Here is a 1,146,480-nt window from a genome sequence, read left to right on the forward strand (position 1 = left end):
TAAATATCAAAAGAAAAATATGACAACACAATTTTAATTCCCTTTGACGATCAAAAAGACCTCCCAACATCAAAGAAATTAGTTTTTATTGCCTTGGCAAAATATATGTTACAGAACAGTTACATTTATTTGCCTTTTTTCTTATTTTGGACCACCGCAGTTATTTAGCAAAGAATTTTGGAGGACCCTAAATACTGGGCTGAATTTACTCCTTCGTCAATAACCAGAAAACCCCAGCTATTAGACTAACCTCAAGAAGCAACTGATGACCAAAATTAGATGGTTTTCCAATGTACACTGCCATATTGGACTCACTTTACAGTGGACAGAATCCCTACATCTGCTTTAAAAGCTTTCTACTTTTAATTTTGCCAAAGCCTCTTTAAACACTGCCTATGTGCACTGAAGCTTTTTCAAACAAATCAGAGCTTTTTATGTCTCTAAAGCAGCTGTGAGGACTTCACATTTTCACAAAGGGAATAAAAGATGGAGGCTGTAAAGAGTGGCTTATGGGAGTCTCTGTACTTACAAATAAAATGTCTTAATAAGCTTACTCATATAAACAAAAAAATGGGAGATAATCAAAACAATAAAAAATAATTTGCTATCTTGACCAGTGTAATTACATCAATGGAATCTGTCTACTGTTGTGGAGATGAAAAATAAAAATAAATAACACTAATGCTCTAAAATCTAACACACTAGAAAACTATACTTATGTTTCCAATTAAAGTTCTAGGTACAATTTTAATGGATTAGGCTGACATATATTTATATAATTCCATTTTTTTCCTAGTTGTTCTAGGCCAACTTTAAAGTGTCAAATTGTAATATATAAAAAAGAGCACAAACAAGATTTGGAAAATTATGATGAGCCTGTAACATCTTGATAATAATCTCTTTATTCACAGTCTGAGCCCTGAGTAATCAAATTGAACACATACTTCTAAGAAAAGTATGCTATTTTGCTAGGTATTTAATTGCACAGTAGGTGTTTAATCCCTATGCCCAGAATACCTGAGAACAATTTCTAATATATTTACATAGTGAATCATTTTATTGATAAAACCATCCACATCATTTGCCCAACATTAATATGCATCAGCAATAACTGACCATTAAATTGTGTGCTCTTAGCGGGAATGGAAAACTCCCATATCCTGACATGATATGTATATTCTGGAAAAGTAAACATTTGAATTGATAACAAAATATAAGAAATTCCTGAAATAGTGTTCATAGACCATATAATGGCTAGATTTTCCTCTTATTATTAGTTCTGTATGTACTGAAGCTCTTTCCAAAGATAAATGCATCATGACCCTGTTCTATTTTTTTATAATATGGAACTAGATATACTACAGCTAACCAGCACTCAGTGGGTTCTTATAAGCATTTATCAAACAAGTAAGTAAATGAAATAATAGTTAAGTGACTGAATAAAAATATAAATATTACTATGTCTAATCAGGACTGAACAGAATGTTATATTAGCTTTTCTACTTCTTCAGATCTCTTACTGTATCCAGTATGGTAATTTTCAAATTCTAAGCATTGAATAAGGACTTGTTTTTATTAAGACAACATGGTTTACATTCCTACCCCTCCAAAAAAACACCATGAAGAATTTGTATTTTATTCATTTTAAACTAATAAATTTTCACTGCATTTTTAAATTTTCACATTAAGAATGCCTGTTCAACTGGAAGGCTTTTTAATTTCTTCCATAGATTTTTATAAGTGTCACCTCACTTATACAATAATATACAGTAATTTTCCCTTCTGCATTTTATAGCTCATAGTTTTGAAAGGCTATGTTTATCAAACAAGAACAGACAAAACTAAATAGAAGCAGCGGGTGTAAGAACCAGATCAAAGCCTGAATCCCTCCAAGGTTGTAAGAGACGATGAAGATGCCAGAAGACAGGATTAACCCTGCTGGCCATAGTGTGAGCACAGAGTGTGGTGCTGAGGAGCATGTGCTCTGGCAGACTAGATCTGAATCCCAGGCCCACCATTTTCACATTAAGAGTGATGTGGGGAACAAAGGCAAAAGAAAAAAGTTACATTTCCTTACAACCCAGAGCCCATTAATAAGTCCTTGAGACAGGCAGAATGACTTTCCTCTAAGAACTCAACTGTATGGATGATGACACTTACCTAAGGGCAAAAGGCAATCTTAGGTTAACATTATCCCCACACCCAGGATCCGGTTCTCCTTTAACATATAAAAAATCCTTCAGAAACTTCCTTTATCTCTACCCACCCCTCCCAAGATATATGTTAGCAATCATCCTTCAAGTATGTGGCCCCCTGATATACATCTGAAGGTTCTCATGGCTGTTTTACTAGACAGTAATAAATGACCTTTTTCTAACGACAGCTAACCCCCTGAATTTGCTTCCAAATTCCTCAGAGACTTATCTAACCCCCTCCCAACTTGATAGTGTATAATCAGTCACTTCTCATAACCCTAATGCAGCTCTTTCTGCCCACAGGTCGTGTCCTCATGATTTCATAAAACCACCTTTTTGCACCAAAGATGTCTCAAGAATTAATTTGTTCACTCTGAACCCCAACAATTCCACATGAGAGAGGACAAGTAACCTCTATTTGCCTCACTTTTCTCATAGTTATAATGCAGACAAAAGAGCATCTAGGTTACCAGAATTAAATGGGGACATGCATACAGTGAGTATTCAAAAAATGTTAGCTATTATGACCATTACAGAGAATCCATACTCCTTTTCTGGGAAATAGACAACATTTTTAAATTACACGTATTTTTCCAGTATCACTTGCCCTAAAGTTGATTTGTGCATTAAGGACTTTTTTTCCTTTTCTAAACTTAATGTAGATTACAAATTTGTATTTAATTCTTGTTTCAGCATTATTATAGGCATGTTTGTAGAGGATGAGGGTAGAAGAATTATCCCCAATAAGAACCCGTCCTTGAAAAAGAGGGGTCATTAATCCTAGAAGGCAAGAAGTTGGCACTGACAACCTTTCATCTGCCCTTTGTTCTCTTTCCTTCCTTCTCTGCTTTTAATATCCCCATTTCCCGCTGGCTCTCTGTCTTCATGATGCTACTTCAATATAAAACAAGGTGATTAAAACTAATTGTCACTAGAGTATTAAAGGTATGTCACACTTCCCACGATGTTTGCATTTTAAAAGAGGCTTTTCTGTAAGAGTGGCGCTTCCTATATTGTGTAAGTCTCAAACAGTGAAATTTCAGTCACTGTAGTATCAACTGCATAAATAGAGATAATCTTAGAGTATATGGGGGGCAAGTACACATTTCACAAAAGGCAAGACAAGTGAAGCTGAAAATGATAGCCTGGTAAGTCTAATATCAACAGTAAAATAATAAAACAGGCCCAATGAGATGAAATTTATCAAAATCCAGAGGATGATGGAATCATGAGCAATAAGCAGCACAGTTTTATAAAGAACAAATCACGCCCGACACAATCAATAGCTCTTTTCAGCAGAATGATAAAATTAGAGGATGAAGGGAATCAGGTAAACGTTGCCTATTTGCACTATCACAATGCATTTAAAATGGTCCCTGTGAATTTTAAATTCAACCATAGATAAAACTGATTCAGCTATGAATGCTTTCTAAAAAGGCCTGGAAAAAAAAATGTAAAATGTCATAGATAATGACAATGGAGGCCGTTGTGGGATGTTCAAGTTAATAAAGCTCATTCACTGCATTTCCTAAACCGATGAAAGGGAAAAGGTGTATTAGGATTGTGTGTAACATACTTAGTGAATAGCACGTTTCATGAAACGCAATTAGGTAGATTTTAAAGTACGATGGATAAGCTGAAAGTATCTTAAGTGAGATCCCTGCAACAACTCTCTCTACACTAAAATAAAACAGACTGAGCTAAGGGAAAAACCCTCAGGACTGAGAATCAAGAGATCCTGGTTTGTGTTCTCCTTCCCTCTTCCCTAATTGCAGTCTTCTATGACTCATTTACTGTCTGGGATTCCTTCCCCAACCCAGACTTTAGGATTAAATGATATGGCAGGAATCTGATCATGCCCATTGAATATATCAGCTCTTTGACCAGAACTTGATGGGACAAGTTTATAGATATTTTCTCAACTCTGACACCCCTGGTCTTAGCTAAGAACAATGGTAATCAGAGCCTTGGTTCAGAGAACGACAAGTAATAAATAACTAGGGCAATGAAATAAGAATAATAACATACATGTGTAGAAAGTTCTAGAGCAACTAAAACAAAATAATAAGAGATAATCATGGGCAATTGGCTAAATTTTCGAAGAAGTGACGTTTGCACTGGGCCTTCAAGGCCACATAGCAGAGGGGAGGGACCTGAGATGTTTGCCATGTAAAGGAAGAGCAGACATGGGAACTCTCCTCATGGATATAATGAGAACTCCTGTTCAGTCTAGCTCAGAATGCTGCTTTCAGACTAGATGGAACACATTCATAAGACATATAAATATAAAGGATTTCAATTACATCATGAGCAATTAAAAACTACTTTGAAATAAAATCACCTGGCAGGATAAAAGCTAGGTGAGGCTTAAAGGCCTTCAGCCTAAATATGGCAGCGTTAGCATCACTGAGCTTCATCCACCTTTCTACCTCCGCTTCTGCATCATGAGCAGACTAGGGAGATGCCACATGCAGAGTGGAGCCTGAGTTTTGTTATGGGTACACGTACTCCAAAACAGAGCATGACTCACACGTGTGGGATATGAAACCTCCTACAGATCAGCATGGATTTACAGGCAGCAGCTGCCACTATCCTCCCCTGCAGTTATGTTCACTGTGAAGAGGGGAGTAGCAGTGTTCCCACCCTCCAAGCTTAAACGCTTGCCATCACCTTTGACGCCTTCTTTCTGTGTTATGATTTCACAGTAACTCTTCATGTTTCTTGTACTCATCTTTTCATTTCCTTTCATGTGGGCACCAACAAATCTACCTTCTCACCAGAACAATTACAAGGCTCCCTTTCTGAGGGAAGAGCTCCTCTTTCCTCCACTGCATCCCCCATACCTGGCATAAAAATATACTGATTTTTTATTTTGTAGTCCTAGGTTTCTAGAATCTTCATTTTTTAGCATACAAAAATTTGGTATTACTTTTATTATTAAGCTCTTTGGGGACAGTCCTGTGACAGAGATCAGCTCTTCTTGGGGTCTATACGTGAATATTAAATACCTGTTACCAACTATCATTAAGACTCATAATCATTTTATTTAAACTGAGTTATCAAAAATAGGAATATATAATCTATGTATGTGTATAATTTATATCTATCTACTTATTTATCTACCTAAACACGTAGTACCACATAAAGTACTAGCTGAGAGGTCTTTCTTCTCCCCAAGGGGCTACTAACTGGCCGGAGGGTATCTGTTGAAATGGCTCACAGTTAAAAATAAAAGATGCTAAATTCTGTATAGTCATGTTCAAAGGAAGTTTGAGTCATGGTCCTAGAATCTCACAGTTTAAATAAGTCTCTGAGAAGTAACTTTTCCTGCCAGGAAGGGAGGGTTTTCTTGCCTCCTGAGGAGAGTTAAATCAGGAGATAACTAGCTACCTCTTTTCCCCTTTTCTCCATGGGGTGAGGTTGGTAGTGGTGGAACATTAACTTATTTCTCCCCATAATAGAGTTCTGTCCATCAACTCCCAAACTGGAGACTTGCACCTGCCTTCTATCTAAAAGTGGCCAAGTGATCAAGCAGCAGATGTGCCTGATGTGACCAGGAGATGACCAGAAGAGAGTGAACCTGAAAGACATCCTACAGAGGAACAGCTTACACTCCCAGAAATTAGCACTCAAGGATTCATGAATCCTTTGACATGAATCAAAAGGATGTCACCCTGAGTAACTGGGACTTATGTCAACTTTCCAGTCACCAGCTGGAGTGAGAGGTGCCTAAAAAACAAGAGATTTTCAAGTATATAGCTACCTGTGGAGACAAAGAGAGAAGTGACTATCTCAGTGAGGTCATCAGACCAGTGAACTGAACCACCAAAGTCCCCAAAGAACCGCCAATGAATCCTATGAATAATCTAGCATTTGGAGACTTGAGGTGGGGGGCACATCCAGAAAGAACTAATGGACACATTGGGTATCCAATTGTACAATAATCACAAGAATGTACTGTCCCCCTCCCCTCCTATAGCCACTAGCAGTGCCTGGGGCTGAGAGAGGCCTCTCTCTCAGGCCATCAGTTGTTAACAATTTAAAATCAGCTTCTTCTCAGCTTTGTAGAACCTCTGTTCTGTCTCCTGGGGAGAAAACATCAAATTAGAGAGTGTATAAAAATACCTGAAGTTAACTGATTCACACCAGAAGTCTGAAAATGTTATGGAATAAGAGTAACATTTATCAGAAGGTATGGCAATATAGTCAATTGACAACTTTTAAGTCTGAAACATAAACATCTATTTATGAAAGACTACTTTAAAAAAAGGAAGAAAAATATAATATAAAATTAAAGTAGAGCAAATATAATTCCAAAGTACATATTAATAATTGTTTTCATTTTTGAATCATCGTTAATTATAGCATGGTACTAAGAAAAACATTTTGGATTGTAACTAAAGACTTGAACTCTAGTACACATGAAAATATTTAAAAACTGAGTTAGCAGGGGCGCCTGGGTGGCTCAGTCGTTTGAGCGTCCGACTTCAGCTCAGGTCACGATCTCGTGGTCCGTGGGTTCAAGCCCCGCGTCGGGCTCTGGGCTGATGATGGCCCAGAGCCTGGAGCCTGCTTCCGATTCTGTGTCTCCCTCTCTCTCTGACCCTCCCCCGTTCATGCTCTGTCTCTGTCTCAAAAATAAATAAACGTTAAAAAAATTTAAAAAAAATAAAATAAAAAAAAAATAAAAACTGAGTTAGCAATATAGCCATTATGAGCCATAACTCTATACATGTGAATTAAGAGTATTAATTATTTCTCAAAAAATTAAAAATAGAACTACCATACAATCCAGGAATTCCACTTCTAGATATTTATCTGAAGAAAATAAAACACTAAGTCAAAAAGAGAGGTGCACCCTTATTTCCAACACACATTATTTATAATAGCCAAGATATGGAAGCAGCCTAAATGTCCATCAATAGATGAATGGCTAAAGATGTGGTATGTATATACAATGGAGTATTACTCAGCCATAAAAAAGGAATGAAATCTTGGATGGATCTAGAAGGTATTATGCTAACTGAAATAAGTCAGAGAAAGACAAATAAGATGATTTCACTTGTACGTGGAATCTAAACACAAAACAAAACAGACTCATAGAGAGAACTAATGGTGCCAGAGAGGGGGGGGGGGGTAGGGGATTAAGAGGTAAAATCTTCCAATTATAAAACAAATAAGACATGGGGATATAATGTGTAGCATAGGAAATATAGTAAGTAATATTGTAACAAGTTTGCATCATGGCAGATGATAATTGGACTTATTATGGTGACCATTTCATAATGTATGCAAATATCAAATCACTATGTTTATTGTTCACCTGAATCCAACACAACACTGTATGCCAATTATTCTTCAATAAAAAGAGTAGTAATTATTGCAGTGCCCACCAAAAACAGGCAATTGAAACAAACAACATATGTCATATTATCATCCATACTATTATTAAAGTTTCCAAATTCACTATTCAACTCTACAGTTTTGGTAGAGATATTAAAAAAAAATTCCATATAACACCAAATCTTATTTTACTCACTGAAAGTTTTTGCCAAGTTGATCTCTTTCAAAATATGTTAGGGTATTCCTCTGAAACTCACATCCAAAATAAATCTCTTACCCAAATGAGGGAATTGGATTCTGTATTTTCTAAATTTACCTTCAACTCTTATAAGCTGATTTTATGATTGTACCTTTTCCCTTAATTCTTGGAACACCTTTTATTAGAACTGTTAACAAGTATGAGCATAGTCTAATTTCAGTTTTCTACCAAAGCTAATGAGTATAATAATCAAATGGGAGCAGAAATCTAGAAGGAGGAGAAATAAGAGGGCAAAAAATTTAAAGAGAAACAGACTGAAAAAATCAGCTAACAAAGTAACCAAGAGTTAACATTCTGTTCATCTTACTTACTACAGCATTCTATTAGATATATTTCACACAGTCATTGGATTGCCTAAAACAAACGTTTGAGGGGCGCCTGGGTGGCGCAGTCGGTTGAGCGTCCGACTTCAGCCAGGTCACGATCTTGCGGTCCGTGAGTTCGAGCCCCGCGTCAGGCTCTGGGCTGATGGCTCAGAGCCTGGAGCCTGTTTCTGATTCTGTGTCTCCCTCTCTCTCTGCCCCTCCCCCGTTCATGCTCTGTCTCTCTCTGTCCCAAAAATAAATAAACGTTGAAAAAAAAAAAAGTTTTAAAAATAAAAAAAAAAAAAAACAAACGTTTGAAAATTACAAAGTTTAAATGTCCATGGATAATGAGGCAGGAGACAATGGTCACTTCCTGATTCAGATAGGATATGAAGGATCACCAGTCTGAGATAAGAAAGGGGAAAAATTTCATGTTACCTATGGTGAATTTGAACTGCCTAGAAAGAAATAGTTTCTGGGAGTTAGTTTCTTAGCAACTTGGTGCTGTGGCATAAGGCATTCTCCACTTTTTACTTTTCAAGCAGGTTGGTCTGAAGCATTGCTGGAACAAATTTTAACAAAAGAGCCGGATCCAGCATTTGTGATGTTTCATTCCCAGGAAGTTAGTGGGTTCCCTGGATTCAAGGATAGATACTGGGTTACACACACTTGGTATTGCGAGCATTCTGATTTTGTCCACAAACACTAAATTCTCTATTTATGCAACCCAAACACTGATGTTAAATAACTCGCAAAGGAAACATGGTAATGCAGAGATTGCTAAAATAATCAGGCAGGAAGCAAAGGAGGCCAAAAAGAGAATTTCACATCAGAAACCTGTTCTATTTTCCCACTGAGGCTAAAGTAACTACGAATCATTTTAATTAATCTGCCATAAAATGTCACAGCCTAAATGAGTTCAAAGGATTTCAATTCAATCCATAGTGCAACACAAATACCACCATGAGCTAGAGCCAATGCTGCAGCCTTAAATCTGAGAGACATGCAGATAAGAAGACAGGTGTATGCATAAAAGAATCAAGTATAGTAGAAACCAATTACAGCAAAGTCGTTTTTCTTCCATAAGAAAAAAATTGTATTATAAAAAGAAAAATTACTACAATGAAAGGGACTGTGACTTCTCTAATGATTGAAGTATCTACATACTTTCTTGATGAAATGAATTTCACTCAGGGTGAATTATAAATAAATTGTCCAGCTTGCCATGCATATTATAGTTCTACTGAGAATCGTACCACCTGCACTGAAAGATATATTTGCCACCTCATGTCCTAAACAATCCGATGTAATTAATGGGGCAGTTATAATTAATATGATGTTTTCATATCTAAGATTAAATATGCAGATGGTGACAAAAGTCTAGGGTACATCTGGTTCCAAATAAGAGCCTGACAAAGACTCTCTTGCTTGATTTGTTACTTAAATATTTGACAGGGTACAGAGATCTAATATGTAATTTTGCAGGTGAACATCACCACCCAGCTAATCCTACTGTGGATATCTTTATATTTCAGATACATAGTACTCTTTCTACCCTCAGCAGATTGCTTTTGTTGGCAGCTGAACACTTAAGCACGGCAAAAATGTATTATTAGCAAAAATCTGGCTTATTATTCAATTATCAATGGCTGGTTGAACTCTCAAAGTAGACTAAGTATGGCTTTGATAAGTATGCAGAAGTTCTCAAAATGTTCTAAAATAATAATATCACAAAATGAAGCTTTTCTGGATTTTTTTTGTATTTGCTAATGTAGATCTGTCTTTTCCTCATTCAATATAACTATGACCATATTATGCCAAAATGGACTTCAGGCTCTTGGTGTTTTTTAAGTGTTCACGTATTATGTTTAAAATAAAAAATAGATGAGAGGCAAGTTCTAGGTTTGTCCTTTAATTAAAAGACATGTGTTACACAATATATTTGTAGCTAGTATTTGAATCAACAATACAGTTTTTTATCATTACTATGAACTCAACATTGTATGACTTTAGGAAAGTTATTTAATTTCTCTTGATTTCAGCTACAGTGACAGTGATAATGATATTTCATAACATTTTCTGATAATGAAATGTGTCAGACTAGTACAGTTTACAGTTCCCAACATAAGGCAGATATTCATTATGTTGGTTTTATTTCTGCTGTGAGTAAACATTTCCTTCTTTCCTTCTTTGTCTCCTTCATCCTACTCCTTATTTCTTTTCTTCATTTTTGCCAACAAGGTTTTTAGATTTGCAGGACAAAAAAATTAACAGAAATTTAGGTGCCTTCCATTTCTCCCACTACACCATAGCCTTCCATCCCTCCATGACGGTATTACCATGTTGTATTGTATTTGTCCTTACTTATTTCTTTTCCACTTGACTGTAAACTCGGTAAGAGCAAGAACATATATTGTCATCTTTATATCCTTAGAATTGAGTACATTTCAAACACACAGTAAACTAACAATAAGTATATGCTGAACAAACCGATACTGGGAATATAAAATGTGGTCCCTGCTCCTGAAATGGGCATATAAAATATCATTTTTCAAACCCTCACATGCATAATTCTATGCAGAATATAAAATGCTTCCATGCACATATGCCATTCTTTTCATCTATGCAACAGTCTTGAGGGATGTGTTAGCATGACAAAAGCAGTCAAAAGACCTGTACCTAACACCGGGTCAATACCAGCCACCTGGCCTGAGGCTATGACTCTCATAGGCTGTCTTCTCATCTACAAACAAGATTTTAAAAGTATGTCAAAATGCATATGAACTTTAAAAATATACATATGGGAAAGGTCTATAAACGCTTATCCAAAAAAAGATAGGTTATAAGTAATTAGTTATTAGATGTCATCTTCACTTAACAATTCAGAGAAAAACCTGATGACTAAAAAGGCCGTATTTTGTATGGAGAGATTGACAGGGATGATCGGTACAATGGAAACAGTTAGAGAACTAGGCCTGTAAGAAGTCAGAGTTCCTCTGAGTCTTGGATGAAAAATGGGTGAAAGGCAGGAAGAACATTCTGAACAAAGGCTTAATATGTAGCACAAGAAGATTATTTGTGGAAGAGTAAAAAAAAAAATCATCTTGGCTGGAATTGAATGTTGGTATTTGGAAATAACAGGAGATGAACTTGGATAGCTAAAGGGCTCATAGTGTGGGAGACATTGAATGCCAACTTTTTTCATGTCGATAATAATATATTTCATGTGGAAAAAATAATATTTTATGTAACCAATGATGTAAGGCAAATGGAATTTGGGGAAAATAAGCCCAATTATATCCATTGGATAGATGGATATAACTGGGTAAGCCCACTTATATCCATGGATATCCACTGGATAGAGGTGAAAGTTTATAGCACAGAGATTGGTTGTAAGGCTATTTCCATGTGGAAATAATAGTAAAAAGGAAGGGAGGTAGGGAAGGAGGGGAGAAGGAAGGAAAGTAGGAAGGGAAGGAGGGAGGAAGAGAGGAAAGGAAGCTACTCCAGTCTATTCAGAAATGAAGACCCCAAACAAAGCTTAAGGAATAAAGTACTCATGGGAAATGAAAGGAGGGGTGATGAATTCAACCTCATAATTAAGGAGCATGGAGTTAGTATAAGCTTCAAATACATGGAGTACGGCCTTAGGACACAAGAGTAAGACATGCTTGATTGGCCAGATGTATAGTGGTGAGTCCATCAGTCCTAGGGATGAATAGCTTTCAGGAAGAGGTCCATGATATCAAGTCTTTACTGAGTAAGTAAACATGAATATAGCATTACAGAAGAAAGAGTCAAACACTCTGAGAATACAGCTTTGGAAAATCAATATCTTATTTACATTTAAATGGTATGAACATAATAATATTGTACCTGGAGATAAGACTCAAATATGTAAAGTTTTATCCCAATAGGTTAGTATACAATGAGAAGAGTGAAGAAGTCCATGTAAGAATAATCACTAACAGTATGATGTAAGCATTTTGTTCTACTAGCTCTAAAATTACTACTAACGAATTGCCAGATTCATAATTAAAGTGGAGAAAAAACAGGCCAAAGAACTCACCCCAAAAGCGTTTGGAGGAAATTAGTTAACTGGAAGTCTAACACCTGAACTAGAAATCAACACACACAAAGAGAAGGTGATGGTCAATTTTATAAAGCAACTTGGCCAGCCTATGGTGTCCAGATATTTGGGCGAACATTATTCTGGATGTTTCTGTGAGGATATTTTAGGTGAGATTAGCACTAAAATTAGTAGACTTTGAGTAAAGCAGATTGTCCTCCATAATATGATTCTGAATCAACCAATCAGTTGAAGGCCTGAATAAAAAGACTGACCTCCCCTGAGCTAGAGGGACTTATGCCAGCAGATGACTTTTGAACTACAACATTAGTTTTTCCCTGGATCTCCAGTCTGGCAACCTCCCCTGCAGATTTGGGACTTGCCAGTCTCTGGAATTGCATCAGCCAATTCCATATATACGGGCCTAGTGGATCTATTTAATTGGAGAACCCTGACTAACACAGAGACTAAAACACACCTACAAGCAACATCACCCCAGGACTGTATATGCAGTGGGTAAGACATGTGAACATTCAGCAACATAGATATTAAGCAAATATTCCATAATTTAGTCTGTAAACAAAATTGAATATATCTGGGTTTAAATGGACTTCCAAATGTGAAATAGTATAAATTCTACAGAAAATCAGAAATTCTCTTATGTTTATATATCACTACCAGTCATGGACGAACATCACAGGAAGTAAGAAAAATCATTCAATTTTAGAGAAAATCAAGGTAGTTTCAGATATTTAGTAGCTCTCTATTTCCACTTTTAAAATAAGAGCATATGTGAAAACAACTATTTGAAATTATAAAAGAACACTTCATTTTCATAGAACTTTACAGTTTACAAAACACTTACATGAATGTTATGTATATTTATTGATACATACCAACAGATGTTTATAGTTTTTTTTCATAAATTGTAAAACACAGATGCAAATGTAAAATATCAATAGCTATTTATAGTCATTTTATTGAACAATTTTAACTTGCTCAGTTATGCTTTGAAATAGTTTTATTTTTTTCCTCCAATTCTTGCCAATCAAATCTTTTCTGTTCATTCAAGTTATCTTACACAGATCCTATAGATTCGGGGTCACTTTCAACCATAAAAATACAGAGTAATAAAATTCCAATCCCATATTCCCTTTCCCCCAAAACCAACCATAAAGCTTTTGAAAGGGAAGTGAGAATAATCTGCTTCCCTCTACTACTTTTTCTGGTTTTAGTTTCTCTCTGGATGAAGACAGAGAAGAATGGAAGGGAAAGGGCAAGAGTTTCTTCACTTGGCTGCCATCCTACATTGGCTGTCACTGCACTCCAGCTAACAATGACTTGCCCTGAAATGTGCAAAATGTGCAAAAGGCCTAGGCTCACTTCTGCTAATATTCTATTTCCCAAAGCAAATCAAGAACCCACTCCATACATAAAATGGTGGAGGAAGGAGAGAGGGGTCAAAGAGTCTGGGAAGACAACAGAGTAGGAAGCACCAGGAATCTGTTTCGGCTCCTAGACAACAATTGCACTGCCAATTGATAGGATTCCTTTGGAACTCTGTAATATGTTAAAGGCTTCCAATTTGGAGGGAAAGCCTTGAAGGATAAACTGAGATTAATTTTGTCCAATTTCAGCTCTTAGTATGGTAGCAGCTACCCATTCCTGACCCCCAGCCACATGGCAGGCAGCTCTGCATGTGTTCCTGGAGCTTCTTGCACACAGCTTGTTGGAGCTAGGGTTGGAAATCTGAAAAGGGAATTACAAAAACAATTCCATTTATAATCAAAAAGAACAAAATATTTATGGAATTAACTTGACCAAAGAGGTAAAAGACTCGTACAATGAAAACTATAAAGCATTGTGGAAAAAAAAATTGAAGACAATATAAATAAATGGAAACACATCTCAGGTTAATTGACTGAAAGAGCTAATATTGTTAAAATTTTAGCATTTCCCAAAGTGATCTACACATTCAGTGCAATCCCTACCAAAATCCCAATGATGTTTTTTGCATAAATAGAAAAACCCATCCTAAAATTTATATGGAATCTCAAAGAGTTTTGAAGGGACAAAATGATCTTGAAAAAGAACAAAGAGAACCTATCTGATTTCAAAACCTACTACAAAGCTACAGTAATGAAAAGAGTATGGTACTGCCATAAAGACAGATATATAGACCAACAGAATAGAATGGAAATAAAGCCTTGCATATATGGTCAAGTGGCTTTTGACATGGGTGCCAAGACCATTCAATGGGGAATAGCTAAGTCTTTTTAACAAATGGTGCTGAAAAAACTGGATATCCACACGCAAAAGACTGAAGTTGGACCCTTATCTATCAAGACACCGTATACAAGAATTAACTCAAAATGAATCAAGACCTAAATGTAAGACCCAAAAAAATAAAACTCATAGAAAAAACACATAGGACAAAAACTTCATGACACTGGATTTAGCAGTGACTTCTTGGACATGCCTCTAAAGGCATAGGTAAAGGTAAATTGGACTCAATGAAAAAAAAGTGTACATCAAAAGACACTATGCACAGAATAAAAAGACAACCTACAGAATAAGAGGAAATATTTGCAAATCCTGTATTTTTTAAGTTTATTTATTTATTTTGAGAGAGAGCATGCATGAAGGAGGGAAGAGAGGGAGAGAGAGAATCCCAAGCAGGCTCCTCACTGTCAGTGTCGAGCCTGACATGGGGCTCAATCTCACAAACCGTGAGATCATGACCTGAGCTGATATCAAGAGTCAGATGCTTAACCAACTGAGCCACCCAGGTGCCCTACAAACCATATACCTGATAAGGGATTAATATCCAGAATATATAGAAAACTCCCAAAACTCAACAAGAAAAAAAACTATTTAAAAATGCACAAAGGACTTCAACAGACATTCTTTAAAGAAGATAATATGAGAAAACAATAAGCACACAAAAAGAGGTTCAACATTGCTAATTATTAGGGAAATGCAAACAATCAAACTACAGTGAGATACTACTTCATACCTATGAGGATGGCTATTATCAAAAAAAAAAAAACACAGTAAACAATATGTGCTGATGAGGATGTGGAGAAACTGGAACCCTGTACACTGTTGGTGGGAATGTAAAATGGTACCACTGTCAAGGAAAATCGTTCCTCAAAAAGTGAAAAAGAAGGGCACCTGGGTGACTCAGTCAATTAAGCACTGAACTTTGGCTCAGGTCGCCATCTCACAGTTTTTGAGTTTGAGCCCCACGTCAGGCTCTGCACTGATAGCTCGGAGCCTGGAGTCTGCTTCGGATTCTGTCTCCCTCCCTCTCTCTACTCCCTCCCCAACTTGTGCTCTTTCTCTCTCTCAAAAATAAATAAACATTTTTAAAAAATTAAAAATAGAATTACCATGTGACTCAGGAATCCCACTTCTGGGTATACTACCCCAAAGAATTAAAAGCAAAGTCTCAGAGAGACAATTATACAACCAAGTTCATAGCACCATTAATCTGAAAGCAACCCAAGTGTCCATCAACAGATGAATGGATGAGAAAAATGTGGTGTATACATGCAATGCAGTATTATTCAGCCTTAAAAAAAAAAAAAGGACATTCTGCAATACGCTACAACATGGATGAAACTAGAGGGCATTACACTGAGTGAAAGAAGTGAGTCAGAAAAAAACAACTATGTGACTCCACTTATTGAGATACTTCTAGTAGTCAAATTATATAGGCAGAAAATATAATGGTGGTTGCCAGGCCTACAGGGAGGGGAGAATGGGGAGTAACTGGTAGGTACAGAGTGTATTTTAAAAGATGAAAAGAATTACGGGATAGATGTAGTGATGGCTGCACAACAACGTGGATGTACTTCTACCACTATACTCTTAAAAATGATTAAGATGGTAAATTTTATGTTACATACTTAACACAATAAAAAAAAGAAAAAAAGAAATGAAAATAGGGGCAAGATTCTACCTATTATTAGAAGAACCTGAAAAGTCACATTGCAAAGGATAAGGGAGAGGCACTTGGTGTTACTTTGCGATCTTTCTGCTAGACAAGGAGCACCTCAGGGCAGTAGGGACAGAAAAGTCACAGCACCCCCTCCTAGCCTCCAGCTCCCACACCCCTCCGAAGTCCTACTGAGGCAAAAAGAAAATACCCACTCCACATCCTTTTATGACAGTATTATTGTATCAATTTGATCTGGTTGGGTAGATGGAACTGCAATTTCACTTCATTTATCAGACTTCTGGAAGGATTAAGGTCCAGAATTCAGGGGCACATAGCCTGGAGCTCAAACCAAACCTGAGTCTCCTGATTCCAAGTTGTGGTTCCATGATTTCTCTACTCAAGTGTTTAACATTGGCAGTTTGGTTGGGAAGAGGAACTAACAAACTTCTCTGAAAGCTACATTTGCATAGCTCTTAACCTAAGAATGAAAAGACCTCATTGTCCACTCAAAAAAATGGGTGAATGAGTCAATGTCAGTTATGAAGAGAGTGAACCATCACACCCTCCCACCAAGCCAATACTTGGTAATTAATGCCTCTACTCCAAAACCAGTGCTCTTCCCACTCACTATACATCCTTATCTCTTACAGTGAATGGTACTGTGTCCTCCACAAAGATATGTCAATGTCCTAACTCCTGGTACCTGTGAAGATGACCTTATAGACATAGGATCTTTACATTTTATCAAGTTAAGATGAGGTCGTACTGGATAAGGGTGGGCACTAATCCAAAAATGAGTGTCCTTTTAAGAGGGAAATTGGACCTGGAGACACACAGTGAAGAACACCATGTGACAACAGAGGCAGAGATTGAAGTGATGTATCTACAAGCCTTGAATGCCAAGGGCTGCTGCAACTACCAGAAGCTAGCACAAGGCCAGAAAGATCATCCTCTAGAGCCTTCAGAGAGCTGATAACATGACTTCAAACGACTAACCTCTGGAACTGTGAAGACAATAAATTTCTGTTGTATTAAGTCACTCAGTTTGTGGTAATTTGTTACAGCAGCCTTAGGATACACCTTTCAACTTCTTCCAATGTTTTTTTTTAAACTTCTTCCACAATAAATACCCCAGTGAACACCTTGTGTAATCTAATGAAGAGAAAAAGAATCACAGACAAATCAGCATTTCATATTTCTTAAAATGAAGAAGAGAGGAGTCAAAAAGAACAAAGAGCTTTAGCTTTAGAATATTGTTTTTTCCTCTCCAATTCTCACCAGGACAGCCCCCCTACCTAAAACGGCCACATGAAGCTGATCTCTAAGCTTTCAGAACAATTTTATTTGACCTTTACTTAAAGACCACCTCTACCAGGGAACTGACTTTGTTCCATCCCCTTGGGCTGATGCAGAAGGCAGGTTTCATAGTGTTCCTTTCATGGTTCTGCTTGGGAATCTAAAACCTGTTTATCCTAAAAGAAACCAACCTGAAAGTGCCAAGTGAGGCAATAACAAAACATATTTCATGTACTTCTGAGAAAAAATATGCAGGGAAGAAAAATGAAGAGAATAAAATAGTCTGTTTATCTGAAAACTATGTTTTTTCATGCTAAGTACTATGTTTATAGAGCCAATTCATCATGTCCACCAATAAGTGGAAGTGAAGCATGTTTCTTCCACACATTGTTTGACACGGAAAGTGAGTATTTTATTGGCATTGGATAATTTAAACTCACATAGTGGTGTCTGGAGTATATTAGCAGCATACCATGCAAAGATTAGATTGTTTGGCAATTTGCGTACCAGAGAGCAGCAGTCCAAAATAATTCAGGAAAGAGACAAGGGCGAAAGTGTGAGATAGCTGCTTTATGTCAGACAAATACAGCTGTCCTTAAGACAACACTGATAAAACCTAAGAAACCAGTTTGCTACTAGGTTAATTGCAGAGTTAAAGACAGTGATGTGGAAATACTGATCCAACCACATATACAGAACCGATACATCTTCAGGCAATCTGTTGGATTTATCTGACCTGTTTTTGTTTCCAGCTCTCCTATAACAAACAACATATGAAGACACACAGACACACACACACACACACACACACACACACACACACACACAGACACACACGTTTAATGATAGGGAAAACAAGAGTGCTTTGTGGTTAAAAATGTTGGCTTTGAAATTAGACTACCTGAATTTGAATTCTAGGTTTAACATTTACTGCTATGCAAATTTTATCTGTAAGACAGAGATTATAGTTCATATCTCATACATACCACTGTGATGAGTATTAAAGAGGACAATTCATGCACAATTCGTGCAACCTGAGGCACAGAATAAGTGGCAGTAAGTGTCAGGTATCATCATCGCCATCATCGTCACTGTTATATACATGCACATATTTGGTTGTTAATGTGCATTTGCACAACTAGAAGCATGTGTAGGTTTGTATACACACTTACAGGCTTGGGTGCCTGGGTGGCATTAACCATCCAATTCTTAGTTACGGCTCAGGTCACGATCTCACAATTTGTGGGTTCAAGCCCTGCATAGGGCTCTGTGCTGACAGTGCAGAGCCTGCTTAGGACTCATTCTCTCTCTCTCTCTCTCTCTCCCCCTCCCTCCCTCCCTCGCTCTGCCCCTTCCCTGCTTGCTCTCTCAAAATAAATGAATAAACTTAAAAAAATAAAGTTGGGGGCCTATGAGCTTAAGATAGGATTGGAATTTGGGGGAATTATATTAAATTTTCTTTAAAAATATTGTGCTGACAATACCAAATGCTGGTGAAAATGGAGCAACAGGAGCTTTCATTCACTGCTAGTAAGAATGCAAAAATATTACAGCCATTTTGGAAGACAGTTTGAAGGTTTCTTACAAAACTAAACATACACATAGCATAGGATCCAGCAACTGCACTCCTTGGTATTTCCCACAGGAGCTGAAAACTGTGTTCACACAAAAACCTACACCTGGATGTTTCTGGCAGCTTTATTCACTGTTGCCAAAACTTGGAAGCAACCAAGATGCCCTCCAGTAGATGAATGGATAAATAAACTGTACTACATCCAATTAATGGAATATTATTCAGAGCTAAAAAGAAATGCTGCATGATTCCAACTCTCTGACATTCTGGAAAAGGCAAAACTATGGAGACAGTAAGAAGAGAAGTGGCTGTCTTTGTGGGAGGAGGACATACAGGTGAAGCACAGAGAATTTTTAAGGAAGTGAAACTACTCTGTGCCTCACTAAAATGGTGGATACATGTCATTATACATTTGTTCAAACCCACCAAATGCACAACACCAAGAGTGAGCTGTAATATAAACTATGGACTTTGGGTGATTATGAAGTAATCCTACATTAATCACTGTAAATTCATCACTTATAACAAATGCACCACTCTAGTGTGGAAAGTCAGTAATGGGAGAGACTATGAAGTCGGGGGGGGGGGGGCAGGGAATATATGGGAAATCTCTGGGCCTTCTATTCAATTTTCCTGTTCTAATAAAACTGTCCTAAAAAATGAGGTCTTAAAATATATATATATGTATATATATTTGTATATATATATGTATAGAAGATAAATAAAACTCAGGAAAATGTCTCATAGCTCAAACCCAATCAAAAGGCCAGTTAATTAATAAAGAAAATCTACCTAACATTGACAAATCTTGTCAGCTAGTCAACCTAGATAAATCAGCATTGTCTCATCTACCCATTTATGGACCATTTGATTCATGCTATGAAGGATGGGATACTATGATTAAAGATAAAAAGTAACTAAAACCAAAGGTATTGAGGGAGAATTAGAAATAGGTCAATTTGTCTGGCTCAGCAGGTGGTAACTGAAATCACACTACACCAGAGACAAACCCCAGCTTTCACTCTCTGACCTGAAGTAGGAATATTGGGTTTTTCACAGCTTCAATATTGGGCTGGTTGATTTTCATTTCAATTACAAGCAAAGGTTATGTGATACTGAGCAACTGTATATTAAAGTACTTTCTATGATTCATCAAGACTAGAAAATGATAATAGAATTATGAAGCTCATTGTCATAAGTCATCTTAATATGAGGTTAAAAAAATAAATAAAACTAGGAAAACCAGTCTAAAGTTAAACTCTCCATTCTAGCCCATGGAAAGCCAGTAAAGAATTTTATGTTGACCAAAAGGTGTCTTAATGGGTTGTTCTTTCAGCTATTATGTGGCCTTATTTTTATTGGGTCATATTTTTCTTCTTTCAATTCAGATGAGATCAGAAATAAAGCTCTATAGAATATGTTTTTGGGGCCGCCTGGGTGGCTCAGTCGGTTAAGCGTCCGACTTCGGCTCAGGTCATGATCTCACGGCTTCTGAGTTCAAGCCCCGCATCAGGCTCTGTGCTGACAGCTCAGAGCCTGGAGCCTGCTTCAGACTCTGTGTCTCCCTTTCTCTCTGCCCCTCCCCCACTTGTGCTCTGCCTCTCTCTGTCTCAAAAATAAATAAAACATTGAAAAAAAAAGAATACGTTTTTGCTCCTCAGACTTTACTATAGAAAATACATATTAAAAAACAATTTGTGACATTTATAAGCATGATTCCCTGGCTAACGATCACCCTAATAGTGCCACACATAAAAACATTTACAGGAAGATGGATTTAAAGACCTATCAGAAATGCATTATTTTCCATACAATAATGTTTAGCTCTATTTTTGAAGAAATATTATACCTTATGTACCAATATAAGTGCACTGCATTTGCCTTCTACCATAAATTCTATCTGTGTAGTAGATCATATCATTGTTCAAAACTCAGTTGACCCTTGAACAATGTAGGGGTTAGGGACAAAGACCCCCCCCCACTACAAACAATCAAAAATCTGCATATAACTTTTCACTCCCCCAAAACTTAACTATTAATAGCATAGTATTGACTGGAAGCCTTACCAATAATACAGTAACGGTTGATTACCACATATCTTGTACGTTATATGTATTATATACTATATTCTTACAATAAAGTGAGCTGGAGAAAAGAAAATGTTGCTAAGAAAATCATAAGGAAGAGAAAATATGTTTACAGTATTGTGCTCATGGGGGAAAAATATGTGTATAAGTAGGCCTGTGCAGTTCAAATCCATGTTGTTTACAGGTCAACTGTATTTCCCTAGGAAAAACTGTATTTCCCTAGGAGTTGATTGGAGATTGCTATTAACTTTGTCTCTGTGATTTTCTTTGATAAAGTGTGAATGGAAGTTACAAATGTCACTTCCAAATACAAGCTACAAAAACCTTCACATAGTTCCACCATCTTCTCTTTTCTGACTGCCAGCAGAGAATGAAGTAATAAAGTTTCCATATTCCTTTAAAAAAATATGTTCTGAAACCATGGAAACAAGTGAACACCAGAATTCTTTAAATCTATCTGATCATTCAGTGACAGTTCAACAGCCATAAAAATAATCACAACTGCTTAGGAACCCCAGCCAATCAGTGACAGTGTTTTGCTTCTAAAAATCATCCAGTAGGGATTGGACTTTTGAAAGAAACATTCCCTGAATGTCAATTAGTCAACAGCCTCACTGTAGTATCCATGCTTCTACAGCTGATGTCAGCACATTCCCATCTCGAAAGTCAGTCAACCCCCAAATTCCATCCTTCCCCAAAGCTCTAAATCAGTTCCCTGCTTTGCTTGAAGAGCACATGCCTAATCCACACAGTTTTCCACACTTAAATAAGCAACAAATACAATGTTAAGGTTTTTGTTTCAGATATGGAGAGATGGTCTTGTCCTTTGACACATGAAATTTATTAAAATGACCAGACAGGGGCTACTCTGCTAGTATGTATCCTTTGATGAAGAGAATATGGAGCAGAGCCACAGTTGATCCATCATCAACATATAATGTGAGAACTGTTATTATGTAAACTGAGGTTTTTCAGGTAGTTTGTAAACACCAAGTACGTCAGACTAAGCTGAATTATACAACTTATAAACATAAATTATGACTATAGGAAATTACACAAAGAAAGCAAGTAGTTATAATTTAATTGCCCCATCCCCCATAAAAGATGAGTCATCCTCTTATGGAATCAGATTTCTCTTCCCTCATTTAATATAGTCATAGTTTTTACATTTCCATGAAATATTTATTTTAAAAGTTTCATATATTTCATTAGAAAATCATTTTTCTATCAAATATATGATTTTACAAGATTTCTCCTATGCAAAAAGACTTCACCAAAATAACATGAGCAAAAAATATAAAGCAATATAAAAATATGGCAACAAAATAATGTACTTCATCATATTTTATCCAGCCATAGATTTTCAGTTCTTTTTATTTTTATTTTTTTATTTTTTTTTTTTTATGAAATTTATTGACAAATTGGTTTCCATACAACACCCAGTGCTCATCCCAAAAGGTGCCCTCCTCAATACCCATCACCCACCCTCTCCTCCCTCCCACCCCCCATCAACCCTCAGTTTGTTCTCAGTTTTTAAGTCTCTTATGCTTTGGCTCTCTCCCATTCTAACCTCTTTTTTTTTTTTTTTCCTTCCCCTCCCCCATGGGTTCCTGTGAAGTTTCTCAGGATCCACATAAGAGTGAAACCATATGGTATCTGTCTTTCTCTGTATGGCTTATTTCACTTAGCATCACACTCTCCAGTTCCATCCACGTTGCTACAAAAGGCCATATTTCATTTTTTCTCATTGCCACGTAATATTCCATTGTGTATATAAACCACAATTTCTTTATCCATTCATCAGTTGATGGACATTTAGGCTCTTTCCATAATTTGGCTATTGTTGAGAGTGCTGCTATGAACATTGGGGTACAAGTGCCCCTATGCATCAGTGCTCCTGTATCCCTTGGATAAATTCCTAGCAGTGCTATTGCTGGGTCATAGGGTAGGTCTATTTTTAATTTTCTGAGGAACCTCCACACTGCTTTCCAGAGCGGCTGCACCAATTTGCATTCCCACCAACAGTGCAAGAGGGTTCCCGTTTCTCCACATCCTCTCCAGCATCTATAGTCTCCGGATTTGTTCATTTTGGCCACTCTGACTGGCGTGAAGTGATACCTGAGTGTGGTTTTGATTTGTATTTCCCTGATAAGGAGAGACGCCGAACATCTTTTCATGTGCCTGTTGGCCATCCGCATGTCTTCTTTAGAGAAGTGTCTATTCATGTTTTCTGCCCATTTCTTCACTGGGTTATTTGTTTTTCGGGTGTGGAGTTTGGTGAGCTCTTTATAGATTTTGGATACTAGCCCTTTGTCCGATATGTCATTTGCGAATATCTTTTCCCATTCCGTTGGTTGCCTTTTAGTTTTGTTGGTTGTTTCCTTGGCTGTGCAGAAGCTTTTTATCTTCATAAGGTCCCAGTAATTCACTTTTGCTTTTAATTCCCTTGCCTTTGGGGATGTGTCCAGTAAGAGATTGCTACGGCTGAGGTCAGAGAGGTCTTTTCCTGCTTTCTCCTCTAAGGTTTTGATGGTTTCCTGTCTCACATTTAAGTCCTTTATCCATTTTGAGTTTATTTTTGTGAATGGTGTGAGAAAGTGGTCTAGTTTCAACCTTCTGCATGTTGCTGTCCAGTTCTCCCAGCACCATTTGTTAAAGAGGCTGTCTTTTTTCCATTGGATGTTCTTTCCTGCTTTGTCAAAGATGAGTTGGCCATACATTTGTGGGTCTAGTTCTGGGGTTTCTATTCTATTCCATTGGTCTATGTGTCTGTTTTGGTGCCAATACCATGCTGTCTTGATGATGACAGCTTTGTAGTAGAGGCTAAAGTCTGGGATTGTGATGCCTCCTGCTTTGGTCTTCTTCTTCAAAATTCCTTTGGCTATTCGGGGCCTTTTGTGGTTCCATATGAATTTTAGGATTGCTTGTTCTAGTTTCGAGAAGAATGCTGGTGCAATTTTGATTGGGATTGCATTGAATGTGTAGATAGCTTTGGGTAGTATTGACATTTTGACAATATTTATTTTTCCAATCCATGAGCAGGGAATGTCTTTCCATTTCTTTAAATCTTCTTCAATTTCCTTCATAAGCTTTCTATAGTTTTCAGCATACAGATCCTTTACATCTTTGGTTAGATTTATTCCTAGGTATTTTATGCTTCTTGGTGCAATTGTGAATGGGATCAGTTTCTTTATTTGTCTTTCTGTTGCTTCATTGTTAGTGTATAAGAATGCAACTGATTTCTGTACATTGATTTTGTATCCTGCAACTTTGCTGAATTCCTGTATCAGTTCTAGCAGACTTTTGGTGGAGTCTATCGGATTTTCCATGTGTAATATCATGTCATCTGCAAAAAGCGAAAGCTTGACTTCATCTTTGCCAATTTTGATGCCTTTGATTTCCTTTTGTTGTCTGATTGCTGATGCTAGAACTTCCAGCACTATGTTAAACAGCAGCGGTGAGAGTGGGCATCCTTGTCGTGTTCCTGATCTCAGGGAAAAAGCTCTCAGTTTTTCCCCGTTGAGGATGATGTTAGCTGTGGGCTTTTCATAAATGGCTTTTATGATCTTTAAGTATGTTCCTTCTATCCCGACTTTCTCAAGGGTTTTTATTAAGAAAGGGTGCTGGATTTTGTCGAAGGCCTTTTCTGCATCGATTGACAGGATCATATGGTTCTTCTCTTTTTTTTTGTTAATGTGATGTATCACGTTGATTGATTTGGGAATGTTGAACCAGCCCTGCATCCCAGGAATGAATCCCACTTGATCATGGTGAATAATTCTTTTTATATGCCGTTGAATTCGATTTGCTAGTACCTTATTGAGAATTTTTGCATCCATATTCATCAGGGATATTGGCCTGTAGTTCTCTTTTTTTACTGGGTCTCTGTCTGGTTTAGGAATCAAAGTAATACTGGCTTCATAGAATGAGTCTGGAAGTTTTCCTTCCCTTTCTATTTCTTGGAATAGCTTGAGAAGGATAGGTATTATCTCTGCTTTAAACGTCTGGTAGAACTCCCCTGGGAAGCCATCTGGTCCTGGACTCTTATTTGTTGGGAGATTTTTGATAACCGATTCAATTTCTTCGCTGGTTATGGGTCTGTTCAAGCTTTCTATTTCCTCCTGATTGAGTTTTGGAAGAGTGTGGTTGTTCAGGAATTTGTCCATTTCTTCCAGGTTGTCCAGTTTGTTGGCATATAATTTTTCATAGTATTCCCTGATAATTGTTTGTATCTCTGAGGGATTGGTTGTAATAATTCCATTTTCATTCATGATTTTATCTATTTGGGTCATCTCCCTTTTCTTTTTGAGAAGCCTGGCTAGAGGTTTGTCAATTTTGTTTATTTTTTCAAAAAACCAACTCTTGGTTTCGTTGATCTGCTCTACAGTTTTTTAGTTTCTATATTGTTTATTTCTGCCCTGATCTTTATTATTTCTCTTCTTCTGCTGGGCTTAGGCTGCCTTTGCTGTTCTGCTTCTAGTTCCTTTAGGTGTGCTGTTAGATTTTGTATTTGGGATTTTTCTTGTTTCTTGAGATAGGCCTGGATTGCAATGTATTTTCCTCTCAGGACTGCCTTTGCTGCGTCCCAAAGCATTTGGATTGTTGTATTTTCATTTTCATTTGTTTCCATATATTTTTTAATTTCTTCTCTAATTGCCTGGTTGACCCACTCATTCGTTAGTAGGGTGTTCTTTAACCTCCATGCTTTTGGAGGTTTTCCAGACTTTTTTCTGTGGTTGATTTCAAGCTTCATAGCATTGTGGTCTGAAAGTAAGCATGGTATAATTTCAATTCTTGTAAACTTATGAAGGGCTGTTTTGTGACCCAGTATATGATCTATCTTGGAGAATGTTCCATGTGCACTCGAGAAGAAAGTATATTCTGTTGCTTTGGGATGCAGAGTTCTAAATATATCTGTCAAGTCCATCTGATCCAATGTCTCATTCAGGGCCCTTGTTTCTTTATTGACCGTGTGTCTAGATGATCTATCCATTTCTGTAAGTGGTGTATTAAAGTCCCCTGCAATTACCACATTCTTATCAATAAGGTTGCTTATGTTGATGAGTAATTGTTTTATATATTTGGGGGCTCCGGTATTCGGTGCATAGACATTTATAATTGTTAGCTCTTCCTGATGGATAGACCCTGTAACTATTATATAATGTCCTTCTTCATCTCTTGTTACAGCCTTTAATTTAAAGTCTAGTTTGTCTGATATAAGTATGGCTACTCCAGCTTTCTTTTGGCTTCCAGTCGCATGATAAATAGTTCTCCATCCCCTCACTCTCAATCTAAAGGTGTCCTCAGGTCTAAAATGAGTCTCTTGTAGACAGCAAATAGATGGGTCTTGTTTTTTTATCCATTCTGATACCCTATGTCTTTTGGTTGGCACATTTAATCCATTTACATTCAGTGTTATTATAGAAAGATACGGGTTTAGAGTCATTGTGATGTCTGTATGTTTTATGCTTGTAGTGATGTCTCTGGGACTTTGTCTCACAGGGTCCCCCTTAGGATCTCTTGTAGGGCTGGTTTAGTGGTGACAAATTCCTTCAGTTTTTGTTTGTTTGGGAAGACCTTTATCTCTCCTTCTATTCTAAATGACAGACTTGCTGGATAAAGGATTCTCGGCTGCATATTTTTTCTGTCTAGCACCCTGAAAATCTCGTGCCAATTCTTTCTGGCCTGCCAAGTTTCAAAAGAGAGATCAGTCACGAGTCTTATAGGTCTCCCTTTATATGTGAGGGCACGCTTACCCCTTGCTGCTTTCAGAATTTTCTCTTTATCCTTGTATTTTGCCAGTTTCACTATGATATGTCGTGCAGAAGATCGATTCAAGTTACGTCTGAAGGGAGTTCTCTGTGCCTCTTGGATTTCAATGCCTTTTTCCTTCCCCAGTTCAGGGAAGTTCTCAGCTATGATTTCTTCAAGTACCCCTTCAGCACCTTTCCCTCTCTCTTCCTCCTCTGGGATACCAATTATGCGTATATTATTTCTTTTTAGTGTATCACTTAGTTCTCTAATTTTCCCCTCATACTCCTGGATTTTTTTATCTCTCTTTTTCTCAGCTTCCTCTTTTTCCATAACTTTATCTTCTAGTTCACCTATTCTCTCCTCTGCCTCTTCAAGCCGAGCTGTGGTGGTTTCCATTTTGTTATGCATTTCGTTTAAAGCGTTTTTCAGCTCCTCGTGACTGTTCCTTAGTCCCTTGATCTCTGTAGCAAGAGATTCTCTGCTGTCCTGTATACTGTTTTCAAGCCCAGCGATTAATTTTATGACTATTATTCTAAATTCACTTTCTGTTATATTATTTAAATCCTTTTTGATCAGCTCATTAGCTGTTGTTATTTCCTGGAGATTCTTCTGAGGGGAGTTCTTCCGCTTGGTCATTTTGGATAGTCCCTGGAGTGGTGCGGACCTGCAGGGCACTTCCCCTGTGCTGTAGTGTATAACTGGAGTTGGTGGGCGGGGCCGCAGTCAGACCTGATGTCTGTCCCCAGCCCACCGCTGGGGCCACAGTCAGACTGGTGTGTGCCTTCTCTTCCCCTCTCCTAGGGGCGGGATTTACTGTGGGGTGGTGTGGCTCGTCTGGGCTACTTGCACCGTGCCAGGCTTGTGATGCTGGGGATCTGGCGTATTAGCTGGGGTGGGTAGGCAAGGTGCTCGGGGGCAGGAGGGGCAGGCTTAGATCGCTTCTCCTTAGGTGATCCACTTCAGGAGGGGCCCTGTGGCAGCGGGAGGGAGTCAGATCCACTGCCGGAGGTTTGGCTCCACCGAAGCGCAGAGTTGGGTGTTTGCGCGGAGCGAGCAAGTTCCCCGGCAGGAACAGGTTCTCTTTGGGATTTCGGCTGGGGGATGGGCGGGGGAGATGGCGCTGGCGAGCGCCTTTGTTCCCCACCAAACTGAGCTCTGTTGTCAGGGGGCTCAGCAGCTCTCCCTCCCTTTGTCCTCCAGCCTTCCCGCTTTCCGAGCAGAGCTGTTAACTAATGACCTCCCAGACGCTAAGTCGCGCTTGTTGTGGGAACACAGTCCGTCAGGCCCCTCCGCTTTTGCAAGCCAGACTCGGTGGCTGTGCTTGGCCGGCGAGCCGCCCCTCCGCCCCGGCTCCCTCCCGCCAGTCCGTGGAGCGCGCACCGCCTCGCCGCCCTTCCTACCCTCTTCCGTGGGCCTCTCGTCTGCGTTTGGCTCCGGCGACTCCGTTCTGCTAATCCTCTGGTGGTTTTCTGGGTTATTTAGGCAGATGTAGATGGAATCTAAGTGATCAGCAGGACGTGCGGTGAGCCCAGCGTCCTCCTAAGCCGCCATCTTGCCGCCGACCTCTTCAGTTCTTTTTAAAAAAATTTTTTTTTAATGTTTATTTTTGAGAGAGAGACAGAGACAGAGAACAAGTGGGGGAGGGGCAGAGAGAGAGGGAGACACAGAATCTGAAGCAGGCTCCAGGATCTGAGCTGTCAGCACAGAGCTCAACGCAGGGCTCAAACCCGCAAACTGTGAGGTCATGACCTACCTGAAGTTGGACACTTAACCCACTGAGACACCCAGGTGTCCCAATTTTCAATTCTTAAGCAATTTCTCGCATAGGACTCTGTATTCAGTTTTAAAAAGAAAACAAATGAGGAAATGACACTTGTCTTTAAAACATATTTTTACTAGAATGTATCTATTACAAAGGATAGATCTCATTTGGTATATGATTATTCTATTTTTTAATGTTCATTTATTTTGAGAGAGATAGAGCACTAGCAGGGAAGGGGCAGAGACAGAGGGGGTGAGAGAGAATCCCAAGTAGGTTCTACACTGTCAGTGCAGAGTCTAATGCGGAGCTTGAACTCATGAACTGTGAGATTATGACCTGAGCTGAAATCAAGAGTTGGACACTTAACCAACTGAGCCACCCGGGCACCCCAATATGTGATTATTTTCAAATTTTATTATTTGGTTGCATTTCATAGAATTAATTCTGAAGGACAGTTAGAAGAATTCAGTCATCATGGGAACCCATTGAGTCATTTAATAAATATATGAGAACATACTACATGTTAAGTAAGGCATAAATGCCATTAACGTCCAATGTAAATAAGACACAGAACTTATCCTCAGATCTAAAGGTAGAAAAAATATAATGTGTAATCAAAATTAAAACGTAAGACTGATAAATAGCATCAGAGAAATACAGGTAAAAATGATATGCAAGATCTGAAAAATGAGAAATCACAACTGAGGAAAATCAGAGAAGGGTCATAGGTCATGAAGCAGGTGTACTTAAACTGGTCCAGGTGGGAAATACACTCATGAGCCTGGCTCTAATCCACATAATTGAGGCAGAATCGCTCATCTGTTCAATGCTGCCTTGATCTAGCAAGGCAGATAGAGAGTTCTTCTCCCCTCCATATGACTCATTATTTTCCTCATGTGTATCATCAGTACCCTCTGAGATTTGGCAGAAGGGAAAGAGAGGGTTATGTTTTACTCAAGTTTTCCCCACTCACTTAGGCGGCATAATTTAACTGAACTACTTCTTCTAACAAATCTGAAGTGGAGATTTCAAAGCATACAGGTCATTGGAAATTAATTCAAGGTCTATACATTTCTCTGAACTGTTGGCTTATGAAGGCCCCAACTGTCAATACCTTGAGTTAGAATCTTTTTCAAAGTAGACTACCTTTCTATATTTTATTTCTTCTAAATAGTCTAGAGCTTTAATCCAAAGCACTGAACCCCAGTCAGGGATTAATAGTGGTGAAAATTGTTAGTTAACTAGATTTGATGGAGCAGCCGACTGATAAGGCTTGATTACAGGCCTCATAATTCACTGGGAAAAATTCATTAGTCAACATTTTCTGTGACACTCCCTTCCTAGTAATAGTCAAAGCGCACTTCTACAGCCCTTTCCTACAATTGCTTTTCTCACTTGAAAAATTCCAGGACGAACAGATTAAAAGAAAAGCAAATCCTTCACCCCATATTTCACCTACAAAAGTGGGCAGCAACATGATTTGGGGAAATTTCCTGAAGTCGTGATGAAATTTATAGCAGAACAAAAGCCACCTGGGCCTATTATTTATTTTGCAAAGCAAAGTAAGACCTTTTTAAAAAAAAAACTCATATTCAATTTTATTAAGCAATATTAAAAAGCAATAGAGCTTCCAGGACACACAGGAATATAGTGCACATATCATTTATATGCAGTTGCGCATAAATCATTCCTTTTTTTTCAGATGAATAGAATCAGAACTTCATGGCACTTTCTGAAAATACCCACTTAACTCTTAAGAATAACCCTATAAAAGAAGGCTTATCAAATTCCCCAGAATAAAAATCAGGCCTAAATATGAAGACTTTGCCATTATGCAGACATTCTTCAACCCTTTGACTTAATGGAGTTAATATCGTTGCCATCATTATTACTTAAAATAAACGGAATAATGACCACTTCCTGAGAAAAACAGTAAATTAACGGACAGAGTCCATGAACATAAATAAAGCTAAAGTCTCAGTGTTAAAAAAAAAAAAAAAAAAATTAAGTTCTCCAGCTAAAAAACTCATTGTAATCACCAACCACTTTCTGAAAAGATACAAAAGCAGCCTCTCAGCTCCCCATATCGACTTTATTAATGGGCCAAACTACAGGAAAAATACTGGGCAATGATTCAAAAGACCTTGGCCCCAGACTCAGATGCACTAAATGCACCAGTTTACTAGTTGATATGTTGTCAGTTTCTACTCCTCAGTTTCTTCACCTGAAAATGGGAATCAAATCTCATCCTCGAGTTGTTCAGGCATCAAATTCAAGAATATATGCAGAAGCACTCTCTATAAATTCTAAAATGTAAGGAGCCCCTATTATCACACTTTTAGAAAGTCCATATGACCTTGAGTTCTTGGATACCAGCTGATCCATGAATATTTACTTCTAGACCATCTTGGCATTGACTTTCTGGTACTGCTGGATATGTCCTCACCCTCTCTTTTTCTCAATCTCCCCTTCTGTAAAACTGAGTTGATCTCCACCAGTCACAAATACCTGTGAAGCACATAAATGTTTCAAAAGTTCTCTGAGAGGCTCAGAGCAAAAAGCAGACTTCAAATTCAAAGTTCCAGTAAGACTGTCATGACACTAAAGTATTACCACATCTCTCTGGAATTTGTAGGGCTTTTTCTATCCTTAGACACAAGCAGAATAAATTGGGTGAGGGTTTGGGTCTTTGCACGCCATTCCAGACAGCCATCTAGGTACACAGACTGGGGCCAAAGCTGGTTACAGAGCCTTAGAATTCCATTAGGAGACTTGGATGAGGATATTTTTCCTAAATCATAATGAATAAATTATCTCAGGCTTCCCAACTGTTTTGAAACTAGACATATGACACTTAAACTTGGGGTAAGCAATTACTGAAAAACCGACAATCTGTGCCAACAAAAAAAGTTCAGAATATTCCCTTCTTCAGCCAGATACATTTAACTGTGTGGGAAGAAGAGGAACTAATCTATGTTTCAATTAGTTCCTGGTGACTCCAGCAAGCTTCGATGGATTAATCAAATTCTGGCTTTTGGGGGGAAGGATTTACTTAAAATCAAATTGATCTGTTGTTCTCATATTATCACTGGTAAATCTATATTTACTCTGCTTTAGGGCTTCTGAAGAGTAATAAATTGTCACCACTCCTGCAGTCTGCCTGAGTCTCAAGTCACACTTGAAATGAGTTTAATATTTAGAGCCCCTTTCAAAAGTACTGTTGCTTGCAGACGCTCAGTCGTAAACTTTCCAACAACAACAACAAAAAACGCCATGGTGGAGGCAAGATTTCATGAAGGCAGTCAGATTATAAATCTTTTTGACTTTTGGGAATAAGACAGACAGTTTCACAGAAGAAAAGCAAAATTCAAATGCAAAAAAGGTGCCTGGTGAGTGTGGTGGTGGTGGTGGTGGTGGTGGTGGTGGTGGTGGTGTGTGTGTGCGTGTGCGTGTGCGTGTACGTATATGTGTGTGGTGATGGGGTGGGGAGGGTACCCGGTTGCTTTCTGAAATAATATTTCCATCTGCTCTCATTCTGACTCAATGGAGCATTCTTCCCAGTCTCTGCCTTTCCTTCCCTTTGATGGACACTGACAACAGCCTCCCCTACTCAGAATACACTCTGCAGGGGTTGCTTGGAAAGCATGCACATCATTCAGTCTCCTTATCATCTCCAGAGACTGTTTGTTTTTTTGTTCCTCATGGGACAAAGTCTGTGATAAAACCTCAAGGCTCTGATGTTTAAATACAGATTTCTGCACTGAAAAAACATCAGTGTGGCTCTTCCTGCCAAGAGAGCTGGACTGCTAATTTGACACATCAAATGAGCCTTTTGGATGGTGAGGGGTTAACCCAGCCCACCAGCCAAGCCAGGGGAGAGGAGCTGACTCCCAGATGCCACCGCTAGCAAAATTAATCCTGGAGCTTAGCATCTGGATGTTTCACCTGCCAGGCGGGCCCCAGTAGGTCTTTTTCATCACCGGGCCAGATTAAAAGAGAACGATGAGCAGAAGCCGTTCCGCACCACCAGTGACAAAGAGGAAAAAGGAAAAGACGTCTTCCACTGAGAAGGAGACTCTGACTGCCTCCAGGTACTAATGTCCTGCAAAAAGTGTATGGGAGCGTTGTGCTGTGTCCAGACGCCACCCGAGCTGTCTGACTACTGGAGAAAGGCTCAGGAACATCAGAAGCCACAGGGTAGGGCAGCCTGAACAAGCGCAAGCTACCTTCAGGGTGCCACCTGTCAAGTTTTCACCTGAGCAGACAGGATTTTTAAGTCTGTTCTTTGGTTTCAGATTTCTGGTAATGTTTTTCAGCCACTTCCACCCCCAGCCTTTTTTCCCTGCCTTGCTTGTTTTGCACTTAACAAGAAAGCAAACTTTCCCAAATCCATGTTGTCCTCCTGATCTTCTTATCCTAAGAAATTTCTTAAACTCCCAGCTTCCTCTGTCTTCATAGGTGTTTTTTATATTTAAAAAATCTAGTATTTTTAACATGTTGTTTTAAACATTATAAGTACAATTACAGTATTGAGGAATCAGCCAGTGCTGGAAAAACGGTGTGTTGCACCCATCTAGACAAACTTGATGGGAGAGCAGAGGGCTAAAAAAGCAGGAAGGAGGGCCAGTAGGACAGACCTGATTTGCAGGGCAAGAACCTCAAAGAAATAATGAGGTCCCACGAGAGGTGGAAGCTCTGATGTAGGGAATTGAATCCTTTTCCAAAGCTTTCATAAGATGTATTTTTCTTTCTACTGCCAGATAAAGGTCCGTGTGGGGTAGAGGGGGAGAAAGAAGGTAGAGTGGAAGCATTTGATGAAAAATGGAGAGGAATGGTTCAGGGCTTGGCTTAGGTTTCAGGTAAGGTTTGCTTCAAAAATACCATGAGCAATTTAAACAGTAAAAGTGTCTGACAATTAAAGAATAAGCCAGGATACAAACATGCAATTCCAGGAGTCATTATTGGGGATGATATTTTTTCCATTTAGCTGACACAGCTAAAAGTGGGTGACAAAGTAGGATTTTATAAATTAGATCTCTGAATCTGAAGCCATAATTTCTAAGTTTATGAGTTAATATTTTTAAGAATGGAGTCTCGAAACTCTAACGTAAATTTCTTGAATTTGTGTGCGTCCTCTGAAAAAGACTCGCTGGCAAGCCAAATCTCAACGTTTAGGTTCACATTCTCCTAGCAATATACAACAATTATTTCTAAACATGAATGTCAAAATGCTTATGGCTGGTTGAATCTAAGCATGGTTAGCTGACTCTTTCATACAGGTCACTTAAAAAAAAAAAAACCTATTCTATGAGGAAATGACACCTTCCCCACATTCTTCCCTCCTCCTCATTACTGTATGGGATTCTCTCATCATTCTGGAAACTATATATCCCAGTTTTCTTAGGACAGTTATTCTTCTTATCCTAGTGAAATTATTTACAGCACCAACATTTTATTCTCATAAATGTCCTGGTCTAGATGATAAATTATATAGTCTTCCTACTTAGAAAGGACTGCAACATGCTGGTATATATAGATTGAAGCCATACGGTCAGGCCCCCCGGGGCTGGCGAGCACAGCAAGCCTAGGGCGAGGCATGGACCCAGCATAGGGCCCATGAGAGAGAGCCCACATGGAGTGCAACCGGAACTATCAAGCCAGTGTCCCAGGTCTCCTACTGTATCCCTGCACATTTATAAAGTCTGGTAAAATGTTCAGAGTGCCCTCAACTAAGCTTACACAGAATGAAATGAATGCTCAGTGCCCACTTTGGGGCCTGAACGAAAAGAGGAGAAGAACACCCCAGAGTGAGAGCTGAGAAAACAGAAACCAGTGGGAAATCGCCAGGGAGGAAGGGATCTAGAGTCGGACTAGAACATCCCGCAGGTCTTCCACTATGAACATGCTTCCCTGGTTTATTAAAGAAACCAGTAAGTTTTCTCTTTTTGCACCAAAAAGGAAACCACATGCTCAAGAAAGAAAGAACGTTTGGGCATTTTATAAGATACTTTTCTCCCTCATTATATTCAAGAATGCCTATATTTTTAAGCTGCAGTAAAGGAAGGAAATGAAAATTTACAGTAAAAGAAACTTGCCATTTAACAGTAATAAGACAAGCAATAAGTGTAATAAGTATAAAATAGTATAATAAGCAGAGACTACTTCAAATAATGATGCTCACAGTAAAAGATAAGAAATAAACAATATTTTTAGGGCACTAACATTACTTAAATACATACAGTTGTGAAAACTCATTTTAAATATTTCTTTCTGGATTTTATAGAACTTATCTGAAAATCCAGGGAAAATAAGTTCATTCCAGTCATTTAAAAGCAGACTGACAAGCCACAAATGCACTCAGTAAGTGAACAAATATGTATAATATATCTATCATGCACAACGCACTATTCTTTAAATGGTTATCAAACAAATAACAGGGATGTTTAGACCACATAGAAAATATAAAACATTCACATGTTCACAGACAACTAACATTGCAATGATAGGACAAAGTTTTCTCATACCCTTCATTTTATTTGATCTTCCAGACAGAATACTTCACAGGTGAACAAAACTACATTCAGAGAGCTTGCATCATTTAAGATCAAACAGTTAAGTAAGTAACAAAGATGAGATTCAAATCCATAGTTCCTAACCAAAGTTTCTTTGGCAATAGTTCTATTTCTTACAGGATCAGCTGCATATAGGAAAGTATATGATACAAAATTTCAATATGGCAGGAGCAGAAGAATAAATGAAATAAGGATTCTCCTCAGGGGCCATGTTAATTTAGATAAAGTTGAGTTTCTATTCCCTTCTTTGTGAAACAAATAGTCATACTTCATGACAGCTTCCTCATAGTATCCCACAATGAAGTACTCCTAAAAACTCAAAAAGTGATACAAAGTTTTATTCCCATTAGAAACTAGAAATAATTAATGACCCCAATTGTAAGTGTAACTAATTGTAACTAAACAAGGAATCTTTCTAAAGAAAAATGGTAGGTTGGGGGCAGGAGATATAAGGGAGATGCCTATACTGCTATGGCTATAAGAGTAAAATATTGCAACATTTCTCAGCTGTTTGAATGACTGCCACTTGTTTTAGTTCCTTGAGTCACACACTTGGGATCTCCCAAATCTCCCCATGAGTCAGAAACTAAAGGATTAATACTGGCAGGCTTCAGCGCTAAGGCTAGTACCAACCAAGCTTACTAGCATTTGACCTCTGTCCAGGTCTTGGAGACATTCCTAAGGAATAAAGGGAAGACTCCATCTATGTACTTGCAGCTTGCTTTATGATGTAGCCAGAGTCATGTTGCCAACATCCCCCTATGTTCCTGCGATCAACACCCATATGAAAATAGTACTTTTTCTGCCCACTGCAAGATAATTCCAAGAAATATAAAAACTGTGGCTGGGATGAAAGGTTTATCAAAATGTGATGCTTTACCTCCACTGATATTAATGCATCTGTAGAGAAGGTCTAACCTTGGGAGATCTGGGAGCAGTGAGCAGGCTGTTGATTACTTATTTACTGTCTTTGTGAAAGGAAGAATTAAAGAGCACTTCAATTACTCAGGAATTTACTCCCCAACTCTGCAATGTAATGCAGCTGGACCAGGAATAGAGCCCTTCAACGCCAGCTGAATCTTATTATAGAAAGGGCCTCCAAACACCAGGAATTTGAGATACTCAACACCAACAACACTTATCTCCAGCTTAAAAATCTGAGACAGCTACAAAAGCTGTCAAATGGACAATGAGGCTAACCTATGAGAAACCACCAACACTGTTTGCAGGTAAATATCATAGTAGGATATACTCTGTTCATTCAGGTAAAGAAAAGAGCAAAACCAAACAAAAATAAGCATGGTACTCATAAAAGTAGTCCGCACTTTAACAAGAGAGAGGTCATAAGGGTACCTGGGTGGCTCAGTCGGTTAAGTATCGGACTTGGCTCAGGTCGTGATCTCCTACTTCATAAATTAGAGCCAGCATCCTGCTCTGTGCTGACAGCTCAGAACCTGGAGCCTGCTTCCTATTCTGTGTCTCCCTCGCTCCCTGCCCCTCCCCCACTTATACGCGTGTGTGCACTCTCTCCAAAATAAACTAACATTAAAAATTAAAAAAGAAAAAACTAAAAGGGAGCGGACATAAGCCATAAAAATGCAAAAGAAAAAAATACTTTTGAAAGAATATCTATTATGGGAAATGGTAAAATATATCTTATATTTTTGCAGGAACCTGATTTTTATTACCAATGACATTGAAGGAAAGAAACATGGACTTTATGAAATAATCTCATGTTAACATCTAGATATAAAGGGAACTGACTGGATTGGGGAACTGGATTTTTTTTTAAGACTATAATATAGAATTGCAATAAATTAAATCACTCAATATATCTTTGTGAAGAGCAAGACAATCTCAGGATAAAAAGATGAGCAAGATGTTAGAATACAGCAAATAAAATCAGTCCAATAGGCAACAAAATTAAGCACTTTAAAAATGCCAAAGGTGCTCCTTGGAAAACTGGCCCATACAGGTATGGCAAGGAGAGACGGAAGAAACAGGCAGGCCACTCCAGACCAGTAGGTAGCGGATGTGATAAGCGAGGGAACTTACTCACTTTGGAGGCTCGTCTTGGGCAACCGGAAGACGAGGCGACGCCGCACCTCCCAGTCAGATTCTTAAAAGATTATACGGAGACTTTAACGGGTTCGTCACGTACACATCCTGATAGTCTCAACGACACCTTGCTCTTTCAAGACTGTCCTTGAAAACACTTCCCATTGTAGGAACCAGGAGCCCTACAGCCGCCCGCGCGCGGGCGGATCCGCGAACATTTCAAGAATGAGCACCGGAAGCGGTGAGGGGGCTCTGAGTGCCCGGATTGAGCTCTGATTGCCCGGATTCAGCCTCGGCGTCAATTGGCGGTCACGTCCTCTCCGTGACCTCCTCCAACAGAAAGACGAGAAAAGAAAAATTGTGTGATTAAAGATGATTAAAGTAGAAGACAGGAAATAAAGATTAAGAAATGGATAATTGATTTCCTGGAAAATAAAAAAAAAAAAAAAAAGAAAAACCCAAATACGACAATAAATAACAAACGGGATAAAAGTAAAGCTTTTCTAACACGGTGAAATGTTCTCATGTTTTACCAATAGATGAAAACATTCCTAATGTTATCTAAGTTTGTGAGGGTACCTAGAAAACATCTCAAGAATGATCCGAGGTCTTACCTTTCTCGATCACTTTCTGAAGTTGTGAATTTCAAGAAAAAGGGAGCAAATCCTGTATCCCTGAGGCTAGGGGAGGAACCCACAAGAATGATCTCTCTCAGAAGAAAACCTGTGAAGCTGGCTTCTATAGAACATTAAAAGCCATTAAAGGAAAGGTAAAAAACAAAACAAACACTTAAAAATGTTTTGGAAAAGAAAGAGTTACCACCAAACCCTATGTTCAGCCAAGTTATAATTCAAGTAAAAAAACAAAAAACACACAAGAGAAATCATCCCTAGTAATGCGGAGGCTCACAAAGGATATCTTCCAAAGTTCTTCCTGAAACTCTTAACTGTTCAAAAGATCAATCAAAAAGAGACCAAGAAGTGAATCTGTAGTATAAAAAGATGCACACCAAGCACTGAATTCACTTAAATATAGTAATAATTGTGAAACAAAAATAAAATATGAACAATGATTGGGAAAGAATAGCTTATTAATGCTAATATGTAATAATTTAATAATATCTATCCAAAAACCCCATATTATATGAAAAAAAAGGTAAATAAAAATGGGTACTTAGTGCAGCTGAGTAGCAGCAGCTTCTAGTTCATGACATTGATGATCAGCAAAATACATGTTCAAATAGGCTATTTAAATTTTTTTGTTAATTTCTTTATTTTGAGAGAGAGAGAGAGAGAGAGAGAGAGAGAGAGAGAGAGATGAGTAAGGGAGGGGCAGAGAGAGAGGGAGACAGAGAATCCCAAGCAGGCTCCAAGCTGTCAGCATGGAGCCCAGCATGGGACTCAAACAAACCAGGAGATATGATCTGAGCCAAAATCAAGAGTTGAATGCTTGACTAAGCCACCCAGGCAGCCCCACCCCCCCCATTTTTTAATTTTAAATTTTAAAAGTAACCTCTAAAATACTGTTTACGGGGGCACCTGGATGGCTCAGTCAGTTGAGGGTCTGACTTGGGCTCACAGCATGATCTCAAGGTTCAAGAGTTCGAGCCCCACATCAGGCTTGCTACTGTCAGAGTAGAGCCTGCTTCAGATCTTCTACCCCACTCTCTCTCTCTGCCCCTCTCTGACTCACTCTCTCTCTCAAAAATAACTAAACATTAAAATGTAAATAAATTAAAATAAAATAAAATACTGTTTCAGCAGGGGTGGGGGAGGGTTCTTGAAAATTGTTAAGCCAAAAGAAAAAAAAAATTGAACAAAGAAAGAGCAAAGAATAGTCTTTAAAAAGGCAAAGCATGCAAACATCAAAATAGAATTTACAGAAACCTCCAAACAATATAACAAAATGAAATCAAACATAACATTTATAAAAATAAACACCTATGCTAAAAACCCTTAGACTTGACTACAAAACAAAAGCTAGCCTCCCTAAAGCAAAATGACAAAAAAATTACAAGTAAATATTTGGACAAAATGCAGCAATTAAACCCAAGGAAAAAGAAATTGTCAAATTATATTAATAACAAAAAAGTAGATTTCAACAAAAATTAAATATGCAATATTTTATTTTTGTATGAAGATATAATCTATAATAATGATACTAGAGTCAATTATACTTCATAATATAACATACAGGAAGCAAAAACTGTTAAAAATACAAAAAGAAATATTAGAAATACAGTAGGAGGTACAGATTTTAATACATTTATAGGCTTTAAAAAGTAAATAAGATTAAAAATTATTTAATAAATCCTAAATATTTAATAATATTATTTAACATATTTATATTGAACTGTATATGGAAAACAGAAATAATGCACTTCTTTCTCAAGTGGAAACTTGCAAAAACTTTTGCATGGAACTTTTGCAACAATAGTACATATGAGACCCTTTTTAAAAAGTATAAATAAATTAAAAGAAAACTTCAGAAATTCTACGGTATACATTCTTTGAAACCAATTCAAAAACAACAATAATGACAACCCTACAAATTAATGTCAAAACATTAAACAAAAAATTTCAAATGTTTGAAAAATTTATATTAACCTCATAAATAGCTTATGTTAAAACATTAGAATAACAATTGCATCAAGGTTTTAAAGTAGCACTAAGGATAAAACTGCATACCAAACACCTGGAAAGTGGTCAACGTTACTGAAAAGAACTATTCATCTTGATTGAAAATGCTTTTATTATTTACAAAGAAGAGTTATGGATTCCATGAAGTGGCAAAGATAGTAAAAAGAGGTCCCATGTATCTTTCACTCCATTTCCCTCAAAGGTATGCTGTCCCTAGTTATAGCACACGATCAAAACCAGGAAATTACATTGAGGCAATGAATATATGTAGTTATATTGTTATATTATCACATGTGTAGATTTGTGTAACTGCTACAACAATCAAGATACAGAATTATTCCATTACTACAAAGATCTCCCTCCTTCTACCTCTTTGTGGTCACGCCCATTCCCCTTTCTGCCACCATCCCTCACCCCTTGGCAACCACTAATCTGTTTTCCATCTCTATAATTTAGTTATTCTGAGAATGTTATGTAATCATACAGTAGGTTGACTTTTTTTACTTGGCATAATTATCTCAAGATCTATCCAGGTCTTTACATGTATCAATAGTCCATTCCTTTTTTTTTCTTCTGGGTGCTGTTTCATGGTGTCGATGCACCAGAATCTGTTTAGCCATGTGCCTATTGATGAACATTTTGATTGTTTCCATTTCTTTTTTGCTGTTATGAATAAATATGAACATCTGTGTACAAAAAAAGGAGAAAAAGGCTAACTGAATCTTGAATTACACAAATTAGAAAGGAGGTACAACAAAGCAATGTTAAGAAAATCAGAAGAAACTAATTCGTTTTTAAATGTATAAATTAACAATTTAAAATAAAAATTAAAAAGTAGAACTAATGTAAGAAGCAGTTCTTTGAACATAAAAGAAATCAATCTAAATAAGTATTTTCGAAAAAAGAGTAATTTAAAATAAAATCCGAATACAGAAATTTAGAATGAGAAAGGGTATATGGTACAGTACAGAGGTGATTAAAAATAATACTATATATCAGCCTATGCTAACACTCTAAAAATATCAACATACTATACATTTTTTCCTAGGAAATGCAGTTAGTGAAGTCGACCCAGAAGACTCAGAAATCATGGGAAGAATTTAAAAGTTAATCAGTGAATCATTTGGCAAAAATGTACCAAATTAAAATAATAAAGTATCATACTTTATAAATCCTTCTGTATAGAATAAAAATACATGATTAGCTTTCCAGCTTATTTTATAATTTTTTGCATAATCTTAATATCTAAATATAAAAATAGGCAAAATAGGAATTCAGGCCAACTTCACATATACATATGCATTTGAAAATTTTAAATAAGGGGTGCCTGGGTGGCTCTGTCGGTTAAGTGTCCGACTTCAGCTCAGGTCACGATCTCGCGGGCTGTGAGATTGAGCCCCATGTCGGACTCTGTGCTGACAGCTCAGAGCCTGGAGCCTGCTTCAGATTCTGTGTCTCCCTCTCTCTCTGACCCTCCCCCATTCATGCTCTGTCTCTCTCTGTCTCAAAAATAAATAAACATTAAATTTTTTTAAAAAGAAATTTAAGTAAAATCTTAGGAAATCTATTTCAACATATTTTCAAAATTTTCACCATGACTGCAAGATTCATTTTTGTAATATAAGAAAAGCTTATTTTATATTAAGAAGTTTGTTAAGATATCAAATAATAATTGAAAAGAAAAAACTTTCAGCAATACATGCTAAAAGGAATTCACTAAAATTCTACATATATTCCAACATATTAACAAAGAAAATCTCTATTTTTTTTTTAACGTTTATTTATTTTTGAGACAGAGAGAGACAGAGCATGAATGGGGGAGGGTCAGAGAGAGAGGGAGACACAGAATCTGAAACAGGCTCCAGGCTCTGAGCTGTCAGCACAGAGCCCGATGCAGGGCTCGAACTCATGGACCCTGAGATCATGACCGGAGCTGAAGTCGGACACCCAACGGACCCAGCCACCCAGGCGCCCCAGACAAAGAAAGTCTCTAAAAGATCACAGCATGAATTTCAGAATTTGAGGTCTCTCATAAATTTGCTACTATGTACCACTATACACACAACTGCATTGTGAACTGAGACCCAACTGACAACCCCAGCTCCTCTGTTAACTGAGTTTACCTGATTCAGACCTGAATCCTCATCTGTATCCATATAAAAATCTGTCCTTAGGAAAGCTTACTGTGGAAACACTGTGCTCTGTTGCCTAGATTCTCCCTTCAAGGAACAGCTTGATGCCCAGATGCTAGGAGTGCCACCAGTAGACAGCCCTTGACTCTCAGCCTATGAGGAATTACTGCAAATGCAGAGAAGTGCCTCATCCAAGGTCACACCTTTTCTAGAGTGGCCCTCATTCAACACAGAGATATGAAGTGCTGGCCATCCTAACTCAGCTAAGGACCACACGAAGGGCTATTCTGGCTCTGGAGCTCTTTTGGGATCAACAGAGGCCACCATTAGGACCGTATTGAAGCTCAACCTCTTTCTCTGCCCAGTCCTGCTTTTTTTCCCTTCCATTGCACAGGTGTTCATCTAGAAGGTGCTCCTTAATAAACATCCTGCCAGCTAAATTCCATCTCAGACTCTTCTTCCTAAGGAATCCAACCAATAACATTATGACATAATAATGTTATTCAGTACGTAGCCCCAGTATTTGTGCCAGGCATTACCTCTTAGGGAAGGGATTTAAAAAGTGTAAGGAACATAGCCTTTTGTTGTCACCTCAGATCTAGAGATGCATCTTTGCTCTATTTTTGATGTGTTGCTCTGAGCCTCAGTTTCTCATCTGTAAAATGTAGAAATCTAAGGGATTTCTACACCCTTTCCGATTCAAAAATGCCTTATGATAAGACGTTCAAACATATTTGATTTAAAACTTTAATGTCCATACATTCATTTAAATACTTTTATAAACAACATAATAATATAATCACTCAGTAAAAATAAATCGTTGGATAGCTGGAGGTTAAATGTATTTATTCATCAACCACTTACTGGGCAATTATTATGTGCCAAGTTATTGGGATATGTTCTGAAATTAGTAAGACATTGCCCCTACCCTTGAGAAGCTCACAATTTAATGAAAAAAAAAAAACATAAAATAGTGTAACAATAATCCATTAAGATAAGGTCAGCAATAAAATGCATTATGTTCAGTTGGACGATAGAGGAATGCACTCAACTCTGCCTGAGGGGCACAGAAATGGGTCCCAGAGAGGTTGACAGTCTCTGAAATAGAAAACGAAAGCTGTCCAGAAAGAAAAAGCAATGTACACAAAGACAATCTCTACAATCAGTGGTGTTTGGAGAACACAGGACATGGTTGGGACAGCCAGAAAGGGTTAGCAAATCAGTTTGAGGTTGCTATAGACCAGTGGCAACTGTCCTTCTAGAGCCACCCTGTGCACTTCCCGTGTGCTCAAGATTACGATTCTCTGGATACAGACTGTGGCCCAGAAATCTGCAAGCCAAGTTGATTGGATTGATTTGCACATGAGATCTGCAAATTATATTTTAATAAACACTGGAAGCGTTCATACATTCCAGTATGCCCAGGACAGCCTCACTTTTCACCTATTATCCCAGCATAACTAGCAATCATCTTACCATTCACTCTCAGAAGTATGCTTGTTTGCATGATAAATTATTACTGTCATTCCAGTCATACATGTGTACCATGAAGGTGCCCCAGGGACCACAGAGAAGGATATGGGGTAAAAGATGGTTTAAGGAGGGGAGGCTCTGGCCCTTTACCTGATGCATTTGGATCAATGTCATTCATTGGGCTTCTGCTGGAGATTTCTTCTGAAGAACAAGTTCTGATACAAACAGAAATACAAATGGAAAATCATTGAATGGTTTTAAACATACAACGACAATGCTCAGATGGATAGATGACCTTGATAGAAAGATTGGTCATAGACCATCTTGGTACCTGTGTAGACTACGAAGTAGAATTGGGTGATCCACAAAGGAAACCGTTCAGCTGTCCAATGGAAGCATGAAGGAGGCCCGAAATAAAATATTGAGATCACGAGAAATATGTGAGAAATTTCAAAACTGGCAGGATGTGTTAATTAATTTTCAGGACTGGGGTGAAAGATGTGGGTGAGTTACGAACGACTCCCATGTGAACATACCCACTAAAGAAGAGACCCCAAGATACACTGCATGAATGCTCTATTATTTAACAGCTTAGGAAAATCTTCTGCAAAGGGCAAAGAGGATTTAGTGCAAAAGGCCAAATCTCTTGCCTACATATACAATAATGACAGCATTTATTCCACTTATAAAAATGTTCTTTTACCTTAAACTTTACTAAGCATTTTTAGATGGTCAGACTATACTCAAAAAAATAAAATTATAATGTTGAGGTCCAGAGTCATAATGAAATAAAAATTTACTAGTGTTGTATATAAGTGTTTAATCATAATTCTAAACTGGGTGAATTCAGGATTTGGGGAGCTGAAGATTATAAAATTTTGAGGAATGTCTTATAAAAAAGAGTACCAAATCAGGTTTAGAACTAAATTTTTACTCAGGAAAAGAAGAATGTATAAATCATAAGTTTTAAAAATATGAAAACATCACAAACAAAACCTAGAAAATATATTTATTACCCACTTAACATCTTCATATAATACCTTTTTCCATATAATTGGCTATATCCTTTTTAATCACCTCTTCATAAGACATGATTTTATAAGATTTTCTATAGCATGGTTTATCAGGCTTTGCAATCTTTGCACTATTGCCATTTTGCACCAGGTAATTCTTTGGTGGGAAAAGCTGGGGGGAGGGGGGAAGAGGAGACAGCCTGCCCTATGAATTATAGGTATTTTTGCAGCATCTCTGGCCTCTACCCACTAGATGCCAGTAGCATCCCCCCAGTTGTGACCATCAAAAATGTCTCCAGACACTGTCAAATATTCCCTGTGAGGAAAAATATCACACCCAGTTGAAAATCACTGATCTGTAGAAAGAAGGGAAAGATAGTGCCTTAGTCAACTTGGGCTGCCTTAACAGAATGCTTTAGATGGAGTGGCTTAAACAACAGAAATTTTCTCACAGTTCTGGAGGCTATAAAGCCCAAAATCAAGGTTCTGACAGGGCTTGGTTTCTGGTGAGAGCCCTTTGTCTGGCTTTCAGCTAGCTGCCTTCTCACTGTGTCCTTACATGGCTGAGAGGCAGGATAGGAAACAAGAGAAAGAGAGAGCAAGCTCTGTGATATCTCCTCTCATGAGGATGCAAATCCTACCAACCCATTCTTATGACCTCATTTTTATTTTATTTGCCTTCCCATAGGCCCTATATCCAAATACAGTCATATTGATGGTTAGGGCTTCAACATATGAAATTTGGGGACAACACAATTCAATAGAAAATAGATAATAAGTCTTTTCTCTACTATGGTTCAGTAAAAATAAATAAATAAATAAATAATAATAATAATAATAATAATAATAGCATTTTGGAAAAGTTTCTATAAGCTTCACAACTCATTTGGTAATAGTTAACTTTATAATTGTCAAATTTGAGAAAATATCAAGTTTCCTTTATAAATAGCCTATAATATTTCAGGACATTCCAAGTTTTCTGGAACAATGATTAATCTTACATGCTTTTTTGAATTAATGATGCTTATTTACTAGTTTATCACAGATGCCCTCATTGGTATGGTATATTACAAGTTTTATGTTTCTGTTGTCAATGTCATCTCAGCAAAATAATTAATAAGAAATATGCCTACGTCTAGTTGGGGCAAAAGGTATCTCAGACAGGGAAAAGATAATAAGCAAAAGTTTGCCCTAGTAATGAGAGAATCTGTATGGCTAGCGTGTGGTATGTAGGTAGGGTGGTAGTGGATGAGAACATTGGCAAAAATGCTCTGAAGTCAGGAGGGGAGGTGGAAAATATTGCAAGGTGCTGGTAAGTGACTAAAACTAGATGGCCGCAATCTGAAATTCGGGTTAAGGAGTCAAAGATTGGTTGATGGAGCACTAGGCATATAAAAAGGCAATATGATGTGGGTGAAGATCATTAGCATCAGACCCATTAGCCAAACTTCAGTTTAAAGAAAGAGTTGACACAAACTCACCTGTGAAATCTTTAATGGTGTCAGTTCGTGTCCTCTGAGGTGGACACCAGGTTGAAATTCAATGTACAAGAGATTTCTTGAGGGAGAATGCCCATAGAAGATAAAAAAGAGAAAGGACAGAAGATAGAACCCTTCGAATGTGAGGAGGACCTGACACCTGCAGAAAGAAAGACAGAATGGAGGAGAACTGGCTGCAGGTCAGCTCTGAGAAAGTCGAGGCTCCAGGGCAAAGACAGCTTATTCTGCAATTGGCAGAAATGGGCCGGCTCTAGAACTCAGACCGTGCAGACTCATTGTCTAGGGCAGCCCTGGGAAAGCACGGTTTTGGTGTGATGCTGAAGGTGCGGAGGCTGGAGGAAGTATGGCAACAGGTTCTCTTGAAGGGATATCTGAGCTTTGCACCTTCAAGGCTGCCTACTAGCCATGGCTTACTCATAGAAGTAATTGCTATGCACATAAATCTGTGCCAGTAAACTGCAACTAAATGTATCTCACTCACATTCTACTTAGCCAGATCAAAAATACGTCCTGGCCCACTGCGACATGAGTAGAAATACGACAGATTGGAAGATGGAGTGAAATGACACAATGGGTATCATTGGTTGCAGTTAAAATATCTTACTTTTGCAAATTTACAAAATCATATGTCTCTGTGAACACATTGCTGAAGCCCCTGCCAGGGCATCGGAAGGGGCCCATGCAAACAAAGACCTGGAAATTTAAGATTCTTTAGCTTCACATAAATCTACTTCTGTTTCTAGGGGTGGTGGTGATTTTTTTATTGGACATGCACTAGCATGGAGACCTAATCCCACTCCCAAATCCCCAAAGCTCTCAGATCACTAAAACTAGCATAGAATGAGTAGATCTAGAAAAAACGAAAGAGCTGTCCCTCTTCTAGAATACAAAATCACCAAGTTCAGTTGGACCAGGGAGTTCTCATTTTTCAACTTGGTATAGAGGTCAAACTCTAAAGGTGGAGTGAGGAAATTCAAGGTGGGGGCAGTTCTCAATATGATGTATATAAGAGCTCCAGATAAGGGAAGTCCACATAGGACAATGTAAAAGAAAAATAACCAAAAGTGGGATGCAAACCCTGTTAAGGGGCTGCCAGGATCTCAAAGGGTGACCCAGAGCCATAGTCAACAGTTAGGGCTACCCTCTAGACTTAGGCACTGGGGCAGAAGATTAAGGAGAACACCAGGAAGCCAGACCTCCTTGTCAGCAGCCTGGCTTTATCAGTGCATCATGAGGGTGGGAAAACTGCATTGTGAATTCACTATCCCCAGATGTCACTGGGGAGGAAGGAGCTGCTGAAACATTACTACCCATTCCCCTTCGGCCTAGGAATTGAGCCTGGGAAGACAGGCCTTTATTACCCATACCTAGGCAGAGCAGGGGAAGGAAGACAGGTAACGAATGGGGAATTACATCCATGCTGGGCATCCAAGCCTCAGAGCTCTAAATGTCCTAATAACCACCTCCAAGCTGTCAAGATACAAATAAAAGGAAAGCCTAGCCAAGATGAGACCCTGAGAGACATAGAAAAAGAGTTACCAGAGGAGGATAAAAACAGCAATCGTGCGTGTGTGCACTAACACATGCACTTTACTGGTACAAAATGAGATGCAAGCAAGTCTGAAAATAATCCTGGAGGAGAGATCAAGAGGAAAATCAAGATAACAAGAGAAATGGCAAAAAAGAGACCTCAGGAGGGTCACAGACAAGTGGCCCTTTTGCAATTGCATCATTTGTATAAAATCCAGGTGTAAGCAGCAAAACTGGCACATCCCTCACTTTAAAAATCTCTTTCTTAAACAGAGTTAATTTGTGTCCCAGGTTTCTGGTTATTGGTCTCATGTTACCCCTAAAAAATAATTTAGAACCTATGAGTAGGCTGAAGGAATTAAGGATTCTCTCCAGCTATAAATTATTTATCACCTTATTCCACTTTCTCTTTACCTTCATTGGGATGCTTCCAAATTGACAAAGAAACCTATTTACTGTTAATTGATTACCACTCTAAATTCATTGAGATTGCAGCAGTAACAAGCATTTCAAGTAGTTTGGCTGGGATTAGCTGTATCACATCACAGAAGATGAGGTGAGAGACAGCTACCACAGGTTCTCTCCACTGACAGTGGACTTCTAATTCCAAGTGCACATGCTTCGGAATTCAATACAACAGTCTTAGTTTGTCTGAAAGACAAGCTAAAGTATAGAGCTTCATCTTTGCAGCACAAATGATGGTCAATGGGAATTAAATCAGGAAGAAAAAAAGAGAACGGTTCTACTATACATTAAACTTACTAAAAATAGATTAAAAATTCTTGATAACATATCTGTTGATAGCATTAGAAAAGGTTTTCATTTTTATTCAGTTCTGGCCTCCCAAATATAATAAACATGAAATTCTAAAGCAAATACATGCAGCAGAATCTAGTGTTGCATGGGAATAAGGAAATATTCTACACCAAGGAAATGTGCTCTAAGGAGATGTATTTTATTTCACAATATTTTTCCAGAAATGACTTGTTCATATTATCCATTCAATACTAATGTTTTACTGTTGAAATTGCTATTCCCCAAAATTGAGAGTATTTCTTACCAAAGCCACAGTTAATTGTAATAAAGCCAGGGGTCAGGGGTGGAAGAGCAATCAAAGAAAAAAAATAGTTAAAATGAATATACTTAAGAACTTTGACTCAATCTACAAGAATGACAATTTCTATCATAAATATTAACATCAATTTATTCATTCAACCAATATGAACTGAATTCCTGGCTCAAGCCAAACATGATTCCAACGGTAAGCAAATCTGAGAAAAAACTCTGTCCTCATGGACCATACATGCAAAGCAAGATGGAGGGTGTTGTGAGGAAAACAATAAACAAACTTATACAGTATTAAGCTGTGATCAGTGCTATGGAGGAAAGAGAGCTGAAGTACGGGGATAGGGTTGCCATTTTATAGTGAGTGGTCAAGAAAGACTTTGTGACAAGGTGATTATTTTAGCAGAAATGTCAAGGTGTAGAAAGAAGCTATTTGTCTATCTCGGAGAAGAGAATTCTACGCAGAAAGATTAGCAAGTAGAAAAGCCCTGAGGTGGCAGTTTGTTAGCATGTTGGAGGTATTAAAGTGGTTGGTGTGCTAGAGCAAAGAGGGTGTGAGAGAAAAGTCAGCGATGATGTCATCAGAGTTTGGATCAAGCAGGGTGTGGGCAACCACCATCCAGACTTTGCCTCTTCCCTTGTGAATGGACGGGTCTGGCTCCTCTGAAAAGAATGGGAACAAAGAAATCCAGAGGAAGGAGAGAGAGAAGTATTCAGGAGGTTATCAGAGTAGCCCAGGCAAAAGATGTTTCTGAGAGATTTCAGTGCCTCCACTTTGCAACAGTTCAAAGACAGGACTGACAGACCTCTGGGTATCAATTTCCACAGAGAGGCAGAAGTTGAAGATAGCTGAGGTTCATGTCCTAGAGTTGCCATTTATTAAGAAGGGAAGACCATAGGGAAAGGTGGGCAGATTTGAGGCAGGGAAATTAAGAGTTCTATTTTGATCATATCAAAATCGAGATGACAATTAGCTATCCAAGGGGAGATATGCGTGCATGTGTGTGTGTCTCTTACTGGTCATATTACTGAGAAAAAAATCACTATTGCTGCTAGTAGGATTGAATCATGGATTCAATTAAAAAAAAAAAAAAAGCCAAAGGAGGAAATGCCTGAGGCATCAGAGAAACACTGAAGGACTATTGAACTGAAATAGCTAAAATGCCAAAATGTCACCAGCTGAATGATCTTAGGGTGTCAAACAACTTTTCAGGGGCCCAGAAGTCTCTCCTGTCTAAAATAAAGAAGGATGACTAAATTCCATGAATGAATGATTCAGCCCTTCCAAATTCAAAGAGGATGTAAATCCTCCCAAACTATTCCCCACAAATAGAGCCCTCTTATCCACCCCAGGAAAAGGAAAAAAAAAAAAAAAAGCTATTGTGTAGATGACAAGTCTCCTCCTTTGGGAACTTCACTTGTGTTAAGGCCGATCTTTGCAGAGGCTGCACAATGTAGAGTGAGAAATGTGCAAGCTTTCAGACTCAGCACGTTCCAATCCTGGCTCTTGTGGCAGGAGCTCTGTAACCTCGCTCAGATCTCCCAAATTCTGCCCAAGAGTCCTTATTTACAAAAGAAACCAAAGAATACTGTTCTCACAAAGTTGCTACAAAGATATAAAAATTAAAGAATTTAACACCATGTAATGTGGTATATAATGAAATGGGATTTAGACTCCACTATATGATTTAGAATATACCATAATATTTAGTTCCCTCCTTTCTTTTTCCTATCTCCCCACTCCGCACTCCACAGCTTGAAGGAAGCTGGACGAGAACCAAGCCCTTTAGTGTCAGGATTTGATTAGTCACGTAGCTGAATGAGTGAGAGCTCTCTCAATGATATGAATTAATTTACACAGTGGGGAGGCCAAGAGAACTACGTTTTTAAGCATCTACTATATGCAAGGTATTTTGTAAACATTGCTCAAATTAATCTCCATAACAAATATACAAGGTAAATATTTTCATCCTATTTTATAAATAAGGAATTGGAGGCTCTAAAAGGTTAAGTAATTCAAGTAATTCACACAAGATCATGGAACCAGTAATTGTTCTCATCCATGCTTGATTCTGCAACGTCTTTCGCTCCCTTGATGCTGCTTCCCACCCTTGCTGGGTGCCTAGTGTTGTATTGAAACATGGTGGTGGGACCAGGTCTCCAGACTAAGAATAGCCTGTGAACATGACCTGTCTAGACTTATGCCTGTCTGTGCCTCTCTCTTCTCTGAGTCCCGCCTGCCACTGTGCTCTGTCTGTACTTCAGTTTTTATGATCAAAGCCCTTCTTTAAATCAATGTTATTCCTGATCAGTCATCTAAGCATGTCTGTAGCCAGCAGCCTGGCCTGCAAAGTGATCTCCTTTGACTACTGTTATTCAACTTTGTAGAAACCTAGAAGTCATCTTTAAGTTTTCCCCCTAAGTCACTGCTAACATCCAATCCATCATCAAGTGCTGGGTCTCTATGTCCAAAATATCTCTCAAATATTCCCACCTCTATTTCTGTAACCATCAACCTACTTCTGGTCACCACTAACCAGTCATCTGGATTTCTCCCATTTTCTCTCTTCCCCAAACCCAAACTATTCTCCACTTAAACAAAGATTTTAAAGTGGAAACGAATGATGCATACCCCTTTCCTTTCCTTTCAAACAACGTCCTTAGCTTCTCACTTCTCCTCCAATAACATCCTTACCCTTTTCAGGAACATGCACTTACCCACAAGCCAGCATGACCTGGCTCTGGCTCTCACTTTTACCCTTCATGCACCAGCCACAGTGGTTTCCTTTCACTTCCAGGGGAGGCAAGGCTCCCTTTTCTCTGAGATGTCCTGCTCCATCCCTTCTCAGATGCCTCGTTCCTTGTCATCCTTCCAGTTTCTGCATACATGTTACCGCTCTATTTCTATACTCATTTCCATTGCTTTATAACAATTGCAGTTTGTAATTGCATCTAGTTGACTGCCAAAAGAAGAGCCTTCCAGGTAGAGGTAAGAGCAGCCACAAACATGTGCAAGGGTTCTGATCAGAGGCAAGAAAGAGCTATGTAGATTCAAGAAATACGCTGAAAAAAAAAAAATTTTTAACACAAACTTTATGCCAGACTGTGGACTCCATGGCGGCAGAGCCATCCTGTCTTATTCGCCAATTTACCAAGCCTTATAGGAATAGTGCCTGATACTTAAGAGTCACCTGGTACACATGCAGGACACGACTTATCACCTTTGAAATCAAGTGTAGCAGTCACTCTGGACATTACTGATTAATATTTACTCAGTTTAATCTCTTTTTCTCAACAGCACAGAAAATAGGTGGCGTTCTAGGCAGAAACATGTATCTAACCACCTCACACACACATGGTTTATTTGTAGTCACTGGTTCTTATCTGTGCATAATTTTGTTATCTTGGTTCAGACTTAACTTCCATTTAATGAATCCATGACTCTTTTTTTTTTTTTTCTCTCTACTGTGACTCTCCTGAGGCTTTGTTTTCCATAGGCTGTGGGTTGATCTGAAATGTCATGTGGTCTCATCTTGACTGAAGTGTCATTCACAAAAATAAGTATCTTGGCATTTCCTTGTCTGAGCTGCTACCTTGACAAAGGCCTTATAAATATTTTATAAATATTTACTGATGGTATGATAAAAATTGTAGGATCTAATAAGCCTGCCTTTTTATTTAGTGAAATTTATTTCAGAAGTCTGCATTTATTCAACCTAAAATTGTTATATGTATAATGTTATATGTATAAAATTAATGCAAACATTAATTTTCAAAAATCCCAGGTAAGAACTTATAAAGTGGTGAGTAGTACATTCAAAAATTATGCTTAGTTAAGAATAAGTCCAATGTGAACATTAAATGACAGTTTTGTTAAATGCCTATTTAATATCTATATCTGTGTTAAATTATTTCACATATATCTTTAGTCTTATAGAGAAGATATTATTATTATTTTTTTTTTAGAGAATATATTACTATCCAACTTTTGCAAAAGAAAAAACTAAGGCTCACTGAGATCAAGACAATTTTTTCAGTGGCATAGAGCTAGTAACTCACAGAACCACAACTGGAATCTCATACAAGAGTCAATTTAATGAATGAAGATCTTAGTGTTTCAACTGTGTGGGGGGGGAACTAGAATGTAAGTAAAGATATCTAGCTTTTTAAAATTTTTTTAAACTTTATTTATTTATTTTGAGAGAGAAAGAGAGAGGGAGAATGAGCACAAGCAGGGGAGGGCCAGAGAGAGAGGGAGAGAGAGATCCCAAGCAGGTTCCACACTGCCAGTGCAGAGTCCAATGTGGGGCTCGCACCCATGACCAGGATACTGGGAGATCATGACCTGAGCTGAAATCAAGAGGCAGATGTTTAACTGACTGAGCCATCCAGGTGCCCCAGATATCTAATTTTTTAAACGATCAGACTCATCACCCATTGCAGCACTAATACTGCAGAAAAAAAAAACAAAAACAAACAAACAAAAAAAAACCCTCTAAATTCTCTGTGGCTTACAGCCATAAGCATTTGTGTCTTTTCATTTATGGCCCTATGTGCCAACTGAGTTTGGGTGACCTTGGCTGGTCTCACTTAAATTGTTCTGTGTTTGACTGGACTCCAACTGCAGGTAAAGTTCAGGTCTGTTCTTTTTTTTTTTTGTTTTTTTTCTCATTATTTTGAGGCAAGAAGTACCTGGGGCAGGCAGCAAAGCACAAGAAACTAAACCAAATGGCAACAAATGGAAACACATTTAAAGTTTCAGCTTACTTCTACATTTCATTGGCCAAAGCAAGTCACATGGCCAGGTCCAAAATTAAGTGGACAAGGAATTCTACCTAATAGACTATGTGAGGTACTATAATAATACATAGTAAAAAGCATGTTTGTGTATACCTATAATAGGAAGAAAGTGAAGAAATGGAAACAATACTACAATCTATCACAGCATTCATACTTTCTAGTCTTTGAATTCAAGGAACAATCTTGGACCCAGTTAATTAAAAGTGATATAAAATGAATAAATTAGATCAAACCTTTTAAAATTAATTTACTGACAAAAATGCTTTTTCTAAGACATGTGTTTATGTATAAACCTAAAGATAAATGGGTACAACTGTTTCGAGAATATTATGAAAAAGAATATATCAAAAATAGAAACTAGCAGTTCCAAAACTCCCATAAGCAAAGAAAAATTGATGAACAGCAAGAGTCATTTTTAAACCTGTCATATTAACAGCCATTAGCTACTAAAATTTATCATTAGGTATTAGTTTATAGGTCTCACCAGTAGAAAGATACTAAAGATCAATGCAAAAATAATAAGATTCTATTTAATATAATGGGCTGAAGGAAAGTGTTCAATTCATGAGTTGGAAAAGGCTAGGAAATATCTTGATAAAGTTGTTCATATTGCACTGTCTCTGAAAAATGTAAGAAAGCTACAATTTATAAAAGATGATCAAAGATCTTAGGTAACATGTTTAAATGCTAGAAATGAAGAGAGAAAGAAAGAAACACAAGCACAAAATCACTCAGTCTCTTAGGCCAATGAAAGTAAGAGCAAAAATTATAGAAGCAAAAACCCCACAAAATGTTAATATGAATACCTTTAATTGAATCACATTTCATGTCTGTTTTTAAACTAAGAATAAACAAACAGATAAGTGAAAATATTTATCATTGTCATTTGGTGAACATCATTTCAGACATATTGTGCACATCCCATCTGTATAAGAGAAAGGAGGAAGGAAGGAAGGAAGGAAGGAAGGAAGGAAGGGGAGAAAAATTTCCCAACACTACAACTACACCAATGCTACTTTTAAAAAAAACTATTAAATTTTCTTTGAATTTACCAGAAGAAGAAAAAAATGTAACTAAAGGAAATGCTGAACTATTTTCACATTTTCTTTACCACAGAGATATTAATATTTAAATATTAAGAAATTAGTTCTAAATTTTTAAGAGGTTGGAATCATTATGCTATTTAACAACATGTGTTAACTTTAAAAGTACATACAAATGCGTTGCTACAAAAGATGAAGAAATTAGTCCACTTTTAATTCTTTCCATTTCCAGATTAAAAACAATAATAATAATGAATGGTATTTAATTATTTCATCATGGTTTATAACATTCACATATACATTTTCCTACCACTTCTTCCACTGGCTGAAGCCAAACATAATGACCTTCTTATAATTCCTTATTCCTGCCAAGATCACCCCTGCCTTAGATTCCTTTTACTTACTTTTCCCCCTTTCTGGAAAACTCTGGCCCCAAATATTTGCCAGGCTGTCGTCTTGCTGTCAGTCAGGTCTCAGTTCAGATGTCACCCTCTCAAAGACCATAGATCCTCAAATACACAACAGAGATCACCTTGTTTTATTTTGGAGCATTATCACGATCAGAAATTCTCTTCCTGAGCACTTTATTTTCTGTCTTCCCACACTAGCATGTAAATTCCATGATATCAGGAATACTTTGTTTACCACTTCCATGCAGGACAGTGACACGTTGGTGGAAATCACTTTTCTCCAGATTGCAGAAGACTTGTGCCAGATGCCAGCAAACACTCTGGTCTCAAGCTAGGCATCAAGGATTTGACGGTTATGCTTCATGTTTTGCAGTTTGGGATTGTTTATCCTCATCGCACTGTTGATGGTTTTTTACAGCATTCACCTTTATTTGTCTTTTTCTTGCTGTTCCTGGCTTTGATGCATTTTTAGAGAGGAAGTTTAACTAAAATCCTTCCACATCAACATCAGCAATTTGCATCTGCATACACAGTAAATATTTTAATTCTCCAATTTGTCTGTGTAAGACTGAACTTAAAAGGAGGAGATGCTAATGGGAGCTAAACATTGTGAACCACCACTGCCATTGAGAGTTGCAGATGCCTTTGGAAATCTGATAAAGAAGATACACTCTTTCCTCCACAAAAAATGAATAGGCAGACTTTTATAGGCAGACTCACAACTACAGTGTCCTGAAAGCCCATTCATGGACTTCTCGGAGAACCATGGACCACGCATAAGGAGCCCTGAATGAATGTGGATTTTAGGTCAGATTTCTCCAATTAACATTTTGAACCTCTTTCAATGTACATATAATATTTTTTTCAATAATCTGAATTTTCCAAGGCAAAAAAAAACTCTGCCACACCCCGCCAGGAATTTTCTATCTAATTATATCTACGACAATATGTTAATATCGGTAAGTGTTAAGAACAGTGCCTGGCACATATTGAGCACTATATGTGTTTGACAAATACATCAAATAAGTAAAAACTGTTTTGAAATAACCCTGATCCTCTTTGTAGCTGCTCAAGATAGATCAGTGTTTCGTGGCATAGTTACTAGTGAAACAAAACATATGCCCTGGTAACTACATTCCAAGTGTGTAATAGCATGAAAAAAAAGAGCATCAACTAGCTGACACAGAGCTGTGGGGGATGTTATGGATGTGATGTCAAGGATGAGGGAGAAACTCAACCAGTGACTACCTAGAGTTTTCCAAACCCTTCACAGGACCCCAAGAGTATGAGCTTCTGCATTTCCAAGTCCAGAGTTTCTGATTTCTTTGCCATGATGATAGTAAGTACCAGGGAAGTTAGGTGGATATAAAATACTGAGATGATAAGATTGAGTAGGGTAGGAGTAGAAAGCACTGGAAGCCCTCTTGTGCGTGGATTCCCATTAATTTATCTTAATATTCTTTACATCAATTACATACCTTCTGGGGCAAAAATCTCCCAAATTACCCCCAGAATTTCCCAAAAGTGGAGGTAATTAGGTGCCCCACCCTCTTAAAAATTGGCATGCTTGTTTCCTAATTATAATGCCATTAACGTAAGATAAATGTCCTATGGCCAAGGCAACCAGGAAGAGGGTATCTTTCATCAACCGGACAACTCTGATCAAGAAGTTAGCTCCATTTGGTCAGTGTCTTTCTTGTTGCTGACTGCCCTCACACGTGGGTTAAAGTACCAGGTTTCCTCCCACAGTTGAGCAACCTCTTAGTCTTATCCATTAGTCTTATCAGCCCAGATGACCTGTATAGATTTGTCTCTCCACCCCACACTGCTTTCTCAACATCTCCCCATTTTTAAGAATTTTCTAATATGTTATTTCCACGTGAAAGAAAGAAAGAAAGAAAGAAAGAAAGAAAGAAAGAAAGAGAAAGAAAGAAACCCGTTGTTGACTTTTACTTCAAAATTTGCTTGGTTCACTTTTTTTCAGTTTGTGTAAGTGCTACTAGAATATGGTATTAGGGGCGCCTGGGTGGCGCAGTCGGTTAAGCGTCCGACTTCAGCCAGGTCACGATCTCGTGGTCCGTGAGTTCGAGCCCCGCGTCGGGCTCTGGGCTGATGGCTCAGAGCCTGGAGCCTGTTTCCGATTCTGTGTCTCCCTCTCTCTCTGCCCCTCCGCCGTTCATGCTCTGTCTCTCTCTGTCCCAAAAATAAATAAACGTTGAAAAAAAAAAATTTAGAATATGGTATCAGTTGAAGATAATGATACTCTCCTTTAATATAATTCTCATTTTAAACTACATAAAACTTGTCAAATCTTGAAATTTCTTCTTAATCTACACAGTGACATTCCCCTAAGATAACACAATTTCTGGACACAGAAGCACATCTTTTGACCACTGCAGCTATCTTTGCTCTTTTTTGTTGTTCTCTTGTTTCCTACTGGCAAAAAATATCTTGAAGTTTCTTCTAAGATGGGTTAATGTATCCTCAGGTGTCAGCTCAAATGTTGACATACCATGCTAACCAAAGGAGTCTTTTCTATATATCCTTACATTGTGAAGCTTCTACGTCTGTTTGTGCCTATACTATCCCTGATTGTCAGTTATTCAGAGTTACTACGTGAACACACAATAGAGAGAGAAGAGGGATTTTTAACTGCCAAATGCACTAGAATCAGATTGTGCCTTGGTTCAATTCCCTCCTGAGTCCCACTTTATACAATAATATTTGACCTTAATAATCTAGTATGCACAACCCATGTGACATTCTGAGACACTGTCTACCTCTGGACCAGAGGCACTCCCACTACAAGTAGAACACAAAATTAATGCAAAAGAAGCCACCCACATGTAGTTCCACAACTCAGCCATGACCACACACACCACTCATCATAGGTAAGTGCACTCCCTATATTCACAAAGATTCTACACTGCAAAACAATATAGCTAAGGCACTGCCTGAATTTTCTTACGATACATCCTACTCTTTTTATTCCTTCAAGTAAAGGAAGTGTTTGCTGCCCTAGTTATTCAATTGTCACAGAAAACTAATGTGAATGTAAATGTATCCAGCCATGAAAAAAAAAAAAAAGCCCAACAGCCACTGTAGATTATATATTAAGATGTGGGTTATATCAAGGCAGATTTTTTTCTGTAGGGACTTCATCCCCACAAATCCTCAAGCATACATAGTGTTCTACAACAGATTGCTCTGTCAGGGCTTCTGCCTCTGAATTCCAGGTGTGCTCGATTTTGCATCTGCTACTTCACAAATGCATCAGACTTGAACGACAAACCATATGGCTTCCCTTACTGGACCTACTTTTGATCACAAATACGCACAAATTACCAGTGCAGACGCTGTGCCACCTGAAAATGCCAAGAGTGAATGGTGTTGAGTTGGGTGCACAGACATAACTCAACGTGAGCTTACAGCAGCCCTGAATGTACTGTCTGTTGCTTCCCTGCTGACCCTGATCTATGGTTTCTGGATAACAAATGTGCACATTTAGAATATTCTGTTCAGTTACAGCTCTGTGCTGGGAATCAAACAAGTTACAAATAGCCCCAAGTCCAAATACAGTAGTGACACACAGTAATGGTGTCATTATCGGGCAATAATTCTATGCCTATCACTGACTCCCACTGGCAATAAAAATGATAGCCTGTAGCAAAGTGGCCACTAGCTGACACTAGCAAGGAGATAGCAAATTACATTTAGTCTTGCGATTATATCTTCAATTAGCTTTGTTGGTAAATGTGAGTCGTGTGTGTGTGTGTGTGTGTGTGTGTGTGTGTGTCCGCGTCTGTATGTGTGTGTGTCTGCGTGAAAGTCCTGATGATACAGCTTGAATGGATGTGTCTGGTCACTAGCTCCCTGGCAAAAAAAAAAAACAAAAAAACAGGAGTGTTCACTTTTTTTAGGAACGTTTTCTGACATTTCCAGCTGATGAGTTAACATAAAGTGTGTTCTCACTGCACAGCACTTCCTTTTATATCACAGCCATGGATCTCCAAACATTTCTTCGGGACAAGATGTTTCTTGAGAAGTGAACTCTCTGAAAGCTAAAAATACTGAAATGGTCCTATATAGTCTCTCAAGCAATGGAAATGTTTTCAGTGAGGAAGATCTACTTACAATTTCCAAACAAGGAGAGAACAGAAAGTTTTTGATTCTGTATAGTCATGGTGCCTTAAGAAAGATTTGTATGGGGATTGCTGTTATACTCCTTTTATCAAGAACTTATCATAAACACTGCTTGAGGTAGTCTTAGATTATAAATATTTTCTTTTTCCAGGAAAACAAAAATTCATGCCGCCCCACTGGTGCTTTTATAAGTTCCTTATTTACTTTACAAATCGTAAAATGTTGACAGAGTAAAAGTGTAAAAGACAATCGTAAATTAATGTTATTTCACAACATCCAAACCTATCTAATTTTATAATGATTAGAAAAGGTTACAGGGCCGCCTGGGTGGCTCAGTCGGTTAAGCGTCCGACTTCGGCTCAGGTCATGATCTCATGGTCTGTGAGTTCAAGCCCTGTGTCGGGCTCTGTGCTGACCACTCAAAGCCTGGAGCCTGTTTCAGATTCTGTGTCTCCCTCTCTCTCTGACCCTCCCCCGTTCATGCTCTGTCTCTCTCTGTCTCAAAAATAAATAAACGTTAAAGAAAAGAAAAAAGAAAAGAAAAGAAAAGAACAGTTTACGAACATTAAATACAAAGGCAAACAGGAGACCTAAAAGCTCCAAACTGGAGCCAAAGCTAACATGAGTGGAAATGTTAGTGTGGTGATAATCTAAATTTCCAGTTCTATTTTTTTTTAAAGAATGAGGATTTTATTATTTTTTATTAGTAGTATTATTTATCATTATTTAGAAAGACAGAGACAGAGAGAGACAGAGCACGAGCAGAGGAAGAGAGAAAGAGAATCCCAAGCAGGCTCTGTGCCATCAGCCCTGAGCCCAACACGGGGCTCAATCCCACAACTCTGGGACCATGACCTGAGCTGAAATCAAGAGTCAGACGCTCAACCTACTGAGCCACCCAGGTGCTCCTGTCTTTTGACTAGCATAGCAAGCTTAGTGCTAATCAAAGCAACAAATAACAAAGCACCAAAGTTTGCTCCGTTCATTTGGCTTTCTCTGTTCTCTTTACTTTCTGGTGGGTCGTGAAGTTGGCTGTATTTCAGTGTTATTTACTTACTTGTTATCAACTTAGGTAATGACTTCTATGGTCAAGAGCATCATATGCTTTCTTTCTTTTGGCCAATTGTATTGATTTCGTTTTTTTTTTTTTCTCATTGGCAGATAAATTTAGCTTATGTAGCAGCAATTATCTAGAAGGAACCTTAATAAGATCCACAAGATATAAGGAACTTGCTTCAGCCTCCTGGCCTATCCTTAAAGTCTGACTTTGAGACTATTTTTTTTATTTATGGAAGACAAAAATCTCACTGGCCTCACACTGTTAATCTTGAATGTAATGTCACAATTTACAGTCTATAGGGATAACTTTAATAAGCACAGATCCTACCTTTATTAGAGGAACTTAAATTTTAAAAAAAATAGCCACTTACGTTTGAGGATCAATGACTTAAGATTTATGACTCCCATCCAGGTAAAGTTGTAAGGGCCAGCAGTCTAGGACTTCTGAAACTGGAAATCCACCAGAGGAAAGCACATAGAATATTTCTTTGTGTCAAGTTGAAGTTGTCTCAATATGAACTGATTGTATTTGATTGCTCCACCTCCTGCCAATTTATTAACTATCATTAATTATGTAGGAATAGACTAAACAGAATAGTACAGAATAGATTCTGAGCATATGGTGACCAAAATAATGAGTTAAACCAAGAGTGAAGAAGAGAAATTTGCTGCCATATCCTTAATAACGGATATCATTAAAGTTATTACTATTAAGTTATTAGAATTTAATAAATGAGTATTTTCACCATATCTTAATATTGTCCCATTCCAAAATTGCTAAATTTACCATTTATTTCCCTGGGCAGATGAATTTTCTCTCTATTCACATGGCTGTTTAATAATTCCTTCTAGCAAAGAGCTGGAGAATCATAAACATTATGCAGCTTCTAACATAATTGACTCTCTTATTTCTAAATTATAAGAGACATTATCTTATGCAGGTTTTGACCTTCATCAAATTGAAATGATGCTGTATATCTTTGGCATTCTCAATGGATATATCCTTAGAACTCTACAATCATCACAATTATAAACTCCATTAAATGAGATACAGATGCTGGGCATCTGGATAGCTTTCCTCAGCAATAAATCGAATTCATCCGATTTCTAGCCCAATAGCCATATGAATGAAAATATAGTGGTGTTCTCAAGTGGTATATCACTTAGTGTCTTCATGAAGTAGATATGTTTTTCTTCATTCTACTTATGGACATTTGGATCCCTCAAGGAATGTGAGAACCATACATTCTTAACTTTCTAAAGCTAACAATCACAAAAGTCCTAAATCTTTTTATGCTTTTGGTAGGAGCAAATAATTCTTAATGTTAAAGTAATGATAACTTAAACCTGCTGTTATGTTGAAGTAGATATTAAGTTTTACGCATATCCACTGAAAATCAAAGTGTAACCCTTCACGTTTCACATATGAGTGTATGTATCCATGTGGCACTTTTATACATTGCTTTAGAATATTTTCAAATAGTCTATAAAGTAAGAGGTGGGTGAGGTTCAGCTGTAAGTTATAGTGAACTAGAATGCAGTGGTAAATAAGGTGACACCTAATTTTACCTAGAAAGACAAAGTTAAAGGTAACAGAGAAAATAATCAGATGATCATTAAGAAATATAAAGGAAGTAAGAATTTAAGTATAATTATGTTCTGATAAGGCAATCAGATAATAAAAACAGGTTTATAAAAGATAAAAGATGAAGAACATGACACAAAAATCAATGCATTTACAATTTCAGCCACCTACTGTTTGACTAACTGGGCTGCATCAATGAGAATCCAGCCCTTCCAATGTGGAAGTACCATAATTCAGAGTTCCGAGACCAATAATTGTTCTTATGCGAAGACTGCTAGATATCCAATAGCTATTTTCTTCTTCTTCCTTAATATGTCCTCCTTCCAATTTCTGCTCATGCAGAATATGTCACCTTTCTACCTTCTCTTGTAGCTAGGTGTGACCAGGGACCTAAGTTTACACAGTGGGATACAAACATAAATCAAATGGCAGTTTTTTAATGCTTTTTCATTTTTTTTAATGTTTATTTTTAAGAGACAGAGACAGAGCACAAGTGGGATAGGGACAGAGAGAGAGAGGGAAATACAGAATCAGAAGTAGGCTCCAGGCTCCCAGCTGTCAGCACAGAGCCCGATGTGGGGCTCAAACCCACGAAACCGTAAGATCATGACCTGAGCCGAAGTCAGACGCTTAACCGACTGAGCCACCCAGGGACCCCTAATGCTTTTTTAAAGAGTCAGCTAATGTCCACCTTTTACTCTGTATCTGCTTCTTCTTGATGTTGTTTGGAATGTGGTGGTTTGATGAAAGAAGCTAGACTGACCATTCTGTATCATAAGGTGACCTTAATAATGGAAGACACAAATGGTAGAACAGAACAGAAGAGATCTGAGTCCTGGCACCATAGCACCCTTGAACTATCTACCTCTAGACTTTTATGTGAAAACAAATATATTTTCATCTTGTCCAAGCCACTGTTAATTTTTCTTCTACTCTGTTTTGTTTGTTTTACCTGTAAGAGCTGAACCTAATCTTTTCCGCAGTGTGCTGATAACCATGACCCTTGAAATTGTTGATAATTACTTATTTGGATAATGGTCTCAAGCAAGTACATGGAGCTTGATGAGGAAAAAGAAGCCAGGCTTACAAAATTGGCTTTTTCATCAGTAGCTCTGCCTTCTATAGGAAATACATCTACCAGCCTATACTTATATGCTCTCTCTCCCAGTGATTAATTCTGGTAAGAAACTCATCTGCACCGGCTACTATTATCTATTGGGTGGAATTAACATGGGGAGGGGCTCTATTCATTCATGGCCCAGTTTCTTGGCTCTGTCTGCCTGAAAACAATGAACATTTATCTCAACTTCTAGTCTCCTAAGAAAGAATAAGGTAAGTCAGTGTCCCCCCATCCTCTACCCTCTTGTAACTGGATAGATTAATTCAAGACAACAGGAATGAAAAAGGAAGACCTGTTTTGGTCTCTGGGCCAGGCCCAATTCTGCAATTGAGCTATAAACTATGAATGGACAGTCCCGTTAATCCCCATCCTGCCCTGTTGTGACTGTTAGCAACTCAGGTAGAGCCTTAAGTAGAAGAGGAGTGAGTGGTGAGACTACCCTAGATGTGATATTCTGAACTTGTCCACAGTATGTCACTGCAAGGTCACATCAGGAACATAAGTTGCCCTTAATTATCAAGTTCTATATATTTGTCCATTTTAAGTAATTGCGATTCTATAAAAATTCTGTAAAAATCCTATATTCTTTTCTCTTCTTCTTATTTGGATCAGTGCATTATATATATTATATTAATTAAAATAATACTCAAATGCAGCACTGCTCTATATATTAGAGATCTGAGCTTGAGAACAAGCACCACAAAATAATGCCATTTTCAATCCCCTGAGCAGTATCTTCCATGATATCAGTAGGAATGTAATGCCCAAGGAAACATAAGTTACACTCTGGAGTTCAATGGTTCCTTGGAAACGTAGATACCAAACTTGAGATATTCCTAAGAAAGGTGCCAGGGAATAAGTCTTACGCAGCTGAGAGCAGTTAGGTGTCATCACCACCAGTAGATGCGGGATGGGGTGGTCTGTACAATTGCAACAGTCTCATGCCAAGCTACACTAGATTCTGACGCAAAAGGAAAAACACCACTTATCCTGGGGCTGCCTTTATGGAAAATTCTGATATTTTATTCAATGTGGATTTTTCTGTACGACTTTTGATTTAAAAATTTCTTTGGAATATTATTTAGCTCAAGTGCTGAGTTCATTAGCTCCTCCCTAAATTTGGCACCCAAGACAAAAACGTATGAGGAGAAGTAAAATGGTCCCAGGGGTCTCAGCGCTAGCCCTGGCTCTGCATTTCAGAGTCTAGCACTGGCTATTTATGTGTCTTCTGCCAAATTCATCTGCATTTCTGAACCTTACAACATGTAATACCAGCAGATGCTTCTTTGCTTCATGTTATTATTTGATCATCGGGAAAGCCCGTACCATGCATGATCTCTGAAAAGCTGGCATTAAATATCATCAAAGCAATTTTGTTGCTGTCCTCAAAAATACGAGCCCCTACCTTCCCCGGGCAGGTTCATAAAAGAGTTGGTCAAACCATCCCTGAGGTAAGAGCCACACACACAGCCAAAGAGCTTCAAATCAGGAGAACCGAAAATTGTGAACCCCCTTTGAAGGGATTTTTCCCTTCCTTTTGAAAGGAAGCTACACAAGACTACTAAAACCTGCAGATATTTAATAAACCAGCATCTGTGCTTTTCCTGCTTCAAATTACACAGCATCATCCTAGTGCCAGTCCAGAGCTGCTTCCATGCACCGATGCTTACGGCACAGCCATAACAAAAGCCTAGACTGACACTTTTCTTTGCCTCTAGCAACTGCTCAATGTTCTGTTTTATTTTATTTGGCTTTATTATTTGGCTTTTGGTTGGCCACCCAAAACGACCAGCCTGCAGCGACAGCAAACATGGTTTCTTTCCACGAGACCTGCAAAACCATTCTATCTATCCTTATCCCCCTTGCCTTGCAGGGGGCACAAAGATGGGGCAAACCCCTTTCAGGGAGCTACACACAGACACACACTGACATGTACTTTTTGATGTACATTTTCGACATGCACAGATGCTGTCCGGAGTGTTGAGATTGTTGGCAAAGAACAACAGGTATCTTCAGGGATAAAAGCATTACCTAAATGTAAGATTTTGTCAGGTAATGACCTCACAATTTTCAAAGTATTTCACAATTGCTGCCTGGTGGTGATTATAGGGTAGGGCTCAGTGTGCTTAGCAGAAAGGTCCAGATTAGGCCTGTGAGGGAGGTAAGGTGTCTGGCAGGACTGACATGCAATGAAAGATTATAAAAACCTGGTTTCTCCAGCCTGACAATGAGCATAGTTAGAAAGGAACTTAATTGCACCATTTAAGATTAGGAAAGGTACAGGGGGAACAAAGTTATCAATTCTAGGCTTAAAATGCCATTGCACAATATGAGAATAAGTACTCATATGAATGGCGCAGTAAGAAAATTTAAAAACCAATAAAATGAAATACTTCTGCACACAGTGGAAATCAGTGCTGCAGGAGATCAGAGAGTCAAATGCAGGAGCTGTATTTTAAAAGGAGGCTGAATAATTTTATGACCACTATAAAAGAGGAGACAGGCTTAAATTGCTGCAGGAGGTTAGGAAATGAGGAAAAACTTCATAACTACAAAGGTAGCAAGACCCGGGTGTGGGCATAATCAGAGTATTTTGATTTGCCACATTTTCTGTAGCTTTACCAGGATTTGCCACTCCTATTAGCCAGCCCCAAGATCTGCTCAACCTTTAAACCCACGACCTTTTGTTTTGTTCGGTGTTGCCCTACGATCTTTTGTCTTTCACATTTATAACATTACCAAGGCATTTATCATGAACTCTCTGGTGATCCCTTCTTTGGAATTCATGCCCACCAAAGTGATTGGCCAGATGCTGTTTACTTTGCACGCAGATTCTTGAAACCTGCTCTATGCCTTCAATCCATCCTCCACTTCAAATCACATTATAGCCCCAAGGAGTTAACTGGGAGCAGACTCCAAACTGCACACAGAAATTCCATTAGATTTCAAATCAGTTGCCTTAACCTCTTACGCACTGTAGACCACAATAATCCATCAGACCACGCTGGTTTAACCACATTCTACCTCTCCCTAATAGCCACCAATAAGCCTCTAGATAAATTGGGATTTTCATTCTGTTGACTGTTGATTGCTTCACACTCCCTACTGGATCATTTCTTGGCCAGTGGCACCCCAAAATAATCCCTTGCATTTGTGTTGCATTTCAGAAGCTACAGTATATTTCTATAACCATATCATTTGATAATAATAGAAGCTCACTACAAAATCAGTAGGCCATATAGTAATACCTCCTTTTGAAAAATGACAAATCAAGCCTTATTTCTGCTCAAGTACTCGCATCTTGTCATTCCTAGTCCCTTTCAATACGAAAGATGATTTATGTACAGCTAAGCAAGTTGGTCATTTTATTTATAAATCTCCCCCTTCCTCTGCCACTTCATTTAAATATTCTACCACATTGAGAAGGAACTGCCTTTTTTTTTTTCCTAATAGTTTTAGCCCCCAGAATGCTACTTACTTCACAAAAACAACCTTCATTCTCTTAAAATTATCTCACACCCTAGGCAATGATCCCCAATACATACATTTCTCTAGGGCTATTTTCCAAGTCTTCTGAAAAAGTATGTTTGCATCCATAAAATACTCAGGAATAAAGTGAATAACACCCACAGTGTTGTTCATTTTATATGCCTCACAGATTCAGGAACATCGTCCATGAGTGTTCATACTTTCATTCATTTATTTGATAAATATTTGAGTACTTCCTATGTGCCAAGACACTGAGGATATGTAGCAGAGGATAAAATAGACTAACAATCTTGCCTGTGTTGAGCTTAGATTCTATCAGGAAGACAGACAGTATATCCAGTAACTAAGAAATTTATGGAATTGTTAGATAGTCTAAAAAGATATAAATTTGGTTAAGAAGGAAAAAAGTGTGGGGATGGAGGCAAGGAGTTGAAATTTAGATTAAATGGGTAGATAAGCCTCCATTCTGTGGTGAGAATGGAATGGATGAGGGCAATGGTAGTAGAACATAAAGTCAGAGAGGTATAGTTGACAATACATGGCCTAGTAAAAGATAAGAGAACCATGCGAGCAGAAAATGATAGGAACTAAGTCACACTTCCCAATATCTCTATCTGCTATGTTGGAAATAGACCAAAAAGGGTAAGAGCCAAAGCAGGAAAATCAGGAGTCTACTGAATTAATTTAGGCACATCATTCAGGTGTTGTAGTGGAGATGGTAAGAATGGGATAAATTTAGAAAATATTTTGAAGGCAAAGTCAGTAGAATTTGGACAAATCATATGTGGAATGCTAGAAAATGAGACGGGTCAATGATAACACCAAAATTTTGGCTAGAATAAGTACATAGATGAATTTTCCATTAGTAAAGATATGGAAAACAACTGTAAGAACAGATTTGGAGGTGGGGTGGAGGGGATGTGAGCAGATCTATTTGGGAAATGTTGAGTATGTTATATCTGTTAGACATCCCCATGGAACATCAGGTAAGGATCGTATATATGGAATATTTGGATGCACTTGGATATTGAAGTTCAGAGAAGCAGTCCAGGCATGAGACATAAACATGACATCATATGCATGTAGATGGTATTTTAAAACATGAATTAGATGATATCCTTTCGGGAACAGGGAAAATTAATAGAAAAGAGAAAAAGTTTAAGGAGTGATCCCTGGCACACTCCAATGTTTAGAAATTGTAGACATGAAGGGCATGGTAGTTCTGTACCTCTAAAAGTAAAAGGAAAACTAGGTAAATGTGGTGTCTTGGAAGTCAAATGAAGAAAATATATCAAGGACAGAGCGGGTATCTACGTCAAATGCTTCTGATTACTCTAGTGAGATGAGATATAGATATAATCTTTAGATTAAGCCATAAGAAAACCATAGGTGACCCTGATAAGACCAGTTTCAGAGGTACAGTGGGAATTTAAAGATGATTTGAGTGGGTTAAGAAGAGAGTGGAGTAATTAGAAACAGCAAGTCAATGAGCATAGATAACTCTCTGGAGAGTTTGAGAGATCTAATATCTAGAGGAGAAACCAGAGTCATGAGGTGTTTTTGTTTTTGGTTTTGGTTTAAAATGAAACCAGTCATCAGGGATTGGGCATTTTGTCTCACATACATTAGACTGGATTCAATCACAGAAATACTCTGAAAGCTTGTTTTAACCAAGATTATGATTTAGCCCAGTATGATTTAGCCCAATATAACAAAGGGAAAGGGGGCAAAGCAGTTGAGAGTATTTGCAAGTGAATGAGTACAATGATGGGCCATATATAGATTTTTTTTTAAGTTTTTATTTATTTATTTTGAAAGGAGAGAGCACATGCACATGCAAGCAGGGGAGGGAGAGAGAGAGAAAGAGAATCCCAAGCAGGCTCCCACTGGGAGTGTGGAGCCCAACGTGGGGCTCAATCTCACGAACACTGAGATCATGACCTGAACCAAAATCAAGAGTCAGATGCTTAACTGACTGAGCCACCCAGGTGCCCCAGGGCTATATATTTTAAACTAGATAAGGGATTAAGAGAGGAGGTTAGGGATTTAGGGCTAGTGAAAAGGTAGTGGAGGGAGGTTTGAAAAATTGTTGCAGTTGCTGTACAGGTATCCCTTGCTTTCTGAAAGTTCCTGTTACTCCACTTCACTTTGTTGAAAGACCTACAGGAGTGCCTGTTTCGTGAACTGAAAGAAATCCAAGATGATTATTACTTTTATGAGAAAAAACAAAAACCACAGTTTTGCAGCGAGCAGTTATTGAGGCAGCACACACAGAGCAATGACAACAGCAGGGCCATGCGCCTTCCCCAGGAGCTACACTCAGCATCTCAGCCTCAAGCCACCATAGCTTTGAACTGTGTCTGTGAGCATCTGTGCTTTTTCGATTTATTTTGTGCATCTGTTAGCAAGATGTGTCCTAAGGTATCGGAAAAGCCAAAGAGAGGGTTTTTTTTTTGGGGGGGGGGGGTCTTGCAACACTCAAAAACGTTTCCATATAAATGAATGGCAATTGCTTCTTTGCTTTATGCCATTTGGCTTATGAAAGGTTTCATAGGAATGCTCTTTCAGATAATAGGGAAGCCTGTAATTGAGGGAGTAAACTGGGGAGATAGGGATGGGGTGGTAAGCGGTTAATGGGATGTTTGAAATCGAGATAACAGATGTGTATGGGTAATGAAGTGATCAGGTTATAGTCAGAGGAGTGGTTGACTGAGGTCCAGTGAGGCAAAGAAACAGAGAGTACAGAATACTGGAGAGATCATATACCTGGATTTGAAACCACCAAGAATGTGACAGGAATGGTATTGGTGTGAGGGACAGTGAGCTAAAATCTTCGAGAGGTGAAGTGCATTATTCAAAGGGATGGATGGGGCAGTGGATGGTTGCAACAAAATGTGTACGAATGATACTGTACTCTGATGATGGAGGGTAAAAGTTGAATATTTTTAAGGAAGAGGAGGGTAGAAAGAATGATCTAGAAATGATAAGAAGTAGTAAGCAACCTGCCGAACCTGCTTTTATCCCTTTCTACAAGGAACATAGGAGAGGAAAGCGCCATATTTGAGGGACCTCCACAGGAAGTAATGCCAGGCTTTAGTTAGACAAGAAAAGTGAAAAGAACTTCCAAGGAAGAGGTTTAAGACATAGGGAGGTTTTTAGCTGATTGAACTTTTTTCCAGAAGAAATTAATAAGGTTCGGGAGATAAGAAGTGAGGCAATGGGGATGAGAGTCTGGAATCATTTGAAATTCCTGGGCCTCTTTTAGTAAGTGACCTGAATAGGAGTAAAGGGCATGGTAAGAGGAGTCCTCATGGGTCATGAGCTCTCTCCTCCTTTAAGAATGGGTTCTTGGGGCGCCTGGGTGGCGCAGTTGGTTAAGCGTCCGACTTCAGCCAGGTCACGATCTCGCGGTCCGTGAGTTCGAGCCCCCCGTCAGGCTCTGGGCTGATGGCTCAGAGCCTGGAGCCTGTTTCCGATTCTGTGTCTCCCTCTCTCTCTGCCCCTCCCCGGTTCATGCTCTGTCTCTCTCTGTCCCAAAAATAAATAAACGTTGAACAAAAAAAAATTTAAAAAAAAAAAAAGAATGGGTTCTTATTCAGAGGCACCTGGGTGGCTCAGTCGGGTGAGCATCTGACTTCAGCTCAGGTCATGATCTCCTGGTGGCTCCTGAGTTTGAGCCCCACATCAGGCTCTCTGCTGTCAGCACGGAGCCCACTTTAGATCCTCTGTCCCCCCCGCCCCCTGCCCCTCTCTGCATGAACTCTCTCTCTCAAGAATAAATACAACCTTTAAAATTAAAAAAGAGTGGGTTGTTATTCAGATGAGTGAGCTCTTACTCAGGAGCTTGAAGAGTTCCAGACTCCTAGTGATGGAAACATGGACATTGCAGAGGGACAGCCTTACCCTTATGGCACAGCTATTCTCCTCAACCCTGCTGCTGTGGGCCTGTGGAGCTGAGGCTGTCCCTAGTGTTCTTGCCCTTCTGGACTTCTGTCAATAAGGCTCCTAGGTTGCTGAGACTGCAAAGGCAATAGTGATCGTTCCCACTGGTCTCCACCTCTCTCCACAGTGGTAGCCAACATTGTCCATAGAAAGTGAAATAGCTTTGGGAGAGTTTTACAGAAACCCCTAACTATGTGTATCTGTTCTGTTCAATAGGGTATATGAAATATTTACCAAAAACAATTCTGGAAGGCAGGCATATCAAGAGGCCTATAGCCAATGACACAGATGAATTCTGACTCCTACCCTGATGTAGCTGTTTTGCTTTGGTAATTAAAATGTTTCCTGAGTGTTAATACATCAAGATCAACCCAAGAAAACTGGGGGATGGTAGTAAACTCCAAAATGTCTCCTAGATAGGATTGCTAGATAAAATACAGAATGGCCAATTAAATTTGGATTTTAGATAAACCATGAATATTTTTTTAGTATAAGTATGTCCCATGCAATATTTTTATTCATTGCATTTTTATTTGCTATATTTGACAACCCTACTCCAAAGGAATTTTATAAAATTAATAGAGGTTTATGAATAGCTAAACTTGGTCTGTCTTAAAGTTACAAACTTCAAATGAATATGCCTCAGAAATAATGGAAAAGTTTTAAAGCCTCCTTCCCCCAAATTACCCATCCTAGGGTCCCCATGTCACCAACTGAGTTTGGAAAGATACACGCAAAGCTGAAATAAGTCAATAGTCACCTAAGTTATTCCCTCTCTGCTTTGCCCCCATACACTCCATAATTCCCTATGTCTCCACAATTTCAAGTGATGGTTTAGAGAATGGAGAAAGAAGCATTACGAGAGATTGGCTCTCACAACCATTAGAACGTGGTGTGAGTGAGAGTCCAGAGGAATGGGATAAAAAAGAAACACCCTTAGGCATGGTCCCTAGGATAATACCCCCTTCTTGCTATAAGCCTTTCATAGCACTGGCCTCCCCTGTGGGGTCTTTGGCTTAGCCTTGGATAAATAAATATTCTAGGGGCGCCTGGGTGGCGCAGTCGGTTAAGCGTCCGACTTCAGCCAGGTCACGATCTCGCGGCCCGTGAGTTCGAGCCCCGCGTCAGGCTCTGGGCTGATGGCTCAGAGCCTGGAGCCTGTTTCCGATTCTGTGTCTCCCTCTCTCTCTGCCCCTCCCCTGTTCATGCTCTGTCTCTCTCTGTCCCAAAAATAAATAAACGTTGAAAAAAAAAATTTTTTTTTAATAAATATTCTACACCTTTTTTACCCTAAATAGTTTTTAAGAAAAAAGAAAGATGAAAGAAATCTTTCCTAATGAATGTTTTAGAATTCCCAGTTCAGGGGCACCTGAATGGCTCAATCGGTCATGCACCCAATTTTGGCTCATATCATGATCTCACGGTTCGTGAATTCGAGCCCCATGTTGGGCTCTGTGCTGACAGCTCAGAGCCTGGAGCCTGCTTCCAATTCTCTCTCTCTCTCTCTCTCTCTCTCTCTCTCTCTCTCTCTGCCTCTCCCCTGCTTGTGTTCTGTCTCTCAAAAATAAATAAACATTTAAAAAAATTAAAATTTCCCAATTTAAATGTAGAGAATCTGGAACAGCACAGTAAGCCTGACATTTGTATTCTATTTACTTAGAGCAAAGATGATGTTCCCTAATTATTGAAGGTCAGCTGTTACCAGAGCACACCCTGTGTCATACTACCTAATGGTGAAAGTCATATGGTAGCTGAAACATGAAAGAAATGCAGTATATTAAAGTCTGCTATCAATTCAGTAGGGAAGAGCCAGCTGGATAAATCAGAATAGACTTCAGATAATCACTATATATGAACCTGAAAATTTATCCACATCCCTATCTCAAAAGCTAACACATTTCATGCTCTTTCTCATATTTAAATCTAGATAAGTGAATTTCCAATATCCTTTGAGGATGCAGCTGTTGTTTAACACTGTGATTTCATATTTATACAGCTCTTCTCATCATAGGATCTTAGACCATTTTACCAGCATAATTCAGTATTAATAATCATAAAAAAACAATAATTTCAGCTACATTATTCTACTGGGCACCTAGTCAGGAACACATTTATTTTCCTGGGCATTTGGAAGTTCCTGCTTTATCCTCAAGGAGAAAAAGCAGCCAAATCTTCTGATCCCCCAGAGGAAAATAAAAAATAATTAAGGCCAGCCAACAGGACAAAAGAATGATGTTTTCAAACAAACTCTGCTTGTGGGAACCACTAGAAAACCATTTTATATGTTCCAGGAAAGAAGAAATTGGTTTGGCAATGTGGTGAAAATTTTGACAATATTTATATAGGAAAGGAAACCAATTCTTGTATAGATTAGGCTTAGATAAATTTGTATTTTTAAAGTAATGTGGTAACTCCCCCAAATGTGACTATTAAAAATCAACTTAGAAATGTGTTTTCCATGTGAATAAATTATTAAAGGCCGCCTCCTCTATGAGCCCTGCACCTAGAATATTCTATTCTCTCCCTGTACTCTAAGATCTTACCCTACCCAACAATATAGCCAGGATGGTTATTTGTATCACTGATAACTAACATCTGATGCAGGGAACATTTGTTCCTAGAACTCTGAGTAACTCCTTCTCATCCCACCAGACAAATCGGATCCCCTTTTATTTTTCTCACCTGCACACCGTTTATTTAACTCCACCTCAAGCCAGCTTTCTCAGGTACTTATACCCCCCTCTCCCAATACTTAACTATAGCACCATAAGTAAAAGGGACTTTGGCACAAAGTACTATTTCCTGAATCAAGGAGTGACCACTGAGAATTTAGTTTAAAATTTAGGAGAAGGGGGGAGAAGGAACTCCACGTAGCAAAATGAGCAAGGGTGTCTGCTCCGTCTTGGAAGCGATGTGCAGCCCTGTGTGTGTGAAGATTAGCTGTAAAACTTGGCAGATTCTCACCAGATGCTAACAGTGATTTTTAAGCAGTTCAAATAACTTGGATAACTATGCCTCATTAAATGACATTGTGCATGTCAAACACCGCATAGCACAGTTTATTTTGGCTGATTTGCATATCGAAATCTTGGTACTGCATCATTTCTCCCATTTTAAAATGAAATCTCCTTTTGAAAGTTCCTGTTTTTTCTTTTTTCTTTCTTTTTTTTAAATCGTCCACACATCAGCTCTTCTCCCCCCAAAACGCATGTCATTCACTCAAATCAGGTCACAAAACTGAAGAAGTAGCACGCTGGGAAAACAGACTGAACAGTGGACATTATTAGACACTGTGGGATTACTTAAGTAGCTCCAGAAAGAAATTGCATTTCCATGTCACAGTGGTCTGAGATGGATTTAGGACAAGGCAACGCGAGTAATAAGGATGTCTGTTGAATGTCATGAATCCTACTAAATCAATTAGTTGCTAAGATATAAGAAGATTTTCTCTACCGTCTTCCTCACCCTCAGTGCTACAAAGGCCATGAAGTTATCAAGCACAGGGGACTGGAGTGTTCTGCCAGCGTTCAGCTGCTGCAGGAGGCTCCTAAATGGAAAATTACTCTGATTGTGAAAGTACAATTTCAGATGGCAAGCATCATCAATGACACTGAACTTCTCTGCTGAAACTCAGAGAAAGCCCAAGTGTTTATCCCATTCTAAAGATACAATTAGCTAAAGTTTTTATCTCCACATCTGAAGAGCCTGAAACAGACAAGTGCCCGATGAGCATTTCTGGTTGAGAAAAGCAGGACAGAATCCCACACTGGGCTGGTTTCTTTTTCTTTCCATTAACTGACTTTTTGAATAGGCAGCAATTAATCACTCCTCTCTGCTTACAAAGACAATTAGAGCTTTGTGCTCTAACTCCAGTTTGATGAGTAGTTAGGGTAAAGAAGCATCATGGTCAGAATCTTCATCATTAAAGTAAGAGTTTATGCAGAGTATAATGACCAAGCAATTTTTAATCTGCATGAGAATACATCATTTCAGAAAAAAGTTGATTTTTTTTTGACAAAACAAAAATGTTACTGAAACATCCTTGGAAAGCGATAAAGTGCAAATAAATATATTGTTCGTGATTCCATAGAACAGTGCAAAGACCATGCAACCAAGAGGATATTATCCATTAATGTTACTCTAAGGGGCTACACTTAATCCAAGCAGTCTCCCACTGTGCTAGACCTCCTTGATATTTTATTTTGGAATTTAATTTACAGATTAGAGTACATTCACTCTCTAAATATTTGTTCCTTGAGGCTGAATGTAATTTTTGAAAACTTCCAAAATTAATATGAAAATTCATCAGTCAAGTCTGATGAATGAGGGTCCCCAAAGTGACCATATTGAAAACCAATGCTCCTTAATGAATAGAATGTTTATCATGTCCATTCAGTTAAGCAATATTTATCAACTAAGATCTTGCCATGCGTAAAGTGTCAAGGTGGAGACATTTAAGTAAGAATACACATGCACCCTCCCCATTAAGGAGTTTATAGCATACCAAGGAGAAAAAAATAGATACTTGGACACTTGCAGAACAACATCAATGATTTATAAACCAAGTGCTCTGAAAGCAAGAACAAAGGAATGATTAAGTCCAACTGATTAAATCCATTATGAGAGGATTGGTGGAGAAAGTTGAATCTGATGTGGGCCTTAAGAGATGAGTAAGATCTCAACAGAGGAAATCAGTGACAGATAGGAAAGGAAGCACTTGTTAAACACATGTGATAGTGAAGTGACACATGAGATGACACATAAGAAAGTGCAGAATGTGTTATCCTGTTCTAAGTCAAGCCTTATTTGAAAACCACGAGGCTAGAAAAGTAGAAATCCGGCCACTGAGAAACGTACAACTGGATAGGACCTGTGAGAGCATCGAATTCTACTCTCTTGTTTTATAGGTGGAGAAACAAGTAGCTAGAGTAACTTGTAAGGTCACAAGGATAACTAGACCTAGCCAGAACTGATCCCAAATCTTCCACCACCCAAACCAGTTCCTTTGCACCACCCTTGTCTAGTCTGGAATCATATCTTGGAAAGTGGTTCTTGTTTGTTTGTTTGTTTGTTTTAATGTTTATATATTTTGGAGAGAAAGAGACAGAGACTGTGCTTGAGTGCACGTGCCTGCGAGGGAGGGCAGTGAGAAAGGGGGACAGAGGACCTGAAGCAGGCTCCATGCTGACAGTAGAGAGCCTGTTGCAGGGCTCAAACTCCAAAACCCTGATATCATGACCTGAGCTAAAGTCGGACCTTTAACTGACTGAGCCACCCAGGTGCCCAGAAGGTGGTTCTCATACGCAATAACCAGTTTGAAGTTTTTGAGCAGAACAGTGATATGATCACAAATGCATACACTGAAGAAAACTCCAAAAGCAGTGAGAAAAAACTGGAGAGAGAACTGGTTAAAAATCTTCTGTAGTCATCTAAGTCAGAGATAATGGGAGCCTGAACTGGAATTGGGATGACTGAAATAGAAAGGAAGTGATGGACTCAAGGGTCATTTCAAGGATGAAATTGCTGCAACTTGGTGATGAGAGAGGAGAAAATTACAGATGATGATCAAGCTCTAGAGCTGGAGCAAAAGCAGACGTTACCCCATCACCTGAGAAAGGAAAGGGGGGCTGGATAAAAGACTTAGAGGGAGAAGACAGTTAACTCTGTGTCCCCCTATGGTGGCGAGCGGCACTCAGTCACTCCTCAGAAGCCGGGACCTAACTCTCTGCTTCCAAGTTTCTGGCCCCTAGAGCATATATGCAAAGATCAGTGGTGAATGGGGACAAAATATCACCTTTATTGATGGCTGGTGAAGAACAACAAAAACATAAGCTTTGGGGTACAGTACAAGAGATTTACCAAGATAATTTTACTTATTTATTCTTGTTTGCCCCAAGTCAAGCATTTAGGAAACAGGGTAACGTATCTACAGGGCAGAGCCTGTATCAGCTTCCCAGTCAGCATCAAGGGCAGTTTCACAGCCCAGATGGAGACAGGATGCAGAGAGCCCTTCCCCATAAGAACAGACAAAGGAAGGGGAGATCTTCTCCTTGATTCTTCATTTTGAGGACAACGGCCCCACCCTCTCATAAATCATTGTGAGTATGCATCAAACTCTGACCAAGCTGAATAACCAACCCTCCTCCTCAAAAGAAATAGAAAGGGAGAGAGGCAGGAACTTCCTTCCCAACACGCCCCTGCAAAAGCCAAACTTCCAACAGAGGAAAAAGAACAGCAAACTTCCTTGCTCCATTTCTGAGGTCAGAAATCTGAGAGTCACCCTCTTCTACAGCATTCCCTTCTGCCATGACAGTCAAATAATCCTCAAGTTCTATCGATTCTATCTCTTGAATGCAACACAACTCTGTTACCACTTGCCCCAATGGTAGTTTCTTCTCATCTCCGTAAATCAGTGCAGTAGAATCTCCTATGTCTTAATCTCTGGCTTCACAACTTTCCATTTCATTCTTTACAATGCCGAAAGACACTGAAATGCAATGTAATCACATTCTCCTGACATCAAAACTCTCCACATGCTCCCAGTCATTTGAATAGTATCCAAATACTTGTCAGGATTGGATTTATTGCAATTATTTGTTGTCATAGCCTCCTATCCTACTAAACTTTGAGTTCATTTATAGCAGGGACTTTTTTTCTAATTTGTGTATTGCCAATGCCTGGAAATGCACGTAAGTGTTCAAAAACATATTTTGACCTGTACAAAAAAGCCTTCTACATCTGGCCCTTCCCATGTCTCCAACTCTGTGTCCTATGTCCCACAGTCCTTTCAGTCTCTGCTTAATTCTCATGCAAGCTCTAATTCCAGATAAACCTAACTATTTGCAGGTTCCTGAGTATTCCTGTCTCATTCCCTCACATTTGTATACTGGCTTTGCCCACTTCTTTCTGTTCTTCTTTTCCACTTAAGTATATTTCCTATATATTACCTATATTCTAAACTATCATCTCATGCCTCCCTTCCTCCAAATAGCCTTTCCTAAGGCAATTTCAATTGAGAGAGAGAGAGAGTATGTGCATATGAGTAGGGAAGAGAGGCAGAGGAAGAGGGAAAGAGAAGCAGGCTCCAAGCTCAGCAGAGAGCCCAATGCAGGGCTCGATCCCACGACTCTGTGATCGCGACCTGAACCCAAATCAAGAGTCAGACACTCGACCAACTGACCCACCCAGGAGCTCCAGCCTTTTCTAATCTTAATTCTTCTTTCTCAACACACCGACTGAGCCCAGACTGAGTAGAGGACTCTTCCAATGTACATATCCCTAACACTGAATTTATCAAACTACTTCATAATAGTGGTTCACCTTCTTTCTTCCCACATAAATGTTAAGTTTCTTAATGGCGCATGGGTCTTCATTGCTGGAAGTAGGACTGAATGACACATATGTTCAGTAAGTGAAAAAAGAACAAAAGAACAACAGAAAGGAAGGAAGGAAGGAAGGAAGGAAGGAAGGAAGGAAGGGAGGAAAAGAAGAAAAAGCAAGCTCAATATTTTACATAATGAGTTTTTCAACAGAACATTCATTAAGAAATGTCCAATAGATCCACAGGGTCGAGTGGATGGACAGAAGGTTGAGCGTCTATTCCCCTGTCTTCCTGCTAATTACTTTGTTTTACTAGACCTTCAGAAAGAATTAAATAACTAGAGGGTTCATTCTAAGTTGCATTTTAAGTTGTTAGGAAACAGAGTAAAAACAAATCTTTCAAGGAGAGCCATGTTTATTAAAAAGTTTCCTCATTTTGGCTTAAGTCCTTTGGAGTTAAGCTAGGCAGAAAATGTCTCCTACCCAAATAAAAGGTGAAGCTATAAAAAGTAAGCAAGGTCAAATTCAACTACATTTATAAAATATTTGACAATTCCTACACCACCGAAAAATCATCATGTCCCCTTCAGTACATTGTCTGGTTGCTGCCTCCTGTCTCGGCAACTGCATTTCATAGTCATGGTCACAATCATGAAATACAACATTCCAAAAATTAAACTATAGTCTGTTCTTCTGGGATGGAAGTCAAAGGTCCTTCAAAAAATTCTTACAGGAATATGCAAGAACACATGAAATACTCAAAAAAAAATCATTGTAAACTAAATTAGTTACAGTTGGAGGAAGAGCTTATGGTGATAACATATCACTTATGAGGACCAATTTAGAGTGCTAGATAAGTCGTCAGAAAACAAGAAGCTTTGTTCTGCAAAGTTGTGCTTTTAGCACTTTTGCTTCTTTGGAGAAGAAAGCCGAGCAAAGAAAATTAAAGTTCCTCCCAGTGATAGCAAATATGTAACTGCTGACACTTACACTCAGCGTCTGTTTTGTCTTTTCCTTGTCTGTTTTCATTTTCCTGACAAACCTATTTGACTAGGGTTCTTCATTCAGTCAATAAATGTTTATTGCATACCTATTATATGAACACAATGGTTAACAAAATGCATTCCTTGCCCTGGAGCTTTAGCAGGTAAATTAAAAAACCAAAGACGAAATCAAGGTGTGATAAGGGCTAAGCTGAGGAAGCAGGTGGAAAAATAAAGTAATCTAGTCTGGAGAAGGGGGTTTAGTGAAGACTTGAGGTGAAAGTCATTGATAAACTGAGTTAATCAAGCTGAGGAGAGTGGTAGAGTCATAGGGGGAAAGAAATCAGGGGGCAGAGAAAGGATTTTCCCATCTGAGGGAACAGCATCTGCAAAAGAAAGGAAAAACATATTTTGAAGAGATTTACAAACATATCAGTACCTTGTAATATATACTGTAAAAGAAAAAAAACATAGAAGAGCAGTCTGGAAAGATAAACAACAGGATCATGCAAATTCTGGTAGGACAAGTGAAGGAGTTGGATTTTATGGTAAGGACTGTGGGTTACACTGAAAAGTCTTAACCTCACGGTTTGGGTTTTAGAAAGACCATAGGCTATTTGTGTGGAGAAAGACGAGACTTGAGACAGTTTGGAGATTGTCCTGTTAACATAGGTGAGAGGTGATGGTGGCCTAACTCAAGAAACCAGTAATGATGTGGAAAGACCCGGATAAATTGGGATGGTATCACGGAGAAAGAAGCTGTAACAGGACTCGATATGTAGGTGTGGGAATTTAAACAGGGAGAAATCACTCTCCACATTCCTTGTACCATGTTTCTTTCTTTCTTTCTTTCTTTCTTTCTTTCTTTCTTTCTTTCTTTCTTTCTTTCTCTCTTTTTCTTTCTTTCTTTCTTTCTTTCTTTCTTTCTTTCTTTCTTTCTTTCTTTCTTTCTTCTTTTTAAACATGATCTATAGAACCTAAGCACCAATGGTGGTCACACATCCTAGGAAGTCACCCAAGGCAGCTGTGTGGCCTGTATCTAATTGTTTCTGTTGATGGGCTAAGAATACTGATAGAAATGAAACTTCCTATCCAATTAACAGATATTTTTTCACTGCTCTAGGAAAATGGAATGTTCAACACTATACCTAGGAGGTTGAATGAAAAATACCTGAAAAGATAAGAAGAATAATGACTGAAATCTGTGATTACTATTCCCCACATAAGTTACTAATACTTTAGAAACCAGCTATATATGCCTCAGTGAATCTGATGTGTTTCTGATTCTGTGTTGCTATTTCTGATCAAAACAAAAGGAGTTTCTATAATTATTATTTCATGTAAGTTCATGTCTCATGATTCTTTTTTTGTACCTATAATTCAAACGAACTTCAAATCTAGTCATAAGCCTTTAGATTGTTTTCCCTCCAAAATCTGAGAATGAATTGAAATTCTCCTCACATTTGCATGAAATCTATATGGAAAGTATGGTTCCCTACTAGGAGACTTTTCAACCAAAGATAAATGTAAGCAAATTTCAAAATGTTCCAAGCATCGCCCAGTCTGCTTTTTACTGCATCAACCATGAGACAAACAACAAAACAAGACATAGGGAAAAAGTTCTTTGTGCCTTGAGCAAACAGAGAGGAAAACAGTGAAAATCTAAACATACCACCTTTATTATGCTAAGTGAAATGAGTCAGGGAAAGACAAATATATGATTTCACTTATATGTGGAATCTAAAAAAAACACACAAAAGAACAAAGAAAACATAACAGAAACAGTCATAAATGTAGAGAATGGGTGGTTGCCAGAGGGGAGGGGTGGGGAAGTGGGCAAAATAGCTGAAAGGGATTAAGAAGTACAAACTTCCAGCTACGAAAGAAATAAGTCACAGGGATGTTAACTACAGAACAGGAAATATAGTCAGTAATATTACAGTAACTTTGTATGCTGACAGATGGTAACGAAACTTATCTTGGTGAGCACTGCATATCGTATAGAATTGTTGAATCGCTATGTTGTACACCTAGAACTAATATTATACTGTATGTTAACTATGTTTCAATTAAAAACTTAATTTTAAAAAATATTTTACAAACTTAAAAATAAAACGAACTTACCACCCTGATAAGTCTCCTTTAAGGAAATAAAAGTAACACCAGACTTCTGATAAGATATAAATGCCATGGGGTACTAAAAATATCAGTTATACAAGAAGGGAGAAGGGGCTAAGGAGTTGTTCATAAAGAAAAATCTTTCCCAAACTCCACATAACAAACTAACCCACATAATACTCAAAGGAACTTTATTTTTTTACTGCCCCTTCTCTGAAAGGTCAAAAGTACCAATCCAGTAAATGCATGTTGATAGGTTTGAGTCTGGGAAAAACAATATTCTAACATTACAACCCTTGGCAATAGCCCAGCAAATATACGACCAAACCAGAAAATTCTCTGACCATTACAACAGAATTGTACAATAAACACCAGGAGTATTTTAAGTTTCTCTGACTAGTATTCATGGGCACTACATCCCTAAAGAAAGAAGTTGGCTTAAATGTTTGAGGTAAAACTTTGTTTAAAAAAATAGAGGTTAGTAATTAGACAAACACCTACCTTGATCTAGCACCCTACCTTGGAAGAATATAAGGGCCCTTATGAATGTTACCTTACCTGGAAAAGCATCTTTGCAGATGTGATTAAGTTAAAAATCTTAAGATGGGAAGATGTTCTTGGATTATCCGGGCAGGTCCTAAATGCAATCATAAATGTCTTTGTAAAGAACGGCAGCAAGGGATTTGATACAGGTGAGACGTTGTCGTGACCACAGAGGCAGGGGATGTAGGGTGCAGCCACAAGCCAAGGAACCCCTGAGTTACCAGAAGCTGGAAGAGACAAGGAACAGATGCTCCCTTAGAGCCTCCAGAGGGAGCGGGCCCTGCCGACATCTTGCTTTCAGCCCAGTGATACTGATTTTGGACTTCGGACCGACAGAATTGTGAGAGAATGAATTGGTCCTATTTGAAGCCACCAAGTTTGTGATAGCTTCTTAGAGCAGCCACAGAAAGGTAATACAGATGCCTTGGGTATGTATAGCAGGGGAGGGAGACAATTCTCATCACTCACTTTGCCACTCAGCAGTTCTCCTACACAATGCGCTCACGCCTTGGGCGTGAAACCTCATAAAAGAGGCAGAACTTTAACTGCTTTAACTGAAGACAGTCTCCTGGGCACCCACATGCCAGAGGAAACGAAACTTCCATGCAATCAGAGCAGCCGCGCCCCGCTCAGTGAGGGAGTCAGGGGGTGGGTAAGAGACTGCATCCTTTTCAGTACAGCTACTGTTTCCAGTTGGGGCTGAAACCATTCTGGGAGCACGTCCCTTTGTATGACTCACTGGTTAGGAGAGATCAGACGCCAAGTGTGGAGTGATGGGAAGGCTTCCAGAGAAGATACTCTTTTCTCCAGCCCAGGAGTCAGAAGCAATGTGACTTTGGGCGAGTTGCTAACCTACTTCACAACAGTGTCATAGGGCAGCTTTGCAATTAATTTGTAAATGCCCTTTGGCCCACAGAAAATCCATTCAGCCTGTGAGATTTGTATCTCCCAGAGCTACTGATTTGCATACCGTGCAGCCCTGCGGAGGAAACAAGTATCTGCCTGCAGTAGCTACAAATGCAGAGTTCTCTTAAAAACACAGGTTCCCTGCAAGATCCAAGCAGACATGTAAGAAGGGGGAGACTGTGACATTTGTTTTGGTCCCACTGACGAAACCCTATTTGACACATTCTGATTCTGTTTAGCAAACGGGTATATTGGTAAGCATTTATTTCCTTGGACACTGAGGCAGTTGGCAAATTGTGTTCAGATGCTTCTGGATCCTCAGGAAAAGGGCACTGTATAAATCCAGGGAACTATTACGTGAGAGAGAGAGAGCCTTTATCTCCGGGTCTTAATAAAGAACTAAGCATAAGGCCTATCAGACTTCTAGTTCAGACACCAAATTGACCCCTCTGGGAGCTGAGAAAAGTCTCAATCTCCTTCCTGCCTTATATAGCAGTGGTAATAAAAGAGCATACACTGAGGATTAACTAAAGTTCACATACTGCCTTGAAGAGAAAAGTCTTGATTTAAGTGCTGAAAATTTATATTAGTGGGAGGGGAAAGACTGGAGAATGGCAAAAGGGATGGAAAGTTACAGCAAGTTATAATGAGAAATATAAATTGAAGCAGGTCTAAGGGAAAGACAAGAGATCAGATGCATGAAGGTAGGGGGTGGGAAAAGTGGCCAATAAAAAGGAAAGACTTTTCCTCCATCTGTGTTGGCTTAGGCATGCTCTTCAGGTCCTAAAGGGAAGTATATTCTTTAGCAACAAAAGAATAATGATTCCAAGTGGAGAAAAGGAAAAAGGCAGCACAAGAATATAAGGAAATGACGGAAGAAAAAAGAAGGCCAAGAACAAAAAGGTTAAGAGAGGGTAAGGGACATAATAAGACAACAGAGAATGAAATTCACAGCATCTATAACAGGATCTAGGAAGAGCCCTTTAGCCCCCAGTTCATTTTAAGGGCAAGAATTGTTGCCTTGATTTTATGAAGTCAGAGCTGGTCCATGCTGTCACTCCCTTGCTTCAAAAGTGATTTGACCAAACCAAGTGGAGGCATAGGTCTAGCCCTATATGTATATATGTATTTTACTCACATTCAGAGTTCCTGACATAAAATACACTGACCACCAAAGCTGTATTTGCACATACACACCATACCACACACACACACACACACACACACACACACACACACACACACACAAATTTGGCAGAATTCTGTTAAAAAGTTGAATACAATTAAATCATTTTCCAGGCTTCCATTATCAAGCAAATGGTTAGGTTTTTTTTTTTATCTGTATGTTTGTTTTTTAATCTAAATTATCCAAGCTTTACATAGTTGTAGCTGACAATATGCCTACAAAAGGTAACATTTTTAAATTCACCTAAATTGTTAAAGGCAAAGGTATTATATACCTCATTTTGTTTTTGTGCTAGACAATTCCAAAACCCATCTCATGGTTTTGTAAAAACCTTGGCCAAAATCCATCAGATAACAGTCACATCTCTCTTTGTGATGTGAGGTATAATAGGGAGTGGAGAGGGAAGGTGACAAAATTGAACTGCTCCACAGTCCAAAGGAAAGAAAACATTTCTCCCAGTTCATGTATAAGCAGATATCAGATTGCATATCCACTCCACCATGCTCTGATTTTTCAGTAGTACTCAGTTCTTTAACCCTGTTCCAAATATCTGATTAAACCGTATCACCTGTGTAGCATTTTAAAGATATAATGATCTTATTTTTCCATCAGCATCATTCTTTTATTGGACAAAAGAATTGTGTAGGATCTGGTTAATGAATAGAAACCAGGCCAGTTATTTCATAAAGGGGATTTATACAAATAATTATGAATTGGGTATTATAAAACTGGAAACATGGAAGTAATCCAGGTAGTTGAGACGCTAGACCTGGAGGGAATGATGAGAGAAGATGAGGGGAGATGTTAGGAATTGTTAAAGTGCATTGAGCTGCAATGGTCCAACATGGTAGCCACCAGCCACAATTGGTTTTGAGCACTTAAAATGCCACTAGTCTGGGGCGCCTAGTTGGCTCAGTCAGTTGAGCATCTGACTTCGGCTCAGGTCATGATCTCATGGTTTTTGAGTTCTATCCCCACATCGGGCTCTGTGCTGACAGCTCAGAGCCTGGAGCCTCCTTCAGATTCTGTCTCTGTCTCTCTCTCTCTGCCAGTCCCCTGTTCATGCTCATGCTCTCTCTCTCTCTCTCTCAAATATAAATAAACATTAAAAAAATTTTTTAAATAAAAAATAAAAAAATAAAATGCCACTAGCCCAAAGTGAGACGTACTGAAAGTATAAAATACACACCAAATTTCGAAGACTGAGTATGAAAAAAGGATGAAAATGTAATCATTTTTATATTGATTATATGCTGAAATGATAATATTGAGGGATACACTGGATTCAATAACATTTATTTTACCTATTTCTCTTTTACTCCTTTGATGTGACAACTTGAACTTAAAATTTTCTGTATGACTTGCATTTTCTTTCTGTTGGATGGTGCTGGCTGACAGGCTTAGAAGAACCTCCTGGAGCTGGGACTGAGTCTTTTGAGAAGGGTGCTGCAGAAGGGTATTGGTGTGTCTGAGAGACAATGATGGGGCTGGTTCAGGCTGTGTGAAATCTGCAAATTGGAGCCAATTGTCATGGATCAACTGGCCCTGCCAAGGCGAAGAAATGCGACTGCAGTGCCCCCACAGGAGCCCAGGAAAACAAGGAAGAAGTCTTTTCCTTCCCCAGCTTTGCAATTTTCCTCTGTTGCCCCCAGTTGGCAGAACCCAAGGCTCACTTGGCAGACCCAGGTCTAAGGGAGAAATGTGATTTGCAGGATCCCAGCCCCAGCTGGGCAAAGCAGAATATGGAAAGATGAGTCTGCTGCTGAGAGGCAAACAGCTTAATCACTGGCACAACAGTCATTGTCTGTCAGGCATGGTTTAGATATTAGGGGCACAAGCATGAACCAAAGTCCCTGTCTTCACCATTCTAATGAGGCAAGGCAGACAATAAGCAAATTCATAAAAGGGATGATTCCAGGGAGTGATAAGTGTTAGGAACTTAAGGAACTGGAGACATGTGAACTAAGGTCTGGAGGGATGGAGAGGGGAGGAGGAGAAGGAAGAGGAAGTATTCCAAGGCAGAAGGAATATTACCGAAAAATCTCTGAAAAGAGAATGATCTGAGATTGCAGCTGACGCATAATCGTGGAGAGGAAAAATGATAAGGGATGATTGGGACTGATTACATAAGGTCCCTGCAAATCATGGTAAGTAATATGGATTTGAACTTAATTGCTATGGGAACCACTGTAGGATTTTAAGCCGGAAAGTGGTATGATTTGATTTACGTTTGTAAAAGGTCATTCTGGCTGCTGTGCAGAGGCGTAGACTCTAGGGGGACAAGCATATGAGGGAGACCAGAAAGCTACTGCAGCAGGGTAAAAGATGAGGATACCTGGGACTGGGGTTGAAGCAGTGGACATGCGTAGAAGTGACTGTATTCAAGATAAGAGTTGGAGGTTGTGCAAACGGTATCCACTAAGATTGGGACGCTTCATGCAATTCATTTGAGTAAATTTTCCAAACAGCGATCACACTTTAAACACCACAATTGTTTTAAAATATTCTTGTTATTTTTCATGGAAATAAGTCACAATTATACAAAACATTCCTTGATCTTCTTCTATAGAAAATCCCAACCAAATTTACAAACTGCTATTTTGACTCAGGGTCCTGTTCTCCATTTTTGCCTGCCATCTGACACATTCTCTGTCAATTTCTTGAGTTTCTCAACTCCCAATTACTTTCACTCCATATGTTAAAGCTCTGCTTCTGTTGAGGCAAATCTTAATTAGGATGAAAAGATGATTTTCCAGATAATCTAATCCAGACATTGACTATGCCATTTAGGTAAATGTCACACCTGCCAGGCTCAGGTCAGCATCGGCTGCCCCAGCCTGTCCATAAAGCCTGTGCTTACCAAGGCCCACATCTAACCAAAATTATCCTTGCTTCTGAGACACCAGCCATATTTAGCTGCTGTGATTCACCAAGGTCAAAATCAACATGATCCCTATCTACCAAAGGCAAATAATCAGTCATTCAGAAAGCTTTCTCTCCATATTACTTTGAGTCCCAGTTTCTAGCCCTTGGCTACAATGTTCCTAGCCAATTCATAAAGATGCTGGGGTTTTAAGGGTCCAATATACAATCTTCCTTTCTTCCTCTCACAACTTCTGAATGGGAGCCTGAGCTAAAAATCAAATTATCATTTATTGATGGATCTAAACTAGAGAGTGTGGCTTGCATTTAAGGCTACATGGCTCTCCTAATATATCTTTTTGAATGATTCCAAACCCACCAAACTACAAACCCACCACCTTCACTGGAATGATGAAGGTGCAATCAGATTAAAGTGGGATAAAGAGCAAGCAGAATGTGAAGAAGCAGAAATAGAAAATGAGACTTGACCATTCACAAAGTTGGGCTCTGCAGAGGAATGAATAGCTGAGGGATGTCACATCAATGGAAGGTTGTGTTTTAAGAGGGAAAGTAATGGGACATGTTTATATGCACATGGAAATCATCAAGGTAAAAGGGAGAGATTGAGAATGTAGGAAAGTAGATGTATACCAGAAAAGGTGACTGGGAGTCAGCGGATAGGATTCAAAGCATCGGTAGCAAGACAGGCCTCCATAGTAACAGGTGGGAATGTAACAGAGTTGGGGGCAAAGGAACTTAGGTTTCTAGATTTAGTTGTGGGCAGATGGAGTTTTCATTCTATGTTTTCTATTTTCTGAATGAAAAATGAAGTAAAGTATTCAGCTAAGAATGAGAGGGTGGGAGGTGTGAAAAAAGAGAACGTTTGAAATTAAAAATCTTGCTGGGAAGCAGAGTTACTGAGGAAACAATTTCTGAGTAGTGCTGAAGGTCCATTTGAGGTGTATTAATTTAAAGTGAAACCAGTCAGCCCAGTCTTTCTCTAGCGATATTCAGATGCTCAAGCATATACAAGGAAAAGCTACGTATGTGGTCTCAAGTCAATAGAGATTATAGCTGCCTCAAGATGGAAGAGAAATGGAGGGCCAGAGAAGTTGAGGGCATTGGCAAGAGCATGATTATATTAATTTATTCAATAATAATCCGCAAACTCCTAATACATGTCAAGAACTAATCAAAAATGCCTGGATAAGTGATAGGAAATTGTAGGTATAAGCCACTCTCTAGGGGTTCCACCAGAACTAGGTGCAGATTTATTTTTTAATTCATCTTTCCTTTTCTTTTTCTCTTGTCATCCTTCGTGGAAAAAAAACAGAAGCAAAAAACCCAAAAAAATTGGTAACATATATTTAATATTCACCATGTGTCAAGTACTATGCTAGGCATTTTTAAAAAAACATTATCTTGTTGCTCCATATATCAATGCTATGAGGAAATTGCTGTTATTAGCCCCATTTGCAGATGGGGAAAGAGAATATGAAGATATTAAGCAACCTCAGAATATATCATATTCAGAACTACTGGCTTTAGAGCCCCTTGCTTCTACAGGGTAAGTCTTTCTCACTAGGGGGAAAAAGGAAAATATTTTCCATTAAAATATTTTAGATTTCCCATTTTCACTTTAATGCATAAGCAACCAGTTTTTTGTTTGGATACCCTTGGGAAGAAGAACTTTAAACTCTTCTACGAAATTGAGTGAGATTATTATTCCAAAATATCTAATTTTACAAATTGAACAGTCTTGACTATGCAAGTAATTATTTAAAAACTCTGCAAACAGATAAATAGCTACTCTGGTCTCCTTCCTTCCCAAACTCTCTTGTGGGTGACACGTGTTGAAGAAAATATTTATGCTTTACCTAACATTTCCTACTTAAGAGAAACAATCTGAATTTCTAAATTTGGGCCTAGAGAATAAACAGACGTTTTTCTCCTTTCCTCCTCTTCCTTCCTTCCTTGCTAATCAAACTAAGATAATTGTTCTGCCCTAGAAAATCTCCAATGACTAACAAATACTATTGTGCTTTTTTTTTCTATGAGAGAAACTTGAAAAAGCACCCCATCCCATTCATCAAAAATCACAAAATTAGCAAGGAATGAGATATCTCAGGCTTTAAGGCAAGGTTTATACAGAGGTGAAGGTCATTCATTCTTCATGTGAAAAATTTGACACGGAAATTGGGAGTGTTTCCTTGTTCCTTTGTAATTAGAAAAATATCCCATTTTTAAACTTGAATCATGTAAAAATTCCCTTGACTACTTATATTTTTCAAGACTATCTTATACTTAAATATATTCAACTATCGCTATCTGGGGAGATAAATCCAGGTCAGACAAACATAAAAAATGAACCATGCTTCCTGAGCAGTAAAACTGATTGGTTGTGCATGACATTTACCCAGATTTGGTAATAGCTATCATTTGTTGAGAATTTAGTACATTCTAAACCAGAGATTCTCAATCTTGGTTATGTATTAGAATCATTGGAGACATTTTTGTAAACTTTTTATTGTGAATTAACTTTAGACATGGAAAAATTGCAAAAGTAGTATAGAGTTCTCCTATATCCCTCAACTGCTTCCCATAACATTAACCCCTCACATGACCATTGTATAATTATCAGAATCAAGAAATAAACATTATCAATATAATATTATTAAATAAATTACAGATCCTATTAGAATTTTACCAGTCGTTCCACTAATTTCCTTTTTCGATTCGGGATTACACTGAATTGGTATTTCTTCTTAGTCTTGTCCAACCTGTGATATTACCTCTGCCTTTTCTTGTCTTTCACAACCTTGATTTTTTTGAAGAATACTAGTCAGTTATTTTGGAGTTAATTTGGGTTTGTCTGATGTTTTCTCATGATCAGAACAAAGTGATGCATTTTTGTAAGAATACCACAGAAGTGATGTACCCTTTTCAATGAATCATATCAAGGAGTTCATAATGTTGATTTTGTAATTTTGGTAATACTAATTTTGTCAACTTGGTTAAAGTTATATCTAATAGGTTTCTCCACTGCAATATTGTCTTTCCTTTCGTAGTTAACAAATATCTTGATACTCTGAAACCATGCAAATCCTGTTTCTCCTCAAACTTTTATCCACTATTTTAACATCTGTCAGTAGACCTTACCTACAACAATTATTGCTCTGGTCCCTTTCCAGAAATGAGTTTCTATTTCCCTATTTTCTTCTACATTTATTAATTGGAATTCCACAAGAGTGTTTTTTTTTAAATGCTGATACAGACAAATTCAAGGAAAATTTACTAAGCATATTATCTCTAGTTCGCACAATATGGCTAATAAGCAGGTACTATTATCCACACTGGAATACAAGGAAATTGATACTTGGAATGACACAGTAACATATGTTTTTACAGATAGGAAGTAGTGAAGGCAAGACAGAAGCTCTGAACTACATATCTCTGAAATCTATGATTGTTCCACTGCCCCAGCTTTCTTCCTTTTAAAGTCAGCTCACTGTTCTTAATATCAAACTTTGTCCCATTTAAATTTTAGTCTACTAACCCCAATCATCTGTAATTGTTATATAGATCAGTCCAGGGTTAGGCACATTGTTTTTCTGTCTGAACTTTTTGACACTCACCTAAAGAGTAAAGAATAGATGCTAACTCTGTTTTCACCTTCACCTGGACAAAAGATCTTTGCAGAACAGATGAGAATGAAAGAAAATGGTATATCATATACATTTAGGTATTTAGGCTAACAGGCAACTTTTTTAAAGAAATATAACCCAAATGCTTTATGAGGGAAGAAAGCTTATCAGGCATTGCACTCAAGCATATAGTGGTGAAGAGTGGGGCTTTGGAGGCAGCTAGAAGTGAGTTAGAGTCCAGCAAACTGCTCAATGACTTTGAATATGTTTTTCTAACATCTTTAAGGTTAAATTTCCTAACTGTTAAAATGTAAACATTAATACCCACTACACAGACTTCATGTGAGGATTCAATGATCTTCAGCACAGGGGTACAAGCAATCAATAACTATGAGTTTAAAAAACAACAACAACAACACTGTAACCAAATTGCCTAACACCTGACAAGAGATGAGTACTTTTGAACAGAATTTTTGGGAAAAGAAGAGAGAGGTAATTTTTGAGGATGTGACCCTTAAAAGGGATCAGATGACATGGGTGTGTACAGGAGTTTTAGAAGTGCCAGGGGGATACATAAGGACTCTGAGGGAGAAAAAGATAAAGGGAACTGAAGAGTGTGAACTATCACCTTGGCTGATTTCCTTTGTGGAGGCAATCATCAAGTAGAGAGCTGGATAAAACGGTGGGCCAGCTGAAGAGTTGCTGCAGCTGCCAATCTATAAATGGCAGGCAGCTAAAACATCACATGAAATGTAAAGAAAGAAAATTTTCCCTAGAACATCTTTTAGGAAGGGCAGTTTACATGCATACCATCAGGATAAGAAATTTTGTCTATTTCGGTCACTTCTGTATTTCCAGTGCCTAGAACACCGCCTAGCGTATGGTAACTATTCAACAGAAGCATTAGATGACTGGATAAATGAATGAAGCATCAATAAATGCAGAAGACCAATTAAGAAACTTAGCTGCTTAAGAAAAAGGCTTTGTCCCTTTCAGGCCTTCTCTTGTGCTGAGAGAGGTAAACAGACTTAGGGGGCTGAGCTGATTCCTTCAAGTCTATGGAAGCAAGCCTGGGCCCACCTCCTGGCTGCTCACCTCATCTCCCTCTTCTTCATTAAAGGTTCAGTGTTTCCTCTATATACTTGTTGAACAAATAAAGAATAACAATTTTTTAAAAGGATGTCAAATTATGAATTTGCTCAGGACCTCTACAAATCTGTTAGACCTTGGCTCTATGTCACTAAAATTACATCTGTACAAAGAAAAGCAGTCATTGCTTGTCCAACTATGAAAATGTGAAATAAAATGCCTGTGGCAAAGATTGGAAGTTGCTTTTCTCCCTTTCATGCTTAATAAGAGAAGTCTGAGAAGTGTGTCGAGCTGAAGAACTATATTTCCAAAGCACATCTGTAAGCAGAGGTGTCCGCTGAGATTTAAGAGTCCTCCAGGAAACTGTTTTGCCCCTTGCTCTTCTATTCTTGCCTGGAATGAAGATACAATGGTTGGAGCTCCAAGAGTCATCTTAGTGATTTTGAAGATGATGAACAGAAAGCTATAAGGAGGCTGACTCTGATGATTTTCTGGAGCTGCCGTACCAGTGTCTATCTTCAGACTTAATTTGTGTGGGCAAAAAACAAACTTATATCTTGTTGAAGTAACTATAGTTAGGTCAATAGCCAACATAATTTCGGTGTTGTACCCCATTAGACAATGTGTATATACAGTTGCATCCATAGGGGCTAAATATGGGTACTTTGAAGAAAGAAGGAAATCAGAATTTTTAAGTGATGTTTTTAGTAATTATTAAGAGGATAGAAGAAAATAGGGTGTGCAATTTAAAGAAATACTTCTTATAAGAGCACTGTTACCCATTGCAGAGTTGAACAATTGACCTGTACCATAGCAAGTGTTTTCGTCAATAATTGGCACATTTCAGTATTGAAAGGAATCATCAATCACCTAATCCAATTACCCATCTGATGCTCAAACTCTTCTCCAGGATATTTAGGTAAGAAGTCATCCAGCTTATGCTTGGCTACATCAAATGATGAATAACTCTCTACTTCCCACGCCAGCCCATTTTTATCTTTGGACAGTTCTAAAAGTTAGAATGTTGTTTCTTACATTGAGCTGAAAATCTGTTTTCCTCTAGCTCCTATCCACTCATTCTACTTTTCGTCTTCAGAGCCATATTCAGTACTTCCAATTTCTGTTCTAAATGACAAGCCTTCAATTATCACACTCCTCTTGAGACAGCTGCCCTTCTGGGTTTTCATGCCAGGAAATCTTGCTGACCATGTTTCTGAACATGTTGAGATCTACTTTCCCAGAATCTAGGGAATAGGTATGACTGCACCTACCCTTCCCTTTCCTTGCTATCATATACCTTGACAGAATATGGCCACGTCTTCCCTGGTTACATAACTTCTTTTGGCCAAAAAAAATGGCCTCTTAGTTATTCAAATACAGACACAAACTAATCATTAGTCCAACTATTTTCAATAACCCTGGGAGATACATTTTGAGACAAAGCAAGTAAAGAACTTGTCAGATATGGTACTACCAGCTGGATGAGAGTCCCATTATACATCCCCCAATATTTGACATCACCCTTTTTACAATATAGTATACCTGTGCCACTAGTTTGACCTAAATCAGAAATAAATCATTTATTTCTTACATCAGGCCAAATGACACTTAGCACATCTTCACAATAATATCACATTTGTCCAGTCACCTTTCGTCCACATGCTACTTATCTCTAGCAAATTTCTACTCTTAGGATTTCTGAGCAGCCATAAATGATATTGCCAATTTCTCCACTAAACAAAGTCTGTTTCTACTCAATTAGATCTATTCTCCCATTACCATATTTCAAACAGACAATACTCACCAAACTTTGGTGGCATCAGTGGGATATATACCATCTGTGTTATAATATCTAATTTACTAGGTTATCTGCTATAATCAAATATATTAAGTCCACAGGAGGTGATATTAACCAAAATAAATGTAGCCTGAAATACTTATTTTTAAAATTAAAAAAAAATTAAATTGAAATTTAGCCAATAGCAAAGGCATTGTAAATTTAATCTGGAAGGGGCGCCTGGGTGGCGCAGTCGGTTAAGCGTCCGACTTCAGCCAGGTCACGATCTCACGGTCCGTGAGTTTGAGCCCCGCGTCAGGCTCTGGGCTGATGGCTCAGAGCCTGGAGCCTGCTTCCGATTCTGTGTCTCCCTCTCTCTCTGCCCCTCCCCCGTTCATGCTCTGTCTCTCTCTGTCCCAAAAATAAATAAACGTTGAAAAAAAAAAATTTAAAAAAAAAATAAATAAATAAAATAAATTTAATCTGGAACTAATCTCTGGGTTCAACACCAAAGGGAAGACATCCTGTAAGGAACTTCTGACACTCTTCTCTGCTTCTGCAACTAGTATTATGTCAAACAGGCAAAATGAAAATGGTCAGGAACTCCAGTTACCCTCTACCAGGAGAGCAGAAGTCATTTTTCAGGCTAGATTTTTAAGAATATAAATCCAGGTTCACAGTTTAAGAGAAACATAGTTTTCTATTCACAATCTGTCTTCCAGCCAACCTATTTTATTACCAATATCAGGAAGGTCCAGAGATAAAATATAGCTTAAACTTCAAATACCTCAAACCAAGTTGTCAGGGAGGGGAGAGGTCAGATGCTGACATGCTGGAAAAAAGGAAAGCTGATGATGACCATGGTGATGGTATCAGTTTTTCACCCAATAGGTATGAATTGGGATGGGATCAGTGGAAGATGAGAGTTGGGTTGAGGTTTATGCTGTTGATGTTAAAGACGGATGTACCTAGAGAGGGTTAGGCAAGTAGAGAGTGAGGTCATGCATACTCAAAATTGAGATGAAGCCTCTGCAAGCTCGGGGACTCATTTTCTCCCCTGCTGAATGCTATAAAAAATTGTTTTTGAACCATACGCATCCTGAAAAAAGTCTTTTCTCATGGTCCCAGAAATTTGCTCTCCAAGGCAGAGGAAGGAAGGAAGAGTTTGGTCTGTAAGTTTACTCATGTCTGTCACTGGCTTTCATTTCAGCATGTGTCTACTTTTTCTTCTCATTAAAAAGCAAAACAAAACAAAAACCAAAATAAACCCTCCCCAAACCAGAAAAAGGCATGTTAGAATATGTTAGTAAGATACCATTTGGAATTCTCATTCATATGGCATATAAGAAATAATTGCTTAAATTATACAACTATTATATGGAAGATAACTTATTTTTATTATTAGCTTCATGGGTCATTGACATTTTATGTACAAGAGTGAAGATGTGTTTCTTCTGTCTCCAAGGACTCCACAGACTTGGAGAGAAGATAAGACATACGTAAGTACCTAATACATTATCTGTAGCATGGCATGTGCCTTAAGAGAGATATAAAGAGCCCCAGAGGTTTAGAGAAAGAGGAGATTAATTCTGAACTCAACAACATCACCAGCAAAATGGCTACTATGATATGAATGTTTATGTCCCCTGCAAATTCATATGTTGAATGTGATGATACTCGATGGTGGTGCCTTTGGGAAGTGCTTAGGTCATGAGGGTAGAGAGCCCTCAAGATGGGATTAGTGCCCTCATAAAAGAGACTTCAGAGAGATCCCTGGCCCTTCTGCCATGTGAGGACAGAGTGAGAAGTCACGAGCTATGAACCAGAAAGAGGACCCTCACCAGAAGGCAACCGTGCTGGTGCCTTGATCTTGGACTTCCCAACATCCCCAACTGTGAGAAATAAATTGTGGTTGTTTATAAATCATCTAGCCCATGGTATTTTGTCATAACAGCCTCTGTTGCCAAGAATGGACTAAGACAATGGCTAATAGTGAAACAACAGGATTCAAACATGAGTACTGTGAGTGCCGATCTCAGTTTTACTGTCCTGTCTTAGCCACATCATTTCTCTGTGCATTAGTTTCTTCAACCATTAAATGAGAAAGGGAAAATGACATTTTTGCCCAAAGAACTCTGATCCTCTGGAAATGGCTCTGGATGAGCACATCAACAGATCCCAAACCAAGCAAAAATATTGTATTGTTCATGGAAAGCTTCACAGCACTCAGAACAGAGCAGAAAAGTCACCGCTCTTTGCTACCGCCATCTTCCAAACTTTCCCTTCTCGGAGGACAGTCCCACAAACAGAGGCAGCATTGTCAAAGCGTGGCAAGACTAGATGTTCACAGGCAGCCAGTCTTAGGAGAAGGTTAATTTATGTTAGCAAATTTTCAAACAACCTGTCATACCTGATTATTTTTCTTTATACACATCCTTCCCTCCCCCTCCTGGTTTTAAATTAATTAATTAATTAATTAATTAATTAATTAATTAATTAAATAAGCAGGAAAAAAAAAAATGTCTCCAGGAATGTGTGGTAGCCTATCTTTCAAGGCCACTTTGTGGCTAAATAAATAAAAAGAAAAACAGAAACATTGCTATTCTGAAGGACTTTTGTTTTCCTCTTTGAAGACACTGCAAAGCAATCACAATGATGTAAATTCAAGGGCAAGTGCTTCATCCTTTATAAGTTGAATTAGTTAAGTTGATCCTCTTCGCCAGCATGTTTTTAATGCACAGAGAGATAAAATTTGATACGTTCATGACAACAATCACATTAGTACAAGTAAAAGGTGTTAATAAAGTATTGGCACCGAAAATATATGAAACAAACCAAAATGCAGAGAAAGTGATAGAGTCCCTATTGTAGTATATAAATTACATTGTTAAACTGATGATTGATATTATAGCTTCCATTTCAAAGACTCCCTTTATAGAGCAGGTCTATTGTCAAAAATGATAATAAGAAAATACTTTCTCAAGAGTATACCTGCCCATATATTATTCCTATAAAATTGTAGACATGAGAGAATTTTCTGGAATAATGACATATCTAAAAATGAGAGGTGATGGGGCGCCTGGGTGGCACAGTCAGTTAAGCGTCCGACTTCAGTCAGGTCACGATCTCGCGGTCCGGGAATTCGAGCCCCGCGTCGGGCTCTGGGCTGACGGCTCAGAGCCTGGAGCCTGTTTCCGATTCTGTGTCTCCCTCTCTCTCTCTGCCCCTCCCCTGTTCATGCTCTGTCTCTCTCTGTCCCAAAAATAAATAAACGTTGAAAAAAAAAAATTTTTTTTTAAATAAAATAAAATAAATAAATAAATAAATAAATAAATAAATAAAAATGAGAGGTGGGCAGAAGAATCTAAAGGATGAAAATGACACTAAAATATAGCACCTTAAAATGTTTTTTAATACTCTGCATAAAGGTGCTTCATTTAAAATAGTCCAAGTGGCATGCAAGAGGACATTATATAAATTTATATAGCACTCCACCTTTTTCAAACACCATCTATGCATGAATTCCAGTAGCATTCTTCTGTGGTTATCAGATTACGTATTAGATAAATTAATCAATCTCTCTCTCTCAATCTCTCTCTGTGTCTCTCCCTCTCTCTCCAATGAAAAAATTGAGGAGAAAATGAGTCAAGTAACTTGCCTCAGCTCATACTGAATAAAGACAAGTTTTTAAACATCTAATAAGAGAATTTTCAAATATGATGAAAGGGACCATGTCAGGCCAACATAAAGAAAGAAACAAACAAATAGGGGCAACTCGGTGGTTCAGTCGGTTGGGTGTCCGACTTCGGCTCAGGTCATGATCTCACCATTCGTGGGTTCGAGCCCCATGTGAGCCTGGAGGCTGCTTCGGATTCTGTGTCTCCCTCTCTCTCTGCCCCTCCCCTGCTCGCATTCTGTCTCTCTCTCTTAAAAATAAATAAACATTAAAAAAAGAAAAAGAAAAAAAAGAAACAAACAAGCGAACAAGCCTCAACCAGTGGCTTAAACAAGATATGTTCTTTATACTTTTGTTGGTTGCAAAGGACAGAGGGGAATTGAGGTTGTTTCAAGCGACAGGGTTCACTTCCAGCTTCCAGTCCACATGTAAGGAGCTTGGAAGTCATCGCTCCCATCCTCAATAAGAAAACAGATGAACAAACTGGAAATCAACAACTTTTCTCAAATCCATCAGAGAACTGAGGTCACAGAGCAAACCCCTACCCCGAAACCTGAAGAGATGGACAGATATAAGAAATCACAGCTTTCTAAGGGGGGAAACCTCAGCGAGAGCCAGCATCCATTAGGAATACTTAAGGGTAACTAATTGCTGAAGAGTGAGCATACACAAGCCATAACAAATAAAAACCCCAGGAGACCCAGCCTTTGGAATGTCCCCCACACTTTTCGTGAGTTTCACCTCCAGTAGCCCCACCAAGTTCTCACTGAAAAATCGGAGAAAAATCTCCTCATGCTCCCAAAAGGAAAAGGGAGAACTAACTATCCTAAAATATACCTAGAACATTTTGTTCTATTTAACAAATTTTTTCCATGAGGGAAAAGCTTAACTGACTTGGGTTTTATAGGGGTCCAATGGATGTGGGGGAAGGGAAATACCCACTCCAGCACCTCTAGCCTTTTGGTCTCACTTAAGGTTGGGGCGGGGGGGGGGGGGGCAATAATAAAATTGAGACTTAGAATTATAGATGCTAAAATGATTCCCCTCCCGGTACGCACATCTTGTACCACACAGATAGGGCCCCTGAATAATAAGAGAGACGTACGGCTAGAAAGAACTGCATGGCTCAGATCTAATTTACAAAGGAACATTCAGGAAAACTCAAAGACAACAGAAATGACAAAAGCAAGGACACCATAAGAAATTTTAGTCTCTGACATCTACAGCTACAGCAAACAGTAAACACAGTCCAACACCTAGCCAGATAGATAGAAAATTTCACACTAAAGGTCAAATTAGCTAAGTTCACTTACCCAAGACATCACATGTGGCTTTCAAAAAAAAATTGCAAAGCATGCTAAAAGGCAAAAAAATCAAAACAAAACAAAACAAAACACCACAGTTTGAAGAGACATGACAGGCATTGGAACCAGATTTAGCTATGGCAGATATTTTAGAATGATAACACCTGGAATTTAACTATAATGTGTATGCTAAGGCCTCTAATGGAACAAGGGGACGACATACAAGAACAGGTAGGTAATGTAAGCTGAGAGATGGACACTCTAGGAAAGAATCAAAAGGAAAGACTGGAAGTCATAAACATTGTCACAGAAATGAAGAATGCCTTTGATAGGCTCTTCAGTAGACTGCACACAGCCAAGGAAAGAACTCAAGAACTTGAAGACATGTCAATAGAAACTTCCCAAATTGAAACACAAAGAGATTTTTAAAAAAAAGAAAGAAAGAAAGAAAAAAGTAAAACAAAGAGATTTCTAAAAACTGAAAGAAAAAAGAGAACACAATATCTAAAACCTGTGGGACAAATACAAAGAACACACACCTAATAGGAATACCAGAAGGAGATCAGAGAAAGGAACAGAATAAATATTTGAAATATTAATAGCTGAGAATTTTCAGGTTACGGAGATGTGTTGTGAGGACACAAGAGGAAATGAGAGAGTGCAGGAAAGCTTCTCATCCATCAAGGGAACCAGTTTCATGGAGAATTAAAATGCCTTTGTCCTATTATGGCATACAACATAATATACTCGCATACACCATAATCTAGCCATCACTATTCTCACAGATCACTTTTCTGATCTGAGTGGGTCTGGTCTGTGTTCTGACTACGGTTGACCCTTAAATAACACAGGTTTGAAGTGCACATAGCACTTATAAATGGATTTTTCTCAATAAACACAGTACAATATTGTAAATGTGTTTTTTCTTCCTTATGGTTTTCTTAATAACATTTTATTTTCTCTAGCCTACTTCATTGTAAGAATACGATATATAATACACATAATGTACAAAATATGTGTTGACTGTTTATGTTATCAGTAAGTCTTCTGTTCAACAGTAGGCTATTAGTAGTTAAATTTTTGGAAAGTCAAAAGTTATATGCAGATTTCTGATCATGTGGGTTGTCAGAGCCTCTAACCCCTGCGTTCTTCAAGGGTCAACTGTATTTGCTTTCTTCCTCTCAGTCTCCTGTCTTTTGTTTACATGGCTTTCACCATAGTATGCCTGCCGCCTTTTCTCTGTCTCTTAGCCTTTGAACAGCTGATTGTCTATGTCCCTATTCTACTCACTAAGAGAGAATCTGCCTTGGTTACTCACCCTCCAGAGTCAGCATTCCTACTAACCAGAATCACTTCATCAAACCACCTGCCAGGCTGCCGCCCAGCCAATAAGCTGGTTGTATTTGGGTCAGGTGCTAATTCTTAATCCAGTCATCTCTGAGCTAAGCAGAGAGATCATGTGATAAAATGAATTAAGAACAAGAAACTGCTTCCTAGTTCACGTTTGGGAGGGACGAATAGCAAGGTAATCTCTCAGCATGTTATGAATCTATCTGAATTCCCAGGCATTTTGATAGCGGGTTGCAAAAGGCAGACTTAGTTCCCAAGCGAAATGATAAAACTTTGATTCAACATATCATTTGTCTCCTTGAGTTTCATTTCTGGTTTACACCATACTACATGTCCCCACCACCACCACCACCAATGGAGGGGACAGGGGGTGTGCAGTGTAACATCACTGAAGACAGCCCCCAAAGTACCCTCACAAAAGACCAGAGCAGACAGCTGCAAACACTACAAAGGTTGATGTGGTATCTCTGAGAGCAGCTGTGTACTTCCTCGAAGTCCCACTCCTTTAGTTATTTCACTGGGTCACCTGTCCCAAAATACTTTTGACTGTCCTCTACTAAACGTGTGGCTGGAAGAGGAAGATAGAAAAGGGGTGTGTGCTAAAACATAGGGGTGTGTGTATGTGTATGGACGTGTGTGTGTGTGTGTGTGTGTGTGTGTGTGTATTCTTTCCTCCAGAACATGTTTGAATAAATGTATTTTTCATCTACCTGAATTCAGTGTAGGCTGTTAATTTTCCAAAGCAGATAAAATCAACGTAGGAAGAAAGCCCAGTGTTCTTAGTGCTTACTTTTCACTTGAATTCAAATTAAATGTGCATATGCGTCCTCCTTGCTAGTTTTCAAGGGATCATTTTCAGCTAACTTCTCTCTGCACATATGTCACAGAGCAGTGAGGGAGAGGCACCAGTCACCAGTGTCATTCTTCTTAGTTCTTGACTGTGTTTGACCTTCAGGGGCACCTCTCCTAGCGAGGAAAAGAGTGCTTTGCTCTACCTCCACGTAGAGGGCAAGGTAAGAGTAAAGGCTACAAGATAGAAGATAAGAACCCTGTTCCTGTTTAACTAACTCTCTCTGGCCTCACAATCAAAAGAGGTGCTCTCATGCATCACATCTTTTCTATTACCTTTGTCCACTGTGCATACTGTTTTTTGGCAAGAAATAGAGTGAAACCTTCTGCTTTCCTAGTGGAGATCTTATTTAAGAAAGAGACACAAAATGTGCAGCAGTACTGTGTTCCCATTTTACCAATCTTCTCTGGTTCCACATACCTTATAACCTGATGGCTATGTGACTGCAGATAATATATTCCATCCTAATCTGTTTCTTAGGACAGATTTTTAGGAGAAAAGAGGCAAAATCCTTTGTCTTTTGCCAAAAAAAATCCTTTGCCAAAAAAAAAAAGCCATTACAGCTGTCACTGTTCAATTTGCACACGAAAATACCCAAGTCATTGATTTATCAAAATGTATTGCGTCCTTCAACTCAAATAGCCTTGATACATGGTCAGATATGTTTCCCATTTTAGAGATGAAGAAACCAAGTCACAGAGAGGTCAGATGATCCATCTAAACTAAGAAATGAAATATAATTACAATAATGAGGAGTCTAGTTCACTGATTGTCAGCCAAATCATTTCACTTATCTTTTCATAAGACAGCTACAAATATTACCATACTTCAAGATCCATGATATATGTGTATCATGCAACATAAATGTTACGTACCTTTATCTCATGTAACATAATACAATTGTTTTTCACTTCATCTATAGAAAATTTAGGGTGAATTTACACTCAGTTTTAATTAATTGAAAAGATGTTTGAAGTCACCTTTATTTTCCACTGGCCAAAAAAAAAAAAAAAAGCCAGAATGTTTTTTAAATGAAAAAAAGAAAAAGAAAATTGACGAGGCTTACTCTGCTCCCTCTCCTGTGGGCCTCCTGTCCATGAATTAGCATTAATGGAGGTAGTGAAGGAAGTGAATTCCCCATACCTGGAAAGTAAAGAAACCCAGACACGTATAGAGAGCTTAGTGTACATGCTGCATAATAGTATTTCTGAAGAGTAGTGAATTCTGTATTCAAACAGAGGTCAGCAAATAAATCCAGAGTGCCTGAGTGTTTGATTTTTCCTTTTTAAAGATGAGCTGCTCTTATGGTTAGAGGTTTTCATTTCCCAGCTCTGACACAGGGTAGTCACATATGCAAACATGGACACTATGCCTACAGTCTCAATATAGATTAATTATTTCTGGCTGCCAGCAACCTCGAGTGGATTATGCTGTTTCTGTGATAAACCCCAACCTTCCGTACTCAGAGACAAAAGAAACACACACACACACACAGTAAAAGGCTAGTGCCTCAGTCCATAGTTATTTCACCTTGAATAGACTTTCCAAATGAAGCCCTTTCGTTTTGCTTTCTATATTAAACATTAACAACCAAAAAGGAATTTTAAATCTTGGGTTTTTTTCATTAGTGTATCACAAACTACTAATTAGAAAAGATTTCTTTTACTAAATGATTTAGTTCTTATGTCTGTTTTAACACTTGAAAGGTTACAGCTTTAGGAAAAAAGGAAAGAGCCTTAATTAAAGAATGAATTATTGAATATTCAGTTTTAATTGATGTTGCCCCATGCTATTATTTTGCATGTTTATAGACGTTTTATGTGATTCTGTTATCAGAATAACCAAAGAGAGAGACATTGACTATTGAGCCTTAAAAGGGGGAGGGCTTCTGCCTGATCACATCCAGCTATTTAAGTTCAAGAATCATCTGAAGCGTGGTTTCCATGACAACAAGTCACTAATTGCGAACATAAAATAAAGCAAAAAATCAACCTTCCCTGAGTTTGGCAGCTACATGGATGATGTCTGTTTTTTTTTTTTTTTTTTTTTTTTTTTTTTTTAAATAGTGAAATGGCACTTTTCCTTAGGGAATTCCTCAAGTAATCTTCCCAAACCCAAGAAGGCATTCCATAGTGGGGGTAACTCTGGCCTGGGAAAGGTGTCAGCTTAAAGCTGTCCAAATCTGTTAGGCTGGGGTTGCCAACACCTAGCTTCTGCTAGAGATAAGGAAAAACACCTATGATGATGAGTGAAGGATTTTTGCATCTTTGAGCGACAGAACAGCAAAGATCGCTGCTGTGGCAGATGAATGAACCAAAGAAATGCTACCAAATACTGGATTTGAACATCCTTTAGACAAGGGGGGAAAACAAATTGAGGGGAAAAGGTGACTTAAAACCTAAAATCGGCCACTTTCCACAGGGTTAGTCACCCGTGCTCAATCACTAGCAAAGGTTTCTGGTTTCTCTGCCTGGCAGATTTAAAAAAACAAACAAAAAAAAGTGCACCCCTTGAGACTTGGAAACCTGTTCAACTGACACAATGGCACCATTCAAAATTCACCAATTTATGAACTGCAGCATATCATTTGTAAAAATTGCTTCAGCCTGAGTTACCTTTCACCAGCTCTGTAAGTCTACTCACTGGGTCACTAGGAGTGAACAAGAACATTTTGATAAATTCTGTTTCCATGACGATGAATTAACCAGTGAAAAGGGGGAGGTGTTGAAAGATCTGTATTCTGTAGAATACTCTCAAATGTTTGCCTGTTTTCATTTTTAGCCATTTAGTTCTCATGGCTCTGTTCCAGGACTCTTTAATTTGCCAGTAGCTGTTTTTCCTACACAGATTACAGGAGTAATTCATCAGTGAATGTTTCACTCAGTGGTCCCATCTAATGTAAGGAAACATAAAAATGAATTTTTCCAATTATGCCTTTTTGTTTGTTTAGAAAGAATGTAGTAAGCTTTTTTTCCCTTTCTTTCCTCACAATCTAGCTTTAGTGTTCTTATTCTCACTTATTTATTGACCATTACCTTACACAGACTACAACTGCAATTTGTATGATGTTGAGATCTGCTTTTAAATACCAATAAATCCCCAAAAGGCAATGATTTTTGAATTTACTGGACTGAAACCCCAGAGGGGGACGTAACAAGAAAAAGAACATTAAAACATGTAGGCCCAGTACATGTTACAATGAAATAAAGTGTTTAGGAAAAAATTAAGAAAGCAATAGAGCCTTTCCTTTACTCAATTACTTTAAATTGGCTTATTTATATACGATGGCATCTGTTTATGTTATTCTAGCATTTATCCACCTCTTCAATTTGATGATAACACTGCAACTTCTTTGGGGATCAAAAAATTTAAAAAAAGTGATTCTGATGGTTTTGTTTTCCAAATGATGAAAATAGCAAAAAGAACTCATCTTTTCACATGAGAAAATATTGGATATGCAATTATTTCTTGAAGTATGAAGTAAGAAAAATGTTCCCTCAAAACATGTGTTTCTAATCCAGCTTAACTTTGTACCTCCACAAGTAACTAATTCAGCTCATTTTAAAAATTAAGTTTAAATAATGGATGTTTTCCCTTGTCTTTCTTTTCACCTAAAACAAGGGAAATAACCAGTTTTCAACTTTCAACTGTTTTGTTCTGCCATTGTGCAGCCACGAATTTAAAGAATACTATTTATTCATCCTTTGCTTGAAGCAGGAAGAAATGTTAGGGAGATGTTCTAGACCACCAGCAATTAGCAAACTGATCAGATATTATCTTAATCCGAGACCGAAAGTGCAAAGGACCACGGGGTTCACTGGAAGTAAAGAAGAAAACTATTTAACACTTATTATGTAGAGATCTGCCAATCAGAACTACTTTATAAAAATTTCAATAAATAGTAATGCAATAATATATTTTTCTGGTAAGAACTGTTCTTCAGGGTCATATTTGCTCAGAGAGCTTAATTTCTCCACCAAGAACAGAGAGAATTCTCATACTGAAAAGAATATGGTAATTTTCTTTTCCTCCCTCTTTAGCACAGAAGCACACAAAAATATTATTAATATTAGTGGATCTCAAAGAATGTACGTGATTGAAAATCAAAGTAATTGTTTTAATGAATAAACCCTAGTTGTTTTGCAGCAGACATCTATAAACTATTAGAAAGGAAAATCATGCCACTCTAAAATCAATGTGTGGGTAGCCCTGAATAGTTCGTCTTGATTTAAAATAGTGGCTGCGACAGTGTCCGTTGACTGGATATGGACAAGGAAAGTCTAATGACTTCTTTTGCTCACGTGCCATATGTAACGCCTGCTTCTTATGGGCAACATGTGTGCCATGCTTCCCTTCCTGCACCGAAGGTCGTAATGCAGGTCGCTGGCATTCAGTTCACATTGATGTTAATAGTGTGAGATCCCTCGGCCAGCTGTTGTCTGAAAAATAGAGATGGCATGGCCCACCCAAGAGACAGATGCCTTCACACCAATGTGACCCGTAGCTGGCACAGGCAGTGCAGGAATCAGCTTGTTAATGCTAATGTCTCCGGTAAGATGGGGATAAACAGCAGCTCTCTCAGTCCTATAGATTGAAAGTGTCACAAAAATACTGTCAGGCTCAGTTGCTGATCATTAAAAATGAGTACAAATGAGAGGAATAATGGCTTGTTGATCCACCTGAGTCAAGTTCGACATCCTTGTGACACTATTTACAACTGTATCGATGTCTTTCAGGCATTAGTAAGAAAGATTTTTGACAAAGAAAATAATTATGAAACTTCTTGAGTTTTGGAGTAAAAACGGTCAATAACAAAACATACTATAAACTCCAATCACATAGTTTCTTAATTTACTGAGACCTCACACTTAGATAAACTTTGCGATGAACCTTTTGGTAAAACCAAAAATATGTTTGTAGTATGAAAACAGTTCTATTTTGCAACTTACATGTTTTTGACTCAGGATTTTAAAATGGTGTGTTTAGGGGTGCCTGGGTGGCTCAGTCTGTTAAGTGTCCAAGTCTTTTTTGTAATATTTTTTAATGTTTATTTATTTGTGAGAGACAGAACATGAGTGGGGGAAGGGCAGAGAGAGGGGGACAGAAGATCTGAAGCAGTCACTGTGCTGAGAGCAGAGAGCCAGATGTGGGGCTAGAATGAACTATGAGATCATGACCTGAGCCAATGAACTGAGCCAAAGTCAGGTGTCTGACTCTTGATGTAAGCTCAGGTCACGATCTCACAGTCTTGAGATCAAGCCCCACATTGGGCTGTGTGCTGACCGTATGGAGCCTACTGGGGATTCTCTATCTTCCTCTCCCTCTGCCCCTCCCCCTGCTCTCTCTTTCTCTCTCAAAATAAAAATAAAAATTAAAATTAAATAAAGTGGTGTGTTTAATATAAAAAGTTTTAAGCGGATATATGCTTTTATTGTCAGCATTGTTTCCCAATCATTCAGTGGGAGGGAATACCGAGAGGTATAGCTTCAAGAGCAGCATGTTGATACAGAGATTTGATCAAGAATGTTGACCTAGGATCCAACTGCCACTTTCCTATTGAGAATCTAATCCCATTGGCCACACATCACTCCCTGTGTCATAAAAGGTTTATACCAACATCTAGTTTGACAGCTCAGGACCTCTGCCACAAGCTGAGAAAACATTTACTGAGGAATGTTTAGATGAATAAAGTAATAGTCTTCTACTTAATTTATGAGTGAGGGCTAACCCCTACCTGTAAATCACACAAAATTTTAACTGTATTGAGAGATCATTATTTTAAAAAGCTCTTTTAGTAAAGTAGATTGCTACCAATTCAGTGAGAGAGCTGGTGCAGTCATTCACTCCACAAATATTTATGGTGTATTCGCTATGGTTTTGCCCCCGAAATTTGACTGGGTGTTCACAGAAGATATGTAGAGGTAGAGATAGAGAATCAAACGATTATAAAGCAATACGACAAATAACTATAGAAAGGCAACCAAATAATTGTATTGGAGGAGTGTAGGACGAGGTTATTGGAGAAAGAACAGTAAGGTTTAACAAAAGCTTTCTGAATGAGATAATTAGGGAAAGAGCATTCCATACAAAGGGGACAGTTGAACAAAGGCAGGAAGTGAAAATCAATCCATTAGGCAGAGACAACCATAAACAGTTCAGTGTTGCCCAAGTGCCCAGTGTAAGGCAAGCCATGGAATCAGTGACAGAAAGATAGGCAGAAACCACATCAAGCAAGGTTCACTGCCACTATTAACAACCTGCCTGCTATTTTATCCTCATGGCCTTTTGGGAGGTGAAGGCAACAATTCCAATGGAAGATAATGACGATAACAGGAAATGTGCAAAAAGAAGATGAATTGAATCTTTGTAGAAGGAGTATAATAATCAGAACTTGGTGATTGATGGAGCATCTGACAGAGAGATGAGAGATTGCAGATTTTATAGGATGCACAAGTACTGTCTTGAGCAACCGGGTGGATGGTGGTGCCACCAGCTGAGGCAAAGGATCCACTTTAGGGGGAACATGTGGAAACAAGTGCCCATGGAACATTCCTACAGAGATGCCCAGCTAATAATTGGACAGATGAGTTTGAAGCTCAGGGCACAGGGATAATTTAAAGACACAGAATTGGAATCCACTGGAAAATAACAGTATCTGAAACCAGGAGACTGGATAAGATTGCCCAAAGAATACAGAAAGTGAGATGAGTTATGGATTGAGGTCCCAACCCTGGGTTACAATAATTTAAGAGATCGACAAAACAAAAGTAGCCAAGGACGAAAACAGCAAGGTGTTGACCAAGGGTAAGAGGAGAAACCATAACAAAGTACTATTATGGGAACCACTAAAGTGAAAAATGCAGCAGAGAAGTCCAGTAAGATAAAGATGGGAAAACAAATTACTATCCCTCTCTGCCTCCCCTTACCTGAATACAAATCTGCATCATTAAAAATAGAAAGAACTTAGAAACCTGAGACCAGGAAACATCTAGGAAAGGCCCAGGTAAGCATACTCACATACAATTTAGGAGTTGTCCGTTCTTAATTTTTAAACAAGGGAAGGCTTATCAGTTTATTTTGTTAATTTGTTTATTCTCTACCTTGTCCTCAAAGCACTACAGATTCTTTCGGTAAAATTTCTGAATTCATTCTTTTCATTTAAGCTTGTAATAAATGTGAAGCACAAGTCAGTTCACTTTTAACTGTCTTTGAAAAGTATCAGGAATGCAGATTGGATCTATTGGCAGTTAAGGGTGGAAACTTCTACTTTACCATTAAGGTGAGAATGCTTTTGAGAGAGAAGCCTCACTCGTCAGCAGATGCTGATAGAAAAGTATAGCATTCTTTAATGCAGAGAGAACAGCACGTCGTAAAGAAGAAGGCCATTGAGCTATAAAGCCACGTAGAGTAAGCCCACTATAGGCTCCTGAGCAGGGGATAGCAGAAATGCAAGGGGATGTCGGTTTCTGGGCATTGTACACAGGAGCAACCCACCAGCTGGAGCCATACCTAACTAACACCATCCCAGCTTTGTTGTCAGGCAGTCAGATTCCAGTAACAACTTAATCTTCACAAGCATGTCTTGTGTGTCTTTGGGCAAATAATTAATGTTCCTAAATTCTACTTTCCTCATTTATTAAAATGGGGATAAAATAATTAATTACCCCTTAAACTTGTGAAAAAGCAAGTGAGATACTATATACAGAGCATTAGTGTAGTAGTTGTTCTCAACATGGGGTGATTTGTCCCCCAGGGAACATCTGGCAATGTCTGAAGACATTTTTTGGTTGTCACAGCTGGGTTGGGGTGGCTGTTACTGGAATCTAGTAGCTAGAGGCCAGGGATGCTGCTAGACACTCCACAGTACATAGTATAGCACCCCACCAGAATGGATTATCTGATCCAAAATGTCAATGGTGCCAAGGGTAAGAAACCTTGATCTGGTAGTCACACATTATAATAGCTGGTTCTTCTGGAACCCTCACACTGCATGAGACACTAAGCGCTTAACATTTATCTCATCTAACCTTCACCAAAATTGGCACTAGTATTATCTCCAGTCTACAAATCAGGAAACTGACATGCAAGAAAACGTTAAGTAATGTAAACAAGGTCACACAACTAGCAGCGACAGAAGCAGAATTCCATAAATGTTAATGATCGTTGTATTTCATGGACAAGTGAACATTTTTTCAGGTAATATTCAGATATTTTCAAATATCCAACTCTGTATCACATAACAAAAAAGACTGGTTATTCTACTTTCATCGAATCATTGACATAAATCTAGACACAACTGCTATGTTGCATGCTTTGACTTTCAGACTCAAGGTTTTCCTTAAATGAAGACAAAATGGAAATGTTAAAAGAGAAAAGAACTTAGCATTTCTTAAGAACACCTTAAAAAGACAATTGCCAGATATGCTTTTAGAGAAATCTTTTTAGTGTTAAAAATCAGTAAAACCTGACTTCAGGAACTGGCCTTAGGTCTTCTCTAATGCTGAAGTCAATGGCTCTTTTTGTAATGGTGTTATGGTTTAAATACAGCTTCAGGCCTCTGTGAAGCTTGAACACGGGATCAGAGAGATAAAAGTCACCTGCCTAGATCACTTTCACTTTCTCGTCTGAAATTCTTAACATCTGTGCATTTATCCAATTGTCAGTGATGTGTCATTGATTATTTTTAACAGTCTTTGCATCGATGTGTTTCAGAAGGTGGTTTTCTCTTCTTTAAATCTGCCTTTGGGGACTCTGAAATGTAAGCTGTCGAGTATGGATGTGTGCAGGACTGAAGAGAATCCTAGAAAGGCAACAAATGCTGAAATGTGAGCATACCTACATACAAGTATTTTAACAAAATGTTTATGAAAATTTGGGGTTCCTGAATTTTTGACATAATTGCGTATCAAGTGAAGACAGTATAGTATTGTATGGAATAGTGGCTTAAAGTGCAAGTTCAGCATCCAAATCCTGACTATGCCATTTACTAATGATGTGATCTTGTCAAAGTGACTTGACTATTCTGAGTCTCAGTCACCTTTCCTATTTAAAAAAATAAATAAACATTAAAAAAAATTAAAAAAAAAAAGGTGGGGGGAAGCACCTGGGTGGCTCAGTAGGTTAAGCGTCCAACTTCAGCTCAGGTCATGATCTCACGGCTTGTGGGTTCGAGCCCCACGTCAGGCTCTGCACTGACAGCTCAGAGCCTGGAGCTTGCTTCAGATTCTGTGTCTCCCTCTCTCTCTTCCCCTCCCCACTCATGCTTTGTCTCTCTCTCTCTCTCTCAAAAATAAATAAACATTTAAAAAATTTTTTTAAAAAAGCAAATCAGACTGACGATAGAACATTCTCCAAAAGTAGGATATTTATTTTTTATTTTATACTGTCATATTCCAAGGTCTGTTTTAGATTGTAAGAATACTACAGTGAACTACACTCATGCAGCTTATAATTAAAAAGTTGAAATGAAATATCATCTCTGATAGCAGTAATTGTCCTGAAGAAAATAATTCTGGAAGAGCTGATGGTAGTCAGACAAGAGCAGGGGCTTCTAAGGCCTCTGAAGAGGCCCTGTTTCAGCAGAGACTGGAAAGATATGAGGCAGTGACCCAGGTGAATACCTGGAAAAGAGCTCTCCAAGCAGAAGAAAGAGCAAATGCAAATATCCCCAGTCTGGAATATTCTGGCAATTTTGAGGAAAAGCAAGATATGTCGGACTGGCTCTCAGTGACTTATGAGCTGAATTAAAAAGATAGCCAGGGATTAACTCATAGAAACTATATGCCATAGTAGTGTTCTGGATTTTCCTCTGTGACGAGAAGCCATTGGACAGTTTTGATCTGTGTATCATGATCCAATTTATGTTCTGAAAGAATAACTTCAACTCCTATGTGGAGAATAGGCTCTAGGGAACCAGGAATAGATACAGGATGACCAAGTAAAGGTAACTGCAATAGTACAGGCAAAAAATGGTGGTGGCTTAAAATAGGAAGATAGCATTTGGCAGCTGCTAAGAATGGTTATACTCATGGTGCATTTGAAGGCAGATTGAATACAACTTTTGATAGATTTAATGTGAGTTGTGAGAAAGAAAATGGGAATGATTCCAAAGTTCTGGGCCTAAGGAGCTAACTGGGTGAATGGAGACTGAAGAAACAGGTAAAAAGGAGGGAGACTATAAAAAGCTTAGAGATACTCACTAGACATTCATGTGGGAATATTCAGTAGGCCATTGGATATACAAGTATACATTCAGGAAAGAGGTGAAGAATGTACCTTAAAATTTGGGCATTATCAGGGTATAAATATAGCTAAGCTATCAGGACTGAGTGGGATCCCCGTAGGAATGTGTGAAAATAGAAAAGAAAAATAGAGATCCTGGGTCTGACCTCTAGGGTTTTCCAATATTTAGAGGTCAAGAAGATGAAAATCATGGGAAGGTAGTGTCAGAGGTGAGCAAATAAACTTCTTCAAGAAAGAGAGAATGATCTGTCATATGCTGCAGAAGTGTGGGTGAGAGGGGAGCAGAATCAAACACTGTCAACACAGAGGCCACTGGTGACCCTGAGAAGAAAAGTTTCAGTGAATTGCTGAATAACGACTTCTAATTTCATTGAGTTCAAGAGAGAATGAGAGGAGTAAAAGTAGGAAAGGAAAAAATGATTAACATATTTTTGTGAGAAATCAATAATAAAATATATGTAAAGCATTTATCCCAATGCTTGGCATATTACAAAATGACAAAAAATAGTTACCATCATTATTTTTATCATTTTTATGTAGTCATCCCCTATCATTTGAATATTGACTGTATGTACAGCCAGACCAAGAGAAATGATTATTTATGTCTGTGTATATTTATACATGAATATTTTATTGGTAAAAGCATTTAATGTATATGTACATATTCATATACATGAATAGATATGTATTGTGTGATGTATATAGATATAACGATGATACTTTTACCAACAAAATATTCATGTATAATTATCTCATTTTATCTTCACAGCATTCTGTGGGGGAAAAATATAGTCATGTGAGTTTTTCTCTGTTTTATAGCTGACAAGGCTTAGGCTCACAGTTTGTGACTTACCCAAAGTCATATATAAATCCAGAAATGAAACCAAGATCTAATGACATCTGCCTCTTTTCTCTTTTCAGCAACAAAGAGAAGTTCAGGTATCCCATCAAAGAGAAAATCAAACCATATCAATGAGAAGTCGACAATGCATACATCTGATTTGAAGAATGAACACCCAAGTATTTTTTTAAATTAATTAATTAATTATTTACTCATGCACTGTTGACCATCTTGCACAATTTGTTCCTTGTATACGTGGTCAGATTCCTCTATCAAGTGAGGAAATGTTCTGCCACAGAGAGGTGAAAATGTTTCTTTCCGGGGCGCCTGGGTGGCGCAGTCGGTTAAGCGTCCGACTTCAGCCAGGTCACAATCTCGCGGTCTGCGAGTTCGAACCCCGCGTCAGGCTCTGGGCTGATGACTCAGAGCCTGGAGCCTGTTTCCGATTCTGTGTCTCCCTCTATCTCTGCCCCTCCCCCGTTCATGCTCTGTCTCTCTCTGTCCCAAAAATAAATAAACGTTGAAAAAAAAAATTAAAAAAAAAAGAAAATGTTTCTTTCCTAGAAATTATGTTTAAAAAAAAGATAGAAAGGGGGCAAAAGGCATACATCGAAATTATTTTTCTCGTGCAACTGCCCATGCTGGCCCTGGGGATACAAGAGGAAACAGAACAAACATTCCTGTTCCCTTGACATCTATAGTCTAGAGATAGATATTAATCAGATAGATAGATAGATAGATAGATAGATAGATAGATAGATAGATATAGATATATAGATATAGATAATAGATATTAATCAAATTTGCAAATGTTGTTTTGTTAAATTATGAAAGGTATATAGAGGAAAGTAATAGGGAAGCATGGCAGAGAAAAACAGAAACAACATAATCAAGTGTCATTATATGAAATGACAGAAGAAATGTATGCCATTTGTATGAAAGACATAAGTAAATGTTTGAATCCTTTCAACAAGCCAGGTACAATCACTTCAAAAATATTGGAATGAAAAGAGATTCTCAAAAGAGATATGCATTCCGTAAGGGACTTTGGTAGCAGATATGAAAGGGAAATTGGTGGATTTTCTTTTAAGGAATCTATGTTTCTTATTTCCAGATTAATGTAAACAAGGAGCAGTGTGCTTCCTTTACATGTCCTTATTAACGACTACTGAGGGCAAGGTAAAGCATTAAAAGAAAGAAGCATTAAACAATTCTGAAATGCTTTCAAGATATGTTAGCTGCTCCCAAGATTCCAAGTTATCAGTATGGAGTCCTACTTACTCCTTCTACAAGGCAAAGTTTCCCATCCTGAGAAAACAAGATTTCTTTAGAACCGCAACCGGTCCAAGTCCTTGGTAACTTCTGAGACACATGCATTTTCCCTTCAGTGAGAAAATGGCTAATATGTATCGTGTGTCAATCTTCAAATAAGATCCTTCACATTCCAGTCATCTTTGTTAGTTAACATACTAAGTCTTCTTGTCACCAACACATGCTCTACTCTTCCCTCTTCCTCCCAAATTTTTCAACTGTGTTCTCTGGAACACCAATCTGACTAGCCACATCAACTTCCTGAAAAATGCATCTTCCACTTTGGTTAGAACTCTAAAGTTCCAATGTGAGGTCTGTGAATAATGCTTCATGGGCTCAGTAACATGCTTAAAAATATTAATTTTTAAATTTTCTTTCTGTTATTTTAAAATATGACTTTTTTAAAAAGTTGCCATATTATAAGAGTATCATCTACTTAAAAGGTCTAGGTTGCTTTGTGTATATAATCAAGTACTATAAGATCATCACTAAAACCATATTACGATGTCTAGAATTGTTTTCTATTGACAAAAATTAAATAAAAGTCTGTTTTATGATTAAAGAGATCTATCATTGCTTACTGTAAGCCTAAAGTTACAGAAAACTTCAAAGGAAATAAATTATAAGGATGCTTCCATATCCTTTGGTTTTACCACAATATTTTTTGTGCTGAAAGATTTGTATGAATGGAAGCATGAATCTAGCAAACATAAATGTTTACCTTGAATTTTTGGACTGTTTTTGGTCTTTGGTTTTGAGTGTTTTTTTTAATGAAAACACTGCATTGGAATGATGAAAACATTACCAAAAATTCGCCAAGCCAGGAATCAAGATTTATCCTTGAATTTCAGTGCCTTTCACTCTTCACCCCATGCTTATTTACCTTTCGACTCCTATGGATTGAATCTCCTAAACATCTCTCAAATCCATCCATTTTTCTTCATACCCACAGGCATCACTCTGTCCAAACCAATGTCATCTATTAATACAGTTACCACAATATTTTCTGTGGCTCTAGAGTTACTCCTCACTACTTTCAATACTGTATTCAGCTAGGATGATACTTTGATTACAAACAAAAGATAAAGAAAGAAAAATAGAGACATCACTGAGGTTGTTTTTAAAACTGCAACTACTTACAAATTCTGGAAGAGAGGTGTCATGGAGGGAAAACTGTATTGAGGTAGAAGAAAACTAATCACTTTGTTTATGGAAGACTAAAGTCCTTGGAGTTAATTTGTACTATAATTGCAAGTAAAAATACTGTAATGAAGAAATGTGAAGGTGTCTTTTGGGGCAGTGAGAATTTGTTGATGTTTGGTTTGATTTGGTTTTAGTACTATAAAGATTTATTTCTGTCTCAGAGTTTTCATCTAACTTTGGTTGCTGAGGCAGAGTGGATTCTGTTCCATCAGCTGTATGGGCCAAGCCTGACAGAGATTCCACCATTTTGGTGATAAACCATCGGAAGTTTATGCCTTCTTCAGTTGCGACTGCAGAGGGTGCATAGCACACATTTTTGGTCCTTACATGGGAGTGATCGTTTGATCAGAATTAATTGGATGTCCCACCCGAAAAGCAATGAGGTTGGGAAACATGGTTTTCTATGTGCCCAGAAAGAGGAAACTGGATCATAGTAGTCTTTCTATTCATCATATATTCCAGTCACCTGGCCTTGTTTAGAGAATTATCTTACCCACCAACTAAGGGAGACAACCCCATATCATACTAAACACAGAAGCAGGCTATTTCTTTTCTTGTTCAGGTCACATACAGTCATTTTGATCCTATCCTAAGTGATAAAGACCAGTCCACATCACTCTATCCTATGGCCACCAAGGATAGCTCCTTGACTCACGCAATGATTTGACTCATTGCATTTTTGCTGAACCACACTCTTTGTATGTGATGATATGAAAAAGGAGCAATTCCTCTGGGATCTGAAAGCAGGTAAAGAAAGGTAACTGTGTGGTCTTTACAAAAAAGCTTCCTGCCATTGAAAGAACATATGGAAAAAGTGATGTGACTTCCATGTACATAATCAGAGTTTCATCTGCAAATATATATATAATGTGTGGTGATGTAGGGAGCTTCATGATCCTGGGCATGGTAGGAGGATTTTATTTAACCTTGGGGAAGGTGTGAATCATGGCAGTGACTTGGCTTGTTTTGTTTTGCTTTGTTTTTTAATGGTAGGGTATGTTCATTTGTCAACTCTTTAGCCAGAGAAAGGAGTTATTTCTTTGTTTTCTTTGGGATTGAGATTCATGGGGTAGCTGAGGCTGAGGAAAGGGAGGAGGTGGGAGAAAGGGTTCTGCTCTGAAGAACAGATCACAGATTGCATCGACCTGTGGGATGGCTAGAGCTAAGAGAAGAAGTCAGAAACCCTTTACGACAGATAATGACAAATGAACTGACTTCCAAGTTTTCTTTTTCTTCTCTGTAATCCTCTTATGAAAGCCTCACATATTTAGTAAAACATGTTAGTATAGCCTTGGAGAAGGAAATAAACAGGCTCTATTTATGCTTGAGGCAGAACAGCATGGGGAGCAGACAGCAGCTTGCAGAGCCATGATAGAAAGCCCAGAAGGGTTCATGAGAAGCCTCAAGCAGGAGTAAAGAGTGAACAGTGAAGGGCAACAACTGGAATAAACAGAAACCCTCCTTTTCTGGAGACAAAAATTTGTACTTTAAACAGATGAAACATTTGTTTGACAAATTTATATAGTCTGCGACTAACATTGTTCTAGGTGCTGGGCATAACAGGTATGAACAAAACTACCATAGCTCAGGCTTCAGGGAGCACAGGTCCCTGTGGAAGAAACAGACAATAAAGAAACAAGCCTAAATTATGTCATATGACGATAAGAGCCTTGGAGAAAACAAAGAATGTTTGTAGGGAGTAGCATCTGCTGGGGGAGGAGGCTCCAAGCCATTTTATAAAAGGAGATTAAGGGGACCTCTGTAAGAAGATGACATTTGATAGAGATCTGAAGGAAGTTGTGAGTGATCTATACAGATGTCTGCAAGAAGAATGTTCTAGGCAAAGGGAACAAGTGAAAAAGACTGGAGACTGGAGTGTGCCTGATATTTTTGATAGCTAAGTAAAGAAAGAAGCTCCATATGTCCATGTGACTCACTGCTATCTCCATCAGTATATATTGGCATCAAATCTTGTTTTCCACTGAGAAAGTCATTAACTTCATCAGAAACTGAACATGATTGGCCAGCTTATCCTAAAGTTTCATCAAAAAATGGAAGCAGATTGTGAAATTCTTTACATGTATACCAGAGCTTTCTGATTTTCCACAAGACAAATCATGAAGCATCTGATTATCCTCCATGCAAATATTTATCTTTTTTTTTTTTGACAGAAAAGAGAGACAATTCCAAGAACAGTTTTTCAGAACAGAGTCCATTAATGATTTGCCTTATTTGGAAGCCATATTTAGACACATTCATGTGGTATATCATTTTACTCAAGGTCTTACCTCATTGTCAGAGATTCTATTACAAGAATATGTGCATTCAGAGAACACTGGAGATAGAGGACAATATAAATGTCATGGTAATAAAGTGTTTCTACAGCCTAGAATTAAGAATGGCAAGGCTTTAACCTCTCTGAAAGCATAAAGTTGCAGATATACCTGTAAATTAAAAACCAAAACAAAACAAAAAATTTTGAAGTTACTCCTACTCAGGCAACCTTGAAATTAAAACATGAATTCATTATAATTTTCTTACTGACACTGGCAACATTCGTGTCACAGTCCTTCTTAAAGGTAGTTTCTTTGGTTTGAGGACAAAGAAAATGATGTTACATGAATTCAGCTATTCAACACGGAGGCTTGGATGACCTCTAGAATCCCCTACGCAAGCCCATCTTCATCTGGCAAAGTGAACTATGAGAGGCTCGGTTCCACTTCCCAGCTCAAACTTTTTTTTTTAATTTTTTTTATGTTTATTTATTTTGGAGAGAGAAGGAGAGACAGAGACACAGAATCTGAAGCAGGCTCCAGGCTCTGAGCTGTCAGCACAGAGCCTGATGCGGGGCTCAAACTCACAAACCATGAGATCATGACCTGAGCCGAAATCAGATAGATGCTCAGCTGACTGAGCCACCCAGGCGCCCCCACCTCAAACTTTTAAAGTCAGAGGGTTCCATATGTCTTGCCATCAAAATAAAGATAAATGTCCAAGAAATCCTTGGACAAGTACATTTCTGCACCAGTCTTTCAACATTTCTCTCCTTTCCCTTCCTTCTTTCCTTCCTACCTTCCCTCCTTCCATCCATCCATCCTCTCACTCTCTCCTTTTTGTGAATAAACCTGAGTTTTCCCATTAAGGTTGCTTTAAAGCACATTAAAAGTTACTTTTAAAATTTGAATAGTTTGGAATTATGTTAATTTTTTGGGGAAATGACCATTCCTTCTTTGTATGAAAATCAAAGATTGAAAGATGTAGTTATTTGCAGAGATTGATTTTACATTCTGTCTCTGAAAAGAAATCAATTTTCCATTCAACAGAATACATTGTATGCAATTTTTGTGTATATGTGTGTTTGCATGCAGTTTCGTGGGAACAAGTCCGTGGCTTCCATCAAATTCTCAAGTACCTTTCAAAGGAATCCAAAAAAAAAGTCCAGGCCTACTGCCTGAAAGTGAACCCCAGCTCTGTTCTCAGAATAGTTCTGCTGTTTCCGGTGGAGTCTGTTAATTTTCTCAAACTTCACAAACCTCAGCATTGGGATATGGTCCTCACTGACACTTCCATACCATCTCTCAGCCATCATCCCGTAGCACGGTTACCCTTCTGGCGTCACTGCCCTCCACCAACTTTCTTTTCATTACCCTTCATTTATTATAGACTTTAGAGTCTAATTCACAGTTCTCCTCTCCATTCCAGGTTCTGCTAACATTCCCAGAGACTTGAGCATACAGGTGGACAATATATCCAAAAGCTGTCCCCAAACCTCCCTTTATTTCCATAACTGCAATGACCTTCCCTCCCATTCTAAATCTGCTGCCCACATCCCATGGATATGCCCTTTTCCTTTGTCATTGTTTGAAATGTTCATCTATGACTTCCTAAATGTGAACATCACAATTTGACAAACACAACTCTTATCCTTTCAATTTTCTGACTCAGCTACTCATATAATACCTATAGCTGTGAAGTAGCCCAACAGTTACAGCAAGAGCTCTGGAAGCAGATGACCTAGGCTGAAGACCAATTCTGCCATGTTCAAGATGTATGAAGTTGACCAAGTTTCTTAATCTCTCTAAGCTTCTGTTTTTGTGTTGTGTTTTTTAATGAAAATAGCAGTTTTTGCTGAATGGATAATATAACCCATAACGTTTAGCATGATGCTGCTGAGGAAACATGCCATAAATCATAGGCATTTTTATTATTGTTTGACCTTACAAAGACTTCCAGTCACTCACTCTTCTAGTGTCTTCTATATTTACCCATTTCTTTTTTTTTTTATTGTTTCAATGTTTATTTATTTTTGAGAGAGACAGAGCACGATTGGGGGAGGGGCAGAGAAAGAGGGAGACACAGAATGAGAAACAGGCTCCAGGCTCTGAGCTGTCAGCACAGAGCCCGACGTGGGGCTGGAACTCACGGACCACAATATCATGATCTGAGCGGAAGTCAGACACTTAACCAACTGAGCCACCCAGGCGCCCTTATATTTACCACTTTCTAAATGCATTTGCCTCCCTCTCTGTCTTAACCAGTGTGGTCTTTCACTCTCCTGCCAACATCCTGAGTTCTTTTTCTCCACTGCAGTCTCCTTGAAAAACCCCAGCCCTAGATCACCATGCACACAAAAAAGCACATGACTTCGTATGCTGTGCTTAGCATAGCGTTGGTGTCTAGCATTGTGAATGAATGAATATTATCATAAATTCAAGGCCCTGATGGCACCCTTAGAGCTGCCCCAAAGTATTACTTCCTAGTGTCCTAGTCATCTCTCTCCTTTTTTTCCACAGCAGCACTTTCAAACTCTCTATCATCTTCAAATCCCAACCTCTACCACCCAATGTCTCAAGAATTGCCATTTATGTATTGTCCTCTCATGCCACTGTCCTACTCTACTGGACCTTCTCCATCACCATTCAGTCCTGCAGGAGTCTCTTTAGTATCCAAATGAAAACAAAACCAGAGCCCAAAATTAAACACCTTTCCTCTTCACTTCCTCTCCAGTTATTGCCCTATTTTTCTCCTCCTTTCCCATCAAAAGTTCTTGAAAGAGTTGTCTAGACTCAGTCTATTGTTTGTCACCTCCCCTTTACTACTCAATATGATTTTCAATGTCACCAGGCAATTCAAACCATTCTTGCCAAAGTTACTTGTTACAACAGAAGCTTGGCATTTGGGCAGCCACTGACTTTTGACCTCTAGATATTTTTCTTGAATGCTTTCTTCCCTTGAGTTTTTTTTAAAATAACAGTTTTATTAAGATGTAATTCACATACCATAAAGTTCATCCTTTTAAAGAGTCAATTCAATGGTTTTTAGTATATTCACAAAGTTTTGCATCATTCACCACTATCTAATTTCAGAATATTTTATTACCACCACCCCTCCTCCCCACAAAAGTTACCCTGTACCCATGAACAGTCACTCACAATATACTCCTTCTCTGGGAAAGATTAATCTGCTTTCTGTCTTTGTAGATTTGCTGATTCTATTCACTTCATATAAATGGAATCATACAATATGTGGACTTTAGTGTTGACTTCTTTCAGTTAGCATATTTTCAAGGTTCTTCTTGTTGAAGCATGTATCAAAAGTTTATGGCTGAATAATATTCCATTGTATGAATATATCACATATTGTGCATCCATTAAACTATTGATGGGCATTTGAACTGTTTCCACTTTTTGGCTATTGTGAATAAAGCTGCTTATAAACATTGATATAAAGGTTTTTATTTTTAAAAACTATAAACAACTTAAACAGCCATCAATAGGAGTCTAGCAAGAAATGTCACGGTATACTCATAGATTGAAATGCTTTCTATTAATAAAAGAATTTCTAGGTGATACTCTTGTGGGTTGTTTCTATTTTTTTCTTATACTTTATTCTCATTTTTTTCTGAGAACATGTATATGTATATGAGAAAATATTAATGGGGACATTTTCACTTTAGGAAGGATTTTATGTTTATGTTATGATCAGATAAAATCAGATCAAAATGAGATCAAACCAGAATCAAATTAATACCCACCTCCCATATCCTCCTAAAGAACAATACCTTAAATCAGAATCCTTTCTGGGAGAATTAATGGACACGTGACTCTCCGCTGACAGTCTCCTTTTGTTGCAAGCCATTTTGGTCATTGCTATGGCCTTTCTGGTGGAGAGGAGGTGAAAAGAAATGTTGTCAGGGCATGGAGGAACTCAAATATCTTGTAAACAGTGTTTATTTGCCTTGCCTACAGGCTAAAAGCAAAAGGCCCTAAACAAAGGAGAGAGGTAAAAGCAGACCTCAGGGAATTAGGAGAAATTGTCAATAGTCTCTGGTATTTACTTCTGCTTCCTTTGTCTGCTTCTTCAGCAGCTTGTGTTAATATCAAAAGGAAAAGCAATTTGGTATCAAACTAATGCACTTGCTGATTAAAACAATCACCAAAACATATCCCCAGTGCCTGGCATGCACCAGAAGCCATCGCAGGAGCCTTAGATAATAAATACCATTATGATCTTATAAACTAACTCATCAGAATCCTTCAATAACCCTGTTCAGGGGGATTCCTGCATCACCACTTTATAGGTAGGGAAACTGAGGCCCTGGAAAATTGAGTCCTTTGCTCAGGTCAGCAAAATTTGTAAGTGGTAGTCTGGGTTTCTTAGCCAGTTTTCTCTATTCTTGTAGGTTCTTTTCTTTTCTTTCTTTTTTTTTTTTATAGCAGTTTTACTTATTTATTTAAATGTATTCTATTTATTGTGGTAAGAACACTTTACATGAGATTTACCTTCCTAACAAATTAGAAGTATACAAGGCATTATTGTTGACTATAGGTACAATATTGTAAAGTGAATCTCTAGAGCTTATTCATCATGCTTAACTGAAACTTTATACCCCTTGATTAGTAACTCCCTTTTCCTCCTCGTCTAGGTCTCTCCCAAAGCTGAGGAAAGAGAATAACAAAGAAGGAGACTTCCAAAGAAGTATCTTGGAAAGCAGGAGGTCCCACTAATAGCTTCTTTATAAAAGCAAATTTGGAGGTAAACACTCCTTTGGGAAGCAAATATATTGGGTCACACAGCCTCTGTGTCTGTGTGCCCACACAGCCACTGTGCCAGGAGAAAAACTCCTCTTCCGTTGGTTCTGAAAAGATCATCCTAAACAGAGAGGTCTGCAAGTTGTCTGGGTGACTCTGGGGAAAGTCTTTCACCCCAAAGGGGTAGTAGCACTATTCTTCACCAGTAATCATTAAGGGACCCTGGAAGAAGTAAAGTGATAATATATCTCCCAATATAAAAAGGAAATGGTCTGCATGGATTAAAGGAGGTCAACCCAGTAAAATCATGCTAGTAAGACATTCAAGTTATTTTTGCTGCTGCCTCTCATTCCATCCAGGAATCTGACATTTTCGTGTTCTTGCTCCCTTCCTGCTATCAGCTCAAAGGCTGATCTGAAATCAATCATTTACAGCTTAGGGAGACTGTTTCAGAGCCAAGGTAGACCTCGCCGAATCACTCAGGGGCCCATCCCCAGAAGTTCCTGGGCTAGAGAAGTACATGCAGCTCAAGAATTTAATACACATGTGCAGTGGAATTGCTTGCTACTATTTCCTCTATTTTTAATACTTTTATGGCAAGTGTATGGTTTTTTGCTACAAAAAAATAAGATAATGATTATTTTTTAAACATCATTTCAAAGGGGGGGGTGTATAACTCAAATTTCAAAATTATTAACATTTGTACTTATAAAAAACAATGTTTCTAAATTTTGAATTACATGGATGCTAAATCAGAAATCAAAGGTAGTTAAACACCACAAACTGCTCTTGAAGAAACATATTTGCCTTTGGAGTCAGAGTCTGAATATTACTGCTGAAAGTAATGGGAAACCACAGAGGTCATGAGGAAGAGTGACAAAATAAAAGTGACATTTACAGAAAATCAATTTGTTAGTGGTGTGGAGAATGAACTAGAAAAAATAGAGGTGGAGCAAGCAAATTAGAAAACTCCTGTTGTATACAAGCCACAATACTGCATATTTTACACATCTAACCTCACTTTCTCATCATGACAACAATCTGCTGTAGATATTTTGACATTCGTTTTATAGTTGAGAGAACTGAGGCTCAAGGAAATAAAATAGCTCTTTCAATGTCACATTGCTATTCAATATAAGTGCTAATTTGGGGAAAGAGAGAGTACAGAATAGGCTTATGACACACTAGGACCTAAGATCAGTTACTTTGATGATCCTCTCCCTTGAACAGTGCTTCTAACTTGGCCGATCGCTGGAAACACCTGAAGAGCTCTTTAGACTACGGAGTCCAGCATCACACATCAGAACGATTCTGATGATAAGTCAGTTTTGGGAACCTCTGCTGTCATCCAGATGACCTTCTGGTTACTGAAAAAGAAACTAAGCCCAAGGGATAGTTAATTCATCATTTGATCTATTAAATTTGAGATAGTGGGGGGCACCCAGTAGGATCTCTGCATAATTTCGCTGGAGATAGGAGACCAGAGCTGGGAAGAAATGTCAGAAGTAGAGAAATATATTTTGGATTTATCTGCATGGAGGTGATAGTTGGAGTCATGAAATGTCTTCCAGGAAGAAAAAGAGGGGGGAAGGAATAGAGATTGAGGGCAGAGGTGGAATGGGGGGAGGAACTCACAGGTAGATATAACTGAGAGCATTTAGATAAAATCAGAACGAGGAAGATAAACTGCCGTGACTATAGTTTCAAGGACATTTGTGTATTAATGATGCCTGTGTATATACTCACTCCAGTCTTCCCTCTGACCTCTAGTCCTAGAAACCCTACTTAAAACACCTGTTAGTGGGGCACCTGGGTGGCTCAGTCGGTTACGTGTCTGACTTTGGCTCAGGTCATGATCTCGTGGTTTGTGAGTTTGAGTCCCGCATTGGGCTCTGTGCTGACAGCTCAGAGCCTGGAGCCTGCTTCGGATTCTGTGTCTGCCTCTCCCTTGTTCACTCTCTGTCTCTCTGTCTCTGTCTCTGTCTCTCTCTCTCTCTCTCTCTCTCTCTCAAAAATAAACAGACCTTACAAATTTTTGAAGAAAAAAAACAAACCTCTAGTAGTATAAAGATTCTTCAAACTCATCATGTCCCAGAATGAACCCAAGACCTCCTCCTGTTCCAAACCTGGTTTTCATACAGAGTTCTTTTTTCCAGTGAATGACATTTGTATACTCCAAAAATGTATGGTTAGTATCTTTGCCTCCATATCCAATTCATCTATAAGCCCTAAGACTTTACATGAATATCTCTGAAATTCATCTATTTCTCTTCATTACTACTGCCACCATCCCAGTCCAAACTACCATCATCTTTCCCCTGAACTGCTGTACTTAATCCCTAACTGGTTTCTCTACATCTGTTCTTGACTCTTCCTAATTGGTTCTCCACACTGAAAACAACATGGCATTTCAAATCTGATCTTGTCACTCTCTAACTGAAAATTCTTTAGTACTTCCCATGGCTCTTACTATCTTACAAGACTCTAAATGACCTGGTTCCTGCTTACCTCTCCAGCCTCATCTTGCACATTCTCCCTTTGTTCAACAGACCCTTTACACCAACCTGCCTCTATAGTTTTGCTCACACTCTTTATCTGTCCCTAGAATCCTCCCAGTGTGCCCCTTCCCCTCCTACACACACACACACACACACACACACACACACACACACACACACCCCTTGTCTTAGTTGACTCCAACGCACTCTTCCTGAACACCCATATGAATAAATTCTTGCTGGAAACCTTCACTAACATACCTCCCTTTGTCTGTTCCCTTACCCCATTATACCACCTCATAGCATAATATGACTTTACAGTTTTATCAGTGTGTAATTATACATCTGTTTGAGATTATATGACTTTTTCCTTCTTTAATTAACTATAAACTTCCTGAGATAGTATTCCTAATATTAAACATGACTTGCTGGATGGTAACAACAAATATTTATTGAATTTGATCTGCTGCATTGGACCAAGAGGCTGTCAACAGAATTCAGCTTAAAGTTCAAAAATCAAATTTCAGGATCATGTTGGGGTCAAACTAGAGGAGAGGTAGCCCTAGGGTTCTGTACTTCATGTTCAATGCTTCACAGATGTGCAAGTGAGACAATCTGCCTCAAAGAAAGGAAGCAAAGACAGTCTACCATCTCATAGTACTGTTGTAAATATTAAAGTATGCAAGACAAAGTATTTTATAAGCTGTAGTAGCTGTTGTTCAGAGACTTGGGTTAAGCCTATGTAATGTGATATAAGATTAATGAAAGTAGAGAAAGGCTTTCATTCAAATTCAGTGCATAGAACAGTGCCTGGCATGTAGTAGAGCTCACTAATTGTTTGTCAAGGAATAAGTCGCTTTCCCTCGTAGTAAAATAAGTTAAGTTAATGGAACACTTTGTTGAATGACTGAATCCTAATCTCTGAAGCATCAGGCTGTCATTACAGGAATTTAAAGATTCTGAAAAATAAGATAGTCACTTATACAAAGGAGTGTTTAAAAACTAAGATGGTAAAACACACAAATTATCCCTGTAAGATAACTTCAAAACCTATGTCCCTAGTGAATTGCAATAGCAATTCTTGTCACCCTCTAACTTAATCCTTGAAAACCAACTTGTGCGTCATTTCCTCCAGAAAGTCGGTCTTGACTCCCCATGCTGGGTTAAGTACTCACCACAACCCCCAACACAAATAGAGCTACCACTCCCTAAACTTCTGCAGCACTGCAGAAATCTCTAACCAAACTTTGTCCCACTGCTTTGAAATTCACTGATGTCTTTCCACCACTCTTTAAGGTCCTTCAGGTCAATGAAATTATCTTATTCTTCTAATGGTTGCTAATTCCTAACATAGTATCTGGCACTTAGTAGATGCTAAATAAGTTTTTGTTGAAGTGAACTGAATTCTTGAAGACTTTCATAGATGGTATCAATTTTATAACCTGATTCACTCATGCATTAGGTTTCGGCCAGTTTCCAGCTAATCCCTGTCCATACCTGTAAGGAATGATAACATATCATTTCATAAAGACTTTCTGGACTATTTTCAGGGTACCAAATGTCATTTTAAAAGAATTCTGATCAATACTAGTTTAAATTAGATATCAGAAAATCCAATGCATACATAAGTGTTTGCAGTATTTATATAAAGCTAAACTGAACAGTTTCTTCCATTTCCTTTCCTTCGTTTAGCATGACATTTTAGCTGATATCCCTGAACTGCTGGGTAAAGCAAATGCATTTATATTAGAGCCAGTATTCCCCCATGAGATTCTGCCAACAGGTGTTTCAGCTTCTTGATTCTGTGTACATTTTCCCTTTACTTACTTTATTACTAGAATTAGAATTCTTTATTAAAGTATTTACTCTGATTGCTATAAAGATTGGATCTATTTAAATAAATAAGGCTCTTTTAGATTACATACAGAATGAAAATTTAAGGATCAACTGCTCCCCAGCATTGTATGATGTGTGGTCAATAGATAACATCCTTGTGTTTTGTTGTTTGTTTGTTTTTTCCTACACCCTCACTCAGCTCTGAGGTTCTAGGGGAGAAAAAATAGAGCCTAGGAACACATCTTTATATTCACAACTCTCAATATTCCAAACACAGAGGAAAATCCTGCTCTAAGAAATTATATCTTAATTCTCTCCTTCCAAATATGACATACCAGCATAGGTCCATATATTCCAGATAATCCTCTTCAGTAAATAAATAACTTGTGTTGGATAACACAAGTGTAACCATATATTTTTAAAGCACCACAATTCACAGAAAATTGTCTTACAGAAACAAACAATGGGAAACGTATAGAAATATTTGATTTATTTCTCTGAGCAGGCACCTCCCCAGAAGAGAATATATTGCAATATCTTTAAGACATATGGTTTGTCTTTGGAGGAGGAGGGTGGGGGTGAGGGGAGAGTCATTTTTCAGTAGTCTCAAATTGGCAACTTTAGTTACATTTGCAAAAATATTTATGATTCATAAAATTTTTTTAAAGTTTTCTTTGCCATGTACTAATCTTGAACTCTCCTGATACTGCTTCATTCTTTCCCAAGAATTTTATATTTTATATTGCTAGACACACACACACACACACACACACACACACACACACACACACACTTTACTTCCCTGATTGGTTTCAATTGTATTCATTATCTTCTGTCTTTTTCCTCTCCCACATCTCTTGCCCCAACAGAAGGAACATTCTTACACGTATTATTTTGGATTAACCAGTTGAACATCCTCAATGATTATTGCTCTGCAGCGCCCCCTGCTGGCAACATACATGATCCAATTTATCTGTCCCTTCCCAGCTGCGCCTGTCAAGCCTGTGCTTAATCCCCGACGTACCATGCCCCAGCCTAGCCACAAATGACCTGCAAGTTCAGCAGATCCTGGAACGGGGCTGCCTAACATCTGCAGGGTAGCAACTCTTCCTTGTTTTCAGTGTGGAAAGAGAGCACCAGAGGAATGCATAATTTTTATGAGTCTTTATTTTCCTCGTGTCTAGAACACATAAGAAAAAAAGAGGTAAAGAGGTTTGAAACTGTGACTAAAATGATAAAAGGAAATCAATGCAGCAAAACATAGACCACCTGAAAATCTTCAGTTGAAGCACCAGTTGTGACATGATGTCAAAGAGGCATTCTTCTCAGAGAGAAGGCATATTAAATTATGCTAGTGCTGACTGCTCTTCCAAGGACTGTTGATAGATGCTTAGGAGAGGAAAATCTTCCTGTCTGGTTGACCTTAAAAGCTGTCTTACCCCAGGCCTTAAACATTTAAACGTGAACATAAAACATTTTTTCATTGATCCCAGGAAAAAATATATATATTTTCAACCTGTTCTCTTTAGTTGTTGCTTATCATCTGCCCATGAATATAAAAAGATATAAGTGCGTGTACAGAGATAGATAGGTAGATAAATATATTAATTTTCAACCAAAGAATAAATACATTTATCATTCAGAATGACAGAACTAGAGTGGAAAACACCCAGGTGATTGCAATTTGTTTTGCCATGCACCCATGAAAACTCCCTATAGAGGAAAGAAAATAGAGCAGGCAGGTTATGATAATAGAATATACCTATTTTTCCTCACATTTATCATTATATGTAAGCCAGCCTTCCCAAACAGCTTAAAATGTATACATTTTGTAATAGGAATACAATTCCCCCGGGACTGAGTTGAATGGGGTGGGGGGAGGGCAGTGGGGAAAGCTGTGGAACTAATCTACATGAATGTGAATCATGTAACAGAGAAAACAAGTCGTTGATTGGGAGAAATAAAAGAGAAGAACGATGGAGACAGGAAACAGGACACATAAGGCAAACCTATTTAAAGATTTGGAGAAATCTATCTTTAAAAGGAAGGGTGAATAAGCCTAAAACAATGGAAGATACATTCTTTTTTGTATGCAGTCTCAACAGGAGCAACATCCCTTCAAAAGAGTAACCTCAGGGCTACTTCTAATTCAAATTTGATGAATAGCATAATTTTACTTAATAGAAAATAATACCACCAGGTGTGTCAGTTACCAAGAGACTATTAACCGAGCCAGAGATTCCAAGTGGATCAGGTTATGATTTTTGCAAGCTTCTCACTTAGTGGTATCACATGATGGACAAACCAGGGCACCCAAGAAGAGCAAAGCATGATTGGTGAGGGTAGTGCCTATTCTAATAAAACAGAATCATCCCAATGCACTTTTGTGTTTCATATTTAAAATCCAAAGTTGACCGCAAAGAGCCATCTTGATATAACAAAGCAACACAACCAGGCTGATATAATAGAAGCCTCTTAGGCAAAGCTGCCAAACAGTTGTACCTTTTTAAAAAAATAAAGGCAAAGAAATCAAAACAAAACACTGTATGTGGCCTCAATACAAAAGATAAACTTTCAAGTTGTGACAAGGGACTTTGACTTACGGCAAACCTTGACTTAAAGAATCAGTGTGCAGATGAGAAACTGTTAAGTCATCTGACCTTCGTCTGTACTCTATTTGGCAGACACTCACAAAAATACTACCCAAGAAATATCGCTCCCATAAACCAATGCAAAAAAGTCACTAATGTATTACCGTATCCGGCAAGGGAAACGCTCTAGAATTTTTCATTGTTAATGAATTACCAATAGTAGGAGTATATTTATATGCATTTGGGCCAAAAAAAATACAAATAAATAAATAAGCTTTCATTATGCCAATGGGTATATGCTTCTTTGACAACCTTCTTGGCAGTGACTATAAAAGCAGAATCTTGGGGGGAAATGTCATGAGGGCCCAGCTTATTAAATTTTGTAAATCATAAGGCTTGTCTGCAAATGCAGAGCACTGCAGCTGATTTAGTCGTTGGCCTAGAAACTCTGCTGTTAGGACCATTAAACAGGTCCAGAGTTTAAGTTGCACAGTAAATTATACTCAAAAGAAACAGAGACTTTTGTCTCCTGTTTTTTGTCTGTGGTGTACGAACTAGCTGTATTGCTCTAGCCCTGTGAGATGGTGTTGGATTTTCACAATGATGCATCAAGCATCTATACCTTGATTGAGCCCACCGGAGACTATTGTCGAGTTCTCCTGTGAATATCAAAAAAATGGAGAACCAAATTAAATTAGGCTTTTCCTATTTGAAAAACCTTCACAGCTAGAATAGACACAACCAGTAGTCTTTTTAGGGTATGCCAGCTTTTACAGTCACTTTCAACAAATAGCTATCATTAGAAATAGCAAGGACAATGCAGTTGATCGTTTAAAAATAAAGGGTTGTCATTTTGATTTTTTTTTTCTTAAAAGGAATAATGAATTGCCTATAGCTACTATGACTGAAACACCCCTTTAGAGGCCACAAATAAATGAGGCCATAAAGAAAGCGTAGTCATATGTCAAAGAAACCCGATCCAATTAATCACTCTCTGTAGTAACTCTGTCATGGAACTTTCTAATGTTTTGTTTCTATTGCAGTGTGAACTGTTAGCTGATAATTTGGATCCTACTCAGTTATTTAATATCAGATAAACTTTTTCAAAATGAAGGGGTTTTTTTTCTTTCATTGAAGAAATTTTTGGAAGTGTCTAATGGCCAAGTTATAAATAGCCGACTATTTCATTAAAAAATGGAAAAGGAACTCTTTCCTGAAACATAGAGACTAAAAGAAAGTGGTTTGGAGTATGTAATATAACAGGATTGTGTTTATATTTTGAAAACAAGCATTACTGGAGAGGAGGGAAGATGGCGGCTTAGGAGGACGCTGGGCTCACCTTGTCCTGCTGATCACTTAGACTCCACCTAAAACTCACCTGCCTAACTAACCCAGAAAACCACCAGAAGACTAGCAGAACGGATTCTCTGGAGCCAAGCGCAGACGAGAGGCCCATGGAAGAGGGTAGGAAGGGCGGAGAGGCGGTGCGCACTCCACGGACTGGCGGGAGGGAGCCGGAGCGGATGGGCAGCCTGCCAGCAAAGCAGAGCTGGCAGAGTCTGGCTTACAAAAGCAGAGGGGCCGGACAGAGTGTGTTCTGACAGCAAGCGGGACTTAACATCTGGAAGGTTACAAGTTAACAGCTCTGCTCAGAGCGCGGGAGGGCTGGAGGACAAGGGGAGAGAGAGTTTTTGAGCCCCAGGAGACAGAGCTCAGCTTCGCGGGGAACAAAGGTGCTCGCCAGCGCCATCTTCCTCACCCATCCCCCAGCCAAAATCCCAAAGGGAACCAGTTCCTGCCAGAAAACTTGCTTGCACCGCACAAACACCCAGAGCTGTTCTTCTGCGGATCCATCCCTCTGGCAGGTCTGACTCCCTCCTGGTGCCACAGGGCCCCCCAGAAGCGGATCTCCCAAGGAAAAGCGAGCTGAGCCTGCCCCTCCTGCCCCTGTGCACCTTGCCGATCCACCCCAGCAAATACACCAGATCCTCAGCACCACAAGTCTGACAGTGTGCAAGTAGCCCAGAAGGGCCAAGCCACCCCACAGTGAATCCCACCTCTAGGAGAGGGGAAGAGAAGGCACACACCAGTCTGAGTGTGGCCCCAGCGATGGGCTGGGGGCAGACATCAGGTCTGACTGTGGCCCCGCCCCCCAACGCGAGTTATTCAAGATGGCACAGGGGAAGTGCCCTGCAGTTCCGCACCATTCCAGGGACTATCCAAAATGACGAAACAGAAGAATTCCCCTCAAAAGAAACTCTAGGAAATAACAACAGCTAACAATCTGATCAAAAAGTATTTAAACAATATAACAGAAAGTGAATTTAGAATAATAGTCATAAAATTAATTGCTGGGCTTGAAAACAGAATAGAGGACAGCAGAGAATCTATTGCTACAGAGATCAAGGGACTAAGGAACAGTCAGCAGGAGCTAAAAAATGCTATAAACGAGCTGAAAAACAAAATGGAGACAACCACGGCTCAGATTGAAGAGGCAGAGGAGAGAATAGGTGAACTAGAAGATAAAATTATAGAAAAAGAGGAAGCTGAGAAAAAGAGAGATAAAAAAAATCCAGGAGTATGAGGGGAAAATTAGAGAACTAAGTGATGCACTAAAGAGAAATAATCTACGCATAATTGGTATTCCAGAGGAGGAAGAGAGAGGGAAAGGTGCTGAAGGGGTACTTGAAGAAATCATAGCTGAGAACTTCCCTGATCTGGGGAAGGAAAAAGCATTGAAATCCAAGAGGCACAGAGAACTCCCTTCAGACGTAACTTGAATCAATCTTCTGCATGACATATCATAGTGAAACTGGCAAAATACAAGGATAAAGAGAAAATTCTGAAAGCAGCGAGGGATAAACGTGCTCTAACATATAAAGGGAGACCTATAAGACTCGTGACCGATCTCTCTACTGAAACTTGGCAGGACACAAAGGAATGGCAGGAAATCTTCACTGTGATGAACAGAAAAAATATGCAGCAGAGAATCCTTTATTCAGCAAGTCTGTCATTTAGAATAGAAGGAGAGATAAAGGTCTTCCCAAACAAACAAAAACTGAAGGAATTCATCACCACTAAACCACCCCTACAAGAGACCCTAAGGGGGATCCTGTGAGACAAAGTACCAGAGACATCTCTACAAGCATAAAACATACAGACATCACAATGACTCTAAACCCGTATCTTTCTATATTAACACTGAATGTAAATGGACTAAATGCACCAACCAAAAGACATAGGGTATCAGAATGGATAAAAAAAACAACCCCATCTATTTGCTGTCTACAAGAGACTCCTTTTAGACCTGAGGACACCTTCAGATTGAAAGTGAGGGGATGGAGAACTATTTATCATGCGACTGGAAGTCAAAAGAAAGCTGGGGTAGCCATACTTATATCAGACAAACTAGACTTTAAATTAAAGGCTGTAACAAGAGATGAAGAAGGGCATTATATAATAATTACAGGGTCTCTCCATCAGGAAGAGCTAACAATTATAAATGTCTATGTGCCGAATACGGGAGCCCCCAAATATATAAAACAATTACTCACAAACATAAGCAACCTTATTGATAAGAATGTGGTAATTGCAGGGGACTTTAACACTCCACTTACAGAAATGGATAGATCATCTAGACACAGGATCAATAAAGAAACAAGGGCCCTGAATGATACATTGGATCAGATGGACTTGACAGATATATTTAGAACTTTGCATCCCAAAGCAACAGAATATACTTTCTTCTCGAGTGCACATGGAACATTATCCAAGATAGATCACATACTGGGTCACAAAACAGCCCTTCATAAGTATACAAGAATTGAGATCATACCATGCATACTTTCAGACCACAATGCTATGAAGCTTGAAATCAACCACAGGAAAAAGTCTGGAAAACCTCCAAAAGCATGGAAGTTAAAGAACACTGTACTAAGGAATGAGTGGGTCAACCAGGCAATTAGAGAAGAAATTAAGAAATATATGGAAACAAACAAAAATGAAAATACAACAATCCAAACGCTTTGGGATGCAGCAAAGGCAGTCCTGAGAGGAAAATACATTGCAATCCAGGCCTATCTCAAGAAACAAGAAAAATCCCAAATACAAAATCTAACAGCACACCTAAAGGAAATAGAAGCAGAACAGCAAATACACCCCAAACCCAGCAGAAGAAGAGAAATAATAAAGATCAGAGCAGAAATAAACAATATAGAATCTAAAAAAAAATGTAGAGCAGATCAATGAAACCAAGAGTTGGTTTTTTGAAAAAATAAACAAAATTGATAAACCTCTAGCCAGGCTTCTCAAAAAGAAAAGGGAGAGGACCCAAATAGATAAAATCATGAATGAAAATGGAATTGTTACAACCAATCCCTCAGAGATACAAACAATTATCAAGGAATACTATGAAAAATTATATGCCAACAAACTGGACAACCTGGAAGAAATCGACAAATTCCTAAACACCCACACACTTCCAAAACTCAATCAGGAGGAAATAGAAAGCTTGAACAGACCCATAACTAGTGAAGAAATTGAATCAGTCATCAAAAATCTCCCAACAAATAAGAGTCCAGGACCAGATGGCTTCCCAGGGGAGTTCTACCAGACGTTTAAAGCAGAGATAATACCTATCCTTCTCAAGCTATTCCAAGAAATAGAAAGGGAAGGAAAACTTCCAGACTCATTCTATGAAGCCAGTATTACTTTGATTCCTAAACCAGACAGAGACCCAGTAAAAAAAAGAGAACTACAGGCCAATATCCCTGATGAATATGGATGCAAAAATTCTCAATAAGATACTAGCAAATTGAATTCAACAGCATATAAAAAGAATTATTCACCATGATCAAGTGGGATTCATTCCTGGGATGGAGGGCTGGTTCAACATTTGCAAATCAATCAACGTGATACATCACATTAATAAAAGAAAGGATAAGAACCATATGATCCTGTCAATTGATGCAGAAAAGGCCTTTGACAAAATCCAGCACCCTTTCTTAATAAAAACCCTCGAGAAAGTCGGGATAGAAGGAACATACTTAAACATCATAAAAGCCATTTATGAAAAGCCCACAGCTAACATCATCCTCAATGGGGAAAAACTGAGAGCTTTTTCCCTGAGATCAGGAACACGACAGGGATGTGCATTCTCACCACTGTTGTTTAACATAGTGCTGGAAGTTCTAGCATCAGCAATCAGACAACAAAAGGTAATCAAAGGCATCCAAATTGGCAAAGGTGAAGTTAAGCTTTCACTTTTTGCAGATGACATGATATTATACATGGAAAATCCGATAGACTCCACCAGAAATCTGCTAGAACTGATACAAAATTCAGCAAAGTTGCAGGATACAAAATCAATGTACAGAAATCAGTTGCATTCTTATACACTAACAATGAAGCAATAGAAAGACAAATAAAGAAACTGATCCCATTCACAATTGCACCAAGAAGCATAAAATACCTAGGGATAAATCGAACCAAAGATGTAAAAGATCTGTATGCTGAAAACTATAGAAAGCTTATGAAGGAAATTGAAGAAGATATAAAGAAATGGAAAAACATTCCATGCTCATGGATTGAAAGAATAAATATTGTCAAAATGTCAATACTACCCAAAGCTATGTACACATTCAATGCAATCCCAATCAAAATTGCACCAGCATTCTTCTCGAAGCTAGAACAAGCAATCCTAAAATTCATGTGGAACCACAAAAGGCCCCGAATAGCCAAAGTAATTTTGAAGAAGAAGACCAAATTGGGAGGCATCACAATCCCAGACTTTAGCCTCTACTACAAAGCTGTCATCATCAAGACAGCATGGTATTGGCACAAAAACAGACACATAGACCAATGGAATAGAATAGAAACCCCAGAACTAGACCAACAAACGTATGGCTAACTCATCTTTGACAAAGCAGGAAAGAACATCCAATGGTAAAAAGACAGTCTCTTTAACAAACGGTGCTGGGAAAACTGGACAGCAACATGCAGAAGAATGAAATTAGACCACTTTCTCACACCATTCACAAAAATAAACTCAAAATGGATAAAGGACCTGAATGTGAGACAGGAAACCATCAAAACCTTAGAGGAGAAAGCAGGAAAAGACCTCTCTGACCTCAGCCGTAGCAATCTCTTACTCGACACATCCCCAAAGGCAAGGGAATTAAAAGCAAAAATGAACTACTGAGACCTTATGAAGATAAAAATCTTCTGCACAGCAAAGGAAACAACCAACAAAACTAAAAGGCAACGAACGGAATGGAAAAAGATATTTGCAAATGACATATCGGACAAAGGGCTAGTATCCAAAATCTATAAAGAGCTCACCAAACTCCACACCCGAAAAACAAATAATCTAGTGAAGAAATGGGCAGAAAACATGAATAGACACTTCTCTAAAGAAGATATCCGGATGGCCAACAGGCACATGAAAAGATGTTCAACGTCGCTCCTTATCAGGGAAATACAAATCAAAACCACACTCAGGTATCACCTCACGCCAGTCAGAGTGGCCAAAATGAACAAATCAGGAGACTATAGATGCTGGAGAGGATGTGGAGAAACGGGAACCCTCTTGCACTGTTGGTGGGAATGCGAATTGGTGCAGTCACTCTGGAAAACAGTATGGAGGTTCCTCAAAAAATTAAAAATAGACCTACCCTATGACCCAGCAGTAGCACTGCTAGGAATTTACCCAAGGGATACAGGAGTTCTGATGCAGAGGGCCACGTGTACCCCAATGTTTATAGCAGCACTCTCAACAATAGCCAAATTATGGTAAGAGCCTAAATGTCCATCAACTGATGAATGGATAAAGAAATTGTGGTTTATATACACAATGGAGTACTACGTGGCAATGAGAAAGAATGAAATATGGCCCTTTGTAGCAACGTGGATGGAACTGGAGAGTGTGATGCTAAGTGATATAAGCCATACAGAGAAAGATACCATCTGTTTTCACTCTTATGTGGATCCTGAGAAACTTAATAGAAACCCATGGGGGAGGGGAAGGGAAAGAAAAAAGAGGTTAGAGTGGGAGAGAGCCAAAAAGAGGTTAGAGTGGGAGAGAGTTTTAAGAGACTCTTAAAAACTGAGAACAAACTGAGGGTTGATGGGGGGGGAGGGGGGAGGGAGGGGAGGGTGGGTGATGGGTATATAGGAGGGCACCTTTTGGGATGAACACTGGGTGTTGTATAGAAACCAATTTGACAATAAATTTCATATACTGAAAAAAAAGAAAAAAAGAAAAAAAGCATTACATTCTATAATTGTCATGTAGTTTTAACACTTAATTAGCTAAAAATAAATTTGAAATTGCCCATATTACACTTAAATAACCTGGGAGTATGTTTTAAAATCATTATAAAAAGAAAACTATGTTATTCAACATCACTTCTAGGATAGAGCCCTATATACAGAAGATACTCAATAATGTTGGCTGGTGATACGCACAATTCTGCCCATTCTACAGACTGTAAACATAAAATTCAACTTATTTTTCCATGGTAAGTTAACCTCAACTGGTTACCATTGGCAATTTACATCTATGAAGCCCTCTTCAGGGCAAAAGAAAATTTATGTCAAGCGTTTATAGAGTCTTCTTACTGTCCCCCAAGATTCTGAATACCTAATACTTCACAATGTAATGCAACAGAACATATCCTGCTTAAATTCATTGAAAAAAATTTTTCCCACTTGGACTTTTTTTTATGTTAAGACACAAGAATCTAGTTTGGAAGATATGATTAAAATGTGGTTGATATCGATAGAAGAAGGGAAGGGCAGAAATCAATACTCTGAGAGCTAATAAAGACAAATGTTCTGTGATTCACCAGGGAAGAAATAATGGATGAAAAATTGAATATGATTCAGCAGTGTAACACTGTCACCAAAAGGCAAATGCTATATTGGATTGCATTAATAGACATATCATGTAAAACAAGCGAGGTAATTTTTCAGCAGCGGCAGTTCTCAACACTATTGGTTAGGCCAAAATTAGAAAAGCACCTGTACTTGGGGCCCAAACATTGCACAAAAAGTTGTATAGAGTTCACAGGAGAACAACAACATACATGAAGAAAAATAAATACGTTATAGATAGATAAATAGATAGATAGATAGATGATAGATAACTAGGAAACATAAAGTTTAAAAAATCAGACTAGCTTTCAGAGATCAAGAGAAAAACAAAGCCAAAACCAGATAAGGGAAGACATAATTACTGTAAAATCAAATGCATAAAGGGAACACGATCCAAAAAAGAAGATAGGGTTCAGTTGCTTTTATCAGACAGTGGGAGAACCAACAACACATGGGTTCCTTGTTTCAGACAATGATTGACATTAAACAGAAAGGAAAATCCCTAACACATAGCCAGGCTTACAATGATTTAATGGTATACCTGGGATCCCAGTCATTGGATGTATTCAAAACAATTATTATACTCAGTCTTTCAAAAGTGATCTGGATTGATGAGCACACGGCTGACAATACCTTCAAATATTTATGGTTGTTTTATGGTCTATATAATATAACATCTAGGCAGATTACTTACTGAAAGGGCAAAATTGAAAAAAACAGCTAGAGATAGTCAGCTTAAAGTTACAAACTCCAGGGATCGCTGAATCCCCACTTTATAAAAAAAATAAATTATCTCAGAATAAAAAGATAGGGAAAATATTAGCTAATTTTATTGAGAACTCACTATATACATCAAGTACTGTCATATATTTTTTACTCAAAAAAATTGTATTTAGTACCCAACAATCATAAAAGCTACATACTGTTATTAGCTCTGCTTTACAAAGTGGTATACATGGAAATTAAGTAATTTTGCCTGCAAGGTCCCATGGTCAGAATCTGAACTCTGACAGTCTAGCTGCAGGGCTTAGAGGGCTATACTGCCCCGCAGTAACCTAGAAATTTGCCATGGACTCTGAAGAAACTAAATAGAATGGGCTAGAGTGACAGTATCAGCAGATAATAACAGTTGGTGACTAAAGAAATAACCTTATGATGCAGAAAAGAAAATTATAATTAGGAATAAGGACAATTTTATGCTTCACGAATGAAATTAGCATTAGAGCACACATTGTTAAAAGCTGGGAATACTCTCTTTAAAGACTTTCTAAACGTCTAAACAGTTTAGATTTTTATCTTTTTGTGATGATCTGTGAAATTTTTTTTTCTGGATGTAGGTAGAGTATTATAGTAAGTCCTCCTAAGCTCTTCTATAGCATATGATTTACATAAATCATAACATTGCTTTGGAAACATCACACTAGGGGACTTCTAAGGGAATATTTAATGTCTGTCTAATATAGATTAATTTAATTTTTAATTTCTACTATAGATTAATCTCATTAATAGAGGCAGCTGGCTACATAATCATATCCCCAAATTTTGCATCTCTTGGGTCCCATTGAAAGAACAGACAGTTAGAAATGGGAATAGGAAAGCAATCTAGAACATGGTCATGATTATATCAATTATCTACATTATATCACTTATACTATAAGCACACCAAAATCAGAAACATTATTCAAAGATGTATTTATGATATAAGAGTTATACCTGCAAAACAGACATTACATTCATGCTGCTGCTTATAAAAATCCAATGATTATAAATAACTTCCTCTTGCTATATGGCTTCCAGATATTTTAATATGCCTTGGTATTCTATTTCTCTCCCTCCTATTTTTTCCTCCTTCCTTGAACTGGTATCATTGAGAGAATATTTCATTTCTGGACAAAATAATGATCTTACACTTGATATAGGACTTCTTTCAACTTTTATCTCCATTACCACTTAGAACATGTACACAGTAGCTCCATTCCACTGGGGATATTTTCCTACCTGCTCTATTATTCTGTTCTTCCCCACTGCGTAAGGATCTTGAAGGACATTTCGAACAATATCATATACTTTCGTGATGGGCTTATTCATCTGCCCATTGTGGATAAAATTGCATAGATAAGTGATCATTCCCTTTCTGCTCAAGGAATTTTCTCATTAAAACTCCTATTTTGGAGATTAAAAACTTTTGTGCAATGTAATTTTTAATTCTTACATATAATAACTGGTGAATTTATGAATTGGACACTAGAGTCAAAAGCAGTATGCTTTTTCTGGATTCTAAATCCTGAGATTTCTCAAAAAAAAAATGAAAAAAACCAATAGCATCGTTTGTATAAAATGCTGTTTCTTCGTTGTTCTTTATTGACTATTCACTAATTGAGAAAACACTGTTCACATCTAGCAAGGTTTAGAACAGAAAGGATCAAATGGTTCAAATATTGATTCTTCCACTTACTAGCTGTATAAATTGACAACTCTTCACCTATTTCTGCACATTTAATGGGAATTATTGTACTTATGTTGCACGATGACTATGAAGATTAGAGATTGAATCAAATTACTATGGCATTATAGCAGATACACAATGAATGATAGCTTTTAAAATCATGTTTACAATCTATTTAAATCTAAAGTGCATTAGAAAGCTAAAGAAGAGTCCAAAAGAAGGCATCAGATTGTTGCACAGAAAACCTGAAAGTTGGGATGGGAAGGGTCTCTTCCAGTATTCCATTCCTATGGGCCTACTTTGTGCTTCTAAGACTCCTTTACTGATTAGATGGCTTCAAGAGGACAGGGTTCTAAACTCCCCACTTCTACTGTCAAAGGATCTCAGACTTTAATTGTTTTGTGCATTGGACTTCCACATGAGGTTTTATTTTTTTTTAAACATTTCTTTTAGTAGAATAATAACCTTGGAAGCTATGAGAAGTGTCCACAATTAAGAGTTGAAATACTAAATTTTTTAAGTATTTGGAAAAAAAATGCCTAATTTTGTCAAGTTCAGGGGTCTCTAATATTAGAAGGAAAAATATTCTGCATATGTTAAGAGTCAAAGCAAAGCAAAATCCAATCAAAAGATTTAAGCACCTGAGAAAGGATTATAGAGTAATCTAACTTGTGGAGTATATGATTAGCTGTGGCTTTAAATTTGTGAAGTTCCTCAGAAAAAACAAATATCATATGATTTCACTTATACGTAGAACCTAAAAAACAAAACAAAACCAAACAAAATGAAGAAACAAATAAAAAAACAGAACCAGACCCATAAATACAGAGAACTGATGATTGCCAGAGGAAAGGGGGGGGGGGGGGGGATGGGCAAAATGGGTGAAAGGAAGTGGGAGATACAGGCTTCCAGTTACGGAATGAATAAGTCATAGGGATGAAAGGTACAGCATAGAGAATATAGTCAATGGTATTATAATAGCTTCATATAGTGACAAATGGCAGCTACACTGGTGGTGAGCACAGCATAATATATAGACTTGTCGAATCACTATATTGTACACCTGAAACTAATGTAACATTGTGTGTCAACTATACTGCAATAAAAAAGAAAAAGTTGTGAAGTCCCTGTCACATACAATATATAGGGGTCAGTCCATCCCATCCACATCACAGACAAAGGATCAGTTGCTTCCTGACCAGAACTTCTGATTGTTAATAACTTTAGCAAACTGAAAAGGCAACCAAATACTTCACTCTTGAGAAATGCACTCTAAAAAACATTTGAGACAACAAAATTGTATCCTTCAGAAGAAGCATCGTTCATGCCATGCAGATTTAGAATTAAATATAGGGCATTTAAGACAATCACTCCTTCTTTCTTTCCTTCCTTCTGTCCTTCCTTCAGAAGTCTCTATTAACTATGAGCTAGGTGCCAGGTACTGTCTCTGGGCAGTGTGGACACATTCATGAGCAAAACAGAAAAAGTCTCTACCTTTGCAAACCTTGCCTTCTAGTCAAGGAATAAATACAATAAACATAATAAATGGACAGAACTGATGATGCCAATGCCCTGTTTACATTTCCTCCACACTTAGTGGTTGAAAGCTATTAACTATGAATGAACAACTGCAACTTTCTGCCTGAGCCCCAGGAGCACACTCTTCCCTCACTGGAGGAAAGGCAGAAATGAGTGATGAGGTCCTGAAAATAGCCCTCGACCAATGGCAAAAGGGGTGCTGATACATTATTATCCCAGTGTCCTCATCTCTTGGTGGAAAGCAATTGAACCTCAATTGTCCACAGAGATAGTCAGCTTAATAACCTACCTCTCCTTGACTCACCACCCACTGCTACCTGTTGTTCTTGGGGTCATCTCCCAAATAAATAATTGCACTCAAATTTTGTCTCAGGATTTGTTTCTAAGAGAACTTGTTTACTTCTAGACAAGAAAATTGTATAGTCTGTTAAAAGGTGATATATGCTTTCACAAATACAGAAAATATAAATAAAAATATAAAGCACATTAAGAAGGATCTAGATTAGAAGGCAAGGGACAATGCACTAGAAGGCATTTGGACAAAGACTGAAAGGAGGTAAAGGGGTAAACCATGGGGATGTGTAGAGGAAAGGTAATGTAGAAGTCTTGAAGTGGAGTATGACTGCTACATTTGAGACTTTGAAGGAGACCTCATGACTATAATAGACTCTGTAAAGAAGAGAATCATAGAAAATGGGTTATGAGAGAGGTAACCGTTGTAGAGAGGTATTAAAGATTTTATAAAGTCTTGTAAAGACTGGATGCTAGCCTAAGTGATAGAGTGATATGGAAGCATTTGAGCAGAGGAGTAACATAATCTGGCAGATCTTAAAGCTTCTCTTTAGTTACTGTGTTGAGAAAAGACTAGTAAGAGTTTGAACACAGAAGCAGGAAGACCAAGTAGACATCTATTACAAAAATGCACGGAGCAGTCCATCAACAGATGAGTGCATTAATAAAATGTGGTATTTACATTCAACGAAATACTAGTTAGCCACAAAAAGGCATGAAGTATTGATACATGCTACAACATAATTGAACCTCAAAAATATATGGTAAATGAAATAAGCCAGACATGAAAATTTACAAGTCGTAGGATTTCCTTTATAAGAATTATCCAAAATAAGTGAATCCATAGAGACAGAAAGCAGATTCGATTCTAGCGGTCGGGTGGAAGCAGATTGAGGAAGTAGCATGGCAATGTGTGTAGAGTTTTACTCTGAGATGATGAAAATGTTTTGGAACCAGACAAAGAGTGTGGCTGGCAACATTGGGAATGTACCGAATGCCACTGAAATATTCACTCCAAAACAGTTAATTTTACATTATGTGAACTTCATCTCAATTTTAAAAAAAAACAATAACAAAACTTAAAAAGGAAACAAATACTTGCAAAGAATGATGGTTTGGACCAGAGGGCTAGTAATGAAAGTGATGAGAGTGGTAGGATTGTGGACATATTTTATAGGTGGAGTCAAGAAAATATCAGGACCAGATGTCTGTGCAAAGTTAAAAAGATGACTCTAAAGTTGGGGCCTGAGCGACTGTAAGAATAAATTTACCATTTAGAGATACGAGAAAATTGCAGTTGGAGCATGCTTAGGATAGAAGATCAAGAGTTTAGCTTTGAATATAATATTTGAGATGTCTTTTCAATAGTCAAGTGAATTTTGAGATGTCTAGCATGAAGGGCAAAGATTGGGCTAGAATCACACCCATTGCATTATTATTTTTGTATCAGTGAATCAGCGAATGATTAGTATTTTAAATAAGTGTTAAGTTTAAGATAACTTCTTTTATTAGAGTAACACATCAGCCTTGTAATTCTGAGTTGAAATGTATAAGCAGAATTTAAATATAGTGATGATTTTAAGTGGAAATTTTAGCTATTATGTAATAAGATCATTTGAAAGAACTTGAAGTTTTCCATATTTGTAATTTTAATTCATTAAATTTCATAAGAAATTATTAAATTCTTGAGACCTTCCAATCATATCTCTGACACAGTTAAAAAGACAAGGAAGTGTTAAATCTGTTAGTGAAGTTTAAGAAATTCAAAGGTGTACACACTTGCAAACAGATCTAAATGTTGTTCAAAGGCCCTAAAAAAGTTATTGTAGACTTACAAACATAAGGTCAATTTTGTAAAATGAACCTAAAAGCTTCAGGAAAAACTAGGCTTCTAAATCTCTAACTTTAATAGATTGACTACCCTTCCTTAAAAGCAAGTTAACTACTGAGTGGTCTTTTCTACATGCAAAACTGCCCCCAAGAGTACCAAAAAACTCACATTCAACAGCTTGCTCTGATGAACAATGAAGAGGTTGAGTGTTTACTGTCTGGTCAAGCATACATGTGAAAACCAGAGAAATTTTAAATGTGCTTCTTAAAATTTCAAAGCCCAGATTTTCAGGTATTTCCCAATTTTATTGATGCCTACTGGAAACTGTGGTTTAATCATGGGTTATTTTGGAAGTTTTAGAACTCTATGTTGCATGTCAAGTTTTTCAGGAAACTCTTTGGGTGTCCATCTTGTTAAGGTACTTGGTGGGGCACATGAGTGGCTCAGTCAGTTGAGCGTCCAACTTCAGCTTAGGTCATGATCTCACCATCCATGGGTTCAAGCCCTGTGTTTGACTCTATGATGACAGATCAGAGCCTGGAGTCTGCTTTGGATTCTGAGTCTCCCTTCCTCCCTCCCCCTCCCCCACTCACACTCTGTCTCTGTCTCTCTCTTTCTCTCTCTCTCTCTCTCTCTCTCTCTCTCCTTCAAAAATAAACATTCAAAAAACATTTTTTTAAGTACTTGATGCCTTTTCCTACTCAAGTTGTTTTAACTATTCAGCACCATACATACAAAAAGAAGAAAAGAAATAAAAGAAAAGGGGAAAAAGCTAAAGGTAGTTGAGGGTAAACATTATCTTAATAAAGTGAAGAGTCAACCTAGGTGACACTTCTTCTTTTCAATATGAATAAGGAGTGACTTTAAAGCAATGTCATCGATTTTCTTAGGTGGCTTGCGTATTGACTTTGAAGGCATTTTTCAAAGGGAGGCTCTAAAATGATCTTAAACAATGGCAGTAATGTTGGTGTAATATAGAGCTTCCCTATGGGGGCACTTTAAACGACTCATTTGGATATTTAAGTCCTGCTACATAGGCTTTTAAAAAAATCATTTGTGATTACACATTGCATATTTTCTATAAACTAATTGGTTAAGGAAAGCAATATATGGCAATAAGAAAACTTAAGAGAGAAGCAGGAAGGACATCACTCTAAACACAGTAGGCTTAATACAATTTACAGATCAAATATAATTTTGGAGGCCTAAATGATTTTTTAAACACATTTTCAAGGGCTGCTAAAAGCTATACTAATAGTTACCAATATATCTAAGGCTGACTACATATAAGGCATTTTACACTACCTATAAATATTCATAACAACCTCCCTGCTAAGTAGACACCACTGCTCCAGTTTTAGAGGTGAGGAAATTGATGGTCAGAAAAGTTGAATTGTCCAAAGTCATGCCATAAAGCAAGACAAAACCACAATTTGAATTAGTCTGTTCAGTGCCATGCCCTGAGTGTGATACTGAATGCAATACTCTCTAAAAGCAAAGATGCAAATTAGGCAATGTCCCCATGTCCTCCTCCAAGATACGAGTTTATGAGGATATTTATTACTTACCTGCATCTCAAATGTTCTCATACAAATCATTTAATATATTTTCTAAATGATGCTAACCTCAAGCATTTCATGTCATCAAACCTGACTTTTAATTTTTTCCTTTTAAACCCAACTTATTTCAGTCTTTCAAGCAACCTAAATCCTGCATCCACACATAATAATCACTTTTAAAATCAAAACTACCTCAAGCATTACCAAATATATGGACAGTGATGAACCTTCTAATAAATGAAGGAAACTTTAGGTTATGATTCACATTTGCACCAAATTCTTATTTGATGAAAAAAAAAGTCTTGTTTTTTATAATGACCAAGGAATAGACCTGTAGATTTCCCTTGTAAGGACTCCTTGATGCCAGAGAATATCAGCATAAAAAAGTAATAAAAGAGAGCTCACAAAGATCTAAAAAGTTTATGGAAAGAACAACTACTTCATAATGAGAGTTTCCAGATCACAAAATAGAAAGAAGAAATCCAACTATAAATCTATATTCAGAGTACAGCGGGGGAAATAGGATATGAGGTAATTTTTGCTTTACTTTTGAGCAGCACAGATCTTATGAACGGAGGTGCAAGCTATTCAATAACATTTATTGCGAGGCCTAGTTCAGTGCCTTCCACGGGTGGGCAGTCAATAAATCTTATCTGGAGATGATATTTATGCAATGATAATCAGTCTACTTCAGCACGGCAATTTTGGGGGAGAATATTGTCTCTAGTAAGGTTAAGCCTTGTGAAGTTAAATAATAAAAAGAAGGGCAAAGACCAGATGTGGAAAGTATTCAAAAAAGAAATTAAGTTTTATGCAATATTTGCATAAGCACTGGCAATTACAATTCAGAGAAATAAATGCATTTTCAGAAAAATTTGAAACACATTTTGGTAAATGGCAGGGAAAGCATTAAAATTATACATGATTCTCTCCTCCCTCCATCTTTACCAAGAGCACATACTTATTGACTTATTCAGACAGTGAAGACAAAGATGTGGAAGTCTGGACTTTATTCCAGAGCAGAGTGCTATCAATTATCCACCACAGAGCCCTTTTACCTTTGTTTCTTGACTCTATGTACATGAAATTAACAAATTATAAGCATTACCCCTGGAGTTTTGCCACACAAAAATCAAAATAAGTAATCTCATACAATGACTTAGTGATTTGGCTTAATTATGTACAATGATTTAAACATAAAAAGTTTAGGTTGATTTTGACCTAAGAATCCTTATTTTCCTCGAATGAATTAAAATTCATTATCTCATTGAAACACACACACATACACACACACACACCACACACTCGTGCATTCTCAGTGGAGACTAAAATGCTGATATTTGAACTGTTCTTGTATATAGGAACAACAGTTTCTTAAACGTGGCAGGTAGATGGGGCTCCTGGGTGGCTCAGTCGGTTAAGCATCTGACTCTTGATTTCGGTTCAGGTCATGATCTTGCAGTTCATGGGTCCAAGCCCTACATTGGGCTCTGCACGGGCAGTGTGGGTCCTGCTTGGGATTCTCTCTCTCCCCCTCTCCACTCCTCCCCTGCTCATGCTCTCTCTGTCTCTCCCTCTCTTAAAAATAAATAAACATAAAAAAAAATTAAAGGTAGTAGGTAGAATTATTTCATTCCATTCACCATAAAGTTACCAAAAATATGTCTCAGAAGTTATTGATGTATATTGGACTAAAAAATAAAATGTAAAGTGAAAAATTTAAATAACCACAGCTGAAACTGTCCCCTTAAACAGTCTCAATTTCTCATTTAATGTTTGTATGACCAGTGAGAAGAAAGCCACATAACTGACAGGACCCTCTGTTACAAACCCAAAAAGAAAGAGGTCATGTACTGCAAACTTCAAGTTACCCAACTCCTAAAATCATTTCTATATTAAGGTTTAGTTTTAGCTTTCTAAAACTTACCTACATCCTTCCTTTGCGCACCCCATAAGCCCAGTTTGAAACTCTACGGTAAAATGTCAGCAGTCAGCTAAGAACAGTAACTTTTACCTGACCTTCTTACAGAGAATGTTGGGAAGAAGAAAACCCAGCCTGTTGGGGAACAGAGACAATGACACCTAAAAGAGAGAGATTTTTCTTGTAGTTGGAGGGATGGGTAGATGGGTCAAGCAATGGAAGTATAGGAAGTAAACTTTTCAAGGGAGCAGCCATCAGCCGCACAGCCAGAAGAGATCAACTAAAAATAAGAGTGACATTCTTTCTCTTTCTCTGGGGTTTCTCATTTTACACAGACTACTCTCTGCATCCATATTCCAACTTCATCTCCAACTTTCTTCTGTGCGGAAGTCTGTATTCATGATTTAAATGGGCAAAGTTCACAATAAATCTTTACAAACAGACAACTGAAGCCTTGGGAGCCAATCACTTTGAAATCCTGGAGAAGACGAAACCAAATTCCATGTTGCATTTACATCAAGCTCAAATAAATCATGGATTTGTTTTTGTGACAACATGTTAGACTCCACCAACACACACACACACACACACACACACACACACACACACACACACACTGTAATTAGCAAATTCTGAATTTGTCACACTTTTGTTATTAAGCCTGGCATAAGCACATGTATGCATACACATGTGAAAGAGACAGTGAGAGAGAGAGAGAGAGAGAGAGAGAGAGAGAGAGAGAACTATAGCCAAACCCACAAACAGATAACCTAAAGAAGACTGAAACACTTATTTTTCATTCTTTGTAAAGTTCAAGTGCTTAGCAATTACTAGATAATATATCTGATTCAGGGAAAAAAGTTTCACGTTAGAATTGGGGGAAAATATCTTTCCATATAGGGCTATGTGTGAGTCTAGCTGAATTAGAGATGGTTGAACAAGGGGCATAAATCAAGCAGTGGTCAGTTTAGGAAAATCAGCCAAAACAAGGTGCAGATAAGTGAGGTATTCAGCAAGACCTTACTAAATATCCATGCTTCATCCATTCAACATTCATAAATAGTGAACACCTACAATATTCCAAGCTCAAGAACTGCTTTCAGGGACTTCACAGATAAATTTGTCAGGCTGGCCAAAGGTGACATATCTGGGAGGCAGAAAACAGGAATCAGAAATTCAGGCTAATGAGAAGAAAGAGAAGGATCAGATACCTGGTCAAAGTAACGAAGCCAATGAGAGAGTGCAGGCCCCAGGCCACTGGATCTGCCTAGCTTTGCAGAGAGGTGCTTAATCTAAATTCAGGAAAATTCTCATATCACATACAGGGGAAACTAAAGCTGACCTAAATCATATTCCATCTTGCTTAGTCCCCCATCGGCCCCTGTATCACCCTACTATCACCCCATCATCCCTCCCATGTCTGTGCATTTCTGTTCAAAGCCCTTATCTTAGGACAAAAAAGATTTCTCAGTGCATTCTTTCCCATCACCTCCTGCCTTTTCTCTGCTCTCACTCTTCACCCCAGCCAGATGGAAGCAATTTCAGATCTGCACATGCAACATGCTCGTTCACGCTTCCATCCTTCCACCCGAGCCTCTGTTTGATGAGTTCTCACATATGCTGGGCATTGTGCCAAGTACTCGGTGTGAATTGCTCATATAATCCCCGTGAAAAGGCTACAATGATTATTACTATTTTATAGACAAGGAAACTGAGGCTTAAAGAGTTAAGACACTTGCCCAATTATTCACAGCCGTGAGGTGAATTTGGGGCTAACGCCCTGAGACCTGCCTCCAAAGTCCATTTCATCATGTATCATGCCATGCCCTGCCTTCTGTTTCGGTAACTCATACCTCAAACAAACTTTTCCTTACTCCATAATTTGATTTAGTTGTTCAGTATTGTCTCTAAACAGGCTGCCTATCCCTATATCACAGCCCAGCTTATTCCTTATGCTCAGATGCACTGCTTGATTTGCCTGAGTGTCTTTTCTCTGGTGTCTGGAATAAGTCCATAATCCCTTTAGACTCCCAGTGCTTACCTTAATTCCCAGTACTTGGAGGGTGTTCAGTAAAAGTTTATCGACTCCCTCAGGTATAAATAAATGTCAGATGGCTATGGAATCATGGGCAGTGGAGGGATTAAAACCCAAGTCTATCTGACTACCAAGGCATTCCTCTTCCAGTATACCACACTAGCTCCCAGCTAATCAGGAATAAATGTCCTTAATCCATCTATAAAGTGGAGATTAGATTATTTGTTCTGTCATCCTCGAATTAGATGGTGGGAGACCCAGAGTTAAAATCTATTATTTCTTACATCTGGCACAGAGTAGGAGCCCTGTATATGTTTGTTGAATAAATAAGCCGAGTCCTAGCATATAGATAACCCCTGCCTCCTGTGTTCTTTGCTACTTGCATAGATTAACAGTGAGCATTATATGCTCTAGAACATTGCTACTCAGATTGTGATCTATGGACCAGCAGGATCATCACCAGGGAGTCTGTTAGAAATGCAGGATCCAGGCCCCACCCAGACCTACGAAATCAGAATTTGCATTTCATCAAGATCCCCAAGTGACTATTGTACGTGGTGACATTTGGGAAGCACTAACTCTAGAATAGAATTGTGATGGACAGGAGATGAAACAATCCCTGAAAAGCACTTAGCAGAACATCTGATACAAATAAGCACTTTTTATTGAGTGAATCATAATCATTCTTGAAATACATAGGCTGTTGGCTTATTTGGGCATGATTCCCCTGTCCTAATAGGCTTCACTGGTGGCTTGGGTTGCCCCATTGGGGTTTCCACCCCCCAATCCCAAAATATGACTGCCTTCCTCCAGATCAGGACCTATAAATAGGGTGCAGTTGACCATAAACAGCTTAACTCTGTATGAAAATGTTGTGTGTAGAATTTTATGTGCATATTTGTTCAGAACTGTTCATAGGTTTTATCAGCTTTTCAAATACACGGATGGCTTCAGAAATATCATAAATCGCTATTCTCAATGACATGGAGTGGCATGGCTAGGAGCATGTTATCAACAACAGACTTCATTCCAGTCCTGACCTCACTAGCTGTGTGACTTACCTAAAGGTGCCTTCTCATCTTTAAAGTGGGGACCATAATCATCTTAATAATACCATAATATCATTTCCTGTGAAGGATTGTATAGGGAGTCAATTGACATGCTCTATGAAATGGTACTCTGTCATTGTAAAGAGCTTCCAGATGTTAGTGACAGCTGTCATTATCACTGGCTCCTCAAACACTGTCTCCCACAACTGGTTCAAGAGAGCATACCCACTCACTCCAAGGAACGACATTCTCAGGAAACATCCCTTTCCAGGGTTACAGGTGAGATAAGCTGGTCAGGAGGCTTTGGTGCCCATAACCTGTGCCCCTACCATGTTTACAAAGGGAGACCATTGAGTATAATAAGATGCAAATGCAGGAAGGAAGACTGGTTACAAAGAAATGTTGCTCAAGAAGTAACAGGTGATGGTGGCAGCCTCTGACTTGGCTGCTCTGGGTTGCTGTATGCTGATCTCCAGATGCCTGAGGCAGGTATGCCCAGGTGTGTCTCCAGCCAGCAGTGTTTTCTCTTCAGCAGCACATTTCTGGGTAGTGGTAGACTTGCTGGGATGTTTCCATTTATTACCAACAAGAGTGAGTAGAATACAGAACTCAGAAGTCAAAAGATTCTGCTCTTTTAATTAAAAGAGGTCAAGACAAAGCAGTATACAGAGGGAGGAACAACAATCTCCACAAGTAGATCAGGACGTAAGCCCGACTTTGAACCTACACCGTAATCAAGTGAATTGGCGGGAAGCCATGAGTATATAGCGGAGGTGCAGGTGAAAATGAGACAGTGAGGGGTGTGATAACAGTTCTATACCCATAACACTTTCATCTCATAGTACACTTGTGCGTCAAATGCATTTGCCAGCAGCTTTCCTGCCTTCCGAGAAGGAATCTAGCAGGAAGTTTACAAAAAGGGAACTCTCTGGAAGTTAGATTTTTGCCTATGCCAGTAGGACAAGGGTGGGATAGTCCTGTACTGAGGGCACGAAGAAGGCGAGAGTTTTTAAAGATGTGCATGGTCTTCCTCATGCGCTTGAACAGTTTATTCCAACTAGTCTTTCCCAGCTTGCTATTCTTTTGAAGTTGAAAAAGGCAGGCTCTCTCTATCTTGCCCTTATCGCTTTCAGATCAGAAACAAGGATATTAAATCAGTTCCTGAAGAAATGACATAGGAAAGCTATTTTAGACTTTAAATTCTTGATAATATGGAAAAATAGGATGATGTTGGGTGTTTCCTGTATCCCTGTAGGATTGAATCATTGTGTGTGCTTGCCATGACCATATTTAACTGACTTGTTCACATTTTCTTCTCCCTGAGCTTTACTGCTTGAACAGTGCCAGTAATGAAGGGAAACATATTTGTCTCTCATAACTGTCAGAGATGACACAGAGAAGCAAAATGAATGTGGGAGGTACTGTTTTGTTTCTAATTAACAAGGGTTTTCAAGTATTTGTGTAAAGAAAAGAAGTCGACATTCAAAGGTTTGGAATCCATTGCCCTTTTCAACGTTTTCCTTTAAGGAAAAAAAGGAAATACTGTGTGTACAATTCAATGGAAATGATAGGGATAGCTAGAAATGAAATATGAAAAAAAATTAAATCACCTAGGTACCATGAAGCAACGCATAACTGAAGGTACCTTATTACTTTATATTATACCTTCTCATTCTAAATAACCACTGTTATATAATATGAATCATTGATGTTTAATAATAGAAATAACCACAGTCAGATGCCAAATCAAGAAGAAAGGATCTATACTTTGAAAAAAAAGAACTCTCTTAATGTACATGCCACATAAACGTTCAGGGCATGAGCTCTGAAAGGAATCCTGCGGTGGAGAGCTATTGAGAAAAGCAGTTCTGAGCAAAAGAAGAGGGGGGCAAAGCTAGATTCAAGTCTGGCTCTTTCCCAGTTGAAGTAAGTGACACTATGAAAGTGCGTCTAGGCCTAGCTATGTGTGTGAATACCACCACACCTTGACACCCTTTCGGTTGTCTAGTAGCAGCTGGCAAAATTCAATGTGCAGCATGTCTGTCCATCAAAAATACCTTCTGACAGGTCTAAGAAGACAGCTTGGTATTATACATCTTAAGAGAATTAAAAACAAACAAACAAACAAACAAACTACACTTTATGACGCAAAGACAAAAAAGCAAAACATAAAAAGAAAAATCTCTCTTCAGGGTAACATGGTAACAAATAGAAGGTATTAATATTGGAAAGTGCAATTTACTAATAGTGACAAGTCAAAAGTAAAGGAAGGCCCAATGGTAGTGTTCTGTAAGTACCATGAAATGAAGAGAACATACTTGAGTTGAGGATGTGGATTCAATCATGTATGAGGGGAGTTTTTAGCCAAGGAGGAATTGATGGAGAAGATCTATGAGAATTCACAGGTGAGTGCAATGCGTTGTTCACAGCTACTGTATCAGAATACAATTAGCCACAAGTAATGAAAGGCCTGAGAAAATTGAAACTTAAAAGCTTAAGTTACGGGAAACTGAAACCTAACCAAGCTTAACCAGCTTGTTCCGCTTCTGTACAATTGCTTGGCGCGCCCATGTATTCCTGATCAATCATTATTGCCTGGCACATCCGTATATTCTTGATCAACCATTGTTACTTGGCACATCCGTGTACTCCTGATCAATCATTGTTGCTTGGCACATCCGTGTATTCCTGATCAATCATTGTGATATCCGTACCCCCGGTTGTGGTCTGACCTAAAGGCAGGAACCAATCGAATACTGTTAAGTGTCCAACTTTAAACACCAACCAATCGCAGCTCTGTAACTGTGGAAAATTCCTGATTTCCCCAAGACTTGTTTGTACCTGTCTATAAAAGGGGTGTAAAAACCTCTCTCAGGGCCTCTTGGCGTCACCGGCAACGGGGGCGCAGAGGTCCAGGTTCGAACCTGCAATAAATGACCCTTGCTGCTTAGCTTTGACTCTGGACTCTGGTGGTTCGTTTTTGGGGGTCTGTTAGACTCTGGGCATTTCAGTAACAGAAAAATGTGATGGACAGCAATTCAAAGCAATGGCAATTCCTTTGTCTCTCAAAACAAAAAGTCTGGAGATAGGCAACTGCTGGTATTCGTTTTGCAGTCTCAAAAGATAATAGCTGGAATTTCTGTGATTTCCTTGATCCTTCCTCTTGATCACAAGATGGCTACTGCAGTTCTAGTCATCATAACTTCATTCAAGGCAACAACAAAAGCAAAGAAAGAATAAAGGGAGGACAAGAAATGGGAGTGTGGAAAGGATGAATGAATAGTAATCAAGGTATATGTAATATCTGCTATTTTTGTTGGGAAAAGTAAGCGAATTCCCAGAGCCCCCATTCCCTCAGTAGGCTACCACTTGTATTTAATTGGCCAGAACTATTATTTCTCGTGGCCACACAGGGAGTCTGTTAAGATGAGCCTTGAGTTTTTCCAGTCTCCAGAATGGCTGGCAGGAAGAGGTTGGGAATGCCTGATGATATACCAAGGATCAATGCCTGCTATAAATGGGCAGATAAATGATATTGGAGGTGTTGAGATTAGAGATTAATTTGAGGGACTGAAACTATCTGGATGGTATTTTGAAAGATTTTTGCAAAGCACACACACATACACAAAAAGCCCAAAAGTAAATTGTGGGAGAAATAACACCTAGAATATGTTGTTTACAAAAACATTCACACCCTTATAATACACTTTCACACTTTTATGCACTGGAAAATTTTCCACCCGTGACAGAAGAGCAGCCATCTCTGAAACAAAATATGGCAGTAATTCGCCATGCTACACACAAGAATTCTCTGACACAGGTTAAGAAGGAGAAACGGAAGCCACTTTCACCAGAGCAAAACTACAAAAATGGGTTATAAGAATAGACTGTATCTACTTAAAAAAAAGTCTCCTGCTCAAGTTCCACATTTCACCCTACCTCTTCTCTGCCCTGTCATCAAACAAGTGACATCTGTTTCACGTAGCACCAAGGCTCTTTGTCTTATTTGTGATGTTTTATTTATTCACAGGTGCACCCTGCTGGGGACCTACGTTGTGTTACCTTGAACAAGGGGGGGAAGATGAGAATTCTACTCTGCTTATTTACTCCTCTGTCAATGGAGTCTGTACGCATTGGGTCTTTTGAGGCTCCCTACAATGCTGTGATGTGAAATATTACTATACTGATTTGAAAGGTGAGCAGGCTAAGGGTTAGAGAAGTAAAGTTAGGTGGCTGAGGAAGAGCACATCATGGCGGGCCAGCCTGGTGCACGAACCAGCCGGACTTCAGAGCCCTTGGTTCTTCCAGGCCCCACCCTGACTCTGGAAATCCAAGGGACTTGCCAAGGACTGCCGCAACTAGCATAATTGCTGAATTACGCGAGATGTTGAATAAGTGAATGAAGCCAATTCCACTCTGGCCTCACCTCAAAAAAGAGAGTAAAACCGATGAAATATTTTCCAGTTCTGAGAATACCAAGTCAGTTTGATTCAAACTATTGTGGTCATCTGAAAGCCTTTTTATAGTCCAGGGAAAGTCACCAAGCTCTACCTTAAACAAACCTAAGCATGTCAGGATGTCCCTGACTATTTATAGGACATGGAGGCAGCAGGACCCTACAGACAGAGTGGGAGCTTTAAACCAAACAATCCTGAGTACAACTGTTAGTTGTACCAATGGCTACCAATGCCTTCAGCTTCTTGCTGAAGTTTTCTGCGTCTTCTTCTCCTCATGTGTACAGTTAGGGATGATAATGTCTACCCAGTGGAGACAATGTACGAAGAACACTTTGTACAACGCCTACTCATATGGTTGGTGCTCTACGAAGGAGACCAAACATTAGTAGGGTGAGCCCTCTGTTACCACCATTGTCTCCACAGATTGATACTCTGTGGGTCTAGAACCTCCAAAGGTGTGACACCAAAGTGTGATGAAGGAAATAGAGTTATCACAGTCCCCCAGGTCCCTGGCAACTCAGATGAGGGCAATCGAGGTTTCAGTTCTGCCTAATAAGAACATAATATAGTGTTAGGAGTGTTCAAGCACACAAGACATGCCGTAGAGAGAAGATGTCAAAGATTCCAACAGTTTAGAGAATGGAAGGATAAAAGGGAGATAGACCCAAAAGGACACAAAAATGGAGCTGTAAGGGAGGCCTGAAGAAAATCAGAAAAAAACACACCCAGAGAAAGATCTGTGGGAAAGATCAAATGCTCCACTAATTAAAGAAGGTGAGGTTTAAATAATAATAATAATAATAAAGCCTCTGAATTTCACAAAACTGTTACTCCCGAGAGTGGAGTGGAATGGAATTGCCAGTGATGACCACGAAATGGCTGAATAGGCAGTGAAAGCTTGGCAGCTGAAAGCCAGAGTTGAGGACAAAGGTCAAGCAAGGTTCTGGAGGGGTTGCATTAAAACAGGGTTTCTCAGCCTGGGTGCTCTTTGATGTTTTGGGCTAGATAATTCTTTGTTTGGGAGCTCTTCTGTGCACTGAAGAATGATTAGCAGCATCCTTGACCTCTACTCACTGGATGCCAGTAGACCCTTGCGCCCCTGAGTCACAATAAAAAATGTCTCCAGACATTGCCCAAAGTCTTTGGGGGGCAGGCTAGAGAGAGGGGAATGTACCACAAAATCACTCTCTGTTGAAAGCCCTTGCTTTAGAATGCAGAGACCTGTGTGTGTTTTAAACCACAAGGAAAGAAATATATAAATAGTTTCAATTTCCTGTCATGTCAAGCTCTTCTGTTTCATATCAATATAAAGGGAAAAAATGCCAAAATTTCAAACAGTAAACAGAAAAAGGGAAAATAGCAATGACTGTCAACTTGAGGGGATGGTAATCGGCAGTTCTTTGTTACTTTTCTGTGCCATAGTGCAAGGAAAGATAACTTTAGAAGATAGACTTGGACTGTACTTTAATTTTACTTAATTTCAGGATATTACCAAATTAAGAATAAAGGATCACTATTTATAACATTTAAAAAAATTTTTATAATTTAAAAATAAATTTCAAGCCAAGGGTTTTGAAATAACTCAATAGGCTTACACTACCCTTACTGTATGGATGGAAAAAGGAAATGAATATGACAAGAAGCCTTTATAGACTTAGCTTGTCTTTTGGCTTTTTTAGACATGATGCATTTGGAGACTTTCAATTGTTCCTATCTCTCGGCTTTCTTTCAGTATGAAAGCTTTGGCATTCAGTCATGAAATACAGCACCCCAGTTGCTCCTATTTTTAAACAGATTCTGCAGAGTTGATATTAGTATGGTTTAATGTTTTAGGCAGAAGTTCAAAAAATAAATAATTCAACCCCGTATCTTTACTTTGCTATATATTAAAGAAATATAATTTATAATAAACATCTGCTTTCCTGTAATAGCATAACAGACGGCAAAGAAAATTGGGTGTGAGAAGCAACATATACTCATGCATATATGTAATTAAACCTTAAAAGAATAGCTGAATGATTTTTTTTTTTTGGTACCAGTCTAAGAATTAATAATACTCAAGTAAGTGTCCTGTCTTATAAAAGTGCTATTCTAACTATACTGGCCTGGTCCAGTGGTAACACCTGTTAAGATCTCTCAGTTTATAGAGAGCTCTCAGATATACACGCCAAGGTGATGCTATTGAGAACCAAAACAATTGGTCAGCACAGAAGGGGGGAGAAATCAATAAAATTGATTATTTGGCATTGTGAACACACTTCTCCAAAAAAGATGATCACATTTAATTTTCACTTTCCAATTGTTTGCTTTAAATTGCTTTGATAAGAACTTATAGGAAATTACTATAGAGATTGTACTGTGTTATCTTTATACCAAAATGTATGATGCTTATATTTTCTTCTGTCTCTTATCAAATATGTCCCTGGAGAAATAATGGGTATTTGAAAAAGTAATTGCTGGATTTTCTGGAAAAGTCCCCAAAGATAAGGACTTTCATTTTAAAAATAGCCATTAGGTGAAAACCAATAAACTGTCATGTAGAGCATGTTGCAAATGAGGTCAAACTCTTGAGTTAGTTCTGGAATAAGCTGTTTATTTTGGTCTGCTTCCATGATGGTAAATTGTAGCTTCAACCCGGGCCAGCCAACTCAAAACCACAGGTGTTAGTCCAAGAGGGACTATTCTGTAGTATAAATGGAGCAACTCAAACCCATGACTATTACTGGAAAAACAATTCCAAGTATATAGACCCTCCCTAAAAACAACTCCAAATATATAGCCCTTCCCTAATGATCCATAATGGGGGAAAAAAATCAACCAGAATATCTTGTTCTTGTGGCTGATCAATAATGCTACCATCATTTAGAGGGAAAAAAAAAAACACAACAACAACGTTTGCCATTCTGAAATGCAATAAAAAAGGAAAACTCTACAATTGGCTCAAAATCAACCTAATATTTCTAGTTATAAAGTATCTATGCCTCTCTATAAATCAGCAAGGCTGATAGTATATGTGGCCTATAGATTCACAATTAAGTTAGAGCCAGCCTCAGTCCCTGTTTTAATACTGTTACTAAACAGGATTTGAAGTGCCATTTGTTCGAGACACTGCTCAGATTATAGGGTTCCAACTGACAAGATTATACCCAGATTATAGTGTTCTAATAGCATAGGAAGGTAGAGCACCCAGATTCTACAGAACGAAGTTCCAAATGACAACAAAACCTTTACTGAGAACAATGAAAATCGATATTCCATTCCATATCATACACACTATAACCCCAAATATCTGGCGTCCAAAAACCTGAGTCTTCAAGAAAACTGACAGCAAGTTGAAATGTTATTGATGCCAGAACTATACATAATGTTTTGAATGCTGCAAAAGGATGATGATAAAAACAGAAAAGAAGCTTTTAGTTTTGGTTAGAAAATGCCTTACAGATGACTTCATCTGTTGTCGATAATTAATTTTCAAAAAAAAAAAAAGGCAGCCATATTTTCTCACCTTAGAGGTCTTGCAATTATTTTTCACATCACTTTTATGAACATGAGATTAAATAACAATAACACATGCCTGTCTTAGGGATTCCTTTTTAAAAGCAATCTTAGCATCCATACTATTTCAGCCATATTTATAATTTACTACAGATTTCCTAAAGATGTAAATATCTTCAACGTTTACCATAATTGATGTTTAAAATATTTAACTTAAGGCCCCATAAAAGTCTGAAAAGTCATTCTGTGTTTAATATACCTTGCTCATTAAAGCATAAAATTAGAAAATACATTTTCAAAAGCTTATTCAAAAGGTATGATTGAAGCAAAGAAACAGAAGTTGATATGATAGATGGGTAATCAGATGGCTTATTTTCAGCCATGCCAGAAAACTGAACTAGGGCCAAATATTTACAGTTCTGGTACAGAGCTCTTTTTATCAAGCTGCCTGAATTTGTTCTCAGTTGTTCTCAACCTGTGTGTGTGTGTAACCGGGGGGGGGGGGGGGGGGGGGGGGGGGGAATGTGGGGGGAGGGTGCGGGGGGTGGGGGCGAGTAGGGGGCTAATGGAGAGGACATGTCAAAATGTCATATCGTGTAGTTCCTCTCAAATAGACTCTGACCCTGTAAGTCAGAGGGGGATTCGGTGTAGACCTTTTTAATAAGTGACCCCGGTGATTCTGATGGAAGTGGTCCATGAATGATATTTTGAGAAATGTTGCAACCGCCTGTTTAACACTTGAGAAGTCTTGCTTTACATCCTTAATATTCTCTTCCCAACTACTCTCAGAAAGGCACACTCCTCATAAAAGACTCCTCCCTACTTCTTACTGTTTCCTCAGGATTTACCTCCAGTGTCTGCCTCAAATCTTGCATCTCTCCCTGCATCATTTCCTTCCACTGGCCTTGATGCTTCAGACTGTCCTTGACTTCCTGAAACTGAGCTTGTCTGATTTGAAGACACTAGTTCCCCTGCAAACGCAATTTCCTGCAAGGTACAGACAGTTCTGTTCTTTCAACAGATGTGCTGTCACAAGTGTATGACATTCTTATTTTAAGAAAGGCAGAGTGGTATAATGCCAAGAACCTAGTGGCTGGTGTCGGGAGACCTGGGTTTGCATCTTGATGCTGTTCATTCTGACTTAAGATATTGGGAGAGTCATCTGATGCTCTGAGCTCCAGTCTCCTCATCTGGAAAATAAATCAAATAATACCTACCTCTTAGGGCTTCAGTTAGGGTTAAACAAAATACTGTCTGTGATAAAATCCTTAGAAAATGTTAATTTCCTAGACGGATATTAATTAGATCATTAGATAAATTTTTGAATATTTTCACAAAGCCAGAAAAAAAATTATCTCATCTGAAACAAAATATGGAATTTTTAATTTCTTTCTCAAGAAGGGTAAAAAGTATAATCCCTTAGTAGTAATTTAGTTCTGTAGACCTCAATAATGCTAACTCTAGTGATCCAAAAACAAATCGTTCTGAATATTTTTCATTTTGGTGCCTCCTTCCTTCTTTGCTCTGCCTTACTTTGATGTCTGGGAGGTGGCCCCTACAGCCTACATCTCCTGTGTTCTCTTGCTTGGTGGGGCTGGCCAACAGAGGTACAGCAGGAGATGGTTGGCAGAAGGATTCATTCCATTTTCAACACAGCTATGGTGACTGCTCTGCCAATTCACTATGACAGCAGCCCTCCCTCCACAGTTCCAGTGCTTACGGGGTTCCAATCACACCAGTTCCTCCCCTCCACCCCACAGTACTGGGTGTGGTAATGGCTTCCTACTTCCAATCCCTGAGTGGAACACTTCACCATCTTTCATGCATTCCCATTGGATCCCCACCCCCATACCTCTGTAAATTATCTTTTATTAAAGTCTTATTTGAACTATCTGGAATGAGTCCTGTTTCCTACCGGGACCCTGATTGGTATACCAACATAGTAGTAGGCCAACTACATGCATGGAATTTTTGAAAAACAGGAATTTAAGTTCACTTTCATGATCAGGGTTTTCAATTATTGTAGATTATTTTACATCCTCCTATTCTTAGTTGTAGGCAGGTATTACTGCTAATATTGAATCATTTGCCTGAAGCAACATAGTAAAAAAGATTATTGCCCTGAAGCTAAGTTGAAACAAATTCTCTCTCCTGAAGAATCTCTGAAGTTTCTAGTTGCCATGAGGTACTTAGGCTTTCGGGTGTTTTTCTTCTCTTTCTTTGTTTTGTTTAAATGATTCATAGAAGTTTTCCAGTGCAGATGAGGTGGTATTGTTTCCTGTTATTGAGGTGGGATGTGAAATGATTTCTCTCTCCCTCTCTCTCTCTCTCTCTCTCTCTCTTTCTCTCTTTAATAAATGTTTGTAAGTTTTTAATGTGTATTAAACTCCCTCAATATTTTTATGGAGAAAAAATTAAAGAAGTTATTAACATTGGAAAATAGGCTATCTCGATTACACAGTTACTTTTTCCCAATGGTTTTCTTAATATTTATGTATTAACATCATAATGACTCAATACAATTTATACAATATGGAGCCATTATTGTGAAAAAAAGACCCATTAAAATAATATCTCCATCCTACAGACAGACCCAAAACATCCTAATGGCTCAGGGGAAGCCAAATGCGGGATTACATGATAGTCCAGAAGCTAAGTCATGGTCTACCAGGCCAGGTAAGTAATACACATTTTGCAGAAGAGCCAAGTAAATAGTTACAGAAACAGGAAAGTCTCTGTAGAGTAAATGTGCACTCAGGCAATTATTAAAATATGGATTATGGAAGATTCTCTTTTCTCCTTTTCTCTAGGCTTACCCTTTTAATAAGAACAAAAGTAAATCAAACGTGTGTGCAGAAAGACACAGAATATATTCTAATAACTTCAGGGACTCTGTTTTAATCGACTAAAGGGATATACTTCAGAGTGGAGAAATGACATCTTGAGACCCCTTCATTCTATCTGGGTGTTACAGCTGATATGGGCCTGTGTCAAGCAAGCTTAAGAACAATACGTGTTATTCTGATGCCTGGATATTATAGGTGCAGCAATAACTAGCTTGCAGAGCTTCAAAGAGCAGAAACGATTTCAACCTTAATAACCCCTGTGGCATTTTTCAATTTTCCAGGCTGCCAGTCAAATGAATGCATGTCTGGGAAGGAGAGGAGACAAGAAAGGGAAAAGATTAACCTCTGAGATCCATGATATACACTCCATTGGCTAAAATTGGTCATATGTTAGAAAACAAACATGGGTAGGGATAGCCGTCTCCAAACAGTGAGTGCAAATGTTAGAACAAAGATTCCAGGAGAGAAATGGATCTTCAGGGTTGCCTGACTGAAATAATCTTGGAATGTTAATCATTCTTAGTTTCTCCTTCCTCTAGGTTGAAAGTAACCTATCAGTCACCTGATCTTCAAACCAATTAGCTCAAGAATGGTTCTTCACAAACCTGCAGTGTCTTTTCAAATGAGAAAGGCTTGCAGAAAACTCAGACCTGCCACTGCCTAATCTGCTGGGTCTCAACTGAAGTGAGCAAACAACTCTTGCTAGGGCACCTTCCTTCTACACGCTGCAGCCCTTCCCCGGGCTTCCTTTATCTATTGGGAAATTAGAAACTTTCCCACAGGAGGGGAAGAACTCCTAATTAAGGATGACTCTAAGAAAGCTAAGATTACTTCTATTGCCAAAAGGGGAAAATACAAATTATAGGCAGGATGAATATGCTCAAGAAAAGAAGCCATTGTGCCAATGACTCACCACATCTTGACTTTTTTCTTGCACTTCCAGGTATCAAATGCTTTCAAGTTTTCTTTTAAAGCATTCTTGAACCTCCGCTTTTCTCTCAGTGTTCCTCCCTAAACCTTTGTGCAAGCCCTGGGTGTTCCAAATGTAAGACAAGAAATCACTCATTTCTGGAATAAGTAAGGGTCCTTGAAAGTAAGAGGGGAAACTATGAGGGAAAGTCTATTGATTCTGTCAGAAATCAGCAGTCCAGCCCTTGCGTTTTGGACAGGGTTACCATGGTATTGCCAAGGGGCTGCTTAACCCAATCTGATCTTTTTTCATTAATTCATCTATTTACCTATTCATTTATTCATTCAATAAATGTGTCATGCAGATATTACGTGCAGAATTCTATGATCGACATTAAAGACAAATAAAAGGCAAATGCACTCCAAAAAATATATGTTGCCAAGAAGAGTCAGGCTCACCTTAGTTTAACTCATTTCTTGTCTGATTAACTGCAAAAGCATCCCACCCAAGTATCTCCCTAACCCACTCTCCACACCTACCCCAGACTAGTGATATGTTCAAATGCAGTTCTGTTGTGACAACTATTACAGCTTTCCCCTTACTACAAGATGAAGCCCAACATTCTTTTAATATAGGATTTAAAAAAATTTTTTTTAAGGTTTATTTGCTTTAGAGAGAGACAGAGAGCAAGCAGGGGAGGGCAGAGATAGAGGGACACACAGAATCTGAAGCAGTCTCCAGGCACTGAGCTGTCAGCACAGAGACTAACGGAGGGCTCGAACTCACAAACCACAAGATCATGAGCTGAAGTCAGACACTTAACTGATGGAGCTGCCCAGGCATCCCTGAAGACCAACATTTTTAAGATGGTGTACAAAGTGCCTGAGAATCTTGGTCTGGTCTTAATCTTACACCCTTATCTTGCACCCTTCTTCCTTTATGCACTGAACTTTTCATTCTGGCCTTATTTTTTTTAATAAATTTTTAATTTGGAATAATCTTAGATTTGCATAAAAGTTGCATAGATAATAGAGAGTTCCTATATACTGCTCATTCAGTTTCAGTTTCCCCTAATGTTACCATCATCCATTACTGCAATGTTTGTCAAACTTAGAAACAGTTAACATTAAATTATTCTTTTTAAAAAATGTTTATTTATTTTTGAGAGAGAGAGAGAGCAAGAGTGAATGGGGTAGGGTCAGAGAAAGAGAGGGAGACAGAATCCAAAGCAGGCTCCAGGCTCTGGGCTGTTAGCACAGAGCCCGACATGGGGCTTAAACCCATGGATGGCAAGATCATGACCTGAGCTGAAGTCGAATATTTAACTACTGAGCCACCCAGGTACCCCAAAAGCCATTAACATTAACATGAGTATGTTCCTATTAACTAAACTCCATTCGTTGTTCAGATTTCACCATTTTTTTCCTTTAATGTCCTGGTTCTCTTTCTGAATCCAGCCACCCTGGCCTTCTTTTTAAATTTGTATCCCATTATGCAGTCCTTATATATTCCACTGCATTGCTTAAAACAGGGTCTTTTACCCTCACTCCTTGCTCTGGCCCTCTTTGGTATGTGGTTCAAATCTGAGCTCAAAAGCTCAGCCCCACTTTCTTGGGGCACCTAGGTAGCTCAGTAACTTAAGTGTCCAACTCTTGATTTCATCTCAGGTCCTGAGATATAGACTGCGTTGAGCTCCACAAGCTGGGCATGGAGGCTACTTAAGATTCTCTCTCTCCCTTCTCCCTCTGCCCCTCCCCTGTTTGCTTGCTCTCTCTTGCTCTCTCTCTCTTAAAAAAAAAAGTCACTTTCTCATAGGAGCCTCTCTGAAGTCTGAGTCTAAGGCTGGTTTCTGTGTGATAAGCCTTCATACAATCACTCCTTTGTAGCACTTTCTTCAATCTATCATTATACCCTCCTTAATTATTTAATTCCAACCTTATTTGCAATGAGACTCTAAGGGCCATGAAGGTATAAGGCCTGTCTGTTTTTCCTAATCATTGTACCCCCAAGATTTAGTATGTTGTGTGGCACATAGTAGGTACTCAAAAAATGTATTAAATTAATCAACAAATGAAGAATAAGGAAAGAGATAAATTAAGTGATAACGGGAGAAACACATCATAGAACATCAAAATGAGTGATAGAGACAATATAGACAATCACAGGACTTCAAAAGAGAAAAAGATCAAAGTGAGAGATAGAATTACGGAAAGACTTCATGGCAATAGAGAGTGGCATTTTACCTGGATCTTTTATTCATGCAATTAACAATTATTGAGCACCTACTAAGTGTCAAGCCCTTAAAGCGTTTTTTTTTTTTTAAGCAAGGAAGTGATATGATCAATGTGACACGTAAAAATAATGTAGCAATATGGAGAGTGGATTGGAGCAGAAAGAACCTAAAAATTGAAAGAAAAAAAAAAAACCAGATAATAATCCACCTAAGAAACACTAGGACTTGAACCAAAGGAAATATTGAGGAGGAGGATTCAACAAGGACTTGTAGATAACAAAGAATAGAATAAGAAATAAGAAATTCTCAGTAGGTGAGATGGCAACAAGAACAAGTTATAAATTAAAAATTAGCATGGACACTTGGAATACAGTGAAAATACTTCCAGGTTGAGTTCAAGGTCTCATGATGGAAGTAGTAGAATAGCAACTTGGGTAGATAAATTCTGCTTTGAAAAGTCAAGGAGATTGGATTTTATTATACTAGTAATGAGCCATTAAGCAATAATGACATGATGAAAGTGAAATATAGAATGAAGAGAATTTAGACAAAGAAAGGTGCATTGGAGAGGCTGCTGAAGCAATCTAAGCACCTGCTAAACATTAGAAACATAGAGGAAGTGGCATATCTACAACACTTTTGAAAAGATTGATTTATAAGTGCCCAATCAGTATCCAATGTAGTATCTCGTACAGATACTTTGTCCTCAATAGTTTTTAATTGACTTACTCTTTGTTATGGAGAAAACATCCTAGAAGGCTAGTATATTTTGAATATCCATAAATATTCATTCAAAAACCTTTATATGACAAGTATGTAGAGCATACAAAAAAAAATTGTACACACATGGTCTTCTTTTTTTCACTTTTTCAGCTTTCAGGAGAAATGAATATATGTGACATACTTGATGGTCATCATCCTCCAAGATGGCCCCAGGGATCTCTGCTCCCCTGGCATTCCTACACCGTGTAGTCCCTCCCACGTTGTATGAAGGTTTGTCTGTGATACCAGGGGCATAGAGAAGAAGTAATGGTTTATCATTGCCCCAAGTACATTATATAGCATGTTCTGTTTGGGCTTTCTCTCAGATCACTCATTCCGTGGAAAGCCAGCTGCTATGTCTTGAGGTCACTCATGCCACCTATGAGGAGACACATGCGGTGAAGAAGACAGACCTCTGGACAACAACCAGTGAGGAACTGAGGCCTGCCAACAACCACATGAGTGAGCTTTGAAACGGATTTTCTACCCCCAGTCAAGGCTTGATGTGACTGCAGCTGTTAGGACAGCTTGACTGCAGCCTAGGAGACCATGAGTTAGAACCACCCAGCTACAGCACTTCCCATTTCCTGTGCCTTAGAAACTGTGAGAGACAATGTTTGTTGTTTCAAACTGCTTACATTTGGGGTAATTTGTTACTGAGCAATGGATAACTATAACACCCTCATGCGATTAAACATTGAAAACTACCCAAAAAATCATGGTTCCTTCTCTATCCTAGCTGCTAAGAAATACAAGCTAGGTATTATTCTTAATTTTAGTTGCCTTTCTCAATCTGTAGTTGTTTACTTTTCCTCCTTGTCGATCCCTTTATATTTTGGTTCCCATCCTTTACCTTCTGCCCACTAATTTCGGTTTTATTTTACCTACTCATTGTTGTAAAGCTTTTTTGGAAATAGATGCAGGATAAAACCACTAAGTAAAGAGAGTAGGCATTAGATAGGAGCCCATCCACCATCAGAGAAACCATAATCCCCTTGGAATGAAAAGAGAGCGAGTCATAGGACACAGTCTATTACTAGTATTTAACCACATAAAGGTTGCTAATAGAATTCAAAGAAAAGGAATACCAGAAGAGTTGTGTTTTAAGTCAATTTTCCCAGAAGCCGACCTTGAGATAAGATTTGCATTATGAAAATACTCTCAAAATGAACTGCTAAGGGAATGAGGAAAGTGGGACAGGGAAGGGGCAGAAGCCAAGCCAGGGTAATATTTCAAAGTCTCACAGATGATGGTTTCAACCTGATCCTGCATCAGAAGTCTGGAATGCACTGAGGCAGAGGAGATGAGCTTCCGTACTTCTACACCAGTCACCCATTGGCCACAGGCCTCTGTAGGATACATAAGTGCCCAGGCACTCCAGCTGTCTATAGGGCCTCTTGAACATTCAGGCCAAGTGGTTACAGTAGCCCGAGGAAAGTCCTCCAAAGAAAAAAAGGTGACTGTGGTCAGAAGCAGGAGCACAGTGAAAACAAGGAGAACACACAGAAATTGTAAAGAGATGTGAGGCCATCTGCAAAGTTCTGCTCTGTTAGAGAAACTTCCATTCAAGGAGATGGCTCTTCACCTGTACTGACCCTTACCAGACTGGGTAAATTAGGATAGACATGAAGGAGAAAGTATTTTAAAGAATTTACATGAGAGAACTAACCAATTACAAAACGAGCAGAACCTCTCAGGCACTCTAGAATGATTTGGTATTATAACTTAGACTCTTAATTCTGTTTCTAATCCCAAGGAGGGATCTTGAACCCATCTCTTATTTAACTTATTAATTCACAATCATTTGTCTTTAGAAAAGAGGTAGCGAGAGGTTAAAAACAAAAAATCTCATGCTTCTTTCAAGCCTTAGCAATGCTATTTTTTATCCATTCCAGTTCTAAAATATAAATACAGCATAAAACCCTGAGCTCAACCTTGAATAAAAAGAACGCCTGGTGGAAGAGGATGAGGCCACACAAGTGTTTTAAGACTCTCTCTTCTATTATTGCTCCCAGTTTGCTAAAATTTGGAAACCATTTCAAATACAAGCCATTTAATAATGTCTCTCTTTCTCTCTCTCTCTTTCTCATCTGCCCCCCCCCTTTTTTTTTAATTTATCACTGACAATCCTAGTGCTTTAATAATTTTTCCTCCTATATACGCTTTAGGACATAATCTAACTTTATCTGGAGTTGAGCATAAGAGCATAAATCATTAAGTCCCTGCTTGCCCGATCAAGAGCCTATCTTTCAGAAAAATCAGGCGTCCAGGAACGGCCATTTAGAGAAGCTCTATTTTCTGGCCCTCCATCAGGGTTGCAGACATCTCTCCCCAAGGATTCATCAACCGCCAAACAAAGAGGAAGGCAGGTCAATGACACCAAAATCTGCACCTTCAGCAGCTTCAGAAGTCTCTGACTAGAAAAAATAAAAGAAAGAAAGAAAGAGAGAGAGAGAGAATGGGAAAATAAAAAACCATACAATCTCAAAGGAACTTTAACAAATGGTCTCGGAATTCATAGGTTACATCCTGGAAAGGAGACTTTCAAAACCCTTAACAAGCAAGTTTCTGGTGCTATAATGATGGGCTACCAACCAGCCTAGATAGATACCAGTCATTATTGTTTTATTAGCTAGAGTCCAGTTTTGTGTGCTATTCTATCATTTTGACAAAAGGGCTTCTTCATGATACGTTTTATAATGTTATCATGACTTCAATGTGTATAAACCATACTGAAAGATTCACATGTATAGAATGTAGGCACTGACTTCCAGTTGAATCTTTCTTTCTTTCTTTCTTTCTTTCTTTCTTTCTTTCTTTCTTATGTTTTCTTTATTTCTGAGGGAGAGAGAGAGCATGAGTGGAAAACGGGCAGAGAGAGAGGGGGACAGAGGATCTGAAGTGGGCTCTGTGCTGACAGCAGTGAGCATGATGTGGGGCTCGAACTCACAAATCGCGAGATCATGACTAAGCTGAAGTCGGACACTCAACCAACTGAGCCACTCAGGTGCCCCTTGATTATTCCTCTTTCAATTTGTCCTCAGATACCCTTGTACTTTGGCAAAACCAATTTATACCACAAAAATGATAGAATTCCAACCCAAAACAGGAACCATTGCTTTGAAGAGGATTGCTCATCTCATAGGTGAGAAAGCTGAGAATCAGAGAGGTTGAATAAACTGCTTAAGGCCACACAAAGCCTATAGTAGAAGCTCAGATACCTGTCTCTCTATCCAAAGCTTTTCCAGTTATATCACAGTTTATCTGAAAAGGTTAGAGACATATTTAAACTCCAAAGTGGTGGTGTGTAAGATTTGAAGATTCTTTTCAGGACAAAACACAACCCACTGAAACTCAGAGAGATGAAAGGCAAAACTCTATTACTTCAACTCCAAGTGAGAGAAGGCTGCCAGGCAGGGCCACATAAGTGATTGGACCAAGTAAAGTCAGGCTGGAGACGGAGGATGCGGCTTAAGTAACGCAGGTAGGTTGGGGTTAGCTAGGTTTTTTGCGCCTCCTATGGATCCGATCATTTGAATAATTCCTCAGTTCTGAGGGTATGGGTGTTCCCTTGTAGTTTGGTGTCTGGTCCGCAATTAGGGTGGATGCAGAGTAGGCCTGGAGGGTGGGAGATCCATAAGGGAAAGGTGAAGATGTTGGACTTACCTAGTTGTTTTTTCTTTGAGAACAGAAACTGACCAGCCTTCAACCGTAGCCTGAAGACAAACAACAACATCTCCAAAAATTTGTATTACAAGTGGTTATGAATAAAGTGTTAGCCCTAGGCTAAACCACACATACCCGGAGAAGCAGCTGTGAAGAAAAAATAAATTAAACAATACCATTAAGAATCAAAAGACCTGAGGTGGAGTCCCTCTGCCACTCATTTGCTATGTGACTTTAGGCAAGTTATCTAACTTCCTCTGTACCTCAGGCTTTTCATCTCTGCATTGAGATTTCACATAACTTACCTCACTGGGTTATTGTGGAGGATAAACTTAATAAGGTGTATTTAACAAATACATGTATTTTGTGTGTTTACATAAAACACAAGGAATTTTTGTCCTAATCACGGGCCCCGTACAAATGTAAGGATATCCAAAACATTTTTAAAGGATCACATTCTTATCACTACATGTATGTACAAGCCTTCTCTCGGGGAGTGTCTTTTTACCAACAAATAGACAGAGCTATAAATTGTGGATTCTTGATATAATAGATCAAGATAGTCCTTCCAATCTGTTATGTTCTATTGCCTCAATATAATAAACTGCCAAGACAATATCATGCATCATATTAGTAGCAGATTATTCACTGAAACTCCCAAGGAACAGAACTCACGGCTCACAGACACTAGCTTTCATCCTTTGTTATCTCATTCTTCTTTAGAGAGTCCTGAATTTTACAGAGTAAGAAAAACCTTAACTTACAATAATCAGAAAAAAAGATATGACTCATGAAAACAATACAAATTTTTGGAAACACAAAACTTTAAAATTATCAGGGGTAACAGCAAGATAAAAATAAATCATTTTGGACTTAGAAGAACTATTTTTGGGGAAAAGATTTATAAGGAAGATCAAGGTAGGGGAGTGTGGATATAAAACATTCAGAATTCTTTTCCAGACATTCAGAATTACGATGATACTCAGTTCATTTTTCTCAGGAATCACAGATGTTTTGATACTAATAAAAGTGACTCCGATTGGGCTCACCATGGATTCTTTCCCATTCTTCCCTCATCAGAAATGGGTAGTAGGGAAGGAAAAGACCTATTAGTTATAACCCTTACATTCTCTCAAAAGAACTTTCTGAGAAGAACTCAAAAGTTTCTAAGAGATTAAGGTGTTGTGTTTTCTTTTGTCTTGTTTTGCTTTTTATCCTTTCGCCACAAAAATAAGATACGGGTAAATTATTCAACTATATATTTTTTTCAAAGCATTATAGCATATACTTTTAAAATGCTTACAAAAAAAAAAAAATGGTTTGCAGAGTTCAGTTCCAGAAGAGTATCACATATAATGAAGCCCAGCCCAAACAAAAATTTCCAATTGTTACTTACAAATCCTGGGTATCTAAGGGCATCCACTAAAAATACATAAAAGCTCTCATAATGTGTTTTCTCATCTACTCTGTAACCTTGAAACCTGTGGGAGTCCCTTACTATCATAGTCTGAGTGATCTAATCTCTTACCACTAACCTGTCTTCCAAGAACTCCCTATATCGGTGGCAAGAACTAGGCCCACATAGCCACCACAAATCAGTCACTAATGAGCGGAATGAGACCACAATACGTGGCTTAGACAAATCAGGAGTTATTGCTGAATCACGTGAAAAAGCACTGGACACATCAAGTTCTAAAATGCCATTGGGTAGGAACCCAGAAAGGTCTGTTAGCACTACCATTTCTTGAGTACGGCATGTAGTACCTTAAATACAATATCTTATTTAGTTCTCAAATGCCCATGGGGTATTCATTACTATCCTCATTTTACATTTGAGAAAACAGTTGCAGAAAGGATCAATAACATTTCCAATGGATCAGTAATATGCTCGACGTCACGCCACTTTTTTTAGCGGAACCAGAAACCATAGCTAGGTTTGTCTGATACCAAAACCTTTGCAGTTACCCAGTGTGCTGAACTTTGAAGTAAAAGCTTCAGCAGCTATCATTTCTGTTGGATCATCATAATGAGCTGTTGTTGAATCATCCATGTGTTTTCCTTGGACGTTCTTGGCAAATAACAGAGGAAAGATACTGAGCTTAAGATTCTTTCTAGTTATCCCAAAACCCACACAGTCAGATTCACCTATGTGGAGATTACTCAACAAAATGGCCATACAGAAAAAGAGAGAGAACCAGAGGACTGCCACGAAGTGCTGGGAACAATGGAGTTATTAGGAGGTGATAGCAAAATATCATTGATTCACTGGAGAAAATGTTCCCGTTCTGATCCTCACATGCTGATACTACAGATGGACCCAGCTTAGCTGAGGCACGCTCTGTGCTTCAGCTGTTTACTTAAGCAGCACCGGGGTTCTCAGAAATAGTTGCTATGCCAACCAGCCCTAGGACTATATATACATTCATGACCGGGGCTTATTCTTAGGGCTTTGTTACCTCTCTTTCAAAAGTTTGAATCTCCTATTGCTAAACTGCTTGCATTCAAGCATCACAGCCTCCGAGAGGCAGCTTCCTTTTCCCGAGCAGGTGACAAACTCAAGTGGAGGTTTGCAGCCTAGGTTGAGCCACCCTTTGACGTCACAGTTTTATAGTCGGGGACCAGACTGCTCTATTTGCCCAGACCTCTGAAGATTTGGTGTTTAAATGATAAAGGGCAGTACCTTTTGTCATCTACTATTAACTGTCACCTGTTCACGTGACCACAGAAGTTCTCAGAGGAGAAATAAAGCAAGTTTTTGAGGTGCCATGATTATCGTGCTTTTTCCATTTCTTTACCGCATTTTTAATGGGACACATTTCAGAATAGTGTCAGCCAACAAATTTGGCCAATCAATCCACCTCAAGTCTCCGGCTAGAGCTGCATTTAAATAAACCTGTAATGTTGAAAGCTGAATAGAGAAAGCTCTTTAATTACCTTTTCTCCTGTTTCTGTTACTTTGATGGCTTTTGTTCAAACGCGTCTGAGTTTTCAGTCTGTTTATTTTATAATTATTGGATGATTACATGCAGCACTGCCGTTTCCATTAGATTTCAATGGCTGATAAAACCATTGTTGACAGGGAGCGCACAAATGAACTTGGGGAAACCAGATTAGTAATGTTTGTGTTGCTGCATTTAAATAAAATGAAATGTCCTGGTAGCAGTGTGATCAAATCTGAAAATTTTGTTATAAAGAAAGAAAAAGCAGCTCTGTGAGAAATCAGGTTTTCAACAGAGAAGCTGTTTCCTGTTGAGACATCATTTTAAATCCTCAAGTGTGCAGCCATTTCTCCTTCAAACAGATTATAAAACCACAAAACAATCATATAATCTCTTCTAACAAGAGGTTTACAGCTAGACAGATTGCTTTAAAGGAGAAAGAAGTAAAAAGGAAGTCAAGATCTAAATACTGATAATACATGCTAAATCCATTTGAATTGATAAGGTAGAGGAAGCATGGTGATAAAGCTTAAGGGGTTAAGACTTTACGTTCACCCAAAGATCAATACCTAGGGAAGAAGAAAACTTGGAAACGTTTCCATCCCCAATTAACAACTAAAATCTACATGGCAGATGAGGCAAAGCAGAAACAGACAGGCTATTTCCTCAGAAACAGACCCTGCTCAAGCAGGGCTCAGGCTCGCTTTGTTATCGATGTAACAACCGTGCGAATGACAATCTTTAAGTGCTAAAATATTTGCAAAAAGGAATGAAAATCTGCTGTTTCTCTCAAGTCATTAAAGCAAAGCCAGAGAGTTGAAACAAAACAGAACCGCATATGGTTGGCCAAACTGAACAGAAACTAACATCCACGAAGGGCGCCTTAGCAGCCATGCTCCGTAGTTGGTGCTGTGCCACCACGACCCCTAAACTGCCAGTTTGGAACATGTCACCCATATAGCTGGTCAAGGACAGAGCTGGGATAAGGACCCAATGCCTCTGCTTTTGGCCATTTGGCAATGGCAGGCTATCTAGTTTGATTTCGTCTTGTACAACATTCACTTATTGCATCAGTCTACTGTTTCCTGCTCCTTACCATCTTCATTCAGCAGAATCCAGGATCTGACCTCTTCACCATGAAAGCTCAGCCAGGGCTGGAAGTGAGTGAACAGCACCACCTACCACCTACATGTTCACCTGGCCTGATGTTAAATGTCTTGGAGAACGAAACCTAGAATGGTTGACTACACTTCTGACCATTCATTGAGATGGTTTGAAATAATAGAATAACTCCAGCTAATAACTACAGAGTGCTTTCTATATGTCAGGCCCTTTTCTAAGATTATTATTGTATAGATAGCTCATTTAATCATCTCAACAACCTGCGAAGTTAAGTACTCTTATTTCCATCCTCCCTTTCTTACAGATAAGGAGCAAAGGGGCAGACAAATCTCTCAGCTACTACATTCAAAGAGCCAGATTCTGACCTAGGCAATCTTGCACCAGAGTCCACACTCCTACCTGATGATATTTACTGAGACTGTAAGGATAACTGAGTGTGCATATGATCGTGCATCATGCACATTTAAGTGGTGCTTGCATCTAATTGCATATCTCTGGTCCACTGAACAGTAAAACAAAATTGCTTTTCTCTTACCTATTGCTTTCCATGATTACCATTACTGATAGTTGGCCTGATAAAAATGTGTTTCTAATTGTTATTGAATGTATAGAATTGCTAACATTTCTATGTCCCAAATTTATGAATGATATATTTGTATCCAGTTTCACAAGTACATTGCTTGTATTCTCTACTTTCACACTAAAGGAAACAGCTCTATAAAAATAACACCTGTTTGTAAAGTTTTCTATACCTACCTTTCGAATGGTGTACAGCATCGCATTTGGTCCTCCCAGCAAGTCAATGAAGTGACATAGGTGTTATTTTCTCAGAACGAAGGGACAAAGGAGTAGGCATGGGAAAATCAAAGACAGTAGTCACCAGTATCTGTTCTGGAAAATACAAGAAGAAGAAATATCACGGAACCAGTAACTGAAAAAAGTTAAGCTAGCTTGCCCATACCAAGTCGAGTGCAAAGGATGGTTTTTCCTGGAGATGCCTATTAGCCAACAAATCACAGTGATTGTGTTCTGTATGTCATACCATGGGCTAGGGGGAGTTAGCTCAGGAGGAGAAACCAAACTCTCTAAACTTGAAGAGCTTCCAGTTTGAAAAAGAGACAGATGTATGTAAGTCAATATAATTTTTTTTAACGTTTATTTATTTTTGAGACAGAGAGAGACAGAGCATGAACAGGGGAGGGTCAGAGAGAGAGGGAGACCCAGAATCCAAAACAGGCTCCAGGCTCTGAGCTGCCAGCACAGAGCCCGATGCGGGGCTCAAACTCACGGACCGAGAGATCATGACCTGAGCCGAAGTCGGACGTTCAACCGACTGAGCCACCCAGGCGCCCCTGTAAGTCAATATAAATAAGAACAAGATTTCACATAGTTGCATTTTATGTGCCAGGGAGAGATGCCTGCAAACTCTCACTGCCTTCCAATGTTGCAAACACTTTCACTCCAACAGATGACCCACACGTGATTATTACTAAAGAAATTTTAAATGATTGAATTGTTATTGAGAAAAGAATAAATAGCATAATAATAAAGTCACTGGAAGAATCTTGAAACAGATGGAAAAAGCTTTGTTTTCATGAGTACAATAACACTGTAGTTTGAGGAGCTGTTGTAATCCAGTCGCTGCTGGAAGTTGGAAGCCATTTAAAAAGTTTCCACTGTGTTAACTCAGGACCAAGGTCTGAAATGAAAACTAGTGATGGAGTTTGAGAGAGGCATGTGCTTACCCAGCAAGTCTAAGAAATCAGGAAGAGTAAGGACTGTGCCGCCTTGGTTTCTTATTTAGCAGTAAAGCAAGGTAGAGAAGAGGAAGATTTTTTAATGATAAAACTTCCCCATGGTATTTTGAATATGAAGATAACTGCCTGTCCCTGTTATGATCTTAGTCGCATGTTTTTATACGGGTGATAGGTATGGCTTATTCATGCACTCTCATACTTGACCCCTTCCTCCCATTCCAAGTCTCACTAAACATCACACATTTACAATCACAGAAAAGAACAAAACAAGCCCTGATAGACTGGGTTAGGGCATACATGTGAGACCCGTCTGGGGAAAAGAAAGAGAGCTGGCTTTTATCAACACATTACAATGGAACAGACATCCCACCAAGAGTACCCAGATTCTAGGCCAAGGGGGTTATTTCAGGGGTCAGACTAAAATAGCTGCTTTTCTGCTTTTAATTTCAATTACCTATGACAGCCTACCTCAGCGCAGCCTACAAATGAATAATGATCCAGAAACTGAGAAGGTGTAAAAAGTTACGCATCTTGTCAGAATTTTGTTTAGTACACGTGGAGTTTAAAGTCTTACTATTCAGTAGTGGCCTTAAGACAGCATGCCAATTTCTCTGGATGTCTGTTTCTTCACCTGCAAAAGACTGGATTGAATTGGGAAAGATATCTGCTCCAAGGAGATGAGCTAAAACTCTGTGATGCCAGGCACTGCGGCATGACTAAATAGTCCACAATATCTTGCATTTCACTGACGTGATTCACTCAAGCTATTGTCTCATCGTGTAATAAAGGCAGTCGGTCCAGTAAACAGTATTTCTGTTTAATATTTAAAGACCCAAACACTTAGTTTGGTGTAGTATTACTTGCATTTTGTTTGTTGAAAAGTCTGCTTTTCTGCTTCTTCTCAAATGTAATAGTTTGTTCACATGGAATTTTCAGAAGAAGGATGGGGAATTTTCCAAAGGAAGAAAGATAGCCTATATTCTGTTTCAAGTCAGATTCATATTTTAAGCTTCACCATTGCATTTTAAGTCTTGCAGGACGTATTGGTAATCAAACTGCAAAATATCTAGGAAAAAAATCAAATCACCTCTTTTTTCTCCTCTCCTACCTCTTTTTTAGAGGAGATGGGACAAGGGAAGGGAGAAGAAATGAGACGAAAGGAAGGGAGAGGAAAATCTTTTCCAGATTTCAAACTATCACAATCCAAATGAAAGGTCTTGCCATTCTTGCCTTTTAAGCAGTCGGAGTTTGGAGTCAAGCCCTTCTCGAGGGCATGTTTCTTGCCCTCCTCCTCTGTACTGATTGCACCTCTGTAATCTCCCCACTCAGTTCTGTTTTCTTAGCGCTCCCTCTGCCCTCAGCATCTCTGCTGTGATTGCTCTGGCCTTGTTGGCTCCCGCCAAGCTACCTCTGCTCCTCCCTTATCCTCTTCCTCCATTTCAGTAACCCCTTTCAGTGCCCTCCTCCGCTCCCCCCCTCACCCTTGTGATCTTTCTGGTCTCTGCAGCTTTTCCTATGATCACTCTCCTCAGTTTTTCTCTGTGATTTCTTTGCCCTCTCTGGCTCTCTCAGCTTTCTTTAGAACTCGGCAAACCTCATAAGGTTCAGAGATTAATTTCAGTTTGGATAAGCACCCAAACTTGTGAGTGCGTATGCCAATTCTTTACTGAAACTCTTTGGATCTAAAATCTCGCTGGGAAGGCCAGCCTTATAAAAGTTTAAGTATTTGGAGTTTTATGAAGAGAATAATTTCCCCTCAAACCCTGGTCTTTCTGCTTCTTATTTGGGGGAAGGTGAAAAGACAATGGCAATTGTTCACTCTGCACAGTTTATCTTCTTTCATTTGACGTGGGCTACGCATGATTAGAAAACACAGCAGGACCCTGAGAAGGGATGCAAACAACCATTTTTGATTCATTCAGTAAAGACTTATTTGATGCCTACTATGTGCTGGAAATGCAGAAAGCTGGACTTTACTTCAATCTCCACGAGATGCTTCTAGATTTACTTTCCATAAATATACTTTACAGATTGGATACTTTGTGTGACCTTAGATTGGAGATGTCAAAAATGTTACCTCATAAGTCTCTTTACCATTCTTGTTCCACTGTCTAGATTTTAATTTAAAGATTGGATATTATTACTTACTTCCTGTTACTTTAAAATGTGTATTTCTATTATTCCTATCACAGGGCATCTTAGGTGCTTTTAAATCAAAAGTTTTCATTGACTCTCCCTTTCTAGGTCAAATCCATACCATACAGAATAAAAGATGAATGGAATGGCAAAAGTAATTCTTTTTGCTTGATGTTTCCATCCAATACCAAGTACACTTCTGTGTTTCTCTTCTTTTACAAAAATTTCTTAGGAAAATTGGAAAACCGAATCTTTATAGTCAACACTAAACCAGATTGTGTAATCTGAAAATATTTGAAATGTTGAGCCAAAGGGTAAACTCTGTCTTTTATCCTACTAATATTTGGGTATTTTCTCTTCTATCCCTCTGTTATAAGAATCTCAAACCAGTGATTCATGGGCCATGGCTGCCAAAAGATGTGTTTTATTTGCCTGTAAAATATTTTTAGATTTGTATATGAATTCTCTTGCAGTCTGATAATCCCCATTCTGCCACACTCTCCAGTAATATCTATTGTTACATTCATGTCATACATTTACATACTCACCTGTTCCACAGGCATTTGGATTTATGGTTCCTAAGTAAAGTTGGACAAAATGGGAGTGAGATTTGGAGGGACATGAGCTTTCGATAATAGCTCAAAGCATCCTAACAATAGGTTTGCTTGAAATGGAGTAAGAAGATGAAAAGCTTGATTAAGGCTCATTCTCCCACACCTTCATATGGATGAATGAATAGGGTGACCTGAAGGAAGGAAGCCATCCTATTTTGTTGATAATTCACAGGAGAGCCTTCTGCAATGTTTGGGATGAGTAAGCCTGCATACCTAGAAGAATTCTCTCCTTTAGTCAACACTAGCAGGGATATGCACATTCCCTTAAAGATGAAGATGTTGCTTTCAACTTGGCTCAGGATCAGGAAAATAGTATTTATAATTAATCTCTTAAATCAAATTGCATGGATTCTTTAGACTGTCTTTTATGGTTTGGTAAGGTAATGTCTGAGTAAAATGGCAGTGGAATTACAAGAATTTGTCCATTTCCTCAATTTTGGCAAGATCCTACCTATGTAGGAAGTGTCACTGACAATTGCAAATGCTTCGAGGAAATCAAGGGCCAGAAGTAAATTGAACCCAGACTGGATATGATACTTCTTTACTTGCTCTGTGTAGCCATCTCACTTGAATTCTGTATCAGGATCTTAAATTATGTTTCTAGTTTGAAAGAGGACAGGGTGGTGTGCAGTACAGGATTAACCTTGTCCAGACCAAGGTTTGGTGTTTGCCATCGGCTCTTGGAAAGTAATCTCTGAACCTCTGAAATGTCGTTTCTGATAAGAATGTCTTTGTTCACCATTGGGATTTGAGCCATGCGAGATAGACTATGGTAACAAAGTGATTTCTGCCGGAGAGCTTTGTTCCATACGGTATCAGCTGAACCTCTGCAGGGGCTGGAGACTAAGTTTAGCTACATGGATGATCAACCGTGTCTTTGTGATCAAGCCCCAATAAAACTCTGGCCACCAAGGATCAAGTAAACTGGTTGGCAATACTCCATGTGTATTGCCACACAGTGTTGTTGAGAGAAACAGAGGCTGTCCGCACAACTCCACTGGGAGACCACAGGGAGCACCATGCCTTATACCCTGGATCCTGCCCTGTTGGACTCTTCCTTCTGTTAAATTTTATTTGCATCCTTTTGCTGTAACAAACCGTAAGTATAACAGCTTTTCTGGGTTCTGTGAGTCCTTCTAGTGAATTATTGAACTTGAGGATGATCTTGGGGAACTCAGAACTTGCACTTGGTGTCAGAAGTAAGGGTGATCTTGGGGAACTCCTGAAACTGCAGGTGGAGAGGGGTGGAAGGATTAGGGAAGAATCTATTATGTCTCCAGCATGTCTGCAGTGAATTTCTGAGGGCTTTATCCTTACAGAATTCCACTGTTGTCAGAAGACAGAGTATCCTCAGACTTTGAGTCCTTATCCAGCTCACAGAAAGGGGTCTGGGCATCCATGAAAGCTACCCCAAATTTCTAAGCAACAACACATGGATTCTTCTCCATCTCCCCCGACCTTGGCCCTACCAAGAGAAAGAAAGGAAAGCCAGCCAGCTCCTCTTTCTTTCCTGCTCAGCGTCTTATTCTGTAATTTTTTCTAAACCTGCTTCTCAATATCATCTCATTAAGGAAAAAGATAATTACCATATTAACATCTTGCCTCCCAACACTTAGTGGAGTCACAAGCATTTAACTTCACACTTAAAAGAAATGGGTACCAAGGTATCTGACACCTATTATTCAAATGCAAATCTCCTAGTCTAGCTGAAAACTCAGTTTCTTTTCATTTCTGACTACAAAGAACAGATGGCATTTTCAGGGAACTGATCTAAAATTGCCTGTGGGACTAGAGGAAAAAATACAGGTATGTGTATAGATCCACCTTAGAAAGTAACAAATTATATTTGGAAAATAGACATCTAGACTAATTCCACCTGCGATACTAATAACATGCTGCCAAACACTGGAAAAGCTCTTTCCGTACCTAGCACTTCCCTTTTTAGTATAAGGCTGTGAGCCCTAGAGAGAAATACAAGATGCCCAATGGCACACACCCAGGGATTCCTCCCTCCCAGTACATGGTCCGCACAATAATCACAAGGCACCACAAGTGGGGAACACAGGACAGACTCCAGGGTGGCCGCTGCTCCTATTCCAACCACTTAGTGAAGGATTGCCAAGTAGCTGTCACTATGCAGAGCGCATACATTATCTCCTTTAATCTTCCAACAGCCCTGGAGGGAGAAGGTGTTATTCTTCCCATTTTCAGAGATGAGGAATCCAAAGTTTAGAGATGCTAATGGGCCTGCCCAAGATCACAAAGCTAGCCACAGCCAAATCCGCATTCCAGCCCAGCTCTGTCCACCTAAAAACACTTTTTAATCTCTGCACATTCGGCATTCTGGTTAATTATAGACTCTGATTATAGCAATTTATCCTATATATCATTAATGGATTGCTAATTTTCAAAGAATTAAAGTCCAGGAAAAGACCCTTAAGACTAAAAGTACTAAAATTATACAGAATATAATCAAATTTTTCTTGGATGTTTCAGATGATACGTTAAGCCCTGGTAATGTCTCAGGTGCATCATCCTACAGAAGAGTGATTGTGCTAATGAAGTGTAGGTCAAAAGAATAACAGATAAATCAGCTTCCACTTACACATAATCACTATCCTAATTCTCATAAATACTTTTGCAGAGTTCATGATGTAGTGATCTACTAACTTTTTTTCAATTCAAGTTAACAAATCTTTATCTAGTGCTTTCTCTGTGCCAAGCCCTGTGGTAAGCTCTGGGCAGCAGTAATAAGCGTGATATAATGCCCGTCCTTAAGGAGGACACATTCTGACTTTGGAACACTCCATTATCCCCCTTGCAATAGAATTACCTTGTCAATATTTAATTGGCTGTAAGTGGAATATTAACAGCAGCAGATCTACATTTTAAAAAATTACCACTGGTATGTCCACTGATGTTGTAAAGGTGACTAAATACTATTTTTCTCTTCTCTTCTGCGTGCTACCTTTTTAAATGAGCTATAACTACCTCCCATGTCACCCAAGCTTTTTTAGAAACTCACCCCCTTCCGCCCGCCACCCCCCCCCCCCACACTCCCCTTAGTAAATAAATCATTCGGTATGGTAGTTGTTGGTGGCAATATCTGGCATCTATCACCGATGCATATTCACAGGGATTTTGCAAAAATCTCTCTTACGACTCTTGGGAGGGAAAGGAAGCAGGGAACAAAGGCAGAAGGAAGGGAGGAAAGGAGCGTAACCTTCCCTTTGGCAGATGTCTGGGAAAAGGAGACTCTTTATGAGATCACTGCATCAAAGGGAAGTAAGAAGTTTCTGGGCTGCCAGTCACAAAGCCACCAAAAACTCACTTTTAATGAAAAAAGAAACTGTTAACTCCTGCACTGTTGTAAAATACTTACCAAAGACACCTTCCCTGCTAAGTGCCATTCATTTCAGGAGTGAAATGCTGTAACAGAGAAAAATGCCCAGGGCAACTGGGAACCAGAGAAGGAGGGAAGTGTGTGGTTCAACTGTCCCTGTAGGGGAGGGAAAGCAAAGTGTCTCTTTCCTTGACAGCTACCCCACTTAACTACTGTGCAGTCAGCCCTATTTGGCACCAGTGAAAATTCAGCCTTCCAGCAGATTCCCTGCCATCTGCCTTATGACTCCCAGTCTACAGTCAACACACCTTGAATGCTTAAAATCTGCAACACTCCCAAGGGCTGCCTTTTTGGGGCAATTAGACGATCCATGGAAAGAAAATCTTTACTTTGCCACTTGGCTTCAGTTTCCAAATTGAGTCAAAATTCTGGAAGCGAATTCAGATAAACATTACTTCCTGATTTTTTCTTCTTCACCTTGGTGTTTTTTTAGTACCCATAGCCAGCGGCCATGGAAGCTGAGGGAGTGACAAATGGCCGTCGGGAAGACTTGAGTCTCCAGGAAATCAGCAGAGACGTTACTCAACTGACAAGGCAAAAAAGGGAGAAATGAAAACAGAAACAAAATAAGCTCAGTTTTTGGCCCCAGGGCTCTACCAGGTATCTGCCAATTTATTCACCCTGAAATCTGAAGAGATTCCAGATGGAAATGTTTTCTTTTTTTTATTATTATTATCTCTTTACTTTATCGGGATGTTCGTGGTTACTATTTGAAAGTTTCCTTGTATAGGGTTAAGAAAGAAGCTAAGACAATTGCTCAAAATCTATGAAGAGAAGTGGGAAAGCTTGGGCATTTACTCACTTAGATCACTGGAGTATACATCTCAGTAAAGCCAAGATCTGCTCTTCCGAAATGTATCCATCTTCCACATGAAGGAAAGGCAGGCATTTTGAATTTTTTTTTTTTTTGGTTCAACATTGTTTTTCATAGGATTGAATACAAGCAAAAAATATCTTCCTGATCCATTTGGATTCTAGCTGTGACCATGCTGAATGACTTATGCACTAGTCCAGGCAAGGCCTGGAAATGTAGATAATTGGTATCTTTGCAATGTGAAAAGTCTGGTGGACAGTGGGATGGATGTTAGAAATCATGTTTTGTTTTTTTAAGGAATCTATTTTTTTTTAATGTTTATTCATGTTTGAGAGAGAGTGTGTGTGAATGGGGAAGCAGAGAGAGAGGGGGACAGAGTATCTGAAGCGAGCTCTGTGCTGACAGCAGCTAGCGCAATGCTGGGCTTGAACTCACAGAGTGTGAGATCTTGACCAGAGTTGGAGGCTTAACTGACTGAGCCACCCAGGTGGCCCTGTTAGAAATCATTCTTTGATGTCAAACTACTATCATCCTTCCCACAGTTTTTTTTTCTTTTCCTCATGACTCTCTGGTAATTTTTATCTACTCCCCCTTGTTAAATGCTTCCTCTAAAGATAGACTAATAAACTCCTTAAACCTTTTCAGTTAAGATCCACATTTATCAGATTCATAGCTGTACTCATTTTCTTAGGCACATACTTGAAGCGATCATCAGCTCAGATATAAATAATGACTGTGAACAACTGTATTTTTCAATACAGTATTTAAAAATACACTAAAGCTGAAACAAAAGTTTCCTAGTTAAAATAGGAAGTGACCTAGTTTCAACCAAAAATATATTCACATCATACCACACCTATGTTCCAAGGACAGTTCGCTAATTTCTTAAACACATTTAAAACGCAACATGTTTTTCTATAGCCTCTTAACATGTATTTCAATCACTTCCATTCAGAATGAAACTTAGATTGGCTTTACAATCAATACTCATCTTCCATTCTTTTTTAGATTTTTTAGAGACAAGAATTATTTCTCTATGTTGAAAGACTCTTACTTGCATTTAGAATTTCTACTCTGTCAGAATCCAGATCAAAAGGCACAGGCATGGTAACATTTTTTTAACCGAAAACTGAGTGAATAATCCCAAATGTATGGCTTGTACTTATCAACTTTCAATTCAGAGTCCTAGACCAGCAAACAGTGTTTCCCCAGCTTCTTGTTCCCTGTTGCATTTGTGCGGTTTCTCTCATTAGCAGTTCCCAGAAGCTAGAAGTGAGTTCCACAGAAGGGACTGATGCTTTGAACTCAATAGGTTTCTTCAGGGTAAAATTTTACACCAGGGCTCCAATTAGAACCTAAGGCTGATTACTTGCGTTTATAGGTCTCCTGTCTAAATCCTAGCTCTCTTCATCACTGGGTCGATGTTTCTTCATTAGATGATTAATTGTAGGAACATTTCCATGGTTCCTCTTTAGAGGTCTTCTATTGCTTTGGGGGAAACTCTAAGGGTTTTGCTTTAGCAAACCAAGAAAATGCCTATGAGTGTGAGCTCTGGAGCTACCCTGCCTCGATTTATAACCCAACAATATCACTTACCAAGTGTCACCTTGAGCGAGTTGCTAATCTTTTCAAAATCTTAGATTCCTTATGCATTAAATATAAATACTTAATTGTACTGACTTTAAGGATTTCCTTTAATGATTAAATAATCTGTATAAAACATGACAACACTAAAATATTGAGTACAGCACTCAAAATAGCAGATATTATAAGCTATTATTATGTATATTAATATATATATATATTATTAGTTTTTTCTGGTTCACTGGAGTCTCATCAGGGTGTAACACAAATTGTATCTTGAAAATCTCTCTAAAGTAGTATGTATTCTTTTAGGTGCAGAGTCTTGAAAAGACATCATCTGCAGGAAACTGTCACTGCCCCCATTGATATCTTTTCTGTGTGTCTTAGGTCACTTACTGCATGCAGACACCTGCAACTCTCTGATAAGGATTTTTCATCTGGCAGTGGGAGCACCCTCAGTCTTTGGTTGGGGTCAACAAGAAGTCCGGAGGTTAATGTCTCTCTGAATCCTCAAACAACGACAAACAAGGAGTTGAACGGTAAATATCACTGCTTCCTTGGCCATCAGTTGGGATAAATGAGACATGTTCTCATTGTCTTCTGGAGTTCCCTTGAGGGGCTGAGCTCTAGATATCCTCAGAGATAACCAGCACAGGGTATATTTTTTATTGTCTTCATTCTCTTTCCTGATTTATGTCTCCACTTTCCCAGTATTTCAAGGGATGACCTCCCAAATTCATTAGTTAGACTTGAACCCTTATCTCAGAATCAGCTTCTGGGGAACCCAAACCAAGACATCTTTAGATAAATCCATTATAGCCACGTTTTCATTCAATGAATATGGAAACAAATTATTCCTCTTTGGTTGGGAACTTGGTAATACAATTGACTTGGTTTAAAGATTATATACGATATACACGTGTATACATGTATGTGTGTATGTATTCTTAGAGTTGAAACCATAGTGGAGCTCAACAGTGTGGTTCTGCCTTCCCATTCCAACTTCCAGGAGTTTCTCCATTCCTCTAAAAGTTTCATGTAGAATATGGGTCTTAGATCTTCCTCTTCTCTTCCCTTCTTGAAAAAACTTCACCTCAGAGCAGTAGCTGAGGCTAGATGATGCAGGTAGCTTTGCATGGGAAAGGAGGGAAGCCAAAACAGCAGCACATGGGCATTTAGAACATAAGTAAGATGAGAACAGCTGAAGGACTGGGGGAGGCGGTCTAGAATGGCAAGTTGGAACCCATGTAGAACATATCTAGCATGCAGATTATTGTTTCTAAATACTATTTGTTGTAAAAGGAACCAGGGCTGATTCCATCATTGAAGCTGGAAAACTTCAAGAAAATCTTGTGGCCAGGATGAAGTGGTCAAGGAATGATGGAAATGTGTCAAAAAAGGAGACAGGGGTCATCTGGAAGAGCTCCTACTGGTCAAACCTGAGATGATTTAAGCATTGAAAGAAATACTATAGTAGCAAATTATAACTGTTGAACAAAATATAAATCTGTGAGTTCATATAGATATTAACTAATTAAATTTGATGAAAAACAGGATATTTACAAAATCCTAAAGTACCTCCCACACAAAACACTTAATTACAAAGAGAAAAAGAGTAATATTGCTGTGGAGAGCCTTGGCAGACACTACCTTACTCAAGTGATCAAACTTAATAACATTAATAATGGAACAAATCAAAATTTTATACAAAAGGAGAGGATGCAATAAGAGACTTTACCACGGTGATATTCCTACTGAAGATGATATTCATGAAAAAAATCATGCAGAAATATTTATAAAACATAAAATTGAACGACATTTCACGAAATTCCTGACATTCAAAAATAGTAGGTCATAAAACTTGAGGAAGAACTGACAAACTTTTCTAGACTGAAGGGGACTAAAAGATACAACAGCAAAAGGCAATACATAATTCTTCCTGGACTCTTCCTATAATGGACATAATGGAGAAACTTAATGGGTCTAAAGATGAGATAGTAGCAATGCTCATTTCCTGATTTTGATGGATACAATTTGGTTATACTGGAAGAAGCCCTTCTATATAGGAAATACACACAAAAATATGAGTCACTTACTCTCACATGGCACAGGGTAAAAAAAGGTATATTTGCACTATTCTTAATTTTTTTCTGTAAATTTAAATCTTTTTCTACTATAGTACTCAGAGAAAATACCTACAGCTACTGTTATCTAGAGATATTCCTCGAAAAATCAGTAAATTGCCACACGACCCCAGTCAACAAGCTCTATCAACAAAACACAGGTTTTGCCAGGTTTTCAGTGCCTCACACTAAAGTATGACTGATCAACCATGTGTCAGCAAACTTTTGTGGAAGAATTACACCATGCCAAAATAAACCAGTAAAAGACAAAAGAATTCAGAAGAAAACAATATGCATAGGAAAAAGAAAGGATTATTTCCTTTTTTTTAACCATATTATGGAGCATTCACAGGTTTGCCACAAAGTCCCCACACGCAATCATTACTGTTTTTTTTGAAAGAGCTTTACCATTTTCAAGACAAATTTTGATTTTCCCCATGTTCTTCTAGACATACTCTCCCATGTTGATAGTTGAAATTGACTAAAGCAATAGGCAATTTTATTTTTAACAGATTTGATAGAGCTGAAAATCATGAATCAAACCTAAGTTTACTATCCAGGCTTTAGAATCAGACAGGCTTGGGTTTGAATCATAATCTACCAATCATATTGGATGTACCTCCTGATTCCTCTTTCCTCATTGGCAAATTGTAATAATAATACCTATCTTCACTGCATGGATGTGAAAAGTAAGTAACTTTCCCTAGCACATAAAAGGTGCTTATGAAATGGTGCTATTGACAATGTTATGATCATTCACCATGAGCTTCTCATCTATAGGTCTTTGTTCTGGAAGAGGCCCTGAGCTCATCATTTGGCTTGATCATGCTCTGTCAAAGAATGCCCATCAAATGTTCTCTGATCACTCCACTGTATTTATCACACTTAGTCCACAAACTGCTATCTATGCCCAATTTCCTAGTTATTAGACTATTGTCTCTCTACATCAAAACCTATTCTATACTGTTTGGTAATACTAAGGCTGAGACTCTAAAAATGTTCCTTTGGGGCGCCTGGGTGGCTCAATCAGTTAAGTGTCCGACTTTGGCTCAGGTCATGGTCTAACCCCTCATGAGTTCCAACCCCACATCTGGCTCTGTGCTGACAGCTCAGAGCCTGGAGCCTGCTTCAGATTCTGTGTCTCCCTCTCTCTCTCTGCCCTCCCCCACTCACACTTTGTCTCTCTCTTCATAAATAAACAGTAAAAAAAAATTTTTTTTTAAATAATAAAAACATTCCTTTGCCTTTGCCAGTGGCTGCCTGTTCAGCTCTGCCACAAGGGGGCTCTAGAGGGAGACTGTTCCTTCCTGTTTGCATCCTATTGTCCTTTTGGTTTTCTGTCATTGCTTTACTTTCCTCTTTGTTACTCTAGCAACCCTTCTTCATCCTGACAGTAGCTGTTTGTCCCAGTATAGTAGTTGACTGCAGTTTGCAACACTCAAAGTACCCAGCCATGCCACAACCCTCAGAGACAGCAGCTCTGCCCAGCCCTTCCTCCAAGCCACTTAGCATTTAATAATGGCAACCCCTTCCTTCTCTCTACATCCCCAGGGTTGTGCTTACTGTTCTCGTTTTGTCTTTTCCTTTCTTCAGTACCTGTTAACAATAGATCTCAAACAATTGTTTCCATTTTTTGTTCCATTAAAATAACAAGTGTGTATTTAACCTCTAGACTGAACTCTGAGTGATATGTATACATTATGCAGCCTTCTTGGATTCGTCTTCAGACTCTATTCCAGGATCCCCTCTATGAATAATCTTGTGCCACAAACATGTTTTTTACCATCCCATTAGACATGGGAATTTCTCAAATAACTTTGATCTCCATGACTACTGTTCATAGCTCTCTTTCAAAGAAACACTGGTCACCACATCTGATCTTTCCACTCATGACTGCTAGCCCTTTGGAAACAGACACATGCTTGTACCTGGGTGCTACCAACTGTTTCTCCTAGCTTCTTACCTCTCTGAAACAACACCTATAAAAGGTTCTTGAGTCAGCCTCACAACATAGCAGAGAAAATTGTTGAAACCAAAGATAGTAGAGATAGGTAGACAGAACTGTATGTATCATCATTATCACTTATTCTCCCTCTCTTCTGTTTCTCCCATCTCCAAGTCACTCTACAGAGGTTGTATTTTTTTTTCAAATATCATTTTCATCTTAGCACTGCCTTCCTCAAGAATGATTCCCTACTGATACAGGTGTGCTGCTCTGAAGTGACACATGCACCCCAATGTTTATAGCAGCACTGTCAACAATGGCCAAAGTATGGAAAGAGACCAAATGTCCACTGATGGATGAATGGATAAAGAAGATGTGGTGTGTGTGTGTGTGTGTGTGTATATATATATATATATATATATATATATATATACACACACACATATATATGTATATGTGATGTAATGTAATACGTAATGTATATGTATATGTAATACACACACACACACACAATGGAGTATTACTCAGCAATCAAAAAGAATGAAATCTTGCTATTTGCACTACATGGATGGAACTAGAGGGTATTATGCTAAGCAAAATTAGTCACAGAAAGACAAATATCATATGACTTCACTCATATGAGGACTTTAAGACAAAGAACAGATGAACATAAGGGATGGGAAGCAAAAATAATATAAAAACAGGGAGGGGGACAAAACATAAGAGACTCTTAAACATACAGAACAAACAGAGGGTTACTGGAGGGATTGTGGGAGGGGGGATGGGCTAAATGGGTAAGGGGCATTAAGGAATCTACTCCTGAAGTCATTGTTGCACTATATGCTAACTAATTTGGATGTAAATTAAAAAACTAAAATTAAAAAAAAAAAAAAATGATTACCTATTGCCCACCAAAACACCAGATCTAAACTTGTAACTTAGACCCTGGGTTTTATTAGGCTTCAGCCAGTTAGACTGACAGCATTTTATAGTCTTGAGCTGACTTTGCCATTTTGTAAGTCTGATCATTGTTTTTCAAAAGACCTAGTAACCGCCTGTAGGAATAGACCTATTAAGGGAACGGGATATTTGGGAAGCTGACCTATGGTTCAGCCCATCTCACAGCAACACTCTGGAATATGCTGTACTGGGGAGAGAGAAGACAGGGAGCCAGAGTCTCCATAGATATAGTAGAGGCCAAGAGGGAATCTCTCCAAAAATGGAGGAAGCTTCTTGGAAGAGCTTAATCCTTACCCTAGTTACATGCTGTCAGAAGCCACTGAACATCCTTAGGAGGATTCAAGGAGCAGCAAATATTTGTTCTAACCCTGAGGGTTATTATACTTCTATATAGAAGGCCATCAATATACAAGAAGCTGTATCCTTTGCTTACATTTAAATACTTTGAAAATAACTTGGAATATTTTTCTTGTCTCAGTGGATATTTCCACCAACCACACCTACCTACCAGATTCACTGCCACAAAAAAGACCTTTTAAAAATTGCTTATTAAATAAATCTATGACTGGGGCGCCTGGATGGCTCAGTTGGTTGAGCGTCCGACTTTGGCTCAGGTCATGATCTCACTGTGGGTGAGTTCGAGCCCCGCATCGGCCTCTGTGCTGACAGCTCAGAGCCTGGAGCCTGCTTGGGATTCTGTGTCTCCCTCCCTCTCTGTCCCTCCCCGCTCACGTTCTGTCTCTGGAAAATGAATAAACCTTAAAAAAAAAAAAAAACTTTTAAAAAATAAATAAATAAATAAATAAATAAATAAATAAATAAATAAATAAATCTATCTATCTATCTATCTATGATAGCTACAATTTTTACCTGATTGTATGGTCACTCCTCAGGTTTCATCACATTATATGTTACTTACAAGGAAAATTATCTGTGCCTAATTTACAGGTGGCTCAGGCTATTTCCATGATTTTAAGTAGCCAACTAAAAATAGAAAATTCAGTCAAATGTCTGCATTTTCGTCTACATGATATCAAATACCTATTTTTAAATACTTGCATCTTTGATGTATCTTATAGGTCAGCCTAAGAAAGGAAGATAATTAGGATGTGCAAAACATATTTATATATTTTAGTGTTCTTGCTGAATTTTTACTTAGCTAATTACGATTTTGCTTTAATGTTAAATATTATGGTTTTTTAATATATAAGTTGACTTGGTACTAAATTATCTTTAGTTTTGATGTACCTATCATGACTTTTTAAGTATATTTGCTGTCATTCATTTCATTAACTTTTTTCATTATTTATTTCTGAAGGATTTATGTCTTTAACTTAGTTTGATTTCTTAATGCTACAAACTTCCTTGATTTCAGGAATCTATAAAAATACTGAGTGCAAAATGAGGAATATAATCAAAAGAAGTTTTCTGTTACCTGATTTCACAAAAATATGAAGATTTGATGAACGGGATGGAAATGTGGTACTATCTATTCAAATTCATCAGTGGCATACATTCTGAGCTTCCCGTGTGGCACATTACAGGATCCTTTTAAATTCTTACTTCTTTCCATGAAATGAAATATGTTTACTATGCATATATCCCTGAAACAAATAGTTTTTCCTACTTGAATGTGAAGAGTATGCATCTCTTAATGAATCATCTGGAGGTGGTAAATGTGAATAGCAATGTATTTATGTTTGTGTAAATGTCCTTTAGCCCACACTGCTGGCCAAACTTCATGTTCAGCCTCATTTTATAGGCTGCTTTAAGAAAAAGAACTCTGAGTTAAAGATAAATAAATAAATGGCAATCAATAGCACTTATTTCTATTTCTATCTCCTTGGAACTCATCATACCTCATAGAATTGAATTTAAATACATTCTCTAATGACTAAAATACAACTCATTCCAGAAGTCTATTGGAACTTGCCTCCCCTAATCCTGCCTGGATACACTGAGAAAAAAATCCAAACTCTTTTACCCTGACATGGCCCCCACTTCATAAGTTGTCAGTGTCTTATTTAATGTATTATAGCCATACCAGTCTTTATGTTCCACGACTTGCATGGCTAATTTCCCCCTCAGAACACTTACATTTGCTATTCCCTCTATTGGGAGGATGGTTTCCCCCAAATCTTTAGAAGACCAACTGCTTCTCATCATTCATGTCTGACCTCAAAGGATACCTCCTTGGAGAGGCCTTCTCTAAACATGCTAACTACCCTCTACTTCATTTCCCTGGATCAGAGCCTTGATCTGTACCTGACATCATTTATTTGCTTGTTATCTACCTAGGGATGAGTCCTTGGCTAGCCTCATTCTTCCTACCTTGGGAGGTTTCTCCTCCATCTTGATCATCTAAGTTTGGTCCCTAGATTCTCTTCAGGTTTCTGGTCTATTCTCTCACTCTCTGCTGGAACCTGTCTAAAATCCTGAGCTGATTATGTTTGTCTCTGATCCCTTGTCTTCCTCCTACCAGAATCCTCTGTCTCAAAATTAGACATGGCATCCTATATCCTCAGATATAGATATAGATCCTTGTCTCCACAGAGGGGCCTTCCTGAAGCTTCTAATCTTTAAGAGACTCTTGCTATCATGGCTAAACTCACTAGGTCACAATTTTTAGCTCATACCTAGAAACTTTGATTGAACACCAACCTCCTTAAGAAACATGAAGATTATTCTCTTACTTCTCCAACATTCCTTGAGATTGTAAGTTCTCTTGATTCCCCAGTATTCCTTGATATTTTCAAGAACACCACTTCTAAAATGAATGATTTCCTATTAATCTTATCAAGTCACAAAATTAAGATTCATGTAGCTTAATGCAGGCAACACATGGTACAGTGAGGTAGTTAGTTGCATGAGCCTGGGTATAAATCCTAGCTGTGCCATTTCCTAGCCATGTGAACCTGGAGGTGTTTGTCAAGCTCTTTGAGCCTTATACTCCTAAGTATAAAATGGGGGGAATGAAAGCATCTTCCTGAGAAGGTTGTTATTAGGATATGGTAAAAAATGTGCCAGATATGCTCATTCATTCTATGTGAACATGCAGAATAATGCAATCCTAGGAAAGAAATCTGAAGCATATAACAAAACTACATGAGCATTCAACATCACACCTATAAGTACACCTCCAAAAAGCATGACACAATATAGGTTCAAGGTTACTTGTCAAGGCTTTATTTATAATAGCAAAATATCAAAAAATCACAGAAAACTCATTGACATAATCAAGTACTATGCATTTATGAAAAGAATGAGAAGTACTTCTATGAAGTGATATGGAAGGATTTTTATAATACATTAAATGAAAAAAAGCAAATGCAAAAGAATATTGTAATATATATCGCAATATATTTTATATAAAACCTTTATCATAAGACAGAAAATCAGAAATATATATCTATACACACACACACGTATATATACACATACATAAAAACATATGCATATATATGCAACTTATTTGCTTATTTTTACAAAATGAAATATAGGAAAGAGAAACCAGAAACTAATGAAAATAGTTACTCATAAGAGGTGGATGGGGATTAGGAGGAAAGATAGAAATAGGAAGAAGACTTCTGTTGGTAGATATTTTTAATGTAGTTCTGCCTTTTGAGCCATGTAAATGTTTTACATATCTAAGAATTAAATTTAAATTAAAAAAATAGACCAAAGGCAAAGCCTAATATTGAATACAGACAGACAGAAACAAATGAACTTAACTACATATCAACTTGATTATATAACCATGCAGAAAAGTAGTTTTTGAACACCATAGTGTGACAACACACTTGATGAGAATTTACCAGATACTTCCAAATTGTGTGACTTTCTATAGGGCATTTGCCCTGGAATCTTCAAAAATATTAATGTTGTAATTGATAAAATAGGCAGGGGGGCTGTTCTGCATGAACAGAGACCAGAGAGACAAGATAACTAAATATATTGTGTGCTCCTTCTCTGGATCTTGAATTCAACAAAAGAATAGCTATAAAGGACATTATTGGGACAATTGGGGGAAATTTGCACGTGGACTGTATGTTACAACATATTATTGCATCAACGTTAAGTTCCTTGGGTATGATCATGACAGGGTGTATGCTGAAGTATTTAGAGATGAGCTATTATGATTCTGCATGAAGTTTACTTTCATACTTTAGGCAAAAAGAAGGAGAGAGAGTGAGAGAAAAAGCAAATGTGCAAAACGTTCGTATTAGTCTTTCAACTATTCCGTAGGCTTGAAATTTTTTCCAAGTAAAAAGTTTGGGAGGTAACCCCCAAAACAAACAAACTAAAAAAGATCTGTGCTTGCTAGCTATCACTTTCTCTGATTCTCCCAATCTGGGAGCCTGTGAGAAGGAAACCTGGGATAAATACATATGGCTGATAAATAAAAAAGAAATCATGTACTGGGATCTATTTTCAGCCCACTGAAGCATGTCAGTTGGTACTTTATTTATTCATTTCCCATAGGATTTGCCTAAACAAATAAAATTGCCTCCAACTTTAAAAAAGGAAGTGAGACTGTCTCCAAGCTTCCCTGGAAAGAAGCAGTTAAATCTTATCCTTATTTTACCTCCTTCTTATTTAGTGATGTGCCTTGGCAGAAACTCAAGGGGAGTATAGTTACAGCCAGCCTCTGGAAAAAAACGCAGACGGCACTGCCTCTTGCTCTCATGAATTACGCTGGGGGACACGCCGCCTCCAACCTGCCCATCTCAATTGTAGTGACAAAGCACCAGGCCAAGAGGCAGACCCCTGGGTAGTCAGGTCTATATTATTTCAGATTTTAAATACTAAAAAGGAGACAGAAAGCCTTTTCTCCCAGATCAGAGAGTGGGAAGTATAATTTACAATAGATTAGGCTCACCTTATCTGGGGGCCATTTAAAGATCTGTAAGCCCTTCCCTCTAAATTTCTGATACACAATTGACCTAACAAAACACCTTTAGACACTCCTAAATTATATACTTAAAAAAAAATCTTTTTCCCAGATATATAATATTTGCCCCACAAAACGATGAAATATTTGCCACTGGCCTTCTACTTTTCTTTCTTTCAAGGCTTAAAAGCCTATTTGATTTCTGTTGCCGAATTGTATCCAGGTACAGACAGACACCCTTTGTAACTGGTTAAAAGCTACAGAAAGGCTCTATTGAAACAAAATGCTGCTCATATCCCCATCCATGCCAGGAGGAACAAATCGCACAAAAGAACCTAAAGAAAACTGTTTTATAGTTACTATAGTGTTACATTAGCTGACAAGGGAGAGATGATTACATTTATAGATTTTTTTTTATAGAGGCAGAATCTATATGCAGCTGAAGAATTATGTATTATCACCACTGGAATTTGAATTCAGCTAATGAGAACTAACAGCAAAGGAAGACTTCTTGCAAGGCTTCTTGGTCTTAGCCCTGTATACAGGCCATAAAATTAGGCTGCCTTGCCTCCCTTTGGGGCCACAATGCTGATCTGCAAATGTATTTCAAGATTCCACTTGTGCATCCATAAAAATATTAAAACATGCATCCTAAGCTAATTATGAAGTTGGAAGCTATTTATACCAAGCTATCAGTATAAAATAATACCTTATATTTGCATAGTGTTATGTACCTCTGTGCTTCAGAGCACAGACACAGAGATAATCTCACTTAATCCTGGGAACTCCATGAGGTAAATTGTGTGATTTCCACCACATAAAACACCTGAACAAGACATGATCATTCTCAGTGCTGAAACTTTATGTCCACCATTCACCACAACTGGAAAACACTGCCTTGAGAGAAAGAGAAACAGGGAAACAGAGAGAGACTCAGCTCTGTTGTTTTACCAGCTGTGTGACTCTGGACAAATGACCAAACTTCTCTGAGCCTCAGTTTCCTCAGCTGCAAAATAAGGGAAATAATACCTACCTCTTAAGAATGGTGTAATAGTTAAATGAATTTAAAAGAAGTATCTTAGCACTCAAAAATTATAACTATTCACTCACTCATTCAACAAATATTTTTCTGTTTTTAGCAGGCGGTAGACAAGAAAAATATAGATCTAGAAGAAGCAAGGAATATAGGTATCCTATTAAGATACAGTGTCAACCTTCATGAAGCTTACAGATGTGAAGGAAGGTAGACACTTAAATAAACCATTAGAATGCAGTGTGATATTAAGGAAAGCAGGCCAGGGCCACCATATATAGTTTTAAAGGTTTTACACTCCACAATCCAGGGGACAACCTTCATGTCACAGTGTATGTGAGCGATGACAACCCTAGGGGTGTGTAATGTGCCACCAGAGAAGCCATACACAGCAATCTTGCCAGTAACAGAAAAAAAGGTTAATTAAGGCTTCATTGAGGTGATAATGAATGTAGGTCATTCCAGAAAAGAGAAGTTCATGAGAATGCATGAAACGAATGTGGAACTGCAAAACCACCAGTACCATAGTAGATACTGTGTATATAAGACAGAAAGATGAAATCGAAAAGATAAACAGAGACCACATGGTTAATGGCCTCGGAAACCATGCCAGAGAATTTGCATTTTACTCTTAAAATAACAAGGTGCTTTAGCCCAAATATGTGATTGTTGCCTTAACATACCTTCATTCCTTTCCATCAGCTCCCGGTTTTCATTTGGAGATATACATAGCTCTAGGAACTGTACAAACAGAATGAAGCCCAAAAATGTTATTGATAATGCTAAAACAACTGTACAAGAAGATGTGTGGCTAAGAGGGGGGACAGCCTTAGAATAAAGTTGACACTGTGGCAGGCAGACTGAAGAGAGAGAAAGAAACCAGCCTCCCAATGACTATATTGAACCCTGGGTCTAACTTTGCCTGAAGTCCACCTACTTTGAGATCTTCAGTTACATGAACCAATAAAATTCTATTTATTGCCTCAACAAGTTTGGGTTCTGTTTTCTGTTACTTTCAAGCAAAAGATCTAGCTCTACCTCACACATGACTCTTCTCTGGACAGCCCCCACCCAGGGTGATCTTCCTCCTTTTAACTCCTAAGATTCTAGCTCCCTGGATAATTATTCAGTCTTACAAATCCTGCTTTGCACCAAAGACGAACTTTTCATAAATGTGCATCTTCCAAATGGTTATAATCTCCAGGAATCCTGGTTTTATGATTTTTTTTTATTTATTTTTTTTTTTTATAGCTCTCCTCCATGTAGTTCTGTGCTTTGTATGTAGTAATTACTCAAATAGCCCCTAGTTAGCTGAGTGCTCTTTCCGGTACACTGTACTGCCCACTTTGTTTCTGGTTCCCCATGTAAGAAACGCAGGCCTAGAAATTTCCAAAGGATTGAGAATACTTCTGTCTTGCAATGTTCAAAACTCTCCCAGCTTCCAGTTTTAGCACTGTCTCTGCATTACCAAATGGCTTGGAGAAGTCTCAACCTCTATGGGTCTCTTTCTACCTATAAAACTTTCACAGAAATATCTGGAAAAGTCGGGATTAAAAGTCAAGATAGTTGGGGGCACCTGGGTGGCTCAGTCAGTTAAGAGTCTGACTTCAGCTCAGGTCATGATCTCGCGGTTCGTGAGTTCGAGCCCCGCGTCGGGCTCTGTGCTGGCAGCTCGGAGCCTGGAGCCTGCTTCACATTCTGTGTCTCCCTCTCTCTCTGCCCCTTCCCTCCTCATGCTCTGTCTCTCTCTGTCTCAAAAATAAATAAACATTAAAAAAAAAAAAAAAAAAAAGTCAAGATAGTTGGAACCTGTGAGGCACAAAGCTGGTGGAGGAAGATAACATCTGAAAGGAAATAACTTGTAGGAAGGAAGGTAGTTAAAGTACATTTTAGAGAAAGTGCAACTGATAAAGACATCTATTTAAGGAAAACAATAGGACAAAAGGGTGTAGCTAAAGACTTTGCACCAGAACCCATGATCCAATGAAATAAACTGCCCCCAAGTAAATGAATCGAATGTTGCAAACAGGTGTGATTCTGTTGTGTTTGTTATTAAGGCCCTTTACTCAGTAAATGTTCATCAACTGTCTATATTTATGAAGCTCTTTGATCAGTACTAGGAAGACATCCATAAAAAGGATAAGCATCATCCTGCCTGCCTAAAGCTTAAATTCTAGTGAAGGATACAGACAAGTCAACAATCTATTGCAATACAGTATGATGAGTGCACTATTTAGAGGGCACATGGTTTTCTATGTCAGTGTGCATTTACATTTTCCCAGAAATACAAACTATAATGTGAGTGGTGCTCTGAATAAGAAATATAATGGGCATTACGGACTGAATGTTTGTGTCTCTCCCAAATTCACATGTGAGGCCTCAACCCCAAATGTGACTATATTCAGGGATAGGACCTTTATGAAAGTGATTAAGGCCAAATGAGGTCAAAAGAGTAGAGCCTTAATCTGATAGGATTAGTGTCCTTATATGAAGTGACATAACTGGGAGAGCTCACACTTTTTACCATGCGGGCACACAGCAAGAAGGCAGCTGTCTACAAGCCAGTAAGAGAGATCACTGGAAACCAAGGCTGCAGACCTTTATTTTGAAACTTCCAGGTTCCATAAGTGTGAGAAAATAAATTTCTGTTCTTTAAGCCGGAGTCTGTGGTGTTTTGTTATGGCAGCCCAAGCAGACTAATAACACAGAGCGTTATAGGAGGATCTAACCCAATCTCAGGAGTTCATAGAAGCCCCCGCTAAGAGAAAACAAAATTTACTATGAGTTCTAAAGGATGAGTAAGAGTTAGCTAGTCAAAGGGAGAGGTGGTAGAGGGGCTGGGGGAAGGTAATGAGTGGAGATGGTTTCCGGGGGGGGGGGGGGGGGGGGGGGAAGAAGAACGGGTGCACACTGAGTGGACAATAAAGTAGGAAGGGCACAGGACATGAAAAAACTAGCAGGGGCAGAGTCACAATAGGTCTTTTTCATAAACTTTCATCATAAGTTTGGATTTTATCCTGATATCCATAAGATGCTATAATATTCCTAAGATATTAAAATTTAATAATAACTGGAATCACTTGTTTTATGTAATTTGCAAATTATCTCGAACGAAATTTCCATTTTTGCAGTTTTTCAAACATTTGCTCAGCACTACATGGTTAGCCTGCAGTGACATTTGTTTAATAAATGATGGGTTTAGGCCTTTTCTGAGGATATTATAATCCTCATCTTACCATCACAGTGTGCCCACGGTTCCAAGTCAGAGGGTTTTTTTAATGATCTGTTATTGACATGGTAAAAGAGCCTTTCTCTAAAGCAATCCATATATCTCTGCGCTAAAATTCAGGTTTACGTTCAGGTTGCCGCCTAAAACTGAGCCCTTGCAGACCAGCCAACACAGTGCTGGATTTGTGAAGATCAAGTTTAAACCATCCAGTCTGGCCTCCAGAACAATTCTGTGTATTGCTGCACCTTCTGCAAGCTGCTGATCCTTGGATGAGTATTACCACTACCGTTTTACATTTTTCATCCTTCCGGAAAACAATAGCTAAACATCAGAGCATGAAATAATGTTTTGTTCAGGGGTCTGCCAAGCATGTCAGGTCAAATTCTCCTTTTTTTTGGCCTTCAAATTGTTTTGTGAACTCCCATAATAGCATTGCATCACATTTGGTCTTCAGGAAAACAGACTTGGAAAACAAGAGTTGATGGACCCTGACAGCCAGTTTCTTAGGTGTATCCTTCCAGCCACCCAAGCATGCCAGATAGTTACACTTTGACTTCAGGAGCCTTGACCCGCCTCCAAAGTCCTCCCATAGCACTATAAATCCAACAGCTTTCGGGAGTCCACTGTTCGCTGGACGGACATACCTTAGTCTCAGTATTTGGGGAAGATGGCTAGCTCTCAGAAATCTTTACAATACTTTTCTTACTGTCCATTTCTTGTGGTGTGCATCTGGTGCACAAGGAAAAGCTCAGAGTGATAAAACTGAACACTAGAGCTACAGAATGAATAATGCTGACTCCAACCTCAGGTTGACAAGGTGGGAAAACCCCCACCCTAACCTGGCACCATTACTGATTGCAGCTGACAGCGAGAAGTCATTTGGAAAAAAGATGTTTCTGTGATCAATAATCTTGGAATATCCTATTCAGAAATATCAGGCTTGGAACTCATCAAGAGAATCTTCGTGACAAAGCAAGGAGACTCCCCAATTGCTTCACAGATAGAGCTGTGTCATTCAACCCATCTAAAACTCTGGAGGAAAATCAGACAGTGCAGGTGGGAAGGACCAACTCACCCAGATTCTTTACCAGTCTTTGTGTAAGGATCTGTGGTTGCTTTGGCCAAGTCATTGGATCTATTTCACATAGAAATGATATTAAATGCATACCCTGCCAGAATAGCTATTATCATTTCTAATGCTGTATTCATTCTGCTAATATCCTTACAGGGTCTCCTCTTTCCTTTTGATGAGTTATCAGCCCTTCCACCGATGTGTGCAAGGAAGCAAAGCAGACAGGTTTAGGGTGGAGGAAGAAGCTGAACAGGTATTGAATTGCTAAAGAGGCAGAACCTACAGGGAGCTCTGAGCTGGCATGACCCTTCAGAGTTTTCCCATATTAAGGCAGGGAGGCAAAGCTTTAGACTGAAATTGACATGTTATTGGGTGATGGCTGCTCCAGGAAAGGGTCATGACCTTAGGGAATGCAGCTCCATAGGCAGAGGGCAATCCCTGGGAGGGCTCAACTGTAAGACCTCAGCAGTGACACCCCCAGAATCTGGGGAACGAGTGTCTTGGACTAGAAGGGGGGCATGGATGGTGCCACACAGAATTCACCATACCCTCTCCAAAAATGTGAGGAGCAGCCCTTCCTAAATTCTGGTGGTGCATTAGGGGACTGTTCCAACAGACTCCTGTTTCCACGCCTCCAAAAGTGTCTAAGGCAGGTCTTAGGCCAAGGGTCTTGTGATGTTCAGTTTGCAAAACTTAACGCAGTGCTTTGATAGGTTTAACTAGATTATGTGGGTTTCTTTTTAAAGAAAGGGAATTTCTAATACTAGCCTCTAATTTTTCTTGCTAGCTTTTAATTGCAAATGCACAGTATTTCAGCTACATTTGGGTCCGATCGATTTTTGTCCACCATCCAAGAAGCCTTACAGCCATTGTTTCTCAGAGAAAATGTATATTGAGTTCCAAAAGCTCAAAAGAAGTCTTGGAACAGTGCCCAGGTGGGGCCGGCCACACAGGTAATGGCTGCAATGAGCATGTTACAATTGTCAAACCCTTCAAACACACATAGGGAGAGCATTACACCATTAAAAGCAGAAGTTGCCTTTTAACTGTGCCTAGTGCAAACTGACGCCGGAGGGCAAAATACTGTTCTCATCAATTTGTTTCCAACAAATAAATCCAGTATCACACACTCCAAAACAAGGTAGGCTGTTTCCACAGATCACACATTTTAATGGAATCACACTTCATTTCTGCAACAAGCACATCTTGTCCAGGCAGCTCAGCTGTCATTACAAGCAGGATCTGGTCACCGCTCCTTCTATCCCTAGCATTATCCCTGTTTTACTGGGGAGGAAACTGGCAAGAGGCTTGGAAGTGACTTAGCCCCAAACGAGAGGTCAAGTCTGCAGCAGGCAGCTCATGAATTCAAGGCCTTCCCGAGCCTCCAGGCGGGTTTGGCTTCCTACCTCCGCCTGGACTCTCTCCCAGCTGAGGGGCCTGAAATGTCCCTATAACTCTCCTTGGCTCTTTTACCTGTGAAACAGGCTGGAAACAGCCATTCCCAGGAAGAGTCAGTGTTCATTCACTAATCAAAGAAGAAAAACCCGTTCTCAAGGGGGACACAGAATTGAGCAGCGTTTCTGAGGAGTGTCTTATTTTCCTCCTGGGGGGGGGGGGGTCAGAATTCTGAGGTTTGAGACCCTTTGGTTCCTCTGACAGCAATGTTAATAATCACACCAGTTTTCCCCTGGCATGGTGGCACCACCGAGTAAAGCCCAGTGTAGGAGATGTGCCCAGTGCAATAACGCCAGTTAAATAAGTACCGTTCATTGCTTCCCAACAGTCAAGGAGTTTAAAATCCTGTCAATTCATCCCACGTGAGGGAGATTATGTGATTTACATGTTAAAGTGCCCCTGTGGTTTGATTTGCATAGCAAAGACTTTGGGGGCACGGAAACAAAGGATCAGTGTGCATGACAAGAGTGCTATTAGCATAGAGCATTCCGATTTTCAGACAGCCCAGCCTGGCAAACAATCCGGCACCTTCACCACACCCCTTGAGTTTATAGGATTTGACAATTTCTCAACGACAATAAGGAAAGGGGTTAGGGAGTTGGGGTGTGGAAAGAGGTTTACTAGAAAGGCTGTCTTCCTAAGCACAATAATTAGTCTTTCCCTAAAGGACTCCCCTTCTCCCATCACCTTCCCACCCGCCCCCCTCTGATATTCATTCCAAGGAAGAAATATGATGCCTAATAATAGTGGCAGAGATCAGCCACAACCATTTTGAACGCTGGATAACACAGCCAGTAGCTCTACCCTCATCAGCACAAAAGCGTGCACACACACACACACACCCTGAAATGTATTTATTTGTATCTTTGTTTCTTCATTTATTTCTGTACTATTGACCGAGCAGTACCTAATGTAAAGAACACTGGTTAGGAAGTTCAGGGCTTGGCTTTAAGTCCTGACTTTACCACATTCGTTATCTGGACAAGTCACCTAATTCCTTCCTCTACAACTCAATTTTCTCCTAAAATGGAAGATGGACCAGAAAAGCTCTAAGATCCCTTCCAGCACTAGCATAAGAGAGGCAATCCAGTGCACAGTTTCGTTAGACAAACTGAACCACAGGAACTGGGGGGGCCAAAGCCAAAATGAGCGCCCCAGAAATCCCACCTTAAAGTTGTCAACTGTCACTTCAAGAGTTTGTCACTTACCTGCCCCCAGCAAGTCTCTCAGTCTGAAAAGAAGATCAACAAATGTGTCTTGAGCTGTTGGGAGACTGAATATACTGCTCTAAGTGAAAAGCATTTTGCAAATTATATATGCAATACACTGTTACTATGTGTTAACTCCAATGAGACTGAAAACCCAAATATACTAATGGTAGGGAAAAATCTTATAAGATGGCTGACAGGACTGATAGGGAATTTCCAGTCCCCGACTAAAAACTCCCCTTCCGGGTTCTTGTTCCTACCCCGCTTGCCAAGCCCGCCAAATTACTACTAATACGGAATGCGGAAGTAACAGACTATAAAGTGTTGCCTCTGCTTGCGCCCGCCCGGGACTCAGATCTCTGGAGAGTGATCTCTGATCCCTCCCTCCTGCCTTCCAATCCCAGGTGCCGCTTGGTACTTCCGCTGGGTGATCCAGGCCAGGTTCCGTAACACTAACATCAGGATGTTGTGAGATAGTCCTTTAAACCTATTGGTTTTCGGGTGGAGGATAGAGGGGTGGGGCAGGGAGTGATTCTGCGCCCCCTAAGATATTTGGCAATGTCTGGAGATATTTTTGATAGCTACAACTGGGAGCAGCGGCGGAGAAATGCTGCTGGTATCTACAGGAGAGTGGTCAGGGGTGCTGCTAAATGTCCTGGAAGGCGACAAGTCTTAGGCAATAAACAATTATCCTGCTAGGGGCACCTGGGCAGCTCAGTCAGTTAAGTGGCCGACCTCGGTGCAGGTCATGACCTCATGATCTGTGAGTTCAAGCCCCGCCTGCGCTCTGTGCTGACAGCTCAGAGCCTGGAGCATGCTTTGGATTCTGTGTCTCTCCCCCGCTCCCCGCCCCTCCCCAACTCCTGCTCTGACTCTCAAAAATAAATAAATGTTAAGAAAAATTAAAAAAAAAAAAAAAGAATTATCTTGCTCAATTGTAAGCCTAATACTCAAATATCATCCTAAACAATAGCTGTCTGTTTTCCCAGGGAAGAAAATAGGTCTAGTCGGTATGAACAAATGATATTTAGATACCATGAATACCTAGACTATGGCCCTGTGACAAAGCCCCAGACAAAAACAGGTTCCCTCTGAGATTTCATTATCAAGCTCTTGGCCACAGGGACTTGGATGGAGGCTGTCCTCTAACCCAAAAGCCCCATAAATAGAAGTGCAGAAAGATTATAAGCACGCTAATAACTCTACAAAATGTGTGCTCTCTTTTTTATTTGGGGTGAAATCTCCAAAACACAGTTATTGTGTATAATTAAGTAATGGGAGTCGGGGAAAGAATGTATGAAGAATATATGATGCATCATTTATACTGAGGGCTGAACTCTGATTCTGCGTGTGTTTCATTTCCATCCAGTTAAGTACACAGTTCATTCTCTCTAGAAATCTACTGATCTAAAGATCTGCTCCGAACATACGATGTAAAGGAATAAAATATCTGCTATAATTGACATTCTTTTTAGTTACACTTTTTAAAAAAATGTTTATTTTTGAAAGAGGGGCAGAAAGAGAGGGGGACAGAGGATCTGAAGTGAGCTCCTTACTGATAGTAGAGAGCCTGAGATGGGGATCAAATGCACAGAGCCACGAGATCATGACCTGAGCCCAAGTTGGTCACTCAACCCACTATGCCACCCAGGCACCCCTCTTGTTAGTTAGTTAGTTTTTTTTTTTTTTTTTAGGCATTTAATCACTAGCTAGGTGTTACAGACTTTGAAGCATGAACAGTTCTACTGGGTATCTGTTGAGCATTCTGGAATGCTTCTTCTTACTACCCAGGCTGAACAGAGAACGTGATTCTGTAAGATCTTCAATGCGTTCATACTTTCATTCTCCAACATCTCCAACCTTAGATGGAGAAAAATAAATTATGAAACGCGAAACTCTTATTTCACATTTAAATGCCAACGTTTTGGTTTCAAAACAAAAAATAACTGTAAAGGCATTTCTGTTATTTCTCATCACGTACCCATGAAGAGGGTGTTACAATAAATGGGGAAACAAAATTGTAAGGAATAAGAAAGCTTTGAGGGTAGGATTAGAACTCAAAATCTTTAAGTTGTTTAAACTCATGCCAACAATTCTGTAAATGCAAGTTACCTTCTCTATACTTTGTCCTTCAACTCGACAGCCTCCTGTTCCATGTTATGCCAATGTGTTCCCTAAACGGCTTTTTGAATAACAGTGACTTGGGAAGCAAAAGTATTGCTACACTGGACCATTTCGCCTTGACTTGTCTTGTTCAAACCAGATTTCAGGCCTTGAGCCTGGTGTTAAGGTCTCTGAATCCTGACACCTCTGACCTGAGCTGACAGTTCTTTCCTTTACCCTCCTGAAATGTTAGTGGGGCACTGGCACTGACTCTCTCCACTGAGATAAGAGCCTGGCAGTGAAATAGCATAGTAGAGGTGAGACCCTTGTAAAACACAGAGCAAAGGCATAATAGTTTTAAGGTGAACCAAGGTCACTGCTCCTGAGAGCTCAGTGAAAAGGCATTGACAACACCTTCGGAAACCCTGGTTTTGTAGTGCATTAGTAATTGTAGTGTCTTTGAGAAGAAGTAGCTGTTTAAGGTATATGCAGATAACAGTCCAGATTTTTCCTGTGCCTGAGTATAAACTTGGCACTTTTAAAAATGGCGTAAGATCTGTCAAGTCACCCGGGTGCCATTTTTGAATTTACTACTACAATGAACTAAGTGGTGCCTCTCAGGATTTACCCCATGTTCAAAAACTGTTCATATAATTAAAGGATAAAGCCATTTGATAAAACCCTAAGAATAATTTAGGTCCTAGAAGAATCCATCTATTTTGGGCCTGCTTTTGTCCATGTACTTCCCCTAGGACCTAAGTGAACTCTGAAATTTTCTAATTAACAGTTTATTGTACGGAATTCTTACAAGGTATTATTCTCTTTCCATCCCTGAACATGCACACACACACATACACATTTCCTTTGTAGAGTTCACTTTTGAGGTTTCTGATGAAGGACAATCCCAGTTTCAGAAGGGGCTTTCTGGTCTGAGGCAGAGACAGAGGAATGCAAAGGTGAACAGATCAGGAGGTGCTGTCTCAGAACCTATGGATTATTTTCATTTAGGATAGGTAGAGACAGAAATAACTAAAGGCAGAAGAAAGGAGGGTTTATTTTCTACAGACTTGTATGTGTTTAAACTTGAGGAGAAATTCTCAGCAGTGCCTGGATTGGTTGATCTTAAAGAAGTGGCCAAGGAACTTTCCCTGAGAAAACAGTAGTTATCCCAGCCAGGATTACCTAAAGTGGGTGGCATTGTTTGCATTCTGGGAAGGAAGAGCCTCAAAGCCAAGCTCCTGGGATATCCATCTCCTAGAATGACAAAGAGCCAAAGGGGAAAATGTCATCAGATAAAAAAAACAGTGCTTATTCAAAAATATTTCCAGAGGCCATGCATGCTCCAAGGAGTATAGACTAAACATTTTTTTCTTTCACATAAAGAGGAAATTGAGCCAGTCACACTGTTGGAAGAGCTGTGTGACAAAGGAAACTCACTAGGATGTGAGCAAGTACAGCAGTCACCCTCATCAGAGGTTTCAGTTCCCCGCGAGGACCTTGACCCGGAAGCAGATGATCCTCCCTTTACATAGCGTCAGAAGGTCAATAGTAGTGTAATGGTATGTCGGTCACAGTGCCTATGTCATTCCCCTCGCTTCATCTCATAACGTAGGCATTTTTATCATTTCACATCATCACAAGAAGGGTGAGTACAGTACAGTAAGATATTTTGATCAAGAGGCCATATTTACATGGCTTTTATTACAGTAATTTTTATGATTGTTCTGTTTTCTTATTAGTTATTGTTAATCTCTTACGTGCCTAATTTGTAAATTAAACATTATCAGAGGTATGTATAGGAAAAAACATAGTACATATAGGATTGAGTACTATCGGCGGTTTCAGTCTGGAGGTCTTCGAATGTATCCCCCACGGGTAAGGAGGGAAAGCAGGACTTACAATATCCTCTGGCATAGTTTGTGATCTCTGTCAGAAAGTGAGGAGTTTGGGGAAAAGTGATGCAGCAAACATTCCGATGGTGTTTATCTCAGGACAGAAGAAAACAATGTGTCTGAGACCAGAGCGTCCGGGAATACACTGCCTCACCCTTACTTGGGTTTTACGTTGAAAATGATAAGCAATATGCCATTGGACACAAAAGCACTTGAAAATAGAATTAAGCAAACTTAATAAACATAAAAAGGTAAGATGGTATATCATTATTTCAGTTCCCTTTGCTAGTAACTTATCCAATATGGTTCTCTTTGTTCCTCAAACCTATGACTTCCCCATGGATCAAAACAAAGTCTTCTTAAAAAAAAAGAAAAAAAAACCCTAAAAAATTTGTTTAAACATAAAAATTCTGATATATGCTTGTTTAGTTGACTCAGTCCCCATCCTGATATTAAGTCTATGTTACACTTACACTCCCCTAGTGAAATGTTTAAGATAAACAATGGTTAATAAATTGTTCAGGCTTATCTGAGAATAGTCACCCTTTTCCCTCTGTCATTTCACCTACTGCATTTTTCCACCTAAGGAACACCATATCTGAACAATCCATTCTAAAAATAAACAAAGCTCTGTGGGTGGCTGATCTGAGATTGTGCCTGAGATTTATCTTCCTATCAGCCCTAATCTGTGTTGCCTTCCAGTAGCATTTCTTCCCCAGCCTCGAATGGAAGGCACTCACCTAGGAAACGACAATCTATCTTTCAATTTTCCCAGAAGGCTCTTTCTCAACATGAATGTTTCCATGAGTTGTTTGTATCCCGTTGACCATAACCCTATTACCTCGACTGGGAACAGATGTTTGTATGTTGTGAGAAACTAATATTCATCTCAAAAATTTCATTTAGATCATTGTACATGAACTCCTAGAGATAAATGCAGGGCTAAGGTAATAGAATACAAGAACATGAAAAAAAATTCAGAAGTAGCTTATTCTTGCTATGCATTTTATCTTCTGGAAGTAGAAGCAACACACTTTGCCAAAAATTGATTGAAAATTAATTAGAAAATTCTCTGACCTAAATCAAATGATAAATTATGTGAAAATAGATTTTTTTCTACACTGCAAAATTGTACTTTCCTGGTGATATCTGTTTTATTATGTAGTGTTATATACATTTTTAATGATATTCTATACTAATCAACAGCATTTATTTTATATACATGTTTAGTTCAATTTTACTTATAAGGACACTTAGGATTCCAAACATTCAGTTCTATGTAAAATTCTCATCTTCATGTGCTGCCCAGTAGTGACTGACAATGTTAAATCTTTTCAGAAGTTAAACAAATAATGATAAATTTTTTAGTTATGATTAAAGTGAATGGGAGTACCTAATACATATTGACCAACACAGGGAAATTTTTGGAAGGTTCAGTAACAAGTGCTGTGCTACCAGACTGTGGTCTTAGACATCTACCAAAGGACATTCATTATTCAAAGCCAGGAAAGATTAATAAGGCCACAAAAGGAACAGCGTGTGACCATTACTCAAAAAGGATATTTGAATTTAAGTACCAAAAACTTGAATAGGACATCTGACAAGGGAAATTTTAAAGCAAGCTTTAGGATGAGAAAAATCCTAAGGAGAGGCCAAAGATTAATACTGGCCATCCTGGGTGGGAGTCATTTTTTCTACCTCAGAGATTCATATTTCAAACTCATCATTGGTAAGACTCCAGTTCATTTACCCCATCACTGTCCTGACTTTTGAGCTATTAAAAAGAGATTTTGAAACTTGGAATAAGTGAAAAAGCATCAAAGAAAAGCTCAGAATCTCTTAGTAGGATTGTTTCAATTTAGCCATGCTGTTATCAGTATGGGGTAGTGATAACTCAAATAAAGACTGAAGGTGTTTTTCCTCACCTGCACTTTATAGGGGCCTAGCTGGTAAAAATACTCATGAAGAACATAAACATCCGAGCCATACTTAGGTGGCAGAGACTTATGTCATAGAAATTAATTTTTTAGAATTATATCATAGAAGGGATCTGAGATATCTGATAAAACTCCCTTATTTTACAGGTGAAAAAAATCAAATTTGGAGAAGCTGACTTATTTTCTAAGTATACGGAGCAAATCTGTGGGAGGCTGTTAAGATTGAGGGTGAAGGGCTCGGGAATTGTACTGCTTGGTGGGCATCCTAGCTTCATCACTTGGTGGTCATGTGACTAAATCATGTTCTTGGTTTTGGTTGCAATCTCTTCATCCGTAAAACTAACATGATAATAGGGTAGAACCCCTCTTATTCAATGCAATAAAGACAAGTGTATCAAAATGTCAGTATAAGCAGTGATTCACTATAAATATAAACACTAAATTATGTATTTAATCTCATATTTGTATGTGTATGAATATATTTAATCTAATATATGAATGCAAACCTAATATATATTATATTAATAAAAATCATATTTTATGAATATATTTGTAAATATATTTTTTATATTTTAGTATGTTGTATATTTTATTATTATATATTATATATACTATATGTGTATGTGTATTCATTTACTCATCTTCCATGTAGGACCAAGGTCTTGTCTTTGAGTATGGACCCTCTGATTGGGTTTCTAGTCATCCATAAAGCTTTCATTCCTTTAAAGGAGAGCAAAAATTTTAAAGATATTTATGAGTCAATCAAGCACAGGGTTCTTCTAGATTTTTACAGTTTCCAAATTTGTATTGGTCATCTCACCTATACCTAACTCAACAGCCTTGTTAAAAACACATCATATTGATTGAATCCTTCCAGTGCATTCAACTTCGTTTTAAAAAAAAAAAAAATAACCTTTCGTCAATTGAGATTCTTATTTCATTGAATTGTGTTGTATTTAATGAAAATATGCAAGTGCATTAACAGGTGCAACTGTTAGAGTCAGATGTGGTTCCATACACCACTGACTCTTGATAGCGTACACCTCAACTTGAGGGAGCAATGGTGATCAGCTTCCTGGAGACGGGGGTACCCTGGAACTGTTGATGTGCCATCAGTGTGGCAGTGTGCTTTACAGACAGAATGCAGAAAGCCAAGTAGTCATTTAAATGCAGGTTGTTAAGGAAGCTTTTACTGAAAGCTCACTGAACAGTGGCAACACACGTTAACTATGAATATACAAGTTTAGAACTCGTTTTTCCTGACTTCTTGTCAGGAGACAGATTCCCGTATGTAGATATTTTTTTTTCTTCTACATATTTTTTTTCCCCATTAACATTCAAAATTCACTTTTACTCTCTATTTGGCTGCACTAATAAAAATTAGCAGTGGAATAAGTGTTTGTTGCAACAGTAAAGACTGGTGATCAATTCTAGAGTTATGCTAAATATACTCCCAATGATATAAGACAATTATTTTTATGTTTTTAATAGCTGGCTTCTACTTTTCTCACTATTAAGATGCATATAGTTTAAACATCAAATGGTGGACAACACTGATTCTAATATGCACTTTTTTTTCATTTTAATATCTTTGAAATCTGGATGCCTTCGTACTGTCAGTGACATCTAATAATTACAGGGGACCAGGTGGCAGTCATAACACAGTGACACTGCCTGCATATTTACACTCCTTAAAAGTACCAACATCAAAATTCAAAAGTGACAGCAACTTGGAAGAGAATCACAGAATCAATAGATCAGTCTTTTGAGGAATGCTGCATCACCAGTGATCTCCATGGCATAAAGAACACTATTGCATGGAAAAATACAACTACCAACAACCTGAATTAAAGTAATTCAAAAGAACTTGAAATTTTAGGAATACTTTATCCAATGTCACTTACATTTTGTTGGTCATGTATGCAAATGAGTGATATATGATCATGTACGATGCATGATCAGTATGATTAAAAATATTATGTCAAATAAATATACAAGAGCTTTTTCATTAATATTGTGCAAAGGTGATTTCTGACAATGCTGGAGTAACTGGTACCAAAGGTAGCACTCCCATCATAAACAAGCACAACACTGGGACAAACATATGAGACAACTGCATTCAGGCATTGGACCACAGCAGTGTGCAGCTGGGATGGATCCCTGAGAAAAAGAACACACTATGCATGTCTTATGATTACTCCGCTGTCCGATTGGGAACACATTTTTTGACTACAGTGCAGTGAGCTGGAGTCCAAGCAGCTCACAGCAGTTCATCTGAGCTGGAAAGACAGAGATAGGTTTGGGGCAGCCGAAGCTGTTGAAATCGACAGGGCCGAGACCCCAGAGGTGGATGCTGCACAGACAGAGGGCTCCACAGGGCTGAGATGGGCTTTCTCATGAGTCCTTGACCACTAGGTATTATTATGAAAAATCTGAATCTTGACCCCTGTCTCACACCATAAACACAAATTTATTTGATAGCAATCATACCTAAATTTAAAAGTGAAAACAATAAATCTCTTAGAAGAACATATAAAAGAAAATCTTTGTAAACTTGATTGGCAGAGATTTCTTAAACAGCACACAAAAAGCACTAACGATAAAAAGAAAATTGATAAATTGGACTTCATCAAAATTAAAAATCTCTGCCAGGGCTGGGATTAGGGCGAGGCAAGCAAAGCCAAAGCATGCAAGTTCAGAGTCAGATTCTGTCTTTATTTAAAAGTTTGATATTTTGTCCACTGTAATTTTTAATATTAATGCAGATGTTTAAAATAATGGATTAAAGTATTATTTATCTCATTTATCTTGATTACTCAGTTTTGGGGCATTGCTCTAAATTTTGTGCTTAAGGCAAATGCTTAACTTTCCTCACCCTGTCCTGGCCCTGATCCTTCCTAAATTCTGAGCTGTGTATCCTGAAGTCAGTGGGACCTACACGCCCTGTTTTTGTTCTCCCTCCCTGCTCTTAGCCTGAAAACTCTTTCCAGCCAGTAAACTGGGACAATTATAGAAAACACCTCATTTGTTTTCCTTCTCTCAGGAGTCACTCTTATGTTCTGGGTGTGGTTGAATGCTTGACTCTCATTGTTTCATATATCTTATCAGTAATCTAGTTATTTAAGGAGGGAGGGCAGTTAAGGTCCCTATAATCCATTATTGCTGGAAGCACCAGTACTTGCAAGAGTTTTGCAGTGTATTTTTGTCTATAGCATTTGTACCTTTAAAGTTCAGTGACCGTGGCAAGCTCCTCACTCTACCCCAATTTTTACTGGTTTGGAAGAAGTTCATCAAAATTTTTCTAAAATTATTATAATTTTAAATCTATGTTAACTTTTGACAATGGTCTGGTGTCCATTTATTTTAGCACACTGATGTATTTTTAAAGTCTAAAAATATTTGGTCATTACTTGTAAGAATGCTATGGGAAGTACACTGAAGTCATATACAAAGTGCAAGTGTGTGTCACATGACTGTAACGATTCATGATGAAAGATACTGGGAATTGATGGGTTCCTTGAATGACAAAAAATTGTTTCCATCTCCTTGGTTTGTAGAGGTATATTCTGTTTGCATGAGGGATGCTAGACATATGGAGAACTTTTAAGAGATTTAGTTTACTTTTCTCTGTTGCTACATGAACTTTAAAAGACGTTTTATGTTTACTTCTCAGTTCATGTATAAGGTATATGTTCTGGAAGCCTGGACTCGACTCAGAGATGGAAGGTCAATTGCTCTCAGACTGTGCATCACTAGGGTAGAATCAGAAGACAGGGTGGGAGGGACACTTGGATGGCTCAGTTGCTTGAGTATTGTATCCCACTTCAGCTCAGGTCATGGTCTCACAGTTTGTGAGTTTGAGCCCCACGTCGGGCTCTGTGCTGACAGTTCAGAGCCTGGAGCCTGATTCAGATTCTGTGTCTCATTCTCTCTCTGCCCCTCCCCTACTTGTTCTCAGTCTTTCTATTTACAAAATAAATAAATGTTAAAAAAAAAAAAAATAGAAGAGGGGGTGGGAATGATGAAGAGGAAGAATGAAAATTCACGTTCATGGCTATGGGGTAGAGACCAGAGAAGCCAGCCACAGGTAGAGGGTCTAGAGTAAACAGCAGGAGGACAGAGGCGGTGGCTGTGTATGAGAGTGGATAGGATACCTCTGAATTAGTGGGCACTTACTTTGTCCAGAGGGACGGATCATTTTCATTCTGTTGTGATCAGCCACATGCACTTCCTAGGAGAGCAAGGTAATTGTATAACAAAAAATAATGAGTATTCACAAACTATCTCCCTAGAGGCATAAGACATTATTTAGATTAGTTTAGATTAAAAAAATTATCTACTTCTTTCCCCTATGACCAAACATAGAACAAGTGTTAGCATCTTCTAGCATTGCTGCAACATGTGTTTATGGCAACACGGGTGTGAAAGAAAGTGCCGTGAGGCAAGGTATAAGCGGCCCATTCATTCTTAAAATGATTCTATGTTCTCTTCTCCCTGATGAGGCTGCCAGTCATCTGCCAATTGTGATGTATTTTACGATATGGACAGAGGAAGCTAGACAAAGACCACCAATTAATTTCCTTCCCAACAAATGACAAAATAGATCATGAAGCAGAATCGCTTAAGCCAGTGACCACTGGGTCTTCGCTTATACCACAAAGGCTAGTCTCCCCTCTCTGACAACTGCTTTAAACTTGGAACAAACTCAGCACTTCTGCCCCTGTCTATGCCAGCTGTCTATGCCAGATCTGTAAACAGAGGGTTTCATGGTGGAATGTGGACTTCAGAAAAGACTGCAGAGCTTCTGATACAAGCCTCCCAACTTACAGATGAGTTAACCAAGGCCCATAGAAGCTATATGACTTGCACAGAATCAGCATTAGTCAAAGATATGTTACTCACACATTTATTCAGTTATTATAGTCAGTGACACCTTTCTTACTGGCCTTATCCTGACTACACGGTTTAAGGATAAGTCTGTTTTTACCCAAATGGTGAAACTCGCCTGCAAATACGTGTTTAGGTTTCTTTACAACCAAATTTTAATTAATAAACAAATTGAATAAGAAAAAAAAATCAAGGAAAGAGCAGGTAATAATTATATTAACAAACGCTTGAATATTTATAACATATAAGGCCCTGAACTAAGTTCTGAGGAGGCTACTGGAGAAAATGCAAAGATGTTTAAGACAATCTCCAGAATCGGCTATATATTGTTGCCCAAATAAAACAAAACAAAAGTGAAATTGAGCAGATTAAGACAACAATTTATTGTATTTCGGGATCTTGTGGGCAGACTGGGCATTCCTTGGGCTGGACTCTGTGGCTGCAGTAAGCTGGGGCTGGGCTGATGCCAGATGCTCTGAAGGTTAGGAGCTTAAGTGGGGATGTCTGCTGTGACAGAGATGGCCAGCCCTCTCTCCAGTCTGACTTTCACCCCAGGCTTCTTCACACGATGGCGAAGTGTTGCAGGGGAAAAAACCCTGCAAGTCCTCTTGAGACTCTCACAGCATCAATTCCATCATATTCTTTTGGACAACAAGTGTCAAAGATCAGCCCAGATGCAAGTGATAGAGAAAAAGCAGCTTCATCACCTCATGGGAAGAACTGTGAAGAGTTTGTGATTATTTTGAACCCATTGCTTGCCCATATCTCAGGAACTTAGAATCTACTTGCAGAAAGTCATCGTTAATACAAATAACCACAGGACTATTTGTCCTGTCAACATAGCATTGTTGAATGTTAGTATGTTAGTACCTAAAAGAGTCAGTAACTTGCCTAAGATCATGCAGTTTGTGGATACTGAAGCAGAATTCAGAGGGGCACCTGGGTGGCTCAGTCGGTTAAGCATCCAACTTCGGCTCAGGTCATGATCTTGCAGTTTGTGAGTTCAAGCCCTGCGTTGGGCTCTCTGCTGTCAGCACGGAGCCTATTTAGGATCCTCTGTCTGCCTCTCTCTGCCCCTCCCCTGCCTGCACTTTCTCTCTGTCTCTCTCAAAAATAGATAAACATTGAAAAAAAAAAAAACCCAAACAGATTTCTGGCCCAGTAGTCAAATTCTAAATCCCAATCTCTTGAACATTACCCTTTTTGAAATGCACAGTAAGGATGTTGTACTGATTTTCTATTGCTGTCATAGCACATTGCCACAAACCCAGTGGCTTAAAACAGCACAAATTTATTCTTTCATAGTACTGTTGGTCAGAAGCTGGGGTTGGCTTGGCTGGTTCCTCTGCCTCAGGGTTCACAAAGCTGAAATCAAGGCTGGATTTTATTGAGAAGTTCTGGGAAGAATCTTCTTCCTAGTATATCAAGGGTGTTGGCAGAATCCACCTCCTTAAAGCTGAAGGGCTGAGCTCTCAGTCTGTTGTTGGCTGTCAACTCCAGACCACCCATAGCTCCTAACTTCTTGGGAGAGCATTCTCCAATTCTTGCATGTGGGCCTCTTCATTTCCAAAGTCAGCAGCAGCATCTCAAGTCCTTCTCACACTTAGAATCTATGTTTCCCTTCTATTATATCTCTCTGACTGCAGCCATCCCTGCTTTTAAGGGGTCATGTGATTAGATTGAGATCATCTATATAACCTCCCTGTTTTAAGGTCTGCAACTTTAATTACACCCACCAAGTCCCTATTGCTCTGTAAGGTAGCGTGTCACAGATTCCAGAGATTTGAGGTTATTCTGCCTACCACAGATGTTAAGTACCACTGGATCCAGAGGAAAATGAGATCATGAGGGCTGGGAGGTTAGGAAGTGTTCAGAAATGTAAAATATGAGGTGGCTTTTAAGAGATGTATAAGAGGTGCTCTTTGTGTTGGGAAGAAAGAAATAAAAGCCCATAGCGGAGGCTATTCCAGTAAGTAACAAGAATTGCAGGAGTAAGGACACGTGGGAAAGTATAAGGCATTTGTGGTAAGTGATAATGACTAGAATGATGGATTCGTGGAAGCAATTGGTGGAGAGATATGTTAGTGTACAGGTTTTAAGGTCAGCTCGTGGAGAACCATAAATGTCACACAGAGGAATTTGGGTTTTATGCTCCAGGCAACAGGAAGTCGCTGTGTTTTGTTTTGTTTTGTTTTGTTTTGTTTTTGTTTTTGTTTTGTCTTTGTGTCGTTAGTAAAGGAGTGAAAAATAAACTCATCTTCTGGAAAAGTGAATCAGAGTGCAAAAGCAAAGATAGAAGTGAGGAGCGCAAGAAGGTGACCAGGTGAATTAGGGAGCTATGATAATCTTCCAGCCAGGTGATTATAAGGGGGAAGAGAAAGGAAGGGAAATTGGCAAGAGATCCAAGAAAGACAGGGCTCCTGTGGGATCTACTAAATGTTGCATGTAAAGGAAGGAAGTGTGATTTTAGAAGAAGGGGATGGGATGGATCTACTGGAAAGAGGAAGCCTAAACCAGCTTACGCCTTAAATGTGATTCCAGCCTGGGGAGAAGATTTCTGCCCTAACAGGGAATGGTTTGGACCCGCATCCTGCCCAGCCTTCCTGTCCCACCATCTTCCTACTTAGGGTAAAAAAAGGGCTCCTCAGTCTCCCTGACTTCAAAAGCCACATCTCCAGGCACAGAAGACCAGATACACTTTTTCTCTCCTGAAAATTTCCTTTTAATATTTGGAGTTATTTTCCAAACAGTGGTTTAATTAGTGTTTTTAATTTTTTCACTTAATGAAAAATTTACAGCTCCATGGTTGCTTCTGAGGATTCTGTGTGTCAGTTGATGGTGTTTTCTTTTTTTTTTTTTTCTCTTCCTGTTTTTCTAATAAGATTTTTATAGGCTCAAAATTTTCTGAACTTTAATCTTTGGGGGCATCTGTGCATCTCAGAATTGAGGTATATAATAATAATAAAAAAAAATCCCCAACTGTACATGAGGACGGATTAAGAGATCACTCTTGAAGGCACTTCTTAATAAACATTCTTTGGCAGGCCTGAGATTTACAGGGGGCCATCATCAAAGTTGCCATGTAAATGGGGACATATTGACAACTTTTCCCCTTAAAGGCAGAGCAAAAAGGATTTATATGCTCCAACCACAGCTCCCTTGGGAACCCAACAAGGGACTTATTTTGTTTCTCTTTTAATAGCTCCTCTTGGGTACTTTATGGGCCAGTTCTCTCATCTCAAGTGTCTGATCCCAAGACATAAATTAATTTTAGATGCACCTTTTATCCATCTTGTCTGCTAAGGCAATATTCACTATTTGTTTTGGTTGCTATGGAGATAATTGACTTCCTGCCGTGGCAGAAGTCTTGTTTGTGGGTATTAAAGGGGTTTGGGTCCAGGGATTCTTTAATTTTCACACAGTAAGGAAAGTCATTTCATCAATGGACCATTTGTATACATCCCCCACTTATAATTGGAATGATTTTTTTATCACCTTGTGAAACTTCCCTTTTTATTTTCCATCACTTCCTTTTTTAAGGTTTAACCTCTACTCTCCAAGGTGCTGACTAAAACCACAGCAAAGGGCAAACAGTCCATTTATTACTGTTTCATAGGATGGCTGGACACAGGCTCCCAGCAGAATATTATCTGAAAAAACAGCTGAAGAATCTGAGAAAATGGTGGATTATAGAACCCTATTCAGGTGGAGGAAGAGGCTACATTTTATCAGGGCAAGAAATACTTTACCAATTCATAAAATCAATCTCCCAGTGACCAACTCGGCCTGCTAAAGATTGGGTCCCTCTGGATTTTATGCACCAGTTCTGATATTTACAAAGGCGATTGTTGGATTTTGCTATAAACTGTTAACAGGCAAACTGAAAACCCTTTTCAAGTATAATGAGAAAAATTAAGAAGAAAATAAGAGTTTTAAAAGACTCTTTTTAAGGTATACAAATGATAAAATATAATATCTTATACACATTCCCTCTTAGCTTCCACATTTTGACTACTACTACAGATTATAAAAATTTCCGTAACAAATTATACAAAGACCTTTAAAGGCATTTTAAAACATAACTACCAGAAACATATCACATTTGTTGCATTCAACAAATTTGATTTTTGAGAATCATATGAATTATAACATATCTACACATACATTTACAACACCAAAAAATCCCATAGCAATTATCCACAGGGCTAATATTTTTGCTAAAATAATTTTTTGTTGTAGTTCAAAAAACTATTACCAAAAGAAAAAAAAGTAAATCAATGATCAGAATGAGAATCCTTAGGAGCAATAATACTGAACAAAACTCTAAGAACCTACTTCAGTTCTTTTAAGTGCACAGCACAAAATCAATTTGCAATGACCCTGAGAATCAGCCTTCCTCACCACATGACAACAAAAGAAATGGGGGATGAAAACAAATTAAAGTAGGTTCTTAAAAGTCTTTTTTGCCTTCCAAAGATTTCAGGGTATCTTTGAACTATGAAACTTTTAAAGGCAGCTCTTTGAATGTTTACCAATATTGTTATATATTCTTACAGTAATGGCTTTTAGGCTGACCCTACAAGTTCAAGATTCACTTTCTGATTCTGCTTTCATTCTCATTATTTGTTTCTTCTACAAATGTTTTCTGCTGGCATATTATGAACATAGCACTGGACTAGGCAATGGAGGGGAAAAAAATAATTGATATAACCTAGACATGCACAAAGCAAGTATAACACAAGGTGGGTAATTGTGTGTCTGTGTGTCCAGAAGAAAAATAAATGCCAGGGAAATGCCAAATGAAGAGGATGGTTACATGCTTTTCATACATTAGCTCATTTAACACAGGCAATACCCAAAAGGGAAGGCCTGGTAGGACATCCGGTTCACTAATGAAAAGACTACACTTTAAAAAGGAGTTGTTGATGTAGAATAAAGAATGGATTTGGCCCCAGAACTCCCTGATTCCTACCCAAGCACTAAACCACTAACCTATGATACTTCCTTAGTTCAACTGTTGCAGTTGGCTTTGATGATGATAGTTGAGCTGGGCCAGGAAGGATTTTAATATGTGTATGGAGGGGAAAGGCATTCCAGAGGAACAAGGAGGCCAATGCATGAGTCCTGGGGGGATGTAAATAATGGCTAAATCTTTCATGGCATTCACTTGGTGCCCAGCACCATTCTAAGTGCTTTCTGCGTATTAACTTTCTCATCCTCACAAAGGCATCTTCATTCCAATGAGAAGGTGTACTATCATCATTCCAACTGTATAAGGGAGGAAACTAAGGCTCAGAGAGATCAAATAACTTGCCCAAAGTCAAGCAGCTTGTAAATGGCAAATAGGACTCAGGCAGTCTGGCTCCCAGCCGGTGTTCCTAAGTTCCCCTGAAGCCAGTGCTTGCCTGCCTCCCTAGACACTGCATATGAGATGCAGAGGGTGGGATGGTGCCGACACTGAAGGCTGGAAAAGTAGCTTGGAGCCAGGCTGAGAAAGGGCCCTCGATTGCCATCCCTAGACCTTGGGGAGCTACTTTTTTTTTCTTTTCTTTTCTTTTCCTTCTCTCTCTCTCTCTCTCTCTCTCTCTCTCTTTTAGCAGGGATGGTTCAGCTTTGTGCTTTAGAAAGATAACCCTGAGCCAAGAGGAGCATGGATTAGGGGTTGGGGGCTAAAAACTGGAGTTACTTTCAGTAAAAACATGTTTACAAGTAACCCTCTACACACTTACATATCACACACAAAACTTACATGTATTCACTGCACATAAGCACCCATACACCGCATACCCCGCACACACGAATACATATGCCACACACATCACACACACACACATACCCACACATACACACATCGCAGACCCATGTACCACACATACACATTCGCACATATATCACACACATCATACTCGACACACACATGTACTACATACACTCATATATATACACACGAACATGCCACAAACTAGCATCACATACACACATTGGCATACACACATATATACCACGTGTATATCACACACATATTCACAACACATACACTGTTACACACTCACATAAATACATTCATCCCCTGGACTCAATCATAAGGTTAAATGAGCTCGAAAAGACAATGCTCACTAAGATTTCTTTACATTCTTTATTTTCTGCCTCTCTGAACACAAAGTGGACATTGTCAGGAGTCCTGAACTTGCAGCAAAGGAATGGTGCAGATCTCCTTTCTCTTCCATTTCTAATGACCTGACATTAGAAACACGCCTCATTCTCCAGATTAATTTGGATCTTTTCTAAGCTCAATAAGAGTGCCAGGAGGGCTATCTCAAAAGGCCTAAAAAGGGGCCTTGGGCAGCATTGTCCTTGGCGACTGCAGATGATGTCCTGATCACTTATGTCTTAAATTAAGAAAAACCAATAAATTTTGGTTTCTCCGGCTTCATCTGGTTTCCTATTTAGAAATTACCCATGTTAAGCCTGGACAAAGCCAGTGGACAGTGACTCCAGCCTGCCAGGGTCTCCCACAGAGCTATACGTGGGTTTAATTATACAATTGTATTTTTGTCTAATATTCTACATTTTTTGATATTATAAACATACTAGTATAATTGTCATTATTTATGTGAATAATATATCTGTATCTAAAGAAAATAAAAACATTTATTCTTTAGTCAGAATAACTGCCACCCAGATGGTAAATTACATTCATATTGAGGTTCATACTTGTAAATATTTTTTAAGCCTTTAGGATATTCTGGAAAGAAAAACAACGTTTCTGAGCCCACACAATTTGAGTTTCACTTAGGGACCATGAAAAATACTCTTTTAGAACACACATAGGACATTTACAGGAAATGTGGTCCATGAGATACAGATCCTCTGTTTGGTCTGAATGGAAGATCACATTTTCATATTTTAAGGTCAAATTACATCAGTTTCCTTCCAGTAAAAAAAAAAAAAAAAAAAAAAAAAAAAAAAAGCATCATACTAGAATGTTAATATCTTCAAAACCTCTGAGACTCAATATTGTCATCTCTCAGGATAATTTACCGGGGTGAGACTGATGAGCTGTAGCAGCTGTAAATGCCCAGCGTTGTGCTTAGGAAAGAGAAGATTTCCAGGATAGACCATTTGAGGGGAAAATTCAATCTAGAATCCTTTATTTTGAGAACTTATGTTTAGGGTGGAAGAAAAAGACTCCTACATATAAACATAGGGTTTTTGTCCTTTAGTATAAGTATGAATAGTTCAGATAGCTGTGAAAATTTAGGACCTTGACAGACACATGATGATATAAAATCATTTCATTGAAGGAAACAACCAACCATTTCTTTTCGTTTCTTCCCTCTCCTTCTTCCTGTATCTGTTATTGTGCAATATTGCTGTGTCCATAGAACTATATGCAGAATATATTCAGGAAGCATTTACTGAGTCCCCACTCTCTTAGGTGCAGAATGAGACATAAAATTGGAGGAAACTTCGTATTTGCCCTCAGCGAGCCTGAAGTCTACAGCAGGAGAGATATGACCCTTCTGGGAATACCTAAAAACAAAGCACAGTTACAAGGATGAGAAGGAAATGCAGAACTGGAGTTGAGAATAGCCAGGCAGCAGGCTAAAGGAGACATATGCATAATTCCAACAATGGGAGATGAAAGTCCAATTTCAGGGATATAAAGTTTAAATCTGTTGAGGGACATTTTGGCTGCAGCGGCAGATGTTTGAGACCTTGTGCTCGCAGGGGGGAGAGTTAATGACTACAGGTGGTTATCATACCAAAATGACAAACAACAATAACAAAAAATCCATAAAAACCTGAGTAGCTTTTGTTAGATGTGTTGGCATATTTTCAAACACTACAAAAGGTTGCTCATAAATTATCTTTCAAGTTGATTTCCTTTTTCTCTGTATGCTAGCAAAATGCTTTAATGAACATCCTCCCACCTCAGCGGAATTGGGAGTTAGTGCAGTTTGAGAAAAACATGTGAGGTTGTTGCTCAAGGATGTACTAAGTGTTTCTAAGTGATACAGCAGTGGATGCACGAATCCCCTGTGGGTTTGGGACAATCTCAACAACTATCAAAGCAAGAGGTGTTGTGTGTGTGTGTTGGCGGGGGGGGGGGGGGGTTGTTGTGGTGGTGGTGGTGGTCATTGGGGAGTTTTCCAAGTGGGATTTTTTGGAAGACTCTATCAAAGAGTTCTCAAGCCTCTTTCTGAACATTCACACGCACACTTTCTTCTCCCCTTGGCACCTGCAGCTAAATTTCTTGCACAGAATCACACCCACATCTGTAATGTGGAAGAGTCAAATTAGATTAGAGGCATGACCTTGCTGCCTGAGCCTGGGAGGAAAGGCTCCATTGTGAATATTTCTGCTGAAATCTGAGCAGCCTAGGGCCTGTAGGTTAGGTTAAATATATTGTCAAATTTGCCAGCCTACAGGGAAAATAGCAATCTCTGTCATTTGTAGAACACCTATCACATTCCAGAACCCTATATATATTTTTTCTCTGAATAATAATCTTGTAGGGTTTAGCGATTGTTATTCCTTTTCATAGGTTTCAAAAGACTAGATAGTTTTCCCAAGTCCATATATACAAGTAGTAAGACTTTCTGATCCCAGACCATTGCACTTCTCTGTTCTGGGATTGGAAATATAACCTAAAAGTGAATTATAGAATTTAGTTTAGGGACACCTTGGTGGCTCAGTTAGTTAAATGTCCAACTCTTTGAGCTCAGGTCATATCTCGCAGTTTGTCATCAGGCTCTGTGCTGACAGTGAGGAGCCTGCTTGGGATTGTTTCTCTCCCTCTTTCTCTGCCCTTCCCCCGCTTGTGTTCTCTCTCTCTCTCTCTCTCTCTCTCTCTCTCAAGATAAATAAATAAACTTAAAAAAATAAAATAAAAAGGTTTAAATTTTAGCATAAGCAGCATAAAAAATAAGGTGACCAGATAGGTATAACTATATTGAACCGACCCTGAGAAAAATTAAACAAAACCCTTGGCAGCCCAGAACATACTATTCTAGGTTAGACAAGATTAAAGAAGGGGCTCAGCCAGGGATATCATAACCTTATCCAAATAAGGATAAGAATATCCTGCCCCCAGGGACGAGGATTATGGAGCATTGCTCACTCTCCCAAGAGACCATTACGTCACAGGCATGGAAAACGAACACTCATCCACTCACACATAGTGCCTACTGAAGTGTACTGAGTGAAAATCTGAACCCGAGCAGAATCTAAATCCATGACTTTTTCTTATGAGCAGTTAATCTAAAAGCAGAGACTTCAGAGAAAAACATGAACATTCAAAATTGCTGTGCTGTCCTTTCTGAATTAAATGTTACTTATTCAAAAATTACTGAAATCTCATAGACTTGAAATGGGCTGACACCAAGGTATAGGAATGAATAGAAATGAACGATGAAAAGATCTGTCTTACTCTCCTATTACTTGTAACTTCAAATGAACTATATCCTAGATTAGGCAGATTTCCCAGCATCACCAATGCAACACCATTTCTTTTCTTTTCTTTCTTTTTTTCGTTTTTTGTACCTTGCAAAAACAATCTCATTTATTGAATCTGATGCTTTGCCAACAAAGTACATACACATCGAACACACAAAAAAAAATCATACATGAAAATAAACTACACACTTTCTTTCCTCCTTTTCATTTCCCCCTTGCAGTGGTCTTCATGGAATGGTTGTATTCAGAGTAACATAGGTGTTGACGTTTCCTTGTGATGGAGTGAGATGAGGAAGCAATGAATTGTTTTACTCATTCATTTCACAAATATCTGAGCATTAGCTTTGTACACTCTGGGGAAATTATGAAGCAAAATAGCCAACAATCACTGCCCTTGTGGATCTCACATTCTAGTGAGGGGAGAGATGACAAAAAAAGATAAATAAGTAACATATATTGTGTTAAACAGTAAATGCTGAGGTGAAAAAAAATAGAGATAAGAAATGTCTCATGGTGCCATTTTAAATGAAGTGATCACTTAGTGTGGGAGCACATGGAATCCATGCAAAGACTTTAAATTTGTGGAAATACCCTAGCCCTGGTGGAGTAGACCTAGTTGGTTGGTGTGTTAGTTTCCTGGAACTGCTGTAACAAAGTATCAAAACTGAGGTGCCTTTAAAAACAGACATGTATTGGTTCACACCTCTGGAGGCTAAAAAACCTGAAATCAAGGTGTCTACAGGGTTGGATCCCTCTAAAGGCTATGATAAAGAATCTGTTCTGTGCTTCTCATCTTGTTCTGGGAGCCTCTCAGCTTGTAGATGGCATTCTCCCTGTGTCTTCACATCATCTTCTCTCTGTGCATGTCTGTCTCTGTGTTCAAATTTCCCCTTTCTATAAGGACACCAGTCATGTTGGATTATTGGATTAGGGCTCACCCTAATGGCTTCATCTTAACTTGATCATTATAAAGATCCTATTTCCAAATAAGGCCACATTTACAGGTACTGGGGTTTAGGACTTCAACATCTTTGGGAGGAGACATGATTCAAACCATAACCTATAACCCGTAAGAAATGCTTTAAAAAAATTAAAATTAAAAGTACTGACAATACTACTTTGAGAGAGGAATCATTAAAGGGATGGATTGCTTTCATCAGGGAACATGGATGATGTCTACTTCTATATTTAATAAAGTCTAATTTCAGCCCTTCAAACATTTATAATGAATTATTCAATGTAAGCTGGCAAAAATACACCTATCGAACATAGATGTTGTCCTTGTTGCTATTGGATTTCGCTATAGCATAAGAAGGGAATTAGCGATCCCTCGGGGACCAGACCAGCAGAAAACTGGACATGTAAAGGTCTCCTTAGCACCCCCACAGCAACTCTGCACACACCAGACTAGACCCTGTGCTAGTAGCAGCCCAGCATTGCCTCCCGGGTTCTTTAATAAGCATATTTTCTTTTCACAAAGGGTAGAAAATATTATCAAGCTAAATTTTTCCCTCTGCCAACAAGTTAGGGATAATGTGCACCATGTGGATCAAGCTGATCACATAAATTAAGGCTTTAAAGCACAATATCTGAGCGTTTCCCAGCTGAACATTGCTTTTCTGTATAAATTAAAAATGTCTAAAAAGGGGGGTTTATTAGAAGGAGACTATCAAAGCTTTTTATGAACATGCTTTCTCTTTTGATCTATATAATTTTCAAAAAGTGTTAGACATATCATGATTTCTAGCACAACTGGAATTTTAAATCTAAGAATCAGAAGGAAAAAAATGCAAATAGAAAAGACATGATTTTGAAGCCATGTCTATTTTGCCGCAATTAGTCATTAAGCAGAGGAAATGAATTTCGGTAAAAAGCCTGGGTTATCTAACACTTTATCAACCAGAAAGCACCAGATAAAAAGAAAAAAAAGCATTTTTATACCCCCCCCCCACACACACACACACACAAACACACAAATCTTCAATCTATTAACCACAGGACTATAAGAAGGTTGTTATTTGCTTTCTTACTGGTTTGGGGAGGAGAGAGAAAATTACATCTTTGCATCAGTGAGCTTTCTCAAACAATGGTGATTTACATGTCAATCTCCTGATCATTAAGTATTATCTATGTGATTTTCAACCGCATCCAATAGAAAAAATAATTTTAATGGCAGATGATATTTTAAAAATACTAACTACTTTGAATTTATATAAAGCCTTGAAGAAGATCAACATCCTTTCAAGGTATATATACTTGTGGATCACTGAGCCAGAACAGATCTGAAGTGGTCATTTATTTCTGAGCCCTCTCTTCAAGCATGTCAATATTAAAATATCAAATATTGGGAGATTTTTCAGGTCCTACTCTTAAAGAACTCAATCCATGTGAGACAAAGTTAACAGTGCCCCCTGGAACTGGGAGACTGCCAAATAGTAAATACAGTGTTCATGATGTGTCCAGTTTAGTGACCATGAGAGATGTTAGAAGAATAATTCAAGCACCTTTCCTTGTCTGAATGGGAATTAAGGAGATGTATGGTTCTTCTGTTTTGAAAGATTAGTCCATCAAATTACTGAACCACAGAATATTCAAAAGATACAAAGGCAAGCATATTGGTTTTTGCTAGAACTGACATAACAAAATACCATAGACTGAGTGGATTTAAGAAGAAAAATGTATTTTCTCACACTTTTGGAGGCTGGAAGTCCAAGATCAAGGTGTCAGCAGGGTTGGTCTCCTCTGAGAGCCATCAGGGAACAGTCTATTCCAAGCCTCTACCCTTGGCTTGCTGATGGCCACCTTCTCACTGTGTCCTCACATGGTCTTTGTGCACACACACTCCTGATGTTTCTCTCTGAGTCCTAATCGTCTCTTTTTATAAGGACACTAGTTGGATTGAATAGGGCCTACCCTAACCCCCTCATTTTAACTTAATTACCACTTTAATGTGCTTTCTCCAAACACAGTCACATTCTGAGACACTGGGGTTAGGACTTCAACATAGGAATTATGGTGGGGGAGAATAATTCTGGCATAACAGCAAGCAAAGTGGGAATCATTTGTTAGTCTCAGAGATCATCACTCCCCTGTTTATTAAGTTTTCACATTCTTCCTGCTTGAAGGATAAATGTAGATGGCATCTAATTCAACTGTACAAGCTACAGCTCTATGATCCGCCTGAATGGAGGAAAAATTAGCAAAACATGGACTGCTAAGGCAGCATAACCTTCTTCAGTACTTGAAGGTTGCCAGCATCTCCCTTCTGTTCTTGAAATAAAAATGAAATGACTATATAAATCAATGCAGTATAGGTTATGAGAGTCAAAGCCTTTGAAATCTCAAACTAGAATATAGGACCTACTGGGAGATTTCAAAATCTTGACTAGCACAGTGTCTGGTACAGTTAGGAGCCACCTGAATAGTGTATCTCCAAGTAGATTGGCCACCATCATACTCCTTGTTTATACCTCTCACCAGAGACAACGCCACCCCCCTCCCCATATGAACAGAGATTTAGCACATTCATTAGATTTTCCCAACTCCTGGCATGGTGGTGGATACATAGCAATCAGTCAGTTAGAACCTACCGAATAAGTGAATATTTCCCCTCCTTTAGAGCCCACTCTAGAGCTAGCAAAGTTGTAGGTGAGGCAAGTTGTGTGCTTTGAAAATCACTGCCTTTGGTTTTTCTGAGTAATATGATTCAGATTTTCTGCCCATTCTAGCTGGAAGAAGGCAGTTTGTTTTTATCATAAATCATGGGTATTTTACTTTTCCCCCATTTCTCTATACAGTCTACTTGCAACACTCTTATCTAGCCAAAGGAGACAACTCTAAACATGATTGACTCTCTATTGAGTGAATTTGCTTCTGTTTTGAGTCTTCTGAGTGCCAATCATGAAAGGGACCTCACAAGATGGCAGCTGGCAGTAAGGGTACATGTGGTTTTTTTTTTTTTATATTTTATATAGTACAGGTAATTTTTGCTTCTTCTAATTAAATATCTGACAGTATCCATTTTAATAAATTTCTCAGGAAAGTGACTCAAAGTACCCTCCTGATTGGTGGGTGAACACGTGTTCACTTATACTGTGTGGCCATACGGAGACTTTCCATGTGCATTTGTATTGTGGTCTATGAAAACATAAAGTCTGTGTACCTGCAGGGTCCTATTTCTTTGTGGAAGGACTCCTCTTCTCCCGTTGTTTGCCTAGATCCCCAGGAAAGAAGCATGAAACAAGTGTGAGAGACATCTCTCAACTACAATAAGGATCTCACTGTCAGCAATGATCCCTACCTTCCTCTCCTCTCCAGCTTCCTGGAGATGAAGATCACTTCTCTTTGCTAGGAGACCAAGGGCCCCTGACCTGTAGGGTAGCAGGAAAGAGAAGGCAGAATAAACAGCAAAATGAAAGATTGGATGCTGGTTCCAAAAGTTTCACTCTCGTTTCCAGATTATAGATTATCTGAAAGAAAAAATTAACTCAATCAAAATATTCTTTCAGCTCTATGAAGTTGTGGATGTTATAAACTGTCTCTTTGCTAAAGAGCGCCAAACCTTGAATTCTTCCTGCTAGAGAGGAGCTGATCTTCACGGATACCTGTGTATTACTAGACATTAAGAAGGAAGGTGAATTCTGTCCTCCCCTCATAAAACACTTTTTTTGCCTTCCCTCTCCTCTTTCACCGAACTCACTGTGTTTACAAGTACAAGCTATGACTCTAGAGATGGAAAATCTGATACCGTCAGCACAAGTTAAACAAAATGAAAAGGGAAAAAAACCTACACCCATCTGGACTTCCATATGCTCTGTAGCCAAGAGGCTAATATAATTCCTTGAATGTTGGTTATAAAGCAACGTGATATGGATAACTGCTATGCACTGAGCTTATTTAGACAAGTGTTCTTTCTACTCAATAAACCTTTGAAAGGATTAAAGTACCATCACTCCCAATTATCTGCCCATAAGTTCTTCCCTTCCTGTGAGTCTTGACCATACCCTACAACTGATCCCTATTTTTATCCCAGTCTGAGTCCCTGATCACTGGCCCAAGTAAACTAGTGTAATGAGAACACAGGACATTGAGGGAATGTTGAGAGGTCTAATATGATGAGGGTGCTAGGTGCATGGCCAGGTAGGGGGTTGCCAAGACAGAGCTGCCTAAAGAGATTGGAACCAGGTTGTGAATGGCCTTCCATGCTATGATGTGGATTTTATCTCTGAGCATCAGGAAACCTTTCAAGTAACATGATGATTTTTGTTTTAAAGAAATAATTCTGGTGACCATATGGATAGTGTGCACGAGAGGAGAAAAAAAGATGAGGGGATGACTGATTCGGTGAGACTGCCATGGTCCAGCAGAGAACTGATGAACACCAAATGAAAGTGACTCCAGGAATGATAAAGAGAAAGGACCAGGTTAAATTCTGTGGTCAGATTTATATACTAGGAAAGCTTATTCCCCTCTCTTCAAAGAATCAATTCAAAAGGAAACTCTCTGAGGAGCCCTCGGGATTTTTGCAGCCCCTAATATATAAGAAACAGTATTAAGGAGACTTTTAGTGTGCTTGTTGGAGATTATTGTGAAAAAAGAGGAGGGGTCTTAAAATTATACACTTCTTTATCTTATGGGAGCAATCGTCATTAATGTTCTGATTTCTCATCTTAACATCTAAGTTGACTCATTATTTTTTAAATTTTTTTAACGTTTATTTATTTTTGAGAGAGAGAGAGAGAGAGAGCACGAGCAGGGAGGGGCAGAGAGAGAGGGAGACAGAATCTGAAGCAGGTTCCAGGCTCTGAACTGCCAGCACAGAGCCCGACACGGGGCTCAAACCCACAAGCCGTGAGACCATGACCTAAGCCGAAGTCAGACGCTCAACTGACTGAAGCAGCCAGGCACCCCAAGTCATTATTTTTAATAGTCAGTGGTTTTCCGTATCTGAGTGTTTTCTTTTGCACTGAATATAAAAATGCCCTTGATTTTTGTTCCTTTTAATTTTTTCCTAACGATGCCTCAGATTTCCACCTCTGAAAGCTCTAGTAACAGCCTTGACCACTGGCCCTGTAGTACACTTCATAATGAAATTAAAACTAAATGGATTTCAACAATCTAGTTTAAATGTTTCTAAGTCCTCTTTTATAGACATCCTTTAAAGCTGGAGACCACACAATGGCCTTCGTGCCAATTACTTTTTAAAAAAAGAAAAGGCGGGGGAGATTTTGCAAGATATTTTTTTCTAAAAATTTAGCCTGCGTACTCAAGTCGAGTCAAAACTATTGTTACATGAAAGAACTGAAAAGACCCATGACTCAGCATGCAGTATTAGTAAATGAATACTGTCCCAATATAACTTGCAAAGATTGCAGTATGCTAACTAAAACGCTCCATTGTTCTACATTAGGAATAACTGTGTGTTCCAAAGATTTTTCACCTGTTCTAAAGGAGGGGCCAGCTTAGCTGAACACTGTTTTGTAGGTCAGCAGGTTCAAGGTCACCCTTTAGAAGCAGCTTCAGAAGAACCCCAGGGTGTGATGTGAATTAGATAACCATATTGCCCTCAGCAGAGCTTGGCACGCTGATGTTCAGGGACCCAGAGCTCGGGATACAGGAGAGTTGGAATCTCAGACATTAGAGGTAAGTGAGTAGAGTGGATTGTGAGTCATGTTTTAAAAGAATTAAAAGTTCCAAATAGGTGGAAGGAAATTGCCCAATATCCTCCCTGAAGCTTCTTGGGAAGGCTGGACACAAACTCGCTTCCTCAGAGAGGCAGACTCTCCGGGTTTCTAGTTGTTTCTTCTTTGTCATGAAAACGAACACAAGTTAAAAAAGAACTGTGTTTGGGGGGCCATGTTTTGGAGCACGTATCCCACTTGTGTGGGAGAGACGGCATCAGGAGCCCTCACCTGTTTTCATGACGGGCTGTGCAGAGAGACAAGCTCTCAGGAAGTAAACAAGCTTGTCAGTTCACTAAGAAAGCAGCAGACCAGCTGTCACTCTATTACACAACACTTAGTTTTTAATTTTATCCCGAAGACATGAAAACAGGCATCCAATACCACCTCTCATTTTTCTTAAGTAACACAATGGAACTGAGATTCTCCAAGTCACAGAGAAAAAATGTAATCAGAGTAACTGAAATAGGGAGGGAAAAAAATAATAAGGGAGAAGTATGCAACAGCCGGCTCACTCAGAGCCAGGTTTTCAATGGGCCTTCCTAATTGTGTCTGCAGTCTTTAACGGCAGCTTCCATTTTCACCAGTATAAGCCCACATTTCAAAAGCAAATTGGATACCTGCATGAACAAGCAGGCAGTTAGGCAGCTAATTACTGTTTGCAATTCAATTACCTAATTACTGTGGGCAAGTGTAGGGTGTTTGTGCAAGCAAACAGTCCCACCCACAAATATTGCAGATTTGATTAAGAAGGCTTAGGTGCAAAGATCCATGTTCACTGCTAGTGCATAATAGGCTCAATAATTTTCCCTCTGGGCCCAGGAAGGTCCTGGTTAAACACTCTTCTAGGAGTGGAGTGTGGAAGAGCCTGTGTAAGCAGACAGACCTTATGAGTGTCTCCGCAAGTCAGGCTGAGGCTAAGCCGGAACCTTGCTACTCAAAGTGTGGTCTGCAGATCGGCAACATTGGCATCTTCTGAGAGCTTGTCTGAAAGGCAGAATCTCAAGCCCCATCCCAGACATACTGAATTAGAATCTACAGTAGAACAAGATGCTCAGGTGATTCATATATACTTTTGTGTTTGAGAAGCACCTCTCTATATGGCTGCTTAAGAAATAAGACTCTCTTTGGCTCCAAGTTCTGCAGATCTAGGCCTGGGTAGGAGTTGTCCTTGAGAGCCTTTCCTTAAAGTGATAGCAAGGCAGATACAAGGTGATGACCAAAGATTATTCAGCCACAATGAGCAAGTTTGATGCTGCAAGAGAAATTCTAAAAAGGCAATCCTTCAGAAAAGAGTTCCACAGATGCTAATACCAAAAGTACTCCGCATCTGCCCTGGGAGACAGCAAAGATGATGTGGCAAAGACTTCACAGGTAATAGCTTCCATACACCATTCCATGAACATTCTCTACTCATCTAGGATCCATTTGACTGGTGATATTTATCTTCATCTGGGACTACGTGTTTGGCAGGAAAATCACTCTGTGAATACCCTCAACCAGGACTTTGAGTCCAATTAATCAGTAAGATCTGCTCCCACCAAAGAACAATAGAAGAGTGTGAATATTGCGTGTTCTCTGCCAATCTCTACAGAGACCAACCACACTGATGCATTTACCCAAACATTACTGACAGAATGGCTGTGCAGCCTCAGGGAGAGGCATTTTCTACTCCCAAATAGACTGCTTCAACCACCTCATCAATCTCGCTCACTTTGCATGGTGCTGGAACCTGAGAGCCGTGCCATTTTAAGCAAAATTGTGTAGTTTGTCTTCATGATATAGAGGAAAGGCACGGTGCAGGAATCAGGGACCTGACCCCAGCACTAACCAGCTGTATGACCTTGGGCAAGGCACGTAGGGCTCAGTCTCCTCATCCGTAAAATGAGGGGATTGAATTGGCTGCTTGCCTAATTCCCTTCCAGTTCCTACAATAATTTGTCATCATCCTTCCACTCAGACTCACAGCTTCTAAGTCCACCTCTAGCTGGCAAGATACCCCATATAGCATATGATGCCTCCTGATTCCAGGCAATTCCCTGGTGTGGGACTTTTCCACTATCTCCTACCTACACTTTCGTTTTATGACTCTCATCCAATGCAAAGCTTCTTCAGCTATTTAATTGGCAACCTTCCAAAAAGCTGTACTCTAAAGTATTAGTAGCTAATTTAAATGTATTAACTTTCTCATGAAGTATTTGGTTTCAAATGGAGAACTCTTACCTTAGCATAGAGGACTCAGTTTTTAGTGAGCGAGATTTTAAACATGTTTCCATAATAAGGAAGCTATGGCATTTCTGGAAATAGACAAAGCACTGATCATGAGGCCAAGAAACTACTCTATCCCTTTTTGTTTCAGCAACTGAGGCCTAGAGAGATTATCTCACTTGTTCAAGGAGATGATGCCAGGGTCAGAACTAATATTTCTTGAATCTCAACACTATAAACAGGTTGTTTGTTGTTGTTGTTGTTCTTGTTGTTACAAAGGCAACTGCAGTTGAGCCAAGTGGTGACCAATCAGCATGATCATTAACTTTGTCTCCCAAAAGGTCAAGAATAGACTAGATCTTAGACAGGGAATGTATGTCATTTCAAGACTTCTTCTATAAAGGAAAAGAGAAAGCATCTTTCATAATAATGCTCTATCATAGTTGTCCAAGCCAAAGTTAGCAGGCTTTCAAAATCAATCATTCAACAACCCAAAGGGAAAAGGCAGCATTGCTGAGAGCACAGAGATTGTTATAAGGAATGAAGGACCACAAAAGGAAAAAGGATGCAGTGAAATGTCAAGAGCTCTGTCCCTGTCATTCCTTTGGTTCAACAACTTTACAACTTCTGCTCGGATTGGACTAGACATCTCATTGTCTTAAGTATTTTTTTTTAAATGTAATAGGCGAGAATAATGAATCAAACCTAAAATTAAGTTTAGTAGGAATAAATGAAAGGTCTGATGTGTGGATCCATATAAATAACTGTACAAGAATAGGATGGAGTGAAGACATTGTTTAGCAGCTATGTGATTTTAAAAAATCACTGATGCCCATCAAATCTCATATGACTTTGAAAGGGTTAATTTGAGTTCAAGCAGCATAATACATGTTCATTTCAAATAGATTCAGGAAAATTATAGCCCTGTTCTGCTTTGTTAGATGACATCTAAAGTGTTGCATTCCCCTTTTGATACCACATTTAAGAAGCATGTGGTCAATCAGAAGAAAGTTGCCAGGGTGAAGAGACTCTGAACTTTGTCATAAGAGGAATGATGGAAGGACACAGAATGTTTAGTCTGAGGGGGGAAAGAAAGGCTCACATGACCTGGTGGATACTTGAAGGGCTGTTGTTTTCATGAAGGGTTGGCACTATCCTGTGAAGTCCCAGGGAGCGGAGCCAGGGCCAGTGAGAAGGAGATGCAGAAAAGAGACCCTGAGCAGTCAGGGGCATCTAAAGGCAGAATGGGTGACCTCAGGAGGTCACTTGCCAGAGCAGTTCAAGCCCTTCTGTTTGTTCTTCTTTGGAAAAGATCCAAGCATCAGATGAGTGGATGAACAAGGTGACCGTTTTACTATTCCTTTCCAACCAAGAGTCTATGAAATAGAGAGAGAAGCTGGACAAAAGAAAAAGCAGAGATGAGCAAATGCCAGGTGTTTATTACTACTTTAAATGAAACCATCTTTGTCTAGGGAATAGCAATAAATCATTCATTTTCACAGGCGGATATTTTTAATCTATTTTGCTAACATACGTAGAAGGCATTTCTACAGAATTATGACAATTAAGACACTCTTGATGTCACTGATATAACAAGGCTATCACCTATTGGTAAGCTTGTTTTTTGCTGATGAGATACAAATATCTTGGGTTTATAACTAGAACACTCATTTTTTTTCTGTACCTAATATGTGAATTCTCTCCATGTGCCTTACTTAAGGTTGTCATATCTCATTAGCAAATTTTATTTTTACCTGACCGGTTGAAAACGCATCATGTTATGGCAACTCTTATTACTAAACTACATGAGAAAGCATGATGCCTTCTCTTTGTATTCTTTTTTAGTTTCTTCATGACTACCAGTGTAACAATAATTTATTAAGATGTGATTGTCTTCAGTAGTGTGACCATCTGGGTTATTAATACAAAAGGAAAACAAAATCTGTTCCCTTCATCTTATGTCTTCCACTGCCTCCCCGCCCCCCCCCCCCCCATCCAGTGATCATCTTATTTTGACTTGCCCAAGAGGCACGAACTGTTTCCTGCTTTTAAGAATCTCCATTTTAAGAGTGTTTGAAATTCACTTGTTCTCTGTAGACACAAGAAAAAGCACTAAAACTCTGACAGTACACATCATAATCTAATGTGCAGATGTCCACAATTATTAATGAGCAAAGGTATTGAAATTATCAGAGAAAAACATTCTTCTGTGGTTTATATCACTATAGTCTGCTTTGAAATTTTGCTATTTTACCCCAGTAAAAGCCTGGAAACACAGGAAATAAAGACACCTTAATCTATTAAGCAGTGATCATCTTTCATAATTAGAACAATAAGCTACTAATTCTTTTTCTACTACTTGGGGAAAGGCAAACAGGAAGGAGTGATATTTGGACAGCTAAGGGCCAAAACGAGGCCCCTTGCATGCTACAAGTTCAGGGTAAAAGGCTGTAGGAATGTTGGAGAAAGTACATAAAGGGGATGTCGACACCAGAGACCATTTTTCTCTGCTTTTTAAAGTTTTCCCTGGGTTATCTTGAACCTAATTGCCAAAGAAAATGGTTATGCCAGCTCATACCTGAGGAGGAGATAGAAGCAGCCGGCCTCAACTAAGAAGAATGCTGGGCCATCTTGGACCAATAAGAATCTCTTCCTTCATAAAGTCTTCAAGGAAGAGCCCCACTGTCCCTTGGTAATCTCCAGAGCCTCCCAAGAAAGGTTTATTGATTGTACCACTATTCTTAGGGAGTGCAGTCCATTAACTGACTTGGCATTTCAAACTCATGTCTTCCTCTTGATCACCACTATTTTGACCAAGTATCTGACACAAGCCTGGAGAATGAACAGGAAAAGCCCACGACAAATAAACCACACACCAAAGTTCATTCTTCTAAGTTTCAGAAGCTGCTGGCCTTCCTGGACCTCCTCCCTACCAATCATGGGTGGCAGAGGAATAGACTCTCAGTCTGGGTCAGCCTGTTTTAACAGTCCATTGTCAGAGAGTTAGTGAGCCCTGAAGGTATGAGGAAAGCATTATTCAAAATAGCTAGCATTGCTGTATGCTCTCTTGATGGGGAATGAAGTAGGGGGTGTTATCATTTTTATATTTCTTATTTCACTTGATTCTCAGAACATATATATGAGTTAGCAAGACTGGATATCACAGTCACCAATTAGCAAATGAAGAAATCAAGGCAAGAGGAAATTGAGACTTCCCATACTTGTCAGTGTCACTCAGCTCTGACCAGCCATTAAAGATAGCTTAAGGTCAAATGGAAATAAACAATTGAGATTAGAACCCAGGAAGCCAAAGTCATAATTTAACGATGTTTGGCCAAGGTAATTGTTCTCTTTCCGATGCTATTCAATTCTCTTCAAAAAGAAAAGCTGTTGATTCCACATTGGCTCCAGGAACTATTCTAGGTTCTGATGAATCCATCAAGGCCACAAAAAACAAACAAACAAACAAAAAACAAAACAAAACACAAAATTAAAAAGTTAGATAAATCAATAATTACATGATTTGTACTGTGGATTATAGTAGAAGTTTATGAAAAGTCTATGGGGAACACAGTAGAAATAATTCCTCATTTTATGTGAGGATGTCAAAGGTAATAATGTTTGAGCTAGTTCTTAAAACCTAAATAATAGTTCCCAAGGTAGAAAAGAGACAAGAAAATTAAGGTAAATAAAGTCATGGAAATATACAGGTAAATGGCATTCTAAAGAAATGGTCAGTGGTTTAGAGAGACTAAGTTGGGGCTAGATTGAGAATGGGCCTACATGCTAAGTTAATGAACTAGAGCTTTGCCCAATGGACCAAAAGGAGCTATGGAATGATTCTGTAAAAAAAAAAAAAAAAAAAAAGGAAGAAGAAGAAAAAGAAAGAAAGAAAGAAAGAAAGAAAGAAAGACTGTTATCCATGACCTATGAGGTGCAAAGTGCCAGGTTGCAGGCATCATTCTACTGGCATGCGAACTAAAATTGAGAATAGCAAGGCTTCTTTTGCTTATTCTAACCCATTTTCTCCCAAGATGACATCACCATTCACCTCCCTTTCTACTCTATCCAGGAGGCATCAAATGCAATTGAACATCCATAGCAAGTTCCATGTTTGCAGTGAATGGAGTCATTCATTCTGGCTACAGGATCTTCATTATAATTGCATGAAGCTTTCATTGTGGGCCATATTATGAGAGCATACTCAGTGCTGGCACAAGAAGAACTGCCTGGTAGAGCCAGCTGCAAATGTCATGGCCAGCTTTTACGCACAAAGTGAATGGGAGCTTAAAAAAATGCAGCACCCATTATCATGATTCATCTTCCCATCAGCATCAGGATGTCTCTGATTACATTGTGCGGCTTTCAGGGAAGAGATCTAGCACAAGGTTGAAGAGAAGGGGTTGTCGCTGCAGAGTCAGGGGCTCTCCTCTGAGGCTCCAGCTGCAGACAGCCACGCTCCATGCTGACAGTCGAGCCAAGGTCTTCCCGAATGATGGCTGAAAAAGCCATTATAAAACAGAATATGAACCCTGGAGCCTACTGCTCCCAGCAGGAGAAGAAGCAGGGAACAGTAGGAGCGGACTGTAATTTTCTTTTTCTCTGGTAGCAAAGCAAGGAGAAAAAAAAGTCACAAACATGAGGGAGAGGAAATGGGGGATCTTTATGCTGAGCCACTAAATTTCCTATAGGCTGAGAGCTCCAAAAGGTAAGTTCACGTAAAACACTCTTTGGCATTTTACCTAGTATGTTCAAGAACCTCAGGTGCACAGATTTTTAAAATACAACCCTCTCATCTGTGGACAGGGAGTGATTATCTTGCCTGAAAGCTTGGGACTAAACTTTGGGGCACAGCATGCCTATATCTGTGAGGTCCCAATCAAAAAAGTAATGCATTATAAGGATTTGACTTTACAAAGTTGAGCTAGCTGGGAAATCATTTCCGCAAGGCTGTTGTCTTTGCATCTGATGCTGGAGCTTGATGACTGCAGGCCAGGCAGCTCAGAAGGGAAGATGGATGTAAAGTGGGGGGAGAGAGGCCAAGCTAGAACCCATGTAGAGTCTCTCACAGTCTCCTGCAAGACAAATGGATCATTCCTCACAGGGTTAAACGTACTTGGCCTAGGAGTCAGAGAAGCTGAAGAAGCATCCAGGGGAAAGTAGAGCAGCTGTTGGCTGCTGCCCCACAGCCCTGTGTATGGGCTACAAGAGCACCAGGTGGCCCTGACCTAACCTTCTGAGCACAGAAACAATATGGCTACTGCTGTTTCAACTGCAACCCCCAAAACTTGTGCAAAGATGTCTCATGTGACCCACCTTAACCAAAAACATATAGGGAAGAAAGAGAATTCTAGGGAATGCAGCCCAGCCTGGTCAAGTCAACATGCTGCAAAGCCACCATGTGACTTTAGAACTAACCTCATGACTCTAACTGGAAGGCGGATGGCATATAGGTGTCAAGTTAGTTTCTTAGGGCTGCTGTAACAAAGCGTCACAAATTGGCTAGCATAAAGCAACAGAAATTTATTCTCTCATAATACTAGAGGCTAGGATTCCAAAATGTCAGGGCCATGCTTCCTCCAAAGGCCCTTTAGAGCCTAGGGAAGGATCCTTCCTAGCCTCTTCTAGCTTCTGGTGGTTGCCAGTAATCTTCAGTGTTCCTTGGCATTTGACAGCCTGACTCCAATCCCTGCCTCTGTCTCCACATGGCCTTCTTCCTTTGCCTCTGTGCATCTTTTCCTCTTCTTATAGGAGCACCAGTCATACTGAATTTAGGGCCCATCCTAATTCAGTATGATCTCGCTGTAATGCAACTATTATATCTGCAAAGACCTTGTTTCTAAATAAAGTCACACTCTGAGGTTCTGTGTGGATATGAATTTTGTAGGGAACACTATTAAAGCCAGTACAAGTATCATGAGGGAAAATCTAGATCAGGAAATGAATGGAAATCTTAGAACAGAGAATTTAACCAACAAATGTGGCATTCATAAAAGAAACAACCTCATTCAGAGAATTGTGTCTTCAGGAATTTAGTTAGGATCTAAATCTCTTGACATCAGAATACAGGTATATCTAGAAGACTGAAAGTCATGCACTTACTGCTTCCTCATTTATCTCATTTATTTCCTCAGTGAGCATACCATATTGTTATTCAAAAGAGAAAATCTAGGTTCAAAGAGATTACATAATATGCCCAAGGCTATACAATCATGAAACAGTGGGACTGGGATTTGAACTCAAGACTGTCAGCTTTCACAGGGAGACTTTTATTAACCATTTTATGTAATAATAAATAATACTTGCTGAAGTGAATATTAATAAGCTTCCTCAGGCCGTCTCTTACGATCCTTCAATGCTTATATTAAATATTATGTCTTTGAAGACTGCCCTAACTCACTTGGACAAAATTAGTTCTTCTGACTTCCCACATTTGGCTCACAATTCCACTATTGTAAGTCATTCCATTGCATTATAGTTATCTATTTGCAAATCTGTCTCCTGTCTCATGTGAGGGACCATAACTTATCATTGCAGTATTCCTGTACCCAGCCTGGTGTCTGGCACATAATAGGAACTCAAATCTTAATTGATTAAAGCTCTTCAGAAAAGAAGCATCACTTTCTAAAAATTTCTAAAAATGTTGTGTCTATATCCTCCCCCAATATACTATTTTCAGACTTTAGAGACTCTGACTTTCTCTCTTATGCCAAATGAAATACTTCTTCTTCAGTGCAGAAGTAATTCTACTTCAATTTTTATTTCTTTTCCCTTCTCTGAAAAGGTATAAAATAACTAGTCTCAAAGACTTTAGAAAAAGAAGCAGGTAATTTTATGTGTTCATTTTTATTTTCCTGCTTAATAATCTCAATTCCATAACCTAATTTTATGATATTTTTTGAAACCCTGTTAACGATACTTATGAACACACATAAATGTTTTTCATTTCATTTTTGTTTTTAGGTCATTTCATCATCTAAAAAAATTCACATTAACTCCAGCCATGCTTTCTGTTCTATTTCTTCTCATACATCTTCATTTCCTGCTACTTCACTCATATTTCTAGGAACAATCATCTGCTTTCATCAGACTCACTCAATAGCTTCCCTGGGAGACAGATCACCATGAAAACTACACCAAAGAGGGGGAAAAAAAAAAAGCAAAGTGAGATTTACTCAGGGCCACCACCTGATTCCCCTGGGCCTTTCAGCAACTAAATTGTATTCTTATTTATCTAGTATCCTTCTATTTTCTCAATCCTGTGTTATCTACAATAGAGGCTACAGAGTAAGAAAGCGCCAATTTATTTTAGCTCATGGCCAGCTCTCATTTCTTTACACGTTTCAATCCAGGACCAACGATGTCCTACATTTTGGCAACTCAAAGTGTGGTCCACAGAACAGCTGCAGGAGCATCACCCAGGAGAGCCTGTTAGAAATGCAGGCTCTCTGGCTCCTCCTCAGACCTACCGTATCTGAATCTACATTTTGACAAATTTTCCAATTGATTTATAGGTACATTAATTTTGAGACACACATCCCTAGATAATTAGAGGCAACCGTGAGTTAGAGGAAATAGCCAGATTGACATAAAAAACCTAGGCTGGAATCCTGGCACTTCTATATTTCTATCCATGTAAACTTTGAAAAATCACTTGGCATTTTCATTTTTATTTTCCTGGTTAAGAATCTGATCCTCAATTTCTTCAACTGTATATGAAAACTGTAAAGTAATCCAAGAACCACTTATATTAGATTCTTAAGTCATATTGAATACCTACTGAATCAGAATTTCTCAGAGAGTTACATTTTTAACAACCTTCCTAGATGACTCTTGGGCACATTTTAATTTCAGGGTCACTGTTGTCAATGCACATAGGAAATAATTTTTTCTATCTTGATATCAATGCTAGTGACATGAAGGTCAAATCTAGTAACACAGAGGGCTAGTGATTTGAATAATTTTCTTATTAAGTTGGCTTCTGTACTGTATTTCGTCTTTCTTCTTTACTGTCCACCATAGGTGAAGAAGAGGTAATCTTCCCTTAAACTGAATCATTGCAAGAGGATTGCTTTATAGGAGAACTACAAAGACTGGCAATCTTTCCAAAACATTCTGCCAAGACAAAGGAACATGGTGCCTAGTGAGTTATTATTATTACCAGTGGCTATTCATTGCTCTTCTGATTTGTCTAAGAATATCAAAAAGGTTTCCAGGGAGATGTGGCTTCCCACTTTCTATTTCACAAGATATTTCTACACCTGGTAGTTAAAAAAAAATGCTTAAAACCAAATGCTTTCTTCTCACTGAAATCCCTTCAGCAGTCCTATACAATTAATTTAGAGAACAAAATGATGGAAAGCAACATTTGGTGAGCCTCTTCTATATGCCAGGCACTGTTCTAGTTGTCCCATGGCTGCACATTCAGAAAATACCCCTACCATTCTAGGAACAAGGGATTTCTTTGTTGCATTTTACAGGTGATGATGAGAATGAGCACTGGACACATTATATACTGTTTTAATGTATAGTTTTATTCTGAGCTTTAGTCAGCTCATTAAAAACTCAAAAAAAGAAAAACCACAAAAACTAAAGAGCTAATATTCTGAAAGTACTTAACTTACAGTTTACTTACAATCTAATCTCATTCATGATTCTCAATTTTATAGTATCACTGAATTTATGAAATATTGCTTAGCGCTTGCTCTGTTCTCTTGGCTCCTGATACCCAGGGGGCAGGATTCCATAAGTACTAAATGATGGCAATTTCCACAAAGTCTCCTGTACATCATGCTTTAGAATGGGGTTGATATTGCCTGAGATGGAATAAGAAGCATGCTGTCAGGAAAGGGATCTGAGAATTTCCAAAAAAAGGAGTACTGGCATCTGGCTTAGGGGGGTAGACAAGGCATGGAAAAGATCTTAACATGGCTGAGAGGAAGAGTTGAGGATTGCAGGAGAAAGATTAAATACGCAAAGGTTGGGAAACCAAGGAAGTTCAGGATCTGTTCAAGCAAACAGGAGTAGCCCATTTGGTTGCAACCCAATGGATATGTGGGAGAGATCTGGGAAGCAAGGATGGTATCATGAAAATCTTTGAATGTCAAGCCAAAGAGTGTGTCATATATGCAGAAGGCTTTCAAACAGGGGAGTACTTGATGAGAGCTGCACTTTAAAAATCACTCTGGCAGCACTGTGTAAAATGTTTGGAGGAGAAAAAGAGACTGGGGGCAAGGAAGGGGACTGTAACCAAACCAAAGCTCCTGGACAAGTGAGAGTGGAAAGGGGCAGCTGCTGTGAGAAGCTTCTGTGGAGCAGAATGTGGGCACCTTGCTGGGGCCTGAGCATCACTAGCAAGGAGGGCAGCACACATATTAAAAATGAGAGGCAGCATTGAGAGGCCAACTGGAATCCTAGATATCACACTAAACCAGATTGGAATCCAGCTCAGTGCGTTACCTAACCTCTCTGAGTCTACAGCCATATTTGTAACAAAGGAAAAGTAACCTTACAGAGCTGTTATAAGAAGTGCCTGAGTGAACATGTAAGATGTCTCATTTATAGTGGCTCTTATACTGTGGCTTCCCTCTTTCCCTGTGTCTTTGTTACTCTGAATACTGAGCGTGGACCAGCAGCAGTGACATAACTCAGAAACATATTAGAAATATAGACCCTCAATCTGTACCCTAACCGACTGAATCAGAATCTGAAATTTGACATGATCCCCAAAGATTTCAGTGCACATTTAAGTTTGAGAAGCATTACCCCATGGAGTCCTCCTGAGGTGTCCTCCATTCAGGTCCCCCATCTCCTCTTTGACTCCTTAGCCTTGACTCCCATTCTTTCTTCCACTTCCCACCCTACAAAAAGAAATGGAGAAAAGAGAGGAAAAAATAATGAAGGGGGAAAAATACAGTAGAGCCTAGAAGAATGTCCTATGACTACAATATAACAACACTAATTTTTTTTCTTTTGTGAAAACTGTCACTACAAGACATTTTAAAAACAGTTCTAAACAGTGAGTTTCAAAAATGTTTGAGGAAAAATGACTTTCAAAGATAAATTCAGTTGGCAGTTTTTCTGCTATGTTTGTTGGGAGGTGGGGGCTGTCTCATTATTTTATTGGCACACTCATAGTCAAGCTTTTAGAAAGACTGATAAAAGGAAAAGACAGTTCTTGTGACAGTAGTAATCCAATTTTATAAGGCAACAAGCAGGACCTGTGGCTGAGAGGGGAATCTTTGATTTTGTGGATTAAGTATCAAACTCAGTCCTGAATGTCTATGTGTTTGGCCACCATTCAAGCCAAAGCTTTTAGGCTCTTGACATTGTAAAACAACAACACAGTAAAGGATCAAAGAATGGAGAATTCTTGCAAGTAAGAGTTAGGTCGGTCTGTGCCAACTCAGGTTTCTGTATACAGCATCCACAAGCACGGGGAAGCTGCTAAGTTGGTGAGCCATTGGTTCAAGGTAGCAAAAACAGACATTCTGATTCTAAGCAGAAAGGACAGTATCATGACGTCTAAGGCCAGGCTTGCAAAAGTGCATTCATAATGAGAAAAAGAGAGCCACAAAACAAACAGCCCTGGATCAATATCTCAGAAATTCATCCAACATGGACTCAGGCCTCCCCATGAGAACAGTCTTCAACATACTCTTCAAAATCTTCCTGGGAATACTTTCCTGAATCTCCAAACCCTGATAAGAATCTGCAACTGACAAAACATTGCATTGGCTGATTTTATTTCAGTATTTGTAAGTGAGGAATACATGGATTTAAAAGTATACACCGTTGAGGGGTGCCTGGGTGGCTTGGTCGGTTAAGCGTCCGACTTCGGCTCAGGTCATGATCTCACGGTCCGTGAGTTCGAGCCCCGTGTCAGGCTCTGTGCTGACAGCTCAGAGCCTGGAGCCTGTTTCAGATTCTGTGTCTCCCTCTTTCTCTGCTCCTCCCCTGTTCATGCTCTGTCTCTCTCTGTCTCAAAAATAAATAAACGTTAAAAAAATTAAAAAAAAAATAAAAGTATACACCATTGATTAGATAGTCTATCACATTTAGCATAATTTCACATTATTACTGAAAGCACCATTGTGATAAGGAACAAAGAACTAAGATGGCAATACTCTTTCTTACTTTCTAGTGAAGTTCTTAAGCAAGTTAAAAGCTACATCATCACCCCATGATATGTCGATAATGATAATAATTAATTTTCAATTATTAAGCAATCACTCTCTACTACAGACTGTTCTTACCAAATATTACTGTTAAGGATGGTAGATAATTCCCATCTTACAGATGTTGAAACTGAGGCAGAGAGAGGCTAATATCTTGTCAAAGGATAAAAAACCGATAAAAGATGAACATGACCCTCATATTTACATCTTTCCAACTCCAAAGTCCTATCTACTAATCCACATTACCTCTAATAACGCACTCTACCTTGTTGCTCCTCAGTTTCCTCAACTGTAAAATGAAGACTTCAGCAATATGGTCTCCCATGTCTTTGTCTGCCCTGACAATCTTTGATTCTCTCTGACATTAGGTTAGTCATTTTATATAATGTAGAATATTCCGATGGTTAATTTTATGTGTCAACGTGGCTAGGCTATGGTGTCCAATTATTTGGTCTAAACTAGATGATATGGTGAAGATAGTTTTAGATGTGATTAATATTAACAATAAGTTGACTTTAGGTAAAGATTATCCTCAATAATGTTAGTGGGTCTTATTCATTCATTTCAAGGCCTTAAAAGAAAAACTGAAGTTCCATAAAGAAAAAGTAATTTTCCTCAAGACTGTAATATAGAAACCCTGCCAGAGTTTTCAGCCTTCCAACCTACCCTACTAATTTTGGACTCAAAATGGCAAAATCAGTTCTTACCTTAGTTTCCAGTATACCAGACTGCCCAGCAGATTTTAGACTTGCCAGATCCCATAGTCTTGTGAGGTAGATCCTTAAAAAACTGTGAGAAATAAATTCCTGTTGTTTATAAGCCACCCAGTCTGTGATATTTTGTTATAGCAGCCTAAACAAACTAAGATAAGGGGCAAAAGAACTATAAGATAGACATAAAACAATTAACAAAATGGTAAAAGTAAGTCCTTCTATATCAATAATTACTTTAAATATAAATGGATTAAATTCCCTAATAAAAAGACCTCGAGTGGTTGAATGAATTTTTTCAAAAATCTAATTATGTGGTGTCTACTAGGATTCATTATAGATTTAAAAACACATGTAGGCTGATAGTGATAGGATAAAAAAAAAATTTATATGTGAATGGTAACCAAAAAGAGAGTAAAGAGTGGCCATAGTTATATCAGAAACAAACAAAAACAACAACAACAAAAAACAGACTTTTGTGTCTTATTTTTGACAAAACTGTCAAAAGAGACAAAGATAAGATATTATAATAAAAAAGGGTCAATTCACAAGAATATATAACAATTATATACACACCCAACATCAGGGGTATCTGTAACTAAATACATAAAGCAAACATTGACAGAACTGAAGAGAGAAATAGACAGCAACACAATAATAGTAGGAGATGTCAATACTCTATTTTCAATAATAGAATATCCAAATAGAAGATCAATAAAGAAACAGAGGACTTGGACAACACTAAACACTAAGTGGATCTAATAGACATATAAAGAACATTTCACCCAACAGCAACAGAATATATATTCTTTTTTTTTTTTTACGTTTATATGAACATTTATTCAAATACAGGATATTGCTCTTGTGAGAACTAAAATTTACATTTTTAAAAAAAATTTTTTTTCAACGTTTATTTATTTTTGGGACAGAGAGAGACAGAGCATGAACAGGAGAGGGGCAGAGAGAGAGGGAGACACAGAATCGGAAACAGGCTCCAGGCTCTGAGCCATCAGCCCAGAGCCTGACGTGGGGCTTGAACTCATGGACCACGAGATCGTGACCTGGCTGAAGTCGGAGGCTTAACCGACTGCGCCACCCAGGTGCCCCTACATATTTTTAAATATAATGATGTCATTGTCTTTTTAAGCAACAAAAACTATGTGAGATGTGGGTGTATGCAACAGAATATATATTCTTTAAGCACACATGGAATATTTTCAGGATAGATCACATGTTAGGTCATAAAACACAAAGCAGGTGTTAACAAATTTAAAGAGACTAAAATTATATCAAGCATCTTTTCCAGCCACAATGGAATGAAACTAAAAACTAATTACAGAAGGAATCCTGGAAAATTCACAGTATGTGAAAATTAAACACACCTTGCATATCCAATAAGACAAAGAAGAAATCAAAAGGGGAGTTAGAACATATCTTGAGACAAATGAAAACAAAAATATAGCACACCAACAGGTATGGGATGCAGCAAAAGCAGTACTAAAAAAGTTTGTAGTGACAAGGCCTACATTAAAAAAAATTGTCTTAAGTAAACAACCTAACTTTACAACTCAAAAAATTAAAAAAAAAAAAAAAAGAACAAACTAAATGCAGGAGGAAAGTAATACCAAAGATTAGAGCAGAAATAGAGAAGAGAAAAATAATTTAAAAAGTCAACAAAACTAAGAGCTGTTTTTTTTTTTTTAAAGATCAAAAAAGTTGACAAATCTTTAGCTGGACTCAGAAAAAGAGGAAAGACACACACAAAAAAAAGACATTAATAACTAATGCCATAGAAATAAAAAGGATTATGAGACAACTATAACCAATTACAAACTAACAAATTGGATAACTTTGAATAAACTGATAACTTCCTAGAAACACACAACTTACCAAGACTGACTCATGGAGAAATAGAAAATCTGATCTGTGACTAGTAAGGAGATTGAATCAGTAATCAAAACCCTCCCCAAAAAAGACAAGCCCAAGAGCAGATGACGTCACTGGTAAATTTTACCAAACAGCTAAAGAATTAATGTCAATTCTTCTCAAATTCTTCCAAAAAATTGAAAACTCATTTTATGAGGCCAGCATTACCCTGATACCAAAGCCATATAAGACCCTATAAGAAAAGAAAACTACAGGCCAATATCCCTGATGAATACAAGTTAAAAATATATACATATTAAGCCTCAACAAAATACTAACGAACAAAATTCAATACACCTTTAAAAAACCCATCATATACCATGACTAAGATTTATCCCTGCGATGCAAGTATGGTTCAACAAAGGAAAATTAGTTAATGTGACACATCATATTAACAGAGGAAAGAATAAAAATCACATAAAATCAAAGAATAAAATTCACATTTGATAAAAAACAGAAAAAACACTTGATAAAATTTAGCACCCTTCATCTTAAAAACATTCAATAAGCTAGGAATATAGGGAGTGTACCTCTCCATAATAAAGGCCATGTATCAAAAGTGAATAGCTAACTTCATACCCAACAGTGAAAAACTCAAAGTTTTTTCTCTGTCCTATTCCTATTGAGTTTGAGGAAAACTCAAAGTTTTCCTTGTCCTGAGATTAGGAATAGGACAAGGATGCCCACTCTCACTGCTTCTATTCAGTAAAGTACTGGAAGTTCTAAACCAGAGCAATGAAGCAAGAAAAACAAATGTCATCCCAATCAGAAAGAAAGATGACGTGATCTACATGTTAAAAAAAAAACAAAAAACCCTAAAGATTACACACACACAAAGTTAGAACTAATAAATGAATGCACCAAAGTTGTAAACTACAAAATTAACAAATAAAAATCTGTTGTGTTTTTATACTAACAATGAACAATCCGAAAGGAAATTAAGAGAGCAATTACAGGAGGACCTGGGTGGCTCAAGTTAAGCATCTGACTTTAGCTCAGGTCATCATGTCACCACTTGTGAGTTCAAGCCTTCCATCAGGCTCTGTGCTGACAGCTCAGTCTGGAGCCTACTAGGGATTCTGTGTCTCCCTCTCTCCCTGCCACTCCCCCACTCGCACTCTGTCTCTCTCTCCTCTCAAAAATAAGTAAACATTTAAAAATGTTTAAAAAGAAAGTAACTACATTTACGGTAGCATCAGAATGAATGAAATACATAAGATTAAACTTAACCAATCAGGAGAAAGACCTGTACACTAAATTTATAAAATACTGCTGAAAGAAATGAAATAAGATGTAAATAAATGGGAAGACATTCCATTTTTGTAGACTGAAAGGCAATATTGATAAAATGTCCCATAATACCCAAAGTGGTCTACAGATTGAATGCAATCTCTATAAAAATCCCAACAGTATTTTTTTTTGCAGAAATAGAAAAAAGAAAAGCAATCCTATAATTCATACGGAATCACAAAGGACTCCGAGTAGCCAAAATAATCTTGAGAAAGAACAAAGCTAAAGTTCTCACACTTCCTCATTTCTAAACATATTACGAAGCTACAATAAAATGAATTAAAACAGCATGGTAATGCATAAGGACAGATATATAGACCAATGGAACAGAACAAAAAGCCCAGAAATAAACCCCTGTCTATATGGTCAACTGATCTTTGACAAGAGCACTAAAAATACACAATAGAGAATGCATAATCTTGTCAACAAATGATATTGAGCAAACTGTACATCCACAAGCAAAACAATGAAATTGGAACCTTGTACCATACACAAAAATCAACTCAAAATGGATTAAAGTCTTAAATGCAAGGAACTGAAACTATAAAACTTCTAGAAGAAAGCATAAGGGGAAATTTTATGACCTTGATCGTGACAATGATTTACTGGATATGACACCAAAAGCATAGGCAACATAAGCAAAAATAAATAAGAAAGACTATATCAAATGAAAAATCTCTGTACAGTGAGGAAAACAATAGAGTAAAAAGGCAACTTACAGAATGGGAGAAAATATTTGCAAAGTGTGGATCTCACAAGGGTTTCATGTCAAAATATTTGAAGAATTCTCACAACTCAATAGCAGAAAACAAATAATATAAAAATGGGCAAAAGACTGAAATAGGTATTTCTCCAAAGAAGACATACAGAGGGCCAACAGGTATGTGAAAAGACATTCAACATCACATCACTAATCATAAGATAAATGCAAATCAAACCCACAATAAGATATCACCTTATACCTATTAGACTGGCCGTATAAAAATAAGTAAATAAAATAGAAAATAATAAGTGTTGGTGAGGATGTCAAGAAATTGGAGCCTTAACATTGTTAGGAGTGTAAAATGGCACAGCCACTATGGAGAAGAGTATGGAGGATTAATTTTAAAAAGTAAAAATAGAACTATATGATCCTGCCATCCCACTTCTGAGTATTTATCAAAAAAAAAAAAAAAAATGGAAATGAGGATCTCCAAGAGGTGCGTGCACTTCCATGTTTATTACAGCATTGCTTGTAATAGCCAAGAGGTGGAAGCAACCTCAGTGTCCATTGACTAATGAATAAATAATGTGATTTATACACACCATGGAATATTATTCAGGCTTTAAAAAGTAAGGAAATATAGTCATATGCAGCAACAATGGATGAACCTGGAGGACATTGTGCTAACTAAAATAAGCAAGTTCCACAAGGATAAATACTGCATGATTCCATTTATATGAGGTAACTAAGTAGTCAAACTCATCAAAACAGAAAGTAGAATGGTGATTGCCAGGGGCTGGGAGGAGAGGAAAATTGGGAGTTGCTCTTTCATGGGCCTAAAGTTTATCACGTAAGATGAAAAAATTCTAGCGAGCTTTGTGCTTAGAGTTACCGATATTGTGATGCACACTTACAAGTTGGTAAGAAGACTGGTCTCATGCTTTTTACTATGATTTTTTTTAAGTAGATATGTTAAATTGGAAGTAAAATCAAATTAGCAGAAAGAATTACAAGAAGCATAGTTTTTGCTTCTAGACCTGTGGCTAGGTGCATAGTCAAAAACATTTTGGGGTTTGTTTTTCCAAATATATTCCACAATTTTTCATGGTAACTTCCTCCATTATCCTTAGGGAATTTTTCTTTAAAATGCTCCTAACTCTATCATGAGATATAGCATTTGTTTCTTGTCCTAAGTCTAAATGTTTGATTTGGTACTTGGCCATGCCCTTAGGATTCGTCATGTATCTTTTCTTCCCTGTACTATAAAATGTGTTAAATGGCTCTGAGACTTTATCATGCTATAAACTACTAAAATTCCTTGGTATTGACCAGCAGATTGATGATCCTTAAACTTCATTATAAAATAACCAATTCAGTCAGAGAGGTACTTATCTCATCAGATTTTATTCTCTTGGTTATACTTTTCATTTTGCCACCCAGTCCTTGCCTTTCAAAAGAACTGAAATTCAGTTTAATGTACCTGTGCTATTCACACATGGTACTTATATTTAAATTTAAATTAATTAAAATTATATACAATTGAAAATTCAGTTTCCTCATCACACTAGCTGCCTTTAAGAGCTCAATAGCCACATGGGGCTAGTGACTACTGAAGTGAGTAGTCCAGATATAGCTCATTTCTATTATTGCAGAAAGTTCTATTGGACAGTGCTGTCATAGATCCTTCCCTCACCCTCCAAAGCCCCACCCCTAGTTGGCATATTAGCAGAACACTTAGCTTCTAAATGAATTTCCCTTGTCTCATCTGAACAGTGAGAATAACGCTTTTCTGACTCAAGAAAAGGACTGACCCAGATTATCTTTGAAGTTCCTTACTAGTAGGATAGCCTCATTTCTGTGAATCCACTAAGACTTGACACTTGGTCAGGAAGATAAGTCCATTATAACGTTTCTCTGGAAAAAAATCAAATTTGAATTACATCATCTCAACTTGCAGCCTCTTTGCCAAGAATATAACCTACTTAAATGCAGGAACTGCATTCCAACTTCACAAATTCCTTACTGGGTCCAACATGGCAGGTGGTACTTAAACTGTGTTTTTTTTACACCCCAAGAGGCCTTGAAAACACTGTGATAAGAGAACCAGCCTCTCTACTAAGGGTCACAGTGTCCCTGTGGGAAGACATCTGGGAAGTAGAAAATTCACTTAAAAATGCAAACTACATAGTCCTGTAAGTAATTAATTAGGGAACATAAGTTGTATTTGAGCTAAAACGGAACCTTTGATTATACCTAATGTCTGGTAGATGATTAATGTATAAAGTGTTTGCTGTTTACTAAACAAGGGATTTGTCTTTTCTTTACCATCTGAAAAATCTTGTTTGAAACACTTAGTTTCAGAGATGTGATCATTTCTTTGGCACTTACTGGACTGTTAAATTGAATTCATGCTGTCCTTCCACGTTTCCCAACCTACTCAGGAAGTATGAAAATGGGAACTGATGAGCAAGGCCTGGACATGTTTCCACATCCACTGTGTTAATGTTTATTAATGCAAGTCAGCTTGCACACAGATCTACCACCTGGACCAAGATAAATGGTGAACAGTATACCTTGCTGCTTGGGCAACTTCCTTTCCATGGCTAAAACAGAAGAGGCTTTCTAACTTGGGATATTCACTTTCATTGCAAACCTTTTTGATATCGTTGTTTTATATCAGAAACTTTTCATATCATATATGTTTGACAATAATTCTCAACAAGATATAATAAAAAAGTTATCAGACCACCCCCTTCCCCACTTCAAGTAGCCATCTCTGTTCTAGGTTGTCCTGAGCAGGGAAAATGAACTGGGGGATGGTCGGGTGATTTTTCCCTAAACTTCCTGGTCTTCTATTGTGCCAGTACAACTTTGTTATGCTATTCTTGGCTTCTTGCCTCATGAGGAACCAGAAGTTTATAAGCAGATCCAGCAACCAGTGGTTTTTATCCTGGGACTCATCAACCCCCAGAAGATAAAAGCAAAGGTACATGAATACATGCAATTTTTTTCTTAGGAGAAGGTTAATAGCTTTCATGAGATTTTGAAATGAATCCATGATCCAGAGGAGATTAAAAAGTCCCAATTTCAATTGACTTGGGATGTAATCAAGTCACCAATGACGTATTGCTTCTGCCACTAGAAAGGGCCTGTGATAGGGTACAACACAGTGTCCAGGAATCTATAAAAAGAAGAACTTGGATACTTAATTCAGGAGCCCCAGTCTCATCCCCAACTTGTAATAGTTGAGATGTGTTCAGTAAACATGGATGAAGGGTTTTAAGCACTGATGATAGAGTAGGAAGCTAATTATAAGAACACTCACCAGTATTTGTTGCATGCCTATGTACATAGCAATTGTTACACGTTCTTCCATTTAATATCAATAATTCCTCAGTTGAGTATAATTTACCCCATTATGAGATGAGAAAAATGAGGCTCAAATTGGCTAAATAATGTGTTTAGGACAGCAATGTTAACACACTGCAGTACCAAAATCGGAGCCCAGGTCACTCTGAAAGCTTATAGATTAATATGCCCAGCTAGAAATGTCCTTCCAGACCGTAGGTATGGACCTTCAGTTCTCCAGTCATCCCACCTAAAAAACTGGAAAGGTAGCACATCTCATGATTCCTCAGGCAGGGCAAAACAAGGCTAATTTTAGAAGTCTAATGAGAAAGGATTAAGATACTTCCTGTTAGACAGTCAACACAAGTGCCTCTCATTAGCAACAATAAAAAACCAGCTTGTATGGTTGGCAAAGGAAGCAGCCTCAGCTTTCTTTTGTGATTCTCAGCTGGATTGCCCCTTTAAGAAGCTTAGCCCACATAGTCACATACACAGATCCTCTAAATCAAAACCTTTTCAAAAAACACCCAGGAGTGATCCCTAACTACCAAGGAGTAAGACATATCCTCTCAGGAAAGAACAGTGAAGAGCTTTATCTGAATGCTGGTGAGGTTCAGCTATTCAAGAGAAAGCCATCTAGAGAAGTGATTTTACACAATTTGTGAATTTTATTCCATTCTAGCAAACTTTTATTGGCACCTGTTCTCTGCAGGGATTGTGCAAAATGCTGCAGAAGAGGCTGAGATGTATAGAAATCGCTGTCCACTATGTTCATAGTTCATTGGGAGAGACAGATACACAACCAATAAGGATAGTCTGGCAGACAGCAGTATGTTGGAAAATCAAATTTCAACCAAAATGCAAGAGGAGAGCAGGACAGTGAAAGAACAATCAGGGAGAGTCTGAAAAGGGCTTGTGGAAAATGTAGGCTCTTTGGATTAATAAAGGCAAGTAAGACATTGATAAGGACTAACATCTCAAAGCATAAAAGAAGGTATGGATATATCTGGAAAAACAATAGTAGCCCAGGAAAGTCCAGAGAGTAGAGTGGCTTTGGAGAGTCAAGAGAATACAGGTCAGTCAGCCTGGAAAGGTGGTTGGAAAGTAAGTGCACATTGCTGCCATTGCCAGGCCTATCCTGGAGACCCTTGCTAATCAGACTGTGGTTAAAGGAAAAGAAGCCTCAGGAACACCTGAAAACTTGTTAGACATGCAGAAGCCCAGGCCCCACCCTAGGCCAACAGCATCAGAATCTGCTTTTTTACATGATCGCAGGTGATTCATATGTGCATTATGGTTTGAGAAACACTGCTGTGGACAATGGGGAGCCACTGATGGTTTCTAGGGGAGAAGAATAATCTGATCTTAGCTGTGCTTGGGAATTGCACCTTTGTAAAGTAGTATGGAGGACACAAAAAATGGCCGTGCAATAAGCAGTTATCCAGTGACCACATTCTTTGCCACAACATGAACAGTTGTCTTCTGGAATGATGATTATTGTATGATATTCCTATAGGCGTAGCTTCCTCACATTTGACTTTGAGGTAACTCGGATTAATTTTTTTAATGTAATTTATTCACTGGATGGGAAGAGGAAGACGGGAAACCTGCTTGCTGTAAAAAATAAACATATTTTTCACTTTAATTCTTTATCCGGAATCTACATAACCGTGCTGTTTGATTTTAGATGGTTCAAATTTTTAATGCCACTTGAAATCTGATCACCAAGGACCCTGTAATATGAGATAAGATCAATCAGGCAGGCTCAGAGCCCTAATTCCAGAATAGTCTATGGCAACTCTTCTACCCTCCTCCATCCCCCAAACACCCATTTTGAGATAGCCAGGATAATTTTCTTCATTTCCTGCCCAGACAGCTGTGGAGTGTTGTAATTCTTTGTTAGACAGCTGCAGCATTTCTCCTTAGAAAAGGATACATCTTGTCAAGGATGCGGTTATTCTCAAATTTTTAGCCTATTTTTTAAACAGCGATGTACCCACCAGATGTAGAAATAGCTTAGCTTTAGAAACCGTAGAGCAAGGCCACAGCTAACATGCGCTTCCCTGCTTGGAGGTCAGCGCTACAAACACCCTCCGGAGGTTGCTTGTAATCTCCACTGCTTCCGCAAACAGTCCAACCCACCCCTGTTGGAAAATCCTCTGGACTCCTGAAAATAACTCCTTACTGGCTGAGTAAACCTTAACCGTCTCCTACAAGCAGATAAGAAAATGCCACACATCTAGAAGGTGAGGAGTAGCCAATTTTAATCCTCAATTATCTCCTCCTTCCACATCCACAAAACAGCCCAGCTATCTTCTGATCTTTACTGTGAAACTGCAGAGAGGAGAGAAAGAGCTAAAAGAAGATAAAATCTCGTGTGTGCGCGCACGCGCGTGCGTCCATGGGCAGTCATGTAGGAGGGAGACAGGCAACCACATAAAAATTGAAAATTACCTCAGATGACAGTAAGGGAGACAGGACTTGGAAGACCGCGGGAGCAGAGATGATTAGAGTGAGTAGGCACGTCGTCGGGTGAGGGCTGAGAGGTTAGAATACTTAGATTACTTGGGAAATGTTGGACATTAGGTCAAGGGAGTTTTGTTACTGTGCCACGTCCTATAATTTAGATATCACGAGTCACAGATAGCACAGATATGAGGGAAGATTTTTTCCTCTTAAATGACTTCTTCTGCTTTCAGAATAACCTCTTATTTGGTACTATTTTAATTTTTAAAGGCACCTTAGCGCTGGCAAAATGAAGCCAGAGGCAATTAAAAATCCTTGTAGTTTCTTTTGTGAAATTGGTGTTTGGGGGGAGTTTCTCCAAATAAAAATTCTGTTTGCCCCCTTTCTATTTCAGGATCTCTAATAATCATTAAATTTTGTTTGACAAGGAATGCCACAGGTTAAAGCTATTCCTAACTTTGTAAAATCAGTCACAAACTCTATTCCCCAAGGTAGAGAGGAGAGAGCCTTTGTCCGTTGGCACAGCCTAGAGGTGCTTGGAAACCACACAGCAAAGGTCAACTGGTCTCATGCCGTCAACAAACCTCTCTGCGTACCTACTGCAGATCAGGGGTTTTGCTAGGCAGAGGCTGTGAGAAGACAACTAAGGCATAAACCCTGTCTCACAAAACTTCTATATTACAAGAAAGACAATCAAGGAAAAGGGTACTTAAAATACAGGTTTATCAATATAACAGGGACAGCTACCTACAGGGTATCAGGGAAAGCTTCCTGACCAAATGGAGGGAAAATCCCTCCAAAAGCTAGCTGTTCTTAGAAGTCCATTCTTTTTTTGTGTGTGTCAAATTGGCTTACATACAACACCCAGTGCTCATCCCAACAAGTGTCCTCCTCAATACCCATCACCCATTTTCCTTCTCCTCCACCCCCATACACCCTTAGTTTGTTCTCTGTATTTAAGAGTCTCTTGTGGTTTGCCTCCCTCCCTCTCTGTTTGTAACTGTGTTTTCCCCTTCCCTTCCCCCATGGTCTTCTGTTCAGTTTCTCAAGATCCACATATGAGTGATAACATATGATATCTGTCCTTCTATGACTGACTTCCAGAATAATACCAGCATAATACCTTCCAGTTCCACCCACGTTGCTGCAAATGGCATGATTTCATTCTGTTTCATTGCCAAGTAGTATTCTGTTGAATATATAAACCACATCTTCTTTAGCCATTCATCTTGCACTGTTGGTAGAAGTCCATTCTGATGGAGGTTTTTGGTAATTTTGATGTTCAGGCAGGATTAACCAGTTCTCAGAGCTTGACTAAAGAGCTTAAAGTCATGGACGTGTACAAGATGAGTTATCCCAGCACCACATGCCAAATTCAGAAAGAAAGGGTTAAAACCTATAGACAAGGTGACCCCTGCAGCACTGGAGAAAGTTCTCATGAAGCAAGTATGTGGTAAGCAGTCTGTGGTGGGGTTAGCGGGAAAAACTAGTCAAGGGTGCATTGCCACCAAGCAGCTTACAATGAGCAAGACTCCAGGGCTGGACTGCCTGGGTTTAAATCCTGGCTCTCCTGTTTACTAGATATTTGACCTTCAGCTCAACCTCTCTGTGCCATAGTTTCCTCATCTGGGAAATGGGGGATGATAAATTACACTATCTACTTCATAGGGTTGTTAGGAGCAAACGAGTTGATGTTTGGATCGTCTTTAGGATAATGCTTGGCCCTTAGAAAGTGTTTTGAAAGGGTTGTGTTAAATAAAAGTCAGCATCATGATACACACACGCCCCCATTTAATGTCTATCAAGATAGGGTAGCTGAACCATAATTTGTTCCAGATAATATCTGCTTTTCTATGGATGAGATGATCTTTCCATGAGGGAAAGGGACCACTTATCCCAAGCAGTCTCCCTCTCTGCCAAAAAAGATCCACTCAGATTATGTCCAAGTAAAATAACTCCATGGTCCCCTTTCCCCCAATTATGGCATAATGAATGGAATACATTTTTCTAAGAGACTCTTGCCTTGGTGGAGCTCATCATCTCCCCTCTTTTTTAATTACATTGACTGGCTCTGTCTTACCTCCAATTATGAAATTAATTTTTATAAATCTTTTGCTTTTCCTATTGTTCTCCACAATAGTTAGCAAACAACCCTCATTCTCTAGGCCATTCATTAAAAAAAAAAAAAAAAAAAGATTATGCTTAGGCATACACATTACCCTGAACTGACAGACTTCTACAAAACTAATTTCCCCATCCTCTTATCAGAGGTCTGTACTGAAGCAGCAGTTTCCACATGGAAACTATTTATAAGCTGCACAGGGCAAGTAAATGCCAGGAAGCAAAATTGGCTGCCTTTAGGATTTTACACAGACATTCCAAGTCCCAGACCTATTTCTTTTTCAAAATTTTAATAATTAGTCATTTTCTTAAGCTGTGACCAAAAAAAAAAAAAAAAAAAAAAAAAAAAAAAATGTTTCCTAGGAGGACATTAGGATTGTATTAAGCCACTTTGTCAGGCAGCTTAATAAGCGTCCCACTGAGCAGGTCAGGAGCCGCAGCCCCTCCCAGACTCGGTGCAGATAAAAACTCCACTGATATGTACTTGAGTCCCTGACCTGCAAGTTAACACTCCCTGTTTTTCCAGACGGCCATTCTCCCGAGTGCAGGCTGACAATCATGTCACACGGGGCTAGGACCTGACCACCAGCCTCATTTTCAATTGTGAGTAAAATCAGGATTTGAAGCCAGGTCTCTGAAGATCAGGCGCGATGACATGAACTTGGTCCCCTAATAAATCACAGCTGAAGTTAGTGTTCAGGAGAGCAAATGCTATATGATGCTGCTGGCAAGATGAATTCTATTACAGTCTCACTTGCCCCCTTTTGCCTTGGCTTAAAACTTTCAAAGAAGTGTAATCAGAGTTTCCAAAACTCCATGTTTATCCTTTGTTTAAAAGCATTTTTTTTTGTGGTTGTTCTTTTGGGAAATCATCGTACAGATGGCCTCAGAGGAAAAATTATATATTTTATATTTATTCTGAGGGCTGTGGGCTTTCACAGGGGCAGAGTTTAGAACAAAAATCTTGTGTGGATCGAGGAATTCTGAGTGAAGAAAGAACAAAAATTACATACCAAGCCATTTTTGAAAGAGCAAAAAATTACATATCAAGTAATTTTTGAAATCTTTTTAACATTTTGTATTTTCTCTCTAGAAATGCTGAAAATAAATAATAATACCTGAAAATTATGATGTACCTTCTGAATTCAGCTTCAGTGGAGCAGGTGATACTTAAGGAAGCATCACCGGTAAATATCAAAACATCACAGAAATATTGATGTTTTACTGCTATGCTCTTCTTAGCAATTTTTTAAGGGGGCCAAATGGCATAAACTCAGCGTTTAAAACTACAAAGTACATTTTTTTTTCTGATTCTTAACGCAAAGATGTGTACTCACAGAGAAAAATCAATTTGTCAACCTTGTGTGTACATGACATTTTTCATTTCCCCACTTGCTGAGGAGAAACACAGACAATGTGTGCTGCTGAATGAAGTGACATTTAAAGAATTGTGATTTGTTTTCATTTACCACCTTAGTTACATTTAAAATTTTAAATATTACATGAATAAGCCTTCTCTACATATTTGAAATCAAACCAGTAAAATTCCTTGCAAGGAAGCAAAATTTTCACCTACTCAACTCACCCTTTTATGTCTGTTGTCAAAATGATGCATTTAATGGCATCAAAAGGCTGAACAAGTAGAAAATGCAGGCTCTTTTGGCAATATTTTATAAATTTATCCAAGTTTTCACTTGCCCTAAACTCACTTCTTTTAACCCTAAACTCATGCCTTCAGGATCTAGCCTATCCTTCGTTTCAGAACCACATTATTCTAACTGTTGAACCAGAAGTAATTTATAGTTTCACATCATAAAAGGATCAGGTTTACCTCTTCAAGAAGATGGTTGGTCATTGATGGTTATGTCTGCCATGCTTAGAATATTCTGTTTGTCATATTCCGTAATTTGAAAAGTGGGTTTTGTGTAAATACATTGCCTGGCCTACTATTTTGCAAGCAGAACACTTTCTCCTAAAGTAGCTTCATAATACCAAGTAAATCCATTGCTCGGTTCTCCTGATTCAGGATGACAGCAAATACCACAACCCATTCTGGCTTCAAGTGCTTTCTGTTCTGAGAAATGACTCTTCTACAACCAGACCCATTTAGCATCCATGCCAGACTCTGTTTGGGACTTTGTTTCTTGAAAACAAGCTCTACAGGATTGGTCATCTTATGGCTATTTTGTAGTTGAAGAAACTGAGACTCAGAAGGGTTCAGAGGAGTTAAACCCACTTAGCTGTCAGGAATTGGGATCTAAACTGTCTGCATCAAAAACCTGGATTTCAATAACTGAGCCATCTTGTTTCTCTTTCTGGCCGTAAGTGAAACATAATGGTCGAGATCTGAAGGCTGGGTTCAAATGCCACCTCTGCTCCTTCCCAGCTGTGGCACTTCGGAAAAGTGTCCGAACATTGAATGAAATGAAGCTAGCAAGGTACGTGTCCCATAAGACGTTCTCAAAGATTAGAATGGGGGGGCGCCTGGGTGGCGCAGTCGGTTAAGCGTCCGACTTCAGCCAGGTCATGATCTCGCGGTCCGTGAGTTTGAGCCCCGCGTCCGGCTCTGGGCTGATGGCTCAGAGCCTGGAGCTTGTTTCCGATTCTGTGTCTCCCTCTCTCTCTGCCCCTCGCCCGTTCATGCTCTGTCTCTCTCTGTCCCAAAAATAAATAAACGTTGAAAAAAAAATTAAAAAAAAAAAAAAGATTAGAATGGGTGTGGAAAGCCCTCTGCGCAGTGCTTCTCATGCAGCAAAGTGTTCAATATGAAAGGGGCTGTCAGAGTATGGGAAGTACCAACTCTAGATACTCCAAATCACAGTGTGTGTGTTCAAGGCATCTGTAGAGTTAAAATACAAAAGACTTAACCAGGTTTTTCATCATCCAGGACTTTCACAATCATGATTAATGAAAATGACTTTTATTAAAAGTTCACCACTGCCAGGTGCTGTGATGGGCACTTTGTATATACCGTATCCATTGCTTCTCACAACCATGTGATGAACTAGAAATTAAACCTGTTTTGCAGTTTATGAGCACAGGATTAACAGTGGTTATATATTCAACCAGCTACTTATATAGAGGAGTGAAGATGTGAACCCAGGCAAATATCACAACCTAAGCTTTTACTATAGTTGTGTGGACTACTCTACTACTCCTTGATTATCTCTGTGGCAGGATATGTAATGACTTCTATAAATTCACTTGTTTTTGTTGTTCCTCTCTTTCTCTATACGTCAAAAAGATGGAATGCAAACATTTTAACTCACTGCCTAGATAATTTGAGGATTGAGACCTCTCTGCTCTCCAAGAAAGGGAAAGTAGCTTATCAGTTGCTAACAATTTGGGTTCTAAGGGTGCTGAAGCCAACAGGAGGCCATATACTGTGCAAGAAAAGGAAACCAGGGTTTCAAGAGAGTTGAAGTCCCTCTAAGGGACGAGGAGGGTTTCCCCCAGAATGAAAGTCGGTCAGAAGGAAGTGACTTGAAAGAGGAGGTGACTAAGAAAAGAGTCATGGGGACAGGAACCTCATCCCCAGAAGTCAGCTTCTAGAAGGACAACTCTAAAGGGCCTGGGTGAAAGACAATCAAACAGCTGTAACTGAAACTAGCCTGCCTTGGATCCAACCCCAATTCTACTACTTGCTAGTTTTGTGACTTTTGACAAGTGGCTAACCTTTATTCTGCTACCTCAGATTTCTCTTCTGTAAAATGGGGATAATGTTAACATTCTACCTTATAGGGTTCTCAGGGTTAAATGATACCTGTTAAGCCATTAGAATAATATCTGGCCCAGAGGATGCGCTTAGTTATTATTTATACAATATTTGAGAGCTCTTGAGTTGGATGGAGCTATGTCATCCTGTGCCCAAAATGGAAGTCTATGCCATGGTCTGCACCCATGTCTGTGCTCGCATCAGCAGATCCTCCCGTTAGGGCTCAGAAATAGCTCATTCTGGAAGGATCCAATGATATGCTTGTGATTTCCCAGTGGGAGCATGTTGTGACTTTGCTACAACCCTTCTCTGCCATTTCCAAATGCGACACGGGGACAACTGTAAATCCAAAATCAGAAAGCCTGTTAAAGTCAGAACTTAAGTGATTAACAATGAAAACCCAATTCCCCTTTTTTCTATCTCCACTTCTATTTTGCTCAGTTCCCACATGTGTAAAATAAAAATATCACCCACCTCACAGAGTCATTATGAGTATTAAATGAGATAGCAAATAAAAATTGTCCAGCACTGTGCCTGACACATAGTAGGTCATTAAAAAATATCTATTTGCTCCTTTCTTTCCTTAAGCTAAAGACAGCACTTAATAAACAGTGTTAAGGGACTAATGATTGAAGGTTAAAGGCCTCATGAGAAGCAGGGAATTGGTTCTATCATTAAGACACTGCTGTGTATACAATATCTACTGATTTAGTCCTTCCTCAAATGCTTGTTTTTCATAATGTAGATATGATAGAAAGAATGACTTCAACATAGGAATAAAATAAAGAAAATAATAATAATGATCATTAAAAATATCTAACTTCTGATACATAAAAAAAATTGGCTTCTGTTTCTTTAATAGAAATGTCTATATTTTTCTGTTTTGGTCCCTAGAAAACCAAATCATCATTTATTCCTATGTGTTAGAAAGAGATCTGTTCTGCCATAGTTGTTAAATTCACGTATGCTCACACGACAGAAGGAGACGTTCTGGAGGGCCTTTTCCATCATTAAATGAGCACCTATGTAGTGCTGCCAGAAGTGAAAGGGATAAGGGCACTTTGAGGAATAAAAGAGAAAAGGCACTAACATAAAAATTAATCAGATGATGTGTATTAGTAGACAGAGCCCCACAGTCTGTTTACTGCATCCCCTGTGTGACAACATAACAAAGATACTGAGGGAAACCACTAGAGAGGACACACCATTTCAAGATCAAAATACTAGGAACAAGGGCTTATTTGAAGTACTGTTAGGATGCCACACCTCACCCTCAGCAGGGCGGCTAATTTCTCACACCAATCAGTCCATTGCTAGAAATGCTGAGGAGGGAAAAAAATCCCTGCCGCGCACTTTCCTGTCTTTCGCCAGATTCTAAATCTTCGCACAGAAATAATTTGCAAGCACAGGCTTCTCTGGGATTCAATAAATTTTCCCAACCACCTCTCTTTGTTCCTTCAATCCTAGAGGGATGCTCCAAGCAGACAGGAAATGTGACCCAGAAGTGTGGCAGCACATTTGTGTCTTGTTTCAGGAAGATGAGTGTTTCTCAGTCTCGTGCAGTTGAACTCACACATTCCATCTCTGAGGAAAGTTTTGAAGTCTTGGCCCTTTGTTCTCAAGACCACTTTAAGAAACAGCCCTTGGGGACACAAAGACAATAAACTGCTTGGTGGAATGCTCTGTGCTCTGAATATATATCTTCAGGAATCAGGATATACTACTGATGTTTTACTATCATGGCTTTTCAGACACTATTCCTTGTTACCAACCAGGATGATCAGTCCTAGTCTAGGTTACACTTTAAGAATCTATCTCAATGATCACATGCTGGTTCATAGAGTGAATATAATATTTTCACATAGCCTTCAAATTAGTTCTAATTTTTCTCTGGAGTACAAAAATGTCATTGAAAGTATTCTTAAATAAATGGGAAATATGTGTATATTATATACAAATATCTATATGTAGCTGGACTTTACCTAACCGAAGCTAGACATAGACAATTTATCTATATTAACCAATAATGACAGTCATTCACTTACTTTCTTATTGGGATGGGATTTAAAGACAGGGAATTCAGGGGTGGGTCTTGGGTTCAAGCACAAACATGCTCAGCATTGCCACTAGCCAAAGGAAAACGTGGATGCATCTCAACCCCAACCCCAAACAGGTGCAGCCCTATAGACCCACTTGTGTTGAGCAGAAGAGGGAGGTGTCTGAATTTCAGACCCCACCTGAGACCTCAGCAGGGTACAGTACGTTTCACAAACAGCACAGTGACAGAAAGCCCTTCACGTGCAATGAGGACATCAGTGGTGGGTTGTGAACACCTATCCCCAATACGAAAAGCTCTAGCACACCAAATACCCTGATACACAAGAAATTCATGTAGGGATCAAGTATAACAAATGGGTGGTAATATTCATTATGCTTTACGAGAATTACTTTCGTTTATCACATTTAATATACAAATGGTTATAGTCTTTAAATACATAGGATACATTTTATATTTTCAAAATGAAAATTCCAACACATTACCCTTCATAAACACAACAAACAAAAAAGTCATCATCAGGAAAAAATTAGAACGCACCCAAGGAATTTCTTCTGAATCATCTCTCTATCTGCTCCATTTCTCTTTTCCCCACCCTTCCATGGTCTGTTGTTGCCAGCAAGTCAACATAAATGCTGAAGGAAGAACAAAAGGAAAACAGAAACATATATTTATGTAAACTTGTATTGATTCAACTAGGAAGAAACCCCACAGCTTTCAAGGTCTGAGTCACAAATCATTATGATCAGAAATGCTGAAGTGCTAGGAATACACAAGTGCTTTGGCTTGTTATCATGGCTCGGGCCTGTTGCAGAGCCAGAGTGAAGTGGAAAAACATTAAATATAGTTTTAAGCCTCCGTTTATCAGGTGATAGTTCAGGAAAGGGAGGACACAGTGGCCCTAAGTCCAGGCTCGTCTATTCAGCACCACGCATCCTCACTGACACATCCGCATTTGGGAAAATCAGAGGGAGGTCGCGTCACCTTTCCAAACATGAGAAAACTCTGTTCTTCCCAAGATGACCCGAAATGTTCTAATTATTGGTTATTCCCTCTGGTTGGTGATGCAGCCAACAAGCACGTAGAGTTCAGTGAACCCACAAGCACACAGCTGTTATCTTTGACTTGTGGCCAAAACAAAAATTGGAACAGAATTTACCCAGACAAGTGTAAAGGCTTCTGTTTAAAGCAGCTATTTTCTAAGCCAGATAAACAGCTTTGAAATGGAGAAGAAATGAATCCTTTTCTAGAATATCTGAATCAAAGTGAGGTCAATGTCTTAAAGACAAGATGTTAACATAGATTACCCACACAGACCGAGGAAGTCTTCCAAAGAGTGCGGCAGCCTCCAAGCCGCCTGTAGTTCTACCTGTTTATCAACTTGTTTTTGTGTTTTCGAAACAGCTTTGTGCATTCGGGAAAGGAGGCTGTGTTTATTTAGTTCATGATATAAAACATCAGAGGACTGCAAACTGCCGTACTGGAAGTTTTCACGAGCCAGCGGTTGTGTAGGCCAGTAGCCTCTTTGGCCGGCCGCATCAGCCACTCTTACTTGGCAGCAGGAGGGCAGAAAGAAACAGAGTAGTTTCACTCTGGGACTGAGTCAGTGGTTCTGTCCTTTGGATTTCCACTAAGAAACGACATGAACAAATTCCTTGGTTTTTATAGGAAGCAATGAGACTGGTAAGAAATAGCTGGTTGGAGAAGCAGGGAAAAATCACCCTCCCTGTTCCTTACGCAAACACTGTGCCTCTGCTAATCTGGCAATCCATCTTACAATCACCAAACAGTACAGAGCAAGGAAGCAATTCACACCGCAATAGTACTCCTCAGAGCTTTTCATCGCTTGATGCCCATTGCGGCTGCTTGTACCAGCAGGTGGGTATAAAATAGCAGATTCGGAGACTACAGGAGTAGTGTCCCAGGGTGGAAGAGGAGATGATTTTTTTCCCCCAGTAGAGTGAATATGCATATCAGTGTACATGACTGGAGAGCTGGGTCCTGGTGAGCTGTCATCAGCAGCAATCCGTCTGTACTTCCATCTCGAGTGGTCTATTTCAGTGATAACAAGGCTTATGTAGCAAGGGTTTGAAAAGCCTGCCTCTCTTGCTTCCAGCGGGGTTACAGACTAGACTACATCTGCAGTGCAGACAGCCCTGAGCCTACTGTCAACTTTCTTTCATTCCCCAGTTCCCCTGTGCTCTTCACTTGCAGCAATAGTAAAATTGCACTGGTTTTGAAGGCCTTTAAGCACCACACATCCAGACATGGTAAGAACTACAAGACACCGTGGCCTGTTCTAAAATACTCTATCGTTAAGGCAGTCAGCTGCATAATTGGTGTCGACTTCATACCCAATGGGCAGGGATAGTTATCAGAAACCCATTGAACAAATGGATGGGATGTTTCAAACCTATGAGCATCAAGCTTCTCCAAAAATAACAAGAAGTGACAGCTGAAGTCATGCTTAACAGAATTGGTTTTAAAATGTGAAATGGGTTTTAAAAGCAGCACTGCCTTCCTATTGGGTGTGAATGAGGCTTAGTATGAAATATCATAGGAAGGGAAATCCCTATCAAAGCTGGGACTCTTGCTTTGTTCTCCGCCTATGACAATTGGGTATCTCCAGATAATACTTGAAAGGACTAATGTGTGGGCAGCAGATGGGTGGGTGGCCAAGGCTTGTGTAAAACGACACTTTTAAGAATTTCAGCACATTTCATAAGCAGCACATTAGGACGAATCCTTGTAACAATTCCAGAGCTGTTGTTTATCTGGTAATTTGTTTACCTGAAGTAAGCAAGAGAAATTGTGCCTGCCACCTTCCTTCCCTCCCCTGGACTCTATGTTTTCTGCTGTTGGTGTCTGATTACGTATGCTTTCTCTACCCAATTCATGCCTTTCTTATGATTCTCTAACACTGGGTCAGCAATTTTTTTTCTGTGAATAACGAATAGGCTGAAAGTTTGCAGACCATACTTTCTCTGCCACAACTACTTAACTCTGCCCTTATAGCAGGAAGCCAGCCACAAACAATAAAGGAGGTGGCTGGGTTCCAATAAAACTTTATGTATAAAGATAGGTGGGGGGCCACAGACATGGTTGTAGACTCCTTCTGTAACATACCGTATCTTAAGCAAAATTAATCCCGGGAAATCTTGTAACTTTTCTGTTCCCTTCCCCCATCTTGATAACCTTCTGTGGTAGATCCTTAGTAATGTTCCCCCCTTCCATTTGTTCATGCCTTTCACTGTCCATACCTCTGGGAGTCCCATAATGACTGTTATGGGCTGAATTATATCCCTCTAAAATTCATATATTAATGTCCCAATTAGCCTCAGAATGTATCTGTATTTGGAGATAATTCCTCTAAAGAGGTGATTACAAAAAAAAAAAAAAAAATGAGGTCTTTAGGGCAGAGCCCTAATCCTCTATCACTGATGTCTTTCTAAGAAGAGGAAGAGATGCCAAGGATGCACAGACAGAAAAGGCCATGTGAAGAGGGAGCAAGAGGGAGGCTCTCTGCAAGCCCAGGAAAGAGACCTCAGAAGAAACCAAGCCCACTATCTCTTTGATCTTGAACTTCCAGCCTCCAGAACTATGAGAAAATAAGTTTTTGTTCTTTAAGCCACCCAGACTGTGGTATTTGTTACCACAAATATAATGTAAGAGCCATAATATAAGAGCCCACATGAGCAGAAGAACCAGAAAGTTGATGAGATAGTCCAAGTTGTTGAGTCAAGAAAATGGCTTTAAGCCACTGAGTTTGGGGGTAGTTTGTTATATACAATAGATAGATACTGCTATGCCTCCTCACCACTTTCCATGTTTTCTCCACCCCAACACTCAGACCAACCTCTTTGTCTCCTGTCTCCTTCTTCAAAGCTGTACTCCCTTTTTCAAGCCTTTCCCACCCCTCCACATCATCCAGTAATGCAATTAGGGACTTCATCCACTATGGACACAACTCTCTACCAGGCAGGTGTATTCATTTTCTATCACTGTGATAACAAATTACCTCCAATTTAGTAGCTTGTAACAACACACATTTATTAGATTACAGTGTGTAGGTCAGAAGTTTAATACACATTTCCTAGGAAAATCAAGGCATTGACAGGGCTGCATTCCTTTATTAGCACCTCTATGGAGGAATCTGTGTCCTTGATCATTCACATGGTTACTGGAATTTAGTTCCTTGTTGCTAGAGGACTGATACCCCTGTCTCCTTGCTGGCGGTCAGCTAAGCGCCATTGCCACCTTCTAGAGGCCACCTACATATCTTGGTTTATGGTTCCCTTCCTCCATCTTCAAGGCCAGCAAAGGTAGTCCAAGTCCCCTCCACACTTAGAATCTCTCCTGCATCTTTATTCATTATCTATCTCTGACTCCAGTTGAGAAAAGTTTCCCTGTCTTAAAGGGTTCATATGATTAGATTGGGCCAACTCTGATAAGCTAGGATAATCTCCCCAACTCAAGGTCCATAATCTTTATCACGTCCACAAGTCTATTTTGCCATCTCACATTACACATTCACAGGCTCCAGGGATTAGGGTGTGGACATCTTGTGGGGAGGGAACCAGTTATTCTGCCTACCACAGGTGGCAACTTGTGGCAGTGAAATCAGAGGCTGTAGTTCTTAGTGCCTCTCAGTTACACTGAGAATTTTTTTTAAAAAGCTAACGGCCAGCTCTAATTGTGGCTGTTCCCCGCCACAGCCACGGCCACAGCCACCCACATGCTTCTGCATCATCTGGAATTGCCACTCTTACTTCTGGCAGAGTGGTCTTCACCTACATCCAGGTACCCCTCTACCCTCTACCTACATAGCTCTTCTCCATACTTAGTTGTAAAGTAAGGTATGTGGGCCATGATCCCCTGAATATGAGGTTTTCAAGAATTAGGTCTGGAATCCCTTATGTCATTGTCTTGAGCAAATGAGCTCTTACAAGCCATCATTTTTCAAGCCCAATGTCTTCAAGCTTAAGCTTAATACAGGGAAAAGGTTGTATTACAACCAACATCACAAGTTCCTACCCCCATCTGCTTAGAATTTTGCCAACTAGTTCATTACAAGACCCAATCTATATCAGTTAGGATGCCTTCAGCTGCAAGTCAAAGAAATCCTGATTCAAACAGGCGTCCACAGTATGAAAAATTACTATTTCACATCACAAGGAGCACAGACATAGATCAGACTTCAGGAGTAATTAATTCTGTGGCTCAGAAAAATAATCAAGGTCCAAATTTCATTCTCTCTCTCCACCCTGCCTTTTTTGGTGTCATCAAGCTGGTAGCAAGGTGTCTACAGCTCTTCCTGGCATCACATCCAATTATAACTACATCTGGAGGAAGAAAAGAGATTGTCTCTTCCTGTGCCTCTATCTTTGTTTGAGGAAACGTTTTCCTACAAGTTCCCTGGTAGACTTCCCCTCTGGTTTGATCAGCAGAATTGACCTAATTTTAAAGCAAGACAAGGGAAGGAGAACATGTCACTTCATCAAGCCCTTCCTTGATCACTCTTTTAAAATCGTAACCACTCCCCAATGCTTGTCTTCCAGCATTCCCTTCTGAATTCACCAAGGCTTTGTTTTCCTCCTTAGCTCTGATTTCCATATGTTTTGCTTTACTTGTACACTTTCTTTACACACACACTATAATGTCAACCTCATTGTGTTAGGGGTTTGGAACTTTTTTATTTACCTAAAACAATGCCTGGCACATAATAAGTTTCTCTCAATATTTTTAAGAAAATAAGTGATACTCCTTGAACCCTTGGAGCTAGAGGCAAGATCCACTTCCCCATATGGCTGCAGTGGGGAGGGTGGGTTACTAAACAAAACTGAGTTTATGTTAAGAGTAGATGGGGTGGGGGGACATGGAAGTGAATGCTAAATAGGCAACCAACATCCTCACTCAACCCCATTTCCCCACCACCACTGTCACCAATTTTGGCCTGGGGTAACTTTGAAAAGATAGGGACTTGGTCACAGTGAGTCTTAGAGGGGTTTACTGATCTCAGCTCTTCTTGCTAAGAGTCTTCGTCCAAGACTTCTAGAAACTTCTCTTCATGGATTCATACATCCTACTATCCTATCACCATTTGTCATCTAAGAGTTACTGATGCTATCAAGTTGAATGATTTTATATAACCCTTTGTTCTTCCGGTAGTTGTAATATCTTAATATAATGTGCCCTTATACTTCTAAAGAAACAATTTTCCTCAAGCTTACATAGTAATAAGGGGGTATATCCTGAAAATAATCAGGATAACCTAAAGCAATGAGTTGAAGCAATAAAAGGAACTTAAGGAAAGCCATTAGTCTGATGGCTGGCTATTCAAACTACCCCACCTGGGGAAGCCCTAGTTGAACTTGAAGAAAGACAGCAGGTGACCATATTCCTCATGACTAACATCAGACTTCTGTAGCATAATTCATAATGCTCCTCCTCATGTTCTGCCCTCGGCGTTCTTGAGAGCCCCAATGTAGGGTAACATCAGGTCTTCAGAGAGGAGCCAATATATTTACAGTGGAGAGTGCCTGACACCCAGTTTATACCAGTCCTAGAAAATCCTTCCCGCTCTCCTTCCAAAGAACCTTTCTTTATCCTTGAGAAGACAAAAGGGGGTTGTTTGGCCTACACATCCCAAATCATAAGACTGGGACACTCTTACTATAACCACTTAACCCAGAGTCTTCCCATTTTGAACCTGTTCTGTCTTCATAATGCTGGGCTTTCCTCATAATTTTTTTTCAAAGCTGGGCTTTCCACTTAGCCATTGTCATCACCATCGTTTCTAGGCTCTGCTTCTTCAGGGGCTGCTTCCCTCCCCTTTTCCCCAGGGAACCAAAAACAACTTCTGCCCAAGTTCTTTCCCTGAATCCCAAGTTCCTGTTTGGAATTCCTTATGGCTTCTAGAACCAGCTCCTCTCAGTGAAGCCCGACCCTTTTTAGGCACTGTCTGAGGAAACCCTAGTTATAATCCAGTGTTTTTGTTTTCTTTCTTTCTTTCTTTCTTTCTTTCTCAAATTCTTCCAGCTTTGGTCATGAAGAGTTCCTTCAGGTTGACTACTGTATCCTTACAAGTGCCCTTCCTTTTTTGAGCACTTTTCTATACCACAAGACAATCCAGGTTAATCTTATATTTTCCTGCACCACCCCGGGAATGAATCATTTATTTATGAAGTGCTGATTCCTTCTTTCAAAGAATGGTGTTTAGGAACCAAGACTTGGGCACCAAATGTAGTCACTGCTCCGGCAGTGTTGTTGCTCCTGGGCCCTCATGGCAAACAGAGCTATGAAATACCTATGTGTATACTAACCCATACATACACACACATCTACGTTTTGTGTTCGAGGAATATCACTTACCATTTAGTTAAAAAAAATGAGAGAAACTTACTATGCGTCAGGCATTGTTTTAAGTAAATAAATAAAAGTTCCAAACCCCTCCTAACACAAGGCAACTGACATGACAGTTTGATATATATATATATATATATATATATATACATATATCAAAGTCTATGGGTTTATAGTAATAGCTCTAATTTCAGCCCAACACCACAGGTTTTATTTGGGTCTTCCGCCTTTCCTTATCTGTAATGTTTTTCTCCAATAATGCAAAACTTGGGTTATTATCTACCTTATTATTTATTATATAAGTAAATTTATGATCTCATTTGCTTACCTCTAATAAAGACATAAAGTACTTCAGAATTTCTAACCCATGCCACTGTGAGAAACACATTTACTAACTAGATTATAGCATTTGTATACAGTTATTTTGTATTTAGTATTACAGTATTCAGTTAAAATACTGTTTTCCAAAGTTACTTAGGTTCATTCTTTGTTAACAGTAGGATTCTTGACTCTGAAGCCTTTTTCAAGCAACCTGTAGGCCTCCTCATAATCATGTGACCCACTTTATCCATATGCAAATGACCATGGAGCTTTGGATTTTCACATCATGATTTCTTTTTTTCTAGAAGGCAGACACATTTAAACACACTTTTTTTTTAATTTAATTTTTTATTTTTTTTTAAATTACATCCAAATTAGTTAGCATATAGTGAAACAATGATTTCAGGAATAGATTCCTTAATTCCCCTTACCCATTTAGTGCATCCCCCCTCCCACAACCCCTCCAGCAACCCTCAGTTTGTTCTCCATATTTATGAGTCTCTTCTGTTTGTCCCCCTCCCTGTTTTTATATTATTTTTGTTTCCCTTCCCTTATGTTCATCTGTTTTGTCTCCTAAAGTCCTCATATGAGTGAAGTCATATGATTTTTGTCTTTCTCTGACTAATTTCACTTAGCATAATACCCTCCAGTTCCATCCACGTAGTGCAAATGGCAAGATTTCATTCTTTTTGATTTGCCAAGTAATACTCAATTGTGTATACATACCACATCTTCTTTATCCATTCATCCATCGAGGGACATTTGGTCTCTTTCCATACTTTGGCTATTGTTGATAGTGCTGCTATAAGCATGGGGTGCATGTGTCCCTTCAAAACAGCACACCTGTATCCCGTGGATAAGTGCCTAGTAGTGCAATTGCTGGGTCGTAGAGTAGTTCTATTTATAGTTTTTTGAGGAACCTCCATACTGTTTTCCAGAGTGGCTGCACCAGCTTGCATTCCCACCAATAATGCAAAAGAGATCCTCTTTATCCGCATCCTCGCCAACATCTGTTCTTGCCTGAGTTGTTAATGTTAGTCATTCTGACAGGTGTAAGGTGGTATTTCATTTTGTTTTGATTTGTATTTCCCTGATGATGAGTGATGTTGAGCATTTTTTCATGTGTCGGTTGGCCATCTGGATAGCTTCCTTGGAGAAGTGTCTATTCATGTCGTTCACCCATTTCTTCACTGGATTATTTGTTTTTTGGGTGTTGAGTTTGATAAGTTCTTTATAGATTTTGGATACTAACCCTTTATCTGATATGTCATTTGCAAATATCTTCTCCCATTCTGTCGGTTGCCTTTTAGTTTTGCGAATTGTTTCCTTTGCTGTGCAGAAGCTTTTTATTTTGATAAAGTGCCAGTAGTTCATTTTTGCTTTTGTTTCCCTTGCCTCCAGAGACGTGTTGAGTAAGAAGCTGCTGCGGGCAAGATCAAAGAGGTTTTTGCCTGGTTTCTCCTCGAGGATTTTGATGGCTTCCTGTCTTACATTTAGGTCTTTCATCCATTTTGAGTTTATTTTTGTGTATGGTGTAAGCAAGTGGTCCAGGTTCATTCTTCTGCATTTCTCTGTCCAGTTTTCCCAGCAGCACTTGTTAAAGAGACTGTTTTTATTCCATTGGATATTCATTCCTGCTTTGTCAAAGATGAGTTGGCCATATGTTTGTGGGTCCATTTCTGGGTTCTCTATCCTGTTCCATTGATCTGAGTGTGTGTTCTTGTTCCAGGACCATACTGTCTTGATGATTACAGCTTTGTAGTATAGCCTGAAGTCTGGGATTGTGATGCCTCTTGCTTTGGTTTTCTTTTTCAAGATTGCTTTGGCTATTCGGGGTCTTTTCTGGTTCCATACAAATTTTAGGATTATTTGTTCTAACTGTGAAGAATGCTGGTGTTACTTTGATAGGGATTGTATTGAATATGTAGATTGCTTTGGGTAGTATGGACATTTTAACAATATTTGTTCTTCCTATCCAAGAGCATGGAATCTTTTTCCATTTTTTTGTGACTTCTTCAATTTCTTTCATAAGCTTTCTATAGTTTTCAATGTATAGATTTTTCACCTCTTTGGTTAGATTTATTCCTAGGTATTTTATGGTGTTTTGTGCAACTGTAAATGGGATTGATTCCTTGATTTCTCTTTCTGTCACTTCATTGTTGGTGTATAGGAATGCAACCGATTTCTGTGCTTTGATTTTATGCCCTGCAACTTTGCTGAATTAATGTATCAATTCTAGCAGGTTTTTTTGTGGAATCTTTTGAGTTTTCCATACAGAGTATCATGTCATCTGTGAAGAGTGAAAGTTTGACCTCCTCCTGGCCAATTTGGATGCCTTTTATTTCTTTGTGTTGTCTGATTGCAGAGGCCAAGGCTTCCAATACTATGTTGAATAACAGTGGTGAGAGTGGACATCCCTGTCTTGTTCCTGACCTTAGGGGTCCCATTGAGGATGATATTAGTGTTGGGTCATTCATATATGGCTTTTATGATCTCGAGGTATGCTCCTTCTATCCCTACTTTCTTGAGGGTTTTCATCAAGAAAGGATGCTGTATTTTGTCAAATGCTTTCTCTGTATCTATTGAGAGGATCATATGGTTCTTGTTCTTTCTTTTATTAATGTGATGAATCACGTTAATTGTTTTGCAGATATTGAACCAGTCCTGCATCCCAGGTATAAATCCCACTTGGTTGTGGTGAATAATGTGTTTAATGTATTGTTGGATCCAGTTGGCAAATATCTTGTTGAGGATTTTTGCATCCATGTTCATCAGGGAAATTGGTCTATAGTTCTCCTTTTTAGTGGAGTCTCTGTCTGGTTTTGGAGTCAAGGTAATGCTGGCTTAATAGAAAGAGTTTAGAAGTTTTCCTTCCATTTCTATTTTTTGGAACAGCTTCAAGAGAATAGGTGTTAACTCTTCCTTAAATGTTTGGTAGAATTCCCCTGGAAAGCCATCTGGCCCTGGACTCTTGTTTTTTGGGAGATTTTTGATTACTAATTCAATTTCCTTACTGGTTATGGGTCTGTTCAAATTTTTTATTTCTTCCTGTTTCAGTTTTGGTAGTGTATATGTTTCTAGGAATTTGTCCATTTCTTCCAGATTGCCCATTTTATTAGCATATAATTGCTCATAATCTTCTCTTATTATTGTTTTTATTTCTGCTGTGTTGGTTGTGATCTCTCCTCTTTCATTCTTGATTTTATGTATTTGGGTCCTTTCCTTTTTCTTTTTGATCAAACTGGCTAGTGGTTTATCAATTTTGCTAATTCTTTCAAAGAACCAGCTTCTGGTTTTAGTGATCTGTTCTACTGTTTTTTTGGTTTCGATAGCATTAATTGCTGCTCTAATCTTTATTATTTCCTGTCTTCTGCTGGTTTTGGGTTTTATTTGCTGTTCTTTTCCCAGCTCTTTAAGGCATAAGGTTAGGTTGTGTATCTGAGATCTTTCTTCCCCCCTTCCCCAGTCTCCATCCTCTGTCTGCCCGCAAAAGCAGTTCCCTACTTTTTGCGGCCTCTAGCTCCCCAAGTTCAGCTCTCCGCGCTGCATACCTGCTGAATTCTGTGGTTCAGGTTGTGTTGGTTGTTGTGTTAATCCTCCAATTTTCTAGGTGTGTAGGATGGTTTAGTGTTGGTCTGGCTGTATTTCATGGACGTGAGACACACCTAAACACACTTTTAAGGTCCTACTTTTTGGCTAAGATCCTTAGCCTAAATAAGTGTCAAATATATATTGTGCCAGTTTTTTTAAACCATCTTCTTTACAAGATAAAACCTCTTAATTAAAGAAGGCGAATGGGCTTGACTTGTGTATATTGTATTTATGCTTTATTATTTTTCTATACAATACTTTGGATGCCTGAGATGATCATTATAAATTTCTTTTTATTATTCTAAATTTGTATTATCCCCTTAAATGGTGTATTGGATTGCTATAGTTCACAACCTCCAGCCATAAAATACAAAGCAATAAAATCTTCTAATTAATGCACACATATGCAAAGTTTGTAATTAAATGCAAAGCTATAATTGGACCCAGTGCCCCATCTAACATGAAATAGCAATAGCAATGAACTAGGGGGAAGAAAAAAGAAGAGCTGAAATACTCAGCATTGAAGTTGAATAGTTATTTACAGTAACTTAAAGAAAAAACATTATTCCAGGTTTTAGGGAGAAGAAATATGCATAAAACCAATAAGGAGAAAATCTGTCTCTATTTATCATTACACAGGAGGATAAGGTCTACTGTATTCCTGACACACTAAGGTGGGGGAAGACTATAGCAAATTTATGGATGTAGTAGCTAAGGAAATAAGCTCATCTTTTGACTACAATCTGCCCACGTATACCCCTACACACAGAAAAAAAATGCACACACACACATACACACTTACTTAATGGGATCCTTAAATTCCCACTTTCTTTTGAGTTTTTTTCTATACATTTCTATATAAATATTATGTCTCTTGCAGCAAATGGAGTTGTTTTGCTTTTGACTACAAGTATTTCCAAAGATGATATCAAATGACCAACAAATACACTTTTCACAAACAAACTTGTTTGTAATTCTAAAAATTAACACTAATTAGGAGTTCTGAATTTTACATGAAATAAGAGTAGGGGGAGTCCACATTGTTGTATTATATTAATTTTAGGATCTAATTAACCAAAGTTGCTTCTCCCCTACTCTTCTAATCAAACTGTCACTACCATCCACATAGTCACCCAGACCAGAGCCTCGAAATCATCCATCATTCCTCACTGTCTCTCTGCCCTGGGGCACCTTAATCAATCAATAAATCCTATTAGTTCTATCTACAAAATGTAGCATGAATTTATCTTACTGACACAACCCTAATCCAGCCTACTATCATTAATTAGCTATACCACTGCAATTGCCCCTTGACTCTTTCCCCCAATATCCATTTTTCCCACCTTGAATCCATCCTTTGTACTGCAGCCAGCGTGACTGATCTTTAACAAACATAAGCTGATTATATTACTAATTTTTCTTAAAGAATGTTAAATGCCTCCCCTTTCCTTGTCGATGAAAGACTATGTAAGATGACTCCCCAGAGGGACTCGTCTTACCTGACACTTCACCTCACTCTCTAAACTCAAGCCCACAACCATCCTTCAGTTCCTGAAATGTTTTCTTTCTGCTCAGGTCCTTTGCCCATCCCTCTCATTCTGCTGAACCTGGTTAACTCCTACCAATCATTCATATCTCAACTCTACTACTCACCTCCTCTATGAAATCCTCTCAAACCCTCACATTATAAGGCAGAGTACCTCTCACATATTCTCAAAACACAATGGACTTTTTCTTCATAGCACTCATTATAGTTGAAATTCTGCAGTTATCTGGAAAAATTATTTAACTTATGTCTTTCTACCCCTACTGGACTATAAAGAATTATATCTATTTGAGTTCTGTATAGTATTCTTAGCACCAAGGAGAGTAAGTACCTGGCACTTAGTAGGTGATCAATAAATACTTATTGAACAAATACTGGTTGAAAAAAAGAATAGCCTAACTATATGGAATTTTCACTTTTGTCTTCTTTATCAACCATCAACAGCAGGTAGAATAAAAATCCTGTCAGTGTATGTGAATCTCCTATTGCGATCCCTGAAGTTCTGCTGAGCTCAAGACAGATGGAAACCCTGCAGCATCCTCACAGAATGGCTCTCAGATATGACCTGCATACAAAACAGAGAGCACAACACTGCAGGCAGAGAGCCAGCAGCCTGTTGACATCCATAAAATACAAGGCTAGCTCTGGCTTTGACCCTCTCAGGTCCAGTAAAACATGGTAAAGATGTAGAGAAGGGATGGGCTAATTTCTTGGAATTATTCCAGAAAACTTGAGTATATGACCAATTTTGAATATATAACCATTTATCAGCCATTCAGTACTACCTAATAATTTGTTATCATCTTTTCAATCTCAAAGAGCAGGAGACTAAATGCTTCAACAGTGATTTTTCTTCTTTCTGCCATTTTCCGATGACATATTTAATGACACAAAAATCAGAATAATGCTTTCTCATCATCTCTTTTCTAATTCTCATGAAAATATCACATCCTGACCGTGTGGAATATGGGTGGCAGAAGAGTGACCCACCTGAAGAGGGGACACACCACCTCCAGGAAAGAGCCAAGGGGCCAAACACTGGACACAGGGTGTGCAATGAATTCTTGTCTGCTCTGGAATGGAATGAATATGCAGACATTTCTTCTCAGGGAGCTGGCTGAACATCACAAGGGATTTCCAGGTAGCAGAAGTTCTGTGTATCAGGGGTTTCCTGAAGCACAGACTGTGAAAGGTACCAGAAGCAGAATTCAATGTTAAAACAAAGGATATTGGAAACTAGGCAAGTAAAATCAAGGTCCGTGGCCAAGCAAATGATTGGTAAATGGAGGCAAAGGGCGAATGAGAAACAGAAGATGGAAAGTCAGCTAGGCGGACTCTCCCCCTCCCTACCACACTCACTTGTCCTTGAATCTTTGTGAGATTCTATAAGATTACAGGCTCTAAATGGATGATTTTCTGATCTTTGACTCTCTAATGAACCTGATGGGAAAACCCCCAACTCTGGATCATTTCAACCACCTACCTTTCCATTCATATACCTGGTCTGGCAATCATGTACCTCAGGAGAGAATTCTCCTAACTCTGCAGAATGGCACAATTACTAGTTAATGACTCCCCCCTCATCTGAGCCCCCAGTGTGTGCAGTCATCTTTCTCAAGATTCCATTCAAAAATGTTCACATCCAAGTAGGCTCTTTCACACTGTCTCTGCTCCCATTGGGCCCCATCCCCACTCTGACTGTCAGCTAAGTGCCCTTCTATCTTATGGAGAAAAATAAAAGCCATAAAGCAAGAAATACCTCAATCTCTTGCCCCTTCCATTTGACCTGAAAAAGGGCCTAGATCTTTGCTTTCTTTTTTCTACCTTAGAAGAAGAGGTGGCTCTTCTGCTGCTTCAAGTTAAGCCCCCCACATACACTCAGGATCATATTCTGTCCAAGTCCTCAGAGAATTTGTTCCATCAAAGGTTTTCCCTTCCTTTTCTGTATCTTCAACTTCTTCCTTGCTACATACTCTTGGCAAATAAATCTCTCCATATTTAAAAGAATTAAGTTATCTCTTTAACTTTTTATTCCCTACTTTCCCAGGTGACCTAAAAGGCTCTTTTATGCAGGCACACCTTGGAGACATCGCGGGTTCAGTTCCAGACAGCTGCAATAAAGCAAATATCGCAATACAGTGACTCAAATGATTTTTTGGGTTTCCCAGGGCATATAAAAATTATGTTTATACTATTATTGTGCAATAGCATTATGTCTAAAAAAATAATGTACATGCCTTTATTTAAAAATACTTTATTGATTAAAAAAATGCTAGCCATCATCTGAGCTTTTAACAGTTGAAAAAAAATTTTTTTTTCTGGTGGAGGGTCTTGCCTTGATGTTGATAGCTGTTGGATGGTCAGAGTGGTGGTTGCTGGAGGTTGGTATGGCTGTGGCAATTTTTTAAAATGAGACAACAAAATTTGCCACATAAATTGACTTTTACTTTCATGAATGATTTTTTTGTAGCATGTAATGTTGTTTGATAGCATTTTACCCACAGGAGGATGCCTTTCAAAATTGGAGTCCATCTTCCCAACCCTGCCACTGATTCATCAATTAAAGTTACATAATATTCTAAATCTTCTGTTGTCATTTCAACAAGCTGCACAGCATCTTCACCAGGAGTTGATTCCACCTTTTCTTTTCCATAAGAGGAAACTTCTCATGTATTAAAGTTTTATCCTGAGATTACAGCAATTCAATTACATCTTCAGGTTCTATTTCCAATTCTAGTTTGTTTGTTTGTTTGTTTGTTTTTTTGCTATTTGTACCACAGCTGCAGCTACTTCCTCTCCTGGAATCTTAAATCCCTCAAAGTCATCCTTGAGGGTTGGAATCAACTTCTTCCAAACTCCTGTTCACATTAATACTTTGACTTCTTCCCATGAATTATGAATGTTCTTAATGACACCTAGAGTGGTGAATCCTTTCCAAAAGGTTTTCAATTTACTTTGCCCAGATCCATCAGAGGAATCACTCTCTATGGCAGCTATAGCTTTATGAACTATATTTCTTGCATAATAAGACTCTAAAGTCTAACTTACTCTTTGATACATGAGCTGCAGAATGGATGTTGTATTAACCGGTATGAAAAGAACATAAATTTCATTGTACATCTCCATAAGAGCTCTTGGGTGACCAGGGGCATTGGCAATGACCAGTAATATTTTGAAAGCCATATTTTTTTTTTCTGAAAGTAGGTCTCAACAGTGGGCTTAAAATATTTAGTAAAACGTGTTGTAAACAGATGTGCTGTCATCTAGGCTTTGTTGTTCCATTTCGAGAGCATAGGTAGAGTAGATTTAACATAATTCTTAAGGACCCTAGGATTTTTGGAATGGTAATAACCACTGACTTCAACTGGAATCACCAGCTGCATTAGCCCCTAATAAGAGTGTCAGTCTTTCCTTTGAACCTTTGAAGCCAGGCATTGACTTCTCTGTAGCTGTGAAAGTTCTAGATGTCATCTTCTTCTAAAAAAAGGTGTTTTGTCTACCCTGAAAATATGTTGTTTAGTGTAGCCACCTTCATTAATTATCCTATGAAGATCTTCTAAATAACTTACTGCAGCTTCTACATTAGCACTTGCTGCTTCATCTTGCACTTCTACGTTATGGAGATGGCTTCTTTCCTTAAACCTCATGAGCCAACCTCTGCCGGCTTCCAACTTTTCTCCTTGAAGCTTCCTCACCTCTCTCAGTCTTCACAGAATTGAAAAAGGTTGAGGCCCTTCTCTGGGTTAGGCTTTGGTTTAAGGGGATATTATGGTTCGTGTGATCTTCTATACAGAGCACTAAAACTTTCTCCATATCAGCAATAAGCTTGTTTCTCTTTCCTATCATTCATGTGTTCACTGGAGTCACACTTTTAACTTTTTCAAGAACTTTTTTTTTTCTTAATTCTCAACTTGGCCAACTATTTAGTGCAAGGGGACTAGGTTTTGGCCTCTCCTGGATGTCACCATGCCTTCCTCACTAGGCTTAATCATTTCTAGCTTTTGATTTAAAGTGAGAAACGTGTGGCTTTTCCTTTCACTGGAACACTTAGAGGCCCTGTAGGGTTATTAATTGGCCTAATTGCAATATCATTGTGTCTCAGGGAATAGGGAGGCCTGAAGAGAGGGAGAGAAATGGGAGAACAGCAGGTCAGTGGAGCAGTCAGAACACATACAACATTTATCAATTAAGTTGCCATCTTAAATGGGTGCGATTTGTGGCTCCCCAAAAGAAGTATAAAGTTACATCAAAGGTCACTGATTATGGATCACCATAACAAATATAATGATAATGAAAAACCTTGAAATGTGAGCATTACCAAAGTGTGACACAGAGACACAAAGTGGGCAAATGCTACTGGAACAATGGTGCCAATGGATTTGCTCAGTACAGGTTGTCACAAACCTTCAATTTGTAAAAAATGCAAAATCTGCAAAGTGCAATAAATCAAAGCTCAAAAAATTGTGTTCAAATACTTCTACTTTGTCACCTCCTATTCACCTGGCATAGCTGAACCAGCCGTCACCAGATCAACAACAACTTGTTCATGATCAAACCCAATGGACACTTTTCTCTCTTTATTTACCTCACTGCATTGGACACTGTTGGCCACTTTCTCTTTTCTCTTCACTTCTGTGAAACCAATTTTTCCTGATCTTATTCTTTCCTCTCTCCATTCCCTCATAGTGTCCTTTGCTGATATCTCTCCTTCTTCTCCCTTTCTTTTCTCATAGTATGCATATTACTTACAAAATCTCACCCACACTAGCCATCACAGACCATCCATATGCAGAGAACTTTCAAATAGCAACCCTCTTTAGTTCCAGATTGCTCTGCCCAAGATTCTAGTAAACATTTCTACTTGGATTTCCCAGAACTATCTCTAACTCAGCCCATCCCAAGCTGAATGAATGTGCTTTCTCACAAAAATGCTTATTTTGATAAACCTGTCCCTGATTGCTCCTTGGGTCACCCGTAGTAACCCAAAGCAGGAGCCTGAGAATCCACTTAGTTACCTATCATTTGCCCTTCACATCCAACTGGTCACCAAACACTGTTGATTCTGCCTCTTAAATATTTAACAGCTCTATTCTTATCTGTCTCCAATTTTATCACTGTGGCAGATTCTCATCATTACTTTCCTGACATATAGCACTGAACTCCTAACTTATCTCATTGTCTCTCATTCTTAAGCACATCCTCCGGAGTTCTTCTCCACTTTTATTCCTTAAATGACATACCATAAAGAAAATAGGGGCAGCTATGTGGCTCAGTTAAGCATCTGACTCTTGATTTTGGCTCAGGTCATGATCTCACAGTTTGTGAGTTCTAGCCCTGCATTGGGCTCTGTGCTGACAGCTTGGAATTCTGTCTCCCTCTCTCTCTGCCCGTCTCCTGTTTGTTGCTCTCTCTCTCTCTCAAAAATAAATAAATAAACATTAAAAAAAGAAAATAATAAAACTTCCTAGCATGGGGGGAGTTGCGGCAAGATGGCGGCTTAGGAGGACGCTGGGCTCACCGCACGTCCTGCTGATCACTTAGATTCCATCTACACCTGCCTAAATAACCCAGAAAACCGCCAGAGGATTAGCAGAATAGAGTCGCCGGAGCCAAACACAGACGAGAGGCCCACGGAAGAGGGTAGGAAGGGCGGCGAGGCGGTGCGCGCTCCACGGACTGGCGGGAGGGAGCCGGGGCGGAGGGGCGGCTCGCCGGCCAAGCAGAGCCCCCGAGTCGGGCTTGCAAAAGCGGAGGGGCCGGGCGGACTGTGTTCCGACAGCAAGCGCGACTTAGCGTCTGGGAGGTCAGAAATTAACAGCTCTGCTCGGAAAGCGGGAAGGCTGGAGGACAAAGGGAGGGAGAGCTGCTGAGCCCCCTGACAACAGAGCTCAGTTTGGTGGGGAACAAAGGCGCTCGCCAGCGCCATTTCCCCCGCCCATCCCCCAGCTGAAATCCCAAAGGGAACCGGTTCCTGCCAGGGAACTTGCTCGCTCCGCGCAAACACCCAACTCTGCGCTTCTGCGGAGCCAAACCTCCGGCAGCGGATCTGACTCCCTCCCGCTGCCACAGGGCCCCTCCTGAAGCGGATCACCTAAGGAGAAGCGATCTAAGCCTGCCCCTCCTGCCCCCGAGCACCTTGCCTACCCACCCCAGCTAAAACGCCAGATCCCCAGCATCACAAGCCTGGCAGGGTGCAAGTAGCCCAGACGAGCCACACCACCCCACAGTGAATCCCGCCCCTAGGAGAGGGGAAGAGAAGGCACACACCAGTCTGACTGTGGCCCCAGCGGTGGGCTGGGGGCAGACATCAGGTCTGACTGCGGCCCCGCCCACCAACTCCAGGTATACACCACAGCACAGGGGAAGTGCCCTGCAGGTCCTGACCACGCCAGGGAATATCCAAAATGACCAAGCGGAAGAACTCCCCTCAGAAGAATCTCCAGGAAATAACAACAGCTAATGAGCTGATCAAAAAGGATTTAAATAATATAACAGAAAGTGAATTTAGAATAATAGTCATAAAATTAATCGCTGGGCTTGAAAACAGTATACAGGACAGCAGAGAATCTCTTGCTACAGAGATCAAGGGACTAAGGAACAGTCACGAGGAGCTGAAAAACGCTTTAAACGAAATGCATAACAAAATGGAAACCACCACAGCTCGGCTTGAAGAGGCAGAGGAGAGAATAGGTGAACTAGAAGATAAAGTTATGGAAAAAGAGGAAGCTGAGAAAAAGAGAGATAAAAAAATCCAGGAGTATGAGGGGAAAATTAGAGAATTAAGTGATACACTAAAAAGAAATAATATACGCATAATTGGTATCCCAGAGGAGGAAGAGAGAGGGAAAGGTGCTGAAGGGGTACTTGAAGAAATCATAGCTGAGAACTTCCCTGAACTGGGGAAGGAAAAAGGCATTGAAATCCAAGAGGCACAGAGAACTCCCTTCAGACGTAACTTGAATCGATCTTCTGCACGACATATCATAGTGAAACTGGCAAAATACAAGGATAAAGAGAAAATTCTGAAAGCAGCAAGGGGTAAACGTGCCCTCACATATAAAGGGAGACCTATAAGACTCGTGACTGATCTCTCTTTTGAAACTTGGCAGGCCAGAAAGAATTGGCAAGAGATTTTCAGGGTGCTAGACAGAAAAAATATGCAGCCAAGAATCCTTTATCCAGCAAGTCTGTCATTTAGAATAGAAGGAGAGATAAAGGTCTTCCCAAACAAACAAAAACTGAAGGAATTTGTCACCACTAAACCAGCCCTACAAGAGATCCTAAGGGGGACCCTGTGAGACAAAGTCCCAGAGACATCACTATAAGCATAAAACATACAGACATCACAATGACTCTAAACCCGTATCTTTCTATAATAACACTGAATGTAAATGGATTAAATGCGCCAACCAAAAGACATAGGGTATCAGAATGGATAAAAAAACAAGACCCATCTATTTGCTGTCTACAAGAGACTCATTTTAGACCTGAGGACACCTTTAGATTGAGAGTGAGGGGATGGAGAACTATTTATCATGCGACTGGAAGCCAAAAGAAAGCTGGAGTAGCCATACTTATATCAGACAAACTAGACTTTAAATTAAAGGCTGTAACAAGAGATGAAGAAGGACATTATATAATAGTTACAGGGTCTATCCATCAGGAAGAGCTAACAATTATCAATGTCTATGCACCGAATACCGGAGCCCCCAAATATATAAAACAATTACTCATAAACATAAGCAACCTTATTGATAAGAATGTGGTAATTGCAGGGGACTTTAACACACCACTTACAGAAATGGATAGATCAACTAGACACACGGTCAATAAAGAAACAAGGGCCCTGAATGAGACATTGGATGAGATGGACTTGACAGATATATTTAGAACTCTGCATCCCAAAGCAACAGAATATACTTTCTTCTCGAGTGCACATGGAACATTCTCCAAGATAGATCATATACTGGGTCACAAAACAGCCCTTCATAAGTTTACAAGAATTGAAATTATACCATGCTTACTTTCAGACCACAATGCCATGAAGCTTGAAATCAACCACAGGAAAAAGTCTGGAAAACCTCCAAAAGCATGGAGGTTAAAGAACACCTTACTAACGAATGAGTGGGTCAACCAGGCAATTAGAGATGAAATTAAAAAATATATGGAAACAAACGAAAATGAAAATACAACAATCCAAACGCTTTGGGACGCAGCAAAGGCAGTCCTGAGAGGAAAATACATTGCAATCCAGGCCTATCTCAAGAAACAAGAAAAATCCCAAATACAAAATCTAACAGCACACCTAAAGGAACTAGAAGCAGAACAGCAAAGGCAGCCTAAGCCCAGCAGAAGAAGAGAAATAATAAAGATCAGAGCAGAAATAAACAATATAGAAACTAAAAAAACTGTAGAGCAGATCAACGAAACCAAGAGTTGGTTTTTTGAAAAAATAAACAAAATTGACAAACCTCTAGCCAGGCTTCTCAAAAAGAAAAGGGAGATGACCCAAATAGATAAAATCATGAATGAAAATGGAACTATTACAACCAATCCCTCAGAGATACAAACAATTATCAGGGAATACTATGAAAACTTATATGCCAACAAATTGGACAACCTGGAAGAAATGGACGAATTCCTGAACACCCACACGCTTCCAAAACTCAATCAGGAGGAAATAGAAAGCTTGAACAGACCCATAACCAGCGAAGAAATTGAATCGGTTATCAAAAATCTCCCAACAAATAAGAGTCCAGGACCAGATGGCTTCCCAGGGGAGTTCTACCAGACGTTTAAAGCAGAGATAATACCTATCCTTCTCAAGCTATTCCAAGAAATAGAAAGGGAAGGAAAACTTCCAGACTCATTCTATGAAGCCAGTATTACTTTGATTCCTAAACCAGACAGAGACCCAGTAAAAAAAGAGAACTACAGGCCAATATCCCTGATGAATATGGATGCAAAAATTCTCAATAAGATACTAGCAAATCGAATTCAACGGCATATAAAAAGAATTATTCACCATGATCAAGTGGGATTCATTCCTGGGATGCAGGGCTGGTTCAACATTCGCAAATCAATCAACGTGATACATCACATTAACAAAAAAAGAGAGAAGAACCATATGATCCTGTCAATCGATGCAGAAAAGGCCTTCGACAAAATCCAGCACCCTTTCTTAATAAAAACCCTTGAGAAAGTCGGGATAGAAGGAACATACTTAAAGATCATAAAAGCCATTTATGAAAAGCCCACAGCTAACATCATCCTCAACGGGGAAAAACTGAAAGCTTTCTCCCTGAGATCAGGAACACGACAAGGATGCCCACTCTCACCGCTGCTGTTTAACATAGTGCTGGAAGTTCTAGCATCAGCAATCAGACAACAAAAGGAAATCAAAGGCATCAAAATTGGCAAAGATGAAGTCAAGCTTTCGCTTTTTGCAGATGACATGATATTATACATGGAAAATCCGATAGACTCCACCAAAAGTCTGCTAGAACTGATACAGGAATTCAGCAAAGTTGCAGGCTACAAAATCAATGTACAGAAATCAGTTGCATTCTTATACACTAACAATGAAGCAACAGAAAGACAAATAAAGAAACTGATCCCATTCACAATTGCACCAAGAAGCATAAAATACCTAGGAATAAATCTAACCAAAGATGTAAAGGATCTGTATGCTGAAAACTATAGAAAGCTTCTGAAGGAAATTGAAGAAGATTTAAAGAAATGGAAAGACATTCCCTGCTCATGGATTGGAAAAATAAATATTGTCAAAATGTCAATACTACCCAAAGCTATCTACACATTCAATGCAATCCCAATCAAAATTGCACCAGCATTCTTCTCGAAACTAGAACAAGCAATCCTAAAATTCATATGGAACCACAAAAGGCCCCGAATAGCCAAAGGAATTTTGAAGAAGAAGACCAAAGCAGGAGGCATCACAATCCCAGACTTTAGCCTCTACTACAAAGCTGTCATCATCAAGACAGCATGGTATTGGCACCAAAACAGACACATAGACCAATGGAATAGAATAGAAACCCCAGAACTAGACCCACAAACGTATGGCCAACTCATCTTTGACAAAGCAGGAAAGAACATCCAATGGAAAAAAGACAGCCTCTTTAACAAATGGTGCTGGGAGAACTGGACAGCAACATGCAGAAGGTTGAAACTAGACCACTTTCTCACACCATTCACAAAAATAAACTCAAAATGGATAAAGGACCTAAATGTGAGACAGGAAACCATCAAAACCTTAGAGGAGAAAGCAGGAAAAGACCTCTCTGACCTCAGCCGTAGCAATCTCTTACTCGACACATCCCCAAAGGCAAGGGAATTAAAAGCAAAAGTGAATTACTGGGACCTTATGAAGATAAAAAGCTTCTGCACAGCAAAGGAAACAACCAACAAAACTAAAAGGCAACCAACGGAATGGGAAAAGATATTTGCAAATGACATATCGGACAAAGGGCTAGTATCCAAAATCTATAAAGAGCTCACCAAACTCCACACCCGAAAAACAAATAACCCAGTGAAGAAATGGGCAGAAAACATGAATAGACACTTCTCTAAAGAAGACATCCGGATGGCCAACAGACACATGAAAAGATGTTCAGCGTCGCTCCTTATCAGGGAAATACAAATCAAAACCACACTCAGGTATCACCTCACGCCAGTCAGAGTGGCCAAAATGAACAAATCAGGAGACTATAGATGCTGGAGAGGATGTGGAGAAACGGGAACCCTCTTGCACTGTTGGTGGGAATGCAAATTGGTGCAGCCGCTCTGGAAAGCAGTGTGGAGGTTCCTCAGAAAATTAAAAATAGACCTACCCTATGACCCAGCAATAGCACTGCTAGGAATTTATCCAAGGGATACAGGAGCACTGATGCATAGGGCCACTTGTACCCCAATGTTCATAGCAGCACTCTCAACAATAGCCAAATTATGGAAAGAGCCTAAATGTCCATCAACTGATGAATGGATAAAGAAATTGTGGTTTATATACACAATGGAATATTACATGGCAATGAGAAAAAATGAAATATGGCCTTTTGTAGCAACGTGGATGGAACTGGAGAGTGTGATGCTAAGTGAAATAAGCCATACAGAGAAAGACAGATACCATATGGTCTCACTCTTATGTGGATCCTGAGAAACTTAACAGGAACCCATGGGGGAGGGGAAGGAAAAAAAAAAAAAAAAGAGAGGTTAGAAAGGGAGAGAGCCAAAGCATAAGAGACTGTTAAAAACTGAGAACAAACTGAGGGTTGATGGGGGGTGGGAGGGAGGAGAGGGTGGGTGATGGGTATTGAGGAGGGCACCTTTTGGGATGAGCACTGGGTGTTGTATGGAAACCAATTTGTCAATAAATTTCAGAAAAAAAAAAAAAAAAAAAAAAAAAGAATATTAAAAAAAAAAAAAAAATTTTAATGAAAATTACCTTTCTTTATAGAAGCAAAACAATAGTTCTTACAACAAAGAAGTAAATTTCACAAATCAGAGGATACAAGGTCAATATACAGAAATCATTTGCATTTCCTATATAGCTAGTAACCAATAACTTCAATAACCATAATTGAAATAAGAATATGGACAAGTTACCATTTTAATTTAATATTGATTACAGGTCATTCTACTTTATAAATTAAAACTGGGGTGTTATCAAACTATAAATAAAACAGTTTTTTTCCTCAATTGAATAAAAAGGAAATAACTCTTTGATACACACAAAAAAAAAAAAAAAAAAAAAAAAAAAAAAAAAACTTCCTAGCATGTCAAACAAATGATTTGCAGTCTTAAGAACACAATTTTTATGAAAATGTATTATTTGGATATTAATAATACCTATTTCATAAGATTTTTTTTGAGGCATACATGAGTAAACACATATAAAATGCTTAGAAGTATGTCTCTTACAAAGCAAATGCTCAGAAAAATTAGATAATATTCTAGTAGGAACTTAACCAATCTTCAATAAATAAATGATAACTGAGATAATAGGCAGAGGAGTTCATGATTTGTATCCTAGTGCTATGCAGGCACACAGAAAGAGACATTTGGACACAGTGGGCTTTAGAATCCAAGCCAATGAGGAAAAACTACTAACATGATGCCAGGTTAAGGCCCTCACTGGTGCAAAACTGTCTTTCTGGTTTTTTGCAATCCACCTCAGGACAGACAGAGCAATTTAGAATTGAAAAGCACATTAAGGGAACCTGGGTGGCTCAGTCAGTTGAGTACCTGACTCCTGATTTTGGATCAGGTCATGATCTCATGGTTTGTGAGTTCAAGCCCCACATCAGGCTCTCTGCTTATAGCATGGAGCTGCTTGGGATTCTCTCTCTCCCTCTCCCTCTGCCCCTCCCCCACTAGTGCTCTCTCTCTCTCTCTCTCTTGCTCTCCTAATAAGTAAACTTAAAAAAGAGTACATTAACTACCAGATATCTTTCTTTGCTTCTTATTTTTATTTCTGTTGGGAATGATTCATTTCCATTTTCTTCTTTGCTTTTTCACCTGTTTGAAATCTTTGAGCCTAGAGACATACATGGTGAGGACTATATTGCACACAGTAGAAACTAAAGTTCTAACTGATGTTCCCTGGGTACACGATGATGAGAACATGCTCAAAGGATGACCATGAAGATACTGGTCAACAGGATCCCCTTTCCCACCCAACTATGTTACATAAAGCTGCCAAAAGAGGTGTCTAATCCTTATAACCTTAAGGAAGATTTTACTTAAAATACAGTCATCTTGCAGGGTCACAGGTGGCAGATCCTGTCTCTATCAGAGGCACTGAAATTTATGCTGCAAAAGGACATCTCTGTGCTCATTCACATTAACCTCCAAGACATGCCTGAACTTCCATTAATGATCTGTCATTGTTATTTATCTAAACCAGGCCTACAAGCTGTTTATGTTATTAGTCTCCTTCACCATTTGTGGGCAGTGAGCTTTTCAAGTTCCAAACTTGTCTCTTTCAGATTGAAAGGGGTCACTCTGGTGTACTTGGGTTTAAGGGGGAACAAAAAGGTCCGAATGGGGAAGCTTTGTAGTACTATGAGATATGACAACGAAAGACTTAATATTCCCGCAGATCTTTCACCGGGGCAGGATACAGCCACAACTTTTAACACAAAGACCATAAACTACTGCTGATAATAAAGAAACATATTTTACTTTAGTAATTATGGCCAGAAAAATATGTTATTTTAAGAAGAAAACTAGCTATTAGATTTTAGACATTTTTAGTCTTCTGACTCCATTGTTCTAGAATTCAGAAAGAATCCTATCCTATAACTAAATGCTCTACATAAACATACAAAGCAAATATAAGGTGTTTAATATAGTGCTTGGCACAGAGTAAATGTAATAAATGGTCATCGTTGATGTTATTTTCATTATTCTATCATCACCCATAGTCCATTGGGGATAAGACCAGAAAACAGAGCCAACCACAAGTGTGTCTTCAATTTAGGTAGATGTGGATAGAGATAGAGATAGAAGAATATATGGACATAGATGAAAGACTTCTGCATTTATCACATCACATTCACTTAGAAGCCCTGTCAGTCAGGAAAGGTAATATAATTCTCCTAATGATACATATAAGGGAACTGACACCAAAAGAAGCAGATCACGGCAGTCAGTGAAAGATTTGGGCCTGTAATTCTGTCTTTCACACTCTTATCTTCTTACTCTTTGAAGTTGAGAGGAGGGTGCAAAGGAGGTTGAGAGACAGTGATGCAAGAGAAGTCAGGGGATGAGAAAGAGTACAGGAAGCTCTTCTCAAGGTTTTCTGTGTTCCTCAGCCTATGCAAAGTATATTGGTGTCAAACAGTTTATTTTGTTTATGGGTGTGGCTTATGAAATGCATCTCCTTACTTTGTTATCTTCATAATTGATTGTAAATAGGCATAAGTCTGCATTCATGATTTGCTGTTTATTGCACCAGCATGAAAAGTCAGAACAAAGTACTATACCCTACGAAGGCTCAAATTTCTTTTTAAATTTATAATACTTGTTCTAAAGGAGAAGAGAGATTCTGACAGGCATGGGTTGATTTCCCATTATGTTCCCTAGTTTCTTGGCTCAATAAGCTAGACCTTCAACAGTGCCAAGCATACGCTGACTGCCCTGGATCACCCAAGGTATGCTGGAGGCCTTAGGAGACCATATGTTAGGCATCTGACATATGTTAAAAAAAAGAGCTGGTCATATTTCTGAAGCAGATTTCCATAATGTATCTTTGGCCGTGCAGGAATTAGCCCTGTAGCTCATCATGTTTAATTCATGCTTAATTACATTTGAATCCGTGAACTTTTCCATGAAGTCTTCACAATTGCACTTACATTGTAGTAGTCATACTTGCTAAATTCTCTGTACTTTAAACACAAATGTCAGTGCCTTGTGAAATTTCACAATTATGCTATTCACTGTCATTTTTCATTCAGCCATGAATCAACATAATTTGATGATAGCTGTGCAATTATGAAAATACTGTCGAGTAGACATCACCCATGTGAACCTGGTGCTAAGCATTACTGTAATAAAGTCAGGGAAAAGTCATGAAATTCCTAGCTAGCCTGAACTTAACAGAACATGAAGTCATTTAACTTAATTGAAAGTGTTAGCACTGAGTTTTTCTACTTCAGCCACAGAAGTTCCATACAAATTAGAGCTGCTTAGGGAAGGAGTGCCTCTATAGTTGCCTTTTACAGAGCTGACAAAACTACCGGATTTACAGTGGCATTTCATATTCACTCATCCTTCCTAAGTACCATTTGATTATCCCCTACTGCCATATTTAAATCGAATCCTATGGGGGCACTGGATGGCTCAGTCAGTTAAGAGTCCAGTTCTTGGTTTCAGCTCAGGTCCTGGTCTCATGGTCAAGCCCTGCATTGGCTTTGCACTGATAGCTTGGAGCCTGCTTGGGATTCTCTCTCTCCCTCTCTCTCTGACCCTCCCCCACCCCCACTCTCTCTCTCTCTCTCTCTCTCTCTCTCTCACAATAAATAAACTTTAAAAATTAAATCAAATCCTATGAAACTCCATATCAGAAGGTCATAGACTCATAGCTAAAAGGAACTTTGCAGATTACCTGATCTCTTACAGTCATTTTGAAGATGAAAAAAGACTTCCCTAATGTCACAGCTATATAGCAATAGACAGGAACTGGAACTCAGGTTTCCTGATGCCCAAGACAGGAAATAGCATGCACTAGAGCACATCTCAGTAATGGTTGCTGAGTGTTGTAAAGTAAAGCCTGAAACTTTGCCCCTACCTGAGAAATGGAACAACAAAAGCTTAAATTTTGTCTCCTTCCCCATCCAGATAGATTATCCCCACTAATCTGGCTTTATGCCTGGAATCTTCACAATTAGGAGTTGTTTTTTAGATTTAAACCATTGGGTAACTAGGATAAACTTAATGAAATGGAAAAAAATTATTATGCAACAGAGGCTATCCCCTGAAATGGCTCAAAGAATCCTTTGCATGAGTTTCAAGTCAGCAATCAGAGCCTGAACAAATGGCACAAGAGACAGATAATATTTGATGGACATAACTGATTCAGTAGAGTGAGGGAGGCGACACTGCACATGGTGTGGAGCCATGATGGGTACCTGAAACCCAAAGGTCTAGATAGGAAGCAAGCTTCAGAGAGGCATCAGTGGTAGGTTAGGAAATGAAGGGGAAGAGACTCTGATAAAAGAGCATTGGAGTGGGTAACTAATACCCACATACCAAAACCCAGGAACCAATGACCAGTATTCCCTTTTCCAGAGAAGAATTCTATCCCCATGTAGCATTTTACTTTTTTACCTCTTTCTCATACAAAGGGAAGAACATTTCTGCATCTTTCTTAGGCACTCTTGCCTAAGATTTTTCTCTGGGCATGTATTACCTGCAGGTGGTCAATCCTTTAGCCAGAAGGTCCATGATTTTAGAAAATCTTCTTCTGAGTTCAAGCAACAGAGAGAAAGCTCCCAAACAAATAATCCTCCTCCCATCTGTTTGCTACAAGCTTCCTCAAGAAGGCTGTGGTCAGTTTTGAAGTCCATAAAATGCAGGACAAGAGCTATAGAAATTGCCTAGGAACACCTCTGCCTCCCTCCACTTTTCTCTACCTCCATACCTTACACATACTAGGCTGGGCAAGCTGGTGACACTTAAGGGACTCTGGTCTCAGTATCTAACCCCATTTTAAACTAGGTAAAAATATAATCTTCTTGGAATAAGATATTATATTTACGGGTCACTTTCTGGTGTGTCTAAATCAACCCACCAGCAAGGCTAGTGTGCTAGGCCATGAGCGTAGAGAGAAGAAACATGGGCTTTATCCTCAAGAGCTTGGACCCAGTAAAGGAGAGAGAACATCTGTGTAGAGAGATAGCCAACAATAATATCAAGAGCCATCAATGAGAGGAAAGGGGAAAGGAAGGAAATGGATGAGAGACATGAGTAGGAAAGAAAGATATAAATGGATAAAATAGAAAGAATAAGACATATATCTTTAAGTATGTGATAACAATGATTAAGCACTGTGTTCCCAGAACAATGCTGTGGTTTATACACATTATCTTATTTGATGGTATTTGTGACTTTTTTTTTTACAACTCCAGGAATAAACTGCAATAATCAGCGGGTTACTACCTGTCATCAAAGACTTACCTCTAGGAAAAGTAACTGGGCGAAGGTTCATCATTTCAGGATGAAAAAGCCAAGCTAATGCCTGTGACTTGATAACAGTGAGTCAGTGGCAGAAACTCTGTCTTATAGCCGCTACTCTAGGGACGTTATCTCCCATTTTATCAGCTTTGCTTTGAAAGTCCCCTAATACCTGGCTCAGCACCTTGGAGAGAGCAGGTGACCCATATTCATTTGTTGGTCTGCCTTGGATTGTAACTTCTTGCATGAAGAGTGACCCTGCATTGTTGTCATTAGTAAGTGACCAAATCCTTACCCTTCAGTTTATCAGCAATTCAAGTTCCCAAAATGCTTGCCCAAACATGGCCAGACAAGTCCCACTGTGGACCTTTGGCTGTATGTCCTAAACCTGTTCAGCCATGAAAACTCTCCTTATTTCTCCTCCATAGGCCCATGAGTTCCTCCAAGTGCAAAGTCACCCTGAAGTGCAAAGAGCACAGTGGAATTGAGACATTAGTGATGCAAAGGTGGTCAAACAGTGGTAGAGGACAAGAGAACAACAGCACTTGTCATGCTGAAGACATTTTCACCCAGAGCAGGCCAAACCTGTTTCTGCCAGCTTTGAAAATGCTGGCCACAATACATCCTCGGTTTGCCAGGATAAAAGGGATTCTATTGTGGAAGTCTCTCTAGGCTCAGGGAAATAATTATTAACTGTGGTTTCCACGGCTAGGATTATGCCAGGTGGAAAAAACCATGGGCTTTAATCTGCTTGATCTGAAATGTCAAATTGGGCCTAAACACTTCCTAGTGCTCTTAGTGCTGCTGGAGAAGCCAAGTTCTTGATGCCTTAGCCCTTCTGTTCACAACTCAGCCTTTTCTTTTACATTTCCACATTAATTACAATTCTGTGCAAAGGAGAGAATAATTGTTCTGGCTATTATGTACTATCAACAGGCCATTTTCAAGCTTTTACCCCAAATTCAGTGATTAGGCCTCAGTCGGCATGCCTTCTGGATACTCTCACTTAGCCCTTCACATTTGCTGAGTAGACAATAGTCAGTCCTGTGGTTCTGAGATTGGAAAAATAGAAGGCCTCCTTCCACCTTTAATCTCTGTGCCTATAGAACTCGGAGGGGGGAAGACCAAAGATGAGTCCTCCTCCTGGGACCAAAGCAGAATATAGCTCACTTCCATAAAAGAGACAGAGAAAGCCCTGCAGAGGCACATGGAAAACAGGCTTGAAGCAACACCGGTCACATTAGGAAGCTGGGACAACCGGGCTGGCAACATGGACTCTCAGGAATGAGGTGGGTTGGTTTGCACAAAGCTATAAAATGAGACCAGAGCCAGAGGAGCAGGAGGGCATCGGCCTCTCCAGATGGAGACTCTCAGTGGTGCTGTAGGCTGCTGTGCATGCCAGCTTGACGGTGGCTTGTCACTGCCATTCATTTGCCATCAGGAGCACGGTCGTCATGCATGGGAGGCTACTAAACCAAGAAAAAACACAAATTCATTACCTTAGACTGTCACTTAGCTCTATCTACTTTTTCGAAATCGTAAAGATCATTTTCCAAGAGTAAAGAGGATCTGTGTAACTAAGCTCTCGAGGAATAGCAAACATTGTGTAATAAAGATTCTGACTCCATTTTTGATGTTTGCTGACAGTTTTCAAGGCCCACCACTCCCCGCCCCCCTGCCCCATGGCTGAGCAAGGGAATAAGAAAATCCAGTGCTCCCTCTTTCGGCACCAGCAGCAAATTCAAACTACACAAGCCACAGGCTGGGTGTGGAAAACCTTAGCCTAGCCACACCCCACTGACCACTACGAAATCTTTCTCTGCCTTCTCAAGCCATTGCTAGGCCAGCTTGGGAGCCTGTCCCTTTTTCCCCAGAGATGCTCACTGTGTGTACAATAAACTTTTTCACACCCTCTTGGTGCATATGAAATTATCATAACCAAATACGAGGTAGGAGTTCACCCTACCTTTGTGGATTGACAGGAGCACATTGTTTAAAATGCATAAGAGCAAATATTGTTTTAAAAACGACCTGGGGAGATTTCCAGGGTGTAGTCTCAAGCTTAGAAAGCAATTTGCAAAACAACATCGGTTGTATGATTCCATTTATGTAAAAATAAGTATTACATATAATGTATGTTTATATATATATATATATGATATTATACGTATGTATAATGGAAAAATCTATCTATCTATCTATCTATCTATCTATCCATCCTAAAGAAAATGAACTGGAATCTGTTACCTCTGGTCACTCCTGGGCAAGGGAATGGAAAATAGAAAGAGAGCAAAAGGTCACCGTGATGTTTCAATCTGTATACTTATGTAAGTCTTGAATCATTTATCACAGATGTATTATTATATTTATCTAAGGCACTACCAATAAGTAAAATGAAATGAAACAAAATAAAATATTTAGCCTAAAATAATTTTTTAACTAATTTTAGAATGGTTTCACTCATCAGGTGGGGGAAAAAACCTTCTGAATGTGGGTACCCCAAACTGAGGGGGTTGTAAGGAAATGGGTACTCTTTGCATTGTCAGTAGCTCAGGAGAAAACTGATTAAGACATATCAAAAGGCTCAAAAATGATCAAATCCTTTGAGTAATTCCATTTCTAGTGATCAATTCTAAGGGAAAAAAATTAGAGCTTGTAGTGCAATTTACATAAAAGAACTCCTATCACATTGTTTGTAAAGTTAATTTTTATTTCTATCAATGAAATACATGCACTTGGTTTAAACATGAAGTAGGTTGTAACGTTTATGGTGAACACAGCAAGCCCTGCTCCAACATTTCCCATCTCTCTAAGCCCATTCCTCAGATTCTGCCTCCCCTCCGATCTTTGGTAGGTTTCTTTGGATGTGTCACTCCATGTTTTTCGATACTACACTATTTTCCTGCTACTTCTCAGTTCATCAGTTTTAGGTTTAATATATTGATTCTACTATGGTGGCTGAGACTTCAGCTCTCCTGCATCATCATCCCCACTCATCCCTACTTCCTGTCCTCTCTTCCTCTCAGTCCTATTATAGCACAATCTTTCTTCTCTATTATTGTAACTCTGTAAGTATTGGATTGAGTCAAGAAGTGAGCTATGATTACATGTCCTTGCTTGTACAGTATTTTTTTCTAAAGTTAATCACTGCTTTTTCTTTTCTATGTAACTCTTTCTAATATTTTCCCCATGTTTCCAGATGTTTAACTCTTCTTCAGTCAACTCCTCCTCAAAGAACTTCCTAGGGTGTCTCTTTCCTGTTTCTCTCATGTTAAATACAGACTAATTTTTTTTATCTTCCTCTTTTTTTGTGTACCCCCTCCTTTGCTTGTGTGTATCTTTCTCTTGGGAGGGAAAAATGGAAGACCCCTTTAAAAAAAAAAGAATTGTATATCTGGGGGTCCTTGGGTGGCTCAGTTGGTTAAGCACCCAGCTCTTGATTTCAGCTCAGGTCATGATCTCATGGTTCATGAGTTCAAGCCCCGCATAAGGCTCTGTGCTGATAGTATGGAGACTACTTGGGAGTCTCTGTTTCCCCCTCTCTCTGCCCCTCCTTGCTTGTGCTCACTCTCTCTTTCTCTCTCTCTCAAAAATAAATAAACATTTTTTAAAAAGAATTGAATATCTGAAAAATCTTTTATGGCTTCTTATAATAATTTAAGATAATTTCCTCTTTTTTGTTTTTCTCTTATTAGTTTGCTCTCGGACATTCTGCATTGATTTTCTAATTTCTTCTACTGTCCTCCATTTTGTTTGTTGTATTTTCTGAGGATTCCTCAATTTCATCCTCCAATCCTTTTATTGAATTGTTTATTGTACTACCATATTTCCTATTTTAGGGGCTCTTTCTAATCCCTTGATTTTTTTTATAGCCTCTTGTGTTTGTTTTATGGAGATAGTATCTTTTATTGCTCCGAAGATATTAAATATAGATTTTTGTTTGTTTTCTTCTGCATTGTCTCTTTTTTATGGGTCCTTTTTTAATTTGTTTGTTTGTTTTTCTCTTTAATGTTGGATGAGTTCCTCACATATATAGTGATCCTTAGCTGAACATTCACATTTAAGGCTGGCAATTCCAAAGTTGCTGATTAGAAGCTCAGCGTTCATGAGTGTGATGCACATGGGAATGACTTGCCCACCCGAGAGCCTAACGAAGATTTTTAGCTCCGGAGTAAACATGGCTTTTAGAGAGACATACATGTCAATATCAAGATCTCTTCTCTGGAAGGGTTAAGTTTCTCCAAAAATTGTCTCATCCCCTGGTGGGAGCAAGGGGATTCAGTGAAAAGTCACCATATAACTGGCTATTAGTGTTCTTGAAAAGTAGGGCAGGGGAACACAGCTGAAGACTCAAAGATTAGTGCATTTTAATGCCCTGCCTTCAGCTCTGTACCCTACCCACTCGCTCCTCCCACTTTCCGTGGCGGTGCCAGTACAAGTACTATGAAACCTCCTGTTACTACAAGAGGGAGGCAGACAAACTGACAGTCCAGTGTAGAGCCTGAAGGAAACATTATGTTACTGAGATGGTGTGCCTTACTCCTCAAGTGCGTGGGGCTGGAGTCCTTTGCATGACCAGTGTAGTTTATTGACACTTAAGGTTTTCTAAAGATGGATCCTACTCTTAGGACTAACTCTGGCCAACATAAGGAGATAAAATGTTGTAAGCTGGATAAAAAGTACCAGGCAGCAGCCTCACATAGAGCTATATTGCTAACATAAATCTTCCTGGTAGCTGGTCTGGAGCTCACTGTTTCTGTGTATTGAATTTTAGCCTATTTTTATAGTCATGCATTCCTATAAAGATGCTTATTACAGACTGCAAAGACCTGATTATGAAGAGTAGCTGCAGAAAATGAATTATGCAAAGGAAAGACCTTGCATTCTTAATAAATATACTTGTTAACAAATATGCAGCGAAGAAACAACAGGCTGAGAACCACTACCCTAGAAATCAATGCTTATTCTAAGGAGAGGTTCATTTAGAGATAAGCTGTATCACTTGGCAAACACATGTGAATGACATCCTGCAGCTGGAGCAGATGAAATGTGTTTAGCCCACGAGGGTTTTACCTTGTGCCACCACTGGGAGAGAACCAAAAAAGTGTTTTTGGCCCCTCTTGCTGGACTCTTGGTTCAAGTTAGGCTGATGTCAGGATCTAGGCTAAACTCACTCCACACCTTCCTTGGTACTTTGCTCAAAGAGTTAAGGAGAAGCATCCAGAAGGCGTGTTCAGAGATGGCTTTGGAATGACCTGGGGGACTTGGGGTCCCTATTTCTAGTCACTCCCACCCTGAGAGTAAGTGATTTCTTGCTGTGAATAACCGAAATGCTGCCTCACTGAACTTTTCCATATGTGTAAGAAATTTTATAATGTACAATCCAAGGGAAGTAGGCTTAGTACAGTCTTCAATGGACACATACAGCAATTCAAATATTTATTAGATGTAATGCCACCTATCTACCCATGCATATATCTACCCATGTCTATTATAAGTCTTTAAATTATCCTATGGAATGTCCTTCAATCTTCAATAAGTACCCTGTTGTATATTAACATGTAAATGTTACTCCATCTTAACACTGGTTATAATTGTCTATTAATACATCTATCTCCCTTCCGGACTCTTATGAAATCATAGGTGGGGCATCTGGGTACATAGTCTATGCTGACTACATACTTGCTGCATGAAGGACTGACTTACAATTTCTTTATTAAATCTTCTCACAAAGCTATCCTCACTTCTCATTCCAGCTTGTAAATAGTCTAGGGGAAAGTATGGGTGTATAAATAGGAGACAGAGTGGATACGGATCAAATTGTCAAATGAATTTGACTCTTTTCATGTACATAAACCCATTTTTGGAGCTGACTATTGAAAAACACAACTGCAACTTCTGAGACGTATTGAGACAAATGTACGTTGATATAAACACCTTAGCAAACAGATTGACACTATCTTTTTTTTTTTTTAATTTTTTTTTTCAACGTTTATTTATTTTTGGGACAGAGAGAGACAGAGCATGAACGGGGGAGGGGCAGAGAGAGAGGGAGACACAGAATCGGAAACAGGCTCCAGGCTCTGAGCCATCAGCCCAGAGCCTGACGCGGGGCTCGAACTCACGGACCGCGAGATCGTGACCTGGCTGAAGTCGGACGCTTAACCGACTGCGCCACCCAGGCGCCCCTCTTTTTTTTTTTTTTAAGACAGAGAGAGAGACAGAGAGACAGAGAGTAGGGGAGAGGGGCAGAGGAGAGACAAAGAGAATCCTAAGGAAGCTCCACACTTAGCATGGAACTTGATCCCATGACCCTGGAGTTATGACCCTGAGCTGAAATCAAGAGTCTGACATTCAACCAACTGAACCATCCAAAGGCCCCAACATTATCTTTTAAAGTTGAATTTACATCCTATATTCACAATTTGGTAATTCCATCCCTATGGTCTTAAGGAATTCTTGCTCACTACATACATACATACACAAAAGAACATGCGCACAAAAGTCTATTGCAGCTTTCTTTATAACACCAGAGAAATGGTGTTATACCTAAGTGTCAATTGACAAGAGAGTGTGGAAATGATGAAATAGTGACTGAGCGGATATGAACTCAAGCTACATACACAATAAAGGTGAATCTTAGAAACATGTGATGGTTAGTTTTACATATCATCTTGGATAAGCCGTGGTGCCCAACTGTCTGGTACAAACACTAGTCTAGATGTTGCTGTGAAGTACTTTTTAGATACGATGAAAATTTTTAATCGGTAGACTTTGAGTTAAGCAGATTACCCTTCATAATGTGTGTGAGCCTCATCTATTCAGTAGAAGGCCTTAAGAGCAAAGACTGAGGTTTCTTAAAGAAAGAATTCTGCTTCAACGCTAAAACATAGGAACCCTGCCTGAGTTTCCATTTCCCACCTGCCAGCCTGGCTTATAAATTTTAGACTTGCCAGCCCCTGCTGTCAAATAGTTAATTCCTTAAAATGTATATATTTCTTTTTGTTTTAATTTTTTTTTTACATTTATTTATTTTTGATAGAGAGAGACAGAGCACAAGTGGGGGTAGAGCAGAGAAAGAAGGAGACACAGAATCCGAAGCAGCCTCCAGGCTCCAAGCTGTCAGCACAGAGCCCTACGTGGGGCTCGAACTCACAAACCATGAGTCGCTTAAGCGACTGAGCCAGCCAGGCACTCCTAAATGTATATATTTCTTAATATAAATTGGGGGTGGAGCAGAGAAAGAAGGAGACACAGAATCCGAAGCAGCCTCCAGGCTCCAAGCTGTCAGCACAGAGCCCTACGTGGGGCTCGAACTCACAAACCATGAGTCGCTTAAGCGACTGAGCCAGCCAGGCACTCCTAAATGTATATATTTCTTAATATAAATTAAGTATAACATAATATATATATATATGTTAACATATATATATAGTATAAATATAACATAATATAAATATAAAATATATGTTTTTACCTTATACCTTATACCTCCTTTTTACCCAATAGAAGATATTATACCTGTATAATAAGACCTATTGGGTCTGCCTCTGTGGAGAACCTTAACTAATACAAAACATAAATACCAATAATAAAGCATATAAAACTACATACAGTGGTACTTTAGTGTCATATCTATAGAGCCCAAAAAGAAGGAAAGCTAAACAATATTATGTTTAGTGATGTATACATAGGTAAAAATATATATTTAAAAGAATGGTTACTCCACACATGCATGAATTCACGGTATCTCTGTGCAAGGAGTCAGGGGGAGGAGCATAGACTTTCCTTTTACATGGTGTCGATAATGTTCCAGTTCTTAGGTAAGGTGGTAGGTTTATGAGTATTCATTTTATTATTATACCTTATATTTTTATATGTATATTAAACACAGTCTTTTTATGAGACCAATATTCTAGGATTAAAACATTTTTTAATAACAAATCTTATAGGCCCCTATATAAAAGAACATTGTGCTGAGCTCCCTTTGCTGGCTTAGCCACTGTTTTTAACATAAAATATTTCCTCTTGGAAGCCTCTGCCTATTCCTTTTTCTTTAGCAGCACTCTTTCCTCTTTTATCCTTGTCCCACTTGTACTTTTCACAGCTTCTAATCCATTAACCACTCTGACATATGGATTTAAATGCCCTTCTTATTACACTCTGTTGGATTCAAGTTCTCCAGGTCTGATTTTCCCAACTCTGTTTCATAATCGGTAGCTTTTCCTATAGCCCTTATTTACTACCCACTCATCTTGTTGGACTGCCTTTCCCTTACATTCATTCTGCCCAGACTCTGAACTATATCCTGGGAGAGTACAATATCCCCTGTCGACAACTTGGGCTTTGATTACTTCTCCCCTTAACCTTGTTCTTTTGGTTAAGTAATTCTTCTTGGCCAAAAGTTCACACCTGTTCCCCCAAGTTTCTTTCCTTCAATTCTCTCTTTGACCTTCTCTAATCCGGCTTTTACCCACTTCACTCCATTGAAACACAAAGCTCCCAATTACCTCCTCCTCAGGGGCTAAGCCTCCTGGCCTCTGTGCCAGCCTCAGCCCCCTTGACCTCACAGCTGCCTTTGATCTTGTGAAACACTCTCTCCTTGGGTCAGTTGACAACTCCCACAAGGGCCAAGCAGAATGTGCTCCTTGCCTAGAATGTGGAGGAGTCAGCATGCAGCTGTCTACCCAGAGTATTTTGCATGCTGCAAAGTAGCTCTCAGCTAAAAGAGGGGAGTCTTGAGATGAGAATTCGTTTTTCATTTAAAAGCTGAATAAAGGATTGATCATGCGGGCTAAAGTAACTTAGGGAAAGAAAAGAGCTGTCGATGATTAGAAAATGCAGACCTTCTTTCAAATAATTTTTCAGGAGTTTAACAAATAGTTGTATAAAGTGAAATTTTTGAAAGAATTTGAATTCCAAAGCTCACTGTAATAATTTGTCCCTGTGTTGTTGTTGTTGTTAATTTTCTAAGCATCATATTTGGGTTTTAGTTTCATAGCTAAATACATGAGCAGCATATTTGGACTTTTTTATTTGATTGCTTTGTATTCAGATGTAGAAAAGGCTAGAAATAATCTTTTCTTCTCTGAAATCATACTAGAAAAAAATTCCTTTATGGCCTTTATTGAAACTTACCATATATTAAGATGGAATGTATTATTAATAATACAGTTGCATGAATTTGAGTTGATAATGTGCACTTGGATATTCAAGATATTCCCTCCTAAAATATCTCCAAGTTACTATTGTTGATTTATCTCTATAATTCCATACACTTAAGCTAAACAGGACTCTTTTCTCCCATATGCCTTTACTTTCCCTCCTCCTCATCTTTGCTCCTGAAGCTTTTTGGGTTTTTGTTAATTTGTTGGTTTGTTTTTTCCTGACTTTAAGACCTCCTTGTTCTCTCATTTCCACTGGTCAAAATTTCTCCCATTATTTGACCAGCAGTAATACTTGGCTTGTACCCTTTCTGACCTTATTGTGTTTGGTTTATGCATTTGCTATAGTATTTAAACTTTTATTTGGAAATACTTTTGAACTCACAGAAAAGTTTCAAAAATAATACAGAGCATAATACTCTTGCATGGATATACAAATTTGCCATATTTGTTAAATCTCTTTCTTTCTCTGTATGCATGTGTTGTGTATAGTATTTCCCTCCTGAACTTCCTTAGGATAGGTTGCATTTATCATGCCCCTTCAGCCCTTAACATCTCAATACGTATTTCCTAAGAACAAAGCTATTATTTTATGTAACCATGGTAGAGTATTCAACTTCAGGAAATTTAACACTGATACTATACTTTTTATCTAAGCAGTCCATGTTCCAATCATGTCTCTTGTGCTAATAAAATCCTTAAAAATTTTTTTGGTGCAGAATCCAGTCTAAGATCACCCATTGCATTTAGATTGCATTTAATCTAAGTCATGTCCTTAATTGGCACTTTGCACCTAATAAGCATTCTGGAAGTAGTCATGTGAAGAACATGCAAATATCCTGCTCTTCATCATTCTCTTCCCCTATATTTAGTATCCACTGATGATTTTTGCCCAAATCAATCTTTACTATGATAACTGTAAAATGGTGAGTTTCCAATTCTACTACTCCACCCACATTTATTGTCTGGATAAGTCTTTAAAGAAGAGCCCTCAGTCTTACCATTTTTTTTTTTTTTTTTTTTTTTTTTTTACTATTTAATCATTATCAATGTAGTCTCATAGATTCCTACTTTATTCACTGGGTTACTGTCCTTATTTATTTTGATGCTTAAAGTTGTCTCTGATTTGGCCAGCAGAAGCCCCTTCAAGCTGGCTTCTGTACGCTTTTGTTACGTCCATGCATTTTCAGATCACTTCCTGAAGTGGTCTTGCAGGATGACACTTAATGGTCTTGCAGGATGATCCAGACTCATCTCACCCTTCTCAGCCCTGTGAACAGCTATTTATTCATTCATCTCACAAGCATTATTTTAGTACCCGCCACGTACCAGGCACTCTTCCAGGCTTCACAGATATGGTGATAAGCAGATCTAGTCATCGTCCTTTTCTTAATGGAATTTACAGTTAAGTGGATGATATGGACATTAAAATATTCTTTCCCCATGTCTTACACTCATTCATCCTATCCCAGTGTGGTGAAGTACATGAATTTCTCACAAATCGGATTGCATGCTTACCGAATGAGTCTTAAGTCTTATTTTTCTGGTAATCTCCAAATTTCTCCCTGTCAGAGTCTGGAGCAGGGTGACTCTGCAGGCTTGAAAGAAGAGGCTCTAAGTCTAAGGTTGTCTTCAGCCAGCAGGGAAGGTTTTACAGGAAGCTCTGTCCTGGGACTTGAACCCATGACCCTGAGATTGAGAGTTGTGTGCTCTACCAACTGAGCCATCTAGGCACCCCCATGCTCTTCTTAACTTTCGCATGGAAAAGGACATCTTTGACCATCCCACCAAGACCCTCACTCACACTGTTCATTCCTTCAACATTACCTTTACAGTCTGAAACATAGAACCTTGAAGAACATGGCAGGAAGCTTAGATTTTTGTTTAAGGACTCTGGGAAAAAAAGAAAGAAGAAAGAAAGAAAGAAAGAAAGAAAGAAAGAAAGAGAAGAAAGAAAGAAAGAAAGAAAGAAGAAGAAAGAAAGAAAGAAAGAGAAAGGGAAGGAAGGAAAGAAAGAAAGAAAGAAAGAAAGAGCGAGCCATTGTGACATTTAAGGTAACTGATGATAGATATACCTCTCTCTTGAGCTACAAAAAGTAACAACCTAGACAAAAAAAATTAGCCCCTTTACCTCTATAATTTGGAAAACTTGTTTGAAATCTGAAATCCTCGAAATAAACAAATCATTGCACACAGATTCAAAATAAATAAAATGTCCCATGGTGAGTCTTTAAGCACAACCTCTTGTCTGATTTAGGGATGCAACTTCCTGCTTTGGTCATGCTGTTTTAAAGTATTAGTGTGACTGTTAGTTATACCTCAGGGACTTTTGAGAATGTAATTTACAACATTTAATATAGATGAAATGTGAATGTTTTTCATACCCAGTTGTGCAAAGCTAAATGCATAAGAGCAGCTGACTGAAAAAAGTGTATTTGTGTTAGCAATGCTCAATTCTGAAGACCTTTCCATGACCCTACCACTTTCTCTTATTTATGTAAAAAGTGGTGAGAAGCAGCAACGTGTCCCAGAAGGAGAGGTATCCTGGAGACTTCAAAGCACATATATTGTGGGAAGTTGAGGCCTTGAGAAAAAATATAATCAATTCATCTGAAAATTGGACAGTAAAATAATCAAATTGTGATTGCTTTACTCACCAACAGATAAAAGTATCTATAATCAAGATTGGAGACATTTTTCTCTCTAAAAAAATAGATATGAAGAAACAATTGGCATAAGCTTCTTTTATTTTTATTTTTTTATTTAAAAATTTTTTTTAAATGTTTTATTTATTTTTGAGACAAAGAGAGAGACAGAGCATGAGCGGGGGAGGGGCAGAGGGAGAGAGTGAGACACAGAATCTGAAGCAGGCTCCAGGCTCTGAGCCGTCAGCACAGAGCCTGACTCGGGGCTTGAACCCACATACCCTGAGATCATGACCTGAGCTGAAGTCGGACGCTTAACTGACTGAGCCACCAGGTGCCCTGGCATAAGCTTCTTTTAAATTACTTTTTTTTCTGATGATAAAAGGAACACATTTTTAAAAAAAATATGAGACGCTGAATTGCAAAAAGAATGAAATAAATTTGCTATAGTCTCACTATCCAAGTATACTAATAACTGCTATCATTTAAAAAAAATTTTTAATTTTAGAGTGAGCAGGGAAGAGGGGCAGAGAGAGAGAGAGAGAGAGAGAGAGAGAGAGAGAGAATATCTTAAGCAGGCTCCAAGCTCAGCACAGAGCCCCACACAGTGATCCCACGACCCTGGGATCCTGACCTGAGCTGAAATCAAGAGTCAGACACTCAACCAACTGAGCCATCCAGGTGCCCCCAACTATTATTATTTTGATGTGACTGAGAGAATTGGGGTGAGACAATAAGGAGAATTCTACATTCTGGCTTTTGTAATCACTTTCTATTCTGAGCATTTCTCCTTGTCCTTAAATAATCTTCAAAATCATGATTTTCAGTGCCTACATTTTATTTCAACATACACATACACCTCATTTGTTCAACAACTTTCTGGTTTATGGAAATGTAAGTTGTTTGCAATTGTTAGTCATAATGAACAATGTTGTGGATTTCTGGTGTAAAAAATGGCAGATTGACTATTCACACTTTAGCCTTCTGCTTCCCCAAACCCTGCTAAAATTTCAAAAAAGGGGCATTAATCCACAAGGAAAAACAGAGTGAAAAGGAGAACTCAACAAATTATAGATAATATATTCTTTGGAAGATTGAAAGAGGACAGAGGAGAGTAACTGGCTTAGAAGACAAAGAGATGACCCAAAGGCTTGTGGGGAAGGTTCCAAAGAGAAGCCAACCAACTGACCCCAGAAAATGCTGAGATGCTCAGCCCTTGGAAATATCTTGCTATTTCTTCCCTATAGATGACCTTTCTTAAACATGTCTCCCTGCAATACCCATGCAAGATTGACAACACACTTTGAATTTACACAGTGTTATAAGTCAACTATATTTCAATTTAATTAATAATTGACTGATAATTAGTTTTCTTTCACCCTTTAAAAACATGACACTCTTGTCCTTGACCAAGAATCAATAAGCGCTCAAAGGGCCACCTGCAAAGAGGGATGGGTGGGTCAAGTAGAACTCTTCATCAGAAGAGAGAATATTCTAGTTGATCACTGGTTATTTGGGAAGGCCCTTTATTTTTAATACGAAGTAGGATATAGGGTGTAGTCACATCCCATATTGTGATCTTCCCCTCCCCTTTCCAATTCTTACTCTGCATTCCTCTGTCCAGTTTCTCATGAGTTCTCATTTTGGTTCACAAAGCAACAACTTGCCTTTTTTTAGGTAAACACCTTTTCCAATCTACTACTCTCTGGTTTTTCATTTCACTACACCTCTAAGCCCACTGCCCTTTTATTTGCATGCAATGTAGATTATAAATATTTTTTTTCAGTAAATATGCTGAAAATCTTTAAACACACAATTTATTGTGTTATGGTAGGAACTATAAGTCTATTTATATGACTTTGAAAGTAGCCCAGCTTACATCAGCAAGTTTAATAAGAGCTTCTGATGATAGAATAAGTGCTTCTTATTATGTTCAAATCTGAGTGCTTGGTTTTTGACACTTTTCCTTGGTATAGGTAACACACTTTTGAAGGATTTCTACCTCCATGCTATAATAGCTTCTCTATTACTGCATTTATCACTTTACACTGTAACTATTTGTTCATGGAACTGCCTTACATGTTAGCCTATGAGATCACCAAGGTCAGGAACTGTATTTTCATTCCTTCAACACATAGTTTTTGAGCACCTGCTACATCTCACACAGTGTGATAGGAACAGGAAATAGAGTGATGAACAAGATAAACATGGCTTATTTAGGTAAATACAGTGTGGTCTGAACCCCAGTCTGGTATATTACTCAGCCATTGCCACAGTAATGCTGTATAACAAACCATTCCAGAACTCAGTGGCTCACAATAACAAGAATGTGTTCTCATGCCCATGGGTCTTCAGGTTCCGCATAGTTTGGTTAATCCAGGCTGGACTCCTATGGGAGGTTCTGCCTCAGGCTGAAGGATGGCTAGACCTGGCTCCCCACTGTGATTTGGGTTCAAGTCTAAGACATTTGTGTTGAACCTAGGGCACAGCCTTCTCATATCATGCTCTCCTCATGGTGGGTCATTAGAGCACAAAATGTCAAATACATGGAGCAGACGAAACGTCTGTTCCATATTTATTGACTTTTCACTGGCTGAAACAAGTCTCACGACCAAGCCCAACAACAATGAGGCAGGAAAGGTCCCCATGTGCAGGGACACTGCACAGTTCCATGGTAGAGGGTGAGATTTATACTTCCAATAGAGTGGGTGTCAAGAATTGCAGAATATAATGCAATCTGCTACACTAGATCACTGTTTTTGTTATAGCTGATCATCATACCCTGTAGTGCTTCCCTTTAAATTATTCCTCATAAATAATTTGTTCAGTATTTGTCTCCCTACTCCTCGGTAAGCTCCATAAAGATAGAGATTCTGCTTTATTCACTAGTTATTTACTAAATTATCCTTTACACACAGTAAATGCTCAATAAATTAATATTTGATTAAATTGAATTCATAAGTGTCATGATAAGGACCTTCAGAGAGCTAATAGAGCATATGGAACAGAGGTTTGTGCCATTTCCTGCTCATTGTTGTCACCTGGGGAACTTTAACACTCTCCATGCCTGTTCCTTGCCCAGCCCATTCAAGAGGAACCTCCCAGCTTTAATCTCTGAAAGTGGAGACTGGGCCTTGGTGGGTTCCCAATGTATACCAGGTGATTCTAATATGTAGCCAGGGATGAGAATCACTGAGTGATTCTGGGATGAGAATCACTGAGTGATTCTGACTCAAACCTGACTCAGATTTGGGCAATCAGGGAAGACCTCATGGAGTACATGGTATTTAAGCGCATGCTGGTTAGTAGGTTTTGCCCCGCTTTGGGGGGTGAGGGCAGGGTGAAGGACAGTGGAGGCTTTTCCGTGGAGGCTTTTCCGTGGAGGCTTTTCCGTGGAGGCTGTTGTATGAGCCAAGAAATTGAGGTAAAAGAGAGCTCTTTTACCTGGTGTTTGGGCTGAGGTGAGCAATGGGGAAGCTAACAACTGTGGCTCTGGGCAGAATTCTTAGATAAAATGACCAGAAAACCTTCAGATTTGAGGGGAAAGCCTTTGCCATCAGGAAGCAGAGGTCTCTCAGAAAAGGCTCTGCCTGGTCTGAGTAACTTCCCTTAGCTGCTTGCCCAGATGAAGCTTTTGTTTGGTGTCCGTTAGCCTGAGTTTATTTCCGTTGTTGTTGCTATTACACTCAACTCTTTCCAACTCTTCTTTGTTTATATAACTCTCTGGGCAGACGTGTCACATCTAGGATGTGACAGTCTTCCCAGGCAGCGTTTTTGTTCATGGTCACAGCTGAGTTACACTTTAATAGTAGGCAAGCACGTGTATTTTTTTCAAGTATTAATACACGAAATAATGATACCGAGAACATCTCTGCTTTAAAAAAAAATTCCTCTTCAAAATAGACTTTATATGTAGCTCAATATTCTCCCTATACTAATCCATGTGACGAATCAATTTCAGGTTTTTTTTTTATCAGTAAAACCTTGCTGCTCTTGTCAGAGTGATTTACTTACTTGCATTCAATAATGAGAAATATTTACCCATCATGTTTTATTTCTTGTCTCAGGAAGCTTAGAGCTAAAATTGCAGGATTCAATATTAGCCCAGGTTTGGGGTATAATTCTCTTCCTGCCTATCAAATTTTAATTTTTTACTTTTATTTTTAGCAATTCTGCTCTACATGCGTCTTCAGCGGTAATCTACCGTAAATAGTTTTTTGAAGCAAGAAGATGACAATACCAGGTAAGGTACTCAGAACTCTTAGTAGATATTGTGGCAAATAAATGGGTACAGGACTCCTTCACTGTCCACAAATTTTCAATCTACTAAATATTCAGAGAAGAATTTTGCTGCAAATAAGTATATTAGTGAATGTTTAGGCCTCAAATTATCTCAACAGGTCTAAAGCTAACAATGTATTTCTTTGCATTTTATCTGAAAATCAAAGTTATAACCATTTGAATTAAATTTTTTCCAATTATACACAGAGAGAGATCTAGATGGATACATACATGCACATCTGCAAAGGTAGCAGTAGTTAACATTACCAATCACTATCATTGTGAAGGTTGGCGAATGTGAAATGTTTGTTTTTAGCCGTTCCAGTTGGAAGGTATAGGGCAGTGACAGTGAAATAGTAAATGCATAAATAATTGCTGCCTGCTGCCTCTGCAGCTTTACAGAGAAAATAGTATCAATTGAAATCAAGTGATTTTGAGCCCTGTCATTTTGCAGCAGAGAAAACCAAACACCCTCCTCCAAGGAAGTTTTGAATACAGGGTTCAACCAACCAATAAATGGAGATTTTCCAAGGAAAATTAGACCATTCTAGATCCCAACATTAGGGCTGTCCTCCAATATACCTCCTTTGAATAAAAAGAGTAATTTTTTAAACCCTCTGAAAAATACTTCTTGTCACAATTCTGCCTTCTGAATTTAGTTAGCAGTTTTATCACCTTCATTTTATTAACCTCTGTTAATCATGAAAAACCTATTACTGGCATTCCATTGATCTTCTGGTCAGAATTTGTAAAGGAAAGCCTTCTTATTTCTATTTACTAACATGAATGAAAAAGATTTAAAGCAAGACACTTAGCATAGAAAACTCATAAACTTCCACCTAAATAAGCAGTTACAGAAAAGCAGATGCGTCTAGATTGCATTGGTAAATGGTGCTGTGTTATAGACCAGTCAATACAGTTAATGCTAATTGTAATGTGCTTTGGTAAAAATTGTACTTTATCTTAATTTCTTCTGATTTATGTCATTTTCCATAAAGTAATTCTGAAAACTTAAAGCTTATTGCATTCAGTTCCTGCTAAAGGGAGGCTGATAGGGATTTAAATAACATTTTACCCTGAGTATTCAGATATCCGGTTACATATTGCCCTTAGTTCAGCATGGGCTGATGTTTACTAGATCATATCCCACCTGCCCTAGACTTCCTGTAACATAGCTCAAAGTACCAATGAGGGACAGGTCTTGACCTGAGGCATATTAATAGAAAATACCACAAGCATTTGTCTCCAGAGGCAATATCCTTTATGACTGCCTATAGAAATATTTAACATGTGCGTGGAGTGCCTTGATCATTTTGTTCTGTAAGCAGTGCATTTACAAAATGGAAGAATGAAAATTCAGTTTTTTTTTATTTGATTACAAGTCTCTGGTGAACTGTTCTGTGGTTGCTCCTTATATACCAGTTCCTACTCCTTAGGACAAATGCAGAAACTGCAGGAGCCAGATCTATCACATGCTATTCTAAAGAAGGCAGAAACTTTCAGAGCTTCCTGCTTTTATGGATGTAAAAAGAAAAACAAAATCCTGCCTCATCCCCTACTAGGCAGTATCATGGCAGATGATTGCATAACACCATCTTATGCTGAGCGCGGCTTCTTCCTTCTCCTCCTCCTCCCTCCCCTTCCACCTCCCCCTTCCCCATTTAGTTCACATTTACCTTTATAGAAATTTTTGGCTAGATAATTCACACACTTGGGGGGAAAATAAAACTTAGCAAAATGCCAAGTTCTATACTAAGACATTTACAGAGGAGAATCTGTAGTTATTCTTCCCAGCGTAGTATGGAAATGAATTCAGGAGTTTAATTTTCTTTTCCTGCTCATTGCCAGAATTATTTATTGCTGAAAATTGAGGAGTTGCATTATAGTCATTATTTCTTTTGGTTTAAAAATTCAGTTTGATAGTAATCTCAAAGAAAAAAAAATCCACAAAGTTTAAATGTGGTTTGGAAAGGCAGCAGAGGGATTTGAAGAGAACAGATCTGATGAAAAAGAAAAATGTTTTAGCATTTTTCAACCGCCCAGAGTGGAATCAGTGAAAAACAGAAGTCTCAGAAGGAAGCTGCAACAAAGTAAAAAGGGTTTATAAAAGAATACATAGCCATTTTGAGAGTTGTGTTGGAAAGGATAAGGTGATATATTTTTTTTTTTATCTGAGACTGTAATGAAAAGACCAGAATTACAGATTTGATGCCTCTATGAGAACCAAACTTTTCCATGACAACAAACTAGACTTCCATCCCCGGCTAAACATCTTGAAAAATGTGTGAATATGGAACTGATTATACAAAGTTGATTCCATGTCAATTTGTGGGAAAACAATGCATAATTAAGGGTCGGAGTGAGCATGTTAATTGAGACCTGTTCCCACAAACTAATCTGAATGATGATGAGAGCTGAAATTTACCTAGGCTCTATGAAACTCTACAGACCTGAAATAAACAGATTATGGCACAGTCTTATTCATTGTTGCTATCTATGTGGATTGTTCTGTTCTGTCATCAATTCTGCAGCCATGATTATTGTCAACAGCCAAAGTAAACATGAACAAACAGGATGGTGTCCTGGGGGGAAACACACAGAGAATAGAGGTGAGGTTTTACCCTCTTCTCTGCACTTCCACTAATGAGCCATTTATTTGAGGCCCTATATAGGGAAGCCCTATAAGCTCCTTTTTAGTTTCCTCAACATTCATATAGGAATAATAATATTCACTTGTCTACTACCTCACTGGGTTCTTACGAATATGAAATGATTTGAGTTAAATAAAAGAATCTTAGAAACGATTAAAAGCACTTACAAATGTAAGACCTGGATAGTATTTATGATCAGTGGTGCCCTAGATCATTCTGGAATCTGCTCAAGGCTCTGCTTTCATGGCAATTGACAGCATTGACATTAGTTTTATTTTTTTCCCAAACTTCATCTTAACACATTCCTATTTTGAATATAGTAGCTGAGATTGTTTTTGTAAAGGAGACTTGTCTTTTATACTTGAGTTGCTCTAAGTAGAAAAGTTCTATTGTAGAGACTTTCATTTTTAGTATTTGGAAGACTTGGGAAAGAAGTTCAAATTCAGAGGCAAGTTTCAAATCTCCAAGGTATTTCAGTGGTAATGGTAACAATATTTGCACTACCTGCATAGGTAAAGGTCTTGACTTCCCTTTATGGTCCTGTCATATGCATACTACAGATGGAAAAGGACAGAATGATACTTCCTGGGAAAAGCCATCTGGTCTCAGACAGGTTCCCGTAGAGAGGGAAAACATTGGTATGGTCATCAAGGGTCTGGGTCATGGATATAGAGGTTGAAAATTCAGGGCCAGTATATTCAGAGATTATTGGGCTCAGGCACATAACTCAGAGCAACTCATAAGTCCGACATTAAAATTCCAGAATGTCCATTTATTCACTTATAATCAAAACTCTAACTCTTCACGGATAGATCTGAGCAGAACAATCCTCATCAGAAGGTTACTTGATGGATAGGTTACTGCCTAACCTGAATGGTGGTCAATTCACCAGAATCCTGTGGGACATCTGTGTTGCACAGGCTAGGTCCTGGGCTCATGGTTCAGAAAATCCGGTCTTTTGCACAGAGCTAGAGTTGCAAAGTCCATCTTTGACCCCTTTGACCTGCCCTCTGGCTGGCCAACTGACTTTCAGATTAAGACTTTTTTTTTTCTTGTCTTATTAATACTTTCCATTCAGGTTTAGCTTGGGAGGTATTCTGCCTCTTTAAGATAATCCTGTATCTTTGCTCTGATATATTAAATGTTTGTTTCATAGAAATACTTGGAGGGTAATCTTTCCAAGTTCTCAGGCTGCACCTCACTGTTGCCCCAGGTAATATATCACCAACAATCCTTCCTCACATTTCCCTGAGCTTGTTCTATGTTCGTAAACTTCTGGGCCTTTGAACATGATTTGGTCAGGAATGCTTGCCATACCTAATAATAAACTCCTACAAAACTTCCAGTACCACTTTAAAAGTCCATTCCTCTGTGCCCACAGGGGAGGCGTGGGCTAGTGTTCACTACAGTACCAAACTCCATTGTACTGTAGGGCTTAAGTCACTTTTCTGGCTTATCCCTTCCCCCAATGGAGAAAAATGGAGAAAAATCATCCTCCTCATTTTGCAAGAGTGACAATGTAGAAATCCCAATCTTCAAGGAACCATTCTAGTTCCATAGCCCCACAGTAGTTATGAGGCCTCCTCTTGGCTAAGGGGATTTTATTTCATCAAATAAAGTTGTATCATTAATCACTAGAATACTTTGAGATTCAAGGAACAGTTCCACCCCTAGTGGATTACATTTTTAATTGCAGCTAGCACTTATTGTGTGCTTACTACATGCTAGGCAGAGGATAAACATTTTGGATAGATTATTTCATGTAGTCTTCACAGTGACCTTATAATGTAGGTTGTTTGATTATTCTAATTTATACATAGAGAGAATGACAGAACAGACGAGTGGTAGGAGGTAGAGCCAAGACATAAATCCAGTGAAATTTGAAACAGTGTGGTGACCAAACAAGTGTTCCATTACCAAAAACACTTGGTTTTCCCATGGAAATTGTCCCTGTAGTATCCCTGATCCCTACTGCAAAGATAGATCTAGGCATTCCACAATGGCTAAGCATCTTGGCAAGATGTGGGCAAATAAAAAGTCAGGAGGTGTAGAAACTTAGACTTTGTTGATGTAGGAATAGTGCCAGGTACTCCTTGGATCAGCTACGGCTCCCAACAGACAACTTTCTCAGCTGCCACAGAGCCATAAACACAGCTCTGGGATCCACTGATCAGTGCTCTGAGCTGTCCAGGAGAATGTCACACAACAAGGAAGTATTAAGATTTGAACTAAAAAAAGGTGTGTTTTGTTTTTGTTTTTTTGTGCCCTATAAAGCCACAATTCAAAAAAAAAATAATAATACTTTTCAAAGATTCCATTTTGTCATAATTTCCCAAATATTAGACATCTATTGGTTGTATATATGCACATTCTCTACTCCAAAGCCTATGTTGTGATAAAGCTGTACCCCTGAGAGCCCTGAAGAAAGAACCTTCTGCCTCAACCAGTATTCACAGGGTTAGAGATAGCAAACTTTTCTTCCTTTTGGAAAACCAATAAAGGGCTTTCATCATTAATGGACCATAATCTTTGTTATATGACCATATTTTCAGCCACACTATTTGCTCATCCAGAGGAAGCTGCTGTATAGGTTACTGCCATCAACCACTGGCACTCAGCCAGCTCTAATATCTTAGCACAACTATTGCTCATAGTGTCCTTCTGTCCTTTCAGAAACATACATTTGGCACCTGCCATTTGCAGGCCACTTTGCTATCAACCCTCAGTGTTTTACGTTTTATAAGTGTATCCAAGTACAGACAATCATTTGGTCAGTGTGAAGCTTTAAGGTTCATGCTTAGTGTGTCTCAAATGTCAGTCAAATGGATACAAGTATCCCCTCCTTCTCAAAGGTTTATCTCACACCACTTCACTTTTATGAAAGACCTACGCTTGTACCTGTTTTCGCAAACCGAAAGAATTCCATTGAGATTTTCACTAGCATGAAAGCAAGAAAAGGCAAAAATAATGTTGAGCATTTGTTTTGCAATGAGCAGTTATGAAGGCAGCATGTACCCAGAGTGGCAAGGGGGACCCACCACGCTCCTTCCCTGGGAGCTACACTCAGTGTCTCGGCATCAATCTGTCATAGCTTTGAGCTTTGTGAGCATCTGTGCTTTATCTTGATTCATTCTGTGCATCTGTGAGCAAGATGTGTCCTAAGGTATCAGAAGAGGCTAAGAGAGGTTATTTTTGGGGTCTGGGAATGCTCAAATTTTTTTCCATATGAATTAATGGTGACTGCTTCATTTCAGCTTATGAAAGTTTTAATAGGAAGGCTCTATTCCAGGTAGCAAGGGAAACCCATACTCTGCTGGGTAATTGGGAGAGCAGTATGCCTTTTAGAATCAAAGGGCACTCAACCTTTGAAACTGGTTGTTGCCTCTCCCTTCCTCATCTGTCTTTCCCCCAAATCTATCTCCAAATTCATCTTCTCTCATCCTGTACATACAAACACATGCTTAATCAAAACAAATCTGTGGAGCAGCTACTCACATGGCTACTCCATCATTAAGATCTATCACTTTACAGCACCTTATGGTTATAATAGGATGCCCCCCCCCCGCCTTTGATTAATTCTTGTTCAACATCTCTCACACTTGCCTACCCACGAAACTCTTTCCTGGGGGAGAAAACAAAATTACACCTTCTTTTACAATGATCCAGCAGAGAAAATGAGATTGCCCAACACATTACAGCTTCTATTCAGCAGAGCCACATGCTCCCTCTTGAGATAGGATGGAAAATGAGCTGCCAGAAGAGGAAGAAGAAAAAAAAACTCCTAAAGAGTGTCACAGTTACCACTTTTCATTGGTGCTCTTAGTGACAGTACTTCTGACCTAAGACGACTGAGACATACAGATGTACTCCTGAGTCTTCTCATTAGCCTAATGAGGATAGAGTCAGGCAAAGAGTTAATTTGACTAATTTAATCAGCATGCTCCTCCATGTGTCTACTGGGAGAACACCAAAGTGACGGAGACAAACAGAAACACACAGAGGAGAGGAATTTACTGAGCTGTGTTTGCCATTAGGCAGAGCCACTGTTTGAAAACATAATAGAATCAAAGCTGGAAAGAACCTTAATGATTGTTTCACCCATTCACGTGATTTTATAAGGTCTAATGAGGTTAAGGAATTATGATAAAATAAAATTTACTGTCAAATGAGGGATACATGGGAAAGCACTTTATAAACTGTAATCTGCTATGTGTGTACATATATAAAATAGTGTCAGATTGTTTTCCCCAGACAACATAGGAGAATTTAAACGATGGGTACATTGTTCTATATTTTTATAGAACAAATAATATAAATTAATTTCTTCTCCACCTCCCTACAAAAACTGATCCTTTAGCTGTGTGACATACAAACTACTCATAAGTATATAGTGTGAAATCATAAAAAATTTGTCCCAAACTTCTCATGCTTTTGAAAACTTGAGAAAAATAAAGCATTGATACATGTTCTTTGATGCTGAATATAAATTTTAGTTTTACCAGATTTAGGGGTTTTCAGTTAATACTTGGTGTGGATGATTTATGTGTTTGATTAATGGTTTTCGATTTCTTTAAAGTTCCACCTTAAAATGAGCACCATAAAATGTCTCTTTAATGTTGGCAGTGCTTTTGACAGCGTGCCTTGATCTTACAATTAGAAATTAAGCCACAATTACCCATCAGATTCAGTAATTCTAAGAGAGTTGATTGAGGGTTTTTTTCCTGGACAATAGAATGTCATTTGCATTGATTATTTCATTATATTAATTTTCTCATCACTTTCCCTTTTTCTTTTTTTTTTTTTTATTTCAACATTATTAAGGAAGTTTTTTCAACAGGCTTAAGCCTAAGGGGATGAAAGAGCAAATGAATGGGTTTCTTCAGTTTAAAAAAAAAAAAGAAAAAAGAAAAAAAAGGAAGAAAAGGCTTATGAGGATACTAAGCTTCCTAGCCTATAAATTGGTCCTGTTCTTTTTTCCTCAATAATAGTGTGTGGATTTAAAGAGGATGGGAAAAATTATATTTTGAGGGTGAGTCTTTTAAGAAATTGATCTTTTGTGGTGTCTTTTCTGTTTGAACAACATTGCTGCTATTCCAGCAGCCAGACCAGGCAACGTGTAATACTGTCGTTAAGTTTTCTTACAAATAATTTTTTCTTTACTCCATTATCGATGGAGATATTATTATGTATAGTAGGTATAAAGCTTAAACTCTTGTAGGAGAGATAGACATTAAACAAATAAACAAATATGACTTTAAATAGAAGTTCCATAAAGGAAAAGAATTAAGTTCTATGAGAGAAAAAAGGAGATAACCTAATTTATATGGGAGGGTAGCCAGAGAAGTCCTCTCTCAGAGATGTAAAGAGGAGATGCATATTCAGGCTTACAGAGGATGTGAAGAGGGACTAGGCTAAAACAACAGCATATGCCAAGGATCCTGAATCAGGGAAGACCTTGGTAGGTTCAAGGACTGTTACCAAGGTCAGTGTAGCTGGAATAAAGGAAAAAGTGGTAAAAAATAAGGCTGGAGAGGAAGCCAGTGTTCAACTTGGAGCAGTTCAAGAGTGAATGGGAGAATTGATGTAGAACAGAGGTGGACTGAGTGCAGGATTGAATTCCTCTGCTTCCTCCCAAAACCCACTATAGAATGACAGACAGAAAATGAAATTGTTATAAAAGGCAGCCCCCAAGAACAAAGAGATGCAGAGGAGTCCTTGGCATCAAAATTTTTGAGTCTGCAAAGCATGTGAACAAGTGATGATTGGTTTATCAAATCTGAGGAAGTCTGAAGTGGAAGAAAACTGAGAAGCAACCCAATTTACCAAGTTTCCTCTAGAACCGGGGTAGAGGATAAACACAGAAGAAGTAGCTGAAAGTCCATGCAAGGAGCACTTATTCAATACAGAGAATGAGCTGCTTATGAAACAGTTGGAAGAACTAGAAAAGTGCAGATCAGAGAGAGACATGGCTGCTACTTAGATTTGCTGTCAGTTTTCAAAGAATCAAGCAGTGCGGGAAATTCAGGAAACTGCCAAAGATATCACAACTATCTGAAGCATCATAGCAAGTGATTCACAAGGAAATGTTCTTAGGCTGCTGTAAAATCTCATATTTGAAAAGTCCCTTTCAAATCACGATAGTGACTCCACAATGGTAAGCCTATGCACAAGCATAAGCTTTAAACAACTATTTAGTTCCCCACATTAAATATGAACCAAGGATCATCAACACTTGAGGAAGGCAACACACATGAAAATCAGAGCCCAAAATAAAAATTAGAAAACAAAACACATGGAAGACAGAGGCTATGAAGGAAAGAGAAAAAGAAAACTAACAATAATTATCCTTGGAGAGGAAGGAGAATATATTGAAGTGGGAACAGAAAGCTTTTTTTTTTTAACTTTTTAAATTAAAACATGATAGCAGAGGGGCGCCTGGGTGGCGCAGTCGGTTAAGCGTCCGACTTCAGCCAGGTCACGATCTCGCGGTCCGTGAGTTCGAGCCCCGCGTCAGGCTCTGGGCTGATGGCTCAGAGCCTGGAGCCTGTTTCCGATTCTGTGTCTCCCTCTCTCTCTGCCCCTACGCCGTTCATGCTCTGTCTCTCTCTGTCCCAAAAATAAATAAACGTTGAAAAAAAAATTTTTTTAAAAAACATGATAGCAGAACTAAAAACCTTAATAGTAATTTTAGAAAGTAGTTACTGGGGTGCCTGGGTGGCTCAGTCAAGTAAGCATCTGACTTTGGCTCAGGTTATGATCTCACAGTTCCTGAGTTCCAGCCCTGCATTAGGCTCTGAGCTATCAGATGGAAGCTGTGCAGATGGAAGGAATGGCAGGTGTTTGTGGAACAAGGCCCTAATAGCTCAGAGCCTGGAGCCAGCTTCAGATTCTGTGTCTTCCTCTCTCTCTCTCTCTCTCTCTCTCTCTCACCCTCCCGTGCTCATGCTCTCTCTCTCTCTCTCTCTCTCTCTCTCTCAAGAATAAACATTTAAAAAATAAAAAAAAAAAAGAAGTTACTATCCCAGAAATTAGAGTAAAAAGCTCAGAGGTTTTAAACAAAAAGGGAGAGAAAGGATACAGAATGGTTCAAATGATGGATGCTCCAAAAATTAAACAAGGAAAGTATAAAAGAAGAAATTTTAGTGGGGAGTAACTCAAGATGATATATCAGAAATGAAGGACACTGCTCAACACAATGAATGAACATAAACCAAGATACTTAAAACACTGGGGACAAAAATCTTACAAAATTTTAAAGAGGGAACTAACCCAGCACTTATATCTGGGATTGGCAAACTTTCCTATAAAGAGTCAGAACATAAATGTTTTAGAATTTGAGGGCTGTACAGTAAGTGTCAAAACTATCCAACTCTGCTGTTATAGTGTGAAAGCAGACATAAACACTATGTAAATAAATGGGCATGGTTGTGTTGCAATAAAACTTTATTAACAAAAACAGGCTGTGTGCTAGATTTAGCCACAGACTATAATTTACTAACCTCTGACTTACATAAGAAATCAAGACTCAAAATGGCATTAGACTGCAGTAAACAGACTGAGGACTAGATGACAGTTCCTCACTGTTGGTAAAATTCTGAAGGAAAATTATTTTTCACCTAGAATCCTGTTCCCAGGAAATTATCAAATGTGAGGTGTGAATAAATTCTCAAAAATGTTACCTTCCATTAAACTTGACTCAGGAAACAAACCAACAGGGGGCTTCATCAAAATGAGAAAGAAAATTAAGAAAGAGAAAGACATGGGATCCTGAAACCAGGAATTAGGTTCCATTTCTTGGAACTCAGATTATAAGAAAGCAAAAGACCATGCCTGTAAGTCATTCAGCATGGAAGGCAACCACTCTACTTTGGAGCAGATCACAGGGTTTTTTTGGTTTTTTTTTTTAATGTTTGTTTATATTTTTAAAGAGAGAATGCTCAAGTGTGCATGTGCATGGAGGAGGGGCAGAGAGAGAGGGAGAATCCCGAGCAGGATCCACACTGTCAGCATGAAGCCCGAGGCAGGGCTCGATCCCACCAACCATGATAAGATCACAAGCTAAGCCGAAATCAAGAGTTGGACATCTAACTGACTGAACCACCCAGGTGCCCCTCACAGGGTTTTGATAGAAACTGCTTTAAGATGAAATTGAGAGAATACCAATTGTTTATATGGATTCAGAGGGTATTTATATGATTAGGAGAAGTTCTAGGTGTACATTAATTATAGACACATGCAAAACTAAACAGAACAACTAATATTAACTCCAAAGGAAACAAAAAGTTGCACAGGAAAAAAAATCATTGATCACTATATAATTCAACACTGATAGAGGTCTCAGAGTCCTAATAAATATTGATCCGATCAAAATTACGATAGAACTGTATCGAACAGATGGAAGGAATGGCAGTGTGCAGTAGAGGCAGGTGTTTGTGGAACAAGGAGTTAAAACTTTGTCTCCCATTAGTGTAAAATCAAGGTAATAAAATCTAAGTTATAAAAATAAGCAGTGTTATAAGCATTTAGAATTTTGGAGATAAATACCAAACAAATCAGCTACAAGAGTTGAATATGGTTGTCTGAGTATTCTGGACCAGGGCAAGAATAATTTAACAAGACTTGTAGAACAATTTGACTCTTGTAAACTCTGTGTATGTATAACACTTTGATTTTTTTGTTATTTTGTTAAGAATAGTAGTTTTCCATCGATAAGAAGATCAGCCAATAGTATATTTAATCAATGGATTTTGTATTAACTCTTAATCCAGGTGAAACGTTTATGTTTTAAGGTGGATAAAGGTCAAAAACCTGAAAGCAATACTACATTGTATTTCTACATACATACGTGCTAAAGAAGAATGGCTTGCTCGGGGAAAAACAACACAGAATGTCATGGCCTCTTGGAAGGAGGACAATGAGAGCAGAGAATGGTCCCAGAAGTGCCTCCCCTCTAGAGTATTTTGTTTCTCCTAAGCAAATGAGGTGAAGTAATACATTTAGACAAAGCAGGAAGCAAAGAGGCAAGGAAGAGAAGGGTAACGTGAACAGCAACAATAACATTAAAATCGGAGATGGGTTCCTCTTTCTGACAACACTTTGTCACTCCATATAGTCCCTCCATTTTTCTTTCACTTCCTTTTCTCTCTGTTTTGCTTTTGTTGTTTTGTGTGCTGTGTTTGTCTGGGTTTCCATCAGTGTTCCAACCTGCGGTTGCAAAGACTGTACCTCTCTCCGGTGACTGTTCTGTACTGTCGTGCCTCTTGAGAGGGTCTAAATTTTCTTACCTCCCATCAGCTTTTAAAGTTGCTCGTGGTGGTGTTTTTAAGTAACAAGGCCTCATTAGGAGTAATTCTGAGTAAAATACAGTGTTACCAATTAAACTTGTTTTCTACCCAAGCCTACCATGTAGTCATGTCTTTGGAGAGTACCAGCTTTAACTAAAACCAGGGTGCTATTTGAAACACAATTGTGTCATTAAGCATATTGAGAAAACAGGAAGTAGCTACTGCCTGGATTGGTTCAGTCACGCAAACTCATCAGAAGCCAGTCTCCTTCTACACTGCCATCCTCAAAGCACTGACACAGTTTTCAGATTTACCCCTTGCAGTGCTATGGGGATCGCCACAGTCCCAATGTGTGCTCGAAGAAGGTTGTTTCATACCATGCATCTCTGTTGCATTACTGAGGAAATCTTTCTTAGCAACCAAAGCAGACAGTCTTTCATGTTGCATTCACCAGCGTTGGGCCACATGCAAAGGAGGGTGGAAAAAAAATGAGAATCTAGGATTTTCAACCTCTACAATGAGAGGGAGGTTCTGCCAGCAAGCAAGTGGGGGTATGACATCTCCGTTGGCTAGGTGACCCACAGTGCCTACAACTGTCCTTGGATGCCTTAGAACATCCACCAGCATACCCCGTGGAGGGCATAGAGGTGCCCAGCAGACAGAGCCATACCTATCAGATGTAGCAGCAATGCCTACCAGAAGCGGCACTACTGAGAAGGAAAGGCAGTACCAAATGGAAGCCTCAGTGGTGCCAGTGGGCACAGTGTCCGACAGACATTAGCCAAGTTCAGCCCTGGGAGAGACTGTAGCTTCATTGTTCAATATAATCACCAATATCCACCTGTGGTGCTTCAAACTGAAATAAAATTTGAAATTCAGTTCTTCACACTGCCTACATTTCAAGTGTGAAACACCCGCTAGTAACTACAGCTAGTTGCTACCATATGATGCATCACAGGTAAAGAATATTTCCATCTTTACAGAAAGTTTATTGGACAGTACCGGAGCAGAGCAAGGGAAGAACTTCTCACGGGACAAATCCACATATGTAGAAATAAGATTACATTACACCTCATCTCCAAGGATCCCCAGGAAGTCATGGTACAAACTTTTGGTCAAGATAGGAACAAAATTTACTAGCTAATGATTTATAACCTGCTGTTTAAAGCCCAAAATTCCCCCGGAGGCACCCAGTGTCAGCTAGTCTGCATTTAGTGAAAACGTGTAGGTTGATGGTCCCCCCCCCCCCCCCCCCCCGGTTTACCTGGTCACTCAGCCTGGTTCTGACCGTGAGATCAGTGTAGCATAAAAACTTCCAAGCAAACTTGTGCCTCATCTTCCCTAAAACAGATACCTTGTTCTCCTATTGGTAGCCATGACTCCCAGATGGAGCATGTTCTGCACAATTGATAGAAGACTTTGGAAGCTGTGCCCAGGTGTTCCAGACCTCTGTAATGTTGCTTTGTGCTTTCTTGCTCCTGGTGCCGTGTATGCTTTGCTTGTAATAAATCTTTCATGAGTATATCTTGTTAGAATCCTGAGAGTCCTTTCAATTATCTGACCCCGAGTAATTGCCGTACCCCATGGTGGCCCATCAGATTTGGTCATTAACACATACGAAATACCCTCCTGACGCTCCTAGAAGTAACTAGATTGAACTTTACAAGGCTCTGGAGGTCCCACACCAGCAGTGAGCAAGAAACATCCATATATATATATAATATATATGAATAAGACATTGCTGTTGTTCTTCACCCTTACATGCCAAATGGAAGTTACAAATGGAATGATATAGTTTGATATGAATATAAATCAGAGATTATTTGTGTTCAAATCCTTGTAAAGATAATTTTATTGCCTAAACCTCCATTTTTTTCTTCTATATAATGGGAAATATTGCAGAATTCAAATCATAGGATTGCTTGAGGGTTGATTTATACAATACATGTGATAAGTACGTACAATGATGATAGTGTAGGAAGAACTCTGTAAGTATGAGTTCTTGTTACATACTGCCCAGCTAAGTATATGTGTTAAATATGAACATTTATAACAAACTGGATAATGCATTACCTTAAAGATATCATTATCTGTCTCAGATTTTATTTTATTTCATTTAGTGGCATTATCTCAATTACCTTCCAACTTTACATCTATTTTGTTTTCCTTTAAATGATATTTTATATGAATGCACCCTGTATCTGAGTAGAGTGCTAGATCTTCTAGCCCTAAATGGAGTAATATTTTCATATGCTCTATATATTCTATGCGTGGCTCTTGCTCAATGGGAAAATTATGGACGTAGTTGTTAGGCCACTAACTCAAATTCTTCCCCTGGTGGTTAATCATGGTTTCTAATCCCAGTGGTATAAACGGCTTTCTGGCAGCCTTCTGGCATAATCCTCTCACTTTATAGTGAGATTTCACAGCTAGTAAATGATAGAACTGGGACTCCAATCCAATCAGACCCATATAAATGTTGAAGTTGTAAGAATATATAGATGATACGGTATATTTCTGGAGAGGATATCATTTGTGATAGAAATATGAGATTATAAAGAGACAAACATAATTTTAAGAAATTGTTCAAACTAATTCATATGACCGTGCTGCAGGAGAGGCAATATAAGATATTTTTCCTACTGTTAAAGAACTTAGACCCCTAGTTGTACTTGTCCTGTTTGAGTTTCTTTAAATCACATGAAATAGAAACCCATTCAAGATAACTCACATAAAATGGTGATTTATTGTAAGACTCTATCAAAGAAGAAAAAGTAATATGGATGCATTTCAGGTAAACTAGAATTGGAAAGTGGAATGATATTAAGAATTGAGACAGGCACATAATCTCTTCCTCTCGTGGTGACAAATTCTCTAATCTGAGAATTCTTTGCTTTGAATTCCTTTCTGTCTGCCTGGTTTTCTCTCCTGGCGTACCTGAACATAGCCAACACAGCCTGACTCTTAACTCTAGAGTTCATCACTTTGTGATGACCAGCATTGTGTCTCTCTTTTCTTTCAGGCAGCATCCTCCTTACCATTATAGTCCATCCGCATTGTTTTCTGTCGGCGCAGAAGTTCATCTGTCATTAATCGGTTTGGATGGAGGTTTGTGGACATCTGGAATCTACAGCTGACCCTTACAAGGCTGTGGGAAAGTAAGTACCTCCAAACATATCCTTTACACATATACACATGTAACGTTCAAGAACCATACAAGGGTGGTCATTTAGGGCTATTCTCGAGGTGTCACATGAAATATATGCCAAATATGTAGTAAAAACAGAAGTTCTTCAATCGTTCCACAGTAGCAGATATCCATCTGCACTGAAGCTCCAGGAAGTCCAAACAAAGGATGTAGATGTGAAATGATATCTTGAAGAATGGGTAGAGTATGATTATTTGGAAAGAAGATAAAAAGGTATTGCACTCAGGCAAAAGGGCATGAAGGTAGGAAACGTTAAGGTACAAAGAGTAAAGTATTTGAATTGGAGTATAATGTTCATAAACAGTTATAACAAAAGATGAGGTTGTAAAAGGTAAATTGTGTGCTAATTGGGGAGGATACTGTGGTGCATATTATAGAGAATGGTTTTGATTGTAGAAGCAAATTTGGATAAGACTTGAATTGTAAAATATTTTCTATTTTGAATACATGGGGAGAAGTTTTGATATTGGGACTGTTTGAAGATGAGACTTGGGTGGTTCAGTATTGGAAAAAAAGAGAAAAGGTAATATAGCATATTCTACCTCTAAGACTCCATCCTTAGGAAATTATAAAAGATAAAGACCAATATTTATGTACCAAGATATATATGGCAGCACTATAAATAAAACAAAATTCTGGAAATGATTTAAATACCCCAAAACATGGAGATTCATTAATAAATTATGTATACCCAGATGTTGTATCATTAAAAAGAATGTTTCCAAAGAATATTTGATGATATGGGGGGAAGGGAGGTGAAGCTACTCATCATTTATTAAATGCAAAATTCAAGGACAAAGCTAATGTTTATGTATATGATATTGCCAAAAACTTAAATCTTTCAAAGTTTTGATAATTCAATCTCTACTTCTTAAACAGAGGATATTAACATTACTGTTTACATTCTTTTATTATTGTTTACATTCTTGACAAAAATTTATTACAGCAAGCAAATCTTGGTATCTACTATAAATGTTAAGGTAAGTGCTAAGTTTTTATAACAAAAAGATACCCAAAAATATGCCTTCAATAAGACAGAGGTTTCTTTCTCTCTCACATCTGGCTGGTATAGGCTTGTTGAGTAGCCCCACTTAGCAAAGTATTGCGGGGAGCCAGATTTCTTTTGTCTTATTCTCCACCTTCCCCTGGGTTATTTTTCTTTCCTTCTGAAACCTGAGTTGGTGCCATGTCCCTGTTCTAGCCTAAAGGGAGGAGGAAAAAAGCACAAGTGCAAGCAACTTTATTTTTAAGGTTGTGTAGCAAAATTTTCTCACATGACTTCTGTTCATATCTCATTAGCCAAAATGTGATCACATAGTCATACCTAACTATAAGGGAGGCTAGGAGATATGGTGAGAGGAATGTGCTCTATGACTTAAAAGGAGAAGAGAGGGGATAATTAAGGACCATAACATCTTCCACATCTGCTAGAATACAATGGCTATTCAAGAAACCTTTATTAACTGCTCCTCAAAAATCTAAGGTGTTTTTTTTTTTTGTCTTTATGTCAGTAGTGGAAACTGTGATAGTAAATCAGCCACCTACTTTAGTTTCCTATTGAGCAATTAGATAATCAAATATAGCAAGGATAAATCTCAGGTCAAAAACTTAGATGGGAAAAGGTAACCACATTCCTTTATTTTCTTTAAATCTATTTAAATAACTAGATTTAACCCCATTCCATCTGGTTGGAAAGAAATTCACTCTTAGATATTACTGGACTCTTCTCCTGGGGTTGTGTCAAGGATTTCCACCAAGCCCCCCATGGCCATCAGCTGTCAATGAGCATTAGGTGTGCATTTCTCCAAGCACTGGACTCTGCACAGAAGACAGGAGTATTTTTGAGACCATAGGTGCATAACATATGTCTTCTATGTGGGTAAGACACAAGTGTCTTTCAGGATGCCTGGGTGGCTCAGTTAGTTAAGCATCTGACTTCAGCTCAGGTTTCACAGATCATGAGTTTGAGCCCCATGTCGGACTCTGTGCTAATGGCTCAGAGCCTGGAGCCTGCTTTGGATTCTGTGTCTCCCTCTCTCCGTCCCTCCCCTGCTTACACTCTGTCTCTCTTACTCTCTCTCTCAAAAATAAACATTAAAAAAATTAAAACAAACAAAAAGACATAGGTTTCTTTCTGCCATCAATTCCCACCCCAACCCTAGCACTGTCAGGGAACAGGTTCCAAAACCCTGTTAGGCAGGCCCTCAGGATCTGTTTTCTCTCTCTCTTTTTTTTTTTGAAACTATAATTAACATAACAATGTTACATTAGTTTCAGCTGCACAACATAATGATTCTACAATTTTATACATAGCTAGGTGCTCACCATTATAAGTGTAGTCACCATCTGTCACCAAACAACATTATTACAATGTTATTGACTATATTCCCCATGCTGTATTTTTCATCTCTGTGAGTTATTTTATAACCGAAAGTTTGTACCTCTTAATCCCCTTTATCTATTTCACTCATTCCTTCAACCACCTTCCTTCTGGGCAACCACCAGTTTGTTCTCTGTGTTTAAGAATCTGTTTTTTGGTTTTTGGTTTGTTGGTTTTTAGATTCCCCATATAAGTGAAACCATATGGTATTGGTCTTTGCTTGCCTGACTTATTTCCCTTAGAATATACCTTCTATGTCCATCCATGTTGTTGCAACTGGCAATATCTCATTCTTTTTGAAGACTGAGTAATATTCCATTGTATGTATATATACAGGTGTGTATGTTACATCTTTCTTATTCATCTGTTGATGGACACTCAGGTTGCTTCCATATATTGGCTATTATAAATAGTATTACAATAAACATTAAAAAATACATATGTATCTTTTTCAGTTAGTATTTTCATTTAATTGGGTAAATACCCAGTAGTTAAATTACTGGATCATATGGTAGTTCTATTTTTAATTTTTTGAGGAGTCTCCAGACTGTTTTTCACAGTGGCTGCACCAATTTACATTGACACCAACAGTGCACAAGGTTTTCTTTTTCTCCACATCCTTGCCACCATTTGTTGTTTCTTGTCTTTTAGATTCTAGCCATTCTGACAGATGTAAGGTGATCTCATTGTGGTTTTGACTTGCATTTCTCTGATGATTACTGATGTTGAGCATCTTTTTCATGCATCTGTTGGCCATGTGTATGTCTTCTTTGGAAAAATATCTGTTCAGGTCCTCAGCCCATTTTTAAATGTGATTGTTTTGATGTTGAGTTGTAGGAATTCTTTATATATTTTAGATATTAGCCCCTTACTGGATATAGTCTTTGCAAACATCTTCTGTCATGCAGTAGGTTGCATTTTTGTTTTGTTGATGCTTCCTTAACTGTGCAAAAGGCTTTTTATTTTGGTGTAGTCCCAATAGTTTATTTTTGCTTTAGTTTTGCTTGCCAGGGGAGACATATCTAGAAAAATGTTGCTATGGCTGATGTCAAAGTGATTACTGCCTACGTTTTCTTCTGGGAATTTTATACTTTCATGTCTCACATTTAGTATTTAATCCACTGTGAGTTAGCTTTTCTGTACAGTGTAAGAAAGTGGTTCAGTTTTGTTCTTTTGCATGGAGCTGTCCAGTTTTCACAGAGCCATTTATTGAATGGCTTTTCCTCATTTTACATTCCTCATTTACATCTTTACATTTTACATTTACATTCTTGCCTCCTTTGTCATAAATTAATTGACCATATAAGCATGGGTTTATTTCTGGGCTCTCTATTCTGTTCTACTGATCTCTATGTCTATTTTTGTGCCAGTACCATATTGTTTTGATTGCTACAGCTTTGTAGTATACCTTGAAATCTGGGATTGTGATACCTCCAGCTTTGTTCTTTCTCAAGATTGCTTTGGCTATTTAGGGTCTTTTGTGGTTTCATATACATTTTTGGATTATTTCTTCTAGTTCTGTGAAAAATGCTGTTAGTATTTTGATGGGGATTACATTGAATCTGTAGATAGCCTTGGGTAGTTTGGACATTTTAACAATATTCTTCTAAGCCATTAGCATGGACTATCTTTCTATTCGTTTGTGTCATCTTCAATTTCTTTCATCAATGCTTTGTAGTTTTCAAAATACAGGTCTTTCACCTCCTTGGTTAAGTTTGTTTCTAGGTATTTTATTCTTTTTGGTACAATTGTAAATGGAATTGTTTTCTTGATTTCTTTTTTTGCTACTTCATTATTATGTATACACATGCAACATATTTATGTATATTAATTTTGTATCCTGCAACTGAATTCATTTATCAGTTCTAGTAGTTTTTGGTGGTCTTTAGGATTTTTTATATATAGCATCATGTCATCTGCGAATAATGACGATTTTCTTTCTACCTTAACAATTTGGAGGGTTATTACTGTATTTCTTTTTCTTGTCTGATTGCTGTGGCCAAGACTTCCAGTACTATGTTAAATAAAAGTGGTGAGAGTAGGCATCCTTGTCTTATTCCCGAATTTAGAGGAAAAGTTCTTAGTTTTTCACCAGTGAATATGGTATTAGCTATAATTTTCATGTATGACCTTTACTATATTGAGGCTCGTTTCTTCTAAACCTATTTTCTTGAGAGTTTTTGTCATGAATGTATGTTTTATTTTGTCAAATGTTTTTTTCTGCATCTATTGAGATGATCATATGTTTTTCTCCTTTCTCTTGTTAAGGTGATGCATCATGGTCATTGATTTGTGAATATTGAACTACCCTTATCCCTGGAATATTCCTACTTGATAGTGGTGAATGACTTTTTCTAATGTATTGTTGAATTTGGCTTGCTAATATTTTGTTGAGGATTTTCGCATCTATGTTCTTCAGAGATCTTGGCCTCTAGTTTTTCTTTTTTTGTATTGTGTTTGGTTTTGGTATTAGAGTAATGTAGGCATCCTAAAATGTATTTGGAAGTTTTCCTTCCTCTTCTATTTTTTGAAATAGTTTGAGAAGACTACTTACTGACTCTTCTTTAAATGTTTGGTAGTATTCACCTTTGAGGCCATCTGAACCTAGACTTTAGTTTGTTGGGAGATTCTTTTTTTTTTAATTACTGAATCAATTTCATTGTTAATAATTGGTATCTTCAAATTTTCTGTTTCTTCCTAATTCATTCTTGGAAGATTATATGCTTCTAGCAATTTACCCATTTTTTTCTGGGTTGTCCAACTTGTTGGCATATAATTTTTCATAATATTTTCTTGTAATCCTCTTTATTTCTGTGGTATGGGTTGTTATTTCTCTTCTTTCATTTCTGAGTTTATTTTTTTGAGTCCTCTCTTCTTGATAAGTCTGGCTGAAGATTTATCAATTTTGTATATTTTTTCAAAGTATCAACTCCTGGTTGAATTGATCTATCTTATTGCTTTTTAGTCTCTGTTTCATTTATTTCTGTTCTAATCTTTATTAGTTCCTTTCTTCTAGCTTTGGGATCTGTTTTCTATCTCTTTTAAGTGTAAGGTTACTTTGTTTGATATTTTTCTTGGTTCTCAAGGTAGGCCTGCATTTCTATTAACTTGCCTCTTAGAACTGCTTTTGCTGCATCCCAAAGATTTTGGATTGTTGCATTTTCATTTTTATTTGTCTGCAGGTATTTTTTAATTTCCTCTTTGATTTCTTGGTTGACCCATTCAATGTTTAGTAGCATGTTGTTTAGCCTCCATGTATTTGTGTTCTTTCCAGAATTTTTCTTGTAACTGATTTCTAATTGTATATGGTTTTAATTTTTTTTAATGTTTATTTAATTTTTGAAGGAGAGAGAGACAGAGTGTGAGTGGGGGAGGGACACACAAACAGAGACACACAAACAGATTCCGAAGCAGGCCCCAGGCTCTGAGCTGTCAGCACAGAGCCTGAGATAGAACTCAAACTCACAGACCACGAAATCATGACCTGAGCTGAAGTCTAACACTTAACCAACTGAGCCACCCAGGCGCCCCTATACTGTTGCAGTCCTAAAAGATGCTTGATATGATTTAACTTTTTTAAATTTATTGACACTTGTTTTGTGGCCTAACATGTGATTCTACTCTAGAGGGTGTTCCAAGTGATTTGAAAATAATATGTATTCTACTCTTTTTGGATACAGTGTTCTGTATATATCTGTTATGTCCATCTGGTTTAATATGTCATTCAAAGCCACTGTTTCTTTCTTGATAATCTGTCTAGAATACCAATACACTGATGTAGGTAGAGTGTTAAATTTCCCTACTATTACTATATTCCTGTCATTTTCTCCCTTTATATCTGTTAATAATTGCTTTATGTATTTAGTTATTCCTATGTTTAATACATAGATATTTATAATTGTTATATCCCCTTGTTGGATTGTTCCCTTTATCATTAGGTAGTACCTTTCTTTGTCTCTTGCTACAGTTTTTGTTTTAAAGTCTATTATTTCTGACATAGGTATTGCTACCCTAGAATTTTTTTTTTTTTTGGTTTTTCACTTTTATTTGTATGATGTATGTTTTTACATACTTCTACTTGCAATCTGCATGTATCTTTAAGTCTGAAGTGAGAGGCTTATAAGCAGGCTTATATAGATGGATCGTGTTTTTTGGTTTTTTGTTTTTTTAAATCTATTCAGTGTCCCTATGTCCTTTGAAGTATTTAGTCCATTTATATTTAAAGTAATTATTGATAGGTATGTATGTGTTGCCATTCTGACACTTTTCCAGTTTTTATAGTTCTTCTCTATCACTTTCTTCTTCATTTTCTTTTCTTGTGGTTTCATGATTTTCTTTAGTGTTATGCTTGGATTCCTTTCTCTTTATTTTTGCATATCTGTTACAGATTTTTTATTTGTGGTTACCATAGGTTTATATATAACATCTTATGTGTTTTTCAGTCTATATTAAGTTGATGGTTGCTTAAGTTTGAATTCATTCTAAAAGCACTAATTTTTTACTCCCTCTTCCATATTTTACCTAGATGATGTCATATTTTGCATATTTTGTTTTGTGTATCCCTTATCTTTGTCGATATAATTGACTTAATACTTTTGTGTTTTCACCTCCATAATGGTTTTATTACTGATTCATCTACTACCTTTATATGCTTGCAATTACCTGTGAAATTTTTCCCTCTTATAATTTTCTTACTTCTAGTTATGGCATTTTCTTCTACTTAGCTTCCTTAAACATTTCCTCTTGTAAGGCTGGCAACAACCTCCTTTAACTTTGTTTGTCTGGAAAATTCTTCATCTCTCATTCTATTTAAAATGATAACTTTGCTGGCTAGAGTATTCTTGGTTGAAGGCTTTTTGATGTCAGTACTTTGAATATATTCTGCCACTTCCTTCTGGCTTGCAGAGTTTTGGATGAAAAATCCACTAATAACCTTATAGGGTTTCCCCTGTATGTAACTTTTTTTTTCCTGCTTCTTTAAAAATTCTCTTTTTATCACTACTTTTTTGCCACTTTAATTATTATGTGGTGTGGTGTGGACTCTTTGGGTCAAATTTGGGAGGGTTATTGTGCCTTCTGTATCTGGATACCTGTTTCCTCCCTCAGATTGAGGAACTTAGCAGCTATTATTTCTTCATATAAGTTTTGTGCCCCCTTCTCTCTTCTTCTGGGATCCTTTTAATATGAATGTTACTGTGCTTGATGATGTCTGAGTTCCATTAACCCATTCTCATTTTTTTATTCTTTTTTTCTTTTTTTCTGCTCTTCTTGTGTGCTTTCCATTTCTCTATCTTCCAAGTCACTGATGTATTCTTCTGCATCCTCTAATATGCTGTTGATTCTCTCTGGTGTACTTTTTTCTTTCAGTTATTGAGTTCTTCATCTCTGATTGGTTCTTTTTTATATTTTCTAACTCTTTGTTAAAGTTCTCACTAAGATCCTCCACTATTTTTTCAAATCCAGTAAGTATCTTTATGATAATTACTTTCAATTCTTTATGAAGCGTATCATTTATTTTCATTTCACTTAGCTGTTTTGCTATTATTTTGTCCTGTTCTTTCATTTGGGACATATTCCTCTGTCTCATTTTATCTAACTCTCTGTGTTTGTTTCCATGTATTAGGAAGGTCAGCTATTTCTCCTAGTTTTGCAAATAGTGGCCTTATATAAAAGAGGCCCTATGGTGCTTCATAGCACAATGTCTCCTGGTCATCAGAACCAGGCATTCCAGGAGTGTGTCTTCTGTGGGCTGTGTATTCTATTGTGGATGAGTTGCATTTGCCTTCAGTTAGGTGCAATCACCTGCTTTGCCTGTTATCAGTGCACTGGACACTGTTGAGAGACCTGTCCGAGGCCACTGTGGGCTTGTAGATGAGCAGGTCCAGCTGTCAATCTTGATGTCTGTGCTGCATCTCTGCGTTAGGGCTGCAGGTGCACTGAATGGCAGGGTTTTCTCCCTGCATGGCCAGCTGAAAGGCTTGCTACTGGAATTGCAGGCACACTGGTGTGTGTTTATCTCCCCCACTCCCCAGGGAAGGAGTCACTTTGGAGTGACACCTGTCCCTGCTAAGGTTGCTTGCATGATGTGGTAGGACAGTAGCTGCTTTGCAGGGAGATGGGCGTGTTGGGTGGGGTAAGTCCACAGGGGTGTGTGAGGGTGGGGCACATAGTACTAACAAGATAGGTGGAGAATGTTTACACTGGTCACCAAAAATGTCTGGCTATCTAGTACTTGCCAGTACTTTTGTTCCTGGAAAATTCTCCTAAAGATCTCTGCCCTTCTCCTTATTTATTAACTGGCTCTTTAAGGATGGGGACTCAGTTTCCAATTGCCCTCTGGCTCTCCTGGAACTAAGCCCACTGATTTTTAGAACTTGTGAAATTAAGGTTACTGGTTTTCAAAAACCAAATATTCTGGGGACTCATCTTCCCAGCGTGAGTCCCCAGAGCCTGGGGTGAGGTCTGATCCTCTTGCTTCTCCATACATGTGGTGGTCCTCCTCCTGTTTGTGGTTAGTCTTTGGTTCCCAACTGAATGTCTGGCCATCCTACTTTTTTCAATGTGGCCTCTTGTTTATGTTAACTGTGGAAGGTCTTGTCTTCACATCTTTGGGTCATTTTCAGAGGTAGTTATACCAGATGCAGCTGTTATCTCTGGGTATCCATAGGATGAAGTGAGCTCAGGGTCCTCCTATTCCACCATCTTCCTCACTACCCTCCCAATTTATAGATCTCTTTGGACCTTCTCAGTTTTATGTAAAACTTTCTTTTCTCCCTTAGTAATGATTAAGGAAATATTGTGAGAGCCTGAAGTCCAGACTAACATTACACATGACAGAAAATGCTTTAGCTCTTAAGCAGGACTGCTTTCCACCCTGCAAAGTTTCTATTGGCTTAAAATGAGAAAGGAGGGTAAAATATAGCAAAAAAACCACAAATAATCACCTATTAAAATGATTCAGTCCCCAATTTCTGGAATTGCATGTAAAATCTGAACCAATGTACTTCAGTATATGAACTATTTTTTTCTTATTTAATACTTCTAACTTTTTATTTCACAATAATTATAGATTTACAGGAAGTTGCAAAAATAGTATAGTGACTCCCATATACCCTTTACCCACTTCCCTCCAGTGGTAAGATCTCAGACTAGAGTACAACTTCAAAACCAATGTACTGACAACAGCAAAGTACTGCTAACTAGGCTTTTTTTAATTTTTAAAAATGTTTTTATTTACTTTTGAGAGACAGAGAGTGAGTAGGGGACGGGCAGAGAGAGAGAGAGAGAGAGAGAGAGACAGAATCCAATGCAGGCCCCAGGATCTGGGCTCTGAGCTGTCAGCACAGAGCCTGATGCAGGGCTTGAACTCACAAGCCGTGAGATCATGACCTGAGCCAAATTGAGACACTTAACCAACTGAGCCACCCGGGTGCCCCTAGACTATAGAATTTGTTCAATTTCACCAGCTTTAACATGCGTTCATTTGTGGCTGTGTACAGGTCTATGTATGAACTAACTAACGTAGATGCATAGAGATTTTTCCATTGTGTTTGGTTCCTAGTTATTGGTCAGATTTTAGAGAATTGTAAAGGTAACCTGCGTGTAAGTGATGTATCAGTGTCTGAGTTTTGGGTGGATAAAAATGGGAGAGCAGCAAGAGGAAAATGTGAGAGAGAAAAAGATTATTTACTTAACTAATGTAACTACAAAGTTTGCCTGTGGTTTAAAATAAAGAATCTGGAGGCTGTCATAAAGCTTGGGAAGCATTTATTTATTACCAAAATGTAGGTCACCAGGTGGATGTGGAATAGCATCGAGAGACCTGAGCAGAACAGATAAGAGATACAGTGGAAAAAAATATAAATTTCACCCAAATCACAACCAGGGCAGGTAAATGGGCTCCTTTCTTTAGGCAGTTTTCTACCCACACCCACCCCTTGAGAGAATAAAACTCTCTCTCTCAAAGTCAGTTTTTCAAGAATCAAATCTCTTATTTCTCAGTTCTTTGCCTATCTGACTTCCCAAACATCAACATTTCAAATTTTTAGAAATATTTGACATTTTTTCCTGTCGATTTAACACAAACCAGTGATTTTTTTTTATTTAAGAAAACTCACTTTAACACAGTGAAAACATGACAAGAAGCAGCGTGCAGCCAAGTCTCTGCTGAAGGCGCAGGCTGCCTCTCAGCAGACACTTGTAGGGCCTCGAAAGCCAAACAAACAAGGAGGATCTCAATATTTTATGTCAGGGAAAACTTTCTCTACATCTTCACTTTTTCTCAAAGATGAAGAAGTGTGGTAGCAAGTTTCCAAGATGCTATGGTTGACATCTTTATTAATGATCTTGCAGAGACGGCACATGGTACTTAAATGAAGTTTGCAGATGATGCTAAATCAAGAGCTGTTGCTAATACCAGTAAAGACAACACAGTAATAAATAAACTTGTGATGGTTAAAAATATAAAGAAGAAAAAGGGGGAAAGATACAGGATATGCACATTTTGTGATGTTATATGAAAGCTACACTGCCCCCACAAAGGAGACCTATATTAGGGTAAATATGAAGTCATTGCCTTATGATAAGAAGAAATTCCATCTCCCTTCCTCTCAACTGCAATGGAACTGAACTTGGAACCGCTTGTTTAATTTGGAGGCCTGTATTCAACCTGAAAAAGACAGGAAAGAGGACAAAACTGAACCAAGAATCACCAAGTGTGATGCAAATAAAAAGGTTAATGGGAATAAATATTTACAATTTCAAGACTAAAAAAGCCTGCAATGATTTGAAAGGTACTAACACTACAAAAAAGAGCAATTATTTAGCCTGGGGAAAGCATCTGTAACTAGAAATAATGACGTTAAGGATGGCACGATTTCAGAAATATCAGGAAACTTTTTCCCAGCCACAAAAACCTATAACATCTAGGTAATAGGTGCAAAGACCATTCTTTCAGAACTTTTCATTCTGTGGGGGAGGGGAGAAGTAATGGAAGGGTTTGTAAGGTAGTTTAAGGAAAAACATTAGCCCATCAATGAGCAAAGAGCAGGGAAAGCAAAGACCTGGGCCCAGGAGAGCCAACGAGTCCCTGGAGGCTTTGAGATGAGGAGCTATGTATGTACCTGGGCTTACACAGCCAAGGGAAAGCATTACAAAAAGGAAGACTCATGGTTTCCAGCACGCCTCCTTTCCAGTCTTAGAAAGACTCCATTCATATTTTATATGAAATGCTTAGAAGAGATCTCTGACGCATATTATTTGTGTCCTCTAAGAATTAATTCTCCTGTGATGGCAAGGAGCTTAACCATCACAGCAGCAAGTATACTAAGAACAGACAAATCTTCCCAGAGAATATTGATACATTCTGACAACAATGAACTTACAATGCAGTTGGGACATACTATGAGATGTGACCACTTCTCCTCCCATTTCTTCTGGATAGGTAAAAGAGTTACACTGTAGAGCAGCCCAAAATTGTGGGCAAACCTCACCTCTGCCACAGAGTAGTATATTTTGATTAAGTTACCTGACTTTGTGAGCCTCAGTTTGCCCATCTATCAAAACAGGCATCATAATTACATTTAGAAACTACCATTTACCTATAATTCCCAAGAGTCAGGAACCTTCCTAATTACCTAAATAGATTAGTTTCATAAATTACTAATTTTGTAAATAATTTAGTTTCCTAATGTAGGAGGTGGACAAGGGATGGCACCTTAGGCAGAGTTCTTTTTTTTTTTTTTTTTCAACGTTTATTTATTTTGGGGACAGAGAGATACACAGCATGAATGGGCGAGGGGCAGAGAGAGAGGGAGACACAGAATCGGAAACAGGCTCCAGGCTCTGAGCCATCAGCCCAGAGCCCGATGCGGGGCTCGAACTCACGGACCGCGAGATCGTGACCTGGCTGAAGTCGGACGCTTAACAGACTGCGCCACCCAGGCGCCCCTGGGCAGAGTTCTTAATCACATGCAACAAAAGCCAGCTCCGGTGAGTTTTTAAAGGAATATTTAAAAGAGGCAGAGATGGTATGGGAAAATTGGATATTCACAGGCAAAAGAATGAAACTAGACTTTTCTCAGACACCACTCACAAACATTAACTTGAAACAGATCATAGACCAAACTGTAAGACCTAAAACCATAAAACACCTAGAGAAAACATAGGTGGTAAACTCCTTGGCATAAGCCTTGGCAATGATTTTTTGGATAACGCCTCAATCACAAGCAACAAAAGCAAAAATAAACAAACATGACTACATCAAACTAAGAACCTTCTGCACAACAAAGAAAATGGTCAATAAAGTGAATACAGAATGGGAGAAAATATTTGTAAACTGCATATCTGATAAAAGACTAATATCCAAGATATATAAGGAACTCCTACAATTCAATAACAAAACAAAATCTGATTTAAAATAGGCAAAGGACCCCAACAGACATTTGTCCAAAAAAGATAGTCGCATGGCTAACAAGTGCATGAAGAGGTGTTCAACATCACTAATTATCAGGGAAACTCAAAACCACTGTGACCAATCACCTCGTACCTGTTAGAATGACTGTTATCAAAAATACAAGAGGTAACAAGTGTTGGTGACAATGCGAAGGAAAAGGATTCCTTGTGCACTGTTGGTAAGACTGTAAATTGGTACACTACTGTGGAGAATAATATGGAGGTTCCTCAAAAAATTAAAAACAGTACTAGTAAATGCTGTCAAATTTCTAGCTGTAAGATAAATAAGTTCTGGGGACATAATGTGCAGCATGATGATTATAATTTACAATACTGTATTTTATATGTGAAAGGTGCTAAGAGAATAAATATTTATTTTTTTTAACGTTTATTTATTTTTTGAGACAGAGAGAGACAGAGCATGAACAGGGGAGGGGCAGAGAGAGAGGGAGACACAGAATCGGAAACAGGCTCCAGGCTCTGAGCCATCAGCCCAGAGCCCGACGCGGGGCTCGAACTCACGGACCGTGAGATCGTGACCTGAGCTGAACTCGGACGCTTAACCGACTGAGCCACCAGGCGCCCCGAGAGTAAATCTTTAAAGCTCTCATTTAAAAAATGTAACTATGTGGGGTAATGTTAATTCAACTTAGTGTGGTAATTATTTCACAATATGTTACATATATCAAATCATTATGATGTATACTTTAAACAAATACATTATATATGTCAATTATATCCCATTAAAACTGGGAGGTGGGGGATGATGGTAGTAAGAAGAGCTCAAGGTTAAGCTTCTGGAGCAATGCTCAAATCTCACCTCAAAAACCCCTGGTCTGTCATAGATATGGTTATCATCATCATCAATAACAATATATCCGGCCATCTTGAGATGGTATCATTCACACATCTGCCAGAAACTCAACTTGACAGCAACCCTGGCTGTCATTAGCACTGTCACCACTTCTGTGCCCCCAAAATGACCTAGTAGCATTGCTTATAGCAACAGCCAACTACCTGGGCGGTCATCTCCTATCCAGTGGATTCTACTTATAGCCTGCTTCCTTGTGCTGTTCTGCTCTGAATCAAAGTCTCCCATGTCTGATTGATAGGGCCTAGATAATTGTCTATGTCCTAACTTCAAGGGATGGGAAAAGAGATGTTGTGAATTCATTGAGGAGGCAGGATCCATGAGGCTGAATATTTCTCCAGACATAGGAAGGGTATCGAGAGATGCTGGGCAGGGTGTGAGGGCAATCTGGCTGTGACATCTGTCACCCTATTGATCACCAGGCTTGTTTCAGTTGATCTGGCTGGTTAGGCAACTATTCCCTTCTTCCCTCACCATTCTACAGGCACCCCTACCGAAGCTGTGCGCCTGGTCGAAGAGGACCACCTTCCCTGATAGAGGAGGACTGTTCTTTAGTCAAGGGTATATGCGTAGCTTCTCTCCCATGCTAGAACCTCCAAACAAGATTTCAAGAGATGGTGGGAAGCCCCAAAACATGACAAATGTCTATTGAAGAATTTGGCTCTGAAACATTAACATACACATACTTTTTCCATATTTAAAATTAAACAGCAACAGATTTAGCAACTGTGAAGCACAAAATACTGCCACCTAATAAAACCCTCCAATGAGGCATCTTCCAAAAGAGAGACAAAGTCTCAACTGGTACTGCCTCTAGGTCCAAATCCAAGTTTTTTGAGTCAGATATGTTCTTCCTCTGCATCTTTCACAATTTTGTCTGGAGTCCTAAGCTATGCACTATTTTGTAAACTTCACTCACACTCAATATAGAAAGGAACAAGAGAGGAGGAAAAGTTAGTTAAAATATACAACTATATGCGTGAAGCAGCAAGGAAGAAAATATGAGTAAGTCCAACAGTCCTTATTTCTGAACTGGTCGCAAGGTCATAGTACTATTTTTTATTTCCTTTCTCTTTTACCTGTTACATATCCCCATTGTCCTCAAACAGTACCTCAGCTGGTCAGTATTGTTTGCCCAGTGGATAATCCAAATTTTATTCTCAAGGTAGATAAGTCTTTAGTGATCTTGCCTATAATGGTTTACTGTAGTTTTCTTATTATCACTGGATAAGGAAAAACTAGGAACCATCATATCCCTTGAATTCCCCATAAATTCTTCCACATCTCCATTGTATAACAGCAACCCTATTTTCCATTGATAGTAGGAATCAACCACTTCAGTGAACACAGAACCCTTATTTTTGCCTGTTTTCCAGAAGCAAGAGGAATGCTAGATGGCCAACTAGGGATCTCAACTTCCAAAATTATTGCATCACTTGATGAAGGAAACATTTCTCTTAGGGTTATTAACACCCTCAAACCGAATTTTCAAGATACGAAGAAAGGAAATAAAGGCCTTAGAGTGATTAGTTATAATTGTGAGATGCTCCGTGCCCACTTTCACTCCTTGGTTTCAGGACCCCTGTGTTCTGGCTGTGGAGGAAGCAGCACCAATATTGGGCACTGATTGTGGTTGAACCCACATCTTGTAGAATAGCACACAACCTACACAAGGAGCTGTTACACAACCAGAGTGGTAACTGAGTTGTCAAGGGACCACTCCACTGAGCTATCAGGCTGGCTGCCTCTGAATGGCTGGGTGCACAGTAGGACCAGAAATCCCATGGCATAAGCACATTAGCTCATATCTTTTTCTCTGAGATAAATTTTCTGTTCTGTAAATTCTGGCCCGGCTCAGACCTTATGTAAAGGCGATTATCGTACATTTCTCAAATAGGCAGCCTTTTGGGATCCTGCCTTTATATAGTTCTCTCCTTAAGTTTGTCAGACAGTTTAGGGGGCCAGAGAACATGATTCCCAAGATTCCTCAGAATCCCACATCAATGGCAAGGGAGGCATTCCAGCCCACAGTAAGGTTCTGGGAGGCCAAGTTTACAGCAGTTGCCAATCTCTTCTGTCCACAACCTTTCCCTTTACTTCCAGCTCCTTTCTTCTGTTATTCTTTCTTTACTCTCTCTTTTCCTCTTCCTTCCCCTTCTAATTCTTTCTTCTCCTTCTTCACCCTGTACACTCTTCATCATTTTTGTAGTTTCAACTATCTAATGCCTGTCCACACTGGGAGAAGACCAATCCTACCTAAATCTCCCAGAGCAACATTTATCCCACTATACCCCCAAGCATAATAGGTCATAGGAAACTTAGCACATACAGTAACAACAACAAAATAACCTTGAGACTGGCAAATTTATTCTTCTTAGCATAAAAACATCAGGCTTTCCCATTTGCGTTTAAAAGCCTAAACTTTCATTCTTTCACTGTAAAATTTATGCATTTAGATATCAAGGGAAATGTTTACAAATTCCTTCATACAATCTTTACAAATTTTCTCAGTTTCAACCCCTAAGATAATTTTTCTTTCAAAATAAAAAGCCTCTTTCACATCCATAGTCTTATCAGATAATTATATTTTAACTGAGCATTTGATAGGCTTTTAATCTGTCTGCATACTTCTTTGTGGGATTTATCCTGTTAGATTTAAGTATATATTTTCAAGAACAGTACTTTTAACCACACTGGGTATTTTCTTCTATCTGTGTTGCTGCTGTTATTGTTGTTTTATCCTTTTCTAACTTGTGTTGACAAATTTTATTTTGTGACTTTGATTTTAGTAATAGATCTGTGATAAAAGTAATCATTATTTCTATAATCTGACATCTTTCACAAACTTTGAAGCCCAGGCATAAATGTTCTCTATTGACTGTCAAACATCTGTTTTTACTAATAATACAGTTTTATGGAAAAGATAAAGAATGGCTTAAAATTTCAGTAAGGATTTTTCAATTGAGTCATAAATGGGAATGTACAAAAAAAAAGCAATTTATTGCAAATAGCATGTGAGTAGAAATGGTCTAAAATGGAAGGAAATTTTCCAAGAATGAATAAAGGAGTATTTGGAACATGCCCCCTCACCACCCCCCCCACCCCCCACACACACACTTTTCTCTACAGTCGTGATTCTTAATCTTGTTAGGTCTTGGATCCTTTTAAGAATCTAAACAAAGTTACAGACTTCCTCCTCAGAAAGAAATGCATTGACACATAAGGTCCATGGACTCTAAGTTAAAACCTATGTCTAAGGAATAATATTAGACAATTAATCCTAGTCAAAGTACCCTCTGGCTTCCCTTCTGCCCCAAAGCCCCACTTGGTGAAACCAAGTATTCATCCTGGAGTAGATGTGGAAGGTCAGTACCACCCATGGTTTACATGGGTGTCTACCCATGTAAATGGAGTAGTAAATGGGGTCTACCCATTACAATGGAGCAGAGAAAAAATGAATGAGGAAAGAAGTGAATTAATGGAAGTACAGTTCCTCATTTGTGTGACTATGTAAAAATACTACTGACCTGGGTTTGGAGAAGGTCATTCTGGGCCTGAGCAAAAGGAGCTGTGAAGGCCCGTGCTGGATATGGCAAATTACCAGTGTGAAGGGGCAGTATAAGAGAAGGGATAATTTCATGGGGCTGGGGAGGGGGAGCCATTGTATGTAATGACTGGCACTTAGATTTTACTCTGTGAAGAAAGGGTTTTGACCAGTTTAGTAACTGGTCAGCTTTGCATGTTAGAATGGTCACCCTGGCCAAAGTGTGGAGAATGCATTTGAGGAGGACAAGACCAGAATCTTGGAGGCCGAGACACCACTAAGAGGTGGTTTCAGGAGTCCAGGACAAAGATAATTGAAGACTGAACTAAGGCAGTGATGGTAGACCCAGCAAGAAAAAAAAAATTTGAAAATCATGTAGGAAATTATGTAAGAAAAAAAGAGTTGGACTTGATAACAGAGTGGAGATTGGAAGTGATGGAAATGAAAAACTCCATGTGTGCCTTTCTAGGATGCTTATGTTTTACAGAGCATTTAAATTGCCGAATGAACAGCTTCAACATTCCAGGACCATCCCACTGAGGGGTTTAGGTAGTCTTGTGCTGAGGGCACAACACCAAGACCTTTTCCTTCCACAAAGTGCCATCCAAAGCAGAAGTAGAAATATTTGGGAGGCGGGACAAAGAAAAAGGACTGACTCACAAAGGGGTTTATATAACTATAAATGTCCTTGTAGTCTTCTAAGACACACACAAACATACATACACGTGCGCGCGCGCGCACACACACACACACGCACACACGCTGAGCCCCAGGAGAGGAGAGAATGCCCTATCAGGGTCATGCACGTACAATCTGTTCAGCCAGGATTCTTGTGCTACACAAAACTCTGCCACTAAGTACCTAAAGTATGCTTTCTTTAATTTTCAAAATATATACTTTCCTACTGAAAAATTAATCCTGTAACTGCTTACACTAGGAAAATCACAGCTTATGACTCAGATGCCTGATTCTGCTTCACTGAATTTTGACTCTATTTATAGGTGATATATTTTGAGGATATTTTCTAATTCCTGGTGAATCCCTTCTTTCTTTCTTCTTTGAGTCACTGGTGAATGGAAGTTAGGAAGGACCGAAAAGGAAAAGGAAGTAATGGGTGTGTGCATGGAAGTACCCTGTACTAATGTTAACTAGCAATAGTTTTGTCAGGGCTCTTCATCACCTGCCTTTTCTTCATCAAGCCCAGAGGAGGTGGTGGTGTTAAGGGGTGGCACACAGACAAGGTGTCAGCACCCCCCACCCAAAAATCTCCATTACTGGTTCCCTAGACTTTATTTATTTATTTCACACCAAATTGCAGGTCCCACAAGTCCCCACCTCTAACTTGCAGTTCCTAAGCCCTCTCTGTCAGGTTGAGCCATATTAAATAACCCTGTGTATATGTCAAGAGGGTCGAATGAAAATCACTTCACATGGTTTAAATTAACATGTGGAAATGCTGAACTCCTATCCAGCACGTGTCCCTTCCTGAGATAAGAGGGGAGAAAGGTACACTCAGCCACTCTTTCCGCCAGTGTCACCTGTTGCTCACCTCTGTGAATCCCCAGTGCCTCCTGCTCTACCTGAGGATTCTCCCTAGGTGTGGGGTTGTAGAAGTGAAAAAGGGATTCTGAAAAATGTCAGGATTTTCTTGGAGAAGACCACAGAAAAGCCATCTGCAGTATAGCTTGTGTCAGCATCAGCTCAGTAGTGTGCAATCCTCTAGCTTCCCAGGAGCTTCCCACTGAGAGCCACAGGGGTCATGATGTGCTGAGGACACAGTGCCAGCACATGGCAGTCTGAGGGGCGAATGCATTTTCCCCCGCACCAGACCTTGTGCTGACATCCAGAGCACCGTGCTGGCCTCTTAAGAATGATCTCTCCCTCCTGCACACCGAGGGGCAAAAACACAGATTCGTAAAATGTGGCCAACAAAAGGAAACCTAAGAGTCCAAGCTGAGAGACACTTCTGGAAAAAATTCATATTCTGACTTTAATAATCAATAGCTTATGCTGGCATGCCAGCTATCATCACACACGCTGTATGCCTGCAGACTATGATATAATCAAGCTTTCATTTATATTTATGTGACCAGGAGGACTTTGTATTTGATGATTTTAAAAGATGCATGGACTCAGTTCTGTCTAATTCTGATATATTGGTCTATTATCTATAAGAGGCCATTGGCTAAATTGTACTATTCACATGAGGGTCCATGATGAAAATTTATCAGAATGATAGGGAAATATTCAGATTTCAGTTTTCTTCAACAGTAAAATTTGAGAATATAAGCATATTGTGTTTCCAAATGGCCGTCGGAACTAGATTTAAGAGGATCTCATTGTATAACAAATGCATTATTAAAATAGTTATGCTGCACTAAAAGAGAAGCAGTGTGACAATTGGTGGGGCGGGAGAGATTGATACACAGAATTGCAACTGATGAAACTGCAGGCTCCGGAGTCAAATCAACGGGCCTGGACGAGGCCCCTAACAGTGAAGGGGACGGCCATTTCTTAAATAAGCAGTTATTTAAGTGTTTGCTTTGTTTCAATAATGCGACATTTAACTTCCTCACTGATAATGCATAGATAGGTCAGTTCAGTTCTTCGGGACCCTCAGCATCTATGGGTAGGGTGTCAGTGTGATAATTATTGTGACAAATACAGATTTTCAAAGAGAATACTCATGGTCACTGCCTTTAGGAAACTAACAGTCTGGAGAAAGTACACAACATATTGACTGATAGAAAACACTATTTTTTTGTAGTTTCAAGTTTTTATTTAAGTTCCAGTTCGCTAACATACAGTGTAATATGAGTTTCAGGTGTAGAGATAGAACACACTAGTTATTGTTCCTCTGGAAAGAGGTAAAGAGAAGAAGGAAATTCCTCGTTCCCAGTGGGAATTTTAGTATCAAAGAAAGGTGTATGCATGGGGATCCCAGTGAGCATGTTCTCCTCTCAAAGTCACCATTGTGAAGATGTCCTTTTAAGAGGCACACGTTTGCGGCGCCTGAGTGGCTCAGTCGGACTGCAGCTTCGGCTCAGGTCATAATCTCATGGCTCATGAGTTCGTGCCCTGTGTCAGGCTCTATGCTGACAGCTCAGAGCCTGGAGCCTGCTTCCGATTCTGTGTCTCCCTCTCTCTCTGCCCCTCCCCCACTCACATTCTGTCTGTCTCTCTAAAAAATAAATAAACATAAAAAAAAAAGGCACACATTTGCCATGGTTTAAAGGAATAGAAATGGGTTTGTAGCAAGTCATTCTTGTATGTAATCAGTGACATGCATATTTAGAAGGCTAGTCTTGGGGAGCCAAAATAATTGACTTATTGTAAGCAACATAGAAAATTAAAAATGTGTTAGGGTTAGTTGTCAGAAGGCCTGGGGCTGAGTTGTAGCTATGCTAGTCCTGCAGAAGACCCTAGACAAATCACTCCAGTTGCAGTGATCTCAGAGTTCCTCAACTGTGAATGTTAATCCAATATTCAAAGTCACTAGAAGCCTAAGCTTCTATGGATTAAAGTGGGACTGAGCCTTTGGTCACCACCTCTAACTAGATATCTTTATGGAAGACAGCTATGGAGCATTTTGACTTGATCTCAGAGCCAGATGTAGAATCCTGCCTGTATGAGGCCACATGGTCATGCTGATGAAGTAGAGTTTGTTGTCTTTGTACGTTGGACACTGGGAACTAAAGACTAAGGATCCATCCATTCAATGGGTATATATTCAGCATGTACCATAGGTCCTGGGAAACAATGGCAATGAGGCAGGGTACCTTCCCCTCCCTGCAGGAATGAGCAAGAAAAGGCTCCAGGAATTTAGATCAAGGAGTTAAAATATCCTCTAATGGAATGCATAGCCTGCAGCTAGCATTGCAAAACTCTACATCTGAAATGATCTTAGAGCTCATAGAGGAAAAGCTCTTCATTTTTGTGTCTAGGGGAAACAGACCTGGACACACCTATCTTTCCAGCGTCTCTCCGGAAGCTAGTGACATTCTTCATGTATTCAACAAACATTTGACCTCCAGACATTTTGCTAGGTACCAAGAAAATAACAATAGACAAAACACTCACAAATCTTATAGTCTAATGGGTGACACAGATAAGTAAACATGACTTGATAAGCATTATGACCTGGAACCCTATTTTAGAGGGGAGTCAGAGAAGGTTTTCTTGAGGGTATCAAGTCTAGGCTGAGCTCCAAAGGATGGGCAGGAGGCATAGAGCTGGGGCTGTGAATCCTAATTTAGAGATCAACCCTCTTCTACAGGCCAGGACTATGGGAACTAGTTGGACTAGCTGCTCCATGGGGAATATTCTTAGAGATTTGCCTGCTGTCAGCCCTGAGAAAGGTAGCTGTCAGGTAGCTCCTGAGAACCTTTGACTGGGTTCACTCTTCCCCTTGCTTCAGTGGATGGTGGGTAGAATAGCATAGTAGGACAAAATGCCCGGCTGAGTCCAGCAGACCTGGGTGAATCCTAACTCTGACGGTGACTACAACTGTGACCCGTGCGCAAACCCTCTCTGAACCTCATACTTCCTAGATGCAAAATGAGGCAAAAACCTCCTTAATAAAGTTGTTAAATCTTTAATCAAATAATAGATATAAAACAGCAAGAGCCTCCAGCAGCCAGGCCAGATAAAGAGCCCACAGAGAGTAGCTTTCAAGGGTCAGGCAACTGCAAACACCTCAAATTGCCAGCTTCTTGTCAGAGGGGAGACTAATAGATTTTGCAAACGGAAACAATAAATTCAAGGTCTCTAAACACGAAGACACTATCTTCTGTTCTGCTCCTCTGCTTCTTTATTATCAATTAACATTATTATAAACTTTCTTGGTGCTTTACATCAAACCCATTAAAAGATATCTCTATAAACCCTTCATCCCAAGCTCATCACTACTATGGGCGTACTGAGAAAAGCACAAAAATACAATCCAAATGTACAGATTCACTGATTAGAAGCAATTCACTCAGCCATAACATGTGAAAAGCAGCACACTTTCTGTTGTCTTGTTCTTCTGGCATGAATTAATTCTAGTTTATTCAAAGGAATTTTTAATGAAGGATCTCACAAAATTGTAAGTGTAGTCCTGGTCGTGTCTCAAATAAAAGCATCAAGTACTGCATTCTACTTCCTGTTTCAGAGGGGTTCTTCCAGAATGGGTGAAAATACTGCTTCCCCAACTAATCTTCCTTTTTTTGGATATAGAACAAAGTAAGTGAATACATGACTCCCATACATGAAGATCCTACAGGATTTCTCTTCAGGAAGCTGGAGAGACTTTGACTCTGTCCAAAGTGTCCGTATTTAGTGGTGACCACCAGAGCTCTTGGCTGCCTGGTTTTTACTCCATTTAATTTCATTCGTACATCCTCTTCAAATGTTTTGATAAGCTTCTCACAAGACTTTGCAAAGGAGGGAAATGACAAGTTGCAAACTAACCACACTGGGCCTGGACCAGGGTAATGAGTGGGGTTTTGGAACACTGGAAGGCTGATAAAATGCCTGTACGTTCTGACACATAAGTTTCTTACTCTGGATTTTCGGAAACAGTGATGACATGAATTCACTCTTTCTGACTCAAGGATGTTATACACCATCAGCTTCCAGTCTCTGATTTTTACAATGTTAATAATACATAAACAATAGATTTTAATTTCAACTGCAAAAATTCTCAAGATTTCTCTAACTGCTGCACAAGCAACCTGCAAGGTTTTTTTTTTTATCTTTTTTCTTCACAAATGCCAATGTTATCAATAAAGGTCAAACTTGCCACCTTTATGAGAAAGGAAGCAAAGTATTTTCAGCCCAGAGAGAGCTTTATATGTAATTTGATTAATCCAACTAGAGACACTTGAACATACCCAGCTAATTTTAAACCTCTATCAGTGGGAGATTACCCCATATACCTTTAATTTCAGAAATAAGGAAGAGTACTCAAAAGGAGAATAGATAGTTATTCTACCCAACTCAAAAAAAAAAAAAAAGCCAATTCTAAGTTTTTAAACTCAGCAAGTGTCCTGGCATCCCCCACAGCCTCTGTGTTAGTGTTGTCACCAAATACACTGATACTGTAACACAGACGGAGTTATTGCAGGTTTGATTCTAGACCACCGCAATAAAGTGAACATCACAATAAAGTAAGTGAAATGAATTTTTTGGTTTCCCAGTGCATATAAAAGTTACATTCACACCGTATATATATATATATATATATATATATATATATATATATACTGTAGTCTGTAAGTGTGGAATAACAGTGACTTTAAAAATGTGCAGACCTTAATCAAAAATTACATTAGCTTAAACATACATCATCTGAGCTTTCAGTGAGTTGCAATCACAAACCACAGATCACCATAATATAATAATAATGAAAAAGTTGGAAATATTTTTGATAATTCCCAAAATGTGACATGAAGACGTGAAGTGAGCAAATGGTGTTGGAAAAATGGAGCCAGTAGGTGTGCTCTGTGCAGGGTTGCTGCAAACCTTCAGTTTGTAAAACAAAACAAAACAAAACAAAACGCAGTATCTGCCAAGTATGATAAAGTGAAGCGCAATACAAGGTATGCCTATAGTTATTTAAAGAGCCATTCTTCCTCAATTCTTAATAGCAGCTCAATTCTTTCATTCCTTCTCGCATCCCAAGGCCTATACACCAGTGCAGTGATCTGTGCAGGGATAGTCAAACTGGGGTACTCACAGTCCTGGTAATATGCTCCTCGGGGGGATAGGAATTCCTACAGTTTTTTTAAGCATTCTTTTTTTTTTTTAATTGAGGTAGAATTGATGTAACATCGTTTCAGGTATACTGTGTAACGTTTTGATATCTGTGTAAACTGAAAAATGATCACTGCACTAAGTCCAGTTAACATCCATCACCATAAGTAGTTGCAATTTTTTTTCTTGTGATTAGAACTTTCAAGATCCATGCTCCTAGCTATTTGCAAATATGCAATACAGTATTATTAACTATAGTCACTATGCTGTGGTGGGGTTTATGGCTAAACTGTGTCCCAGCCTGTCCAACCTGCTTCATTGTGGGCCTTCTTATGTTTGCTGAATGAGTAGGAGTGAGTCAGCTGGTTTTTAGGGGTTTTTTTGTTGTTTTTTTTTTTTCCAGAGGAAGTTATTCCATATGTAGTTGTGGATTTGGTGTGTTTGTGAGAAGGGGTAAGGTTAGGATCCTATTTTGCCATCTTGAACCAGAATTCCCCTATAATTCTGGAAATCAATTTCCAGGGTCTCAAACTCAACTCATATCCTTTCCTAAAATGGATTCACCTGATCATGTGCCTGTGTTCACCGCTAGCCCCTTTCTCACTTTACCAACAGTGAGCCATGACCTGACTCCCCACCTGCAGTGTAAAAATTGTCAGGGTATCAAAACAAAAAAAAAGTAGACGTACCTCCTTTCATGACTACTCAAGACACTGCAAGTTAGGGCTCCAGTCACTCCTTCTCTTTTTTGTACTCCTGATAAGAATGAAGGTGGGCATTAAATATAAGAAGAATGGAGTCCCTGTTTAGATGTTCTAAATGCAGACACTATAAAATGGGGCTGATAGTAAAAATAAAAATGAAATAAAGTGGGAGTAATGATAATTTTTATTTAATGACTTCACTTTTTCTATCCCCTATTTTCAAAGCATTTATTATTCATGAGGTGGAATCTGTTGAGAGCAAGGCAAAAGGAGCATCTGTGGGAAATATTTGATACCAAAAATGGTCCCTTTTTTATGTAGTTAAATGTAAGCACTTCTTTTCAGCTATTCTCAATGCTCATCCTTAAGATATGTTATTAGCTGGGGGGGGGGGGGGGGAAGCAGCTTCCATCAGCCAAAAAAAAAAAAAAAAAAAAGAAAGAAAGAAAAGAAAAAGGAAAAAGAAAGTACCTTCCATCAGCCAAAATAGTATGAGTTGGTATCACAGATCTTTTAAATGTAACTAGAGTGTTTTCTGAGATTTCTAATTTTTTAAGGTACATTAGATAAAACCCCCAGAAAAACTTCTAGATGGTTTCTTTTAGGGTTTGATTTGTTTTATTATTAAATAAGGCAGCTAAATCTATTCCCTAGTTATATCTTGAAATATTCCAATCTTTATCTTATAAAAAGTTTAATATTTTTACCCCTTATTAATAAAATATAAAATTAATAGGTGCTAACTGATTTTCAGCAGTTAATATATTTTTCTCTTTTGTTTCATATGTAGGAACTTTGATTGTATCAAACTATTTTAGTGTCAAACAAAATTATGGTATTATTTTTGTTTACACCTGAATATTATTGAAATATGCCTAAAAGCCAGATGCATATGCACATGCACACCTACTTACCTAAGAAATTTGATGACTTTGATTATAATCTCTACTTTTTCAGTAACTCATCATTTTACCTATACATTACACTACTTGTTATTAATTAAGTAATGGTAAACTACATATTGAATTATTTTATCTATATATGTTAGTACAAACAGGAGGAATTAGATTAGATTAAAAATATTTAAATATGGATACAACTGTTTTACTCATCACTTTTATATAATGCAGTCAATAATTTATTTCTTCAGAGTTTCTATTATATAACTCAAAATCTACTTATTGGCACATTTATTTAGTTTAAAAATAAATGAGACCTGTAATTCTAGAAAATGATGGAGTAGGCACACTTCTCTATATTCTTCCTATTAAGTACAACTAAAAACTCCAGACATTATGTAAAAAACAAGACTGAAAGGTGGAGAAAAGGCAAACTAGTGAAGGACCTTGGGACCTATGGAACAACAGAGCAATGAGTTCACTGGTTTTTCTGTTTACCCTCTTACCCTGGAGTGGGCACTAATGAAGTCAGAAACACCAACAGGTACAAGAAAAAAGTCTGCTCTTCCTAGCCAAGGATCAAGAAAGGGCTGCCTATCAAGAGAAAAAACTTCTAGACAATAAGTTCCCTATTCCAACTACCATGGGAAAAAACGAGGCCATATTCCCACTCCCACCAGCAAAAGCGATGTAGAGAGCTTAGACTTCGGTCTCATCAAGCGTAACAACTCGTGCTTTCCTGTGGCCAGGGTGGTGTCAGAAAATGCCAAGTATTGAACCAAGACTTTTACCTACACCCAGTGGTAAGGAGAGCTCCCTTTTCCATGATGTCAATGAAGTCCACATGAGGGTCCTAAACGTCCACCCCTGCCCAATAGTGAGGCACCCTCTACCAGAGTCTTAATGGAACCCCCACCTGAGAACAACTGAGTGATGTCCTTTTTTTCCAACCAGTATGGTGTCAGAGGACATCTGCTAAAACAAAACATATAAAGAAAATCAAGAATCTCATCACACAATACTCAAAATGTCCAAGATATAATAAAAAATTACTAATCACACCAAGAACCAAAAAAATATTAAATGAGTTAAGATAATATACCCCAACACTGAGATAACACAGATGGTAAAATTATCTGATAGATTCCAAAGCAGCTCTGATAAAAATATTTGAACAATTATGAACGTGATTTAAACAAATGAAAAAAAATAGGCAGTCTCAGGAAAGAAATAGAAAATATCAGCAAAAAAAAAAAAAAGATGTGAAAAAGAACCAAATGAAAATTTTAGAATTAAAAAATATAGCTGAAATAAAAATCCCAATGGATAGGAAAACAGCAGAATGGAGAGGGTAGAGAAAAGAATCAGTGAACTAGAAGATAGAGCAATAGAAATTACCCAACCTGAACAACAAACAGAAAAAAGACTGAAAAAAGAAATTAACAGAGCCTTGGAGATTTGTGCCTAAAACAAAAACAAAAGATCTAACATTCATGTTGATGTCTCAGAACAAGAGAAGAAAGAGAACAGTGCTGGAAAAGTATTCAAAAAATAATGGCTAAAATTTTACAAATCTGGAAAAACATATAAATATACATACCCAAAAGGCTGTGCAAACCCTACACTGATTAAACATGCCAAGACACAACATAATCAAATTTCTGAACACTAAAGACAAAGAAAAAATTTGAAAGCATCAAGAAAGAAACACCTTGCCTATAAGGGAAATTTCTAAGATCTGTCATCAGAAAACATGGAGACTAGAAAGAAATAGTAAAATATTTTTCAGGGCTAAAAGAAAAGAATTTTCAACCCAGAATCATATCATATCCAACAAAGGTATCTTTCAGGAATGAAATGAAATTAAGGGGCTCCTGGGTGGCTCAGTCAGTCAAGCATCCAACTCTTCATTTTGGCTTGGGTCATGATCCCAGGATTGTGGCATTCAGCTCCCCGTGGGGCTCCACACAGAGCATAGAACCTACTTGAGATTCTCTGTCTCTCTGTCCCTCTCCCCCATTCATACTCTCTGAAAGAAAGAAAGAAAAGAAAGAAAGAAAGAAAGAAAGAAAGAAAGAAAGAAAGAAAGAAAGAAAAAGAAAGAAAATTAAGACATTCTGTAAAGGAGAAAGAGTAAAAGAATTTGTCACCAGTAAACCTACCCTAGAAGAATAGCTAAAGGAACTTCCTGAAACAGTATGGAAATGCTAAAAGGAGAAATTTTGGAACATTATTAAAGAAGAAGGAACAATGGGAAGAATAAAAATATGAGTAAATACAATAGACTCCCCTGCTCTGAGTTTTCTAAATTGTGTTTGATGGTTGAAGCAAAAATTATAATATTCTCTGAAGTAGTTGTCAACATACATAGAGGAAACATGTAAGACAGTTATATTACAAGTGAGAAAGGGTAAAGAGGCTTAAATGAAAAATACAGTTTGTATAATTTACTCGAACTGATCAAATATCAATCACAGGAAATTGTGATAACTTATATATGTATAATGTAATACCTAGGGTAACCAACAAAAAAAATTAAAATGAAATTCTAAAATATATTAAGAAGCCCACAGGGAGACAGGAGAAAAATAAGAAAAAGAAACAAACAGAGGGATCAAACAAAAACAAAAAATAAAATAACAGACTTAAGCCAGAAATGTTAGGGATGGCAGTGGGGAAAAGGGTAGCATGTGGAAGATCTTTGTGGTGATAGAACAGTTCTGTATCTTGATTGCAGTCATGGTTACATAAATATATACATGTAATCAATGACTTGGAACTACACACACATTGTACCAACTCAGGTTCCTGGTTTTGATGTGTAAGATGCAACCATTGGGGGAAACTGGGTGAAGAGTACATGAGATCTCTTTCTACTGGTTTTGCATTTTGCCGTGAATCTATTATTATCTCAAAATAAGCTTTAGATTGAGAAAATAAAATCAGACATCTCCTGAGATTAAATAAGTCTGATTTGGTTGATTGGTTTGACAATGTGCTGTTGCTTTCTTAATAACTCTATGTTGTTCATTAATGAGCTAAATTTTCTACTCTAAGCTTTAGAGTAGGAAAACTATTTAAGCCACAAGATAATAGTATTTTATCAAATGTGTAATAGCAGAAATGTGTAAATAGTGTAAATAGTATTTCTTTTTCCTATCCTTGCTGAGTATATAATGGATTTGGGTAAACAGAGTACCAATAAATTTTAAAATAATAGGTACAACTGTCATTTGTTAAGTCTGATAGAGTCTTTTTGGTATACTCTCCTTTCCCAAAATTGGAAACTCAAGTTCAGGAAGACAAGGGAAAATTATAAGTTCCAAATTTAAAGAGGAGCTTAATGATATACAGTAAAACCTTGGTTTCTGAGCATAATTCATTCTGGAAACATGCTTATAATCCAAAGCACTTATATATCAAAGAAAATTTCCCCATAAGAAATAATGGAAACTCAGATGACTCATTCCACAACCCTAAAATATTCATATAAAAATGATTACAACACTGTAATATAATACAAAATAATAAAAATGCAAAATTATATATATACACATATGCAAACATACACACACACACACACACACACACACACACACACACACACAAATTGCCTTTACCTTTGAAAACCTTCGTGGATGGTGTGAGGGAGACAAGACAGAGGAGGGTCATTGTGTAGGACGAATTTCACTATCACTAACAGAATCACTGCTATCTATTGGCTCAATGGAATCTTTTTCTTTTCATGCAACTTTAACAATGAACCTATCCAATGACACTTGCTTTTGCCTCCTTTTGAGTATTTTGCAGAAATGTGACATTGGATTGACAATCATCCACAATCCCACAGCGAGATAGAGAGAGAGAGAGAGAAGAATCAATGGCTCAGTTTTGATCCCGTGATGTTCGGTGTCACATACTACTCATATTGCAAGACATCACCCATATATCAGGTTAAAATTTATTATAAATGCTTGCTTATATTGTGGAACACTTGTAGAACAAGATACTCACAATCCAAGGTTTTACTGTATATTTAAACTGGATGATAGTACATATTAAATCATTATGATATTTGAATCTCATTGGATACATTTAAAATAGTGAAGTAGCAGCTTTCATATTTAAATTATTGTAAATAATTGTAATCCTTTGCAATTATTTAAACTTGTGATAAAAAATCTTTGAGGTCAATTTAAAATGTGTGGGAGGTCAATTAAGCAAAAAATGCTTAAAGACCATATATGTAAATAAGCCCAATATCTTTCAGAATTGTCCTTCTTCCCCACTGATCATAGACCACTCTGGATGCTAATCATCTATCACTACCACATGACTGCATAGCCATTCACACTGGATTTCTAAGATTCAACTCCTCTCCTATATGTACTTCTGTCATAGTGGCTTCTAGACCCTTCCTAGAGCCTGTCTTAGAGTCAGGTATTCTGGAAGTGGAGAAAAAAGACTTTCATTGTCATCTAAACAAAGAGTGAATGGAAGGTGTTAGTCAGGGAGGCTTTGTGCCTAGAGCACATTTAACTAGGACTAGCTTTGACCCATTTTGTATTTTTAATGTTGACTGTCGGCTCTTGATCTCCTTTACAAATTTTAAGAAATAGTTATAAAAAGTCTTTCATACACCAGACATGGTACTTCATGCAGGAAGATTTTACACACACACATACACACACATGGGGGAGAGGGGCAGAGGGAGAGAGAGGGAGAGAATCTTAAGCAGGCTCCACACTCAGCATTGATCCCGATTTGGGGCTCAGTCCCACAACCCTGATGTCATGACCTGAACTGAAATCAAGAGTCGAAGCTCAATTGACTGAGCCACCCAGGTGTCCCATTATCACTTGGCTTTTAAGAAGCTGACAGCTAATAGATTTCAGTAGTACAAACAAATAGATGAAATACTGAAGGAAAGGTGCAGTAATAGAATATATAGAAACACTATATTTTACAAAATCTAAGATACCATAGATTATAAAATGTACCATTATTCTATGTATCATTAAGGAAAATTACTGCCATTCAAATTATGACACGATGCTTTCTTATCACTTAGAATATTTACTTACTGAAAGAACTTTTTAAATGTGTTTAGATGTAGAGCTTTATTATAGTATAGATACATTAAAAGGAAAATATAAAATAAGGTGTTCCTCAACCTTCTTCCAATTCAGTTTATCTTTTTTTTAATTTGTTTAATGTTTGTTTATTTTTGAGAGAGAGAGACAGACAAAGTGTGAGCAGGAGAGGATCAGAGAGAGAGGGAGACACAGAATCCAAAGCAGGCTCCAGGTTCCAAGCTACCAGCACAGAGCTGGATGTGGAGCTCAAACCCACGAACCATGAGATCATGATCTGAGCTAGAGTTGGATGTGTAACCAACTGAGCCACCCTGGTGCCCCCTGAGCTCATCTTTTTAATATCACCTTTTGTATCAGAATATTTAATATATGTGTCCTTCAACACAATATTGGATTTTCTTTCTTACTTTCTGTAAGTATCTGTAAGTTTTGATGATGACAACAAAAGATTTCAAACAGAAGTTGTCAACAAAAGATTTCAAACAATTAAGACTTGTGATCCTTCTTTGAAAGCCTTCCTTAAATAGTCTGTTGACAATGAGGGTTTGCAATTGCTCAGTCATAAGTCCATAAACCATAACTAACTCTGAGTATGTGCATGTAAAAACAAGCATGCTATGACTGCTGCCTGACCATCAGTGATCATAAAATACTAACAATGATAAAGGCATCCTGATTGGAGAAATGATAAAACCTAGGGGCAAACAGTACGTTTTAGACTTGATTTGATACAATAGTATGAAGAAATGATTAATTTTCCCTAGGATAGTCTCGGATGACTCTCAAACAAGATCATACCTAAAAATGTTTTCTTATTGTTTTATTGTGGGATAGGACTCCATCAAGCAAATAAAAGGAAGGGGAGGAGAAAAATGGAGACAGGAAGCAACAGGATACACTGGTGTATAAATTAGCGAGCTTAAAATTAGCCTGGAAGTTACAAGGACCCTAGATCTCAAAATAAGATGCTTAAGTTCTCAGGAAAGATGGCTGAGTAAGAGGATCTTAAGTTCATCTATTCCATGGACACACCTAGAGAACAGCCACATCAAAGTAATTAACCTAAAAAATGACAAAGACTGACAGAACAGACTTTCCAACGTTAATCATAAAGAGGAAGCCACATTGAAAAGGATAGGAAGGGCTGAGACAGGATATGGAACTAAACTCCTGGTGAGACTAACCACAAAGGAAAGGAACAGACCCCGTGCCAGCCACCCCAGACACAGGACCTGCACTGGGAATATGAGTCCCCATAGCATTTGGCTTTGAAAACTAGAGGATCATAACTATGCAAGTTTTTGCATTCAGCAGGGCCTAACTTTGGGTACTTTAAAAATTAGTGCACTTAGCTCTGGGAGAACTAGAGGATGATAGGAAACTGAATCCTTGCTCTTAAAGAGACAATACAACAAAAAGCTCTGCTGAGATACAGCATAGCAACAGTTTGAAAACTGCCTGACGTGTGAATGAGATTCATTTACTAATCTCAAAACATGTGCTGGAGGGGCAGAGACCTTTAGGAGAATTCTTCAAGAACAAAAGAGCTGGCAGGTGCCACATCCTTACCACCACTACCACCCTCAATAGCCAGAGAGTTGCAAGAACACTCTCCAACTACCTTCATAACACTGCATACCCATCTTCCATATTCTTCTGCAGACCTGCCCATCCAACCCACCCGACTCAATAGGCATCATTCCAAAGCTGCTTCTGTCCTGACATATCCTGCAAGCAGCTCCAGCAAAGACCAGTGCCACTCCAGAGTGACTCCTGCTTTAGAGAGGAAGATAACCACACACACCAGTTTGGCTATAGTCCCAGCAGATAGATGAGGCAGACATATGATCTGACTGCTGGCCCACCCCCAAACAGTGGCAGCACAGGGAGAAAAACCTGTAATTTGGGGTCACTGCAGCCCTAAAAGATGGATTAGGGACTGGCATCTGGTCTGAATGCTGGTCCTGCCCACCAGCAAAATCCTCTCAGGAGACAAGGCAGGGAGATCACCCTGCTGATTGTTGCTACTGCAGCCTCAGCAAATGGGCTGAAGGCAGGCATCTATCTGACTGATGATACCACCCAAATATAAGCCCATGGCAGTTCCAGACTGACCCATTAACAGCACAGGAACCAAACCCTGCCAGCAACTGGAAAAGTGAGCCATTGCAGCTGGAATAAAGGCAAACATAGCTCAGCTACAACAGTAAGGTTCATGCAAGCCACATAGAGATACTTCTAAAGCACCTGGTTATGGTCAACAGGACACATTGTCATGCTACAGGCCATTACAACATTCTTCTATACGAGGCCACTACTTTCAAGATCAGGAGATGGAGCTGAATTTCCTAACACATTAAAAAAAAAGGATAGACAAAAATGAGGAGACAGAGGAATGTGTCCCAAATGAAAGAACAGGACAAAGTCACGGTAAAAGAGCTAAATGAAATATAGATATGCAGTATGCCTGATACATAATTCAAAGTAATGGTCACAAAAATTCTCACTGGACTTGAGAAAAGAGTGGAGGGCATCAGTGAGACCTTCAACAAAGAGATTACATATATATATATATATATATATATATATATATATATATATGCAGAGATGAAGAACTCAATAACTTAAAGAGAAACTGCACTGGAAGAAATCAACAGCATATTGGAGGAGACAGAAGAACAAATCAGTGACCTGGAAGGCAGTATAATGACAAGCAACCAAACTGAACAGAAAAAAATAAATGAAATTTTAAAAAAGAATAAAAGATGAGAATAGATTAATGGGACTCAGCAACATCATCCAGCATAATAACATTCACAGTATTGGGATCTCAGAAGGAAAACAAAGAGAAAAGGGAGCAGAAAATTTATTTGAAGAAATAATAGCAGAAAAGTTTTCTAATTTGGGGAAGGAAATAGACATCCAGATCCAGGAGGCACAGAGAGCCCCCCAACAAAATCAATTCAGGGATTGGTCCACACCACACACATAATAATTAAAATGCCCCCCCCCCAAAAAAAGTAGTGGTAAAGAGAATTTTAGAAGGAGCGAGAAAATACAAAACATTTACATACAAAGGAAACCCCATAAGGCTTTCCACTAATTTTTCAGCAGAAACTTCACAGTCCACAAGGGAGTGGCAGGATATATTCAAAGTGCTGAAAGCAAACACTATCCAGGAAAATTATCCTTTGAAATAGGAGAGATGAAGAGTTTCCCAGACAGACACAAGTTAAAGGAGTTCATCACCACTAAACCCGTCTTCCAAGAAATGTTTAAGGGAATTCTTTAAGTGGAAAAAAAGAGGCTACAATCAGGAATAAGAAAATTATAAAAGGAAAAAACTTCACAGATAAGTACAAACATAATAAATGTAGTAGATTAATCCTTATAACACCAGTACAGAAGTTAAAGCAGTAAAATCAATTCTATTTATAAAAAATCAGGCAAGGGGTACCTGTCAGGTCATGATCTCATGGTTTGTGGGTTCAAGCCCTGCACTGGGCTCCCTGATGTCAGTACAGACTCCACTTTGGATCCTCTGTCCCCCTCTCTCTATGCATCTCTCCTTCTTGCACTCTACCTCTCAAAAATAAATAAACATCACAAAAAATCATCTAAGGCATTCACAAAAGGATGTAAAGTATGACATCATATACATAAAAATTGGAGGGGAATAAAAATTTAGTGCTTTTAGAATGAGTTCAAACTTAAGCAACCATCAACTTAATATAGACTTCTCTATGTGTAAGATGTTATATCTGAAACTAATGGTAACAACAAATCAAAAACCTACAGCTGATATGGAAAAAATAAAGAGAACAGAATCTAAGCATAACACTAACGAAAGCCTTCAAACCACAAGGGAAAAGAACAAGAAAAGAACAGAAAAGAACAAAAAGAACCATATAATAAGTAACAAATTAGCCATAAGAAATACCTATCAATAATTAATCTGAATGTAAATAGACTAAATGCTCCACTCAAAAGTCATAGAGGGACTGAATGAATAAAAAATAAGACCTATCTATATGCTGCCTAAAAGAGACTCATTTCAGACCCAAAGACCCATGCAGGTCGAAAATGAAGAGATGGAAAAACATTTACAGTGCAAATGGAAGCAAAAAGAAAGCTGAGGTATCAATACTTATAATGAACAAAATAGACTTTAAAATGAAGACTGTATGTAACAAGAGATAAGAGTACTACATAATAGAAAAACCAATCCTACAAGAGAATATAACAATTGTAAATATGCACCCAGCATGGAAGCTCATAAAGGAAGTAATTGAAAGTAATATAATAATAGTAGAGAAATTTAAACACACCACTTACATCAATGAATACACTGTCCAGACAGAAAATCAACGAGGAAACAGCAGCTTTGCATGACACATTGGACCAGTAGGACCTAACACATATATGAAAAATGTTCCATCTAAAAATAGAAGAATTTACATTCTTTTTAAGTGCACATGGAACATTCTCCTAAATAGATCATATGTTAGGCCACAAAACAAAATGCAATAAATTCAAAACAATTGAAATCATATAAAACATCTTTTAAGACCACAAGAGTATGAAACTAGAAATGAATCACAAGAAAATTCTGGAAAGAACACAAATACATGGAGACTAAACAACATGCTACTAAACATTGAACGGGTCAACCAAGAAATCAAAAGGAAATAAAAAATACATGGAGACAAATGAAAATAAAAACACAATGGTCCAAAATCTTTGGGATGCAGCAAAAACAGTTCTAAGAGGAAAGGCAATAGTGATATAGGTCTACATCAAGAAGCAAGAAAAATCTTAAATAAACAACCTAACTTTACACCTAAAGGAACTAGAAAAAGAAAAACAAAGCCAAAGCTAGTAAAATAAAGGAATTAATAAAGATTAAAGCAGAAATTAATGAAATAGAGACTTAAAATACAATAGAAAAAATCAATCTAATCAGGAGCTGGTTCTTTGAAAATATGAACAAGACTAATGAACTGTTAGACTCATAAAAAAAGGAGAGAGAGACTCAAGTAAATAAAATCAGAAATGAAGGAGAAATAACACCTGACACCACAGAAATAAAAAAGGATTATAAGGGGCGCCTGGGTGGCGCAGTCGGTTGGGCGTCCGACTTCAGCCAGGTCACGATCTCACGGTCCGTGAGTTCGAGCCCCGCGTCGGGCTCTGGGCTGATGGCTCGGAGCCTGGAGCCTGTTTCCGATTCTGTGTCTCCCTCTCTCTCTGCCCCTCCTCCGTTCATGCTCTGTCTCGCTCTGTCCCAAAAATAAATAAAAAAAAGTTGAAAAAAATATTTAAAAAAAAAAAAGGATTATAAGAGAATATTATGAAAAATTATATGCTAACAAATTGGACAACCTAGATAAATAATAATAAATTCCTATAAACAGGCTGATTACTAACAATGAAATGTAATCAGTAATCAAAATTGTTCCAAAAAAACAATTTTTTGGGACAAAAATTATTTGTCCCAAACCGCTTCAAAGGTGAATTCTACCAAACAATTAAAGAGGAGTTAATACTTATTTGTCTCAAACTATTCAAAAAAAGGAAAAGAAAGCTTCCAAATTCATTCTACAAGGCCATAATTGCCATGATACCAAAACTAGATAAAGACACTACAAAAAAACTATAGGCCAATATCTATGGTAAACATAGACACAAAAATCCTCAACAAAATATTAGCAAACTGAATCCAAGAATACATTAAAAAAGTTATTCACCGTGATAAAGTAGGATTTATTCTAGGAATGCTAGGGTGGTTCAATATATGCAAATCAATTAATGCGTTACATCACATCAATAAGAGAAACAATAAAAACCATATGATCGTCTCAATGATAAATGCATAAAAAGCATTGACAGTGTACAGCATTCATTTATAATTAAAAACTATCAACAAAGTATGCTTAGAAGAAACATACCTCAACATAATAAAGGCTATATATGGAAAAACCCACAGCTAACATCATCTTCAAAGGCAAACAACTGAAAGTTTTTCCTTTAAGATCAGGAACAAAGTAAGGATGCCACACTCTTGCCACTTTTCTTCAACATAGTACCGAAAGTCCTAGCCATAGCAATTAGATAAGAAAAAGAAATAAAATCCATCTTGATTGATAAGAAGTAAAATTGTCACGATTTGCAGATGGCATATACTATACACAGAAAACTCTAAAAACTCCACCAAAAAAACACTAGAATTGATAAATGAATTCAGTAAAGTTGCAGGATACAAAATTAATATACAAAAATATCCTGTGTTTCTATACACTAATAACAAAATAGTGAGAGGGAAATTAAGAAAACAATCTCATTTACAATTGCACCACAATGAATAAAATACCTAGAGATAAACTTAACTAAGGGGATGAAAAATCTGTACTCTGAAAACTGTAAAATACTGATGAGAGAAATTGAAGATGACACAAATGGAAAGATATTTCATGCTCATGGATTGGAACAGTTAATATCGTTAAAATGTTCATACTACTTAAAGCAATTTACAGATTTAATGCAACCTCCATTAAAATACCAACAATATTTTTCACAGAAATAGTACAAAAAGTCCTAAAATTTGTATGGAACCACAAAAGACCCCAAATAGCCAAAGCAATCTTGAGAAAGAAGAACAGAGCAATCCCAGATTGCTAATATGCTAAGGGACTAATATGCAAAATGTATAAAGAATTTCTGTGACTCAACACACATTAAAAACAAAACAAAACCAAAAAAAAACCCCTGATAATCTTATTTAAAAATGAGAAGACCCGAGGCTCCTGGATGGCTCAGTCAGTTGGGCGTTCGAGTTCGGCTCAGGTCATGATCTCGCAGTCCGTGAGTTCAAGCTCCGCGTTGGGATCTGTGCTGACAGCTCAGAGCCTGGAGCCTGTTTCAAATTCTGTGTCTCCCTTTCTCTCTGACCCTCCCCCAATCATGCTCTGTCTCTCTCTGTCTCAAAAATAATGTTAAAAAAAAAAGAGAGAAGACCTGAATAGATATTTTTCCAAAGAATATAAATGGTCAATAAGTACATGAAAAACATGCTCAACATCACTAATCATCAGGGAAATGCAAATTAAAACCACAATGAAATATCATCTCAAACAAGTAAGAGTGACTAGTATTAAAAAAAAAAAACAAAAAAACAAAAAACAAGAAATAACACATGTTGGTGAAGATGTGGAGAAAAAGGAACCCTTGTGCATTTTTAGTAGGAATGTACCCTGGTGCAGCCATTGTGGAAAATAGTATAGAGGTTCCTCAAAAAATTAAAGATAGATTTACCACATGATCCAATATTCAACTACTGGGAATTTACCCAAAGAAAAAGAAAATACTAACTTGGTATATGCATTCATATGTTTATTAAAGAATTATTTATAGTAGCCAAGATATGGAAGCAATCCAAGTGTCCATTAGTAGATGACTGGATAAAGAATTAGTAGATGACTGGATATCTGCACGTGCACACATATGCATTCAGGGGAATATTACTCAGCCATAAAAAAGAATGACATCTTGCCATTTGCAAAAACATGGATGGACCTAGAGGGCATAGTGCTAAGTGAAATAAGTCAGACAGAGAAAGACAGATATCTCATGATTTCACTCATATATGAAGTTAAGAAAGAAAACAAATGAACAAAGAAAAAGACAAACAAACAAACAAAAAACAGACACTGAAGTACAGAGAGCAAAATGGTGGTTGCCAGAGGGGAGGTGAGTGGGGGGATAAGTGAACAAGAAAAAAGGGAATAAGAGTACATTAATTTTGATAATACTGATAAATAGATAGAATTGTCGAATTATTATATTTGTACCTGAAACTAATGTAACATTCTATGCTAATTATACTTGAATTAAAAAAAAAAAACTTAGACTTCGTGGGGCACGCTCCTATGAGTAATTGAAATTTTAAAGCACTGTTAGGTTGATTAAAAAGAAAACACTCCAGTGTCTGGGGCAGTTGCATGGAAGGGAGGCCGGGATGGCAGATGAGATTATAAAGGCTCAGGCCACTAGACCTGCTAGCAACACAGTCCTCAGGAAGATCATTTGCAAGGAAATCCCAGCCAAAATAATTTCTGAGGATGACCAGTGTCTTGCTTTCCATGACATTTCCCTTCAAGCACCAACACATTTTTCTGGTGATACCCAAGAAAGATATATTTCAGATTTCTGTAACAGGAGATGATAAAAATTTTCTTGGATATTTAATGATTGTTGGCAAGAAATGTGCTGTTGATCTGAGCCTGAAGAAGGGTTATCAAATGGTGGTGAATGAAGGTCCAGATGGGGGACAGTCTGTCTGTCGCGTTCATCTCCATGTTCTTGGAAGTCAGCAGCAGATGAATTGGCCTCCTGGTAAAGCATGTTTTAGGGATTATTTTGCCTTCTCTAGGTAATGATCAATATTTTCAAGTTCTGATATGTTAAACAGTATACTTACTTTTGCCTGTTTAGGAAGAGATTGAGGACATACTTTTAAAAACCCATAATTAATAAAAGACAATGTTGCATGGTTAAAACAAAACAAAACAGAAGACTATCCAGTTGCCCAATACAGGAGAAGTTTAAGGGATATATTGCCAGAGAGTACAGAAAACAGGAAAGAAAGCTTCTGGCAGCAATAAACCAAAGACGATAGAGTGGATGCTAAGACAGCTGCAAAACTCCTAGCAGTCCTATACAAAACCAAAACAGCATCTACGTCATCTACATCCATGATGCCGTGAAGCCCAATCTCTATTGCAGTTCTGAGTATATGGAGGTTGTAGAGAAAATCTGGTGCCTGAGTGGATTGCCAGTGGTGGTCCTTTGCCTCTGACCTTTCACATCTTAACTAGGTCTATCAAGCAAGAGAAAAATACTGCTGAAGCACACTCCCCCAATTCAACCCAAGGAGTATTGAGGCTTTGCAACAACAATGATGACAAAAAAAAAAAAAAAAAAAAAAAAAAAGATTTATATGTATTCTCTAGTGGAGGGCTAGCAATAGGAACTCAATAAAACTTTTATTCTTCAGAAAATACAGTAGGGAATCAGGAAACATTTTCTGACAGGAAAAGAGAGGATGGAGGAGGAGAATGGATGGGAGGAGGATGAGAGGAAAGAAACAAGGGAAGGAGGAAAGAAGAAAGAGAAAGAAAGAGAACTTTAAAAAGATCACTTAGGGGCGCCTGGGTGGCGCAGTCGGTTAAGCGTCCGACTTCAGCCAGGTCACGATCTCGCGGTCCGTGAGTTCGAGCCCCGCGTCGGGCTCTGGGCTGATGGCTCAGAGCCTGGAGCCTGTTTCCGATTCTGTGACTCCCTCTCTCGCTGCCCCTCCCCCGTTCATGCTCTGTCTCTCTCTGTCCCAAAAATAAATAAACGTTGAAAAAAAAAAAAAAATTTAAAAAGATCACTTAAATAGGAAATGCTTTTTGTGCTTTGAAAGTTTAAAGGGTGTTATCAGATGATACAGTAAGACATCTAAGTTTCTTCTCATAGGGCAAAGTTCTGGTAAATTTCTCCATGCTGTCTCCTATATGTTCACTCAGATGAGGATTAGAATTAAGAGTTATTCCATTCTCTCCTCTGCTTCCAAGACTCCAATTTTACACATTAGGTCTTTTTATATCATTCCATATGTCCCTGAGTCTCTATTCAATTTTTTCATTTTTCTGTTATCCAGATTGGATAATTCTTATTAATCTATCTTCAAACATACTGATTATCTATGTTCTATTAAGTTCATTCAGTAATTTTTTTTAATTTCAGATATTATTTTTCAATTCTAGAATATACAAATGATTCTTCATTATGTCAGCGGAGATTTCCCTTATTTTCATTCATTGCAAGTGTATTGTTCTTTATGTTCTTAAGCATAGTTAAATGGTTACTTTAAAGTCTTTTCTAATTCTGGAGCACTTGGGTGGCTCAGCTGGTTAAGTGTCCCACTCTTGATTTTGGCTCAGGTGATGAGCTCACAGTTTGTGAGTTTGAGCCCCGCCTGGGGCTGTTAGTGTGGAGCCTGCTTGGGATTCTCTCCTCCTCTCCTCTCTCTCTGCTCCTCCCTCTGCTCATGTGCATATGTGTGCTCTCTCTCAAATGAGTTAAAAAAAATGTTTTTTGGTAATTCAAAATCTTGCTAACTTCAGAGTTGGTCTTTTTTCTTGAGAATGGGTCATATTTTCCTGATTCTTTGAATTTCAAGTCATTTGGGATTGTATCCTCGACATTGTGAATCTTATGTTTTAGAGGCTGAATTCTTTTATATTCCTCTGAGGAGTGTAGATTTTCTATTTTAGCAAGCAATTATTTGGTTGCACTCAAACTGAAAACACTGCCTCCTGCACAACACCTTAAAGGTTACTTCAGTTTTTTTAATCTTTAGCTGAAGTTGCCTAATGCATGCATGGTCTGACGGCCAGAGGTTTAGGCAGAGTTTATAATAAAACTTGCCTCTCTCTCGAAATCTCTGGGATTTCCCTTACACTTGCCAATAGCTGTGGTTTTCCCCAACATTGTCCTGTAGTTCTTGAGGTCAGAAAAATTGAGAATTTTCTTTAGAGTTTTAGTGACATGTTGATGCCAACTTTGGCCTGCCCAGAAAATAAATATTATTGAAAAATGGGTAATTTTTCATGCACTTCCCTTTTTTAAAGTGTCAACTCCTCTTCAGAATCTGCCTGCTTTTGTTCACTCTCTGATTGAAAAAGTCTGATTACAACTGATCCTAATTACGATTATTTATTTTTTATTTATTTTTTTGTTAGTAATCTCTACACCCAACATGGGTCTCAAACTCATGACCCTGAGATCAAGAGTCACATACTCTTCTGACTGAACCAGCCAGGTGCCCCTGACCAGCCCTAATTATGATTTATAATTAATTACTGAGACTGTGCTCTGCACAGGAACTGTGCTTTAAATATAGGTAGATTATCTTATTTAATCTTACAAGAGTCCCATGAGGGAAGGAAGTGTCAATGTTTACATTTTACAGATAAGGCAATAAAAGGTGAGAAAGATGCAGGTCTTTCTTCAGTAACAGATCTAAACCCAAATGTTTAGGAGACCAAAGTCCATAGTCTTACTGTTGTAAGAAAGAAAATTAGCTCCTACTACCAAAAGGTGCCCTGAGGCACCAAAGACTGCCTTAGGCAGGTTTCTTAATCAGAAGCCAACTTTAAACTAGATGATTACAGGTCCTGAGAAATTCTTTTTTTTTTTTTTTTTTTTTTTTTTTTTTACTCATTTAAAGCAGTGTTTCTCCATCTTGGCTTATCATAAGGATCACCCCAGGGGACTCTCTAGAGATCACAGATTTTGTGAATCAGTCTCCAGGGGCAGGGGCTGGAAATCCAAATATTTAGCAAGCATTCCAGATAAGTCAATGGTCTCCCTAGTTGGAAAACACTTACTTAGAGAAATAAGCACCTGGTATTGAACACTTCATTCACAACCCTTGTGTTACTGAGTATAAATAATGATAGTAATAAGAAATGCTAATCATCACCTAGGGCTTACTCAGGTCTGGCAGGCTCTTTTCTAAGTAGTTTACATGTATTATTTCCTTTAATCCTCCCAACAAATCTATAAGTCATTGCTGTCTTTATGGGGAAACTGAGGCACCAGCTTGCCCACAGTCATACCAGTGAGTCAGGGACCAGAGTTTAGCTAGGCTGTTTGATTCTACACCACTCTTTTTTATCATTGCATTTATTCTGTTTCCACTTGTTCTATCTGTCCTGTCTACCAACCACCACTTCTGAAAAGAGGTTTGGGTAAACATGTGACACAATACATGTTTCCCAAGTACCCAAGAATCAAATTCTTAACTCAGCCTGCAAAGAGTCCTTCTTCCTGTCAGAACCCACTGAAGCTTTGTGTTGTACTCTGGGAAGCTTCAGTAGTTTCTGCTTCTTTGATTACTTTCAGGAGGAAGATTGGAAAAGAGTAGAAAAGAAGCTGGAGAGCTCAGCCAACTGATTTACAACATGCACCAAATTATTTCCACACATTTACTATAGAAGTCTCTGTGCTAGGTGCCAGTGTATAAACCAGATAAGGAGTTTGCAGTCTAAGGAAGGAGGAAAATAATAAATAAGAATGCCAACTATTGCAAACTGAACTATTGATCATATCACAATCCTTGGGGTCTTTTATAGATTATGGTTGCCACCAAAGAAGTTTGAAGTGGATAGGGTGGGCTGTTTCCTTACAGCAGGTTATGCTAAAAGCAAGTCTCAGGCCAGAAGATAGATATTTATCAACTAAAGTTTTATTAGCAAAGCAAGTATCAAAAAAACAATTCATATGACTTCTGTAGACTGGAGAAAGCCTCTACTCTCTTTCCTTTCAGTTGCTTTAACCATTAACTTTGCATGAAAGTTTCATTCTAGTTTAATGGCAAGTTTCCAGAGGCAGGATACTGTCACTCCAACAGCCTGACAGAATCTAGAGTTCATGGCTACAAACCAGACCTCTTTACATGCAAACCCTAGGGGTATAGTCATAAGCCTCGACGGATTCTTATATTCTATTCATGCTTTTTATTAAACATTTAATGTATATTAAATACCTTAATATCACAACTAACACCTCATTTCTGATATTCCCCACATTAAGCAATAGACTCTATTTTACATAAATAGAAGCCTGTTTCTGACATCAAATATACCAATTAAAACATTCTGTTGTTGATGGAGATATGGATAATATGAGGGCCAGTGATAGTGATATGCCCCGATTCGAGAGACCCCCTGAAAACAAACCACCAGAGTCCAGAGTCAAAGCCAAGCGGGAAGGGTCGTTTATTGTTTATTGCAGGTTCGAACCCGGTCCTCCGCGCACCACTCGTTGCCGGTGATGCTAAGAGGCCCCGAGCAAGGATCTTACAGCTTCTTTTACAGACAGGCACAAACAAGTTAGGGATTTTTTTTGAGGTTACAGAGCTGTTATTGGTTGACATTTAAATTTGAACGCTCAGCAGAACTTGTTTGGTTCCCGCCTTTATTTCAAACCACTCAGCAGAACTTGATTGGTTCCCGCCTTTAGGTCAGACTACAACCGGGCGCGCCCTGGCTGGTTTCAGGACCGGCGGGGGGAGGGGAAAGATCTTTTCTTTGCAATTGTGAGTACACCTGGTAATTTTTCTCTTAGTCTCTCAATAGCTACCTCTGGAGTTAGTCCTTTCTGATAGAATGTTATCTCATCCCTCAGTTGTACTTAATTAGCACACTAGCTGACTACTTCTTGACCTTGCTTTCTACATCAATTCCTAGGTATTGGTTTAATCTAAGTTTTGCATTTTATAATATCATATTGTAATGTTAAAGAACTTTAAGATAATTGCAAACATTGTAACAACAAATAAGAAAACAGAAACCATGGTAAATGCTGTAAAAGAAGCCCATTACTGGGTGTTTTGGCAGAATATTAGAGAGCAAACCAGTTTCCTCTCACCAGAGTCCTTTCCCTCCTTCCCTCCCCCTCCTCCCCATCTCTAAGGGACTAGGGAAGGGGGATTTGAGAGTCAGAGAACATCTCTCCTACTTTTCCTTCTTCTAGTCTTACTGCCTTAGTTGTTCAAAAGTACAAGTAGTAGTTGCAGAGCAGAGAATGTTCAGGCAGGTGGGGAAAATAGAAAATCATGAAAGAGAGGACAGAAAACCTTATTAATGCCAGGGTTTGAGAAATAAGCCCACTGCCCCAGTCAAAAGAGGGATGCCGAGACTTGGAACACAGTGAAGCAAGGCTTTAATCAACGTTCTTGCAAGAGCAGGTGTCTGATAGGCACACTAGGGGCAGTTACAGAAGGCAATTTATCTCCTAGTGTGCAAGTCCCTCCCCTGGTTCCTCATTGGCTGAGTGCTGCAGAAGTTACAGCCTTACCCAGAAGTTGCCTATGCCCAAGTAAGGCCAAGAAGTGGTCTGATTGGAACAAATGTACATTCTTTGAGGTGACGCAAAGACTTCAGTTCTTTGGCACATGCTCATTGCATAGCCCGTGAAAAATAAGCCCACAAAATGGAGAGGGGAAGAAAAACTGGGAAGTGAAGGGTCTAAGGGTTAGGGACTCCACTGTGGTGTGTGTGGGGGGGGGGGGGGGGGGAGGGGGTGTTTCTTACATAGTTCTAATAGGTTGTAAACCTATTGGTAACTAGACAGCACAGCTTTTATTTGGTCTTTCTGGAAATGAATCATCTCACTTCTCACACAGGGATCAGCAGGGAAGCTTCCTGAAATCACCCTAACCTATACCTTCCCCAGTCACCAGCAGAGCTCCTCTAGTGGTCTCAGTGGTCCTCAGACACATGGATTCCTCAGAGTGCATGGAGTGTCACATTCTAAGAGCCCTGTTTCCTCCCACTAACCAGCTCTCACCTGCCTTGTCACCACTGCTTCCTCCACCAGTTATCCTTCCCAGCCCCTCCTCTCTATTCAGCATGACCTAAGGCTTCTCTAGAGGAGCAATATCTGGCTCTTCTTACCTTCCAACACAGATTTCCTCTGCTTCCTATTGCCTAAATGATGACAACTAATGGATTCTGTTCATTTTTATACTTCCACCGGTGTGTCTTCATTGTTGTTGTTGCAATAAAAAAGTTATGTTTTGCATGTTGATTATGCAAAGAAATCAAGCAATATGTAAAGGAATAAAGAATAAAGCAATAATCATCTTAAATCTTACAACCCAAAGAGAACTACTGTTAGCAAACTAACTTTTAATTATCTTGCTACATATAAATACACAGAAGTGCATAATTTTACATAAGCAAGACCTTATTACACATGTTAGTTTTAGCACAGCTGTGTTTCTTTTTGTTAACATATTTTGGCTTGCTTCCACACTTATACATTCTAATATAATCATACACAAACATGTACACATATATGGGAGAGTTGTCATGTTTGTTTTCTAATAAAAACGTGGTGTACATTCTTCCCTTCATCTTGCTTTTTATCACTTAACAATGCATTATGGAAATTCCTCCAAGCCAAAGGTTTAAATTTCATTCTCTTTAATGATAACATAATATTCCAGGGTATCAATTACCAGAATTTAATCCTCCCCGTAATGATGGACATTTACATCGTTTATAGGTTTGTTTGTTTGTTTGTTTGTTTGTTTTGGAGGAGGGCACTATAAACAATGTATGAATACTTATCCTATTACATATGTCCTTTATATATTGGTGCTTTTATTGTTTTGACTACAAAGGAAAAATCTGTAGGCAATTAGGGATTGCTTTAAAATTTTTCAGTATTACGAATAAAATTGCAATGAACATTCCAGATTATATCTTTGATTGTTTCATTAGGTTAAATTCCTAAAGTTAGATTGGTAAATTATGAATTAGAACATTTTTAAGATTCTTAATGCACATTGCCAACTTGTTCTCCAGAAAGATTATGGTTGCAACCTTTTCAATCTTTCTAGAGGAATGTGAGAGACCTTTTTTGAGAACACTATTCTGTACTCTGAGGCTGCAAAACTTTGCGTGGTGAATTGTAATATATGCTCTTGGTGCTATGCATTCTTGGCACTGCACTTGTGGTTTGGGGACACCAGATGGCTCAGTGGGCCAGGTAGCACTCTTCTCAGGTTACCCTGTGTGGTTGTGCTCTGCAAATGAATTGTTTAATCTTCTTCCTACCAGTTATTCTGGCTTTTGATGAATGGGTTTTGATTCCTAATGTCCAACAAAATGTATGTAAATAATAGTGCTGAACGTATCTCAATGTAGCAACAATAATAAAACTATCCAGGGAAATGGGAAAAAGCAAGTTTTATACCTCAAGTCTCTTTCAAGGAAATGACCATGGAAAAGAGAAGAAAAATCTGCAGGCAATTAGGGATTTGGTGGAAGTGCTTTGACCTAACAATAATCAGACTTTACTATAACTGATGCCAGTCTGTGGCTTCCAAGAATTTGAAGAAAATGAGGATTGATTTCCAACGTGCAATACCAGGGCCACATTTCCTTAAGGGGCTGTGCTAATTCGGGGCGCCTGGGTGGCGCAGTCGGTTAAGCGTGCGACTTCAGCCAGGTCACGATCTCGTGGTCCGTGAGTTCGAGCCCCGCGTCAGGCTCTGGGCTGATGGCTCAGAGCCTGGAGCCTGTTTCAGATTCTGTGTCTCCCTCTCTCTCTGCCCCTCCCCCGTTCATGCTCTGTCTCTCTCTGTCCCAAAAATAAATAAATGTTGAAAAAAAAAATCTTTAAAAAAGGGGCTGTGCTAATCCTATACTTTCTGATATCAGTTCTATTCCACCCAGGAACACATGGCCACAACACCTAGAGAAGAGAGTCAGAAAGTGAACTCAGAGGCAAGCGTTTTAACTTTCTACCCTCCAAACTAATTTTGATACTTTATGTGAATATTTTAAATAAAGTGTTAATCGATCAAATCCAACAGTACATGAAAATAATAATCCACCTTCACCAAGCATATTTTTTTACAGGAAATTTGTTAGCATACATTTAAAAAGTCAAAGTAAGTAGGAAATGTTGTAAGATAATAGTACATTCTGTAAAGACAGTTCATAAAAATTTACTCCCATTCTTAATTCTAAGGTCTGTAAAAATTTAGAAGACTATTTTCCTTCCTATAATGATGGGTACCTGTCTCAAACCAAAAAAAAAAAAAAAAGATATTGGTAAAATACGGTAAGCATTTGTATTAAAATCTGCATGAAGCAAGAAGGCCTACTACAGAATTATTACACAGAATCCATTTCTTCCTTCAAAAATATAGATTAAACCCCGGGTGCCTGGGTGGCTTAGTCCGTTAAGCCAACTCTTGGTTTTGGCTCAGAGCATGATCTCACGGTTTCATGAGTTCCAGCCTTGTGAGTCTCCATACTGACAGCATGGAACCTGCTTGGGATTCTCTGTCTCCTTCTCTCTCTGTCCCTCCCCTACTCGCACTGTCTCTGTCTCTGTCTTTTTCTAAATAAATACAAATATAAAAATATAAATATAAATATAGCTCATACATTTTTCCAGGCACTGGTGGTATAAAAATGAACAAAAGAGTCCATTGTCTTGAAAGTTCTCACCTAACAGGAAGATATAAAGACATAGCTACTGGAAAAGAGAAAGAAAATTGTTACTGTGAAAGAATTTCAATCTCAAATGGATTCAGAGAGTGTAAAACAAAAAAAAATCTCATGCATTTGTTGTCCTCAGGAAAACAAAACTTAAGGACTGAAAGATTTCCTTTACATACCTGATTTACAGAAAAGTGATAAGATTGAAATTTTCTTAAATGATAGAGAGTTGGTCAGGTGTTGCCTTATATCAACCTTGGGAACTTTTACTTATGGTTTCCAGAGGCATGAACAAGAAACCACCCGGGTCCCGCTAGTTTCACCAAATAAGCTGAATTGAGCTTTGTGTGACTGGATTGGTTTTTTCTGCTCAGGGAATTTTTAAAGCTGGTCTCCACTTGTTTTTGATTTTAACTGGTTCTAACTCAACTCTCTCCTTTTTACACTCCATGCCCATAAATACAGCCCACCCCAAGCCCTCCACAGAGTCGCCCGTAGCTTGCTGCAGTTTGCATGCCCCAAACTGCAAATTCCTCTCCTATTCCCAAATAAACTCATCTTTTTGACAATTTTGAGTTTGTCTCAGTTTACCTCTTTATTTAGGTTGACATTACTGACAGACCATGTACATTTATGTAGATAGTAATTTCTTTTTTTTTTTTTTATGAAATTTATTGACAAATTGGTTTCCATACAACACCCAGTGCTCATCCCAAAAGGTGCCCTCCTCAATACCCATCACCCACCCTCTCCTCCCTCCCACCCCCCATCAACCCTCAGTTTGTTCTCAGTTTTTAACAGTCTCTTATGCTTTGGCTCTCTCCCATTCTAACCTCTTTTTTTTTTTTTTTCCTTCCCCTCCCCCATGGGTTCCTGTTAAGTTTCTCAGGATCCACATAAGAGTGAAACCATATGGTATCTGTCTTTCTCTGTATGGCTTATTTCACTTAGCATCACACTCTCCAGTTCCATCCACGTTGCTATAAAAGGCCATATTTCATTTTTTCTCATTGCCACATAATATTCCATTGTGTATATAAACCACAATTTCTTTATCCATTCGTCAGTTGATGGACATTTAGGCTCTTTCCATAATTTGGCTATTGTTGAGAGTGCTGCTATGAACATTGGGATACAAGTGGCCCTATGCATCAGTACTCCTGTATCCCTTGGATAAATTCCTAGCAGTGCTATTGCTGGGTCATAGGGTAGGTCTATTTTTAATTTTCTGAGGAACCTCCACACTGCTTTCCAGAGCAGCTGCACTGTTGGTGGGAATGTAGATAGTAATTTCTATAGAAAATATATCAGATAGTAAACTGAAAATAAACCAGAATTAATAAGTGAGATGAAAAACTTAAATGTCTCCAAATTAATATTGGGAAGAAATGTTATTAAGAAGTAATAAAAAGAGGGGTGCCTGCATGGCTCAGTGGGTTAAGCATCTGACTTTGGCTCAGGTCATGATCTCGTGGCTCCTTCATTTGAGCCCTGTTTCCAACTCCCTGCTGTCAGTGAAGAGCCCACTTTGTCTCTCTCTCTCTCTCTCTGCCCCTTCTCGGCTCTCATGGGTCCAGGTGTGCACTCTCTCACTCTCTCTCAAAAAAAAAAATCATAATAATAATAAAAATAAAAAATTTTAAAAAATAAAGTAAGAAAAAGATAAAGTAGCTTAGGCATCTTACCAAGGAACATGCAACACCAGATGAATGTGAAGGGTTTCAGAATAAGCCGCCCCAAATTATGCCTCTTTGGCATATGGATTTTTCTGAACTAAAGGCCAATGAGACTGGTAAAGGCAGGGAAAGCTATTTACCTCTCCCTAACTGCCTAAAAATAGAGCATAAAGGTCCCCTTTTATAAAGAAAATTTCCCTTCATACGCATCTCCAGACCTGGAAGAGAGCTAGTCCTGAGATAATTCTTACCAACTCAGGGATTCTTATTTGCATCAGACAACACTTATGGACCACCCATTTCCTCCCTTCTCCATCCTGTAACTTGCCTCCTCAGCACAGAAGTCCCAAATCCCTTGGCCTTCATATAGAGTGAGATATTACAGAATTTCTACTCTGACCACTTCTTTGAGTCTCATTTCTTCATAAAATCCCAATCATCAGTTATTATAAGTAACTAAAATTGTATTTTCTCTTGTCAATCTGTCTTTATTAGTGTGATTCTCAGTCCCCAGCCACTAAACCTACGGGGGTAGAGGAGAGGTGCCCCCCACCCCCACCCGCTGTCTAAAAGTGAAATCATAAAGTTTAGAGAGACCCCCCAAAAAATATGACTAAATGCAGAGGCATACTAATTAAACAGAATACAATCTCAATTTCTTCCAAAATGACATATAGTTTGAATTCAAGTTCAATTAAAATTGCAGTGAATTTTTTTTTTACCTTGACAGAAGTGATTCTAAATTTAATCTGAAAAAAATAAAAGGCAAGGCTAGCCAAAAAAATTTTGAAAAACATGAATGTTAAAGGAAGTATTTCTTTAGCAGATATTTAAAGTCTTCAGGGCTACAGTAGTAATTTTTAAAGTGTCTGATTCTGAACGAAGATACAGGCAAAATAATACGACACAAATTTATAGGAAAAGGAATAGATTAGCCAATAAATGATTTGGGGAAAATTGACAATTAAAAATAATCCATTTCAAAACTACAGGTTAATTTTAAAAGTTGAATATAAAAATAAGTTCCTCAAAAAGTTAAAATAGAATTGCCCTAAAGACCCAGAAACTACACTCTGAGGTATACACTCAAAATAATTAAAAGCAGGTATTCAAGCAAATACTGTACACAAATGTTCATAACAACACTATTCACAATAGTCAAAAGTGAAAATGACCCAAATGTCTATCAGCGGGTGCATGGATAAACAAAATATGATGTATCATGTAATAATCATATAAAGGGTAGAAGTGGTTATACATGCTCCAAGCTGGATGAATCTCAGAAACATTATATGAAGTGAAAGGAGCCAGACAGCAAAAGGTCACATATTGTGTGGTTCCATTTATGCAAAATATCCAGAATAAGTAAATCCATAGAGACCAAAGGTAGATTCGTGGTTGCCAGGGGCTGGGGGAGTAGGAAGTAAAGAATGGTTGCTTAATGGTATTGGGGTCTCCTTTGAGGGTGATGAAATGTTTGGAACTAGATATGATGGTTCTACAACATTGTGAATACACTAAAGTCACTTTAAAATTGGTAATTTGGTTATGTGAATTGCACCTCAATAAAAATGTAAATGAACAAAATTACAGGAAAAATATGGGTGTACAGCCTCCAAAATCTGAATTTGGAAAAGTTTTCTAAATATAAAATCATGAAAGAAACCCAAAGAAAAGATAAATACACAGGAGAGGTGCAAATATTTAACATTAAGTGAGTCAAACTTAATTTAAAAAAACTGCACTATATAGATACATTACTCAAGGAATGCAAGAATCACTAGGTCCCCAAACCTGCCCTTTCCCATTCATCTCTTCTCTGCTTCTTCAACCTCTGCTGGAAAAATTCAGCACCTTTTGTTAGTCTGTTCTAGAGTACCAGCTGAAAGAATATCAGACAGATATATAAAATTGCTGTTTCACACCTTGCCAGCATCATAAAATAAGCCTTAGTATAGGGTTAATGAAGGACCCTATTTATGCCCACAGAGTGTTGAATTTAGAAAGGAGCAGATCGTAACAAGATTTGCCATGAGTCTCAGTCTGGTTAATCTATAAACAGATTTCATTAGATATTTATTTAGATGCTCTGTACAGATTGCTTTAATTTTGAAATTAAGTCCCCAGGTTGGCAGTGGAATTTTAAATACTTGAATTCTAGAAAGGCAGCAGCTTTTAACCTTTGCACTTCTCTTTTAAAAGCTAATTAGGAAATTAAATCCAAAAGGACTGAATCCATAAAATGTTGGCGTTGTAATGCTGATGGAAAAATGTAAGTCACCTGCTATTTTGGTGTCATCCCCTGATTAGTCATTGAAATGAGATATTCAAAGAAATTTTTAAAGATTTTAAAAAATAATTTAGGAGAGCCACAACCTTTGTTAATATTAGAAATTTTATTGCTTGGAAAATTAAATCTGAACAGAGAAGTATTGTAGATTTTCCTATCACTCGTGGCTAAACGTTTTCTTCATGTATTACGCACTTGATCAGTCGGTAAACTTTGGGGATGATTTGTAGTGGCGTTGTCAGCTGGAGCTCCAGAGCCTGCCCATTATCTCGGTAGGTGCCCTGCCCCCCTGTGGGTACTCACCACAGACGCCTGGAGTCCACTGGGGGTGGGGGAAGCACTCAAGCTTCTTCTACCTCCAAAGGCATTTCTAGCCTGTGAGCACTTGAAATGCTCAGCGACACTCAAAATTCCCCTTTCCTTCAGCTGAAGGTTCCATTTACAGCTGTGACCCTCGACCTCTTCAAGTGAGTTGAAAATACCTTCTGATAGACGTAACGTTTTTCTCTTTTGTCTTGAATCTGCCCACAGTCCTATGAAATCCTACCATTATACGTGGATAGAGATCCACATGTGTGCACCTCAGCTATGTGCTTCCTAGGACTCATCCATCAGCATCTCCATCTAAACTTCCTTCTCTCAAATACCAATTGAGTGAAGTATATTTCTGGTTAACTTAATCCGCATGCACACTTCCCGCCCCCCCTCCCCCATTCGGAAATGTTTTTAAGGACCCACCTTCTATCTGATGCTTTCCTAGGCACAGATGAGAAAACACAGACTCAGGTCCTCACGTGTTTAGGAGAGGCAGAAATGTAAATTAGTAATTGAAATAATATGTCAGATTCCAGGAGAGAAGCCTCAAAAGGGAAGAGCAGGCCCACAAAGGAGGGTGGGCATAGCTCTGCCTAGAAATTTGGGAGTCAGGGGTGAAGTAGATCTTGAAAGGCAAATGATGTGTTTGCTTCCAGTTGTGGAATGGAAGAAAAGAGCGCATTCCTGACTGGTAGCTAGTCTCCAAAGACAGTCACCATCAATTCCTTCCCTCCTCATGCATGTATCATGCATATGCACTATGTTCCTCACATCAAGAGCTGGAACTAATTCCCCCACCTTAGAATATGGGCTAACCCTAGTGACTCCTTCTAACTAGTAAAATGTGGCCGAAGTATACTGTGCAACTTCTAGACTAGGTAAGAGAGGACCATGCCACTTCTACCCAGTCTGTTTGGGATGCTTGCTCTTGAAACCTAAGCACCATGTTGTGAGGAAGCCCAGGCCACAAACAGGGACCCATACGGAGAGGAACCAAGGGCCCCCAGCTGTCAGCTCTGGTCGAGCTCCCAGGCCACAGCCACTATTAATTGCCAAACATGTAAATGAGGAAACCTTTGAGATGACCCCAGCCCCAGCCACCATCCGACCCAAACTCATGAGAGAACCAAAAAAAAAAAAAAAGAAAAAAAAATTCACCTCATGGAGTCCAATCAATCTCTACTACCATGAAAGATAATAATAGTAAATGATTGTTGTTTTCAGCTATAATGTTTTGGAATGCTTTCTTACATAGCAATAGAAGACTAGAACACAGACAATGGAGGAAGCCAATGGAAGGGACAGGGACACTGAACAAGAGCGTGACTTTGGGCATCATAGGCTCTCCCAGAGATTGAGGAAAGGGAAAAGGAAAGCTTGGCATAAAGCTGCAGGATCAGGGGCAGGATATGGACACTTGTTGATGCCATACCAAGGGGGAAGGATTCTATCATGGGGGCAATGAGGAAGCCATTGAGGTCTTGGTGGGGGAAGAGAGGTTAATAGGATAAGATCTGGGGAAGCCCATCTAGCAGCAGTGTGCAGAAGGGTTGGGAATGTAGAGAATACTGTATTCTTCCCAGCAGGAGAGGATGAGGGCCTTGAAATAAGGTGAGAGCAGAGGAGATGAAGGGGCGAAGATAGATTTAAACATGCTAATGGAGATAATCTATAGGATTTGGAGATTGTCTGGGTTTGAGACTGAGGGGAGGAGAAATTAAAACTCATTAATTTATTACATTCTGATTGAGAGCATACTAAGTACTAAGCATACTTCTGGGCCCTGAGGATAAAACGGTGAATAAGACATTTGGGGCTCTCATGAATTTATATTCTAGTGCAAAAGAAAAACAAATGGTTTGAAGTGAGTTTAAGACTCAATTTCCAGTTAATGCCTTTCTTATTAATTTGTCTTATCATTTGTCATGAAGTATACAGGAGAAATGGACAATTTTCCAGAAAGTAAAATGAACTCCTTAATTCAATATTCTAATTGTGATCCACGAAGGAGATTATCTGGGTACTCGGGCAAGTTCAAGACATGTTTTTGAGCTTTTGATACTGTTAGACTCCACATGGAAATCCAGACCGATGGGGTCCAAGGAGTACTCTGGGATGTCTATTGTGGTCTTTGATCCCTGATACCAATGGCACATAGCAAAAGGAATCATGAATGATATACTTTAGCCAGGAAGGAAGTGATTTGCACTCATTTTTCTATAATCACGCACATATTGATTCAATAAATATCCATCATTCTGACAGCTGGACATGTTACAGTGAAAAAGAGAAAGAAAATCCCTTAGTTCATAGGGCTTATATTGTTTTTAGGAGGACAGATCATTAAACTGGTAAAGAAACAACATAGTGTCAATGTATTAGCTTCCTTTTGCTGTCATAACAAAATACCATAAACTTAGCGGCTTACAACACTATACATCTATTACAGTTCTGGAGTTCAGAAGTCTGAAAATTGATCTTATGGGTTAAAATCAAAGTGTCAGCAAGACTGTATTTCTTCTAAGAATCCATTTCCTTGCCTGTCCAGCTTCTCAAGGTTACCTTCATTCCTTGGCCTACAGCCCCCTTCCACAATGGAATCACTCTGACTTCATCTTCCCTTGTCGTATCTCATTCTCTGGCCTGATCCTCCTGTCTCCCTTTTATAAGGACTCTTATCCCTCCCAGATTATCCAACATGATTTCTTCATCTCCATATTCTTACCTTAATCATGTCTGCAAAGTCCCTTTCACCACGTAAGGTAACACATATATTGGTAGATTCTGAAGATTAGGATTCAGACATCTTTGGGGACCATCATTCAGCCAACCGCAGTCAAGTACTGATTGCTATGAAGAAAAATAAAGCAAGGCAAGCAGATAGAAAGTGTGACTTGGAAGAAAAGAATTAAAGATGAGGTCAAAAGGGGGATCTGATTATGTAAAGACTAGGGATTTTGTTCTTGGGATGTTAGGAAAACTAAAGGTGTGGAATGATTTGGGATCTGATTTTGAAGGTTCATTTGATGCTGTGTGTGGAGAACATCCAGGAATTTCATTTCCAAAGAGGAACAGGAAAAAGGGACTAAAGAGCAATGTATGGTCAAGGGAGGTGTTTTTTTGTTTCTGTTTTGTTCCTTTTATTATTATTAGTTTTTTAATTGGAGATACTAGCAAGTCGACGTGCTGATGGGAATTGTGTAGTAAAGAGGGGAAATAGATGACACACAAAGAAAAGGGGTTAAAGCAGAGGCAAGGTCCTGGACTGGGAAAGAGGACAGGAGGATACAGTGCACAAGTAGAGGGGCTCATTTCTGATAGGAACAGAGAGACCTTTCTTTCTTCATTAACAAGGAGGGGAGAGTGGAACAAGAGGGAAGGGACACACAGGGAGACCAATACATTGTACCTGTTTTCCTGGTGGAATAAACAGCAAAGGCATTGTTAAACATGAGTGTGGGAGGGGAAATAGTAGTCATAAGAAAGAAAAGTAAGTGTGACATATTTATCCAAGAGAGTGAGAGAATGCATTGACTATGAAAATGTCCTGGGCAATAGTGAAAGCCCCTCAAGGATGGTAGTCATTAATTTAAAGCCAGCATGGTGTATGCTTTTTCCCAGCCACAATCAGCTGCTCAGAAAAAGTAATGGAGAATGTGAAAAGCTTGATTTAATCAGGGTTAGAGGTTTGAATGGATATGAACACAATGGAGAGAGAAGGGACAGAATTTGAGGGTGATGCAAGGGAGCAATTGTAAGTCTGGCTATGGCATCTAAGTTGAAGAAAGGAGGGAACTGAGGGCATGGGGCAGTGAAGGACAGTAGAAGGAGGTAGGGTCAATGGATGGAAGGTCCCAGGTGGGTAAAAAAATTATTGACATGAGGGTGTTAAAGTAAGTGAGCTGGAAAAATAGGAGATAGTGATCAGAATAGGGTGCCTCAAATTGAGATTTTTGAGGTGATATAGGTACTGGTAAGTAAGCATACCAGGGGTTTGTATAACTAAGGTGCAATGGAAGATAAAATTATTAGATGCAAGGCCAAGATGTTGAATGAATTATCCATACAGATATTTAAAAACATAAAGAATAATAACAGAGAGTGGTGGAGAAATTTCCAGTAATCCAAGGCCCAAATTCTTCAACAAATAAAAACAAAAGATTGGAAGAATGGTGATTATTAAAAGGAGGGCTACCAAATAGTACAATTACAGACATTTGAGGCGACCAGGGAAAATAATGGTAATAGATGGTAATAAAAAGCATGACCACTCTGTGGGGTGCCTGGGTGGCTGTCGGTTAAGCATCCAACTTCGGCTCGTCATGATCTCGCTGTTTGTGAGTTTGAGCCCCATGTCTGGCTCTGTGCTGATGGCTCAGAGCCTGGAGCCTGCTTTAGATTCTGTGTCTCCCTCTCTCTCTGCCTCTCTCCCCTGCTCACACCCTGTCTCTGTCTCTCAAAAAATGAATAAAAATGTTAAAAAAAAAAAAAAAAGCATGACCACTCTAGGTATGGTGGTGGGAAAGAAAACAGCCATCATTTGAAGAGAGCTACAGCAAAAGCACTGGCTTCAAGGGACAGCCAGATTTCCATAAGAGCAAGAAGATTAAAGGAACTTTGAGGATTTAGGGGATTTTGTTGATGACACTCTGAGTTCTAGAGAATACAGCTGTAAAATTTAGGGGCTTGGAGGAGTAGGAGCTTAAGCCAGGAGAGAGCTACACAGAACTGTAATGGGGTTAATGCCCTGGGAGGCTTGGGCTTTCTGTGGGGACTGTGGTCACAAGGGATATAGGGAATCATGGGATTAATCTTAGGGCAAGGGTCAGTAAGCAGTTTCTGTAAAGATAGTAAACACTGCAGGCTATGTGGAACATTAAGTTCTCTGCCACGATCACTCAGCTCTGCCATTGCAGAGCAAAAGCAGCCTTTGACAATGCATAAATGAATGGGGGTGGCTGAGTCCCAATAACACTTCACTGCAATAAACTGGCAGTTAGCTGACCCCTGTCTTAGGTGTAGTTGGTTGATGAATTCCGGGGACTATAATTCAGGCAGTTGCAGGGATATAGCAGGTAGAGGTGTTCAGGAGAAGGGTGATAAGGATGGTGTTCTCACTGGAAATTCATGTTCTTCTAGGGCTCTCCATCCTGCCAGTGGAGTGAGAGCCAGGTACTCTCCTGTGTGGCATTTGGATCTCCACGCAGATCCTGCTGTGGCGTCCTGGGTTTCAGCTAGAACAATCTGTGGATGGTACAGTCATCCTCCCAGATACAAGTGATGAGACAGAGCCATTTTTCAGGGAAAGATGGTGAATTTCATTTATAATGTTGCCTTTGATTTGTCTATGACCAGGAGCCGGTTGGGATACGAAGCTCAGAAAATGTCTAGTTGGGACATGTGGAGGAAGGCATTGTTCTTGGGGAGGAAATACATTGAAGTCTCTCCCAGGCTCCAGTTGGAGGTGATCTCCCTGGGAACATTGAAGGACAGACAGAGATACCCGGTTATAAAAATCCCCTCTGAGTCCTGAAGTTCTCAGTTGTATATATTGACAGAATCAATCTCATGTTTTCCAAATCACATCCTCATTTTATGCTAGATGAACACCAAGGTTCTGCAGAGTAGAAGACAAAGTTTCTACCACGCACAGATCAGCGAGATGTGTTACTTGAGTGAGGTTGTATACCGAGAAATGAATGCATGGAAAAAAGTCTTGAATCTTCTGCAGTTTTTCAGTACAGCAGGACTCATTAATGAATTGGCAGGATGAAATTCCCTTCCCCCTTTTGATGACTCGTTTTCTGGCCCATCATCACCTCTAGAAAAGGACAAAGAAATAAGAAGGTGCTATGTAAATCTTTTGACATTACTACCAATTAATAGCTTCTGTAGAGAGAAGTAATAGAAACTGTTGCATAAGAGGACATTTTCAGGTTGTGTCTTTGCCCAGAGAACCCAAGAAAGTTGGGATGAGGTAGTGGGAAAGTGGTTTGTACTGGGAATCTGAAGACCTGGACTTGAGGTGCTTAGGGCACAAATAGGACACTTGACTTTGGATTCCTCACTTAACCTCTCTGCACCCGTGTTTTCACCTATAAAGCATCAACTATGTTCCAGGCCTGTGCCGGACACCTTATATCCTTCTTGTTTCATTTAATAATTCCCACCTAGAACAAGATTGGATGAGAACCCCATACGAGGCGGATCCAAAAGCACTTTGTAGACCATAAAGCAATATGCCAACATAAGGCAGTGTAGAACACTAATTGTTTCCAGTACTTTAATTAACATAAAAACAATAAATTTGCCCATATCTGAAAGCCTCAGTTTTTGGTACAATTTTCTCTTTTGGTCTGTCTTTTATTATTGTTTTTAGGTTAAAGAACTAAATCACCCACTTATTGTAAGTTTTAGATGAAAATTGCCAAACTCAGAAAAGGGAAGGTGAAATGAGAAAACTCTTAGGTGACCTGAGCCCCAATCCTCTTACTAAATTTGCTGTGCCTTTTATAAACCCACAGTCTGCTGCCCTTTCTAAAGCTCCCCTAAGCAAAGTAAAGGGTTTGGAAAAGGAATCCATAGGGGTGCTCTTTCCTGGACTGAGACAGCACTGCCATTAGAGTATGATGGCATTCTTGCATTATAATTTACACCTGCATTTCATGCATTTTATTCACTGCCAATAATTATTGAATAATTACTGTGTTCTCCCACTGTGCCCTCTCTTTGTACTCCCACTTCTTCCTAGGGTTTCAGCTAGATTGTTGCCTTTTGAAAGTTTCCTTCCTTCTGAAAAGGAGGCAGGTGGTTTGTAATTCTTAGTTGTGAGCCAAGCATTTAAATAGGCAAGCTTTTAACCCAGTAGCCTGTCCTGTCTGTTTGGTTTCTATGTACACTGTTTACTGGGAGAATAACAGGAAGTAGTTTGTCCTGGGAAGTCACTTTTGCTTAAAGACCTCAAAATTCATGTGTTTGTGACTCCCATGTTACCTATTTTCGTGTAGCATCTTCCAAATTTGCTAAGCTGATTTGAATTGAGATAAATTAGATCATTTGCAGCCCAACTTGCCTGCCAACTTCAAATTGGCACTGGAAGCACTTTATCTATGTTTGGGGGTTTGTTGGAAGACAAAATCATCAAGACTTAGCTACACTGAAGTTTGTTTTGTTTGCCTGTGTGGGAAAACAAGCTAAGTCCTGCTTTTTGTTGTTGTTGTTGTTATTGTTTTCCCTTTGCTGCAAAAAAATGATTCCCCAATTACCCAGTTAGTCTGTCTTGGTATCCATTCTCTAACTCAGAAGAGAATCTTGGCTTCTTTCCAGGAAACACATAAAAACTTCAGAAATGATAGATAAATCTTGGGGCACCTGGGTGGCTCAGTTGGTTAAGAGTCTGACTTTGGTTCTGGTCATGATCTCACCATTCCCGAGTTCAAGTCCTGAATTGGGCTCTGTGTTGACAACTCAAAGCCTGTTTCAGATTCTGTGTTTCCCTCTCTATCTCTCTCTGCCCCTGCCCCACTTATGTGCGCTCTCTCTCTCTCTCTCTCTCTCTCTCTCTCAAAGTAAATAAGTATTTTTTAAATTTTTTTTTAAAAAAGAAAGAAAGAAGTGATAGATAAGTGTCCAGGGCTAGCTGTAATCCAATTGCTTGACTTTCAGCATCTTTTAGCCATTCTGACATAACTGCTCCCAGGGAAGATTTTGTTAAGACTAGAATCTCAGTCCTTTATGTTAAAAACCTTTAACTACTCTTGGAAGGAAGTTAAACTTCTGTCACACCCAGAGGAGTGCTTATTCTGCATCTTCAAGTGTTTATTGAGTTTTTGTCACATATTTTATAACCAAAACAAACCTCAGCATATGACAGTTTAATAACCAAGTCTTTCTTGAGACTGATTATCGAAATGGAGACAGAAGCTGTTCTGGAGTCCAGATCTCACAGCTGCTTTGTGTATTTCGTCAACCTTAGAACTTACAACCAAAATGACTCAAGCCCTAGTATTACAGAATAACAGAATGCTTGTTAGAAGGCAAGTTTGATTGGATAAATATGGATGCCACTGAAATTGGTAGTATGACATAACAACTAACACTTGCTAAGGCAGAGTTGTTTATTTTACACTCATTTCTCAGTCCTCACATCAAGGTCTCCATTAAGTAGGTAGGTGAAAGGTAGGAAGTTATCTTATCCTTTGCTTTACACCAGAAGAACTGAGCTACTTGGAATTGGTTTGGAAATCTAAGCTTACAACACGAGGAGTTTCCAATTAGGAAACTTCCAATGAGGAGTTTCCAAATGGTTTTCCCATAAGAAAAGAGATGATGATAAATAGTGTCATAGGAATGTTTGAAACTTCATTTTGTTTCATTGTAAATAATACATTCCTTTAAATAATATTCCTTTGCAAGAACATATGTCACCCCACCAAGCCATCTCTATTGTGAACACCTCAGATTTGGAGGATGATGAATTGGCATCTCTAATGCCCCAATTATTATAAAATGTTTGATAGAGATGAAGTCTGCCTCCATGTATTGTTTTTAGACATTGGTCAATTCATTCATTTAATAAATTATTATTGAACATCTGCTACGTGCTAGATATTTTACTAGGTACTGGTGGTAAAACAAAGCATAGCCCCTGCCTTCTATAGGATCCTCAGCAGCTACTAAAAGTAAAATTAGAATCAAAAGCTAGGAGACAAAATAGATCAAGAAATGACTGGTCTCATGAAACAATCTGCACACAGCCAAGATGTTCAAACACACAGCCAATAAACACATGTGCTGGTATTGAGTCGGAGCTACTATCCAACCCAAATACAGTAAACAGAAGAAGTTGAAATAATTACCTGAATTAATTTACTCAGACCAGATATTTATTGCTTGCATATCTTTCCCTGCTCTCACAAAAGTCATAGTGCTTATTCACCAGTTTCTCCCGCAGTTTTTCCTGGCTGTGTAGATATCACCGCATCTTTCAGTTCCCTAAACCAAATTGTGGGAGTCTGTCTCCATTCTTCTTTCTTCCCCAACCTCTCAACCCCAACACAATCCAGAAACAAACTTTGCCAATCCAAACGCACCATGAGTCTACCCTTTCCTCTGACCTCCATGGTCTCTATCCTTGTCCAGCCCCACTGTCTCTTACCTGACCCACTACAATGGAGTCCTCACCATCTCCCTACTTCTACTCTTCCTTTCAACCCCAACACACACAGCATGCATTCTCAACTCAGCAGCCAGAGTGAATTTTAAAAATAGATACCAGTTAAATGTCAATTATATCTCAATCAAAACCAAACCAGAACAACAACAACAACAACAACAAAAAACGAAATGAGAATGTGCTACTTACCAGTGTAAAGTGGCTTCCCACATATGGAATAAATTCCAAACTCTTTTGGGGGCTATTGAGGCACATATGAGCTAGCCTCTGTCTTTTTCTCCAAGCTCAACCTCTCCCATTATGGCTCACCTCAAGCCATACTGGCCTTAGTGTGCTTTAAATTCACCAACTTACATCCCAAACTTGAGCCTTTGTACAGGCTCGTTCTTATCTTTATATAGATGATTCCCTCATCATTCAGACCACCACATAGAGTCACATCCTCAACACTTGTTCTCTCCCTTCACCATCATATCACTAGCAACTCCACATACCACTTACCACAACCTGGGGGTTTCCTTCTCTATTAGCTTATTGGATGGTTTGTCTACCACCACTAAAGTGGAAGCTCCGTGTTTATCTGGTCTGTTGTGTAACTATGGTTCCTGAAACCATGCATGACAGCATATTGGATGCTCAACAAATATCTGTGCAATGAATGGATGAATGATGTCAGCCAGAAAAGGAGTAGGGGGTGGAGCTGGAGAGAGAAAAATTGAGAAGAAGAAGAAGAAGAAGAAGAAGAAGAAGAAGAAGAAGAAGGAGAAGGAGGAGAAGGAGAAGAAGAAGAAGAAGAAGCTGGAAAGATGTTGGCCAAGCAGGAAGAAGTACAAGAGCCTGAGAGATTGTGAGAGGAATAGACTGAGTTTAAGACTGAGACTCCAAGAACAGAAAGTTAAATATGGCAGGTATATAAAGTGGGGTGGGGAAGAGGGTGGAAAGGTGAAGATGGAGAGGCGAGCAGCAGACAGAGCATCAAGAAGTCTGAAATCCAAGCATCAGTGTTTGCGCTTTATCCTCTGGAACCCAATTAAGAGTTTTAAGCAGGGGAGTGAGAGGATCAGATTTGTGTTTTAGAAAGATCACTGTGGCTGTGGTGTAAAGCATGAATTAGAAGAGGGAAGACAGGAGAAAAATTATGTTAACAGAAAGGAATGGTCAGTGTGGCAGCTTAAACAAAGAGGAGTCAGAAAGCGAGGATTTGGCAGTGTTTTTCCAACACTGTCAGGGAAGAGGCAGTAAATCTGAGAATCTGAGCATTCCAGTGAGTGCAGAGGAAGTATATAATGGCGGTTAAGCATCTGGGCTTGGAGTCAGACAGACCTGGGTGTAACCTCAAATCTATCACTCTGTAGTTTATGTGATCTAGCACAAGTTATCAATTCTAAGCCACAATTTTCTCTGTAAAGTAGGAATAATAATGGTGAGCATGTAAACTGCCTAGTCCTCTGCCTGATGTGGTATGGGTGCTAAATACATGTTTGTTCTGTCACATTATTAGTTGCACTGTGTTAGGGGCCTGGTTAAATCTACTAAGTCCCTTTGTGGCCTGGATGAACCGTGCCCCAACAGCCTTCCCCTCTTTTGGTGTGATTCTCGGCAAATCACACCGGGAAACTGATTATTACCTTGTCTTCCTATATACCTGAGGAACTCCTGCATATCCTGGCTGCCAAAAACACCCCATATTTCTCAGAGAACCCTGGATTTATATCTAGTCTGTTTCCAGTTTGGTTAGTTCGAATGAGTCCCCTGAACTTACTGATCTCTGGAAAAAAACAAAAACACAAAAAACCAAAACCAAAGAGTGAGATGTAGGGTCTGGAAGGCTGAAATGCAGGCGCTGGACCAGGGGCTGCACAAAGGAGGCTTACCCCCAGGAGAGTGCCCACCAGGTTGTTCCAGACAGCCGGTCCCGGTTGTGCCATGTGGAGTTGTGTGCTTGGAATGTAACGTTCTTCTACATGATAACTCTTCCACTACTTAAAATTTCCTGTTTTTCTTTTACCACCCTCCCCCATATCTTCCCTGGAAGATGAATATCCACATAGAATAAGAAATAGCGAGGGCCGTTTTACAGTGCCGAGCTTCAAATGCATCAGGAGTGATGCCCGCCTATGCATTTGATGTGTTTTTCTTTTAATCTGTCTTTGGGGGGAAGAGCTATATCTGTTAGAGACTTAATATTTTTAGAAATTTAATAGGCTCATTTGGAGGTAAATATTTTAAACGGGCCACCCATGCGGTGCATTAACTGTACCTCACTGTGACATTATCACAAAGGCCTTAGACCTTAGGGACTGAGAAACCTTTTAACACTCTGTTTAGTAAACGGTAAACCCTTGGTTGATGATCTGAGTTCACTTTCCCTTGGTGTAGATCAGGCCGCTGAGGCGGGTGATATTTCAGTCATTTGAATGTCAGTCTAAAAGCACGAACATCTCTGCTGCACATCATCAGAGCCCCGGGTCATTTACACTTGTGGTTGTTTTACTTCACAGCCCAGAGCCTTCCCCGAGCTGCTGTCATTCTGACCCTGAGGCTGCCCTTCACAGCCTTCTGACTCCACTCCCAACATCCTCTTTCAAGCTGACACAGAGCAGAGGCTGACCTTGTCCCATCAACCACTTACCCACACAGACCCAATTAATCTTTGGTTGCCAGTCAGTCTAACTCACTTCCCTCCTTGAATACTATAGAATCTCACAGAGGGGATGCTTTTGGCTTCATTTGCTTCCACATAGGATGAACTGTGGCAGAAACATAGACAGCTGCCCTGTGGAATGATTCAAGGACCCCTGATGACCAAAGGTGTCTTCTTGTCAGAGTGTCAGGGCATGGGAACTCCCATCCCTCTCTGTTGCTCCTTGGGGCTTCTCTCCAAGGATAAGGAATTCCTAGAATAATTAACCACTCGTATCCAACCAAGGAGTCTGTCCTAAGACAGATTCCATGCAAGGATAAGGGTAAGGATGAGAAAGAGCACTGAAGGAGGAATTGAGTGTCTTGAGATGTCTGAGGGCACTTGGTACCTATGAGTAGCAGGTGCCCAGGTGAGGGGACAACATGATTCTAGAATCAGGATAATCTGGGTTGAAGTTAATGAAACTGTGTGACCTGGGTAAGTTACGTTGTTTCTCTGAGGATATATACATCCAAAAGATAAATGATTCCCCATATGCAAAGGGCTTACCATAGTGCCATGTAGGTGTGTGATAATACAAATATCACTCATTGTCGAATTTAACTGTGGCCAGACGTGGCTTCAGTCAAGGTCACAAAAACACAAATCAGTTGCAGTTTCAACAAATGTAGGGCAGAGGTCTATAATGAGGATTCAGCTTTAGCTGTTCAGTATTTAGAGCATTTGAAATGCATTCAGATCACTGTAGGAAGGTAACTGTTGTCTACATGAGATGCTCAGGTTGGCACTGACTGATATGGATTTGATGAGCTTCTCATCCACAAATAGAGTGGAGACAGACTTGGGGAGTATGAGGCCTGATAAGGAAAAAGTCATTGCTAATGGAACAAGAAACTTGAGGGGTAGGGAAGGTCAATGGTCCAGCATGCTTTCCAACACCAGGAACAACATCCCATCACACTATCACTGGAGTTGGTGGGACCCAGGCTGTTTGTGTTGGCAAAAGTTGGGGAGTATATGTGCATCCTGAGGCAGGCAGAATAACAGCTGCTGCCTTCAAAGATGTCTATGTCTAATCCCTGGGAACTGTGAATACGTTAAATGACATGGTAAAGGAGAATTACGGTCGTATATTGATCACCCGGAGGTGGGTGAGATTCTCCTGGATGATTGGGTGAGCCAAATGTCATCACAAAGATCCTTAAATGTAGAAGAAGGAAGCAGGATATGTCAGTGATAGCAGGGCAAGTCCTTCTTGTATCATTGCTGGCTTTGAAAAGGGAGGAAAAGGACTATGAGGCAAGAAGTGTAGGGAAAGTCAAGGACAGATTCTCCCCTCTAGCCCCCAGAAGGAGCACAGCCCTGCGATAACCTCGATTTTAGCCCAGTGAGACCCATGTTGGGCTTGTAATCTACAGAAGTGTGAGATAATAAATGTGTGCTGTTTTAAACCACTAAACTTGTGATAACTTATTACAGTAGTCATAGAGAACACCTCAGAAGGGACCTGTATATGGAGATGCAGGGGCCCTCCCACCAGGGACAGTTTGTCCAAAGTAGTGAATCTTTTTTTTTTTCAGTCCTAGAAGGGGGGATCTTCTTCTCTTTAACCACAAGCTAAAAGCTTTCTAGTTCCATGTTCCCTTATGGCGTACGCATCGCCTGTGACTGCAGGCGTTCAGAAGTTCTAGGTGAACAGCAGAATGCTAAGGGAAGAGCATCCATCATTGGACGTCAACATGAAACTTACCTCAAAACTTTTCAGACGACTACTTCAAAAGAAGAAAGAAACATTAAGGGGTTTGTTAGGGATCTGAGTAGGCAGCATTAGGGGGAAAAATGCAGAGACAGTGTGTTCTGTATCTCAAGTTTACCTTTATTGTTCCAAAGAAAAGCAGGGATCTTAAAAGACTGTCATCTTAAAGCACAATGTGTCGAGTTAAAGATAGAGTGGCAATATTAATGGAATTGCCTTGCTTTCGTGGGTTTAAGGCAAATCCTTAACATTATTTTCCTGCCGTTTTCTAAATTAAATTTATAAGAAATATTATGTATCCTGCTGTGCAGAGTGAAAGCTGTATTCTTGTAAAGGGCTTATAATCATATTAAAAAGCTGGAGGGTAAAGTTTGTTCATGCCATCAAAGTCACAAAGTAAAAAATAGAGTTTTACATTGTGCATTTTTATAATGGTAATACCTTTTGGGGTATGTAACACCACAAAGTGCTTCACTGATATTGTTTTGTTAATCCTTAGAACATCCCCGATGGGGAGGTATATTTTTATCTCCACTTTGCATATGGGAAAACTGAGGCACAGCAAGTGTCAGCAATTTGCCTTGGCTGCCAGTGGCTTGGCAGCCCGGCTTGTGCTGAAACTCAGGCTCTTAGCCTGAAGACGATTCCTACCGTTCATCAGATGACAGTCTTCCTTCTAATCTACCTTTCTGCAGGTACCGAAATAGCTCCAGGAGGACTTCTGCATCACTCAAATTTTATCTTCAAGTTCTTCAAGAAAAAAATCCTATAAATAGATTTTGTTAATTCCACTACATCTGCTTAACATACTTAGGAACAGTTGGTGGGTTGGAGAGAAGGGTTCAGAGTGGGGGCATTTTTGCAAAGTTAGTAGGAAACATGGATGCTTTAGGGAAAGCCAAAAGGGACAAGGTTAAGGAGGCGAAGCAAGGCTGGCAGGAAAGCCAGAAGCTGCCAACAGGAGCCTGGGCACCAGAAACCGCACATCTCCCCCTTAGCTCAAGGAAATTCTGGGCCTTTTAGGAAGTCCCGTTCCTTGGCACAGAGGTTACTCCCCTTTTCCACAGACTTAGATTTTACCCTGGCTCTTAAGCTTCTGTGTAACGTGCTTTCAACCAACTGGTACACCCCAGGTTTGACTCTCTTGTTAGAAGCGTGCAGTAACTTAAAGTCTTTATCCCTGCCCTGTGTCCTTGCAGGAGTGGGAAGCTTAAAATCTCATTCTCTCTGCTTGTTCCCTTGGTTGTGTGTTCCTTAGTGACACAGAAGCCAAAGGCTTGAGCACCTTGCATACAACACAGGTGAATAAAATGATGTTTGGAGCACGGGCCACATAGGCATTAGTCTCAATGTGTCCTTCCTGTGGCCTCATTGGGATTTAGGCTGCCCCTGTTGTTAGGCAAGAGGAAATGTCATTTGTTCAAGGCCAAACAACCAGTAAGGGGTGGGGCTGGGACTCTGTCCCAGGTCTGACAGGACTCAGCTACCTGCTTATAACCACCACACAATGCTCCCTCTGATATTCTGGGCTGTGTGAGGTTTCCAAGTGCTCCGTGACACCTGGACTCTGCCAACAAGGCTGTCCTCTTGGCACATGTCATCTGCTCAGTATTGTTTGCTGTTTCTGTCTTTGGTATCCCACCACTGAGCCTAAGAAGCATGCCCATTTCTCTTTTAATTTAAGGGCTTCATGTCCTTAGCACCCTCCATTAAATATTAGGAACACGGTCCCTGGTTCTTTTTCCTGAGAACTTATTTAAAACAAATATGGTCAGTTTATTTGGATAATTAACATTTTCTGTTCCTTTCCTTCCTATACCCATATGTTGTATGTGTCACTAGTGTTCTGCAAATGCTCGGTTGTTCTCTGATTTATTTACGCAGATAGTTAATTGACTAGATGGACAGAAGCACATTGTGGAGTATAGTTTCCATTCCAGGATTTAGATTAACAATGGAGGGTGGGGGACGGGAAACACAGGGCTTATTCAGCCCGTCTCCTCATGGACAGTGTACCCGCTCTTACACGGTGTTGGTCGTTAGGGTATCTACAGCCAACCAGAGTACTTCCCAGACATGCCAGCAGAGCCCCGGTCATGTCCAGTCACTTCACACCTTTCCAATACATGGGAGTGGCCTCCTGTTGCCAGCACTCAGGGCTCTAAGAGTATCCACTGGCCATGTGCATGCTCAGCCTGAGAGTAGGGTAGGTCAGAAACACGGGGTCATTACCAACCACCCTCGGAGCAGCCCTAACCAGTGATGAATTGTAATAAGCGGATCAGTATCCCATCCTCTTTGCCTCTCAGAACCTTTCTGAGGCATATTCTACACCACCTCCCATTGGCCCTCACAGGATTTAACTTAGTCACCCACAGAAGTAACCTGCTTATTAACACACCCTGTCTTCACTTCCCTGTCTCACTCCCTCTCTCCCTGCCAGTGTTTCAGATAAACTCAGCATCAGCTTTTGGGGAAACAGCTTAACACAGCCATGTTTCCTGGACTCTGTTTTCTCTTGTCACACAAAAAACGGACCCATTGAATGACAGTTGGACCGGACTTTCCACGTCATCTAGCTCCTCATAGACCTCAGGGTGGAGGGAAGGGCAAGCAGGCAGGACTCTGGCCACTCCCTCCAACAAGAGCAGGAGAAATTTGTGTGTTTTATCAGTAATCTTCCATTTGAACTATGGAGTCTGAGGGATTTAAACCTTAAAAAACTGCTTAAAAAACATGGATCTCAGCCAACTTATTTCCCCATACAGGAACCCCATCTGTGTTAGTTTCCTATTGCTGCTGTAAGAAATTGCCACACACTTAAAAACAACAGACATTTATGGGGTGCCTGGGTGGCTCAGTCGGTTAAGCATCTGGCTTCGCTTGGGTCATGATCTCGCAGTTCATGAGTTCGAGCCTCGCGTTGCGCTCTGTGCTGACAGCTCAGAGCCTGGAGCCTGCTTTGGATTCTGTGTCTCCCTCTGTCTCTGCCCCTCCCTTGCTCTCTCTCTCCCTTTCAAAAATAAATAAATGTCAAAATAAAAAACCCAGACATTTATTCTCTCAGAGATCTTGGGGCCAAAAGTCCAAAATCAAGGTGTTGGCATGGCCATGCTTACTCCAAGGTCTCTATAGGAGAATCTCTCATCGCCTCTCCCTGTTTCTGGTGGCTCCAGGTGCTCCCTGGCACATGGCAGGACAGCTGCAATCTCTGCCTCGGTCTTCATGTTACTTTTTCACTGTGTTCGTGTCTTCTCACCTTTTGTCCTTTATGTAGATTTATATTAGATTCAGGGCCACCCACATAATCCAAGAAGACCTCGTCTTGGGATCCTTAATTATATCTGCAGAGATCCTTTTCTAAATAAGGCCTTATTCACATGTTTTTGGGGTGAGGACATAAGTCTCTCTTTAGGGGAGCCATCATTCAACCCACAGTATCATTCATAGCATCTCTGGCCATCACAACTCAAACTTATAATGATCTGCAACTCCTTCCCTCACAGGACAGGTGATTCCATCTTCACTAAACTCTAATTTCATAAAATATAGACTTCATGTTGTGCCCAATATTGTGTCCAAACTAACTGTAACTTTCCCCCTATAAGTCCTGCTTGTGCGTCTAAAGATACCCAGGGGACATTCAGTTTCTCTCCAATGAGAGTAATGAATAAAGCTGAGCCTAAATATTATTGGTCAAAGAGATGTGGAAGTTTGTGAATCAGGGCAATCTGAACAACTAATTCAACTTAATTCGTCATGTTTACTTTGTGCAATGGGCCATGAAGAAGATTCTAAAATTGATAAGAGTCCAGGATCTAGACATCTAGTAAGCTACCATCTAGCAGGGAAATAGGGCATGTTCATGCATGACTGAAATGTTCAATATTATACAAATAACTATAACACAGGTAGAAGGTGATGGAGCTCATAAGAGTATTGACAAAATACAGAGGGACCGAGATGATAGAGGGTGCACTTTGCCATTCACCTCCAGTCTGTTCTCTACACAGGAGCCAAAACAACTTTAAGACAAAACAAAACTGAGCATGTACTTCAGCCTCAAAACAAAATAAAATCAGACTCTTAGAATCACCTCCAAAGCTCCTCCTGATTAGGTGCCTGTCTTCCTCCCAGCCTTGTACACCTGTGCACAGATCCACATTCCTCCTTGCTTTCTGGACCAGCCACATGAGCCCACGATCAGTTCTTCAGATGTGCCAAGCTCTGCTCTGCCCCACAGCTGTCTCCTCAGTTGCTCCTTGAGCATGGAATTTTCTTACCCCCAATTCTTTGCTTGCTTGCCATTTGTATCTCAGCCTTAAAGACTCTCTATTCTTTGATTTAAATCAAGTCCCCTGTCATATTCTCTCAATGTACCTTGACTTTCCATCATACCATTTACTATAGTTTGCAATCATACGCCTGGGTGTGTGATTATCTGTTGGGCGTAGTTCTTTGCCTTTGGACAGCGAGTTCATGAGGGCCATTGTTTTCCGCAATTTCCACATGGCCTATCACAGTACCTGGACGTTAGATGTTCAATAAAGACTTTTGCTGAACAAAATGATTCAGTGATGAATGAATGAGAGCAATTGGTTAAAAGTTCTCCTGAGGGAGGTGACATTTGAGAAGAATTTTGAGGCAGTTGTAGGGACGGGGCAGGAAAAATATTCCAGGAAAGTGAAGAATGTATAAACAGGAAGTTCAGAGCTTACTATTTGGAAAGTGGCAAAAAATAGAGTTTGGTTTTAATATAAGGACATGTCTAAGGCAGGGATCAGCTAACCTTCTGTAAAGGGCCATGTAGTAAATATCTTAGGTTTTGTCAGTCATGTGGTTTCTTGCAGCTATTCAGTTCTGCCTTTGAAGTGTGAGAGCTGACAAAGATCAAGTGAACACATGGGTGTGCTTGTTCTAACAAAACATTATTTGCAAAAAATGTTGGTAACCCAAATTTGGCTCATGGTTTACAATTTACTGATCCCTGGTTCAGGGAATAATGAGAGAGCTAAGGGTAATTGGAGGGGGGCACGAGGGGGCTTGCTCGGTTGGCTAAGGGTCCGACCCTTAATTTCGGCTCGGGTCATGATCTCAAGGTCATGAGATCTAGCCCCATGTTGGGCTCCATGCTGAGTGTGGAGCCTGCTTAACATTCTCTCTTCTTCTTCCTCCACCCCTCCCCTGCTCACACACAAGCATGTGAGTGCTCTCTTTCTCTCTTTCTAAAACAAACAAACAAACAAACAAACAAATAAAAAAAAAATGGAGGTTGGTCAGCACCCTTATTGCTAAGTGTGGAGTCAATAACTTTCCAGACAGGTAATAGGGAGCCATAGCAAATCTTTGGAAAAAGAAGGTATGTGATTAAGTAGTTCTTTAGCATCATTAATCTGGCAGCATTAATCTGATGAAGTGAATCAGAAAAGATTAAAGATACAGAGAGGAGCACTTAGGAGTCTATTACATTAATCTAGGTAAGAAGTAAGAGTTTCACCTGAAAAGATTGAATGTAAAGAGATGAGGAAAATGCTAATTAATGTTGTGTTTATCCTGGGTACAGGGGTGGTAGGAAAGAAACTGGGATGTGAAGAGGAGGAAAAGCTTTGGTGTTAGGGGAAAATGGACAAGTGAGCTCCCACATGTGCAGCGGAAGGTATGTGGAGGAATAAGAATGGGGTATCCAAAAGGTGAGAGAGAATTTAGGGCCCAGATGAGGGATTCCTGCTGTGCATGCAGACTTTGGTGAAAGGCTGAGAGAGTGAACAGAGGGAAGGCACAGTACCCAAGTGTAGACCTTGGAGATGATCTCCATTTAGACATTGAGGGGAAGAAGGAAAGCATTTGAAAGTGACCCAGGATAGCAGAGGGTCGTGGGAGGCAAACAAGACTTTTAAGGAAAAAAAGTGAAATCAGACCCAGACAAATCCATCTCTAGAAAGCAAACAAGAAACAATTCTGTTTCTGGAATTATTAACACTTCTATCTATAGCACTGTGCGTTAACCAGAAATGATGTACTAAAATTAGCCAGGTCTTAAGGTTGGCATTGCCCTGTTGTATTTAAGAAACTGCATCACAAAGAAGGTGACACAGAAAAGAGACAGACCTATTTGCTTTCTTTATCCTAGGCAGGTTCCCATACTTCAAATGACCTGAAAAAATTCAATAATCTGTTCGTTTGCTAGAGTCTCTGAGACTCTATTGATGGGTGATTTATCAGAGCAGCCAGGGGCAGCACAGGGGCATTCTCTGCCTTGGCTTTGACGCCCTGATGCCAAAGCACATTATCAGGACTGAAGGCCATTGTTTGCCATGGAAAACAATGGCTCGTGGTTAATACCACCCTGTTGGCATATAATAGGGGAGGTGACGGGTGGAAACGCCAGACTGAGAGTTCACTGCAGCCCACATCTGTCCTTCTATTAAAAGCTAGTTTTCTCTGCATTCTCATGCCCTTGTGTTCCAGGAAGAGTGTGCTTTGTCTGTTCTTTAGAACAAAGACTCGGACTCCCCCTTGGTCCTAGGTAAAATCAGGAGAGAAAATGCCTACCCACTAGAGCACTGCAAAGGCTGATTTCTCTGGGTTTTTCACTTCCCACTCTCTGAGTCAAAGGCATTTGACTACAGATTTCATGTGGTTAGGCCAGCAGAGAAATTAGCAGAAGGAGGAGAGCAATGATCCCAAATAACCTTTCCTGGAAAGGGTCCAATTTGTTCTTACCTGCTGATTTCTGCACTCTTTCCAAGTGCTCTTGAATTCACACGACTGTTTATTAGTTTCTGTGGATTTTCTTTGTGGAAAGATTTACCGTTCCACATTTCTTGAAAGAAAAAATAAAAACTTCTGAGGCATCTTTGGGGATTTTACAATCAGGAAGTAGGAAATTGCGTTTCAAAGTTGAAGCTAATGAGAGATCATCCCGTAATGGATGGGCTATAAGGCTCTGTGTCTGCAGAGTGAAGGGGTGGAAGAGACCAGCAATCGGCTTGCGGCTGTTCTCTGTCACCAGAAAAATTTCAGCCTCACCATCTGACAAGGAAGGTTTGCAGCCTGGAACATGTCATACTTCAAGTGAAAAACAACTGTTACCAATTCAGGTAACAATGCATCTGATTTTCACAAAGTCATCTGGCTACAGGATAATGAGTCAGTTATTTCTCTGGAATGACTTTCAATAGAGTTTCTCTGTGAATACATTTCAAATTTTAACAACACTATAGTGTTGTAAGTGTAAAAGCTACTAGGCCATAAATTGAGCTGTGCTAGTCATTTGCCATTTACCCCTCCAGATCCATTTTCCACCCTTGTCTGTGCTGCGGGAGGCTGACCTTTATAAACCATTTCACCAAACCTCCTTGTTCTCTGGGTTCCTATTGGGTTCATCCAAAGGAAGGCATCAGCAGCTCAGAGGACCTATTCCCCTGTCCCCTTTCTACTCCCTCCCTTCCTTGCCGGGATGTGGATAGTAGCTGTGTTCTGCCAGATGGCCTTTCTTGGGGGTTCCAGTCACAGGGTCTCTCCCTTTGCCCCTGCAGATTCGGGGATGCTATTGGCTTCCCATTGTTTGTCCCTGGGTATTTCCCCACCCCCTGCTCTTTTCTTCATACCTGCCTGTACCTCTGGAAGGAGTTTCTTCATTAACCTCTCTTCAATGAAACCCTTTACAGGTGCCATCTGTTTTCTGACTGCTCCCAGAAGGAAACAACAGCCATATTTTAATGATACCATTTGTAAAATAATGTAAAGGGGAGTATGGAAATAACTATGCATACCCTAGCCAAAATTTTAACAGGTGTATTGGGAAATTTGATGGAATAATTCTAAGTTTCATCTGCAAGAAAAAAATACTCAAGAATGCAGTCAAGATAATTCTGGGGAAAAAAATTTAAAGCAAAAGTGATGACAGAGCTCTCAATTTAGCAGACATTACAATTGGTTATAAAACTTCACTAATTGAAACAAATTAACACTTGTGCAAGAACAGAAGGATCAGTTAAAAAGAAAAGAGAGCCTAGAAATCCACACAGGAAGAAATGGGAATGCTACTCAGGAATGTAGTTTATGAAAATGGTAATATTTCTAATCATTAGGGAAAATGATTATTTAATAAAAGGTGTTAGGGTAACTGGCTAACCATTTGTTTAGCCATTAGGGTAACTGGCTAGCCATTTGTTAAAAAAAAAAAAAAAGGCTGTGTCTTCAACCTCATTATTTACATCCCAACAAATTGCAAAGGAATCAGATATTTTTATGGGGAAAAAAAAACAATAAGGATACTTGAAGAATACATATTTAAACATTTTTGTAATCTTGGAACAAGTGTGGATGAGTGCTTCTAAGTGGGTCAAGAAAACATAGGATAACAAAGGATAATAAAGGATGCGTTATTGTTAAGTAATATAAAATTCTGTATACTTAAAAAGAGGACATATATGAGGAAAAAATACTAACAAAACTTTAGCTACCAGCACTTACTGTGGAATAGATAGCCTGAAATTTTTTCTGTTAAAAACAACTAAAAATGTTGGATTAAAAAAAAAATTTAAAGCTCTTTAAATATACTGTGGAGCTGGGATAAAAATAAGGAGTTTGTAGGGGTGCCTGAAGGCTCAGTCAGTTAAGCGTCCCACTCCTGATTTTGGCTCAGGTCATGATCTCACAGTTCATGAGTTCAAGCCCACGTCAGGCTCTGTGCTGACCACGCAGAGCCTGCTTGGGATCCTCTCTCCCTATTTCTGCCCTTCCCTGCTTGCTCTCTCACTCTCTCTCAAAATAAATAAACATTAAACAAATTTTAAAACAAGGAGTTTGTAGAGGTTAAAGAGAAATTAAAGTAGGACCCTGTGAGATAAATAAGGACTGAAACAGTTTTCGCTCTGGGTATCTGCCATCCCTGCGGACCTGGATCTCCTCTTTTAGGGGGTTCTATAGGGAAAGGGGGACAAGATAAAGGAAGGGCTATACTCGGGGCTGCTAAGGCTACACTTTTATTGTAAGGATGCATAAGAACCAAGCCCTGTTGCACGGGAGAGGAGAGCAAGGAAATTTGCCCTCGACCTTCTCGATGCTGAATGGAAGGTCCATTTCCACTGACTGGAAAATCCTCCACTGAGAATTTGCCAAACCGTTAGGGCTCTTCGATGGGTGTTCTCATTATCTGTCATAGTCCAAGAAACTTCCAGCCGGCAGAGGCACCAGGCAACTGACAGGAGCTAGTGCAGATCCTCTCTGAGAACATGCAAGTTCAACCCAAGGCTCCAAGAATTCTTAGGGGTAATGTTCCAAAGAAAATGAGCTAGGAGTCAAAAATAAAGGAAGTAAGGCACTAGAAGCAAGAGCCAGCAGATACAAACTGGAAAAGTGTCTAGGTATCAGAACTATCAGGCACAAACTATACAGCGAGCGACACATTGAATAGGTGTAGGTAAATATAAGAGAAGTTTGGAAATAAGAGAAAGGAAGAAGAGGTTTTTAAGAGCAACCAAACAGACTTGAAAAAGAGCAAACGGATTTCTAAAATGAGCCATATAATAGTTAATATTAAAAACTCAGTGGGTGGGTTAAATGGAAGATTAGACACAGCTGGGGAGAAATTAGTGTCCCAGAAGATAGAGTGGAAGAAATTACCCAGCACCACATAGAGTGTCAAACAGGGCATTTAAAAGCACAGTTAAGAGACCTAGAAGGTAGACAAAGTCTTGTACATATCTAATAGGAGTTCCAGAAGATTATAGAACAGAAAAGAAGCAATACTCAATGAGAATAGGTACTGAATTCTTCAAAATTGTGGAAACACCAAAGTTCAAATTCAGGAAATTCAATGAATCTTAGGGGGAACAAATAAAGACAAATCCATACCTAGGTAAGTCCCAGCAAAACTACAGGGCCCACAAAGGTAAATTTAAAAGCACTCAGTGAGAAAAGCAAGATTGCCTCTAAAGATCAGCACTTAGACTGACAACCAATGAACTGAGGTCTCAACAGCAACAATGTAACTTGTGGAATAATATCACCATGCTAAATGAAAATATGCAAATAAAGATCTGTTCAAAAATGAGAGTCAAAGAGAATTTCTCAAACAAAAATTAAAAGACTTAACCATCAATAATCCCTTACCAAGGGAAATTCTAAAGCAAAATGATTCCAGAAGGGTATGATATAAAAAAGAAATCATAAGCAAACATACTAGTAAATATAAGATAAATGAAAAGAAAAAATGTGTTAAACAGCGATAACGCCAAATTTATGGAGTTAAAAGAAAAATGCAGTAAAATATTGGACACCTTAAGCATATAGTTTTGAAGGGTTGATGTTCAGTATTTAAAGACTTTCATTATTTGGAGAAAATGTGAAATAACAGAGAATATGTATACATTTGTCTCTGTTCCCAGGTTCTGGCACAGAGCTTCTAAGACCTTTGTAATTCCCTAAGTTATAAGAATACTAGGAACACCACTTGTTCTAATAATTTGGTCTTTGACCTTGGCCCTGACAGAGCTTCTAAAACTCTTGTAAATTCCTAAGTGATAAGAGCACTGGGAACATATTTTGTTCTAATTAGACAGCTTGGGGGTGGGGTGGGGTGGGGCTCCTGGATAGCTTTAGGATGGGGGCTGGTCATCCAAAAGGTCAAACCATAATTATAAGCTTGGGATTTTAACCCCACCTGCCATCTCTGGAGATGGGAGAGGGGCTCGAAATAGAGTTAATAACTGATCATGCCCTCATGAGGAAGTCTTCATAAAATCCCAACGGTAGGGGGTTCAAGGAGCTTCTAGATGGGCAAAGACATCCACACCAGTAAGGGGATGCAGCCGGACTCCATGGGGAGTAGAAGCTTCTGTACCTGGACACTCCCACATCTTGCCGTACGTATCTCTTCCTCTGGCTGTTCATCTACATCCTTTATCATAGCTTTTAATAAACTGGTAAATGTGTTTCCCTGGGTTCTATTAGCCACTCTAGCAAATTAAACCCAAAGGAGAGAGGGGTGTTAGAACCTCTGATCTGTAGCTTGTTGGTCAGAAGCACAAGTGATAACTTGGGTTTGTGACTGGTGTCTGAAATATGTGCATGTGGGGGAGAGCAGTTTTGTGGGACTGAGCTCTATCCTGTGAGATCTGATGCTATCTCTGGGTAAATAGTGACAGAATTGAGTTAAATTTAGCTGATGTTGTTGTGGGGGGGAAATTCCACACATTTGGTGACCAGAAGTAACAGAGGTGAAGTGTTCCGTGTGAGAAGCAAAGGAGACAAGCAGGATAAAAACACAGTGGGGGAAGAACTGGGTTTTTCCTTACATCAGAAGAGGAAAAAAAAAAACCTGACTTTTTCACTTACAAAGAGTGATATAAGTAATTAACTAAGTTTAGACTTTTAAAGCTTAACTATCAAAATAGCTAGAGAAACTACTAAAAGAATAGAGTATAACTTCCCAATTTACAGAGGAAAGAAATGAAGTGAGAAAAGTTAAGGGTGGGATGGAGTGGCACTAAAATGCATTGTTCACAAATATGTATATCATATATACATATATTCATATATATATTCATATATACATGTATACACAGATGGAAAAAACGCAAAGTAAGGGAACAATAAGCACAAGATTCAGCAAGTCTGTGGCGACTGGACATAGAATGTGGCTGCTCTGTATGGTCCCCGATAGTCTGGGGTCAGGGAGTCACCAGCAGGATGGACTGAGAAGGGCATCTCTGAGCACTGAGAGCATGGGGGCACTTGAGGTCCAGTTCTTAGCAGTGCCTTTGGGAGCTGAATGTCAATAGCAAAGACGGAGAAAGATGTGGAATAAGAATCCAGAGCCCCTCCCTGTTTTCTCTGGTATCATTTTAGCCTGTGAATCATATGATCTAGAACATTGAGAGGGAGTCTCAGTGTTCTAGGTGTGTCTGTGATGGAAGTCCCCGTGGCCAAGAGGTGGAGACTCCTAATACCACACTTGAGTTAGATAGAGGAAGAGGGTAGTTCTTTGAAAACAAGAAAACTCATTTCATTTCCAAAATGTTAGTGGTAATGATCTTTAGTGAAATTTCAGGTGTTCTTCACTTTCTTTATTTTTGTATTTATAATGTTTACATTAAAAAAAAAACCAAGATCTGTATAAAACCAAGTTTATTTGACTGCAGGGCATAACAAATGGAATTTTCTGTGATTTGAAAAGGCTAATGGTTGTAATTCTCTAGAAGTTGCTCTGAAAATATTTTTTTTTATAGTTTCTAAATGCCCTAACTGAATTTCCTAAGTAGTCTGTGCCATAAAAACTGTGGAGCCTCATCTATGCTATCCTTATTATCTTCCCTATGTGTATTTTTTCCATACAACACTATTATAATACCGTTGGCTGTATTCCCTATGCTGTACCTTTCATTCCTGTGACTTATTCATTCCATAACCGGAAGCCTGTATCTCCCACTCCCCTTCACCCATTTTGCCCATGCCTCTACTCACCTCCCTCTGACAGCCATCAGTTTCTTCTCTCGATTTATAGGTTTGTTTCTACTTTTTTGTTTGTTCATTTGTTTCATTCCTTAGATTCTGAATGTAAGTGAAATCATATGGTATTTTTCTTTCTCTGACCTATTTTGCTTAGCATAATAGCCTCCGGGTCCATCCATATTGTTGCAAATGGTAAGATCTCATTGTGGGTTTTTTTTTTTAATGTTTTTATTTATTTCTGAGACAGAGACAAAACATGAGCAGGGGAGGGGCAGAGAGAGGGACACACACAGAATCTGAAGCAGTCTTCAGGCTCTGAGCTGTCAGCACATGAGCTTGACGCGGGGCTCAAACTCATGGACTATGAGATCATGACCTGAGCTGAAGTCCGGACGCTCAACCAACTGAGCCACCTAGGCACCCCAATATCTCATTGTTTTTTAAGGCTGAGTAATGCTCCACTATGTGTGTGTGTGTATGTGTGTGTGTATCACATCTTTATCCATTCATCTATCAATGGATACTTAGTTTGCCTACATATCTTAGCTATTGTAAATATTGCCACAATAAATAGGGAGTGCATATATCTTTTTGAATTAGTGTTTTTCTTTTCTTCGGGTAAATACTCAGTAGTTGAATTACTGGGTTTTATGCTATTTCTAGTTTTAATTTTTTGAGGAACCTCCATACCATTTTCCACAATGGCTGCACCAACTTACATTCCCTCCAACGGTGCAGGAGGGTTCTTCAGCAGCACTTGTTATTTCTTTTTGATGTTAACCATTCTGCGAAACGTGAAGTGATATTTCATTGTGGTTTTGGTTTACATTTCCCTGATGATTAGTGATGTTGAGCATCATTTTATGGTCTGCTGGCCATCTTTTTGGAAAAATGTCTATTCAGGTTCTCTGCCCATTTTTAATCAGATTATTTACTTGTTTGGTGTTGAGGTGTATGAATTCTTTATATATTTTGAATGTTAAATCTTTATTGGGTATACCATTTACAAATATCTTCTCCCATTCAGTAGGTTGCCTTTCTGTTTTGTTGATGCTTTCCTTTGCTGTACTAAAGCTTTTTATTTTGGTGTAGTCCCAATAGTTTATTTTTCCTTTTGTTTCCCTTCTCTGAGGAGACATATTTAGATAAATGTTGCTAAGGCTGATGTCCAAGAGATTATTGCCCATGTTTTCTTTTGGGATTTTTATGGTTTCAGGTCTCACATTTAGGTTTTAATACATTTTCAGTTTTTTTTTTAATGTATGGTATAAGAAGGTGGTCTTCTGTATGGTCTTAGAAGGTGGTCTTCTGTATGGTCTTTTATGTATGGTATAAGAAGATGTTTCATTGTTTTGCGTATAGCTGTCCAGTTTTCCCAGCACCATTTATTGAAAAAACTCTTTTCCCTGTCGTATATTCTTGCCTCCTTTGTTGTTGATTAATTAATCATATCTCTGTAGGTTTATTTTGGGGCTTTCTATTCTGTTCTATTGATCTATGTCTCTATTTTTGTACCAGTACCATACTGTTTTGATAGTATTTAGCAATAATTCTTCCCTCAAGAGATCATTTTAATAAAACACATCTGTTAAGTCATATTGTTACCAAATGCTCTGTCGCCTTATAACAGAGGACCCACATATTGTGGGCCCCCTATAACTCTTAGTACATGTAAATAGTATTTTCCACCCAAGTACTAACCAGGCCCAACCCTGCTTAGTTTCCAAGATCAGACAAGAGTGGCACATTCAGAGTGGTATGGCCATTGACAGTACATATAAATTATATTCTTTTTTTTTTAATTTAAATCCAAGTCAGTTAACATATAGTGTAATAATAATTTCAGGAGTAGAATTTAGTGATTCATCACTTACATATAACGCCCACTGCTCATCACAACAAGTGTCCTCCTTAATGCCCCTTACCCTTGTAGCCCTTCCCCCAACCTAGCACCCCACCAGCAAGCCTCAGTTTGTTCTCTGTATTAAAGAGTCTATTATGGTTTGTCTCTCTTTCCACTTTGATATTATTTTTGCTTCCCTTCCCTTATGTTTATTTGTTTTATATCATAAATTCCACATATGAGTGAAATGATATTTATCTTTCTCTGATGGACTTATTTTGCTTAGCATAATACACTCTAGTTCCATCCACATTGTTGCAAATGGTAAGATTTCATTCTTTTTTAAAAAAAAGTTGAGAGTGACAGAGTGCAAGTGGGGGAGGGGGAGGGAGAGAGAGAGCGAGAGAGACAGACAGACAGACAGAATCCGAAGCAGGCTCCAGGCTCTAAGCCATCAGCACAGAGCCCCACGTGGGGCTTGAACCCATGAACCATGAGTTCATGACCTGAGCGAAAGTCAGACACCTAACCAACTGAGCCACCCAGGTGCCCCAAGATTTCTTTCTCTTTGATGGCCGAATAATATTCCATTGTGTGTGTGTGTGTGTGTGTGTAGATATACACATACACATACATACACACCACATTTTCTCTATCCATTTGCCAGTCGATGGACATTTGGGCTCTTTCCATAATTTGGCTATTATTCATAGTGCTCTATAAACATTGGGGTGCATGTGCCCCTTCGAATCAGTATTTTTGTATCCTTTGGATAAATACCTAAAGGTGCGCTTACTGGATCGTAGGGTAGTTCTATTTTTGAGGAACCCCCATACTGTTTTCCAGAGCGGCTGCACCAGTTTGCATTGCCAACAACAGTGCACAAGAGTTCCTGTTTCTCCACATACTTGCCAACATCTTTTGTTTCCTGCATTGTAAATTTAGCCATTCTGACAGGTGTGAGGTTGTGGTTTTGATCTGTATTTCCCTGATGAGTGATGTTGAGCATTTTTTCATGTGTCGGTTGGCCATCTGGATGTCTTCTTTGGAGAAGTGTCTATGTCTTTTGCCCATTTCTTCACTGGATTACTTAGTTTTTGGGTGTTGAGTTTGATAAGTTCTTTACAGATTTTGGATACTAACCCTTTATCTGATATGTCATTTGCAAATATCTTCTCCCATTCTGTCGGTTGCCTTTTAGTTTTGCTGATCGTTTCCTTTGCTGTGCAGAAGCTTTTTATTTTGATGAGGTTCCAAGAGTTCATTTTCGCCTTTGTTTCCCTTGCCTCCAGAGATGTGTTAAAGAAGTTGCTGCAGCCGAGGTCAAAGAGGTTTTTGCCTGCTTTCTCCTTGAGGATTTTGATGGCTTCCTGTCTTACATTTAGGTCTTTCATCCATTTTGAGTTTATTTTTGTGTATGGTGTAAGGAAAGGTTCAGGTTCATTCTTCTGCATGTTGCTGTCCAGTTTTCCCAGCACCACTTGCTGAAGAGGCTGTCTTTATTCCATTGGATATTCTTCCCTGCTTTGTCAAAGATTAGTTGGCCATAAGTTTGTGGGTCCATTTCTGGGTTCTCTATTCTGTTCCAAGGATCTGAGTGTCGGTTTTTGTGCCAGTACCATACTGTCTTGATGATTACAGCTTTGTAATACATCTTGAAGTCTCAGATTGTGATGCCTCTAGCTTTGGTTTTCTTTTTCAGGATCAGTTTGGCTATTCAGGGTCTTTTCTGGTTCCATACAAATTTTAGCATTATTTGTTCTAGCTCTGTGCAGAATGCTGGTATAATTTTAATAGGGATTGCATTGAATATGTAGATTTCTTTGGTAGTATCAACATTTTAACAATATTTGTTCTTCCTATCCAGGAGCATGGAATGTTTTTCCATTTTTTGTGTCTTCTTCAATTTCTTTCATGAGTTTTCTATAGTTTTTTTTTTCTTTTTTAATGTTTATTTTTGAGAGAGGGAGACAGAGCACGAGCAGTGGGGGGCAGAGAGAGGAGGAGACAGAAACCGAAGCAGGCTCCAGGCTCTGAGCTGTCAGTACAGAGCACAACCCAGGGCTCGAACCCTGGGCTGAGCCACCCAGATGCCCCAAGCTTTCTATAGTTTTAAGTGTATAGATTTTTCACCTCTTTGGTTAGGTTTATTCCTAGGTATTTTATGGTTTTTGGTGTAATTGTAAATGGGATTGATTCCTTGATTACTCTTTCTGCTGTTTTATTATTGGTGTATAGAAATGCAACTGATTTCTGTACACTGATTTTATATCCTGCGACTATGCTGAATTCATGGATCAGTTCTAGCAGTTTTTTTGGTAGAGTCTTTTGGGTTTTCCACAGAGTTTCATGTCATGTGGATGAGTGGAAGTGTGACTTCCTCCTTGCCGATTTGGATGCCTTTTATTTCTTTGTGTTGTCTGATTGCTGAGGCTAGGACTTACGACACTATATTGAATAACAGTGCTGAGAGTGGACATCCTTGTCATGTTCTTGACCTTAGGGGGAAAGCTCTCAGTTTTTCCCCATTGAAGATGATATTAGTGGCCTTAAGGCTGTATATGGCCTTAATGATCTTGATGTATGATCCTTCTATCCCTATTTTCTTGAGGGTTTTTGTCAAGAAAGCTGCTGTATTTTCTCAAATGCTTTGTTAGCATCTATTAAGAGGTTCATGTGGTTCTTATCCTTTCTTTTATTAATGTGATGTATCACACTGATTGATTTGTGGATACTGAACCAGCTCTGCATCTAAGAAATAAATCCCACTTGATTATGGTGAATAATTCTTTTAATATGTTGTTGGATCCAGTTTGCTAGTATCTTGTTGAGAATTTTTGCATCCAGGGAAATTGGTCTGCAATTCTCCTTTTCAGTGGGGTCTTTGTCTAGTTTTGGAATCAAGGTAATACTGGCTGCATAGAATGAGTTTGAAAGTTTTCCTTCCATTTCTATTTTTTGGAACAGCTTCAAAAGAATAGGTGTTAACTCTTCTTTAAATGTTTGGTAGAATTCCCTGGAAAACCATCTGGCCCCAGACTCTTGTTTGTTGGGAGATGTAAATTATATTCTTAAGGCAGAAAATAGAACTCAGAGAAATGTCTGTGTTAGAGATTATCAGTTTTTCCTCTGTTCTTTCCTCTTTGGACACATAGCCAGAGTTCAGTTCTCAGCTTTTCTTATAGTGAGGGCACTGTTGTCATCAGCAGAGCATGATCACAAATGGTGTCTGCTACTCCCAGGTATGACCCAGGAAAACCTCCATATCTCTTCATTCGTGTTCTTTTTCCTTCAAGCTCTCTGTCTCTTCTTGTACCCATAGTAACTATAAAGCCACAGGCTTTATAGAATGCCTGACTTAATTTGGGCTCGGGTCTTAATCGCAGGATGGTGGGATCAAGCCCTGTGTCAGGCTCTACACTGAATGAGGAGCCTGCTTAAGAGACTCTCTCTCTCTCTCTCTCCCTCTGCTCCTCTCCATCCTTCACCCTCTCAAAAAAAAAAAAAAAAAAAGCCACAGACTGAAATGCAACGCTACAATTCACCTGGGTTCTGCATGGCTATGTAGATCACACCAGCCTCAAACCTTTCTAGATTATTGGGTGAGCAAGAAGGTAACTGCTATCCTGTTGAGTCATGAGTCTTCGGGTCTATTTGTTTCCATTGCCTTGTCTCCCCTAAGTAACTGAAATAGTGGCAAATTCTCAAGAGCTGCTCATAATGGCCTAAGAATGAAATTTCTTTAATGACTTTTTGTAAAGTTCTTTTCAGACGCATCCTTAAACACTGTGTGTTGTTTCACCCATGAATGTCAGATTTACCTCATTAGTTAATTTGATCTCCTGGGTGCGAAACTGTTCGTCTTTTCGCTCAGTGTGATACAGAGGCACACTCTGTAGGGTACATCTCAGATGCCAAAAGTTAAGCAGAGCCGCGTTTTCCACTAGAGCCATTTGGTTTGTTACAATTACAGAAGGGAATGTGATCTGGAAGCTGAAACTGCAGTTTTCAAAGTGCAAAAATAGCAGCAACAAGTCTTATATTTAGAGGAAACAAAGGGTTTGAAACAACAGCTATAACAAAAACTAACATGTGCTGTTCCTGGGATGGTCTGCAGAATTTTCAGGAGAGCTTCTCCTTCTAGAATAAGCCCCTGCTTTGGTCAGTTTCCTGGAGCCTGTCTCAGATGTTACCCAAGTATAGAAGAGCCGTGTATACGAATCCCACAAATCTGACTCTGGAACCCTTAAGAAATAATACGATTTTTAAAGGTGCTGTGGAAGAAGTACCACAGGCCTTCACACATGAGCCTCATGGAAAAACGTCTTCAGATTCCTCTTCACTGACCCCTCTCCACCAAATCCCTTCGGTGGCTGCAAAAAACCCCATTTCTTCCCATGATAACCACGTGATGCTTTTCTCCCCCTTCCTCCCACTCCTTTTGTTAGTCCCTGTCTGTTGTTTTCATTGTAAATCCTGCTGCTCTCTTTTCCAGTACCCCCTCATACCCCACTCTTCAGTCATAGCCTCACCTCCACGGAGAGATCCAGTGAAAGGGACGCAAGCTTGGAAAGAGGTTGGGAATTCTTACATAATCTGTCTTTGTCCCTATCATAACATTAGGTCCACTTGATGAGATTTTACTGATCATATGATTTCTTTTATGCTTTTTCAACTTAATTTTCTTAATGTTTATTTATTATTTTTTTTTTTTGGAGAGAAGGAGAGACAGAGCATGAGCAGGGGAGGAGCACAGAGAGAGGGAGACACAGAGTACAAAGCAGGCTCCAGGCTCTGAGCTGTTGGCACAGAGCCTGACGTGGGGCTCGAACCCATGAGCTGGGAGATCATGACCTGAGCCAAACTCGGATGATTAACCAACTGAGCCACCAAGGTGGCCCTGCTTTTTCAACTTTTTAAAAAGAAGCTCTGTAGCCTTTAACTAAGTGAATTGGGAATGTTTTAGGGAAGGTGAGGCCTTTGGTCTCTTCCAGTGTCCATTATAATTCTTATCAGGGTTTTCTGGGGGGAAGGATGGAGGCTAGTGCTCCCATCCATTGACATAAACAGTTGAGAACTGCTCAGTTTACATTCCTATCACCCAGGACTCTAATTCTATGGAGTTCATAAAAGAGCAGTTCTGTTAGGGATGCTTGTCCTTTGTATGATCTTTGAAGATAGGCACTCCTTCAGGTCGGCTGCCTAGAGCTTTCCCTAAAGCATACCAGTGGGAGCACCTGCCCCAGCCCTAGGATGGCTGTGGCTCTGTCCACATCCTTGCTCTATAATCAGCAGTGATGGTGACTACCGGGCCTAGCTGTTTCCGTATCTCAGTGGACCCAGAAACCTGTGTCAGAGTGACCGCCATGAGCCAGTGAGAGTAGAATGGGAGCTATCTGACCATAGTGAGGACCCAAAGTCCTCTCAGCTAGTCATGGAGAATCCTACTCCCTGATCTGCTTCATTTCACTTATTGGGGAAGAGGGCCCTGAACTTCAACTTGGGGTTCCAGGGGCTTGTATTCCCTTTGGTCTTTTCATTTGGGCTGAACCCTTGGATGATTGGCAGCTCACCTGTCACCTCACTGCTGGAGCCTCTGCCACCCATTTCTGAGTACTGGGGTCTCTGGTCTCCCTGACAACTTCATGTTACCTACCATCATTTCCTTTGCGACCTTTCCAGTTGTCAAGCGAGCTTATGGTCTTTTATCCCTCCAGTCCTTTACCCCTGAAGTGAAATAAAGCTGCACATTAATCACCTTGGGTTCCCAGACACTTTGCTTTGAGCGTCTTTTGTAGTTCTTTGCTGTCTAATAGAACATGCATTTAGAAGCATGGCCTTCCTGCCCTTTCAGAATACATTGTGTTCTCAAAGGCGGCATGACATAAGCTTGTTTAGATGAAAGGGCCAGGCCTGTTTTGGTAGCTTCTGTGTGGCTTATTTGACTTTGGTGAGATCATTTTAAAGTTTCATGCTTTCTGGGTGTGTAAAATTGATGTAGCATAAATTAGTTGGCTGATGTATGCATTTTTGCTCTATTGTTTGAAAATTACTGTCTCCAGGAAAATCCCTAGTGGTTACAACCTTGCCTGCACAGATCCTAGAAAAAATACCACTGTTAGTATTTGTGAGAAAAGTATGCATCTATGGAGAAAAAAAAAAAAAGAGTCCTCTGAAAAATCATTTCTAAAGAATGTACATCCCACAGTGATGGTAGGTGATCTAATGGCATTTTGTACCAGTGGTGTTAAAAATTAGAGTGACATACTTAATCTCAAACTCTATAGTTATTTTCTAAAATAAACACATGAAAGCATATACTGAAAATGTATCAAGTAGGAAGGTGATATACTCTCCTTAAATACCAAGCTATCTAATGCAGAATAATCTTTGCAATAATTAATATAACAGATGTTTACCGTGGAATACCTTAAATAAAGAAATCTTGATGCATATTAAATTAATGAAAATTTGAAGCCTCCTAATTTAATCATATTTTGCTTTTATGAAACAAAACTGAAGGACATTGATAGCACGAGTAATTGTTAGTTATTTTCCTTTTGTAGGTGACTTAGCAAAATGTATACAACCCTGTCATATTAAAATTTTTTCCCCAATGGTTTAGGAAAAATAATGGGAGTCTGTGTGTAATACAGGAAGCAGTATTCTAGCTTGATTAGCTTCCCTTCAAACTTCGATCTGTTTTGTACCCCCAAATGAACATTTCAAGCTGTTTCACTCTTTAAAGGCTTCATCCATGCAGCTCCCTCTACCTGGCACTCTCTCTGCCTGCCTAGTTTTGCCCATCATCCCTGCTTCAACTTGAGTCGCTACCTAGGAGAGCTGTCCTGATCCCCCCTCCCACCCCATCAACTCAGCCTTCCACTATATTCTCCTCTGACAGCCTGTATTCCTATAGCAAGCACACTCATTCTGTGTTCATCTTCCCTGGTGTATTATACACCCCTCTAGATCAGGCACTATATTTATTTGTCAAGCTTTGTATCTCCAGGATTGTACATTGTCCCTGGCATTATTGAATTAAGGATTGACATCTGAACAGTTATGATAGACTCTTACATGTAATTGCTATTTTGCTTTTGTACATGGACTTTTTAGCAAAAGAATAAGAGTTGTCTCAGAATAAACCAAGATCATTCCCTACTGGATCCTTTGGTCTTCTTTCATTAAACAGATTGTTCATTAATTATTTTCAACACAGCTGAAGTAAATTTTATTGAGCTTTATGGCAGGTATCATATAGGACACTGATGATATGGTGATTAACAAAACATTGTCCTTGTTCCCTGTAAGCAAGTCAGATAATGGATACATATGTTGCTAGATCTGTGTGCTAAAGATAATGTCAGCAACTTCTAACTTTAGAAGAATTAAACTATGGAAAGGAAGAGGAAGGACTAATAGGAAACTTATTCTGGAATGCTTTAGTAATAACAGGCAAATTTGTATTTCATTTAGGCTGTCTTAAAAAATTCAATTATTTATTTGTCAGTATTACTGGCTATGGAATGGAAAAGGCATACCTATAGGAGGCCAATACCAAGTTTGGTTCATCCACAAAAATGTCTTAACTTCAATATGATTGGAACATAAATTGCTTCTTATCCAAATGACGGAATTCAGAAATCTCCTAAAATATGTTATTGCAAAATGTATGGCTTACTGCTAATCAAAGAAACACCTTGACGGGTCAAGTCTAAAAACTTGACACTTCTGAATTTATTTTTTTCAAGAAACAAAACTCTGATGCACTCAAATTTCTAGATATTAAAGGGCCTATTTTAAAACAAAGTAATTATTTTAGCAAAAGAAAATAAGTCTTGTCAAGTTACTGCTTATGTATTGTGCTTCTATTTCCCACTAAACTCAGAAAGAAAGGAGGGAAAGAAATAAGGAAGCCAAGGGAAAAACAAAAATGATGAACGTTGTTATTTTGCAGAGAGGCTAACGGTTTGGGAAGAACTCATCTCTTGTACATACCATACTTACAGAAATCTCATGAGTCTCCCAAACACAGAGGGTTTGACAAGCTGCTCATCTGTGCAGGAAAAGCATTCCTAGTGGGAGCAGTGCATGGAAAGTTGACTAATCTCAGAGGACCCTAAATTCCTGACAACTTGTGGTCATTCTGACCAACTTTGGCAGCAAATGTTCATGTCTAAACTTCGTCACGTTAAATTTATACGAGCGATTATTTGACAATATCATACTCAAAGAGAAGCAGCAATGACAGGAAATTTAGATGAGAAAATACTTTATAAAATATATCCATTATCATCTTAGGTGTGTAGGTATTGGAGATTCTCGGAAATCATCGCATTTTGGTACAAAATAATGAAGCTGAGCGATGATGAGTCTTCTATAGGGTAACTATAAAAACTGTCAGCAAGTTTTGCAAGGGATGCAAAGTGTTTGATTCTTATCCCTGGTGTTTTTCCAGACGGTGGTTTAGAATTGTGCAGGCAGACAGTATAGCTTAAGATCATGAGGTCGAGAGTTTGAGAATGCTTAGATTTTAATCTTGAGCTCATTCCTTACTAGCTACGGGACTATAGGTAAATTACTTCTTGACTTGGTTTCTTCACTGGTAAACTGGGCTCCAACAGCATTTCCTTTTCATGAGGTTGTTACACACATAAAGCGAAATAAGACACAACATGCTTACAACAATGCCTGTTGCAAACGAGTGGAACCTGCATTAGTTAATGTTTTCATTACTCGCTACATTTCTACATGTTGGAAAAGAGCCTCTTTATCACTCAGACTGAGGCAGTGCACCAGCCCAGATCCTTAGCAGGGATTCTTTCCCACAGGGATTTTTGCCTTTTCAGACCACTTCTTTCTAGGGTAGGGCTGATTTATTTCAGTTGTAAGACCTGGTGCCAGAACATGAATAAACTAAGACAGTTATTATGTCCCTCAAAGAGATAAGCAAACAGAATATGGGATGGTGTGTGGAAGGTGATAAGCCCCAAGGCAAGGGTGCCCACTTATGAATCTATAAACATCACAGACACAGATTCTAAGGGAGATAAAGTCCTTCGGGGCTCATATATGCCAACATGCTACCTGAGTAATTGATTCCTTTATTATCTCCCAATCAAGCAGAGCCTGGCCTCTGCTTGTCGAGGTAAGTTGGAGGGAGGGAGTGCAGACAGCAAGAAGGTGTGGTCTCCAATGGTGTGCAAGTCACTTTACCCTTCAGATGGAGAACAAACAGTATGAATTAGATGATCTCTGGCATCCCTCTTGAGGACTTGCTTGTGTTCTAGGACCCAGTGACGTCATAATCTTGGAGCCTGGCCTCTCATCATTGGACTGCTCTACAGTAAACTTGCTGTCTCATATATACTGTATGCCTTGGTCTCTAGAGACACACAAATTCAACCGACTCTGGTGTGGCTGACAACGCTATGTAGTTTAGGCAAGGCTGGTGTCTCATTTCTGAGGTTCAGGAAAGGCCAGAGTACCCAGACAATTCTTATGGATATGTAGGATAATGTTCTGAGACTGAATCAACGGTTGCCGTTCTGTAGGATACCTAAAGTTGTACAAGCTCAGAATTGTTGCTCAGGAATGCACTAGACCCGTTCATCCCCTGCTGTCTTACCAGAGTACCACACTTACCAGCTTCTCAACATGGGAGGGGTGTGTTTACTGTGGAGGGTGAGGACTGTTGTTTATTAGCATGGTATCTTTATGTTTCTTGTGGCTTCTATCTGTCCCTTTGCTTTTCTACTCAGAGCTTTGTAAAGTCTTAAAAAGTCCCATCTTGTCTCAACGCTGCTGCAAAAGAGCATGGAAGAAAAGGGTTTTTGTCATTAAAGTGGAAGTAGCTCCCCTTGAAGTCAAGGTCTTAGCAACAAGTGTATTCAGAAAGAACGAGGGGGAGTTTCAGCTCAGGGTTCAGTTTAATAAAGGAATATAAATTCCCTCAGTTTGTGGCTTCTCAATTCTCCATTAGCACACTTTCAATCCTTTTAGATTAGATGTAAGTTAAAATGCAAATACTCTCATGAAAGGCTAACACTTTGCTGTTAGCATCCATTTAAGGAACTCAAAGGAGGCTCAGATATAAAGAGAAGCTATAAGGATAACAAAAGGCTAGTTTCTTAGGAATACTGAGGCTGATCGAAATCAAGCTCTGCCTTCCTCATGTGGTTGCTGGGACACGCCCAAAGAACCGTCACCCTAAATGAGGTCTTTCTACTCGAACGGGGCATCGGGCCTCCATAGGCATGCCCGCCATTCCCATGTGCCGCTACTGTCTTCGTGCTTAACGGTGTCCTTGAAGTGTATCTGTTCTTATATAAGTGTACTCTCCTTTGGCTCATCACACAGAAGCTGTTAAGCTTCTCTGGAGAGTGTGAGAAAAGCTATTACAACATATCAAAACCTCCCTTTTTAGGTGGATTCATGAGGAAGTGCTTAAGAGGCAACTCTCACTGACTGCCAGGATAAAGGAACTAATCATTGAAAAAGTGGGTGGTAAACTGGTGAACTTGATGAATATATAATGTGTCCTATAACATCCTAGGACCCCAGAAATTATTAAGGGATGAAGCTGGACCCTTCTGAAAGAGGTCCTTTCATCCCCAAAAGACCTTCAGGACTCATTTCATAAAGTGAGACATTTAATCTAATGGATGCAGTAAATGTTCTGCAGAAAACATATGGAGTGACTTCCAGGACATTTTAACTGACTTTCTTATAAAGATTTAAAAAAAAAAAATCAGATTTGTTTTCTTCAGGTCAGTAATCCTTTATTTTGGGGAGAGGCTATGGAAGGAGGAGAGAGTAACGGATACAAGCTATAATTCAGGAGGGTGATACAAGGAAGGTCAGGCAGGACAGAATGATGTGTGAGATCACGTCAGAAATATCACCAGATTCCTTCGGGAGTTATAAAGGTGCCTTAATTCTTGTCCTTGCCAAACATCCTATAATAGTACGACAAGATTTTTATTTATTATCCCAGTCAAATTGGACTCTTATGCTCTGGGTAGGCCACAGATGCGGGCTGTCAGTCATGGCTTACAATCATCAGAATGGCTCTCGTTAGGTCATTAATGAAGGGAAAGGAATCGAGATGAGAGCCTCCAAAGAAAATGCCTCCCCTCCCCACCCTCCACTAGTCCCCCTGTGGAAAGGCACCTGTTTGCTTTTAACTAGTTGGTTTTGCAATATAAGGGCCAAGCATTTGTGCTTGATTCAAGGGAAGGAAAGAAATCTCTCATTTTCAAATCAAGCTTCCCTCAGAGGTTGAGTACTTGTAGTTATGAAGTCTAAACTTTTGTTGCCTAACTTTCGTGAGTGTATTTTAATAGGGAATGTTTGACACATATTGAGTCTTGAAATTATTACCGAGGTTACAAATAGACATTTCCATATCATTGATGTATATTCATAACAGCATTTGCCCTTATACATGTTAAGTGTTTTAAATTAAAAAATATATTATTAAATATTTATATTTAATCTACTGGGGGCTTTTTGATGCAAAGATATCCCTGTTCCACCAGAACCCAGCCATGTCTGAAAACAGACATTCTGGGGAGAGATTAACTACAATCTCCCTCTTTGAGGATTGGTCCTGCCCTTGAGAAGTAAGTAATTCACCAGAACACTTGTTTCAATCTGTTTATTTTATTTTTATTTATGAATTTATTTATTTTTATAAGCTCTATGCCCAACATAGGGCTTTGAACTCACAACCCTGAGATCAAGAGTCACATGCTCTATAGACTGAGACAACCAGGTGCCCTCAATCTGTTTAATTAATTTTTTATAGTTTCATGTTTGACCACCAATCATATCTAGTCAGATTATATGTAAAATATTAAGGCAAGCTTGATAGCAATTAGAGATCCATGTTTAAAATAAACTTTTAGTAACCCATAATTAGAAAGCAAGGAGGAAAGAGCAATTTTTAAAAATCAGTTTCTAATCGAAATATAACAAGGAATAAAAATGCCAGGAGAAAAATGGATATCCACCAACTTTAGATATAATTAAAAATATAGATATTAATAATAATGTAGATTTATGAGAACATGGAGAATGTTAGTGATATTAATTGTAAGGAGGAAATATCTGGAAATTCTAAAACATCGTTTTGTCTAATGGTTGGGATTTCAAAGTGGATAGTGAAGGAGAACAAAATCTATCATTGTAAGGTTTGCTGAAAGAATCCAAGATTCCTTTGAAGTTCTTGTATCTTGAAGATGCCTACAGGGAGGGTGCTCAGGCCGGTCAACAACGATGGTAATGGGGGAGACTATGCATGTGTGGGAACAGGAGATATTTAAGAAATCTGTACTTTCCTGTCAATTTTGTTGTAAAACTGAAATTGCTTTTATTTATTTATTTAAAAAAAATTTTTTTTCAATGTTTTTTATTTATTTTTGGGACAGAGAGAGACAGAGCATGAACGGGGGAGGGGCAGAGAGAGAGGGAGACACAGAATCGGAAACAGGCTCCAGGCTCCGAGCCATCAGCCCAGAGCCTGATGCGGGGCTCGAACTCACCGACTGAGAGATCGTGACCTGGCTGAAGTCGGACGCTTAGCCGACTGCGCCATCCAGGCGCCCCTGAAATTGCTTTTAAAAAAATAAAGCCTTTAAAGATAATAAAAATAAATAAAGGGAGGGTACTGTTGAAGTGTCAAATGTAATTAGGTGAATAGAAGACAAAGAGGCATCTACAGTCAAATCCTAATTAGAGGACCCAGCTAAATTTCATTCTACCTCACACCCCATCCGGCATACTAGTTACAACATTCTTATACCCATTTTACTTTTTAAATTTTAATAGACGTATAATTGGCATACAATATTATATTAGTTTTAGGTGTACAACACACTGATTATACATTTACATAATTATCAAATGCGTATCGTAAGTGTAGTTACTGTCACTATACAGAATTATTATAATATTATTGACAATATTCCGTATGCTGTACTTTTAATGGTTGTGACTTCTTTATTTGGTAACTAGAAGTTTGTACCTCTGTATTGCCTCTGGCAATCATCAGTTTGTTCTCTGTATCTACAGGACCGATTCAGCTTTTTGTTTGTTCTTTGATTTGTTTTGTTTTTAAGATTCCACATAAAAGTGAAATCATATGGTATTTTTCTTTCCCTAACTTATTTCATTTAGCATAATACTTTCTAGATCTCTCCATGTTGTTCTATTGGTGAGATCGCATTCCTTTTTATGGCTGCGTAATATTCCACATATCCTTTGTCTAATCATCTATGAATGGACACTTCCATATCTTTGCTATTGTAAGTCATGCTGCAATAAGTGTAGGGACGAATAGATCTTTTCGAATTAATGTCCTTATTTTATTCAGGCAAATACCCAGGAGTGGAATTACTGGATTGTATAGTATTTCTATTTTTAATTTCTTGAAGAATGTCCAGTGTTTTCCACATTGGCTGCATCAATTTACATTCCCACTAACAGTGCACAAGGGTTCCCTTTTCTCTACATACTCACCAACACTTGTTATTTCTCATCTTTTTGATACTAGCCATCTTAACATAAGTGAGGCAATACCTCATTTTGGTTTTGATTTGCATCTCCCTGATGATGAGTGATGTCGAGCATCTTTTCATGTGTCTGTTGGCCATCTGTAAATATTCTTAAAAAAATATCTATTCAGATCTTCTGCCTTTTTGAAATATCTTTCAAAAAGATCTTCTGATCTTTTTGAAGTTGGTTTGTCCTTTTGGTATTGAGTTATAGGAGTTCTTCATAGATTTTTGGATACTAACTCCTTGTCAGATATAACATTTGCAAATATATTCTTCAATTCAGAAGGTCACCATTTTGTTTTATTGTTTTATTTCCTTCACTGTGCAGCTTTTTGGTTTGATATAGTCTATATTGCATATTTTTGCTTTGGTTATCCTTGCTTTCCCTTTTGCTAAGGCTGATATTCAAGAAATTACTGCCTATTTTCTTTTAAGAGTTTTATGGTTTGGGTCTCACATTTAGGTCTCTAATCCATTTGAGTTTATTTTTATATAAGGTGTAAGAAAGTGGTCTGGTTTTAATATTTTGCATGTAGCTGTTCTGTTTTCCCAGCAGCACTGTTTATTGAAAAAATTGAAAAAATTCCTCATGTATATTTGTGCCTCCTTTGTCATAGATTAATTGACCCCATAAGTGTGGATTTATTTATGGATTCTCTATTCTGTTCTAGTTCTGCGTCAGGCTCTGTGCTGACAGCTCCCAGCCTGGAGCCTACTTTGGATTCTGTGTCTCCCTCTCTCTCTGCCCCTCCCCCACTCGCACTGTCTCTCTCTCAGAAAAAAAAAAAAAAAAAAAAAAAAAAAGATTGCTTTGGCTATTTAGGGTCTTTTTTGGTTCCAGACAAATTTTAGGAGTATCTATTCTGGTTTTGTGAAAAATACTATTCATATTTTGATAGGGATTGGATTGAATCTGTAAGTTGCTGTGGGTACTATGGACATTTTTACAATATTCTTCCATTTTATTTATTTCTTTAATTTTCTTTTAAGTATTTATTTATTTTTGGGAGACAGAGAGACAGAGTACAAGCAGAGAGAGAGAGAGACAGAATCTGAAGCAGGCTCCAGGTTCCGAGCTGTCAGCACAGAGCCCTATGTGGGGCTCAAACCCATGAAGCGCAGATCATGACCTGGGTTGAAGTTGAACACTTAACCGACTGAGCCACCCAGGCACCCCATAATTCTTCCATTTTATAAGCATGATGTATCTTTCCATTTGTATTGTCTTCAATTTCTTTTATCAATGTCTTACAGTTTTTAAAGTATAAGTCTGTTCTCTTTGGTCAAATTTATTCTTAGGTATTTTATTTGTTTTGTGCAATTGTAAATGAGATTTTAAAAAATTTCTCTCTTTTGTTATTAGTGTATAGAAATGCAAAATATTTCTGTATGTTGATTTTGTATCCTACAACTCTACTGAATTCATTTATTAGTTCTAATAGTTTTTTTTTTATAGTCTTTAGGGTTTCTATGTATAGTATCATGTCATTTGCAAAAAGTAAGAGTTTAATTTTTTTCTTACCACTTTGGACACTTGTATTTCTCTTTGTCTGATTGCTGGGCTAGGACTTCCAGTACTATGCTGAATGAGAGTGATGAGAGTGGGCCACCTTGTCTTAACCCTGATTTTAGGGAAAATCTTTCAGCTCTTCCCCATTGAATATGTTAGCTGTGGGTTTGTATATATATGGCCTTTATTGTGTTACCACTAAAACTACTTTGTTGAGTTTTTATGAGTGGACGTTGTAGTTTGTTAACTGCTTTTTCCTGCATCTATTGAGATGATTATATGGTTATCTTTCTTGTTGTTAATGTGATGTATCCCACTGATTTGCAAATATTGAACCATTCTAGCATCCCTGGAATAAATCCCACTTGTTTGTGGTGAATGTTAATGTATTGTTGAATTTGGTTTGCAAAAATTTTGTTGAGGATTTATGCATCTATGTTCATCAGAGATATTGGCCTATAGTGCTCTTTTTATGCAATGTCTTTGTCTGGTTTGGAGATCAGGGTGTTGATGGCCTCATAGAATGAATTTGGAATCACTTCTTCCTCTTCTCATAGTTCAAGAAGAGTAGGGCATCAATCATCTTTAAATGTTTGGTAGGATTCACCTGGGAAGTCATCTGGTCCTGAACTGTTTTTTGTCGGGAGTTTTTTGATTACTGATTCAATCTCATTACTAATAATTATTTGTTCAGACTTTCTATTTCTTCTTCAATCTTAGAAATTATTTCCAGGAATTTGTCCATTTATTCTGCATTGTCCAATTTGTTGGTTTGTAAATTTTCATAGTAGTCTCATGATTCTTTGAGTTCTGTGATGCTGGTTGTACTTTGGTTTTGTTTATTTGAGTTGATTGTACTGCTCTTTCATTTCTGATTTTGAGTCCTTTTTTTTTTCTTGATGCATTTAGCTAAAGGTTTAATCAATTTTGTTTATTTTTCAAAGAACCAGCTCTTAGTTTTATTGATCTTTTCTATTGTTTTTTAGTGTCTATTTCATTTATTTCCATGCTGATCTGTATTATTGCCTTTCTTCTACTAACTTTGGGCTTCATTTGTTCTTTTCATTTAACCAAGGTTAGGTTGCTTGAAATTTTTCATGCTTTGGGAGGTACGCCTGTGTACCTATAAACTTCCCTCTTAGCACTGCTTTTTCTCCATCTCAAAGATTTTGGTCCACTGTGTTTCCATTTTCATTTTTCTCTATGTATTTTTTTTTATTTCCTCTTGATTTCTTGGTTGATCTATTGGTTGTTTAGTAGCATTTTGTTTAGCCTTCATGTGTTTGTTTTTTTCCAGTTTTATTTCTTCTAATGAATTTGTAGTTACATACATCATGGTCAGAAAAGATACTTGATATGATTTTAATCTTCTTAAATTTATTAGACTGTTTTTGTGGCCTGACATGTGATCTATCCTGGACAGTGTTCCATGTGCACCTGAAAAGAATGTGTATTCTCTGGATTTTGAATGAAATATTTTGTATATATCATCTGTGAAGTCCATCTTGTCTATTATGTCCTTTAAAGACATTTTCCTTATTGATATTTTTGCCTGGATGATCTGTCCATTGATGTAAGGGAGGGGTATGTGTGTCAAAGATTCCTACTATTGTATTACTGGCAAGATCTCCCTTTTTATCTGTTAATATTTGCTTTACATATTTAGGTGCTCCTATTTTGGGTGTATGGATATTTACAATTGTTACATTCTTTTGTTGGGTTGATCCCTTTTATTATTATGTAATACCCTTCTTTGTCTCTTGCTACGGTTTTTTGTTTTAAAGTCTCTTTTGTCTGAAAAATATTGCTACCCCAGCTCTCCCCACCCCCCCCCCACTTCCATTTGCATGGAATCTTTTTCATCTCTCACTTTTAGTCTGTATATGCCCATAGATATGAAGTGAGTCTCTTATAAACAGCTCTAGATGGGTCTTATTTTTTATCCATTTAGTCATCCATTTAGTCTTTTGATTGGAACATGCCATCTATTACATTTAAAATAATTGATATATATTGTCATTTTGTTACTTATTTTCTGGTTGTTTTTGTAGTTTTCCTCTGTTCCTTTCTTCTTGTTGTCTTTTCCTGCGGTTTGATTACTTTCTGTAGTGTTATGCTTAAATTCATTCTCTTTATTTTTTGTGTATCTATTTTAAGTTTTTGGTTTGTGGTTACCATAGAGTTCATACATAAAATCTTGTGGTGCCTGGCTGGCTCAGCTGGTAGAGCATGGGACTCTCGATCTTGGGGTTGTGAGTTCAAGCCCCACATTGAGCTTAGAGCTTACTTTAAAAAAATAAAAAAAAAAAAAAAGGTCATATATAAAATCTTATGTATATAGCAGTCTATATTAAGTAAATGGTCACTTAAATTTGAACACATTATAAAGGCACTACATTTTTACTTCCCCCATGTATAGATTTTATGTGTATAATGTATTTTACATCTTTTTATTTTATGTATCCTTAATTGTAGATGTATTTGACCTTTAATTATTATAGATACAATTGATTTTACTACCTTGTCTTTTAACCTTCATGCTAGCTTTATAGGTGATTGATCTATCTTTGCTATGTTTGCTTTTATCAGTGAATTGTTTCCCTTTCACAATTTTCTTACTTCTAGTAATGTTCTTTTCTTTTCTACTTAAAGAAGTACCTTTAACATTTTTTGTAAAGCCAGTTTATTATTGATGACCTCCTTTAACTTTTGTTTGCCTGGGAAACTCTCTCTTATTCAATACTGAATGAAAACCTTGCCAGGTAGAATATCCTTGGTTGTTTTTTTCTTTCTGGTACTTTGAACATATCATGCCACTCCCTCTTGCCTGCAAAGTTTCAGTTAAACCAATTGATAGCTTTGTGGATTTTTCCCTTGTATGAAATTATTTCCTTTTCTCTTGTTTTTAAGGTTATCTTTAATGTTTGGTAACTTAATTATTATGTCATGGTGTAGACTTCTTTGAGTTCATCTTGTTTGGAGCTCTCTGTGCTTCCTGAAGCACATGCTTCCTGAAGCATGTTTGTTTCCTTTCCTAGGTTAGGGAAGTTTGCAGCTATTTTTTCAAATAAGTTTTCTGCCCCTATTCCTCTTCTCCTTGTGGGATACCTATAATGCTAATCTTAGAGCACTTGATAGTGTATAAGTAGTCTCTTAACATATTTTTTCATCCTTTTCACTGTTCAGTTTAGATGATGTCTACCACATCACTGACCCGTCCTTCGGTATCCTCTGATTTGCTGTGGGTTGCCTTGTATTTTTCATTTCAGCTACTAATTTTTTGCCTCTGATTCCTTTCTTACTTCCTATCTTTTTGAAGTTTTCCCTTAATTCATCCCTCTTCTCTCAAGTCTGGTGAGTATCTCTGTGATCATTACTTTGAATTCTTTATTAGGTAGATGGCTTATCTTTGTTTAGTTCTTTCTCGGAGGTTTTGTCTTATTCCTTTGTTTGGAACATATTTCTGTGTCTCATTTGTCTGGCTGTGTTTGTTTGTATGTATTATGTATATCAGCTGTATCTCCTGGTCTTGCAAGGAGTGGTCTTGTGTAACAAAGTGTCTGTGGACCCAGTAGATAATCCCTCTGGTCATCAGAACCAGGCTCTTCAGGGGTATCTCTTGTGTGGGCTGTGTGTGCCTTCCTTTCATGACTGGGCCGTGACTACTGTAGGTGCCCTGGTGAGTGGGGCTCACCCCCAGCCCAGCTGACTGCAATGACCAGCTGTAACTACTGCAGGCACCCTGTTGGGCAGGGGTAGCCCTCAGTGTGGATGACTGAGAGGCCTGGATGCAGCTGTTGGTGTGCTGGTTGGTGGGGCTGGCTCCTTACTTTCCTGGGGCAGGAGCTGCTTTGGAGGGGTGCTGCTTCTGGCTTGGGCTGCTTATCAGTGTGGTGGGTGGTAGTTGCTTTTGGGGAACACCATTCCTAAGCAAGGCTGCTAGCTGGGTACGGCAAGGCAGAAACTGTTTTGGAGAAGGGCCTGCCGGGGCGGTTGATTGTGGTAAGGTTTGGTCCACAGGGGAATGTGGAGACTGGAGAGTATTAGGGCTGCTCTTTCCACTGTCAGGCTGCTAGGCTGAAGGAGGATAGGAAGAAAAAAAAAAAAAAAAGACACCCATCTGTCTAGCACATGACCGAAAATTAGCCAATAAATTTCTTTGAGGAATAACCCAGGAACTTTTCAAATTGCTGCCCCTGTGCTGGGTTTTAGAGTGCATGATAGAGTGCCCTGACTCTTTAAGAGCAGATTTTCAGTTTCCTACAGTCATCAGGCTGTCCCAGAGTTAAGCCTTGCTGATTTTCAAAGCCAGAAATTAGGAGGGCTCCTCTTCCTAGTTCAGACCCTCATGGGGGTGGTGGGGGTGGGTGAAGTGGAGGTATGTGTCCCTGATGTGGGATTTGATCCCTCTGCTCCTCAGGAAGGCCCTCCTGCCTGTGGGTCCCTGTGCTGGCGGGGGGGGGGGGGGGGGGGGGGTTGGTTCACAACTGTGTCTCTGCCTCACCTGCCCTTCTCAGTGTCGCTCTTTATGTCTTTGGCTGTGGAATAGCTATTCCACTAGGCTCAGGTTGTTCTCAGAGTGAGTCGCACCATATGTAGTTGTAGCCTTGATGCTTCTGTAGGAGGAGGTGAGTTCAGTACCCTCCTACTCTGCCATCTTTCCAAATCCCAAGACACAGTCTCCTTGTACCCATTCTCAAAGGCAAAGGTCTGTTTAGGAATAATGAACTTTTATGGGGAGATTTGGATTCAATTTTGAAATACCATCCAGACTTTGTGGTTCTTTGGCAACTTCATGTGTTTTGCTAAAGAGTAGCTCTTAGAGCAAAATGACTTAACAGTTTGGCCCCAGGACATATTTTAAGAACACTCAGGCCTGGCAAGGACATAGAAGAGCTACTTTTAACAACTGACTAGACAAAATTGAATATGGTTACACTGCCAGCTTACCTTTCCTGGATTGCAAAAATTTTAACAATTAATATGAAGAAGAACACAAATGCCACTTTTTGAGGTTCAATCAAATTAGCAGTTTATTTATTAGGACCTATTACTTTCCAAAAGTTACATAGTCTGTACAAAAAGTTGGCACAAAAGTAACCTCGAAATGTGCTCCTGGCCCACCTGTGCTTAACCATAAAGGAGGGTTTTGTTTTTAACTAGGAAACTCAGATCCACATTGGATTGTATTTTAAAATAAGAACGGATCAACCCAGGCAATAATCATTTGTGGCTAAACATTTTAAAGTCATTACTGAGTACTCTTTTTGACTAAATAGTGTGGCAATAACTAGAGTTTTGGAGAAACTTGGTATAAATAATTGCATTTTCTAGATTTACCAGAAAATGTATGACATAAATTATTGAACCATCTACTTCCTCATAGAAACTTTGATACATTTTGTTTAAATATCTAAATGTTAACAAAGGACATACATGCATATAGAGTGGTCCCTCCATGCCTTCATTTCTGGTTTAACTTTCCATGGTTTCCGTTACCTGTGCTCAGCCATAGTCTGGAAGCAGATAATCCTCAGTCTGACATACTGTCAGAAGGTTATAGTACCTTAAAACTACACCTGCAGTGTTCACCTCACCTCCTTTCATCACGGAGGCATTTTATCATCTCCCGTCATCACAAAAAGGAGGAGTATAGTACATGAAGTTATTCTGATAGAAGCTACATTCATTCATATAGCCTTTTATTATAGTGTATGGTTACAATTATTCTATTTTAGTATTAGTATTGCTGTTCATCTCTTACTGTGCCTAATTAGACATTAAACTTTGTATAGGAAAGAGCATAGTCTATTTAGGGTTTGGTACTACTTGCAATTTCAGGCATCCCCTGGGGAGGATGTCTTTGAATGAATCCCCTGAGGATAAGGCAGTGGTGGGGGGAGGGGGGCTGCTGTATGATTGGACTGCCTCCCTTATTTATAAATCACTTCAAATATCAAATATATGGGAAAACTTGTTAGCAGCAGGTCTTTGCTTTTGGACAACTCGTTGTATTTGAGTGCTTACTTGTCTGTGTGTTTTTGCCAAATTCTTTACGCTGACCTGAGACGGGGTGGGAACCCAGTTGGGGTTTGTCACTAGCCTGGAAGAACATCCTTGTCAAGGGTGCTGAGCTGTGTTTTGGCTTCACATTTACCTGCAAATTCAAAAGAATAAACTGTTTGCTCAGAAACATGAACTTGTACCTCGATGTCTAGTTTTCATCTAAAGTTGGCTAAAGGAATAATACGGATTTAAAAACCCTAATCATACCCCCCTGCCCATTGTTGAAGGAGCATTTATCACTGAAATCTCTGCAGCAGAAAATGAGCTGTTTCTTGGTTGGCTCTTACCTCTGTGTACTCTTTCGGTGTGGAGAGGGAAACACAAAACATAGTCCCCTATCCAGGCCTGATCAGAACACACTCCCGCCAGGGAGGCGGAGGGAGTGGGGCCCCTGACCTGCAGGAGGCCGGCCCCTGCTGGTCCTCCCACTAGCTGGCTGTCCTTCCACTCCTGCAGACAGGTGCTGGGGGGGCTGACTGCGTCTGTTTAGGACTTGCCTGCATTTCTCGGCCCTTGGGGGTCTATGTCATCTTCACTTCCCTTTACTTGCCAGGCTGCTTCTCCCTTGTGGCTGCTCCCTGACCCAAGTTTCCAGAGTGTTTGCATGCCACCTGGTATGTCCAAACTATCTGGCTGAATTTCAGTTTTGCTTCTGAAAAGCCCAAGTGTTTGCAAAATCATGTTAAGAACTGATCGTCAGAATTCTTTTCTTTCACTTCTTTTCTTGCTGTTAGGGTCCTGTCTGCTAAAATGTGTAAATGTCCTTCACCTTTCTTCATTGTTAAGATTTATTTTCAGGAAAATATGCATTTTGCCCTCTGGGTGCAATTTCTATTTCAGCCATACATAGGAGAACAATTTATTCCTGCATAGGCTGTGGATAACACTCTGTTCCCCAATGTCTATAAACAGGGCCTGGTTCATAGTTCTAATTAATTAACTTTATTAACTTGGAGCTGAAAGGAGGTGGCAACTTAAACAAGGAAATAAAAAGCAGTGGACCTCGCCAGACTGGTTCCACATAACTGCTTTTTAACTGAAGGTAAAAGAGCAGTCATTTATTTACTGCACATAATAAAGCAAAATAGATGCTTAGATAGACTGCATAGCACAGGCTGTTTGCACAGAATATGCTAACTACAAAAACACCTGATTTTTTCATTTAGTGCGAGTAGCAAGTTTATTTTCTTTTGTATAGGATTAAGAGTTAATTCAGTGCCCCAAATGAGGGAAAATTGCAACATATGCATACGAAACTTTCCTTGAAACACTTTAGATCTTTGTTAAACTTACTGATTGTCAGATCAAAGAGACTGTAATTTCAAGTTTGTTCACCGAAAAAAAAAAAAACAAAAAAAACCAAAAAACTTCGTTACTTGGGAAGTTTCAAGATACTACTTCCTGAGAGTCATAATAACCAAGGGGAAAAATGCTCTCGCAGTTAAGAGTTTCGGCAGCACTCTAACACCGTATACATCTACTTTATACAAAAGCATGTGCATTTCACGAAGAGTGCATACATTGCTAGTACATCATTTTTGGAAATGTGCTCAACGGCCTTATAGTCTCCTGCAGGCTCTAATTAACACGAATTCAACAATGATAATAATGAGCTTACATTCATTTCCTTACAGCTCTGTTACATTCAATTTCATGTTTCTGATGTTACGTTGATAGCATGTAGATCCCAACTAAGGAGAAACTTGGGCCTATGTTAAATGACATGCATGGGAAATATATATATATATATATATATATATAATACACACATATATATGTGTATGTATATAATATATAAATATATATATATATATTATACATATACACACACACCATATATACATGCATACACACACACCAAGAGTTGACATTATAATTTGATATTCATTAATGCTAAAAACAGTAAGGTAAAAATTACAGTGACTTAATAAAATGTATTCTCTTCAGGACACATTGCTGAACACATGGCTACCTACCTGTTCTCTAAAGCATTATGTATAATTTAGCCACCAAATATAGAACACATGAATACCAGGAGACAAGAAAAGCATTAAAACCCATTATAATCTTGAATAAGCCAAATCCTCAAGTACATAGAAAAAGCATTGCAATCATGTAGTTAGCTTTATTTTTCTAATATATATCATAATTTAAACTATATAAAGTCACTTATATAAAAAGCATTTTTTCAAGTGTTATAGCTTAGAGCATGGCTTTATATTTGGCTTAATCATTTTTTACCAGTTTAATTTATAAAGCTCGTAATCTTGCCAGCAGGGCTTCAACTTCGGGAACAGATTCGTTTTTAGAAACAGAGCCAAGAAGTTCCATTTCCTTTTTTCTGTTGCTTTCTACATTACAGGCTTCCTTCTTCTCAACTGCCTTGATCCTCTCTGTAGACGTATGAGTGTCTAGATTATAATTAAGCTCCTTGGCGACTGGAGTCCTCGTTGAGTTGCAATTGATATTGTAGTGTGAACGTGACCCTTCTGTCAACTGCACTTTCTGATTTTCTACAGTAAGGAAGAAAGACACATTAAACTTATCACTGTGATAAGCAAGGACTGTGCACATTAACTTAAAATAATTATTCTCAGACAAGTCCTCTTAGATAGACTAAATTAAAATATTCAGCAGAGACAGGTAGATTGAAAATAAATACACATAGTTTAAGAAGAAACTAAAATGTAAATAGACAACCATTTCATTAGCACAAATGCCGATTTCCTTCTGGTCTCTGCTCAAATGCTATCTAAATAGAGAGGACTCTTCTGACCATACAACTGAAATAGCGCTGCCCCTTTCCATCACGCATCCTTCCTCATTTTTTCCTTCACTGAACTCCTAACCACCAGACACATCATATATCTGTTTACTCGTCCATTCTCTGTCTCTTTACTAGAATATAAGCTCCAAGACAGCAGGGAGGTGGTTCGAAATACTGCTTTAATGTCAGTGCCTAAAATGGCTCTGGAGCAAAGTGATGCTCAATAAATATGCGCTGGGTAAAGAAATTATCTCCAACTCTATGACCCAGGATATACCTTAGTTGGAATAATAATGAGAATTATTATTATTTTTTAAAAAAACAAAAAGGAAAGTTTATAATAGGACTGTAAAAAGTCAACGACTTCCCTCAAAAGAAATATTGCATTTGGGAGGCAAATTGTTAAAACTTCCTAGCAAATCTACATCATAATCTGTCAAATACACACACATATATTTATACAGACATGTATACATACACACATACATATTCTTTTATTGGTAAGTGACTGAGCCTGACGTAGAAGGCTATAAGGAGAGAGCTGCAGTAGCTAATGACTAAAAGGCTCTGGCTGATTGACTTTTGCAAGGAACACGAGATTTTGTTTTAATTAACTGACTCTCCTATTGTACAACCTTATGAGTTAGCTCTCACAGACCTCAACACTTCTAAAAAACAGACACCCTCAATATTCATGTAACCTTGAACGGGGCTTGAAAATGGCTTCAACAAACTTGACATGACATTTAAAGTTTTTTGGTTATTCGCTGAGAGATGTTCCATTATCCCAATAGTAATGACTTTGGAGCACAAGCAGTCACTCATGACAGTGTGTTTTATGTGAGTGCTGAAAATTCCAACCGAAAACAGCTTGTACATTAAAAGGTGGCTGCTGAAGATATTTACTGCACTGTCATTTCCTGACCAGGGGCTTCCAGTGATGGATGAGTATTTTACACACTTCTTGGACAATCTCAACAAATTTTAGAAGTATGATCACCTTTTAGCTGTTGGAAGAAAATAAATACAGCTTTCCTATCACCTTCTCTATCAGCTGGGCAGTCGTTACTCAAAAATAAAAATCTAACAGAGCACTGATTTTCCTAGAGCTATTTATGCTTTGTAACTTATAAATTATATAGTTCTTTAATTATATAATTAAATATATAATGTACATATTGTGTTTGTAGTCAAGAGGACAGAGGACATACTATTCCTGCAGTTCCCATGATCACACAAATTTATTTATTTTTATAGTATCCACCCTCCTGTCCCAGAATGTCTGAAAACTGCATTTGTAGCTAAGTGTAAATCTTTGGTCAGCTTACGCTCCTTTCTCCAGATGTTCCTATCTTTTCTTGTCATTTGGTTTCTTGTAAACGACTCCATCATGATGATACCTCCAATGAAGTAGCTGGTATCCTGCTGCTGGGCAACTCTAGCTCCATTTTTGATGGCAAACAAGAGATTAAGTTGGCTAAAATATGGGTGTGTAATAAACACAAAATATCCCATACCTTCTCTGGCTACAATGTATCAAGCCCAATTCTATATGTGGCAAAATGAAAAAGGGGCGTAGGGTTTTAAGAGAAATCTGGATTGAAATCCAAGCTTCTGCTTGGCTTTAACAATGGAACTTTTTGTGTCTCAGGTTCTATGAATCAACCTTAAAGAGTAGTTGTAAATGTTAATGGAAATAACGTGGGTGATACCAATTTCAAGATACTCGTGTTTCCCTTCTATAAAAGCTTCTTAAGGGATGCACCTACCCCCCAAGGCTGACCTGTCTGAGTTTCCAGTGACCGTACCAGTGAGGCTTGAAATACCATTTTATTACCAGCTTGCGTTTACATAGCACCTTTATTTATAAAGCATTTGTTGTGCTTTAAACATAACCACCCTCGTTTTATAGATTGAGAGGTAAAAGCAAAAGGAAGTTAAGTCATTTGCTTAGACTGAGTTACGGAGTAAATCAGTGGCAGAAGCCAAATGCTGTCTCTAGAGATACTAAGGCTGTCTTAAACAAATTTGAGAAGCTTTTTGCCAAGGAAAAGTGCTAAGTAATTCAAAGCTAAGTTTCATAATAATCATATCCTGTACTTATACTTCAAAATGCTTTCTGTCACATTTAATTCTCTCAACAACTTTGTACAGCAGATAGTAGACCCATGTAAGCTACCTCAGAGCAGTATGTCCAAGGTCACACATGTACTCCTTTGCTTTCTGGGTCTTGCTGAAATCCATGACCATGAATTTCAAGTATGACCTTAATACTACTGCAGTTCCCTAGTCCATTTACTCTTCCATTCTCCTAGACAAATATTTTACACCTTCTCCTTTCTTATCAACTGTCCAACATGTTCTCCTTCACTGCCATTTAACTCATTCATAGAAGCAATCAGAAGAGAACTCCCATAAGCTTCTGCCTACCCCTACGATCTACCTACTTCACGCACATACACTCCTTCTCTCCTTAGGATCTTCTCTGCCCCCCTCTGAGGACAAATCTTCACAGTGAACACCACATACTACTGTCACTTGTCTGTTCACCGACATTCCCCCCTGCAGCTTGTCCTCTCTCTGCCATATTGGAAACGTTACCTTCTTCATGTGATCATTCCCCTCAGCATACAAGTATGCTGTATTAAACCCAATCTTTAGAGAAAAAAAATATATATATTTGACTCCACAGTCTCCATTTACTACCTCAATTGTTGCCTGCCTTTATAGCAAAATATCTCAACAGAATTGCCCATTCTTACTGTCTCACTTCCTCTCTTCCTATTTTTCTCTTGAACCCACTCCAATCATGCTTTTGACCCTTTCCTCTTCTGAAACAGCTCTTGTCAAGGTCACTAATAAACTGCGTGTTGCTAACAGCAAGGACTGTATATCCACTTGGATATTTTGGTCCTCTTTGACTCCATCTATGCCAGATCCAAGGATGAAATGCCTAGCAGAGCCTGGGCTTCTCTTTAACTGCTCTTTGAACTTCTTCGGAGGCTTAGGTGGATAACACTGGGTGGGTCAATGCAGGCAAGAGCATTTCCACCCCTTTAAGAAAACCCCAAATATTATTTTTTTCCTGCAGCACACCCATAGGTAAGAGAAAAACCAAGCTGGCATTTAACTCCTCTGTGGTTTCAGGAGGAGAATCTTTTATGAGAAGCAACAGACAAGATGATACAAAACAAAAAGTGACCATTCCTGAAACCACCAAAGAAATAAAAAAGAAAGTGCACAAGGGCTTCTTTAAGAATGAGTTTATAGCTCGTAGATAACAACTCTTCACCCCAGCCCTCACATTTATATCCTAGTACCTCAAGAGCCTTCATGTGGGACCAGAGTTTCTTTCTTTTTGCTTTGTCCCCAGTCATGGGAGGTCCAAACTGTGGAACTGAGGGAGTCTCATCTGAAATCACAAAGCTGATAAAGTTGAGATGGAGAAGTCTCCCATCCCACTGCAACTAGAGAAAATGTTAACAGGTTGAGGAAGCCACCGAATTGGACGTTCACTTTTGTTATAATGTTGGTTCAAAGCCAGGTGTCTTTTGACATTACTATTATTTTAAAGTCTACTACTATTGGTGGCTTCATGTGGGCTGAACCACAGATACAAATTCCACACAAAAACATGCACTTCATTTCTACATGGTTCGCTTTGAACATCAGGGGCATGCCACAACCCTTTTTTGGAGAGAGCTCTATATAGGTGATCAGAGACATAAAATAAATTGTAATTTGAAGCTGGTGGGCTCATATCCTTTTCCTATGAAATTAGACTGTTCCAAATACAAGATGATGCACTTGGACTCTTTCAACGAAAGACAGGGCTGGGGTATCAAGAAAAAAAGAAGTCTTTTCTCTATCCCATCAACTCAAGTCCTTACGAGTACACATTTTTAAACAGAAACTAAAAATATGAAAGCAAAGCAGAATGATTGCTTAACTCCCCAGAGAGAGGGAGCTTGTGCTATTATTTTATGAATCAAATCCAGGGCTTACAAGATGTTACAATTGATGTTTGTGAAGGGAAGTATGATATATCTAGGACTATGGCCAACATCCAGGGCCATTGGTGATTATAGTACAGATGGCAGGGACCAGCTGCTATTCTTAGTAGTAGGTCAGTAAGGGAGTCTAATCCACACACCTTGTTTTTATGTTTCTGTGGAAATAAACAGTGTGAGAATACATGCTATTTTCCTTTAAGACAAAACTCACTTATTTCAATATGATTCTCACCGTAAGAATTGATTCTGGAGTTTGACCATGGATTTTTTTTTTTTTCCCTGAAACTGAATGAAAAGTTAAACACAGAGAACCCACTGGACTTAAACAGGAGAATAAAAGCCCTAAACTACATTTAGGGGTGGATCTCACATGACCTTTGGTGGACTACAGATTCGGAAGACAAAGAAAGCTAAACAAGCCCAAAACAAAAAACACCCACCATTCCTGAGCTAATTTTTCCATTGTTTCTCCAGTAACACAAAAGACATGGGAAACTAGGAAAGTTGCTGACAAGAGACTGAACATAAATATATGCAACGTGGCCTTCAAAGGAGGAAATGTTTCAGCCAACAGTTGTTATGCTGTTTATGCTGAGGCGAGGCTGAGTCCTGGCTGATGGCCCTTGGGGAAAACCCTCTCAGCTGCAGGAAATATCAGTTATGGTTTAGAAAGAGGTATTATTCCCTTTAAGTCGGTATTGATCCCCCATCACATTGTGGTTCTAATGGGCACTGGCTTCTTAGAAGTGCCAACTCTCAGATGAAATATAAAATTGAGCTCCTGCCTTTTGTGGTCACTGGTGAGCCTGTGGCAGCTTTGACAGGAGGAAGAATACAAAACTCTGGTGTCCTAAATTGACTGCATCTGTTTAGTCTTCCTGAAGTTTGGTTTCTCTTCACAGTTCTTTACCTTTTGCTCCTAACTATTACTTTGACCTACTAAGTAGCTGTTTGTTTCACCCCAGAAATGGCTTTACTTTGGTGAGAGAAAAAAATAACCCATAAATATAATTTTTAAAGCACTACTGGGTGTACATGATAGTAAAGTGTGTGACAAATATATGTTTTTAATCTATGCAATAACTGAAGTTAGTGCTGGCCGCCAGCAGCCCATATCCCTGTGGTGTTTCTTACCGTTGATTTACTGATGCTATAAATAATTGTCTTCCCTTAGTTTCATTTTGCTGTTCATTTTACCTTTTGTATTGAAAACGTGTAAAAGTGACAAAAAGAGCAAAAGGGCATTTTGTATACAGTCAAAATCTTTTGGGAGTGCCAAGACACTCTTACTGAAACCGATTATGTAGAAACAAAAACAACAAAACAGTTACTCCCCCAATTCACAAAACAGACAAAGACAATGATAAATAAAGGATATCTCTGGATTGAGAAAATAATTGACACCCGTTAACAAAACATGTCCAAACTGGAGTCACTTGTGCTGAGCCGCACATCAGCAAACCAAGACTTTATACCTAACCTGATTGCAGTTTAAGCTTCACCTATGAATGTAGCTAAAGGTTACCAATCAATCTGGAATTTTCTGGTTAGCACTAGTGAGGTAATCTGCCCAATAGACCCTTTCTGTCCCCTTTCAAAGGAAGGAGGCCTCGCCTGAAACAAAACACCCTTTCCTTTGTCACCTTCTTTCAGCCTGTAAAAGTCTTCCATAGCTTCCATAGTCTTCTTATAACTCATCGAAGCTCCTTTCTACGTTCTAGATGGGATGCTGCCTGATTAACTGTTGACTAAAGCCAGTTTGATCTTCAAATTTACTCAGTCGAATTTTGCTTTCTAATAGATTTGGTGGCAGCAGTGGGTTCTGAAGTGAACTTCTGGGGGCTTTGGAAACAACCAGAAACACAGGAGCAGTACCCATGAACATTTCTGAGTCCTTTCTTGCCATTTCTGAGGGCTGTAAGTTCCTCTTGGTTCTGACTTCAGCTCTGGTGCCGAGCTTCTGATCTAATTGGCTTTCCTGTCAATTCGACATTGGGAGCTGCTGGTAGTTCAGGCCACAATTCTTGTTGAATTGCTGGATACCCCCAGCCCTTGTTTCTGTTCCCAAATCCACATGGGAACTGTTCGTGGCAGTCTGCAATTCCCCAGTTATGTGGAGTCCCCAGTCCCCATTTGTTGAGGTCTGCTGGTTCAGTACTTCCCCCAGCCCAAGATTCCATGGTGGGAATTAGTAGTGGGCCACACAGGGTCTTTTCTTGTCCAGGCTGCAGCAACATCTTTTGGTTACTGCTGGTGTGTTAAGGTGCACAGGTTTGTTGGTCTTGTTTTGTGTAGACAAAAGCTATTGCTAAAGGAATCTGGGAAGCAGCTACAAAACTGGTGGACAAAAGTCTAGCATTTAAAAGCTGTTAAAGCTCTTGCCACCTAACCCAAGACTCATGTTAGGATAAGTTAGTCATGGGACAGGTTAGATTGACCCTAGGTCACCTGCCAACCTCAATATCTACGCAATGAGGTATATGGCAAACACCACACAACCCCCAACCCAGAGGCACATCCCTTTTAAGTATTAGTTTGACTCCAAGAGACCCAAAGGCTTAGCTTAAAAAAAAAAAAAAAAAAAATTAAATGAGATCTTTAAATTCCAAAAAAGTTGAGTGTGTCACCTTACAGCATACCTGCTTATTTCATGTCTAAGACTATGGTTACGGAATGTATAAATATCTACGAAAGTGGCAAAATCTTACTAAAGGCAACCTAGAATTAAAATAGCCATTATGGGGAGCATCTCAATTAGACAAGATCGTTCACTTAAAAAGTACACTTGAAAGCAAGGGTTCCTGAATTAAACAGAATGGGGTACCTACTTTAATTGGTGTGCAAAAACTCCTAAAAAGCTTCAAGATTCTAAACTATTTCATTAAAAAATTTGTTGTTAAAGGCTCATGAAAAATTAAAGACATAAGAGGTACCTAAAACAAATGACAATAAAGCTGACATGACTCCTATCACTCTCCTCTACCTTTCTTTACCTGAATACTCATGTTCTAACTCTGTCTGAACTGCCTTTCCATTCTGAAGAGACTATTAAACAGTTACCTTTACAATAAACCACCCAAGGTCCTGGGTGATCCTTCTTGGGTATCCTTAACTCCTTGGTCAACAACAAAATAAGGGTCATAATTATAGAATTTCCTAAGGGGAGGATCCCCAAAAGTGTTCTGAAGAATTTAGTCATTATTAGGGCCTACAACCCCAGTCTGCCAGATCCTTATCAGCTTGTGCAAATGATGGTGGGACCTGGCAAAGTCCAAGAATGGATGTGGGAAGCAAAATGGCAAAACACTGAGGACAGTTTTTGAGATGTTTGATTTTCAGCATGGTCCCTTCATGAACCCATAGAAACTCACAAAATAGCAACAAATCTTTTAGTATCTGAACTTACAACCGCAGCTGAACACTGAAAGGTCTTTGGAACACAACTGCAAACAAAAGTCGGCCACACTACTGGCCTTACAGCTACAACACACCCAGAGCCATGCACCTGAGATACTGCTTGGCTGCCCACATTACACCCTCTAGGTATCCACCATCAGAATGATGGTCCAAGGGTGAATGTTTCATTTGTAATCACCTGGACACTGGAAAAAGAAGTGTACTCAAAGGTCCTATGCAAATTCTTAAAAAAAAAATTTTGTTTCAATATTTATTTTTGAGAGAGAGAGTGAGAGCAGGGGAGGGCAGAGAGAGGAGACACAGAATCTGAAGCAGGCTCCAAGTTATGCAAATTTTTAAAAAAAACATTTAAATGTTTATTTTTGAGAGAAAGCGCGAGCATGAGTGGAGGAGGGGCAGAGACAGAGGGAGACAGAATCTGAAGCAGGCTTCAGGAACAGAGCTGTCAGCACAGAGCCCAACATGGGGCTTGAACTCATGAACTGTGAGATCATGACCTGAGCTGAAGTCAGGAGCTTAACTGAGCCAGCCAGGCACCCCTGGGCCATGCAAATTCTTAAATACCAACTCGAATGAAGTAGCTCTTAGGTCAGAAGCTGTTAATTGGAGCCTAATGGGAATATTTTTAAGGCCTTCTCCCCTTAACTGAAATGAAACTATGTACCCAGAAGGCAAGAAAAACTTTCTAAAGCTCTCATAAAAGGATTAATAGGTGGATCAATCTATGATGTCATTTTAGTTACAACCCAATTCCTTGAGGAATTAAAAGCAACTGTCCTTTGGGAGCCCGGGTGGCTCAGTTGGTTAAGCTTCGGACTCTTGCTTTTGGTTCAGGTCATGATCTCATGGTTCTTGACATCAAGCCATGCATCGGGCTCACAATGACAGTGCAGAGCCTACTTGGGGTTCTCTCTCTTTCTCTGCCTCCCGACCCCTCACTCTCTCAAATTGAATAAAAACTACTTTACAAATCTTTACAAAACCAGAAAAGCAGCTCCAAAAACAATTTAAAGCCCACCTATTCTTTTTACCAACCCCCAAACCTCCTCTATTTATCCTGAAAGACTTTTTGTAAATATTGTAAAAGTTTTGGCCCTAAAAAACAAAAGTTGGGCACAGAGGAACTTACATTCTTTCTCTGTGCCTTTGAAATGTAAATGTTCTACTTGATCCCTCCAGGAATTCTTACCTAGGTCTCTTTAAAATGCCAATTTCAGGAATAAGAACGGCCATGGTTATGGATGGTGGGTGTAGGAAGACCCAGAATTCATCTCCTCCCTGGGCACACCAAATTTACACCTGTTTATTCCTCCTGAAGAACTGAGGCCTGAATGGACAGCTTCTGCATAAGACCAGATACATAATGCAAGAGATGGAGGCAAAGGGAACTTGTGCGGATTCATCTGCCCTGGGGTACAGAAAAACATCAAAATGAAACAAACCCTGAAGTTTAAAAAAGGCAACTAGAATATAAAGGAACCAGCCCTGAGCCCTGCCAAATGGCAGCAGAGCTACTGGACTCTCTCCAGCTCAGAGGGGCTGGCAAGTGCCACTGTTTATGTTCCTCTTCTACCTTGATAGTATAGATGGGAAGAGTGTCCAGGCTCAATAGCCATCCTGCCACCTTTGGGAGCCCTGGGGACCTAGCCCATACCAGCCCCAGATGGCGTGGTTTAAAAGAACAAGTAGAATATAAAGGATCTACCCTAGAACTTGGCCAAATGTCAGGAGAGCTTTCTGGGTTAAAAGGGTTGGCAAGTGGTATGGTTTTCATTTCCCCTCCACCTTGATAGTGTGGATAGGAGCAGGGTCCAGGCAGCCTAGCTGATCTATGACCTCAGTGAGCCCTGGGCTCAAAGGTCCACACTAGCCCCAGACATCCCACCAAGGCCACCCAACACGGAACACGTTGGTAAATCCCTGGTCAGCGCTCACTACAGCTTCAGCCCTCCTGCCCAGATGACACAGGTACAAAACACCCCGGAACATCCCAGGCCCATAATTTTAGAAGCATCTAACATTGGAGCATCTAAAAAAATATAGCGAATATTAGCAGACAAAAAGGGAGAAACTGACAATAGTAAAATAATACTAGGCGACTTTAACACCCCACTTACATCAATGGATAGATCATCCACGCAGAAAAATCAATGCACATGGAACATTTTCCAGGATAGATCACGTTAGGCCACAAAACAAGTCTCAGTGAATTCAAAAAGGTTAAAATCCTATTAAGCATCTTTCCCAACAACAATGGTATGAAATTAGTAATCAATTAGAAGAAAAAAATGGGAAAAACATTGCAGGTGAAACAATATACTACTGAACAACCCATGTGTCAATGAAAAAAACCAAAGAGGAAATAAAAATACATGGAGACCAATAAAAATGAAAACACAATGCTTCAAAATCTTTAAGACACAACAAAAATAGTTCCAGGAGGCCAATTTCAAGAAACGAGAAAAAGCTCAAATAACCTAACCTTAAGCCTAAAGGAACTAGAAAAAGAATAAACAATACAGAAAATGCATTTAACAATATTCAACATCTGTTCACGATATAAACTTTCAATGAAATGGCCTTAGAGAACATACCTTAACATAATAAAAACAATTTTTGACAAAAACACAGCTAACATCATACTCAATGGTGGGAAACTGAGAGCTTTTCCTCTAGGATCAGGAAAGAGGATGTTCACTGTCTCCACTTTTACTCAATCTAGTACTGGAAGTTCTAGCAATAGCAATCAGACAAGAAAAACTGAAGGGTCCAAACTGGTATGAAAAAAGTAAAATTGTCACTATTTGTAGGTGACATGACATGATACATAGAAAACTCTAAAGACTCCAACCAAAAACTACTGGCAGTAATAAATCTAGTAAAGTTGCAGAATACAAAGTTAATATATAGAAATCTGTTGTTTCTGTACACTAATAATAACATTGCAGAAAGAGAAATTAAGAAAACAATCCTATTTACAATTGCACCAGAAATAAAATTCATAGGAATAAACTTAACCAAGGAGGTAAAAAAAAACCTGTACTTTGAATATTATAAAACACTGATGAAAGAAACTAAAGTGGGGTGCCTGGGTGGCTCAGTCACCCAAGCATCCGACTTCACCTCAGGTCATGATCTCACAGTTCATGAGTTCAAGCCCCATGCTGGGCTCTGTGCTGACAGCTCAGAGCCTGGAGCCTGCTTCAGATTCTGTGTCTTCCTCTCTCTCTCCCTCCCCTGCTCATGCTCTGTCTCCCTCTCTCTCTCAAAAATAAAAGAAACTAAAGATGACACAAATGGAAAGACATACATGCTCACAAATACGAAGAATTATTGTTAAAATGTCCATACCTCTTAAATTTTTTTAATGTTTGTTTATTTTTGAGACAGACAGAGCATGAGCAGAGGAGGGGTAGAGAGAGAGAGGGAGACACAGAATCCGAAGCAGGCTCCAGGCTCTGAGCTGTCAGCACAGAGCCCGACACGGGGCTCGAACCCATGAGCTATGAGATCATGACCTGAGCTGAAGTCAGATGCTTAACTGACTGAGCCACCCAGGTGCCCCTAAAATGTCCATACCTCTTAAAGCAATCTACATATTCAATGTAATCCCTATCAATATACCAATAGCATTTTTCATAGAACTAGAACAAATAATCCTAAAATTTGCATGAATCTGCCAAAGACTCCAAATAGCCAAAGCAATCTTGAGAAAGAAAGTATCACAATCCTAGATTTCAAGATATACTACAAAGCCATAACAATCAAATAGTATGGCACTGGGCAGAAATAGATACACATATCAATGGAATAGAATAGAAAGCCTCGGAATAAAACCATGCATATAAACCCATGCATATGTGGTAAGTTCATTCATGACAAAAGCGGCAAGAATATGCAGTGGGGAAAAGACAGTCTGTTCAGTAAATGGTGTTGGGAAAACCGAAGAGCTGTATGCAAAAGAATGAAACTGGACCACTTTCTTACATCATGGACAAAAATAAACTAAGAGTAAATTAAAGACCTAAAGGCGAGACCTGAAACCGTAACACTCTCATAAGTAAACATGGGCAGTAATCTCTTGCATTGGCCTTAGCAACATTTATCTAAATATGTCTCCTCAGACAAAGGAAACAAAAGCAAAAATAAACTATTGGGACTACACCAAAATAAAAACCTTTTGCACAGCAAAGGAAACCATCAACAAAATGGTAAGATGGCTATTGAATGGGAGAAGATATTTGTAAATGAGACCTTATACAACTCAACACCAAAAAGCCAAATAATCAGATAAAAAATGGGCATGGGATCTGAATAGACATTTTTTGAAAGAAGACACGCAGATGGCCAACATCACTAATTATCAGGGAAGTGTAAATCAAAACCACACTGAGATGTTACCTCATACCAAAAACAAGACACAACAAGCACTGGCAAAGTTGTGCACTGTTGGTTGGAATATAAATTGGTATAGCTACTATGGAAAATAATATGGAGGTTCTTCAAAAAGTTAAAATAGAAATACCATATAATCTAGTACTCCCACTATGGAGTATTTAGCCAAAGAAAACAAAAACGCTAATTTTAAAAGATCTATGCATCCCTATCTTTATTGCAGCATTATTTGCAAAGTGTTAACTGACAGAAGAATGGATAAAGAAGATGTGGTTTATATATGCAATAGAATATTATTCAGCCATAAAAAAATGAGATATTGATATTTGAGAAAACAAAGATGGACCAGGAGGGTATTATGCTAAGTGAAATCAGTCAGAGAACGATAAATATCATATGATTTTACTAATATGTCGAATTTAGAAGACAAATGCACAAACAACAAAAAAAATGCATTAACAGACGCATAAATACAAAGAAAAAAACCTGACAGTGGCTAGAGGGGAGAGGTTAGGGAGATGAGCAAAATGTGTTAAGGGGAGTAAGAGAGAGAAGCTTCCAGTTATGGAATGAATAGGTCACAGGGATAAAAGGCACATCATGGGGAATACAGCTAGTGGTATTGTAATTGTGTTGTATGAATGTTGTACGGTGACAGCTGGTAGGTAACTTACAATGAGCACGGCATAACCTGTAGAGTTGTCAAATTGTTGTACAGCTTAAACTAATAAAGATTGTATGCCAACTATCCTTCAATAAAAATGAAACACCAATTTCAGGGAGGAAATTCTTTTTTGTTTTTAAATGTTCATTTATTTGTGAAAGAGATTGCACATGCATGCATGTAGGGGAGGGGCAGAGAGGGGGACAGAGGATCCCAAGTGGGATCCTCCACTGACAGCAGAGAGCTCGATGCGGGGCTCAAACTCATGAACTTGGAGATTAACACCTGAGCCAAAGTCAGAAGTTTAACCGACTGAGCCACCCAGGTGCCCCTCAGGGAAAAAAATCTTATCAGAAAACAAAGAAACAAAAACAAAGGAGAAAGTATTATTTTAAAACTTAGGCAAATAGATAGTTGAGTAGGGAGAAACAGAGTTAAGATGATTGAGGAGTAGGGGGACCCTAGGCTCGCCTTGTCCCTTGAGTACAGCTAGATAATCATTCTAAACACACAAGATATCAAACTGAGGGCTGAGCGAGAAAATCTGCATAACTAGAGACAGAAAAAATGGCCACAGCATGGAAGGTAGGAGATGAAGAGAGTTGACTTGGGAGAGAGAAGATCTGTGGGTGCTACCATGGGAAGGGACCCCGATCACAAATAGAGGAGTGAAAGAAAAAGAGAGAATGAGTGAAAGCACGAGAAGAGAAATGCACAAGAAAAACTTCCATAAAACTATTGACTGGGAAAGAGAAAGGGGCTGAATACTGCAAGTTTTTACAAATAGCAGAGTGCAGAGTCTCAAGTTTCAAAGGTCAACACCATCACCAGGGTCTGTGCCTGGTGGGCTTAGTGGTGCGCTGGTGGGAAAGGAGGGAAGAGAACCAGAAGCAGGTGGTGTGGTCTCAGGATCCCTTGGGTCGCATGGGGAGAAGCAGTTCCCCTGCTTGGAGTGCATTTGGGAGATGTGGCAAGGCCTCTCTGGTGGGCAAAAGACTTGGCATGTGCCACTGAGCTGTCCCATACACTAACATAGGAATGGGGATACCGGCTGAGGGCAACAAGCCTTGGTGTCGGCTTTCTCCTGAGCTTTACCCTAACCTCTAAACTGCTGCCCTGTCACACAACTTCTGAGACAAGCCAGCATGGCCACAGCACAGCAAGACCCTCCCCTAGAGGATCAGTGTGTGTCTGTGCCGCACTAATCTCTAAAATTTGGAGTTTTCAAACCCAGCCATACACCTGAGATAAAACACAGGAGTGCTGTGCCACCTGGCAGGCAGATAGCTTGGATGCAGACAGGGTGAAGGCAGGGATCTGGTGGAAACTGGGGACACAAGAGGTTGTTTTATTGTTTGCTCTTCTGTGAAGGCTTCCTGAACAGTGGCACTGCAAACTTCCTGCTGACAGGATTAAAGAGTGGAGTAGACCATCTCCCCTTCCCTCTCCCACCCATCAGCACAGACTGACTTCAGTGAGCAAAACAGTGCCACCTAGTGGAGGCCAGAGCCACTTACACCAAGCCCCACCCCCTTGCACTCTGCAGGTGCATCTCCACTAGGACAAGTCTGCCTGAGAATCAGCACAGTAGGCCCCACCCCCAGAAGACCAGCACAAACCCATCTCATGCACAGTCTATTAATCACAGAGTGTTGTAAAGCTTCAGCTCTAGGAGAAAGAGGATCTAGCTTCCTTTCATGTTGTTGTTTAATAGGATAAAGAAAAAGCAATCTTTAATTTTTTTTAATTTTTAATTTAATTATTTCAAAAATTTATTATTTTGTGGATCTAGCTTCTTTTAACAAGCAGACAAAAACATACCTAGGTTTTACCTTCCTTTTGTCTTTTTTGTACCTCTTCTTAATATAGCTATTACTCTTAGAAGGAGGGATATAACAGGCTTTCCTAACAATGACACACAAAAAATATGACAAGAAGGAGGAATTCACCCCAAAAGAACAAACGGGGGAATAATGGCCAAGAATTTAATCAATGCAGATATAGGTAAGATGTCTGAACTAGAATTTAAAACAACAATTTTAAGGACATTAGCTGGGTTTCTAAAAAGCATAGAAAACATCAGAGAATTCCTTACTGCAGAGATAAAAGAACTAAAAACTAGTCAGGCCAAAATTAAAAATGTTATAACTGAAATGCAAATCTGAATGGATACCATGACAACGAGGATGGATAAAGCAGAGGAATGAATCAGTGATACAGAAGATAAATATGGAAAATAATGAAAAGAAGAGGGAAAGAAAGGTATTGGATGACGAATGTAGACTTAGGGAATTCAGCGACTCCTTAAAGTATAATAATATCCATATCATAGGAGTCCCAGAAGATGAGGAGAGATAAAAAGGAGAAGGTTTGTTTAAGCAAATTATAGCTGAAAAATCCCCTAATCTGGGAAAGGAAACCGGCACTGAAATCCAAGAAGCAAAGAGAACTGCCACTAAATTCAACAAAAGGTGGCCATCACCAAGATGTATCATAGTCATATTCACAAGATACACAGACAAGAAAATAATCTTGAAAGCAGCAAAGGAAAAAAATCTTTAACTTAAGAGGGAAGACAGATCAGATTCACAGCAGATCTGTCCACAGAAACTTGTCAGGCCAGAAGGAGTGGCAGGATATATTCAATGTGCTGAATGGGAAAAATATGCAGCTAAGAATACTTTATCCAGCAAGGCTGTCATTCAAAATAGAAGGAGAGATAGAGTTTCCCAGACAAACAAAAACTAAAGGAATTCGAGACCACTAAACCAGCCCTGCAAGAAATATTAAAGGCAACTCTTTGGGGTGGGGTGGAGGGGGGAGATCAAAAGCAACACAGACTAGAAAGGAACAGAGAACATCACCAGAAATCCCAAGTTTACAGGTAACACAAAGGCACTTAATTCATATCTATCAATAATTATTTTGAATATAAATGGAATAAATGCTCTAATCAAAAGACACAGAGTATCAGAATGGATAAAAAAAAAAACAAGACTTATTTATATGCTGTCTACAAGACTCATTTTAGACCTAAAGACACCTGCAGGTTAAAAGTGAAGGGATGGAAAAGCATCCATCATGCCAGTGGATGTCAAAAGAAAGCCGGAGTAGCCATGCTTATATCAGACAAACTAAGTTTTTTTTTTCTTTTCTTTTCTTTTCTTTTCTTCTTTTCTTTTCTTTTCTTTTCTTTTCTTTTCTTTTCTTTCTTCTTCCTCTTTCTTTCTTTCTTTCTTTCTTTCTTTCTTTCAACATTTATTTAATTTTGAGAGAGACAGCGTGAGCAGGGGAGGGGCAGAGAAAAAGGGAGACACAAAATCTGAAGCAGTTCCAGGCTCTGAGCTGTCAGCACAGAGCCCGACGTGGGGCTCTAACTCATGAACTGCGAGATCATGACCTGAGCCGAAGTCAGATGCTTAACCGACTAGCCACCCAGGCCCCCCAACAAACTAGGTTTTACATCAAAGACTGTACCAAGAGATGAAGAAGGGCATTACATCATAATTAAGGGATCAATCCAACAAGATCTTACAATTGTAAGTATTTATGCCCCCAAATTGTAGCACCCAAATATATAAATCAATGAATAACAAACATAAAGAAACTCATTGATAATAGTAGGGGACTTTAACATCTCATTTATAACAATGGACAGATAATCTAAGCAGAAAATCAACAAGGAAACAATGGCTTTGAATGACACACTGGACCAGATGGACCTAACAGATGTATTCAGAACATTCTATCCTAAAGCCACAGAATACACATTCTTTTTCAGTGCATATGGAACATGCTCCAGAATAGATCACATAATGGGCCACAAATCAGCCCTCAGCAAGTAAAAAAGATTGAGATCATACCCATGAATATTTTCAGATCACAACACTATTAAACTTGGAGTTAACCACAAGAAAAAAATTTGGAAAGACCAAAATACGTCGGAGTACAGAATTACTAAAGAATGAATGGGTTAAATGGGAAATTAAAGGCAAAATAAAAAAGTATATGGAAGCAAATGAAAATAAAAACACAACAGTCCAAAAACTTTGGGATGCAGCAAAGGTGTTCCTAAGACGAAAGTATAATGCAATACAGGCCTACCTCAGGAAGCATGTCTCAAGTACACAACCTAAAATTACACCAAAAGGAGCTAGAAAAGAAGCAGCAAATAGAGCCTAAAGCCAGCATAAGAAGGGAAATAATAAACATTAGAGCAGAAATAAATGATATACAAACAAAGAAATAAAAAACCCCAGTAGAACAGATCAACAAAACTAAGAGCTGGTTCTTTAAAAGAATTAATAAAATTGATGAACCCCTATCCAGACTTATCAAAAAGAAAAGACAAAGGACCCCCCAAAATAAAATCATGAATGAAAGAGGAGAGATCACAACCAACACCACAGAAATACAATTATAACAGATTATGAAAAATTATATGCCAACAAACTGGACAATCTGCAAGAAATGGACAAATTCCTAGAAACATAAAAACTACCAAAAATGAAATAGGAAGAAATAGAAAATTTGAACAGATTCATAGTAAGCAAAGATTGAATAGGTAATCAAAATTTTCCCAACAAACACAAGTCTAGGCCCAGATGGCTTCTCAGAGGAATTCTATCAGACATTTAAAATACTTGTTCTTCTCAAACTGTTCAAAAAGAAAAAAATAAAGAAAAGAAAGAAAAGAAAGGAAAGAAAGAAAGAAAGAAAGGGAAGAAAAACTTCCAAACTCATTCTATGAGACCAGCATTACCCTGATTCCAAAACCAGACAAGACCCCACTAAAAAGAAGAATTACAGGCCAATATTCCTGATGGACATGGATGCAAAAATTCTCAACAAGATACTAGGAGGTCAAATTCAACAGTGTATTAAAGGAATTATTCATCATGATCAAGGGGGATTTATTCCTGGGATGCAGTTATGGTTCAATATTTGTAAATCAATCAACATGATACACCACGTTAATAAAAGAAAGGATAAAAACCACATAATCCTGTCAATAGATTCAGAAAAGAAGCATTTGACAAAATACAGCATCCATTCTTGATAAAAACCCTCATCAAAGTAGGGATAGATGGAAAATACTTCAATATCATAAAGGCAATATACAAAAGACACACAGCTAATATCACCCTCAATGGGGAAAAAAGGAGACCTTTTCCCTAAGGTCAGGAACAAGACAGGGATGTCTACACTCACCATTACTATTTAACATAGTACTGGAAGTCTTAGCCTCAGCAATCAGACAACCAAAAGAAATAAAGGCATCTAAATTGGAAAGGAAGAAGTAAAACTTTCACTATTTGCAGACAACATGGTACTCAATGTAGAAAACCCAAAGATTCCACCAAAGAATTGCTACAACTGATACATGAATTCAGAAAAGTTGCAAAATATAAAATCAATGTACATAAATCTGTTGCATTTCTATACACCAGAAATGAAGCAGCAGAAAAAGAAATGAAGGAATTGAACCCATTTATAATTGCACTAAAACCCATAAGATTCCTAGGGATAAAGCTAACCAAAGACGTAGAAAATCTGTACTCTGAAAACTATAGAACACTTATGAAAGAAATTGAAGAGGACACAGAGAAATGGAAAAATATTCCATGCTCATGGACTGGAAGAACAACCACTGTTTAAACGTTTATAATACCCCAAACAATCTACACATTTAATGCAATCCCTATCAAAATACCATCAGCATTTTTCACAGCACTAGAGCAAATAATCCTAAAATTTGTATGGAACGACAAAGACACTGAAGAGCCAAAGCAATCTTGAAAAAGAAAAGTAAAGCTGGGGGCATCATGGTTCTGGACTTCAAGCTATATTACAAAGCTGTAGTCATCAAGACAGTATCGTACTGGCACAAAAACAGATCTATGGAACAGAATACAGAACCCAGAAGTGGACCCACAACTATATGGTCAACTCATCTTCGACAAAGTAGGAAAAAATATCCAATGGAAAAGAGACAGTTTCTTGAACAAATGGTGTTGGGAAAATAGGATAGCAATATGCAAAAGAATGAAACCAGACCACTTTCTTACACTATACACAAAATAAATTCAAAGTGAATGAAAGACCTAAATGTGAGATAGGAAACCATCAAATCCTAGAGGAGAACATAGGCAGCAACCTTTTTGACCTCAGCTGCAGCAACTTCTTACTAGACATGTCTCTGGAGGCAAGGGAAACAAAAGCAAAAACATGAACTATTGGGACTTCATCAAGATAAAAAGCTTCTGCACAGTGAAGGAAACAACGAAACTAAAAGGCAGCCTATGAAATGGGAGAAGATATTTGTAAATAATATATCTGATAAAGGGTTGGCATCTAAAATCTATAAAGAATTTATGAAACTCAGGGGCGCCTGGGTGGCGCAGTCGGTTAAGCTTCTGACTTCAGCCAGGTCACGATCTCGCGGTCCGTGAGTTCGAGCCCCGCGTCGGGCTCTGGGCTGATGGCTCAGAGCCTGGAGCCTGTTTCCGATTCTGTGTCTCCCTCTCTCTCTCTGCCCCTCCCCCGTTCATGCTCTGTCTCTCTCTGTCCCAAAAATAAATAAACGTTGAAAAAAAATTAAAAAAAAAAAAAAAGAATTTATGAAACTCAACACCAAAAATCAAATAATCCAATTAAGAAATGGGCAGAAGACATGAATAAACAGTTTTCCAAAGAAGACATCCAGATGGCTAACAGACATATGAAAAGATGCTCAACATCACTCATCATCAGGGAAATACAAATCAAAACCACAATGAGATACCACCTCATACTTGTCAGAATGGCTAAAATTAACAGCACAGGAAATAACAGGTGTTGGTGAGAATGAGGAGAAAGGAGAACCCTTTTGCACTGTTGGTGGGAATGGAAACTGGTGCAGCCACTCTGGAAAACAGTATGGGGGTTCCTAAAGAAGTTAAAAATAGAAGTACCCTATGACCCAGCAATTATACTAGCTGCTTACCCAAAAGACACAAAAATATAGATTTGAATAGGTACATGCACCCTTTTGTTTATAGCAGCACTATCAACAATAGCCAAACTATGGAAAGAGCCCAAATGTTCAATGACTCATAAATGAATAAAGAAGATGTCATTCATATATATATATATCATATGATATACATATACATGTATATACATATACATATACATGTACATATACATGATATATCATATCCATATATATTTCATTCCATCAAAAGGAATAAAATCTTGCTATTTGCAATGATGTGGATGGAGCTAGAGTATATTATGCTAAGCGAAATAAGTCAGTCAGAGAAAGACAAATATCATCATCATATGATTTCACTCATATGTGGAATTTTAAGAAACAAAACAGATGAGCATATGGGAAGGGGACAAAAGAGGGAAACAAATAATAAGAGACTACAATAGGGAACAAAATGAGAGTTGATGGAGGGTGGTGGGTGGGGAATGGGATAAATGGGTGATGGGTTTTAAGGAGGGCACTTGTGATGAGCACTGAGTGTTATATGTAAATGATGAATCACTAAATTCTATTCCTGAAAACAATATTACACTATATGTTAACTAACTAGAATTTAGTTAAAATTTTGAAAAAAGCCCAAAACTTAGGCAAATGAAAAACTTGTATCTTACCCATAAATATTAATAGAAGGATTTTGCCATCTAAGAAGATAATGTCAAATCATTCTATCTGCCAGAAATGCAATTTAGATCTGATCTCTTTTATAACTAATGGTTATAAATGGAAGGCACAAGGTCTTTGCGTCTGTCTTTATGTTTATTTGTTTCTCTCTCTATATGTTGTAGAGATGTGGTATTTTCTACCTCTGGATAGTATTGCTAAAATTAACTTATAAAAGGGTTCTATGTAATTGGCTTGAAGAGAATTAAGCACTTATATGCATTAAGGATTCCTAAAATTCTCAGAATTATAATAGAAACTAACACAAATGCTTTTTAAGTTCATGCGATCTGAAATAATCTTTGGTAAATAGAAGCTAGTTGAAATTTGGATCGATTAAAATAGATATGTCTTCAGAATTATCAGCATTAAAATTAATGTAGATGTATAACTTTATTCTACTTGGGTTTATTAGTCAAATTAGGTCATGTTATTTACATTTCAAAATTTGTCAGCGAGAAAGAGTGAGGGCTGATAGCTGAGTTTGTCTCATGAAGTTTTTGTGGGTAATCTAAACATAATCATTAAGAACAGTGAATTAAATAGATGTAAAAGAGAAAAAAAAGATTTAGGTCAACTTTTTAAATAGTGTCCCCAAATCTTTTTGGCAGCCTGAAACCTTAAAGTTTTGCTAAGTTAAATTAAATATCTACATTATTTCCCAAAACACTAAATATTGAAAAAATTACTGAACACAGGTTTACCCACTTTTGGCTTCCTTTTACAGAGACACTAAAGATATTTGAATTTATTAGTAATCATGTTTTGTGCCACAAATAAAGAATTACTGTGAGAAAGTACACGTTTCTACAAATTAAAAAAAATTCATAATTTGTTAAGTCACAAAATGCTCATGTAAAAGATAGTGCTCAATTGCTTACTTCTTTATTTTCACTAAAAATTACATTTTTTTAGTGTTAGAAATACCAATACATGTAATTAAAGCTGCTAGAAATAATAAGGGAAACATCTCCATATGTAAGAAAAGCAGGATATGTGTTTTTGGTAAAAGAAGGTATGAGAGATGGAGATGTATTTTTATTAAGGAAAAATGAAGTAATTTTGTCTTCAAGTTAAAACGGGTTATTTCAGAATAAGAGTAAAAAAACTGGACAAAATTGTAGAAGGCTTGAATTTTGGGAAAATGCAACCTTGGGAAAGGAATTTTATGGCACTCAAGCTGGTTAAGATCAGAATAATTTAATTTAAATTTAAAAAGATGAGTTTTAATATCATTGGTACAAAATTACAATTGGTTTTTCCTCTGTTACAAGGACAAAGTTTTCCTGGACTTTAGGTCTGCTTTTGGTAACAGATAGTGAAAGTTTCTTTTCCTTTTAAATAATCTGTACTGGAAGCAAAGACTTTGTGTCTTAAGAAAATAATTAACTGCATCATGTTAAACTTTATCTTTGGGTCTTTGATTACTTAAGAAAAACTGAGCCTTATCGGGCTCTTGGGTAGCTCAGCTGGTTAAGCGGCCAACTTTGCCTCAGGTCATGATCTCCTCGAAGTCTGTGGGTTCTAGCCCCTCGTGTTGGGCTCTGTGCTGACAGCTCAGAACCTGGAGCCTGCTTTAGATTCTGTCTTCCTTTATCTCTGCCCACCCCCCACCCCACTCATTCTCTCTCTCTCTCTCAAAAATAAATAAACTTTAAAAAAATTAAAAAAAAAAAGAAAAACCCAGCCTTCTAAATTCCTAAAGTTTTCTAAGTTCCTGTGTCCTGCTATGATATTATAATTCCAGTTATCATTTTAAAATGTGTCACAGAAATAACCAAATTCCTTGTCAATTTCATTATAATCAACTCTCATCACATCTTTAACAATAGGAATTTTTAAAGTATTTTGGCATTTGCAGATAGTTATTGTTTTACTCAGATGCTTTTCAAAAAGTGCTCTTGCAAAAGTGCATTGTATTTCAAGGTGACTCATTTAAAGCATTTTGACAAGTACAGGTTTCTGATAACTTTCAGATCATAAGAATTGAGCTGGATAAGAACTTCTAGAACTACTAGAAAAACAAGATTCAAGCAGAACAAGTAATTAATACACAAGACTGAATGAACTCAGAAGGATGATCATAATTTTTAATTTTTAATTTATTATTTTTAAAGCTTATTTATTTTGAGATGGAGAGTGAGAACAGGGAAGAGGCAAAGAGAGGGAGAAAGAGAGAGGAAGAGAAAGAGGATCCCAAGCAGGCTCTGCACTGTCCGTTCAGAGTCTGACACAGAGGGCTCAAACTCAGGAACCATGAGAACATGACCTGAGCTAGAGTTGGATGCTTAGCTGACTGAGCCACCCAGGTGCCCCTCTTTTTTTTTTTTTTTTTTAATTTAATTTTGAGAGAGAGAGAGTGAGCGCACACATAGGGGAGGGGCAGAGAGAGGGGGAGAGAAAATCTGAGGGGCTTGAACCCATGAACTGTGATATTATGACCTGAGCTGAAGTTGGATGCTTAACCGACTGAGCCACCCAGGTGACCCGAATGATTATAAATCTTTATGAGGTTTTATTTGAAACATTGCTGGTTCTTTTATGTTTTGCTTTTTCAAATTTAAGGAAACTTTTTCTTAAGTGATCTATGACTTCTAGCAATTTATTAAAGTGTACCTTTCTGAATGAAGATTGAACATTTACTTTTTCTCTGATTCCTCCAGAATTTGAAAACTCTTGAATATTCTTTTCATGGCAATATACCTGGTTATTTGCATAAATTCAATAACAATCTGTTCTGTTCATAACACAACACCACTGAAAACTGGCTAAACCAAACACGGAATACCATATTTAAGAGACATGTGCATAGACTCAGATATGACCAGACAGCTTTAAGGAAAAGCCAGGAAGGATCGACCTGGTATCTACTATTAGGGTTCCTGGCAGTCTTACCAGGTAAATAAGGATGGTCACTGCCTGGCAGTCCCACGGACCTCAGGATATTTTCAGCGACCTTGAGAAGAGACAAATTCACTCAAACCATAGATTTTGCAGGTAAAATCTAATAGCTTTTAAGAGGTCAATCTGAGATTGCTTATGAAATGTTCCACCAAAGCAGTCTTAAAAAGAGCTTAGATGACCAATCATTATTCTTGCTCCACTTAAGAAAATAATCAGGCCAAGTCTAATGCAAATAAATCAGCTTTACTCTGATTATGATTGGTTAAAAAAAATGGGGCTAATTGTAGAGAGAAAAATTATGTTCATACCTTTGTAGATATTCGATTCTAATCCTGTTATCTTTGCAGTTTTGTTATGTACCTGTAAACTAGCCTAGATCCCAAATTCTTCTAGTTTCCTCAAATATCTGGCTGTGACTCCAAACTAATGTTTCCGATTTTCTCCCATCCTTTTCATTTGTAATAATTAAGAACAAAGACTGTCCTTGAATCTCATTGGAAGGGATTATAACAGGTCCTCCTCACTACCTAGGTGGCAGCCAAACTTCAGGCACTTGAACTTTAGAGACACGTCTCACAGCCAAAGGTGGCTACACATGACGTGTGGTTCTGTGCAGATTCTGGAGGCCTCTGAATCAAACTGATGATGAAGAACAGTAGCTCACATGGAGGTAGACGGCTTCCACCAAACAATACTTCCTACTGTAAACATAAAACACTGTCCTCTTTTCTTTCTTTCCCTCGCTCTGGCAATAGCCTTGAAAGACAACACCATCGCCCACATCTTCCTTGGCCATTGCTAAGGAGTAACTTTTCAGACTGCTAGATTTGTCCTCAAAAACTCCAATTTGTCTATGATACTAAAATACCTGAACAATGCGCCACCTTAGCAGAAATACTTTGTGCTCCAACAGAATGTACATTTGACTGTTGTGGTTATCAGTCTCCTTGGGCCTATGACTTCCTAGACAGCTGACACAAACTGGGCAATGTCTCCTCTTAGGTTACTGAACTGTGCTCTTAACTGTTCACAGAGTGAGACACCTCATTGCTCAACTCCCCTGAATTTACGAAAGATCTACCAGGAGGAGTTCAAATTCAGAATTTGCTTCTTTTGGCAGGCCCCCTACTTCCCTGGTTAGGAGTGAATTCAAATGAGGCTATGATCTGGAACTTCTCCTTAATTCTTGAGAAGTATTGCAGAATCTCCTGCTAAAGCAATAGAGTTCTAGACTCTGGTCAAAGTTGATCTTGATTATGGGATAGCCCTCGATTATCTCCGAAGAAGGAGGTATCTATGCTGGGGTCACCACTTGCTGCACCTTGATTAACACCTCCGGGGAAGTTGAAACTCAGTTACATAAGATCACTGAGAAAGCCACTTGGCTTAAAAAGGTGACTCCCTCAGTCGATTCTTTCTTAGATTCATTTGATTTTTATTGGTTTGGGTCTCGGGGACCATGTCTCCTATGTACACTCCAAACACTGGGAATTATTCTACTTAAAATAATCACTGTAATTTCCCTGGAGTGCTCTATTCTCTCAAAAGCTTTCAGCGTATGTTCCCAGCCACTACCCACCAAGCAAATGATCTACCTAAGACTGGAATGTAAGAAAAGGAACAAATGACCAACTTAAAAATTGTGAATCTGAAGTAATGGTCTGTGACTATCACAGAGATTAAGCAAAATCCATCATGACCTGTGAATACCACACAGAAGATCATCAAAAGCCTCAAGAACTACAGAGAGGTAGATGAGAGTGGTACTGATGCCTTAAATTTTGATTGCATTGATATGGGGCTGTGGAGCACAACAGTCAAGAAAGAATTTTTGAGATGTTTTACGGTGCTTGTGTTGTATCACAGGGACAGGACTTTGCAGGCAGAAAGAGCTGCACTTGTGCTGTGAGGAGTGACTGATACATATTTTTAAGTTTGGGGGAGGTAGAGATAACAGAAGTCTCTAAAGGGATTTCTGTATGTTAAAGAAGACTTGTGGGATCCTGAAGGTCTGGCTATTGCCAAGATAAAGTTACTTTTAATCTCTGGCAAAGGATTAACATTAACGCTTGAGTCCCTTGAGGAACGTCATGCTCTGTGTGTCTCAGGTATTTATAGGTGGGCTGCAAGTTATAAGGAAATTTAATTTTATCTACATTTCTCATACCTTTGTTCTCCTCATCAATATCTCTCAGTGAAGCTGAAAGTCTAATCAAAAGGGAAGAACTGTTTAAAAAGGAAACAACAGGTCCAAAATGGAGTCACTTATGCTGAGTCCCATGCCAGCAAATCAAAACTTACTATCTAGCCTCGCTCGGGAATATTACCTCCAACCAATCAATCTGGAATGACCTGATCAGCACTAATGAGATAATCATTTCAACAGACCCCTCCCGTTCCCTTTCAAAAGAAGGTGACCTTCCCTGAAACAACACACTGGTTCCTTGTCTCTCCCCTTTTCTGCCTAGAAGTCTTCCGTTTTGTATGGCTCCTCAAAGCTCCTTTCTCTGTGCTAGATGGGATGCTGCCTGATTCATAAACTGATGAATAAAGCCAGTTTCATCTTCAAATTTACTTAGTTGAATTGTTTAACATAATTTAACTAGAACGTTTTTGTTTTTTCTTTTCAGAAACTTATCATGCATATGTACTTCTTTTCAGTCTTGTTTGTTATCATTGCCTTTTAAATAAAAATTCAAAACAGCACTTCCAGTTCACAATTTCCTATCCTGGGCCTTCCTGAGTACTCATAAGGCTGGATGGAACTGACAATGCTGCAGGATCCTGAGCACAGAGCATCCAGGATAAGTCCAGACTTTTTTTGTTTTCTACAGTGAATGGTAATGTAAAAACCTTTCTATTTACTTGCTTATCTGACATGCGATGTTTGTAACATATTACTTGAGTTGAATGTCCCTCTCTATATTTGCTTTCCTTTGTCCACATTCTACTCAATTCTTAACAAATTTTAATTTGGCTTTTAATCTATATCTATTGAAACCTAAGAGCCTCAAAATTCCTAAACTCAATGGAATTTCTTCATGCGTCATTTTTTGTTACATTCGCAACACTATAGAATATGTATAATAAAGAATTTGTTTGCTTTTATCTGGGTTCCTGGGAGGTAGCCTCTAAACTCTTGGAATTTCCAGAGTGACAAGAGTGTTTTTGTTATTCATGGTAGATCCCTAATATGGTTTATGGTAATTGTGATTCAGGATGAGGGGTGGCTACCTCCAAAAGACCAACCATGTGATTAGAATGTTGGGGTTTTGAATCAAGCAATGTAAGCCTGATCTTCAAGGAGGGGAGAAGGGTAGAGACTGAGTTCAATCACGTGGCCAATGATTCAGTCGATCATGCTTAAGTAATGAAGGCTTAATACAAAGACTAGACACTGAGACTGAGCCTTCTTGGTTGGCAATATGATGCATACTGATGTGCTGAGGGGAGATAATATGCCTGAGGACAATAGAAGCTTCATGTTTGGGACCCTCCTAGAACTCACTCCATGTGTTCTCTTTCTTTGGCTGATGCTGACTGTGTCCTTTCACTATAATAAAGCTGTAAAAGTAATCTGAGTAGTATGCTGAGCCGAATAGTAAGCTCCCGAATTCTAGGACTCATTGTAATAAATTATTGAACCCAGAGAGGGTAGTGAAAACCAGTGAATTTATAGCCAGCTGGTCAGAAGTGAAGGTGGCCCGGAGACGCCCAAACTTACAGCTGGTGTCTTAAGTGAGGGCAGTTTTTCAGAGGACTGTGACCTATAAAGCTTGATGTAACTCTGGGTAGTTGGTGTCACAAATCATTATAGGATGTTATTTATAACTTTTAATGCTATACAATCAATAATATCAATATCATTATGTTACCTTGATACATGGGTAGTTGCAGTTCACTGTCCCCATACTTCACTCATTTGGTTCCTGTAACACCTCTGTGAGAGAGGTGATATGAGTCTATTTACCTTGTCTTACATAAAGTTGAAGAAGCAGACATAAGTTTCAGGCAGAGTCGGAGACAAAACTCAAGTCCTCAGACTGCTGGTTAGCATGTTCTCTCACGGTAATGCCCTTTACCATGCTTACTCTCCCACACTTTGAGGATTCATTTTTAATCTTCTTTGGTAACTTCTTCTACCTCCTACCCCCCACCCCCAAACACAATGCTACCTCTTAGCCATTTCTCATGGTTAGATGTTTGGTCCACTTTTCTGTCCATTCTACATTCTCTTCACCAAGATGTCACAGCTCCAGCCATCTCTGCTAAGAAGACAACTCCCACATCTGCATCTGCAACCCTCTAGGCAAAGCCTCAATCCTGTGTTCCTCTTAGGCCCCTGAAGCATTTCTGCCTTAAATGCCCTATCATTAACTCAAACAACACATTTTCAAACCAAACTCATGTCCAAAGCAGCTTCCTCTTCATACGAACATACTAAAATCATACTAAAATCATAATAAAGTCATACTAGAATCAACCACAGTATCTGTTTACCACTTCTGCTATTTGTTCCATAGTACCCATGCTACTCTGCACTTGTGGTCAGTTTGAGGCTACTTAGCAGCTCTTAAGTAAATATTTCTCAAGTATGCAATTGCCTGTCAGGTAATACCAGATAGTAAATAATTTGATCAGTTGATCTGGTGTTTCATAAGGAAGAGGGTGGAGAAATATTACAGGGATATGGTTTGACGTTATAGTTATTGAACATGTACTATATATCTGATAAGCCCTTTACATGTTATTTAAAAAATTTTGCGGGGCACCTGGGTGGCGCAGTCGGTTAAGCGTCCGACTTCAGCCAGGTCACGATCTCGCGGTCCGGGAGTTCGAGCCCCGCGTCGGGCTCTGGGCTGATGATGGCTCAGAGCCTGGAGCCTGTTTCTGATTCTGTGTCTCCCTCTCTCTCTGCCCCTCCCCCGTTCATGCTCTGTCTCTCTCTGTCCCAAAAATAAATAAATGTCGAAAAAAAAATTAAAAAAAAAAAAAAAAAAAATTTTGCAACAACTCTAAAAGATAGGTATTAGCCACCCGGTTTTAATAAATGAGGAAACTGAGGTTTTGTGAAGTCCATAAACTGCTAAGGCCACAGAGACTTTGCTACTTACCTCTGGCAAACTCGGTCCAAATCTTAAACCCCTAAGGCTCTGGGGCATGTGATTAGACTATGGAAAACAGACCTATAGTGAAATAAAGAGCACTTCACTAAGATGAGGGGTTGAGGAAAGGCTGATTTCCAGTGCTAATAACTTGGAAGCTATCTTGGAAAACAACCAGCTAAATAAATACTACGGGACCTAAATTCCCGAAGCCATTTCTAAGACTACTTAAATACTTAGTATCTTATAGTGTGTTTTCTCAAGTATTTTCCTTTACTTTTTATCTTTCCTAATTCAACATTTTTAGATATTTCCATTATACAGATCTTCCTTCTGAACAAGTAACTTATCACTATTTTGACTCATTTCACTTTGATTCAGAGTCATATAATCTCAGGATTTGAAAGACCCTGAGTTACTTGGTAGAGCCATCTATCCAGTGCTTACATTCAATTTATTCAGCATCCTGTCAAGCAGTCGTCCTAAGTTTGAAGACCTCCAGTCATGTCCTCACAAGACAATAAATTCCTCTTTTGGACAGCTCTAATAATTAAATGTTTTACCTTATGTTTATCTAATGCTTGTTTCCCTGAGATCTTCATCACTGGCCCTACTGATTTTTTCCCTTAGAGATGTAGTAAGTGAGTCCAATTCCTCCTCCACCCACCCGCCCTTCCACTATTTAAAGACACATATCATATACCCCAGCCTCTCTGCCAAGCCTAATAGCCACAAGTTCAACTGTTCTTCCAGAGATCATGAGTTGAAGCTATGACTGTGTCACTGTATTAGTTAATTCAATAAGTCTTTAGCCACCATGCTATGTGATGCATCCTTGAAACACTTAGGATTCTGCCATTTCTATTATAAACATACAAAATCATATTCATTTAATAGTTCAAAATTCTGAAAACAAAACAAAATCCCCAAACCAAACACAACTACCATACCCAGTACTATAAAACAATATAATTCTATGCTCCACAGAATCATTTTGAAAACAGATTTAAAAAAATTTCAATGTAGACTTGATAACTGGAGTTGGCTGTCAGTATGTACCTAACAAAAGTCTGCTTAAAACAATCTGGTTTTATTCACTGGAGAATTCCATACTGAGAAACATTTGTGTTGAAGACCATTTTAAACTTAAATAATTTTATGTATGATTGTATACATAGATACGTTCTTTTACTTCTCCCTAGCCTGTCATTAAATGCATATTAGCATATCTAAAAGATAGTAATATGTTCAAAGAATAAGAAAAACAAACTCACATCCATGCAAGTCTGACCTAACTTGCTAAAACATAAGCTCCATGAAGGCAAGATCTTTGTTTCATTTGCTGGTATATCCTAAGTACTTAGAACAATGTTTTGCTTATGAGTGTTTAAAACATTATTTCATGACTGAACCTAAGCATAGCATAATTTCATGATAATAAATAATATAATAAAATCATATCCAGTTTCACTTAATGTTTTATATTAGTCCTTTCCAAAGAAAACACTTTGGAATAATACCACCTGGATAACAAAACTGGGGACATATCATTTTTGTGCTTTCTGGCCCTTTGAGAATCTAGCATTGAGTCCAATAGAAATAGAACATGAGAGTCACACAAGTGGACTACATATGCAATTTAACATTTTCTAGAAGTTACATTAAATAGTGGGAAATAATCACCTGCAACTTAACATTTTCTAGAAGTTACATTAAATGGCGGGAAATACATTAATAATGTATTTTACTTAACCAAATGTCAAATATTATCATTTCAACAAGTAAGCAAATTTAAAATATATTAATGGAATCCTTGGCATTTTTTCTTTTTTTAGGTACTGAGTCTTCAAAATCAAAAATGTATTTTATACTTACAACACATCTCAATTCAGATTTGTCACATTTCAAGAGCACAAGAGCCACATAAGGCTATTGGGTTACTACTATATTGGACAAGACAAGTCAAGAACCTGGATTTTCTACCAATGCTATTATCTGTAACAATTTTTAGTCAGATCTTTATAGAAAATTTCTATGACTTTATCTCAAATTGGATTTTCTACTATTTGAAAGCTGAAAATTATTATTAAAAATGGTGTAGGAATTATGGCAAAAATAAAGCTTCTTAAACTCTAGTCAAAACTTAAAGTTCAAATTGGAATAATCCATACCCTAATGGGAATTAACATGTTCATGTCTCCATATTTACTAAAAATACTCATATAAATTATTTACAAGTCACCGTATAAAGATGTGTATGTAGTTCACTTGGCTAGAAGAAAAGTTACAAAAAAAAAAAAAAATTCAAAATCGTAAGCTGCACCCTGTATAGACTAGCAAACTTGGCTTTGTTCTGTGGTCACAGATTATGCACTAATTGTGGTTATCAGATAAAGAGTGCCATTTGAATTACATAAGGAAATAAATTGCAGATATGAATAGATTCCTAATGTTGATGAAAAAAACCCACAAAATATATAATCTATTAAGATTAGGTCAATGAATAAAAGATAGCCTATTTTTGAAATCTGTTATTAAAGAAAGAAAATGCTTTCCAACATCATTTTGTAGCTACATGAAAAACAAGCAAAAGAATTCAGCGTTCCAAAATTTAGCACTTCATTGTGATTTTGTTTTACATAAAGAAGGAACAGTTATGCATTTCTAGGTAATCTGGATTTATGTAACTGCTGCAAATGGTAGAGTAGAAAATGGCTAGACATGTAGAATACAATCATGAAAGTTCAATGCTAATAATGGCAATGCTTCTCATTGCTATTGCCCATGTTCTGATGTGTTTATCCAGCCATCTAACCATAGGGAGACCAGGTTACCATTCAGACTCCTCTACTTTGACTGCATAGTCCTGTATACATTTTAGTAAATCAGTTAAAATTAGAAGGATCTAACTTATTAAATGTGACTTTCCTTTCCAAAACGAGACTGACCTTTATTTCTTGCCATTCTTCTATTCAAATTGGAACAGAGCCTGTACTGGGGCCGAGGTGCACAGAATTGCCACTCAGAAACTGGTAGACTGGCCTTTTTTTGATAGTTCTATTCATAGCCCAGCAGCATTATCTTGTACTGGATTGATGGTACTAAGATTCGTTATGAAATCTGACACTACCTCTAAGATTTTGGTTTCATGTATTTCTAGAAAATGAGTAAAAAAAGAAATCTGGCATGAGTCATAGGCAATACCTTAAAGAAAGTAGCTCAGGCTGGTACACTACTGCCTCCTACTGTCAGTTCGAGGAAAATGAGGGCCTCAGAGATCTTTACTCAGCCTTATTCCATTTTCAGATTTACACATCACTGGCCTTCTTGCTCCACAGTACAATTTTGCATACTATGCCCTTGGACCAGTAACCTGGGAATATATGTTGATGTTTTGTTTTTGAATTCCTCTGAATTCTTTCTCTGCTTAGATACTAGATCTGTGACAAAATCCAGCAAACACCCCGAGTATGGATTTTATTTAAATTAAAAAAAAAAAAAGATCTTAAAGGTAACTCACAAAATAATATTTTTAAAAATCTGGTTCACATTTTTTCCCTTAAGTTTTTAATTTTTCTCTTCCTCCTTTTTTTTTTCTTTATAAAGCCTTACCACATAGATATCTGTTTGGAAAAGGGAAGAGAAAAAAAATCTATATTATTTTAAAGTCTTTTAACAGCTTTCTCTAAAGAAAAAAATATTAACAGTTATGAGTTAATATAGTAGGAGGTATAACAATTCATTAAATCAGAAAAATGTTTAAAAGCTTTGTTATGTATCTGAAACATAGAAGGAGTACATGACCAATTAGGGTAAATATAGACTACTCAGTTCTAGAACTAGCATATTTGGATCAATGATTTGGGTGCTGGTTATAGAGTCTCTTGTGCTCAGACTGAAATTTGACTTCTGATGGCTTCGGCTGAGTCAAAGAACATCGATCTGTGTTTTAAAGGTGAGATTTTTGATCGGCAAAATAAGTCAGGCAAAGAGGACCTTTCTTAGAAGCTGCTCCCTTTTAATGAGGAAACAGGGAAAAGGAATAGGTCGATGTCACTTCAGTTATTTTCTTGCAAATAAAACACCAAGTTTAGTTCCTAAGAAACCCCAGACTACCCTGAGATCTTTGAAAAATTGGTTTCTGTAAACAACTCATTTTGAATGCAGCATGGCTGGGCCTGTGCGCTTCCTAAGACCCTCTGGACACAGTCAGATCTGACCACACAATTCCCTCTTTCCATTTACTGCTATAGATTCCTGCCTCAGGCTTCTCTCGCCAGCAGGGACTGTTTCCTCAAAGACCTGCTTCTGTTCCTCTTCCCGGGGCTTTGGAGCACTGCCTGTCTCTATGGCAACATGAAACACAAAGCACTGGAAATGTACCATACAGCAGGCAGAAAAGAAAGAAATTAGAGTGCAGTACTCTTGGTAAGCTCAAGAAGGTGCTGACTGCAGGAAAATGGACAGAGGACAAGATGTAGCAATTGTTAGTAGTTCCATTTCTCATATATTCTCTTTAAAGAGCTACAAGTGTCAGCATAGAAGAAGCCTTAAAATATATGGAACTTTATAATCCACACAGTGTCTGAAATAAAAAAAATTATTGGAGATCCACATTAGCTATAAACGTGTAGTAATTTATGGTTCATTCAACTATTGAGATAAAAGTTCTTGGTTAATTGAGATATAAAGTATAAAAAGAAAAAAATTAAATCAAATATTCCAATATGGTGTATGTCAAACACACAGGAAAATATATTACTATCACATGGCAGAATGCTTTTTTTTAATTCTTCAACCTCAATATAAATTTTTTTTAAGTCTTTTTCAATTCAGGGCATCATATTAAATGTAGAATCTACGTCCATTTAGCTCAGTGGTTCAGGATAATCAGAGTTTAATTCCAATCTGTTCCCTGGTCACAAATAGCATCCTTAACTCGTGACAGAGTACATGACGAATGGCAAGCCGGTTCAATTTGAATCTGAAAATATTTATAAAAACCCACACATCTACACATTATGAAAGACATTACTTATACAGGCATTGAATAAAAATATACGTAGCTGGTCTGTTGATATTTTAAAAATATTTCAGGCAAGCCAATAAAATAATGCTGAATGTTGATGCTGGAACCTTGCTTTGAACCTCAGAATTTCAACTCAAAGTACTGTAGAGATTACTTGGTTATTGGGTCTCAGGGCAGGAGCTGCTGATACATTTTTAGCACCCAAACTCGCAGATGGACAAACTTGGTTCTGAACACTGTTCTTTGAGTCATTACCTCAACAATTAGACTAGCATAACTTCAGGGAAGGTAGTAGTACACTCACTTGTAGAACTCAATCATTAGAATCTGAGAAGGCTAAGAGCTCAATCATTAGAATCTTAGAATCTTCCCACAGCCTTAGTTATTTATTTTTAAAACCCTATCAACTGAGATGCATGTACAAGCTACAGCCACTAGAGGTCAGACGATTATACCTGTCACCAATCTAAATTCAAGTGGGCACTGTAGTACCTTTAACTTTTAGTGACTTAAAAATATGGAACATAATACATTCTTTTATTACAGTACAATATCAGTATGTTTGCTAATTCATCTTATTTCTAAAGGTCCTAGGTTTTGCAATACCTTTCTATACTGGTTCTTATTTAATTGGAAGAGGAAAGAATCCCATGATCTGAGAAGGCCCCTTCTGGAGTAGAAATAGAAGCAATGTGTTCTGCACTTTCACCATTTAGTCACCCCAACATTCATGGGAATTCCAACATGAATCATTGTATTTCTCTAATGTACTACCTCGTACCTATTTTCTCCAGGAATATACAAGTCCTATGATCTTATATGTTTATGGCCTTACTTAACAGAGTAAAGATTTACTTATAATTCTGTCCAGCAAGTTTACTATGTGACAAACTAAAAATACCTTGTTACAAAAATAACAAAATTTTCAGTACAATCCACAAAGAGGTGGAACTCAAATTCAGTTCTAACAAATATAATTCACTTTTTGCCCATCTTATTAAGAAAATAATTGTTTGCAAGTCTTTTATCCCCTGATTTCAGGCTGCATTTTACAAAAGACTAATAATAAAAGCAATGTGAATGTGTCCGAGCATTTACTAAACACCCCACCTGCAGGAGATGCTTTATAAGAACCGCCATACAGCCTAGTGAATGAAGGATGATTTTTTTCTCTCCATTTCACAGATGAGGAAGAGAAGCTTTGAGGGATTAAGAAACTGGCTACAAGGCAGGAGGCAGATTGGGGCAGAGCTCAGAGTCAAGCCCAAAATCTCCCGTTTCAGCTCCAGACCTCAAACTATAGCTGCTGTATTTAACTTTTGAATTAAAAAAAAAAAAAAAGTTTGTTTATTTTTGAGACGTGGAGCACAAACAGGGAGGGGCAGACAGACAGGGAGACACAGAATCTGAAGCAGGCTCCAGGTCCTGAGCTGTCAGCCCAGAGCCCGATGTGGGGCTGGAACTCAAGAACCACGAGATCATGACTTGAGCCAAAGTTGGACACTCAACCGACTGAGCCACCCAGGTGCCCCTGTTACAGTTAACTTTTGAAAAAGAAACTATAAATGCTGAAGAAGCAGCAAATAGTATTCCTATATTAGCACAAGGAACCAAAGGTAACTTATAAGACACTTCATTTTTACCAATATTGTTTGTGACTAATGCCTTAAAAATCTGTTGAGCTCTCTAGTTAAATAGACCAAGAATATTTTTTCCAGGGCTTTTGTGTGTATGGTATAAAGTACGGCCTATGTTTATAACTGCAACTAGTTATTCACAAGGAAGCAAAATGTAAGACCCAGATTCACCAGTACATTAGAAAATACTCACAGCTAGTTACTTTGACATTATTACATGTTAAAAAACAAAAACAAAAACACTGTACCTTTTAATACTAAACCGATTTGTGCCAAATAGAGCCCAGAGTTATATAATTATTTTTTAAACACAATTTAAAAAATGAACTAACAACAAATGCCTCAATCTATCTGAAATGTGAAAGTTTTAGCATCTAGTTTTCTCTCACTAGGAATCTGTGCTTGAGGAAACCACCATTCTTTTAGGAAACAGTGCAATTCCTAAAACTAAGACACACATTTTTTTAACTTCTTTTAGCCGTGCTTAAGGCAGTGAACTTTTCTGTAATACTATATTACAGATATACTATAATTACTATATATAATACTATATAATACTATATAATATATAATACTATAATATATAATATATAATAATATATATAATAATATATATAAATATATATATAATATATATATAATAATATATATAATATATATCATATATATCATATATATAATACTATATAATATATAATACTATATAATACTATATTACTATAATTACTATATATACTATATATACTATATTTATATACTATAAATACTATATTACTCTCTATTCCTCTGTCCTAACCATTGTCTATAATAACCTGTGATCCCTCAAGTCTCACCAAATGCTACTTCCTGATTCAAAAAGGTTGTTGATGTCACTTTCCAAAGAACATCCGCTGTACTTCTCTCATATACTGTATATCCTGGTCTGCTTGGTGTTACAGTTTTCTGCGGCCCTTGCCACGTGTGAGAGCCCAGCGATAAGATCACAAACTACTTGGAGAAGGGTGTCTGTTCTTTTCGTCCCTTGTGGTGTTAAAAGTGCTTCACATGCACATGGGGGGCATTTCATCATAAGATTCTACATGCCAGGGGGCACAGGCCATGTTTCACATTTCTTTGGCACACTGCCAAAGAGGATACAAGAGGAACAGCCCGCAGCCATCATTCCTTAAGTTGAAAAATGCTGAGCTTGTACAGGAGGCCATGTTGTGTGTCAGGGGTATAGCAAAGAATGGGCAGACATGGTTCCTGCCTACAGGAGACCTACAATCTAATCACATGGATGTATTGATATCCACAAAGACACTGGCTTATCACCTTTCTTATGTAACAAGGAGAAATGGCAAGAATTGCTCCAAGTGTTTGAAATACTCAATTATGCCTTTTTAAAAATGTGTTACTGAACCTGCTTTCTGTTATGGCTTTTGGCAAAATTAGGATCCATGCCTCGTCAGTACAAAACATGAACATGCAGTGAGTCCTATGGGTGTGTTTGATTGCAAAAGAAAATGCTTAGGGCCTGGAGGGGGTATCATTTGTAGCAGTGGATGGTGAATGAAGGGAACACAAGCAATGTGGGGGTAACAGGGCCTCGTCAGAGAAAGTCTAAGGACAACTAGTGAACTCGGCAGTTTGGGGCACTGAGAGACAAGAGACAGGGAGAGGGAAAAGGAGGCTATGTAGAGGGGTGGGCATGGAGTCGATCAAATCAGGCCCAGTTTCTGAAAGGTGAATTGGACAGGATTTAAAGAACACACGACGAAGGAAGTGCACTTGTAATCAGAAATTCAGAATTTGAGACATTTTTGCACCAGATGCGGTTGACGGTGGTCGTTCCCCTGGGAACTGTTCTTTCAGTGCAGCCGGCCTGTTACTGCCCTTGTTACACCATAGTAAATGCAGGAGAATGATCTGCCTTCATCATTGTATCTGGGCCTCTCAAGAGACTAGTGTTCTGGTCTTCCCTTCTCTCCAGTCTGAAACAAGGTCAAAGTGCTTCGGTGCAGGAAGTCACTTCCAGGAAGCCCTCACCTCCAGCTACCATTGTCCACTCTCATGGCACCCCGTTCTTTGCCTTCACCACACTTTCCATTGGTCTCTTTTACTACATTTTATACAAGAAACCCTTCATGGGGTCTTTATCTGAATGGCGGTGAAAATAGTACCATTAATGGTGCCTCTCTGGCTTCAGACAGGACAACAGGCTTTAATACCATTTCCCTGGTTAGTTCCCACACACTCTGTGAATGTGTTGTTAATATCCCACTTATACAGGGAAAAAAATCAATGCCAAGACGTCTGCTACTCTGTGTCACACCATGATGCCATTTCTGGTTTTGCTGCTGTGGCTCTCTTCCGGGTCTCCTTGCAGAGTGCTGGGATGATCTCCTCAAGCACATTAAAGGCTCTTTAGTGGGAGGCAAGTTTCCCTGCTGTCTCTACAGACTTGATTTTAACTGAGCTTATTACGGCCAGGGAAAAACCTTTTCCTTTGTCAGGTGTATGCTCATTGATTTGTTATTTGGATTTACATGAGAGAGAAACAAAAACAATATTCCCTGGTTCGTCTGGTTGGTTGCAAACTCTAAATCTGTAGATCAGAGAGGGTGCTCTATTATGGGGTTAGTTTTTATTTATTTATTTATGTATTTATTTATTTACTTATTAATTAGTTTATTTTCAATGTTTATTAATTTTTGAGAGAGAGACAGAGTGTGAGTGGGGGAAGGGCAGAAAGAGAGGGAACACAGAATCTGAAGCAGACTCCAGGTTCTGAGCTGTCAGCAGCAGAGTTCAACGTGGGGCTCAAAACCACAGACGGTGAGATCATGACCTGAGCCGAAGTCGGACACTTAACTGACTGAGCCACCCAGGAGCCCTGGGGTTAGTTTATATTTAAAAGGAAAAATTGTAAGAGTTTCTTCTTAGCTATGTCATTCACTTTTTATACTCTGGAATGATTCTCTCAATCTCTGTAGACTTTAGCACCTTTGTTTACTGGAGCTGATGAAATAAAACAACTCTGCAAGTATTTTTACAACAAAAACCATATATGCAAGAGCTCTTTGATACATAGAGATCATCATATACCCCTAAGGCATTGTGGGTTGTCCTCTAATCACAAATCTTGAAAGTGGCTGTGTGTGGGCCTCTTTTCAATGGTTACAGCAGATGCATTAGTAACAGACACTCCTGAAGTCATAGAACTCTGGGTAAAAACACAGCCATAGATGCTTTTGGAATAACTGGTCAAGTCATGTCTTTTGATGTTAAAAACAAATCATTTCTAATACTTTCAATGTAATCTATCCATCAGCAAACTGGCTTATGCTTACCTGTAGTATCATTAAATTCATGGGAAAAGTAATAAATCCAGTGATGTATATTTATGTGTTAATTTGCTGGGGATAAAGTGGGTGGATATCCAAATTCCGAGTATATCCGAAGAGAATGGCATAGAGAGAGAAAGCATTACGGCTCTTTGTCATTTAAAATAATCTGACAGCTTCCCCTTAAACCATGATAACAATAATACATTTAAAATCAAGTTTGAGGATTTGAGGGCATCTAGAGTTATTAAGAGGGAAATTATGAAAATCCTTCTTTTGGAGGGAGGGAGGAAAAGGTGGGAAGGAGACTCTTTTGAGAGTCAGAGAAACATTTCCCATTTTCCTAAGATATTGGTGCTTTTCTAAGTGACTTCTACTCTCACGTTCAAATATCACTGAGGGAGACACACATGTGACTTTTTTTTTTTTTTTTTATGAATAACACATTGTGTTCATGAATAAATTGATTGGGGTACCTGGGTGGCTCAGTTGGTTACGCGTCCGACTCTTGCTTTCGGCTCAGGTCCTGAATATGGGATCCAGCCCTGCATCGGGCTCTGTGCTGTCAGTGCAGAGCCTGCCTGGGAGTCTCTTTCTCTCCCTTTCTGCTTGTGCACTCTGTCTCTCTCCAAATAGATAAATATTTTTTTTTTTGAAAAAAGAAAATGCAGAAACAGACTAAGAAGAATAATTGAACCTCTTGTTCTTGTAGCCTTGCCTTTTCCAAATGTCTTCCTGGTTCTCTTTGGCCATCAGATACAGGTCTCAGAGAAGCAGGTATGTGGACACATTAGCAGACATTTAGTCCTCTTATGAGGTGGTTATTGTTTATCTCCATTTATTGACAAAAAAAATTGAGACCAGAAGTTAAGTGGATAATTTCAGTGACAGAGCTAGGGAAAGGCGGATGCAGAATGAAGACTTAACAGCCTTTCTGTTTTACCTGGCACACTGCCATTGTCTCCCGGGTCACAAACTAGCTGTTTCACTGGAGGGAGTACTCTCTCTTGTAGAAGTGGTTGGCTAATATGAAGAGATGATGAACAGATATGGAAAAGCGGTAGAGTGGTTGTGTGGGGAAAAATTCAGACGTACACATATACACGCCTATGCACACACACACACACACACATACACACACACACACATACATACATGCACACATACATACTGGACCTGCAGGAGAGCTAAGCAACTAAAAGCTCAAAGAGTTGGTAGTAACAGAGTCTGAGTAAGAAAAAATAAAGTTAATGTTGATCATAACTCTTGCTTTTACGCGGAATCTATTTGTGGACTGTAGAGGCCACTTTTAGGCCACAGGCTCGAGGGATGGAAAACTTGAGCAAGGCAAAAGGGCCCACAGGTGGCCACATAGCTGAAATCAAACAGGCTCATTAGGCGACCCACCCGCAAATAGTCATAGATCCTAACTGACCAATGGGCTACTTACAACCACAGTTAACAAACAAGGGAAAATTCCACACGTTCCCATACTCTCTCACTCCACCCTATAATGACAGCACCCCACCCCCCACCCCGCCCCACCTCAAGGTGCAGTCTCTCCTTTGCTGTCCTGCCCGTGGCTCCCTTGCAGTGTATTCAAGAAGCTTCTCCTTTGTCTGCTTTGGGTGAATTCTTTGACCAGCCATGCAGCCAGCCCCAATCCAATAGGAAACCCCACAGGGAGTCACATATTTATTTCAAAATTCCTGTTTCTTTCCATTTGGTTTTAACCTGACATAAACTAAACTTATACTCACAGTTAACATTTTAGTAGTTTGGAAACCCTCTGACTAAATATGCACTGTATGTGGCTTTTCCTCATTTTAAGCCTAGCTGCCTTGGTCATGAAATTACCACTTTTCTAAAATCTTCTTTCATTCTGAAGTTCTTCTTTGATTCTAGGAAGAAAATAAAATAATACTAAAAATAATGTGATAAATATTTGTGAGTAGAATTTCCTACAGGAGAAAGAAGTAGGTAAGCTGCAGAAAATGTGAAGGCTCAGCAATTTGTCCTTTCTTCTGAAACAAAGGGAAGAGACAGAATCCTAATTTCAGAAAATGCGATCCCTGAGCAGTTCTCAGCTGTAAATTTGCCAGTTACTGCTGGCCTGATTTAGTGCCTTAGGAGACATCATGTATACTTTTTAAAAAAATTTTAAACTATAAGAATGAAATCACAAAGGCTATCTATTCACATCAATGTTCCACTTGAAAAGGGAAAAAAAAAATCAACTCACAGGTGGTTACCAGGCAGGAGTACTCCTAGGTTCTAAAAGGATAAATAGGAAAATGATGAAGCACTTTGGGCTTTTCAGGAAAAAGGTACTGCTATTGAACAAATTCAAAGATCTCTCCCCATTGGGAAAATGTAAAAAATGTTTTCGCTGACAAATAGGGCATTTATTTTTAACATATTTATGTTTTTTTATACATTTGCTTTGTTGCCGCCAATGTAGTGTCTGATTTACTTTGGGCTACAGGTACAGAAAGTTTAGCAGAAGAATAGGAAGCCCTTTGCCTGGCCTGTGCCAGAGGTTTATCACAGTTTACACACCCGGGGTAAGCACATTCTAAAGCAGATCCTATCATCCCACATCCTCAGGCAAAACCATGTGCACCAAAGCGTTGCAGAAACAGCCTTCAGAAGTAGAACAGAGCAGTGGCACAACAATGAAAAACACCGCAAAGACCAGAACCTCTCATGATCTTTGACAAGTGATGGTATATAAAACTGTAACAACTTCAGAGCCAGGGAGGTGCTGGGGGTTCATGTAAAAGCACCATCCATTTCTCTTTGTCTGCTCCTAGTTGAGCTTCCCCATCAAGAGTGAGTCTAGACCAAGAGGCGATATTAAAAACAAAAGGTTAGAGATCATCATGGGACATTAATTATGCAAAAGAAGGCAAACTGAATTTAATCAGAAGCAGCAGACTCAGTGCAGGAAGAATTTTCTCTTTTTGACAGAAGCAGTTAGGAAAACATTTATGGTAATACCACAGCATCTGCTGATTACAGTCAAAGCTGCAGGACACCAACGCTAAATCACTGAGCCATCCTGACAGCTCCTGGGTACTCGAGTCACATCGACCGGCAATTTACAGTGAAATTCATCCAAGTCTAAAAATCAGCCAAGATGTTTAAGCCAGAGAGAAATAACTTCGTATATATGAGGGATTATGGCTGTAAAGACTTTTGAACTAATACAAATATGTATCCTCTCTCTCTCTCTCTTCTCTCTCTCTCTCTCTCTCTCTCTCTATATATATATATATAAAAGGATACATGAATTTTCAGATTAATGTGCTTTGTGATTAATCAGATTTTGATATTTATAGGTAGAAAGAATTTTATAAGGTCAAAAACATAGGAAGTAGAGTTTCAATTCTTGACCCCAAATCAGGGCAAAGTCTGACATTTCTTAGTGCTTTGAAATGATCTATCAAAAGGATTTAGAGAATAATTAATTTGAATATAATTTTTAATCAATCAGCTTGATTGCCAAGCAAATATGGGTTAAGTAAAAAGCTTAGAGAAATAATAAACTATGAAGTGATATAACATTAAGGTGATTATTCTATGGGCCTCCTTTAGAGGACAGGCAGGACAACCAAATGCATTATTACCCATTTGAGAATTGCTGAAATGGTAATTAAAAGAATAATGACATTCTATAGATATTAATAACTAAAATTTTCATACTTAGGTGTTTCAGTGGGCTTTCTTGTGGTCAAAAACACATTGGTGTTTAAATTTGAATCTTTGAATGCTACGAGAGCCCAGAGAACAAAAGGTTGTGTTAAAGTCTTCTGAGATTAAAATTCACAAAAGTAAATGTCTCGTATTTTATCCAAAATCAACACCAAAGATTTTCTTCCCCCAGTTGCTTTGGGAGTTCAACTAAATATTATTCATAACATGAGAGATTAAAGGAAGAAGGTAACAAAAACTTTAAAATGACTATTTTTGAAGGAAGCCACTGAAAATGGTCACAAGGGATGGCTCTATTGTTGTCTTTTCCTCAGCTAGATAAACTGTCTCAAAATATGTTTGCTACAGTTAATCACTAACACAATATTCATCTGCAATTTTAAAATCTGAACTTCTTTATTCAATTTATTTTCCCAAACACATTAAAAATGTCTCTAGACTTCTATTCATAGACATAACCTATTGATGGTAAAAATGCAACTGCGTAATCAAAACACTGCCAAAAAACTAATAACTGAAAAGGTCAAAAAATAGATCAGTTGAAAACTTCCACTTAACAAATAAGTCAATGTGTAATTGAATAATGAATCAATAAATGTTTATTGAGCACCTATATGTATAAGCTATAAGAGTTGGATACTACCAAAAAGCCTAAGGCACTCTTGCTGATTGGAAAAGCACCATCGACAAAAGAAGAGCTTATGTTGGCTCATCTTTAGTGTTATGGGAATGCCAAATGAGATGTGCCCACAGTAAATGCAACAGGATCTCAGAGGGGTGAAGTCCAAACCAGGATAGCTGACGTGAAGACAGGCTTCACAATGGCAAGCCCCCAGTTGAGCTTTGCAGTAATAGTAGAACTTACGATACACCTGAAACAATGTGCAGGCAACACTACCTGAGGGGAAATCTACTAAAAATGCTACAAATGTCCCATCTCATAGATGTTAGGACTTAGAGCAAGTGACACCCATGCTGATGAACATATGAAGACAGTGAAGAAAACGTATTATGTGGGTCATCTAATCCTAACATTTTTAATATTAAATCGCGTTGGAAATTTCACACAGAACATGTTTTTATAATGCGGTTTGACCCAATAACAATTGTTTATATAGAAGGGGTTACATATTTATTATGTACTACTCAATCCTCAGGCACAGAAGGAAAGCAATGATTGAGGAAGAGATAAATGTGAATCTCTTGTTACAAAACGTTAAAGATTGTAAGAATTTACCGACTTCGTTCTTTTTGTTCCAGAAAAGTCTCATAGTCTCAAAGGTCATAAGATTTCTGGGGAAGCTTAAATACAGGCCAGAATATAAGGAGGGCTTGACAGCTGAGGTAGGAGGCATTCTGGTCAGAGAGAAAGGGTTGAACCTCAAGCATTTTGTTTGGAGGTCAGCAGACCCCTGCTGGCCACATTCTGTCCCCTCCCGCACTCCCACAGAAAGAAGGAAGAGCTAGGAAAGTGGCAAGTGCAGGTGGTATGGTAAAAAACAAACAAACAAATAAAAACGGATTGCACTAAAATAAAAAACAGTCGTCATCAGCCAACAGATGGCTCCTAATAGAGGATAAAGTCTGATTAGACAGTTAGCTGGAACATGTATCTATTGCACTAGAATCAACTCTCAGAGAATCTCTCAGACAAATCATAAGGAAAACTTTATGCTTTGTAGGAGAAACCAGAATTCTGAGTAGGGAATAAGAGGACTGCTTATTCTGCAAGTTCGGATGGAGACACTACATGACAGGAGTTAGTTTCTATGTAGATTTTGATGGCAGATGTTGGGGAACAAATTGGTTTGAAGGTCCATGTATCAGCAGACTAAGGAAGAAACTGTATCAAGCAGTAAAGATATAATGTATCTAAGTGGCACTTGAAGCAAGCTAATCACACAAGAGAACAGGAAGAAATTCAGTCCATATTTATGACCCCTCCAGGATATTTTTGATTCCACCAAAGCTACCACTCTGTCCAAATAATGTTAAATACAATCAGGTTAAAAAAACTGGAAAGTCATCTAATCCCAATGCCATTTTGCCCAAGCAGAAACTAAGGCCTTGAGAGAGTAACTCATGTTTTCTAGCTGGTCATGGTGGAAGAAAGACAACACAATGGTTATCCAGCTCCCAGACTTTGGGGGTCAGGCCAGTGGAAGTTTAAACTCCATGTGTTACTTTATTTTTCACTCCATCAAATGTTCATAATCCAGGTTAATTTCATTTGTGAGCACTTTATACTATGATACGCATTGCATGTGCATACGGCTCTAAATGTTTCAGTGTGTACTTTACATTCATTATCTTGCTTTTTCTTCAGATAATGGGAGCAGGCAAGAACTACCAAGATGGGGGGAGAGATGTAGAAACTCAGGCATAGTAAAGTTAAATGATTTCCAAGGCAAGTTAGTCAAAGAGCTTGGCCTATATTAAGCATTCATGCTCTTATCACTAGGTCATGTTATGCCTGTCCATTGGTATAATTTACCCTGGATTGCAGTTTCTAAAGAGAAGAGGAATTGTATTTACTTAATGTAATGAAAACACTGCACATTTGTAACAGTGCTGTTTTCTGCTATTTTTCATTACAACTGCATTGTGTTTCAGCTACATTATGGGTTAAATAGACTCTTGAGGGCTAGCCTGGGAACCTAACCACCATTTATAACATTTATAACATTGTTTCTGTGGGAAATTGCTTGGTGAGTTCCAAAACAACGGATTTAAAAATTAACTTTGGGAATACCACTGGTTTCAAAGTAGAAGATTGTCTGTCAGACATTTCATATAATTGGTTACTTAATTCATGCATTGAAACAACAATAATGGACTGCCTACTATGTACCTACCAGCCATTGTGCTGGGGATGCAAAGATGAAGGAGGTCTTAGACCTTAAGGCACTCATATCTAGCAGAGAAAAAAGCATATTACTAAAACAAATAAATTGTAAGTAAGTGCTAAAACAGCTACGAAATAAAAAAAAAAATGATGAAGGAATATAGAGGACAAAAGAATTAAGCCTGCAAAGCACTGATGTTATAAATCACATTTGTATTGAGTCTTGACAAGTAAGTCTAAGCCTATCAAATAAAGCAGGGTAGAAGGACACCTTAGGTAGAAGTAGGAGCAGATACAACGTATAGATGGTCCCTGACTTACGATGGTTGGATTTAGGATTTTTCGACTATATGATAGTATGGGAGTACTACCCATTCAATAGTAACTGTACTTTGAATTTTGATTCATTGTCTTCTCCTGGGATAACAATATACGGTATGATGCTACGTCATGGTGCTGGGGAGCAGCAGGGAGGGGCAGTTCCCAGCCGGCCACGGTATCATAAGGGTCAACAACCAATACAATTACAACCATTCTGTACCCATTCAGCCACTGTTCTTCACTTTCAGGTCAGTATTTGAGAACTTACATGAGATATTCAACAATTTGTTATGAAGTAGGCTTTGCGTTCAAGAGCTTGGCCCAACTGTCGGCTAATGGAAGTGTTGTGAGCAGGTGTAAGGTAAGGTATAAGTCTAAGCTATGATGTTCGGTAGGTTAGGTGTATTAAATGCATTAGGTGTATAAAATGTGTTAAATCGGTATGTAACTCCATTGTTAAGATGAGGAAGATCTGTACTTGGATATGAAAGGGTCTGGTGGGTATGGGGAAAAAACGGGCAGGAGTACTGGGGAAGGGGGCTGTGCTGTGAACTGTCAGGTGTTTTTTAGTCATAAAAAACTTAATTGTTGGAGGAAGGACTAATAAAGAAAGGATCGAAATTAGTGTATAAGTAAAATCGGTTCATATGGGGCACCTTAAATGAGCTCATCTCCTTGGATTTTCCAAAGGAAAGACGATGATTAGATTGAGGAAATTATACAAACCCCTGCCCTGAATGAACGATTGGAATTTCTGCTTTTCATGTCATTAGTATTGTTTTTGTCTCCTCAGGTTGTATAATCAACCTTCATCAATCTTTAACTGAACTACATCAAATCCAAGATTATAAAGCTTGCCTAGTGACATTTAGTGTTTTAGAAAATATAGTAAAGGAGCAGAACTTAAAATCTGGCTTATTTTAACCATTTTTTTTTACACTTCTGTTAAACTACTATGCTTTATATTTGCAAAGTTATAATCCTTCTGACTTCAAGAAACTGCCTCACTGGAAATGCCTGCTTCAGAAAAAGTAAGAAAAGTTCATCTGACATGTCAATCTGTGTACAGATCAATTTTCATTAATACGTGTAGAATTAATAAAGTAAACAAAGGAAATAGAGGAAAGAATGCTTTCAGCTCAAGTACATTTTAAATGTACAAGTAACTTTTATATTCAAGTACATAATCCATTTGCAGGTGGCTGACTGAGGGTGTTTAGGACTAAGTAAACTGTATTCCTTTCATGTGTAACAAAAACAAAAGGATACAGTCCATTGATCCTTTGTAAACATTAGTTACAAATAATCCTGACCCTTCCGTGTAAAGCTTATGCAATGTACATGTTAGGACTAAAATACCTCATTCAGCCTAAGCCAAGTTAAAAAGGAATTTAAAAAGCCAAGAAGAGAATTTAGCATGTAGACTACCACAACTGTAGTTGATGGTATTTTTTGTTCTATGCTTTTGATAACTAAAAATAGAATAAATCTTTTTTTCCCCCAATCGTACTTGGTACAGAGTCTTCATAGCTTTGAGAAATTATTGGTTGGTTCTCCTCCTCCTCCTCCTCCTCCTCCTCCTCCTCCTTCTTCTTCTTTTAAACGAAATACCAGCTTTCATAGTTGAATTTTTAACTGTTTTTCTGAATACTGAGGATTTATTTATGAAATTTGGTAGGAAAAAGGATTGAGGTTTAAGACTAGGGGGTCAAGAAGGAGTGTACATTTGGAGCCAAAGCAGTCACAATTAATTTCTAGTTATGTCCCTCCCTTTAGCCATTCGACATCCCCCCAAACCCCCCAGAAGCTTCATATTCCCGCCTGTGTCTGTAATCCTTGGTATGATTCACAACTATAACTTATTTTCTGAAAGAATACCGGAGTCCAGCCCTCATTCTATTCTATTTGTGGTTGACAATATTGTAGGTATAGAACTTTAGGTTTCCTTTTACTGACAAGGAAACCAAGGCCCAGAGGGGTCAAAACACATGCCCAAATGACTAGTAAGGGCATACTCTTTCTATGTAAAACCAACCTCCCCCCCCCCCCCCATCACTACTCTCCTATTCTTTGAGGTCTCTGAAAATCAGTCTGTGTACCTCCTATATTGTACCATATAGCCTTCTCCTTGATTTCATGGTTATCAGACTGTGTATTGCTCCCTGGGAGTTATTTTGGTCTAATTTACCTGTCAATGTGTGAAATACTGATTATAATAAAGTCTTTCCTCTGACTCCAACTCTTTCTTTAATCATATAGCTTATACTCTATTGGGAGAGGCAGGCATTAAACAAATAATCAAACAAATATGTAATTATAACTTGTAAGTGCAATGAAGGAAAAGTAAAGGATGCAATTATGAAGTGTAATGGGAAACCTGATTTAAGTTTTGGAGGCAAGGCAGTTAGAGGAAAGCTTCTGTGAGAAAATAGTATTTGAGATCAGAAAGATACCCCAAGAGTTAGTGAGACAGTTTTAGTGGGAGAACGGCATTCCAGGCAGAAGGAACAGCATGAAGCCCATGGGTGGAAGGCTCTTTTGGTTGTAACATAGTGACCAAAGTTAAGAGTGACTAGACTAAGACTGGAAAGGTCTGAAACTTTATTCCAAGAACCATGGGAAGCCCTTAAAAGATGTTAAGTGGGGGGCGGAGGGGGGAGTGACCTGGCCAGATAGGTGTCTCCCTAATGGTCTTTGTCATAGGTGTCTCCCTAATGGTCTTTGTCATAGGTGTCTCCCTAATGGTGTCTCAGTTTTAAAAGGATATGTCATTAGTCTAAAGAATGAAGAGAATCATCAGTGCAAATCCTTCTCTCCTACTTGTAAAAACAATTCAAAGCAAATGCTCTTTGACAGTCTTTATGTCGTATCACAGCACCGTGTAATACATGGAATGCTAGTATTATAATCCAACAGGAGATCAAATTGCAGTACAATAGCTTATTTCCCAAACTTAGAAAAAAGTAACAAAGTTTGTGCAAAATTCATGAAGCATGTGATATCTTCAAAATAGTGAAAACAATATAGTGTTTTCATGGAAACACAAAGGAGATTGTTACAAAATTATACAACAAATTTGAGTTTCTTACTTGCCAAATCAAATTAGAGTCACAATTTATTTTTTTTTTTTTATTTTTTTTTTTTTTAAATTTTTTTTTTTCAACGTTTATTTATTTTTGGGACAGAGAGAGACAGAGCATGAACGGGGGAGGGGCAGAGAGAGAGGGGGTCACAGAATCGGAAACAGGCTCCAGGCTCTGAGCCATCAGCCCAGAGCCTGACGCGGGGCTCGAACTCACGGACCGCGAGATCGTGACCTGGCTGAAGTCGGACGCTTAACCGACTGTGCCACCCAGGCGCCCCAAGAGTCACAATTTATATTGGAAATTATGTTTTCTAATCTGAATTTCAAATAATCTTTATAATCCTCATTCTAAAATGCCCAATGTGAATTTTCAAGGAAATAGTTTCCGAAATAAAAGATGAAATGATTTAATATGTAACAATCTAAAGTCATCATAAAGAAGCATCCTTAGTAATAGCCTGAAATGTGGTTTTTGAAACAGGTGATGTAATTTTTGTGACCTTGAATTTTTTGTGTGGTGTTACTTATGAGCCAAAGCATTTAAAGACTCCACCTGTGATTTGCCTATGGTTATAGAGAAAGCACAGATATGAGATCCTATTAAATACGTTTTTGGCTTTGAATTAATATTATTAACCAATAACCAACCTCAATTATACTAGAAAAATAACTTTTGGAATGGATCCTACCAAGGTAAAACAAAATAGGGGACCCCCCCCCCCCAAAAAAAATCAGAGAATTTTACCTAAACCTGAACCTCCACAGGATACTCAAGATTTCGTGACTACAGAAATCAAGCAGCTCTTCTCAGACCAGGGTTTATGCTGAGAGTAGATGAGGTTGATACACTTTGATTTTGGTCTAGTTTGCTAGAAATGAAGCTATGTCAGTCTTCATTGCATAATTATTAAAAATGTAAAGCTCTGTCAAAAAGATAATACACTGCAGGAAACAACCTAAGAAGAAAAGTAACTGAGAACATTATAAAACAGCTAATTTTATAGCTTCTAAAATACTTGTAAAACAACAACAACACAATGCTCTTGGGATGCCTATACTTCTGCTTAATAAAGTAAATTAACCTTAACGTTTATTTATTTTTGAGACAGAGAGAGACAGAGCATGAACGGGGGAGGGGCAGAGAAAGAGGGAGACACAGAATCGGAAGCAGGCTCCAGGCTCTGAGCCATCAGCCCAGAGCCTGACGCGGGGCTCAAACTCACGGACCACGAGATCGTGACCTGGCTGAAGTCGCACGCTTAACCGACTGCGCCACCCAGGCGCCCCTAAAGTAAATTAACCTTAACACAGCTTCTTAGTGAATCTAAGACTTTAGGAAATACTTGCTGTGTTTCTAATTCTTGGGAAAATGTTACTAAAAACAAAAACAGAGTAAAAAATGTTACAGTTCTAGAACGAGAAAAAGTTGTTTAATCATTTGAAACATCTGGTACCGAATGCGGATTTCTTAATTATTGAGAGGGACCTGAAATATAAATATTCACAGATTCAAAAGAGTAATGCCAAATAGGTTATCAAGCAAAAAATACGCAACCACCTGGAGAACAAAATCCATCTGTCTGACTGAATTTAGTTGAAAATAATTTTTTAGACTTGTTAGTAAAACCCTCATGTAAAATTTATTTGATTGAATAATTTACTAAGAATATTTCCATAAGCATCATAAAGTGTTACAGTTGATAAAAATGAATCCACTAATCATCTAACTTGAAACCACTGCCACAAGCTCCTAGTGAATACATCTTGTAGGTTACTAGCTAGGTTTCATTGTCCTTGTGGTTTCAACTTGAAAAACAGGATTCCCATATGTATAATATGACCAATCCCATAAATGCCTTCTTTTAGGAAAAAATGGGTGAGAGCAAATATTCCTGGGTGCCGCTGATATTTACTTGAAGGCAAGCACGCTCGTCTTTTTCTCAGAGATGTGCACCATGGTACTTTCTTCCTCTTCCCCAATACCAGACCGTGGGTGATGGCTACAGTCAGAACCAGAAAAGCCAGGGCGGGGGATGCCTGGGTGGCTCAGTCGGTTGAGCATCTGACTCTTGACTTTGGCTCAGGTCATGACACGAGGGTTGTGGGATTGAACCCTGTGTTGGGCTCTATGTTGAGTGTGGAGCCAGCTTAACATTCTCATTCTCATTCTGTCCATGTCTCTCTCTCTAGCCCCCACCCCCACTACCTTGGTCTCCCCCCCCACCCATTATCTCTAAAATAAAATAGAAAAGCCAAGGGAACACTAATCCTATATTCTCCAGGGATTTACTTTTGCAAGTAAACTGTGTATTTGCAAGGAGCCACTATCCCAATACATCCAGATGATTTCCCACTTCGAATATTTACAAGTTAAAAGGAGACTGTATTAAATGAGATAATACAATGTATGTAGAGCACCAAGCACAGTACTTAACAAGTAACTCACTGGATAAATATTAGTTCCCTTAGGTGACTACTTCCCCCCATTTTAAGCATCAGAAAATTGTAACTGCAAAGTCTGTAACAAAGAGAGGTTGACTATCAGGTAAATCACCTAATAGGTGAACTATCACAATCCAATTGGATTCACAGTTTTGATACTAAAATGTACAGTTACTCCTCCTGAAGACTAAAAGATGTAGTTAAAAAGTTAGTACTAAATTTTTCCAGAATACAAGTATTCCAACAAAAAGACGTTAGGCAGAAGAATAAAATGACCTTTATCTAAAAAAGAATGACAATTCAAGCTGAATCAAGCAATTAAAAAGATATGCACTGGTACCCTTTCTTCTAATCTAATAGTATGAAAAGATGTCTTCTAAAGAAATTCTTTGTTCCACCACCAAAACCTCTCAGTGTGGTTATCTTTAAAAAGAAAACAAATATCAGAAAGATATACACCCTTGTCTTCTAAATAGAAAACAACAGCTTACTGAATCCTTCCTGAAAAAGCCTATAAGGTAAGGATACAGCTACTGTGCTTCGTTCAAAAGAATTTCCATTTTAACTGTACCCAATCCCATTCACTAGTTTCCATTCAGATGAGATGGTTTCTGGATCTTACGCTTTTAGGCAGAGATTAGTCAAGATAATCCACTAGAAGTCAAAAATATTATTTAAATTAACAATCACTTTTTAGAAATAGCTCAACGGATTTCACATCATCTGGACTGACTTTTGAACATTAAACAGCAGATGGTTATTAATGGTACAATATTAGAATGTAAAATTTGGGGCAATCTGAAAACACGTCAGCTGATACGATTAGCATTTGAGAACATGTGGAGTTATTTCTTAGAGACAATGCCATATTCCCTTATGTCACAAACCTGTTACCATGACAGGGAGGACAAACTCCTGCCATCTAGTGCCACGCATCTCATTACGACAGGTTCATTCATATTTATAATACAATCTGTGATGTCGATGCCATCACTTTAGATCTCACTGTTATTTCAAACAAATCCATAACTGAGCAAAAGGCAGGATGTTGACAGGAGTTAATGTGGGTTTTACTCTGTTTACAATTGCTTTCTAATCTACTAAATGGCCGTGAAAATTGATGCACTCTTAGGCGTGCTTTTATATACTGGTAAGATAAAGAGCTGCTATGCTGAGTCATCTCCGTAGTGCTAAAGTGAATTTTCTACAGCGCTTTATATTTTCTCTGTTTGTATATGATGAGGCTCCTGATTTTGTGTAAACCATTAATAAAGAAACCAAAACAAACAAACAAACAAAAAAAAACCCCAGACTCTCATTGTATCAATTGAGATGTGTTTGCCTTTACTTCCTGAAAGAAAGTCAAAGTAAACTTGTAATTCTATTCTAGTCACTTGTAAAATAGACTTTTAATTCTATTTCACATGAATTAAGGAATCACACGTTCCCAAGGGATGAGTACGATTATCTCTGTTCCAAACCACTGAATCATTTCACTTGACTAACATGTGATACGTTGAGGGTTGTCTAACCTAACGATGGTTGAAAAAATTTAGACACATCAATATGAAATAATAATAATACCTCCTCAAAGTATTATACATGCTGCCCGAAAGGTAAGTAAGAAAGTAGAAAGGTTTTTCAAAGAAGGAATTGAGGCCCATGTAGCAGTATCTATAATTATTTTATCTCTCTCTCTCTCTCCCTCTCTCTCTGCTCTCCCTCCCTCCCTTCCTCTCTCTGGAAGTGTGTGTATGTGTGAAGGCTCACTAGTCATCACAGCTACCAGGAGACTGTATTGCTTCTCTGGCTGTGACAGATGTATGATTGTAAACATGTGACAGATCTAAGAATCATTTCTCCCTTTAGTGAATGTGACTCCCATTTGATAATTGGAACAACCTTGAATCTGAGAACTGAAAGCTGGGTTTTCATGTCTACACAAGCTGTGAATAAAGACTACCTATTGATAAAAGCAAAGAACAACAAGTGTTCATGATGTTTAAAAACAACCTTAAATCATCCAACTGATTAACAGCTACTTGTTTATTGTGCTAATGGTTTTATATTTCCATGAAAGGGATTAGAAGTAGTGGATAATTATGCTTTCATTCTAACATGTTAATTGTGCTTGTAAACAATGGTTGGTTCTACATAAAATTTTGTTTAGAAGTAAATAATGATCCGGCCTTTTAAAAACAAAAACAAAAACAAAAACAAAAACAACTAGTATCTTCAATTATAGCAGTCAAAGAAAGGAGAACTCTGTTATGTATTGATAAGAATTAAACGCTCAGGAAAGTCCAATAAAATATATAAGCCCAAATGTTCATAATCCAAAGAATGCCTCTTTTATAGCTATTGAAATAGCTATAAATACCTTTTCAAAGATCTGTCTTCTTGCTTTTTATATTTATCAATACATTTCACGCTTTTTATTTCTCCCAATGACAAGTTATTGCACTGACATTTATAAAGTGCATCGTTAAGAAAATTAAATAATTGGTTGTCTGATTACAATTTCACTCTGAGCTTAATATGGGGTTTTAAAGTCTTTTCCTGTCTGCTACCCCTGATTCCCTGTGGTAAATGCTCTTCTGAAGGACTTAAAATAACTTAAAACGTCTTTCTAGTGAAGAAACACAAGACGATTTTACTGCCTTAAAACAACGAATAAAAGGGGGAAAAAATAAAAGTAGTAACAAGAAGCCGTCTATGACAACCTGCTACATGTGGAAGTCAGAACTTTAGAACATAGCAGTGGCTAAAGCAACTTGGTTACGAAAATAATTTTAATGAAACGAAAAATAACAAAGCACCAGTGAATATTCGTCTCATCTATTTTTTTAAAAATCTCTGTTGTACAAACATTATGGAGCAAATGTGCAAAAAAACAGTGTTGTTAACTTACTGCATGAGAAAGTGTTGCAATTGTGTATCTTGACAAATGGAGTAACGCAATAAGCCATATTCCTGCTTTCTTAAAAAACAGAAAGTAAGCAGTATTCTTATTTCCTGAAATCAGCTTGAAGTAATTTATTTCCTATGAACAACACAAGTACTACATGGCAAGGATTAATAGGCCTTAGAGAACTTAGATGGCATAGTGTTACAGTCTCCAACAGCCGCTTGCAAATGTTTGCTGAGGGAAAATGAAAAAAAATAATGATTCCTAAGCTAAATTTATACAAATTTAAATTAACATTGTGTTCTCTTTCGGGGGGGGGGGTGTTAAAATATTCTTATTAAAAGTGATACATAGGGGGCACCTGGGTGGCTCAGTCGGTTAACTGTCCTACTTCGGGTCAGGTCGTGATCTCACAGTTCATGAGTTTGAGCTCCGCATCAGGCTCACAGCTATCGGCCCAGAACCTGCTTCGGATCCTCTGTCCCCCACTCTCTCTGCCCCTCCCCTGCTCATTCTCTCTCTTCCCTCTCTCTCTCTCTCTCTCTCTCTCTCTCAATAAGTAAATAAACATAAAAAAAAAATTAAAAAATAATAAAAGTGAAACATAGGGGCACCTGGCTGGCTCAGTTAGTAAAGCATGAGATTCTTAATCTCAAGGTCGTGAGCTCAAGCCCCACGTTGGGTATAGAGGTTACTTAAAATCTTTTTTTGAAAGTGAAATATAGATATAAATACATATTTTTCTAGTTAAAAAAAAAGAAAAATAGGTGATTGCAAAGCATGCCTTTTATATGCATTCTTTCATTCAATAATTAGTTCCCGAACTCCTATCACAGGCCAAGCTCTGTTCTAGGAACAGGGGAGGGCAAACGGCAAGGGTGCCTGCCCTCCTGGAGCCTGCATTCTGGGGGAAAGGCAGGAGGGGGCTCCCACAGAAGCAAATACAAACATATGTCAGAGGATGACGAGCATAAAAGAGAAGGAGGCAGGGTAAGCATGCTGAGGGCTGGGTTTGCTATTTTACAAAGGATGGAGGGAATAAGCCTCTCTGATAAAGTGAAAATGGAGCAGGGATCCGCAGGGATGGACGGGGTGAGCATGCATACATTTAGAAAGGAAAAACTTCTGGGCAGCAGGAACAGCAAGTACAGATCGGTGTGTTCTAGGGCCAGCAAAGAAGCTGGACAGCTGAAAAGGAGTAGGCCGGAGCAGTAGTGGCTGAAGTGAGGTCAGAGAAGTGAGGGGGACAGGTGGTTTGACCGTGTACAATTCGTATCCCACCGGAGGGTTTTGAGAAGAGCAACCTAATCCGACCTACACTTGAACAAGCTCGTCCTGACGGCCATGTTCAGAACAGACCAGAGGAGGACAGGATAGAAGCAAGGGGACCAGGGAAGAAACAACTCCAATAATCTACAGGAGAGATGATGTGACTAGATTTGTTCTCCTCCTTCAGAGATCCAGAGAGATCATGAGATGTTAATTCCACCATGATCATTTGAATCCAGACTTCTTATTTTCCTACATCCCACTCTCTATAGAAACTGGTCTTGATTCCAGGTTTTGGTTAGAAAGGGCCTTCTGTCTTTCACTCCATCTTAATTTGTAGCTGGACTTTCTCCAGGACTTCCCGATGGTTCAGGGATTGGGAGCAGTTTGGTACTTGGAAGCAGAGGCCAATGTTAGCGACCTTGCCCGGGCGGCGGTTGGAACAGAATTAGAATGATTGGATTCTAATTCTTGGACATTCTAATCTCTAAATCGGGCGGAAAGAACTGCTCTTTTTCTTCCATCTCCTTCCAAACGTCTTGGGAGAGCCCAGCTGGCCCTGAAGTCATAGCGCTCATTCACTTCTTTTGCCCCTGTGATCCTCTTACTCTCCACCCTCACGTACTGTCAACCCTAAACACAGGCATTTCCCTCTCAGAGAGCACACCTGACTCCATGGCTTGAGCCTTAGGTTTTTGGATCCAAACTGTACACCTCTATGCTAAACACTTTTGTGAGTTGCAGGTTTCACTTTCTATCTGTGTGCAGAATGTCTCCTCTTCCTCATGTCCAAATGCAGACTTCTTTTCTCCCAGGGGAGAAAAACCAGCTCCTCTTCCTTACCTTCCCTCTTTTGCTTAAGGGTGTCACCATTTTCCTCCTTAGCCCGTTATTTCTCTCCCGGGGAAGGATAAAGGGGAGGAAATAGCAATTCTAATAATAGTGTATCTCTCTAGAAATTGCCCCCTTCCCTTTTATCCTGCAATCGCTTGGCCAGAAAGCTTTGTAACACTAGTCAAATAGTTCTCTGGTGGTAACTTCCTGTTTTGGAGGACCCTGGAAAAGAAGGATGTGTGGGGTGCATAACACAGGCACATATACATTCCTTTGTCAGGCCACAATACTTTTGCTGACAAGGGTCCCCAAAGGAATGTAACGCTGAAGGGTGTGGCAGACACGGTGCTCAGCAAACACTCCCTGGGCTTCCCTACATTTCCTGGACTACTCTGCAATTAGGTGGGATCATGTGACTACCTCAGATCTCTTAGGGGTTGAAGTGACATGTGTCACATTTGGGATCAGGCACTTAAGAGCTAAAGTGTCTCTTCCACCCTTCTTTCCCTTCAATGGAGACAGTGGGCTTTCAGAGGATTTAGTTACAAGATAGAGGAAGGCTGCCTGATCCAGACTGGACCCCGTGGGGGAGGGAGATAAACCTCTACTGTGTTCCATCAGTGGAGGTGCCAGGGCTCGCCTGCTTTGACAGGAAGTCTTTGTTACCCTGACTAATAACGATTGGTTGGTTCTCCTTGCGAGATCAACCTTAAATACAGCATCTTGGTATTCCTCTCATTCTAAAATTTATCAGAAATCTTCATTTCCATTAGTAATCCCTTCTAGTACCATCTTTAGGATAATGAGTCCAAAAACATTTACTTTATAAAGGAAGTTACTTGTATCAAATTCCAAGGATACAGATATTTTTTTCTAGTATTGGGGGATCTGGTAAATAAGTCTTGGTTAACACAAAATCATCTCTTTCTCTGACCCAGTTAGAAAATATATACATATATATTTACTTATTTATTTCATATATGCATATGTATACATACACACATACATACATATATATATACATTATGTTCTCTCTCAGCCTGTCTTCGATCCAGAAAAATCATACATTTAGAAATTGCTTTTCCTCTTCTGTTCATTTTAGTTCTTTAGTCCATTTACCCATTTTGAGGGATATCACATCTATCGATACTAAATCTTTGAAATATAGATACAACAACATCTGTGTCTGTGAATTTTTAAAAATTTGACTGAAAGTAACCATTGGATGTTAATTAGATGTCACCCTACAGCTATCTCTGAAATCCCTTTGTCCACCCTACAGTCTAAATTAGGTGCCCCTCCAGTCTCCCAAAGCATTTTGGCATGTGTGTTGGAGGCAGTTACCACATTACAGCATAAAATGCTTTATTATCTGTCTCCTTCCCCAAACTGTAACCTATGTGAGGTCAGCTGCCAAGTTTGTCTTGGTCACTATGTATTTCTAGTACTTAATTTAGGACTGAGTTTATAACTGAAGCTCAATAAATATTCGTTCACTCACTCAATAAGTGGATTGAAGAAAATCACTGTAACTTTTTAGCTAATTCAGGACCACCATCTTAAAATATGACTTCTTATTGTCGGGATTATGACCTTTTTCTTAGGGAAAAGGTTCAAACCTTAACTGGATTTTCAAAGGAATTTGGGTACTCTTCAAAGAGGCCAAAAAAAAAAAAAAAAAAAGCCACTGTTTCAAAGTCACATACATGTACTGGATTTTCAATGACCAGCTATACAGCGTTGCATTTGCCCCTTTTAACACTCAACTGCCCATCTGCACAGAGCAGAATGCTCTTTCCTGAGGATACTCACCAATTTATTGACTTTCTACAAGAAAGTTGTGCATTTCCTAAAACCTCTGATATTTGACCAAGTCCTGCCTTTCTCCAGATTATTTGTAAAAGTGTTAGGTAAGCCTAGAGCTAATATCAATCCTTGAAGAAACCTAGTCCTCACACTTGTCAACCTTTTATTCTGTTTTCTTTTTCTAAGAGAGATCCTTTACCATAATCAATCATCTCATCTAACCTCAGAAAATGAAGATCCATGTTTATTTTCCCAAGTTGGCTATAGGAGTTATTTTTACATACCTCTGAGCAAGAAGACAACATATAACACCTAGACATCCTCAGTTTTAAAACCTTCATTCGTCAGATAAGAAAGTGTCTTATCTTTCTAACCAGATATCTTCCTGTTTCCTAATATATAATATACTGCAGACTGAGCCATTTATAATTAAAAAAAGAAAATCCATGCTTAACTAATTGAATGTAGTTATTTTCAATCTTAAAAAAAAACCTAAATGCAAGGAATTTGGAAATGCATTGATTTTCTTACTAGATATTAAATTCACAGTGTGGAAAAGGTGTTATTTAAAAAGTTTATGCTAACACAGTTTGATCGTATTCTAGGGACTCGTGGAAAAGGATTTCTAAAAACCAAATTCAAACACACACCTTCCCTGACTCTTCACACTGCATATTTAGTGATGCACTTATGAAGGCATTATATGACTTTAAGAGTCACTTTCAGGTTTTTTTCTTTTTTTTTTTTAATTAGCAACAGCAGAGGAAACAGAGCTAATTTTTAAACCTTGAGTCCCCCGCTCCTCTTAATATAAAGTGAGTAAACAAAACATGGAAATATATAGACATATTGTTTACTTTTAGATAAACTTTAAGAAATCTGTCCAGGTTGTATGTGATCTAGCTCTCTATGCTCCTCTGATCTAATCTCCTTCTCGTCTCCCATTAATCCCTCCATCATACACCAGGCTCCTTGATGTTTTTTCAAAATGTCTCAGGTTCTTGCCTTTAGCCTTCTTCCCTCATCCCCCTGCACGGCTCGCTTACTCCGCCATCTCCTTCATGTCGATCCTCAGCTATCGACCTGGGGGGGAGGCCTTCCCTCGTGTCTTCATTTAAAACTATACCTCCTCATGTCCCACACTGCCAATATTTAGCATTCTCTATCCCCTTTCCTACCTAATTTTTTAAAAAAAATATACTGCTTCTGACTCCATTCCTCTTTTCCTTCCAGGATTCTAATTGTCAGCATGTAAATCTGAACTGTCCAATATGGTAGCCATAGCCACATACGACTATGGAGCACTTGGAATGGAAAACCCAAAAACGAGATGTGGTGAGGTATAAAATATACATCAATTTCAAAGACTTTGCGGTGAATAAAAACAAAGTAGCTGATTAGTATTTATATGCTAATTATAGGTTGAAATAATACTTGAATACATTGGGTTATATAAATTAATTTCAACTGCTTAAGTTACATATGTGTCCAGCCACTGCAGGACAGGGCTATTAAATCTTTTCATGTGTCTCATGTCTATTGCACGTTTTTGGTTTTTTTTTTTGTTTCTTCTTTTTCCTCTCTGTGCTTCTGATTGGATATTTTCCAGCTGTCTTCCAGTTCACCAATTCTGTTTTCTGTTTGTCTAAACTGACATTTAATCATAATTTTATCAGATCCACTTAATTTCAGATTTTATATCTTTCAATTCTAGAATTCCATGATTCTTTTTTGAGACTCTAATTTTCTGGTAAAACACTCCATCTTCTCATCTATTTTATTTTTATCTTCTTGGCTATTTTAATCTCAATTAAAGTCCTTGTCTAATAACTCTAATGTGTGGATCATCGGTGTATCACTATTTTGTGTATGTGCACATGTTCATACGTCCTGTCTCCTGATGTGCCAAGGAATGTTGTACTAAAATCTGGATGTTATATACATATTAAAAACCAAAGAACAACAAAACAACAAGACCCAGGATGCTCCATATGATACTGTCTTCTACCTGGGGGTTCACACTTTCCTCTCCCAGGAAGAATGAATGACTACTTTAATCTAAGCACAGGCTGAACTGACTCTAGGCTTAGTTGCAGATTTAGTAAAACTTAGTCTAGTCTGATTTGTCCCAGTTCCTGGTTCCTAGGATATAGCCCTCTAGAGTTACAAGAGACTTCCTGGCAGGTTATTTCCTCAACAAGATGTCCTCTGTTTACTTTTCATCTTGTGCAGCAACTCAGGGTCCACAACTTCCGAATACAGTAAACAGACTTTTTACTGTAACTGGGGAAACTGACGCTTTGCTGAGGCCCTCCCAGTCTCGCTTCCTGCTGGTCCTGCTACACACAACTGCCAAAACTTGGCTGGTTTCACTGCTCTGAAGTTGACACCCCACTGCTGGGGCCAAGGCCCGATTCCCAGTGTCCAGCCTTAGCAGCTGTAGGTATTACCTCACAGGGGCAGTATACACATCTCAGCTCCAAGTATAAGGAAAGGTGGACCCCTCTGGGAATGGTAGTTGCTTCCATTATCTGGCGGGTCTCCTGATCTGCCACCAGCTCCACTCCCACCCCAAAGCAGATGCTTTTTTTTTTTTTTCCACTTCACCATCTAACATACTATGTTTTATTTATTTAGTTTGTCATGTTCTTTCCTCAGAATTTATCCTCCGGGAGGGCTAGGGGTTTTGTCTCTTTTTCACATCTGTATCCTCAGTTCTCAAAAAATATGGAAAGGATAAAAGAATGAATTTATAACCACTGTGCTGCTAAGATAAGAAAAACCTGAATAAAACTGACTCTTAAGTAAAGATGAACTGATCTGCCTTGCCAAGAAATAGATATTTATTCTGCCATCATTTACTGGGACCTTGCTATGTGCCAAACGGTATGTGAAGGGTTGGGCATTCAGAAATGAATGCGGCACATTCCCTACCCCCAAAGAAACAGATCGGCCAGAAAACAGAGATTAAAAAACAAAACAAAAACCAAAACACAAAAAACCAAAATGTTCTTTCTTGACTCGTGACAAGAGAGCAACAATGGATTTTTAAACATTTGAGGACCCTAATTATCAAGAAACCCCATCAAAAGTTTCTCTGGGAGGTTTCTCGTACTCCCATTGGTGTCCTTCTCATTCTGCTCAGAACAATATGCCAACTTGTCTATAATTGCCTTCAAGGCCCACAGCGTCTTTGTTTTCAAGGATGGCAAAAAATTTTCCCCCTGAGAGTAGATCTGACCTGACAAAAAAATCAGCCCTTTGGAGTGAGGCTTGATTAAAAAAAGAAAAAGAAGAAAGAAAAAAAAGAAAGAAAAACAATAGAAACTCATAAAATCACTTCTGATCAATGAGGGAAGACTATGAAGTAACAGGCCTTTTCTTGTGCGGCTTGTAAACTAGCTCTGAAGGTAATTTCAAGAAAATGGAGTATTTGCGAGAGTGGAAATATTGTTGAAGTATTTTAGTATTTTGTTTCGGTATTTTAGTCTATGGTGAAATACTTAATTTACAGGATTTACAATGCTAATGAAAGGTGAGATATGAATACGTGGAAAAACAACTAGTATAGTAAGAATACAGAAGTAGATTAGGAATTGTTATGGTGAAGGAAATTTCTACATTTTACAAAGCCAGTATTTCACAGCTGAGGCAATGCTTTCCTGTGCTCATCTTAGAAAGGTCTTAACAATTCTATTTGTGTTTCCTAATACTGAGCCATGCCCATAAATGCTTCAGTTTTCCTCCTACGATGTTATTACCCACTTTAAGATACATGAGTGCATATATTTTTTGCATCTTCCGATTCTGAATCACCTGCAAACTTAAACTTTATGATGTGTATAATAAGAGACAGCAGTCAAGAAGAAGGCCACCTTTCCCCATTTCCAGGTGAGGAGTTACTAGGTTAAGCAGCAAAGAAGAAAGAAAAGAGAAGCATTACAAACCTGAATAAAATACAAACTACAAAATTCAACGTTAGCTGCAAATAATGGTGATTAAGTTACTTCAATATATTTTCTTAATATAGTTTGGAAAAGGCTGACATTTTTATTTATAAACTATTAGAAGACCCAAGATGAAGAGACTCTCGAACGCGTCCAAAAGCCATAAGCCACCACTTTAAGATACTATTTCTTTTGTTATCGAGATTCCTGAACAAAATAAGCTTCAACTATGGCGGGTCTGCTACGAATAACAGGAAGTAAAGTAGGCCCCGAGAGGTCGCCTTGTTTCCTTTTCCTTTTTCTCTCCTGTTGTCATTCTCAGATTACTATTGATAAGTTAGATTAGTTATATTAGCATTTTTGGGCAATAGAGTTAAATTGATATCCTCACACTGAAACGACCAACAAAAATATGTTAATATTTTATATTAGTAACATAATTTCCATGGGAATATTGATTGAGTAGAATTGACACATACATATAAATGCAAGGAAGTAATTATGATTGTATTATTAGCAGTTATTGTGGCAATAATTTCAGAAAATGGTTATATCCATCTGTCTGAGAAAACAGACTTTAACACAAAATGAAGTCATATTCATTACATGAAAGAAGTGATTAGAACCTAGTAGTAAAGCCAGCTAAATGTGTTTCTAGCAAGCTCCAAGTTTAAGTTTTAATGCATTTTTAAATGTTTCTGGTCTCAAAACATTGAACAGCTGACAATTTCCCCCAAGAGAACAATACCTTGAGGGGAAAAGCAATTAGAATATGGATTGACCAGCAATCAGTAATCATTACTTGGTACATTAAATGCACTACGCTGGCACCTGGTTAAGTAATTTAGAAACTGGTTAAATATCTGGAAAACAGGGCTTTCTCAAGTTAAATGTGAAAGCTCAGAGAAATAAAATGGACTTTCTCACAGTTACAACGTATCAGGAAGAAAACTGCAGAATAAGGTTTTAGAAAGTTAAAATTGAGTGAACATATTAAAGGCAATTGGAATCAAAGGGACTGAAGTAGAAAATCTGGTATTTCTGGAAAGTTTAAATTCCCCCAAGTTTAAAACTCACAAGAGTGGATGATACATCTCATAGCAAGGTTTAATATTTCTGTGAAGATGGTTTAAATAAACTGTACAATTTGGGAAAAGGTTTTTATGAAATTCTTAAACTATAGGAGGAGAAATGAAAATCAGTTACTCATCCAGTGAGACAAGACCTTCCACAAACCCCCTTCACTGGTGACATTTCCCAACTGCCCCACTGTAGCCCACATTCGCTACCTTCCCTCCCATTTCTACCTATGAACTGTGCACTAACAAGGTCAACCCCTCCACTTGCAACCCAGACCTCAATCTCTCATCCAAGGCCAGTGCTACAACAATCCACTCATCTTTTTCCAACTTCATCAATTTCTCCCTACGTCACTGTTGCCTTTAGCAAACAAACAGGCTATTTCCCTATCTTGACCCTGACTCCTTCTACTAAACCATTTCTTTCCCTTGTTTTATAGCAAACTGCCTTGAAAGAATTATCTAGAACCTCAGTTTCTAATTTCTCCTGTTCCTTCTTGAATGCATTTCAGTCAGTATTTGTCTTACCCACGGCACCCAAACTGGTCTCCTCAGTCACCAGTCTCCTAATTCTCGAATCCAATAGTCCTTCCTCAGGCCTCAGCTCACTTGACCACTCAGCAGTACTGGGCACAGCTGTCCCTCTCTCCTACCTGAAATTTCCTTCTTTCTAGCTTCCAGGACATCAGCCTTGTGTGGCTTTCCTCCTAGTGCTCTGATGTGTCCTCCTCACCATCCTGAGCCCTAAATGTTAGTGAGTCTCAGGGCTCAGTCTTTGAAAACTGTCTCCTTTCTATTATTCACACTTATTTCCAAAGCAATGTACTGTACTCACATTACTCACCATTTGTATACTGAGAATTCCCAAATTTATATTCCATAGCTCTGACCTGTTTTTGGAAGGCATTTCTTGAATATTTTAAGTAAGATGTATTGTTTTTATAATTATCTCCTCCACTCAGAAAACAAAACAAAATGCTGCTTTTCTTCTGGATTAAAAAAAAATAAATAAAACACAACTCTGTTTTGGACAATCAAAACTAATTTAAAAATGAATTTATTAAAAAAAACATTATTGGCAAGATTTTTCTTAATTGCTAGGTATGAGAGATATAAAAATGAATAAAGCAATTTCAAAATCATCTGTCCTCCCATAACCTAGGATAACTATATTCAGACACATAGAAACTCATTAGAATCTATTAAACAATGGAAAAGATATATTTGAAATGAAACAGTACCTGATTAAAGTTTCTAAATGGGCACATGTCTTGTACTCTTTCATATTTTTAATGAATAGCTTTTATTTTTAAGTGAGCCTGTAATTTTATAGAATTACTAATTTAACATGATTTACTTTTATTAAATCGGCCTTTTTGAATAACAGATTGTTGACACCTGGGGTTGTGCTAAAAAAAACAAATATACCATGACGGTTCATGAGTTTGAGTCCTGCATAGGGCTCTATGCTGACAGCTCAGAGCCTGGAGCCTGCTTTGGATTCTGTGTCTGTCTATCTCTCTCTCTCTCTCTCTGCCCCTCTCCCCCTTGTGCTCTGTCTCTCTCAAAAATAAATATTAAAAACATTAAAAAAAAAGTCAAACATCTTATTATTACAGACTTCGAGTAAAAAAGCCAACCTTCATTATTGTTATTTCAAATGTATTCTGTGCCTTTAATCTTAGTTTAAAAATGACACATCAAATGACAACCCAAACTGCAATTGGAGAATAGTATGCAATTAAAAATATGGGACTACATTAGGGGTATATTAATAAAATGGTGATCTGACTCTCAAAAAAGTAGAATTTCCATTGAACTTGAACTCAATCCTTACCAATGCAATTATTGCTAAACAATCAAGGAAGAGGGAATAGTAAAGAACTTGCTCAATCAATAATGTGGTTAAAAAACAAGAGGTTGAATTCTGGCTTTGTCTCTCCCAAGGTGTGTGAGCCTGGGGAAGTCTAAGTTTTAGTTTCTTTACCTGTAAAATAAAGATTATATACGCTTCCACCTTGTGACTGTTATAATTACTGAGTTAATATATGTAAATATCTTGGCATAGTGGCTGATATATAAACTAATGGCTTAACAAGTGTTAGTTATTATTACCCTTACATTTAATTTCTTAAACATGTTTACTACGTGTTGTTTTTTCCTAAGAAGTTTTTTTCACTAAAGCTATTCAAATGAACAAGTATCAAAAATAATTAAAACAAAGAGAATATTCACACTGTGTCTGAATTCTGCCTGCAAGTTTTTTATACAAAACAGTTTATTACAGAGAACAAAGCTAGACTTTGAAATCAGTTTGTTCCGACAAAAAGACAAAAAAAAAAAAAAAAAAAAAAAAAAAGCAAGCTCAAAGGATGTAATTGAATGACTATAACGCACCCTGGCCAAGAAACAAGGCTTTAACTTGCTCTTTAAAGTACATGCAAGTGAGCATTGTTCTTTCCATTTTAATATAGACTTTCCACCTCTAAATTGACTTTCTGAAATAGTTAGATAATTGTTGTACACTTTTAAGTCACTTTGTCAGTGTTCTTGAACTGTGAAAGTAATTCAGCGTTGAACTCATAAAATATACTCTCCAAGGTCCAAGTTTAAGTGAGCATAGTGATTTGTTTCCTAACAATAGAGCCCAACTAAATTTAAAAACTCCTTTGTACTGGACAGTCCTTGAAGCTTTGAGTGCCTTTCTTATCTGTAGCTGTTCCAAGCCAACGGCAGTTTTTTGTGCATATAATCTACATCACCACCCCCACAACTGCCATGACCCAAAACTCCATTACCTCCGTTCCTCCCACACTATCCCCATTGCCTCAATGATTCCCTCCATCACTGTTACAACCACTGCCATCATTCCTTCCACCACCGCTAATGATAGATACGAAAACACTAAACCCATACAGGTAATGGGTCTCTAATTCTCAGAACAACTTGAGACCTGTTGTATCTCCTTTATGGATGAGAAAATCAAGGCACAGGGAACTTGATAATTCTCGGCCTATGTTCATATATTTGGTGGACAGAAAAGCCAGAAGTTAGATCAAAGTTTTAATGACTACAATGCGTGTGTTCTTTCCATGGCCTAGTGTATCACTTGGACAGTGTTAATGCCAAAAACAAACAAACAGAAAGTTGCCATGCTTCGCATCCTGCAGCCGTGGTGAGGGCTCACTGGACAACGGGCAGGAGATGCTGTGCTATAGGACATCCTGCATCCTATAGTTAGATTCTCTAACTCACCCTATAAACTCCACTTACAGGACAATCAAACACACAGAAGGGCACAAATAGTATGGGGACATTAAAGTCAAGAAACAGAGAGAAGGCAGTGCGTCAGAGCCATAATGTCAAGAAAAACAGTGTCAACATATTCCAGAAAGGTATGGGCATTACATCCGCTGGCAATGACAACAGAAACAGATAGAGGCAGAGACACAAAGAGGGTAGGTACATCATCAGGATGACACGGCACCCTCGTGGCAATGGCAATGGCAATATCCTGAATAGCATTCTAGTTCTCCAAGCAGTTGACTGGGTAGCGGCCAGCATGCTTTTTTCAAATGTTTTTGGGCTCCTCTTTCTCTAACCAAGCAGTGATCTTTTCCTTAGGAAACAATAGTCTTATCCATCTACTCAAGTCAATAACTCATGAGTGCAATGTTTATTCTGCACAACTTCTTACCATGTTCTATACTTACTCTCTATCCTCACTGCTTCAATTCTGGTCCAAGTGACCGCCATGTCTTGTCAGGATCATGGCAGTTTCCTCCTAAGTGGTCTCTAGTCAGTCTACTCTTGTGTCTCCCAATCCCTGCTCCACACACCCACCTTCTGCATGCAGACATATCTGGTTCTCATTTGACACATCATTTCTTTGGGGAAGCTCAAAATCTTTCTGTTGTTGGGTCTTTTGTCACCATCTTCTTTCTTCACACTTACCACACTTATATTACTTGTTCATTTTAATAAATCTTTCTTTCTAGACTCTTTGACGTCAATATGGTGTTTGTTTTGTTTAATCCTATACTCCAAGTATAGTGTGTGGCCTATAAGAAGTGTATAATAAATATTTGCTTAATAAATTCTATTTGTGTTACACATCATCTGTAGTAACTTGAAGATCTATTTTTTTTGAAACTTAAAAAAAAAAGACCATCAATATCAATATCTGATCTGAAATGTATTTATGAATATTTCACAATTAATGGAACTAGAATCCAGCCCGCTTCCATTAAGGACTGCCATTATGCATTCACTGTGCTGGGTGATCTGGGATGGGGAAGGGTGGGGGGCACAGTATGCAAAGGGAAGTCCCCAACAATGGGATGACATGATTGGATCTGTTTCTTGGATAGAAAACTGTGGTGGCAGTGGGTGGGCGCAAGGGTGTTAAGTCTTAAAGAAGAAAGAGTAGTTGGAGGGCTGTTAGAATATTCTAGATGAGAGGCTACTTTAATCGAAGAGCCAGTGTCCAATGGCCATCTGACCTTGTTCTGGCCACCAGGAGTTAAAAAGTTTGTTAAAGGACCTCTGAGAAAGATTTTCCTTCCTAAAACCACAGACTCAAGAAAAGACAGCCCTTCCCCAGACCCAGATGTCTCTGGACACAGCTGAGTATGGATATGATACCAATTACCTTGCAAGCAGGAGTCTGTGAGCCCGAGGACAATGGCCCTGATGGGCAATGAGGAAGGTTAAAGAGTCCAAACCTCTGATGAGGCTGTTGCCCCCTCAATGAAAAGTGAAAACAAGTATTACCTAAAACAAACTTCAGGATCTGAAACCTCTGTTTCTGCTTACTTTTTTCTCCTCCCTCCTCTTCTAACACTGTGACACATCCTCAACTTTACCTTCAGAGTGCTTTTTCTGCTCCTCCCATCTCCACCAGTGAGGATGCTCCAACATTAAGGAACAGACTATGATATAAGTGCCTTAAATGAAAGATGTGTTTATTATATCATGTATCAAGAAATCTAAGCTTCTTTGTCTTTCAAGGGCCTGAGTGGGGTGCTGAGGGAGCTGGCAGGGGAGTGGAGAGGATGCGATTCCATTTGCTGGCAAGTAATACACAGCTCAATTTTATGAGAAAAATGTTTTTGGTGAGCAAACATTTGTTACCGTTTTTACAGAACCATCTATTATCTAGAAGTTAATGAGGGCACATCATTTTCTCTGCCCTCAAAGAATTCTTCTTCAGAATTCACCTCAAGAAGAAATCACAAATTACCTGCTTAGCAAAATTCCCAGCACATGGTGGGTGATCAAATATTTGTTTAATGCATCTGTTCTATAGCATTATGTTTTTGAGGATTCTAAAGAAACCTCGTGAAGGCAAAATCTTCTGGATATGGCATGTGATTAGAGGAGGGTATGAGAAAACAAATCATTAGCAAGTCCTAATTTTGAGCTTTGGAAGTCTTTAGACACAAAACTCAGTCATTCATATAAATCTCAAATTCTTCATAACAGTCCTGTAAGGCCAACAATTCTGTCTGCCATCTTGTAACTAGTAAGGAGGTCATTTTGCCCTAAGGGAGGTCAGCCTATCATTGCACGGTCAAGTTAGAATATTCTTTTTAAAAAAATGTTTACTTATTCACTTTTTTAATTTTATTTTTTTAATGTTTATTTATTTTTGAGAGAGAGAGAGAGACAGAGCATGAGTGGGGAAGGAGCAGAGAGAGAGGGAGACACAGAATCCAAAGCAGGCTCCAGGCTCTGAGCTGTCAGCACAGAACCTGATGTGGGACCCAAACCCATGAACCGTGAGATCATGACCTGAGCCAAAGTCGGACACTTAACCGACTTAGCCACCCAGGCGCCACTATTTATTCATTTTTGAGAGAGAGAGAGAGAGAGAGAGAGAGAGAGCAAGAGCGTGTGAGCACAAGTGCAAGCAGGGGAGGGGCAGACAGAGAGGGAGACAGAGAATCTGAAGCCCTCCTGATGTAGGGCTTGAACCCATGAACTGTGAGATCATTACCTGAGCTGGAGTTGGACACTTTTAACAGACTGAGCCACTCAGGTGCCCCTAGAATGTTCTTTAGAGTGAGGCAAAATCTGTTTCCCAGTTAACAAAGGAGAGGAAATTCCCAGTTTGTACCAATTATAGTACTTTCAGAAAGTAGTGGCAGTTTAATGAAATTAATAGTGACCTGGTGACACAAGACCAGGTGGAACTTTGAACAAGTCCTATAAGCTAAGACTCATATTCTCTTTCTCGAAGATGACAATGATAATTTTCACCTGCTGCACTGATCATGAGAAGTAAGTAAGTAGAAGTACGCGGAATGTGCTCGCACATAAACATACATATTTCCAGGTGTGCAAAAATATAATGCTATCACTGAGCACTTCTAAAGACTACTCTTTGCAAAAGGATAAAAGGATAAAGACTACTCTTTGCAAAAAGGACCTTTGCAAAAGGTCCATTTTAAAGTGGACCAGCCATATGAGTGCCAATTAGAATTAAAATCTAAGAGCACAAATATGTCATTTAACGAATATCCCTGGTTATATATTACAAGAAGTTGGTTGTGGACATATTAATCTTTTGATGAAAATTTTTATAATAAAATGCATACATATTCATGATTCCATCTTTTTTATATTCAGAGGAATAATGCTGGGCCTGGACATACAAGAAATGTTAATTCAGAAGAAATGATAATGAAGATGATGTCGAGAACAAAAATACAGGTGCCTCTCCTGGGGATGCGCCTGGTGCCCGGCGACATCCTAAACCCTTCACATCTGAATAGCTTCGAGTGCTCAGAAAAGCTGTTTGAAGTAGATATTATAGTTATTATCTCCATTTTACAAATATGAAACTGAACTTAAGCTAGCTTAAATAACTCAGAAAAGGTCACACTATAAGTGACTGGGGCTGGATTTGAAACCTGCTCTTTGATTTTATACTCCCGCTATTAGGTTCCTTAACACATAGAATGAGTGAGTCTGACAAAGTTATTATAAAATATATTCACTCCATGCATTCTCCTTTAAATGAGATTAACTATCCACCAACAGGAGAATGCTGGACTATTTTGCAACGCACGTTATTGTGTCAGCATTCCTTCGTGACTACAGCGACAGGTGAGCCTACTAAAAAATAAAAGGTAATAATAACAAAAAACATTGTCATTTAACGTTTATCTTTAAATTTTTGTACACTATGGTAACAATCACAAGGTGCAACAGAAACACAGGACAGTGTGTATCAAGCCTGTACATACACTATCCTTAAAACACTGACAAAATATATCAAAAGATCCGTAATGGAACAGTCCAGGATTATTTATTTATTTAGTTATTTGATTTAATTTAATTTTAACTGAACAGCATGTAAGCTGGGGAGAGGGAGAAGGACAGGGAGAGAGAGAGAGAGAAAATCTTAAGCAGGCTCCATGCTCAGCATGGAGCCTGAGGTGGGCCTCGATCCCATGACCTGGGAACATTACCTGAGCTGAAAGCAAGGGTGGGATGCTTAACTGACTGAATCACAGAGGCACCCCAGTAGAGTTGATATTTTAAATAGGAATTGAAATACAGGACTGATGAGGACTAGTATAATGTTAGGAAAAAAATAAAATAAAACCCAGTAAGTTTACAATGATCTTAAATCTGCTCTGGGTTTATGAAAAAGGTAAAAAAATCTTATCTCAAAAATGTTAAGAATTTATAATATATGGGTACAACGTTTAAATTAAAAAATTTTAATCTATATGCATTGATTTAAGCTGTAAATACTTTAGGTATTTTGAAGTACTTTATCAGGGGCCTACTTAACAATCTGCATAGAGGAGAGACATCTGTCAGCCAGTCACCTTCAATGTCATCTAGGGATCCATGGTGGCAGGAATCTGTGGTCTCTACTGCATTGTCTAGTTCCAAGTCCTGCATTAATATGTCACCCAACAGGGGCGCCTGGGTGGCTCAGTCGGTTGAACGTCCGACTTCGGCTCAGGTCATGATCTCGTAGCTCGTGGGTTCGAGCCCCGCGTTAGGCTCTGTGCTGACAGCTCAGAGCCTGGAGCCTTCTTCGGATTATGTGTCTCCCTCTCTCTCTGCACCTCACCCACTTGCATTCTGTCTCTGTCTCTCTCAAAAATAAATAAACATTAAAAAAAATTACATATGTCACCCAACAGCCCACTCGTCTTGGTCTAACCAAGGCCAAGTGTCTATACTCTAACTAGTTACTCAGACTCTTTGAAAGAAATCTTACTTTCTAGCCATGTGCTTATTATTAGGTTACAAATGAGTATTATATAATAAAAATATATTTACAGGACTAAAAAAACGCATAATGATTATGTTTTCTGTTCTCTATGCAAGAAAACATTGGAGACTTCCCCACATAACCACCAGCCTACCTCAACATTGCCACCAATGACATGGTAGCAACCAAGAGAGTTACAGGTATAGGAGGATAAATCTTCTAAAATGCTGCCTTTGAAGTTCCAAATTAAAAAAAAAAAAGACAGTTATTAAAATGGACAATCTTCTATGTCACTGTTGAACTTTTTCTCTCTAATCGTCTCTACAGAGATCACTAAACACACAACATGAAATTTTAACAACAGAAAGAAAGAGAAATCAATAGTTACTGAACTACTATATGCCACACCTTAGCCAGGTCCTTTTGTATGTTGATTCATTTTCAAACTCCCAACAACCATTCATGCTTGAAACTGTCATTACAATTTTACAGTGAGGAAACAGGCTTAAAGGCCAAGGTCATGCTCTTGGCCACCTTCCTGATACCATGCTGTGTATGGTAGGGGGAAAAAAATCCACCTAACTTGCCTCCATTTAAAAAGAGTATCACAGAACATAAACAATCCTAATAAGGCCCTAAACCTTTAGAGAAGGTATTAAGGGATGTCCTTGTAATTGCAAAGCTATTTCCTTTTGTTCTGAAATCTATCTGTATAGCAAAAAAAAAAAAAAAAAAAAGTGAAATCTGTTCAGCACTTGACGAAGTGCTATTCAAACTTTCAGAAATAGTGAAAGTGTTTGATTCAAGGAAAAAGCACTATAAATTATAAACACCAAAGTGACCCAAATAAAACAGACTACTTAATTCTATTTGTAGCTACTCAATGTTAAGTGCTTAATAAATTAGCTTAATGTGATATACCTGTTAAGATGATACTAGGCAGAAAGGAGACTACCATAAGCAAGTTTCCAAAGTCAAACAGTAATGTCTTCCAATAATATCTCTTAAAAATAAACACACATTGGAGTACCTGGGTGACTCAACTGGTTGAGCGTCCAACTTCAGCGCAGGTCATGATCTCATAGCTTGTGGGTTCCAGCCCTGCATTGGGCTTTGTGTGAAGAGTTCAGAGCCTGGAGCCTGCTTCAGATTCTGTGTCTCCCTCCCTCTCTCTCTGCCCCTCCCCCTCTTGCACTCTGCCTCTCTCTCTCAAAAATAAACATTAAAGAAAAATAAAAAAACACTTATTAATATCATATGTATATGTAATTGAGACATTTTTGATAGTGAGATGTTGAAAAAGGCAGTAAAAGGTATTTTTATAGTAATGTTATTTGTTAAATCCTTTTTGTAGGCTGCATTCCGAAAGAGTAACATCTTGAGCTGGTTTTCAATTATCAGGAAGATTAGAGAGGAAATGAAACCATTATCTTGAAAAGATATCTGTACTCCCATGCTCATGGCAGCACCATTCACAACAGACAAGGAATGGAAAAAATGTAAGTGTCCATCAATGAATGAATGGATCAGTGTGATATACATATGTTACATATGAATAATAGTCCCTTGTACATGTGTGTATACACACACACACACACACACGGGACTATTATTCAGCCTTAAAAAAATTAAGGAAATCCTGTCATTTGCAATATGGGTGAACTACCTGGAAGGCATTATGCTAAGAGAAATAAGTCAGATAGAAAAAGATAAATACTGAATGATGTCACTTATATAGAAACAAAGAATAGAAAAGTGGTTTCCAGGAGCTGGAGGGTGTGGGAAATAGGGCATGGTTGGTAAAAGGGTACAAACTTTCAATTTGAGAATGAATATGGTCTGAGAATCTAATGTATGACATGGTGACTAAAGTTGATAACACTATAGAACTGTAGAATTGAAATATGCTAACAGAGTAAATCTTAAAAGTATTCACCAGGGGTGCCTGGGTGGTTCAGTTGGTTAAGTGTCCTACTTCAGCTTAGGTCCCCGTGTCCACCTCCCTCTCTCTCTGTCAGAAATAAAACATTAAAAAAAAAAAAAAAAGTATTCACCAAAAAAAGGGAGAAAAGAAGGTAAATATGTGAGGTGATGCATATTTCAATGAATTCAGTGGGGGGGGGGGATTCTATCCTAATGTATAGATATCAAATCATCACATTGTATACTTTAAAGGTCTTGTCATTTGGGGTCCCTGGGTGGCTCAGTTGGTTAAGCATCGGACTCTTGATTTTGGCTCAGGTCTTGATCTCAGGGTTCTTGAGTTTGAGTCCCACGTTGAGCTCTGTGCAGATAGTGTGGAGCCTGCTTGGGATTCTTTCTCTCCTCTCTCTCTCTGCCCCTCCCCTGCTCATTCAAGCATATACACTCTCTCAAAATAAATAAATAAACTTAAAAAAAAAAAAAAGAAATGTGAATTCTCAGGCCGCACGCCAGACCTATTGAATCAGAAACTCTGGGGGTGAGACCTGGCAAGCCATGTAAAAGTCTTACAATTTTGTCAATTGCCCCTTAATAAAGCTGAAAAAAAAATTAGAGAAATTTTTCTATATGTTTTATTAAGGCTTCTGTGAGAAGTAACAGATACCTCACATTCATTCATTCATTCATTTTACTGAGATTGCCACCTCAAAAAAAGCTCTTTTCCTTCAACTCTACTTATAATTTATAAAAAAATATATTCAGAATCCAGCCCTGAAATAAGTACACTGTAATGACCACTGATAGTCCATTTCTGTTCCTGAGGTTCAGCTCATGGAGCCTATGGAAAGAAATGCATGTCTCTAAAAAGCCCTCACAGTTTTTAGCACAAATCAACAGCGGGCTGCTCTTTCCTCTGTGATGCCTCACAGTATTCCTTCTTTTTGGAATATTTTTTCCCCTTGAAATTAAGCCATAAAATAAAATGTCTTGCTTGAAAAGGTGTATTAGGGAAGCAGGACACATGTACATGTGTAATCCGAGCTGCAGTGAAGCATATATAAAGAGCTACCTTTTAACTTAGGGAAGACACCTATCAAACACAGTGTTTGATATTAGTCCTATTTCATATTTTTAGGTAAAATTTTACTTAATAAGACACTATGATTTAATGAAGAATGGATTAACTTGCAAGCTCTGACATATGGAAGTTATGAAAAAAGTGGACCCTAGGTAAAATGGTTAACTTAGTGAAGCCTGTCTTTGGCTACTGCTGTCCCTGGTGACAGTCTGTCTGACCCAGGTACGACTTCCTCTCAAGCTGCTCATGGCCCACGTGCTACAGGCAGTCCTGTCATATGGCATCCCCTGTGATCTGAACTTCTCTCTACATCCCCTCTTTTTTTTTTTTTTTTTTTTGATTTTAATATTTATTCATTTTGAACAGAGAGAGTGTGTGAGCAGGGGAGGGGCAGGGAGAGAGGGAGACGGAGGATCTGAAACAGGCTCCAGGCTGTCAGCACAGAGCCCGATGCGGGGCTCAAACTCACAAACCGTGTGAGATCATGACCTGAGCCCAAGTCGGCCGTTCAACTGATTGAGGGGCCCAGGCGCCCCTATATTTCCTCTTCTTGGTGTTCGAAAAAGCTCTTTATAGAGCCATGCCTGTTGGGTCTTGTTGACCACTTTCTCCTTCCTGGAATACAGAAATGACAGACGGCATTCCAGTTGTCAAACCGCACCAAGAGGCAGCTTTGAGATTAGAGGCTGAAGAACAAAGATGAAGCATAAAGACAGAAAAGGGTAATCCCCCATTTTCATCCTTTCTAACCTGGCCCTGACAGAATGGCCCCCACAAAGAAGGATGGCGAGAGGTGTTGTGCCACCATCAGTGAGGTGGTGACTGGAGATCATGTCATCGACATTTGCGAGCGTGCATCCTGGGCACTCAAACAGCTTGGAAACTGGCCGGGAAGGAGATGGTAACTCCAGACGTGTGCACTGACACCAGGCTCAACAAAGCTGTCTGGACCAAAGGAAGAGGAATGTCCTAACCTGGATCCATGTGTGATTTGTCCAGAAGAGGCAGTGAGGAGGAAGGTCCACCAAACAAGCTCTATATGTTGGCTAAGTAGTTTACTTGTCATCACCTTCAAAGATCTACAGTATGGATGAGAACCAACAACTGATTATCAAATAAAATTTTATAACAAATTACAAACAAAAAAGAAAAAAAATGCAAGTCCTGATGACATTGCAGAACTACCATGCAAGTATCAGAGTCACTTTGAATTTCTCTGTTTAAGTCAATGTCAGCCTTCTTTTATATGCACTTGAATGTAACCCTACCCAACATTCACTTTTGCTGGGGAGGGGAAACTGGCTGGTAGGAGGACAGAGGGAAAGAGAGAGGGATTTTCCACTAAGTTTTCTTTAAAAAGTCTCATTCTGAACCATGCTTGGTCAACATTAAATTAAATTATGCTTAATTAGAAAAAATTCTAAAAACTTAAGACAACTTTGAAATCTTAGAAATTATTTTGTTTAAAGAAAGCATTTAACTTTATTCTGTGAAAATAGTTCAAAAAAGTCTGGACATATTTATTTTTAGTAAATGTGGGCAATGTGATACAAATCTCAAGAGATTCTTCTCAAAACTTTTAAGTATATTAAGACAGGAACTGTTCTGTTCACCCTTGTAACAAGAGCAACCAGTTAGGGGTTCTACATGTGGCCGGTGTTCAAAAACTCTGGTTGAATGAATAAAATGCCAGAAAATACATTTAGCATTCCAAGTACTCTCCTCTATACAGACCTGACAGTTACCTATAAAACTGAATGTGCGAGGAAGACTTGAGGCAAACACAGAGAAAAAAGACTAGAACTTTTGAGTAGAAGCTTAGTAGAACAGTTAATGATAGTTATTTTAGTAAGCAAACATTATCAGCCAATTTATTTATCTGCTCCAATAACTCATTTTCCTCTGCACATATTCATTGACTGACTAGCATATGCAATGATCCTAAGTGAAAGTTTAAAAAATATTTATGTGGGGTGGGGCACAGAACTGCTATTAAAGAAGGAGAGCAGGAACTTAGCCCCAATTCTGATGATTTTTATTTTTCTAATATTTTTATTCTATCACAACAATTAAAAAAATACAACTTAACTAAATGTATACGTGGCAAAATTTTCATACTGAAAAATTCCATAAATAACTCTCTAAACATTACATAAATCAAGAATTTTGATTTACATTTACACTATAATACCTTTTTTGTTGTTCTAGATAGAAAACAACAACAACAAAAAATCACCCATCTTCCCAAAAGGGACTGTTAATAATTATAACCAGCTTATATGAAAATTTGATTAGAATGGCTCAAATGGAATTTGCAAGTAAGGCCTTTTTATTGAGCAAATCCATGAAAATTTCAAAAAGATTGATAGGAATGTGTGACTTACTTTGTCAGTTTCATTTTTCATGTCTTGGTAATAAATGTTATTTTGATAAATAAAGATGATTTTTATTGCATTTATTGCACTGTGACTTTTATACAACAATGGTTCCTCACGTAATATAAAAGGAGGAACGGTACTTCAGTACTCAAGCTGTTAACCCATCTTTCTTTTAAAATTATTTGTGAACATCTCAACATCTGTGTAAAAACTAGGTAAACTGCTGATGTGGGTTTCTCTCTGCCCTAGCAAATGAATCCCAAGGGAAAAAGAAATAGGTGTAATAACCCTATAAAGAACTCTGGACCACCACTAATTCTTTAAATTTTTTTTTTTTTTCAACGTTTATTTATTTTTGGGACAGAGAGAGACAGAGCATGAACGGGGGAGGGGCAGAGAGAGAGGGAGACACAGAATCGGAAACAGGCTCCAGGCTCCGAGCCATCAGCCCAGAGCCTGACGCGGGGCTCGAACTCCCGGACCGCGAGATCGTGACCTGGCTGAAGTCGGACGCTTAACCGACTGCGCCACCCAGGTGCCCCAAAGGACCACCACTAATTCTACCTTGTCTCTTACCATTGTCTTAGGAACCTTTGTACCCATCTGACAAAATAACGGCAATGACAGTGAGAAAGATGGCTGTACCATAAACAAAACCAAACAGGACGGATCTGAGTATGACTCACTTGGCATCAATCCAGCCATAAAACTAGGTGAAAAAGGGAGGAAGTCTGGTCCCATCAGTCCCATTGTGTCTGGAGGAGCCAAAGTAGAAACAATCAATGTAGATTAATTCTGAAATCAGTTTCTGAGCCCCACTCAAAGTAATGGCCACAATGGCACTGCCTGCTTGTGTCCTCTCAGGAGTCAGGTTTCACTTGACAGCAAAAGCAAGGCAAAAGCTTCTGAATAAAGATAGAACCATATATAGAAGCTTTCAGATTGTATATAAAACTATTGGGAAACACTGTCGGTAAGACATCAAATTATCTCTGTCAAATGTTCTGCATTCAAAGTGCTTAGGAATTTACAGCCAGAAAAAAAAGCTTGCCATCGTTCAAGAATTGGTATATGACCTCATAGATGGAAATTATAACAGTCTTATGGAAGGACCTCAGAAGTGTTTTCCCAAAGGCATCTGAGATCCTTATGACATGGTCTTTATTGATTTTTCCCTTCTGTAGGGTGATGTGACTATTACTTATAAACAAGGTTCCATGTCCTGGTTATGGTGCAGTGACATTCAATGTCCATTTTAACCAGTCACTGGAGTGCCTTGTACTGTATTGGCTGAAAAGCTAAAATCCACATTAAGGATCCTCTTGCAATTTGAATTTGATTTGCCTTGGCCAGTCTCCAGATTGCTCAAGGTTAGTAAGTTGGAAGTGAAGTAGAGGCCATGTTTTTGCTGGTTTTGCTTGCAAGTATGACTTTGGAAGCGTTTGGAGCTCTATTATAGCACCAGCAGAACTCCCAGTATCTGCTTATTAGCTTTGTGGGTGCTGAGAGGAAGGAAGATGGATATCTGTTATGCTGGTGTAGATAACACGCACGGCCCGGTTCTGTAGCTGACAGGAATGATGGTACCTTCCTGATCACCCACAGGGAGTTCTTGTGAGGGAGTGGCAGTGAGGTTCGGGGGCCAGCAGCTGAAGAGGCAGCTTCCCCGTTCAGCAGGCAGTACTGCATCAAAGAGGAGGCAGCAGTGGCCCTGGTGCTTGTGTTATGGCTTTGGATGTTACTTATCAAAGCTCAATTTAGATGGCTTCTTCGTTTAACCCAATGACACTGTATTTCATTTACCATGCAGTTATAAAGACTTTTCTGCTTAAACTGGATTCTGGTCTTTGCAGCTGAACCCTGATCTCTACATATGCCAGAACATAACCGTTCCAAGACATGGATCTCCAGTTTTTAGTGGAGAGAAAGAACAATGCAAGGTTTAAAGGTCTATAGGGAATGGCGTTCTCCAAAATAATGTTCAGGGACTAATGGGTGCTAACTCAAAATGAGGTGACACTGAGCTGTGCTCAAGGATTAGGGGAGGCCAGTGTTTAAAATATTCCCTTGACACACAGTGTCCGAGGTGTTAGTAGAAGTAATATCCAAGATTTAAAGCCCCAAGGATAAAAGAACACTAAGTACAGTAAGAACCAAGCTTCTCAGAGTCAGTGAGACCCTACTTTTCTCAGGCAGTGTTCTGGAAGCCACAGGCCTCCATTGGTTCCTAGAGGCAATGGGGTTCTGAGATATGCTGCATCCACTCTGACCATGCAGACAACTGACTTCCAGTATTATGTCACTATCTTTATGGCTATTTCTGGAAACTGAACTAGAGTGTGTGTGTGTGTGTGTGTGTGCACTTTCCCAACCAAACTATAGCTCACTTGAAATATTCAAGTCCCTTGGTAAAAGTTTCTTTTTTGGTTTTATTATTATGCACTGTCTAAAGATTCTTTAAGTCTCTCTTTGCCAGAAAATAATGACCTATCTATCCCTGTTAACCTTTAACAAAAGTTAGAGAAGAGAAACAAAGAGAAGAGAAAAAGAAAAAAAAAAAAACACACACCTATGACTGACTGTCACTCTGGGTCCTCGGTTTTTGTGATAAAGGGGCAGTCCCCTATAGTTTATAAGGTTTACCTGCAGGCTGTGGGTAAGGTTGCCAGATTTAGCAAAACAAAACAATGAACCCTTAAATTTGAATTTCAGATTAAAAATTGTTTCAGAAAAACAGTGAGCAATTTTTTTTTTTAGTATCGGTATAGTCTGTGTAATATTTGGGACAGTTATATTTAAAAAGTATTTAGGGGACCTACTGTGATTAAAAAAAAAGTATTCATTGTTAATTGAAATTCAAATTTAACTGACCACCTTGTGTTTTTTTTTTTTTTTTCAACATTTATTTATTTTTGGGACAGAGAGAGACAGAGCATGAACGGGGGAGGGGCAGAGAGAGAGGGAGACACAGAATCGGAAACAGGCTCCAGGCTCTGAGCCATCAGCCCAGAGCCCGACGCGGGGCTCGAACTCACGGACCGCGAGATCGTGACCTGGCTGAAGTCGGACGCTTAACCGACTGCGCCACCCAGGCGCCCCTGACCACCTTGTGTTTAACTAACAAACTGAATTATGGAAAACCCGTTGCAAGCAGTATCATGGCAGAGTGATCTTAGGTGTCTGAGAATATCTGAGGGATTTTAGGATACCCAACTTCAGACAGAAGCAAAGAGCTCAATGTGGGTAATATTTGGCACTTTATATAATAGGAGATAAAGAATAAATGAAACTCTTAGTTGGCCTCAGATTCTTGCTGTTTCCCGGGTTTTGTTTTCTTGACCTCAGATTCAAATACGCTCTTGCCCAGGGGATGCAAGCCCATGTTCTGGCATTCTATAAGCACCCTGCTTCCTTTTCTCTCCCTGGCTGTCTGGAAGCTCAAAAATAAATCACAGTATTGACTTTCCAGTTTCTTCTCCATCCTTTATTTATTTATTTAATTAAAAATTTTTTTGACATTTATTTATTTTTGAGAGACAGAGACAGAGCACAAGCAGGAGAGGGGCAGAGTGAGAGAGGGACACAGAGAATCCGAAGCAGGCTCCAGGCTCTGAGCTGTCAGCCCAGAGCCCGACACGGGGCTCGAACTCAAAAACTGCGAGACCATGACCTGAGCTGAAGTCTGACGCTTAACTGACTGAGCCACCCAGGCGCCCCTTTCTCCATCCTTTAAATAGACAAGCCACCTCAGATTCTTTTAAAACGAGATGGATCATAAAATATTGACTGAATCAAATGGCTTTCCTCAATGGTAGCCACAGATAACCAGTGAAAGAATCTGTTCTATAAATTACACACTACAGAAATCACCTTCCTAATTTTTTCCATCCGTGGGCAATAAAACATGATGACTGTGCTACTTTAATAGTTATAGAAGTTAGAAATTTGGCTATACAAGTTTAAAAGCAGTATAGTATCCTGCACTACCGTTGTTGTGATGAATGTATGCCCCAGAGCAGGGAAGCTATTCCAGAGTTTCAACTTTTATTTACCAAGGCATGTACTCTATAACACAGAGAGGAGAGAGCAATATCAAGCAATGTCGTGTTTTTATTTGTTAAAAGTGTTCTGCTGCTAAAGTATGAGAAGTGAAAATGTGGCTAAACTTTGAAATGTAATATATATCTGGAAAATAAAATAATTTGCAGCATAGTTAAGTTTTGCTCAAGTCTGGAGAGATAACATGAAAAACTCTCAGACTAGCAATTTGCTGACTAGAAAATCACTGTATTTTCAATCAGCCTAATATGGCAGTTGTTTTTCATAGGCAAAGAAAAGCTAAGAAAAACTTACAGTCTGTGGATATTCGGCATAGCTTGGCAAAATTTAGCCGCTAGTTTCTTCTTATCCTTGTTATACGTTTTCCATATGGGACTTATTATTATCAACAAGAAGAAATAATAGAGGCAAACAGAAGCAAGAGGAAAGGTCCAGACTGGCATGCATTAACTGCTTGTCAACTATGGTTTTCCTAATGAATTGCCCTGTTGCTCTGTATCTCACTGATTATAGTACAACAGCTTTCATTAGTCACTGCAAATAAGACTCAGTGCCACCTTATTTACATTCTATTGCAAATAATTAGCATCTCATATTAGAATCATCCAAGGCACTTCTGAACTTACAGCAAGACTATTTGACATCATCCAATACTTGATTCCATCCTGAACAAGCTTGAAAACAGATTCTGTGTTTTTAGTTACAACAGTGTCACCAATGAATTCTACCATAGCTTAAATTCCTGCCAATATTGTAGCTGGGGATATCAAAACGCTGCAGTAATTAGACCTTGCAAGCCTGACTTCCCTAGTGGTAGAACTGTCACAGAATGGGAGGAAATGATATTCAAAGTTTATAATAACTCAAACCTTTACAATTATTGCTAGAACACGAATGCTACCATTTTGAAAGGCAAAAAGCAATTTAAGAAAAAGCTTTATTACAAAGGTAAAAGATGGAAAAAAAATAGCATCATATGCTTTGCTGACCGATGCCTTTCTCTGCTAAAAGTTTATAATTACTCATTAAAACTCAAATCTGATTATTAACTTGGTGAGAAAGTATTTCTTTTGAAAACATAGCTGCCACATTTAACAGACTGTAAAGCCTATTCTATTACGCAAATTAGAACTTTAGAGTATTCTAGAATTAAATATATAGATTTGCATATATTATTATTTACATAACCAAATTTACAAAGCCAGTTATTTCCATCCCTATATAAATAACGTGGAGGTGCCCGGGAGGCTCAGTCGGTTAAGTGTCTGACTCTATCTCAGTTCAGGTCTTGATCTCAGAGTTCTGAGTTTGAGCCCCACAATGGGCTCTGTGCTGGCCATGAAGCCTACTCAAAAAAAAAAAAAAAATGTGTGTGTATACGGGGGTGGGAGTATGGACCTACACATGCAGACACATAAGTAATTCTTTATATAAAACTGATGTTTTCTCCAGCACACACATATAACAAGACAGGAATCAATGAATCAAATAATTCTGAATTTGTGTGATGATGGTGTTCCCAGAAAAAACAAGTTAATCTGAAAATAATGGCTCAGGATAGGATAACTATCAGCCCCCTAGGCAATAGAAGCTTCCATATGTCTGCTCTTACTTCCCTGACCTTTCCATCACTGGGCTTTGTGCCATGTAGATAGATCCTGATACATCCTTCAGGACCTTTTGAGATAGTTGACACTCCCTGTCCAGTTAACCAACTCAGCAATCCCCAACTCTTTACATATAACTTCTGTTTCCATGTAGTCAGTGAACCAGCGTGAATCTCCAGATGGCTGATCTTTCACTCACAAGAGAGGTGATCTATAGGACTTTTCCTGTCTCAGTATTTCAGTTGTCAACTAGTAGTTAACTATTCTCATTAGATATTTGAGAAAAACAGGCAAGTAGATATTGAAATGAAATATAACAACAACAATAATAATCAGCCTTAGGTACAAAGAAGTAAATACAAACATATGAAAAATAATAGCATGTAAAGATTGTTGGCTAAGGGCTCTCAGAAAATGCAGGAGAGAGTAAAAGTCAGTAATCAATGATGAGAATAAAATATACTCAGTTGATAAAGGCCTTTTATGCAAGTTATTTTTTGTATAAAAAGATCAAAGACCTTTTCTTTCACATTAAATGTTTTATTCCTTACTATGTCTCTTAGTGGATGGAGACAGTGAATTAGTTCTATCTGAAGAAATCTCTTCAAAAACAAAGCCAACTTCTGGGATTTTGTACAAGGTCAGTATGACCTGAAGGAACAAAGGGGTGTTTATTCTCCCCTAGCAACAGCTAGGTGGTCAAATCCAGGCTACAGTTTCTTAGGGGTATAGGTTGTTGTTAGGAAACTGGGATGATAATTAGGTCCTATATCCATGAGGTCACATAGAGCATAGTAAACAATTATTTGAAATCCAGGGAAAAGGACTATTAGAACTTGTCTGGGGCTGAAACACAGTTGGCCTCCTTCCCAAACGTCTGCCTGAAATGAACCGAGGAATTTGGAAACTCTCATAGGAGTCCTTGTCCTCAACCATCCATCTTAAATAAGGAATATGGACAAATGCATGGGTTTGAATCCCACTATGCCATATTCACTGGCTATTTAACCTTGGGCTAGTTATTTAACCTTTCTGTATCTACAGTTTCTTACTTATATATAAATATAATAAAAATACCTACATATATATAAAATACATATGCCTTATGGGATTTTTGTGATGACGGAATGAGTTACTACATGTAAGCGCAAAACATTACCTAAATATGATAGGAGCTACATAAATGCTGGCTGTTTCTTCTGTTAGGAAGATGATGTAGAGAAAATAAATCATTATAAATGTAGGAACTTATTAAAAGGAATTTGTCTAGTTGTTATTAAAGGGATCTGGCTACCCTTACACACCCAGCCTACCACCTCATACACAATTTGACATGCAGCCCTAATGCTTGCATTTCGGTCTCTAAGCACTTCTCCATTAAGAAAAGTGTCTGTGGAGGGTAACTGATTCCAAGTCCTACAGCAGAGGGAAAAGCAAAAAACAAAAAAAACATAGTCAAAAGAAGCCTGGGACATCTTGTTGCCAAAATGTAATGACATATTAAAAATGCCTGGGATGGTGTTACAAGGACAAAGAAACTTGAAGAAAGTTCTTACTGGATAAGTCAGACAACTGAGGAATGAGAAAGAAAAGGTAAATTTGTCCTTCGAGTTGAGATATATTCTCCTAGTTTCTTGTTTGTTGCTGCATGTTGTAATATCTGTTAAGGGTAGACCCCCACCAGTCACTTTTTTTTTTTCTTTTCTTTTTACTTTTCTGAGTTTTTGCTTCTTTGTTTTTCCATTTGAATTTTTAAAATAGCCTATCTACTTTTATTTATTTATTTATTTATTTATTTATTTATTTATTTATTTATTTATTTATTTATTTTTTCGAGAGAGAAAGAGAACAAGAATGGGGAAGGGCAGAGGGGCAGTGAGAGAGAATATTAAGCAGGGTCCATCCTCAGCTTGGAGCCTGACATGGGGCTCGATCCCAGCACCCAGGTATCGTGACCTGAGCCAAAATAGTCAAACCTTTAACTTACTGAGTCACCCAAGAGCCCCTAGCCTATCTACTTTTAGGTAAAATTCTGTAGATAATTTTATTGTAAATGACTTAATGTTGACTGATAACTTTATGGATCAATACATAAAGAATTCCTGGAAACAATTAAGAAAAAGACCAAATAACACAAACATAGAAAAAGAATATAAAGAGACATAAGATAGATAAAAAAGAAAAGATAGAAAGGATACTGGTAACATTAGTTGACTCTGAAAACAGAATAACGGACAGGGGTGGGATCAAATTTTTGTAAATTTTAAATTATGAATCATAAAAATATATTACCTGTTAAAAGTAACTTATAAAATGAATATAATCATGGCTTACTGGAACCAAGTGAAATATATATAAAACTAGTTAATTATGGCATAAATGCCATTTTTAAAAAAATCGTTAAATTAATATATAAGATATGAATATAAAAAAAGGTGAATAGAATAGAATGTTCGATTTTTTACTACTACCTAGCAATGTATTGATCCTTAAGGGGAAAAAAACAATACACTTATGTAGATTATTTTTCTCTATCTGTATAAGCAAAAAAGTGCACACCTGGAGAATAAATAAGGAACATAGTTTCAGAAAGATACGATATATCGTAAGAAGTAGGAAGAGTACCAAGAAGGGATGTAAGAGGTGGAATAAACCAATGTGTTGAGGGAAGAGTTGACTATGCGCCCTAAACTTTTCCTGCCCCCAGCTACACTGAGTTGAAATCTCTGAATGACTTCACTTATTACACAATATTCAGAAGGCATAGTAATACACACAGGTCAACAGCGTGTGACTGAAATGTTCACGTAGTGAAGAAAAGAAGCATCAAGTTTCCTGGCAAGGTGCGGACTTTAAAAGTTCCGCCAATGCAGAATGGGAAGCTTGACTGTGGCCGGTGAATCAGCTCAATAAACATGGCCCAGGGCAGGCTTACCTTCGAAGGAACAAGATTCTATGTAAAAATCAGTCAGACAAGTACTTGGAACAGCTGGTCTGAGATCATAGTATCTTTTTGTCTGGTAAGATCATAGTAATGCTGAACAGGTAGAGAAATAAGAGTTGGAACTCTAATATAAGCCAGAAAAACTCTAATATAGAAGCAATCAGTAGTTAAATAGAGATTAGAAAGGAATTATTGAGTAATACACACTATGATGGTTCCTGGCAGTTTTCTCTGTGTATGTGCACACATGTGTGTGAGGAGGGACAAAGAACAGTGGACCATAAAAGGGTAGCATGAGATCTTTGTAGTGATGGGATCTAGTTTGTGGTAGTAGTTACGCAAATTTACACATGACCAAATTGCACACTTATACACACACACAACACGCACACATAAATGAATGTACGAAAACTGGTGAAATCTGAATAAGGTCTGTGTAATGTACCCATGTCAACTTTACCGATTTCTTGGATATGTGCTAAAGTTATACACTACTGAAGAAATTAAAGAACAAATTAAAAAAAATACATAGAAGCAAATGAAAATGAAAACACAACAGTCCAAAACCTTTGGATGCAGCAAAGGGAGTCCTAAGAGGGAAGTATACTGCATTAAGGCTCATCTCAAGAAGCAAGAAAGGTCCCAAATACACAACTTAACCCTACACCTAAAGGAGCTAAAAACAGCAAAAAGCCTAAAGCCAGCAGCAGAAGAGAAATAATAAAGATTAGAGCATAAATAAATGGTATAGGAACAAAAAATCCCAGTAGAACAGATCGATAAAACTAAGAGCTGGTTCTCTGAAAGAATTAACAAACTGATAAACCCCTATCCAGACACATTGAAAAGAGAAGAGAAGGGACCCAAAGAGATAAAATCACGAATGAAAGAGGAGAGAGCATAACCAACACCACAGAAATAAAAACAATTATAAGAGAATACTATGAAAAACTATATGCCAACAAAATGGGCAATCTGGAAGACATGGACAAGCATCCATTCTTGATAAAAACCCTCAACAAATTAGGGATAGACGAAACATACCTCAACATCATAAAGGTCATATACAAATGACCCACAGCTAATATCATCCTCAATGGGGAAAAACTGAGAGCCTTTTCCCTATAGTCAGAAACAAGACAGGCATGTCCATACTCATTATCACTATTTAACATAGTTCAGGAAGTCTTAGCCTCAGCAATCAAACAACAAAAAGAATAAAAAGCATCCAAATCGACAAGGAAGAAGTCCAACTTTCACTCTTTGCAGATGACAGGGTACTCTATATGGAAAACTCAAAAGACTCCACCAAAAAAATGCTAGAACTAATACATGACTTCAGCAAAGTCACAGGATATAAAATCAACATACAGAAATCTGTTGCATTTCTATACACCAATAATGAAGCAGCAGAAAAAGAAATCAAGGAATTGATTTGCAACTGCACCAGAAACAATAAGATACATAGGAATAAACCTAACTAAGGAGGTAAAAGAAGTATACTCTCAAAACCATAAAATACTTATGAAAGAAATTGAGGAGGACACATACACACACAAAATGGAAAAGCATTCCATGCTCATGGATTGGAAGAATAAACATTGTTAAAATGTCTATACTATCCAAAGCAATCTATGTATTTAATGCAATCCCTATCAAAATACCACCAGCATTTTTCACAGAGCTAGAACAAACAATCACAAAACTTGTATGGAACCACAAAAGACCCTGAATAGCCAAAGCAATCCTGAAAAATAAAAATAAAACTGGAGGCATCATGATTTCAAATTTCAAGCTATCTTATAAAGCTATAGTAATATAAACAATATGGTAGTAGAACAAAACAGCCACATAGATCAATGGAACAGAATAGAAAACCCAGAAATGGACTCCCAATTATATGGCCAACTCATCTCTGACAAAGCAGGAAAGAATATCCAGTGGAAAAAAGGCAGTCTCTTAAACAAATGGTGTTGGGAAAACTGGACGGTGACAAGCAGAAGAATGAAACTGGACCACTTTCTTACACTATACACAAAAACAAATTAAAAATGGATAAAGACCTAAATGTGAGACAGGAAACCATCAAAATCCTAGAGGAGAACACAGGTAGCAACCTCTTTTGATCTCAGCTACAGCAACTGCTTACTAGACAGGTGGCTGAAGGCAAGGGAAACAAAAGCAAACATGAACTATTGGGACTTCATCAAGATAAAAAGCTCTGTCCAGTCAAGGAAGCAATCAATAAAACTAAAAGGCAGCCTACAGAATGGAAGAAGATATTTGCAAATGAAAGAACTTATCAAACTCAACACCCAAAAAACATATAACCCAGTGAAGAAATGGACAGTAGACATGAATAGACACTTTTCCAAAGAAGACATTCAGATGGTCAACAGACACATGAAAACATGCTCAACATCATTCATCATCAGGGAAATACAAATCAAAACCCCAATGAGATACCACCTCACACCTGTCGGAATGGCTACAATTAACAACACAGGAAACAACAGATATTGGTGAGGATACAGAGAAAGGGGAACCGTTTTGCACTGTTGGTAGGAATGCAAACTGGTGCAGCCACTCTGGAAAACAACATGGAGGTTCCTCAAGAAACTAAAAATAGACATACCCTACAATCTAGCAATTGGACTATGAGGTATTTACCCAAAGGATACAACAATACAGATTTGAAGTTGCACATGTACCACAATGTTTATAACAGCATTATCAATAATAGCCAAACTATGGAGAGAGCCCAAATGTTCACTGACTGATGAATGGATAAAGAAGATGCAGTATTTACATATAATGGAATATTACTCAGCAATCAAAAAGAATGAAATCTTGCCATTTGCGATGATGTGGATGGAGATATAATGCACCATGCTAAGCAAGATAAGTCAATCAGATAAAGACAAATATATGATTTCACTCATATATGGAATTGAAGAAACAAGACGGATGAACATATGGAAGAAGTAGAAGAGAAGAGAGGGCAACAAACCACAAGAGACTTTTAAAGAACAAACTATGGGTTGATGGAGGGAGGTAGGTATGAGATGGGCTAGATGGGTGATGGGTACTAAGGAGGCCACTTGTGATGAGCACTGGGTGTTATATAAGTGATGAATCACTGAATTCTACTTTTGAAACCAATATTGCAGTGTATATTAACAAAAATTTAAATTTAAAAAAGGGGAAAAATAAAAATAAAAAGCTGGTAAAAAAGCAAAATTATACAAAACATTACCATTGGGGGGTCACTGGGTGAAGGGTCCATGGATTCCCTCTATACTATTGAAGCAACTTCTTGTGGATATAATTATTTCCAAAACTTCTTAAAAATGAGAGGAAAATTTAGCTGGGCTCTTAAGAAGCAGTTGAAAGGGACCAGCCCATGGGGCACACAGAACTGCAGACAAATTTTATGTGGTCAGAGTGCTTTAAAAAAGAGCTAAAATTTAGTACAATGTGGCTGAACTGAGCGACAGCACCCTCTTCAGACTGGGCACAGTCTCCAATTCCCCTCAGCTCCTGCTTAGCCGTCCATTTCCAGTCTCTAGTGGTATTTTCGTTTTTATCCCTATTCTAGTAGTAGGACAATTTTACATCCTCATGTTTCATAAATCTAGAAGTGCTTGAAAAAATTAGAAAGGGAAAACATTGCATTTGACTACATAAAAGGGGCAAATAAAACAAAAATAAATATGATAAACTGGGAGAATTAAAACCCTTGAAGTTTTTTTTTTTAATATATGAAATTTATTGCCAAATTGGTTTCCATACAACAGCCAGTGCTCATCCCAAAAGATGCCCTCTTCAATACCCATCACCCACCCTCTCCTCCCTCCCACCCCCCATCAGCCTTCAGTTTGTTCTCAGTTTTTAAGAGTGAAGTTATTATTTTTTTAATTTTTTTTTAACATTTATTTATTTTTGAGACAGAGAGAGACAGAGCATGAACAGGGGAGGGTCAGAGAGAGGGAGACACAGAATTGAAACAGGCTCCAGGCTCTGAGAAGTCAGCACAGAGCCCGACGCGAGGCTCGAACTCACGGACCGCAAAATCATGACCTGAGCCGAAGTCGGCTGCTTAACCGACTGAGCCACCCAGGCACCCCAAGAGTGAAGTTATTTTTTATAAAAGAAAAATTGGGGGCAGGAATGCAGGAAGGCAAAATCGGTTTGTTTTGTTACACTTGTTACACGTAGCAACTCCAGTGAAGTATTAAAAGATATCAAAAGGAGGGTAAATAGAGTCTTAGTTAAAGGTAAAATGAAGTTGGTATGAAAAGTTTACTACAGATACCATATGTTTTCATTCATATGTGGATCTTGAGAAACTTGAGAACAGAAAACCATGGGGGAGGGGAAGGGGCAAAAAGAGTTACAGAGAGGGAGGGAAGCAAACCATAAGAAAGTCATAAATACTGAGAACAAACTGAGGGTTGATGGGGGGTAGGGGAGAGGGGAAAGTGGGTGATGGGCATTGAGGAGGGCACCTGTTGGGATGAGCACTGGGTGGTGTATGGAAACCAATCTGACAATAAATTATATTTAAAAAAATAAAAAAATAAAAAAATAAAAAAATAAATATAATTAAATAAAAAAATTAGATTAAAAATTAAAAAAAAATTTACTGTGGTAGTTCAGAAGGTGTGTTCTGGAACCTGACCTCTAGGATTCCTCCTCATACTAGAGGTTACATTGGCAAGTCACGTAATCGCTTTGAGCCTTACTTCTGCCATCTATACAGCAGAGATATGAACGCTTACTTTACAGGGATGTAGCGATGGTTAAATGGGATGCATATGTAAAACAGCACAGTTCCTGGCACCTGGTAACCACTCGATAAAAATCAGATCATGCTATTACTGTCAGCATAAAACTAAGCTCCTTTTCTCCTTATCTTACCTACAAAAAGACCCCTGCCCTCAGTCCCAGCCTTCCTCTCTGACTCCTCCATTCATTCATCCTCAAAGCTCAATGATCACCTTTTCATCAACACCACTCTTGTTGATTCCTCTAACAAGCCCAGATCTTTCTCCTGCCTCTGTGCATTCAGTATTTCTCCTTCCTGGCGCTTTGATTAGCTGTCACCTTCTGGGGCCTCCATTCACACTATAGCTCAAATGTCACCTAAGAAAGGCTTCAGCTGATTATCTCATGTATTTTCTTCACAGCACTTACAATAAGCTGATATTTCTTGCGGTAGCAAGACAAGGGTGGAACTTGTAAGGTCCATAAGAACAGGAATAGTAGAACTCCAGCATCTAGAAGAGACAATTCTGGGAGCTACACAATGAACATCTACTGAGTGAATGTCTCAGAATTAACCTACAAAACACTGGTGAAGAAACAGTAGATTTGGGGCACCTGGATGGCTCAGTCGGTTGGGCATCCGACTTCAGCTCAGGTCATGATCTTGAGTTCGAGACCCGAGTCGGGCTGTGTGCTGACAGCTCAGAGCCTGGAGCCTGCTTCGGATTCTGTGTCTCCCTGTCTCTCTGCCCCTCCCCCGCTCAAGCTCTGTCTCTGTCTCTCTCAAAAGTAAACATTAAAAAAATTTTTTTTTGAAGAAACAGATTTGATGTCCCACAACAAATCATATTTGAGCTTAAATGTTTAACTGATTAATGTCTCATAAAGTGAAAAAGAAAATCCAATCATATAATTATATTAAGAAAGAATATTCAGAATACCAAGACAAGCAAAGCACAACAAAAAAGAATGCCATTTTGATAAATATTAAGCAATCTAATTAGACAGCCGCCATACCTATTTCTGTATAACATTTTTGACCTGCAAATTGTGCCTTCACACAGTGGAGGCAGCTCTGTAATTACACCGATCACAACAGTTAAAAAGCTTAGTAAGAGAATGAGCCAGTAAATCAAGGTAAAAGACATAATTGCCATAATTGCCATATTCGAAGACCATTCAAGGCTGCTTGTTATCTACAGTCCAATATAGTTATATAGCTTTCTATATAGTAATATATGTAAAAACAGCAAGAAGAACCAAAAAGTCAGGTTGTTTAGCTTTTTCCAGCTGAAATGAAAATTTTTGTAAGCTAAATTTAGGAAGATTTCTAGCCTAGTTTCTGCTGGTTTCACTTTAAAGATTTTTAACATCTAGATGGTCTTTACTGATCATCTGTCAGAATCCTGGTGAAAATATTTAAAAGTCTGTTATTACAAAAACTTATTTGCTGTGCTAGACTACACTGAATCTTTGTAGGCTATTATATTAATTTAGAACAACAGCATAAAGTTCTTGATATTGCCAAAGTGTGTTAATCTCCAACCTTGACCTTCACTGTTCTGCAAAACCTGATTTGTCAAGTTTTCATATCTGTACAGAATACTATTAAAACACCTTTCTAAAGAGGTCCTTTTCTGAAAACTATAATTTGCTGTTTCATTTCTCCAAAATTTAGTTCACATATTTTGTTTAAAGTCTTTTTAGTCTGTCCATATTTTTTTCATTAGTATAATCTAAGTATTGATTTGCAATACCATTTGCTGTAAGCTGGTATTAAGGGAGTTGGTTGTTTATGATCTAATATATTTAATTGTCTGTCCTATTTACATTTCAGTCTATAAATTCCTCAGGCTGAAACTTAATTTCTGTTCTTTCTTTTTTTTTTTTAATTTTTTTTTTTTTTAGCGTTTATTTATTTCTGAGACAGAGAGAGAGACAGGGCACGAGCAGGGGAGGGGCAGAGAGAGAGGGAGACACAGAATCTGAAACAGGCTCCAGGCTCCGAGCTGTCGGCACAGAGCCCAACGCGGGGCTCGAACTCACGGACCGCGAGATCATGACCTGAGCCAAAGTCAGACGCTTAACCGACTGAGCCACCCACAGGCCCCTCTGTTCTTTCTTAATAGGAGACTGTGGCATTTGCATTATTTTCCTCCTCTTCCTCTTCCTCCTCCTCCTCCTCTTCTTCTTCTTTTGTAACAGAGGCTATCTTTCAGTTTTGGCTTTAGTTTCTTAATAAGTAAAGTGAAAGAATTACAATATGACAGCATTTTCTCAGTTTCAGGTGCCTATCTACCAAGGCTGGCATTCTATATTCTTTTGTAAATGGAATGCAGTAGATCAGAGCAGATTGGATTAGCAAATCAACTACATCACATAAAGGTAAAAACTGAAATTTTTGTCTTCAGATTTGGTAGGTGTGTGTGCAGATATATATGTACTGGGTCTTATGTAGTATGTTTTTTTAAGTGTGGGCTGAAGTCAAAAAAGTTTGAAAGACACTGGGGATACAAGATCTTGAGGTTCCTTCAATATCTACATTCCATAATTGCTAAAGGCATTCACATAGGTGTTAACCTTTCTTCTTAGATCACTGCTCGTTTAGGACTACTACTGAATCACATGCAATTTTATCCAAAAAAGACTATTAAGAAAAATTCTAATACATAAGCACATTAATGGTAAGAAAATATTCATTATGGAGTAAAACTTGAAAGAAATAGATTTCTAGCAATTTCTTTTTCTCAAAAACAAGCAAAGCCAGAGCTTAATTTTCATTAAAAATTTTAATTTGAAACACCTTAATCTAGGGGCGCCTGGGTGGCGCAGTCGGTTAAGCGTCCGACTTCAGCCAGGTCACGATCTCGCGGTCCGTGAGTTCGAGCCCCGCATCAGGCTCTGGGCTGATGGCTCAGAGCCTGGAGCCCGTTTCCGATTCTGTGTCTCCCTCTCTCTCTGCCCCTCCCCCGTTCATGCTCTGTCTCTCTCTGTCCCCCAAAAAATAAATAAACGTTGAAAAAAAAATTAAAAAAAAAACACCTTAATCTAACTATAACTACTGAGAAGATAATAATAAAATCTCCTATTGAAAAAGTAGTGTAACTAGTGTGTCCTATCATTTTATTCTAATGTTTGAAATAAAAATATCCTGGAAGCTTTCTGGAAGAAGTCCTTATAAAAGGAAAATATATAAATTTTGATTGCAGATAACATTTGAAGAATGGTAGTCAAGATATGAAGGTTTAATTATATTTGCCTTTTATACCTTTAGTACCATGGTCCTTAGGTTTCAGTCATACATTTGCTCAGAAGAAAACCCCAAGCACATATTCATACCAATCTCTTTCACTATCACTCTTAGCAGGTTGAAGAGCTATTCAGAGAGGACCAATGTGTGGTACAACGCATGTCATTTCCCTATCCAGCACCAGCACAGACATCACTAAATGAGCACAGTGTTCTTTCTGCTTGAACCTTTCCCAAGCCAGTACTCCAGGAAGTGAATGTGAGTCAGTAAGCTGTTGAGAGGAAATCTTTTCCTTTTCTGGCCACATCAGAATCCATTTATGTCAGAAAACTCTGACATGGAGACCAAATTGCCATTACACAGATACTCCTAGCCTTGTACGTTCAACTGACTGATACATGCATGGATTCAGAAATCTAGTTTGATTTAGGTAACACCAAGTCATGACATAATCTGTTACCTCTAACCTTATACTGTGTTTATTCCTAAGGCTGCTTGATTTAATAAAACCCAACTTATTCATATTCTTCAAACTCAGGAGTCAAGATAATAGATGAAGGCAGATATCTGGTTCTTCCGATCTCCCTTTCTTTGTTCCCCATTAAAACCCACATTCCCATTGAACGGCTTAGTAATGGAAATAATACATAATACATCATGTGCTGCACGAAAATAAATGCAGTAAGTATTATCTATGGACAACAGAATCTTGGGGGTCAAAAAAAAAATAAAACATGCAAGCCTAGTTTAATTCAACAAAAAGCATCATGAAGCCTAATTGTTACAAACAAATACCTACTTTTCTTTTTGGCTCATCAACATTATCTCCTATCAAAAGTTAATGCTTATGAATTATTGAATCAGTGAGTATAATCTGCCCCTTGAAACCACCTGACTTTGCCTCCAAGGAGTCATGTCACTTCCTCTTCATGTCAATGTCTTGCATGGCTGAGTTGCCACAATCCGCTTTGGCCACTAAAGCTCAAGTCATTCGAAGCCATCAAATCAATTATAACAGCCCCTGCTGTCTTACACCGACAACCAGTGATTGATAACAAAACCTATCTGCTCTCAGTTCTCATCTGACAGCAACACATGAGTCCCCGCCTGCTCTTACTGGCATTTATCATAAATCAATGGCAATTCCACCCTGCAGAAAGGTGCCGGCCACTCTCTTTAGCCCATTTAGTCTCATTTAATTGTCAAGTGTTAAAAATGTAACTATTAAACCAGATTAATGCCAAAAGTTTATTTCTTCAAATATCTGATATTACATGTAAGTAATCACATAATTTAATACCACATAAAGTTTCTATTCTTTAATTCAATTTCCAAGTGACTAAAACACCATTAAAACTTGGAAAGAGAAAATTGTACACTCTGGAATCCTGTGATTTTACATTTAGTAGAGAAAAACGACATTTCCTTTCTGAATATTTCAGATCTGATGTCATGTTTTTTTAACTGACTATTTCAAAATATCTCAAAAACGGGGATTTTACTATTTGGGAAAGTCATTATAAAAACGAAGGAAAAACATCAATGCAATATTATAAGCAAATATTAGTCAACAAGCATTTAACATTAGCTGCATGTAGAAGGCTGTGCTTTGTAGATAGGAAAGTCTACAATTTCCTGAAAAAGTTACTTATGGACTGAGACCAGTATACTTTAATTTGTGGAGCTGAGTAACACCTTAGTCATTTCATCTAGTTTGTAGAATTTGGAGCACACTTTTGAGAACCTATATAACCTTACCATGTAATTTTCAACATCAAAAAACAGCGAATAAAAAAATCTGGGTACATTTGGCATCATATTAGGTAGCATGCTAACTTATGCAGGAATGAATGACCCTTGCAGGGATCTTATACAGTACGACTATAGGTAACCAATGGAGACGCAAAACTGAGGAGGTCATACCAGCCATGGAATATAAGAAGAGAACATGTCAGGGACTAAGGCAGTAACCATGCTACCGGCTCCAAACCCCAACATGTGTGTGCTTAAAAGTTTGATTTAAATCTCAATTCAGCTAACTAGTTGTATGACCTTGGGTTAAGCTATCTCTTAACTTCACCTTTTTCTCATCTGAAAAAAATGCATGTACCTCAAAAAGGTTGATTTGAGTTCAAAATGAATTAACCTATATGAGAAAACACTGGGCATATGGTAGTTGATTGTTAAATATTAGTGTCTCTTCCCCTTTATACATAAATCGTCACCTTCAAAACACCTTCCAAGTTTAGTTGCCATTCTCAGAAATATACAAGATCTATCTTCTTCATTTAAAGTATAAACTTACCTGATTTATAGAACTCCCTGCCCAAACTGGAACCCTGGCAAAAATGGTCTGAGGTCATTTTAATAAAGATCCTGGCCAAGAAGCCAGTGTGCCATAGTGAGGGCATCATTGTAGTAAGAGGGTGCAGGTGACTGGGGCTGGGGAAACTGGGGTGGCCAGCTGAAGGAGAAGGATGCTCATCAGAGCAGCCTCCAGAGGGACTGAGCTTTCCGTGTTGTCCAGACCCAGAGCACGCCACGGACTAGCCAAAGCAGTGCCTATGTTGCTGAAGAGATGTCAGATTCCCTTTAGGTTGCTTCTTCCCTTCCGTGTGCTGGGGAAGGAGGGGGCTATTGTGCGAGGCAGGCCCCAGCCCAGATTTAACCTACTATCAAATACTAAGACTACCAAGAAGAAAATATGCACAAGAGAATACATTCATCAACATTATATGCTTAAAACCTTTAAGCCCATTAATCCATGAAGATATGTTTAAGTGGCCCCACTTTAAAAATCTGGTCCTTCATGTAAAACCTTGCACCCATAAGGGAATTCTGTAGATCAAGTCGGGTCCGCCTCTCTTCCAATAGCAGTTACAGGTTGACTTGAAAGCCTACCTTTCTAAATTTCAAATACTTGGTTTGACCACTCTCTATATTATCTATCTATAGATTATCTATAGATTATCCACTCTATAGATTACTTATCTACATATCTATCAATAGATAATATATAGATTATAGATCTGTCCTCAAAAACCCGACTGTGTTTACATGTTTACAACCAATGGCTTTCTCACTTTTTTTTTTTCAACCAGCAGTGAAGTAATACGATTTCATGTGTTAAGAATGTTTCAGAGGTTAAGATCTCCTTACTGGCCTGCTGTCTCTCTTGACCATGCCGTAAAGATCTATCCCTCGTGCTCAGGTCCAAAGTATCAAAATTAACAACTGTTAGTAGAGGGATTAATATAGGGATTTGAAGTTTTGAATTTGCATTTCGTTAAGAATGTGATCCTGCAGAATAACGTGCTGTATAAAAGAAACTAACCACATTTTGCCTACTGAACTGTAATTTGAATCTTGAATGTATTCAGCATTCTAATATTCAATTGTTGGAGGTGGCATGATATAGTAGAAAAACCACATCAGATGCAGGAATCAGAAACTTCTTTACACAGTATGTGGCAGTGTGAGCTGGTCAGTTAACTACTGTTGAGTACTTTTTCTTCATTTGTTAATTGGGAATACCAACATCAACATATGGACCTCACACTGTTGTTCCGAGCATCAATGACAATACCCCCTGTACTGGTGTCATCAGAAGTATGATAGATTCCATGGTCATTAATGTTTGTAAATATTACTCTAGGTCGGGCATTCTGTAGAAAGCTACTAAACACAGAACGTACTTGGTACCTACAGCAATCTACAAAGTACCTTTATTTTATGGAGTTTAAAGAAAAGGAAACAGATGTAGCAAGACTGAGTATTAATACCAAACCTGGCATTTGAACCCAGGTCTGCTTATCCCAATGCATATGCTCTTACCACAGGGCTACAGTGACTCCTGTTAAGCACTGCAAAATGCAATGCAGAACACCAGAAAGTACACAAGGGTGTACTTACATACCTATCCTGACACTTCGGCAGACATGCACCATTTACATTTCTGATACCACATATATCCCCATCTTACCTACTTACTCAAGTGTAGGTGGCAGAATTATTTCAGAACATTCTTTCCTTAATTCCTTGGAAAATATATTCTTGTCTAAGAATAATTCAGGAACATGTTAAGCACAAAATTTAGGAAATACAGGTTTTGGAGTCAGAAAGGTCTGAGTTCCAATTCACCTTCACTGTGCTCTACATATGAGGCCAAACACAAAGGATTTCCTCTCTCTTTACCCTGGAAATGGGAGTAATTTGACTTGCTTCATTGGACCATTCCAAGAATTAACTACACAGTGTCTGCCACGTAGACAGCACTCTGTGAACGACGCCTTCTAATACTAACTGTAATGATTGTCCTAATGACATTTAATTAGCCCGTGTGCTGGGATTTCTCACATGCTAAATGTAGCATCATACACCAAGGCCTTCCACAACATGCAAAATTAGTAAACGGTGGACATTTAAGCAGTGGATAAAAATGCCTTGGAGAAGAATGAAACCAAGTTAAATTCTAGCATAGGTATCTTGAGAAAAACAACAAGATGCATGCGAAGGCTCAAGAAACTTATAACATGCTAGAATTAAATATGTTATCTACCTTTCTTTTACAAGTTAAAATTATTTGATATAAATTTGAGACACAACACAGTTATTCCTCTCCTATCCTTCACACTATAGTAAAAAGATGAGAAACAGGGGATGAGGGAGTAAGAAGATGAACAGAGAAGGTGTAGCCTGAAAGCATGGAGGCATTTTCTCAGACAGAGTCAGACATCCGCAGAGTAGCTCAAGGAATCCATACCCCAGGCTGGAAGGGAAAATAAGCCTTGAGGATGAGGAGCAAGTAGGGGTGAGGTCAGGTGCTAACCTGGAATTGTAGGAAAGCAAGATGGTTAGTTATTCCCTGTGCCCTACACCAGCAGTGAGCAGGTCATTTTTACAGTTGAATTAGCTGCCATCCCTGACAAGACAAACACGATCAACTTAAAGGAAACTTTATGGGGCTTCTGGGTGGTTTAGTCAGTTGAGCATCTGACTTTGGCTCAGGTCATTATCTCACAGTTTGTGAATTTGAGCCCCACATCAGGCTTTGTGCTGACAGCTCAGAACCCACTTTAGATCCTCTGTCCCCCTCTCTCTGCCCCTCCCCCACTTGTGATCTCTGACAACAATAAACATTAAAAAAAAGAGGAAATTTTACAATGAGCAGGTGCTGTTTTAAAGAAAGAGAATGGGTACAAGGTACAAGGGATGGGGTAGTTAAGAAAGAAGAAATACATAGGGAGGTTTTATTTGTTGAATTTCTTCTCATTACAGGGATATTTGGGGTGGTGCATATAGGGGAGACAAATATACAAAGAGAAAATGTGAGTAAATATGTACAAAGGGGAGAGAAAAAATATATTCTAATAGCACTTATTCTGTTGTACTTATTTGAGTGTCTCATCTCTACATAATAAAAATATTACTGATTTAAGCATATTTCAGACAGAAGAATACCAATGGAAGGGCAAAGCTGTAAGTATCGCTAGCAGTGAGTGAAAGGGTTACAAAATGCTGTTTCTCCAGAGGTATATTCCACTCTCTAATGCTAAATTATTTATATAATCTTAAATAAACTAAAAATGATTAGGGAGACGGATAATAAAGGCTTCACGCAAGAACAAAATCTATGGCCCAATTCAAGTAAAACTAATATATTTATAGTAAACATTGGCAAAGTCATCTCTTAAATTCCAAAATTTAACCTATTTGAATATTACTCACCATAACACAATTTTAAACTAGAAAAACCATGCGTGGGAATGACTTATATCCCAATCACGTTCACAGTTTTTTTTTTTCTGTCATGAGCATGGCCTCAAGTTGACATAAAAATATTTTTCTGCCTCCTTTATGCAGTTTCAACAAAACAGTGCTAAATCAAAACTATGTAAAGTAAATTAAAAACACAGAAAACAAAGTAAAACATTTTCAAATATTTAAGCTATATTCTTTTCTGACAGCTTGTACTTCAAACTTCAAAAAAGTATAGTAATTAAGAATTCAAAATGTTGTTGTTGTTTTTAATCCAGATCTGGAATTAATTTTGTTACAAGAAAAGTGGGAAGTTTTAGAAATATTCTTTAAAGATATTTCCGTAAGGTGGGGAGCGTGTTTAAGGAGGAAGATGAAGAAGTTCTGGAGGTGGATGGTGGTGATGGCTATGAAACAGTGTGAATACAATGCCACAGATATGTCCACTTAGAAATGGTTAAAATGATAAACTCTGTGTTATGTATATTTTACCAAAATAAAAAAATACGTAAACAAAGATGAAAAATATAGGATAAAGATATAAATAAAAATAAATGATAGAAGATTAAAAACCCCATATTCTTGATAGCAATACTAAATACGGAAGGTTAAAAAAAAAAAAGCTTTAGAAGAAAACAGAACATATTCATGATCTTGAGGTAGGCAAAGATTTCTTAAATAGGACACTCCAAGTGTTAACCATAAAAAGGAGGGCTGACTAACTGAACTACATTAAAATTAAGGTGTTCTGTTTATAAAAGCACCTCTGAAAACGTGAAAAGGAAAGTTACGGAGAGGGAGAAGTTATTTGCACTACATATACCCACCAAAGTACTTGGATCCAGAGTATATCAAGGACTCCTCAAATGGATAAGAAAAAGACAACTCAATAGAAAACTGGAAAAAGACTTAATCATGACACTTCGTAAAAAAGGTTACAAATTAAAGGGATTACAAATTAAATCCCCATTATAATACCAATACACACCAGCAAAATGGTTTAAAAAAGAATTTTAAAAGATTCATAATTTTAAAAGATTGTTTTCAAGTGTTACTGAGAACATGTAACAACTGTAATCTCACTTACTGCTGATGGAAGCAAAAATTGGTGAGTTCTCCTTGGAACATCTTCTAATAATGTTCATGTAAGTGATACATAAGTACACACTATGATCCAACAATTAATTCCATTCCTAGGCGTACACTCAACAGAAATGCATAGTTATGTTCACGGAAAGACAGGTTTAAAAATGTTCACAGAAGCACTGTTCAGAACAGCTCCGAACTGGAAACAAACCAGATGCACTGCAGCAGCAGGTTAGGTAAATCACGCACTGTTTGAACAATGGAATATTAGACACCAGAAAGGATTAGCAAACAGTTGTTATGTGCAACATTATGATTGAATCTAACAGGTTGGGTGAAAGGCGGCAAATTCCAAAGAGAACAGACTGTGATACTCCATTTGTATGAAGTTCCCAAACCCACAAAAGTACTGATGGTCCTAAAATGCACAGAATCATTATCCTTGGGAGGTGATGTAGGGAGCGAGAGGAGTTAGTGATTGGGAGGGGATAGAAAACGGTATCCCCGGGGGTACTGGTGAGGTGCTATTCCTTGGTATGCGTGTGGTTATGTGGTGTGTGCATTTTGAGAAAATGCACTGAATGATCTACCTTTACAGTCAATGGGTTTCTCTGCATGTATGTAATATTTCAGTAAAGTGCTCATCAATGAAACAGCAAATATGTAACTATTAACACTAAAATCAGAAAACGGGTTAAGTGGAAATGTAAAAAAGCCTCAATTTGCAATGCAAAATGGAAAGGGTCATGATGCATTGAGAGGCCTGTCTGCGAAACACTGAAGTGGAGGATGCTAGTTGCTGACACATGGCTCTGTGGATTTTCAGCAAAATACAGATTTCCTAAAGCTTTCAGAGTCTGGCAGGCACGTGATTAGATAAGCAAGAGAAGGAAGGGCTGGGGCAAGGGAGAGCAGAGCCACACTGCAGTACGGGACCAGATGTGGGGTTGAAGGAGAAATAACAGTGACATGCACGCCCCCAGCCAAGGGAGGAAGCTACAGGTAAAGAAGTGAGAACACTAGGCTCCATCACAGAAAGTCTGTGACTAACAGGCACTACTAAGTGCCACAACTGCTTGGACATTGAAAAGTAAGACGGGTGCCTGGGGGCTTAGTCGGTTAAGCATTTGATTCTTGGTTTCAGCTCAGGTCATGACCTCACGATTTGTGGGTTAGAGCCTCACACCTAGCTCTGCGCTGACAGCACACAGTCTGCTTGGGATTCTGTCTCCCTCTCTTTCTCTCTGCTCCTCTCCTGCTCTCTCTCTCTCTCAGAAATAATAAATAAATAACATTTAAAAAAAAAAAAAAAGAAAGAAAAGAAAGAGAAAAAGAGAAGACCCAGGGCAACAAAATGAAAATATTTGAAGAAATTTGAATCTCAGTTTGAGATCATAAAACTGGCTCTCACCACCCACCCACCTCAATTCCTCCCCATGCTATTTTCAGCAATCCACGGAGGAAGAGTAATCTCAAAAGACCAGCATGTGATCTAAGCATAGAAGTCTCTAAAAGGAGGGGGAAAAGATGAGAAAAGGAATGTGTAGAAAGAAAAAAAATCAAGACCTGTCTAGTGTACACAGTAGGTCATGTTTCTACTCTATTCTACCATATTTTATGTTTACATTTAAGCAGCTTTGACAAGTCGCCCTTCATGAATTATGACAAGACTCCTCAGAACTGAAGAAATGCAGATGTGGGGGGGGGGGGTTCTCAGAGAGAGCATTCATAAATCTTAATGCTAGTTATTATAATATTGATTGAGATCAACATTCTTAATCTTAATGAAATGTTGGAATGTGACATACAGGGGCAACATTCCTAAAAGATCAAAACATTGTACATGTTGAAAAGTTGTGAGTCACACTGGGAACTGCAAATGGCCAAGTTCGGCTAAGTGGTGGAATCTGGTGATGGTGTGCCCAAAGATGACCCTGGGGAGGGCCATGCAGGGTCATGTGGGGGAATTTACATTGGAAACTACTGAAATTTACACAGAGCATGGAAACATTTGTATTTTTGAATGATCGCTCTAGTAGTAGCACTATGAAGGGATGAATTGGATGGGAGGAAAGCTGGAGGAAGGGAGTATGAGCAGGATAACTAACGCAGTAAAAGTATCTAGAAAGGACTACGGACTGAAAGAAGGCAGCGGCACTCAGATAGAAGGCCAGATATAACCAACCTTATGGAGATAGGAAAATTGTACTTGGTGATCGATGTGGTGGTGTGTATGTGGTAGCCGTGGTGAGGTTTCCAGGGTGGGGAACAAATAAACAGCGGGCTGGGTTGGAGTTAGGACGTGAGACCAGAGGATCCAGAAACATCCTGGTGAGGGTGCCTGAGGGATGATCACCCAGGGAGAGAACACACACACCTTTGCCTTACTCCTTCTGAGGTCTGTATGACCAGTCCAACCTGAGGACTGTCAAAAAAAGGTATGAAGTATTCTTTTCTGCACATTTTAGAAAAAATGGCCAATTATCTTTCTGTAATGGTTATTCATAGATCTACTGAAGGGTCCCTTCTAGCCTTTTGATTCTATGACAACTGCCTTTTTCACAGTCATATAGGGATGCTTGGGGAATTAATGGGAGATTTGTAAAGCATTTTCATTTCCTTTAAAGTTTTTATTTACTATCCATTTACATACTTTTAAATGCAGCTAGAAAAGCATATTTAAATTCAATTTCCTTTGAAATTGCCAAGGGACTGGAACAGGGAGAACAAAAAAGCACTTTAATAGAAGGAAAAGGTCCATATACCAAAGGCATTACTGTCACTTCCTTGTCTCAAGATATACACGGACATGTACACACACACAAGTAAGACCATGCTATTCTTACACTAAATTTATGTTAGGATCAATTTCTTTATTTTTTTTCTGGTAAATTCTATACTGCTAAAATACCAATGGGTGCTGGTCACATGTGAAAATACATTGAATTATATATACACTGATGATTACTGCATTTTCTAAATGTATGTAATAATTCAATTAAAAAACCCAAAAGTAAAAATCCAACTTTTAAAGATGATTATGAGTAAGTTAGATACCAGATGAAGATGTAACATCAAGTACTTAGACGGATATCTGTCAATTATCTGAAAAAAATATGATCTTAGTGTTAGGTAGAAGCTAGACACAAGCAGTGGAAAGAACGCCCTGAGGGGCGTGCCAAGTCCTTGAAGGACTAGGGGAATGATAGAGACAGGAGCTGGAGGCAGGGACAATGAGAACCCCCCCACCCCCACCCCCCACTGAGAAAGGCTGCCATGAAGGTTCCAGTACAAACGTTGTAGGGTCCAAAACTTCCTTTCCCAACCTGCAGGGGGACTTTCCCAAAGGACTGGGAGCAGCCTCCATAAGATACCACCCCACTGTACTTCCCAGCTCCTCCCAGCCCAGAAAGACCCATAAATATCCAATCCCCAAACAACGCAGGGTCAGTTGCACTTCTCAGAACCTGCCCGCTGTCCCACCTTGAGAGTGTACTTTCACTTTAATAAACTGCTTTGCGCTTGCTATGTTCCTTCTGGCTATCTTTTTTTTTTTTTTTTTTTTTTTTTTAACGTTTTTTATTTATTTCAGAGAGAGCAGGAGCAGAGAACGGGTGGAGAGAGGGAGGCAGAGCATCTGGAGGAGGCTCTACGTTGACAGCAGAGACCCCGATAGGAGGCTTGAACCCACGAACTGTGAGATGATGACCTGGGCCGAAGTAGGACACCCAACCGACTGAGCCACGCAGGCACCCCCCTCCTGGCTATCTTTATTCCAGTGCAGATGCCCACATAAATCTCCTGGGGAATGCAAGGAGGAAGACCTCCATTCACACAACACAGACAGACACTCTCATCCCTGACATTAGAGACAGACGACATTGTGGGTCAGAAATTATAACCACCAAACTCATTTAATACCTATTACCTGCTGGGCACTGTGCTAGGTATCAAGAAACCATAGGTAAAGGTGGCTTCTGCCTTAAGCTCATATTCCAGTGAGAGAGACAACTACAGCAACAACTAACCAAGTGATAAAGGAGACAGAACACACTGAGTAACGGGGAGTATTGTTCTTTGACCAGGAGTAGGGCAGGAATGGGCTGGAAGGTGACATCTAAAAGGGAAACTTTGAAACCAGAGTGTGCCTGGAACATGGAAGGAGAAGAATCTAAATCAGATGGAATGACCTAAGATGCGGAACGACTAAAGCATTTTAGTTAGGAATGACGAATGTGGAGTTTATGGACAACTTGTAAAACTCAGAGCCTTTTTGTTCTAGAAAGGTTTCTTGCGGTAGTTGCTCTCATAAGAACTGACAACTTTAGCCTGCCAGGAAGGAAGTATTTTAAAACTTAGTTACTTTTTTGTCTTTCTTTTTCCTCCAGCTTTAACACACAGCCTGAGGTTTGTCAGCACGTTTAACAAGAACAAAGCTAAGAAAGTGAAAGAGAAGGCAAAAAAGAAGGGAGACCAAAACCCAACATGGCAGGAACCAACACTATTTCAACTGTGGATATTGTTTAACCTGGGGTTAGCTGTCTTTTACAAAGAGAATGCCAAAGGTTTAACAATTTCTTCTGGTGTATCTGGAGACGGTATTCCCAATAGTGAGAAAAATCTCTTAGAAGAGGTATTGCAGATAAGTGAGCCAAGGGTGTTGGGTTCTGTCATCATTTTAGTGGATAGAGAGAAGAAATAGTCACTAATGGGTGGTGTGTGAGATAAAGCTATTCATTGCTCAACTAATTACCTGTAAGCCAATGGTTACCAGTTCCTAAGGGAATGTAACATACGAGGTGAAACAAGGCTGCACAGATAAGTATAAGTTAAATTAAATTGTCATTAATTATAATCCCACCAACCAACAGTCCAGACTTTATTGAAGCAATGAGTTGCTGTTAGTGAGGGGACAGCAGATTGGACCCGGAGTTGGCTGGTCTAGGAGAACTGTCACTAGCAAACTGAGAAAAAATGAAAGCATACAATCAACTTAACACTTAAGGATTTTCTAAAAAATTATTTTAAAAACAAATTTTATTTAAAAAAATTTTTTTAATGTTTACTTATTTTTGAGACAGAGCGAGAGACAGAGTATAAGCAGGGGAGGGGCAGACAGAGGGAGACACAGAATCTGAAGCAGGCTCCAGGCTCTGAGCTGTCAGCACAGATCTTCAGCGGGGCTCAAACTCATGAACTGTGAGATCATGACCTGAGCCCCAAGTCGGACGTGCAACTGTCTGAGCCACTCAGGCACCCCTAAAACAAATTTTCTAATGAAATTTCAGCCAATTATGTTGGCTCTGCTTGTTTGGTACTTTTCACTAATGTGGAAACTATGTTTCAGGCTCTAAGTAAATAGTTTGTAAGGATATGAATTGAAAACAAATCTTTTCAAGCACTAACTAGTTCATGTAATAATTTTTTTTTTACACTATAGGGTTAAAAAATTTAACAAATTTATTTTATTTAACAGCAATTCTGTCCATGCTCTATATTACTTTTACTCCAAATTTATTTTTAGTCACTAATACATTATCGATTTAATACATCTTACTGTAGATATCTTTTATATTCAAATCCATGAAATATTTTCCCTTTAGAGGGAAACAAACACCAAAAAAAGCACCAAAAATAAAACTATAAGCTAGTTAGGTTTAAATATCCCTGGAATTGACACCAAGGTATTAAGCCTTGTTTTCATATTGAAACCTGATATTAAAACATGAGAAATATTACTCTGGATCATTGTTTCCAAAACGCTCCTTTTCCAACCAGGGACATCTCAGGTCCATACAATAATCTTTTGAGAAATTTGTTTAAAAACTCCCTAGCCCCAGAAATTCGGATTCAGCAGGTATCTAATGAGGCACATAAAACGATTTCTGAAAGAAGTTGCCCACTGATTATGACACAAAGCAAGGTTTGGAGCCACCGATATAGTTTTTCTTGTTATGTATAACTTACACTTTAAGTAGTACTAGTTCCTAGCTTGACTACTTATTTCATGCAATGACTGACAAACGGAAACACGAATCTAAGTTTTAAAAATTAAAAAAAAAAAAAACTTGAACTATCATCACCCAAAAGTTATCCAATCATACTGAGATGCGAAAAAAAAAAAAATCAGATAATATTGCTAAACTGTATATAAAACACACTTGGCTGAAAATACTTGGGAAAATAACTGTAAAAGTGAACCGAACTGTAAAACACAAAATTACTAAAAAATACCTAACAGGTTGCCAAGGTGACCCACATTACCAATTACCAATATGTGAGGAAAAAATCACCACCATTATTCTGTCAGGACTGTCTTTGAGGCATGTGTACTTAGGGAGGGATTTCTAGATAATGTCTTGGGAAAGCTTGACTGTGGCAAAGATCAAGAGGGATTGAGTCTTCTAAGACACATCCGCACGAGGTAGAGATTTTGCAGCGAGATTTTAAAATCAGCCTGCTTCCATCTATGCATTGCTAGAATGGTTCATCCACCTAGAGGGACACAGCTCTTCAATCTTCCTTTCTTTAAAAGGAGGGACAAGGAATAAGCAGTCTGAATGGGAGTTCAAATAGAATTTTAAAGTTCAGGTCACTCATTGTCTCATCTTCCCAGTGAAGTGATTCTTTTAAGCCACATCAGGTCCTGTCTGGGGTCTGTCTCAGAACGAATCTCAAGCTAAAAGAGAGGGCCATCTAACTTCATGAGCACACACACAGCATCTCCTCTTGGACCTCTTGAGTTACGTCCTACTGTGGATGCACATTTGAATGATATACGATTGTATTCTTCTCATTTCAGAAAGTGATTATCTTGCCATCCACACCAGACTGAGGGTAGGAGAGCCGGTTTGACCCCTGAATTCCTTTTGCTCATATTCAATTCTTCCTTCCCAGGTCACAGTCCTCAGGTAAGTCCCACTTCAATCAAGTGACCTGATTCTAAAAACCTATGGACTGTCACCTTCCACTAGAGATTGTTTGGAGAGGCTTTGGTTTGTTTTGGCCCAGATGACCTTAGATAGCCAGATGGTGGGCATGTTGCATCTATAAACCATCCAGTAAGACAAATTGGGCAGCACCTTTTTATACTGGAAGGATATAGAACATGGTCAGCAATGGTAAGGATTCTGCCCCTGGAAGAAAGTTGGGGGGGGGGGGGCTAGGTACCACAAAGGGCTGGCCTTCCTGATGAGGTTTAATGTTAATATTATATGCTTTCAGGACACTCCTTGACATTAGAGCACTGCTCACCCCATATTCAGGTTTTAGCCCTTTCATCTCTTTGGCCATTAAGGAAAAGAACTTTGGCAGAGTGAAGATAGACTGTCTACTCTTATTTCTCCAGAGGGCTACTATGCCCTGATCATGATGGAAATTTATCCTGCCAGTTATCATCCAGTCTACTGCTAAGTTTTGTGTTAACACAAATTCTCCCTGCCAAGGAAAAATGAATGTGCAGCCTCATTGTAAGGATATTTCAGACTTCGTTTGTTCTCAGAACCGTATGGGAGACCTAATCATTTGAGGGGGCTGGAAGCCATGACTGGTGATAAATTTGACAGTAATTTGATCTCTTTTGGCTGAGGAATTAAGAGTATTTCTTACCTTCTAGAGCTTTTTCCTTATTTATTATGCTGGGAATATAGTGTTTAGGGAATATAGCCAAATATTTTAAAGTTGAGAATTTAATAAAAATAAATTATTAAAAATATATTCCAGGGGCACCTGGGTGGCTCAGTCAGTTAAGCATCTGGGGCTCAGGTCATGATCTTACAGTCTGTGAGTTTGAGCCCCACACCGGGCTCTGTGCTGACAGCTCAGAGCCTGGAGCCTGCTTCGATTCTGTGTCTCCCCCTCTCTCTGCCCCTCCCCTGCTCACACTCTGTCTCTCAAAAATAAACATTAAAAAAATATATATATATACATATATATACACATACATACATACATATATATTCCATAGGGCTTATTAAGGAATATCCAAGATGTCCTGCATATAAAATTCACAAACAAGACATATACAATACACAAAAAATAATATTTGCTACATAGTTTATAGATACTTTGTCTTAATTAAAAATTAGGACAAAAAGAAACAAATGGATCTTACAAAATTTCAACAATTTCAAGACTTCTCCTTGGAATTTATGGATTGGGTATCTCTTTTAATCAATGAAATGGGACTAATTCATTTAGTGTTTGAAGCACACAAATGACTCATGATCACTATCATCAGAAACTAATTTCTCCAGGGCACTGAATGATACTCTAGTGGCTGTCTCTTTGGAAAGAGCAGGACAAGTGATAAAAACCGTAAAAATACATGGAGTTCTTTCAAGGAAAAGAAAAAATGACATTGAATTGGAAGGCCTTCTTTCCCTGCTCTCCAGTAAAAAGGAATCTGTAGTTATGATTGGGCCACTTTTATACCAATTTTGACTATCTCAATACAAACATACACCTACAGCAAGGAACAGCTCAATCCAACAAGTGTATATTAGTTCCTCTAACGTTTAAGGACATTTCAGCCAGAATGCACCTTCTTCAGTCTTTTCAATTAAGGGACACACACACTAAATTCATACTTTAAAAAAGTACCTTGATATTTATTACTATGTTTACACAGTAGCTGGTTTTAAAAATCTCATGAACTTGACCATTTTTATGAGTCAATATACTTTTAAAGGAAGATGTAATAATATAATAGTACCTAACATATTTTCTTACCATTATAATAATTTCCCCCGCAAGGATGTATAACAATTAGGTTTTACAATGAATTACTACATACCAGGTTTAAGAATGTTTTCTCAAGACCACGCAATTGGTAGACTGTCACTTTGTCTTCTATTTTTCAAAGGGTACCTGTTCTCACTCACACGGAGTTGATTTTCAGTTTCAACTCCTTTCTGGCATTTGAGAAGAGAGTAACCAATACTAACTGACTCTAATACCTATGTGAATTACAATTGGTTGCTTTCAACTAAATGAGTATTTTTACCTTAGGCCACAGTGATGTAGTTTCATATGGGAATAAACGAAGAGCCATTGATATGTCTCCTACAGCCTCTGGGCATTCCAGTACTGAGTTTAGCCTGGATACACAGTTGTTATGATATGCCTGGCACCTACCTCTGAGGGACTGGTGTCAAATTAATCTCCATGTCATCAGTACCTTCTCAACAGGTTTTAAACAGTCTTCTCTTTCCCTCTAAGTCCCAGATCAACAGTTGTCAGGGCCCGAGTCAAGCTGTGCTTCTGCCCACATAGTGGCACTGTCAGCACTGTTGGCTGCTCAAATGATTTTTTTAAGCAGAGCAGCCGGTTGCCTTCAGCAGCGATGCTTTTGGGGGCACTCAGTGCTGTTCACCCAGAGTCTCTGGCTGCTCTACAACTGTGCTAGTTAAGGGATCGACAGAAGGAACAACAAATGGCTACAATTAGCATCCACCCTGCTCCCGCAAAAGAATTTCATTGCTATGGCAACGGGAGTTGCCCAGACAACACAGGGCTTTGGCTGGGAACAGTGTACTGCATTATACCAAGAACAGAACAAAATAGCCAGAGATCCAGCTCTCGCTTCACGGCACAAAGATCCCTGCCATCATATTTAAGTTTAATTAACAAGAACTGATTTCTTAATTTTGTGAGCCAAGGTTCTGGCTGTTAATAGCCTGAAACAAAATACCATTATTGATCCATTCTTTTAAAATCCAGTAAAATAATCAGAATGATTAAATTAGATTCTTCTTAACTTGATTTTCCTATTACCAACCTTAAGAAGCAGCCCCTACTTTTATTGTACAACAGTGTGATTTACAAGCCCATTTTTTTTTGGGTTTTTTTTTTTTGCCTCAATTGGTTGCTATGATACAAAGGTAAACAACCTGTGAAAAATTAACATGCACATGCTTACACTGGGATATTCAACCAAACTCTAGAAGTCTGCAATTGTATGAAGGAAGGAGCAATGATATCGAAGCAATTTTTATCAGGAACTATAATCTTGTAGGTCTTCTGAATTGTTTAAATCAAACTGGAGAATATCATACTGCTTTTGAAATAAACTTTCAAAGCAGAAAACTGAAAATATCTTGAAGTTTGCCTGGTGATAATATAAGTAAAATGGAAAAATTAATCTAAATGACAAAAATAAGCTACCTTGGCTACCATTAAACCCCTCTGCAGTCAAGCTACATAATTGGATCATTGCCATTTTTCGTCATATAAACCATTCTGTGGATCTGAGCTGGGAGCATTTCTTAATGAGCCAAGAAGAGGGGGATTAGGTAACAACAGACAACAACAGGGCAATGGGGCTAGCTGGAACAATTTGGGAGATGATGATCTCCTTTTCCTTCTTTTCTAAAATTTCTAAAACTCAAATATTTCCAGAGTACAGTCCTTTTCCCAGCCAACATCTTTGTCAGCCTGGGGCCAAATGTTATCCTCAGTAGTAAGAGTTCACACTTACTGAAGGCATAGTACTTGGCATAGCTAGTTGCATTTAGTTTTCACAGATACGCTATAAAGTAGATATGATTTCTGCCCATTGACACGTGATGAAACCAAGGTGCAGGGAGATTCAGTAACTGCCAGCATCTAAGCAGCACAGCTGGAATTCAAAACCAAGTCTACCCTCTAGGATTCTCTTCAAGGATATTGTCAGCATTACACTACAAGTACTAATAATGTAGTAATTTTAAAGCGGCAGCCTTTTCAGAATAATAGTAAGTACAGATTCTATAATGGGAAAATCTATGTGAAAAGAAAACTGGAAGTAGATATGATGAGCATAATGACACTTGACCAATTTGATCAAATTTCTTAAAGAATTATCCAGGGGTATGGGTGAGTGGAGAGAGAGGATTGAACTCTTTGCTGACCACTTAGCACTGGTTTCGGAGCAAAACACTTGGAAAGGTACATATAAACAGTCTGAACAGAAACTGTATTCCTTAGTAAGTTCTACAGACATGTATTTTCATTTCATAAACTATTACTTTAAATTGTAACCACTTTATTAGTAAGTAGCTACTAAATGAGAGGTAAGAATTTTACTGAATGGCAGAAATAATCCCACTTTACAGCTCTTTAAAAACTGTCTTTGTAAACAGGCACACTTGACTCAGTCTGATTTTAATGTAATCTGATGACAAAGGGCAAAGATTGGAAAACTTTCCAGGAAATTCATCATTGGAGGTCTCTTTCATGAATCACGAGATATCTATTTATATAATTCTAATTTATGAAAAAAAGAGTTTTTGAAAATAATCAAACTTCAGATAAAATGCAGTACAGTACAAAGTTTTGTTTTGCTTTTTTATGACTCCAAATGCTATAGTAATACAAGCCTGAAAAATAGTTTTTATCAAACTGGTATTTTGGGACTCAAAACTGTGTTACACAGGGAAAATTACTTCATTTTGAACATGTTTGAACAGTGGCAGTATTGAGATTTTTGTGATAGAAAAAGAAGGTGTATAAAATGAGAGGGAAGAAAAGCAAAGATCTTTCATGACACTGCTTAATGGCCAGTATTTTCCAAATAATGGCTAAATTTAAATTTTGATCATAACTAAACGTGTCACTTATAATGATATAAATGCATTAAAAATATATGTGCAAAGAAACTCTGGTACAGTTGTGGCTTCTTTTCAATTTGGTATAGACACGTTTCTTGTACTTATGGGTATTTTAGGATAATAGAAGCAAAATTGTAAAAGTGTTCACCAATATGTTAAGATTAAACAAAGTAATGCATGTGAAAGCACTCTGAAAACTGTAAAGTGCTATAAAAATGTGTATTTCACTGAAAAAGTGTTAGCTTTTATGGCCTCAAAAGAGATCACCCTTGATGTTTACTTATTTTAAGTAAATCAATAGAGAAAGGAAGATAAAGTATATAAATTACCTATCTTTCTAATTCACTCCCTCCCCTTTCTAATCTATAAACCCTCATCTGGTCCATTTTCAGCCTTCTTTTTCTGGGATGTTTTTACTTTTTAGCTCTTTGGCTCATTTAAATACATGCTAAACTCAGGAGAAAAATCCCTTAGCTCATTTTCTCCATTTACTCTGTCACAAAATAGTTAGAAAGTTAAACACAACTCCTTTTTCCACCTTATCTTTCTGCAGTCTAACTCTGATATTTTTGAGTGCATCTTCTGCTCCAGAAAAAGTAATTTCCTGATTCCATCCAAAGATAGGCAATTTATTGAAGTAATTTAGAGATGGAATTTGCTGTCACAGAACCGGGTTTAATTCCTGGCTCTGTCATTTATCAGCTTTACGATTTGGAGCAAGTTACTTAACCTTTCTAAGTCTCCGCTTGAGACAATGTAAATAATGCAGTCAACAATGTCTGACACATAGCAAGTGGTCAAATACTGGCTATTTTATTTTTTTTTGGAACCTTATTTTTCTAAGATAGGTTTCCATTCCACTCACCCCTTCTGTTGGGGGCAATCTATTCCCTCTTTTTCTACCAGTTAGCAATTACCAACTTGTAGACAGAAGTCCTGAGTTTGAATCTTGGCTCTGCCACTGAGTAGCTATAATTATCTAGAAAAGCACACTTTCCAATAATAAACATAGCACATGGAGAATTAAAATATAAACTGTTTGCATACAGAAAAACATGCTTCAACTTGTAAAAAAAAAAACAAAGGTTCCAGATCAGTCACATTTGTCAATGAAGAAGGCAGATACCAAACCAATCATCCTTACATCACTTGACGTCACCAGTCTTGTCAAACCAAACCTAAAATACCTTCTGCTGTCAATTTTCAACTAAGACTCTAAATCATTACTATTTATTTGAACTGTTGTTATATGTTAGGCTCTGTTAGGATTTTCCAAGTATTACTTGATTTAAATCCTTGTGACAAACCAAGGCAGGAATTAACAAGATCCCATTTTGTGGGTAACAAAACCTAGGCACAAAGAACAAGTAACTTGCTTAAGGTTACACAACTAAGAAGTAGCAGCTGGAACTCTTAACTTTTACACAGTCATAGGCTCATTACATTCATCTGACCTATGAACTGTATTTTCAATGTTCCATTTTTGTACGTATATTCTTATACGTTCTGTGTTGCTCATGCAGGTCATGTCGTATACATATTCTCTGTAGAGAATGTTCTCTGTAGAGAACTACCATGGAACCAGATTCAGCACTTATTTTCAACTATTTAGAAGTCCTAGCACTTGATTCAATAACACACAACTTCTAAAGCACTAAATAAATGTTCACTGATAATGAAGAAAATGTGCATGGCCAGGGCAAAGTCAAGGTAGCATCACCCACATGGTAGAAATAATTTGCAATAAAACTATAAAATATTAAAACTTAATGAGCACAGTCTTAATTAGGAAATTGAAAATCTCATTAAACTTGCAGATGATACTTAGGTGGGCAGGGGTTAAACACTCTAGAAGAAAGAAGTAGAATTTAAAATGACCTTGATAGATTAATGGTTCAATAGAAACCAGATGAAGTTCAAATAAAAGAAGAACAAAACCAAAAACATACCACACAGACAAAAAATGGGAATGAGTGGCTATGCACACTGATGGAGAAAAACAACAAAAACCCAAGCCACAAAGAAACAAGCTGACTTTCTGTTGGCAATATGGGCTGTTTTTCTCTCCATCAGTGGCTTCTAATTCTGGCTGCCCATGGAATCACAAGGGGAATTTAAAAAATATAGTGCTTGGGCCTTATCCTTGATCAACGAAATCAGAATACATGGAGATAAGGCTCCAGATTACTGTTATTTAAAAACTATTGGGGCACCTGGGTGGCTCAGTCAGTTGAGCATCTGACTTCAGCTCAGGTCATGATCTTGAGGTTCATGAGTTCCAGCTCCACATCAGGCTTGCTGCTATCAGCCTGTCACCGCAGAGCCTGTTTCAGATCCTCTGTCCCCCTCTCTCTACCCCTCCCCGAATTGTGCTCTCCCCAAAATAAATAAATACATATCAAAAACTCTCTAGGTGTTTCTAATGTGGCCATGTTTCAGAACCACCAGATATATAACCAATCATAGCTTTTATATCCATATGAAGAGCCCTATAAAACTAATAACATATCTATCATTATGTATGATCAGATAGTGGGATATATGGTTTGCAAACTATTAAAAAAAACCCAACTGATAATCAATGATAATGATTCCAGAGATTCTATTCCAGATTCTAATCTAGATCTGTGGTTCTCAATGTGCAACTCTTGAATGAGCAGTCTCTGGGAATTGATGAGCTACGCAAATTCTCATGCCCACCACAAACCTACTGAATCACTAACTCTGGGTTTGACCCAGCCACCTGTGCTGTGATAAGCCCCCTGGGTGATTCTGATACCCGCCAAAGATGAGAACCATGGCTCTAAGCTAAGGAGCCAACTTTCTTCTGTTTTCTTATAGTATCTGTTTTCCCTAAAATTACAGGATGTTATATGCCTTCTTTTGTAAGTCATCTCAAACTCTTCCTAGGAGCAAATACAATATATCAATTATAAATTTAAAGAACCACGTTTCAGCAGTCATCATAATACACAAATACCTTTTTTGAAATATGTTTTATTAAATGGAGGCATGTGGTAAATTTAGTGTGTGTGTGTGGGGGGGTGGGGAGTCTGTTAAAATTGGTGTTAAAATTGGAAGAAAAGTTAATGAATTAATTGGGTCAGTTTCTTTTCAATTGGCTCTGCTGGCATCACATGGACAAAGGTGAGTCACAGATGTCCTTACACATTTCTTAAGCTGCTGCCTAATGGCCCAAAACCCCTGGGAAAGAAATACCAGTCCTGGTGAGATTCCAGCTACCCCTTCCTTAACCAGTTAGGTGCTTCTGGGATTTAGGTCTCTGATTTCCATCCCCCATCCCCACCTCATTACTCTAATAAATCAAGTATTAGTGGTATATAGCATTAATGGCTAAAATGTATAAATAAAACCTATACCTGGACTGGCAGCATTGAAAAATCATCACAGATAAACAGTAATAATAATTGCTCCTAGGAGATAACAATATTAAAGTTTATGACTTTTCCTTAAGGGATGACAGCTTGCTAAGAAATACCCAGGAAGTTTCTTACCCCCTGCCCTCTCTTTCTTATCTCCTGTTCCCCACCATTTTGTCAGCTTTATTAAAAGATAGAAAAATATACAATTTCACTGCTAATTAAAAATGTAAAAAAATGAGATACCATGTTGTGTAATTATAGAAAAATTGAAACACATCTAGAGTTTTTGAAAGGTTGAGAAATGGACATAGTCATAGGCTGCTGGGACGAGTATCACTTAATATAATACCTTCACTCTACACAGGTCAGTATGGCAATATGTATGAAAAGCCTTAAAATTGTTCCTATCTGTTAACTTATCCTAAAGAAATAGTGCTATTTATTATAATGATGAGAATTTAAGCGCCATGAAAAGGTCAAACCCTAAGAAAGCTGGTTAAATAATGTATGGCCCAGACTTACTATGGGGATATTACACGACCATTAAAAATTATTCAAAGAGGAATTCACATTATATGGAAAAAACTCCTAACACAGGTTATGCACAACATGTTTGAATTAAAAAAGTACATGTACATTAAAAATTAGTAAGAGTGATGCCAAAAATGCTAATAATGTATATGTGAGGAGTCAGGTTATGGGTAGATTTTATTTTCTCCTTCATACTCTTCTCTATTTTTAAAATATTCTACTGTTGATAGACAATTCCTTAAAAATACCCAAATAAATTAGTTTCTAAATGAACTCAATACTTACTCTTAGTGAGTATATTTATATTTGATCCCAGATGGCAGCTTAATTGGTTCAAATGTAGTAATCAATATGGCCTAGATACTGATATATAGATTCTGACATAACTGTTAATCAAATACAAATAACCAGTCTAAAGAAAATGAGTGGGAGGTGTAAATTGTAAAAGACTAATAACTAGTCAGTCTAATACCACATTTTACTGAGGAAGAAACATGGTGAAGTGACAGACTTTAGAACACATACTTAGCAAACCACCTATCTTTTCCCACTTCCATAGAATAGAGTCAACATTTAAAAAGAACAGTTTCTACTTCATATGAACTCTTTTTCAATTTAAAACTATCTTAATTAATACGTTGCAAATTTGGCCTTGGAATACAGCATATACTGTTTCGAGAAAAATAAAGAGTACTTTCCTAGGGAAACTTAAACATTCATTCCCTTAATTTTAAACCAAACTCATGAACAGTAGAATCAATGTGTTTGGGAGTAAATATGAAGGATTTTTTCTTTGGTGATAGACTACGTATATAAAAGTAATCTATAGGGGTGTCTGGGTGGCCTTGTTGGTCAGGCATCTGACTCTTGGTTTGGGCTCAGGTCATGATCTCACTGTTGGAGGGATCGAGCCCCATGTTGGGCTCCACACTGACAGCACAGAACCTGCTTGGGATTCTCTCTCTCTCTCTCTCTCTCTCTCTCTCTCTCTCTCTCCCCCCCACTCTTTCTCAAAAAAAAAAAAAACAAACAAACTTAAACAACAAAAAAAAAGTAAAATCAGTCTATAAAGAATCCACTCAAATTTTATCATAAATTAAACCTACATGTGTTTTAAGTTTGTGACTTGGAGACTTCACCCCCAATTCATGTTTGTGAGCTACCAGTCGAGGACAAGATTTTATGGCAATAGTTCACCACATGCACACAGTATTTCCTGGTTAGTAATAAATATTGAGATATGATGGAGCGTACATCGACTGAAGAGTTGAGATGCCTGGTCAGCTTTTCTAGAAGAACGTTCTTGGAGTGTCAGCAGTTCAGAGACACTAGAAGGGCCTGGATTGCTATCACATGACAACAAAGACAGGTGCACCAAAGGAAGTTAACAGAAGAGGATAAGCTGCCAGCAGTTTACAAAATGCTTACTCTTTCAATGGATAATGCTGACCAGACCTGTCATTCTAAGGCTTCTTAGTGGGAGATCTGAGGGATCTATACAATTTATAAAACTATAAAATGACACAATCTTTCCTATAATAGGCCAGTAGGACATCAGTTTTAGGATGGAATTCTAAGTTGTGTCAAAATCTATTTGTAATATGAAAGACATCTGTGAGCCAATAGAAAAAGAGGCAAAACAAAACAAAACAAAAACTCTTGAACAGGCACTTCACATAGCAAGATATCCAAGAATCCAATAAGCATATGAAACGGTGCTCAAGTTACTCATGAGGAAAATGCAAACCAAAACTACGATGAGATACCATACCAGAGTTGTTGAAATGAAACTCTCAGGCATTGCTGATGGAAGTATAAACTGGTACAATCATTTTGGAAGATTGTTGTGCAATATCTCCTAAAGCTGAATATATGTATACCCAATGAAAGAGCAATTACACTCCTAGGTATACATCTGAGAGAGTCCAAACACTTGTATAAAAATGTTTGTAGCAGGACTACTTGTACTAGGCCAAATCGAGAAACAACATAAATATCTAATAACAAAGGGGAAAATACCGTATATTCAGAGTGGAGTACTAAATAATAAGAATGAAAAATTACAAATGCACACAACATGGATACAAAGCGTATGAACCTGTTTAAAGACGAATCTATGCAGTCACAGGGTATGTGTGTGATGCGAGGTTATGGACCGGAGGAGCGGGAAAGGGCTCATACCTTCCTAACAATATCATTTGTTGATCTGTGTGTTGGTTATATAGATTTGTTCGCTTTATGAGCGTTCATCAAGCCACATGCTTAGGAACTGTATACTTTCTTACCTTTATGTTATTCTTCAATATAAAGTTTACATTTAAAATGAAGGAAGAAGCAAAAGAGTATATGGAAAGTTTAAGAAAAACAAAACAAAACCTCCTAGCTCCGGACTATACCAAGTACTTAAGTAAAACAGAGAGGGTTTTGCTGAGGCATGAATCTGTACATTTACAGTCTTTTATTCCTGATTTTCACAGTAGAGTTAGTGTTTGGCATTTGTAGAAAGAGGCTAGTTTACTAACAGGTAAAGAAGATCTTAGTGAAAAAATACAAAGAAATTCTAGACAGGGTTGGAGATCTGTTGAGAAAAGGAAGATGAGACGAACCATATGCGTCTAAAATGAGAAAAAAGAAATGACACTTTTTAGAACAGATAGGCATGGGCAGGGGCACAGAAGGAGAGTATACCAGCAGGATACAAGAACTCATTACCAAACAGCAATTTAAAAAATTACTCTCAAAACCCTCCCTTTGGCTGACTTTACAACAACAAATATGTAGGAGGCATGGGGTTAATTTCCAGGAAATATCACAAATTTCTGCAACATAGTATCTAGAGTTACTAACTTTCCTTACCTTGTATCATGACGGAATGTATTTATTTCTCACCCTGGGCAGATCAGGTCTCTTTATGTTTCAATGACAGAGCTAAAGGGATCAGTGACGGAAGAGGTTAACAGAACAGAGGGTAATGGGCTGCTTCCAGTTTCCAGCAAGTGATGTTGCTGTGGCAAACGATGTTTAAGCAAGTGGCAAACGATGTTTAAGAAGTGATAAAAACCTGAGACTTACTGGAGGTGAAGCTACCGCCACAGGTGGCCAGGGTAGCATAGACCCCAGAAGCTTCGGGCAACACTTTCCCCTGCTCTGTGTGACTGTCCCGGGCACCTCTGCATGCACTGGGCCCTTTGTTTACTGGTGTCTGCACATTCAAACACAGAGCATCATCAGCATTATCTAAGCAGTTGCCTGATGACATCACAATGAATTTTAAAAGATCCTTTTCTCTTTTTTTCTCCTCCTTTGGGCCATGGGGAATACCAAGGAAAAGATATGAAAATATACTTTTTTTTTTTTAACCCAGTGATAAAGTACACTTTGAATTAAATAAAACCTAGTGCATGGTTTATCAAACATCAGCTTAAGAACTCCTCAGGCTAACTGTATTAATAAGAAGTAATAAAAGGACTGGTGATAAAAGTTTCTTAGTTGTGTCTTATATTTGTAGCATTGAAGTTCTACAAACTGAGTTATTGGCTTGTCAGGACTAATCTACAAGATGTTATTAACATTTTTAATGCTAAATCTAAACAGTATTTATTGGTCCATCTTCAAATATAGATATGTTGGTAAATGAGGATTTTGTTTTTATTTGCATAGCCTATTAGCACTTTCCTGCTGCATTAGTGTTTTAATGGGAAAAGTATACACATATAACAGGGCTAATCATCATATTTCAAATAAAAAAGAAAAGCCAGAATCTTTTAACCTTGAGGCTGTTATAAAGGACTAGGTGAAGGTAAATAAAATTGATATATGAGGTAAATGGTGATGCATTTTTTTTTTACTCAATTTCAATATTCCCTTATTTCATTATTGCTCTAGAAATCGGGATTAGACAGCTCTTCTGACTAATTAACCAAAGGAGGTTTGACTAATAGAAGGAGATTGCAAGCATGATTAGTTAAATGATGATGTACATAGCACTTAATGATCATTATCATTTATTCTAATATCAGTGGTAATAAATAGTGAAACTGTTTAAGCCAAATGCTGTCACATCACAATAATGTAGATCATGGCTAACGCTAATAATTTCTAATTTACTTGGGAATCAATGGGACATGCAGCTTTCTTAATGCATGTCAATTCTTTCTTCAATAAATTTATAGGCCCTTTTAAAGTAAAAAAAAATATATTTAATATTTATCTCTTTACCTAGACTACATAACAGGCAGTCATTCCACCATTTGCCTCCAAAGCACCAACAGTTCTAGTTATATTAGCTAGCTCCTTGGTCTTCCTAAGGTTCGGGTAATGTATCAAGACACTTATTTACAAAGATCCAATGACTATAAACACACTACTGTTTCAAGATGCTGGTTTCATCCTAGTCTCTTGCTTTCTACGGATTCAGTGGGAACAGATTAGTCATCAAGTTCTTAATGCAGCACTGGAAGGCTACTTTTGCTCTAAGAAACAAACTAGAGTGGCACTTGATTTTCTCTATTACTCATTTCCATCACTATTTTTGCTCACATTAAGAATTACAAGGAAAAGAAGATTCAGATTGGTGCTGCAAAATCGCTGGCCTATGTTATCTACAGAACACACACGAAAAGGTGGGGAGAATGTCTGTTTTCTATGGAGAGGCACATTCATTATCTTGAGCTAGAGACACTACACTATTGACTCTTAATCATGCCCTATCACTCTTTAGGAATGCACTTTAAAGAGGCTTTTCATTTCTGGACAGCATAAAAATGAAAAGCTGAGCACTAGGACAGACAGAAGTCCCCTTTAGGTTCTTAGCACTGGAAGAGGAAAAAGGAAAAGGAAAAATCAAAAATACAAGTGCAATCAGCTTTTTTTTCTTTTCTTTTTTTTTTTTTTTTAAGAAGAAAAGGATATTAGATAACTAATGAATAAAAGAAGAGATTTGGCTTCTGTCTATATTTTAATGGGGACAAACTAAGTTACTCTTGGAGATGTCGTCCTATCTCGATTGCCTGCCTGTTGCCCATTATGACCTTTAATATTCCTAATTTTAATTTTCTTTAAGGTTCATGGTTACTTTACAAATAAATGCAAAATGCTTCCAGTGAAATAGCAGTTCCTTGTCTCTGACTCTGCCTTATACATATTCCCCCTGCTATTTCTCTTTAAAAAAAAAAAAAAAAAAAAAAAAGTTTATTTATTTTGAGAGAGAGCAAGCAAGGAAGCATGAGTGGGGGAGGGGCAAAGAGAGAGGGAGGGAGTGAATCCCAAGTAGGCTCTGTGCTGTCAGAAACTGCTGAGCTCAATCTCACAAACTTAAAATCATGATCTGGGCTGATATCAAGAGTCAGATGCTTAACCAACTGAGCCACCCAGGTGTTCCCTCCCCTGCTATCTCTTGATTAGCCAATTTTTGACTATAGTTACTGATTTCCTATTACGACAGACCAAAGCTTAACTTCCTCACAGGTTGTCCAAAAGGGCTGCTCTCAACATGGCTTCCCCCAGAACTGAGAGGGAAGCAAAACAGAGCACTTAAGATGGAAGCCATGGGTCTTTCATAACCAAATCTCAGATGTGACATACCATCAGTTCTCCTGTATTCGGTAGGTTACTAACCCTGGAAAATGTGTATGAGAGTGCTGTGCGTTACATAAGGATATGAACACCAGGAGGCAATAATCATTTGGGTCATCTAGGGAGTCTGGCTACCATAGTGTTTATATTGTTAGACTGTAAAATTGCACACAAGGCTATGTCAAATTCAAGTAGTGTACTATGATTATATATCCTTCCCCCTGCCCCACCCGTTAAAATTGCCTGTACTTTTTTTCTTAGCACCTACCACTTGTCCCATACTTGTCTCCAGAGCTTTTTAACACAATTATATCTAATTGTATAAATATATACAATTATACAAATACAATTATATACACTAAATACGGTTGCACACATAGCCAAACAGATCAGATTATCTGTAAGTCCTACAACTTACTCCTGAGCTTCACCAGAACTGTTTATGCTTTTCCAAATATGTACTACTTTTTTTCTGCTAGCATGTTTTTCATATTGAAAGATACTTTTAGGTTTTTTTTACATACATCTTTTATATTTCAATGAAGAAAAAAAGAGGATGATATATATATATTATTATGGTGTTATATTAAATATGGTGTTATTCCCTACATTTTCTTTGTTTACTAAGAATCCTTTGGGTTTGTTTTTTCCTTCTTGTTTCATGTTGAATGATTTCCTCAAATGTCAGCTGATGAATCCTTGGCTCAAATTAGTGTTTAAGAACAAAAATTTTGAGTGCGTTTATTAACTAGTGAGCTCCTCCATGGGATGTTCTTGCAGTAATCTAGCATTTTTTGAGAGAAGGGAGCCCAAATGCTAATACCTGAAGGCCTTTTCTCTGGACTATTCATTATCTCCAGATGAATAATCTGATACATACTTGGAGTATAAGCTTGGCTCCTATGTAGTAAAGACTAAGTGGTAGGAAGGGGTGAGAAGAGGATTTTGCCATTTGTTTCTCCCGAAGACCTTCCCCAGTGTTCATACAATCCCTATTTTCAGTGGAGTACCTCAACTGGCTTGTATTCTAATTCTAGAGCATCTAGCAGCATACTTTTTTTTTTCAAACAGCATACTTCTCATCCTGGAGGGATGTAGGAAAGGGTGAGAGGTAAGTACAGCACAGTGGTGACAAGTCTGGATTTGGAGCTACTGTGCCTCATCGGAGGTTGAACTGCTCCTTCACGATGCCTGAATTTTCAGCTCTATGCCTTATTCTTCCCATCAGTGGTTCCTGAACCACTCGTGTGGAACCGTGAGGACTCATTAGGGTCACCTGTTGTGAGCTGAATTGTGTCATCCTAAATTTATGTTGGGAGTCCTAATACCTGGTACCTGTGAATGTGACCTTATTTGGAAATTGAGTCTTTGCAGATGTAATCAAGTTAAGATGAGCTCAAACTTGATTAGTGTGGCTCTCACCAAATGACGAATGTCATCATAAGGAGGCCACGTGAAGAAGGCAACAGGGAGAAGGCCATGCAAAGATGGAGACAGAGATTCAAGTGACTCAGCTGTAAGTCAAGGAACACCAAGGCATGTCAGCCACCACCAGAAGCATGGAAGGAGAAAGAAGACAGATTCTCCCTCAGAACCTCCACAAAGAACCAACCTTTGCCAGCACCTTCAGACTGTGAGTCTCCAGAATTGTGACAGAATAATTTCCTGTTGCTTTAAGGTCCTGACTTTATGGTAGTTTGTCATGGCGATCTTAGAAATGAGTACACCTGGATTCCAGTTTTTTCTTCCTGCACCTTTTTCTTCTCTATTCTGTCTTCATATGTTGTTTCCAGTTAAAGATGCCTTTATTTCAGAGGAGTTGAGATTGGCTTTTACTACTCCTTCCCTCAGTGTCTTTGCAGTGAATCCCAAGGAGAAAAGGAGGTTAAAACATCTTTTCTATTTTAAAATTAAAGGTTCCTAGCCCTTTCATTTTTCTTCTTTTTCTCCTTCTAAACTAGTTCATACCAATTAATGCACTTTAAGTGCAATATAGGAACTATTCACAGAAAGAAAGTTAATTTCAATCTAATTAGTATACCCATTCTGCTTACTGCTGTCATTTGGCTTAAGAATTTATAATAACTTTCTAGTGACAAATGCACCACAGAAGGTAGGTGGAGAAGGGGAAAGAATGAGGAGGAACAAACGTATTGAATTTATTAAATGTCCACTTGATTCTAAGCACTGTGGTACTTTCACACACACTTATTTAATCTTCCCGGTAGTCTATGAAACATGCCATTTCTGTTTTACCACTGAGGAAGAGGAAATTCAAAGGTTAAATAATCTGCTATAGTCACCCTGTTAGCAAGTCAAACCAAGAAGTCGGTCTCTAAATCCCAAGCCTGACCCAATGCTGTCTTTCAAGGTCAGACCGGCTAGATCATTTAAGGCTTCTATAAACAGAATTAAAAAATCTGACTGGTTTTATGCTTTCACAAATGGTCAGTGAATAAGAACCACTGCTCTTTTTGTAGGTAACTACTATGTGCCTGGCAGGCACTTTGCAAAACATTCATTTTTAACACTGACAACAGTCTTGAAAAGTGGTTTCTGGATCCGGCCACTCCAGACTGACCTTTAATGAGGACAAATATAAAAATAAATCTATGGGACCTTAGCAATAATAAGGTTAGCACCAAGAGCTCTTTTCATAGGAAAGGATCTGAGACATGTAATACAGTTGACACATGCCAGGAAGGAGACCCGCCACACGAGGATCCCCACTATCCCCGTTAGATGACTTTTTCATACATGACGCAGCGCCCCAATGATGCTGGAGCACACATCATGTTCCAACACAGTTTCCGCGGCTTTCCTAAATAATTTCCATCCCATTTGAAAGTAGGAAATATCTTATCCTCTACAAAATGGGATGACTCCTCTTGAAGGGTGCTCTGAAGCCCTCTCAGCCTGCCTTCTGCCACATTGAGCACCATGGTTACATTTGGAGATGAACTTTTAGAACCTTTAGGTTATAGGGAAACTGTCCTTTGTCCCATGGCCTGTGAAGCACCTTGGCCACCTTTCTTCCCCCCTCATACTTTATAGACTGGTATCATTGCACAAGTCATAGTCTCCCTTTTCAGATGCAAATACTATCTCGTCTCCCCAAGCAGTTACCTTTCACAGTCCATGCAAGGACATTTGCCGTGGGTCCTTTAGCACCCTTGCCTCTCTTTCTACCCAGAGACTCGCTTTCTGTTGGAGACCCTGTATCTTAGTTCTCAGAGAAAACAGATGTCATCAGGTAAGACCTCCAGATTCCTCCTTACTCAGTGTTTGTATCCACTTCTCTCTGTACATCCTTCCTTTCTACTGTCCAGGTTCTCCACAGCTGTTTTCTCCATGCCATCCCCCAGGAGCCTCACTCTAACTACTACCCCACTAAATAGTCATCCCTCCCCTCCAGAGCTCCTTCCCTTCACAATACAAAGACCATAATAAAGTCAACGACACAAAAAAGGCAAAGAAACATAACCTACTAACACCAGGACTCATTCTAGTTCCAGCTGTTCCTAGCTATGTCTCTTCTTTTTCCTCTTTCATATCCAGTTTTTTATTTTTATTACTTTTAATGTTTATTTTTGAGAGAGCGAGCGCACAAGCAAGGGAGGGGCAGAGAGAGGGAGACACAGAACTCGAAGCAGGCTCCAAGCTGTCAGCACAGAGCCCAATGCAGCGCTTGAACTCAGGAACCAGGAGATCATGACCTGAGCCGAAGTTGGACACTTAACTGACTGAGCCATGCAGGCGCCCCTATAGCCAGGCTTTTAGAAAGAACAGCCTCCACTCCTCCAGCCAATGCCATCTGGCTTCAGTTTCTTCTATTCTTTAGAAACTGCTCTTCCTGAGGTGGTTAACAGCACCTGTGTCCTCAGGCCAGGCCATGTTCAACTGCTCCCCCATCCTTTCCTTACCTGGCCTTTCTGAAGCCTGGGGCTTGGTTCAAGCCGTTCCCAAGCTCCTTCCCAAGCTCCTCTTTCCCTTGCCTGCTTCATCCAAGTTGTGAAGCTCAGATGAGCCCTGTAAACTACCCTTCCCAGGAAAACTGATGACTGTCCCAGGCACAGATGATACCTTTCTCCTCCCTGTATCCTGGGGGAAGCTTCCCAGTCGCACCATTTCACTCAGTCTTAACTGTTTATCCTAAACAATTTTCTTTGCCATTAAAACTGTAGATCTGCCAACCACTTGACATGTTTTTCACATTTGTGATTATGTCAATGCAACTTTAGTTCTCAAATGACAAAATTACAGTAAAAGTGGTTTCCTTTCAAGGATATACATGGAAAAATATAACGTGTAAATAGAGAAAAATTGTCACAAGTCAGTAATCAAACAACAAAATCAATTATCTTTTAATTTTTTTGGGGGGGGGGGTTGTGGGCAGAAGTTTGCTTAAATCAAGAGATCCTGTCACTGGAAAAGAAAATATGCCCAAACACAAAATCTGAAACAAAAGGACAGAGTTCAAGGAGCTTCTAAAATCTGTCCACTGGCTCCTTCTACACTCAGATTCTGAACCTTCATCGTGAGAAAAGGGAGAAATTTAGAGTGGGCCAGAAATTTTGAAAGATCATGTAATTATAGTCCACCATGGAACACAAACAGAACAAAAGACATTAATCATAACAACTATTTCAGGGAAGTCAAGGACAGTACTTTCCTTAAGCAGTAGACCTTTATCCCTTCTCACTCAATTTAGTTCCAGACTTCAGCACACATTTGTGAATGCTCATTAAATGAAAGGCATTTGCTATTTCTTGCATAAATGTCCTTTTAAAGCAACTTGAAGTCCTCACGGCTTGAGAATTTTTTAACCTGTTCGTGCTTAAGAGTGTATAGGATAATGACTAAGCCAGAAGGTTGTCCCTGCCTTGACTATAAATTAGAAAGGCCATTCTCTTCTGCCCACAGGGCATGCTTATCTAGGAGGAGCCCTGCTGAGTCCATTCTTCCTTTTGCTTGAGTACATCGTAAATAGGAGAGACTGATATTTGAATAAAATGTGAAATCACCCAAATTGTTTTACACTCCTGGCCTAGAAAAATCTCCTTAAAAAATATTTAAGTCTTTTTTGACAGTTCCAGGTAGCATTTGATTCTGCTGGAAAGCTCCAGTGTAAGGGTGTCAAAAACAATTAGTATTTTATAATAGCTCCCCTTCTTTCTTAGGTAGTTAGTAGGGCACAAGTTCATCGGAAAAAGAACAAAAAATATTCTCAAGACAATGAGCCAATGACATTTAGCCAAATCATATAATTTTACTTTATTATTCTCTAGGCTCTTTCTACTTTAAATTCAGATACAGTTTAAAGAAAAGTGTTGGTTGTCAACATTCACTTTGATAGATAAGGTCTTCTAGACAAGGAGTGGTTTGGTGTTGTCTTCACTGTTTTCAAACAAGCCTTAAGGCAGCTAGTGTTCGTAGACACTACTGAAAACCTTACTAACTCCATAATTCTGCCTCAAGACAAATTCTTGCTGTTTGGGGAAAGGTAGGTCAAGAAATAAAGAGAACCCAGGACTGAGTAGATTAGGGAGGGGGAGTGGTTATGTGTGAAGTTTTGATACATCAACCACAAAGCCTGTCTTGTATGCGTCCCTTATTGTGTGGAGAAATATGCTAATTCAAAGATATCTAACTAGCTTCACTTTTAATTCTGACTTCAAATCTTAGAGTAGCAGAGCAGCTGTGCCTGGCGGCAATACAATCTTATTTCTATAAAAATCTTTCAAAGCTCCATATATAAGTGGAAGGGTAAAAATAGATAATCAAATCCAAATTAAGGCTATTAAGAATTGATTTAGTGTAAAGATAATATAGCAAGATTTTGTTTAGGTTATGGATGTTCACTAAAAATGTGTAATACTTGTTTGCCTAAAATTTTGATTATGTTTTATCTTATTTTGTCACAGTTAAATAGTTTTATCATTAGGGGTTTTAATTGCATATAGTTTATAGAATTCTTTCTGATTACTCTATATCCATTTAACTGAGGCAAAAAAATCCCACTGTACTAAAGAGAACCTTCTAATGAAGATGCAATCAAATTGCAGGCAGATGTACCACAAGGTGTGGCTTAATAGTTCACATTTGTGAATCCTTTGTTACGAATGTCTTACAGAGTCTACACAGTGTGCAGGGGCCAAGTCCTGGAAGAGGGTAGGAAGCAATGCATCCTGAAAAATACTAGTCACACAGTGGTAGATTACGGAGTTGTAGCAACAAACAAGCAACAAAAGGAGAAAGAAAATGAGGAAATCAACTCTTTGCAAGTCTTCTTTCAACCTCCATAATGTTGGCTCCACTATCGTGCAGTCTCCCAGACTTCTTCATCTTTCTTCTGTCTCTTGCTCACTTCGTTACCCACCTGTGTCCATTCCTGAGGTGTAGCACTCGACTTGCCATTCTCTAGATTCAAAGATTTTTCCTTTACATAACTCAGTAACTGACACAGTGTTAGCAATTCTCTGTGAGGGTCTCTTAACCCACAGCTCTAGACCTGGCTTTTTCCCTCAAACCTTGGTAAGTTCTTTAATTCTCTCCCCATCCCCTTGCAGCCAATCCATGTTGGCATCAAGATGGCTGTGAAATACTTCTGATTCTTTTCTCTCTCCTACATTTCTCACTTCAGTTCCAGAAAAATTGCTCGGACCTGTCATTTTCCTGCCCCCAAACCTCAACAGTCCAAATTCTTGATCTGGCATCAGACTCTCCATATACTTCTTTCCTATCTGGTCCTATATTTTCAACCAGATGGTTTGATTCACGAGCACCCAAATATGGTATAATCTTTATAAAAATGTACTAATAAATACTTTGAGTATCTTGACTGAAAAGGAAGTCTTACTATTTTCCACAGACCAAAGAAAATCTTCAGATTTGGAATGCACTTCATTCAGTAAAGAAATGAGATAATGCCCTGTACTCATTAGCAGATGCTTTCCTTTGTTTTATTTACTGTTGTTAAACTCTGCTTGATTAAGCAAGGGAAAGAAATCTAATTAATAAGCAACCCTCCACTTCTAAGGAGTGAATAATCCAATCAAGATTGAACTGCATCCTCCCTATTTGATGTAACACCTTTTGAAGCCTAGACCACTATGATCAAATATCTCCTGATGACAGATAACATTTTAGGGAGAAGATGAGAGGGGGTTAACAGTGTTCACAGCTGGAGCTTTAGCAATTAGCATATTAAGTCCCACTTATTTGGGTGACATCCAACGACCTGATTCTGCTCAATATAGTACATTAATCGTTCCATTCAAACCTAAACATAAACATGTCTGTTCATTCAACACACTCTTACTAAACACCCATGTGTTAGGCACCAATGGAGCTAAGTGCTGAGGTTATAGCAGTAAACAAGTCAGATAGCTTTGATCGCCTTGTCCCCACCCTGACAGGACTCACACATAGAGTGGCAGACACTGAATAAGAATATTTTACAGGAAATGACTACTGCAAAATGGGAAAGCCACGGTGTTATTAGAGCATACAGTTTTACAGAGTTCAGGCTGGGGTTCATGAAGAGCCTCCTGAGAAAGTCCACAAATGTTGCTCTTTCTTGGCTCACCCTTGCCCTCCGGCTTTTGGCCTCATTTCTACTCATCTCTCAAAACTCTGTCTGGATTTCAGGTCCTTCTAGAAGTCAAGTCTGGATTGTCCTCATAAGGTCTGGATCGGTGTTCCACACTTGTAGATATTCCCAAAACATTACGTATTACTTCTATCCTGGCATTAACCAAATGTATAGGAATTGCTACTCATCTGTCCCAAGAGCATGATGAACTCTTAGAAAGTATCTCTATATTGTAAGTGCCTAGCAAATGCTTAAGTTTTGCTAAATTGGGGCACCTGGGTGGCTCAGTTGGTTAAGTGTCTGACTTCAGGTCATGATCTCACAGTTCGTGAGTTCGAGCCCCATGTTGTTGGGCTCTGTGCTGACAGCTCAGAACCTGGAGCCTGCTTCGGATTCTGTGACTCCTTCTCTCTCTGCCCCTCACCGGCTCACACTCTGTCTCCCTCTCTCTCAAAAATAAATAAACATAAGAAAAAATTTTTTAAAAAACAAGTTTTGCTAAATTAATGAATGAATAAAGGTTTCATGAGGAAAAATATTGGACATTTAGTTTCTGCTGAGGCTTTCACAGGCAACACAAAAGGTAAAAGAAGTTATGGTTTTAACCAAAGTATTTTTGGTAGCAATTTGGAGCACAGCACAAGGACTGGATCATTCATACTTGAGGTCATCTTCTGCCAAAATATACACTGGAACATTTTAGCTGCAAGGTCCCAGAGGATATTTTACCAGGATCTTCTAATTCTGAATTATAAGATGCCTGATGTCTGTATCTACATCTGTATGTGTATGCATAATCTAAAGCTCTATACAATCTGAATTTATACTCTATACAATCTAAATGTTCCATGATCTTTCTAACAGAGTATAAGGTGGCTACAATTAATAGATGTTTTGATACAGAGTTTATCAAAAGAAAAAGTGATCATAATTCCAGAAGATGAGTCCTATCTAGAGGTTAAATCTGGGAACAAAAGACAAGATACACTGGAGGTTAAGACATATCTGAGAGGGTGAATCTCAATAGGTCAACCTTATGTCAAGAAGAGAAAAAAAATGTACACACATGGCTCATCAGCTCAAGGGGGTGAAGGGGAACAGACCCTGATTCTAGCAATTGTACTCAGGAGGGCAACATGGCAGAGAGATTAAGAAGTTAGAATCAAAAGTCAGACAGGTTCAGGTTCAAAACTTGGCACAGGACCATAAACAGACTTCTAGACCTATTTAATCTTTAGTTACTTTCAACAACGAAAGGGAGATAAAAATATTGACTATCCGATATGATTATTGCCAAGATTGAATAGGATGATACATATAAAAATTCTGCATAGTGCTTGGTATTTAGCAAGCCAAATAACTCAGCAGACATTAACTTATTATTATTAATACCTTTACAGATATTATTTTACTAAGGATATAAGCCAAGTTTAAAATAATTGTATAAAATCTTAGAAATCTTTAAAAATAGGTTATGAGATAATATGAATTACTATATATGCATGTAGAAAATATCAGACATTAGTTTTAAGTACATATGAAAGCAGATTAAAAAGTAAAATAGGTTTGAGTTACATTTCATTCACTTAGTTCAGTTGTAGGGTTAGCATTTTCAAAACAAAAAGGAATGCTTAAATAGCAAGATTACAAAATACTCTGAAATATCATCTTTTTCTAAAAATAATCATGATCCTTGCTGCAATCATGATACTTTCCTTAAAAAAATCTACACTTTTCAACATGCAGTCAAGTAAATCTAACTTCTTTATACACAGAGTTCTTAAAGAGTAACTGGTCATTTGAATTTTTCCCCATGTGGTTAGAAATATGAAGGGAAAACACAACAGAAATATTGATAGAAAATAAGTTTTAAAAAGACTTTAATCCACTGCATTTATATTAGAAGAGACTTCGACCTCTGTGATACATCGATTTCCATTGGTTTGCTATATAATCTATTCGCTTAATTATCACAATAGTCTTAGAACTTCAGATAGCACATGTCAACTTGAATAAAGATAGAAATGCAAGGTTCATCTGCTTTTATGCAATGCACCAAAATACCACAATTTATAAGTAATTATAGATGAGCCTTTATAGACTGGACACTTTACTGACATTATACTAAGAAAAGGACTAGGTTCCCCAGGCAATGCATAAAATTATCTTGAATAATATTCCTCTACATAATACCTAAAGTACTTATTTTAAATTAAGCATAGCATGGGTATATGTATGCCATTATAATCATGCCATGGTCATTGTGTTGGCTGTGGGTCTTTGATGATTCACAATACGGGCTGCATTGTTTATTTTATGCATTTTATTACTAACAAAAAGTAATCCAATGTAGCCGTATGTAATCAAAAAAGAAATGTGATGGGAATCAGAGTTGCATTTTGGTCATATTTATGTCACTAACTAGCTCTGTACTCCTGGGAAGTTTTCAGCTTCTCTCAGTTTCCACTTATTCATCTACAAAACAAAATAGTCTCTAGGGTCCCAGGATAGCTCTATTCTCCAGAATTTTTGCCATTATTTTCCATGTCGCAATGACTCCAAATCATAAACCCAAATTTAGGAATTACTTAATTACCTACAGTGAATATCTGCGACATACTACTACAATTCCTTTTTCTACTGTTAGTGTAGGGAAAGGGCAAACGGTAACAAACACATACTGTTGAAAAGACTCAGAAGACCTATTTAAAAATTTGCTGTAGATTTTACCTTTCCTCTCATTTATTAAACATCTACTGTATACATTTTACCTTGAGCAGTAAGCATCTATCCATCTATTAAGATTAATTACCCACATTCCCGTCTTTTTCTTTTTTACTTCACAAATTTTTTTTAGGCTACCCTAGAAATTTGACACAGATTTCTATACTCCGTCACACATTCACATTTCCAGAAATTAACTCATCTGCGCCCAAAACAACCCTTCAGTGCAACTCTGTCAAGTATTTTTTCCATTTATAAATCTGGCATACTTTGGTGACAATCTCACTCTGTATAAATGACAATGGTAGTCGATAAACTTGTTTATGACTATGGAAGGTAAGCAGAACCCTGTAATATGGGACAGTGAGAGAAAGGGAACCGACATAAATAAAACCGAGTCAACATGAACTGGCACCTTGAAGAGAAGCAGAGGGCTCCATGCAGGTGGTGTGCAGAGGTTGGTCAGGGACTTTTGAAAGCAGTCAATCTCAGCTAAGTATCAGAGACTAAGTTAACCCACCTTTTTGGTGATTCTGGTACATCCTTCCACAATAATAACACATGAGGCTCATCTGTGTTAATGATTTTGTCAAAATGCTAGTCACAGTATTTCAGACTTTACTGGCAAATATGGTAGAGTAAAATAGGTAACAGATTCAATAGTTCAAATTGTATCCTGATATAAAGTAAATCCTATGTAAAATATTACTTTGAGAGCATACTGCTTTTGAAAGGATACATTGGACAACACTGATCAAAAATGTGTGACATAATCTCAGATAATAATTTTAAAAATTCATCTGAGATCTGAAAGAACTCTACATACTACCTCAAGGCAATGATGTAAGCATGAAATGTGAATATACAATCTCATAGCAAATAAGTACAGCTACACATTTCTCCTATTATAGCTGTATCTAAACGTGAGAACTTCCCAGCAGCCTATTAAAATAAGAGATCAATAGGATAAAAGTAGATAAGAAGAATGTGCAATTTATGAATGCGGTTTATTACCATGGTTACAAACTTTCAGAACAGGCCTCTGAGACATGGGACTGAAACTTCGCCGAATATCTGTTAAAAAAAGAGAGAGAGAGAGAGAGAGAGAGAGAAAGAAAATTAATATAGAAGTCTGTTCATCTCAAAAAGTGTTACAGTATTAGACTGTTTTCAAAGGTGAAATAGGTCGGGACCCAAAACAATGCTTCGATACCCTGAAATACTTGAAGCAATGATGTTATGACTTTTACTTCCCATTTAATTATGCTACTGTAAACTCCACTGGGATAAGATGCATATGGTTCTTTAGATGAGACTTGTCACACTAATCAAGATTTTCTAGGTTCAGTGCTTTGATTTGTTAATGTGCCACTGACATCGGCCAACTGGAATGCTTCTCTCTCTGACATTTGTCACTGCAAGGGAAGGATTAAGCAAACTCATGGAACTTCTGAAGAGTTGTTGCCCACAGCACTGCATGCTTGACACATGACTTGAAAAGAATTAAAAGGAAGGAAAAAAAGGTTGTTCTTTGTGATAGTTCCCTAGAAAGTAACATGAAACAAGTATAATGTTCACCTTTTGGCTTTGGTGTCCTTTTTCTTCGGTCGCGGAAGGCAGCCCCCGACTGCAAAGCCTCCAGCAGACTATCCATCACTCCTGTCTCATCACCCTCTGTGAAAAGAGATGCAGGGAATTCTATCAGCCCTCGGGGTTACCATAGCAATGTCAAAGCATACACAGAAGCTGGTGATGGTGATGGTAGGGGGAAGAAAGATCAGATGCCAGGACTAAACCAGCAATTTTAAGATAAGATAGGACTTTAACTCTCTCATAAATCAAATATCTTTTAATGAAATCTGTCTCATTAGTGTCTGCGTTACTGTCCACTAAAGAGGACCGGGTTCCATTGATTCACTTCAGAGGACTGCTTTTATAGTCTGGCGGCACAATAACTTTAAATAGAATGCGGTTCTAGTCATATCTGTGTCGCGGGTTATCATAAATCACATTTCCCTTGTAGAAATGGGTTATTTTCAAAGCACCAGCTTCTATTCTAAAATCGGCCAGGTGTAGGAGAATGTTCTTGTTGTTGTTATTGAGAACTCTGCTGCCTAAACTCATTGCACAAAATTATATTTCCAGGTTAACTATTGTGAACATGCTCCCAACAACTGACTTTTCATATCAGAAGATAATCGCCCCCTGACTTAGGTGACACGGAATAATCACTACAAACTTTTACAGACTGTATGAAAAGTTTGTCTTCTGTAATGAAAAATAACAGAAGAGGCTCTCAAATACCTAAAATATTTCATCCCATTATGATTAGTTTAAATTGATATTCTGTATATATTTACCGAAAGATGTGGTTATAGAGTCAATTCTCTCTGCAAATAACAGATTATTTTGTAATATTTACAGCTATTTATAGCTGTCAAAGCTAAATATTATTGAAAAGCAGTGGGAAAAAGGAAAGCTTCAAAGAAACTGCTGGCCCAATCCCAAATTCAAGGAAATGCTCAAGACTTTTTGGTCCCTCGGAAAGAGGTTACTCGTAGGCATTCTCTACGAAATTGTGTGACTGGTATACGTTACATGGAAAGTAACAGAAAACTATTTTCCTCTCATTTTTAAAAATTTTTTATTGAGACACAATCCCTTCATTTGGAACAGATGACAAATGAATGCAGGAGAGTACAGATAGCAAACATTTACAGTTTATAAACAGATATATAAATATAAATATGCACTGGCCCCTTTCCATCTGGTTCTATCTCATATTTTTAGAAAAGTACTAAATTTTGTAGGTGTAATTTTAAAAAAAGGTGGGTGATAAGTAGAGTATTTGGAGGTTAATTTTCATACAAATTTAATTCTGAGGTAGCTTGATAGCTATTTTAATTAAAATGCATCACAAATTTCAGTCACTTTAATTAGTAATTAGCGATCTTTGAAAATTTACACTCAAACTTAAAAAAAAAACCTGCAAGGAATGCCAGGTATATAAGGTTGTGGATATATTTTGTTTGTAAAAGGTAACATTTTAAAAACCTAAAAGTTTAAGAAAGCAAGCATGAGATTAATGGCATACACTTTAAGGGGGGAAAAGAGAACTACAAAAAAAATTTGAACTTTCCTTAGTAAGTTTACTGTTGGTAATGGTAATGACATAGTGATTCTGAAACTATTATGTTTATATCATAAGACTGAGGAGACAGGTATACTCACCGTGGGAAACGATACACAAGTATGGAATAGGTGAGGAAGAACCACAAAGTGTTGGAATGCTAGTACAACTATCACAGAAGCTCAGGGTTTTTAAAAGACACGTTTCCTAGCTTTCCAAAATAACCCAGAAGTAATGACACTGTGATAGCAAAGAGCATGTCTGGTCTCCAGATCTTGATTTCTGAATACCATTCTTAATGGGAACCAGAATACATAGAGAAATGACTGATTCTGGTGCTGAGACCAAGAAAGTGTGAACAAGGAAGGCACCGATGCACCAGAAGATAATCGTGTGCTCAAGGACAGACAGGGATGTGTCAAAAGGGCAGAGGAGAGCCAGACTGAAAGACAGCCTTGGCCAAATTTTGGATGACACGAGTACTAAATGAGTAATAATGGAGATGGATTATTACACATTGGGGGAAAAAAAAAACAATTATGCATCCATATTGATACTAAAAAATTAGAAATAAATATAGGGGGAGAGAAAGCTCCTCTTTACAAAAGGATGTCAACCACTAGGTGTCAAAGATACAGGGGAAATAGAAAATTCACTATTTTATAACTCACATAACAAGAACTGAATGAGGCAGATATCATCAATGGATGCAGAAACCATTGTGTACAAGGCTGCAAAGAAACAGGAGTTGGAGAAATCTGGCAGATATCACCTTACCCAAATACTCAAATCTGACATCAAATTTGGTAACGACTCCTTTCTCAAGTGAAGCACTAAGACAGATACAACCTGTGTGGTACTTTGCAGAAAAAAATATTTATCCTGAATCTAAATGTAAGGAAACAATCACAGAAATCCAAAGTTGGGAACATTATGTGAAATGACTGGCCTGGGTTCTTAATAACTACCAATTATGAAAAAGGAGAAGGAGAGAGGGAGGAAAGGAAAGAAATTAGGGAGCTGTTCTAGATTAAAGGAGATTAAAGAGATATGACAACCAAATGCAATACACAATCTTTTTTTTTTTTAATTTTTTTTTTTAATGTTTATTTATTTTTGAGACAGAGAGAGACAGAGCATGAACGGGGGAGGGGCAGAGAGAGAGGGAGACACAGAATCGGAAGCAGGCTCCAGGCTCTGAGCCATCAGCCCAGAGCCTGACGCGGGGCTCGAACTCCCGGACCGCGAGATCGTGACCTGGCTGAAGTCGGACGCTTAACCGACTGAGCCACCCAGGCGCCCCACAATACACAATCTTTGATTAGCTCTTAGACTATAAAAAAAAAAGTTATGATTTTATTGAGATAACTGGGGAAATTTTAAAATGGACTAGATGTTAAAGAATTACAGCATACCGATGTTAAAATACCTGAATAAGATAATTACATTATCATTAGGTAGGTTAATCCATTTGTTCTGAGCAGATAGATACCGACACATTTAGGCTCACAGAACAACTTACACCCCCACGTTTCCATGTTTTCTATTTCATGTCCTTGAACATGCTGTTCTCTTTACATAGAACATCTTTCCCTTTCCTTCACCAAGCTAACTTCTCCTTTAAGACAGAGAACCGAGAACCCTTCCCTGATCTATGTGGGCCGAACTGGGTGCCCCTCTGTGTCCTAATGGTATGGGGTACCGACAGCAATAAATCCTTTACAATATAATTTACTTGACAGTTTTTACCACTACTGAGTTCACTGAGGACAGAGATTATGGCTTTTTCAGAAAAATCCCAGTATTGCACAGAAAATGTTCCTTAATATATGCTGACCATATTAACAAGTGAAGCACTAATAGGGCCAAATGGAAGGAAAAAATCACGCAGGAAAATAAAGGTCTCATGTGGAAAGGGGGCCAGGGAAGTGGTGGGAGTACATTCCTACCACCATTGTAAACAATGCAGCACTGTTTCTTCCTCTTCCCTTGTCTCCTACATCCATTCAGTTGCCAAACAGTGTACACGCCTAAATATCTCAAGGATTGATCAACTGTTTCCTTTTCTGACTAAACTTTAAGTTCAGTGTCCAGAATTGAATTAATTTTTTTTAATGTTTATTTATTTTTGAGAGACAGAGAGTGAACAGGGGGAGGGCAGAGAGAGGGAGACACAGAATCCGAAGCAGGTTCCAGACTCAGCTGTCAGCACAGAGCCTGATGCGGGGCTTGAATTCAACAAGCTGTGAGATCATGACCTGAGCCGGAGTCGGATGCTTAACCGACTGAACCACCCAGGCGCCCCAGAACTGAATTATTTTTCACCCAAAATAGTGCATGAGTTGCCAGGAGTCACATTGTGTCTAGTTAATCCCAAAATCAAATTTATCTCATATAGTACCAGTAAGCTCTGAAGCAGAACTAGGATCTTCAATCCCCTAGTCACAAATTTTCAGTCTCTCTCACTTCCCACAATATAAAGTACCAACTCTTTCACTTGTCCCAACACTTGATTCCAATTGCTTTTCCAATCTTATATCTTCCAACTTCATGACCTGCTCTTTAGCTAAAGGCAACTTTAAAGCTGTGGTTCTTTACAAACCTCTCTCCCATCCTTCACTCTCCACATGGAAGTTCTGTGCTTTAGCCTCCCAGAGCTGATGGCATTTTTTGGCCTTCACTGCCACAGCGTAATGGAAAGAATATAATACGGAAGTAAGGAGACACGCATTCTAGTCTGAGGTCTCAACACACTACCTGTGAGACACTGGACTAGTTATAAAATCATTCCTGACAAGTGTAATAGAAAGAATACCTTTCTAGGGTTAATGAGAGAATCAAATGAGATAATACAAAAGAAAGCACGTGATAAATTGCTAAGTGATATAAAAATGTAGGGGAATAAATTCATAAATGAACTCCATAGCACACTACAGCAAGTTTATGCAATATTTGATTGTGTTTCAGGCACTGTTTTAGATACATTATAAATTAAGTAACTTTTATAGTGTATTTTACTATGTTCTTGAATATCATCATTTCTAAGGGAAACTGATCAGAAGTACCTATGAGAAGTAGGCCCTGGAATGGGAAAAGATATTTACAAATGACATATCAGATAAAGGGTTAGTATCCAAAACCTATAATGAACTTATCAATCTCAACACCCGAGAAACAGATAATCCAGTGAAGAAATGGGCAGAAGACATAAATAGACACTTTTCCAAAGAAGACACCCAGATGGCCAACAGACACATGAAAAATGCTCAACATCACTCATCATCAGGGAAATACAAATCAAAACCACATTACGATACCACCTCATACCGGTCAGAGTGGCTAAAATTAACAACTCAGGAAACAACAGGATGTGGAGAAACAGGAACCCTCTTGCACTGTTGGTAGGAATGCAAACTGGTGCAGCCGCTCTGGAAAACAGTGTAGAGGTTCCTCAAAAAGTTAAAAATAGGACTATCCTATGACCCAGCAATAGCACTGCTAGGAATTTACCCAAGGGATATAAGAGTGCTGATGCATAGGGGCACATGTACCCCAATGTTTATAGCAGCACTTTCAACAATAGCCAAATTATGGAGAAAGCCTAAATGTCCATCAGCTGATGAATGGATAAAGAAGATGTGGTTTATATATACAATGGAATACTACTTGGCAATGAGAAAAATGAAATCCTGCCATTTGCAGCAATGTGGATGGAACTGGAAGGGATTATGCTAAGTGAAATAAGTTAGAGAAAGACAGAATATCATATACGTTTTCACTCATATGTGGAACTTGAGAAACTTAGCAGAATACCATGGGGGAGGGGAAGGGGGAAAAATAGTTACAAAAAAAGAGGGAGGGAGGCAAACCATAAGAGACTCTTAAATACAGAAAACAAACTGAGGGTTGATGGGGGGAGGGGAAAATGGATGATGGGCATTGAGGAGGGCACTCATTGGGATGAGCACTGGGTGCTGTTGTATGGAAGCAATGAATCACAGGAATCTACCCCTAAATCCAAGAGCACACTGTAGACACTATAAGTGGGCCAACTTGACAATAAATTATATTAAAAAAATAAAAAACAAAAAACAAAACAAAATTAAAAAAAGATACTGTTAATCACAAATAAAAATTTTAAAACATGCATTTAGAATATTCATTCAACATATCCTTACTGAGGGCCTACTGTGTGCCAGGATATTATTAGGCACTAAAAATACCTAGGCCCCAAGAATTAACAAGACATGTCTTCTGATCACAAGAAGCAGAACAGTGTGATAGTAAGGGAGGGATCTGGACGAACTACTGGATGTAAGGTTTCCTAGTGAATTACGAGCTGACACATAAGCAGGAGTTAGTCATGGCAAAACGAGAGACAGAATAGCATACCTGGCAGAAGGGATAGCAGGTGCAAAGGCAAAAGATATGAATAAAAACAAAAGTGAGCTATAGTAAAGTATTGAGATGATTTATATTTACATGATTCTAATACAAACCTAATAACTCAGATTTACATAACTCTAATACATTATTCCTCTGCAAAGAGAAACAAACATTAGCTATTTTTTAATTGTAGACTAGAATTCAATTTCCCTAACTACAAGTCAGTTCATATTCAAAATATTTATAGCCTGTTTCCTGCTGTGAACTCTTTTAAACAAATACACTAACTGTGATAGTCAAAGCTTTGCTACGTCTGAATAACAGATCACCTTGTTTAATTAGTAAATGGTATTTTAAAAAATCGTACAGTGTCAAGGTAAATGGAGAAGGGAGAGCTAAGGATGAGTTACCTCTGAAGCAGAATCAATAGGACGTGCAGACAAGGAGAGGGGAAGCAGCTAAGGAGTCACACAGTCTGAGGTCTCTGGGGCCTATGACTAGAGGAGTAGAAAATATGGAAATATTTTCAAATAATAATGAGTTTGGTGGAGAACAAATGTTGAACATAATGAGTTTCCTTTTGGACGTGTGAGTACAAGGTGCTAGCAGGGACCTCCTGATAACTTCTGAAAGTAACCTGGAAATTCTGGCCTCAAATTCAGACAAAAATTTCAGTACTATTTCTGGAAATCATTTCTGTATTACAAAAGACACTTGCTCAGCACTCTCGGCCAGACCCTGAGAAAGGTCCCGAAATACCAGGGGTGACTTTATCCTTGCCTCACAGATGCTAGTGGTCCTCTGGAAGTGCATAGGACTGAATCGGGAGAGGCGGCATCTTGAGAACCAGTGACATTTTATAAAGAGGAGAAAAGAGAAAAGGCAGGGACCTGGTAAAGTTTGTTCTGTCCTTTATTTCACTTTTCCCAAACCAAGGCAGAACACTGAAAGTACAGATAACAACAGATGCAGAGAAAATCCTGAAAGGTTCCAGAACATTAAAAACAAACCATATATGCTGCATACAAAGTATAAAATCAGAATAGAACTGGATTTCTCAATAGCAACACTGAGTTCCAGAAGACAAGATACAGATTTCAAATTCTGAAAGAGAAAGTATTTCCAATGAAGAAATGGTTACATGGCCTAGAAGTGGAGGATAGAAAATGAACACGCAAGTTTCTGACCACTCGCTCGTAAAAAACTACTGAAAGGCGTGCCTCTGCAAAAAAGGGAAGAAAGTAAGATAAAACAAAAAACAAAAAACAAACAAACAAATATGGGATCTAGGAAAGGGGAGGGGACAGAACAGCAAAGTGGGAAAAAAAAAATTCTCAAGATAGTACTTGTGTCCCCGGCTCAGAGCAGCCGCCAATTCAGATCACATGGGAGAAAAAGGCAATGGAGGAGAGAACCGTAGCCAAAGAACTAAAAGCAAATCTGCTGTGTTGAACCATTTGCAAAAATGACTGCTGCTGATTAAACAGACATGTCTGAGAGTCTGGATAAAACAGTGACAGATATACCCAAGTACTAAGCAAATTAAGAAAAAAAAAGTATAAATCTAGAAATAACACTGTTGCCCAACGGGAAACAATCATGGAATACTAACTGGAGGAATAAGGAGTATTTCCACAGTTGTGCCATTATAAACACTGGTTATTCTTTGACTATCAGGTATGATACAGTTGTAATGTGAGGACGTCAGGGGTAGAGGAAAAGGGTACAAGGTTGGCAGAAAGCAAAAGGAAACTAAATCGTCACTGACCAGGAACTCAGTAATGCCTAAAACAAATTAGCAATAGTCTAAGCATATTATCTAGAAATAGAGAAGAGGTAAATAAATACCAGAAAAAAAAAATCCTAAGAATTAAAAGTGGTTACCTCTGAGAAGTGGAAGGCAGTAGAGAAGAGGGAAAATACGCTATAAGCTTAACATACTTCATTTAGGAATTTGCAGACATTATGCTGATATATATAAAGTAACGCCAGCAACAAAAGATTTCAGGACAGGAAAAGATGACCAGGGAGGTGGAGATGAAGGAAGTTGATTTTTGGCCTAACTGTGCTTTCCTCTGAGAAGGGGAGGCGGAGAGGTAACAAATGGAACAACACAACATCATGAGCACTGTGATGGAGATCTCCAGCCCAGGAGGGACACCTGGTGTGGGGCGCAGGAAGAAAGAACAGCAGTCAGAGAAGGCTGCCTGGATACCCAAGACTTAAAGAGTTTTAGGTCCGCCATGGCTTTCTGAAGGCGGAAGACCCTGCTCGAGCTCAAAGAACAGGCAGAGGTTCTGGAGGGTCCAGAAACACTTGGCGGGCTCAGATGTCCATGGGAGTGGAGAGCAGGGTCCCCGAGGAGCAGTACTGAGAGGTGCTGAGGGCACAGGGAGGGGACAGCTCCCCATGCACTGAAATAGGCCCAGGAATTTGGGGTTTGCCTTTAAAGGAGCCATCAATTTATTTTAACCTAGGACCTAACATGGTCAAATTCCTATTTTAGAAAGATCACTGTGAGGAGGGATAACACGGAAGGCAAGGTTTGAGGATTTCAGTCTAGGCAAACGTGATCACAGGGCCCAAGGAAGGAATGGAAGTGTTGAAAATGCAAAAGAGAAAGGAAGAACAGAACAGTCTTGGTCAGCCTGGATGGAAGTATTAAAAAATAAAGTTGAAAAAAAAAAATAAAGTTGAGGTTAATTTCCAGGTATCTAGCTTGGCTAACTAGCTAGCTAGCTACGGATCGATAATATTCCCCAAGTAATGACTCATGCTTGTCTGGTGGTGGAATGGGGCTGAGCCTAGAGAGGCATTCATTTTTGGATATGTTGAGGTGTTCATGAGATGTCCAACTGCAAGTGATTCAAGGTGTTCAGGAGGCTGATGGTGCCTTAGGTTTAATACTAGAGGCAGAATTGGTTACCCTAATAGTTTTAACTTAGAAACACAGTGGTTGTACTTGAAGCTATAGGAAAGAGCATAGTGAAAAGGTAGAGAACACAAGTTTTGAATTCAAACAACTTGGATTGAAACACTGGCTTTCCAATTAGCCATCTGTGTGACTCTGGGCAAATTACTTAACTCTACGAATCCTCATTTTTTTTTCTCTTAACTTTCGTGTGGAAATAATAATAGTACCTGCTTCACAAAGGTTATTGGAGGATTAAAAGAGATACATCATGTACAGGCACAAAAGAGAGTGCCTGGCACAGAGTAAGGGCTTAATATCAGTTGATCTGTGGTGTGCTAGTTGTTGAAATGGCAGAGTGCGTGATGTCTTAGGAAGAGAGCGTGCAGTGACATGAGCTCTGAGGATAAGCCACAAGGCAAACTAATGTGTAAAGGGAATGTAGGAAGAAATGAGCGTTCACAGCCTGTGACCGTTTCCCATTGTGTTTACTTTGCATGCACTTTGAGAGCTCCCGTTTTTACCCCATTGTCCCCTACACACCTTCTGTAACTCACCACATTTTATAGGGCTTCAGCAGCAGGAAGAGATAGAACGGAACTGGGAGCGGGGCTACGGAATAAAAGCTCAGTCTCTCCAAAGAATTGAAAAGTGTGCCGCTGATGCACAAAATTCATAGGCTCATAGTTTAACCCAACTCCTTCTAAAAGAAACAGTGACAGTTGCCCTTACAAAATTCCATGAATTATTTTTCTATGCTGCTGGTTATAGACCTTCTGGGAACCAGATTGTATCTGCTTTACTTGGTAACCCAGTTCAGTCTTTAACCTAGAACAAAGCTCAAAATATGACTTAAACCAGACAGCAAAAAGACAGGAATAACTTAAAGTCTTTGAACTTGTCTTAATCTAGTTGTGAAAGTGAAAATTTGAGTCAAGGGAGTTAGAAAGCCAATTTTCATTGGGATTTAACTGATAAAATGATAATTAGAACAGTTCTCTTTCATACTGTAGTTAAGTGGTTCAACCATAAGTAGAATTTTTATTTTAAAAAACCCAAGATTTTAGGGATGCCTGGGTGGCTCAGTCATTGAGCATCGAACTCTTAGTTTTGGCTCAGGTTATGATCTCACAGTTCGTGGGATCGAGCCCCCCATTGGTCTGTGTGCTGACAGCACAGAGCCTGCTTGGGATTCTCTCTCCACACCTCTCTCTCTCTGCCCCTTCCCTGCTCCTCCCCCTCTCAAAATAAATAAATAAACATTTAAAAAAAGCCCTCAAAATTTTAATATATTTTTTCTCCACTATTCTTCATTATTTGCACAATTTGAATTCAACACATTTCCTGTTATAACTTAGAAGGAAAAAAAATTAAAATCTTTTATAAAGGGAGACTGGGTGGCTCTGTCAGTTGAGCATCCGACCGGCTCAGGTCATCATCTCGCGGCTTGTGAGTTCGAGCCTTGCATCAGGCTCTGTGCTGATAGGTCAGAGCCTGGAGCCTGCTTCAGATTCTGTGTCTCCCTCTCTCTCTGCCCCTCCCCTACTTGTGCTCTGTCTGTCTCTCTCTCAAAAGCAAATAAACATTAAAAAACAAAATAAAATAAATCTTTTGTAAAGAAGTTTTTACTGTTTTCAGTTTTTTTTTTTTTTTTTTTTGTCTTTTAAAATAGAACGGTTAAGAACAAAATCAAGGACTCAAAGTGCTGGGCTTGAATCATGGCTCTTACTCTTACCAGCTGTGTGCCCCTTAAGGACCATCTTGTGCTTTCCCATCTCTTCATTTAGGAGGAGGAGGAGAAGAGCGTCTACCTCAAAAGGTCGTTTTAAGGACTAAGTGAGCTAACACATGTGAAAAGCTTACAATCGTGTCTCACACATGGTAAGGCCTCAATAGATATTAACTGCCATTTTTAATATTATGATGACTGTTCTTACTCACCAATATGGTACACATTGCTGACTGGCCACTGCAAGACATCCATTCCCTACCCTCTCCTTGTTTGCTTCCACTATGGAGGCTGGAAAAGTTAAAACCTTATTTTCTGAGGCTCCCTAGTAGCAAAGCTAAGGGTGGCCATGTAATGCATTTCTGACCAATGAAATTTAAGTGGACATCTGCTAGAGTGCTTCTAGGAAGAAAAAAGAGGCATATGTTGATAACCTCTCTACTTCTGCTTCCTATCTTGAATATCTACTGGAGCTATGACATAGCTCTGTCTGAAATCACATGTTACTACTTATTTCTTGCTATCTTGAATATGCTTGGTCCTGTCGCAGCCACCTTGTGTCATCTTGTAACTCTTGAGCACATACCATGGGGCCATTTTTACAGTTGCTCTGGATAAAATATAGGCTATCTTTTCAAAGCTTCAGTAAAAACATATTTTACAGGTACATTTAAACAAATAAACCATGTTTATTATACTATTTATTATATTGTATGCAAATTAGAATCTAATTTTACATTTTATACTAAATAAAGTTAAAGAAGTATTTGTAAAATAAAGTATTTTTCTCAAATGAACTCTCTGGTCTTCAAAAAAAATATACAGGGATGCCTGGGTGGCTCTGTCGGCTAAGCATTCAACTTCAGCTAAGGTCATTTTCTCACGGTTTGTGGGTTCGAGCCTCATGTCGGGCTCTGTACTGAAAGTTTGGAGCCTGGACACTGCTTCAGATTCTGTTCTCTCTTTCTCTGCTCCTCCCCCACGTGTGCCCCCCACCTCAAATAAATAAATAAACATTTAAAAACTACATCCATTATTGGATGTCACAAATAAAGCATGATTCTATTTTAATTATGTAAACTAGGCAAAAAAGGTAATATAAATATACTGTAACAAATCATATTGCATTGTCATTCATTTTTAATTTCCCAATTTCTTACAATTTAGGTTGTTGTAAAAAAAAATGATGATTCCATCATCACAGTCATTTAATTAAACTCATGAAGATAACCAATGTATCTTCTTTTGAAATCTTTTTTAGAGTTCTTTCATTTTTAAAACTAATGTAAACAAGTGGCAAAACTCCAGGAGAATAAATAAGTTACTTGTGTGCTCATTTAATTCTCTTTTCAAATAAAAAGGGCAGAACCAGGCACCTGGGTGGCTCAGCTGGTTGAGCATCTGACTCTTGATTTTGCTCAGTTCCTGCTCTCATAGTTCCATGAATTGAGCCCATGCAGCAGAGCATGCTGGACTCTCCCTCTTTCTCTGCCCCTCCCCCACTCTCCCTTTCTCTGTCTCCTTCAAAATAAATAAATAAACTTAAAAAAGGGGCACATTTTCAGAATGTCAACATACTTAAGGCACAAGATTTAAAAGTGACAGCATAAAATCAATAAATGAGTTTGTTATTACAAAATAATATAGCAGGTGGGCTGTATGAAATAGACATCCCACATTTAAAAAACAAAAAAACAAAAAAACACTTCAGTAAGGGACACCTGGGTAGTTCAGTCAGTTAATCGTCCTACTTTGGCTCAGGTCATTATCTCATGGGTTAGAGCCCTGTGTTGGGCTCTGTGTTGACAGCTCAGAGCCTGGAGCCTGCTTTGGATTCTGTGACTCCCCTGCTTGTGCTCTTTCTCTCAAAAATAAATAAATGTTAAAAACAAAAGAAAGCAAAAACTTCAGTAAGAGTTTCCCAAAGTGTGCACCACAGAATGCTAGTTCCGTGAAAAGCAGTATGTGTGTGTGTGGTGGGGGAAGGGAGGGTAGTTCTGCGGTCAAATAAGCTTGGAAAATAATGTGTAGTATAGACTGCTCTTGGAAATTCATATAAAAAACACTTAAAAATTTAATTCATGATTTATGATAAATGCGGCATTTCAAATCAGTACAGATAATGTTCAACAACTACTATGGTGACATTATTTTATTTGGATTCCACTCTGTTACTTACACCAACATAAATTCCAAGTAGATGAAACATTTCAACATTAAAAAATTAAACTGCAAACGTACAGCAGACAGTATGTAAAAGTTTTCATTAGTTCTGGAATGAGAAGATCTTCTTATGAAACATCTAAATACCCAAATGTCATACAGATTTTACTACACTAAATGTCTGCAAACGGAAAGAATAATGAGAACAGAGTCAACATGAACAATAAAAGGAGAAACTAGAAAAAAAAATTGAAACACAGGTATTCCCTAAGACTAATTTTCTTGAAATAATGAACATTGTGACTCAGGGGGAAAAAAATCAATAAAAAAACCATCAAAAAACAGGCAAATTATATGTTCAGGAAACCCATCTTAAAAATAAATAAGGCTTTTATACAGAGAATATAATACTCAAACTCATTCATAATTAAAGATATTCCAAATACATCAGTGAAAGATCATCTTTCACTTATCAGCGTAGCAATAAAAAATAAGGATAATTGGTATAGGCTGGAAAATAGGTCACTCCACACACTGTTGGTAGAAATATAAAGCTAATACAATCTCTCCAGAATGCAACTTAGACTCTATCAGAAATAAAATTGCACATCCCATTTCATGAAATATTTTCTAAGAAAATTATCCTACTTATAACTCACATGTGTGCAAAAGCACGTGCACAAGGATGTTCGTTATAACATTGTTTATAATAACAGGAGATTGGAAACAACCTAAATGCCCATCAGCAAGGGAGAGTCTAAGCTATAACAGTAAGAGACAGACTAAATAAACCATGACGTTCACATGTTAACATATACAGAGATGTAAAAAAATAAGGAGGCATATTTCAATTGTTCATATGGACTATCTCCAAAACATAAGTGAAAAAAGTCAATCACTTATTTTATCAATAAGGACACTGGATAAAGACCTTTCTATGACTGCTCAGATATATTAACTATAAGGCAGAGGATATTTTTGGACTTCTTGCTTAGCCATTAGTCTACCACATGGTGCTCAAAAAGGCATTAATCATCCTTCCAGTATTAAAATGTTTGTTAAAATGTCTCCCATGTAAGTATTCAAACGCCCAACTCTGATTAGCTTGTTCACAGTGACCTATTCTAACAATTGCTAAAGAAAGCACAATATAAAATCCAGCGTTAACTCTGGTTAAAAACAAAACATTGCCAAAATTGTCCTTGTGTATTACATAGGGACTAGGATGCTGAGCAGATGCCCTCAGTTGTAAAAGCATAGAATGTGAGGGGAAAGATAATGTATCTATTTAAATATATATGTAGATGTGAAATGGTAATGGCATTTAACAAGATGTGACTCACACACAGTGAATACCCATGACCCTTTAATCACACAGTAACCCAGACAGGAAAAGGTTAATTACATGGCATAACATCACTATTTTTGAGAAGAAGCTTCACTTGTTACCCATAAGAGCGTCATTTTACTCTGAGCAATAAGTGTGACAGTGTTTAAGCTTGGCAAGTGCTTAGTTCCCATTGAAAATCTACTAGGATACATTTGAGACTTGTTTCAATATTTTCTTATATTAATGAGAAATTTTGAAAAATATTTTTCAATGGCTTTGTTTCTCATAAAGTTTTGAACAAAGAGTGGAATGATTTCAGATAGAGAAAATGAAAATGTTAATTCAATGCCATGAATCAAAACAAAAAAAGGGGGGGGGGAGGGAAACTAGGGGACAGGAGTAATTTCACAGGAATTTCTTTCAGGAGAAGCTGGGATAAATGGACTCGAGGCCATGCGGGGCCACTCTCAATGAGTGCACCTGGCTGCTGAGTGGTGCCCAGAGGGGCCCCAACAGTCAAGTGCTGACAGCAACATATGGTGTGGAGTGGAAGAGGGGGGAAAAAAGGTCGGGAAGAGGGGCCCAGGGAGCTGGGATTCAAGGCTGAGGAACTGCCATAGAATGGTTTTGAAAGGTGTGAAATAATCAAAATTGTACTTCAGCATGATTAAAGCTGGCATAGTGTGAAGGTGTCAAGCCTGGGTGACTGGGAAATTGGTGGTATCATGAACCCAGAATGAGAACATGAAAATCAGGTTTTATGTGGAACGTGGTAAGTTGGTTTTAGAAGAATTGATTTTGAGGGGCTGGCAGAATAGTCAAACTGCTCTCTCCAAGAAGTAGCTGGAAATAAACAACTATAAAATCTGTAGTTCAAATCAATCCTACACGTATGCACTAAGGAATATGTGGCAGCCACTGAATCCAGCCCCAGCCCTTGTTCTCATGGGACTTACAGTCTAAGGGCAATTTCAACACAAAATTTGTGACTACCTGTATGTTAAATATTCCAAGACAGAAAACAGAGTGCTATGACATTGCTTAATGTAGGAGGTACAGCTATGACTGCCCAGTGGCGACTGCAGGGGTTATTCTTTGATACCTGTAAATACACACTTAGATTGCTGAAGACAGTTTTTCAATGCATTTTAAAGGACCCTATGGATAACACCATAAACAATGGAAATTTGTATATCGGCATTTTGAGTGCCAAGAATGTTCTTAAATGCCAACTTTAAGAACTGCTGACAACTTTGCCCAGAGTAGTTTACTTGATTCAAGTTCTAAGTTAATTTCTGATATAAATCTGTGGCTCAAAGTATTGTTTTTTCACTTCATTTCAAAGGAGAAATACTGATTTATTCTGCACAAATTTGGTATTCCTTTCCCACCCCTTCCCCAATCAGATGCAGAAGCGTGGCATTAATATTACATACTGAAGAAATGTAAAAATCCTACTCAGAGTAACAGCCATGTATTTTTCAGAGAAAGGAAGTCAGCAAAGACAATAGGCAACTCTGAATGAGAGGAAACTGGGGAAGAAAGGAATTGACATATGCTTCCGGAGAAAGCAAATAACACAGAAAAGAAATGAAAATGGGAAACAACTGAACTTTCGATGAACTCATTATCAATTGCAAAGAAACTGGAGGCAAAAATGTGCTAAACTCTTTGATGAGAACAATGGAAGATTTTCCTCTCGACTACAAAAAACTGACAAAATGAATACAGAAGACTCCAAATAAAACCCGCTATTAGGTATGTTTGAGTTAGAAGAGAGTGCATGAGAAAAAGAAAAGAATCTAAATATGAATCAAGATAATCGAGGAACCATCACTTTGAGTGAATGCCTGTGCGGAGCATTTTCCCTAAATTTTCTGATTTAATTCTTACTCCAACTCTGCAAAGGAACTATTATCAGATCCATTGTTTAAAGCCAGGGAAACTGAAGCTCCAGGAGGTGAAGTAATGTTCCCAAAGTCTTCTAATGGGTAGGTAACACAGGGGAGGTACAAACCAGTTCTTTCAGATTCTTTCCATCATGCACTTTTCTCTATACAGAGGTGTTGCATGATAACTGAGAAGTACTTAGATCCTCAGCTTTGCTGAGTTGTACTTAGAGGTGTTTTAGGAAATGCCTCAAGGTACAAAAGGACAGTGGCTTTTGTAGCTGGTAACTCAACCAACAAGCACAGATTAGGTTTCTCCCCAAGTCACTGGGAACCTGTTGACTTTCTCCAGAACCTGGCAATAAACGAGATGCAGGTCACAGAAGATTCCTTCCTCACAGAGAAAGGCCAGAGACATCTTCCTTTCGCTAGGACCAGGAGTATCGGGAAATACCAGAATCAGCCTAGTCTGCTTGTGGCTTCATGGGCTCTCCCTACAACCCATTCAGTGGGTAACTGCTATAGTTGGGCTAAAACCTTGAGGCCAGCTAAACCGCTGTCATTCTTGGTCACCAGTGGCCCAAATTTAAGTTCTTCCCGGTCTTTACTTCCTCAATATTTATTAGCATAAACAAGTTTTCTACTATCTCAAGGTCTGCAGTGAACATTCTTATCACCTGGATCACCTTATCTACCTGGAAACTGGGCAGATGATCTTCACTGCTTCCTCCTACTAGATGTAGCTCATCCTCTCACACATTACACGAGTGTGGGAGTATAGGTAGGGGAAAGGGGAGTACCTGTTTTCTCCCTAATCTTTACTGCTACATCAGAGTATCAATTCTTGATGTAAAAGAACACTTTGAGAAACATGTCATTTTGTTATACAACTGCCATCCCTCTGGGTTTGTGTCACCTAATTGTGCACTAGTCTGCCTTCTATTCAAGACAGACTTGGTCATTGGATTCAGTCTTCCTTTATCAGCTAAGTCCTGCCATCATCCTGCATGAATTCAACCCCATGTGAACAACTAATCTAACAGCAAATGAGTTCCTTGACTCCCTCATCTCCAGAGACAAATCCTTTCTCTTTAATGGTCCATTACCCATTCTCACAACCATAACTGAACTTTGCCACCACCCACAACTATTTTATTAATAATAACTTAAATTCATATAAACTGTTCTGACTCCTGCTCTTCTTATATTCTCTCTCTCTCTCTCTCTCTCTCTCTCTCTCTCCCTCTCTCACTAGTCCTATCACCTATCCCTGGAAATCTCCAATGACCAGGCCCCACTGTCTTCATTCTTTGTTTGTCTGCTAATACTCCATGGTTCATTGATTTGACCATGGTTCACCAGCCAGTATCTTCCTTCATTCCTCCACTGGTGTACTTTTTCAGACTCCTGGTAAAACATAAATGAGCCTAAAATTCCATCTTCTTTAAACTATATACCAGCTGCTGAGTAATCATGGTGAAAAATAGTACTGCAGGATCAGGGCCAGTACATAATCACAGTTGCCAATCTCAACTGAATTTTTAATGCCATCCAACACTCCTATGTTTCAGCAGGAGGCTCTCACTCCCACTCCCTGATAGGGGTTGTTTCAATGCTTCCACACTTTCTTCAAGCCTCTCAAGCAACCACTGCCCCTCCTCAGTAGAAGACCTCCTCTATTTCAGATATAAAATAGAAACCACTTGACAAAAATACCCTTAACTTCCTAACATCAAATCTACAAATGTATCTACACCTGGACCCAGACTTTCCTCCTTCCCACCCATCACAATAGCAGACAGAGCATGTAGCTTTCCAAGACAATTTCCTCCATCTACACTGTTATCTTATCCTCTGCACTCTGTCCTGCTACACTCAGGACCTTCTTCTATTGAGTATAATTTCCAACCTCCCTTCCTTTCTCATTCCCTCAACTGCATTCAAACAAATTTAAACACCTGCTTTGCCCTCTCTTGACCCCAAATCCCCTCTTGTTACCACCCTTTTTACAACTCAGTCTCACTTCCCATATTCACTTATCAACCCTCTACCCTCTCCTTTGAGCTGAAGTCAAAGGGACAATTGTCATTCTCTTTATTATATGACCTCTTAGCAGCATTTGACAATGTGGACTACCTCTTCTCCTTTGAAATGATCTATTCACTGGGGTTTATGATACCAGAATTTTTGTTCCCTACAACTTCATGGTGATTCCTTCTCAAGCTCTTTTCCAGACTCCTCTTCCTCAGTCCACCCTGAAACCATTCCTCACATTCTCCATCAGCAATTTATTAAATCCCATGGCTTTGTATATTAAGAATTCCAAGGTTTTATCAACAGTACAGACTCTAGTCCTGAGACCCAACTACAGCAAACAAAAATCCATATTTGCCAGTGACTAAAGGGGTTTCCTGGAACAAAGGACTTGCAGTGCTAAAACTGGGAAAGTCTCAGGCAAATTAGCTTGAATGACCCTCATCTCTCCCTAGTCACACAGACAAGGAAACTCAGGCGTTTTACAGATATCTCAAAGGTAATGCCCATAAAATGGAATTCATCACCATTTTCCCCAAACTTCCACGTCCTCCTGGATTTCTTATCTCAGTGACCAATACCACCCTATTCAAACAGAGGAAACTGTCGAAGGCAAATATGTATACAAGAATCTCTTTATCTCAAAGGACTAAATTCCCAATCCCAACAGGATTCTTATATAACCTGTCAGTACTTACAAATCCTCTCCAATGAAAAATAGTAATCACTAGTCAATCACTTATCTGAAAAGTTACATGTCTACTGGTGAACTCCAGTAATGCAAGATTTCTTTTTTTCGGTGCCACATTCTTCCACATTCAAGTTCTTCACACTAATTTTGGTCACCATCAAATCTATTATACAATCTCTTCTTTAAATACTTTGTAATATTCCCAAAGTCCAGTCATAGAATTATTAATTATCTTCTCCAATAGGCTGAAGTAAAAAATATTCCTCCAGTAAGGAAACTCTGGAAAACAACTGTATTAACTTATGAATGCCTCAGCCTGAAGACAGTAATGCATTCTGTATACCAGGAAACAAAATGGTCACCCTTCACAGTTCATTCTGTGGACTCTGTTATCTCCATATGGCTCCTGGCTCTGGGCGAGCTCTATCAAATACTGCTTTTAAACTTGCTTGGACAAGTGAAATACACCCAGTGCACCAGAAAGAATAAATGAAAGTTTTAGATTAAGAACCTGCAAAAGAAGTGCAAGACCCAAGACTCTTCAGGCTGAAGGAAATAAGGCAAAGAAATAAATTCACGGTGTGTGGGTTATTATATTTATATGTCTTCATCTTCATTCAGCAGCAAACAGTAGATAGGCTGACATTTTAATGAAAAATTGAGACTAAATTACAGAAGGAATTATCTGGGAAGAAATGATTGTTAACACAGGACACAAAGTGCCAATGGAAATGGTAGTTTTGTTTTGTTTTGTTTTCCTTTATCTCAAATTTAAGGAGATATTCTCTTCTGTTCCAGGGAGTTCAGGTAGTTACTACACATAAAGCTACAAGCACATATGAGCAATTCTCCATTGCTTAATATATTTATCTAAGTTTGTGGGTCCTATTTTCATCCTACTGCCAGCCATCTTGTGACCACATTTGTACCTATTAGTGTTTCTACCACTGGGTATGTGCATCAATAAGAGAAGTTAAAATTACATTAGTTAATTTGCTACTTCATTAACAGCTTGGTAAGAAGTCCAAAGAGAAAGGAGATTGAAACTAGCTAAAATGAGTGGTTTGTATTATAAGTGAATCTAAATTATCTATGCCCCCTATTTCTGCGGATAACTGAGAGTCAGCTGTGCACACATCTGTGGATGTTTATAAACATCTACCATCTGTGAGAAGCTTATGGGTTGTAAATGGTGGGCTAATTAGTTGAAATGTTAGTCATTCCTAATCACAGTTGTTATGGATAAAGGTTTTACCCAGGTTAAACTGATCTCAGAACCCTGTTGATCACTGGAGGCCACTCTACCTTTTATTACAAGACTAAGGAGCCATACTATGTTGTATAAGTCACCCATTAAAGATGCATTATAACTAGATCAGGCTGCTAGTTTATGCATGTTAATGAGCTCTGCTCTTAATAGACTGAAGTGCTGATTGAGTATTTGTCAGGGAAAATGAGAAGTTGTCAGTCTGTAAAAAGGTCAGCCAATTCTGTAATATATAACATTTTCATTTCTGTTCTACATACATAACTAAACACATTCCATTCAGAAAATCAGGAAAGCACGGATAGCAAACTAGTAATTGACACAAGAGATAATTCATGAATGAAAAGGTTTGCCCTTATACATACCTGCATACATATGCATTTCCCTAAGTTCCCCAAATTAGTAACTTTTTCTAAACCCACGTCTCCCCTTCACTGATCAAAATGTGGGGAAAACATTCTAAACAGATTCACTTTCAAATAAAATTGTCCTTTAACCAAATGGAAAGCAAAGCAAAACAAAAAACATACTGCATGGGGAGACAGACTCATATTTATTGCCAAATGACAAGTGTCTTATGATAGAGTTTGTATTCTAATAGAGGATAGCGTTGTAGAACGAGTGGAGGGTCTACACAAATTTTGACTGCTCAGGCTATAATACATCAGGGTTTTAATTTAAAAATTAACTTATGGAATACAGGGGTGCCTGGGTGGCTCATCTGGTTAAGCGTCTTTGGCTCAGGTCACGATCTCACAGTTCGTGAGTTTGAGTCCTCACACTGGGTGAACTTGAGCCCCTCTTCAGTGAAGGCGAGTCCAGCTACAGTAAAACATGAGCCCTGCTTCGGGTGAGCCCTGTCTCTCTCTCTCTCTGCCCCTCGCTCATTTGTGCCCTCTTTCTCTAAATAAATAAATAAATGACAAAATAAAATTAACTTATGAAATATAGAAGGAATTTTCAGGGTTAGAAGGAACCTTCTTTGATGGACAAGGAGACTTATATTCCGGGAAGCAAACTGGTCTACTTCCTATCACTTAGCTACTGGTGAAGCCAGGTCTAGGATACCGGTCGCCCCAAACTCTGGGCTAGAATGCTCAACACTATGAAAGTGCTTGCGTTCTAAGAGAACAACAACACTGTCCATACGATCAAGAACTTTGGCAAGGGGGAAAAAAACTGCCCTATCTAAAATGTCACTTTTTGTATCCTTCCTACCCCCCATCCCTGCCGTATTTTATTCTCAGAATTTACTGACCTCGGACACTGTTCATTTATCTTAAATATGTCTATCTAATGACAGTTGTTATGGATAAAGGTCTCACCCAGGTTAAATTGATCTCAGAACCCTGTTGATCACTGGAGGCCACTCTACCTGTCCTCTCTTACAGGATCCACCAGGGCAGGGATATTTACTTGTTTTGTTTCCTGCTCTATCCCAGGACCTCGGAAAGTACCATAACATAATACATGCTCAATAAATATTTGTTGGAGAAAACATTTTGATAGGAAGAAATTTTTTTTCGCCTTTACAGTAATAGTTCTATATGAAGGAGGTACTTAAAACCACAAGAGCAAATCACACAAGGAGCCTTGGGAATGTCTTTTGGAAAGCTAGGTAAAGTGTGATTAATGATTTAAAAAAAATCATAAAATACAGACTAAAACAACACCACATAGGACATAAAAATAAATGTGAAAGCAAACTTCAATAATGAGAATCCTAGAGTCTTGAAACTGAATCCCTGAGCTGATTTTGGCTGAAGAGGAAGGAGTGGGACTGACCCTCTTTCCTTTGTAGGAATAACAGGATTGTTCTCTGTTCTACCTTACATGCATCCCAAGCTTCAGTCAGCCTCTCCCAGAGAGGCCCATCCCCAGTTTATCCTCACGAACTAACATGACTTGTTTTCAAACGTTCTTGGTTGGTATAGCTACAAAAAGATACCTAAACCATTTTTGTTAACAGAGAAGTTTGTCTCTGCCTCTAGGAAAGAAGTTAGCATTCATGTGTGTTTCACACCCTATGCCATACCCTTTCAGGTGAAATTACACCCCAGATAAAAAGGCTTTTAAATTAGAGACGTAGGGGCGCCCGGGTGGCTCTGTCGGTTGGGCGTCCGACTTAAGCTCAGGTATGATGATCTCATGGCTTGTGAATTCATGAGTTTGAGTTCCGCGTTGGGCTCTGTGCTGACAGCTCAGAGCCTGGAGCCTGCTTTGGATTCTGTGTCTCTGTCTCTCTCTGCCCCCTACCCCCACCCGCCACCAATGCTTGTGCTGTCTCTTTCTCAAAAATAAATATTAAAAAAATTTAAATTAGAGATGTAAAGTCAACAATGTCCTAGAGCTAGTATAGGTGCCATTCACACCATCACAAAAGCTTCTCCCTGTCTCCCCACACTTCACCAGCTACAAAGCCTTATTATTGGTACCACATTTAAACTGCCTTTCTTTTTTTTTTTAATTATTTTTTAAATATGAAATTTATTGTCAGATTGGTTTCCATACAACACCCAGTGCTCATCCAAACAGCTGCCCTCCTCAGTCCCCATCACCCACTTTCCCCTCCCTCCCACCATCCCCTCACTTTCAACCCACCCTGTCTTCTCTTTCTCACTACATCCTAGTTCAGGTGGTTGGCACTGAGCTCCTACAAAATTGCAACAGTCTCCTTATGGGTCTCACTCTTCCTACTCCTCCCATATCCTCTAAGCCATCTGCATTGTTGCCATCAGAGCCATCCCTCTAAAAGAAGACCCTATCGCTGCTCTGCTCAATGCCACTGGAATGTGCCTATGGATGGAGCAAACCTCCAAAGCGTAGCATGCTCTCCTGCCTACTAATTCAGCCTCGTGTCTTCCTATAGCTCTATCCAAAGATCATTTCAGGCCGGCTACATTATTTGTTGCTGTTCAAATATGAATTTGAAATATGTTTCTGTGTCTTAATTTATACAGCCCAGTAGATTTCCAGACTTGGAAGCCCTGGCTCATTTTACTCTGTTCATTTGGTACGCACCTAACTCAAGATTTTGCATTTCAAACGACCGATGGAAGTCTTGGCTCAGATGCCAACCCACCCTCCCTGGCTCTACCCTAATGGGGAAGTCAAAAGGACTTATTCACAAAAATAGGAACTCTCCACACAGGAAAAAATGCACATCACATTCTCGTGTTGTACATAAGTGGAAAAGATGTCCCTACCTGCTGGGAGAGAAACTGAGAAGGGAGGAGGTTCCCTGCAGTGTAGGAATCCTGAACACCACTCCTCATTCCGGGAGGAAATGGGACTCACTGGGTAGGATTTCACATGGAGTCACAGGGAGCGGAATCCAGGACTGGAAGCATCTTGTATCCAATGTGCGGAACTGGGAGAGTGGAAGATCCCCTGATGCACTGTGCAGAAGCATCAGGTGCTCCTGAGAGGCGGCCAGGAGACAAATTAAGCAAAAGGCCACAGAAGCCCCCGCAGATGAGTGGGAGGAGCAGAGTAACTCCTGGGGGAACCGGCTGGGGGAAAAAAGAGGTGAGCAGAGAGAAAGTACAAATCCAATGAAGAATACAGAGACATCTCTAAGAATGACCAATGTCAGGGAGCACAGGAGGTTTCTAAGAAAAGCCAAACAGATCTCCTGGATTACCATTCAAGAGCAAAAGAGACATCACCTTTACCAGAAGCAGACACAGAAATTACGTCAAAGTAGGGAGGCTGGTTTGGACCCAGAAAGAACTGAATCAAGAAGAGTGCACACCTTTATTTATTTTTTTAAAAAAATTGTTAATGTTTATTTATTTTTGAGATAGATAGGGAGAGAGAGAGAGAGAGAGAGAGAGAGAGAGAGAGAGAGAGACTGAGTGTGAGCGGGGGGGAGGGACAGAGAAAGAGGGAGACACAGAATCTGAAGCAGGCTCCAGGCTCTGAGCTGTCAGCACAGAGCCCAGGGCAGGGCTGGAACTCACGGACCATGAGATCATGACCTGAGCCGAAGTCGGATGCGCAACCAACTGAGCCACCCAGGCACCCCAGAGTGCACACCTTTAGAACCACCTTCAAGATGCCTTTCAAGCTTGGTGCCCATTTTAGAGAGGACAATAAGAAGGGAGCATGGAAGGGAATTTCAAACATGAATAACTGTATCTCACACTGGAATTACTGAGCTGAAACACATATGCAGAGAGAAATGTTGTTTACCATCAGGCAGGCAGGCGGGCACTTCAGAGTCAGAACCTGAAGTTCATTTATAAAAAGTTACATCTTTGCACACCTGAGTTTGTTCTGACTGCAAAAGGCCTATTTGTTACCAATACTATAAGAGCACATAAAACAAACTTGACAGATGCCATATCTTGTCCTGGGATTGGGCCACCTATATCTTTAAGTGATCTGCTCAAATAGAAAATGCACAATTGAGGAATTTCCGCCCCATAGACACGAATTCCATAAATATTTTAAAAGTGCTTATTGGGGCGCCTGGGTGGCGCAGTCGGTTAAGCGTCCGACTTCAGCCAGGTCACGATCTCGCGGTCCGTGAGTTCGAGCCCCGCGTCGGGCTCTGGGCTGATGGCTCAGAGCCTGGAGCCTGTTTCCAATTCTGTGTCTCCCTCTCTCTCTGCCCCTCCCCCGTTCATGCTCTGTCTCTCTCTGTCCCCAAAATAAATAAACGTTGGAAAAAAAAAATTAAAAAAAAAAAAAAAAGTGCTTATTAAACACCTGCTATGGAAAGATACCCTACTAGAAACAGCAGCTCACTTTAAAAGGTTTTTTTTTTTTTTTTAAACATGGCTAATTTTGTATGAAAGAGGTTTATTTTTGTAAGAATTATTGAGAAATAATATTGTTTGATTTTCATGTCTAAAGAAGCAAATCTTTTATAGTCCAAATTAGAAGATTAACTGAAGTATCATGTAAAATAACTATGGAGTAAATGTTTCATGTCACTTTCCTCTTTTCTTGTATTTTATAAAAGATAAATATCATCTAATTAATGATTTAAGAGAAACCTTTACTCCACAGAGGTCTCTGATAAGTTTCTAGGAGGAATACACCAAATTATTTTTTTTCACACTCCATCGACATTTTTAATTCTAGTTATGTACAGAGTCCTTTCATCAATATCCAATATTTTCTATGTACTTTTCATCCATCTGCTGTGGAACGTAAACTTCCTCTCAATACGGTTCCACACATCACATACTCTCAACTTCTGTATGTTTTTCTTTTTGGAGATTAGGCATAAAGAGGTGTCCCCTGGAGCCCTTACTATTCCCACTGAAATCTAAAAGGTGGTTCTCTGGGCCTGCTTCACAGCTGTGACTGCTGTGGGAATACCCTTGACTTCTCTCTGCAGGGAATCCCTTCTTTCCTGAATCCCACCTTCTTGTCTTATTTTATTCCCTCTTTGTGATAGAAAAAGGTGCAAAGGAAATAACTTTTTATAACTTTGCATTTCTGAAAAAAATATTTTTTTCCCTACAATTACCATTTTTGATGATTTGGATCAATCTACATTTCTAGACTGAAAATCAATTGCCCTTATATTTTGAATATCATCTTTTTCAAGTTGTTTTACTTCTGTTTTCAATATTAACTGCATTTAAATCAGAGCTGGCTAAAAACATGCACACTTACGCAAGCCTCCCTAGCGAAGTTGAGATGCTCAGGTGGAAATCTGTCTATAAGCGTTCCTAAGGTCCTTACACTACTAAACACTATTGGAGGTATTTCTCCCTTCTTACCTTTGCTTTTTAGAGCTGATGAATGGCAACTGAGTTAGTCTTTCATTTCTATTATATCAAAGTGCAATGCTTTGGAAATTGGATGGTGCCAAACATAAAATGGGAATTTTCTCATAGGGGAGAGGAAAGATTTGAAAAACAGTACTCCTTCCCAAGCTTTCCCACACCACAAATAAAGCAGTTCTGAACAAAACTCAGCCTCACTGAGGCTCTCCTCATCTTCCAGGTAGGGAAGGAAGAGTTTTAAACTCCTCATTATGCCTCCAAATATAACATTAAGGCACTTTGTGTTCAGTCTCAGCAGACATCATGATTTAGGAAACAGCATTTCCTCAGATTACAGTGCTGTGTGTCTTAAAAGTATTGAAATGCAGGAATCAGAACCACATTTCCACATGCCACATTTCCCCAGAGCAAGTTCCTTTAGATTTCCATGGATAAGGTCCCTAAAAAGACTGAAGTCTATAGGGAAAGTTAGAAGCATTAGGGTCTTTTTGTAAGGATGAAAGGTATTTCCAAATACCATCAATGATATTTTCCTCGACCAAAGCTGAAATCAGAGTACAATCAACAGAGGCACAGCAAAATGGTAGAATAATCTATTAAAATATTTAATAGATTTATTTATTTATTGGCTGATTTAATATTTATCTAATGAAAACACTGCATGCATTCAAGAAATACCAAGTGACTCTACCAAAGAAAAAAGGCACTATGCTTTTCTGAAAGAAGATCAACATCGTTCCACAATAAACATTAAAATAAATGAAGGCAAAGTAATACAAAAACAAAACAAAATAAAAAAACCTTTTTATTCACGTACGAATACAAAAGAAAATACAATCTAATTAGCATCAACAATATCCACTAGAAACAAGAGATCATAATTGTAATTCAGCACTAACAGAATCAATACTTATAAAATGTACCTGAAATACAATAAAAAGACTGCCTTTCTCTTAATTTTTGGCTTCTGAATTAAAACAGTCCCTTCTGTTTGCCAACCTTCTTGACTTTATGACATTTGATGGCTACTTTGCAGTTAAAAAGAGGAAGTGTCATACATTTAGAATCTTAGAACTAATGGCAAGTCAGAGAATCAAAGTCAGGATGACTTTGGAGGGAAATCATTCAGGTTCTTAAGGCAAGGTGAACCTTCACACAACACTTCAAAGTTTTTGATGGAGCCTCTAACTCAACACTAATTCGACAAAAAAATGTTTCTCCTTTGCAAGAGTTACTGCATGGGTAGCACTAAAAGTTTAAAAATAAACCTTCAAAGGACTGTATTGAAATAAAATTACTGTCACTTTTAAACATTGATGATAATTATTGGTGGAAGTTCTGTGGTGATAGTTCACTCTATCCAGGCAATGGTCTCCCAAGAATTGCTTGCTCCAAAAACAGTCAGTCATTTATTTTCTGTTATTATACTAGTGTGTCAAATTCTTCCTGCCTTGGGGCATCCTAGCTTGTGTTAAGGCTGCCCTCAATGTTAACTCTGTTAATATTATGCTGCTTCTAATTTTCTTGAAGAACATTGGATATCTGGGGAAGGAAGCTATCCAGGAAACAATATTTTAAAATCCTATTACAAAACAATGTCTAATTTCATCTAAACACTAATGCTTATTTATACCATTTTCAAGTAACACATAAATATTCAATTTCTCTGCTTAATTTTCCCAATCTGCCCTAGGGTTTACTTATTCACCACCAGAAGCCAAATACTACTGAGTTCTTTTTGTAAAATGGCAAGATAATCACTTTAGACTTGGCAACCTTCATGACCAAGTGCAGTACCACTGAATGGATTTCCTTCAACCTTAAGAATTTAATGTCAAAATGACCAAAAATAGGAAGAGAAAAGAGACAGCCTATTAATAAAGAAATAAAAAACCTGGCTTCCCTTATGACCTCTTGACACATTGATATTTTCATCTCAAAAGATATACAAACAATAGTACAGCAATACTGGGACTCTAAGCTGGGATAAAAGGATCAGAGCACAATAGTTGTGCTGGGTTGGTGAGTGGAACAATTGGCAGGCCAGAAGCTTGCTAGCATTTCAAAAGTTCAACTGCACAACTTTTCATTTTAAATTAATAGAATCTAAAAATCACATGATTCTCTTTCTGTGCTGACTTTCTCTAACAATCACCATTATTTTTTTTATCACTATTTTTATTTATTTAACTACAAGATCCTCATTTTCTAACATATAGGTCGTTTTACAAATGCATGCTTTTGGTTATAGGAAGATAAGAAAAAAGTTAGTGGAATAGTTTCTTTCTTTTCTTCCTTCCTTTCTTCCTCCCTCTCTTTTTTTACTTTGTGTAATAAAAATCAAAGAATAGTCTCTATAGATTGTTGATCAATATCAGGAATTGGTAAAAAATTTTCTGTAGAACACAAGATAGCAAATAATTTTAGGCTTTGTGGGACATATGGTCTGTGTCCCAATCGCTCAGCTCTGTACCTGTAGCACCAAGGCAGCCACAGACAGTATGTGAAGGAAAGACCATGCCTCTCTTCCAATAAAAGTTTATTTATAAAAACAGGTACAGGATACTTTGGCTCAAGGTTCTGAAGTTGGATGTATGTTTTAACTGTGTCCATAAATCACAAGAGGCTAAAATGAACACAAAATGAAAAGATGTCATTTGACCAGTTACATTTTTATCAACTATTTGACAAATCATACGCATGTCTTCTGTGATATTTACTACATGCGCACTGTATACTAGGTCCTAGGAGATAAAGCACGCTAACGGCCAACTTCCTGAAAAATGTACAGTCTATGAAAACCATAAGACTAAAGCAGATGAAATAAGTACAACCAAATATTCCATACATAAGTTGTCTAGCAAGACTATACTGGTTTACTAAAAAGAGTCTATCATCAAGAACAAATACTCAGAGAAGACATTTTAGAGAATGCAAGAATTAGAACAAATAAAATTGTGTTAGATCAGTTAAGAATTAGAGGAAAGGTATTTATGGCAAAGAGAACACCAGAAAGAAGTGCAGAGAGGTAGGGATGAGTGTGCCTGAGGTAAAGAATGGATGGTATAACCAGTTCAAAAGAGACAGAGTAGTCACAGAGAAGTACGCGTTCTTAGTCTCTTATCCACAAACTGTGCAGTCAGATGTTTTGGAATCTGTTTTTTTAGACTGTATGAATGTCAAGAAGGTATATATTCTGTGAAAGAATCACTCACTCAGAGTGATGGGGCCTCTTGTCAGTTATTCACCAGCTTGGCATCAAACGAACTTGGACACGAAACTTACTTAAAAACTTCTGGTTTTCAGGGCATTTTGTATTTTTGGATTGTAAAGGGGTTGTAGACATAGAGTGGATTTAGCTGCCCCAAACGCTAAGCAATCCTGTTTATTTTATAATTTTGTCTGATTGGTTGTTATATGGGCTTTTGACTAGCACCAATAAGTAATAGGCTTCAAGGATGGCAACAATTTTGCGTCTTTTTCAACTGTGATATAATTTCTTTTCTTTGGTTGTTTGTTTATAACTTATTTTATTTTTTATTTTTTATAATTTACATCCAAAATAGTTAGCATATAGTGCAACAATGATTTCAGGAGTAGATTCCTTAGTTACCCTTACCCATTTAGCCCATCCCTCCTCCCACAATCCCTCCAGTAACCCTCAGTTTGTTCTCAATATTTATGAGTCTCTTCTCTTTTGTCCCCCTCTCTGTTTTTATAGTATTTTTGTTTCCCTTCCCTTATGTTCATCTGTTTTGTCTCTTAAAGCCCTCATATGAGTGAAGTCATATGATTTTTGTCTTTCTTTGACTAATTTCACTTAGCATAATACCCTCCAGTGCCATCCACGTAGTTGCAAATGGCAAGATTTCATTCTTTTTGATTGCCAAGTAATACTCCATTGTATATATACACCACATCTTCTTTATCCATTCATCCATTGATGGACATTTGGGCTCTTTCCATACTTTGGCTATTGTCAATGGTCCTGCTATAAACATGGGGGTGCATGTGTCCCTTCGAAACAGCACACCTGTATCCTGTGGATAAATGCCTAGTAGTGCAATTGCTGGGTCGTAGGGTAGTTCTATTTTTAGCTTTTTGAGGAACCTCCATACACCTGACAGGTGTAAGGTGGTATCTCACTGTGGTTTTGATTTGTATTTCCCTGATGATGAGTGATGTTGAGCATTTTTTCAGGTGTCAGTGGCCATCTGGACGTCTTTGGAGAAGTGTCTATTCATGTCTTTTGCCCATTTCTTCACTGGATTATTTGGTTTTTGGGTGTTAGAGTTTGGTAAGTTCTTTATAGATTTTGGATACTAACCCTTTATCTGATATGTCATTTGCAAATATCTTCTTCCATTCTGTCGGTTACTTTTTAGTTTTGCTGATTGTTTCCTTCGCTGTGCACAAGTTTTTTTTTTTTTTTTTTTTATTTTGATGAGGTCCCAGTAGTTCATTTTGGTTTTGTTTCCCTTGCCTCTGGAGACGTGTTGAGTAATAAGTTGCTGCGGGCAAGATCAAAGAGGTTTTTGCCTGCTTTCTCCTTGAGGATTTTGATGGCTTCCTGTTTTACATTGAGGTCTTTCATCCATTTTGAATTTATTTTTGTGTATGGTGTAAGAAAGTGGCCCAGGTTCATTTTTCTGCATGTTGCTGTCCAGTTTTCCCAGCACCACTTGCTGAAGAGACTCTGTTTATTCCATTGGGTATTCTTTCCTGGTTTGTCAAAGATTAGTTGGTCATACGTTTGTGGGTCCATTTCTGGGTTCTCTATTCCATTCCATGGATCTGAGTGTCTGTTTTTGTGGCAGTACCATACTGTCTTGATGATTACAGCTTTGTAGTATAGCTTGAAGTCTGGGATTGTGATGCCTCCTGTTTTGGTTTTCTTTTTCAAGATTGCTTTGGCTATTTGGGGTCTTTTCTGGTTCCATACAAATTTTAGGATTATTTGTTCTAGCTCTGTGAAGAATGCTGGTGTTATTTTGATAGGGATTGCATTGAATATGTAGATTGCTTTGGGTAGTATTGACATTTTAACAATATTTGTTCTTCCTATCCAGGAGCATGGAATCTTTTTCCATTTTTTTGTGTCTTCTTCAATTTCTTGCATAAGCTTTCTATAGTTTTCAGTGTATTATAATTTCTTTTCTTTTCTGAAAGTGCTGGACTCTGTGAAGACTCTGTGAAGGCACCAATCAAGTTCAAAAGTCTGTCTCTCTGGAGGCCTGTGCTTCTCAGGGTAAATGCTAAAGACAGACATTTACATCATGTTTGAAGAATATGCACTAGGCAATACAAATGGGATAAGTCCCTTTAACAATGGAGAGATCTATGGTTATGTCTGAAAGTAAGACAATACTCAGAGTCTACCTCTGAAATTAAAAAAAAATAACTTCAAACACAAATACTAATTCTACCCAGAACTGGAATGTGATATGGGAAGGCTCATCATGACAATAGTCCACTGGTTTGGAAAGTATATACCTTGTAAATATGGATTGGGGAGGATAGTTACCTAAGGACTAGTCCATGTTACATACAAAGAGGATGTGCTGTGATTTAGTTCTTACTGTTAACACAATAAATGTAGTCTATGTTACAAAAGTTATAATGTTTTCCATATAGTACTAGGATTACAATAATGGATTGGTATGAATTCTGTCCTAGAATATGAGTAGAGTGAATTTGTGCTTGGTAATAAAAAAGTCATAAATAAGGGATATTAATATAAAGTTTTCTTTGGTAAAATTGTTAGAAGCAACCCAGGCGACACCATAAAGATTAAAATTATTTTCCCCCAAAAAAGTTTATGATAGTTGGCATTCCATCTTTCATTACAAAACAAATTTAAACAACAAAATATTGGAGTCATTTTCTCCTTGGCATATAGCTAATATTACAGAATACTCAGAAAGGCAAAGAAAACTATTTACAAAATGTTTTTTTTTTTTTAAGTATCAGATGAACAGTAAACCAATTGGTATGAGGATGTATCATAAAGATGTTTAACAAAGAGTGACAAACACAACTCAAGAAAATTAAGAGGAAAAAAAAAATCACAGTTTCAAGATACATTTTGAGTCTGAGAGCCTCCTCTCCTCATTTTTCTTTCAAGATGCTTTTTGTAAAGAGACAGAGGATGGTGTGTGGGCCTTGCACAGCCATACAGAGAAGACAGAGATCAGTGCACACAAAGGCTAGATTCTGAATGAGTTTTCACAATTGAAACTGTTATTCCAGTGAAAGAGATTCCTGCTCACAAATGAAAACCTGTATAACCATTAGCGATACTCCTACAAAATTTTCCCACTGGACACTCCTTGATACTATGCATGGAAAGTCATTCTTTTAATACTATCAGAAAATAAACTGTTACCTGCTAGGACTGGTGGTGGGGGTGAGGGTGTCTAAAGGCATTTGTTCCTGAGTAAAGCACATCACGGTGTTTGTGTCCCTTCCAAAAACTACTATACTGCAAAATTCCCTGATTCTTTCACTTCTCAGTTGGGTCAAATAATGAAAATACCACAGACATTTCCACCCCCTTAAGAACTCTTGAGCTCTGGGTACTCAGTTGGGCCCAGAACTATTCAGACCATTGAAGAACCTTTCCTTCCAGAAGGGAAGAGTGGTACTGATGTCATTATCTTCTGGACACTGGGATAAATGAATGCTTGGACAATCAGAAGAATTAAAGTGGAATCTGACCCAGAGTAGAAAAGCATTCCTAATTTGGCAATTGTCTTCAAACTTCCTTCAAACACAAAGGAAGATGCTATCTATTGATCATGGACCGAAAGACACAGCTGTCCCTCTCATCCAAGGTTTCCAGAGAAGAGAATTCTCCACCTCCATACACAGATATAGACTAGTGCTGGTTATTAATTATTAAAATTCATTTTGGCCCTGTTTTCCCTGCACTGTGATTAGACCATCACTGGTAAAGGTATAATAGCACAATAGTTTAAAAATATGTAGTCTGGTCAGAAAACTTGAGTACTGGCTTCACTGCTTACTGAATCTGTGACCATGTAGAGACATTAAGCAACTCTTTGATAAAAAAACAGTTTCATCAGTTTGCTGTATGGATTACATGGAATCATGAACACATATAGAGCCTGGCAAATAATATATGATCAATAAATGGCAGCAGTAGTAGGAGTGTGTGTTGTTATCACTGCCCCATAAAAGAGGAGGGTAAGAGAGAGAAATAGATCAAAGGCAGTGCAATCTAATTTGTTATATTCTTCTAAATAGAGGAGTGATTAAAACCATTGGCCTATTTAGATGTATCAATTTCCAAAAATGCTGGAAAGCTGAAAGCACCAATGCACAAAACTAGAATATGCACCATTATGGAAAATAATCTAAGTTTTATGATATCTGCAGAGGACAGGGTAATTGTCAAAGCCTTTATGAAAGCAAGTACACACATTAATTGCCTATCTGTTGAGATTGGCAGAGACATTCCCAAGTAGTATTTATGTAATATGCATTTCCTCTAAAATGGAGGCCTAATTGCTTAGTTATTCTAAATTGCAGAATGGAAAACAAAGGAGCCGTTTTGGCCATGTGGGTAAACAACAGATTTCTAAAAGCTAATTATCTCTTTATTTAATAGACTGAAGTTGTACCAAATGAGACATTTAAGTCTAATAAATAATAAACAAATTGTAACCTAAAGACTGAAATATAGGAGCTGCTCATATAGTTTTTATTGCTCCATTAAATAAGCTCTTATTTACTTCCCCCACAAAACATAATTATACAACACTGGGTCCATTTCAAGGCCATTCTGATGTGCTATTTAAAAATTATGTGAATCAACTTACATACTCAGGAAGTCTCAAGGCATAATATTTGAATTCTATTATCAAATGCCCTATTCGTTTCCATGATTAAGAAACAGAAATGCAGTCTCGAAAAACTTGCACATAATCACATAAAATTGCTATTACTATTTGTCTTACTAGAAATGATTACACATAAGAATAGCTATGCACTTCAAACAAATAAATACCAGTGTCTATACTTACTAGTTTCTACATCAGATGTTTCATACTTTGGGTATCTTCTAAATTAAGATAATTCAAATTTAAACATCAACCTCAGCAAATGTATTCAAAATTCACATACTGATTAACTAGACATCATGAAAATGTAGTTAAATGCAGTTAACTTCTTTGTTTGCTTAATGTAATACCAAATCATTTAACAGAAATAATCAAAACTGTATATGTGAATATTTTAGAGACCTTCAGGCTAATTATTTTTAAGAAAACAAAAATCAGAAAAATGACCTTTGAATGCTGTAGTAGGACAATACGAGATTCTGGGCTTTCTTAGTCTTGCTGCTGAAAAGGATTTTCAATGCTTCATTTTTCTTCTTAGGGAAATGTAGCCCACTATTCTATTTTTATTTTCATTCTATTAACAAAAATCACATCCCAAAATGATAGTGATAATAAATAGCACACTTGAAAATAGTTACCTGCTCTTTTGCCAAGGGCAAGTAATGATTTATGGTGGATAAGGAAGAGCAGGGATTTAATTCACTCCACTACCTCAGGTGGTGATACAAGAATTTGTACATCTGTGAAAGAACACAGTTCTTATTTGCATGGTGCAAATACTAAAGCCATGAAAATGTATGCAAGGAAGCTCCCTGTGGGTTTATGACGGGGTTATGTGAACATTTTTCTCTCCCTCTATCATTCAGGGCTGCGTGCCCTACATATGAAAATAAGATAAACCCAAAAGTTCCTGGGCTAGAGAGGTGACACAGCACTAACGCAGATTCAACAATTCGCCCTTCAACATTTTTTTTGAAGAATAGGAAAGCCAAGCTGAAAACTTCTACAAAGACTGAAGCAGTACCACGCTCCATACTAAAATAGAACACCCACAAGGAAAAATAATATAAAGTTTTAACTCACAATAAGATGTTTAAAAAATAAACCATATTGGCACATATGGTACAGGATATAAACATGAACCTAGTTAATTATCCTATCAAGTTCTGAGGAGTTTTATAACCAGTGTTTTAAATTAGTAAGTTCCATATACATTCACATTCTTAGTTCTCTAACACCAAATTTTGTCACCACCACCCACCAGGCCAGCCAGTCCCCATCTCCATCTTATTATCCTGTCTTGTTTTACTTCATATGACTTTTTATAATTTGAATTATCTTATATATGTCGTTGTCTGATTCACTCATTACTATTATAAACTTCACTACAGCAGGGACTTTACTTATCCTTATTTATCACTGCAATCCCAGTGTATAAATACAAAAACTATTTTTGTTAAATAAAACAAAAGTGACCTATTAAATTTCTTTTCTACATCAATGAAATGGAAAATCATAGCACTTATATGTTTCATAGTAATAATACAAGGTTTCCATTAAAGATGGTATTTGTCAAGTATAGAAATTGCATAAAATACGGTGTATCTGTTAAGAGTGTCAAAAATGGATATTTTGCATAAGAATATTTGCAGTAATTAAAAGTGCTAACTAAGTTGACATACTACTTTATTAACTTCTACTTCATAAAGCCTCCAAATGTTATAGAACTCATAATTTGACAAAAAATACATTCTACATCTACTATGGAAAGTAAAAAGTTATTGCATATTTATACTATTTTTAAATATGAAAAAGGTAGCAACAAATAATAATATATTTAATACTTATGTGACTAACTTGAGTATAGCAACTATATTAAAAGACTGAATACTTTGTCCCTCTATATTAACAATCTTCTTATGTTTGGAGGAAAACTAAAGATCATTCAGAATAATCATCATTTATTAGCGTTTTACAAGGTGTTTCACTTTGGTGAGAATATTATATGATTAGGTGCTATGAAATAGCACCTAGATTCTTTAAAACTCCACAAGCTACAGAGAAAAAAAAAAAATCAAAGTTGACTTCCAAAATTTTAAAATGTTTTTAAAAGAAAGAAAATCTTTTCAAAAGTAGCTTCCTATCTGAAAGCTTTCTTTTGTATCAAATATTTTATCATCTTGTATCAAATGACTTTCTGATTAAACCTATTAAAATATTCACATATAATATACAGTATTTAAAGATGTATTGTCTTAAAGTATTTATTTAATAACATCTATATAAAGTGACAGTACCCTATCTTTTGAAGAAAAGTCTCCTGGAAAATGTCCAAATTTCTGGAATACAGGGACCTTAGCAACTAAGGTTTTGGGGGAACTTTCATCAAGTGAGAGCCCTACACTTATTTGAGACCCAGATCACGTTTGGGAAGATATACTATAAAGTTTTATAAAGTAATCCAACAGGGGCACCTGGGTGGTTCAGTTGGTTAAGCATCTGACTTCGGCTCAGGTCATGATCTCACAGTTGGTTAATTCAAGCCCTGCATTCAGCTCTCTGCTGTCAGCACAAAGCCTGCTTTGGATCCTCTGTCCCTCTGTCTCTGTCCCTCCCCTGCCTGTGCTCGCTCTTGCTCTCGCTCTCGCTCTCTCTCTCTCTCTCTCTCTCTCTCTCTCTTTCTCTTTCTCCAAAATAAACATTGAAAAAAAATAAAGTAATCCAATAGGTCAAATAAGATGAGCTCTATGATTCACAAAGATGCAAGAGAAACCTTCCTATAAGTTTATTTTTAAAAAGTTAAAATCTACTTTAACAATTTAGAAAAGTATTGTCCTCTTGGGAATGCAAACTGGTATAGCCTCTGTAGAAAAGAGTATGGATGTTCCTCAAAAAGTTAAAAATAGAACTACCTATGATCCAGTAATCAACACTACTGGGTATTTATCCAAAACATTAATTCAGAGGGACACACACACCCCTATGTTTACTGCATTATTTACAATAGCCAAACCATGGAAACTGCCCAAGGGTCCATTGCTGGATGAATGGACAAAGAAGTGGTGTATGTATGTGTTCATGTATGTGTTCGTGTGCTCACACATATATGCATACATTCTTTTTTAGGCTTTTTAATAATATTCCATTGTATATAATGAATATTATTCAGCCATAAGAAAGAATGAAATCTTGCCATTTGCAATACATAGATGGAGCTAGACAGTATAATGCTAAGCAAAATTAGAGAAAGACAAATACCATACGATTTCACTTATATGTGGAATTTAAGAAACAAACAATGAGCGATGAAAAAAACACAGAGAGAGAGAGAGAGAGAGAGAGCGTGAGCGAGAACAGCAAACCAAGCAACAGATTCTTAACTATAGAGAACGGACGGTTAACAGAAGGGAGGTGGGTGGGGGAGGGGTTAAGTAAGTAATGGGGATTAAGGAGTGCACTTGTGACTTGTGATGAACACTGGGTGATGTATGAAATTGTTGAATCGCTATATTGTACACCGGAAGCTGATATAACACTTTATGTTAACTATACTTAAAAGAAAAGAAAAAACCAAAATGTCCTCAATACAAAATTACTTATGTGAAATAAACACAAACCAATTATTAACCATAATTATTAACGATAATTATAACCATAATTGATTTGGTAAATTTCAGAAATAGACCCTAGTCTATGAATGATTAAGCAAGAATTATATTTAAGTGGAACAGAATAGTATTATGAATATCTGAAGCTAAAAAAATTTGAAGTGGATATAAAATTGCTGTAAAGATGACTTTCTAAACTTGAGCAAGCGAAAGTTATAACAAAATTATAGAAAATGAAACATTTTTATATTTCAAACTATAAAAATCAAAAGCCAAATTGAGAAAATATACTTAAAAGGTAAATACTGAGGCACAATGAGCTGATGTGTGTAAATCATTAAAAACAAGACGAATGCAACACAGTTCACAAAGAAGGAAATACAAATGGACTAATAAACACTTGAAAAAATGTTCAACTTTAGTAGCACTCAGAGAAATGTAAATTAAGACAAAACATAATTTTCTAATTTATTAACAAAAATCTTTAAAAAAATGAGAATATTCAACCGAAGAATATTCATAAACTAACAGCTTTATTTTTTTTTAATTTTTTTTTTCAACGTTTATTTATTTTTGGGACAGAGAGAGGCAGAGCATGAACGGGGGAGGGGCAGAGAGAGAGGGAGACACAGAATCGGAAACAGGCTCCAGGCTCTGAGCCATTAGCCCTGAGCCTGACGCGGGGCTCGAACTCCCGGACCGCGAGATCGTGACCTGGCTGAAGTCGCACGCTTAACCGACTGCGCCACCCAGGCGCCCAATAAACTAACAGCTTTAAAAGTTGGTGAAATTAGAATATACTTTCAGAAATCAATTTGGCAACATGCATCAAAAAGTCTTAAAACTATCCTTTTCTATTCTATATCCTAATAATTATGAATATTTGTCAATCATTTATACATAAATGTATAACATTGAAAAGATAGAAATAATTATTGTTCTATGACCTCATTACTGACTAATGCAAAATAAATTAGATATGGCATATCCAGGTATTACAAATTACAGATTAAGAATCACAAGAATAACAGGAAACATTGAGAAAGTTCAGTGAGATGCTAAACAACATATTTACTCTATCATATAACTGTTTTTGAAAGGTAGAAAATTTTAAAACTGAAAGAAAAATGTGCCAAAATATTAAAAGTGATTTTTTTGGATAGGAGGATTATCGATAATGATCTTTTGGTCAACCACTTTTTAAGTGTTTTCTGTAACACAAAAGTATTATTATTTTTTTTTTTATTTTTTATTTTTTTTTTAAATTTTTTCAACGTTTATTTATTTTTGGGACAGAGAGAGACAGAGCATGAACAGGGGAGGGGCAGAGAGAGAGGGAGACACAGAATCGGAAACAGGGTCCAGGCTCCGAGCCATCAGCCCAGAGCCCGACGCGGGGCTCGAACTCCCAGACCGCGAGATCGTGACCTGGCTGAAGTCGGACGCTTAACCGACTGCGCCACCAAGGCGCCCCAAAAGTATTATTTTTTAAGTTGGAAAAATAAAATAAACTTAGCTATTCTTAAAAATGAAATGCCTTCAGGAAAAATGTAAATTTGAATGAAAACATTATTGAGATTACATTGGATCTAACATATTCTTAAAATTTTTGCTTCCTATCAGGTTTTAACTTTCCAGATTGATAGAATAGAGAATTGCTGAGAGGCTCAGTATGATAGACCAGGGGGTCTGGGCAAAATTCACAAACAGTACAGCCAATTTGCCATCATATAAGTCATCTAAATGACTCTGGCCAATACTAAATGAGCCAGTGTTCGAATACCAGAATGTCTGGTAAATTAGGCAGTATTCAATTATTTTAAAATGATTTCCAGAAGCATATTCTTAAAATCAATGTTAAACCTTTCTGATCTCCATTTTAGTTAAAAATTTTTGAGAATACTTCCTGAATTTCAAGCGTACTCTTCTAAACAAGAAATTGTGCTTACGATTATTTTTTTCTCCTGGAAGAAACATGTGTGATACATTAAGGTACTCAGTTTGCTTTATTAAAGGTAAAATATGTCTGTAAAAGTGAAAGCAAAAAAGGCAAAAAGGCATCTCTGTCTACCCCTGGGGAAACTTTAGGTGAATTTGCAGCCCTGAGTTGTAAACTATGGTAATTTAGCAGTGAAGGTGATGGATTTTAATTAAAGCCTTCTGCAATCCTTAGTGGCTTAGAGGTGGAAGAGCCAAAAGTTTGAGGGAGTGAAAATGTAACTACAATTTCCTTAATTCTTTTGCTTCTAAGTTAGTGGTATCTTTATCTCTCTATCTATCTATTTATTTTAAGAGAGAGAGTGCACCTGTGCACATGCGAGCAAGCAGGGGAGGGGTAGAGGGAGAGGCAGTGAGAAGCTCAAGTAGGTTCCATGCCCAGTGCGGACCCAACACGGAGCTGGATCCTGTGACCATGAGATCATGAGCTGAGCCAATATCAAGAGTCAGACGCTTAACCAACTGAGCCACCGAGGAACCTCAGTTCATTGTATCTTTCAGCTTTGGAATATATACATATATATATACACACATATATATGTAAATATATATATGTAAAACTGTAAAGCTGTTACTTTTCTATTTTTAATTTTTTTCCAAGAGTTTTTACTAAAGAAAATTTCAAAATATACAAATGTAGAGCAAATGAGACAGTGAACACACCCTTCCCGTTAAGCACCCATCACCCAACTTTGGCAATTACTATTTATCACCAATCTTGTTTCATCTACAAATTCCCCTCTACAAACTTCATCTACAAATATCCACTTAATTCCCCAGTCATGCTACAGTATTTTGATTGAAATCTCAGACATATTTTTGTTTATAAAATTTCAGTATAAGCCTCTACAACATACTTTAAAATATATTCACAACAACATTGTCCTGTCTACAGGGGAAACATAATATTCAAACTTTTCAGACTCCCTTTGTCTACATTTTTTTGGATTAGAATATATGTAAGTTTCATTTATGACAACTGATTGATAAATCTCTTAAGACTCTTTTAAATCAATACATTTTCCCTTCATCACTTTTTCCCTCCCTTAGAGTATCTTGTTGAAAAAATACTAGTTACTTGTCCAATAGAATTGACCCCTTTTCTATAGTTGTTAATTTATTGGTTGCCATAAATTATTACAGATTCGTTATTGATGTAGCAGTCAAGAGAGTGGGAATACTCTGGAACTACAAGAGTAGACCAGAGGACCAATATCACCTATGACCAATGACCAGTTAGAATAAAAGCATTACTTGTTACTAACAAGTAAACTAAAGGAGGAAAGCCCATTATTTAAAAAAAAAAATGCTCTACATTTTAACTATACAAATAAGTGACTGTATCTTCTTTTTTTCACTGAAGTTTATTAAACTGCTAATAAAGGTACAAATTGCAAATTTGACAGTACTCACCAGTCTTCATTTCTAACAAGCGCTTTTTCTTTTGTTGGCGTTCAAGTCTTTCTTTCTCTGCTAATTCTTTGGCTATTTGGGCACGTTTTTCCCTTTCCTCTGCTTCTCTTTTTTTGACGTTCTCCTTTCTTGCTTGCTGTTACAAACAAATTTTGAAAAATGATCAATTTTAACCACAGTGATTTCACAAAGAGAATGGAAAATTATTAATCTGTAGAGCTGTGATTAAATATCTTTTAGATAATGGCTACTTCTAATATTAGTAACAGTCTTTTAAAAGATTAGCACATGAACCCTTGCTAAATATGGATCTATAAATACAACTTATGTTTAAAGCACCTGCATCTTAGTAGAATCAACTAAGAGAAGGGAGACGAAACTAAAAATAAAAAAAGCACTTAATTGACAAATCAAAACTGTTTCCCTATATATATTTCCAAGAGGGTCTAGCAAATGTATTTGAGTCTTCCATACATCCTCTGCTAGGTAAAATATTGAGTACAAAAAAAGCAATTGGAAAAATGATAGAAAAGAGCTAAAAGTTTGCAAGGACTGTTTCATATAACAATCAATCATTTAATGATTTCCTCTCAGATAAAGACAAGTGTCATAGGATGACTAGAGGAATATTTGGCGTTTCAAAGTCAGACCTCTGACTTCTCATCAAAGTCACCAAGTCACAATTATGGGATCTCAATAGGTATGTGATTTAATTCCTTACTTTCTAAGTTTTATACAAATCAAGAAACACCTCTCATGTGTCATTAGTGGGAATTAAGAGGTAAACAAGGATTTTTTATGTGCCAACAGCATAGCTCATGCTACAATCTCCTGTGTTCTCAGCACCAATGAATTCAAACAAGCTATCTAATTGCTAGTTTATCACTAATGGTATTAAATAGAAAGTGCGCAACAAAACTTTAACAAGTAGGTGGCTTTTTTTATTTGGGAGGAAACTTTCAGTTTTCTACTGTCATAGCCTTGTTTTTGTAAACCCTAGAGACAGCGCAAGTTCTTCACTAGAAATCAAATAGCAAAATTTAAAATTATCGACCAAAACAATGAAAAGCACATGGGAAAAGAGAAAACAAAAATCCTTGAGGCAATATTAATTCATACATCTAGCCCTTCATTCAAGAAATACTGAGACACTGAGTGGTAAGTGGTATTATTCCAAGCATTTGACATATATGTGTGTGTGTGTACATACACACACACACACACACACATATATGATTTATAATATACATGCATATGCACATACACAATTCTAAAACAAGTTCTTTATTCTGTGTGATAGGGTGGTACAGGAAGCAAAGACAGAAAATAATAAGAAACTTTTGAAAAAATTGTATCATGAAAAAAAAGAGTGATGTGATAGAAGGCTTGGGGGGGGGAGTTACTTCATATTAAGTGGTATAGATAAGGCCTATATCAGATAAGACCCCACTCACTGATTTCATTGATGCTGAAACTTCAATATCAAGAAGCTAGCTAGGTGATGATCTGGGGGAGATCAAACACAAAGGCTGTTGGTGGGTTTGAGAGACAGAAGGCCAGTATGGTGGTATAAGATGAGGTCAGGAGCTGTGCCAGATCATTTAGAGTCTTCTAGGCTAACATAGGGAAGGTTGGACTTTCTTTTAAGGGAACCAGAAAACAACTGGAAATTTTCAAGTAAGAGAATGCAAGACTAAGCACTCTAAGATACAAGTGCTAACCAACCACCTTTGTTCCAAAAAGTAGGATCTCCCTCTTAAGCAAATGGATTTGTTCACTGTCTAGTGTGTAAACTGAGGCAAAGGTTGGGCAGTCTTATTAGCTCTTAAAAAAGATTGGGTTTCCCAAGTTCAAGATTTTCCTCCAGTAATACAAACCACTGTGTATGTAGGTATTAAATCTGGCCTTCTTCACGTTTCCCTGTGGGAATTTAGACTCAGGAATGAACAAAGAACTGTTTACTATGGCTGTTGCTATAATAAATTCTGTGACTCTATAGTCTTGTGTTTTCTGCCAACGTCCATGAAACAATGGCAGGCTAACAAGGTAAATTCTCCTACTCCTCACAGTTCATGACATGTATTAATACTATTACTGCTAAGCTATGAAATAGCAGCTGCAGTAATAGGTGCTTTCCTATGCAATCCCTCCAATCCTCAGAATGGATTCTGCATTTTCCACTTGGCACTGGCTGGTTAAATAGTTGTTCACTACAATGATTTCTGTAAGAGGCAGAGGCAAGACTTGAAAGCTAGGGGTAGTCTATGTTCTTTCCACCATGCTGCTTCATATTACGGGAGCATATGTTAGGCACAAAGTATACGACAATAGCCACCATAAGAATTGACATAAGGAAGGTAGGAGAAGGCTACATAAAAGTAGAAAAGAAGTGTGTTTTCAAAGACGAACATGTATACACATCCATGTGTGTACATGCGCACACATGGGTACCCACGTTTGTATATGTAACAAAGATTGAGTAGAAAGACCGGATTGTGGTGGAGAAAAAAACAAGCAAATATTCAAGTGTCAAAACTGTATTTCTTGCTTGAGGGAAATAAATAAGAGGAACCTGCAATAGATAAAAAAAATATCATGTAGCTTATTTGTGAAACTTAAAGTACAAAATTTTCTGATGTAAATTTTCTGCTTTAATGACTGGATGCATTTCAATGAGCACATTTAAAAGACAACTTATTAGCAGACATAATTGCCACACCCTTTTAGTATTCCATTGGGCAGTAAAAAGTCAAAATTACTTCCTAGGACCTATAAAATAATGTTTACATTTAGAAATAAGGTCTGAAGTAATTCTTAAAGTTATTTTACTTTATGGAAAATACACTATTGATTTTCATTTAAAAGCCAATCTCATTTAAAGCATATCTTCTTCTGACATTATAACTATTAGAAGAATTTTAGCTGGAAAAATACCAACAGACAGCACAAAAATAGGTATTTAGTCTGAAACTAATATCCCAGTTCAAACAGTAATTTGGAATTTTCTTTATTCTAAATGTTGAGAAGCAAAAGTAGCCAAAAACGGAAAAGATGAACAGTTAGAGAACCACATTATTCTAGATACAATTGCCTCTTAGTTACGTCAATTCTACATTCCAAACTAGAAAGCAAAATTAGAGAAGAGGTATACATAAAGATGGTTAGCTCTAAGACATTGATTTGTTTGATCATCTTATTTTATTTTCTTAATGTTTATTTATTTTTGAGAGAGACAGAGATAGAATGCGAGTGGGTTAGGGGCAGAGAGAGGGAGACACAGAATCCGAAGCAGGCTCCAGGCTCCGAGCTGTCATTACAGAGCCCAACATGGGGCTCGAACTTACAAGCTGCGAGATCATGACCTGAGGCGATGCTCAACCGACTGAGCCACCCAGGCACCCCAATCATCTTATTTATGTATGTATGTATGTATGTATGTATGTATGTATGTTTTTAGTATAGTTGACACAGTGTTACATTAGTTTCAGGTGTACAACTTATTATTTGACAAGTTTACATATATTATGCTATATTCACCTTATTTTTTTTTTCAATTTTTTTTTCAATTTTTTTTTCAACGTTTATTTATTTTTGGGACAGAGAGAGACAGAGCATGAACGGGGGAGGGGCAGAGAGAGAGGGAGACACAGAATCGGAAACAGGCTCCAGGCTCTGAGCCATCAGCCCAGAGCCTGACGTGGGCTCGAACTCACGGACCGCGAGATCGTGACCTGGCTGAAGTCGGACGCTTAACCGACTGCGCCACCCAGGCGCCCCTATATTCACCTTATTCTTAATGCAGCTTTTTATTTAGTAAACTGGCAAATTAATTGCACTGCCACCAACTACTTTCAGCTATGCAATGCCAAAAACTTTCTTTAGGTGCTTGCAGATCGTCCCAGATAGAGCCCGGTACATGCTCCCGTCTGAAAGATCTATGGGCTTACCAGTCTACAGCAATGACCACAGAGGGTTTTAAAACTTCAGTCACATTTTGACTGTTCAAAGGGATAATCAATAATTTACCTGAGTTCCTAAGGCTCACATGTATTTTATGGTAACAGCAAACTCTAAACTATCTACATAAAAATACACAGGTATGTTAATAACTATGTGTATAAAAACATATAGATATGTCAAATATATGTGCATATGTGTGTGTATATTCTGAAAGAAAATGAGTTCACGATTATTTCCTACCTATAATTTATGTTTTCTGCATAGCAAATGTAACAACAAGAACTTTGCCACAACTAGTTTAAATATACATTATAGCATCATACATTTTGTCTCAGAGAAACCAAAATGACCCAAAGCCAGTGAATTTCAATGAATGTGCACACGTGTGTTGAATTTAGAACAGTCTGGCAGAGTGTAATCCTTCCTAAGTTGTGGCTATTCTCATAAACATTATCTTTGAGTTTATAAACAAATTCCATCATCTTTATTATAAACTTCTGTGACTTGATTTTTCCACTCAACATTATATTTCTAAGATTCATTCACATTTTTATGTATAAACCGCACCTCATTTTCACTGCTTATAATATGAAGTCATCTCCCTACTGACTCACTTATCAGTGGGATTTGAATTGCTTTGGATTTTTGACTATGACAAACGAGGCAGATACATTTTTGCTCACATCTCCCTGTGCATATGTGTATGAGTTTTTTTATGGCAGATCCCATTACTTGGTTCTTAAACCTTTTCAGAAACTGTTGACAGTGTCTTTAAGCAGAAGAGAACAGGACATCTTAGAACGTAACACAAACAGTAAGGATATTCTTTGTTGACACTTTGTTTTTGTTCTAAAAGAGTGCTGGGTCCACTTATAAAATATCATTTGACAATGTGGGTTATGACCAAAATAGTTGGAAACCCACTGCTCTCTTGGGTAGAAGTGGAGTTGATAATAAGGGGAGAAGTTCATCATCAAGCTTACTAGATGGTGTCAAAGAGCTTCCACAGTGTGCCAAAAGATACAGCCACCATTAGTGCATAATCATAGCCTAGATTGTTATCTAGGCATAATCATAGCCTAACCAAATTGTTATCATCAGTCTTCTACTTGGCAGCTTATAATGGTATCCCATCGTGCTTTTAACTTGTATTTCTATGGTTACTAATTAGTTCAAGTTGCTTCTCACATGTTTATAAAACATTTCGATTTCCTACTCTGTGAAATGCCTTTCGGATCTTTTACCCACTTTTTTGTTAGGCTGTTTATCAGTTTCTTAATTTGCAGTTCTTTAAAATATTCTGAATACGAATCTTTTGTTTGTTTTATATTTTAGATTTTAACTGTCATCATACTTCATTTACCTATGTTATCTTTCAGTAAAGAGAAGTTGTTAAATGTAGTAAAAGGTATTTTTTTTAAGAAATTGGGATGCCTGGGTGGCTCAATCTGTTAAGTGTCCGACTTCGGCTCAGGTCATGATCTCATGGTTCGTGAGTTCGTGCCCCTTATAGGGCTCTGTGCTGACAGCTCAGAGCCTGGAGCCTGCTTCTGGTTCTGTGTCTCCCTCTCTCTCTGCCCCCTCTCCCACTCACACTCTGTCTGTTTCTCTCTCTCAAATAAACATTCAAAAAAATTAAAAAAAAAAAAAAAAGAAATCCTTCCCTACTTCAAAGACAAAGATAATCTTCTATGCTTTCTTTTTAAGCTTTAACAATGCTATTCACATTTTAGTACCTACTTTATCTGGAATCAATGTTTTCGAGTAGTATGAGGTGGGGATCCTATTTACTCTTTTCTATTGAAAATGAGTTGAACTGTAACATTTCACAACTAGCCTACCCTTTGCCCACTGATCAGCAAAGCCCATTCTTCTGTATTTCAAGTGGCCATATATGTGTTGATGTTTGGGGGCTGCTTTAGTCTGTTTGGTCAATATATCCATGTCTGAATCAGTAACACTCTGTCTTATTATAGCTCATATCTGATTTTCCTTCTTTAGAATTGTCTTTACTCTTTCTGGGCCTTTACTCAGCCATCTAGTTTTCAGAGCAAACTTACTGAAGTTTTTGGAAAGGTCTATTAGGATTGTGAACAGAATTGCTCTGATTCTGCAGATTTAGATTAAATTGGGATCTTTATGATATTGACTCTTTCTGTTAACAAACATGATGGGGCTCTCCATTGACTTAGGATATATATATTATATATCCTAACTTATTATATGACTTTGTGTGTATATATATATGTGTATAGGTATATATATACTTATATATATATGTGTATAGGTATATATATACTTACATATATATATATAAGTATATAGTGTGTGTGTATATATATATATATATATAAGTGTATGTATATAAGTGTATATATGTGTGTGTGTGTGTGTGTGTATATATATATATATATATAGTATCCTATCAGTTTAGAATAATCATTTCATTAAATTTGGTAAAACTCATATGTAAAACTTTCTGGGCCAAGTATTTAATTTACTTGAAGATTCTAAATAAGTCATTAAATTAAAAATTAGTTATAGACTTATTCAAGCTTTGATTTTCTTTCAAAGTCAGTTTCAATTATGTTATAATTTTTCTAGAAACTTATCTGCATCATCAACCTATCCAGTCTGGCCTATAAATTTTTATAGTGTGCTTGTCTCTTTTTACTATCTTCTGTATGTATAATTATATTCCTTATTACGTCTTTAATATTTTTTCCTCATTAACCTTTTCAGAAACGTATCTAATTGTCTTTTCAAAATAATCATGGTTTAGCTTTTCAAAAATTCTCTAAGTCATTTTTTCTTTCATTCCTTTATTTTCCTATTTTTTCTAGGATTATACAATTCCTTTTTAACTTCTGAAGTCGGATGTTTAATTTTCAGTCATTCTGATTTTTTAACATAAACACTTAGAGTATAAATTTCTTTATACCACTATTTTGCTGTGTTCCATAAATTCTTCAGGTCTAATTTTACTCTAGGATTTCCTTCTTGACACATGAGTTATTTCATGTGATTTTAGAATTTGCAAAACAGAGATTTTAAAATTTCATCCTTTTAAAAATTTCATCACTAATTTCATACTATTGTAGTTAATGAATGAAGCTGCACCTTAGAAATACATCAAGATTTCATGGTCTCTAGTATGTGATTACTTTGATAAAAGTGCCACTTATGGTTGAGAGGTGTACTCTAATTGTTGAGTTGGGTTCTCTATATATTACATTGAATCAACTGTGTTAATTGAATTGTTTAAAGCTCCCATATCTTTAATGATCAATTAGAGAACTTTGTTGAAGATCCAAATATAATGCTAACTCTATCAACTTATTCTAGAAGTTATACATTTTTATATGTTTGTTTTGGTGCCATGTTATCATTCACATGAAAATTTTTGACTTGTACCTTTCTGAAGAATTAAGCTTTCTATCAGCATGAATATTCCCTTGTCTTTAAGTCTATTTTATCTGTTACCACCATAGTTTCCCTCTTTCTTTTGATTAATATTGCATTTCATTACCTGTTCTGTTACTTTAAACCTTTCCATGTATTTGGGTTATAGGAGGTCTCAAACAGCACAAGGCTACATTGTTTATCCAATCTTAGTCTTTAAAATTTTTATCGTGACTTATGAAATATTTGTTTCCACCACCTTATATTATTCGTTTTATTGGTCCTCCTTTATCTATGCCACTTATGTATGTATGTATGTATGTATGTATGCATGTATGAATGTATATCTTTCTTGGTTCATTTCTCCCCCTATGGTTTTGAATCTATGCTGGAACATCAATCCTTTTACTGGTTATCTTGGTAATTTTATCACACAAATTAATTTAACAAGGCCTAACGTTGACTGATAGTTTTATCTCCTTTCCTCTCCTTTGAACAATACAGAAAGATAAAACACCTGAACTCCAAACACCTCATTCAATTTATTTAACAACATTGTCCAGTAGTTAAGCTCTATACCTCCCTTTTCTACAAAACAAGTTAGACATTATTTTATTGTATACGTTTTTTATATTTAGTTTAATGGTAAGTATGCCTTCTTGTCTCTCAATTCTTTCTGAAGAAAAAGAAAATGTTGCTTCTTTAAATACATCCTGTAGAGCTGATGTCAGAAAACTATAATCTTGGGCTGGCAGCAATTGTAAATAGTTATATCAGACATAGCCACACCCACTCACTTACATACTGCCTATGACTGCTTTTGCACTGCTACTGAAGAACTGAGTAGTTATTAACATTTAGCTTGCATATATTTACTATATGGCCCACTAAACAGCCAATCCCTGCTTTGGAGGATCCTTCAACAGAGAGATGTTCATGAAAAATAACCCTTTCTCCTTGAAGACTTCCCCAACTTTCTCACAAGACAGCCATATTTTAAAATAGTTTGTTGTGTTGTGGTGGGATTGATCTTTGAGAGTCTCTATTATGTGAGAAAATTCTCAAAAGTGTATTCTTATAGGAGGCTGACCAACACATCTTTATTTCTTAAATATTTTTATATAATGTGTCAATTATGATAGACTATATATTTTTCTGGGTAACATACTTACGTGTTTTAGGATCCAAAGGTAAACAATTTAACAAGGAACAGCCATATAAAATCCTGGGTGCTCACTCAAATAAGTTTGTTGAATGGACAATCAAGAATATCATAAAAAATACAATAAATATGACATTTCACTACTTTCAGAAATAATTTAAAAATGAGTTTATTATTACTTATTAGAAAGGCAGTGTAAAGGTTAGAAGGAAATCTAAAGTCTTATTGTTTTTGTCTGAATCTCCATCTGGCACTAAATAGCTATGTAACTTGTGTCTCAGTTTCCTCTTTGTAAAATGGGCAAAATAATACCTACTTTATAGTGATATTGTAAGAATTAAATAAAATGCCTGGCATACAGTAAAATCTATGTAAAACAGCAATTATCAATAACATTAGTAATATTACTAATTTATATTATTTCCGTTATATGTCATTAATGAAATGCCCCACTAATTATTTATTTGGGAACAAATCAAGGAAGAGCCACTTTCTAGCTTGCAATGATCATATATGCTTCTATATATATGAGGAAGTGTCAATTCTCATAGTACCTATGAGAATATAGTTTTCCATTCAGAGATGTTGGAATATGACTGTACACTGACTCGACAGGAAGTTCCTCCAAAGCATGTACCCAATGCAGCTGGATTACTTGGCAGGGAAGTTACAGAGGTGAATTAAATATGGGAGGCAAGATATACTCTTGATCTCAAGTCTAGTTATTTACCACTAAAAATTTATTTTCATATATATATATATATATATATATAGACACATGTTTTAATACTTCTAAATCTAATATACTTTATGAGCTTTTATTCTGAAAAAGAGAATTTAGTTTCCTGTTTCCCGCCCCCCCCCCCCCCAAGAATTGCTTGCATTTCAAATTAAGATAGTCTTGGTAAATTAACTTCAAAACTTGCCCAATGACACAAAATTTGCTTTCCTCAAAAGCAAAATTTAAAAAACCAACGTGCACATTGCCTCCTTCCAGCTTAATAGTCTATTATATACTGTTTCTTGAAATACTTAAAAACTTATAAGAGAAAAATTGTAACATAAGAATATAAGTGGACTTCCACAGATCCCAACTTTTTGATCATACCTCATCTCCGTTTCTAACTCTTAGCTCATTTAAATAGTTTTATCTACCCAACTCAACATTTTCAACCTATGATAATATTCTATATATTTTTGTAACTCCAAAAACTAGTGGAGATTTTATTATATAAGAAAGTTGAAAAGATTATAAATGTCTTCTTATTCAGAGTTATATTTCTTTCAACATTAATGAATATTTAAACTATGCAAACCAGGGATCTCTTCAGTTTTCACTGAACTCAAAAATCTTTTCTTCCTAAGTATTTTATTTTTGTCTCAGATTCCTAACATAAGATTAGAAAACCAGATTTAAATCTGCATGCTTTCCAGAGGGATACAGGTATCAGGTACTATGAAAACACAGGCTAATTTTCTCAAAATAAACAACTACTTAAGAGTCCACCATGTTCCCACTAAATGCTTTTTTTAATAGGAGTTTACTCAATTTTAAGAAGAGGCAATGTTCAAACATACTAAATGAAGCTTTCTAGAAATTCCTGATGACTCCATTTTCAGGAAGAGATGGAAAATATTTTAACTAAGAAAACCTTAAAAATGTATTCCTGTACTATTCCTGTATTGAAACACGAAAGAAAATTATTTTTTCTTAGAATTACCAGACACAAACGTCTTTAAGAATACAAAGTATGTGATCTACTTGTTCGTTTTCTATCAAGTCTTTCTTTCTTTTCTTTCTTTCTTTCTTTCTTTCTTTCTTTCTTTCTTTCTTTCTTTCTTTCTTTCTTTCTTTCTTTTTTGTTCCTTATGTTTATTTTCAGAGAGAGAAAGACAGAGCATGAGCGGGGGAGGGGCAAAGAGAGAGGGAGACACAGGATTTGAAGCAGGCTCCAGGCTCTATGCTGACAGACAGACATGGGGCTCGATCCCACAAACCATGAGATCATGACCTGAGTTGAAGTCGGTCACCTAACCAACTGAGCCACCCAGGCATCCCCCCGTTTTTTTTCCATCAAGACTTGCTTTTGTAACTGAATACAAAAGTTCCCCCCAACATGCAAAAGATAAACAATGGATTAGAATTACCTTGTGGAAAATTATTCTTAGAAATCCCTATTTGCAGTAATTATAGGGTAGATGCTTTATAAGGGACTCTAGAATGATAGTAAAAATTAAATTCTCTGGTATTATCAAATTCAATGAAAAAATGCCCTCAATGAGAATAGGAGAGCATAATATACGGTATAGGGGCACAAACAATTCATCATCTTAACATTCAAAAAGGTAGTGTTATTAGTTGAACTTTTTATGACCATGAAACTTAGGAAAATGGGAAACTATGCTTCGAGAATGTCCCCAAGAATGTGCAGGTGCTGATGAATTAAACTGGTTCAGCTGCAAGTTGCTCTTTTCTGTAAAAATCAGTCTCAGGTGAAACAACACATTACGTATTAGCCCATCAGGGATTTAACAATACTGACCCATCATCATTATGCCATGAGTTTGTCTGCAATTCTTTCAAACATTTTGTAAAATCCTCAAGTAAATGAGATATTTCAATCTATTCTGTGACTTCTTTAACAGAGAGAGAATATGAAATATTCATAACTGTGGTTTCCCAAAGTACAACTTGATTTTCCAGTAAGTGTGTTTTCTCCCCTTGTGTTCTGAAGTGATATAGTAATTTAAATATTCTTTTTATCCCCCAAATGTGAGGCTAAATAAAGGCACAGCTAGGCACAAGATGGTAGTCACGAAGTATAGTGCTTAAAGGTAGACTTGGTGATAGGGCCTATCACCTATCACTATTGTTGTTTTGAGTTATTACTATCACCTCTTAGTTAGGAAAGCAAGGAGAACATCCAACTAAAGCCCCACAATATTCCATGTAAACCTGGTCATGTTTAAAACATAACATTAAAAGTAGCCTTAAGATGGGGGGCACCTGGGTGGCTCAGTCAGTTGGGCGTCTGACTTCGGTTCAGGTCATGATCTCATAATTGGTGGGTTTGAGCTCCCTTTTGGGCTCTGTGCTGACAGCTCAGGACCTGGAGCCTGCTTCTGAGTCTGTGTCATCTTCTCTCTCTGCCCCTCTCCCACTCATGCTTTGTCTCTGTCTCTCTCTCTCAAAAAAAAAAAAACAAAACATAAACATGGGCATTGAGGAGGGCACCTGTTGGGATGAGCACTCGGTGTTGTATGGAAACCAATTTGACAATAAACCTCATATTTAAAAAATACATAAATAAATAAGTAAATAAACAAAAAAATTAAAAATAAATAAACATTAAAGTTTAAAAAAAAACCACTGAAGTCAACAGTGTGTGCACTCTGTCTTGTTCAGAATGCAGAGGACCAATATCTGATGTACAAAGAGCATGCCATTTTGTTCATTTTTGCTTGTGGTACCCTAATTTAATGTTGTATTTTCAATTACATGGGTTAATAGACTTATTATTATGTATTATTTTTTCCCATTATCTATCAATAGTTGACCTTATCACTGTATTAGAATAATCCAGTCTTTACCTTTTGCTAATATTACTTCAGTGAGCAAACTAAATATTTAAAATGTAAAAGGGAAATACAAATTACCAGTCATTTAATCATATAGACCTGTCAGATGCACTAATAATCCCACTAAGCAATGTGTAGTCAAAATAAATCTTATCAGTAAAGAGAAAATGTAAGTCAATTAGTCTAGCTGTGTTTTTACTGTGAGAAGACTAAAAATTAAAGATTAGAAGAACCTATCATAATTATTTTCAAGGTTGCAAGTCTAAAATATTCAGCACCTGGAATAGCTCTAATTCCTTAAATAATCAGATAGTAAAGGATATGAAGAAAAACATCCTAGAGCTAAAATATTTGGGTTTTTTTCTAGGTTTGGGGCTTTATACCTCCAATTATGATCTCAGAATAACAACGGTGCCAATGAAGACAATTTGTAAGCTGTAAACTCAACAAAACAAGCAAGGAGAGAAGATATTTCCTATAACTACCCAAGTTGACTCACCATCCAACCAGATGACTTTTTCACATGCTTCTTTTCTCTGATAACATGATCAATGTACAGGATTTAAGAAGCACACGGGAAAAGCTTAGTGCTTTGGAATTCCTAGTGATCACCTAGTTAGTCCATACAATGGTTATCAGAAATGGCATTTACAGTTGACAAGGATAAGATTTGTATAACTTAAATGATCAGTTTTGTTCTGGCTGTCCTCCATATCAAAAATATTTGTATACTAAAAATACCCCCTCATTGGATGATTTCATTTTTGTTTGGCAAATCACTACTTCAGTCTCAGTATTCAGTAGAAGAGAGAAATTATATTTGATCAATCCATGCAGCAAGATTAAATGAGTTACAACTGATTTTATTTTTGTTCACTACACAGTGTATTTCAATTGTATGAACGAAAAATCAACTTAAAGTCTTCAAGTAACATGAATGATGGATCTTTAAATGGATCAAACATAACTTTAACAGAATTGTAGAAATAATCTAAACACAGAGCTATTATTGAAAAATAGGTATTCCTTATTTAGTTCAAAGTGTCTATATAGAAGCATTAAAAAAAAGGGGGGAGAAATCCTTAAAATATCGATTCTGTTATCATGAGATGGGAGAGGTGAAAATTATTTCTATTCTCTGTAGATAGCTAACTTGTTTTGGGGGTATATGTACATTATGTCATTTGATCTTCAAAATGTAACATCCTGAAGAAACACAAGCTGTTATTAACAGGAAACAGGCTCACTAAGGTTAAGTAACTTGGCCACAGTCTTATCATCCTGGGTGTTCTGATGCCAGAGCTTTCACTGTCAGCCATTGCTGTCTTCCCCAAAATAAGACAACTGGCAAAATACCACTTTTAAAAACAAGCACAAAGGGTGAATTCATAAGTAAGTTAAGATTTGAAGAAAACAGAGTGACTCCTTTCTCAATGATTGCCATTACACAATTCGGATGGGAGGTATATACGTAGGAAAGAAAATTTAGGGGAGGAATCGACAGGACTTCAGGGACAAGAAAAGAACAAATGCAAAGTTTGGCACATATACTCAAAACTGGAACACAGAAAAGAAAGGAAGACCTAATGGAGGCCACCCCACCTTTTGTGTGTGTAATAGTAATCCCTTTTAAGGCAAGGATTGCTTTTCCTCGCCCTCAAAATCCTAACCCAAGTGGGGTGCCCAGATATGCAGGGTCTTAGAAACTATTAATAAAGAAGGATGCCCAGTAATCTTTTCCAGTACTTTAAAATCCCTACAGGAGGGGCGCCTGGGTGGCTCAGTCAGTTAAGCGTCTGACTTCAGCTCAGGTCATGATCTCACGGTTCGTGAGTTCAAGCCCCGTGTCGGGCTCTGTGCTGACAGCTCAACCTGGAGCCTGTTTCAGATTCTGTGTCTCCCCCTCTCTCTCTGACCCTCCCCTGTTCATGAGCTATGTCTCAAAAATAAATAAACATTAAAAAAAAATTAAAAAAATAAAATCCCTACAGGAAATGTTAATGTGCTCAGAAAAAGAGCTACAAGAACCAAAAAATGTGACTTCTTTAAGTGTAGTCACTCCAATTCTGTGTTGGAATATATGAAATTTTAATTTCAGAGGCTCATCATAGCAGTTACATATGTATAATTAAAACAGAAAATTGACAGAGACCCATAAATACAGAGAACAAACTGGTGGCTGTCAGAGGGGAGAAGGCTGGGAGGATGGGCAAAATGGGTGAAGGGGAGTGAGAGATCCAGGCTTCCAGTTATGGAATGAACAAGTCATGGAGATGAAAGATATACCATAGAGAATATAGTCAATGATGTTGTGTCATGGCAGACGGTATCTACACTCGCAATGTGCACAGCATAATATACAGAGGTGCTGAATCACTATGTTGTGCACGTGAAACTAATGACACAATGTGTATCAACTATACTTCAAATAAATAAGCAGAAAAATGACATATTCTTAATAATTATAATTTGGTATGAAAATTGTTTTCACACATGTTATCTAAAAGGGAACAAGTAACAAAGGAGAGCAAAGAGGGGGGAGCATTCAGAAGTATTTCTGTAAGATGAGGTTGTTAAGCAAAATAAACAAGGTGTCAGATGAAATTTGCTTAAGGAGTTAAGAGTGTTGTTGCACTGTGCTAATAATTCTGGTTAAAGAAAGAGAAAAGCAAAAGAACTTTCAATGAGGAGAAAGGAAAGCCTCACCAAGATAAGAAAAATTTTAAAGAAGAGACCATGTATTTCAGGGATGAGTAAAGGCGCTTTGAGCAGAATTCTCTAATATAAATATGAATGGGAAGTGGGGCTAGGACATACATTATGCTTCAAGGCCACAGGGACCAATGACACACATGAAAATTAGGTTTATACTCAAAGGACCAACATGAACATTCTACAGCTGTTAGGTAAGAAAAAGGGAAATGGAGTGTCCCAGTAAAAGCCGACAAAAATTCCATAATGGGCTCAATTCATCCCATAGAAGCATGCACCTCTCTGAGTAATGGGCACATTGGTAGTTGCATCTAACAGTGAGTCCAAAATCAATCACAAGTGGAAGATGATGATTATCGTTCTACAACACTACACACCTGAAGGCATGAACTTCACTTGGTGAAGCTTGATGCCTGGTAGGACAGTGATTTGCTTAGCCTACAGTGCAGGGTCAAACATTTCCACCTCCAATTTGAACTTTATGGTTCCCATGACTCCTACAGAAAAGAGTATCTTGCCAGCTCTCCACTCCACACCTTAACCTTCACGCCAGCCTTGTGGTACATTAATAATCCTCTAATTTTAAAAGAAAACATTTTATGCTTTGAAACGGAACAAGACCAGCAAACATTCTCCTATCATGAATGCATTGACGTAAACAAGAAGTTATTCTATTAAGGGGTGAGAAAATAAAAAAAAAATGTCTTGTGCTGATTTACACTTGTAAGTTACCAAAAATGCCCTTAAAAATCACATTTTAACAATTCTTCCAAACTCTCTGAGCAATATATTGGATATATGCTGGAAATATATTAAAAAGTACAGGCTTTGGAATCAGGGAGGCTTCCATTCAAGTCTTAGCCCCTACCAGTTCGGAAGCATACTGAGATTCCCTACCCCACAGTTACTACACGGGTGACATTCTGTATCTCACAAGAATGCTGGGAAGACTAAGTCAGATGACACGCGTACAGCATCTAGCAGAGAGTCTAGCAAGAAGCAGGCACTCAATCAGGGGCAGTTGTTGTTGGATTTGTCTTGTTGAAGATAGTAATAAAAATAAAGCTTGGGGTACTTGGGTGGCTCAGATGGTTAAGCGCCCTGACTCTTGATTTTGGCTCAGGTCATGATCTCATGGTTCATGGAATTGAGTCCCGCATCAGGCTCTGTGCTGACAATGTGGAGCCTGCTTGGGATTCTCTCTCTCTGTCCCTCTCCTGCTCACTCTCTCTCTCAAAATAAATAAATAAAATTTAAAAATAAAGATAAATAAAATTACAATATGTAAGCTTACTCCCTATTTCTTGGAAATTGATTACTAGTCCTAAATAGAAACCATTTACCTATAGTAGATTGTTAAAACAAAAACAAATTAATTTCTAGTTGAGGATCTCCAACTAGAAAAGAGGAGAGTTCAACTGGTGTCACAATGAGCAGTTACCCCACAGAGGAAGCTCCATGATCTTAGAACTTTTTCCCCTTGGTCTACATGGCTTGAAGCAGCAGTCTGGAACAGATTTTCCTTCTTTAGCTATTGTATTAGGGCTCTCAGAAAGGGTGGGAAAAAAACAAGAACCAAAACAGCTGTATCTAAACCAATTACTGATGAGATCCTGGTAACACTGATAAGAAATGACATGAGTTGGTAAAAGGTATAGTAATCGGCTCTGAATAAAAATGAGCCGGCCTTTAATTGCTTAAGAGTAACTTCTGGGGCAATCCTAAAATACGAACATTTTGGGATAAATTACTCATAAACTAAATTACTATTAAAAATAAAAGTGATCACATGTTTTTTTTTTTTTATTTTGGGGAGGGGTTAGTTTTCACATTAGTCCTAACAGTTCTTTTAAATGTAATTTAAACTATATTAATAGGAATTAGTATAGTTTAGCCATATATGGCATAGGCTGGTGCAAGACTCCCTGGGTTAGCCCCTCAGCTCCGTCAATTGCTGGCTATGTCAACAATGGGCAAGTCACAATCTCTCTAAATCTCAGTTTCCCCATCTGTAAAATGGGAATAGTAACAGTATGCCTACCACACCTGGTTATTGTTAGGGTTAAATGAGTAAGTGGAGAACTTGGCACTTGACTGGCACTATATGTATTAGCTACTAAAGCCTGGCACCCATTGTAGATGAGAACATCTATCCCTCAACAAATTTGGCTATTTGTTACATGCCATGAATTACATTAGAGAAACAAACGTATGCAAGGTAGACACAGATTTTATAAGATGAAGCGAAGTCTGAGCAGAGATCAGAAGGGTGAGTATAGTAATTTAGCCAGGCAAAGTATGGACAGACTGCTCCAGGCATAGGTAACCATACATAAGTAGGACAGTCTAAACTTGAGAGAAAACATTCCATGGAAAACTGTCATAGTGAGGGAGGGGGACAGCTATGGAATGAAGACAGTGGTTCCAACTCCTTGCATATAATACAAAACAGAACTTCACTTTAATGGTAAAATTTGCTCATTCACGACCAGGAGTATTCCTAAATACCGGTGGATGAAGTCACAATATAAACGTATCTTACCAGTATTTTCTTAAAAAGAAAATCTAGCTATATATTTTTTGCCTATTGTATAAATAGACCTTTCCAGAACAGACCTTCAACCCATTAAAGTTCCACATCTGTTGTTAATATTTTCACACTGATTCAGTGAAGTTAGTAGGATTTTCAAAGTTGAATGGTGAGGAATTAAATAGCAATGTAAAAGATCAGGGATTTGAGAAAATAAAACATTTGTCAAAAATTTTTGCCAATATTGATATGTGATCTTTTAAAATATGCACTGTCTAAAATTCAAGCAGTATAACTATATTTACCAGAAAGAAAGGAAGAAAGAATAAAATTTGTGTGCCAAATTGTATCACCTTAGTATACCCACTTTGCTTCTATAGTCTCCTTTATGTTTATTTTTACCCTAAAGATTATTTCCTCTCCAAATTACTCATTTAAATGAAATATATTTTTTATATTTAGCTCTAAGGAGGTTAGTTTAGGACAGTGTGCATATGTATATATGACAACAATTACTTCTAGGACCCATGTGAACTCTGAAATACACACAAAGTACAGCTGTCACTCTATTACCCTCCTTTTTTTGGACCTTTCTCCAATCAAACACTTCCTCACTCTTCCACCATTAGTAACACTAATGCCAAGTTATCCCCACAACACCCAAAGCCCTCTAATCCTACTAGATCTTAGGAAGATTTTGAATTAGACTTGATTCAAATGTCAATCTGAATGCTTAAAAACAGTATGGCCTAGATTTCATTTTTTAAACCCTTTCAGTGCCAGTGTTCTTATTTGTAAAATGGAACACAAGCTATAAACAAGGGAGGGAGCACCGCACAGCATTTAATTACACAGGCTCTTGGAGGAAGCCTGTATGGGTACAAATTCTAGTTCTACCATTTTGTAGCTAAAACACATTGAGCCAGATATGTTCCATCTCTGTACCTCGGTTTCTTCATTTGCCTCAGAGAGAAGGTAACAGTGAAAGGTGGAGAATTATTATGAAGACTGACTGAGATAATATACATAAGGCATCTGGAAGAATGTCTGGTTCATGGAATACTCAATATGTGATGCGTATTATTACTTCGTATATCTATTTTATACCTTTATAACATAATTGTGTCAGGAGTCCCCAAGACCACCCTCACATTTGATGATTTGTTGGAAGGACTTAGAACTCAGAAAAGCTATTGTACTCATGGTTACAGTTTATTACAGTGAAAGGACACAGATTAAAATCACCATAGGGTTCTCCCAGAGGAGTTCCATTATGACATATGAAGTATTGCCTACTAGGAAAGCTCTCTCATTCCTTGATGTCAAGAGTTTTTATTGGAAAAAAACATGTATGCCTGGACCTTCCACATGGACCACCTTAGCTACTCAGCCTCTAGCCTCCTATAGAGGACAAACCAAACAGTATAGCCCAGGGCTTCAGGTGAACAAAAACAGGTACTCACTGCAAATCACATTTCTAGAAAAAACCATCTAGTTTGGTCCAAGGTCCCAAGCAGACAAATATCCCTATGAGACAGGGTATTCCAAGAGCTAACGGGTTATCTCCCAGGAACCAGTGTAGGACTGGTTCCAGGTTTAAAACACCTCAAGCCTACTGAGTTAACCCTTCACTGCATACTAATTTATTAAACGACTACCATGTGCAAGGAACTGTGATAAATACTTAGTATATATTAGCTAGCTTAATAAACAGTTTTATGAGAAAGGAATTAATATTTCCATTTACAGATATGGAAACTGAAACTCAGGAAGGTTATATCAGTTCATGGTCATATAACTAGTGTGGAATCCAAACCCAGCTCTCCCAGACTGCAGAGCCTTTGCGACTTACATTAAGGCATAAAATATTTTAAAGTTAAAATACCATATTGTACAATTTATCACATATATAGGCACACAATAAATATATTTGTCAATCAAATCCAGTTCTTCTACTTGTGATAGTGAAAAACTAAAGAATCATTTTGAATTTGTGGAAGGAACAAACTAAAGCTATGAGCAAATGTATATGTACCATAGACTAGTGTTCCTTTGAAATACTGAAACTTTAAATGTCCATCAACTGATGAATGGATAAAAAAACTGTGGTTTATATACACAACGGAATACTACTTGGCAATGAGAAAGAATGAAATATGGTCTTTTGTAGCAATGTGCATAGAACTGGAGAGCGTAATACTAAGTGAAATAAGTCACACAGAGAAAGACAGATACCATATGTTTTCACTTTCATGTGGATCCTGAGAAACTTAACAGAAGACCATGGGGGAGGGGAAGGGAAAAAAAAAAAAAAAAAAGAGAGGGAGAGAGCCAAACCATAAGAGACTCTTAAAAACTGAGAACTGAGTGTCGATGGGGGGTGGGATGGAGGGAGGGCAGGTAATGGGTACTGAGGAGGGCACCTGTTGGGATGAGCACTGGGTGTTGTATGGAAACCAATTTGAGAATAAACTTCATATTAAAAAAAATAAATACTGAGGTTTTAAAGAAAAATTTTTTAATGTTTGTTTATTTTTGAGAGAGAAAGACAGAGCCTGAGCAGGGGAGGGGCAGAGAGAGAGGGAGACACAGAATATGAAGCAGGCTCCAGGCTCTGAGTTCTCAGCATAGGGCCCGATGCAGGGCTCAAACTCACGAACCATGAGATCAGGACCTGAGCCAAAGTCACACGTTTAACCGACTGAGCCACCCAGGTGGTCCTGAAATACTGAGTTTTTATTAAAAGACTATCTCATCTTAACAAAGTCCAATAAATTCAGCAATAAAGTTTTCCTTAGAGTAAAAAGAACAACTTCTTTAAGCTTAAGCGTTTTCTTTTTTCCTTACCCTTCGAAACTTTTTAATCCCCACAAACATTTGCTGAAATAGAGAAATGACTTACCCATCTATTAAGAATAACATAATTTTTTGTTGCAGAATTGTATCACCATTTTCCCCAGGGAGGCAACAATGCTTTCTCACTTTAATATGTGTGTGGTTTTTTTTTCCTCATCTAATCAGCTAATACTTTTCAAAAGATCTTTTTAATGCCTAAATGAAAGGATTCCACATCAAAGACCTGACCTCCCTATTAAAGTATCTAAAGGAAACCCTAGGAATCTAAAATCCATTCAAAGGCAAATCACAGGTAGCTTATTGTACAATGCATTAAGAAAAGAAAAGGAAAATAAGAAGCTTCATAAGAGCTTCATGGAATTTGGTAAAATTATACCACAAAATACAAATTGATCTCAAGTATAAAGAAACAAATTCATAGCCAAAAACGTATTACAAAAGTGCTCTGTAATCAGCCAGGAGGGGAGTCTTTATGAGAAACTTCAGAATTTGTCATATTTTCAATCAAAATTTCTGATTACAGCTTAACATTGGGAAGGCCAAAAAGAGAACAAACCACATATTTTTCAATAGATTTAAAATCTGAAATTTTTAAAGCTAACTTTCAACATGGGGAAAGGTAGGTTTTATTACCAACAGCAATACTGGAATAAAGTAACGAAATGAAAGTAAAAACTCATGAAATGTATAGACACAAATACTTTCTTAAAAAAAAATTAAACATTTTAACATACCATGAATGTGGTTCTGAAGTTATTCAAGTCATTAAAAAAGTCTTCCACAGACACCTTCTTCACATCAATGGCATAGTATCCCATCACACTCTGGTATAACGTTTCCATGTTTTCGTGTAACTTTAAAAGTTTCCCGTATTGTTCTTTTGCACTGATAACAAAGCTGTATCTTAGAGTTAAGGGATTCTGAAATTTACAAAGTAATGTTTTAGGAAAAAAAAAATACCCTGTGAATCCAATGTTTGAATTATTAGTCACTATTACACATCTCCGAAATGCCAAAATTACCTCTAACAGGTCATTGTTCTCAAAACTCAATCTATCCTGTACGACAGTAAAATCTTAACACCAATCTCTAATTAACTCCGGCCAAATTATCAGAAAAGTTAAATATTTATTTTTTTTATATTTCTTTTTGACAATTGAGTCCATGGAAATTATACTTCCAGTGTATGTATGTACGTTATTCACATCATTCAATATGATTTAAATTATAGCTCAGTGTCTGATATTGAGTAATTTCAGTGATATTGAAATCAACCACATGGGTGCTGAACACAGCAGTTAAACTGGATGCCCGATGTCAATTTCCAGCTCCCGCACTTGGTGGTTGCCTGTGGGCACATGCCTTAATCTCTCTGGGCTAGGACTTCCTCATCTGTAAAATGGGAATAAGAATATCATCCATTTCACAGGGCTGCTGTGAGGATTAAACACGTTAATAATTCAAAATTCTTAGAGAAATGAATAGCATTTTGTAGTACATGTAAATCCCTTTTATTTTTATTGCATTTTGGCTTATATATGTGGTTCTAAAGTCCATCAAAAAATAAATTAAGAGTTACATTAAAAACTTCAAATATTAGGGGCGCCTGGGTGGCTCGGTTGGTCGAGTGTCCGACTTCAGCTCAGGTCATGATCTCACGGTCCGTGGGTTCAAGCCCCGCGTCGGGCTCTGTGTTGACAGCTCAGAGCCTGGAGCCTGTTTCAGATTCTGTGTCTCCCTCTTTCTGTGACCCTCCCCCGTTCATGCTCTGTCTCTCTCTGTCTCAAAAATAAATAAACGTTAAAAAAATTAAAAAAAAAAAAAACAAACTTCAAATATTACAGAACTTCATGTTTTAAATTCTCCTTTGGAAAACTGGGAAGTGATTTATTTTATGCATTGCATCATCTAAAATTATGATCTGGCACATACACATACAGAAATATTCTCTTCTCATTTATGACAACACAGTTCAAAACACACTGATTTTCAGAAGACTAACAGTGTGAATGTTGCAGTGGCATTAGAAAACATTTTCTAAACAAACCATAGAATTTCCTTTGTGGTGTGACAAATTGCTAATGCAGTTAGATATACCATACTTCATTCTGAAAAGATGACTCTGTTAGAGCATCATTCATAATCGTCTATGGCTCCTTTAAACTGGGACATTTAAAGAAATGGAATATACAGAATTAAGCTTATCCAAGCCATTTTATTGTCTCTGACTAATGCAAAAAAAATAAAGATGTTAGTATATTTTTAAATTTTTAAATATTTGTTTAGTTATCTGTTTTTGGGGGGAGAGGCGGGGAGAGGCAGAGAGAGGGAGAGAAAAAAATCCCAACCAGGCTCTGCACTGTCTGCACAGAGCCTGATGCAGGGCTTGATCCCACAAAGTGTGGCATCATGAGCTGAGCCGAAATCAAGGGTCGGACACTCAACCAACTGAGCCACCCAGGTGCCCCAGTATACATATATTTTTTTAAAGTCAGTAATAAGAATAACTAGATTTGTGCCAAGAAAAGAAAACCAAAAAAGGAATTTTTATAAACAAACAAACAAACAAAAAAAAAAGATTTTCCACAATTTTGAAAGATAACGGTTCCTCTGGTCAGAGTATTCCCCAATGGAAGATAAAATAAGGAAACCGATCTCGGCCTTTCATTTTGAGAAAGGAAGACTGAGAAAGAAAGAGGCAGCATTGCTGTTAGATGGGTGGTGAAATCCAGGGGGGCATGGAAATTTTCTAATAATTAGAGCCCAACCTCCCCAAAAAAAGGCATTCCAGTCCATCACAGCTCACTTGTACCCATGTCTGGGGTCAGTCCACAGATTACTTACTGCCCTTCTATGCTGGTTATTTCTCCCTCTCTGCACCCCCCAGACTATGCCCTGCTTACTTTTATATTTAGCATTTTAGGGGAAAAAAAGAGTATACTAAATATAGGAGTCTGGATTCTAATGGAAGAGTTGACACTTTTTTTAAATAACCTTAAGAAAATCTATAGACCTTTCTGTAGTCCAGTTTATATTCATCTGAGTAGCAAAATGCCTCCTTATATTTTCTAGAATCTGGATCATAATAGCAGCTGTGGCTGATGAATTTATATGTAGTATCATTTTTTAATGCTTGCATAAACAAAAGATTTTCTGTAATTACTCAAATCACAAAATCACAGGAAATTATAATATAGTCACACTTGACAGATTTCCATACACTTTGTCTTATGAAATATCCATATTCATGAAATATTATAAAGCAAATGTATGTAAATTAAAAAATCACGTTTGAAACACATTCAGAAACTAATATTAAATGGACCATATGGTGATTCATTTGTAATGTGAAATAATCAGTCCTTCATTTATATAGTAAGGTCAGAAATCAACATTGGTTTATCTATTCAATCTATAAACTTTCACCTAAAATTATTTATGTCCCAGAGACAGACTATCTCCATATGGATTATTTATACATCCTTAACTCTTGTCTAAAAGAGAAATTGTTTTCTGCCTTTGCTCGCCCAAACCTATCATTCAAAGTTTCCTTCAATTATTCCTCTTCCACAAAGCCTTATTTTCTAATCTCTACAGTAAGAAGTTCGTTCCACTGAACACATAGCATTTGCAATCCATTGTACTCAGCTGGAACGGAGGGGAGTTTTCCCTTCTAGACCAATTCCTTGATAGCACTTTGCTGCTGCCACATTTCTAGAGGATGGCCACCTTGGACTGTCAGCCACTTCTGCGGATGCTGTGTTCCACCTTCTCAGTACTTGTCTGCCACTACATTCGTGTCAATTACTCATCTCCCCCTAGTGAGTCATCAAATTTCCATCAGTGGGAAGGTAACAGCCTTTCTCAAAAGTGTGATGAAAGCCACAGAACTTCTATTCAAAAAAGTCCATCTCTATGCATTCACACACATACAATTTGGATGTAATGCTAAGAGTTAACAGAGTCCCTGAAAAGTAGTTTTGCTGGACAACATGTTAAGTAGGCTACTTTAGTGGGCGTTTCTAATTGTATGGTCCTAAAGCTACTCCTTGTCTTTCCCCTCACTGACTGCATAGTAAGGCTTTGCGCTTTAATAAGAGGCACTTCACAAATATGAGTAATTTTATCCTGACACCTGTGAATACTCCCTTTCTCAAGAATCAGTTTGGTAAACAGGTTAAAACAAAGCTGTAAGTATTACCCAGTAACACTTTTTAAGATTTTCAAGTAGTAATCACAAGTTTATGAAACATCAGAAATAATATTAATACTATATTCTTAATAAAAGTACTACAATTCTATGTAAACATAAAAAAGATGTGATGGGAAAGAAAACCAAGAGACAAAACCATGGAGATGACATGGTCTTGTTCTGACAGCTAGAGAGCTTTATAAGTTAATTTTCTTATCGTTGTTATCTAGAAAACAATTTGCTCCCAAGGGAAATGCAATGGAGCTTTGAATAACTGGAATTACCCACGAGAATGGTAAAATTGTGATTGAACAGAAACAATTTTGGAAATAGTCAAATTAATTCTCACTTTAAAATGATTGTCTGATAGGATAGAATAAATGATGACATTGATGAGGCACTCTACATCTTTATTGATGGGCTAGTCTCTCATTATGAGATGGTGAAACCACCCAGCACAAATACGTACTACATTTATTCTTACATCCTGCCCTCGTTATTGCTTCCCCCAACAAGGATATCTATTACTTCCATTAACACATCTTACAAGGACCAGCTCCAATCAGTCCTACATGCCTGATACCTTTTATAGATCTTCTTAAGTACTCGGGATCCAGCCAGGCAGCCAACCAGCTAGTCAGTAAGTATTCCCTAAGCTCCACTGCATTCCACTTTTCTGGGCAAGAGAGGAAACACTGGTTAACGAGGTAGGCAAAATCCCTGCTTTCATGAAACATACATTCGAGAGTGTAGTGACAGAATAAAGAAGTAAATGAATGAGATGTTCAGATAGTGATAAGTATGATCATGATCTGTGATATTAGACAGGGAAGTTCTGGCTAAGGGGACATCGCCTCAGACAGGGAGTCATCACTGTGAAAGGAGTTGTGAGCACCAAGCTGTGCAGCACCCTTTATAAGTGCAATAAGACCTCAGGGAAGGAAAAGATCATCGTCACTTTGGATGAGGACCAGGATATTTTAACCTGAGTTTTACAAGTCCTTTCAGAACGAGTTAAACGGAAGACAAGGAAGGAAGAGAGAAGAGAGAGAAGAGTAAGTCAACAGAAAAATCTGCCATGACAAACCACCCAATTACCCAAACTCCCACTCTTGCAAATAGACAGGTGTTACATGAGTTTACATTTCCCAGATCCCGTTCCTCTATTTTACTCTCTAACCACTGTTCAATTAAATAAAAATGTACTGAATTCCTTTACCTAAAAATGCTGTGTCTTATGCAGCATGGAATACAGATAAAAGACCTAAGCCCTTCAAGGAACTTATTAGGACAGTTTCGCCTCTACATAATACTTTCAAAAGCACCTAAAGCATTGATATATACTAGAACAACAAAAAAGAAAGTGTGAAAATTGAGTAGGACTGCAATGAACAAATTTAAAGACTATAACATGGGAAAAGGCAAGGAAACTGCAACATAAGTGGTAAAAAGTAAAAAAAAAAAAAAAAAAAAGAATGTCTGGCAAAACAATTTTTTTCTAAGAAACTCAGGAGGTGGGGTAGGAAGAGAAGAAAAGGTAAATAAATCCTTGTGCAGGGAGAACTTCAAGGGCAATGGTCTAGGATCTATTTGTTATTTTCCCTGACATATGAAATATTCCAGAATCTAAAGATGAAAAGAAATGAACAGGTACTGCATGACACAAATCCTAGCATTTTCCTGATTTTCTCACATATAAGAGCTTAGTAAGTATGTGTACTTCACATGTAATAGTTTGCATATAACAATGTTGGTGATCCTGCCTCAAATTCCTGTCACACATTTTTCAAGCAAATATTTACAGTGGAAATGCTTAACTGCAGTTGTATTTCTGACCCAAGTTTAGCAATTATAAAGAAATATAAATATTACCAAAAGGGCAATGTGATATATATGAAATAACTGTACATGCATTTTAAAGGATATGCTAAATTCATATTTTTATACTCAGTATATGAAAGTAAAGAGAGTGCACTAAAAAAATAAAATTACAATATACTATAATTGAATGCTAACAGGGAAATTTCACATAACAAAATTATATCATTATAATTTAAAACAATTCAATTAACAGATTATTTAAGCTACTAAATCATGACTGTTTAAATATCTACTTGCATAAATGCATCCCTAACAACTTAGATAATACACACATTCTTTTAGAATTGGTTGGCAAACCCAACAATTTGACATGTTTCAACTAATAAGCACAAAAACTTAAAACATAAACAAAGTTAGAGCGTTAATAGCCCAAACTTTAGTTAAATACATTTTTATTCATTGTGCATTTTAGTTTCTGAATCCTTTCATTTTGTAAGATCTGATTAAGAAGCTCACAATTTGCCACTTTAATAAGATCTATATAAATCCATTTAATATTCAAAATGTGACTTGTTGTCAGTCCTAATTAAAGTAAACAAAGCTTTGCAATGAATGAATTTAATTACTTCGAAACTAGTATGTCTAACCAAGATGAAAAGCAAACCAGTGCAATCTAATCTCAGCAAAGAATATTTATGATTATAAGCTTTGTCAATAGCAAAGTGCACCAACTGTTCGTATATCTGACTTCCAAGAGATACATGAATGCTAATCAGTTCATTAGAGGCTTCTAGGTTGTGATATTTAGCGACAGGATGTAGTAGCTTTCTTGTCCATGGAGTATAATTGTACTCAGAATGAAAAATTGTTTCCAACAAAGCATCATCCTTCCTGTTTCTGATTTCCTGCTGGTTGCTTTTTATGAGCTGCATACCTTTCCAGAAGCCGACATCATTCAGCTTCTTGTGTCATATGAATACAAGTATGGATAGGTCCTGAGATTGTCTGCTGAGCAGGATTCTACCACCTTCCCTCTAAGCTCAGGAATTTATCTTAGTTTATAGGTTCTAGAAACCGGAGCCTCATAATTAGTATGCTCAAAGTGTATTACCAGAAACTGTATGCAGGCAAACCCTTTGCTAAAATGCGTTCTCTCTATAGGGAACAATAAAAGTACTTCAATTAACAGTGCTTAATGATTAAAATAAACTGTCACATATGAATATTTTAACATGATAAAATGATGGAGGGAAAAAAGGCTAAGAATGATGAAACTAATGTAACTCTGCAATAACAAATTTGTTTTAAAAAGCATACTTTGCCAAATGAGAAGGTGCTGCAAGAGTATTTTTTGATGGGTAAATACAGATTTCACCTTTGGTTTAAAAAAAAAAACAACCCTTCTCAAATGTAGCGATAATGGCACACTGCCTAATAAAAGAAGAAACTGGATGAGTAGGAAAGATATGAAAGGAAACAAACACATTAGCCTGAATTGATTGTTGCTGGAGTGCATTTTTATGATATTTCCCAAAAGAGACAGTGAACAAAGCTAAAATTGAACTAATTCACAATTAAACTGAAAGCATATACAATAAAATCTATGACAAACCAAATAATAATTTTGTGATTTGCTAAATCTCAGGGGAGAAGGCACAGAAAGAGGAAAAGCAGTTATTTTATTTCAACTATCTCAGTTTAAGATATGAGGAGTGTCTATTTATAAGAGCTCATTGGAAGTGGGTTATCCTTTCATATAAAATTCTGAGGTCCATATGGGATTTTAATAATGCATTGTAGTAATACTTTATTGTAACACAAAAGATATCAGTCTCTAATCTCATAGAATGGTTTGCAAAGCAACTCAACATTCATTTCAGGAAATTAAAAAAAAAAAGTTTATTACTTCAATTACTCATTAGAGAATAAGCCACAAAGTTAGTGAAACCAAACATAATCGAATTCAAAAGAAACCTTTAAATTAAGTAGGACACAAGTCTCATTTATGTATATACATAATACACACATACACACGCACATATGTATATGCACATACACTGATACTAATTTGTGTTTGGAGAAGACCTGCATGAGTAGTGATCATGGAAAATTCCATTTTGATTTTGGAACTATGCAGTATTTCTAAATATCTTTAATACTAAAGTTTCTGGAATGAGATCATTCTTTATACCAACCCTTGAAATTAAGCTGACAAGTCATACCAGTTTATAAAATCTGCATATCCTTCCTGAAACATTTCAAAAGTATCTAAATCACATCCCGATAGTAGATATCAAACTTCCTCAAACTGAGTTTTCATGTCCTTTCAATTTCTCATGAACATCACAAGGAAACAGGGCAAATGGAAGGGAAAAGAGGAGAGAAAATGTCCAAATGGATACAAAGTGAAACAAACAAAAAAAAAGAATAGAAAGCAAGGTACATTTCTGTATCATTCATGATAGGCAAACACATTGATAAATTTCCTTGCAAGGAAGGCAAAGGCTAAAACTGTTACTGGCACTGTAGGATAAGCCCTGGTTATGCAAATATACCTACATCATTAAATAAATTGTAACTCTAGTTGACTAGTGAGTTATTTAGATATCAGAAGGATATGGACATCTTTGTCAGAAACTTATCATGCAAGTCCTCAGGAGGGGGAAAGGTTTCCAAATCTTTCTCAAGCTGTTGAAGCTGCCTTCCCATCTGCTTCAAATTCTTTTCCAGCGTTTCTACAGAGACTAAAAGAGAGTATATTAAATGACTCGAAAGGACAAAATTATAATATATAAAAGGTAAAACACTCTAGGAACAAAATATTTGTGAAAAACCTTCCGATAATAAAGAAAGAAAATTCACTATACTAGAGGTAAACTAAATTTCACTTTTTAAAAAGCTTTTGATATTTAAAGGCAAATATAAAGGAAATTTCATATTTTTTTAAAAAGAAGATGGAATTTAGGAAACGCTCACATGAACAAACTACATTTAATAAATAAGTTTTGTTGAAAATTAGAGCCCTTGACCTCAACAAACGCTACAAAAGAATCCATCTATGCAGAAAAAGAGGCAAAGAAAGACTTTTAAACATAAACCAATTTCAATGCAGTTTTCACATTTTTCAAAATCATGATCTCTTGAGAGGAAACAATCAGTGCATGGAAAAGACAGGGACAAGGATGCTCTATTGCCCAAGCTCATCTACAATAGGAATGAAAAGGTATCAGAAGCTACTTGAGCAACACATGGAACAAATATCACATCTTCTTTATTGGTACCCTGAGCACAATCTGTGTTTATTATCTAATGACAATCTCTCTTCTTCGACTTAAAGTTGCTCTCACAGTGCACATGAAGGAACTAACGGTAGATCAGGGACCAAGGCACTATCAAAATGTATTGGTCGCCCAGTAAGACGTTTAAGAATCATTACCTGAAATCTTTTTTTTAAGTTTGTTTATTTTTGAGAGAAAAAGAGACAGAGTATGACCAGGGGAGGGGCAGAGACAGAGGGAGACACAGAATCCGAAGCAGGCTCCAGGCTCTGAGCTGTCAGCACAGAGCCCGATGGGGGGCTCAAACTCACGAACAGTGAGATCATGACCTGAGCCAAAGTCAGACCCTTAACTGACTGAGCCACCCAGGCACCCTCAGCATTACCTAAAATCTATGCATAATTTTAGATGACATCAAGAATTAACAATATATAAAGATATAGCGACCCGAACCAAATGTTTGGGTTCAGATGAATTTTCGTTAAAACTTCCTTTTACTTTCCATCAGTGTGAAGTATATGAAATGATGCTTAAAAATACATATAATAATTCTAGGCATACAGCCATTTTTAGGCTTCCAATTAATCTTGAGGAATGGATATAAGTCAGGTTTCAGCTGTAAGAATGGGCATATCTTTGAAAGTAACCTGAATGCCCAATAAATGGGACTGAGTTAAAAAATATTTATAAATCTCTATATACAAATATACATATAAATAAATATATATGTTTATAGTCTTAGTTCAATAAAATGGAATGGAAGGGAAGCATGAAAAATCATATTGCATAAGAATATGGAGTTTTGTTTTTTAAACTAGCTGTATATAAAATAACATTTGTTATTCTATTCATAGCTTTTAATATAATATTCTAATATTCTGTTATATTAATGGCTGTTAATAAAACCTTAATGTATTTTGTTGCAAAATCAATTAGCGGGCTAATTTTCCGATACAATGTTTTCCAGTGAATGAATTGTTCAGAGAGCCACATGTAATGTTTGTGCCCAAAGAGCAACAATATGTTAACCTTTGGCTCCCACTGTAGTGAAGCCATTGTGAAGTTATACTGATGCATATTTTCTCATTAGTTTTTTGCCACTCATGTTTCCCCTCTCTGTCAGTCTTAAATATAAGACAATAACACACAAGAGTACATAAAATATTTGTCATGACGGCACTTAGTGTATTAATTAATTCTTTCTATTTAACTCAAAAACCCAAATCTTTGCTGTACATTACTCATGATGGTAACACATGGTTCCTAGGCTATGCTCTTTTAATTTTATGTCTGTTTGTCAATTATTCACAACCAAGACATCTATTTAATTAGGCCTAGGGTGTTTCATTTACTCTTCTCATTTCCAATTTTTTTTTTTTTTTTTTTGCTTCTTTCAAAGTTCTCTATCTGAACTACAAGAAGAGATTCCTTTTGCTTTCCTAGTCTATTTGATCTCTCTTCTAACATTTCATTAGCATTTCCCCTATCACTTCTCAAGAAATCTTACAGGTGGTTCAGTCATTTTTATACATCCTTAAGCTGTGAAACTTCTCATTAAATAAATACAAGTTCAAAAACACATAAAATCATTTTGAGTAAATATGTGCTCAGAACAGTTTATAAACTGTATAATCACTTTGCACTATAAATCAGATTTTTAAAAAAAAGCATATTAGCAGCATAATATTAGTAGTCATAGTCCTAATGTGGTAGGACAGTAGCAATGGCTAAAATTTATTAAGTGTCCTGAGGTCCTTTCTGAAGTGTTTTCCATTGATTTTCAAAATCTCACAAGATAATCATGAAATAGATATTGTTATTATCCCATTTTACAGATCACATTTTATAGATGACTAAATCAGAGTTGAGGAAAAGTCAAACAATTAAAAGTAGTGAGGTCACAATTTGAACTAAGGCAATTAAATTCTAGACTTGATTTTTAACTGTTTTGCTATACAGAAAATACTTTATTTTTACAACTACTGCCTGTCAGTAACTACGTTTAAGTACACGGATGTAGTTTTCACATAATGACTTTCTAATATTCTCGCCTAGTACAATTACATATGGCTAAACCCAGGGGAATAGATGTAAGTATTCTGGGCGGATGGCTGTATGACAGCTAGATATGCTACCATATTTTTTAAATGAACATTTAATGAGTTAACACACCATTGAACAAAACCACGTACTTAAAATACTATGTTTTACTCCACTAATCTAATTTATTATACATACACATATTTGGGAAATACCTAGAGAAAGGACAAGTCTAAGCTTCCAATGTAACAAAAAGCACAAGGCAAACATTGGGAGGGGACACAGATTATTTCTTTTTTTTTTTTTTTTTTCCTTGACAACTAATCCATCATTCTGTCAACTCTCAGATTCTGACACCAATTGGGTAATCTTCCACTTCAATTCTGACACTAACTACCTAGAGTTAATGCGGACCCCCACAGGCTTAAGGACTTAGCTCCAGGAGACTGCCCTCACTTCAGAAGACCATCACAAGTCCCAGGGACCACCCATCACCCACACTTCTGACTAACTAGCTATAGATTCAGGGGTTCCCATGCCCCCCCTCCTGCTTATTTTCCATAATTTGATGTTTTACAGAATTCAAAGTACCAAACCTGCTATTACAGTTTTATTGTAAAGGACGCAATTCAGGAAGAGCCAAAGGGAAGATAAACACAAACAACGGGGGTGGAGGGTAGTACAGAGTCTGCATGGTTTCTATGGGCAAACCCCAGCACATCAATCTGTTTCCAAAACAGAAGCTTCCCCTCAGCCTCACTGCTTCAGAGTTCTTACTGAAGCTTTGTTACACAGGCATGATTGATCAAATCATTGGCCATCAGTGATTCAAGTCTATCTCTAGCCCTTTTCCTCTCCCTGGAGGTCACAGGGTAGACTGACAGTTCTAACCCTGTAATCACAGACTTGTCGCCTCTGGTGACCAGTCCCCCATCTTAAAGCTGTCTAGGGTCCTCCCCCCACATCTACCCGAGTCATCTCATTAGCATACAAAATAGGCTCTTATCACTTAAGAAATTCCAACGATTTCAGGTGCTCTATACCAAGAATCTGGAAAATGACCAAACACATATTTTTAAATATACCATATGGATATATAGAAGTGCATGTCTGGAGAGAAGGCAGAACTCTAGCACCTGTGAGGAAGTATAAAAAAAACAAAAACAAAAAAAACAAAAACAAAAAAAAGTACATTTTGATTCATGAGCTGTGTCGCTCCCAGCTGTCTAACAGCCTGGGTCACCCTCCGAAAAGCCATCCCAATGAGTGATGAGCACTTCCCAGTGGGAAGAGAAAAAGGCTTAAGAAAGAAGCCTGTGAGCCTTTTCCAACTGTCTGTTAGCCAGGGGGTCAGCAACTATATTCTATCATTGTGATGTGGAGTTGTTCCTCACTGGCTCAACTTCCACATCAGTGAAAGGGGAAGAAGCCTATCTTCTATTTTTACCTCACGGGTATTTCATAAAAGATCAGATTGTATAACATATGATCAGGAATTTTTTTAAGAGGGTGCACTGTGCTGTGTTATTCTTAGAACTCAATAAGAAATGAAGAGCTTAAAGGCTAACATTAGTAATACTAGAATCAAAAAGTAAAGATAATCATCACCATCAGCGTCACCATTAGGCCAGAACAGTGTTGTGAAAGTCAGGCTAAAAAGAAAAGTTGCTAATTTCAAGAATACAATATTCAGAGAGTTTGGGCATATTCAAACTTTTAATGCTGATGTCATAAAGAGCAAGTCAGCGGTCTTAAGAAATGTTTCTTGCAGCTTCTCTACAGATGGAAAGCCATTATTTATACTTTATTAGCAGTCTCTGGTTACATTATTTGTACATTATGGCTAAGAGGATTTAAGTATAAGTGACCAACTTTCACTGGTTTTTAAATAAGGACCAAAGTACACTTGCAAGAGAAAAAGATGTGAGCAAATTCTAGGCTTAAAAAAAACAAACAACAACAACAACAAAACCATAATGTCTGGGCCATCCGATGGGTAAAACTAAAGAATATGTAAGAATTTCTTTGGTGTCTTTCTTTTTCAGCAATTCTATTTCCACAGATAATTCCTTTACACATCCTCAAACATAATTTTAACCACACTGTTCATAAGTGTCAAGTTTTTTTGAGGTCAGTGACTATATTTTTATATTAGAAATCCCAGCTACAGTGGCGTTTAACTGCACACCCTCAAAAAAGTGTTAATTTACTGGTGTCTCTGTGTGTGACCTGTATATGAATTTTATCTTTCAACATTGTCACATTCCTTGACCAAGAAATTAATCTTATTTTTTTTATTCCTTTCCATTATTTGGAAGTAAAAACAAAAAAAGCAGTCATCATCAAACAGAGTGGACTAGATTATTTTAAGGGCAATTTCCACTTTTGCATTTTACTCTATTAATATTCAATCAGATGGGATGTCTGAGTCACCTCAGATGTCATGTGCATCTGCCCCCAGGGCAACTGCCCATCTGTAATCTCCACACCCCAGTGGTGGCAGAACCATGAATTCTGTTTCTTGTAGAGACCTGCTAGTCTTTACCCTTCCCTCTCCTGTAACCTCAGATCCAATCATGACCTCGCTGGCATTTTATTTAGCACATAGTATTTGACTTCTTGCTTGCTTGAGCACCATTCAAGTCTTCACTCTTCTCGGATCTCTGGTCTCCTTTTTTTCTTCAGTGCCTTCCCCACACTGTATGTAGGAGTTTCCAGACAAACACTAATGTAAAGATGTCCTTCCTCTGCTTAAAACCAGCCAGTAAACTGCTTTCGTGACAACATCTGAGCTCCACCCACAACCTGGATTTCCTCTATTTCACATTCCGCTACATTTTACTCTGAGAACAACATCCTGCTTCTAGTTTCCCTCCCCCATCCCTCGACATCCACCCTGTTAGGTACTGATGCTGAAAAGAACAGACTATTTGCCTTGTCACCTCAATCACTCCTACTCATACATAATAACAAGAGTCAAAAACTCTAGCTAGTCCCCTAGTGAGATGCCCTCCCCACCTATCATACCTGGTAATTATATTTATCCTTGCAATTACTACACTCCATTACTTTTATCTTTGTGTGTGCCGTCCTCTCCCAAATGACTAGGAATTCCTTGAGGGAAGATACCGTATTTTACTCGTCTTTGTATCTTTACGTACATAATGTATTGCAGACACTCAAATATTTGCGGAAGGAATGGATTTTGGATTTAGCTTTAACCTCTTGAGGTTAATAGAGTAAACATCTAAAACCTTAAAATCCAACACACATATTGGTCTTCAAGTGCCTCGTCATTATGGTAATTATCCATTAGAGAGGTTAACCATAAAAGTTAAGTCACAACTATAAATATTTAAGTTTAAAGGAATCATGAATATAAGCATTCTGCAATGCAATGGCCTCCACGATTTGCTAAGACTTCAAGTAAGAGTGTAGGAATTACATACATTTAAATAATCTTTGTAATTAAATAAAAATCCTCTGTGAATAACTCCTGGAGATGCTGGTTATTATTTCATAACAAGCTTACTAAGAAATGTCACATTCATTCTTACATCTCATGATACATTCTGGGGAAACTGATTTCTTTAAAGAACGCTTAAACAACGTATTAGCATAAAACAATTCAAACACTCAACCTAAATTAACCTTCCCTTGCTCACAAACACGGCTGTTTTATGAGGGCCACAAACTAGGGGTTAAAGCAATTCCAGGCTCCCAAACAAATAACGGTGTTTTTTAAAAACCGTAAGAATATTTTATAAACGTGAGTTAAAATAAAAACCAAACAGTAACTTAAATGGGCAAGATGGACAAAAACCTCAGCAGCATTTTAAAAAGCTCAACATTCGGTAGGCCTGTAACAAAATCTAAGTTCTAGAATATCGTTATGAAACCCATTATCATTTTGAAAAAGGCTAAAACTGAAGTAAGAGGACAGAAAAGTACAAACTCAACATGAATCGCAGCTTGGTTCATGACAGGCAAAGGTAAACTGAAAGAAGCAGTGGGAACCGAGTGACCAGTCACCCTCCCCAAGCGCTGGCCTTCCACTGTGCAGCTCTTCTTCTGTCTCATTGTTCTGACTGTGAATGGGACCCCTTATAATAAATTGCCCCAACTTGCATTCCTTAACTTACTATATTATATGCAATGAGAGTTTTGTGGTTATTATTATTCTTTTTCAACATCACACTGCAAGAGAACAGCCGATGTTTGTATGGAACGTGGAAAGAGGTAAGAGAGAAGAAAAGTCCTATTTGTAAGGATGAACGTAGCCAATCAAAGAGCTCCCTTGGATCAGTTCGGCTGAATGATCCTCCCCCCACACCCCTCCTTACTCTCCCTCCTCCTCCCCAACCCCCAACTCTGAGGGATAGAAGCAGCCTTGTCCTCTACAACCATGAAGAGAGTGTTAAAGGTAAATCAGCTCTTTAGAAAACAGTATTAGTGAGACCAACCTATTTAATAGATCACTAATACCTATAAAAATTTGAAAATTCAAGAAAATTCACGATGTTCAAGAACATGGTAAATACTATACAAACAAGGTCCATCATAGAGATGTTTGTAACAATATTCAAAGCATTCCCTCATGAAAATGGTTTTGTGTGCCTGTGTATGGGAAGGGAGAGGCTACCACTTTTACTGTGTCCTCATGGCAAATATGAAGCATAGGTCGGATCATGTGTGAATTCTAAGACAAATTTTCACATATGACTAGGAGAGACCATGCAATCTCACACGTCCTGGACTGCTTATCTCTAGACTTGAAAAATTTCATTTTTCTCCCGCACATCTATCTTCCACCCGAGCTCCAACTGCCTATTGAACATCTTTCCTTGATATTTAGTAGGCATCTTAAACTCACACTTTCAAATTGGAACTTCTCTTCCTCCTTGAATCCGCTTCTACATCTCAGTATGTGATTGGTGTTGTGACTCCTCTTTCTGTCGTACCCAACACACCCAACCTTGGACAAAGTCTTGTTGGTTCTACCTTCAAAGTCTGAATACTTCCCACCACAGTTGCTACCTCCTCCTTCTGGTCCCAGCCAACATGCTTTCTCCCCTGGATGATTATTACAGCATCTGAGTAGTTTCACTGCTCCTGCATTGTTCTATATTTTTTCCCTGAGCACAGAAGCCAAAGCAAGCCTTTGAAAATATAAGTCAGATGTCACCCTGCTGCTTAAAACCTTTCTAATGGTTCCCCATCTCAGAGTAAAGTCAAAATCCATCTAAAGATGAATCATGTCCTATAGAATCTGTTACTCTTCTGGCCTTACCTTCTTTTATGCCTTGCTTCCTCACACATCCCTCACATTTTTTTTCACAAAGGCCACCTTCTCTATGGGGCCTTCTCTGACCACTCAACTTTAATTGTGGGAGAAACAAAACAAAACCCTACCCTGGAATTCTAGAACTAACCATCTAACAAAATATACATGGACTTCTTCATTTGGCACATGTTCTGGAAAATGGAAACTTCAAGAGAGCAGAGACTTCTTCTGTACTCATGGCCCTATCCAGAATCCCAAACTGTCTGGACATAAGAGGCACTCGATAAACGGCTCTTCAAATAATGAATGAATCAATCTTATTTAAGCCACTGCTTCATTTCTTCCCTCTCAAAATCAAGTCTGATCTTTTCCAACACAAGTGCTTAGCACACTGTCTGCTACATAGTGAGAATTCAACAAAATTTTTGGAAAGATTCCTTTCCTTCTAGGGTCAAAATATATCCACAACTATTAATGAGCACTAGTACTTTTTCCCTTTAAATATGTAGCTTGAGGGGTGGCACCTGGGTGGCACAGTCGGTTAAGTGTCCGACTCCAGATTTTTGGCTCCATACTGGGCATGGAGCCTGCTGGAGATTCTCTCTACTTCTGCCCTATCCCCCTGCTTGCTTGCTCTCTCTCTCAAAAAAAAAAAAAATTAGTTTGACAGACACCTGCTCAGAAACTGTCCTAACAGTGATACACATATTCACATGAAAAAAGAGTCTCGTTGCTGATCAATTTTCAATCTATACTAGAAGATGACCTCTTCTGAGGGGAGAGGGGAGGGTTATCCAGAATACATTTTCTTTAGGTTTTTCTATGAATACAAATATCTTTTTCGATGTTTCTAGCAACTTATATCATTTATCGTGTTACTTCATGTTTCATATGAAAAATGGAAAACATTCCCAAGTAACTAATTCCTTAATAATTCTGGGCCGGTAAATTTGTTTTTTAAACAACATGCAGACACCTCCAGAAAAAAGTAAGTCCAAGTCAAAGAGGTGCTGGACCCTAGCTATTTTTTACAGGCTTTTAATAGTAGAAGCTCTCTTTCAAAAGAAATCTTATTATCGAAGTTCAAAAGAGGAAATAAAAATAGTGACTCAGGCTGAGGCAGAAGAAGGAAAATAAAACTCATTTTCCAAATTCCATTTCTCTATGCTAGTATGTTAAACTAGCAAAATTGCATTGTGTTGTGCATTTATGATTTGTGCAGTTTCCCACATCTATATCATTCTTTAGGTTTTAGAAAAGTAAATAATATTTTAGAAAAGTAAATAATATTTTCAATAACATAAATCTATGCACTTATTAGCTTTGTATTCTAAAGCTTGCATAAGTTTCAGGCAAAACACAGTGGGATCTGTTCAAATAATGATTCAGAATACATGTTAAAATTATGTAATTATATGACTCAGAGAGACATTTGTATCTGCATCATTAATGATAGAATAGGCAGATGTGTGTCAACAAGAAATTATCATTGAAAAATAACAGCTAAAACTATAGCAAATATAGAGAATATTTATATAGTCCTTACATGATGCTATTCAAGCTTTGTAAGTATTTACACATATTCACGTATAACCTCACAGCAAACCTCTGAATTAGGTACAACTATTATCCCCATTTTATAGGTAAGAACACTGAGTCCCAGTGGGGATAAGTAACTCATCCAAGGTTATAGCTCCAGCAATGGGCAGAGCTGGGGTTTGAACACCAGGTGTCTAACCTCAGAGTCTGTGACTGTAACAAAAGCTTCTCCCATAATACAATGCCTCTATAATCTAATTGGGATCACATTTTTATTTTGCCTACTGAAATTTATTGGAGTTATTGTAACTCTCACTACTTGTTAATAAAAATTCCTTATATTCAGAGGCATATTATAAATTTCAGTTTTAACTGCTGTAGTATTTGCATGTGACGATGAAAGGGAAGGGTATCTCACAAGCTCATCAACAACAGCCCTTAAACACCAAAACATTTCACAACATAATGACAAACTCTTTCCATATATATGTCTATCTGTGTAACTGCACTTCACCATTTTACGATACTCAGAGATGATGGTGCTGTATCAGGGCAGCTATGGGAGTGAGGACAAAGACGACTATAGGGAGTTGAATAGTATTCCTCCTACCCCCCAAATTCATGGCCATGTAGCACTTAAGCATGCGACTTATTTGGAAATAGGATCTTTGCACAGGAAATCAGTTAAGGATCTCAAGATGAAATCACCTGGATTTAGAGTGACCCTTAAATCAAATGACTGGGGTCTTTTTTTTTTTTTTTAATGTTTATTTATATTTGAGAGAGAGAGAAAGAGAGAGCACAAGCAGGGGAGGGACAAAGAGAGAGAGGGAGACAATCCAAAGCAGGCTCCTGGTTCTGAGCTAACAGCTCAGATGCAGGGCTCGCACTCACGGACTGTGAGATCATGACCTGAGCCAAAGTTGGATGCTTAACCGACTGTGCCACCCAGGTGCCCCTACTGCTGTCTTTACAAAGAAAGGTGAGAGACACAGAGGAGAAGACAAGATGAAAATGGAAGCAAGCTTGCTGGCAGCCACCAGAAGTTAAGAGAGGCCTTAGAGGGCTCCTCGCTGAAAGCCTTCAGAAGGAATCAATAGTACCAACACCTTGATTTCAGACTTCTGTATTCCTGAATAGTGAAAGAATAAATGAATATATTTCTGCTGTTTAAAGGAACTTAATGTGTGGTAACTGGTTTATGGCAGCCCTATGAAGCTAATACAACTATTATGTCGAGACTTTACAAGCTGCATATAGCCTGGTTTCTGGGGAGCGGTTGGCAATTTCACCTGCAGCATCTGAGCAACCCCAGGCCTCTTCACCCAGTTGGCTACACGTCAACCGTGTGAGCAGCGACATTCAGCAGATGGCCAGAAGTGAGTTTATCGCATCCACTGCTTAGGTTTCTTCATTGTGCACAGATTTGTTTTGTTAAGCTATCCTTCAGCATGCTCTCATTCTGAAATTTTCTTTCATCCACCTTGTTTATAATTTTCCACTTCATGTTGGAAAACTGAGGTGCAGTAAATACTGCTTCACCGTCAGCAGTCTGAGAGCTCTAAGACCTTGGTTGTCACTGTTGATCCTGTCTTGTTACTTGATGTCCTGTTACTTGATGTTAGATATGGCTCATAGGTGACATTGATAGAACTGTTCGAGTAGCTATTTCAAATCTGTAGCTGGCCAAAAATCTGCAAACACTGTAAACTGTTAGTTTCTTGAAAAGATTAATGCTGTATTGATGCCACTTTCAGTCTGCTAACCTCCAAAAAGATATAGAGGTCTTCCTGATGTGTTTTTCTTCTTCATCATCATCTATCAGCCCAAGCAGCAGCCGATTCAGGAAATGTTCTCAGCTCAGTATCTCAAAAAGCAATCTTGAGCTGGAAGTACAGTTCCTCCATGCCTCGTGTTCCTCAATGTCAGTCTAAAGAATCCTTAATCCTTCTAGGGACTTTGGCCATGGTCTCTCTGCATTCCATTATGCTGCTTTTCAAAATAGTTTATATTTGCACAGAGAAACAGTGCAATACAACCTTACACGCAATTCTCCAGTTGAAACTTTTGATGCCAACTCTATACAGACAATCCCTGGAAATAAACTGGAACAATTTAAATAAAATGCTATTCATCAGACAACTTGGACCTTATGGCCCTTTTCCCAGTAGACTGTGCTCACAGTATACTATATATGTTTTTCATAAATCCTGTATTTACCTTGTGAATGGCCCAGTTATATTTCATCCTACCTTTTTATGTTAAAAGTGTTAATCTGAATATAAAATTGCACAAATACTGCCCTTTTAGGACATATATGCAAACCTGTATGTGACTTACATTTTGAAAATAAATTTGTCTTTTATTATGTTTGGCTTGTAGTGACATTAAAATTATTTTACAATTCCTAAGTATACTTATTAGATGGGTACAGATTGTCAAATTAGATCATGGAGACCTAGCTACATAGGAGTCATAAAGTAGCTTCCCAGATATAACTTGTCATTTTACCATCTATCTGCAGAGTCCTGCTACACAGGTAGGAGACCCCAAATGTTTTCACTATTTCTATAGGATGATGCAAAAAAAGGCACAACCATCCATCCACACTTCCCTTTCAGAAAAGGGTCAACAGAGAACTCAGAGTGTTACTAGCCTTTATTGGCTACTTGCTTATAATAAAATGACAACTACTCAAGTAGCAAAACAGGGGTAGGTGGTAAAGAAATATACACAGGGATACAGTGAGTAAAAACATTCTAATATACCAGTGTAAAACGCATTCAAAAATAAAATCTAGGAGATGCCATTGATCAAACCCTGAAATTAAATGTGAACATTCATGAATATATTTATTTAGATTGCCTCAATATTTCCTCATATATGTACTAATCTGTGTCATGTCTATTCAAAAAAGGAATTGAGGCATACTTGCAATTATGTAAAATCATGTGATAACTCATGGTTTGCACAAAAGGCTTTGATATCCCTAAATTGATTGCTAGTGAACATCTAACACAGCAGGTCTATGACTGTTTAAGTGATCTGATAAAGTAAAAAATTATTCTGTATAGGCTACTCTATTCTATAGCCAAAAAACCCTCAGCAAGAAAAATGTCTTAAGTTATTCTATTAGTTTTCTAGGGCCACATCACAAATGCCACACACTGGGTGGCTTAAACAACAGAAACTTATTTTCGTATAGTTCTTCAGCCCAAGACCAAGGTGTCAGTAGATCTGTTTTTTTCTGAAGCCTCTCTTCTTGGCTTGCAGATAGATAGCTACCTTCCTGCTGTCTCTCACATGGTATTGGGTGCATGCGAATCCCCGTTGTCTATCTGTCCAAATGTCCTCCTCTTATAAGGACACAAGTTAGATTGGATTAGGGCTGACCCTACGAGCCTCAATTTACTCATCACCTCTTTAAACCCACATTCAATCACATTTGGAGATACTAAGGATTAGGGCTTCCACATATGGAGACAGAATTCAGTTCCTAGTAGAATATATTTTTGTGCTCCTTATTGACAATTCAATTAAAGCAATACCCTAACATGGCTGTCTTCTCTAAATTGTTTTATTATAAATGTCCCCCCCCCACCATGTTCTTTCAAATTATTTCACTGTATTGACAGAAATGCACACAAATGTGTATTTTCAGAAAACTCTAATATCCTACAATTGGTTTGTAATATCAACTGAATTATTTATCTCACAAAAGTATGAGGTTGTAACCTATGACTTCCATGACAGAATGGTTCCAACAAACAATGCTATTTATGTTATTAAGTCTGTCGCACAATGAATATTTTTATGTATTTACAGTACACATGGAATGTGTAAAATGTGATTGAATTCATAATTAATCCTGAATATTCAAAATATATATCAAACTAATAAATTTAATTGGCATTTTTAGAACTCTATAGTACAAGGAGGTCAATGGGAGCCTTCGAAAATGCTTTCTACTTATTATAGCAGATGAATTTGAAATTCCAAACACTAGGCATTTCCAGGTGGCTGCCACCTGGAAATGAAGTGTTCTAAGTGTTCACAGTAGGTGAATAAAAGATAAACATTTGGTATTTAGTAAGCCATTTATCATAAAATGCTGGAAAGTCACAAGGCTTTGGAATTGGAGATGTATTTGATTAGACAAATATTTGGGTCAGGGCAAGGAGTTACTAGCTAAAAATCAAACAAACAGTCTTAAAAGCAGAGAAGTCAATATAATGAAGAGGACAAAAATCAAATACAAGACATCAAAGAATGCTCCTGAAAGCTAAACACATGGAAATGGAAAAAAGTGAAAAACATTAGAAGTGGGCAATCATTAAATCCACTCTGACAATTCACTGAAGGCTGCCCTTTCTCTAGAAGCTAATTCCATCTCCAAAAGCTCCAGCAACAGTCTCCAGGCTGGATTCCTAGTTCTTAAATAAGGTCTAAGATTTTTCTGGAAAACTATGTATTTATGCATAAGGAAAGAGTAGAGCACGCTGAAACTTAGGGGAGGTTCCCACGAACGACCAGGAAAAAGCACCGGAGGGAAGGTGACATTTACTCTAAGTTACTCGATAAAGGAGAGAGCTAGGCAACATCGTAGGCCACAGCTGCCACTTTCCACAAATTTAACTTAAAATCCACCACACGACTTTCAGTTGGTATGCTGAAGGCTGAAGAGAGGCAAGGTGAATGAGAAAAAGGAAATCAAAAGAAAAGGTACTAAAAAGGATTTTCTCAAGTAAATAACATTTGGGGAGAAGAAGTTAAGGCTGTAGGAATTAAGAGCCGTATTTTATGCATAGTGGGGCTCAGTATTAGGCTTGTAACAATGGCAATACTTAGAAGCTGCATCGAACAGGAGGTGGAAGTGAAGGGTATTGAGAATCTAAGAGGAACCAGTGGAACAGGAGCCAGGTGCCAATGAGGGAGCCTGGGTTCCACCAAGACACAGACACTAAACCTTGGGCCAGCAGCAAGTGCACCGTCTCTGACACTGAGCAATCATACAACACAGGCTTATCAAATGAATAAGTGAGTTACAGACTGGACTTACACGGCATTTCTAGAATTTAGACTACCTAGGGAAGAAGAGAGATATATGGCAGAGGTATGAGAACCCTAAAAGAGACAGGGCTGAACAAGGTGACACTATAAACTGACCTTGGTTTTACCTTAAAACACTCCCCCAAACCAGAGAGTTTTGTCATATTTTCTACTCATTAATAAAATACCATTCCAATTTAATAATGAAGCAGGTTCTTGTGAAATAATCAATAGAACCTTCACAGATTAGAGTCCATTAAACTTCAACTGTTTAGATAAGAGACAATGTATTCAATCTTAAAAGTCCAGGAGGGGGGGAAAAAAAAAGAAATATTGCAATGGTATATAGAAATACAATAATAACCCAAAATATTTTCAGTGAAATACAACAGAAAAGCTGTAAGCCATTATCTCTTAGAAAAGAAGCAGCCCTAATGAAGTAGATTTTTGAAAATTGTCATACGGGTAAGCTCATTAGTTGCAATGAAAGATCCCCCTGCTGATCCACGAGGACTTAATGGCCAGGATTTGTTATGTCTCAAAAACAAAGGTACTTTTTAATTCATGTGATAGCTCACTGAGGAGACTTCAAATATGGAAACTTTTAAGTGATGATATATAATATAAAATCACTGAAATTTTCCAAAGCAAATGTAGACTCATTTCATCCAAAACTCATGTTCATTCCTATAAATTCTCATTCATTAATAGAATAATATAATCACACAAAGAAATTATGCTCAACAATCACCTATACTATATAATATCTACATCCATATCTATATCGGTATCTATATATATCTATCTCAGTGATGGTTTTTCTATTTCAAACATCAAGTTGGCTGCTCCCAGTGAAATGCATTCACACTGTCTGCTGACCTACACACATATGCACGCCTCCGCTCTAACAGATGGAAATGAGAAGCATCCAAGGCTCTAGAATGCCCCCACAGAAACACCAAAAAAGAAAACAAACAAAAGAATCTAATTACCGAGTTACAACTCTGTAAGCCCTTATCAAATTTAAATAGTTTTCAAAAGCAAAATATTAAAATATTTATAGAGAATTTCAAGTACAATCAAATGAGTCAAAATAGATAAATGCCATTTTAAAAACTTAATTTAGAGCAAAACTGGTAGAAAATAAACTCTGTCCTAAAAAGTACATCTGAAACAGAAGTATGTTCCAACTTACTGTTCAGTTTTAGAACCAGGAGGAAAGATGGAGAAGTGGTCAGACATGCAAACTGTTATTATCAGAACATGCTTGCATGGATTTAATTCTTGCCAAAGACCTAACGTTGATATAATGTATCAACTACTCAGCTTTCTTTTCTCCAGAAAAAGAACTTTCTCTATACTTCAAAGCATTATGCATAACTTTTTCATCTATTTCTCTTTAACTTATCATGCTTACCATTCATCAAGAACATCCACTTTCAACTCTCAGCCTGTTTACTTACATTTTATTCCAAAATTTCAGAAATCTCATTTTAGAGAAATTACCTTCTTGAATTAATAAATCAACCACTTAGAGTTATTTTTAATATTTTTTTTCCTCTGTGCCCTGTTGCCCTATCTCATTGTTTTATATGAGAAAATAATTTGATTATCTTCCCTTCTTAAATTCCATTTAAATGCATGCATATATACTTGGTCATTATCTTCTTATACCAAGGACATTCTAAGGTAGCACAAGGGCAAAGTAAGTAATTTCAGTATTGTTATATTCACATGCAAGATCAAAAAATAAAGTGAAAAGTTTATTTTGGGTCTTAAAAATCCAGACTAATTATTTCTAACCCCCTCCCACCCTCAAAAAGCTTGCATGAGATAGATACTTTAAAGAAACCTACATCTCAGGAAACCATTTAAAGGGAGTAGAAAATGATAAAAGTGATTTTTGTTTGTTTGTTTAAGAAGAAGTATTTACTAAAATATAGGGGAAAAACAAGTATCCTTAAGTTGACAAATTCCAATTTTAAGAAGGGAATAAACTGATTACAAAAATAGTCTGACGTTTCTAATGACCAGGACTCAACACAGTGAGAATAACGATATCCCATCACTTCAAATGAGTTGTCTTCCAAAAAAGGATGTACGTATATGTATGTATTCATACAAATGTGTATTCATAAACTGGTTGTTGAAGCATGTAAAATGTTTTCCACAAAATCAATGATATATAAATAAAAACTAGATTCTTTAAGTGATCAAAAAATCGCATTCAAATCATATTATAACCAACTATTAATACCAGGTCCTATCCTCTCATGACCCTTTGCAACCTGATCTAAGTCCAGTAAGGACCAGAAGCAGGTTAGCTAACTGGGTATTAGAAAGGACTGCATGGAATTTTCTCTGCTAGGACAAAGTATGCAGTCTGTCCCTTCAATGTGGATAGAGATAGATTCAGAACTTAGGCTAACTGGGGCCACTGATTACTGGGGCTTGGCCCAGATACACAATTGTCCCCAAGTAAATGACACTGAACCAAGGAAGCATCTTAACAGCAACAGCGGTTGGGGGGGGGGGGGGCAGCAGAGGGTGGGGCTGGTAGGAACTCATAAGGTATAAACTACAAAATAATGTATTTTTTAATTCAGGCCTCATTTTCTAATATAAAACCATTAAACTCATAGTTCCAATAATGATAACTCATAAAATAAATGTCTTATGACATTCTATTTTTAAAATGACATACTCAGTAGTAAATCACTGTGGCAAAGTAGCAAGTATATTCAAATAAAAGGCACTATGTTCGGTCTTTGCGTACTAACTGAAGACCCAAAGTAGTGAAATGTTTTCTATAAAATCACAAACCTTTACTAGCTTTGTCTAAATGTTCCAAATCATCCACAAAAGTCAGGATATCAGGGTACTTCTCTTCACACATTTCCACCAGAAAATGAAGTAGTGTTGTTTTCTGATCTGCGGATTTCGTGTCCTTTAGCTAAATAGGATGAGAGGGAGAAAAAAACAGTAAAAAATATTTTGATATTCTGCCTATTTATATTACATTAATACTACATTTTATAGGTAAAAGCTAAGTCAATTGTAAAATTAGTTAATTCTGTTTTTGAATTGCAAAGGTTTAAATACTTGAAAGCTACACTTTATGAATTGGTTTAAGTAACGTCATTAACGTTTGTTGGAAAGTATAAGTTTAATCTAATCTATTATGCAATTTATTATGCAGCAAATGTATGATAAATACTTAGGACAGCAGTGTAACCTGAAAGTCTATATAATAGTAGTACTTAAAACAACCCCAGGCGTTAGTTTCTTTGTTTTAATTTGGCACATATTTATGGAATGCCTACTAGATACTGCAGGAGTTGGAGATACAATAACAAAAAAGACACAGAGTTCCTCAAGAAGCTGTTTACTGGGGGGGGGGGTGGGGGTGGGGGGGTGGGGGGGTGGAATACATACATACCTACATACATGTACACACACACACACACACACACACACACACACACACACACACACAATTTACCCTGGTGTGACAATTACCCTGGTGTGATTATTCTTATACTAAGAATAATCACAAAGTATGCCTAAGAGGACAGGACATCTGAACTGAACACTGGTAGACAGGAAGTTGTATGGGATTAGGAAGGGAGGAAGAAAATTCAAAAGTGCACTATCACAAGCAGATGGAACAGCATTTTAAAAAGGCCATAGATGAAAAAGAAAATGACACATTTGAGGAGTCTGAATGACTCCAAAATAAAAGTGTGTGTTGAGGAGGATGATAGCGTAGAAAGATATAAATCTGGGAAGATCAGAAAAGACCAGAAAACAGGAGGAAATGTATGCCATGCAAAGGAAAGAAGATTTTGATCCTTAAGAATCGGGGGGGGGGGGTATTTTTTAATTAATTAACTTATTTTTAATCTTTATTTCATTTTGAGAGAGAGCACAAGCACAAGAGGGGAGGGGCAGAGAGAAAAGAAGACAGAATCTGAAGCAGGCTCCAGGCTCCTAGCTGTCAGCACAGAGCCTGATGCAGGGCTCCAACCCACGAACCATGAGATCAATTTGGAACCTGAGCTGAATTTGGATGCTTAACCAGCTGAGCCACCAAGGCGCCCCAGAATTGGGAGTTTTTAAATTGGGTAAGAGATGACCAGACCTGCAGTTAGAAAGTTCCCTCTAGTGCAGTGTGGATGAAAGACGAAAAGCAAAGGTAAGAACAGAAGCAGGATGAATAACTTTAAAATGCTGTAACAATAATTCAGTCAGGGAAAGAAGGCCTGAGCAGAGGCAGTGCCTTGGGGATGGAGATAACAGGATGGAGGGGGCATGGAAACCCAGGCGGTGCCATTAATTGGAATAAGTGGAAAGACAGACAAACAAATTTAGGTGGGGTGGGCAAAGAGAGACCAGCTTCAGTTTTGGCCAGGTTGAGTTTAAAGCTTGTAAGTGACATCCAAGTAAAAATGCCCAACAAGGATGTAGACTGATACAGGTGTAAAACAATGCTTCTCAACCTTTTTTTGTTATTCATTATTGCTGGCTAAGGAGCATCTTTAGGCATTTTTTCTTAATTGCGTGCACTTACGAAATTTTTAAATCATCGGTATACTGGGTAACTGTTTATGTACTGTATGTACATCTATGCTTTGCACATAAAACAGCAAGATACTTTTGCTTCCAAAGAACCAATTTTCTCTCCCTCGAGGGTGGATAAACTCTTGAGCATGTCTGGCTAGAACCCAGAGGAACATACTGGACTAGGTCACCAGTTTGTGAGCCCTCAGCCCCCAAAGCTAAACAGTTGATCAAATGAATGCAAACCAGTACACAGAATGAAAGGAAGCTGGACAGAGGCTTGAAGAGAAGACTAGAGTAGACAATTCTAATCTGAAATGGCCAAGGCATGCAACCAGAAGGGAGAAGTAATGATGCGAAAAACATAAAAAATAAATGGAAGCCAGCTCAGGTTTTGTGTAGTAACTGGGGATGGGGGTGTTGAGGGTGAATAGAAAGCAAATATGTCATCTGGTGGTGTTCCCTATAATTGAGTAATTATTCAGAGCAGATACATACGAAAGGGGGAAAGTCATTTCTTTTGTACAAAGAGTTCATTTGGAGCTGGAAATTCTTGGTATACCTAGTTGTGGACAGCCCTGTTTCCTTGCTTCCTTTCCAACAGTTCAAATGGGGGTGGGTGTGTATGTAATTTTTTTAAAACTCTACATCACTAAATATCATATCATTATCAGACAAGTATCAAACAACTGTTAATATCCGATAGTGGAATTAGGAGAGATAAACTCTACCATCACAAATGTTCAAACACATTACTTATTAGTACAAAAATATCTTATTCCTGGAAATACAGAGCTACCCTCCCACACAACCTGAGTTTCATGATTACTCATGTGATAGATTTAAATGCTACACTGGCCTTTTAACATGCAAATCAAAAGTATGATTCCTTAAGTATGGCACCTTAAAAACGGACTGATAGGACACAATCCATTATTTGATACCTTTTTTAAAAGGAACATAAACCACAACAGCCATCTGAGTGTTTTAAAAAGCATACCTCAAAAAAGGACTTGACTAACTAGCTAGATTAATTGCCACTAACATGTGTGGATGACCTGGTAATGCTAAACAGTGCCTCTAACTAGTTACATGGTCACTGGTAAGTTACTAGAGTTCAGTTTTCACACAGATAAAATAAGAATATGGGACTGGACAGAAAAAAGAGACTCCAAATTCGCTTTCCACTCCAAAAATATTAAGTATACATTATAGCAGACTCAAGTGTTGATAGACATAACGAAATCTAATTTTAAAAATACTAAAATAGGGGCGCCTGGGTGGCTCAGTCGGTTAAGCATCCGACTCTTGATTTTGACGCAGGTCATGATCTCATGGTTCCTAAGATTGAGCCCTCTGTTGGGCTCTATGCTGACACTGTGCAGAGCCTGCTTGGGATTCTCTCTCTTCTTCCGTCTCTGCCCTCCTCCCCCCTCATTCTCTCTTTCTCTCTCAAAATAAATAAACTTAAAAAAATACTAGAATAAAAATGAATTAACCTAGTTGTAATCTCAGTTCACAAGTTATTTTTGCATGCTAACGGCCGTTAGAATCTTTCAGTTTGTTTTCACATACACTGAGAATGCCAATCGGATTTATTAAAATTACCTTTCAATCCGTAATTTCCTTCACACTATCATGGTTAATGGATAAGGACAGAGTAAAAGTAGCAAAGTTTCATAAATAATTTTTCTCTTGTACAACCAAGACTTAGCATAAAAGCTGTCTTTTGTTTTTGTTTTCTAAAACACCTTAATAATAAACTCTTCTCTCTCCCTCCCCCCTGGCAGCAATGACTGCCTTGGGAACAGCATCCCTTCTGTGGACTCTCAGCTCCCCACTGCTGCCGGTTACACCCCTCCCCTTCAACCATGTTCCTTTCCTATGAAACTAGATACACGGCCTGTGTAGAATGTTGATTAGCACAAGCACCATCTACCTCTGTAATTTGCAAAGTCCTCAAAGAGCTTTCCAGTAAGTACTACGTATGATGCAACTAAATAGCCAGCCACTGCTAGGATTAAATGTATGAAGAAATCTCTGTGATCTAACAACAACCAATGAGATCAATCTCGATCTTTATTCATGAGCAATAAAAATTCAGAATTAGAATTCTGGAATATAGTTTATAGCATCTACCAGTTTAGTAAATGTTAAGTATACAAGTCAAACAAAAATTCAAGTGGTTCAGAGACCATCACAGAGCTAGACACTAATTTATGGGGCAGAGTGTTATTCTGGCTATATTACTGAAAACATCAACTGCTTAGCAGGTAGCATATTGGCAACAGTCTAATATTCAAAAGGATGTCCACTGAATAGTAAATGGAAGCAAAATTCTCCCATCCTTTTAGAATCTGTATTTAACATTCGTAAGACCAAAAAAATAAAATAAAATTCCTAAGTAAATACATTTGAAATTAAACCTAATAAATGATAAGTTTAGATAAGAAACAAGGATGGCAACTGTTTGTTGATAACATATGGTGTCTCATTTACAAACTGCTATGTGGCTTTAAATTCCAGGTTGGAGAAACTTCATTCAGGTCCTAACATTCTCAGGAAAAAGTACACAAAGTTATTCTTCCTGCGTCAATTACTCTATTCCCTCCTCTACTTCTCCCCCATGTCATTTTATAAAAAAGGATAAAAAAGGGCACCTCCCAGAAGCATAAATGCACAAAATATTTATCAAAGTCTTTTTACGCACTTGCTCAATTTTTCACTTTTTGATAAACATGAACAAAAGGGGCACATTTTATTTCCACTAATTACTCCTATCATATATAATCAGCAACTGAACTAGAAGAATAAGGAAAGCTGGGGGGGGGGGGGATGGTGCTAATTTTGTTGGAGAGAAAGAACAGTTCACTTGAGCACACTTTGTAACGCTAACTCTTGGAAAGAAAATGAAGCTAAAATATTTGCTTTAAAAATTCATTTAGGTTTAAAAACTATGCTTTATTTAAATTTTAACAGATATTGCTTGACAGGCTTCCTTTTGTTTTATTGCCAAGAGATGTATCTTGCTGATGAGTAATCATCACTGTTAAGTAGAATTTCTTATTTGTATATTGTTTCTTTGAGGTACATTTAATGCAGCATGGATGTCAAATAAACACAAAGATGGATGGAGTTTCTTCAACTGCTCTGTTCATTTCAGACAAAATAACGTTAAAAGAAGATCCTGTAATAAATCATGGCCTACTTGTCACTCTGGAGTAGAATTCCTTTGTAGCTATAATGCAGTGTTTTGGAATATTTTTAAGCCATTCAGCACAAATTCGGATGACATTTAAAGAATATTCCATTGTTTTAATCACAAGAAAAATTCCTAAAATAAAAACTGAGTATCCTTTTGGTGATCCTCATAATCCAAAGGTCCCACACTCTTCGACTAATGATACTTAAATCATAAGAGTATTGCCAAATCAGTAGCTCTGCTTCCATTATTATGCTTCTATTATCTAAGTATGTATCAAAACGGCACTACTGCTCTGGATGTTGGAGACATTGCTGAACACCATAAAAATGACAAAATTACGAGAATCTGTAATTGCCCCAGGAACATTCTAGAAGACCCTAACTTGTGTACGGCAATTAATATGATTAATATTAGAAATAATATTAATGATCAGTTTTTATTATAAATAATAACGGCAATATTAATATTAATGCCATTAACACAAATACCACCGATATTATCATAGCAGTAGCTCTTATGTGACACTTACCCTGAGGCCAGAACTAGTCAAAAAGGATATATTTTAGTGCTTACAACACAAAACATCTTTAGGTGGAACTAGTATTATACACATTACTAAAGAGGAGAAAAAAGACTTGAGAGATGATGTAGCATACACCAGGTCATATAACTACTATCTGATAAGCCCAAGGTTTGAACCCATGTCTGTTTGAATCCTAAGTTCTTAACTACTACAAAATACAGTTCCTCTACAAAAATCTTTAGATTATGTGTCAAAATAAACAAATTTCTCAAAACCACAGTGGACAAAAATGGCAGGTAAGACAACAAAAGAACAGATGCAATTTAAAATACTGAAGCCCTACAACCTGCTAATTTTAGCCTGAAAAGCCTCTAAAAACAGACACCTGCTACCTTGAGGTCATTTCTAGTTCTGAGAGCATGCCATTCTTTCTAATGTTGTATCTATAAATTTAATAAAATGTCACCTAAATCTTATCACTGAAACAGCAAGTCTTTCAACATTGCTAATAGATTAGTGCTGACAAAATATTATTCGAATACGTTTAGATGAAAAGACAGCTGTTAACTTTAACCTTTAACAGACTTGAACAAGTATACGTACAAACATCACATTCCATCTTAAATCCTATGCAGAATAAAGCGATTTGTGAACGTACGAAATAGGAACTCTAAATAGAAGTTAAAGGTATTCCCATGAAAATAGGTGTGTAAACACATACTATCAAAAAAAAATATATCATATTTGCTTAGATAAGAAGGGCAATGTGCCAGGAAAAATTCACTAGTTAAAACCACAATTATACAATGAATAATGTTTTTTGATATGTGTATAACTGCATTAAAAAAATAATCACCATGCTGATTAATTTTTTTGAAAAGATTGGTTATCTCCCTACAATGGAAATAAAAATCTTAATTTAAATAAAATAAGATGCTTAACACCATTTAGGTCACTGCCATAACTATTACTACCTATAATAAAACTTTCAAAATTATTTTAAAGTAGAGATCAAATGATATTAGGTAAAAAAATATATTAGACAAATTATGATATTCATATATGAAAATAATTTCTATTCATTGTGTAGTTTTCATTTTAAAATGACGAGAGTTTAAATATTAAATAAGAAAATGCTTTATATAATGTGGATTTCTATAATTATAAGCTAGTTTCTCTCATACTCCCCCCCCCACTTTCCCTGAATTATGTTTTTAATTTATTTCTTTTGGATTTTAGCAACTACAAAAACTGCAGAGTTCAAAGAATTTTTGCACTGTAGTAAAAATTTTAGCTTATTACATTATCTACTGTATTGTTCGATGTTCTGTTTATTTATATAGCCTCCTTATCCACAAGACATTTAAAACAGCTCAGTATTCTTTAATTAATATAGATGGACCAAATACATAAATTTTAAATTGAATGTTCTACCTTTTATTTTTTAAATCCTTGATTTTATTTTTTTAAAGCAGTTTCAACTTTACAGAAAAAAAAAATGAGCAGAAAATACAGAGCTCCCATATACCCTCTCCTCCATCCAAATTTCCCTATTAATAACATTTTACATGGGTGTGGTACATTTGTCACAACTGATGACATTATTCTTAAGATCCGCTGCCTTCTACAGTTGTAGGGGGGTGGACAATGAAGATCATATATCTACCATTATACCATCATACAGAAGAGTTTCACCCACCCAATCCCCAAACTCCCCGTGCTCTTATTCAAATCTTCTGTATTCTCTCTCCATCACAACCCCTGACAACCACTGATCTTTTTACCATTTCTATAATTTTCTCTCTTCCAAAGAGTCATACATATATTTGGAATCATCCAGTATGTAGTCTTTTCAAATTGGCCTCTTTCACTTAATAACATGAATTTAAGCTTCCTCCAAATCTTCTCTTGGCTTGGGAGATCATTTATTTTTATCACTGAATACTATTCTATTGTACGGAGGCATCAGTTTGTTTATCCATTCACCTACTGAAGGACATCTTAGTTATTTCCAAATATTGGCAATTACAAATAAAGCTGCTATAAACATTTGTGCACAGGTTTTCAACGCCTTTGAATAAGTAAGGCGTTAAAAGTAAGTAAGAGTGTGATCACTGAATTCTAAATTTATGTTTAACTTGGTTACTGCCCAATAGTCTTCCAACAGAGATGTACCATTTTGCATTCTCTTCCTGTTGTACTACATTTTTGCCAGGATTTGAACTTGCCAATGTTTCAGATTTTAGCCATTCTAATAGATATGTATGTTGTCTCATTGTTTCAGCTTGCAATTCTCTGCTGACTATGATGTTGGCTATCTGCTCATATATTTATTTGCCATTTGTAAATCTTCTTTGGTGATGTGTCCAGTCAGGTCTTTTGACCATTTCTTAATTGTTTTTCTTGTTGAATTTCAAGAGTTATTTATATATTTTGGATAGAAGTCCTTTATTAGATATGCGTTTTGCAAGGATTTTCTCCCCTTCTGTGGTGTGTCTTCTTTTTTATATATTTTTAAGTTTATTGATTTTGACTTTGGGAGGGAGGAAGAGAGTGAGGGGGAGGGAGGGAGGGAGGCAGAAAGAAAGAGAGAGAGGAAAACAGAAAATCCCAAGCAGTCTCCACGCTGCCAGCATGGACCCCGAAATGGGGCCTCACCTCACGAACCGTGAGATTATGACCTGAACTGAAAGCAAGAATCAGAGGTTTAACCGATTTAGCCACGCAGGCACTCCCATCTTCTCTCTTAAAAGTGTTTTTGCAGAGTTTTCCATTTTGATGAAATCCAACTTCTCACTATTTTTCTTTCAAGGATCATGCTTTTCGTACCCTATCTAAAAAGTCATTGACAAAACTAAAGTCACCTGAATTTTCTCTTATCTTCTAAAAGTTGTACAGCTTTGCATTTTACATGTAGGGCTATGTCCATTTTGAATTAATTTTTATGAAAGGCCTGAGGTCTGTATGGAGATACAGTTTTTGTTTTGTTTTGTTTTTATTTTATTTTCGGCATGTTTATGTGCAGTTGTTCCAGCACCACTTCTTCAAAAGACTGTTATTTCAGGACGCCTGGGTGGCTCGGTCGGTTAAGCATCCGACTTTGGCTCAGGTCATGATCTCGCGATTTGTAAGTTTGAGCCCCGCATGGGGCTCTGTGCGCACAGTGTGGAGCCTAGAGGCCACTTTGCTTTCTGTGTCTCCTTTTCTCCCTGCTCTTCCCCTGATCATGCTATGTCTTTCCTTCAAAAATAAACAAACATTCAAAGAAAATTAAAAAAAAAAAAAGGCTGTTATTTCTCCATTGATTGCCTTTGTTTCTTTGTCAAAGATTTGACTATATTTATGTGGAGTTATTTCTGGGCTCTCTATTCTGTCTCATTGATCTGTCCACTTTTTTTTTTTTTTAACCAATATAAGAATATTTTGATTATTGCAGCTTTGTAATTCTTGAAGTCCAGGAGTATCAGTCCTCCGACTCCGTTCCTCTTCAGTGTTGTGTTGGCTTTTCGGGGTCTTTTACATGCCCATATGGTCTTTAGATTCAGTTTGTCAATATTCACAAAATAGCTTGCTGGGATTTTGATTAGGATTGCATGGAATCTACAGATCAAGTTGGGAAGAAGAAATATCTAAATAATATTGAACATTCTTTTCCATTAACATGGAATCTCTAATTCTTTATTAGCTCTTTTTTGATTTTTTTCATCAAAGTTTTATAGTTTTTCTCATAAGAATCTTGTACATATTTTAAGTACTACTCTTTTGTGTACTAACATAAATGATATTGTTTTTCCTTTCAAGTTCAGCTCTTCATTGCTGGTTTTTGGAAAGTGATTAACTTTTTTATGTCAACTTCATATCCTGAAACTTTGCTATAATCACCTACCAGTTCCAAGAGGTATATATATATATTTTTCTTTTTGGTTTTGGTCAATTTGGTGGGGCTTTCTACACAGGCAAACATTTCACCTATGAACAAAGACACTTTTATTTATTCCTTCTCAATCTATACAACTTCTGTTTCGTTTTCTTGTCTTACTGCATTAGCTAAGACTTCCAATACAATGCTGAATAAGAAGAGTACCAGGGAAGTGGCTCACTGGCTCGGTCGGTTAAGCGTCCGACTCTAGATTTTAGCTCAGGTCATGATTTCATGGTTCACAAGTTTGAGCCCCACAACAGGCTCCATACTGACAGTGTGGACTCTCCTTGAGATTCTCTCTCTCCCTCTCTCTCTGCCCCTCCCCCACTCACTCTAAGTAAATAAACAAACCTAAAAAAAAAAAAAAAAAAAAAAAGAATTTTGACCAGGGACATCCTTTTCTTTGCCCAATGTTAGAGGGAAAACATTCGGTTTCTTACCATTAAGTACAATGCTAGCTGTAGTTTTTATAGATATTCTTTATCAACTTGAGGAAGTCCCCCTCTATATTTCTAGTTTCTTGAGTTTTTTACATGAATGTCTGTTGGATTTTATCAAATGCTTTTTCTGCATATATTAACATGATCAAATGATTTTTCTCCTTTGGCCTATAGATGTAATGGATTCTATTAACTGATTTTCAAATGTTTAACCAGTCTCCCACACCTGTAATAAATCCCGCTTGGTTGTAGTATATATTTCTTTTTTACACATTATTGGTTTGGCTTATAACATTTTGTTAAGAATTTTTGCATATGTTTTTATGAGAGATATTGGCCAATAACTTTCCTTTCTTGTAATGTCTTTGGCTTTAGTGTATACCCATTTTTACCACTGTACTCCCCACCTCTGCTACCTAAGAACAAATGTTCACAAATGCCATTGTCTAACTGTGGAGATAATAATCCTGCACATTTTGCCTCTATTCCAAAAATGCAAGAACAATGCAAACCGTTGACAAAGAAGAGGTAAACAATAAATTTCCTCGACTATCAGGAATGGAGCATCTTATTCAATTTTTGATTTTTCATTTTGAAAATGCACAAAAGCAGGAGACTGGAGTAAAGCAGAGATGATTGGTAAGGTTCTTCTTGGGTGCTCCCTCTAAAGGATAGGAGGCCTGTCTATAAGCATGGTGTTAAGGCCAATTCTGAGACTATGTGTTTGGGGGAAAAGAGATTTTATAGATTAGCAATGTTTTTCATGAAAATGGTGAGATGATAGCACACAAGCAGTGTATCTGCTGATCGTGAGTAAAGCCACTCTAATTCTAGTAAAAGAATATTTCTTTAAAAAAAAATTTTTTTTTTTAATGTTTATTTTTGAGACAGAGGGAGACAGAGCACGAGTGGGGGAGGGTCAGAGAGAGAGGGAGACACAGAATCCGAAACAGGCTCCAGGCTCTGAGCTGTCAGCACAGAGCCCGATGCAGGGCTCAAACCCATGACCCGTGAGATCATGACCTGAGCTGAAGTCAGATGCTTAACCGACTAAGCCATCTAGGCGCCTCAAAGAATATTTCTAATTTACAATGATTAATAGCAGTTGAAAAAAAAACCTAAAATATGAATACAATTTATCAAAAACATTATTTAGTAAACCCAATTAAATATTTCTTGGAAAATGCTATTGATTAAATGTGTTACTGAATGAATCAAAGGGGTTAAAAATCCTAGATAGCTTCACGTTGCTTTGGAAGTCAACATTTCAGTGACTTAATTGGCTGGATGTAAAATAAGAATGGCATTTGTTATCTGCAAGTCTTTGGCCAAAAACTGCTTTACTTTCAAAGGGTGCCAAAATTCACTGGTGTGATTTTGCCAATCCGATAAAGAATAAAAACCTCTCTAAAATCCTTCTAAAACACAATGTAGATGGAACAGTGGATTTGTTTGGCAGAGGTCTTTCTTCAAAATAACTTCATAGAGTGAATGAAAAGGTGATATAGGAGAAGCAAAATTTCACACAAAAAGCTTCACAGTATGATCCGATCTGAGTGTAACAGGTGATAGGCAGAGTTATTTGTCTCCTGCTTTTTATATAATGACTGAAACTCTATCTGTACAAGGTAGAGCCCTGAAGAATAACTCAGGACACTGGCCATCAACTTTTTTCAGTTCTGCCGTGTGCCTGAGATTCACACTCTACCCACTCTTTTTCTTCACTATCAGGGTAGTGTTGAGCTCGGCATGGAAAAAAAAAAAAAAAAAAAACAACAAAAACAAAAAAAAGCAGTTTTTGGAAATATTTTCACCCCTCATTCTTAAGTGAAGACATAGACCTGTTTTCTTTTTTGTTTTTGTTCTTGTATTGGTTGGGTTTTGCTTTTGTATGTTTGTTTCTTGGCTGGTTCCACACCACCAACCAGAGATTTTTCCATTCTGGGATAAAGTAGGGCAGAAGACAAAATGATTCTCAGCTCAGTTTGTGCATTAAAATCATCCAGGAGACCGCTAAGAAGCCACTAATCAAGATCCACATCCATACACGCTGAAGTAATTGATCCAATGTGGGGCTGACACATCAATATTTCTTAAAGGGCGCTCCTGGTTGAGAGTCAATGTCCTACAGGAAGAACTGTTCACAATTTCAAGAAATCACTCACTGGAGTTGGTGGAGGCATCAATCAAAAAGGAAATGAAATGGCTGGTTTTTGTTCTGTGTTGTTTTTCTCCTTCAAAGATCTTCCTCATTACAGCTTTGGTTAGCTTTATTCTACTTTGGTTAGCCTGAGCTTATAAAAAGAATATACAGGATATCAGATACAAATTTCATGTACTTCAATGAACAACAACAACAAAAAGTCTTTTAAATGGAAAAAAAAATCAAACTCAAGAGGAGACAAAAACCAATCTTGCCTGCCACTTCCCAACCCTTTAACACCTAACGTCCGACTATCCTAAACTTCCTTTACTACATGTCCTTTGAGGACTTCACCTTTGAGGTGAACTCACTGTATGTTCTACTGCCAACGAGAAGAGAGAAGTTTTCCTACAATGTGATAATACTGATCAATTTATAATGGAATCAGCAATTACTTGTTTCTGCAATTCCCCCCCCAAAATAGCTAACACTGACAAAAGTCAGTTATTACACTTTGTAAACTCTTCCAAAATTTATATCTACTATCCCAATACAATGTAATTACTTAGAACAAAGAGTTATATTTTATAACTACATCATCCAGTTGTACTGATTGGGATAATTTGTAACTTGGAAATTACTTATCATTAGACATTAGGAAATATCAAACATATGCTATAGCCATAGTATATGGATTGATAATACCTGTTGTTGTTGTTTTTTTAATTTACAAGGTAAAAATCCTCTCATAGATTTTAATATAGTGTTAAACTTTGATGATTGGGTCAACTCATTCTTTTGCTAGAACACTGATCTACTTGGAGAAAGAAGAAAAAAAAGATCTTTGCATCACCAATAGGTTCTCTAAGAAAATTAACTTCAACACTAATCACATGTAAATTTTTTCTAGGTGGGCATTTTGGTGAGGCAATCACCTACCATTTACTGATTGAATTTCTAAGGATACGGATTTGCATTTAATCAATAGCAGGTCCTGAAAAAAGAATATAATCTCCAATTGCATATTATCCAATTTTTATCTAGTCTAGCAATATCTTTGGCGGACTTTATGAATGACAAGAAGTTCATCCATTCTTTTACATATTCTAACGTTTATCCTTTTAAATAGTCAAGCCATCCGAAACCAAGGTATTTATACCATTTTACTTAAACTAGAAATAGCATTATGTAACTGAAGAGTATATTTGTATCTTTCCACGAGGGTTCCCTTGATGTGTCAAACCCTACCAGGCTCTGGCCCATACTCCTAGGGAAAGGATAGGGGAAGGGGAGGAAAAAATGGTTCTAAAAGAAAGATCCTAATGTAACGGATTCATTCATTTACTGTTTTAAAGAACACAGCTCAATGTCATATTTTTCTAACAATACACATGCAAATTTTCTTGTGAAGTTCAGCTTTGGCAAAGGAGGAGAAACCTCTTAGTTCACACAAAGTTTCACGACCATGTCTGTACTTCACTTTTACCACCAGAAAGCCTCTAAAAATCTACTTTAATTTTTATTTACATCTTAATAGAAACTTGCTTATGTTTACCTTGTTTCTTATATTTTATTTTTACATTTATTTAACAGAGACCACATCCAATCTTTAGGGTAAAAAAACCCACGCGATCCTTTTCCCTCTGAACTCAGAGCTATTATATTTAGCTACCTCCATTATAAAGGTATGCAAAGATGTAATACAGCCCTTAAAATTAAGCTATAATCTATATAGATTTCACAATTCATATAATTATTTATATAGGATGAAAAGTTAACAACTTAGTAGAACTCCATGTACTTCTCATAGTAGAGCTAAATTTACAAAGCGTATTTAAAAGTAAAGCTTTTGAATATAGAATATTAGATGTCATATAATTACCCAGCATGTTTTAACAAATTAAAATATTACCCTTTCTACTGTCAAATACATATGGAATTCCTTTTATGGGGGCTTATCACCAAACCAAATGCTTTATACTCAGTGTGAAAATTCAATCACAATTGTCAAAGATCAAGCTGCTACTTCTGATAACGTACATGATGAGATATCATCTTGTTCAATATAAGCTTTCAACTTGACATGTAGGCTAATAAAAAATATAAAGTTGTAGTATTTATTTTCTTTCTTGCACAACAGAAGAATCCTAAGAGGGATGGTCAAAATATCTAGTATCGTTGCCTGAAAATACAGTCAACTCTTATCTGGAGACAGATTAACTGGTTTACAGATTAGCTGTAGTAAAATAATAGCAGCATGCATTGCTTTTGTAAAAGATTTTTAAATTATTATGCAGCAGCCACTGTCTAGCAGTATGAGACAATGCCTACTCTAACTACATAAAAGGCACAAATTGGTGTCCATTTTGTCTGGTGCATTGTCATTTATTGAGTATTTGCTATGCACCAGGCACTGTATTAGGCTATTCTACCTCATCACTCAGACCTAATCTCTTGTCAACAGCTCCCTTTCGAGGAAGTGTATGAGGGAGTCCACTGCAGTTCTGAGACACAAACTCTACAGAAGAAAAGACCCTTAGCACTAAGAAACAAATTTCAGTTGATTTGTAGGTGTAAACCTCTCCCCAACTTTGCTCTTCATCCTGTTTTTCTTCCTTTGCTTCCTTTCTCAGGGAAAGCCTGAGAAAGGCTTGCCTCTGCTTGCCTCCTTGCCCTTCCACCTCCAAGTTCATTATCAACACTCCAACAGTTCCCTAGATATTCCTTAAATGTGCATACTCCCCTCCCCCCGCCCCTCCCATCCTACCCCAAGTCCTTTTGCCACTACCCTAGCCTGCACTTCCATTGTCTCAAAGTACCTTCACTGTTTCATAACGGACAAATATTTGCTAAATAGTTAAAGCAGCTTCCATCAGATTCCCTTTAAGACACTGAGGTAAACAAGGGGTAGGAAACACTAAAAATAGCCTGAACTCAATCACTTTTGAGCAACCACATCACACATGTCAGTATCGAGGAGTTATCTTTGATCTCTCCTTTTTCCCTTCATCTTCCCTATCTATCTTCTCCGCTTGAGTTCCTCAGTCCACTCTCCTAGATCACGTGCTACATACATCAGTCAGTCAGTCAGTCAGTCAGAGAACCTCTCCCAGCTATAACCCTCTACCCCAGTGCTGTCCAGTAGAATTTTCTACAGTGATGGAAAATGTGCTATATTTATGCTGCCAACACGTATGGACACTTATTGGCTTGAAACATAGCTAGTGTGCCTGAGGCACTTGCTAATTTTATTTAAATTTTAATTAATTTAAATGTAAATAGCCACATATGGCTAATGGCGACAGTACTGGACAGGGCACCTTAACTTTCTTCCACACTGCTATTAGAATTATGTTCTCACAAGACATCTCTGATATCATCACTTCTACTAAAAACTAACAGGTTTCCATAAATCTTCACCATAAGGAATGGCGCTGAAGGTGCTTTCCAATGTAGACCAATTTACTATTTCATTTGCCTGTTCGCCATTCCTTTCCCATCTAGGCTTCCCATCACTTGGTGTACTCACATACGCCGTGAAATGACCCTTCATGCAAACTGATGGATTTAGCTTAGAATGCCTTTTCCTCTCAGGGAACATCCACTCGCACTTCCAGACTCAGCTCAAATTCCTTCTCCAAATGCTTAACTGTCCCCTCCTAACTGTGCTAGCCTCTCTCTCTCAACTCTGTTGCCATAACTTTTTGTATACAGCTCTATTAAAAAAATTAATAATAATTAATGGTGAAAAACGGGGGTTCATGTATGCCGGGTAAATAAGTACATCCATTCAATGGGATGACCAGGTCAAGCATTTGGCACAGGAATAAGCAAGCACTCTACAAATGTGTAAAGTCTTCAATACATGTATTATGAATTGCACCTCCCATGCTAGGGATCTTAACTGAATACATCAAGCTCAGGAACTGAGAGGAAAATAAAAAGATGGAGTTGGGGTGGGGCAAGCTCACAGGTGTTGATACCAACTGGAGGCTTAGGTCAGGAACACTGTATAAGGCAAGTCTCGAAAGCACTGGGAGATTAACTATTCAAGCCAACCCACAGCTAAAACTGAACTTGCTTCTCACCTTCCCTATCTCACTGGCAACGGCAACACTGGTTTCCCCCGCTACCCGAAAGTAGAGTGTCCCCACGAAACCTTTCATTTGGCCTTTAAGCCAAATGGCATAAAGCAAAAAAGCAATCCCCATTTTGTAAAAGCGAAAATCCTCTTCGGATTTCAGTTTGAAAAGAGGTTACATACATGCTAATGTAGGTCTTTCAGAAAAATCAAGTGGTATAAAGCAAACTTCTGGATAGCGGGGAAAATCAGTCATCAAATTCCTTAATCAGGTGGTATAGATGTTAGCAGGTCAAGAACAAAAGAAGGCTTTTCTTGTGATGTGTAACAAGAAGAATTCATTGTAAGCAGATCAATAAAGCACTATTGCTATGGCCCTCTTCCTAGGAAAGAACTCTGTTATATGAAAACAGTGAATATATTTGCCGTAACAGTATTTAACATGTGGAAGAACTCAGGAGGAAAAAAAAAAATCTCTAAACTTACTCAATTTTCACATCCTTTAAAATTATATTTAGATAGAAACATTTCAAAATCATCAGTGATACCCGAGGTATGTCTGTCTATTCCTAATAAGGGAATTTCCCCCTTTATATAAAGCAGTCTCACTCTTTTCTCCCTTTAGTCAGCTTGCAAAAAACGGAACAAAACAAAAACACACAGAACTATTTAAATAGCTAAAGTAAAAACTGAAGCGACAATCTTAAGCAATTCTCAATATGTAGATACCACCATTTGCAGTCACTTGAATTGAATATTAGATTTAAATATTTTGATGTTCCATTTCATTAGGTTGGGAAAGCATAGGTTTATGACATAATTCTGTTATTAAACAAAATCCTTCAGTTGGATTTCCAGATCAGAGAAAATTAATATTTGGATTTAGCTCAGAGGTTGAGTAAATTAGCTCAGTTCACTCTGGGTTTGGGTCCATGCGTTTGGTTCAAATTCTCGATAATGAACACATCAAAATAAAAATATTTAAATAATGTAATCGGGGCTGACATTTAAGAATGAGTGTCCAGGCAAATATGTGTTTAAAAAAAAAAAAACAACAACTCACTTTACAGAGAGAGCTAAGGTTAAATCCGAAGGTTTGAGCATTCCGGGAGCCAGCGTTCATGTAGTTTCCCATTAGCAACACAAGTTCCAGCAACTTGCTAAAGCTTTTGCTTTTCTTTATCTGCTCACAGGCAGTACTGACAGCCATGATGTCAGGTTTGATGCTGTTCACCTGCTCTTCAAACTGAAGCTTAAAGAGAATAGCACTGAGCCGTGGCCGGAGTCTCTTCACATTGCTCATCTGATTGAAAAGAAAATAGCAGATTTCCTTTAAAATGCATGGTATACTTTAGTACTGTACGACTGCAAGTAATCTGGGATGATTTATTGGTATGACAGTGCCGAGGAAGCAATATGTCCCTTAAAACTGATAGCAAGGAGAGAGAGAAAAGCCTTGCTTGTTTTTGTGAGCAATCAAGAGTCATCCCTCAAAGAAAAAATTAACAATTTAGATGCTCGGGGAAAAGAAAGCTTTAATTAAATGACAAAGTTAAAGTGATAAGGTACATATAATTTTTCAACAAAGACTAAATTTTAAAAAAGGTGGCAGGGTACAGAGGCAACAAATGACAAAGCATTTCTCTCATTAATTTTTGTTCAACACTGGAAAAGGTTGGGTCATGTTTAAAACATTCAGAAAGGTCTAAAGAGGGTTTGTTTTCTTCAAATAGCAACTGCTGTCCTCAGAAGCCCTGCTGACTAACAGTATGTGTTAGATGGAGGGAAAGTAAATAGGTCCCAATTTGTACTAAATTGACTTTCTAGAGAAACACAGAGAAGTAGAATGACTCCTGACACACACTAAATTAGCAGAGTGGATGTTAAGGAACATGGGCGTAGCCAGAGCCAGAAGCCATGCAAAGCTATGGGTCCATCACATGCCAAGTTAACCCTGTTTGGGACTCTGCGTTCCCTTCTTGGGAGCGTGGGGGCTGAAGATGTTGAAAAGAACAAAAAGCCTAGAGAGTCAGCAAGTTCTTGCCTTAAACTTACTCCCCCGTATTCTATCACAGGGGAGAAGAGCCACTTAACTGAAGGCTGGAGACAAAGGGCATTTAAGCTGTGTATGAATTCACTGACCAAACGTGCTAGGGATTGAGACTTGAAACACATTGATGATGCAATAACAGTAAACCTATTGAACTTCAACAGCTATTATAAATAAAAACAGTGTGAGGCAAGGTCAGGAAAAAAACAAAAACAAAAAACAAACAACCAACAGTGACACAACACCTTACGGTTAAAATAGGGAATAGGTCTGTTAGTCACAGAGTATAAAAGAAAACGTAAAGAACAATGTCACACAAAGCTTATAGGATTTCTGTTCAGGAGACAGAAGACTATCTGCTAATAATACAATGGCTGCTGTTTAAAGTTAAACAGACCAGACAAAAGCCTGGATTTATTAGATCTAAAAAGATATTAGATCCAAAAGGATACTTGCTTGGACATAACAATACAGCCCAGCATACTCATCTAACAAGAACTGAGCAGGAAGGAGTTAACTCTCAGCAGATACATCTTTAGATGGACCAAATCCTTACAGTGATTGAGAAAGTTTCTTAGCAAATAATATAAATATCTAATTCACATTTAGTATTCTCTCCAGTCACCTGATGTTTTAATGTTTAAGTGGACACAGCCAAGATTCTAAGAGTTTGACTGACGTAGTTAATTGCCCTCCACACAGAACTTTTGAAAAGGTCTTAAAATTCTGAGTTCAAGGAATGTCTTCAAATTTGCCTGTCTAGGGGAAATATTTTTTTTCTTCTTACAAGAAAGTAAAAAGGGTGGGGCGCCTGGGTGGCTCAGTGGGTTGAGCGTCTGACTCTTGATTTCGGCTCAGGTCGGGATCTGGCGGTTTGTGGAATCGAGGGAGGCCTATGGCAGGCTCTGCACTGACAGTAGGGAGTCTGCTTAGGATTCCCTCTCTCCCTCTGTCCGCCCCTCCGCTGCTCATGCTCTCGCACTCTCTCAAAATAAACAAACATTGAAACAAAAAAAGTAAAAAGACTATAAGCTCAAAAAAGACGTAAGAACAAAACAAGAACTAATAACGGTTTCATAGAATACATTTAGTATAAAATTTTAGAAAGATAAAATGAAGCCTGGTTAGAATGTCAATTGTTAGCAGGCATGAATCCTTCTGTTTGGGCACTATATGTGCAGCTACACTGAGTCAAACAGTGATTACTTCTCATAACGTCATTTCACGTGTCTTTTCTTTTTTTTTAATTTTTTTTTTAACGTTTATTTTTGAGACAGAGAGAGACAGAGCATGATTGGGGGAGGGTCAGAGAGAGGGAGACACAGAATCTGAAACAGGCTTCAGGCTCTGAGCTGTCAGCACAGAGCCCCATGTGGGGCTCGAACTCACAGACCGCGAGATCATGACCTGAGCCGAAGTCGGCCGCTTAACCGACTGAGCCACCCAGGTGCCCCCAAACGTGTCTTAAGTGCTCCCAAATAAACTAAAGTCTCTAAATTTTTATGCTTAACCATTGCAAATGGTATTCACATTATATTGGGCCAACTCTGTATTAGTGCTCTATTCCATTTAATATACCCTCTAGAATAGTAAGGTAGAGGACTCACATGAGTACACGTGGTTATGGCCATTCAAAAGGTGTATGATGCTCCCGTGGCATGTTTTCAACCTGTGCCCTTATTCATGATAGTTTGTTACTTTGCCGTAAACATGAGAAGTATCCCAGGAAAATATTATTACAAAATATATTAATTTTAACCTATATTAATGTACTAATTTATGCACAAAGAGAAAAAAACTGCTTAAATGCCTCGATTATACTGTCCCCAAATATGTTAAAGCTTTCCTGCTGACAAGCTAACCATATGTAGCCAGGATAAAGTAATTAATTTTCCTAGAAAAATATAACCTAGATTTGTATGAGTAATGAGTTTACCTGGCACTAGGGACAGGTACCTTGAAAAGACAGAGTAAGTGTATGATGTAATGCAGAACAAAATGCTATGAATTCATGAAAAACCCTGACAAAGCCAGGAAGCCGAAAAACACATTTTAGAGCAACATCTTTTAAAATCAGATGTCCTTTCCATATTGTTCTTTCTTCCAAATTTCAAATAGGATTTAGACTAATAAAAAATAAATGTATTTTAGTGAACAAAAATCACTGAGCTGGAAAAGAACCCGAGAGATCACCTGGAACTCATTCTGGTCTTCAGTCTACTATTGAATAGCCTACTCTGATCCTGCAGGACACATGGCTGTCCCCATTATTTCAAAACAAAAGTCTTAAAGTACACTAACATTCTAAGGTCTAGATCTTGGGATCTGTGATAAGAATAGCAGGGTTCTTTTTGTCATTAATCAAATCAGAGTCTTTCCTCATATAGGATCAAAGAATAAAAAGTTTAAAAATCAGAAAAAATATATATTTTTTTTATTCTTGAAGAACGTCTGTTTCTTCATTACTTCACATGATCTGTCAACACAGGATTTGTGTTCCGTTTGCTTACTAAGGAATCTCTCACTTGTCTGCTCCAGGCGAGGCTGAATGCAGAAATGAAGAGCTATGGTGCTCCAAATAATGCTCTCAATGGTAAGAGAGTCACTAAAAAAGAGGAGGAGAAAGAGAAGAAGGTTATGAAAGTTTAACTGTGAGACAGTTAATAATGAAGGGTGCCTGGCTGGCTCAGCTGGTTCAGGGTCCAACTCTTGATTTCGGCTCAGGTCATGATTTGTGAGATTGACCCCCGAGTCTGGCTCTGTGCTGACAGCGTGGAGTCTGCGTGGGACTCCCTCTCCCTCTCTCTCTGCCCCTCCCCTGCTCATGCTTGTACGCGCTCTTTCCCTCTCAAAATAAATAAACATTTGAAAAAAAAAGACAATAAATTAGAACTTAACTTTCACAGAGTTATCCTTTCAACTGATCGATACCTAGTCTTAGTAATGTAAACTCACATCACCAAACTCTGACAATAGGGAGTTGTAATCTGAAGATCAATCTGAAGGCATAAAAAAGAAAGTGAAAATACTTTAACTGTTATTTGAAAGCAGGGGGCAGTGTTCCTGCAATGTCCCCACCCCATAATTAGAGATGTTCCATGCCAAATAAAAAAAAACCTTTAAAGCAGTGACTGGTGAAAATCAATCAAGAATATCCAGAAGTCTAAGGGTAATTTTTATGTCACACCTGTTTGTTGGCAACATTAAGTGCTGTCAGAGGAGAGACAAGTGAGATGAAAGAACTTGAGAAAATAATAAAGCAACAGGTACGGACTGGATGCCTAAGTCATGACTGCCACCCTTGGATCATCTGATTCTTTCCATCTGTCTCAAAGGGCAAAAAGTAGACAAAGGGCAAAAAGGAAGATGTAATCTTGCATCATCTCATTATGATTATGTTTTCGCACATAATTTTAATGCCATCCACTGTTTTATGGGGGAAACAACAGAATCCGTTAGACATTTTTATACCAACCATGTCTAATACCATATCTGGTCTCTTTAATTTCTTTAATAGATAAGAGATATTCAGGATCCAGCTTATTCGAAACTCGGCGCATTCCCCGCCCCCACCCTCCGCCCTTCTAGCCTGCAGACTTGCACAGGCTCGCCTGAAAAGAAATCTTAGTACGTGCGCAGTATCTTTGTTATTCTTCCCTAAACTCACTATGGAACTATTTTAACCATCCATTTACCTAACACTACAAGTAACCAACTGACTGAAAAGACACTCACTTTCATCTGAACTGACTGGCTACTCTAAACCTTTATTTCATATATTTTGTACATGTATCAGGAATAACAGAACAAAATAAGTAAGAGAAAGACAGATACCATATGTCTTCACTCATATGTGGATCTTGAGAAACTTCACAGAAGACCATGGGGGAGGGGAAGGGGAAAAAAAAGTTACTGAGTGGGAGGGAGTCAAACCATAAGAGACTCTTGGATACTGAGAACAAACTGAGGGTTGATGGGGAGTGGGAGGGAGGGGAAAGTGGGTGATGGGCATTGAGGAGGGCACCTGTAGGGATGAGCACTGGGTGTTGTATGGAAACCAGTTTGACAATAAATTATATTTAAAAAAAAAAAGGAATAACAGAACAATGTTTCAGGAAGGCTAAAGGACTCCTTCAAGGTCACATGGCAGGTAGGACACGGTCCTCGAGCTAACTTGCTGCCAGTCATGTGTGCGTGTCACTGAGAGCATCAAGTGTGGAAATTAATAATCGTATCTTAAAAGCCATCTAATACTCAAATTACTCCTACTATGTTTTCCTAGGAGTAGGAATGGACTTTCTCCACTGTAGTTATGTGACCAAACACTGTGGAGACACCCGGCTGTACTGTTTCAGATTCCTTTCTTTTTCCAACTGCCTCCTGTTGTGCTGAATTTTTAGTATTTTTTCCAGATTTGTGTTTGTTGTCCCCTCACACTGCACTTTCCACTCATATTTCCTTATTAGCTAATTCTTCTGTTCTCTGTGGAAGAGGTGCAAATAAGCAAAGGGAAGGTGAAAAACAAATGCATCCTTGTCAAAGACAAGACTAGAAAATGACAAAGGGTTGAGGGAGGAAAGCAACAGCTAAGAAAATAATGTAAATCTAATAACAGAATTAAGACACTTTGAAAAAAGTTAACTTGATTTCTTAAACTGCATAAAAAAAAAATACCTACCCTTTACCGTTAGCTGGCCACTATTTTCAAGATCTCCAGAATGCTCAAGAAAAAAAGAATATTCCATTTCAAGAAATGCATCAAAAACACAGCTATTTAAGCACCTTATGCCTGGGTAGTGCTCAGAATACAAAAAATGTTTTGTGTTTTTTTTTTTTTAAATCAATGTGTTCTTATGATATTAAAGCTCCGAGGCTAAAATTATTTTTTAAAAACTACACAACAGCAAAGTACATATGGTATGTTTTTAACATTTTTTCCATAAGAGCAAAGCCAAGAATTATACAAAAAATATTAAAAGGATGAAATGTATATTCCTGCAGCTAGTCAAGAAACAGGAAATTGGTTATAGCCATCAGATACTGCTTTATCTTTGTTTACAAGTGCTTATCAGTTCCGGACCACTAAGGATTTCACAGGAGGTCCAAATGAGTTCTGTCGATACTCAGGATCTGTAAGTGGGAAAGCTAGAGAGCGAGAGACTTATTTAATTTGGCAGTCTTAGCAAATACTCTTAACACAGAAGTTTCATATCTGATGAATTAAAAAGCTGGCATAAAACCCACAACCATTCTGGTGTCTTAAATTCATTCATGTCTGCTTCCAGACAATCCCCGCCCTACCATAAGAAACCCAATGTTTTTATTTCTACCATAATAGCTTAGTTTTGCCTGTTCTTGAAATTGATATTAATGAAACCTTCAGTAAACACTTTTTGTGTCTTGCTTCTTTCACTGAACAAAAGGACTTTGAAATTCATATACATGCTGTGTGATTCGATATTTGATTCCCTTTTACTAATGAGTGATATTTTGTTGTAAAAATATACCAACATTTCTTTACTCACTTCTGTTTATGGACTCTTTGTTTTTCAGTTTGGGGCTATGTGGTGGGTTGGGTTAAACAGGGAACTGGACAAATCATATGTCAAGTTCTTACCCCAGGTATCTGTGAATGTGACTTTATTTGGAAATAAGATCTTTGCGGATACAATTAAGGATCTCCATGCGAGATCATGCTGGGTTTAGGGTGGGCTCTAAATTAAGTGACTGATGTCATTTTAATTTTTAAAAAGGGGGGTAGGGAGAGAGAAACACACAGGGGAAGGCAATGCAAAGGAGGCGGCAGAGATTGGAGAGATCCTAGCAGCTAGATAGACAAAGTCGTGACTGTGAGCTGCTATCACAAGTGAGAAGAGAGGCATGGAACATGTTCTCCCTCAAAGCCTCCAGAAGGAGCCAACCTGCCAACACCTCGATTTAGGTATTTTGGTCTCCAGAAATGTGAGAGAATAAATTTGTGGTTTTAAGCCACCGCAGTTGTGGACATTTGTTATTGGAGGCCTGTGGAAACTAATACAGAACATTCTGAATATTCTTGTATGAATCTTCTCATTTCCATTAAGTGTCTAAAAAATAGAGTAAAAACGTATACTTTTCTAAGAAATTGTCAAACTGTGTTGCTAAGAGGTTTATACTACTTAATACCTGTTTTCTAGTTTTGCATGTTTAGGTCAATATTCCACCCCTCATTAATTTTTCTGTGCGGTATGACAGAGGACTTGAGATTCATTTTAGTTCCTAGGGTATCCAAGTTTTGCAGTACAGTTGGATACAAAAAAAATTCCTTTCCACCCACTGACTAGCCTTGAAGTCTCTACTGAAAGTCAGTTGATGGTATTGTTGTGGGTTTATTTCTAAACTTTCTAGAAAAAGTTTATTTGTGTATTTTTAAGCCAAAGTGTTACTGTCTTGCTATCACAGTCTAAAAGTCTAAAAGTCTAAAAGTCTTCCAAGTGTGTTCTTTTTCAAAACTCATTTTATGTCTTCTAGGTTCTTTGCATGCCATACGAATTTTTTGTAATTTCCTATCAATTACGCTAATAAAACCTGCTAGGATTTTGACTGGGAATGTGTATCAAATATTCAAAATCTAAGATCATTAGACGGGAAAAAATGACATCTTAACAATACTGAGCCTTCCACTGTAGGAGCATGGAAAGTAGCTCATTTATAATTTCTTTAATTTCTCTCAGCAATATTTTGTAGTTTTTGCCATAGAAAATTAGCATGTGTTAGTGAAAATTTTTCCTAAGTATTTTAAGTTTTTGGATGGTAGAGTAAATAGTACTATTTTTATTTTGTTTTCCAAGATCTCACTGCTTACAGAGAAAAATACAGCTTATTTGCATATACTGATTATTCTGTGATCTTATTAAACTCACTGGTTACTTCAACAAAGTTTGTTTGTATGAATTCATAAGGAATTTACAACAGGTCACTCAAAAATAAAGATGGCTTACTTCCTCATTTCCAATGCACAGGACTTTAAATTCTTTTTCTTTTCTTACTATACAGGTTAAAACATGCATTGTAATGCTGAATAGAAGCATAAGAATAGATATCCTCACCTAGATTCCAATCAGAAATGACAAAGCATTGAATCTTTCACCATCAATTATGAGGGGAGTTACAGGTTTTCCATAGATGTCCTCTGTCAGGTTGAGGAAGTTCCTTCTATTTCTAGTTGCTAAGAGTTTTTATTTATCATAAATTCAAATTCTAAATACTTCTCATTTTGCGATTCTTTAGGTAATGTCATTTTTCTCTCCTTTTTCTGGTACTGTGGTTTAGTACATTAATTTTTAAATTAAGCCAACATTATACCACTTGGTCTTTTTATGTGATGAAATATTTGATATATAAAAATATTTTGTTACTCTTTGCATGTATGTTCGAGTCTAATTTTTTGTACTGAAATTCTTTTGAGTCCTGATATCCATAATTTGAGAATTTGGTTTTGTTTTCAGTGTTTCCATTCATTCAAAATAATTTTTTTCTTTGACTCACAGGTAATTAAAAAACCACATTATGCAATTTTCAAACAGTGAGATGTTCCATTATTATTATCCAATTTACTGTTAACAGAAAACACACTCAGCAAGATTTCAATCTTTTGAAAATTATAGAGGTATATTTTATGTCCCCACAGGGTATACTTTGGTGAATGTACCATGTGTATTTGAAGACAATGCGTACCCTAGAGTTGTTCTGAGGAAGCCCCACAAATATTAGAACAAAACCGCTGACAGAACTTGATTTTCTATGTATTTACTGTCTTTTTTTTCCCTAGAATTTGCTGAAAAAGGGCTATGATAAGGTTAGGATCAGGGAGTTAGTTATCTATTTCTCCATTTAATTCAGCCAGTTTGTGCTTGATGAATTTTGATGCTGTTACTAGGAGCTTACATTTTTAAGACGATTATTCCTAGTAAGCTACTCCTTTTATCATTGTGTGATATCACTCTTTATTTCTTATAATACGCTCTGCCTTGAAGTATACGTTTCCTGAAATATACGTAACTTTGCTACTTTTCTTATTGTTCTGTTTTCCATTTGTCCCTTCTGCTTTTCAACTACAAAAGCAAGAAAAAGATAAAAGAGATGTAGTCAAGCAATGTTTAGTATTCCGTTTTATTTCTTCCATTGGCCTTTGAGCTCTATTTCTTTTAATTATATTTTTTTCTGGTTGCTGGAAGACTAACAAAATGCATCTTTATATATCAGCCTCCTAGAGTTACTATTAGGTCAATATTGTACGTGTATATATTTTCCTTTTTCTACATTTCACTCACACCTCACACTGCCTGAGATTCATTTCATATGTGTAATGCTATAACAGTGCAATTCCATTTGTGGTACCCCCAACATTTGTGCAATTACTAGCTTTTACTTCTATGTACATTAGAAACCCCATCCTGCCGGATTTTTTTTTAATTATCAATTTTAAGTAATTTATGAGAAGAGGAAACAGTTTATTTACTATTTCAGGCACTCTTATTCCTTTTTGTAGATTGGAAGTTTCCATCTGGTGTCATTTCCCTCTGGCTTGAAGGATAACCTTTAGCATTTATTTCTTGTAGGGCAGGTCTGATGGCTACAAACTCAGCTCACTAAAAATGTCTTAATTTTACCCTATTTTTGGAAGGGTATCTACTAAATAGAGAATTTTGACTTTACAGGTTTTGTTTTTAAGTTTATTTATTTTGAGGGAGGGAGGGAGGGAGGGAGGGAGAGAGAGAGAGAGAGAGAGAGAGAGAGAGAGGGAGGGGCAGCGGGGAGCCTGAGGTGGGGCTGGAATTCAGGAACCCTGAGAACATGAACTGAGCTGAAATCAAGAGCCCAACACTTAACCGACTGAGCCACCCATGTGCCCCTACAGGGTTAGTTTTTCATTATTACTTCAACACTTTACACCCTTCCGTTGACTTCTGCTTTCCATTATTTCTGCAGCGTTAGCAAAATCTCTCATTTTCCCACATGCGATGTGTCTGCCCATCCCTAATGCACCAGGTTACTATCATGATTTTTCTTTATCTTTGGCTTTCAGCAGTTTGACCAGTATGTGCCAAGGTCTTTTTTTTTTTTTTTTTTTTTTTTTTTTCCTTTACATTATCCTGCTTGGGATATGCCGAGCTTCTTGAATCTTCAATTTCTACTCCTCACCCAATTTACCCAATTTGGAAGTCTTGGCCATTATTTCTTCAAATATTTTGTCAGCCACAATCTCACTCTCTTCTCCTTTGGGGACTCCAATTACAAGTGTTTTGGAATGACTGGTATTGACCCACAATACCTAAGGTTCTGTTAGTTTTTTACACTTTTTTTTTTTTTTTTTTTTGGCCTACATCCTTAAGATAAAATTACCTCTGTAGAGAGGCCTTCAAACTCGCGGACTCTTCCGCATCTCCAATACACTATTAAACCTACATGCTAAATATTTCAATTCAGTGATTAAACTTTTCAGTTTGAGAATTTCCATATGGTAAATTTTTACAGTTTTCATTCCCCTGAAGAGATTTCTCCATTAAGACCATGTTGTTGTTGTTTTAATTCCTTGAAGATAATTTCCTGTAGTTCTTTGAACATATGCATAATATCCACAGTAAAGTCTTTGCCTGTGAAATCCCAAATCCGGGCCATCTTGGGTCTGGTTTGATTTTCTTTGATGATAAATCCCATTTCATTTTTCTTTACTATTTAATGTTACCATACCGCAACAGCTGTTGAGTTATAATACTCCTTTGAGGAATGTTCATTCTAGTTTTAGCAGGCAAATCACTGGGTGATCACCTTAAGTTGTATAGGCTTGAGTTTACTCACTGTTAGTGTAGCAGTGGGAAGTAAAGGATTCACCCTAGCCCCTGGAACTTGGTATCTAAACTTTCTTCCCGGAGGAGTCTGCAAGACTCGATTATAGGTTTCCTTAAGGTGAGTCCTGAGTAGGTCCTTCTTTTTTGTTTTGTTTAAAATTTCTTCTAATGTTTATTTATCTTTGAGAGAGAGAAGGTGGGGAGGGGCAGACAGCGAGGAAGACACAGAATCCAAAGCAAGCTCTAGGCTCTGAGCTGTTGAGCCCGATACGGGGCTCGAACCCACAAACGGTGAAATCATGACCTGAGCTAAAGATGGACGCTCAACTGACTGAGCCACCCAGGTGCCCCTAGAGTAGGTACTTCTTCAGGGTGTGGTACTCATTCCTAAAGTACAACCTTTCCAGTTGTTTGAATAAATACCCAAGTGAGCAAATGAGGTGCTAAGATGATTTCTCTATTTTGGCAGAGCCAGAAATCCCATGCCTCCCAGCAATGCTGGACCTCTAGGATCTCCACTCCACTCCCAACTTGTAACAAGTGCCCTGTGACAAATCTCCATCAGCCTAGGAACAGCGCAGCCTCCAGGCACAGACTCAGTGGAGATCTGCACAAGGACCAGAGAGGACCCTTTCTGTACAACCCCTCCCCCTTTAATGCCCTGCCCAGCAGAGTCCAGCTGTTTCAACTGCTACAAATTCTGATCTCTGCCTCTTCTGCTTAGAGAAAAACAGCCTCTGCTTAAACTTCAGTTCTCTGTGCTATAACTGTAAATTTTTCACCAGGCCAAAAGCTGGGCCCTCATGAAGTTAGTATAGTTTCTGTTTTCTCAAGGCTTGCAATTTTTCTCTACTGGTTGTCTACGGTCTTAAAACAGACGACTTGCATATTTTGCCTAGTTTATCTCTGTTAGTGGTTTACACAGCTTTGGCTAATTTATTCCTAAGTCTTTTATGTTTTTGTTATGTTACCGTAAATGGAATTTTAAAAACTTATAATTTCAGTTTTAAGAATACCAAAAAATCTTTACCCAGATTAACCCATTGTTTGTATTTTGCCCCACTTGTTTTATCCTATTCTCTCTCTCTCCCTCCATCTTATACACACACACACACACACACACACACACACACACACACACACTTGGTTACAGTGATGTTCACCAGTTTTTCCAATGTAAAGTTGCTATATTTTTCCTTTATAATTAATAAGCATTTTATAGGGAGATACTTTGAGACTTTGTGAATAGTATGTATATAATCCATTTTCATCAATTTTTCACCTTCATGTTAATGGGGACAGACCACTAAGGAGAGTATTATAGTATTTATTCAACCTTATTAAAAATGCACTTTAAGACCCTTTCTGAAGGCCTCAAGAATGAGACGCAAAGCAGCCTATAGCTACAATTACACCTTAAGCCACAAGTGTGACACAACTATCTAGTCTATGGTAACTTAGTTCCATGAGTCCAGTCTCCCCCTTTCCATTATGTTTCCAAAATAGTCTCAGAAGAGAATATGGAAACCTATATAATGAGATTTGCAGAATACAGAAAATGCTTCCCAGGCACTAGATGATATTTGGATCTAAAAAAGCAACCTTAAAACAATGTTGTTTGCAAAGTGATGAATCATAAGAGACCTTTTTGCTTATAACTACAAAATGCTTTAGGCTTTATTTCAAATGAATGATGTATGGCTAGTAATTAGTATGTGACTGTAATGATGTTTTGTTTTGTTTTTGCAAATGAAACAAATTAAGCAGATTGTGCCATAAAATTTCAATACTATATAGATGGTCTAACTAGAAAGCATCATATTTCCATACCAAAAAACAACAAAGAATCCACATTTCCTATTACGGACTTAAATGCCCCACTTTTTAGTTGTCTATTTAGATGATTTAAAATCCAAAGAAGAAAACACCCAAATTTCTAAAAACTTAATTTCAAGTTCAACAATTTCAGCTCCTACTTGAACATTCTAAGTAATCTGCATCTATTAATAACTCAAAGTTAACCTTTAAATACTAAAATAAATTGGTCCAGTAATGAAGCATACAGAAACCACAACTAAAAACAACTTCAAGTACAGTGGGCATCTACAGCGAACAGAAACGTAAGAGTGGTGGGCACCACAAGAAATGGAGTATTATCTTTTCATGTCCTAGAAGTACAAGCTCATAGCTGATCAGTAACAGTTATTGGTTGAGTGAACAGGTTGCCTCATCTATGAAATGGTAATGCCTATTTCTGGAGTTATGTCAGAGCCAGATACAATTACTCATTTATGTGTCAAATATTTATTGAGCATTTATTATGTGCCAAACACTCTTTTTGGCCTTGGAGATTCACATTAAAAATAAGATGACAAGAACTTGGTCCAAATGGGGTGTGCTGTAAGTAAGCAGGCAGAGAAAGGAAGAGAAAAACAGAAACGAATAGACAAGATCCTTTCAGATAAGGACGAGTGCTATGACTAAGTAGGGTTCAAGAGATAGAGAATCATGGGGGGCATCATCATGATGAATGCGTTCATGACAAAGTGGCATTTGGGCTGAAACAAAGGGATCTGCAAGAGTAAAGACAAATTGAGGTGGGGATAGCAATTGAGTATGGCTGCAACACAGTAAATAAGAAAGGGAGTGGTAAACTGAGTTTCAAGAAATAGACACTAGATCATCTTACAAATTATAATCAAATTAGAAACTATTAGAACTTCCAAAGGGAAATTCCTCTTCTGGCCAAAGATGGAAAAACAGGGACTAGACTTACTACCCTGCCTGAAGCAATAGTTTTCAGACAGTAGACATCAGTGTGGGACAGTGGCACCTGAGAAAGGGGAAACAAGGTGAGCTCTATGACTGTGCTAGCTCACTTTTTAGAAAGAGCTTCCAAACTGCAGCACAGAGAGGAGGAAGCCAGGTAGAATCATTGGGTCTCCATGAGTTGAGGAGAGGCAGGTGAGAGTCTGCTAATGCCAAGGCAGATAGAGTTCTTTGGACAGAGTACCAGAAAGAAAAGAGTAGCACAGAGAAAAAGCTTGGGAGATCTCAAGAGATTTCCCCTATGTCTTTAGCTCTGGTACTGATGAGCACACACATGTAAGAAAACCACTAGAGGCTGGAGAAAGAATCAGCTAAAAGCACTGGAGGTAACTGTGCCTGATTCTCACCCAGGGCTGGGAACAGTACTTGATCCCATCAGCCAGAGTGGGAAAACTTCAAAATTCATGGGATATTGAGTAGAATACTTAGCAGACTATTACTGAGTATCACTCTTGGGGGAAAATAAGCTCTAGATTGAAGGCTCCTCTGATTCTATGTAACAAAGCTTAAATACAAGCCACATAAGTATCAAACTATTTGCAAGTAATCTGTCTCCCCAAACAAAGCACAAGAGTATTTATCAGAGTACAAAAGTATCTACAGCACAACATGGTAAAAAAAAAAAAAAAAAAAATTGGCACCCAAACAAAGATTATTAGCCACCCAAAGTGGTAGGAAAATATAACCACCTAGGAGAATATTTAATAAACACAGATCCAGAAATACACGAATGACAGAAACAATAACCAGAAAGAAGTTATTATAAAACTATTTCATATGTTTGACAGGGTTGTAGAAAGAATGAGAATTTTCAGAAGAGAAAAGATATTTTTTTTAAAAAATAGGGGCGCCTGGGTGGCACAGTCGGTTAAGCGTCCGACTTCAGCCAGGTCACGATCTCGCGGTCCGTGAGTTCGAGCCCCGCGTCAGGCTCTGGGCTGATGGCTCGGAGCTTGAAGCCTGTTTCCGATTCTGTGTCTCCCTCTCTCTCTGCCCCTCCCCCGTTCATGCTCTGTCTCTCTCTGTCCCAAAAATAAATAAAAAACGTTGAAAAAAAAATTTAAAAAAAAAAATACCCAAACTGAGTTTCTAGAGAAAAAAAGTTATGATATTTGAGATGACTGAATAGGAAAAACAACAGATTAGACACCACAAAAGAAAAAAAACTGGAATACATAGCCACAGAAATTATCTCAAATAAAAATATTAAAAAGAAAACAAACAAAAAAACAGAGACAAATATGGAACACCTTCAAAAGGACTAATACATGTGTAATAATAAAATATATGCAAATGAAGTCCCTGAAATAGAGGAAAGAGGTACAGAAAAAGTAACTGAAAAAAAGTAATGGCTAAACTTTTACAATTCAAAAACTATAAACCCAGAGATCCACAAGCTCAATGAACTCCACAGCCTAGAAATATGAAGAAAACTACATCCAAGGTACATCATAATCAAATTGTCCAAAACTAGTGAGAAAGAGAAAAATCTTCAAAATCAGACAATAAAAAAAAAAAAAGACATAACAAAGGAATAAAGGTAAGAATGATGGCAGACTGCTTGCCCAAAATTATGCAAACAACGAGACAGTGAAGTAACACGTTTGGAGTACTGAAAGGAAAAACTATCAATCTGGAATTCCATATCCGTGAAAACACTTTTCAAAATGAAGGTGGTGAAAAGAATTCCCCAGACGTACAAAAAATGAAAGAATTCATTAGCACTGGAAGAAATATTACAGTTATTTCTTCAGGGAGAAGGAAGAGGATTCTAAGTCAAGATTTACACACATAAGTGAAAAATGCTGGAAATGGTAGATATGTGAGCAGACATAAAAGACAAATGATTATTGACAGTAAAAACAATAACCATGTGTTAGGAGATTTAAACATGTTGAGGCAAAATGTATGATAACAATAGCACAAAGCCCCCAAGTGTTGGAAAACAGGAGTACATCATTTTAAGACTTCATACCACACAGAAAATGGTATAATATCATTTGAAGTTAGTTAAAAATATATATTATAAACACTAATGCAAGCATTAATAAAGTAGTAACTAATAAGTCAACAAGAAGATAAAGTCACTACAATATTTAATCCAAGAGAAAAAGAGTACCAAAGAATAGATGACAGGGAAAATAAATAGCAAAACAGTAGATTCAAACCCTACCATATTAGTATCCCACATTAAAGGAAAACGGTCAATACTACACTGAAAAGGTAGAAATCATTAGATTGGCTTAAAAAAGTCATTATGCTGCCTGTAACAATAGTAGTTTAAAAGGAAAACAACAAAAAAGATAGACCATGTTACCACTAATCAAAATAAAGCTGGAGTGGCTGTATTAACACAGCACAAAGTAAATATTAAAACCTTTAGAGAGTATTTTAAAACTTGGAGGTGACATAATCTCATTTAGGGTTTTTATTTTTTTCCATTTAGTTTTATGGTAAGTGATCACTAGATGCTATGTGGAAAAAGACAATACATTTAAACGTGCGGCATTCCACCTTCAGCAACCTTAAAGATTTAAGGGTCAAATCTGTTCGGGGGGGGGGGGGGGGGGGTATGATGAGGGAGCGTAAGGCAGGCTGCCACAGTGCAAACACCCTCTCCCACAGGTGGGATATTCCTCAGGCACTCCTGGAGATCAGTGATCTCTATCAGTCTTAGTAAATTACAAGAAAAAGGCAATCTTATTAATAGCCTAACCTCTGGAAACCTATAGACTCAGTTTTCTGGAGTCCCAACATCACCCTCCCCTCCATAGTGACGTGGGGAACAAAGACAAGAAGGAAATGGTAGGTGAAATTAAATTTCTTTATGACCCGCAGTCCACTGACAAATACTTGGGGCAAATACAGAGTAGTATAACATGTCTCCAGGAACTCCCTAGTGTCTTAATGTTAATGTCTTACTAGAAGGAAAACAACCTTAGCTTGACAATAGCAAGGCCTCTGTACCTTAGGAGCCCTCTTGAGCACATCAAAATCCTTCGGGAGGCCTCCCTTTTGACTTTACCTCCCCCAGCTCCATAGTATATAACCACTCACTCTTCACAACCCCTGTGCAGCTTTTTCTGCCCACGGGTCCTGTCCCCATGCTTTAATAAAATCACGTTTTTTATACCCAAAAAATAAATATAAATGACAATAAAACATGAGACATAGGGCGTGAAACACAGTAAGCAATCAACAAACAGTAAAAACAAAAATGTATGCAGTTAATGAGGGACTGCCCCAGTAACACCATCCTTAAGGGTTAATGTTTTCTCAACAGTATTGTTCTAAAATTAATACCCACACTTTATTCTATTTTAAATTTGGCTCCCCTTTACCATTCATTAACATGTATGAAACAAAAGCACTCTAAGCATGGCAATCGCTGCCTGACTTGCAGGGCTTCATTTAATAAAAGAGGGATTATGAGAAATCATCAAAATACCATAAACATGATACTTACATTTAAGAGCCACTTTGGCTAAATCCTCTACACTTTCAAGTGGTTAATTAATTACATGCTGAAGATTGATCAGTGGACCAGATAAAAATTAGTCACAGAGTAAAACAGAAAGTTGGATCTGAAGATAAGATGCAAACATATGTATGTATGTGTGTGTACACACACACACACACACACACACACACACACACACACACACACACAGACACCACAGCCAGACCTTTGGATGTAATTCTAGCCAGCTGACCCTTTTATCTCTATCTCCAGAAGCTGATCTCACTAGCCGACTTTCAAGTTTTGGGTGGTACTATGGAGAAGGAAGGTCAGGGATAGTGGAGGTAAAAGTGACACAGGAAAAACTCTGTTATATATTAGATTATTCAAAAGTAATGAAGAATAAGAGGGTCTTTTCCTGTAACATTTGCTAATTACCTCATATTTTAAAGTAACAACTTTCCCCAAACATTCTTAAATGACCAATTCCTTGCTTTGACTTTAATTTCTCCTATGCCATTTTACAAATTCTTGCTCCTTCTCCAATGCCAGAATGTTAATGGCAATATTATCATTAAGAATGATACCTTGCTGTGTTTCTTGGTATTGTTTGTACTTCTTATACTCTGTTTCTACATTAGGACAAAATAAAATTCATTCAGGGGCTTCTAAAAATAAAATAAATGGCCTGGAAATTCATTATTTGGGTTTGTGCTTCAGTTCAAGTCATTGATTTGGGGGCGGAGGGGTGCGGTGCGTTTGAGAGCGTTCAAGCCAAATCATTGTGATACATTTTTCTGGCAACTCCTCTGCCCTTCAGCCATAAAGTATGTCTGTTACTTTGTTCAAAGATGTCAGAGGGGCCAGGTCTGTGTCTGCATTTCAGGAAAAATGGGGAACTATGTAGACACTGATGGCAGGACTCAGGCAGTGGACTTAACCAATAAAGGATAAGGCTATAGCTCAGAGCCATGGTTAGGGAAAAGTAAGTAGAAACCTGCATTGTGGGGAGGATGACATTGGGGAAAGGTAGTCTTCAGCCGGCAAGCAAGGTAACTACTAAAGCCAGCAGGAAGAATTATAGATAGTTCCAAAGGAGATAATAAGAATCTAGTAAGAAATAAGGGGCTAAGAACACAGCAGATAAAGCCCTCCTAAGAGAAAAACTTAGAAAAGTCAGTAAGGCAAAAGAGTGCATAAAGTTACAGAATGAGAGAGAACAGACTGGTAGATGGAAAATTAAACAATAAAGGGAAGGACTGTCACGAAGCTAACTGAACTGGTTTTCTCTTAAGTACATTCAAACTATAGAATGCTTTTAAAAAAAATTCTGGGTCAGAACTTAGGCAAAGCATAAATAAAGGAAGTGTCAAGAAAACCTCTACTACAAAGCTGCTGGAACTTTAAATCCTTTCAGAACATACTAGCATTCAACTGATCAGAATGATTTAGGTGCTTTACTGTGGCTAGTGGTTCCAAGGGAAGCTACTTTCAAAGGAAACACTGATAAAATAGGATAGACAGACTCTACTTGGCCACAGCATAAAACTTCAGTAATGCCAACAACTACCGCAGTAAGACACGTAATGTGACGTCAATGAGTAAAAAGAAAAAAAAAAAAACAATTGAGGGGTGTCTGGGTGGCTCAGTCGGTTAAGCCTTCAACGGCTCAGGTCATGATCTCATGGTTCACGGGTTCGAGCCCTGCATCTGGCTCTGTGCTGGCAGCTCAGAGCCTGGAGTCTGCTTCCGATTCTGTGTCTCCCTCTCTTTCTGCCTCTCCCCCACTTGTGCTCTGTCTCTTTCTCTCAAAAATAAACATTAAAAAAATTTTGAAAAAAAAATCAATACGACATTGGGTCCAATCACAGTTTCAGCATAAAGCCACAGACTATGAGAACTCTTAAACATATTAAAATTTATGCTAAATCGTGACTATTTAATGTATCATTATAAGTTAATGTACTGTAAGTGCTATAGTACACACACACAATTAGATTTTCCTAGCAGATGGGAACTTGGACAAATATAATATGTCAAATAACTTGGTAGTGATGAGACTGGTGGTATAAAAGTTAACATGAGCTTTTCAGTGAAGGGGGGTGGGGAATCACTTTGCTTCCTATCCTATGCCTCAGATAAGTACAATATATGGACTTGGATACAAAATTGCCATCCTTGGTAAAGAAAGAAAAATAACATTAATAATGGATAATAGCTGAGTTGCAGGACAGGAAACTTGACCCAATGTTAGAGGGAAGAAAACAAACACATTTATCCTTTTAAAAAGGCCACGTCTGGTATGGAAGATAAGGATGTTTAATGAAACGTACAATTCAATACAAAATGAAAATATAAGCAAAGAAACAAAAGGAAAAGACAAAACAAAACAAAACTCAGACAAGTCCCATAATGAACCAAAAAAATATAGGACCAAACACCATCACCTTCTGTTTCAGGAGCCATCAGGCAAATTAAGTTAAATGAAACTATACAATGAATCTGGGTATCCCAGAAAAGTTTTCAATGGCTCTCACCCCTAATATCACAATGCCAGCTTTCTGTCAACCAGGGTACAGGAAATGAGAGAAAAGCTTCTCAGTGAAGTCACTGGTCAGGCCAGTGACATTCCAGAAACATACACACTCATCAGGCTTTCCAAGGAAGGACAGAGGATTTTCCTCACATTTGGCCCTAAGTTTCTGAAGATAAAAAATGGTATTTGGTTTCTACAAAGAAAAGCAGGGATAGGACTTGTCTGAAGCAAAAATGTAATGTAGGCTAAAGCCTAGCTTTAAAAACCTTTCCCTTGTTTGCCTTTCGCCCACCTGCTGTATGCATCTACTTCTTGCCTAACAGATCAAGAGCTTTATACTGAGAAATAGTACAGTATGGTAGAAACAAAATATAATTCAGAAATCCTGAACGTGAATCCTTCTCTTCTGTTTATAAAGTAGGGGGGTTAAGTCACCTACTCTCTATGAGTTTCAGTTCTTGCAACCCTAAAAGGGCTGCCGTGAGGGATGAGGGATATTATCAGGCAAATGTATACAAACATACTTTGTGAAACGTTTATCACTATACAAAAGTCAAAGAAAGTAGTTGTCATGTAGTTACTTGTATGTTCAATGGTTGCTCATTTGCTGGAATACTTACATCATTAACCTAAAACTCCAAAATTGCTCTCCTGGCTCCTATCATCCAAACCCTCACTTTCTAGATGTAACAAGTTTCAGACATCATATTTAAAAAATAATCAAACTAAACTATCATAGAGTCAGATTCTAATCTCTAGCTACCCCATTCCATGAGATGAATTACAAGCAGAAGTCTAACTGCTGTTTTGTTATATTTCATATAGTTAAATTCAATTCTGCCATCTTTTTTTTTTTTTTTTTTTTTTTTTTGCCCTTGAGCACATTTTTTGTAATAACCATCAAGCTGTTACTATACACAACTGGACGATTTTAATTTCAGGAGATTTCTAAGGCTAAGGTCTTCAGTTGGATAGATCCAGTCAGGTCAACTTAGTTCATATTTCTGGTTCTAACATGTGCAACTAATATCAGAAGTGAAAGATACCCTAATCAGGTTTTCAGTAACTTGAATTGTACTCTTGAAGGTTTTTCCCATAAACAGAAAATAACTACTCTGGCACCACATTTCAACACAAAATCCAGGAGTCATGATAATTGATCGTACCTAAAATGTTCATCAATCAGTACTTACTTTTCTACCACACCCCAACTCATCCCCTTTATGCTTCGTGCAACAGTGAATTGTGTATATTTAAAAAATATACAAAGTAAAAAGCCTAGAATATCTAAAAATTGTTCAAAAGGAATTGATAAATAATTGTAAGGTGGACAAAATCATTGACAAAGAGGAGGGTATGAAGAAAGAGCAGAGGACAGAATCTGAGTAAGACCATGATTTAAGTATCAAAAGAAATGGGAAGAGAGTCTGGGAAAGAGTCAGACAAGCAGCACATGGGAGCCACAGGAGAATGACAAGCAAGTAGATAAAGCTAACGGGGTGAAAGGCTGACCGCATGTCAAGAGCATACAGATGAGACATGAAAGGACTTATGTTGGATCTGGAAATATGACGTTGTGCATACCCTGAGAGTAACTCACAAGACCTAATGGAAGGAAAAACATATACATAAAACACGTTAGAGGATCAAAGTAGGTCCTAACTGGATCTCAACACAGGAGAAGAAAAACATTTAAAATACAACCATGATGAAGATAGCAGCTAACATAATTATTGGGTACTGATTCAGTACTGACTGCACATGAACGTTCTCCTTTAAATTTTACCACCACCTAATGAGATAGGTTCTAAGATCACCCACATTTCCTAAATAAAGAAACTGAAAAACTGAAATTGAGGGGTGTTAAGAGACTTATTCAAAGTTTCATAGCTAGTACATGATGAATTAAGTACTCAACCCCAGACCTAACAGGGCTAGAATGCGATGAAGGATATTTGAAGGAATTTGGAATTCCAGGACCAAGTTGTTTTTAACTGAGATTCATGTTTCAATACTAGGAACACGTTGCATAGCAAGCCTCGGTAAGCCCAGAGCTAGAGAGCTTTAGCATTTCAGTATTTTCAATAAGTCATAAAGTACCTTACAGAAAATGTATTCATTCTTTCATCAGATATTTGTGTGCTTATGATATGCCAAGTAGCGCATAAGGAATTCACCAAGAGATACCTGAGAGAATGATTCCTGAGATGACAGATATTCTTATAATAGGCTAATAGATAGGCTGATGGATAGATCGAATATAACAAGAAGATGATGGATACTTGGGAGAAAACTAAAACAGGGATGAGGAAAAGAAGTGCTACGGGCTAGAGGGCATGTGGTTGTCAACAGGGCGCTCAGAGAAGACTTCCAGAAGTTGACATATGAACAAAGACCAAAAGGACGTGAAGGAGCAAGTCACCTGGAGGTCTAATGGAAGCAAGGTAAAAGGCAAGTATAAAACCCTGAAGAATGCGACTGGCATTTCAGTATAGAGGCCGTGTGGTTAAAGCAGACTCCTCCCGGGGGCACAGCAGAAGATGGGGCTAGAACACCAAGGCAACGGCAGATTCTGTAGAGAGCTCTGTCGACCACTGCAAGGATTTGGGAGTTTTCTCTGAGGTGGGAAGCCATTATAGGGTTACCGGTAGAGTGAATACTATCTGACTTACAGCACTGGCTACTGTGTTAAAAATAGACTGGTTGAAAATAAATTAAGATAGGTATTATTTCTTAGTATCAAATCTTTCACACATTTTACATGCCTGTTATACGCAACACAAGCAAACATTGTACCTTTTGCCGTCAAGCGAATAAAGGGGGAAGATGAAGACAAATCACGGTTGAAAATTCAAACTTTGTGAGAAACTTACCAGAGGGAGCAACTCAGTGAAAGAGCTTATTATTCTGATCATGCTGTGTTTTCATTAGTTCTAATAAGTTAAGGAATTGCAAAGTTATTTAATATAGCTGACATTCTACTAATTTCAAGGGAAAAGGGTAACAAAAGCTCATAAGAGAATCCGTTTAGAGCTCAATTCCACTTACCCACCCACTCTACAGAGAATACAATTGGTAATGTGTGAGTGATTTTTCCCCTTAATGGCAGGATTTGCTATTACTATTTTTATGTCGATTTGAACTAAATGAACTCAATCCCTTGATTAAATGAGAGAGTTATTTTATCATGGCAAATGCGTACATACTTCTGGCATTTTAACATCGTCTTAGTTTATGATATAGGCACTATATGTTTAATATTATGATGTATTAGGGATTATTCCATTTTCCTTCATACGAGAGCAAGGTTTGGAGGCAAAGTTTTTTCTTTCTTTCCACAGACACATATTCTCATGACCACTAGCTTCTTTCCAAAGGTCCCTGATGAATTATATTCTACAAATGCCAAATAGCCCTCTCACCCTGGCTCATGCTTAGTTTTTGAAACCAACTGCAATAGTGTCATATTATAATATCACCTGGTACAATTCCCTAGACGGGGGATTACAATTTTCCTCAGAGAGGTGATAGCTGCAAAAACAAACAAATTTTGCTGATGGTGATCCCTCTCTAGGGACAAGATTGAGAAAACACACTACAGTTTGCATATTTTGCCTCTCTCTTTGCTGCCTCCTGCGCTGCATTTCTAATTCACTCCTCAGGTGAGCTCCTCCAGAGCCACAGCTTTAAATATCACGGTGCCCAAATTTATACCTCCAACCTTGAACTGCCAGCTTACATCCCAACTGCATACCTCATGTGTCCCCTCGGATGTCCACAGACACGTTAGGTGTGTCCCTACACAGTGTGCTCCTCTCGCAAGCCTTTTCCTCATCTCCGTGAATGGGCAGGGCAGGAATTTTTGAGTCAGCCGGATTTCACTCTTATCCCAAATCCAGCCCATCAGAAATCCTACTTTCCCTACTTTCCAACAGAATCTGACCTCTGACAGCACCATCAAGCCTGCAAGCCAGCACCATTTCTCACCTTAATAACTAGCTCATCACATGCCTGAATAATAGTCTGAAAGCATCAGTCTGATCACTTCACCTACTTAAAACTCTCTGATGGCTTTCTTATGATAAAGTCCATGGGCCTCACACCATGGCTCCACGGCCCCAGTGGTGTAACTTCATCCCCTACCACTCCTTCATACTCGCTCTGCCACAGCCACTCGCCTCCGCCATGCCAAAGTCACTTGTCCCTCAAAGCCTTGGAGCTTGTGGTTTCCTCTGTCTATAACATGCTTTGCCCAAGACGGCCACACAGCTAACTTCAGTCACTTAAGCTCTGGCTAAATATTATCTCTTCAGAGAGATCTTCCCTAGCCTTGTTATCTCTCTCTCTCTCTCTCTCTCTCTCACACACACACACACACACACACACACACACACACTTGCACCTCACCCTAACACACACACACACACTAGGCCCTCACCCTAACACTTCCTGAGGAGTATTTATTATTATTTGATACTAGGCTATGTTTTTGTTTATGTGTATATTGTTACTGTCCTCAGATGAAATGTAAGGCCAACAAGGAATAAGAGACACGTTCAATGCAATGAACTCAGGGCCTAGAGCGATTTTCAGTGCATAATAGGTGTTCGATAAATATGTGTCAAATAAATGAACAAATGATTGGATAATTTTTGAACCCTAGGAGACAAGGTCTTAAAATAAAAAGATCAGATGGTGGTGCAGTTACCAATATAATCTCAAGGTCTCAATTCTCCCAGAAAGTATCTGGCAATCTAAGCCCCCATAGCATCAAAAGGCCAAGACCTACACTAATGAAAAAATTGCTACCCGGAGCCATTTCGTAAGAATCTAACGCGAGCTCAAATCAATATTAGAATGGTTCTTAAATATACTCAATCCATTGGCAGTGAAGCCATGTGAAGTTCAACCGTAAGAAAACCTCTAAGTTTCTGTATATTTCAGTGTATTTGGTTAAATCGATACATCTGTTACACATTATTTCGTACTACCCGTTAAACTTGTAAAGAGAAGATGTAAATGGCCTTTTAAAGGTTTTGTCAATGTCTAAGTCCACTGTGTCATGTGCAGGAAGAACTACAAAAAAAAATTCTGTGAGGAAAAAGATCTTCAGAGAAAATATTATACTAGAGTGGACAAGGTAAAACTACCTTCCAGCTGACAACTGATTGTAACTACTCAAACCAACAAAATTTATGTCTAATTAAAACTTCAAATGGCATTGTGACTATTTTGGCTTACAGTGCTGAAGGTGATGGAAGAGAGAAACCAGAACGTGAGAAAAATGATGGAAGTACCAAACGTCTGCAGGATTTTCGCTGCAAATCAATGAGAATTGAAAGCAAGCTAAATTAATAAGCCCTGAACTAGGTGAAAGAAGAACCATCTGTGCTGGCGAGCCTATATTAAGTCCTGGATCCTGGTAAGAGCATGTCAAGAAGGTTGCAAAGCAGAGTGACAAGAATAACTGAACAGCTGAATGCTTAGGATCTTAGGAGAAGCAGACCTCTAAGATTTGAATAGCTATGAATCTGGTTATAATCATTTATTACTCTAAACAAATGTCCTCCCTGGGTAGTGAAAGATTTGCAGATGAGTTTGCCAAAGTGCTGTCTAAAGCATCATGAAATTTGAGAGGACTTGGACTCCAGGACAGGCACCAAAAGCAGACGACAAAATAGAACTCTGTCTTCCAGGAGGAGAGACTGGCAAGATTTCTCTCATTGACAGACGAGATTGAAGATGAATTATCAAAGAGAAAAGGAAGAAGTAATTACCAGAAACCAAAATGAAAAAGAAATTGTATCATACTAACTTCATGTCTTTTATTAAGTTGTAAAGTGATAAGTCTGTGAAACAGGACTGACCTTGTATCAGGACATTTGCAAAGCACTTGAAATAATCAACACCTAAAAAATGAAAGACAGCCCTGGAGATGTTTCCTCTGGAAAAGCAATAGCTCAGCAGAGGTACTTTTTCAGGTTCCTTACCTATCTTGGTCACTCCTTTCCTAAAGGTGTTTCAATAAGCCGTGATTCTTTTGTAATCTTTTTTTTTTTTTTTTTTTTTGAGAGAGAGAGAGAGAGAGAGAGAGAGAGAGAGAGAGAGAGAGAGAATTGGGGGGGGGGGGGCAACAGAGAAAGAATTCCAAGCAGGCTCCACACTGACAGGCCCATGCAAGACTCAATCTCACCAACTGTGAGATCATTACCTGAGCGGAAATCAAGAGTCAGGCATTTACTCGAATGAGCCATCCAGGTGCCCCTCAATAAGCCATGATTCACATCGAATCACAATTTCCTCAACACCTTTTATAAAATAAAACCACTAAGTACCCTAAGAAATACTGTACAGGGTACCCTGAATATTCAATGAACTTAAAAAGAAAATGACCTTCTGACAAAAAAGCATCAAGGAAAATGTCCAGTGTGATATCAGAACAGTCATGTGTTGTGACAGGTGAACAAGTTAAGTGGCAGAATTACACAGGGTGGTTAAGTTCTACATTTTTAAAAAAAGTGAATTCAGATTTTATGCTCAAAAGTTACTTGGTTTGCTTTTAAATTAACCCATTCTCACCACAGAGAGGTCATTATCTAGAGATTCATTTTAACAAAAATTAAAATAATTATCTTAAAAATACTTCACATTTTCATTTTAAAAAGTGTTTTATGTCTCCTGGGGCAAGGCAAACAAAAGCAAAGATAAACAAATGAGACTAGCTCAAACTAAAAAGCTTTTTCAAAGCAAAGGAAACCATCAAGACAACTAAAAGGCAAACCTATGGAGAGAACAGATTTGCAAATGACAGTATCCAAAATACATAAAGAACTTATAAAACTCAACACCCAAACATGAATAATCAAATTAAAAAATGGGCAGAAGTCACGAACAGACATTTTCCCAAAGAAGACATATGGATGGCCAACAGACACACGGGAAGATGCTCAACATTGCTCATCGTCAGGGAAATAAAAATCAAAACTACAGTGAGATATCACCTCACACCTGTCAGAATGGCTAAAATCAACAACACAAGAAACAACAGGTGTTGCTGAGGATCTGGGGAAGGGGAAGCCTCTTACACTGCTGGTGGGACTGCTAACTGCTGCAGCCATTCTGGAAACCAGTATGAAGGCTCCTCAAAAAGTTAAAAATAGAACTATGATGCAGCAATTGTACTAGTAGGTATTTACACCAAAATACAAAAATACTAATTCAAAGGCATACGTGGACCCTGATGTTTACAGCAACATTATCTACAATAGCCAAATTATGGAAACAGCCGAAGTATCCATCAACTGATGAATGGAGAAAGAAGAGGTGGTGTGTATTCCACACAAGGGAATATCACTCAGCTATAAAAAGGAATGAAATCTTGCCATTTGAAACGACCTGGATAGAACTAGAGAGCGTTTTGCTAAGCAAAAGAAGTCAGAGAAAGACAAATTCCATATGATCTCACTCATACGTGGAATTTAAGAAACAAAACAAGCAAAGGGAAAAATAAAGAGAGCGATCTCTGTTAGAGAAATAATAGATGAAAGGACGATTATTTATTAATTAAATAAAGCCAAGAAACAGACCCTTAACTATAGAGAACAAATTGATGGTTACTAGAGGGAAGGTGGGTAGGGGGATGGGAGAAATAGGTGAAGGTGATTAAGGAGTTCATTTGTTGTGATGAGCACCAGATGTTGTATGGAAGTGTTGAATCACTATATTGTACACCTTAAGTTAACATTATACTACATGTTAACAGGAATTTAAATAACTTTTTTTTTTTTTTTAATTTTTTTTTTTAACGTTTATTTATTTTTGAGACACAGAGAGACAGAGCATGAACGGGGGAAGGGCAGAGAGAGAGGGAGACACAGAATCGGAAGCAGGCTCCAGGCTCTGAGCCATCAGCCCAGAGCCTGACGCAGGGCTCGAACTCACGGGCTGTGAGATCGTGACCTGAGCCGAAGTCGGACGCTTAGCCAACTGAGCCACCCAGGCGCCCCGAAATAACTTTTTTAAAAAGTGATTTTAAAAGACATTTATTTATTTCAGGGCAATAAAATGTTTGTATAATACCATAATGGTGGACACACCCCTCCATACATTTGTCCAAACCCAGAAACTGTGCAACACCAAGAATGCACTGTAAACTACGGAATTTGGGTGATAATGTGTCAGTGCACGTTCATTAACCTGAAATGTACCACTCAGGGGCTGGGGGAGATGTTGATAATGGGGAAGGGCATAAATGTGGTAGGGGGAATGTATATGAGTAATCTTTGTACCTTCCTCCCAATATCGCTGTGAACCTAAAACTGCTCTAAAACAATAAAATATATATATAGTTTTAAATTCCTCAAACTTTGTGCATGCTTTATTATTCTTAACCATATATTTTCCCTTCTTTCTTTTTATCTCTTCTTTATTTCACATATTCATTTAGCCAATATCATGTGGTCACCATGTGTATCATGTATCAGGTGTTGCATCATGTTGTATTACGGTAACAAAAGAGGAAGGATACTGAATTTTGTAGGGTATGTATTCCAGAGAAGTCTCTCTCAAAGTAGAAAGAAAGGGAAAAGGAAGCATTATCAACTGGCCTCAGTATGGTGCCTTCAGAGCACAGCTGTGGAGGAAAGATGAAGCCTAGGGGAAAAGGAAGACTAGAGGAGGAGAGGGTGGCAGGTGTTGCTTCATTAAAGACACATGGGAAGCCTGGGCACATGGGAAGGAGAGAATTATAGAAAAATCTGAGGAAACATTTGGGCATGATGGGTATGCTCATCATCTTGATTATGGTGACGGTTTCATGAGTATATTTATATGTCAAAATGAGTCAAATTCTACAAATTTTAAATATGTACATTTTATTATATGTCAATTTTTTTTTAAAGGCCTAATGCTACTCTAAGAATTCTGGACATCCATGTAAAAGCTATGGGGAACAAATGAAGGACTTTAGGGAGGCAGTGAAGGATAGTCAGTGGCATTTCACACTCATTTTACATACTCACAAGATGTTCCCTACAATCAAGCTAAATCTGTAGTCCTATTATAAACAAAGAACCACGCTCTTATTATATACAAAGGACCAAGCTTGTCCATATACACAGAATACATTCCTATCCTTAAGCGAGTAACATGGGTCTTCCTTAACTCACTTTTAAAACCAAACTGGGGCTCCTGGGTGGCTCAGTCAGTTAAGCATCTGACTTCAGCTCAGGTCATGATCTCCAGGTCTGTGAGTTCAAGCCCCACGTTGGGCTCTGTGCTGACAGCTCGGAGTCTGGAGCTTGCTTCAGGTTAGGTCTTTCCCTCTCTCTCTCTCTCTCTCTCTCTCTCTCTCTCTCTCTCTCTCTCTCTCGCTCTGCCTCTCCCCCACTCGCATGCTGTTTCTCTCTCTCTCTCAAAAATAAACAAACATTAAAAAAAAAATTTAAACCAAACTTCAAAAATGCAAAAAAAATCCAGCAGATATCATAAGTAAAAGCAAAGAGATAAGTGAGAAGCATTAAGAAAAACTGCAAGTAGGGGCGTCTGGGTGGCTTAATGGGTTAAGCCTCCCCTTCAGTTCAGTTCATGATCTAGAGGTTTGTGAGTTCAAGCCCCGCTGCAGAGCTGTGCTAACAGCTCAGAGCCTAGAGCCTGGAGCCTGCTTCGGATTCTGTGTCTCCCTCTCTCTGCCCCTCCTCTGCGTGTGCTCTCTCTCTCTCTCTCTCTCTCTCTCTCTCTCTCTGTCTCAAAAACAAACATTAAAAAAAGATTTTAAAAGAAAAACTGCAAATATTTACAAAGGAGTATCATATAGATTACATAAGGAGCTCCTACAAACTAGAAGGGAAAAAAAGATAAGAGGCAAACAAAGGATAGTAATAGGCAATTCGAAGAAGAAATAAAAGTAATACATAATAACTGTTTCAATTTCATCTCATAACCAAGAAATATAAAGTAAAAAATATACAAAAACAAATGAAAAAGGATAATATTACATATTGGTGATTGTACAAGAAAAAAAAAACATACATATATTGTTCATAAAAATATACATTGACACTCCTCTTAGAAAGATAGTTTGGCAATAAATATCAAGATTAAAAATATCTTTTACCTAGCATTTGAAATTCTGGGACTCTTTTCCAAAAGTAGTATTAATAACAAAGCTAACCTTTATATAAAGAGTTTATTATTACAAGATGATTTACACAAATTCACTATTTTTAAATACTCAGGACAACACAATGGAGGTAGGCACTATCACTGTCCCTCTGACTGGCAGACTAATGACCCCCCAAGTATAACCAAGTACCAATCCCCAATGCTTTTGAATAGATTATTTTACATGGCAAAGGGACTTTGCAGACTTGACTAAGAATCTTTAAAAGAGATTATCCTGGATTATCCAAGTAGGCCCAATATAATCACAGGGCCCTTATAAACAGAGAGGAGAGGGTCAGTGAAGATGTGATGACAAGAGCCACAATGACAACGGACCATGAGCCAAGGAATGTGAGCAGCCTCTAGAAGTTTGGAGAAAGGAAACAAATCCGCTGCCTTCATAAGGAATGGAGCCCTGATAGCCCATTTTGAACTTCTGACTTCCAGAATTAAAACATAACCAACTTCTGTTGTTTGAAGCCACTAAGGTTATGGTAAATTATTATAGCAGCAATAGGAAAAATCCCATTTCATAAATGGGACATTGAGATACAGAGAAATAAATGACTACCTAAGAACACACAGCTAATAAGGTTGGCCTAGGATTTAAACCCAGAGTCCCTATTCACCATGTCTATAAAACACTGCCTTCAAATTCATAAAGATGTAAGCAGAGTTACTCTTTCAAGAACCCTGGGGACATACAATTTAATGAATATTGACACAATATTTCTGAATAGTATATTCAAGTATGTACACAAGGATGTACACAAAATTATTATTTTAAAACCCTCCAACCAACCATATTTTTTTAAGGAAATAGTTAAAAAGAAAAAGTCATAGTTAGAGACCATGAAATACCACATAAGAATCTAAAACTGGTACATCATGAAAATAAAGATCTCCAAAACATATTTTTAATAATGAAAAAGTTTCAGAATAGTTTTTTTCTAAATGTTCATATGAACACGCACACATTTGTGAGTACAAAGAAACAGGATTGGAAATCCAACAAAATGTTAAAAATAATTTTGTATTCTGTGTGGAATGCAGTGAGTTAGTGAGATACAAGGAACTTCCACATTGTATTCACCATTTTTATATGTTATTTGAATGTTTTACAACAAGAATATTAGGGTATATTTTAAAACAAGGCATTTTTAATGCAGGGAAATATGCATAAACTTCCTACAACATTTTTTTTTTGATTAAAAAAAAAATGGAGGTCTCTACTGCAAAAAGTTTAAAAGCCCTGCCCTACAGTGACACCAAATGGTGGCAGTTCAAAATACAGTACACAAACACGACATTTGTTCAATTCAACCTTCCTATGAAAGATTTGATCCCTTTGAAGAACAGGCAGCTTAACAGAATTAAATAATATGGAGACATATACTCAAAAACCTAGAATTTTTAATCAAAGAAAGTCTGCACTAAGTTTTAAATGCAAATTTTTAGGCATTTTTCCAAACTTCAACTAAGCCTCTGATCCCACTGAATATTCACATATCTTATTTCTCACACAGTTAAACCATGATAATGTGAGAACAGAGATTTTACCTAATGGTTTACTGATCAAAGAAACTGCAAATATTAAAAAAAAAAATGTCATGCAACTAAAATCAAGTTCTATTCAATGGGAACCAACTTTTGGTAAATAGGCCATATTTTGGGGGGGGGGGGTGAGGTGGCGTTAGGGCTAAAGAGGGAAGGAAGGAATCCAAGAAAAGAGACAGGCAATTGGTTAATGAGTGAGAGTTTCTAGGAGATATATTTTCACTTCTTAACTTATTGACAGACAATTAAGTTGAATAAAGCATGAGGAAAGGGCACACCAAATAAAAACCACTTTCTCAGCAACAATAAGAGTTTTATCCTGAACCGTCCAGGGAAAAGAATATTTCAAATTAGGCACATCAGTCAGTACTCCGTGTCCTCTGCCCAGAACCTAAACCAACAAATAGAATCAGCATGCCAACTGTCTCATTCATTTCAAGTTACACAAAAAGACACAGATATAGACTACCTCCCAGAGAACTCCTTTAAAATACCATTTGACTAGAATCTTTAGTCTCTCAGCATTAAATGACAACTTTTTCAGATTTGGGGTGGGATATTACTTTTCATATGCCAAAACCTTTCAGAAAACATAGGACATGGTAGTATACTATAATCGGCTACAAAAAACAAATCAATTCTACCATTAAACTATTAGGACCTGAATTCACAGCACCGGAGATCAATTCCAAAAGGTACCAGCCCACCAAATGCCACCACTGTTATGATCACAACTAGACTACAGTGCACAGACAAGGCCAGCTCTTGAACACCTAACAACTGTCCTGCTCAAACTGGCCAATGTCCAAGTCATAAGGATTGCAAAGAAAACTAGTTCGGGAAGATTCTGAATTATTAAAATAATAGATGAGTGACTAAACCCTTAGTAGCAGCATAAAAGGACCTGTATCTAGTATTCATTCATTAAAAAAACTTTTTTTTTTTTAAGGAATCAAGATAGTGTCTGCATTAAAAATTTTTGCTTCCAATTTCAAGGGAGAAATAAAGTGCATATGAAACACTATATTATAGGAAACCTGGAGGGAATACAAACATGGTTTAGTGACTGAAAGAAAGCTTCAAGGGCATACAATTTCATGAATATTGACACAGTATTTCTCAATAGTCTATTTGTATACCACACACTATATAGGACATAGAGTCCTGAAAAGTTGTATCCAAGTAATACATGACAAAAGTAAAAGATATTTCTAATTTATGTGTTATATCTTATATATTCTAATTGGTCTTTAATTGACACTGGTTACCAGGCATTTTGGATGTGTTACTTTTGTACATTCCCTTTCTACCAAAGAGAAAATAATGTAAGCAAATTCCAATGTCCTGGTGGGGCGGATTTTTGCTTATTGTTTTACCTAATTCTTGAGTGGAATTAAAGTTGATTATATAATGCAAACAACTATGGTGATTTTATAGTGTCAAATTCCTATGTTTGTTGAAATGGAATACACCTTTCTGAGAATTCTAAAATTCACATGAATTACATTAATAAATTTATATAACTGGATAAAAGAAAAAGTTAAACTGACAGTAATGTAACTGTAGAGTTTCAAGTGATTTTGTTAAATTGAAAACAATGTAGAAATCAACCATTACAGAACCTGAAGATGATACAGAGCTGAAAGTAAGCCTATCTTTGGTGAAAACAAATGAAAAGGCAAGAATTGGCCCTATTTGGGGGTACAAAGATTACCCTAACCTATGACTACCCTTGTTTTTGATATGGTGATGATTTTTAGGTGGAAATGATTACTACTTTAAATCTAAGTTTAGTCAGTAAGTAAATGCTCTTCTATGAAATCAAAGTCATGTAGGAATCTGCAGTTCAGTTTACTTGGAGTTAATAGCCCATCTTCACTACAAACATGTTTATTACTTATAAAATAAAACAGTATAATGAGAATCATAGAAATAAACATGATAATTATAATCAGTTTCCTGAAACTACCAAACTATCATATTACTTATGTAATCTTGATAAATTGAAAACATATCACTATTTAAAGAACTAGCAAACAATATTGAGCTTTTAATCCAGGAAGAACTAAAATCTGCAGGCATTCCACACTGTTATACAATTTTTGTCCATCATGTTTTTTGGTAATTCTGCAGTATTATTTGGAACTTTAAGCAGGTTTCTCCCCCTTTGGGCAGGGGGGGAAGTATCTAAGAAGTAAAGGGAGACATATTAGGAATGGTAAAAAGCTGAAAGAAGGTAAAGTTGAAGAACATTACAATTTGACGATGCATACACACAGACACACACTACATACTATATATATTATTGTTTTTTCCTGTCAACTTTCTCCTTTCTTCACTAAAGCAATTATGTTTTAAAACATTAGTACCACACAAACTAGAATGTACAACAATGGGTTCAAGAACATTCACAATCAACATATAATAAAACACTGTTCATAATGTCTCTAGCAGATGGTTTTCAATACCATTACTCTTTCAACATTAAATTCCATTTTCAGTCAGGTATGACCTGGCATGGAATGTGTAGATTCAAGGTCAAGTTTGAGTTGACATGTCCTAAAATGGAAGTGGTCTATCTCTGTCTTAAAATCAAAACTATAACCTCTGGCACTAATATCTGGAAATATAATTGCGCTATATTTAAATTTCTGGCCCCTACGAGAATACTGCTTGTAAATCATGGCTCTTTGATGTGAACTCCATATTTTCAAAGGCGGACATAACCTGCCTATTTTAAAATAACTGCAAGTTTGAGCTCATTCTTCTGTGAAAATCACTAAAACGTGAGAAGAGTTTTACATTTTTCCTGTGATGATATGCAATGTAAAAAGTTACTTGCTACATAGACATTTTCATATAAGCTTATATGTGTTTCAGATTTAATGTGAATAGGAAATATTTTTATATTATAATTTTACATTATATAATTTTCTTCAAGAGTCAAAAAAGCTGGGCCAAAAAAAAAAAAAAAAGCCCCAAAATTCTGCATAGTCTGTGGTTAAAAATGTAATGCAAATTCTCCCTTACTCACTTATACCCAATGGAAGACACTGCAGGTAGAGCATCAAATATGGAGCAAAAGAAAGACAAAATGATCAGGTAATAGAATATAAAGCAAACAAGGAAATACAGAAAAGAGAAAAAGAAGAAAATGGTACCCTAGAGAACTGGGTTTAAAAAAAAAAAGTTGGTTTTTTTTTTTTGTAAAGAAAATAAGTTAAAAGTTTTATAATAAAAATTGTAAGACTATGTATAGGAAAAACCCTGCCTTTTTCTTCCCCTTATGTGTTCTAAGCAGAGTTTTGTGAACTCAGGAAGGTAGTGCGGGGAGGGCTGAAGACAATAGGTTTATGAAGAAATGGCAGCAGTTTAAGAGCAAATGCCAACAACATGCAAAATATGGTATGCAGTCACAGTCCTTTAGTTAGCCAACCCACATCTTCATAATTATATCAAACACAAATTCCATCATGTCCCTGGAGGTTGGTAATAGAACTTCAGATGAAAGGGAAAAAAAAAATCTTACATACAAAGAATCAAAACACTACAGTATCATCATGATGACTGAATGTAACCAACCTCAAAATGATTATGTAATGATAGGAGAAAAGAACAGGAGAAAGCAAGCTCGATAAAAATCTTAATTTTAAGTTGGCAACACAGCTAATATATACCACTGGCAAGAATTTTCACCTCTGCAGACCCCCAACTTCTATAAATAAAATAGGAGGCTGGAACAAGATGATTATCAAGGAGTCTCAAAGATTTTTTTTAAAGGTATTCCTTTTTCACCCTTATCACCAAGGAGGAGACTGTACTTCTAATTTCAGAGTCTAACATGGGAGATGAAAGGAAGTGAGTGATTACAACAAGAAACTGATGCTGTTTTTGCAATATGTTGGCTTACGATGCTCCAGCATTAACCATAAATACTCTCGTCAGTCATAGGAGTGCAGTTTTCATCTTACATTTTGACATGAAATTGACAATAATGACAACAAGAAATCAGGTTTATACTTTTTAAAAACTCCTTGGACTTCATTTGTGGCTACAGTTTCAATATACATATTTGAAATCAAAATAATTTCCCATAAATATCCTTAGGTTTAAAAAAAAAAAAAAAAAAAAAAAAGCAAGACGGGCTTCAAAGCTTTATGGGACAATCCTGATGTGAAAAGGCCTGACATTTTCTTTCCTGCATTGCCTGGTATAAAGATGCCCGCACAGGAGAGTTAACGCCAAAAGACAGTACTTACCACAACAGCAAACTGCTCGGGTTCACATAAGTTGTTATAGTCACTCTTGAACTGAGACAGTGAACTTAACTGTTCTTGATCTGGAAGATGCTTTATTAGGTTCTAAAAATTAAAAACATAAGAAAATATTTTCACTAAATGTGCTTCTTGCACTCTAGATAAATCCATCAATAAACTATTGGAAAGAAACCACTAAAAAAGTCAGTCTTCACTTTTATTTCTAGGTAACCTCCCTTATACTCAGCTTTACGCTACATTCTCTGCATCTTGAAAGCAGTCAATTTTCCTCTTTACTCTCTAGAGTTATATATTCAAATCAAGCACTACTGAATGTTTATTTGATTAGCTATATAACTGAGAAAGAAAAACTCCACCTATACCAAAGGAACAGCTTTCTCACCTGGGTAAATGTGATCAATTACATTTCAGATTGAGGGAATTAAATGTCAGATATTCAAGCAAAGCCAAACATATTTTAACACTTCATCCAGGGTGATAAAAGAAATTATCATATTACTACTAAAAGGCAAGAGAAAGAAAAGGAAATCCAGAGAACTTTAATGAAAGTGCTTGCAAGATTTAATCAACATGATTACAGTTTTAATAACAAAAATGAAAGTATCTCTAAAATGAAGACAAAGTAACTTTTGTGATGTGGAAGAAAACTTGAAAAGGTACTAAAGACATGGAATGATATACTTTGCAAATAAAAAGCTTCTGAAGAGATCGTTTAGGAATTTAAGTGCCTGTTGCCTTTGGCCTGGATCACCTCTCATCCAGAAACCACAGGCTTGCTTGGTTATTCTGGTTCCTTTGTCCATGAGCAGTCTTGCCCAGGCCACACACTTAAGGTCAGGCAAACACTCCCAATGAAGACCAAATAAACAAATTTTCTTCCCTGTTATAAAGTAATGATTATACAGTCTTGTGGACAAAGTCTATATAGATCTTCCATATCAAAATGTAATTGATTTTAACAGTGTCATTACAAATTAGTGTCCTGATATTAAAATTAAGAAAAAGAGTGGTTGGTGTTCACAATCCCAAATTTTAGCATCAGTATATTGTCTTCAAGCCCAAAGTCAATACAAGTTATAATTCAGCCTACATCATGCTCTATATATTTATGGGGAAAACGCCCCCAAAGGTGTCATTAGTTAAAGACATTGTTAGAGAATGTTATTTATCAAAGTAGTTAGATCAAAGAAGAAGTTTTGGACTCACTGTGTACCTTTGGACAAAAACTTGGTTGACTGGCCAAAAACAAACAAAAAAAGTGGCAATTTAAGATCATCCCTAACAAAAGTATTTACTATTAATACTACCAACTGAATAAAAACAATGCAAGTAGAGGATTTTTCCATATAAATAGAAATTTCTCTTATTAAAATTGCCTGAAGCCAAAAGACCTGGTTATTTGTGTTTCTTTTAACCATTCTAGCTAACAGCTGGATTGAGTTATTTATAATCAGGCTTCTGAATTTCTTCAGTATCCTTGTAGATGACTATCAAATCCCCTTAAATATTATGAGTTAATATATAATCTTTTATCATGTATTTATTAACTTTTCACTTCATTATTTTTGCTTTGTAGAGTAATGAAACTATAATGATTTCTAAGAATACAGGCCCAAACTTCCTGTGTCTCTCTCTCTTTACCAAAGTTACCAACCTTCCATAAATCCTAAGGTCCTTTCAGACTAAACCAACTCTTCACAGTTGCCCACATACCCACAGCTTTTCCCTCAGTGCTCAGAGTATTACTAGTGCCAGAATAACTGACCTTTGCTACATATTAGTCACAGAGTCCTATTGCCTTTTCTACATCCATACTGTATTCAGTCCTGAAGTACCCTCACCTCCACACACACACACACACACACACACACACACACACACACACACCCTCACCTCCACACATGCACAGCACTCCCTTAACCCATCATCTAATCTATACCAAAAAAAAAGTCTTGATACAGCCATGTGTATCTCACACACACACACACACACACACACACACACACATCATTTCACTTGTCAAACTAAGTATCCCAGAAAGGTAAAATCGATGTTTAATTGAACCGACCACAATGCCCTGCACATGGGGGGGGGGGGGGGGTATAATAAAATAGATGCTAAATGAACTAATTAATAAAAGACAAATGAAGGCAAACGGGGAGAGAATAAGTTAGAAGGATGACATCAAAAATGACATACTACTGACATCTGGTTATATATGAATGAGTAACTAGATATGCCAAAACAAAATCGTGACTGTGAGCATAGCTTACCAAAATGATGATTATTATAAAGTAAGGTTTTCCCTGTGCCCTGTGAAAAATAGGCAGTTCTTCACTTTACAATTAGGAACATTTTTTTTATTTAATTTAAGAGGGGCACCTGGGTGGCTCAGTCAGTTAAGCATCCAGCTTTTGATTTCAGCTCAGGTCATGATCTCATTTTTCGTGAGTTCGAGCCCCATGCGGGAGGTTGGAGATCCAGCTTGGGATTCTCTCTCCCCCTATCTCTCTGCCCCTCCCCACTTGCACTCTTCCTCCCTCTCTCTCTCAAAATGAATAAATAAACTGAAATAAATAAAATTAACTTGAGACTTCCAATAGCATGGAATTCTTATTTTTTAATCAGCATATAAATGTCCAAACTAAATTTTTCGATTTTAAATTCCTGAGACGGGTTTTACACATAGTAGGTGTGGCAGGCAGAACGATGACCTGAACCACACCACCCAAGATGTCCACAAACTTGTTACAAGTCCCCAAAACTTGTAAATAGGGGAAATATCCCTAGATTATCAGAACTGCAGAATGTAACCACAAAGGTCCTTAAAAGTGGAAGAGAGAGACAGAACATGGAGCGAGAGGGAGATGTGACCATGGAAAAAAGAAGAGAGTCAGTATCCTTTGAAAGTTGAAGAAAAGTGTCCCAAGCCAAGGAATGTGGGAAGCCATGAGGAGCCGGGAAAGACAAAGGGATTTTTTTTTTTTTTAATCCTATAGAAAGGAAGGCAAGCCTGCCAACACCTGGACTTTAGCGCAATACGACACATGCCAGATTTCTGTTCAACAGAAATGGAGACTAATAAATTTGTGTTATTTTAAGCTACTGAATTTATGGGGAATTGTTACAGCAGCAATAGAAAACTAATATATTAAGAAATTATATGGAACTGGATGTTCTTTGGACATGAATTTAAAAGTGCAAATTTCCCATCTCTACACACAAAATCCACATGGATATCCAAAACATTCGTGTAATCAAGTTAAAAGCTACTCTGTAAAAATTCAATAAATGCATCAAAAAAAAAATACAAACATGTATGAAGCAGAAAAAATTTTCTTTAAGGAACTTGAAATTTACTCCCAACAACAAGGCACATTTACGATCAACAGTTAACAAAGACAAAAACCTAGTAAAAAGAAAGTGCTTAGAGAAAAAAGGCTCAGGGAAGAGTTACTGAATCAGGTGTATATGAGTCTCAGCTACGCACAGCACAAACCCCTACTGGGATTATATCACAACCACCTTGGGAAGACAAGATAGGAGAAGCAAAACCCAAAACTTTCCAAGATACCATTCATTGATGGATTAAATGTCCAAAATAATTTTAAACATGTGTTCACACTAACAAATAATCTCTGGTTTCTTTTTGTTGCTAAAAAGCCATTTTTCTAAGTACATCCACTATAAGAATGAAAGATAGTAAATTGAAGATATTATTCTCTTCCTATATAATTTGTGGTTTGATACTCTGATTTTACAGTTTATCAAGACACGCATTATTGATGTCTTATGTGGAATTCAGCAAATAACTCTGGCACCACACTAGCATTCCTTAAATAATACTGTGGGTAGACACCATTTAAAAAATCTGGCAGCCTCCTGAATGAATTCAGAATGCTATGCCCACAATTTCTAGTACTCGTAGGAACACAAATGACTCAAGGAAGGGTGGTTAATAAAGGGGACTCTAAATGAAGAGAAAAGTCCCTCAATCTTCTGCACTGAATCATAATGCAACTTTACAAGATAAGAGCCTAATAAAAACATATTCTGAAAGGATTATACAAATAAACTTTAAGCCACATGTTACTAACCTTAACTGTAACAAAAACAAAAACATACATGTTGAATTAAACAATTTGCCTTTCAAAAACAGTCATTTAAAATAATTGAAATGTAATCATTTTGATAGCATTATATTTAGTTGCAGTTAAGAAAAGATGCAGAGTTTTATCTCCTGGCAAAGCAGAAGTTATGCTAAAACTAATTATGCAGCAATGATTTTCCAGTTGAATGATTTGGTTTAAGAATTTTGCTTCACTTACAGATTTGTATTTAATGAGAAGCTTGCAATGAAATATTGGAATTTAAGCTCTCTGCCAGTTTGTTTACCTGAATCATAGACTCTGCCAACTGTGTTTCATCCACTTCCAATATCATCATTTTGATTTCCTCATATGGCACCCGAAAAGAGCTCAAGAAGATTGCTAAAAGGGGGAGAAAAGGGTTCATAATGAGTAAGAAAAGAATTTGAGATGTAGTTCTATGTATAAAATCAAAACTAATTCATAAAATGAGAGACTTTAAACATTAAATATAATGACTATGGGAGAAATTTTCATTAGCACATTTTCTACTCTAGTTTTAGAACTAGTATTTAAGCAACAGCCCTTTATTATTATGCTGGTTCCAAGGTTGATTTTTAATGCTTAGTTATTAGCCTATCACAGGAATGGTGCCAATTTTCATATGGTAAAAAAAAAAAAAAAAACAAACAACTGAAATATATTTGGTACACTATAAAAATATTACATTGGAATGAAAAGAACCATAAAACTCCAATATGCACATATAACTTTTGTCTAAACATGTGTATTATTAGGTTTTATAATATCCTGCAGCCCTACTAAATAGTTCAGAAAAAAATATTTTAAGAAAACTGGCGAGTAGTGCATTTACACTATTGCAAGTTATAATAGCACTTTGCTCTTTAAAAACATTATACACAATATGCCAGAAAAATAGCCTTCATATGTAACTGAAGCTTGAATATCGAATATTGGAAAACAAATTTTCCTGGGAAACCATACAAATGGATTATATTGGGTAATATGTTATTACTGAAAATTCCAACATTATTTACATTTTTTTCTAATATCTCATATGTCTAATATTAAACCACAGTGATCTTCTCAAAAGCTACTGAGGTAAATAAGGATATTTTCATAATATTAGATTTAATGCTTTTGCCGTTTCCCCCCTTGATCTACTATTACTGTGTCTCTTCTTCAGTGACAGATGTCACTCTGTGAACATACTCAGAACTTGCTACCGCTACCATTTATTTTATATGCTGAACTTATGTCATCTTGTCTGTAGATCTTTTCACAGACAGTATTTTTTACAAGATTTAGAAAACATGATCTTCTTTTTAAAGGCTATCTTTAGGCTTCCATATACCTGAGACACCATGTATCATTTACAGATGAACAACATGTTGAACGTCAACACCAGCTTCACTGATACATTTCTGAACTCAAATAGTTATAAATAAGGGATAATAGTGCTAGAAATTATGGATGGGTATAATCCTTAGTATACCAACAAATGGAATAAAATATCTAAATGTTATTGCAAAACAGATTAATGAAATTACAAAATAAAAACCCTGTAGTAGACGCTGAAAAGCAAAAAATATAGTAACTATATGATCTCAAAGAGGTCATCAGTAAATAATTAATGGGAAGAGAACAAAATCTAAATACATACATCATGTACAAAACCAGTTGCTTATGATTGCAGAATTAAATGTAAATATTAACAAAAACAAATGCTAAAATAAATTTAACGTGACAATTTAGCTCCTTTATGGTAAGAGAACATCTTAATCATATAAGTTGTTGGAAAATATGTGAAAAGAGTGATCTCTGACAACATAAAAGGAAAACAAGTCAAAGCACCTTAAACAATTAAAAAATAAGGAAGCTGAGGGGATAAATCTGCCTCAAAAAGCAAAGCATTTTTTTTCTTCATTTAGAATACCCTGAGGTCTAAAAAGGAAAATGAGCAAAATGTATGTACCTTATGGGCACCTGGGTGGCTCAGATTAAACATCTGAGTCTTGATCTTTGCTCAGGTCATGATCTCAAGGTTCATGAGATGTCTCTGACCCTCCCTGCTCATGCTATCTGTCTCTCTCAAAAAATATAATCTTAAAAAAATATGTAACTTTAATTAAAAGAATAAGAGAAAAAAACAAAACTAATAATATGTAATAATGTGTTAAACCTTAGGAGTAAGCAAACTGAGAAGGCAAAGTGTTAAAATACACCTGAATTGCAAATTCTGTAGGATTAGTAAGATTAATCAGAATCTTTGAAATTATTAATTCCCTTTGAGAAGCAATAAATTCTACTCAAGAAACCTAGTCTATGGATACAACAAGATATAGAAAAGATTGTAACATTTAATACAAAGATCAAAGGATAAAATTACTCTGAGGCATAACACAGTCATGGAGAGAAAAAAAATTATACTTTTACATATTTCAGCCACTAAGACAGAGTGGAGAGATGCCCTGGAATTATCTACTTCCTCCTCCCAAAAAAGGATATTTTGGATCTCAACCAAGAAATATCCTTAGCATAGCATTAGGTATAGTGCTGTCCAATCATTATGCTGTACAACTGGAACTAATGTAACATTGTGTGTCAGCTATAACTCAAGAATAAAAAAGAAACCCTTGAAATATCTAAAAAATATACATAAGTGTGTGCATGTATTTAAATCTTAAATCCATTTCTGACCTATCCTTAAAGGAAGGAAAACAGAAATCCTGGGAGAAAAAAATATTCAAGGAAAGATTGAAATAATGGCCAAGGGAAAAAGAAAAAGATTACTAAAAAGAAACAAGATTTGGAGGATTTTTTACTTTTTGAAAGTAAAAAATATATATACACACATACACTAATGACATTGAAAACTCAATGTATGGATTAGATATAATATAAAGAGAAAATTGAGCACATGAAAGACCACAGGCAAAAAAGCAATCCAAAACACAAATTTAAAGAGATGGAAAAATAGTTAGTTAAGAGATACAGAAGATAAGTAAAGATACCTTAAAAATGTCTACTTGGATTTACGAAGGGAAATCACAAAAAAGAACAGAGTTGAAAGAAATCTTATTTGAAGAGAAAAGGTCAGAATATTCCAGAATTATAAAGAGACACAAATCATCAACAACACGAAGGCCCAACAAATCCCAAATATGATGTATTTTTTTTAAGCCACTCTAGAACCTTGCAAAACACGAGGCATTGGTAAGGTTAGGAAGTAGGAACATTCAGGTGCTGATGGTGGAAGAATAAATTGGTACAAACACTGCCCAGATATCTATTTAGAGGCGGAGTCACCTAACTTTTTCTGCTGAGAGTCACATAGCCATTATTTTAGGTTTTCTAAGCTATTCAGGCTCTGTCACAACTACTCAACTGTGCTACTGGAGCACAGAAGCACCCACAGACATTATGTAAACAAATGTCCTGGCTAAGCTCTGCTAGACTGTGTCTTAACAAACAGACAATGGGCAAGATTTAGCCTGAAGGCCATAGTTTGCCACACCTTGCCTTAGTACCACCAAAAATGAGAAACAACACAGAAGTCAATCAAGGGTTAAATGAATAAAGTGTAACAGTCAAAGAATGTGTTAAAAATGGAAATAAAAATGAATATACTACAGCCAGATGCATTAATATGATATGATGTTGTTTATATAAAAGTCAGTCAGTTAAAAACTAAACAGCTTATTTAGGAATATGCACATGGTTGGTAAAACTATAAATAAAAGGAAGGAAATATTTAAACCAAGATTTAAGAGAATGGTAACTTCTCATAGGAAGGGATATAAAATTGGAAAAGGTCATATGTAAGTCTTTAAAGTATGAGTCATGTTCTATTTCTTTAGCTGTAGGTGTTTGATTTATATCATTAAACGTAACATGCATTTTCTATATTCTCTGATAATAGGTCATAACAAAAACAATTAAAATAATTTTAAACGAATAACATGGAAACAAAATGCATGGGGAAAAAGGGTGGCATACTGTGTGGTAACAGATTAAGCTTAATCAAGTGAGGTCTGGCTCCTGGGAGCTACTCTCAAAAGCCCTGGGAATGTCCTGCCTGATAAGAGTTTCTATGTTTACTGGGGACACTGGGTCACACTAGACAGTCTATGCTAATAATCTGAGTTATGGTGGGGATTTTGGGTCACACAGTATTAACCTGTCCTCCCGAGGGTCTGAAAACTAAGGTCAGTCACGCAGTTTTGGGTCAGGTTCACCCAAAACCAAGAACCAGTAAAAACATTGGACACCAAGCCTTAAGTGAGCCTCCCTGGTTGGCAATAACCTGTGACTATTATTACACATCATTGCTGGGAGAAGCTAGAGATGTCCATGGGTGAAAATTTCGTGCTCCAAACTCTCCTGGACACCTCCCCATGTGCCTCTTTCCTTGGCTGATTTTAATCTGTACTGTTTAATCATAAATCAAAGAGTTTTCAGTCATTTCTGTGAGTCCTTCCAATAAACCATCATACTTAAGATTGGTCTTGGGGACCCCCAAACTTAACTGGTGTCAGAAGTGAAGGTGGTCGTGGAGATAAAAAAAACAACAAAACTGCAGATGAAAACCTACTATGATCTCACTTGCACATTTATGTAAGTACAACAATAACAGAAGTAAATATAAATAACACAACATGCATAACTAATATAGTAACAACTATATAAAAAGATAAAAATGTTAACAGAAGGGTTTACTGTGTGAATGGACATCATTTATTCCTTTACTTTCATCTATATTTGTAATTAATTCTCTGCCTTCCAGTATTAATATTCTACAGTTAAAATAACATGCACATTAAACACCTATATCTATAAAGACTGAACGATTTTTTTTATAGTTTATGAATAAGATTTCTGGCAAACATTTGCTCTAACTGAGGGGGAAAAAAATGACAGAAAAGTTGAAAATGGCCTAATGCATCCACACAATTCAGAAGACAAGCATAGATCCTTAAAAAACAAATTAGAAGTTACTGAGGATAGGAGATACTCATTTAAAGCCTCCAAAAGACCCGTTAAAGTGAATATTTTTACTAACACGCATCTTACCCTTCAAAATGTGACTATATAGGTCCCACTGGAAGCTTTGAGTTCAGTGAAGAAATGTAAAGTGTGCAGATTTTGGAACCAGTCACACATGTTTTCTTCAAGGGAACTTATAAATATTTAAATCTTTACATTAATTCATAGATTCCAGGGTTCCTCCCTTTAGAGCTCTAATATTCCAAAAATCTGGTAAAGCATATGAACCTTGTAAAACTCCTGAGGGCTCTCTTGATCCTCGAGTGCCTGGAATTCTTTTGTGCTCAGCGCAGGGTCTCTGCCAAAACCTTTATGAACTCAAACATAGGGAACCTAACACACTTTTGAATAAATAGGTAAATAAGAGAGTAGATTTTACATCCTTTCCTCAAAATTCTGTCAAATATTTCAGTTAAGAGAAATCTAAGAGAATGTATTGCAGATTTCTAAGTGGCAAGACTCTGTCTTGTCCTATCACAAGACTCTTCCCACAACTCAGTATCTCAAAAGGCTGAATTTCAAAGACAAAAAACAGCTGTGAATCAGATTATAATTATGGTCAAGATTATAGGTTGCTAAAGCTTCTTAAAGCTTAAATCATAACACTTGCTACAATCAGAGAGGGCAAGAATAATCCAGGAATGGATTACATCATAATATGAATGGCATAAATTCTGGACTTTTCAATATTATACTTTAAAATGTGTTTAATAATTAAAAGAATATATATATATATATTTTTTTCCATATATTCAGCTAAAGCAAAAAAGACAAACAATATCCTTCTCCATGAAAATGTGATTCTGTTATCTCTAAACAGGAATAGTGTATGCTATACCTATTATTTTCAAAACAGGCAACCTTATTCAAGTCACTGAACGGTTATACCCATCTGCAACATCAATGCTACTTCCTATGTGATAGGGTTGTAGTTAAGATTAAAGGGCCAAATTTAGAACAGAGAAAGGTAATCAATAATTATTAACCAATGCAATTAAATTTGAAATCCCATTTAGCACATGTTCTGTCATATATAAATAATACTAAAGTCAATTATTCAACTTTGAGATAGATATTTAAGCTAACTTATTATGACTGACTCATCTAAAAAGAATTCTATGTAAGGGGCGCCTGGATGGCACAGTTGGTTAAGTGTCCAACTTGATTACAGCTCAGGTCACGACCTCACAGTTCCTAAGGTCAATCACCGCATCTGGCTCCACACTGTGCGGAGCCTGCTTGGGATTCTCTCGCTCCCCCTCTCTCTCTGACCCTCCTCTGCTCACTCCCTCTCTCTCTTTCCCTTAAAATTAAAAAAAAAAAAAATCATTTGAATTGGTACTTCTCCAGGACCCCTAACAAGGCTGTTTAGAGGCTAGACTAGGAATTTGTAATATGGGTCATAGACACTTTTCAAGAAAATCTATGTTTTTCACATCACAGAGAATATAATTTTTTGTCATTATCTAAGTTAATAATGCTTTGAAGCCAGACAATGTTCCTTTAAGGGGGAAAATTCCCTGAAATGCCTGTATCATGTAACAGTCCCCCAAATCTCAGTAGTCTAATCATGCACACACATACACATACACGTAAATTATCTCTAATTCAGACTACATGTCCATTACACATCAGAAAGACAGAGCCCTGATACTTGTGATCTTCTCATCAGGGTGATAGACACGATTTTGACTGCCATACTGGGTGCAGGGGAAAGGGCACTGGAGTTTCTCACACCACCAATAAATGCTCCACCACAAAAGCTATCTCATCTCCGCTTATACTATCATTGGCCCAAGCAAGTCACATGATGACATCTAACTTCAAAGGTATCAACTTGTGCCCCAGAAACAGAGAGCAATATCTTGGCCAATAGCATTAACGTCTACACACTATCCATGTGGATCTTGGCATACCTACACTGCAGAAAAGGGGTGGCCCTCTGTCAGAGTAAACAGGAAAGAAAGGAGATCGCAAAACTTTCACAAAAGGAATGTCAACTCTGTCTTTCACGCTTACTGCCTCTAACATAATTCCCTCTTTAATCAATAGCATGGATCTTTATCCTCTCACCAAAGAATTTTTGTTCCAATACTTGCTAAAAGCTCTCTTGAGGCATGTAATAATTGAAAGGAAGACTAAAAGCCATGTTAACTTTTCATGCCTCTAGATTCTCCACATTGCATCCCTCTCATAACATCAGAAAATAACATACATATCCTATTATCTCAGTTCCAAGCAAACTATCTTTGATGCATTTAAGTTGCAGTTAGAAATGAGTTAGAAGCAAAACTCTTTGCCCTCTTCTCCCATAGTAATTCAGTCAGAAAGACAATTCAATGCTAAGTATTTAGCTCCTGTAACAGTAATTAAATCTAAAATATTTCCAGTCATTACTTTTGAGGAAAGGCTTTGAACTGCTCAGATGGGATAATGGAATTCATTTTTCTCATCATCCTAATTTCCATTAATATTCCAACCTCTTTTGTGTGTGATCAAGTATCAAAAATAATAGAGATTCAGAGGTATAAAAGAAATAATCCACTACTATTTTTTAAAATATGATGTTGTCACCCAAATTCCTTGTTATTTATATGCTTAGACAAAGGATAGCCTTTTTTTTTCAGCTATATAACATGCATTCTAAATCCTTTCCTTAGCTTTTTTCCTAAAGTACATTATAATTTGAAAAATTTAACCCATCATTTGCTTAAATGAATTATCTTTGAAGTTATTATGCAAATAATAAAATATTAAAATAACATAAAATGAAAAACAAGTCATAAAGAAATAATTTAAAGGAACCACCTCCAGTGTTTTGCTAATGTAACAGTATTGAAGTTTGATACGTACAAAGGTTCTGGGCAATTTTAGAATCTAAAAATTTAAGCTCTTTAATTTTTTTCTTAATAGCTTTCTTCTCTTCCAAATCTTCCTCTTCTCTTCTCTCTGTAAAAGCAAGGATAGATCCATGTCAGTAAGGCATTCAGCAGCAAAAGGACAGTTTGTGAACTATTATCAAAGAATACAAAAAAGATACAAATCTTTTAAAGAACATGGATATAAAAATAATAGACATCCCAAGGCCTGTTTCAGATAGGCACTGGTGGTTTTTCTGCTAGAAAAACTAAGAGTAAATACGTGAAGGTCTAACAGAAAAACTAAAAATAAAACTGATTGCATTATTTTAACCAATACCATTGGGCATAACAATGAGAACACTTAGCTCATATGAACAGTATGCAGGACACAATTACAGAAATAAACAGACTTACACTTAGGGTAAGTTAAGAAGTTAGCTCAAAGAGTGCTAAGCAAACACACACAGCTATTTTATGTCTGATATACCATGCTTATTTAAAAATATAGCTCATACTAAACCAGAAGAGTAGATGGTTTATTATTTGTTTTCCATATCTATAAAAACAGTCAAAATTTGATACTTAGCTTACATTATCTGAGTGTTTTAAAATCAATAAATGCATCTAGCCTCCCTCTCCTTAGTAAAAGAATAACAGAATAAGCATCATGCTAAACACGAATCTATGACCTGTCCTCACAGCAAGGTATAGGATAGTCAAAATTAAGATCTGTAACATCCTATCATCTTCCTTCTCCTTTGTGTTCATGGATAGCTCTTCCGGTCAAGGCCAATCATACAAAATTAGGATCTTGATAACAAAGAATAATGGAGCAGTGTTTGTTAGATATGTACAAATAAATCACTAATACTGGGGAAATAGCTTCTAAAAGAATCTTCAAACATCTAAGAGGGCACATTATGTTATTTTTCTATCAAAAAAGCCTATTATATGTTTTGTTACATAGTTTGAGGGATCAAATTTTATATTTTTTCTAAATATTAATTATCTCTATCATTTTATTAATAATCATCTTTTTCAACCAATTTTATATTACACTTTTATCCCACATTTGTTTTTCTGGGTTTCTCATTCTGTTCCACTGCTCTAAGTACTACTCCTGGTCAACTATCATTCTGTCTTAAGCACTGCATGATATATCTTTTTTAATTGAATGTTCAAATCATTTTTCCCTTTCTACATTTTCTTTCCTTTTCTCCTTCATTTATTTTTCTACATGAACTTTAGAGTAATTCAAAAGTTCCAAAAATAAAATTCATTTGAATTGCATTTGACTTGCAAGGCATTTATAAATAGATTCAAGGAGATTTGATATGTTGACAATTTTTCAAAATTCCTAGTCATCAACATGACATGTGTTTATAATTATTCAACTTACCACAGTGATCTTCCTAGGCAACCTATATACTCACTGTTACTATTAGGTGTCCTAAGTAAATCCAAATTATATTCTTAAGTATGGGGATGGGAAGTGGAGGGAGTGGTTAATTCTACCTTTCCCCACTATAGTTTGTAACTAGTTATGGCTGGTATATAAAAACTACTAAATTTTGCATACATGCTTATCAGCAGTAACTTCGCTTATACTTTCATTCAAATGAATATTAAGCACCAATTAATAGGGGTTGTGCTAGGCAATACAGATACACTGTTAGACAAAATAGAGACATCCTGACCTCACAGAATAGGGGGAAAAAAAAGAGTTACAGAGAGGGAGGAAGGCAAACCATAAGAGACTCTTCTTAAGGACCTGGAATAGACTAAGGGTTGATGGGGGGGGGGGGGGGGAGGGGGAAGTAGGTGATGGGAATGGAGGCGGGCCCTTTTTGGGATGAGCACTGGGTGTTGTATAGAAACCAATTTGACAATAAATTATATTTAAAAAAATAAATAAAGACCAACAGCAGTAAATTCAAAGCAAATGCCAATTACAATGCATGGATATATATGTAACATTTTATTAGAAACCAAAGCTAAATAAAGAAGAATCCCATAACCCATTCTTATCAGGGACAGTCTTCATGTAATAAATATCTAATCAAAAGCTTGAAGGAGAAAAGGAGTTAGGTAGGAGAGAAGATTTTGGGGTGGGAGGAGGAAGGATCAGATAAGGGAAGGATAGTATTTGGAGATCTAAAGGTGCAAGAACTTGAAGGGTACAGAAAGAAGAGAGAATAGTAAGAACAGAGAATATTGAGTAGAAGTAAATGACACCAGAAAGTAGCAGGGACCACATCACGCAAAACCTTTTAAGCCAGGTTAAGACGTCTGGATTTTATCCTCCAGACAATGAGGAGCCACTGAGATTTAAGTGTGTGACAGATATCAAAATAACTGCATTTTAGAAAAAAACTCAGGCTATGGAAAGAGTGGAAAAGTACGAGGGTAGGAGGTCAAGACAGAGGGAGTTACAGAAATCCAAAGGAGAAAAAATGGTGCCCTCACCTGAAGCAGCAGAAACTGGGATGGACAGAAGGGATGATTTCCAAAAGGAGAATCCAGCCCACATCTGTCTCCTGAATTCCAGAGTGAATACCCAGGGGTCTACTTTCAACATCTCTACTTGGATGTCTAAGGGGCACCTTGAACGTCACATGTACACACACACCCTCCACACCTTCTCTTCTCATCTCAAAAAAATGGGAATGTTCTTGTTGCAACTGCTGAACTCAAAAAGCTTGAAGTCATCCTGTTTTCTGCTACTTCCCAGTTGACTCTAACTCAAAAATGTTCCTTGAGATAAGCACTCCTTACCATCTCCCCAGCTACTGCTTTTCCTACCATCCTTTCTCACCTGGTTCATAACTGCCTTCAACTCATCGCCCACCTCCTGGTTTGACTGACTGCAATCTCTTCACCACAAGGCAGCAAAAGAATCCTGCTTTCCCTTACTGCCTTATATGGAATAGCAACTCCCACCCAGTATTCCCAATCACCATTATGATACCTATTTTTCTCCTCCAAAGCACTTACTCTTGGCATACTATCAATTTACCATTTGTCTTTCTTCCCCTCATTCCAAAAAAAAAAAGTGTTTTAAAATGTAGCAACTTTGTTCATCATTATATCCTCAGCACCAAGAGTATGGTCTGAAACATACATAGCAGGTATTCAGTAAATATCTGTGGGATGTAGGTTTGTATGTGTGAACCTGCACACAAAAGGGAAAAAGAGAAGGGCACTCGGGACAACCAGGCAGATGATAATGGTGTTTATTTCATTCATCAAGAAATGAAAAACATGTTTAAATACTCAAGTTTTAAACACGTTGTGCTTGAGATGCTCTTGTACATCCACACAGTCATGTCCAGGAGGAGGCTGTATGTACAGATGTGGAAAAGAGAAACCTGGAATGGAGATACAGGGCACAGTCCTACCAGTTAGTCCACTCGCTGTCATAGATTTTTCCAGTTACCACCAAAAATGACACATTTGTCACCTTACTCCTAGTAGTTAACAAAATGAGACAAAAGGTTTACAATTTTCAGATGAAGGCTAATAAAAATTATGTTAGTAGACTTCCTTTCCATATCCTGACCAAATGGCAATCCTCTACTTTTTAGAAAATGTACATTGTTTTTTTACCTTCATCAGGAAAAAAAAAAAAAAAAATCCAGCATTTTTTTTAATCAGTTCATTTCTCAACACCAATTTCCTTTGACATTCTGAAAAATTTTCTAGCCTATTTAGAGAAAAAAAGTTAAAGAAACTAATAATTTTAAGCATGTTCTGACCATCTACTAGGCATGCCCTGAACACTTTCTGTTACACTCCCTCGCATAATTCTCATCAGTACTCATACTACAGCTATCACCATAATCACAGTGAGAAAAAGAATGCTTAGGGCAAGTAACTTCAAGCAGCAGATCTGAAGACAGTGATCACAAGACTTCCTCTCCAATATTCCTTCCTCTAGTTTCAAAATATGTTAGGTGTCACATTAAAATAACAAAGTGGGGGAGGGGGAGATAACCAAGTAAGCTTGACCACTTCAACCTCCAAATCAGAGGCTGAAATAATTTTAACTAATTCTGCCTTTCCATAAAAATGACAAATTAGACTCTTACTGAGTTTAACGTATCAGCATTCCCATAATGCAATGAAATTATGGTTTTCTCCTCTCTTCTCTATTACTACATAGCCAAAGGACGATTGGGAAAAGATGCAACTGAAATAGTAAGCAGAATACAGACCAAAGGATATGAAGCAGTAAAGCTTTCTGAAAAGAACAAAAGGATTAAAAAAAACAACAGTAGAAATCAGATAATCACTCCATGAGCCAAACAGATTGATTTGGATAAAATCTTAACCACGAAAAAAAAAAGTTTTTAGGTAAGGTTGAACAAATACAATGAAGCCAGCTAATAGACTGCCTCAAATCAGTGTGATAGCAGTAAAGATGCTTATACAAAGGTCCTGATGAAGCAATATCTAAATGTTGGCAACAATGATAAAGATGCATTCAAGAGGAATAAGAACAAAGGACGATGTCTAGTGGAAATGAAATTCATACACAAGGTCCTATTTCATTTACCTCTGCTCACGTCATTTCTGTGAGACATAAGCCATGACACAGTGCAGAGACTCACAGGGGAACTTGGGGTTGGCATCTGCCACCAGGTCCTGCATCCCCAGCTCCCACCACCGAACCTCAGCATGGCTTACATCCCTCATCTAAGACCTGGGGACACACTGGACCTCTAAGACGGGCCGTGAGAGGGCAATAGATGATAATCACCTCTCTCAGCCTCCGCAGTGACAAGGAGGTAAGGGACAAGAATCAGAGTGCCTAACCACAGCTCACGAGCCAATAGGAGAACACTTTTTGGGCTCCTCCCATCCACTGGTAGAGTTCCTCTTCTAAGGCTATTCTAAAAAACACTTTCACTAAAACACTAGATTTTCTCAAGTGTAAGACAAAACTCTGAAGCATAAAGTCCAACTATTAGGGCCATCTGTACTTGTGATCTAGCTTTTTTGCCATTAGAGGTCTGTGTTTAATCTTATTTCCTAGAGAGGTTGTACAAGGCGGCATTTTTCCAACAGAAGATTAATACTGTTCAAAAATGGTTCTGATCACTAACACAGCATATGCCGCATTTTATGAGCGTTTTATGTCAGAAAGAAGTCAAAGATGACAAAACTTTCTATGTTGCCAAGAGCCATGAACTGAAAAAGTGTTTTTTTAATTACATTTTTCTCTTTATTCTTTTTCTATTTTCAAAGTTTCAAAAATAGCAAAATTTTATAAAGAAATTTCCTTTCAGGATCTTTGTTTTCATACTAAATTTTCCATTAAAAATCCTAATTCCATGGTACATGGTTATACAGTTTATTCCAGTTCATTTTGCATTATGTTCTAATCAGATTGATTAAAATGGGATCTTTTTTCAGGAATGAGATTCACATATTCTCTCATACATTGTTTTCTCACTGCAAAAAATTCTAGAATATTCAGTTATCGGTATGTAAGCAGCTAGTCTCCACTAAAGTAATACCACACAAAAGGCAACACCACAGGCTTCTCGTTCCATAATGGAGTATTCTAAGTCAATGAATGCTACTAGTAATTGTTTATTCTTTTTTTATTGGTGCTTCCTGGAATGTATCTCATGTCACTATGTTTGTAAAATACTACACGTTTCAATTTTTTCCTGTTATTCATTTAGCACAAATGCTAGTAAATTGTACACGTTAGATGTTCACAGTAAATTACCTTTGTTCATTAGATTACACTAGCCTTGAGAGGATAAAAGGACATGTACCAGATTAAATATGCATTCTTTGTGATATTCAGAGAAGCCAATAAAATCAAGTCAACTATAGAAAAAAAAGCACGCACATATCATGTATTTAGGAAATGACAACTGAGGCCTAGCACAGTCTGAATTCATATAGGGTAAAAGGTGGGGGCCAGAAGACATCTATAAAGTCAAGATTATTTGCATTAATTGCAATTGTTTTTCTTACTTTCTAACTGCCAAGGTTCTAATGGGCTAATAAAAAGTATCAAGATTTTATAAGGTCCAGATTTTGGAAGAACAGTCCTTGAATATGAAGTTTAACTACCTCATTCTACTAATGAGGAAACCTGAGCACAGAGTTTATGAGTTACCTGCCCATGGTCACACAAAGGGCTAGGTGGTGGCCAGCTCTCAGACAATGGCAGTGACCACCACACCAAAGGCTAAGAGCAGCCTCCGAGGCAAGGAATCCCCATGAGGAAAGTAGTCTACAACCCAGCACCTAAGAGAAAGATAACTCCCTAAGGTTTTCATTGACACTGGATAGAATTTTTCCTCGATGTCCATGTTCACTGGGAGAGAAAGTGGAAAGGTGAATGGACCTGGGGAGCAAAGAGAAATGCTTGGTTTCCTGAGTACAATGAGCAAGATTTAACACTATGGAAAATTATACATAGTTCCTAAAGGGAAAAATTAAGAATTCACTCATCACTACTTCAAATGGTAGCTAACCGAATACGATTCAGTTACCCAGCAATATATTGTGAATAGACTGGACCTGAAAACCTCAAGTGTCAGAATTTGAGGATAATCTAATAGCTGGGAAAGGAAAATAGATTTCTAAGAGTTACCACTACTAGTATCTGTGATAGGAGAATATTATTTCAAAGAAGATTTAGGCAGCTTGAAGGCAGAAGATATGGAATATATAGAAGAAAAGTGAACACTTGGAATGAATTATTTTTTAAGTTGGCAATACCCCCTTGGCAAAATGTCAAAGTAAATGCTTTGGTATTGAAAACCTTAATAGTATAAATAGCTTTAGTCATATCTGATCTGTCAAACCCGGTTTTAGTATTTCTAGGCACATAAATAAATGACTATGTACCTAACTACACAGAAAATAAACAGAGAAACAGGCTATCTTTCTATTCAAATATTAATATATGACTGCCATAACTAATCAGAGTATTTTACTAGCAAAGAGATGTGTGCTTGGCAATTTCAGGCTAAGAAGAAGAAGAAGAAAAGCAGCTAATGCACTAACTAAAATACTGAGGAATAGATTATTTCAACTACAGCAATCATCAAAAGTGTAGCAAACAAATGCATATTTCTTTTTATCCGACATTCTATTTTAGTAACCAATGTCACAAAACAAATAGTCTTGAAGGACTTTTCTGTATAACTCAAGTCTTACACAAACAGGGAGAAGGATTTCACTATTTCACAAATCCTCAATTAGAGCTGTATCTAATTTTTTTTTAATGTTTTATTTTTTTAACCATTACTACATGTACAGAAGAATCATTCAAGTCCTGGGATTACGGTCTATAAAAAACTTGAAACATACTTCAAAACCAAGTCAACAGAGTTGAACAAAAAATATGTTTCCTCCCTTTTTATTCCCATATGGAATAACAAACCGATCAAGACAGGTTATAAAAACTGCTGCATCTCTAAGGACCTTTTTGCAATCACAGAACTTAGCGATTTTGCTCATTTCAAAAGTATTAGCACCACAAACTAAAAAAATCATGTTCTTGAGGTCCTCTTGTGTGTAAACACTCCCTCATAACTAAGACTGAGATAACAGAAAAACAGGAGCTCAGACCAAAGAAAATATCAATATCCTTCAAATTCATATATTCAACAAAATGTTTTAATAAGCTGTACGCTGGGGAGAAAAATAACCCAGTCAGTCAGGTCTATTTGTCATGCGTATCTTGGTGCTAACTGTTATAATTTAATTTCAAACTGACATGAGCTTTGATGAAACGGACGAAAGGTGTCAGAGGGAAAACTAAAGGAATCAGGAAACAGTTAAAAATTCGGCCCAAAAAACATGGAGGCCTAGTGTCACATGATCTTTATTGGTTCATCACAATTCATAAAAACATCATAAAGGTTTTTTTATTATGTATCCTCAAAGTCTCCCCACTGTAAGTACCCGCACCCTTGGAATTCTTACATGTTGTGGTTTCTCAGTCATAGAATAATACATGTACTCATAAAATATAATTTTTCTACTAACTACTGTTTTTCCCAGTGCAACCTAGTCCCATATATCCTCAGCTAATGTTAGCATGTGAAAATATATCCCTGCTAAAAGAAATTACAGAGCAAAGACTCTAAAAGTTAATGCATGGCATGCTAATGCATACACAAGAGAATGTACCAAAGGGGGAAAAAACTTATTATAAAAAGAATGAGAACTTAGTGTACATTCCTAATTTAAAAGGAGGATTAAATCCAAATGAGGACACAGGTAATTCAGGATATCTAGCATGCTGTAGAATGGAAAGACTTAATAAGCCAACTTATTAGTATTTGTACACACAGTGCTAAGCAACTTGGGAATAGAAAAGGTAACAATAAATTGTATTAACTAACAGATAAGAAGGAATGCCATACTACACAGTGAGCAGACCATCCCTGGTGTATCAGAGGGTGAGGAAAACAAAGACAGAATTTCATCAAAATGGCCAGAGTGATTATCTACACCCTGAGAGAAGAAATGTGATCAGACATAAAAACGACCATTATTCCAACGTAATGAGAGAGAATTTCAGGCTTAAGAAGCAGAATTTTATAATAATCTTAATTAGACTCAATGACAGCATGCCTATATTCCTCAGGATCTTGTATTTTTGCAACAAACTAACCAGAATGTGGAGTGTCAATGTCTATTTCCAATTAACATTTTGTTTCAGTATTAGAAAACTAAAGTTGCTACCCCTCTCCTGCCGTAAGAACCACGGACTTGCTGCCACTTATGGGCTTATTAGCATTGCCCTAGGAAAGGAGTTATACACATCATCTCCGGTCAAAAAATAATGTGTGTGTGAGTATGTGTACGTGTGTAAAAGAGGAGGAAGTAGAATACTAGTTATTTGTTCAACTCAACATTTATTATATGGTCTTTCTGATAAGTAGTTCTCCTGTCCTTCCGATTTCATGTTCCCATCTCTGATAGTTCAGTTGAAAATTCAAGTCATTTCCCCAATTTCTTAGTTATTAAATCTTTAGTCCTGGGAGATCAAAGATGCTCCCAGCTACTATTCCAGATCATCCTGGCATCTAAATGGTCTACCTAATTATAACTCCATTCTTTGACTAGCCTATTTTCTAGAATCAACTAGCTTAGGCTCTTTTCTATCCCACAAACACCTGAACGTAGGATATTTTTGTTTTTGTTTTAACCTGGGCGTTTGATACTTATCTAGATTATCATCCCTTCAAGCTAGATCTCATATTATGTAGATCCTACATAGTCATACAAACTTCTTGGCTCATGTTCAGACCTCTTTTCCAGGTACCACCTTTCCCACATGCAACCCAAATACCCCACATGTACCTTTCAACCACTGGGAAGTGGTTAAGGGAGAAGTAGGAGGTTCATGTACACTAGGATTAGGGAAATGCTTTAAAAAAAAATGATCTTTATATGGGCAAGAAAGGAATGGGGAGTTGGTGTTTAATGGGTACAGAGTGTCAGCAAGAAAGGTGAAAAAGTTCTGGAGATGGACGGTGGTGACGGTTGTGCAAAAATATGAGTGTACTTAATACCATAGGCCTGTAGGCTTAAATGTGGTTTAACTGATAAAATTCTATGTTATGTAAATTAACCATGAAAAAAATAGAAACAAAAATACAAGGGTGGATTTCAAACTACTTTTTTTTTTTTAATGTTTATTTATTTTTGAGAGACAGAGTGCAAGGTGGGGGGGCGGGGGCAGAGAGAGAGGGAGACACAGAATCTGAAGCAGCAGGCTTCGAGCTGTCAGCACGGAGCCTGATGCGGGCCCGAACTCATGAACCACAAGATTGTGACCTGAGGCAAAGTCTGACACTTAACCAACTGAGCCACCCATGTGCTCCAACCACTTGATTTTTTAATAATGTTAGTTTGACCTCTTTTTGATTTAGAAATGAATATAGGGATTAGGTAATTTTTTTAATGAAAAGACATAAATCTAAGTGACCCCAAATTCTCAAACTAGATCAAACTGGGATCATTTAAAATGCATGTGGTCTTTCCCAAGAGCTGCTGAAGGACAGGGATGTGTTCATTCACCACACACTACACCTCAAACGTGGACAACTAGTTTGACTGCTTATCTGACGGCACAGACAATGCTGCTACAGAAGAATCCTTCCTCTCTTATCTCATTCGGAATTACCTCTCCAAATTGCACAAGGAGTTTACTTCTTGGGCAATTCTGTGTTTCGAGAACCTAATCACATTTCCATTTCCTTGAATGTCGCAGCTCAGCTCTTAAATTTCTGCGACTATGGCAGCCCGGGTCAACTCTTCTGTCAATAGGGATGACAAGTGAGGAAGCAAGGGTAGTCTTTTACATGAAAGGAAGATCTTAGTTCCTCTTTCCACCCTCTTCTTGCTCCTCCACTTTAAAAGGTTCAGCATGGAGTACGGCCCTCTCATCTTTTATTTCCTTACCTACTGAAGAGTCAGCACAGGTAAGACAGCCTGACATTTTCCAAGCACTGAAACTGATCCTCTCATCTCCTTGGTCTTTGCCCCACATAGGCAGCTGGCACATAAACTATCGTGCTGGGTTCTAGCGAAGGAGACAGCCTTAGGCCTTTGGTATATTCAGACAAAAGCCATGTTAACAATAAAATGGTGCTTTATCTTCCTTTGTTGTGGATCCCTGTACATATATCTTACCAAGGAAAAAGGAGGGCCTGAACCAAGACAGGATTCAGAAATCCCCTGATGTTTCACAATCCCCAAACTCCCATAAATACTTCTAAGAATTTAAGATAGGCAACATTTCCACCTCCTTCTTAATGTTCATATTTAAAAGTTACAGGTTTTTCTTATAAAACCATCATTTTCCAGTATCTTCCAGCCTCCCTCGCAAAAACATCTTATCTTTAGCACACTAACCAAATGCGCTATGAAAAAGAAGAAAGTACTTAAGAGAACCATTCTGTGAAAGGGAATGGGAAGAAACTTTTCATTAATGGGAGTGCAGTAGCTTAAATCTTATTAGAAAATCTCACTTTAAACTCAATTACTTCACATTATGTTGAGCCACCTGACACTTGAGCAGAGAAGCATTAACACCATGGTAGAGAACAATCCTTACCGGAAACGAAATATCCCTTACTGTAAACTACCCTATCTTGCTAATTAAAAACTATCTCTGGTTTAAATGCTTCATGAAAATGTCAGACAGTAAAATTTACTGTTCAAAAGACATATACCAATAAGCCAATGCAGAACTGGAAATGAAATACTAAACAGAACATTTTTGACATCTAGAAACACCCATTAATTGGGGACTCTGGTGCATGTCAAAATTCCTAATCTTTAAAATGTTTTCATAAATCATAACAATATTCTTATTATGTTACTTATTTTTTACCCAAAAAACATGGAATCCATATTTCAAATGATTACTTGAAATTCTCAAAACTTCAAATCCTTTCTCCCCCATTAAAATGAATAGTAAAACATCACCTAATAAAAATTTTATTTTACAGTAAGAAAACTAAAGCAGAGAGTAGCTAAGAGTCTGTCAAGTGGACATCAGGACTCTAGATTTCCATGTTTGTGCTTTTTACACTCCAGAAACTTGATGATCCTGGTCATTCAGAGCCTAGCCGGCCTATCAGTAGAAACTACAAATGTGACGACATGAGAACTGAATGGAATTAAAGGCAGAATGACTAAGATTCATTCCACGCTGCAGAGAAAGTACAGCCTGGTAACAATTGGAGATGCTGATGATTAATTTTTTTTTTTTTTTCTATCTGGAGATTTTTCCCATAGCCTTGCCATTTCAGGATCAATGGCATTTGCTTCCTCAAGCAGAAAGATAACTCTCAGAGTAAGAGGTCATTCCTCAACACTGAGCGTAAAATGAAGTTTCTGTTAATATCTACAATGAGACAATAGTCTTGAAAGCTATGTGGTTCAATTCGAGAGCTGGGTACTTACAGGGAGAATGTGCTGAAATGAGCCCACAACATTTTCCTTTAACTATGTAAAACAGGACAGGATTCCACCGTGCAAAGGGAAGATGCAGAATAGAAGGTAAGGACGGACACAAGGAAGACAAAAAGAAGGTCTTGGACCAAAAGAAAACTTGCAGAAGATCAGAGGAGGTAAGATCAGAATTTACACCCAACCACAGAGGGTGTGCTCCCTTCTTCCTCCCACAGATAGAAAAGGGCTGTGGGAGAAGGGTCTGAGATAAAAGAAGACAGAAGAGGGTTTGGAAACCTAAGAACAGAGGGTATTTGCGCCCAGCTTCCTGTCTGGGCCGCCAAAGGAAGAATGGCCTTCAACCAATGTGCAGCTAGTTCTGGAAAGCAAGAGTGATGTTTAGGCAGCAAGCGCGCCTACCTACAAGACTATCTTGCTCTGTGAAGAGGTCAACAGGAGACATGCCACTGCTGAAGAGTCGGTGTACGTGTCATTTTTCAGAAGTAAATGCTACATTACACTAGACTTTGCAAATAATAGAGAAATTCACATTGGATATAAATTTCCCTGCAATTCCAGTAGGAAAAAATATACTAGCAGCAAGTATTACATTCCAAATTCTAAGAAGTCAGTGAGGACTGCAAACACTTTTCTCACTACAAACACATACAAATGTCCAAAAAGGAACATATTAAAACATGCATTTCTATGAAGTTATATCATACTTGACATCCAACGATTTAAAATTTAAACTCTTAGTCCTCTTTACTTGGTTACTTGTATACTCACAATGCTTTCTCACCTTTTCGCAGGCTGCTCCTTCTAAGCCTGAGGAAGATGTATGCAACTTGCACCACATCAATTACTTCTACCCTCACACTTGAGCAAACATTCTTTAGGACAACCATTACACAGATTCCTTTCATTACAAATGGGTGTCCCTTTTGATCACCGGCACCATTTGGAATAATTAACTATCGAATACTCTGCTTTCTGAAAGCAGTTTACTGAATTAATGGAAGCCTGTGTGTGTAATATACTTGACGAAAATTTCTTTCACTTTGGAAAGCTAAGGTCATTTCTAAGCAGTGACTGTTTAAAAATCAAATAAATGACTCACATATCTTGTTAAATTTTTGAGATTCATTTACATTGGCTAAAGCAAAGTCTCCTTTTTACTTCCCAGTTAAACGTGTAAAATATGTAGTTAAAAACAACAACAACAACAACAAAACCTTAGCACACTAGTCCTGCAAGTTGTCCTATGATTCTGGAAATGTTTTCTAGGAAAAATAAATTGCTAAAAATCACTGTACAACAATTCAAATAATAAACCAAAGTTTCCTTTACCTTACTACATGTTATTGTAAATATTCCTCCAAAGAAAACTACTGGTAACAACAGTTACTGGTAACAAAAGCTACTATTGGTAGCCTTCTAAAAGGCTTCACATAAAATATAAATATACATATATAACTGTTTATGTAAACACCAACAACTAAAATCAACTCTCATTTTATAGATATGTAACTGAGGCCTGGAAAACTGCCCTTCCCAAAGCCAAAGAACTACTACCTAAGTGACAGATTCAAGACTAAAACCAGATTCTGGATTCTCATCTATTCTATTCTCACTGTACCAAACTCCACTTTTGGAAGGACACCCAGAGCAATGAAAATGCTAGTCCAGCAATGAGACAACTAGAATTGCAATAGTTGTCAATACCAGAGTGTCCCCACGGACTCCTTGGTCACTACGAAGACAATTTTAAGCTGTTTCATTCATTCATTCACTCATTTCATTCATTCACTTGCTCATAAGGCAGTGAGATTTCCAAGGAAAGGCAGAGAAAAGTAAAACATAATGCTGGACCTTCAAGAACATCCATTAAAATTAGAGCAATAATATGTGCAAAGATGAAAAATAGACAATAACATAATCACTTATAGAAAGTGAAACACTTTTTTAAGTGAAACATTTTAAAGGAGTCAGACATCTTTTGAAAGATAACCCATCAGAAGAAAAAGTAGCAGATTTTGAATGACTAAAAGAAACGAGTCCAATGGAGGGAAAAGATACATGGAAGCTCAAAGAGGCAAAAAAAAAAAAAAAAAAAAAAAAGAAAGAAAAAGAAAAAGAAAAAAAATCCAGCTAGACTTATCAGGAAAATCTTCATGGAATAAGTGGTTTTAGGTGTGGGCCTTGAAAGATGAATAGGAGGCAGGATTAGAATGCTTCTCTTTCCTCTCTCTGAAGAGTCACTTTCTATACGTAAATACATTAATTTACATACATATACACAAAGAAGTAAAACACTGTTTTGAATAAGTTTTCTGAGAATGTACAAAAAAATCTTGGTAACAACCTATAAATCCAAAAGGGAAGAGCTTCTGGCTTTTCCAGTCTCATTCGGCACAAGGCAGTTGAAGAACAAGGAGGGTTTATTTCAAGACTGCCATTACACACGAACTCATAGTGCATCTCTGAGATACAAGGCAAACGGATCCTCACAGGGAAGCATAATTGCAATTATGGAATTTAAAGAGGGGAGTTGAGACATTTGATTTCTACGGTCATCCATGCCTTGTATGCAATGGGATCTTGAAAGTTTATTTAAATACGTATTTGGGGCGCCTGGCTGGCTCAGTCAGTAAAGCATGCAACTCTTGATCTCAGGGTGGTGAGCTCAAGTGCCACATTGGGCGTGGGGCCTATTTTAAATGAGTGAATAAATAAATAAATAAAATACATCTTTATTATTTGTCAATGCATAGTTAAGTCAAAGCCACTGCATTTAACACTAACTTGCTTCCAACAACTTTTTTGTGTGTTAGGAAAAAAAAGGGGGGGCAGGCTATAGTCCTCTACACCTCCTTTTAGAAAGGAGAAAGGCAAAGCATCTAGAAAGAACTTGTCCTAGGGGCGCCTGGGTGGCGCAGTCGGTTAAGCGTCCGACTTCAGCCAGGTCACGATCTCGCGGTCCAGGAGTTCGAGCCCCGCGTCAGGCTCTGGGCTGATGGCTCAGAGCCTGGAGCCTGCTTCCGATTCTGTGTCTCCCTCTCTCTCTGCGCCACCCCGGTTCATGCTCTGTCTCTCTCTGTCCCAAAAATAAATAAACGTTGAAAAAAAATTAAAAAAAAAAAAAAAAGAAAGAAAGAACTTGTCCTTAGCATCAGTCATTCTAGGATCATAGCAGGCCACTTCCTGGCCTTGTAACACCACCCACCCCACATCTGGCAGGCCAGCAAGGCCTTCTACAGTCTTAGCCCACGGCCAGCAGACAGTACAAGAGTGTGCCAAATCTTCCACTGATGCGACCATTCCTTCTGTAGGATTAGCCGCCTCCTTTCCTTCCTGCTTTCCAAAACAATATTCACCCTTCAAAAACACTCAAATGTTTGCTGGAAGCTTTTCCAAACAATGCAGGCCTCAAACCCCATCTCCTGTCATTCTGGTCCTCACATGATACGCTCCCGCTTCTGAATGATTCTAGATTCTTCCCAAACTAAGGGATTTTGAACATACTGTTTCCCACACCTGTAGAACTTGTGCCTTAATTCCTCTGGCAAATTCCTAATTCTCCTTCAGGTCTCCAATTAAATGTGATATGGACCTCAGAGGCCATCTGTGACCTCCCTCTTCAGTCTAGCACTTATCACCATAACTTGTTCATCACTTAACAGGGGACATACAAAAACTGTGGTTGTTTTTCTTTGTCTACTTATTTATTTTCTATCATCTCTATTTGAAAATGCACTACCAGAAGGCAAGAATTTTATTTGTCTTGCTCAGCAGTGCATCCCAGGGGCTAGGATAGGACCTCTCATAGGAGGGGCATCCGGTATTTGTTGTTTGGCTGACTGGCTGGTTGACTGGGCTGCGTGATTTGCCATGACTGATTCAATAACCAAAACCAGAGCCTTTGCTGGCTGATTGATGGCAGATAACCGCAATCGTAGGCAGAGTATTACAAAGTAGCTAGCCTTGAGGGAGTATGATTTGTATATCCAATTTCACTTGCTGACAGAAAAAAAAAAAAAGCCACATGAGCACTAAGTCTTAAGCACTTAATACAATAGGGATTACGCAGCTCCAAGGAGAAACAGTCTGCAAGCACAAAGCTGCTGGACTGGGAGATAAGAAGGCCCTCTTCTGCGGAGGAACATCGATCTACAGAACAGATGTGGGAGCCAGTGCCAAGAGGCACAGGTAGATACCCATGTCTTATTTCCTTCAGAATTCAGAGTTAATGCATCAGTATTTTGTATAATTATTATGCATTAGTGTTACCAGGAAAAAATCCTATAAATTCAATTTTACAAAGCAAGCCTCACATATCAAAAATATGCTTATATAAAAAATAGAGAACACCCTAGCTTATGATTAAGATCTCCTAAATAGGCATTGAATTACAGGGTGCCATCTCCATAGGACACATATAGAAAATATCTAAACACGACCAATGATGGTTCTACTGGCAACGGTTTTAGGTCGTTGTTTAGCCATCGCATTTTTCATCTATTAAATGATAAATGATCACTACAGATCATACTGACTTTACAATTCTGTGTTTACCTAATGAACATTCCCACTTTTTCTATTTCCATTATAAGACGCAAAGCACTATGATCCCTCTGTATTATCCTCTCAACTAAAATAGGTTAAAAACAAACGTGTATAACATTTTATACTTTACAAAGCAGAAGTGCCAGTTGGAACATCGAGCTCTGGATTATTAATAATGGGTAAAATGATATAATGATAAGGAAAAAAAGCCTCATCAAGACTGCTTAACATTGTTCCTTGCATTGTCATCCCCCCCTTTTATTTTTTTTTAATTTGAGATACAGCGAGCGAGCACATGAGCAGGGGAGAGGGACAGAGGAAGAAAGATAATCTTAAACAGGCTCTGCACTCAATACGGAGCCTGACATGGGGCTCAATCCCACCACCCTGAGATCATGACATGAGGCAAAATCAAGAGTCAGGTTTTCAACTGAGTGACCCACCAAGGCATCGCATTGCATTGTCATTTATTAACAACAACAACAAAAATGCATTTGAAGTTCATGTTCAATATATACCATAGGAAATGCGATGTTCACAAAAATCAACTCCAAAAATTCCTAATGAATACAGATGCAGCTGATTTTAATTAGCATACAAACAACAAATGCTGAAAAAGCACTTGGGTCATCATTTAAAAATACATGCAAACAAGACACCAAGACAAAGAACATGTTGCTGATGAGAACTGGACCAGGCTTGTCAGCTTGAATAGCTATTGTGTATAATATTTTAATTCAATCATACTTAAAGTTGCAAAGCTATTATTCTAAAAACATAAGTACATAATAGACATGTGTTTCCTTTCAAACTATACCACCATCAACAGGCACAACTTTAACATAATGTGTAACACAAAATGAGAGAATTTGAAAATCTGGTACAACAGAAAGAAAAAGAAAATTGTAAAATAAAACTGATGATGAAGTACAGAGCTGCACCAGAGGTCAACAACACTGTGTCTATTATTCAGCGGAAAGACAGAATTTGCCTTTAGATACCATGTTAATGTTAAATCAAGAACTGTCAATCAACACCATTTGTTTGTAATCCCTCATCAGAACCCATTGCCTCCATCCGAACATTCACCGGGAAGAAAGCAGAGAGCATATCTGCAACCACTTAACCTTCATCAGCCAACATTCATGCATGCTCATTAACATTTTTTTTATCCCACTTTCGAGCATGACACAGCTCATACCGGAATAATAACTCGCTGATAATTGTTCAAGACAACAGCTGGACAGGCAGAGTGCAGAGGTGAACACTCTCATAGATTATGGGGTACAGTAATGCATTACAATTAGTATAAAGAGTCATATGCTCATCTTCAATAGTTTTCAAAAAAAAGTTAAGAAAATGTCATTAGCAAAACCAGCAATCCCCTCTAACTTTAACTCTGCATGGCTCACTGCCGACTCTCTTAACACTTCACTATTTTGATATAAAGCAATGACAACCATTGACCCCAGTGACTGTACCATTTCATGAATGGAGGCAGTAATTTTGATGCAATATAGCCAGATATAATCTAAACTTATGATCTAATTTGAAGACCACCAGGAGGGAAGGGAACATTTTACATCTTTCTAACAACTAAATCTCATTCTAAATCTCATTAGGTCATTATTATTCAAAAAAGTGGCAATGAATACTTGGTCTTAAAAATGTGAATTCAGACAAATTAACACCACTGAAAAAAACTTAAATATCATTACAAAAGGAATCCTAGCTATGGAAGGGAACTTAGAGAATATGTAGTCTAAATGCCCCATTCCTAAGAGTTTAACAGCTACTCTTCTTTGCCATAAAGCAATACAAATAAAATTAGTATAATTGTTGGAGATGGTTATCAAGAGGACACAATCACTGGTTGATCCTCCAGCTTGACCCAACCGAGGACTACTTAGCTGCTTGGAACGTATGCTTTGACTACCGTTCCCACAGTAGGCGTTGTTCCAAGAACATAGCCTTCAGAGAGTAGGGTGATGTTGAAACCATCTGGATGTATATTTGTCTGAACCCAGTTAAAGCCTCTATATAAACCTTTAAGATTTGATGGGTAGGTGCAGACAACTACTCATCTTGCAACTGCCCAAAACAAGCCTTGTAAGTAAGTTCCCTTGCCTTTTAAACCTGCCACCTACCAGTCTGCAATGATCTGCCTCTTTCTGTAGTCTCTCCTCGCCCTCTATGAACAGGGGACCAGCCTGCAAACCAACAATAATAGTTGCCTTTATGAAGTACCATGCTAGGCATTCAGTAGACATGGTTTCTTAATGATCCTGTGAGTAGCTATTAACCTTTTTCCAGGTGAGAAAATTAATCTGAAAAAGATTGCAAATTCATCCAAATTCCAAAAGAGTCAGAGAAAGAATTCCATTCTGGCATTCTGATCCCAAAAATGAAGCCTTTTATTGTTAATTTCTACATCATCATCTTGCTTCTATTTCCATGATCTTATTCCAGCATTTCAGCTGCACAACTACTTGACTCTCTAGAATTAGACCTATTCCTGAAAGGCCTTTATTTTAAGATATAGCACTTAAAAATTCCACATTTTCCCACTGTTCTCATGTCCAAGAAGCTTGCTCTTAAAATTCATAAGATCTTTAGTCTTTGTACTTCTAACTAGTATCCCTTTGAAACTCCCTTTACTTTTATTTCTCCCACCACCTAACCTAGATTTTACAATCCAACTTCAAGTAGTTCCTACTATACACTTTTTCTATCTTACTTGACATTTAGTTATAAATGTCTAGGAGGTGAATTGCCAAACTTAAGTAAATACAACAACCCTTATCTCCAGTCCTGCTTCCGACTAGTGATCATTATAAAAGGCAATCACATAATCCACATAGGGATCTACTATAATTTAATGATATGAAATAAACCCCAATAATATAATGCAGGGGTCAACAAACTATAGCCCCGTGGGCCAAATCTGGTCTGCCACCCATTTTTGTAAACAAAATATTACTGGAACACAGCTATGACCATTAGCTTACATAGAGTATGAGGCTGCTTTTGCACTGTTAACAGTGCAACTTAGTAGCTATAACAAAGACCATATGGCCCAGAGAGAATAAAATATTTATTGCAAAGACTTAAACAGAAAAGCTTTGCCAATCTATGATATAATCTATAATGAAGATCCATAACAGTATCTCAAGTCAACTGGATAAAAATAAAAGCTATTTATCTTCAGCCTAAAATCTATAAACACCAGCTTAATTCAGGCTACTAACCCTAAATCAGACAATGTTGTGCAGTTCTTTCCAAAGGCCACCAGCTAATGGTCATCTAAACCTGGCTGACTGTACTTTCACAAACATGTCTCATATTTATTGTCCTCTCATGGAAGGAACCTAGATTCAGGACTTCACCAATTCCCTGGGTAATTAGAGTAGTCTCCTGACGGTATCCCAGCCTGTGGACTTTAACTACTACAACACAGAGCTGCCCAACACTGAGCTATCATACTAAAGCAGAGATCATATGACATTACATCTCTATTCAATACATTTCAATGTCTGTGACAGAATTTACTGTATTTAATATTTTAAATTATAAATATATATGTGAGACAGAACTAAATGTAAATGCCTGAATTTTACATACAAAGACCTCTATAATATGGACACAATTATCTCCAGATTCATCCTCCAGGGACATTACCCATTTCTTTCCTGCAATCCCCATGGAAAATGAAGTACCACCATTGCTACTCTTCAGCTCTTAAGTCTACATATTTCCATCCAGCACTATCTACCTTTACTCACACTTTTTCTCCTCTCTGTGTATTCATTCACTAACCCATCCAGCAAATTTATTAAGCAATGGTGAGCATCAGACACTGGCCTCTGTGAAAGGAATACAGTGGGGAGAAGGCACACCTAATTCTACCCATGGAAAGATTATAGCCTAATAAGAGATTAAACACACGAATAGTAATTTTATGAGAATCCCAAACCAGTGCAATGCATGAAAAACAGCTCTGTGGGATTGAGTTGCAAAGGGAATTGTCCTCATCTGTAAAGTCCTAGAAGGCATTTCTCAAAGGAAATGACACTGGAGCAAAGAAACAAAGTTCCCACGGGGTCAGCAAGATGAAGCTACCTCCATTGTAAGGTCTTTTCTAATTAACCCAGTTCTAATCAATAGATTTCTAAATATGCCTAACAGTTGTGATACAATGGCCACAAGTAATAGTATATGATCAGTGAAGATATTACAAAAACTGTTTAGTAGCAGAGAATACATCTACGAAAATGATAAGAAGTTATATTGCGTATGTAAATTTTGAACGGATAAAAGGGAAAACAGCCAAACCCTACCACTCATTTCAAGTAGGGTAGTAGAGTGTAGGGTGGTGCTTTCTTTCTTTCATCCCTTTCTAAATGTTCTGTAACATAATTATTTTATAATGAATAAACTATAGCAGTTTGAAGAGTTACATAATCATTAAAAGCTTAAGTAATATTACACGTCTACATCACTCACATGTAATACTTTATAGTTATAATACGGAATAACCCGTAACACATATATCTCTCAGGCAAACTTGCAAGCTTTCTACTCCTAATAGCTTTGAATCCTATGCCACTGCTCAATTTTTTTTTGTAATTCAATAGTATTTGTATCCTAAGTTTTCTCCACTTGATTAAAACCTGTATTAGCCTCTATAAGAAGAGTTAATGTACTTGATTTTGTTAGGTCCAATCAAAGCTTTATGTAAGAATAGTTTCAGGAAATTTGTAATTTTTTAAAAGCTTAAAGTCAATACCTATAAAAAAAAATAACAACAAGTGTTTGCAAGGATGTGGAGAAACTGGAACAGTTCTGCCATTGCTGCAGGGACTCTAGAAAGATTCAGTCACCGTGAAAAACAACTTGGGGGCGCCTGGGTGGCGCAGTCGGTTAAGCATCCGACTTCAGCCAGGTCACGATCTCGCGGTCCGGGAGTTCGAGCCCCGCGTCAGGCTCTGGGCTGATGGCTCAGAGCCTGGAGCCTGTTCCCGATTCTGTGTCTCCCTCTCTCTCTGCCCCTCTCCCGTTCATGCTCTGTCTCTCTCTGTCCCAAAAATAAATAAACGTTGAAAAAAAAAATTTAAAAAAAAAAAAAAACCAACTTGGCAGTTCCTTAAAATGCTCAGTGCAGAACTGTCAAGTGATACAGCAATTCCGCTCCTAAGTCTGTTACCCCAAAGAACACAGAACAAGTATTTAAACAAATACATATTCACACATGTTTACAGCAGGACTATTCACAATACCCCCCAAAAGGAAACAGCTTTAATGTGCAAAGAATGAATAAAAATACCATAGTATATACACACAACGTATATACATGGATATACATACAATAGTATATACACAAAAGGAATGTGTACATGCTACATGTATGATACACGCTACATGTATGATCCTAAAATATATAATGCTAAATGAAGCCATATACAAAAAGGTCATGTGTTGGGGGACTCTCATTTATATGAAACTCTCAGAATAAATCCACACAGACAGAAAACAGATTGCTGGTTGCCAGAACTGGAAAGGAACAACAGGGAGAAACTGCTTAATGGCTGCAGGGTTTCACTTTGGACTGATGGAAACGTTTTAAAACTAGATAGAAGTTGGAGTGCCTGGGTGGCCAGGTGATGGGTTGTCCGACCCTTGATTTTGGCTCAGGTGATGATCCCAGGGTCTTGGGATCGAGCCCTGCATTGGGCTCTGTGCTGAGCGTGGAGCCTGCTTAAGATTCTCTCTCCCTTTGCCCCTACCCCACTCACACTCACACTCTTTTGAAAGAAAATGAAAATAAATAAAACTAGATAGAAGTGGTGGCTGCACTACATTATGAATGCCCTAAATGCCAGCGAATTATTCACTTAAAAAATGGCTTTTATGTGATATGAATTTCATCTCCTACCAAAAAAAAAAAAAAAAAAAAATCAATACCCAACAAAGGTATTATTTTCAGGAGGAAAAAAATCCATCTATTGCAATCTGTTTGTTAATAGTTATTCCTGGTTTGCACACATCGAGTTCCATCCAACAATAACAAAGAATTTACCTCATCTCTTTCTTCCTCCTTATATAGATTCTTGCTGCTAAACCAAGCAAGAAAGGTAAATCGTTTTAGCATCTAGATTCTGAATCTATCCCCCCTCTCAATCACCTTCATTTTTTTTTTCTTTTTTTACCTAATTTACAAAAGAGCTTGTTATTCACTCAGAGCAAAGTCATCAGTGGCAGAGTTAATTGGAATATTGATCATTTAAATATTTCTGCTCTTGGGGTGCCTGGGTGGCTCAGTTGGTTGACTTCAGCTCAGGTCATGATGTCACAGTTCGTGGGTTCAGGCCCCACGTTGGGGTCTGTGCTGACAGCTTAGCCTGGAGCCTGCTTCAGATTCTGTGTCTGCCTCTCTCTCTAGCCCTCCCCACTCATGCTTTTGTCTGTCTCTCAAAAATAAAAAAATGTTAAAAAAAATTTAAAAAAAAATCTTCTCTCCATCCAAAAAAATGGGGGGGGGGGGGGGGAAGCTTGCTGGAGGACGATGAAATTATTGTATTTCTGCTTTAAAGGAATGAAAAACCATTCACTTATTCAGCAAACATTAATCCACTGTCCATTACATATTAGGCATTCTGCTAGGCGCTAGTGATACATCAGTAAAGGAAAACAAAGATCTCTCCCCTAAAGGAGTTTAAATTCCAGAGGGGGCAAAGAAAGAAAAAGACAAACATATGCTTAGTAAATAAGTAATAATATGTTAGAAACTGATAAATGACTTAAAGAAAAAAAAAAGTAGCAAGAATCAGCATGGGGGGCGGATAGAGCCCATGGAAAATGTGCCAGCACTAAGTTGGAAAGCAAGTGCAGGAATCTCACCCAGAAGGTGATATTGGAGTCAAGACTCAAAAATGGTAAGGGACTTCATCTTTCTTCCTCCATGCAGGAAGGGGTCCAAGACAGGGTACCTCTGGGGTATACCACGGGGGCTCCACTTATACCAGTGTGGCTTCAGCAAAAGGACAAAGGAGAAGGGAGTAGGAGATGAAGTGAGAGAGCAGAGCAGCAGGAAACCCAAGGGTTTCCAGAGGCTTTGGCACTCTCCCAGCAAGAGAGAAAGGGTTCAACCCTGTGAAAGCAGAAAGGCGGAAGCCAGGGGCAGAATCCAGGCAAGCTCTCCAAAGCCTAAGCTGGTGGAAGACATAACTGTCAACAAGGCAGCAGCAGTTCCCAGGGGGGATTTGCCTAGAAAATGAAGTACAGGTAGAAAGTGCAAATTAAAACATTCACAGTAAGTGATGAAGATACAGGGAGAGGCAATGAAACGCATGGCCAAACTTGGTGAAAAAATAGACCACAGTTACTGAGGCATAGTGTATATAACAGAGATAGAAACAAACAACAAAACAAAACAAAAAACAAAAAGAATACAGCTAGAAACACAAGTGGGAACAGACTCCAAAAAGCTACCAAACTTTTCCGTTAGAAAAGTTTTTTTTTCTTTTTTTCTTTTTAATCCTTTAGAATGCGTGCACACAGGGGATAGGATAAATGTGATATTTGTAGGGGTGAAAATCCGAAGACAGTTGGCATTACTGTCTTAGAACGAGGAAGAGAATGAAACGGTAATTACAGTATCCCAAGTTTAAAGGAACAAAAGAAGTCACTGTGCTTACACATGCAGGTAGTCAGGGTTCCTGATAACAAGGTCATTTCCATACCGATGCTAGTGGACTCCCATTGGCACTCCCTGCCTCCTTCCCTCTCCACTCTAAACAGGAGAGAGGGGAAAGAAACCCGGGTATGAATCAGAAGAAGTGACTTCTTGACTTCCAGCTCCTTTCTAAGGATGCCACCCTGAGGGCCAGATTTTTAACTTCTCTGAACCTCAATCTCTACGCGTTAAAGTGGGATGAAGGCCTAAATCTTACAATGTAAGGACCCGGCATAGTTACTGGGGCCAAGCAAGCACTCATTTTCCCCTTTACGGTTCAAGTCTGCTCCTTTCTCTCATTGCTTTTCACTTCTAACAGCTGTTCTAGACTTCTTACAACCCTAATATAATCGAGAATTAACGAGAAATTTTGATTTATTGAGGTTGTCAGTTATGCTTATTCATCAAGAACACATTCACAAAAATAGGTTTTTTGATAAAGCATACCTCAGAGATCCAAAAATGGGCATAGGATGATCCTATCAGTTGCCTTCTCTGTACCCAACAATCTTTCAGATTAAAAAAGATGGTAAAAAGTGAAGTAGCAATCCAGTGTTTATCAATTTCAGATTACCAGGTTTACAAAATATTCTTTCATAAACATATAACTTTATCACACACACACACATACAGAAAATACTATTACAAAAGTATTGTCACCACACTGACATTGGCACAGACTGCTGTTTTCCTTGCTAGCGGCACTGACAACACAGCTGAATCTACTAAAACAGATAATGGAAATACAAATGATTGGTCAGTACGAAAAGGTCAGATTCATTTTGACACGGATAGGCAAGATTTGAAATGAAGCACAACAAGACTTGAGAAAATTCAGTATTATTCAGAAAAAGTCTAATTTTAAAACAGGAAAATGTAACATCTCCAAACACTAATATCCCTCATTTAAAAACAAACACAGTTATTCCATTGGCTACTTCAACTCTTCAGGGTTAAATCTTCTGCTGTGGGAGCAGAGAGCCAAACTGTCCCACTGTGACCTGTGAAACCCTGAAAAATAATTGGTTCTCTAATTGAAAAAGAAAAGAAGATTAAAGAAGGAAGAAGAGCTCTGCTTCAGGAAGAACGAGGCTAAGGCAGTATCATGATAGAAGAGTAGACTGGCAAATGACTAAGAGCCAACAATTAAAATAAAATAAATTGCTTATTTTGTGGGCAACGGGTTGCATTAGATCTTTCTGATAAATGGGATTTCCTCAGTGATGAAATTTTTCCAATTAAAATAAACTTTTTATATATTGTGTTTTAAATTGCCCAGTGAAATATGCAATTATAATAACATTTTCCAGGTTGTAATGAAATTACATGTTCATATCCGTTTATAGGTGCTTATTAGGTCGGAGTAATACTGGACCACAAAAACGTGCCTCTTCCCAAAGTCCTTATCACAAAATATAAATATTTATTCCGCTAAAATATATTGTGAAAATCATACAACAAGAGTAGCAGTCCGTATTTTAGAATATAACTAATCTTTGGGGAGCCTGGCTGGCTCTATTGGCAAACTATACAACTCTTGATCTTGGAGTTGTGAGTTTGAGCCCCACACTGGGTATAAAGATTACTAAAATAAATAAAACTTAAAATATAACTAAACTTCAAAGTACAGAAATTATTGTTCAACAGAAGTGTAGAAAGTTATCTCCTAAAAGTTAATAATGTATAAAACATAAAACTTCTTTTTCTAAATTAGAACCAGTCTTTCTTTCTTTCTTAAAATGCATAGTAATAAATCAGCATAAAGAACCAATTTGTTTTTAAATGCCAGTGGTTCTTTACTATAGGTTTTTGGATGGTGTTTCTGGGTTGAAAAAAAGATTATATAAAGTAAAAACATATATACAGAATTTAATAATTTCCTAGGAAAAAAATGAAATCTATAGCGTACATTACAAACTAGAAAATGCATAGTAGATTGTGATACCTGTTGCACATTACTTATAGTATATTTGACTAAAGAAAGGAAAAAAAATATTTTCTAGTACTTAGTACATGATGTAAGGATTTTTCCTAAAACTCCACAAAGGCACTTAGCCATGGTAACAAAAACATATCTTAATGTAATTAGTAAAGATCCAAAGCTGAATAACATTTAATGAACAGAACAAATGATGTATGTCAAAATGCCCCAGGACCCTAAAACAGCATTCCTGTAAAAAGAACAGAGCTAGGACATAATTTTAGTGAGTGGAATTAACCGGGCCAAGTGCCCTGTGAAATGTTGCAATGTTATGATAACCAACTAATTTTGGCACCCCATCCTCCTCTGTCAAAGATAACCGTGTTCTAATCCCTAGCACTGTGAATATGCTACCTTACTTGGAAAAAGGAACTTTGCAGATGTGATTAAGGTCAGAGACAGAAAGGCTGGGACATTAGCATGATTAGCCAGGTGTACCCAATTTAACCACATGGTTCTTCAAGAACCTTTCCTAGCACAGGTCAGAGCCTGAGAAGGATGCAGTCAAGGAAACCAGTGAGAGATGGACCCTGAGGACTCCCCTCGCTGTGGCCAGCTGTGAAGACTGGAGGAAGGGGGCTACAAGCTGAAGAAAGTGGGCAGCTCTAGAAGCTGGAAAAGGCAAGGAAGGGACAGGTCCCCCCTAGAGCCCCCAGAATGTAGCCCTGTTGGCACTTTGATTTTAGCACAGTGAGACCATGATGGACTTCCCACGGAAATGTAAAACAGTAAATGTGCATTAAGTTGCCAAATTCCAAGAATTTGTTACAGCAGCAATAGAAAATTAATACAAAACTCCACTTGTGAACATAATGATCCCTCCTGCCCTTGTTAACTAAGCTATGCTGAAAATAGAAGGAAAGCTAAGAAAATGGAGAAGCTAATCTTGAGTCTGGACATCACTGGGATGCTGAATTGACCAAATCTAAGACAGCCAACCACCAGACTTCTGGTCGAAATCACTTTTAGCTGGGTACTGTTTCTTGCAGGCAAACTTCCTCACAGAGTCACCAGAAAAGATTAATTTATATACACTAATACAGCATGTAAAATTCCAAGGTGATCTTCCAGTCTTAGATTTGGGGGATGTAAGTCATTCCAAAATAAATACTTCTCATTTCAGGAGTTTCACTCCCCCCACCCCCCATCAATTATTTGACAAGCTATGAGAAAAGCAGAAATACCAACATTCCTTTTTTAATGAAGTTACAAAGACATTTCTATGTGTTTCCTTAATTAGTCACCACTTCAGAAAACAAGAATTGGGCTAAACCACATGAAGTTCTTGATATGTCAAAATAGTAGAATTTCAACATTTGTATGTGGTTCACCTAAATAATTCTTTTAGCTTGCACCATACAGCGCGCGCACACACACACACACACACACACACACACACACACACGAAAACAACCCACTCCTGAAAAATTATCACTCCTCTGAACCGTCTGCTAGCACTCTATGAAAATAAGAAAATTAACAGTTATCACCCTTCCTGCAAGCCCCAGGGAGAATTTAGCCATGAGCTTTAGTTGGCTCTTGTATTTGCCTATCAACGAAAGGTTCCCTACGCCTTAATGCATCCCAGTTCTGTAATTACATTAAGCCATACATAACATCCTCACTAATCTTTGAAACTGTAAATAACTGTCAAAAATAATCATGAATAATTAACAAGAACTAGTCAGATTTTATAAAGTACGGATTGAGTTTTTCAACTTCACTCTCAAGTCATTAGCTCAATGCTCAAAAACTGAATCACACCAAGTTAAAAGTTAAAGTTCTCAGTTTTTAAATTTCATAAAATCACAAATTGGCTCAGCTCCATTAATGACTTGTAAACTGAAAATAAAAACAAAAAAATCATGGAAAAACTCAGGAAAAAAAATAAGAAAAAAGACAAACCAGTCTTCATTCCTGGTTCAACAGATCTCTCTTCTTCTCTAGGAACTTAATAAAGCATTTGACAGTTAAGACATACACAAAGATGAAAGAAATAGGATGTACAAAATCATCTATTACTATTTCTAAAACTGATGGCACAGATCAGTATTACAGAAATCTTCTTAAGTGGCTACTAACATAGGTCAGTTAACACAGCAGTTCAATGGTTTGAAAGGCTTCATTTGCAAGTGGGGCTAAAGCTGGCCAGCTCATATGCAAGATTCACACAAAAGGTACACAAAATTTTGCAAGTGGAAACAAGCCTGCATTCTCAAAATTTAAGTTCAGCTAACAATTCCTGAATGACGACAATAAGCCGGGCATTGCAAAAGATGCTTTAAAAACTTTATTATCTAATCCTCACAATAACCTTGTGAGATGGGTATCTTCTCCCCCATTTTATAAAGAACTACAGCTGTAAAAGCCGGGGTCACACGCTTGTGGGGGGTACTCCACGGTCCCTCTCCCCTCCTGTACACGCCACAGCATGGCGTTAGTATTTACAGCTCAAATACTTACAGAAGTGAATAGAGGGACCAAATGATGAAAGATGGTCTTAATAAAAAATGGCAAGTTTTTAAAGCCTTTAATATAAATTGTGGGATGAGGGTGAACTGCTGGGGGGCAGCAGTAAGGTGGCGGGAGATGAGAGGGAAATTATTTTAAATCAAAGAAGAGAACTTTAAATAAAACATAATAGGATTTCTTTTAATCAGAGAAGCAGCATGGCATAGCTCAGATCTGTATTCCATTCAGAGTGGCAGCTCCTTTTAGCTCAACTTCACATGAAGAGTGTAACTTTTTCTTACATATAACACATATACAATATTTGCCTTAGTTCTTCCACAGGATTGTTTTGGGGAACAAATAAAATGATAGGACATAAACACAACTGCTAAAAAAACAAAACAAAAAGACATTATCAACACTGTTGTTTTATTATTGTCTAATTAGGGGGTTTTGTACTTGTGCCAGATTCGACATATGCTTTTATTAACAAATGCATTTCAGTAGTCTGTTAAAAAAGTGGATCCAAAAACAGACGACCTAATGTTCCAGTCACAGTAAAAAGGTATTCCTAGTTAAGTATCTCATGACAAATCATGTAGTGGCCCCTTGAATTAAAACAAAATAAAACTAAGCAAACAAACAAAAATGTGCATATATGTGAACAGGCAGCAGTCAAGGCCAGGCCGAGGCTCCTGACCTTCGCCTCATGCCCAGCACTGCACAAGGCAGAAAGGCTACAGCAGGCTTCATAACCTTTGTTGCCATGGACCCCACCGGCAGTCAGAGGGATAGACAGCTTCTCAGAAAATTCTTAAGTGCAGAAAGGATAATACATAGGATTTCAGAGAAAGCAAATGATACTCAAATGCAGCTACCAAAATGCATTAAATACCAGTCTGTGACTAGCAAAATACATGCATGGCAGCCATGGACGTGCACTGCTAAGATCTCCCTTTAGGAAAAATGTCCCCCCTCACTTGCAAGGAGTGCACGTGGCTGGTCAGGTCCAAGCTGTCACCACCCTCAGGATGCTCCTGAGTCCCAAGTCCAGGCCACCACACCATTCCTGGGCAGCTCCCAGCTGATGGCTGAGCACGGCAGGAGCGCTGGGCCTGGCTACCGGGGCCCATCCCAGGACTTCCCTAACAGATCCTCTGTTCCAGAGCTTCCCCCCGCACCCCCCCCCCCACACACACATTAGGGTGGCTGAGAATGTGTCCTGTGACATCAGGGCCTGAGGTTCTTCCTACCCGGTCCTGCTTCCCCCACACCTTGTATCTTTCACACGCGTTACCCACCGCACACCCCCTAAAAACGCCTGCACCCCAACAACTCAGCATCGGCTTTTGGAGGACCCAACTGACAAAATCCATTTCTTAATTAATGTCCTGAATAACAAGATCTAGCTGCAGGTCTCACAACCACCCAAATTTTGAAGTAGTGATGAGTTACAGTGATATTTAGCATATCTGAAATAATTCTGATGGTTTATAAAAAGTATACATAATCTTCACAGGTAGAAATGGTTTAGGTGAGTGTTTGTTGCCTATATTTATAAATGAAGGAAAAGCTAAATTTCAGTTACAGGTAAGTGACAGTAACATTCTGCTTTGTTTTGTTTTTATTCAAGTTCAAAGACCCAAGTTAATCCAAGTTAAGAACTCCTGGACTAGAGCGTGTCTGACTCAGAAATAGCCATCCTTTTAAGACACAGACAAGTACTTAGACGAGGGAGGGATGTGATACCAACGGTTTCTAACCTGGTGGGTTCCTCAGATGCCAAGACATGTGTGAATGCTTGAGTTAAATGCACGACATGGTACAAGTCCTAACCTGTGACTAAATGATTTAACCTTGAAGGAAAAAACACACCCAGCTTTACCTAAACACAAATCTATAACTACCTCAAAACCTAACTTTAGAAATTCAAGGTTAAAAAAGTTATTTTCATAAAGGTTCTTTTTTGCCTGTTACAAAAGAAGTTACTATCTTCTTTATTTATTATCCAGCTTCCAGAGCATATAATCCAGAAAGAAGCCTCCTCCCTCTCCTAGGACTCTCCTACCATGACCCCACGCTCTTCTTGTGCTACAGGGATGGCATCATTGCAATACTAACTGCATGTGATCCTATTTCTTCTGAGCCTGGCAAGTGTATGTGAAGGTGGGCCTGAAGGACACTGAGGAGTGGGGCAGAGGGAGAGAAGAGGGTCAGTGACCAGCCAGGTGTATAAATATATTAAGATTCAAAGAGTGCATTCAGAAAGATGAGTCTCATTTATATTTTCTGGTGAATAATACTGCACGCTAATTATGAGTGGGAGCCTTGACGGCTGCTAGAACATAATGCAGACAAGACAAAGAATAACTGCCTGAAATGGGGCAATGTACTTTGAACAACCACAGGGCAACAAGAGATTCCCTGGTAAATGGGAGTAAGAAGATACAGGAAACGAAAGAGAAATCCTGAGAGAGAAAAAAATGTGTGAGGACCATAAAACATCTTACAATGTTGTCAAGGGAGGACAGCTACAGGTGCACCACTGAAAACTCTAAGAATTAAAACACCAAAGTGACCTTGTAATCTACAAGGAACACAGTTTACCCCCATCTACCACTCGTCCAGGGACTCCTGGTGAATCCAAATGCTCCCCAGTATCATCCCTCTCTCTACTGTTAGAAGGAAAAGAAAGAGGGGGGAAAAGGGGAGAGGAGCTATGTTTACGGGCACTCCAACCCCTGCACACACGTCTAAGCTTCCTCCCTTTTTGTTTATAGCAGTTGTACAATATACAAGAAATGTGCCCAGTTACAGGGACTTTTAGAATTCCCATCATACCGTGCCAAAGATACATGGTATAACTAAGCATGTAACTGAAGCATTCTGGGACTTGAAAGTCGCCTGTAGCTCCAGGCTAATAAACAAACCTACTCTCTTCAGCCCTTTTCTCTAAGTTCTGTTTCTTTAAACCTTTCAGAATAAATTTCTGTTTCTTCAGCAACCCAACACAAAATACAAATAATTGGTAACAAAAAGATACTTTCTAAGGGTGAAACAAGACATTCCTGACAGGCCCTATCATTTCCTTAAGTCTTTAGTTCTTTTCAGATTCAGACACAGACAAGAACCAAAGGATAAATCCCTAGGGAAATATTTAATTCATCACTGATTTCCTCCTCCATCTTTCCAAACAAGTGTTTGTCAAATGTCTTTTCAGAAACCTTTAAGATATGGTGCATTCGTCATCTCTTTATTAACACACATTCATGAAAAACATTTCTCTACTATAAATTATATTATTCATCTTAATGTAGGTAGTTTAGGATTTTTTTAATACACTTTTTTTCAGACAGAGGAATAAATTGTGTTTCAAATACAAAGCGACATCCTGAACACAGCCAAGTCCCTGAGATAATCCATGGTTTATCACTCCCTACCCCAATACTTTGTCCACTGAACTATGATGTCAGAAATCTTGGCTTGATTTGTTTGTAAGTACATAATCCATTAACTGTTTCCATATGCCATAACTGCTCAGTTGATAAATTATTTCTAAACCAGTTTATTGGCCCTATCTGGCAAATATGATGCACCTGTTCTAAAATGTGATTACTTCAGAAAGCTAAAAATTGTGGAATCACATTTTTATGATAAATCAGTCTAAGTGAATTAGACTATTCATATACTTTCAGAAAACCCTTTAATTCCTATTAAGTTAACAGTTTGTGAATAATGAAAGTAATTAATATTAATTTTAGTTGATAAATCCAACACCAATAACCTGTTAGTATACTTTAATCCATTTTCCAACAGCCTGTAAAAATTAACCGGCAGATGCTTCCAATCTGGTAAAAAAATACACAGATCATTAGCAGTATTTTGATGATACCAAATGTTCAATATATGAATATTGTGATTAAACCTCAAAGAGATATATAAACACTTTTCTTTTATAATCTTGTTAAGTCTTAACAGGAGCCCAAGACAGTAAAACATGGCAATCCTCCTTTCTGAATCAAAAATCAGCATCTGTTGTTCCACTCCTCATTCTTGTGCTTCAACTTGACTGAGAGCTTGATGGAGTTTCACTGGGGTTGAGAAAACAACACGTGGACGTGCACACAACTGCTTTCTCTCTACAGCGCCCCCAGTGCCAAACACAAGGCCTAACACACAGTGCACACCCAATAAATATTGGCTGCCTTGAACAGTGACAGCCAAACACAGGAGAAAGGAATGAGGGAGAATGAGAAAAAGAAAAATACGGCCAGGAAAAATGCCTACATGTTATTTTCAGGAGAATTTAAAATATGGAAAGCTGAGATGTAACTCAAAAATTTAGACAGGTTAGAACTGAGAAAGGCAAGGAAACCAAAGCGATACTTGATAGCCAAATAAAGGAATCAAAGAAAAAAATGATACAACGGGATCAAGGAAACATACTGATTTCGTAGGAAGAGGCTGAGTTTCCTGTACTCCTTAAGACAGGACACGGGCACTTTCCTAATAAAGCAATGTCTAGACGTAACAGGGAAGTTAGTTTGAAATACAAATTTAACTGGGAGGGAAAAAAAGATATAATAAAGAATAACATGAGTAAAGACGAAATATCCAAGCTCATGCCTAGAATATCTTGCTATGTCTACCAGCAAGTGGGGCAGGGTGGTATTCTGGGGACTTAGCATCGTTGGGCAGGAGAAAAAATCTCAGCAGAGATGTGGTCATGATTTAAACAAGGTCACGTGAAGATGGCCCAGCTCAGGGAGTGGTACAACCACAGGTGCTCCACTGGTATTGTTAGGCCCTCTTCCTTTTCCAACTTTCAGGGTATAAGACCACTAAAACCCAATCATCTTAACTTCAAAGTCAGTAAAACCCAAAGCAGTGTCTTCCATAAGGGGGGGGGGGGGGGGGGGAGACATAATAACAAAAAATACAGAGCATGTGATTAGAATAGGTAGAATTAGAGGGTAAATTATGAAATTCAGTTCCTTATTTTTCTTTCCACCTATTTCAAATGTTTAGGGGACACCAATGATTGGCCTTTACCGTTTTAAATTCCTGGGGTGGAACATCCACCTTTGTAATTAGAGAAATAGCTCTGGGTTTTTTGTTTATGTAATAAATTTCTACCCCTCCTCCCCATTTCCCCCACCCCCATCTCTGGCAACCACCATTCTGTTCTATCTATGAGCTTGGTTTGCTTTTTTCATTGTTTTGGATTCCACATATAAGAGAAATCATACAGTATTTGTCTTTCCCCACCTGATTTATTTCACTTAGCATAATGACCTAGAGGTCCATCCATATTGTCACAAAATGCCCTGGTTCTTAGACAAAAGAATTACTGCAATGAAAAACAGATACATTATTTCCCTAAAAACCCAGTAATGGGAATCCTGTGTCCTTCCCTTCCAAGTCCTGACAAGAACCAATGATGGAAAATCAACCAAGAGGCGATGCCTCTACCTCCCCCTGCTGGCTAGGGAGCAGAGAGTCACTGTATCGCCACCATGGACTGAATAATTCGTGACTAGGTTCAATTTTGAATTCTGCAGAAATTAAAAACTGGAGTTAAAGTAACCTTTGGAGTCATGGGAGAAAGGAGAAAGGCAGAAGTGAAGATTTGGACCTACTGCCTCAGTGGCCAGGCCACAAATAAAGAGACAAGGAGCAACGTGTCCACTCCACCACCACCCCTTGGTCTCCGGTAAGCTTTTCAGATACCTTCCTCTTGCCTTCCTTTCTGATCTTCTCTACAAAGTATCTATAGGAAATCCTGCTTTTATGAAAGCAGCAATTTTGTTTTCCAATAAAATACTTAACTACTGGTAATGCTAAAATGTATTCTTAAGGCTCCCTGAATAATGTTTTCCAGGAATTACTCTTTAAAATCCAGATCAAAAAATAGTCACCTTCACAGCTTGTTTCCTATTGGCATTGTGAAAGGTTGGCATTGCCCAGGATGACAACCTCGGGCATCCCCATCTTTTCTGATCACCATGGAGGTATCATCCACTGTCACAGAAGAAAGAAGGTAGCAGTTGAGCTGAGACAAGAGAAGTCGTGGGCCTCTGCCAGTCTGTAAGTCAAATGAGAGACTCTGGACAGAGGGGACGGCACGTACAAAGGCAGAGACAGATAGAAGTACGGAATACTCAGACAAGGATCACCATTTCCTCACCTTAAACTTCATAACTAATACTTGATTGAGCAAATACATTGTTGTTTTTTTTCAACCTTGAATCTCAAGGCTAAAGTTAGATGACTTAAGAATTTTTTAAAGGTCCAATTATTTCATTTAGGGCTAACACTACAGCTAAATTAAAGACATGCTAACAAGTTTCCCTTTTGAGCCTCATTAATTAAGAAAGTAATCAGAGTAAAGAGGAAAAAAAAAGAGAGAGACAGTAGCTGGATGGCAGTATTACTTAAATAGCTTTAAGGTACCACCGTTTGTACCCTACTAGGAAAGCAAAGGGAAAACTAATCAATTCCAGATTATGAAATCTGAAATTCTGAAGTGTTTTACATGTAAATACACATTTTAACTGCCATATATTTTCCTTGATTGCCTGAAGAGTGTACTAATCTTATTCAAAGAAAATTTTCATTCTCCATAATCAAAAGGTAAAATTAAGATCTGCTTACTTCACAAGTTTTCCTAGGATAAGCTTGCTGAGAAAACTCCCCCTGTTTTCAAAGATCAAAATATATCATTTTTACTATTTTAGTCATGAACAGTGCCCAAAAATATCTGCTGAAGGCTTTGGATTTAGCACAAATTCTGGAAAGCCACCTTAATTTACAATTACCTTTTAGAGTTCTAACTTACTTTTTAGAAAGAGATTCTAATTTACAGTTATATTTTACTAAGCATTTCAAAGGAATGCAAATGATTTGGGGTGGGAGGGGTATCTGCCAAAATCCTTTCATTGCTGAGACTATCAAGTTAAATCAGATATACAGCATATCGCCTAATACGTAGTAGGTATTTTAAGAAGTTAATTCTTCCCTGTATATAGCAACCCTTCCCATCTCCAGCTGGAGTAAAATCTCTCTTCTACAGCTCTCTGTGTTCAATGAGCCCAGGGTTGTAAGTGGCATAGGTCTATGGTGAAAAGGGTTCCTTCTTGAAAATTAAAATGTAATCACTGATCCAAGTAGCTTGTAACATAGACCTAAAATGTAAGCATTACATAACTTAAAAATTAACCTACTAGCTTAAGTCAATATCAACCCTGAAACATATACAGTAGAAACCCAATTTTCAGATAAGAACAATGTTTGAATAAAATTATTTAAAAATATTCATCATCATCACACCAAGCAGGTAAAAGCTATCACAAAACAATTCGGAAATGAACACTAATTGCTTTTAATAAAAAGTTCATATAACCTACTCACGTACTTCTATTTTAAGCTTTCAAGGTACTCTATAAATTTGGTATTTCTATCCCATGTGACTCATACTAATTATTGTGACTGTCATAGTAATATTAAAGGGTGGTAAAGTGCTGGCTAGAAGAAGGCTCACATTCTGTTTGTTTTTCTATTTCCCATTGACTCAAAGGAATTCTCATGCCAAAGTTCTCTCTGAAAATATCCTCCTTTATGAAAACCCAATTAAGAACATCTTCAAAAAAGATATCATACCAAAAATTTGACAAAGTTATGTATTAACCACTTGCATTTTCAAGACTGCTTATCCTATACTCACAACAAAATTGGTATTTTAAAATTTTTTCCCATTAATTTATTTACCCACTAATGAAGTAAAAATATCACATATAGGACTCTTCAAACAATGCTCTGTAAAAGTTAATACAGAAAAAGTGGCAATGTTAACATATTAAAATAAGCATGATATTAAAATAAGCAAATAAGCATGATGTCCAACTTACCTTTTTGTTGGCAACAAAACGTATTCTCAAGTTTACAAAGCAAATCCACGTTTTCATACTTATTTTCATTTGCTTTAATCCAGAAACAGTTTTCAGTCATTTCATGAGGTCTGATCTGCAATCAGAGAGATAGATTCATAAATAGTTGGGTGTTTCATCTGTCCCCGCACAATCACTACGTTCAGACCCAATGTCCCATAGCTGCCAGCAGATGTTTATGAAGTAATCCCTTAATATTTTTCCCCAAAGTGCGTGCAATAAAATACAAGTTCCTCCGGAAGCTAAGGTTTTATTAAAAAAAAAAAAAAGTTTCCACTATCAGATAGTTGATGGTTTGAAGCAGAGTGAAATAAAACTTGTTCTTTCTTAATTATACCTCTCAGGGTCTTGAATACGGCTCATGTTCACAGCAATAATTCAAGTGCAGGATATATCACACATCATTTCCCAAGGTTATGTGACCATGAAACCATCTATCTCCAGGATTCAGGATTTCTGTGTCCTAATTACCAACTTTTGACAACACGTATTAATTTTTCCAATGGCTATCAACATAGATAAGTTCATACGAACACTAACTTATTTTTGTTCTTGTGAGAAACACTTCATGTTCAATGATGACAATGTTGAATTATCAGCTTAATCACAAACCAAATCCCATTGTAACAACCATCAACTCTCACTAAATTTCTAAACCAGAAAGCCTCAGTCAAGAGAAAAGGGCTTTGTTTCAATACTTTTATTTAATTCAAATAACGTTTATCTATTGAATGACACTCTGATTAGGATTTCCACTGGAAATTAAATATAAAGTTAAATTTTTATCTAGGTGACAGTATGTCTCTCCCATTTATTTGTTTTACCTTTAACCAATTCAATCTTCTCATGCTGGTTTCGGGCTTAAATTCTTTCTTTGGTTTTAACCCAAAAGGTAGGGTTGGTGGAGGAGGAGAGTTTCGTCCACTGAGAAATCCCAGGGGAGGCGGTGGAGGCACAGGACCACCAAAGGGCAAGGGCATTCCTGGAAGGGGAGGAGGGGGTGGGGGAGGAGGGGGAGGAGGCCCTCCTCCACAGGAGGGCAACGGCAGGGAAGGAGCAAGTGCTGGGAGGCCGGATCCATTTTCTTCTGCCAGTGGCGAAGAGTTACTTGTATTGGCAGGCAAGGCACCAAACTAGAGGGGAACGGAAAAAAAGAAAAGAAATATGACTAAAAACATCTACCAAACATGTCAAAGTACACCTGCCTCAAAAATTACTTTACACCAAAGACAATTCAGGATGAGCAATTTCACATGGCTTGACCTAAAAAAAACACAATCCCAATAGTTTTTTTCTTTTTCCAATTCAAGAATTTAGCTTTTGTTTTCATAGAAGTGTAATTGCCAGAAATATTATTTCCTATTTTGGTAGTTATGGCCATCCAGGTGGAGATGTCCTGGGAGGAAATGAGTATGTGGGTCTAGAAGATTTGAAACAGCAGTTTCTAGGTGATAGTTCAACTTACTGAGAATAGGTAAGTTCACCCAGAGTATGTACAGAGCATGTAGCATAAAGTCTATGTACAGAATTCTATGGAATACTGGCATTTAAACGAGAAGCAAAACAAGAAGAAGACGACTCAAAGAGACTTAAAAAGCATTGTCACATCATGCCTTTATCTTGAGGAAAAAAAATCAGAAATTCCTAAGGACGACCTGCAGGGCACATCATGATCCTTGTGAACTGGCCTTTCAAGTGGCTGTCATGTACAATTTCACATATTTGCCAACCACATACCTCTCTCAGGGCCCTTGCACATGCAATCCCTTCTGCCTGGAACTTTCTTGGCATGTGGTTACCTCCTGTAGATCCTTTTAATCTTAGCTAGCAAGTCCTTTCCTCAGGAAAGCCTCATCTGACCACTCCTTTTACACAGATAGCACTTTGTGCTTCTCTTTGATTGCCATTATTATCAAAGTGTCAAACGCTTAAGAAATCATTAGCATTTATCTCACTGATACATTATAAGCTACATGAGGGAAGTTACTAAGTCTGTATAATTTACTACTCTTTCCCAGCACCTAAAGCAGCAGCTGGCAAATGACAACCATTGAAGAAATACATACATGTTGGATGAATGAATTAAAGATAAGAGAAAAAAACAGACAAGCGCAGGTTCATGAATCACAGTGAAGTGAAGACAGTGAGGGAGGGGGGATAACGGGCTATTCTACAGTATCAAATGTCACAAAAAAGCAAAGCAAAATCAGGAGAGAAAAAGGGCAAAATGTGGCCACTGGTCACTTCTGGCCATATGTTTCAATGGCATGGTAAGAATATACACTTTTTGATTATTTTTTTTTAATTTTTTTTTCAACGTTTTTTATTTATTTTTGTGACAGAGAGAGACAGAGCATGAACTGGAGAGGGGCAGAGAGAGAGGGAGACACAGAATCGGAAACAGGCTCCAGGCTCCGAGCCATCAGCCCAGAGCCTGACGCGGGGCTCGAACTCACGGACCGCGAGATCGTGACCTGGCTGAAGTCGGACGCTTAACCGACTGCGCCACCCAGGCGCCCCATTTTTTGATTATTTTAAAGAAGATCTGAGTTAATGTTTTGTCATATGATTATTTTCCTATAATCACTGATTTCAATTCTCTCTCTCTCACACACACACACACACACCTGCAAGTGGGGGCATTTAATAAACATTAATAAATCATTTTAAAAGTTTTATGGCACAATTATAAAAAATAGATCATGTATTAAAGCCTAAAGTTGACACATGAGATCAGCACAAAGAACAAAGTGTTATAAAAGAAGTTGAAACCACAAATCAAAGAACATGTCTTAACAAAAACATTAATTATAAAGAAGAATCAATTCAGCATTATGCTGCATTGCCGTTAACATGGATAGTAGTGCCCTCTGAATGTTAAGGAGGTGTAGGTATTTTATACTCACATTCAATATACATGTTATAGTTAACTATTAATGCCTTAAAGATATGGCTGCATTTCTCTTCTATACTAATTCCTTCGATGTAGCATGGTTGACTTAAATATATTGTTCATGAAGCCAGATTATCCTGTGATCAACCTGCTCACCATTATATCCCCAGCACCCGACAATACTTGGCTGTTACGTGAATAAAGGAATAAAATCACACAGAATATATTTTATTCAGACTCTTCACAATCAGTATAGCTTTGAGCAAAGCAAAGGATCTTAAGACAAATGATTAGATTTCATGAGAAATACACGACTAATCTCTCGGAAAAAGAAATACCCAGTTATTCTTCAAAAATTAACATGACTGCCAATACTAAGTGTCTAAGCTGTTGGCTTGCTTCTGATAGCCATAAATAGTCACCTTGTCCACATTTTGAAAAAATATAGGAGATTGCTGGAGTTAATCTCATTTTAAAACAATTTATTCCCATCTTAATATAAAACACAGGCAGCAGTAACATGCCCAAAGATGGCAGATATTTTCTTTTTGTATAAACAGGAATTCTTTAGATTGGATTTACAAGTAATCCTTAAACTAGAAGAAATGAAAAAGAAATATTTTTAAAATTCATATTGGCCCAGACAAGGAGAAACCGGACCTAAGAATCTCAGCCATGGTCTATAACTCAATCTGAAATGTAAAACACAATCAAATGTTACTTTTTAGTATGAGAGACAAGGAGCCACACAGGAAAGATGAAAAGTTTCAATAAATTGTACTTCCTTCTTAAACATGAAAGAAAGATCGTTGAGAGTGATTTTCTTACAGATAAGAGCTTTTTTTTCCCCCTAAAATTGAACACTTAAGAGATAGCTATCTCTTAGGGTTTCTTCTTATAGCCTCCATAACAAAATTACCCACTAAGTATTTAAGAGAAAACAAAATAGCCAATAATATAGGAAATAGCATACCATCTAGGAAATGGTACATCTGAGACTATTTCGATATAACCATAAATTAGGATGAAAAGAAAATAGCAAAACTATACTTACTACTCATCATCCTATATGTAAATCTGCATGAAGAAATTTAGCTATGAATATTCTACCTCCTTACTGTCATCCATTTAAAACATGCAGATGATGTATTTCTTGCTATCTAAATGTTTTATGTGTAGAGGGTGTATGTGAGCTATCTGCTTCATAATCCAGATTTGCTCTCTTTTTTGTCATGTTTTAAATCTGTTTACTTTTGGAAATTGAAAAATTATCAGAAAATGTTCTCATTCAGCTAGAGGTTATCTTTCACTGCAAGGTACCCATAGGCTGAAGGTTTTGAAAAATAAATAGCTTGAGCAATAATTTCCTGTAGTGGGATAAAGATCAGTGATGAATGACAAATCTAAGAGTAAAAGTCTTTCTCACCCTTTATGATTACATATGAAACGTATGACGTTCGGAACAAAACCCACATGAAACATAAGGAAGAAGATTAATTAGTAAAAATTGATGACATTTTTAAAAATGCAACTAGAAAAAACAGTGGGAAAATAATTTTAATTTACAGAGCAAAAATATGTAGAAAAACAACACTATGAAAACATACAAGTGAAATTAAAGTTTAAACATTTTGAACTATGAAGCTGTGACATGACCTTTGCTTCCATAGTAAGCTTTCAATAGCCAAATTCAATCCAGGTAGATGGTATTTTACCTGTGACTTAAAAGCTTGTAACTCTGCTTGAAGTTCATTAATCTTTGCTTCTTTTTTCTGCAATTGAGCCTGAGTTTCTTGGTGGTCGGTAAACTCTTTTTCAAACTGCAAAGAAAGAAAGAAAAAAAAAAGGAAAAAAAAAAAAAAAAAACAGGAGACAGAAAGATGGCAGTGAAAAGCGCTATTCTTCATAAAGAAATACGGTTCTAATGATCTAAAGACCCGTCAGTAGAACACAAACTTTTTATGAAAAAAGTGGTAGACTTTGCTAAGTCACCCAAAGCCTGTCCCTAGGTCCCTCTCTGGGTCCCACCAAAATCATTCAATTTGCAAGGGAGCAGACAAAGCCAGGGATGGAGTCTGTGACCTTCTCCTCTCAGGAGAGCAAACTCGCCCGGAGGTATCTGCCACACTGACATTTTTCTTAAAAGTCCCTAAATATCATTGCAACTTTGTGTAAAATAATAGAGAGCAAAGCATTGTAGTGAGTTCCCAGACCCCTATTTGCAAAAACTTGTACTTGAACCTTATGATAGGAATTAAAAAGAATTCCATTTTAATATTTGCTATTACTATATAACTCCATTTCATAAATGCATCACTTCTCACGTCGTCATGAGAGTTAAGGGCCCTGATGCAGGCTCTAATCTTCAACAGCAATTTAAGAGAATAAAGTCTGTTATTTATCATTAATCTTTTGGAGATTAATCTTTGGGAGATTAATGATAAATTAATCTTTCAAAAACCCTGGTGCAATACCTTGTGGGAGGAAAGCAAACAGTAAAATTTGGTGAATCCAATGAGTTTTCTAATTTATACAGCCACTTATCACAAATTCCCACCCTGCCTTCAAATAGCTTCACCCTGCCATCATCATGACTGAAAACCTCTATCAGAGGTGAATTGCAATAGGGGATTGTCTCATACTGGAGAACATTTATTTCTTTTTAAAAAATGAAGAAAAAAAATCATAAAAAAAATACTACCTCACAGATGTAGCCTCTAGACTTTAAAGCACGGTCAGACCTCAATTAGGGAAAGTGCAAGAATGTAAAAAGCAACCGATGACAAAGAACACTTATTTATGAATCTTATTTTGTCCTTAACTCAAAAAGGTGGCAATCCAATCCCTTGTCGTACAGACAGTAAATTAAAAAAGTGAGATTAAAAGCCAGACCTTGTCTTCCAAGCCTGGGTTTAGATAAAACCACAGCACCCTCCTACAAATTACATTCAGATAATGTTTTACAGGTATTTTCTTAAGATAGATTTTATTTTTTAGAACTGTTTTAGGCTTACAGCAAAATGAGACAAAGTTTCAGAGATTTCTCATATGCCAACCCCCCCAGAGGGTTGCCTCCCCCATGATATAGTGTCAACATTTTTGCATTTCATGAATGCAATTTCATCATTGCATTCACACACGGAAAAACTCTGAAATAATAAACATTGTTGTAATTCCCATTTACAGGTTAAATAAATCTCACATTCAATCCTCGCACTCTAAACTTTGTACTTTTATAAAGAGAACACAAACTACCGGGTAAAAAAAACAAATATCCCTCACTTCACCCATACCACACCAACATTACCACTCCTATTACTGCAGCTCCCCCAAACCCCCCCTACCATTTAAGAATTTAAAAGACCCTAATCTTCCTTGACCCTCTTTTTGTCCTTACCCTGCGTCACCTAACTCTAATCTTATTCTTGCTTCAAAGTGCACTCCTTCAAAAAGTGTGCTTGGATCATACTCCCTTTTCTGGCCTGTTGAACTTCATTCACTTCATTATCCAACTTAGCCACCATCTTTCATTCTAAAAACTCTGGCTTGCCAAATTCCAAAGCCCCCGGACTTCTCCGGGCCTCCTCTTACTTGATCTAATACCTGTACTATTCAATGGTGTAGCCTCTAGCCAACGTGGCTGCTAGAATGTAAATTTAAGTTAGCTAATATCAAAGTTAAAACTTCAGTTCCTCAGTCACAAGGGCACAACAGGCACAGGCTGAAGACTAGCATGCTGAACACAGATCATCAAACACTGTCATCATTCCATATCGAACGGGACTGCCCTACAGCATTAAATACTCACGAATATGCCTCTGTATTCATTCTTTCTTCCCCAGTGTGTTGTATTACAACACACTCTTCTGGTCCTCCTGCTTACTCCTTGGCTGTTCCTACCAATTCTTTTATAGGTTCCTATTCCTCAGTCCAACTGTCTACTATTGTCCTGTCCTAGGACTCTTCCTTTGCCCCTCTGATGGTCTCACTTCATATGCCTGGTAGAATGGTATCTTCCACACCCACACGTTTTAGTCCCCATTCATACACTGATGGCTTCCAAATCTCCATCACCAGCTTAGCTTCTCGTCTGAATTCCAGACTACTAATCAGTCCATAAACGTATTTTCAACTGCCCAATGAACATTCTTCAAGGCAACAAACAAAAACAGTATTTTTAAAACCAGTATTACCTTTCCCCTCTACAAACTTTTTTTGAGTATCGCTGTTCTTTCTAAAGGATGGCTCAAAAAACATGACTCTTTTGCTTTTCAACTTACAGTGGCTACGTCATTAACCTAATATCTAAGAACCTCCTGGGAGTTGGCCCCAAACTACCTACCTATTTCTCGTTATACTGTAAGGAATATCATGCATCTGATGTGTTCCTCAAAGTAGCAGGTGTTAGAGATACAGAGTTGAATACAGTATGGTCATCACTTTTAGTAAGTATAGTGTCTGGTGGCAGAGTAAAAGGAAAGTAACAATGCGAACGTATGAAAATTACCAGCAATGGAGAAATACACTGGAGGCATGGGAGTGATTACTGGAGAAGTGATAACTTGGCCCCAGGTTTGAAGAATTTGAGTAGTTAGCTGATAAGTGCAGCTGGCATTTCAAATAGAAGGTTTAGTGCAGTACACAAATGAAAACAACCACATGCAAGGGCCATAAAAGGAGGTAAGAAAACAAATTGCAAGAGATGGAGTTACAGATATAGACAGGAATTAAACTGTTTAAAGGAATTTTACAGTAAATTTGGGGACACCCGCATGGCTCAGTCAGTTAAGCGTCCAACTCTTGGTTTCGGCTCAGGTCATGATCTTGCAGTTCGTGGGTTCAAACCCACATCTGGCTCCACGCCAAGAGCACAGAGCCTGCTTGGGATTCTCTCTCTCCCTCCCTCTCTGCCTCTCCCCTGCTCACTCTCTTTGTCTCTCTCAAAATAAATAAACGGAAAAAAAATTTTAAGGAATTTTAAAGTCAAAAAGTTTCTCTTCTTTCCGGTAAACCATGGAGAGCTTTTAAGAGTATTTATAATAAGAAATTAACATGACCAAATTTGCACTTTGGCAAACCCAGCCTGCAGCAGTGTGGAAGGTGGACTGAAAGAAAACACCAGAGGCATGTGAATAGGTTGAGGAGCTGCTATAGTTACCCAACCAAGAATTTAAGGCCTGCCTGAATGAAGGGGAAGACAGGGAAACAGAAAACAGGAAAAAAAAAAAAAAAAATGAAGGGACTTTTTTTTTTTTTTTAACAGAATCTAAAATATTAGTGTACAACTAAATGAAGGAAATGAGTGAGGGGAGTATATCTCTAAGATGATGATGGTGTTCTATTGCTTTGCAAGCTGGAAACTATTATTATTTTAGGGGGGAAATAGGGATATAAAATTCATGGAGGAGGAAAGGCATTTTTTTAGGGAAAAGAAAAATAAATTTGGTTTCAGAAATATTAACCTTGAGATGGCTATGCTGAAATTCACAATAAATTTCTGTCTCCCTCCTTCTTGGCTATCTCACCTTGTCGCCTCACATTAGCTATGACTTCCTTGGGTCAGCCTTCCCTGGCCACTCAAGTCTAGATGAGGAATCCTTGCAGAAGGCTCCCATTCTGCATAGGGTATTCCTACTGTAGCAGTCATAACACTGTAATATAAAAATATCAAAATGCACTATTCACACACCACAGTAACACCCACCAGCCTGGAAGGTTATTCACAGTGAGAATCCGCTTTATTCATCACCTTTCCAAAGCCTTACATTTATAACTAAACTCAGTAAATATTTGTCGAATGAAGAAATGGAGCCAATTCCTGTCAAGTCTTCCTTTATATGTTGTGAATAAATATGTCAATATCATATATTAAAGTTCCACAATCTCCCGGCATGAAAAATCTTTGAGAGGTCATGTTCTCTATTCTCCCTTTTATGACTGCTCAGTGTTTACTTCTGCTTAGCAAGAAATAAAAAATTAAATTCTTATGAGAGTAAAAATGAAGTCTTTTTCACACTATCAGTAGGTACATTACCCTAACTAGTAGGGCTTAGAATAAGATTCAGGAGGAAAAAGGATGATTTATGGGAACAAAGGTAAAACCACCAAAATAATCAGAATAATTAGTATACTCTAAGAGAATTTATTAAATTAACTTGGCCATACTTAAAGTATCTGTACTTAACAAAGAGATAAATTTCTATATCCTCCCCTATAAAAGGATGAGACAAAATATAAACTTTGCTTTACCATTTTTATAATATCTACAGTCAAATCACAGTAGCCTTGGGGATAAAATGAATCTCCATTAAAGACATACTTTATAAAAACAGATATGATAGCCTTCTTCTCCAAAAAGAGTTTCTAGAGCAATATTACGCTTACAAAATTACACGCAAAAATGTCAAGAAACACAGTTAAGGCTGAGGCTCTGCTTAATTTCATTCCCTAGGGTAAATGTATTAGTGCATCTGTACAAGAAGGTTGATAATTCAATATTCTCTATGTACTTTCTGACATTTCTGGTCTTCATTTTTCAAATTTATGCACCAAAATAAAGAATGTGTCTAGCAACTATGATAGCTTCCTGCCTAAAGCAAAGTATTTACATGTGTCCTTATAAAGCTATCAGAAAGAAGTTCTTGCTGATATATACAAAATGGTATGGCAATAGGAATCTTTTATGGAGCAAACAATATTTTTTAAATATACCTAAGACATATAACTTCTGACTAAAAGGAGACAAGTAACCTTGAACAAGGTCTTTCTTCTACTTACACTTAAACTTTAAATTTTAAAACAATATGTTGAGAAAGGTATCACATTTAACAACACTCATATACATCATATACCTAAAAATGATTATAGAAGCAAATTTATATTACCTGGGATGCATCCAAAGCAAGTACCTGAAAGTTTACTACTACTTTCTCAGGAAGAGTTAAAATAGAATACCAAGTAGAAGGCTTAGAATACCAAGTCAGGGGATAAGGGATCACCCTACAACATGATCACCTATCAGCTGTAGCACATATGACACTTCAGTGATGCGTTCATTTGTTTCTCAAGTTCCTGCAGGGCAAAGACAGTATCATATGCTTAAGCTGGAATTCTAGCCTGCAGCCAGAGGCCCAGGGGTTAAAAACCTCTATGTGTGGGGGGACATGCAGGACTTCTTACATGGGGCATTTACAAAGTTTGTCATAAATTACCACTAACTTATAAAAGACTGTCTACCATTTGCAAGTTGTATTATCTTAAACTGTTACAGAAGTGTAAGATTCGTTCAATATTCACCAAGATCCAGAGAGTTCAAAAACATAGCCTCTTAGGCATGGTAACTGACACACAGTAAAGTCTATTTAGTGTATGTTCATCAGGGGCTGGGGGTAGTAATTATCATTTATTCCTCCAATGTGAGAAACCAGCCACACGAATTTAAATGAAAGTGACTGCTTAACATGTGAAGAATCCCACAAAAGCAACATTTTTTTTTTTCTAAACAGAAAAAGAGTCGAATAGATACATGCCAAGCAGAGATGAAAGCACAGAACGCCACCTTCGAGAACAGTGGGGAACGGCTGGATGGTCAGCAATGCTACTGGGCCGAAGCAACCCAACTGGCAATATCAGATACTTCTGACCTATAAAAATGACAGTTTTCTATGTTCACCTAGACCTAATGAAGCAACATGAACCAAAACAGAAAAGTTAATAAAACTTTAGGATTTCTTGAGAAATACTCCAATCTTAAAATTTTGACTCTACAAATTTTCTTCAATCACTTATTCATTAACGCTTTTTTTTTTTTTTTTTTTTTTTTTAATGTTCTGAGGGAAGGAATTGTTCTAGGCGCAGGGACACTGAATAAACAAAATCCTTAAAACAACAACAAAGAAATATCCTTCATAAAGGTTACTCTAGAGGGAGAAATAGACAACACATCCATAGATACACAGGTAAATACATCCACCATGTCACATGTCAGATAACAAAACAGAGGAAAACAAATCACAGACAGGGTCAGGGCTGGGAGTGGAGAGTTAAAATGTTTAAATATAATGGTCTAGGAAGTCCTCCTTAAGGATGGCATTTATGCAAATAGCTCAAGGAGGTAAAGAAGAGAGTGGAAACAACAAGCAAAATCCCTGAAGGAGAAGCATGCCTGATGATGCGAGGTGGTTCTTCACATGGTCTCGCAAACTTAATCAGAATTACTTACTTTCTTGTAAAGATCTGATGCTTTCTCTTCAAACTCTTCTAGCTTCGCTTGATCTACGCAAGCATCTAAAATGGCAATGACATTTTTTCCTTAATTCCAGTACTTGTTAAAATCATTATGACTTGAAAAGGTTAGAAAAAGAAAAGAATTAGAAATAGTGTCAGTAATGAAATAACCAAAACAAAGAAAGCTAATACTGAATGGAAAAGGATTTTCCAAGCATGATACCAAGGCCACAAAGTATAAATGCAAACCCAATTACAATTTCAAATTATTGGACAAATGTAACATACAAGACTCAAAAAGTGTCTTTCATCAACACGTAAGTATTTTGAAGGAAGAAGAGAAGATGATAACCAACACAACAATAATGAACAGAAAATTAGCAAAAACAAAATTAATAATTGCTAACACGTATGAACAGGTAGTTCATTTCCCTAATACAAAAATATAAATTTTATTTAATGAAACACAGCAATGATTAAATGATCCATAATACCAAGTGTCAGAGATGGCACAGAGAAAATGACTTGTCTATGCCATAGAAGTATAATTCATGAACTTTGCTGGTGAGTAACTAGGAAAATATATATTAAAATTTAAAATATGTATTTTCTTTCACCCAGCAATTGCATTGTTAGGACTTTGCCTTTAAGCAAGAATTAAATAAGCTACGATATAGATCCACATGATGAGACACTACGCAGGAGAAGTGATTCATATAGATTCCCCATGCTGTAGTTGATCCTTTATTTAAAAAAAAAAAAAAAATTAATGTTTATTTATTTTTGAAAGAGACAGAGGCAGAGCGTGAGCAAGGGAGGGGCAGAGAGAGAAGGAGACACAGAATCCAAAACAGGCCCCAGGCTCTGATCTGTCAGCACAGAGCCCGACGCGGGGCTCAAACTCACAAACTGTGAGATCATAACCTGAGCCGAAGTCAGACACCCAACGGACTGAGCCACCCAGGTACCCCTCCCTTCTTTCTTTAATAAAAGCAATAAACATGGTTTTAAAAAACATATTACAGAAGGGCTTACAATGAAAAGTAACAACCAAATCACTACATTAAAAACCCAATCCCACTTCCTAAATGAGACCTCTTATGGTTCTTTCTATATTAGATTATTCTGGCAGTTCGTTTCTTAACTCTAAATAAGATGTGTACACCATTATTTCTTGATTCATCTATTTAATACATTATAGATAGCTTCCTATTATAGAAGATGAAAATGGTGTTTCCTGTCTAATCCCATTTATTTTAATAATTTTGCTTTCTAAATTGCCTGGCTCTGTAGCACTAAATAAATACTTAAACCTCCGATCACTGTTACATAAACAGTATCTACTGATTTCCACTATAATATATAAAGTTATCTTTATTTACTTGCCAACATCTCTCTCTCCTACAGTTTGGCCCCAGATCCTCACTCACCTATTACTGTAAGTCCTCTGCAGTGTGTCTAAGTTTTCTATAAACATTTAAAATCAACATATACAATGTACTTATTGTAACTATGTAAATATGTTTCACTTATATAGCCAAGCAGTAGTCAAAAAGTCTATTTCCTTCTCAAGAGTTCAATGCTTAAATAAACCTCTCATCTACTCAAGAAAAAACATTCCTAATGGCCAGGTAGAATAAACTTCCTTTTCAGGTCCTATTCAAAATCATTCCACATTTTAGTTTGCTTTATTTTTCCTCATATCTGTCCCTCCCACTACCAGGAACTTCTAATTACTTCCCTCCAGTGGAGAAAAATGAGCATTTTATCAGTGCCACTAATATAATCTAGTTCTTTTCTCATTCTATACACTCCGTACTTCTTTATGAACTCTAATATATGAAGAAAAACAACCTCAACCTCACACAAAAAATGGCTATTCTTTTTTCATGTTACACCAAAATTTGACATATGGTAACTCCTTGCACATTACTTGCTGTGTGGAATCACCTATCAGTGAATGTTTTGTACTCTGTTACTTCAAAATCCAAGAATTCTTCACCCGTGCAGAATGTGTAATCAGGCACGGGAATTTGGAAAAGAGTGGTTTGCGGAGTCACGTAGATTCTCCAAATGTTGACACATCTCATTATACAATATCAAAATAATCCTATGGGTTATTATCATCATTGACCTCACCAGAAAAAAAATTCGCGTACTGGAAAGCTGTCAAGCTAACAGTAGCAGATCCAAGTTTTCCAAAACTCAAATTTTTCCCTGAGAGCTTGAATTTTATCATTGGTAACAAATTCTATCAGTCATTTTCCTTGACATTATAGAATTACTTTATTTCCTTTTTAAGAAAGTGTGTGCCAGACAGTCAAGCAGGAGTGGCCACAGTTTTTATGACAATCATTCCTTGTAAAAAAAAAATCAACCAATTCAGCTCACAATACAAGCACATACGCAGCTATTTGCTCACTGTACTTCAGTATGCAGACGTGTGCTTGACATGTACAATTCGCTTTGTCACAGGGAATGTTGAAATGATATGTACTCAAGGGGAGATTTTTAATAAAATTAATGTCTTTCAGTTCTTTATCAAGGACACTCATGTAAAAAAAAAAAAGGCAGTTTTTACTGCTTTGTTTACTGTGAGGAATTCAAGGACTACTAACATGATTTGGGGTCACCGCCGTGATTCCTAACTAAGTGCCACCAGTTGTACTCACCATCCTTGCATCACCAGCACAAATAACAACACAACGGAAAAGGCAAATCATGTCTTAGTGCTGTTACGAAAGCAGTTTTGACTCTTAGGGTCCCCTGAAAGGGTATCAAGGGCCCTAAGGACTCTACAGGTCACACTAGGAGAACTGACACTGCAGTTAACCTGTGGGGCAAGGGACGATAAAAGGTTTCCATTTAAATATTAGAGAAATACTCACCGACAAACTGACTTAAATCTAAATCTAGTCTCTTTCGATATGAGAAGTCTGGATCCATCCCATCTCTATGCAATACAATCTGAGATACACATTCATCAATTAATTTGAAGTATTGTTGCCTAAAACCAAGAAAAAGAATAAATGCACACTCCATTTATAAGAATAAGTTTACATCAAAACAAAGTATTTTGGTAAGCTTGATTTCAAGTTCAATAATTTATCTTTGTATAGTGTCAACAACTGACATGACAGATTTAACATGGGAGTGAGGGTAAATACAATAGTCCTCGCTTTCCTTCTTCTAGTGACATTAAGACATTAAGTTTTTACACTCTTTTAGCACATACAGTGTTTTAATGATGATTTGCTTACAAAAGTCAGAACCTTGACTTAATTAGTAAGCAATAAAAAAAAAAAAGCACTGAGATGAAGTGATAGGTGCTTAAAAGCAGTCCTCAACAGAGATCAACCTACCACTGTACCATACTGAAATATCTACCATTAATTCATTTTATTAATACAAGCCAAAATATATCCATTTTTTTCCAAAAAAATTATCTGGGTCTTAAAACTATACAGTTTACTACTTTAAGAATGTTTGCGGGGGCGCCTGGGTGGCGCAGTCGGTTAAGCGTCCGACTTCAGCCAGGTCACGATCTCGTGGTCCGTGAGTTCGAGCCCCGCGTCGGGCTCTGGGCTGATGGCTCAGAGCCTGGAGCCTGTTTCCGATTCTGTGTCTCCCTCTCTCTCTGCCCCTCCCCCATTCATGCTCTGTCTCTCTCTGTCCCAAAAATAAATAAACATTGGGAAAAAAAAAAAAAAAAAGAATGTTTGCGGAGTCCAATTAAAAACAGATACTGTAAAATATATACAGTACCAAATGAATATTTCGTACTCAAAACACAACTCGAAACACAATTTTTTTCAAAAATTAGAGTTTAAATAAATGCCCAAATAGGGATCACGTTGTCACTACAGGTTTTAGTCCATCTATGTTCGTCATAAGCAAAAGAACCTCCCTTAAAACTTAAGCCAACAAGGGGAACCTGGGTGGCTCAGTCAGTTAAGCATCTGACTTGGGCTCAGATCATGATCCCACGGTTTGTGAGTTCGAGCCCCAGTTCGGGCTCTGTGCTGACAGCTCAGGGCCTGGAGCCTACTTTGGATTTGATGTCTCCCTCTCTCTCTCTGCTCCTCCCCTGATCACACTGCCTCTCTCTCTCTCAAAAATAAATAAAACATAAAAAATTTTTTTAAAAAACAAAACTGAAGCCAATCAATTTAAAATATCTAGATTTTATTAACAAAACCAAACTAAAATGACAGAAAGGGTGGGTGCTATCTCAATGAGGTCAGTCCTTCATCCCCAGCCACCCCTACAACTTCTTTGTTCCCTCAGTGACTTTTTGCACACATTTCCTCTCCAAATCTTTCTCACCATGTAAGTGATGGCGCTTCTATTCACTAGAGCTTCTTCTCTACTGCCCTGAATCTACTTACCTCACACCTAATAAATGACCCATTATGCAGAATAAAATCCAAAATAACTGAACATTAGCAAAGACAAAAGATGGTCATCGACTGTCATCAACTAAAAATGTTTAAGACAGTGTTCTTGGGTACATGTCAAAGCAAGAAGGTACTACCACGCTTTCCTCAATGTTCTACACTGCTTCCAAAAATAGTCTCCCATTCCCTACTATCTTGCCATAACAACCACATGTGCAATTAAGGTACATAAATTGCACACACAGGTACAAAATATCAATCACGTTTGAAAATCAAGATGGAGCATTCTATTTCTTTTTTACTCTTATTCAATGTTATCCTAGTGTTGCTTTAATATAAACATGTTTTAAATTAACAACTTAGGTTAATTTGTAGACTTAATAACATAGGTTATTAATTAATAACATAGGTTATTTTGTGGACTTTTTAAATAAATCATTATTTCAGTAAATGTTTTCTCACCTCCACAGCTCCCAATGATAAGCTCACTTACAAAGTAGCTGAAATTTCTTGCAAAATCTCTTTCAAGGCAACACTAGCAAAATAATAATGTACTTCTGGATCTAGAAATGTGCATCCAGAAAATAATCACCATGAGCAATATTGGTGAGTTAGTGAATATGTCAGAGGAATATGTAAATAACCTAATTAAGGGATGAACATAAGTTGTCATTACTTCACTGATATGTCATTTTTGTTGGAGGAATTTTAAAATCATCTTCACTTTCTCTTTAGTATTTTTATCAAATATCAGAAATTATCTCCCATGCACATTCAACTAGGCAAATATTTTGCACATGGTAAGCCATTAAGTATTTGTTAGAGAAATGAATTTGATCTCCCACTCCACACTCCAATATTCTTTCCACATGTCATTTTTCTTGGGGGCAGGGGTTACCTTGCATGTACATTCTCCGAGTTCCATTTCAGTAAAATTTCCTTTCGTCCCAAATGTGAACGTGAGAAAATTTTCTTATTTTCCTATCGGCTAATTCTTTTAAATGGGACTATCTTGCATTCTAAAGCAAAGCAATTTCTAAAAATCTGAAAACATTTATTTATATCAATAGGAATTAAGAATGTTCATTCAACAAAAGGTGTTCAGATAATCAAAGATTTTTAAAAGGTAAAGTCCACGTCCATCGGAGACAGTGAAAATAAACCAACCAACAAAAAACCATGAAGCTAAAACCAAAAGAGCAAGACTCACAGAACTGCACACCAAAACCAGTTTTACTGTATTTAAATAAAAAGCTAAATAATTTTTAAATGAATGAAAAACTATCTAAATGATCATAATCTGCCACAATCTTATAATAAAAATATATTCTCTGTAAGAATAAATAACAACAATAACCACCTATGAGAATTTGGGAACATGGGGGAAAAAAAAAAACAAACAGATGGAATGGTCTTGATTACAGAAATCATAGGAAGAATGACGCCTTCACAGCAACCATACGTGAAACAAAGACCAAGGTCCTGGGGCTTAAAGAGTCCACGAAGAATGCAACATACATAAGTATCAAGTTAAAAACGTGATACTTGAAAAATGACCAAAATAACTAACGTCACTTTGGTGCGGCTACGGTTTAATATTTCTCTGAGACTCTTAATTCCACTGAAGGGACAGGATTGCCTGAGCATGCCCCAGGAGAGTTGTGCTTTTCAATCTATTTTAAAGGTAGACACAACCGTGTGGCCTTCTGCAGCACAGAATAAGGGATTAGGGTAAAAATGAAGGGATCATAAGTAATATAGAACCCCCTCTGGCAGCATTAAGACACATTCAAAACTTTGAAAGCAAACAATATTCTTGAATTCTTGAAAACTCCAGCAGCATCAAGCAATCAGAGGTTGACAGGACCAACCATATAGGGATCAAGAAAAGGACAGGGTTGGAGCGCCTGGGTGGCTAAGCATCTGACTTTGGCTCAGGTCATAATATTGCTGTCCATGAGTTTGAACCCCACACTGGGCTCTGTGCTGACAGCTCAGAGCCTGAAGCTTGCTTCAGATTCTGTCTCCCCCTCTCTCAGACTCTCCCCCACTCTCACTCTGTCTCTCTTAAAAAAAAAAAAAAAAAAAAAAAAAAAAGGACAGGTTTACTTTAGAGTAAATGGAAGCTTCAAATTTAAATACATGTGGGGAAAAATACAGTTTTATAACTAGCAAGTACCTCTGATATTTAAAAATATTAATCAATGTACTATTTTGATTTTAATTAATGTATTCATATTTGTATTAATATTTTTGTCAATGTATTAGTGTTTATTTTATATTAGTATGTCTACAAAAGGAGGAGATAAGATGGGCGATCTGTGCTCATCCCAAAGAACGTAAACTTTTTTTTTTCTTGGACTCTTATTCTATTCACTTGTCAGATACATCACAAGCCTGAATTACACCCTCTGACATCAACCAGGGGACACAGCCCAAATGAGACATCTCTAGCAAATTCTTCCACATGAAAGCAGAGTAAGAAACGACACGTTACCCAAAGTATTTGAGAATGGAATCTCAGCAAAGCTAAATTAAAGGCACCAAAAATGGTTTTATATTCAAGGATCTCCACTTTCCTCATAAAACAGTAACAAAGTAGAAAGCAGATACAGAGAGCATTTACTGAGCATACACCAGGTGCCCAGATATTTGGCTAGGAGATTTATCCATGCTACTATGTGTCACCTTCAGAACCACCTAGGAACGTAGGTGTTAATATGCTTGCCCAGCTACAGATAGATAAGGTACAGATGGAATAAACAATTTGTTAAACTCAAGATGGTTGAGATATAATCGAACTTGAATGTTATTTGTCTAGCTTTTCTGATACATTAGCAACATTAAGTACAACTGTATTACCCAGGCACTTTCTAGCTACTTAAATACTAATAAAAACAATGTTTACTGCCTTTCATGTAACTTATAAAAAGAAACTTATCAACCCCATTCCTACTACCTAAAGACTAATGAGAAAACATTATCCATCACAAGATAAATTAGTAATTTGTTGCTAGTTCGCATTTTTTATTCAGATGAAAACTTGGTAACAAGAATCTGTGCAGCTTACAAAATAACAGTAATATCATTTTACTGTCACCTGTCTAAATATATGCCCAGAAGAAATGCCACATTCCATGAGTCAGTATTAAGACAGAAATAAAAATCTGAAAATTATGAGCTTGCCCAAATCAAACATCAAGTGAATTTCACAATTAATAGAATTTTATTAGTGAAATTTAACATTAGAACATAGCTTCCTCTTACCTTATAAAATAATCATTTCGAATCAGCAAAAGATGCTGAAGAATGGAAATAAAATATCCTTCCGCTCTAGTTTCCTTAACTGTGTTCCACACCATGTTGTAAATATCATATGCTTCAGTACATTGATTAAGGAATATGTGAATTTATTTATTCTCTACACCAAACAACAAATAACACAGCACAGAATCTGTTCTGTAAGGCTTCAAAAGATTATTGTGTGTCTTACCCCATACCATCATGTATACTCAACATATGGTACCACACAGGTAGTTAGGATTGAAGTAGAGGAAAACTGTGTGCAAATGGTAACTTCACCTGGCACTGTCTTCTCCTCCAAAATCAACTCCAACCATTTGCCTCTCTCAAGCCAAGATGTTTCAGGTGGCAAGGATAACAGGCAGCTGGTTGGAAATACCATATTAGGTGTACAAAGTGCCCTAACCAAGAGAGATGGTGCCAGGCATTATCCACCATGGGGAAGCCCCAGTGGAGGACAGGAACCTGGTGGATTTCTGGAAAAGCACAGAGATCTGCAAACCCACAGAGTTTTAACAAAGGCCCACAGGGGTGTGCACCCAAGGTGTAGGACAGGAGGCAATAGGCTAATGCTAGAGAGCACTAGAGGAGGGGGAGGTGCCACACATGAGAAGAAAAAACAACACACTGTACACATACACAAGAGGCCTAATGGAATTTGTGGGTTGGAACGTCCATTTCCATATGCATGGACTCAGAAAAACACACATGAAACTATTAAGAAAAGTTTATATGAAAATCAATCTGATTCATAAAGGTTTGGCTTTATACTGTTTATACAGAAATGGCTTCAGAAGTCTAGTATCTTGGGGTGTGAAGTTTGTTTGGGGTTTAGCAACAATTTTACATATGTCAGTAACTTCAGAACAAAAGGATATTCAAGCTCAGCTCTAATCTCTTCAAGGCGATGGGAGAGCTCAAGCAAATCTTCTTCTTTATGCTCATCAAAGACTTTAAGTTGGATATCCAAGCCATCATTCTTCAGACATTTTAAATTCTAGAGATATGAAAGAGAAATGACAATTAACGGTTTTATTTTTAATAATGCAAAAAGGTTAATGAAAAACATATAAACAATAAACCAACCATTTGACTTGATTTACAGCATTCAAACACTTAAAGTGTTAATACTCCAATCTTATCTATATTTCAAAAATAGATTTTTATACTCAAGCCTTTTTCCCCCGCAGATAAATTATTCTTGAAGGTAATTTATCTAAATTTCCCCCTATTCAAGTACTCCTCTAATTTAAATATTAATAAGGAGACTGCAGGGCACTTACTGGCAATATCTCTTTCAATCCACAACGCATAAATTCATTTCTGATGTGAAGCCTGAAGTCCAAATCATCAGGAGATGTAACAAGGGCATTGATGAGTTGCATACATGCTACCTACAATAGATTGCACGGTGAGACTTAAGCTTGGATTCCAACATTAAAGAAAGAGGAATACAACTGAAACATGAAGGTTTTGTTCCAAGAATCATTAAGTACCTTTCTTCCCAGGAGAATCTATTAGAACAATAATTTGTATGTAAATTATTTTAGTCAATTAAAATTAAATAAGAAATATAGTTTCGGTGGAGTTTTCTTTTTTATTTGTTTGGGGGTTTTTTTGTGGGAGAGGAGAGAGAAACATTAGGCACTGGAGCTGTTCCATAAAAATTTCACTCTAGCCAAAAGTTCAGCTCTTATCCAAGAAAATCACTCCATGCTATATGTGCATACAACATAAGCTGAATGTCCTAGTAGAAAAACTATAGATCTCTGTTGGATAGGTAATACTTACCTGACATAGTAAAGTAACTTGCCATTCATGGAGAGAAACCCAAAGTTTCAAACACTTCAAGGTCAGCAAGTGTCGTGAATCTGGTCAATGGGGTTGTCATAACTATCTTATTATCACTGCACAATTAATTACTAGAATTAACCAGGCAATGGTTCTTACACTTTCGCAAGAATTAAAAAATTATATAGGTCATGTTTATTCCAAAGGCATAAAGAAATAACATAGCTAATTAAATCCTTTAGTATATACCTCAAGTGCTAAAAATGCAAAATCACTATACTTTCCAGTTATTTAACACCCCAAATTTCAAACTGGATATGCATTTTTTTTGTATCCCTGGCTAAAACCTATCTTTCATCATCTGAAATCCATATAATGGAAGCAAGAGAGAATGGAAGCAAAAGAGATGGTCTCTAGAGAAGTGAAGTACTCTTTGTTGTTGATGATGATGCTATTTTTCTGTCTACACTCTACCAGAGTCTTAACAAGAATGACTGGCCTACTGATCAATATGTTTAACCTCATGCTGTTCCCTAAATTGTCCTTTCTCCATCCCTTAAGGCAAGGTTTATAAGAATTTAAAATGTCTCTTTTGGATTAAGACACCTCCAGGGGTCTCAGGTCCTGCTGGTTGAAATATATCGTAATTATTGTATTTGATGTCTAAATACTAAAATCTGACCAGCATGCCTCTACTGTCAAAACTTAAGACTATTTAAACTGGAGGAAGGAAATGTGCCAGAAGATAAATAGAGAAAAGGGAAATACTTAGAATAAAAAAAGAATAAACTTAAAAACAGAGGCTACCTTTCCAGTACACATTCACTCAGCTGTAACTGGTTCATGTCACAAGGTTTAAAATACTTTCTTTCCACCTCCTTGTCAGTCATTACCCAGTACCGACAAAAATACCTTTTCAGCAATAGTATAGACTTTTAAAAGATCTCAAAGAACACTTAAATAATATTTCTCTACATTTGAGCAAATAAATTAGTATTAATCACGAGGTTTCTGGAAAAGATGTAAATTATAAAGGGCTCAATGCAGCAAAAATAGCAGCATAAAAATTAGCAGGAAATAGGATCTAAATGTAAAGTATATATGTGTAGAACAATAGCAGCATGAAATTGAAGAGAAAGAAGGGAAAAGGATAATCCACATTCTTTCCAGGAAGTATCCTAAAGGGCAATTTTCTATAAAAGGAAAAACAGAAAATTGACTTAAGCTGAAATAATGAATTTAAGTTCATTATCTAAAATCCCTTCCCAATTCTAATGGTAATTTGCCATTATCATGACCTATAACCACTCTTAAATTGATGTCATGTAAACACAGGCCTAGGAAAATATGCAAATACACAGCAAAATGTAATGTTTCCTTATAGACAAAAAAAATTCTATAATCAAGGTAAGGATCAAAGAGTTCCTTCTAGGTTTTTAAAAATGTATACTCAGACATAAAGACTTGTTTTATCACACAATTTCAAACTAATATAGCATACCGGCAGAAGCAGGGGCCAATATAGCATCTATGTCATAGAAATCAATTCCTACAGACAGTGGAAAAGGCTCACGAACTATGAAGGTGAACAGGATCATGCTGCCTGTCCTCATGAAGACAATAGATCAATGATAAAAATATACTATGTAGAAGAGATATGTTCCATATATACTGGGAATGTGGAGAAACCACATAAAAACAAGGACAGCTGGGTAACGGCATTGACTCTTAAAGATAAATAGGAAGGCAGCCTGATGAAGTGAAGGACTGAGATGAGATGTTCTCAGCATCTAAGGAATTAACCGGTTAGAAAACCTGGGCCCTGGGCCCTTCCGTTGCATTACAAAGGGTTCAGGAGAGAGTGGCTCCAGGAGTCACTAGAGATGAGGTTGGACAAGGACACAGGCCAGATGAGGCACAGCTTTGTATGCCAAGTCAGAAAGTTCAGGTTCAACTGGAAATAGGAGAAACTACAAGGAATGTAAAGGAGAGGCAACAGTAGAGGTAATAATATTAGTTAAGAAACTATTGTAGAAGCAACTTTAGTGAGCAATGATGAGAACTTAACATTTGAAATCTATGAAAACTGACAGAATTTGATGGCTGGGTGGACATGGGGTAGAAGAAAAGAATTCGTGAGAGCCCCTCTCCTTTGTTCTTCAACTAGACAAGAGGAGGTACCATTAACAAAGCTATAAAGTACAAGGAAAGAAAGAGGTGGGGGGGGGGCTATTTCAAGTGTTAGTTAAATTCTATTTAGTTAACATATATGGTAAAATTGGTTTCAGGCATAAAATTTAATGCTTCATCACTTACATTTAATACCCAGTGCTCATTTGAACAAGTGCCCTCCTTAGTACCCATCACCCATGCTGTCTATTCCCCACCCACCTCCCTCCATCAACCCTGTTTGTTCTCAATAGTTAAGAGTCTCTTACGATTTTTTCCCCTTCCCCTATGTTTCACTTTTGTTTCTTAAAGTTCACATATGAATGAAATTCTATGGTATTTGTCTTTCTCTGACTTATTTCACTTAGCATAATAGGACACAAAAATACAGATTTCAAGGAGCACACACAATCTGACATTTATAGAAGCATCATCAACAACAGCAAAACTATGGAGTCCAAATGTCCATCAACTGATGAATGGATAAAGAAGATATGGTGTGTGTATATACACATACAATGGAATATTACTCAGCCAACAAAAAGAATGAAATCTTGCTATTTGCAACAGTGTGGATGGAGCCAGAGTGTATTACACTATGAGAAATGGGTTTCAGAGGAGAATAGAATAAACCCTGCTTTTAAAATTCTGAGATTAAAATGTACATTAGGAATCATTAATACATTAAAAAAAAAACCGTTTAGTTATTGGGTACCTAGCCTGTGTCAGCAGGGGATATTAACAGAAGCTCAAGGAAATAATGGCATTGTGATATTCATCATAAAAGAATCACCATCCTGTTTCATGTTCCAAAAGTGTAGCATATACGATTTTCATTAATTTGTATTTAGCATTCTAATTGTTTAATAGCGTGACAAAATCTACCTCCCTATGAAGTAGATGAGGGTAAGAAAATAGAGCTTCTGCCTTCCTGGAAACATCCTAATTTAACTAAAGCCTCTATCTTTGGGCATCAGAATGCAGAATTCACTTTCTGTTTACTAGCTCAACCATTTCATTTCCTCAAAGCCTATTTATTGGTGCCCCCTCAGCACTTCTCAGTAGTAGGGATATAGCTATGAGAAAAGATAAAAATCACTATCTAAAATGAGAGTCAAGATTGACTCCAAGGTTTTTAGCTTGGGCAATTCAAAGGATGGAATTATCATTTATTAAGGCAGAAAATAAATCATTCATTAAGATGGGAGAAAGAGGCTTGGAACGACAGATCAGGGGAGTTGGGTTAGAAATACATTTTAGTGATGAGCATCGAAATAAAGTGGAGAAGAAAACTGGATATAGGACAGCCAGGTTCAAGAAAAAGATGACCACAGCAACTGTACATAAAAATCAAGGTCTTGCATAGAACCATCTAGGAGTAGCAGAAAGGAAAGGTGACATACAGGAACTGATGGGGCATTTCAATGGCAGGTTTTGCTTTCAAGGCTGGGCAAATGAAGTAAAAAGGCATCCGGGCACCTGGATGGCTCAGGTGGAGGAACGTGTGACTCTTAGTTTTTTGGCTCAGGTCATGAGCTCCTAGTTTCATGAGTTCAAGTCCTGTATCTGGCTCTGCACTAGCAGAATGGAGCCTGGTTGGGATTTTCTATCTCCCTCTCTGCCCCTCCCCACTCACGCTGTCTCTATCTCTCTCAAAATAGATAAGTAAACTCAAAAAAAAATTTTTTTTAAGTATAAAATGCATCAAAAAGGTAGAAGAAAAATAAGATTGTGGTGCTTAGGAAATATGGGAGGAAAAGTTTCTCAACAGAGAGGGTGATCAACCCAGTCAGAGGCTCTAATAGGTCAAATAAGATGACCAATAAATTAACATTGGTTTTGGCAAACTGGTGACTTGATAAGAACAGGTTCTATAAAAAGACAGAGTTGCTGTCCCAAGTAGGACAACACTTGCCTTCTCATGGGTACCATATGCAATCAGCAAACAAAAGCATACCATTAAAATCGGCACTAAAATATTCTTCTCCTTGCTCCAAGCACATCTTTATACTTTAGAAATACTGGTTATTAACCTTTGGTTTCAGCAAGTAAGGCACTTCTCTTTAGGTGTTAAAGCATGGACTCAGTTCTGATGATTCAGAAAGCAAATACCGTAAGCTCATTTTGTTACTCTTACCTTAATTATCAAAAAGGAGGCTTGCATGAAATAAAGTATTTAACAAAAGTTATAGCTGGAGGAGTGTGTGTATGTCCATCTAGGGCTTAGGATGGCTGAAGGTTTCCTCAAGAGCAGCAGCAAACAGAAGGTGCATTGTAAGGACTGGGGCTGGCAAAGCCCACAGACAAAGATGAGGAAAATGCACAGCCAGAGCTGTAATTATAAATAGTGAGAGAAATGTAAACAGTGCAGGAGACTAGAAGGCACAGACACGCAACAGGGGGCAAAGTAAATAAACCGTAAACAGAAATCTCAAAGATACTCAATATGAGGAATAGAGTTGTTCCAAGGCAATCTTAGGAACAAAGCAAATGATCAAAGAAAAATCATTCGACCTGGAAAAAGGTTAATCGGCAAGACAAAGAAAGAAAGATGCCCCATGTACATCACTCCAGCAGCAAAGCAGCTTTCTGCCCTTGAAAACAGGCAGGTTTGCTCACATGTGAATACACAGCACCTAAATTTCCTCTAGTACACAATTGCACTATGGCTAATTATCACTATGCTGAACACAAATATGAGGAGAAAAAAACACTTTATGCATTTTTAAACTTCGAACAAGCACCTTTGACCCTTTTGCAAAACTCCCAAGCACAAAATTCAAGGGACCCTAACAGGTGTGATGCCTGAGGCCCAACCATAAAAGCTCATCCAAGTTTTTCGAAGGCCATCACAGAAAATGCCTTCTCCATGATTGTGCCGAAGGAACTGAGAAGATATCTGAAAGCCAAAGCAAGCATATTCTTTAGAAAGTTCATACTTTAAAAACAAAACACAAAACAAAAAAGAAAGCTCACACTTCAGTCAACATGTTCATTCTAAACACAAGTAGATGTTTTTACAAGTAAAACGATGGCTATATGACACTGAAAATATATCAGCTGTACAAGCTAAATTCACATTATAAACAAGTACCAGTCAAGTACTTAACATAGAAATTCTATCGGAATCTGTGAATAATTATTACATGGGCTTAGAAGATACAACTTAGTCTGCTCTCCATCTTTCCTAACCCATTGCTGAAATCATTTGTTTTTCTTTGCACAATCAAATTTCATATTTCTCAAGTTAAAATGAGTAAATGATGCTTACAGATGAAGTTCCCCTCTACTGCAGACAAACTCCAAAGAATTTAAAAAGCACTGCATTAATTCAGAATAAAAACTACCCAGACTACATTATATGGACAAACACAGAAACATTTAAGTAGATCAGCAGATGTCAAGTTCTGTAAGTTTAACCTCCAGTTCAGTGCTCTGTCAATTATAGACACAAAGAACAACTCAGAGTCCAAGGTACCTGCATAGAACCCACACAAACACAGAGAAATAAACTGCAGGATTCAAGAGGCTACGATTTATATGTATAGAAATACTGGAAAAACAAATGGATTTTTAAATATTTATTCAGAAACTTCCCTCTGAAACAGCACTAATTTCTTCTGTGTCCTCTCATGCATTTTGCTGTACGCCTTAACTACTCCATTTTTCTAATGAAACATTAGCTATCTTCAGATTCCCAAGTATAAGCTTCTTAAGGGCAGGAGTATACTTCTTTATGGTCCTAGTATAATTCAGCGCACAGCAGTCACTGAATAATAAACTAATTGCTTAATTATGAAACTCTGTGCAGTTACCTCTGGAGCATGAGGTAAGTTTATCTTTCTGGCAATCTACTATAGCATAAGTGAATAAATTTATTATGTAAACTCAGAAAATTGGCAGTATGTGCTAGACAAAAATGTTCGCCACAATTTAAGTGTGTACTTAAATTAAGTGTGTACTTAAGTGTGTACTCCATATGACAATATGAGGTCACATTAGATTATCCCACTATGTTTCTTTAATGTCTTCGCTTAATGGCCTATTATTTACCAGTCCATTTTAATACATTTAACCTTTTGATTCATATTGACATATGAATCCTACTGATGTAAACCTCAATAGAAGTAGTCAAAACAGAGAGGAATTAAACTGATCTCTGCATCCTTCTGGAATGCCTCCACAATAATCCTAAAAACACATTTTCTATACTCTCTGTTCTTCATTTGGGTCCTTCATTAACGGTGAGAATAAGTTATCTGAAACTGAAAACTTCGGTTAGTAATTTTGTGGGGGAGGGTGGAGATACTTGAAACAAAACAAAGTAGTAAATTAAGGTAGGACTATTTATTATAATGAGGACTTTATTTGGTCTTAAGCAAAATTAAACTTGAGAATATTTTGAGCATTTCAGGGGTACGGAAAAGAAAAGAAACAGAAGCAAATAAACTTGACTGTATCTAAAAGGGTATTTTAACCCATGATTTGTTTCAATGTTCTATTTCTCAATTATTGTCTAATAACAGATTTCAAGGTACAGTGACTATAACTCAATTAAAGGTAATTTTTCCTACTTTGAGACATATGAAAATGTGATCCAATCAATTTTACAAATATCTATTCTGTATTTGAACTCAATAAAATCCAGAAATTGAAGAGGCTTTTTTTATTTTGTTTTTAAGAGAAACTGCGTCTTTACAACAGCCATGGGAATGCAGTTCCTTGACTGCAGGGAGTATAAATGACTAACAGCCCAGCCCCAGCTGCTCCCTGTGAAATCCATCTCAAGATTTGAGTCAAACCCACACTTCCCACCGGCTTCTCCCAGCCAATGTCTGCACACAGCAAGAATACTGAGACAGGACATGAAGGGCTTTGACTTGAGGATTCCCCAACCACATTGCCAAGTTCTCCCGGAACTGCACAGCAGCCTAAGATACTTCCCCCCCAGCCTCCTTCCTTCTCTCCTCCAGCTGGGGTCAAGTGTGCACTGAGCTGGACATCTCCCCACCTGCCCCAGCCCTCTCCAGATCTCTAGTAGGCATTTCCCCTAGCTCCTTGCTGATCAAATCACTTGCTTCTCAAAGGACATAGATTAACATAGCCTTGTTCTACAAAGCAAGTTGCGGAGAACATCATTTTCAATTTTTCTGATTCCTAAGTATTATAAATGAAACTTCTTTTGTAACAGAGATTTTCACTTTTTCTTCTTGTTGTCTAAATGTGAGCACCCTATCCACTTTAGTATGTAAGCATGAGACATTCGTTAACACCATGTGCATGCCAGGTGTCTGAATATGTTTGAGACCTTATTTTCCTCTTGTAACAGTTCTTGAGACAACAAAGACCTGGATTATATTTCTCCCTTTTGCTTCTTTGGACATTTCTGGGTAGAGCAATATCTATGGGAATCCTAGAAAGATATATCTATCATTCATCCCAGTCCACCGAATCCTGGAAGGATATAATCTACTACTCTTGTCCACTGTCCACTCAGTCTGTAATCAAGGTAGAGAAAAATACTCTGTAGTACAGCATGAACCAAAACTAATGAAGGATGCATTCCGTTCTATCTACACCAAGGTACGATGAATGACAGGAAAAACAATAAGAGCATCAGACTGAAGAATAAGAGGGTGACAAGAGAAGGTTTAGTGGTCTGCTCCCCAATGCATGACAGTGCACCACCATGGGTCTCTTACATTTCTGCATGCATTGCAAGCCAAGGCACTGACTGCCGTTCTTCTGGATGAACTTTTCAAGGAAGTTTGAACAGCAAATGGGTAGGCATGCTTCATGTCCAGTCTAATAAAGATAATGTCTCTTTGGAGCAAAAGGCAGGCACAATTACAACCCATTATAAAAGACTAGGATTTCCTAAATTCAGAGTTCCTGTCCTGTAGCACAACCTGGCATCCCCACCCTATCTTCAGACTCTCCAAAACCAAAGCCTGCACTCAATTTTATCCTGAACTGGGAATCCTACTGTTTATCAGACAATTGGGAGGCCACGTTTTAAGCACTATTACCCATTAGCCCCCTATTTGATAAAGATCCCATTTGGGGGGCTCCAATAACTATAAACAATGCTTTCATTCCAGAAGCACCATGTAGACATTCAAGACCACATATCTTATGAAGAAGCAAGGCATTAACTTGCTTGTCTCTCGAAAAACACCAACTTTCACCTTAGAGGTGATCATAAGAGATTTTCAAGTGTTTAAGCAAATGCTAGCGGTACACCATGCAGTCCTCAGACAACCATGACAAGCTCACTCTCCTACTGAGGCTACCGTTGGTCCTGGAGAAAAAAGTTATTCATGTGTACATGCAGGCAGTTATCCCTATGATGGGAATCACCCAAGTGGAAAAGGCGCTAAGAAATCTGTCCCCAATTTTAGTTGACATTATCAATGATACCACACATTAGCCCCAGAAAGCACTCAGATTCAACTCACTAGCCAGGGTTGTTATGGATAAAAGTATTGCCCTAGACTTTCTTCTTGCTGAACCAAGGGAAGTCTGTGCAATCACTAATATGTCATTCTGTACCTGACTACCTCAGACAAGGTGGAAAAACCAACAGAAAAAAATTAAGAAAAAAGCCTCCTGGTGTTCAAAGTCAGACCTTGATGGTCTGTGGGGTTTGTTTAGCTGACTGGATCTAGGACCTGGAAGGCCTGGCTGAGGTCCATATGACAGGCTAGCCTCAACTTGCTTAGAGTACAGCTGACCAAGAGCTTTAATTAAATACTCTGAGATAAACTGAAGAGATTTCATCATAGCTTTTATCAATCAAAATAAGCGCTGTGATGGAAGAGTTGAATTCCCTAAACTCAAGGTTTCTCTCCTAAAACACAAACCACTGCAACTGGAAACTGGGGCTGATACAAAGCTGTACTTGAGCCACTACTATTGCTGTGGGTAATGAAGTCCTTTGTTTTCGACCCAGGCATTTATGTCTTCTCATAGCATGCATAAGACTAACATGGCAAACTAACACATTAACTTATAAGTGACACAAAATCACAGACCCTTCATCTTCTTGACATTCCCCACCCATGAGTCCAAGAGGACTGAAAGAGGAAGACATCATAGGAAAAAATGTTGCATGCTGTCACCACAGGCCTGAGAACACGTACACAGAAGCAAAGCCAAACATCCACCCAAAAAAACTCAAGGATTACCACCCTTTGATTCCTTTCCTGACAAAAATCTACCACAATTCAAACAGTCCTCTGACCAACAGCAAGGTTTTGGACAAACTCTTTAGAATCCAGAGAACGTTTCCCATACTCTAGCAAATTATGGCTCTAAACTGAGAAGGGAGAAGATACACGTATAAAGGAAAAGAAAAATAAAGCGAAAGAAACGAAAAGAATAGATACATTCAACATGTGGTTGAAACTAGGGACTGGTTCACCTGCACTTATTCCAACCCTCTTCTGGGAAAGCAGACTGTGTCAATATGAGAGGACAATCATACATATCAAGACCAGACCCCATGAGGAAAGGTTTGGGTCTGTGGCAGAAGCACTATTGCCTGCTCTAGGGTCTCAGGTGCTGACTAGAATAGAATGTTGGGAGTGGTTTTTCCCTTAGAACATTCACAGATGTTGTCTGGCATTTCTTCTACATTACGTCTGTAATACCCATCCACACACAGTTCCCTCCCACAAGTTCTGTTAAGGTATCCAGCACCATTTCCTGCTTAAATTACCCACTGTGGATTATGCTGCTTGAAGCTGAAAACATCTCTCTGATACACTTGAGAAAAGAAAGTAATGTATAATTTAAGTCTGATATTTATATTTGTACTTTCTTTTCTGATAGGTAAGACTCTCTAAGGCCTGAGGATAATTTTAACTTATTTCTGGGACTCAGTTTTTCACTTTCTTTCTCTACCATATGCGTGGGAGGAATGAAAGTTATGTTCAGTTCTATCAAAAACATAGGCAGTCACATTATCTTCATTATTATCAGACTCAAAAAAAAAAAAAATCTAACAACCCTCCTTTCAAAAGTACTTTGTTATACTTTGCAATAAAAGAACAATGAGATTTTTTTTTATTTTATTTTACCATCTCCCACTTACTCCAATTTAAAAGCAAACAATTGGTTTCTATTTTATTCAGTGACAAACAAGTTTTATTTTTAATTTGGTGATTTGCTAATATCCACCAGCCTAGCACATTTCAATCAATGCAAAGTATACAGGTAATGGTATAAAATGGGCACTTAGTACTCAATAGTTTCATGGGCAAATTAATAATGAGCTAGCTCTAAAATATACTTTATTGTAGAAAATTCAGAAATATCCAAAGAGAAAAGTATTTTTAGGTATTACTAAAGTGTTGCATGATCTTTTTAAAGGAAACAGAGAACAACCAGCAACCCCCAAAAAGACAATCTACTTACTACCTCCCCCCCACCAACACACAACCCTTCTCCCTAAGTTAGTTATCTGGAAAACAGTACCTTTAACTCCTAACTTAAGCTTGCCACCTGCTAGCTATTTCATATATTAGGCTTAGTAATAATGAGAAACCTTCCTTCCAGAATAAAAATCCACAACAAAAGGGTTGAGTAGGGAAAATAAGAATTAAAATTCTTCCCATTGTTTATTCATCATCAAAAGCATACAAATTTAATCTGGCCTTATCAGAAAAATGGGGAAAAAAATGCTAAAATGAATTTTCACTTCTCAATGAAAATTAAACTTTTAAAAACTGTATGAAGAAATTTTAGTGTTTCAAAAATAACACAACCATAAAACAAAATATAATTACTTACAACTAAACAAATTACTTTCATAAAAGCAAACACAATCAGCCACCTAGATCTTGGTATAAAATTTCTCAAGAACTGAATCAGATGATTTAAACAACTATCAAGGGGAGGTGTTGCTGCTAGCCCTGCCCCGACTTTTATTCCCCTAACGCTAAATACGGCAAACAAGCAGTCATTGAAAAAAAAAAAAAAAAAAGAAATCATCTCCACAAATTTTCACAGGCAGCATTATTCATAAAAACCAAAAAGCAGAAACAATTCACATGTCCACCAACCGACAAATGATCAACAAAATGTGGAATATCCATACAATACGCATATTTGGAGCAGAAAAAAAATGAGGTTGCGACACATACTTCAACATGAATGAACCTTGAAAATATTATGTTAAGTGAATGCAATCAGTCAGAAAGGACCTCATGTTGTATTATTCTTATCAAATGTCCAGAATATGAAAATCTATAGGGAGAGAAAGTAGATTAGCAGTTGCCTAGAGCTAGAGGGAAGGAGGGCATTGCAGGCTGACCGTGAAGGGGTAGGGTGGGGGGATTCTTTTAGGGGTAAATAAAAGGTTCTAAAGTTGATTATGGTGAAGGCTACACAACTCTGATTATACGCAAAATACTGAACTGTCCATGTCACATGGGTAACTTTTATGATACGTGGATTTTATCTCAATAAAGCTGTTAAAAAAAATCATTTCAAATTTGTATCAGATCTTTAGATAAATGTTTAAATTTCTTCAAGTCTTAATGTCGTCTTTAAACTAGTAATCCACTCTCAATTGTTAACTGACTATTCTCTTTCAGAGAATTGTATAGATATTTACTAGCTAAATATAAATTTATCATAACTACACCAATCATTTTTCCATATGGTAGCACCTTCAATGAGAGTAACTACCATAATAGAAATGACTAAATATACCCAAGAATGTTTCTGATACGTGTAGTTTGCCTTCAGGTTCATATGGTAATCAGTTATAATTCTTAAAGTTCGAATAGATGTACCTCAACGTTTGATAGCCAAAACAAATTTAATAGGCAAATAACGAATTTTAAGGTTATAATGGTCACCTTTCAACTGTCAATCATGTTATTTACCTAGATTAAACATGGCTTTGTTCTTTTTTTTCTTAAAATTTTATTTTGAGAGAGAGAGAGAGAGAGAGATGGGGGGGGGGGGGTGCAGAGAGAACCGTAAGCAGGCTCCACACTGTCAGCACAGAGCCTGATGTGGGGCTCAAACCCACGAACCATGAGATCATGACCTGAGTGGAAACCAAGAGTCAAATGCTTAGCCAGTTGAGCCACCCAGGCACCCCAAAACGGCTTTGTTCTTAACAAGACATTTTTTACCCCTTTCCTCAGACAGAGCTTTAAAATGTTAAATGATATAATATTGCCATAAACTGGGACCTTAGTTTACCAAGATTTGTTCTTAACTGTTTATTTTGAAATAATTGTAGATACACAGAAAGTTGCAAAAAGAAACAAATGCACAGGTAGATCCTAGGTATTCCTAACACGTTGCATGATTATAATACAACACAAAACCCAGGAAAGTGAAATTGGTACAACCCACAGAACTTAATTAGCTTTTAGCAGGCTTACACTCATTTGTGTGTATATGTACAGTTCTGTGTGAGTTCATCCTATGTATACGTTTGTCACCATCACCACGATCAAGATGCAGAACTGTTTCACCACACACAACTCCCTGCTGCCATTCATTTATGGTCACACCCAACACTTTCTCAGACCCCGTCCCAAATCTTTGGCAACCACTAAACTGTTCTCTGTCTCTAAAACTTGGTTCTTTGAAGAACGCTATATAAGTGCAATCACAAAGTGTGTAACCAACAGCACTGGCATTTTTCAATCAAGGTAATTCTCTGGAGATTCACGTAAGCTGTTGTATATATCAATAGTTCATTGTTTTTCATTACTGAGTAGTATTCTATGATACAGGTGTACCACAGTTTAACCCTTCATCTGTTGAAGAACTTCTGGGTTGTTCCCAATTTGAGACTATGAAAAACACATGAACAGGTTGTGTGTGAGCATACATTTTGTTAATCTCAGATATGTTCACGGGTATTGCTAAGTTCTAATTATGTAACAATTTTTTTAAATCTTTTGATGGTTTCTTTTTTTTTTTTTTTTTAACATTTATTTATTTTTGAGACAGAGAGAGACATGAACGGGGGAGGGTCAGAGAGAGAGGGAGGGAGACACAGAATTTGAAACAGGCTCCAGGCTCTGAGCTGTCAGCACAGAGCCCGATGCGGGGCTCGAACTCATGGACCACGAGATCATGACCTGAGCCGAAGTCGGCCACTCAACCGACTGAGCCACCCAGGCGCCCCTGATGGTTTCTTTTTTTTATGTTTGTTTATTTTTGAGAGAGAGCAAGTGTGCATGCAAGCAGGTGACGGGCAAAGAGAGAGACAGAGAGATAGAATCCAAAGTAGGCTCCAGGTTCTGAGCTGTCATCACGGAGCCCGAAGTGGGGCTTGAACCTATGAACCGTGAGATCATGACCTGAGCTTAAGTTGGACGCTTAACCAACTGAGCCACCCAGGTGCCTCTAGTTATATAATAATTTTAGTATCAATTTTAGTATGTTTCTGAGAAAGGAAGATCGCCTTCAGTCTCCATTCTCCACTGTTGTTAACTGAACAAAATTCCTTTTGAAGTCTACCATTTATTTACTCAACTCTTATGGCAAATGAACTAAACATTTTAAATACATTAATCTATATAATCCCCACATCAACCATGGGGTAGTGATCAACAGTCTCCTTATATTACAATTAAAAAAAAATGGAGGCAAAGAAGAGGTCTAGGGCACGATCCTGGGTCACAGAGCCAGGATGGGAAGAGCAGGGACTTAAATTCAAGCTATCTGACTCAGAAGTCTACTCCTTCCATTCCAAGACAGCATCCCTTCCACTCTTGGGATGTATGTATTATTAAATACAAAAAGCATACACTAGCACAAAAAGTATTTAGGGGATAAAGTTTATATGTGACTATTACATTTCCTAAGTGAGATTTTAAAAACTGGACATGATCTCTATCTAATATGCTATGCAAATGACCAAAATTCATCTGATAACCTGTTGCTATATGCACAAACATTATATGGGTAAGAGGTAACCTGGGTACTAAAGGAAAATTCAGGTAAAGTAATCAGCTTTTCTCTACAAAGTTTTTTCTGTGTTCACTCTTCATTAGGCTTGTGGTAAATAGGAGGTCTGGGGCCAGATGAGAAAGGAGGAGAAGGGAGGGGCTCCTGGGTGGTTTAGTCAGTTGAGTGTCCAACTTTGGACCAGGTCATGATCTCACAGTTCATGAGTTCGAACCCCACAGGGGGCTCGTTGCTGTCAGTGTAAAACCCCCTTTGGGTCCTCTGTCCCCCACTCTCTCTGCCCCACCCCCGCCCATACACTCTCAAAGAAAAGAAACATTAAAAAAAAAAAAAAAAAAGGAGAAGGGAAATGAGAGCAATGACATCCTTGTCCATGGATACACACTGTAGACTCTAAGATTCTAGAATACAGATGAAAAATCTGAAGGAGCAAGGTCCACATCAGAGGTGATAACACATCCCAGGCCCCTACTCCCATGCTCTCTGACAAGCCCTGATGAGTAAGGAGAGGCTTCTTTCCAGAAGCTCTGGTAACAGGACCTATGCATTAGCGAATATATACTCGGATCTCCAGCCCTACCTGTTGCCCAGAGAAACAAATCACAACAGGGTTCCTCACCAGTCATTCACAAACACTGTCATCAGAAAGGTCATCATCACAAACACCATCATCAGAAATACCATAATACATTTTTTAATTTTGACATCTCTAAAATTTTCTGATTGATCATCAAATACTATCTTTTTTTCTTAATTTAACGTAAGATTTGGTTTCTTTATTCCTACCACAATAAAAAATAATACAGAGGCCAAGCTGCACAGACCTTTAAATAAAATTTAAAACTAGAAGTTTTTTACTAATTAAGGGGGAAATAAATTTCCTTTGTAGCTATTATTAGCACATTTTGGTTTTTAATCATTGCTGCACATTAGAATCATCTGAGAATCTTTAAAAATCCCAATAGCCAGGTCATACCAATTAAATTTTTTAAATATCCAGAGGTGGGAGTCAGGTATTAATTATTTCCTTAAAGATACTCAGGTTATTAGCAATAACTGTAACAATTCCAGCAATTAAAACAAAACCCCTCTTTAAAAAAAAAAAAGGAGAAATTATATAAACATTAGTTATACAGCTTGGACACTATACTAGTTAAGTCTAAAAATAACTTCCTTAAAAAAAAGTGACTTTCTAACAGCACTTAAATATTTTTTAATTTATTTTTTAATATTTATTTATTTTTGAGAGACAGAAGACAGTGTGTGAGTAGGGAAGGGGCAGAAAGAAAGGGAGACATAGAACCGGAAGCAGGCTCCAGGCTCTGAGCCGTCAGCAAAGAGCCTGATGAGATCATGACCTGAGTCAAAGTTGGACGCTCAACCAACTGAGCCACCCAGGTGCCCCAACAGCACTTAAATATTTAAATATCTTTGAAAATCCTAGTGTACCTTGGTCTCATTATTCATGCAAACTCTTAACTTTTCAGATATAAAAACTAATAATTCAGCAAAAAGCCATAATTCACTTAATTGTCCAAACTTCATAAAAAGTTGTAATTATCAAGTAAGACTAACAGAAAATAAAGAATTCATGGACTTTGATTATCGATTTTATAGAAATCCCTAGTAAGTCAGCATCTAAGAAAGTAACCCAAGGAAATAATAATAGGTATACACCAAGTTATAACTATAAGAACACATTGTGATATATTATACATTAGAATTCTATACATTTATTTGAAATGTTATAAAACATTCAATGGCATGCAGGGTTTCATACTTAAATATAAGCCAGTCAGAAAACAGTTATAAAACAATATGTAAGATTATACCTGAAACTTACCTGCAGCTGAGCTGAATCATGCCTGAGACCTTCCACAATAGATGAAAATCTGTCAACGTTTCTTTCTTCTCCAGCTGATGTTAAAGCTTCTAAAACCTCTTCAAGGCTATCAGAAAATTTGAAATTAATTAAATTGCCAACAGCAAATAATCTAAATGCCTTAATACAACTGCTTGATCTATTCAACTCCAGACTCACTACTCCCAGAACCAGCAACATTTTAAAAGCTTACTGAGTACATAGCATGTATCAAGTACTAGCTACATGTTTTAATTCATTTATGCCTAATAACCCTATGATGAGGATAACTTACCAAACATTTATAAAGTGCTTTCTACACATCAGGCATTATTTAAATCAGTTTACAAATATTAACTCTTTTTAATGTATATAAGTCTATGAAGTTGGTATTGTCCCATATTATAGAGCAAGAAACTGAGGGAGAAAAAAGTTAAGCAATTTTTCTAAGGTCTCACGTCTCCTAAATGATGAAGCAAGGATCTGAAATCAGACAGTCTTTGTGGTGAGCACTGTCCTGGTTTCCTTAATCACTACACTCTACTTCCTTTTCAGTGTAAATGAAGTCTGATAGCCAAAAATACACAGTAGTAAGGATTTATATACACACATTCGCACATAAAAAATATGCACATAAAAATACGCACATAAAAAGTAGCAGTTAAAGAGCTACAGTCGCTACACCTTTAAAGAAAGTGTGTTAACACGATCTAGTGTATTGTAGGTCAGTTTGTAGACATAAACATGTAGTCTGTAAATGTTATCTGTATCATTTTAATAACCTATTATGAAGTCAAGAAATAATAAATATGGAAGAATTAGAAGAGGAAGGTGAAAAAAGAGGAGGAAAAAGAGAAAGAGGGTAAAGAAAGAAGAGGGAAAGGAGACGGCCAAGAGGAGGGAAAAGGAAAGGAAAGGAGAAGGTGTTAAGGAGGCAAGAGGGAAGAGAGAAGACACAAGAAATGGGTGGAAAGAGGGAGGAGGAGAATGGAGCAGGAGGAGGAGAGGAAGAAAGGCGGAGGGGGGAGCACTAGGTGCATCTTGTGTGTTAATATTAAATACCCTCTTAGGGTTTTTACAATAAAGTTACTATGGTCTTTTTGAAACAGTTAAGGGAATGTGGTGCAGCTGTACCTGGCTTCACGTGCTGGTGCTGCTGCTGGGGACATCCTTGTCTGTGGACACACACCTAGCTACCCGTGTTGCCGCGGGAGGACATCCTTGTCCGTGGACACACACCTAGCTGTGCAGCCGCGAAGGGACATCCCTGTCTGTGGACACACACCGTAGCTACCGGTGCAGCCAAGGGCGGGGCCTGAGTCTTGCCTGCTGACTCTCCAATAATCCACACAGAGCAGCTCAACAGCTGCCAGGCCCAGGAGGGTCCCCACAAGGACAATTTTCAAATGCATGCGGGAGGTTCTGCTTACAGGCCTCTCTACCTAGCCTTTATGAAAGGGCTATTTATTTACTCTATAGGTTGTTCTGTTTTTATACTTCACCCTTTTTAAAAGATATTTTAAATAATTTTTAACTGCTTCCTGTAATAAGAATCCCAACCTTTCAAAAAAGAAAAAAAAGGGGGGTGGAGGTTTATCTTTATAATTATCTTTTAATATGTATGCAATGGTCTTTTGCTTACAATCCTAATATGTGTGGATAATGTCTTTAAAGTTTAAAACTTCAGGATGTACTTTATGGTCAAAGACTACCCTCAACCAGTAAAGTACTATTACATATAGCACTTTTATTATTTTTTTAAGTTTATGTATGTATTTTGAGGGAAAGAGTGTGAGCATGGGCTAGGGAGGGGCAAAGAGAGAGGGAATGAGAGAAATTCCCAAAGCAGGCTCCAGGCTGCTCCAGCACGGAGCCCGAGTGGGGTGAGAGGAGAGGCTCGGGGGCTCAAGCCCATGAACCATGAGATCATGACCTGAGCTGAAATCAAGAGTTGGAGGCTCAACCAACTAAGCCACTCAGGTGCCCCACAAATAGCATTTTTAAATCTGCCTTACAAACAGATTTTCAAATAATATGATGTTTGCTTTTACAAGGGAAATTGCATGACCTACAATTTGAATTAACTCTATCGAGAAAACAAAAATCACTTAAGAAACAGAATCCATTTGCATATTTTTTTAAGTCTTTGTTGAGAATTTTTATTTAGGGTTTGAATTCAGAACAACTTAAATACGATGAAGAAATAAGTTTTTCATAGAAAAAGGTTAGCCCATAACTACTATACTGATTGAGAAATAATTATTACTCAAACATTTCTGTTCAGACAATTATGAATCTAAATCAGCTGCTTAAATAATACTTCATTTATTAACAGTAAATTCTGGTCTAAAATAGAATAATGAAAACATTAAGTAAATCAAATTATATTGTTATATAATTAGAGAAATGAGTTGAGAGGACTTACATGCTTTCCTCCCCTACAATGCATACTGCAGAGAGGAGTTTTACCACATCTGTCATCATACTTGGGTGCTTGGGATCGATGGCTTTGGCTAATAGAGAAAGACTTCTTTCTTCACTCATAATTCTTTCCAAGCCATACTATAACATTTTGGAAATAAGAGGTTAAATGTTAGCAGTTTATTGGGGGAAAAAAAAATAGTGCCCTAGAGGAAATACAGTTATTAAAAAAGTTTATAGGATAATAGTTTTTTTTTTTGTTTTTTTTTTGTTTTTTTTTACTTTGTACAAGCTAGAAGCTATAAGGAATGTATAACATCTTGGAAAAAATTCATAGACTTATTCACATCAAAAACTTTGATAGTCAACCAAACATAACTCCTCAAAGGTGATTTTACAATAGTATGACTTACAATTACTAAGAAGGCTAAGTATCCAACTGGAGAAAGGGAGAAACAGTGAGGAAAAAGGAGATTTCCCAACAGAAACACACAAAATAAAAAGTCAGTTTTTGTACCAGACACTGAGGCCATAAGGAGCTTTCTTGGGAAGGATGGTTGGTAAGGGATATACCACACAAGTAAATACACAGATCAGCTCTAATCCAGAGAAATATAATGAAAGCCACCCACACAATATCTAGTTTTCCAATAAAAAAGTAAAATTTTAATCAAATTAATCCAGTATATCTAAAATATTATCATTTCAACATAATCAATATAAAACATTTACTGATGAGACAGGAAGAAAAAATAACTAAGTATTCAAAACCCAGTGCATGTTTTATATTTACAACACATCTCAGTTCAGACAAGCCACCTTTCAAGTGCTCAGTAGCCACAGGTGGTGACCACATTACATAACGCACACCTAGATAGTAATGCTGAGTTCATAAAATGGGCACAAGTTGAAAGAAGATTTGGACAGATCCCGTGTAGAAACTGCCATGAGGAGCATAGATACTCTGATCCGACTGGTATTTTATCATCAGAAAGACAATGCAGTTGTAAACACATTATATAAATGGGATGATGCTGGACAAGGATAAAGTTTGTTTGCTACTGCCAGGATGCCACATCCAATTAGAAGATAAGGAGTCATGTTAATGACTTCGTGTTTTGATTTGAGGATATATACATCTCTTAGGGCCCACTTACAATCTATGGGAGATAAGTATCAAATAACAGAGGATAAATAGAAGCAATAAAACAATATGATTTATCTTCTATGTATCCCAAAGGATCCTTCTAAAGAGTGAGAAATTGGTTGATTAGAATAACTACTGAACACTAAAAAGGACTTTAATCCCAATTACAGACCTATGAACTACAGCTTAACTCAAAGTTAACACTAGATATAATTATCAAAGTTAAATCTATAACAAGCTTAGACCCAAATGCTGTGAGTGGTATGAAATCTTATTTCTAATTTTCCTATCGTGCCTACGTCATTTATATAAAGAAGCCGTCACACTGCTGAAAACACTGCATTTGTTTTCAACCACTATCTAAGGAACACAGGTACCAAGGAAGCAGCACAGGCAGAAGGGCCAAGGGCCCAGGATATGCTTTCTGGAGAGACATCTCCGTCTTGTTGGTGGCAGGGAAAAGTTTACAAATAGATAGCTAAGCCAGTCAGGAAATGATCCCTTTTGTGATGCCCTGGGCTGTCTCCTAACTGGAAACAAAGAAAGAGAAAGCAGGCATGGGGCCAAGGACTACAATGTTCTTCAATAACCATTATAGGGAATTGTCAGAGGTTTATAAAGTACCACTTAGATGCAATTCAAAAAGCCAATCAGTCAGTGATTACCAAGTGCCAAAGAGCTGGCTCTGTCCTGAGAAACTAGAGGATTCAGTAAAGCATTTCCCTTTCATTTCCCACCCACTTGGATGTCCTTAGCCAACTCCTGCCCGTCTGGAATCAGAGTCCTGTGGCTCCTCCAAATACTCAAAACAACTCATACCGATTTCCTCCAAGTGATACTAACTACCTTCTCTGTGAAGCCCTCTAGCTCTAAACCATTATGAGTAGAGAGCAAAATACGAGCATTCTCTGATTTCAGAGTTTTCACTAGCACTTCCTAAACTCCAAAGCTCCACCATCGGCAGTATTCTGACTTTGCTAACATAAAAACATGCCGCGCTCATTTTAAGACTGGAATGAGGCCAGATTACCACCACTGAGCATCTAGAACTAAAGACAGAATTGCCGCCTACTTCATTAAAATTACTCTTGTTCAATTATTTAAAAAACAAAGCAAAGCAAACAAAAACTGTTGACTCTGTGAAAGAAATAATCAACTTACCAGTGCTAGCATTTAAAGTGCATTAAATGAAGCCTATTAGAACGTTAGAGAGGCGGTGACAAATTTTGGAAGGTCTAAGGTGTCTCTCTACTGAATATCAAGGGGCCACTCTGGTTTCTATGAAAACTCGTATGTTCTAAATCGAGGAATAAAGCCAGGTTCCATTTGCTTTCTACTTGAGGCCCATTATTACCTAACAGATAGAATGTCAAGCCACTAGAAAAGTGTTAGGTAGGGCAAGGTGAAGGCCCTAAATCCTTGAGTACGATACTCAATAGGGCATGAATCCTGATGCTCAATCACTAACTACTTATGGTGAGTTAATCCCAGTAGCAGAGATAACACTGGGAAGGGGGCTGGCTTCAGGAGCAAAACACCTATGCTGGGGGGTGCACACCTTAAAGCAACACACAAAATGTTAACAGAGCAAAATGTAGCCCCTGTTCTACTCACCTCTTAAACATATTTAACTTTTCATCATTTTGTTGTTTCCCCTAATATTCAAAATCTTTTTCCATTTAGAAAATACTATTTAGTCCAATTTAGTGTTACAAGAAACTCACTTTCATCTGTTACCAGATTTACTCATTAATTACATAATTACTAGTGCCTAAGATGGTACCACTTTTTTTCCCCTCTCAGAACCTATATTTTTTTCATTATTCGAGGAACTCTTGTAAAGAGTACACAGTGACATAAATGAAAAACCATCAACAAATCTTGGGGAGGAGGGGGACTTTACCGAAAAATTATTTCATATATTATTAAGTTTAGAATTCAGAAAATAGAATAATTTCAAGTATCAGCAATTTTTTATTCTTATTAGCACAGATGATAGCCATCAACACAAATGGAAATAGATTCCAGCTCCACAGATACAAACTATAAGCAAAAGCAATCCATTATAAGGGAACACACTGTATCAATCAGAACCTAAACACATAAAGTTGACTCCCTCCCCAGGTCAGTCTGAAGTAGGAAATTGCTTCTGTACACCACCTCATCTCACTTTAATCCTGGTATTCTTCCCAAAATCAAAGAATGATCCACATGCCCCTTTAGTTTAAAAAAATGTTCCTGGATTTTCTCTACTGTCAGCCTTATCATCAGGGAAATTTCCAATTTCTATATTCTCAATTTACAAGGAGCCTCTCTAAAGCAATATTATGTCCTCAGGATAGAAAAATCGCTTTCTTCATTTACTCTTAAGACATATTGTAAAAAAGAATATGTAGTCTAACTAAAAACTAATTCTCACAGAACAATCCATTCAAATATAGAATATATGTGAATATGTATCAATATAAAGAGGATTTCTACATCAGATATTCTCCTTGAAAATCATATTAGAGGCGCCTGGGTGGCTCAGTCAGTTGATCGTCCAACTTTGGCTCAGGCTGTGATCTCACAGTTCGTGAGTTCGAGCCCCACAAGGAGCTTGCTGCTGTCAGCTTGTCAGGGCAGATCCCACTTCAGATCCTCTACTCTCTTTCCCTCTTCCCTCCCCCACTCACACTCTCTCAAAAAACAAAACATTAAAAAAAAGAAAAGAAAAGAAAGAAAATCATATCTGATTGGAGAAGGCAGAGAGGTGAAAAATATCTCATTGTGCAAAAACAGAAATCTCAGCTCAAGAAAATGCTGAAAAATAAATAAGACATGAAGGATTAAAAAATATTGGGGTGCCTAGGTGGCTCAGTCAGTTAAGCATCGAATTGTGGCTCAGGTCATGATCTCACAGCTCCTTAATTAGAGTCCTGCATCAGGCTCTGTGCTGACAGCTCAGGGCCTGGAGCCTGCTTTGGATTCTGTGTCTCCGTCTCTCTCTCTGCCCCTTCCCCTCTCATACTCAGTCTCTCCCTCAAAAATAAACATTAGAAAAAAAAGAAAAAAAGGAAAATAGAAGTATTTGCTACATCTAATAAAAAGAAATATGAATGTTAATAACTGAAGTACCAGTACTTAAGTGTGTAAGGCTCTAAAGGCTTATTTTTAAAATGTAAGACAAAATATTAAAAATTTGAAATTAATCAGAAATATACAGGCAGTTTTGCTGTGAAACACAAATCACCCTAACACCACAGGTAAAATTCCTCTCCTGCTGTCTAATGGCAACTAAAACACCGATCATTACTGTACCCATCATGAGGTAGATATGTTTAGATGTTGAAGCTAAAGACATGCCATGTGATAGAGCCAATTTCTGCAATTAACAGTATACAATATTTAAAAATGGGAACACTGTCTGAAAAATCTAACTTCAGTTAGGAGCTTCAAGTGTTCCTCTCTTCTTACGTATCCTCTTCAAATTTACAAACTCTGCAGACCTGCCATATTGCCTTTGGTTTCAATATTACTTGTATGAAGCATCATTGCTCCATTTTGGAGACCTGCTTCTAATCGTTTCACACCTTTTTACATTAATTTGATTGTAGATTTAAATTTCTAGGCTATGAAAACTAAATCTTTCCCACTGGATTCTTTGATAATAAATATTACTGCAGATCACGTTCAATTATCATGTATGATTTCAAAGCTTATTTTTGCTATACTTCTGAAAATTGAGAAGGAAGGAAGAGAGAGGGGAGAACAGAAAGGAGGGTAGAAAGGGAGGATCAACCCACCCACAAGGATTTGTACTCAATAGCTTATCAAAGCAGTACATCACTTCAGTGCAAATTCTGTACTACACACAACTCTATTTTATACAAATTCTGTAAGCACCAGTGAAGAACGAATACAATGTAATTACCTATGTACATACCTGTGTGTTCATCAAAGCTTTTAGACACTGTATGACTTTATGCTGCTTCTTCTTTACAATTTTCTCTTGTCTGCATTGGCATAAAAAACATCACTGTTGGGATTATCGCTGGACATGCAAATGTAGCTTAATTGAAAATAAAAATAAATATACTTACATTTTGCCACTAATCAGTTTTTCCAAAATGTCCAGTAATAATCCAAGCCCCTCATGTCCAAAACTTTCCACCCAACTGATAAACAGGAAAACAAAAAACAAAAAACAAAGGCAGTTATGCATGGTCAGTATTCCAGTTTAGAATATCACAATGAGATATGCTCACAAATATTTCATATTTGTTATATTCTAAAAATACAACATAAGAATATCATGTGCAAAATCACTCATGACACATAATCTTAGTTGTGAGAGCAGTGATGGGATAAACCAGACTATGTCTATCACTTCTGTGCTCCGTGTCCAGCAACATTGTGTTGGTAGCTAGAATCTGCCCTGTGGGACGTAACACAATGCAGAAATCAGCAAATGCTGCCAATCACCCCATCTCCCCCCACCCAGAGAGCTGGCCATTAAACATTTACCAACACACCACTGGATAAGCCTCACTTTAAACTTTTACAAAGAGCAGAAATTGGGCAATATTTAAAGAGGGAAGGGGCGCCTGGGTGGCTCAGTCGCTTAAGAGTCTAACTCTTGGTTTTAGCTCAGGTCATGATCTCACAGTTCATGAGTTCAAGCACTACACCAGGCTCTGCACTAACAGTGCAGAGCCTGCTTGGGATTCTCTGTCTCCTTCCCTCTCTCTCTCCCTCTCCTGCATTGGTTCTCACTCTCTCTCTCTCTCAAGATAAAACACATAAACTTAAAAAAAAAAAAAAAAAAGATTTAAAGAGGGAAAACTCAGATGTACGTATTGAAAAGAAAAGTCTTAAGAAAATTTCTCAAACCATTGAAATGCATCCTAATTTCCTAAGTTTCAAAGTTCGACTGTTTTAAGAGTTTCATCATTATTTTTAAATGAACATTTTCATCTTGACCAAACCACCTCTTTTCATAAACCCACTGGTATAATCACAGTACACTAATGTAATTAGGACATCACTGCCAATAGACAATTGCTTACCTTGGTTATAGAAAAACTACCTTAATGGGAATTAATACATTTTTTTTTCCAGTGGTGATTTAGAAAGCTTTGAACAAGAATATCATCTGTTTTTTAAAAAGTAGGGGAAAGAAAATTTTAGGATATATAACTGTGTTTATCTCTTTGTATATGTGTTTGTATGTATGATTGTGTGTGTGTGTGTGTGTGTGTGTGTGTGTGGCCTTTGAAAAATCGAACTGTAAAGACAAAGTTTCATCCAATAACCAAAAGCAAAATATTATAAACATTAAGAGCAAGTTTAAGTCACATACCAAGATATAATACCATTTTCTTAAGACACAATAGAACATTTCCTATGACAATAAGAAAACCAAACACAACATTTTTAAATGAAAACAAATATTGTTTAAAAAAAATCTTCTTCATTTGTACACTTGTGAATACAGCTTACTCACTTATAAATGTTCAGAATTTCTGATTCCTACCACACCAAAAAAAAAAAAAGCTATTTGTCATTTAGATTGGCAGACACTTGTCAACTATTTCACTTGTCTCCTCCCTGTCCAGTGAAAGCCATGGAGTAACTAATTCAAGAATGTACTTAAGCAAGAAACATACTCTGATACCCTCCTAGGAAAAGAAAAGCCTGGAATCACTATTACAGTGAAGGTGAGAAAAAAAAAGTTGAATAGAAGTCAGAGTTTTCAAACCAGGATGCTACTTCAAAAGTGACGAGTTTACTCTCCACTATCAGCAACACACAGATTACCTGTAGGCATTTCAAATCTCACTTTCATGTTTCATGAAACACCTACAGCATCTGCTTAACTGTTTGCCTTGTTGACATCCTACTCCGTATTTATTCTTATTTCACATGAAGCAGGGAAGCTTGAAATCAAACACATAAAGAGTAACTTGAGAGTTTTACTGGGGCCGACACTGACACACGTGGACAGACTGTATTCATCGTGCCCTCCTGTGTTAGTGTCTCCAAGCGGGACTTCCTACTTTGAAGTGAATTTTTAACAATCTGTATATGCAAAAGTATAACCATGGAGACATTCAAAAGCTAACATAAATGATATAGGATTATTCATATGGTTATCCCTTTCAATCACTGTGGAAAATAAAGTCACTATTCCTAAAACTGCTTTATACCAAAATAATTTAAAACTAGGTTACTATAACAAAAAAAAACTTTGTTTCACTTAATATGCTCATGGTGAAGCCTACTACAGAATTTAGGAAGCTTATCGATCCAAGTAAATCAAGTTAAGTTTTTTGGTCTAATTAACAGAACATAGTTTTGTTTGTTTGTTTGTTTTGTTTTTGTTTTTTTTTTTAATTTATCACCCTTGGGGTACCTGGGTGGCTCAATTGGTTAAGCGTCCGACTTCGGCTCAGGTCATGATCTCATGGTCCGTGAGTTCGAGCCCCGCGTCAGGCTCTGTGCTGACAGCTCAGAGCCTGGAGCCTGCTTCAGATTCTGTGTCTCCCTCTCTCTCTGACCCTCCCCCGTTCATGCTCTGCCTCTCTCTGTCTCAAAAATAAATAACATTAAAAAAAATTATAAACAAATAAAAAAATAAATTTATCACCCTTAATATAACAGTTATAACCAGAATGCTGTGACCCACAGAAGGTCTCATATTAACTATTTTTGGACCCACTAAATAACTCTTCTGAACTATAGAATATAAGCCATTGCAGTAAAACTTACATTCACTCAAGCATATTACATATGAACTACTTCTCTATAAAATAAACTTAATAAATTAAACGTAAAGAGACATTATACCAAATTACTTTACACTGCAATCTTTTAACTCGTGGTAGAAATTAATTTCTGAATAAAATCGGAGAGAATGGTAATAGCCTAATGAAAGTCAGACTATACATTTCATAAAATACATCAAAAACAAAGTGAGGGGACAAAGGGAGGAAACAAAGATGCTTGGTAACAAAAAAAAAAAATACATATATATAATATTTAAACATAAAAAGCTGGTACTTACTGAAATATTAAAACACAAATTAAGTAAAAACGCTCTCTGTTTTCTTAGAAATTTGCAAGGCCAGCATATTGTTGTACTAACAAGTTGTCACTAACAAACCCATTCTTTCAAAACCTTGGCCCCCACCTCTACTATTTTCAGCATGATTTTTAAAAATAGGGGCAAATATTATTTCTTATCTTTTCTGGAAAAGACGTGCAAGATAAAAAGTGATATTGAGTAGGTAGGCCTGTGGTGCTGACAGAGGTTCATTGAAACCCATAGCTTTTTACAAAAGTAAAAGATTTCTCATCATCAATGTAAGAAGCAACCTGGAAAAAAAAATTATCAACTGATCTATAAATGATCAATCTTTAGGAAACAAAATCTGTTCTATTTATTCTGTGCCTGTCAGCATAGTACCATCAGGCATTATGTGGTTTAACTATAAACTGCATTCATGGATGAATAAGCACTGTGCAAATGTTTCTTCCTCATGAATAGAAATGACATAGAGATTAGTATGACATTTGTATGGGGAAAAAATTGCTTAAAAACAGCAAAAAGTAATGTGCTAAGTACTAATTTAACACAAAATCTACCTCTTAAAATTCCGTAACAGGAAATATCAAACTCTTCTTTTTTAATTGCTTCAAGAAAAACTTCTAAGTATATTGCCATTTAGCACTTCCTAGCAGGGGGCTCCATGTAAGAGAAAAAAAGAGGTGAAGAGGTAACAAAAGGAAAAAAAAAAAAGAGGGAGAAAGAGAGGTCTCTAGGATTAAATGTTCAAACCATCTTAAAATGTTCAAAGCAGCTTATGCTTTGAAATTCAGTTGTTGCTTCCTGAGACACAGGATGAAATCAAAGGTATGCAAAGTGGTTTCCTAGGTGTTGTTGGCTTTATGAAGCAAATACAGTCATCTCAATGAGCAGAAGAGGCAATAATCAGGTCTCAGATTTACTTCCTGGCCCAAGGACACTATCCATGTATATGCTTCCCACAGACTTAAGTTAGTTATCACCTCTCTTCCGAAATGTGCTCCAAGGAAGGTAAAGATAAATGCATCATAGATTATCAGAACAAGAATAAACCAACCACATCCTAAGGGCAACCTTACCAGTCACAGACACCTGGAGAATAGGGACCATTTCTAATTTGTCTTTAAATTCCCCAGCACCTGGAATAGACTAAGCATTCAATAAATGGTTTTAAAATAAAACTGAATCTCCATCCATTTTTATATATAAGAAAAGAAGGCACAGAGAGAGGCTATTGTCACTTCGAAATAGCATCCAGGTCTGCTGATGCCCAGATTCACACCCTTACTTTACATACCTAGAAAAAAAGTACAAAGCAATGACGCTTCCCATGCAGTATCACTGAGCCTGTTCCAACCTTCATGCCAAATACATCAATTCTGATTTCAGAACTGGTACTTATCCATACTGAACCAAGGATGATGAATCTGGAGTCCCTGTCCTTAGCACACTTGAGGACTTGATTGACTGCAGCTCAAAGGGTGATGTTTCATTACTACTCAAACAAGTGTTCATTAACAAAGTCACTCAGCCTTTATGAAGGTCTCACTGTGTGCTTAATACTACAATAGGTATGACAAATACAAAACTGAATAAAACATGTTCTCTGCCCTTGAAAAGATCACAGACTAGTGGTTGAAACAAATGTTGAGCTAAATCATTTCCATAATATAATAAATGCTATAATCATGGTGCTAAGGGAACAGAAGATAACAGCATCTACCTCTCCTAGGAGCAAAGCAACTGATGTCTGACCTGAGTTTTCAAGGTTAAGTCAGAGAAAGAGCTGTTTCTAAGGCACTGGGAATGCATGCAAAGTCATTAAAAGAAATGGTCTGTGCCGAGTTCCAGAAACGGCTGTGTGAGGTAAAACCACAAAGGTAGGAAGGAGCTTCTGAAAAAAACTCTATACAATGTCATGGGCAATGGGAAGCCATTAGCACATGTGGTAGGCAGAATAATCTCACCCCTGCCCCCACCCCCACCCGGGAGATGGCCACGTCCTAACAGCAGAAGCTATGATGATCTGATATAGCAAAAAGAGGAAACAGAAAAGGAAATTCAGGTTACAAATCACAGGATTTTAAAATAGGGAAATGACCCTAAATTACCCAGGTGAGTCCAACCTAATGACCTAATTTACTTAAGTTGAAAGCCTTTCCCCGCGGGATTGGAGAGATGAGGCAGAAGAGAGATGCAAAACATGAGAAGGGCTCAAAGTTTACAAGCTTAAAGACAGAGAAAGGGGAATAGGAGCCAAGGAGTGTGGGTGGCCTCTAGAAGTTGAGACAACCCTCACATGGCAGCTAGCAAGAAAAAAGGGATGTCAGTCTCAAAACTGCAAGGAATTGAATTTGGCCATTAACTCAATCAAGTAAACATCAAGCACAAAGGATCGCTCTCCATTTATTCAGAACTTCTTTGATTTTCCTCATTATGATTTTGTAGTTTTCAGCATAAAACTGATTGCTAGTGAAAGAATATAACCAATTTTTTTCAGGTGAAAAATTTCCTCTTAATTTTGAAGTGTACAGGACAGTATTATCAACGATATATATGCACACTGCTGTACAACACAGCTCTGAAACTTTTGCATCTTGCAAAATAAAGTCGATTTTTATCTTGAATCCAGCAATGTTGCTGCACCTACTGATTAGTTGTAGTTTTTACAGATTCTTTCAAGTTTTCTATGTAAACATGTCATCTACAAAGAAGACAGTTACAGTTTTTCCTTTGGGATTTATACATTTTTGTTTCATTTGTACCTCATCACTATGGCCAGAACTTCCAGCACTGTGTTGAACAAGAGTGGTGAAAGGAAACATCCTTGCCTCATCCCTAGTGTGAGGCGGAAAGTATTCAGCCTTTCACATTTAATGTTAGCTCGAGAATTTTTGTAGATTTAGGTTATCAAATTGAGCAAGTACTCCTCGGTATTAGTTTCCGAGAGTAGCTGTAACAAAGTACCGCGAAATAGAATACGTAAAGGAGAAGTTCATTCTCATAGTTCTGGAGGCTACAAGCCCAATGTCAGAAGGGCTGGGCTCCCTATGAGACCATGGGTAGACCCCTTCCTTGCCTCTTCCTAGGTTCCAGTGTTAACGGCTAATCCAGGATTTCCCTACCTCCCATCACATGGCACTGTGTCTCTCTTCTTAAAAGAACATAAATCGGATTAAAAGCCCACTCTATTCCTTTATGACCTCATCTTACTCCATCTGTATTGACCCAGTTTTCAAATGAGGTCCCATTCTAAGGCGCCAATTCGGACTTAACATTTTCCTGGGGGACACAATTCAATCCATAACGTCTTTCCTCTTCTGAGAGATTTTATTAGAAGTGTTTAGTTTTTGTCAAATCTTTGTATCTATTGATACGTGATTTTCTTCTTTAGCCCTGTTGATATACTGCATTTCAGTTAAGATTTTCATGTCTATACTTGTGATGGACATTAGGAGTTTGGGGTTTTGATTGTTATTGTCTTTGTTTGGCTTGCTATCAGTATCAGCTTCATAAAATAAATTGTGAATTGTTCCCTGCTCTTGTATTTTCTGGAAAAGGCTGTGTAGAATTGGTATTAATTTTTCTTCAAATCTTTGGTAGAATTCTCCAGTGAAAGCATCTGTACTTGAAGATCTTTTAGGGACTCTTAAAATAGTAATTTAATTTCCTTAATAGCTAGAAGACTAGTCAAATATTCTATTTCATATTGGGTACGTTGTAGTACTTTCTTCTTCAAGAATTAGTCTTTCAAATAAGTTGTCAAATTTGTGTGTTTTAAGTTGTTTGTAGTATTGCCTTATTACCCTATCGACGTTGAGTCTGTGGTGATATTCTGTTTTATTCCTAATACTGGCAATTTGTCTCTTTTCTTCATCAATAATAAAGGTTTATGTTTTATTAATCTTCCCAAAGAACTACATCCCTGTTTCACCAATTTCCTCTATTGTTATTCTGTTTCCAATTTAATTGATTCTACTCTTTATCGTTACCTTATTTATATTCTATTTTGCTTTTTAGATTAAGGTGAGAACTAAAATTATTTATTGGAGCCCTTTTACTTCTCTAATGTATGTACTTAGTCCTACAGATTCCCTTTCTCAGTACAACTTCAGATGTGTGCCACAAGCCTTGAAATGTATTTTCATTAACTTCAGTGTATCTTTTTATTTTCCTTGAGACTTCCCCTTTGACTCAAGGATTATATACAAGTGTGTTGTCTGCTTTCCAAATGTTTGGATATCTTCCTGTTATCTTTGTTATTGATTTCTAGTTTGAGTCTTTTGGTAGAAGAACACATTTGGTATGGTTTCAATTCTTTTAAATTTGATGAGGTTTGCTTTGTGGCTCAGGATACAGTCTAACTTGGTACATGTTCTAAGAAGAGAATGTGTATTCTGCTATTAACTGAAATGTACTATACTATGCATTATGTATTTTACTTAATAGTAGTGTTGAGTTCTTATATCTTTAGTGAATTTCTGCCTAGGTGTTCTATTGATTATTGACTGAGTTGTGAAGTCTCCAAATCTAATTGTGGATTTATCTATTCCCTTCAGTTCTAGTATTTTTGCTTCATATATTGTGGACATCTGTAGCCTGATATGTATACTTAGGATGGGTCTTTTGGTGGATTGACTCTTAAAAATCGATCTTTTTCTTTACTCTGAGATCTACATAATTGGATATTAAAACAGCCACAACTGCCTTTTGATTAATGTTTGCATAATATGTCTTATTATCATTTCACTTTCCATCTGTCTATATCAATATATTTGAAGTGAATTTCTGATAGAAAGCATATAATCAGGTGATGTTTTTTAATCTACTCTGCCAGTCTCCTTTAATTAGCATAACCATTTACACATAATGTAATATTGACATGTTAAGCTCTAGTACTTATTTTTTGGATCTTGTTCATTCTGTTTGTTCATTTTCTTTTGCCTGCCTTCCTGTGGTTTACTTGAACCTATTTTAGAATTCCATTTTGATTTATTTATTGTATTTTTTATTTATAGCTCCTACAGCTTTTTAGAGGTTGCTCTAGGTACATCAGAATATATCAAAGCTTATTGGCATCATTGTCTCACACGCTTGTGCGAATGGTAGAAGTCTTCCATCCCGTTATGAATCGAATAGTATCCCTCCAATTCATACATACAGGCCCACACCCACAATGTGATAATATCTGGAGATAAGGCCTTCACAGAGATTATTAAGGTTAAGGGACATCACAAGGATAGGGCCCTAATCCAGTATGACGAATGTCCTCGTAAGAGGAAGACACCAGGATTGCACACCCACAGAGGAAAGGCCATGCGAAGACACTACAAGACAGCAGCCACCTGCAAGCCGAAGAAAGAGGCCACAGAAGAAACCAACCCTGAGGGCACCTGACCATGACCTTAAGGCTTCCAGCCTCTGGAATACTGAGAAAATAAATTTCTGTTTAACCCACCCAGGTTGCAGCCTTTTTATTATGGCACCCCAAGCTAACACATCTCCCTTTATGCACTTTACCCTCCCCATTTAGAGTATCATTGTTATAAGTACTTCCTCTATGTACAGTGAGAACCTCATCAGACAGATATAAGTTTTGCTTCTACCAAACATAATTTAGAAAATTCAAGGAAAGGAAAGTACACTTACCCACATTTTTATTTACACTGTACACTTTCTCTTCCCAGTATTTCAAGGATGCCTTCTTGTATTTCTTTTATTATTATTATTTTCTTATTCTTTTTCTTATTATTCTTTTATTATTTTTCTGTTTAGAAAATATCATTAGCTATTCTTTTAAGGCCAAAAATTCCCTTTGTTTTCTTTCATCTCAGCATGTCTTGATTTTGCCTTCACTCCTGAAGGATACATTCACAGCACGCAAGATTCTGAGCTGGCTGTTCTTGGCTTTCTTCATTTAAAAACTGTTTCTACCACATGCTTTGGGCCTCCATAGTTTCTGAAGAGAAATCCAGTGTCATGCCATTGGTTTTCTCCATAACCAAAGTGGCATCTCGGGTTGCTTTCAAGAATTTTTACTGTTTTCAGTTGTCAGAAGTTTGACTATGGAAGGTCCTAACGTGAGTTTCTCTGGGTTCACCCTATTTGCAGTTTCACTAGGTTTCTTGAATCTGTAGGTTTAGGTCTTTTGCCAAACTTGGGAAATATTTAGCCATTATTTCTTCATGTAACTTTGCTATCCTCCCACCTCTCGGATCCTCCTAGGATTTGGATAAGAAAATGTTAAATCTTTTATTATAATGCCACAGTTGCCTGAGGCTCTGTTTTGGTTTTGGTTTTCATTTCCTCTCTGTTCAATTGGGTATTTTCTATTATTCTACACTGCAGATCACCAATTCTTTCCTCTCATCCTCGCATTTTGTTGTTGTGCCCCTCCAGTAAGTTTTTCATTTCATTTATTGCAGTCTTCAATTCCAAAATTTCTATTTGATCTTTTAAAAAGAATAAAGTTTCTTCTATTTCTTTACGGAGACTATTTTTTTTTCTTTCAGCATATTCATACTTGCTCATTAAAACATCTTTAGGATGGCTCCTTTGAACATCTTTATTACAATGTTCAAATATCTCTGACAACTCATTGTTGTCTATTAGTAAAGGTCTTTTTGCACTCAGTTTGAAACCTTCCTCCTTTTTATTATGACAGGTTTTCTATATTGAAACCTGGAAACAGGTTATTATGATACTTTGGATTTTATTTCAACCTCTTGTTTTTTTAGCTGGCTTCCTAGGATACAGCTCAGGTGGAGGAAGGAGGACAGGCATCCCCTCAATACTGCCAGGTGAACACACGAGTCCATGCTCTTCAATTGGCCTCTGCTGATACCTCAGAAAGAGGCTTCTGGTTATTGCTGGACATGGATGGGTGTCTGAGCTCCCCACCTAGGCTCCATGGTACCTCCCTGGCAGGGAGAAGTAGGACTGCCTTGTTATGCTCACATAACCCCCACTAGAACCAATGGGAGGGGAGGTTTGTTTCCAAATCTGTTTTTGCCAGGTGTACCTATTACTGTAATTAATTTAATAAAAATTACATAAACAGACAAGTCACTGCCAAAGAAGCTGCTATTTCTATGAAAACCAAGCCTAATGCTTTGAAAAAGTTTTTTTAAATGGCATTTTAAAAAATGCCAGAGAAATAGACGTGAACACAAGTGTTTACTATTGAGAGACATCAAAAAGACTTTACAAAAGAATTTTGTATACTTTATAAGAGCCTCTACATTTCTGTTCCACCTTAAAATACCAATATGAGGAAGACAGTGCATCATGGATGTGGTTTATATAATCATCTATTTCTACTCAGAAGTAGAGTAGGTGCTACTCTGACCTCCTCATCAAAAGTATAGAGGAAAAAAAAAATGTTCAATCTTTTGAATCCAAAGAATGTTTAGGACATATGTAAATCATTTATCACTCCCTGTGTTAGCCCTAAAAACCAACAGCATCAAACAAAAGGACTTCTTCAGTAGACACACACACACTTCCATATAGTGCCTTTTTAAGTAGGTGATATTACACATTTGTTTCTTCATTTTGCTTGTGTTTTATCTATTTTCTTATAACGAACTCCTACTTTTTGTAGTAAGAAAAATTGTTAATTACCTCCAAGAATAATCTTACATAAACACCTAGGGAAACACAAAGTTATTTTGCTCAAAATCAATATAAGAAACATCCTGAAAGGGGAAAAAAATATCACTGGTCACATGTGACAAAGTAACGAATTTTATACCTTAACCTTAGAAGGTCAGCTTTAATACTGTATAATATCCAAATCCAATTTACATTCCTCGGTCAGAGTAATATATCACCAATGCTGAATATAATTATAGCTTATTTTAGCTTTCATTTTCACCTACTCTTAGCAAGGTGACTAAATACTTACAATGAACCGGCAGGGGACGGGCGGGGTGGGGGGAGGAGTAGAGGAGCACAAAGCAATTAACATGCCCAATAGGACAAAACAAACATACACCTCCATCCCAACTGATGGGCATCCACAAAAATTATACTAAATTATACAGGGAATGCAGTAACTAAATAATGTTCTGATTTAAAAATCTACCAAAATTCAAAATGCAATCATTAATACATATATTTTCTAGGAACTGACTTTTAAAGAAATTATATACTTAAAACCAGTCGCTTATTCTCACTTCTAATATTAGATGAGACAGTAGAGTAACAAACTAAGTAGTCTATTCTCTCAGTTACTTTCTAGCAGTAACATATTGAAAGGTATAAACTATATAGAAAAAGTAGTCCAAATAGCACAAAAAGAAAACCAGATGAACTGCAGTGATGAAACACAAATCACCAATAAGAAACATGAGCTCTTGATCTTTAAGTGAAAAGACAGTAAAAGAACTATAGAGTTGAAATAACATATACTGGCATGTGCTCTAATCAAAACTTTAGTCCACTATTAAAAGAAACATTGCAGAAAAATCTTTTGGCATGTATTAAATAGGAGTAAAGGAGTTTCTTGGTATCAAATCAAAATATCATTACTTCAGGAAAGCATTAATGAATTTTTCATCTTAAACAGACTAATTTGACAACCAATATGCGAGGGGGGAAAGAACACATTTTAGTGCAGGTCTTCCACCATCTGTTTTCACCCGAGTACTTGCTACTATTGCCCAATACTAGTCCCATAAACTTCATTATTAAGTCTATCATCTGCTCCTCATTCTGTCAAGTTCATTACTACCTTCACTCATAATGCTCCCCTCCAAAGAGCTGCCTCTTCAGTTACAAACGAAACTATTTCACCTTTCAAGAGCCAATGCAAGTTTGTCTTCTTTGAACTCTAGTTCATCTAAGTTTCTCCATTTGCTTACTGGGTCTTACCCACTTGGCCCCAGATCTCTCTCCAGTTACTGTCCGTTTCTTTTTTACAGCATAATGTCTCAATTGCCTCTGAAGAATGGTTAGTACAAGAAGTACTTCTTCACCATCCATTCTTTACCATCCATTTATTCCATCTCACTTCATCTGGCTTCTGCCACCCAGACTCCACAAAACTGCTTTCCTCGAAGGTCACCAAGAACGCTCCTCTTGCTCATTCTGGCAGTAACATCTTGCTCCAGGTCTCAGGAGCATTCATGTGGTTTGCCACTTGACCCTACTGAAACTCTCTTCCTCTCTTAGGCTCAGGAAACCAGCCTTTCTGGGTTCTACTCCTCCCAAATGACCACTGCTCAGTCTGTTTTTCTGGTTTCTCTAGTCTGTCTAAACCATGGATAACTGCTGGAGTTCCCCAGGGCTTCTTCTGAGTGTTTTTCTGTATCTTCCTTCCTTCCTTTTCTTTTTCTCTCTCTCTCTGCCCCCTGCACCCCCCCCCACCGGAACTCTCAACTATTCTCAGTGCTTTATGTACAGTCTACATATCAACAGTAGGTAGGCATCTCCACATGTCTCCACTGAGCTCCAGACTCCATTATCCAGCTGCTTGCTTGTTCATATCTCCAACTGTGAAACTCAAACATATCAAACTTAACATGGTTAAAACAAATATTTTTGTTTTCCACAAAATGTATGAAACAAGTAACAAAACTATCTTCCTCTATCACTGTTAATGGCACTACTTTCATCAGGTCACAAAATCTAGAGGTCATTATTGATTCCTCCACTTCAGTCACACACCACAGCCGATCTGTCAACAAGTCCTACAGTTTGTACCTCCAGTTTATCTGCAAAACCCACCCTCTCACCGCCCCACCACTACTACAATCCTCATCCAAGCCATGCTCATCACTCCTGTGACCAGGCCATAGCCTCCTTTCTGATCTCCCTGTCCACTCTATCCTCCCTTCAATACACTGTCCCCAAAGCAGTTCCTTTTAAAAGGTAAACTTAGAAATATGTGATTTCCATGGGGTGCCTGGTGGCTCTGACAGCTCAGAACCTGGAGCCTGCTACGGATTCTGTGTCTCCCTCTCTTCCTGTCTCTCTCTGTCTCTGTCTCTCTCTCTCTCAAAAATAATTGAACATAAGAAATACATCATTTGCTATGTAAATCTCGTTAACAGCCTCATACTTATTTAAAAAAATCTTATGTCTCCCCCCAAGTCACCCTTAAGGTCTCTCATGACCTGGCCACTGTCCACCTCTCTGATGGCTCCATGGCCTCTGGGATTCGACCTCCCTCCCTCCACTCTCCTGCCACTCTCCACTTTTCTCACCTCAGGGTCTCTGCTGCCTGAGAGGTGCTTCCTGGCCCTGCAGCAAAGCCTAAACTTCTCTTAACTAATTCCTTGTCTTCTTAGTCTCTTAATCTTTACTACCTCAAAGACTTCCTCTGACGAGCTTGTATCTAAAAGTGCTCTATGCACTATTCTCAGTCCCTGATTTTTTCTTAATTGAACTGGTATCTTCTGTTATATATTTTCTAGGTCTCACCCCTAGATGCCTCATTCCTGTGATACCTAGCACAGCACCTGATAATTCTGGTTGCATGAGTAGATTAACTAATACATCCTCTGCCGTACTCTAGTGGCATTTTATCCATACTACACACTTAAAGAGCTGGTGGTATCACTTACTCTATGTGTTCAACGTTTCTCTCCAAATGTGATCTCAGCAAGCTGAAGCCAGGGAGAAGCCTTTACACCTCTATGAGTTTTCCAACAGAGAAGCGCATGAAGAAACTCAAACCACCGGACCCCCTACCCTAAAAACTGACTGGTGGCAGCTCATGCATTTCATATTATTTCATGTTTTAACTTCCCTATTCTCTTTTCATTATTCAACTCCATTTAACATGCACCCTGATCTTCCGAGTCCATGTGACAGTTCCTCAACAACAATTAATTAATTAATAATATTCTGGGCTCCTCCTCAGAATGCCACACCACAGCAGAGATGCCTTATCTTCAGGCTCAAGAATGCAAAGGCTCAAAACAAGTGCACAAAGAATATCATTACAAGACTTGATCTCAAATTATTGTCCAAAAGAGCAGCCTCTAGTGACATGCGAATTTAAGCTTAAATTGCATTTCTTAGTCACATTAAGCATGCTTCAAGTGCTCAACAGTCATGTTTTGAATACTGAACAGCACAGACCAAGAACATTTGCTGTACAAAGTTCTACTGAACTTCTGCTCAAATGAGCCTACTTTCTCTCTAGCTCTGTAGAGGCAGTCCAAGTGACCTCAGTGGATCTAACCCTAATGTGTTTATCTTTCATGAATGTTAACATATGAAAGATGTTTAACGTATGAAAACTTAGAAGACTATGAGTTTCTTACACTTATTGATTGTCCCATAACAAAAGACCTAGAAATCCATGGCCAATATGGATGATAAAATTCAGTTTTATTTCAGAAGTTTTTCTGAATCATAAAAATTAAAATTTCCTTCTACTGCCAATATATTTCACCTATGTATTTAGGCCTTATGTAGACAGCTGACCTTTGAACACTGTGGGTGTTAGGGGTGCCAATTCCCCCCGACACAGTGGAAAATCCAGTATAATAAACATTTGATGCCCCAAAAACTTAGTTCCTAATAGCCCACAGTTGGCCAGAAGTCTTACCAATAACATAACCAGCTAATTAACACATACGTTGTATATGTGTTATACAGCGTATTTATTCTTACTATAAAGTAAGCTTTACAAAATGGTGAGAAATTCTAAGAGAAAATATATTTGCAGGACTGTACTGTATTAATAAAAAAATAGCTGTGTATAGGTGGACACATTTCAAATGTGTGTTGTTCAAAGGTCAACTGTAGTTATGTACTTTTTTATGTATAGAGACAGCAAGGAATACCAAGACAAAAATCATATTTTAAGTTCTCTGCTTAACTCACCAAGCAATACTTTTAAAACGTGGGTAACGAGGCCAAAAAATTAGTCTTAGGAAGAAACTACATAGACCCTTCGTATGTAGGCTACTAAATAATAGGGGGGGTTTAGGGTCTGCAATGCAATAATTTTTCCACTGAAGACATTCATCTTCGCCAAAGAAACCAAAGTATTCAGTAAATAACATAATACTGGTAACGGTTACAAATGTGAACATATAAGGCTTACATTCTCTGAGGACACAGACAAAACAACTGAAAGGCAAAGTTTCTTGTATTTCACCTCTACGGTCAGGAGAAGCTGTACACGTTTAAGAGCAGCACTTTTCCCAAATTGTTATAACACTATCTTTTGTTGTCTTTTAAACAGTAATCTAATCTTTTCCCATAATTAGTTTTCAGTCACAATTCTTTCTCTTATGCCTGAATATCAAACTACTCTATTTTAAAAAGGAAGATTTGAGACCCTGTGTTAATTGTGACAGACTTTACATATGAATTTTTGAAAATTAATCTTCACTATTCAAACAGCAATTTATATTTTATTTTAAATAGACTAGGAGATATATATTATCAAGTAGATTGGGAGGATTTTACTTCTAGGGCCTTTCAGGTCAAGTATAAATTGAGCCTCACAGCTGTTATTCATCGTGTACAGAAAATACGTATTTCTCAGTTAAAAGCAATTACTATATTTCCAATGCACTGTACTTTTATTGTTAACCTTGCATTCAAAGTCAAAGCTTTTCAGATACAGATAGAGTTAACTTTGAAACCAAATAATTATAACATATTTTAAAACAGCTATAAGCCAAAACCAAACTGTAGTATGAATGACAATACACAAAGGACGAAGTCTCCCGCCAGTGGGGAACATGAAGTCTTCTCGGAGGTTTCTCAGAGAAATTACTCCCGCTTTGGTAGGACTGGGAAAGCAGTGGAAAGTATTGGCATGCCCTTTAAAATATCAGGTTAGTACTCATTTATAAACATTAATATTTTCTTTCAGGGCATTTTGCATTAATATTTCATTCTTTTAAAACACTTTGGAAAGGACTTCAAAATGACCTAAAATTAGAGGGCATTTTCAACAAATATTTCTTTAATAAGCAATATTAAGAGTCATAAAAGTAATGGATACTGAATGTTAATTTAGACATAAATAATACAAGGTATATCCTAAGATATATGGTATCGTCTAAATACAGAAATAAAGAATATTAACATCTTACCTAGACTTGGTGACTTTTTATTGAAAACGACCTAGAAAAAATGCTTTGTAGAGGTAAAAGTACATCTCCCTGAGAAAAGCTCTGTAAAATAAACATGAATCCAATGGGTATTTTTAGCGTACCAAAGGGGATGTTCCTGTGACTTTCATGATGTGCCATATTGCCGATTCCCTCATCCTAGCTACAGGCAGTCACACTGAAGGCTGTCGTGGACCACACCTTTTGCACTGCCTGTCAGACACACCCCTCCTCTCCGTTTCTACCCCTTAACAGCTGGTGCAAAGCCCATTCCCTTTGCCTTATCCAAGACAGAACTCCCCACTAAAGGCAGCCTCTCATGGATCGCTCGTTTCTTTTTGGGATTCTCTTGATACAAATGCTCACTCATCCTTGGAGGCTTTAAAAATCTTTTAATCTTTCAGACTTCAATTCCTTTATATATTCCCATAGTCCTGAACTTAACTTTGAGGATATAGTCGTCATGCAGTATTTATGTCCAAGAAGCAAGCAGCTAACCAGAAGAACCAAGGTGTTTAAGCAGCAATGTCTAATAGAATTTTTTTTACGGCGACATAAATGGTTTCTATGTGCGGTTCAATTTGCTAGCCACTAGCCACAAGTGCCTCTTGAGCACCTGAAATGCTTACCCCCACCCCGGCTTCATTAGTTTAAATAACCACAAGGACCTAGTGGCTACCTTATTAAAACAGCACAGGAAGGAAAACAGAGCCATCTGTATCACGTGGCCTCCTGGCATCACTAGAGGAGGGGGGAAAAAAAAAAAAAAAGGAAAGACAAGACAGAAGAAATAGAAGAATGTAGACCACCCAGGAAAATCTTTACCCTTGCTGCCCACTTGAAAAACTACCACTATTAATAACACCATACACCTATACATATTGTTAATTCCCAAACTTTTTTCTAAGGCTTATTTTTAAAAAGAAATTTTGTATCTCATGTCTTATTTTAAAATTCTAAAACATGTCAGGCAATAAAAATAAACTGAATCATATTAGTGAGAACATTTACTATCCTCCTCCTCTCGGTTCTACTAAAGAAGAGGCCTTCTCCTATGTTCCCCAGAGAAGAATATTAGGGATTACTTCCAGTCACTCCCTCCATCTCATTATTTGGAGATTTCCCCACCCCACCCCCCCACCCCCCACTCACCACCACCCAGAAGGATTCCTTTATCAAATTAGAGAAAGTGGGGAAGGGATCCTGACCCTGGCCTACAGCTGTCTATTCTTTCTACTGAGGACAGTGTGGGAAGTTTGATTCACTGGGATGAAGTACACTTCACCTTCAAAAGTCCCAGTTGTGCTCTGCAACTTGGCCTTTCCAGGAGTCCAGAGGTTATTCCTAAGCTCACTTCTGTTATCTACTTTAACATGTTCAGACCTCAAGGGCAAAAAGGGGGTGTATCCGTATCTCTTCAAAACCAGTCGTTTGCATGTTTCTGTGTGAAACAGGACAGCTGTTAGAGAAAATAAAGACTAAAAGGTCTCTTTTTTAATGTAATCGAGGGATAAGTACTAAACAGAAAAAGAAGATCTTTGGGAGGCAAAGTAAAAGTGAGGTATTGAGAAAGTATTGAAGTCAATGTGGGAGCTGAGCTAGTGACCATTTATTTATCTGGACTAAACGGACAATCTTCAAATAGAGGTAAGTTTCAAGAAATCCAGAGCAGGACAGCCCTTTGTATTCTTAGAAAGTTTATGCCCAGATCCAAGTCCTGTAGCATATCATGAAAATACTTATTTTTATCTCCTAGTAGTAAGATAAATGAAACTAAAACCTGGAAGAAATGAGAATTTAACACTTACTGACCTATTCTCTGCCCCAGTAAATAATGTACAGATGCTTGACCCCTTTCTTCTCCTTCCCCTTCTTCCCCTTCTGCTGTTCTGATCTAGTTTCAAAGGGGCTCATTTTGTAGGCTCAATGCCGGCCCCCGTTAGCTTCATGAACAGAGTTCTTGTCCTCCCCCTCCAGCCCAGGGGTGGAGCAACTTCTCACTGCTGCCAATCAGGTCCTCACTGCTTCTTATGTGGTTTCTCAGTCTTTCCATCAGTTATTTAACCTATTTCTGGTATTAACTTCTTTAAAAAAAAAAAAAAAATTACAGCGTGCTCTCTGGTGTCTGTCTTCCCGCTAGGACTCTGACAACATATACGCTACATACATACATACATATATATGCACATATGTACGTACAGTTTCATTCTGATTCCTTCCCATCTCCTTCCTAGGAAAGGATCTTTGCTAAGACTGACAAAAGCAACAGCAACTCCTCTAGGATCATAATGTAGTATAATTAAACTTTAGGAAGAGGTCCATCTGGGTAAAAGTTTGACCTGTCGATGTTTCGGTTTGGGTGCTTTGAAAAGGCTGTACACCCCCTCCCACCACATGTCATTTAGATCCACTGACTAAAATTAGGCGTTCTGCAGACAGGAGAGAAGGATGAAGGCCTGGGGGACTGGGCGCTAAGTCGTCCTCGCTCAAGGCATACCCTATCTCTCATCATAATCACTGTCCCTTCCCCCAACCCAGGGACAGACACAGGGTGTTGGAAACGCAGACTTTTTACCCAAGTGGGTAAATTTACTCCTGCCATGAATTTCTAGGATGTTTTTTGAGGAGTATTATCATGTTCCACAAATCTCTAATGCCAAACCATGATTTTCAAAAAGATATAAACATCGCTTCACCCAGAAAAAGTCAACAGTGTCAAATATTTATTTACTACTTTAATGAGGGAACCAGCAAGATGGTGAGGCTGGTTCAAAAAGAACTAGAAAAATCAAAGGATTTTAAGGTGCCTTAAAGGATAGAAGAATGCTAATTGAAATGCAAGACCGATATCCTGCAGAGTAATAAAACCATAACTTCTAGAGTTCAACTTTTTAATATATAATTTTATTTATTTACTTTGAGATAGAGATAGCACAAGCAGGGAAGGGGCAGAGAGACAGGGAGGGAAAGAATCCCAAGCAGGCTCCAGGCTGTCAGCACAGAGCCCAACACAGGGCTCAATCCCACAAACCATGAGATCATGACCTGAGCTGAAATCAAAAGTTGGATGCTTAACCAACTGAGCTACCCAGGCTCTCCTCTAGAGCTCATCTGGGGGGGGTGGGGGGGGGGGGAGGGCAGGGTAAGCAAAAGTAAGGTAAAGTAAAATAAGTATATGAACATATTAACATAGGCACTTAAAAAATATGAATCAAAACCAAAAAACAGTTAACAGGAATTCACCACTGACCAACTGGTCTGACAAATAAATGATAGAAAGGAGGAAGCCCTCTCTTGTCTGTTTATATCCTTCTGAGAAATTGGGATTTGGGGCACAAAACTTTAATACTTGTTTTTCTTGTATTAAAATAGCGATCTGCAACAATTCTACCAAAAACTGTCACTGAAATAAGATTTTAAAGTTGTATCTGTGGTAACAAGAAAGTAAAGTATCCTTAAAAGAAAAATTTAAAGAGAGAGAAAGAGGAATTCAGAGAGGTAAGCCAGCCTTGAGCCCCACTTGCTCTGCCCTATGGGACAGATGCAAAGGAAATCAACGTTTCCTTTGTGATTGTGGTACAGAGTCAAAGGGACAAGAGCCAAAGCCTAGAAGCCATTATCAAGGCTAGGACACACGGCAAAAATGAGAATCTCAAAGGGTCACACTTGCAATAAGAAGGTAAGCTAGAAATAAACCTATCCACCTGCCCAGTAAAGGACAAGGCAAATATGTTCTGGTAACATATAACCCAAGTTAGATACATGTAAGGTGCCCATGTGTTAAACATAACACCAAAAACAAAAGTCCAAAACATCTCAAGCCAGAAATTTTAGTTTAAGTTGGCCCTGGGTTATTAGTAACCATATGTGTCTAGTAGTTGAAAATCATTCAATTCATTCTAGAAAAATATATCTTCAAAATAAATCTCAAAGAAAAAGTTCAAAGGGACAGGAGGCCACTCTCATTACAGAGCACACAAAGAAACAAGACATGAGTAAAGATGGAAAGGGCTAACCAGCCAACCAAATAACCAAGATCAGGCCTGAGAAATTTTCACTTACTAGATTACAGACCTAGAAAGTAGGGATACTTACTATGTTTAAAGAAATAAAACAGGATTAAAAAAAAGCATGAAGCAACAAATTATGAAAAAGACAAGGAGCTTTAAGACAGAAACAGAGGCACCTGGGTGGCTCAGTAGATTGAGTGTCCAACTCTTCATTTCAGCTCAGGTCATGATCTCAGGGTCTTGAGATCAAGCCCCACGTCAGGCTCTGTGCTGACAGAGCAGAGCTCCTCTCTCTCTGCCCCTCCCTCTGCTCACACTCTCTCTTTCAAAATAAATAAACTTAAACATAAATAAATAAAATGGAACGAAGGAGAAATAACAGGGATGCAATTATAATAATGGAAATTTAAAATGCAACATATAGCTCAATAGCATATTAGACACCAGTGAAGAAACAAGAAAACGAGAAGATCTAATAAATAAATATAAATGCTTCCAGAATATAGAGGAAGAATATAGAGGGATATAGAGGAATGTAAACTATTAAGTTGATAATAAATAATGGCATATGGAGGAAGAAGGCCTGCATCCTAACATATATAAAATGAGGAAAAATTGTAAAGGGATAATAGCTGAAATTTTCACAGAATGTATTAAGGACACTAAACCATACTCAGCAAGCCTCCCCAAAACCCTAGAGGATAAATAGGAAAATTTCCACCTAGACACAGAACAGAGAGAAAAGGCAGATTACCCGGAAAAAAATGAGTTTTAGATCAAGAGCCAACACTTTGAAAACAGCAATGCAAGGCAGAAGAGGAAATACTATCTTCAGTGCACTAACTTATCTAAAAGCCCTCCATTTCATGCCTTAGGAAAAGCATCCTTCAAAAGTAAAGGCAAATTAAGTCACTTTCTGACAAATTAAAGAGTTTTACCATTAAAAGACTTTGGCCAAGGGAGCCTAATAATATACTTGAAGCAAGAGTCAAATCATCGGAGACAAATGTGTAATACCCAAAAAGGAATGACTAAATGAATGTGCAAACATATATACATATACACATATCTGTAGTTTGACTCAATAGTAACAGCTAATTTGCACAACACTAGCATACAAATTAACAGAAGGTGATTGGTGTTCAAGTATTTTTAGGTCTATGTTCTTAGGTTCAAAATACAGGATATTGCTTATTTTTGTCCCTTTTAGGTACATGAATATTAAATTTCCTTTCTGAGTGTGTACATGCTACCTTTCTTTTCTAAGATCAGAAAGGGAAAATGTGTTCCAAATTAGTAAGTAAGGAAAAAAGTGAAATGAGAAATTAAAAATCTACCCAAAAGGATTTAAGGAAGAAGAGGAAGAAGGAGAGGAATAATACAGAAAAGGAACAAAGAGCAGAAGGGTGGGTGTATAAAGGAAGATGAACACAGTGCAAGCAGCATAAACTACTTGAAAATTCAAAATGAAATGTCAGGTACAGTTTCCAATACGTTTTTATAGTGGCGATGAAAACATAAAACTACCAGAAAATGACAAAGACTATCAGATTTGTTAAAAAGAGCATTTGTATACTATTTGTAATAGATCTTCCTAAAACATAAGAAAAAATAAAAGTATGGAAAAGTATGGATTGTGATGGTGTGTGCGTAGTTGCACACATCAACGTACTTAAGTCTATCAAATACAATAGAGAGGGAAAGTCTCAGAAGAATGCACGGAAGATTATGCTGTTTCCAGGAAGTGACAAAGATAAAACCAAATAGTACACAAATTAAGAAGACATATATGGTGAAACTATAATGAAAAGAAAAAACAAAGATAACCCCTAAATTCAAAACAGCACTAACCACAGTATAGCGGGAGAATGGGACATAGAATTAAGCAGGCATGCATGGAAGCTTCCAAGTTACAAGCCTTATTTCTATCTTAGCTTCACAGGTAGGCAAGTGGGTGCTTGTTTTTCTCTTATCACAATGTCTTTACTACATGTTTAACGTTTTACGAAAATATAATTTTAGGGGCGCCTGGGTGGCTCAGTTGGTTAAGCATCCGACTTTGGCTCAGGTCATGATTTCACAGTTTGTGGGTTTGAGCCTCGCGTTGGGCTCTGTGCTGACAGCTCGGGACCTGAAACCTGCTTCAGGTTCTGTGTCTCCCTCTCTCTACCTCTCCCCAGCTTGTACTCTCTCTCTCACTCTCAAAAATAAACATTAACAAAAATTTTTAAGAGATAAATAAAAATACATAAAAATTTAAATAACTATTAGCAACTTCAAAATTATTGGTCTTGACTTTTTTCTCCAGATCATGTTAGTATCAATGAGTATGTTGATCTCATTGCTTGCCACAAACTTGTCTCTCACACAAGTGGTATAAGGCACAAAATATGTGTCAGTTCTAAAACGAAGCCCTTCTATCAACTTTGTGTTTAAGCGCAGAAAAACTAGATTCTAAACATGGCACTGATCAAATGGAATAAAGATCCACAAAGGCTGCTCAGTTGCTTTACGGTAAACATTTTACTGCACGTTTTTGTTAAAGTGATTTTTTGGAAGTTACAGGTATTATCTTAATCAAACCTAGTTCCAAAACCCCTTAGAAATTTAATGAAAAGATAATGTTAGCAAAAAAAAAAAAAAAAAAAAAAAAAAATTCTTGTAAACTTCAAAATGCACATGTTAACTATGAGTAAAGGAAAATAATGCCTAAGATTAACACGAGACCTGATAGATTGGATTTTGAGCCAGAAATCGTGCCCTTGACAGCTACATCAAATTGAGAAAATGAAGATACATTCTGTAATTCATTTGCTATCTGCATAGATGAGTATGGACGAAAATGCTTGTTATCAATCATAATAATGTTAGTGTCTACTTTTTTACGTTTCCACCTCAACGTGTTCAATAGCTGAAACATAATTGTTGCCTATGTCAAGATCCACTAAAAGTTATAATTGACAATTTGAAGAAGCTGGTCTTTTCCTAGTGTTCCAAAACTAAAGCACTGTGTCTTTTAGCTTAAAACTGTCACCGAGAATATTGAATAATCAATAAAACTTCAAAACAGAAGAACTTTGTGGTCTTCAAATCAACTCTTCATAAAAGGTGGCAAATAACATGATATTTAATGCACTGGTTTTCACATAATTCACTGTCTGGAGGGTAGAAGGTTGACATGGCTCATAATTGGTAGGTAGCGTTTCAGAAGCAGATAAATGATTCTGCAAGTATTGCATATCTAGATGGGGGTGGGGTGGAGAGAAGGGAGGTTTTCTTCTTGATCCTTGACTTTTTATTTAAATAAAACTCAATCCCAAACCAACATTGGAGAACCATCATTAATCAGTTCCCATGTTTCTTTTTTCAAATTTATTCAAAGACATTGAAGAATTTTAACTCTAATTTACTCAATAATACTACAGGGCTAACAACGATCTCAAAAGATTCTTACAAGAATTTTAATTATTCTTCTCTTGAAATTGAGTCACACACTATACATCAAAAAATATGAAAAACAGACTTTACCAGCAGACACAAAACTAATAGAAAAGTCCAAAGATTTGAACATAGGCATAAATTCAACTTTTACACATCCAAAGAAGCCATTCCACTAATTGGAGCACTGCACACAGAAATAATCTTGAGTATCTTCTCAATTTTCTCTCTACATCAAGTGCCACAATTTCAGAAAAACTTCTCCAATGGTAAGATTTCTATCATTTATAGGGAAACATCGATAGCTTGTGGATTCCTGGTAATATACCAGGTAATATAGCAGTTTAAGGCAAAATCACATATCAGTGTATCCGCTGTAATATACATGAATTCATACATAAAAGTTTTCCTTTTGCCATCATAGTCACCTAATCAAATTATGAAGATAGCAGGAAGGGTCTGCTTCTAATCAAATTGAAAAACCACGGAAACAACCATTGCTCAGTGGTTGCCAGATAAACTAAGACATGGAGTGCATCTCTTCAGTCAACCCCAAAATATCCTTTTGCTACATTTAAACTCCATAAGTACAGGACCTGGATCTGCTTTGCTATTTACCCAAGCCCCACAAGACAGGGCTTTATAAGTATTAGGTGCTCAGTAATTATTTTTTTTAATGAATATATTAAATAGGTACAGATTCAACTGGAAAGCAGAGTTCTTCATGTATGATTATACCTGCCAAATAAATTCTCAATTCAACTCAGTGTCTCACAATAGCCAAGGTAAAACTGAAGGAAGCTCAAATTAAACTTCATTGTTTCAATCGACAAGTCTTCACTGAGTACTTTTTATGTACTGTGTGCTATGAGTGGTAAAGAGAAGTAAGACATAGCAAGTCCTGGTCTCCTTCCCCTCATTAAGCTTACAGCCTAGAAAACAGGCTGGATGTGGGGAAATATGGAAAAACAAAGATAAAGTTGAAATATACTTTGTTTCCTCTTCATACTCCTCAGTTAAACCTCACTCACTTCATGTCTCAACAGGTAAGGTCTTTTTGTTTTAAATAGGTGTACTGTGAAGGATTTTTTCATACTGTAGCCAAACTTCAGAAATGTCCAAAAAAGTAGTAACAGAGCAGACATCAAAGAGATTCTATTACATATTATTAACCTCTGTAGTCATTCTAGCCCTGACAATTATTTATACACACACACACACTTTTCAAAAAAATTGTTTAATGTTTATTTATTTTTGAGAGAGAGAGAGACAGACTGTGCAGGCGAAGAGAGCGAGGGAGACACAGAATCTGAAGCAGGCTCCAGACTCTGAGCTGTCAGCACACAGCCTGACATGGGGCTCGAACTCACGAAGCATGAGATCATGGCCTGGGCCAAGGTCAGACACACAACTGACTGAGCCGCCCAGGTGCCCCTCAAACACACATATTTTACACACATCTAATACACAGTATTTTCTTATGCAAAAACAAGCATTCATTTATTATACAAAAGAAGCCAAAACTGATCTACCTCAGACCCTTACAGCTCTGAAATTTTATGACTACTCAGACATTTCATAACAACTTCTGCTTGAACTTTTTCAAGAATATTCTGAGCCTAAAAGTCTAAAACTTGATTTATAGAGACATCTCTATTAGAGTTGCTGGATCCAGGACACCTAGTTAAATTTGGATTCCAGATAAACAAAATCTCACAGTGTCCATATATCTGAAATTCAGATTTCACTCGGCATCTTGTATTTTGACTCACTACATCTAGCAATACTAACCTATGTGCTCCTATAAAGACATAATTTCCAATAAAGGATGAGTTAAATAATAGTATTTCTTTGTGTGTCAAACAAAAATCAGCCACTATATACACAATACCAAAATTCACATGTAACTCAGCCATGTTACATTGATAGTTTTTGATCATGATGATTTTCTTTTAAAAAACACCATTTCTTCACATTTTTAAGGAAAAAAAGAGTAAATTTGTTCTTGTTTTTAAGTCCCCAGGCTATGTATCACTTGGTAATAAACACAAAAGTACTGATGACATTATATTACATTATGCATACAAACATTAGATACTCAGTTTTTACCTTGAGACACCATTGAGGTATACCACCCAGGAACAGACACTATAAAGAAAGTGTTAAATGAAAATAACAGATTAAAGACATCTGTTTAATTTACTAACATGCCCTGATGATGTTCAGATAGATGAATTACCTGACAGGATTACTAGTCAAAGATACGCGGAGGGACTCCAGGCACGTGACAATGTCATCTGCAGACCCCATTTTCAGTTCATGGATGAATTCCTGAGGTGAGATCTGTCGCCTACTCTTAAGACTTCCCTGTAATTTAAAGAAAAAAAAAAAATTTATCTTCATTAAAGCACTATCAATTAAATTAATCCTATCTTTCATATAACAGCTACATGCAACTACTCCGAGCAGTCATACTTTGCAGGAATGATTCCTCTGCTCACAAATATAAATTATAATCTACGATATTCACCAAAGATGAAACACCAAAAGGTTTGCAAATTAAAAGGACTTTCTCAGGGTGCTTGGGTGGCTCAGTTGGTTAAGTATCTGACTTCGGCTCAGGTCATGATTTCACGGCTGTGAGTTTGAGCCCCACGTCAGGCTCTGTGCTGACAGTTTGGAGCCTGGAGCCTGCTTCAGATTCTGTGTCTCCCTCTCTCTCTGCCCCCTCCCCGGCTTGCATTCTGTCTTGCTCTCAAAAACAAATAACCCCGGCTTGCATTCTGTCTTACTCTCAAAAATAAATAAACACTAAAAAATGTATTTTAAAAGTAAAAGGACTTTCTCAAATGCAAAATATCATGGAAAACAATGAAGTGTGGAGACATACATATCATAGGAAATATCTGAAAATAGAGTAATCTATTTTAGGCACTTGCAACATAAAAATCAAAACTCAATACAAGAAAAGCCCTGTTAAAACTAATCTTCTAAGCACCACAAAAAAGCCTTGAAGCTACTGACTCAACTACCATTAAGTGCCTAGTTTTAAGCACAATATACAAAGAGATGATCAAAACCTAAGTCTGGAAGGAGAAATGCAAGCACAGTAGTAATACTTTCTGGTGAATCTAATTCCTGTAATACACTACCTACCTAAGGACCCAGAGGAGGAATCCCTAACTTGGTGAGCAGATGAGGGAAGCCCGAGTAAAAGCGCGAAGGGAAGTCAGTTAAGGGGACTGAGAATTAGGAACTTCTTCCAGACTGAAATAGGGCACATGTGTACAACCACAAAGAAAACCAGAAGCACTTATAGCCAAAGATATCAGCCAGATCAGGGAGGGACAGAGCACCGGTAATCAATCAGATTCTCCAGGGCAGTTTTGGAAGGATCACTCTGGCAGCAGTATAAAATGCAGATTAGAAGAGCTGGAGTGCATTCATTATTCAACATTTCGTGCCTACTAAGTGTCAGACACTGTTTGAAGTGCTATACGGAGAACAGTCAATAAGAGACAAACATCCCTAGGTACATGGAGCTTTCTTCTCCATGGAGAAGAATAAAGCCAGGCAGTCAATAAATGAACTAAGCAGTTAAAGTAGTTGCTTTGTAGCTACGGAAAAGTGCTACGGAGAAACATAAAAGCAGAGAAGTAGAATAAGGAGCACAGGAGGTGGTCTGCAATTTCAAACAGTGTGGTCACAGAAAGACTCGCAGAAGAATCCGAAGGCCTCAAGCTTGAGTATTAGAATAAAGGTGTGAAGGACAGAGAAGTAACCATACCTGTAACTGAAAAGTTGTAATGGAAGGGACTGTACCCTCAGAGGCCACCCAAAGAACTCTGATTTTACTTTCAGATGAGAAGCAACAGAAGCAGCAAGACCGGTTAGAAAGGCACAAACACAGTCCAGATGGAAAAAATGAAGCAGCATGAACAAAGTCCAGAACTGAATCCACTTAAATTACGGATTACACATCCAAGGGGAAGGAATTATACATGTTCAAGAGCAGATTAGTTGGGGTGTCAGGAAATCAGATCCACTTTTTTTTTTATTTTTTATTATTAATTTGCCATAATATTGTCCAAGAAAACACTTCCAATAACACAAAACAAATTAGCACAGGAAAGACAGAGGATTTTCATCAACAGCAGAGTGGATATTTACCAAAAAGAAAAAAAAAATTGAGCAAAATCTACAAAGATAAATTTGAAAGGAGAAATGAAATGATTTAGTGAAAATAAACACTTTTGAAATCAGTGACTTTTACGTATCATTAAAAAGAATACATTCAACTTGTACTGACAGCATTTTTGGTATACTTTTCTGCTTTAAATTACTTAAGTATTGCCTGTTCAACACAGAAAATTTGGAGATCAGAAAAGCACTAGGAAAAAAAAAAGTGCCTCAAAATGACTCTTAATTTGATATTTCTCTTTTAAGTGTTTTTTCTCATTTAGAATATGTAATATTCCCTATACATTCATGAACACATGTACTTTACTTTCAAAAATATTATGTCATACATATTGTTCAGTAGGCTACCTTTATCTTTAGTAATATTTCATGAATATATCCCACATCTTAAATGAAAATTTTTTTCCTGGCTACAGACTGTTAACATACCATTACTTACATAATTTAGATCCGTATTACTGGGCGCGTAGGTTGCCCAATATACTTTCTTGGTATCTTAATTTGTCAAGTTTCCTGTGCATACTGTCAATATTTTTTTAATGCTTACTTACTTCTTTTGAAAGAGAAAGTAAGTAAGTGAGCACACGCATGCAAGCAGGGAGAGAGAGAGAGAGAGAGAGAGAGAGAGAGAGAGAGAATCCCAAGCAGGCTCCTCACTCTCAGCACAGAGGCCCATGCAGGGCTTGATCTCATGAACTATGAGATCATGATCTGAGCCAAAATCAAGTCAGATGCTTAACCAATAGAGTCACCCAGGTGACCCATCAGGTCAATATTTTTATCAAAATATGTATCAACAGAAGTTAAACTATATCTTTTTGTAGTACTTTCTGAATTTATCACTGAAATAATTATGATATGGAGGGATCAAAATACACCAAAGCTGAGATCAACTGGTTCCTTTCAACAAAAAATGGGTAAACACATATAGTCAATACTTTTAAAATGTAAGAATAAAAAGCAATAAATGCATTTGAATAAAAATAAAAGTGATTTAGGGGCCCCTGGGTGGCTCAGTAGGTTAAGTAGCCAACTTCGGCCCAGGTCATGATCTTGCAGTTTGTGAGTTCGAGCCCTGTGTCAGGCTCTGTGCTGACAGCTTGGAGCCTGGAGCCTGCTTCGGATTCTGTGTTTCCCTCTCTCTCTCTCTGCACCTCCCCAGCTCATGCTCGCACTCTGTCTTTGTCAAAAATAAATAAATTTTTTAAAAAATAAGTAAATAAAAAATAAAAGTGATTAAAAAAAAAAAAAAAAAGTAATCACCTGCCCCACCACTTAACCCTATCCTTCAGAGGCCATCACTTTTAATTCCCTTAACTGTTTCTTTTGATGGTTACTTAATATGTCTAAATAACATGTTTACTCCGATTTTCTTAAACTTCTAAGTCTTCAATATTACCTTTGACTTCCATTATGAAAGATAAGGAGCTAGTTATATTAAAACAATGGAATTTGTATTCTTCCATCTTCTGACTATAGTTATAAGTAAACTCAGTTGAACCAGAAGATGCCAATTCCATGACATGGAAGCTGACTGAATCCAGGCTCTATGAGATCCAGAGAGATTTTTGGATCACTGAACTTAGTAATTCTTTAGTTTGTTTCATGACACAAAAGAGGACATCATATGCCCCCATTCATAAAGTCTTCCAGCTACTATAATTCCCATGTTGGTCAAACCAACTCATTGGTGCCCCCACAACAGTGGAGATGCGAGAAGCATGTTGGATCTTCCCATTCCTATTCAGTATTTTACTGGAGGTACGAACTAGTATGGCAAGGCAATAACGACAGCAACAATAGAGTTTAGAAAGGAAGAAGAAGTAAGACAGTCTCTACTTGCAGATGAAATTATCTACATGAATTCAGCAAGATCACAGAATAAAAGCTCAACCTTCAAAAAATATTTTTTTATGTCTAAATATTACTAGTAAGTGAGAAACAAAATTTTACAATTTAACACTTGAAATAGCATCAAAAAAAGCCCTCACAAAATAATGAGGAAAATTTTTAACAAAAGAAGATAAATACCTATATGGAGAACTACAAATATTGTGAAGAGGTATTAAAGAGGACCTAAATGAATGATCTTATGCCAAGTTCATGGGTCAGAAGGCTCGGTATTATTAAGACATTGTTAAGAAATACATTTTCTGAAGGACAATGTATATATTCAATATATTCACCATCAGAATCCCAGCAAGTTTTTCAGAAATTGAGAAGCAGCTTCTAAAATTTATATGGAAAAAAAAATAAAATTTATATGGAAATGCAGGAAACCTAAAGTAGAGCAATTTAAAAGAATAAAGTTGGGGGATTTTTCCAATTTCACGATTTACTATAAAGCTACTAAAATCAAGTTAGAATAGTAGAAGCATCAATAGAAAAGAATCCAGAAATACACTTGCACCTATGTAGTCAATGATTTTCAACCAAGGTGTTAATGTAATTTAATGGGGTAAGAAGAATCTTCAACAAATAGTGCTGGAACAACAGGACATCCAAATGAGAAAAAGTGAACCTAGACCTTAGACCTAAATGTGCAAGCTAAAACTTAATGTCTGTAAGAAAACATAGATGAAAAGCTTCACTACCTACGGGAAGGCAAAGATTTCTTAGGACAAGAGGCACTAACTAGAAAATTATTCATAAATTAGACTTCATCAAAATTTAAACCTTCAATTTTTCAAACAACTCTTAAGATAGTTTTATTGAGACAATGAAAAGGAAGCCACAGGCTAGGGGAAAATATCCATAATACAAGTCAAGAAGTGTGCAGTCCGAGTCTACGTAACGTAACAAGCTAAATGAGCCTGTTACTGGTTCCTGAATGGTGGCAGAAAACATGAGTCCGCAGTTAGAGACAAAGGGCTGTATTATGCCTGTGTTGGTTCCCTGACCCACCAAGTCCCAGAGGGGCAACACAGGGCTCCCTGATGGATGATCAACGCCTCCACATGCCGTAGAATGCATTATAGGATACTGAGCATGGGGAACTCACCAATTTTAAAGTGAACAATAACAAGCCTGCTCATTGTCTACAGGGAGACATAACCACCTTTCAAGGCAGCTCCCTGCAAGCACAACCCTGAGAAATGGATTCAGTAAAGAGCAGTCAAGCCTTCCATTCTTGGTATAACTAGAATAAATATACAGAGGTACTCAGGAACCACGGCAGACTGCCTCTCCCAACAATAAATGCATCTCATAAAGATCTGTATTCAAAACTTTCAATGAACTCCTACAACTCAGTGGTAATAAGACAAATAACCCAGTTTAAAAAATGATCAAAAGACTTCACGAAAGAAGATACATGAATGGCCAATAATCACATGAAATAATGTTCAAGATAATTTGCCACCAGGGAAATGCGGTTTAAAACCACAAGTGAAAAAAACAAAAACAAACAACTCACCACGAATGAGGTAACACTACACATCCCCTAGAGAGGGGAGGATGTGAAGCACCTAAAAGTCACCTATACTACTGGTGGAAATGTAAAATGGTATTGCCACTTTGGCAAAAAGTCTGGCAGGTTTTTTTTTTTGTTTTTTTTTTTTTTTTTAAAGATAAATGTACACCAACCAGAGGAGTCCGCAATTATACAGCGAGGTATTAAGCAGGAGAAAAAACAAAACAACAAAAATTCATACAATGTTCAGAGGTGTTTTATTCATAATATTCAAACACTGGGAACAACCCAACTATTCATTGAGTTGTGGTATATCTATTCAATGGAATACTGTACAACAATAAAAAAGATTCACTCATAATGCAACCAGATAGATGAACCCACCCCCCCCCCAAAAAAAACCTGCTGGGTTAAAAAAAGCCAAACAAAAAAGAGCACATAATGTATGGTTGTATGTATATGAAAGACCAAGACCAACCTGTCAGTCCTTTGTCCTGCTTCACTCTCTAGCTAACAGTATAAAAGCAAACGTGTCAATAGTTTTTGTTGTATTTGGGTGGAAGATGGGGGTAAAGACAGACAGCATCTTAAATGGGGCAGCAGGTAGACTTCACCAACTAACACTGGGAAAGACAGAATAATTTCACTGGCTCAAAGTAACTCTTTATTTCAGCCATAGTAAGTCTTCCAGTTTGAGCAATTTATTATCTAAAAACCTCCACCTTTTTTCCCGAGATTCTTTCCTCTTAACACCCTCCCCTTTCACCCAAACTGTCACAATCACTACTGAATCTTTGCACAAGCCTACTCCCAGACAGCACATCTGGGCTGAGACTTACTTCCTGGGATAGGCCTCTTCTGAGCCACAAAAGGGAAATCCCCCGTCCATGGATTCCTTCTTCTTAACACTCGCCACTCTTATTTATTGTATAGAGGATATTGTGAGCATCTACTCTTTCCAGACATTATTTACATGGTGTAGACACAGGGGTGACCTAAGTGTGGCAGAAGCAGCTATTGAAGAGTTCCAAGTCTGAGCAAATGACACTCTCCTAAGAAAATAACATTCAGCAGAAACCAGAATGAAGAGGAGAATGAAACATGTTTCAAGCAAAAGCAAAAGGCAGGAAAGAACTAGGTATATTCAAAGGATGGTAAAACAACACCTCAAAATCCCAGGAAATGACAGAGTTGAACAGGACAAGAGAGACACAACAAGCTGGTATTGGAGGCAGGGGATCAACAAACAGCCGCCTGAGTGCCAAATGTTTTCGTAGGACTCCCGAGCTAAGAGTGTTGCTTACGTTTTTAAACACTTGTAAAAAGGAAGAGGAAACACTGGCACTGGCAGAAGTAACTGAAACCCGATGTGACTTGCAAAGCCTGAAATGTTTACTGTCTGGCTATTTAATACAAAGTTCGCTGGTCTCTGATGGTGAGGGCTTCAAGTTAATTTATCCTGAATGGATGGAAAACCATTGGCAGATATCCAGCAGATAAATTCTAAGATCTATTAAAATCAAAAAACATTTTTTTTTTTAGAGAGTACACCCAAGTGGGGGAGATGGGTGGGGGGGGGGGAGGGACAAGGAGAGAGAGACAGAAACAGAGGCAGAGAGAGAGAGAAACAGAGAGCATCTTAAGATTCTCTTAAGCATGGCTCAATACCACCACCCTGGGAACATGACCTGAGCCAAAATCACGAGTCAGACACTTAACCGGCTGAGCCACCCAGGCTTCCCAAAATCAAACGCTTTTTAAAGACTGTTCTAACTACTGTGTCAGGACAGAATGTAAGGAGCAAAATGTGAAATAAGACCACCCGTTAGAAGGCCAGTACAGCGTCTGGTCAAGAGTGGACAGTAGCCTGGTACAAGGAGCCAGTGATGGAAGGCATGAGATCTGCTCAATATGAAGTTAGATCAGACAAGACTGGCTGATAGTTTGGAGGTGAGGTATTGAAAGAAGTTAAATTCAAAGATGATGCTGAAGTTTTGGTCTTAACAACTAAGTGAGCAGTGCTGCCATCTACTGATCATTGATTCCCTGTCAAGAGCCTCAAGAGTGGTGGACTGGGGATAAACCAGGTCCAAAGTTCAAGGGGAAAGAAAAAAAAAGGGGGGGGGGCAACTCTTGTGAGGAGATTTCCCATAAAGGAGAGCAAAGAACTGGGGCAGCAGTTGGTGGGGAGCTATAGTGTGGATTTTCTTTGGGGGAAACTACAAGATGTTTGCAGGCTGATGGGAATGACCAAGCAGGGAGGAAGAAACTATTAACGCAGAAGAAGGTAGGTAAAGATGCAGGGAAACAAACAAGTAAACAAACAAACAAAAAACTCAAGCAGATGACTCGGGATGTAGCCTATAAGAGGAAGGAATGATCTTACACAGTCACAGGTAAAGTCTATCACCGTAAGAAGATCAAAAAATCAAAAGCAAAGTCGAGGGGAACAGATTCAGGTAGCTTGTTAGACCTGGTGATTAGGAAGTGAGGCGTGAAAGTTCTACTGTGATTGCATCAACCTTCTCAGGGATAGAAATAGCAATATAAGCGGCTACAAGTGAGGACGCAGAGTTGGAGGTATAAGAAAAGGTATGAGGGGCACCTGGGTGGCTCACTCGGTTAAGCGGCCGACTTGGGCTCACGATCTCGTGGTCCATGAGTTCGAGCCCCGAGTCGGGCTCTGTGCTGACAGCTCAGAGCCTGGAGCCTGTTTCAGATTCTGTGTCTCCCTCTCTCTGACCCTCCCTCGTTCATGCTCTGTCTCCCTCTGTCTCAAAACTAAATAAACGTTAAAAAAATAAAAAAGAAAATAAAAAAAGAAAAGGTATGAAATCATTTCCAGAAAGCAAAGAAGTGTGCTGGCAAGGGTCAGGTGGTAGGATATCTGTTAAGGGCTCACTTGTCAACCGTAGTCATTCAGAAAACACTACTTGTGGCTGTATGCTTCTTCCCAAATGCACGTTGTGCTGAGATGCAAAAGCAGACGAGGTAGGACATTTAGTTTAACCAAGGGTAGAGTTTATATGGACCAAGAGGGAAATAAAAGAACTGTTTACTGAAGGTAACAATGGAGCATGTGTCTAAGGTCAATAAGGAAAGAAGGATGTAGCAGCAGTTGGAAAGTGATGGACATGAACAAATGGTAGAGTAGATGGATCGGTAGTTCTAAAAGGGTTATGGAATTCTTTCAGTGGGAATATTAAGTAAGCAGAAAGACAGGTAATGCTCTGCTAAGTTTGTAAACCATATTTAGGGGTGGTATTTTACTACGGGAGGCAACGAGTGGTTGAGGTTGGGTAGAAAAACCAAAGATTGCTGGAAATGATAGTCGAGAAAATGAGAGGACTGAATGTTGGATGGATCCTCTGTGTGAATGATGAGGTCAGAAAGGACAAGGGCAGCGGTAATAGCAGGAAAAAAGCAAAGGCTAGGGGCCAAATCTGTGAATGTGCTAGTACCTCTTTGTATTTTACTGGAGAAGGTCTTACACGTCTACTCAGACAGTGTCTGCCTCTGCCTAATTCATCACTGTGTCATCAGTACGTTGTAAAATTGCTGGCACTCAGTGAATGAATGAGGCTATAATAAAATCTAAGGTATACATAGGGTAAGAATTAAAACAAGAAAGGCGAGGAAGATAAGTCACAAGAAAAAATTCTCAATACTTACTCAGAAAGGAATATCTCAAATTAAAGACACAGGCAACAGACCAGATAATTGGGTGATTAGCTTTCACCAGAATTTCCCCCTTTTATTATAGTACTATCAACACACAGGTACAAAAGAAAGGAAATTGTGGGGAGAAATACATTACGTGAATAATCAGAAATACTCCTTTTAAGCACAGCTCTTCCTGTGTTTCTTTCATTTCACATAACTTCAAAGGAAGCGGGAAGTAGGGGGAGAGAGGAAGGACACTCACGTCTGCCTATCTCTGATTCCATTAGCCATGAAGATGAAAATACTTAGAAAGCTTTATCCCCTGTGGTATCAAAACACATTAGTGAGATAAGGATGTCTGCCTGACATCACAAAAATTAGAAGGATATTTATCCAACATAATTTTTAAATCTTTTTTAATCCCTTAGTAAATTTTATTCTGAAATACCAAATGCAGGATAGAAAGAAAAGTACATAACATTCCTCTTGTCAGATTCCTTATTAAATGTATTCTAAGGTATAGAAAGTAATATGCACTTTCACAACTTATTTCCCTCACCATTTCTATATTTCTGAAACCAAATATTCTTTCTTTTGCTATGTAACTATTAAAGGTAATGGTAGTCATTTCTTCTGTACCTGCCTCAATGCCTGCATTTCATCGCAGGTCAGGTATCAGAACTTTTCAGTAGATTTCTCCATTATTCTGTCTCATTTATTTGTTTGCAGAATTTGAAATACCATCTCCATGACAAATTAAAAATATATCCTATTTCCAGTTACCGGTAGAAAGTATTAGAGAACATTCTTTCATTTTTCAAATAATTGAATGATTTACATACAAATATGGAGAATTCACCATTCAATGGAGACCTAATTTTAAAAACAGTAAAACAAGCTATCTCTAGAAAGCCTGCAGGCTCTGCAGGAAGATGACCCACCCTAATGTGTATGTGGGTGAGGACAATGACCTTTCAGTCCCTGGTAGAATGTCTGACACATGATAGTTGCTTTAAGCAAAAGTTTGCCCAATTACTCAACTCAGTGAATCATACCTTATTCCTCCTGGAATGTACCTAGTACCCATACTACATCCTCAACCATGGGTAATGGTCTCTTACTCACACCTAAACCCATAAAGAAAAATCAGCATGTTTTAACATGACCCAAAATATATAGCCTTTGGCAGTTAAAAACTTGATATATTGGGGGACTGTAAGAAAACACTGAAACCTTAACTTTTTAAAAATTTCTTTATTTTGAGAGGGGTGGAGGAGGGGCACAAAGAGAGAGGGAGAGAGAGAGAATCCCAAGCAGGCTCGCACCAATAGTGGAGAGCCCCATGCGGGTCTTGAACTCACGAACCATGAGATTATGACCTGAGCTAAAACCAAGAGCCAGATGCTTAAGTGGCTGAGCTACCCAAACACGCTAAAACCTTAACTGATCTTTATATGAAGTAAGTTACTAGACTCAAGATCCCTCTCAATGACATTCACTTTCTAATTTTTAGCAGGTAAACTGCAGAGAACAAAAGAAGTTCCATCAGCATAAAACAAAAGGAGTCAAAAAGCCTAAATTCTCATAGCGAGGAGAGTGTGTGTGCACACATGGTCCGGCATTGGTGTGTGTGTGCCTGTTTCTATCCGCCGGTCAGTAACTCTAGCTTAACTGCCTCAGTATCTCTTTAGTATTAGAACTCCTGTGGTCTTGGTACCTAACTCAGGTGATCAGACTAGTGAAGGGGGAGAAGATATGAAATGTGGAGACTATTTAAAGAAATAGTGTGCACTGATAATGACAGTATTTTAAGAAAACTGCAGAGTCAGCACTGTGCAAAACAGGGGTAAACACAGTTGCTGCCAAGGGGGTAATTATAATCTAAATTACTATCATGTATATTGCTATTAAAATGCATTACTACAATTTCCTTGCATTTTTCAAATGATTTCTAGCATCTCTAATGTCACAGATCAACAGAAACACTAAACTGTCAGTGCAGTATGAATTACTTATTTTCAGAACATTTACAACCCCAACAGATCTCCAGTGCCAATAAAATCTGTTATTCAGAGATGATATTATGCAAACTCATAGTAGAAACTACGAGCAATGACAAGTACTGCAGAAAGGGGCGTTCACCACCACCAACAAAAAAAAGTTCAGCAAAGAGTTTCTTTTAGGAGTTATTATTTTTTCCATAAACATTTAATGAGCATGATTATGTACCAAGAACTTCTCCTATAATTTTGGAGGCTGCTTTTAGCGTACATTAAAAATAGCATACGTTAAAGGTTTAGAATTATCAAGTACATTTTACAAAGGAACATGATAAAATACAGAAAAATCTGCTGCTCTCCCTCTTTCAGTTTCTAAAATAGCTCTACAGAAGAAAAAAAAAAAAAAAAGCAGATTGATCCAACACTAATTTTAGCCACTCAGAAATTAACTTGCATAAAAGAAATTCAACACATTACATTCCTCGTATTATCCATCAATACTTAACTAGCATCGACATCCCTTCTATTCACAGGAAAGCTTTCTCACATTAGCCCATTGCCTTCAATAAAACAGTTGACTATTTAGACGATTTTGTATATTTAAAAAGAGTTGCTTCAACTGCTCAAAGCAATGTCCTGCTATTATAAACTTCCATCTGGTTACCATGACCAGAACTCAGGTGCTTTTTAGCTTCTAAACCTCAAAAGGATGTACCATAACAGTTAACAGTCAACTGCTTCTACCCACAGCCAGAGAACAGAAGCCAAATCAACCATGGTGAGCAACACATCATGAACACATTGCATGAACCATAAAACACAATTATAAATAAGAATGAGGGTGTCTCTGAGCTGTATGGCATGATTTTCATGACAGAGTTTGAAGTCGAAAAATTATGAAAGAATGTATTACTTTGTGTTTATGAAGAGATATATCCATATATTCATTATTTGTCCAAAAACAGGCAGGAAGAAATAATCAGGAACTCATGAGATTGTGTACCTTCAGGGAGATGGGAATATGGTAGGTAAGACAGAGAGCAGAACACCCTAAAAGAAAAGAGGGTAAGTGACAATGCTTTAGGGATACCTCTGTGTATGTCTTTTTATTTTTCATACACTCAAAAAGAAAAAAAAACAAAATCAAAGAGGATGGGAGGAAAATCCTTAAGTGAGATGAACCCAAGTAAGTTGACCTAATTATAATTCAAATAGGTAATTATTTCAGAGAAATAAACTAGAATATAAAAATCAAAGGTAACAGTATAAATTTGTGGTCTGAAGGAAAAGGTATTTGGATAGATACAGCTAGCTAAAAATAAGAAAAAAATAAATAAAAGGTATATGTATATACATGTATACTATAGGCTTTCTACATATGGATTTACTTATATTTAATATATATACACATGTATGCATGCAATTTCCAAATATGCACACATGCATATACACGTCTCATACATATCAACATATATACATCTCCATATACAACATATATACATCTCCATATCAACATATATATATGTATATACATACATACACATATATATGCCTTAGCTCTGTCTGAAAGGGCCTAAAGATGGCCCATTACAAGACCTAACATTCAGATCCTAATTTCTAAATAGCATTCTCCATTAAAAGAAACCATTCCTTGAACAAAGGACTGATTCCAGGGCAGAGGCTAGGATAATACAGGATGATCTCAAATGTTTTCTGCAAGAGAGGAAGCAGAGCTCCAAGAATGATGGGGGCATGCCAAAAGATAAGGGAACCAGCCTGAAGGGGTCTCTACTGGCCAAAGATACCAGGGAGAGGATGGGACCTGGAATGACTGCTTCGAGGGCAAGGGGTTTCCTTTGGGGTTGATGGAAAGGTTCTAGAACTGAACAGTGGTAATGCACAACACTGTGAAAATAGTAAATGTCAATGAATTGTACACTTTAAAATTGTTAAGGTGATGAAGTTTATAGTGTGTGGATTTTCTCACACAAAAAAAAGTTTTAAAAAACATTTACGAAACAGGAAACTTGTTGTCTTAGAAGTTAGCAGTTACCTTGAAGAGAAGAAGCATAGGGACTAGGTCATACAAGCTCGCTATCCTTGTCCCATTGCTTCAGCTGTGTTCTGGGTACATGAGTGTGTTTATTCTGTGTTGGCTTATTCACCAATATAATAAAGATTTGTGAACTTTATTATGTAAATTTAATTTGAAAGTATTTAAAACCCAGATTCAAATTTACTAATTTTTATGCTTTATTCTAAGGATACACGGTTACATTCAAATTGAGTTCCTTTCAAATCTTTAGGTTTTAAAGCATGCCATTTAAAATGTTTTACACTAAATGTCATATTTTCTGGCTGAAAAATGAAATTAATGAAAAGTTACACCATGTCAAATGAGGCCACTTGTTTATATTTAGCATCTTTGGTATACCTTTTAGAACTGGAAAATGTTGAGTTCCATCTGAACAAACTGCACTTTAAAACTTGAAAAAAAAAAAAAAGCAAAAAAGCCCACAGTTGGGGGTGGGAGAGCTGATTAAATAAACATGGATGTTCTAATTTGCCAGCCTCTATTTGATGGTTCAGTGAAGGATAAAGATCTATTCGGCACATCTGAACAGAGAGGGAAAAAAATGTGCTGATGCTCTTAGTCATTGGTTCATTATCTTCTTTATTGTGTTGATTATGTTTATGTAAGAAGAAAAACCACAACAAAACTTCATTGGGCATTTACCAAAAAAAGAAAAAAAAGGGAGGTGGGGGCCAGGGAGGGGGTATAAGAAAACACCAGCTGTTCCAGTCTTTAAAATTAGGCAATTTGTTTTTCAGTCCCTCCAGGTAATTGCACAATTATTTGCCTCCCCAATTCTGAGTATTTTCAAGTGTCACTGTTACATTTACAGCATAAGCCTGTCTTCCTTTTTTTTTTTGCTTTTTCTTGATTTATAGAAGAAAACTAACTTGCTTCTTCATATCCACAAAGCATCCTACAGATCTAACCTGTTTATGTTAGTAAAAAAATATATAACAGCACAAAATGTAACATTTTTCAGACTGTTCTTCATACAAGTAACATTAACAGTGGAATATGGAAGAAAAATAATAGGAAAAAAGATCTTGGGATCTGAATCACATCCCACTCTGACCAGCTGTGGCACCTCAGGGTGCTTATGGAGCAGAGGAAGCTGTAAAACTCAAATACACTTGGAATATACCTGTATTATGTGATTTTATCAGGAAAAGCATATATTCCTTTTACTAAGTTATTTTTAAAGCTGTGCAAGCATATAGATCAAAGCAAAGCAAGAACCCATAGTCTGCAGGGTTGTTTAGAAAGGAAGCAACATGAACTAATGAACTGATTAAAATGAGGAGAAGCAACTGAGGTCCAACAAAAAGGAGTTAATTGTTCATTTGTGTTCTCCCTTGTAACAAAGTACATATACGAAAAGGCTGAAACAGTCTCATATTTCCATTTCCCAGAATCCCTGGCATTATGTTCCAAGCAGATACTGAAAAAAAAAAAAAAAAACAACAACATTAATAAAATGAGAGGAAAAAGAAGTTAATGGATCTAAATTTACTCAAGTACTATGCTCCTGCCAAGAGTAAAAACAATGATGGTCCTATGGTAACATAAGTTCATCATTTCTACGATGTTCTGAAAACATGGCTATCCATCTAACAAGTCACTCAATAAACATGGATAGAAGGATCTATGTGTACCATTATGGTGAATACTGGGACTCAAAAATGAGTAAGAGAAGATTCTGCCCCTGAGGTCGTCATCCTCAGGTAAGAAAAATCACCTGAACAGTTACAAGGACTCCAGCCTTGGTGAGCAAAAACGGGGAGGGGGGGGGGGGGGGATGAGGAGGGGGTGGAAATATCCCAACTGTTACCCAGAAAATCAGGGGAAACCTCCAAGTAAAGATAATTCAAGAACTGGTCTTAAAAGATGGGGAATATAAAGCAGAATTACAAACATGGGCACAATAAGGTGAAAGATGTGGCATTTTAGCAGCTAGATGGCTACATTACAGATGGTATAAGGAGTGAGGAGAACGAGGACACAAAATACACAGGAACCAGAACGTGGGCTGTGGCTACCTCAGCCCAAGGGAAGCCAATATTAGCCCACAGCTAACAGGAAGTCACTGCATAATTAGAAATCAAATACAAAAAGCTATGTCAGAAAGACACTAGAGCAACAGTGAGGAGGACAAAAACATGAGCCTCTGAGGTTAGAGACACAAGGGCAGTTCAGGTGAACCTGTAAAGAAGACTTCATGCTCTTGGTTCTATTATAACCTTAAAGAAACAAAACAAAACAGAACAACAGCAACAAAAACCCAAGAAAGAAACAGCTAGAAAGTGTTACTAGAGTTGGTCACAAAAGTGTGCTCACCTCACACAAGAAAACCTAATGTGTTCTACCTCCAAGGCGCTTACAAGACAAAAGTGGGAGAATGGTTTCTCCTGCATTAACAGACACAAAGAAGCCTCTCTCTAACCATCCCACTCTTCTCAGAAATATTCTGTGCTCCAGTAGGGGAGGAAAAAAATTTTCTAAACCTACTTTTTCAATGTCCTAGCCTACTGTTCTCTTTCAAAGGAACTTCACTACAGACAAAATGAGTAACATTCAACCCATGTAGGCACATCATGGTTCCCCACACACTTAATAAATCCCTGCTGATGTGATTCCTGCAGCCCTCCACATCCCTACCTCCAAATGGTTCAAATCCCACCTGTTCTTCATTCCTGCCAAACACCACTCCCCATGGCAACTTTTTCTACTTACCTCAGCAGGAGGTGATCTTAATCTCCAAATTCCCACTTTAAGGTCTCCTATTGTGCTCTAGTTACTTCCAGCTTGTTTTATCAGTGTACTTATACATCTTATGACTCCTAGCAGATTTTTTTAAATACAATTTATTGTCAAGGTAACTAACATACAGTGTATACAGTGTGCTCTTGACTACAGGAGTAGATTCCCATGATTCATCACTTACATACAACACCCAGTGCTCATCCCAGTGCCCTCCTCAATGCCCTTCATCCATTTCCCCTCCACCCCACCCTCCATCAACACTCTGTTCTCTGTATTTAAGAGCCTCTTATGGTTTGCCTCCAACTTTTTCCCTTCCCTTCCCCCATGCTCTTCTGTTAAGTTTCTCAAATTCCACATGTGAGTGAAAACGTATGATATCTATCTTTGACTGACTTATTTCACTTAGCATAATACCCTCCAATTCCATCCATGTTACTGCAAATGGGAAATTTCCATTCTTTTTCATTGCCGAGTGGTATTCCAGTGTGTGTGTGTGTGTGTGTGTGTGTGTGTGTGTGTGTGTGTGTGTACACACCACACCTTTTTCCATTCATCAGTTAATGGACATTTTGGCTCCTTCCATAATTTGGCTATTGTTGATAGCACTGTTAAACACTGGGGTACATGTGCCCCTTATGAATCAGCACTCCTGCATCCTTTGGATAAACTCCTAGTATTGCTGGGTCATAGGGTAAAACTCCTTGGGCATAGCATAAGACAAATGTTGGGCTTGTCTTTATATGTATCACAGACATAGGAGCTCAAAAATGAGTTTAAAAAAATTTTTTTGAATCCACCTTGATCAAAACCATGTTGGGGCACTTGGTTAAAACAACATAGTTATAGTCATTCATTCAACAATATTTGCTGAGCATCTATTAAATGGCAGCAGTGAATTACACTGTAAAATAATGAACAAAATCAGCAAAAAGATTGAGCTTTGGAAATGCACTCTTGGGAATTTTATTTATTTATTACCAATTTAGGGGGCAATTCTTTCATTTCCAAGGTAGTTACAGTATCATTACTACTTAGACCAATTATTCAATGTATTTGTCTTCAATTACTTCCTAAAACTTTACCTTCATACACCCACCAAGCACACAATGCCCTCATGAGCCACATGGATAAATAAAGATACCTGTCCTAGTAAAAAAGATCCAAGTGTCAAATATCAAGCTCTGGAGTACTGGAGATGAATGTGAACACAAGTATTCATGGTAAAAAAACAATACAAATTCCTTGTGTTCCCAGACCTGGTCTTACATTACATTTTTATTATCTATCTGTTTCCTCCACTAAAATGTAGGCTACATTAGCACAGAGGTACTGTCAGCTCTGTTCATCACAATCCCTACTGCCTAGAACGGTGCCTGGCACAAAGTACTACTTGTTTAAAGAGAAAAAAATGAGATTAAACAATTCTACTAATCTGTTTCTACTAATCTGATATCGTAAGGACTCAAAGTAAAGATCATGACTCAAAGACCTCCCCTGTGTCAAGCTGTCGACATGTTTTTCATCTCTGAATTTGATCTTAAAATCTCAGAGTAGTTTATAAATAGGCTGTCATTAACTACTGTCATTAACTACTAAAATCACTGCTAACTCAAGAGGAGGGAAATGCCCATTAATCGCAGCTTTAAACAACAAAAAGAGGTGCTCTACAAAGAACTGCACAAATACAGGTATAAAACGGGGGAAAAAATTAAGTATCTTTCCAAAAACCAAGTAGGAAATACAAGGTCTTAGAGGCATTGCTTAATCATTGTTTAAAATGATGTATTTCAGAATAACTTCGATGATCATCTGCAGAAATCTACACATTCCTAAAGAATATCAAAGTAAAATTTGACACTTTTGAAAACCAAAAGTGAGTAGGTCCTACTTACTAAATCCTGATAAAAATAAATTACAACTAAACTCTGAAATGTCATTTGTTTTCCAATTTTTAGTCACCGTATCACGGGTCCTGGTTCATAATTAAGTAACATGGCACCGCTGGAAAGTGTTTAACAGCCACCTCTCAGAAAAAAACAAAAAACAAAACAAAACAAAAAAAAACAGCTTTTTGGGGACTGTTTGCCGGTCTAGGTAAATACTCCCCAATGGCCAGTTTCAAGCAAGCGATGCGAGGTCACTGAATGTGAAGCAAACCAGCTCTAGAACACCAGTGAAAAGCATACTGTGCTGGAGTAGTCGGTGGACGGCACAAGCTGTGGCTATAAATCACTCCTTCAGTAACTTTTGTGAGCTACACACCAGGTGGGGACGGGGGCTTGTTGACCGTCACACAACCCCCATGCTAGGGTGAAATTCTAGTTCTCGTGTAAATTAGAATGGCACAAGGCTGTATGTATTTCAAACTACTTAAAAATCTAAGACAAATGTCTCTCACCTTCAGTGGGCAACGGCTTGTACTCATTTCCAATTGCTCAGCCACCCATCTGATCTCCATCTCAATACTAAGTGCCAAGTTAACTTAAATGTTTCAAGTGTCAATGAATTTAACGTCTTTCGTAAAGAGTTATATGCTTATTACCTGTATGTAATTGGTATTCTAAAAGTCCATTTTACTTTCAATTTACATCTTCTAATACATTTACTCAACCAGTATTTATTAAATGCAATATATACGACCTGATTTTATACACACACATACACTCTGATTAATAGGCATTATACACCTCTTTATTCAACATTTATTAAATACCAGATATATAGATAGCAGACCTCTTGTTAGGAGGATGAAACACAAAAGTGATTAAGGTATTACCTCAAGTTTATTTCCTTCACAGTAAATATTTGCCGTCTTCAACTTATGCCCAAACGTTAAGTTTCCCATGTTTCTCAACTACTTTAGTTTGAGCAAAATTTAAAATATGGCATCCTATAACCCCTTAACAGTAATTTTTTTTAGTGTAGCTAAATCTTTGTTGCCATTTTGATATGGTTTTCTTAAGTTTTGAAACTCTTAATTTCTTTATTCATGTGTGTATATACATAAATATTTAAATGTGATATATATAATTTATATAAATACATGTAATTTTTTCATAAATCCATAAAAGAACTTTTTCTTTCACCTAGCTACTATATCCCCATTCCCATTCTAAGGTAGTTCATATAAATTGTCTGGTATATACCCTTTCATATTTTAATCCAGGCACACATCATACACACGTGTACATACACACACACACACACACACACAATTATATAGTCAGAAAGTTTTTTTTTTAATTTTTTTTAACGTTTATTTATTTTTGAGACAGAGAGAGACAGAGCATGAACGGGGGAGGGGCAGAGAGAGAGGGAGACACAGAATCGGAAGCAGGCTCCAGGCTCTGAGCCATCAGCCCAGAGCCCGACGCGGGGCTCAAACTCACGGATCGCGAGATCGTGACCTGAGCTGAAGTCGGATGCTCAACCGACTGAGCCACCCAGGCCCCCCTGTTTTTTTGTTTTTGTTTTTTTTTTAATGGTATCACCTTATGTAATTCTCTGCACCTTTTCTGGTTTACACCTCATAGAAGTTTCTCCAGTTATCTAGTATTATTCTAATTCATTATTTTAATATTGGCAGAATACTCAATGCTATGGGTTATTTCTATATCCATTCCCTTTTGTTTCCAGGTTTCTAACATAGTGAATACTACTAAAGAAAACACATCTTTGTGTGAGGTCCTCATCTATTGGTGCTTTTATTTTTATTTCATAGATTCCCAGAAGTGGAAGCCCTGGGTCAAAGAGCATGTATATTTTTTATTTCTCACAGACATTTCAGATAGCTTTCCAAAAATGCTGTATCATAGTACAGTTCCACCAGCCACGTAGAAGCTACTTTTCCCCACATTCTCACTAGAAGAGTAAAATATGCGATGGGTCTAAAGTCACTTTAGTTTGAAGATCCACAACTATAGATCTTTGTATTTATTTAGATTTCTTCTTCTTGAATGGTCGTTTTAGACCCTTAGCCCATTTTTCTATTGATTTGTTTTTCTTTTTTCTAGACAATTCATAAATGCTTGATATATAAATATATGTGTCTACCAGATTATTGGCCTTTTGCCAATGCTAATAAGCTTGTTAAACAAATGGTTTTAGCTTTAACAATGAATTATGCCTTTGTTGTCTTTACAGTTCCAAGGTTTCCATTTCTTGGGGAAAGCTGTGCTATAGTCAGGGCCGCAGGCACCAACGTTCAGAGGGGAAGAGAAGAAGGAAGACGAAGTCCTGACGTCAGACCCTCATTCTGGTCATCCCTTCTCTTCCAGGTACAAGAGTCAGTAAGTTGCCTTTTTTGCTCAAATTACTTCAAGTTGTGCTTCTATCACTGAACCTGCACAGATTTGACTAACATCGTGATGTACTCTCCCAAATGAACTGCTAAATGTGATGCACCGTGGGTTTTATACATGTACCGGCAAAATCAGTACTATATAATTTTTTTTCCCATTCTCACCATCCATGTCAGTGTTTCTAAGGCCCCACATGTTTTTACAAAGAAAATATCACTACATAGTTTAAGGAAAATGAAATCTAATTATTTCTTAATGCACAATAGCTAAAGCTTTTGAAATTTATGTATAATTGACAGTATTATTTAAATTACTCCTAAGAAGTAGGGTAATAATACACTTAGAGTTTCCATTTGACAAATGTGTCATTTTCTTAACACACAATTTCACACAATTTTTATCCTTTAAAATTTTCTATCTTTTTATACCAGAAGTGAGATAAGCTTTACTTCCAGATACTCAACTCAAAAGCTATGGATATGATGGCTAACAATTTTAGAAAGTACTTAGAATTTTACATGTTTGTTCTCATTTTAAAACCCAGATCCCTAATGGCTTTATTGCTGTAGAATTCTACCTTTCTTCTTAATATTTAGAAGAAGAGAAAAACAATGGGACTATATAATTACCACTTAGAAACTACCTAAGAGAAAATTTATATCAACATTTTGCTGCCCCAAATTGTCTGAACTGAGGTCATCTCATGCTTAAGGAAAGAAGAAATCAGACGTGCAGGCTCACCATACAGGTGAGCTGAAGAAGGCTGCATAAAAAAAGTTCTGTCAATCTGGGACAAACACAAATCCGTGGAACCTCTCTGGAGAGCTTCAGGTAGGAAGTTTTTATAAAGCTCACATTTGATTTACCCATTTATTCATTCCTTGAGCTTTAGAAGCCACACTTGAAGGCAGCAGCAGAGTCACTGAATCATCTGGTGTGTTTGCAGAACTCATGGAGTGGGATCTGGAGAAAGCTTCCCAGCACACTCCTCCCCACAACAGTCATACACAATTCCAGAAGCAGTATTGCCCTGGAGTCCCCAGACCTCATTCCCCCCAAGAACGCACACACCTGTCTCCACACTCAATTATCTATCTGCAGTGGCCCGATGGATGTGTGAAAATAGGATGAAAATCAACCATGCAATACTAACCTCATATGCTACATAGCTTTGTCTCAGCTTCTCTTTTGATTCCCAGACTTGAGGAACCATTTGCTTAACATGAACCCTTTCAAATCCGCACGCTGCTTCCTCCTTTGGACAAATTCCTAGGCGTGTGTTCTAGCTTCTTACTTGATCTTCTGACACCTGCTCCTGAGCCTAGCCTCAACCTTAGGGTCACTTGAATTGGTGTTATTTGCCCAATCAGGATTGTTCTGGACTATTCATAGTCAAAGGGAAGAAGATTATCAAGGTTCGAATTTATCTAGGTCGTCTTCCTTTTCTGCACATTCTATTTGTCTCCTATCAGGACAGTGTCCCTTGGAGCTCCAGGCTTCCACAAACGAGCCTCAGCCTTGAATTGACCATTGAATGGTCAATTCAAGGATTAACCATGGCCTCTGAAACCCATGAGTGCTTCTATCTGTGATTTCATGGAGGGGTGGGAGGCATGTAAAACTACATTTTTATTAAAAAGTTTCTTTCACTAAATAGAATTTGGAAGCCATTATTCTGCCTTAGTATTTGTTTATATTTTCCCAAATGGCCCTTAAGGTAGCTTTCAGATGTTTTTACTGATGTTGCATCCGTTTAATACCTGTTGAAAACTCCTTACCTTCCCCCCGCCTTTTTTTAGAGAGAGAGAGTGAGAACAAAGGAGGGACAGAGGAAGAAGGAGAGAGAGAATCTTAAGCAGGCTCCATGCCCAGCACAAAGCCCGGCCCAGGGCTGGATCTCACAACCTCACAACCATGAGATCATGACCTGAGCTAAAATCAAGAGTCAGACGTTTAACCCACTGAGCCACCCAGGTGCCCCTCCCCCCCCGCCATTAGCTCTTTACAAAACTCTATCCCTGTCCATACCCTACTCCTAACACAGGACTTTGCCCCTTACTTCCCTAAAAATAGTCAAACTAGGCAGTATTGACTCCATTTTCCTCTTCTATGAAGACGAGTATTCTTATCACACACAGCACAACTGTGTGCTTCCCTGTTTTTAAGACTAACACTAAAGCCTCAGTCTAACCCCAGCACCTCTTTCCCTCTTTTCACCACGATGATTCTTTTTCCACAAACCTTTCAATCCAGACCCACACTCACCTCCCTTGGTTCTGCTTCCCATCAGGCTACTAGTTTTCTATCACCAACTAAAATGACAAGCATGGTATATTTTCACTATCCCCCTTCCTCACTACATCCACTTCCTAAGCCCTTACAGATGTGATTACCTCCCCCACCCCACCCCCAACACACACACACACACTGTTTCTCTTACAAATGACCATCTGTGAACTCCTCATCTCTAAGGCCTCATCTCAGTGCCCATCTGCCAATCTCCCTGAAGCCCAAGTCTGTTGTATCTTCCCACCTGGGCCCTCCTCTCCCTAGACTACCCCATCTGATTATTCTTCTCTACCACTCTACATCCTATCTAAAGATACAGATACAGCTATTGCAGCTTCGGAAAATCCTCTCGTTTTATTCTTCTCTTCTACCCACTCAACGGAGGCTTTCACCATGTCTCCACCATTATCTCTTCTTGCTAACTTATTGGTAAGTTTTCAACTATGTCTGTACACCATTTAACATGAGAACTAACCTCTGGCATGCCAGGACCAATTTCACGAATTTCAGAGAAAAATCTATACACCCTGGTGTTCTCTACAGCTACATGTTCTATCAGACTTCACTTTTACATACACCAACATTAAATTCTCCCTTGAAAAGGAGTTAGAACGTAATCAGGACACTATTAAAGAAAAGTAAGACTGACACTTTAAAACTCACTAGAAAATACACCTGTCATTAGCACATCCTGCCAAATGTTGTAACTAACGTGTGACAGACACCACACATGCAGTAACAACACGTAGAATTTCATGTACTCTCCACAACCACCTGAAGGCTGAGATTCTCAGCTTCCTTTTGCAGAATTCAAAGAAAAGTAACCAAAAATGTTAACAACCATTATCTCTGGCAAAGAAATTATGGTTTTCGTTTTCTTCTTTTTGGTTTGTATGTTTTTTCCACAATGATTATATATTACTTAATGAAAACATTCATTACTCAGTGAAAACACTCAGATAAAGGCATCAAGTTTTCAACTAAATAGCTTTGAAAACAGGGTTTTTACTTGAGTGACATTTCCTGTAAAGGCAAGAATCAAAGAAATGTCAACAATGGAAAGTAACTTGGATGTTATCAGATGCACTCCTCTAATTTTTAAGACTAGAAAAAAAATCACTTTAGGTAATAATTTCTAAGACGCAGAAAAATCACATGAAGTACTTCAAATATAAATACTTTCCATGTATTTCAATGTAATAATATACCTCTTTGATGAATCAAGTCTCCAGGTCACCTCTATTTTTCATTTACTGTGATATTTACAGCATCCAGGATTGTCACACATAGGTAAAATGCTTAATAAACACCATTTGGCAATGATCACAAACTCAACATTTAATTTATTTAGGATTTATCCAGATGTTTCCAAAACTTAAGTTCTGCAAATAAAAGTGATTATTAAATGAGTGCCAATTTACTACAAGAATATAAAATGAATCCATGTGCTATTCCAAGTTCATTTAAAAGCCTTGCAAACAGCATACTATTAGCTCTGCTGATTTGTTTTTATTTTTGTAATTGAAATGTGGCCCATGTTATCAGGCCATCTGCACCATGGCAAAATGACTTAGTAAACAAGACAGAAACGGTATTCTGTTAGGAACAACATCAGACTTGATTTCTGCTAAGAAAGTATGACTCTACACAGACAATTTCTGGGACGAAGGTTGAAGACCTGGATGAAGGAAGGAAGCTATTGAGGGAACAGTCTGTCGCACTGCTCAGGTTTCCAGCTTGGAGACAGAGGAGAGTCCAGGGTCTCCTCACCCACCCCGTTAACTACCCAAGACAGAGTATAATACATTCTTAGCACAGTGCTGTGGGCAATAATCCAGCACTTGACCACACACTTAGGGCCCACAGATCCCAGTGTATTCTTCTCACCTGTTACACATCTTGTCTCTCCTCAACTGTGAGCTCCTTGAAGTGCTAAATACATTGTCTTCTTCACAATAGCGTCCCCAAATTTCTTATGCACAGAATGGATTACTGTAGCCTAAACATCAAGGGGCAGGCACTGAAGTTCATTGTTCACATCTCACCACATCCTGAAGTAGGACATAATATGGTAAATGGTTGCCCTTCCTCTTCCCCTAGCTCTTTACCTCATAGCATCCTCTCCACTTTCTGTCCAAAAACAACTTTTTATCCTAAGAAATACACAAAAACACCAAAAACTAAAAGTCAGCCATAATCCCAGTAGTCCTTTTTAAGTATACAAGGAAATCAGTCCTTTCCTCAGTTTCTCCAACCATAGCCTAAGATGACACTGTGAATGCTTTTTTAAGTTCAGGGAGAATCTATCAAGAGTTTGTTTTGTTTTGTTTTTTCAAGGGGTAGAGAACACTCTTACCCATTCACATATACTCGTATATACTCACAAATTCTTTAAACACAGATTGGTTGGGGGCATCTGGATGGCTCATTCGGTTAAGCATCTGACTCTTAGTTTCAGCTCAAGTCATGATAAGAACAATGGGTTTGAGCCCTGCATCGGGCTTTGCACTGACAGTGCAGTGCCTGCTTGGGATTGGCTTTTTCCCTCACTCTCTGCCCCTCTTGCACTCTCTTTCTCAAACTAAATAAACTGTATTTTTTTTAAGTTAAAAAAAAACACAAATTTCTTGAATGATCCATAGATTTCTATAGTTTTTTTCTTATCAGCTAACTTTCTAACTCCTATCTAACTCACTCATTTTAATGGCTGGATTATCCACCACTCCATGAATGTGCTATAAACTCATCACTTCTCCAATGATGGAGATTTTGGTTAAGTTTCTAGACATTTTACACAGTGCTGCAAGGACCCACTTCATATGTACATGTTTATACTTTCAAGTTATTGTTATTTGGGGCACTTGGGTGGCTCAGTCGGTTAAGCATCCGACTTCGGCTCAGGTCACGATCTCACCGTTTGTGAGTTCAAGCCCCACATCAGTCTCTGTGCTGATGGCTCAGAGCCTGGAGCCTGCTTCGGATTCTGTGTCCCTCCCTTTCTTTGCCCCTCCCATGCTCATGCTCTGTCGCTGTCTCTCAATAAATAAATGTTAAAAACAATTTTTTTTTAAATCAAGTTATTGCTATTCAAAGGAGTGGGGTTGTTTGATAACTAGGGTATACAAGTTTTTTATTTAAATAGAGACTGCCAAATTATACTCCAATAAGGCTGCATTGCTATATATTTCTACTCCCTCACCAAACACTACTGTCAGCAATATAGTTTTTCATTTTTGACAGGTGAAAAATGCTTTCCATACCTATTTTAATTTACATATTGAGATTGAACATCTTTTCAAATGGCTGCTCACCATTTAGGTTTCTTCTTGAGTAAATTGCTTATTCACATTAAGTAAAATTTTTCCTATTGGGTTATTCATCTTTTTCCTAATGATTTGTAGGTATTCTTTACACAGTAGTGATACACAGCAAATATTTTATTCTAGTTTTTTTTTAATTTCTTCCAACTTTATATTTACTCCTTTCTCTCCCCTTCACCCACACAGAAGTTTTTAGTTGTTATATTAACAAACATAGTCAATCTTGTTCTTCACAACTTCTAGAATTTAACTTACTTAAAAACATTCACCTCCAGATTATTTTACCTTAGAATATTCTATATTTCACAACACTTATCCAGCATAGTAAGGAACAGTGAGTTCTTTTTTCTTACAAGTATAGTATCAAAAACTTTAAAGTTCCTCTTCTTCCTCAGTGTGACTGTCACTCACACTAGGAAATATAGTGAACAAAGCTGTGAATCTTCCCTATTTTCCCAACGAGTTTTTCAGTTCCATTATCCCTACTCATCAGGTTTTCCCCAACACCTTCAGGGCTGAAGGGAGTGGAGAGCAAAGAGGTAAAGTGCAGAAAACTATTGTCATCAGATATCACACCTGTACTCCAGTGCCAGTGTCCTCTGGTTATGGCTGATAAGCATCCCAGAAGGCAGCATTTGCATATGTGGGTTACTCAGAGACTCACTTGCTGAGACTTCTACATCTACCTTCCATAGACTCTGTTGGGGTCATTGTAGATGGTCTCCTTATATAAAATTCTGAAGATAACTAAAACCCAGCTACCTCTGAGAGGTCCATATCCAGTCAATGTTTTGGTGCAAGTCTAACTTGTTCCAACAATAGGTCTTGCTTCTTGCTTTGCCACCAGAACAACTCATACAGCCTCTTGCCTTTAGAGTCTACCATTTGCAGATAGAGTCACTTTCCAACCACATGTCCCTAGACTGAAAGGGACACAGTCAACCTCTGAGAGGTTTCTCAAAGGGCCACTCATTTAGCTTTATTCCCTCATCATAAGTTGAAGATACACCATAGCACTCTGACACCACTCTCTCCAAAGAAAGCCTCTCTATCAATCTTCCATTTAAAAAAAAAAAATACTTGTGAACCTATTCTTATATAGCCTAGAGGCAAATGACAAGTTAACAGTATCAGGATCATTCTCACAATCTCCTCTGGGGCCCACACTGGTCTGGCACCTGCTGTCTTCAGCCTCTGGACTTCAACCAAACTCTGACAACAGGAAAAGTCGCATTTAACATTTCTGCTATAGAAAACTTAGTTTTACCATTTTAATGGCTTTGTAGGTTGTTTCCAAATCAAAACCACCTTAATATTTTAGCTGATTCCTTGGGTTGGTAGGATTTTTTTATTTCTTTCTTTACATCTTATATTTTCCAAGTTTTCTTCAACAACGCATCCTTTCTGAAATAAGCAAAAACTTAATATTGCTGTTTTAAATACCTTTTAGTGTATTCCCGTTAGTCATATTCTTAACTTAGATTTTGTTATTAATTTTAAATAAGCATTATACAAAAGTAATTACTTAAAGCCATTCCATTCATTTATTCATTTTCTATTTAGTGTGCATTAAGATGGCATTTGAATTCTGATCATATCTTAAAAGAAAAGTATTCCTTCTCCAGAACTTTTAATGTAAGAAGGATTTAGAAATCATCTACTTTTTTTCAGTGGAGAACAAAGCAATAAGATAGTAAGAAATTCTTCCATATTGGTTGTAGACCATCTCATTAAGTGATACTCTATCTTTTTAAGTTGTATCTTTGATTTTAATAATTTTAAATTTGAACATCTGAATAAATGAAGGATACTTGCAATGTTACTTGATTACTAAACAAGTTGATCTTAGAATTTCTAATCACTTTAGTTACTGAAACACTCTTTATGTCCTAAGAAAACTCTCAAAAACACAGGGGGGAAATGTATAAAGATCATGAGCTATGAAAGTGAAATATTTAGTGAGAAAATAAAAGGAAAACACCAGTTCTTGTCACATTCCACTCTAAAAGAAATGAACCTACGGGGAGAGGTATTCTGCCAACTCTAAGACACCCACCAATCTGAGGTTACAATTAACTTCAGATAATGAAATTCAGAAAAATCCAAATTTATCACATAATATGAGCCTATTAAAACGTCTCAAGAGATTACACATGTGCACCGAGATCAAGCATGACCTCAAGATAAAATGAATTTAGTTACCATAAAAAGCAATTTCAGGGTACTCTAGAGGAAGTAGTCTGCATGGCTACCGGCAGACACGTCCAGAGACTCAAAGTTCTGTGGAGAGTTCTATTAAGACTTTCCAGGAAGGGGAGTACCAGGCCCATTAACACAAATATCTAGTTTGTACCCCATCAGGTATTCCCCACCTTCATGGAGCTTCTCGTCTATCACATTAATTCAGTGGATAATTATATGAAGTATGAGAACAGTTAAGGTAAGAAAAGCATATAACGCTGCGGGTACACACACTGTTATGCTCATGGCATATCATCCAATACCAAATAAACAATTCTCCATCATTTAGCTTCTTATATAGACTAGTTAAAAACAATTTCCTCCTTAATGATATTTCTCATTATGTTATTAAAGTGGCATTTGGATTTTTATACAGTCTCTATTAGCTTAGATAGTATACCTATTCACAAAATGCGTATTAAGTCTTGGAATGTTGACCAAGTTTATGAGCCTTCAAGATCCATCATATGTTGGACAATCACAAATTCACAAAGATAAGACTATCTTAAAGCGACCTATCTTGTCCATGTGACACATGACCTCAATGCCATTTTTCTCCAATATAACATAGAAAGGCAGAGAAAGGGCACATCATTTCTTACTCAGGGCCCTCAAATAGTAACCCAGTAGGCAGAAAGAGTGGTAATGCAGAGGTCAAAACAGCAAATTCAAACAAGTCTTTAAATGTGGCTACGCAGAGGCTGAGAGCTAGTTTGCAGTAAAACAGAGAAATGGATAGAAGCAACAAACAAGAAAGGGTTGACCTAGGCAAGAAGGAAGTCACCTTGAACTTCAGAGAACTGCAGTGGCTACTGCAGGTTTATGCATGCTCCCAGAACACTGCTGAATGGATAGGATAGGGTCAGTTATTAAAAGTAGAATGGGCGGGGCGCCTGGGTGGCGCAGTCGGTTAAGCGTCCGACTTCAGCCAAGTCACGATCTCGCGGTCCGTGAGTTCGAGCCCCGTGTCAGGCTCTGGGCTGATGGCTCAGAGCCTGGAGCCTGTTTCCGATTCTGTGTCTCCCTCTCTCTCTGCCCCTCCCCCATTCATGCTCTGTCTCTCTCTGTCCCAAAAATAAATAAACGTTGAAAAAAAAAATTAAAAAAAAAAATTAAAAAAAAAAAAAAATAGAATGGGCAATTGGGAAGCCGGGGTGGCTCAGTCGGTTGAGCGTCCGACTTCGGCTCAGGTCATGATCTCATGGTTTGTGGGTTCAAGCCCCACATCGGGCTCTGTGCTGACAGCTCAGAGCCTGAAGCCTGTTTCAGATTCAGTGTCTCCCTCTCTCTCTGCTCCTCCCCCACTCATGCTCTGTCTGTCTCTCTCTCTGTCAAAAATAAACAAACATTAAGAAGAATTTTTTAAAAATAGAATGGGCAATTTAAAACTAAGACCTTTAAAATTAAGGGGCAGGAGACAATTTTTTTGGAGAAAACAGATAAAAAATTTGAACTTGAGCATTTGTTTTATCTTAAAATAGGCACCAAACCCAGAAAAATTTATAGTTCATGAAAATAGCAAGTCAGAAAGTAATTTGTAGATTGTGGAAAAATATTTGAGGAAAAAGGCAACTTACCAGTGCCTATCACCAATGTGGCATAGCTAAAATGTGTTCATAACAAAAGGGAAACCAAACATTTGTGAAGGAGGCAAAATTCTCAAATGACATCATTTCTATCTTAATAGCTTCAATTCACATCACCCATTTGAGATTAACATGTTAACACATTAGTTTATATATAAAATGACTATGACAAATATGAATAACTAGTACAGTAGACATGTTTATAATAAGCCAATATTTATTAGTATATGATAATTTTTTTTTAAAAATTAATGGGTTAAGTGATCAAGACTTTTTGGAGACTACTGACCTAAAATACAGGAGTTAAGCCAGAAGCTTCTGCTAGCCATTTAGATATACCATGCAAAGAACCTGCCAAGACACAGTAAAATGCAGCCAACATAGAAACACTGAGTCCCTAGGTCATTTGAGAACCTAGATCTAGGTCTGTTTGAAACCAAACCTATATCTAGGCCCATCTGAAGCCAATAGCTTTTCAGGTGCATGTGTCAATACGTTCCTGCTTTTCCTTGAATCCATTTGAACTGAGACAACTATTTCTAACAGAGGGTAGAATAATTAAGTAGGGGAAAAATTTAAATTATGGAAAATTATATTTTTATGACCCCATTGGAGAGATAACGAGAAGAGAAAAAAATCCACCGTGGGACTTCCTTAAGGTGCTGGATATAGGCATCCAAGATCAAGCTTTCCATTATTCTGTAAGTTATATTGACAGATGCCCAAAGCATACTGTAACTACACATAGTAACATAGTTACTCCCATGAACTGAATTCTGTGACTACAAAGAGTTGATTTTTTGTATCCCCAACAGTTTATGAGCTATAATAATATCTGTTCCTGTTAACATAATCATACGTAAGAATGAAGGATAAGTTGTTTCTGTGATAAATGACTTTGATGCTTAGAAAAGACAAGATTAGGATGGGTGTTTTAAAAAACCTTGTTTTCCAATTAGGTATGGGCCAAGTAACTGACAAGATCATACTCTCAAGAAATCATACAAATCTAAGTTTGAACTTAGACTGCTATACAAGTATAAATTCTTGGTCAAATTAAATCACACGAATGCTCACAGATGACACTTCACAGGTATGTCTCGTGCATAGGAAAAAATCAAAGTAGGAGCAATTTCTATTCAAAGAAAATGACTTGGCTGTATATCCAAAGATTGGCATGTGAATATGTTGGTTTATTTTTTAGGTAGAAGCAAAAATAATTTTTATGATGCCTAGTTTTAATAATTTATTCAACTTTATTCCATGATGAAGCCAATTTAAGAATGCTTCAGCTGTAGCATACATTTGCCCAGTGTCATTTCACACTTTAACCTCTGATGGCTTGAACTTATGTAATCACTGCCCTACTTCCCATCCTATATGTTCCAGCATTAACACTCCTAAACTTTATTATTAAGTAAGCCAAGTCTTAGGGATAATGAGTTTTTTCAAATCACACAGCTAAAAGTAACAAAGCTGGATTCTGAACTCAGAAAAACATGGCCTGCCATGATGAGTAAAATAGGCTTTCATAAAATATTGTTCAACACAAATTTAATAATTCATACTTCCTGGAAAAGATATAATGCAGTCTTTGTTCCTATTTCAAATTATTATTACTATACTTCAACATTTTAGTAATTTTCTTAGTATTTAAAAACAGTATCTAAATACAGTTACTCATCATTTTTGTAATTTATTTTACTACTGTATATATAATAAAGTCCTGATGTCCATAACATTTTACAAGGTGTTACAGAAATTGATGGGTTTAATTACTTAATGTGCACGGATCAATTTGAAATAAATTGAAAATGAACATACCGTACACTCTACTTGATCTTGTTACAGTCTTATTTCAGAATTCACTTTCTAATTTGCAACCCAGTAGGTTGTATTTTTTTTTTAATTTTCTAATATTTTTGAGAGAGAGAGAGAGAGAGAGAGAGAGAGAGCGTGCGCGTGCCAGCATGTAAGCAAGGGAGGGGCAGAGAGAAAGGGAGACACAGAATCCAAAGCAGGCTCCAGGCTCCTAGCTGTCAGCACAGGGCTTGACGTAGGGCTTGAACCCACAAACCATCAGATCATGACCCGAGCCGAAGTCGGACGCTTAACTGACTGAACTACCCAGATGTCCCTAGTAGGTTGTATTTTAAAACAGAAAATTTCTTTTACATGTCAGCGGTTTAAAGCCAAAGCCACTACAGGGAGGTAGTGGTCTAGCAGTCAAAAAGTCTGACCTCAAGGGGAAAAAAGGTCCCAGGCTTTCATTATCTAAGCCAACTCCGTTGGCTTGTTAAACTTTTTTCTTAAAAATGGGGCAGAGATACTATAGTTCTCTCTATAGAATAGTTTTTAAATAAATTAATAGGCACAACAGGTGGACAAACAAATTGGTACACAAATGAAATAATGAAGGAAATAATGATTCAAAGTCAATTCTGGTCGGTTAAGGACAGCACGGAACTATATTCTTAAGAAGAGTGATACATTTTCATTAGTGATACATTTTCCACGTTTTTATTTATTTTTGGGACAGAGAGAGACAGAGCATGAACGGGGGAGGGGCAGAGAGAGAGAGGGAGACACAGAATCGGAAACAGGCTCCAGGCTCTGAGCCATCAGCCCAGAGCCTGACGCGGGGCTCGAACTCACGGACCGCGAGATCGTGACCTGGCTGAAGTCGGACGCTTAACCGACTGCGCCACCCAGGCGCCCCAGTGATACATTTTCCAAGTAGTGTACGTATCTGCAAAAGGGGTCACACAGCACTTTTCACGTTGCTGAACCATTTTATAATACAAGGTGAAATAAACTCTCAGATGCCTATGAACTCCATTTACATGGAGTACATCACTGTAATTTTTTTAAATGCATTCATATTCAAATCTGAGAAACAGGATTCTGAGCTCATCAGGCCTGCTTAATTGCACTAACATCTGCAATCAATTTAAATTCTTTAAGATAGTCTTTCACAGTGCTTGAAGTGATTTCATGCTGTGATAGCTTTAACACACTCACTAATTTATAGACACACACAAGCAGATGAGACCTATTTTTCCAGGGGTGGGGTAAAGTACTGAAGGGCAGTCTGAATTTTCCAACTATCCATGGGATATAAAAAAGGATGCATTCTGCATAACTTATGGAAATTATAGGAGAAGATGATAGCACCACATAAACATAATATAGAAATTAAAACTAAAACTAGTGTTTTATTTAAATCTATTTGTAGGTCATGGACCATTAAGAGGTTTGATGAAAGTTTACAGGTTGCATAAACAGCAAAACCCAGAGCTAGGAGTTAAGGTTACATAGAGAAACGTCATTCCTTAATCAGTCATGATTTTCTACCCTGAAAGGCAAGGGGGCTAGGACAGGCAAGAGGAAGAATGCTGGTAATCCTGAATTGTTTTTTTAGCCCAAGACATAAATTGGCATCAGACCAAGAATATGAAACTCACAATGAGAAGACTGGAGGATTTGGGCAGATGGCAGCAGCGGTGGAGGTTTTGAAACTCACTGGATTCCCACAGAAAAAACGACTAAAGGGCAAAACCAAAAACCTAACAATTCTGAGCAACAACTTATCTCTGTGATCCTCAAAATACAAGTGGTTGGAAACAAACCACTAACAACCTCAAAACCTACACGTTGTCAGTGTGTGTGTGTGTGTGTGTGTGTGTGTGTGAACAAACAGAGGAGGCAAGAAGGTGGCTGACAGACATGAAAACACGACCACCCCGGAAGAGCCCACTAGTGGTCATTAGAAAACCCAGTAGATTAATCTGCGAACAGCAGCTAAAACTGGGTGGAGTACAGCCCACTCCAATTGTGGGTGAGCGCAAGTGGCAAAAAAAAAGAAAAAAAAAAAAATCTAAAGAGACAGGAGCAGTCTGTGTCCCATGAACTGCAGGACAGCACCCGCGCTGTGGAGAAAGTGCTGAGGATGAAATTAAAACAGAGAACATTCATACAGAAGATGAACAGTCACCACAAAAACAAAACCATAAGACGTGGCAAGGTAACTTACAATTTCAATATGAGTTAAGAGACACTGAGAGAATATAGAAGACCTAGTGGGAAAAAAATTAAAACAGAATTCCAAAAACTCAGAAATGAGGTATGAGAACTCGGAGCAGGGGGTAGAAACTAAAATAAATTTTAAAAAAAGTGAAGTGAAGTCTTCACTTAGAAGTGAAGACTACAGTGGTGCCTGGCTGGCTCAATCAGAAGAGCATACAATTCTTGATCTCAGGGTTGTGAGTTCGAGCCCCATGTTGGGTGTAGAGATTACTAAAATAAATAAAACTTAAAAAGAAAAAGAAGAGGGGGAGGGGGAGGGGACTACACTACAGAGAATAAGAACAACAAAAATAAGATAAAAAGGATTTGGGACAAAGTGGCATAATGAAGATATACAAGTCTAATATACAGATAACAGGATCCCTGAAGAAGAAACCAAGGCAGGACAATAGAACAGTTTCATGAAATTTAAGTGAGGGAAAAAAAGCACATAATGAAGGCATATTACATATCAGATAATCCCAACTCAGACATCTAGATGAAAACAGGGTGCCGGAGTGGCTCAGCGTGTTAAGCATTCAACCCTTAATATTGGCTCAGGTCATGATCTCACAGTAGTGGGATCCTGTGCTGAGTAAAATCCTGCTTGGGATTCTCTCTCTCCCTCTGCCCCTCCCCTGTGTGTGCTCAAGCTCTCACACGCACAAGCTCTCTATCTCTCAAAATAAACATTTTAAACAAAAGAGCCAGTAACCTGTAAGGGATAATACTTAGTTATCCACAGAACTTTGGACACCAATACTGTCATGCTTTATCCCAGAAGAAAATGGTATGTTTAAGATCCTAAGGGAAAAAACCATGTGAGCCAAAGATTTTATTGCCAAATATAACTGACTAAGCAATAAAAGGCATATACAGTTATCAATATGCAATACTCAGGAAATACTGTTCCCAGGAGCCCTTTGAAGGAATCTATTACAAAACAAACTTCAGACAAATGTCTAGAGAAATATCAACTTAAGGACTGATGGTGAGCATTAAAATACAGTTACTTGCAAATAAAGATGAAATGGGGGCTAAATAGTTATTCATAGAAGGAAAGGCTAAATGGGAACTAGAAAGAAATGTAAAATGTAATGTCTACATAAGTCTACATATGTTTAATGCAGATATAGTACAAGAGCAGCAGTCAGACACAGCATACGCAAAAGAAACGTTTTTTGAATATATACACACAGCTTTGTTTTTCTTTTGCTACATCTCCACTGAAAAGTCCTGGAAACAACAATTAACCTATTAGCAATAAGCATCCGTGACACCCAGACTGTTCTTGAAATACCACTTCCCCCTGAAGGAAATGATTGATCCCAGGCACAGTGAGAAAGGAACCTGGTTTGTCAGACCTTGCCAGATAGGAATGAAACAATCCAAAATTCCTAGGGTCATGCCAAAATGACTAGGAGCACCCGGGCAAGGGCCTGCTGGTCAAAGACAGGACAATCTGAGCTTCACTAAGAGTAGTAATTACGATGCATAAGTTATCCTAATGACATAGGATAACTTTTTTTAAGTTTATTTTGAGAGAGAGAGAGCTCATGTGTGCACACCCACACACACATGCATGTGTGAGCAGGAAAGGAGCATAGAGAGAGGGAGAGAGAGAATATCAAGCAAGCTCATTGTCAGCGCAGATCCTCATGTGGGGCTTAATTTCGCAAACCATGAGCTCACGACCTGACCCAAAATCAGGAGTCAGATGCTTAACCAACTGAACCACCCAGGTGCCCAAGTAATAATATCTTAATATCAAAAACTGGTTACTTTCAGGAACACCTGGGTGACTCAGTTATAGGTCTGATTTTGGTTCAGGTCATGCCGTCACGGTTCATGGGTTCGAGCCCCGCATTGGGCTCTGTGCTCTCAGCACAGAACCTGCTTCAGATTATCAGTCACCCTTTCTCTGCCTCTTCCAACTTGTGCTCTCCCTCCAAATTAAACAAACGCTTAAAAAAAATTTTTGTAATTGGTTACCTTCAGAGGGTGATAGGAAACCAATTCAGTATAGTGAAAACTGGCAAAGGAAAAAGAATAAAGCATTTATCCTAAATTTCCTAGATCATGAAGTAATCAGTATTTGAGAGGAAAGGACTCTTTACAAGTGTGTTCCAAAAAGAATACGCAATGGGAAAAAGACTCTTCAACAAACCATGTTGGGAAAACTGGACAGCGACATGCAAGAGAATGAAACTGGACCACGGGCTTATACCACACACAAAGATAAATTCAAAATATATTAAAAGGGCCTAAATATGAGACCTGAAACTGTAAAAATCCTAGAACAGAGCACAGGCAGTAATTTCTCTGGCAATGGACGCAGCAACTTTCTCCTAGATATGTCCCCAGGCAAAGGAAAACAAAAAGCAAAAATAAACTGTTGAGACTACATCAAAATAAAGAGCTTCTGCATTGCAAAGAAAACAACAAAACTAAAAGACAACCTACAGAATGAGACAAGATATTTGCAAATGGCCTCTCTGATAAAGGGTAATTCCAAAATACATGAAGAACTTAAAACACCCAACACCCAAAACCACAAATAATCCAATTAATATTGGGCAGAAGGCATGAAGAGACATTTTTCCAAAGACATACAGATGGCCAGCAGACACAAGAGAAGATGCTCATCATCAGGGAAATGCAAATCAACACTACAAGGAGAGATCACCTCACACCTCACACCTGTCAGAACGGCTAACATCAAAAACACAAGAAACAGGAGAGGATGTTGGAAATGATGTGGAGAAATAGGAACCCTTATGTACTGCTGATGGGAATGCAAACTGCTACAGCCACTCTGGAAAATAGTATAAAGTTTCCGCAAAAAGTTAAAAATGGAACTATCCTACGATCCATTAATCGTACTACTGGATGTTTACCCAAAAAAATACACAAACACTAATCCAAAAGGATACATGCACTCCTACGTTAATCGCAGCATTGTGTACAACAGCCAAATTATGGAAGCAGCCTAAGTGTCATCGATAGAAGATGGAGAAATAAGATGAGAAGGAAGTGACCCCTATAAAAGTCAATCAGTCAGTAGTTCAAAAAAAGAGGCTGGGGGGAGAGGTTTGAGATGGACAGGGTAGATGCAGGGCTTTCTCAAGTGGCTGGCAAGTTCCATTTGTCAACCTGGTGTTTCCCTTATGAAAATTCGTTAAGCTGCATATTTGGTTTTGCTGTTTTCTATAACTATTTATAATAAAAAGTTGAAAAAAAATCCTGGTTTCTCGTTCTAGCTGCAAATCTTGGGATGTCACTCCATAGGCCTTACTCATTTTAAAAATGTAGAGATGTCCTAAGACATATTCCAGACCTGATATAAATAAACTCAACTACAAAAATGTCTACTCAAGAAGTAGAACAAAACCATTCTTTACAAAAACCATGTCAGATAATGACTTAACTCACCAACAGTGTAATAGAACAGCTTTCCCAAGGAACAAAAAAATCTACCAAAAAAAAAAAAAAAAAAACCATCTTGTATAACAGTATTAACATACAAGAAGCAGTCAAAGCCTAAGGTTGTCTAAATTTACTTTTTAAGTATTTTTTCACATGTTAATGACCCAAGGATAGAGTTCCCAGTTTACTTCATCTATGCCTGAAGGCTTTCGGATTTTAAAAGGATTTGAAATAGTTTTGTATTACATTGATATGTGATACATATCAGAAGATATACCAACCGTATTCTCTTCGAAGTGGGGGGAAACCATTGTATTATACCAGTTAGGAAATGGTAATAAATCAAGGAAGCATAAAATTAATAATTAATGCTTGTTGTGCATCCAATTAACCTATGAAGTATTTTTTTAAGTATGTATAGAATTTATTCTGTTTAGAAATTAAGAACTGAGGGGCGCCTGGGTGGCGCAGTCAGTTAAGCGTCCGACTTCAGCCAGGTCACGATCTCGCGGTCCGTGAGTTCGAGCCCCGCGTCGGGCTCTGGGCTGATGGCTCAGAGCCTGGAGCCTGTTTCTGATTCTGTGTCTCCCTCTCTCTCTGCCCCTCCCCCGTTCATGCTCTGTCTCTCTCTGTCTCAAAAATAAATAAATGTTAAAAAGAACTGAAAGGCTGTCTCTTAAGTCCAAACTAAATTTAAGGGGTTTTAAGTTTACCACCAACTGGGAAGATAAGTCAGTCCACTAAAGGTTTTAAAGCAGGCATACTCTTTTTCTTCTTACTAATACTGTTCTATTAGGCATCTTTTCCCAAAACAGACCAGGTTCTTCCATCTGTTATAATAGATAAAATCATCAGAGGGAAATGTTAAGTGGCAAGTATCAGGATTTCTTAGTAGCTACAGTATGCTACTTGAACACCAATTTGACCTTATGTACATTCAAGCTAGCCTTGAACCCAAAGGACCTTTATTAATTAACAGCCTCTATGCTTTGCCTTTAAATTCCATCAACTCCTAGTCTTTTGTTGAATTAATGTTACACTAGCAGACATCTACTGATGAGGCTCATCCTGTAGAGCCCATCTCTGGGCTAGTTTTCATCTCTGATTGTACAGTAGAATCACCAAGACAGATTTTCTAAATACTGGCGCCTTGGTACCACCTGCAGGAATTCTGACTTGTTAAATGGTAGGGTTCAGACACCTATTTTTTTTAAGTTCTCCAGAGGATTCTAATGAATATCAAGGTTGAAGGCTATTGTTCCTGACCACCCTCTTTGCCCTCAATTCATCAGTTACCTTTCCCCTTCACTCGCTGAAAGGCAACTGTAGATAGGTAGCATTTTCATTTTCTCATATTCCTTCAGAACAGTTTCTTCTTTTAAAAGGTTCCATAGGGCTATTTGCTCATTATTTCCATCTCCATCAAATCACATGCCTCTTTTTTCTAGCACTTTCAAAGGTTGTTTTTTTTTTTACTACTTTTGCAGTTATCAGTCATGAGAATTTTAATTACATTCATAAAAGCTAAAAATTATGAGCAGATCAAAATATCTCAGACCAAGACCCAACTCAATGAGAAAGATAAAGACAGCCGCAGATGATCTCCAATGCCACCAATGGTATAAGCATCAGTGACCAAAACTCTACATTTGACCAGTAAATAAGTATTTCTGGTGAGTCTTTTAAAAAATGGCTATAAGAAAAGGTATCTTTAAGGTGTTTAAAAGATCGAAAATCCACAATGCTAACTTAAACCTAATTTCTTATAAAAAAAAAAAAAAAGAAAAGAAAGAAAGAAAGAAAAAAGCTGACTGGTTTCTTCATTATCATCTCCTGCCTAAGCAAGAACACACTGCAGTAATAGAGAACATTAAATGCCACCGGTGCCGCCCAGAAACAACTCATAATGAAGCTGGATGGATTTGAGCTGTTGGAAGATCATTTTAATTGTACATAAATAAAACCTATCCTATATAGGCAGAAATGGAAATTAAAGTGCCAGTTAGATTATTAAGAAATACTTCTAACAAGAAATTGCTTCATTGCCCTGGGGCTCTAATATTTTCCCCAACTCAGCAGACAAGACCTGGAGACAAACAAGCAAAATATCGTAAGCAAGGGCATTGTTGATAAATAGGTAAGTGTCTAATACCGAGTACCAGCCACAAATTTTTAGTAAGCTTTTATGTTACAAGTGTGCTTTGATCAATTCCCTAACCTGAAATGGAAGCCAAAAAGTAATCCATGTTAACTGTAACTAGCAAGAATGTATAAAACTGTCTGGTTCATCGAAGTTTCCAGCAGCTAAAATATAAACCTTTTAAGTAAAAATGATGAAAAGTGAGAGGAAACAAAAAGAACCTGATTTATCTGTATCTGACAATGTTTTCCAAGACATATGAAAATGGACCCCATTGAGGAGGGCACCTGTTGGGATGAGCACTGGGTGTTGTATGGAAACCAATCTGACAATAAATTTCATATTAAAAAAATAAATAAAAGAAAAAAGAAAGGAAAAAGAAAATGGACCCAAAAAAGACTCTGAAAGGCATGAAAATACTGTATTATCAACGGGGGCATTAACAAATCAGAGCTAAGAATAAATGAACTCTAGCTTTTCTACCTATGTAGATAACACAAATCAGAACATTAGTATTTTTTCAAAAAAAAATCTTTTCTGATCAAGATATGCGTAGACGGACAACATTGGACAAAACCACGTTCTCCATACTTTAACATCATGCTCTACTGGGCTAGAACAAGTGGTATCATGATAACACCTTTCAAATTATCTTTAGACACTACACACACACACACACACACACACACACACACACGTACACAGACACACACATGAGACCTTATAACTCTACACCTACAAACTCAATTTAGATTCATTTTATTACCTTGTTTCACAAACCTGTGAGTCTTCTATGTGCCTTTTAAAGTTATGTTCTGTAATATTTGGTGTTTATTTCTTACTAAAGAAGTCTAAGCAAGAACTACAGAAATACTTAGGGGTTCGAGGAGTAAAATGCAACACCAAGTCAATCTTTTCCAATACACGCCTCAGCTGTCTGCAGTCTCGAATGACTAGGGAAGAGAACAGTTAACAAAGTCCAAGGAAGCTACCAGATATCTGGGCACAGCAAGACGGAATTCTGCTTCTTTCTGGGAGGGGGGGAGAGGGGTGTCAAAAGGAAAAAACTGAATATAAATGGGAAATAAAGGTTGGATGCTCTAATTAAGAAGCGCTCTCTCTCAGGGGGGAAAGTAAAAAAAAAAAAAAAAAAAAAAAGCAAGCTAATGTATTTTGAAGGAATGAGAAGCTTAGAATCTTGAAGAGAAATTTTAAGAGCCTTTTATCCACACCTAACGGTACATCCAAAAGACAAGACCACTACATGCTGACAGCAGTCCACTCATAATTCATACAGAAGTCAACTATCAGGACAGTCTCATCTTGTATCCAAAAGTAAGTTTGGGGGGTGGAATCAATTCCAAAAAGTAAGACAAGCAAATGCTAATGTGTTACATTTCACTTTTCCCCTCCCTCTTGCACCCTCTGAGACTCCCCATGCCCCCCACCCCCCAACCCCTGCTTCCAGGGCTTTGCTTTCACTTCCTGGGATGTAGGTTTTGACTTCCAGGATTCCTCCAGCTTTCTATGGTCACTGATTACCCTGAAAATGCCTAGAAGCAAAAGAGCAAATGGAAGATTCTTCTCAACAGATGGGAAAAGTAAGGTGCATTTTTTATGCTTACAATCCCTTTGTGATGGAGGGTGGGGGCAGGAGGGGAGAAGAAGTATCTTATAGCTCTAAATCCTACTCTCCACAAGTATCCTGTTTAACACATTTTTAAAAGTGTTTGTCAAGTAATCCATGGCTTCCTGTTAATCCTGTCAACAGACTTGTACATAACCCGGACATCATACACCCAGAGCCAGTTCGCCCTGAATACAACTCAAGCACCCACAAGAAGATAAACACCGACATCAACCCGGGAATCACAGATATAGGGTATGATACACCAAAACCAAGGCAGCAAGTCTATTAGACTTTATCTACTGAAGGGCGCCTGGGTGGCTCAGTCGGTTGGGCGGCCGACCTCGGCTCAGGTCATGATCTCATGGTCTGTGGGTTCGAGCCCCGTGTTGGGCTCTGTGCTGACAGCTCAGAGCCTGGAGCCTGCTTTAGATTCTGTGTCTCCCTTTCTCTCTTCTCCTCCCCCTGTTGTGTTCTATCAAAAATAAACAAATATTTAAAAAAAAATTTTTTTTTAAAGAATTTATCTCCTTAGCTTGGTCCGTCCCCTCAAAGCACAGGAGTCCTGACAAATATCATCATTTAACATTATCTGCAGGGGTGCTTTAAAAATTTTAAGAGAAGAAAAGGGTTAATAATTAAACCACAATCAAGAATGAGAACAACACTCAGAGTCATGATAAGCAAGACTGAATAACACATTTACAAGGTGTACTTTTATTAAATTATAGTTGCCTTTCATTTAGAAAATAGGGGAAATTCTTACGCAATTGTGCTTAAGAGCTCCTCTGTCCTGTTCCAGAATTTTCTTCTTACATTTTTGGGGAATGATGGATTCTCTTCCATTTGGACTATCATGTCTCATCCTAACTTCAAGGTCCTTACCACTTACTACAGAATAGTCTTACCATCCACCCAGTAATCAAATAAAAGCCAAGACTGTATTCATTCATTCAGAAAGTTTTTTTAAATACACTGACTACTGAACACCTGAGACAAGCCATTTACCAAGGAATGTCCATCTGGCCTTGTAGTACCCATCCTCATGTATGCTGAGTGTACTTGATGAGGGGAGTAATTTCCGGAGTTAATTAGAGATAGAGATCCTATGCAGGCAAAAGGCTATCAGGACAGTCCAGCAACATGTGCACAGCAGCAAAGCAAAATCCCAACTTCAAGTAGCTTAAATAAGAATAGGCACCCCATCACACAATGGGAGAGTCTGGAGGCAGGATTGTACATAGCCAGAGCATCAGCTCTAAGGGGTCATGTGCCAAGGATCCCACACCCTCTCACCACCATGTCAAATAACAGGAAAGAAAGTGGTTTTCTGCTCTGGATCTTTTTATAAGGAAGAGAAATCTTCCTCAGAAGCCCCCAGCACACCTGGCTTCCAGACTGTACAGGGCACATGTGGATCACCTATCCATCTACACCCTAGAAGTTGGAAAACTGTGATCTGACACTTTCAGCCTCTAACTAGGCTACTTGCTGAATAAAATTTTAATAATCTTTTCTAACTGAAAAAGTCAGCATTACTATGAATTTGTTGGGGTTTTTTTCCCCCTATTCTAAGAAACAAGCTTGGCTAGTTTAGTGCTTGTTTGAGAGTTAACATTTCTAAAACATTTTCATATACTTTTTTTATACACATATATATACATATATACATACATATATATGTATACACACACACACACACACACACACACACACACACACACACACTTAATGCTTACCCACAAAAAGAATCTCAAAGCAAAGTCTAAGGCTAAATTTATAAAAGTTTACCTGACAAATACCCCCATGTTCTCTGGAACAACCCATCCATAAATTTTCATGGTTTTTCCTCAGAGAAGCTTTTTTGGTACTCATTAACCTAAATACTCTGGTATGACAAAGTCTGTATGTGAGAGTTAATGTGTCTCTACTTCCAGAGCAAAAATAGATAACTGGTCAGCTTGAACTTCCTAGAATGTTAACCACCCACCAAATTATTCAGAACCCTCCTAGGAAAAGTCACCATCCTCCCAGCACTAATTAAAGGAGTGAATGCTTTAATCATACTTTAGATAACTAATCTATTTCAATCCTGATAATCTAATTATCTAATTCTAGTAAATAAATTCCAACCTTAGTCCAAAACGATTAGAGGATTAAAGTTTAAAATCAGTGAATGCAAACTGAAATAGATCCACTCTAATGAAGTTCAAAGTGATTTGTTCTTCTGTTAAAACGTCTGTTATCTGAAATTCAAGAACTAAAATGCACTATTATACCAACGTTTTCTAAACCAATTCTAATAATATAGTATCTCTTGTAATTATATCAAGTAAATTCATACTTGTTGCATTTAAAATTCCTTAACAGGAGGGTCTTCCCTGATCACTCTATGCAGCAGTTCAGTCAGAGGGAGGGTGGGTGAAGGGATGGGTAAAATAAAGGGGATTAAGAGTACACTTATTGTAATGAGCACTGTAATGAGTATAGAACTGGTAAATCCTACTGTACATCTGCAACTAATGTAACACTGTGTTAACTATATTTCAATAAAAAAAAAACAGTTGTATTATCTCCAATCCCCCTGCTTTTTTTCCCCACATTACATTTCATTTATTATACGTTTGTGTGTTTCTGTTGTGTATATCCTATGTTACTCCGTAGGCCATGATGATTGACCATCCTGGTGCTTCAACTCCATTGCCTAAAATATTGCCTGATATACAGACACTTAATAAATGTGACACGGACTCACTAACAGTCAACTTGAATTTTCAAACATAAATCCGGGGCACCTGGGGGGCTTAGTCGGTTAAGCGTCCAACTTCGGCTCAGATGGTTGGTGGGTTTGAGCCCCGCATCAGGCTCTGTACTGACAGCTGGAAGCCTGGAGCCTGCTTTGGGTTCTGTGTCTCCCTCTCTCTCTCTGCCCCTCCCCTGCTCACCTTCTCTGCCCCTCCCCTGCTCACCTTCTCTGCCCTTCCCCTGCTCACCTTCTCTGCCCCTCCCCTGCTCACCTTCTCTGCCCCTCCCCTGCTCACGTTGTCCCATTCTCTCTCAAAAATAAGTAAATATTAAAAACTTTTTTTAAAAGGCTGCCATTAACTTTGACAGAAACCCATGGGGGAGGGTAAGGGGAAAAAAATGAGGTTAGAGTGGGAGAGAGCCAAAGCTCTCTCCCAAAGACTCTTGAAAACTGAGAGCAAACTGAGCGTTGATGGGGGGGGGGGGGGGGGGGTGGTGGGAGGGAGGGAGGGAAGGGTAGGTGATGGGCATTGAGGAGGGCATCTTTTGGGATGAGCACTGGGTATTGTATGCAAACCAATGTGACAATAAATTTCATGTATTAAAAAAAAGGTTTAAAAAACATAAATCCAAGTACATCGGTAATTATGGCATAAGGATTTCAACAGCGAGAACAAACAAATCACAAAGAAAAAAATAAACGATTGCTACAACCACCAGTGCTACCACAAGAGACAGCCACCAGTTATAAAACCAGTTATGTTCCAATCATGGCATCAACAATTTAATTCTAACAACAAGCTGATGATACAGATATTAGTCCCATCTTAAGGATGAGGAAATTGAGCATCAGAGGTAAAACAAGATGCCCAATATCAAAGGGATGATAAGTCATTCGAAATACAAGTGCTCTGACTCTTAAGTCCCTAATTCTAATTTGTGATGTCCAGGTAGCATTAAGGGACAAAAAGCAATTTTTGTCACAACAGCAGGATACAGTGCCCATGTACATAGAGAGCCAAAAAAAAAAAAAGTATAGTACTCAGTGATTTGAACAACTAAACATCAGAATGCCAAACCTGAGACATGTTTAAAAATTAAACATCACTTGAGTCTGTCTTCCCAAACAAAGGCCTCCAAGTCACTGACTGGTCTAGGAGATAAATGGAGTTAAAGTATAAATAACTTATATTCTTGTAACCTGGTCTTTGGTTAAAGTATCCGGTGAAAAGTACAGTGTGTTAAGTCATTTTTCTCTAATCCAATTCTATTTTAAATTCAGCCAAAATCATTTTCTGCTGTCTTTCTGATTGCTTCTTCATTAGCTTCCATTTCTAGATTTCATCGAATCCATTTATTCAATTTTTATATGACTGGTCAAGCTCATTTGTTGTCCCACGAAATAAATATAATTGATTCTGTGTGCCAGTCATGGTTTCTTAGACATTTACTCATTACTTCCACCCACATATTTCATGTTTCCCTAGAAAACTGGCAGCTGAGTGGACGCTTAATGCTCCTTCCAACGTCTACATTTATAATTTGTTACAAGATAATTTTATCCGTAGGGAAACTCGCATTAAAGAGATGCCTCTAAGCCACTATTATGTGTACTGATTTACGTAGTTAGAATGTCATCAGTCTTACTTTTCTGTAATGCAAATATCATCCTGGTGTATAAGTGACATTAGAGATCAATAGCCATCTGAATCCACTAACAGGCAAAGAAGTCTTGGAGTCAGTAAACCAACCAGTCGGTGTTCCTCACCAATGTGAGGGGCTAAAGGACCACAGCAGTTTTAGAAGCTGTAAGAAGTATTTTCAAATTAAACCAAACGTCCAATACTTGTGCCTTTATACACTCAAAAGCCCTCTGATTCCAGTTGCCCACAAACTTAAGCACATCATTAGACAAACGCATTGTTTTCCCCACTGCAGCACGTTCCAGCAGTATCTCTCAACTTGACAGTTTTACTTACTGTCTTGGAAGCAGTATTAATGTACTGCATCACCATTTCTTTTTTGATGCTGAAGTCCTTTTCCCGCAATGGTGCTTTCTTATCTTCATTTAAATTCATATCTTCCTGGAAAACACAATTAAAAAGCCTCATTTTAGAATCTAAGTAGAGCAGCAATTCTACATACCCTACCAACGGAAAATCAATAATTTGTGACTACGGCAGCATTAATTGTTTTGGAATGATTTACGTGTAGTTCTGCCTGGAGGAAAGCAAAGAACAGGAGACACAGAGAAAAACACGTTCTAGATCATTTTAACAGGTAAAACACCAGAAAATCTTTTTAAATTCGCAACAGGCTAGTAAAATTACACTCTCATCACTACAGGTAATTAGACAGTTGAAGATTTCTGCCTTTCTTAAGGTCATCTGGATTCACATTTTAAATACACAAACACAAATATAGGTACTAAAAAAAAAAAAAAAAAAAAAAAAAAACAGTGCACCTGAAGCTATCTTGCACTATTTCTGGAAGAGCTGTTCCATGTATCATAAAAATTAAAAGGTAAATAAGCAAGCACTTTCCTGATTCTGTAGCTACAAGCTCATAGAATCAAATACCTGGTAGAGAGCCTAGCAAAAGGCAAAGCATTCTAGTTTTCTCTTCTCTACCCCTACCAAAAATACCAACTACTTAATTTATTCTAGGTTCTAAATAACATAAAAGTTGCACTCATAAAATGAAGTACCACCTAAAAATCTAACATTTCTCAACAGCACCAATCAAAGGTTAAAGTAACCTGGAGCTCGCTACAGGTCTAATACTAACTAAAAATACAAATCAGGAATATCCACGTAAGTATGAGAATTGCTACCAGTTAAGTTGCCCTCATTAGAGGCCGTTCTGGTAATGGAAAAGGAGCCTAAAGTATAACAGAAATGGCTGAAAAAGGGCTGCTCAAATGGATTTCCTCCAGATAGTAGTAGCCCTTATTTGTAACACACAATAGAACACACTTGAATGTATACCAACTCCATAGCCTCTCAGAAACAGGTGTATAAAAATCAAGAATTCAGATCACCTGTGGAGCCCAGCAGGTTAAATTTATTCTAAGTTTTAGAAGAGTGCTACAATTCATCAGACACTGTAGTTTATGCCTTTAGCTGACTCAGTTTTTGGCTACCCATCCCTTCAAGCACTTAAAAGTCAAAATTTCCTTCATTTCACCTTGATATAAATATTTAAGATCTTAGAAGTTGTTCAACTTGACACTCTAATAAAAGGTAGTAATTAGTAATGTCACTCCCGGCTGTTCAGGTTAGAAATATCCTATTATGTGAATAATGGTTTGTTTTGTTCCTTTTTTTTTTTTTTTTTTTTCCCCCCTCTAAGCCTGGGACTCTCAATAGGCCTTAACACCACTTAGGATTTTAGAAAGGTCTTGGGATATTCTGGTCGTCAGTGACTTGAGATGAAGCTACCAGTATTCATCAAGGTATATTAGACATTCTTCAACACATGGGCTAATCCTACACAATGAGAAACTGTCTTGTGTCCCACAGAGAGAGACACACATCTTGAAAAAGAAAATTTTATTTAAGCCTAGAATAACTCAATAGAATTAAATGTACAATGGCATTAATATGTAAGTTGTTACAGATGAAATACTTTGCATTATGTGATTTTAATATTTAATATTCTAATATAGCTGTAAGTTATAGTACCACTGGGTGTATTTGTTGTTGTTTTTGTTTGTTGTTTGTTTTTAAATAAGCTTTATCATCAGTCGTGCTCTATTTTTGAAATTTGGGTACCCCAGGACAACACTGCTTGTGGTATTTGAATCACTAGAACAGCACAGCTACATAAAACCTGCATGATAGCTATTGTATGCACGAGGTGAAGATTCAAGAATGACTTTATTATACCTTCTTCAGCAGTCATGGCCAATTGTTTATATTGAAATATATGTTGAATATTTATTACAGTGAGGTATTAAGTGGATTTTTTTAAATTATGTGGGGCGCCTGGGTGGCGCAGTCGGTTAAGCGTCCAACTTCAGCCAGGTCACGATCTCGCGGGGTCGTGAGTTCGAGCCCCGCGTCGGGCTCTGGGCTGATGGCTCAGAGCCTGGAGCCTGTTTCCGATTCTGTGTCTCCCTCTCTCTCTGACCCTCCCCCGTTCATGCTCTGTCTCTCTCTGTCCAAAAATAAATAAACGTTGAAAAAAAAAATTTTTTTATAAATTATGAGTGTAGGTAGTTTATATTACCTATATAGAATTTCGTTGGAAGAAAGTAATGGGGAAGTTACAGGGAAAGTAATGGGAATACTGGTTACAAAAAGGCAGGGTACTTAAGAGTACTGAGAACCCCTGTATTAAATTATTCACTGTATTTTTATTTTCTTTGTAATGGCCAAGCATGGCCCAGCCTCTTTCACCAGCAAATTAAAATATGTAGTAAATACAGAATGCTAACAAACTACAAAATCCTTTAGTTGTGGCTGAAATCAAAATAAAATTTTAAGATATACACTTTTAAAAAGTTTACTGCCTTCTTTTTGGAAAGGCATATTCAAGATGACAGGAGCTCATACACAATAGTGGTATATTTGGAATTAAGGAAGAGACTCAGGGTTCTCCCAACCTCTTTCCACTATCTTATTCCACCTCTCTTGTCTAAATACGGCAGTCACTTCATGACAGTCCCTGTTTTAAAACAAAAAGGGGGGAGACTGGGTGGCTCAGTCAGTTGAGCGTCCAACTCTTGATTTCGGGTCAGATCATAATCCCAGGGCCATGGGATCGATCCCCGTGTCCACTCCACGCTGAGCATGGAGTCTGCTTAATAGTCTCTCTCCCTCTGCCTCTCTCCCCTGCTTGCACTCTAAAATTTAAAAAAACTAAAAGTAAAAAGAAATAAAAATAAAAGCAAAAAGGAAAATGAAGGAAGGACACTGAAAGTTTGGAATCAGCTACATAGTACTGCAGACGTTTCTCATTAGGCATGTAACTCACAGGTGGTCATTCTCTACATGTCCAGAAACCAATGGCACTGGAAAAAGAAACTGCCATTTACAAAGGGAAAAAAGGATATATAGGAGCCATGAAAAGGAAAAATATATATTTGTGTATAAAAAAAAAAGTGCAGTATTTGTAAAATAGATTTTTATCTCACAAAGAAAAAGGCTGAAAGGAGAAAGCCCTATTGGACTTTGGCGCTGAATTTCAGCAGGGGGCGGGTGGTGGGGGTGGGTGTCTACAAAGTCCTCGAAAAATGTATTGGAAGCTTTTTCCTAGCTAATGCACATCTATATAGGGGGAGAAAAAAGTTCTTTCTTTCTACCCTTCATAGGTTCTTCTAGTTAAACTAGGAATTAAATTGGCATGAGGCTGATCAACAGGAGAAAAATCAAATTTAATTCATACATACAAGAACCCCACATACAAGAAAGATTCCAAGACAGAAAGGTAAAATGAGGTTTATATGCCATACCGAGCTGAGGCGTGGGATAGGATCCTGGGGTTTCCAAGGGGAGGAGGGCAATTCACAGGGCAATAAGAGGTTTGGTAATTAGGTATTTGTTCTGCTATACAGATGGGTCACTCAGATAAAACTTCTCTCATAGTAATGCTTTGGGAAAGACTCTCAATTTACATTCTTCTAGGTGGTTCAGACAGGGGCAAAAAAGTTTCTCTTGAGCCCTCCAGGCCTCAGCTGCCTTCAACTCCAGTAGTCCACATGCCAAAGTGGAACAGTTTGGGGAAACTTGCTCTGAATCCCTTCAGTGTCTTTAATTCCAGAGGAGCTAAGCTGAGCATCTCTGAGGGCTATCTAGGAAACTAGAGTTAGGGGTGAGGGGTGGAATCAGGGGAGAACAAGCATCTTCATTTAATAGCCCCCTGCCTTAAGGGAAAATCTTCAGTGTGAGAATTTGAGCATCACATAGTCTAAGCTCCATGTGTTACAGGATAAAAAATACAGGCTCACAGAAATCGCATGACTTTTCCTAGCGAGGTGGCTATTAGAAACACAAGCCCTGGAGCCCAGACTACCAGTCCAGGGCAGTTTCCAGGTAATTATAAGAGGTCCCTTGCAAATAAGTCAACCATTTTCATGTTACTCAGTTTCCATCTGCTCAAAATGATCATACAGTAGCCCTGCTGTCTTTGGTCAGGTTCCCAAGAGGTACTGTGTGAGACAAGGATCCTGGTGCAGATGACTAACAGAGGGGATGCCCTCAGGATAGGGGAATAAAGAAAAGCAAGACAGAGCAGGGGAAAGAGACTTTTGAAAATATTGCTTCAGCCTGAACTGCATGGCTGTCAGTACTACCTAGAGGGAGAGAACAGTTTGACCCCTCCGAATCAGTCAGCGGATTAGCTACAGGATCCTAGCCCCTGGAACCCAAATCTCCAGATAGGGCAGCTATAAACTACGAGGAACCAACACTTACCACCTGGAATCTGCGTGCACCAGCCTGATGAAGGTGGTCTTAGAGGGGCACCAGCAGCATCCACAACACCGTTTGAAAATAACTTACTTTCTAATAAGGCTTATTTCTAAGCAGAACTGAGTAATACAGAAACTCATGTCAATGGCCTCAACAAGCAATACAAACCACTGGATTAACCAACTCTTCCATTCAGACCTAGGTTGGGACCCTCTACTACACTGCATAGGTACAAAGTGATGCGCAGGTACAGATTTTAAGAGACCCCTGAAATGTGGTTTACTTCAATGTATCAATGTATTGAGATATATGTAGGGAATTCATTAAATATCTATTATAAACACCAAACAGGAAATATACAGAACTCATAATTGCAAAAAACCAGATGAGTAATTTGAATGAGGTTAATATTTTGTAGGTAGGACATTAAAGTTTTCCCACTTACAAATCAGATATTTATTAGCTGGCAATATTTAGCTGAATAGATCTCAAAAATATTTATGCAGTTACCAAATCAAAACATTGTCTGAAGAGTATTGTCGTTAAAGCTCTATTAATATCTTAACAGACATTATAAATTAACTCATTTACAGTGCTACCTTCATATACATGTTTAACCACAGTTTTGCCTGGGGAAACTGGGAGTGGCAATATCAAAAACCAATTTTCTCTCAGTTAATTACTTTCTAATTAAAAACTCACCTTAATTGAACCACTGTGCTGTTTTACTGTGGGAGTCTGACTGGAACTAAAGATAGATTTTAGACACAAAAAAATACTGCCAAAAAGAAACCCAGAACAAGGGGCTTTCAAAATAAGGATTCTTCAGAAGGATCAAGGTCAGGAAAGATAAGGAAATGTCACTGATTGCAGGGGACTAAGGATACAGAGTAAACTAAATGCAAGGTGTGATCCTGGATTGGATCCTAGAAGAGAAAAAGCACAAGTAGAAAAACTGGCAAAATCTCAATAATGTAATTTCATTAGTAGTGTACCAACATTTCTCAGTTCTAATAACTGAACTCAAGTTATAGAATGTGTTGACATTTGAGGAAGTAGGGTGAAGGGTATATAAGAACGGTCTGTGCTCTTTTTGCAACCCTTCTATAAATCTAAGGTTGCTTCCAAGTAAAGCTTTTCTAAGACTAAATTGAAATATTCATAAAACTTCTGTCATAAAAATAATTTTCAAAGGATGAAAAAAATGGAACATACTTCATTCTTAAAAAAAAATATTTTTAAGTCTACTAAATACAAAGAGCAAGTTTGCAGTATACTTGGCTACAATAAATACAGACTTGATTAAGGGGAAGGAAGTACACACACACACACACACACACACACACTATCAAAACAAATATCTGGGACTACTAACAAAGACATAGGTATCAGAATTCCATTCCAAATCTAAAGATTAGGCACTCTTTGGAATTTTCCAAAACAAAATTCAAGCTGTTCGAATTTCTGTTTTCATTCCAATTCTGCTCTGTAAACTGTCCTCATTCTTCCCACAAGCCTTTCTACATCTTTCACCAAGATTTAGTATTCCTAAATAATGGTTAAGTTCTTGCAGGCATCGTGCTAAACATTTATAAGCACTCTTACTACATTAACTGTCACTAATAACCCATGGGAGGTATGGACCGGCTTCTCTATATTGAAGAGAGAATGGAGACTTCGGGAAATTCTTTCAGTTGACCATAGTCCTATGCTATTTGAACTGTGGTCTATCTACACTCATCATTCTTATTCCATTATTTATCTCCATTTTCATCTAAAATCCCATTTCCTTTGGGGCTAATGCAATCGGACTTATCACTTATGTTGCCAACAACTTGTATTGACTCCTCTCCCATCCCATGCCTTGCCACCCAGTCTTTAGCTTCTCCACCACCAGCAATCTTTACTTCAACTTTGCTCAACCACAGTCTTCATGACTACACCTAGACCTTTTCATTATCTAAAAATGGTTCTACCTCAGGTATCATCATGTAAGGCTCATGACTCTATTCTCAGACCCTCATTTTCTGTCTTTTCACTTGTCCTACTGCTGGACCACCATAGTGTTGACCTCAATAAGACCTATTTCTTGATCCCCTCCATGTTCTCCTAAAGCAGGTTAATTCTATGGATCATCATTTCCTACATTTACAGAAAAGCCAACTCATTTTTCTTCTCACATTCCCTAAAGTATTTATTTCAAACTTGCCCTTCCCCAAGAGCTATGAAACTACCATTTCTACTATCATTTTCAGTAAGCAAATTTCAATTTCCTCTGTAAAAAGAAAACTTTCAATTTCTCGTTTCCCATATTACCAATTTATTTGCACACTAATCTTTCTGTATCAATTCTTGCATCCATCCAAAGATAATTCCATTCATTTATGCTCTGGATCTCCTTTCCTCTCACCTCCTGAAAGGGCATTGCATATCAATTATCCTTTTTCAATTCTGTCTCACTAAATTGTTCTCAGTTGGTTGGGTCTCAATATATAAACATGTTAATCCTTAATGGATTAAAATTAAAAGGAAAAAGCACCTTCCTTCAAACCTAGCTCTCCTTTATATATGGCTTCCTTTATTCTCCTTCACAGGTAACCTTTTAAAGAACTCTTTTCTACACCCGTTGCCACTTTGACAGTGCACAGACCACAGTGGATTTCTTTTCCGATATTTGTTAAATATGTAAGATGTAACAAAATTTCCCAAACAGAGTTTGCTATTCCTGTTTAGGGACAAACTAGGAAACTGAGGTCATTTTCTGAAGGATGGAGCTGGAGCTAGAGATAATACTCACATCCCTAGCTGAGAATACGAACAAACAAGGTCCAGCTCCAGAGATGGATTCCTTAGGCAGTTCTAGTAACACAGGTATTCAAACATGGCCAAGCTGAAATCCACGATGTTTCCAGGGAGTACTAGCAGAATCACACACAACCTCAGTGACCTGGAACCAGGATGGCATCTGGCCGAAGAGTGAACAGAGCTGAGATCTTACAGACTTCACTCAAATTGTGGGAGTTTCTGTGATGCACAGAGAGGAATGAAGGAATATACCTTCTCTAAACGGCATGAAGATACCAAATGGGTCAATAGCAGCCCTGACCTGGAAGCCAGGTGAAAGGAATATAGTCAAGTCAGCAGCTTTTAAAATACTGCAAGGGATTCTTCCTAAGTGTTGGATGGGGCCAGAAATTTCCACAAACAAGAAAGTCCGAAGTTTGCTACTATATTTTACACACCTTGACTCCATCCTAGACTGACAAAATACTAATAAAAATAACTACTTTCCATGTTTTCTTGGCAAAACTGAGGTGAGGGTGTGAAATAATCTTAATACTTCCTGCACATACATGCAACTAGTTAGAGCACTAAGAAGCAATCGAGCGAAGAATGGCAAACAGAATGGACACATATTCCACCAAGTTACAAACATTTGACTCACTATTTTCATTCATGGATGTGGATTTTACAAGACAGCATGCTCATTAAATTTACATACATCAAGTGGAGTGGGATAGTTAACACCATGGAGAGTCAGATTAAATTTAAAATGATTGACTATTCAGAGAATTAAGCGAATATGTACAAGCAGCAAGTTGAAGAGGGTCAGGTTTGAGGCAATTCACCCAGAGAGGAAAAAGCAATTCACCCAGACAGGCAGAGGCATGACGAGATAGAAAATGGATGCTGCAAAGACAGGATCGTCATAGACCAAAACATTCATATTGATCAATAAGCATAATATCAGAAGGTAAAAACTGGAAGCACAGCAATAGCAAGGCAAACATTAATTCTTATTAAGTCAAAAGAAATCATCTCATTTGAATAGTGTATTAGATTTGTTTCATGGGTTAAAACCAATAGAATTGTTCCTGGAAACAGTCTGTTTTGGTAACATTTTATCACGACAGCTATGAATTGGTTACGCATTTTTAACAGGTCCACAAGATTCCCTAATTACTTCTCCTGAGACTTCAGATCTCAACATTCTATAAGCACAATTTTACCCATTTCTTCTAAAAGTGTTCATCTGTTCTTAACCACATTGGAATTCATCTTCCATACCACATGTCAAAGGTCCTGGTAATGTTTATCCCTACACTAAGGTAGTATTTAGTGAAAGATTTCATGATCTTATTCCACGTCATTATAAACACTCATAGTACACACAAACTGAATCTATCTAGTTCTGTAATTTGTTTTATTCTTAGGTTAGGTTTAGAAAACCTTTATGAGATAAATACCTTGGAAAAAAGAGCTCACAATTAAGTGTATTACTACTTCATATTCAACATGTCCACAAATATGCTAACATTACAGAACAGCTTATCTTTCTTTTGACCATCATTTTTTACTATGTTCTTATACAGTAACCTTTTTTATATATAAATGTGATGGTAGAGAAGTTATATTTTTTGGTTTTCCCACTAGTAAGGCTGGATTTTCACTGTTCTAGCCACAGTATCTTTACTCAATCCCCATTAAAATTAATAGGAATTCAGATGGCTAGCTCATTAAAAGGATGGCAGGCATAAAACAGCATTATCCAGAGACTGACAAAGAACTCACATATAATGTTCGACCAAATACTCTAACTGAAGCTTATAGCAAGTGTAAACTATCTTAATTTGAAACCAAATTTAAATCTGTCCTAGAGCCGTTATCAAAGAACAAAAAAAGAAACTCATGTATTGCTTTTCTTCCATATACTTTAAGTTTTAGCCGAATAGACAAGAAATGAAATTAACATGCAGAGAGCTGCACAACTAATTTATTTTGAAATATCATCTTGCTGGAACTGTTCAAGCATATACCTAAGCATCTATAATCACAAACAATGGTTATGTGATCTTTTAGATAAGAACACAGCTACTGATAAAAGTTTTTATTTGCTCTTCAACTTTTCTAAACAAATGGCTATTTCTTCACAAATTACATGAAGGATCGTCAGTGGACTGAAGATAAAAAGCCAACTTTTCTAGAGATGAAACAAGACTGAGAAAAAGCCTTCACAGCTGGAAAAGAACGGACTTGCACACTTCCCCATTGGTGAAAGAGCATGCTTAAACATTATCATAACACTTATTCTTTTTAAAATTCCCCTAACCATTTTTATTGGTTCAGTGAACTCCCACCAGGCAAAATCCAATGCTCCTAAATCATTTATTTTCTCACTTATCTGGATCCAAAGAGAAACAACTAGGCATTGACATTATTCCCCCCTGACAAACACAGCCAATGAATCAACTTGACAGTTGCCTTATACTTCTATACTCTTTTCTTCTTCCTCCTCCTCCAGCTTGGATTATTATTCCGATTGCTTTTAAACCACCTTTCCCTAAATTTTTCAATTTCTACCTAAAGGAAAGGGAAACGGTAACAACTAATAGATCAAAATGAACCATTCCCATGCAACCACTCTCATTTTATCTGGCCAACCCTAAATATACTTTTTAAGTTTTTAAGAAAAAATGCTCATGATAGAAGTAGATTTGTAAAGAATACTAATACTTGAAATAAGCTAACTGCTAGTAGCAATCTATAGCAGTCAATAAACAGAGAATTAACACAAAAGAGTCTGTTGGTTTCTCTTTTCATTCCAATTCCTGGGTAAGATATCACTTACACATCCAACACAATAGGCATTCATTTATACGACTAAAGAAAGAGCTATGTATAAACCCTTAACATGAAGGATTAAGGAGAAAAAAAAAATGACAGGGAAAGAAAAAGGATAAACTGTCCTTCACAAGTACCCACAGAGAGGAATAGAGTTAGCAAGATGAACATTCCTCCCACCAGCTGTACCATTTAAGTATCAAACATATTAGGTGGTTATACTTGACTTTTTACTTGATTTTATACTTTTATACTTGACCACATAGGTGGTCACACTTGATTTTATCAGTTCACCTGAGCTCTTCTTTCTTCGTCTGGACCTTAGGTTTCAAATACATCTGAAAAAAGCCAATAAGGACAAAAAGACATCTCAATATTTAACTGTCCGTGTACTAATTTCTATCATTTCATTGCTCAAACATGTGTTTACCAAGGTAGAAACAAACTCCGCAATACATGCAATATGCACCATGAGGGCACTAGGGAGATGGATATGAATCAAGTTAAATATCCGTAGTCCACTGAAATATAGTTCTTAGAAAAAGTTTTTATACCAAAATTCTCATTAAAGAAGTTCTTCTAGTTCTCATAAATCAACAAGTAAAACAGAAATATCAGGGTCACTCATTTAGTCAGTAATGGAGGAGATACTCTGTTTAATTTAAAAAAAAAAAAAATCAGGGATCAAATATCTACCCTAAGGGAAGGCCAGTCTAGTGAGGAGCTAACCTTAACTCTAGTCACTGAAATACAAAACGAAAAGAGACCTCTACTAAACACTTTAGTAACAGAAAAATAGAACATATTAATTTGTTTTCTAGGGTTTTTAGAAAAAATCTTTATGAAACTGATCGTGTTTCACCTTCATTTTGACAGCAGAAGAGGACATTGTTAAGAAAGTGGAGCCCTTACTGGGTAGGTACATAGAAATTGTGAGAGTAGCTTCTCAGTTCCCTAACTCAGAGGTTATTGTGTTTGGAATGAAATCTCAGATTTGAAAAACATTTAGAACTTTCAAGTACATGGTTTTAACCTTTTTTTTTTTTTTATTGTAGAATTCTACTCAATATAATAAAGGAGTAAGAAACAAGTTTTTCACAAATATTCTGATTGGACACAAAAAATACGAGGCATTCAACAAACAGAAACTAATGAGAATTCCATAATGTTACTAGATACCAAAATTCATCAACAGAAACTGACAATATTAGTTAAAAGATTTTTTACAGCTAGTTATATATTAGAAATAGACTAAAGAATAAACCTAATAGAAGATGTGCAAGCCCCATAGGGAGAAAAACCATAAATTTTTACGTTTAGGAAGTGAAAATCTAAATAGAGATAACATATACAATATTCACAGATGGAAAAACTTCGTATCACAAAAGTATCCACTTTGCCTAAATCAGTAAATTCACTGAAATTCCAATCAAGAACCCAACAGGGTTTATAGTGTAACTTAACTGATTCTAAAATTAATATAAAAACACAAAGTCTCAAGAATAGCCAAGACGATTTTGAATCGAGGGAGGGGGGTCTTAGATACTAAGGCTTATTATACAGCTATAGTAATTAAGGCAATGGATGTAAGTCAGAGCCAGACAAATAGACAAATGGACAAAATCAAGCCTCCAAAACAAACCCACATATGTGCAAAAACTTGATGTTTACCACTGGAGGTATTACAAATGAAGGATAAGAAGGACTATTAAATCAATGCTGCTAGAAAAACCAGTTATCCATGTAGAAAAAAAAAAAAAAACTGGATCCATATCATATAGACATAAAGATACAGAATCCTGAAATACAGAACAGATTTATGATGTCAGGATAGAGAAGGATTTCTTAAATATACAAAAAGCAAAGACCATAAAGAGATGGATAAATTGGACCACAGTGAATTTTCCATTTCTGTAGTCTAATCCATCTACCCCTAAAGAAAGTAAAAAGACAAGACTCAGCCTGGGACAAGATATTTTACAGCTTATAAACAGATACAAACATAAATCCAGATAGGTGACAAATTCTACAATTAAAAAAAAAAAAAAAAAAAGACAAAAAACCCCAGTTACAAAACAGGCAAAGGATATGAACAAGTAATTTACAAAATAAACCAAAGGGCCAATAAATGTGTGAAGAGATATTCAAAATTCTTATGACCATTAAAAACTGACTTGTTTAAAGTATGAGGTAACCTGTTTACAACTCACAGATTTACACAATTAAAAAGTTTTATAGTACCAATTCAAATTCAGAGACCTACAAATTAACCAAGAGGAATCTTCAAAAATGTCAAATTCATAAAATACAAGGAGAGACTGAGGACTATTTCAGAACAAAGGAAATGTTAAAAATTTGACAGCTGAATGAAACACAGGATTCTACACTACACTCTTCTTCTATAAAGACCATTTTTGGTATTACTGAGGATTAGTTGATAGAAAATGATCACTGTTAACTTCCTGACTTAGGTGGTTAGAAGGATGTCCTTATTTGTAGGGACTAATACTAAAGAATACTAAAGAATTAAGAGATTATGGGGCATGGAGTCAGCAACTTACCACCAAATGGTTAGGAAAAAAGTTTCTATGCATTGGTCATTATTATACAGAAAAAGTTTAACATAGGAATGAAACCATCAGGTTCAGGTTAATGTTCACCTTTGGGAATTAAGGGAAAAAATGGAATGAAGAGTATACAAGGTACTTCAATTATATCTGTGGTGGTGGTTGTTAGATTGTGTTCTATTTTTTTGTGTATTTGATTCAACATTACACAGTGAAAACTGTTTCAAAATCAAACTGTGAATACCTTTACTACTACCTACATCTCCCTACATTAGAAGCCAATATATGTGTTAAACAGGTCATCTAAGCTCTTAATACCAGAAGACACCTCAAGCACATACTTAAGGGATAATGATGGCGTTTTATAAATGTGCTCTCTACTACATTAGATAAAGGCTGACAAACATCTTCCCAAGAAATGATTAGGCCATCAATACTCAAACTTAAGTACTTTGTGCAATCTTAGGGGACCATTTCTTCCATACTTACAAATGATGACAGGAAATCCAGAATTTGAAAACTTTGTCAGAATAATTTTATCATCATTGGCACTGATTTAATGCCTGTTAATGATCACATCTAGATAGAGGACCATTCTTGCATAGCTTTCATTCTCTCAGAGAGAAGATATCAAAACAAACAAGAAGAGATGAATGCATAAAATTTCTCTTCCTATTCATTTTAAGGTTTTTGTCTAATTTGGAAAACTGGCAATTAAAGCTAATTTCCATCTAGACATAGAATTACAGATAAAAAGAAATGTGGGATCTTAGAAATCTTAAAGGTTAGGAAAATGCACTTAATAGGCAATTGTTTAAGATAAACCAGTTGAATGCTGCTGCATGGGTTTAATCTAGTGGGAAGACCTATCAGAGTAACAAAGGATAAGTTCTACAAGGGATTTATACACAAGCAGCTGTGAGGCAGGTTTAATGAGTGCTAGGTCTGATAGGACATGGGAAAGGGTCTGAGAGGAGTCATGTCTGGGCCAGGATTTACAGTAATGAATAGCAGTCATGGAAGGGTGGCTGGAAGGCCAGTGCATTAGCCCGGGGAAGAGGTAATGAAAGGTTCAACAGAGGACAAACAAAATCAGGGCCTAAGAAGGACAGAAATGAATGGATGTGACCAATGCCTGAGGGGGATCAGAAAAGATTCCCAGATCTCAGTGTGGGCTCCTGAGAGAGAACTAAGCAAGGAGCAGTTTGGTGGGGTATTTTTCGTTTTGTTTAAAAGAACACGACAGAAAGGGGAGGTCAACACAATGGGAACATAGGTCATTACCAACATCAGTACCCCCTACAAAGGCCATTAACTATTCATAGGCAAGACAGCACTGTGAAAATCCCAGAAACCAGGAGTAAAGGTGAAACATGCCCCCGACTGAAGAGATAGATAAAGACAGTATTAGAATCACATAAACAGGACACCTAAAGGAAACCAAGTTCATTCCAGTAACTGATCCTAAAGAACTAGAGGTCTATCAACTGGCCAAAAACTGAGAATAATCCTCTGTAAAGAGTTAAGAGTTCTTCAAGGGGCACCTGGGTGGCTTAGTCAGCTGGGCATCTGACTCTTGATGTGGGCCTAGGTCATGATACCAGGGTGGTGGGATTGAACCCCACATTGGACCCAGTGCTAAGCATGGAAGCTGCTTAGGATTTTCTCTGCCTTGTTCACTCTGGCCCTTTCCCCCACATGCTCTCGCTCTTAAAAAAAAAAAAAAAAAAAAAAAATTCTACAAAAACAGACAACTAAATGAAATTAGAAGGTATATAAGCAAAATTAGTTCAAAGAACTAAAACCATCAAAAAAAAAAAGGCGAAGTCAATATATTCAAAGGTCAGTCATTTGAAATTATCTACTCAAAGGAGCAAAAAGAAAATAAAAAATACCTATGGGACATCAACAAGAGAAACAAAATATCCACTGTGGAAATCTCCAGAGAAAAGAGAAAGGTACAGAAAGTCTCAAGTGATAATGGCTGAAAACTTCCGTAACTTGGGGTGAGAAATAGACATCCAGATTCAAAAGGTCCAAGGACTTCCAAAAAAGTTGAACCCAAAAGGGGCTACGCTGAGACACATTATAATTAAATGGCCAAAAGTAACAAAGAATTTGGAAAGCCTGAAGGGACTAGTCACAAATAAGGGAGCCCCTGAGACTATTAGCAGATTACCCTGCAATATATTTATATATATGTACACAAATATATATATATATATATACACACACACACACACACATACATCTATATATAGATTTATATTTATATATAGATTTATATATATAAATAAAGGAGTTATATACATAATACATATATAACACAATGTTAGATGTCAACCATATCTCAATAAAGTTGGAAAAATATCAAAAGAAACTGATGAGGTCAGTTTCTGGTTTCTTGAGGTGTATATCTTTTACAGAGTTTGATTATAGCTGCTCTTCTGAAGACACAGCAAAACATCAGACTACTGGGGAGATGCCAACATAAAAGGGTTCCCATCCCCCATGAGAAATGTGTAGGGAACCAAAGAGAATGAAGAAAAAGCAAGAGGGCCAGAGGCAATACCTTGAAGAAATACAAATCAGAAAAGGAAACCTGGAAACTGGTAAAAACGGGCCAGAGAAGAGGAAAATCCGAAGTAAAGGAGTGTCATGGTAGCTAAAGGAAAAAGTAATGCAGACAGGAGGGAGTGGTCAGCAGTATTACAGGTAAAATCAGATGACTAGGAGGGCACTTACAGTTAGGAGAATAGCAAAAACTACCAATTATCGGTAGGAAGAGCCAAAGTAGTTTATACTTTACAGAGGACAGACTCTGAAGGGAACAAAGCAAAAGACAGGAGTGAGGGGCAAAGAATACATGAGCTTCCCATGGACAAGATGTGGATCCCAGGGAAGCAGCAGCCCTGGGCCATCAGAGAGGTGCTGTGTCCTGAAGGCGACTCCAGCAGAGGAATGGGCTCATGGAAAACTGGGCAGAAGGCCAAAGGAGACATCACCAGTGACAAGGGAATTATAGGTGAAACTGGAGGGCAGGTGGGCACAAAAATGCCACAGGAGAAAGCAATCGGCATTTGTCATCTCCTATACCTGTAACAGGCAAAATCATGCCCTAATCTCTGGATCCTACAAATAAGTTCTATTACACGGCAAAGGAGACTTTGCAGATGTAACATTATTTTGAGTTATCTGGGTGAGAACATAATCTAATACATGAGCCCTTAAAAGCAGACAACTCTGTATAGATGGAGACAAGAGGTGACACAGAAGGGAAGTCCTAGAAATTCTAAGCAGGAGATGGATTTGATGTAACGGAGAGATAGAGGCCCACACGAAAGATAGGAAAGAGGCCTCTGGAAGCTAAGGCAGCCCCCAGAGGACAGTCAGCAAAGAAACCAGGACCTCAATCCTACAAAAGCAAGGAATTGGATTCTGCCACCATGAACTTGGAAAAGATTCTTCCCAAAGCATCGATAAGAGCCCAGCCATCACATACTGATTTTGGCCTTGTGAAACCAGAGAGGGCAGCTGAGCCAACCTGGACTTCTGACCCACAGAACTATGAGACAGCATATTGGTGTCTTAAAGCCACACATCTGTGAAATTGTGTAAATTGTTACAGCAGCAATAAAAACTAACATTACCCAGGGCACCACTGCCAGATTATCAACACCCGAGGCCTGAAGCATCTTCTTATTCCTCCTTTCCTCACCTCCCATCAAGCCCTGGAGGAGACAGATGCAGGCTGGAGAGTAGAGCACGGAAAAGTAAGGTAGGAAAATGGAAGAGACCAACCTTGCTCCCCAACAGCAGCCTGCACTGGAGACTACAAGTGGAGCCAGCCTGAAAAGGGGCAAGAGGGAAACTTCTTCTGGATGAAAATTGTTTGCGTTAAACTAGGATTTTTTTCTGTTTAATCTGAAAGCCAACGGAAAGCTCTGGGACCTACCTGGGATTTCATCTAGGGGAAAGAAAGAGTAAGCCAAGGAGACTGGTTTAAAGAGCCAACAGCTAGAATGAACGAGTCACTTTCAGCTTGTACCTACCATGCTGAACTCATTCAAAAACCAGTTAACATAGACCCACAGTGAGTTCAAGAGTGAACACTGAAACTTGATTTCTAGAAATTAAAGTTGTATACACAAGGATGTTAACACAGCTATTTTACAAACCTAGATTCATAGAGAAACCAATATGGGCTTTCAGGTAACAATTCTACTTTTACCAAAAGACAAATGGGAGAAAGAGCTATTAAGTAGTCTAAGTATTCATCACTACTTAAAAAACAAAAAACAACAACAACAACAAAAAAACCCACTAAAACTATTACCTAGAGACCAAGTAAATCCATCTCCAATATAAAAGTTAAATGAGTACAAATATTGAAGTATTACCCTGTACCTCCTCATTAAATAATCAAGTCAGCACACTATCTTAAGAAAAAAAGGCTCTGTAAAAACAGTTTTTACTTCATGTGAAAATTACTTCAATACCTTTGATAAGGTTAAATAAGGCTTTAAAAATTGCACAATGTCAAAACTAAGAATTTAGATGCAAATTTTCAATGGTAGGAAGCCCCTGTAGGTGCAAGTTAAAAAAAAAAAAAAAAAAATCAAACCCAACCCTGCATCTAGCATTCTCTACAGACACAGGAACAGCTTTAAATTTGTCAAAAATAAGGTACCCTGAAAAGCCTGAGAAATATCACTCATTACATTTAAAGAAGGGAAAAGACCCTTCTCAGCTTCAGGACCATCAGTGGATTCTACCCCCACAATGTATTGTGATGTGGTCAAGCAACAAGAAAGAAAAGACAAGAACCCAGTCCTCACTTTAAGATGACCTTAGTTCTAACAAACTCGTTTATTAGCAAATTGGGCAGCCCTGACCCATCAACAATTTCATTTGACTTCTGCTGAGTAAAAGGAGTTTGATTGCAAACGATCTTCTGCCAACAGGGATACCTGTTTAAGATTTAACAAGTGATCAGGCCCAGTTATTAAATATGTATTCTATAAACATTCCAAAGATGTCAATATCCTTCTGCCCTATACATAACTACAAACTGATAGTCTTACACTTCTCCTAAGAATAACTGAAAAACAGTTCAAGTAATCATGTTCAGTACAGAATGCCACTGACTATATTCAGTACTTTCTAGGTAGCTGTACTTTTAATGGCTTATGGTGATAAAATGTGGCCTTGTAAACATCTAACATCAATAGCCTACTCAGTCTGCTTACTCAGATGGCACCAGCAATTATGATCAAAAAGAAAAATTTCTTCAAAGTAGTCACAAGGAAATGAAAAAAAGTACCATTCTAGAATCTCATAGGTAATTTATATGCATGGTTCCACATACACTACATGGGATGAAGGAGTAGCTAAGGGCACTTTATTATCTTGAGCCCTCAAAGGTAATATTGAAGAGAACTACCTTTATACACGCCTCATTAACAGAGGCAAAGGCTAGGAAAAAAAAAAAAAAAGTGCCTGCTTTGGCAACACATGTCCTAAATCTGGAAAAAAAAATTTTTTTCAAAGCTGAAATTACATCAACTCATGGGAACAAAAGACTTAATAAGGAGTTATACATGTGTAGTTAATTAAAACCAAAATTAGCACTTCACCAAGAGCTGACATAACAGGAAATAATGTCCCAAGCCTACGGTTCATGTAAAACAATACTAACAAAACGTATGCTCAGTGATGAAAAGTTAGTAATCACTAACACTGTAATTCTTCATTTATGGAGACACAAACCAGGCATGCTCTCTTTCTGGGGTCTTCTGAAGCTCCATGTATAATGCTGGACACAAATACTTGAATAGAAAATAAGGCAGTATAATAGTAAATATTTTATTGATTCTAGTTGAGTAATAAAGAGGACCAACTATTAACTTTCTCAAATTTCAAACACATCTTACACTCTAAAGTAAATAAGTACATTTCCCTAAGAAGTAACAAGACTGTCAAAACCAGTAAGTGAAATAAATATAAAATAAACCCAGACTGGGAGGGTGCCTGGGTGGCTCAGTGGGTTAAGCATCCAACCCCCCCCCTTTTTTTTTTTAAGTTTTACTCATTTATTGGGGTGGGGGGCAAAAAGAGAGAGAGGGAAAGAAAATCTCAAGTAAGCTCCACACTCAGCACAGAGCACAACATGAGGCTCAATCTAATGACCACAAGATCACAACCTGAGCTGATATCAAGAGTTGGCCACTTAACGCCACCCTGGTGCCCCTAAGTGTCCAAATCTTAATTTTGGCTCAGGTCATGATCTCATGATTCATGAGTTTGAGCCCCGTGTTGAGCTCTGTGCTGACAGCAAAGTGTCTGGTTGGGTTTCTCTCTCCCTCTCCCTCTGAGCCAACCCACCCTCCCCCCACCTCCCACCCCTGCTCACTCACAACTCATGCTTGCTCTTTCTCTTTCAAAATAAATGTGAATAGGGGCACCTGGGGGTCAGTCAGTTAAGCATCCAGCTTCAGCTTGGGTCACATTCTCACAGTTGGGGAGTTCAACTAAGTCCTCTAAGTCCATCTTCTCTACTAAACTTCCCTAAGCTGCTGCAATAACCTTTCCACTCTGGCTTCCCCTAAAGCTAATGAGATATCTCAAAAATTAATTTCTTCCCACTCTGAACTTCTGAAGAACTTAACCATTAACTACCACCTTTTGGCAATTCTTACTTAATTTTTCCAATGTTTGCTTTGAACCCTAGGAAATAAGCAACTTGAGGGTAAGAACTATATATGTAACTATTTAGATGCAATTGGCATTCATTTTGTGATAAACAATTACGAACATGGTTAATATAGCAAGCTAAATTAATGTGACCAACAACCCACTTAAAAGTTATAAGCAGGGGCGCCTGGGTGGCGCAGTCGGTTAAGCGTCCGACTTCAGCCAGGTCACAATCTCGCGGTCCGTGAGTTCGAGCCCCGCGTCGGGCTCTGGGCTGATGGCTCAGAGCCTGGAGCCTGTTTCCGATTCTGTGTCTCCCTCTCTCTCTGCCCCTCCCCCGTTCATGCTCTGTCTCTCTCTGTCCCAAAAATAAATAAACGTTGAAAAAAAAAAAAAAGTTATAAGCAGAGTCACTGCTTTGTGGAACCAACTTGAAGGCAGCTTCTAACACCAGTGTGTGTCTCCAGAAAAGGCACACCCCAAAGTAAGTTTTAGTTTCCTCAGATATCAATGCTCTAAGACTATATGAACCTGGTTATCCTGAGAACTAAGACAGGAATCAAACAAACAAAACCAAAATAAACACACCTAACAACATACACAGCACCGTGACCATCATTCTAAAATGCAAATGAACCCAAACAGACCACTTAGATAATCTTTGAGATTCAAAATATATCACTGGATACTTTAATAAAATACATAAAAACAGAAACCCTCTTAAAAAAAAAAAAACAACTACTGTGCTAATTTTTCTCTGGTTCTTATTTTTTGTAATCCTGGAGCTCTGAACACCTCATGTGCTATCTTCAATGACATCAGAAATCACCCTATGGAACAGGGGTCTTAAGTGTTATTGTTCCATTAACATGATTAGAAGCTAAGGTTTTTACGTCAACCATTTTATGAAAAACCACAATTCTTACCATCATCTTTTCGAAGAGTTTTAAGACTTCATTCTCTGACAGTGGCTTTGGAATGTTTTCCATCATCTCTGAAGAACAATCATTGCTTGCAAATGCAGTCTTCAGGTTGGAAAGTGGAGGTCTCTCCTTTTTGCTTCCTGGAATTCGTATGCTGGCAAATTTGTCCAGCTACAAAGGTAAAAAGTAGCATGTTATGTTAGTATTTCCTTCAACAATATTTATCTAATTACCAAAATAAGAAAACCCACACGGTGGATCACATTATCACTATGATTTCATCCCAAGGCATTCAACACTAGAATCTTCAAAATTTTTTTACAAAAACAGAAATATGAAAATTTTTCAGTAACCATCCTGTCTAAAGGCAGAAGAGAAATCAGACAACCTCCAAAGATTCCTTGTAATCTTAAATTATAGATTTAAGATTATAACAACAAGTGACCTTTGCTTCACGGATTAACAAACTAAGCAGTTTAAAAAGGTAACTGGACTAATTTAGTGGTTGGCAATCAAACTAACATTTAGTATCCTAGTCCTCAGCCCCCTTGTCCAGTACCCTTTTTCATAGTGCATGCCACACTCCTGAAAAAACAAAACGTGATTTAGGAATTCTAAGAGTTGAATTCTACTTATTATCTCCAGAGCTAGTTGTTCCGGTAAATACCACATTTCTCTTCATTCAGGCTGGTCTGTATTTGAATTTCATGAACAACTATAAAGTACGATGGCTGAAGCCTCAGGAAATAAAGCTGGGTTTTTGCGGTAATGGGATTTCTTCTATTAGATCAAATAGTTCACTGATATTTGAAAGTGTATAGACATTAATTTATAAACCTAATTGCATATTCATTGAATATCGCTTGATTTCACAAATTCTATTCGTCACATAAAACCCACACTCAAAGTTTCAAGTGGTAACAGTCAAAAACGCAAAATGTCTTAAAGAGGCTAATAGAAGTATACTCAAAAAACAATGGTTCTGTGAATTGTTCAATGTAACTATACGTTACACTGTTCTTACCATAATGTAGGTAATATACAGACGTGTGCTCTTCAGGGCATCCACTAGCCATTTGTGGTTATTTAAATGTAAATTAGAATTCCAGTTCCTTAAAAGCCTAAATGTCCATCAACTGATGAATGGATAAAGAAGATGTGGTTTATATATACAATGGAATACTACTTGGCAATGAGAAGGAATGAAATCCTGCCATTTGCAGCAACGTGGATAGAACTGGAACGTATTATGCTAAGTGAAATAAGTCAGTCATAGAAAGATCATATATTTTGACTTCTGTGTGGATCTTGAGAAACTTAACAGAGACCATGGGGGAAGGGAAAGGGAAAAAAAACTAAATAGTTACAAACAGAGAGGTAGGGAGGCAAACCATAAGAGACTCTTAAATACCGAAAATAAACTGAGGGCTGATGCGGGGTGGGGGAGAGGGGAAAGTGGGTGATGGGCAGCGAGGAGGGCACTTGTTGGGATGAGCACTGGGTATTGTATGGAAGTCAATTTGACAATAAGTTGTATAAAAAAAAAAAAGTTCAGTTCCTTAGTTACACTAGCCCCATATCAAAAGCCACATGTGGCTAGTCAAAGTACATATACAACATTTCTACTATCACAGAATGTTCTATTGGATAGCACTAGGATTTCATTAAGACGCGAAGATAGCAATGTTTATCTTTCAAAATAAATCTTTAAATTCTCTGAGAATAAAGCCTAAGAAATATGCCATGTACTGCATTCACACACGGTCCATCTAACATGACCTAATCATTAAAGTACTAAGAATATGACAGCTTCCAGTAGCATTTAGAAAGTCACAAAACACTACCACTACTCTCATCCTAACAACAAAAACAAGCCAGAAAACTTCCAAAATTATAGTTGTTGTTTTCAACCCATCAGGGAGCTGAGGACACAATGAAACCTGGAAGAACTATCACCAAGTGACAAGCTGCTTTTATCCCTGACAAACAGCTACAGACTAAGAAGTTCAACAAGGGCAAAGAAAAAACAGCCTAATTTTTAACACAACTATAGGCAGCCACATGGGTGCCGGCATGAGAAACATTACTAGAATTCCAAGGAGACTAATCATGGAGCAAGTCTCCACCCACCTACCGACACTTTCCCTCAGGTCTTCAACTGCTTGGGGTAGGACGCCAATGGCTGGAGGGAGGGCAAGGTGTCCTGAGCCATGTAATGTCTGGGGAGGCCTCTTCCCATGCAAAACCACTGCCCTCCCAAACACTCTGACCTAGGTAAAAGACAGCCACCTGGGTGGCTCAGTTGGTTAAGCATCTGACTTCAGCTCAGGTCATGATTTCTCAGTTCATAAGTTCGAGCCCCGCATCAGGCTCTGTGCTGACAGCTCAGAGCCTGGAGCCTGCTTCAGATTCTCTGTCTCCCTCTCTCTCCCTGTCCCTCCTCCACTTGTGCTCTCTCCCTCTCCCTCAAAAGCAAATAAACAAACGTTTAAAAAAAAAAAAAAAAAAGACGGGAAAGAAATCCCAAAGACACAATCTGGACCTTCAGAGAATAAATGACAGTGGCTACCTGATGGTTGGCTGGGGACAGATACCAGGTCAAAGAGACTTCTTGAAGAAACAGAGCCAGAAGTGCAACTGCAAACACAAAGAACTCTGCACTAATTCTGAAAAGGGCATCAGAACTTTAAAACAGAGTTATCCCAGTCTTGAAAGCTAGTAGTTCAGTTGTAAAGCCAAAAGTAGAACGCCAGAATCTCCCTAGTGCTAAGAAACTTTTGAAGCCCCAGAAGACACTAATCAAACTAAAGCAGCACCTTTGGCAAGCCCATCTCCACCAGAGAGCATAATCGACTCAGCCCCAATTCTAGCAGCCTGAAAAAAGGGCACATTCTTTCTTAGAAGTATTATTTACTTTAATTTCCACGTATTTAAGTCAAATGTCCACCGTATATTCACATACTGCTACATACACAAAGGACCAAGGAAATGCCACGCACAAAGAGAAGCAGACCTAGAGGTAGCCTGGATGATGGAATTGCCAGACGGACCATTCAGAAGGATGTTTGTAAAAATGCTGAAGAATATAATGAAGAGTGAACACAACATAGGAGATGGGGAATTTCAGCAACAAAGTCATGGAAACTATTTTAAGAACCACACTAGAAATTTCATACATATATCGGGGCACCTGGGTGGCTCAGTTGGTTGAGAGTCTGACTTCAACTAAGGTCATGATCTCATGGTACGTGAGTTCGAGCCCCTCATCGGGCTCTGTGCTGACAGTTCAGAGCCTGGAGCTTGCTTCAGATTCTGTGTCTCCTTCTCTTTGTGCCCTCTCCCCCTCATGCTCTGTCTTTCTCATTCTCAAAAAATACTAAGAGAAAAAGAAATTTCAAATGTATCAAAAAAATGAAAAATTCATTAGCTGAGCTTCAGAGTCACCTGAATATTGCTGAGAAAAGAACTGGGAAACCTAAACCCAGATCGACAAAAAGCATGCAAACTGAAACACAAAGAAAAAAGGGAAAGAATAAAGAAGAGAGAAACCAAGAGCTGTGATATAATATGAAGTGCTATAATACAAGTATAATTGAGGACCAGAAAATGGTACATAAGAATGATAAAATAACTGATTTTTAAGAAATCAACTCACAGAGGGGCGCCTGGGTGGTTCAGCTGGTTAAGCTTCCAACTCTTCTTCTTAATGTTCATTTATTTTTGAGAGAGAGACAGAGTGCAAGCAAGGTAGGGAGACATAGAATCCAAAGCAGGCTCCAGACTCTGAGCTGTCAGCACAGCTGACAGCCCCCGATGTGGGGCTCAAACCCACGAACGATGAGATCATGACCTGAGCCAAAGTCGGACACTTAACTGAGACACCCAGGTGCCCCTAGGCCTCCAACTCTTGATTTCGGCTCAGCTCATGATCTCCCAGTTCATGAGTTCAAGCCACGCATCTTGGGATTCACTCTCTCTCTCTCTCTCCCTGTCCCTCCCCTGCTGCCTGCCTCTCTCTTACAAATAAATTAATTAAAAATAGGTCAACTCACAGATACATACAAGCACAGCAAACTAAGAATACCAAAACAAGCCCACACCTAGGCAACCCATAGTCAAACTGCTAAAAATTAAAAGTGAAGGGCAAACCATAAAAGCACAGCCAGAGATCTGAAGACGCATTATGTACAAGTTAAAAATGACACAAATTACTCATTTTTCACCAGACACTACAGCAGCAGAAGACAATGGAGTAGTATCTTTACAGTTTAGTACTTGGAGAAAACTACGGTCATCCAGAGATTCTACATCTAGCAAAAATACCTTTCGAAAACAGAAGCAGAATAAAGACATTTCAGACAGAGAAAACCTGAGAGAATCTGTCTCCAACAGACCTGTACTACAAGAAGTGTCAAAAGAAGTTTTTCAGGCTAAAAGAAGGATAACGAGATACAATCTCAAGTTGTAAAATGAAACGAAGAACAGAGACGTTACTCTATTAGATGTTTATAATACAAAAGAAAAAAAAGCTATGTACAATTTAAACTCAGTAACAATCAAGTGGCAGAGACAAGCATATAAAGAGGTCATTACATATGGATATAAAAAAACGCAGCAAGATATGTGCAATGAACCACGGTAGCCAAGAGGGCATCAACTCAACATGAACACTCCCTTACTTTGGCAAAACCCAGAAATATACCATTGTCTCCACATGCTCAGAGGTCCAAAAGTTAGTGTCCCTGTGTACCTGAGCACCCTAATTCTTGATACTTGTTTTAAAAAATGAGGAGACACCAAAACCAGTAAGAAATGGGACTGATTCCTCCACCTGGCTTCTGAATCACTACTTCATTGCAGTAACTTCTCTACAGGGAATATCAATTCCTGAGTATAAAACCTGTGCTGACTCCACACACTACATACACAAGAAAGTAACTTCATTAATATGCTAAACTTATAATGAAGTGAAATTGAGCAAAACATCATTAATGTGACATCAATATTATAAATGTAAACATGTCAATGAGTGGGAAGAGTAAGCTTAAGCAATTCACAAGCTAATTTGTGAACATATAACCTAATGGTTTCCATCAGCGATAGCTACCCCAAAATTTTCATTTTTGCCAAAAAAACCACAACTTTCTAAATAAGATTCTAACAAAGTCACTGAACACCTTCTGTATTTTATGCACTGTGTTAAGAGCTTGAAAGGCAGCATCAGGTTGAATGCATTTGTTTAATTCTTAAAATAAGGAAACTGTCTATGTAAAAGGACGAGCTCCAGAACACTTTTACAGGTAACAATTTCCTAATATTTAACTTCTAAAACAGTATAAACAAAAAAATCCATGAGGTTTTTAGAAGGAGAACCGCATTTATATCAATAAACAATATCGTAATTTGTACAACAACAACAAAATAGAATTAACACACCTCCCCCATATGCTTCGCACCTAAACTCTAGGGGAAAGTTGGATTTTATTCAACTGGAAAGCAATTTCACACAATCCCACTAGGATAGCTACAGGCAAGGTACGAAAAATAAGTATATCCCTCCTTTTAGCTTCCAAGTCAACAGAGGTCCGAATACAAACAGGAGATACTTAAGGATCAATGTTGCTTAATTTCAACACTTTTATTTATTTTCCTGATTAAAAAGGATGAAACAAAGGCGTGCCTGGGTGGCGTTCAACTTTGGCTCAGGTCACAATCTCACAGTTTGTGAGTTCGAGCCCCGCGTTGGGCTCTGTGCTGACAGCTCGGAGCCTGGAGCCTGGAGCCTGTTTTCGGATTCTGTGTCTCCCTATGTCTCTGCTCCTCCCCTGTTTTCCTCCTTCCTTTTTTGTTTGTTTTCCTCCTTCCTTTCTTGTTTGTTTTCCTCCTTCCTTTCTTGTTTGTTTTCCTTCCTTTCTTGTTTGTTTTCCTTCCTTTCTTGTTTTCCTCCTTCCTCTCTTTCAAAAATACATAAACATTAAAAAAAAAAAAGTACAAAATAAGAGTCATAGGAGAAAAATACATACGATCCTCCTATGTTACAACAGCAAATTAAATTTGTTGAATACCTCAGGCTTAATTAAAAGCATTCCCAGGTATGGATGCTCTATCAAGCACTACAGGTAGATTCCACATCATCTGGGCACTACTGACAAAGCTAGGTGCAAAATGAACTTTACTATCAAATCATTTAAACATTCTATTGTTTTGTTTTGTTTTGAGAGATAATGCTATGACTCCACTCATAAATGGGGGGGTAAAAATCCCCCTCCTAATTTATCTTTTATAGAATTGCTCATCCAATTTGCTTGAAGGAAGGCACAATGAAACATGAGCAAAATTTTTAAATACCTTGGTCTGTAAATGCACAGTACAAATCCCCATTACACTGACTGTAAGTTGGTTATTCTGTATTTGGCAATGGGACTGGGAATATGTTCCCAAGTTGTGCACCTGCACAGCTACTGTTCATTTTCCATGAAATTCTCCTGAAGCTGAACTAGAAACACAACCCAAGGAGGTGAACGGTGCCAATGACTTGCCTTTGTTGAAGAATTGGTTGAACACACAGAAGACTGAGAGAATTTTATTTTAATGCTATTTAAAGGTAGTACACCACACTTAATTAATATGGCTTCAGCTGTGTCTGGGGTGTACAGAGTTTTATAAATTAATATCACTTATCTTCACGGGAAGTTAAATGAGCACCCTGCTGAGTATTATCTCACACTGATAATCAGTAATTACAGTTTAAATAAAATTAATTAAACCAAAAACAGGCTCTAAAAAACTATCTGGATTTTAAGCTATAGTTTAACACTGTAATAGTGACAAAGTTCTATTACAGTGGTTTAAATACTGACAGCAGTGACTTTTTTTTAATTTAAAACAAAAGGAAGATATTGTAATTATTAGTCATTTTAAATTTGAAAAGCCTGAAAAAGTATGTATGATCATAAACACTTCCTTAGAACCTACAAGGGACTACATATTTTCATGCAATCCAAGAGAATCAAGCAAATAAAAGTTCCTCGTAATTTTAAGTCAATTCTAGGTGAATGCACCGCCGAAATCTAGAAAAAAAAAGATTATTTAAAATTATCTACCAGTTTTCACACAATCTTGTGCCATATTTAAGAAGAAAAAAACCTAACAGCTAAAACAGTTTGGCTTTTTCATTAACTTTATTCATAAATAGGCAACTAGCTTACTAAAAAAGCTCCAGCATCTGACTTCTGAATCCTGCCCAACCACCTGTTTGCTCTGTCACCCTAACCGAGCTATTTAAACCTTTCAAGATCGTACCTATCACAGTGAGTTGTTCATAGGAAATGAAAATGCTTCTCACCTTTCAGTTTTGGGTTAAAAGTCCTGAAAAGCTGTAGCTGACAGCTCTAAAGCAACACATGTATCTTCACAACCCCCTTCATTCTCTATCACCACACATAGTTCATCTCTTTACATGTCCTTTCATAAGACTTAGGAAAACCTGCAATTTTTTCATTTGTTTTGAAAATGTTGACTGTCTCTTGCCCACTGAAATATAAGTGCCATGCTAAATGAACCATCAACTGTCTTAGTCACTGTAGTAGGGAAATGATCCTGACTCGATTGGCCAATAGGATACTGCAGAAATGACGGAGTGTGGTTTCCAAGACTAGATCATAAAAGATGTTACAGCTTTTGTCTTGCTCCTGCTTGGATCACTCAGTCTTGGGTATGCCAGGAAGACACTCAACACCTAGGGGGAGGTCCACGTGTCAAAGAACTGAGCTGAAGAAACTGAAGAGGCATGGAGGCCTCGTGTCAACAGCAATGTGCGTGTGCCGTCTTGGAAGCCCATTCGAGCTTTCAGATGACTTATTACATAGCAACAGAGCACTAACAGCTCCTCATAGAGTAATACTTGTAAATAGCTCTAGCCAACATCTTCACTACAACCTCCTAAGACCCCCAAGCCAAAACCAGCTAGCTAATCAACTACCAAATTCCTGCCCCCAGAAGAAGTGTGAGATACTAATCGTTTGCTGTTTTAAGTCACTAAGTTTTGGGGTAATTTGTGAGCATAGCAACAGGTAATGGTTACAGTCACCATATATGTTCAGCCTATAGCACAGAGTATAGCAGATAGTTAGCAATCAACTAATTCATGAAGGTATGAATAACTGAATAAACAATTACTGGATAAAATACAGAAAATGCAGTACATCTCTCAAGAGGTTTACCACTTGAAGAAAAAACATGATAGAAAACTTATTATAAATATTATAATATTTATTATATGTATTTAAGATAAAATACATAGGTGCCCCCAAGAAAAATCGTAAGCCAAGTACATCAGCGACAGATAGGAACAAGTGATTAATCCTAGGGTGAGGGAACTTCAAAGGAGGCTTGGAAAGAGAATGTATCAGGGAGTCCTGTGCAGCTGATGGGAGAATTACAGAAGATAGTACACGTAGGCAGCCCAACAGTATGCCTACCTAGTCCATGGTCTTCACTAAAACGCTGGGAACATCAGTATTACTGAGAACACCATCGGTGAGAAACTAGCCATCCGCAGGTATGAAAAGCTAACCATCCCTGTCTAAGGCCACAATCCTATTACTCAATACCAATTCCCACCAACCTAACCACTACTGCACTCTATCTTTACTATCCCTCAGTGTTACAAGTGGCCTTTTCTGGCCTTAAATTTAGGTTATAGTGAAACTACACTATACTCTCTAGCCAGAGGCTTTGAAAGCAATGTTTTACCATCACCCGCAAAAAACAATCATCTACTTACAGTAGTTTATTTACACTTAAATTTCATATGGTATCTCATTAAATGAGAAGTATACTTATTGGGTTATTAAAATTCCTTGAATATAAATTGTAATATGTAGTTAGTGTTCTACAGCCAACTGGTGTAGGGCAGCAAGTGAAGATGCCTGCACAGGGAAGAACGGAGGCCCCCAACAACAATCAGCACCAACTTGGCCAGTTGCAAGTGAACAACCTATAAATGGATTCTCCAGCCCTATCAAGGCTTCACATGACTGCAGCCAGAGCCCACAATGTCGTGCTTATAAACTCATAAAAACTCTGAACCAGAACTATCCCACTAAGATGCTTCCAAATGTCCGACCCAAGAAACTGAAATGTTAAGTGTTTATTATTGTTTTAACACTCTAAGCTTTGAGATATTAGCAATAGGAAAGTAATACAGAGCTCCTCATAGAATACTTTTAAATGCCTAAAATAAATGTAATTACAACAAAAATGGTGTTATGAAATATCTTAAATTTTAGAGTAATAGGTCTTAATACATTACAGAACATGAGGTAACAGGAAATCTAACTTCAACATAGTGTTGAACACAGACCACCTTTCAAAATACCTTCAGTAACTATAATGTGTTTTGAACATACCTATTTTCTGGGTTAATCAAGTCACAGGTCAAATCCTATGTGTGTATGCATTTTGAATGTTTAGTTTTTTGTTTGTTTAGTTATTTAGAGAGAGAGAGAGAGAGAGAGAGAGAGAGAGAGAGAGAGAGAGCATGCGCAAGTAGGGGAGAGGCAGAGAGAGATAGAATCCCAAGCAGGCTCTGCACCATCATCGCAGAACCCACGAACTGCGAGATCATGACCTGAGCTGAAGTTGGGTGCTTAACCGACTGAGCCACCCAGGTGCCCCTTGAATTTTCAGTTTTTAAAGAAGTTACAAATACAGGTGAAAACACAGTTTGGCTTACAGATTAATGAAAACGATACAATCTTTTTTTCCATTCCAGTTCAAAGACACCATGAAGGTTACTACAGACTGCCTGGAGGTCCATGGACTGCAGTTTAAGAACCCCTGATAGTAGATATGGAATAACAGAAACAGGAGTGGAAAGGAAAACAACTCCTGTGTCTAATGTCTCTCATGCATTAGGGGCAGAAACTACAAGACCTAAAGATGAGACCAAAAAGGAGAAAACCAACAGAAATGCTTAAAAACAGCTAGAAGCTTTTGAAGGAAGAAGCCAACAGGAATGCAAAGCTTTCAAAGAATATCTAGGTTTCAATTAGAACAAGAAGGAAAACAAACATTCAAAAACAGGCTTTGACTTCCAAAGGGCAAAGTAGGAGGGCTTGAGAAGCCTGGAGGATGTGAGATAGGATGCCTGAGAAAAAGAATAAATGGTCCTAGAGAGGGAGAGAAGCATCTAGGTGCTGATAGGGATTGATTATGACTTCTGATGTTGACTTAGATCAACAGAAAAGTGATGTGAACTGTAGTAACAAATGAAAACTAATAAGGAAACAAATCATGAAATCATGTAGACTGTCTCTTCTTTTTAATTTTTTTTTAACGTTTATTTATTTTTGAGACAGAGAGAGACAGAGCATGAACGGGGGAGGGGCAGAGAGAGAGGGAGACACAGAATCTGAAACAGGCTCCAGGCTCTGAGCGGTCAGCACAGAGCCCGACACGGGGCTTGAACTCACGGACCACGAGATCATGACCTGAGCCGAAGTCAGACGCCCAACCAACTGAGCCACCCAGGCGCCCCCTGTCTCTTCTTAAATCATCTTCTCTCTGTCCCTACTGCCACTGTCCTAGTTCAGGACACTTGGACAACAGCTGTATACAGCCTCCTAGCTTGCCTCTAGGTCTTCTCTGTCCCTCTACCCCTAACCACTTGCAGCCATTATCAACACTGACATCATTTTGATCTTACTGAAATGTAAATCCAATCCTGTCCCTCACTCCTGTACTTAACCTTTCAACCTTTGCATCCCCATTACTCAAAGGAGGACATTCCAGTCTTATCATGGCTCAAAAGGTCCAGCTTGATCTGAACCCTACTTTCTGTCCAGGCAATCTCTTCACTACTCTACCCGCCATTACACTGTAGGAACCAGATGTAATGAACAACTCAGAGTCTCTTAAATGTGCAAACTGTTTTTTGTGCCTAAAAACCTACCACAACCACAACTCCTATCCCATCTCCATAATCGGGATCATTTCACCTCAGTCTTTGGCTTTCAGTTTGAGCTACATCTTAGGTAGGAGCCTTCCGGACTCCTCAAAACTAGGCTGGATGCCCACAAGTCTGGTGCTTGCCATTACATAGCACGAGTACTATTCTAAAGTTACTCCATCATAGGTTTATTCATTATTTTATTCACCACTGGACCTACTCCTGGAACTTAGCATAGTTCATACAATTGGTGCTCTATTAGTCTTTGTTAAGTAAATAATAAATAGCTTTCTGTCCTCCATGCCTGGGATACAACCCATTACTTCTTCCTTTGCTAATTCCTTCCCAGCAATATCAGGATGAACTCCAAGTGTTATGTCTTTTATATATTCATTAAGAACAATCTGGACTCTTCCTAACACTGACCCTTCAAAGACTGGTCCCCTAATTAAAAACAACCATGAGTTCTATAATATAACACCAGGTGACAAGGAAAATATCCAAAGAAAAAGATAATCCCTTAAAAATAATATTCAAACCCCAAAGTTTTACCTACTCATATTGTTAAGCACAATTCTAATTTCTTATATACAGATATTAATACTATACACATAAAGGAAATATAAGTTAGCTCTGTAGATAAATAGCACACTTTTTACAAGACATAGACCTGTACTACCCATAAAACAAAAGTTTCCTGAGAACACCAACAATTGTTTTCTACTTGCCTACCTGGCACTTCCATCTGGGATCCATTGAGTTGGTATCCAGGGAGTAAAATTATCAGAGTAAAAAATTACTACAACTCAGGGCACCTGGGTGGCTCAGTCAGTTAAGCGTCCGATTTTCACTCAGGCCATGATCTCATGGTTCGTGAGTTCAAGCCCCACATCAGGCTCTGTGCTGACAGCTCAGAGCTTAGAGCCTGCTTCAGACTCTGTCTCCTTCTCTCTCTGCCCCTCTTCCTCTCATGCTCACTCGCTCTCTCTCTCAAAAATAAATAAATATTTTTTTAAAATTACTACAAATCCTACAACTCCTGCCAGCCTATATTCCAACTTGTCCTTCAAAAGTAGCTGAAAGGTCCCCTTCTCTACCAAGTCTTCTCCCAACCTCAAAGATGACCTTACAACTCCACTGGACTTTATACACAGTGCAATGGGCCTAGAACAGTATTAGTATACCTATACAACTGTAAACTGTATACACATCTGTTTCTTCACTGTTCCCAATGGCAGAACAGTCATATTGATCTTTATATTCCTATAACAGTACTAACCACTCAAATGCTTAATGAATGAATGGATAAAAGGATGAATAAACAAGTCTGCACACCCCACTACATCTTAGTCTGTTCAACTCTGAGAGCTCTTGATCTAATTCCCAAGTTTCTACTGATTTGAGGAGGAGCTCTCTAAACTATCCCATAAATATTTAAAGATTCTAAGACATTACTTAAGTGTTACTACTGAAAACCTAAGTACAGGAAGCTCTAATTAACTCATATTAATGGGCTCAGAAAGGCCCACCTGACTTAGTGAATAATTTAAGCTTAGAGAACTTGCTCTGATGTATTTTACCACATACATTCAATTGCCCCAGTCCATGCTGGTTTATCTACTTAACACAGAAGAGTTTATTTTGAATATATAGCTTCAAAGAAAAACTGGAAAACCTCACACTTGTTGTATTATCATTCATGGTTTTTAAACTTACCAAGGAAAACAGAAGTTCATAAAAGTGCAAAATGAACTTCAATCATAGTACAGAAAGTTTTATGTCTTATTAGACCAATAAGAAAAAAAATAATTGTTAAGCTCTTTTTTTAAAGTTGATGATGTATGTTCTATTGACTTTCAAGTCAGGAACATAAATAAAGTGATTCTTTTCTTTCCTAAGTACAATGTCTAATTTGGCACATATCCCACAAGGGATATCACATCTAGGTAGGTCCAGGAGTAGCCTGCAGGTAGACAAAACCTGGTTCCCTCAAGTGTATCTATCTGGGGAACTCATCTTTGAGTGAACCAGTCTCACAGATAACACCCAGGAATGTGCTAGAGTCAAACAGCAGCATTCACATCAAGCAAGGCACAAGGTCCACAGAGAACAATGAAAGTTTCTCATAGCACTCATCAGAACCCACACTCAGGTAGTATCTTCAATGGCTCTAAGACCTCATTCCTGGTGGCAAAATTTGAGGGGAACCAAGAAAGCCTATACTTATACCTGGGAGCAGATTGCAGTTGCCATATCTGTAAAGTGGTTTGCAACCAGAGTTTCTCCATGTCCTTTGTAATTAAAAAAACAAAAACAAAAACAAAACAAAGAAAAAAAAAAACAGACTCCTATCCTTTACCTGTTGACATCTCTCAGTCACAAATGACTACTCCTTCAGCATAAATGTTTCTCAGTTTTGTTTACTGGAAATACTAAAACTACCTCATTTCTTACAGAAAACTTCTTAGAGATGTCTTTATAATTCTCAGGATTAAGGTAAGTGACTAGGATACAATTTTCCCTTGTCAATTTAATTTAGAGATCTCAGGCACCTGTGTGGCTCAGTTGGTTGATCACCCGACTCTTGACTCATGAGGTCATGACCTCACGGTTCCTGTGTTCAAGCCCTATGTGGGGCTCTGCGCTGGGAGTGCAGGGCCTGCTTGGGATTCTCTCTCTGTATCTCCCCCCGTCTCCAGTTAAGTCTCCCTCAAAATAAATAAACTGAAAAAAATAAAAAAATAAAAAAGCTTAAAAAAAATTTTTTTTAAATAAAGGTCAGAGGTTTCATATAGATGCCTCCAGAGGAAAAGCAGGGAACAAGAAATATACTTTTAGATTTTATATTGGCACTCTCAGAGGAGAAAGGGATAGTACTTAAGTGGCAATGTAACTCTCTTGGTAAAGACCACATTCTCTGGAATCAGTCTGCCATAGTTTTTCTGGCTGCCTCATGACATTGAACAAGTTACATAATCTCTTTTGCCTTAGTTTTTCCATCTTTAAAAATGGGAATAAACTGGCACTTGGGTGGCTCAGTCAGTTAAATGTCCGACTTCAGCTCAGGTCTGATTTCCCAGTTCGTGAGTTCGAGCCACGCATCGGGCTCTGTGCTTACAGCTCAGAGCCTGGAGCCTGCTTTGGATTCTGTGTCTCCCTCTCTCTCTGCCCCTCCCCTCCCTCACGCTCTCTCTCTCCTTCAAAAATAAACAAACATTAAAAAAAAATTAAAAAGAAAAAGAAAATGTAAGGTTTAATTTGGGGCATGAACAGTTTCAAGTATAGGTGAGACATCCATACAAAAGTATTCAGTAGGCCAATAGAGTAATAGATCTCAACTTAAAGAAAAGGTCATAGACAAAGACATGGACTAAGGTCATCACCCCAGTCCAGCACTATACACAGGAGAGCAGGGGCCTCAGTAAAGAAACCTGATAAATGACAATAGTTTAAGATAAGCAAAGGAAAACCACACAAAACAAAAAAGGAAAGGTCATGGGGATATGAAATCGATAAAGTTTGTGTCCCAGAGGCCAAGAAGTATTTGTTCAAAAAGGAAGGCAATAACTGTATCAAGTATAGCCAATCAATCTAGTCAATTTCCAAAGACTACAACTTAATATTACTGGGGATATAAGTAGTTATTTCATAATGATGAAAGATTTACTACAATCCCAAATGTATATGCAATTAATTCCAGAGCTTTAAAATATATGGAGCAAAACTGATAGAACTGATCAGAGAAATAAAATATCCAGAATTATACTTGGAGACTTCCACACTTCTCTCTCAATAATTGTTAGAACAAGCAGAAAAATCAAGAAAATAGGATATGAATAATACTGTCAGCCAATGTGACTTCTTTTTAGATCAATCTAACACAAGCAAAATGCACATGTAACATTCACAAAGATAGACCACATTCTGGGACAGAAAGCAAGATCAGCAAACTGAATTATGATTGAAGTCACACAAAGCATGATCCCTGGCCACAAGGAAATTAAGTTACAATTCAGTAATAAGAGAGTTCAGGAAAATCCCCAAATATTTAAAAGTTAAACATAGACCTAAATAACCAATGGGTTAAAGAAGAAATCAACAGGAAAATTGGGAAATTTCTGAACATTCAGAAAATGACACAGCTAAAGTAGCACTCAGAGGAAAATTGATAGTGTAATTGTTTTTATATTAGAAAACAAAGGCCTCAAATCAATTAGGTAAGTTTCCACTTACTTAAGAAACCATAAAAAGGTTAAGGCAAAAGATTAAAATATATATATATCAAGAAGTTAATGAAACCAAAAGCTGGTTCTTTGAAAAGATCAATCAAATTGACAAACCTCTACCCAGACTAATCAGGGGGGAAAAAAACAGAAGACAAGTTGTTTATCAGGATTAGAAAGGGAAAAATCAATACAGATCCTATATCTAACAGGATAAGGAAATATCATAAATTCCTAATTCAAGAACATAGATATGAAAAAATTACTTGAAAGGCCAAGGCTCACTCAAGAGTAATTTGGCCCTGTATCTAGTAATAGACATTACAAGGAATGGCAAATAAGCATAATAAAAGACGCTTAACATCATTTGTCGTTAGGGGAAACAGTCAGTTTCTCATAAAGTTAATCATAGTTACCACATAATTCCCCTTCCAAAATGAAACCATACCCCCAAAAACTGTACTCAAAGGTTCACAGCTTTATTCAATCACCAAAAACTGGAAACCCAAACTGTTGAATATATAAACTATAAGTATTACCAAACAATGGCATACTATTCAGTAATAAAAACAACGAATTCTGATACACTAGAGGGGGTCTCAAAAGCACAATGCTAAGAAGCCAGACACAAAGGCACTATACTAAGTGATTCCACTTATATGAAATCCTAGAAACGGAGTTATATGGTACAAAAAGCTGACGCATGTCTCCCAAGAGCCAGGATAGGCGGAAGAAATTGACTACAAACGGCACAAAATCTTTTGGGGTGATGGAAAGCTTTTATATCATGATCATAGTGTATACATGATTGTATACGTTTGTCAAAATTCATCAAATTGCATCCATAAAATTGGTATATTATGTTAAATGTAAATCTTTCCTCAAAAAAAAAAAAAAAATCTTGTTACTAACTATACCACTAATGCTGTGAATGCATAGTTCACCAAGCATTTTGGCATTATTTTTCCCTTGTAAAGTTCTATAACCAGGGACACCAAGGCCCAACAGTTAAATACGCAAAGTCACACTGCTAGCAAGTGGCAGCAACTAGAAAGAGTCCTCAGATCTCTCTGTGAGTGTCTGCTCTTCATTTTATGATCTGAGCTCTTTCTAGTTGCTGTACAGGCCAAGGTCTCTTTTTAAGCTACAGTCATGAACCACATGTGGGACAAGGAACCAATGTAGTGGACTGGATCCGCCCCCCTTCCCACCCTCTTTTTTTGTTGTTGTTTTGTTTTGGTGATTTTTGTTTGTTTGGGGGGTTTTTTTGGGTTTGTTTGTTTGTTTTTAATGAAAGGAGAGGAGTAAAAAGCAATAGAAGGGAGTGGAAAGGAAAAGATCAGAGTTCGTTGAGCTTAGAAACATTAAATATTAGTTCATAAAACGGTTTCAGTGGAGAGAATTTGTATGTGTATTTGAACTGGGCTACAAAATGAAACATACTTCTTAGTATATATGCTGGGTCCTATAGTCAAGAAAGTCTGAAAATCCTTGCTGTAGGCTAAACCAGAGATTACAACAGTAATACTGGCTACCAGGGGGAGAAAAGAGTAGACAGAGAGGATCAGTAGGAGCATTGCACTTAAGACAAAAGGTTCTGAGGGACAAGGGAGACAATAACCAAGTCAAAAACAACTTCTAAACCACAAAAACACTCCGTGGACACGGTCATGGAGAATTCAGTATTGTGTCAACCATATTCAATTTCTTCCAGTTGACCTATTCCAACCAGCCTCCCTTCGCTGCTCTTGTCTCAACCTTTTTGCCTCTACAAAAAAAAGCGTTCTTTTCAACCCAGGTACAGACAAAGGATGGTTGTAAACTAAGTGACTTTTTCACCTCGGACCACACTTTACATGGCATGAATGAGCAGGAATTTGTAGAATGAACACTGTTTAAAGTATATCAACTCTGTCTCAACACTAGAGCAATACTTCCTTCAACCAGACAGCGTCCTATGAAATTCTGATTATAACTCAGAAAATAACCTTGAAACGTGAAGTACTTCTGTAGGCCTTTAACAAGCAATTTAAAGGGATGGGTGTTTAACACGAATGCTTCCCAGAATGTTGCAACTTCATGTTTCTAAAATACTGTTATTCAGATCTGTGACTGCAGCAGACGCCATTGTTATGGCGCCTTCTCTCAAGTTCTACCAAAAAAAAAAAAAAAAAAAAGCTATTCTCACATTAAGAAGCTCTGAACTGAAAACACACATACCATACACGTTGTTGTCGGGGTAGCAACCTTTAATTAGAAAACATATTGCTAACACACATCAAATCATCAGTGGCCAATGCTTCTCTGAGCTCTAACTCACCAAAAATCATTTATAGAGCCCCCGAAATATACAGCTATGCTTTCCTCCCTCAAAGCTCTGCATCAATCTGTGACATGGCCTGTAAGGCTCAACTGCAAACCTGTCACGTCACCCCCGCTGTCTGTGCACTGGGACATATTTTTAAGAGGGGTTAACAAGGAACAGAAATGAATGCAGCAGTTCAACACACTTCAGTGAAACTCACCAAAACTCTATGAGGAAAGTAGAAAAGGTATAATTAGTCCTGCTTTACAAGTAAGTGAACAATCAGATAATTGATTTGCCAAGGTCAAAGAGCTAAGAAGAGGTGAGGTTCTGTCTTTCAACAAGAGTCTTCCGATTCCTAATCCAATGCTCTTTCCATGGTGCGTCAATCAATGAGTTAGGTTTACTTTTCAGTGTGTCTTGTTCAAAATAGCCAGGCTTTTTCTCTAAGCTCCACAGCAATGGACCCAGCTGCCTGAACTAGATTGCCTGCTTGATCCCTCCCTGGTCTTAAGCCCTAGCCTACTCAAGAGCCAGGCTAAAGCACAAGATCAGAAGCGATCAGGGAGAGCTGGGGAGACTGTAGTTCAGTTAATCAAAAGGGAAAAGGTCAAGGAGGAATCTAGAACAAACAGTCATACATCCCTCTAAGGTAAAGGCAGAGGCAAGGCAATGGTCAGTGATCCAGGCAGGTGGTCACAAAGACTAACAGCAGGTCCTTGTCAAAGCCCCCCCCCCCTTTTTTGTATATAAAACTCTTTTACTCTGTGCAAAGGCAAGGGTCCATCTCTGAGAAGCCTGACCAGGACCAAGCCATCCCCAGATCCAAAGGCAAGTAATCAAAAGTGATGATTCACTCTTTTCATTCCTTCAACAAAAAATTTATAAAAATGCTTAACATAATACCAGACAACATACCAACATGCTGTCTCTTCCTTGAAGATGTTTAAACTGGTGAGAAAGTCCTACAATGATATACTGCTTTGATAAAAATGGCAGTATGGTAACTCCCCAAAAGTTCTGACCTTACCCCACCCAATTACAAGGAATAGGGGAGAGGAGGAATGGAGGCAGGATGGAGAGAGAAGACTGAAGTCTTCACTGGCAGGAATCCTTTTGTTAATGTAAGATCAGAGCAAGATAGCTTCTAGAATGACTTGGTGAAGCCAATCTGTAGCAGGACTCTGTTTCTAGAACTTAGGGTAGAGACTGTGGGTGACAATGTACAACGTCAATCATAACGAAGCAAAGATCAGTAGCTCAATAAAGAGGAAGAGGGGTGCCTGGGTGGCTCAGTTGGTTGAGCTACCAACTTTGGCTCAGGTCCTGATCTCACAGTTTGTGAGTTTGAGCCCCGTGTCAGGCTCTGTGCTGACAGCTCAGAGCCTGGAGCCTGCTTCGGATTCTGTGTCTCCTCCCTTCTCTGCCCCTCCCCTGCTCATGCTCATGCTCTGTCTCTCTCTCTCTCTCTCAATAATAAATAAACATTAAAAAAAATTTTTTAAATAAAAAAAGAAAAAAAAAAAGAAAGAAGGAAGAAAAAGATGTGTAGTGCCCATAAAATATGAACAAATCTCAAAGGTCCCAGAATAGCATTCAGCAATAGAAAGGAACCAAGTAGTGATACAGGCTACAACAAAGACCTTGAAGCCATTCTGCGAAATGAAAAAATTCAGTCACAAAAGACCATTTATCACAGGACTCCATTCATAGGAAATATCCAGAAGTGGACATCTATGGAGCAAGTAAACTAGCCATTCCCTAAGTCTGGTGGAGTTGGGGGTAAATGGTGAGTGACTGCTTTTAAGTAGGAGGTTTCCCTTTCGGTGATGGAAATGTTCTAAAATTGATTGTGGCAATGGCTGTACAACTCTGAACATACTAAAAACCATTCAGTTGTACATTTTAGATGGGTAAATTGTAGGCTATATGAACTATATTTTAATAAGGCTATTCTAAATCTACCATTGTATATTCTTATAGATGTTCAAACATAAAAATTACAGATGGTTTTATTATCAATCATAAGAAGGCATTTGAAGGCTGAGTTAGCATAGTACATGTTTGGGTTTGGAGCTTTGTGGAACGAGATTCAAGCCACAGACACCCAACTTTCCAGCTGTACATACTTGGGCAAACCATGTACTTAACGTAGTTGACCCTCAGTGCAACTGAGTGCTAAGAGGAAGTCAACTCTACCTTGCATGATAAGAAATAACATGTTCTCTGTGTAAGTGTTCCGTATCACTACAATTTTCTAAATACCATTATCTGAAAAATCTTATCCAGGAAAGCTTACATGAACAACCCTTGTTTTAGATATTATCCAGAGGAATAAAACAGAACATTCTAATTGAATTTTTCCATCCTGCATGTCATGATCTAGATCTCATTTCTCTTTGCCTGTCCACTTTACCCAAGTACCCAAGATGGTACATTGGATAATGGGTGCGCTAGACATTTTTTAAGTGTTTACCATGTTCTACGCATTGTTTCATATTACATTAAGGTGAATTTGAATTCGGAACCAGATCAATACAGCACTGTGCTTTGTCCTATCATGCTTACATATTTTTTTTCACATTATTGTTTATTTCAGCCTTACTACTGTTGTTATTCCCTTACCGTTAGCCAAGAGTTACATTCAAAAATCTATTTCTCAGAAATATGTACTCGAATATACAACAATCTGTAATGGTGCTATAAAGTGTTAATTTCTTATAAGCAAGCCTATTGTTTTCAACATGCAGAACAAATAGGAAAGCATGCCTGGTTCCCCCATTTTTGAGCATTTTTTTTAATACACGCATGACATCTTAGTCTGGTTTACTTTGTAGCAACTACATATTTCAGAAAAGCTGAATGTCTTTAGGTGTTTTTTCTTTTTTACCTCTTTTTTAAGTGTGCAATTCATCCCCAAAGAATGAGATGGATTTGAATGATTCAAAGTTGACTAACAATTTGTAATTAAACAATTTTTTTAAATTAGCCCATCAACGAGTTACTAGTTCCTTTTACTATTTAAAAGCAAAAACTGTCATGCATTTTACCAATTCTGCCTCTTATTTTAGCACTATAAAAAAACAGTTGGTTTCCAAAACATGCAGATTTTTAGCAGTTTCAAAGGTGTTAGCCCAGCACGCCATCAACATTACATGGTTAGTTAAGATTCACAACAAAAGAAGTGTTGAGTATAACCTTACCATATCATCCGTCAGTGTCCTAATATTTAAATGCTGCAAATGAAAGAAACCAATCATATCAGTAATTTATAACAGCTTTTATTTTAGTTAATAGAATACGTTTAAAAATTCTACAATGCTAAGTTGAATGTAATTAAACTACTGACAGTCCAATAAAAATGAATTATACAGCGTTTTAATCACTTTCTCAAGAAGATGGACAAAAGGTACCCTGAATGTGGTAGTTTCAAACATTTCCTAAGATTTCTTAGACTTGCAGACCTCACAAAGTAGAAACTTAACTGTGGCACAATAAATCCATTTTCCTGAAAAACAGTATTAGTTACCATTAAGTATATGGACTTAGAACACAATGGATATGGAGACTTAAATGTGAAAAAAAAATCTGAATCATAAGACAGTGAAACTTTAAATGTACCATTAGCATGCAGCATAGTAGATAATGAAGTACTTTGCTGGCTTAATTAACTTAAACAATTCTAGTAACGAGGAGAGTACTGGAATGACTATTTGCATCTCTAACATCAGTTTGATTTATCACCAGCGGTGACAGTAGACACTTTTCAATTTCATTGCTAGCTTCTTTGAGAACCCTTTTGCTGATTTCCCTGCTAGACAAACATAAGGCCACTTTAGAAAGTGAATAAATTAGTTTCTTACAAAGTGGTTCAAAAGAAAAAGCAGCTAGGTTGGGGGTGGGGGGGGAACCAAAAATCTAACTTTTCTAAATTCCGGAGTCAGGCAAGATTTTGTATTCAAGTAGCTAGAATCCATTTTCAATTCTCCCTCATCTTATTCGGTAGCAGTGGACCTTTTAAAAGGGCAGAGAAAGGGTCAAGTGCATTCCTAAATAGATCAGATTTTGGAAGTATAGAAAAACACGTGTTAGCATTCATCATATAACAGCCTGAGTGGCACTAGTTAAATTCAACGTTGACACAATGAAATTTGTCATTCTGGAATGACAGAATGGAATTCCAGTTTGTATACTGGAATACACCTGTATGCTCATCAGTCTATCTCAGTGAGGATCCAGATTAAAAAGGGGTACAGAGCAAATCACTATCCCAGATTCTCTTCTCTTTGACTAAGACATTCCTTCCAAGGGCAGAGGATACACTAATGGGAGGGGCCCAAAATCAGCTTTGTGTATAACAAAGCTGAATAACTGACCATAGTACTAGCCACACCACCAGGCTCTAGCCTAAATTCCTTGTTACACTGGGAAGGAAGGGATGGGAATGAATTAATAGATTTAGTATTTAATTCTGGGTTAGAATTTGCCTTTAGAATTACCTTTGGCCCCTGAAAATAACAAGCAAGCACACAAGTCCTTAAGAGTGGGAGTAATCCTGGGCAGAACTATAAAATTTCTGAGGCACTGGGAGCCACAGTCTCATCCCAGAGACCATTACTAGAATTAAACTCCATTCCACCTGGCTCTCAAGTTAGCAGAAAAAGCAGCCGTGGAAAGGCTGGGTAGGATACTGTTCCCTCTAACTGCCTGCTACATGTGTGCTTTCCTGCCAATTTCCTGTCAACAGAGATTTCCCGCCCACTGAATGTGGTTAACCACATCTCTATTCTTCAGAGATACCACCCCAATCACAAGGCACATCTCACCTGAAAGGGGTCATTTTGAGTTCCTCTCACAAGAGGAATGCAGTCAACTACCAACACAATAGCATCCTGGGTAGCCTAATGCTTAAAAAATAAGGCCAAAGAGAAAGGTTCCAGCTGAAATCCTATTCAGAAAAGTACACCACAGTCAAGAGAAAACACCTTCCTACACCAATGAAATATTCCCAAATACCAGTTTGACTTGCCTGAGGAAAATGCTATAAAAGCCATGCCAAGAGAATGAAAATAGACAATTTTAAGAGAAATATGAGCAGATCCCATGTAAGATTCATGGTCTAAAGACTGCATAAAAGCTATGGAAAGTACAGCACCATACAGGAAAAGCAGAGGATGTAGGTTACAGGATGCAAAATACAGGAGATGTAAATAGCCAAAAACACTATTTTTTGCATAACATCAAAGGCCTAAAGCTGCACAGCCTTTTAGAGTTGAACTCATAATTTTCAGAATAGAACAGTCATCCTTGTGTAGGAACAAGACACATAAGATCCATTTTTTTTTTTTTTGTCTTAACTTTTTTATATCCTTGAACTCTCTCACTGAGGATCTAGTTTTTTGGTATTTGGTTGTTTTGTTTTTTTTGTTTTTTTTTTTTTTTTTTGAGAGAGAGAGAAAGAGAGAGAAAGCAGGGTAGAGGGGCAGAGAACAAGAAAGAGAATCTTAAGTGAGCTCCTCCATCCTCAGCACGCAGCCCAACACAGGGCTCGATCCCACGATCCTGGGATCATGACCTCAGCCAAAATCAAGAGTTGGACACAATTGACTGAGCCACCCAGGCACGCCAGGATCTAGCTTCTAAAAGGACTCAGTCTGTGAAATGCTTTAAAAACTATGGAGGCACTATCTATATTATACATAACCTTTCACAAGAAAAAAACGTGTGATGAATTACTACAGAATTATAATTCAGAGGTAACTTACAAGGAAAAGGAAGAAACTCAAAGGGATCCAAGTGCAGGAAGTTTAACAGTCAGAGAGAAAGGCAAGAAGGTAAGGTCAAGTTCATTATTCCTTCTCCTCTGGAAAACACTTGCCTATCGATTCTCACCACTATCCACACCAGGATCCAAAGAAGCCAGTAGGGCAGGACCTGTGTCAAGGACCATGTCAAGAACCCATGACAGGGCTGCAGAGTGACTAACAGTAAGCAGCTAGAAAACGGATCAAAAAATTTTGCTTTCTATATCCCAACAGTGAAGCCAGAATAAGTTTCACTTCAAGATTGAGCTTTCAGAAAATAGAAATTACATATTTGTTTGCATGCATACAAACTGAAAGAGACTACTAAAGACTTGTTAGTATTTAAACTTTTTAATAGATCTAAGCATGAGTAACTTCCCCTAAAAACTGAAATGCCCAATCCCAGTCTACTTCAAACAGAACTGAAAGTAGAAATTAACACTAAAGTCTTATTTTAACAATGTGAAGTTATTAGCAAGTGGCACCCTTTTGTAGGATGCGTGAAAGTTATTATTAATTCAAGTTTACTGTGAAGTGGATGTCATGTCAAGGCCCTACCTGTTTAGATGACACACTTCTCAAAAGTGGAAGGGGTAGGGAGAGAGGAAATGATGGACATAACACCCTCAGATAATTCTGTGGGGTTTCAGCCTTCGTATAGTAGATAAAAAACGACAAGGTGACATCCGTACTCAAAAACAGTAAAGAACTTTATTATAAAAAGCTATTATTTTTATACTGCTACTTGAGGTACTATTTATATGTCTGGTTGGCCGCGACCCTTAAAAAATGCAGTATTTGCTTTATAGCTACCAGCAATGCTCTTTACTCATTCTTCTGGTTGGGGAAAACAAGAACTATACCCATCAATCTGGCTCAAGAGTAGCATTTGAAGATATCCATACCAAGAAGGAAGTGGAAACATAAAATGGACTATTAAATGGAGGCAAATAGGAACACTTTAAAAATAACCCAATAACAACTTTTAGGATTCCATTTGTACCTACACACACACACACACACACACACACACACACACACACACACAAATTGAAACCATACCGTCTCAGACATATTAAAACATACCTAATGTGATTTTGTGACTTTGTGACCTTTAGTCACAGCATCTGGTCAATGATTGTATAGGTATTGTTAATGCTTTGCAGCATGGATAAAATCAAACTGGTGATAATACCAAAATAGTTCTAGACACAGAACCATTAGTAATTGGTTAAGGTGTGGTATTAAAACGCATCAGAGCTCCCTTCCCAAGACAAAAACCTCATTTTTCTTCCTACGTTGTTCAATTTAATTCTATTTTCTCCCTAAAAAGTAAGGAACGGCTCATATAGATAGGCAACAATGTTTTCTGCTAATGACAGTTCCTAAGATGAATGGTCAAGAGGATCACTCTGGAATTGAAAAGAAAAAGTCTTTATAGTTGTTTTTTTTTTTTTGGATCCTATGTTCTTTTGAAGAAAAAAAAAAAAGGTAGAAACACAGAACGTAGGTTGCTGTATTCACATTTAAGCAAGGCATCAAAACCTTTATTGAAGACCTTACATGCTGCCAAAAAATAGATCTAGAGCTTTCAAAGCACTCTGTGAAATGCTGTAAATATCAAGGGGTATGAAGGAATGGTCCTTCCCCCAACCAACTTAGTTTACAAGGAAGTAACAAAGACACCAGATCAACTGTGTAATACAAAACAACATACAAACCCAAGGTCCACGTACAGTTTAAAAAAGGTTCCAAGCTGTAGCTTGAGACTTTTAGCAAATTTTATATTTTCATTGGTTAGCACATCGGAACTAGCTGGGAGCAAAGGATCTGTCCATTCATGTCATTAGGTACAGCCACCACCAACTAACTGTCAAGTTAACAAGCACTAATCACTGTCAAAGCCAAGTACATGCTAATCTTTAAAAATAATTTTTAGCTGTTGCAATCTAATTTAATTTACATCCTTTAACTAGGTCATTATGAGTAGCCACTAACAAGAACACCTCTAAGAGCAAAGCCTCTGAATGCACTTGACTCAGACCCAATTTTCATAAACTAGACCCTCTAAGCCACCTAGTTTCCAGCTTGTTAGTGTGCACTAGAAACACACCAAGATTTTCTTTGTAAAAGATGACAAGGTCTCAGCTTCTCAAGATTCTGATTCAGCAGGTCTACGGTGGGGCTTAGGAACCCACACGCGTAAGGGGCCCGAGGGCAATGCTGTAGCCCTCCCAGGACCATGTGAGAAACCCTACTCCACACCCCACCAGCCATGAAACACTTCCTCAGCCTGAACCCATTCGAATCTCAGGACATGCAGCTCACTTTAAAACCGGTGTCCCTGAAACAAGCTAAATGAAGGGTACAGCTAAGAAGTACAAGAAATTTTCAAAGTGAGAAACCCTAAGCTGGTACAATTGGGACAGGTTTTACTGCCATGTAGTGACAGGCACCAATTAGTACTGCTGTAAGAGAATTCAACACTCCATGGTGTGCAGGATGAATTATTACATCATTTATTCAAAGGCTTAGTTTATCTCTAAAGCTACAATAATTCACCCTCATAAGCATAGATTTAGTGAAGTATCAAAGCTTGCTCGTTAGATCAACCATGACATGACACTATCTGCTTGTCAAAATAAGACACAACAAAGTTAGACCCAAAAGGAAAAAAGGATTAGTCTTCTTTTAATCATAAGATGCGGATAAGGTTATGGTAAAGCATTGCTCACACCAGTTTCAAATTCCAGATTCTTCCTTCCCACCAACACCTACTTTATCCTAACGGCATTTCTGGTCCACACACCTTTGTTTGTTTTAATGTCAATGCCAATTGTAAAGACCGCAGAAATGTAAAGCATTATTACTAACCATGACACTAACCACACCTACAGAGCCTAAGGTTCATTTCCCAGGCGACTACACAACATACCTAGATGTGACAACATTCAAGGGCTCCAAAAATAATACTGAAGCTTCATAGCACCAAGGACAAGGGTAGAGCTGGCTCTTTGATAATGTCAAGAAAAGCTTTTAAGTTGACTGGCTCTTCATGTGGTCATATTTTTAGACTAAGGTGGAGACAAGTGAGAGATGTTAGGAACAGGTAAGAATGAGTAAGAGCTCTCCAGCTTCTTTTAATCTGTTCATCTATTCAAAACCATAACCCTGCCTACCTCAGAAACACACACACCTGGCCATTGTCCCAGGCTTCTCTCATCCACCCAAAATTCCAACCTCCCTTCTCCATAATTCCTTCTTTGGGAAAGCAGAATCACGGAGGAACATTAGCTTTCAGGAGGAGACATCATTCTACCATCCACAGAAGTGAAAAAAAATCATTTCTAAGACAAGTTTTCAAAAAGGATCAAAAGGCAGCAACAGAACTGCTAGAAAACCACCACCTCTCTAGAAAAACCAATTAAATTGTTACCTGGCCCTCTCTCCTAGAGGACACATCACAGGGGCAGGGCACCTAACAAACCTTTTTTTTATTCTAACAGAACTCCAATGTTCTTTTTCCTTCAATAAATTCCTTCAACATGGAGGTAAAATTAAAGGGAAACCAGAATGGCTAATTCTAGTAAAAGAGCTTTAATACCTATTTTAAGATGTTTTCTTCAGCTGTTCAAGTTCTTGTCACCTCTATTACCAGCTCAAAACCTCCTCTGCAGCGGGTCCAGGAACAAACAATTCAAATACCTGAACCTCTCTACAAGTAGATTTAGTCCTAGGACACCAGAATTGAAGACCTTTTTCATCATCTGGAGAAGGCTAGAAAGTATTTCAAATATTCGCTGGAGGAAGAGTGAAAATGGTCCCAGAGCTTCCAGAATTACCTTGAAGCTTATTCAAACTACTGGGTTATTTCTGAGCATGATTCAGTCTCCTAGAGGTCTTGTCCAAGGCACAAATGTAGAGTGAATATTCCTGGAGCTAATACACCACCTTGCAAGGAGGATTTTGTTTTACATTCTGGTATCACCACAAGGAAATTAAATTTGGTTGAACCTTTTTAGAGAACAATTTGGTGACACAAACCCTATGTTCACATTACTTAAACTAGAATTACTAGGTTTTATTACTAAATTAATTACATCTAGAATCTAGAGTTAGGAAATAAATCCAGAGGTTTATACACAAATACTTACCTACAGAGTTTATCTTAAATAGCTAAAATCGTAATCAACCTAAAATTTCCCAGAATATGGGAAAGACTAAATAACTACAGTCCTGCCATACGGACTACAATGACATGTGAAAATGCTTACAATACAATGTTACATGAAAAACAAAAGTCACATTTAAAATTGCCTATCTGTGGGGCACCTGGGTGACATAGTTGGTTGAGCACCTGACTCTTGGTTTCAGTTCAGGTTAAGATCTCACGGTTCGTGGGTTCAAGCTCCCCAACAGGCTCCACACTAACAGCACAGAGCCTGCTTTGGATTCTCTCTCCCTTTGACCCTCCCTGCTCTCACTCTAAATAAATAAATAGATAGATAAAAACAGAATTGCATGTGATATAATTCCATTAACATTCTTATAGAAAAATATAAGTCAGGAAACATTTTTATTTTAATATAACCAGATTGTGGGGTTTGGAGCAATTTCCCCCCCCCACATTTTCCTGTATTTTCCCAGTTGTCTAGAATAGGCTTATTTATTTTATGATGACAAAAGCTTTTTACTTTAGTATGGACAGTACTTTTCACATCAAGCAGAATATATAGATAAGTTCCTTTTCAAATAATAATGTAGTAAAAAAAGAAAATCTAAAAAATCTAATGCCATAAACACAGACTTTGTTAGGCTAGTTTTTTTTTTATGCATATTTTCAAATATGTCAGAATACATTAAGGGCATTATTCATTTGTTTTGTAATTCACATATATAAATTAACCAATTTCAAAAAGCTCCTTGGTCTCGTGAATTATTGATGTTGTCACCTGCTAGAGACTTAATTCCAAGAAAAATATACGAATCACTACATCACAAGCACAAATCCTTTTGACACAAATTCAATTTCTGTGGCAATAATATATTGACTTAGCTTTATTTTTCTATTTTATGACACTTATTAATGGCAGAGATAAAAGAAGTCTATCATTTTTCTTTATTGTAAATGTAAATGATCTCATGCTATGTTGAGAATGTTAAGGTAAATACCACTCACCTGATAACTTTTTAATGCAAATGCGGACAGGATACCAAAATAAAATAGAACTTAAGATTTTAAGTGAAACCTAATCTCATACGCCTAACTTTTCTACTGCACGATTAGACTGCCAACATGTGCAAGACACTACGTGGAACATAAAGAGGACTCAGTCCCTGGCTTTAGAAGCTTAAAGCCAAAAAAAGCAGCAAGACGATAACCACAATACAAGACGCTGAGAGGTGTTCAGTGGTGACTGGAAGGAAAGGCAGTCTGTACTTGGTAATTATACAGCTTAAATACATGCTATTAACATGCAAACATAGGCACGTTCAGAGACTAAGGTCAAATAAATCTTCAGCCATGATTCAGGTAAAACTTGTAACGCAAAAAATTACTTTTCTTTCAGCATAACGGATTCCTAAGGCGTTCATTCAACAAATGCTTATTAAACATTACTGTGTTCTTGGCAAGAGGGTACACTAGTTAAGAAAACAAGGATTCCTGTCCTAAAGGAACTTTCCTTCTATTGAGGAAGAGACGGTAATAACAATAAGTAAGTTACAGAAGGTGTTAAAAGGTAACACTTGTTAGGCTAACATGAAAAGCCGTGCAAGGCGGGAGGGAGGGTTTGCAGGTTGGGGGAGCCAGGGCTTGCATAGGCCTGAGAAAGCGGCGTTGGAGCGGAGCTGAAAGTGGACTAAGGAGATAGCGATGTGGACCCGGAGGAAAGAATTCAGAGAAAAAGAGCAGCCCTCTAGAAGGAGCACGTCTAGAGTGCTCAAGCAACACGGAACCAGCATAGCTACAGCCTCTGACTCTTAGATACTGCCTTGCGTTATCCAGGCAGAAGCTAACAGCCAGGATTCTAGAAGCAAACCCACCTGGATTGTAATCCAGCTCAGATACTGATCAGCTGTGTGACCCTGGGCACTTCAACTCCCTAAGCCTCAGTTTCCTTATCTGTACCAGGAGAATAGGAAGCATCTGTGCTTCTAGGCTTGTTAAGAGCCTTCACTGAAAGGCTACATCAAGTACACAATGCGCTATACCTGGTGGTGAGGAGGCTTTAATAAATGTTAGTCCCCTTCCTTCCCACTAACACCCCCACCAGCGTCATCTTGGTTTAGGTCTCCATCATTCCAACTCAAGGCCACATCCAATAGTCTCCTCCCTCTGGGCCCTGAAATCATCCTCTAATCCACTTAAATCCATTTATAACTGACATAAATGTGTGTGTGTCCCCTCCCCAAACTGGGCACAGGCTCCTGAGTGCAGGGATTTTTTATCACGGTCATTTCACCAGCAGGTCTATTTGCCGGTGTTGGTCATACTGGGCCATTCACTTTTCAGTTGTGGAGGCCTCTCACGTGTTGTCATTTCTCTTTGGGGCTGAGAACTCAAGCAGTGGCAGCTTCCCAATGTCATGTCCAGAGCCAGCATGTTGCCTGGGCCTCAGGACACTAACAGCTAGATGGGATGAATGAGATGTGAGGTCAGCAGCCACACCGAGTAGGTATGGCACAGATAAACCTATAGTAAAGGTGGGTCACCCTTCATTATCATCAGGAAACGAGCCCACACCTTTCTCCATCCAAAGCTCTTTTGTTTACAATTCCTTTGGGTCAATGATCATTGTTTGCAGTTTGTGTTCATGTCTTTCATTTTCTTTTTTTTTTTTTTTTTTTTTTTTTTAACGTGCAGGGACCTTTTTTCTCTCATCTTTGAACCTCTAGACCTAGTACAGGAAACATTTTAGGTCAGTTATTTTCAACCTGACTACAAAAGAGAATCACCTGGAGAGAATCACCTCAAGAGTTTTTGTTTTCTTTTCCAGAGTAATATTCCAAACCAATTGAATCAGAATACCCAAAGGCAGGGCCTGTGGTAAGTAGCTGTAAAGCTCCCCCAGGTGACTTTAATGTGCAACCAGGGTTAAAAACCACTAACTTGGGCAAACTCTTCTGAGCTCTGTCTTCTGGTGCCAAGACTATCATCAAGGAGTCTCCAAAGACACACAGGTGTAGATATGGTAGATACTTGTGGGTTTTTCTGCCTCATGCACAGCATCCCTTCTCTATGTCGCAGTAGACATTGTTCTTTGTGAGCCAGCCCTGACCACAGATGTTAGCAGAGCTCAACACTTAAATCCAGGCACAGCCAATCAAATCCTCACTCTATGAGAAAACTGGATTGGGGATTCAGAGGTGAGAATGAGGATCTGTCCCTGCATGAGCCAAGAGCATGTATACCTGGAATTGTGAGGCTCTGAGCCTGGCTGTGTGGAGACCAAAGCAGCAGAAGTTGTGCCCTGCAGAGATACAACAATGAAACAAATGCCTAGTGAGAAGCAAACTAAAGCTGTATGACTCCAGGAAAGAGAGAATGAGAGAAGCTGCCAGCTTTCAGTCCTAGGGTTCAAATCCTTGTGAGGACCAGCTACACTTACGGTGCTTCACCCAAGAATATACCCTTCTGTATCTTTACAACTGCCCTTTCCAATTCCAAGCTAGACATTGCATGGGGTTCTGTTTCATTAAGCCAAAAAAAAAAAAAAAAAAAAAAGGCTTTAACTGAGAAACCAGGACTCCCTAAGAACCCCATATAATATAGCCCACCCCATCATTACTACCACCACTGACTGAGCACTCTTCAAAATGATCAATATACCCTCAGGGGTAGTAATTATGGGGATAATTAGCCACTATCCCCATCTTGGAGATCAGAAAATTAGGAGTTACAGAAGTGATTTGCCAGAGTGAAATGTGGCCGGGCTGGAAATGGAACCTTGGTCACGATGACTCCAAAACCCAGACTCGTTCCCCAACCCTTTTCTCAGTGCCCACCCCCCGCAACAACAGGACAGCTGCTGGTATCAGCTCGAGGGAGGAGGGCTTGACGTGGAAATGAAGCAGTTTCTGAAGCACAGATATTTAAAAATGAAATGTGAACGAGAAAAATGAGCATAATTCCAAGTGGATGATTATTAAGTGTTATAACACCACCAACAAAATGCTATCTTAAAAGTTCAGGTGGATGACGGGGCTCCTGATTGGCTTGGTCGGTTGGGCGTCGGACTTCAGCTCGGGTCATGATCTCACAGCTCGTGAGTTCGAGCCCCACGTCGGGCTCTGTGCTGACAGCTCAGAGCCTGGAGCCTGCTTCGGATTCTGTGTCTCCCTCTCTCTCTGCCCCTAGCCCACTCGCATTCTGTCTCTGTCTCTCTCAAAAATAAACATTAAAAAAAAATTTTTTTTTTAATTTCAGGTGGATGAGTATAAGGAGCTGAGAGCAAGGGATTGTAATTTCTTTAAACTGACTAACACGAACAAGAATGTCTATTTTGTGAGGGAGTTTCCCCCTTTAGGTCCTAAAGTTGCTCTCTGAAGTGTATAATAGAGATTGAGTGAATAGAGTTTTTTTATTATTATTATTATTATTTCTAACACGTAGAATTTAAGCTGTAGGATGTACTACAACCCTTATAAACCATGCCCTCCCAACTCAGACTAAAACATAAACCACAAAAATATCCACATCCAAAAACAAAAACAAAAACAGATCCACATCAAAAATTACAGGGTAATAGCTAATCAAAGAAAATTAAGGGTTTTTTTAATGTTTCTTTGAGAGAGAAAGAGTGAGCAGGGGAAGGGGAAAGAGAGAAAGAGAGAGAGAAAGAGAGAGAGAGAGAGAGAGAGAGAGAGAGAGAGAATATCTCAAGCAGACTCCCCACTCAGTGTAGAGTCTGATGGGGTTGGGGGGGGGGGGGGGGGGTGAGTTCGATCCCACGAACCACTAGATCATGACCTGAGCCAATCTCAAGAGTTGGATGCTTTACTGACTGAGTCGCCCAGGTGCCCCAGAATATTAGGTTTTTTTAATTACTGATGAAGTTTGAGCTCTTTATAATAACTAAATCACTACTAAGTTTTCTTGCATTAATTTGATTACTACTTTTTGTACTATTCTCTAAATTGTTTTGTCAATGAAAATGAGCCCAAAGGATGATTTTCATATTACAAAGTTAACTCTGAAAAACAAAAAAAGAGCACATTCCCAACTGTTACATGCAGTCCTAGTGTTATGCATAAAAGGTAGGTCATTTTACATTTCTTTTAGAAATATTAACCAAGCTGAATCTAGTTAGCATCTAAGCTAACCAGACAATATGCTACACCTGGCACAGAAAGACCTATAAAACACGGCACCTGCCCTGAAGGAGGATACAATCCAGTAGGCTGTAGAGAAAAAAAATAAATAAATAAAGAGCCTGAGTCACTTATTTCCCCTTTCTGGTAATTCAGAAAATAATTTCACAAAAGCAACTGTCCTACAAGGGCTACACATACTAAAATACACAGGTTCCTCATCTTAATGCTTTTCTTTGCACTTATCCAAAGGCATCTAGAAAGGTAAATCCTTGAATGATACAGAGCAGCCCAATACAGCACCAAAATTTGCACTGTGTCATATCACCACACAGTGAAATTCCAGCACATAGCATTCTATGTCACAAGTTAGAGTTTGAACACACCAATTTCTGCAGGCAAGCCACAGGCTCAAGCAACTACAGCCTAAACTGCCCTTGGCAATCTTCTAGCAGTGCCAAAATTCAACACCCTCTACCAAGAGCCCTAGGATATTTGTAAAGAACTTCTAAAAGTACGTCATTTCATGACAAGAACCCCATAATTCAAGCACACCAATAAAACAAGTCAACAAGGATTATGGGGAGCCATGAGAAGGCACCCAATGATCCTAACAACTTAGTGCAAATTATCAAGGACTGCAGATCTTGCAAAGGTGTGAAGTAACCCTCCCCTATTTTTCTCTTCTGTTTGAAATATAATTGACATGTAACGTGTCAATGTAAGGTATACGAAGTGTTGATTTCATACACTTAAATATTGCAATGATTACTGCCGTGGCGTTAGCTAATACCTCTATCACAGCACATAATTGTCACTTATTTTTTGTACTGAAAACATTTAAGTCTCTTAGCAATTTGGGGGTATATAATACAGTATTGTTGACTGTAATCACTAAACGGTGCATTAAAGATCTAGAACTTACGTTTTACTTGGAAATTTGTAGTCTTTAACCTCTCCCCAATTCCCCCATCCTTCCCAATTCCTGGCCCCTGGTAACCACCATTCCTCTTTCTGTTTGTACAAGTGTGGCTTTTTTAGAGGCTACATTCTAAGTGTTATCATAGACTATCTGTCTTTCTCTTTCCAGCTTATCTCCCTAAGCATAATGTCATCAAAGTCCATCCATGCTGTCACAAAAAGTAGGATTTCCTTCTTTCTCGTGGCTGAAAAATATTCCAGTGTGTGTGTATATATATACTGCATCTTCTTTTATCCATTCATTTGTTAACACTTAGATTGCTTCCATATCTTGGCTATCGTGAATAATGCTACCATAAACATGGGAGTGAAGATATCTCTTTGAGATCTTGATTTCATTTCCTTTGGATATATATCCTGTGGGACTGCTGAATTATATAGTCCTATTTACAATTTGTTGAGGAGTCTCCACAATGTTTTCCATCGTGGCGGCTCCAATTTACAGTCCCCACAACAGGGCACAAGGGTTCCCTCTACATCCTCACCAGCACTTGTTATCTCGTCTTCTTGATGACAACCATTCTATCAGGTGTGACCTCACACCTGTTTCTGTCATTGCTGATGTTGTTTTGCTCATAAACCTTTCACTAATGGTGGCATCAGAGGCTATGAAAGTACATCATCTTTGCAGAATGAGATGTGCATGTTATCCAACAGGAATAACTCGTCACATCACTGTAGGCAGTCTGACTTATAGGAGAAGACACTGAAGACCACAGGCAGACCCTTTAAAATGAATGTAGGTCAAAGTTCGTCATTGGCCACTAGCTTACACATGGCTAGTTAATTCAAATTAAACCAAATTAAAAAGTAAGCTCATAGAGCTAGTGGCTAGCAAACTGGACATAGCAGAACAGAATATTTATATCATCAAAGAAAGTTCTGAAAAACACTGATCTAAGTAGTAGTAAAAGCTAAAGAAATGGACAAGATCATGCTGAAAGGAGGTATAAAATGGAAGATGATGATCTGAGACAGTACCTGAGAACACTAATTTAAAAGGGTGCAAAGGGGACACCTGGGTGGCTCAGTTGGTTAAGCGTCCAACTCTTGACTTAGGCTTAGGTCATGATCTCACAGTTCGTGGGATTGAGCCCCACACTGGGCTCTGCACTGAGAGTGGAGCCTACTTGGGACTCTCTCTCTCCCTATCTCTCTGCCCCTCGCCTGATTGTGCGCTTGCTCTCCCTTGCTCTCTCTCTCTCTCAAAAATAAACATTAAAAAAATGAAAATAAAAGGGTGCAAGAAGTGATGAGCAAAGATCAGAAGACACAGATAATCAGCATTATCAGTGCTAATAGTGTGAAGAAGATGAAATTTGAAAAATCAGCCACCAAGCTGGCAATTGTCGATCTGCCAAAGCAATTTTAGTGGAATGAACAGAAGCAAAGGCAAGGTTGAGAAACCAATGGGAGGTGGCTTCCTTCCTCAATGAGCGCTCTCCACCCTTTGCCAATGCCATCATAATAGTAGAAAAAGGTAAGAGCTGTTTAGTACTTATGTGTAACCCCCATTCTAACACACTGAATCATCATATCTAATATATAACATAGGTACTAATGTTCCCATTTTATAGATGAAGAAACAAACCGAGAAAAACACAGTAATTTTCCAAGGTCACATGGCTATCAAATACAGAGCCAGGATTCAAACCCAGGTGAATTTCAGAGCCTGAGTCCTTCAAGATTACACAAAATGGACTCCTCAATAACACTTCCCACCCATTGGTTCACACTTCTCTTCATACCAGACTGAATATTAGCCTTTTAAAGTCAAGGAATAAATTGTAACTACCTGTGCTATACGGTATAAAGAACATTCAAATATTTACTGAACAAATGAAAAGAACGAATTGACAAAATTTGGCAACAAGGGAAGGAAGCAGAGCATCGATCGTATTCAGCAGGGGAAAAGAGGTCAAGGGAAAGTTGGAGAGGGAGGCTGTTTGGTTTTGCTTCTGCTTTTTCTTTTATAATGGAAGACACTGGAACATTCTTAGAGAATGCAACCTCTAAGGAGTGAAACATACCTAATGGAACAGGACTGGGGCAAGAACGGTGGTAAAGGGATTAACCTTGAACAGGAACACAGACATTTCTTCTGTGGATATTGGAGGGGAGAGGAGGAAGAGTTGCAGAGATAGAAGATTACAGGTGCAGACAGCAGGAAATTGAGCAAGTTCAAGCAAAATGTCCTTTATTTTCTCTCTGAAGAGGGTGTCAAGGTGAGTGCTAAGAGTCAGGGGTAACCATCTCTAAGATCTTTTAAGGGAATGCTGTGGAATGTTCCCGTGTGGATACAAGTGGGTATTTTACACACACACACAGAATATCATTAAAGGATACAAAAGAAAATAATAGAAGTCACCGCGGCCTCTGTACGGGAAAAAGCTGAATTGGTCACCTGGGATGTAAGGAAGTCTCAGTGAGTCTCACTCTGTAATCTTAAATTCGTGGGCTTTTTAAGAAGTGCACACACTACTTTTTCAGTTTAAAAAAAAACTATTTACAACAAAAAAAGGATCAGGCCCATAGTGAAGGGAAAGAGAGTGATGATAATGGTTTAGCATAAAAGTCAAGAGAAATGGAAAAGAAGGTAACCAAAGAGCTAGTTCAAAGCCAGGACTCTGGAGTTAGACTGTGTGTGCCGATATCCACCGCTCCCTATTCCCAGCTGTGGCACCTCAGGAAAGTCCCCAGAGCCCTCCTCCTGTGCCTCAGTTCCAACAGGTCCAACACAAGGGTGCTGAGAGTGCCCACTTCAAAGCAGTGAATTAGGATTAAGTGATTAAAATCATGCCCAGCCCACTGTGAGAGCTGAATAAATGTAGCTATTGTGATGATGATGATTATTGAGCAGCTTTCAGGACCCAGCTAATCAACGGGGCCTAGAGACACTGAATGTTAGAGAATCAGTTCACATAGCTGGGAAGGTTTCCACCCTGATGCAGCGGCCCAGTGAAGATACAGAGAGCTTGTCAGGTTGCTCTAGGCTTGGAGATCTGAGGCACAGAACAAGGAAGTCAGAGGTCTTATTATTTATTTACATTCTACCCTACCTCAGCTTTGAGAAGGCAAGGAATGTGAAGGCATCCTAGTTCAAAAGGAGGTCCAGGGTTACTTTTACGGAGTGTGGCTACAGTGTGGAGCAAATGTCAGCGGGAAGCTGACAGAGAAAGAAAGAGAGGCAAGGTCATGGGGCTGGAGATCTAGATGAAACAGAAAGGGGGTGGGGGGGATATGTCCAGGACCCAAACCTCCTGGTGTATTCCCCACCACAATTAAGGTCAAGTTGGCTCTCTGGACACAAAGCAGGTGTCCAACAGGAGCGTAGGGAAAAAGGGAGGTGAGAAGCTAAAAAGAATGGTCAAAATGCTGCTGCTAACTGACATCCTGTCACATGCCCTTCAAAATGACCAGCCCTAGAGAATTCAGTCCTACAGATGAGATTCCCCTACTTTGGTATCTGAGAAAAAATCAAAAGAGTAAAACTCATAATAGCTGTCATGTATTAACTGCTAGGCACTGTGCCCAAACTACTATAACATGCATTACCTCAAGCAATCCTTACAACAATCTGTAAGTGGACATACTGTCATCATCTAATCCATTTCACAGATAGGAAAACTGAGGCACAGAAGTTAATTAATTTGCCCAAGGATACACAGCCATATTTGAATCCACTGAATCCATCCTGAGCCCTTTTTACCACCATAGGGCTCTAAAGCCACATTGCCAGGCCCCCAAAGGAGCCCAAATTGGCAGGCCCAGTTCTCCAATGACCCAGATTTGTTTCTGGTAACCTTTACCTGCCCTTGCCCACCACCACTGAAATATTTTATAAAAAGAAATAGACATTTAGGGTATATCAATAACATTTCAGTTTGAGTTAATCATGACTAGATTAATGAACCAGGTGGTGTAAGGTTACAAGAGTAGTTCTGCATAGATTTCCAATTAGCAAAGCATCACAAACCTACTGGAGTAAGCTCAAGCCTATGCCAAGCATTACAGAGAGGAAGAGTGACTTCCAAAAGCTCACAAACACATGCATAAAGTAAATGAAAGCAGGTTCAAGATAACATATCCATAACAGCAAAATAATACCCTCAGAAGAGAGGCTGACTGAAGTTAGAGCATGGTGCTAATTGGAGACCATCACCTTCTACGAAGAGATGAAACTGTCACATTGAATTTCTGATTGCAGATTAAGTGCATTCTGTTTTTCATGTTCATTTCTCAGACTGTCAAATTTTTCATTAGAAATGAATTGTAATTGTCCTTATAAATTGCATTCTACCCAAGGATTTGATCCACAAAACAGTTTAATACTACAGTACAGTCCATAATTAATGTCACCAATTCGTAAATCCTAGTTAAAAACTGAATGCTGCATAGTTTCATTTTAGGATGCCCAAATAAACAACCCACCTCAGAAAAATGCAGCAATTACAGGATAAACTCCCACATCCTGGGAAGATACTTTATAATAAAATAAGCCTTATAAATGCACTATTACGGATCTTACAATTAGACTAATCTATGTATCTTACTAAGAGTTTCAAGAAATTCTACATCATAACTCCAAAAGAAGCATGTACTTTTCTTTTTTAACTTCCAGAATAACCTAGAATTAGCAATAATATCCTTGGAGAGTTGAACAGGTATTTAGCCATCTTTAACCCATGAAGGTCCCTCATGAAATAAACAAAAAGCCCTGTAAGCCCTTTACCTCAAGAAAATAAAGAGCAAAGATTACAAGGAGATATTGATAGGAAGGGAGAAAACAGACATTTTAATAGGATTTATACAGTTTCATTTCTGAAGCTTATTGGAGAGTACATCATGTTCTATATACCTCTTTTGTATGATTTTATATATATATATATTATATGAATATATATTGTATTGTAATATTGTATTGTATTGTAATATATTGTATTATTGTATGACTACATATATATTATTGAGGGTAAACATTTCCTTTGAAGTTAAAATATATATATACATATATATATATATATATATATATATACATATATATATATATTTTTTACCCTCAATAAATTATTTAGAAGTAAACTGTTTTGGGGCACCTGGGTGGCTCAGTCAGTTAAGCATCCGACTTTGGCTCAGTCATGATCTCAGGGTTCATGAGTTGGAGCCTGCATCAGGCTTTTTGCTGACAGCAGGGATCCGGCTTTGGATCCTCTGTCCCCCTCTCTCTGCCCCTCCCCCGCTTGTGTGCTCTCTGTCTCACACAGGCGCGCGCTCTCTCTCTCTCTCTCTCTCTGAAAAATAAACATTTAAAAAAAGAGAAGTAAACTGTTATGAAGCATATTGTAAACATCCTTCACAACTAATAAACATTTACTAGTTACTTCTAGCTCATCACTAGTGAAAAACTAAAGGTACAAAAACCTTGGCCTGGTTCAAGTACTCTAACTTCTTGACTTACGTCAGCTCTTGGATTCCTGAAGCCAAGGTCTACAGTTCTCTTCACAGACTCTCCAGGTCCATTAGGCTTTTTAAATTTTGTATTTTTCCGAGATTATCTTAAACATTTGAAGTGAAAGAAGCATAATCTGGACAATGTGAATGGCCACTCCACGATCATGCCCCTTCCACCAGGCACTTCTGGTATCCACACTGCTATGTGTGTGTACTACCACAGGGCATTAGAAGAAGCCAAACAACATCAATCATGCTACATAGGTGTTCACAATCTCCCCTACATAGGAGGAATTAAGTTGTCTATAACTCCAAAATGACACTATTCAAGGAACCACGTACTTAGAGCTATGGCAAGTTAAATTTCAAGAGAAAAACGAATATAGATGCTGGTGGTCTTGGGTGCGATTCTTTCTGCCCTGTTTCAACAGTTTCATACAACTTACTAGAAAATATGTACATATGGCTATATTTTTTTTAGATTTATATATTTTTTTTATCATAAACAAGTTTATAAGAGTTCACCATTTCACTCAGAGCCTCAAGTTAAGATCTTGTGAAAGAGACAGTGATGTCAGATGACAGGTCTCTACTCAGTGTGGGGCTGAGTCTTTGGATTTATCACTGTACTTTGCTTCCTCAGCCTCTGGGATTCCATTTCCATCCAAGACTCTAGCAGGCAAAAAGGAAAACAGCAAGCCATACACATATCTTTCCACTATTAAATCCAACACTGATGACTTAATTTCAGCGAAACATCATCATCAATCACATTAAATTAATGTTGTTGTTCATTTGAATTTTATTGGTTTTATAGTTTTGTTTTTGGTTTTATATGTAAATCTGTTTGAGTTTTATAGTTGTAAAAGTGCCATAAGCATAAGGAGTTATATTTTTAGTTTTATATCTATACATATATAAGCAACATTATTTTTATTATCATTCAAGTCCACATTGGAGTAGCACAAGGATTTTTTTCTAAGTTTGAGGTTGTTTCCTTTGTAGGTTTCTTTTCTAAGTTTCATCTGCACGCAGATGTCAGAGTTTCATGATCCGCATTTTACGCATAAAACCATAACCCCCTCCCCTCCGAAAGCTTCAGCAATTTGCTCTGACCATTCAGCCATCACAATCAGAAGTCTGCATCAACCCGAATGGCACCTGGCATGCCGGGATAAGAACTGAGAATGGGACGACTCCGCCTCCACCACACTATGAGGAAAAAGCCTGACCCTGTCAGGAGTTTCCAGCATAGGAAAGTAATTCAAATATCCAGCGTAAAATCCCCAACGCCCTACGATCTAGAAAAAGATTGTACTACTGCTAGTACTACTAACGATGACAGCAGCAACAATCCTATAAACGGCAAATATTTACGTAGCAGTTACAATGAGCCAGGTACTATTCTAGCTCCATCACGCAGTAACCTTTAATCTTCCCAACAATCCCATTTTGCACCTGAGGCGACGGAGGCATGGAGAGAAGTAACTTGCCCAAGTAATGCATCATATAGCTAGGATTCAAACTCTAAAAGCGGTCCGGGTCCCTGCTCATAAATGCTATTCACGGTGCCTTTTCTATAAAAAGCTGTACAAAAGGATAGCAGTGGATCTTTTTGAAGAATCAAATCTATGGCAAGCATTTCCGAACAGTTTTCATTAATTAGCTAGTAACTGAAATATTCCAGCACCAAAACTTAACTTATTGAAACTCTCAAATCCTCCCCTAAGTTAATAACGATTATTTGATTTGCTATTTGAGAAAATTACTCCCGACGGGAAGGTATTTCAATGCCACCCTGCTGCTACTGCGAGAAAAGTTACCTTTGTAGATCCTGTTCAAAGAAAGCTCATGCTTTGATCCTTAATATCCCATGAAGTAAAAGGTTACGCTTAATCTATATTTTATAGACCTAAAAGTCAAATTAGTTTCTGGAATAAACAAGCAGAGTGTGACAGTAAGCATATTCTGTGGCGTTCACGACATGCCTAGCTTGGAGGATACTATGTGCTGAGTTAAAGACAATTACATTCGGATAATACATAGCAGTTTTGTCTTGTATTATTCTGCAAGCATAAACAAGTTATACACATGTTAATTTACATTCTATATAAAAAGCCAATTTTAAATCCAATTTATAAGGCAATAAATATATAAAGATTCTAGGACACAGCAATAAAGTTATGCCATAAAGTAGAGTTAATTCACGACAACAATAATAAAAGCATGACAAATTTTAGCATTCTACCAACTGCACAAAGGTGTTTCAGGTAACATCTGTTCAGAAGCAATTGCTACAAGACAGACTAGATGAGATGCAAGGTTTCACAGTGTAATAAATGTATGTCAGTTTGCTTGCTTCGTAATTAAAGACATGAGTCTTTGAAAAAAAGCAATTAAGCCTTGCTCTAAATCTGAGACAATTATCCCTACTCCCACCCCTTTTTACCCACCAAAAAAAAAAAAAAAAAAAAAAAGAAAGATCCAGAGTGATCCAGAAGTAATAACTACCATATATCATCTATTTTCAGCAGCTAAACATATTCCCAAAAGCCACTTTATATATTTTGGTAGCCTTTGGTAAATTATATATTAGCCAACAGAGAAAACTTCTTTTCCTCTGTCAGGAAAAAAACAAAAGTCTGGGACAATTCAGGCAATTTACTTAAAAGACTGGCCTGAAGAAAATAAATGATCTTACCTTATGAAGGTTTCAGTGTCAGATGGGTTAGTTGGAATTTTGATATAACACTCAAGTGCCCAAATAAGAACACTGCCTCCGATTCTTGACAATTTAACTCTAATACAACTGAAAGTATCACTTTAGCTGAGGACACAATGAAGAAATAAATTCAAAAGGCACACAAAAATAATTCCACATTTTTCTCAGCTTTCTAGCAACTTCGAAAATGAGGCAGCAGAACAAGTTGGAATCAAGTTCTAGCTGCTGTTCCAGAGGACCAAACTGTTATCTTATATCCCCCCAAATCACGGTCCAAAAGAAAATGTTACCAAAAGGAAGACATTTAGGTGAATCTGACAGTTCTCCTAAAATACACATGGATGAACTGGTAAACCAAACCTTTTAACATGGTCACCCTCATAACTACACCTGTTGTGTTCATTTCCTGTGGCTGCCAAAACAAATTCCTACAAACTTAATGGCTCAGAACAAAAATGTATTCTCTCAGTGCTGGAAGCCTGAAGTCAGAAATCAGTTTCACTGGGCTCCAACCAAGGTGTTAGCAGTCCCGCTCTCCCTCGGAAGCTCTAGAGGAAACCAGTTCTTTTCTTCTTCTGGTTTCTTAGGGCTGACAGCATTCTCTGGCTTGTGGCTGCACCACTAACCTCTGCCTTTGAGTCACATCACATTCTCCTCTTCTGTAGTCAAATTTCCCCCTGCCTCCCTCTTACAAGGACACCTATGTTTGTTTGCATGTAGGCCCAGCCCGGTAATCCAGAGTAATCTCCCCATTTTAAAACCCTTAATTTAAAAATCTTTTTGTTGCAATGGCAGGCAACATTCACAGGTTTCAGGGATTAAGACCTGGTTATCTTCTGGGGGGGGGGGGGGGGGGTCAGTTTTCAGCCTGCCACAGCTGCCTCCAAATGAACCCAAAGCCAAGAGGTGGCCATGCACTAATCCCATCATGCCTACTCCAATTTCAGTTGCCCCTCCTCCAATAGTTCTCCCGCTGGATTCCTCCTGCCACCTAACAACCTGCCTGTGATCAGGAAATCACTAATTCTGTACTCATTAAAGGTATTACTATTTTTAATGGCTCTTGAGTGAGACAAGTAGTAAAGGTTAAAATTCCCAACAGCACAAAAGAGCAATACAGGACAGTGACTAAGAATGTAGGAGACAGCTTGCCAAGGTTCAAATCCTGTCCTCAGCAACAGGCAGTTGTGTGACCTAAGGCAATTCAACCTCTGCATTTTGCTTTTTCCATCCAGCAAACAAGACTAATAATACCACATACCTCATAGGGTTGTTGTAAGGGTTAAAGGAGTTGATATACATATATATGGAGCACACATATATATATATATATATATATATATATATATATACACATATACACACACACACACACACACACACACACACACACATATATGGTACCTAGAACAGAGCTTCGTTCATTTATTAAAGTAACTGTTATTAGTAATGATGTCCAAAATGGTAGACACATATATATTACTGAACAGGGTGAAATATCTCTCACAACCAAAATCGAAGGTACAGTAATGACATAATTAAACAATAATGAACAATCTGTTCAATGGAAAGTATAAGATTAGATGCAAGATTTACACCAAAGTCTGTGACAACTTTTAAAGGATATTCCTAATTAAAAAGAAGAGTCACTCTGCCAACTGGGACCACCAAACATACAGGCCTCCTGTCAAAACATTGACCCACGGCTTCTCTGGAAGACACACATCCTGCTCTCAACACAGATATGGGGGCCACCACCTTGTGCACTGTGTGTTCGTAAGAGTAGGACTGAAGCACCCAGCGTCAAGTAGGGCAACTGTTTTGTTCTGTTCTACAAGGGAAACAGGACTCAGGCTCAGGTATTATGAGTGTGACCTACGGCAGGACAAAACTTCATGATCCTACTGAACTCTACCTTCGCAAAGCCTTCATCCAGGTACCTGCCTTGGCCTGCCAATCTCCTATGGTTTCATCCTGTCCCCAGTTACTAGCCTCAGCATCTCAATACTCACTGCTTGCCATATTTTCTACTGAAATCAAGTCGGTTAGTTCACAAGCAGCCCCAAAGTAGTGGATTTCTTGTGTGGCCAAACTGTCCTACACTCACAACAGATGAATTTCTGTTTACACAGATCTATGGGGAGAAATTCTATACTACAAACTTGTATACACAAGGCAACAGTACCTTGAGACTCGCGACTAAACACACAGTAGAAAACAAGGACTGGTCTGCTTTACCAGGGCCTAAAGTAAACCAAGATTTCAGTGGGCCCCAGAGCTCATGCCTTCCAACCCAAGAACAGAGCAAGTGGCCAATTTACCACTCAGTTCTACTACCAGCTTGCAGCTTTGTGGAATGTGCGAAACACCTATATTATCGCTTTTCCTGTCGTATCACCAAACTCTGTTGCTTGTTCCAGTCAAAAGCAGCTGCCCCCAGCAACTCAAGCAAAAGCCAAGAAGTGCCTTGACATCTAGTAGTACAGCAAACTGAACTACAGAACAGTCGCTTGTAGAGGCATTGCTAAGATCTCATGAGGAAGGGATGGTCTCCATCCTCAAAACAAGAGTTACTAGGGTGAGACTGAGAACAGGTGTGAAATAGGTTGACTGGGAAGAGCTACTCAGAAGGCAGCCTTAAGCCTGGCATACTGAGACACAGGCCAGGAACAGAGTTAGGGTTGTTAAAGCCCCCTAAGAGTCCTACTTCAGGTAGAGGTGGTCCCAAATCAGTGGCACTCTGAGAAAAGCATCGCCCAATGCCTCTTGGAAGATAGGCTAAGATAAAGCAATGAGTTTACAAGCATGGGAAGAGAGAGTAGTAAGCCATCAGGTGCAATCAATGTAGATAGTCCAAAAAGTGCACATAACAGAACTATCAAATAAAGAATAAAAAGTCACATAGCAAATGACTTTGATCAACACGGCGGTTAGAAGCGCCAGTCCTCACACAGCCAAAAATTCATGTATAACTTGTGACTCCCCAAAAACTTAACTACCAATAGCCTTCTGTTGACTGGAAGCCTTACTGATAACCAATTAAGGCATATTTCGTATGTTATATTATATACTGTATTCCTACAACAAAGCTAGAGAAAAGAAAATGTTATTAAGAAAATAGTAAGAAAAAACAGATTTACAGTACTGTACTGTAATAAATCCATGCATTAAGTGCAGTTTAAACCCATGTTGTTCAACAGGCAACTGTAATTGCTAAACTTAAATATTCCAAGCAAGTTAAATATTCCAAACAAGTTAAATTAAATATCCAAGCAAGTTAAATATTCCAAGCAAGTTATCTCTGATAACAGCATTAGTGAAATGGAAAATATAGCTAAAGAAACTATAAGTATCTAAATTAGTTTCAGGGATTACAAACAGTCCAAATTACCTCTAAATTAATTATGAAGACATGATTCAAATCAGACTCCTATCTAAAAACAAACACTGGGTGCATCTGGGTGGCTCAGCACAGAGCCTGCTTTGGATCCTCTGTCCCCCTCTCACTCACGTGCTCTCTCTCCCTCTCAAAAATAAATAAACATTAAAAAAAAATAAAAAATAAAAACAAACACTGTATTTTTAGATATGTTTATTAACTTTAAAGCTTCAAAGTATTGCTTTTAGAGGTCTTTTCATCTTTACAATAACCCTTTTAGCATACTTAAGAGTGGCACCTGGGTGGCTCAGTCAGTTAAGGGTCTGACTTTGGCTCAGGTCATGATCTCATTGTATTTGAGTTTGAGCTTCGAGCTGCATGGACAGCTTGGAGCCTACTTCAGATTTTGTGTCTCCTCCTCTTTCCCCTCCCAGCTCACGCTCTGTCTCTCTCTCAAAAATAAATAAAAATTAAAAAAATATAAAAACAACATACTTAAGAAATGAAAAACTAGAGCTAGAGAAGAGCTAGAATCCAAATCATGTAGATACATCCTTCAGTGAAACTAAACCTAAATATTAATTATTTCACTTCTGTTTTCATAACCTCCTTGCTGGAAGTCACAGAAAATCCAAACGAAAATCCAAAATACCTCATGTATTCTGGAGCATAGAAGAAACAAAATGGAATGACATCATTAACCCAAGCAAAAGACTCTAAAAGGAAGAAAAGTCATTGCCCCAGGATTCTTCTCATATTGGCTAGAATCCTGCCTCGCCAATTTAACTCTATCCTATTTGTTCCTCAACTCTACCAACAAAACAATCAACAACATAGTTGACCCTCCTGCAAATTCTGCCAGTCCTATGGCCCTCTTGCTACTTAATTTAGAAAAATTAATCCATGTTGTCCCTCATTTTCAGTATTCTGATACATCTCATAGCTCTGCTCCCAGTTTTATTCAACCATTACTTTTAATTGTTAGCAACTCACTCCTGCTCCACAAATGTCTATTCCCTTAAGGTATGTATCCTGACTTAAATTCCTAACGAGATTTATTTGTTCACAGAAGGCACATGCTGTGTTGTATAACTGTGCCCAAAACTGAAAAAGTTATATTCCATAACTCCATATTCCTAATTAAATGGAGGGGTCAAATATTAAATTTTCAATTGTTAGATTTACCCCAAATCTATTAACCTTCTGTGATTTATTTACACACATTTTTACAAAGCAGTCATCACTGCCTATTCTTTCACTAGTGTACACCAACAAAAAGATTCACAAACCGCTGATCATGACATCTCCCTTGGGTGTTAAAGTAAGAGAAGCAACCAGAATAGCGAGTTTCTTTCTAATATAAACAAAACATTCCTTAGCAGTGACTACATAGCCCGCCAAGTTTTAAAACCTGTTGTTTCTCCTTGGAAAATTACAGCAGAAAAAGAAATACTACCCCCTAAAAGTTCACTTTGCTATGTCTCATACCCTCGGAAGCCAGAAGGGTGGGGAGAAGTTCGACTCAAAAAAATGCAAGGTTCACCTAGGTGACGTCAATACATTCACATTTGAACTGCTTTTCATGTCAGCCAGAACAAATGTGGGGCAACACAGTGACCAGTGAGTGTATTTGGCAGTGGGTCCAATCAGAACTGGACCCTGTCGTCGTAAATCTATTAGGAGACTGGAAGCTCTAGCAATCTAGAACAAAATGTAGCCCCCGACCCATTCCCGTTTACACCGTGGACCCACCCACCCACTCGGCTGTCAGCCAAGTCAGAGTTTCATGAAATTGAAGGATCCTGGGACCTGAGCCGCAGCCCTTCGGCCCTGCAGGAGCTGCCCCACCAAAGCTCCAGGCGAAACTTACAAACTTGGGACGTTTCTCTCCAAGTTCCTCCGCGCCGCTGGGCGGAGGGTGCTGAGGGCCCTTCCGGCCCGGCATCTTGCTTTCCCGGCAGCTACGGAGCGAGGCTGAGGAGGGGTAGGGGGCCCCGGCGGCCGAGCCCTGCTTCGGGTGGTGCAGCCGAGGCCGGTGCCGATCCATCTTTCTGCGCAGCTCTCGGGGACGGAAAGAAGGCGGCTGAAATGCAAGCCACAAGCCGTGAGCGCGGGAATCTGCGGCGGATTAGCCTTCCCGGTTCCGCCGCCAGCTGTGCGGGCCCAGCTCAGCCCAACTGCTGCTGCCGGGGCCACCGCCAACACATCCGAAAACTCCCGCCACGGCTGACGGTTCGGGACCCGCCAATCCCGCGCCGCTTCGTCAAAGACATTCCCGGGATCCGCCTTTTCCGGGCAGAACGAAACATGATTGGCTGTGCCGCCCGTTCATTTCGCCACTCAACCGTGGCAGCTACCTTAAGGGCAAGGGCGGGATTAGGTCGCGAAAGCGCGGAAAACCTATTAGGAAGTTACCTCTCTGGGTTTATTTGGAATTTGGAGAACCGGTTCCTGCTAAACTGAAAGGCAAGCGAGACCCTCTGCACCACCATTCGAGCAGCGTTGGAATGTGAAATCATCTGCTAACCCTCTCTTGCCCCACTCGGGACGCCCTGGTGCGATGGCCACTGGGAAAAGTAGTTCTAGGATCTGCCCTTGAAAGGCAGGTGAGAACAACAGCAATCAGAACGCTCCAAGAGTATGTTGCCTGGATGTACCGAGCTCCTGCTGAGTACCCAAGTGCTGAGAGCCCTATCTGGAGTGGTAGAGGAGCCCACTAAAAATCAGAAAGGTCTAGGCCACGTCCTTAAGGAGCTCACATCTGTGCTTCACAAACCCTTACACAAATAACAAAATAATATAAATGTATAGCAGTTGTTTTAAAGGTTCACTGAGAGCAAAGAGGGGGGAATATTAAATCTGAAGGAGCAGAGCTGGAAAGGCTTAAGTAAGAGTCCATGGATTTTCACTAGGTAGGCAAGAGTGGCAAGACATCAGATGTGAGGCATTCAGAGCTGGAAGCAAGGCCAAGAGCACTCAAGAGCATAGAGCCGAAAACTTCAAGAGCCTACAGTGAAGGGCCAGTGAAGAGCCTTGAGCTGAAACCATGCGAGAGAGTTTGCTATGTATACCGAAGGGCAAGCCTCGAGGTTAAAGGAGTTTTCCCACACATCACTGTGTTTTTCCCCCTTTTAAAGTCATCTTTTCCTTTGAACTCTTGCCTTAAGTTATCCAACTTCTGACTACAGAGAGGTGGTGTGGGCCAAGACTGGTAAACATGCAGTACTGATTTGGGGACAAGAAACAAGTAACTGGGAAGATTGGCACAGAGGTTCAGAAGAGGGACCTTACTAGCAAGTAAGCTCTCAGGCTATAGTCATTGGGTTTTCTTTTGTTTTTTAATGTCTATTTGTTTTTACTCTACCAGACTTTCTGTGCCAGTCTCCATCTTCAAAGAGCACCTAATCTTTAGGGGGAAATCCAGGAGAACAGCAGGGTCCGGAGAACTGAAGTAATTCATGAGGTCTTAATGACCACTAGACCCAGGTGCAGGTTTTATCCCTGTCATTTACGAGCTATCTGATGTAGATGACATTAAACTTTCTTTCTTTGCCTTCCCATCTGAAAAAGGGGATAATAATAATAATAATAATAATAATAATAATAATAGCTAACAGGCTTAAATGAGATAGAAATGTCTGTGAAAGGGTCTCCCACCAAAGACCACCAGGAGAAAGACCTGTAGTTGAACAAGTGGAGTTGTTCAGAGATATCTATGTGATAAGGGCACTCTGCCTTGAAGGGAGACAAAACAAGACCCAAAGCCACTTGCAATTTTATCTATGCACAAACAACAGCAAGGTCAAGTGCCCTTATCTGATTTTGGTGTTCTGTGAGATTGTTTATGTCCAGAAGGGAACAACATGGCTTAGCTGTGAGTGTCAGGCTAGCTTTTAAAAACATTGAGCCCTTGCTGTAAGTGTCAGACTAGTTACCTGATGTGAAGGACTGCTCTTTTCTTTCTCAAGTCCTTGGCATGTAGAAGAGTACTATGTATAAATAAACAAGACACTTCTCTAAAGAAGACATCCGGATGGCCAACAGGCACATGAAAAGATGTTCAGCATCGCTCCTTATCAGGGAAATACAAATCAAAACCACACTCAGGTATCACCTCACGCCAGTCAGAGTGGCCAAAATGAACAAATCCGGAGACTATAGATGCTGGAGAGGATGTGGAGAAACGGGAACCCTCTTGCACTGTTGGTGGGAATGCAAATTGGTGCAGCCGCTCTGGAAAGCAGTGTGGAGGTTCCTCAGAAAATTAAAAATAGACCTACCCTATGACCCAGCAATAGCACTGCTAGGAATTTATCCAAGGGATACAGGAGCACTGATGCATAGGGGCACTTGTACCCCAATGTTCATAGCAGCACTCTCAACAATAGCCAAATTATGGAAAGAGCCTAAATGTCCATCAACTGATGAATGGATAAAGAAATTGTGGTTTATATACACAATGGAATATTACGTGGCAATGAGAAAAAATGAAATATGGCCTTTCGTAGCAACGTGGATGGAACTGGAGAGTGTGATGCTAAGTGAAATAAGCCATACAGAGAAAGACAGATACCATATGGTTTCACTCTTATGTGGATCCTGAGAAACTTCACAGGAACCCATGGGGGAGGGGAAGGAAAAAAAAAAAAAAAAAAGAGGTTAGAATGGGAGAGAGCCAAAGCATAAGAGACTTAAAAACTGAGAACAAACTGAGGGTTGATGGGGGGTGGGAGGGAGGAGAGGGTGGGTGATGGGTATTGAGGAGGGCACCTTTTGGGATGAGCACTGGGTGTTGTATGGAAACCAATTTGTCAATAAATTTCATAAAAAAAATAAAAAAATAAAATAAAATAAATAAATAAATAAATAAATAAACAGAAGTTATTATAATTAATTTTCAGGTTTCACATAGATCACTCTGGAATTTTTCTCAGAAATCAATTGCAACTGCAATGTCTCTGTGAAAATGCTTTTCTCTACGTTTTACGTTTTTAAAAATACATTTTTAACTTGTTTATTACTTAAACTTCACAGTAGCATGCACTGCTTCCCATTCTGACACCCCCACAAGAAGATGATACATCCCACTGAGCAACAGTTTTGGACACGCTCCTTGTGCCAGGCTCGGTGCACAGGGCTGGGACTAAATTTATGGAGACAATAGGCAGGACTCCAGAAGCTTGGAATCCAAAAATGTGTGTCTTTCCTTTATCATTTCTGCTCAGTCTCAAATCCAGACAATTACTATTGCAATTGTTGTGAGGATTCACTCTTCATGACTATCTAAGAGAGAAAGGTGTGAAAAGTTGAGGGAAGGGATGGATCATTCTCAGTCTATTTTTTTTTTAATGACAATTGTATGAGGTACCGTTTTACCCTTATCAGATTGGTAAATAGTACAAAGTCTCTTGGCACCAAGTTTTGGCCAAAATTTATGGATTCCTACAAAGATGACGAGTGCAAAACTGGTACAGCCACTTTGGACAGCAACTCGGTGACACCTAGTAAACGTGAACTGAACGTCCATGTATCTGTGACCCTGCACTTCCTCGTCTACATGGGTCCCTGCAGAAGCCGAAAGATGCCCATACAAAGATACTTCTTGAAGACTATTTAACCATCCTGCAGTCATGGAAAGAATAAAACACACAGAGGTTTATTATACGGTAGAATCCTATATTGTATCCAAATAACTAGATCTACATGTAGATATAGCTCAATAATAAAGAGAAAAATCAAGTGGCAAATACATACATATAAAGATATATGTATATGTATACATAGTGTGTGTGTGTGTGTGTGTGTGTGTGTGTGTGTGTGTGTAAAAGCACAAGGGAAATGTGCCCCAAAACCACCTACTTCCAGAGAGGAATGAAAGAAGAGATGAGGAATTAAAGCTGAAAGTTTATAGCTGAAGTAGCTGTAATGTTTTATTTAGTTAAAAGGAAAGATCAGAAGTAAATCTAGCAAAATATTAACAAGTATTTAATCTCAGCAATGGGTATATTTCTGTCTATTTTACTATTTTCTATAATTTTTTTGTTTATCAGAAATGTTTCATGGGGTGCCTGAGTGGCCCAGTTGGTTAAGCAGCCAACTTCAGCTCAGGTCATGATCTCGTGATTCATGAGTTCAAGCCCCACATCAGGATTTCTGTAGCCAGCACAGAGCCTGCTTTGGATCCTCTGTCTCCCTCTCTCTCTCTGCCTCTCTCTCTCTCTCCCTCATAAAACTAAAAAATAAATAAAAAATGTTTCATATCAAATTTTTAACAAAACATAGGAACTTTGGGGATAGCTCCCTTAACTCTTTCCATTCCTCCAAAATATCTTTATTTATTGGCATTGAGACCACTCTGAGCTATTAAGTTGCATGTAAGGAAAAGTGAAATAATTAATTTCCTTTTAGGATGACTTTAACTTTTTTTTTTAAAGTGAGAGAGAGGATGACAACCCCCTTTTTAAAAAAAATTTTTTTTAATGTTTATTCATTTTTGAGAGAGAAAGAGACAGAGACAGAGTGAGAGTTGGGGAAGGGCATAGAGAGAGGGAGACGCAGAATCCTAAGCAGGTTCCAGGCTCTGAGCTGTCAGCACAGAGCCCAATGCAGGGCTCAAACCCACACACTGTGAGATCATGACCTAAGGTGAAGTCGGACACTTAACCGACCAAGCCACCCAGGTGCCCTAAACATTTTTTTTATTAATAATAAAATCTGTTCCCTTCCCTCCACTTGCCTTCCACTTTCTTTCATTCTCTCTTATCTCATGCATTTTCCTTCTCTCCCTTAAAGTAATACAAGGCAGAGAGCCAAGAAACAACAATAAAAGAAAACACCCTATTTCCTTCTTTCAACAAAATTTTTCTACAATTTTGTAGTTCTACAAAACCTCTACAAAAAAATTACAAATTCAGCTCTTTGTTGTTCATGCTTTCCAAGCGGTCAATGGATTAAGACAAGAAGCATAATCACAAGCCTAATTCAAAGCCAATTTATGTAACTTTACTACTTTCTCTATTGCTTTACCACCTGACTCAGTTGGGGTATACCTCATTATACGAAAGTTCCCTAGCACTTTGTACTTAATCACAGGGTGTTAGAATCATTATCTGGCCATTAGCACTGACTTGGCACCTTCATTTCAAATTCATGAGCAAAGTATACTACTGCCGCTTGCCCAGCTGGTTTTGAGGCCTGGCTACTTCTGCATTCTCCACATGCTTGTTGGTCTTAGTTTAAACTGCTGCTGTTTTATAATATAATGTAAGATGGAGAGAAAGCAAATCATATGCACAGAATGCTAACTGATATGCAAATCATATGCACAGAATGCTAATCATATAATGTACATATGTACACCAGGGTTTCTCAAGTTCAGCCCTATTGACATTTAAAGCTTGATAATTCTTTGTTATGGGAGGGTGAGGGGAGGCCATCCTGTGCATCCTAGGATGTTTAGCAGCATTCCTTATTTCAGCCACTAGATGGCGCCAAAATTTCCCAAGACAGCCAAATATCCCTGAAGGGCTGAGTAATATTCCATAGTATGGATATACCACCTTTTGTTTAGATATTCATCAGTTGGTGGACATTTGGGTTGTTTCTTTTGGCTATTATAAATAATGCTTCTATAAATATTCATTTACACAGTTTTATGTGGACATAAGTATTCATTTCTCTTAGATATATGCTTAGAAGAGGAATTGCAGGGTCATATGGTAACTCTATGTCTGAAGAGCTGCCAGATTTACCAAAGTGGCTGCACCATTTTACGTTCCCACCAGTAGAGCATGAGGTCTCCAATTTTACCATATCATCACCAACATTTTTCTAACCTGGCTTTTTTAATCTAGCCACGTTAGTGGCTGTGAAGTAGTATCTCACTGTGGTTTTGATCTGCCAGCTACTTTTTGTAAATAAAATGCTGTTGGAATATGGCTATGCCCATTCTCTTACCTATTGTCCAAAGCTGCCTTTCCTGTACAACTGTAGACCAGAGTAGTTGTGACAGAGAGCATCTTGCCTGCAAAACTTAAACTGTTTACTGTCTGGTCCTTTACAGAAAATTGTCTTCTGACCCCTGCTAAATGATCTCCACCCCTTGGTATATCACAATTAATTATATTCAGTTATTTCTTGTTGTCCGATGAGAGTAGTATGCTAGTAAGAAGCAAATACTACTTTTGGACAAATGTTCAAAATAGAGTTAAATACTTCCCTTTACCATGGTACATACCTACACAAGCTTTAACACCTTTAACAAAATCTGTTTAACAAGGTCAACAAGATCTTGCCACCATAATGAATCACTGTGGAGAACAGAGTCGATTTAAGGTAGGGATGAAAAGCAAAATTCTTAAATGGATATGTGATTCTTCTTAAAACACAGTTGAGCAATTTGTGCTCTGATAAGTTTTCTCTAGGGTCTTATGCTGTAAGTTCAGATAGAAATTCTTCATAGGGAATATAATTAGTATAACACAGTTTAATGTCATGCTTAATAGTTTCCTAGAATGTTTTGATTAGAAAATTAATCTGCCCATGTTTGTAGATGATAGAGCTGTGTAAAGGAGAACAGGAATATTCCTATTAGTGTGAGACACTTAACTAAGGTTCAGTTGAAAGTGTTAGATGTCACTACTGGATCACACTCCCAATGTTTGAAATAAATAGCAAAAAAGGAATTAAGTAATTACTAAGACTCTTGTAAGATTACAGTTTAATTCCCTCATACTAAAGCACAATTACTAAAGCCCAAATATAATTTGTTGAGTCAGTTGGATAATAATTTGTCTGACAATAGCAAATAGCAATGATGTCACTCAAAGCTAAAAATGCATGTAACAGAAGGTAGAAGAATTCTATGGTGCTCAATAGAGATCCTCAAATTTTCTTTTTCCTTCATCTATGTCTCTATCTCATCATCATATATGTTTTCCCTTTTTTATCCTCAGGTGAATTTCCGTGTTCCAGACATTTGATAAAATCAAATTACAGAAAACCTGTCTTTATTGAGGTCTGTCCTGAAGACATCCATTTTGTGCATTGTTTTCTCTGCGTTCTAATTCTTTAGCTGAACCCATCTTGACACAATAGACTAAAAACTGTTTTCTCATTTTGCTGTAAGGAACGCATTGACATTTCTGTCCAATCATGGAAGGGTGGGTAATTAGCTGCAACAGTTAGCAAAGTTAGCATCCTTACCTATTTGCTGATGGTGTCTTAAATATCCGGTTTCCTGGGAAGCCAAGCTCTGCCCATACACGATTCTGAAACTGCGCTCACAAATCACCAGAGAACTTCACACTGCCAGATCTGCTTTCTCGTTCCTTGGTAACCTCTCCATTTACTGCTGATAATGACAGTATCCATTTTTCAATTAATTTATTTGGGGGGATATAGTTGACATGTAACATTGTATTAGTTTCAGGTATACAACATAATGATTAGATATTTGTATATATTGTGAAATGTTCACTGAATTAACTGGAGTTAACATCTGTCACCATACACAGTTCCCCCCAGTTGTTTTTTTTTTCCTTGTGATGATATCCTTCTTGAACATCTCTCCTCACTTTTTTCTCTAAACACTCTCTTCCTGACCTCCACTTGGGCTTTTCTTTCTCTTAATGACTCCTTGCGTCTCACCTCTGTAGTAGGCCTCAAGATAGAAGGCCTGATTCAGTTCCATGTTGTATGAATAATACAATCACCATACAAGTTCATGCTTATGCATTACAAACTTGCCTCTGTTTACTCATTTACTTCTTAATAAGGAGGTTAAATTGTGTCCCTCCGATATCCCAAGTAAGATTCTCAGAGCTCTAAGCTTCATATCAGCACCTCAAGGGCTACCACAGGAGGTGAGGGAAAAGGCATCAGGAAAGGTATGTTTCTGGGCCTTCTCCCCAGTGACACTTCAACCAATACTGTTTTTACCTATTGTATGAATTATTGTGTAACATCAGCTTTCATGTGAAACAAAAAGGAATTCTGCAAAAAAGGGAAAAAAAGGGTAAAAGTTTTATTAAATGAAATGTGTCTACATCAGTGTTTTTCAACCTTTTATTATCACCCCCTTTAAAATTATTGCAGACATTTTTCCTTATACCCCCCATGAAATGTTAATACCTCAGATATACTGTACATTTGTTTAGGTTCCATATATATATATATATATATATATATATATATATATATATATATATAATACTTTATATGTATATCAGTGTTTTATATATTAAAAGAGACTTTTTTTTCCCCCTGAAAACCAATTTTCATACCTTTGGTATAGGGCACCAAGGGCGTTATCATCCTTCTTCCTTCATTCAAAATGCTCTAATAACCCACTGAATAACTGATTCTCTAAGGATATTTATTTCCATTTACAAGACAGGAGAAATAACTTGCAAGTATGTTATCAAGATTAATTGAGGGTGCCTGGGTGGCTCAGTTAGTTAAGCATCTGACTCTTGATTTCGGCTCAGGTCATGATCTCACAGTTAGTGAAATCAAGCCCGGCATCAGCCTCTGCTCTGTCAGTGCAGAGCCTGCTTGGGATTCTCTCTCTCTGTCCCTACCCCACTCGTGCACATGTGCAGTCATGCACGCTCTCTCTCTCTCTCTCTCAAAATAAATAAATTAATTTTAAAAAAAGATTAATTGAGGTATCATATATGAGAGAGTTCTAGCAAAGTGCCTAGTACACATTATATAATCACTACATGTTAATTTTTCTTCCCCTTGAAAGTCCCATCCAGTCTGCCATTCTGTGAAATCGCAGTTCTCTCTCCTTGGATCGTCCTAATTTCGGCATCTAACAAAACTGAACCTCCCACAATTCCATTTCCAATTGCCAGTGTTTGCCAGCACCACACTGTTCTTCAGGATTGCAGGCAGAAATTCTGAAAGTTCTTTGACTTTTCCTTCTCTTAACCAATTATACCCAAGTCAAGAGGATATAGGGTGAGAACAGTGAGCGGCACCTCAAAATCTGGAAAGGAGAAATGAAATAAGATTGCCTCTTCAGAAGTGAACTAATTAAATTAGCAGATAATGGGACGTTGATGTTGTTGTTGTTTCTGGGTTACAGGACTGATAACTTCGACTTCAAGAGTTTATTAATTAATCCATGTAAAGAAAAATACCCATCAAGAGTTTGATGGTCAGCATGGGAAAAGAGAAAATCATGACACTATCCAACAGACACCTAAAATCCACCACATACAAAAGTGAACTCAGCATTTTTTCTATGTGCCTCTCACCCCATGAGCTCACCTCGATGAATAGCAACACAGCCTACCCCGTTGTCTAAGCAGACACTTGCCCCATTTCACATCCAGTCTCGAAATCCTGCTGAATCCTCTTCCTTCATCCCCGACAAATCCATTCCCTCCATGCTCTTGCCCTGCCTCAGATCAAGCTCTGCCCCCTGCTCAACCTCATGGTGGAGGCAGCCTCAGTCGGCTTCCTCAGACTCCACTCTGATCCCTCCCTGCACTCTGCAGGCTGCGGCCACAGCACTCGGCGAAAGTTACATGATGGACTCCTCACTCCTCCTGTTTAACATGCAGCCGCTCTGCGAAAGTTACATGATGGACTCCTCACTCCTCCTGTTTAACATGCAGCCGCTCTGTCCACACCCCTCCACTACCTCAAAAGAATAGCAGGAAAAACCTTTCAAAGCAGTAACTGTCACACACCAGCATAGCAATAGAGCCTGGACTAGAGAGAATGGGCGGCAGAAAGACATGTCAACTAGTTGCTTCATTGCATGAAACTTCAGAATTCAGTTGACCTTAAAAGAAACAAAGTCAGACCTAACAGAGGCAATGGAGTGATTTCTGAGTTTATACGCTTATCTAGTCACCCATACTCAACAGAGACTTTTCTCTGCACTCTAAGAAAATGTTTGTTTTCTTCCTGGACATGAAGGACAGATTTGAATTGTAATAAGTACAGAATTCACTCATTTATTGTCAGTGTCAAAATGTTTTTGATTACTTTTTACAAGTAATTTCTTTGAGAACTCTGTTCCATTTCTCAGTCCTATTCTATTATTCCTATAATAAGGCAGCCTGATTCATAGTTCTGTATTGTTTAAATTACTATATATTTCCTGTCTTCATTTCCCTTAGTTTTAATTTTACGGTAAAATCTCTCCAAAACTCTGCAACTTAGACCTAGATGGTCATCTGTCTTTCTTTTCTTTTCCAATAAATCTTTTCCGTTACCTTAGGCTGTGTCTTCATAAATAAGTTTCCAAGGTTTTTCTTTTCTTAAAGGCAAACACTGGAGCCTAATTATCATCTCACCATATGGTTTCTCTTCTCTTCTTTATTCTTCAAAACGATCACGCACTTCTTCCGCAATTGCTATCGAAATTCATCTGACCTCCTCCTATTATATTTGTACACCTCTAAACTTACCATCTGCCGTTGTCCTTCAGATGGTTACTAAATCCTGAATTCATTTTAAGGTCTTGCCATTTCTATAACTCTCTTCCTCACCTCTCTCAGTTAGATGAGTCCCTAAACCTAATTTCCACCTCTTCCTAACAGGAGGGAGTGAGCCGGAGTAAACAAAATAAAACATCCTCTCTTTGCTTACGCCACGACAAGGGAGAGCCACACCTTACTCGTTTCCTGAATCGTGGTCTCGGGCAAGGGCAGACTGCTCTGGGGAAAGAAGAAATAAGGAGAGCCATGGAGGACACTGGGACGCTGGGCTGCCACACCGGGGAAGCCTCTGTGGAAGTCCTCTGCGAAGAAGAACACCCAGAACAGTCTAGACCAGAACCGTTTTGGCAGATAAAACCCCAAAACTGTGGCAACGTGTATTTGTCCTCCATCAAGTCTGTGTGAAACCTTACTGTTCAGGCCTGGTCTATTTACTTTTATAGTCATGTATTTCTGACCTTAATAAATTTGCCCACATGCTTTTCGAAATTAAATAGTAATTCTAGTTCCACTGAACCTACTGAAGTGAAGTTTCACAAGACAGGACCTCATGTTAATATTTCAGAATGTGAAGTACATGTTCTTTTCCTTTTTTTTTTTTAATAATTTTTTCATGTTTATTTATTTATTTTGAGAGAGGAAGATGTAGGGGCAGAGAGAGAGGGGGGAGAGAGAATCCCAAGTAGGCTCCACGCTGGCAGCACAGAGCCAGGTGCGGGGCTCCATCCCACGAACCGTAAGATCATGACCTGAGCTGAAATCAAGAGTTGGTCACTTAACCAACTGTGTCACCCAGGCGTGGTTGTTCCTTCTCATCTAATTACTACATGTGATTTCTTGCGTTTTGCCCATGTCGTCCTTGCTTTTACTCTTCCAGTTGAAAGCATCCCTGTATTTGAGATCTGTTTTGATAAATCAGCACCTGATCCCTTCTGTTGTTTTGGTTGATAGAGATGGATTTTTCTCTGCTTCTCTGTATATGTACTACCTTCTGATGACCAGTACCACAAACTGATTTTCAGATTCAGCTTTTCATATAAAGTCATGCTTTTATATGGCAGTGAGATGCTATTTTCACTTGTTTCCGAATACTAAAATGTGAAAACATACCCATTACCAGGCAGATGGTTTATCCATCAATGGCTCAGTGATTCCTTTCAAAATAGAGGACTTCTCACAGTAACATATTATGTGTAAAAGCATTTTATAAACTGAAAAACATTCTAAACACGTAATAATTTTTCCCTCACATGCATTTGCTACATGCTGTATAACTATCATATACATTTCTAGTTTTGAAAACATATTTTAAGTATTTACATTATATATTAAAATATTACATACTGAAATATTATATTTAGGAATAGTTAACATTAGTTTTCATTCCATGGACTATCTAATTGATGCTGTGAAGTCAGTTAAAGTCGTGACAGATGGCAGGAAAACAAGATTTAGTGTTAAAACTGTGTCATAAATCATTCATAAGTGAATAATTTATTCTTCACAAATAACCAGGGTTTGTTGGTACCACAACCTGAAGACTGATAGGAAGTGCAGGTCTGAAGACGTTTGTCACAACTGTTTCCATTGCAAGTTACAAATTCTCAACTCAAACTAGCTCAAGCACAGAAGGACATTTTATTTTCCTACAAAGCAGAGAAAAACACTAAGGAAGTTCACATAGTAGAAGGAACCACATGTCAGAAACTGGACCTGGAGACCAGAACTGGCTACATAATTTACAAAATGAAAAAAGCGAGATGTCCTTGTTTAAAAATCATTAAGAATTTCAAGATGGCTACATCAAATCATTAAACCTTATGTGCCAGTTCAGAATCCTATGTGGCTGTAAGGTTACGTGCCCATAAAGTTAGTTCTGTTAAGAGAGTCAAGTCAACCAGGACCTCCCTTCTCTCTTTCTCCCTGACACCTCTCACATCTACTTTTCTCTGTTTCCTTTTTTTTATGATTTTCTCATTCTGTCCTACTTGCAGTGGCTCAGCCAATCAATCTCCCTTGCTAATTCAAGCAAATTGAGAGAGAGCTCTGACTGATCACACAGGAGTATGCTTTGCTTTGTTGAGGGGACCTAGCAGGGGGAGGTGGTGTTCTACAAGCGGGATCATGGGATGCACTGGTACTTTAAACCACAAGGAATTGTGGAGTTCCTCAAAGGAACAAATAAAAATGAGATACGGCAGTATCTTGAGCAGGCAAAACTGAAATTACTACATAAAACGCACTGGGTTTGACTTGTCACCCAAACTGGTTGTAGTTTTTTAATCTTTCTGGTCCACGATTATGGAAGGTGATTAATACTACATGATGGACATTCAATAATGATTAGTTTCTTTTATATTTTCATTTCTCTTATATTAGTGTGGACCTGGGGTATAAAAAAACTTTTATCATTAACTTGGAATAGTGGCACAGCTTTCAAATTTACATATAAAGATACACTGCGCCGTAATTCTGGCAGGTTCGAAACCTTTTCTTCAAAACCCACATACAGAATGGTTGAGAGAAAACCAGAGGACAAAGGGCAGAGCAGATGGCAAGAAACCTGTGTTATAATATGAAGACTATGACCCTTTTTTTCCAGAGCAGGTTTTCATAAGTAGAGCCAGTCAGTGCCCATTATTTGTGAAGGTTTTATCTGTCCCTTAATTCCCCTCAATAAAGACAAACAGTGCATAATGATAAACAAAATTCTCCTGGAGGTTTGAAGATAACAAGAGGGAATTTTAAAAATTTACCAAATACAACTTTCCTAAGAATCCTAAGAAGCCCTTTAATGGACATTCCACACTTGCCATCATCTATTCAGCTTTCCAGACTGGTTCATTTCTGTGCCTTTCTCATTCAGCTTTTGAACTATATTCCAGAGTTTCCTTTCTGTTACACATGAGTATACCTTAACGCATGCATTATTGAAAATTTATTGAAGGTTAGAAAGAGCTCTCTACACCTTCAGAGTGAAAGGAATTAAGTTTAATTTCTAGGAAGAGCTGAACAGGGAATTACAGACAAGAGAATCGGTAAAAGAAAAACATAAAGGCAGAATCAACATTTTTGCTTTAGTTACACAGAGTAACATGGAGAATTGTCCCATCACTAGTATAAGTATCCAGGTTTCTTAAAAGCTTTAACATTCTGGGGCGCCTGGGTGGCGCAGTCGGTTAAGCGTCCCACTTCAGCCAGGTCATGATCCCGTGGTCCGTGAGTTTGAGCCCCGCGTTGGGCTCTGGGCTGATGGCTCGGAGCCTGGAGCCTGTTTCTGATTCTGTGTCTCCCTCTCTCTCTGCCCCTCCCCCGTTCATGCTCTGTCTCTCTCTGTCCCCAAAATAAATAAAAAATGTTGAAAAAAAATTAAAAAAAAAAAAGCTTTAACATTCTGAAAAGTATTTAACTAACTTGATCCTTTACCTTTGTTAATATGGACTACACCTTCTAAAAAAATTTAATTAATGGTAGACGGCTTGTAGGTTTATGTGTGTGTGTTTGCAAAATATAAAATATAATTGAAGATATTGGTTTCTTTTATGTTTACTGATTCATGGAACCTCTTGTGTATATATTTAATCCTTATTTTTTCATGGAGAAACCATGCTAAGCATTTAATATATGACCTATGTCTCTCTCTCTCAACTCTGAGGAGTCAAAGCCTTTGTAACAGTCCTGGAAAAGCAACCATCACGGCTGCAGGATGGGTTTTCACACGCGTTCAAAGAGAGCTGGGACCAAACAGTCTATTTGCCTTAATCACCATGTGTAAGACTGGACAACAGATGTTCTCCTACATGTGGTTTGCTAATTTATTTCATTCTTTCTGTCCATTTACATGATGTATTCTGAAAATTAGTATTGAGAAAGTGTAATCGAATCTTCTGCTCCTCTTGGTAAACAAAATGTAATTTCTCACATTAATATATTATCTTTCAATTCCAAAACTTAGAGAAAAGAATGTCTATTACCAACCACCACCTTACACTGTGCACAAGTTAAAAATCCACACCATCCTTTGGCTCCATACAAAAATGCCAAAGTACACTCTTTTAAGAACAGCAGCAGGAAAGCAAACAAACACAGCTGCTACTCTGCTATCATGCTATATTTAACATCTAGAAAAAGATGATTTGATTTTTACTCACAAATTCTGGCAAATTCTATCACTACCCCTCTCCCATATTCGTATACATTCACACATTCTCTGAAAGTCTAGAAATGTGCTCACAATTATATTTAAAGCCATAATTTAAATGTGGCTAGTTCTGAAAGAAATGAATGACTGCTACCAAAAATACTCAACATCAGGTATGTTCTAGAAAGCCTTGTGGATCAGGATCCATTTTTCTATTATGACTGACTAATACTAGTAATGCTGAAGTGCCTTGGTCCACTTATGGAGGAAACTGATGTGGTTTTCCATTATATGGTATAGCTGACCATAGGATATTTAAATTGGTTTCAAATTTTAGGTTAATGTTTTTACTGCTGTCCTGTTACTTACCTTAATTCATCTTAGTATTTTATGGTGTTAGACATTACTGTCTGCATAATGATCATAGAAATTTTAAATGTAGTGCCTCGTTTTTCCTTATTAGTGCTGCTACTAAACTTCACTTCTTAAGGAAAAATGATCATATTATATATATATTTAGAAACAGATAATTATATTGTTGAATGATACTGCCTTAAGTGGTACTTTAATTCTTATGCAGTGGGTAACTTGATTGTAAGCACCCAGAGAATATGTACTAAGTTTACCATTTTTTAATTATAAAAATAAAATAAATATGGTAATAAAAAATCCAACATTACAGAAGATTATAAAACAGCAAGCAAAAATCTCCCATTCTTCACTCCTAGTTCTATTTAGCAGAGATAACCACATTTAGCCTTTTTAATTTCAAGCCCTTCTGGTCATTACCTCTATATTACTGAATATTATACTTATGCTTTGTTTTCTAAATTTATTGATACTCAATACTATCAACTGACTCTGTTATGAGAGATTAGAAAATTAGCTTACTTCTCCCTCTGCTATCTCCTACTTTCAATTTTTGCTAATCTAACTTTTATTTCTGTTAAATTAGTTACCTTTGTTTTTATTTACATATGTACACATCAATGTTTTTACATTTATAATCACATAAATGTGCTAATATGGTATATGTTTTGTCTTAATGCAGTTTTTTCTGTTGTTTTTTTTTTGCCTAATTCTCCCTCCCTCAATTCAGAAACACAGTCTTTTCCCATTAACAAATGTTTCCACCCTATTAAGAATCCTTTGATATTTCTTCATGATTATATAAACATATGAAACATTCCTTTTGTTTAATGGATGTAGAGTTTTAGTTCTGCAAGATGAAAAAGTTCTGGAGATCTGTTATACAACAATGTGAATATACTTAACACTAATGAACCCTGTGCTTAAAACTGATTAAAATGGGTACATTTTATGTTATGTGTTTTTACCACAATTACATTTTTTTAAAAAAGAACATGACTATATAGTCATACACATATTTTCATATACAGAAAGCCTTCACTTTGCATAGTTGCTACATAAAGAAACTTACCACAGTTCAGTTAAAGAATAACAAGTCCCCCCCCCCCCACAATATGGTTCAAAATTCAGTTGCCAGAATGTATTCTCTGTGAACAACTGCATAAAGTACAAACATCACTGCTAGCTTGTCACTCTACAGATCACCTTGTAAATAACAAATGTATGTCATGATAAGTGACCAATCACGTCACTTCTTTCAAAATCTGTTGATGATTGGTCACTGCCCATCTTTATTCAGATCATGTACAGAGGGAAAACCTTGTAGGTGTGTTGCCATTTTCTCTGCCAGAGGTAAAACCATGTGATATCCACAAAACTTAAATAATCAAAAGAGGTACATGGGCAACAAAGATGAGAGAGCAGCAAAGGTAAGAAGTAATAATGCTGGAAGTGCATTCAAATTGAATGTAAGTGGAGTTTAAGAGAGGTAGCTGGCCATGGGAACGTTGACCCTACAGCCATTCAGGAGATCGTAGCTATGCAGCCAGAGGAACTTAGCGAAAGTGGACTTAACAACATAAATGAGGAAAGTGATTGTGATTAAAATAATTATGTCCCAGAGGGAGTGATGCCAGCGAAAAACTTTGCATTAAAAGCGTTTCTGGAGATATTTCACAGCACTGAAAGTGCAAAGGATCGGGACGCCTGGGTGGCTCAGTGGTTTGGCAGCTGACTTCCGCTGGGATCATGGTCATGCTGGGGTCCTGGTTCATGGGTTGAGCCACACATCAGGCTCTGTGCTGACAGCTCAGAGTCTGGAGACTGCTTCAGATTCTGTATCTCCCTCTCCCTCTGCCCCCACCTCGCCCCCCACTCACACTCTGTCTATCTCTGTCTCTCTCTGTCTCTCAAAAATAAATAAACATTAGAAAGAAAGAAAGAAAGAAAGAAAGAAAGAAAGAAAGAAAGAAAAAGGAACAAAAGATACAGTGTCAGAAACTGATCCAAAGTTATAAAGAAGTATGACAACTCCCCAGAAATGGAAATGGAAAAGATACTTGCTGTTTTGTTAAGTTATCCAATGAGAAGGTAGCAGCACTTTTCCAATTCTTCTTTTTTTTCATCATGGTAAGTGTATTTTTTAATCCCCATTGCCTGTTTCACACACACACACACACACACACACACACACACACACCACACACACACACGCACACACCTACGTCCCCTCTGGTAACCATTAGTTTGTTTTCTACAGCTAAGAGTCTGTTTCCTGGTTTGTGTCTATTTTGTTCCTTTGCTCCTTTGTGTTTCTCAAATTCCACATATTAGTGAAAGAATATGGTATTTGTCTTTCTCTGACTTACTTATTTTGCTTAGCATTATACTTTCTAGCTCTATCCATATTGTTGCAAATGACAAGATTTCATTTTTTTCTTATGGCTGCATAATTTTTGACTATATATATATATATATATATATATATATATATCACCTGTTCTTTATCCATTCATCTATCAATGGACACTCGGGCTGCTTCCATAGTTTGACCATTGTAAATAGCGCTTCAATAAACATAGAGGTCTGTGTATCCCTTTGAATTAGTGTTTGTGTATTTTTTGAGTAAACACCCACTAGTGCAATTACTGGATCATAGGGTAGTTCCATTTTTAACTTTTTGAGGAACCTCAGTACTGTTTTCCACAGTGGCTGTGCCAGTTTGCATTCCCACCAATAGTGCAAGGGGTTCCTTTTTCTCCACATCCTGGCCAACTCTTGTTTCTTGTGTTTTTTATTTTAACCCTTCTGACAGGTGTGAGGTGATCTCATTGTAGTTTTGATTTGCATTTCCCTGGTGATGAGTGATGCTGAGTATTTTTGCATGTGTCTATTGGCCATCTGTATGTCTTCTCTAGAGAAATGTCTGTTCATGTCTTCTGCCCATTTTTTAATTGGTTTGTTTTTGGGTGTTGAGTTGTATAAGTTCTTTATATATTTTGAATACTAACCATTTACTGTATATGTCATTTGCAAATATCTTCTCCTATTCAATAGGTTGCCTTTAAGTTTTGTTGACTGTTCCTTTGCTGTACAGAAACTTTTTGTTTTGATGTAGTCCTAATAGTTTATTTTGGCTTTTATTTCCCTTACCTGTAGAGACATATCTAGAAAAATGTTGCTATCACCAATGTCAGGGAAATCAATGCCTCTACTCTCCTCAAGGATTTTTGTGGTTTCAGGTCTCACATTTAGGTTTTTAATCCATTTTGAGTTTATTTTTGTATATGGTATAAGGATGTGGTCCAGTTTCATTCTTTTTCATGTAGTTGTCCGATTTTCCCAACACCATTTGTTGAAAAGGCTGTGTTTTTCTCATTGCATATTCTTTCTTCCTTTATCAAATATTAATTGACCATGTGATTGTGAGTTTATTTCTGGGTTTCTATTCTGTTCCATTGATCTATGTTTCTATTTTTATGCCAGTACCATTACCATACTGTTTTAATTACTACCACTTTGTAATATAACTCAAAATCTGGAATTGTAATGCCTCCAGTTTTGTTTTTCTTTTTCAGGATTGCTTTGGCTCTTCAAGGTTTTTGTGGCTCCATACAAGTCTTAGGATTGTTCTAATTCCAATTATTCTTGATAAGTTTGTTTTAATAAGTTTTTTTTACAAAGAAATAAAATGCTTTAACTCTGAATGCTCTTCATGGTTTAATTCACAGTGTACTAAATAAGCATTAGTTAAAAATTTGTTGATTTCTCCATACATTTATGACTGACACAAAGGTTTTAGTTTTTGACTAAGTGTTTAAAGGCTCTAGAACAACCATAGTTTTCTCCATTGATTATTAAAACACCTTGCATGGTTTCAGCTTGAATGTTTGTTTGTTTCTTTTGGGGGTCCTATTCTACTTTTTTAGGGTTTTGGTCACTATTGTGCAAAATTGAGATCATGTTACTGAAATTTTCTACATTTTCCTCTTCTCACTAAAGAGTTCTTGATGGAAATCTCTTTAAATCAACTATAATAATTCTAAAGAACTATTTTTAAATTGTTGAAAATTTCATGGTATCAGGTACCATGAAAAATGCTTTTAGTTTTGTGCCACAATGATCATTGCTTCAATAAACATTCTGTACAAATATTCTTAATTACTAGTTGATTTATTTCTTTAATATAAATTCCCAGGAATGGAACTGCAGGGTTAAAGGTATATTTTTCCTAAATTTTTTTTTTTTTTTTTTTTTTTAGCTATCACCAAAAGGCTGTAGCAATTCCCAAAATTCTGCAACAATGCATATTTCAGTTTCTTTGTCAGTAAGGTGAGGTAAGTAAAGTTAGGTAAAAAAGTTCCTTTTCTTTTGCAGCCTCAACAGAAATAGATGTTAGAGCTCTTAAATTGTTGCCAGATAGGGTAAGATTATAGCTCATGGTTAATTTAATCAGCTAATATTGACTATTAGAGAATTTGAATTTTTTTCTTAGGTTTATTTCTGTTGGTCATTTGGAATTGCTCTTTTGTAAGTAATCTTTTTTGTGATCTTTGCTGATTTTTTAAATTGAGCTGTCTTTTCTTGTCCATCTTGAGCTTTTTGTACATTGTAGATTGAATAGCCCATAAATGTAGAAAAGAAAAGTGATTTGGATGAGGTCAGAACTTGCTTTCCTAATTAGCTAGAGCATGCATTCATCATCTCAGTAAGGTATTGGTATAAAAAGAAGCAAATGGATCTGTAGAACAGAACAGTCTTCAGAAACAAATCCAAGTATTTATGATAAGTCATTAAATTTATTATATTTTTTACACAAGTGGGAAAATGATGGATTATTTAATAAGTTTTGCAGACAAAACTGACTCATTACATGTAAAAAGTCAAATTGGACTCTATTTTAGAAAAGAAAATACATGTCATGTGGATTAAAGCTATAATTGTAAAATTTTAAAAACATTCATACAATGGGGCACCTGGGTGGCTAAATTGGTTAAAGCATCCAACTTTGGCTCAGGTCATGATCTCACAGTTCGTGAGTTCAAGCCCCACATCAGGCTCTGTACTGGCAGCTTGGAGCCTGGGCCTGTTTCAGATTCTGTGTGTGTGTGTGTGTGTGTGTGTGTCTGCTCCTCCCCTGCTCATGCTTTGTCTCTCTCTCTCTCTCTCTCTCTCAAAAAATAAACATTTTAAAAAATACACTAAAACATTCGTACACAAAAATATAGGATACTATATATATAATCTATGGATAGAGAAGCTAAAATTTCTGAAAAAGATGATGAAATGTATTTGACTATCTAAAAATTAGAAATTTAGTGGCGCCTGGGTGGCTCAGTCGATTAAGTGTCCGACTTCAGCTCAGGTCATGATCTCGCGGTTCATGAGTTCAAACCCTACATTGGGCTCTGTGCTGACAGCTCAGAGCCTGGAGCCAGCTTCAGATTCTGTGTCTCCCTCTTTCTTTCCCCTCCTCTGTTCGCACTCTCTCTATCACAAATGAATAAATGTTAAAAAAAAATTAAAAATTAAAAATTTACATGGCAAAATTTGTTTACAAAGTCAATAGAAAATTATGTGTGTGTATATATGTGTATACGTAAATATATAAAAACATGTATATTCACTATCACTGCATAATAAATTACCTACATAATAAATTCATAACACAAAGAAATAATGTAACAAGATTTACTACCGCAAGATTTCTTTGGGTCAGGAATCTGGGTGTGGCTAAGGTGAATACCTCTAACTCAAGATTTCTCGTGAGGTTGCAGGCAATTTATCAGCCAAGAATTCAGTCATGCCTGAAGGCTCACCTCTGGGAAAGGGATCATTGTAGGTCTTTCCACATGACTGTCTCACAACCTGGCAGCTAAGCAATCCAACAAAGCACTTGGGGTGGAAGTCACAGTCCTTTTTTATAAGCTAATCTCAAGTGACACCCCATCATGTCTGCTGTATTCTAGTCTTTAGGAGTTAGTCAATAAATCAAGCCCACACTCAAAATGAAAAGATTACACAAAGATGTGAACACCAGGAGACAGGGATCATTGGGGACCATCTTCGAGGCTGCTTACCAGAATATGTCACATTCATAATTTTAAATAATATACATACTTAAATCTCGTTTCTCATTTGAACAACTTTCAGTGAAATCTCTCAGCTACCATAAAATGAGGAAATTAGTTCCTTCTACCTCTCTCTTGCCAGCTCTCACTTGCCATTTCTATCTGCTAGATTACAGTGTTTACATTGACAATGTTTATAACATTTACCTGACAAATATAATTAAATCTATTGACTATTTCACTTTAAGTGAAGGAATAGGCAGGATTCTTTTCTCCCATCTTTCAGTTTGAGGGAGGCTTACTCTGGCGGACAACTTACACACAAGACACCTTAGCCCTTCTCTGGCAGACTGTCCCATTTATTTTTAGCCTGGGGTTGCAGTTGAGGAAACTTATAGCTGATCTATAGAATTTGCCTCACACAATCACCTTGATTTCTGTCTCAATTTTCACTCCCTGTTTCTAAACTTTCCAATATAGGATCTGAAGTCTCCCAGGACTTGATAGGAAATGGTGATGCTCATTTCTACTATACATTTTCCTGCACAGGTTTTGGTCTGTAGATTCTTTTACTCAAGCTTACTCATCAACAGGCTCCCATCTACTTTCTCTTCTACAAATTTATTACAAGCCCTTATCTGATGATATCCCCACTCCTGGTTTTTGATTCTTTAATGAATATATTTTCCTATTAACTTCTTCACTAATATTTCAGTAGAATTCTGGAAGGACCAGGAGCTAAATAGTTTCACCTAGTTTTCCGTAGTGAAAAAGAACCAACCCTATCTATCTAGAAGATAGTTGATGGATGCGTATCGGATTTTTAAATTAATAGATTAATGCTTTGAGGTGAATATGATCATATTAGTTTTCTATTGTAGTGACATAAATTACCACGAACTAGGCTTAAAACAACAGAAATGTATTATCTTATAGTTCTGGAGGTCAGAAGCTCAAAATGGGTCTCACCAGGGCTAAAACTAAGGTACTAAAAGAGCCACATTCCTTTCTAGAGAATCTAGGGGAGAATTCATGTCTGTGCCCAAGCAAGTCATTGGCAAAATCCATATGTTTGCTGTTGTAGACAGATTCCCATTTCTTCTTCTTGTCAGCTTAAAGCTTGTTCCAGCTTCTAGAAACCACTCACATGCCTAGGCTCACAGCCCTGTTCTCCATTTTCAAAACCAGCAAGAGCAGATCAAGTCTCTCATGCTTCAAATCTTGTCTGCTTCCTCATGTATCATCACATCTGTCACGCACTCTTCAGTCTTCCCTTCCTGCTTTTAAGAGTCCACCTCAATAATTAAGTATAATCTCCATATTGTAAAGTCAACAGATAAGCAACTTTAATCTGTACCCTTAGTTTTCTTTTGCCATGTAAGGTAACATATTCACATATTCCAGAAATTGGACATGGACATCTTTGGTGGGCCATTATTCTGCCTTAATATCTGCTGCCATTTACCAGGAAAAGTGATTGTACAATTCTACTTATTTGGGAGAAGTGTGTAGAAGAATGATGGAACTTCAGGAAGTCTATGAACAAGGCGAGCAAGTATACTTGACTGATAAGAGAAAGGTATTATTTAGGAAGTGGTGAAAAAGAAAATATGGAACATTAATTCTTAATCATATAAGCAGAATAAATAACTGGTATCAGAATGTCCCATGTCTCAGGACATTCTACTTAGAAGTACCTAAAATATTCTTATCGCAGAACTTACATATTTGCCTTATTTACAAATTAAGGCAGACAGTTAACTGAAAGAAATGTATATTACTGGAACTAAAAATAGGTGTGGAAAAAATAAATGTGGTATGATTTGTAAGATGTTTCTGCTTAAACTGAAGATATACGCAGAACTACAATGAACCTTGAGATTTCAAAATACGTTTCCTTAGAGAGTCAACATATGCAATGAAGATAGTGAAAAATAACAGTTGCTTGGAATATATCGAAAGTGGCAACTTCGTTATACAAAATTTAACTATCCCCTAAAATCTGAAAACAGAACCATTCATAAAATCCTTGTTTCCACATTTGCAGTATGATAACGCCAAATGTCATGCTCTGTAAAGTAGTAAATATCATTCTCTTTATCATAAAGAAAAAAAGATGTTTTTCCACACAGTATTTCCACTAATGCATTTTGAGAATTTCATTGCTAATGCATGTAGCTTAGAATGGAAAGAAACTTGGCAAATGAAAAAAGTGGATTTTTCACAATGCTCAGTAGCTTATTTTTTTCTATTTTACATGACATAGGGAAAATATATTTTTTAGATGCCCATTTATTGTTATGCTATCATTTGTGTGATTAAATATAGGAGTAGTAAATAAGTTTTCAGTTCCATTGCATATTTCCGCTTTATACAAACTTTATCACTAATTGATTCTTGCTTCTAATGCCAAAGTGAAGCTAAGGGATAGGTTCAAACGTTCATTTAAAGTTTGACTGCCTGTCCAGATTGTTGTGCTATGCAGACAAAAATAAGTAAATATGCATGTTCTCTACTTTACTGATGAACATATAGATGAATACAATTCAGCCACCGGGGTAAGTTGGCTACATATAGTGCCTCCTGAGGTGTCATCTTGCTAAGAAATGTATCTTTAACATTTAAATACGCACATAAACATTGAAAACTGTTCTGAATATAAATCTGATACTATTTCCTACAAATTGCAGAACTCAATATGTGATTAAAATAAAAAGTCAACATAACTCGGGGCGCCTGGGTGGCGCAGTCGGTTAAGCGTCCGACTTCAGCCAGGTCACGATCTCGCGGTCCGTGAGTTCGAGCCCCGCGTCGGGCTCTGGGCTGATGGCTCGGAGCCTGGAGCCTGTTTCCGATTCTGTGTCTCCCTCTCTCTCTGCCCCTCCCCCGTTCATGCTCGGTCTCTCTCTGTCCCAAAAATAAAAATAAAAAATTAAAAAAAAAAAAAAAAAAAAAAAAAAAAGTCAACATAACTCACCAAGTTTAAATATGTACTTAGTGTTCGTATTTACAGTTCACAATCACAAAGTTACTCAAAGTGGATTTCAACATCTTTAGGAATGCTAATTTTATTTAATAAAGTTCTTCCATCTAACGTCTTTGTTCAGAATAGAATTTCTGGGTAATATTATTTTTTAATGACTACAATATCATCTTGACATCAAATGATGGTTGTGGGTTTATGAGCATTTTTATAATGTCAGAATTTTAATATTTTAATTGTGAATTCTTAATAACATGAATCCATTCTTCTGTGCTAACTCTGACATCTTTTCTTTTACAAGAGAATATGTAATTTTATTTTAAGCAGAACAGAGTCAGTATTTATTCTCTTAAAATTACCATTTGTTTCATTTCTGTGCCACTTATAAAGGGTGCTAGATAAATTAAAAACTTGGTTTGTTCTAGGACTTTAAAGTGAAAAAAAATAACACCTAGGTCTCTCTTCCTTTTTCTTTCTAATTTTGCACTTTTGAAGACTTCTCTTATGTGTTATCTACAACTGTAACAAAACTAAAATCCTATGAGAAAAATCTTTTATGTTTTATAGCCTTAGATTTGCAACTGTAGTGGACCCTCACCATATCTTTGCAAATCCCTCCATTTGTAAATAGCACCATTATGCATAATTGTTGTCATAAAATGACTGTATGAATCATTACACACAAAGGTTTTGTGTTTATGTTTCGCTTTGTGTATGGCCATAAAAGTCGCTAAACACAAAGCTGATTTGAATGTGAATGTAGGATAGTAAGCTAGCCTCACTCAGGAGCTGAAGAACAGCTATCTGGTAACACAAAGAATTAAAACTAGCACCCCCAGGTAAATGACAAATTACTAGTATGACATGAAAACTTAGGGTCATTCATAATTAGTCACAAGTGGAAAGGTCAAATTTGTGAATGTTTGAGAATAACTTATTACATGTGATTTCCCAAAGTAAAGGTTTGTAACTTATGAATACAGTTGCCCCTTGAACAACATGGGTTTGAAATGTATGGGTCCACTTACATGCAGATTTTTTGATAGATATAGTGCAGTACTGTAAATGTATTTTGTCTTCCTTATGACCTTCTTAATGACATTTTCTTTTCTTTAGCTTACTTTATTATAAGGATACAGTTTATAATACATATAACTTATAAAATATGTGTTTATGTTGTGGATAAGGCTTCCACTCAACAACTTCTCCTGAGCCTCTTTTATTACCTATCAACTGAAATGTTGTACTCAATTCTCTTGGACCACATCCCTAGAAGAACCTTCATGAACTAAGAACCCATTGAGATACCAGCAAGAGAGTGCCTGTTCAGCATGAAGTTTGAGGACTCCTGAATTAAGATTTGGGAAGAAGAGCTAGGTCTTGAATCAGTCTAGCCATGTTATTTGTTTGTTTTCTGTGTTAAGCTCTCTTTATTACCCTGATTTCCTGTCTGCCCTTTCCCTGATAGAATATCAACTCTTCTGACTTTTGGCTTTGCCTGTTCTCAAAACCACCACACACAGAGAATGTATTTCATGGCTATTGGCTTGTCGGCTGTGTTAATATCTTCTATTCACCCATCTAGATCCACTCTTGATCCTTCTCCATCCACTTCTGTGTCCTAGAGGTGCATAGACTATCTGTGCCTCCTGGCTTTCAGTTATTTTCAACTAATGAGAGACTTTATGACTTTCAACAAGAGAAATATGGTGAACTTGAAGTACTAATTCTCTCACCTCTCCCTCATCACAGAAACTCTACATAGAGACAATAATAACCCTGTAGGGAGTGAAAATTGATATTTTGGGCCCAAAAAATTATATCTAGTTGCAATGGTTTATGGCTTTCCAAAGGGCCACAGTACAGATCTATATATACACTAAATCTGTAGTATTAAACTTTTATAAGGGAGAGGTGATTAGGTATAAAATGTCTATGAAGGCTCCTGGGGTAGTGATAATGAGACATCATCCTACAGAGTAGATATGACCTGGCTGCATTGTCTAGCTCAAGGTCAAAGCTACTATGAGATGATAGAGTATGTAGAAAGAAAACATTCCACTTTCAGAAATGAAAAAAAGAAAGCTAAAGTTTCCAAGAGTAGAACAGGAAGCTCCTTTCTTTTTTCTCTTCCTTTCTCCAACTTTTTCCCTCCTTTCTCCAATCTCATTTCCTGCTCCTAGTCTAATTTTAATGTATACACTTTCTCTAGATCAAATTTTACCTAGAAATCAATTAACATCACATTTTCTGATCCCCTACATAAACGAAGAGGGGGTTTTAATAAAAATTAATTTATGCAGAGTGTATTACAATTTACATAATTCCTTCAAGAATATGCACTTATTTTATTCTCAAAATTACTTCTTATAATTAATATGATAGACCACATTAATAAAGCAAATGATAAAAATCAAATGATCATCTCATTAGATGCAGAAAAACATGACATTGATGAAAGAAATTGAAGACAACACAAATACATGAAAAGACATTTTATGCTCATGGATTGGGAAGATTTAATATTGTTAAAATGTACATGCTATCCAAGGTAATCTACCAATTCAATGCAATTTCTGTCAAAATACCAATGGTATTTTTCAGAGAACTAGAGAAAATAATTCTAAAATCTCTATGGAACCACAAAATACCAAATAGCCAAAGGAATCTTGAGAAAGAAGAACAAAGCTAGAGGTATCACAGTCCCAAATTTCAACATATACTACAAAGCTGTAGTAATCAAAACAGTGTGACACTGGTACAAAACAGACTCAAAGATCAGTGGAACAGAATACAGAACCCAGAAATAAAGCCATGATTAAACAGTAAATTGATCTATGACAGAGGCAAGAATATACAATGAGGAAAAGACAGCCTCTTCAACAAATGATGTTGGAAAAACTGGACAGCCACATGCAAAAGAATGAAGATAGACTATATTCTTTTTTTAATTTTTTTTTACATTTATTTATTTTTGAGAGACAGAGCACAAGTGGGGAGGGGCAGAGAGAGAAGGAGACACAGAATCCAAAGCAGGCTCCAGGCTCTGAGCTGTCAGCACAGAGCCTGACACGGGGCTCGAACTCACAGACTGTGAGATCATGACCTGAGCCGAAGTTGGATGCTTAACCAACTGAGCCACCCAGGCACCCCAAGATAGACTACATTCTTATACCATACACAAAAATATACAAAAATAAACTTAAAATAGGTTAAACATTTAAGTATAAGACCTGAAGCCATAAAACTCCTAGAAGACAACATAGGCAGTATGTTTGCTCTTTAACATTTATCTTAATGATAGATATATATCTTTTGATCTGTCTCTTCAAGCAAGGGCAACAAAAGCAAAAATAAACAAACAGGACTACATCAAACTAAAAAGCTTTCTCACAGCAAAGGAAACCATCAAGAAAATGAAAAGGCAACCTACTGAACGGGAGAAGATATTTGAAAATGCTATAACCAATAAGGGGTTAACATCAAACTATAACAACTCATAAAAGTCAATCAAAAAATCCAATTAAAAAATGGGTAGAGGATCTGAATAGACATTTTTCCAAAGAAGACACACAAATGGCCAACATTCACTTGAAAAGATGCTAAACATCACCAATTATCAGGAAAAGAAAAGCAAAAGCACAATGAGACATCACCTCATGTCTACCAGAATGGCTAAAATCAAAAAGACAAGAAATAACATTGCTGGCAGGGATGTAGAGAAAGGAGAACCCTCTTGCACTGTGGGTGGGAATGCTAACTGGTATAGCCACTCTGGAAAATAATATGGAGTTTCCTCAAAAAGTTAAAAATAGACCTGCTCTACAACCCATAAGTTTCTCTATGAGGTATCTACCCAAAGGATACAAAAATAATTCTTCAAAGGGATACCTACACCCCGATAGTTATAGCAACATTACAACAATAGCCAAATTATAGAAATAGCCCAAGTGTCCATCGACTGATGAATGGATGAAGAGGATGTGCTGTGTGTGTGTGTGTGTGTGTGTGTGTACATATATACACACACATATACATGCCTACATTATGGAATATTACTAAGCCACAAAAAAAGAATGAAATCTTGCCATTTGCAATGACATGCTTAGAACTAGAGACAACTAGGCTAAGCAAAATCAGTCAGAGAAGAACAAAATACCATATGATATCACTCACATGTGGAATTTAAGAAACAAAACAAATTAATGAAAGCTTAAAAAAAGAGAGAAGCAAACCAAGAAACAGACTCTTAACTGTGGAGAACTGATGGTTACCAGAGGGGAGGTGGGTAGGGGGATGGGTGAAATGGGTGATGGGATTAAGGAGTGCACTAGTTGTGATGAGTACCAGGTGTTGTACAGAAGTGTTGAATCACTATATTGTACCCTTGAAATTAATATTATACTGTATGTTAACTAACTGGAATTTAGACAAAAACTTAAAAAAACAAAAGATACTTTGTTGATGAAATATATATAAGTGTTTTATAGAATACTATGGATATAAAAACAGATATAATGCAGAAAATCATTGATTCCAGTATAATAGTAGAGACTTGAGTGTATAATAATTCACACACAGAAAAAATCCCAAATAACCCAAGTGTTCAGGAAAAAAAAAGTATGAAAATGAAGCAGTGTGGAGGAATGATTCAGTTTAAAAGATTTTAATGAAAATCCAGCCTATCTTTTAATTCCTTCTGGAGTAAGAAGTCTGTAGAACACGTGGCATGAGTACATACCACTAAGAGATTTTGACAAATAAAATCTGTTTCACAAATAAGAAGATGAGAAGGAAGCCAAGTGAACACATCACATAAGGAGACAACTTTAATTGACAAGATATGTGTTTGCAAGTAAGCAAAATATTCTAATAATATAAAGGATTAACACTATTCAGTGGGGTGTTAACAAATATATCAGGGGAAGGAGACACAAAAAAAGGAAACAAGCTTGCTGATAAATGAGGACAAGCATGAAATTAATTATGTCCCTTAAATGTCTACAATACTGAAATTGGGTTTTAAAAAATCTTTCTTTAACAGGAGAAATGAAAAGGAATTTGTGCAATTTGGAAATGGAAATGATCTTGCCAAAGTAACAATTGATAACAAGCATAAAGAATTTAAGTCTTCTGGACACACATAAATGAGCGGCCAAAAATGACAAGTTGGTCAGAGATGAAAAGCAATTAGACAGAAGGTTTATTGGGTTCCTAAGAAATCTCATTGTCAAAAGCTAGTGGATATCTTTAGAAAGAATCTGTTGAAAAGAATTTTGCACTGTTGAAGAAAAAGGTCAAGGAACCAAAGCAGAGGGTATGACCATCTGGAAGATACATTGTTAACTATTAGCAAAATAGTGGTTTTACCACCACAGGAGAAAAACCGTATAGATCAGGAGAAAATAGTTCCAAGAAAAATGAATAACAGCACATTATCAAGATAAAAAAATCCTATTCAGAATTATCTTTTCTATAGAATTATCTAGAAAATGTCTGGTATTTCAACATTAATAATATTTCTGTGCAGCCTTCCTGAACTTTTTGTTGGACAAAATGAATTTGATTTAGATAGAATGTGGTCAAGAGGAACCAAAGCTTTCTGAATGTCTATAGAAAAGATTATAAGATGAAAATATATCAGATATTTTTCATACAAGCTACTTGAATTTATCAGGGGAAAAAACACAGTACCAATGGACTCAATTTTTAACCAAGGTGTTTTAGCAAAATCAAATTAAAGATTTCTAGCATTCCAGATATCTGACATTTGAAAATATTCAATGTAATATTTTTGAGCCAGAAGTTATTATTTAAAAAAAAATTAATGCGTTGGTTTTTCTTCCATTCATAGTATACCAAGTCTTGAGTGTTTATCAGTTGGACTTAGTAAGTTTCACTTGGTAGGAGTACATTAAGGAAAAAAAAAACCTCAACAAATAAGAGTTTTAAATTTATGTTTATTCTTTTTAATGGTTGTGTAATATTCTGCAGTATCTTTAACTTAGTTATTTTAAGTGGGGACATTTAAGTTATCTGGAACATAATTACAATAGTGTTTATTTAGAGAATTGTTTATTAATACAAGTTGATCAAGAATGTCTTGGGGCGCCTGGGTGGCGCAGTCGGTTAAGCGTCCGACTTCAGCTCAGGTCACGATCTCGCGGTCTGTGAGTTCGAGCCCCGCGTGAGGCTCTGGGCTGATGGCTCAGAGCCTGGAGCCTGTTTCAGATTCTGTGTCTCCCTCTCTCTCTGCCCCTCCCCCGTTCATGCTCTGTCTCTCTCTGTCCCCAAAAAAATAAATAAACGTTGAAAAAAAAATTAAAAAAAAAAGAATGTCTTTGAAGGAATTACTGATACTTGAAAAAAAATCCCATGTTAAAACACTTTTACCTATAAAACAATTACATGCATGGATTTCTCTCTTTACCACCTGTCTCTCCCCAACACACACACACACACACACACACACACACACACACTCCAGATACCAAGGGCGACAGTGTGTTGAAATAAAATATGAGGGCGATGACAACAATTTCAATTTTTAAAAATCCAAAATAGAGTTTGTATTCACAAAATACCAAATCACTGCTTGTTTCCATTAATTCACACAAACGACTGCTCGAGTTACTGCCAATTAAAGCACCTAACTGAATTGATTGTTGATTTTAGTCAGAATGTTTGATCTGGTAATCTGGTATAAACACTGTCACAGGGTTTCCCCCTGGTTACTTTAGAGGCCACATTTCCCTCAAAGATGTGAGATACACACCTCCTTCACACAGCAGTCTAACCTCTCAGTGGACACAATAACTCTGGTAGGCTCAACAGTGATTCCACTCTGTCACCTAAGTCTAAATAGCAAGAGGCTACATTGAGAGAAAAGGTCTAGAGACTAAGTGCTCCAAATTCTCTCGAAAATCCAAACAATTCCGCAAAGAACAGGCACAGCAGAAAGGGAAATCTCATGAATGGGTTTTAGAAAGTGTATTAGTTTGTAGAAGGAAAAGATGCCAAATGTGAAGCATAAGTCATTAGTTGAACCCCAAAATAAAATGACTGTGCTTTCTTGGGGACAAGCTGTTATAAATATTACTGTATAACTTCAGAAAGTCATTCGGTTATGCCTGACAGCATTTAAAGACCTTGAGTCTTCAGTTAACTCAAAGTACATTTATTTATTTATTATGAAATAAAGCCTGTTGACATGTGTCACTGAATTTTTTTTTCTTTTTAAACGTGCCTACTTAATCCAAACATTCAGATATCACATGCTGCAAATCACAAACAGAACCAATATTAAAAGCTGGAGGATGACCTAAATCAGAACATTTAAAGGAATGATTGACATACTTGACAATCTCATGTGGCAGAGTAACCATAAATGTAAAATAAAAAAATTGTAGAGTCTAAAAAACAAAGCAGAAACAGACCTATAAATACAGAGAACAAACTGATAGTTGCCAGAAGGAAGGGGGTTGGGGGATGGGCAAAATGGGTGAAGGGGAGTAGGAGATACAGGCTTCCTGTTATGGAATGAATATGTCATAGGAATAAAAGGCACAGCATAGGGAACCCAGTCAATGGTATTGTTATAGCGGATAGCAACCAATGGTAGGTACACTTGTGGTGAGAACAGACTAACAGAGATGTTGAATCACTATGTTGTATACCTGAAACTAATGTAATGTTGTGTGTCAACTATACTTTGACAAACAAACAAACAAAATAAGGAAGAAAAGTAAAATGAAAAAGTGAAAATAAATACAAAGTAAAAAGGTAAGTGACAAGCATGGGGAAAATTGTGATGGTATATAAAGGCTAATCTGAAAAAGATGTAGAAAAATGGGCTGAGAATATGATTGGTGAATCTAGAGAAAGAATAAAAATGGCCAACAGACATTAAAAAAGATTATTAACCTGACTAATAAAGATACACAAAGTAAAATACCAATTTGATATTATTTTTGGTCCACTGAGGATAAAGAAAAAATGAATAACGCCTTTAATTGAACAGAGTGTGGACAAACTAGGCCCTCACACACTGGAGTATAGGTGAAAGCAAAAATTGGTCCAACCAAAGGGATGATTCCTCTTTTACTGCAACCATAAAAGAAAAGCAATTGGACAATAAGTTTCTAAATGTTAAGTGTGCATAAACTTGGACCTATGAAATCTGTTTCTTGGGTTTTTCCTTAAATGATTTTATAATTCTTCAAAAATGTAAATACAAGCATATTCATTTCTGCAAGTAAGTTCTGGAGTAACCATATAATGAAATATTCTGCAAATATTAAAAGTGTTGATGGAGGTCTACATGATGGAGGTTAAAATGCAATGATATTTGCCCAGCTTCTCTGTCTACAGATCCCTGAAGCAATGCATTCTTTGGCTCTGGAGAAGGACAAATAGAAAACATATATTTGTGAATGAAATTTTAAACTTAAATCGAGAAACTTTACATTTGTAAGAGTGTACTTCATGAGAGAAAGTGTTTTAAATGATAGATTTGGAAGAATCTGTCAGGGCAGGGAAACAGGTTTATTCTTTACAGAGAGTAAGATAATGGACTTGGCTGCTGGGGGTGATCTCTGGGAAGGAATGTAGTTCTCTACATCCCTCTTGACCAAACTTGGAAGGAGGGATGAGTAGGGACAATAGAAGTCCAGTTGAGCTTGGCACCAGGCTGGGGCAGCACCAATGGAGAGGATAGCTATGTTTTATTTCCCTAGATAAAGCCCAGGGATACTGCAGGATTTTTAAAGAAACTCTATGTTTCAGGGCACCTGGCTGGCTGAGTCGGAGGAGCATGTGACAACTGATCTCAGGGTTGTGAGCTTGAGCTCACATAGAGCTTACATAGAGATTACACGAATACAAATTTTAAAAAATAAAGAAACTCTATGTTTCATATGTGTATTAGCTTCCTATTACTGCTGTAACAAATTACCACAAATTCAGTGGCTTAAAACAGTACATATTTAGGGGCACCTGGGTGGCTCAGTTGAGTGTCGGACTCTTGATTTCGGCTCAAGTCATGATCTATCTCACGGTTTGTGAGTTCGAGCCCCGTATGGGAGTCTGTGCTGACAGCACAGAGCCTGCTTGGGATTCTCTCTCTCTCTCTCTCTCTCTCTCTCTCTCTCTCTCTCTCACTGTCTCTCTCTCTCTGTCTCTCTCACTCTTGCTGCCCCTCCCCCTCTCACACATACATGCTCTCTGTCACTCAAAATAAATAAACTTTAGGAGAAAAAATACATATTTATTATAAGTCTAGTGGTAAAAACTTTAAAATTAACCTCAATGGAATAAAACCAAGGTGGTTGAGAGGTCTGCATTCCTTTTGAAGGCTATAGGGAGGAATCTGTTCTTGACTCTTCTAATGTCTAGAGTTTGTCTACATTCCTTGACTCATGACTCTTTCCTCCATCTCTAAAGCCAGCAGCATATCATCTACCAGTCTTCCTTTCTCTCTTCTTCCATCATTTCTCCTTTTCTGCTTCTGAACCTTCTGCTTTCACCTTATAAAGGCTTTGTGATTTACTGGGCCCACCAAGAATTCATCCCATCTGCAAAGTCTATTTTACCATATGAAGTAACATATTCACAAGTTGTGGGGAGAAGAATGTGAATATTTGGGGAGTTATTATTCAGCCTACAACAACATGGAACCCTAGTAGAATAGCAATGACTGTTAGATGTGTCAGCCGGTGGCCCCAAGGGGAATGTCTTTTGGCATGGGGAGAGCAGTTGAGAGGGTACAGATAGTGTAATGGACTGAATATTTGTGTCCCTCCAAATGTGATGGTATTAGGAGGGGGGACTTTGAGAGGTGATTAAGTCATGAGGGTGAAGCCCTCACAAATGGGATTAGTGCCCTTTCATAAAGGAGGCCACAGATTGCTCTCTTGTCCCTTCCGCCATGTGAGGGCAGAGTGAGAAGACAGTTGTTTATGAACCAGGCAGTGGGATCTCACCAGACACTTACACATCTGTTAGTGTCTGATCTTCGACTTCCCAGCCTCTAGAACCATGAGAAATAAATGTCTGTTGTTTAAGCTACCCAGTCTATGTTATTTTGGTTATATCTGACTGCACAGGCTGAGACAGATGGGATGGTGGGCAAACATGAAGAGACCTTGTGTTTGGAATAAGGTGGATAGAGAATGTACAATCTGACAGCCAGATGTCAAAAAATGATTCTAACACTCTTTGCAGATGGGGCAACAATAAAACTGTTGACCAAAAGACAGATAAAAGGCAGCATCGAAGGGAAGAGGATCATCAAGGATCCAACTTTGTCTTCTCTGCTGCCTAGGTGATTCATAGCTCTTGCCCATTAAGTGACAGTTGCCCCAGGTGAAGGGAAAGAGAAAAGGAACAAAAATCCTGAAGTGATGTAACTATGTAAAACAATGAATAACCAAGAAAACATAGGAGTGACTAATTCCACTGTGAATCGGAAAGATTGACTTGTAGATCTTAGGAATAAATTAAGTAGTATTTCAGAAAGGTACAAGTCTTTTTTCACCACACTAAGTTATTACAATATTATTCGCTATATTCTCTATGCTTTACTTTTCATCCCCATGACTTATTTATTTTATAACTGGAAGTTTATACCTCTTAATCCCCTTAATCCCCTTTCGCTATTTCATCTACCCCCCCTCCAGTTTGACAACCACAAGTCCAGTGGCTCAGAATGATTCTGTTTCTGTTTTGTTTAAACATGGGGGGAGGGAAGGGGGAAAAAAGTTGCAGAGAGGGAGGTGACCCATAAGAGACTCTTTAATGTGGAGAATGAACTGAGGGTTGATGGGGGGGGGGCAGGAGAGGGGGGAAATGGGTGATGGGCATTGAGGAAGACACTTGTTGGGATGAGCACTGAGTGTTGTATGTAAGTGATGAATCATGTGAATCTACCCCTAAAACCAAGACCACACTATATAATCTGTATGTTAGCTAACTTGACAATAAATTATATATAAAAAAAGGTACAGTTTTGTACATATTATTAAATACTTGGAAACTCATAACTAAAACATTTGTTTATTGATATTGAAATGTGTCTATATTTTATATGAAAAAAACCCACACTATAGAACATGATATATATTATCCTACTTTAATTGTTACATTGTATTTACATGTGTTTATGCATGAAAAAATGTCTTAAAGATTATACTCCTAATTAACACAGTTCTCTTTGGGTGATTGGATGATGAGTGACTTTTTTGTACTTTTTTCTTTATATCTGTCCAATTTTAGATCTGTGCAAACGTTTACATAATGAGTGTGTATTATTTGAATAATCACAAAAATAATAAAGCCATTTCCATGTTCAAACACTGTGGTAAAAGACACCATTATTTTTTTTAGCTTTTATTTATTTTTGATAGAGAGACAGAATGAAAGGGGAGGAGCAGAGACAGAGGGAGACACAGACTCCGAAGCAGGCTCCAGACTCTGAGCTGTCAGCACAGAGCCCAACGTGGGGCTCAAACCCACGAACTGTGAGATCATGACCTGAGCCGAAGTCGGACTCTTAACCGACTGAGCCACCCAGGTGCCCCTAAAACATACCAGTATTTATTTTAGATAGTGAGATGGTATAGAAAGAACACTGAACTTGTCATCAGCAAAATGAGATCAAGTGTCAGTTTTCCAGTTTACTAGTCATGTGATGTTGGGCGAGCCACCTACAATTTCTGGTCCTCATCTGAAAACTGAGGCCAATAGTGCTAAGGATACTATCTCACAGTGATATTCTGTGGCATGTGTTGGGATTGACATTTGATGTGTTATCCAATCTGCAAAACAACTCCTGATGTGCGTATTATTATCCCCATTATGCAAAATGAAATATGGAGAGTATATATTGCAGTTCTTTGAAAAACATAATGTAAACCTCAGCTGTTCCTGCAATGTAATCAAGAAGAAATGCCTGCAGTGCCCAGTGTAGATGTAGATGCCACATACAAGCTCTTTAAATAATATATAAATTAGATTCCATGAACATCAGGGTCCTCTAAGATCGTCAGCAATTTGAGGAGAAACCTAGGAGTTCTCTGCCTGAAGATAGTGTCTGTGAAGACAGACATGTCAGTGATGCTCCATCCCACCTGCTGCCAGGGCTCTTGATTAAAGCCTTGCCTCTGAGAAATAGATTGCTGATTTATATATATTATCCTGTGGTAATATATATGAAAGTTTCAGTTACATACCTTTGTGTTTACTAAATTCAAGGTGTTTGCCATGCCAGTTTTGTGTGTATATGTTTGTATATACATAAACATATATATGTTTTATATATGTATATGCAAACATATTATTTTAAGTGCTTAGTTATCATTAATTACCTAGTACTCTCATTTAGATATGTTATAATTTATGGATACAGATGAGGAAACTGGGGTCAGGAATATGAGCCATGTGTAATACCATATTTAAAAAAATGTCCAGGGGCGCCTGGGTGGCTCAGTCGGTTGGGCGTCCGACTTGGGCTCAGGTCATGATCTCACGGTCCGTGAGTTCGAGCCCCGTGTCAGGCTCTGTGCTGACAGCTCAGAGCTTGGAACCTGATTCGGATTCTGTGTCTCCCTCTCTCTCTGACCCTCCCCCATTCATGCTCTGTCTCTCTCTGTCTCAAAAATAAATAAACATTAAAAAAAAATTAAAAAAAAATATCCAGAGTAATTCTATACAACCTAAGTGGAAAAACTAGTCCTAATCCACACTATTTCTTAGTTTTATTTATTTTTTTATTTTTAGACAGAGAGAGAGCAAGCAGGGGTAGGGGCTGAGAGAGAGCGAGAGGGAGAATCTTAAGCAGGCTCCATGCTGAGTGCAGAGCCCAACGTGGGTCTCATGACCCGAGCCAAAATCAAGAGTAGGCCACTTAACCGACTGAGCCACCCAGGTGCCCCTAATTCACACTTCTTTACCTAAAACCTTTGAGGCTAGAAGTGGTTTAGAGTTCAGGAACTTCTGATTTCCAGAAAAGTAATTACATGCATATAGCTTATGTAATGTGCGGAGATATAGATACAACATCTTCAACAGGTATGTTCTCTGTAATCAAGCACATTGTTATTTGTGCACAGAAATCAATGGATATTCATACTAAGTAGGATAAATAGTCTTTGCACAGTCTTATATCAGTTTAAGTTTGGCTGCCAAATGAATTTGCACCAAACTTAGAGAAAACTTTTTGGTTCAATTAAACTCTGTAACGAGACAGGAGGTGCTTCCGTTTTCTTCGAGTTGTTTTCAGGTTTTCATTTGCTCTTCATTTGCTTGCTCTTGCTGATGTGCTGGGAAGGTTCTCACAGTTGTAGAAAGAGATAATGTGAAGGCGCAGTGTTGACTCTTATCAGGAAGCATCATCACTAATGGCGCTAAAGAAGTTGCCTTTGGGGAGAGAAGTTTTTCCTCCATCAGTATGTACTCCCCAGATGAATAAAACGTATCCACGTGACTAGATGTAAAGAGCTGATAAACAGTTTCCTATGTAAAAGCTTTTAGAAGTCTTTAGTTTGCATGAAAACTTAACTCCTGACCTCTGCTCTCTGGGCTCCTGCTAATGGTAATGCTTATTACTATTTGAAGTTCCGATGACCTACTTGGAGTTATTTGTAATGTTGATATACTTAGTCAGGACTGTAGATATTTTCATAATCTGGTGATTATATGAGGAAGGGGAGTAAAGGGTACATTTTTTCCTGGACTTTAGATAGACTATTCCTATTAGAAATAGGGAAAATAGTGATTTTAGTTGGAGAAGTTTCCAAAAAGTGACTCACAGATTTTCCTGTTCAAAAGGAAGCAGATACCTAAAAGCTGATGTCAACACTTACAATAAAATAATTGGATAGGGTTCCCTGGGTGGCTCAGTCGGTTAAGCGTCTGACTTCGACTCAGGTCATGATCTCACGGTTTGTGGGTTCAAGTCCCGCATCCGGCTCTATACTGACAGCTTGGAGCCTGGAAGCTGCTTCAAATTCTGTGTCTCCCTCTCTCTGCCTTACCTGCCTTGTGCTCTCTCTCTCTCGAATATAAATACATAAACATTAAAAATGGATACGATATCTATGAAGGATATAATAAGGAGAAAGGGTATAAAAACAGTCTTTAAAACACCTCCTCTCCAAATCTTCCAGCGATTCCCTCAAGCTACATCCAACTATGATTGAAGAGAATTCTGAGGATTGAGGCATTTATCAAACTATAAGGAAGGAGACTTATAACTGCAGGTTAATGAAGAAAAGTCAGTCTGGCCAGTTCGTGATAGACTCGGGCACTCCTTTGTCTTCTTGGTTTATTCGTGGTTTTACATAGTCACATTATTTCAGGATTTTTTCTCTTTTTTCTCCTTCCCTTCACTTGTAGTCATTTTTCAGTTAATGGGCATGGGATATAAATAATCTGGGCAGGAGAGAAGACAAGGTTGGGTCTTTAATGATGCTCCTCTGTCCTATGCTGTCTTTTATCTTTCCTTTGCCCAATGGCTTCTATTCTTTCAACATATGCTAAGGGGGCCAGAGCAAACATTTGGTGGACTCTCAACAATCTCAAAGGGAAAGAATTATCCTCTTTAAGAATGGGGAAATTGAGCCCAGAAACGTTAGGTACCTTGTACAAGGATCATGTAGACATAAATAATAGAGCTTGCAGCCTTGCCTAATTCAAAACATGAAATCAGAACAACTTAGGAAAAAAAGAATTTTGTTGAATATATTGTCCAGCAGCTTCTAGCAATAACTATACTCAATTAAATCGCACATAGAGATATGTATTCTGTGGAGATATTTCTTAAAGGAATATAATTTATAGGAATAGTAACATTAATGATCAAGAGAAATGAACCAAAGAGTAAGGAAAACATATGAATGATTAAAACAAACTCCCCCCCCCCAACTTCCATATAGTCAGCATGGACATTGCTTGTGTATAAATGGAATGAAAAGATGTTGTATAACTGTGCACATACCCATATAAGGTGACGAGAGTAGGAGATAAAAAATTTCCTAACACAAATGGCTATTTTGTGCTTGGTGACAATTCAAAGAGACAAACAAACAAACAAACAAAACACACAAAAACTGTCTACACTAGCTAGTTCAAATCTGCTTTCTTAAAGCAGACTCTAAGGGAGATTTGGTTCCTAATCTGTTCTATCAAAAATGTATCTTTTTGCCTCTGGGTGTTTTATTTACTTTTCCTGCATTTGAAGTCACACACCCACATTCCTTCCTCCCCATCTCTCTCTCTTCCTCTCCCCCCCAGCCCAGTCTCCCTCCCTCCCAATCTCTCTCACACACACACACACATCACATGAAATATATTTGGAATAAGACATTTCCAGATCTAATCATAAATAATACATTTCTAATGGAAGATGTCCAAAGCACTGTGATAGGCCTGTGGGGAATGCTATTATAGCTTAAAATCCTCTGAGACTTTATGACAACTGGTCTTATTAATCAAATGTTTGACAATACAGAGGACTCATCAAGTCCTCTTCTTTAGCATGGTAAACAAAACTAATTTTTAATGTACGTATTGACTCTCATTTTGATGTCTTGCTGGGGTAAAAAAGTCAGAATTTGATGTTGAACTGAGTGTGTAAGCATGTACTCAATAAGTCGAACCCACACACAAAACTATCAGCAAGAACTCAGAGGAAGAATAAAACCATATAGATCTGATATGTCTGATATATAGGTGTAGTAAAAACAAATAAATATTCAAGAAATAAAGTTTTAAAAATTGGTCTGGGCATCAAGGAATATAAAAATGTTAATTAGGTTTGTGACCTCCTGTTTCTTTCCCCTGTTAAATATGAAATAATTTTATATGTCAACAGGATAAAATTGAAAGAAAATTATTGAAAACAGGAGTTTTTAAAACCTGACTTATCCTCCTTATGCCTAAAATACATTACTATTTCCAGATAATGAAAAATTACTGGAATTAAATACAATGGTCTGAAAGTTACGATTATAAAAAGCTCATTAAAATTGATAAGAAAAACAGTGAGACCCCAATATGAAAATGAGCAAAGGACATGAACAAACAATACATGCCAGCAGAAATAATTAGCAAGCAAACATATGGGAAAATATTTAACCTTGCTAGTTATAAAAAAAAAAAAAAAGAAACTAAAATAACACTGTGTTCATACCATATCATTTAAATGTGTAGAAGAATTATATTCTGGTGAATTCTACCAAATGTTTAAAAAAGAATTAACATCAATCCTTCACAAACTCTTCCAAAACACAGAAGAGGAAGAAATACTTCCCAGTTCCTTCTATGAGCTTCTATTATCCTTACACTGAAGCCAGATGAAAACATCGCAAGAATGTTCATATTCATGAGATATTCATAACCAATATCTCTTATGAATATAAATGTGAAAATCCTCAACAATATCCTAGCAAACCAAATCCTGTAACATATAAAAAGACTATATGCCATGATCAAGTAGGTTTTATCCCAGGAATGCATGGGTAGTTTAACATATAAAAATCAATCTATGTAGCATAACACATTAATAGAATGAAAGGGGAAAAAATTACATGATAATCTCAGTAGACACAGAAAAAACATCTGACAAAACCCAATACACTTTCATGAGAAAAACACTCAAAACCTAAAAATAGAAGGGAACTCCCTTTCTATTTTTATATCTTTTATATCTTAATATTTTTAGATCTTTGTATTTTTAACTTTATTAAGGAACTCCCATATACTTAATAAAGACCATTTATAAAAACCCATAGCTAACATAATACTCAGTGGTGAACGACTAGATGCTTTCCCCCAAGATCAGGAACAAGACAAGAATGTTTGCTCTCACCACTTCAATTTGATATTATAATAGAGATTTGGGAAAATAGGCAGGAAAAAAAAAGTGGAAAGGAAGAAGTACAATTATATGTATTGCATATGATATAATCTTATATATAGGAAATCTAAAGGAATTCACAAAAGCGATCAGAACTTATAAATAAGTTTAGCAAGGTTGTAGGATATATGATCAATAGCCAAAAATCAATTGTATTTCTACAGACTATCATGAACAATCTGTAAATGAAATTCACAAAGCCATCATATTTGTGATAGCATCAAGAAGAATAAAGTGCTAAGAAATAAATCTAACAAAATGTATGCAAGACTTGTACACTGAAATCTAGAAAATATTGTTAAAAAAAAAAGATGACCTAAACAAATGGAAAGATACTTTGTATTCATGGGTTAGAAGAGTTAATATTGTTAACATGGCAACACACCCCAAATTAATTTGCAGATTCAACATAATACCTATCAAAACCTCAGCTAACTTTTTTGGGTAGAAATTGACAAGCTTAATATAAAAGTCATACGGAAATCTATGAAACCTAGAATAGCCAAAAAAATCTTGATAAAGTTGGAAGACACACTCTTCTAGATTTCAAAATTAACTGCAAAGATACAGTAATCAAGACAGTGTAGGGGTTCCTGGGTGGCTCAGTCAATTAAGCATCCGACTCTTGATTTCAGTTCAGGACATGATCTCACGGTGCATGGGTTGGAGCCCTGCATCAGGCTCTGCACTGACAGTGTGGATCCTGCTTACAATCCTCTCTCTCCCTCTCTCTCTGCCCCTCCCCTGCTTGTGCGCTCTCTCTCTCTCTTTCTCTCTCTCTCTCAAAGTAAATAAACAAACTTAAAACTTTTTGTTTTAAAAGTGTGTAACTGGCATAGGATAGAAATATAGATCAATGGAATTGAATTAACAATCCAGAAATAAACCCTTGTACTTAAGATCAACTGATTTTCATTAAGAATGCCAAGAAATTCAACGGGGGAAAGAACAGTCTTTCAACAAACAGTGTTGGAACAACTGGACATCCACATAAAAAGAACAGAATTGGATCATACTTCACACAAAAATTAACTCAAAATGGTTCATCTACTTAAATGTAAGAGCTAAGACTGTAAACCTCTTAGAAGAAAACATAAGCATAAATCTATAATCTGGGATTAGGGAATGGTTTCTTAGATACTACAGCAACAGCATAAGTGACATAAAGATAGAATAAGTAAATTGGACTCCATCAAAATTAAAAACATGTGTGCCTCAAATGATACCATTAAGAAAGTGAAAAGACAACCCAAGTAGTGAAAGAAAACACTAACAAATCATATATGAAGTGTATTCAAAATATATAAAGAACTCTCACAATTCAACAAAAAAGAAAAATGACCCAATCAAAAATGACCAACACATGAAAAAAATTTTCAACATCTTCATTCATTTGACAAATTGAAATTAAACCACAATAAGATACCACTTCACATGCACTAGGATGGCTATAATAAAAAAGACTGATAATGAGTGTTGGCCAGGATGTGGAGAAATTAGAATTCTCAGACATTGCCTGTGGGAATGTGAAATGGTACATTTTCCAAAACAGTTTACCAATTTCTCATAAAGTTAAACATAGAGTTACCATCACCCAGCAATCCCACTCCTGGTTATATGTATGTAAGAGGATGTGAAATATATCCACACAAAAGCCTTTACACAAATGCTCATAGCAGCATTATTGTTAATAGCCCCAAAGTGGAAACAACCCAATTGTCCATCAACTGAAGAATCAATAAAAACATGTATCTTATCCATACATTGGAATATTATTCAGCCATAAAAAGGAAGGAAACACCGATTCATGCTATGACATGGATGAACCTAAAAAACAAGACTTAGTGAAAGAAGACAGACATGAAAGATCACGTGATGTATGATTCCAGTTACAGGAAATGTCCACAATAGGAAAATCCATAGACACAGAAAGTAGATTAGTGGCTGTCAAGATCTGAGAGGAGGGGAAAATTGGGAGTGACTGCTAATGGGTATGGGTGGTATATGAGTATCTCAATAAAGCTTTCATTGAAAAAATTAATGTTGGCAAGACTGGTGAAATTGGTCTTATACAATATATAATATATGTTATACATTGCTAACACTTTAGAAATTAGTACAATCATTTTCTAAAACAAATTTGCCTATATGTTCCAAGAGCCATACCAGTCTTCCCATCCAGTAATCCTCTCCTTGGGAAATCAGGGCACGCTCAGTATCAAAACAGTGAAAAAGTTACATGCTCAAAGATATTCTTTCCAAAAGATCTGAAAACACATCAAACGTCTTAGAAAATGAGAATAAGTAGAGGCACCTGGGTGACTCAGTCAGTTGAGTGTCCAACTCTTGATTTCAGCTCAGGTCATGATCCCAGGGTCATCAGATCGAATTCCATGTCGGGCTCCGTGCTGAGTGTGGAGCCTGCTTAAAATTTTCTTTCCCTCTGCCCTCTCCCCTGCTCGCTCTCTAAATACATAAATAAATAACAAAAACAAAAAACAAAAAACAAAAACCTTACCGAAAATGAGAATAGGTAGCTAAATGATAGTATATCAATTTAATGAAATATTTTTTCAAAAGGAAAATTGATACAGATATGATTACACTTTAAATTATTGATACCTATAGGAACAGATGGACAAAGAAAATGGACACAGGAGAAGTGATTTGTTAGTGTGCTTTAATCACTGGGATCTCACTCCTGCATTTCTCATATTAACTTCTGAGGAGTATGAATTTACTACAATGTTCTTTGCTACTATGATGCTGTTATATTGAAAATAATTTTGAACTATTTGAAGGAGGATTTAAGAGTGTTCTTTTGGCTATGTGTGGCACATCCAAAAAGATGGTGAGTACTGTGGATTTCTAGAAGATGTTTCTGACCGGTGGAACACAGTGACACCGGAAGACCAAACTGGGTGAAGTGAGGAGGTGAGGAACCTACCCTGTCTGCACAGCAGCCTGGCTTGGAATGCCCCCGGAGGAGCATCCACGTGGGGGGTAAGCCATGAACCTCTCCACGGACAAAACCTAAGACTACACACTATGTATCCTGAGAAGGAAATTTGTAATTACAGGAATGATGAGCTTAAAGAATGTTCCTTATATGAATCTGAGACTGAAACATGTCATTATATATTTTTTAAAAAAACTTAAAAAAAAAAAAGAAAAAGAGATGGGGGCTTCTGCGTGGTTCAGTGGGTCAAGCTTCTGACTCTTGACTTCTGTTCAGGTCATCACGTAGCAGTGGTGAGATCTAGCCCCCCATCGGGGCTGTCAGTGCAGAGCCTGCTTAGGATTCTCTCTATCTCTCTCTGTCTCTCTCTCTCTCTCCCACTCTCTCCACTCCTTGCCCATACTCCCCCCACCTCAATATAAATAAATAAAACTTAAACAAAAGAGATAAAATATACTTCTACAATTTTAAAGATTAAAGCATTCTATATATACATTTATACACAGTAAGTGTATACTTACATATAGTATACACAAATAAGTCTAGTATATATTATATACAAATAAGCATGTGTTTACATACTTATATAAACATATACATTCATATATAGTAAAATATACAAATCCTAAGTCTATAACTGGGTGGATATTTACATAAGTATAAATTAATCTTGTCACCGTCCAGATCAAGACAGAACTCTCCTGGAGGCAGCACAGTGCTCATGTGCAGCTGAGAGCCCTGCCGACAGCAGTTGCTATCTGACCTGTATCACCAGCGATTAGGTTTGTTGCTTTTGAACTTGATAAAAACGGAATTATTCAGCATGCATTCTTTTGTGTCCCCCTTTTCTTGCTCACCATTATATCTGGGAGATTCATCCATGATGTGCATGTAGCTAGAATTCATTCTTTTTTTTCATTGCTTTGTAGAACTGTCACTGGATTTACAATTTCTGTAATCCGTCTCCTGCAGAACATACAAAGGTTAGTGAATTTCCTTTTATTTAAATTTCACTCTGATGTTAAACAAATGCTTGATTAAGTAAACTATCTGAAGAGGAGAAAATTTGAAATAATAATAATAAAAAAATCCCCTTGAGTGCAATTGGTCCCCATAGGCAGTCAGACTATCAGCTAGAGACCTGTTACTTCTGAATAAATTCAATGGACAGATGTTTGAAAAAATCAGTAGCATTGTATGGTGATCCTGTGTAGAGCAGGCAGAGCTGGATAGCAGAGGGATTGACCAGCTGGCCAAAATGGTTCCACAAGGGAAATTTGCAAGCCTGGAAGGGTTTTCAGGACGCGCACAGTGATCACACCATGTTTTGGATTCCTGGGTGTGAGGCACATGCAGTGTGATTCCAGTGGCCTTGTTCTGTCCTATCATAAAACCATCTCCCTGTTTCGGGCAGAAGATCAGGTTAGATTCCAGTGAGAGTGACCTCAGGCTTCTGTAAACCTCAGGCTTCCAGGTAACAGCAGACAGGCACTGGTCAGGAAGGGAGGAGAAAGTCCTAAGAGCAGCAAACGTTCTGCGTGTTCACGGCATGTTTTTGGAGGACACCGGAAGCTAGATTATGTTAATTAATAATAGTAATGGTAAAAATAATATCAGTAGTGTAAGTCTGTTCTTGTTTAACAGGGAGATTGGGGCAGGTGTTTTCTGCATCTACAGCTGGTGACCTTCTCAGTGGTTTTTCTCCCTCTCCGCACTGCCTTCTCCCCCTCAGAGTTCGGTGTCCTGAATCCTTATTTCCTAGAAAGGTAAGGTAATTACTGGGGCGCCTGGGTGGCGCAGTCAGTTAAGCGTCCGACTTCAGCCAGGTCACGATCTCGCGGTCCGTGAGTTCGAGCCCCGTGTCAGGCTCTGGGCTGATGGCTCAGAGCCTGGAGCCTGTTTCCGATTCTGTGTCTCCCTCTCTCTCTGCCCCTCCCCCGTTCATGCTCTGTCTCTCTCTGTCCCAAAAATAAATAAACGTTGAAAAAAAAAGTTAAAAAAAAAAAAAAGAAAGGTAAGGTAATTACTGACTTGTGAATCTAGGGAAACTGGCAGGTAAGCTGGCTGGCTGCTTGCCAATCTAGCTTTCTATCGACGGGGGAAAAGACTCTTTGTTTTTCATAACTAAACATATTAAAATGTATAGAACATATTTGGAACAGTTAAATAGTCTCACTTTCTCCATAATTAAGGTAAAACAAAATTATGTTCTAGCATAAGTTAGCACTGTTCCTAAGATCTGTGCGACTTTGGGGAAATTACTTCTTGGAATCTGAGTTTCCTCAACTGTAAAACTATGAGCTTAAATTAAGAGATATCTAAAGTGCATTTTTAAATGCTAATATAATTTATTTCTAGTTCAAGTCATGAGAGAATCTTTAAAAAAAAAAAAGTTTCCCTTTGATGTTAGCTTTAGTTAGTCAATACTACATTAGTATTGACCCCAAGAACCAAGCATTTGATTTAGAATGCCTTACAATTATATTCTGCTTGAGTTTGGGTGCTACAGTTGGAGATCACAATGTATCGTATGGAAGCAGCAGGTGAGCACCAGGAGGCAAAATAACAATTGCTTCTTGAAAAAGAGTGATGAGACCCTGATCAAAGAGTGGTCTTTTGGGTTTAGATAGAAAAAGGACCAAATGTCAGATAACATTAGATTAATTTGAGATCCTGCAAACATTTAGGTCAGGCTAACAAATTTATCTTCATTTGAGCTCTAAGCAACCTGTGTGCCAGGTGTTGATTATTCTTGGGCAAGTGCTTTCTGTTTATCTGGGAAGAGTTGATTGAGACATGAGTCTCCATTATATAGGTGTGGCATTAAGTGATAGGACGTTGGCATGCCAAACCCATGTTGTAAGGAACCATTTTTTTATGAAGAAGAAATGTTCATGATTAAGAATTTCTTAGGCAAGGGGCGCCTGGGTGGCACAGTAGGTTAAGTGTCTGACTTCGGCTCAGGTCATGATCTTGTGATTCATGAGTTCAAGCCCCACGTAGGGCTCTGTGCTGACAGCTCGGAGCCTGGAGCCTGCTTTGGATTCTGTGTCTCCCTCTCTCTGCCCCTCCCCTGCTCTCTCTCTCTGTCTCTGTCTGTGTCTCTCTCAAAAATAAATAAACATTAAAAAAATTAAATATAAAAAAATAATTTCTTAGATAAAATGTGGGTTAGATTCATGCTTAAATTATGTGCAATCGTAAGGTCATCACCAGAGAAAAATGTGGTCATCCTCCATGGAATTATGCATATTCAGGCAAAAGTATTCCTGATGAACATCCCTCATTTTTGGTGCCCACTATACAATAACCCCAGCTGTCAAGTGCTGATGCAAGGCATGGAAATTCCATTTTTCTTTTCCTTTACAGAAAGCACAAAGATCCTCCCATGCAATCTTCCAGGCTATTGTCATACGGTATGATTTATGTATTTCTTGTATGTTTCTTTCTTTTTAAATTTGGAAGTATATTCTTTTGTTTTATTGGGCTATTTATTCTCTTGACATCCTTGGGTGTGAGTTAATGGAACCATGATAAAAGGATAGAGAAGTAGAACAAACAAGTCTGATGGTATAGATTCAGGACTACCTGACAGATTAGGGATGGCAAGGATAGGAATAAGAGATAAAATCACCTGATTCATGTGCACTGAGATGGTCCAAATAAACCAGTTGAAGGTTTTGCTCTGCTGTGACTCTGAAAAATAAATGCAGGAAAACCTGGGTTATGATTATAGGGTTTAAGAAAAGACATTTGTTTCCCTTTATTAAGTTAATCTTGATACCTAAAACATAAATGCTTAGCCTAAGAGCTTAGCACAGTGCTTTACATTAAATGAGCATTTGGTAAGTATTTGTTAAATAAAGTCAAGAAGAGAAGTTGATGGATGTGAACATGAGGGGGTAGAGGGGCAGACATCTATTATTTTGTCTGCCCAGAAGAGCCCCTACCCCCTTTCTGACCATGTCCCATCCATGTGGCTGAGATTGGAAGTTGCTACCGTCCTACAGATCTTACTGGTCATGATCCAAACTGAAATAATCCCAGTGCTTTCCCTCCGCTGTAATTGGTCCAGAAAATTACACTGAACACAAGCTGAACCAGCTGGGGGAGTGGGATTCCCCGGGATTTTTCCCCAAAGTAGAACTATGGAAAATCATGATAAAGCTGGAATAACATAAACGTTGAGAACTGTTGCTGGTTACTCTCACATACCCAGGAGGAAATAAGATTTACATGGTAAAGCCAACCCACAGTTAAAAACAAGAAAGGGAAAAGAATTCTGACCATATCTGTCTCTGGTTGCAGGTATCCCAAAAGGCCCAGTTTTTCCACTGTCCCTTGTGAGATTTGGTCACTTGAGCCAACACTGCCCCCTTTACTAAAGCTCAAAGATTCCAACCTAGTACAAGGGACAATTAAAACTGAAGTCGAACTGGGCTGACTCTAAACAGTGTAAGATCAAAGATCATGTCTTTCATCTTTACAACAGCATTACACAAAATAGTGTTTGGTACACAGTTGGCAGGCATTCAAAATACATTTATTCAATGTCCAGGAAACATGCTAGGTGCTGAGAATAAAACAGTGAGCAAGACAAATGCATTCCTTGCCCTTAAGAAGCTTTCAGTCAAGTGGAAAGTACAGACAAGATAACTGGCAATGAAAATCAAAAGTGATGCTTCTTGATAGAGGAATACTTCAATTAAGTTTATTGGATGACAAGTAAATAGACTAGCTAATCTAAGTTTGAAAAAGGGAATTGTTAGGTAATGGGCTATTTCACAGAGCACTAGGGATGGACTACAGCCCGACCTTAGAGAGAACAGAAATCGGGAATTGGAGAGCCATTGTCTACCCAAGAAATATTCTCTTTCTCACTCTCCTCTCTAATGCTCTTTATTTTTCTCCCAAAGATTGACTCCTTCACTCATCAATCAGTGCTATTAGAAAATTGGTCACAGCTTCCAAGTACAAATCTATCATTATATTGACCGGAACTCCCCTGAGGAGGAAAATCTTGCTTGGAAGTAATATTTTGATAAGCTGATTGGCTTAGTGAGTCAGCTCAAATTGCAAAAGATGATTACTCTAAACTACTATGCAGACACAAGGAGAAGAATGAGTGGGACCCAGGAAAGACAGTTAAAAAGGAGAGGGAAAGAAGAGTCTGAATGACCTCTCTCCCTTTTACCTTATTGCAGAGACTACAAAAATTATAAGATACTCAGAATGACCAGATATTTTAAAGGAAACTAGAGAGAGGGCTGAATTCTGTCTGTGTTGCAGCAAAACACAACAGTATGTGACTAGGCCAGGAGCAAGAACTTGGCTGTCCTTGAGGGGATCATGTTGTACAAAATGACTGTCAAGTCCACACTTATGGGGGTGTAAAGGACAGTTAAAGGGATTCTTGTGACCTGGTCAAATGTTCTAAAAAGTACTCAATATGGGGAAGAAAAGAGTCAAGTGAACATATAGGGGAGATGACTAATCCAAGCTGGATATTCTTTGAATGAAAGAATAAATAAAATAGACTTTCTTTGCCATAAACTGTGACCTACACAGAAATAAGCCAAAGCCAGGAGGCTGCTGAAGTTACAAGTAAGAAAGAGCCATGATGTAGAAAGGAGAGAAGAGTCAGTGGTTCCCAGAGAAGTGAAAGTTGAGACAGAGGCACTGGAGGGCTGCTGGAGACGAGGGCAAATAATGAGATACTACCATGTTAGCAGCTCAGTGCTGTTCCAGTTCTCCTTGAGGTTTGACTTTGTGAACAAAGGTCTATGATCTGCAAGACCTGGTTGTTTAGCTGCTAGACTTTTTTCTGTTTTTCCTTACTTTCTTAACTTTTTCAGTACCCTTATAAATATCATAACTGAGATGCCCTGGGCATGTTTATGATCCTAAGACTCTGAAAGAGCTTTATTATAAAACAAGGAAGGAAAGGAAAGGAAAGGAAAGGAAAGGAAAGGAAAGAAGAGAAGTGAGCAGGATCCAGGCTAGCATGTGCATTTGTGCCATTAAGAGTTAACTTGTTCTCTCCAATTGCTGTTCCCTTCATAATTTCTGTTTTCCTTCTAATTCCCACATCTTTATTCTGTATAATACTTGCCCTGTGAGCCTCCAAATAAAAAACCTATCCTACCGATCTCTCTCCTTTCCCTTTTTATTTAGTTACAGCATAATAATATACAGATGCTCACTGGGTTACTCAACACTTGACTTATGCAAACTTGACCTTATACAAATGATTACATAAGGCGCATAATAAAATTTCAGAGATGCAGGAAATTTCACATTATGTATGGAAACAGAAAGAAGTCGAATGCATAGATGAATGCTCAGATGCAAGGCCCCAAATAGGCCCTTCTGGGACAAGAGCAATTGCTCTTCACCTTCTGCTGTCTTTCAATCCCTGCATGGGTATCTGTGGCAGTTACACTTGCCCACTGATATGGTCTAAAGTGTTGGGATTCAGGGGCGCCTGGGTGGCTCAGTTGGTTTAGCGTCTGACTTTAGCTCGGGTCATGATCTTGCAGTCTGTGAGTTCAAGCCCCACATTGGGCTCTGTGCTGACAGCTCAGAGCCTGCAGCCTGCTTGGGATTCTGTGTCTCCCTCTCTCTCTGTTCCTCCCCGGCTCCCCACCCCCCGGTGTCTGTCTCAAAAATAACAAATATAAAAAAAAATTAAAGTGTTGGGGTTCAGAGCCAACAGCCAAGAAAGAATTCTTGAGATGTTTCCAGTACAAAAAGGTGGTTTTACTAAAGCATGGGGACAGGACCTGTGGGCAGAAAGAGCTGCACTGGGGTTGTGACCAGTGACTGATTATATACCTTCAAGTTGGGAGGGGGTTAGGGATAGCATAAGTCTCTAAGGTATTTTGAAAGCAAGGTTTCCAGGATCCTGAGGGGGCTAGCCATTGTTAGGAAAAGGTCATTTATTGCTGTTTAGTAAAACCTCAGTCATGAGATCCTTCAGGGGTGTATCCATGGGGCCACATGCTTGGAGTACGGTTGCCAACATATGTCTTGGGGAGTACTGATAAAGGAAGTGTCCAAAGCAATTTTTACATGTTAGAGTAGACTTACAGGATCTTGGAGGTTGGGTTAGTGTTAAACTAAGATTGCTTTTTGCCCTTAGCAGACTGTCATCATAGAGGGAGCTGAGATCTCAGAGGAAGGTCACTCTGCTGTCTCTAGGACTTGTCAATGGGCAATATCAAGGAAAGTATGTAAGTATATAAGTATCAAAGAAATTTAATTTTTCATTTGTCTTTCTTTCCCACATCACCCACCATTTCCTTTGACTCTACTATTATACAGTGGGCAGTTCAGTGCTCAGACCTTAGCATCCCACTCCCTAGATCTGTAGCCTTTTTCTATTGTTTACCAGCTAAGTGACCTTGAGTAAGTTTTGAAATCTCTCTAGACTTCAATTTCCTACTCAACAAAGTAGGGGTAATAAGGTTTCCTTCTTCAGTGTTGTTATAAGAAATAAATCAGTGGGTACCTGGGTGGCTCAGCTGGTTAAGTGTCCACTCTTGATTTTTGGCTCAGGTCATGATCTTGGGGTTCATGGGATCAAGCCCCATGTGGGGCTCTGCGCTGATTGTACAAAGCCTGCTTCAGATTCTCTCTCTCCCTCTCTCTCTACCTCTCCCACTCTCTCTCTCCCAACAAAAATAAATAAACTTAAAAAAAAAGAAAGAAATCAGATAATCTGTAGTGAATACTCTTGCCAGTAATTTGAAAGCCTGATACTGCTCACCCCGATGACAGGCTTCTTGTTCTCCTGACCTACATGTTAAGCTCTTTCCAACTTTTGAGTTATGAGAAAACAGAAGAGAACAACTGTACAAACTAGGAAGCATCAGTAGCTGAAAATGTGGTGCTGTCAGGCTACAGATTTAACACTACTCTCTCTCAATCTCTCTCGGTCTCTCTCTTTTTCTGAGTGAATTAGACTGATCTGAGTTAGTACAGTGATGAAGTGAGCTTGATATTCCAGATGTTTCATCCAGATGTTTGGCAGAGCTCTCAATTCCATCTTTCCTGATGCCTGTCTGTCTTTCATTCTAGGATCTCTCAGATTACTAAATCTGGGTGGAAAAATACTCAAACCCTGTTTGGAGCAAAAGAAGAGAGGAGAATAATATTCAAAAGTTGTAACCTCAATATTCTCCCTATAAAAACAACTTTCTGCAGAAACTCGGGTCAGATGTCTTTAAGCTACAGTACAGTGGAATAAAACATTCTCCAGCTCTCGTTGAATGGAAAATTTATCAGGCTGCATTTAAAAAAAAATCTCCTTTTGTGGAACTAGTGAGAGTCTCCGGAACCATGTTCATATCCATAATAATGAAGCTAGATAAGGGTGCCTGACTCAGATTCTGCCCATCAAAACAAACCATCCAAGCACCATGTGAAAAGCTTTGATAAGGCCCTGTGAAGACAGTTTAGGCAGTCCATTTGTCATTGAATATGGTTTCATCCTTAGCACAACATTTTTAAACAGCTTGATTTAAAAAAAAAAATCAATAGTCCTTGAGTAAGAATGGTATCAGGACAACAATCTTCAATTTAATATTAAGGGCTTTATTCACATCTCTTTTAGCTTTAGACAAACTGGCTTGTATCATAGTCTAAGTTCCAACAGTGACTTTCCAATGCTTCCAGATTAATTCTTTCTTACTTTTGTCATGTAGCATAGGAAGAGCCTCTTGTCTCTCTCATTGGTGGTTTTCAAACTTGACTTCTGAGCAATGAAAATTCTTTTATTAAATAGAATCTTACTCAGAACTCAACAGCAGAATGGAACTGCTCAGCAAGTGTCTCCTATCAGGAAGATCTTTGGAAAACCACTGCCCTATACCAAAAATGCTTGATTTGGCTGGCAGATTTCACAGCCAGAATAGAGAAGCAATCAAAATGTAATTTGCCCACAGAATGGAAATTCATTAAGTAGCACATAAATAGAACATAATAATGTATAGTAGCTACATTCATGAAAAAGTTGCATTACAGTATTAGGCTTCATTATTAGAAATAGAAGTGGCAACAGGTCCGAGACTACATTTTCAAGTCCGCATTTCCCACTTTCCTCCAGGTGTGCTGAGCTGCAGCTCTGGAGCAACACAGAAGCAGTTGGCCTTCCCCCCAAACGCATGTGCTCTCAACAAATAGAATTTGCACATGCCCTGGGTCTGAGCTTTTCAATCCTGAGTGACTGATCTAAACACTGGGAACGTGGGTCAAGAATATGGCCCAGCTGGAAGCACATAGAGCAGAGATAGTGCAAAGACAATCTCCTCAGTTGCTCTGACCTTGACATAAGACTGGGGAGGATGGAACTTTTCTTCCTATCCAAGCATGCCCAATCTTATTTCATTAGAGAGAGAGAGAGAGAGAGAGAGAGAGAGAGAGAGAGAGAGTTAGTTTTGATCTTAGAAGCAATACTCTACAAATAATACCCCCCTACATTACTTTTAAGAAGACTCACCAACTTTATGATAAATCCTCATTTTCCAACTCCAGAATGAGATTTTTGGCTTAAACCTAAAAAGGAGTAACATTCCACTTCCTAAACAAAGTTGTCCAGCAGAGTAGTAGAATGAGGCAGATCCAGTAGCATGGCCCTACTTGTGTAGTGCAAAACGAGAGGTGTCAAAGCATCATGAGTTTTTCAGAGGGCAAGACAGGCACAATAATATAATTTATGCTCGTACCTCTTGCACTGAAAGTTTCTTTTGCTAAGTTTTCCAGTTTCTCTATCATTGTTTCTTCAATGCTGGCAGCCATCAACCCTCAGAGCTGCAGCTAGTCATATAAATAAGGAATTTTGTGCTTCAGGTCTGTCTCCACATAACCCACTCCTTCCCACTAAGGTCAGTAAGGAGCAGTGCTGTACTGAAACTGTATAACACAGGCTCATTACAGCTGATTGTTAAACTTTCAGGCATTTTGCAAGTCATTATTAAAAATTAAATTGTGTAAACTTAGAACTAAGTAAAATTTGTTTTAAAAAAGAGTAGCAAATATTCAAAACTCATCACTTCCTAGTTATTTTATGGCCACCTATATCCTTATGTATTCATTGTATCTGTATGGTGAAAATATCATATAATACTGTGCAATACTTCCTATTCCATATTCCACGATGTCAGGTTGGCAGCTTGAAATCAATCATAGCAAGAGCATTTACGACAGAGAAATTGATAAACACAAAAAAAATGAGGGCTTTTTTATTTTCTGGAGAGCAAGTTTTTAAATGTTTACTATCACACCATTGGCAAGGAGATTATGAATAGATGTCTACTCCTTTGCCAATACCCGAGAAAACAATTACTTGAGTTTACATGACTGGCTAGTGGGACATTTTGCCATCAACTAGCTATTTTTATAATGCTGTGAACTCTGATACTCACAAGTAGATTTCCTCATTCTCTTTTTATCACCAGTGAAAACTGTAAGTCAGTAGCAATAAGGAATTAAGTTACGTTTCAACAAGAAATAAAAACTATGGCAATCAACTGTGTGGGTAGCACTTTATACGGTTAGAAAAGGAGTAAAGATATGAAACTCATAAATCTATTGCATGAATATATCAGACAGAGATGGAGAAAAAGCTATCACAAGAGGAAGAACATAAATTGTGCTGTGTGGAAAGAAAGGAACAAAATAAGGAAGTGTACTGCATGGGTTCATAATTTTGTAATGATATAAGCTCATTATCAACAGTCTGGGATATTTTTGCTGGGTAGTAAACAATTTGTCATCGGTAGAAAGAAGACCTTACGGGGGCACCTGGGAGGCCCAGTTGGTGCAGCTTCCAACTCGTTTTTAATCAGGTCATGGTCTCACGTGTTCCTGGGTTTAAGTCCTATGTCAGGCTCTGCGCTGACAGCAGAAAGCCTACTTGGTATCCTCACCACCCCCTTCACCCTCCCACACTTGTGCTGTCTCTGTCTTTCTCAAAACAAATAAATAAACTTAAAAAACAAAAAGAAGGAAGACTTTACTGAAGATATGGGGGTTTGATCATAGAAGAATAACTTAGTGAACACTTAACGAATATCATATGTGCTCACATTCAAAGCCAGGCCCATCTGTCAGGGGGACACGGTCACTTGCATGTGCCTTTCTCTACAGTGTCCTTCCAAGGAAGTCACTGAGGATTTCTACCTTCCTGGAATCCAGGCAGGCCTATCACACCCCTAAGTCTCAGTGTCCATCTCTGCATGTCCCTAGTCCCTAGTGCTTGTTCTAGAATTAACCTCTTTTTGGGATGATTAATCCTAACAACATTTTCATTGGTGGATAAAGTGCATGCCTGTGTAAAACAGGGCTGGGAGATAGGGCCAGGCAAATGGGGCACTTGCTTCTGGTTCAAAGTCTAAGGGACACCAAAAACCTTTATGACCAAGATAAAAAGTAGTTTTAATCAAATTTAATCAAATTTTAATATTAAATTTCTATTTAATGTTTTAATTAGAAATTAACTTTTTTTAACTTAAAAAAATCAAAATTAATGCAAATAACCCCTAATTTATGAAATCTCAAATTTTAAAATAATGGCAGGGTCATAATTTAGTAAAAAGGGTGGACGTTCTCACTTGTAAACCCGTCTTCCGAGTGGAACACTCTTGTTCTCATTCTCTCTTGGCTCCTATGAGAGTGTGCTCAGCTAGCTAATTTCCTCTCTCTCCTAGAATGTCAGCTTCCTCTTAAAAGAAGTCTTGCTCTCCAAAGCCAACAAATTGTTCAAAGTTCAGCCACCTTAAAACAAAAACAAACACAAGCACTACCGTGCCTTGGTAACCTTGATTCCCTCCAACCTAACACCTCCCTCACGTTTTCCCTTTATACCAGAGCTTCCTGAAAACATAACCCATGCTCAATGTCATTATTTTCTCACCTCCCATTTGACATTTCCTCACTGGACAATGTTGATTATTCTTTTTTTTTTTTTAAAGTTTATTTTGAGAGACAGCACACAAATCAGGGAGGGGCAGAGAGAGAGGGAGAGAACCCAAGCAAATTAAGAGTAGGATGCTTAACCAACTGACCCAGGAACCCCGATTATTCTTGTCTTCTTGACAAATCTCTTCACCTTTGACTTTTTTGATAGCACACTTCTATTATCTCTCCTCCTATGTCTCAGTATTCCTTCTCAGTCTTGTTTGCATGCTCATTTATTTTGGTCCTTTCTTAAAATGTTGGTAATCCTTAGGTAACGATCTCAGTCGTCTTCCCCTCCCCTGGTGAATACATCAACCCCCATGATATTACTGTCATAAATAAGTACATGACTCTCTTTTCCAGCTCTAGCGTCTTTCCTAGTACAGTTTCTTACATAAATCACTTGCTCACTTGCTACACATCTCCTCTTGGCCATCCCCTAGACACCTCAAACTCAATATACCCAAATTAAAGTCATTTGCCACCTTCCCAGTTTGCTTTCCATATACTACATGTTTGGTTAGATGGCATCAGGAATCCAACAAAGAAGCCTGAAGTCACTTTTTTTTTAGTTGAGAAAAAATTGACATACTGTGTTAGTTTTTAGGTATACAACATAACAAGTTGACATTTATATTAAAATGATCACCGCAGGGGTGACTGGGTGGCTCAGTCAGTTGAGTGTCCCATGCTTGATTTCAGCCCAGGTCATGATCCCAGGGGTGTGGGATTGAGCCCCATGTCAGACTCCGTGCTGAGAGTGGAGCCTGCTTGAGATTCTCTCTCTCTCTCTCTCTCTCTCTCTCTCTCTCTCTCTCTCTCTCTCTCTTTCTCCCTCTGCCCTTTCCCCCACTCACGCTGTCTCTCTAGAAAATAAAATAAAAAGATAACCACCATAAGTTTAACACTATCACCATATATGGTTACAAACATTTGTTTCCTCACGATAAAACTTTCAAGAACTCTTCCTTTAGGAACTTTCAAATAGACAACACTATATATAGACAATAGTATTAACTATAGTCACCATGCTATATATTATATCCCCAAAACTTATTTATAACTGAAAATTTGTACCTTTTTAACATCTTTGCCCATTTCATCCACTCCCCCACCCCCCCACCTCTGTCAACCACCAGTCTGTTCTCTGTATCTATGAGCTCAGCTTTTTTTAGATTCAACATATAAGTAAAATCATAAGATATTTGTCTAGCATAATGCCCTTAATGTTCATTCATATTGTTGCAAATAGCAGAATTTCTCTTTTTATGGCTGAATAATATTCGTGTGTGTGTGTGTGTGTGTGTGTGTGTGTGTGTACATATGTATGTCATAGTTTTATCTATTTATCAATGGACACTTACTGGAGTCACTCTTTGGTTTTCCCTTCCTCAATGGTCTGGTGCTCTGGAGCCCTGTGTGCTCCCAGAGATGCCTCCACCATAAAATAAAGCTGTCAGTGGAGGCTCCAGAACACCCCTTCAATATCTGCTCACAGAGCCTTTAAGACACCCGCCCTCTTGAAAAGACATCCTACCACAATCTGCCCAAGAATCATAATGTTCCTCTCTGTCCTCCTCTGTTGCCTCTCTCTCTATAATCCCTCTGTGCCACAAATACTAGCCTTCCTATTTCTACCTGCACCTTCCTCCTCTCAGATACTCACATGGCTCCCCACCTTCCTTCATTCAGTTGTCTGTTGATATACACATCTATCAGAGAGGATCTCCATGACCACCTTAGATAAAATCAGCAACCCACTGCCCTCCTATTCTCTAGTGTTCCTATCCTGCTTCATTTCTCTTCATAGCACTTATATAGACTTGACTTATACATATTTATCTATTTGTTTATTTCCCTTCCCCATTAGAATGTAAATTTCCTGACAGCGGAGTCTGTTTTATTAACTCTATATCCTCATAACCTAGAGCAGTGTTTGACATTTAGTAGATGCACAATAAATACTTGTTAGGTGAATGAATGATTACTTCCTGTCACATCTACTTTAACATTTATTGTCTTAAGTTGTCTCTCTCACATATTTAATAAATATTTACTCAGCTCCTCCTATGGGCCCTGCATAGCGATAGGTGCTCTCCATTCTGCTGTTCCAGGTCTCATGGTGTCTAGCCTGGGCTCTTGCAGTTATCCCCTAACTGGTCTCCCTGTTTGCAGTCACGTCTTTCCTTACTTGTTCTTCATGCTGCTGCTAGATGATCTTCCCAACTTGACTCAAATTGATCGTTTCTCTCTGAAGGCTTTCTCAACAATTTTAGTGGAATGACTTGACTTTCCTTGTGCCTTAGTGTATGCTGTACAGATGGTTATCATGGCACATACAGCATGACACTTTGCTGCACACATTTACACATCTGTCATGCTCTATTTGACTGCAAACCCACCGAGGGCAGATACTATCATTTACTTGCTTCTGAGTCTTATTCTTATCTTATTCAACACAGTGCCAGGGCCATCATGAATGCTTAGTAAACATTTGCTGAATAAATGAAGTAATACTATATTCAGTGAATTATCTGTCTTTATGCCAAAGAGTCCAAAGCACTTATACGTACATCATAGTATGTTTTTCTAACTTAAAAATGATGTGGTCAGACATCTCTATACAATAGGTAAAAATCAGGTAGTATTATCTCTAACGGAAGAATTGGATTTATATCTGTTTCCTACAGAAGAATTGGATTTATATCTGTTTTCTAAGATTAGTTTGCACCCAAAGCTGGATTGATAGCATCAAGTCCAGTGTGCAGATTATTACATCAGATGCTGAAGGATTAGCAAAGAAAAGTAGAAATATTCTCTGCCTTCAAGGATCGTACTGTCTGAAGACAATATACGTAGAAAATACAGATTCATCAAACATCTTACCAACCCTAAAAATGGACCACCCAAATATTAAGGCAGAAAAAAGAAAAATACTGAAAGGGCCAAGCTGAACTTATTCCATGGGAGATCAGCACCTTTATGAAAATGACGGGTGCTCTACCAAGAGGACTGTTCCCCAAGGAGAAGACAGTCACCACTTCCAAGCCCTCAGTGCTCCCTCATAGCCAGCTGTCCAGGGCATGCACAGAATCACAGAGATCTGACTGTCAAGTCTGAGCATCACTCCACCACTTATCTGGAGGGAAGAAGAAGTCAGGGCTGGAATACATAGGGAGGTGAGAATGGATTCCCAGTGACTAGTCTAGGTTAACTATCATTAGCACCTCAATAGGTAGAAGGTACCATTTTGAAGGAGGTTCGTAAAAAAGACTAAGACCATGTTTCTAAAATGAAATCAAGACCCTACAAGTTATTTATCTGCAAAATTGTGATTCTGATTTCCTGGGAAAGGATTATGTTCAAAGAAAGTGGGGTAGGAAAATAAGTCAACATTTACAGACACCGTCCGTATGTTTTGAACTATTCTCTTGAATCCCCTGTCTCAATGTATCCTTACAACAATATTGCAAGATAAATACTACTGTCCCTACTTTAATTTTTTTAAATATAATTTATTGTCAAGTTCGCTAACATACAGGGTATACAGTGTGCTCTTGGTTTTGGGGGTAGGCCCCTGTGATTCATTGATTACATACAACACCCAGTGTTCATCTCAACAAGTGCCCTCCTCAATGCCCATCACCCATTTTTCCTTCTCCTCGCCCCCCATAAACCCTCAGTTTGTTCTCTGTATTTAAGAGTCTCTTATGATTTGCCTCCCTCTCTACTGAAACGATTTTCCCTCCTTCCCCCATGGTCTTCTGTTAGGTTTCTCAAGTTCCACATATGAGTGAAAACATATGATATCTGTCTTTCTCTGATTGACTTATTTCACTTAGCATAATACCCTCCAGTTCCATCCATGTTGTTGCGAATGGCAGGATTTCATTCTTTCTCATTGCCTCATCTTCTTTATCCATCCATCAGTTGATTTGGGCTCTTCCCATGATTTGGTTATTGTTGAAAATGCTACTATAAACATTGGGGTACAAGTGCCCCTATGAATCAGCACTCCTATATCCTTTGGATAAATTCCTAGTAGTGCTGTTTCTAGGCCATAGGAGAGTTTTATTTTTATTTTTTTGAGGAACCTCCACACTGGTTTCCAGAGTGACTGCACTAGTTTGCATTCCCACCAACAGTGGGTTCCCGTTTCTCCACATCCTTGCCAGCATCTGTTGTTTGCAGAGTTGTTAATTTTAGCCACTATGACTGGTGTGAAGTCGTATCTCAATTTGGTTTGATTTGTATTTCCCTGATGATGAGTGATGTTGAGCATCTTTGCATGCTGGATGTCTTCTTTGGAAAAGTGTCTATGCATGTCTTATGCCCATTTCTTCACTGGATTATTTGGTTTTCACGTGTTGAGTTTGATAAGTTCTTTATAGTATTTGGATACTAACCCTACTGGCCCTACTTGCTGATGAAGCTATTGTGGAAAAGAAAGGCTTACATAAAAATATTAATTATTTATTTCTATCAGCAGGGACTCATGCAATTTATTTTATTCTATAGGTTATAATATATTATTAATCTTATTACATATCTTGTGGCTTTTTCCAGCTTTGACAGTAAGAGTTCCCTCAAATGAACTCTTATATCCTTTTCCCATGCCCCCATCAGTTTTTGAGCACTTCATTACTTTCTGGCACCACAAGATGCTTCTTTGCGTATTTTTCTTGCCTCAGCCCTGGAATCAGCCAAGGAGCCTTGGCTCCCATTACTGAAGAACCAAGTGCCAGTTGAGTTCACTGAGGTGTCATTGTTTCTGGGTTCTTGTAGAGAGAAGAGATAAGAAGTATGTGCCTGTATATATGTATATACATTCCATACACACTCATCTATATCTTTTTCTCTACCTCTAAATATATTAAAGACCATGAGTTCATACTGACACCTCTGATTCCAAACCACCACCTCGTGGTTCATTCCATCCCGCCTCATTCTTTCTCCAACAATGAGAAACTAGTCTTTGATGATCCACAGTATATTCATTTATTTGCTCAATTCTAGAATACACCTAGTTATTGAATTGCTACCCATTCCCCAGTGCAAAACAAATTTGGTAACTAGAAACCCAGTGTTTTTTTTTCTTTAGTCTTAACAGTATATAAGTTCAAATACTGTTTTCCAAATTTGTTGGTGTGTGTATTTTGAGTTCCCTCTGCTTCATGATTTATTTTAACTGTTTATTGAGTATAGATAACATTACTAATGGAATTGCCATGATTCCCAGAGTCATAACTATTAAAAAAAATCGTATACTCAGAGAAGTGTAGCTTCTCTCAGCCCATCCACCCTATTCACGTTCTGTCCACCCAGACCATACCCATTTTCTTTAGGTGACCAATCTTAGTTTTGGTTTATCCTTCCTGTATTTCTGTCTCTATGAGAACATATGTGTTCTCATACTATACTATATATATTATGATACTCTCTTGTACTTGGATGTTTCGCTTAAAAGTATAGCCTGGAAATTAATCCATATGAGTTAATAAAGATGTTCCTCACTTTTTTTTTTTTAACAGCCTCTTGATATTTTACTGTGTGGATATACTATACTTATTCAACTACCCTTTGATGCATGGGCACTTAGACACCTTCAAATACTTTGCAGTTATAAGTAACGCTGAAATGAATAACTGTGTGTATGTACTTTTTCATATTGTTAAAGATATATCATCAGGGAAAATTTCTAGAAATGGGACTATCAGGTCAAAAGATAACAGCATATGTAATTTTGTTAGATATTGCCAAATTATTCCCCAACAGTAGTATTAGTTTACATTCTCCCAGCCACATCTGAGAGTGCCTGTTGCCCTACAGCATGGCCAACACAATATGTTGTCATACTTTTTAACACCACCTATTACCTAGACCTTGTATCCCAGGGTTGTTCTAGTTTGAATTTCTCTCATTACAAGAAACCTATTATTGAACATATTTTCACATATCATGGACCATTGTTATATCTTTTTGGTGAAGATATATACCAATGGGTGTATCTTTTCCCATTTTTCTACTAAGTCTTTGTTCTTTGTCTCTTAACTTGCAAGAGTGACTTGCAAGAGTGACTATTTAGACATCTTTTTACTGATGTGTCATTTGAAATTCTATACACATTCTGTTGCTTATATGATAAATTTTCATTCATCTTATATAGTTTCATTTAATGTACATGTCCCATGTTTTTTTTTTTTTTCATCAGAAGAAATTTAGGGCACTTTACATATTTTATTGTAGTTATACTGTTTTCATTGTACAAATACATTTTAATCACAATGTGGCTAAATGACACAGCAGAACCAAAGAAACAAATTCATGCAAGAACTCCTTTATGCAATTCCTTCATGAAATATTTACTTAGAACAAACAAACATTTTTTTAAAAGAAGGTATATCAACTTGGCCATTCTATGACTCTGACACTCATAAAAAGCAGGAGATAGCCTCATAAGTAATTTCACTCAAGGTAACAAATAAGGGGAAAGAGTGAAGCAATGGAGAAAAATACTAAAATGGAGAAGTACCTCAGGATTAAATAGCTTTGCTAAGGTCATATACCTAGTCATAGAGCTGAACTGTGCAACTTCTGATTTCTATTTAAAAGGTTTCATTTAATATTTTTGGTAGTTCTATGAAAGAACAAATAAAGAATTTATTAAACTTTGCAGATGGTACCAAATGAGGTGTTTTCAACAGAAGGAAGAATAGAAACACAGCACATATGGAACTAACAAGGTTCGAAATGTGTGGGTAGATGATTATGACATGCGATTCCTATTGGGAAAATACCTACTGATATTCATTGTGGGGAACAAACATTGTAGGGTATTGCAAGTCAAAGAAAATCTAAGAGGATACAATTCCACAGGGCTTGGGAGTGATACATAGACCTGTTAATAACTAATATAATAAAATCAGTATTTGATCTGAGGGAGCTTGAGAAACAAATGGATAATAATAATCAATTATGCTAAGAAGCATTCACCTCCACACAAGAGCTCACAAGTTAGGTGTGTCTGGTCAAATTCAGTCAGTCAACATGTTTTGTTGGAGCCTTAATATTAAAAAAAAAAATCTGCCTTTGAATGCATTTAAGTCCTACCACTCATTCCTTCTTGTTTTATATGTGGCAAATTTTACTCCTCTGTTTTCCTCCTTCTCCCCTTGTAAGCATTTGTGTTTGTTAAGTCTCCTGTGTACTATCATCTCCTTCCCCTCTTTTTAATGCAGTTGATTTATTGAAGAAACTCAGGTAGAATGTGCCAGTCTGGATTTGGCTGATTGCATCACTGGTGTACAAATGTTGTATGTACAATGTTGTTGTTAAATTGCATCATTTAACTTGATCTAATATCTATTATATTTCATATATATTCTATTATATGAAAATTTTAAGATAGATATGGAGCAGAGGTTGGCAAGCTTTTTCTGCAAAGGGACGGATAGCAGATATCTTGTGTTTTATGGGCTGTAAGTTCTCTGTCACAACTACTCAACTTTGCCACTGTAGCAAAAAAGCAGCCATAGACAATATTTAAATGAATGGGCAAAACTGCATTTCGATAAAACAGTTTACAGAAACTGGTGATCCAGTGTCAGTTTTGGCAGATGGAATAATATGTGTGAAGACCTGGAGACAATGGGAACATGCCATGTTCAAGGAATAGAAAGAAATTCAATATGGTGGAGGGTAGAGTGGAGAAAAGGTTGAGTGAAGGCCACTTGCCTTCAGCAACCTTATCAGAGGGCTTCAGTTCCACCCGTGCTGCTTACATTCAGCAAATTCTACCCTTCTCTTTGTCTTCCATCTACAAGTCGCCTATAGCATTCTCGTAGGTCAAACACCTAGCAGCTGTTGTACAGTGAGGATCACATATATAATTATGGGTCAATATCCCAAAAGATGGGAGTCAACTTGGCACTTACTCATCAAATATCTATTGAGCATTTACTATGTGCCAGGCTCTGCGCCAGACACTTGAAGCCATGGTGATGAACAAAAAGAGTTTTCCCTCATAGAGCTTATAGTCTAACAGGATGAAGAAATATGTTAAGGAAATAATCATAAAAATGAAACTGTATCATCTAAACTGATGTAATTGCAAACGTATAAGAGGAGCAATTCTTGGAAAGAACATAACAAAGAAACTTGACCCATTATGGGATAAGGGGAGGCATCCCTGACGTATTTGAATCTGCTCCTCATCTTTTCAAGAACCTCCAACTGGACTGGAAAATCTGTGTCCTCAGTCACTGCTCCCAACATCAGTAATAATTCTGGCTGAGTGTCCCTGGTCATTCAGATAACAGGCTTCTGCTTTTCTTTTCAATTTTATTGCTGTCAAAGGCTCAGTTCTCCCAAAGAGTCGATCCCCTTGAGATCCCAAATTCTAAGGAGGCAATGTTTGTCCCTCTTCTATTTTTGTTCTTCTGAGAAGACACCTAGTCCCTCTCTCTCTCTCTCTCTCTCTCTCTCTCTCTCTCTCTCTCCTGGGATTTAGACAACCCTTTCCTCCAGGACTGTGTAAAGCCTGGAAATATCTTTGAATCCAGAGGACATTCAAGGGATCAGTGCTACTTCAAAGACCAAATTGCTAGGGTAATGTGTGCAAAAATGAAAAAGAATCCACTGGATAAGTGTATGGGCACAGAAAGAGCAGGTTAAAAAAAAAGGGCACTAGCCTGGGGCTGGCTTTACCCTCTACTGCACCGCTCGCTCCCTGCCATGCTGCCCTGTGCCTCTGTGCCATTTCTACCTCCACTTCCCCCTTTCAAAAGCAACTCTAATGTTTGCTTCAGCTGCTTTCCTCTATTCACCAGTGTTGCAGGTGGGGATTAATTTTCTTCTCCAAGGTTTCCTCTTATCGGAAGAGGTGACTTGACAGGAAACCTTCCTAACACTCAGCCAGCCCTGGCTTTTGCAGGTTTCTCTTTCTGGAATAGCTTTCCATGCCTTCACTACTTGGAGAACTCCAGCTCAGCTGATAAATACATCACTTCCTCTGCCACATGGTCCCAGGCTCCTTCTTCCAAAAACCCAGCAGAATGGGTTCATCCTCCTTCTCTACTCCTACAGCTCCCAGCGAGGCACGGCTACAGCAGTTACCATATTATGTCATTATATTGTAATTGGGTGTTTGCAGATCTGTCTCCCCAACCAGACCTTGACTGCTTGAGGCCTGGCATAATTACATCTTACTCCTGTTTGTGTCTCCAGCACCATGTGGTATCTGCCACATCGTGGGTGCTGAGTAATGCTTAAATGATTTCATTAACTGTACTTCTTTGTCTCACATGCACATTTAGCACAGATACTAAAAAGGTACAAGTCTAAAGAGATTTCACACATTCTGTTAATGCAAAAGAGGAAACTAAAGCCCAGTGGTTAAGTGGGAATTTTCTGTTTTTCAGCTGTGAAGACTTGCCTCCCTAAAACTGAGAGGGGCACTGAAAAGAAACGGTCAGATTTTCCACAAGCTGAATGTGGGCCAGCTGGGGGAAGTTTCACTCTTTATCAGTCTGCCTCTTGCCTGGACTCTAAGATTTTAGGGTTGTAGTGACGGGTCGGCTTATGGAATATCTCTTCCTCTTCTAGGGAGAAACTGGATTGTGTCTCAACAATGCAACTGGTCTATGAATTTGACCTTTCAATTACCAGCAACCTGCTGACCAAAGATTCCCCAAGATCCTCAGGTCAAGGAAATAGTATTCCTCAGGAGAGAGAATAAAAACAAAATAAAATAAAACAAAAGGAAGTCTGATATCCAGCTATGTTGGTATCTTTCTAAAGTACTAACACCATAATAAAGGCTTTCCGCTTCTGTTTCATTATGTGACAGCCAGAGACTGTAAACACTGTCGGTGGCAGAGAAAACAGTGTCTAGAAACAAATAAGAGAAACTAAAGATGAAACTGGGAATATGTGCACAGCTTATGCTTTGGTATTCTGTGGTCATGACAGCTTTTGCTCTTATGAAAAGTACTGCGTGTGCTGTTCTTTTTCTCTGTAATGATTTCTGAAACCGTGTGACTTGTAGAATTTGCCTTTAAAAAAAAATGCAGTGAGTGTTTAATCGTTCAGGGTGTGAGTAACCACATTCTGTTCGAGTATGCTTCCAGCCTTCACTTTCCTCCTTATCAGCGACAGTACTCCAAACACTTGTCTCAATTTTCAGATCAAAGCTGATGAAAAACAGACCTCTAAAGGGTTGAATTGCTCTCTGCATTTTTGTGCATCAGAAGAAAATACCTTTACCACTTGAAAGGGCTGAATGTTTTTTAGTGCTTTATCTCTAGATGGTGAATTCTGCTTTACTTTTCTGCTTTGCTTATTTTTTACTCTGTCAATGTCATCTGCTTCATGAAATGTATCTTTTAATTAATTATTCTTGTCTCAAATTGTCTGCCGCAGCTCGCGGTCAGGGCAAGAATTTATATTAGCAAAATAGGATCTGTCACTAAAGGGAAATATCTTGGCTCCTTTCAACATGAAATTAACCTCATTTAACCAATAATCACCTTAATTGATTTTCCAGATAAATCTTTGTGTTGTTTATATTTTCTTTGAAGCTGCATACAGCATGGCTTTTCTACAAAGAGCAGAAATTCAGAAGCATGAAAACACTACATTGTAGAATAGCTTCGAAGTCTGATTGAGAGAGCATTTGGAGAGAATTCTAAACCTAGAAGCCAAATCAAAACACAACAATAACAACCCATTCACATTCTGTTCTATGGGGGGGATCTTCAAAAAACATCTCTCAAAAATGCATTATAAAAATATGGGTAGTTTTATACAGATTCCACATTGCGTGGATTTTTATTAAGACAATGGAAATAATTACAATACAGTAAATATTTATAAGGCAAGTGATAGTAAATAAAATTATAACAAATAGGAACAAGATGAGAGGTTAAATAAGTAGATATAATTTTTCCAAAGGCAATCTTAAAAACAATGGTAGATTTTCAAAGTTAAGGTATTTACCAAAGCAAATAGAAGCAAAATTTCCCATGCTTTGGAGAAAAATAATTTAGTCCTTTGGGGGATGAAATTGAGGTCTAAGGATTTACATTTATTTCTATACTCTTTCAATATAATCCTTCAGGAGTGAACGTGGATTCCCTTCTTAAGAATGGGGAATGAAGGTCATCTTTTTCCTTTTAGTCCAGATACTAAGAACACCATGACAATGTGTGATGTTTAGTCTTTAGACCCATTGCATGGTATAGAAAGATCAATGGACTAGGGGCGCCTGGGTGACTCAGTCAGTTGAGTGTCTGACTTCAGCTCAGGACATGATCTCGCGGTCTGTGAGTTCCAGCCCGCCGTCGGGCTCTGTGCTGACAGCTCAGAGCCTGGAGCCTGCTTCAGATTCTGTGTCTCCCTCTCTCTCTGTGCCCCTCCCCCGCTCATGCTGTGTGTGTGTGTGTGTGTGTGTGTGTGTGTGTGTGTGTGTCTGTCTGTCTGTCTGTCAAAAATAAATAAATATTAAAAAAAATTTTTTTTTAAAAGAAAGATCATTGGACTAGAAATGACGAACTCTAGGTTCTTGTCCCAGATGCACCATTAACTGGTTTTGTGACCTTGGGAAAATCAATGTATTTGCCAAATATTCCTTAAGCACTTAGGTACTATACAAGATGTTTCAGACACACTGGCAATAAGAAACTTTCCTTGACTTCCAAGTTCTTTCCCCTTAGTAAAGAGAGACTGACAGTAAAAAAAAAGAATCACAATAAAGAACTACAGGTGCAATAACAAAAAATGGATGGGATGGGGTCAGGGGCAGGAGAAGCCATTTCAAAAACTTCAAGCTCTTTGGCTTTGCTTGCTCGGAGGGTGCTTGACCAGTTGGGGCAAAAGATAAAGCTGGAGTCATAGGAGAAAAACAAACCGTGGAATGGTTTTTCCATTATTGTAAGGAGTTAGACTTTAATATGTATCCAGTGATTCTCAAATCTTGATATACAACAGAATTATTTGGGAAGCTTGTTAAAACATATCTGTCTGCCCTTAGTGATGGCATCAGAATCTCCAATGGCAGGACCAAGACACTAATGTTTTTGACAAACCCCTCAGGTTCTCCTAATGTACACAAAAGTTTGAAAACAACTGGTATCGTCAGTGGGGAGTCACTGAAGGCCCTGAGGTAAGGGAATAACACCATCTTTGTATTCTAGAAAGATCATTCTACCAAGTGTATAGAGAAAGGACTAGAGAGGTGTGAGCCTGGAGACAGGGAGGCCAATTAAAAGAATATTTTTCCCTGTGACCCACAAGCCAGCATCCCCTCTTGGGGATATGTCTCAGACAAAGTCTAATATATGGACCTCAGGAGACAAACACAAAATGTTCACAACTGCAGTGTGTATAGTAGCAAAAAACAGGGACACCCCAAATATCCACTAACTAAAGAATGGACACATTTTGGTGTCTTCCCACAAAAGAATATTCTACAACAGTGAATATGGGTGAGTCAAGTCTATATGCAACACAAGAAGTGAATCTTAAAAATAGAGTTGTGAGAGTAAAAATGCAAGAAACGGAAGACTATATACTATATACCATTCAAATAGAGTTTTAAAATGAGCAAAACTAAATAGTCTGTATACTCAGTTTTTCAACCACATGAGAGTATAAGAATGCACAATGCAGGATAGCATTTACCACTTGTAGAGCACAAGGGGATGGGTCAGGTGGAAACATTGATTGATGGCTGATGTTATTTAGAGTATACCTCAAAACTTATATTTGGTAACCAGTTTGCAAAGATGGCTTTCCAATGCACCATGCTTCCTAATATTACACAAGGGTCCTGTGTAATCCCCTTGCACACTGAACCTGGGGGGGGGGGGGGCAAAATCAAGAAGATGCAGAAGTGACACTGTATGACTTATAAGCTTAAGTCATAAGAAGCCTTGGGTCTGCTTTTCTTGGCCACCCTAGAATACACACTCTGGGGAAGCAAACCACCATGTAGGAAGTCCAACTATCTTAAGACCACCATCCTGTGAAGAAACCCAAGTTAGCCACATGGAGAGACTGCAGGGAGGCAGGGAGATGTCTAACCAGCTATCCCAAGGGAGGCACCAGATATGTGAGGGAAAAAGCCATTATGTGTATCCAGCACAGTTGAGCTTACAGATAATTCTAGCCCCAGACACCATCTTAGTGCAATGGCATGAGAAACCCAAGGGGAATGTGCCCTGCTGAGCTGAACAAATCCTTAGAACTGTGGGATTGTAATTGATTGCTGTATTAAGCCACATGATTTGAAGTGGTCTACTTTGCAATAGATAACCAGAATATTATATGTTACATATATGCTTTTTTATTTTATTTTTAATACAATTTATTGTCAAATTGGCTTCCATACAACACCCAGTGCTCATCCCAACAAGTGGTCTCCTCAATGCCCATCACCCACTTTCCCCTCTCCCCCACCCCTACCAACCCTCAGTTTGTTCTCTGTATTTAAGAGTCTCTTATGGTTTGCCTCCCTCCCTCTCCGTTTGTAACTTTTTTTCCCCTTCCCTTCCCCCATGGTCTTCTGTTAAGTTTCTCAAGATCCACATATGAGTGAAAACATATGGTATCTATCTTTGTCTGACTGACTTATTTCACTTAGCATAACACCCTCCAGTTCCATCCACGTTGCTGCAAATGGCAGGATTTCATTCTTTTTCATTTCCAAGTAGTATTCCATTGTATATATAAACCATACCTTCTTTATCCATTATTCAGTTGATGGACGTTTAGGCTATTTCCATAATTTGGCTATTGTTGAAAGTGCTCCTATAAACATTGGGGTATAAGTGTCCCTATCCATCAGCACTCCTGCATCCCTTGTGTAAATTCCTAGTAGTGCTATTGGTGGGTCATAGGATAGCTCTGTTTTTAATTTTTTGAGGATCATCCACACTGTTTTCCAGAGTGGCTGCACCGGTTTGCATTCCCACCAACAGTGCAAGAGGATTCCCATTTCTCCACATCCTCGCCAGCATCTATAATCTCCTGATTTGTTCATTTCAGCCACTCTGACCAGTGTGAGGTGGTATCTCAGTTTGGTTTTGATTTGTGTTTCCCTGATGATGAGTGACATTGAGCATCATTTCATGTGTCTTTTGGCCATCTGGATGTCTTCTTTGAAAAAGTGTCTATTCATGTCTTCTGCCCATTTCTTCACTGGATTTTTTTTGTTTTTCGGGTGTGGCGTTTGGTGAGTTCTTTATAGATTTTGGATACTAGCCCTTTATCCAATATATCATTTGCAAATATCTTTTCCCATTCCATTGGTTGCCTTTCAGTTTTGTTGATTGTTGCCTTTACAGTACAGAAGTTTTTTTTTTTTTTTTTTTATCTTGATGAGGGCCCAATAGTTCGTTTTTGCTTTTAATTCCCTTGCCTTTGGAGATGGGTTGAGTAAGAAATTGCTGCAGCTGAGGTCAAAGAGGTTGTTGCCTGCTTTCTCCTCTAGGGTTTTGATGGTTTCCTGTCTCACATTCAAGTCTTTCATCCATTTTGAGTTGATTTTTGTGTATGGTGTAAGAAAGTGAACTAGTTTCATTCTTCTGCATGTTGTGGTCCAGTTCTCCCAGCACCATTTGTTAAAGAGACTGTCTCTTTTCCATTGGATACTCTTTCCTGCTTTGTCAAAGATTAGTTGGTCATACATTTGTAGGTCCAATTCTGGGCTTTTTATTCTATTCCATTGGTCTATGTCTGTTTTTGTACCAATACCCCTCCAGGAACCCTCCAGTAACCTTTATGGTCTTGTTGATTATAGCTTTGTAGCAGAGGCTGTAGTCTGGGATTGTGATGCCTCCCACTTTGGTTTTCTTCTTCAATATTTCTTTGGCTATTCAGGGTCTTTTGTGGTTCCATACAAATTTTAGGATCGTTTGTTCTAGCTTGGAGAAGAATGCCAGTGCAATTTTGATTGGGATTGCATTGAATGTGTGTGTAGATTGCTTTGGGTCGTATTGACATTTTAACAATATTTATTCTTCCAATCCATGAACATGGAATGTTTTTCTATTTCTTTGTGTCTTCAATTTCCTTTATAAGCTTTCTATAGTTTTCAGCATACAGATCCTTTACATATTTGGTTAGGTTTATTCATAGGTATTTTATGGTTCTTGGTGCAATTGTAAATGGGATCAGTTCCTTTATTTCTCTTTCTGTTGCTTCATTACTGATGTATAAAAATGCAACCAATTTCTGTACATTAATTTTGTGCCCTGCGACTTTGCTGAATTCATGTATCAGTTCTAGCAGACTTTTGGTGGAGACTGTTGGGTTTTCCATATGTTACGTATATTCTTTTGTACACATCAAAACATGTAATTTTTAATTTTTATTTTATTTATTTTATTTTATTATTTTATTTTCTAAATTTACATCCAAATTAGTTAGCATAGTGCAACATTGATTTCAGGAGTAGATTCCTTAGTGCCTCTTACCCATTTAGCCCATCCCCCCTCCCATAACCCCTCCGGTAACCCTCAGTTTGTTCTCCATATTTATGAGTCTCTTCTGTTTTGTCCCCCTCCCTGTTTTTATATTATTTTTGTTCCCCTTCCCTTATGTTCATCTGTTTTGTCTCTTAAAGTCCTCATATGAGTGAAGTCATATGATTTTTGTCTTTCTCTAATTTCACTTAGCATAATCCCCTCCAGTTCCATCCATGTAGTTGCAAATAGCAAGATTTCATTGTTTTTGATTGCCAAGTAATACTCCATTGTACATATACACCACATCTTCTTTATCAATTCATCCGTCGATGGACATTTGGGCTCTTTCCATACTTTGGCTATTGTTAATAGTGCTACTATAAACATGGGGATGCATGTGTCCCTTCAAAACAGGACACCTGTATCCCTTGGATAAATGCCTAGTAGTGCAATTGCTGGGTCGTAGGGTAGTTCTATTTTTAGTTTTTTGAGGAACCTCCATACTGTTTTCCAGCATGACTGCACCAGCTTGAATTCCCATGCAATTATTTTTTAAATGAGAGTACTAAAATAATTGGTCAGAATTAGACAGTTCTGGCTTCAAATCCAGACTCAGCCACTAATAAACTGTGTGGCCCTGAGTAAGTGACTCAGCTTTCTAAGAATCCATTTTCTCATCTGAGAAACACAGAAAGTAATAGCTCCTAACTCATAAGGAGGTTGAGAGGTTTCAGAAATATAGAGTTCATACATCCTTATCCAGGGTGAGCACAAGGGCTTAAATTATAGGGTCTGGGTCATACTACGCAAATTTGCTTCCTCTGGATTTAAGGGGAAAAAAGGAAAAAGAGCTTTTGTCAATGAAGAGTATGGATTATAGCGCAAGAACTTCTGTGAATAATCATGGTAAACAGGATTCAGCTGAAACAAATAACTACAGTCTTTTCTCACTCTGTGGTTTTATGAAGATTCATTGATTTCCTGGGGTTTATTTCAGGTATAAAACATTTGAATTCAGATATCCCAGGAACAGAGTTCCCTGCTAATTTCTCTATTTTTAGCAGTATCTCTGTCTTTTGCTTCTCTCTCCTGTGGCGCTCTCCATATTGTGCCCTCTTCTCATTTCAGGTGACAGCAAAAAACAAAAAAACAAAAAACGAAAGGGTAATTCAGTCAATCCATTTGATGGCTGGTTAATACATCTATAGGACAGTGGGGTGAGGAAGGAGGAGCATGAGACTGAATGTATGTTCTTTCTGCAGGGTAGGTGAAGTCTGGGAAGAGAAGCTGAAAAGATGACTTTAAGGAGCCATCCTGTTTGAAAGATGATTATACTCTGGGAAGCAGTGAATTATGACCACTGTATGGCCCATAGATATCCTCAGAGTATAATGAAAGGCAGTGTCCGTCCTTTTGCATTTAGCTTGGTGCACAAACGATACAATTCAGGAGGATTAACACCACCAGCTGCGAGGTAAGCATTGCTGTCCTGAAGAACTTGTTGCCCGTGGAGCTTGTGAACCACGAAATATCAACATCCACACGGGCAGGAGGAGATCCACAGGGAGTCAGGCATGGCGTGGCTGCACCCTGCACAGGGGTCAGGCTCTCAATCTGTAGACCCTGGAGCTCACAGGATCAGAGGATGACTTCCATCTGTTCTCTATACCCACCAGGGCAGAACAAAAGGGATGGGGCTATCATCCAGCAGGAGGTATTTGGGTTAGATGAGCTCCAGAGGTCTCTTTAAGGTCTAATACAATGAACACCATGTTTTTCTTATCTCTGAGAGGAGGCAACATTAAAAAAAAAAAAAAAAACTTAGTGTACTTCTGAAAAAAATTGTGAAATATTTGTTGGAACTTCACAAATAACTGTACTTAAAATTTTTAACTACAGCTAAGTGTTTAAATTTGTTAGAGAGTTGCTGCAGAAATTTTGGGCTTTATGTACCTATCTTTCTCTTTAATCCTTCAGAAGGATTCTTTCCTTCCACCAAATTTTGAGAAGGAAATAATAGTCATAGTCCTTATAAGAGGTACCTTTACTCCTAGAAGTCCTAAATGTTTGAAGCAAAGTAAGACCAGTGGTTGGAAACTCAAGGTTAGATATATTTATACTTACCTATCAAATCTCATATAGTTTAGCATATCTAGTAGCTAGAGGGTTGTTATTTTCTTGCTTTCCTTGTGGGAAAATATGTAAATTCACATATCTACCTCATTGAGCTTTCCTAATAAATTCCAGTGTATTGAAATTTTTTGAAACAATTCCAAACTTACAGAAAACTTGCAAATACAACACAGAGATTTTTTTCCTGAGCCATTGGCTGACTTGATGTTGCTGACTTGATATTCTATAATCCCCAAATATTTAATTCAAAAGCATATTCCTATATAATAATAAGTACCCAAATCAGGAGATCAAAACTGACATTTTACTACCATCTAATCCTCAGCCCCCTTTCAGATTTTTCCGACTTCCCTAGTGATGTCCTTTACAAAAAAGGGATCTAGTTTGGAATCAAGTTTACATTTAGTTGTGATGCATCTTTTTTTTTTTTTTTTTTTCTGAAATTTATTGACAAATTGGTTTCCATACAACACCCAGTGCTCATCCCAAAAGGTGCCCTCCTCAATACCCATCACCCACCCTCTCCTCCCTCCCACCCCCCATCAACCCTCAGTTTGTTCTCAGTTTTTAACAGTCTCTTATGCTTTGGCTCTCTCCCATTCTAACCTCTTTTTTTTTTTTTTTTTCCTTCCCCTCCCCCATGGGTTCCCGTTAAGTTTCTCAGGATCCACATAAGAGTGAAACCATATGGTATCTGTCTTTCTCTGTATGGGTTATTTCACTTAGCATCACACTCTCCAGTTCCATCCACGTTGCTACAAAAGGCCATATTTCATTTTTTCTCATTGCCACGTAATATTCCATTGTGTATATAAACCACAATTTCTTTATCCATTCATCAGTTGATGGACATTTAGGCTCTTTCCATAATTTGGCTATTGTTGAGAGTGCTGCTATGAACATTGGGGTACAAGTGGCCCTATGCATCAGTGCTCCTGTATCCCTTGGATAAATTCCTAGCAGTGCTATTGCTGGGTCATAGGGTAGGTCTATTTTTAATTTTCTGAGGAACCTCCACACTGCTTTCCAGAGCGGCTGCACCAATTTGCATTCCCACCAACAGTGCAAGAGGGTTCCCGTTTCTCCACATCCTCGCCAGCATCTATACTCTCCTGATTTGTTCATTTTGGCCACTCTGACTGGCGTGAGGTGATACCTGAGTGTGGTTTTGATTTGTATTTCCCTGATAAGGAGCGACGCTGAACATCTTTTCATGTGCCTGTTGGCCATCTGGATGTCTTCTTTAGAGAAGTGTCTATTCATGTTTTCTGCCCATTTCTTCACTGGGTTATTTGTTTTTCGGGTGTGGAGTTTGGTGAGCTCTTTACAGATTTTGGATACTAGCCCTTTGTCCGATATGTCATTTGCGAATATCTTTTCCCATTCCGTTGGTTGCCTTTTAGTTTTGTTGGTTGTTTCCTTTGCTGTGCAGAAGCTTTTTATCTTCATAAGGTCCCAGTAATTCACTTTTGCTTTTAATTCCCTTGCCTTTGGGGATGTGTCGAGTAAGAGATTGCTACGGCTGAGGTCAGAGAGGTCTTTTCCTGCTTTCTCCTCTAAGGTTTTTATGGTTTCCTGTCTCACATTTAGGTCCTTTATCCATTTTGAGTTTATTTTTGTGAATGGTGTGAGAAAGTGGTCTAGTTTCAACCTTCTGCATGTTGCTGTCCAGTTCTCCCAGCACCATTTGTTAAAGAGACTGTCTTTTTTCCATTGGATGTTCTTTCCTGCTTTGTCAAAGATGAGTTGGCCATACGTTTGTGGGTCCAGTTCTGGGGTTTCTATTCTATTCCATTGGTCTATGTGTCTGTTTTGGTGCCAATACCATGCTGTCTTGATGATGACAGCTTTGTAGTAGAGGCTAAAGTCTGGGATTGTGATGCCTCCTGCTTTGGTCTTCTTCTTCAGAATTCCTTTGGCTATTCGGGGCCTTTTGTGGTTCCATATGAATTTTAGGATTGCTTGTTCTAGTTTCGAGAAGAATGCTGGTGCAATTTTGATTGGGATTGCATTGAATGTGTAGATAGCTTTGGGTAGTATTGACATTTTGACAATATTTATTTTTCCAATCCATGAGCAGGGAATGTCTTTCCATTTCTTTAAATCTTCTTCAATTTCCTTCAGAAGCTTCCTATAGTTTTCAGCATACAGATCCTTTACATCTTTGGTTAGATTTATTCCTAGGTATTTTATGCTTCTTGGTGCAATTGTGAATGGGATCAGTTTCTTTATTTGTCTTTCTGTTGCTTCATTGTTAGTGTATAAGAATGCAACTGATTTCTGTACATTGATTTTGTATCCTGCAACTTTGCTGAATTCATGTATCAGTTCTAGCATACTTTTGGTGGAGTCTATCGGATTTTCCATGTATAATATCATGTCATCTGCAAAAAGCGAAAGCTTGACTTCATCTTTGCCAATTTGGATGCCTTTGATTTCCTTTTGTTGTCTGATTGCTGATGCTAGAACTTCCAGCACTATGTTAAACAGCAGCGGTGAGAGTGGGCATCCTTGTCGTGTTCCTGATCTCAGGGAAAAAGCTCTCAGTTTTTCCCCGTTGAGGATGATGTTAGCTGTGGGCTTTTCATAAATGGCTTTTATGATCTTTAAGTATGTTCCTTCTATCCCGACTTTCTCAAGGGTTTTTATTAAGAAAGGGTGCTGGATTTTGTCGAAGGCCTTTTCTGCATCGATTGACAGGATCATATGGTTCTTCTCTCTTTTTTTGTTAATGTGATGTATCACGTTGATTGATTTGCGAATGTTGAACCAGCCCTGCATCCCAGGAATGAATCCCACTTGATCATGGTGAATAATTCTTTTTATATGCCGTTGAATTCGATTTGCTAGTATCTTATTGAGAATTTTTGCATCCATATTCATCAGGGATATTGGCCTGTAGTTCTCTTTTTTTACTGGGTCTCTGTCTGGTTTAGGAATCAAAGTAATACTGGCTTCATAGAATGAGTCTGGAAGTTTTCCTTCCCTTTCTATTTCTTGGAATAGCTTGAGAAGGATAGGTATTATCTCTGCTTTAAATGTCTGGTAGAACTCCCCTGGGAAGCCATCTGGTCCTGGACTCTTATTTGTTGGGAGATTTTTGATAACCGATTCAATTTCTTCGCTGGTTATGGGTCTGTTCAAGCTTTCTATTTCCTCCTGATTGAGTTTTGGAAGAGTGTGGGTGTTCAGGAATTTGTCCATTTCTTCCAGGTTGTCCAATTTGTTGGCATATAAGTTTTCATAGTATTCCCTGATAATTGTTTGTATCTCTGAGGGATTGGTTGTAATAATTCCATTTTCATTCATGATTTTATCTATTTGGGTCATCTCCCTTTTCTTTTTGAGAAGCCTGGCTAGAGGTTTGTCAATTTTGTTTATTTTTTCAAAAAACCAACTCTTGGTTTCGTTAATCTGCTCTACAGTTTTTTTAGTTTCTATATTGTTTATTTCTGCTCTGATCTTTATTATTTCTCTTCTTCTGCTGGGCTTAGGCTGCCTTTGCTGTTCTGCTTCTAGTTCCTTTAGGTGTGCTGTTAGATTTTGTATTTGGGATTTTTCTTGTTTCTTGAGATAGGCCTGAATTGCAATGTATTTTCCTCTCAGGACTGCCTTTGCTGCGTCCCAAAGCATTTGGATTGTTGTATTTTCATTTTCGTTTGTTTCCATATATTTTTTAATTTCTTCTCTAATTGCCTGGTTGACCCACTCATTCGTTAGTAGGGTGTTCTTTAACCTCCATGCTTTTGGAGGTTTTCCAGACTTTTTTCTGTGGTTGATTTCAAGCTTCATAGCATTGTGGTCTGAAAGTAAGCATGGTATAATTTCAATTCTTGTAAACTTATGAAGGGCTGTTTTGTGACCCAGTATATGATCTATCTTGGAGAATGTTCCATGTGCACTCGAGAAGAAAGTATATTCTGTTGCTTTGGGATGCAGAGTTCTAAATATATCTGTCAAGTCCATCTGATCCAATGTCTCATTCAGGGCCCTTGTTTCTTTATTGACCGTGTGTCTAGATGATCTATCCATTTCTGTAAGTGGTGTATTAAAGTCCCCTGCAATGACCACATTCTTATCAATAAGATTGCTTATGTTTATGAGTAATTGTTTTATATATTTGGGGGCTCTGGTATTTGGCGCATAGACATTTATAATTGTTAGCTCTTCCTGATGGATAGACCCTGTAACTATTATATAATGACCTTCTTCATCTCTTGTTACGGCCTTTAATTTAAAGTCTAGTTTGTCTGATATAAGTATGGCTACTCCAGCTTTCTTTTGGCTTCCAGTCGCATGATAAATAGTTCTCCATCCCCTCACTCTCAATCTAAAGGTGTCCTCAGGTCTAAAATGAGTCTCTTGTAGACAGCAAATAGATGGGTCTTGTTTTTTTATCCATTCTGATACCCTATGTCTTTTGGTTGGCGCATTTAATCCATTTACATTCAGTGTTATTATAGAAAGATACGGGTTTAGAGTCATTGTGATGTCTGTATGTTTTATGCTTATAGTGATGTCTCTGGGACTTTGTCTCACAGGGTCCCCCTTAGGATCTCTTGTAGGGCTGGTTTAGTGGTGACAAATTCCTTCAGTTTTTGTTTGTTTGGGAAGACCTTTATCTCTCCTTCTATTCTAAATGACAGACTTGCTGGATAAAGGATTCTTGGCTGCATATTTTTTCTGTCTAGCACCCTGAAAATCTCATGCCAATTCTTTCTGGCCTGCCAAGTTTCAAAAGAGAGATCAGTCACAAGTCTTATAGGTCTCCCTTTATATGTGAGGGCACGTTTACCCCTTGCTGCTTTCAGAATTTTCTCTTTATCCTTGTATTTTGCCAGTTTCACTATGATATGTCGTGCAGAAGATCGATTCAAGTTACGTCTGAAGGGAGTTCTCTGTGCCTCTTGGATTTCAATGCCTTTTTCCTTCCCCAGTTCAGGGAAGTTCTCAGCTATTATTTCTTCAAGTACCCCTTCAGCACCTTTCCCTCTCTCTTCCTCCTCTGGGATACCAATTATGCGTATATTATTTCTTTTTAGTGTATCACTTAATTCTCTAATTTTCCCCTCATACTCCTGGATTTTTTTATCTCTCTTTTTCTCAGCTTCCTCTTTTTCCATAACTTTATCTTTTAGTTCACCTATTCTCTCCTCTGCCTCTTCAAGCTGAGCCGTGGTGGTTTCCATTTTGTTATGCATTTCATTTAAAGCGTTTTTCAGCTCCTCGTGACTGTTCCTTAGTCCCTTGATCTCTGTAGCAAGAGATTCTCTGCTGTCCTGTATACTGTTTTCAAGCCCAGCGATTAATTTTATGACTATTATTCTAAATTCACTTTCTGTTATGTTATTTAAGTCCTTTTTGATCAGCTCATTCGCTGTTGTTATTTCCTGGAGATTCTTCTGAGGGGAGTTCTTCCGCTTGGTCATTTTGGATAGTCCCTGGCGTGGTGAGGACCTGCAGGGCACTTCCCCTGTGCTGTGGTGTATACCTGGAGTTGGTGGGCGGGGCCGCAGTCAGACCTGATGTCTGCCCCCAGCCCACCGCTGGGGCCACAGTCAGACTGGTGTGTGCCTTCTCTTCCCCTCTCCCAGGGGCGGGATTCACTGTGGGGTGGTGTGGCTCGTCTGGGCTACTTGCACCCTGCCAGGCTTGTGATGCTGGGGATCTGGCGTATTAGCTGGGGTGGGTAGGCAAGGTGCTCGGAGGCAGGAGGGGCAGGCTTAGATCGCTTCTCCTTAGGTGATCCACTTCAGGAGGGGCCCCTCTTCCGTGGGCCTCTCGTCTGCGTTTGGCTCCGGCGACTCTGTTCTGCTAATCCTCTGGCGGTTTTCTGGGTTATTTAGGCAGGTGTAGATGGAATCTAAGTGATCAGCAGGACGTGCGGTGAGCCCAGCGTCCTCCTAAGCCGCCATCTTGCCGCAACTCTCTGGGATGGAGTCAGTTGTGATGCATCTTTAGTGTCCTTCAGTTTAGAATAGTTCCTCAGTCTTTTCTAGATTTTCATGACCGCAATAGTTATGAAGACCACGGAGCAATTTTTTTTTAAAGTAGAGTCCCCCACATTTTGTTTCTTCATGATCAAATTCATGTTATGCATCATTGGCAGGAGTACCACAGAAGAGATGCTGTGTTCTCATCGCATCCTATCAGATGGATTCATCTCCTTACTGATGACGTTAACTTTGATCACCTGAGTAAACTGGTGTCTGCCTGCTTTGTCTCTAAAACCACATGCTTCCTGTTTAGTAAGTATTCTGTGGGAAGATACTTCAAGACCATGCAAATATCCTGTTCTTCATTTAACTTTTTTTTAAATTTTTTATTATTTTTTTTTGAGAGAAAGAGAGACAGAAAGGGAACACACATGAGCAGGGGAGGGGGCAGAGGGAGAGAGAGAGAATCCCAAGAGGCTCCACATTCAGCACGGAGCGGGATGCGGAGGCCTGATCCCAAGATCCTGGGATCATGATCTGAACTGAAATCAAGAGTCGGATGCTCAACCAACTGAGTCACCCAGGCACCCCTAACTTTCATTTTAAAACTTTGTATCAGTATGCGTTCATGGACTCCTATCTTATTAAATGGATTATAATAAGTTACTATATTTATCTGGGTGCTTAAATTGTCCCAGATTTAGGCAATGGGATTCTCTTGAACCTGGTTCCTGTGTCCTTTTGAAGTGTCATCATCATTCTTTGAGCATTTCCTTACTTTCTGGCACAACAATGTCCCAGGCTTATCTGGTTCTTTGCTCTTCTAGCACTGGACTCAGCCATTTCTCTAAGGAGCCTAGTTCCTTTTAATGAAGGATGGTATTTAGAAACCAAGATTTGTTTGCTAGATGTCTTCACTGAATTTGGGGTGTTGCTGCTCCCAGACCCCTCAACCATTTTAAACCATTTATATTTTAACAAAATGACATATTTGTCAACATGTGGCAAATAGCTTTTCTCAGTTGGCGAGTTTTCTTTTGACTTTTTGGTGATTTGGGCTATGCAAAAATAATGGATCCTGTTGTAGCCCAATATATCAATTGTTTTTGTTTTGGCTTCTGGAATTCATGTCTAATTCATTCACTTCATACCTCAGAGTTATAAACATTTTCCCCCCATGTTTTCTTCCAGCTGTATCACAGAAGAAGATTTTTAAAACTCTTGAAGTGCACCTACTGGCATGTTGATGAGAAATTTATGTTCCATTCAAAGAGCAAGCTCAGTGCCACAGATTGACATACCATCTGAGGAGAACCAAGGCCAGACCATTCTGTTGGATATATAGGCCATTTTATGACCTCCTTATCCAAACTATTGGCTTTATACCCTGGTTGATCATTATCATTACATTTGCAGCTTTTATAAAACACAGTGGTACCCAGTATCTACCACACAAAACAACTGAATAAGACCTCTGGGGATTGATGACTGAGGATTTTTTTTTTAAAGCTCTACAGGTGATTCCAATGTGCTACCAACACTGAGAACCACTGATCTAATTATATGTCCTCACAGCTGCCTAAAATTCTATCACTAGTAACTGCTTCCTTTGGATTAAGCAATTCCTTTTTGGTTATCTTCTTTTATTTAAAAAAAAAATAATGTTTATTTATTCCTGAGAGAGAGAGACAGACAGACAGACAGAGACAGAGCATGAGAGGGGGAGGGGCAGAGAGAGAGGGGACCCAGAATCCAAAGCAGGTTCCAGGTTCTGAGCTGTCAGCATGGAGCCCTACATGGGGCTCGAACTCAGGACCTGTGAGATCATGACCTGAGCCAAAGTGCAACACTTAACTGACTGAGCCACCCAGGCACCCTGGTTATTTTCTTTTAAAACATAAATATTTTTCAAGGATTTAATCCTCAAGTTTCTAGTAATTTAGCACTAATAAGTTTAGCAGACTTTTTAAAAAATTTTTTATTTATTGCTGAGACAGAGAGAGACAGAGCATGAGCAGGGGAGGGGCAGAGAGAGGGAGACACAGAATCCGAAGCAGGCTCCAGGCTCTGAGCTGTCAGCACAGAGCCTGACGCGAGGCTCGAACTCACAGGCTGTGAGATCATGACCTGAGCTGAGGTCGTACACTTAACCAACTGAACCACACAGGTGCCCCAATCATGACACAAGCATTTTAAATCATGACACAAGCTTTATAATTACTTATGTGAAGAAACTGTACAGGCACTACACCCACTCCCCTGTGTTGACTGTATGCAAAAGGCAGCAGCTACCTACATAAAATGATATGCTGTGAAAACAGGAAGAAGCTTTGCCATCAGAATGATCTGGACCTTAAAAACAAGAGCAATCTGGAAGGCATGTAATAGTAAAAGAAAGATATATATATATATATATATATATATATATATATATATATATATAAATATATATATATATATATATATATAGCTTATTATCTATGTGATAATGAGCACGATACTTCCCAGAATCTCAGTTTCCTTATTTGCAAACACTAGTAACTCATACTAATACTAATGCCTATTTCATGGGATTATTGTGAGGATTTAGTCATATTATAAAGCTAAAGTTCTTTACATGTATCTGATACATAACAAAAAGTCAGTAAATGGTTGCCTTTAAATAAGGGAGAGCTACTCTTATCCCTTCTAACCAGTACAACTTCTAACAGATAACTACTTATGAGCCAAGTTGTAAATTGGCTTAAATTTGCTTCTTGAGTGGCCTATATATAATATTCAGTAATATCATTATTTAACACTAATCTTAGCATAAGAGTTTTGAGCTGAGACAGTTTTTTTTTTAAATAAATGAGCATGCATTTCTGGATTTCTAAGGAAAAGCCAGTAAAACTACACTTACGAAAACTTAATTTTTAAATAGATTACTCAGTAATTGTACTGAGGTGATGGACGAATTCAAAGTGGTAAATATGCTATAACTGTTTATTGCACTAAAATTCCAATGCTGTAACATTTGCTGTATCATGCGTAAGTAGTATATATTCTGGAAAAAAAAGTGATGTTAGAACATGAGGTAGTCATGGATGATACTGAATATAGGAATTTATTATGGTGTTTAAATTGGTATGTATATACATATTTCTTATTTTACCTGATGCATGTAAAGAGTCAACTGACCTTGTGACAATTTGAAATAATAGACAAAGCATCCCAGAAATAAGCTCAGAATTATGTAGCCTGAGTCATGCACAATTTCCTGTAGTGTCAAGTAAAATGAATATGAAGTACATACTTAATGAGCAGAAACAAAAACTGATAGCCCTTACAAAGGAGGAATTCTCTTAAGAACACACACACACACACACACACACAAACACACACACACACATATATATATATATATATATACATACACATACATATATTCATATATATGGCTATATCCATATATATATATATATCCTATATTTATTCATATATATATGAAAAATATATCAATACCAGTTCTTCCATTTAAAGAAAATTAATGGTTTAGGGGCTTCTGGGTGGCTCTGTCGGTTAAGTGTTCGACTCTTGATTTCAGCTCAGGTCATGATCTCATGGTTCATGAGTTCGAGCCCCACATCAGGCTCTGCACTGACAGTGTAGGGACTGCTTGGGATATTCTCTCTCTCCCTCTCTCTCTCCCCTCCCCCCACTCCTGTGTGCATACACACATGCTCTCTCTCAAAATAAACAAACTTAAATTTTTTTTTAATAAAGGAAACTGATGGTTTAAGTAAACTGTATTTATATAGCCATCAATTATCTTTACAAAGATCTTCAACAGGGAAACTTGACTTGTTAATCAGTTCCAAGACAGGGTCAGTTGAGGGAGTTGGTATTGATACCTAAACCATGCCACAGGCTGGATGGGTGGGGAGAACAGCATATCTGTTTTCAGCTGGTAAATTTTTATGAAGCATCAAAAAATGAGCTAGCTCCATGTTAGGGGTTGAGATAACTCAGGGTTTGTATAACTGAATACAGGATACATGAAATATGACAGAGAAAAATGAAAAATGTGTTACTCAACTAAAGAGATATCTTTCTTTGGATTGTAGTCAAAGAAAGCTTGGTGAGAAAGCACTTGACCTGGGTCTTAAAAGCAAACAGATGCAAGTGGAGGAAAGAGAAGGAGGCATTCTAGGAAAAACAACATATAAACTTAGAGCTGGCAATAAGCATGGAATGAATAGGGGCTACATTCCTTAGTTACTGATATTTAACAAATCACCCCCCAACTTAAAACAAGGGCTATTTGCTATTGCCTATTGTTCTAAGGTTGGCTGGGTGGTTCTGCAATGTGGGCTAGGCTCAGTGTCTCTTAACTGGGCTTGCTGTCAGTTGGACTGCAGTCAATTAGAAGGTCAGCTGGGGGCTGGCTGGTCTGGAATAACTCACTTACATGTTAGGCTTGATGGTTTGCTGGCTCATTGTTGGCTCAAGTGTCCAAGCTTGTCTCCACACAGTCTTGCATGCTTTGCCTGGCTACTGTGTGTTTCTTCTCATGTATCAGGGGATAGGGGTACAAGAGAGCTAGAGCAGAAGCATGCCAAGGACCCTTGAGGCCTAGACTTGAACTGGCACTCTATCATTTTTGCCACATTATTTTGGTCAAAACATATCACAAAGCCAGATTGAAGTGGTAGGGAATTAGACTCTACCTCTCAATGGAAGGAGCTGCAAAGTCACATTGCAAATGGTATAGACTACAGGGAGCAGCCATCTTTGCAAACTGGCTTCCACGTGGGCCAACGTCACGGAAGAATAGAAGCTGTGGGCGGGGGGGGGGGGGGTGTTGGTTAGGGGGAGGGAGGAAATCCTAAGAATATCTTTTCAGGTAGATGGCTTGGCAAGAGTTCACACTTAAATGTGAGAAGTCATTGAAGAGACTGAAGGAGATGGGAGGCTGAGTCAGTAATCCTGATAAGAGGTATAAGGGTCATGTCTAAGTCCATTTGGGGTGCTGTAACAATAAACCACAGACCGAGTGGCTTAGAAACAACAGAAAGTTATTTCACACAGTTTTAAAGCCTGGAAAACCCAAGATTAAGGCACCAGCATGGTTTTATGCCAGTGAAGAGCCTCTTTCTGGTTTATAGCTTGCACCTTCTCATTGTGTCCTCATAAGGTGGAAGGAACTAGAAAGCTCCAAGGTATCTCTTTTATAAGGGCATGATTCCCATCCACAAGGGCTCCACGCTCATGACCTAAACATCTCCCAAAGGCTGCACCACCTAATACTCTCTGTTTTGGAGGTTAAGATTTCAACATATGAGTTATGGAGCAGCACAAACATTTGGCTCATAGCAGGTCAAGGACGGAGGCGGTATCGTAAGGATTTTTGTTTTGTTAAAAGCAACTACAAAATAAATGGTTCTATCCTTTTGAAAATATTTTTGAGTTGGTCATGGCTCACAGCTGTATGTTTCTGAACTGTGTCTTTTGCTGCCCATATCTTTGGGCTGCATCCTGTCCTTGGACTCTGGCAGGTCATGAGTATACAGCATGTGCTGACTCCCCAAAATAGTACCATATCCAGTAAATCTGCTGGTGTGGGCACTTCAGGTGCACATTCATCAGCATTCAGCTGTTCGACAACTGAAAGATTTTTTTTTATGGTGTTTGTACTCTCTTGAGCTGAAGGAGTTTCCCAGAAGATCTAAAACAAATTCCAATCTTGTTTTCCCAGATCCTGTTTGCAACCTTAAATATGCTTACTTTAAAACTAGATCTGTTAAGCACCTTGCTTCATTCTTTTGTTGATGGGACCGCTCCCGCATGAGACCATCAACTATGACCTGCCAAACATCATCACGTATTAACCTTAACTCTACTTAGAGCAGTGATGATGGTATCACTTCTAGCAACTCTAGATATTACACCAGGTTTAAAAAGAAGTGTATTTATAAATATTCTAGATTTATGTGACAGCTAACTACCATACAAATTATATAAAATAAAACAAATACCATACTGATTTTTAAAAATATTTCTTTAGAAAGTCTGAGGGAAAATATAATAATTGAGTTAGGTTTCACAGAAACCTAAAGAGGTCAGTCTGAGAATTCTTGTCTTAGGAGAGAAAAATCATTTAATACCAAGTAAAGATTTCAGATACTCATCATATTTCCCAAATTGATTAAAAAATTTATTGCTTTAATAACTCAAAAGTTCAATTGTTATTGGCTACCCTGATACAAATACCCCTTGCTTTTTGAAAGTTCACATTATGTCACGTTGCTTTTATAAAAGACCTACATGAGTATGTTTTTGCTAATGGAAAGAAATCTGAAAAGGATCTTTGCTTTTATGAAAAAAGGTGAAAAGTGAGAATAGCATTCAGCGTTTGTTTTGGAGTGAGCCTTTATAGAGGCAGCATTCACTCTTACCAGCAAGAAGGGGACTGCCAAGCTCCTTCCTGGGAACTTCACTCAGCATCAGGCCACTATGGCTTTGAACTGTGTCCGTGAGCATCTGTGCTTTATCTCAATTTATTTTGTGCATCCGTTAGCAAGATGTGTCCTAAAGTAACAGAAAAGCCTAAGAGAGGTTATTATTTGAGTCTCAGAATGCTCAAAATTTTTCCATATAAATTATTGGTGATTGCTTCTTTCCTTGATGCCATTTCAGTTTACAAAACGTTTCATTGGAAGGCTCTACTTTTGGATAGTGGGGGAAACCTTTACTTTTTTCAAATGGCCACATGGATTTGCTCTGATGATTTTCCCTTTCCACAGACTTGCAAATCTTCTACACAAAGATTTAATTGCTTCCTATGAAGGAAGGAGGAGAGGATGAAAACCTGATGTGGAGTTCCAGAAAAACAAAGCATTTATCTCTACTTCTGTCTGTTGAGATGTTTTAAGGTTAATAATTGGGAAGTGCTCATTTTAAAGCCACATTGCATTAAAAAAAGACACATGCTTCCTGCTGATAGGATTTTCAGACTGACTAGAATTTATTATAATTTTATGAGAGAAAAAACTTAATAGCTCAGCGATCAAATACATTATAAAATAATTTTAGAAAACCTAAGTATTTATAATTTTTCTAATTGTTCCTTGTAAATTTCACTTTCCCCTCTTGTACAGTTATGTTATCAGGATTTGGAATTTTAAATTGCAGCTTTCATTCATTTTACAACAGTATGATGAACGTTTTATCTTCCCTGGGAATTATTATTTCCAGAGGTAATAAGAACACTCATCTGTTATATGGTCTTCATTTCTTGAGTTGTTTTCTATGCATTTTGTTGTCAGCCTAGCAAAATTAATTAGATTAATTCCCCAAATTCTAGAGAATATTATTAGATATCAATTAAGCATTCAGAAATGGGTATTTTACATACTAGTTTATAGACTAATTTTAAGAGAAAGTAAACCCATCTAGATTCATATATTTTAATGCTTAGTCTTCATAACACACCCTAAAATCTATTAATGTTGTCATTCTTTTTCTAGGAATATAGTAGAAAGTCATTTATATGTATTTTGAATAAAATGTTAGCAGACCTTAAGCATTATTTTCCTGTTTATCTACATTTTCAAATAGGTCTAAGTACTAGTATACCTTTAAAAATAAAACTTTAAAAAAGAAAATCACAGGGGCGCCTGGGTGGCGCAGTCGGTTAAGCGACCGACTTCAGCCAGGTCACGATCTCGCGGTCCGTGAGTTCGAGCCCCGCGTCGGGCTCTGGGCTGATGGCTCAGAGCCTGGAGCCTGTTTCCGATTCTGTGTCTCCCTCTCTCTCTGCCCCTCCCCCATTCATGCTCTGTCTCTCTCTGTCCCAAAAATAAATAAACGTTGAAAAAAAAAATTAAAAAAAAAAAGAAAATCACATACTCAAAACAGATTTGGTTGCCCATTCTAAATGGTTGACTGGAATGCCCATCTATTGTTATTTTTTTATTTAAAAAAAATTATTTTTTGAAATAATTTTCAAAAAAGCCCCATATACACAGTGTAACCATAAAGAAATATAAGAGTTCCCTGACCCACTTCTCAGCCTCCAGTCTTACTCAACAGAGATACCAACTTAAAACTCAGCTTTTTGTAAAATGTTGGTAGGTGACATTTCCCAGCCTCTCTTGCAGTTAGTTACAGTCAGATTGTCAGTTCAGGCTGACAGAATATGAGCAAAAGTGACGTGAACCACTTCCAGGCCTATCAAAAATCTCGCATGTACTATCTTCAACTTCTAGCTGAATGGAGAGGACTCTGGGACCTGGAGGAGGGGGTCCTTGAGTCACTATTTGATATTTGATGAAATTGGTTGCCATATTGCTTTCATGTAGTCTTTCAGCCATTTCTTACTCCACCAGAAGGAATAAGTCATCTCCCAATAGGTGACTTTTTACCTCTGCTATCATGTAAAAAAATGTAAAACTGGTTTTTAAAAATGTATCATCAGATTTAATAAAATTGTGTCCCAAATTGAGTATTGCATGTCTTATTTTATCTTATTTTTTATTTTTATTTGAGAGAGAGAGAGAGCCTAGGAGCGGGGGAGAGGGGCAGAAGGAGAGAGAGATTGAGAGAGAGAGACAGAGAGAGAGAGAGAAAATCTTAAGCATGATCCATGCTCAGTGCGGAGCCTAACTTGGGGCTCGATCCCATGACCCTGGGATCATGACCTGAACATCAATCAAGAGTCAGTTGTTCAACTGACTGAGTCACACAACACCCACCCCCCCCCCCCACCACTTCATGTCTTAAATGTAGCTGAAAAATAGTAAAGGTTTGCTTTATGGAGTTCTTTGTTTTAAAAATTCTTGCTAGGGACACCTGGGTGGCTCAGTCAGTTAAGCATCCTATTCTTGATTTCAGCCCAGGTTATGATCTCATGGTCATGAGACTGAGCCCTGCATCAGGCTCAGCACTGAGTGTGGAGTCTGCTTAAGATTTTCTTTCTCCCTCTCTCTTTGCCCCTTCCCTGATCACACACTTGTGTGCTCTTTCTCTCTCTCTTAAAAAAGAAAAAGGGAAAAGAAAAAAAAAAGTCCTGTGAATCGCAATGGCTTCACTGATATCCCAAGGAACAATACACATTCATGGTGGAATTAGTTGCTAATATTAGATGCAAATCCATACTTCAAGTAGTCCTACTCTTCATTTTGATTTATTTTTAACCAACGTGAAGTCAGCTCTTGGAATCATTGTTTGGATGTCACTGTGCGACTATCAAGAGTTCACTCCAGGAGTAGAAACATTCTTGCAAACGCTTTTTGTTCACTTGTATTTACATACATACCTAGTGTTTTTAATCAGTGGCTTGTGGATAGGAATCCTTTGAAGCCACTTGTTCATTTCATGAAGATGAATTAGCATTAGATTATATAACCCAGATATCCACTGAAAAATATACTGTAACTGCAGTATGTAGCTGTAAGTTGAAATTTGATGTAGAATAAAAGGTGTCACTGCCAATGCCTCCAAATTATAGAATGCCTCTCCTGCCCCTCTTCACATATTACACATGTCAACTGTCTAGCAGACAGACTGAGACAGTTACCTCACATATTACACATGTCAACTGTCTAGCAGACAGACTGAGTGAAGGGGCCAGAGTTGATCTGTACATTATCATAGCAAAGTTTAATTTTCTAACTCTTTGATAAAGACTATAAACGTAAGTTCTAACATTTTCTTCCCTCACTCCAAAGGAACGTTTCCATATCCACTGTAAAGACTAGTGCACTCTAAACCTCTGCTGTTGACAGAGTGGTCCACGGACCGGCAGTATCAGCATTGTCATCCAGAGGCCTGTTAGAAAGGTAGCATCTCAGACCCCTCCCCAAACCTAACACATCAGAACATGTATTTTAGCAACATCCCAGAAGAATCATATGTACATTAAAGTTTGAGAATCACTGGTTGTAAGTCTCTGCCTAGGGCACTGAAACCTGGGAGCTGGCGTTTAGAACATAGAAAATAAACTTTTCTTTGTGCATTTTCCATTTTGTGCCCTTACTTTCAGTTCTCTGTCTCACCCTCGTCAGTGGCTCTATCTAGTGTCCCCCAAGGGCCCAGCTTTACCTGGTCAATTTCTTCAGAAATGAGATTTTTCTAGAGGCATCATGGTTTTCCAAGCCATAGTATCTCATGTAGATTCTTTTTCCTCTGCCTGACATTTCTTTCCCAACCCTTCTCTCCTTGAAAGGTTTTGTCCTTTCAAGACCCAGTTCAAGAAGCACGATCTTGGGAACATTTTCTGTGGCCTGCCTCCCTCTCTGTCCCTGTAGTGCCACCAACCCACAAAACAACACAAATACCTTTTTGGGGGGCACAAATCTCACCCCGTGCTCACCTCCAGCTTTTCACAGCCCTTGGTCATTGCTACCTTATCCTTCTCTTAAACAGAGCTGTAAGCACTTCATGTCCTTTGCTCCCCCAACACTTAGCACAAAGCCCAACATGTACAAGATGTTCTTAGTAAATATCGGTCAGATAAATGTGTCTGAACTGACCTGGAATCTTTAGCAGCTCTCTCACCTGTAGTGAAAACAAAAGTACCCTACAGAAGTATCTTCAGTGATGCCCCAATACTGTGAAAAATTTCCCTAAGCTTCTTCCGCTCTGGGTGGGATTTCTGCTACCCCTGGTTTCTGACTTGCAGCTCACATCTGGACTTTGCCTCTTAGCTTAGACTTCTTGGAATGCAGCTAGTTGGATTGCCTGCCTAACTTTCTATTTCATATTGAGCCCCGAGTGCTGATTCTCAATACAAGTTCAGCAATAGACAACACATTGTAAGTTCCTCTTATCCCAGCCCATATGCAAATTCTGGCTTGTGCAAGAGTTCAGTCAGAACAAATGGACAAGTTACCTTCAGAAAAAGCTATACTGTGCAAATGGGCTGTTGGTTTTTGTTTTATTTTGTATTATTTTGTTGCATGCAGTTTGTTTTCTCTTTGTTTTTTGCCAGAAATAACACAGTATTTATGTGACCTTGTATTCTTTACAATGGCATTTTATAGTGAATGGGAAATTGTCATTCATTCCCTCCCAGTATGACGCCAGGCCACACGTGTGTGATAGAATTTTTTCCCCCGGGCTTTTTACAGGATTATATGAAATGAACATGACATGTTTGCTTTATTCTAGATAGTGTATCACAAGATGATTCTAAAGTTGCTATTCTCAACCTGAGAAGATTATGCAAGGAGAATTTACCATTTTGAATATAGTCTATTAATTTCTAACTCAGTGACCTATTTCTACTGTAGTAATAAATGCTAAAAAATCATTAGCTTAAATTAGCCTTTGTGTCTTATGTTTACACTTTTTTTTTTTGATTCACAATATAGTTCAACTGAAATAGTAACTGAATGAGTTAGTGAACTGACAAATGATACAAGAGACTACCCAGGCTGATACCCTCTCTTTTTTTCTTTTTGAGACAACTATAAATCCACACATAGTTTTTTAAAAAAAATGCAGAGAGGTCCAGTGTATCCCTTATCCAGCTCCCCCGAAAGGTAACCACTCACAAAACTAAAATCCAATGTCATAATCAGGATATTAATATTGATACAGTCAAGTTACTGAACACTTCCATCATGTATATTTCATGTTGACTTTTATAGCCACTTCCTTCCACCATCACCCACTCCTTAACCCCACAGCAACTGATCTGTTCTTCATTTCTGTAATGTTGTCGTTTGAACAATGTTGTAGAAATCTAACCTTTTGAGATTGGCTTTTTTCCACTTAGCATAATTCTCTGGAGAGTCATCCAATTGTTAGATGTATCAACGGCTTGTTCCTTTGTCTTGCTGAGCAGCATTATTTGCTATGGATGGGCCCACAGTTTGTTTACTTCCTCACTCACTGAAGGGCATCTGGACTGTTCCCAGCTTTTGTCTATCATGAAGAAAACTGCGATCTACTTTTGTGTACAGGTTTTTTTTTTTTTTTTGTATAAACATAAGTTTTCATTGTTCTGGGATAAATGCCCAGGAGTGTAATTGTTGGGTCATATGGTAGTTGCATGTTTATTTTATTTTTTTTAAGAAACTGCCAAGCTGTTTTCCAGAGTGAAGTTACATTTTACACTCCCACCAGCAATAAATGAGTGATTCAGTTTCTCCACATCCTCACCAACACTTTGTGTTGTCACTATTCTGTATGTTAGCCATTCTGATAGGTATACAGTGGCATAGAATTATGGTTTTAGTTTGCATTTCTCCAATGGCTAATATTGTTGAGTATTTTTTCATGTATTTATCTGCCATTTTATATCCTCTTTGGTGAAATGTCTCTCCGTGTCTTTTGTTAATTTTCTAATAGGATTATTTGCTTTTTTTTTTTTTATCAGTTTTGAGAGTTTTTTTTATATTCTAAACACTAGCCCTCTGTCAGGTGATTTACAAATATTTTCTGCCAGCCTGTAATTAGTCCTGTCATTTTCTTAGCAGGGTCCTAAGAAAACACAAAGTAAATATTTAAAAATACAAAGCAAATATTTTTAAATGTTTGATTATGTCCAATTTATCAATTTTTCCTTTTATGGATGTTTTTAGTATCAAGTCAAAGAAGTCTTTGCTTAGCCCTCATTATTGAATATTTTCTTAAAAGTTTAATGGTTTTACATTTATGTCTGTTATCCATTTTGACCTAATTTTTTTTATACAGTATGAGACTTAGGTCAAGGGTCTTTTCTTTTCTTTTCTTTTCTTTTCTTTTCTTTTTAACCTAAGATGTCCAATTCCTACAGCACTATTTTTGCATGGACTATCTTTCTCCCACCTTTGCACCTTTGTCAAAAATCTATTGGGCATTTTTGTGTAGATGTATTCCTAGGTTCTCTGTTCCACTGATCTGTTTGTCTATTCCTACATCAATACGACAGTCTTGATTAATGTGTAAAATAATACCGCTTTATTCTCTTTTCAAAATCGTTTTAGCTATTCTAGTTCCTTGGCCTATCCATATAAAGTTTAGAATAACATTATACCTATCTATAAAAAAAAACTTAGAATTTTTGTAGGAACTGTGTCAACTTTGTATGTCAATTTTGAGATAACTGATATCTTTATTATGTTGACTATTCTAACCTATGATCACTGTATTTCTATCCATTTATTTAGATCTTTGATGTCTTATATCAGCATTATGTAGTTTTAGCATACAATCATGTACATGTCTTGTTAGATTTACACACACACACACACACACAGCTACTATACAGGTGTTGTGTTTTTAATTTTTAGTGTCCATATGTTCATTGTTAGTATGGAAATGCAATAAACTTTTGTATGTAAATCTTGCATCGTCCCAAATTGCCAAATCCACTTAGTTCTAGGAGATTTTTTGGTAGATTTTGAAATTTTCTACATAGGCAATTATGGCTTCTGTAATAGAATATAGAGATAGTTCTATTTCTTCTTTTATGATCTGTATGCCTTTTATTTCCTTTTTTTGTCTTATTGCACTGGCTTATTAACACTATGTTGAATTATAGTGGGAAAAGCAGACATCCTTGTAATGTACCATTTAGTATGTTAGTTATGAGGTTTTTTTAGAAGGTTTCTTTATCAAGTTGTATAAATTCACCTCTACTCCTATTTTTCATGAATGAGTATTGAGTTTTGTCAAATGATAGTTGTGTATTTATTGATTTGATGGGATTTTTTTCTTCTTTCATATAGATTACATCAAATTGATTAAATTAAATAAGCTTCAAATATTGAACCAGTCTTGCATTTCTGCAATGAATCTCACTTGCTCATGGTATAACAGTTCTGTTTTACATTGCTGAAATCTATTTGTTAATATTTTGTTAAATATTTTTTATTTATATTCATAAAGGATATTGGTGTGCAGTTTTCTTCTTTTATACTATCCTCATCTGGTATTGACATCTGAAAAATATTAGCTTCATAAAGTGAATTAGGAATGTTCTTTGTGCTTCTATTTTCTGGAAGAAATTGTGTGTAGAATTGGTATTAATTTTTTAAACATTTTGATAGAATTCTCCATTGAACCATTTAGGAAAGGAACATTATTTGGGGGTAGTGTTTAAAATTATGAATTCAATTTTAATAGTTACAGAACTATTCAAATGATCTATTTTATGTTAGGTGAATTACGATAATTTGTGTTGTCTGAGGAATTGGTCCATTTCTTATAAGTTGCCAAATTTGTGTGTACAGCTGTCCTTAGTATTCCCTTAATATTAGTTGATGTCTGCAGGGTTTTTAGCGATAGCCTCTGTTTCATTTATGATATTGGTAATCTGCCTTCTTTCTCTTTTCTTTACCATATCAGAAATATGTCAGTGTTATTAATCTTTTAAGAGAACCAGATCTTTGAAACTGAGAAAAAAAATCCCATTTACAAATTGCACCACAAAGACTAAAATACCTAGGAATAAACTTAACTGAGGAGGTGAACTCTGTACCCTGAAACTACAAAACACTGGGGAAGGAAGGGGCACCTGGGTGGCTCAGGCAGTTGAGCATCAGACTTTGGCACACGTCATGATCTCATGGCTCATGAATTCAATCCCCACATCGGGTTCACTGCTGTCAGCCTGTCAGTGTGGAGCCTGCTTCAGATCCTCTGTCCCCCTCTCTTTGCCCCTCTCCCACTTGTGCTCTCCCAAAAAGAAATTTTAAAAAACATTGAGGAAGGAAACTGAAGTTGACATAAACAAATGGAAAGATGTTCCATGCTGATGAGGAAAAACCAATAATGTTAAAATGTCTATACTCCCCAAAATAATCTACAGATTTAATGTAATCCCTATCAAAATACCAACAATATTTTTCATAGAACCAGAACAAATTATACTAAAATTTATATGGAACTACAAAAAAAAAAAGCCCAAAAATCCAAAAGAAATCTTGAAAAAGAAAAACAAAGCTGAACACATCACAATCCCAGATTTCAAGAATCACTACGAAGCTATCGCAATCAAAACTGAAGGTACTGGCACAAAAATAGATGCATAGAACAATAAAACAGGATACAGAGTCCAGAAACCAACCCATGCTAATCTGGTCAATTCATCTATGAAAAGGAAGTGGCAATATCCAACAGGGAAAAGACAGCCTATTCAATAAATAGTGCTGAGAAAGCTGGACAGCTACATGCAAAAGTGAAAACTGTACCACTTTCTTACATCATACACAAAAATAAACTGAAATGGACCTAAATGTGAGAACTGACACCATAAAATTCCTAAAAGAAAACATAGGCAGTAGTCTTGTGGACATCACCATTATCAGCATATCTATGAATATGCCTCCTCAGGCAAGAAACTAAAAGCAAAAACAAACTATTGGGATGACACCAAAATAAAAAGCTTTTGCATGGCAAATAAAACCATCAACAAAACAAAAAGACAACCTACTGAATGAGAGAAGATATTTTCAAATGATGTATTTGATAAGGGGTTAATATCCAAACTACATAAAGAACTTATATACAATTCAACACACACAAAATCCTCAATTTGGTCAGAAAAATGGGCAGAGGACCTGAATAGACATTTTTACAAAGAAGACATACATATGGCCAACAGACACATGAAAAATGCTCAATATCACTAATCATCAGGAAAATGCAAATAAAAACCACAATGAGACACCACCCTATGTCTGTCAGATGGCAAAAAGACAAAAAATAATAAGTGGTGGGAATGTGGAGAAAAAGGATCCTTCCTACACTGTTGGTTGGAATGCAAATTGGTACAGCCATTTTGGAAAATAGTATAGAGTTTCCTCAAAAGATTAAAAATAGAAATACCATATGATCCAGTAATTCTACTACTGGGTATTTACCCAAAGAAAATGAAAACACCCGTTTGAAAAGATAAGCACCCGTTTGTTGCAGCATTATTTACGATAGCCTACATACAGAAGTAACCTAAGTGTTTATCAGTAGATGAATGAATAAGGAAGATGTGGTGTACACACATACACGCACACACACACACACATACACACACACACACACACACACACACACACACTGGAATATTACTCAGCTATAAAAATGAATAAAATCCTGCCATTTGCAACAACATGGATGAAACTCGAGGGTATAATGCTAATGGAAATAAGGCAGTCAAAAAAAGACAAATATGATTTCATTCACATGTGGAATATAAGAAACAAAACAAATGAACAAACTAAACAAGGGACAAACAAAAACCACTCTTAAATGCAGAGAACAAACTGCTGGTTACCAGAGGGCAGGTAGATGAGGAGATGGGTGAAATAGGTCAAGAGGATTAAGAGTACACTTATCTTGATAGGCACTGAGAAATGTATAGAATTGTTAATCTCTATATTGTGCACCTGAAACTAATATAGCACTGTATGTTAATTATACTTGAATTAAAAAAAAAGAACTCTTTGTTCAATTCATTTTTCTGTTCTGAATTTCATTAATTTCTGCTCTTTATTATTTTTTTCCTTCTGCTTGCTTTGGGTTTATCTTGCTCTCCTTTTCCAGGTTCTTGAGGTGGGATATAATATTATTGATCTGAGAATGTTTCTTTTTAATAACATGCTATTAGTGTTACAAAGTTCCCTCTCAGCACTGCTTTAACTGTGTCATACAGGTTTTGGTGTGTTATAATTTCATTTTCATTCATTTCAATATATTTTTTTTTAATTTTTTTTCAACGTTTATTTATTTTTTGGGGGACAGAGAGAGACAGAGCATGAATGGGGGAGGGGCAGAGAGAGAGGGAGACACAGAATCAGAAACAGGCTCCAGGCTCTGAGCCATCAGCCCAGAGCCCGAGGCGGGGCTCGAACTCACGGACCACGAGATCGTGACCTGGCTGAAGTCGGACGCTTAACCGACTGCGCCACCCAGGCGCCCCTCAATATATTTTTTTATTTTCACTTTCTTCTGACCTTCATTTTGATAAGCAACACACTGTCATGTGAATTTTTTCCCACATTGGTAATGTGTCATCTTTATCTGGCTGCTTTCAAAATTTTCTCTTTGTCTTTCATTTTCAGAAGTTAATGATGATGTGTCTTGTCATGGGTTTGATTGGGTTTTTCCTATTTGGGCTTCACTCGACTTCTTGAATTTGTAGGTATATATCTCTTGTCAAATATAGGCAGTTTCCAATCATTATTTCTCTGAGTACTTTTTCAATCTCATCCTTTTTCTCCTCTCCTCTGGGACTTGGATACGTCAAATGTTAGATCTTCTGTTATAGTTCCCCAGGTCTGTGAATTTCTGTTCATTTTATTTTTTTAGTCTATTTTCTTCCTGATGTTCAGATTGGGTAATTTCTATTGTTCTATCTTCCATTTCACTGATTCTTTCCATTGTATTTAGTGATTTGTATTTTACAGTTCTCAAGTTTCCCTTTGGTTCTTTTTATACCTTCCATTCTTTGATGAGGCATTCTATTTTTTCATTCATTTCTAAAGTGTTTTTAATTTTTCATCAAAGCATTTTTATGTTGGGCATAAAACATCTTAAAGCATTTAAGATCTTTGTCATATAATTCTAACATCTCTGTATCTTGGTATTGGTATCTATCAAGTCTTTTTAAGTTTTAGGTCTTCCTTATTATTGGTATGAATGATTTTTGATGGAAATCTGGACGTTTTTGTATTTTATAATGAGATAATAGATGTTATTTGCACCTTTTAACTCTCTTCCTTGGACACATTCTTTCAGGAACAGGGGAGAGTGCCTCCTTATCACTGCCAGGCAGGGTAATTTCTGTAGTCATTCAGCCTCTGTTGAGGGATCCTCATTATTGGTGGAAGAGTGGGACTTTTAGCTCCCCTTATGGTCTTTACTGACATCATTGTGGATATGGCCTTGTTACTGCTGGTTGATAGTAAAAGTCCTGATTCTCCTTTAGGCCTCCTCTGACATCACCCCAGGAGGGAGGAGGTAGGGGCACCTTATTACTGATGGATGGTGGTGAAACTACAGACTCTCATGTGGTCTTCAGTGATACTGAAGGGGTGAGGGAGACGGCTTATTACTGGTTGGCAGGGATGAATGTCCTGGATTCCTACTTGGCCTTCTCAGACATTACCCTGGTGGGGTGTTGGGGCACCTTGTCAGAGCACTGTGTGAGTAGAAGTCTCAAGTCCTCATTCTACTCAGCCTTTTCTAGTGGGGGTGGGGGTGGAGCCATAGTCTTTTCTGTGATTCTTGGTTTTTATGGTCTAAATGTTTTCTGTCTTGCTGTGCTGCCTTTTTCTGGTCCTTTGACTACATTGAGAGCAGGTCTTAGCTGTGTATTTTTTCTCTTGCCCCCACTGACATTCCCATTTGACATCCCCACTGGCTTTTTCAACTCCAGGTCTGGGATATACGAGGCTAAAATAAAACATAGGGAACTCACCACCATGTCTTTTCTTAAGTCCCAAAGTCTCTTGTTGATCTGCCTTCTTTTCTCCACCTTTCAGTGTCTTATATTTTATATACAATGTCCAGGGTTTTTGAGTTGTATTTAACAGAATACATAGGGAGAACAATGCCTACTTTATTTTTCCAGAAGCAGAAATACAATACATTCATTTTAGGATAAGGAAATTGAAGGCTTGGGTAAAGATCCACAGCTAAGAGTGGCATGACCAAATTAGATCCTTGCTCTCTCAATTCTTTGTTCAGTGCTCATATCATTGTAACAGTGAAATTCAGGCATCTGCCTTGAAGTGTGACGGTATAGAGAAAATGTCATGAGAATACTGTACTCCCACTGCCTCCCAGCCATTTATTCTATTTTGTATTCCTTTAGAATCTTGTATAATTTTAGTTACCTCACCATATTGCTGTCTCCAGTGGTGGGTCCAGAATTCCCATATATGTGCAGCATAGAGGCAGCAATGTGAATTTAAGGGAGGGTAAACGACTTATAGCTACAGCCTAGTAAATACTCTGTTTTCACTTAATTATATATTATTGGAGGTAGATTGAGGGATGGTGAGTGGAAACAGGCGCTAAATCACCTCAAGCCATCCAAACACCATCTGCCTTGTATTAAACTACAATGGTAACAATATGTTGATTTGGTAGCCTCTGTTGATTTTAATAAGCTATTTTTGGACAGGGATGGGATATTTTATTTACTATGAATCTGAGGTTATCTTCAGTATTGGTAGATTAAGGATGATGTTAATAAGTTTGCTTGTTTCCCCCCTACTGTTGCCATTAGGGACACATAGTCATATCAACAGAAAAGCAGAGTCTGTCATGTCAGAGTTCCACTTATCCTTGCATCAGTCTCAAGTATCAAAATTGATTTTTTTTAAATGTTCATTTGAAAAACAGAAGAGATAAGATTCAAGGATGCTTGCTCTCAGAAAAGGATTATTAAGGGAAAGACTTGTCCTTTGAAAATTATTATCATAATTATCACTAAGAACCCAATTCTATATTTCTTATTAAGGCAAAATCCCTGTTGAGGCAAACACAAGAAGGATGTTGATTGCAGTGGGATATCTGTCTGAGTAGGGCTAAGTAATCAGCTTTGAAATGTCACTCAAAGGAATCAGTGGGACAGAGGCTATTCCCTGGCAGGTCACAATGCCTTTTGGATTGTTTTTTATTTGTTTGTTTTTTGTTTTTGAAATGCCAAGGGTTTTATATCATCCTTGCATAGGTAATTATTCTGGATATCTCCAGAAACAATATTTAGGACTTGAGGAAAAATTGTATTAGAACAGAGAAAATGGCATAGAAATTCAAGGAGCCATATCAACTCATTGAATGTTGAGAGTCATTGAATCATAGATTCTCAGAGCTAAAGTTGTTTGGTTCCAACTCACACTGGTACATAATTCTCCCCTAGAGTCACCTTGCCATGATTTTTTCTGTCTCATGCTAGGAAAACTAGAGATGTACACAGACAGCTCACTTCATTCTCTGCATGCTGACTTTCTGTATTTGTTTATAGTATGGTTGACTCTATTCCTTGGGGCCATGCAAGTGTTTTGTGAGTAAATAATGAGCATGCAATTTAACTTAAATCATTTGAAAACATTAAAAACCTCAATACAATGGGCACTTGACATTTTGAAAGGCTACATTCCAAAACCTTTAATATTCTCTAGATATGGAAATATTGCTATAGGTCATAATTTCTTCCCTAAACTGTATTAAGTCCTCAAGAAGCAAACTACAGCCACTCACCATTGAATTTTCAGATACTAAGCAGTTGACTAGTTTCACTCTTTCACTAAGAATTTTGCAGAAAACTTCACCTCTGTAATTGCCCTCAGTTCAATTATTTGTTTCTTCATTCATTCTACAAATATTTGTTGAAGGTCTAATATGTGACATGTATTGTACTAAGCTCTTTAGGTAATAAAACAAATACAGTCCCTGTCCTTAGGGTATTAGCAGCCTAGTAGAAAGGGTAGTCAATACACAAGTAAACAAAAAAAATATTAAATACAAATTATGATTCAGTGCTTTGAAGGAAACAGACAAGGTAGAGTGATACATGGTACATTACAGGGGAGAGCTTACACAGAACTGGTAGGCACTGAAGACCTCACTGAGAGAGGTCTGGCATTTGAGCTGATAATTCAAAGAGTCAGTTACATACAAAGTAGGAAAGAGTATTTCCAGTAGAGGAAAAGCATGTGGAAAAGTGTCAGATGCTGGAAAAAGCATGGGACATTTGAAGGGCTGGGGGGAAGTCAGAAAGGTAGAAGGCAAGGGCTCTTTGTCAGGCAAGGGCCAGATCATGTGGGGTCCTTATGGACCATTTGCCTTAGTGCATTTGGGTTCCTATAGTGGACTACCATAGACTGGGGGGCTTAAACTGATAGTGAAAAATTATAAGATGGCCGACAGGACTGATAGGGGAATTCCAGTCCCTGCCCAAAGACTCTCCTTCTGGGTTCTTCTTCCTGCCCTGCTTGCCGCGCACACCAAATTGCGACTAACGCAGAAGTAACAGACTATAAATTGCCCCCAGTGATTACGCTTGGGGCTCAGACCTCTAGAGAGTGATCTCCTCTGAGCCCACCGGTGTAAAATAAAACTCCTACCTTCCAAGATCTCCGAATGCCGCTTGGTTCTTCTGCCAGGTGATCCAGATCAGGTTCTGTAACAAAACAACAAACATTAATTTCTCACAATTCTAGGGGGTGCGAAGTTCAATATCAAGGTGCCACAAGATTCAGTATTTAGTGAGGGTCATAGATGGCTGTCTTTTTGCTGTGTCTTCACATGGCAAAAGTGAGTGAGGAAGCCGTCTGGGGTCTCTTTTATAAAAGCACGAATCACATTCATGAGGGCTCCACTCTCATGACCTAATTACCTCGCAAAGGCCCCACCTCCAAATACCATCACATTGGAGGTTAGGATTTCATTATATGAATGTTTTGGGAGGACACCAATATTCAGTCTCTAACACTATTGTAAAGAGTTTAGTTTTTATTCTTCTGCAATGGGAAGCCATGGAAAGGGTTTTAAGAGAAAAGTGGCATGTTTATAGATCAGGTCAAACTTGCAACAACCCAGAGTAGCCATTTTGCAGTAGGGTGTAGAATCTGTTAATTTTAAGGAGAGGAAGCACAGAGATATTTGGGGCACAAAGATAGAATTTAAAGCCATGGAAACTGAAGAGCTCATCCAGAAGTAGGTGTGAGGAGAAGAAGAAAAGAAAGCCCAGGACTGAAGTAGAGGTCAACAGCTCAAGGTCAAAGAGAGAAAGAGGGAACTGCAAGAGAATGAAGAATTGGCAAAGAGACAGCCAGGAAACTGGAATAGAGAGTCCACTCAGCAGAGAGTTGAGGGGAGGAGGAGAAAGAGAAGGATGAAGTGGCTACCGCACTAAATGCTGATAAAAGACTCCTTCCAGCCTTCAAAAAACATAAATGCATCTAATTTTGATTTGCTATTTATCACCTTAGTTATTTCACAGGTTTTCTCTACTCACATGTTTTTCCTGCTCACCTGCAAAAATGACAACAGATATCCAAGTCATGGACTCTGTCAAATCCCACACTTTAAAGAAAAGTCTTTCATCTTTCTTTTTTATGCATTTTGATTCTCCCCAAATACTCCGGATAACTTCTACAATGCTTTCCATTTTACTATCATAGGCAGACTCTGTAATCTTCAGAAGTCTCCACTTTCCAAATGTAAAACCATTTTAGATGCAGTTTATCATCTTTTGAAAATTATCCATGTTCATTTAAAAACATATTAGCTCTTCACCGTCAATGTATTTGAATTGCCATGTTGTAGGAGCCCCGGAATATTAAGCTTATCGGAAAGTTAGGACAAGTTTTCCCTGGAGGATGGAGAAGTAGTTTTAAATTCAAAGTGGGAAAAAAAATTCCATATCTTAAAATAGAAGCAAATTTTTTCTCTGTTTCACATTCTCTCAAGATATCCGCAATCCTTTTTAAACTCTCTATTTATTATTAAATACAAGCAATTTAGCTCCTTTGTGAGGTTATGCAAATAACTCATCCAGAATTAGCATTTAACATGCAGTTCTTATATCCACACAAATGTTTTGTATAAAGTTGTTTTAAAAAGATTCAAATCTTTATAATTAGGAAGGGAAAATATATTAATAGGAATAAAGGGATACCCTGCTAATCTCCCATATGTAAATTAGCTTATAATTTCCATCATTTACTTTAGAGGCAACAGAACAATGGAACTTTTATTCTTCAATATTGCTGTCTCTCTCCTTCTCCTGCTAGAAAGTATGTGCTTATACATGTGTATCTAAAGGAAAATGACAAGGAATGTTAAATGCTTTATTTTTATGGGAAGGACACAGCTGGTAAATTGTGAGTAGGATTGAAGTTGATACTCTGCTTTGACAGCCTAGAGGATAAACTGCAATGCAGACCCTCTTGCGTTCTCATTTCAACTGGTTGTTTCTCCTCCTTTGCTTTTGGGGCTGGATCCACCCTTGCCCACTTGACTCTTCCTCCAGTCTCTCTGCCTCCTCCCCAAACTTTACATAAGAGGACACTGCTGTAGAATGTATGCAGAAGTTGTTCACTTCTTTGAAGGACTTTTTTTGGCTTTAGTCTCTAGCTTGGCCTTCGGAGGAAGGGATGATGCAGGTAGGAGTAGACATTGGCCAGCAGTACAGCGCTGGTTAGATTCTTCTGTCCGCTTACCTTCTGGAGCTTGGCTTTTCTCTCTCAAGATTTCAGAAGTGCGATGCACAGTCCTAAAAATTTAGTATCACTAGATGAACTAGGATGGGGAAGGATTTAAAACCCAGTCAAATATACCACCATGGAAAAGAGTAGGTTGTTGAGTCTGGAAGCAGACAGGGGAGCTCTGAAGCAACTATTTTCTTTAAGTTTGTTTGTTTGTTTGCTTATCATTTACTTATTTAGAGAGACAGAGAGAGAAAATCCCAAGCAGGTTCCATGCTCTCAACACAGAGCCCGATGTGGGGCTGCATCTCACGAACTTTGACACTGTGACCTGAGCCGAAACCAAGAGTTGGACACTCAACTGACTGAGCCTCCGAGGTGCCCCCTGAAGAGACTTTAAACACAAAACACATTTAAATATGTTCCCTACAGCTGTGGTAGAGCTAGATAATTGGGTGAAATGCATTAAGGAATACATATTTCTCCCTCAGCAAGCATCTAGGAAACTACCATGTGCCAGGCAAGGTTGGCAGACTGGACACAAGATGAAAATAAGCATTTATTCACTTCAGGAATGTCTCTGACCATGGAGAAGTACACATGCAAGCCAACGTTCTAATAGGTCATGATACATGCAATCACAGAGGTAGGTCTCATACTCAGGACAGAGGAAAGCCACCTGTGTCTGCCTAGGGTGCCAAGGAAATCTTGAGAACAGCCTACTTTTCCCCATCTCCATGGCCACCACCTCATCTCAAAGTCTGTCAGCTCTCATATGACTTCTGGAGGGTCTCCAGCCTCAAGTCATCCACATGGCAGCCAGAGTCATTTTCCGAAAAGGAAACCTGATCATGTCATTTCCTCCCTTAAAAGCCTGCAACAACTGTCCATTACCACGTACTAAAATCCAAACCCTCAATCTGGCTAATTAGGCTTAACTGGCTTCTACTTCCACCTTTTCTCTCTTTGCTTCCCGCCTTATGCTCCAGCTACAGCCACTGACTTGTTTTCTTAAGTCACCATTGGTTTCTAAGCCCTGGGCCTCTACACATGCGTGCTCTCTGCCTGAAACTGCTCTGCCCTCTGAATTCACACAAATATGCAAAAAGAGAAGTGTGCACACACACGCATATACACACACACCCCAAGCCTCGGTGCTATCCTCTCGTGGGTGCACTCTGTGCATGCCTTCTGCATGGACCTCACTGATTAGCTCATCACACTATATTGTGCTTGGTTGTTTACTTTTCCATCCTTTTTACCAGAGGGAAAGTTCCTTGAGTGTAGGGAGCATATCTTTTTCATCATTGTACTTCCAGAGGCTAACATGGTTCTGAGCACATCATCAAAAGCAACCATGGTTTTTTTTTAATAGATGAGTAAAGAAACTTTTGAACAATGCTATCCCAAATATGTGAGGAAGAACCTCTCACTGTCAGCATACAACTATATGTCCCACATCCCAGCGAAGGGACCATTTCAAAACTCTGAAAGTTTCTAGAAGACTATGATCCTATGAATCTTAGATCCTTTCTAGAAAGAGGCAATGTATAAGGAAATAAGCTATGAATGATTTCTTACCGTGAGCAGCAATGATCAGACTCCTTGATTCTTTCTCTGAATTGGGCAACATTCATGGTGTCCTATGATCACACCGACAGAAACTGTCAGTCTTATTTCAGGGTACAACATCAAGGGTGCATGCAGTTGTAATGCAAAATATTCCTCCATGGGGAGAGGAGCTGAGTCTAGCAAGCTTCATCAAGCTGGCTGAAGGACTGCCAGAACACAGGGCCACTGAGCTGATCTTAGGACAATCAGGCTTTGACTCTCCCTTTTACATCTCGTTGAAGTGGGAAACTCCAGCATCCTCATAACAGAGCCAGTCTTCCCCCAATCCCAACTCCTTGCCCTTACTGCTCCAGCGCTTCTCCCTGCGAGCTCCCATACTTTCCCTACGCTTTCTCTTGCTGCCAGAACCCACTTTGTAGCCTACCAGTCAGGCTGGAGGGGCCGGGGAAGTGACTCTCCTCGTCAAACCTCAGGCAGAGACTGACCAGAGTGGGTCTATAACTGCTCCTCAGGTGGGATAACTTGAGGGCACGTGTCTTGCCCTGGCTCACGGGGCTTCCACTGAGACTTGGCTCCAGCTGCCCAGAGTGCAAGCTGGCTTGATAACAAAGCTTTGCGGTCTCCCTGCTTTACTCCCTTTCATGGTGTCCTGTGATCACGCCTATGTAAACTCCAAGTCTTATCTCAGGGTTTGCTTCTAGGAGAACCCCAAAAACTACTGGCAGGCTCATGTTCTCTATTTAGGAGCATGAATCTTTCGGAGAAGTCTTAAGACAGTTGGGAATTACCAGGAGGCGCTTTCCTCCTCATGAGATGTTATACTGGGCAGGTGGGAGATTGAGGACGGACGCTGGCTCAGAGGGCCAGGTTTACAGTAGTGATTTAACTGTGGGCAGCTGAAGTCAAATCCCCCCAAGGAAACTCTGGGACCCGGGATGGGACACCTGCGTTTAAGTTTTCCTACCTGCGGGGCAGTTACATACCAGCTCTGGCCAGTCTGTCCTGAGGGTTCTGGGGGGGAGTCAATTCCCTGACCTTTCCAGCCTGCCCTATAGGCTGTTGTTTACACCGCCTACTAAAGAGAATTGTACCCTTTCTCACATGGATGCATCTTACACATTTGACAAGGCCAAAATATTATAGAGTCTGAGTAGACTGTGGCTTAATACTTACATCTCTATCCATAACCCCTGAAGTTACCATATGGTAATTAAAGCTAACAATTGCAAAGCTCGTAGAAAAATATTCCTTTCTATCCTGAGTCTGTGCCAGGGAGAGCAGGGCTCTAACCTATGGAAGTGTCAGAGTGAAAACAGAGACCCTCATCTTTTAAAATTATGGTCTTCAGGGGTGCCTGGGTAGCTCAGTCAGCATTTAAGCATCTGACTCTCAATTTCGGCTCAAGTCATAATCTCACGGTTCTTGAGTTCAAGCCTCGAGTCGGACTCTGTGCTGACAGCACGGAGCTTTCTGGGAATTCTCTCTCTCCCTTTCTCTCTCTGCCCCTCCCCTACTCTCTCTCTCTCTCTCTCAAGATAAATAAACAAACATTTAAAATTATAGTCTTCATGTTTATCTAGTCTCCCTTCCCAGTTTTACCCATGAAGGAACTGAGGCCCAGAGAAATGAACTTCAGTGCCCCCAATTATAAGTAGGTTCCCAATTCTCATCCTGTGTTCTTTCTACCACATCCGACCACTGCATGAGTAAGGCTGGATGAGTTACCTGGAATTTTTTTCCTATTCTCTCGAGTATTTGAGACCAGATTTCTGCATAGAGAATGAAATCCTAATGGGAAGCCAACACTGGTTGCAAGCAAATCTGTCCTATCAAGACTTCCAAGAGACTGTTACATTTTGGAGTCTTCCTTCTACACTCAGATAACCAAGAGAGAGGCCTCACAATGTGCTTTTGTCTAGAAAATCAAGTCTCTCCATGTCAGCCGGGGTAAGTCTAGGACCAGCGTTCACCCCCCAGCCCCTCGGGGCAGCTGTTCCCATGCAACTGCCTGCATTCCTGTTGGGGCTGATGTAAGTCACACTCACACCAACCTCAGCTGCATCAATGCCCCCCAAAAAACCTGAACTTTCCTCAGGAATGCAACAACTATCTTTAAGACTGTGTGATTCAACCTCTTGAGAGTCATGTGATCTCAAGTCCTCCCTCAGAAGACAAGTTTTGTTAGTTTATCTCAAAGCCTCCCCTGGAGGCTCCCCAAGCCACCAGTGTGCCCCTGTTTTGTTGGGCCTGGCAGAGAACCCAGGTTATCTTGGTTAAGGAAGTGTGCAAAACCAGAGAATGAAGACGGCGAGTATTTCAGGGAATTAGGGAAAGGTTTACAAGCAGGCCTCACGGAGATGATTTTGATTCTGGTAATATGTAATTACTACAACTTAACTTCTCTCTCCTGATGTTTCAGAGGAATGTCTCTCTCATGCCCAGTTTCTACTTTATGACTCTGGCATTATTAGAGCTTCGGCTCCCTGACAACCTTTACTGCTACGTGGCCTCTGCCAACAGCCTTCTCCGGGTGTTATTTCACCTTCAGCTCCTCTGCCAATCACTCAGCTGTGTTGTTGTTGATCACTTGCAAATCTCTGAGAGAAAAATCTCCTTGCTCTACCTCATGAACATTATCCCTTTCTGAACAAAGCTGTTGTGTCAAACCACCTACTGAACTTCTAGAAAGCCTGTCTTTGCTGGCCTTTCATCACTTGCTCTAGGAGCTGGTGTGTTATATACTATGTTATATAAATGCTTATAAGGGAGCATCTAGATCGACCTTCCTTGGCCAGGAGTTGTGGATGGCGGCTTTGTAGGAGAGTGGTAAACTTTGGCCTATCAAGTCTATATCTCAGAGAGAGGTATGAATATGGGGATGACGCTGCCCTCTGCTTAGCGCACCTCACATTCCCGTGCAGGTGCAGTGGTCTCATGGCTTCCCGAAAAGAAGAAACTGTGACGCTCCCCCCAGCCGCTGCCTCAGAAAGATTCCAGATCCCTGTTGAAAGATCCCTGTTTAGGTAGCCTAAAAGCGGGGGATGTGTTTACATTCCTTGGTAACCAATTTTATTCCATACAGCAACTTAGACAACAAAGAAAAACCGACCCTGGACCTCTTTGAACTGCACCTTGAATTCATTTTGGTACGTGATTCAGTTTCAGAAAAGGTGCTCATTGGCCAAAAAATCCTACCTCATGATAATTTGGATATGCATTTGTGTTTTGGCTACTTTATGGGCAAAGGTGCTCCCAAGTTATGGATGCTTCATCCCTCACTGTACAAAGCACTCGGCATTACTAAATGAAGTTTAAATTGGAGAGACACTATACATTACACATGGAAAAAATGTGCATTTTAACATCTCCAGAATGCTATTAAATATCTCAGAAAGATCCATAAAGAAAAGTGTGTCCTGGAGCTTGAAATAGAAAGTGATTGGAAAAAGTAGAAATCGAGTTCCTATTTTTCAAAAAGGAGCCATATCATCCCATAAATCTTTGAAAAGAAGTTTTCTTGGGCTCAGCTTTAAGCATTCAAATGCTTCCCAGGAGCACCTTGACCTTAAATTAACATTTATAGAGTTTAGCTGACATCAAGCTTTGCAGTTTAATGGAAGGTTTAAAGTTGAAGAAGGTACGTAGTCTAAATTGGTATTGTACATTAAGTTCTGAATAAGGATGCATTTCTACAACTACCACCATTTTCATTTATTTGCCCCTCTAGAACAATAATAACAATTGGCAAAATATATGAAATGCATTTTCTTTCATGAATAATACATTTTTATATGTTAACCTCATGGAAACAGGAACGGTTCAACAGTAACAGGAGCATTTTAATGCTGTCTTAAGAAAGGGTACGTGTGACAATATCTGTACTGTCTGACCTTGGTAGTGCTGTTTTCTGTAGACTCTGTGGTAGGTGGTAAGAAATATTAACCGAGTGTTCAAATAATAAAGAGGCATCTTCACAAATGAAGAAGAAAATATTCAGTGTTACCTATAGATTCCATTACACATCAAATGAAAATGAGATACATTCCATTCTGTTCAAACCAGGAGTACCTTCTAAGTGGAATATGAATGTCTGGAGAGTAATATATAAAGCATGAAGATGGTGTTTTAATACTGCTAATGAGTTGCCCCTTGGTTGTACTGCAGATAAAAACTGCTTTCCTATACACACATATTTCTGCGCTGCATAAAGCCCAATTTGCAAACACTTGGCATTAGCACACAAAGGGAAGTCCATTTCTCCAAGTGTTTAGTCTGCCAGAATAACAGTGATTTGGTCTTTAGAAAAAAGGTGCTTTTGAAAAAGCAGAATAGGAAAACTAGTACTGCCCTTAGACCCTGGACCAAGGGGATCTCAGTTCCTCCTTCTCTTTCCCCCTTGTGTTTTGGAGCATCTTCCTCAGGATGTTCTAAGTCAGAATCATTCTGACCCAGACCCTTCTGTGTGGGCCCCAGGCTGCATTGCTCCTCTTTGGCGTGCTCTGCAATCCTCTCCCCCGCTCTCCTGGGGCGGGGGTGGTTAACCAGATGCTCTGAGGAGCTCCCAGATGCACATGGGTGGAGTTGTCCTGTGCCCATTCCTGGATGGTAGCCTGGTGAGCAAATCATTCTTGCCCAAGTTTCAGTATTTCTTTTAAAGGAATGTGTGGGCCATCAGAAGGGTGCTAACAAGCTGATTTGGGGTAACTCAAATTGTTTATATTGACAGTTGCTTTTTGAAACAAAGTATTTGCCTCCCCTCCCAAAGTACGGGTGGCCCCGTGGGGTGTTACGATAAATGGTAAGGATTAAAATCCTAGCCAGATTTTAAAAACACACACGAAAGTCTCCCTTTCTTCAAAGTTGAGGATCTATCACTTACACAAGAGCTAAGAAGTAAATTAATTCTTAGTAGTGAAATTTCTCGAGAAATTAGATGGTTTACAAATATAGGAAAATATAATCTAGCCCCTCCTGACAAGAACTTCCTTTTTAAAACATTGATTGTAGCACATAGGGCTAAATCTCTTTTGCAGAAGACTTCCTTGTTTAAACCCTGTTGGGAGACAATTGACCCTGTCAGACTCCCCTTAGGTACTGCCCCATATCCTCTCCATCTTGCTTCCTATTGTAGCCATGGCCACTGTGAAACGATCTGCACAAGCTATGACCGATTTTATGCTGACAATATCAATTCTCTCACCTGCCCTGGGATCCTTGTGCTCTGGTATGGGGCATCTATGCCCTTAGGAGCGAGAGGGAGTTAACTCTCAATGGGCAACCTTCAACCAAAAGAGATCCAAGGGAGATCTTAGAGCCAATGGATAAATGTTTCTCCCTGTGATCCTCTGCATGGACAGTTCTCTTCAGCAGAGGGTACCAGCAGGGTAGAGCTCCAGTTGCCCACAGTGGTGACCAACTCAATAATGCACACTTGATCTGCCTTCTCTTCCTGGTTTGACTCTTCCCGGTCCTTCACTCCTGGTCCCTGGCATCACTTTCCAAAATAAACTGCCTGCAAAGCCTAAGCCTCAGGCTTTATTCTCCTGGGAGGAACTTAGGCTAAGAAAACAGAGTTCTATCACAGGTTACAGTAATTATTCTCCTGCCTCCACATGGCCTCACTACCACAAATTATCTATCATTATGCACATCTAAGTGCAGCACAAAGAGCCCTCCACATGTGCATGTATTTACAAATTTTATCACACTGACGTAAAGACATGTGATTATCCCATTACTTTCTGCTGGAGACTATCGATAATAAAGCAAGACCCATATCTTACATTCCCTCGGTACTCCTAGCATCCAAGATGTTGTTCTGCATTCACTGGATAGCTCATGGTGTTGGATCACTGGTAACCTGCAGAAAGAAGCCATATAAATAGCTTTATTAACTGCAGACCTAAGTGTGGTCAAGTGAATGAAGGCAAGAAAGCATTTTCCTCTAACATGAATCTTTTGAACAATGAGGTATTCCATTTTATGAGATGTCTAACTGGCTCTGTAAAGATACAGTCATTTATTTATCTTCTCCCCACATACCAAATGTCATTGAAATTGGTATAAAATCACTAACTGCTGTGTTTATATAGAATAAAATGATTGTCAGAATATTCAGAAAATTTCAACATTCCTAGGATTCTGGGTTTTAGAGAAAACATTTACAGTTATGTCACAGTATAATTTAGATGGCTGAAGCCAGGCTGCCAAAAATATTCAAGTTTCTTTAAGACTTAAGAACATCAAGGATGTATAGAAAAATGCAGAGGTGTTTGTTAAAAATAAACAGGCAAGTCAGAAACTGAACAACCTCAGTTATACACAGTCACATATACATACTCACACATGATCAATTAGGCCTGCAGCATTTGCATGTGGCAATTTTCCATTGTCCCAAAGGGAGAGTGGGATGATTAAAGTGTTTCGGACAGGCATCATTGCTCTTTAAAGAGGAGAAAACTCTAGTTAACATCTGGTTGAGATACATTATTGAAATACATTCCAGACCTTGCTTCTTTTGGTTGAACAGCTGGAATTTTTTTTTTTTTAATCATTTTGATCCACCTAATCTTCTACTTCTTCTGGTAGAGGAAAAGGAAAACATAGAATGGCAAAGAAATATACCCCTTTTATGAGCACCTGTTCTGTTCCAAGCATGCTATGTCATGTTTTGCACATGTTATTTCTAATAGGGTCACTGAGAAATGCACAACTTATAAACTGTATATAAAGGGGTGTAATCAGCCCACTCGTGTGCATTTTGTTGTTATACCTTATTTGTTGTAATAGCCTCTAGGTAGGTTCTAGTTAGGAAAATAGAAGCCAGAATAGGTATTTCAAGCAGAGGGGATTTCATACAGGAATTACTGACGCAAGAGTTTGAAGTCTGAAAGAGCGGAAAGGAAATGCTGAAGTAGCCCCACTATTAGTAACTGCTGAGAGCAGCTACTGCCCCCAGGCCTGGGAGCACAAAAGAGAGGAGGTCATCAGAACCTCCGAGTTCAGAGGGGGTCCCTTGTCAGGCAGGGCTGGTGTCAGTCCCCTGAGGGGATATAGCATGTCTGGTGCTGGAAGTGTCGAAAGAACCCAGAGGCTCCTGGAGCAGTGGTGTCTGGAAGCCGGAGAACGAAACAGAAATACCTTCCCTTCCTTCTGCCCTCCAATCTCCTGTGCTTCCATTAGAGAACCTAACAGAAGGTAGACATCAAGGGAGCCTGCAAAATGTAGTTCGTAGAATTCTAGCCTCAGCGTCACAGAGCGGATCCTAGAAAGCTGGCTTTGGAGCTGAAAAACACTATGCAAGTCTTCAATCCGTACCTCTGCAATAATCACTCACTAATACAGTACCTTTATGTTCAACTTTTTGTATAGGGCAGGCAAAATTGACTTTAAGATATTTAAAACCTCTGATAGTTGTTTTATGCCTTGGAGCTTGGGGATCACAAGGACCACAGAGTAACGTTGGGTTCTACCGTTTGTAATACTCCTAAAATATTATAAGATGGAAATAGTACACTGATGTTTTATTAATTCATATGCTCACACATTGAAATGCTTCTAAGCATTTTTTCTTTTGCATCTGACATTATGAATCAATGGACATATATAGAAAATTTTAGAAAGCTAGCTGAATTTCTACCAGCTTCAAATCTAAGGTGCTACAGGGCAAGTTAAGCTTTCCAAATTCCACACCAGAGAATGTAGTTCAAGATTTACTTTCACTAACATCGTTGAAGCCAACTTTCTACAGAACCACAATGCGCTTATATCTTTAATTGGCTCTAAATTAGTAACATTGAGCAATTCTTCTCAACCTTTTCTATTTGTCACTCAATGGGCTGTTCCCCTAAGACTCCTGGAATATTAATTTTCTTATATTGTACCTTTATACCTAAAGAGGTTATATTTATTGTGACTAAGTCAATGTCAAGAGTTAGAAGTAGGAATGCTTTCTTTCTGGTGGGGGAAAATGATGAGCAGAAAAAAAACTTAAAAGTCAGAAAAAACTTTAGTTCAAACTCAGTTATGATATCTATTGTCTATGATATAATCTAGATACAGTATCCTATTTTTAAAGCATGGTTTCTTACTAGTGACATCTTAGGACAGATAATTCTTTGTTGTGAGAAGCTGTCCTGGGCCTTGTATGATGCTTAGTGCCATCCCTTGTGTGCCACCTCCTCTCTACGTGCCAGAAGACCACTCACATCTGTGACAACCCAAAATGTTTCCAGGCACTGCCAAGTGCCCAGTTGAGAAACACTACTCTGGAATACGTTTCCTTAACTGATTACAATTACTTCACGTGGTCGTTATAAGGTAAGATGAGATGTGGTATGGTCTTAGCATGCACCCAATTGGCAGACCGGTGCCTAATTGGTAAAGTGGGGCGGGGCGTGGGGGTGTGCGGAAGGGCTGGGGGGCGGGGTGTAACCTCTCAGAGGAAATTAAAATGTTTTGGGCTATGGGGCCTTGCTGCTGAAAATGTGGTCAACACCGCTTGGGGTCTTTAACCCTGTATTTAAAATCTGGATAGGGGCGCCTGAGTGTCTGACTTCGGCTCAGGTCATGATCTCACGGTTGGTGAGTTGGAGCATCCAGTCCCTGGTCCGGCTCTGCGCTGATGGCTCAGAGCCTAGAGCCTGCTTCGGATTCTGCGTCTCCCACTCTCTCTGCCCTTCCCCTACTTCTGTTTTGTCTATCAAAAATAAATAAATGTAAAAAAAATTTTTTTAATAATAAAAAAAATAAAATAAAAAAAAATAAAATCTGGATATTTTGTTCATCATGGATTTTGGGGGGGTATTGATTTGTATTTTCCAAAATATTGCATTAAATATTATCAATATTGCATTAATTATATAAATATTTTTTCTATTAGTATTTAATTGCTAATAAGCATTAATTTTAATATATTAAAATAAATATGACATTTCAAATATCGCATTAAATATGATTAATATTTCATTAGAATACTATTTATCTTGAATGTTGAGTTTTTTGTAGCCCCCTTAAATTTCGAGCCTAATCCCCGCCCAGATAAATGCAGGCCCAGGGCAGGCTTACCAAATTAGAATTACATTTTAACAAGATCCCCAGGTGATTCGGCGGCATGAAAGTTCAAGACGCACTGCGGTAGCTGCCCCAAGACGCGGCAGTGGGGGCGGACGTACCAGGCGGGCGTGGGGGGCGCCCGCAAGGCCTGGGAGGACAGAATCGAGCTCTTTTCAAATGTGGGTGGGATGTGGGATAGCGGCTGGCGGGGGGGGGGGGGGGGGGGGGGGGGGAGCCGAGGGAGCTGTTTTCACGCGGGTTTGGCGAGACCCTGCTCTTTGGATGCCTAGCTGAGAAAGGGTGAAACAAAGTGAGGAAGAGAGGCATTGCCTCCTCTCCTGGGGCAAACGCGGTGAAGCGTCCACGTGAAGGCAGGGACTGCGACGGTCCTGGCACAGAGGAGCTTCTAGCTCCGAGGTTCGGGGGAGCGCGCCTTCTCAGGGACGACGCTGGCGCCCTCCAGCGGATCTGTGGGCGCGGCGCGCGTGCGCCAGGGCCGGGGCGCAGCACGTGCCGGCTGCTGGGTGAAGGCGCAGAGAGGAACCATGCGTGGCTGGGGTTTTCAGGGGGAGGGCGGCCGTCAGTGAAGATGTCAGTCATTCAGAAGACCGCACGAGCAGCTATCAGCTGGGAGGAGGCAAGGAAACAGGTTACACAGCTGCATCCATTAAATTGATTTTGATTTGAAATTTTGAGGGTCTGTTCTGTCCCAAGCAGCGAGGGGGTGAGTGCACAGTGGGGAATGCGTGTGGTTACCCTTCGACAATATTAATTACATAAATGCATGAATCCTGAGTTTGAACACTTGACCTGGGCCACGTCAACAGTTTTCTGTGCCATGAGTGCCTTACCGGACCCAGAAATTGTTGTTGCCTGTTACAGACCTAGGCCAGTGATTCTTAAATCTGTGACACTGCTATTCTGAAGAATAGGCACATTTTTATGCGTGCCCAAATTGCGTGACCGTTGACATATCTCACACGTGTGTGTACTAGCCTGTTAAGGAGTATGTGGAGTTGCTGTTGTGCTTAATCAAATACAAACTCATTGAAAATTTTATTAAGTATACTTTATGTCATTCTGCATTTTCTCCTTTAAGGTGTAGCAAATGGAGGGCGCCTGGGTGGCTCAGTCAGTTGAGCAACTGACTTCGGCTCAGGTCATGATCTCACTGTTTGTGAGTTCGAAACCTGCCCCTGCGTGGGGCTCTGTGCTGACAGCTCAGAGCCTGGAGCCTGCTTCGGATTCTGTGTCTCGTTGTCTCTTTGCCCGTTCCCCACTTGTGCTCTGTCTCTGTGTCCCAAAAATAAATAATTGTAAAAAAAAATTTTTTTAAGATGCACCAAACGGATAATTAATTCTACATGGGAATGTGTGTGTGTGTGTGTGTGTGTGTGTGTGTGTATGTGAAATGATTTTTTTGTTTTTTAGGTCATCTTTCATAGTTAAAATAGTTTGCTTCCCTGTAGTTCACTTTTTATCTGCCAAGTAAAAATGGCAAAGATTGAACCAGAGCACAAGAGTCTGGAGCACAAAATTTTGATAACTGCTTCTAATGCTGCATATTCTTTAACCATCAGGGCTGCACTTTAATTTCTTACACTCACATATGTTAAAAGTAGATTATGTGTAGGTAGTGTGTATTTATTTTTCAAGGGAAACATAGGCTTAAAAAGTTGAAAATCCTATATTGTGGACTATACCTTTAAATAACGACATTTAGCAGTTGGGGACACTAAGAAATTAGAGTCATGCCCAGATGATTACAAAAATGACAGCGTTAAAAGCAGTTATCACAATTTTGTGCTCCAGACTCTCCCGTCCTCAAGCTCAATCCTCTGGCCGCTCTCACTCAGCAGACGAAAAGTAAACTCTAAGAAAGCAAACTATTTTAACTATGAAAGGTGACCTAAAGAAAAATCATTTCGAGACCAAGTTGGTTGCAGCAAAATTCATTAGCCTCCTCCAGGATGAAAGCTGGTGTCTGGGTGACATTCCAAGGTTACTAATGCTTGTCAGCCCCACAGCTTGCAGACTGTACATGATGGGGAATCTTTGGGGTTTGGCATCAAAGGAGAAAGGATGTAAAAATGGCCCTGATGGATGTTCTGAGGTTGTTTGATCTAAATCCAGAGAAAATAGCAGCTATCACAGCTGATGGAGTACCGCTATGACTGGGAAGATGAATAGTACGCAGAAAAAAAATTAAAGTCAGAAAAGCTTGTGCCAGACATTTTATCATATCTTTTTATTTTATTTTTTACAAACCAAGCTTGACAACTTGGAAATCCCTTTGTGCAGTTTATAAAATAATGAATTCTAAATGAAGGCCTGGATTCACCAACAGACCAAGCGATTTTGTAAACAATTTCTGTTCCCCAATATGGCTCCCTGTCATTGCATTTTCAAGTCAGATCACTTCCATGAGGTGGAACAGTAATACATATGATGCATATCTTTGAAGCGTTCGCTATCAGACATGGTAGGATGCCAGTTACTCGATGTCCCAATGACAAGAAAGGTATCCTGTGTTATATTTCCACTTCTGATTTATACTCACCGAAGAGTCAACTGAAAGACAAAAGTGCTATGGGATAATTTGTATTCTTGTATCATTTCTCCTGTGTTCAGGGGCGTTCATTCTCTGATTTTATTGCCATGGCTGTTTCTTACTTTCCAGCTCCCTTTAAACACGCACAAACACAAATGTGCGTGTGCGTGTGAACGTGCGTGCACACACAGGCACAGACACAAAGTCACACACAAGTCTTCAAAGTTGCAATTAATCGTATTCTTTGAAAGTGTTATCCTCCTGTTAATGCCTGTCCTTCCATCAGATTCCACGCTCCCGAAGAACAAGCACTGAGTATATTATGCCCTTTGTGTTCTCCCCACACAGTGAGTGTTCAATAAATACTATTGACTGACTGACACGTCTCCCTCTTTTTCTCTTTGTCTCTGACACCTCTGCTTTCTTTCAGAAATAGTATTTTTTAAGTGGCAATATTTTCCCACTCTGGACTTATAAAAAGCTCTTCTAGGCCTCTAACTTTTTCTTTATGTAAGATTCTCAACAATAGACAAAATACAGGTGGAGGAAAACCGATAATCTACAACCTCTTAACAATAAATCTGTTTTTAATTGGAGTGTGACAAGTATCTCACAGAATGGAAGCTTTTTTTCCCCAAGAACAATGCTAGCGTGAACATCTTTGCTGAAGTGGCCATTAAAAAATAATAATACCTCCTGCCTGTCCTACCCACTCCAACTACTCCTGAATTCAAGGCAGGTATTAATGGACAGCCCCAGCTTTATTTTTCTTTTGCTACACAATGGGTCAGAGACACCGTCTATATTCAGGGTCTCTGTTGTTCTCTCACAGAACTCAAATAGCGGTTTGTTCTCCTTTTCAAGTAGACGCCTAAACCACAATTATTTTTTTAACCTTACCTTAGGAAAAGTCTTGGTAGTTCAGTGATATCCAGAAATATGGACTTTTCAGGAGACATGAAAGTGTACCCTCCATCAACCTGAGCATTGTTTGATCTCAGAGGCAAGGTAATAATGTGCCTTTATTACTGTTTGCTTTCTCTATTACAGCCATTATGGATTGTACAGTTGTGGCGGATGATTGTTACAGGGAGATTGCTCTCATGTCACATCCTCCCTCTCATGTCAGCCTCCTGGAAAAGGTGCAGGTGAGAAAAATCTCAACCCAATGTGGCATCTGTTCTTCACAGTCTGTCTCCACACTCACGGCAATTACAGTACAAAGCAACGTTTCTCTTTGGTGCCATTTCAATATCCTGTTTCTTTTCTTCTAATCCTCGTTGAAAGCCTCTTGGAAAACAAGAATAGTCAGAAAAAGGGTAGGCCGGAATAAAGATTAGCATCAAGATTAGCATGAGATACCAATGTTTCTGGTCATTTCCTACTTTGTTCACCTGCTGACAGGTGTCTGCTTTTGTTGTTGACGCAGTATCTGTAACACCCAACACAGTGCAACCACTAGAATTTTAGGCTCTTATTCCTCGATCAGAAAAGACACCCACTAGGTGTCTTACCTTGGATTTCCCCCAGAACACCTGGGGGCAAGAATTCTAACGCAAATTCTTTATTTAGGAGGTGGTCCCAGGAAACCAGTGGAGATGGTGGTAGCCAACTTCAGAAGACTGGTACTTTCTGTAGTGATAGGGAAAGGTGTTCCCAGTGGGATGGCTCCATGTTCTGCATGGTGCTAAGTGTATGTTCCTGTGCTTGGAAGCAGAGTCACTTGTGGGAAGATGTAGTTCAAAGAAAGGCAGTATGGGCAAAAGGTGCCTGTGGCCTCAGCTTACTACCCAGGTCTCTGCCCCAGGTCGAGAAGGCACCTGTGGAGGAGCATGGCTTCCTGGACCCAGCTGCGTCAGGAGCAGCAGGCCCAGGGTGTGGAGCCAGAGCAGACACAGCCAAAGGGGGTTATGAGAGAGTCTCAAAACTTCTCTCCTCGCTTTTGAACCACCATTGGACTCTTACATTGCTCCCTAAAAGCATCCTTAGACTGTTCTAGGACCAGAAGACAATAATACAAGGTAGTAGCTATGGCACATTTACCAGGCTCCGACCTGAAAGGTAGCTCCATTTTACAGAGGAAAGCTAAAGCCCAGAGATTAAGTAACCTGCCCAATGCCACACAGCTGGTAGGTGGCCGAGCCAGGACTTGAAATCCAGCAGCCTTCCTCCAGAGTTTATTCTTGTGACCCCTGCACACAGTGTCACGGACAAACGACACCTGTTTACATCTGCGCCATCTTTACTTCTTGCCTTTGGCCCAGAATACAAGAAGAAATGGTGGTGCGGTGTCTTGGGAATTATATAGTTTCTCCCGCGGAGATTCTTGGAAAGAGGACTCGTGCCTGGAGCCATCAGTGTACGCTCTCTTACCTGTTCTGTATTATTAATTTCTTTTTTTTTTAATTTTTTTTCAACGTTTTTTATTTATTTTTGGGACAGAGAGAGACAGAGCATGAACGGGGGAGGGGCAGACAGAGAGGGAGACACAGAATCGGAAACAGGCTCCAGGCTCCGAGCCATCAGCCCAGAGCCCCACGCGGGGCTCGAACTCACGGACCGCGAGATCGTGACCTGGCTGAAGTCGGACGCTTAACCGACTGCGCCACCCAGGCGCCCCTGTATTATTAATTTCTATAAGTAAAACACAATTTACCAAAGGAAGCAGACCCGGAGCAGTGTTCTTAGCTGATGGCAGAGGGCCCCATGCTTGGGACTATAAACTCTTCATTGATTCCTCTCCTACCTCTTGTGTAACTTTACATTCTCCTTCTCCACGTTAACATACGTGTTTTCCCCATCCAAAGTATCCGAGTCAAGAAGTTGAAACCATCCCTCTTTCCAAGGCATTGACTATAATACTTAAGGGAACTCCAGCCATCATAGCCCTTTGATATTTCTGTCGGGAAAATATGCTGGGCAAGGTAATTATTCAGGTAAATTTTTCCTCCCAGGAGGACAGGCAGTTATTTTGACAGCTTACTTCACCGTTACAGATAAAGTTTACATTGTCAATTAATGGGAATACACCAGGTAATAGTCATGAGTTCTCGGGGGATAATCTGGAAGCCATTTCCAAATGTCCTTTATGGAAGCATATGGTCCTATCCTCCACTTCATCACCGGGTCAATCAGCAGTTGCTCTTTAATATGATATGTTCTTCATGCACCAGTGCAATTTCCAAGCTCCATCACATTTGTTTTTTCCCCCATGGTGCTGGAAAGTTGCTTAAGCCGCCGATTATTGCCTTGCCATGAGCGCTGATTGCTCTTCTGGATAGTAGACATTCCGATGTCATCTTTAATTTGCGATATTAATATTGAACCCCATCACCGTTCAGTGGTTTTAGTGAAGTATTTACATATAGACTAGCAAAGCGTTTGAGCAGCGCATTGAAAACTGTCCATTCCTAATTGGAACCGTAAAGTTTACCACAGCATCTGCATGACATGGATATGATTTCTGGTTATAAAGCGGCCTCGGAGGTTTGCTTTCAAAAACAAATGGGACGTGTTTTCGCAGCTCTGTATTTCCTCGCCCGCTCAGACCGTTAATGATCAGTGCTGACAGTGCTCCGAGAACTGTTTTTTACAACCTCACACACTTTGAAGAGAGATTAAACTCTCTCAAAGAGTTTTTGCTGGGAATCACATTTAAAATTAATGAACTAATTAGTTAAGAACTGTATTACTTTATTATGGAAAGGGAAGCCCAGCACCATAATGACAGTATGAAATGCACGAAATGTCCTTTTATTTTATGACATTCGAGGAAGGTGGACTTGTTAAGGAACATTTGGACTGCTGTTCTTAATTATCTGATTTAAGGATCACCTCACCCTGTGAGAAGGATGGATATCCATCGGTCTTTGAGAGATTCAAAAGGAAGAAAGAGAGACGAACAGAAAAGGGAACATCTTCCTAGTTGTGTTGTTAGATGACCTTGTGACCCGGTATGTTTAAATTGCTTACTTCCTATAACTCTATAAACTTCTGTGTTTTCATTTGCTGGATTAGATTGAAGTGTCAACTATATTTGATGAATGGCATTGGTAATATATGTTCATGTTCGTCTTTGCTCTTTCTGCTTTTATTTATATAGAGTCAGTATAATTTATTTCTCCTGAAAAAGCTTTCAGCAAAAAAGATTTTTTAAAGTACAAATACTTTTTAACAGGGCTCTGGGGTTTGTGATGATCAAATCACTCATCTTTCCTTCTTTCTAGCTTTTTTTTTTTTTTTTTGGCCTGATTGCTTTTCTTTTAAATCGAGCAACTGAAAAAGAATAGAGGAGAGACAGCTCAGTGGTTGCATCTAAGCACATAAGTGGTTGCATGAAATGCTAGTCTTGTAGACAAGCCTTTAGCTTGGTCCATGTGTATATTAGCATAATGATATCAAGAATTGTGCAATTATCTGGATGATGTCATGTAAAAATACTGGTCTGCAGCCTTTCCTATTCAAACACTTTATTCTCTCGTATAGCAGGCCAAGCGTAAGACTGCAGATTTACTGCAGTTCTCACTGACTGAGAGGAGTCTGTTCTTTCTTTCCTTCTGTTGGGAAGGAATCCCTGGTAATGTTGAGGTTAAAATGGAGCATGTTAATTGTATACTCAGCTACTCACGGTGGATTTTTATTTAGATCAAAATGTTATGTTTAGGTTGATAGGCATGCCTATCTCTGTCAAAGCTCTCTGAGGGTTAATATATAAAAGGGGAGTGGGAAGAGGAAGAAAAAGGAGGGAAATCACAAAGTCAGCCTAGTCAGAATCTGAAAACTACCTACCACAATACTAGCTAGGAAATTGGAGGACTATAAAAGTTGGGGAAAATACAATAAACACAAAGCTGGATTTGGGGAGTCACTGGTTGCTTGCCTGCCTGCCTGACTCCCTCCCTCCCTCCCACCCTCCCTTCCTTCTTTCCTCCCTCCCTCCCTCCCTTCCTTCCTTCCTCTCTCCCTTCCTTCCTTTTTTCCTTCCTTCCTCCCTCCCTTCTTTCCTTCCTCCCTCCCTCCCTCCCTGCCTTCCTTCTTTCCTTCCTCCCTTCCTTCCTTCCTTCCTTCCTCCCTTCCTTCCTTCCTCCCTCCCTTCCTTCCTTTTTTTTTTCTTCCTTCCTCCCTCCCTTCTTTCCTTCCTCCCTTCCTTCCTTCCTCCCTCCCTTCCTTCCTTTTTTCCTTCCTTCCTCCCTCCCTTCCTTCCTTCCTCCCTCCCTGCCTTCCTTCTTTCCTTCCTCCCTTCCTTCCTTCCTCCCTCCCTTCCTTCCTTTTTTCCTTCCTTCCTCCCTCCCTTCTTTCCTCCCTCCCTTCCTTCCTTCCTTCCTCCCTCCCTTCCTCCCTTCCTTCCTTAAAAATATCCTGTCCTTATCCTGCACTGCATCTTTCCTTCATTTCTCTTTTTATTCTTTTTGCCATCCAAGAATTTCTCCTGTTAATTGAAATCCAGGGTCTTTTTATTGTTTATTGAGAGGCTGTTGAAACAAATGATAGATGTGATAAAATGCCCAAGTTGAACCAATTCAATCACAGAAATAATAACATGCATATAACTGTATTTCTGCTTCACATATCCATTTGTCTCTGATCCACAGTCATGGTGATTACCACAGCACGCTAGCCTGGGGTCAGCACAACCTGTGTTCTCAGTGCCCAGGGCTCAGATCCTGACTTCTCTGGGACTCTATAAAAGAAAAAAGGATGATGTGCCTGCTTTGGGAAGACACTGGACACATTTGTTCTGACACCAGAGAGTCAAAGAAGCTGAACATTAAAAAAAAAAATGAAGCGAACATAAAAGTAGCAAATTACAATCGTGCATGACTGAATGCCAGATATAAGCTCATGAATTTTTAAAAAATAGAAATAAGCCAGATTTTATTTCTCATGTACATGTGGATAAAGTAGAATCAATAGATTTTAATTGTTATAGTACGGAAAACACACAGATGACTTCGAGAGTGAAATCCACATTAGCCAGAATGGAAGAATGTGTTCATGTTTGTTTCTTTTTAATGCAAAGGTTTCCAAATTATGTGATTAATATGCTAAATAAATTGGATCAAATTCTACTTTTGTTGATTCTTGTATAACACTCTTGGCTGTCGGTTGCTGTCATTCCTGTTCATTTGGAAAAAAAATATGTTAACATATGGGATGACATAAAAATAAAGTTAATTTTAAATAACTAGGTATTTATATAGCCACACAATCATCTGAAGGGGCTTAAAAATTATACTTATATAAAAATGTTTATGGCTTTGGCTCTGGACTGAACACGATTGTATTATGACCCCCAGATGTCTAGCAGACATCTCGCATTTAACACAATCTAAACTCGACTCTTCACAGTCCATCTCCCAGTAACTGCTGCCGCTGTAGTTTTTCCCACTGTACTCGTTCAGTCATTCAGACCAAACATTTCAGTCTTCCTTACCCCCACCCCGATTCTCTCACGTCTCATGTCCAACCTTTCAGCAAACCTATTCATCCTACCCTCTCACTTATACCTCAAATCTGACCACTCCTCATCTCCACCACTATCACCTGCCCTGTCCCCTCAATTCCTCTGAATTAATAATTGTCTAACTGGGTCCTGCTGCTTCCACCCCTTGCTCCTACAGAGCCTCTTCTCAATACAGCAGTCAGAGTGATTCTCTACAAATGTAAGTCAGAGCTCGGTCCTCTTCTGCTCAAAACCCTCCGATGGCTCCATTGCCACTTCAACTAAAAGACAAAGCTCTTTTTTTTTTTTTAAAGAAAGGCGGACTGCCATGTGCAGCGCCTCATTTGGCTGTGTCTGGAGTCTTGGAAGCTTGACTACCCTACGTTCTCCTACAAATGGACCTTGAGAGCTTGTTTGGAGGTTCTAGCAGGGGAGCACAGCTGCTCATATACAGGTCCTCCTGTATCGGGGAAGGTCATCCTCTTCGAACCAGCGCACAGCTTCAGGAGGGACGCACATGGAGCGGTGAGGGAGGAAGGGGACACTTGCCTAGCCAACCAGACCAGCCGAATCAACCCTAGAGATCAACGGAGTGACAGATGTCGCAGCCAGATCACCCTCACATCCAAAGACAAAGATTTACCATGCCCTATATGATATGGCTCCCATTACTGGTTTGACTTCTCCTCCTGTTATGCTCCCGTTTGCTCTATTTGTGCCGCCTTGATATTTTTATTGTTTTCTCTTCCTGAAAGTTCTTTTTCCGGATATTTTCATGGATTACTCCATTGTCTTCTTAAGATGTTTGATCAAAGGTCAAGTATCAGTGAAGCCCTCTTATTCACCTTATTTACAATTGCATACCATATCTGCCGTCCCTCCCTGTCATTCTTTCCCATGTATTTTTCTTCATAAGACACACACATACATACATGCATATAAAATGTTAGATCTATGTTAGATAGTAATACTATGGTAGATAGCAATATTTTATGTACATATATAATGCTAACATAATGTATATTCACTACTTGTGTGAATGTGTATGCTCATACACACACACACACACACACACACACACACAGTTTGTTAAGTGTCTGTCTTTCTCTACCAGAATGTCAACTCTGTGAGGACAGAGATTTGGGGATGTCCTGCTTACCATACAAGCGGTATTATTCCTTGTGCCCGGAACAATACCTGGCACACAGTAGAGGCTCAATAAATATTAAATGAATGAATAAACTAATCAATGACATTATATAGCTTATTTATTTCTTGAAAAATATTATAAGCCATACCAAACTTCTTTTTATTGGCTAAACACTGTTAAATTGCTGTTATTTTGTTTTGATCTACCCAAATGTCTGTGGTTAATATTATGTGTACATTTCCCTTCCATTTCTTGTTTTTTTTCCCCCTTCTGTCTTCTCACAGCTAATGTCTTCTCTGGTTTGTATTCCTCACACTCACCCAACACTTCTCACTGCCACCATCACAGTGAAGAACTGGCTTGGCCAGTAGATTTCACAACACTCTTTCATTGCTTTATCCATAACTCATCTGGGATCTTTCCCACATCAGCCACACATGGTGACTAAGCAGTAGAGATATTGTGGGAATCAGATGCACATGGAGATGAAAACACTTACCTCTCTTATTAATCTCTCTTGCATATTTCTGGAGACTCAGGATCAGTGTCCAAACTGGCCAAAGCGCCTAGACAACTGACAAGCATGGTTATTATGCTTTCCTCTACATACCTTTGATGAATTGCCCATGTGGAACAGGTGATCCAAGCAACTGTATAATGATTTCAAGTGGAATGGTCGCAAGCAGGATAGGCCAAATTTTAAAAGTTAAAGATACAGTTAGACTCTAACAAGGCCTTGTCTTAGTCTGGAGGGAAATTAGAGAAAGGGTTGGTCATTGTGGGGCTGCATTACTGATCAGTGGGGATTACATGGGAGCATAACTGGTCTGCATTACCCAGTTCAGAGGATTCTTTCTAGTCAGGCTTTGGGTAGGTGCATGAGCCAGTGAGACCTGGGCCTGGGCTTGTTTTGTCTAGCTGGCAGGGATGGGGAAGAAAGGTATATAAATAGAGAAGGTAAAAGGGCTGGAAGGTTGGCCTTCCTTCTCTCCTTGACCCTGGAGAGGAATGCCAGTTCCTGGGCCAAACCAAGGGCCCACTTCAGGTATGAGTCATAAATTGTGTGCCCAACTTGGGCCCAGCTGCACCATAGCCTCATAAACCATGGGCTTTGTGAGCTTTGTTTCCCCACATACAACAAATATCCAAAAGTCCTAATACATTTATGTCCCAACACTGCACCTGCATAGACTGGACCTAGTCTTCATACCTCCTCTATTACTACTTTTAAACAGTAGGTAAGGAAGAAATCTGGAAGAAGGATAGAAAGGGAAGCACTTCCTCTGCTAATAATGTAGATCATCTTTTTCTGATAGGTCATTGGAAACAGATTGAGACAAATTTGTATGCAGAAGGATCTTTTTGTTTTGGTTGATTTTCAAAAATCTTTTATAGAAGACTCATAAGTTGCAAGAGTTCCTATGTATCTCCTACCCAGGTTTCACCAACAATAGCCTCTTATGTAACTATAATATACTGTTAAAATCATGAAATTGACACTGATAAACTACTAAGAACAGAAAGAAGGATATTCTTTTATAATAACAAAGGAAAAATGTCTTAGATTACATTTATTTTCACCTAGGATAAAACAAAGTGACTCACAGTAGCAGCCTCTTTTGTGCATTTTCCTCTCCTATTGACGAGCTACAATTATTAATAGTTGGATGGTTGGAAGGTGAGTTAGTAAATGTGCTTAAATCCAATCATGCCAATCCATTTGGCCTGTGCTTGGGTATTCACGTTTGATTGGTTCCTGGGTCTTTGCTGATCTCTGAGATGCATAATTTTCAACTCAATGATCACTATCAAACCACAGATTCTCAGTGCTCTGACACATGTAGGAGGAGCTCCATCAACAGCCTTTCATGGGCTGGTTGTTAGTAAGAAGACAAGCTGTGCTCTGGGTAATAGAACCTCTATTTCTTTGAAACAGTCGTGGCTATTTCCAGAGCATCATACAGCTTCATCATTTCTTTTCCCCTGGCCATACATCTAGGGCCTTATTATTGTGGTGTATAAAACCCACAAATTTGATTTTCCATCTGGATTGGCTATGGATAGAGTAGGTGATAAAATTGTGCTTTCAGTATCAGTTAGGCTTAGCAGACATCTATTCTCCTGTCTTCTTTATATATGTATGGTATTTACACCTAATAGTTTCATACATTCCAGCCCCAGGAATCCAAAATCCTTCTTGACCAGCTGTTTTGAACAGCACTTCTGGAACTTAATGAAGATTAATCAAAGATTAAAGGGGGCTCCCATATAGAATTGGCAGCAGACTTCCTTCCTAGAGATTCCACCAACATGTTTGCCTAAAATGTAGCAATAAACCAATGCAACTATTTTGGATTCACCTAGAGGAATTATCCAAAAGTAAGACAATTATTTCACTAGATGCTGTGATATTATGGGTCTTACTTCACTGTGGTTTATGTTAGGTGGACTGAAACATTGATCACATTTGTAAGTCTACATCTAACTGTTGATATTTGAAAAAAAAATTCATGATAGAGAGGATAGAGAGTTAAGATGGCAGAGTTGTAGAGGGACCCTAGACTTGCCTCATTCCTTGAACACAGCTAGATTAACATCAAATCATTTTGAACATCTAGGAAATTGATCTGAGGATTAAGAGAATAATCTGCACAATTAGAGGGAGAGAATGTGGCAGGTATGAGGTGAGGAGACATGAATTGGAGGAGAGAAAAGCCAAAGAGCTGCAGAGGGAAGGGACCCCTTTTTGCAAAAAGAGGAGAAAGAGAGAAAGAGAGAGGGGGAAAGAGGAACTGACTATTGCAAGTTTTTAAAAGCAGGGGAGCTCAAATTCTGCATCCTAGAAGTCTGCACCATTTGCCGGTGAAGTCTGCATCATTTCCCATGAGCTGGTAAAGTGGCAGTGTTCCTGTGGAGGAGGAGGGCAGAGGTCTAGGAGTGGAGTGGACAGTTTGGTAGAGATCTCCTGGGTTGCACTGGGAGAGAACTTTCCACTTCCTGGAGTATATTTGGAAGAGGGTATATTGCCTCTCCAAAGACAAAAGTCCTGGTGGGTGCCATTGAGTGGCCGTTCATTAGCAAGGGACAGAAGCTTGTGCAGAGGGCAGATAACCTGGTTGCTGCTTTTTGCTGTGCTTCACCATAAACTCTAAGCACCTGATCAGCCATGCGACTGCTTTTCTTGGACAAAATGGCGCCAGACACAACATAGTGAGGCTCTCCGGAGGAAGAGGGGAGCACGTTTTGCCATATTGGCTCCTTTAAGATTTGGAGCTTTGAATCCCAGCTGCATGCCAGAGATAAAACACAGGAAACTGTAGTGCTGGGCATGTTGACGGCCCAGGCACAGACAGGTGAGGGCAGGGATCTGATGGAAGTCTGGGACACAAGAGAGGAGACTGTTCACTTTTCTGTGAGGGCTTCCTGAACAGTGGCAGGCATGAGCTCCCCTCTCCAGTGAGGAGAGAGCAAGGAGATGCCATCTTCCCCACCGCTCCCCACACTGGCATGGTCAGACTTCAGTGAGCAACACAGTGCCCCCAGTGGAGTCTGGGCTGCCTAAGCCAAACCCCACTCTCCTGCACCCTACAAGGGCATCTTTATAAGGGCAGGTCTGATTGTTAACACACTTAGCAGAGGACCAGCCCAGGCCCCCCACATGCACCAAATCTACTGATCATAGAGTGCTCCAAAGTGTCAGCTTTAGTTCTGGTGGAAATAGGACCAGACTTTCTTTCTTTTTCTTTCTTTCTTTCTTTCTTTCTTTCTTTTGGATCAGGCTTATAGTTTTTGTTTGTTTGTTTTTTCGTTTCCTTTTCTCTTTTTTTTGGATCAGGCTTCTTCCCCCCTCCCCCCCTTCTTTCTTATTCTTTGAAATCAGGTTTATAGTTTTTCATTTGTTTGCCTGTTTGGGTTTTTGCTTTCGCTTTTGGTTCATTTTCCTTTTCTCATTTTTTGGATCAAGTTTTTTTGGTTTGTTTTTTGGTTTTTTAATCAAACTTATTTTAGCAAACAAATCAAAGCACCCCCTACTTAAAGGTCCAAACATTTGCCACTGCAAGCAAGGAGGAACTCTAAAGAGGGCTGACTTGGGGGGAAAACAACCATATCACAACAGCAGAGTGCACACAGCATACAGCAGAAACACTCTCTGAAGTGGTAGGCCCTGGACAGTGTAGGACCCACTCTTAATATAGCATTACTCTCAGGAGTAGGAAATATAACAAGCTTTAGTAATATGCAAAAGACAGAAACCTAAACAAAATGACAAGACAGAGGAATTCTCACCAAAAGAAAGATCAATAAGAAATCACAGTCAGGGATTTACTAAAAAAGGAAATAAAAAGAAATAAGCAATATATCTAAACAAGAATTTAGAACAACAGTCATAAGAATGGGGTGGAAAGAAGCATAGAAGACACCAGAGAAGATCTTGCTGCAGAGATAAAAGACCTAAAAAGTAGGCTAAAATAAAAAATGCTATAACTCAGATGCAAAACTGACTGGCTGTAATGACTACAAGGATGGAAAAAGGCAAAGGATTGAATAAGTTATATGGAAACTTATGGAAAATAAGGAAACTGAAAAGAAGAGGGAAAGAAAACTATTAGATCACAAATATAGACAGGAAATTCAGCGATTCCATAAAGTGTAATAATATCCGTATCATTAAGAGTCCCAGAAAAAGGAGAGCAGGAAAAGACAGAAGAAGGTTTATTTGAACAAATTGTAGCTGAGAACTTCCCTAATCTGGGGAAGGAAGCAGGCATTCAGGTCTGAGAGGCACAGGGAACTCCCCTCAAAATCAACAAAAACAGGTCAGCACCAAGACATATCATAGTGAAACTTGCAAAAATACAAAGATAAAGAGAGAATTCTGAAAGCAGTTAGGAACAAAAGGTCCCTAACCTACAAGAGTAGATGCATAAGGTTAGCAGCAGACCTGTCCACAGAAACCTGGCAGGCCAGAAGGGAGTGGCATGATATATTCAACATGCTAAATGCGAAAAATGTGCAGCTAAGAATACTTTATCCAGCAAGGATGTCATTCAGCATAGAAGGAGAGACCAAGAATTTCTAAGACAAGCAAAAACTAAAGGAGTTTGTGAACACTAAACCACCTCTGCAAGAAATATTAAAGGGGACCCTTTGAGTGGGAGAGACCAAAAGCAGCAAAGGCTAGAAAGGAACAGACAATCCACAGGACCAGCAACTATACAGGTAATATAATGGCACCAAATTCATATCTATCTATCTATATATCTATCAATAATTACTCTGAATATAAGTGAACTAAATGCTCCAATTAGAAGACATAGGGTATCAGGATGGGAAAAAACAAAACAAAACAAACTCCAACATAGTACTTACAAGAGACTCATTTTAGACACAAAGTCACCTCCAGAATGAAGGTGAGAGGGTGGAGAACCATTTATCATGCTCATGGACACCAAAAGAAAGCTGGAGTAGCCATACTTGTATCAGACAAACTAGATTTTAAACCAAAGACTGTAATAAGAGATGAAGAAAGGCACTATATCATAATAAAGGGGTCTATCCAACAAGAAGATCTAACAATTATAAATATTTTTGCCCCCAATGTGAAAGATGCCAAATATATAAATCGATTAATAACAATCCTAAAGAAACTCATTGATAATAATACAATAATTGCAGGGAACTTTAAAACCCCATTTACAACAATGGACAGATTATCTAAGCAGAAAATCAATAAGGAAACAATGGCTTTGAATGACACACAGGACCAGATGGATGTAGCAGCTATTTTAGAGCGTTTCATCATAAAGCAGCAGAATACAATTCTCTTCAAGTGCACATGGACATTCTCCAGAATAGATCACAAAGTAGGTCACAAATCAGGCCTCAATCAGTACAAAAAGATTGAGATCATACCATACATATTTTCAGACCACAATGGTATGAAACTTGAAGTCAACAACAAGAAAAATTTGGAAGGACTACAAATACATGGAGGTTAAAGAACATCCTATTAAAGAATGAATGGGTTAACCAGGAAATTAAAAAAAGAAATAAAAAAAATACATGGACACAAATGAAAATGAAAACACGGTAGTCCAAAACCTTTGGGATGCAGCAAAGGAGGTCATAAGAGGGAAGTTTATAGCAAATACAGGCTTTCCTCAAGAAGCAAGAAAAGTCTCAAATACACAACCTAACCTTACACCTAAAGCAGCTGGAAAAAGAAGAACAAATAAAGGAGCACCTGGGTTGCTCAGTTCGTTATGCATCTGACCCTTGATTTTGGCAGAGGTCATGATCTCATGGTTTGTGAGTTTGAGCCCAAGGTGGGCTGTGTGCTGACAGTGCAGAGCCTGCTTCAGATTCTCTCTTTCTCTTAAACTCTCTCTCTCTCTCTCTCTCTCCTCTTTCTCTCTCTCTCTCAAAATAAATAAATGTACATTAAAAAAAAGAACAGCAAAGAAAGCTTAGGACCAGCAGAAGACAGGAAATAACAAAGATTAGAGCAGACATAAATGATATAGAAATAAAAACACAGTAGAACAGGGACGCCTGGGTTGCTCAGTCAGTTACACATCCAATTCTTGATCTCAGCTCAGGTCATGATCTCACGATTTGTAGGATCAAGGCCCACGTGGGGTTCTGTGCTGGAGCCTGTTTGGTATCTATCTCTCTCTATCTCTCTTTTCCCCTCCCCTGCTTGTGCTCTCACTCTCTCTCAAAATGAACAAATCAAACATTAAAAACAACAACAATAACAACAACAACAACAACAACATAGTAGAACAGATCAATGAAACTAGGAGCTGGTTCTTTGAAAGAATTAACAAAATTGATAAACCCCTAGCCAGACTTATCAAAGAGAAAAGAGAAAGGAACCAAATAAATAAAATCATGAATGAAAGAGGAGAGATCACAACCAACACCACAAAAATGCAAACAATTAGGGGCACCTGGGTGGCTCAGTTGGTTAAGTGTCTGACTTGGGCTCAAGTCATCTCGTGGTTCGTGAGATGGAGCCCTGCGTTGGGCTCTGTGCTGACAGCTCAGAGCCTGGAGCCTGCTTCAGATTCTGTGTCTCTCCATCTCTTGGCCCCTCTCCTGCTTGTGCTCTGTGTCTCTCTGTCTCTCAATAATAAATAAATGTTTTAAAAAAATGCAAACAATTAGAAAAGAATATTATGAACAATTATACGCCAACAAATTGGGCAATCTGGAAGAAATGGATACATTCCTAGAAAACTGTAAACTACCAAAACTGAAACAGGAAGAAATAGGAAATTTGAACAGACTTATATCCAGCAAAGAAATTGAATCAGTAATCAAAAATCTCCCAACCTACAAGGTCCAAGGCCAGATGGCTTCCCAGAGGAATACTACCAAACATTTAAAGAATAGTTAATATCTATTGTTCTCAAACTATTCCAAAAAATAGAAATTGAAGGAAAACTTCTAAACTCTTTCTATGAGGCCAGCATTACCTTGATTCCAAAATCAAAGACCTCACTAAAAAGGAGAATTACAGACAAATATCCCTGATGAACATAGGTGCAAAAATTCTCAACAAGATAGTAGCAAATTGAATTCAACAGTACATTAAGAGAATTATTCACCATGATTAAGTAGGATTTATTCCTGGGCTGCAAGGGTGGTTCAATATCGGCACATCAATGAAAAATGAGACACCACATTAATAAAACAAATGATAAGAACCATATGATCCTCTCAATAGATTCAGAAAAAGCATTTAACAAAAATAGAGCATTCTTTCTTGATAAAAACACTCAAGAAAGTATGGATAGAAGGAACATACCTCAACATCATAAAGGCCATATATGAAAGACCCACAGCTAATATCATCCTCAGTGGGGAAAAACTGAGAGCTTTTCCCTTAAGATCAGGAACACAACAGGGACATCTGCTCTCACCATTGTTGTTCAGCATAGTACTGGAAGTCCAAGCCTCAGCAGTCAGACAACAAAAAGAAATAAAAGGCATCCAAATTGGCAAGGAAGCAGTCAAACTTTCACACTTTGCAGGCAACATGATACTCTATGGAGAAAACCCCGAAAGACTCCATCAAAAAACTGCTAGAACTGATACATGACTTCAGCAAAGTCATAGGATATAAAATCAATGTACAGAAATCAGTTGCATTTCTATACACCAATAATGAAGCAGCAGAAAGAGAAATCAAGGAATTGTTCCCATTTACAATTACACCAAAAGCTATAAAACACCTAGGAATAAACCTAACCAAAGAGGTAAAAGTTCATTACGCTGAAAACTATAGAACCCTTGTGAAAAAAATTGAAGAAGACGAAAAGAAATGGAAACACATTCCATGCTCATGGATTGGAAGAGCAAACATTGTTAAAATGTCAATACTACCCAAAGCAATCTACACATTCAATGCAATCCCTATCAGAATACCACCAGTATTTTTCACAAAGCCAGAACAAATAATTCTAAAATTTGTATGGAACCACAAAGACTCCAAATAGCCAAGGTAATGTTGAAAAAGAAAAGGAAATCAAGGGACACCTTGGGGCTTAGTTGGTTAAGCATCCAACTCTTCATCTTGGCTCAAGTCATGATCTCGTGGTTCTTGAGATCGAGCCCCATGGGATTCTCTCTCTTCCTCTCTTCCTGCACCTTCCCTTCACTCACTCTCTCAAAATAAATAAATAAACTTTAAAAAAAGAAAATAAAAGCAGTAGGCATGACAGTTCTGGACTTCAAGCTGTATTACAAAGCTATAGTCATCAAGACAGTATGGTACTGGCACAAAAACAGACACATAGATCAATGGAACAGAATAGAAAACCCAGAAATGGACCCACAGCTATATGGTCAACTAATCTTCTACAAAGCAGAAAAGAATATCCTGCAAAAAAGACAGTCTCTTCAATAAATCGTATTGGGAAAGTTGGACAATGACATGCAGAAGAATGACACTGGACTACTTTCTTACAACAACACAAAAATAAATTCATAATGGATGAAAGACCTAAATGTGAGACAGGAAACCATCAAAATTCTATACAACACCAGCAGCAACCTCTCTGACCTTGGCTGGAGCAACTTCTTACTAGACACATAGCCAGAGGCAAGAGAAACAAAAGCAAACATGAACTATTGGGACTTCATCAAGATAAAAAGCTTCTGCACTGTGAAGAAAACAATTGAAAAACTAAAAGGCAACCAACAGAATGGGAGAAGATATTTGCAAATGACATATCAGATAAAGGGCTAGTATCCAAAATCTATAAAGAACTTAACACACTCAACACCCCAAAAGATAAATAATCCAGTTAAGAAATAGAAGACATGAACAGACATTTCTCCAAAGAAGACATCCAGATGGCTAACAGACCCATGAAAAATGCTCAACATCACTCATCATCTGGGAATTACAAATCAAAATCACAATGAGATACCACCTTAAACCTGTCAGAATAGCTAAAATTAACTTAGGAAACAACGGATGTTGGGAAGAATGCACAGAAAAGGAAACATTCACACGCTGTTGGTGGGAATGTAAACTGGTGCTGCCGCTCTGGAAAACAGTGCGGAGGTTCCTCAGAAAGTTAAAAATAGAACTACCCTCTGACCCAACAATTGCACTACTAGGTATTTATCCAAAGGAGAAAAATATTGATTCAAAGGTGTACATGTAGTCCAATGTTTATAGCATATAGCAGCATTATCAGCAAGAGCTTAATTATGGAAAAAGCCAATTTCCATTGACTGATAAAATGGATAAATGGATATACATATATATGTGTGTGTGTGTGTGTGTGTGTGTGTGTATGTATAATGGAATATTACTCAGCCATCAAAAACAATGAAATCTTGCCATTTGCAATTACATGGATGGAGCTAGAGTATATTATGCTAAGTGAAAAAGTGAAAAAAGTCAGTCAGGGAAAGACAAATACTGTATGATTTCACCCATATGTGGAATTTAAGAAACAAAACAGATGAACATAGGGGAAGGGAAGGAAAAATAAATTAGATAAAAATAGAGAGGGAGGCAAACCATAAGAGACTTTTAACTATAGAGAGCAAACTGAGGGTTGCTGGAGGGGTGTTAGGTGGGGTGATGGGTCAAATGGATGATGGGTACTAAGGAGGGCACTTGTGATGGGCACTGGGTGTTATATGTAAGTGATGAATCACTAAATTCTACTCTTGAAACTCATACTATAGTATATATTAACTAACTTGAATTTAAATAAAAACTTGGAAGAAAAAATATATACAATAAAAAAAAATCATGACACTTAAAGAATGGTAAGGTAAACGTTATTCAGGGGGATTATCACAATAGGTGTGGAGACCACTGTAGTGGGGTCTTGCCGTGGAGGAGAGAGATTGGCTCAACTCCAATTACAGACAGGAAAAGTGAGAATTGAGAGTCAAGGAGCAGGGTGGGGGTCAGTAGATGGAAAATTACTAAGAGGAAACATCAGGGGTAAAGGGGATTCTGGCTAAACCAACCTAACAGGATCCCTGCAGGCTAAGGATATCGGAGGTCCCTTGGGAGATGGTGGAAAATGAGATTAGCTATTGAGGGTGACAAGTATGGAGGATGAGAGTGTCTGGCTAAAGTGACTTAGCAGGATTCTTGCTGAAATTGGACAATGCAGACATGAACGCAGAAGCCCAAAAGTCGAGACCTAATTGAAAAGAGCTCAGAGAAAAAGCCCTATTAGAGTTTGGGCCAAGGACAGAAACTTTGTCAATCATTAACATGTGAAAAGATGCTTATTATGGCTAATCAGATAGGTGAGCTTTGTTGGACGATACTCAAACTTTTCTTTATCTGACAACTTTTTTGGTAAAAAGGAAGGGACAAGATTTTGAAGTTGTTTCCTGGCACATGTAAAGAGTAGAGCAAACTGACTTCACCCTCAGACAGCTTCCTTTGGAACCCTGTAGTAATTAGAGTTAGAGATGGCAGGCATTTTCTCCAGAAGATTATCTTCAGAGATGAAGATATTTAGTAGGAACTAAGGTTTCGTAATGATGTTACTGCTAAGAGACAGCCTCATGCCTAGGGCCCTGGAAATGACTGCTCTTAATCTGACGAGAAGCAGTTTTTGCAATCATGTATAGCCTGGGACAACTGGAGATTAATGCATCAGTTTTCAACCAGAGCAAAACACAAAAAGTTGCTATGTGTCTTTAGCAACTTAATGGAGAATATGTCTGAGAGAAAGTGGGGAAGTCACATCAACCACTAGTGGATAATCTGACAGTCATGTGAAAGAGTTAGGATTCTAGACTGCGATCTTTCACATCTTTGGGAAAAGATGTAAAAAAAAAAAAGTTTCACATATCTTGGGGTTAATCCCAGTCCTGGATCTGTGACAATGACTAATGTTTCATTTGGTTTTGCTTTTAATTTTAGCTCCCCCACCTGCCCCACTCTCAGAAGATAATCTTGCCTTTCAATTAATCAAGAAAATTGAGGCCGTTGAGCATGACCTTTCTTAAATCCTGACCCCCCCCTATTTACAAACTGTTTGTGTTTGCCCCTGCACTCTGTCCCTTTCCCCTGGTCTCAGAGGCCCAGCTGTTCCCTTCTTTTTAGACCACCACCTGTCTCTTGAGCCGGTCACTTTCTGCCTTTTTCAGGACCTTGTTCCATCTTTCCACGACCTTCCCAGGATTCAAAATCTATGCAGAAATTTCTATGCTAAACTCAGGATTCGGGAAAAAAAAATATGTTCTCCTTCCATTTTGGTTAGCATTTTCCCTTCTATTATTCTATACTAGATTGATATTTAAATTCCCTTCCTTAGTCAGGGCCAAAGATACATTGAGAGTGGCTGAAATGCATACAGATGCTCACATCACATTGATAACTTCTTTTTGAAACATTTTTATAATGCGCACAAATTTGGTACCTATGTAAAAAGCAATTAGAAACAATCTTTTCTATATTTGAAAAGCATAACTCAACTCAAATCCCCTCTTGATTCAGGAGGTGGTTTTATCTTATTTAAACACCTGGTTTTTATAATAGGGCACATGTGCTCTTATATGCTGGTGTTTTGATCATTCACACTAATTACACTGGACTAATTTCTGTGTGAAGCATTTTTTAATGTGCATCTTTCCGCATTTTTAACAGAAGTATGGTTGTTAATAAAATATAATATTTAATTAAAACAATTCCATAGGAAAAAAGTGAGCTTGTTATTCTCTTTAGCATCATGTTACATCTATACTAAATAAGCTTTGTATAGTTTTTGGCCATAACCTTTTTTCCCCCCCTTTCCATGTTGCCTGGGACATACTGGCGATGTGACCACTAATGATAAATAATAATACTAGTGACAACAAAATTAATATTAATAAAGTGTTTCACCAACTGCAGGGTTCATCATAACATTATCCTATGTCATCCTTTCAATGCCAAGTGGCCTATACAGCAGGTGTCGTAAGCTCCTTCCCACAGAGAAGTAGACTGAACTTACAAATATTAAGTGACAGAGCTGGAAAGAGACAAAATTAAATGTAAAACCATGTCATTTGACATTTGGAAGAGTCATTAACAGTAATTATGACAAAACACCTGGCTTGATACCAATATTTATGCATAAATACAAATATTTTTAAATGGGTTGTGAGGTGATAGATCTGTTTCTGGTAGAATTCAAACAAATAGTTAAATATGCTCCTTGATTGCCACGTTTGTTTCAAAATGTGATATAGGATAATAAATGATTTCTTTCATCATTTTTATTAGTTATTTTCTTCCCCTGTGGTTATTTTTCTTTGTGCTATTTGCCTGGTATTTTCCCAAATACACGGTCAGTGTTTGGGAAAGGCTTGAAGTTTCCCTGTTTTGGTTTCTGTTAACGCATCTCCTTGAAACTTCTAGAAGAGAAACTCAGGCCCCAGAATATTCTTAATTGCCAGTGACTACCTATTTTTCAGTCAAAATGAGACCATGCTTTTCCAAAATTGTTTCTTCGGAGAATGAGCTTCTGAACCACGACACCTACTCGCCTTTCCTACCTACGCATTTGAACATGAAGGCTAAAATTCATTTATGCTTTTGATAATGTTACTGGTTTTTGCGCATCATCCCTGGGTTTTCTGTCACACGCCCTCCCTGCCTCCTTCAGTGAGCTTGTACTCCATCATCTTACATTTTCATAATATTTGCGAACAGACCCTTTATTCAGTCCTCAGCTTTAGCTTTCTTTCTTATTGTGCCAGGTCTTTGAAGTTCGGGCTGTAAACTTTGTCATCCTCTCTCTCTATTCTGTATCTTGTGCCTCTGATACTCGTTATTCTTATCTCTGATTACTTCCCTCAGGTCCTATTTACTCACAGTGGCCCCTTTCCACTCCCAGGGCACCTACTGTTAGATCATTCACAGAACCCTGGGATAGCGAGTAATTGCTTCCTGAACACTTTCCATTTCTTTTTCCTATCTGCTCTCTTATCCTACTGTATTGTACTCAACATGGTCTCCATTTTTTCAAACTGCTTTTCTCCTTTTTTCAGATTAACTTACCCTAATCATTAAAATTATTTGAAATGACTGTATCATTCCATCTCTATAACTCAGACCCAACATGTGGACGTCTTTAGTCTTCTTTTTGTACTTAAGAACTGCTCCACACCCCTTATTCTGATAGTTCTTTGTTTCGTATGCTAAAAATATTTAAATGTAACCTGCCCAGATTTTTTTTTAACACACCAAAGATAGACTGAACTTTTCCTTTGCATTACTTTCAGAAAATGATTTATACAAACCAAAACCCTAGTGTATATAGGATTGAGGGAGCATATTTAAACTCTTTGAAATATACCATACATTTGATGACAATTATATCATTTAATAAACTATAAATGAGTTATTTATTATTAACCAAAACAATTAAGTTAGAACCTTTACTAGGTAATTGGTTCAAAAATATACATTTTAGGGGTGCCCGGGTGGCTCATACTGTAAAGCATCTGACTCTTCATTTCAGCTCAGGTCATGATCTCACAGTTCTTGGGTTCGAGCCCTGCATTGGGCTCCCTGCTGACAGTGTGGAGCTTGCTTAGGATTCTCTCTCTCTCCCTCTCTCTCTGCCCCTCTCCCCCTCAAAATAAATAAATTAACTTTAAAACAAATATATATATTTTAAAAAACATTGTACTATTTACATTTTATTCATTTAAAAAGAACTTCCCCTAAGTTTGCTCTAGAGAGGGCTTGCTTCTTTTAAGAATGTTTCTGCAGAAGTTTTTTTGTTCATAATATATTTGCCATTGGGTTCCCTTTTTTCTGTTTCCTGGTTTCATCACATGTTCATTGACATCAAATTCTGACTACCCGATGCTTCCTGACCATATTTTTCTGAGCTACAATTTCAGTGGCCTCAGTTTTCATTCCTTAACTTTTTGGGGGGGGAGCCTTTTTTTTCTTTTCTTTTCTTTTCTTTTCTTTTCTTTTCTCTTTTCTCTTTTCTTTCTTTTTCTTTTCTGAGGTGAAATTCACACAACATTGCATTAACCTCTTTAAAGTGAACATTTCAGTGGCATTTAGAAAATTCACCCTATTGGAAACCACCACCTTTATCTAGTTCCAAGACATTTTCACCATCCTGTGTACATTAAGCATTTGCTTCTCATTCCCAGCCCCTGGAAACCACCAGTCCACATTTGTTTTTATGGATGGACCATAAAATATATATCCAATATTCTATGGATATTTCATATAGATGGGATCATACAATATGTGACCTCTTGTTTCTGGCTTTTGTAACTTAGCATAAAGTTTTCAAGGTTTTTCCATCCACATTGTAGCATGAATCAGTACTTTATTCCTTTTTATAGCTGAATATACTATATATTCAGTATACTGTTTATATACTACAATTTGTTTATCCATTCATCCACTGATGGACATTTGGGCTATTTCCACCTTTTGGCTGTTAGAAATAGTGCTGATATGAACATGCATGTACATGTATTTTTGGAGTACCTGTTTTCAGTTCTTTTGGGTAGATACCAGGAAGCAGAATTCCTATGTGATACAGTAATTCTATGTTTGACTTTTGCAGAAGCTGCCAACCTTTTTTCTCCTTAACTTTTTAAGGTTCTCTTCAACATGAAAACTAAAGTTTTAGACACTATATCCTGAAAGCCAGCATTTCTTGAATTGCACCCAGAGTTTATTTTTTTGAATCAAACTCATTAATTACTAGATTAATTGTATCCGTCTCTTTGAACAATATGAGCTTCAAGAAAGGTATTCTCAGGGTGCCTCGGTGGCACAAAGTGTCTGACTCTTGATCTCTGCTCCGGTCATGATCTCATGGTTTATGAGATCGAGCCCCCAGTCGGGCTCTGTGCGGACAGTGCAGAGCCTGCTTGAGATTCTCTCTCCCTCCCTCTCTGCCCCTCTCCCCCAAGCACTGTCTCTCTCAAATAAATAAATAAATAAATAAATAAATACTTTTTAAAAAAGTCATTCTTACGTTAAGTACAGTTATATAATAGAAACTAGAATTTTCTCCAATATGTTGGGCCTTGGTAGAGGGGATGTAACTAATGATTCTGGTCATTGAAAAAAGCCTAACATTGCTTGGGTCACCATAAAACTCACCCAGCTGCATTGTCAGTGACAGAAAGAGTCGACAGTTTTATAGAGGATTGTAGTAAAGTTCTCATATTCAAGTAATTTTTATTTCTACTTCATTTACCAACTTGCTTATGTGTATTTAATATAACTAACTTAAATCATACTGGTACACAGCAGGGAAGGAAGGCAACAAGGAAAAAGGGAAGAGAAAACAGAGAGACAAAAAGCTGAGGTCAAAAACCTAATGTCACATTAAGGAAAACATTTTTTGAAAAACAGCGCTGTCAGTTATTTGTTTCAGGACTGCAATTAACCCATAGATTATTCATACGGAGAGCCACTTTTAATAAAATAATCCCATGTCCGTTCAAATCTCTTTATTTTTCACAATTAATATTTATGTCTTTCCTGTGGGAGTTATCTTCTTGGCTGGAAATTTAAATATCCCAATAAAAGGCCTTTAAATAGTTTTTTCTTTTTTTTTTTTTTAATTAACCATCCCCTCTTCTAACTATTTACGTGTCAAACTGGATGTTTAAAATTATTATATAGATAAACCATGGATGGACCTTCATATCTGAGCATTCTACTATTGTTTTTCCATGGCAGGGAAAATGCTGATGAAATGAATATCATTCTAGGTGAGAATATTTATTTTCATCTAACCCCTTGCAGCTCTCTGGAATGTTTTAAGGAGAATTAAATAACCCTTGAGAATTGAAATGCAAGGATGAAATTACATATTATTGTGGCCATGCTATGTCACATTTTCTTTTATTAAAAATGAATACATCGGTTTAGATTTATTTGACGATGGTTTATGCCTTCAGAGTCCAAGCTTTAAAGGTTCGTTCCATACAGTAATACTTCAGCAAGATACATCTCCCTTGTCTGCAGGATCTCATTTATAAGCTAGGCTCACCGTCTGCTTCCTGCAGTAATAAACGCTCTTGCCTGCAAGATTTTAGATGAGATATTGTGTTCCCCCTCTTATCCCCTTTTCAACCCAACACCCTGTTAGAAGGGTGTTTCTTTTTTGTGGCCTTTAAAGGGAAAAAACTCACTTGACTCATTTTTCCAAAGCAGGTCTTTTAATGTGTTTGGAATTGCTTTCTGAATACTGTCTCTCATGCTACTGTTGAGGTGTTTTGTTATACGTGAGATAGAAAATAGGAAAAACCACTTAGATGGCTGCTTTCTCGATTAAAAAAAAAATACCGTTTCAATTCAATAAAAAATATTTTTCTCCAGCCTCTGTGTCTTTGAGGCTTTTGAGGTTTAAACAACTTATATAACAACTGGGAGGGGGTGGGGGGTGTATTTAAATATGCACCGAAAGCAATGTGAAAAATCTGCCACCCAACAGCCTTAAAACCCAGTTTCACAGGAGCGATTTTTAAAATAGAAGATGATATATGCTCTCAGAGCATGCTTACTTATGTGTGCAGGGCATAAAGTCCTTCTATTGTCCTCCCATAGACTCTCCTTCCCAGAAAATTATCAGACTCGTTTCCCAGCCATTGGTGGCTTAGAAGGCAAAGGAAGCCATGTCAGGCTCCGTATAGGGCTGGTCCGTTCTGGATGCATCCATTTCCCTGCCGTGTTTCTGGCTGGTCTATCTCTTCTGCAGCTCTCTGTGCAGCTGTCCTCCCTAAGGAAGGCTTTCTGACGCAATATAGGTTTCAGAGAATTGTAAAACATTAGTAGCATAGACAGAGGATGGCCAAACAAATGTGCATTCACTCCAGTGATAAAGGCGGGAGAAGGGATGAATAGTGTCTAAGAACATGAGCACTGGCCCAAGGAAGAGCTGTCATCTGACAACGGTACCCTGGAACAGGACAGTCAGGCAATTAATAACTTGAGTCTCTATCTCCTCATCTATAAAATGGGGACAATATCTGCATTGGAGCTGGTTATAAGGTTAAAAGAGTTCTGAGGGATTAATACATGGTATTGTTAGCACTTTATTCTAAATATATCTTTAAAATAAAGGAACTACCATTTAAAACAAAATCTAATTACACAGACTACATAGAATTCAAGTTTTTTTTTTTCCTTTAGAGTTAAAATCCCCAATTCCTCATCTCCCAACATTATCAAACAAAACAATAGACATAACAAAAACCTCCTGGAGGAGAGAACTTTTAGAAATCTCCATTTGAAGTGTGGAACATGAAGCTTTGGGACACATATTGTCATTTCCCCCTCAGTTAATCTGTCTATGCCCCATTCTTACTTGTCTAGCTCCATGCAGCTATATGGTATCTGGAGGCCCTTAAAAGATTTTCATTTTATTTTTCCTGAGATGATAAATATTTTGGCATGACTGATTCCCAAACGTTAAAAGACTGGAAATAGAGGGAGAAAATCAGGCCTTCCAAGTTGTAACTGGAGGAAATATTCTTAGCTCTGTTTCCCTTAGTTATGTTTGGTTTAACTGTACAACTTAATTACATTGCAATAAAAAAGCATATTATGAAAGTAACCACGCCAAGGACCACATACAAAGAGAACACACTAATGCTTTCATTTATTTTGCTGTATAAGGGAATAACCTCAGAATGATTTTCTATAATATAGAAGATAAAATATGTATAAATGGATACTGAAGGAGCCATAGGGCTCCTACTATGTGCTGGCATTGCGTTAGATGCATTGTTGTAGATGTTCCATAGACAGACTAGTCCCTGCCTTCTCAGAGCTGATAATCATGGGAGAGAAATAAGACATTTCCACAAATATCAAAACTATAAATCATGTGGGAAGCACAAGAAAGGTTAAAAAGTATTTATGGGAACAAAAAAAATAATGGAAGTGAATACTTCCTGCTGAGACCTTTAGGAGGGCTTTGTGGAGGGGTGGCATTTAAACTGAATAGGATTTCAACAGGGGGGACAGATGAGGTTAGGATGATCCAGAAGAAGAAAAACTGTGAACAAAGGCACGAAACAGCGAGTATCTCACGTGGCTGAATACATAGGAGCAGTGAGAGAGAAGACATATTCTTGTCACATTGTGGGTCACATTGGGGAGGGTGCACATATTTTAGGGATATTGGCAGGACATGAAAGATTGGAGAAGAAGAGTAAGGAAGAAGGAAAGCTCTCAGAGGACATAAAGATATCAAGGAGAGGCCATCCTAGAGAAACCAGAAAGAGAAAGTGTTTACTGCTAGGGTTGAGGGAGGACAGTGGAAAAAAAGGGATAAAGAAAAGAACAATTGATGACATATACTATTACTCTCCTCTGGACATGTGGATGTTTCTAGGTTGACGCAGAGAGAAAAGAGGAGGTGTAAGAAGGACCTGCCAGGAAAATAACATCTCTCAGCGCTCAGCTTAAATATGACTTGTTTTAGGAAGTCTTCATGGTCCTTAGCCCTTCTGTCTAAATTAGATCAGATTCCCCAGCTCTCTGCTCTGTGTTAGTCAGGATGACAAAAGGAAATAGGTGGCACACACAAACTGGAAAACTGTTGGGCTCAACAAGGAGATGATTCGCACAGATGCATGCAGGGTTAAGGGGAGACCACCGGGGTTGGTGAGGAATGCCGGACTGATACATGAGAGCTGTGACTGTCCCTAGGCCTGAGTGACCAGAAAAGGAACTAGTTCCCGGGACCTGAAGAGAGCAATGCAACTACTGCCTCCCCATGGTGTGCTGGGAGGAAGCCGGGAAGTAATTACCCTGACCTTGATCCCCTTCTGCCCTCTTATCTTCTGCTGAACCCCAAGGGAAGCCAGACAACAAGGAAACTCATGGGTGTGGCCCAGAGAGGTCAGCTTCCCAGGCCACAGAGCAGAGCAGGAAAAGTAGAGATGCGTATGGAAGGGCCAATGGAGATTATTTACTTTATGTGTTTTCATAGTTTCTTAGTTTCTTATTTAAAGCTCTTCTCGGGGCGCCTGGGTGGCACAGTCGGTTAAGCCTCCGACTTCAGCCAGGTCACGATCTCGCGGTCCGTGAGTTCGAGCCCCGCGTGGGGCTCTGGGCTGATGGCTCGGAGCCTGGAGCCTGTTTCCGATTCTGTGTCTCCCTCTCTCTCTGCCCCTCCCCCGTTCATGCTCTGTCTCTCTCTGTCCCCAAAAAAATAAAATAAAACGTTGAAAAAAAAATTTTTAATAAAGCTCTTCTCACAATTATAAGTAAAAATTGAATTGCATAATTAATTGTTCAATGTCTGTCTTTGAATTCAAACGTAAACTCAATGAAGGCAGATACCCTCAGGGTCTTTTTCTTTGAGTATTTCTGGTACCTGGCCCAGTACTTTACACATGGAAGATCTCAATGAACATTTATTGAATGGATAAATTAATTAAAACAAAATAAACTTTACCTTCTTTAATATATATTGCAGGTGTTTTGAAAACAATAAAGTTCCAGAGAATTCAAATGAAACATACTTTACACTGAGCTTTGGATTAATTTAAAAAAAATTTTTAATGTATGCTTATTTTTGAGAGAGACAGAGCATGAGTGGGGGAGGGGCAGAGAGAAGGAGACACAGAATCCCAAGCAGGCTCCAGGCTCTGAGCTGGCAGCACAGAACTTGACTCAGGACTCAAACTCATGAACCATGAAATCATGACCTTAGCTGAAGTCAGACACTTAACTGACTGAGCCACCCAAGTGACCCTAGCTTTGGATTAATTTTAAGCTATACCTAGGAGGAAAAACTGTTGTGTTGAAAATTTTTACTCCTAGTTGTTCCTATTTTTTATTATTTTATTTTATTTCATTTTACTTATTTTAGTTTATTTTTTTGCTGTTTCTCTTCCCTTAATGTAGACCCTTGGGATAGATCTTTGTGTGATCAGCAACATGATGCTAAAGGCCCCTCGTATCTGTCATCATTCCACATGTAATTATCATGGCTGGCCCTATAGGAGAAAATTTCCTCACAGAACCTTCTCATGTCTCTGAATCTTCTGCAGACTGCAGAAATTGCTTATTTTATTTGTCTTGTGTTCATCAAGTAATGGTCAATAAACCTGTATTGACTAAAAAATTCACTTAAATGAGTAAGAGGATTCTTTATCAATTGCATGTGGGTCTACCAGAGAGATGTTAAATGTGAACTATGACAGTTACAAGGGAGAGACATATAAAGAAGGGAGAGTCATTCATCTATTTATAATTATTATTAAGGAAACCCTATCTGCTAGACACTGTGCTAGAAGCTTGGGATATCATCATGAACACAATAAGCATATTTCCAGCTCTGAAAGAATTTGCAGCATTATGAGAGATAGAAGGGAGTGGGGTAGAGAGATCTGGCTGCCCAGAAGCTGTGGAAGGGCAATTGATTCAGACTTGGGGGTGGAGTGAAGAACGAACAACGCTAATCCGCTAATCCGGAGAGACTGACATCTGGGCTGTGCCTTTAAGAGTTGGAGGTGAGGTGATTAGGAGTGTATTGCATGTATAATGGATGCCATTAAAAGGTGTGCTAAAACATGCAATTTGCATTTAAACAGATTACCTTCCAGGCTGTTTTGTGCAAAATAGACTGGAGTTGGCCAGGGGTGGAAGCATAAACCCATTAAGTGAGGAAGAAGAAGAAACAAGATGGGAAAAAAAATGTCCCTTACATGTTTGGCTTGAGCTTCTGGAAAGACAATGTTTCCACTATGTGAACTGTGAAGACTGGAAAACAGATGATTTCAAGGGGTGGAGGATGCCTTGGACAAGTAAATTTCAGACACACAGCAGACACTGAAGTAGAATGGTGGAGGCAGAAGCCAGACTGAAATTATTTGAAGAAAAAATTGAGAATAAAGAAGTAGAAACAAAGCGTAGGACCCATCTGGTGATATTTTGCAGAGAAAAGCAAAGGGGAAGTAATGAGAAAGCAAAAAGGAAATGTTGGGTAAAAGGAGGTTGTTGCTTTAAATAGGACAGCCAAGCTCGTCTGGTGTGCCGATGGGAATCTTCCTGTAGAGAGAGACTGATAATGTTGAAGTGAGAGGAAATAATTCAAAGGGGTGAAGTCTTTGAGAAGGAGAGAAGAGATGGCAGCCAAGACACAAGAAGAGGAAGGTAGGAAGAGGAAGAGGAAATACAGGAAGACAGAGAACATGAGGAGTAGGTAGGTTTTTCTCTTTGGTAATAGGAAGAAGAAAGAGGTCTTAATTCTCTTTTATCAAAGAAGAGTGAGAAAAGCTGGGTTGAGGGAGTAAGAAGAGGTGTGGGAAGGCGTGAGAGTGGTTTCACACCATAGGAAAATACACTCAGTAGAGAAATGTACTAGGATTGCTAGGTACTATTGGGTGCTTGTTTGGGGTCTGTAATAATGATCAGGATGCCACCGGTCACTGCAGAAGTCTTGAGTGTCATTTTCCTAGCATCGTTTAGCAACTTTGATGCAGGCATGTGTTCAAACAAGTTGGAGTTTTGACAGGTGAATGTGACATCTTCATCAGAGGGACAAGTTTGTTGAGGGCGGTTGCCGGGGAGCGATGGACCATGAAATCTAATCTGGGAAACAGGGATGTGAAAACAGAAAAGGAATGATGAATAGTAGAAAGTGGTTACTGACATATGTTAGAACCATGGGTAGAGGAACAAGTGAGCTGGAAAGATAGGAGGTGGTATTTGAGAAGTAGAGTAGTGAAAGTGCAGTTTCAGAGGGGGTGCCATCACTGGTGATGACTACGGTGATCGCCATGGGTGAAGATGGCTGAGGTGAAGTGTGGAAAAAATATACTGGAATTGGAGGGGCCAAGACCAAAGAGACCAGATGTGTCATCCTTGTGAGGTCAAACATCTCTGAGAATAATGACAGCTGTAAGGGTGGGGAGGACAGTGAACCAAAATCTTCTACGAGAGGACTCTAGGAAGGAAGTCAACATTTGACAGCCAAGAAACAGAAGAAAATGTGGCAAATAAGAAGGCAGGAGACTCAAAAGATCTGGGCTTGGTAGGAAGAGAAATGGCTTGGGTATGGAAATGAGGAGCATTTTATGCTTTCCTTCTGGTCCTGAGATGAGAGGAGTGTGTGAAGGTTGCCAGGGAGTGGTATCCTCAGGGAACAGCCAGGTACATTCCAGAAGGTGGAGAACCAGAGGATTTTGCTGATCGTGGATCCAGAATTCATGGATCTAGAAGGCATGGGAAGGGCTAACAGAGGTCAGGAAAGGGTGAGGGATTGGGTAAGACTAGGCACTTCTATGAGGCACAGAGTCTGGAAAAGGGACAAGGAACAAGACCAGACGGTTAGGGATAAAAATGGAGACCATCTTGTGGCTACAGACAGAAACTGGGAGGAAAATGTAAATACTGGGCTGAGGACAAAGAACTATTTCTTCTGAGGTCTCCAAAATAAATGTTTTCTCCCACTGTTTCTCTAAAAGTGATATTGGCTCTCTTCGAAGGAATGAGGGGGGTACCAGAAGCACTAAAAGGGGAGAAAAATTGAAAGGGGGAGAAAAAAGATTTCTTTCAGTCATTTACAAACAGTTTTCTTCTGATCCAAATATCATTAACTGTTCTTTCCTGACAATTTGCAGAGGACAGGGATTTTAAGAAGAACGTAGCAATCCCTTATAACTTCCCCCACTAGAGAATACCACTGCTAGTATTTTTGCAACATTCTTGCCTGCCAGCCCCCAACACATATATTGGCATCTTCACGGAGATGATACATATACAGAGTATCACAGTGGGACCGAGGAAAGCTGGAGAAGCTCACCTTCCACAGCCCTGATGGTCTCAAAAAGCTGTGAGGGGTTGAGAAGTGTCTAGGAGAGTGGCAAATGTCCACAAAGACTGCTCTGGTGATGTCAGCAGGAAGTCAGCAAGGGATGTGTAAAGAGTTACTGTGCAACACTGAGTGCTCAGAGAGATAACTGGATTCTGCCAATTCCTATCCGCCCCCCTCCCACCCCCCAGGATTCTCAATGTGGATATTCTGCCAACTCCCACTACTCCCCTACACCCAAATTACAAAAAAAAAAAAAAAAAAAAAAAAAGTCACTGGAGAGCATCAGTTACTCTAGAAAACTTACAGCAATTTTTAAAAGATCACATCAGTGAAACTGAGTTTCCAGTTCTCCCCTGTAATTGCTACATGTGGCATGATTCTCCTTCTCTCCCTAGCTGTAAGCTTAAAAATGAAATAAAGAAAAGAGGAAATTTAAAAAAAACAAATAGACTTTAATTCAGATGTTGGCACACATCATAAAAGAAGAAATGACTTAAAAGAATATTGTGGGCAACTTATTTTGTCAGATAACCGCATTGTGAGGGAAGAGGGGGCCCAACTCCCGATCTGAACCCAGATTGTCTGCATTCACCCTGAATTAGATAACATAATTGAGACTTATGTAAGAGTTTTAATTTTTCGAAGTCTTTCAAATACACTCTAAAAGAATTCCTAAACAAAATTTCCATACTAAAAAAAACTCACATGCTGTCCCCCCGCAAGAAGTTTATCTTCTGTACCTGTCTCCCATTCTAGTGTGTAATACAACTCCCAATAATTCTTTTACTCTTAAGAGTCTTAGTCCCCAAGGTCACGATTCCTGCTCTTGCTCTTTCTTGACAGCACAGAGGCATGAAGTGGCAGCAGGTGCACAAAGCTGCTGACCTGGAGAGCAGAGAGGTGGACAGCTCCAGGCCAGGAGGGCTGTGGGACCCGAGCAGGTGGGCCAGGGGACGGGCAGGCAGCAGAGACAAGGAAGTGATGAGGATTCACATCAGGGCTGGGACACCATGGGGTCTGTGGTCCCTGACCAGAGGCAGAGGTCAGGGAGAACTAGCAGGCAGGAACAGCACCAGGCAGCTGCAAAAGGAGAAGTGTGGCACTTAACACGTCAGTGAAACTTTATCCTTGGACAAACTTCCTTCCTGCCCTTGCTTCTGAGTCTTTCTCCAGCCACAGTGGCACTGGGTAAGTAAGCAACACAGATGCATGACCAGGTAAGGGTTTTTTTTTTTTTTTCCTTTAGATGCAGCCTGAAAAACAAATGCATATCAAATCCTCATGAATCTTTTCCCCTAAGGTTTTGAGCTTGAGATAAAAATTCTCCTGGGTTCGTCCTTACTGAATGGATAAGGGTTCCCAGCGAATAGATTTTTTTTCTTTTAATTAACCAGGCAATTGTATTCTTATCCATTATAAGGAGGACCCTCAAAGGACATCATCTGCCCATGGAGTCTTATGTCCTTCAGAAACCAAAGATGTCCTCTTATCTCTTCCCCATTGCTTAAAGGGATGGGGACAAAGGAGGAAAACATAGTTAAACCAGCACCCATGACTTTATTTCTTATTCCCTCATTCTGATTCTTCATTGCTTTCCCTCTTTCATTCCAACTCTTCAGTTTCTGCAAATTTCTCCTCTTATGCAGTGTTTCTGTGTATTTTTAGCTGATAGCTAAATCTGAGAATAATAACAGCTACCTTTAGAATAGTGCCCCACAGAGAGTAAGTCCTCAGTAAATAATCAATTGAATTAATTTAAATATGATTGTCATTATTAGCGGAATAAGCACTTATTATATGCCAGACTGCATTTAACATTTGTGATTTCACTGTACCTTCACAGTAGTTTGAGATTGTCATTTTTCTCCCCATTTTACAGAAAAGGAAACTGAGTCACAGAAAGGTTATGCTGCTTCTCTCAGCATGTACCAATGTCTGCTGTTAAATGGTGGAGTCAGGATCCAATAGCAGCAGTCTGAACCAGACCTCAATGATGAGGGTTTTTGTTGTTTTTATTTGTTTTAATTTGAATTATAGTTAACATACACGGCAATATAGGTTTCAGAAGTAGAATTCAGTGATTCATCCCTTACATACAACAGCCAGTGCTCGTGACAACAAGTGCCCTCCTTAGTTCCCATCACCCATCCAGCCCACCCCTCACTCACCTCCCTCCATCAACCTTCAGTTTGTTCTCTATTGTTAAGAGTCTCTTCTGGTTTGTTTCCCTCTCTTCTCCATGATGAGGGTTTTAAGGGCAGTATGGTTGGCATTGTAATCTACGATGGGATTGGGAGCATCAAATCTAGGAGGTTGTAAAGATATTTTGTGAGCATTCTTTCTAAATTTTGATTATTAACAATTTCAAACAAGTAAAAATAAGTAGAATAGTATAATAAACCTCCCTATATTATCATCCAGGTTCAATAATTATCTATCTTGTTTTATCTAAACCTGCAGTCCCCACCATTGCCCTAAATCATTTGAAGCAATTCCCAAATATTGTTTCATGTGTAAGTCTCGTATATATCTCTAAAAGATACTGACTATATTTAAAAAATCAGTAACATTATTTCAGCTAAAAATAAAATAAAATAAAAAATGAGACTACTCTGAGTCTTTAGATACTTAATTTTTAAAATACATACTATACCTTACAGTGGAATGGGAAAGGGAGAAAGCTGTTTTCTGATGCATAGAGGTGTCCTGAAATGTAGAAAGTCTAGATGCTTCTTTTAACTGTGGATACTCAGTGAAGGTAAGGTGAGGTGTTACAAGTAAGGAGATTTAGTATTAGGAAATATGCTGCAGTTCAAGTATTGAGATTTTCTTTTGACCTTAAATACAATGCTGGGGAAAATGGGCCTTACTATACATCTTATTCCCCATCACCAGATTTGTGACCTGCCATCTTTCAGTGCTACTGCTTTCCAAGCATACCTTTTTCTTTACGAATTGCTACCTATTGAAGTGAAGCTCATTTCAGCCACGCAGATCTGGACAGTCTTTGCCTCCACCTCTCTGGTATTTTTTTGTTGACTGCATATTCCCTGGCACATAAGCAATCTGAAAATGGCCAGCTATTCTGAATTACACACTTATTTTAAATGTGTCTGTTTGTGTCAAATGGAGATGTTTATTTTTAGAAGATTATTGATAGAAACTGGGGAGCAACATTTAAGTATCTTCAGTTTCCTGAAAGCACGTTGAATTCTCCATTAGATGAGCCACGAATATTGTTCACATTATCTTTCTAACATTGCACGCTTCCTTTGTGTATTAAAGTGTTCCTCAAAGTATGTAGAATTAATGTTAAAAAATAAATACCTACTATGAGTCAGGTATTGTCTTAGACTTGAATATGAAATAGTATATAAAACAGACACAGTTTCAGCCCTCTCACAAGAGACAGACGTTAAACATATAATCGCCTAGAATATAAAATTAGAAATTGTGAAGGAAAAGAGCAAGATGCTAGAAATAATAATGGGAAAGCCCTCTTTGAATTGGAGGAGGGAAGTGGCAGAGGCTGTTGTGAGAAAGTAATATGTGCTGTGACTTGAAGGATGACCAGAGTCAGCTAGATGAAGTGTGTGAGGAAGAGTGGTTCAGGCAAAGGAAACAGCATGTGCAAAGACCCGGAGGCATGCAAGAATTTGACAAGTTCAAGGACCCAAAGGAAATCCAGGACAGCTGAGTATAAAAGGCAAGTAAAGTGGGAGATGAGTTGGAAAAATAGGCAGGTTCTTGTCGATCACATTAAAATACTTGAATTTCATGTGAAATGAGAAGCCATTGAAAGTTGTTAAAGCTGGAGAGTGATTTAGTCTTTGAAAGTATTTTAAAGATCACCTTGGTTGCTGCAGGGAGCTTTAGTGGAGGACCTTAAAGAGAGGAACTGGGGAGGCTAATTAGGAGGATATGGCAAGAGAATGTGTCCAAGGAGAAAGAAAGAGGCCTATAAATTGAAAGTACATTTTGGAGGTAGAACCCAGGAACCTAATGATGGATTGTTTATCTAATACAGTTGACCTTTGAACAACATGGGTTTGAAATGCAGATCCACTTATATGCAGATTTGTTTTTATAAATACAGTGTAGTATTATAAATGCAATTTCTCTTCCAAATGATTTTCTTAATAACATTCTTTTCTCTAGCTTACTTTATGATAAGAATGCAGTATATAATACAGATACAAAATACGTGTTAATAGTCATATGTCCTTATGTTATCAGTAAGGCTTCCAGCCAACAATAGGCTACTATTTAAGTTTTGGGGGAGTCAAAAGTTATATGTAGATTTTTGACTGCACGAGGGGCCAGCTCCCTAACTCCCACATTGTTCAGGATCAAATGTACAGCTTATATTGAGATAATCAACATCATTTTAGGTTTTGGGCTTTTCACATATCAATGCTAAATATTGATGGCCCTGCCACTTGTATGGTCTCATTTTAGACTGATAATAATCAATAATACTCATTGAGCACTTACTGGTTGCCAAATGCTGTGCTAAGTGCTCTACTTTGATATCTCATTGAATTCTTCTTCTGATCCTATGGAAAGATTTTTAGAGATTAGGAAATGGACATTTACGGAAGGTAAGCAACTTGTCCAGCCATTTGGCTTACAAATAACACATCTGGGATTCAATCTCTTTTCTCCAATTTCAAAACTTGTTTTCTTAAGTACAAGCTGACATTGCTCCGGCATACCAAAAGCAAGAATGATATGATCACCTGCTTCTCAAGTGGTTCTAACAATCTCTGTCTCCTGCTGTTTACTCCCTTATAGAATCTCCTTCCTTTGTGTGTAGTATAGACCTTGTGACTTGCTTCTAACAAACAGGATATAGCAAAAGTGATAGGATGCCACTTGGACAGTAGATTTTACAAGACTGTGATTTCAGTCTTAATAGCACTCTTTCTTGCTCCCTCGCTCTCATGCTCTGATGCAGCAAGCTGCCACATGAACTGCCTGATGAAAAGCCCACAATACCAGGAATGAGGAATAGCCCAATGTAGAACCGAATCCTGCCCACCAACAACCACGTGAGTGAGCAGGGAAGTGGAGCCTTCCCTCCTGGAAAGTTGAGATTTCTGCTGCGAACACCTTGATTGCAGCCTGTGAGAGAATCTGAGCAAAGGTCCTAATTAAGCCGTGCCCAGATTCCTGACCTACAGAAATTGAGATAATAAATATTGTAGCTTTAACCAACCAAGTTTCAGGAACAATTTGTTACACAGCAATTGACAACTAATACAAATGAAAATGTCAGTGTTAATGATATTAATTATCATAATATCTTGCATTTGTGTAAGGTCTCAAAATTTTTGCAAAGCAAAAGCAAGTTTCAAAATAATGAAATTCGGGAAACATATTACTAATCATCTTCCCTTAAAATATAGCAGCTGCGCTTGAAAGTACCACCTGCATTTTCAACAAGAAAAATTGGTTTATTCACCTGGTTTTTATTGCCTTAATTCCCATCTCTAAAACCATTTGAAACATGCTATCTAGCAAGGGACTTATTATCTTCTTTATACTAAGTTATTAGTAACAAGGCACGTTTAAACCATCTGGCCTGGATGTTCTCTTGGACTTCAAATTTGTAGCAGGCAGTTGGATTTCTTACCCTGTTCTGGGGTTTCCTAATCCCTATATCAATTCCCACTCCAAGAGAGGGACACGGATTTTAAACTGTCAATCAGTATTTTGCCAGTTGAGATGAAATATAAAGGGCAAAAAAAAAAAAAAAAGAAATTTACATAAGTCCAGGGCTCAGATTGGGCAAGACCACAAAGAATCTTTCTAAAAAGTTTTCCCAGAAGGAGCTAATTACTGTGGGAGAAAGTAATCTTCATGTTTGGCTTGAATAACCACAGAAACAACAAAATGCAAATATTTTAAAAATGATGGGAAAATTAAGAGGAGAAAAACTTTTGATTGCACTCTCACAGGGGCTTAACTTTTTTTTTTTTTTTTTGATGCAGTGAGTGTAAGTGTAAATGTATATACCTGCACATATACATTTACAGAAAGGGAAATAAAGGACATATACGAAACATTCATTCATTTCACAAATAGTTTTTGAGCATCTAATAAGTGCCAGTGAATGTAAGAGATATAACACAGTATAGAACAAACACAGTCTCTACCCAGACAAAGCCCAAATTCTAGTGAGAGAGATAGATAAGTAAAAGCTAAAGCAATAAATCAATAAATAATTACAAGGTGTGATAGTGATTGAAAGTGAAAAGGAGGAATTGTTTACATTGGATGTTCAGAAAAGGCTTGTCTGAGAACTAAAGGAAGGGTGGGGTCAACTATGTCAGGAGCTGGGGGAAAGCTTTCCAGACAAAGGAAACAGCAAATACAAAAGCCCAGCGATCAGGACAAGCGTGGAATGTTCTAGAAACTGTTAAAGGTCCGTGAGCCTGTTGGAAAGTGAGGTGAGCTGAAGTGGAGCAGTCGTCATGGGCCAGATCATTTTGGGCTTTGTAGGCTCTGGAAAGGAGTGAAATTTCACTCTTAAGTTTAAGAGAATCTATTGAAGGCTTTTAGGCTCCAAACGGCATCATCTGATTTATGTGTTTAAAAGATCGTTCTCATGGCTGTGTATAGAACAGACTGGAAGCAAGCAAGACTGGACATCAGAAGCTGAGTAGAGAGAGGTACTGGCTTGGAGCAGAGGGTGGCAATAGACATGAAGAATAATGGGCAGATTTTGGAGGCAGGATGAAAAGGGTGTACGACCTAAAGGAAAGGATGAATCAAGGAAACCTCTTAGGTTTGGTGTTTGAATTAAGTGAATGTGGTGCCATGTATTGTTCTGGGAGGTCCCTATAGAGGTCTCTGTATTGAGGCACCCACGAGATCAGTTTTGAACATGCAAAGTTTGAGACGTCTGTGAGATATTCAAGTAAAGCTATAATTTAGGAAACAGGATATCTAAGTTTGAGCTGGATATAATAAGTATAAAGCCAATTTTATTCTCTGATTGGCCTAAATTACAAATATACACAGCATGTGCTTGGTGATTTAATTCTTTGATTTCTTAAGGAACTGCTCTGAATCTCAGATCCCTTTCACTGCTTTTACATTTTTCATTGTCTCCAAACACAAACTGATATCATTAAAAATGTTTGTTGTTTCATGCTTTTTCTAATTTTTTAGTATGCTAATTTTCCTCTATAAAATAGGCTTCTCAATTAGTTATGGAAAAGGGGAGAGAGTACTTGCTCTAAAGCAGGCAGGGACAACATAACATTATTTCACTCACACATAACAATTCTCTAATATCCTTTTTTTTTTTTTTTTTGCAGGTGAGGAAACTGAGGTTCACAGTATTGAAGTAACAATGACATATGGTTCAGATTGGAAGCCAACTTTGGTTTTGGCACTAAAAACCATGTCCCATCTTTAGAGGCTATAAAGCACAGAGTCTCTCCTTCTGTTTCTCTTTTAGTTCCCATATTTCTTTGCACTGTTTTTACATCTCTTTTATAGTTCAACACAACTGAACCCAAGAAGCACTTAGAGCATCCCTGACATTTGTGTTGCTGTTGGCTACACTTCTGCTGAGTTTTGGACATGCTCTGTTCCTCACCTCCACCACTTGATAGTATCCTGCCATTGTCTCAGCTGCTTAATAAAAAGAAAGTCCCAATATCCGCTCTTCCCAGAATGTCATAAATAGCTGCTATTGCCTTGGCAATTTTCTGGACCTCTGCATCCCGTGAGGATTGGCTGTTACCTAAACTGTTCATTTTCTCCTGGCCATAATCCACAGGAAACTAGATTCATTAACTCTGAGGCTTGCTTAATGGAACAAACAACTTGATTTTCTTCCTCTTTTCTCTTTGTTCTTCCATAATATGTTTTCTTACTATATTTCCTATTCTGTTGTTTCGCCTTTAATTTCACTATTTTCTTTTTATGTTGTTTTAAAAATAATCCAATGACCTTTCCCAGTCTCCGTTTTTCCCCCTGCATTTGTATTTTCCAGACTAGTACTATTTGAATCTTAGTACTTATTTATTTAAACAAACTAATAGCCCTGGCACAGGACTTGATTATTCTATTTCAGAAAGAAACTAGTCATTAGAAGATATACACATCTTAATCAGATACACTAGTCAAAGGAACTCCCACATTATTTTTTAATACAAACTCCTCTGCAGTGATTTCTATGTGTCAGTCACTGTTATAAACTGTGAGCTATCACTTAATCCTCCCAGCCAGTCTCTGAGAGTGGCTACTATTATTATCTGCATGTTTCAAGTGAAGACACCCCCAACAAAGTAGAACAGGTACTCAGAATAGAAAAATCTATATTCACTTTCACACATGGAGATGGAATCAAACCCTAATCACCTGACATTAGCATATATTTGGGGTATTGTATAAAAGGGAAGGGGGAAGGAACCAGAAAATGGGGTTTCTGATTATGCAAAGATGTGGTCTGTTCCCAGGAGAAGGGAGTGGAGTTGCAGATGGAGAGAACTGAAGAAGGCATGACTTATCCCGTAAGCAGGAGAGGCAGGCTATGAAGGAAGACTGACCTCCTTGCAAAGGTAGATGTCCCTAGAACATTATTCTTTTCCTGCTAGCACTCTACAGAGAAATTTGCATATACCTGCACAGTATGGTAGACTTATCTGAAGAGACCAAAAACACATGGTGGCCTCAGGGAAGTGGACTATGGGTCAGGGTTCTAAGTAGTGATTGGCAGTACTCTTGGGTGGTCCCAGTGGGTGGCCCCAGTGGGAGCAATTGTAGAGAAGCATTCTAGGAAAATGTAAAGCCAAAACCTGGCTACTGTATAAAGATTGCTATGAATGGGGAAAAGAGAGAGCTAGGAAACATTTGTATTTCATAACACATACGAATTGCTTATAGGATAGGAAAAGAATACAAATATGATTTTTCATATGTAAGCTTATGTCATTATATGTTGTATTGTGACACCCTGATGGCATTTGAATGTTAAAAAAAAAATCACAAGACCAGGAGTAGCTCATCACTTTGCACAAGTATCCTTGTACAAACAAGTTTTTGGTGAGAGGTCCTGGCTTATCAATAGCAACACAGTTGAGTTCTATTTGAACCACAAAGCATGCATGACCTAGAGTCAAGTATTTGGAAAATTAAAGATCAACTTAAAATAAGCCTACACTGTAAGCGTAACCAAAGAATGCAAAACAAATTAAATCGATAATGATAAAACTAATCGTCTTGTATCATTAAAGAGTAAGAGTCATGGTGAATAAGAACTATGACCAATCCAACATAATGTCATTGATATACTGATTCTAAAGGAAGTAGGACTTTCAAGCATCTGTAACACGTAAGTAGTAAACCCTTTTTGCAAAGCTGCTTACCAGCTGGTAGAATACTGATTTAGAGTCTTTGGTAAATTCTAGAATAAGTTTAATTTAGCTCATAAATACCACATTTGAGGAATTCTTAATAAATCACTCTCTATAACAGTTAGGAATGCTTTGGGCCGCATATTACAGAAAACTCCAGCTGACAGTGGCTTAAGCCATAAGAATATTGTTCATGTAACCATAAAAAGTTGGGTGCTTCTGGTTTGGGGATCAGATGAGCAGGTCCAAATTTTAGGGCATTTGGCTGATGTATCTGTGATTCTCTAGGTCTTTCAAGAGTCACCAGGCATCCTGTTCTCAGGCCTAAGAATTAAAAGACAAGAAGGAAGGGTATGGCCAGAGTGGTGAGGAGTTTCTCTTTCATGCCTTTCTGCTTTTATCCAGGAGGAAAAAATCTTCCCTAGAAGTCTACTCAGAAGACCTCCTCCTATGTCACATTGACCAGAACTGTGTCCTAGGAGCAAATAAGCTTCAAGGGAGACCAGAAAGATGAATCTATATATTTTTTTTCTTTTTTTTTCCCCCCAGCTTCTAGAGAGAGAAATGAGCAAGGAAGAAGGAATTTGAAAATGGTTATTGGAAGGGCGCCTGGGTGGCTCAGTAGGTTAAACATCCGGCTTCGGCTCAGGTCATGATCTTGTGGTTCATGAGTTCGAGCCCCATGTCAGGCTCTGTGCTGACAGCTTGGAGCCTGGAACCTGCTTCGGATTCTGTGTCTCCCTCTCTCTCTCTGTCTCTGTCCCTCTCTTACTCGTTCTCTGTCTCTCAAAAATAAATAAACGTTAAAAAAAATGTTTTAATGAAAATGGCTATTGGATAGTCCATTAATGAGTATTGGTCATATTTTTTTTTTTGTTTGCAATCCTTTACTTGGTCTGGTTTTCTTAAAACATAAAATCAAGCCTCTTTATCATGACACAGGTTTTTCATAAACAGGCCTCTGCCCACCTCTTTAGCTTCACCCCCCACCCCCACCCTATCCCACAGGCAACCTGGGTTTTGACAATTATGGACCAATTGCAGTTTCTACACCTCAGCATTCTGTCCTATACTTCTATGTCTTAGCTTTCCTATTCACCCCTTAAAGACACAGTCAGTGAAGTATTTTCCAGCCTTCTCTATCACTGTAGGAAAAAAGTCATTCTCTCCTCCTCTCCAGTTCCCACAGCATCCTGTATTCTGTGCTATATTCTGTGCTATAGCACTCGATCACATGGTTTTGATTCTGATGGCTTAATTGTCAGTCTTCCTTACCAAGCCCGGAAGGACAGGATTTTATTTTGTCATCTTTGTGCAGCACGTTGCACAGCATGAAGCATGTAATAATAGAGCCATAAAAATTTGTATGAATGAATGAATGAATGAATGACTGTATCATTGGTAATCACTCAAACCTTGATGGCCTAGGTATAAATGTGCTGGATATAGGCATGATTTTTTTTCCCCTCTTTCTTTTTTCTTTGGCCGTTTTGCTGTGTTGCATATTTTTCTCTGGACGCTCATCTTACTTGTGTAGCACAGGACTAAGGGGCTGCTTTCCAGGTGGCTGCTTTGTTCATTGTCATTTCCTCCTAGCATTCTTCCTAAGCCTCAGGCTTAGTCTGACACCTTGCTGCATTTCCTCTCCTTGCATCTGCAGAGGGTCTCTCTGTGTTCTCTGCCTCCAATGCCAAGGCCACACAATCTCGACAGGCCTCAAAAAGGCCCTTTCCTATTAAAGTAAACCAACCTCCTGCCTCACCACTTTGTTACTGGTTTTTCTCATCTCATTTTTTCATCACTCTATTCTCTAATGCGATAGAATCTTCATGAGAAAAGACTTTGTTTAAAAAAGAGACTCGTTTCCTATTTAAAGATCTTCACCAAGATCGGCAAAGAAAGCAAGAGAATACATCATTTCTAAGGTACTCATTGGTGTCCTTTCTTGCCCCGCTCACTTAAGTCTGGGATTGGGGGGTCAGCAGGAAACATTTTACTCCTTTCTGCCTGTTATTTATTTATGGTTCTGAAATTGCTCTGTCTCCAGGAAAGAAGTAATATTTCTCTTCCCAAATTTTCTCACTGACTTTCAAAGGGGCTTAAATACTGACTTTCCCACTCTTCAGATCTAACATACACTACACAATAGGAATCTGAAGTTGCATTTCTAGGTGCAATCAGTGTATATGTGTAGGGGGTTTGAGAGACTTTGTACTCAGGGCTCAGAATTAGGAACAAGCTGAAGGATTTATCAATGGACAGGGGAAAGAAAGAGCACACAAGTGACAAGGGCACAAGCCTCTCTCCTATGAGTTTGCATAATAACTTGACTTTAATATGATTGGTTAATTAGAGAACATTATATTTTCTTGGGTTGAGATTGGGAATTAGCATTAGTTGAAACAAAATTGCTGTTCTGGTTGCAGCCAGCTTTGTTTCAATAGCGAGGTGGTAAGACAATGGGGGATGAAGGTGATAAGGGCGTGTCTTTAAATTTTTTTTTTTTTTAACGTTTATTTATTTTTGGGACAGAGAGAGACAGAGCATGAACGGGGGAGGGGCAGAGAGAGAGGAAGACACAGAATCGGAAGCAGGCTCCAGGCTCTGAGCCATCAGCCCAGAGCCTGACGCGGGGCTCGAACTCACGGACCGCGAGATCGTGACCTGAGCTGAAGTCAGACGCTCAACCGACTGAGCCACCCAGGCGCCCCAAGGGCGTGTCTTTAGATAAGTGCTGGGCTGGTAGTAGCTCTGGTGGTGACTTTCTGAAAAAGAAAAGCAATTAGTCTTGCAGTGCAGAGGAACTGGCACTCAAAAAATACGTGGGAATTTTTAGTTGCCGAAACAACTGGCATGGGTGGGAGATTTATTGGCAATTAGCGGTTGGAGGCCAGAGACACTGGATGCCCTGCAAGGTGCAGAACAGACCCACACAAGGAGGAATTCGCTCACCCAGAAAGTAAAATGCCTAAAGTTGTACTTCCCCCATCTACCCCCAGCCCAAGGATAGAGATGGAAGCTGGAGAAAAAGCCATACACACAAAAAAAGCTGTACACAAAACACATGAAGGAAAACCTTTATTGTTGACATTTTGAAGTCTGAAAATCTATGGCTTTCTAACCCTCTTTCGTGCTGAAACAGAAGTTTTGTTTTGTTTTGTTTTGTTTTTTAATCTGTTTGTTCACTCATGTAACAGGAGGGTTCTTAGGAAGGCAACTGACAGCATTTTTTACAAGGACAGACAATAAAAGAAGAAATAGTTCCCAGTATTTGACCTGTTCTGCATTTCCTTAACCAGAAGTGGCTTTCTTGTACTTATCAGTTCCCACTTCTACTTTGGGCAATTTTTCCATTAAAGGGAAAGCCATGCTTGTACAAGAGGAACATGTTGACCAACTTAAACTTCTTTCAGGTGTTATAAATTAAACTGGAAGTGTCTTTAAATTGCCTTCATTTTAGAATAAAGTTTAGTACACTCAGCACCCCTTTTGTCTCTTGGTACTTTTTTTCATTAACATACCTTGTCTTGGGGGCACCTGGATGGCTCAGTTAATAGAATATGTGACTCCTGATATCAGGGCCGTGAGTTTGAGCCCCATGTTAGGCATGGACCCTATGTAAAAACAAACAAACAAAAAACCCTACATCTTTCCTTGCTGATGTTAGTCAACGTCGGTGTTGATTGTCTATTGTTGAAGTTAATCTGTCTTTTCTCTAGTTACTTCTAAGATTTTCTGATTATTCTTAAGTTTGATCACTCTGTCTTGCAATTGTATGTCTAAGATTTTTTTTTTTTTTTTATCCTGCGCAAAATAGTGTGTGTTTCTTCAGTCTGAGGTCTCATGTCTTGATTCACTTCTGGAAATCTCTTCGATATCTTCCTTTCATACTCAGATCTTTTCATTCTATCCTTCTATTTCTCTTAACTCTATTTTCATGGTTTTCATCTTTATTTCTCTGTGCTGTGTTCCGGGTTATCTCCAGAGATTTATCTTTCATTTCATATCACATCTTATACTGTAACTAAACCATTATGAAACAAGTCTGTTGAGGGTTTTTTGTTTGTTTGTTTGTTTTGTTTGTTTGTTTTTGTTTTTTTTTATGCTGACTCTATTGTTTCCTATCTATGATTTTTTTAATAGTCTAATTTCTTGAAGCTTTAGGGATCTGCTCATTTAAAAATGCATATAGCCTATCTCTTTAAACACTTAAAACATGTTTATATTAAAGTTCCCTTCAGATTGCTTTGTTATTATAGCTGTGAAATCTCCCCTTTGTTAGGACTGGGGGTTCTCTTGTTTGCTACTAAGCATTGTCATGTAATTACTGTGTTTGGGTTCATTTTCCATAAGAGTTCTCTTTCTTAGCAGTTTCTCATGGGCCCATGAGGATGCCTCAGAGCTGGTATAATAACATTGCCTCTACTGAGGCTCTGAACTAATGTGGGTAGCGTGAACTTCCGTCCTTGCACCTGAACACAGATTTGACTCTTCTGCATGGATTATTTCCTCCTCATCCCCAGGCAGATGGCTACCTGTGGAGTCTACCTAAGGCCTATTGGTCTCATGAAACAATTCTTTCTCCTCTTTTCTCTTTAAGCAGAAAATGGAGTTCTTGCTGTCTATAGCATCTGCACCTTACGTCTTATCTCCACCAAGTATTAAAGTCCTGATTATGGTATCAGGTGCCTCGCAGTGCAGCTTTAATTCCCTCTTACTCTGAGCCTTTAAATAAATTTCTTCATTTATGCAACCTGGAGATTTTTTTTTTCTAGTGTTGAGCTTGGCGACCTTCTATTAAAATAATTGAAAATATTTTATCAGGATTTCTATATATTCTTATTGTTGTTAGAGACATAGAGGAATTTTCTCCTTCTGGTTAGCCTATCATCTTTTTTTTTTTTTTAATGTTTATTCATTTTGAGAGAAAGAGCATGCACATGCACTCACAGGAGAGCAGGGGATGAGCAGAGAGGGAGAGAGAAATACCAGCAGGCTCTGTGCCATTGGTGCAGAGCCCAATGAGGGCTCAAACTCACAAACTGTGAGATCATGACCTGAGCCTAAATCAAGAGTCAGACACTTAACCAGCTGAGCCACCCAGGCTCTCCAGAGCCTACCAGCTTAATTAGAAGTCACAGTAAGCCTATCTTTACCTCAAAAGTGTTTTATTCTGTACGGATTCAGTGTTTAAGGAATGGTTGTTGAATTGTTATATAATTGAAGTACATATCATATTCTGGCTAAGTTGAACCTTGTATAGAGGAGCTTTAAATCAACATTATGGAAAACACACCGAGCAAGAAACTAATGCTCTTGTGGTGGTGTGTCAAATTGGTTATTCAGAGTGGAATTTTTTTTTTCTTTTTCACCACTTAATTGCCTATTAAGCTTATCTGAGAAATTGATTTTTTATAGCTCTGTAATTAAGTGAATGACTCTTGGATTTCGGTCTTGGCAGATTCTGGGTGTAAATTCCAACGATGCCACATTCAAGTGTTCAAGACACATAGTAGGTACTCAATAATCACTTGTTGAAGGAGGAAATGAATGAATAAATGATCTTACTAAATGTCAGTTCCTCCCAAGTAAAATATGGGTAATAATAGTAACCACCTCATTGGGTTTTGAGAATTGAGTTCATGCATGTAAAGATTCTACTATAATCTATACCATTGGGTAAGAGCTCAATAAATTATGATTCCATAGAGTTACATGAAATGCATATTTCAGGGCCTTGACATAAAAGAATTTAGATAATTATGTATTCACTTTACTTTTTCTTTTGTTTGCCTTATTGCTTCGATTATCTATATCTTATTTTGAAAAGATGTCTACTCTTTATAGGGTCACACTCGTAGATAGCAGTAAGATTCAACTTTGAACTCATGTTCCCCCAGACTAAATTTATGAAAAAAATTTCTGATATTCTTAATATTAATAACAATGGAATGGTTGATCTCCAGGTATTTATTACCTTGTTAGAAAAATTGAATCAAGAAAGTAGAAGCCTAAATAAAGACCTAGAATCTTTGCACCAGTGGAAATACCATATCATGTTATTCTAAAGAAAAAAAAAAAGGCTTTCCTGATTTAATAGATATTAAAGACAAAGGAGAAATAAAAACACAAATATCCTTGAGTTCATTCTGATTTTCACTGATTACTTTTTTTAAGGGAGTTAGAATATCTTAAAGAAAATTAGATCATCATATAGTTTTGTGCTATTATAGTCCTTTTAATATTCAACTACAATTTATATAATTTAAACTACAAATTTTAGAATTCTTTTGTATTTTCCTGCTTGATAATAAATACAGAAAGTTATAGTGCCATCTTGTGAAAAAGATGCAGAACTGCATTGTATTAACATTTGAATAAATTGACTTAGGTGAGGAAAGGGATATAAAGCTAAAGAGTTGTGTGTAATGAAGGTCAACCAGCATATTTCTATTACCTTAACTAGATTTAATGTTAAAAAAAAATAGAATTTAGGTGGGTTTGCCACCCTCCCAGATTTTTCTGTGGCATGGAAGATAGCCAGAAAGGAAAAGCTAACACGTTGAATTGAAACCATGCAAGAGAAATTACCAAATTTTAGAACATTTTGATTCCAAGGGGAGAAAGAATGAGAGGAATAAATTATATCTGATTCCCTGAATTGCAAAACTATATATGTGATTGAACCAAAGATGTTGCTCCATACAATTGAGAGGAGAAGGAATTGTTCCTAACACTGGATAAAATACTCACCTGAGCCTACACAAGACAGGGATACCCTCTGGTTATCATAGAAAAAGAATCCAGGGAGTTGACAGAGGTTTTCGTCACTTATAGAAAAGAGTTATCCTGTATGAATGAAAGTGACTCCAGAATATTTATTTTAACTTGTTATAGGAAGAGGCAGGAAGCATCTGTTTGTAGGAATATGAGGCACATTATAGCTAAGTTCAAGGCTCTTTAAACGACCTGGTACAAAAGACAAAAGCAGCTTCTTGCCCACTGATTCAAGAGCTCTGTCTTTGCCTGCTTATATCTGAACACCCCACATGCAAGCTCATTGAAACAGTTGTACCTGGTCACCAGGACACTACAGAGATCTGGTGAAGGTACCAGCATAGGAAATGGATTTTATGTGAAGTTTAACAGGGGACCAAATGAAAAGAACAAAGACTGTTCTTGTTAGGATGAGCCAAAAGAGAGAAAGAAAATGAACACGAGGAGATAGAAACTGGGAGGCAGTAATGATTGGAGGTGATTAGATGATTAGGTGAAGGGATGGTCATAGCAGTTGAAATGGAATCTCATTTTTGTGGTACCATTTTGAAGGCCAAAAGATAGCTTCTGTAGCTTCCAGGAAGTATGCTGAAGAAAGTACCAAGGACAAGGAAAAGATGAGAGAATAGTAATAATGAAAGGGCTCATTTTGGGAAAAAAAGAAAAGAAAAAATTGGATTATTCCCTATGATCCTGTTCCTATTACCAATATTTTAAGCTCCTTCACTGATCTAAAGGTCCATGGGAGTTGCCAGCTAAATAATTTCACTGCCTCTACTCCCTCCTACATGTTTAAGGAAGTGGTCATGCACGTGCAGTGAGACACGAAACTGAAGGAATTTTATTCCTAAAATCTTCCTTTGAATTTTCTTGCCTTCATGGATTTAACTTAGATCCTTTAATGCTATAATAATTTGGTTTCATATTGAATGTCCTTTGGGCTTTCATTGTCATTTATTTTATTTTATTTTTCTAAGGAGTTTTCCACGAGTTCAAAATAATCCTTTCGGCAAAAGGCAATTCAATTACAGTGACAGCCTAGAAAGAACTCAACATGGTACAATTCTCTAGTGAGATCAGATTTCCTGCTAAACCCAGATGATTTTATAAAACCAAAATTTGTATTTGCGTTTTGAGACACTTGACTGAAAGGCTTGATCAAGACCTAAAGTATCAAATAAAAGTGAATCTCTCATCTATAGAAGACAGAAGTGAATTAAGAGTTTAAGTGGCTCAGGGGCGCCTGGATGGCTCAGTCAGTTAAGCGTCCGACTTCAGCTCAGGTCATGGGTTTGAGCCCCATGTCAGGCTCTGTGCAGACATCTCAGAGCCTGGAGCCTACTTCGGATTCTGTGTCTCCCTCTCTCTCTCTGCCCCTCCTCTGCTCTGTCTCTTTCAAAAATAAATAAACATTAAAAATTAAAAAAAAAAAAGAATTTAAGTGACTCATCTAGGGCCATACGTTACCACGGTACAGTCACTTAACCAGGTTTGAAAGCATGTTGATTAGATACCAAATCTATAGATATTAGATACCAAATCCATCCACTCAAATGCAGAGGAGCAGAGGAGAATATGTCCAATTCCTTCCATATCATGGAGATTTCCCATGCTACAGGGATGATTAACACGGGTTCCCAACCTTATCACAACAGTGAGTAGATTGTATCGTAACTAGCTTTATTTTTTTATTTATTTTTTATTTATTTTTTAACATTTATTTATTTTTGAGACAGGGAGAGACAGCTCATGAATGGGGGAGGGTCAGAGAGAGGGAGACACAGAATCTGAAACAGGCTCCAGGCTCTGAGCTGTCAGCACAGAGCCCTATGCGGGGCTCAAACTCACGGACCGTGAGATCATGACCTGAGCCGAAGTCGGCCGCTTAACCGACTGAGCCACCCAGGCGCCCCTATAACTAGCTTTATTTTAAATGGCACCTTTCTCTGAAGACCTAACTGCTGATGCAACATTGAAATTATGGCTCCACTAGTTAATGGCAATGTGACCTCAACCTCTCTGTCTCAATTGTACTCAATAGGCAAAATGAGAGATCATAGTTTCTATCCCATAGACTTTTATGAGTATCACAATGCTTGACATACTTTAAGCTCTCCGTGTTAGCTATTATTATAACACACAAAAGAATCAACATATAGATGTAAATTAATGCATGTATATGTTTATACTCTACTGATGTTCATAGGATAAGATCACAAAATTTGGCATTGTCTGCCTGGAAAGTGGACTTTTCCTGAGGAGTGATTGATGGATGAGAAGTTAGAAGCCAAAATGAGGAATTTCAATAAAGGTTTAAATGGAACACTAGAAGACCATTGGGGAGGGATGCTTTTGTAGACAGGGAGAGAATACATGTTGTGAATAGGTGTTTAGCAAGTGTTTAGGGTAGGAGCTGGTGACAGAAGTTTGGAGTAGACCCAGAAATACTGAAATGAACCAGGAGCCATCTGGGGTAGGTTCCTGAGGAAGCAGCACAGACCAGAGCAATTTGGGAAACCCCCTTCCTTTCTCAGTTTCTCACACATTTATCATTGTGTTTATAAATCTTTATTGCTTGAACTTAACTATTTATGTTCCTGTCTTCCTTGGATTGTTATCAGAGTGGATCTCAACCGGGAGTCTCTTAAAGACACAGGATCTCCAGCCTTACCCCAGATCTACTGCATTTACATCTGCATTTTTAACAAGATGCCCAGGTGTTTCCTCTCCACATCACACACTGAAAAGCACGACTTTCACAGGCCGTAAGCTTCTAGCATGGTGCCTGGTACTTAGCCAATGCCTACTTTTAATTAATTAATTAGTTATTGAATGAAATATGCTGAATTTTTTTAATAAGTTGAGTTTATGGAAGCCATCAAATTGAGCTTCAGCTCAAGATGAGAAAAGCAATTTTAACCCAAAACCAAGCCTTGACCTAGAGCTGAACTTCTACAGGAACTAAGAAACTAGGAAAATCACCTATGTTAGCCAAGGGATAGAAGTAGTGTTCTATAAGAGGAAAGAACAAAGTGATTAAATGGATTGGAGCTACCGTGTACATGGGCCCTGGAGAAGGAAACCCTGGAAAGAGCCCACAGAGATTCTGTGAGTATAATTCGTGTCGCGAACTCCAGCCCTAGCAGTGCAATATGTTGTGTTCTGAAAACAAATGGTGCCTTATGTGCCACACCAGGGGGGACTATGTGTGGCAGCAGCAGAAGCCTGAGCTGGGGGGACAGTCAATCCCATCCTACCCCTGGGGGAGGTGCGTTATCAGGGAGCTTTGTTTAGAGGATTGATTCAAGGATCTTAAATGGTCAAATGATTACATAGAAAAAGCACCTACCCATTCTCCTGGACCACATTTTTAGATGCACGGAGAAATTGCTACTTAAACAAGGAACGGCTCATCTCCATGTCTGCTTTTGGAGTTGATCCCAACTCTTTGGATATGCTGACAATGATTTTGAAGTGTTCACTCAGAATATACATTTATTTTCTAGACTTCCTTTTTAAAAAAATCCCTGTGTTTTCACTTAGCTTTGAAAAAACAGAACCACTTTTCATCTTTTCCCCTTATATATAATCTGTCCCTAATTCTTTCTAATCTGTCTTCCCAATCTGTCCTGCAGAGACATGTAAGTGTTTCCCTTTACATTTCTGAAACCACTTCTCTGACGCAGATGTCTGGAATGGTCTTCTCGCTGGGAATTTAGCGTTAAGGTTAGAACCTTGGAGTCAGGTGGACCTGGGCTTGATTTTCTGCTCATCCCTTGCTGCGCATGTGACCTGAAATTTCTTAACCTCTCTGTTTCAGTTTCCTCCTTTGTAAAATGGCAAAAATGGTGGCATTTTCCTCATAGAATTATTATATGGAAGTAAGATGGTCCTTGTGCGTAAATGAAAGATAAATACTAGTATTTAAGAGCACAGACTCCTCTGGAGCTAAACTGCTTGGATAAATGTTTGCTCCCAACCAGCCGTGTGTCCTTGAGGGAATTGTGTCATCTGTCTCTACTCAGTTTCCTCATTTGAAAATGGTGATAGTGATGTGCTCACCGCATAGAGGTTTTGTGAGAATTAAATGAGCATAGTGCTTCCCAGTGTCTGATACATTTAAGTGCTGTGCACGTCTCTTAACTTAAAAATCACCCACAAGATGTTCTCAATAATTTTTTTCTACTACCTGCCTTCATTTTCATCACAGCCTTAATCCATTCCCATTGATCCTCTATGAGTCCTGCTCAAAACATCCTTCTAATCATTAGTTACAATGGTGTGACCACAAATACCAGAAACCTGACCACTAGTGGCTGAAACCGTAATATATCTACAGCTTACTTAACTAGTCTTCTGGGAGTAGGTGGGTCGAGAAGTTCAACAGATCAACAATGTCATCACGGATCCAGGTTTCTTTAATATTCTTAATCATCCTCAGTGTGTGAGAGAGAGATCTTTCCTCAGGGACCAAAGATTGTTACTGAGGCTCTAGGTACCATATCTCTACGCAACAGAATTCACAACATGAGTTCAGCAAGGGGAATGAGATGCAGAAGGTGATAGCAAAATGAGTTTCTCCTTGTTTATCTTTCTCTTTAAAAAAAAAAATTCCGGGGCGCCTGGGTTGCTCAGTTGGTGAAGCATCCGACTCAGGGTGTCGGTTCAGGTCATGATCTCGCAGTTTTGTGAGTTCCAGCCCCACACTGGGCTCTACACTGGCAGCATGGAGCCTGCTTGGGATTCTCTCTCTCTCTCTCTCTCTCTCTCTCTGCCCCTCCCCTACTTGCTCTGTCTCTGTCTCCCTCAAAATAAATAAACTTAAAAAAAAATTCATTTTCCAGAGGCATCCTCATCGCTCATTGCTCAGACTTGTGTTACATGGTCAGAGCTGGTGGTCAATATCCACTAAAACTAGGCGAACCAGGGGCGCCTGGGTGGCGCAGTCGGTTAAGCGTCCGACTTCAGCCAGGTCACGATCTCGCGCTCTGTGAGTTCGAGCCCCGCGTCAGGCTCTGGGCTGATGGCTCAGAGCCTGGAGCCTGTTTCTGATTCTGTGTCTCCCTCTCTCTCTGCCCCTCCCCCGTTCATGCTCTGTCTCACTCTATCCCAAAAATAAATAAACGTTGAAAAAAAAAAATAAAAAAAAAAAAAAAAAAAAAACTAGGCGAACCAAAGGAAGGATGGCGGTGGGGAGACAATTAAGTGTCACACTTGCTTCATGTCCCTTTCCCGCCTGGCTTCAAAACCGTTTCATGCCATTGCTCATTGCTTACCAGAACAGTCCCAGCCTTCTCAGGTTTTGAGACTCCTCTATGATGTAGCACTCCCATGTGCTCATCTCCATGGGCCTCCTCTGTAAGCCTGTACTGGGGCCACACCATCCTCTCAGCCACTATGTAAACTGCCTGGTACTTGTGTGCCCTCTTACTCCGTGGTTTGTTGCTTGTAATGTGTTTATCAGTTCTCCCTCTCCAGCCACCGTGACACACATGCTTCCCTGCTCATCTCTGCAGGTTAGAATACAACCCTTCCTTAAAGCTCCCAATCAAATGACTTTTCTTTATTACCTTCTTTTTTTTTAATTTTTAAAAAACTCAAAAAAATGTTTATTTATTGTTGAGAGAGAGAGAGAGAGAGAGAGAGAGAGCATGAGCGGGGGAAGGGCAGAGAGAGAGGGAGATACAGAATCCCAAGCAGGCTCCAGGCTCTGAGCAGTCAGCACAGAGCCCGATGTGGAGCGTGAACCCACGAACTGCGAGATCATGACCTAAGCTAAAGTCAGATGCTTCAACGTTTGAGCCCCTAGGTGCCCTTCTTTCTTTTTTCATGTTTATTTTGTTTTTGAGGGAGAGAGAGAGCAAGGGGAGAGCAGAGAGAGAGAGGGAGAGAGAATCCCAAGCAGGCTCTGCGCTGTCAGTGCAGAGCCTGATGCGGGGCTCAAACCCACAAACTGTGAGATCATGACCTGAGCCAAAATCAAGAGTCAGATACTTAACCGACTGAGCATCCAGGTGCCCCCAAATGTCTTTTCTACTGAAACGTTGTGTGACCATCCAAGGCAGAACTTTCCTTCCTTCACATTCCTCACACTGTTTGATATTACCTACGTGTTCTCTGATAGTGTAGTTATGGAAAGGAGCTATATATTTTTCACCTGTATGTTATGTTTCTTTCAAATATGTTTAATAATAGTAATTGTAAAACTATGCTTTTGGGTGTTTACTATTTTCTAGGCATGTAGGACATTGAGCACTTTATTATCTCATCACACTAACCTTTTAAAAGTGTAAATATTTCCTTTTTAGAGAGGAGTAAACTAAACTTAAGTGAGATTTAGTGACTTGACTTAAGGTCACTATGTTTTAAGTGGCTGTATTTAAGTATTTATGTGGCCTGTGTTTTCAAACAGTATGCTATATGCCTCCTTAATGTAGTTCTTTTCAAAGTAGTAAGTCCTCATTAAAGTTTTATTTAAAGGAACGGAAGAGTATTTGTCTAAGTTGGCTAATAAAGATAGCCAGTCTGTATAATATGTGCCCTGCATCCATATCTCTCCCCTTTAAATTTAAACCCCCAAAATCAAAATTGTGTCTTTTATGCAAGTTAAAATATCTGGATGTCTACCTCAACCTTCCTTATTTTATCTTAGTGATGTAGTCTTTTATTCATTCAACAACAACAAATACCTGCATTAATTGTATGTCAAGCAGTGTGCTAAGTCACAGTACACTTGGCTTCATGCAACCACCTCAACAGAAAATGGCTTAAATATGTAGTGTTATTATTATCTTTCTTAATAATTGTTAAGTGGTTCCTAGGCAGGTAGAGCAGCTTAATGATGTCAGATCTCAGAATTGGTATCTCGGCAGTTCTCTTGACATTCCTTCATGGTTGCAATATGGCTGCTGCAACTCCAGACCTTACATCCACACACAGCTCACAGAAGATTTTCCAGATTTCTCATATTGTATCTCAATGGCTAGATTTGGAATACATGCCTGTCCCTAGACCACTTGCCTCATCTTCCCTGAGAACAAAAATCTCCCAATACCTGAATTAAATTAGGATTCTGCAAGTAAGAAGGGAAGAGACAGGGTTTTGAGTCTCCAACAAAAATGATCTCCCTAGATAAATAATACAGAGGTGAATAAAGGGGCATGGTTCTTGTCCTGATGAAGCTGACTCCTGGCAAAGGAGACGGATACTAAATTAAAAAATAAAATAAAATAATACGTTGTGGTGAGTGATAAATAGACAATAAGCAGAATCTGTGAAATACACTGGTATCTGCTAACACAAAGTGTTTCTGGAAAGACTCCTCAATGGAGGTGACACTTAAACTGAGACCAAAGAATGAGGATGACTCAGCCACATGCAGAGCAGAGAAGAGTGTGTGGGTATTAATCATGTTTTTTATTTTCTGCATCTTGTGATGTTTTGGCATTTTGGGGGCCTTATAGACACAGGAAAAGACTACCCCTCCCAGGGCTAGCCAATCCTTAGAGATAGCAAAGGGCCTTGTGGAGAGCACTCCTTTCAAAAGCAAACCAACCTACTGGAACCGATTCTCCCAAACACCATACTTTATCTAGTTCTCACACACCAAGCCAATGTTTCCCCTGCTCTAAATCGTCCCAAGGCCAGATTACCAGCCAACTAGACCTCTATAGCTGGGTGATTCAAATTAACCAGTCCTCAACTGTATGCCCTGCCTTGCCTTTCCATGGAAACGTCAATAAAGACGCTGACCCCGCCTTTCCTCTCACTCTTCTCTTCTGCCACCTGACCAAAACCAGGCGCTTCCCCTTTGGCCTTGTGTGGTGTGCTATGTGTGCCTTTTTCTCTTGGGAAGTGTAAATAATAAAAATATTTCAATGGCATTAACTTTTCTGTGTTGTCACTTAGTTACTTTGATAAGTTAAGGCTGGACATAGAATAGTATGGAAGCAAGTGTGGAAACCCTAGGTGAACACTGGAGAAAATAAAAGAAAGCAAGTGTGGCTGCTGATTACTTGGCATCCATCATAAGATGGACTTCTAGTGGTCCATCAAAACCCACTCCTCTATTCTTTTATTGCACTAGAATGGAGCCAGGTAAATGACTGGCCAACTGCATTATATTTCCCAGTTTCCCATAGACAACAGTGGAGACAACAGAATGTCAGTGGAAATGATGCATAATGCTTTAGGACCAATGCCTCAGGCAATGGATGTACCTACCTTCCTTATGTTATATTTTTCTTCCTTCCTTCTTTGTGTCAATGGCTCAGCTGTGAACATTCCCAGGGCAACACTCTGGGACAATTGTTCTCAAAGTATTTTCCCGGGATCTGGAGCATCCGCCTCACTCAGAAACCTGTTAGAAATGCAGACTCTTTAATACCAACCCAGACCTAGTGAATCGGAAACTCTGGGGACGAGCCAAGCAATTTGTCTTTTAGCAAGCCCTCCAACTGATTTCTGGTGTGTGCTCAAGTTTGAGTAATACTGGTTGTAGGAGAAAGAGGAGAAACAAAATGAAAAAAAGATGAGTCCCTGAATGTGGCACATGGATTATGTGAATCTGGATATGTGAATCTGGAGCTCAGGAGAAAGTTTTGAGTGGAAGATGATCAACTTAGGGTGATATCCAAAGCCCACAGGAATGAGTAAGGCAACCTAGGGAGAGATTTAGAGGAAGAAAAAAGAGGACTAAGGATTGAGACATGCATAACTCCAACATTTAGAAGCAGGAAAGAGGAAGAGGAGCCTGAAAAACAGTCCGAGACATGGAGATTAGAGAGCCAGAAGGCAAACTAAGAATGTGATGTCATGGAAGTCAAGAGGGTAGAATGTTTCAGAGGGAGTTGGGGCCTCCCCTGTTCAGTGCAGAATTTCTCCCCTCCTCAGAGCGTAACAGTAATCCATTGTTGGAGAATTGGCCCCTGACTCAAGGGTCCATCTGACTGAGTTAAAAGTCCCACCCCTTTGCCAATAGTTGGTACAAAAATGAATGTGAGGCTCAGTTCTGGCCAACGGGATGCAAGAAGTGTACTAGAGACTTCTGTGAAAATTCTTCCTTTCTTAAGAGAGAGCAACAGGAAGCTAGTGTCTGCCCTTCCCATTGGATGCAAATGAAATAACCCTGATTACTACTGGTAGGCATTTTATGACCATGAAGGGACCATGAGGGTATCATTTTAAGGCCATAAATTTCCTCATTTGTAAAATGGGGATAATGCTTAAACTTACCTCACAGAGGATGAAGCCAGCATTTTGGATACCCATTCAAAGAGATTAAAAAAAACCAAAGTCTTTGCTGACACAATTGAGCTGCTGATCAACCAAAGGAAACTTGCTGTTTTGTGAGCTGATACATTTCCCTGTTGTTTAGTCAGGTTAATTTAGGATTTCTGTTACTTGTAGCTGGAAGCAGCTTATCTGATACAGTGATATATGAAGGCTATTTCTATTTTTAATTGTCAGAAAGTCACCGATTTATTACAAATTCTCAAGAAAGATTATTTGTATGAAGTATTGTTCAATGAATATTGTAAAGCACTTTTCTAATAAAATAGAATCAGCAACCTAATCTTATAAGACAACAAAAAAATCAGCTTAGAAATAATGGATTAAGCATTTTACTTATCTGAGAATGAATATATATTTCCTATTAATGTATTCTTCTGCAATTCAAGTCATATTTTAATATTAAAACCTCACTGAAACTAATTTTTTGAACTCTCATTTGGCATAAAAGATGCAAATATTGAAAGCCTATGTTTCATCCTTCCTTCAACCTTGAGTAATTGTAGGGATTGAAAATTGGGTCTATGGAAAGACCATCCTGAATATTAAATATGCAAGAAACTATAAACATGAAAATATATCCACACAAAGTCAATGGTTTGACTGGTTGAAATATTGATATCTTAATTTCATTTAGAACATTGATCTATTAAAACACAATGAAGCTTAATACTTTGAATTAATTTTATTTACTACTGGAAGACTGAGCTTGTAGAAAGAATGTGAATCTAGAAATCAGGAGCTTTTCGTATTAGTTCCAGTCCTTCCACTGGTTGTAGGTCTCAGGTACATAATTAACCTCTTGTTACCTTACCTAGGAAAGTGAGGAGAGGTGGATCTTCCAGTTCTATAATTCCATAACTTAAATTGTGCCTTCAATTTCAAAAGTAAAAATAATGAAAGGGACTTTTTCAATAAATATGTTACATGAAATGTACTCTTTTTCTAATTCCAAATTAGTGACTGCTTTCAATGCATAACTTTTTGTTCCAACATTCCTACTTGGAATCATTTACTGGAAGCAGGACGGAGGCTCCCATGTAGGAGAGTTTTAATTAAAATGTCCATGTACCATGCACTGGAAAGACACATTTTAAAGGGAGGTGCGAATAGATGGTCACAAATGAAAAAGGAACATTTCTTCTTTGTAGTGGTTAGAAACAGGATCAAAATTAAACATGATTCACAAACCAGTAGTGCGTTTTGTAAATCATGAAATTATCACGATTGATATTCTTATTAAAAATGCCACTGTCAACATTCGCACTTGTAGTGTGGTAAGTGCTGCATCAGCAGGCTTAGTTGTGTGGTGTAAAGTTTTTAGTGTTTGCTTTGTACAATGGTGTCTTCTATGACAAACGTGTTTCATTGGTCCAATGACCAAAGGAAGCCTGTGTGAATATTAGCAGCAATGATGATTTTCTACGTGTTCCCCCCATATTAGTAAACAAATGTTATGTTTACTTCCTTCAATGTCCTGTTAGTTCCTCTTATTTCTCTCCTCACTCTGCACACCCCCCAACAAAAGACGTATATATTACACATGACTATTAATTTGGGGGCATTTTCTTAGTAAGTTCACTGTCTTTTCTATTTAAAAGGCAGTAGTATTTAACCTTTGGCTTGATAAATATGATTCAATTCAGTTAAACTGCTGTTCTTCTGGAACTTAAAAAGTAAAATGCCAATATAAATATGTGGTAATTATCACTAGAACTGTTCATTTTTAACTATTAAATTTAAACAAAGAGCAATTGCTGTTTGTTCATGCAAAACAAACAGTGCCTGCTTAAGATCTTTTTGATTAATCTGCTCTCCTGCGTGCAGATTCAGGAGGAAACACCGCCTCGGGCTCAGCACACACATCTATGAAATGGAAAAAGCTTTGCTGTCCCAGTCAATTGTTAAGGTTTTCCCAAAGCAGGGGCTTAGTGGTAAACAGTGCAGGATCAGCTGGGGGAAGGGAGACCAAATCTCTGGGACCAGGCCAGCACACGCAAGGCATGGCAGAGGCTGCCCAGTTCTAGAACGAGTGTCAGAAACAAAGGCGGTGCTTTATTCCTAGGGCGAGAGTGGTTGAATAGGTGGGAAATGGAGGGACTTACACAGAAGGAACTGTTCTGAGACCCAGCGCCAAATCATACTAGAAACTGCATTCAAAACAAGTATAATGAGGAAGAGGAAACTTTTTAAACCAAAACTGCTGGCAGAGGCACCGCTGTGTGAGGGTCCAACACATGTCCCCCGGGGCTGTGCTCAACAGCTCACCTGGGAGGACACCAAGGGGTGAAATAGACACACAGGGGCAGATAGTAGGAGACTGTGTGTAGATCCCCATGCTCCTTGAGCCTCCCAACTTGAGTAAAAATTCACACAAAATTATAAAATATTTTATTTGGTTGGATTTCTTGTAGGAACAGGTGTAAAGATAGAGATAGATGTTCAGAACATAATGAAGCAAGAGTGAAAGTCTTCCCAGAGGAGTTGAGGGAAGCGAGCTGTGGACCAGAATATCCATCAGATCTGAGCGGGAAGTGAGCCCCAGGTGACCAGCAAGTTGCTCAAGAGAAGTGAAATGGTAACTGCTTCTTGTATTTTAGGCACTGGCTAGGTCTCTTATGTCCTTAGTGTCACCAAATCAAGGGAGGACAGACTGAGCCTAATCCCCCAGGAGAATAGAGCTGGCATGAACATGGTAATGGGCAGACCCCCACTGCTGGCAGGAGACATTCCTGAGCTTCCATGGGAAACCAAGACACTGACCAGTGTAGTTGTGTGTGTGTGAGCAGGTATCTGTGTGGGGGAGATGTTGGCTACGACAGAGGAACCCTAGAGACTGAAGCAGAAGAAGCCAGAGAGGCATCCTAGCCCCAATTATTTATGGGGTTCTCCTAGCTGGATTTGTGGGCTCACTTAGGAACTCTGTCTTAGGCTTGAATATTTTCACACCCCAGTGATTCCTCGGATGGGAAAGTTGACGTGCAGATTCCAGATCTTCTCATTTAATTTTGAGGCAGGGCAGAGTAGACTACAGATGCAGGAGGCCATCAAGACCACCTAGAAAGGGGACAGAGATCGACACCAGTATGAACAGATTTTGATTTCTGAATGAGGGGAGGAGACTTGTAAATTCTAACTTATTAAGAACAATACAAGGTAATATATGAGTGCTATAATGTGACAAAGATTAGGTAAGAACTAAGATATTGTAGGACATTAATTCATATATTAAATACATGTTGAGAAAATACCATAGGCCAAGAACCATACTAGGTACTGAGGAACCAAAGATGAAGGACATGGTCACTTCTCTCAAGAAGATCCTGTCTGGTGGGGAAACACATGCGTTAAAGAATAATTGAAGCCCAGAGTGCTATATCTGGTGTAATTACTAAGTCTTACGGGGATCTCAGAGGAGGATGCTCAACTCAACCTGGGAGCCAGGGACTGCTCCCAAAGGAAAAAAGTCACATCAAATGAGATGTCAACACACAATTTTATAGAAAAAGACAGATAGTTGGCATAGGGAGTCCTGGATTACCAAAATCCTTTATAAACCCTTTTAAATCCCTTCTTACAAAGTACCACAGAGAAATGTATATGCAGAAACTAATAATTGGCTTTGGCCCTAAATCAGTTGGAATGAGTGAGTTAGGACATAATCCATAGGGATTATGCAAGCCAGGTTACCTGAGCTGAAGTAACCCCAGTGTCCTTTGCCTCCTTTGGTCCTGTCCTTCACCGTGCCTCTCACCTACCTCAGGCTCCTCAGGCTGAGACTGCAATAGCAGTCTCTGGGCTCACATCACCTCTTTAGCAGCACATCATAAAACCACAATGATTGCCTTAGATGGATCCACCTCTTTTCCCCTTTGCTCAGCCCAGGGAAAAGCCCCTTTGCCCTCTTGGTGATCAATGAAATGCCTTCAAAATGACCAGTCTTACAATATGCCTGTACCTGGGAGGAGGGACAGGGTAGGAGAGGAGGCCTGACCTCTTTAGAGATTCTGAGACTGTTATACAACCTAAGTTTTGATCATGAGGAAACTAGAAATGAGTCTTCTCAGTAGAAGGAACCATACACACCAAAGGCACCAGGCCTGAGAGATCCTAGCAGCTCGAGGGAATGCCAAGGAATAAAGCACGGTGGGACCCCAGGATATGAGGAAGGATGGTAGGGAACAGCATGACAGGGAGAACACTAAGTAGCTGTGGGATCATTTGTAGAGATTGATAGGCCATCAGAGGTTTGAAACTAGCAGTGACATGATCAGAGCCTTACTGTAGAACCGTCACTTGCTTATATAAAAAGCCTACTTAAGCCTATTCTGTACTTTACTACTATCCTGATACTCATCCAGTCCCAGAATTTATTATAATGAGGTTCCTATAGCGGGTGATTAACTATATATTCACTGCAAATTGGAACATTTTGGAGAGTGTCCAGGAGGAATAAGGCTCTAGTAGTGTGAATGCAATATTGTGTCCTTGGGAGGAGAAACTATGGGACACTTTGAGCTAAAATTCTGGTTAAAACCACCGAGCAAAGGAGGAGGCATAAACTCCATTTTCACCCCCCACCCCCACCCCACCGCCAGGCAGCATACAGGGATGAGGAAGCAGCCCACCAAAAGGAAGACAAGCAGCATGAATCCGCTTGGTTCAGGGCCTTGAAAAACGAGTCAGTAAGGATAATTTCTTAGAGTGGTTTAGAACGAAGTTATACATGATGAATTCTAACCTTGAGCTATAGAGAACTTACATCAAGCTTTTGAGGAGGGAGCACTGTATTGGCTATCTGTTGCTATATAACAAATTGCCCCCAAATTTAGTGAGTTAAACAATATTTACTATATCAAAGTCTGTGTGTGTCAGAGATGTGGAGATGGCTTAGTTGGGTCCTCTGTTTCAAGGTCTCTCATAGTCTGCAATCAAGGTATCAGCTGGGCTGCAGGAAACTCAAGTTCAACTGGAAGAATATCTATCTCCACGTTCACTCAAGTGATATTGACAGGACTTAGTTTCTTGGGGAAACTAAGAAACTGAAAGCCACCCTCAGTTCCTTGCAACGAGGGCCTCTCCATAGGGCAGCTTAAAATATGGTATCTAGCCTCTACCAGCGTGAGCAAGTGAGAAAGTGAGAGAGGGCAAGCAAATCAGAAATCAGTCATTTTGTGACCTAATTCTGGAGGTGATGTTCCATCACTCTTGATTTATTCTGTTTGCTAAAAGTAAGTCGCTAGGTCCAGCTCACTCTGGAGAAAACGGGATTACGTGCGAATGGTTGGAGATCATTGGAAGCCATTGTAGAATCTGTTTAACACAGGCAGCTAAACACAGAAATAATAAGCCCCACTAAAAACCTTTCACTCTGGAGCATGATTAAACATGGAGCCTGACATTGTAAGTAAGGGGGGGGGGGGGCGGGGACATGAGAGACTGGGTTGGAGGACAATTGTTCCTTTTAAGCATTGGAAATAGCCTAAAGAAAGAGAACAGATTCTAGAAGATGGCAGAAAAGAAATACTCTCAAGATTTCTCAGGAAATATGTGAGACTTCTGCTGGGCAAAGATTTCTAAGATTCCACTTTGCTGTTAATGACTCATTAGTCAGAATTCTGCATCTTGAATATCTAGGAGTTGAAAAGTCACAGCTAGGTGCCCCTCTCTCCACAAGGCTGACCTCTTATAGTACAGCTCTGATAGTGCCAGACCTCTATCCTATTTCATAATCCTAAGCTTCTCTGTAACATTCCTTCATTCCATAAAAGGACCGGTCAGCCTTGCTTATGTTACATGCCCACTACTGGACCAATCATAGTATCCAAGAGGGTGTAATATCACAGTTGGCCTATGCCTACCTGTGTGGCTAAAGACTGAAGGCACCTTTTTTAGTCACTGATATTGTTAACCAAATATTGCTGCTTTCTTTCCAGGCACATGGTAGGATTGTACTTCCCTGTCCTTTTGGAGTAACTTATGGACATATGACTTTCTTTGACCAATGAAAGTAAGCAAAGTGATTCATCTGACTTAAAAAAAAAAAAAAAGCTTTATTGAGATATAATTTGCATACCATAAAATCCATCCTCTTCGGTTGTACAATTCAGTGGTTTTTAGTGTACTCACAAGTTGTATAACTATTTCCATTATCTAATTCTAAAACATTTTATCACTCCACAAAGAAACCTCACATCCCTTAGCAGTCACTTCCCATTTCCTCTTCCCCCTCCCTTGCTCATTGCTAGTATATTTTCTGTCTCTATGGATTTACCTATTCTGGATGTTTGCTACAATACGTGGCCTTTCATGAATGGCTTCTTTCACTTAGCATAATGTTACAAGGTTCATCCGAGTTGTAGCATGAATCAGTACTTCATTCCTTGTTATGGCTAAATAATATTTCATTGTATAGATTTACCACATTTTGTTTATCCGTTCATCCACTGATGGACATTTTGGTTGTCTCTACTTTTTGGCTAATATGAAAAATGTTGCTAAGAACATTTTTTTACAGGTTTTTGTGTGGACATATGTTTTCATTTCTTTTGGGTACATACCCAGGAGTGGAATTGTTACATCATGGGGTACCTCTATGATTATCTTTTTGAAGAACTGTTAAACTGTTTTCCAAAGCAGCTGCACCATTTTACATGCCTAGCCACAATGTATAATGGTTTCAATTTCTCCACCAACACTTCTTGTTTTCTGTCTTCGAAATTTAACTATCTTTGTGAGTACCTAATTATGATTTTGGTTTGCATTTCCCTAATGACTAATGATGTTGAACATCTTTTCATGTGCTTACTGGTAATTTGTACATCTTCTCTGGAGAGATGTCTATTCAAATCCTTTGCCCATTTTCTATTGGACTGTGGTTTTATTGTTGAGTTGTATGAGGTTTTTTTTTTTTATATTCTGGATATAGGTCCCTTGTCAGATATGATTTGCAAATATATTTTACCAATCCTTGGGTTGTCTTTTCATTTTCTTGATATTATCCTTTGAAACTCAAAGATTTTCATTTTAATGAAGTCCAATTTATCGATCTCTTTTCTTTTGTTGTTTGTGCCATATGTAAGAAACCTGAGATTTAGTCCTGTGTCAAGGTTTTATAATTTTAGCTTTTACATTTAACTTTACATTTTACATTTACATTTTATACTTAGATTTCACCTTTAGGTCTATGATTGATTTCAATTATTTTTTTCTATAGGTGTGAGGTAGGGATTCAATTTCATTCTCTTGTATGTAGACATCTTTTGCATCTTTTGCCTCTTTGTAACAAACACCATTTGTTGCAAAGACTATTTTTTCACCATTGAATTTTCTCGGCATCCTTGTCAAAAATCGATTGACCATGAATGTAAAGATTTAATCCTGGACCCTCAATTCTATTTCATTGGTTTATATGTGCAGCTTTCTGCCAGTATCTATGTGTTACTTCTATGAGGAAGTTTTAAGAGCCAGTGCACAATTGGCCACATTTTATTCCTCTGCTTCTTCATTGGTAATATTTCAGATAGGAGTTGGGATCTTAGCCTGGTTTCCAGAGTAAGGATAATATGGAGAAGAGCTCTGAACTGAAGGACACCAGACATCATGCGAGAATTCAAACTTTGTTTAAACTTATCAATGCGCTGAAGTTGGTTACTAGCCTGTTCTGACAAATTCAGCACTAAAATTGACAACTTTACATAGAAAAAGGGTAGTGTCTTCAGAAAAGCCAGAAGGGAAATGAGAAAGCATGCTGGACAAGCAAACTTTAGCTATAATTGTAAACCCCAAGGACTATGAGCTAGCCCTAATTGTGTTGTATATTTCTTGATGTAGCCTGGAGAATTCTTGGTCCCCTTACCAACATCACACAAATTGCTGATTACTATGTGCTGGGTGCTAGAAATTCAGTGTGTAACATGACGTCTCTACTGTCAGGATCTTACATTCTACTTGGGAAGATAGAATGTACACATAAAAAAGAACAATACAAGCTATCATGTAATAAGTAGTGCTAGACAGGCTTAAAGGAGAATAAGGGCAATCCAACATGGTTAAAGAGGGTTTCATCATATTACAATTTAAGTTGTGTCTGCCCGGAAAAGGATTTAGGCAGTCAAACAGAGAAGGGGAGTGCCTGGGTTGCTCACTCAGTTAAGTATCCAACTCTTGATTTTGGCTTAGATCATGATTTCACAGTACATGAGTTCAAGTCCTGCATCAGGCTCCATGCTGACAGTACGGGGCCTGCTTGGAATTCTCTGTCTCCCTCTCTCTCTGCCTCTCTCTCTTTCTCTTTCTCAAAAATAAATAGATAAATATTTTTTTTAAAAGGAGAAGGAATGTACAGGGTGAAGGTGAACAGAGGGGTGGGCAAAGCAGAACCATCTTGTTTGGGAAATAGTAAATAAATAGTTTACTGGGAACAAAAGATCTATTGAGAAGTAGTCATAAAAATGGTTTGTGGATGAAACAGAAGCATATGGATGATAAGTCTTAAGTCTTATTTTGTAGGTAGTGGAAAAACATTGAAAACTTTTTTGAAGGAAAACTGATGCTTTTGGGAAATTAATCTTACGGCAGTGACATTAGAAGCAGTAAAACCGCTTCTACTTCATCCCCTCTGAAATGCCCTCTAATGCTAGCTCTTTAATGTATCTGATTCCTGTTTGTTTGTTTGTTTGTTTTTTAATGTATCTGATTCCCTACAGCTAACTAGTACAGTCCTGCAGAGACTTGGAAATGCCAATTCACTGTCATTCTCTAAACCAGAAGCAGTCTAGGCTAACTATCACAGAATATCATAGACTGGATAGCTCATAAACAACAAAAATTTATTTCTCACAATTCTAGAGGCTGGGAAGTTCAAGATCAAGGTGTTGAAAGATTCAGTGTCTGGTGAGGACCTGCTTCCTGGTTTATAGACAACACTTTCTTAATGTGTCTTCACATTGTGGAAGGGGAGAAACTGCTCTCTGGAGTCTCTTTTATAAGGGTACTAATCCCATTCACGAGATCTCCATTGTCATGATCTGATCACCACCCAAAGTCCCCACCTCCAAATACCATCACATTGGAGATTAAGATTAAACATACGAATTTTGAGGGAACACAAACTTCATCCATAGCAATTACTATCTAATATTGAGAGTTTTTCTATATTGGGTAGTATGATGCCAGCACACTGAATGATGATATATATTAAAATAGTCAAAAACTGTACTGAATTGGGGGTTTAAAGTTTTGGATCTATCAGGGCCTTGCAAACAGATTCCAGAGAAAAACAGTAGACTTTAATAGTAAAGGAAATTGAAGACTCAACCATTTGAATGTGGCAATCATGAGCCGTTTGGAGTGAGAGTTGGCAAATATTTTCCCAACTGTCAATTCTAAGAAACATGCAAACAGATTCTGTGTAAGTGAATGCAGCAGTGAACCTGTGTCTGTGTTAAACCACAGAGAAATGAAATAAGCTGATTTTAAATTTCTAAAGGGAACTTAAACCACCTGCTAAGTTGTAGAATTTAATTTGCAAGATGAATACTTGGCAATGTGACACTTCTTTCATAGCTTCATTTGCTGTTTTAATAAAAATGTTCACAATGCTTTGGTTCCATCTGTTAGAGAAAGTGAAAACAACTAACTGCTATTCAAACAACAAAAAATACAGCTTTCTAGAAAACTATATCTAGTGCCGCCAAAATGTAAAGAGGTATTTATAAATTTTAAACTTCTGCCTCACTCCTTAAAAATGTTGTTGTAATTGTACTGCATCTTGGACTCAACATATAAATAATTTATGCAAAAATTTAAAATTTAAATTATTCCCCACACTCCAAATGCAAACAAATGCTTTCAAAGTTACCATGACTATGAATCTTACTGCAGCAGGCTACAGATTTTCATTATAACAATTTGTAAGCAAATATTTGGTTATTTTTATAAGCCACAAATCTGGCTGAAGGAGAAAATGATATGTAATAAATAAAAACTGTGCAAACCACAAAGTATGTTTGTTGTTACATTTCCAGATTGGAGATAACAATAAGCTATAGTGTGACAGCCTCTCTACTTTATTGATTGAATTTCCATTTCTTTTTTTCCTCAGAATTGATCAAAATTTTATAACTTTCAATAAGCGTTATTTCTCAAGCACTAACCCCAGTACTTAACACTGTGTTGGCATGTGTTAAGCACACACTATGTGTTTGTTGAGTCAAAGAGGTACAAGAGTAGTCAACATTATATCGGAGAGAGGCAGAAAGGCAGACTGGGGAGAGACAGAGGTGAGAACAAACTGAAGAAAACAGAGAGAAAAAACTCTGTCCCATGGAATTAACTAGGACATTAGTTTCAGTTTGTCTAAGATTGAGATGCTGGGTAAAACTGAACTGTTTGCAGGGAGGACAAGTGAGGTTGACAATAACACATTGGGAGCCTGTAGAATGTTTTGTTGTCTTTCCCATGATGTCTCCTCCCATAAGGAATCTCTGTGCTTACATTTCCTGAAGACAAGAAGGGCTATAAGAATATCATCTTGTGATCAATCTTATGTTTGATTCAAGATGACATGGTGTTGTCTCAGTTCAAAAGATATTGAGAGCTAGACTCTTTGAATGTGAGTTTCAGATATTTGCGTTCAAGCCTAGGTACTTTAAGGTAAAGAAACTGAGACCCATGAAGTTAGGTAACCAGCTAATTACCCATTGAGCAGGAAATAGATACAGCATTTCCTTAAGATCATCCTGAATTCTATATAAGTTAAAATTCAAATAAGAAGAAAATGAACAATAAATAAATTCACTCTTTTCATAACAGAAACAAAACTTATGTGTCATTGCCCATTTTAAGATAAGCAAGAAGCACCTAAAGGGAAGATACCTATGCAAAGAGATGTGTTAGTTTCAATATATTTAGTGGTGGAGCCTGGAGTTGTTGTTTTAATCACTTACTACTCAGAAAAGTTTTATAATCTGTTTGATTCCAAATCTCATCTGAAAAATGGGTATAATAATTACCCGATCTAGTTTACAGGGTACTGACAGGATGAAAGTAAAAATAAGAGCATCTGTCCAAAATGCTTTGTTAATTGCATCATGTTAAATAAAAGTAAGGTATCCCTGACACTGTAGTTGCACTGTTTTTTTTTTAATTTTTTTTTTAACATTTATTTATTTTTGAGACAGAGACAGAGACAGAGCATGAACGGGGGAGGGGCAGAGAGAGAGGGAGACACAGAATCGGAAGCAGGCTCCAGGCTCTGGGTCATCAGCCCAGAGCCTGATGCAGGGCTCGAACTCACGGACCACGAGATCGTGACCTGAGCCGAAGTCGGACGCTCAACCGACTGAGCCACCCAGGCGCCCCTGTAGTTGCACTGGTTTTAATATTAATGCTCTGAACCCTTCCACAGGAAACAACTGCAAACAGCCAGTACAGGAAAATATCACTCATTTAAAAACACTGCTAAGGAAAAGAAACTGATACAACATTGATAAAAAGGTATTATTTAAAAAAAAAAAAAAAAAAAAAGATAGGGGCGCCTGGGTGGCGCAGTCGGTTAAGCGTCCGACTTCAGCCAGGTCACGATCTCACGGTCCGTGAGTTCGAGCCCCGCGTCAGGCTCTGGGCTGATGGCTCAGAGCCTGGAGCCTGTTTCCGATTCTGTGTCTCCTTCTCTCTCTGCCCCTCCCCTGTTCAAGCTCTGTCTCTCTCTGTCCCAAAAATAAATAAACGTTGAAAAAAAAAATTAAAAAAAAAAAAAAGATAAAAGTGAGTAGCAGTATCAATTAAGAACTGAATGCTCTCCAAAAAATAATGCCATGGAATAGTGGTGTTTGGTACTAAGCACTTCATAGTGAATATTTTTTTAATGGTAAAAGAAACAATTATTTATGCAGGAAGAAACCACGCAGAAGCACTAGATATAAATGTTGTGAAATAACAGAAAGAAATAAAACATAAAATAACATGGCAGAACTAAAAAAAAGTAGATGAGAAAAGGTAAAGCCACTAGAGAAATAAAGATGAACTATAAAAGAAAAGAATTTTCTACACTGTAGAAAATTCATGGGAATATAGAGGATAGAGGAAATAGAAATGGGAAAAGTTAAAAAAAAAAGTAAAGAGTTTAAAAGAACTAGAAAAAACACAATAGAGGGGTCAGGCAAAGAAGAGCCAATTTATGCATTATTGGATTACATAAAGACGACCAGATCAGTGGCAAATACTACAAGAAATTCTCAAGGTTATAAAAATTTTTTAATCAGTCTGTTGAAAGGGTATACACTGGTACATGGAAAACTGACCTAAAATGGTCAATACCAAGGCATATATTAGCAAAGTTACTAAGCTAACAATTTTATAACCATCCAGGTTGTCCTTCAAGGCCTTGGGAACATTGTAAGCACATAAGAACTCAAAAACTAAGAATTCCTGTGAGCCCCTACTGAGGAAAATAATGTGGGATACATTTCACCAACCAAGAAAGACTAGGCAAATGAAAGTAAAAGAACTTGTGGTGAGAATTAAATATATTTAACTGTAGAACTAGACTGAAACAAATGAGAATAGAATGATAGAAATAAGCCATGTATGTCCTTACAATTTAGAAAGTAGCTAAGCAAATTAGGAGAGTCAGGAGAGAAAAGAGGGAGATTGTCCCATCAATAGTATCTGGGGGTCAAATAATATTACCTCAAGTTGACAGTCAAATACTGGAAGTAAAGGAAAATTTAACAAATATAAAGAAATATAATTTTTTGGAGAGAGAGAGAGCATGAGTGGGGGATGGACAGAGGGAGAGGGAGAGAGAATCCTAAGTGGACCCAGTGTGGAGCCACACACAGGATTTATCTCGTGACTACCATGAGATCATGATCTGAGCCAAAATCAAGAGTTGGACACTTAAAGGACTGAGCCACCCAGGTGCCCCTAAGAAATATAATTTTATCGATTCATAATGGAACACAAAGGGACCAAAAGAAACAAGAAGAGGAGAAAATATTTTATTATCATTGAGCCTCATAGAAAACTAATAGTGTTAAAAAAAAATAAAGGTAAATAGAGAAATAAAAATTTAGACCCTCTTAAACATCAAGAAAACTACATACACATAAAAACAAATCACATTAGAGAGACTTTTTTTAAGTCTATTTATTTATTTTGAGAGAGAGAGAGAGCACATGTGCGAGCAGGGGAGTGGCAGAGAGAAAAGCAGAGAGAGAGAACCCCAATCCTAAGCAAGCTCTGTGCTGTTAGCTCAGAGCCTGATGAGTCGCTGGATCCCACAAACTGTGAGACCATGACCTGAGTTGAAATCAAGAGTTGGACGCTCAACTGACTGAGCCACCCAAGCACCCCTGGAAAGACTTTTAAAAACAAAAGTAAGTGATAACAAAACAAAACAAAACAAAGCAAAACCAAACCAAACAAAACTGTGATCAGACCACATAATATAAAACAATATGACAGAAATAAGGCCAAATACATCTATTATGTTGATAAATGTAAATGAGCTTAACTCACCTATTAAAGGAAAATATATTTTCAGGTTAGAGCTCAAAGCAAAACTTTGTTCTGTATGCAGAAGACACATCTAAGACTTCCAGAAGCGTTGAAACTGAAGTACGTTTTGACAAGTCAATATCAGATAAAGTGGAATTCAGGATTAAATTACATAATACATGACCTTTATGATACCAAAGGGACAGTTGACAGTGAAAATATAAAAGTTACAAAAATCTATGCACCACTCAAAATAGCAGTGACATTTATAAAGCACAAATGATAGGAATTGCAAGGAGGAATAGACAAAAAGAGACATGAATAGAGGAGAGTAAGGTCTAAAAGACCAACACAACGTTATTAAAATAAATCTATTCCATGCATGTCGAACTCTGTTCCTGAAAATACAAAATACACCTTGTTTTCAAATGCCTAAGGAACAGTCATGGAACTTGATTATAATTAGAACACAGAGTAACCTTGAATCAATAACTTGGATTACAATAAAATAAAATTAAAAATAAATCAGATAATAAGTCTTCTTCATCTGATAATTTAACAAATTGTAAAAAACTTGGGTTATGGGTCAAAGAAGAGCTAAAAACTGAAATTATAGAATTTGAAAATATATAATGGTATTTACAATGGAAATGCTATATCACAGTGCAAAAAAATGTCATAGCCCTAAATATTTAGATTACTTTTAAAAAAGGAAATAAAAATAAATTAATTAAACTATCAACTTAAAAAATTTGAAAAAGAAAAATAAAGTAAACTGAAGGAAATAGAAGGAAGTATTAATAAATATGAAGGTAGAGTCAATGGTTTAAAAAAATAGAAAAATAAAACTGATCAATAAATCCAAAACCCGACTAAGGAAAAAAATAGAATATATAAACAAGTTAACTTAATCAATGAAAAATAAGAAAGGTGTAACTAGATAGATTAAGAAATGACAGTAGGAAAGTAACCCCAGAAAGAATTCTGTGATTACTCTGCTCAACTCTATGTAAATAAATTGGAAAACCTAAATGAAATGAATAAATTACCATAAAAAAGATAGAATATGTAAACAGACCAATGTCCAAGAAAAAAAACAGCAACCGTCAAAGCATGATCTTCTAAAAACATTACCAGGTCCAGGCGATTTTACAGGAATTTTGTAAAACATTATAAAAAAAAGAATTCCAATGCTATTAGAACTATTTCAAGAAAATAAAAATTCCAAGTCTATTTTTTTCATAAGTTTGCAATGCCTATATGGAAAAAGATTCGAAACCAAAGGAAGGCCACATATAGAACACCTGAATTAATGGAAATACATTATTATATGCTTGGTTAGGAGTAAAACCAGTTTCCTCTAAGTTAATTAGCTAATTTAATATGATCCCAATAAAAATACAACAGATGTATTTTTACCTAGACAAATTGTTCCTAAATTTCACATAGAAATATTAAAAAGCAAAAATAAAACACAAAAATTCTTTAAAGAGTCATAGTGAGGCAGAACTAGTCCTACCAGATATTAAAGATTCCTGCCTCTTAGTGCACACTTCCTGTATAATCTTCTTCATTTGACCATGGACAGGACCTGTAAATATTATGAATAGCATGGCTATGGTTAGATTAGATAAGAGGGGAAAAAATGAGTAGATTTGGCAGATATGATTAAGATGTCTAATCAGTTGCCTTTAAATTAATTAAAATGGAGATTGTCCTGGGTGGGCCTGACCCAATCAAGTGAGTCCTTTAATACAGGGTTTAGATGTCAGAGAATCTTCTGCTGGCCTTGCAGAAGCAAATCTCCCTGTTGTGAGAGGTCTTCTAGGAGGACCACTTAACAAGGAATTGCAGGAATCTTTCAGATTTGAGAGTGACCCACAGCATAGTAAGAAAGAGGGTCCTCACTCCTACAATTACAAGGAAGTGAATTCTATCAACAATCAGATAAATTTGGAAGAGAACCCCAAACTCTGAAAGCGATCATAGTCTGGCTCCACATAATTTCAGCCTTGTGAGACCCTGAGCCCAGGATCCAGTTAAGTTGTTCTTGGCCTCCTGGCCCATAGACACTGCGAGATAATAAATATATGTTGTTTATAGTCACTGAGTTGTAGTAGTTTGTTACACAGAAAGAAATAACAAATAACCACCTAAAAACCTAAATTCCAGAAGATAACAGAATTAAATGTAAAAACTGAAACTATTAAGTAGAACAGGACATAAATACATACAATACCAATGATTTAATCAGTAACATTTTAAAGAGATTGTTGTTACCATTTTCCAAGGGAATGCTGTATTTTCTAGCCTAAAGTTACCAGAAGTGAAAATCCCTGACAGTTTAGAAATGAACAATGAGATCATCCCAAGGGAAAATAAAAAACTCTGTGGGTTATAACCAAAGCTATATTTTAAAAAAATAATGCACACAACTAAAATATTGGAGGGAAAAACCCAAAAACATAAACAAAAAGAAAGCAGGAAAAATTAATTAATAAATCTAAAAGGAGAAAGAAATTCAGTTAAAAAGAGGACCAATAAAAGAGACAAAACAAAAATAGAATTGATAAAATCTTTAAAAGGCTAGTAAAATAGGCAAACATTATATAAGTCTGACCAATGAAAAAAGAGAGAAAAGAGAAATATATACCATTAATAATGGAATATGACCATATATTCAGAGAAAAATCTTTAATGATAGAATTCTAAGCACTAATCAATTAGACAATAGAATGAGAAGAGATCTCATTAAAAATAGCAATTATATATATATATATATTTATAATGATATACTCTATGTGATATATGTGATATGAGATGCTCTGCTTGTAAATGGGAACACTGTATACTATAAATAAGGCAATTCTATAAAATAATCTATACATTCAATATAATTTCAACCAAAATTCCACTTGAAGTTGAAGGGCTAAGTTAAGAAATTAAAAGGTTTATAAGAATTATCATGAAGCATGCCATGTGCCAGGAATAATGTTGAGTATTTCACAATGACCTTAGTCTTGCCACAATTCTTTGAGGTAGATACTACTATTATCTCATTTTTTGCAGATTAAGAGAGTGAGCTTTAGAAACCTTAGACAGCATGTAATAAGAGGATCAGTCTGGTTTTAACCTACGTTGTCTGAACTCAAGTTCATCCTTTTGACCACCACACATACTGGCTCAAGTTCACATTGTTGGCAAAAGGATGGACTTAGGAGTGCTGGTTTTGCGACAACTGCCTCATGACTTAGAAGACAATAAAGGTGAATCCGTACCTCTCACCTGATAGTGAAGCAAGTTTCAGAGAAATTAAATGGGAACGATTTGCAAAAAAATATACACCACCAGAGAACAAACAGATAAATATTCATATAACTTGGGGGAAGAAAAGATATTTCTAAGCATAACACTAAAGACAGTAGAATAACAATTTTAACTTCTAAAAAGCAATAAATAAATAAATAAATAAATAAATAAATAGCAATAAAGCCCAATAACAAATTTAAAGTACCAATAACAAAATAGGAAAAAATTTTTTGCAATTTGATAGACAAAAGGTAATGTATTAATGTATAAAAGGCCTTTCAAATCAATAAGTACAAGATGAAGACCTCAGTTTTATAAACTTAGATTCTTCTTAACAATATCTCAATAAGTTTATAATGGGGACAAGGTCAATGACTTGGTACGGAAGTGTAGAGAGCTGTTGTAAAACATAAAGGTTTATGGGTGCGCTGGGAATTTAAATTATTCAGAGAAGTTCTAGGGAGAACAATTACCCCTTCAATTTGTCACTAAATAGATGTTTATCAAGTCTGTACTCTGTACTAGGAACAAGTACACTGGTGAGGCACACTGGTGAACAAAACATGGGGCATAGATTCCAACTGTGGGAAACTGTAAATTAAGGAGAGAGTGATAGGGACAGAGAGATGGAAAGAGAGAGAGAAAAGCTAGGCCAAAAAATTAAAAAGGGGACTGTGTGACTATCTGACAATGACTGGTCATAGAAAATTTCTCTGAGAGGGTGAAATTTGAATCTGAATGACAAGATGTCAAGTGATGCTTTGGCAAGAAGTGATTTACATAGAGAGAAGTGGACTGTCCAGTTGGGAAGGTTACTACAGGGGTCTAAGTAAGAGACAATGATGTCTCAGACTATTTTTTTAAGTTGATGGTGTATTATTTTTTTAAGTTGATGGTGTATTATTTACTCAGGTGGAAAAACTAAGAGGGAAACAGATAGTTTAGGTTGGGAGATGGGTAGAATGCAAGAATCGCAAATTAGCTGCACCATGGTAGGTCTGAGAGAGAGATGTCAAATAGGCAACAGTGAGAGAATGGATGTGGAGACTCAGAGATTTGGGTTCCATTATCATATGGATGATATTTCACCCTAGAGTCTAGATAAGAACCTCTAGGGCAAGAGTGTAGACAAAAAAGAGAAGGGAGCAAAGGAAAGAACCATAAAGTACCCAACATTTAGAGCAGCTGAGGAGGAAGTCAGCCAAGGAGCCTTAGAAGAAATGGCTGGTGATATAGGAAAAAATCAAGACTGTGGAGTTATAGAGGCAAGAGAAAAGTTCCACAGAAGGTAAAGGTGTCCACAGTAGCTAAAGTGGTCAAATGCTTTGCTGCTGAGAAATCAAGAGAAAAGTGAGTGCTTTGGCAATGAAAGCTATTGGGACTCTTGACAAGGGCAGCGTCAGGCAGTGGAGGGAGCAGAAGCCCAACCCAAAGTTCACTTCCTCTCAGCTTCATCATCATGAAGGAAGGAAACCTCAGCCCTGTGGAAGGTTTCACTGGGATCACCTTGAGCCACTTGCCCATTGTCCTGTAGCAGGAAGGTAAGGGGTCATCAACAGCCCAGTGTAATCCAGGTGCTTATGCCTGGATCCATCACTGTGTCCAGGGAAGCCGATTCATGGAGCCAGAGTCCATAGCAAGATACCTCCCTGCATCCCAACATACAAAAGTGTACAAACCTTTCTCTATGCCTAAAACCAATCAGAGGAGCAAATATGTAACTACAACCAAGGTCAAGCAAGCATCAGTCTCAGCTTTAGGATGCAAAACTCTGTAAATGACAACACAGAAAGTATTAAGCACTTAACATTCAAAGTTTTTTTTAATGTTTATATTTGAGAGAGAGACACACACACACACAAAGCATGAGCGAGGGAGAGGCAGAGAGAGAGGGATACACAGGATCTGAAGCAGGCTCCAGGCTCCAAGCTGTCAGCACCGAGCCCAACGTGGAGCTCAAACTCACAAGCGGTGAGATCATGACCTGAGCCAAAGTCTGTTGCTCCACTGACTGAGCCACCCACGCACCTCCTTAACATTCTTGATTCATCATCTCTTCGTAAGAATAGTTTTTCTCATAGCCAATAATTGGAAACAACCTAAGTGCTCATCAGTGATGAATAGGTAAAGATGTGGTGGATGTACATACAATGTAATGTTATTCAGCCTTAAAAAAAAGAAAGAAATCTGAGGTGCCAGGGTGGCTCAGGAGATTAAGCATCTGACTTCAGCCAAGGTCATAATCTCATGGTTTGTGGGTTCAAGCCCTGTATTGGGATCTGTGCTGACAGCTCAGGGCCTGGAGCATGCTTCAGGTTCTGTGTCTCCCTCTCTCTCTGCCCCTCCCCTGCTCATGTTCTGTTCCTCTTCCTCTCTCTCAAAAATAAATAAACATTAAAAAAAAATTTTTTTTAAAGAAAGAAATCTTGCCATTTGGGACAACATGGTTAGACCTTGAAAGTATGCTGAATGAAATAAGACAGATGGGGAAAGACAAATACTGTATGATTTCACTCATGTGTATAATGCAAACAACAACAAATGTACAAACAAAATAAAACAAAAACAAATTCACAGACACAGAGAACAGATTTGTAGTTACCAGAAGGGATGGGGGATGGGTGGTGGGCCAAGTGAATGAAGGGAGTCATTTGCATGGTGATGGATGATAACTAGATTTATAGTGGGGATCATCTTGTAGTGCAGATGATGTCAAATTATAATGTTGTACACTTGAAAGTTATATAATACTATATATCCACTATACCTCAGTAAAAAAATAGCTGGGGGGCGGTTGGGTCATTCAGTTGGTTAAGCTAAGTCTCACTCTTGATTTCAGCTCAGGTCATGATCTCACAATTGTGAGATTGAGCCCCGAGTTGGGCTCCACGCTGGGCAAGAAGCCTGCTTAAAATTCTCTCTGTCCCTCTGCCCCTGCCCCCTCAAAAATTAAATAATAAATTGCAAAAAAAGAATAAAAAAGAATAGTTTTTCTCTCATTATCTTTACTCTAGAGTGAACTTAATTGGATTTACTGATCATATCATAAGCTTATATAATTCTTCTTTTCAGGTACCACCCTTTGGTATATTGCAAACCACGTGTTTAACTAAGTGTAGAGAATTATAAAATGAAGATAATAGGGTAGTTAATTTGGGCACAATAGGTACAAGTTAAGTTTTAACAGTCCTAGAGTATATTATATCTTAAAGTAGTTACACTTACTCATTTAATCATAACATATTCAACCTGCTTTTAAATGACTGAAAACCACCAACTTTTTCAATTTTGTTTCAGAAGTTAGATAAATTTGTTTGAGAAGTCAAAACAGTAAAATAGAAAGGATTATATTAGTCAGTCTCTATGAAATGTAACTCTCCAGGTCTGCACCTTACAAATGTTAATTCTGTTTATAACCAATGAATTATAATTATACTTAGCAACACTCTCTCCTTTCCATTTTTAATTTCTAAAAGAAGGTATATTTAAGTAATTACTAGTAAATTGGAACATTTGTCGCTTATATTCACAGAAACTCACAGTAAAGAAAGTTACAACTAAGATGTGTAAAGTAGGTTCTTATGCATGTTTTGCAATCCATCTATTGGGCTCAAGAACTAAATGGCAGTGGGGGAGGGAGGGAACACAGGGACATAAAAAGTCCCATAGAAATAGACTATTTTATTCTTTTATTTAATGTTTATTTATTTTTGAGAGACAGAGGCAGACAGAGGGTGAGCAGGGGAGGGGCAGAGAGAGAGGGAGACACAGAATCCAAAGCAGGTTCTGGGCTGTCAGCACAGCCCTGACACAAGGCTCAAACCCACGAACCAGGAGATCATGACCTGAGCCAAAGTCAGACGCCCAACCAACTGAGCCACCCAGGGGCCCCTATTTTATTCTCTTACAAAACCGTGTGATGGAACAAGAGTTCTGAGTCTCCATGCACTGACTGTTGTACTAACATATGGCTCTTCTTATACGGTAGGTCTGAATGCAAAAGTCTACTTGCTTTCTGCAGATGATTGAGATGCAGCTAAAGGATGAAATTATGAACTGGGCAAATCACTGTGGCCATTCTAGTTGTTTGGGAAAATCCTAACAACTTCATCCCTACCCACAGGTGCAGATGCAGGCTTCCTTCTTACCCACAGGTCGCCTCCACTATGCACTCTACTGCACCATGGCCACTCTCTATGCTTTGCCTCCACAACCACTCCTTCATCTTTCATATGGTCTTGTGGCTGACCCATTAACTTCCCTTCTTCTCTTGCTCTCTGCTCAGTTCTATAGGTCCGTTCAACTCGGCTGAGCCTCAGACCTTGATAGACACCCAGCTTGGGTCAGTAAATATTTACTCAATCAAGTGTAATTTTAATAATGAGTTTTCACTTCTAAGATAATTATTTAGTGTTTATAAACTTGTTGTTGATATAATTAATGTTGTTGATTGTTTCTCCCTGTTAAAATAATCTTGAATTTTGTGTATAAACCTGTTACTTAGAGTAAAATCTTTATTTACTGTGTTGTATTATCTTTAGCTTTTGCTATCATCTATATGTATCTGTTCTCTGATTTACAATATTCAAGAAATTGGATACTCAGCATTTGCATTAGTTTCCTATTGCTGCTGTGACAAGTCAACACAAATTTAGTGGCTTAAAACAACGCAAGTTTAATATCTTACAGTTCTGCTGGTCCAAAGACTGAAACGAGTCTCACGGGGCTAACGCCAAGGTGCCAGCAGATTGCATTCCTTCTGGAGGCTGCAGGAAAGAATCTACTCCTTGCCATTTCCAGCTTCTAGAGACTGCCTTTATTCATTGGTTTAGGGCTACATCACTCTTACCTCCGCTTTTGTCTTCACATCTTTTTTGACCATCCTGCCTTCTTCATACAAGGACCTTGTGATTACATTGGGTCCACTCAACTAATCCAGGGCAATCTTTCATCTCAAATTCCTTAGCTTAATCAAATCTGCAAAATTCCTTTTTCTCTGTAAGGTAATATATTCACAAATTCCAGGGATTAGGATATGGATATTTTGGGGGAGGACTTTATTCAGGCTACCACAAAATTCATTACTGTTGTACCAGGCAAGCAAAGAAATATATAAAACTGAGACCAGATTCTAAAACATTCATTGAACTTTAATATCAAAAGACTGAAGTTGCATAGAAACAAAAGTTATTAAGGTATTCAATAATGAGATTATGTGAAGTCTAGAGTTAATATAAAAATTAATAAACCGCAGGTTTAAGAAAAACCATAAATGCCATATTGGCTTGAAGCCAAGCTCTATCTAATCCAATAACTACATAGAGATCATTTGTTTGATACTTTAAATTTCTAGAGTATCAAATTGGATATCCAAACATCCTCTTCAAGCCACTGTATTTTTTTTGTCATTTCTTTTTGAAAATACATATATGGTAAAAAAGTAATAAAAAATCAGAAAAGCCTGAAAGGTCTATAATGAAGAGTAAGTCTCCTCTTTATCTTTCTTCCTGTCACTCATGTTCTTTCAGAGGCAATCAACTCACTAGTTTTCTGTTTATTCTTCCAGGAATTACTTGATCATTTTAGTTGCTTCTTCCTTGAATCACTGAGGCATTGGGAAGTTAAACCATGCACACTGCTTGTTTATAAAACTGTCTCTATACCAGTTACATAGCCATTAGAAGTAATTTCTATTAATAATTGAGACCCCCTTTTCCACAATTTTTGGTGCTTACCATCCAATAAAGTATGTACTGCCTGATAATCTACAGTTATATCCTTTGGTATTTAGGTCCTTGATCACACTTTAATGTTCTTTGTTCCCCAAAAGGAGCAACTATCATGTGGATGTCAAAGTATGGGCTCTCAAGGAAGCCCCTCAGCGTAAAGTTTGGCTTTCCTGATTTCAAGTTGTTTGATTTTCTTGGTTGAATAATTAGTAAACTTTTGTTTTGCTCTCCCCGTGTGTGAATGGGTATAATAACAGCACATACCTCTTAGGGCTATTTTTTTTTTTAACGTTTATTTCTTTTTGAGAGAGAAACAGAGACAGAGAGCGAGCAAGGTGGGGGGAAAGAGAGAGAGGGAGACACAGAATCCAAAGCAGGCTCTGAGCTGTCAGCACAGAGCCCAACACGGGGCTGGAACTCACAAGCCATGGGATCATGACCTGAGCCAAAATCAGGCGCTTAACCGAACCACCCGGGCACCCCTCTTGGGGTCATTGTTAAAGTTAAGTTAAACACTTCACAAAGCACCTGCCATTTACTAAGTGTTTAACAAACAATTGTAGTTGTGAAGAACTCCAGTAAATGTGCAAGGATTATCTTCTTGCTTTTGTTTTATTTACCTTAGTTGCTAGTTCTACTTTTAACCAATTTGCCCAATTGGAAGAAAGATTACTGGCCTAACATTCTTGAAGTTAGCACTAGGATCTTCCTTATGGATAGTAACAACTAATGTTCATTGAGGATCCTTAATTGTGTACCCGACTCTGTGCCCATGTGCTCTTGTTGCGTTTACTTTCTTGAGCTTCTCAGCAACCTGTGGAGTAAGTGGTGTTATTGCCAGCATCCTCGTTTGAAGGGTGGCTTTCCAAGGATTAGAGAGTGTGCATCATTTCCCTAACTAGTTAGGGACAGAACCAGAATTTGAACCCAGAATTTGACCATTCACTTAATTATTAAGTTATACATCTTCCGACGACAGTGGTTACCCTGGCATTTCACTAATCCTCAGACCTTCGCTCCCTCTTTCTTTTTTAGAAAGAATAAGCATTTATTGAATGCCTGTCATGTGCCAAGTGCTCTCATGGGCAATAGGTGTACAAAGGTAATAACAGTGTGACTGCTCTCAGGCTCACAGTGGCTAACAGCAACAAGTCACAGATTCTGAACTACCATTATCCAATTATTACTAACTTGAGGCTAGTACATGTAGCTGCCAGTATTTGATATATTACCAGCGACTTCTCTATTTCAAAAGTCAATATGGAAGGGCACCTGGGTGGCTCAGTCAGTTAGGCATCTGACTCTTGATTTCAGCTCAGGTCATGATCTCAGGGTCGTGAGATCGATTCCCATGTGGGGCTCTGCACTGGGTGTGGAACCTGCTTAAGGTTCTTTCTCTCTCTCTACCCCTCCCTCCTTTACATGTGCACACTCTCTCTCTCTCAAAATAAAAAGAAAAATAGACAATATGGAAATGAGAATTTCCCTCAATGTCTTTCTCTGACTGAAGCAAACAACTCATTATTCTCTCTCTACTCTTCTCTGTACATGTTGTACATTGTAATTATTAAGTGCCTATCTAGCAAGATTCCTACTTTTCAATATTTAAAAACTTGTCCTTGATATTTTACATTTGTATTAGTATTTTAAAATTAAAAATTCCATTTTGACATAGTTGCAGATTCACAAGTACACTGTACCCACTTTCCCCAATGGCAACATCTTGCAAAACAATAGTACAATATCAAAAGGATATTTATATATTAGCATTGACCAGTCCATTGACTTATACAAATTTCCCGTTTCACTGGTACTCGTGTGTGTGTGTGTGTGTGTGTGTGTGTGCACACTTCTATACATCACTGAGATATTAAGTCAAGGTTAGTCCTGGATATTTTTTTCCTCACATAATTTTATTTTTACCTGATCTTCCCCTTGAGCAATCTTTACATTTTAAAAGAAATGCTCTATCCCTTTCTGTGATAGCATCTTTGACATTACATTATTTTAGACATTGCAATCAACCATGAAGAATTTTTTTCTTCCAGAAATCTGGTCTTTTTAATTCATGCCACACATTTTCTTGAGCCTCCAGTGAGTTATTTTTAAATTATCTGCAGAAAGCCTGTGGCTTATTTCCTCTAAATTAATCCATGAATTTTTTCCTAATAAATGCATTTATTTTATTACATTTGTAAAATGAAGTAAATGTGCTATAGTTTTTTGGGTTTTCCCCTGAGTTGAATCATATTGTGATAGCCCATGTAATAGCAGTGTACTTTCAAATTTTCTATAGATAGAACTTCTTATTCTTCCTTCCAAATCTAATATAATTTATTTTTTTCTGGGCACTAACATCACCTATTCTAAAAATCTGAGTACTGAGTAATTTATCCCTCACAGAAACTAATCCTCAAAATCTCATTCACATGAGGTGTTGTCAGTGTGTTTTATAGCACTCCAATCTTTCTGAGTTCTCTGTAGTTTGTAGCTTGGCTTATATCAAGTTGGTTTTTCTCTTTCTGCCCAAGGTGTTAAGATGAAAATGAAAGCAAAATGATCACCTTCAATTCCATTTCAATGAAACGTAATCATTATATTACTTTGAATTCTAATCTCCCCATTTTGATTTTAGAATCTATTGTTTTAAGTAGGTAATTTTCACCATGTAATAGGAAGAGATAGGAACCCCAAATCTCTTGATTCATCAAACAAAAACTTACTGCCCCACAGAGTCACAGGGGCATTACATAACATACCCTAGTACTCCAAAGGACTGCACTGTTTAAATTGCAGTGAGGTGATGTTCCCACACGGGAGATACCTACCCTCAGGCTCTACCTTGACACAGTAGTCACAGTGAGGGAAAGAGAGTGGAGAAAGCCAGCCCAGTGACATAGGAAGGAAGGATGACGGTCTCATTTGAATTCTATTGACTATGTCTTTGCAATTTCCACAAAATTGTCCACTTCTGATAGCAAGACTTAAATTGTGTACATTTGGGACTCCACTTTGTTCTTGACTCTTTTCACAAGTTGGAGTGAATGGGTTAGGGAAGAGCTCTGGTTTCCCATAGAAGTCAGTAACACACTGGACTATTATTATTATTTTTTAAATCTTTATTCATTTTTTGGGGGGGGTGAGGGGCAGAGAGAGAGAGGGAGACAGAGGATCTGAAGCAGGCTCTGTGCTGTTAACATGCAGGGCTCAAACTCATGAACTGCAAGATCATGACCTGAGTCAAAGTCGGACCCTTAACCAACTGAGCCACCTAGGCACCCCTGGACTATTAAAATTTTTAAGTGTCAATGTTTAAGTGTTCTCCATTTCACATTGCTTGTGTATGCATAGCTTCAAAACCTTAGGCTTTTGGCCCATTAAGTACTGCAAACTTTGAATTTTGAACTGTCCTCAGGGTTTTCAGAATCATTTGTTAGTCTCACTATTTTGATACCCACCAGAGAAAATATCCAACCTGCTATGGAACAGGATCATTAACCGAAGCAGCCACTATGAGAAGGAAAGTGCATAATGTTATAAATGAAGTCACTGCCATGAAATAATACAGATGTATTCTTTTCAGCAAATTCTGTGCAAAAACACCCAGTCAAGCTGAGACTTCCCTGATTATGTTCAGGGAATGTATTTCAGAATATCACCAGCTGGGTTTTTCAGTGGTTTAAAAGCTGCTGTGCTGTAGCATTCCAGAATAAAATAAGCAAATACCACCTACCAACCAGTCAAGTTTTTGATGCAACATCCCTTTACTTCAAAGCTTATAATGAAATTGAGTTTCACTGCTTTTTCATTCCAACTTGCAAGTCCTGTGAATAACTACTCTAAAATAATTTCAATTTAGGAATGTTCAGGAACCGGTGAGAAATTGATAGTGACTGTTTTATGCTTAGCCAAAAGATACTGAGTAAAAATGTAAAGGAAGAACTTGCTGTGTTTAGATGAGAAGAACCATATGATAAGGAGGCAAAGAGCCAGAACATGATTTTCCATGATTACCAGAGTAATTTAAAATTTTCTTTAATTTTCAGTGGGATTGAACCCTCAGAGAAATGAGGTCTCATTGCCTGGGGAATTGGTAGAGGCTCCAAATCAGATTTGATACGTTTTTTTCCTATAACGCCAGTCATTGATGATGACTCTCTGGTGAAACAGTCATTTTGATAAGAGATTTTTTTTTTTAATTCAGCAGATAATCTAGATATTTCAAAATCCAGGATAATAGGCAGAATTTTTTACTTTGCATTCAAATGGATAAAATTTTATTGATATTTATTTTGAAGGTATGTGCGGATCCAAGTTCTGTGTGTCCTGAAGCTGACACAATTTGGGAGAGAGGCTTCTTCAAGAAAAAAAAATATAATATTATAAATATAAAATCTGGTAAGAAAGTATTTATTTAGAAAGATACTAATCACAACAAATTACAAATCCCAAAAGTTTGAAAAGCTAAGACGCAGAAAATGAACAAAATTCTTGTGATTGATGAACTTCCTGATACATCACTATAATACTTTTTCCCTATATTTTTAGCTGCATACTCATCGTCTCTCTATATAACAATAATTTCAGAATATATTTTTGATCCAGAGAATAGAAAGATAATTCAGGCTTTTCTTTAGCATAGTTAACTTATGCTTGCTTATTTTCTTACTGAAAGTTTAGAAAATATTCAGCTTCACAACACCTTTTTGATGAAGCCCGTGTATGATTTTAATATTCTTGCTAAATTTGGGGAAACTTCTTTCAAAGTTTCTTTCATATGTTAGTTATAGGATTTCAGGACATTTCAAGATCTCCCAGGCAGTGACTGTTCTGATGGCACTCATTAACCAATGTATCACTAATGTCCTTGTATCACCATGCTGGGTGGGCCTGCACAGTGGCGTGTAGGAAGATTCCTGTAGGTCATTCCTGCTCTGGCACAGCTAGCAATAACAACTATCTAGGGAAGTGCCTACAAGCTACATCAATATATGCCACCAAATCCAGGCTAAAAGTACCCCCAACTCAGTTCCCATTAACCAAATCCCTAAAATACCTGCAGAGTACAAAGAGACAGTAGTTTTAACTGATTGTGATTAAATTATCCCCCCCCCCTTTTTTTTTTTTTCAAGTTTTACAAAACAGGAACAATAAATCCATTTCTACCTCAAGGAAAGGGAACTTAAAGCCGGAGGAGTAGATGGAGCCTTTTAGTTAATTTTTCTGTTTCCTGAGAAATGCCCTCTGATCCCTCCATGAGTGTGGGTCTATCCCTAGCACAGATCAAGAACAAATGGTCCCTGGATTTCTAGATCCTATGAAGTGCTTGTTTTTTTCTTAAGATATAAATTTGGGGCCTAATTTCTTTCCTTCTTGCCCGGCACGAATTCTCTGCCGTTCTCCGTTCAAACTATAGACTTTCTGAGACTACCAGTTGAGTTCTGATAGTTCAGAAAACAACCAGGGAATTTATCTGACCCTCATGTAGGGGGACAAGGCATTCCTTATGAAAATGAGAATGGGAAGATAAGATATACTACTGAAAAAAGAGAAAAATAAAATGCAACATTTTTGTCCAGTGAAAGATCAAATATATTATTTTATGTTATAGATCATTAAATGTAAGAAACAGATATATTAATTTATGTCTGGATTATAATTTACTGGTGTCTGTCAATACTTAATTGTCTTATGTAAATAAAGCTTTGTCATAATCAAGATCCCATGCTCTTTCAAGACATATTTAATTTAACTTACGACTTAAAAAGAAGTCACTGGTATTGTTGCAATAATTTGGCAAAGTGGGAGTTTCCAGTACAATTTTGATTTGAAGGACAACAAAAGGTTGGCTTGCTTCAAAATATTTCTATATGAGATGACAAAAGGGATTTACTGGAGCATGTCCTTATCCTATTATGATAATATAAATTATTTAATTATATGAGCTATTTGTCATCTTGATTTCTGTAAAGAAAGGTTTGAGGGTCAATAAAATCGAATGGAACACAGTGGAGACAAGATCTTGATGGCAGCAGAATTTTTGATCACAGATGACAGGGCTGGGGTAGTGTCACAGAACCTAGCTACTACAGAAATCTCAATTTTTCAATTTGATTTAGTAAACATAAAATATGCACATGTTTGTTTTATGCATTGATTTTCTGGACTTTGTGAAAAGGTAGCAAATGGAATAAAGTAATCAGAATTCTGTCTTTTTTTAATGTGATTTGATTTTGGGGGGAAATGATAGTATGCCATTTAATTAAAAAAGCAGATTGTGGCTAAAGGAATCTAAGGGAATCTGAGGAAGCATAAGTATTAAAAGATAAAACTTCTATCAACTTAGTGTAGATTTTTTCTCTTTAAGTAAGGTAGAAGAAGCACTTGAAATGGCTCTGGGGGGTAAAACATCCAATCTAAACTGGCTAAATAACCTATTGGCTCATAGAATCCACTTTCTTCAAGTTAGGCTTGATCCAGGTACTAAAATCAGTTTGCCTCTTTCAACCATGCTGTCCATTGTGGTGTATCATTTTTTGGCTCCAACTGGTGGCTTCTGGATCTCTAATCTTGTATCCTTCAAGATTCAAATACAAAACAAAAGAGAAAATGTCCTTGCTCATAACTCCAGCAAAAATCCTAGATTTCGTTCTTACTTGACCTTACTGTCCATCTTGATTACTCTCTAGAAGAAAGCAGTGGTCTGATTGGCCAGGCCTGAGTCACACAGCTCTCTGCAGAAAGAAAGATCAAATTGTACCTTGACCCATATGGATGAGAGTGGGAGAGAAGCAGGGACCCCAAAACAATCCAAATACAATACAATCCAAATACAGTACTGTTAGCAAAAGAAGGATAATGACTGTTAGAGAAAATCAAGTGGAATCTACCCTTGGGTGACTCAACACTAATACATATCTTTCTTCACATACACAAACTTCCAAACATACCTTAGTTTGGCACATAATCACGTACACATCCACAAGTGCTCCTGCCCTTCCCAAAGGAAGATGGCTCAGCATTTGGTCCAGTTACTCCATCTTACTCTAAATTTAAGATAATTGTATGATGCATGTTTTCAAATAGGTCTGGATATAACACTCATGGCCTGAGAATCTATGGATAAATGCAAACCCTAATCACTTTCAATGTATTCATAATGTATCTGCTGATTGAAATTGACTTATTTTGACTTAGAACGCTTACAGAGAGGAGGATAGAATAGGAAACAACTGAGAGTGGTCACTGATTCCGTACCATAACCTGCAAATAAGGAACAATATGGACATTTTGCTTGGAAAGTAAAGGAAAATCCTTGGTCAGTCTGGCTGCCTCTGGTCCTTTCCTCTGGAAGGATCTCCCTAGACTAGTATCCTCCACAGATAATGAGCATTAGGAAAGAATCTTCTTCTGGTGGATGTATGTCTTTTAGCAGTCCACTTCTAACTGGGGCAAAGAAGGCAGGGTTGTAAGAGCCAATAGTGTATTCAGTGGCACACTGACAGCTTGAAATGGCCATGGTGGGGGTATTTATACCACAGAAATCAGTAAATGCCATGGATCATTGTCCCCATCCTTCCTGCCAGTTTTACCATTTATCAGAACATCACTGAGAGAAGATCCAAGGATTACTTAGGATTTAAGGGTTGAGAAATCACCAACTTTTATTTACTAAGTCTGAAATTTCTGAGAAAGCAATACAATTTAAGAATTTAGTTGGCTCTGAGTTTGCAATTCCATGGGTTAATCACCAAATCTGTTTATCTTGTTAAATTAGAGTCTTTCAACTCAGAATCTGGGCACGGAATTTGTATGTTTTAGCAACCACCTTCAGTTTCTTCATTTGCCCAGACCTCAGAGTCAAGGCCTTTATCTTGGCCTTTGTCTCACAGTACAGTGAACATATGGTCTGCAAGTGAAGAGGTAACAACTCAGCAGCTTTTAGCCCCTGAGCTGCAAGCCCACTGAATATTTGCAATTAGAATAATTACCCCCTTTTTGCAAGAAGGGAAGTCATAACAAGAGATGCTAGGTAGGAATCTGAGCATTAGATATTTTTAAGTGTCGATCTCATCTCATGCTAGGCTTTCCACCTCCTGCTTTGTTTGCATTTCTCTGGTTTGGTGCAGAGAATTTTGTTTTTCCAATATTGCAAATCTTCAGATCATTGACCTCTCAGGCATCCTGGATTATAGGGCATTGGCAAAGAGTGCTTCCCTGAGCATATTCTTGTGGGAGAAAAATCAAGAGGATGGTATCCTGCAATCTGAATGAAGAATGTGTATCAGGGAGAAAGAAGTACTCAACTGTGCTCAATGTCAAGGCTGTTAGATTAATGTACTAAATCCCAAGGCTGGATAGGCCAAAAAAGAGTGAGGAGGAAAGACTGAGCATTGGATTTGACAATGTGGACGTCTATGATGACCTTGATAAGAGCGGTTTCGATGACATAATGGGGCAAAATGGAGTAGGTTTAGGTGAGAATGGAGGAGGGGAATTGGAGAAAATGAGTCTTTGGTGGTGTTTTGCTGCCAAGAAGAGCTTTGACAATTATTTCTATCCCTATTAAATTTTTGATTGCATGTCCCTGAATATATTTCCTTTAATAAAAAAGGTGTTTTTCTACTTGATCCTTCAGATTCTAGTAACTACACTAGTGAGCCCTAATTTATGACCACCTGATGACACCCATGGATATTACAAGAATGAGTGAAAAAAAATCCTTACTTTTTTTCAGTTGGTCAATAGTATAAGGAGGTTATTAGCTAGGGTTATTGGTTGAGAATTTGTGATAGCTTATATATCTATTGACTTGAATTGCTCAGGATTCCTGAGTTCTCCTTGAACTCATTCACCATCAAATTTACCAAGAGACAGTTGCCTAATTTCCCATGTGTATGTGCATATGCACATATAAAGTTTTTTCATTACTAACATGAAGATTAAAAGAATATCTACACTGGGTACTTGGGTGGCTCAGTTGGTGAAGTGACTGACTCCTGATTTCAGCTCAGGTCATGATCTCACGGTCTGAGGATTGAGCCCTGTATCAGGTTCCATGCTAAGTATGACACCTACTTGAGATTCTCTGTCTCTCTCCCTCTGCCCCTTTCAAAAAAAAAAAAAAAAAAAAAGAATATCTATACAACTCTGCAACAAGAACAAAACTATCCTTAATAAATAATTTCAGATGTAATAAAAAAATTATGTAAGTTCAAGGCATTACCAATCTATTTACATTTTTATCCATTGCATTTAATTTCACGTATTAATAGTTACCGGGAAATCTCATTTTACTTTGTTAAAGTCAGAATAATCAATTTTTAAGCTATCATCTGCTGGAAGGTCTAAATTTGAGAATGAATGAATTTACTTAGGCTTTTCTAAGAGCCTTAAATTTTAAAAGCCTTACAGTTTATATATAATAAGGATCAAAACCCCCCACTATTTGTAGATACAGTGTGCATTTCGAGGTAATACCATACTGGCTATTTGCTTGACATTTCTGAAAAGAGCTTAAGTACAAGAAGAAATGAAGAGCAGTGATAATGGAGGGAAATGTTGAACAGTATTATTATTCAGCTCAATTCTTACCTCCTACCTCGTGCACACGGTTTTTAAGTAGTAGGAGCTGTCCTTGGTGTTATTTTGCATTTTCATGTGGAGAGGAGGAAATTACCTTCAGTCTTTATGTGACAAAGAAGTAGGCATGGATGGGAGAGACAGGGTTGATTTTTTTTCTCTATTCAGAAACCCTTTCCAGTTCCCCTGAGAAGGACTTCTCTGCTCTACACAGACATTTCCACTTTGTTCAGCCACTGCCTCTGTGGCCAGGACTGTAGCTTGAAGCAGGTGGCAGCTCATTATTATTACTGTCCAGGACCATGAGTAAGGTTAACTTATATCCAGGCAATTATCCAGATTAAATTCATCCTCAGAGTGAAGTTGATACTGAAAAATGCCAAATGTTTCAACCTTCTGGCCCTATAGCAAAAGCACGATCAGATTCTGTACCAAGTTCACTTGCCCTCCTGCACACTGAACATGTCACATCCTTGATTGTGGCCTCTGCTGTGTGATTATGTTTCATGGGAGCCTGTAGATGCCCGTTTTGGAATACTGACTTCCACATTATTTAATAGGGCTAAGCATAATGCCAGTGCTATTATATAAGAAAACATGATAGAAAGCTATTCCTCTGCTGTTCCTACTTTCTTTACCAGTAGTCACCATTTCTAAAGATATTAAATCATTATATGTTCTGAAAATAATAACATAGTCTATAGTGGTGGTATTGAATTCATTTTCATATTTAATTTTAACAAATTAAATGCACTCCCATGTTAGTAGAGAAAGATTATGGGGAGTGAATTTGGTATAATTGATACCTATTATGATGACGGTGATTGTTTTGTGGTTTTGAGGATGTCCTGGAACAGGTGAAAGTATTGAGTCAAATAACATCTCCATGGATTCTTTTTATAGTGATTTCCATGAGGCATTGCATATTTGTTAAATAACATTCGTAAGTGCATGGAGTTCTTTTAATATAGAAAGGACCAATGGTCTCACTACACTAATTTCAGTCTATTAGTCGGATCTAACCTAGAATAAACATTTTCAATTAATCAGATGACAGCAAACACTTATTATATTTGCTGACCAACGTTTGTTGAGTATTTGCTGTGTAACAATTTCTGTGATGTGTATTGTACTTCATTTAATCTTCCAAGCAATCTTGTTAGGACAGTCCATTCAGAGAGAGGTCAGAAGCCAAGTAGTTCTCTCAGGATCACGCTGCTAATAAAAGGTGGAGCTAGGGCTCCAACCTGGGTGTGTAACTTCCAAGTCCCTACTGTTGACCACCAAGCTCTGTGACCGCGCTGGGTAGTAAAAGGGTAAGATAATGGTCCCTGCCTTTAAGCACCTCCCAGTGGAAAAGGAGACACGGATGAATAAACACATCATTGATATCAGTGTGATGCAGTGAGAACTGGAGAAAATGGATATACAAAATGACATGTGAACCTACAGGCAGAGGAAGCAGCAGTTGCCCTGGGTAAATCAGGTGAGATTTCCCAGAAGTGAAATCTGAGGTATAAAAGAAGAAAAGGGTATTCAAGTCTAAGAGCACAGTTAGTAAAGAGCCACCAAAGAGCAAAAGACATTATCATAATATGGAAATCATGTAGTTTGGTGTGGGGGTAGAGGTGCTGGTGGCAGGAATGTTAGAATTAAGTACAGCAATGCTCTGAATTTACTCTATTGAATAACTGAATATTAAAATAGTCTGTAGGGATCAGGGAGCAGAAGTTAGAGGTTAAGTGACTAAGACAGGACTTATGACTTGCTAAGTTTTAAGCGAGGTCTATTTTTCTAGTTATTTTAATTACTTTGTCAGCATCCTTCAGAACACATCCTTTCTGTAGATTTTTTGTTTCAGGTCAACAACTCCATGTGCATTTCAGCTAATGCCTCATTATTATGCTAACTGTATTTTCTTTGTTGAAACTCTATATTACAGTGTGTTACTATATATGGCAGGGTATGATTTGGCCTTGCCGAACTTTGGGCCATTACCAGTGGCTTCAGATTGAACAGGGTTATTTTGAGGTCATACGCTGACGCTACAAAGGATTGAATTATTTATGACTTTAATATTCACCAGTGTTTCTAGCTCAAGATCCAATATACCACTGAATATTATCTGTCAACAAAAAACTGCATCTGTTCTATTTGTTGATGACTGATAAAACAAAGCAGTTTGAATTGCTGCTTTCAACTCAGTGTGGGTTGAATTTCTGCCCCAAGTATTTCAATCATAATAATATTAATGTAATAAATGTTTAAAATATTCGTAATTAATAATAATAATATTTGTGTCTGATACTAAATAGCACCAATCATAATGAATACATAAAATTAATATATATACACATCTATGTATATGCATAATTTTACTATATTACTATATTTCTATTCTTATTTTTACATTATAGAGACTGACTGAGGGGAAATAGGTATCTTCCTGAAACACTAGCTGTGAGTCCCAGCTACATTCTGTAAACAATCAGGGTCTGGCATAAAATATATATATATTTTTTAAATTATGAGAGGAAACACCTCTACCTCATTTGACCACTTTTTTCCTTGTACTTCTTACCTTCAGTAAAGCTTAAGAAAAATAGATATTAATTATTATGAGAGAAGAGGCAGAAGAAATATTTTATAATAGTAACAGCAATCCCTCTTTCTAAAAGGCATCTTAAAAATAAATATATTGATACATTTACAGAATTAAACCTAAGAGATGGAGGCATTTTAGAGTTCACTTTTAATCATTTTAAAAATATTTTTTTCAAAACTCAACATAAAAATATTTCTCTCTGAGCATCAACCCTGAGATGGGTTTTCACGACCTCACAGTAGTTTTTGTTTTGGACAAATCAGGCAGCACAGGGCATTTCTCGGAACAACACTAGAAAATGGAACATCTTAAAGTATTAATTAGTTTTCCCAACGGGCAACGTTCTGTCTGGTAGTTGTATTACTAACCAATAACCTGGCATAAAATAAATCACACACATGTCCAATAATGTAGCACGAGAGCAAGTATTGAATCACAGTGCAGACTGAAGGGAGTGACACAAATCAGACACCACAGTGCTGCAACATAGCATGCAATTCATACATGTTAGTTTCTCATATCCCAGGATTACTGTGGCTGCCTGACAGATTACCCCAAAATTTGATGGCTTAAAATAATAATAATAGCCACGTATTCTTTGTCATGGTTCCTGCGGTTCAGGAACTAGAAATCGTACAGGACACTGCAGGCTCAACTCTTCTCTGATCCATGCTGTCCGAGGCCTCAGCGGGAAGAGCCAAGGGCTGAAGTCTGAATCATCTGAAGATTCGTTTACTCACACATCTGGCAGTTGCTGGTGATTATCTGTTGCGGGCCTAAGGCTGTTGGCTGGAACTTCCATGCATGGCCTTTCTGTGTGACCTGAGCTTCCTCACAATACGGTGGTTGGGGTCTGAGCGCAAGCATAAGCTAGATGCGGCAAGGGGGCGGGAGGGTGAGGGAGAGGCTAGACTGAACTGTTTTGTCTTTTGTGATCCAGCCTCAGAAACCAAGCAGCCTTACTTCACCCATATGGGAATGGTCAAGGAAGTAATAGAGACTTAAAAGGAACAAATGATCAACCCCACCTGTCAGTGGAGGCATGTGAATGTCACACGGTAAGAAGAGCATATGGGGCAGGATACACACTGGCACAGCCATCTCTGAAACTTGCCAACCTACCATTAATTTGAAGTAATAAAATTACACTTGAAACCATACAAATTTGGAGGGTCTAAAGGACTTCATAATTCAATTATTCACAAAGCCAACACTTTGGGGGAAAAAAAAACCTCTCTGGAGTCCCTGAGAAGTAAATGATCTGAGTGAGGCCATTCAACTGGTTATTCTAGTGTCAATAGTGGAGCCCAGGTTTGCCAAATTTCAATTCTATCATGATTTATTGTATCAGTATTCCATTAAATGTGACTGAGTTTGTTCATTGATTAGAAAAAGGGCTTAATGTATTTAAAACTATCCATCCATTGTACAAGAAATACAATTCTTATATATGAGAAAATTGAATTATTGAAACTAATATTGGGGGAGGATGTTTCCTAGCTGAGGTGTAAAAAGTGTGTAGATGCTAATGCAACCTCACTTGAAATCGCAGGCAGATCAGGTCTGTGAGAATTTGGACCACAGTAATAAACTAATAGTTAACACTTAATTAGCAATGATTTTTATTTGACCTCTCAGAATTTTGATGGGTATCTGAAGGAATGATTTTGGATAACCTATGTCTACAAAAATAGACCTGTTACTTTCTCTTCCTCTCATTCTGAGTCAAGCAGAAGCCTTATAAAATTACTCCATTTATCACCCTTTTTGAAAACATTTACTGAAACACTCAACTACTTGAAAACATCATTACAGGTTTATTTTGTTGAAATTTAGAGACCCCCCACCCCCCCAGCCTCTTCTATCTGGCTGTCCTCTTTATTATTTTATTCTTTGCTGTTCCCAAAACCAACCTTTCTTTTCTCACCTTTAAGTCTCTGCCACCTGAAATCCAGGGTAGCTTTGAGAGTTTATAAAAAGCACAAAAATGGGGTTGAATAGGCAGTGGAGGATGGATAACCTGTTACCAGAAGTTTAGACTCAAACCAGTGCTGCCATTGACCAACTACAAATTTGAGCCTCAGTTTTGTCACCTGCAAGATGGGTATTTTACATACACACACACACACACACACACACACACACAATCTCTAACAGCTTTGTTGTTACGATTAAATGAGCTAATACATAGAATGATATATAACATATTGTAAGAACTCCCATTACCTAGCTCATACAAGAGTTATGAGTCAAATTTTTTCTTTCTTTCTTTCTTTCTTTCTTTCTTTCTTTCTTTCTTTCTTTTTCTTTTAATGTTTATTTATTTTTGAGAGAGAGACAGCAAGTGGGGTAGGGGCAGAGAGAGGGAGGGAGACACAGAATCTGAAGCAGGCTCCAGCCTCTGAGCTATCAGCACAGAGCCCGATGTGGGTCTGGAACCCATGAACTGCGAGATCATGACCTGAGCTGAAGTTGGATGTTTAACTGACTGAGCCAGCCAGGCGCCCCAAGTTGTTGTTTTTTAAACACTAACTAGATAGAACCAGTCTGCCCAGCAACTCCCTTAATCTCCACTCACATGATCCTCTTCTACAAGAGCTGATCTGTGCCTAAAGATCTTTGTTGAGAAGCAGAACACAGGTAATAGGATAATTTTGAATGAGCAGAGGGGCAAGACAACCTTTTACTTGTTACTGAGACATTTTAGGCATAAAAGTGAACATGAACTGACTTTTTCCCCCGGGCTTAGAAAATTCCCTTTCTAATGCTTTACAGCAAAAATTATCAGACGTGACTCCTGGCTGGTAATTTAGGACTCTCACTATTTTTAGCCCTGGAAAGTCAGTGAAGGGATTTAGATTGTGAGAGCAGTCTCAAAGCCCAGCTAAACTTTCTGGCCTAGTAACATTCTATCCAAGTGCAGAATGCCAGCTAGTACTCCTACAGCTGCTGAGCAGGAACAGAAGGAAAGAAGAAAGAAAGAAAGAAAGAAAGAAAGAAAGAAAGAAAGAATAAGGAAGAGAGAGAAAGAGGCAGGGGGAAGAAGAAAAGAAAGAAAGAAAGAAAGAAAGAAAGAAAGAAAGAAAGAAAATAAGAAAGAAGAAAAAGGACGAAAGAAAGAAAAATTGTACAAGCTACACTCCCAATTTTGTCATCTCCACATACTTCCTGTATTATTATTTGCTTAATATATGTTTTTAAACAGAGCCACTCTTTTTAATGTTTGTTTATTTTTGAGGGTGGGGGGAGGGGCAGAGAGAGAAGAGAGAGAGAGAGAGACAGGATCTGCAGTGGTCTCTGTGCTGAGAGCAGAGAGCCCAATGAGATCATGATGTGAGCTGAAGTTGGATGCTTAACAGATTGAGCTACCTAGGTGCTCCTAAATGGAGCCACTTTTTAAAATCCTATGTGTATTTAGACAAGAAACTTTATTCACTACTGTAAATGGAAAATCAGAGTAAGTTTCCATGAATAGAAAATAATTATAAAAAATAATTACAATGAAAACTAAGTAACATTGTTAAATTATGATTAGAGATTGTTGTCTACAGAAGATTTTGACCTTCAGGCCGGCTATCTTTTTTTTTGCTAAAAATGGAGGTTGGCAAATGCTAGAGGGATGTTAGAAATAGTTGCTCCAAACAGACACCACTTTTTTGAGGCCATTAGACAAACTGAAAGAGAATTGGAAAGGAGAGCAACTTTCTCACAATGTTTTTGATTCAATATTTATTGAGTCGATGTTATTTAAATCATGTCCACAAGGGCATCTGGGTGGCTCAGTTGGTTAAGTGTCTGACTTGATTCCCACTCAGGTCATGATCTCATGGTCATGAGATCAAGCCCTGCATTGGGCTCTACACTGGCAACACAGAGCTTGCTTGGGACTCTCTCTCTCTCTCTCTCTCTGTCCCTCCCCTGCTCACTCTCTCTTTCTCAAATAAATAAAAATTTAAAAAATAATAAATACAATAAATCATGACCACAAACAGTGTGGAAATGCTTATGATAAAAATAATAGACATTTCATGACAGAAATCTAGAAATGATGTCTATGTCTACTTGTCTCGTATTTGGGAAATGGTGTATTGGGTAAGAACATGGTCTGAGTGTTGGATAGATGCCGATTGAAATCTCAGATTTGTCATTTAATGGCACAGCTATCTTGGAAGTGTTATTTTACCATCATAATCCTGTTTCCTCATTTGCATTTAAGAAAATACCTTGCACATTCAACAAATTTTGTTGTGATGATAATGAATATGAAGATATGTGAATATCAATGTACAGGATGAGCTGAGGAAGGGGACTGTATATAGTTTCTTATTGTTTTATTAAGGTGTTGGCTTACGGCTTGTCAAGCAAATATATTTTAACTTAATTCAGTTTATTTGGTTTAATAATCCATCCACATTATCTGTCCTTCAGGATAGCAGTTCTTCTAGCAACCTGAGTACAGCTTCTGTACTTCTTTGCTCCTTCTTCCTTCTCCCTACTGTTTACTGTGGTTGTGCCTTAGGCTTAAGAATTGAGCCTCTCCTCAGCATTTACGTTACTCCTCACAACCTGTTTGTAAGGCTTCAACAAGTTCTTTAAGAAGATGACTCTAAAAATCAGCACCTCCAAATCTGCCCTTCATCTGTTTATAGCCCACATTTCGACTCGATACTTGGCATAGTTTGTCACTTCTGCTTCAACATGCCCCAAATCGGCACATTCATTTCATCCTCTTCTCATCAAGGACCCCACTATTTTCCGGTTACTCACGAGTGTCGGAGCTAAGTGTGTGCGTGTTGTGGAGTCAAAACACTCGGGGATCTTAGCTCTTCCATTTATAAATCTGACTGAAAATTACTTGTCAGGATGAACTCACTAAATAAATACATACATATATTTGGATACATATTTTTTTCTTTTTTTTCTTTTTTTCTTTTTTTCTTTTTATATTTTTTAATTTTTTTTTTCAACGTTTATTTATTTTGGGGACAGCGAGAGACAGAGCATGAACGGGGGAGGGGCAGAGAGAGAGGGAGACACAGAATCGGAAACAGGCTCCAGGCTCTGAGCCATCAGCCCAGAGCCTGACGCGGGGCTCGAACTCACGGACCGCGAGATCGTGACCTGGCTGAAGTCGGACGCTTAACCGACTGCGCCACCCAGGCGCCCCCATATTTTTTTCTTTTGATAATACATATGTGGATATATTTTGGTCAAAACTTCCCAATAATGCAAGAGAAATGGATAGTGGAAGAAATACCCATAAAGAAATATAGCCAGCATCCATTTTACACTGAATTTTCTTACCTAACTGACCACTCTAAAGCGAGGAGTTAACATTCGTTGGAAACAAGGTGAGGAATAAAGCATATTCATGTGTTCTTTCATGTGCCTTCTTGTGAAATGTTAGTTCTAAAATTAATTCCAATTAGTTTCGATAAGTCTTATCAGTGTGCTGAAAAGTGGCATGAGTACCAGAGAGCAGGGACAAATGACAATGATTGAACTCTGGAGAGAATATGAAGACAGAGCTGCATGTTAGGTCGGGTATTCGCGGCGAGCTTCGAAGAGGATAAATGATTTGTAAAATATTTATATGGTAATTTTGTGAACTGTGAGAAAGTATGGGAAAGAATCTTAGCAAATTTCATTAAGTATGAATATTACGACAAAAGTCTACAAAGATCTTTGCGGGTAATTTCCACATCTCTTTAAAAACAGATCATTCTTGGGGCGCCTGGGTGGCGCAGTCGGTTAAGCGTCCGACTTCAGCCAGGTCACGATCTCGCGGTCCGTGAGTTCGAGCCCCGCGTCGGGCTCTGGGCTGATGGCTCAGAGCCTGGAGCCTGTTTCTGATTCTGTGTCTCCCTCTCTCTCTGCCCCTCCCCCGTTCATGCTCTGTCTCTCTCTGTCTCAAAAATAAATAAACGTTGGAAAAAAAATTTAAAAAAAAAAAAAAAAGATCATTCTTGGGGTGTCTGGACACCTCAGTCGGGTAAGTGACCTACTCTTGATTTTGGCTCAGGTCATGATGTCATGGTTCCTGGCATTGAGCCCTGAGTTGGGCTCTGTGCTGACAGCGTGGAGCCTGCTTGGGATCCTCTCTCTCTCTCTGTCTGTCTCTCTCCCGCTCACATGTACATGCTCTATTTTTCTCTTTCTCTGAAAAAACAAACAAACAAACAAACAAAAAACAACTTTAAAAACAAACCATCCTGGCACTGTTTTAGATCATCTGTGGACACCAAATACTTATGGTCTCTGCACAAAACAGCGTAAAAGGCAAGTTTAATGGCTTTAAGGAATATGACAGAATGTAGTACTTGAAGTATATTGAATGAAATAACTAAAAGATATGTAGCCTAACTTTGTACCATGAAGAAAACAAAAGGGGCCAATTCCTCTTGTACATACTTATGAAGTGGCCTATGTTGTAAAGTTGTTGGAAAGTGACTGTCCATGATTTTTATTTGAATTCAAATGACTATGGTAAAATTGGAATATATACAGAAGATACATCAAATTGTGATGATTGATTTTATAAGTGGGTGCAACTAGCATTCTTTTAAATCATATGTTCTTAAAATTTTACTTTACAAGCATAGGGGCGCCTGGGTGGCGCAGTCGGTTAAGCGTCTGACTTCAGCCAGGTCACGATCTCGCGGTCCGTGAGTTCGAGCCCCGCATCAGGCTCTGGGCTGATGGCTCAGAGCCTGGAGCCAGTTTCCGATTCTGTGTCTCCCTCTCCCTCTGCCCCTCCCCCGTTCATGCTCTGTCTCTCTCTGTCCCAAAAATAAATAAACGTTGAAAAAAAAAATTAAAAAAAAAATTTACTTTACAAGCATTTAGTAGGAATACAACTATGGTAGATAGCTTTTGGGGTGTCTGCTCAGGTAAGTGCCTCAATTGCTAGCTTTTTCTCATGTGGCAGCCTCTGTGTAAAACGTGATCCCGTCCTCTGACCATACTGATTGAACCCCATGCTGAGCTCTTTACCCATGCCATGCCAGATGCCTTCTCTGAAATTTCTGTTTGGGATCAAGAATGTGAGATGGTCTCTCTGGGGGATGGGACCATGATACATAAACTCAGGAGCTAAACACGCACACTGTCATACAAATTAGAAAGTAAAGAGAAAGAAGAAAGCAAAGGAGAGTAGGGAACAAAAGAGAGTAGAGATGGAATCTTGCCTGGGAGTCTGGTGGCTTTCAGCTATTACTTCCTATTCTTCCCAAGGTCCACCACTTTTGTGCTCCTGGGTTCTATAGGACCCCCTGTATCTTTATTCATTCTATTTGAAAAACATTGCTCACTTAAGTCAGCTGTTACTGAAATTGAGGAGGCCTGAAACAACATCTCCTGTATCTACCATACTTTCAGTGGAATATCAAAACTACTTAATGTAGATTTGGAAATGTTTAGTTGAAATCTCAAAGACATTTGAAGTACTCAGTTACTTATAAAAAATGATTAATTGAAATGTGTATGTAGGATACTTAGGTCAGGTAAAGCAAGAAATAAGAAATAATATTTCGAATATATGAATGTAATTCAAACAACAAAGAGAAATAATATAAACAGAATCCTAGAGTACATATCATGAGAGGTGTTGCAGTATATTAGATGATAAAATCCTTAATGAGGGCAGAAGACTCTTCAAGTTGTTACAACGACCAACCATACTGCACATAGATGTAAAACACTAAGATTTCAGAGAATAAAAGATGCCACAATAATTCACTCTGCCATATTCTCATCAGACCTGTATATGTTTTTGTAAAAATAGTACCTGCTAGTTTTGGAAAATACACATACATTTAAGGGCATAAAATCGTGCTTCTTCTATGACCACCCAGATATCTATATTAGTAACATTTATGTGTATGTCCTCTCAATCTTTTTCTTCACTTATAACTCATCTTCCTGTATTTATGTTCAGTTATGCTCATATTTTGTTGTATTTTGTAGTAACTGACAAAACCCACAGTGATAATTTCCAAAATTTAATGTATTAAATAAAATACATGGTTTCTTCCCTAAACAGCTAGAATGGAATCTCTATGAGGACAAGGACTCCATTGGTCTTACTCACAGCTGCCTACCCATGCCTAGCCCCTAAGTAAATAGATTTTGTTAAAATAATATTTGAATAAATAGTCTAACGCAAGCACACACATATACATAGCACAAAATCAAGTTTAGTTTATAATGAGTCATTTTAATAATAAAAATACAAATTCTAATATTATACATAAGTTTGCAGCTTTGATTGGACCTTCATGGCACTCACTACAATTGGAACTAATTAACTGTGTGTACATAACTTAATGTTTTTATCCTCAGACTATAAACTTCAAAGGCCGGGATCATGACTGCGGATATTACCTGCAGTGCCTCGCACAATGATTGGCTCCTAGTGTGGGTTTAATACATCCCTGTTGAATCAATAACTGGTTTATTCATGTAGCCTCATGGTTCTCAAAACTTCTTTTTATTTGCTGAATGCTTCATTCAAATTAAATCTGTCATCAAAATGCAGTGTGTAAAGCAAGTTAAAGTAGTGCTGTTCAGCTTTGAGTGGGCTTGGAGGCCTTGACTCCAGCTTCCTGACCCTTCTCCTTGTCCCCTACTGTGGTTCTTGAGGCACCATGGAGAGCCACTAGGGTACCTTAGAAAATCCTTTGATAAGCCACTGAACCCATCTAACCACTTGGATTCCTTTTTGTAACATTCATCTAATGGAGACTTAGTACCTCCATCACCGGGGAACTCACACTGTTCTGAGGTTGCCTGTTTTCCTTGTTGGACTGCCTCTAGGTTAAGATTTTTTTATTATATTAAGATGAAGTCTTCTCTATAGTCCTTAGAACTACCCTCTGAGACTGACAACAAGTCTAAATGTTCTTGTACATGTGTCTTTCAAATTTCTGAGGGTCACTATTACAGTCTGGTGGGGTTTTTTTGTTTATTTGTTTTTTTGCCCTCCTCTCCTTTTTCTTCCTTCCTTATTTTTTCTCATACTACTTATATTTTGATTATGTTGATGATATAACAGAACAGTATAGTAAAATAAAAGTATATTAATGTTATTGTTATAAAGTATCATGTAATAAAAGTGTTGCAACTTGCCTTTTTGAGGTATTTAAAATGTAGCAATAAGTATAAATAATAATATAAAACCATCCATATTCTTACTACTCAAGGAACAGTAACTAATAGATTGTCATAATTGCTCCTATTCTTTTTTTAAAGAAATAAACTTAACCAATGAAGAAAAAAATCCTCTTTGGCAACTACCTCATACCCCACCAGTATTCTGAGTTTGTCGTGCGTCCTCAAATCAGTTTTCATTCTTCTACATACATGTGTATGCATCTACACATCCACACATAAATAAATCTGTGCTGTCCAGTATGTAGCCACTGATTTAAATTTATTAAAATAAAGTGTAAAAAATCAGTTTCACCATTGGCACTAGCCATATTCTTTTTTTTAATAAATAGTTCACCAAATGAACAAAAAGACTTTATTTTTTAAAAAGCAGATTAACACCAAAGTACTATGTAGTATCCATATCCATTGCAAAGATAATTACTGGAACTTTCAAAACATCAAATAAATAAGCCGAATCAATGGTTACAACTGTAATTGTCAGCCAATATACCAATTTTTGTTCAAGGTCTAGGTTGATTCTACATAATGTTATTCACGTGCATTCCCTGTGCCTATTTAGTATCAAAATGGGGACTTTTGAAAGTCAAGCCCAGCTTATCCTGATTTTGAAGATGAAATACAAGCTAATCGAGAACTCTGGATTGCTGATTGAGTCATAGAAATCATGTCTTCTGATGTATTTCTGAAAAATAAAATCAGAAACGAGATTCTTTTGAAACAGGTCCCCAAGCTTTCCAGCACCATGGTACCAGGATGTGCTCAAACTGTGCTTTCCTTTGTCTTTCTAAACTCACCACTGGGAACCCAAAAGGGAGTCTCACTTTAAGAGTTCCATTATAGAGATTTAAAAAAAAATTTTTTTTAAATGTTTGTTTATTTCTGAGAGAGAGAGAGAGAGAGAGAGAGAGAGAGAGAGCAGGGGAGGGGCAGAGAGAGAGGGAGACACGGAATCAGAAGCAGGCTCCGGGCTCTGACCTGTCAGCACGGAGCCCGACGTGGGGCTTGAACCCACGAACTGTGAGATCATGACCTGAGCCAAAGTAGGACACTTAACCGACTGAGCCACTCAGGCGCCCCCCATTATAGGGACTTTTAAGAACCACACAGAACCCACACAGAGGCCGTGGATAAGATTATCCATTACTTTTTCTGTTAAGAACAACAACAAAAAGAGAGCGCACTGGCAAATGGGAAAATGATAGCAGTCATACGGTCAAAAAAAATGGTTCTATAAATGTCTCCTTTCAAAATTATGTTCAAAGGTGTTTAAGACCAAAGCAGGGTTATAAAATGGTTAATACAAACAATTCCTCTATAAGAAAAAGGCTCTTCATGTAAAGTGGCTGAGGATCTGGTAAAAAGAGCTGAGGGAAGGCAGATCCATGACCAGATCCAGCCCTACACTTGTATCCAGCATGCATTTATGACCTCATGCGTGTGTGTCTTGTGGGTGTGGACACAAGACTTGTACTTGTACTTAAAAAGGAATGAAGAAATTAAAGTGAATTTGTGTGCTAATGAAAGCACACAGTTACAGACTCTGAGAGCCACGCCCTTAGTTTATAAGGCAAGATTTCTATCATCAGAAGTGGGAACAGATGAACATGATGGCAGGCACTAAAAGCTGGGCCTGCCGTATTCGGGCCAGAACAGTCTCAAAATTAAGGCAACCTGTGGCCTCTCAGTTTGAGACGGCCCCCAGGAAGGCCCACGGAGGCAAGAAAAGAAGCCGGCCAATGGCCAATTACCAGAAGATATTCAGACGGGGCAATGGTCACAGTTAGATGGGGTGACTTGGGGTCACGGTAGGTGGGAAACCCTTGAACCAACACTCAAGATAACTGTCTTTGCATGTCCTGTGCACGACTCCAAGCAGCAATCTCTGGGCTTTTAGAGGTGTGTTACTTTTGCGATATTTTTGCCCCAAAAGAAGACATGAAGGTGAAGCCCCTAGAGCGATGAGGCCCCCAAGATGAAACCCCCATCCCCGGGGCTGGACTGGGTAAGAGTTGGAGAGCGCTTCCTGCAGCACGTGGCTCCCTTCAGGTCTGGCAGCCTGCTATGTAAATGCTTTTAGTAGGTGCCTAGAAGAGCTTTGCAGTTGGGACAGTCGTGGTCCACAAGTGCATCCAGACAAAAAGGGATGAAGCAGCAAGCAACCAGCTATGCACCCCAGCAGGCACAGGCTCCCCAAAACAGCCAGGTGAGGGCGCCGGCATGATAGGACAGCTGAGTCTTTATCATCTTGTTGCAGGAAGGACAACAACACATCTGGACTGGACGGTTGAAAAAGGAGTCCGGTTACTGCACTTAGTCTGCCCCGCAGTTGCACTGGGGACAGGCAGTGGCTGGGTGTAGTAGCAGGAGAATTTATGCCCTTCCAGTTCGGGCTCTTCACCAGCCCCATGGTCGGCCCTGGCAGCGGGGCAGGAGGCACGGGGAAGTAACTGTTGCCGGCTGGCACCGAGAAAGACCCAGAGGGCTGCCTGTTAAGATTCTGGAACAGTCATTTTACTGCCACTGGCGCTGCCTGTCCTCACTAGCCTTATTCCAAGTGCACATGTAGCCACATGTGGCGAATGGCTCCTATTCCCATATTGGACAGTGGAGATATAGAATATTTCCATCATTGTGGAGACCTCTGTTGGTATATATATTTTAGTATGTGCTTTTAAAATTTCACATGATGTAATACTGTTTATGTTTATAAAGCCGCTAAACTGTTTTGTTTTGTTTTTTAACCTGGCTTTATGTCGTTGAGATCTGCCCAAATTTACATACGGGTCTAGGGTATTCCTTTAAACTGGCATAGAGCATTTTATTTTATGAGCATACCACCTTTTTTTTTTAACCCATTTATCCTCAATTGAACATTGGCGTTGTTTCCATTCTTCTTTAAAAAAAAATTTTTTTTTAAATGTTTATTTATTTTTGAGACAGAGAGAGACAGAGCATGAACAGGGGAGGGGCAGAGAGAGAGGGAGACACAGAATCTGAAACAGGCTCTAGGCTCTGAGCTGTCAGCACAGAGCCGGACGCGGGGCTCGAACTCACAGACCGTGAGATCATGACCTGAGCCGAAGTCGGACACCCAACCGACTGAGCCACCCAGGCGCCCCTGTTTTCATTCTTCTATTTGAAAGCAATGTGTCAGCGAATATCTTTCTCTGGAATAAGTATGTAAAAGTGAAAATGTGCAACCATAAGGTATGCACATTTTTCAGTTTTGTTAGATATTGCCAAATCACTCTCCAAAGTGGTTGTATCAACTTTACTTTTATGAGGAGTGTATTAGGAATCATTTCCCTGTATCCTTGTCAACATTTGATATTCTTTACTAGTTTTGTTACTGGGTCAGATGAAAAGTGGAATTTTATTGATAGCCCATTGCTTTAATCACTATGTTGCACACCTGAAACTAATATTGTGGTTATTGATATGGTTAAACTTTTCACATATTTATTGATTGGATTTTATTTTTGCATATTGCCTATTCATATACTTTGCACATTTTTCTAATGGGATTTTTACCTGTTTCTTTTTATTGTTATTTTTTTAAATCTTTTTTTTTTTTAATTTTTTTTTCAACGTTTATTTATTTTTGGGACAGAGAGAGACAGAGCATGAACGGGGGAGGGTCAGAGAGAGAGGGAGACACAGAATCGGAAACAGGCTCCAGGCTCTGAGCCATCAGCCCAGAGCCCGACGTGGGGCTCGAACTCCCGGACTGCGAGATCGTGACCTGGCTGAAGTCGGACGCTCAACCGACTGAGCCACCCAGGCGCCCCTTTTAAATCTTTTTTAAACCTTTTTCTTAATGACTTGCAGTCTTTTACTCTACATACATATCTGACTAATATATCTTAGTACATAGTGATCTACTTCATTTTTTGGTAATGTCTACATGGTCCCTATTATAACTTATTTAAATATTCCCTCGTTGTTGGACATTTTAGTTACCTTCAGGGTTTTGTTATTGCAAATAATACCGGTACCTTATTGGCTCCCATAAGCATTAATCGTGCTCATTGAATATTTATGGTTCTCTACCTTCTGGCACCTGGTGATTGACTTTCTGTGTTGTCATATGTCCAGTCCTGGCAGGGCATTAACTTCCAGTGTGAGATTCTCCAGAGTCTTTTTTACCCTCTACTGCTTTGATCAGCAATGTTACTGGTTAATGCTCTGTCAAGATTCTGGAGTGAGGGGGCACCTGGTTGACTCAGCCAGTTGAGGTACTGACTTCGGCTCAAGTCAAGATCTCATGGTTCTGTGGGTTTGAGCTCCGCACCCGGCTCTCTGCTGTCAGGGTGGAGCCTGCTTCAGATCTTCTTCCCCCCTTCTTCCTACATCTCCCTCAGTCACGCTCTATCTCTCAAAATGAAACGTTTTTTAAAAAAAGGAGTGTGGGGGCGCCTGGGTGGCGCAGTCGGTTAAGTGTCCGACTTCAGCCAGGTCACGATCTCGCAGTCCGGGAGTTCGAGCCCCGCGTCGGGCTCTGGGCTGATGGCTCAGAGCCTGGAGCCTGTTTCCGATTCTGTGTCTCCCTCTCTCTCTGCCCCTCCCCCGTTCATGCTTTGTCTCTCTCTGTCCCCAAAATAAATAAACGTTGGAAAAAAAAAAAAAAAAGGAGTGTGGATGACCATGATGATCAGAGGCCTTCCTCCCCACCCTCCAAACACCCACTTTGGACAGAAAATTTTTTGTCTTGTCTTTCTTTATAAAAATAAACACTTTGAATTAAAAGCCACTAACATTCTGTGGTTGTCTGTTGTCATGGCATGACCCCATTTGTCCTGATGGCCACACCCTATTGCTTGTATTTACTAGTTAAGAAACTTTAAAACAAATGGGGTTCATCTGCATGGTTTAGAATCACAGAATTCTAGAAGTTAATATCTAGAGGTCAACTATTTTACTCTTCCTCTTAAAATTCATCTCCTAAATCATATCTCCTAGAATAATGGCTAATGGGGTAACAGCAAATTCCCTTTTCTTTAGTTTGTGGAATCCCAGTCCTTTTGTTTGTCTATTCATCAGTTCATGGACATTTTGGATTGTTTCCAAACATCATTGGCTATAATGAATGATGCTAATATGAACATCAAGTACAAGTTTTTGTGTGGACATTAGTTTTTATTTCTCTTGGATATATATACCTAGGAGTAGAAATGCAGGCTCATATG

At 38.2% G+C, this 1,146,480-nt stretch overlaps 1 protein-coding gene and 1 long non-coding RNA gene across 3 annotated transcripts; one reads left to right on the plus strand and one right to left on the minus strand.

Annotated features, from left to right (window-relative positions):
- The first annotated feature begins 301,564 nt into the window (after positions 1-301,564).
- On the plus strand, positions 301,565-317,886 carry LOC125172823 (uncharacterized). Its single transcript, XR_007154846.1, has 3 exons — positions 301,565-301,652; positions 302,683-302,758; positions 317,754-317,886. It is a non-coding gene; the product is annotated as an uncharacterized LOC125172823 (long non-coding RNA).
- A 103,326-nt stretch (positions 317,887-421,212) lies between these two features.
- DIAPH3 (diaphanous related formin 3) lies at positions 421,213-925,560 on the minus strand. Of its 2 annotated transcripts, XM_047871375.1 has the most exons (28): positions 925,245-925,560; positions 898,929-898,961; positions 878,250-878,417; positions 858,008-858,112; positions 812,416-812,543; positions 786,663-786,737; positions 786,506-786,575; positions 781,438-781,574; positions 778,995-779,100; positions 762,532-762,642; positions 762,127-762,245; positions 761,213-761,329; positions 756,437-756,555; positions 753,544-753,608; positions 747,038-747,142; positions 743,254-743,562; positions 742,391-742,505; positions 705,803-705,898; positions 698,190-698,284; positions 693,777-693,878; positions 658,158-658,397; positions 641,044-641,173; positions 623,650-623,774; positions 615,752-615,916; positions 594,817-594,952; positions 554,240-554,335; positions 553,676-553,735; positions 421,213-421,495 (listed from the first exon to the last, which is right to left on the minus strand). In XM_047871375.1, exons 1-28 carry the CDS (start codon positions 925,419-925,421, stop codon positions 421,233-421,235), a joined length of 3,567 nt encoding a protein of 1,188 aa, XP_047727331.1. In that variant the 5' UTR covers positions 925,422-925,560; the 3' UTR covers positions 421,213-421,232. The 2 variants fall into 2 exon arrangements, with proteins under 2 accessions (XP_047727331.1, XP_047727321.1); XM_047871365.1 differs by lacking the exons at positions 421,213-421,495; positions 553,676-553,735; positions 554,240-554,335; positions 658,158-658,397 and having other exon boundaries at positions 594,779-594,952.
- Between the last annotated feature and the right edge of the window lie 220,920 nt (positions 925,561-1,146,480).

This window comes from Prionailurus viverrinus, chromosome A1 (assembly GCF_022837055.1).
Source record: "Prionailurus viverrinus isolate Anna chromosome A1, UM_Priviv_1.0, whole genome shotgun sequence".
In the NCBI taxonomy this organism is placed as follows: Eukaryota; Metazoa; Chordata; class Mammalia; order Carnivora; family Felidae; genus Prionailurus; species Prionailurus viverrinus.

Excerpts from the sequence above, each read along its gene's own strand:
- DIAPH3 (XM_047871375.1), bottom strand. The coding sequence starts at position 925,421 with ATGGATCGGCACCGGCCTCGGCTGCACCACCCGAAGCAGGGCTCGGCC. Across the intron at positions 761,330-762,126 it reads GAGATTAGAGCTGAGCTTGA|TGAAGCATATGATATTTACA; the intron begins ATATCCTTTTGT and ends TAATCAATGTAC. Across the intron at positions 615,917-623,649 it reads AGTTTCTGACAAAGATGTCC|AGCTTTGTTATCAGTGCAAA; the intron begins ATATCCTTCTGA and ends ACTCTAAGATAC.